Source organism: Leptonotus elevatus, chromosome 5 (genome assembly GCF_054856555.1).
Source record: "Leptonotus elevatus isolate MCC_2025b chromosome 5, RoL_Lele_1.0, whole genome shotgun sequence".
NCBI classification, from domain to species: Eukaryota; Metazoa; Chordata; class Actinopteri; order Syngnathiformes; family Syngnathidae; genus Leptonotus; species Leptonotus elevatus.
This window is the reverse complement of record NC_141243.1, coordinates 16,570,762-17,632,500: the sequence shown is the minus strand read 5'-3', so window position 1 is coordinate 17,632,500 and position 1,061,739 is coordinate 16,570,762. Positions and strand designations below refer to the sequence as shown.

At 40.0% G+C, this 1,061,739-nt stretch overlaps 58 protein-coding genes and 2 long non-coding RNA genes across 125 annotated transcripts; 29 read left to right on the top strand and 31 right to left on the bottom strand.

The window, feature by feature from the left end:
• Positions 1-5,279: 5,279 nt before the first annotated feature.
• syn1 (synapsin I) lies at positions 5,280-14,177 on the bottom strand. 2 transcript variants are annotated; one of them, XM_086076835.1, is made up of 14 exons: positions 13,923-14,177; positions 13,218-13,616; positions 11,978-12,038; positions 11,368-11,459; positions 11,120-11,276; positions 10,939-11,028; positions 10,781-10,843; positions 10,554-10,696; positions 10,405-10,479; positions 10,214-10,316; positions 9,975-10,115; positions 9,500-9,569; positions 7,792-8,230; positions 5,280-5,712 (listed from the first exon to the last, which is right to left on the bottom strand). In XM_086076835.1, exons 2-14 carry the CDS (start codon positions 13,604-13,606, stop codon positions 5,577-5,579), a joined length of 1,959 nt encoding a protein of 652 aa, XP_085932961.1. In that variant the 5' UTR covers positions 13,607-13,616; positions 13,923-14,177; the 3' UTR covers positions 5,280-5,576. The 2 variants fall into 2 exon arrangements, with proteins under 2 accessions (XP_085932961.1, XP_085932960.1); XM_086076834.1 differs by having other exon boundaries at positions 5,280-5,674.
• Positions 14,178-15,762: 1,585 nt separating this feature from the next.
• On the bottom strand, positions 15,763-19,629 carry unga (uracil DNA glycosylase a). The gene is made up of 7 exons (XM_086076999.1): positions 19,418-19,629; positions 18,895-19,089; positions 17,513-17,608; positions 16,743-16,840; positions 16,551-16,639; positions 16,295-16,473; positions 15,763-16,202 (listed from the first exon to the last, which is right to left on the bottom strand). The coding sequence occupies exons 1-7, from the start codon at positions 19,514-19,516 to the stop codon at positions 16,062-16,064; spliced, it is 897 nt and encodes a 298-aa protein (XP_085933125.1). The 5' UTR covers positions 19,517-19,629; the 3' UTR covers positions 15,763-16,061.
• Positions 19,630-19,661: 32 nt separating this feature from the next.
• alkbh2 (alkB homolog 2, alpha-ketoglutarate dependent dioxygenase) lies at positions 19,662-21,488 on the top strand. The gene is made up of 4 exons (XM_086077000.1): positions 19,662-19,859; positions 20,550-20,820; positions 20,898-21,096; positions 21,163-21,488. The coding sequence occupies exons 2-4, from the start codon at positions 20,574-20,576 to the stop codon at positions 21,467-21,469; spliced, it is 753 nt and encodes a 250-aa protein (XP_085933126.1). The 5' UTR covers positions 19,662-19,859; positions 20,550-20,573; the 3' UTR covers positions 21,470-21,488.
• usp30 (ubiquitin specific peptidase 30) lies at positions 20,497-26,969 on the bottom strand. Of its 2 annotated transcripts, none has more exons than XM_086076993.1 (13): positions 26,859-26,969; positions 25,966-26,072; positions 25,722-25,895; positions 25,523-25,626; positions 25,338-25,436; positions 24,831-24,876; positions 24,659-24,753; positions 24,243-24,302; positions 24,085-24,171; positions 23,943-24,014; positions 23,612-23,834; positions 23,426-23,534; positions 20,497-22,895 (listed from the first exon to the last, which is right to left on the bottom strand). In XM_086076993.1, exons 1-13 carry the CDS (start codon positions 26,927-26,929, stop codon positions 22,658-22,660), a joined length of 1,485 nt encoding a protein of 494 aa, XP_085933119.1. In that variant the 5' UTR covers positions 26,930-26,969; the 3' UTR covers positions 20,497-22,657. The 2 variants fall into 2 exon arrangements, with proteins under 2 accessions (XP_085933119.1, XP_085933120.1); XM_086076994.1 differs by lacking the exon at positions 26,859-26,969 and adding an exon at positions 26,599-26,776.
• A 323-nt stretch (positions 26,970-27,292) lies between these two features.
• On the top strand, positions 27,293-34,618 carry svopa (SV2 related protein a). Its single transcript, XM_086076992.1, has 16 exons — positions 27,293-27,441; positions 28,700-28,863; positions 28,961-29,046; positions 29,147-29,245; positions 30,487-30,558; positions 30,828-30,952; positions 31,032-31,095; positions 31,207-31,332; positions 31,591-31,719; positions 31,815-31,888; positions 32,008-32,084; positions 32,440-32,544; positions 32,718-32,829; positions 32,936-33,017; positions 33,144-33,233; positions 33,296-34,618. Exons 1-16 carry the CDS (start codon positions 27,407-27,409, stop codon positions 33,509-33,511), a joined length of 1,656 nt encoding a protein of 551 aa, XP_085933118.1. The 5' UTR covers positions 27,293-27,406; the 3' UTR covers positions 33,512-34,618.
• On the bottom strand, positions 34,161-42,788 carry LOC147173991 (D-amino-acid oxidase-like). 4 transcript variants are annotated; one of them, XM_086076996.1, is made up of 11 exons: positions 42,647-42,788; positions 40,403-40,598; positions 40,213-40,327; positions 39,836-39,912; positions 39,564-39,629; positions 38,883-38,937; positions 36,135-36,239; positions 35,968-36,044; positions 35,307-35,424; positions 35,005-35,103; positions 34,163-34,923 (listed from the first exon to the last, which is right to left on the bottom strand). In XM_086076996.1, the coding sequence occupies exons 2-11, from the start codon at positions 40,594-40,596 to the stop codon at positions 34,798-34,800; spliced, it is 1,032 nt and encodes a 343-aa protein (XP_085933122.1). In that variant the 5' UTR covers positions 40,597-40,598; positions 42,647-42,788; the 3' UTR covers positions 34,163-34,797. The 4 variants fall into 4 exon arrangements, with proteins under 4 accessions (XP_085933124.1, XP_085933122.1, XP_085933121.1 ...); XM_086076995.1 differs by lacking the exon at positions 42,647-42,788 and adding an exon at positions 41,600-41,677; XM_086076997.1 differs by lacking the exon at positions 42,647-42,788 and adding an exon at positions 41,495-41,575.
• Positions 42,789-45,097: 2,309 nt separating this feature from the next.
• On the top strand, positions 45,098-62,307 carry ssh1a (slingshot protein phosphatase 1a). The gene is made up of 15 exons (XM_086076991.1): positions 45,098-45,280; positions 47,163-47,200; positions 52,481-52,581; positions 53,690-53,754; positions 54,637-54,758; positions 54,935-55,003; positions 55,105-55,170; positions 55,404-55,598; positions 55,724-55,817; positions 56,167-56,295; positions 56,386-56,432; positions 56,541-56,687; positions 57,915-58,115; positions 58,184-58,889; positions 59,961-62,307. The coding sequence occupies exons 1-15, from the start codon at positions 45,200-45,202 to the stop codon at positions 61,020-61,022; spliced, it is 3,123 nt and encodes a 1,040-aa protein (XP_085933117.1). The 5' UTR covers positions 45,098-45,199; the 3' UTR covers positions 61,023-62,307.
• A 2,296-nt stretch (positions 62,308-64,603) lies between these two features.
• On the top strand, positions 64,604-97,847 carry coro1ca (coronin, actin binding protein, 1Ca). Of its 4 annotated transcripts, none has more exons than XM_086075719.1 (12): positions 64,604-64,700; positions 68,363-69,815; positions 83,235-83,431; positions 91,579-91,701; positions 92,979-93,108; positions 93,260-93,441; positions 93,524-93,643; positions 94,131-94,235; positions 94,322-94,467; positions 94,600-94,657; positions 94,728-94,961; positions 95,982-97,847. In XM_086075719.1, exons 2-12 carry the CDS (start codon positions 68,369-68,371, stop codon positions 96,099-96,101), a joined length of 2,862 nt encoding a protein of 953 aa, XP_085931845.1. In that variant the 5' UTR covers positions 64,604-64,700; positions 68,363-68,368; the 3' UTR covers positions 96,102-97,847. The 4 variants fall into 4 exon arrangements, with proteins under 4 accessions (XP_085931845.1, XP_085931847.1, XP_085931848.1 ...); XM_086075722.1 differs by lacking the exon at positions 64,604-64,700 and having other exon boundaries at positions 68,363-68,870; positions 68,949-69,815; XM_086075721.1 differs by lacking the exon at positions 64,604-64,700 and having other exon boundaries at positions 68,354-69,815.
• A 1,602-nt stretch (positions 97,848-99,449) lies between these two features.
• Positions 99,450-105,514, top strand: tmem119a (transmembrane protein 119a). Its single transcript, XM_086076627.1, has 2 exons — positions 99,450-99,537; positions 102,395-105,514. The coding sequence occupies exon 2, from the start codon at positions 102,400-102,402 to the stop codon at positions 103,144-103,146; it is 747 nt and encodes a 248-aa protein (XP_085932753.1). The 5' UTR covers positions 99,450-99,537; positions 102,395-102,399; the 3' UTR covers positions 103,147-105,514.
• Positions 105,515-108,692: 3,178 nt separating this feature from the next.
• iscua (iron-sulfur cluster assembly enzyme a) lies at positions 108,693-110,839 on the bottom strand. Its single transcript, XM_086076075.1, has 5 exons — positions 110,356-110,839; positions 109,582-109,695; positions 109,402-109,512; positions 109,244-109,322; positions 108,693-109,111 (listed from the first exon to the last, which is right to left on the bottom strand). The coding sequence occupies exons 1-5, from the start codon at positions 110,443-110,445 to the stop codon at positions 109,023-109,025; spliced, it is 483 nt and encodes a 160-aa protein (XP_085932201.1). The 5' UTR covers positions 110,446-110,839; the 3' UTR covers positions 108,693-109,022.
• sart3 (spliceosome associated factor 3, U4/U6 recycling protein) lies at positions 110,582-117,947 on the top strand. Of its 2 annotated transcripts, XM_086076073.1 has the most exons (20): positions 110,582-110,820; positions 111,899-112,025; positions 112,120-112,224; positions 112,307-112,491; positions 112,666-112,771; positions 113,055-113,179; positions 113,282-113,437; positions 113,787-113,925; positions 114,004-114,111; positions 114,186-114,263; positions 114,334-114,392; positions 114,550-114,659; positions 114,736-114,848; positions 114,931-115,007; positions 115,090-115,261; positions 115,726-115,755; positions 115,834-116,180; positions 116,786-116,938; positions 117,019-117,203; positions 117,287-117,947. In XM_086076073.1, exons 1-20 carry the CDS (start codon positions 110,623-110,625, stop codon positions 117,447-117,449), a joined length of 2,736 nt encoding a protein of 911 aa, XP_085932199.1. In that variant the 5' UTR covers positions 110,582-110,622; the 3' UTR covers positions 117,450-117,947. The 2 variants fall into 2 exon arrangements, with proteins under 2 accessions (XP_085932199.1, XP_085932198.1); XM_086076072.1 differs by having other exon boundaries at positions 110,584-110,820; positions 115,726-116,180.
• Positions 117,948-118,043: 96 nt separating this feature from the next.
• ficd (FIC domain protein adenylyltransferase) lies at positions 118,044-120,465 on the bottom strand. The gene is made up of 2 exons (XM_086076074.1): positions 119,912-120,465; positions 118,044-119,811 (listed from the first exon to the last, which is right to left on the bottom strand). The coding sequence occupies exons 1-2, from the start codon at positions 120,180-120,182 to the stop codon at positions 118,730-118,732; spliced, it is 1,353 nt and encodes a 450-aa protein (XP_085932200.1). The 5' UTR covers positions 120,183-120,465; the 3' UTR covers positions 118,044-118,729.
• Positions 120,466-147,346: 26,881 nt separating this feature from the next.
• Positions 147,347-150,614, top strand: cmklr1 (chemokine-like receptor 1). Its single transcript, XM_086076156.1, has 2 exons — positions 147,347-147,379; positions 147,456-150,614. Exon 2 carries the CDS (start codon positions 147,483-147,485, stop codon positions 148,515-148,517), a length of 1,035 nt encoding a protein of 344 aa, XP_085932282.1. The 5' UTR covers positions 147,347-147,379; positions 147,456-147,482; the 3' UTR covers positions 148,518-150,614.
• Positions 150,615-154,700: 4,086 nt separating this feature from the next.
• On the bottom strand, positions 154,701-216,768 carry wscd2 (WSC domain sialate O sulfotransferase 2). Of its 2 annotated transcripts, XM_086076179.1 has the most exons (10): positions 216,318-216,768; positions 181,479-181,656; positions 180,778-181,407; positions 174,521-174,635; positions 171,926-172,110; positions 169,435-169,556; positions 169,197-169,371; positions 164,739-164,903; positions 164,433-164,633; positions 154,701-157,479 (listed from the first exon to the last, which is right to left on the bottom strand). In XM_086076179.1, the coding sequence occupies exons 3-10, from the start codon at positions 181,142-181,144 to the stop codon at positions 157,127-157,129; spliced, it is 1,683 nt and encodes a 560-aa protein (XP_085932305.1). In that variant the 5' UTR covers positions 181,145-181,407; positions 181,479-181,656; positions 216,318-216,768; the 3' UTR covers positions 154,701-157,126. The 2 variants fall into 2 exon arrangements, with proteins under 2 accessions (XP_085932305.1, XP_085932304.1); XM_086076178.1 differs by having other exon boundaries at positions 180,778-181,656.
• Positions 216,769-241,389: 24,621 nt separating this feature from the next.
• On the bottom strand, positions 241,390-258,062 carry LOC147173982 (sodium- and chloride-dependent GABA transporter ine). 2 transcript variants are annotated; one of them, XM_086076219.1, is made up of 13 exons: positions 257,672-258,062; positions 256,032-256,166; positions 252,154-252,364; positions 251,230-251,362; positions 250,862-250,996; positions 249,361-249,464; positions 248,628-248,752; positions 247,544-247,656; positions 246,202-246,342; positions 245,994-246,093; positions 245,750-245,850; positions 245,289-245,456; positions 241,390-244,147 (listed from the first exon to the last, which is right to left on the bottom strand). In XM_086076219.1, the coding sequence occupies exons 1-13, from the start codon at positions 257,850-257,852 to the stop codon at positions 244,025-244,027; spliced, it is 1,770 nt and encodes a 589-aa protein (XP_085932345.1). In that variant the 5' UTR covers positions 257,853-258,062; the 3' UTR covers positions 241,390-244,024. The 2 variants fall into 2 exon arrangements, with proteins under 2 accessions (XP_085932345.1, XP_085932346.1); XM_086076220.1 differs by lacking the exon at positions 251,230-251,362 and having other exon boundaries at positions 250,862-250,943; positions 252,316-252,364.
• A 2,205-nt stretch (positions 258,063-260,267) lies between these two features.
• Positions 260,268-281,715, top strand: limk2 (LIM domain kinase 2). The gene is made up of 16 exons (XM_086075836.1): positions 260,268-260,433; positions 260,596-260,692; positions 267,047-267,182; positions 270,645-270,754; positions 273,195-273,380; positions 273,514-273,619; positions 275,198-275,409; positions 275,489-275,675; positions 275,780-275,866; positions 276,131-276,262; positions 277,299-277,355; positions 277,536-277,601; positions 277,673-277,847; positions 277,920-277,975; positions 278,059-278,216; positions 279,664-281,715. Exons 1-16 carry the CDS (start codon positions 260,418-260,420, stop codon positions 279,881-279,883), a joined length of 2,001 nt encoding a protein of 666 aa, XP_085931962.1. The 5' UTR covers positions 260,268-260,417; the 3' UTR covers positions 279,884-281,715.
• A 476-nt stretch (positions 281,716-282,191) lies between these two features.
• On the bottom strand, positions 282,192-292,335 carry pik3ip1 (phosphoinositide-3-kinase interacting protein 1). Its single transcript, XM_086075837.1, has 6 exons — positions 292,061-292,335; positions 291,816-291,926; positions 291,082-291,198; positions 287,761-287,931; positions 287,602-287,680; positions 282,192-283,396 (listed from the first exon to the last, which is right to left on the bottom strand). Exons 1-6 carry the CDS (start codon positions 292,161-292,163, stop codon positions 283,177-283,179), a joined length of 801 nt encoding a protein of 266 aa, XP_085931963.1. The 5' UTR covers positions 292,164-292,335; the 3' UTR covers positions 282,192-283,176.
• Positions 287,558-291,768, top strand: LOC147173980 (uncharacterized). The gene is made up of 3 exons (XR_015094825.1): positions 287,558-288,023; positions 288,617-288,670; positions 290,867-291,768. It is a non-coding gene; the product is annotated as an uncharacterized LOC147173980 (long non-coding RNA).
• A 3,770-nt stretch (positions 292,336-296,105) lies between the features above and the next one.
• LOC147173978 (tRNA (32-2'-O)-methyltransferase regulator THADA) lies at positions 296,106-309,756 on the bottom strand. 2 transcript variants are annotated; one of them, XM_086077137.1, is made up of 31 exons: positions 309,583-309,756; positions 309,326-309,497; positions 309,165-309,251; positions 309,040-309,067; positions 308,087-308,235; positions 307,890-308,012; positions 307,415-307,535; positions 307,142-307,287; positions 306,973-307,057; positions 306,761-306,897; positions 305,651-305,848; positions 304,867-305,578; positions 304,511-304,663; positions 304,167-304,276; positions 303,941-304,101; positions 303,676-303,842; positions 303,437-303,592; positions 303,208-303,359; positions 302,994-303,131; positions 301,973-302,077; positions 301,670-301,870; positions 301,414-301,564; positions 301,098-301,344; positions 300,784-301,020; positions 300,502-300,706; positions 300,082-300,270; positions 298,840-299,072; positions 298,603-298,761; positions 298,258-298,521; positions 297,971-298,173; positions 296,106-297,637 (listed from the first exon to the last, which is right to left on the bottom strand). In XM_086077137.1, exons 1-31 carry the CDS (start codon positions 309,729-309,731, stop codon positions 297,369-297,371), a joined length of 5,607 nt encoding a protein of 1,868 aa, XP_085933263.1. In that variant the 5' UTR covers positions 309,732-309,756; the 3' UTR covers positions 296,106-297,368. The 2 variants fall into 2 exon arrangements, with proteins under 2 accessions (XP_085933263.1, XP_085933264.1); XM_086077138.1 differs by lacking the exons at positions 296,106-297,637; positions 297,971-298,173 and having other exon boundaries at positions 298,318-298,490.
• A 237-nt stretch (positions 309,757-309,993) lies between these two features.
• LOC147173977 (dynein axonemal heavy chain 10-like) lies at positions 309,994-334,799 on the bottom strand. Its single transcript, XM_086076936.1, has 77 exons — positions 334,574-334,799; positions 334,396-334,484; positions 334,201-334,303; positions 334,014-334,129; positions 333,715-333,925; positions 332,426-332,814; positions 332,158-332,348; positions 331,887-332,085; positions 331,592-331,786; positions 331,321-331,491; positions 330,303-330,479; positions 330,033-330,191; positions 329,767-329,936; positions 329,547-329,698; positions 329,296-329,460; positions 329,011-329,218; positions 328,768-328,924; positions 328,192-328,668; positions 327,954-328,112; positions 327,745-327,861; positions 327,528-327,630; positions 327,258-327,436; positions 326,964-327,175; positions 326,190-326,346; positions 325,872-326,105; positions 325,656-325,778; positions 325,351-325,584; positions 325,025-325,248; positions 324,682-324,951; positions 324,403-324,586; positions 324,199-324,333; positions 323,928-324,080; positions 323,635-323,823; positions 323,391-323,537; positions 322,382-322,573; positions 322,170-322,288; positions 321,939-322,097; positions 321,665-321,800; positions 321,470-321,592; positions 321,266-321,397; positions 320,936-321,152; positions 320,710-320,829; positions 320,472-320,617; positions 320,239-320,391; positions 319,878-320,138; positions 319,625-319,797; positions 319,436-319,529; positions 319,157-319,324; positions 318,884-319,072; positions 318,270-318,441; positions 317,962-318,165; positions 317,801-317,881; positions 316,969-317,166; positions 316,738-316,899; positions 316,457-316,631; positions 316,151-316,332; positions 315,896-316,032; positions 315,611-315,828; positions 315,310-315,531; positions 315,075-315,222; positions 314,677-314,956; positions 314,361-314,590; positions 313,986-314,259; positions 313,629-313,733; positions 313,398-313,552; positions 313,159-313,313; positions 312,875-313,055; positions 312,417-312,617; positions 312,103-312,312; positions 311,935-312,030; positions 311,683-311,854; positions 311,464-311,595; positions 311,166-311,377; positions 310,854-311,021; positions 310,598-310,778; positions 310,359-310,504; positions 309,994-310,282 (listed from the first exon to the last, which is right to left on the bottom strand). Exons 1-77 carry the CDS (start codon positions 334,797-334,799, stop codon positions 310,136-310,138), a joined length of 13,701 nt encoding a protein of 4,566 aa, XP_085933062.1. The 3' UTR covers positions 309,994-310,135.
• Positions 334,800-336,033: 1,234 nt separating this feature from the next.
• On the bottom strand, positions 336,034-347,616 carry atp6v0a2b (ATPase H+ transporting V0 subunit a2b). Of its 2 annotated transcripts, XM_086076316.1 has the most exons (21): positions 347,549-347,616; positions 347,053-347,311; positions 346,773-346,851; positions 346,265-346,362; positions 346,046-346,183; positions 345,795-345,892; positions 345,155-345,281; positions 344,029-344,111; positions 343,851-343,944; positions 342,859-343,071; positions 341,227-341,377; positions 340,939-341,078; positions 340,689-340,846; positions 340,494-340,584; positions 340,106-340,224; positions 339,814-340,024; positions 338,568-338,687; positions 338,373-338,492; positions 338,170-338,287; positions 337,571-337,742; positions 336,034-337,497 (listed from the first exon to the last, which is right to left on the bottom strand). In XM_086076316.1, the coding sequence occupies exons 2-21, from the start codon at positions 347,167-347,169 to the stop codon at positions 337,395-337,397; spliced, it is 2,550 nt and encodes an 849-aa protein (XP_085932442.1). In that variant the 5' UTR covers positions 347,170-347,311; positions 347,549-347,616; the 3' UTR covers positions 336,034-337,394. The 2 variants fall into 2 exon arrangements, with proteins under 2 accessions (XP_085932442.1, XP_085932441.1); XM_086076315.1 differs by having other exon boundaries at positions 347,053-347,576.
• Positions 347,617-348,124: 508 nt separating this feature from the next.
• Positions 348,125-353,449, top strand: tctn2 (tectonic family member 2). Its single transcript, XM_086076282.1, is given in 19 exon segments — positions 348,125-348,607; positions 348,704-348,817; positions 348,901-348,971; positions 349,146-349,341; positions 349,436-349,536; positions 349,619-349,815; positions 349,907-350,024; positions 350,104-350,257; positions 351,082-351,159; positions 351,231-351,353; positions 351,443-351,517; positions 351,599-351,694; positions 351,769-351,886; positions 351,969-352,072; positions 352,148-352,289; positions 352,377-352,520; positions 352,647-352,735; positions 352,982-353,089; positions 353,092-353,449. Coding segments are annotated over 19 exon segments (2,148 nt in total). The 5' UTR covers positions 348,125-348,516; the 3' UTR covers positions 353,121-353,449.
• Positions 353,450-353,921: 472 nt separating this feature from the next.
• LOC147173974 (dynein axonemal heavy chain 10-like) lies at positions 353,922-384,224 on the top strand. Of its 3 annotated transcripts, XM_086076883.1 has the most exons (76): positions 353,922-354,126; positions 354,212-354,342; positions 355,784-355,994; positions 356,749-357,137; positions 357,265-357,455; positions 357,537-357,735; positions 357,828-358,022; positions 358,139-358,309; positions 358,490-358,666; positions 358,839-358,991; positions 359,082-359,251; positions 359,329-359,480; positions 359,563-359,727; positions 359,807-360,014; positions 360,116-360,272; positions 361,208-361,684; positions 361,774-361,932; positions 362,012-362,128; positions 362,219-362,321; positions 362,409-362,587; positions 362,685-362,896; positions 364,374-364,530; positions 364,606-364,839; positions 364,907-365,029; positions 365,113-365,346; positions 365,681-365,904; positions 365,979-366,248; positions 366,340-366,523; positions 366,601-366,735; positions 366,850-367,002; positions 367,094-367,282; positions 367,417-367,563; positions 368,036-368,227; positions 368,294-368,412; positions 368,498-368,656; positions 368,795-368,930; positions 369,003-369,125; positions 369,203-369,334; positions 369,428-369,644; positions 369,851-369,970; positions 370,964-371,109; positions 371,184-371,336; positions 371,413-371,673; positions 371,754-371,926; positions 372,031-372,124; positions 372,237-372,404; positions 372,477-372,665; positions 373,383-373,554; positions 373,656-373,859; positions 373,953-374,033; positions 375,347-375,544; positions 375,611-375,772; positions 375,879-376,053; positions 376,839-377,020; positions 377,139-377,275; positions 377,344-377,561; positions 377,649-377,870; positions 377,960-378,107; positions 378,216-378,495; positions 378,573-378,802; positions 378,903-379,176; positions 379,254-379,358; positions 379,430-379,584; positions 379,672-379,826; positions 379,925-380,105; positions 380,553-380,753; positions 380,876-381,085; positions 381,158-381,253; positions 381,330-381,501; positions 381,589-381,720; positions 381,807-382,018; positions 382,109-382,276; positions 382,343-382,523; positions 383,433-383,578; positions 383,669-383,830; positions 383,932-384,224. In XM_086076883.1, the coding sequence occupies exons 1-75, from the start codon at positions 354,051-354,053 to the stop codon at positions 383,813-383,815; spliced, it is 13,368 nt and encodes a 4,455-aa protein (XP_085933009.1). In that variant the 5' UTR covers positions 353,922-354,050; the 3' UTR covers positions 383,816-383,830; positions 383,932-384,224. The 3 variants fall into 3 exon arrangements, with proteins under 3 accessions (XP_085933009.1, XP_085933011.1, XP_085933010.1); XM_086076885.1 differs by lacking the exons at positions 353,922-354,126; positions 354,212-354,342; positions 355,784-355,994; ... (7 more) ...; positions 359,329-359,480; positions 359,563-359,727 and having other exon boundaries at positions 358,617-358,666; positions 359,807-360,009; XM_086076884.1 differs by lacking the exons at positions 353,922-354,126; positions 354,212-354,342; positions 355,784-355,994; ... (7 more) ...; positions 359,329-359,480; positions 359,563-359,727 and having other exon boundaries at positions 358,617-358,666.
• A 1,727-nt stretch (positions 384,225-385,951) lies between these two features.
• emid1 (EMI domain containing 1) lies at positions 385,952-440,676 on the top strand. 6 transcript variants are annotated; one of them, XM_086076435.1, is made up of 17 exons: positions 385,953-386,464; positions 394,049-394,162; positions 394,877-394,980; positions 427,968-428,057; positions 428,148-428,209; positions 428,281-428,413; positions 429,225-429,269; positions 429,356-429,463; positions 432,149-432,253; positions 434,110-434,187; positions 434,998-435,050; positions 435,129-435,191; positions 435,269-435,313; positions 435,420-435,464; positions 435,590-435,601; positions 438,121-438,205; positions 439,652-440,676. In XM_086076435.1, exons 1-17 carry the CDS (start codon positions 386,298-386,300, stop codon positions 439,783-439,785), a joined length of 1,443 nt encoding a protein of 480 aa, XP_085932561.1. In that variant the 5' UTR covers positions 385,953-386,297; the 3' UTR covers positions 439,786-440,676. The 6 variants fall into 6 exon arrangements, 5 of the variants coding, with proteins under 5 accessions (XP_085932562.1, XP_085932561.1, XP_085932563.1 ...); XM_086076436.1 differs by lacking the exons at positions 435,590-435,601; positions 438,121-438,205 and adding an exon at positions 438,411-438,501 and having other exon boundaries at positions 385,952-386,464; XR_015094871.1 differs by lacking the exon at positions 435,590-435,601 and having other exon boundaries at positions 435,703-438,205; positions 439,652-439,720.
• Positions 440,677-441,579: 903 nt separating this feature from the next.
• Positions 441,580-444,203, bottom strand: rhbdd3 (rhomboid domain containing 3). 2 transcript variants are annotated; one of them, XM_086076440.1, is made up of 5 exons: positions 443,761-444,197; positions 443,298-443,681; positions 442,312-442,438; positions 442,000-442,233; positions 441,580-441,928 (listed from the first exon to the last, which is right to left on the bottom strand). In XM_086076440.1, exons 1-5 carry the CDS (start codon positions 443,915-443,917, stop codon positions 441,757-441,759), a joined length of 1,074 nt encoding a protein of 357 aa, XP_085932566.1. In that variant the 5' UTR covers positions 443,918-444,197; the 3' UTR covers positions 441,580-441,756. The 2 variants fall into 2 exon arrangements, with proteins under 2 accessions (XP_085932566.1, XP_085932567.1); XM_086076441.1 differs by lacking the exon at positions 443,298-443,681 and having other exon boundaries at positions 443,761-444,203.
• A 2,082-nt stretch (positions 444,204-446,285) lies between these two features.
• Positions 446,286-454,935, top strand: ewsr1b (EWS RNA-binding protein 1b). 5 transcript variants are annotated; one of them, XM_086075959.1, is made up of 15 exons: positions 446,286-446,400; positions 446,861-446,897; positions 447,058-447,109; positions 448,043-448,196; positions 448,324-448,531; positions 448,612-448,865; positions 448,953-449,091; positions 452,503-452,540; positions 453,081-453,110; positions 453,201-453,316; positions 453,389-453,518; positions 453,593-453,682; positions 453,763-453,889; positions 453,966-454,310; positions 454,411-454,935. In XM_086075959.1, exons 1-15 carry the CDS (start codon positions 446,286-446,288, stop codon positions 454,445-454,447), a joined length of 1,872 nt encoding a protein of 623 aa, XP_085932085.1. In that variant the 3' UTR covers positions 454,448-454,935. The 5 variants fall into 5 exon arrangements, with proteins under 5 accessions (XP_085932085.1, XP_085932089.1, XP_085932086.1 ...); XM_086075963.1 differs by having other exon boundaries at positions 446,290-446,400; positions 448,618-448,865; XM_086075960.1 differs by having other exon boundaries at positions 446,290-446,400; positions 448,040-448,196.
• A 2,212-nt stretch (positions 454,936-457,147) lies between these two features.
• gas2l1 (growth arrest-specific 2 like 1) lies at positions 457,148-484,948 on the top strand. Its single transcript, XM_086076930.1, has 6 exons — positions 457,148-457,287; positions 457,415-458,600; positions 471,155-471,262; positions 476,995-477,091; positions 478,290-478,590; positions 481,032-484,948. The coding sequence occupies exons 2-6, from the start codon at positions 457,902-457,904 to the stop codon at positions 482,884-482,886; spliced, it is 3,060 nt and encodes a 1,019-aa protein (XP_085933056.1). The 5' UTR covers positions 457,148-457,287; positions 457,415-457,901; the 3' UTR covers positions 482,887-484,948.
• Positions 484,949-486,018: 1,070 nt separating this feature from the next.
• ap1b1 (adaptor related protein complex 1 subunit beta 1) lies at positions 486,019-504,787 on the top strand. 4 transcript variants are annotated; one of them, XM_086076182.1, is made up of 24 exons: positions 486,019-486,098; positions 488,029-488,089; positions 488,398-488,503; positions 488,589-488,724; positions 488,960-489,205; positions 489,287-489,477; positions 489,720-489,941; positions 490,066-490,186; positions 490,289-490,384; positions 491,405-491,520; positions 493,166-493,331; positions 493,518-493,616; positions 493,706-493,965; positions 494,287-494,488; positions 494,621-494,641; positions 494,826-494,912; positions 495,336-495,365; positions 495,437-495,574; positions 495,656-495,801; positions 495,881-496,010; positions 499,175-499,259; positions 499,539-499,625; positions 499,991-500,145; positions 503,694-504,787. In XM_086076182.1, exons 2-24 carry the CDS (start codon positions 488,053-488,055, stop codon positions 503,766-503,768), a joined length of 2,952 nt encoding a protein of 983 aa, XP_085932308.1. In that variant the 5' UTR covers positions 486,019-486,098; positions 488,029-488,052; the 3' UTR covers positions 503,769-504,787. The 4 variants fall into 4 exon arrangements, with proteins under 4 accessions (XP_085932308.1, XP_085932307.1, XP_085932309.1 ...); XM_086076181.1 differs by lacking the exon at positions 486,019-486,098 and adding an exon at positions 486,167-486,393; XM_086076183.1 differs by lacking the exons at positions 486,019-486,098; positions 494,826-494,912 and adding an exon at positions 486,168-486,393.
• A 2,816-nt stretch (positions 504,788-507,603) lies between these two features.
• On the top strand, positions 507,604-531,581 carry rasl10a (RAS-like, family 10, member A). Its single transcript, XM_086076447.1, has 4 exons — positions 507,604-507,887; positions 508,245-508,612; positions 526,706-526,830; positions 529,984-531,581. Exons 2-4 carry the CDS (start codon positions 508,397-508,399, stop codon positions 530,252-530,254), a joined length of 612 nt encoding a protein of 203 aa, XP_085932573.1. The 5' UTR covers positions 507,604-507,887; positions 508,245-508,396; the 3' UTR covers positions 530,255-531,581.
• Positions 508,157-517,918, bottom strand: LOC147173968 (uncharacterized). The gene is made up of 2 exons (XR_015094872.1): positions 517,842-517,918; positions 508,157-508,604 (listed from the first exon to the last, which is right to left on the bottom strand). It is a non-coding gene; the product is annotated as an uncharacterized LOC147173968 (long non-coding RNA).
• A 1,820-nt stretch (positions 531,582-533,401) lies between the features above and the next one.
• Positions 533,402-536,610, bottom strand: LOC147173966 (L-rhamnose-binding lectin SML-like). The gene is made up of 9 exons (XM_086076519.1): positions 536,513-536,610; positions 535,931-535,972; positions 535,791-535,865; positions 535,550-535,685; positions 534,743-534,852; positions 534,625-534,669; positions 534,349-534,481; positions 533,850-533,953; positions 533,402-533,549 (listed from the first exon to the last, which is right to left on the bottom strand). Coding segments are annotated over exons 1-9 (681 nt in total). The 5' UTR covers positions 536,547-536,610; the 3' UTR covers positions 533,402-533,547.
• Positions 536,611-538,619: 2,009 nt separating this feature from the next.
• On the top strand, positions 538,620-541,890 carry LOC147173965 (L-rhamnose-binding lectin SML-like). Of its 2 annotated transcripts, none has more exons than XM_086076548.1 (9): positions 538,620-538,730; positions 539,307-539,339; positions 539,426-539,491; positions 539,606-539,741; positions 540,443-540,552; positions 540,631-540,675; positions 540,797-540,929; positions 541,321-541,424; positions 541,771-541,890. In XM_086076548.1, coding segments are annotated over exons 1-9 (663 nt in total). In that variant the 5' UTR covers positions 538,620-538,696; the 3' UTR covers positions 541,773-541,890. The 2 variants fall into 2 exon arrangements, with proteins under 2 accessions (XP_085932674.1, XP_085932673.1); XM_086076547.1 differs by having other exon boundaries at positions 538,628-538,730; positions 539,307-539,351.
• A 795-nt stretch (positions 541,891-542,685) lies between these two features.
• osbp2b (oxysterol binding protein 2b) lies at positions 542,686-588,595 on the top strand. Of its 5 annotated transcripts, none has more exons than XM_086076469.1 (15): positions 542,686-543,004; positions 549,865-550,073; positions 571,887-572,137; positions 576,815-577,013; positions 578,381-578,501; positions 578,650-578,716; positions 580,039-580,191; positions 580,263-580,508; positions 580,602-580,722; positions 581,050-581,153; positions 581,436-581,531; positions 582,131-582,315; positions 582,429-582,649; positions 584,096-584,113; positions 584,614-588,595. In XM_086076469.1, exons 1-15 carry the CDS (start codon positions 542,832-542,834, stop codon positions 584,754-584,756), a joined length of 2,307 nt encoding a protein of 768 aa, XP_085932595.1. In that variant the 5' UTR covers positions 542,686-542,831; the 3' UTR covers positions 584,757-588,595. The 5 variants fall into 5 exon arrangements, with proteins under 5 accessions (XP_085932595.1, XP_085932597.1, XP_085932598.1 ...); XM_086076472.1 differs by lacking the exon at positions 542,686-543,004 and adding an exon at positions 546,712-546,794; XM_086076471.1 differs by lacking the exon at positions 584,096-584,113.
• Positions 588,596-591,708: 3,113 nt separating this feature from the next.
• LOC147173963 (uncharacterized) lies at positions 591,709-600,545 on the top strand. Its single transcript, XM_086076451.1, has 21 exons — positions 591,709-591,770; positions 592,492-592,555; positions 592,644-592,788; positions 592,865-592,957; positions 593,041-593,153; positions 593,215-593,329; positions 593,939-594,058; positions 594,117-594,230; positions 594,346-594,576; positions 594,657-594,719; positions 595,545-595,646; positions 595,716-595,898; positions 595,978-596,109; positions 596,342-596,562; positions 597,719-597,845; positions 597,922-598,005; positions 598,126-598,322; positions 599,314-599,340; positions 599,547-599,610; positions 599,682-599,855; positions 599,981-600,545. Exons 2-21 carry the CDS (start codon positions 592,548-592,550, stop codon positions 600,008-600,010), a joined length of 2,343 nt encoding a protein of 780 aa, XP_085932577.1. The 5' UTR covers positions 591,709-591,770; positions 592,492-592,547; the 3' UTR covers positions 600,011-600,545.
• A 148-nt stretch (positions 600,546-600,693) lies between these two features.
• On the bottom strand, positions 600,694-604,328 carry ccdc117 (coiled-coil domain containing 117). Of its 3 annotated transcripts, none has more exons than XM_086076021.1 (6): positions 604,223-604,328; positions 603,646-603,765; positions 603,497-603,547; positions 603,168-603,422; positions 602,213-602,353; positions 600,694-602,137 (listed from the first exon to the last, which is right to left on the bottom strand). In XM_086076021.1, the coding sequence occupies exons 2-6, from the start codon at positions 603,738-603,740 to the stop codon at positions 601,906-601,908; spliced, it is 774 nt and encodes a 257-aa protein (XP_085932147.1). In that variant the 5' UTR covers positions 603,741-603,765; positions 604,223-604,328; the 3' UTR covers positions 600,694-601,905. The 3 variants fall into 3 exon arrangements, with proteins under 3 accessions (XP_085932147.1, XP_085932146.1, XP_085932145.1); XM_086076020.1 differs by having other exon boundaries at positions 603,646-603,762; positions 604,223-604,325; XM_086076019.1 differs by having other exon boundaries at positions 603,646-604,324.
• Positions 604,329-604,550: 222 nt separating this feature from the next.
• tcn2 (transcobalamin II) lies at positions 604,551-608,337 on the top strand. 2 transcript variants are annotated; one of them, XM_086076014.1, is made up of 10 exons: positions 604,551-604,639; positions 604,893-604,957; positions 606,058-606,247; positions 606,327-606,496; positions 606,626-606,778; positions 606,920-607,122; positions 607,462-607,636; positions 607,714-607,894; positions 607,960-608,078; positions 608,175-608,337. In XM_086076014.1, exons 2-10 carry the CDS (start codon positions 604,903-604,905, stop codon positions 608,234-608,236), a joined length of 1,308 nt encoding a protein of 435 aa, XP_085932140.1. In that variant the 5' UTR covers positions 604,551-604,639; positions 604,893-604,902; the 3' UTR covers positions 608,237-608,337. The 2 variants fall into 2 exon arrangements, with proteins under 2 accessions (XP_085932140.1, XP_085932141.1); XM_086076015.1 differs by lacking the exon at positions 604,551-604,639 and adding an exon at positions 604,688-604,741.
• An 835-nt stretch (positions 608,338-609,172) lies between these two features.
• dguok (deoxyguanosine kinase) lies at positions 609,173-611,971 on the top strand. Its single transcript, XM_086076018.1, has 7 exons — positions 609,173-609,678; positions 609,754-609,863; positions 609,937-610,118; positions 610,347-610,494; positions 610,566-610,681; positions 610,892-610,991; positions 611,441-611,971. The coding sequence occupies exons 1-7, from the start codon at positions 609,453-609,455 to the stop codon at positions 611,465-611,467; spliced, it is 909 nt and encodes a 302-aa protein (XP_085932144.1). The 5' UTR covers positions 609,173-609,452; the 3' UTR covers positions 611,468-611,971.
• spaw (southpaw) lies at positions 611,471-615,007 on the top strand. Its single transcript, XM_086076016.1, has 5 exons — positions 611,471-611,600; positions 611,998-612,076; positions 612,194-612,589; positions 613,814-614,607; positions 614,693-615,007. The coding sequence occupies exons 3-5, from the start codon at positions 612,355-612,357 to the stop codon at positions 614,843-614,845; spliced, it is 1,182 nt and encodes a 393-aa protein (XP_085932142.1). The 5' UTR covers positions 611,471-611,600; positions 611,998-612,076; positions 612,194-612,354; the 3' UTR covers positions 614,846-615,007.
• Positions 615,008-617,600: 2,593 nt separating this feature from the next.
• On the bottom strand, positions 617,601-620,619 carry eif4ebp1 (eukaryotic translation initiation factor 4E binding protein 1). 2 transcript variants are annotated; one of them, XM_086076059.1, is made up of 4 exons: positions 620,431-620,619; positions 620,146-620,324; positions 618,404-618,592; positions 617,601-618,059 (listed from the first exon to the last, which is right to left on the bottom strand). In XM_086076059.1, the coding sequence occupies exons 2-4, from the start codon at positions 620,279-620,281 to the stop codon at positions 618,028-618,030; spliced, it is 357 nt and encodes a 118-aa protein (XP_085932185.1). In that variant the 5' UTR covers positions 620,282-620,324; positions 620,431-620,619; the 3' UTR covers positions 617,601-618,027. The 2 variants fall into 2 exon arrangements, with proteins under 2 accessions (XP_085932185.1, XP_085932184.1); XM_086076058.1 differs by having other exon boundaries at positions 620,146-620,618.
• Positions 620,620-621,260: 641 nt separating this feature from the next.
• Positions 621,261-730,532, bottom strand: ank1a (ankyrin 1, erythrocytic a). Its single transcript, XM_086076573.1, has 49 exons — positions 730,346-730,532; positions 727,047-727,135; positions 724,549-724,712; positions 721,349-721,436; positions 712,143-712,587; positions 677,117-677,209; positions 663,300-663,401; positions 660,904-661,002; positions 659,694-659,792; positions 659,346-659,444; positions 658,979-659,164; positions 658,805-658,903; positions 657,976-658,074; positions 657,803-657,901; positions 657,499-657,696; positions 656,842-656,940; positions 656,626-656,724; positions 656,389-656,487; positions 655,998-656,195; positions 655,807-655,905; positions 655,635-655,733; positions 654,443-654,640; positions 654,259-654,357; positions 653,187-653,285; positions 652,432-652,530; positions 652,267-652,359; positions 652,107-652,179; positions 651,985-652,005; positions 649,368-649,488; positions 649,133-649,211; positions 647,915-648,027; positions 647,615-647,839; positions 646,822-646,976; positions 646,521-646,732; positions 644,703-644,907; positions 644,490-644,586; positions 643,175-643,403; positions 642,966-643,094; positions 642,303-642,422; positions 642,144-642,228; positions 641,876-641,950; positions 641,625-641,756; positions 641,382-641,534; positions 634,310-634,943; positions 631,836-632,181; positions 628,780-628,863; positions 628,354-628,500; positions 626,478-626,579; positions 621,261-623,935 (listed from the first exon to the last, which is right to left on the bottom strand). Exons 5-48 carry the CDS (start codon positions 712,266-712,268, stop codon positions 626,505-626,507), a joined length of 6,090 nt encoding a protein of 2,029 aa, XP_085932699.1. The 5' UTR covers positions 712,269-712,587; positions 721,349-721,436; positions 724,549-724,712; positions 727,047-727,135; positions 730,346-730,532; the 3' UTR covers positions 621,261-623,935; positions 626,478-626,504.
• A 5,589-nt stretch (positions 730,533-736,121) lies between these two features.
• Positions 736,122-774,669, bottom strand: ebf2 (EBF transcription factor 2). Of its 4 annotated transcripts, none has more exons than XM_086075898.1 (16): positions 774,025-774,669; positions 772,566-772,722; positions 771,229-771,292; positions 767,815-767,870; positions 767,634-767,707; positions 764,040-764,108; positions 742,424-742,505; positions 741,019-741,160; positions 739,351-739,481; positions 739,100-739,226; positions 738,908-738,996; positions 738,720-738,785; positions 738,325-738,499; positions 738,066-738,248; positions 737,624-737,794; positions 736,122-737,452 (listed from the first exon to the last, which is right to left on the bottom strand). In XM_086075898.1, exons 1-16 carry the CDS (start codon positions 774,156-774,158, stop codon positions 737,421-737,423), a joined length of 1,752 nt encoding a protein of 583 aa, XP_085932024.1. In that variant the 5' UTR covers positions 774,159-774,669; the 3' UTR covers positions 736,122-737,420. The 4 variants fall into 4 exon arrangements, with proteins under 4 accessions (XP_085932024.1, XP_085932025.1, XP_085932022.1 ...); XM_086075899.1 differs by having other exon boundaries at positions 771,229-771,286; positions 774,025-774,668; XM_086075896.1 differs by having other exon boundaries at positions 736,122-737,794; positions 774,025-774,668.
• Positions 774,670-778,539: 3,870 nt separating this feature from the next.
• On the bottom strand, positions 778,540-785,472 carry LOC147173955 (eosinophil peroxidase-like). The gene is made up of 16 exons (XM_086076357.1): positions 785,386-785,472; positions 785,182-785,244; positions 785,011-785,095; positions 784,201-784,376; positions 782,828-782,960; positions 782,230-782,356; positions 781,919-782,125; positions 781,472-781,826; positions 781,217-781,377; positions 780,880-781,138; positions 780,625-780,795; positions 780,303-780,540; positions 780,031-780,230; positions 779,864-779,941; positions 779,494-779,571; positions 778,540-779,326 (listed from the first exon to the last, which is right to left on the bottom strand). The coding sequence occupies exons 2-16, from the start codon at positions 785,240-785,242 to the stop codon at positions 778,914-778,916; spliced, it is 2,742 nt and encodes a 913-aa protein (XP_085932483.1). The 5' UTR covers positions 785,243-785,244; positions 785,386-785,472; the 3' UTR covers positions 778,540-778,913.
• Positions 785,473-798,704: 13,232 nt separating this feature from the next.
• On the top strand, positions 798,705-802,963 carry sftpbb (surfactant protein Bb). 2 transcript variants are annotated; one of them, XM_086076366.1, is made up of 11 exons: positions 798,705-798,989; positions 799,196-799,245; positions 799,498-799,566; positions 799,692-799,814; positions 799,893-800,009; positions 800,113-800,193; positions 800,267-800,450; positions 800,528-800,670; positions 800,779-800,859; positions 800,935-801,042; positions 801,313-802,963. In XM_086076366.1, exons 1-11 carry the CDS (start codon positions 798,812-798,814, stop codon positions 801,346-801,348), a joined length of 1,170 nt encoding a protein of 389 aa, XP_085932492.1. In that variant the 5' UTR covers positions 798,705-798,811; the 3' UTR covers positions 801,349-802,963. The 2 variants fall into 2 exon arrangements, with proteins under 2 accessions (XP_085932492.1, XP_085932491.1); XM_086076365.1 differs by having other exon boundaries at positions 798,707-798,989; positions 799,495-799,566.
• usp39 (ubiquitin specific peptidase 39) lies at positions 801,589-806,278 on the bottom strand. 2 transcript variants are annotated; one of them, XM_086076364.1, is made up of 13 exons: positions 806,082-806,278; positions 805,708-805,786; positions 805,526-805,620; positions 805,309-805,445; positions 804,283-804,435; positions 803,977-804,202; positions 803,784-803,858; positions 803,634-803,701; positions 803,305-803,493; positions 803,005-803,147; positions 802,760-802,895; positions 802,594-802,680; positions 801,589-801,803 (listed from the first exon to the last, which is right to left on the bottom strand). In XM_086076364.1, the coding sequence occupies exons 1-13, from the start codon at positions 806,149-806,151 to the stop codon at positions 801,750-801,752; spliced, it is 1,512 nt and encodes a 503-aa protein (XP_085932490.1). In that variant the 5' UTR covers positions 806,152-806,278; the 3' UTR covers positions 801,589-801,749. The 2 variants fall into 2 exon arrangements, with proteins under 2 accessions (XP_085932490.1, XP_085932489.1); XM_086076363.1 differs by having other exon boundaries at positions 801,589-802,680.
• Positions 806,279-806,609: 331 nt separating this feature from the next.
• On the top strand, positions 806,610-808,714 carry c5h2orf68 (chromosome 5 C2orf68 homolog). Of its 2 annotated transcripts, none has more exons than XM_086076367.1 (4): positions 806,610-806,820; positions 807,227-807,342; positions 807,434-807,579; positions 807,656-808,714. In XM_086076367.1, the coding sequence occupies exons 1-4, from the start codon at positions 806,699-806,701 to the stop codon at positions 807,776-807,778; spliced, it is 507 nt and encodes a 168-aa protein (XP_085932493.1). In that variant the 5' UTR covers positions 806,610-806,698; the 3' UTR covers positions 807,779-808,714. The 2 variants fall into 2 exon arrangements, with proteins under 2 accessions (XP_085932493.1, XP_085932494.1); XM_086076368.1 differs by lacking the exon at positions 806,610-806,820 and adding an exon at positions 806,831-806,920.
• Positions 808,715-814,759: 6,045 nt separating this feature from the next.
• On the bottom strand, positions 814,760-820,655 carry mat2ab (methionine adenosyltransferase 2Ab). Its single transcript, XM_086076630.1, has 9 exons — positions 820,426-820,655; positions 819,586-819,663; positions 819,377-819,499; positions 819,131-819,243; positions 818,904-819,047; positions 817,202-817,420; positions 816,951-817,133; positions 816,739-816,872; positions 814,760-816,364 (listed from the first exon to the last, which is right to left on the bottom strand). The coding sequence occupies exons 1-9, from the start codon at positions 820,514-820,516 to the stop codon at positions 816,262-816,264; spliced, it is 1,188 nt and encodes a 395-aa protein (XP_085932756.1). The 5' UTR covers positions 820,517-820,655; the 3' UTR covers positions 814,760-816,261.
• A 4,804-nt stretch (positions 820,656-825,459) lies between these two features.
• Positions 825,460-848,336, bottom strand: inpp5jb (inositol polyphosphate-5-phosphatase Jb). Its single transcript, XM_086076654.1, has 13 exons — positions 847,834-848,336; positions 840,763-841,268; positions 839,518-839,625; positions 839,264-839,372; positions 836,287-836,403; positions 830,753-830,928; positions 830,449-830,560; positions 829,957-830,066; positions 829,464-829,662; positions 828,953-829,090; positions 827,849-827,932; positions 827,658-827,762; positions 825,460-827,578 (listed from the first exon to the last, which is right to left on the bottom strand). Exons 2-13 carry the CDS (start codon positions 841,254-841,256, stop codon positions 827,282-827,284), a joined length of 2,049 nt encoding a protein of 682 aa, XP_085932780.1. The 5' UTR covers positions 841,257-841,268; positions 847,834-848,336; the 3' UTR covers positions 825,460-827,281.
• Positions 848,337-849,580: 1,244 nt separating this feature from the next.
• On the top strand, positions 849,581-852,845 carry selenom (selenoprotein M). Its single transcript, XM_086075617.1, has 5 exons — positions 849,581-849,778; positions 851,227-851,262; positions 851,846-851,880; positions 852,123-852,201; positions 852,329-852,845. Exons 1-5 carry the CDS (start codon positions 849,686-849,688, stop codon positions 852,563-852,565), a joined length of 480 nt encoding a protein of 159 aa, XP_085931743.1. The 5' UTR covers positions 849,581-849,685; the 3' UTR covers positions 852,566-852,845.
• Positions 852,846-854,430: 1,585 nt separating this feature from the next.
• smtnb (smoothelin b) lies at positions 854,431-899,756 on the bottom strand. 5 transcript variants are annotated; one of them, XM_086075612.1, is made up of 21 exons: positions 899,405-899,756; positions 886,496-886,653; positions 885,030-885,108; positions 884,486-884,564; positions 883,882-883,961; positions 876,448-876,544; positions 872,341-873,020; positions 870,893-870,935; positions 869,487-870,074; positions 868,411-868,469; positions 861,778-861,957; positions 861,451-861,526; positions 861,267-861,308; positions 860,417-860,584; positions 860,267-860,329; positions 860,097-860,169; positions 859,193-859,363; positions 858,989-859,115; positions 858,682-858,833; positions 856,252-856,430; positions 855,425-855,573 (listed from the first exon to the last, which is right to left on the bottom strand). In XM_086075612.1, exons 1-20 carry the CDS (start codon positions 899,462-899,464, stop codon positions 856,283-856,285), a joined length of 3,123 nt encoding a protein of 1,040 aa, XP_085931738.1. In that variant the 5' UTR covers positions 899,465-899,756; the 3' UTR covers positions 855,425-855,573; positions 856,252-856,282. The 5 variants fall into 5 exon arrangements, with proteins under 5 accessions (XP_085931737.1, XP_085931740.1, XP_085931741.1 ...); XM_086075611.1 differs by lacking the exon at positions 856,252-856,430 and having other exon boundaries at positions 854,431-855,573; XM_086075614.1 differs by lacking the exon at positions 856,252-856,430 and having other exon boundaries at positions 854,431-855,573; positions 861,276-861,308.
• Positions 899,757-902,171: 2,415 nt separating this feature from the next.
• trafd1 (TRAF-type zinc finger domain containing 1) lies at positions 902,172-910,854 on the bottom strand. 2 transcript variants are annotated; one of them, XM_086076942.1, is made up of 12 exons: positions 910,421-910,854; positions 910,240-910,340; positions 910,020-910,155; positions 909,811-909,864; positions 906,123-906,555; positions 904,929-905,195; positions 904,769-904,833; positions 904,100-904,351; positions 903,761-903,893; positions 903,325-903,541; positions 903,162-903,219; positions 902,172-902,917 (listed from the first exon to the last, which is right to left on the bottom strand). In XM_086076942.1, exons 2-12 carry the CDS (start codon positions 910,272-910,274, stop codon positions 902,879-902,881), a joined length of 1,689 nt encoding a protein of 562 aa, XP_085933068.1. In that variant the 5' UTR covers positions 910,275-910,340; positions 910,421-910,854; the 3' UTR covers positions 902,172-902,878. The 2 variants fall into 2 exon arrangements, with proteins under 2 accessions (XP_085933068.1, XP_085933067.1); XM_086076941.1 differs by having other exon boundaries at positions 910,240-910,287; positions 910,421-910,853.
• Positions 910,855-911,356: 502 nt separating this feature from the next.
• LOC147173946 (MOB kinase activator 1A) lies at positions 911,357-918,768 on the bottom strand. 2 transcript variants are annotated; one of them, XM_086076740.1, is made up of 6 exons: positions 918,582-918,768; positions 916,989-917,155; positions 916,057-916,150; positions 914,602-914,735; positions 913,130-913,293; positions 911,357-912,889 (listed from the first exon to the last, which is right to left on the bottom strand). In XM_086076740.1, the coding sequence occupies exons 1-6, from the start codon at positions 918,593-918,595 to the stop codon at positions 912,812-912,814; spliced, it is 651 nt and encodes a 216-aa protein (XP_085932866.1). In that variant the 5' UTR covers positions 918,596-918,768; the 3' UTR covers positions 911,357-912,811. The 2 variants fall into 2 exon arrangements, with proteins under 2 accessions (XP_085932866.1, XP_085932867.1); XM_086076741.1 differs by having other exon boundaries at positions 911,358-912,889; positions 916,989-917,152; positions 918,582-918,764.
• A 529-nt stretch (positions 918,769-919,297) lies between these two features.
• On the bottom strand, positions 919,298-944,970 carry LOC147173945 (E3 SUMO-protein ligase ZBED1-like). Of its 5 annotated transcripts, XM_086075878.1 has the most exons (6): positions 944,890-944,970; positions 931,100-931,222; positions 928,341-928,421; positions 923,263-924,906; positions 922,698-922,906; positions 919,301-920,996 (listed from the first exon to the last, which is right to left on the bottom strand). In XM_086075878.1, the coding sequence occupies exons 5-6, from the start codon at positions 922,801-922,803 to the stop codon at positions 919,966-919,968; spliced, it is 1,137 nt and encodes a 378-aa protein (XP_085932004.1). In that variant the 5' UTR covers positions 922,804-922,906; positions 923,263-924,906; positions 928,341-928,421; positions 931,100-931,222; positions 944,890-944,970; the 3' UTR covers positions 919,301-919,965. The 5 variants fall into 5 exon arrangements, with proteins under 5 accessions (XP_085932006.1, XP_085932004.1, XP_085932001.1 ...); XM_086075880.1 differs by having other exon boundaries at positions 919,298-920,996; positions 922,721-924,906; XM_086075875.1 differs by having other exon boundaries at positions 922,698-924,906.
• On the top strand, positions 922,866-947,232 carry antxr1a (ANTXR cell adhesion molecule 1a). 2 transcript variants are annotated; one of them, XM_086075882.1, is made up of 18 exons: positions 922,866-923,178; positions 927,142-927,213; positions 927,298-927,369; positions 928,346-928,427; positions 928,561-928,594; positions 929,636-929,715; positions 930,136-930,204; positions 931,108-931,188; positions 931,816-931,876; positions 931,983-932,081; positions 933,330-933,399; positions 933,492-933,570; positions 934,348-934,443; positions 936,354-936,395; positions 938,916-939,011; positions 939,086-939,253; positions 940,421-940,501; positions 945,566-947,232. In XM_086075882.1, exons 1-18 carry the CDS (start codon positions 923,156-923,158, stop codon positions 945,974-945,976), a joined length of 1,716 nt encoding a protein of 571 aa, XP_085932008.1. In that variant the 5' UTR covers positions 922,866-923,155; the 3' UTR covers positions 945,977-947,232. The 2 variants fall into 2 exon arrangements, with proteins under 2 accessions (XP_085932008.1, XP_085932007.1); XM_086075881.1 differs by lacking the exon at positions 922,866-923,178 and adding an exon at positions 924,323-924,866.
• Positions 947,233-950,452: 3,220 nt separating this feature from the next.
• On the bottom strand, positions 950,453-967,891 carry LOC147173943 (glutamine--fructose-6-phosphate aminotransferase [isomerizing] 1). The gene is made up of 19 exons (XM_086075866.1): positions 967,733-967,891; positions 965,690-965,797; positions 964,717-964,824; positions 964,490-964,615; positions 963,641-963,699; positions 963,415-963,549; positions 963,276-963,337; positions 963,020-963,099; positions 962,838-962,943; positions 962,563-962,726; positions 961,527-961,622; positions 960,094-960,191; positions 959,853-959,973; positions 959,453-959,610; positions 955,904-956,018; positions 954,257-954,384; positions 953,836-954,003; positions 952,886-953,047; positions 950,453-951,900 (listed from the first exon to the last, which is right to left on the bottom strand). Exons 1-19 carry the CDS (start codon positions 967,737-967,739, stop codon positions 951,856-951,858), a joined length of 2,046 nt encoding a protein of 681 aa, XP_085931992.1. The 5' UTR covers positions 967,740-967,891; the 3' UTR covers positions 950,453-951,855.
• A 166-nt stretch (positions 967,892-968,057) lies between these two features.
• Positions 968,058-972,982, bottom strand: nfu1 (NFU1 iron-sulfur cluster scaffold homolog (S. cerevisiae)). The gene is made up of 9 exons (XM_086075867.1): positions 972,895-972,982; positions 972,463-972,501; positions 971,923-972,005; positions 971,710-971,845; positions 971,106-971,172; positions 970,909-971,026; positions 970,754-970,817; positions 970,494-970,668; positions 968,058-968,377 (listed from the first exon to the last, which is right to left on the bottom strand). Exons 1-9 carry the CDS (start codon positions 972,951-972,953, stop codon positions 968,345-968,347), a joined length of 774 nt encoding a protein of 257 aa, XP_085931993.1. The 5' UTR covers positions 972,954-972,982; the 3' UTR covers positions 968,058-968,344.
• A 35-nt stretch (positions 972,983-973,017) lies between these two features.
• On the top strand, positions 973,018-975,301 carry c5h9orf78 (chromosome 5 C9orf78 homolog). The gene is made up of 9 exons (XM_086076874.1): positions 973,018-973,175; positions 973,344-973,403; positions 973,487-973,535; positions 973,630-973,700; positions 973,785-973,862; positions 974,064-974,261; positions 974,335-974,471; positions 974,547-974,657; positions 974,739-975,301. The coding sequence occupies exons 1-9, from the start codon at positions 973,099-973,101 to the stop codon at positions 974,834-974,836; spliced, it is 879 nt and encodes a 292-aa protein (XP_085933000.1). The 5' UTR covers positions 973,018-973,098; the 3' UTR covers positions 974,837-975,301.
• Positions 975,300-980,144, bottom strand: med22 (mediator complex subunit 22). 2 transcript variants are annotated; one of them, XM_086076877.1, is made up of 5 exons: positions 980,027-980,144; positions 979,648-979,801; positions 978,764-978,844; positions 977,835-978,043; positions 975,300-975,801 (listed from the first exon to the last, which is right to left on the bottom strand). In XM_086076877.1, exons 2-5 carry the CDS (start codon positions 979,768-979,770, stop codon positions 975,606-975,608), a joined length of 609 nt encoding a protein of 202 aa, XP_085933003.1. In that variant the 5' UTR covers positions 979,771-979,801; positions 980,027-980,144; the 3' UTR covers positions 975,300-975,605. The 2 variants fall into 2 exon arrangements, with proteins under 2 accessions (XP_085933003.1, XP_085933002.1); XM_086076876.1 differs by having other exon boundaries at positions 979,648-980,123.
• A 182-nt stretch (positions 980,145-980,326) lies between these two features.
• On the bottom strand, positions 980,327-998,310 carry aak1a (AP2 associated kinase 1a). 9 transcript variants are annotated; one of them, XM_086075452.1, is made up of 20 exons: positions 997,461-998,310; positions 995,024-995,142; positions 994,129-994,237; positions 993,894-994,036; positions 993,682-993,803; positions 993,513-993,594; positions 993,304-993,436; positions 992,869-992,972; positions 992,549-992,628; positions 992,300-992,463; positions 991,984-992,177; positions 990,734-990,823; positions 990,204-990,391; positions 989,774-989,967; positions 989,630-989,692; positions 987,912-988,004; positions 987,643-987,744; positions 986,971-987,138; positions 985,644-985,733; positions 980,327-982,392 (listed from the first exon to the last, which is right to left on the bottom strand). In XM_086075452.1, the coding sequence occupies exons 1-20, from the start codon at positions 997,618-997,620 to the stop codon at positions 981,647-981,649; spliced, it is 3,144 nt and encodes a 1,047-aa protein (XP_085931578.1). In that variant the 5' UTR covers positions 997,621-998,310; the 3' UTR covers positions 980,327-981,646. The 9 variants fall into 9 exon arrangements, with proteins under 9 accessions (XP_085931578.1, XP_085931580.1, XP_085931581.1 ...); XM_086075459.1 differs by having other exon boundaries at positions 982,242-985,178; positions 997,461-998,309; XM_086075454.1 differs by lacking the exon at positions 985,644-985,733.
• A 4,216-nt stretch (positions 998,311-1,002,526) lies between these two features.
• On the top strand, positions 1,002,527-1,012,424 carry ndc80 (NDC80 kinetochore complex component). Its single transcript, XM_086075461.1, has 17 exons — positions 1,002,527-1,002,644; positions 1,003,706-1,003,801; positions 1,004,038-1,004,124; positions 1,004,710-1,004,836; positions 1,005,627-1,005,793; positions 1,006,467-1,006,569; positions 1,006,651-1,006,740; positions 1,007,931-1,008,024; positions 1,008,197-1,008,297; positions 1,008,462-1,008,606; positions 1,009,050-1,009,255; positions 1,009,387-1,009,533; positions 1,010,795-1,010,884; positions 1,011,191-1,011,283; positions 1,011,357-1,011,487; positions 1,012,026-1,012,128; positions 1,012,220-1,012,424. Exons 1-17 carry the CDS (start codon positions 1,002,637-1,002,639, stop codon positions 1,012,355-1,012,357), a joined length of 1,926 nt encoding a protein of 641 aa, XP_085931587.1. The 5' UTR covers positions 1,002,527-1,002,636; the 3' UTR covers positions 1,012,358-1,012,424.
• Positions 1,012,425-1,043,590: 31,166 nt separating this feature from the next.
• Positions 1,043,591-1,054,802, top strand: adrb3a (adrenoceptor beta 3a). Of its 3 annotated transcripts, none has more exons than XM_086076619.1 (5): positions 1,043,591-1,043,623; positions 1,043,765-1,043,890; positions 1,043,978-1,045,258; positions 1,053,728-1,053,875; positions 1,053,960-1,054,802. In XM_086076619.1, exons 3-5 carry the CDS (start codon positions 1,043,988-1,043,990, stop codon positions 1,054,011-1,054,013), a joined length of 1,473 nt encoding a protein of 490 aa, XP_085932745.1. In that variant the 5' UTR covers positions 1,043,591-1,043,623; positions 1,043,765-1,043,890; positions 1,043,978-1,043,987; the 3' UTR covers positions 1,054,014-1,054,802. The 3 variants fall into 3 exon arrangements, with proteins under 3 accessions (XP_085932745.1, XP_085932744.1, XP_085932746.1); XM_086076618.1 differs by having other exon boundaries at positions 1,043,591-1,043,683; XM_086076620.1 differs by lacking the exons at positions 1,043,591-1,043,623; positions 1,053,728-1,053,875 and having other exon boundaries at positions 1,043,630-1,043,890.
• The last annotated feature ends 6,937 nt before the right edge of the window (positions 1,054,803-1,061,739 follow it).

The window sequence follows — 1,061,739 nt, the reverse complement described above, 5'->3', positions numbered from 1 at the left end:
TCCTCATCTGCCATTTTGGCTAACGAACGACTCAGTCATGTGTGCAAGTTTATAATATGGAAACTAAGGAAAGAGGCCTGTGGTGGGTGTGGTTGTAAATTTGAACTATTTGTGCTTGCACTGTGTCGCTGTGAAATGCTTATGTAATACTGTCACATCACACCTACAGAAAAATCTTCCTGGTCACAGTTTCAGTCGTTCTTTATACACTGACCCATTTCACTATTTGCCTTCTTAGTATACAGCCGTCATTCAAGACTTTTAACAAATGGAAAACAACAATGCTTTTGTGCCTCAGTGAGGCGGAAACAGTGATCCCCTTCTTAATATGGATCGTGTTTACCCTCGTTCAACAACAGTACAATGCAAGGGCCTACTCCTAGTGGGCCAAGGATTTAGGTTGTGTGTAGTGACTGGCACAAGTCAATTTTACCATTCAGACACATCCAAGTGAGGGCTGAGGGAAGCAAGTAAATAATGCACTGATTAACGACTGCAAACTCTCTGAAGTAGTATTTAAAAATATTTTGAAAATGGTAGTAAATATAGCAACGCAGATCAACTTAATTGTGACCTATCAAACAATGATATCCAATAAAAGCGCTAAACCAGTTTTGAGTGACACTCTCAGAGCATTTCACAATATATTATATTTTTTACTCGGTAACTAATCTAAATGTGGAGACACTTCTCAGTCTGATGCAGTTCACTAAAAAGTGCCAACACAGTGATTAACATATTGCGAAATGAAGATCTCTCCAACGGTGCCCATTAAAATAAAGGAGCTCTCATATCTTGTGTGTCATAATATTCTACAATCTACATATAAAGTCATATTGTTGTCTGCTTCCACACCAAATTCATCCAACTATGCCTCTATGGGCTTATGACACAGTCAAGCTGGAACAGAAAAAAGTTTTCCCCAATCTGCCTTACAAATTTGAAAACATACTATATTTGTCTACAATGTCCGACTGATTAATCATTGTCATTATTTTTGTTTATGAAAAATTAAGCAATTACTTAATTTACCAAATATGGTTCAATTTCCAATACAAGGTTAATTGTAATAATGAGTGCATCTATGAGATCTGTTTAACAATAATAAAGATATTTTAATACCCAATGAAATCCAGAGTCGTTTATTTTGCTCACCCACCCATCACATTAAACTTGCAAATCAGCTTTGACACTTTCTTCAATTTGCCGATTTAATTGCACCTTAAATGGACAGCATGTAATTACTTATTGTAGATGGCAGCTGCAGTCATCCAGATGCACGTGTTCTCAGCTTCATGGTGCTGTTTAAATGGGTCAGCTCTCGAAATAACCTGTCTCTTGAAGAAGTCGTGAGCCCACTCCCCCCCCCCCCTTCCCGCCAGCACTACACCCTCTTTTGTCGATTTTCTGTTACTTGAGACGCGTGATATTGTAAAGTATGAAAGTGAATAAATAACTTATTTATTTCTGTTTTATTTTATTGGGCAGCTTTACCCATCACTTAACGATACAGGGTATTTTCTGGTAGTATGGGCATCACCTCTTCTAAGTAAACTTTAAATTATGATGACATAATTAAATGGGCTGCTGGGCAACTTAGATAAGAAATGCAAGCAAGCATATAACGCTGTAAAAATGCACTGGCCTTTTGGGGGGAGTGGGGCCATAACGTCCTTGTAATTTGTTTTTTGCTCTCTTGGCTTCTGCAGCAAGGAATACATCAATTTGGTGATGAAGAATTAAACCTATTTCACTCTCCATAAAACAACCATCACGTTTAGGCAGCCGTATGCAATACGTAGTGGATATATGACAAAATGGAGCCAGTATCTGTTTTGGGACACCAGGTTACATTAATTGAAAATGTTGTATAGAGTTAGTGTCGTTTTGCAAATACAATCACTTTCACTCCTCTGTGAAGACTTGATGTTGAACAAGAAGGCCATGTCTTACATTCTCTGTTCTACTTAGTGAGTTTGAGTTAAAGGGGTTGGATGTGGTTGCTTTCAGGGCCGTCGTGTGCTTAAAACTGTTTAGCTTAACTAAACTTAAATGAGTGAAACCACACAAGCATCGATTTTCTATACCACTTTCCCCTCAGTATTCTCCAGCTGACATCAGGCAAAAGATGGAGCAAATAGAAACAACCTAAGGACAATTTACAGTATAATTTTTATAATTTCAGGAGGAAGCTGGAGCTGCACTTAAAACTAATAAAGTTTCTGTCAATAGTGTTGCAATGAATCATAAGTGTGCTACATTTTTAATAAAATCAAGCAGTGCTTTCTCACAAGGCCCTCATTGATCCATACTGGGCGCTCATACAATGAATGTATTCACAAATTCATAGGGAGAGTTGTTACATTCCTGCTTCTTAAACAGTGTACACAATAAGCTTTTAACAATGCAATACTGTATTTGTAACTTTGTCACTGTTTTCAAAGCGCGTGGCTAATATGCAACAGCTCATGCAAATGTCAAGCAATGAATAATAAAAAATGTTCCCATGCTCTTAGTCCTATGAATTATGTATATAGTAACTTGTTCTTGTCAGTTGCAGGCAAGGGAGGCAAAAATGAAGGCTTACGCCACCTTGTGGTCAGATACCTACAAGTTGATTTACTTCATTTAGTACAGCGCACTTGTAATAAAGATTAGACTACATGAAAGGAGATCGATACAGAATAAAGCAAAAAAAATAATAATAAAAAAATAAAAATAAAATAATAATAATAATAATAATAATAATAATAATAATAATAATAATAATAATAATAATAAATAAGTATATCATTATTTATTGATTTATTTAATAAAAAATAAATGCAAAAAAAATCTGATTACCAGCTGGTAGTAAATAAAATGTTTTTCTGTATACTACAGAAATACTCTTAGTTTGGTTGTTTATCGACTTTATTGGGCATGTGCATATTTCAATAACATTCATTTGCACATCATATAATACAAACATTGCATATCACATCAATTTACATATACTTTTATAATCCAACATGATTTACATTACATATTTTCACTTTGTATAAGCCAGCACTTTCGCGATTATTTTTTTCATTTACATTTATGATTTATTTTTTCTTATGTGGCAGGCATCGATCGACAATTCCATTTTCCACGCACATCTACAATGATTGTATCTTTCCACACTGAATAAACAATGTATAAACAAAGCAAATAAGTTACATTCACAGTCAAATAGAGCATTCATAAATTAAATTGGCTCAAAACAAATAATGACTGCTGTGTCACAGGTCAGTAACAAATAGTAAAACAATATATAACAATATTTAACAACATGACAGTCACAGTTACATATTGTCCTAAAAAAATAAATAAATACAAATCTGACATGCACACTGGAGAGTCACTCCAAAGTTCTGAAGCCTTGAATCACAAGCCAATGCATTATTAACTCACAAGCACCATATTGCCTCATGAAAGAGAATAAACACTTTTAAAATCATCCAGACACAACTGCACAATTAATTCATTCAATAATAATAATTTTTTTTAAAAAAAAAGAGGTTCAGAAACACACACATAATACCAACAAGCACATATAGCAGCAGAGGAATGAAGGCGACAATCTGCATTAGTCAATTTCTGTGCAACACAACAATCCATTTGTTTTGACCAGTTACAGAACATTCACACGCTTATGGACCACAGGGCAACAAGGGGTCGCTGTAGCTACAACACACAAAGACAGCTGCATGAGGAATCTATTTTGTAATCAGGACTCTATACTTTGGGTTTTCTCAAAAAAGCATGATATTGCCATATTAGATACACATTCAAGTGGGAATAATTCCCCCTGGAAGACATTTTAGTGGCTAGAAAATGATGAGTGAAGAGTTTGTCAGGATGTACACGTGCACTTCTGACCGAAGTTGAGGTTGTCAGTGCAGAGGAGAAACAACCACTGTATATCACCACACGTGCTTTATCAACTACAAATCTACACCTTTACCGCTGACGATCCTATATTAGGAAAGTATGTTCTTATTTTACAGATAGACCAAACATGTGTGAATGTCCTTGGCTTAGTATTTTGTCTGCTCACACACAGGCAACCATTCGCCAGGTGCATCATTTTTATTTCTTAACCATACATTTCTACTTTGCATTGCTTTAAATTGAGTGGATGTGCGAAAATTATATGTGAATAATATTTTTGCTAACTGCACTTTCTGTGCTGCAGCCAAGTGCATTGTTCTGTTTTTGTAAGCCAAAGCCAAGTTGTTGCTTTGTCAAACGTTACAGTAGTTGACTAAAACCTGAAAATATAGACCATATATCAGTTAGTTTGACTAATTTCAAGTATAATTATGTGCAGTATAATTATGTGCAAATGCATTGTAAATAAGAAAAACACTCCTAAGTGCCTCATTTGAACGCATGCTTTTCCCCTCGTCATTGGTCAACAACCACATGAATGGAAGACTCACAAAAACACATCACAATCAAGTGGACATCCTTGAGAAAGCGCCATTTGATTGGATGCTTTGTTTTAGCTTTTGTTTTTGTGTAAGTAGGGAAAAAAATGGAAGAAAGCAGGGACAACACACTCACAAGATCTACAAGGCTAACTTGGTCAGGCTAATTTCAACTAGCTGAAGTACACGACAACACATTTACAAGCACCAATGGTCCTGAAAGGAAAATGCAACCATTGCACCCTGTTGACATGCAGCTAAAACATCACACCATTAGTGTCCAACAACTCAAACACGGGACTTTCTAAAGTCGACAGGATGTGTGCAACTATGAGAGTAATTGATTTTGTTGGTCGCTACATGAAAATAAGACTGAACTTAAGAGGTGCGATGCCAATAAATAAATGGAAGCAGTATTTTGCTGCCATTCTTGTTTGTGTGTGCTCATGCATATACAAGCTTTTGCGGAGTGTATGTCGAATGATTTAAGACTGTAGCTTGGCAGGAATGTTTCAGACTTAAGTAAGTGCCTTAAAAGGGACGTCAACTCCCCCCAAAAAATCTTGACAATAATATGTTCTATGCAACATCACTGGTCTAAATATGGTACTCTAGTTAATATTGTGTTAGTGGAATATGAGTTAAGCAGCAAAATCTACACGTTTTTATGCATCTCAAGCGGCCATTTTGCCACTTGCTGTCGACTGAAGATGACATCACAGTTGTTCAGGGCTCAGGCAACGACCAATCACATGAGCTGTGATTGGTCGTTGCCTGAGCCCTGAGCAACTGTGATGTCATCTTCAGTTGACAGCAAGTGGCAAAATGGCCGCCCCCTGAAATAGATAAACATGGCTGGATTTTGCTTCATAACTCCACAAATGAAATATTAATCAGAATGTCATGTTTAGATTAGTGAAGTCACATATAACATATTATTGTCAAGATATGTTGAAGGTTGACGTTTTGTGTTCTTCGTTCATTTTGGAATAGGCGCTCTTCAGCAACTATGTACATTTCAATATCATGGTAGTAGAAGGAATCAGTCTTTCTGTGTGCCAGGCCCGTTTTCTTTCAGTGGGAGTGGGGGATGATGATGATGGTAATGATGACGATGGCGTCTCAATCTGAGAAGAGACTGGCAAAAGATTTGCGTAGATTGCGAATGGTTTCAGCCTTCACCTCATCCTGGCTAAGGCTGGCTCGTGGCGTTGGGGTTTCTGGAATGTTGAAGGTATTGGTAAGAGACTGGGATTTGCTATAACGAGAGGAAATGGCAATAGAGGAGAGGAAGAGGCTATTAACGTCATGCAGCAAACCCATGGGATGAAAAGAATGGTGAGAAAGAAGAGAAAGAGAGGACGAGCTGACCCGTGACATTCCAGAAGTGCATTCACTGTCAGCGTATCATATATTAGGGTATGCTTGAAAGTGATAAAAAATAATAATAATAATAATAAATGAATGATGCTACTAGATACTATGTGATGCTCGGTGGATACAAATGTCATTCATTTGATTTATTACCCAATCAAAGAGTTCCCTTTATTTTTATTTTTTTTCATGGTAATCAATCAGGAGTTATGCAAGTCATCTCCAACTTCACTAATTACACTGGTCTGCATCAAAAAATAAATAACATTGACATACAGTAAATATTTTCTAGATCAGTTTTTCCCCCCACTAAAGACAGTGGTATCATTCATTTTGCCCCATATGCTCCTGTTTTTCTCAACACACTGTGCTTTTATTTAAAAAATAATAATAATAATAAACATTTTGGTAGGCTAGCAGGTAGCGCATTGGCCCAGCCACGCAGCCTAAAGACAACATATGTATTTTGCATTTTGTACTTTGTATGTTGAATGTATGCAATTTTTTATTTGTTCTGTCATTTTATTCATTGGGGACTACAAATGAAAATTAGCATAGTGCTAAATCTGGTGCAGCCATCTTTTAATGCTACTGCACATTGTCCTTTAAATAAACTAAACTAAAAATATAAATAAAAAAACAACATTGCATAATAATAATTTTTAAGCTACGTTCCAAGAACAATACCTGAACTGCCAAGGGATTCATAGAACATATTGTATATATTAGACAGCTCTAACAGGAAATGTCACCTCACTTTGATGCAAGGATGTTTGTAGTTTTTTTAATCACTTTTCCTCAAAGCCAGTAACGTGAAACAGGTGAACGCTTATCAGTAGCTTTCAAGGACTAGCTAAAGGTAAGCTTATCCTCTACTGGTTGTAGCCTCAACATGAGTCAACATACTGTAACTCAGCATACAAATTGTTATATGCGGCCAAGACTAGCTGAGATTCAGTTGGTAGTTTAAGCCTAAAGGCATATTTTAGGGGGAAAGCATTCGTACTTTAAATTACTTGCATGGCATTACCTTTTTTCCAGCTTTGTTTTGACAAAATATAATCAGGCATTATGATGATGATGATGATGATGATTATTATTATTATTATTATTATTATTTTATTAGATTTTTAAAAAGTCAAATTGCCCCCCCAAAAAAAACGGGAGCATATTGAAACAAACTAATGAGATATTCGGATTTTACATCCGAAACTGCCCTAGAGAATGTTGTTGGCTACTTTGTTTATGCATAAAAAAAATAAATTAAAAAAAAAGCAGAACAGTGTTATGCCTCACTTCACAATATTCCATCCATCCATTGGAGCCTATCTAGCTGACTTCAGGCGAGAGGCAGAGAACACCCAGGACAAAATAGCAGGCCGGACAAGTTACGAACATGCTTGTTTTTGGAATGTTGGGGGAAATACCTCAAATAAAAACATGCAAACACGATGGAGTACATGCAAACTCCACAAAGAAAGGTCAGACCCGGAACTGGATCCCCCAACCACCGTATTGAGAGGAAGATGTGCTAACCAGTCGGCTACTGTGTCACTCGTCACAATATTGAACAACAAAAATTTACTATTTTACACTGTGGAAAAGACCAATTTTAGAAATCATTTGTTTAGTTGTTTTTTGTGTTTTATTGTAGCACCATTTTTTTTATTATTATTGTTTTATATACAACCAGGCGTCACCTTCAGCAAGTAGTCGTTTGATGCGTCATGATCACTGAAATGTGACATTTTGGAATTGTTGACAAGATTCATGCACATTCCAGTGAATCATAACAAACAGAAAATATACACATCTCATGCACAAAACGCAAAAAGTAAGATGCAAGGTTCACATCATTAAAAATGAGAGAGAACTGTTAGAAAATGATTGGTCATATACAGTACACTTGTTTTAGCCAACCATGAATTATTGTTAATGTGATGTCCAGACTACACCTACTTACTTCAGTTGTGGGGAACCGCCCACCGCCGGGTTGTCCTGGCTGGGTTTTTGTGGAGGCTGGGGCTTTTGTTGCAGTGGTGGTCGTCCCCCAGGAGCTCCCTGCAGGCCCTGGCCGGCCGGTCGTGGCTGCTGTGTGGTGGTCCCACCAGTGCGCCCCTGCTGGACAGCGGTTCTCTGCTGCCCCCCTTGTGATTGCTGTCTGGGCGGATGGGCGGGTCTCTGTTGCTGAGGTTTCTGACCAGCAGCCCCTGGAGGAGGTCTTTGTGGCTGCTGGGTGGCAGACTGTTGCCTCTGAGTTTGAGGGGAGCCTCCTTGGTTTCGCTGAGGACCCGCCTGACCTGGAGGCCCTTGATTGACCTTGGCCGGAGAACTAGGATCAGCTGAACCCGGGCTGGCTGCAGGTTGCTGGGCTTGTCCAGCTGCACCTTGTTGAGAACCACCTGATGGGAAAAGAAAATCGCAATGCATTATATGGACTTTTTGAATGGAATTGGACATGAACAAAGTCCTTCTACACAGCAACAGGGGCGGATTTCAGTGTCTGGCTCAAGGACACTTCGACATGGTCACCAGGGAGTGAGGATCGAACCGACAACCTCACGGATGGGAGACAACCACTCAACCACTGAGCCATGCCGATGACCAATTCCAATTAAGTTGGGATGTTGAGTAAAACACAAAATTCACTGATTTGCACATTTAAAATGAAATATTTGAGAATATTTGCTCCCCTTGAATTTGATGGCTGCAACACGTTCTAAAAAAGTGGGGACGAATGTATGTTTGTTGTGTTACATCAACTTTCCTTTGAACTTAACTCAATGAAAATGGGAACTAAGAAGAATGATTATTGAAGCTTTGGAGGTGGAATTCTTTCCCATTCTTGCTTGATTTACAACTTCAGTAGATCTCAGTTGACATGTTTTCTGCTTAACAAAGCCCCAAACATTTTCAATCTGAGACAGTCTGGACTGCTGGCAGGCCATACTTGCACTATTTCAGGGTGGAGGGAAGGGGGTCTGGTCGGAAAATGTACTGGCTTCAAGTTTCATTGTTTCATTTCATTACTTTGAAATAAAGATGTATTGCTAAGCTTTCCAACATTTGAGGAATTTATACTTAATGTTAGTTTTTGTACTTCCATTTGGAAGAAAATGTATGTTACTTTTAACATACATTTTCTTATTGTCAGATATGTGAAGAGAATTAATTTCTCTGAATTGCAATGAATTGAATTCTACATTGTGTCATTCTAATTCAATTCAACCTCCTGTGGGGTGGGGCCCATTCCATTTCAAATGTGTCCATTGAATTGAATTGAATTTTGAAATTCAGAATTTTTCCCAGTAAAGTTTAGTAGTGCACACTAACTGAAATCAAATCGCTTCTTGTAACCATCAACAAGTTTCTTACACTTATTTGCTCGAATTTTGACCCACTCTTCTTTTGCCAACTGCTCACATTTGAGGCGTGGCTCTTCCCAATCACTCTTTTGAGTTCTCTCCACAGGTGTTATAATGGGAGTTAGATCTGGACTCACTGTCACCTACTTCCGAACTATCCATTCAATAGGGCATTTTCACACTGTTCTTATCCAGGCGCACCATTTGTTGTATTTGCACATTAAATAAATACACACCTTCCAAAAGAAGTCCTATAGTTTTTGTTTATGTAGAGTAGTACCAAATATTTAACACTTTATTTCTTACCCTGAGGTGAGGGTCGCTGTTGAGACTGTGGAACTCTAGGTTGGGAGACAGGCTGAGGAGACACAGCTTTCTAAAATACAAACAGCAGGAAATATATGAACAACAAACGTTTTAAAACATTAAGATAAGTGACATGTTTCCTGCTACCCTTTCTATTTTTGCATGACAGCCAATCATCATACGGCACTCAAATTTTCCACTGGCACTAAAACAACATATCCCCTCAGGAAATGCTTCAATGGAGCGAGACATGGCTCATGGCCCCAGTAGTGATCAGGTAAAAGTGTATGTGACATGAAATTGCAGCCTGTGGATGGATGTTTTTAGGATAATCATGACAATATTTGAATGATCAAATTAACAATTAAGACTAATGTTTAATATATAAAATGCATCTCTTTTGACTGCAATTTAATTCTGTAATTATCTCAATATAATCATGTCCTGTAAATATTACGCTAATTTTTTGGTGTACCTGTGCTGCTGCGATGCGGCCTGTGGAGGAGCTTGAAGCAGGTAAAATCATCTGGTTCATTTTCAAAACCACCAGTTCTGCAATCTGAACACGGTCCTCATCCTGCTGGTCACCGATTAGTGGCATTGAGCAGTCATCGACCTAAAAAGCAAGATGACAAATTGACAATGCATCGGAAGGCCACTTTTGGGGCCACGCACCTTGCGCGTCTTTGGTCTGATCACCCTGCCCTCGAGTACCTCTATAATGTAGTCCATTCCATCTTTGCCATGAAGAGCCTCCACAGCACAGATATCCAAACCTCCAAAGATGTTGGCACAAGTGTCTACCCACAATCTGTACCTGCAGTATCATCAAACAAAACAGTTGGTTTGAACAACACATTCTATGAGCACCAGTCATGTGAAACATATACAATGTGACATCTTACTTGTCTGACATGGCAACTTGCTCAAGCATCGATGAGCCTGTGTTGGTTTTCCAATTGCCAGAAATGGATGTTCTCCTGTTAATTACAATAAAACCATGTGAGCGTTTGCGTTTTGTACAGATGGTTGCTTAACTGATGAATCCACTCACATGTAGGCCTTGTAATTGTCACCAATTTTCTGGATGCGGACATCGTACTTGGCATCGATAAAGGGCTCCGATGTGGCATACGTCTTGGTCAAGGCAACAACACTGGCAATATCTTGAAAGTCATATTGGTTGTCCACTTTCACCTAGCAAGGTAGCAAGCATCCAGATGTGAAAAAGTAAATATGTTCTCATATGTTCAAATTGGAAAATCAGACATGTCGTTCTACCTTTCCCATTCCTGAGTGAGCATGGCCCATCTTTATCACTGCGGGGAACTGAGAGGTCGTTATCTAGCAAAAGAGTAAATGAGTTTAAACTCATGAAACAGAAAGCATCCATCTTGTATTTCTGTAAGATAAAAAGGATGAGGTAAGTCGTAACTTACCATTTCCTTGTGGTTTGGATAATAAACCTGGTCAATCAGTGGGAACTTCTCTGGACCCAGCAGTTTGTGGAGCCTTGACATCTGTGCAAACTAGAAAAAAAGGCAACCATTTCAACTCGATTTTTCAATATGAATCTAATGAATCAATTACAATGAGGTTTGAGAATATCAAACCACCTACCACCCATGGTTTGTCACAGAAATTGTAGACAGAGTGTAAAGAGTTAACACTTGGCAGGCCTGCATACTGTAGACCAATAACTAAGTTCCGGTGGTCTCCATTCTTGTCCATGCTGAATGCATGCTGCCTGATCAGTACAAAGTCTGGTTTGAAGGATCTGGAATATAACATTAACAACGTGTTACAAGGAGGCAAATACAGTAAATAACAGCTGATTGTAAACACCCATCGAGTAAACTTCCACTTACTTAGTAACCTTATGACCGCTCCTAATTGCATCAATGCTGACTGTGTAGCTGCCTGACGAGTCAGCCACCAGGTTGATTTCGGAAAATTCTGCCTAGAAACGACAGTGACGAGATTTACTCACAACAAACAATCTCATATAAAGGTGATTGACTGTGACAAACAAGACGAGCAAGGTGCAATCATAAAATGTCAGGCACCCTATGAATATTTTCCAACATGGGAAATGACGGGAAATAAAATCATAGTGAAGGTCCAAATTAGAAGACCAAGACAGACAGAAGGTGCAGCAAACTTTTGAATCTCTATTTACAGTCAAAGCCAAGATTAATATTTACATTTAAGAATGAGCAATTTCTTAGTTTCATATTTATTGTGCATTTTATAAAGCGCAATCACTTGTGATTTTACTGTATACATTGAAATAAATGTGTTTCACACAGTTACTGATAAAGTACAGTACATCCGCACAACATGATAATACCTCGCAGTTGGCTCATTTTGAATGGCGTTTGGCAAAGCCTTTACATTATTACTTTGTTAAAAGACAGCAAAAGTGAGCACAAAAATATCAACAATATGCAAAGTTACTGGATGTTATGTAAAACCTACCTGTTCGACTTTGATGTCATATTCACCACCGTGGACCTTTCTTCCTCTGAAAACTCTCACCCTATATGTGAAACAAGGAGAGAAAAATCCATTCCTTTACCTCACACAAACAATGTGATGTGATTTGCTTATATTGATTAGCAATTCCTGAGTGCTAAAAAAAAAGAAAAAAAGGCAAAACTGTATATTTGGATGTTTTTTTGTGTGTGTGAGAACACTGTGAGAACTTCAAATCTCCAAAAATAAGAAAATCCAATACGATTATTCAACTTCAATCAAAGGTGAGCACTGAAACTGTTGTTATGGAGTATGCAGGTTGTGACTAATAATGTGGCAATTCATTATCAAAGGAAACCGGAGATTTTGCTGCTTGATATTTGATATTCTCATTATACCACTAGTCAGTCGGTTTTATTATCTAACCATTGTGTACATCATGTAGTGAAGAGCCACACCGACCTGATCCATCAGTTTTCTATACTGCTTTATCTAAATTAGGGTCACTCAAGGGTGCTATCCCAGCTGACTTGGTGCAAGAAGCGGGCACCATGAGTCAATCACAGGGACATGTTTTGACATGTGGAAATAGTCCAATGATATTAATTATATTTCACTGCACCTGTATGTCGCTCCTGAAACATCATGGGAACATGTATATTTTAAGCCATGGAAAAAAATGTTCATCTACCACACAGGTGTCACGCTCAAGACCCCAGGGGCCAAATCTGACCCATCATTTCTGTTGAGGCCCGCTAATTCAAATCATGTGTGAAATCGGACTACCCGGAGAATAAGCAAGAACACATGAAGGCTGATATTTGAACCCTGAATATCAGAACTGTGAGACTAACCTTCTTGTGTTCATTTGCAATGGATCACATTTCATCAAAACTTGCATCATCGTGCTTGTATCAATCACATTGGCATATCCTGGTTGGCTTATTTTTAACTCTTAGATAAAAATAGAACGAAATAAGTGACAAATACCGATTTGTTTATTACACTTCCTGGGAAAAATAGGTCAATTATCTTTAGCTCGAGGTGTCGGTGCTAACAGAGCAATGCAGCCTTTTATAACATGCATTTCGATCATGGAAAAAACGCTCAGAGACAGACAGAGACAACGGTCATGGGACACCTGCTCAATACGCGCTTGATAAATCGGTGAATCATGACCTTGTATCTGCCCACCTTGTGGCCCACATTGCAGTCGAGACGAAGGCTGTGCTTCTGCTCTTACCAATCGGTCTGCTGGTCGTCAACCACCAGAAGGATCTTAGCACTGCTAGAGACCCCCGCCCGGTCGGCCGCCTCGGACAAGGTGGCTGCTGCGGCGGCCGTGGTCTGCTTGACAGCATTGGATATGGACGAGAAAAAGCCGGAGCCTCCGCCCGCAGACTGCTGCTGGCTGACGGGCTGGCGCCTCTCCGACGGCCCCGGGGACACTGCGGGGCTCGGCTGCTGCTGCTGCTGCTGCTGCTGCTGCTGCTGCTGCTGCTGCTGCTGCTGCTGTTGCTGCTGTTGCTGCTGCTGAGGCGGGGGCTCGGCGCGCTGCAGGTCGCCCATGTAGCCGTTGGGAAGGTTGGACATGAAATTGCTGTCCGAGAGTCGGCGACGAAGGTAGTTCATGATGGAGATTCTGGAGTGTAAAAGACGACAAGAAAAAGACGTGTCCGCCCACTGGATGCGTCGCACAAGTTGTCAGCTCCAAGGGAATGACTATGGACTATTTTCCCACATAGAGAAAAGGCGAAAATTCATTTCTGGCCAATTATCAACAATAGGTTATATCAATGTTCATTGTCATAAGTCAATTCGATGCTACATTTGAGAATGCCTCGTCGTGGATTAAATTATGAGCAGTCGGATTTGATTCGACTCAGCAAAATATGGTCCGCGAGTGTCTGCATTTACTGAATGAAGCCACTTGTACGACGAAGCCTACCTGGGAGTGTATCCAAGTGATCCGCCCTAAAACGATGTTGATGACTTACAGTGTTACACAGGAGGAGCACTTTCGGTTACATGTATTATAACTGACACGCGTGTCCTCTAAGGCCGTGCATCAATTAAAAGTCCTTCCTGCTTATCACTGTCGTGCCGTGCCCTGCGTCCTTCCCCTCCAGTCACAGTTTTTCCCCATTGCCCTGCGTCACCGCGGAGCATTCGAGTAAAGCTGCCGGGTGGGGTTGGGGGAGCCTGCAAGAAGGAATCTGAATCAAGGTGCAAAAGTTTGGGCGGTGTACTTCCGTTATTGAGATGTTAATTGCAGCTTCGAATGAGAAACTGACGCAGTCGGCGCAATCTTGAGTCCGTTCTGAAATAACACCATGCTCATCTACGTATCCATATGTTTAATTGATTCTATTTAGAAAATTATAGCGCATACAATTCAGTTAATTGATGGCGCTGTTCGAATAACTTCCGGTATTCTTGAGAGTGTGTGTAACTTGACAGAGCACTATGAGCGAAGACGTGAAGTGGTGCTGAGGAGAGAGCCACAAAAAGGGGCGTCGCTCTCTGTTCGACATGATGCCTCCTGTTGCCTCAACAGGCATATGGATGGTGTTGTTCCTCTTGCACGGTGCACCCATATGCAGTAGGTTCACCATTGAAGCAACGGTGGCGTTTGCATTTACAGACCCATTGTTTTGTCTCAGCAACATTATAGCTGCACAATATGAGTAAAACAAGAAAGAGCCTTAGCAAAGATAATTTTAAGATTTAATGTACACAGTGTTAGAACTCCACTGCATCACTGAGAAATGTTTTAATTTGGGGGTGTCAGGCGATTACAATTTTTCATCAGAATTCATCGCATGACTTAAATAGTTGACTAGTTGAATGTACAATATAACGTGGCTTACAATTTAAAAAAATCAAAGATTTTATACTGTTAACATAAAAGTGGGTAAAATGTTAAATAGAAATATGGCTGCATCTTTTAGTCATTGATACAGTAATTTCATAATTCATAGAATTTGAGTTAAAAAAGATGTACTGTAAAAAATTTGCATTGGTAATTTTTCTGCCACTAGATGCCATAATTGCATTTGTAAGACGTTGATGACAGCTCATGCATTTTTCTTTTCATATTAACATGAAGTAACTTGTGAAATTCTGCAAATTTTTAAAATTGTAAAAAATAATAATAAAAAAACCTTGACCCCAGTATCAACAAATATATGCATTACATTTAATACTGCTAAATTTTGACGTGGACGTGTCTGCTGCATTGCGACTGGAATTCCCCCAGTACAGGCTATCCAAGTAAGGGGCGGTCATTAATCGCACATTAAAAAAATGAGTGGCATTAAAAGACCTTTAAATTAATACACTAATTTTGACACCTCTTGTTTTAATACATTCCAATACAAAAATTTACTATACAAAAGCACTGCACCAGCATAACATTTTTTTTTTTACAATAGATGACGTTAAGTTGCATCCCTCTATACACAACAAATTTGGAGTTAACAGTCATATAATTTCTTTTCATGCCATGATTCACACATGAATTAAATTTTATAATAATGTTGCAGTCAAGTCAAATTCAATTATATATTTTAAACGCAAAATTTTATGTTGAATCAACCTTTGATTGACCACTAATCATCATACGTAACGAAAAATGCACCTTCTTAACCATATTCAGCATTGATTTAAAAAAAAAATATTGCTGGGTAGATGTGTGCAGAGGAGTTATCAGTGCAATGAAGTACTTGTGAGTAAACATCACCTCACCACTTTTTCAATGTGACAACTGAGCCACAGGTTTTCAAACGTTCGAGGTAGTAACATTTTTAATGTTTTTAACAGTAAAGGGGGGGGGGGGAAGCACACATTTTATATGCAACACTGAAACTCAAAACATGCATCACAACAAAAGGCGATAAAGTAACTTGGCACAAAGTATAACCGCATTTCTAGTGAAAATATATTGTAATCTGCAGATAACTGAAAATTACGACAAGCTTATTAAGATAATGTTATCTACAGGTAAACGAAAATGTAGACAAGCTTATTAAGGAGTCTGTAGTCACACAACTTGGTACAACAAAAAAAGCAGACAATTGCAATAGATTTAAAGTGCCTTCCAGTCAACAGGTAACTTTCCAGATTTCTCCAGCAGCTCATTGGCCTTTGAAAAATGTTTGCAGCCAAAGAATCCACGATGAGACGACAGGGGAGAAGGATGCGCCGTCTGCAGGATGTGGTGACGTTTCTACAAATCCAAGCAATATCAATATTATTATTATTATTATTATTTTTTTTTAATCAAGCACTGAAGTACTCAAAGTAACAATGTGGACTCACCCGATTAATTGTGGCTCCCTTCTTCTGAGCGTAGGCCCCCCAAAGAATGAATACGAGGCCTTCCAGGTTATTGCTTAGCCACTGCACCACTGCGTCGGTGAACGTCTCCCAGCCCTTGTCTTTGTGAGAGTTGGCCTGGTGCGCTCGCACGGTCAACACGGCATTGAGCAACAACACACCTGTCAGGTCGCAGGAGACTCGTTTGCTTTGTTGTGTGGTGAACACAGTTCAGCCAACTATATTCCTCGAAACCAACCTTGTTTTGCCCACCCACTTAGATCTCCGTGCCTCGGATGCTGGAAGCCTTCAATGTCATTCACCAGTTCTTTGTACATGTTCTCCAAACTGAAAATGGATTGAAAACATAAAAATAAAAAAAACACACACACACAATGACAAACAAAAAGGTAACGGTGAGGTCAACAGAATGCTTTCAAATTTAGATGACCTGGGAGGGGGAGGCACTGGTCTTTTGACACTGAAACACAATCCGTGGGCTTGGTTTGGACCATGATACGGGTCCTGACCGAGGATCACCACTTTAACCTGGAGGTAGACAACAGAGGAAAGTCTAGTGAGGTGACATCAGGACAAAACTAACTGAACAGGTTTGTCCTCCAGTTCAGTAATTAATTAAATCGTTTCTTTCTTGTCATCATTTTGAAAAACTTAAAGCTGACTATTTTATTCAGTGTTGAAATTGGCTTTGCTGGCATCGGCAAAATTAACCTCCACCTCTGCTTTAGTCACCATGCGATCAACATGAGCAATGATTCTGCTATGTTTTTTGTTTTTTTTTGCCCACGATACTGTACAAAAAACACACATGACCACTAAATAACAAAAGTCAAAGTTTGCATCGACATTACAGCAATTGACATAAACCAGTTTAGCTTCTATTAGCATAAATTTAGATTACATTTAACTGTGCAGTATTGAAGTGGCGGCGGCTGAAATTTATACTTTTTTTCCTGTGAATGTTCTCTTCCTTTGGCTTTTTATTTTGTAAAACTTACTTAAAATGAACTTAGCCTCAGCATGGGGCGTTAAAAGAGAATCTGATAGCGTTTTGTTGGTTTCATGTTTACAGCGGTTAACTTTGTTTAACACCTGTTGCTACTAAGAAATGGAAAGGTAGTCATCGTTATTATTATGATCATAAACATCATGTATGATTAGTTGGAACAAGGTTTGAGCAGGTGCAGCAATAGGACTCACATCTCGAACTTCACACAACTGCGTCCAGGTGAAGATATGGTCAGCGGGCGGGTACACAGTGTGAAGTTTCCTCTCTTCGTTAACAAACTGCATCAACTGTGGGGGTGAAACGGGTGCGTCATTAGACCGCAAGATTGATGCATTATTTACTCGAGCACAGGCTTTCTTAAAATGTTGCGGTCCACAGAGACATTTTTTAAACAAGCCTTCAAAATGCACGGACATGCCAACAAGTTTGTTTCTTCTTCCCGGATCCGGACTGCACATGCACAAAAAGATAGAATAGTCCATTTCATGTTATGGGAGTCGGAATCAGTCAAAAATATTATGATCGTAACAATTCATGATAGAGGGCATTAAGGTATGTTTGTAAGCAAATGAATTAAGATTAAAAAAAAAAACTATAAAAACATTAAATCAAAGAAAATTTTATTAATTCGTTTTCATGAGGCATTTTGGGGTTCCACGGAATCTCAAAGCTAAGTCCTGTACTGTCTGAATCACCTCACAAATTAGCTGTCATTATACTGCAACACATAAATATGAAATACATTATCTTAATTGTGGAACATTTAATAAATATTTAGTACATATTAAAAGTGCCTTTAACATTATATTGGGGAAACAGAACAGGCACTTGTCAATATAAACCTTCTCAAGTTCCTCAACCCAGTTAGTGACAAAACCTGACAAAAGCTCAACTTTTTGCTCCCGGACTTCTCATTTCACCCTTTTACGGTATTTGAACAGGAAATACACACATTCAGCAAAAAAAAAAAAAAAGTTATGAAATAATGTAAGTTATTAGATTCAAAAAGAAAATCAATATAAAGTACAGGCAAATACATATTATTTAAAGTTACTAATTTAAAGTATGTAAAATTAGGCTACAAAATTGTGGGCGGAAAAATACTTCCTCCTAACTGTCAGCCACTGTGCTTGTCTGCTGAATGCACTGAAAACACAACCTGCTTAACGTCAGCCACCACTCAATTACATTCGTACAGTATGTGCTCAAATATCTGTAGTGTAGGGTGAATAATATGTGTTGCTGTGTGTAATAAACATTTAAGGCTTTGCTGAAGCAAACTAACTAGCAAACATTACATTTTGACATCATAGGGGGCCGTGAAGTATCATCCTGTGGGCCAAAAATGGCCCCCAGGCTGAGCGTTTGAGACCACTGCATTAAAGGTTTTCGATTATTATTATTATTTTTAATCTCCATGATGCATTTGAGTGTGTTTAGAAAATCTCTTCTTTTTTTTTTAAACGACTCATTGCCACATTACTTTCTGCACCCCTACATTAGGCTCGTGGCCCCCAGCCTCGTGTTTGATAATTACTGTTCTCGACAGAGTGGTCAAAAGTGGCCCACTCACCTGTTTGAAATAAGGTTTCCCAAACTCAGCAGCCAGTGCCTTTCGCCAGCTCTCCCCAAACCCGGGAGGAGTCTGCCCGGAGAAGGGCTTCTCCAACGCCGCCTTCTTGTTACGGGTGATTATGCCCAGTTGCTCCTGAGGAACCGACCGGGGGCTGGAGGGCTCCGGCTCAACCGCCGAAGACTTGCGCTTCCTCTGCATGGTTGGAGTGAATTGTGCAACACACAAAGCAGGTGATACGTGTACAGGGAAGGAAACTACCTGACAAACCAGTCGACTGCGCATTGCAATCATGTTTGCGTTTTGTAAATGAACAATCCAAAACAGAGTGGTGCTTTTGAATGCAGCTTGTTGTCGCTGCTGCTTAAAGAAGGACACTGCAGCTCGTTTAAACACGCGTCGCAAAGCTCGTTAGTTGCAAATAAGAAATCTATGCGTTGCGTTAAAAAAAATAAAAAAATAATCACCACCGGGAATGGCTCGTAATGCGTGCTCCAAAAATGACAAGCAAACTAAGGCTCACCGAGTCTTTACCATCCTGCTCCGCTTCATTAAAACCTGTGCAACACTTCTTTTTGGAGACCGGCGAGAAAAATGAATTGATAGTTTTCTGCCTCATCATGTTCTTGCTTCGGTGGTAAATGCTCGAACATTAGCAGTGGAAAGAAACGTGGTGGCAGACAGCAGACCTTTCTGAGAAAAAAACAACCATTTCGCGCCAACATTTAAGTGACGAAACAGCGTTATGATAATGAGCTGTGAGGCGTTCAGGACCCGCTGGTGTTTTCGTTACTTTTAGACTAGAATGTTATTTTAGCGCTGCTAGTGTTGTTTGGTGGCTTTTTACAACACGCGTGGCAGCTTGCGTTGAGGCAGGGGGTCTCAATCTTATTTTCATCGCTGGCCACATCGTATGAGTGCCCTCAGGGTAACCGTTGTAACGGTGAAAACGACTTCACTTATCGGTATGTAGCTTTTTGGTATGGTAACAAAATGTCAAAACAAACGGTTAGTCTTTTATCTGAACAGGAACAGATTGAATGCAATCTAAAATGAAATATTAACAGCCACAATATTTTATTTTTTAGTTAAGTGTAACAATACCGTTTGCTTTCTTTTTATTAAATAAACAATTAAGCAGACGAGTGCCACAGTGACCGCTGCAGAAGTATTGATTATTATATAATGCTATCAAACTAATGGCATTTGTGTTTGCTTTGATACCACCCAGAGAGCTTGGTAGTCCCGCTTGCATTTGTACTTCTGTAGCTATATTTAAAAAATAAATATGGCCAAATGTCTGCTAGTCAGAAGCTGTGCTGCACTGTTTTTGTAAATACTCTGCATAAGGCTACAATGTAGGTCAAATACTCTTCTAATCTGTGACCGAATATGTTTGGAGTTTGTGTGGGAACCCACATAATCACTGCAGGGCACGCAAAATTGTGTTTGATTGCCTTGACGTGCAGTTGATTTAAATTGCTCAACCTTTACAGGTTAAGGTGTATTACACTGATTTGTAAACATTTATCTTATGAATGTGTAATCCGTGATCTGAAATCAAGATGTCATCATTTTACTGGCCGACCATAACAAACCAACCCAGAACAGTCTTGTTTTTAATTGCACATCTTGTCACACATTTGTCCCTACAGATGTTGTAAATCTTCAAATGTGCAATGGAGAAGTTTGTGCGTGAACAACCATGCAGCGACGACACCGAAAGTCCACCGAAGAAGCTTAAACCAGAGGGAGTTGAAGGGAAGGAACAGGCGGTGGATGCTGGGGAAGATGACTTCTCCGATCCTGTTCCCTGGCAAAAAATAGAGTCAGAAGGTCTGGACTGTGACTATGCTTTGCTCTTTACCAAGGAGGAAGCTGACCACCTTTTCCAAAAGCTGGAGCAGGAGGTGGTCTACTTAACAGGTAAACGTCATCTCATTATTCTGAGAGCTTGACAAGAGGTTGACGAGTGGTGGAGTGACATTGGTTTTATATTCCAGGTGAAGAAGCAAAGGTGAAAGTGTTTGGAAAGGTGTATAATATACAGAGGAAACAGGCGACATATGGAGATACAGGATTAATTTATACTTATTCCGGAGTGACACATTTAGCCTGCTCATGGACTCCCACCGTGGAATATATTCGGGATTCTGTCACCAAAATAACAGGACACACATTCAATTTTGTCCTGATCAACAGGTAGAAATTATTAACAATTACAGTACACAATTAATTTAATACTCAACTGACTGTAGTCTTCTCCAGGTACAAAGATGGGCAGGATTACATTGGTGAGCATCGAGATGACGAGAGGGAGCTGGACCCTCTCTCCCCCATAGCCTCAGTCTCGCTCGGCGCCGCCCGAGATTTCGTTTTCCGCCACAGGGACGCTCGAGGGAAACGGAGCGGCCGGCACATCGAGCCTGTCAAACTGGTGCTGCGTCACGGAAGCCTGCTCCTCATGAACTCGCCCACCAATACTTTCTGGTATCACAGCCTTCCCGTTCGAAAGAAAGTCCTCCTACCTCGCATTAACCTCACGTTTAGACTCATTCTGTCCACTAGAAAATAATAAACATCATGACCACATCCTTGACTTCTACTGTATTTAGCTATTTCAGTTGTGGATGATCATTCATAAACACATACTCACGGCTGAGGCCAAACGTTCTGACAGTAGGCAGCGCATTTCAATTCAGAAAACCTTGATAGTGCATTGGGACAAAATATGTTGTGGCTTGGGAAAAAAATAGTGTGATACAAGTTACTGAAAACATTTAAGGCCTACTTTAACAAGGTTTCACATGGGACATAGTACAAAAGGATGACTTATATCTTGCATTGTGGGTCTTTAATGAAGGGTGCCAACAATTTTGTACCAGAATCATAATCTGGAGCCTTCTTGCTTGCTGTAAAGAGTGTAGCATTTATTATTTTTAATTCCATAAAACAGTCACCTTTAGATATTGCACACAAACATTTCACATGAATATCCTGTACAAAAGTGCAAATTGCAAATATTGAAGACAGGCCTCTGCACCACATCCTTACTTCTCAGCTGATTTGGAAGGAGGAAAATGGCAGTTAGAAATAACGTGCAGAGAAACCACCGTCTGGACATATCCGTTACAGATCCTCATGACAAAGTTGAATTTGGACCCCAAATTATCTTGCCAATTTTTTTTGTTTACGTCCGAGTAAAACAATTGCCACACGCGTATGGCTTCATATTTAAAATCTCAGCGACATCATGGCACTTCAACTTCAAATGTGCAGCTACAGTATGCAAATGGTGATTCTGTAATATAATAACAGATAGATCCAAATAACTGCATAATTTCCACAAGATGTCTACATACATTGTTAAATGATTTGGAATGATTATCATCAGTGCCATGTATGCATAATCATCAAATTCTGATTGATGATTCTCAGTGTTGAAAAACTGAACCAACCAGCACTCCAATTGAGTTCTTAAAACATCAAGAGTAAATAATACATGAACCTATTGAGATTTGAACCAGGAATGTACCATCACATAACATTTGTCAGTTTGATTTCCTTTTCAAATCAGATACATTAGAGTAAGTCATGTCCTTTGGAATTGACCGAAAGTTCTTGCTACGAACGTACACACACAAAAATTTACAGTCAAATGATAAATTCTTGTCAACTTCATCAACTATGCTGTAATGGGCACATCCATTTGTGACATTTGACTGTGAAGGCAGCAGAACAAATTTAACCTCTGAGCCTTCACTTAATCCTGCGAATGCTTCTGGACTCTCTCATAGAATAGCATGTAAGCGTTGGAGGACAGCACCTCGTGCAGGCTAGCTTTCCGGACCGAGTCGTCGGACACCCAGAGCCACTGGGAGATGTATGGCGAGGAACTACAAGGCGGGGAGGGGCTGCGTCGGTATGTTACAAAATGTCCTGAGTGCATGTCACCATGGTGAACCAGCACAGCCGTGAGTTGGAAAAGGTACTCTGTGGAGCTGGCAGGAAGGAGATAAAGATTGTGTTTACATTAGCTGATAGATTGGAGATTTATGTTTGCTCAAGCTTCCAGATGGATTGAGAAATGGAAACCAAAGTCTAGACCTTAAAAGAGACGTCAACCCATTTTTTTTAAATAATATGTTGAATGCGCCCCCACTAGTCTAGCCACAACATTCTGATTAATATTGTGTTTGTGCAATATGAATTAAGCAGAAAAATCCACCCATTTTTAGCCATCTCAGGGGGGCGGCCATTTTGCCACTTGCTGTCAACTGAAAATGACATCACAGTTGCTCACGGCTCAGGTAACGACCAATCACAGCTCACCTGTTTTTTGAGTTTGGTCATGAGACACTCACAACATAAATACTGATTTGAAATTCGAAGCATCACAGAATGAATTATGTTCAACTTCTTTTTCTAGTATTTCAAAATCCAAACATGGATTTAGGTCCCGCTGGATATCCCCTTGTTATAGTTATAATGGAGCATGTAGTCATGTGTTAAGGAAATCAAGGCAGCTTACCAGTAGTCATATGTGAGGCCCAGCTGAGTGGTCCCACAAGTAGAATGTAAACAGACAGATGAACCGTTTCCATTTGCAAAGGGTTTGTTGTTGTTGTGATGCTCTGTATCTGCAAAACAAATGGCAAGTAACTATGAATGCATGTGACAATAGAAGCAGGCTGGTTGATGTGGATGATGAACATACCTGTGCCATTAGCAGCAGGCTTTTCCATATCCTTGCTTGAATTTTCTGCCTTTTGGTGCTTCCTGGCACATTTGGTGCGCTGACTTGGCTGCATGGAGGCGTTGTGTTTGTAGCGGTCCATTAAGAGATACTCCGTAAACTGAACATGCTCTTGTCGTTTAATTGGAGTTCCTTCGCTGGACCATGTGAGTCTTTGCAGATGGATGCAGAGGCACTGGGGCAGCTGACAGAGGAAGGAACATATTGGATGGATGGGTAATCAGAATTGTCATTCGTTCTTCAGTATTGACGTACAGTAAGTACAAGAGGACATGCAAAAATAGCAGGTTACCTTTCCCAATTTAAGCTGCTTTACAAATGTTGTCCGCTGACTTTCCAAAAGCTGTCCATTGACTCGTTGAAGCTAAAATAGAAAAAACATAAACCCTTTATTTATTTGCATTATGTAAGACAATTCATAAGGGAAATAATACCTTGGTGCAATTTTCACACTCTACTTCCTTGATAGTTTCTGAGGAGATGAAATGCTGTAGACACTGATCCAGAGAGACCGGTCGACCCTAAACACAAATACGCATCACATTAAAGCAAAATTTACATTTAGTTAGGTTTTAATGAGGATTCTACTTACCCACTGAGGTAAAGGGATGGATAACGAAAGGCTTTCAAAAGAATCATACCGCACTGGGCTCTGAAAAATAAAACATTCTTCTTGAGGACAAGAAGACATCAGGACTGTTCCATTTTTAATTCTAGGGCTGTCCACCATTGTAAATCAAAACACCAAGGATACAGAATAAATGTGTTTAACAATAAGTCAAAATAATCGGGGGAGTTGTATTTTGTTTGCATGCTTGGATTTGCTTAGACACTGCTTTCTGGTTCATGCAGAATGACACATTATCAACAATTTTTTTTTAAGTGTAGTTCCAACCCTACAGAATTAAATGGAAATAGGCTAGGTCTTTTATTAGATATATTCATGCTAACTAATCTTCAAAAACAGATGACATCTTTGTACTGTCGTAAAAAAACAAGCACACTCACTTGTTGCTCACACCGCTTGCACAACATGTTACTCGTTAAACGGCCATGAAAAGGATGCTGAAACTTCCAAGGGCTTGGAATCGGGTGAAGAGGGGCTGCAAAAAGCGGGGGAGAAAAATCCTGTTTATCATGTTTCCACTGACCTAAGACTGAGTCAAATTTCCTCTTTTACCTCGACTTCTGCAAGTCCTTGTTCTCTCATCTTGATTGGGAAGGCTCTGACAGAAGCGCACATACAGAATTTGAAATGTATACGGTGCTACCAATTTAATTAATTCCTTTCCGTGACCAAGTTTGTATCTCACTTATCTTACTGTAACAATACATTCTCCCATTAAAATGAATTGAAATGGCATTAATCCATTACAGCCCCCTTCCAAAAACAAAACAAAAAAACAAATTTTTTGTATGTTTTTAATGAAAGCAATAATAGCACTCTGTCATAATAAGAGAATATACAATATAATCATACCATCAAAATCTAATATTGGTCCATGCCCATGTGTTTTATTTGTGCATGCTCAAAATCCAGTCACATTACAAATTCTATTAGTTTTTTCTAATGTGAAAAACTAGATACAAAGATCGCTTTATGGTTTTACAAAAATCTATCCACAAATCCGAGAGGCGGGTGATACGTTTCAAAACCTTCCAACATAGCTACAAAATGGCTTCTTACCTCAAGAGACTGCATGTCAAACAAGTGGGTGACTTTCGGCTGGCGGTCCCTCTCCTCCTCGAGAGATGATGTTAGGACATGAAAGAGTTCGTGGGCATCCTAACAAAGAGGGTCAATGACAATAAAACAGACAATTTCCAAAAATAGAAAAAAAAAATCCCCACTAACAAGCACCAAAGACCAACCTGCTCTTCGAATGAACTGATGTGCCATCGGTATAGTCTGAGAACATCCAGCAAGCACCCAGCATCCAGCACATCTTCGTCCCCAGGCTCATTACTGGACAACGCTGTCAACACAGAAACAACCCTCAGGTCTAAATTTGGAGCAGTCACAGCTTGTCTAGAAGGCTTTGCTTTTACGCCTCCTACATTGTTTCCCAACCTTTGAGAAGCTGGAGAAGCGTTGTGGACAACTTGTTTTCTTTGCACGACTGGATTGCAGGTGAGTTTGAAAACCACTCCAGCCACCGGATGAAGGACGGGCATGATGCCAGACCCTGAAGCAAAGAGTTCAAGAAGCAAGTGTTGCCCAAGTTCAAAAGACCAGGAACCATACCTGTATAAAAGCACGGCATTGTTAAAACTACATCTTCACAACTGCCACAGTGAATCGTGTGAGTTCTCACCTCTCCTCTTCTTGCGCTCCGTGATCGGGCCCCACAAAACGTACACACCAGCTGCAATGGCAGCAGCAACACCACCAATGACACCCCAGTTTTTTAGCATCTTGTTTCTAAAGAAGAGAGAACATAATGAATATAGTTAAACATCTCGAAGCATTGCATGATTTTATAGATACACTAGTATGTTTTGTGCGGAACTGGCATAGCTTACATTATGTGGTTTGTGTTAAATTGTATTCTTATATTCCGTGAACAGTATTTAAAATGTCCTTCGCGTGCCCCTTTAGACGTCAAGCTGGGGGTACAGTGATTGTCCGAAAGGAAAAATAAACAAATAAAAACGAAACAAAACATGTCCTAAATTTTTTATTTGTAATTTAGTAAGATAAGAAGAGAAGGTCAACGTCACTCCTGCCTCATGAGAAGCAGATACAATACAGCAGGGAGAAAACCGTGCAAATGTCCAACTATGCGTAGCATGATCGTTATAAGATCGACAATCACCAACTTCAGTGAGCGTGTTGCTACTTGCCTCAAGCAAACTACGGGCTGAAATAAACCCAGCATGCATTTACAGGTAAACGCAAGCCATTTACGTTGATAGTTATGTTAGCATTAGCATGTGTGCTAACTTACCAGCAACACCGAATTTTATCTTCCATTGATATGTTATCTGGAATCCAAAGACCTACACAATTGACAATATTAACACACATCTGATATAGTGCGTTGGTACTTGTTTCTTCGCTCAGTATTAGTAACACGGGCATTAAACCGGTCTTGTTTGGCAGCTGAGCGGCGACGCATGGCGGCGTCGTGACCCGCTTCTATTTTGACCAGGTGAACCACTAACGATAAGGAGCTTAATGTGGTGTTTGCCAAGAAAAATACTTTACCTGACGCTTGGTCCGGTGCCCAGGTACTCTCTGACAAGCTTGTCCGAGCTCTCTGGTCGACACCACAACATCCTGTTGTTATTGCGGAACTATTATCTCCGTTAGCATTGTTTCAGGGGAACCACAAAGGACACGTACCGAGGTGTTCACTGAGGGGAAAATAATAAAAAGTTCCGATCGACAAAATGATGTTACGTTTGACTACATTCATTTTATACAGGCTTCTCAATCAAGAATTATATTGTAATTTAGTGCATTATTTGTTTTAAGATAGGTTTGTTTCCCATTGTTTTTTTCTACATTAATTAGTAGCACTGAGCAAGTATTAGTAAATAAACAATATAGGCTACCTAAAATATAAACAAATATATATGCAGGGATTTATTGTAATCTGCTTTGCTGTCATTTCAACTCGTGTTGTGTCTGCCCCGTCTGTGGCTTCTCATTGGCCGTCAGTGGGTCGCTCTCCTCAGTGCTGAAATTGCAGCTCGTCGTGATCGTGTCAACGGCGATGAGGCCATACAGAGCGTCGGAAAATAAACACCAAAATGGACGATGATCTATTCCAGCTGAGACAGTTGCCGTGAGTTAAGACGCCTTGTGCAATTTGTCATTATCTTTGCATCTGATCAGCAGTGTCGCTCGTTTGTATGGTGAGCTCGCGGCACAACACAATTAGCTCACGTTGTCTCAAAGCGCCAGCGTCATGTGATGTAAACCGATGTCAACACATTAAGACGACCTGGGGATTGTGCTGGATGAAATCGTCAAAACCATATTGTATTCTGAAACCGTGTCGTCGCATGTGCATGTCATTTTTCTGTAGGGGGGCGGTTTTCTCTAATTTAGACAATGATGACTTCTCTACCTTAACAGCCATACTCATTTCAGTACTTAATCTCAGCCTTGTCGCCATTGGCCTTACACTATTGAGTTGTAATCAAACATTAGATATCATGGGGTTCACCACATCTGAATAGAATAGGTCTGTTTATTGAAACGAGACAGCATGGATCACATTTCTTGCAATTGAGATCTTTGATATTAACACATTGCGAAAAAAATACAAGTTTAATACACACTTCTGAAATAAATTTGCTTAATTGTCTTAAGTATATATTATTATTGACAAATTATTCTGCATCTATGTGAAAACACTGAATTTATTAATTTGTCATAATTAATTATTTCACAAGGAGTTATATATATGTTCGGTTCCGTATGCCCGTTCTGTACGCCTTTGCTCAAATAGACTTAGAGCAGGTAGACCTACTTAAGCGTGTTTTAGAAATGTGGGAGGAAGCCAGAGTAGCTGGAGAAAATCCTCGCAGTACCCCCTAAACTAATCTGCAGCATGTAGAACGTAATGTTGTGTACTGTAATTACAGTGTTGGGATATCACTGGTACTCTGCCAGTACTTAACTGCTCATTATCAGCATGTAGGAGAAAATTGCAGTCCGTCTGTGAAATGTGTGCACATTTTGTAGTGCTTAGCCCTGCAGAGCTTCAGATATTATTGTCACATATTTTATGGATATGCTGTAATATTCTCATATTTATTGGCAGAAAAAAAACATTTAACCTAACTAAGCGACGACCTTTTGACATTTGTTCTCAGCCTTGGTCTTAGTCTTGACTTGTAATTGTATCCTCCAGCCAGCACATGAGCAGCTGAATCGGGTCAGATCCAAACATCAGAGCGAAAAGATTGAAGCTCATTGCAGTTTTTGATGCTTCAAACAGAGCAGATTTTCAATAGAACTGACATTGAATTAACAATAGACGTGTTTTTCATGGATGGATTCGTAAAATATTTGCCGATTTGATATTTCATTTCTAGTGTCGTCCGCTTCCGTCACACGGGTGAGAGCACACGCTCAGAAGATGATGGGGAAAGTCGCGACCCCCTTGCAGCTGTGCGGGTGGCAGAACCAAAAGAGATGGAGTCTGTGGCCCTTGCAGATGGAGCTCCTGTCCCACGGGAGTTTGCCAACCCAACTGATGGTAGGCAGTTGTTTTTTGTCTCTGCACTTTTATAATCAAGATCACTCATGTTGCAGTGTTCTCTCTTCACATTTACAAGCTATTAAACTTCTTTTAGACACATTCATGGTGGAGGATGCTGTTGAGGCCATCGGCTTTGGGACCTTCCAGTGGAAGCTCTCCATCCTCACTGGTCTGTCGTGGGTGAGGACTTCTCTGCTACACATGATTACAGATTATGGATTGATGTATTATTATACCATATGTATGTTTTTGACACTGAACTCTTGACTATTGTGCTTAGATGGCAGATGCAATGGAGATGATGATTTTAAGCATCTTAGCTCCACAGCTTCACTGTGAATGGAGACTACCAACTCTGGAGGTGGCATTTCTTACATCGGTAAATAAATATGTTGTCATTTCAGTAGTGCGCTTATTGCTCTGTTAGCTCCTCCATCTAATAAGCCATTATAGTGTACATCTCCATATTTGTTCATTAGAAAATAATTTAGAATATCATAAATAGTGATTTATTTCAGCAGTTCAATTCAAAAAGGGAAATATATATTTTACAGATTGATTAAACACGTGGAAAGGGGCCAATCCTTCTATTCGTCTTGTTTTTGTTTTTGTTTTGTTTTTTGTCTTTTGTCTTTTTTATTTATTTAAATTAAATATAATTTCTTGAAATGCTGAATTTGGGATTTTTGGGGTCAAAATCAGTTTGTGTACTAGTGAATCTATATAGTCTATGAGTTTCACTTTTTGAATTGAAACACTGAAATAGTTTTCTCAAATTCTAATTCACGCAGATCCACCTCTATATGATACATTATGGACAAACAATTGAAGATGCAGCTATTAGTAGGATACGCCGAATTTACTATTAGTACCACATGCCATTTTAAACTGCATTATAACCAACACTACAATGGCCTTCATGTATCCAATCTAATATGCACGTTAATATATATATATATATATATATATATATATATATATATAGTATTTAATATTGCACATGCATCGTTAGGTAGTCCTTATAATAATAATAAAAATATATTTATTTTTTTTGTAAGTGTATGTCTTGTCACCGACAGAGGGGGGCGCCATAGAAGAGTCTTGCCTAGGGCCGCCACATTGGCTCAAGCCGGCCCAGATACTGCCATTAGAAAAACTATTACCAACATATTCGGACAACTGGTTAAAACACCCAAGTGGAAATAGATGGAAAGATGGAATTGGTCCCACCTATACAACAACAAAATTTGGGGATTGCGGTAATGTCAAAGGTCACTGTTGTTGCCCTTGAAGTAGCATCTGTTGGGTTACCATCTCTGTTCGAGTTAATTCCAAAGAGGCTGGGGTCAAATTATTCCACACCAGACATGCATTTAACACACCTGGTTTGTTTATGTGGACAAAGTCGTGCTGGGACAGCAAAAAGGCCTTTCACAAGCTCTTCACAAAAAGTTGGAAGCGCAGAATTGTGGGTGTGGTCCAAATGTGTGTTTAATATGAATACAGTATTGTATTAAGATGTGTGTCTTATTGCTTGTGTCCATATAGTGTATTTGTAACACAAGCAAGCATTCCAGTGATGTTCCAGCTTTCTCTGACATAGTTTGTCAATTGACACAGGCGGTGTTTATTGGAATGATGATCAGCTCCTCCCTTTGGGGAAACATATCTGACAAGTACGGAAGAAAGACAGTGAGTACATTTTCATTTTGTAAGATAGATCACTATAGTGAAATAGTGAAAATGGGGTTAGGCAGTAGGTCATCTGTAAGGACTTGTGCTTAATATTTTATTTGTATTTTTATTTTAAGTCACTGCTCAAGGGATGCTAATGTGGCTCATGGCAAACATTTTTTAAATTGCATTCAACACCAACAGCCAAGGTCATATCGATAAATTTAGATCAAGCTTTTCCCAAAAGGCTTCCGTAGTGAATTTTATGATTGTGTTTTCACACACAGGGTCTGACAATGAGTGTGTTGTGGACGATGTTCTACAGTCTGTTGAGTGCTTTTGCACCCGTCTATGGTTGGATCCTCTTCCTCCGCGCTCTGGTGGGCTTTGGCATCGGTGGAGCCCCACAGTCGTGCGTATCCTTCATTCATCCATTTTGCACAACCAACCCAAGCAAGAAAATTAACAATGTTTGGTTTTTCTTTCGTTAGTGTCACACTGTACGCTGAATTTCTTCCCATGAAGTCCCGAGCAACTTGTATATTGCTAATTGAGGTTTGTATTGTCTATCTATCTCAATGGTTACAGCTGCCAAGTTAGCCAAGTGTAATATGTACCGAACATCTGGAGATGTTTTATTCTTTGTTTGCTACTTTTGCCTTACAGATATTCTGGGCACTGGGCACAGTGTTTGAGGTCCTCCTTGCTATTCTAGTGATGCCTTCTCTGGGATGGCGTTGGCTTCTCGGCCTCTCTACTATCCCCCTTTTCATCTTTGCCATCCTATGTTTTGTGAGTACAAAGTCAGCGTCAGTCTAATTTAACGTATTTCTCCATTGTTTATAAACGACAATGATGACGTAGCCTTCACAAGTGAAAATACAATTGATACTTGCCTGTTACTGTCTTTATGGGGGTTCAGGTGGGCTTTTCACTTGCTGACCTCAGCAACACCCTTGGTCAAAATCGGAATCCACTATGTCTTCTTTATATTGTGCATGTTCATTAGAAAGCTTTGTAAACTGATGTGTCTCTTCTTTTTGGTGGCAGTGGCTACCTGAGAGTGCTCGATACGATGTGCTGACAGGGAATCAAGAAAAAGCTCTGGCTACTTTGAAGCGGATTGCAATGGAGAATGGAGTACCCATGCCGCTGGGAAAACTCATTGCAGCCAAACAAGTAAATCCGTTTCTGAAGATCTTAATGCTCCCAATCCTATTCAGATTGTGACCTGTGAGTGTTGTCAGTCTCTTGATTTCTGTTTTTTTCATCAGGAGGATCGTGGGAAGATTCGTGACTTGTTCTCCTCGCACTTCCGCTGGACAACAGTTCTTTTGTGGTTTATTTGGTAAATGGAGGAAATAATGTCATTTATTGTTATCCTTGTCTGAAAAAAAAAATCCATTAGCAGTCGTACTTAATGAACACATTAAGTTCAATATTCCGATTTTTGTGTCTCGTCCTCAGGTTTGCAAATGCCTTCTCGTATTACGGCCTTGTGTTGCTCACCACAGAACTCTTTCAGGAGGGCGGTGTTTGTGGAAGTGAGTTACTCCACCATGTTTTCTTTTGTTTTATTCATGAAAGACAATGTTGTTTATTTTTTTACATTGACACAGATTATACGACAGGGATCACCAAACTTTTTAAAATTGAGAGCTGCTTTTTGGGTCCTGATAAATGCAAAGAGCTATCAGTGGCTCAGTGGCCTTGTGGTAGAGTGTCCGCCCTGAGACTGGGAGGTTGTGGGTTCAATCAATCCCCGGCCGGGTCATACCATACCTCGTAAAATGACTCAACTAGATAGTGGTAGGCCTATTGGGTATTCTAGCACAAAAACAAATAGACTATAATTAACTGATTCAAGCTGGAAATGTGTTGTTCTTTATTCCCCTCTAGTGTCCAAAGGTAATAAGATGGAGCTCAGATGCAACTTGGAGTGTAAATATTTGAACAGCGATGACTACAAAGACTTACTGTGGACAACCTTGTCGGAATTCCCAGGTAAAATAAATACCAATTGACTTTTAGATTGTATACAGTATATTTTTCTTGATTATCCATTCACCAGATCACACATTGAAGGAAATTAAGAGTTGACCATTTATATTCTCAATTGTTTTGTACCTTGACTATGTTGCATAAACGTATTGAGGTTACGCGTTCATGTTGCACAGGACTGTTGGTGACTTTGTGGGCGATCGATCGCTTAGGAAGAAGGAAGACCATGGCCTTGTGTTTCCTGGTCTTCTCTTTGTGCATCATTCCTCTCTATGGTTGTGTGGGGAGGTAAAAGGAGAAAGTTGTGTTTTAAAAAATAAAAAATAAAATAAAAAGTTTAAGTCAAACTGTGTCATCGTCATAAAGCTCAGCACGGCTTCTCATTTTGTTACAGAACATCCATGACGGTGCTGATATTCATTGCCAGAGCTTTCATCGCTGGAGGATTTCAGGCTGCCTATGTGTATACTCCAGAGGTTAATTACAGTGTTGACTTTGACCGATTAATGAATAGGACTAGTCTAGTTTGAACCTAATCGATATGGCAGTTAAGGACTGAGAGAAGTAGTAGGACCTTAACAGTGTTTTCCGATGTTCTATAGGTGTATCCAACTGCAACCAGGGCTTTGGGCTTGGGAACAAGCAGTGGAATGGCAAGAGTTGGTGCCCTCATCACACCTTTTGTTGCACAGGTAGCACCTGTAAATGTTGGCACTTTTATACAACAAAGTGACCCTTCTCCTTTCTCTTGCAGGTGTTGCTGGAGTCGTCTGTTTATTTGGCTCTCTCGGTGTACTGCTGCTGCTGTCTGCTTGCCGCCATCGCATCTTGCGCACTGCCAATTGAGACAACGGGACGAGGCCTGCAGGAATCCAGCCAGCGGCAGTGGGGCCAGGAGATGATGGGCCGAGCCTCTTCATCACAAAACTCAGGGCCAATCCCTCCTTCCAGCTCCAGCTCCCAGGGCTGAGCAATGTTTGGGATGATTACGGGTGAAGAGCGAAGGACAAAAAAAAAAGCTGCAGTAGCTTTTCGTGTGCGTCTCACGTCCCATTTACAGTCTAGGCACTAAAGTGACTTCAGAGAAGACGGCACAAAATGTCACTGCCCATAAGAGTCTTCATCCACCATTGCCATCCATTTTGCCACTCTATACTTCAACAGAAGAATAGGTGAGGACAAGTGAGGTCTCAGAAATTGAGAAAAAGTTATTTAAAAAAAAAGGTGCAAATGGAAAAAAAAAAGGAAACTAGCTACAGTAAGAGTTAGAAAATATAGACCTACTGTAGCTTCAAAAAATCCAACTCAAAAAAGCCTTAAAAAAATTAATATATTATTTAACTGGAAAACATCTACCTTTGTTTTGTTAGTTGTGATGGGCCTCTCTCAGCTTCTTTTAAATCTTTCATTCATTCACTGCAGGCTTAAGAAAACAGCTGAATAATAAATCATTTTGTTTACATTATAATGATGGTGCCCAAGCGTAAACGTGAACAATTTGTTTTAAAGAATAAATTCATAAATAAAATGGACAACACAACTCCAGCAGCAATATTAATGTATTCCATGATAATTTTTTGACAATATCGAAATGTGTCAGAGTATTTAGTCTGCACCATTTGTGAAGTCTGCGATATTTCTGAAATATGACTCAAAAGAACTTGCATTGCTCTGTAAAATACATGATTGAATTCAAGTATGGGAGAATTACTTTTTTTCATCACATCTACAAGGCTTAATCAGCCTGATTAAAAATAAAGTGCTGTTATTACAATACTTATGTGACTATGTGGTGTTAGGATCTCGTTGAATTCTAAACATCAAACTAGGCACAGTCATTTAATTTATACCTCTGTAAATAACTCATCAAATTTGGTTTAGTTTCTTTAGAAAGAAGCGATATGGAGAATGACATATTTTTGCACTTATACTATCAGCTATGCTTTATTTGAAAAACAAACAGCTGGTTGTTACAGTATTTATTTAATTAGTCTTAAGATGTAATGTACATTGAATCTTGTGAACACAAACAATGTAAATATACCACATCATGGCAGTAAATAATCTTTGTAAAAGAGATGATTTGATGTCATTATTCAGTACAGGGATTTGTAAATTTCATATTTAATTTTAGATAATTTCTTTTAAGCATGTGTTATTTTTTATTTAATTTAAAAGTGAATAACAATTGCTCCTCACTATAATGATAATCACATTATTAGGTTATGATTTGATTACAATTAGCTCGAAACAAATTCACAGGTGAGCTTTTAGTTCCTTCCCCTTTTGTTCCAAGATTTGACCAAAAAGCCTGGCTGCTTCCTGTGCACAGCCTCTGGAAATGGTTATTCCAAAACCTCCGTGGCCATAGTTGTGAATCACCTACAGGACAGTCATAGTAACTCAGAAACTTTGTACCAATGTTCATATCTGGAATTATGATCAGATGTTTTGAATGATTACCTCAACTGCAGTGGTACCACACAGTATAGTCTCTCTCTCCAGTCGGACCTTTGTTCGGGCTGGCCTGAGGCCGGTCCAGTCATCAACTATCTTGGCATGCTATGGCCAGAAAACAACATCAGCATGTCCTTTTTTCATTGGATCGCTAAAGATTGTGAGCGTTGTGTCTTTTGTACAAACATGAACAAAACTCTATAGGATATTTTAAAATCAAGTAGGCAGTTGTGTGCTTCCAACTTTGTGGAAACGGTTTATGAAGGGATATGTTAAATCGGATGACAAGAATTGAAGTATTACATTACCCTTAGACTAGGCTCGAGCTGGCAAGCCTTTTCCCAAATGTCCTTATGATCGCTGGAATCATTTCTTTCATTCCAGTTTCCTATCTGGAACACCCCGCCGACTGCCACAAGACGACTCCTGCAATTACAAATGTGTGAAAACACAGAAGAGAAAACAACACTCTGACAAGTGTACTGCACATAAGTAAATTTGCAACCTCGAGTAAAGTGGGTGTGATGGTAAAACATTTCTCTGTGTACACTTTGAGGGCTAGGGCCTTGCATTGCATGCATCATTTGAAAGTTACAGTATGTGTAAAATAAAAAGCGCTACTTGAAGTAATTGAAAATCCTCTTTCTTACTGGCATTTTACCAATACCATATGATGCAGTATGACAGGTTGAAGTCCAAGGTTGAATGCCACACCTACAGTGTGAAGTTTAACCACTGTCACTGTCCACAGTCCTTTTGTGTTAAAAGTTCATTGTTGCTGAAGCCATTTTGCATTTATTAATTTGAAAAAGTCATGCAACTGCATACATTTCCAGTAAAAAGCAATTTTTGGTGAATCCTATCATTAACGGACATCCAAATAAATCCCAGCTTGCTGTTATTGGGAATGAAATGCAAAAGTGGCTTTGGAGTGCAGCAAATGTATTAGTATCCAGTCACTACTACTACCCTGGGATGATATATGGTGAATTGTAAATCTCTGCAGTGTGCGTCAAAATCCAATGTTTCAACCATGGGGCCTCCACCTAGAAAACAGGAATGTGAAGAAGTACGTAATAACTTTTTCTACTCTCTCTACTTTCTACCCAAATTATATGTACAGTGAGTTTCCTAACCTTTATTATCTGTCCCCGGCCTGGTTGGAGCTCAGGGTCAGGCTGGAGGTCACCAGATCTCACCCCAGTACAGTTTATTATCACATCTGCACCGTTTTTACTTAGCTGCAAACAGGGAAGGACAAAGTATTTAAAGAAAGAAATAAAGAAAGAATACACTCAGCATTTTATTGTGGAATATTATTGGATGGTATATTAAACAAAATGTTTAAATATAAGTTATGCCTGAAATTATTTCTACCCTGGCCAAATTTAAAGCTCGGGTTTTTGTTGTTTTCTTGCTGGAGTTACACAAGGAAGCGCTGAAGGACAAGTTGTGTTAGAGACATTGAAAAGTATTTGACTTTTTCATTGTTTTTTTACATTTTGAAAAGGTTTCATATGCTGGTAAGCTTGCCAGCTAGATGAATTCTCGCGGTATTTATGAGTTCACAAACTCCAGAGAATACATCTCTTACCGCTCCTGTTGATAAATTTGCAGTCGATCTTTTTTCGATCGGACCAATCAGGCGTTGTTTAGGAAGGACGAAACCAATAAGCGCCGATGACGGGGGGAAACAAACAAACCTAACAGACGAATGGATGCTGCAATGAATTATGTTCTCGCAGAATTACTCACTGTTTCCTTGTTGAATTTGTATGGAGGTAAATTTGGTGCAAAACTAACTTGTGCAAAAAATGTGTACCTGTAGAAAAAAGTCTAAATTTGTATCTGTAAAAGTCGTGATTTGTATCTGTAAAAAAAATGTGTGCCTGTAAAAAAAAAAATTGTGTCTGTAAAAGAAATGTGTACCTGTAAAAAAAAAAATTGTGTCTGTAAAATAAATTTGTACCTGTAAAAAAAAAAATGTGTATGTGTAAATTAAATTTGTATCTGTAAAAACAAATTTGTACCTGTAAAAGTCATGATTTGTATCTGTACAAAAAAAAATTTGTACCTGTACAAAAACTATAAATTTGTATCTGTAAAAGTTGTGATTTGTACCTGTAGAAATGACAACTTGTAGTCAAAGAAGTCGCCACTAGGAGTCACAAGTGGGTTTTCTGCTGCTGTTCTGTGACGTGAGTTTTGCCCCATTTTTTGCGCTACAAATGGAGCAAAACTAATTTGTACTTGTAGAGCGCCGTGATTTGTACTTGTAAAGAAGGGGGCGGGCTCTGGTGTAATGAAGGGTTGTTTTGACCAATCGAGTGAGAAGGATTTGAGCGGATTGGAGCGCAACCTCATTGGTTTAGCGAACGACGGTGGCGGGACTCGCGGAAGGATACAAGCAGGACACATCGTCGCCAACCAACATACATATTAAGAATACTTCTTAATATGTATGTTGAGGAAGAATACTTCAGTATTCTTAATATGTATGTTGAGGAAGAATACTTCAGTCGACTGAAGTATTCTTAATATGTATGTTGGTTGGCGACGATGTGTCCTGCTTGTATCCTTCCGCGAGTCCCGCCACCGTCGTTCGCTAAACCAATGAGGTTGCGCTCCAATCCGCTCAAATCCTTCTCACTTGATTGGTCAAAACAACCCTTCATTACACCAGAGCCCGCCCCCTTCTTTACAAGTACAAATCACGGCGCTTTACAAGTACAAATTAGTTTTGCTCCATTTGTAGCGCAAAAAATGGGGCAAAACTCACGTCACAGAACAGCAGCAGAAAACCCACTTGTGACTCCTAGTGGCGACTTCTTTGACTACAAGTTGTCATTTCTACAGGTACAAATCACAACTTTTACAGATACAAATTTATAGTTTTTGTACAGGTACAAATTTTTTTTTGTACAGATACAAATCATGACTTTTACAGGTACAAATTTGTTTTTACAGATACAAATTTATTTTACACATACACATTTTTTTTTTTACAGGTACAAATTTATTTTACAGACACAAATTTTTTTTTTACAGGTACACATTTCTTTTACAGACACAATTTTTTTTTTTACAGGCACACATTTTTTTTACAGATACAAATCACGACTTTTACAGATACAAATTTAGACTTTTTTCTACAGGTACACATTTTTTGCACAAGTTAGTTTTGCACCAAATTTACCTCCATAAATTTGAACAGTGAGAGGAGTTTCGTGGTTCGTGGTTACCCCCCCTACCCCCTTAAACAAGACGGAAGACGAGTTTTCATCCGTTGCCTTGATTGGTCAAAACAAAATGCGCAAAGATGCCGCATCGTCCAATCAGATCGAAGTGTTGTACAGCAAGCCCCGCCTTTCCCGAGCGGGTCTGTCTCGTGAAGTACCAGATTGATAATGTGAAGAATTCCCTCGAGTGAATCGCAATTAGCAATCTGGTTGGTGAGGTTAATATGATGAAGCCTGCAGGAATGTTGGCCTGGGCAGGAAGAAAGTGACATTCTTTTGGCCTCATTTTTAAATTCTAAATGCTCCTCATTTGCAATAATATTGGTAATCCTAATTTATTTTTATAACCATTTAATATAATTGTAAAGTTTGACACCTTGAGTGTCACAATGGTTTATAGTTCATTATAAATTGTGATGAATGTTTTTAGACATGTTTTTGTGGATATTGTCAGGCATTTTTGTTTAGCCACCCAGGACATCTCTTCACACAATATCTTGTGCCACTTCCTTTTGTTAGTTCCAGCCAAAAGATGAACAATCATTCATTCATTCATCATAATTCACTTTATTTCAAAATGTGGCCAGTGTGTGAAGACACTGACGCTTTGATTGTGTGCACAACTAGACTGTTTAAAAAGCTAACCTCTGTAAAGGAGCCAATCTTCCTTTGATGAAATTTCACACCACGTTTGGCCAACCTGAGGAAGACACCAAACGTAATAACAGAACACGTTAATTATGATTCTTTCATTTCTGCCACGCAAGTTGTTTGGACCCCATAGCATGGCATGTAGATGTACTTGTATGGGTTGATATCCAGACTATGTAAAAAACGTTTGCAGTGTTTACTAAAAGACAGTTTGCTGGGATAAACCATTATGAAAAAAAAAACATGGATGAGGTCCATCTTCCCATGTTTTACAGTAATTGCTTCTACCCTCAGCGTGCATCAACGATCGTGTGAAAAGCCGTCACTCATTACATTTATTAGAGTCCTTTTTTCTACTGTAAATACTTTATTTTGATGGTCAGGTCTCATGGCTCATATGAGGCAGTGAATCAAAGTTCAAATAATATGGAATATGTGTTCTCCATTCATGGTTTAATGGCTTACTAAATTACAAATGGCTACACAACAGTCTTAATGACCTTTGTCTGGTTCAACTCAGTTTACAACAAAAAGGTAACATTTTATTTAAAAAGAAAAAAAACTGTGTGTAGCCCAAAGCATCTTATGGATTAAGACATTAAGACAAGTATATGAACTGAAAAGTAAGAAAATATTGAGGTCTTATTTGTCTCCATACGTGCAATAATAACTCACCAATCCATCAGCCAAGGTAGGTATGTTTTACCTTCCAAAATGAGAGCAGTGTTGAACCACCCATAACTAAAAAATAAAATAAAATAAAATAAGAAGCTATTGTTCATTTTAGAGGAAACAGGTGTGTTAGAAATTAATGTTATCATCCATTCAAACATTACTGTAGTAATAAAGTTTTGCAATCTCTTTGGGACATGCCTAAAGCTCTGGAACAAATTACAGCTGCGCTTTTATGACCCCTCTGTGTTTTATAGTTACGCGGCAGATTCTACCTGTAGCCAGGAAACATCTTCAGCTCTCGCTCTGTGAGTTGTCTGAAGCCCAGGACTATGTCTTTAAATGTTGGGTCCTGCCCACAAAAACAACACATGGGTGAGGGCTGACTTTGTGGCCAGATTGTTGTCTATTGCAACGTCCTATGAGGGAACCGAATTATAATTGATCTACTGCATGTGATTTTAAAACAACTTCATAAAATCTCAGTTATTGTTTTATGACTGTTGCTGACATTCATCCCTCAAAGTTACACTATCAAAGCAGCCTGTGACTAGATATTCCAATATATTACACTTAAAAGCTTGTTCAACTTTCAATTTTAAACTAGTATTGGTATCTGAGTTATTAATGTTAAATGCAAAGCTTTACTCACAGGAGTTGGGTTTGAGCAAATATTGTAACCGGATTGGAGGAAAAGACCCATTTTTACACACTCCGGTGAACGGAGACAGCTCACCAAGTAGTCAAAGGTCTGTTTACACCATTCCCTGAAGAGAAGGAGGATGTAGCATTGAAACAAGAACATTTCGAAGAGGAATAGGAGTCGAAAATAATACACATACCTCTCTTGAACGTTGCCCTTGTCGTTGAGATAGGGCTGCCAAAGGCCTGCTGCGCCATCACTGGTGGTCAGCGGGGTGAAGAGGTCTGCATACACCTCAATGATCAGTGGAGAGACAATGGAGTGGTACTGCTCATAAATGCTCTGCGCTGTGGTCAGACCAATGACTCCAGCACCTATTACGGCTACACGCATATCTGGAATAACAGAACAAAAGATAAGTTACACAGTAACAGCGAAATCCAATTGTAAGTCAATTGATTGTTTTTTTGTGTTGCTGTTTTCTTTGTTTTTGTTTTTTAAGTCAGCCACATTTGCGCTTGTCCCCATTTTGGTCATGGGGATCCTGGAGCCTATATATCCCAGCTGACTTTGGGCTTGAGGGTGACTACACACTGGACTGGATGCCAGTCAATCACAAGGCACATCCATGGATAATCTTTAGTTGTCAATGAACCTAACATGCCATTTTAATGGCTGACAGGAACATACTTTAGCCTACAGTACCAACTCCACACAGGAGGGTCTGATCTGATTTGAAACCGGACATACTGAGGCAGGTGTGCATACCACTTGCCCACCGTGCTGACCTCATTTAAATTATAATTTATTCAAAGGCCACAGTGTTTGCACCTTATAAATGTCACTGTACAGTATTGTACTACTACTCACTAATGATAAAAAAAAAAAAAAAGTTAAAAAAAAAAAGTAAAAAATAAATAAAGTAAAAAATAAAAATAAAGTAAAAAAAAAAAAATTCTGGGTATTCAATATACACGACAAAAGTAGTGCAGCACACACAAAAAACTAAAACAAATCATTAACATTGATTGGTTGTGACAGCTTAGGTGTAGTGTAGGCTATGAAAGAATAAAAAAAGCCTGACCGCGACTTTATTCAACAGGTGCAGATAACCTAAAACGCACTCTATTTTGGCACATATCCATTGCTCTGATCAGGCGACACTACACCAACCAGTATGCCGCACAACAACAGTTCGATTGTAACTAGAAACTAAAGCTGGATGAAACTACTTTATCCACTTCACAAAGTTCGCAACCGAATAAACAAGCAAGCTGTATCGCATTCCTACTTGCATATAACCAAGGGCTAAACTTGGCTCCGTAACTTTCGGCTTAGCATCCAGAAGTGATCGTAAAACGCGTTCACTTGCAAAGTGATTGTCGAAACAACTTACTGTACGGTCAGTGTCGAAGCTGATCAATGAACACAACGTGACTGAAACCACAAACGTGCACCAGCTGTCAGATGAGCGAGGGGCGGAGACTATCTTTACAAACATGAGGAAAGGCTCTATGGAGCCACAGCACTGACATAAGATAGAGAGAGAAAAAGTTGCCTTGACGTTCGATGTTTGATATTCACTCCTACCGTCTAACTATTACATTCTCCAGGGTGATGTATCATCAAATAGCCATAAAGGTTATATATTTTTTTTAATTCTGACTGCTGTAGTAACTGGCAATGATAAGCAACTACCTACTAAAGCTCCAATATTTATCATATCTCTCATTTTGGACAATGTGGGGACATTTAAGAGACAAAAATGACCAATGTTCTAAAATATTCACCAAAAATAAACAAAAACATATTTTCTCATTCTGATTGCTGTAATAGCTTGCCAGGGCAAGCAACAAACTACTACAGCGCCAATATTTATCATATCTCTCATTATGGACAAGTTGGGGACATTCAAGAGACTTAAAGGACCATCAATTATCAAAAATATTCACCAAAAATAAAAAATAAACATTTTGTCATTCTGATTGCTGTAGTAGATAGCAATGGTATGCAACTAACTACTACAGCTCCAATATTTATCATATCTTTCGTTATGGACAATTTGAGGACATTTAAGGGACAACATTTTTCCAAAATATTCACCAAAAATCAACAAAAACACATTTTCTCATTCTGATTGATGTAGTAGATAGCAATGGTATGCAACTAACTACTACAGCTCCAATATTCAACATATCTCTCATATCTTATAAGTGGTTACTGAGGTCAGGCACACCCGGATTAATCAGTTTGTCCAATCATGAAAGACAGGAAATGAAGGAGTGGTACTAAATTCAGGAAGTAGTGGATTTGTGTCGGGACAACTCCACTGTCAGGGCAGGAAATGCACGGTGCTCATTCCAAAATAAAATTGCGTAGGAACTTCCGGTTTTCGTGTTAATGCAGTTTATATGCTCTTTGCTGCCACTTCACTATCACTTACTGTAACTTTGACTCGTACTCCACGCAGTCAACGTTTTCGCACTACTAAAATTAGACTGCGGTAAAGCTAGCCGCCTCTTCTTTTGACGGAGTCAAGCCAGCCGCTCTTCATTTCAAGTTAACCCTTTCTGTTTGCCCTTTTCTAGGAATTACGGTAGTATGCGTAAAGGGACGCTGGCACGGAGAACGACATCTGGTTTTCAAAATAAAATTCAGATTTTCAAAATAAAATGTTACAAGCAGTTTGAAATATTATTTTTTTTATTTTCTTTTTTTAATGGTAACTGTTTATTCAGTATAATACATCACTAATTCACGTTCCATTGGGTATGCACTTTTTGGGGGTAAATAGGTTCCATGACCTGGTATTGAGCTAGAACGTTGATATGTACAGTATTAAGTTCATTGAAAATAAGAGAAAGGTTGAAATTGAGAAAAAAGAGGTGTGCATCATCCAGCCGACATGCCACTACGATGCAGCACTGATTTGGGGTCAATAGGTCACATGACCTGGAAGCTATTGAGCAAAAATGTTGTTTTTTGTTGAAGAAAAATTCATTAAAAATAAGTAGAGACCTAATATTTAAAAAAAAAGAGGTGTGCATCATCCAGCAGACATGCCACTATGATGCAGCACTGATTTGGGATCAATAGGTCACATGAACTGTAAGGTATTGAGCAAAAAATATTTTTTTTGTAGAAAAAAACATTAATTTAAAATAAGTATGGGACCTAATATTAAAAATTAAAAGGTGTGCAACATCCAGCAGACATGCCACTACGATGCAGCACTGATTTGGGGTCAATACATCACATGACCTGGAAGCTATTGAGTAAAATTTATATTTTTTGTTGAAAAAAAATAATTAAAAATAAGCGGAGATCTACTATTAAAAAATAAGACATGCCACTACGATGCAGCACTGATGGGTTTTGGAATTTGGCACTAATAAATGGTAAATGGTACTTCATTTATATAGCACTTTCCACCTTACAAGGCCCTCAAAGTGCGTTACATTCAACTACTCATTCACCTACTGATGACGCAGCATCAGGAGCAATTGGAATCACTGAAAAAAGGTTGAGAACTTTTCTACTTGCCAGAGTGATCTCAAAGACGATGCAATGTGCTGGTCCTCATGGGAAATGTGTTCTTCCGACAGGCAAAACACTACCGCTTTTGTCCATATGGTGACGCCATAATCAGCGACAACTGAAAGTTCATTGGTGTCTTTAAAAAAATCGTATTTTTGGAAAAATGTCACGGAGTAGTTGGTGTACAATGGCCGACATGCACTGAAACATATTTGTCAACGGGGGCATGTTACCCGACATGCGCCGTAACCTATCAAACAACTATGGTGGGAGACCGACTCTAATGTGCACCATTTTCAGACTGGGATGGACTGGCTGTTCCTTATTCTCCAGAAATTTCCAATGGCCATCACTTTCCTGGTCAAGATGTAGCACTTGCTTGACACCTATTGACAATTACGAACATCCGAGCATTTCTGATATTTCCCCAATGCAATGCAACCAACGCAAATGCTTCCTTTATACAATGAAAACAAATGACATATTGTATTGTTTTTTGCCTGTGACTGTCATACAAACAAGGCGGATTGTTATATTAGTCAAATGGCATTTAATCACATTTTAAAATCAAAATAATCCTCACAACTCAAATTACAAAAATCCAAAATCCAATGCTTTTCAATGGACGGAAAGGGTATTTTCACCGAGTTGATGCAACATGTGACGAAAGCTCGGAATTGTCAATTACTAATTTCCTATCTAGGCAGTGCTTTGACGACATCTTGTGGCATTTTAGGTGTCGTAGGATGTCTGCAAATAGGTGCGTTTTATATAGCTAAAAATAGGTTTGCCCGAAAAAATCATAAATCATTAAAAAACTAAACATTTTTCCATTGTTAGTTTATTTTTGGACATTGCTTAATTCTTCACTCAAACTGAGAATTTATTTAGGTGTGTACTATGCAGTGCGAGTCCTATCAATAAAAATTGAATCTATATATTTCTATTTGAGATTCATATGTTCACATTTTCTGATTTATTCATTTTGGTACCCTTCATATCTTCTGAATATTTGTGTCTGGTTGCGCAAACAATGACAGCAAGTAGTGTACAGTACCTTTATTATTGTTATTATTATTATTGCAGAACATACAACAATAGCCATTCTTGTCAATAATGACAAACCAATGATTACAATTGTTGACTATACATGACAAAAACACACATGAAACAATGTGCCAGAGGGAATAGGTTTACAACAACAACAACAACAAAAAACGAAATATGTACATAAATTGTAGGTCTTGATATATGGAAAGTAGTGTACAGTACTGTTGCAATCAATGGAAAGTGTCATGACGCGAGGACGGTGAAGACTCTCTACCGCCCTCCCTCGCCTCGCTCCGTCCATCTGTTCATTCACCAGGCGCCAGGCGGATCGTTAGCCGGGCAGCTAGCTAGCACTAGCGGGCAGCTCACCAGGCCACAACGGCCGCCGGTGCATCTTCCGCTTCCAGCCATGGCGTTAGTTACTCTGCAGCGGTCCCCGACCCCCAGCGCCGCGTCCACCGCCAGCACCGCGACCACCACTGCGGGCGAGGTCTGTTTGCTCCGGGGGGACTGGGTGGATGTGTAAAAACGAACGCTTCGGTGTGTCGTGGGGTTTATGGAGAGATGCTAATGAGGGGAGATGTTGCCGGATGAAGGCCCCTTTTGCTGGAAGCTTCAACTAGCGAGCGTTCGTTGCTTTTTGGCTCAATTAAGCTGCAAGCGAACCAGTGCTTCCATTACATTTGCTTACGTGGTTAGTGATATCAAGATAACAAAGATTAGCCTGCGCAGGACAATTAAGCAATGTAGCTTAACGTTAGCTAGTTCGTGACGTGACTGGCTAGCAGTGAAAATGACGTTTTAATTTAATTTGATTAAACAGTCTGCTTGGCACAGCCTTATCGACACAGACAACAACAATGCATTTCCCTTCTAAGCTGTTCTTCATTCATTGTTTGACATTTAATGTTAGAGCTAGTGAGACATTCGTGTTATATTTTATGGCTTGCTTGTCATATTCATTTTTGGATTTCTAGAAATGGCTCTTTTGGGCAGTACATTTGTCGAGTAAAATACTTTAACCCCTTATAGTGGCTATATTGTATCATTTTGGGGGGGTGCTTGTCCGGTTGACATTTATGGTTGGTTCAAATGACAGCAACTTCCTATTTCAATTTTGAACACAGTTGTTACCACCGTCTTTACTGTCGGGTGGGGGCGCTATTACCAAGTTTAACAACCACCCATACTAAAATGTCCAACCATTAATTGAGATGTATTTTCTATTTTTCACTAATTAAAAGCAACATTTACAAAAATCTCTCACATCTAAACTCCAATCGTGTGAACTACAGCCAAACTGACGCAAATATTGTATAAGTAATACCTTTCAGTTATCATTTTTTTCTCCTGTATCTTACTCATATGTGATTCCTAGTGTATACTAGATCGCTTGTAACAATATCAGCTTTTTGATTAAAAATGACATTCATGTTTTGGCCACAGTTATCTTAAATCAACACCAAGTGGTGTTGAAATAATCTTGTACAAATACCACAGGTATAACACGTAAAGGAGGATTGTGTTATTATAGAGTAGTTTTTCACATTTGTACAGCTGTCCCAACTTTTATATTATTTATTTTTGCTAATTTAAAAATACATCTGTAGTAGTTGGCGCAGCACGCAGACGTCCGGTGACATGGAACAGTAAAAGCTGCTGCAGCTATGATGTCATCGGCTCGACAAGGAGTGGGTGCAGTGGTGGAGTACTACTGCAGGAAAAGAGAGCATAAACTGAAATGTAACGGATTCTAATGTTAAGTAGCTCATGTTTTTAGCTTGATTCACTCTATTTACAGTACCAAGAGTGTAAGATGGGAAATGAAATGTTAGACTTGCATAAGAATTGATCATAAATGAACATACCCTTCCCATCTGCATATACCGACAACACCTGCCACTCCAATATGTACAGTTATGCAAAATTATTAAATAATACTAGCAGCGCAAAAATGTATCTAAATAATCAATTAACATAGGAATCTATATATATTTGGATTATTGATGAATCATTTAGAGACCTTGTTTCATTTAAATGTGTACATCCTTGGAATGTCAGCCTCTCAACAGTAAATGTTCTCTGAATTGTTCCATCAAAGCAGACTGATTATATTTGTGTGTTTTCCCATCAAAATAAGACATTTGCAAACATCCGTTTTTACTTGGAAAACAATGATCGTTTGTTGCCCATTGTCTGACATGTTGCAGACCAAACCAGGAACTGAATTATTATTAATTTGTTAGTGCATTTTCTGCACTTTTGAAATAATGTTGTTTTTGAATTTCTAAAAATCTGATAAAATAATGGTCAAAAATTATCAATCACAATATCACAATGTAATCAAGACATTCTTTTTTGCTGTATTTCAGGATTTTGGGAGTGAAGATGAGCGGCGGATGAATCAAAGGTAAGATGATTCTCAAGCCACTTTCACATAGAGCAGGGGTAGGCACACTCGGCCCTCGAGGGCCGGAGTCCTGCAGGTTCTGGATGTTTCCCTTCTCCAACACAACTGATATATCACCAGCTCATCAACAAGCTCTGCATAAGACTGATAACGATCCTGTTGGTTGGAATCAGCTGCGTTGTGGCAGGGAAACATCCCAAACCCGCAGGACTCCGGCTCTCGAGGACCGATCACTGAATAGAGGCACCGCAAAGTAGACACATTGGAGTCGATCAACGATTCTGTATTTACCCGCCTGTGCGTTTTACACACACATGCCAACTGTGTGTGCTCATACACCACGGGCCACAGTCACATTGTTGCGTTTCTGTCAAAATACATGATGGCTATTAATAACTTTGATCAAATTAGTTGTTTAGTCATTCAGTGAACTCTGCAATGGCAGCACAGGAGTTTGAATCAGTGAAGAAGAAATTAGTGTCAGTTTGAAGAAATTATTCATGTTTCTTTTCTCATGAGGATTTGATACCCAAAAATGTTTTAGAAATGTAAACGTATGCTATAACCAGGGTTCAGATTCTAAGATGAGTACCAGAGGTTTTTTTTTTCTTCCCAGTCCCCGGCCGTCATAGGTGAACTTAAAAAAGGCTTACAGTGTGGTGACCCACAAGGAAGAGACTTGCACCAGGAACTTGTACCTTTAGGGGCGGAGAGGGAGTCTATGTGTTTGGATGAAAGTATTGAAAGAGAGTAGTTTGCTGTGTAAAGTGTAAACTAAACAGGCAGTTTGTGTTCCTAATATCAGCACACTTTAAAAATATAGGCGAAAAATATGAACACTGTAAACATGGTTTTTTTTGTGTGGATGTTGATTAAATAGTGATTTAATGTTAGTGTGTGGAGATATATCATTTTTCTGTGACTGTAATTTTTTCACCAGTTTTTATTTGAATTTAAATCTTCTAATTACGACACGGCAAGCTATGCCAGGGCTGCACAAGTGACAGTACATTTTACTGCTTTATTAAAAAAGATGACATTAAATTCCTATTTAACACAATTTAGATAAAGTGTTGGCGTGGTCCTCGGGCAACCTTTTCAGTTTTTCCACATAGCAGCTTTGAAATATTACCTGCCCACCTCTGACTCATAGAGACCGTGTGACACCACTAGCTGATTCAGCACAGTTCTGTAGGGCAGCCGGTCCGGTGCCCAATCTATTTTGCACCACAGACCACTTTCATATAATGTCATATTTGAACAAACCGTTGAAACTGCGGCCCAGCAAGACCGACATAACCGTCTTGTCGGCGGTGTAAGCGCATTTTGCCACCGTAGAGTCCTGCAGCCGTTTGCGTGAGAGCCAGTCAAGTCCATTCTGAAGTTAACCCTATGAAACGGACGACGTGGCTGCTGGCTTGACTTGGACTTTTTGACTGTAGGTTGCCCTGCTCACAGTCACCGAGCTTCTATCACAGACGTATGTGGCTGTAACATACTTGGAACCCAAATGCGCACTGAGGCACTCAAATCTGCCACGCACATGACATGACTGTTTTCACTATACGTGCACACCTGCGTACCGCTTATGTGCACCCCTGACAGGAAACGGGAAATTGTGTTTTCAGCATTAAATATTTGGATGAATTTTTGGCATCCTGCTCGTGTCTTCCCTTGCTTGCACTGGCTTGTGCCAGTAGGGCTGTTTTGACTGGTTGAAGTCAGTATTCTTCTGTAATCGTAGTCAAGTCAGGTCAAATGATGGTTGAATTCTGTTGAACACATCAGTTTGGTGTCCGTATCTGATGCGTTGCAACCTAATGCTGCAATTGCATATAATTTTCTTGTTTGTATACAAGATTTGTCCTTACAAAAGTGTCTGTCTCTGGCTTCAAAAAAGCAAAATCTTAAAAAACAACATTTGAATCATACATAGGAGCATAGGATAGTAAATGAGCTTACTGTTGCACAGAGGTTGTGATTAGAAAGATTTGAACTGAATGCTGATTTGCAATAACTACAGAATATAGCTTGTAACTTACTATGTAATTTGTATTTTATTTTTTCTGTAAAGCTTGTATCGTGTGTTAAATAACTGAGACTCAGGGCTGACGCGGAGCCTCAAGATGTTTTGCAACAACTCCGCATTGACCCAACGCTGTGCAGTGTGCACCCAGTGATCTAACTATGCATGAGGCAAGTCATGTCTAGCTTCAAGATTGTACAAATATCTGACATACCGTTGCACTTAGACGTGCAAGTGAATGTATGCTTCATTGGATGATGACATTAAATAGACTTGCCTTGACTTACGAGTTCAATTTATTGTGACAAAGCTCGTAACTGCCCAAAGGTTGTCATAACAAAAGGTGGCGGGTGGAGACGGCAGCGTGCGTGTCCATCCTGTCTGAGAGGCGCACACAGACGCTCGCTCCATGGAGGGGAGGGAGCGCCAGAAGGAGTGGAATCTTAAACAGCGCCGAGCAGAGTGGATGGGTCCAGGCTGTTTGTCAGTCTGTCACTCAGTAGTGCGATCGAGTCAAGACTCGGAACCGGCGCTGCTTTATGGCTCTTTTTTCCTGAAGGCTGGTGAAGAGGAAGTGGTTTGTGGCTTCAACAGGATGCATCTGTTTGTAGAATCCATTCAGGAGGCTGTGATGAAGCTACCTGATTTTGTGGAGAATGCTATGTTGACTCATTGTGAGGTGCGGCGCATGTGAGTGAACTTCAGGCTCTTTAGACTGGGAACTAACATCAGTGCATTATTTCTAAAGGCAAAAATACTCACTGTAATTATGTTCACTTAAATTTAATTCCAGGCCTTCACATTGAATTTATTAATCAACATTGTTAACACAATGTCATGTCTGTCTAGAGTCCTGCAAAATGAATAATTAATCATTGAACTAATATGAGGCTTCCCCGTCACTGTGTAACTGAGCTACTTCAGAAAACGACAAAAAATGTTTTCTTTTCAACCTTTGGGCGCCTTAAAATTGTTTTTGTTTTTTTAAGCACAGCTACCCATGACTTCACATGCGCAAACAGGATAAATACAGATTGTGGTACAAACATGGAATAGGCAACAGTATGAAATACAGTATAATAATCAGGCACTAGAAAGACAAGTTTTAAGAATAAATAAGGGAGGGAAGTGATGGTGCATTTGTATAAACTATTAGGTGAGGTTACAGCAAATTGAACAATCAAGAAAAGTCACATAGGAAGGGATGACTGGGGAGGGGGTGATCCAATGTTTTCTTTCATACACTACACAGTTATTTTAATGAGTTATTGTGAGCCTTAGCTATCCTGATCTAAGTCATGTGACCTTTGTGTTGAGTTCGCTGTTGAAATGAACAGCCGGAATTTGTTCACCATACTGAGCAGCAAGCATCTGCTTGTCTCCCTTTTCTGCTCCGGCTGTTGCGGCTTCAGCCTCATATTTATCCATTATAGCCCGACCCCCCTCTGACACTTGGAAATTTCACACATCCAACAAACTAAAACTAAATCCATCACAGTGGGACAAAAGCTCTCATTTGAAAAGTGTCCACCCACAACGCTTTGTTTCTGTGGAACTTTTTTTTTTTTTCATGGTGCTGAGGGCGGAGGGAGTGAATGTATTGTGAGGCTCACAAAAGGAAATCCATTGTTTATGTAAAATGCTCTATTTGGTGCCGGCCCGCTCTTCTGAATGTTTAGACACTACTCTCTACAGTACACAGAATTTTATTTGTGTAAAATGTTCTTATTAATACTGCATTTTCATCTTTGGGGGGCGGGGGGGGGTGCTGACATTAGGCGTAATGGAACAATTCTAAACACTAATCAGTGAGTTCCGATATTTTATTTTTGAATTTTTAGTTCGTATAGTAATAGCCTGAATCTTTGTTAGATATTTCGTTGAAGATACTGGAGGTACAGTAATTACATATTGCCCTTTTTCATAGCAATGGTACAGTATAACTTCTCAAGGGGGTTAATGTGTATCAGGACACTAAATATTATTTCCGGTAATTGGTTCAGGGCGAGCATGATTTTTACTTATACCTGTTCAACGGCAGTTCTCACTGGGATGAGGGCTAGTACGATTATATTCTGTTAACTGTCACGTCAAATTACGTCAGATCACCAGGTATATTATTATTTTTTTTCTATATCCTTTTCTCAGTAAACCATCTAAACCATCCCCGGGACTTTAGCATGGATTTGTTAGAACCTGATCATATAGTTCACTCAAGCCTATCAATGGCTTTTCATTAAAAGCAGTTTTTACATTGAGTTTATTTATTAACCTTTTCAACAGTGTTTAGGGAATTTTTTGAATTATAGTGTGTACCTGTCGTTGAACAGTTTTGAACTTTCCTAATGAAGTCATAGCTTGCGTGCAAAGAAGGCAGTCGCCAACTTTCTGCCAAGTCCGAGGATGAATGTGCTCACATTGATTTTCAAGGAAATGGAATGACTGAAGTCAGCCTGGAGGAATCACTTCACCATTTTTTATTCACTGATGTCATCTTTTTGACATCTCTTAAGCCAAACCTGAAAATATCCTGGATTTTATAGGCAGGTGTGAACAAGTTAATTGCACTTAGTTGGCTATAATGAAACTTGGAGCTGTAATGCCACTCGGAACAAATACACAGGACTGCTGTAGTCTTCAGGCTTCTTCACTCAGCTGGGGTGTTTTTTCACCACCAATTAAGTTCTATAAATTACGCTCACAATGTTTTACATGCTATTAACTGGACGGAACCCTTCTTTTAAGCGAGTCATGCACTACTCCCGATTGACCATTTCTTAAAATAAAAAAAGCAATGCTTTTTCATCTTTTGAATCTGCTTGAATTTTCAGATTTAAAAACAATGCTTGAATTTGTAGACAATTATTAATAACTTAGCTAGTCAAAAAAATTCTACTTTAGACATGTGACACATTTTTGAAACTTAAAACTGTATTTACATGTGTATCAGATTTTCAAAACCTTTTAAGTTCAAGCCCCAAATTTGAAATTTACCAAGATACAAAAACAGATCTTATTTTGTTGTTATCCATGAATTTTCAAATGTATTGTTAAACCAGCAAAAAAAATATTGATTAATTTGTCAAATTGTTATTATTGATGTTAACAGAAAAAAAATAATTTCTTAGACAAGCCCAGTAATGCATGAATGTGTACCGTATGAAAAAAAAGAAGAAAAAAAGAATTCAGTTTTAATTTCCTCATTCCTGTTTCAAATAGCAATGATGTCAAACTGCCTCCTTTGTGTTTTCCAGCCTGAGTGAGAGCTTCTTTATGGTGAAGGGTGCTGCGCTCTTCCTACAGCAAGGGAGCTCTCAGCAGGGCCAAAAAGTGCATCCTCACCACAAACACGCAGGTGAGAACCTCAACAAACATCCATCGGTAGTTCTGCAATTTTATTCTGTTTCCCCAAACAGTGTGTTAGACCTATTAAGCTGTTCAGTTTTGTCTAATCAAGAGGAAGTGGTGGAATATCAACTCTCTAACACTGTAGTTGCTTTTTTTGTGGCTGAAGAGATGAGGTTATTACATATTTACGTTATGTTGTGTAATTTTCATGATCAATTGCATTGTTGTCAGTTGTTCATGGTTGCAGGTGACAGGTTTGTCCACTCTGCGTGCCACCTTGCACGCATTCAGCTTGTCTGAACCTTTCCTATAAACATAGTGGAAACATAACACATAATTCTTGAATTTTCCATCTTATATTTTGGATTCGGACTTTTTGGCACTTATTGAACAGGCGCCATGCCAAATTGGCTGCCCCAGAGCTACGTAAACTCGGGCCATGAATTCACTCACGCATAACTGTCTGATCCACTTGAGTTTATCCAAAACAGACTTAAAATAAACATACTGTTATATTGTGTTGTGTTTTTGGCATATTTCATCACTGTACTCATGTTTTCACTTTCAGTATAAATGAATGTTTTTCAGTATAGAATGTAACTTATCCACCGTGAGAAATGAATAGCAATCTTTTACACACTCTATTTAGTTATCCATCCATTTTCTATACAGTTTACGATACAATATTTTGTTGATCCTGCTATCATTCGGCACCTCAACACCCTGAGGCATGATTGATATTTTCATCAGGTTCTTTGTCAAGACCTGAGGCTAGAGATGACGTTATGTTGCAGTGTACGTGACCAAACAGCCGTGCATGTTCCGTTTTATGCCAAAGGTTGTAATTAACACCTGTCTAGCTGACAGTTTGCTTGGTAACATATTTGAACAATGTTGGCCTCCCGTCAGCATTTGGTCCTGCACAATCTGTTTCACAATCCAGTTCAACTGATGTATCATAAGGAGGGATGGAACAATGGGAATGACTTACTGTGGGTTTGTTCATGTTAAAACGGGAAACCAGGAATTGAAACATCTGCGGGCAATAATAATTTGGAAGTGTAGGAAATGGTATCACTGTCTAACACTATCGTTGTCATTTTCATCTTTAACAGGGGACTTACCTCAACACCTACAGGTGATGATAAACATTCTTCGCTCAGAGGACCGCATCAAACTGGTAAGAAACATCATACAGTGCATCCAGAACATTATTGTTGTTATGTTGTGGCCTTTTCCAAAATTGAATATTTGTATGATTATCCCACAAAATTTTACACGCAGCACCCAGTAATAACTACCGGTAATGACATTTTTTTTAACGATAAAAGACTAAGAAATCACACATGCATATGTTTTGACAGTTTTTGATCAATGCTTTGTGAATGCATGTTTGGCAGCAATTACAGCCTCAGATATTTTTGATTATAATACCACAAGTGTGGCACTTCTTTGCATCACCTCTTACACTCTATCAAGTTGGATACTGAGCATTGATGCATAACCATTTTCGGATATCTCTAGAGTTGTTCTTCAAATTCAAGACAAGGCTTCACGTCATCAATTTGGGAAGGATGTAACATAACTAAATGTGATAAAAGTGAATCACTTTGAAAACTTGCGAATACTCCAAATATACTGCAAGTGTAGAAACTCTAATAAACTAAAGCATACACACACATCCAGTACATGCCAGTGGCTTACCTGGCACAGTCAACCCTCTACAATGCCATTTAATGTGTGCTAAAGATACTCTACTTGTTCTTTGTAATTATCAGTTGTAAAAGCAGGTTTGAACAGCATGTTTTTTTTGAAAGCATGACCAAATGTTTCCGTGCTGTGCGTTAGTTAGTAGGAAGCTTGGAAGTATGAAACAAACACATACTGGTTAGACTGCCCATTACCTACATACAAAACTGAGAATTTTCAGTACAGAAATTGCATGTAATTTGGTGTGGCAGAACTACAAATAGTCGTAGTAATATAAAGCTTTTCCACCCTGGGCATGAATAAAACTGTAACATAACTTTGAAATGAATGTAAATTGTGTGTCCCTGAGTAGGCCGTGCGGCTGGAGAGTGCATGGTTAGATCGTGTGCGATACATGGTAGTTGTGTACACCAGCGGACGGCAGGACACGGAGGAGAACATCCTTCTGGGAATCGACTTTACTAACAAAGACTGGTGAGGAGACAGCTGTAGAATGTGCTACTATGAATAACACCCACGTGTGTGGCAGTAGGATTTATACTTGGAGTTGTGCTTACCGTTTTGTGCTCACTCTTACTTTTTGCATTTCTAATAGTGTCACGTATTTGCTAATTTGATGGTATTAAATAATGCTTTCATATCCCTGCCAGCAAAAGCTGTTCGATTGGCATGGTGCTACCTCTGTGGAGTGACAGTAAAATCCATCTGGATGGAGATGGGTGAGTGCCACAGTAATATTTCCCTTCATATCAACGCTGCAAACAGCAGTGTTATCACACTCCAGCTCGTAGAGTGACCATCTGTTTTATTTTCACCTCAGGGGCTTTACTGTGAATACGGCAGGGCGGACTCATGTCTTCAAACCTGTGTCAGTGCAGGCGATGTGGTGAGTAATCCTCTGCAGCCATAGTGACGATCTGCAGCGGTTTCCTTTCATGACACAGCACAACAAATCTCCTGATTGCATGTGCCAATCTGCACCAGAAATGCTTTTTGGCTGACCGTCTGCAGCAGTATGCCTGCCACCTGCTGGAAATGAGAGAGCACATTCAGTTGATCGTTTAGCTGGTATGGCTGAAAACAGTCTAACCGTCTTCCATAATCTGTATTTCAAACCAGGTCAGCTCTCCAGGTGCTCCACAAGGCTTGCGAGTTGTCCCGTAGATACAACTATTTCCCTGGGGGTATGACTCTCACTTGGATGGGTTACTACGAAAGCTGCATTGCTTCAGAACAGAGTTGCATCAATGAATGGAACACCATGAAGGACTTGGAGTCAACACGTCCAGACTCGCCTACTATGTTTGTCGACAAGTCAGTCATCATAAATTACATACAAATCTGAACGTTGTGTAAGATGATTCTGCAGCACTGGTGTTGAAAGTGTCATTTTTGCAACCGTGTCATCTCTTAACACATAAATAAAAATCTCCTGACAGGCCTTCAGAGAGAGAGAGGACAGAGTGCCTTATCAGAGCCAAACTCCGAAGCATCATGACATGCCAGGATCTTGAGAACGTCACATGCAAACAGGTAAACCTGACTCACACAGGGGGCCGGATTCCATTTTGTGCTTGTTGTTTGTTTACTTACATACTTGACTAGGTTCGTGGCCATTTTTATTCTTTTGACACTACTTGTGTTCTCACTTTCCTATTTGTTGCTGTAGCAGTGTGTTAACCTTCTCCATGTTGGGCAAATTTAAAACTATGATAACGTTTTTTGTTAAAAAAAAAAAAATCTTAACTTTTTTCAGCTCACTCAATGCAGTAAAATAAAATAATATAAACAAATCTACACAAATGTTTGATTAAAAATTCAAGCTCATCTTGTGATCGTGTCTTGTTTATGAGTCGTGTTAATGATATGACTACCTTGTTAGATCCGTACTGTGTTGGAGCAGCACATGAGCTGCAACCTGAAGGAATTCAAAGAGTTCATCGACAATGAGATGCTGTTGATTTTGGGCCAGATGGACAAAGCTACACTCATCTTTGACCACGTCTACCTGGTAGGACAGCTTATACTGGATCACCAAATCGTCTGAAAGGATAATAATAATATACTTCACCTCACCGATATATTTATTCTTTCTTTGGAGGGCTCTGAATGGAATGCATCAAATTTGGAAGAACTGCAAGAAACGGGGTGATTTATTTAATTTTATAGAGTAGCTTTGATAACAACACACACATGCAAAACATATTGACATTGCGATGTGAGCAAGAAAGACTGACTTTTATCTCCCTTCCTCAGGGTGGGCTATATCCTCAACGTTACCAGGGAGATAGACAACTTTTTTCCAGGCACATTCAGTTATCACAACATACGTGTGTATGACGAAGAGGCCACTGACCTGCTGGCTCACTGGAACGATACGTACAACTTCATTGTTAAAGCAAAGTGAGTCATCCAGCTATGTAATCAGCACTTCAGACATCAATTATCTACATGCATTGGGTTGCTTCTGTGGGATTGGCTGATTAGGTATTAACATCAACAAGCAGTTTAAAGGGGAAGTCAACCTCAAAATTGTTTTTACAATAATACAGTATGTTGTATGGGCTCCTACTGGTCTATAAACATGACATTCTGATTATTATTGTGTTTGTGGAATATAGATTAGGCAACAAAATCCAACTCAGGGGGCATCCTTTTTTTCTGGTGCACTCACACACATATATGGTCTCCCAGGCGGGGAAACGAACTCACGCCAACCTGCACCGAATGCAAGTGACGGTAACCACTCCGCCAACCGGAGGAGGGGGCATCCATTTTGCCACTTGCTGTTGACTGAAAATGGCATCACAGTTGCAGGTAGTGACCAGTCACAGATCAGTTTGCGAATGTTACATAGAAAAAACTAAAAAACAAACAAACAAACAGGTGAGCCGTAATTGGTCGTTACGTTTCCCTGAGCAACTATGTCGTCGTTTTCAGTCGAAATGGCTGCCCCCTTTTGTCACTTGCTGTCGACTGTAAATGACATCGGAGTTGTTCAGACCTCAGGTAAGGACCAATCATGGCTCACCTGTTTTCTGAGTTTGGTCAAGAAACATTCGCAAGCTGACCCGTTACTGGTCATTGCCTGAGTCCTGTCCTGTCAGTGTACACTATTCACAAAAAGTTAAGGATAGTCGGCTTTTGTTTGAAATTTCACAATTGATAAGGAGAAGAATGTTAAAATCGCAGATGCTTAATCTATGAATCGACCAACAAATTTCCAAGAACGTCCACTTCTATGCCTTTTTGTTATCTCCGCTGCAACCTGCTGATGACACAGTGACACTACCGTGTAACCCCAGTGGCCACATCACTCTGAAAATGTCCTGTTTGAAGCCTTACACTTGCTAAATAATACTGATAAATAGTTGGGTGTCGTGTTGATCTCTTATGAACAGCATGATTAGGGGGACTATTTAAATACCAAATTCTAATAGAACCAAGAAATCAAATTGAAACACTGAACAGTTGGACATGTGGAAATTAAATTCACCGATTAAAGGTTATATTGCATTTTCGGTTGGTCCTGAAATGTCACCCAAAAATATCCCAAACTTTTTAATGAGTAGTTTTTAATGTACATTTAAAAAAAAAAGTTAGCTAATGACTTTAACCTTCTCTCACCAGGAAGAACTACTCCAAGTGTCTGGTTCACTGTAAGATGGGTGTCAGCCGATCTGCCTCCACCGTCATTGCGTACGCCATGAAAGAGTACGGCTGGTCGCTAGAGAAGGCGTACAACTTTGTCAAGGAAAAGAGGAGCATCACACGACCTAACCCAAGTTTCATGAGGCAGCTGGCAGAGTATGAGGGCATCCTTGATGCAAGGTATCGCTTAAAATGTGCACATTAACTTCTTAACGTCAGACTGACGTGTCCTTTGCGTCTACATTCAGCAAACAGCGTCACAACAAGCTGTGGCATCCAGACGCAGACTGTGAGATGGCCGAGGGCCAGCAGGTCTCGGCCCAGTGCTGTGGTGAAGAAGAGGGAGACCACCTCACCCCAGAGCCGACCATGTCTCCCTGCTGCGAAGATGCAATGCCGGATAAAGGCGCAGCATGCCCCTCCCCTTGCCGAAAAGTAGCCCTGGAGATCGATCCCGCCTACAACAACTATTATTTCCGAAGGCTGTCTGACTCTGCGCTAGACAGTGAGCCCTCAACACCCGTGCGTGGTCCCCCTCTTCTCGGCATGGAGAAAGTCTTCATTGAAATTGAGGATGTTGAGCGAGATGCTCTGCTGGATGACGAGGCGTTTGACGGGCGCGAGGGTCTGGGCCTTCCCCCCTTTGAGTCTACAGCCGAGGGCACCGCAGCACAGACCTGCAACCGTGGGCCAGAGCCATTGGAGGAGTTGCGTCTGCGACTGGAGTTTAGCACAGTGGAGGAAGAGGACGAAGAAGATGTGCAAAAGGAGGAGGCCGACATGGAGGTCCTGATGCAGCCAGATGACGGAGGGGGTGGGGATGGAGGTAGAGGGGCGGAGGAAACTCAAGATGTCGAGGTCGAAGGAGATGCCGACAGCAATGGTATGGACCTGGCAACCCTGAATGAAAATTCCAACAACAACAACCGATTTACCTCTCACCAGAACTTCAATGTGAGTTTGTATTGTAGGCACCCAATAATGTATTAATTTCCTGAAAATGCACTTAACTCAATCAAAAATATATTAAAACCCAATAATATAATAATTTAACCAAAAATTTCTTTAAAAATCCTAACTGATCCTGTAATATAATTTTTACCGATAATTTAATACCTTTTTACATTAAAGGTGTATTCCCAGAAGTCTTTGCGGCCGTTACTTCTAACTATCATCAATCATTCACTCCCAGCCATTTTCACTGAAGTAACCCCCTTCGCTCCCGGCTATTTTACTGGATTTTAAATGATTTTGCAAGGCCCACAGAATATTGTGTTATATTGCTTTAAAAACATGGAACTTACCAAAAGAAAGATTAGAAACTCTTCTTTCATCAGAGTTTTGCAGCAATTGGCGTTAGAATATAGCTAAGTTTCATCATTATTCACAAATTTGTTTAAAACACTGGGGGAAATAGCCTTTTTGCAACATGGCCCTGGTTGATCTCGTATACTCTGCTGCCACCTGCTGGCCGTTTTTTGTAATAACTACTGTTGCTTTAAGTGTCCTCTTCAGGTCAGAGGCTGCATCAAAGCCTTCTGTTTGCTCTAGCATAAAAAATATATATTTAAAAAAACTTATAAATGCGTTTTTGGGACCATTTCAATATTTAAAATAGAAAGTTTTTATACGTTTTGGGGAGAAAATTAGTTAAGTGGGCGGAGTTTTCTTTAACTTTGCGGAGTTGGTTTAACACTAAATAAATCAACTCTGTCTAACTCCAACACTGACCTACATTAAAATCCGACTGTTAAAAATAAACTTTATTGGTTGAAATCAACTCTGAAACAATTAACACTAACATTTTTGCTGTGAATTTGCCACTGAAAATGAACATATTGTCAGGATTTTTTTATTCCATTTTTGGTGAAATTATTACTTATTGGGTTTTGTTACATTTTTGATCGAGTGAAGTGCAAATTGTATTACATGTTTTGGAAATTATTACATTATAGGGTGCGACAAGGCGTTACTGTAATTTGCAATATTTTATACATACATGTTTCCACTTTTTTTCCTCTTTAGGGAAAAGCTGCCACTCTTGCATCTGATGTGTCTTTATTTTCACGGAGGGATTTGAATTCCAAGCAGAAGGACATTTCTCCAACCTCTGTTTCAGATCCTTGCCTTAAGCTCAATCCTCCTGACATCCCAAGTGCTCCATTCCTACTATCGTCTAAAGACCACCAGTGTTCAACCGCGTCTCTGTCCGACTGTGCCAACAGTGCTTCCTTTGCTCCTGCAGCTCTCCCCGATGTACCGCAGCAGCCACTGGACTCCCTTCATGTTGTCGGGGTGCAGGACTGTGGTGATATGTTGCATGAAAGCATCGAGTGTGAGAATCGGCCATCTGTCAGCTCTTCAGAGGTTCTCCCTGAGCTGATGGCGATGGAGTTGCACAATGATACACCTGCCGTGGCCTGCCACCTGGCCCAGCAGCAGGAGGCCTTTGTGGAGCTGCAGAGGTCAGGTTTGGTGCGGCGCCATGCAGAGAGACTGGAGAGACTTTCAGGTTTGGCCCAAGAGAGCCTGCATTCGGTGAAACCTTTGCACGCATGTCATATGTCCAAGAAGAACTTTCAGCACGAGGAGGAGGAGGAAGAAGAGTTCGCCATGACAACATCTACACCGTGCCAAGTAAGGTTAGAGCCCCTGGTCGTTCCCCTCACCAATGAAGCCTTGCTGGGGGTGGTGGGGTCGGGGATACTCACCCCCACCTCCTCGCCTCACGGCGCCGCACTGACGCGCAGCTCCAGCAGTGACAGTCTGCGCAGCGTGAGAGGAAAGCCCGGCCTGGTACGTCAGCGGGCGCAGGAGATCGAGACACGGATGCGCCTGGCGGGCCTCACCGTGTCGTCCAGGCTCAAGCGGTCCAACTCGCTGGCCAAGTTGGACAGCCTCAACCTGTCCTCAGAGGACCTGTGCTCCGCCTGCTCTTCAGATGCAGGAACACTACTGCTTCTCTCGCTGTCCCCGGAGCCAGATCACAGCATGGAGTGGGAGTCGCCTGCCACCTCCGCTCAACCCCGACCCTGCAAGGACTTGCACACCCCAGAGAAAGCTCGAGCGGGCGAGCCCGTAAGCTGACACGGATGGGGGCACTCCAGCTCCCCCCCATTTCTCACCACGTAGCGCTGTAGAGGGTTGTACAGATTGTGGAAACAAAACAAAAAAGAATATATACAAAGCATTCACTTATTTGCCACATTGTTTGTCAAACTGCTTTGACAGTGAAAGTCATATTGCTGTATCTGACACGAGAAGCCATCAGTTGACCTCAGACTTGGTTGGGATAAACAAGTGCCTTATGTTTGAGACCAGAGAGGCACACAGTTTTAGGCAGAAGGATAAGAGGATAACAACCTTCAATTCACAGCCCCAGTACCTAGTATGTACTTAAAAACGGTATCCAGCTGCATTTTTAATCAATCTGGTACAAAGTAGTATTGTTCATTGACAAAGCTGTTTTTTTCCCTGTCAGAAAGTGTTGTTGTGAAAGTGTTAATTGTAGAGTTGTTTACCACACTGTTTATTTTTTAGATGCCATAGGCCTTCATGTTGAATTCGTGGAGAGCCGTTTCTTGCTCAACTTGAGATAGTGATGAAATTGATGCGTGACGAAGCGTGAGCATGAATGAGTGATTGAAATGAAAAGTGGGGAGAGAGCTTGGCTTTTCACTGTCTTCAACAAACATCAGAATAATTTCTGTGTGTGTTGTTCCTTTGCACTGCTTTTTAAAAAAATAATAATAATAAGTATACTGGTACACAACTAGCTATCTTCCAAAATAACCTAAAAGTAGTGTTAACCATTTCATTCCCTTCAGTGATATATGGAAAAGCAGTGAGCAGTCATGCTTCGTGGCTTGAAATCTGTCTAAATGCAAATCAAGGATTTCATATCAGAAATGGTTTGTTTTTTCTTTGGCCATAGTTCTATGAACATTTTTGACAAGCTATAAAAATGAAAAGAAGTCATCCTTGAGGATTGCCAACATTAAAGTCATTATTTTTAAATGTGAAAAACCAAAGCTCTGTGGCTGTCTCATCAAATTAAAGCTGTACAATATAATCATCATGTCAATCATGTATTTAAATGCTGTCACATCATTTTGCACATTCGGGAGAAACGGAAAAAAAACTTGAGGGAGTTGTTGGGCTTATTGCTGTTAGGCTTTTATGCTCATATCCACTTTTTAAAACTACGATCACGATAGGTTACATCATTTTTGGTAACCATGTTTTTTTTTTTATATTCAGTATGCAGTAACTTTTGTACTGTACATTGCTGTAGTTTGAATGCATATTGCACTTTTTATGTTAAATAATGTACTGTATGTGTCGAATATGAAAATAAACATGTTTTTTTTCATTGTGTGCGTTAGTTGTGTATTATGATTATGAATAGCATGGACAATTGCGAGCATCGGGGCATTTCTGATATTCCTGCAATGCACCGCTTTTTCACAGTAAAAACTTGAGTATAGGCAGATTGTAGTCAAATGACATTTAATCACATTTTAAAATCTAAACAATCCTCCCAAATCAAACCGCAACTTCCCAAAGTACAAAGCTTTTCAATGAACGGAGAGCCTCCTTTCATCAAGAAAGACCGCTATTTTGACTTGTGACGTACACTCGGAATTGTCCTATAAACAGCCATGATGATTATTCAAAAATACGCCTAAACTTAAGCCTCGAACTGGGAAGAGAGCAACCAAGAAAGGAGGATTATTTATTTTACAAGCTCCAGCACACGCGTGCTGCAGCTGGCTTTAAGCTTTTTAAGCTAAACGGGAAAACTGCCATAAACCTTAATATCTAGCCAGTGACTTGACTTTGATGGAGTTCGTGTGTGTTACATCATTACGTCATCGTACTGTCATCTGTGTGTTTTGGCTGGAGAACGTTATTCCTAACAGCCAGGTTATATAACGTTTAGTTTCCCTGTTTGCATGACATCAATGGATGACTTAAGTTACACGCTCTGCTGACCTCAACGACCGTGCGTGCCTTTCTCCTGAATAATAGGTCTGTGAGACTGTGTACAATAGCATGTGATGGAGGCGCTCTTACGTGGTGGCGTCTAGCATAAATATATTTCATTGTCTCCGTATTGTTACGCATAGTAGATTGTTTCAGGAAGCGCCTCTCGCTAAAACAAAGGCTTTAGAATTTAAACTGTTTCAAACGAAATGCTACCCGAATTGAATTACATTTGTTCGACTTAACCCTAACCCAAGATTGAATACGATTTATAATAATTGTTCGGAAATCGTATTGATCTGTCCCTAGGTTGATTTCTATAAACTAATTGCCGTGATTAATTGAATCGATATTATAAAGCTGCTGCTGAAAGCGAGACAGAGAGGAGCTGATACACATTTTACAAACATGCAAACAAGTTGCCTGTCCTCCAAAACAGTAGCTTTCGGTCTACAGTCACTTTGTAAATCCTGGTCTCCAAACCACCACTTTTGTTTCATTATTCAAGTAAGCTGTATGTCCTGTTTGCATGTTACCATAGTTACTAAGAGAAACAAATGTAAAAAGTTGCAGGTAGGCTATGTAGCAAATAACTTCCGATGCACACCTACTGTAAATCCACCAGGATTACTATAATTAGGCCTACTTAGTAGTAGTTCTCTTACTATTTACTTTTGGAACTGGAAGGTTATGTAGACGCAACACACTGGATGGACATTTGTTTCATCATCTTATAGGCAAGCTAGTTGACCAAAAATGTTCACTTGGGGTCCGCATAACAGAAAAATGAAAATACACAAGGTTATTAAACAAATTGAAATCAAGCAAGTGAGTGTTTTTACAGTAAATACTGTTAAACGGCTAAATTATGTACAGGCTAGCTTTCAGTTACAGGTGATAAGGCAAATAGTTAAGAATTTCCAAGATTTTGGGATGGTCGACAGCCCTGTATTCCACTGGACTAGATCCACCCCCTGCACTGTAAATCAATCAAATCCCATCTCCACATTCAAGAAAAAAAACAAAAACAAAAAAAGCAAATCATAGTAAGCTGGCCATAAAAAAAAATTAAGTTGCTAGAGGATCATCCATTAATGTTCATAAATCGAACCTTGACACAAAAAAAGTGGGGAAAACATGTTTTCTAAAATTTTATTATTTTTATTTAAAAGTGTTTTGAAAAGAAATTGTGTTATTTACGTCATATATAGTTTATTTGTATGTTTGATTAATTTTTTTTGTTACAGGCTTTGTGGGCCGTGTCGTGTCATTTTTAATATATGGATGGAGTGCCACAAATGACGTCCAGGCCATAGTTTGGACTACACTTCTATAGTCGCTTTCTCACCAAACACAAATGCAAGCCTCAGCTTAAGAGACCAAAATTAGTCCACCAAGACCCATTGTATTTACAACTTGAGTCCCCCATTTTGTTGAGTGTGTAATTAAAAAATAAATAAATAAATAAGTGAGTTCAATGGAGTTTTCCTCAGATAAATACCAGAATCATAGTATTGACTAATGTGGAGAAAAGTTGAGCCCAGCAAATGTCAGTGGTGAGGTTTCTCAACATAGAGAAAAGTAAGTTTACAAGTTTCACCTCAGCGTATTAGCCAAATGAGCTGTGAAATCACATGGCTATCATATAAGGCACCCATTGCTTGCCTGTTTCAGTGAGGACGGATCATCTTCGAACAAGCAACAAAGAACACACTGTCGGTCCTGCCAGTGAGATTGAGCGAGGGAAAGATACAAGATTCACACCGCTACTTCTAACTGGTAAGTGTAAGCCTTCACTGACCTGTACATGATAGAAGAGTCTTACTAGATCCTTTACATTGGATTGACTAAAGCCAAGGGTGATGGCATTGCACCTTTGATATTGATGTACCAAAAAAAGAGAAATGGTCTGATTTCCAGTTATGGATTTTTTTTAAATTGGTTTTACTTCCTGTATATGGGTGAGTATGTTGAGGCTGCAAAGCACATGGTGATCAAGTGTGAAGCTTCAGGCATTAAAGGGAGGATCAGACAGGATAACGGGCCGCTTGTTCACAGTGATGGACCTCCTCAATGCTTGAGGTTCACCATGGTGAAGGCTGGGAGCCTTCAATGTGAGAATCGGAGGCTCACGCCTCTCCTTTTGTGGTTGTTTACTCTTTCACACAGAATATTTTGGTGCTCTTGTGTGAAATTCTGCTATGCACTTCTCTCTAGTGCAGCTTTACAGGGTCTGATAGCATTCGTTCCCTGGGCCATGTGTTTTGGCCAACGTGCGGGCTTGTCAGATGATAAAGCAGCAGCAGTCATATGTTGTCACACTGCGGAGAGGAGAGAAAACAAAACCCACGCCAGATTGCTGTCTGGTTATTGTTCATTGTGTGACATTTTCTCCACTTGCTCTCACACACATCTCTTTTTTGAGAACTCACTAGCATGGAGAAGCCCATTCACCGAGCAGTTTTACACTGCTCGTCCTCATTAAGGTCATGGGTCAGCTGCAGCCTATCTCGGCTAACTTGGGTCGAGGGGTGGTGTAGCTACACCTAGGACTGGTTTCCGGTCAGCACATATGGACAAAAAAAACAGTCCGACTCTTATTCACACTTCTTAACAATTGAGTCTCCAATTTAAACTAACATGAATGGTTTTAGAATGCAAACACATGGAGCACATGATACAACCCTACAGGAAGGTGGGAGCCAAGATTCAAACCCAGATGTGCAAACCATAGTATTATAATTGTATTATTTCTGGGTCTAACATACAAAACCCACAAAACAATCCTGATGACAAGTCTGCCACATTGTCTGTTTCCAAGGCAAGAATCACAATCAATATTAATTGCTAGCGTGCCAGCTGTAAAAATTGTGTGCTGGCTTATGTGCGACTATTAAGTTAGTTAGGTTGTAGGTACTTACTGACGCAAGTACTAGAGGATGGGTGAGTACTGATTTCAGGTATTGGTATCGGGCCGATGCAACCTTAGTTTGTTTAGGTATTGAGTACTCACGGAGGCTGCCGATACCAACCACTGATACTTCCGGCAAAAATATCCAACATCGAGTAAATCCTCTTCGGCAGTTTGAATTATCATCTGCATCAGAAAGAAAGGTTCATATTTTTGGGCATTGTGATATATGAAATGTTATTTATAAAAATACTCTGTATTGGTGTGTTCTCAGAGTGAATACTCATTCTTGTATAGGTACGCATGTAAGTAAAATAGAGTAGTTAGGTATGTATGTAAGTTGGTCAGTAGGTAAGTTAATAATCAGGTACTTAAATAAGTACGGTAGGTCGATTGGTTGGTAGGAAAGTATATTATTTCAGCATTGTAGATTACAGATTATAATCAACATTGCATCATATCTCCTAATCATGTACTTTTCCAATCAATTATTGGACAAAGTGCCTTAATTCCCTATCCTAATTTTTCATATTCCCAAAACATTTGCTTTGAACTTTGTGGGATTAGTTTGGGGAAGATACTTTAATGTTCCACACTAAGTAAGGTCCACAAAGGCATGCTTGGAAGAGTTTGTTGTAAAGAAACATGACGCAACCCCATATTTCCAGTAAAATATTGTCACATTTGGAGGACCAATCCTGACCCATCCGCAAGGTAGTCATTTCTCATTTGACGCTGATGTTAAATAAGTAGAATTGCCCAGCAGGCCTGAGTGCCCCGCAAAAATCTTGTGACTGTAATTTGCCTTAAAAATGTGCATGCAGAGCAAGTGCATGAATACCCGGCACAAGCAACACAACAGCAGTTATTGTAATAAGATGCTCTGAATCACAGCAACCACAAAAATGACCTGCGTGTGACAATCGATTGTTTGCTGCGTGATTCTGTCCTCACACTTAATTTCAATTGTGTGGACCGTGACAGTGACAGGATTATTTTTACTGCTGTTTTATTTGTGACCTTTTCGTTTCTTATCCCTGTTATGAAAGTTAATTTTTAATGCAAATTTGATTTGTGAGTGAGCAGGGTTACTTTCTAATACTGTTAAAGTGCACATTTTGAGTGACCTTTTATTGTGCCATTTCATGCTTTCTAATTAGCATAATATGCCAAGAGGTGAGGTGACTGGAATACCTCAGCAAAGGAGAGGTGCTCACTAACAGCTTTAGACAGATTTATGAACAATATTTGAGAGACACAGACTCTTTTTATGTGCAAAGAAAAAGTCTTTGCGTTTAGCTCATGAAAAATGGTAGCAAAAGCAAAAGTTTTGCGTTTACTTATGTTCTTGTTCAGTGACTGTAACAAAAATAAACTATTTTTATTAAAACAACATACTTTGACTAGGATTATCAGACTGTGTTACATGTGAAGGTTGAAAGCAATCTTTTTTTTTAAACAAAATAATTCACTATTTATGTATCAGAGTAATGATGGACAAATGTTTTTTGTTTGGCTCTAGGCTAGTCATCCAATTTCATATAAGGCGTGAGATACATTGTCCCCACCCAAAAAATAAAAAATAAAAAATAAAATAACAGCAGAAAATATTAATAAAAAATCTAACACATGACATAAATTACTATAAAGTAACGATGGGGGAATTAAGCATCATGAAGCACTTGTGATATTTTTTGGATTTCTTTGTTTTAAGATGTAGTGGAAATGTAATCAATTTACATTGCACTCGCCTTAATCTTTAAACCAAGAACACCATCTAGAGGAGTAAAAAAAATACTGCAGGTGCTTCATGAACCTTAATTTTCCCATCACTACTTTATAGTAATTTATGTCACGTTAGATTTTCTTTTATTAATATTTTCTGCTGTTCTTTTTTTTTTTTTTGGTGGGGACAATGTATCGCACGCCTTATATGAAATGAGATGACTAGCCTAGAGCCACACAAAAAACATTTGGCCAAAAATCCACAGACAAAAGGCCAAAAAGTGACCAAGGTTAATGCAGATATATACTATAACAGTGGTTCTCAACCCCGGTTCTCGAGTAACCCCATCCAGCCCGTTTTCCACGTATCCAACAGCCAACAAAGGTGTTTCAAATGATCAGCTAATCAGCAAACTCTGCACGAAGCCTGATAACGATCCTCAGCTGTGAAATGGCGGAAATAGATGCTGGGTCATCAACATGGCATCCATAAATCACATGACTTGGATTTAACCAATAAGAGCAGCTGGGGTCAATTCAAAGAATGTCCAGACTTTCCTTTATATGGCTTTGAAGACAAACCGGGTGTGTAAAGTGTGATATAATTTATGTTTTTTTTGGGGGGGGGGCTGAATTGACAAAAGTATGTCACAGACTCGTTATTAAAATATATACAAACTGTTTGAACTTGTTGGGAAAAAAATCCATGGTATGTCTCTTGTGAAAAACAGCTTGTTTCGTCCAGTTGGATGAATTTTTGGGCTGGTGTCTTGTTGTGAGGTTAACACCATGTCTTTCTCCATAGACCAGTATGGGACAGACCCAGGACAAATTAGAAGGCGGAGAACAGACGCTTGTTGGCGGAATGGAGGACAAACACCCTGGCTGTGGACATTCAGACAATAATACAGATGATGTCATGAAGGCAGGAAGTGCCTGTGAAGAGGAGGCTGGCAGTTCAGAGGGAAAAAAAGATTCAGTGGAGCCAGACACGGAAGATTTGGATGAAAGCCACAGCCAGGAGCCAATAACATCTTCCAATGAGAGGAACGTCAATTTGTGGGTGAGACCTTGTGTTGTTGCTGCAATCGAGGTGAAACAAGAAGGAGTGTCAGGAAGTGGTACAGGAGGTGAAGAAGTAGGGAGGGGTGTTCCATTGGCTTCAACAGGCAAAAACCAAAAAGGTAGCGTCACGACCGAGGAGAGAGCTTCGACACACAAGTTGCTCAATACAAAAAAGAACGAAGAGAAGAGTGCCGAGAAGGACTTTGAAGTCGAAATGGAGGACCAAGGTGAAGGAAACCAAAACAAACGTGAGTTGTTTGCACCCTCTTGGGATTCAAACTCTTTAATGCTACAAGATCATCAAGATTCTAACCCATCGAATCCAGTCACAGGCATGGAACCCAATTTTATTTTGGAGAAGCTGTTGAGGAGAAACCGAAAGGAGGCCTGTCCAGCTCTAGACAAAATACAGGAGATGGAAACCGATAGATTTGACATGGAGATAGAGATGACCACACCTGTCGCTATGGCAACCGCTTTCGCAACTGAGGAAAGGAGCACAGCAGTAAATGTCACCCGGAGCATATTATCATCATCGGCAATCAAAACAACGCAGGGTGACTTTGAAGTGGACGATCCTGCTGACCGTTTGGCCAAAAAATCCAATTACTGCAAAACTAATAAGGTGAAGAAATCAACAAAGGTTCAAGACAACAAGGCGATCATACCAAATAAAAGCTCTTTGAACCCTTTACAAACAGCTTTACGTGAAAGAAGGTCATGTGAGGTCAAGTGTGTGAGCACTAAGGAGGTCACACAAACCTTTGGGCCTCCACTGATAGGAAGTGATGACCAAACGGCAAACTCGCAACACGTTCCCCTTAGAACAAATGAGGATGGCGGCTCAATTTCGATCCCATCCAAGGCAAAAAAAAGCCACCCGAAGAAGAATCTTCCCACGACCAACAAAGAAACGGGAACACCAGAGCAGCCTGATAAAAAATCCGCAGATGATAACGTTTTAATGAGAGAAAAGTCCCCCGACCCTGCCAGGCCGCGGCCTGTCTCTGATCTCATAAAAGAAAACATCCAGCTTCATGAGAAGCGTCTCCACCAGGATTGGTCCAAGCCCGCCAAGGTCAAATGCGATGAGCATAGTCAGTCTGTGAAAGTAGCACAAATGAAGGCCACATTTGACTCACCTCACAAATCCCCTGAAAAAGTCATTGAGAGGAAGCCGTCTGTAAGAAAAGGTAAGCTGTTTGCAAAGTAGGACCTCACAGTAAGTAAAAAGTGATGTGATAACATAACAGGATGCTGTACAGTAATGAATCCGGATGAGGTTCCGGAGTGTGGGCCGGATTATGTAATTTACCATCTGCTTTCTGTTCTGTGAAATGTAAGAGTTTTAGCAGCCTCTTTTTTTTTTTTTTTTTTTTATTACCAGGAGCACAGAGGCACGTGACTAAAGTAAAGTACAAATAAAAGGTGGAAAATAAATGAAAGAGGAAAGTTTGCGTTTTGCGCGAATGTCTATGCAAAACATCGCCATCTTGTGGATACAACATTCACTAATTTATAGTAGAGAATGTATTCTTGTAGAAGCAATCATTTGATAATGTAAACACACTGACAGACATTTCTGGAATTTATGTTAACTAAGTATTGTGCAAAATCATTATCTAACCATGAAGGTTATTTGTGCAAATTTGTTATTTCAGACGTGTGCACCAAACTGTAAGTTTGCTACCCAAGAAATAGTTGTCACTTTCAAAAAGATTAGTGAATAGTGACCCCTGCACTAGAATGTAATTACACTCAAACTGTAGCGTTACGTATAAGGATAATAAATATTTGGTAATTGTCTAAATTGAGATGTTTAATTATTTCAGTTGTTGCATCAGATGCATGACCATTTGCTCGGCTTACTGAAAATAAGTCTACAGTATTAGGTCATATTTACTGAAATCAAAACGATTTAAATCCAAAACATTTCAAGTCAGCATTTTAATATAGGACCGCCTTTTTGATAGCACCTTCACAAATGTTAGTTATAAAAAGTACAAAACAATAAAATGTCAAGCAAATACTTTAAAAAATGGTCTAAGTCAGGGATCACCAACCTTTATGAAAGTGAGAGTTACTTCTTGGATTAATACAAAGTGCATTCACTCTACTGAAATAACATATTTGCACAAATAGCATTTTATCATTTTTAATAATTACTGGAGAATTCAATCACAAAATCTATGCGCCCTGACTAGAATAAAAACAGCATTCTGGTTAATATCACTTTTGTGGAACAAGAACTAAGCAGCAAAAAAACTGTTTTTACCATCTCAGTGTGCATCCATTTTGCCACTTACTGTTGACTGAAAATGTCACAGTTGATCAGGGCTCTGGTAGCAACCAATCACGGCTCACCTGTTTTCTGAGTTTGGGCATGTGACGTTCGCTAGCTGAGCTGTGATTGGTCATTACTTGACCCTGAGCAACTGTAATGTAATTTTCAGTAGAGAACAAGTGGCAAAATGGCCACCCCTGAGATGGATAGAAATGGGTGGATTTTTTAAATTCATATTTCACCAACACTATATTAATCAGAATGCCATGTTTATAGTAGTGTGAACTCATAGAACATATTATTGTAAGTAATTTGGGGAAGAGGAGTTGACTTCTTTAATGATACTAATTTATGTGAAGGTACTTCACCGATAACGAGGAAACATCCATTTCATTATGTAACATTTTACTAACTCATACTGTATAGTATAACGGAAATAACGGTTGCGAAAGCGCCATAAAACGGCGCTTTCGCAACCGTTATTTCTATAACTATCTGCCAATGTTCACTATTTAAAATGGTATATTTATAGAAACTTACAATGTCCTACTACTACTCGTGCCCCTGGCCTGATCAGTTGAACAGTGTTATCTGAAACAAACACGGTTTTGGAAAAATAGTTAATAAATAGAAATTAAAATCTGGTAAAATTCTGCACATTTTTTTGTGGGAAAAATCCCAATTTACCTCAATCCAAATTTTTAAATGCATTACGTCACTCTGTTTTGACTGAATCCATCTTTTTTTTTTTTTTTAACTGTTAATTGTTCTTGAGGGGGCCCCTGGCGGTCGCGGGGTCCAAAGCAGGTGCTTAGTTTATGCATTGGTCTCTGCAAGGAAGGAAGGAAGAAAGAAAAGCGTACACTGCTCCCAAAAAGTCGCGTTATCACAGAATTGACGCTGATTGTTTGACAGAGGTGTCAATCAAATCCGCTGTACTACTCAGCGACGGGCGAGCCGGGCCGGGGGCGGGTCTATCTGCTGCAGCAGGGAAAGCGCTCAGAGAGGAAAGCATAAGCAACTTGTATCAGCCTCTCAGTCATAGCGTGGAATCGTTTGAGATTCGCCGGTTTATATCACTCTTTTTTCAGGAATATTTTCATTTTCCTCTCAGAAGGTAGGTTATGAAACGTTTTCTTTTAAAAGTGTTGTCCGTTTGCCTAGGTTGACCCCGAAAAAGTACACGCGTAGCTAGAATGTACACTGAGTGGATTTAAGCTAACATTAGCCGGCGACTTAACCCAACTGTCATTGGGAAGGAAATAGTCGTCCATTAGCGAAAAAAAGCCCGTCGGAGTCGAGGTTTCGCTCCAGGTCGACGTGAATTGCGGATGTAGGACATGGAGCGGGTGGGGTGGGGTGGCCAACCTTAGTGCGGCAGTAAAAACTTATCTGCGATGAAGCAACACAAGCCGGAGGTAGAGAAGGCAGAGAGCCGCGCCCTGGCCGCTGGCACCCTGCAGCACCCGCTTGCACCTTAACACAGGAGACGATTACTAGTGTATGGTCTTACTTGAACACAATGCCTAGTTAGAAGTGGCCTCCACTACAAATTGAACCCAATGTCGCGATATCCCGTTTACAGCACGTGCTTGGGTGGGTAATGATCTTTCATTAAAGTTAAAGCGTTTACATTTTAGGATCATTCTGTAACTTCTGAAAAAAAAAAAACTTCGTTATGAAGATTACTGACAGTACTATGGACAGACCACTTTAAATTCAGACCACAACCTTGTTTTCCTTTTTTTTAATCGTTATGCAATTTAAGGTATTTAGAATGTTTCCAAACCTTTGAGCCAGATCATTTTAACAAAAAAAAAAATCATAAGTGAATCAAATTCTCACTGCACCTGACCTGACAAACATGTCACAGAAAGGGGAAATCCAGGTTAATTATGTAACTTTTGCCTTCCAGCTGAAGAACGTTTATTTGTTCTAAAGGATAGTTCAACAAAGATAAATCATTTGTAGTAAATAAAATACTTTTCGGTAGGGGTGCGCCGATCATCGATCTTTTAAAAAGTCTGACCTGCCGAGAACGATCTTTTTTCCATTACAAGCAACATATACCTTCAATGTTCCAATCTTGTTTTATTGGAAAACATTGAACAATATCGGTGAAATAATACAAATGGGTTGTTTTAACTGCACATGAAGTAGTTTTCTCAAATAAAAATGAAAATCCTATTCGTCATCTCAGCAGAACAGGATGACTTTTTCAGACCTTTGAGGAGGACAATGAGATTGGTGGAAAAGATCAGTTTATTTTTAAGGGGTCGGCTGATCTTCCAAAATTAAGGAAATCGGCAGGCCGATCGATCGGTGCGCCCCTACTTTTCGGTCTTATTATGTGAAACTGGTTAATTTCCCCTGGCACACTAGTTGGGCATCACTGAACTACATTAGTCAATTAATTGCTTTTGTCATGAGTCTCATTACTCAAAATATGACGTAGCTGTTTTGGCCTTGCCCTTTTTCAGTGTTTGTTCTACTGTGCCCTCATCAACGTACTAATTGATCCTAGTGTAAATTGTTACCTTAAATTAATATGAACTCAATGGAGTTCATCTATCTTCTGTATGCTCAAGAGAATGGCGAATGAAGACAAGTCGATGGAAAAGTGTCAAGAGGAGTGCGTAATTTGAAGATTTTGACCCACGTGTAACATTGTTACTCTACTGTTGGTGTGATGTTTTAAGTTACAGGAGTTTGTTCACTTTGGGATGAACGCGGCTGACTCGCTGTCCCGAAAGCTTGACAGTCTACAGCTGTGTTTAGGCTTGTGAACAATTCCAGACGCTCCAACATCTTGTGGTTGTGCTACAGTGTAAAAGGTCTTTAGAAGTGCATTGAGTGCCTTCCCTTGGCCTGGCCCAGGAAGTGGGCCAGGAAGCAAGAGAGAAACGAGATGCCAGGGACTTTTGAGTCTGTTGGATAACAAGCAATGCATTTCTAAGTGTGAAGAAATGTTTTCTTACTTGAAATTTGGGCACTGTTTAGTGTTTATAAATAATAACATTTAATACTTGGTGGCCTGATGAGAAATCTTGTGATTTCATATTTTTGTGGATTCTTGTTAACCTAGTCATTATTCGCCAGAAATATCATTTTTTTTAATGCTCAGGCTAAACATGAATTTAAGGATTTTCATATATTTAGAAAACTTAATGTCTTCATTCTTTTATTGTTGATCTGTAGATTTGGAATATGTTTCCAGTTCACCTTCCAAATAGGATACAAATAATTTTGTTTTCATTACTGTTTAAATCCACATTTTTTTGGTGTGAGTTTGTCGCTTGGATTTAAATTTCAAATCGACTTTCCTAAATCTTAACCTTTTTAAGCCGGATAAGAAGTTTTAAGCTGCAGTGTTAATACGCCTATGATGAGAACGTGATCAATTGGGGACATATAAAGTTTGTTTAATTTGCAACACATTTGAGTTTTCTTAATCCACAGATGCAAAATTCAAGGCTTAGGGGCCAGATCAAGCCCACACTGAAGAAAATAAAGTGTGGTCATTTCTAAGCTAAGGAAGAAACAAGTTTTGTTGCAGCCACCAGCTTCTTTTTAATTCTTTTTTTCGTGCTAAATACAAATAGTTTGAAATTGTTTAGCTGTCAGCTATTATTGTTTTAGTATGAATATTGAGGTGCTATATGCAAAAAAAAAAGAGGAACTTCTACAATATTTGCTTGCCACTATTGCCGCTGACTTCTGATGTCAAGTGCTGTTTATTGATTAGATGATTATCCATTTGTATGGTTTTCAGTCATAACGAGCCACTGCGAGAAACCGTAAGTACGATGTGAACTATGACGAAAATGAGTTAGACAAAGCTGCCGCTGCGCTTAATCAAATCTACGTCTACTTAGTCCTCTTGGCTCTTCTACGTGCTTTGTGTACATAACCTTTACTGCTTCATCACAGTTCAATTGCATTAGATACTTGTTTCTATCTGTTAGCGCACAGTTGAACTTTGAGCCCCATTTGGTCTCGTGTCTTATCTCATTTCCTCTACAAAGTATAGAAGTATATGAAACACTTGTGTGTGTGTCTGATATGCATTTTGTTCCATGTATACTTGAATGGAGAAGAACGCCGAGTAGACCATAACGGAGGTGAAAAAACAGCACCTTATCTCATTGGTGCACAAAGCACTGGAATGTAGCTGGGAATCTGATCACAATGGTGGTCCGTGGCCTTGGATACAGGAAGGGGATTTAGGTGGCGTCCCATGCAATCTTGGTGACAAAAGACGTGTGGGTGTGAACTGTGAAAGTTATCATAACGACTGTCATGTCTCTCTTGTTCCAGTATCTAAACATTGGCTCAAAACCGTGTATATCTATCTCTTGATGCGCAGACCTTGTTTTTGGTGGCCATTAGGTTTTTGTTGTACAGACACACAATCATTACTTGACTGTATGGCCTGCTAGATTAAAATAACAAATTCAAATCGGAAGGTATAGTGAAATAATGAAATTACAAAGAAACACGCAGCAGATGAAATAATACATACAATTGTTTCGATTTATGCCAATCAATTTTTATATTCAAGGACACCACAGCTGTGTGTCTGGGGGATTTTGAGAGTGGATGATGTTGAACTGACCGTAGGCGATGATACTAACTTCTAAAGAAGACCCAATTTATTCCTCATGATTGTAATTTGAGATTATAGAAACAGATGACTTGAATTCTCCACTATTTAATCTGAACAAGTCAGCCCATTTTCTGCCACCGTTTATAAGACTGTCTCTTCCTGGTAATTTGTCTGTAGTGTTCTCATATGCAGGTATATTGGTTTTCAAGGTCAAAAATGTGACTGATTCATAAATGTCATTGGAAATTGGCACATTGTTCATGAGTAATAAAAGCCTCCCCTTAACAAAGAAGCACACAACAAATGGATGCCCACACCACCACAGCAACAGAACAAAAATATTAAGAACACCCATTTAATTTGGTGATCACGTCTAGCTCCATCCCTTTAACTAAGAAAAACACACAATTTAAAATTGACACTGAAATGGCACAATTAGATTATTAATAAAATATCAATGTTTTGTGCAATTCCCAATCACATTATCCTAGCTGCCATCTAATGTTGTTGCTGCATGTCTAATCATAGCTGAACTGTTAATTGGTCTTGTTTCACTCAGTAGGACATACAATGTTTATGTCAGTGATTGGCAACTTTGGCTAGACCTCAGTTGTCCACACTCAAAGTACTCTACAGTAACTCTTTGACATGTTCATCAATGACCACAGAGACAAGTTTTGATTGTATTTGTATTAGTGTGGGAAAAGTCCCATTCACAAACAGAAGGGGGATCCAAACATTGACATGCATGAGTGGTTAATACTTGAGTGCTTCTCTGAAGTACCGGTACATTTTGACATGTTAACTTTGGGCTGGCAGAGTTTGCTGTCATCCATTTAAGTTTAGCGTAAAGTGAGCTGAAACAACAGTCCATGTTTGGAGCCTTCAGAAGTTGTATGAAAAATTGTGGAATCCCATTTAACTCTTACGAGACTTCCAAATAATAAGAGCTGCAATAGTCTGCTTGCTTTCCATGCGTTTGGCCACCCCTGTACAAAATTCTGCTGACAGAATGGAGTAGCCATTGTTCTAATTGGAGTTGTCAATGTAACTCAACATGGTATAGATAGTCCAAGATTAAAGGATGTATGTTATGTATGTATTAGAGGTGTCAGTCGATTACATTTTTAAAATCGTGATTAATTGCATGACTTCAATAAATAACTCATGATTAATTGCATATTAATCGCACATTTTATATCTAAATTTGCAATTAAATGTACAATATCCCCCCCCCCCCCAAAAAAATTCTTAACATAAAAGTGGGAATAAATGTTAATCTAATAGAAACATGGTTGCATTTTTTTTGTCATTGATACAGTAATTTCATAACGATTCATAAAAAAAATGAAAAATATGTTTTAAAAAAACAAAAAAAACCGAGTGTGATATTTGTGTTGGTCATTTTTCTGTAACTACATGGCTTAATGGCGTTTGTAAGACAAGGGTGACAGCTCAGTGCATTTTTCTTTTCACATTAAGAGCTGACTAGTTTTTAAAATTAAGTAACTTGTGAAATTCTGCACATTTTTTAAATTGTAAAAAAACCAACTTGACCCCAGTCCCCACAAGTATATCCATTGTTATTTAATTTATTACTGCTGAATTGTTACAATGACTCCTTTGCACAACTTGAATGCTTTTATTTTGTTAAGTTCGATACGGATGCACATTGTAAAATGACCGCAACTTTACTGCATGACGAACCAGACACAATCGGTGTGTCTTTTCATATTAATAGCTAGTTAATTATATATTTTTTTTTACATGAATTAACTTGAAAACTTCTGCACATTTTTAAAATGGTAAAATACAACTTGACACCAGTCCCCACAAATATATGCATTATTATTTAATTTACAACTGCTAAATTGTGTTATAGTGACTCCTTTGAACGATGTTGAATGCTTTTATTTTGTTAAGTTCTCTAATGCGCATTGGATAGTGACGCTCATGCTTTACTGCAATGACGCTGCTTTACTGCAACAAACCAGGAGACGATATTGATGTTACACTTAACGAGCTATTTTCTGCATTCGCTGAATAAAATACGCCTCCCATCAAAAGATCAAGTGGCTTGGAATCACTCCAAGTGACACCACGGCATCCATTCGGTTGCCTCTTTTTTTCTCACAGGAGTGGACACGTCTTGGCGACCTAGCTCTCTGCTAATTGCTCACACCGGCGCTTACTGAGTGAGTGCGTTCTGTCAAAGCAGGGAAGGTGGAAGTGCTACACAGTCCAAATGGCTTCTCCACTCAAACATTCTGCCCCTTACATTGTGTATTGTAGCTCCAGTGCAGTACAGTGCATTTCTATTGGGTAATTTTGACATGGACGTTTCTGCTGCGTTGCGAATGGAATTCCCTTAAAAGTAGAGGCTTTCCAAATAAGGAGCAGTCGTTAATCGAGCGTTGAAAAAAAAATATTGGTGCCGTTAAAGGCACTTTAACTTAACGAGATATTAACGCGATAATCCAGAGATCTTGAAGTTCCTTTGTCGACTGTGCGTAGTGCGTACTACAATCAAGAAATTCATAACCCATGGAGCTGTGGCTAATCTCCCTACGTAAAAAAAAAAAAGACGAAAGGATGTAATGCAGGATAGTTCGAATGGTGGATAAACAACCTCAGTCAACTTCCACACAAATTCAAGCTGTTTTGCAAACTCTGGGTGTAGAAAGGTCAGCTCAGGCCATACGTTGTCATCTGAATGAGAAGAAGCCCTATGGGAGCACACCAAGGAGAAGCCCGCTTCTGACTAAGAGTCATGAAAAAAGACAGACTGGAGTTTGCACGTCATTGTACTGTTAACAGAAAAATGAATAAGTCCTACAAAGAAAAGAACACAGTGCGTAAAGTCAAACATAGTGGAGGTTCAATGATGTTTTGGGGTTGCTTTGCTTCCTCTGGCACTAGATGCCTTGACAGTGAAAGGAGTCATGAAATCTGGAGACTATCAACATTTTTTGTGCCTCAATGTTAGGGCCTATTGTCAGAAAACTGGGTCTGCGTCAGAGGTCTTGGGTGTTACAGCAGGACAATGACCCAAAACATACCCCAAATAGCAACAAGAAACTGTTGGAGACAAAGCCACTGTTGAGTCCATTTCTAAATCCCATTGGACAACTTTGGAGAGATCTCAAAATTGTTGTTGCAAGATGCCCTTTAAATCTGAGAGACCTGGAGCAGTTTGCAAAAGAAGAGTTATCCAGAATTCCATCTGAGAGGTGCAAGAAACTTGTTGATGGTTATAGGAAGCTATTGCTTTCAGTTATTTCTTCCAAAGGGTGTGCAACCATATATTGATTTAGGGATGCACGGTTAACCAGTATTAATTTGGTATCGGGGTACTGCGTCATTTAAAAATATACTACAGTGCGTTTTGTATGGTACCGGTACTTGCAGCGCCACGCCAATGACCTTACCTAGACTCGTAACTAGTCCGAGGAGTTAGCATATAGCACACAAGTAGCAGCGTATCGTTGTGGTGTGGGTCGCTTCCCCGCCCGGGACACAGTGTGTGCGTGATTGCATCGCTGCATTTGAATGATCCCTTCTCACACTGCACTTGCTCAGATTGAAAAGTCTGTGCCAACAGTGTACCCATATTAGGAAGTGCTGACGTGCAGCCTATCTTTTCTATTATTATTTTTCTATTATAAGTAAAAACTGAGCCTTTTCCCACTGGCACCTCAACTCCTTCATTTTTATAGAACAAATCCGTGTATTTGCTCATTTGAGGAAAAGGCAATTTGTAAAGGCTTCCTCCAGTGTCCTCATGGCATTACCTGTAAATAAGCCCACCAAAATAGCACTAAATCGCTCCGCTAGCCCCTTTCCTATTGAAAAACTTTTATGATGTCACGGCCCCATGTATAGAATAATCTTTAAGTCGAGGTGACTTGCCGTCGCACAGCGCCACCTATATATGCTACATTCTGTTGGCCCTGCCCCTCACCACATACACAATGAATGGTGCTTCCGTTCAGGGTGAAAAGGCCTTTAGGAACTGCAGGTTGGCCAGGCCTGTTGAGTGTAATTGCGAAGGGGCAAAAATCATGACAAAAACAGCGGATTGTCTTTTATGTGCCTAAGGCGGCGGGTAGTTAATTGTAGACACTGTAATGCCGAGAAGCCTGCTAAAATGGTGTCATGGTGCTTTCCTGTTGGTCATTTCCTCAGGGTCTGAGGTCCTCTTTCTGTCTCCGCACATCAGGGTCAACTCTGCTGGTTCAGGAGCCACCAGGGTACAGTGCTCTGCTAACATAAGATTCACCCAAGATTTGCAGTCTCTTTACTTGAGCCAGATCATACCTGTAAGTCCCAGTAGGCTGTTACTGGGATGGATGTGCGTCTAACTAACTCTGATATACGTCACGCCGTCACGGGCTGTCAAACTTGTGCTTATGAATGCTGACATAAATACTACTTTGCTGACATTTTCCTGAATGTCACTCTTTTGACGGTGTGCATAATGAAGGAGACCCAAGCAATTGTTACTTACAATTTAACAGTTTCCGGATATCTGCTTACATGTTTCATGCTTTTGTCAAAATATCCCACGGAACATGAATTAAGACCCTAGCGTCTTGCTGAAATTAGTGGACATGTATCATGCAAGTGAGTGACTTTTTACGCAGCCCCATACACATACACAAATTGCCCGACAAAATGATTTTGTAGACTTCAGAATTCATTCTGCTGAGCCCATTCCAGAAGCAGTCATGCAAGCCATGACAATACCTCCACTAGGGGTGGGGGAATTTAGATGCATGACGAGTCTGAATCGAACCTCAAATGTCCACATTTCGATTATTGAAATATATTAATAAAGGTATACTGAATATTCAAAATATTGCGGAACTCAAACGCGGTGTACCTGTTTTCTCCGGGACACTTTGGGAAGCACATGCAGCGCGCGCAGATGAAAACGCACGAATGATTGCCGAATGATCCAAAAAGCAGCTTCTAATTTAAAAGCACCTTCACGTGACGGCAACAAGATCAGTCCACATTCACTATGAAGGCAGAGAAAAAAAAACTCTTGGATTTTGTAAATGGCATGTATGGGAGCATTTTGGCAAATACAAGTGAACTTAGTCCTTAAGTCATGCACCTCAAATTAAAAAGTAACAATTTATTTGATGTCAGTGCGCTGCCGCTGTGACTTGTCAAGAAAGCTACGAACATTCAATAACGTACCATGGCGCCTGAACAAAGGCTAACTTCAAAATTAAGCTCAAGAAAGAATATGTTGATGCCATTCAATAGCCTTAGCGCGCATTTATTTTTAAGTTAGCCAGCATGGTGGCGTGGCCGGCTGACTACGAGCTTGACTTTTATTTATATATATATATATATATATATATATATATATATATATATAAATATAATATAATTTTTTGGGTTTGTTTGGTTTGCTCTTTTTTTTAATCAACCTTTTGCAGCCACTCATTCTGTCAACTACAAGTCTTGAACTGTTGACTAAGATGTTAATCTTTGAATAGTTAGTTTTGTGCTAAGGAGATGAATGGTTAGATTTCAAACAAAATGCCAACCCTTACCAAGACTGGGCATGAATATCTGATTTGATGTGTGTGTAAGAATTTTGGAACTTGAATGATCATAAGATGCTGTATAGGTGGTTGTGTAAGCCCAGATAGACTTTAAAGAAGAATTTAAAGGGACAGTAATGGGAAAAATCTACTTCTTGGAGCTTTTAGCCATGTTAAAATGCTAATTCCTCACCAAAAACATCACAGAAGTGGTGTTTTCCTCCATTCACCTTTCTATGAGAAATTCTAGGTCATTCTGCTCTCTCAGCACCAGCCCCTCCCAACCTGAGAAAATGAGCGGGTGCTCACTTTGTGACATCATTAGGTGTGGACCCACCCCCGCACACCCACTTTCTCTGAGACCTCCATGGGATAGTGCAAAAGCCTTTATCAGTAAATATTCTGTCCAAATGAATTCAAAGCAATCAATTATCCTTCCCATTTGCAATTCCAAAGTGCAATGACTATTAGCAGTCTTAAAATCCCAGAAAGGTTCTGGCTGACAATTGTGTAAACTACAAGTAAAACTTTTTGCACTGTTGAACCTAAAGGAACGAATGGTGTAGTGGTTAGCATGCTTGCCCTGTAAGCAGAAGGTCTCCGTTTTGTGACCCGCTCAGGTTTTTTTTTTTTTCCTTTCCTAGTTATTTCCTCTCTCATCTTCCCTCCCCCTCCACGATTTCTTGCGGCAAGGAGCAGTTTTGTTTCAAATGTTTATTGAAGAATTGATGGCTTGGGTGGCCATTCGAAGCAATGCTCAAACGCAGAATTCCAGCAACAGGCTACAGTCGGCTAACCGGTGGTGCGGCAACCACACTAGAAGAGGCGGGGTTTTACTGAACCGGGCGTTTTGCTTCCGTGTTACAAAAATAACCAGCAAAACACCTAATATTTAATTTAAAATTACATCACCATCGTGTCAAAGGTAAGATTTAATCATATGCCTATAGTTAACTGTGGAAGGGCTTAAAATACTGTGATCTAATCCCTTTATGTTAAAAAAAACAAAAAAACTTTACAATGTGATCTATGTGCCATTGCACCGCCACTAGTTTAAACATCATATTCTGATGAATAGTGCATTTGTGGAATATGAATTCAACAGAAAAATCCATCAATTTCTATCCATCTAAGGGGGCACACATTTTGCCTTGTACTGCCACTTGCTGTTGACTGTCACTGACATCACAGTGCTTAAGGGCTCAGCTTGCGAACGTTACATGACCAAGCCCAGTAAACACGTGGGCCCTTACCAGAGCTACATGCTTACCTTACGATGTCACACAGGTGAATTTGCCCAGTCAGCGGCTCAGGAGGAAAAAGTTACATTAAAATGACCACAAGTTGTATGTAATGTAACGTTACTCCTTCTCGACTGTATACCCTCACTTTCGTCTACATGTACTGTTCTGCCCCTTCGCTTTCACTGGTCCACTCGACCTGACAATTTAAATAATTCCATCTTGTCAGCAACAAGAATTCTTAGTTTCACCTGCACTCATCAAATTGCTTGAATAAGTTAATACTCTTTTCTTTTCTCGTGAACATCAAGCTTGTACGTTTTTGTTGGTTTTTTTTTTTTTTTTTTTTTTTTTACATGCAGCTGAGTAATTTTTTGTTAACACCTCAAAGAAGACCTTGTTTTGATGTATGTAAGATTTGGGCTGTTAGGATACTCTCATAGCACTTCAGGAAGGGCTTCCTGCTTGTGTTATGATCCTGCCCTACAAACCATGTGCTTTTCCCACCCTTGCTGGCTTTTCATTTGTCCCTCACGGTGGAAAAACCATGGTAGAGAAAACAAGTCTCGACATCTTGTTCTTTGGTTATGCAGGATTTACGTGCCGTGGCAAAGAATGACGTGAGTCAATAAAAACAGCAACCATTTTAGCAATTTTTGTATCTTATTGATGTTTTGGTTATGTTTGAGTAAATGCCTCTGGTAAGATTGAGTAGTCAGATGTGTAGCAAATAAATAGGGCTGTTATAACCACACAAACTTGCTTCTTAATCTAGTAACAAATTGCATTTTGGTTTGAATTAGCTTTTTTTGAAATTGCTTTTGACATTTGCTATTCAAAAGTTTGCACTTACAACTTTTCATATATTGTAGTCTTGTTTGTGTGCATTTTAAATTTAAAAGTGTCTGTCTTGTCTCTCACAGATATGAAAGGAGTTGTACGGAAGAGCAAATTTCGTCACGTCTTTGGCCAGGCGGTGAAAACTGATCAGTGTTACGATGATATCCGGGTGTCAAAGGTCACATGGGATAGCGGATTCTGTGCAGTTAACCCCAAGTTTATTGCCATAATTATTGAAGCCAGCGGTGGTGGAGCTTTCCTGGTACTTCCTCTTCAAAAGGTAAGATGAATACACCCTATATATACAGTCTATGGAGAACGTTGTTATTGTGAGCATGCCATTTTGTCATATCGTCGCTGCCACTACGTGAAAAACATTTTTGGCCTGTACTGTATGTCCATTTTTGTCATCCCAAAAATGTAAAAAAAGAAAATGGACACAGGTGTTTTTCACATAGCAGCGACGATATACAGTGGATATAAAAAGCCTACACCACCCTTGTTCAACGGGCAGGTTTTGAGATCTAAAAAAAAAAAAGATACCAGCATATTTATTTTCAATACATTTCTTCCCGTAGACCTACCACATGTGCAACTAAAATGAATTTAAGGGAGAAAAAAATAAACATTTAATAACATCATTGCATGCTTATACACAACCCTCAAAGTAACCTATGGCTTTGATTATAGCACTCAGTCTTTTGGGGTTGGAATCTTTGAAAATTACATTCTACTACACTGTGAATTAGATTACAATTTTGAATAATTGTTCTGCCCTAGTTACAGTTGCGTAGTCTGGGGGCAGTTTGAACAAGATGTTGATACACATTTTAAAATATGGTTTGAATGGATTTTAATGTAGGTGTTCTTGTTTTTTTATTGTATTGTTATGGTTCATCCTGTCATAAGGTAATTAATTTTTGTCCACTGCTCTGGCAATGGAGGTAGGATCTTTAGTCCTGTCATAATGGCACTCAATATACTTGCACACCTCATTCATTACGGATCTTGTACTGAAGGTCAGCCCAACCGGTTTTTGCACTCTTCCTGACTTTTTTTTTTTAGAATGAGCAGCTTCTGCATGCCTTCTACTTGTAGTACTAGAAAGGTTTGTTAGCTTAGTCGTGTCTCTGTTGAATCAAAGGTTTGTGACATCTCTGTGTGCACCAATTGCCTGAAGTTGGAAGTGCTGTGATTTTTCTTTCTTTCTATTTTTCTCCCCAGTGCAAAGGGCTTTCTTGAATAAAATTTACTATTCAAGATAAAAAGTAGAGGAACTCATTTTGTGCATTTTTTTTGCCACAGAAATTAACTCAAAATGTTAATATGATTGGGGTAGTATGTTTGTCCTTCATGTCATTCCAAAGCAGCAGAAATTATTAGGCTTACTCGTTTTTTAGTGTAGGGCAGTATATATAGACCCCTTTACTGTTTGTAAACAAAAGGGACGTAATCGAGATGTGCGCACATTGTTGGGGCAGAAAGGACGGCAAAGATGCACTAGCATGTAAACTAGGGCTGCCCGATATGGCCAAAAATACAATGTTTGTTGTTGGTTTGTTTTTTTACATTATTCGGGCTCCTAATGTTGAGGGTGCAACTGTCTGCCTCTTTTGCATTGCCATCTGTGTGGAGCCAGCTGCTCAGGTTCATTGTCCTTTGCTTTCTCAGAGCATGACTTTTTGTCATCACTACACTTAAACTGTGGGAGGCAGAGATGTGATGATACTCCTTCCCCTTTTGTAAACCCTTCCATGTCGTGAAGCCACATGCAACTGTTCTTTGTAGTAAGGCCTAACTGAAAATGTTTTTTTTTATTTTTTAGACCAGTTCTGATATTTGGCAGCAAAAAAATCCAGACTTTTTTCCTCCAGGTCACTGTGACTCAGCATAGCCATACGTATTGTTTCCTCCTTTTGGTACACTGCTGAACACGCCATTCCTTCCCCTCATTGCCTTCAATCTCATCCTTTGTCTCACTTAGCAGGATGTTTGCTAATTTATTCCCTGATTTCCATATGAAGAAAGCTTTGGGAAGGGAAAGCAGCTCAGCAAGTAAAACATTCCTGTTGATTCTGCTCACATTTTGGCTTGGTATCCACCTTATTCTTGAGGGCTCTCATGTAGAAAAAATTAGGACACGACTTACTCTATGACATCGGAATTAGCAGTGAGCCATTTGTGATAGCGGCTTTCGTTACCCGAAGCGTTTCTTTTTTCTTTTTCTTTTTTTTAAACGTTTTTAGTTTTGCTTTCCTAAAAGATCATAAGCCCCTGTAACATTTAAAAATGTCTTGCACAGCTTGGGAACTGTTTGGCGATTGTACTAACTAGTGTTGTTCCGATACCGTTTTTTGGCCCCCTATACCGATTCCGATACCCAGCTTTGCAGTATCGGCCGATGCCGATACCATACCGATACCCAAGATTGTTTTTTTTCTCAACATGAAAAAGCTGTCCTACCATTGGTTTAGAGCAGAGATGGGCCTCGAGGGCCGGAGTCCTGCAGGTTTTGCATGTTGCACAGCTGATATAGGATCAGCTCATTAGCAAGCTCAGCATAAGCCTGATAACAATCCTGTTGATTGGAATCGGCTTGTGTTGGAAGTGAAAAAACTCCAAAACCTGCAGGACTCCGGCCCTCGAGGACCAAGATTGCCCACCTTTGGTTTAGAGCATTCAAGGGCCAATAGGATATCTTAGCTCGGCATGCAGTGAACATGTCACACATCAGTGAATATCGTGCATGATCAAGACACAAGATGCTGCAGCCAAAGTGTCATATTAGGAATGGTATCGGCATGTTACTTGTTAGTACTCACCAATACCGATATCACTGTTTTAATGCAGTATCAGGGCCTCTGCCGATGCCAGTATCGGTATCGGAACAACACTTGTATTAACAGCAATGTTTTGAACATGCACCCCGGTCTAGGACAGACTGTTGTGACAATCAGTACAGTTTCCAGTGCCCCTCAAAATTATGTGCAGTCCTGTTTATTTATTTAAACTAATTTTGTACTGTACTGGGCATTTTAAGACCATGAAAAAATACAAAACATTTTTGTACTGTATTTGGTGTTTTTAGGCCACAAAAACAAGTACTTCAGTTTAATGGGCAATTTAATTTCTACAGGGTGACACAAACAGGAACTTTTTAACAATCCAATAAAACCAAGAGTGATGGAAGAAAAATATTGTATTCATACTAATTGAAACCTTGGTTACTACTGTAAATGGTGCAGTGTTTACTTGCTCAAGGTTACAGTCTCGCAGTGATGCCGCTTGCTCATGTCTGCCAAAATTCCCGTTTTTTGTTTTGTTTCTTGTTTTTGTATCACCCTCTATATGTAATGTGCATGCATATATTTTAAATATACACTAATAGTAGGCCTACATACAAATTTACACATACATAAATATAAAAACACAGGTAGGTCCTCTTCTCATGTGTTAAATCAGCTGATGTTGCTGAGGATTGCTTTACTGCTCAGCCGGTTGATTCTGCCTTTGCTACTTCTGCCGCTCACTCATGCTGACTGCAGAATTTACCATATATGGTCAAATGTGCTCCCTGCCTGACAGCCTTCCAAGAGCATTTCCTCTATGCCTGCTATTGGCTGCTCCATGCAGTGTCAGTCCACATGTGAATATAGAGCGGCTGAGATGAGAGAACTGGGCTTAAGTCAGCTGCTTTATCTGACACCACCATTATACGGCATGTGTGTATGTTATAGTCCATAAGATTATTTCATTTTTTGAACATATTTACTTAAGACGCTTTTATTATAACTGTTACAGATTGGTTGCCACAGTAATATACACATATGTATATGTATGTATACACATATGTATATGTATGTATACACATATGTATGTATGTATACACATATGTATGTATGTATACACATATGTATGTATGTATACACATATGTATGTATGTATACACATATGTATGTATGTATACACATATGTATGTATGTATACACATATGTATGTATGTATACACATATGTATGTATGTATACACATATGTATGTATGTATACACATACGTATGTATGTATACACATATGTATGTATGTATACACATACGTATGTATGTATACACATATGTATGTATGTATACACATACGTATGTATGTATGTATGTATGTATATATGTATGTGTGTGTGTGTGTGTGCGCGTGTGGTGTGCGCATACATGTGTGTGTGTATGTACTTTGTATTTTGGAACGGGGATTTTGTGCTGCTACACTGAGCTCAAGTCACCTTATTGAATGGGGATTTTTGGCTGTTAGACCAAGTTCAAATTTTAATATATGCAAGGCAGTGAAGGCACACCCACAGTACCGGTTGCTGGGCCAGCTAAATTATGAAAAAAATGTGTGATTTGTAGTCCAAAAAGCATGGTAAAGAAGATTTTTTTTGTTATACTGTACGTGGACAGCGTCTGCATTGAAGAGACATGGGAATCATACCTTGGGCTACACAAGGGGAGGAAGTGTGCAGGCCTCTTGTGTCAATGAAAAGAATGTCCTGTCCTGCCTGAAGGAATGCTGTTCCTCAAATGTTTTTGTTTTTCACTGGTGAGCTGCTTTGTGCATGTGCATACATGCGGTGTGTGTGTGTGAGTGAATCACCTTTATTTTCTGCTTTACTAATGGTTGCTGTGCAACTGGTTGTTCTCTAGGTTTTGGATACTTTCCTATACACCGGTTATAAATGTTATGTAATCATATGCTGTGTTTAGCCCCTTGATGTGGGTGTTTAGACATTGTTGAACTTTTGACAAAGCATGCTCTTATTTTTCTAAGATTTAAGTTTATTCAGTTTTTTTCTGGGGGGGGGGTTGCTGCTCATATTTGGAGCATTTGTTATTGATGTTCTCTGGACTATAGTTGGAATTTGCAAAACTGAAGCAGCTGTTAATGAAATTGTAAGGATAACGAGAATTTTAAAAAGACTGCACCCAGACAAAAAGTGAATTAATTGTGCTTTTAGAATCATGACCAGTGTCATCCAAGGGGATTTTTTTTGGTTCCAGATTTAGATTATTTTTTTTTTTATTTTTTTTTTTTTTTTAGATTTTCACTTTTTTTGGTTTAATGAAGCATCTCAATAGATCCCCTTATTTGTCCCCCTTTCTCTCAGCATTGTGCCCAGTAGGCGGGAAAGTTACATATGACCAAAATAAGTAAAACTTGCCAATTTTTATTGCAGACAGATTTGATTTTCATAGACAATGTGTAGTGCAGCGTTTTACAGACAATGTTAGACAATCAAACCAATCAAATTTGCACAACTTTCTTCTTACACCTCCGCAATGTCGCCAAACAGGCCATCTCACTCTCATCCTGCTGCAGAGAGGCTTGTCCATTCCTTTGTCTCCTCTAGGTTGGACTACTGTAATGCACTGCTCATCGGGTCCCTGGCAAGAGGTTACAAAGACTCCATTATGTCCAAAATACTGCTACACTTGACCTTCCTCACAGAACTCCTCAACCCACATAGTTCAGCTAGAACAGTCAGGCCAATTGCACCGTATGCGCCTGCCCCTGCCCATGACTTTGCTCAAGTCGATGAGCAACAGGGCCTTCAAGGCTGCTGCACACCAACTGTGGAATGCCCTCCCCTGACCAACTCGGAGCTCCACAGACAGTGGATGTGTTTTTTAAAAAAAGGACTAAAAACCTTCCTCTAAAAAAAAAAAAGAAGATGATTTTATTCAATTCTATCTGTAGACTTTTTTTTATTGGATATACTTTCATGCCATTAATGCCTCAATGTGTATAATATTTGACACCTTTGCTGCCACTCTGCTCTGTTCTCATTTGCCATGCCCATGCCAGGGCTGACTGAGGCCCTAGTGTGGAATTTAAAAAATGCCTCAAGTCTAGCCGAACTGTCGGTCTGCTCTTGTCTGCTCAAGTTGATCATCCTGCAGCATCGATGGTTCAGCATGAGTCAACCAGAAGTGGGAGCGTCAGTAGTTTTTGCTGGTCCGTCATTCGCCAGCGGCCAGGCCACTCTGTTCTCTTCAGTCTGCCATTATTTCAAGCCCAACCAAAACTAATCGTCAGTCCGTCAATTCGTCATCGTTATTTTAACCGCACTTCTGTTTACCTGGAAGACCAGGGTCTCTTTGGCCTCTTTTTCTTCTTTTACTTTCTTTTGGCTGTTGCAAATACTTTTGGTGCATTACCTCCACTTTCTTTAGCATGTTGTGTCCACCACAACAAGCATTTAGGGTACTATTTACAGCACCAAAAGGCGCATCTTCGCTTACAATGCGATACAAGATTCTAGTTGAGCCATTTTAACAAAAAAAAAAAAAAAAAAACTTTTCCAAAGAAGTGGAAGTTGTGAATCTAATCAGAACTCGTTCACTGCCATCAACACGGTTAGTGAATGGGGATATTGCGAGTGCGAGCTTTACTAATATTGATCTTGGTGTTAGTACAATAAATTAAAAAAATAATAATAATAATAAATGAGACTTATACTCCGGACTTATCATCCGAATATATGGTAATATAAAGACACAGAAGTAGCAGGGTCATATATTGCCTTTTCTCTCAGCTTCAGGCCAGATTCCCCAGTGACATATAGATGAGATTTTGTGATTTTTATTTATCTTCTTTCTTTTTTTTTAGCACCCACCCCCCACTCCTCCCTCATATACTACACAAAATATTTAGTCTGACCTACTCTGGACTTTGATCACTACAGTTTGAGTATGCGCCACAGCCCAACTGTGTCAGTCAGGTGACTGCATGGTTGCAGAGCTCATAGTCATGCATCTCTAGACACAATGGGAGTGTATGAAATAAAAGCTGGTCAGCAGTACTCCAGCAGTTACTTTAGCTGTTCCCGTGCACTTATCTTCGATATTATTACCCAGACAAACAGCATGCACTTATCTAGAAATTACCCAGAGAAGCAGCGTGTTGCAAAAGTGGATACCCTAATCATTTGCACAGGACATTAAACAGACTTGACTCTCCCTGGTACAAAGTCCACATGCAGTTGGCCTTGAGTTAGTTGTTCGCATAATTTATAGCACACTAATTATAGCAAAATACTCCTAACTTGTATTGTACTCTCACTTCTTGACCCCAATGATTGTTACTCATTCATCACAGTCAGACAGTTGATTAGTCTTTCTCATAGGCTCAGTGTGCAGAGGAAGCTAATCCAAATCAAAGAGCAATGCCTTTCATATTTCTTCCATCTGTTTTTCTTGTTGCAGAGAAATTTTTAACTTGTTCAAAATTTAATGGCGACAAGAAAAACGGAGTATAAAGGCAACGTTTTGCAACACTGAATGAAGCTTGATGAAAAAGCAAGCCTGCTCAGTGAGATACGAGCATTTAGAGAACATTTAGGAAACGCTGCAACCTTAAACAAACCCTGGCGTGAAATAACATTTGTTAGCTTCACAGATGTTCGCTCCTCAGTGAGATATGGGCTCTTTACTTGTCTACACGCATCAAAATGAGATTTGTTTGGAATTCACTGTATATCTGCAAAATGTAACAATATGGCTATCTTAGAAGTAATTGCTAGCATAAATTGTCTCAATTTCCATTTGCAACAAGTTGTTGTTTGTCAACATGTTCTTACTCGTCATAGAATATACAATTGAAACCATAACTTTATATATAGGAGGAATGGGCCATCATTTTGGCCATCTATTTGGTGAAGCTTGTGGAAGGTTATCCAAAATGTAGTTTAAAAAAAAAGAATCCAGTAAAAAAAAAAAAAAAAAAAATCCTGACTGCAAATGTTTTTCTCTCTCTTCATTTTGTCCACGAGTTGGTTATGTAAAGGGTGCAGACGTGCAGTATTGTTATTTTTAGAAGACAGATGTGGCGATATGAGGACTGTGCCTTGACTGTATAACGATATCACTAATAACTTTCCCTAAGTACTGTGTGAGGTTTAACAGTGGTGTAGATGTAATCTCTGTTTGCCCCCCTGTGCAGCTCCAATAAAGCCTTCAAATCCTTTTTGGCTTCAAATACATGCACTATTATTGGACATGTGTATTAACACTTTTGTGGGCAACTGGGCATCTCATGTAATCATCTGTGATTCCTAGCACCCATTATCTTTTTGTCAAAGTGCTTTTAAACACGACACTGAAGCTTGTGCTGATGAAAAGACCACAGTGTATGTATGGCATGACCGTTACAATTTATGTGAATGGCTGAATAAGCGGCAACATTGTAAACGAGCCGAATCTGATTTATTTATTTATTTTTTGGTCAACTACTTTATTTCATGACGGGAGAATGTTTTAAACACCATTTTTTTCTGTTTGCAAATGTATTGATGATTGTACCTGTTTGCATATTTCAAAACATATTCATCCATCAAAGGCGACCATCGGGTGAGACTGACTTCATCACCCCTTGTCGTTACAGACGGGACGCATCGATAAAGTCTGCTCAACAGTGTGCGGCCACACTGGTCCAGTGTTAGACATTGACTGGTGTCCTCACAATGATCAGGTCATCGCCAGCAGCTCTGAGGACTGCTCAGTGATGGTAAGATCTGCTTCACATTTTTGCACCTGACGCTCTTCTCTCTGTGTGGAGAAACAGCAGAAATACGTTTTGTCAAAAACAGACAAGAAATGACATGTTTTTTATTGCGAAAGACAGGCCTGCTGTAACTCGTGCGTGGGTGTGGACCTCACCCTTTGGATTAGATTAGATTAGATTAGATTTACAAATAGTTGATAGAAATCATAGTAAAGAGATTTTTTTTCATCTGAGGTCCGCTTTTTAAAGAAGGTATTCTTCCGCTTTATTTGTCCATAAACTCATAAAAAAAGGGTACTTGTAAGGGTCCATGTTTGTTCCCTCTAGGGTTCACAATTGTGGCCTTTTTTCCCCCCTACAAGTGGTCCAAATTGTAAAGATCCTGTATCCTGTGTATAGGGTACACTTTTGTAGGTGTACTCTTGAGGGTACTGCCCCAGTGACAAGCCATTGGACCCTTCAAGTTACAAATGTAGCACCTTTTTTTTTCCTGACAGTGTAGTGCAGAAACTAGTATGGAATGTTTAAAATATGTCACTAGTGATTCCTTTCCTGGAGGTACAATGTCTCTCCCTGGTCAACCTGACCAGCCTGGTTGTTGCACAATGCTTTAGTTATGTGCCATTGTACAGTAGGTTAGTGCCCAGTGCAACCATTGTTTCTAAAAACCAAGACATCAGAATCCTTATTTGCATTTTTGACCAAATTACCTCATATTTTCTTTTGACACCAGTCACCACTAGGTCACACACATCTAAAGTTGTTGTATAATATTCTGCCCTTCATACTACACTTTGGTCACTGCTGACACCCTGAGGTTATTTTTATAATGCATTTACCACACATCTTTGTATACAGTAGTTCATTTACTCTTTTTTTTAAGGTTGTTTTGGTGCTGTCACTATTGACTATTTTTAGAATTGATGATTCTTTTGATTATTCCATCAATGCTGATTAATGGTAAGGGCTGCTTGTTTGTTATGCACTTCTGAGGCCTCTTCAGGTTCAACTACCTGTCATTTGTTTTTTCATACTACCGGTACTAATATATTCGTAATAGATTAAACCGACTATGACTTTTTTCATAATTTGTATTTTTACCGGTTTGGTCTGTAACATGTCAGAAGATTGATGGTTGATTGATTGATCAAGAAATTGTCAGTAAATTTGATGATTGATTAATTTAATTGTGACAATTCTGAATCCAATAAAATGAAAGATACATTATAGTCTTACCCTTCCTGGAGTTGTTCTTCTTTGAAATTTTGGATCTTTTACAGGTTTGGCAAATTCCTGAGAATGGGCTTGTAGCGCCTCTGTCCGAGCCCGCAGTGGTACTGCAGGGTCACTCCAAGAGAGTCGGCATAATCACATGGCACCCCACAGCTCGCAACGTTCTCCTCAGTGCGGGTGAGAGCTCCTCCTCTTTCCAGCTTTCTACAAGTCTATGGGCCCCAATATATTGTTTTTGAAAAGTCTGCCTCGAAGTATTATTTTGTGCGACTGTAAAATGAGACCATTGGTTACATTCCTGCCAAATGACTTCTTTACCTGCTGTCAGGTTGTGACAACGTGATCATGATCTGGAACGTGGGCACAGGCGAGGCCATGATCACTTTGGAAGACATGCATCCTGATATGATTTACAATGTTTCCTGGAATCGCAACGGCAGTCTCATCTGCACCGCCTGCAAGGACAAGTCTGTTCGTGTTATTGACCCCCGCAAGGAGGAAATTGTTGCTGTAAGAGAAAAAAAAGGGGGTGGGAGCCGTTTTTTTAAAGAACAACATTTTGCTTGAAATGGCATATGAACTATTCTTCCAGGAGAAAGAAAAGGCACACGATGGTGCTAGGCCCATGAGGGCCATTTTCATCAAGGATGGCAAAGTTCTCACCACCGGTTTTAATCGGAGGAGTGAGAGACAGATTGCCCTCTGGGACACGGTACGATGGTTGATTTTTTTTTTTTTTTTGCTGCTTGTGCATTTGCTCACTCTGCATTGTTTCTCATCAGACTTCAGGTGCACCTGTATAGTCAAGAATAAGAGCCATTATTGCCGTTAAAAGAATGCTTTTGAGTTTGCACAGTCTTAGACGTATACAGTATGCTCATTTGTTTTTTGCAATAGGTAATAGTTTGCTTACCCATTAAAATTCCTCTTTGCAGTGTACTGTAGACTATATATTATACTATTAAAACAAATTCATGCAAAATTGCACCAAAAAAAATCCGCGATGCAGCTAGGCCACGAAAAGTGAACCGCGAGGGAACACTGTACCTCGTTTAACTCAATTACCACCACCATCCTGTAGGTCAGTAATGTCTGTTAAATCTGTGTTTTAGGCAATTTATCATTCAACCATTGTGCATTTTCGCTATTCCTTTCATTTCATACAGAACCGCTAATTTATGTGCATACATTATTTCCAGCAAAACTTCGAGGAACCCATGACTATGCATTGCATGGATGCCAGCAATGGAGTGCTCTTGCCCTTCTATGACCCAGACACCAACATGGTGTACTTTTGTGGAAAGGTGCGTTAGTTTGGATTCAGTCGAACCTTCATCTTGAATACTGGATCTGTAATTTTTTGTTTTTGTTTTTGTATGCGTCTTGACAGGGTGACAGTAGCATCCGCTACTTTGAAGTCACGGATGAAGATCCGTATGTTCACTTCCTTAGCAGCTTTGTCTCCAAGGATTCTCAGAGGGGCATGGGCTGCATGCCAAAGAGGGGCCTTGATGTCAACAAGTGTGAAATTGCAAGGTACGACGGCCTATACCACTGTCAAATCTATAGAGTGGGATTCTTAGCCTCACCACTAGAGAGCAGCATAGGGTCACTAAACAAATGCTGAGCACTGAACTCTTAATAGTTGAACTTTGTGTTTATCACCAGGTACTATAAACTGCATGAACGGAAATGTGAGCCCATTGTGATGACTGTGCCAAGAAAGGTGAGTGTTCACCCCTAGCAGACTCTCGGCAACACTACCAACACACTGACTCTCTGCTCTCGGCTGTCAGTCTGACCTGTTTCAGGACGACTTGTACCCCGACACAGCTGGGCCCGACTCGGCCCTGGAGGCCGAGGAGTGGTTTGATGGCAAGAATGGTGACCCCATCCTTATCTCTCTCAAAAATGGCTATGTTCCAACTAAGAACCGTGATGTCACGGTTGTCAAAAGGAACATTTTAGATACCAAGGCGACCAAGAGCACAGAGGAAGCTGCTGCCCCAGCCGCTCAGAAAGCAACAGTCGTGAGTATTGATGCAATACAAGACACTAAGTAGTATAGCTCTTTTTCAGTACATTATGTAATTTGGATTGGCATCACATTGGAAGAGTAGTTAGAAGTTGTGCTCTGCATTCCAATCTTGGTTCTGGCCTTTTTGAATTTTGTCAACTTAATACTACAAAGCGTGAATGTGACTAAGTGGTTGACTGTTGTTCTGTCAGTGGTGTACCATCCCTGGCTCTAAAAAACTTGCTCATACTCTGAACAGGATGAATGGATGAAGAAATCCCTTGTTGAAATGCCAGGTTTTTGTGATAGGAAAAATTAATTGGGACGCCAGGATAGATCATTTCAAAACTTTTTCCACCATTCGTGTGAACTATAACTTACACATTGTATGTCAGTGTATGTTGCAATTTACGCTCACAATATAGGGTTTAATTGGATCCTTTATTTAACAATCAAGATTTCTGGTTTATATGAAACATTTTTGGGACTATATGTCACTTTTTTTTTCATAGTTTGGCTGGTCCGGCGATTTATAATCAGATGTTCCTTATATTAAAAACTTATAGTCTGGTGTGCCATGTATAAAATTAGAGCTTAGACAGCAGCGAATTACTTCTGGTATCTGCAGGATTCGGATTCCATACATTATCTGCCATGACTACAAAAAAAAATCTACTCACAAACTTCTGAATAGCAGGACCTGCCTCTGGCTCTCCACCACAACGCCCTTCACCCACCTCGGCTCCATCCCTTTTGCCTGTAGTGTCCATAGTGTGCTCTCTAATCACAACCAGCTTGGCGGCTTCGGAGCCACTTGCTGGCAAACCCACTTAAGCACTCATATTACACTGTGTTTTAAGCCATTGACAAGTATAGTGTAACGTTTTGACACATTTTGACTGATAGGAGCTGCTCTCTCACAGATGAATCGTCTTAGATTGATTAATGCAAATGACCAATCCATGTTCCTTACCTAGGTTTGTGGTCACATGGTTTGCTTGACCAATAACTATTGATGCTACTGTGCCCACAGAAGTCAGACACCAAGCTGGAAGAGATTTTGAAAGAAATCAAAGCCCTCAAGGACCTGGTCAGCAGTCAGGAGAAGCGACTTGTCAAACTTGAAGAGCAAATGGCCAAAATTGCTATTTAGGGACTCGTTGCTCCACCTGCTACAATGCACCACGTTCCATTGGCTGGGAGGACGACGCGACCGTTCACTGCCGATCTCAATGACCGTGTTTCGTATGAGGCCTGCCTTAGCAACAATCCCTCGCAACATTCCAGATGTACTTTTCCTAGCCAGACCCAAACCCTCTGCATAACACAGTTGGAATAAGGACATGTGGCAACTTTTGCAAGAAGTAGTGTTTTTTCTTTCCTCCTCCCCTAACAAGCAACTGTTTCTCTTTCATTCTGTGGCAGGTTTTTGTTGTTGTTGACTTGTATAACATGTCTTAACACTATTCTTTCCTTTTTTGACAAAAGGGCCAAATAACTTCCAAATGAGCATTCCTTTTTTTCCTTTTAACTGTTTCATTGCCATATTAAAAAATGGTTATGTAGACAAATTGGACTATTTGTTTACATTATCTTCACTCGGATTATTTTTTCTTGATGATTGAGGCTGCACAAATCAATATCTACCTATCCTCTAACATTCTCACAAAAATTGCTCTGCTTGCACTGTATGCTTGGTGTGGTAAATGAACGTAAACTCCTTTGTTTTCTTTTCATTTGCACCCCCAGAAATAACCAATTGATCACTCATTAGAACTCACCTTTTTCTTCTGGGGGAGGTTCTGGCACATTCCACACACAGCTATCGTCAGGTTGCTTTTATTCAACTATTTCCAACAAAAGTGTGTGACAATTTGCCTAATGTCTTTGGCCTTAATGACTTGTGCGTGGACATTCCATCTTTGCTTAAAGGGTTAGTGGGTTATTTGAATATTTTGAGTTTTGCTTCACTGTAGTTTTTTTTAGCCTATTTCTCATTCCAGCTGTGTTTATGTCCCTCTTCGCACTTTCACTTTTTTTTGTGCCAATTCAGTGCACCTGTTGATATACAAAAACCCTGATTGTCTCATGTGAGCTTATATAAAAGATCAACTTTGATTATTTTCCATCATGCTTCCCATGGGGAAGAAGAGACGGGTAAACGTGTTTGTCATTAGCTTTCGATATTAATTTTGTTGCCACTGTAAAGCCCTGAAAGTGCCATAGGCGCGACTGTGCAAGAGTTTGTAGAGGACTGTTATGTGTTTACGTGTGTAGTTCAAGTCACGTAGGAAAAGGAAGATAAGAAACCACTTACGGGTGCCAAAATGTATAATGTGGAGCAAGTCTGCTTCCTGAATGATATCTAAAGTCTAAAACATCTCATAATTGCAGTATGACTTTTTCCCAAGCCATTAAAGAAAAACATTTTTGGATGGAATATAGTGGGACGCTAAAATACATCTATTCTGAATGCACTGCTGGCACCGGAGTTCGGTTTCGAAAACTAGAGTAGGAATTAATCCAAAGGGACACTGTAGGTTGGAAGTTTGAGTTGAACGATATGTTTGTATTCAGGTCTAGAAAATGAGTGAAAGCTGTATAAATGACAATGTTTTGATGCTTTTTAAAATTTCCTGTGCTTTGTGGCTTTGCCGAAGAGGGTGTCTGTAGCGTGGGTGGGTTTTAAATGTTTCTCCTTGTTTGTGTTCCCTGCACCTCGCCATAATGCAACAGCTGAAACCTCTGCTATACTGGAGGGCGTGTATGAAAATCAAAGAAAAATCAAGTGAAAATGAACCAGGTTGACACCTGCTGAGGTGTGCTCAGCATTTTTGTTTATTTTTCTTGCTTCAAGTATCAAACATTGATTACAAAAATAAAGACTTTTTAAAGTGAACGCTTGACTTGATTGAATGCAATCTGTACTCTCCTTACAACAGTTAATTACATGTTACCGTCCCAGTTTGTACATCCACTGGAATTAACCTTTATTTTAGCAATTCAATGTATTTGTGCTACTATTCAAACTAATACACGACTTAAGTGACATACTCATGCAGCATTCAGAAGTCAATTTGCTGTATTAACTTACATGTACTGACACAATGTTGTGCTAGTTAAATTAGTGGAAAGTTTTACCAAATGACCACCTTGTTTCCTGACCAGCCCTTACCACCATGACATTAAGTAAGAAATGCCCCAAATACAGACTCTTCATATGTTGTGATAACTACTTTTGTAAAAGCCTTTCAATTTATACGCCGGCCTTGGCTTGTACACGTGTTTTGGGATGAGAGGCTTGCTTTCTCCCTGTTGCTGGTCATGTACGCGCTGCGGAGACAGGCTGTAATCAAGGGCACGTAATTAGAGAGGCACTGGAGATTTGGGAGTCGCCCCGCTGTGGACCGAAATACCCTGAAACATGGGCCTCGTGTACCAAATGCAACGTGGTCTATGTAAGATGGAGCATCATCAGCTCATCTATTAGTCGCTTTAATGAGTCCATTACAACGCTATCTAATTGCTTGTAAGCCCAAGCAATACTTGACTTGAAGTTGGTGTCTTATGCAGAAATACTCTTTTGCATACTTTTCCCTCTATCACACTTACGGAAAAAAGTGTAAAAAAAAAAGAGTAAGGTTTCAACAGGGGTTTTATACGGAAGCGTATTGCATTCACTTGAAAAAAGAGAACTTTGTTTATTTGAGTTTTTTTTTTTCTGTTTTTCTGAATATTTTTTTTCTGTCAAAAAATATTTAAAAAACTGGGGGAAAAAATTATTCAAAAAAACAGATTTTTTTAAAAATTATTTTTTTTTACCTCTGAACTCCAAGTGACTTGTTGCAGACTCGATAATAGCGGAAGCGGACACTTTCCCGCACACCTCCATATGCAATAAGATGGTCATGTTTACTTGCTGGCTCTCAATAAAGGAATGAATGTGTATACTGTATTGTGTGGTTTGTAGAAAAATAATTATTTTATAAAACGGTAAAAATACTCAAAAAAACCAGAAAATAAAAATACTCACACAAAAAACAAAGCTCTCCCCAAAAATTGGTCAGAAAAACAGTTTTTTTCAAGTGAATGCAATACGCTTCTGTAAAACAAAAAAAAAACAAGAGGAAAATATATATTAAAAACAGAAAAAAAAATTCAATAAAACAGAAAAAAACCCTCAAAAAAACAAAGCTCCCCCCAAAAATTTGTCTTTATTTTTTTTTAAGTGAATGCAATGCGCTTCCATAGTTTTAGGCCCAAAACAATATCACTTTTGACTTCAATGCTGCACAATTCTGTTTTCTCGGACCCCTGTCAGTTATTGATCTAAGAATAATCAAAATTGTTATTCTTATGGCGCTCAAGTGTCTCAAACATGCCATAAAGTCAAGCAGGAAAAGACGAGGGAGGAAAAGCTGAAAATAGAGGGATGGACATCACTTTCCTGGGAGCGGTTAAAAAAAATGTTTCATTATAACAGGGACGGAATGCTCGGAAACTCTCCTCCTCCTCTCCACATTTCGTGTTTCCCCCGTTCTGTCCTCAGCTCAGTGTGGTCCCGCTCATAACATCAACCAGGAGAACCTGTAAGTATGAACTCATATTTGGATTATTATTGGTTTGGATATGTGTGGGTTTGTTTTTCTTGATACGCTTTGTGTGTATTTGAAGTTACCTGACCGGTTTCTATGATCACTATCATTTTAATGCTAATATATATAATTTATTTGCAATTGTATCCAGTATAATTTGCTGACAAATGTGTTGGGTATTCCAATTTTTTACAAAGGCATCCTCGCCAAAATTTTAAGTTGTCTTTGTTGATTTTGTCCCCTTGTATTTTTCAAATCCTCCTATGACCCACAAAATAACTGAATGGCCTGGAGTGACATCGATTACAATAAAGGCAAATAATTTACATTATGGATATCTGTTTGATTACATGCATGATTCTAATCTGTATGCACTAGCAGTATTTTACAAAGGGGTACTGTGGACCCACCAACTTAATGTAGCAAATGTAATTATGGCCCTAATTATGGGGATTGAAGGAGTAGAGCCAACAATCTGGCTGAGAGTGTTTATGTGACCACACAGGGAGGCCCGTTTACACTGTATTGTGTCAATAAGAGTATAGCTGCATCTTTATTTAGCCCACTCCTGTAGGTTCCACATTTTAAGTATTTACTGACAATATTCACATTTTCTCTGGAAAAAAAAGTATATTTAGCAACTAATATTTAGATGCCATGGGAGGTTTTTTTCAGCAAGTCAACATATTTCTGCATGTGCACCAGCCCACAGCAGCTGGTGCCCAGTGTAAATATAGAGTCCGCAGCCACTGGTGTCCCACGCCTCTGCGCACAATCTGGACTAGAACTTCCTGCTGGCTTTAGTGTGGTAGATGGGCGGCTTCTCCCTCCTCTCCAAATTATAAGGCCCGCAGCACCAAACTGACTGTCTCCACCCCAAATAAGTAATGGTTCTGCTGCCTGTTAAAATAGATCTACTGCAAGATAGGAAATGGGAGAAAACCTGAATCAAGGTGGAACTTGTAAAGATTACAGATGGAGACTGCGTTGTTTTTTTTAAACATATGTATTAAGTGATGCATGGTAATCTTAAATGTTCATTCCTGACCTTGGAAGCAACATAAGGACCAGCTAGCTACTCATTGAGCCAAGTAAGAAAGCACAGATTTGTGCTGTGTCGTATATACTTTTTTACTCAAGAGTCACATTTTAATTTTAAAACAGACAGACGGACCAGATCAGGACCAAGTAGTGATCAACTCTGCGGCCTTCCTGTGCGGACTTTGTTTACAGTCCACAGTAAGGATTTCATGAATTGAAATACACACACGATACAGAACCTTGTCCAACACACTCATAACACAAGTAGGGGTAAATCTAAGTAAAAAGCAGCGTTTTGCTAGCCTAGCAATAGCCAGATTGATTTGTGCTTCACTCGAGGGAGTTCTCCACAATATCAGTCTGGGACTGCTCAGCGTTGATTTGCTCGGGAAAGGCGGGGCATGCTGTACAACACTTCGAGCTGATTGGACGAAGCAGAATCGTTTGCGCGTCTTAACTTTTATTTCGACCAATCACGGCAAAGGATGAAAATGTCGTCACCGACATGCGACTGTTGTGACTAGTTGATATCATGGCGTTGAGTTTATGTTGTCGGTTTTGCAGTGTTGATATGTGGATACAAGAGACTAATTCATCGAGGACAGAATTAATTGCAGCATCCACGCATTCGTCCACCAGTGTCGCCGTGCTTGGCGCCACGGCTTTGGCGCTTCTTGTTTTCGTCACAGCTGCATCTCCCGCCTCCATATACAAAGTCGCTCTGTGATTGGTCCGAACCACCATTGGTTCGTATCGGTGGAAATCAATGGAAGCGGTGCAAGATGGATTCTCGGGAGTTTGTAAACTCACAAATACCGCGAGAATACATCTTGCGAGAGCAAGGTTAGCGTTTTGCTGTGCTGAATGGATAATGTCTTTGCTTTTGTATACTATCTCACAATTTGTAGCTCATGCACAGATCTGCTAGCTAACAGCCAATCAGCGTGATTTTTTAAACGTACATTTGGTCCTGCTTGTATTATGAGTGTGTTGGGCAAGATTATTACAGATATGTGCGTTTATTTCATAAAACCCTGACTATGGATGGTGTTATAAACAATGACATCATCTTGTTTAAAAGGGAAGTAAAGAGAAAAAAATATTTACGACATTATGTGCCCACTGTCCAACGAGTCTAAAAAGTGTCGTAGAATATGAATTAAGCATCAAAATCCATCCATTAAAAAAAAAAAAATCCGTCTCAGAAAGCGGCCATTGTGCCACTTGCTGTTGACTGAAAATGACATCACAATGGCTAAGGGCTCATCTTGCGAACATCACATGACCAAACACAGAATACAGGTGTTCTTTGATGGTCTTAGGCGCTGTGATGTCATTTTCAGTCGACAGAAATTGGCAAAATGTCCGACCCCTGAGATGAATAAAAATGGGGTGTATTTTGCTGCTTAATTCATATTCCACAAACACAATATTATTAATCAGAATACAGTATCATGTTTAGACTAGTGGGGGCGCATAAAACGTTTTGTAAACAGAAATATATCTATACAATAGCGAGATGGTCATTTTAAATGTATGTGGGCATAGCATCCAAATTCCTCAGTGCAATGTGACCATGTGGAAACAATAGTAAGGTGGAATGAATAACAAAAAAAAATAATCAATCTTCATCTATATGTGCGGGTGGCGGAAGATGATGTAGCTCCGCCCCTGGGCTCCAGCTCACCCACGACGCAAGTGAAGATAAGTGGAATAGAAAATAGATGGGGCTTAATGACAATGCTAACGTGAAAAAACCTTTGTGATTTAACACTTTGAATGGTCCCTAATTGTTCCGTTGATGTTGCAGGAAAGATGACATCCCGCTTGTTTTTCCATATGGCCTGCCTAACCTTGCTGTCACTGTGCTGCGGCATGGCTCGGGGCGCTCCGATGTTCTACAACATGTCCATGGACGGTAGCGGTGACGACGGCCTGGAGCTCCTCTTCCCTAAGTATTTCTCCACTCGTGCACCTGTCGAAGTCAGCGGCGCTACCCATGCTCCCGACGCTTCCGACTCCCCCACGCTCACCAACACCATCACCACGACCATCATCCGTCTGAAGGACTTTGTTCTGACCAGAGTGGTGGACTTCCTGGAGGAACATATGCTCATCATCATTGTCGTCACCTCCGTTCTCATCGTCATCGTCTTCATTATCTGCTGCGCCTCTGCTATGAGTCAGAAGCGCAAGCTGGAGGCCTACAAGGTCCCTCCTCAACCTTCCAGGAAACAACCGGCGGAAAAAAACATACTCAGAGGTTCGAATGAGGTCCAGGAGAAGCCTTACGCTGTGGACCACGTCAAGAGGGTCCAGATGCAGAGCAGCGCCTCCTCGCCCAAGAACCTGCGCATGCCCTCCAAGGCTCTGGTAGGGGAAAGGGGCCGGGACGTCAGATCGTCACCACGCCCGGAGGTGAGGAAGGTCAGGGATGTGGAGGAGGTGGAGAAGTGGAGAGAGGAGCCCAAACACAAAGAGCAGACGAAGCGCAGGGAGGAGGTGCAGCACACCTCCAGTCAGCCTGCTTGCACCTGCCACCTGAAGAAGGCCCACCATTAGACCACCCTCAGTCCTGCTGCTTGCATCGCATTGACACAACAAAGAGGAAATATGGAAAGCTGTTTGAGCATTTATTCGACATCAAATTCTACTAGTTGACATCTAGTGCCTCACTAGTAACTCACAGATGCTATCTAGTACACAGTTTCGCCTCACACGCCCTAATTGTACTAATAGTGTGCTCGATTGTCTTACTAGTAAAGTACATGTAGGACCCTTTAAGGTGAATTCAGAGATTTGTTTCCAATACTTTAGAAGATAAATGCTGAAACCGCAAAAGTCTGAGAACTACGCAGTACTGAATTGTGGAGAAATAGAGTTGAACTGTTTTTCGCCAGTTCAGTGTCACCCCTTCTTTGCATCAGTGCTTATGCACCGCAATTGCAAGTCATTACTCGGTCCATTTCTCCCACTACCGCGTGCAGTTAGCGAGCTAGCTTTACCTACACATCGAAAAATTGTCTTCCCTAAATGCCACAATTTGCAGAATAGCTTGGTATTTTTATTATTATTATTTAAATCCTAAGCAAGGAGGTGACGTAGCGGACGAGCCGACCAACTGTCCACTGGCCAAGAGGAGCCATGAAAGCTTGCGAGCTAGCTTGCGAGCTAGCTGCAAGCTCTAGCTCAGTGGTGGGCAAACTCGGTCCTCAATGGCCGGCGTCCTGCAGATTTTGGAGGTTTCCCTGCTGCAACGCAGCTGATTCCAATCAACAGGATTGTTACCAAGCTTATGCAGAGCTTGCTGATCAGCTGATCATATAGCCGCTGTGTTGGAGAAGGGAAACATCCAAAACCTGCAGGACTCCGGCCCTCGAGGACCGAATGTGCCCACCCCTGATCTCATATATTCCAGCCACCAGAAGCTTTAAGCGGATATATTTTCATGGCTCAAATATGGTGGGCATGAGTGTGTATACATAAAAAAGTAGCTTGTCAAAGTAGCGTCCAGTAAATAAATAAATAAATAAATAGTGGGGCGTGGTTTCACACATTTGACAGACAAAGGAAGATAACCGCTTGATTTTTTCACCATTTTGAAGCCTCCTATTATATAGTTGCTGATTTTTTTATTATTAAAATTTGGTACAGTTGTTAGCAATACTTGTCTCTGTGACATGTCAAATTTGTATACATATTTTCACTTTATAGGGACTTTAAGTTTTATATCAAGGCTAAACGAATAAAGGCTCAAACAGCTTAAAATTTGAGTTGGACTTACTGGCCACATTTGGTAAACCTACCATGATTACCTAGTTTTATTATTTTTAATGTAGTGTATCAAACTGCTATATAATTTTAGAAAAATATACAATTACAATACCGCTAACATTAACATTAATATCACGCCCCTATTGTCAATCAAATTTTGGATACAGCTCTTGTACTGGACTTAATTTGATTGCAAAAGTGTACTTAATGTTGTGTGTTGTGAATTTATAGCTGCAGAATAAACTGTATGTGAAAAAAATTAATATTTTTAAATATGCTATTATAAGCACAGTTGATGTCCTCATGTTCAGCAATGCTGCATCATTGACTCAACAACCTGATGTCATTCTGGTGTAAAAATAATAATATAAAATAACAGTAATATATACACTCTTTATACGTTTTATCCATACACTTTAGTGGTTATTGTGTTATATTTGCCTACTCTAAATACCAAAATAGTGTTTAAGTGTAAACACATGCCTGCCAAGACAGAGGAATCTCCTCATAATGTCCTGCTGTATATGCAATCAAGACAAATCTTGAGAATGAATTTTTTGGGTGCTACGAGTTGCCATAAAACTTAATGTCTTGATTACATTCAATACGTTCCTTTATACACTTTGATTACATGTTAATTATGCATTTGCTTTTTTTGTTATTTTTTTTTTTAAAGCTCTTTGCATTAATCTTAATTTCCTTCACAAACTCTTTGTGCAAAAAAACACAACCTGAGAGATTAATTTTACCATGGAAATGTTTACTATATATTAGACCATAGATAAATATGTTTATGCTCATTGTGGAAAAAGTAATGTTTGTTTTTGTGTGTGTGTGTGTGTGTGTATGAGTGTGTGCTAAATATGATTTTTATTGTGCTGTCTTCCTTATGTATACAGTAAATTATCTAAGTATGACTATTATATGTATACTTTTTTTGTGCAAAGTACCAACAGTATTGACAAATGGACCATGGCTTTATTTTAAAAGTGACAATATATTTGCCAATATGAGTGGTGGATTATTGAAGTATTTATTCGATTCGATACAAACTACAGATTACCAGAGTGTGTGCTGCTGTTTGAGCGCAACTACAAGTATCTCATCCAAATGTGAAATGTTGGAATTTTGACAGTTTGTATCATCTCTATAGGGCATTTTTTTCTTCCTCTTTGCTTCACTCCTGTTGAATAAAACTGTGGATAATGGTGTTTATGTAATATTCATATACCACACACACACACATATATACAGTATAATATATATACAGTGTATGTATATATATATATATATTAGGGGTGTTATAAAAAATCGATTCGGCAATATATCGTGATATTACAGCGCGCAACTCTCGAATCGATTCAATATGCGTAGGGTTAAGATTTACACATTAAGCATGGAAGAATGTTATATTAATGGAACATTAAGCCTTAATATTTGATTTCAGTGCTGTTCAAACATGAAACAGACTGCAATCTGAATTTTCAGATAAATAAATACATTTTCATACAAATCTTACAGTGTACATGTACAAGTTTACTGATTAGTATTTTCTAAATTTGAGTTTAAAAAACTCCGCAATAATCAATTTATAGATTCGTATCGGGATTAATCGGTATCGAATCGAATCATGACCTATGAATCGTGATACGAATCGAATCACCAGGTACTAGGCAATTCACACCCCTAATATATATATATACACTGTATATAGGTGTGAATACCGTCATCATGACCAACTTTAAAATAAAGTTGTAGACCCAAGTTTAATCAATAATGAGAGGGAGATTTTATTCCTAAAAAAGTCGATTTTATATTATAGTGCCCACTTTGAGAATCACTGGTCTATACAAGTATGTGACTAGCTGCAGTGCAGGAGCACCTGTTGGTGTGACCTGGGTTGGAAAAAAAAAAACTAATTGATGTGGAATCTTTAAGGTAAGTCGTGACTTATTCATTAACTAGGATCGCATTCCCACCTCTTTTGGCAATTAGGTGCTAAACAATTCAAAGAAAATGGAACTTCCCCCTTAGGCATCACCAGATGGTAGGAGGTCAACCAGCTTGCTTTAGCACAGCTGGCAATTTGTAATGACTCTTTCAAACACAGCGACTTGGTGTTTTTCTCTCTCCTTGCGCTTTTCGGACTCCCTTCTTGTATTGCAGAGAACAATGGAAGGAGCTCTCAAATGTTTTCACCAAGAATCCAGAATAGGTAACACAGCACCTTAAAAAAGTCAATTAAACTTTGATGAGTATTGACCTGGAATTTTCAACAATAAGAGAGGACCTTTAAAAGAGAGCATGATGACACAAGCCTGTTCATCTTCACCAGGAAGACATGAGGGGGAACAGAAGAATAGTAAGAGCAAGACTACTAGACAAAGTAGTTGTTCCTCGCATGTGATCGTTCTCTTGCCAAGTTTATGACACTATGTCGTCCAGATACAGCATCCTTCTGGTCCTCTGCATTTGTTTTCCAGTTTGCATTGCGACGTCTCCGTGTCCCATCGGCTGCTGCTGTCTTGGCCCGGGAGTTTTGGTTCTGTGCGAGTCCTTGGGCCTTAAGTCTCTCCCTCGTTCAATCCCTCTCAACACTGCCGTCCTGTCCGTGGGAAAAAATCAGCTCTGTAATGTGGACTACCTACTCCGTCCCTTCACCAGCATGCAGGAGCTCAGCCTCAGTCACAACTCGCTGGCTCGCTTTCCCCGAGGCCTCCCTCCCAGCCTGGAAGCGCTGTTTCTACAACAGAACCGCATCACCTACATCACCTTCGGCGCCCTGAGGCAACTGAGGAACCTCACCCGGTTGGATCTGAGAGACAACCGCATCCGTGCCATCCAGCCAGAGGCGCTTCAAGGCCTGGAGAAGTTGAAGGTCCTCATGCTGAAGGGCAACAAATTGGCCAGCCTTTCTCCAAATGCGCCTGCTTCTTTGAGACACTTTCTGGACGGCAACTTCGGCAAGGTACATCTCATATCTGTGACGACAATTTGTCCAGGTGTCCTCAAGCCAAACACAAAGACGCTTCAGTTGAAGGCCTCGACGATGAATCCTGTGCCATCTTGGGATGATTCAAATTTGGAAGGCTGGTCACAAACCACCTCTGTTGGACATCTTCCTGAAGATAACAACCCAGTGGAAACAATCCCTATAACTTGGATTTTAGATGAACACTTGTCCTTGTGCACTTTAACTTTTGAGGACTGTTTATCCTTGAATAGAGCCCAAAACATGACCCATGACCTTTCATCTCCAAACCCTCAAGAGGAAAAAAAAGACACCACGACCATTCATCACTACTCTCAGATGATTACAACCCATCCGACAGGGACACGATCTTCCTTCTTCAAGAAGAATGACACTACCTCGTCCACCCCCAACTTCCTTCGCTCAATTCTCATTTGGCTGCTGCTGGTTTTCTGTGTGTTGTTGGCCCTCGTGCTGCTGTTGTTCGTCGTGCTAAAAAACGGTTCCTCAGCTCCAACAGAGTAGCTCCAATTGACAAGAGACGCTTATGGATGACATCGGCACAAGAGGTCCAAACTATGGCGTTAAACAATGACATCTGCTACCAATGAATTTGTTGTTTATACTGAAGAGCTTTTTTTAAACATGCAAATGAACTATTTAAAATTCATAACACTGCGGTGAATAAAAATGCTTTTACGAGCAAAAATGTATTCCTCCACTTTCTGCACTGTAAAGGGCGAAATTGTGAAAAGATCACATAAATGATTCCCATTTAACTGCTTTAACATTGGTCAGATTAGAACAGATTGCTCCAGTTTTTGTTCTGAATGTAGAGATGAGGTTTGGCTGCCATTCAGTGCAGGGGCTGTTGTTTTCTGGTGGGTTGCAGGGTCTCGACCACCCTAAAATCTTGTAAAATCCTAAACTATTTGCCTTAGAGGAAGCTGTGCAAACAAAAGCACTAATATAGGAATATGAATTGCTGATTAATGTTTAAAAATGTCAAAGTGGCCTTTGCATCCAGTATCTCTTTGTGGCCCTCGGAGGAAAGTTTGGACACGACCGTTTTAGAGTCTTAAAGGAACCTGACATGCAGGTTTTTGAAATATGGGAGAAATCATTAAGTCGAGACAACCCATACAAGCAAGGACATAACTTCCAAAGGTCCGAGCCCTAATCAAAACCCCTAACACACTTCATCACAGATGTGTTCCCTCAAAAGTTATTTATATGGTGTGATTATTTTGCATATTAGTCAGTGGTGTTAAAACTGTGGAATAGCTAAAGATTTAACAGAAATATTTTCTTTATAGTTGGTGCATTGTTGTCAACCTTTTTGACAGCACACAATAAATGCAGATTTTTGTTGTTGTAATATTGACCTTTAATTTCCAGTTTCAAAATCTCCATCACACAGACCCATTACAAATGTAAATACAATTGAAGTACACATGATATAGCGTTTTTGTCTATATGGTATTTGGTAAGTATGCAATTGATGCTTTAAAAAAAAAGAAGAAGAAGAAGTTAATATAGCATCACAAATATAAATGATATTGAGCAATAGGGTTTGTTACATTATTGAAAAGCAATGATCCATAATCTTTCACTTCCTGTACAGTCCTGTGACAACATACATGACAAATCCCTGAGGTACACCGACCCATTATAGATATTCAATGATGACAAATTAACCGCTGGCTTTGACACTCTGCTCCTCTTTTTTTTGTTTTATTCTGTAGTCTGACAGGGCTGCTCTTATAGCGTCTTCTGCAAGCACTGAAACATGAGAAGAAAATAGTGAGTAGATTTCTAACTGAGGTGACACCTACATTTTTTTTTGAAACAACATCAGCTGTGTAGCATCAATTTCTGCATTTAAATATCTGTTCATGTTGCGTCGTTGCTTACTGGAACAATGAAGCTTGACAGGAGGAAGGCAGAGTTCTTTTGCAATGTCAGTGTTCTTGATCTTCAAAGCTTCATCGACCTGCAGGAAAAAAGACGAAAGCAACTTCAATTGATACAAGTCAGAGTTTTTCCAGAAATGTTGGATTATTTCTACTCACCGACTTCCCTTTCACCCACTCAGTCGCCAGAGAGCTGGAAGCAATGGCTGAGCCGCAGCCAAATGTCTTAAATTTGGCGTCCACGATCTTACCATTTTTATCCACTTCAACCTACAGATAAAGCAATGAAGCAGTTGATCCGCTTGACAAAATGCTGCATTTTGTTGGGGGGTGACTTACTTGGAGTTTCATGACGTCGCCACAAGCTGGTGCGCCCACTAAACCAGTTCCCACATTTTTGGCATTTTTATCCAAAGAGCCCACATTTCTTGGGTTTTCATAGTGGTCCACAACCTTCAGAAGAATATAAGACCTGTTTATTATAACACAACTGGTTTGTTTAGCCATCCATGTTTGAAGAGCTGTTACAGCATTTATTCAATATTCATTCCATCCAGGTGAAATCTGTGACTCATATGCTCTTTGTCCTCACTTCAAAAATAATTCAGCTCACTAGTGGAACCATTATCTTAATTTTTACTTATTTACCCAAACCCTTTGGCCTTCTAACACGCACTAGCAAGACTGTTAGGCCTAACTAGTAGGCATATGTCATGCACTAGAAGCCTTCTGGACACTACTTGTGACAACACTAATAAGGCCCACTAGTAGCATGTTTGTTCTGTTAGTAGGCCTATGTCAGTATGTCAAAGTTGTCCGAGTGTGCAGAAATGTCATACATAATAAGGCATTGGTGGAAAACTAATAACGACAATAAGACACATTTATACTAGCAGTGCGCTAAATTGACTTACTATTCGAGGACAAAGACGGACTAGGTCATTGACTTTTAAGTTGGATATCAAAGATATCGATTAAATGCTAAAACGGCTTTCCTGAAAGCACGGTTACGGAAACAAACAGGCAGCACGCACATGAGCTAACGACACGACAAATGCTTTGGAGCTTCGTTGCAATACATAAATAATGTGTCCAAACGGTCCATTTGATTACCTTCTTGTGATATGAGCAGAGAATCTTTAGCTCCGGACAGAGCAACCTTGTGTTCAACAACAACGCAGACTTTCGTAAGGCCATCGCCATGTTCAGAAACCGAGAAGATCCGGAAATGTACGAGTAGACACGAGTCAAGCGGGGTTGTTGATAAACACTGGAGTCGGGGACCGCGGGGTCGGAGCGCCCACTAGTGGCCCGCCTTTGCTAGTACAACTGGGGGACTGGGAGCTTTGGGCTTGTTACCAGGCAGACAGACTTTTCAACATGGCAGCGGCGAGCAACGCAGAGCCTACGCATTTGCAAGATATGGAAGAGGACGACGCGGAGATGGACGAGCAGGAAATGGACTCGGAGAGCGACGGCGAGGAGGGCATGGGAGAAGACAATTCGGACGACGAAGAGGACGAGACGTCAGAAGACGAGAAGGAAAATGAAGCCGAGATCCAACGCCTGGAAGAGCAGGTAACTCTTAATTTTAGTGAGGCTAGCCGAGTAGCTAAAGGCGAATGAATGAGTACAAAACTTCGCGAGTGAAAGCTTGCTATGCTGTTTGCAATGCATTCACGTTGGATTAGAGCAAACAATTGTTGCATCAAGTTGTTTGAATGTGTTCCATTTACGACATAATTGGCATGACGTGATATTGCTAACTGGTCATGAATGTACACGCGCCTTGCGTTTTGCTTTGTGACGTCACAGCTTCAGGACGAAAGTATGAATCTAATGTCCAAATGGTCACGTGTTAGTAAATGCGCATTTCTTCATATTTGGGTCAGTGTCCTAAATATTGTCCAAGTCCCAACAGCAACACAAGAAATAAATAACAACGTTTTTTTTTTCTACACGCACTCAATTTTCACGCAAACCTCAGCAGAAATACTGTATACGTTGTAGTTCCGTCGTTGATAATAAAGTTTTAAATCGGCTACGTAGACTGTAGCTGTGGGCATTTTTGTGTATTCTGTCAATTTGAAGTAGTTTTTGTATAATTGAGGGATGTACATTTGGATGGAACTCGGATTCATCAATCAATCAAAAAATAATTGATAGATTAATCAATTATTAAAATAATTGCCAACGAGCAGCTCTAGAATTGAAAAAAAAAAGTGCAGCTAAACAGTGTGATCGGAATTGGTACTATTGACCAATCTCACTCATGGATTATCAGTATCGGAGTCGGCAGCATAAAACCCTGATCAGATCACCCCTAATATATATAAGAAAACACTCTACAAGGAAGAAACTAAACAGAACCCAGGCCATAAATCTAAAACAATCAAATAAAAAAAATGTTTTATGGTGGCAACTGAGTGCCTCATTATGCAATCACACAGGTTTTGACTGTGCAACGTTCATAACCTTTGAGTCGAAACGTAGTATGTCAGTACCATTGTAAACTGAGGACTTCTCTTGATTAGTAAAAAAGACATGAAAGAAAGATGAGTTTAACGGTGTCTCACTATTAGCGTTTAACGACATATTAGCTAGTCAAAAAGATACAGATCCCAGATGTTGAAAGATACTGTTCTGTGTTTTCTAGCTATCGATCAATGCTTTCGACTACAACTGCCATGTTGACCTCATCAAACTACTGAAGCATGAGGGTGAGCTTCTCCGTCTGCGAAAGGCAAGGCAGAAGATGAGTGAACTTTTTCCTCTCACAGAAGGTCAGTGTATATCCACTGCAGACCCAGACTAAAAAAAAAAAAAAAGTTGATCCGTATGAATTGTATACTTGACCTCTTCTGTGTGACCCCACAGAGATCTGGCTAGATTGGCTCAAGGATGAGATTCGCCTGACTGAAGAAGAACCAAATCGAGAAAAAGTGAATGAACTTTTTGAGAGCGCTATAAAAGACTACATTTGTGAGTGCATATTGGCAAACCAGAGATTCGACATCTAGTTAGAATACAATCCTGACATTCAACGTCTTGTTGTCACACCCAGGCCCAGATATCTGGTTGGAATATGCCCAATATTCTATTGGTGGCATGGGATCGCCAGGTGGCATTGAAAGGGTGAGATCCGTTTTCGAGAGAGCCATCACAGCTGTTGGGATTCACATGACCAGGGGGCAAACACTGTGGGAGGCGTACAGAGAATTTGAGAATGCCATTCTGGCCACAGTACAGGTCAGTCTTGTCTTCATTAGCAACATATAAAACAGATGTCCCCAGTCGAGGTTCATATTGTCTTCATTTGCTTCATATCAGTGGCATTTCTTTTTGTTAATGCGTTTGGATGAGCTCACTTTCCTTGTGATCATTTTGTTGGGTGCTTCATCCTCTCTATTGTCTTCCTTTCAGCCTCCTCCTGGCAAGATTCCCAGCCACGACGAGCAAGAGCTGCTGAACAAGCAGCTTCAGCGCATCCACACGCTGTTTCGCCGCCAGCTGGCCATCCCTTTAATGGGTAAGGATGTCCTCCTCTTGCTCCAGATGGGGTGCTGCAAAATGAGCAGCGGTCTGGTTTGTGTGGGCAGGAGGAATTTACAGTACATGACTCATGTTGAGAAAAAATGGCCACAATCAAATCTGAAGAGATTAAATGTAATCAAGTGAACAAAATTCTACCCATTTTTACGAAAGCCTTTAACAAATGACGACCTACCGTAAAGCATCACTACATTCTTATTTTATTGATTATGTACTGTACATATGTGATTTACGTTTTATATACCCATTTTTTCCATTAGACATTGAGGCAACATATGCAGAATATGAAGAATGGTCTGACCATGGGCCACCTGATGAAATGTTGCATCAGTACAAAACAGCTTTGCAGCAGAGGGAGAAGTACAAGCCTTTCGAAGAGTCACTGGTAACCAACCACCAATAAGGATTCAGACTTGAGTTACCTGCTGGGTCACATGATTTTGAATACTTCTCCTGTATTTTTTCTTCTTTGGTTGTCTTGTTGCAGCTGGTGGCAGAGACGCCTAAACTGGCCGAATATCAGGCCTACATCGATTTCGAAATGAAGTTAGGAGACCCGGCCCGCATCCAGGTGACGTTTGAGCGGACTCTGGCGGAGAACTGCCTGGTACCGGACATGTGGATCAAATACACCACATATCTCGTGAGTTTTTATTCGGATTAGGGCTCTCAGTTAGGCTGCTAGGTGACTTCACTGGCTGTGAATGTTGTGCTCATCAGATTACTTTTGTTGAAGTCAAAACGTTTTGTAACGCCATGCAAGGTTCCCCCCCCAGAAAACTTGCAAAGTCCTGGTGGTCAGGAACAGACTGGGAACAAGAAAAGTCGGTCGGCCCGCCAGGCCTTTATAGCACTGGGGGAAGCCCTGATCATGGAGTTATATATTGCGATTGGTTATAACAAGATTGTATCTGAAAACAACGGCAGTGTTGTCTTGTGATGTAAGAAGACCACCGCGTCCATATTTCAGGTGCTTTCTTTGGCCTTTCCAGGACCGTCAACTGAAAATCAAGGATCTGGTTCTCTCTACTCACGATCGTGCTGTCAGAAACTGTCCGTGGACTATGACTCTGTGGAAGAGCTATTTGCAAGCTGTAGAGAGGCACGGGGGCACTCATCCAACTGTTTCAGGCAAGCACTTGCACTAATTGACGTACATTTTGCATGTCTGAGAGAGACGACTGAACGAGACCCTGATGTTTTCCACAGATTTGTTTGAAAAGGCTCTGAATGCAGGCTTCATTCAAGCTCGGGATTACGTGGAGATCTGGCAAGTTTATCTGGACTACCTGAGGAGACGTGTGGATTTCAGCCAAGGTGAGAGCAGCACCAATGAAATCAGTACCTTGTGCGTTTGGAAACGTTCATGCATTGTCCTCCACATGTCACAGAGTCAAGTAAAGAATTGGAGGAGCTACGAGGGTCTTTCGCTCGCTGCCTGGACTACATGAAACAAGATGTTGAAGAAAGTAGGTGAAATGTCACTCAAAGTTCTGTTGGAGTGAATTTCCAGTCTGACCCTTTGTGTCATGACACTAGGATTTGGGGAAAGTGGAGACCCTTCCTGTAATATAATGCAGATCTGGGCAAGGATAGAGGTGAGTTCTGTTACGAATGGATAGCCCTCCTTTGTATTTGCTGTTTTGTGTCCGTCTGCATCAGGCTTATACAAATACGATAACGACTTTGGGCTTGTGAAGCCCTTTGAAACTCTCATCAAAAATGTTTAGCTTGTTTCTTTTGTCCTCCTCACAGGCCCTTCATTGTAAAAACATGCAAAAAGCCAGAGAACTGTGGGACAGCATCATGACTAAAGGGAACGCCAAATACGCCAACATGTGGCTGGAGTACTATAACCTCGAAAGGTCTGCGTCATGTCGAAAGCGTGATGACAAACAAACTCTGCAGCACGGTCACTTGTGATTCGTACCTTCTCTCCAGAGCGTACGGAGATTCGGTCCACTGTCGAAAAGCGCTTCACAGAGCAGTCCAGTGCACCTCCGACTACCCGGAACACGTGTGTGAGGTCCTGCTCACTTTTGAGCGAGTGGAAGGTGAGCTCTCCCACACATATGGCAGACTGATATGACGGTTGGGGAGATTTTCATGATTTTCATACTGTATCTTTGCATCCAGGCTCTTTGGAGGACTGGGATGTGGCAGTCCAGAAAACCGAGACTCGTCTGAACAGGGTTAATGAGCAACGGGCAAAGGTTTGGAGCAGAGAGCAGCATTTCTTTAAGCGTGGTTGTCTTTACGAAGCTTTTGATTCTCATGAGTATCTTCGTTTGTTAGGTGGCAGAGAAAGAAGCCATCCAGGCTCAACACGAGGAGGAACAATTTGAGCAGAGGCGGAAGGCCAGGGCAGACAAGAGGACTCAGAAGAAAGTTCCGAAAAGGGGACGATTTGTGGAGAAGAGGAAAGCAGAACACGGGCTGGACCAGGATGAGTGGACTGACCATGCAGGTAATTTCGATGCATAATGAAGCTCCGAGCACAACCTTGTTGAAATGAGAATTTAAAATAATTATATTTAGAGATCCTCCAAGAAATAACTTACAATATGCAGCCTATTTCATGAACCAACTCTGATTGGCTGGTGGAATTTTGTTCCCACTGGTTTGCACTCTGAAATCACTCTGCCAGGCCATCTCCTATTAGATGCGCCTTCTGACGTCATTGCGAGAGAAGTCTTGAATTAAGCTTTTTTTTTTTTCACGTTGCGTGCCCACCTCAAGCTCTCATAACACGTACACAACAAATGGGTTAGTATACGGTGCAGTGTGAAAATGCCTATTTTCCCCCTCCCAAATCCAGCTTTTACAGACCATAGCTGATTTGTGATGAATCATTTATTGTGGTCTCAAACAAACGATTATTTTAATAGGTGTGGCAAAATGTTCTTATTTGGTTTCCTCTGTCGTTGATAGAACAAGCTCCTAAGCGACACAGAGGAAATGGTGAGCCAAGCAAAGAGGAGCACATAATGACTCTTGAACTTGACGTCTGTGAGATGAAGGCTCCTCCTGGCTATAAAGGTTCAACAGGGCCCGGATTCAACAAAGCCCAGCAGGCCAGTGGCCAGAAGCAAAGCAACGATAATACGGAGTTTCGGAACGATGACACCAGCGTGTTCGTTAGCAACCTGTCGTACACCCTGGAGGAGCCCGAGGCCAAACTGAGGACACTCTTTGAGACATGTGGATCTATCAAACAGATTCGCCTCATCTCCACCAACAAAGGGACCTTCAAGGGCTATGGCTATGTGCAGTTTGAAAGCTGCGAGTCCGTCTCGGAAGCTCTCAAACTGGACAGGCGGGAAGTGCAGGACAGGCCCATGTTTGTGTCGCCATGTGTAGACAAGAACAAGAACCCAGACTTTAAGGTGACTATAAAATAAAGTTTATCGCGGGATACATTCCTGAGAGACCTTATAAAAAATATTAACTTGTATACTTTTAAACTCATGAACAATTGCTTAAAGGGGAAGTCAAGCTAAAATTGTCTTTATAATATGTTGTATGAACCCCCACTACACTAAACTCGGCATTCTGATTAATCTGGTTGTTTTGAAATATGAGTTAAGCAGCAAAATCCACCCGTTTTTACCCATCTCAGGGGGCGGCCATTTTGCCATTTGCTCACAGTTGCTCAGGGTTCAGGTAACGACCAATCACTGCTCAGCTTGCAAATGTCACATAATCAATCTCAGATAACAGGTGAACTGTTATTGGTCGTTACCTGAGCAACTTTGATGCCATTTTCAGTCGACAGCAAATGGCAAAATGTCGTGGATTTTGGTGCTTAATTCATATTTTACAAACGTAATATTTATCAGAATATCCTGCTTTTACTAATGGAGCTGTATAGAACATGTAAATATTTTTTTTTAGGTTGACATCCTCTTTCAATAACTGTGCAACATATTGTAGGTAAAATGTGTCCTTTGTTTAGTGTCACGTTATACAAATGACTACTTCACATCTGTAGGTGTTCAAGTACAACACATCTATGGAAAAACACAAAATCTTCATCCAAGGCCTTCCATTTTCCTGCACCAAGGAGCAACTGGAAGTAATCAGCAACAATCACGGCAGCATTAAGGAAGTTCGTCTCGTTACATTCCGTTCAGGAAAGCCCAAGGTGAGACTCGGAGATGCAAATCAGTGATCATGAGAGTGATGGGGACACATCTGACCTTCTCTGATTGTGGGCTTGTGCAGGGTCTGGCGTATGTTGAATATGCAAATGAAGCGCAGGCTTCTCAGGCAGTGTTGAAAATGGACGGCATGTGCATAGACGGGAACAGAATCTCTGTTGCCATAAGCAACCCTCCTCGCCGAAACACGAGCAAGCCTGGTCCCAGTCAGCCCACCACAAATCTGACGCCTCAACAGGTTCACGGCGCGTAAGTCTATGATAGGCCTATTCAATCCTCTCGTGTTGCAGCTTTTTGTAATTTTGTCATTCAAATGATTTTTTTCCCCCCAGGAGAGGGCGGGGTCGCACACAGTTGTCATTGCTCCCTCGCTCTCTGAATCGCCAGAGTGGTCCCGCAAGCAAAGTAGAGAACGGGACGGCGTCGAAGGAAGGTTCCGGAGATGCAAAGCCTCTGTCCAACGCGGACTTTGCTAAGATGCTTCTGAAGAAGTGAAATGATGCTCACCGGTTTCACGCTGAAAGCCATCATGTGATTCTTTCAAAAATAAGTATTTGCGACTTTGACTTTCTGCACATGTCAGCCTTCTCGTCATTGTTCCTGCGAGATTGCCTTAAGTGCAGAGCTGCTGCCCTCCACCAGCCCCCTTTCACCCAAGAACACTTTTGACCCTCGTCATTTTTACTTTCCTCCCTCTCTGTTGGTTGTGTTGAAATGTTGCAGTCAGGTTTTATGAAATACGTGTATAATACATGGTTGTAAATATGTTTGAAAAATTGTAGACACCATTTTCCCAACTTGAATATTTTGTTATTTCAATGAGACATTGGATCGACAACATTGTTAAGAAATGTGCAGAATAGTGAGTTTGTGTACATAAAATATCAATACATACCTTTCTGTTACAGAATTGTGCTAAAATATTTTTGTTAGACTTTGTGGATTTAAAGACAACCATTACAACATTTAAAGGAATAAAATGGTCCAACAATCTCTTGACCTGTGATCCTCTTATGTCAGCCAAAATTTTTTTCTATTTCAAATGTCACAATTTAAGAGGCATAATAAATTAACTGGATGGGGCTGACGTTCAAGCACTCACATTTAATTTCATATCTATGCACTTTTGCCAGTGTTGATCAGTCATAGTACATTACAGTTGTCGGCTACATAGTATAACATATATCTTGTCTGATAATGACAATTTGTAACATTCTCCAGATGGAATACAAGCTATATAAAGTGCTCACCACAGTGGCCTAATATTTTCAGTACACGTTCTGTTAATCATGAGTGGAAGTTTTATATACTACAATAAATACAATGTTTAATGACATAGAAAAACTTAACAGCTAGGTTATGGTTTGTTAATCCATATGTATTACCTTTGTTTTCAAAAATGATAAGTGTCATGTTATAAAATAAATATATTGACCTAACCGGGGCAATACTTAGTGTGGTGTTATTTCAAAGTGCATTTAAAAATGATTCATGCCTGGGAGTTAATATCTCTTTATTTGCATAAAATAAATAATCAAATGATGAAAGTGCTTATTATATTCTTACCACAAGAAATCCACTACAACCAGAACTGTCAATTGTAGAAGCTTCTAAAGTGAAACTTTCGTCAAAAGTCACAACTTCTAACTTCCCTTGCATGGAATTGAAAACACCTCTTCCCAGTTCAGCAGATACAAGACAGAAGAAGCATGAGCTGATGGAAATGATCTCTCAGGGTGACAACTTGGCCTTACAATTGCCCTCCAATCACCAAATCAATTGTGAACTGGGATGGTGTGTGTGCAATCAGGACAGGCGTGGTCCTGCCCGGCCCCCGGGAGCCCCACCGCATGCTCAGTGGTGGAGATCAACAAAGTGTCCAGTGTAATCTCGGTGCATTTGGCAATGAAACGAATGAAGGGACGCACGTCACCCTCGTTGGCTGTGTCTAGAGCGGCGTAGTACTCGGCCCTTTGCTCTTTGCGAATGGTGATGGGCGGGTATCGCGCTTGCATGAGCACGAGGTTCATCAGGAGCCGCGACGTGCGTCCGTTGCCGTCCACGAACGGGTGCACGTAGACCAGTTTGTAGTGAGCCAGTGCGGCGTACTCCACCGGGTGCAGCTGCAAGGCCTCGTCCGAGTTGAGCCACTGGACCAACTCCTGCATGTGCCGCTGCAGGTCCTGAGGGTGCGGCGGGATGTGATGGCCTACAAACACTTGGTTGGTGCGCAGGCGCCCTCCCTCCACAGGGTCCACGTAACCCAGCACTCGTCGGTGGATCTCCAGGATGTCACCGACGCTGATGGTTCCCATTCTGGACAACAGCGTGGTGTTGATGTACTTCATGGCTGCGTCCACACCGATGGCCTCATTCTGCTCCTGCAGGCTCTTGCCGGGGACGGCGTAGCGCGTCTCGAGGATGTGACGGATCTCGGATAAAGTGAGAGTGCTGCCCTCTATGGCCACTGTGTGGTAGATGTGGTGGTAGTACGTCTCCTCCATCACCCGACGTAGCGCAGAGTTGCCTTTAGGAATGGACATGAGCCTGCGCACCTTACTGTCAATGATGCCAAAGTGACGCTGGTCAATCTCTTCCACCAATGGCAGGGTGCGATCTCGACTCACCAGTGCCCTCTTGTTACAAGGTGAGATGGCCAAAGCCTTGGTGTACAGGTGGTCCGCCTGCACCACGTCCTTCTCCTCCTCCAAAATAGTCCCCAGCTCGGTCAGGGCATCCACATAGTCTGGATTCAGGCTGAGCGCATGCACCAGCAACTTGTGGGCTTTCCCCCTCTTGCCGTGTTTCCTCATCTCCTGAGCCTGCTGCATTGCCGCTCGGGCCTCAAAAATCATCTCTAGATCACAACAGGAGACAGGCAATATTACACAACGGTTTTGTTACGTGGTGAGTCAGTGGGCATTTTGTAACGTTTAAAAAGATACAGATGGCGGTACCTTTGCTCGGCTTGGACCTCAAAGGAAGCAGGTCGAGACCGGTCAGGGGGACGGTGAGGCCGGTGGTCTGCACAGCTGGGGGCTGCTGGGAGCTCCCCCACAGCCGGCAGCGAATCTGTGCGATGGCATTCAGGGAGCCACAGCAATGCTCCTCCACTCCGACCAGGGGCGTCAGCAGGGCCACCAGAGAGCCCAGGAAGACACACAGAAGCGGGCCCCATCCTCCGAGGAGACGGTCGCTAGTGTATCGCCACGCCGTCACAACCGCCATGACAATTTCGGGTTATATCCTCCATTCTTTAGGTCCACGCCACACTTTGTACTTGTACCCCAGCTTGGGAGCTGAGCCTCGAAACGGCGCACCAACAACACATCAATGTTTAGCCTAACCCGATTCGCCAACTAGTCCCTTTATTCACTAGCTTTTTCTGCGAGACTTTCTAATACGCTGGCCTACGAGAATTATCTAAAGACAAACTTAAGTCCTACAGCTGTTTACGCGGCACAGGGCAAGAAAACCATCGGCGTTTTTCGTCTCGACCTGCCAACATACCGCGAAATCATTGGCCAGTTGTAAATAGAACGACGACGACGATTGGTTAAAATCAAGCAATACAGAAAATAATCGTAGTCGTTTTTGATTGGATGATCGTGTGCGTCTAGGTTTGCCCTTTATTTTGTCTGTCAGGTATCCCATCACAAGTCCAATGTGAAGTAAACGATAGTAGGTAAAACATGTTATCGATTATGCATCAGTTTAATAAACAACAGAGCGAAAATCAATTTAATGGTCAAGTTTATTCAACATAATTTCATTTAAACCATTCCATGGATCCGTACTACAGCTCTTGAATTCTTTGCTATAAAGATAGTGTAGCAAGTGCAATTTTAGATATAACACAAGAGGGCAGCAGTGTATCGTTTTCCAAACCACACTGTTACGAGAGTTTGACCGTGTTTTATTTCCCAACCACACAGCCAAGGCATGTGATTTCACATTACAAAAAAATCGCTTGAAACCTCACTAAACAAAGATTTCACCAAAATAAATGTAATTTCAATGCATATTATATATTGAAATAATGATGATCTTGTCCGTATTTTTCACAAATGTACTTAGTTTGTGATGGAATTACCTATTCTGTTTAGAATGGCAACAGGTGGCTGCACATGTTCAATATGAAGGCTACCATCTGCCATCTAGTGGAAGCGCATTTAATCGTTCTGCGTGCCACTGTACGTGGCTGGCATAGAGAGATGAACTGCAAATCATTTTAAACTCATTAAGTGAAACAATGCAACTGATCTCGTCTTTATACCTGTGTTCAAACTAAAAGTAGGCTCTTAAATTTACTGAAGCACAACACAAAAAAAAAAAGCTTTGATTGTTCCTGTGTTGATGATTTGCCTCAATGTCATGTTATTTATAAACCAAACGTGCTGAATTAACTTATGATCAAATCATTAAACAATTCTCCAAAATAATGCCATGTGTGCGGGATATCTTGCTTTTCCAAATTTGCTGTCATCGTCGTTTTCTCGCTGGTTCATGTTCTCAACGTCACTGCTAAGTTTTATTTCTGCTAAAAAAAGGCCACAAATCCTATTTAGTGATCTTAACTGCGGTTGACTTGACCTCACTCTGTTTACGTCACGCCGTTATCTGCAGAGTGAAAAAAGGAATTGAGCCCATTTTGACAAATTAAGGAAAGTACAAATATTGCTTTTCAAATGGAGGGAGTTCAAGAACAAAGGTATCAGACAAATAAATACTTAAGTAAAGCAGAGAACTTTAGAATTGTTACCTTTCTCCCCATTTCACCCTTAAATTCTGTAATATAACTGAGTACACAAAATAATATTAATAACATTCTTGCCTACTGGATGATGTGAACTTCAATTGGTTAGTCAGCCCACAACATAAGTGGAGTTGCACAAGTCTCCAAGAGATTCATCAAATATTAAATTAATACAATTACTGTGCAATACTTGAAATTGCATTTTTGATTGCACACGTCTACTTAAAAGCATGAGTTGTCGTGTTTTTCCTCAAACATTGTGAGAGAGCTGTATTATTTACACAAGCACTCCGTATTGATGACTACATTAGCATACAAGTAGTCATCAATTTATTGTATCACAAAAGTGCTTATTGGTTGTTCCGGTATTGATTGTCACGGCCAGTGAGTGTGTAGGCCTATATTACAGCTGCTGTGATCCAATTCCAAAGATGGTCTCTTGCTAATTCTATTTCTAGCCGTCCTTCATATCCTCTACACACTTTTATGAGATTTTATGACTTTTATTAAGGGATTTGATACTTTAATATGTGATGTCTAAATAAAGATAAATAGCCTTACTTGCATTGGCCAGCAGCTGTAAACCGCCGGTGGTAATGTAGTGTAGATTGATTCCTGGATGAATGCCAGAGCTGACATATCTTCAGCAGATGGCCATCGTGTGTTATCAGCTCTAAATAGCTGATACTATCACACACCCAGCTTGACGCTCTGCAGGAGCAAACGGTGGCCCCCAACGTGCAGGGAACATATGAATGTTGATGTCGTCATCTGTCTTTCAAAGCTTAGAGTCCCGCTGTGTCTCTCACAGAGGTATCACCCTGGAGAATCACCTGTTGGAGAGTGTTTGATCTCCTTTATTTTCTTACTGGTGTTGTTCATGAGCTATTGCACTCTGTAAAGGTTAAAAGGCAGACTGGAGAAATTTTGAGTTGTTTATTGGGATTAATATTCCCTATCTGATAATTCATGGACATGTGGGGGATTCTAATTGCTGTTTGTTGCATAGCAGCCCCAAACCAAATTGATATTAAAATAAGAAGAAAACAAAGCTGGCTAGAAAGCTAGGATCCTTGCTAACCTAGCTAGCTAGGATCCTAGCTGTTTTAACTATCAAATCATAGCTTAAGTAGAATTATGCGACTGCACATGCTAAGGCAAGTAACTGATTACGTTTCTTTCCTTCATTCCTCCACTACAGGAAGTGAAAATGGAAAGTTAATATCTTTTCAGACTTTTTACAAGACGTTGGAGTGTGTCTGTGGGAATTTTTCTTCATCTGGGTGATCTCTGAGGTCAGAGCATACTGATGTTGGACCTGAAAGAGGATTAGGCTCATCCACTCTAGTTCATTGCAAAAGTGTTTGATGGGGTTGAGTGAGGTTCCTAGTCCAACTCCTGATTGATTCAGGAATGATTTAAGATATGTTTCTGGATATTTTTTGCCTATATTGCAGAGTGTATGTATTAAAATAATATACATAATACAGTGGTACCTCGGAGTTTGAACATAATTCTTTCCTGTGAAGTGTTTAAAGTCCGAATTGTTCAATCTCCGAAACATTCCCACCCCCCCCCCATAGGAAATAATGTAAATGCAATTAACCCGTTCCCAAGCTCCAAATACAGAAATTTCCTACTTCAATTTCTATTTAAGTTTTTTACATTTACAGTACAGTACAGTATTTAAACAATACAAAAATATCTGACCTTTTTTGTTGTGGTGTGATGGCATCAGTGGATGATAAATGCTATGTTAATGCTAGCTTTAGTTCAGTGCTGAGTTTGTGTATTTCACATTGAGCATATTGTTAGACTATTAAGCAGTCCTTGCATGCGTTGTTTAACGTCAGGCACGTTGTTGAACAGCTTAGGGGGGGTCCTCGTGCCAGTATTTACAGAAGTAGTCATAGTAGTTACAACTGCGCGATAATCTCCTTCCTAATTCCACTGTGGTTTGTAGCACTGTAAGTTTTTCTTTGTTGACACTGGCACTGATGTCTTTCTTTGGGCTCATGGCGAATAAAATTGTTGTGGAAAAATCTAAATGCACTCGCGTGTATGGAGCACCTCTGGGAGTATTCACGATCTGACTGGAAATGAGCAGTGCTTTGTCTCAACTACCGCAACGTGAGCATTCGGCATTGCTCGGCTTCGCTCGGCTTCACTCGGCTGCCCGTTTTCAAGGTACGTTCGGCTTAGCTTGCTTTGTTTGGGTGTTCAAACTCCAAAAATGAGTTCAAACGCCGAGGCATTTTTTTAACTCAGATTTTTTGGTTGAAGTCCGAATTGTACAAGTTCAGAGACGTTCAAACGCTGAGGTTCCACTGTACTCAGTTAAGTAGGTTAGATGCTGTCTTCAGGCAGGTCATTGTGTTATGATGATGCTGTGAGTTGCTTATGCCTTTACTATGTCCCTTATGATGATAATGTGATAATGTTGTCAATTGCTATGCAGTTGCTACACTCTAAAAACAGTTGGGTAAAAAATAACCCATCATGGGTAAAAAATGGACCGATCCTCTACTTGGGTCAATTTGACCCAACTCTGAGTCAAGAAATGGGTCTTTTAGTGTTAAAAAACAATAACCTTTACTTGGGTCGAATTAGTCACTCTTAGTTTGTCTAGAGTATTTTTTTTTTTAAATCATATAGGCCTTTATTCTGTCATATAAAATTGTGCATTGCCCCTAGCAAGAGTTACTAAAGGACATTTTTGTCAGTACGACGAGGTTTCTTAGCCGTGGTTCCCTCTAACACTACTATTCCATGCAAGCTTTCTTCCATGTGTTCCGCATCCAAAGCTGCTTGCAGTAGTTACTATGTACTTTTGAGTTCTCCTCAAGGTTCTTAGTCAAGGTTTCTCCGTCATGTGTTCTCTTCGAGGACATCTGAATCCATGCCTGCTTTCTCTTGTTACTTTGTAAAGACTATTTCCCAACTCCCGTGTCTTGTCTGCGTTTGTCTAAATGTGCAGTTCTGAGGTTTGCTCGAATCTTGGCGCAGGCCTTGCTGCGTGGTCTCTGATTGGTTGGCCCCCAATCCAGAGTCAAATGTGTACCCCGCCTCTCGTCTAACATCAACTGGGATCGACTCCAGCTCACCCGTGAGCCTAATGAGGACCAAGCTGCGTAGAGAATAGAATAGAAACAATACAAAAAGGATTTATAAAAGGTATGCCGACATATTTTACCTTTCAACAGAATAAAAGAGCCATTGCTGAGGTATGAAGTCATCAGCCACATCAAACTCACGGAAAAAGGATCTAGGTCTGGTATCCAGGGAATCCATGTAGGCATCTTGCTCCATTTTGATGAAGTGCTGCTCTCTTAGATCACACTAAGATTATGCAGAGAATGCGTTAACAAGGTACACCTGCAACCCGTACTGGCCAAAAATATCTGCTCAAACCAACTAAATTTAAAAGTTGGCGACAGACAAAAAGTGAGCGAGTACTTCCACCAAAATAGAAACGCTCTCCTTTGCAAGAGCGTGAGATGATTGTGACGCGCGTATTTGCCTTTCCAAAGCCGCGAGTGTGAGCCGACTGCATCTTTGTGTGTTGGCTTTTGCTACAAGGCGTCCGCCCCGCATGGCAGAGATGTATAAACGGCAATCTGCTGTGGCTCAGGAAGTGTGGTTTTCTGCTGTTCTGGTGATCCCTTCGAAAGTCGGACTTTCATCATTTTACAAACTTACTTATAAGGTTTGTCGCAACAGTTACCCAGTTACTCTGCTGATGTCCACTTGCCAATTCCTATTTGATGCTTGATTCTTTGAAAAATAAATTGGCTCCCCCCTCAAGGTTTTGTGATCTCTATGATGTGGTTTCTACTTACTTCAAAGTCATCCTTTTATGTGCTCTTTCCTGCTGCTGTGTCTTTTGCAAAACAGCAGTGAGGAGGAAATTAATGAAGATGATGTTTCCTTGAACTGATGTTTAATATAATAAGTGGAGGCTAAAGACAGCAAATGTGCTCAGCTCTTTGGGTTCTGCTATTTGGCTTGGTTCCCGCTGCAGTTCCTTGGCCGTGTCCTTCTATCAGGTCTTAGAGCAAGGGTGTCCAAACGTTTTCCTTTGAAGGGATGCAAGGGCCGCGTTAACATTGCCCGACTTTATTACAGTTTTTCTCCATAGGTTTGGCACATTTCTTGAAACTGAGATGACATTTTCAAAACTGCAAGCTCATTTGGCCAAACAGACTTACATTTGTGCACAAAGTTCATTAGCAAAAGCACATATCTATCCCAAAACTGGTCACACATGCTTCACTCCAAGTTCCTTTCCCAAACAAAGAGTCAATACTGTCATTGGCTCATCTGCATTCACTTAGTGTTTTTGCCCAAAGTAACTTGGATGATTTTCCACAACACCATGGATCATCAGCAAAAGCTCATATCTCTCCCAAAACAGCTTACCTATGTGTCAAAATCACATTTCTATGTCATACAAGTAGTCAATGCCCCCAAAATGCATTGGCATTGTGTGAGCACTGCAGATCAAAATCATTAGGTGGTTTGTCACAACAGCAGAGGTGCTGCTAACAAACTAAAATTATATTTAAAAATGAGGGGGAAAAATATATTTTACAAAAGCAGTTTTCAAAGTTTGCAGTTTGACATACTCCACTCACAGTCAAGGAAATTGCAACACTTTTTGTAGACACAAAGTTACTTACACATTAGAGTGCAACAAAGGAAAGTGTAAGCCGAAATCTGTATATTCATGAAAAACTAATAACTAAAATTATACCTAGCGCACAGCGTAAATGAAGAACCAACTACTGTAACACTTTCACTACACAGTAAATTTTGTCGAGTAAATTTGACTCTATTTAGAGTGGGACCAAATAGACTCAATTTTAGAGTAATATTGACACTTGGAAGAGTGTAAAATAAATAAGTGAAAAATAAATAAGTAAAAGTCACTCAAGGGTTGAGGAACAAACTCACGAGCTTCAGTTTGGGAGACAGCCAATCGACGCCCTGATCAACAGAGCTCCTGCTGTGTGTTACTGTAGTAAATATTTTGTTCGTGTAAGCTGGAATCTTCATAACTCCGAGACCAAAAACATCTTGGAGCTAAGCAAACAGTAGAAGTGGCGTAGCTCAGGTGGTACTGCGGCCGTTTCCCAACCTGAAGGTTCCTCAACCCTTCAGTGACTTTTATTATTTGGCAATTCTTTATTTTACTCTCTTCCAAGTGTAAATATTACTCTAAACTGAGTCTATTTGGTCCCACTCAAAATAGAGTCAAATTTACTCTACAGAATTTACTGTGTAGTCACTATCGTCACCTTCCGTGGAAAATGTGCTAATTGTGAGCACATTGTGCTAACTGTAGGCTAAATGTACACAACCATTTGCACAGATCCACTGAGGCAATTGAGACATGTACTAAGACATTGGAAATTTGATGAAAGCAATGAGAAATGCCATTCAGTTGAGACCAATTGTAAGGTAGTTTTGGGATTTGTCCATGGTATTTTGAAAATGTCATCTCAGTTTCAAGAAACGTGCCAAAGAGAAAAACTGTAAACACGATGAAACCAATCAATCAAGCAATTGAGTATTATAGGTATTTTTGCTATTTAAAATAAATGAATACATAAATAAATAACACCTGTTAAAGTTTGGTATTTTTCATGATTTTGGGGTGGCCCACAGTCCTGCAGCCCACTGCAATACATCTGCTCCTGTCTTGAGCAGATCTCCACATTTAGAGCCAAAGCAAGAGTAATTAGTAATAAAATGACAATTGTTCTAGTGGTGTTTATTTGATGAGCTTAATCATTTATTTGATATGTTTGCAAATCAGACCTTGACACAGAACAGCAGAAAGTGGAGGAAAACGTTTTTTTTGCTCCTGAAACTGAAATATCTTAATTCTTGAGGCATTCTAATTTAGAAAAATGTTACTACTATTTTAGTTGTAAATAGCTTCTATGCATATCTATTTATGTAGCACCCTATAATAATAAAAAAATAAAATAAAATTTGCACTTGACTCAATCAAAAAAAGTAATAAAAACCAATAATGCAACAATTTTACCAAAAATATACTAAATATATTGACTGATATTGTAGAAACATTTTTACAGATAATGTAATACTTTATTATATTATTGTGGGCTTGTTACATTTTCAGGTGGGTCTTTTTTTTAAACGTAAACACTGAAAATGCAAAACTTGGCATATAATGTAATATATATGTATACATTTTTGGGTTGATTACATTTTTGATTGAACTAAGTGCATCATTTTTTTTTTTTTTTTTTTTTTACATTTTCAGGACATTATTACATTCTAGGGTGTTCCAAGGTGTGTTCCCCCCCCCAAACACACACATTAACAGGTATGTCAAAATCCTATTTTAGTTGCTTTTCTCACTCGGTGCTCTGTGCACACCTGACACTATGTCAAAAGTAATGATATATACTGATGGCCGCTAAAAAATGGACATTGGGCCACAAATGGCTCGCATGCCGTAGTTTGCACACCACTGCTTTAGCGCCTTTCACTTTGAGTTTGGAAAAACGGGCGAATGACAAAGAAGAAACATTGGCATGAAAAGAACAGCCCTCGGGTCATGTTTTTTGACTTGTTTGCCCAGCTGGCATATGTTCTCATGTGCCTCAAACCCTCAGCTGTGGCAACAAATAAAAAGCGCCTGTGTCTGCATTTGAAATCATTGATGAGTGATAATTTCTGTTATTCCATCCCCCCGTTTTGATGCAATTAAACGCCTCATATCACTTAGGGATGATTGTTATCTGAATGGGAAAGCTACACTCGTATCCTTCAATGCTTTCCTCCGCTTTACTTGCATCTCCAACATCAATGTTGATAAATGACGCCGACGCATGCATTGTGCACTTTTACTTCATCTTTTCGCAATTTTTTTCCCTAATAGATGAACAGACTTCAGGATGAACTTCACACGAGCTGACATGTTAACTTGAAGCACGCCCCAGAGATGACCTGTCACCGGCTATTAATACAACACCTCGTCTGGCTGCTACATTGCTTCGAGAGGAAGAAAATCCATCAGCTCACCTGGAAAAAAAAAGCGACCTGTCAGGACAGGGAATAAATCCCTCTGGCTCAAACGCCTCGCCTCCTTTCCTCTCCAACCATCTCGCTATCCTCCCTCTCTTGCAGCCTCTGTGGAGTATCCGTCTGCCTGGCTCTCTGTCAAAAAAGGGGGAAGTGGAGGTGGAGGGGCTTTGTTCTGGGTGACAGAGCAGGGTGTCAGAGATAGAGGATCTAGTTAGGCAGGCAGAGAGAGGAGAGGGATGCAGGCTCTCCTTGCACCCTGGTGTGGACGGCTCCAATGAGGAGCTTGTAACGACAGTGAGTGAAGGAGCTCTCCTATGGGAGCAACAAATGTCCCTGACTGTCAGCAGCCCAAATATCTATCTTAAAGCGAGAAGCTGCTCCTAAATGTCAAGATCCACACTCGTCGGCAGACTGACAACAGCTGTTACGAGACGATTTGGGAGGTCAAGACATCTTTTTTCTCCTGCGGGACAAGCGCAGGCGAGGGTGTGATTTACCCCCCCTGCCTGTTCAGGGATGCCTGGGTTTACACAAGAACACCAAGATTAGAAACCGTTTTATAGGTCCCACACTTGTTTCACGCTTATCTCGGACTTCCTTTGTTTCTCTCTCAACCAACAGCTGTCGAGAAGAAGTCGAAAAATAGAGCATGCAAGTTTGTGTACACGTCTTTACTCAGAACCCACTTTAATATAATTATTCTTATCTGTTTAATATAATTATTCAATTGTATCTGTTATGGTAGGGGGGGGGGGGGGTGTGTTGAGGACCCAAATGCAGGATTCAGGGAGGAAAGGCCGGCTTGCAGGAGATCAACAAAAAGGGATTTATTTCCAAAAGAACAACCAAAAAGCAAACGAGGAACGTGGAAAAACTTCGTAATTAACGAAAGGCCCAAAAAATAGATGCAAAGTAACAAACAAAAAAACACACGGGCAAGGACAGGACAACCGACGTGGACTCGAATGATCCAACAAGGAACGCAGGGGAAAAGGGAACTAAATAGGAGCAAACTAACGAGACAATGACAAACACCTGGACATGACACAGGGGGCTTAGGGTGCTGATTGGAAGATCTATCTATCTATCTATCTATCTATCTATCTATCTATCTATCTATCTATCTATCTATCTATCTATCTATCTATCTATCTATCTATCTATCTATCTATCTATCTATCTATCTATCTATCTATCTATCTATCTATCTATCTATCTATCTATCTATCTATCTATCTATCTATCTATCTATCTATCTATCTATCTATCTATCTATCTATCTATCTATCTATCTATCTATCGAGCCAGCTATCTATTGAGCCAGCTAGCATGTGAGGTGTTGCCTTCAGGAACAGTTTGAAAACAGCAATTGTTTCACATGGCCTTCGAGCCATCCATCCATCATTCATACCTATGTATGTATGTATGTATGTATGTATGTATGTATGTATGTATGTATGTATGTATGTATGTATGTATGTATGTATGTAGCTAGTTATTGAGCCAGCTAGCTAGCATGTGAGGAGCTACCTTCAGGGACAGTTCGAAAAACAGCGATTTACCTTCCATCCATCCATCCATCCATCTAATGCCAGCTGGGTTTGGCTCCAGTTCGCCTGTGACCCCAATGAGGACAAATGCTATATAAGAATGTATGTGGAAAAGTTGCAGAGATACGTTACCCAAAATGTAGACGTTACAATTTGCAGTTGGTTAAACACGACAAGCAAACTCACAGACACACACACACACACACATACCCACACGCGCGCACACGGCCACACTGCCTCAAGAAGAGAGGGGAAATTCAATTTTCACTTGTCCAGATGCAAACAAATAATAGGAGGATCCTATAGAATTGCAATAAGTGGAAGAAGTCTCTCGTCCCAAAGCCAAGTGCTTAATGGCTGAGTCGCCCCTCCGGACGGTGGCAGCGGGTAAGTGAAGGAATGTGGAGGCCTCAGGTGTTAACCAGGTGATTGCTGGAACTGGTACCCCCCCCCCCCCCCCCAGAAGGCTTTACAACACTAAGACGCGACACAGTGTGATGATAACGCTGCTTCTGTTGCCTCTTGGGAAAAGCCTGCGTGAGACAAATGATACTGTTAAGGACTCAGCTGTTTATGGCTTATTTTAATTTCCTCCATCTGCCGCCCCCGCTGCTAACTTAAACACAGTGGTATTGTGGTTAGCACGTCTGTCACACAGCTAAGGGGTTCTGTATTCGAGTCGTGGGCACTGTGTGGAGTGGATGCGCTTGACGTATTGAGGTTGCTTTTAATTGAATGTCTACCTCATTGTAAATCCATCATGGCGGATCTGGAGTAACATATAAAGTGTCTTGTGAGGAGGACATGACGGTTGGCTATTTAACAACATTGAGTTTTCCAAAGTTTTGCTGCAAACGCTTGCTTATATGACTTGTTGTCAAGGAGCTTCGTGGGCGCCGAAAGGCACACCTTAGTTGTCTTCCTCAATGTACAGCTTCCTCCAAGTCAGTCAAAGGCAGCAATTCAAAAACAAAGAGGATTATGGATAATTAATTTAACTGGAAGGTTGTGCTGGGATGACGATTGAGGTTTTTTTTCTTGCGACTTCTCGCCTACGGTTTGGAGAAACTGCATATGATTAATTCACTTTATGCTGTTTTCTGTCCGCCGCCTCGTTCTTATCATCGCAGGCGCCCCCAAAGGGAGACGTTTCACCAATTCTGAATGTTTGAACAAAGAGGATTTGTGTATGTGTGTGTGTGTGCATCTCAGGGAAATATTTAATTTGCACTGCTACAAAAGAGAGGCAGAAGTTGTCACGTTCAGGCTGCGCCGATGTTTTCTTTATGTGTTGACATGTTTGCTTGTTTTTTTCAGCTGTAGCATAAGTCACATTAAAGGCAAAGTCTCTGGGGGCCGGTTTCAAGTTTTCCATCAAGTGCCGCCGGCTGGTTACCTGCCCGAGGGCCCAAGCAGGGCCAACAGGTGAGCAAATAATGTGCAGAAAAGGGATAGACAGAGCTAATTAGGTCTCCACAGAGGAGCCATACCATTAGCAGGATCCTCCCTCAGACACTTCTTGCTGTTTCACTTATTATCTCACTGCCTTCCAGTGGAGTGGGCGTGCGAGCCGCCAGCTCTGTCAAATGAACCAATTCCAGCACACAGCGATGATTCAGCAACACTAGGCGGCTCGTTATTTTCTTCACCTACCAAACGATGACTCTTTGGACCATTTGTTTGATTTCTTTGGTAGCGTGCAGAGAATTTAACAAAAATCAAAGGCAAACTCTTTGCGAAAGGAGTAAAAAGCAGTAGTTTTGCTTTAATCCATTGGTAAATGCCTGTCAAAGTAGCTTGTGCTGTCCTTTTCCAGAATTCCCATTTTTACAGCACACACAGCACGCACGCATGATTTAATTAGACAACTTCCACACCTCGTGCTCCATCCTGATTCCCGTCAGCAACAGAAGCGCAAGCCGAGTCGCTATTCTAATCATAGTGTCACAGTTCACAAGCTTCAATGCGCGGCCCAGACATGCTTACATGGCCGCCACTTGCTGGTGTGCGCTTCGGAAGCATCAAATGCCAGCAGCATCTGATCAAATATTGCGAGCCCATATGGTAGTTATCCGAGGATCCCATCTGGAGGCTGCACTTCAACCTATAAAACAAAAACAAATAGCCTGTGGCAGCTTTCGTTCCTCTCAGGGTTGCATTTGCAAGTCCTGCTGCGCCGTGCCATGACAAATTGTAGGTGCCAGAGCTTCATTAATGTCTCTCAACAGAACTGCACGTATTCACAGGCCCAGGCCAGACCCGGTTTTAATCGCAATGTACAGTACACAACAGTAGATAGATGTCATAAAGTCAAACTAAAAACCAAACATTTAAAGTGAAGAACTAATTCTAACTGGTAACATAATCTTAACAGAGTAAGTAAGAATCTAAATCGCTAACAATATAAGTTTATAAGGACCTAGAAGGGAAAAGTAGGGTAGGAAAAGTCGGAGTACAAACGATATGAAGCAAACAAGCACATGTGGATCAATACATTGGACACAGGCAAATGGTGGCAAGGAGGTAATAATCCAGGTGTCAATCCGTCCACCCGTTTTCATCCATCTCTGTCAGCTGTTGACTGAACATGACATCACAGTTGCTCAGAGCTCAGGTAACATCAAATCACGGCTCAGCTTGCGAATGTCACACACAGAAAACAGGTGAGGTGCGAATGGTCGTTACCTGAGCCCTGAGCAACTGCGATGTCATTTTCAGTCGACAGTAAGTGCCAAAATGGCCGCCCCTGAGATGGATTTTGTTGCTTAATTCATATTCCAGTAATTCCACAATTTTTTTTTTTACTCAATTATTGCCATTGACGGCTATAGACGTAAAAAAATAATTTGAACTATTTCTATTAGTTTCACATTTTTTTCCACTTTTGTTAACAAGAGTATGAAAACCTAGAATTTTTTTTATTATACATTTAGAACAGATATACATTTTTTGATTAATCGTGAGTTAACTTTTGAAGTCATGCGATTAATTACAATTAAAAAATGTAATCGTCTGACGCCCCTAATTTTTTAAATAATATTTTATTTTTTGTTTGATTACTTAATTATTTAAACTCAAGATTAATAATATATATTTTTTTACATCTGTTCTATATGTACAATAATTTTTTTCTCTCTAGGTTTTCATACTCCTGTTAACAAAAGTGGAAAAAAATTTGAAACTAATAGCAATAATTAAAATGAATTTTGGACGTCTCGAGCCGTCAATGGCAGTGAATGAGTTAATCAGAATGCCATGTAGTAGGGGCGTGTGGAACATATTGCAAAGAAAACATTTGATTTGCCTTCCACTTTATGAACATGTCTGATTGTCATGAAGGTCAGGTGTGTGAGGTTGGCTCCTCCCATCCACACTCTCCAAGCAGCTAAGAACAAAAAAACAAAAAAAACCTGAAAGATAATAGGTTAATAACAAAACATATTTGGGTATCAAATTACCTTTTATTTAAGCTATTTACATCTTCGTCTGATTTACAATTTAAACGATAGCATTATGTGTACTGAAATGCCCAATTTGTAGGACAGCAGATGAATCGGAACAGGTCGTACTGAAAAAGACGAAAGCGAATGAGACTTAGTCGCAAATAATCAAACCTGTGCATCAAACGTGTGATCCGTCAACACCACCATTTTTGCATTCTTTTGTGATGCTTTTCCACTTTTCCACCACAGCCTCTTTCAGTTATTTATTTTGGGGATTAGTCCCTTCAGTCTCATCTTTAGCTTTAATATCTTATAGGGTGGAAGTCTGGAGATTGACTAAAGACAGTCTAAACCCTTTCGACTGATGATTATTTTTGCATCTTCTTGCTGGACGATCGAGGACCTTTCAAAAATGGACAGAGAAAATGTCTCTCTCGACTTGCCGCCATCATCAATGAAGTTTAGTGAGCCCAAGCTTTTCACATTACCTCGACTCAGGTTCCCAGATAAGATTTTATGTCTGAGATTATGAGCAGATCCTATCGTTCTCAAAGCTTTAGCCTTTTCATCACTTTGATAAAGGTTAATCTCTGCTTCATCAGTCCATAAAACGTTGTCCCTTTGTTGTCTTTCGACAAATTCCAGGCTGACCTTCTGATTCTTCTTGCAAATGAGCGCTTTGCGTCTTGCGGCGTCTGCCTCTGCACTTTTGGTCAGGAAGTCTTTCTGCTTCTTCTGATTGTGATATCGTTCCTCTCACGAGGTTGCTACTGATGTCGCTAACAGTTGTTTAAGGATATTTTGTTAACAGCTCTCAAAATACTTTTGTCATCAGCTGCTGTTTTTTATCTTTCCTGTACATGGTCAACATCTGCTACTTAGTAGTGGTTGCTCTCATCTTCAGTACATTTCAAAGGATTATAATTGGTTTCGCCAATGTTTGATTGATTTCACAGTTTCCTAAAGCTTCCCATTTGCTTGTTAATCACCCATGGACAGCTCTCTGGTTTTCATGTAGTTCTCTAAGTAGTACCAATGAATTATTTACGGGCAGACCCAAATCGTTGAAAGTGTAAATGTCACCTTCAGCATTTATGGTTTGAAAAATCAATGAAGAAGGACACATCTGTGAAATGAAACACATCTGTCATTCACATGTTTTTGCTTACGTGAAAAGTTATGGATTAAAGAGATTGTGCTGTCTTCTTCTTCAAAGTTATGGATCATATCCAGATGTAAATACCTTGTGGAAATCCATGCACTCATCTGATTTATACCTGACACATCAGGATCATGGGGAGCTGGAGCTTATCCAAGCGAACATGGGCCAAAGGTAGGCTACACCCTGGACTGGTTGATGCCTGGAAATAAAAGCTACAGTATAAAGAAATTGGCCTCACTGTAATTTTGGAGGTAATATGGTGACTGTTTTTACAGTAGGAAGCATGACAATTTGCCAAACATGAGCTGTTTTATATCCTTTTAGTGCATATGCAGGAAGCTCAGTAACCTCATCCTCTGTCTGTTTGGATGGATGAAGAATATATCTTGTTGTGTCCACACATATCTCTCGATAAAGATTTTTCAACAGCAACAGTCGTATTTGTATTTTTCAATTCCCAATGCAACATTTTCAAGTTAAAATGCAACACTTTTCAAAGGAATTTTTAATAAGAATTGGAACATTAGCACATGTTTGTTATTCTGCAGCTTTTCCCCCCCTCTTGCTTTTCTCTCTCTCTCTCTTTTTTTCCCCCACTGGGGGAGTCCAGAAGTACAGAGGGCCCCATGCGGCCTGAGCGCAGCCTTTGAGTTGGAGTCTTCTTTAAAAGAGGTCAGCAGGGGCAGCTCAGTGAAAGTCACAGGCTGTCTTTTAAAGTTCTACATTTTACTTCAATGTATTTTCTTCTCACTCTCGCTGCATCACATGATCTCCTTCTTAAGTATCTTACTGACCGCTATCAGCACCTTCAACTTCATACATACTCCATTTTTCATTGTACAGTTTTCATCCAGTAACCCCGATAGCTCTCAAATTTCTTTCGGAGTGGTTGAAACAGCTGCCTTAGTAAAAAGAGACAAATCCAAACTAAAGAACAAGTTGTGTACTCCTCCTCAGTATTAAGCAACTGATCCATGTTTATACACCACCTCTGCCATTCTGTGTTTGGATGAATCAGAGTCTGTAAATAAGAAAAGTTTCAAATGAAGTCATGCTGGTCCATGATAGCCTTCAAGCTGGCAGGCAGCCAGCACTAATCCTGTTAGATTGTTTGCCTTTTTTTTTGGCCACGGTTGTCCAATATGACATGAGCATAAAAGTACAAATAAACAAGACTATAGCTTGGTTGCCTTTTATTTAAACTCTATTATAATTATTTGTTGATAGCACATCTGCCTCACAGTCAGAGGTTCTTGGTTCGAAAATTACCTCTGACCTTTTTATGCATTTTTATTATTTCCCACAGATGTGATTGTGAGCGTAAATTATTAATTGTCATTACTAGGGCTGTGCCCGAATCAGTAATGACTCCAATTGAGATTGAATCAGCCGTTAAAAGGAATGCCAAATCAGAATTTTCAGATTTGAGCGGGAATGCATCTTCATATTGTTGTGTGTACTAGTGTCACAGGAATGTTTGAATGGCAATACATGTGTATGAATGTATAAGGGGAGTGCTCAGCGTTGTGTGAAACGCGCTCTTTGAGACCTGACACCCGGAAGTGTTTGCATGTCTGGGAATGTTTAGCTAGCTAATGAGCATTATATTAAACTGTTCAGCAATTGGTCATGAAGCCCATCTAGGCGCCTTTGTCGTTACTTCACTTTTGGCATCTGATATCGTCTTAGCACGAAGAGAGTTAGACGAACCCTCCTAGCTTAGCTTAGCGCTTGCTAGCTAGTTGGTACAAGAACATGGATGGACGACACGGACGGATTTAAAACTTTACGGAAAGCGTAAAAACTCCAAGGGTTCTGCCATTGGCCAGTGGATGGCGCTTGATCCTGGAGGATAAAGTAAGTTATCTTAAACTAAAAAGCAAAACCTTTCCGTAGGTTGATGTCAGAGTTAGCATGGCAGTCGCATACAGTCTTGTTCTTCGTACACTCCAAAATGTTAAAAAAAAAAAAGTGAATATGAGACCTGACAAAGCACTTTGGACAACATATGCCGTTGATAAAGCAAAAATTTAGTTTTCATTTATTTGGACAATGACATGTTTTTCTGCAGAATTCCAAATAGTAGCCCAGTGAGTTGATTTGGGACTCTCTGGTTAAATGATAAGCAATCTGTAAATGCGAATTTTAGGTGCAAATCCAGTCATTATGTGGCCTGCGCTTGACTATCAGCTCGTAGCCGTGACTGGAGCGATAGGATAGGTATTATTTTCTCCATTTACACTAGAAAAATGCTTAGCTTATATGCTAAGTGCATGGTAGTAGCAAACTCTTTTCATTATGTTGCAGTGAATGACCTTGTAAATGCCATTGACAGCTGACTTTCATCAAAAGTGGGCGGAATGCTCAAATTGTGCCTATCTGTGTACCCTGCTTAACATCAGAAATATATATATATATATATATATATATATATATTATTGGTCACTAGTCAGGTTTTGGGAAAAAAATGGTTGACAAAGGGGTCTGAATATTTGTTACATGTAACTTGGCAACTGGCCTAATGCATTGCATTTCCTATCAGGCGATCAATGGATTTTATTGTTGCTTTATTGTATCTTGTCTTTTACATGCCTCTTTACATTCCTGTTCCAAATGTAAAATGCTAACAAAAACAACAGTTTCTTAAGTGTAGAGTCACATTGAAGAAATATTTCCCAACCTCAGCCCATTAAAAAAATAAATTATCTCCTCAAATTTGTAACAGACACGGAAGCAACAGTTTGAGGCCAATAATTATTGGCTGGCTAATATTTCCACGGCAAATTAACAGGATTTCACTCACGTCACACTCAGAGGAAATCAATATTTGCGCAGTCAGAGGGGATCAAGCATTGACTTTTCTACTTGCTTGTTGATGAAAGACTCTAATTAGACAGTCAGACATGAGTGCAACGACGTGAGCATGCAAATACATTTTGACATTTGTCTGGTCTTTCAGAAGGCGGATAATTGTAAGCTTGGCTGTCAATCACCGACAAGACTTTTCAAAACAATACCCTGCAGTTAGTTAGTGCGATTGAGGTCACACCACATTCTGATGGCTGCTGATGCGTTCTGCAGTTCAACACTTCAAAACGCATCTCATGTGATTTGAAAACCTCGGTCCATTTTAATAATCAGTATCGTAGAGGTGGGGTTTAGGTAAGCAGATTATTGCTTTGACTGGCACGTCCCTGCTACTCTGTAATCTATCAAATGGGCTTCAAGTAGATGACATAGTGTAAATTCAGTGACAGCGCTCGCTCATGTTGCTGGAAATTCAATTTAAACGGCACACTGACTTGGCAAGAGCGGAACCCAATACGGCCGAGGACCTCGAAGTCCTCCGGATTGCAGCCGCTGTCATGCATGTTACTAGCCGACAGTTGATGGCAGCTTTAAAAAACCTGAAAAAACACACTCGCTGATTGGCCTGGAGATGTTTTTTTTTCCCTCTGGGGAAGTTTCTGAAATGAGGACACGTTTTGAAATCAGTTATGCAGTTATTCTGTGCTCTGACTGGAAGCTCGAGGAGACGTTGTTTGAAGTGTGAAGTCAGCACATGGATGGGTTGTGCTATTTGTGAGCGGTGAACACCCAATGGAGCTGAGTAACTGGATTAGTAATATTATGACTGTAAACCATGACCATGGAGTTGCCACGGAACCGACATTCAGATAGAGTCATCATGTCGGGGGAAATAAAAAATAGAATACTTTCATTTCCTGAAAATATCTATAGTGGCCAATCGGCGTTTGACTCTTGAAAGGGAACGTGAGATCTGTTCTTCGAGGACAAAGCATCAAGTTTTACTGCTACATCACTCTCAGATGCCCATATAATCGACATGGACAGTTTAACTGTGTCACAGCCTGTAAATGAGCACAACGTGTGAAGGATTGGTGGGTCACTTGCATGGGAGCAAGTTGGATGAGCAGTTTTCAGGGTGGCCGACCATCGAGAGAAAACATTGTCAATTTGCTTCCCCATCAAACGTTCCGTTTTAAGAGTCAGTGAACAAGAGAATCATTGTTCAGTGGAAGAGACCTTTTATTGGCTTAATGCCTCGAAAGGAGAATAGACAGCGGTGTAAATGGAATTCACAAACCGTATAAAAATTTAACTGAGCTTCAGTTGAGATTTCATGCACTTGTTATAGTCCACAAAATGTTTTTCCTGTTTAACTTGATTTGCTCAATTTTAAAACAATGTTGACGGATCATTTATACGCTTGTAATACTTCAAAGTTGATAAAACTGGGAAATGTTGGTCTCTGGGGAACAATTTGAGCGCAAAGCAACTTCATCAAAGAAAAACTTCAGATAAATGACCGAAGTCTTACTGATAAAATATATATTTTTTCTTTTTTTCTTTCTTCTTTTTTCAAGAGCTCCGTATTGTTCATTCGGTAATGTCATCATCATTGCTCTCTTTAAAAAAAAAAAATTGTATGTGGGTGAGTATGTGTATGTGCGTGCGTGCGTGCGTGCGTGCGTGCGTGTGAGTGTGTGTGTATTCGTTAGTTCACCAAAAACCAATTAAAAAATCCCATACCGTTCACCTAAACCGAACACCACCGTCAGGAGACCCGAGGAAGGACCAAAGAAAAGTTATAGTCCACAAAATGTTTTCCATGTTTAACTTGATTTGCTGAATTTTAAAACAATGTTGCCGGATCATTTATACGCTTGTAATACTTCAAAGTTGATAAAACTGGGAAACTTTGGTCTCTGGGGAACAATTTGAGCGCAAAGCAACTTCATCAAAGAAAATCTTCAGATAAATGACCGAAGTCTTACTGATAAAAGAATTCTGAGAATTAATTGCGGATTCAGCTTGTTGCATTTGGACTCTGATGAAATGAATCTTGAGATTGTTTTCTGTGCCGCGGGAAAATGAATTAAACTTCAAACAACTTCATGCGTGATCCAGTCAAATCCCACTTTACTCAGCAGAACCAACAGGAGGAGAATAACATTGTAGGAACATTTGATATGTAAAGGGTCCTTACAAATCCAATGGTTAGACTTCAAACCACAGCTCAGAGCAGATCTGCTGTCTGGAGGGCACTTAAGCGGGATACAGAATTTGTCTGTCGGGCAAAGCGCGGCTGTTTCTGAAGCATTCAGCCGGCCTGAGGCACGCTGGACTTAAGGCTCTTCATGAATGTCAAGGAAGGATTGATGAAGGATCAATGCGAGTCTCCATTTCATTGCTGAGGAAAGCAAATCAACCAAAGACTGCTTCACATGACACTCCATGGACGCATACTGTAAATGCCTTCGCCGTTAAAGTGTTTTTCAAGAAAAATAGGAAGCAAAGCATTATTCTTTACTGCGCCGAGGAGCATCTTCTCAAACATAACAAAGGAATCGACATTTCCTCTGAGGGACCGCAGAGCATTTCCCAGAGAAAGGCCTGGTTATGTTGGTTATTTATAACCTCAATCTTCATTAGCAAATCTAATCTGCAGGGCACCGGCAGGTCTCTGCAGTGAAAGTGATTTAGTTGAAATTTATCTAAGTGGGTCAAGTAGGCACGTCGAATACAAGTAAATATTTCCCAATTTACCACAGAGCTGCACAAGGCTCGCGATTTACATGCATGAAGGTATCCTGAAATTGCCTCTTCATCATACCAATCAAGGCAAACCCACATGAGGGTAACATATTTCTTGTTTACGTAACATGCGCTAAGCTTTGAGCTCTGAGAGTTTCTCATTTTCTGTTTCTGTAGTGAAAACATACTGAAAGTATTGATAAAATAACTAGAAAACGAAATAGAGGCAGCACATTGTCGGTTTTGTCTCAGCTTAGCGCAATAAACAAGACTAACAAATTGTCACAATTAAAGTGTCTTTTTTGTTTAGCTTGGACTCGTAGCCAACCCCAAATCCGCTTTTGCATATTCTTTTACCGTTTTTTATCCACCGAATCTTGAAACCTTTCGAATGGGTTACTGTTCTTTTGCCGAAAAACACGGAGCCTAAAAAAATGAATCCAATTTGATCATAATGGTCAACACCTTGTCGTCCATATGTGCAGTTGTAAGATATGACATCTTTGAGCAAACTTTCAGTATGATGATTTCTTCCCAGGAAATCAAAATGTGTTAGTGAATGTGCCGCTGAGATTTCACAAGTACTGGATCTGCACCTTCCATCCTGATCTGCTCCAATATCTCCTCCTTGGATAATAACCCATTTCTTAGGTTATACATTAATTCCTTGGTGGAGGTAATAGTATCAAGTGGCTGTTTCATCCCTTAAGCTGGAGGGCCGTCTGCGTTTACCAGTTGTCCTCCAGCCCAGTCCAGCCACTCGCAAAAGTGATGGCTCAAAAGTGTCTTTTTCGAAGGTCATGCTTCAAATACAACGCACCATTCCGAGTGTACGGCGCAGTAACAGATATTTTGTTATCATGACATCCTCAGAGACATGTGGTGTTATATTTACATGACTTTGTTATTGCACATTGATCTGCGGCGAGCCAGCCGCACATCCTCGCCGCCGCCAAACCACTCAACCTGACGCTCCGACCACATAAACACTTTGACTGCATTTTGCATGCTAAAAAAAATGTCTGGCATTAAGCAGTAATGTGTTTGTTTACTGCACTTTGACATCCAGCAACAATTCTTTTGGCTTATTTGATTACATTTGATTTACTGCTTTCTTTTTTCGCCATTTATGTTGCTTGTGTTGCCCCTGCAAAGTGCCTGTTAAAAAAAAACGTGGCCCCGGTGAAGCTCATCCATCACAGAATACTGAAGTGAGCGTCTTTAAACGTGTTTAATACAGATGTGGAAAATCATGAAAATTAGAACAATCTGCGTCAAAGAAAATGTCACCATCATAAATCCTTGAAGTGCAAATGTTTCGTTACTGTCCCAATATTTCTGTATATCCCATCCGTCCATCAGTCTTCGAATTCAAGCATCAAAGCGCACTGTTGTAGTCGTAGAAATCGTTAACGATGGGAAAGCATCTCACTCATTTCTCTCGTAGCTGCAGGAACTCATCAAGCATGAATTGTAAGAGGTGTGAAAATACCTTTTCTATGCAAAAGACAGTCTTCATAAAATGTTTATCACATTTGGACTGAGGATAAATTATGAATATGCAAGCGCACACACCGAAACACACGCACAGATACACACGCAGAGATACACACCAATAAAAGTACACTTTGTGGAGAGTATGAATGTCAGCAAAAAGACAAATAGTATCTATTAGAATAGCTTTTTTCTCATTTATCTATATTAGATCTTGTATTTTCACTCGGGTAATTTAAATTATTAAGCAGATGAGAGCCTGGGGTTTATGTTCATGACTAAAATGTACGTGGAAATGTTGTTTTCCCATCCATCTTGTTATCTTAAAATGAAAATCTCTTGATGTTAATCCATCTCTTTTATTCATCATGGGGAGGGGTGGGAAAAAGGGAGGAAAAGCGAACCGGCTGTCAGTACACATTGCAGTCCTCTTTACTCATCATAACCTTTTAGAAATGGCAGAACTTTGTCATCTGTGCTTCTTCTCCTTGCAGATGTCCTCACTGCTACATCCTCGTGTTCGGCGGAAGCCAAAAACATTGTGGATGGCTGAATCTGTCTTAACAATTACCACTCAGTACAACCACAGAACCTCCGTGATTCAAGCAGAAATAAAATAACCACTGACCCACCAGAGAAACAAGCTCCTGAAGAGCGTGTCGCAAGAGCAGCTACGCTCACTAACAACGGCATGAAGTGTTTCTGTCAATTTATTTTAAGAAAAAGGATGCAAAGAATACCGCCCTCATTCAAATGCTGTGGGATTTGTCAACATCAATTCCATTAGACGCTTCATCAGTCTCCTAGGAGACCAGGATTCTAATTTTGTGTGACTTCAATGCAACGTGACACTTTGTGACACAGCGCTTGCCACCAAATCATCTCATTATGATCAAATCGAAGGTCACTCTCCCCCCTAAGGGGTGTTTGTGAAAAGGACTTGCTCACTACTGAGTCGGTGGCAAGTGAAGAAAGAAGTGAAGGAAGAGATGATTCATTAGTAGAGGTTCAACCGTAAGTGGGAAATGGAACTTCAAAGGTCAACCTACATTTTTTCTTCTCAATACGTTGCTTCATTTGTCTAAACATGGTATTCGGATTAATATTGCATTTGTGGAAAATGAGTTAATTATCAAAATCCACCCGTTTTTGTCCATCTCATGGGCGGCCATTTTGTCACTTGCTGTTGATTGAAAATGACCTCACTGGTGCTCTGGGCTCAGGTCATGACGAATCACGGCTCAGCTTGTGAATGTCACATGGCCAAACTCAAAAAACAGGTGAGGCATGATTGGTCGTTACCGGAGCCCTGAGCAACGACAGCATGATGTCATTTTTAGTCGACAGCAAGTGGCATTTTAGTGGCAAAATGGCTGCCCCCTGAGATGGATAAAAACAGGTGGATTTTGCTGCTTAATTCACTCCGCAAACACAATATTAATCAGAATGTCGTGTTTGGACTAGTGTGTGTGTGTGGGGGGGGGGGGGGGGCTGCATACTACATATTATTGTGCACAAAATTATTGGGTTGACCACCCCAAAAATTCAGTTGATTGAAAAAAGGACTCTTGCCAGAGTAACACACACACACACACCCACGCACACGCACGCGCACACACACACACAGTCAACATGAAGAGGTCACAGTGTAGGGTGTGAAATGTGCGTGAATCTTTGGATTTAATAACTGCTTGAGCCACCGTTGGCAGCAATACCCTCTAACAAACATTTCCTTTAGTTGCAGGTCAGACCTGCACAAGGTCAGGAGGAATTTTAGACCATTCTTCTTTACACAACAGTCCAGCAATATTCCTGGGACGTCTGGGGTGAATCGATCTCCTGAGGTCATACCATGGCCGGGCCACTCCTGATGGTATACGTCACAGTATATAGTTTCTGTTGAAGTTGAAGATTTATTTCTGTCATTTGTTATTTTGCATCTTTTATCTTCACTTGACAGACCGATGGTCTTAAAGTTCTCCTGCGAAACGTCTTGCTAATACTTTAAAATGTTCTTTCTTTTTTCTTTTTTTGGGGTTGATGATGAAATGCAAAACTTTCCTCCCAACCCATGATGCTGCCTTCGCCATAATTCGCATTTGGGTTGCGTTTTTTTTATAGACAATCGGTTTTACTCTTGGCTGATGAACATCAAGGCTTTAAAAAATATTTGTGTGACTCTTTCCAGCTTCATGCAAGTTAACAATTTCTAATTGTTAGCATACGTGAGAGGGCTTTTTCCTTGCTTCTTGAGAATATACATTTTCAAACGGGTATGTTTTTTTTTTTATAGGTCAGAGCAACTCAACACCTCCAAGCAGGTCTCACTGAATAGACTCTAGTTTGAGTGACTCCTGACTTCAATTAGCTCTTTGAGAACTCATTAGTCTCGGGGTTCAAATACTTTTGCCCACCTGCCGCTGTTAATATTTATATGGTGTATCCAATAAAACCATGATATCATATCATAGTTAAAGCAGACTGTGGTTATTTGTTGTTGTGACCAGATCACATTTTATGATCATTTAATCTAGAAATCGAGGTCATTTCCAAATGTTCACATACTATTATTTTCTTGTAACAGTATAAACTGTTTATGTATATGGAAACACATTGATTGGGTCGGGTGTGTAAATGATGCAGTATGAGGTAATATTTAAATGAAGACCATATATATTTGTACAGTATATTATAGCTTCAAAGACAACAGCTTCAGCGCTATGAAGTTTAGTGACATTTTGTACAATGCAGCCGAGTTTAGATGGAGAGAAAGAAAAAATACAAAAACTGAGAAGGGCAGAGCTGAGTAAAAAGCTTTAAGAAACATCGCGGCAATTTCCTCTTAAAATAAAAACCTCTAAATCACTGGAAGGATGGGTTATAAGAAAGAGAATAGTTTCTCAGTTATTACCATGGCAACCCCACACACCATCTTTACTGGTCTTTAATATTAGTAAGGCAGCCTAGAGACGCGTGTATTTCTTGGAAGCAAAGGAAAAAGTACTGTTATAGTCATTATGTTCTGCCAATCAACATTACGTGTATTGTTCATTGACTTGCACCTCTGCGGGTTCCGCGCTGCCTTCAAGGAACAAATATCTCAATAAGAGTAAAAGAAACATTCAAAGCAGCTCGCCTAATAACGACAAGAGTTCCCCGTGGATTGTCAGAAATGTTTTGACTGATTTCCAGACTCAAATTGAAAGAACTTTGTGAGGAAATCACCGCAATGAAACAATTGTTGTAACTCTAGAGTTTGGAAGGTTGTCTTTTCCAGACTACATGTTTCATCTCCTTCAGAGTTGGCGTCAGAGCAAATGGAACCGGGACGCAATAAGTCATGGGGGAAGCAGCGAGCACATTCTGTCAATAAATTTTGCTTTCTGTCAACAACTATTATACTAATCCAGCGGTGACTGATGGAGTTTTCTCTGGGGCATAAAAACATCAATAAAATGTTTCTATCATAATTACGTTTTGTAATTATCTTAAACAAGAGAAACAGTGAGGACTGAGTCGGCATGATAATTAGCTACACAGCAAATCGGTCAGTGTTCAATTTCCAGTGTCAAATATGCAGTAAGCAGTCTTATTTGAACGCTGTCAGAGTAAATTTCCTTGAGTGTTGGGGAGGTTGCTGGGTGCGACCTTGAGTGTTAAATTGACCACACCCTCATTTCCGGTGAAGGAAAAAATTTCAATAGCGATACATCCAATTGTTGCTTTTGGGGCGGCGTGGCTCAGTGGTAGAGTGGTCGTCTCCTGACCCTCGGCTCGTGGGTTTGATCCCAGGCCAGTGTGACTATGTCAAAGTGTCCTTGAGCAAGATATTGAACCGTTGTTCTTGATGCCGTGTCATCAGTAGTCAAAATGTGAAGCACTTCGCAAGTAGGAAATGCGCTATATAAATGAAGTACCATTTACCAGAGTGAGGTATAGTTTGAGTTAACACCAGTGTGGAGCACCTTCAACAATACTGAGTCTTTACTAGTGTAGACTTTTAACACTATATAGCATTGGAGTAACACTGGGTAAGTGTGAAAAAAGTAACACTTTGAAAAGTGTCAGATTTACACTCATTGGAATGGACACATATAAACACTTTTCTAATGTTAGATTTAACACTCTCAGTGTTAAATCTAACTGTGTGCCTGCTTACTCCCAAGCTGCCTGGTTACCTCCAGCATTGCACAAAACCAGCAATATGTATAGTGGATACAGTAGTTTCATATTGGTTTTATATATATATATTTTTTATCCTATTTCCTTTTTATTGTACATATTTTTACTATGTCTACTATGTGTGCACTTTATGGCAGAGCTTCAAATCTCATTGTACTTTGTATAATGACAGTAAAGGCTATCTAATCTAATCTAATCTAATCTAAATATGCCTTTAAAATTCTCGAGGTACAATATTACATAAGAATTTGAATTTGTCAGAAAAACGTTGCACCCCACATTGGTCCTATCTACTGCCTTGAAAAAGAGCTACACATCATTAACTATTCACTATTTAGCTCATCTACAAAATTATTTTCATGTTTTTATTATTTTGTTCAAATTCTTAAAAAAAATACATCTTTATCTCACTGTTAGTGACTTAAAAAAATGCACACATATATGATAAAAATGAACATTTGGTACCAAATGGCCGGGTTACAGTAACTTAATTGTGGCGGCGCTGCCTGCCAATGCTTCATGATGCCAACTTGCTGGCTGCCAATCAACCCAGGATGTACACCCCTCTTGCCCAAAGTCAACTGTCGGATTGGCTCCAGCTCACCCGTCATGGGGATAAGCAGAGAAGGAAGTATAGAAATCGGATGGATGGATAACTCGACCACAGTTTGGACCACGTGCGTAAATGTGTTTAAAAGCAACATTTATTTTAAAGCCACTCGACGCTTTATGGTTTTCTGAGCGCTGCGCTCCCGTGCGCAGTCTTCTTCTGTCAGCTTTGAACAAACACATGTGGCTGACAAGAGGCCTCTGGCACACAACACAGAAGCATCCAATTCCCTAAACATCAGAGCCATCTCCCAAAACTCTGACAACAGCACGGGTGAATATTTCATACATTTCATGTTCACAAGACAGAAAAAGAACACACCATTTTTTGGTGACAGTAGTTCGGTTTATTGTATTTGTTTGTTCTCTGAAAATTATGCAAAATTGACTTCTGAATTGCTTGTTTGTGCCTCTCCATTAATAGACTTCTGCATCTGCAAGCCATTTAAAATCTTGAACTCAAATAGGAGTACTGAAAGTGTTCAGACACTGGTGATGGTGTTGAGAAACCTTCCGGTCAGCTGATTCCTCATTTCGCTATAACATGAAGGAACCGGCATAACTCTGTTGACACTCGTCTCTGGACAGCATCAAGTCAACAGCAGCGGCAGGTTTGTACTCAGGCTCTAACATTTGCAGCTGTCAGATTGGATTTCCTCATGTGCTTTTCCCCCCCTTTTCCCGCAGTAATCTAATTTCTCGTGTCGAGAGGAAATGGATGATTTTACTTACGAAGACTTCGGCAACTACAGTTATGAGGAAAGCCTCATGCCGCACGAGGAGACTGTGTTTCAGCACAAATCCACCTGCACGCGGGATGCCCTTTGTGTTTCTCTGCTGGTGATCAGCGCAGTCATTTTCCTGCTGGGCTTCTGCGGCAACGCGTTGGTCATCTGGATCGCCGGCTTCAAGATGAAAAAGACGGTCAACACGACGTGGTACCTGAGCCTGGCCATCTCGGACTTTGTCTTCTGCACTTTTCTGCCCTTCATAATCACCAACATGGCCATGGAGAAGTGGATCTTCGGACTCTTCTTGTGCAAGTTTGCCTCGTCTGTGTTGTTCCTCAACATGTTCAGCAGCATCTTCCTCCTGGTCATCATTAGCGTCGACCGCTGCGTGTCCGTCGTCTTTCCCGTCTGGGCCCAGAATCACCGCACGGTACGAAAGGCGTCGGTTGTCGTCATCCTGGCTTGGGTCCTCGCCATTGGGCTGAGCCTTCCCTCTGCCGTCTTCCGTGACATACAGAATCAAATGGGCAGGAGCGTTTGCTACAACAACTACACGTTACACCAGCACGGCCACCAAATAATCGTAGTCAGCCGCTTTGTGGCCGGCTTTGCCGTGCCTTTCGCCGTCATCAGCTTTTGCTATTCGGTCATCATCCTGAGACTGCGCACCAACAGGATGACTAAATCGTCCAAACCGTTCAAAGTCATGACGGCGCTCATCGTTACGTTCTTCATCTGCTGGCTGCCCTACCACGTGTTCATCCTGCTTGAGATAAACCATCAACACTACAGCCATTACATTTTAAATGTCGGACAGCAGATCGGAACATGCCTGGCGGCGGCCAACAGTTTCCTCAACCCGGTGCTCTATGTGTTCATGGGAAATGACTTCCAGCAACGGTGTAAGAGCTCCTTGCTGTCAAAGATGGAGAACGCCATGGGAGATGACGGTCGCACCACCAGCCGGTATCTGTCCAGGTCCAGCTCCGTAGACGGCAGGGCATCCACACACATTTAAAGTGAAAGTCAACCTTAAACATTTCTTGACAATAATGTTATATGTGACTTTACTCATCTAAACATGACATTCTGATTAACTCATTTGCTCTCAAAAAGCGTATGAAAACGTTCTATTTTAAATATTGCCATGGTCCTAAAAACCTGTTTATACGTTTCTAATGTTTTTTTTTAATGCTAGAGCAAACAGAAGGCTTTGATGCAACCTCTGACTTGAAGAGGACACTTAAAGCAATAGTAGTTATTACAAAAAAACGTCCAGCAGGTGGCAACAGAGTATAAGAGATCAACCAGGGCCATGTTGCAACAAGACTCTTTTCCCCAGTGTTTTAAACAGATTTGTGAATAGTGATGAAACTTAGCTATATTCTAATGAATAAATTGCTGCCAAACGGAAACATATTTTTTTTCCTGATGAAAGAAGAGACTGTAATCTTTATTTTGGTAGGTTCCATATTTTGTAGCAATAGAACAGAATATTCTGTGGGCTTTGCTAAATCAGTCCAAATCCAGTACAAGAGCGAAGGGGGTTGCTTCAGTGCAAATGGCTGGGAGTGAATGAGTTAATATTACATATGTGGAATAAGAGCTATGACGCAAAATCCAGCCAATTTTATCCATCTCAGGGAACCCATCCCATTTTGCAACTTGCTGTTGACTCAAGATGACATCTGTGTTGCACAGGGCTCAGGAAATTACCAATCACTTGAGACTTGAGCAACTGTAATGCCATCTTCTTTCGACAGCAAGTGGCAAAATGGCCGCTCTCTGAGATGGATAAAAACGGCAGGATTTTGCTGCTTAACTCATATTCCACTGACTCGATAATAACCAGAATACCATATTTACACTAGTGGTTCTTCATAGAACATATAATTGTCCCAAAAAAATTTGGGTTGACTTGGCCTTTAGTTCTCCAACACACACAAACTTTGATTTCAGTGTTTTGCACAACAACAATCTGAGCATCAATTGCGTGTTTGTGTGCACTACAACACGCAATCAGCAATCCTGATGTTCACTTCACGCTGCATTTCATTGGGGGATGACCCCAGCGCAGGCCCCCGCACCGCACTTCAGGCATGTGGCAAATAAATAATGAATATGCAAATGACTTGCATTTTTCACATCCAAACAATTCACACTGGCGGCGATGACGTTCATGAGCGTCTGAGCACATACTCTGCAAGCCAATAAAAAATTCATCATTCCTAAAAAAAAAGAAGAAAAGAAAATATGTCACGTTCATGTTCTGTGCGAGTCAGTGTCAAAAACAACAGCAGGGAATAATGTGTTGACGGGCATGTTAATCACTAAGAAGATAAAAAAAAAAGAGTTCAGGATAAAAAGTGCAGCACTGAGAGGAACAAGATATAAATAGACAGGAAATAAATGAATGTAATATAGTTTCTGATTGAAAATATTTAACCACATTTAACAATGTATATCCTTTCTTGTACAACAAAACGGTGGCCATTTTAAAAGAAAAAACAGGTTTTCTTATATGGTGGACTATTTGTGTGAATTACTTTATACTTGTGTGCTCATTTATCATTTTTATTTGTGAACCGGAGGGTGCAACTTTACCCCCAGAAGCAAAAATATGAGTGTGCAATTTGTGAAAATCTCAGGATAATGAAATCGTCTTTGCAGAAGGGAAGAGAAGCAAGAATTGTTTTGTCATTTGTGCGCTGATAAGAAAAAACGACGGATCTCTCACCTGCCCCAAAATAGATCTGTAATCGTGTTTGTGTGGCAGTGTTTATCGACTGGAGTGGATACTTGTGATGAATGAATGAGTGGATGCATTTTTTTGCGACCTGGCAGTTAGTTCTCACATGAAGGCCTTTCCTAATGACAATGGGAAATGAACATCTTCATTCAGTCCACTGCCCTGCACGCTGTAATTGCTTTTGGACAGGAGATTATTAGATGATGAATAGATATCGTTGAACAATAACGTTCATCAATCATGCTACAGTTCAAATACAACACGTCCAGCTGTTCTCGCCAGTCAGCAAACAGTTTGTTAAATGTTGCCCGGTGCGAGTGAAAAATGTTGCTCTTGTGTGTGTGCGTGTGTTTTTGTTTTTTACGTTCTGTTTTAAATTCCAGAAATAAAGATTTTGTTAAAACAATGACCTCTTTGGTGTTCTTACTAACATTAGCAAAATATGGTTCCATCATTAGAATAACCAAGACAGATTAAATAATTCATCTTATCATTAGTTATTCGCTGTGGTAAATTAAAACGCACTGATGACATTATTATTTCAGCTCAAATACACTGTTGATTACAATTATGTAAACTCAGCTAATAATGTTGAATAAAAAAAAAGAAATCTTGATTAATGGAGGTGGATTTTTTTATTTTTTAAGGTGCAGCAAGATTTTATGATGAAAAGAATAAATCCTGCGCACAACATTAAGATGAATGTATCTGATTTGCACTGTTGACCTTGTAAATGAGTTTTGCACTCACTTATTTCGTTCAGCAGAAACTATTCTATCAAAAGAGCCAGAGAACCTGCTCCTTTTGATGTCATAATAGAGAGAAGCCACCTTGCATGGTTACATCACTGAGCCACTCGGGGCTACAATAGTCAATTTCAATAACCTGACAAGCAGAGCATGTGTAGTGTGAAGCCAATCTGTAACAAACCCACAGACAACGATACGCTAATGATTTCATTTGCAGTCAAAAAACTTTTCTTTTTTCTTTTTTTTTTGGGTTCAAGCTCATCACTTTCAATCTCTAGCTCTTTTTTTGCGCGTGAAAAAGCCAAGAACTGTTCTCAACTGCATTTGTAAACACATTCCACCTTAAGATTTCTTTCACAGTAGCACCGTGTAGTCTGCTTTAAACAGTTTGTTGACTTACAGATCCGGAACACAGAAATCCAACTTGTGTGAGGAAGAGATGGCTTTAAAAAAAATAAAATAAAAAAATGCCGTGCAGATCAGTCACAAAGCGAGCATGAGCATACAATCGCACTTCTAGCCAAACCAACTGGTAAACTCAAAGCATGTTTAACGCTAAAATGTATAATGATTAGTGCTGTCAAAGTTAAAGCGTTAACTCGTTGATTAATCACCCAAAAAATATCGCATTAATCATGTATCAATGCAGATTAATCACACTATTAATTTTGACTGCACATTATCCTTTAGCTTGACAGCGGATGGTTACCGGTACGTTAAAAATAGCGCAGGTTGTGTTTGAGCAATAAACATAATGCATAAATACAAACGGCATTAAATAAAATACATGTGTTAAAGTAAAGCATTTAATAAATGTTTGCGTATGACATTCAGAATGTTTGTTCATGTCAAAATATTGGGGTCATCAGTCCTCAGCCCTATTACTACGTCTCCTCTAGCCTCACGAGCCACAAAGTGACGGCGAACTAACGTTACATGCGGTATATCCTGTCGCGACACGTTTTTTATGTGTTTTTTAAAAATATATCTATAATACATTTTCTTGAAAACTTCTTGGGTGGTGGCCAGTTTACTTGGGTGGCCCGCCCAAGTATTGACATGGTGTGGGAAACACTGCTTGTTATGGTGATTATGCTGCTAGTACAGGAAAAGAAAAATACAAAGTGGATTTGGGCTTGCTGTTGTAGCCTTTTATTAATCAGCCGCCAAACAACCAAGCAAAATGTTATTATTATTATCAACATATAGTGTGTCATCTTTTGGGATCATAATTGTTTTAATTATTTCTGAAAAAGAAATAATTAACTGGATTTTAAATAAAGTTTTCAAGTGATTGACAGGGGATTCTAGGTGGCATATGACAAGTTGGGTCGAACAATTCTGTTATGGGGAGATGCTGGGTTTTTAGGACACTGAAATTAAATAGCCTACTGAATATAAAATTCATTTTATGAAGTTATATATATATAATATTTTTAGAAATATTTAAAATATATTTTAAAATCTCATGTACCCCCTGGAGTGCCTTTGTCTATTCCCATTTGAGAACCACTGCTCTAAGTAATTTAAGTAAAAAAAATTGTGTTTCACTACATTCTTACAAAGCTTCGTGTTTACACTTTTTTTTGCCCTCCACTGCTGACCAGTTAGAAAAGAGAGAGATGTCACATGGCTTTCTGTGCGATGCATTGGGTTTTGATTGGATTACTTCGCGTGGACGTAAACTGAAACAGATGAAACAGTAACGTAAAAAGTTGTAAGAGCACGTAGCTATATTATAGATATATGTAGATATGTGTGATTTGTTTAGCTAATAAGAGCTGCTGGTGAACATAATTCAAAAGAAGTTGTTAATGTTGTTGGGCGCCAGACAGGAAAATAAATTAGGTATCGTAAATCCTGTTTTGTCATGTCTTAAATGCAAAACGTGTTTTTTTTCACGTTATTACAAGACTCAAACTCTGAACATCAATTAAGTTAGAGCAATATATCACAACATGCTTATCAGGAATACAGTACTATTGATAGAATATCGTTAAATTAATCCAGAAGAATAGTTAAGCCAGGAGATGTTTATGTAGAAGTAACAATTATCCAAGACGTTCCAAAGGTAAAGAGGTTGACTGTGCCCCATATATCATCCATCCACGACAGTATCAGACCATGTGTCCTTGTTCAACCAAATGTCGATTTTTATGTCTTCCCCATTTCCTATTCCTTGGTTTGACTTCCTGGGTCAAAGTCATCTGAACCCTCCACGTCTCTCTCACCAATCGCTATCATTTTAACCTTGCTGCTTCAGGCCCGGCTTTAGTAGGTGAGCAGCTGGTGAATGTCACACTTAAATGCTGACATTACAGTTTGGTAGGTCATACTTTATAGTGCTGACATCTGATAACGACCCGCGGGGCATCCATATGCATGCAGAGTCTGTCCACTTCAAATGTAAAGCCATTTGTATCAATAGTAGAAAATGGGTGGAATGGAACAGTGCAATAATGTGATTTTTAGATCCCTATAGTGGACCTGTAATCTGTGAAAATGACTATTGTGTATGTTTTCATCTCAGTTGATCAATCTCTAGCGGCTTAGGAAAAGCCCTAAACTGTTTATAATGTAGTCGTATCCTTGTTTCCATGTTGATGCAAACAGGAAGTGAAAACAATCCAGTTTTTTACTTGACCCATTTGCCCACATGCTGTACACCTTTTTCTGTCTATGACATCTAAAGCCGAGTGAGTCTCATTTAAATGCAAATGACTCACATTTGAATTACCTGAAACTCAGACATGCCCTCTGCAGTGAACATACAAGGGGGTGAGAGAAAATATTGCTTTGACAAGCTGAGAGCGTGAAAATGTCTTTTTCTACTAATTATGTCAACAAAAAAACGTTGAAAAAAAGTATTTCATTTATGAAAAAAAAACTAACACTACTATTACTCTCAACAACCATCTGTTTAAACGGTGTGCATAAAATAGCCTGATAAATAATCTCATGACATTTGTCAAAGAATGTAGAACATGTAACAATAGGTCTGACTTTGAAGCCAAAATGGTAATTCATCATCATGTCTGTGACATTTTCTGTCGCTTAGCCCGTTCAAGGTTACGGATGAGCTATCTGTTTATCCCACATGACCTTGCAGGCGAGAGGCAGGGCACACCCTGGACTCGTTTCGTTTACAATCACAGGACACATGCAAACAAATAAGCATTTACAGTCCGCTTGCGAGTGTGAGGCAGTTGTGCCGCCACACGCCGCCACTTTTGAGCATTGTAAAGGTATCACGCTCTCAGTTACAAAGTCATTTTCTGCAGCCGATTTTGTGGAGGTTATTGCCTGTCACTAAAAATGCATCTCTTTTGCCTTCCACCCAGCTGAAATGAGCTTTGATTTAAAAATCGCTTTTGTCTTTAGATGTTCTTTGGCAATCGGTACCTGACTTACACAATCCATTTGATCGTTAAACTATTGGATTGTTATTGTCGACTGCACATAAAAACAAAAAAGACCGTTTGATGTTGGAATTAACAGTGAAATGAAATATTCAAGGGATTTGTAATGTGCCTAAAATCGAGACGAGCCAACGGAAACAAAAAACAGCACGAACGATGTGGTAAACAATAAACATGCCGTCAGTTTGTTTTCCATCTTGATGGGTTTAAATGGATGAACTGATTACGACGAGCTCATCATATGACATTTGACTGGTAATCAAATCAGGAGACCATGATTGTATAATCCAATGTCCTTATTTATTGAGCTTCATCACAGTACATTCGTTCCATGGCGATACATTCAAATACAACACTTTTGTTCAAGTGCCTGCTTGTCAACGACAACAACAGCCAATCAAGTTTAAAGCATGTTAAAAATAGACACAATTTTCTATCATTTGTTTGCTGTATTACAAATATTTGGATGTGTCAGCACACATTACAAAAATAGAGATATACAGTATAATAGCATCCTGAAAATGGAAGTCAGTTATTGTCTCCTGCCTCTTAGTAATTGTTTTTTTTGTTTTTTTTGCTTTATATATATTGACTGTATGCTTGTTTTGTTCGAAGCACGTGCCATAGCACTTATCAAACATACCGATATCAAGAGTGGAATTTTTGCAGTCTGTGGAGGTTTTTTTTCTATCTCATTCTTGAGTTTAACGACTTCATTGACCTTATCACAAAAAAAAGCAATTAAAAAAGGTCGAATCCAATGCCATAAAATGAGCCCAAAAGAAGTGAACTAATCTGACCTAAAGCGTACAGTGTGTGAATCTTCAGATATCTTTGGGGCGAGTGCGGCACTGGCAAGTGCTTTTTGGGTTTCGGCATTGAATCCAGTGTCAAGAGAACATATTCACAAGCAGAGACGCGTGTGCACTGCACACCAGAGATAAATAAATGCTGTCAAGATGAATCCTCATCTCTCTTCGAATCAGTGCCTTCTTCAGTGCGAGGAACTGACAACTTCATCGTCAACAACAGAATTCCTCTTGCAAAGAGTAAGTTCGCCAACTTACAAAAAAAATGGAATCACACAGTATCATTGTCAGGTAGTTATAGCCTGCATATTGCATTTATCCCTCAGAAAAGGTTAGGGTTAGGGTAAGTAACTAACTAACTAATTCATTTTGTAACTAAAGGAGCAACAGGAAATCTTGAATCTTGTTTTTACAAAATAAGCTTAAAATACCAAAGAGTATGAAATTGTTTGGATGAAAAACGCCATGTGCGCTCACAGCTCTGTCGTAGCCTCTCTGTGTTTAAGGCGTGTGCACATGCCAACACAGCACGTGCACAGAAGAGGACAACAAGTGCTCTTTAAAACGAAATTCCTTAGGTTGGGTTTCACCAACAAGGTTTAATTTAATCTAAGATGAGCTCTAATGTTTTTAAAAAATTAAGCAGAGACCATTTAAAATTCATCTCAGTTTAGTACAAATTAGTTTAACTCAATTTAAACAGATATAATTGTGGATATCGAAATAAAAATGAATTGCTATTAAATATATTGGCTACCACCGCAAGTGTGCTGTCGGGAACCTGAGCTTGTTTCTACGTGCACTTGCTCGATAAAGTGCCTCAGGTTGGCTGAGCAGCTGCTTCTTGAGGTACCGAGGGTCCAAGCGGAAGCTCAGAGGGGATAGAGCATTTTCGGTCTGCGGCCCAAAACTCTGGAATAGTCTGCCTTTTAGTGTTAGACAAGCCCCCTCACTGTCCACTTCTAAAACTCGTCTTAAAACCTATTTTTATTCTATGGCCTTTAACACAGCATGAGACGCCGCTCTTTTAGTGCTTATTTATTTTTCTCTATTTAATGTTTCATGTTTTTATTTCAACTATCAATCTATTATGTTTTATGTTCACTCTACAGCGCTTTGTATTCAGCTGCTGTTTTTAAAGTGCTTTATAAATAAAGTTGAGTTGAGTAATGCTACATAGTTGCTATCTAGCAAAAACGTTAGCCTAGCGTTACTTGTTAACTTGATCGGCTATGTTATAATGGCTCGGCAGAGAAGCTCAAACTTTTCATCATTTGAAAAAAAAACCTCACTGACCAAATGAATGCAATATGGGCAAACAATCGAAGATAAGAAAACAGACAACTGCGCAGTGAAAAAGCTGCATTTGTGTCATTGCCATGTTTGCCAGTCGGTCCAGTCTTCTTGTTCAGCTCCAAAACCGTTCCCTCTGTGAATCGGTATCTCACTAAAAATATCTCTTCATCATAGAAATTCAAGAGGATTGAGCCCGTCTCTCAATTTTCTTCAAGGAACTTCCCGACTTTGCGCTAGCCACTTCAAAAATGCCGACATCGGTAAAGTTAAACCTTCCTAACTAAGTTTAAAATTAATTGTCAATCACAGTTTAAACTGGCGCTTAAAGTTCTGCTGCAACAGAACTTAATCTAAGCTTGGTTTAAGAGTAAAAAATAAACTAGGTTTAAAGTTTGGTGCAACATAATTTAAACCTAAACCATGATTTATCTGGTTTTAAAGTTAAAACTTGTTGGTGCAATCCAGCCTTACGCTTGCATGATCTGTTTTAAGACAGGATGAGATGGGGAAGTAAAGAACAAATAAGAGTCTAATTTCTTCGTCTTTTTTTTTTTTTTTTTAAAGACTTCCCATTCAAATGAAGAAAAAAAAGGGTATCACATGTATTATCTTGACATGTATTCGTCTGGAACACCAGACAAGTTCCTTTCCCTTAAGGCAGCGTCGACTTTTTTGATCAGTTCATTGATGCTTGCTCGCATTTCAGGAGTGTACGGGTCATATTTGAGTTTGCGGAGGCCCGATCTCTTGAAGTTGCCGTCCTTCTGGCCTTCCATGCAGAGCAGACGCTCCTCGAAAACCTTCAGGCCCAAAAACTGAAGCATTCCCTTGAGATGGGAGAACAAGTCTCTCTTCAGGGCCTCGTAGTGGACCACGTGGATTTTCTTGCTATATTGGAGCCAGTCCATGATGTGGGACCCCCACCAAGGAGCGTGGCTCTTCACAAACTCGGGCCACTCTGCAGGAAAACAAGCATACGGAGAAATTAGAAACATGAAAAGGCCGAGCCTCCAACAAGGACGAAGAACCAAACTGACAAAAGATCAACGTCATTTGCCAAAGTGTTTAGTTCTTCTAATGATTTCATTGTTTGTTATTCATTGTTTTTAGGTGCGAAATCATTCATATGAAACAGGAAAGCAGCGTACTTGAGGTACATTAGGGAAATCACGACTCAGACTAAAATTATGTATGAAAATGAAATGCAAATAAAATGCTGTATTCTTATTTAGTTCTCTCATTAAGGGATGGAGAATCTCATCTAAGGCAAAAAATGTGCTTACATTGGCCCACTTTTAAGCCTCTTGTGTGATCTCTTCAATTCAAGGAGCAGCAGACTAAACCCAATCTCACATAAAGCACAAAACCTGACATGTGAAAATGTATTACGCAAACAAATTAAACAAAGGAAGCAACCAACAAATGTAAGAGAAGTCACGCTCAAGAGTTATGATGGCTAGACACTGTTGTGTGACGTTGAGAAACAGTCTAAGTAGTAACCTCAGACGTTTGTTGTGTTAGTTGGCATTGGCAAATCTTTTGGGGTTTTTAAGGTGGTCTTTCTGAAAATGTGGTCTGCGGCCTGACAACCCTCAAGCTGTCTGTTCCTGTCACATTTCTTGGCTGTATGTTATCACAAACAAGGTTTCCGTTTTTGCTGTTTCCAAACATTCGAAAGGTGCAAAAATACTAATTGAATGAAGTAAAAAATACATTTGTGTCAGAAATTGCATCTTTTGTTGGGTTTGTTTGATTATCAACTGTAGGTTTTTCCCCTAACAAAAATTCCAGATTATCTCATGTAAAACGTTCACACGTTATTCCACTATTTATTCTGCCATTTTACGCCCTACAACTACTTCTACATTTCTTGACTAATTCATTCTAACTTGTAACATGTTCCAATAATTCCCACTGTTCAGGCTGTTATTTTTCTCATTCCAAACATTCACAGTTTTCCCACAATTCAAAAATTTTCACCCCAAAAATGTCCATTAATTTCCAATAAGACATTCAACAATTCACTCCCATTCGAAATTCAAAATAATCTGCTCGTTCACATTTTTCACATATATTTCACCAACAAAATTATTGGTATGGGTTTGTATTAGGGTTTGTACCATTCCTGCTCAAAATTCATTATCGTTCCTATTCAAAATAAATAAAATATTTAGCTCATTCAATTTATCTTGCCATTCAATCTGATATATTTCACCCATGCAAAACCTTTCCACATTCCACATAATTCTAAATTTTTTATTTCAATATCCCCACAATTCCCACATATATAATATCCCATATATATTCACTCATATTGCATATTTTCACCAATATCATTTCACCTAATTCCATATGATGAAATACCATTCAACATAATTCCATATCGTTTGACAACATTCCACCTCATTCAACATGATTCCACGTTTTTGTATATTTCATTCAGCATTAATGCACGATTTCTCCAGAAATTTTCTCATCGAGTTGTAATATAAAAATAGCTCTCCAGGGAAAGTAAACTTTTTAGAATGTTCCCATGCGAAGAGAAAATACCAAACCTGCAATAATATAAAATTGGGAAGTAGAAAAATAGTTATAGCGCTTTTCCACTCGTAAAAAAGGCAAGCGAGATGTGCAATAAATGAGTTCATGTGAACTGTAAAGTTGGCTCTTTTGTTCTGATATTCAGCAAGGCTTTGACAGTCTTGTGTATATGTCTTATAAACAACAGTACTGGCACTAAATAAAGACCACTTGACTTGTTAATATCACAGTGGACCTTATCGTAGCATCTACCCGAAATGCAGAGGAAGTGACGTTTCGTCAACAGTTAAAAGTAGTACAAAATCCAGTTCAACCATATTCTCTTTTTTGCTCACTTGTGAAGGATTGTCTGCGCTGCTTCTATTCTGAGCTGACATTTGACCGCCGATGCCGTATGAATGTGTAAAGCGTAAAAGCTGAATATAATAGCCAGTGCTTTTATGAAGTGACAGTTCTTTCAAATAAATTCCACTTTACCCCAAGCGGACTTGAAGGGTCCCAACGGAAGGCGTCCGTGTCAGCAGCATCATCCGCAGAGGTGAGTGCGTCAAATGATACAGTACATGCGACTCCCCGAATGCCCTGTCATGCCAACTCTCAAGCGCGCAGCTTCGCCTCCGTATGCGAAGCGGCAGCTGTCAAAAGGTCTTTCGCTTACCGATGTCATCGCATCATTTCCCATACCGACACAAAGGGGGAACGTTCATTGGAAATGGCAGACCAAATGTGCTGATGTTTTCACAAAGAGATATAACTGCTGGGTCGGCAACTCACCAGCCTCTGGAAAATCGATTTTTTCCACAGAGAAGATACGTGGACCAGACAAAACCAGTTGCCATAGTTACAAAGACATACCTAAATGGATATACTGGGGGAAGGGGAATATGCATGGAATTTATAAAGGTCTGCAAGGGGCACATCATCTGGCCTCATGGCATTCCGGAGTCCTTCAATTTCCTTTCTTGCATTATATGAAGACAAAGACAATTCTTACTGAAGCCCATTTTGTTTTCAAGTTAACACAACTGGAAAGAGACTTGATTCAATTCAAAAGTTCCACCTCTAACTAATTAATGCAAAACAAAATACTCATTATGTTCGCATGGAGAAAGATATTCCAATTTCAACACAATTAGGGCAATAATAGAATAGGGCAACACATTTGGGAATTATTTTATGATGATCTTACACAATGTAAACTAGAACTGGAGGGAGGTGTGCAGACTGTGCGCCGTCATTTCTCTTCAACATTAAATCAAATAATTACATCCAAATGTAATTTGTGGTTGTGGCAAGACCATGCCAATATGAGGGCATTATTCCGGTAGACTGGCGGCCGTGTGCTTGGCGGAAAAACAGGCACGGACACAACTTCTTTTTTTTAATTTTCATGGTAAAAAAACATTATTATTATTGTTATTATTATTATATTATCTGAATTTTATGTATCAAAAGAAGTAGTGGTATCCGTAATTGGTATTGGTGTCAGTCTGAAAAAAAGTGGTATGAAACATCCCTAATGTTTTTTTTCTTCACGTTACTTAACTAGTCTTCATTAATAAATAAATAAATAAATAAATAAATAAATAAATAAATAAATAAATAAATAAATAAATAAATAAATAAATAAATTAATTAATTAATTAATAAATAAATTCTGAAGCAAGCAACTTTCAATCAAGCAATTAGTGAAATAATTGTAGAATATTGTTCATGGAGGTGCTGAATGACAAGCATCCACTCTAATGATATTCTGCAACTATCCACTTTCTATATTGCCTGTTCTCATTAGGGTCATAGCTGCATGATGTCTGGGGTCTTTGCTATAATATACTGTGATGTAATAATAAATAAGCAATGTGTGCAGTCCTTTACATTACTTGTCCTTGACATTTTAGCGACAGCTTCTTTTCAAATCCTATTTCCCTGGAAATCGCAATTCCAAATCTATTGCACTTTGACAGGAAGGCCCCTAGCATGAAGCAAAAAAAAACAAAAACACAAACAAATCCCCCCAACATAACACCTCCCAGCAGCTTACAAACATGTCTAATTATCATGAATGTGTGCCCAAGTATAGACAGATGCACACGCACTCTCTAATTAAGTTTGGCAGGGGCGCCCGAGGAACGAGCTGGTTGTACACGGTGACGTGAGTCATCATGCCATCAAGCAGCGTGACTAAGGCCTTGTTTCATTTCTCATTTCAGAAAACAGACGCCGTCGCCGCAGCATGATAATTTGCCTTGATATTTAAAAACATTGCCACATTGGGGTAAGAAAGGTCACGACCACGTCAACCCGCACATCCGTGGTCACTTCCTCGAATTCCTGATTGGTCCTCAGCATTGAACATTTATGCAATCAGCCACGACAGAATCCAAGTAACTCAACAAATGTTAACTTGTCGTGAGCAATAGGATGTTGTTTTTGTGGTGGCGGCTGCATTGCGCAACATTTTTTTTTTTGCATCGGCCTAATCTAAGCACACTGTGACGCACACACAGAAAGCTTTCGAGTTCAATGTCTCTCGCCAAACGCTCACATTCTTTAATTCCACCTTGCTCTGTTCTTCTTGCCAGTAGCGAGTAAATGTATGTGCGCGATAGCTCGGAAGTGCACAACACAATGGCAAATCATAAAAGCCAATGAAAAACAGACCGACCGACCACAGCCCATAAAGTACAGTGACCTCAATCCACTGAATATACTTCCGAGGAGGACGTCGCTTGCGATTGCTGCTTACTTGAATGGAGCAAACTATCCGTCACCGAAACAGCAAGCCAAGTTTACACAAGGCTTCACGTAAATGACTTTAATCTGAATTATTTCATTTTTAGAGAAATCATTGCCTCTAATGGGAGTTGATGTAACTGGAAATTGATTGAGCACATTTTTGCCACTCACATTAAATCTAGGCCATTTGGCTATAAACCAAATAGTGCTCACTCGACAAGAAGCCAGCGTGTCTTGCTGAAGGCAATCAGATGACGTGAGAAAACAGCTTCTTCCTTCTTTTCGCATGTGTGCAACTTCCTGTTTCTAATTTACATACATTTCACATTGGCAATTTTTCTTCAAATCTTTAGAGACAAAATTTTCATAGTGCATCTTGAATTTCTGCTGGCCGTTCTGATGGACTGAGGGCGCTGGCACGCCTGAAAATCTGGTGCCTGAAAGTACAGTCAACTTTAGACCCGCTGAAAGCAGGCCTAAGTTGTGGTGCAGATGGTGTAATGGGATTTCTGTGGATTCGATCAAAGTGCAGGCGGGCAGATTGTGAGCTCCACGCACGTGATATGACATCGGTGTGCATCGAACACTCTTAACTCATTCCCGCCCAGCCCTTTTCACCGAAGCAATCCTCTTTGCTCCCGGCTGTTTTACTGTATTTTGACTGACTTTGCAAGGCCCACAGAATATTGTGTTAAAGTTAAAGTACCACTGATTGTCACACCCACCTAAGTGGGGCGAAATTCATTCTATTGCTATAAAAACATGGAACCTACCAAAAGTAAGATTAGCCTTTTCTTTCATCAGGAAAAAAGTATATTTCTATCCGTTTCCGTTTTGCAGCAATTAGCATTAGAATATAGCTAAGTTTCATCATCATTAACAAATCTATTTAGAACTGTGAGTAAAATAGCTTTTTTTTCAACATGGCCCTGGTTGATCTTGTTTCCTCTGCTGCCACCTGCTGGCCATTTGTGTAATAACTACCATTTCTTCAACTGTTCTTTGCAGTTGAGAGGTTGCATCAAAACCTTCTGTATGCTCTAGCATAAAAAAAAAAACCCACATAAAAATTATATAAATATGTCTTCGGAATGAGTACGTGCCGTGTGATTGGTTAGTCCAAAGTCGGATCCAGTTTTCGGTGACCCTGAACAAATGGTATACAAACTGCAAGGTTCATCATTGTTAGCTGAATAGTTGGGAGAAATTGCGTTTATCAAGGTCAAGCACGCATTTACATTTGGCATGTTTGATTCAAATGTAACTGGCGGGTTAGTTGTTATGTAGTTGGTTTGGTCATGTGTGAATGCTGTCATGTGAACCCTGGTGCGCAGCAAACAAGCAGACCGGGAAGAGGTAGTCTGCTTGCAAATGAGACTCGCTTCACTTGAGCGCAAATCTGAATCGCAAATGACAGAAAAAAAGCAGAGAGGAACCACAAATATTTGACAGTGAAGGCCAGTAAATGTGTTGGAAGCGTTGTTTCTGTGCCGAATGTCTCCATTTGCTTTTTGTGTGTTGTATGAATGCGCTTTTTTCATTTTCAAAGATTTGCGTGACATTTCAGCTGGTAAACTGTGAAGTAACTTACTTTTGTAAAGCACTTAGGAAAAAGAAAATTTGCATTTGATCACAAACAGGATACGTTCAAGTCAAACCAGGTGGGTGGTAACGTGCTTCATTTACTCCACACAGTTACTCAAGTAACATTTTGGATCAATTGTACTTGTCAGAGTAGTTTTAACATGCAATATACTTTTTACTTTTACTTAAGTACTCATCTTAGGAACCCTATTTTGTTTTTTGGTCATTGTTTTAGATTAAATGATATTGTTCAGCAACATATGAATTTGCAGATTCATATTTATTTCTTCATTTGATGTTTATACTCTGATTTGAAACATAAATCAGAAGTTGCTCACCAGTTTTTCACTCGAGCAGTTCGTACTCCTACTCAAGCAATTATTTGGAAGACTACTTTTCACTTTTAGTCATATTATTCTAAAGTAACAGTACGATTACTTGAGTACGGGTTTTGGCAACTTTACCCAGCTGTTGCTTTTATATACAGCAGAAATTGGAGTGTTAAAATTCCAGGGTTACATTTTTGGGCATTCATAGTAACTCTTAAAAGTGTAATTTTAACATTTTACACAACAGAATTAAAGATGTCCAGATTAGGTGTTATTTTGCACAGTTCACATCATAGTGTACCGGTAATCAATTGAGCTGCGCTTTTTCGCACCTGCACTTTCTCCAGTTTGCAGGAGGCAAATTGGTGTCATTTACCTCCTTCTGAATTTCCACACAGTAAGTTAAATGAAGGTCAAATTGACAAAAATCAAGATGAATTGATCTCATATCAGAGTATAAAATGTGATTTGTATGTAAAAGTCAATTTCTTTAAGAAGCTTAAGAATCCAGGTCAAAGTTGCCCTCTCATCAATTGGGAATTTCCTCTGGCGCTTTCTTTCCCGCAATTGTAAGTTGTTCTATTTGAGGTTGTCATTTGCCTGTCCCAGCCACTCGAGTTCGTGCCGATCCACCTCAAAGTATTCCTCCTTTCTTGAATATTTCAACAACATGGCAGCTCATAACATGTGAAATACATTAGCTCCATCTTCTGAGACTCACCTTTCCCTTTCCAGTTGGCCTGCGAGGCGAATCCAATGTGGCCGCCATATAAGCGGTTAAATTCCGCAATGAGGGCCTTGTAGGGGTTCCGGATTACGAGGATGCCGGAGTCAAAGGCTTCAATGTCCTTTTTCCCACTCTCATGCGTCTTTATGCAGATGGTCCTTCCGCTCCGCCAGTGGTCTCGCTCACCTTTAAATCCTGTGAAAGATGACAGCGCACAACAAATGCGTTTCTTCCTCCGAGGCATGGAGGCGAATGAGAAATGTGGTGTATATGGACTTATAAAGGCAAGTCCTCTTATACCTTTGTTGTAGATTGAGGCGTCAAAGTAATAGCTGCCTGTATAGAAGCCGGTGGCGAGCTCGATGAGATGTCGACACCAGGTGTTGCCGGAGCCGGGGAAACTGGCGAGGGCGACCAGCTGATTGCCACGGGTGGGGAGGAAGTGTCTGTCCATGCAACGGTTGTCTGGATGCAATATAAGACAGGCCAGGTTATTATTATTCATTTTCTTGTTCCGTATTATTTTATTTGATCGTTTTTAATATATATATATATATATATTAGGGGTGCCAGGTGATCAAAATTTGTAATCGTAATTAATCGCATGACTTCCAGTTAACTCACATTTTATATAATTGTATATCGAAATGTACAATAAAATGTACAATCAATATTTTTTCATACTGTTGTTAACATAAAAGTGTAAAAAATGTTAAACTAATAGAAATATGGCTGCATCTTTTAGTCATTGATACAGTGATTTCATAATAATTCATAAAATTAAATTAAAGTTAAAATTAAATAGATGTACTGTAAAAAAACAAAAATAAAAAACGAGTGTGATATTGATTTGTTTTTGAGGTCAATATTCTGCCACTAGTAATTTTATTTATAAGACATTAGTAACAGCTCTGTGCATTTGTTTTCATATTAAGAGCTATCTAATCTTTAACATGAAGTAACTTGTGAAATTCTGCACATTTTTAAAACTGTAAAATACAACTTGACCCCAGTCCCGATAAATATAGGCCCTATGCATTATTATTAAATTTATAACTGCTAAATTTGTATGTGGACGTACCTGGAATTCCCCCAGTTACAGGCTTTCCAAGTAAGGGGCAGTCATAATAATCAATAATATATCAATCATTTTTGGTGTTTAAAAAAAAGCTTTATCAATGCATTTATAATGCCAATATCAATTGTATGTGTATTTTCTCCACATTTTTTGTCCACTGTATTGTTAAATGAATATGTCTCAAAATCAAAACTAATTTGTATCTTTGAACGGTAACATGCAAGTATAATTCGCTGGCGTTGGGCAAAATTCTCATACCACCAAATTCATCACATTTAGGAGACGTTTGTTCAAGCATGAACATTGCATCTTCAAAGCCAATTTCAACACTTAATATTGGTCAATAATTTTGTAAAAACATTACCCACGTATGGACTGAGCAAAAATATAAAATTGACCAAATTGTTACATAGGTTTCGGCTTTAAAACTCATTTACTTTTTTTTTTTCAACAGGGATGGGCGTGGGAGCGTGTGATTCTGCTCCATTGTAAATTAAAAACTTGGAAACAATTTTACTGATGCACAACCACCAGTTGTTGACACCAAATGCCCCATTATAAATTTTAGAAATCAGCACTTTGTGAGCCCACTGGGAGAAGCGGCTGCTTTTTGTGCAGCCTACCTGTATTCTACTGCTGATTATAAAAGAACAGAAGAAGGCCGAATACAACTTTTTTTTTTTTCATAGTGAAAGGAGAGATTCAACTTTTTCATTTGGTGCATATATAATTATTAAATAATATATCCTGTGGGTCTTGAACATGTCAACATACTCTAAAATGGCTGGTAGTGAATGAGTACTAACAAGCACACAATTAAGCCTCCAGTAAATACAGCACAGCAGGGGCGGAGAGTGATGAGAGATTCCGGGTTTCAATCTCTGCTCAATGAACACTTTAGTTAATTGAAGACTAAATTGCCAATAGGTGTGAATCTAAGTGGGAATGGGTGTGTGTCTATATAAGCCTTGTGACTGACTGGCGACCAATACAGCAGCTGGGATTGGTTACGGCACGCGCGCAACCCTAATGAGAAGTGGAGTAGAAAATCGATTGATGGTTATTTCCCATCTTGGTCAACAGCTGAGGAAAAAGATTTTTGGAAATGACACAATAGTGCAATGTTGTGAGAGACTTTTCAAGTGAATAGAGAAAGAGGAAGTGAAGTCCTCCAGAGAAAAGGTCAACACACGCATGTTGAGTGTTGTTATGGTGGGCGACTTGAAAGCTTCTTTCATCAAAGTCAGCGGAAAATTCTCAAATTCAAAGACAAGATAGATTCTCGAGCTCACAAAACATTCTCTTCAAGTTCCTCTCACACTGCCACTTGATTGCAGTGTGTGTGCATGTTATTTTTTTCCCAGGCCGTTTATTTTTGCCGAGCCGAGCCACTGCTGTCTTTTTGCCCTGAGGAAACATCGCCCACAACGGCGCACACAGACTGGCACTTGAGGCCAACTGCTATGTTGGAATAACACGAAATGAATCTCCTGCACATTTAGATATGAAAACATAACAAAGTAGACTCTCGGAAGAGTAAAGACGTCCACCAGGGCAGAACAATCCTAATTAGGATCAGCGCCAAATTGCGCACCCACCTCCTACATTTGCCTGAATCTTTTCATTAGGATTCATGTATTATTCAGTCAAAAATTAAGGATCCGATCTTCATCCCAAAAATGTGCCCTCCTTTGGTCAAATGTGCTGCTCCGCAAAGTTTTGGGAAATTTCTTAAGTATTTTTGTATAGCATACAACAACAGACATTTTTTTAATATCCACTCGCTAGTTTCTCGTACATGGAGGTGAATGCATTAAATAGAGTGGTGCACTCTGCAGTTTGACTTGTTCCCCCTTAATGCACCACTGCGCCCTTGCTTCTCTGTTATTTAGCAAAAACACAGGAAGTGACTGTCACACTTTCGGCTCGTAGCGAGGCGCCTCACGCTTTGGCAAGGCGAGATCACTTTACAACATACTTTACCTTGAAGTAGGACTTTGCATCCTTGAATTTTGGGGAAGGGAAAATTCCTTCAATTAAAAACTCAACTTTAAATACAACTTAAAAGGACAAAGAGAAACTCCCTTCACGCAGAAGGGAGAAAATGAAAAGTTTGTTTTTATCTCGTTTTGAGTTTTGTTTTTAAATTTGGTTAACGGTTTTCAGGGTGGTTCTGTAGTTATTTAAAAATTTCTTTTAGTCAGTTTATATATAAAAAAAAGTGTATTACTTGTGCACAATATTTAATAAACACCTTGGTAAAATGAAAAAAATAACGAGTTTCTTACCTAGCGTTGCATTTCGGGTGAGTTACATGAAAAAAAACAGGCGAACTGAGCCATTGGAGCCAAAAGTCAAGCACGCAAAATTGTCGCAGAGGAACAACGTCATCTGAAGGTGCTTTTCTATTGGCTGTTGCTAGATGACATCACATCTGTGTGACACTTTCAAATACCCTTATTCCAGTTCAAATCTAAATTAATGTACTTAAATCACATTTAAAATCAACCCCAAAGGCTTATGTATTAAAATAATTAATTATTTTCACGATAATTATAGTTAGTTTTGTAAAAACCAAATGTAATTAGTAGTAGTAGCAGTTTTCATTTTTTTTAAAAGCATACATGTTTTTGAATGTTAGTTGTAGTTAACTAAAATACCCTTGGCTGTTCTTGCACCTTTTGGACTTTTGTGTGGTGCCGTGTATGAATGGAGTACACACAATGAGACAGAAGAAAGTTGCAATTGAGCTCTAATATAGATTTTTCACAGATAAGGGGGGAAAACAATGTGCCTTTGAGTAGTGTAACCTTACCTGTGTGTATGTGTTTCCACAGCGTTTGTGTGTGAATATTCGTTATTTAATTTCCTGCTAGCATTTGAATGGGATCCTCAATTGACTTTAGCATTAGAGTTAAAGATATTTTAAAAACTCATTTACTCCCAGCCATTTTCACTGAAGCAACCCCCTTCGCTCCCGGCTGTTTTACTGGATTTTGACTGATTTTGCAAGGCCCGCAGAATATTGTGTTCTATTGCTATAAAAACATGGAAAGATCAAAGTCTCTTTCATCAGGAAAAAAAGTATATTTTTTATCCGTTTCAATATTGCAGTAAATAGTAGCATTAGAATATAGCTAAGTTTAATCATTATTCACAAATAATGATGAAATGATGACAGTGGGGAAAGAGCATTTTTCAACATGGCCCTGATTGATCTCTTATACTCTGCTGCCACCTGCTGGCCGTTTTTGTAATAACTACCCATTGCTTTAACCATTCTCTTCGGTTCAGAGGCTGCATCAAAGCCTTCTGTATGCTATAAAAAAAACATTAAAAAAAACACGTAGAAATGCGTCTTTGGTAGCATGGTAATATTTACAATAGAACGTATTTATATGTTTTTGGGAGCAAATGAGGTAAATATACAATATGTGTAATTCTTCTTGTTGTGTGTTTAGTTTGACAGCAAACTCTAATCGGGGTGTCATTAAACAGCTTAAAGGACGCTTAGGGACGTCAGAATCACAAACATATCGTGCTTGTTACGCAAGCAACACGATGGATTCATGGTCCTTTCACAATGTAGGAAACTTGTAAATGCACCGCGCTGATCTGCACATTAAATCTTTTTCTTCGATTTTCAAAGATCGAGACAAACCAATATCGTCCAGCCCTACCTTGAACCTGCGTCTGGTACACCACAAAGTACTGGTCGTTCCCGCAGCTCTCAAACTCCTCGCCAGGGCAGCGATGGAGACACATGCCCTCGTCCTCCGGCTCGTGAAGGGAGAAGACGGAGGTCGGGAAGCCGCAGTGGCATCGATCTCCAGCCAGAACGGCCAGCGATTTCTCCTGAAATACGGCGGCCATTAAACACGGCGGGCGAGCTGTCATGCACGACGGGAAGCACCTCACCTTCTCCATGCACGTGTCGACACATTTGTCAACAGACATGTTTTGGATGGAAACTGTGAAAGGGAGAGCCAACGTGACATTATCCGGCCGGTGGAAGCACCCCTTGAAAATGGCACTGCCGTCTAAAAAGTCAAAAAGAGCAGAACGTTGCTTACCGGCAGGAAAAAAACAATCTATCCTTCATTTTTACGGTTCCTGAGCGCAGCCTCCACTCGCGACCTGTGTCCGCTGACCCCTGATGAAGAGCGCCCACTGGGATCTTGCCTACAGTCTATTGAGGCCCTGACCTGCTTTTCTCCATTACGACTCCCATTTTCACAGAGTGTTGATGACCTTTAACCCCACAACCTCATTCTGATCTAATGGTTGGATCCGACAACAACAGCAGAGCAGAGCTGCTGCTTTTTCCACTGTAAATCTAATCTCATTTTCTCCTTGACTTATTTTCAACTACTGCAAAATGTCCTGTAGAGCCTCCATAGTGTTAAAAAAAAAAAAGGGGGGGTCAAAAAAGCGGAAGGGAGAAAATGAAAATGTTAAAAGAAGCACATTTGCTGACATGCAGGCTGTTCACATACCACTGTCTTTTCAATAATATTGAAGCATTGATAGTGGGTTGTTTTTTTTTTACACTGATATGCAGCCACCACTGCAGCATTGTCTTTGCATACGTCCTATAAGGCTTTAAAATTTTATTTTTTTTAACTCCAGTCATGTGACTCCATCTAATGTTTTATTAATCTTTAACCTTTTTATCTCACTGAAGTTACATTTTTAATGTCATGTCCATGTTTCTGCTTTTCTCCTATAGTATATTTCCCTCTGTCACCCATCTTTGTCCTTATACGCTTTGGAAATGCTACTGAAATGGATTTTTCTTGCTCTGTTGCCTTGAGCATATGTGCGCCATGCAAAAATGTCACATAAACACAATCTTCAAGGATGAATAATAGACCAATAATGCAAATACTGTACATGGCTGAGGACGCCTTATACAGCTGCCTCTAAAACAAAACGAAGGAAGTCGTTGACAATTTATGCTGCATGTTCTATAAGGAAGGAGGACAATTTATCAAATTTTACTGAGCAAAATACAAAAATGACGTTAGTATAATGGCTTTTCTAAGCAGCCATCTCAACACATTATTATTTCCTCTTGATTTGTTTGTGCCTCTCCCACCCCCTCCCCATACCCACCCTCCCACTGGCGCTCACATGACCGAGAGGGGTCAGAGGTGACAACACGTAACGCTGACTAAGCAACGAGAAAAAGCAGAAATGAAAATAGTAAACAAACAGCTTTATATGTGTGAGCAAAGTCAAAACAATTATTAACAGGCAAGTCAAACCAATTTATTATTATTATTATTTATTTATTTATTTATTTATTTTAACATTAATAGGTTTTATGTAGCCCCACTAATACAAACACAATATTCTGATTAATAGTGCTTTTGTACAATAAATACTAAACTAGCAGAGAATAGCTACCCGTTTTCATCCATTTGTGGGGGTGGCCATTTTGTCACTTGCTGTCGACTGAAAATGACATCACAGTTGCTCAGGGCTCAGGTAACTACCAATCACGGCTCAGCTTGCGAATGTCACATGACCAAAGTAAAAAACAACAACAGGTGAGCCGTGATTGGTCGTTACCAGAGCCAACTGTGATGTCATTTTCAGTTGACAGCAAATGACAAAATGGCCGACCCCGCATATGGATAAAAACTGGTGGATTTTGCTTCATAATTCATATTCCATTGAAATACAGTGTTTAGAATTGCGGGAACGGTGTAAAGAACAGTTTTGGATTAACTTCCTGTTTAATTAGTGATATATAAAAAATATTGCACATAAACATGAGGCCCCATACTATCTTCTAATATTAAATTAAATTATAATTATGCAAAGTGCTTCCTGCTTTTGGAATTTGACTGGATTACCAACAACAGTTGTTTTAAAGCAACCACTCCAGACACAGCCCACACTCTGAAACAAGAAACAAGGTTCCATCCCTATTTCCGATAATCAGCCTTTACTGCCATCACCTCGGTTGTAAAACAGCAGGCAGCAAGTGTTTAGGATGCAGACCACGGCATGCCGGGGGAGGCAGGTTGCACATCTCTCCCAGGGAAGAAGTAAACACGACAGGGCAGCCAGCTCCCAAATGTGGCATTAGCATCCAATAAAACAAATATTTCCCCTTAAAACAGGCCATTGTGTTACATTTGAGGGCCCAAATTACATCTCTGTGGTCACTGTGAATTATTGTTTGGTCTTTTTTGGGGCATGGTCAATTCCTTTCAGTTGTTTTGGGTCAAATGGTTGTACTTCCTCCTGTTCTGAGACATGTAGCGCCAGATAATAACAAAGAAAGTAGTTGAACTAATGGTTCTCATCTCCAAAATGCCATCCCTCCCTTGACAGTTGATAGCCCGGCCAGTATCTAGAGCAGCATGTGGTTCCAATGAAGTAAAGGGGATTTTCTCACGGCGCCGTGCCGACTCCTGGCTCAGCTCCAGCCTGTAGATGGATAAGCGGTTGGCTCCTCCGCACATGTTGCTCTTTTCTCCTTTACACTCCATGTTGCATTCGCTCTCCGACGCATTGGCCGTCTGAATGTTGTGACCGCAGTAGCACTCTGCTCCAAACTCCAAACCTGCGTACATGTAACCCCTGCACGCCGAGAGGGGAAGAACGATTACCATCATTAGTAAAGTCGAAGAGGCGAGCGTTAATGACCTGAGCATTCATTAAGCCTTAATCCTTCCCTGGTTAATGTAGATTCATATTGAGAGCAACTGTAGTCAATAAAAGCAAAGAAATGATGCGCAGAGGGTGTTGATGAGCACATAAGAACACGTCCAAACGTTACTTTGGAACAACGTCTCTCTCTGTCTTTTGCCGACTGACGATGAGCGCCGTTATACATGCTAAGAGGTTTTGAGGCGCGGCCAATTATAACTGATTGCAGTACTCTTTAAAAGGCTTTCCTCCTGTGGCTCTCCCTCTATTGACTTGACTCCCAAGAGGCCTTTCGGATGCAATTAGAAACCCTTCACACAGGATAGCCCCGCACCCTCCAGCCCTGCCAATCAAGCCCAAACCTCCATACGCCATTATACGCCGCTGCTTCTCATTTGTTTTCCTTCTTTTATTAAAGCGAGCTCCAGAAATAGCAGGTGGGCCGGGCCGGACGGCTGCAGAAAGCCAGCGTGAGGAGAAAGCATCTGAAAACAAGCGGCTCGCTGCACCTATTCTGCACTCGGAGAATCAGTGATGGGTGTAATTCAGTGCATTCGATAGAGCCGTCCCCGCTATTCCTCGGGGAGGAAAAGAGGCGAGAGAAAGACGGCGGAGGAAAAAAAGAAGACAGGAAGTGAGCGGAGATATAGAGGAGAGGAGCAGAGCTCAAAGGGAAACAATGAGCACTGATTAAACTGATTGGAATGACTGGAAGGAAAAGGCAGCGCTCTTCTAATAGTGGACACGTACGCAGATTGTGAAAGTGAAATGTAGCATCTACTCTAATATGGAGGGGAATTCACAACTTGGCTGTAAAGCGCAACACAAGTGCAATATAGCCAAAATAAATATGGCCAACAGGTCAACATTTAATAGTCTTTACTCTTCTGCAATGGCTTTTCAAACTTGACTGCAGGTATTTTTCCAGTTCAGAGATATGTGTTAAGTTCTAGCCCACAGTCGGCCGACTAAATCATCACGAAGGTGATGGAGGGTGAGGTTCAGGGCCGGCTAGTCAATTTCATCTACAGCAAAAGTCAGAAAAACATTTCTTCATGGAGCTTTGTGCACACTCACTCTCAGGCCTCTCATAAACAAAACGCCTTTCTGCCAACAGGCACACAAACACAAGTACGAGAGTGAAGCTTTGAAAGCCGGTGCTTAACTTTATATACGCTCGCAGGCCATTTCATTAGGTACCGCTGCACAGCACCACTGCTGGAGAACACAACTCAAATGTATCCACAGTATTAAAATTAGCTCATGATATAGTTATTTTTCTAAAACGTATTACGATTGTGGACGTGCACCTAATGTTTTATATTAGGCTTTGCAGAATCAGGATTTTGGAGCTAATCACTGGTTAACAGTCAGCAAGTTTAAAAGAACAGTGTCTAGCATTTAGTGCCATCTAGTGGTGGACTAATGCAATGCAATGATCTAAATTCAAAGCGCATGCATTTTGAAACACGTGCACAACGTAGTAACCTTGGATTATTAACGATGGCAGCACAGATAGCCCCTGAAGCGAATGATCAATAACATCATTGATCGGGCAGCAAATTACGACATTCCAGCTGATCAGCATTTTGCATAAATTGAAAAATATCTGCCCATCTTATCCAAACAGTCGGTGTAAAGTCTATTGTAGATCATACATACCAATTTATTTATACAGCACATTTAAAGGAAATAATTTTTCAATTTTTAATGTTCATTCATAAAAATAAAAAAACGATTAATTTCAATAATATGCAAAAAAAATAATCTATCACATCAACATTGTTTTATTATACGCCTTACAGGAGGCTGACATGTTTCGCCGCCATCGTTAACGCTACGGTTACCCAAAGGAGACAAACTTAGCGAAAGTAGTAATTGGTGGTAGGTTTACCAAGTATGGTCTCCCGGAAAATGTTTTGAACTTTAGTCGTTACATTCTATTAGTTCACCACTAGATGGCACTAAATTCCACACACTGTTTCCTTTAAGGGACAATAAACATTGACACTAAACGCGCTGTACAAGTCACAAAAACAACAAATAAAAAGCACAGTTAAAAGCACATTAAAAGATTTATATTATGTGATAACCTGCAGCATGATCCTCATCCACTCATTAAAGGAGGCACAAGGTACGCAGACGAACAGTACTGTCCTCAGACATGTGGGCTTGTTTTTTCAGTGGGTGGTGTTTACAAGCGTCCATCCAGCACCTCTAACGAGGGAGAGCCTTTTAATCAGCTCATCTGGACAATCCATTCCAATTTATATCTCAGCCTGACAAGAACGCCAGCAAGGAGGAACGGGTGAGTGTTTTTTGTTGTTGTTATTTTTCATACCTTTCGGCACAGTTGTCCTGGCAACGGAATACAGTCATTTTCTTGTAATCAAAAAATGAAACTCCTTTTAGGGCCCTCCTTTGTGTTGAATCAACGTAGCAGCCAATATACTTTGCTGTGGAAAAGGAAAAAGAAAAAGAAGGTTAAATTAGTCGACCTAACGAAATGTGCAGAGGGACAAACACTTTCAATAAACACACTATTGCTGGCATAATAACTGACTCCAGCTATGCAAAACAGACCCTTTGTTTGACTTCGCATGTGTGAAGTAAGTGAGCAAGAGAGAAGTTCAAACTGGGGCAGGACGTTTATTTATTTATAAAGACACACACCCCCTTCTAGTGGCCAGCAACTGTAGTGGTTCATCACTTCATCTCTGCATTTATTTGTGTGTGTGTGAGTGTGTATGCGCCCATGTGCGTGTGATAGGAGGGTGGGCGGTGTGGGATCGAGCTTCATTGAACCCCTGGCTTCGTCTTCAACCAAAAGACCAACAGAGCTCAGCTGCAGCTTCAGCAAACAATCCTCTTGCCATCTGTGCCGTGCCATTTACCCCTCTGAGCCGCTGCTAATAGCTAAATGGCCGACCATTGTCTTAGTCCCTCCCTGCATTACTTTAATTGTTGTGGTTTAAAGCTCCATATTTAAGCCGCACGCGGTGCGACGGGGCTGTAATCTTCCTAGTAACTACTGTTCAGATGGAAAAAAATTAATACAGCACAAGCAGATTATCGGATAGAGAAAACTATCGTTAAGCAAATACTCAAAATTGCGTAAGGATGCCAGCTGATATTATCATTCATCATAGAGTTCAAGGTGTCCAATCTATGGCCCGGGGGCTATTTGCGGCCCGCCACACATTTTTCAGTGGCCCACGACATGACATAAAACATGCTGAAAATGACATTTCAGTGTGAGATGGGAGACACCAGTACCAAAAAAAAATAGTTTATATACTATAGAGTGGTTCTAAATAGGCAAAGATACAAATAAACAATTTCAATAATTATAATTTCTCTTGCACTATGATGAATAAAGTACTCAACTCTTGAGTAGTCACCAATACAGTTGCCAAATACTGATAGCACTAGTACTTTAGATATATAAAATTATATATAAATATATATATCATATATATATATATATAAATCAATGACAAATTATAAAAAAATAAATATAGCATTTTCCTTCAAATTGAATGAAATAAATGGCATTTTTCTTTTCTTCTAACTTCTAATTTATAGCTCCTGATCGTAAAACGGTCACAATCGATACTCGATAGAATAATGCTGGTATCAGCACTGATTACTGATACTAAGTACGATACCACTAGTCCTTTAGCTACATAAAAATTCCCCCCAAAAACATGACAGAATAAATGTAAAGAATTTAACCATAGCAATTTTCTCATTTCTATCTCCCGATCGTAAAACGGTCATATTCGAACAATGATACCTTAAAATAATGCTGGTAACGGCACCGATACTGATACCTGGTATTGGTACTCTCCACTCCCTAATTAAGACAATTCAATTTTAGAAGCAAAACTGTTTTAAAAATGGTCAGCTTCCTACGGGGTTTGCTAGTGTTTCGGTTCTGAATGTGTTCAGTGCAGGGGTGGGTCTAGTCTAGTGGGATAAAGGGCCGGCGGCCACCCCAAAATTGAGAAAAACTATTTTCCTTATCATCTTTGCAGAAAGCTGTTATGTAGCAGTAAACGTTTTTCAAGTTAATTAGAAAATATTAACAACATATAATTGCTTGCTTGATTGATTTTAGCGTGGCTAAAAAAATCCTGTATTTTTATTTTTTTAGACAAAAAAAAAGCTGTGCTTTACCTTGACTAGTTTCGGCGACGACTGCCGCCTTCCTCAGCTGTCAAACTGACAGTTGTGACGTGTCTTATCAGCTGATGTTCCTGGGCGTGGCCGGCGTGGCGGAGCTGTCATGTGACGCTCCACGCCGACTACGCCCTCCGTCGCTCAATAATCTCCAGAGAAGTGGATCCCATGTGTGGGGAAATTGAAAAGTTCCTTCGTCCCTGTTTAGTATGTCCGGTCCCCGTTTCCTGATCTCTATTGCTTCTTTTATCCATCTTTTGTATTTGTGTTCTTCTGTTCCAATGATGCTTGCTTTGTCCCAGTGCATGATGTGGTTTTCTCGTTTGCAGTGATCTGATATGGCGGATTTGAGGTTTTCTTGTGTGGCCCTTTCCTTTTCTGCTCTGGTGTAATGTGTTGCTGTTTGTTTGTCACATTCCTTTTTGGTGTTCTTTTTTTTCTTATGTTGAAAGACCTTCCTGTTTCCCCAACGTAGGTTTTATTGCAGGTTTTGCAGGGTTTTTCATATATTACATCGCATTTATTGTCTGGATGTACACTGTCCTTTGGAAGCACTAATTCCTGCTTTAGTTTTTTTGTGTGGCTTAATTATTGTATCTATATTGTGTTTGCTCGCTGTATTTGTTCTGTGACACCTCTAATATATGGTAATGTGATTGTTTCCTTGTATTGATTGTCTGTTCTTTTAATTTGTTTCTTTTTTTTGTTGTTCTCTCTTTTGTCGGTTTGACAGCTTCTGAGGAAGGCGGAAACTAGTCAAGGTAAAGCACAACCTTTTTTTTTTGTCTTAAAAAAGAAAAACCACAGGATGATTTTAGCGTGTTTAATAAATTAAAGTTTTGACACCCCTGCTGTAGTTCATCATTACCCCCACCATGGCCTCACTCTCCCGGATCCCCTCTTCAAATGTCAACGTAATTCAGCTATATTCGTCCTTGCCTTCCGCCTCTCACCGTGTCACCTTACTCCTGTTTCCGCGCTACATCCTGTGCGATTTCACCGAGCATTGCAAAATGTGTTCATGTGTGCTGCGGCGATAGCCTGAGCTGCAATATTCCCCTTCCAAATGAGATTCCGAGCCAGTGAGAATGGGCGGTGTTAGAGTGAGAGGAGGCTAAAAGTCTCTTAACTCCGGCATAACAGGATTCTGAAGATGGTTACGGAGTAATGAGAGGGTCTGGATGTAAAACGATGAGAGCAAGCCAATGCGTTCAAGCCGCTAAGTACTCTATCATCACGTTCTGCTGCAGTCCTACGAGGTTTGAAATGTGTGGGGAAAAGGACAGTGGCGGCGTATTGAAAAGACCTCGCTTTAATCCGATAACCTGGAGCTTGGGTGCACAGCGTAAACATGTTGGTTTCCAAGGCCTTCCCCACATGTGGAGAAAAAACACCTTCCTTCCCTGCTGGCATATTAAATAATGATATATAGTCTGAGTGGTGGCTTACAAAATTGATCAAAGCTTTTGTAGCGGAATAACATTTTTATGTCCTCCAGCAGCCCGATCCTCCCCAGCCTCACAAAGGTCTCACGCAAGTCTCACCTCAACAAAGGCGGCCGCCACATTTGCCTGTTTGAATTCTGCCATCGTATTCAGTCATAATAATGTTCTGTCTGCCTGTGCTGTTAATAGGTGCAAACGTGAAACCCACACGTCACAATGGCGCACGGGGGGAAATACATGCTTTTTGATATCTATTTTAAGATGCTATGAATGAATAAATAGAAATACACAAAGAGAATGCGTTATCAGTGGAAGTTGAGGGGAGTCTGGAGTGACTTTAAGTGATAAAACGAGCATGCACATTATACAATACAAAATACAGCCATTTTCTCATTGTCCTACAGAAAATGACTTTCAGCTGGAGAGGTTAGTCGTGTTGCTGAATGCTAATGGCGCCACCGCAGTGCTTTAGTGTGTCTACACACTTTAAACAGCAGTGATGGAAGGCAACGGAGGTGCTTTATTAAAAATGTTGTCACTTCTCATGAGCAATCTTAGAACATTTACAGAGAAATGAACTCAAATTGCTCCACTGTGTGCAGTATTTATGTCCGTTGTGTCACTCGGGTTGTCCACATGAATCTTGTCAGGTCTGCTTTGAAACGATTATCCTGCTGCACTTCAGAGAGGAACTTCAGAGCATTTTGCTGAGTGATTGTTATTGGAAAATATTGCAACTGTTAACCATGTAAGACAAGGTTCACCAAGTCCTGCAGGTTTTAAATGTTTCCGCCTACCAACACACCTGATGCTAAAGATCAGGATCGTTATCAGGCATGCTGATGAGCTGATTATATGAATCAGGTGTGCTAGTGGGCGGAAACATCTGAAACCGGCAGGACTCCGGACCTCGAGGACCGGAATTGGTGAACCCTGATGTAAGATAACAAAATAACAAAAAGCCAATTTATCTTATTAGACATTATGTGAGTGTGGCCATTATTTTAAAAATAATGAAAAAAAAATACCATTAATTTAATGCAATTAAAGTAAAAATGCTATGTTTTGATAGAAGTCTATCAGAAGTACTATTGGTATCAGTACTTGGTATCAGTGACTACTCATGAGTTAAGTACTGGTATCAGTCTGAAAAAAAAGTATTATCAAACATCCCTAATAATATCCTAGAGATTGACTAATTTTTTTTTCCAGGGCCGATACCGATTACCGATCATTAGCAGTCAAGGAGATTGATAACCAATATTTGGAGCAAATTTTCACTAAAAGGGAAAATATTGGCAACCATCCATCCATTTTCTTAACAGCTTATTCCTCACAAGGGTCGCAGGGGTGCTGGAGCCTATCCCAGCTGGCTTCGGGCAGTAGGCAGGGGTACACCCTGAACCGGTTGCCAGCCAATTCCAGGATATTGGCATACAATTTATTTAAAAATAAATAAAAAATACCCCCAAAAAATTAAGCATAGGTTTATTCTTCCTGTTTATTTTGTTATAACAAAAATGTTCAGGGATCTCCCAAGGTCATTATGTCTTGAAGGTTAGATACAAATTTAAACAAGTAAATAGGTTCCTATTGTTTTTTTTTCTTGTTTTTTTTTCCAGAAATATCTAAAATGTAAAAAAAAAAAATCTTACCTGAATTTTAATTTCAAACAAAAGCAGAAGGTACAGAAAGTTCCCAGTGTCCGCAGCATCTCTTATCAAGTCAACTGAAAATGCAAATAATTAGTTCCCTGATGCTGAATATCCCTCTTCTATCCCAGTCATCCCTGTGATTCGCACCCACTGTACTGTGGCACATGAGTGCACCCTGAGTAATTATCAGAAATGATCCAATTTCACATAATTGGTGAGAACATTTAAATGCTCTTCCACCAGACGCAAGACGGTGCAATTAACCCGTGAATGCTCTTTTTGATTGGTGTTGTGCCGGAAGATATTTTTTAATTAAAAATAGATGCCTTGGGTAAATATATGTTTGTAAACCAGAAGCATGGACGGCAGTACGCGGAAGCTCTACATTACGATTGGCCCCTTAATAATATTTACTCAATACAGTACACAATGTTGACTTTTGACCTGGCAGACACGAGTGAGATGTTAAGAAAAGAGGAGAAAGATCCAAGATTTGCCAGAAGTGAATAAACACAATCAGCTACGATGCCCTACAGTTACGTTAAATTACACACTAACCAGCTTTGCTAGGATATTGATGTTATTAAATGTAGGTTATTGAGCCTGAACGGACGCTTGCCTCCTAAAATCAGCCTTTTAAAGACTTTGAACGCCATATATACGATAATGCAGGTTTCTTTTTACAAGCGCCTTTGGGGGGGGAAATTTGTAGTCACCAAGTTTATGAAGACGCTGCGAACCTCGCTATTAAGTTATTTAGATGTTGTGATTCTTCAGCTGTCTGAGCAGCACAGCTGAGCAGAACTCTCAAGGGGTTTTCTCAAATGAGGACTTAATCATCGTCATGATGCTCGCTGACTTACAACACGACTGCAAATGTTTAATCATTCTCATTTTGTGCTTTGTACTCATAGGTCACCGTGGCTCCATGTTGAATTAACATACAATGTAAAGTTGGGGGTGAAAATGCTGCCAGCGTGTTTGCAACTGGATATGTATAATATATGAGAGCATTCAAAATTCCGAATCATCTCATAATGAGTTGGAAAATGTAATTAGTAACTTCACAACAGAACACAAGATGGAATTGTTATTGAAATGGTTAGAGTAACTTCCATAATTACAATAATTTCCATGGAATAATTGTGATGATTTTCCTTTTTCAAGTGAGCTAGTGAGCGCGTAAATGTGATTTCTCTGTTGTGAAATGCGATGTATTAGTTTGATTTCTGTTAATTAATTACGCCTGCGACGGCGTATGAAATGAAAATCCACTGCTTGTGCACGTGCCTGCTGCATGTTTGAGTACAACCCACCTCTTGCGTCGTCCGTCTCTTTAGCTTTGCGGCCTTTCTTGTTGGCGTAGTTGCCGGCTTTGCCCGCTTTCATCTGCTCTGCCTTTTTTTTCCACATGGGGATGTAACCTCGTCCCGGCCTGTGAGCCTCCTTAAATACCCGCATGATGCCCAGCCCGCCGCTGTCTGACGATGTGATCTGGCTGCCCGTGTCTGAGGCCACCACAGTGTATAGACCCATCCCTTGCTTCCCGCAAAAGCTGTCGCCACCGATGCCGGCGTGCAGGAAGACGAGGCTTCCGGCAGTCAGGTAGATCAAGCTAAGGGTGAAGAAGCGGATAGGTTTCCTGCGGAAATAACGCTGTATCTTCAGCAGAGGTTTGACCATGCTGGCTCGCTCTGCCACCGGAGCACGTCGGCCCAGTGACGAACACTCATAAAGCAGAAGCCGCCGCAACAAATCCCCACCCTGCTTCACACTGACAAAAAGTCCAAATAAAAATGTTAATAGTTTTGATGTGTTAATCTGGTATGAAGGTCATCCAGACGTCGGCATAAATAATCCTCTGTGTTCGTCTTTAGTCTCCAGAGGAAGACACCTTACACCTGCCGGGCTCTTGTATTCGTGTGAGTGAGAATGTCTGCCAGTTCCTGTTGACAGCAAAGCCCAGTGTGCTTGCTCGGCGCATCCGGAATGAAAAGAGCGAAAGGCGATCACTCACCAGCGCTTCCACGCCAGTTATCAGCCTACAGAAATGCCATACCGGTACCGCTGTGGCACTTTCTGCCACGCTGTGCAACAAGAAGAGGGTTTTATTTAGTGGTGGAGTTGAAATCCTTTCACCTTTGAGTGGACGGGTCTTCACGGGGATCCAAGGGAGTCATGGCGTGACTAACCATCTGCAGAAAGGACAGCAAAAATCAGAAATAAGTGGAGCGGAGTGGGCTTTTTGGCATGAGCAACACCAAATGACGTCCGTCAAACCTCTGGACGAGCGCGGTGCAAAAAAGTAAGCAATAAAAGCAATTTAAAAAACGGTGAAAGTGCGTTATTATTCAAAAAGGCGGAAAGCTTCACTTCAAGGAGCTCACGTTGTACAAGTACTTTGTCTTTTATAAACTGGGTTAAGCCGGAAGGGAAAAAACAAAAACAAAACTCTACCCTTTGGCACTTTCGCTAATGTCTTTTGGGAGTGGGACTGCGCAGAAATTAAAAACATTCTCATTCAAGATGACGAGGTGATGATAGTGTTCAGAGGCTGAAGAAGCATTTAGAACATTTTGACTCCACAACGATGTAAAAAAAAAAAAAAACTCTAAACAAGTGAAACCCCACAAGCGTTCAATTGAAAGAAGAACGGGTATGATTCAGCGCAATAGTTTGATCTTGTAACATCTTTAAACTACAAGTTATTGTTGTGTACGTGTTAAGCACGTGTGAAATCGGTGTTGTTGTGGTGGTGGAGATAATAAATGGGAGAAAAAATAGACTTGCCTTCAGATGTTGGATCATTTAAAGTTTGATTCACTCTTTTGAGACATGAAAAGGGGAAGATGAATTAACTAGGGCAGCGCGTTGAAGGCTGCGGGTCCCCTCCAGTCTTATTTAAGTAGCCTTGAGTAAGGTACTGAACCCCGACTTGGCCTTGGTCAGCATGTGAATGAGCTCATGATTATTCTATTTTAATGGCAGTGACATGATCTGTATTTTTGTATTCTGCTTTTCTTGTTGTTTTTATGATTCTGCCTTTACACACCACAATGGATTTCAAATGAAACAATCAACAGGTCAAGGTCACATTCAATTTTTATTTATTTTATTATGTATTAATTTATTTCTTTTTATGATACTCATTAAACCTTTCACCAGAAGTCAGATGGGGCAGACTCCAGCTCCCCATAAACCTCAACAGGATAAAGAACACACAAAATGGATGGATGCATGCTCATTATGATCCCTTAAGGGGAAATTCTACTCGCTGTGTATATTTTTGTTGCACAGCACATAGAGAACCAGACCACATGCATGCAGGCATACAAGGAGAGGTGTGAGAGTGATTGCGCGCCTGAGCTGCAGGCCCAAGGGCACCCCGGCAGTAGTAGCAGTTACTGCCACGACCAAATTTTTAATTCCGCAGGTTTCGTAATATGTCACTCACCATTTGGGAATAGGAATTGACATAAAGTGACCACTTCAAAAACGACATCAATCACTGAATATGGCAGACTTCTGTTCTATGCTGTGCTTCAATTGGCCAGTCTGAGTTTTGGGCCGAAATTAGATCTGCAACACTGTAATGGCTGTGTAATTATTCCGCAATCCCTTTATTATAATAAAAGCAGATAACAAAAAAGAAGCCAATCATAAAAATAAAAAAATGTGTGTGACCTCTCCTTACACTTCATTTGCAATTGTCACAAACGCATCGCATCTTGATACTGTACAATATCTAGGAGATAACCAACATACTTTGTTGAATCCATCCATTGATCCATAGATAGATAGATACTGTTTTACTGTGTCAAAAATAATTACAGAAGAAAATATATAATTCAAATAAGGATGTTAGCATTGCAGACATTTGCAGAGTAGTGGAGTTTTATATCACACTCCGTAAGCTACAGAAGGCTGCCAAAATGCAGCAGGTACAGGGGCACAAACTAGGTAAATTCTAGTGAAGTTCCAACAAGCACCTGTTATTGAAAATTTCCCCAGGGGGCTAATAAAGGTTACCTTTTGTGTGCATAACTATTAGAGACAGATTTGTGCATTTGGGGGTAAATGTTGTAGCCCCCCTTAAAAGAAGTCCTCTGTCCTGAGAGGAGTCCGGGAGATGATAATTGGTAGGTGTAACACAACGCTCCACTGAGAATTTCAGAGTATTCAAGGGGACATTCAACTTAGTGACTCTTGTCTGCCACCAGGACAAAACTGCAGAGTGCTTGTCACCCGAGACCTCAGTGGCATTGGCCCACCGGTACCCCCACCCCCACCCCCACCCCCACCCGCACAGCTATTTTACCGTCTGCTGGGCAGCAGTCTGCACAAAGACACCCCTCGCCCTGTTTGACTGCTAAATGACAAAACTTTATTTGTGTGCCCTTACGAATGACTTTCACACACCTGCAAGGGGTTTGATTACTAATGTCTACGTTTTAATTGGGCTCACACTGCCCAAATGTCTTTTCCCGGGTCAAATTAATTTCCAAAATGCCAAACACTTAATGTTGAACTTAAAAATGATGAGTGTCACAGGTCACTGCATCACTAAATCCTTTTGGTGGGGTCACGACAGCAGGATATAAAGTGTCCATTAGAGTCTCCTTTGTTCGTGTGAAAGTAATACAATGGCAAAGAAATGCACTGTCAGTGCTTAATTTGAGGCCCTCAGGCTGGGGCGGGTTAAATACCCTAAGACACAAACTGGCAAAGGCCAGACTATATTCTAACCTTTGGGGTTAATTTACAATTAACCCCTAATTTCCCCACAATCCTTACTTTGGGGTACAAATTGCAGATGCATTAAAAAATAATAATAATAATAATAATTAAAAAAAAGACTACTACTGCTAATAATAATAACAATCATAAATCATGAATCAATATTTCCCTTGGTTACAAGCTTTATGGAGAAACATGACACCTGCCCACACAGCCAAAGGTACCAAAAGCTGGTTCAATGACCAAAATGTTACTGCGCTTGACTGGCCAGCAAACTCCCCTGACCTGAACCCCATAGAATTTTTTTTTTTCTGTTGTCAAGAGGAAGATGACAGACACCAGACCCAACAAAGCCAATGACCTGAAGGCAGCCATCAAAGCAAGCTGGGCTTCCATTACACCTGCGCAGTGCCACTGGCCGATTAGCTCCACAGTGGACTGATGAGGTGTCTTAACAACATTTTAAGTGCATAGAATAACATACGTTTCTGAAGCCTGACATCCGTTTTCAGTTGTTCTTATGTGGTGGTGTAATTTTCTAACAAATTGAATTTTAGATTTTCATTATATAAGCCATAATCATCAAAATAAAATAAAATCAAAATGGGTAATGAAACGATATAAAATTATGATTTTACTTTGTTAAATGACAACAACAAAAAATGTAACTTCTTCATGATATTATTTAAAAAAAAAAAATTAGATGTATGTACCTGTATAACAATGTGTGGTGTTAAGAAGAGAGTGGCATTTCGACACTAAAATTTAGATGTCAAAAATCAGGTGACAACAGCAAATGAGGTATCGTTACATCACAACAGTGTCAGAATCACTTGGCTTTTCCGTTTGCGTTTTTGATACAGTACATCACAATCTTACAAACCAGGGAGATTAGTAACATTTGCATTTGGTGATAGTGTAGTGTACATAGTTACATCTAAAATGTTGGGAGTACTTTAAAAACAAAAACAATTTTTTTAAATCAAGCCTATGGGTGGTTGGATCATGTGGCAGTGACTCCTCTGGTGTCGGATATAAAATGTAAACCCCAAAGAAGAAAAAGAAGGAGGAGAAAAAGAAGAAGAAGAATATTGAACTGCCTCCCCTTCTTGCCCCAACCGAACGCCCCTGTCACGTGGGACTACGCCCGTTATTCAAAGCTGTAGATATAGATGGCTGTAATGTTGACGCTACAGAAACAACTCATCTTTGATGTTGCGTGCTTGACGTGACATACCTATGATATTATTAAAAATAATGAACTCGTTTTAGCCAGTTTCTATACAATGTGGTTTTGGAAAAAGCCTGCTAACATTGTGAAAAAGCTATTCTTCACTTCATTGTGTTGTATTTAATCCCTGCAAGAGTTTAGGGATGAAAAATAAAATGCAAAAGTTAATAAAAAAGCCTAGTACAAGTGGCTGGTGCAAACTTTGTCTTGCAGCTGGCTTAAGATATATTCAGCAGGCATGCGGAGTATTGATTTTATCTTGCTCTGTGCCATTAAATGAATAAAACCAGTATATCATCCTTGGAATTATTGTTATCTGAAAGGTTTATGTATCCCTACCACAAGAACAGCCGTTGAGGCAGTGAATCCCAAACAATGAAGATGATGAGACACATTTACATACGGAATACAACTGTATAAACGCTTTGCAAACCAACTCCTACACTCTTTCTGTAACCATGGCAGTTTTTCAGCCCTGTGTCACTACTTTGCCCACTGAGTACAAATGATTCATATTTCAAGATGATTCATATTGCAAGACTAACTAGCTCAACAGTAAGCGATTGTTGCAAATCCTGTAATTTATTTGTCTGGAAGAAACTGAATCACAGCTCAGTGTGGGGCCCTAAAGTTAGAAGGCGTGAATAAAATATACAAGCAAAAATTGCACCCCACAATGCGCTCACAAACAGTATTTAGACATTTATAGCAGCCTGCTGGTCAAGAATTGAGTTTCACGTTTCAGGTTGCATTAGTCAGACGTAGCTCGGCAAGGATAAAAAGCCTCAGCTAAAAAGTCTACGTCTGGTAAAAAGAGATGAAGGACCATGGAGGCAGCACTGCTATTCATTTTGCCTCTCACCTTGTACAGCAACTTCAGCAAGGCTCCACACAGTTAACATTGCTGGTCACATTTCATCATCCCTCACTTAGAAAAAAAGAAATCGAATTTAACTCCGGATTAGAGAGCTGCCGTGTCTCAATTTTGTGTACTGTGACACTTCCTCTGACCAGTTTGAACGCAAAAGTGCATTTACACTGACAGTGGTTGCCATCTTGGCTTTTTGGTGTGGTAGGAAAATGTTATCACAAGGACTTGCAGTTTTTTCGATACAATAAATCATCTTCCCTCCATCCTTTTGCAACTGGGGATTTCTGTATCCCCGTGCATACCTTGCAGCCTCAACACTCGTGTCCCTCAGGGTTCAGTCATGCAGTTTTGCTAGTTTCTACATGGACTGAATTTCCTCAACCATGTGATCGCCATTGGTTATGATTTCTATGCACAACATTAACTCTCCTTCACTCCCAATTCAACATGAAATGGTATGAAGATTTTGTATCATATCATATCATATCATATCATATCATATCATATCATATCATATATATCCATCCAATGGCGGAGACACATGGTGGCCAATTTCTCACTGGACACAACATATATCAGCATAAAGAACATGGATCATCAAAGAAGAAGAAGAATTGCATCATAACTATGACTTGTGTAACATATCCTTTGGCCTGTAACCCATACAGTGCAATTCTAAATACAAAAATATACAATCAGCAAGCAACTAAACTTTTTACAAAGTTGAAAACGACTGAATTATCATTCATGCAAGACCCCTGCAAAATGTCATGATGATTTATTAAATGCAACGTAAACAGGCTTTATGTAAAATGTAGTCTAGGAATTTCGATTTCATATTTTGCCCCCAGTCCGGGTGAATTGCTTATATATTTACATTTGCGTTTCTGTCACCTTGCTGTGTTTGAGCCTGCAAGTACTGCTTGTATTTCTCCAGTTTCCGCGGTGAGCGCTGGTGGGCGAAGTCTTCGGCACTGCACCTGCTTCTGATTACTCTCTGCTGGCTATTTAAGTGCAGCTGAAGCCACAGGAAGGCACTGGATCAATTTCATTGCCGAGCGGCACCGTCCCAACATCTTTCTCTGTGTGTCCTCGAACGGTTCTAATTTCCTTTCGCCAATGTATTTAGCATTTGTTTTGTATTCTTAAATGTCAATACTACTTGAATTTTTCTGTTTAGTGTTTCGTTCCTTGTGTAGGTTTGATTTCGTGCGTAGCTTTAGTTTGCTCGATGACCTATTACCAGTTTTTGTTCTGTTATTTACTTGCAACCTTTTGTTTTCATTGTTTTTCATATCATACGTTTTGTTTGATATTCACTTTTTGCACTCACCCCTATTTGAATCATCCTCATGTCTATTTTGGGGTCCAAGCAAACTATCCAAAATGAGGACTTTTCTGTAGTGTTGTTTATTTCTTAGCATATGGTCAAATGGTAGTGTCTATAGAAGCAGGTACATTTTATAGTGAAGGTTGAACACTGCCAGCGCTAGAAAAAGTCAGCACCCACCAAAGTAAGACGACAGTATCCTCCAGGAATGCTGTGACACACTTTAATGAATTCTAATAGTTTCTAGGCTTTGTCAATGACGAAGAAAGTAGGGAACCGTCAAGGACATGATCAATCATGGAATTAGCTGCCTGTGTATGTGCAGCCCTTTTTTTTTTTTTAACAGCCACACAAGTGTGCTGCTCGATGCAAATATTCTATGAACATGTCACACATATTAATTCCATTCAATTAGTCCATAAAAGTAGCAGCTAAAAATAAGTCACGGCTTTTGACAACAACTGACAGAGCAGGGGGGAGGAAATGAAACAGACGAGGTGCCATGGAGGTCTTTTTGTCAAATCATGGCAATTACTGCAGCGGAACGGACATGAACCCACTGCCTGACCATTTATTCACATTCATATTAAATGAGCCAGCAAATATTTAATCATAGAGGATTTAGAGGAGCTAACGTCAAAGTTCATCTTTGGTGAGCAGGCTGACAGCCAGCTCAGCTCATGCTGCAAGGCAAACGGTTCCACAAGTCAAGCCATAAATATTATTCGTATCCATCCTGGGACTCATTGTTGAATCGAGAGTAGTTGAGCAAGACAGTTCTACAGATCAACACAGATCAACAACAGATCCCACCCAGGGTTCACGGGAACACGATATCACTTGCGTGACCGACAGCAACTCCGTGAAAAAGTGATCAAAATGTACGTTTGTGTATGATTTTTGACTTCTGAACATTCAACACGGAGAGACAAGATAGATATAAAAATACTGTACAGTGAATATGTGATAACGGTGAAAGTAATTTGTTAAGACTATAGGCTCGAGTGAATATTTTCATTTGCCCTGAAAATTCATTTCATTTTAAACAGAAAAGCTGACATATATCACTTTATATCACACATTTTATCACTGGACTAATATTAGTCTAATATTAATACATCTTAGTCATCTATTTTGCTCTCTATTTAGCTATATAGCTATGTGGCTAGCTAGCTAGATCCGTACTGTATACTAACATGAGTACCGGTATTGGATCGATACCAGAGCGCTAGTATCGATATTTTACATGTATTAATTAATTTTGGTTTCTTATGTGTCCGTCGTGCAATCCCTTTAACATAACATGATGACAATGAGTCATATCATGCTTCATTTGAGCTTTTCCAACTACTAGTTGAGCTAGGTATTAGTGTAGCACAACATGTAAGTATCGTTTATGTAATGTGATTAGACTAGAGGACCGAGAAACGAGTGACGGAAACTAAAAATGAAAGATTAATACAACATTGCAAATTTAAATAATAGCCCAGGTATGTTTCCGTTCAGGATATTATATGATGGCATGTTTAAGAACCTAACAAGAAAGTCTAATTTGCAAAAATAAATAAATAACGTTATTTAGTAGGACAAATGATTTAAAATACCATAATATTTTATGAACCTTAAAAGTACTACTAAGGTATCGGTATCATCGATATTGGCACCAGTATTGAAAATGTCAAGTATCTCACAGCTCACATTCTCAATTCCTTACTCTCCAAAATTGTTGTTGCCAAAAAGGAATTGTTTCACATGTGCCAAAACCTCAAAGCCTCCTGTGAAAACTTGACGCCAGATGATACTTACTCCCTCTTGTGAAACATTTCAGATTTGGTTGAAGTTGCGAGACCACTAGGGAGCGTCTACACTCCCCTCCAAAATTATGTTAGCAGTGAGGCCAATTCCATAACTTTTGCTGTAGACTAAAAACATTTGAGTTTAACATCAAAAGATGAACATGACACAAGAGATCAACATTTCAGCTATTATTCCCTCTGGATCTGATAAACAACTTGCAGATAAGAAAGCACCACATTTATGGAAGCAAAAGTATTGGAACAGATAGTCCAGCTTTGTTATTCTTCTTGCTCATGAGTGATTTGCATTTTGAAGTGAAGCGTCAGTGCTTTGTGCATTTTGCATTGACTTCTCTCCTCCCCCTCTGGAGGTTGTTTCTGACAGTTATTTTAGAGGTCTTACTTTACAGCTCTCAAAATGTTTCTGTTGTCAACTGCTTTTGTTTTCCTTGGTGTCTACCCCTTTGACAGCTGTTACTTAGTTTCTTTATTCTTCAGGGCAAAACTATGGCCAATGGCTTGATTTGACAGCAATGACGCCGTTAGACCTATTTTACGGGGCTCAAGCCTACTTAAAATGTTTTTAGGCCCTCCCTAAATGAATTGGTTGTGTATTTTTTTTCTATAAATATATATATATATATATATATATATATATATAGTTGTTTTTTTTACAATTTTTTTTTTTTTTAAACCTTAAATATATAGTATACAGAAAGCGAAATGAACTAAATAATCAGGCACATAACCTCATTAGTCATGTAAATATAATCATAAATATGTTGGTTTCCCTTTACTACTGGAAACGTGAGTGTAGACAGTGAGAGTCAAAAATCATATAAAACTCAATATGGATTTAATATTATGAATATGAAACATGTCAGTCAAGGTGCATCATTTAATTTAACCTGGGAGTAATGAACAGAAAGTGGAGATATTTAAAATAAATTTAAGGCAGGCAGCTATAGCACGTCATACACAAGGAAACTGTCTGCTTTACGTGAATAAAAGTACAATATTTTGAAGAAAAAAAATCAAAAGAAATAAAGTATGAAAATAAACGTTTACGTTTGAGAGATTTCTAAAATTACTAAATAAAACTTATAGTGTAAAAAAATATGTTGGGTTTAAAAACTTTGAAAGATCTCAATCATAGGCATGGTAAAAATAATAGTTATTCACACTTTAATATTACTTTTATATTTAATTTAAAAATCATTGAATAATATTTTCCTTCTAGTCACATATGCACCGAAATGTAACATGTGACTTCAGAAGTATTTGGGAGCAAACAGTTACTGTGCTTTGAGCCAAATTCATGTCATTTGCCTCTCTGTTGATCAGTTGATAATTAATTCAATGTGTCTTAATGGAAAATGATAGACTACGTTTATGACAACTCAGCTACCTTTTTTTTTTTTTGCATTCAGTTTTTCGTACACTGTAGACCATGTGTACATATATATATATTTGTGGTTAATTTTATAAAAATGTTTCATGTATTTGTGTACCAGATTTACGTTGTCGTAATCAGCAGTGTGCATACTACCGGTATGTTACATTCCTCACAATTCATCCGTGGGTTAACATGCAGGGTTACTCTGGTATGATGACAATCTTTTCAGGTTGATAGATATCAGCTGTAAAGTGGGCATCACGTAGGCAGCTGTGATGAATGACTGTGGCATATAGGATGTCTTCAGAACCCCAGCAGCAGAAGAGTTAAGAGCTGCAGCTCCTGCCGCCTTGACCCTTTCCCGCACCCTGGGGACCGTCTCTCCACTCTCCTCGTATATTTGGCCAGCCAGCGCACATTATCACATTTGATCAAATCAGATCAAAATGAAGATCGCATTTCTCTTCCAGAGGCAGCAAACGTTATGTTTATGTCCACGTTCTTCCCGTTCAAATGACGGAAGTGTAGCAAATGGATTCTTCATTAAAAGCACCGCACAATGATTTAGTTGAGTTAATTTCATATTGTAAAGTATTTCTGACACGTAAGCCCTGCGAGCTTGTAACACTAACTTGCTGTCGCAGCCAAGCGATATATCTTAACTGTGGTTTCAGTAAGACAAAGCACTTTGCGATCCAAAAAGAGACAGCAGTTGCATAAGTCAAAATGAAAGGCGAGCAAACAGCTGGATGCCAAGCGTGTGCACAACAGACTCAAGTGGCTCACTGAGCGCAGATGTTTGCTCGACGGAGTGTATGACCCCTGAAACCGCGAGTGGGAACATGGCTGCTTCCCACAACAACAGGATCACAATGCCAAAGTACTTTCTTCATTCTGGCAAATGTTGCCAAGGTACGGTTTTGAGTTTTGGCTCCCCGCGTTCATGCAAGTCATTTTAATTCAACAAATGGTCGATCTCAGTGTGTGCCTGCATTAGTGTTTGGCTTGATGCCTGATATGCTTAATTACTGGTGGCCACTCAAAAGGAAACACATCAGTCAATGATTTTTGCGAGAATTTCTATATCGTGACACGAGGTAAAAAAAAAAAACTTTTTTTTTTTTAGATTTGAAGGGCTTTTGCATTTATTAATTAAATCTGACTCCCAAACCGAAGATTAAGGAGACGTTTGCTGCAGACGGCATTCACCTCCACTTCAGAGTCTGTCATGGCAGTTGTTATTCATCAGAAGAATATCCCTAACGTCTTCTCTAATAAACACATAAATAGTTCTGTTTGTCACATTACCACTTACTAAACGACTTGATTGCTGAGATCTAAATGGGGAACTATTTGAAGTGTACTGTTTTGCATTTTTGAGTTATTTGAGATTAATCATCTTCCGAAATGTGTGTGCTCAATGTACACAATCGTGTATGTATGTACACTACAAACCCCATCAAAGGATGTGATGGTGACACTTTATTTGAACTGCCTGGTTCTGACAGTTCTGCTCTAGAAAGACAAAGAAAGGAAAATAGTCCAATCCCACAGTAAAATAGCACATATTTACATATTTTCCACAAGGACTCAACAATGGAGTGGAATGCCTACATCACAAAACATAGAGATGTTCATTCCCAGGAGTTGCTGACATGCTTTCTGCTCCAAATCCTTACATCAAAACTCCTCAAAATACTCGAATGACTCCTTCAGCAGCTGTGGAGCCAATCCTGTCGAGGCCGCTTAAATGGGCGTGCTCACACTGCGCCTGTATACTGACAAGATAAACAAGCAAAATGAAACATTTTTATTGTCTTGTTTCCAGACCACAGTGCTCAAGTAAAAAGTGGCTCAGCTGATGTGTTACGGTATACAAGTGTGGCAAAGAGCCTGCAAGCAAAGTTGGGTCTTAAACATATATGGAGGAAAAACAAAAGGCTTTTTCTTTACTGCTAATGGACCCTGTTGCCAGTCTGTCTGCAAGTTTTCTCGTAAAGTCATAACGCTCTAGATGAACAGTTCTCAACTGTTTTACTTTGCAAGTTTTTGAAAAGCGACGCACATGATCTCTTCATTAATTCTGATTCTGAAAATGTTCTACAATGATTCCAATGTTAAACCCACGTTGCACTGCAGCCATCCACAGCCTGAGGGTAATTCAAAAACCGGTACATTTCACCATTGCGGAGGCTGAACAAATCACAGACAGACAATTTATACTCAGCCTATGAAGCTTAAAAATTAAACCCGGGATGGCAAGAAGAAGAGCTCATTGTAATCCTGATAATACTCAATGGTCCATTAAGATCGGTGCTGACCTTTTACACTCAAAGAGGTAAGTTAAAGGCTCTAAAAATAATGTAATCCTCCTCTTTGACCGCTGCACAGAAGCATTAAGCTACAGCTTTTGTAATAGAGTGATTGACGGTCTGGTTGCCTTTCCATTATACAGCAATTTGTAACTGACATAGGCAATCTTCAAAGTTCAATTAGGCCACAAAGAAAAGGCAAAAAAAAAAAAAAATAGAAATGACCTGTGCCAAAAAATCAGGATCAGATAATCAAACAAGATCAATTGCTGGAAATATCCTTAAAGGAAGAGAACCCGGAAATCGAATCCTTGAGCGTTTCATGCCCCTTTTTTGACGACTACCCGCCCCCAACACCTCCGCCCTCGATCCACATAGATGCCCATTTGACAAACAATCACTTGAATCGAGCCTCTTAAACGGCTTTATAAAAGAAGCAATTATTCTGCAGCCCAGGCTCCATCAGTGGGAGATCAAATGATGTCTTCCACTATTCACCGTGAACAAAGCTCCTCATTCATGGCCCAACAGAATATTAGCAGTTTTATCCAAAGAGACCTTTTGCCCCTTTTCCTCTCCCCACCTGAACTAAGCACACTGGATCAGGGCTTTAATTAAAAGCAAATTCTCCGAGCTCAGTTATGCTGCAAATTGCAGGCCTATCTGCTCGAGTGGACTTAAGAGGGGATTGCAGAGGGTCTCGGCAAATGTTTGTTTGGTCAGACGGACAAGGAAAGAATTGGAAAAAGGAAATGCCTCTGCAAAAAACTTTGTTGTCGTACGCTTCAACCAGTGATGCCACAGTTACCCTAAAAAAGTAACTTAGTTACTTTACTGGTTGCTTCATATTAGTAATGCCCTTGATTGGTTGCCACGACAACGAAAAGTATGACATTTTTGTTTGAATGTATTTTTTTTTTTTGTAGGTGTACTTATTTGGCATAAATCCATTTATGGTTTGGTTTTTCAGTTTATTATAATGAAACAATTTATTTAGAGAATATTGCGTGAACTATCACTTTCCGGTTCGGGTCAAAAAGTTTGGAGGGCGCTGAGAAAGAGAGTGAAAGACTTCACTGCAAAGAGACAAAAACGGTCGTTTGATGGACAATTTATCTACTGGTTAACAGGGCGCACACAGTATTTTTGTTTTGTTTGTTTATGAACATTTGAGTTAAAGAAATGCCTGTAAACATTGATTGTAAATGCGTGCAATGTCTTTGCTTTTAGTTTTCACGGTGTTCCATAACTGTTCCATGTTGGACGAGGAATTAATCGATGAAGGACATCAGTACGAAGCGTGGTTCTTTACCAGGGTAGATACAGTAACTACTATATATTACCATGGGCTTTAACTCTTTCATTACATATGACTTATCGATACGTCATAAGCTTTTTTTCATGCAAGAGTGTACAGGGGGGGTCTGCCGCAGATTCTGACTGAAGGATTAGGCGTGACTGCAATGTTAGTTTAAAGAAACGGCCAGCAGGTGGCAGCAAGTATAAGATCAGCCAGTACCACACAAGGGCCTTGTTGCAGAAGAAGAGAAGTAGGAAGTGGAGATCGTCTGTAACTACTAGCGTGGTTTAAAGCAGCGGAGAGGAAGTAGAAAATAAGCGATCGGCAGAACAAAAGTTAACCCTGGAGGATTGCTTTTTGGCTTAAAAAAAAAAGCATCCTCATCGGCTCATCAAAGCATGACGGCGGCGATCGAGTTGCTGCACGTCAAGGGATGACGCTTCGTTCGTCGCGGGGTTAACGGCTCGTTTTGTCGGTCACTGGATGCTGCGGCAGAGCTTCAGTTCGACCAGCCAATTGTTTATTTTTATGTGCGACAAACTGTTATTTTGTTATCAAAAGCACTTTTTATAATGTTGTTTTATTGCACGAAAACATTATTTACTTTACTTCAAGGATCTCTGTGCAGTTTGTCACTTTTTTACTCACAACTGCCACCTTCAGCCCAAAACGTAACTGCTGCATCAGTGTCAGGCTCGTTGATGGGGCGCGTGTGAGTGATCTTAAATGCATGCCACATGTCCGCTACACGCATGATGTCACCCTCCACCAATCCACCCCTCCCCTCCCCAAAGAAACTGTGGAGTGGACCCCGCAGGGTCCGCACACTCTACTATAAAGGGAAGATAAATGCTGATAGGTGCAGTCAGAGTAAAACAGATCCGTTTACAGTTGAGTTGAGTTCGTACTCATCTGGGCATTTGTGGTGCAAGCATGATGTAGAAAAAGCTTTTATATTACCTTTTTAAATGACACATTGCAACTTTAAAAATGACACCTAGCTTTGCCACTTAATTGGAAGCGCAAGAATAAAGTTTGTTTTTATTAGAAATAAAATAAAGACAACCTTTTAGACTTAACATAATTAATTTGATTTAAAAAAAAGAAGTCATTTATGATTTCACTTAACATTAATAGGTTACTTGTATTTGTTAAAAAAAAAAAAGAAAAAAAAAGAAAGAAGATTTTGTAAGAGTTATTGAAACATTTTGAGGCAAAAAATAGACAATTACTGTACTTTTCAACTTCTCTGCTCGTCTTTGAATGCAGCACAAGCTCAAGATTTGTTTGAACAACCGTCCCGCTCACTGACAAACAGCTCCCAAACTACTGCGAGTTCACAAAGCCAAGACTTGTAGACCAGCTTATATCATCATTTGCACAAGTATGCTTCTTTTTTTCTTTTTCTTTTTTTTACCTCAACAGACATTCTGGAAGATTTAGAAGCTTTTTGGCAGCTCACTTTTTGGCAGCTCACTTTTTGGCTGGGAGAAACATTTTTTTTTTTATTGTGGAAGGTTCATTGAAGTATATATATATATATATATATATATAGAGAGAGAGAGAGAGAGAGAGAGAGAGAGAGAGAGAGAGAGAGAGAGAGAGAGAGAGAGAGAGAGAGAGAGAGAGAGAGAGAGAGAGAGAGAGAGAATACGTTTACAAATGTCACCATGTATTGTATACTCCTCTCACGACTTCCAATACGCCTGACGATCAGCGAGCAAACGTTCATGGTCAGCATCATAACAGAAGGAATCCTTCCTGAGAAGCAGCTTATTCCGATCGAGTAGCCTCAGCGTTGTGGGGGAAGGAATTCTCAGAGGGAGATATATCACATGACACCCCCCCTTCTCAGTTTGGCCAGTGAGAAGAAGGGGGAAAAAAACAGCCTCATGCTCCTTGGCGCAAGGAGACAGAAATCAGGCCCTCTCCTGGAGGACGGCTCGAGCTCCAAGGTGATCGAGCACCCACTCGGCTCGAGAGTCTTTAAGGAGGTGGCCGAATCCTTCAGCGCCGTTGTTGGGCATTCAGCCCTTTACTTTCATTTTGACTTTCCATACTTGGAGAGGAATAAAATGAAGCTCCCGTCATTTGGGGTGCACGAGCGGGAGGTAAAGTGCCACGTAAGCACCGGAGACGGCGGCGGTGAAATGAAAAGGTGTCGAGGCTTGTTGCGTTCAAAGTGATCATATTGACTAAACCTCACTTGCCGCTTGTGAGTGCAGAACCTCCTCTTAAACAGCTGAATCCATTTCAAACAAGATAAAAAGAAATCATTGCAAATGGCCTTTTTGCTTTGCTGAGCTAGTGCGGTTGGACAGCCATAGCCATTTTTTTTTTTGTTGTTGCAGGTTTTGACCAGCAGGCATGATTTGAGAATCAGATAAGCCCAGATCAATTAAGAAGAGGATTGAAGTCGTTAATAAAGATGATGTCTGGAGTGAAGGGGGTTGGGGTGGGGGTGGGGGGGGGGTCATCCTAATCCTAAACACAGCACGCTGGGATCACTTGAGACAATACAAGATCATTAAACAGCAGGCTGTTGTCTCTGCGTGAAGCACACTTAACAGTTGGCTTTAATTAAACAGTTGAGTAGTCTTTATTTTCTAGGAAATAACCATTTTGTCGAGGACCTGTTGCATGTCGCACTCTACGCTAACCCTTTGTTTACCTTCCGTCTTTGTGGTTATCTAAAAAGCAGCACGTGAGCGAGGCGTAGAAGAAAGCTTGAAGACAGAATAATCCAAATTTAAACACTTTTAACACTTGCATAAATGCGTTAGCCTGAGGTTGTTTGCTTGCTGTTATAAAATGTTCAGATTGCAGTCACACATTCTATAAATAACAGAATCTAACTAAAATTGGAGTTATAAATATAGGGGGAAAAAATATGCAATTCAGAGAAACTCATTTTTAGCACGTCAGTGAGAATGTACGGAGCTATGGGTACAGATTAGCAAAAAAAATAAAATATATCATACCCTGGCACCAAAGGGGCTCCGTAATAATGAAAGTGTATTTCAGTTGTGTGCTTCAAACAAAATGTCCAAAATGTTTGGGCAGCCATTTTAAAGACATAGATAAAGCAAAGTATTATGAGAAATGAAGTGCTCTTCTACCATCATATAAAACAACTTCGAAGTTTTTACAATTTTAATGATCTGATTTATCTGAGTAGGCTTTTCATCTTAATTAAAAACAATTACACTTTCATCGTTGTGTACATTGTGTCCTTAAAATAAGATCTGTCTTCAATTCATGTTGTACGACGTTAAAGCGTCATCGTTGAACTGTAATTTTGCGTCATAACTTTGAACTTGAATTGCAAATTCTGCTTCCTGCTTGCCACCCCAATTCAAATTTAAATTCAACAATTGAATTGGAATTTAGGGGTCATCCTCAATTCGATTCTCAATTGTGTACAGCCCCTGTTCGATACGATACCAAATGCCAATAACACTAGTAGAATAATTTTAATACATAAAATACAATTTTAAAAAACTAAGTCAGATCATTTTAATTAAGACCTATAAATCCCAATACAGTGGTCCCTAGCTACTTTGCAGAATTCTTATATCACGAGGTTTATCTTGGGTTGTACCTCACTATATCACGGATTTTTTAGAGATTATTACCCCCCTTGCCCACCCGTGACACACCCCCACCCCCACCACCACCCCACCCCACCCGGATTTACTGTATTCTTTATTTATACTGTGATTTTTCTTATTATATTTACAAAGTTAACAAGTGTTTAGAAGGTTGGGAACTGTGTGGTCTGTAGAAGGGTAACTTGCCCCCAAAAACAAACAAGCAAAAAAAAATAATAATAATAATAAGTGTTTTTACGTCCTCTACCGCAAAAAGTGAGGGAACACTGTATAGCATTTTCTTTAAAATTGCATGAAATGAATGGCAATTTTCTATTCTTCCAATTTCTAGTTCCGACCACAATCGTCCGTCGCCACGAGTACCGATACCTTGAAATAAGGCCCAACACCTAGTATTGGCACTCGCCCATCCCTGCTAAAAACCGTTGACCATTAAGAAAAAGTGGAGCAGCACAATAGTAAGTAGCAATACGACTAGCAAAGCTGCTGATATTATTTCATTTTAATAAGCAGAAAGAAAGCCTGGCATGAGAGCTGCCAGCTCGTCTGTCACTCAGCGCCGCGCACAAGCCAGGATGCTCAGCGTGCACGATGGTGCAGGGGACGGTGCAGCGGTCTGGATGCATTTGTTCGAGGAACGTGTGTGTGCACATGCCGCGCAAAATGTGTACTGAAGCATGCGGCTTCATCAGCATCACGCAAATCTGCTTGTGAAGGTCGAGCAGCACCAGAGGCCAGTTGTCAACATATCTTTTCCAATTAAAAATAATCATCATTAGAAGCCCCCGCTGCATGTTTATCCTATTTTTAGTCAACTGTTGATGCGCTCGTCGTTCATGAGTTGACGTTGTCATTCGCTGCAGCGCCGTCATCTCAATAAGAAATGACAAAATCAGCCCACTTGGAACAGGAAATGCATTAAAGGTGCACTTTTGTCACATAGTATCTTTTTTAAAGCCTTTTCCCACCTTTACCTCTTTTTTTAAAGATCTGCTTGTGAGCTCTTACGGGAAGACCATTTGCGGCGCAGTAGGATGTCGAATCTGAACTCGAGGTGTAAAAAGTTACCACATGCAGCTAAAGAGCGAAGGGAAATTGAGAAAGGGTCACTTCTGCAATGATGGAAAGCGCTTGGTGGCGGGCGCCGCATGCAATGAAATGCGCCTTTGTATGATGTCGAGGTAAAATGAGCAAAGCATCTGGGGATTTGGGCTCTCTGACAGCTGCCTACTTTGAGCTGGCAGGAAGGAGCAAGGCTCGGTGCCGCAGCCCCTGCTATGATGAATAAAATATGACGAGCACACACAGTGGCGGCTCACCGTTGCTCTGATGCAACACGGAACAACATCTCAAAAGCAAACCAAAAAAATAAAAGCGACGCGTGAGTGTGTTTGCCGGATAGAAACGCTGTTAAAGATTGATCGTATGGTTGAAGACGATTGTGACAAGTGAAAACGTGACTTTTTTTTTTTAAGAGAACATCCAAGAAAACAATTCTCTGTTGATTTTTCCCACTGTGCAATTTTGTTAGAGGAAAGTGCAATTGTTGAATTTTTTTAAATATTGTTTTTTTTAAATATATTTATAAAGGAGAAGAAGATAGAAGCTCTGAAAATAGAAAGTGGCTTGCTACTGCCAATTCTCCAACCCTCAAACATGAAGGTGCTCCTTTTTCCAAGCCAGTAAGACTCGTCGATTCACACACTACCAGCGTGCGGCTGAAAAACAAATCCAAATGAAAAACATCAGAAGGCCGCTATACAGTGACCCTCAGCCAAAATAACTCTTCAAAAATACTGCATATACCACTGAACAGCATGAAACCTTATTTTACAAAGTTCTATACCAAATCATCATGTAGATATTTCCACAACTGCACATTTTCACTTTTTGACAATTATGAAAATTAAGTTATAGTACTAGTGGTAAAAACACAAATATTTCACTTTATGGACGAAATCCACACACCTACCATAAGGTCACAACATTAGGGACAAGTTCACATTCTTATCACAACACATAAATATTTAGGAATATACAGCAATTCTGTAGAGTTCTGACTAGCAGCAGATGAAAAAAATCTAGATTTTTTTTCTGACTGATTCTTAAATATCTGTATGAGTCTATTATTCCAAAGTGCTTCTTTACTTCTAAATTTGGAATCTTCCTATTTATGCCTCTGCACAGTAAATTCTGTAGAGTTAATTTGACTCTATTTAGGGTGGGACCAAATAGACTCAGTTTTAGAGTAATATTTTCACTTGGAAGAGAGTAAAATAAAGAAATGAAAACATTTAATAAAAGTAATTCAAGGGTAGAGGACCGAATTTACGACCTTCAGCTTGGGAGAGAGCTGATCTACTACCTGAGCCACAAATGTTCTGCTGTGTGTCAAGTATATCGCTCACATCAGCTGGAATCTTCGTAACTTCAAGAGCAACAATATTTTTGTTAAGTGGTATAGCTCAGCTGGCAGTATGGCAGTCTCTCAAGATGAAGGTCGTGAGTTCGTTCCTCAACCCTTAAGTGGCTCTTTTTTTTCTCAGTTCTTTATTTTACTCTCTTCCAAGTGTAGATATCACTCTAAAAAGAGTCAAATTTACTGCGTGTGGGCGTTACCTCTGGGCGTGGTCAACCGTCGTGTGCTGCTGTTGTTGCAAGAATCAAGAAGCATAAACCCAGTTGCCTCAAGTTAACCTTTGCGGATTACCATGACCTGGATGACTGACAATTTACACAGACAACCCTGTGAATCGTAATCAAATCCAATTATGAGGTGGCTACAGATTGCCGTCACTAGTTGTGACTCAGGCTGTTATCGAGGTATTTATGTTATCAGTATGTCTGCATAAACAGCTGCCTGGATTTTGGATTTGGAATGTCCCATTAAAATACTGGTGAGATGCCTAATATTACATAAATGCAGTATATTTGTCTGATTTGAACAAAATTAGCCGGTATGCGTTTGGCTGTTCTCCAGAGCCAGAACTGACTACAGGAAAAATCCCTTTTTACATTTCATATCACTCTCAAATGTCAGCATGTCAAGCTGTAATTTGTTGCGCTTGTGACAACTTCGGGGGAAGAGCCAACAGGAACAGGAACAGGAACTTATGCATCCCGACCTAAAAAATGATTCTCGAGCCAAATCAGTTCACGTATTGGTTTTGTGGGTGGCTCGTGTTTAAGCTTTGGCTGACGTCTGTGTTCTTGTTATCTGTAAAAGGCAGAAGTCTGCCGGTGAGTGTACTGTAGATAAAACAACGCTCAACAAACAGAAAAATAGTCAACAAGCAGGCCGGAAATAGAAAAGTACCACTAATCGAGAAACGACTGACATCTGAAATCGCCATGGTGAGAAAACAAACCATGAAAAAAGACAACGGCAGAATTCCATGACGGTGCTAATGGCTCGGCAAAAGAACGGCAACTCCCACCTAGCCAAGCGCTACATTAAAGTGCGTACAGCCACATGAGACAAGGCAAAGCAGTGTGCGTTTTGGCCCCGGTGTAAGCGTGCAGCTCCGGCGGCTGACTGAGGAGAGGGTTGACTCGGGGGTCAGTGAAGTGATGAGCGCCGAGCTTGAGCTCAGCCATCGCCGCCAGCAGACATCTGCTCGCTCACCCAGACAGCAGAGGCGATGAGAGCTGACAATGTGGCAATGTGCTCTTGGCTGACCAGGTGTGCTTCATTTACTACATGTTCCAAACATCAGCACCAGCCCGAGCAGTTTAACTGACAGATGGAGAATGTTAAGGCGGCGGAGGAGCTCATGCGTGTGCTGTGCTTACAAGCAGATCCACAAAAGTAGCTGATAAAGGGATAGACTTTAGGCGCTCATCCCGCTTGATGCTGCCAGTGTCGCAAATTATCAGAGCAACATGTAACGCTAAACCTAAAAGTAACAAGCTTGAAGTGCAGAGAAATAGAAATGCCTCCATTTCTTTTGCGCATCTTTGCTAATTAAATATCCGCAGACACATGAACTGGATTTACTTTTGAAGCACACCACGTCAATAGTAAGTAGGAACGAGGGGTGTGAATTGCGTAGTACCTGGTGATTCGATCCATATCACGATTCGGTACGATTAGCTCCCGATACGAATCTATAAGTGGATTATTGTGATTTTTTTTTACTCAAATTTAGACAATAAATTCCGAAGTAGTAAACTTGTACATGTATACTGTAAGATTTGGGTGAGAGAAAAAAAAGTTTTTATCTGAAACTTCAGGCTTATAATTGCGAGGCACTGAATTTTGAACAGCATTGAAATAAAATATTAAGGCTTAATGTTCGATTAATATAACATTCTTCCATGCTTAAAGTGTGAACCCTAACCCTAAGTAAGATGTTTTGTTGAATATTTCCATCAAAAATTGATGTTCAAACATCGATTCGGCCGCATATTGAATCGGTACAAGAATTGCGCGCTGTGATATATTGCGATATATCGCCGAATCGATTCTTTAAACACCCCTAATAGGAACTGCATTTTTTGTAATTTTCTGAGCTTTGAGCAAGGCTCAAAATATTAAAATAATATTGCCTAGCTTTGCATTAGGTTAGGTTAGCGTAGCATTTAGCATGGTATCTCTGTCTTTTCTTGACATCCCTTCATGAGTATGGCCTTTTTCATAAATCTAGCTTATTCTGCGCCACACGGGTAATGATTACTGATTTAGAAGTGACTCCAGAACATGTTCAGGTGCACTAGAGTCTCCAGCCGAACCTGCTGTTTCTGTGTCATTAGCAGAGAGCTCTTCTTTTTCCTCTACTTTATTTTGTATCGGTGTTTAATTCTCATGTTTTCTATTCAATATCGTCAAATGTATCGCAAAATGTACATTTTGACCTGCAAACTGCAATGCAAAACTGTTTATTGCCAGCCTTGCTTGAGAGGAAACTTCTTTATGTCATATCAGATTGGGATTGATGCTTTGCTCACCTACTCAGTACTCAGGTAGTAAACCAGCCTCACTCCACCAACAAGTCCCATTGTCTATCCCGATGTGGGTTGTGAAACTGCCAACTTCCATTCCTCAAGCAATACACAAAGTGAGCCACTGCCTCCCATTACAATGATTTATAATGAGCACTACAAAAGAGAAACCTCAGAACTTGAAAATTTGAGGAGAACTGACGTTTTCGAGGAAGCACGCGAATCCAAACCCGACCCCACTCGACAAAAACATGGAAAAAATATTTATGCAAATCACAGAATGGACAAAAATAGCACGATTAACAACAGATAAATATGCACTTGTTGCAACAGCACTATGCAAAATGATCCATTGTAAATCACATATCCATATTTTTCAAGGCGGCTTGTGCAAAGTCCTCCATGAAAGGGGGTTGGGGGGGGGGGTTCGGCCCCAGCCCCCGCCCCTCCAGTCTACCTGCCCACATGCTGTCATTTTTGCTGCACAAGTCTCCTCGGTTAATAGTTAGCACTGCACAATGTTCTTTTTCCCCCCATGCTTTATATTGTTAATGTCTGACTGTTCAGAGGGGGGCACTGAGATCAGACTCCAGGCTGTCCGTATGGAGTGTCCAGAAGTATTTCAGTGCCATCCCGGCCAGAACTGATGCAACACCGAGCCAAGAATGCCAGGACCGACAGGGATGAGCGAGATTCTGAGGCTGAAAAGACTGTGAAGTCCAGGTGGGGAGGTTGCGAACAATAAAATATTTATATTGCAGTGGATGGTTGCTCATATTATTAGTAAAGGTCTTATACTTAACTGATTATTTCTATTTTGATTACTTGTCATGGACGTACATTACAGATTGTGTTCCACCACTGTTACAGTAAGGTTTTCCATGTATTTGACTGTTATTATGTTTTATAGCCCCATTGTTTCTGAAAAATGTGTTTTAAAAAAAAAAAAAACAGGGGCAGAGCTACATGGTGATCTGGGGTGGCCATGGCCACCACTTGTCACTGTCCGGTTACCTCACATCTACAGGAGAATTTTGATGTGTGAATTTTTCTGCCTTTTTCACATGAATGCAGCATTTCTAGACCCCATTATATTCTTAAACAACTTATTTGGAATTAGAAATTGATCCGAATGCAAACTGTAAAATAATCACATTTAATTATTTTAGTCAGTGTCAAATAAAATTACTACTTTTACACGATAGCAAGCAAAAATATTGCCAAGGAGTCATTGTTTAACATACGATCCAGAGCCATGGTTTCATGAAATAAAATGCACATATCCAGAGGCATGCACAACACTCTTAATACAAGCAGGAACAAACAGTGAAAAGCAATCTTTAGAATTGTGAAGAAATAAAAAAAATGAGCAGTGTTGGGAACGTTACTTTATAAAAGTAGTTATAGTTCCACATTACTTATAATAATAAAAAACTGAGTTAGTAACTGAATTACATCATAAAAAAGGAACTCGTTACCAGGCAAAGTAAAAAATGTCACTACTTTTTATATCAAATAATTTGGATATTATTATTATTATTATATTTTTATACAAGGAATTCAAATTATGTATGGTGTTTCCAATATGAGGAAAATAATTAGTTAGATGACTCCTTTTATGAAAAAAGGACGGAGTTACCAACGCCGTTATTTTAAACGCCGTTATTCCCAACACTGAAAATTGTGTTCAAGGGTTCATTGTACCAGCATGACACTTCATGACAGACTTTTCATTATTACCAGTACACATGCCAGACACATACAGGTTCCATTTTGAACACTTTCAGTTACCAAACGTACTTTCTTGCCAGATAAAGGGCTAAAAACATGTGAAGACACGGATAATCTCATTTTCTCGTTTGAGGATGTGGGGCGGCGCAGATACACATCTTGATTTAGCCAAGTTGTCCATTTCACAGCAACCTGACAAATTTCTCCAGCTAGTGTGACAGCCCAATTAGGGCCCAGAGAACTGAAGGGAGATCTGAAGCTGCAACTGACAGACGCAGAGGTGGGTGGGTTGTGGCGGACTATGGAATGGAAGTGGGGGGGCTGTAGGGCTGATTGGCGCCGTCTGATTCTTTGTCACACTGGGGCTCCTTCTGCTGTACTGCTAAGACAGGACTTGTCAACATCTGCTGCCATCCTCTTTAGAGCAAAAACATGTCTTTTTCCTCACAGAGCTGTCTAAATACGGATGGATGTGTTTTCATAGATCAACTGTCGCCGCCCGGAGCAAGTGGTGGTCTCAAAGCTGAGGAAGCCCTGCTTGGCTCCTCCCTTTTATGGATGCTCTCATATCTACTCTAATTGCCTGGCAGACACTGAAAAATAAAAGTTGTTCTTAAATATATATATATACAGTACATTCAAAGTTAAATAGGTTAATATTTAGTGCTCCTTCAAGAAGGATCCTCAAATGATGTGAAAATTAGTTTTGATTTCATCTTTTTTGGGCTGCCGACTGGTTCAGTGAATGCTCGGAGATCATCAGCATTTACATCTAATGTGCATCCCAAAAAAAGTATGTTCTTTAATTCATCTGCTCGTTTTCGCCGTGCTTAACAGCGGCCCCTTTTCTCATCGGATTCAAATTGAATCATAAATGTGTGCCTCATTCGTAACAGGTTATCACTTTTGTGATCCCACATACTTATCTGTTCCCAAACATTGCACTTTTTTCTTCAATGGCGCAGGTGGAGAAAAGCGGTAATGGCGACAACTTGGTGTCATAACATCACCTCGTAAAGGGGTAAGTAATAAGCTCTATTGTTAGCCATGTGCTCACAACCCACAGGGGGCATATTTACATGATATCAAGGGACCGCCATGAAATGTGATGTATTATATATGCATCTTAATTCTCTCCATCCCTCTTTTTATTTCTTCAGCTCAGTAACAGTGGGGAACCGTAGTTCCTCGTGTTACAATGTTTGGCTGGTATTTTTAAGGGGGAAAAAACCCATTAACCAAAGACAAATGAGTCTTAAACTAACTGGCAACATTTGGTGCCCTGAATTCCTGACAGGGGAGTTGCTTAACCAAATCTCTATTAAAGGAATTTGCTGTTGCCAGGATGGAGCAGCAGGTACACAGAACACAGCCCAGCTGTTTTGCACCAACAAAGGCCTTTTTGTCAAGCAGGGATCCCATTGAAGAAAGGACGAGAGGGGGGGAGGCGCTTCTGGAGGTGAGCAATTACAGTGTGATGTGCTAATCTGAGCAACTGGCATCGTCTCAAGGTCATCTGCTGAACACAGCGACTGTGTCACTTTACATGCACCGGTTGCCCACTTTTCTTTGGCACCTTTTTCCATTTGCTCAATTACCAGCGCACCTCCTCCTGTCACCTTGTTCGCATACAAACAGACAAAATCAGCTCGACTGGACCGCTGCCTAGTATGAATGAGAATGAAAATCTGCGAGGGATGATGACACATCTGAGACTTCAAATGACATTTTGCTGAATTTAGGATAGCTATCTGCGTGTGGTTTTTTTTTAAATATCTTTTTTAGAACAAAAACAACTGACACGATAGATAGGCCTGTAAAAGCTAAATCAATCCATTACAAGAGCTCTTGAAACATTTTCTTTTTTACGAAGATGACAATGCTCTTTTTAATGATGCACAACAGAGCTGAAATTTAACCTGCTGTTTGTTTTTTATTCATTTATTTGGTATAGCGGATCAGATATCACGTTACAGTATCTACTTGTGTACTCATGTGTTATGTCATTTATCACGGTTGTTTGGCTGTGGTCAACATCTCCAGATTAACAACGTGCTTATTATTGTGTTTGTAGATTGCAATGGTGTAGCGGTGTCAATAGTATTTCACTCTCATGATGCTAAGTAAGATATCCAAAATAAGAAAATGAGAAAAACATAAGGCACATTGTTAAAATTACTCATTCCATGAAAGTAACTGAAAATAAAACGCACAACGCAAGGTCAATTAACTCGCTTTTTTGGCACTTGATAGACAAAAGGCTGTTATGTTGCACCATTGCTGTAATATTTGTTTCCCTGCAAGTCTTGAAAAGGCCGTGCGCCAGCAGATGCTACTTCAGTCCTGCACACACACTCACACACGCATTATCCTCTCTTCATATCAGACCTGACAGAATAAGACAACATCTGTGCCCTCAGCAGGATGCGATTGCATGCCTGAAAGCTTCACCTGCAGTTGCCGTTTAGACATTCAGCCATTATTGCTAACTAAATGTGAACCCTACCAACATGAGGATCCAAAATAAAACCCGGGAAGTTGCATGAAATTTGGTTCCCTTTAGTTGTCTTGCTACATAACAAATAATGAAAATGATGTGTAATTATACTTTACATACGTCATCTTGTAAACAAATACAGATTTACCACTAGGAATTAGGATTAATGAGTAATGATTTGAAGTAAATTATACACCATAATTACAGTAGGAGCCAGAGGCAAAATCCATACTTCTACTTAAATAAAAAAAAAACACTGGAAATTGCGATGGCCGTTTGACTAAGGGCTTGTTTGCACAAAAACAATGCAGTAAAAACAAGAGTTTTTGTTCCTTTGCATAAAGGCAACAACATTTGTAAAACAATCCCTCTTCACAAGGAGATGCAAAACCAGCCTTAGAGCGTGTAATTTGAATACCGTGCGCGTACCACATGCACACGCAATAACTTGCTTGTCCTCTCTTTCGCATCCAAGTGTATTTTTAATATTCTACTTGGCGTAAATTTCTGTTGAGTTAAAGGAGTAACAGGTGGCCACATTACAGTTTTTATTAGAAACCATCGACTGCAAAGAGCCACAAAATTTCTTGAATAATAATGAGTAATGGCAATCAAAGTATTCATTCTTTTTTTTTCTTTTTTTTTACATATTTTGTTTAGTGAATGAGAGAATGTCTCTAAACATTTTGAACTCATGTGTCGTATTGAGCAAAATATTGCTATCTAAAGACATTGAGTCAAAGTAGTATTATCTTTTTTTTCCATTTGTTCAAAAATATTTTGTATAGAATAAATAATTAAAAATATACAATAATAATAATAATAATAATAATCCAGTGGCCAAAATAAAAAACAATCAAAATATGCGTTTTTGTATCTTAAACGGACAGTGCGTAGAATTTTTGGATTTTTCCCACCAATGTTCATTCATTTAAAAAATATGCTATTAATTTCAATGATATGCAAAAAAACCATGGTCTATCACGTCAACGTACATTTTTTTATATAATTGTAGACCGCTAAATCTACAAATACAATTGATATAATATACAAATATAATGAATATAAACTTAATTAAATCGATGAATATGATCGCTAATTATATTACATCGGTCGTACCGTGCCGTGGCTGACATGTTTCGCCACAATATTTTTGTTACGAAATTCCGAAGAAGAAGAACTTCACAAACGCATTAATTGGTGGTAGGCTTGCAAAGTGTGGTCTCTCTGAGGCGCCATATTGCGCTTGCTTCAAAATGGACGTGCTTCGAACTTCTGTCAATGCATTCTATTAGTTCGCCAATAGATGGCACTAAATTCTACATGGGAATCTGTCAGACATGTGTGCCTTTAGTTCCTGATCGTAAAACGGCCAAAAGAGGGTGGCCGATACAGGTACCGATACCTTGAAATCAGGCTAATATGATAACTGATATTGGTTCTGGCCCATCCCTAATTATTATTATTATTATTATTATTGCTGTTATTATTATTATTATCATTATTATTATTATTATTATTATTATTAAAGGAACACAGAAATGTTCAACAATGATATGTTTGACATACCTGACACATATGCATGAAAAGGGCTATTATCTTGCCAGACTTGGTAATTCTCTACCACCGGTGATGGCAGTGATTATCTGGAAGTGTTTTCTGTAGGAAAAAATAAAGGTCTCGTGTTGTGAATAATCCTTCCATAAGCTGTAAATCTGTCTGAGATGCGCATGCAGCAAGGTTGACCCTCTCCTTGAATTTGTGCGGAGATAACTGTGTTTGAATGATGATCCTCTTTCCAGAACGCTCCGGTATATTTTTGAGGCAAACAAGTTACAGTGGAATGCTTAATTCAGCTGACTAATATGATATTCAGCTTTTTTGCACGTCTGACATTATCAAGCGTCTGAGAGGTTCCATGCGTCACTGACTGTTAAAGCAGAGTATTTAATGCCAGGCTATTTCTGTACTGGCGCTAATGAGGATCTTGACATCCTTTTCTTGATGCTGATATACTGCATCAGGAGCAAGTATACTGTCCGGCAGAGGCACAACTCGTATGACACCTTTGTCGTGTCACCGTAATGGCAAGCGCGAAAAAGCAAAGTCTAATTCTTGTCAGCTCCTCCGGCCATCTTCAAAGCCCGCGGCCATTGGATATGATCCGCAGCACGTCCCCGAGAAGTCGCCGAGAGGATGAAAAGATAAGCTCTGGAGGAATTCAAAGCCTTCACACTCCGCTGCCAGCCACCCCGTCACTACACAAGGCTTCAGGTCTGTGAGGAGTGCGTCTCGGCTTCTCCTCTGCGGCAGAAGCCAAGCTTGAACTCCCCTCGAATTCAACACCAAATGTGCCGTATAATTGTTGAGGCTGAAGCTCTTTTTTGCTGCGAATAGCGAAGAGGGGAGCTCCTGGTGGCGCGAAATGCTGTGACTTTGACCATGATTATTCACAGCAGCAGTGGGAACAGCACGCTCTCATTCTTCAGCGCACAAATATGAATTGCTTTGAGTTGGCATATTTCTCTGACGCTTGTTCACCTCTGCCTCGGGGAGGACGGAGCCAGCAGGGTGACACAGACCCTGCCAGCAGTGCAATTCATGTGATTTTATTTTTTCTAATGAGTGTCCACACATTTGTGCACCTTAATAATGCCATAATGGGATTCAAAGTTCCATTAGCGGGGTGTTACAGCACCGAGCAACAGGGAGGGCAGCTATAATTTCTGTGAAACAGTGACACTCCTGCTATTGATCAATTCGGCTCGGCCTGGACGCTGAAGTGATGAACTGAGCGCTGCGTCGCCGCTGGTATAACTAGGGCTCTGTCGTGCTCTATGCCTCTTATTTACTGGCATGCCCGATGCTGAAAGAGCAGCAGCATGACCAATTAGTTGCCATTCATCAGACCATTTCAACCGTTCCTGCAATCTTTCTTATAGTCACCGTGAAGCTCGTTTCTTGCCTTTTGCACAAAGCGCTGAGTGCATAGTTCAATATGGTGATCTACAATGTACCAAGGCCATCTGAAACAATGGACGGGAGGGTGGGTGTATACTGCTGAATGTGCAGACGCTCACTCATTAAAATCATTAACGAGATGGTGTCTGGTGTTCTCAGATGCTAAGGTGATTTTGAAATCATGTGATTTTGAAATCACTGTCAATATAATGAAGAACACAAATATTCAGATGATACGACGTATAGTCAATAAAGCACAAAATGTACATTTCAGAAATGTTGGCATCTGGTTGGCTTAAATAAAATGAATGGAACAACCTCTCCATGGAAATGTCATGAGACAACCTCACACCTTGAAGATGCCATTCAAATATTCTATTTCATTTTTATGTACAAAACCCAATTCCAATGAAGTTGGGACATTGTATAAACACTAATAAAATTAAATAAAAAAATATATTTAAATAAAGAATCTTTGTGCAGTTTGTCACTTTTTTACTCACGACTGCCACCTCTGGCCCAAAGCATAACTGCAACATCTGTGTCAGGCTCGTTCATGGTGCGCGTGCGAGTACGTGCACGATCTTAAAGCGACAGCCACAGTTGACAAACGAAGACGTGACTTCAAATGAGGTCTCTCCCCTCCCCCAAAAAACTGAGGAGTCTGAGAGTCCACACACTCTACTCTAAAAGGAAGATAAAAGCATGCATGATGTAGAAAAAGCTTTAATGTTACCTTTTTTGTCAACTTTAAATTTTGACCATTTCTGTTTGTATACAAACAATTCAAAACGGACTCCTCCCATGGCTCAACCCGCACTCTTCACGTCAACATTGCGCCCGCCTTCAGCGACACGACCCCCCCGCTCTGTGATTGGCTGGAGGGGTAAACGCCCAGAAACGTCCCTCTTATGGCAAAACACAACAAAATGGCAAAATACATGCTGGGTGGTGGTGGTTGATGACAAAATCACCACCACACATTAACAGAATCCCGGAGGTGTTGATTGAGAAGGATTTAATGTGTATACATCCAGTGTTTATAAAGTGTTAATTTCTGAGTGAAAACTTAAGACCCCACCATTTAATTTTCGAAGTGATGAACGTTGCTCTCTTCTTTTGAATTTGATGCCCGCAACGTGTTCTAAAAAAGCTGGGACGCCAAACTTGATAAATGCTCCAAAAAGCACCTTTGTAGCATAGCATTCCACAAGTAAACTGGCGAATTGAAAACAGGTGCATGTCATGATTAATGGTTATAAAACGGAGCCTCTCTGAAGGCTTGGTTGTTCACAAGCAAGATCTCACCACTTTGTGACCAACTCCATGAGCAGATAGTCCAACAGTAAGAATGTTTCTCAACATACAATTGCAAAGAATTTAGGAATGTCATCATCTACAGTCCATTAATATATTCAAAACGTCTGGAGTATCTGGAGGAATCTTTTCACGTAAGCAGCAAGGCCGAAAAGCAACATTGAATGGCCGTGACCGTCAATCTTTAGAAACCAGCATTGTGTAAAAAATAAATATTGCCACCTGGGCTCAAAAACACTTCAGACGTGAAGTTAGTCAACACAGCTAGTCAGTACATCTACAAATGCAAGCTTAAACACCACCATGCGATGCAACAACAGCCATAAACAAAGCCGGCTTTTCCAGCGCCCGGTTCAACTGACATTGACTGATGCAAAGTGAAAAAGCGTGGTCTGATGAGTCCACATTTCCATTTGTTTTTGTTTCAAAACAACCATCCGAATTGTTATCAGTGCAAAGTTAAAAAGCCAGCATCTAGACTGTGAAGGCACCATTAATGCTGAAAGGTTTTAGATATAAGTTTTGGAGCAACATAGACAATGCCAAGCCATATTCTGTGCATGGTACAACAGCATGGCTACGTAGTAATGAGTGTGAGTACTAGAATGACCTGCCAGCAGTCCAGACCTGTCTCCTATTGAAATGTGTGCTGCATTATGAAACACAAAATACGGCAACAGAGACTCCGAACTGTTAAGCAATTGAAGTTGTACAGGCAGCAATAATGGAGAACAATTCCACCTACAAGGCTTCAACAATCAGTTCCCAAAGTTCTTTTTGAGTGTTGTTAAAAGGAAAGGTAATGTATGACCCTGTTTCAACTTTTCCGGAACCTGTTGCATGCATCAAATATAAAATGACTTAATATCTGAAAATAAAACAAAAAAACAAAAAACAATAAAAAATTTCATATGTTATCGTTCCAACGTACCACATGCGGTACAGTTGCTATTTTTAGAACAAGCTGGGGGATTTACATCTTCGCCCTGGCTAATTGCCCAAAAATGTTATATATTGTTCAAAAGCTATATTCCTGGAGATTTGACTGATGCCCAAAATTTTTAGATACAATCATGTCTGCAGGCTCAGCGAGCACTTAAGTCATACATGCGCACAAACAAAAAAGATGCAACCTACCGTTGCAGTCTCATAAATTTCCAAGATGTCAAACTCCAACAAAAAATGGTCCTTACATCGACAAGGGTCCAGAAAAAGTATTCCAATAAAATTGGTAGTCCACACCGAGCCCTACATCCATAAAGCCACATTATTTCCTGCTGCCATAGCCGTTTCTTCCTATAGGCCAAATAGGCGGCTGCCTAGGTCCCCCAAGCCACCAGGGGGCCCACAAGCTCTATAGTCTCATACTAGCTCTGTATCTCTCTATAGCGCTGTAGTCTTACCTGAGGACGATTAAAATGTCCTGTGTTTATCTGTGTCTATTATTTATTACATTCCCTTTATGCTTAAAAAATAAACATAGGATATAAATAAAACAAACTGTGATGATACCTTTCCGTTAGCATGAGTACTAAACAAAACAGCCATCGTAATGGCATCAAAAATAAGTTATCTCATCGGTGGTGGGGGGGGGGAGGGCGTGGGGGGCAGAAGAAAAAGAAAACTGAAGAAGAAAAACGGTCAAAAAAGAAAGGTAAGGCACTTGTTGGTGATGGATAGTTGGAGGCGAAACTCCATTTTATTGTGTGTTTAGCAAGTTTGTTTATTTGTTTTGCTAGCCAGCTCACTCGCCTCGGGCATTTCTTTATAGATATTAACCTTCCCTTCCCCAATTCACAACTCGAGATGTTTATTTTAACTGTAGTCTGTTTTGCTCATAAAGTAGGGCTGGGTTTTAAAAAATCTAATAATCAATATCGAATCGATTTTCATTTGTTTAGCCTGACATCGATTCATAAACTATGAATCGATTATTTTAATATCTTTTTTCCATAAATTCATTTAGAAAAATAAGAATTTTAAAGGCCTTTTTTTTAATCTTAGATTTTCTTGAAATTTGCTATTCACATGAATTTAAAAGTATTTTCTTACACTTATGAAATACCTGACTTATTGTACTTTAAGACAATTCAGAATCATTTGAATTTATATTCACAATTATTGAATTAGAATTATGAAAATATTTTCATCTCATCCTTGCTGATGTCAATGTTTGTGTAACTCTAAAGTGATTATAAAACGTACTTTCATTAATAAACTAAATTATTGAATCAGTTAAAATTTTGTTTGAAATGTAATGTTTGTGGAGTTTTTCTCATGCCTAAGAATAATTGATGTTCCATAATTAATCAATATCAATTGAATTGAAGTGAATCGAATCGAAACAAATCAAAATCGAATTGAACTGAACTCTTGTGTATTGAAAATGAATTGATTGAGGAAATTGTCATCGATACCCAGCCAGCCCTATCATAAAGTGTAATAGATTTTGCTATCTTACGAGACCATTTAAAGGGTTAGGAATCTCTTCATTGTAGTTTGGCAAACTAGGGGCCCCCAAACACCACCTTGCCTAGGGCCCCCATGAAGCTAGAAACGACCCCGCCTGCTGCAAACCCCAAAATACGCACAATATCCACCCATTCTTGATCGTAGCGTCAGTTAGCATGCACAGATTAGCCAGGTAGCCGACTGTCAACAAAGGCCAGAGGATTGACACCTCACTTGAACCAATACACACCAATGAGCAACATGCACGTAAAAAGCTCCTCCCCTTATACAATTTTTGTCAAGGCTTTAGCCAGTCACAGCAAAGCTTCCCGGGGATCAATGTATTGAATAGCGAATGAAATGAGGACTGGGTCCCATGTGTAACTTCCTCACTGAGCAAACAGCCCAGAATAGAGCAGTGTACCAGTTCAGAGGAGGAGCTCGTCCTCCAACTCTAAAGCATGGGACCTGTGGCAAGCATGGTACCCGTGACCTGTGACCTTGGTTCTCAAGGGTCACCCAAATGGCACATTTTTGGTTCACCTGGGCCCCTCCTTTGAAAAACCTGTAGTATTATTGTCCTGTTATGTTTTCCAGCCCACCACACCATGCTACATTCATTTTCTAGGCAGATGTTTTGAAAAAAAAATTATAATAATCAGGCGGACATAAAATCCTTCTTTTTTTTTGGGTGTGTATTCAAGTCAGCGGGTTAGCTTCTTTTCTTTTCTTTTAAGGCCTTTTAGGTAAAAATGATAGGAATGATAAGGGGTTTTACATCTCTTGTCTCTGCATTGTGTTCAATTGAATATTGGGTGAAAATAATTTGCAAATCACTGTATTCTATTTTTATTTGTTTTACACTTTTTATTTATGTTGGAGTTTACATGATCCCTCAAGGCGAAATTCAAATCACACTCTGCTGTTGATTTTGTGTTGCACACAACGTGCAGAACCAGATCACAGAAACGGCGGCATTTCATGCTGAAGCACTTGAACTGTGAGGGGTTGGGGATAGTGCCTTGCTCAAGAGTACTTTGACAGTAGCCAGCAAACAGACTGCTATCCCTCCAACAACTAGTTGACTTTTTTTTTTTTACATTTCTGTCTGCAGCGCGAATCGAACAATACAGCCACTCAGTTTAGATTGATATTAGCAGAGATGTATTACATGATACATTTTATACCCGTGGTTGTAGTTTACAGTGGTTTAGAATTGCATCCTACTCAGAGGAATTTCATTATTCATCATATTAAATGAGAAATAACAGGAGCAGAACGTAAAATAATACATATATTATTAAATTAGCATCTTACTGATAGTGTCAATCAAAATCTTTGCAACTAGTCTTGCATTGGGTCTCATTTGAATCTCTAATTTGGGGCAAATGATCTGACCAAGTACATACAAGGGACAACAATGTTTAATGATGACTAAACTTCTAAATGAATGAAAGGCAAGGATATGAGTCGAGTCACCGGTTGTGTTCTGCATCATAATTGCCACTAGTTAAAAATTAGCAGGGAGGCTCAAATGAAAGTCCAGCTCCTTCACACTTGGCAGTCAATGATTGCTGCCCAAGTTCCTGTGTGTATTTTAACCCAACCTTTATTGAGCCAAAGCACCTGTTTTACATTCAAAAAATCTCACAGCACACCACCAAACAAATAAGTCACAAAACGAATACTGAACTAATGATGATCTTGTCTCAATTCACACATAAATTTCCATGCTCATTGTGAAAACTGGGCCTTAATTGAACACAAAGCAGATCTATGCAAGAAGCCATGACTTATTCTGTTATGATTGGCAACAGGTGGATGCATAGGTGTATTGGACTTTCATACATTTAATTGTTCTGCCTGTCACTGTACGTCGCTCGCAATGAGAGTATAAAAATAATTGTGCCGTTCATAAATAATGATTTTAGGCTAAATGAAGAGGAATTGGATAATTTCCCATGGCATCACTGATCACTGGTTGACAATCACTGGATTAAGCCACTGGTGACATGTGCGCCTACAGGAAAGATTTACACAAACATCTGTCATATACTTATGTCAGTGGGGAAATGCAACAGAAATAAAAGGCTCAAATAATTACAAATTTGCTATGTAAGGAACAAAAAGACCTCAGATGTCTTCTTATAGCTACTAAAGAAGTCGATGTATAAGACAAAGCTGATGCTTTTCTTTAACAAGTTGCAGCAGATAAAAGAAAGAAAGGGGAAAAAAAACTCCAGAGTAAAATATGCCCCTGCTGTCTGAGTTAATATGGTCTGTTTACCATTTTTGTACAGAATTTGTACACTTCTGTAACATCACTAAAAGTGCGCACATAGGTCATCTAGAAAAACATTTAAAAAGATGTTACCTCAGTCGGGTAAAGGCTTCAGAAGATGGCTTGTTGTGGCAAGATGTTTTATCTCCGCGTCAACTGGGGAAACTCAACATGTTCTCCAAGAAGCAGGCAGCTCGCAATGTCTGTAGTTTCTCTGTTCAATCCCATCTGCTCCAACGCCGTCTGAGTGCTCTTCAATAATCTACAGCACCGCAGATGTGCCGCGACACGCTGCTTCCGGCGCCCCGAGAGGGCGACACTAACTAATGTGGCCCCGGCAGGCTCACCCGTCCGCTCCAGGCAGCCCACCCACCCTCGGCTCCCCCGACCCCTGGCATCTGTTCCGGCCGCGGCGTGGTTGCGACGCGGGCTGTGGCAAAGAGCTTTGGATCCACGGACGGCCGGCCGAGCTGAAGGACGGCGGTGCTCGAACGCTGCGGAGAGGCAGCGCCGCGCACAGCGCTCCAAACGCGGACCAACAGCACTGCCTGGTGCACTTAAAGAGACACAACATAACAGCCGGGCGCAGTGCGCGCGCCGACTCGTTTGGGACTGTCTTTCTGGGACACGTTTGGCGACGACGCACTTATTAGCGATCATCCATGAGCAAATGACATTAGGACAGCGGGGAAATGTGCTTTGCAACGGAGTGTTCCCTCATACACACCACAAATGACAGGGAAAACAAACAAGACACTATTATAACAGTGGTTGTCAAACTTTTTACACCAAGTATAGACTACCACATCAAAAAGTGTTCACCCATGTGGCAGTAGTTGTATTCTTGAAAATAGATATTGTTGAAAGCAAATTAGTAGTTTTAAACCTGTTTGCGAGATTTGATATGCAAAAACTAGGCTGACCATACGTCCCATTTTGACCGGGACAGTCTAACTTTGAGCCTTGGGTCCCTTCACGTGAGTTTCGCCAATCGATATTACGCAGGTCATGTCCCGGGGTCCTAGCGTTCCCATTCTTCCAAAGACGTTTTAGGGCTACGTATAAATAAATACATTTTTACAAAGGGTGTAGTATTCCGAGAGAGAGAGAAAAATCACAAATTTACGAGAAATAAACTTTACGAGGGAAAAAAACACTTGTAAATTTACGGGAAAGATTGGCGAGAAAAAAACTCTGAAACGTGAGAATTAGTGGAGCTGAATTCTGGACGAGGTGCTGGCTTTTGTCCACCAGGAGCTAAATAATGAGAAGATTTGATAGTGGTTAATGGAGATCTTTACAATCTATATAAAATGAAAAGGCTGGATGGAGACGGATTTCTAAACTTTACTCGCTACACACGGCAAGCTACAGCGACGTTTTCTGACCCCCTATCAGCTGACTAACACTAACCAATCAGAAGCTAGCAGACTAGGTAAATGCAAGTGAATGACTGAGAACAGCAGATTAAACACATCGATTTAGCGACTTGTACCTAACTCTTCAAAGTGTGAATGCTTAATTTATTTCTCGTAGATTTCCGTGGTTTTTTTCCCCCAAATTTGCCATATTTTAATGTCACAAATTCTCATCTGCTTCTAATCAGCCCTGCTTCTGTGTCTAAGAATCATGGGAAATGTAGTCTTACAACTGCGGTCACAGTTTCAGTGCCAACGCAAAGCAGAGCTAGTTTTCTGGCGGCATATTTCCACTGTTACAATGCGGGACCGGCGTGATGTAAATGGTACAGCTAGCTTCCAATAGCTGCCGTGGCCAAGCAAATAAGGTTGGATAATGGTGAGTGCATTGTTTAGCACTGTTGAACCGTCAGCCAAGATGGCATTTAGCATCAGCTAAAGTAATAATCCCCCCCAAACCATCCCTGCCAGCCACCACCGCTGGAGACGAAGTTTTGACAAGCAATTAAATTAGATTTTTAGCTAAACTGTAACATCCCGGTTTTTATTTTGGGAAGTCTGGCCCCCTTAGCAGAAACGCAATTCTCAAACGTTCATGGCATGCAATTATGAAAATGCGTATTGTGATAAATAGAACACTTTCCAGCTTCAACAAAATAGCAGCGCTAGCAATACTAAGCTTGCATTAGAACTGTAAAAGCCCTTTTCACACTTTATCTAGCAGGGCACAGCTCATCAAAGCCATTCATTGTGTAGGTGGTGAGGGGCAGGAACCACGGAATGGAGCATTGCTGGAGCAGCGATGCACAGCGGGAGGACTTCTGCTGCGACGCAAGGTGCATCCTGATGTCAGACAACCGCCTTCAATTGGAGAGGAACTGGCGAAGTGTGTTTTTTTTTAGCGGACTTACAAGTAAGGACATGATTAAACATTTCGAGTTCCCGCCGAGTCATTCGTTTTTCTCTGCTCCTTGTGTTCTTTTCCTCCTTTTTGAAATGAGCACAGTCAGGGTTTTCTTTTGCAACAATGAAAGACATATCTTGTCGAGGCACCTGGTCTATCATGCTTTAAGTCGCTGATAGGTTATTCTTCCTCAGGTGCGGTGATTTCTAAAAAAATAAATAAACATAATAACTGCAAGCTCCCCCTTAAACACTGAGTTTAAATATAGGAAAATAACCAACTGTACTTACTTAAAATATGATTCAATTAAAATGTATTGCGCATAAAAGCGAAATGAAAATTTCTCCTAAATAAATATTTGAGGTCACAGATGGTGTAGTGGTAGAATTGCCTGACATCTGTGCAGGCAGTGTGAGTTCAGTCCCCACTCAGCAATGATGTGAATATGAGAGTGAATGGTACCGACTGGTGACCAGTCTAGGATGTAATCCGCCTTTTGCCCAAAGTCAGCTGGGATGGGTTCCACCTCCGTGGGAGCCTAAATAGAATTAGCGTATAGAAAATGGATGGCTGGATGGAAAAATACATGTAAACCGACAGTTCTAAAAGACTGAATGCAAATGTATTGTACTTCAGCCTAAATACAAGCTATTAGAAATATATAGTCTCTTGATTGAAAAACGTTTAAGCCACTGTAACATTATGTGCAGTTCAAACATTTAATTTGGTGATTCTTTTGTGTACAACTAGAGCATTGCTGGCCCAATGGCCCAATGGCATGGCAGTCCTGAAGTTTGGGATTTGAATCTGGGCTGCATCTTATTGTCCGAGTTTCAATTATTCTCCCTACTTTTCAAAAAACAACATGTTCGGTTAATTGAAGTCTGGAAAATATCCATAGGTGTGAATGGGAGAGCGAGTGGTTGTTGTGGACCCTCCCACCCGCCATCTTATAAGACAAGTGTTATGAATTGGTATGTTAAAAGATGAATATTGATTCTGAATTGTTCCAGATGAGGTACGTTGTCACAGTTGGCTGTGGTTTTGGACCCAAGTGTGGGGAGGCCGAGGTAAAGTCCAAAACAAAAGGGTTTTATTAAATAAACAAAAACAAGGTGGTGCAAAACGTGCCGACAGGAAACAAGTCCTAAATCGAAGCAAACTCAAGTGGCGTGACGAGGAACTGGCAAGACATGGGAGAAACGACAAAACTTGGAAACAACAATGGACCGACACAGACTGGACAAACATAACAGACTAAGGCCTCGTCCAGACGGAAGCAAAGCCGACTTTGTTCCTCAAACAAATATCGTACACACAGAAGCATTTCAAGACTTGCGTGTGTCCAAAACGCTGAGGACGTTTAATGGCTGTAATGTATATGCCAAGTCTTAAGTGGCGCTGTAGCGCAGCCACAGGGAGTTGAATAGAAGAATCAGCTAGGAAGACAAACACTTTTTTTTTCTAACTTTATTGCAATCTACAGAACAAACATGGCTTCGCATGTATCAAAACAACATGAAAAAGACGAACACAGGAGAAGTGACAATGGCGGGTGATTCAAGTACAACACCGCTTGTTGAACGTGGGAATAAAAAAGCAAAATATTTAGCATAAGCAAGCTAAGGAAGCTGCGCAAAACGACGACGACATGGCTATCCGCCATTGTTGTTGCCAGACTGACGGTTCGCGCGCAGTCACTCGAGAATTGCCGCATACGTCATCACTGGAGGCGTATCCTGCATATGGTGTCCAGACGGACACGTACGGGGCGCGTTTTGAAATCTTTCCACTCTGGAGCCCGGTTTCAAAAGTGATCGGTTTCAAGCTCCGAAACCGCGCCGTCGTGTGGACGAACGGCCTAAACGGTAAGAAACTTGTGAGGATACATTGAAACTGACTTTTGTGTGGACGGGGCCTTAATACACCTCTACGCTAATGAGACACACCTGGGGAACACAATAGGCTGAGGGCACCGATTGGTCAGTCAAACTGGGAAGAAACACACAGGTGGACGTGATCAGACATAACGAGACAAGGGGACAAATCAGGAACAAAAACAACAAACACACCCATAATAAACAAAATCCAACCCCTACAAAACCGAAACATAACATACGTGCCACAGTTGTGAGCCATTATAGTGTTTTTGTTTAGTATTGATGGTTTCTATCATTGTGATGTGATAGCGGTGTTATTACGAGGCAGATCAAGTAATTGAATTCCCTACTGAAGGCACATGTACCAAATGGCGCTGCCCCACATTAGTAATTCTAATTAGCCACTTTGCTTAATGGCTAATGTTGCAAGCAGGACAAGAAGGCCACATATTTTGTTGACTTTCATGTTGTTCAAAAACACATTTTGATAGCACTTTTACAAATGTAAACATTATGACACAACAGAGGTTCCCAACCTTTTTTGCACCAATTTTGCCAATCGGCTTTACTTGAACTTCAGACTAGCCTGCATTACATTCAAAACAATAAGTATGCAGCATAAATATGAGTATAGTAGCATAAATATGAATTTGACTGAATGAATACGACTTTGTCAAACAAACAATATGTGCTAATCAGGGTTTTTCGTTAAAAAAAAGAGGAAGAAGTCCTGACAGAAAAACGAATAAATCATATTTAAATCCTAAATATTTAAGGTAATTATGAACGAAACTGTTACTGTTCCAATACCAGATTAGTGTTAGTACGATATTCACATATATTATACAGTCTGTATGTGTTATAGTGACACATCCGCCATTTTCATTTATACATTAGTATTGATACTTTCTGAGCATAATCGGTATCCAATACCACAAAATAGTGCTTTTTTTCTTCTTCTTTTGGCAGTTTTGAGGATTTCATTACCCCATTCATAAAGTTGTTGCCTCACATTTTGTTGACAACAACCACCAAGCCTAAGCAGAACCAATTTTCGAGGTTTTTAATCATCCTGCAAAGCAGCCAGGAAGTTGCAAATGCCATCAAACTCACAGTGATGAAAACTTAACCTTTTCTTTACACCTGCGCTTGGAAAATATACACACACATTTGTTACTTCTACGTATACTGCATCATGCTTTTACTGTCACAAAAGTTCAAGTCAATTTATCACACTCGTAGTCTGCTGGTGTAGATGTGCATCCTTTTTATTTTCAGATCACTCTGCATTTAAGGTCACGCACCAGCTTATCTTTTACAAAATATGTTGTACACTTTCATGTTCAAGGTTACAGAGCAACTCAGTGTTGGATACAATATCCAAAATAGCAACTGGACCCTAAATACGTGCAATACCAAGGTGCCACTGAGCAAGACAAAAAAGAAAAAAGACAATTTTAAAAATTGCTTCCTTTTGACATGTATAATGTACTCGATCGTACATTTCAACTGCGCTACATTAAAAGGACCTCTTTAAGTATTTTGTATTAGTCGAAGTACGGAATCGATTTTTGGGGGGTAAGGATTCCAAGATTGAAAACGCAGTGAGCTTGAGAATAATCAGTGGCAGTTTATAGAGCCGTTTTCATGCACAACTCACCCAAAAGAGTTCACCTATTTGAAAAGGAAATTATAGAGCGATATGAAATAGCTCTCCTGCCGGCGCAGTTAATGTGAATGTCTGTTGGGAGCTGCTGACTGCCTCAGTGTAAAAATGGAACATGGCAATAGAAGAGATAACATCACAGCCGATGACATTGAGCATCACAGTTTTTGTTTAGACTGCTGAAATAGAAAAAAGGAGAAAAAACGGTGGAGGTGTATGTATGTATGTCTTTAAGAACACACATTTTTATTTCCAGCACATTGTTTTTTCACACATTTTACTTAAACTTTGTAATACTTCCTTTGGTATATTTATTTGCATAATCTCCACTGCAGCTGTTTCCAAACGGTTTGAAACTGTTTGCTATGCTGCTTTACTGTATTGCATTACAGTGGGAATTATGACCAATATTTTATCCTTCTCATTAATTTATGTTGCCCATAAATTGGAAACTTGTCAATAGAGATGTTCAATACCACTTTTTTTTTTTTATTGATACCAGTACAAGTAAACAACTTTTGACTAGTCACCGATACCGATATCAAGTATTGATACCACTAGTACTTTTGATTCATAAAATTGCCCCCAAAAAACAATGACATCATTTTTTTAAGAAATATCTATATATCCTAATATAGCATTTTCCCTAGAAATTGCATGAAATTAATGGGGAAAAAATTATTCTTCTAATTTGTTGTTTCTGTGCGTAAAATGGTCAGTATCTGCACCGATACCTTGAAATAAGGACCAGGTATTGGCCCGAAACCGACACTCGGTACTCACGCATCTGTACTTGTGTAGTGCAATGATTATGACACATTCTACATCACTTCAGTCAGCCAACCACAGCTCACCTGTTTTCAATCAATCAATCAATCAATCAATCAATCAATCAATCAATCAAACTTTATTTATATAGCACCTTTCATACATTAAAATGCAACTCAAGGTGCTAAACCATTAAAATCTTTCCAGAACCTTTTTTCCCCCCCAATATAATTCTAAATTGGATAAATCCCATGTATCATTTCCAATTATACTTAATATATTACTCGTAATTATATAACATCTAGTCATGTGGTACACAGTTACGGCAATGCGTCAGAACCAGGAAGCTCGCAGTCAGAATAACATCCGGGTATTCCGTCCGTTCTATGCGTACTTGCAATTGGAACAGTACTTGGGCCGCGACTGATGACGTTTCAAGGACGTAAGTAAATAATAATAATAAATAAATAAAGGATGTTGGCATTTGTTTGCTAATCATAACAATCGTATCAGTGTACAGTCACTTTGTGTGGATTCTTCTACTTCCTGAGGTCACAAATCAAGCTCATGATTAAAATCATAATATTTGTGTGCATGTGAGCAAGCATGTGAATTGGGGTAAGGTTCAATTTAGGGTACGGGACAAACGAGTGTTTGTTTGTGGGCCCAGATGACGGTCACTTGTAACAGTTGGTTTTCAATTTTTGCCTTTTTTTTTTGTCGAACAAGCTTGTTTAGAAAAATGCACAGCATGTACCAATTCAAACATTTATCTGCAAATAATTACATTACGGGGAGGCTTTATTTTTGCCTGCTGTGACTTTGGATTTTAATCCTGACATCTGCTTCACCTCACTCCAACCCACATCCAGATGTTCAGCCGCTGCACGCAGGATTTCTGGAGTGGGATTGGTCCGATCATCCGTTGTGCTTCAGCGCAAATCTCCTTGTGTGTAAACTGTGCCTCTTCAATCAGGCCCATCACTCTCATCCCTGACAGTCTCCGCAATTAAATCAATGTCTTAGAGCAACTCAACTGGGCGGATCTTTAAAGAGCGTTTCCACGCAGAGGCTATTTGCATGCAAGCAGCCAGCGCGCACAAAGATATGCACGCGAGGATATTCGAGAGGACACCGGCATACTCGTCGATCAATTTTACGTAAAGAAGACTTAATGAAAAAATGTCGCCCTACCCGTGAGGTTAGTGGATGTCTCATGGATCATCAGCAGATTGAGTAGGCTATTAAATGTTGGCCTGTCCTTAAGGGATCTCGTGCTGACACAACAGAGATGACTGCGCATATTCCAGCAGCATTAATTCATGGTTTGCTTGTTGTCTGTGCTGTCGCCCGTAGTGCTGTCACCTACAATTACTCTTCTCTGCGTGGTGACTCAGAGATGGTCTCCAACTTAGAGAGGCACTTTAAAAATCGCCAGTGCGCAAGTGGCGATATTACTCACGCTGAATAAAGCAGACAGGACGGGACCACAGCCAAACAACAGCATCCCAAAATGTATCAAATGTATGTGTTTATGGGGGGCAAAAGGATTTGTTGGTTTATTCGCACAGACAGCGCATCGAGAGGCCTCGCGTCCCTCCATTTGCAAATAAATGCAAAGCATCCTCGGTGTTATCCGGCCCCGCTCGGAGACAAATGTATGCATTAGAAGAGGTCAGAAGCGGGGGTTCAATCAAGCAAGGATACAATTGTGGGCCAAGCAACATGGTGGCGGACTCTCATACATCTCCATCACAAGTTAGCGTCGTTACGTGTTGGCCTGTGTGATGTCGCTGCCGGTTCACCCCACTCAGATGCAGAGGCAAGTAAATAGATGATAATGGGCTCATTGTGCAAAATCTCCTCTTACAGGGGAACACGTTGGCGGAGGTATGGAGCTGCTGGGGAGTGAGGGGGCGGGGCATCACTTTGAGAATGTGACCAGCGGTGAAATCGTTCCTCTGATGGGTCAGTTTCATGTCGAAATGTGACAAATGTGTTTTGTACACACTCGCCAACAATTAACTTGGAAACGCGCGCAGCGGTACTGTTGGATCTCCTCTTTATCTTGTTTTGTACCGCAACATCTACAGCGTCATATCTGTTGAGCACATGCATGGGGCCAAGCTATTAGTGAGGCGTGTATGCACAATCTCATAGATCACCTGTTTGTATTCTTGAAGGAGGTTCCACCCAAGGGATTAATGCTGCAAACAAAACCTCATGGGAAATCTCACAGGGAGAGTGTGCAGCACGGGTTTGCGTGACAAAACAACATTGTCACACGTTTTTGCAAGGGGCAAATACACAACATGATATGCTGGAAGTTGACAAAGAAATGGATATTTCCTTTTTAGTTCAACATTGCTTGTAAAAACATTCCAGTGATGTCAGGAGGCCATGTCGTCACTCACTCATTGTTGTTCGGTTTCAGGTTTCTTATACATGAAATTAAACCGCCCACAGCTTTTGTAAACACTTGTGACTGGGAGCTTTTGTGTCTCTGTTTTTGAAGTGGTATGTCACTTTTAATTGTCATGTGAGATCAGAAAAGTGCTCATGGGAACGACAGTGTTGCCTCTCACAACTGAAACTTGACCAGTTTACGTTAAAAGAAAAAAAGTCAACCGTGAACATTTCTTGACAATGATATGTTATATGTGACCTCACTAGTCCAAACATGACATTCTGATTAATTATACATTTGTGGAATATGAGTTATGCGGTAAAATCCAGCCATTTTTTTATCCATCTCAGTGGGCGACCATTTTGCCGCTTGCTCTGGATTTAAGATGACAGCAGAGTTTCTCAGCTATTTTTTGAAGCTGAGCTGTGATTGGTTATTCCCTGAGACCTGAACAACTGCGATGTCATTTTCACTCGACAGCAAGTGGTAAAATGGCCGCCTTCTGATATTGATAAAAACTGTTGGATTTTGCTGCTTAACTCCTTTTCCACTAACACAATATTTGCCAAAATACCGTATTTACATTAGTGGGACTGCATAGAACAAATTTGACAATGACATCCCTTTAAAGAAGCAGAAAAAAAAAAACGGTGGTTGGACACGAGGTTACCACCAGCACACCGATTACACCCAAAAACACGAGTGGATTGCCTTGACTTCATGCAATTTACTTTTTAAATCATGTCTGTGCTAAATGTTTCTCAGGAAAGCAAATGAAAGGATATGAGCCAAAATATTGAGGACCATATTTTTGTGACCAGCACAAAGCGCAGTCTAATTGTGCGCATGGGTGGTGTGTTCTTTCTTTTGGTATTTTGGATGCATATTATTGATAGAAAAAGTTCATACAATGGGACCTTAAAGGCAGATTTTTGAATGAAGATGTCTTCCAATTACGCAGGTACAATATGCATCTCTGTTTTAATGCAGTCGCATTTAAAATTAGTAAAGCAAAAAATGTATAATTAAATAAAAAATAAAATTAGAGGCCACCAACTGTTGAAAGTGTACAAATACACTTTTACTATTAGCTTTACGGTGCTACTTGTACTCCATTACCATTCAGATCAGCACTTTGTAGACTTGCATCAATACAACTGGCCTGTTTTCAAAAGCAACTGGTCCGTTCCGTTCCGTCTTCAATTCCGCTTATCCGGGGTTGGGCCGCGGGGGCAGCAGCTTTAGCAGGGAAGCCCAGACTTCCCTCTCCCCAGCCACTTCAGCCAGCTCCTCCGATGGGATCCCAAGGCGTTCCCAAGCCAGCCGTGAGACGTAGTCTCCCCAGCGTGTCCTGGGTCGTCCGCGGGGCCTCCTGCCGGTAAGACATGCCCGGAACACCTCCCCAGGGAGGCGCCCAGGAGGCATCCGAACCAGATGCCCGAGCCACCTCAACTGGTTCCTCTCAACGTGGAGGAGTTGCGGCTCGACGCTGAGTCCCTCCCGAATGACCGAGCTTCTCACCCGATCTCTAAGGGAGAGCCCGGCTACCCTGTGGAGGAAACTCATTTCGGCCGCTTGTATCCGGGATCTTGTTCTTTCGGTCACGACCCACAGCTCGTGACCATAGGTGAGGGCAGGAACGTAGATCGACCGGTAAATCGAGAGCTTTGCCTTTCGGCTCAGCTCCTTCTTCACCACAACGGACCGATACAGCGTCCGCATCACTGCAGACGCTGCACCGATCCGTCTGTCGATCTCTCGCTCTAACCTACCCTCACTCGTGAACAAGACCCCAAGATACTTGAACTCCTCCACTTGGGGCAGGACCTTATCCCCGACCCGCAGAGGGCACTCCACCCTTTTCCGACTGAGGACCATGGTCTCGGATTTGGAGGTGCTGATCCTCATCCCAACCGCTTCACACTCGGCTGCGAACCGCTCAAGCGAGAGCTGGAGATCACAGCTTGAAGAAGCCAACAGCACCACATCATCTGCAAAAAGCAGAGATGCAATGTTGAGGCCACCAAACCGGACCCCCTCGACACTCCGGCTGCGCCTAGAAATTCTGTCCATAAAAGTTACGAACAGAATCGGTGACAAAGGGCAACCTTGGCGGAGTCCGACCCTCACAGGAAACGAATTCGACTTACTGCCGGCAATGCGGACCAAACTCTGACATCGGTCGTACAGGGGGACCGAATAGCCCGTACAAAAGCAACTGCCACCATTGATTTGAAAGCGAATGTCAAATCAATGGTGGCAAAAGTAACTGCCACCATTGATTTGACATTCGCTTTCTCATTTACTTCTGAGATATTGCTAACAAGTTACTTTCGCGTGTGCACCAGTTGATAATTATGTGTCATGTTCATTGACCTCTGTGTTGATTCATTATCTGCCTTCAAGCTGACACTCCCCAGCACCCACCCCAAGGGGCCCAATCACCACAGTCTGAAAGGATGCAAAGTGAATCCAGACCAATAAAAATACAGACTACGTTTACATTCAGTCAATATTCGGGATAAGGTCAAAATTCTGATTCCTGAAACATTCAGGAGAACCCGCCGGTCCAAATCACGGTGCGCGGATGAGGTTATTATGCAAACAGATATCATTTCCACTTTTAACTTTATATGGTGAATAAAAGCCATTATTTCCATGTCACTCACACACTAATAAAGCAGTCGGTTTCCGCCGCGCTCCAAAAGTATGGTTCTGCCCTGTGTCGCCATGTTTGTTTACCTCTGTTTGTGTGTTTCCGGTGGGCTTCACGCCAGATATACGGACTTCTATTACACAAATGATATGTGCGTATGTATACACACTGTGACATTTTTGTCGTAGAGACAGAAAATAACGTGAATTCATTGTATTCAAGTGAGTGGCAACGTATGATGGCCGCCGCACATACAAGAAGCTCAGACCAAGATTCCTTGCGAATAGAGCATGCACACAACAGAGACGAAATATACGGGTTAGAAAAGTTGTAACCGGGTGATTTTACACAGTGCGTGTTTAGATGGTCCGTCAAAACTCGAATATTGGCAATATTCGGGATTTGAAATGGTTATTGACTGCATCTAAACGTAGTTATAGTTCTGATGGTAAATGATGTATTTTGGGTAGAATTATGATGAGCACATAAAATGTGCAGTCAATAAGAATGACAGCTGGACAGTAAGCAGACCTCTAAATGTTAAAAACAACCACAAGTGTGCACATTTCTCTGCTCAAGGACGTTCATGACCATTTCTGATTACGAGCTCAAGAGAACATTTTCCACAAACGTTGACACAATGTTGCTTATTCTGGAGCCTACATCTTTTTTCCTTTTTGATAGTAATGGGAAACGTATAGCTGCAGTTCTTGATTGTTCTCCCCATGAGTGCAAGGAAACACACGGAGAGCCATAAAATACCCTCTATCTATTCCACGGTCATTTCATGACAAAAATGCAAAAGTGACAAGCGATTGAAGATCAAGGATAAAGAACAAAAAGTGTGATTGCAGCATAATTCCACATTAAGAAAATAAGGTGAAATGTTCATTCAGCTCACACAAGCTCAAGTTTCAACAAATTCCTACCGGCTGGTTATTCGTAAAAAAAAAAAAAAAAAAAAAATCTAACCTTGGCTTCTAGTCCCACTGAAGCAAATGTAGTTTACATGGATGGTTGCATCACTGCTCCTTGCAGCAACAACACTGATTGTTAATCAATACGCCTGTGGAGACACATTAATAGCTTGGTCTTACTGTTGCGTTTGCACTATGCACCAGTTTGTTTTCCGCAGTCGCATCTAAACAGTCCTCATCAGTCATATCAGTCAGAATGCGTCTTTTTGTGTCGCACTTGCTCAGAACTTCAACGATATGAATTGTCTCTTGAGCTGCTGAAACCAGCAGTTATCTGGTGAGGGTTGCAATTTCATCATCATCATCATCCATCATTACCATTGGAAAAAACACAGTCACCAAGTCGCCGATGTCATTGGATATTTGTCATGTCCTTTTAAAGATGCGGTATCAAAAATAGCATTAGGAGTTGATTTATTGAGTTTATTATTCACCGCTGCATCATTCTTATTTTAGAGGTGATAAGGACCGTCTGGATAAACGGAAACGCTGAGAGTTAAAAGGTGTCGTACATCGAGATCCGGTGACAGCCAGTGACCCTGACTTATTTTCCGTGTGACCTTCCGGGAAGCTGTGTGGAGGGACAAACGTTGGACTGATAAGCGTCTCTCGGCTCCATTAACACACACACACACACACACACACAAAGTCACAGCGTTTCGCATTAACATTCAATCTAAATCATCGCGCCATAGTTATGCCCGGATGTTTTGTCCCCGTCTTAGATGTGAAAGCCGTCTCTTTTTTCAACACTGGCTTTGGCTGTGAAACCTGATTAGGTCTCTTTCAGACAGCACATGGCAGCAGCGTGACATATGAGGTTCTAGTGTAACGAAGGGTAATGAAATGTGCTGAGATACTCTTACTGCGCTGGTCAAGGGAGTGAGAGAAAAAAAAAAAAACAGGTCTGCCTCTAATAAAGGCCAAGCGGGTGCATGAGGAAAGAGCAGGTGGAAGAGAATTGAAGAAGGTAGCAGCAGTCCTCATCTAAGAAACCCAGTCATGGCTGCAGGTATTAATAATTCAGCAGTCTCTTTGAAAACTACCACAAAATAGATCCTCAATAATTTAACGGGCGCAATGCGTTAATTCGAAATATCTATAATTAATTAGATTATCCTAAGCATTCCACTTAGATCGCTGGCAGTTGTACACTGGTAATCAATTGACAAACATATTCTTTTGTATTTTTTATACACTGGCTGACTGAGACGGACGGCGAAGTTCAACCTTCACTGTAATTGTTATTCCGCAAGTGTCTCAGTGTCACTGCTGCTGCCGGGGCTAGTATTACCGGAGACCTACATCTTTTCGGTCACTATGAAAAAATAATGATTCCTTCACAGAGTTTCATTTGATCCCTTTGACTCTGCTGACTGTTGTTTCTCATTAGACTGATCCGGCAAAGTTCAGGACGCTTTGGTCTGTTTCATTAAATTGTTTTCGTCTTCGGACAAGTGGGAAACTTGGGCCGCCTGGACGCGATCCATATTTCTCCTGCAGTTCGGTCGTAGCCTCTTTGTCCAGCACAGCACAATGAAGCTGTCCTCGCTGTGAAGGCCAGAAGCATTAAAAATGGCTAAAAGAATTACAGACATGAGACACATTCTTTCAAGTGGCTTTATTCCAATCCCTCATAGCTGCCAAACTGTCTGAGAGCTCCTCCTCTTCTCTTCTGCCTGCTTTTGTATTATTAATGCCTGCAGTGTGAATGATGACTGACAACAGAGACAAAGGAAGATTGTGGGGTGTGTGTGTGTGTGTGTGTGTGGCTTTTTGCAAAAGAGAAGGGGGTTTGTTTTGAAAATACCACTCAAACTGCCCAATAAACCAAGCTGGGTGGATTCATACAATTTAAGATAATTTAGCCATTTGTTATTTTTACACATATTACATGTCCATTGTTCGTCTTTCTTCCAAATTGTCTTTCTAACATCTAAGGGACAAAAATGACACACAGAGATCCCCATGGCTCCATTCTTCAGCACATCCACATGCACCCACTAGCTCAGATTATGGAAAACAACAAAATATGCTACATTAATTATGCAGATGACAGACAAATTTGCATAGGCATCTCTAAAGACGACTCTAATCCCATTCAACTGCTGAGCAACTGCAGCAAATGAAACAGTGATTAAATGTGCCAGATTTTTTCTTTCTCACTAAAGCAAAATCGAAAACTGAAGCCATTTTCTCCGGAGCAAAGAAAAGTGATTATAAATCAATGCCATATTTTTTTGCCACTGTGTTAAAAAATTTTATCAACCACAACCCAAGCCAGGAAAAAATCCGGTCTTGGACTTCAATTTGAGACAGCTACAGTCAACATTATTATCATTTGAAGATTAGGATTTGCCTCTCAATAGGATTAAGAAAGGCTTGTCCGTGTATTTTTAATCAGCAGGCTCAACTACAGTACTTTAAGTGTCTTTACAAATCTCAAACAGAAGATTGCGGCTGCTACAGTACAATAAAAATCGAATGAATTTAGTTCTGAGGTCAATTTAATGTCTTTTTTCCGCTGTTAGAAATCAAGGCTGAAATATTGCCATGGCAATATGTTACGTGATTTAGTGGCCAATGGAGAAACATGGGGGCTGCAATAGCTATACATACAGTTCCATTTCTGTCAAAAGCAATAATAACAATCAGAGAAGGTTGAGTACTGATACCTGGTATGGTTATAGGGCCAATACTCGGCCTTATTTCAAGGTATCAGTACTAGCGACTGTAGCCGATACTGTTTTACGATCAAGAACTAGAACTTGTAAGAATAGAGAATTGCCATTAATTGTATGCAATTTTGTGAAAATTTGCTATATTGGGCTATATCGGTCTTTACATTATCAGAAATGTTATGTATCAGAAGTACTAGTGGTATCTGCACTTAGTATCGGTATCAGTGACTACTCAAGAGTTCAGTACTCATACTTGTAAAGAAAGTGGTATCAAACATTCCTAATAATAATAATGATTATATGTAAAGATGGGCAAGTGCCAGAACCAGGTAGCATTATTGGGCTGATATCATTTTAAGGTATCAATACTCGCGGTCTATACCAGATATCAGCCACCCTCTTGTGGCTGTTTTACAATCAGGAACTAGTGTTAGACAAATGAAGCTTCGTGAAGCACTTGTAGTATTTTTTGACTCCTCAAGATGGCACTCTTGGTTTGAAGATGCAGTGGAAATTTAATCAATTTCCATTGCACTCGCATTTATCTTTAAGCCAAGAGCACCATCTAGAGGAGTAAAAAGAATATTGCAAGTGCTTCATGAAGCTTCATTTTCCCATCAATATCAGGAACTAGGAAATAGAAGAATAGAAAATTGCCATTAATTTCATGAAACTTTATGAAAAAATACTATATTGCGATACAGTATATAAATCTTTCCTTAAAATGATCTGTCATTGTTTGTTGTGGTAAATTTTATGTATCAAAAGTAGTAGCGGTATTGCATTAGTGACTACTTGAGTTCAACACTTGTACTGCTATCAGTCAGGAAAAAAGTGGTATCGAACGTCCCTAAATTATATCCGCGTTAAAAAAAAATCTTGTTTTGTGAAAACTAATTGTTCTGATATTTTTTTTATACCCAAAACAAAAATATTGAATGCATTTTCTATTCCCAAGCGTGTAACAGCAAAATGACTTATTGTGTGTGCTCACTGATGTGTTCGTTTATTACTGAGCAAGCAGGAAAAAGAGCAAACTTAATCTGGTAATTGGGGTTTGTGTCATCAGGAAATTGCAGAGTATCAAATTGTTTTTAAAGCACTGCCAACAACACCAGCCCTGCGGTGCTAATAATACATCAATGAAAGACATTCCCATGCTCCCGCACAGCCACCAGTAAACTCGCACCCCACTCACATAAGAGGAAATGTAGGTGAATAATTGTCAGCCAATTCGCTTGCCAACATCATTTTCAAGATGTTAAACTGCGACATGTTGGGAAAACATGTTAAAACTGGAGCCTGAGGGGGAAAACACTGCATCAGGTCAGGCTGCACTTTCCATGGGTGCATGCCTGCTTTTTTACTTTCTTTTTTTTCTTTTAACAGAATGAAATAATATAGATTTCTACGCAGCTGTCAAACGGCACCTCCGTTGTGACACTGTTCTCATTGAGCATGCCCAGGAGAGTTGACCCACTTTCTGATGCAATTTGTCTCAGTGACATACTCCTTCACGTCTGTTTTATCCTGCCAGTCACCATAAATTACTTCAGATGACCTTGAATGGAAGCAATAGTCAACTTTGGTGTCTCTTCAATGTTGATTTCGTTCAAAAACAATTACATTCAGTGTGGATCAACAGGATTCAGCTTAACGTTGGGTTTTGTGCAAGTTATATAATGTAGGCTTGCACACAAACTGCTCGGTGATAATACTCATGCTCTGAAATAACAAGTTATTTTGAACATTTAAAATAAATGACCAAATAAACAAATTTGATTAAACCTCAACCTCCAAGTCGGGATGAATTTTAAAGACTAATCCTAAAAGACTCCATCTGTTTGGTGTATTCTATATAGACTTTAACTATCAGGATTCTGAAGCTGATCACCGATCAGTGAGTGTTAAAAAATAATAATAACCAATCACAAATCCCACGGTTTCCCAGACCATGTTAATACTTGGGCGGGCCACCCAGGTAAACTGACCACCACCCAAGAAGTTTGCAAGAAAATTTACTGTCACTCACTTGTGGATCTTGAGGTGAGAGGAGATGCAAGTAACAGGAATGAGAACCCCCGCCTCCCATCAGCACCCCCAAGTAGATTTCAAATCTGTGGGAAACACTGAGATGGACCAATATATATATATATATATATATATTTTTTTTTTATTTACTGTACACTCCACCCCGCTATTTGTGGGGGATTGGGACCGGCCCAGGCCTCAAATAGCCAAAGTTTGTATGTAAATGATGCCCATTGAAATATATTGGGGAAAATAACAACAATTATACCCATCAAATTCTCCCAAAAAAGCTGATAAACATTCACTACACGAAAAATGTGATGACTACCCTTACTAAACCTTGGATTATTAACAACAGCAGCACAGAACGTCCTTGGTGTGAACACAATTGTATTTGTGTTTGCTTTAATGTTTTATTTTGCGGATCCAATCCCTGACATCATTGATCAATTGGAAAGTTATGACATTATGACCGATCAATTTAACAAAAAAACAAAAAACAGGTAAATATCTGCCAATCTGATCCAGCTAATTAAATCTGTGTAAAGTCTAATTGTATCGTTCTTCCTTTTATTTTTGTTGTGTACTACCGCCTACTGACTGCCTTTTTTTCTGACCTCAGAGCTGTGCAGTTGCAATAAAAATACTGTGGAAAAATGCAGAATTGTCATCTGAATCATTTTATTAAGTTTTGGGAGAAAATGTATTCATAGAAACCTGGCAAATTTAGATAAATTCTTATTTGAACATGATTTTGGAACATCAGTTCAAATGATAAATTTGCTAAGGCAAAATGTTCCACAACAAACTTGTCCAATTAAACCTTTTTGGACAATCATGCTGGAACAGAAAATGGCCTTTCCCCAAATTATTGGAAACAAATAATTGTCCACAATGTCTTGGTAAAATGGCAAATCGACATTCAGTAGAAGAAAGACAAGCTTCAGATTGATTAATTAAAATGTGCTTCCTGTATTATCTGACATTATCTGACATGGGGAGAAAAAAACCATGAAACTTCATTATTCTATGCGGCAAGGTGAGGACGAGTAGTTAACATATCCGCCTCAGGTTGGGATTGGCGCTGTTGTCCCGGTGCTTGTGTTGATTTCTTCAGTTACTCGGGGTTCCTGCACATTCCCTAAACATGCATCAGGGGTGTGCAGCCTTTCGCCTTCAAGGGACGCATCCAGAAAAATTGAAGGATGCAAAGGAAATTTGACATTGCCCAACTTGATTATACACGAGTAATCGGTAATAATATGACCATTTTTAAAGATGTGTTTACTTGAGTATCTTAATCATTCATTAGATATGGTCACAAATCAGACTTTAACAAAGACAGCAGAGAGTGGACGAAAACACTTTTGCTCTTGAAATCTGAACTAGCTTAATTTGTGACGCCGCATTATAGAGAAAGAGAAATGTTGGTACTATTTTAGTTGTAAATAATTTCTCTGTTTATCTATATGTAGGTCTCCCAGTCACACCCCTACACATCTACTTTTTCAACTTCCGCAGCCAATAGCGTTGTAGGCCATGTCAAAAGCTATTTTTCATATATGCTGAGGACCACGAGAAAATGGATGGTGGGCCACAAATGGCCCCCGGGCCATAGTTTTGACACACTGACATGTTTTGTACAGCACGTCGACAGTGTTGTTTTTAAAGTGCTTTATAAATAAAGTTGTATTGGATGTCAGGTGTTATGGTCTTTCACTTTTCCACATGCAGTAACGCACTTCACATTGACATCGCTTTCACCTACTGATGGCGCAGCATCAGGAGCAACTGGGGAGTTCAGTATCTTGCTCAAGGCCAGGAATCAAACCCACAACCCATGGGTTGGGAGACGACAACTCCACCAGTGAGCCATGCCGCCCCATGTTAGGTTAAATGAAGACGGCAAATTGTTCTTCGGTGTGAATGTGATTGCCAATGGTTGTTTTACTATATCTGCCTCTGTGATTGGCTGGTGACTCATCCAGGGTGTACCAAGCTACATGCACTAAATCAGCTGGGACAAGCTGCAGGCACCCTGAAAGGGATAAGTGGTGTAGAAAATGATGAATGGAGGACTGATTGTTCAAGCAATTTCCTTATGAAGACTTGTTCATGCGCCGAGTTTGTATGAAAAGTGCTGCTCCGTCTTGTGTTGTTTTTTTTTCTGAAGGCAAGATCATGGTCTAACCTTGGTATAATAGAAAAGAGAGTATTCATATAAATCTCTTTGCTTGCGTGGTTGATGTAAAATGTATTTTATACTTTTGAGTACTAAACGAAGGAAATGAAATGCCAATGTGTTCTTCATACCATGTAGGAAACAAAAAGAGATGTGTGTAGAGTTTAAAGCTAATAAAAAGTCAACATGGGCACAAGTTCATTTTAGGAGAAAAACACGGCCGCCCCTTGTACAGATCTACAGGAACATATTTAAAATTGGATAGGGCACCGATGGACGAGTCCGCACAGCTAAGACAGGTGTAAATGTGTGGGAGAGACAAAAAAGATGCAGAAGATTCATCATCCTTGGGTCAAATTCAATTTCCTACATTCCTTATGAGAGCAGACATGACATATTGCTATTTCTGTGCAACCTCATTTAGTCTGCAAGCAGATCAGTTCACTCCAAAATCCAGAGATTTATGCTATGCAGAGAACATATCAGAGGTGCCTGCACACCTACACCTACATCAATTCCAACCTAATCCAGAACGCAGTATGATTCTTCATGGGCGGTTTCCCAGAGCAAAGAGTGCCAAAGCTGCCTTTTTCTTATTCTGCCTTTCCTCATTTTCCAGGATTCAGATTGAAAGACGTTCACACAATGCAGAGGTCATTTTTTGGAAAGCTTTTTGTTACCCGCAGGGCTCATGCAAATGTAGTTCTGCTTGGATATCACCACACGACTCCAAAATCTCATATTCAGCCTTCAGCTCTGCTCAGTTATGGCAGCTTTCACACTCCTCCTGCATCTGCAGCATCTTTATGTACATAATGAATAAGCCACCCCTAAATGGCTGCTTCCACCACAGAGATGCTAGTTGCAGGAGATTGAAAAAAAAAAAATAACGTCAGGATAAAACACATTTGCAGTGTTTGAATCGCTCCCACTTCAATCAAATCATAATGAGCTTCCATTCAAGCTGCAAGACTCCGAGGGAACCTTTGGACTGTCGTATTAACTCGCCATATGAGCACTGACTCACCTTTAGCATATTACTACATTTGGGAGAAAGGCTAAGTGATGCTTAGAGCTGAAGTCTCATTACCAGAAGGACGTGTTAGGGACCGACCTCTTCTGTTTGCACATCCCCGGCAGCCTTAAAGCAAGCTCCGAAGAATCCTTATTAAACAAAGGCGAGCGTGCAGCAAGAGCAACACTGTAGCATCCCAGCATCAAAAGCGCTCATCTGCATATGAATTGTTAGCAAGACATGCTCATTAGCATTCCACTGAAGTGAAGAGAACAAGTAAATAGATGTGTTTACCCAGACAAAACCTGTATGTAGTCAATATGAAGACAATCATCACCAACACACAATACGAGTTGATTTATTGACTTCCACACTTGCCCTTTACGATGCAAATACAAACATGGGATCGTGTTTTACATTTTTGCATGGCCATAGGTTTGTGCCACGCAGCACAGCGCGGGGCAATGTATCAAATCCGCCCCAAGACCGAATCATCCGTATAAACCACAGATAAAGACAGAAAGTCTATGAGGAACATCGAACGTGCATTTAACAACAAGAGATTCATCTTATAGATTGTCTGCACAGTGAACACATGCTTCAAGCAAGTCAGCAACCCCAGGGAAACAAGATTATGCATTTATCACACGACTGACATTATGTATACAGCTAGAGCTGGAAAGAAGATAGACACACAGTTTTGAGTGAATAATCCAGTATCAACTGTGATTACTAATATGTTAATGTGCCATCATTCCAAAAAAAAACAAAAAAAAAACACTAAAAGGATTATTTTACAATTTCTTACTGATTCAATACTACGTGACATCTCATAACAGAAGCTCAGTAATAAGGCCCCATAATGTTGCATTTTATAGTAATCTAGTAGTTTACTATGCTGTTTATTTATAGTTTTCCCTTTTTACATTTTCTCGCAGAGGTTCAGCTCTTATTTTACATCAATCTAATCATTTCTCTTTCCCAGTTAACATCACCGTAATTTGGGAAAATCGATACGGCGACAGCGCGGGTCATTTCATATCCACAGTGGAACGTCCACAGTTGAATAAAGTCGTGCAATTTAAACCACCGTCACACATGATGTCACTAAGACCTCAGCAGATCTCATGAAAGTTCAGCAACTGAGAGAGCAATCTCAACAAGAGAAGAACAAGTGAAGGGAACATTTTCCAGAAGTTGAACTTCAGTTTTACCAAATGCTTTGCCACATGTGATCAAGGGATGGGTGTTTAGATGTTTTTATCTTTTAAAGTGTTGTGCTTTTACAGTTTTAAAAACGTTTTATTTATTAAAAAGTTGTATTCATTAATAGTGTAGCTGGTTATTTATTTAATTTCCTATGGCAAACATGTTTTCTTTTCTTTTTAATTTTTATTTTAGGAGAGCGAGCTCAGTATAGTTCATTCAGTAATTTTACTGATTCGACATGTCATCATCATTGCTCTCTGTGCGTGAGTATTTGCATGTGCGTGCGTACTCATCAGTTCACCTAAAACCTGCTAAAAATCTCATACCGTTCGCCTAAACCGAATACTTCAGAATCCAGCTAGAGTCGTGAGGTTGTCAGGAGACCAGAGGAAGGATCAAAGAAAAGAAAGGAAAGTGAAATCCAGCACCGACCAGACATCACCTACTACCCACCAAACATTTTTTTAAAGGATTGGTGAGTGCATATAGCAAATATCAGGCAGGTACCAGGCCTTATTTCAAGGTATCTGTAGTCTCGATGGCAGCTGATAGCCAGTAGCTGACACCCTCTTGTGGCCATTTAACGATCAAGAATGAGATATTAAAAATATAAATTTTAAGGGATACATACAATAGGTATTTCTTTTAAATTATCTGTCGTTTTTGGGTGAAAGTTTATGTATTAAAAGTACCTGTGGTATCGGTACTTGGTATCGGTATCGATGAATGCTCAGGAGTTGAGTACTCGTACTGGTATCGGTCTGAAAGATATGGTATCGAACATCCCTAATGTTTTTAATAGCGCGACAATTTATCCAGGATGCCACAATGGATTGTGTTTGACCTTAGAACTGTATATTAATTTATTCACTCCCAGCCATTTTCACTGAAGCCACCCCCTTCACTCCCGTCTGTTTTACTGGATTTTGACTGATTTTGCAAGGCCAACAGAATAACATCAAAGGAAAAATTTGAGTCTCTTCTCACATGAGAGGGTAAAAAAAGTATAGGTGTTTCCGTTTTGCAGTAATTAGCATTAGAATGTAGCTAAGTTTCATCATTATTCACAAACCTGTTGTAAACACTGGGGGAAAAAGCTTGTTGCAACGTGACCCTGATTGATCTCTTATACTCTGCTGCCACCTGCTGGCCGTTTTTTGTAATAACTAGCATTGCTTTAAGCAACCTCTTCAGGTCAGAGGCTGCATCAAAGCCTTCGGTATGCTCTAGCATGAAAAAACATATAAATGCGTTTTTGGGAATGACACTATTTAAAATTGAACAGTTTTATACGTTTTGGGGCGCAAATGAATTCATTATTATTTTTTATGTTATACTTTTATAACCAATTTTATACATAAAACAAGGAGAATTAAACATTGTATTTTTAAACACCAAAAAGGTTCTACCAAACCATACAATTCGATTTAATGAAAGTCTGATAGCTTAATGCAAAAATTTAATAGACGGGCTAAGTGAAATTAGCATATATGTTTTACTGTAATTATAACTGCAGTATATAACAGCTATTTTGACACACAAGGAGCAGCAACACATAAACACAGTATACAACAATACTCACAGGCATGTACTGTATTATTTCTGCTCTGTGGGAACAGCGAATATTAAAACAATCAAAACATGGTATAGCATTGTGCCTAAAAATCTACAATATCCATTAGAAAGCAGAGATGCAAACATTTCAACTAAATGTTATTAATACAGCACTTTAAAGAAACCATCTCTGCATACAAAGTGCTGTGAACCGCAATCATTGGGTCTCACTATTACGATCGCTATTCTACATCCTGAGTAGGCCAAATAAAACACTACCTCAAAATTAGTTCTTGCACTTAATAGCAGTTTGTGGCATCCTTGAATGGTAATGGTAAAAGTAATTAAATAAATAAAAATCACAGCATGTGGTTCTTTTGTTCGCTTCAAACCGTTTGGTGTTGAGGGAGGAGAGTGGATATTTATACTTGCATTGGAAAATGTATTATCAAAACATTTTCTATACCCACACGATATTATGTTCAATAATAATATATAAAGCGAATCTGCCAAATGACAGAATAGACTCCCTACTTTCTGCCTTGTCACGTTCTTTTATAATTGACAGTAGAAATATGTAAGTAAGACAAAATGAAGCCATCACTCCCATGGACTCTCAGACTGTGTTTATTTCGTCTAAAATGGGGCAATGATGTCATCTACTGGTGGTTGGGCATCAGTAAAGTTCTTTCCAAGTTTGACATTTACAGTGGAGCATAATCAGATTCTCCCAAAAAATATAATTGACAAGTATACTTGCCAAAAGCAGTGAATTTTAAGAGCAAGTATTTTGCACATATGCATGTATTTTGTCCATATCTAAAATATTTTTGTCATACATCTGGAAGTGTGTGGTCCGATGTGGCCCCGGAGTAGCGCTGATTAAAAAGCGTGGGCCCCTCCAGCATTTAAGTTGCCCATCCCTGCTTTCAAATATTTTGAAAAGCTTTATGTACCCGAGTTGACAAAGTGCTGCAGTGGGATCATCATGACGGATTCGTTAGGAAAGTGTCAACATGAGGGAAACAGGCACTTTGTATTATTTTCAGCACCAAAGCTGTAACTTGATTCTTGAGTCTTCACACACACACACGCCTGCGCTAATTAAATGTGATTGCATTCGCTTTATCTCCTTCAAAGGGCACCAAAAGGAAAAAAAGACCAACTGAACATTTTCACATCATAACAGGAGTAAGCCAGTGGCCCATACGACCATGCAAGCTCGTCAATTGCCCATTCAAACTCACAATCACTTTCCCTGTGCCGTGCATAACCATTTATTTACTGCCTCCTGGCCTGCGCTGTCCATGACTATTGATCTGACAGTGCTCCATGCTCTGATTTAGAAGCCATGATACGTTTCGCCATGAGCCAAATAGGAAGGGACTATTGATTAACATGCAGCTCTGCTAAGGGCGCTGCACTCTATGACAATTCACCTAATTCACTTTCAAACCTCATGAGCATCGCATTCACATTTGTCCTGACTCTGCTCTCCTCCGTGCCCCAGCTGGGTCATCCACTCTGACAATGCAGCCAATGTAGTGAAATCATCCACCCACACCCCAACAATGCATACCAATTGATTCTCAATAGTGGTGTTTTCCTCAAACTCAAATTGAGTAATGCTATTGAGAGTGAGTGGGCATGTGTGGTTGCCCTGCACAGTATATCAAATATATGTGTCTCCAAAGACGCACGCGAACATAATTTCAGAGAGGCGGGTTCAATTTTGCAGAGTTGTTTTTTCCTTTAGAGTTCTATTCTGCTGCTATACTGCCACCAAGTGACGCCCACCAGCAAGGAAACAAATAACATGAGAGCAACATCTTTCTTTTTTTAATTGACCAAGATGACAGCACACATCCAGTTTCACTGTGATAAATAGTGATACAAACTACAATACAAAATAAATGATTTAATATACGAGGCTGCATAAACGTGGATTTGCATGTAAATGGAATATTTGCTATTCTGCTTCTAAAAGGCATGTATTTGTTGCATATGATCATAAATAATGCAATAAGGCAACAGAGTAATAAAAAAACCCACACCACGTTGTTTGGACAAAGGCACCCACTGCTGATAATTATTTTCCATAACAGTTGCTTAAATTCCGTACAATATGTATGAAATTGACCCAAAATTAAAAACCTATCAAATAAACAATTACATATATTTAATATTGCAATACAAAATCCAAGTTGAAGCATATCAAGATAATATAATTCCAGAATTGGCAGTAGCGAGTTAAAAAATAGATATATATCAAGTAGATCAGATTGGTCTTTGGTGGCGACAACAATGCAACAGTTTTCAAGTTATTATTTGACCAATATTACAGTTGTGCTCAGAAGTGTCCAAAACACATTTAATGCAACTTTAATAGGATTTAAATAAAATATAAGGCTTTTAACAAATACAGTAACAAAGAATATAATGAGGTGGTCTCAATTCAATCATTATGTTCCCAAACAAAAATCCCCTACATTTCTCAAATTCCTCTAGAGTATGTGCAAACTTGTGAGCACCACTGTGTAATGTACAGCATACGTATCCTCTTTAGGACATACTGTGTTTCTACACACATACAGTAGATATAGAAGTATACACTACTGTATAGAGGAAAATAAATAAAATGATAGAGACCAAGATAAATCATTTCCACCAACAGTGTGACCTATACCCTGTACAATTGGGGGGAATCATTTAGAGAGGTGAGGTAAAAATTAACAATTGAGATGTGGTTGCACAAGTATGCACACCCACTTCTAACCGAGGATGTGGCTGTGTTAAGAATTAACGAGTCACATTCAAACTTATGTTAAAAATGGAAGTCAGTGTACACATGCCATCATTTGAAATGTCTCTGATTAACTCCAAGTAAAGTTCAGGTCAGCTTTTCCTGACATGTTTATGTTTTTCAGCAGATGCCTAAAGGTTTTGTGCCAACAGTGATGTCCTTGTGGTGATGAGGAGTGTTGTTTGCACCAAAACAGGCCTTTAGGAATTCTGAATGAAACGTTTCAAAAAAACAATTTCCCACATGCTTTTTGGAAGATCTCAAGTTTTTGTTCTTTGTTTGATGTCTGTTTTGTTACCGTACACTATAGCCAAGATCTATAAGGAAGATGTGAGATTTTTGTCACATGTGCTAAATAGCCAGTAGTTCTTTTAACATTGTCAAGCTCTTTGCAGCCTCTCTGACCAGTTTTCTTCTCAACTTATCAATTTTAGATCTTGTTCTTGGTAATGTTACAGTTGTACCATATTTTTCCTACTTGATAATGACATTATTCGCTGTGTTTCAAATGTCTAACTATGTAAGTTGTGACTACGAAAGTGTACGGAAGAGTCTACTAGAACATCTGAACTTTCTTTTTTGGGGGGGGGGGCACTTTTAATAGTTACAGGTGAATCCTCACTCGTAACATGAGTTTGAATGTAACTGATTAATTCTGTAAACATCCATAGCTAGTTAGTTGAGGCAGAACACACTTGTGCAACCATAAAATCTCAGTTATTTTTATTTTCCCTCTGTAAGTTTTTTCTCCTTCAATTTAATTTAACGTTAATGGAGGAAAAAGTTTCAAAATGATTTATTTTGGTCTCTATTTCACAAAGACCATTTGAACAGGGGTGTGTAAACTTTTTTTTTTAAAGCATACATTAATTATATTATTTCTATGTGACATGTTGAATGATTTGTTGTAGAAAAGATGTGAATCTAAAATATGCATGAATACAGAAAAAATAGAGCTGTACTGCTACGGAATCAAAAACTACATTAAATATACTGTATGCGTAGTTGTTGTTAAAAAATATATATATAATTTTCGAATTTTGTTTAAAGCTTTTGAGCATGTACATTCATTCAGTTTCAGTCCATGTGTTAAAATAAAATATCTAAGCTATAAAAGCCTGTGCATCTGTCATTTTAGGTTACATGTTTGTGTATATAGAAATTAATTTTATTTCCTCCCCAAAAAGATTTTAACACAAATCTGTGTTAAATCATGACTTATGATATATATGGCCGCAGCCCATTGTACTATATTCCTCCTGCGTACAAGACAGCATCAGCATATTTTTGTTAGATGATTCCGTTTTTGCATCGATATGAGTTCCTGTTTATGGGTACCGGGTAAAGCATTTGAATGGATTTGCAGAAATGTAAAGTTGTGAAAATTAAATGCAAAAACGATTTGCATTCACAAGCACTCACTTTCTATTTAGGTTCAGTAACACAATTTGGATTTCCAAACAAGGGCTCTGATAGACTGTGCTTGTCAGAATGTGTGTGGAGTTAAATCCTTGAGCTGCAATGACTAATTAGATAATAATTACAACAAAATAGATGTATTGTGTTCATAGTTGTAATGACATCGTGTCTCAAGTAAATTGTTGTTGCATTATACAAAACATTTTATAAAAATAAAAAAAAGAAACCTATCAGAGTGTCGTGTTAAGGTGCTCTGTTGATGTTTCAGCCACTGTGTTGCCAAGTTTTAGTTTTTCAGGCAGAGGATCCTCAACAACCAGCTCTACTGTGGTAGTCACAGCTGTTCTCAGTCTCTGAAAAGAAGAAAGGGGGAGACTTAAAACCAATATTGAAAATGCTGCCGCAGCTCAAGCGCTTGCGGTATACGCTCCCTCAGCCACATTGGATGCTCCTACACATTCTGTCCATCCATTTTCTATACTGCTTGTCCTCATCGCACTGAGCTGAAGGCTATCCCAGCTGACTACGGGCAAGAGGTGGTGTGTACACCCTGAAATGATTGTCAGCAAATTTCAGACCAACTAATAGATTTTAAAAAAAAAAAGACGTTTTTTTTCTCTCTCTCTCTCTCTCTCTCTCTCTCTCTCTTTAATGTGGGAGAGTACCTGAAGAAACCCCACACAGGAAGGCCAATCCAATAGCTGTATTAAAAATTCTGCCTTAACAATGCAAACTTAACATGCAGGGTTGCAGGTCACCACTATGTATTATCTTTCAAATTTGGTCAATTACTGTATTCCAAACATGCAAGTTCAACTAGAGTGCCACAGTTCTGTCAGGACAATTCAGGTGTAACTATTCCACTTTGCTCTGTTTGTGGCAGTGTGCCGACTCTAAATCGCATGTGTTCTTTCTTGACCCATTGGTCCGGCTAACCTCCTACAAAGCTTTATTAAAGAACTTGTAGAAGTAAGTTATTATATAATCTTTGTAAAGGCTCACTTCCTGATAAGGTTCATGTTGGATCTCACTAGAATGGACAGCTGCTGTCCTATATGTTGTGGAATTTCTGCAATGGGGAAATAACTTCCTGAGAAATGAGCTTGTCTTGTTTCAAAAGCAACAATTTGTACAGTCCCGGTGAAGTTGCAACAATTAAACTCTTGTTATCTATGTATGCTATGTGTACAGAAGTTTCTTATCAGTAGACAGTATGTGGCCTTGTGTTTCTCAATGTTGGAACGTCAATATTATTAAAAGCTGATGTAAGTAAGTAAACAAATAATGAAATTCCCACTACACTTGCGATGATGGTCAATGAAGATGTACAGATGATAAAACACTTGTCTAATGAAATTGTGTACAGGCTGCTAAAAAGAAAGTTTTAGCAACAGCAAATCAGTGAAACAGAGTTACAGAGTGAGATAGAGCAGCCAATAAAAGTGCACAACTATTTTGCACAGTCATGATCCCATACATCAGTCCCATACTCACCGAGAGAAAAGAGCCTTTGTTGTTATAGATCTCGTGAATGGCTCCAATGGGAATCCATATCAAAGAGACCAGTGAGACGCCCCAACCTACCCATTCAGCCCACAATGGGTACCTATACGTCCCATATTGCACAGGAGTGTACTGGATGATACTGGACACCAGTATGCACTACGAATGGAAAACATCAGGTTAAGTGTACAGTCATTTTTTGCCAATATTTAAATAAATATTCTATTATGGTTCTTTGTTTGTTTGTTTGTGAGGAGCCAATCTTGTTTTTCATGAAAATGCTTCATGGTCCGTTTTTTCAATAGCGTGATTTTTTTTAGGGCCGGCCCAGCACCTATTCCGCGTGAATAGCAAGATCCACTGTATGAGTTTGAATTAGATTAATAGACAAACTGACAGATAGATAAAAAAAAAAAATTAAAGCATGTAATTGTGTTCAACAAGAACCTCACCAGCACTAGCAAAGGACACACAATGAACCAGCAAATGCGAAAGTAGATGTTCACAGGCTTCCCTAGCATCTTCTCAATCATATATGAGATGCGGGGGACCCCTAATGGAAAATGACACGTTTCAATTAGATAAATGACAAACCAATGAATTTCTACTCGTGCCGGCTGCTTGTCAGTTTAATGCGGCTCCCACAACAGTCGTGCAATGTAACATTCACATTACAACACTAAATGAGGATCTTACCAAAAAAACAGCAGACTGCTAAAACTTCACAGAAAGCCAATAACATGAGGGATACAACAGCAGTGTAGTGGTCCATCAGCTGAAACACATATATACCTCCCTGAGAAAAGAAAAGAAAACAAACTGTCACTGGTGATACATTTGTAGCATAGCAATTGAAGAGATGAGAAATCGGACAAGTCACATGGTTCAAAGACATTTTCAATACCTTAGTAACGTGTGGAAGGCCAAGAAAAAAGCTGACAATACAGACAACCAGGGCCAGCAGCTCTTCCCTCTTGAAAAAGTGCAAAATTTGGGCTCTAAATTCATCTTTTATGAACGTCAAAGCCACCTCGACGTTGGCAAACTGCAACAGAAAGTTAACATTGTCTTACTTTCTGGTGGGGATGGGACTTTACCTGTAGTGACAATGTAACACAATCATCTTGCAAACATTTTAGAGCGGACCTTTGGGATTAATGACAACTCAAAAATACATTGAAAAGCATGAAGATCCTCATTCAAACTAAAAATTGTGTTATTTTTACGTGCAATGTATCCATCAGGTGGAAGTGTTATGTAGGCAATTATCAGGCCAAAAACACAATAAGCGAAATAGCTTGATTATCATCATTATGAGGGTGTAGGATTGTAGAACTGTCTGCAATGTGAACTACTTTTGTTTCATTTCCAAATGATGTGCCAATTTAATTTACAGTGATTTCTGGACTACAAACCGCTACTTTTTTCACTTGCATTTGACTCTGCGGCTAATACAAAGGTGCGGCTTATCCACCAGATCACAAGGGGGCGCACTATAAAGGAAGTGCAAGAGCGTCAGGCAGAGCAAAACAAACCAAGTGATCTCAAATACAGTAAGAGAGACAGAACGAGAGCGAGACAATTTGGCCCTCATTATGGAAAAGAAAGTAGCGGGAACCCTTATATACACCGGTGCATTAACATTAAAACACCTGCGGCTTACAGTCGGGTGCGGCTTATATGTGCAACAAACTCAAGTATTCCCCAAATTTAGCTAGCACGGCTTATAGTCAGGTGCGCCTTGTAGTCCAGAAATTACTGTAATTACAGTAACATAAATTCTTGTACAAATAGTGCATATTTTGTGTTTAAACATTAATTCAAATCTTATTTGTGTACTTGTCTTTTATTAAAGCCAATTACCTAACGCTATTATTATTGTAGGAAGTAAGGTCAATCATGAATGAATGGTTTGCACCTGTGTGTACGGGGTGGGCGGGGCCCTCTATATATGCGTATCCGCGTCAAGCCGTTTCTTGTTGTCGAATGTCAGGACCGGGATACCATGACGGTTTAACGCTAACGCTAATACTATAATACTAATACAAATGCTAACGCTGAGTAAAAATACTGCAACTACTGTTACTACACAAAATGTGAACAAGTCTGTGAGGTAGTGCGTGAGTGTGTTGATGTGTGCGTGTGAACAATAAACAACAGTTGAGTTGTATCTTCTTGTCTTGTCTACCCTTCCAGAGGCAGTTAGTTAAACTAAAGTTTAATTAAAAACTGGACAGGATGCTTACCTGGCTGTCCAGTCCAAGACAAAGCAGCATAAAGAAGAAGAGAGGAGCCCACAGCTGAAACGCGGGCATAGTGCATAGAACTTCAGGGTACACAACAAACACAAGACCAGGACCTTAGAAAAAAAAAAAAGGGGGGGGGGGGGGAAATCACAGTCATAATTTTGTTTGCATTATAAATACAAATGAAAGACATTTAATAATTACATTTTGTTGTTTTATTTCTGTAGGCATCAATCTGTGATGTTAAGTGGTGTATATGTACAATTTACCTTAATTATAAACACAATAATAATAGAAAGCACCATCATTTATTGACTATTATAGTTTAGGTTTTTCTTAATCCAGCCAAATGTACTTGAAGAATTAAATCACCTCTTTCAGAGTGCCATCTATGGCCATTATTTACTTGGGGATTACCAATAGAATGAGTTGGGAAAATTCCTTCAGTTGTAGTTCTCCCCACCACACACCTCATTATTAGAATTTACAAAGGGACCATAAGCATTCAGTGTTAGACATAAGAGCCACCTCAGTAGCGTTTTAAAAGCCATCTTCAGCCAGTCAGATCTGAGCACCATTTATTTCCAAACCTACTGTGCCAAAAGCAATATTTCTTTTACAGTTTTGTAAATTTGGATCGGATTTCATAAGACTATGCCAGCACTAAATGGCGGGTTTTGTGAGAGTGTAAAGAAACACACACTTGGCTATTATCCGGCTTAACATCTTGTTCATGCATCATTGCATTGATCAATTCCCAATAATCCATTCATGGTAGCGCTAATCCTCACTCAATAAGGTTGTGTGCATGCTGGAGCTCATCTCAGGAGTACACCCTGAACCAGCCAGTCAGAGGGCACGGTCAGAGAGCACGGTCAGAGAGCACATTCCACAATAATCGTCAATCAACCTACAATGCATGTGAATTCATGTATAGTGGGAGAACAGAATACCCGGGTTAGGGAACTCACGCAAACACTGTGAGAACACGCCCAGATGCATATCTATCATCATCCGAACTGTGACGCAGATGTGCTAATAAATTTATGCTGATGGCTTTCAGAAACGTATCCTTGGTGCCTACCATCTGTAGATATGTTGTCCACAGGGAGGTTATGTATGTGTGCCATGTATCCAATAGCTGAGAAGATCACAAAGCCAGCCAGAATACTTGTGAATGAGTTGACGAACGATACAATCAAAGCATCTCTGCAAGAGGGGTAATAAAAAAAAAAGACAATTACTTGTGGCTGAAATTATTAAAAGATAAACACAATCTTAGCCTGGGACTGGCCTTGCTGGGGTTCTTTGCCCTACATTGTATAGGCCGGGAGCCAAGTTCACTCCTCATGATGATTTTTGTTACCTTTTTTGGACTATGATTTTCTGTTATCTCATACCTTAGGGCCATTACAAGTTGATAGGGACCACCCCCAAATCGGGGCCATTTGGTCACAGGGGCCAAAAACACCCCTTTTGGGAAAAGCTTCTGGCGAAATTGGGTAATTGCAAATGTCAAGGTACAGCTGCAACTGCATAAAAGGTCAGAAAATTCTAAAATTTTGCATGGTGACACATGGGGGAACTAGCAGGAAAATAATCATGGGCTTCCTGTATTTCAATTCTCAAATATCACCCTCAACATACACTAAAATATATATTTTTTTAAATGTCTCTCCACTTGTGATGGCCCAAGGTATGAGATAACAGGAAATCATAGTCCAAAAAAGATAACAAAAAACATCCTGAGGAGTGGATCTGGCTCCCGGGAGCCTAGTACTTGTCTCGATCAGTGAATGAGACATCATTTACATTACCTCACAATGTTGTTGTTGAACTTGTTGTAACTTGCCATTGAAATCATGGAACCAAAAGCAATTCCCAGGGAATTAAACACTTGGGCAGCTGCGTTTACCCAAACCTGTGTGAGGCAAGATTATTTTAGTTAACGATAACTGATGAAATAACTAAAATTGAGAAAGCATTTCGTTAACAAAATCAAATAAAAACAAATATGCTTTTTTTTTTTTTAAACAAAAGAAAACTAACTTAAACTATATTTAACGCTTACAAAACTAACTAAAATGTATGATAAATATAGCCAAAATGTCCTTGGCAATTGGCAGTTAATTTAATACATGAGCCTTTGGGGTTGATTTTACATGTAATTTTAGATGTATTTATTGGGAATGTCAAACAGTCGTCTGGAAGTTGTGGTCCTTTTACTGTGGTTCGCGTTAAAACTATGTCATAAAAAGCACCAGATGATGTCGCTCCTAGGCAACAGCCATACTTGCAGCTGAATGGCTTTCTACCTCAGCCCAAAACGTGACGCTAGGTAACGTTAATTTTTGGGTTCATATATGAAAATATATTTACAGTACATATACCGGTACATAAAAAACAGTAGACAGTACAACCAGGTTTTATACTTCAACAGGAATTCAAGCCATAAATCCACTTAAGAAGTTGTCAACATGGCAAACAAGAGATGGAAAGCGAGATCAGCCTATCTTTAGTTTAGACATTAGGGTTGTGATTCATCGGACTTTAGAAGCAGTGTTATGTACTGCACTTCAAAGTCGGTGGACTGGTATGCAGTACCTATATTTGATTTGTGGATGGGTATTTTTAAGATATTGTTTTTGTTAAATTTTTAGGACACAATACTTAATGTGATGCTTTGTTACATTTTGCATACAAGAAATACACACATGAATTTAAAAAAAAACTAATACTAAAGTTAATAATAGCTCAAATAAATAGAAGCATTTTCGAAAAAAAGAAAACTCATAAAAACTTCCAAGCCCACTTTGTAAAAAAAATGAACACAAAAACAAATAAAAGATAACTACTGTATAATGAAAATCCCAAACTATTATAAGACAAGTTTCAAACTCTCTTGATTGCTTCATATTAGTGTACATTTAATACTTGAGGAATGAATTAACAATTAACTTATGTAACCAGTGTGTGTGTCATTATTTTAGCAGGGGATTGTGTGGAAGAATGTGTCATGATGGTAATGCAGTACTTCAAATCTTCTCAACTCTACATTTTCAATATTTTTTTCTCCCAAACCTCAGTGGAACAAACTACCGGTTATTTTTTAACATTACATTGCTGATTTGCATCCCCACTGACTGTTTATCTTGGAGCCAAAGATTATCTTAGCCTTTGTCTTCCTTTATAAAACTATTTGGATATATACACCTCCCACACACAGCCAAGTTACAGGTAGAAAGTTGCATTTTAACAAAAACAACAACTTTAAAACATCCTAACTATGTAGTCAATTGTATTGAAACAATATTTCACCTTCACTTTAAAAAGTTTGTTCCAGACAGGAGTCACAAAGTACAGGACACCCTCCTTGGCACCAGGCAGCTGCATATTGTTGATGAGCAGGGCAAACAAGATGAAGTATGGAAATGTAGCTGTGAAGTAAACAACCTGTAGGATGGAATCAGTAGGGGATGCTTTAAAAAAACTTTTATGGTAAGGTTAGAAACACTTGAAATTTAGATATATTTTTTTCAAGTCTGCACTTGTTATGAAAATACCTCCTCTTTTTTTTTTCTTTTTTTTTTACTTTTCAGTAAACAATTAAGCAGATCATTTGTCAAGGTGAACATTGCAGCAAGGATAATCATGCAAAACGGCAAACATATCTTGTTTGTTCTGACCTTGCCAGATGATTTGACACCTTTAAAAATGCAGAAATACACAACAGCCCAGGCAAGTAACAGACAGCCAACGAGTTCCCACTGAAAACCACCGATATCGTCAATGCCATTGGTTTTCTCCAGAAGCCTGTGACTGGTAAAAAGACAAATGATTCATTAATTCAAAAATATTTACACCAATAGGAATAGGCGGAGCCCATTGATCTCCCTCTACAAACTGTCTATATTGTTGAGAAAAAAAGTATCTCTCTCTCTCCCCCTCTCACTCCTCCTTTCTCTCTCCCACCCTCCCCCCTCTCCCTCTCACTTTCTCACTCTCTCACTCTCTCACTATCAAAATGAAGGGCTTGACCAAGGTTGCTGTAGTTTACGTACAGTATGTAACATCATATGTTAAAAAAGTTCACATTTACAGACCTTCACATTTTCCTGATTGGCGCGCTCTTGACCTATGACTGGGGTAAAGGTTTATCTTTCAGCAGAACAGTGAGCCTTAGTACAAGGCCAAAAAATAACAAATAAACACTGGATTTAGGACAACTTTGACAATGTCCTTGAATTCCGTCAGAGTAAAGACTTGAATCTGACTGAACATCTCTGAAAAGACCCGAAAATGCACCGTCACAGTCACAGCCCATCCAAAGCTTATTGCATAACATTCCAAAATACTTTTTTTAAGGCTGTAATGATTGCCGAAGGTGCATAAATAAAGTATTAATCGAATGCTGGGAATATTGATGTATATACTGTACGATTTCTTGGTTTTGTATTTTTAATAAATTTGCAAAAAGTATTGTGTGTAGAATGTTAAAGAAAACAATTTATTCCATTTTGGAATAAGACTTTGACATAACAAAATGTGCAAAATGTGAAGCACTGCCGGTGACAGCCAAAACAAATGAAAATGCAATTAACGCCTCTCACTTGAAGAACTGTTGGCTCGCTGACTGCAGATCTGTGGCGTTGCCAGAAAAACCACTGGAACAGTTCTCAAAAACATTCCAGGTGTTGTTGCAAGTCTTCCAAGGAGGTGTTGCTCCAAAGGAGTTAAACAAATAGAAAAGGGCCCAGCTCATCAACACGTTGTAGTAGGTGCTGAAGACGTAGGATATAACCACAGTGGCAAGGCCCACACCTGCGATGAAAGATTGGTTGCCAAACATCATTGTGAGAGACAGTATCTTAACACTTGCCAAAACTTGTCAGTTAAAGCCAAACATACACCTGTCTCAATCTCTAATACACATGATGAGTGGATATAAAAAGTCTGCACACCCCTGTTCAAATGCTTTTTTTTTTTTTTTAATAAGACCAAGTTAAATAATTTCAATTTTTTCTTAATGTAACCTGCAACCTTTACATTTCAATTAAAAAAAAATAATAATGCCAAGAGCGGAAGTAAACAGAACTGAAGTAATGTGGTCAAAGGGAAGGTCACTATCAAGTGGAGAAAATATGGCACAATAGATACCGTAACAGTAACAATACTAAGAACTCGACAATCCTCTTCCAGAATTGATGAAATGACAAGGAGAAAATTGGGCAGGAAGACTGCAAAGAGGCCGATTGCAACATTGCAGGAAAGTACTGGGTGTTTAATACATGTGACAATAATCTCCCGTCTTCTTCACACGATATGTCGGAGCTAAGGCGTGGCAAGACGGAGGCCTTATCTTACGAACTTAGAAAAACATCCAAGCCCAACTAGTTTTCAAAAACACAAGTCAAACCTTCCTGTGTGAAAATGTGGTGTATGGTCAGTAATTGTTAGTAACTTGCTACATTTTCTGTGGTAAATTACTGTCGCTGTCACATGACACAGTTTCACCAACCACTAGCAACAACTGACTCCATTTTATCAATCACACAGAGCCAGGCAGCCACATGATCACTGGCTCTGCGGGCCTACAGAAAAGCAAAGTTGTTTTTTTTAAAGCATCGCAGAAATCTATATTTACCTTACTGACTATGAAACAGAACAGCTACGTCATGCGGGATCATCTGTGTGTGCAAAGCTATTATTAAAAGGCTGTATTATTGTTGTAGTTAAGGGGGAAATGTTGGGCAAAATCTGTTGTAGAGGTTATAGATCACATTAAATAGTGGAAAAGGTTTTTAAATAATTTATCTTGGCCTATTTTTTTCATATAAATAGAACTTGGTAACTTGGGGCGTGTAGATTTTTTTTGCTGTACAGCTGTCAAACATGTTTTGCACTCTAGAAAGTTTTAGGTAATGGCTTACAGAAACAGCTAATATTCTGGTGTTAGCTAGCCACAATTATTTTTGCGCTGGGAGAATAAAATAATTAAAGGCTGAAAAACATATCAGTGTCAAAATTACGGAAATACATTAGCCAAAACAAGCATAAACTTCCTTGATTCATTTGTCCCCCACCAGTGCATCCAAACCAAATCAATGTGGCAAGCATGCAAAAACCCTTGGGAGCAGTTGTTGCTTCACCTCTCTTTTTCTGTCATTTTATTACCCCGGCCCGTGGCAAAGCTGGGAACACGGGCATGCTATGCTATAGCATCCTGCAATTAATTAAACATTAGTGTGGGTACTGAGTCAAGAATTACCATTGAAATCACTTGATTGGTGGGTCAACAATATGGAAAATTGCACAAAGTTTCATGTGGCAATCATTCAAAAGAGTGTACAAAAACAAACTACCTGTTTTCTGCCCCTTGTTTATCACAGAGCATTAACTTGGGAGAAAGGAGTGATAATACAAGTGAGGGCCCATGTTTTGATCGGGTAGATAATCTCTGTATTTAAAGAGAAACTATGGAGAAAAACCAGTTAGAACAATAAAAACAGCATCATTTAAATGAAAAGACGTTGGACATGTTGATGGCTGAGCGCTTGCGGGAATACAATACATGTTGACAAAGTTTCAGTGCATGCCAACATAAACTTGGGAGATGCTTGAATGAGTCATATTATTATGTATCCGGAACGTGATGAACTCAAATTGTATCATTGTTTTTATGTCAAACTGAGGTCAATAACCTCTGTGGAATTACCATTAGCCAAGCAAGTTCTCATCCATCAACATGATCAAACAATAAAAGGACTTCATTCAAGGAAACCAGAAATCGATTCAAATTCAACAATGCAACAAAATATTCAAATTGACACTAAATAGAACAATATCATCAAGTCAAGCTGTATATTGTCATTTTTAAGAATGATAACTCATAATGATTATATTAAATTATTTTCCATTTGCTTCACATTGATTTTCTTTTTTCATACAACAATGTCAATGATTCATGATCAAAATAGCAGAATTTGCATATTTCATGTTCGAATACATTGGTAAAAAGGGAAGAGCAGCTGAGTGTTTCCCACACCATGTTAATACTTGGGCGGGCCACCACCAAAGAGGTTTTCAAGAAAATGTGATAAAAATATATTTTTTTTAAACTAAACTCGTCGCAACCGGATATACCGCATGTAATGTTAGTTCGCCGTCAATTTGTGGATCGTGAGGCTAGAGGAGACGCAGTAGCAGGACTGAGACACCCCCCTCCCCACTGTACACCCCCCCGCACGCGCCAGAGTCCACCCACCCAAGTAGATTTATAATATGTATGAAACACTGGAGAGCGCAATAAGTGACTCAAGCGACTATGCAACCATTGACTAAAGTAGGCTGCCTAATCCTGCTGTATATTTAATGAATGACACATGACATAACCAAGAAAACAGGTGAGCCCTGGCGGTCGTTACCTGAGCTGTTAGGCCAGGGCTGGACTGGTAAAAAAACAAAAACAATAATTGCCGCTGGCATTTTGACTTGGGGGGCCGCCGGCCTGGCCCGTCTCCTGACCACCCCTGACTACAACGTAGCTCTGCCACTGATGTTGATTGCTATGTGCTAATGTGCAGCCTCATCTAAATTGTGAAAAATAATAATTAAATAGCACCACATCGGTCCCAAAGGATGCCAGCGGATTGGATCTAAGTAAAGTGTACTGTGACCAATAGAGACGCATTAAAGCCCACAACTTACATTCAGTTTTTGCAGCACTTTGTGAATATGGAATCGCCTATCCATAAAACTTTTTCAAAATACAAATAATAAAACTCTGTAAAATGCAACATGACAAACAAAAAACGAATCTGCACTTTTCCACAAAGGAAACACTCATATTTAAAGCAAGAGGACTGAGGTCTTACTGATTTGAAAACATTAGGTGTAAAGTTGATAAATGTATTACAATGAATTAATTCGTACCTACTTCTATTTCCATTTTTATCCCTAGAGGCAACATTGTTACAAAATCCAAACCATTCTGATGCAAATCATCATCCTGAGATGGACTGTCTTTGACTTTAGAAATTCCACTGCACTTGATATTTGGGAGCTAATGTAGCAGCAGCAGCAGCATCTAGTGACAGTACAGCTTGCTTTGCCAAATGTTAACATACACACTTTGCAGAGCAGAAGAAGATCCGATCTAACACACTGACTCAGACTTCATGAGAAGCCCAAATTCAAAGGCCACGGTGCATCACTTCATTAGAGGGCTACAATAAATGAGTTTCAGCTCCTTAGTATTGCTCAGCTACTTAATGTGATACTTAATTAGTGCAACCCAATCTCATTGTCAATGTCACCTCCCAATAAGGTTCTTTGTGTATGGTAACAGGCAGCAATGGATACGCATTAAGCAGTGTAGTAAACGACTGGATGAATCTTAACACTGAGAAAAATGTTCATGTCATAATAAGGCCGAAGGAAGGAAAAAAAAGGACTGTAGGACTGAAAATCCATCAAATAAGTAACTCACCTTTTAACAGAGGGCAGACTTTGGCTAGAGCGTGCACTGGCCCTAGATGAGTGAACTGGCCAATCGCAAACTCCATGAGAAGCAGTGGGATGCCACACAAGAATAACATGATGAGATAGGGGACCAAAAAAGCTCCTGGAGCAATGGGAAAGAAGAGAACAAAATTATAGCTGATACTTCAGTCAGTGAGTTCTATGTATAGTGTGAATCTATATATATATGTGAATTAATGCCGGTCGACTTAAGGACACCTCTTACGTGTTTGTTTGTTTTCATTTTAACTTTCCATTTTTTAGGCAAGGCAGTTTTATTTATATAGCACATTTCATACACAAGGTAAATCAATGTGGGGTTTGGGGGGGGGGAGTATTTTAAAAAGAGCCCAATCATAGGTATGGGTGAAGCAAAATAGGCCATTTTTAACCTGGATTTAAAAGTATCACACTTCGGGCTGCCTTCATTTCATTTGACATCTTATTCCATTTCTGTGCAGCATAACAGCTAAATGCTGCTTCACCATGTTTTCTTTGAACTCTGGGATCCACTAAAAAGTTACCCAGTTCTACAGACCTCTGAGCCTTACTTGGTTCATATACCATTAGCATTTATTTAATGTAGGTGTCTCAAGCTCACGGCCCGGGAGCCATTCCTATTTTAATAGGGCCCAAAAAAATGTTGTTGTGTCATTGCCCTGGGCGTAGAGCCAAGGCTTCTGACAGATTTCGGCTAATTGTATAATTATGAAATGACACTAAGTGGAAGGAAAATAAATCCTTTCACACAGTTTCAAGTCCATATATTTTTCAAAACCTGCCAAGGTTAGCAACGAGAATTTCAAGAAAAACTGGAGACGGAATTTTTTTTGTGTGTGTTGAGTACAGGGGCTCACTGCCACATCTTAAATGCATGAGAAAGTTGTGGTGTTCAAAAAATCACATGTCTCAACTGTACTCAACCAGACATGCTGAGGAGTAGGCAAAGTCCCAGGGAAATGAGAAAGAGGACCAGCAGGTCATCGACCAATCCTGTTGACGTTCCAAAGACCATGAATGCTCTGAACTGTTATTAATAGAGTTTGAGAAAATTGGATTACAGTAGTTTTATTTTTTTCATGATTGAACCCCTTTTTTGTGTCATATTTGGTGGTTTACTTTATAGACCATTAGCAGAACTTTAAAGGTGCACACTGGCAGCCACACTTCCATCAGTCTGCCCCAGGGCAGAGTGGCTATGTACGTAGTTTAAAGCGCGATCTGTTGCATTATTATTATTATTTTTAAAAATAAATAAAAAATTAACATATATAGGCAAAGTAACTTTTTTTTATAATAATAACTAACTCCACTCAAATAAAATAAAACTATGGTGAGTTCATGTTTTGAGTCTACTCTGGTGCATTTTTGGATTTAAATAAACAGTACATTAAAATTTAAGCCCATGGGTGAACTTTGTAGAGGGGAAACAAACTACAGTAGCCACTACCTGAAAAACAAAAATAATAATAACAAAAATAATTGTGTATGTTCATTCAAATGTGAACTTAAGTCTGCTGGTCTGAGCCCTGAAATTCTAGGGCTGAAAATGAGTCCCAGTCCGGCCCTGCTGAACGCTACTCATATGATTCATTCGGCATAGTGTACCTCCACCGCTGCTGTAGCACAGGTAGGGAAACCTCCAGACATTGCCAAGGCCAACCGCGTAGCCCACCGTGGCCAGAATAAACTCTAGCCGCCCGCTCCATGTGGGTCTCGCCACATCCGTCTCTCCAGGGGTCACTTGGACATCCGAGGTTAACAAAGCTCTCGTTTTCTCGTCACTCATGGTCAACTCACCCGCGGCGTCTGTCACTGCCCAGTGGTGAGATGATGAGAATAAATGTACTTAACTGTAATGACCACGACTAAACAAGAGAAAAACAAACTAAAACACGGATTCGTTACACACGAAGTAAAACCAGTTGGTGTTAAAAGGATGTAGTCGTTATGGTTCCGTGGATATGTAAAGGCGTGCATTTGGTAACGATCGCATCGTTGTCAAGTTGGGGATTTCTGGTCAAGCTTGATTTCAAAATAAAAGATACATGCTTATAATTTACACAGTTAAATTGGTAGCTGTTAACAGCTCGTGCTTTTGCTCTGAAAACATTATTTTTTTGCCGGAAGTTTTAACGCCACCTCTCTTCGCTAACTTGCAGTCAAAGTTTGTTAACCTCGTGGAGACTGAGGAACAATTTATAGATATACCGCTTTTAAGAACTGTAGGGTACATCGATGTAACCGCCATATTGGTTGTGGAAAAGAGAAGCGCTTCTGATTATTAATTATTGCTTGTAGGTAACTAGCGAACATCCATGATCTTGTGACCATCAGTTTTATAAATTGTGAGTGTGTGAGTGTAGGTGTGTGTGTGTGTGGGGGGGGGGGGGGGGGTATTAGTGTTTATGTTGATAGTTGCAGATGTGCCGCCACATCCAATGGGGCGGACGGACTAACGTATCATAGCACTACAGCCAACTCAATGTGGCCGCAATGTATCCTATATATGTCTATGTTCAAGCTGATTTACAGGGTCAGTCGGGGGGGGGGGGTCAGTAATGTAATACGAGTAGCTAGCCACCATAACAATAATTTTATTACTTTTAACTACTTTTGGATTACACCAATAACAAATGTGATAATAAAGACAAAACAAACTAAATGTGAATAAAATATATACATGTTTATAAATATTTTCTTACAAATGTTTCATATACATGTTTATGGAATGTGGCAGGAAGCGTGATTCATATAGAGATTAGAGATTAGATCCATATTACCCATGTAATTTTTTTAAGGCAACCTTTGCATTTACTTAGGTATGTGTTAGACTAATATGACAAGTTTTCTTAGTAACGAGTATTCTAGCGTGTTATTATTTCCAGACTGGAAATTAGATTAAAGTATTTATCAAAGCCGTCTGTATTTCATTTGGGAAGGGGGGGGGGGGGTAATTCTTCAGAGTAAAAATATTACAGGTAGAGTAGCTATACGCTGTTTTCTTCTGACTCAAGTACGGGGGTGTTGGGGTGGGATGGGTTGATGCTAAGTTTTGGAGATATTTAATTTAATTTAAATATGTCAGTTTTGAAAACCGAAGGTCATAAATGTTAACTTAAGGCTATGTATGTAACTTCTTACTCCTACTAGGCTGGACCTCTGCTTATATACCTCTCCCTCCTCCACTGTGAGAGTCTATGCTATTATTCTGTTTTAAATTAAAGCTAGTGAGGAAAAAATATTATTTAGAAGAGTGATTATTTTAGTGTTACGTGTATTGCTAGACTTAGTCTTAACTGTGACAGGGAGCACATAGTTTGAATGGGTGTGCACGTGTAGCGGGAAGTTGTGCTGCTCGGAGCGAGACGAGACATCACTCCTTATGTGTCCCAGCGCATCCTTGAGGTGTGTCTTGCACAACGTTTTACTCTGAAGTCACGTTTAATCTCAAGAGGTTTTGCAAGATTTCCCATCTAACCAGGAAACATTCATGAATGAAATCGGTTCGTGTGCGTGATGTAGCGATTGTGCCGTGTGGCTGCACACTACACGGTACGCTCAAAACCGTTACTTCCCAGATTTTTTTTCTCGTCACGTGTGGGATCTGTCACAGTTTGGAAGTCAGCCAACAATTTTTAAATCTTGCCGTGTGAATCAGGCTTTAGTGCAGCTTCTGTGTTAAAATCGTGCATGGCGCCACTCCACTTTGGGGCGAACATTCCACATTAGGGAAGATACAAGATGATGGGCACGTACAGTTGGAGTAAAAAAAGAAAAAAGTGTGGGCAGGGCAGGCATGATGTAGAAAATGCTTTAATATTACCCTTTTGAACTGCACAATGCACCTTTAAAAGAGCACTTAGGGCTTTTGCCAAGGCACCTGTAACCTATCTCTCCTGGTAAGGAGATTGTTGTCTGTCCAGTAAGTGTAGAATTTATTCAGACAGACAGCTAGATTACTAGCTAGCTAGATAGAATGTTACGCTTTTACATTCCAAAATAAACAATCCCTTGATCTGAGATGCTCATTTTACTGAAACTCCGAGTGAGGGGGTGGGCCGAATAAGAAATGGTCTTACTTTGGTGTAATTTACACGTTTCGCCAGCAAGGGGCGCTACTGTTGTTTCTATGTACTCCGTCGGTATTCTCCGGTTTTCAGGTGCTGCTCTTCGCGCACTTCCGCTTTCAGGCACAGGAATTCGTAGCCCGTATGACGTCACTCATCCTGCATTTCAGTCTTATTTTTCACCGGGAGCTACGAGTCGCGGAGTGTAATTCCACACGGACGCATCTTTTCGCAGTATGCATCGTGTGTAAAAGGATACCAACGACGCTCGCCTAATTGAGCAGATGGATACCACAGAAGGTGAGGATTTTGTTCAGGTTCAAGATGCCGAGAGATGATTAATTGTTGAGATGTAAGCACGAACGAAGCTGCTATGTTTTACACACTGGGTTGTTTAAATGGATCGTCTCAAGTGTTAACTCGCATCAGTCTTGTTGAACAAAATTAATTTCTTTATTGCAGGTACAGACGAGTGTTACTGTGTGGGATGTGGAACGAGTGTCCACGAGCCGTTCCGCATGAAGGTCTTGCAGGATACTTGGCACGACGCCTGCTTCCAGTAAGTCTATGTCACTGTTTTGGTTTAGTCACAAATGGCCTTGAGGATAATCCCAGAAGTTTCTGTGTCTAGAGAGACTAAACACGAGTGGCTTGGTTATATTGTGAAAGTTTGAACTGACTTTGTTTCAAAATACCCAATGGTGGATGACAACCTGTACTTGTGCAGCAGCTTGAGTCCAGACTGGTCTATGTGCTTCACTTTAATGATTGACAAAGTGGAGTTTAAGTGGGTGATTTTTTTTTTTAAACAGGTGATAGTTCCATATGGAGATACAGGCACATGATACAACATTGAGCTTTTTTACATGTCTGTCAACATAAGCAGTTTGCCGTTGTGAGATAAGATCATCAGAAAGTTATGACCCTTGCCTGCCAAACTGTTGTGTGAGAATTAATCAGACTACTGTAGTATTTGGGAATACAACCATGTACGAAGGCATGGCATCTTTACAGTGAATGAATCCATTCCAAGGTGAAACTCTTACCATCATAAAACTTAAAAGTAAATGATTTAACATTTTTGACACCATATAAATAACATAATTATGAAAAACTGACTTTGTAATTACTTGTGGTCTCTCGGGTGCCTGCCGACCCATCCATGTTCTCCTTATCCTCATTAGAGACGCGGGTGAGCTAGAGCCTAGCTAATATTGGGTGAGAGGCAGGGTATACCCTGAACTAGTCACCAGCCAATCACATGGACATACAACTATTCACACTCACATTTACACTTACAGTCAATTCACAATAAGTGTGAAACTAAACGACCAAGAAATTTCTTTGTGAGCTACAGATTTCCGAAAATGTATCCCATAGCGAGTCTAAATTTTGCTGAACTATTTTTTTATATATAGCTAGCAAGGCTGTGGCTAGTTAGCGAGCAGATTTTCCGATCTCACGGCACACAATCAAAGAAAAATGACACAAAATGTATGAATACTGAAATAATGATGACCTCGTCTACATTTATTCACAATGTGAAATGTGGATGATTTTTTTTAATAGTTGAAGTGAAAAAATAAAAAAGCCCAAAAATAATGGCAACTTTGTATTCATATTTCTCATTTCTAGTCCCTGAGTCAAAGGAGGGCGGCGGCCGAGAATGGTATAGGTCACCGCCGCAAATACCGATTCCTTAAAATAAGACTGATACCTGGTATCGGTAGTATGTTGCTGGCATAGATAAATGAGCAAAGACATATTTGTAATTAATAAATACTTTTGGGCCAAGTTAGGTGAAGTTGGGTTTTCCTGTTGCACCACTGATGATCTCTCATGATACAAGATGTACTATGTTACCCTGGTTGGGACATTACTTGAGCTAGAGGCTAAAATCCCTTCAACCTCACAATATTTACTGCGCCGCTATTGGTCAACTGGCTCAGCGTCACATCATCTCCAACTTTCCTCCTCTTATTCCTCACCTGCTTCTTCTACTATTTTAAGTCTGAAAAAGCTCTTGTGAGATCTGCTGAAGTCTCACTTGATATGCTGGCATCTTGTATGATATTGTGGGTCAACCTTCACTTTTCACTTCTGTAACCATTTGAAAGAAAATTTGATCGAATTCCAGATCAAACAATAGTTTATGATTTTCAATTTGTATTTGTATTTTTTGATGTAACTGTACAATGACACTTTCAACCTTTTTATCTTAAGGACATCAAATTTTCCAAATCACGGAAGTATGTTATCTCTAATCATTGAAATAGCTGCACACTGTCCTTAAACAACCCCAGATTTCAGTCCTGCCAAAGTTTGCCTCTTCAAGAGCGTACACTCAAGGGAGCTTGTCCTTGTTTTGGAGGCCGAGTTCCTCTCACTGCTGCACTACTTGCCATTGAAAGTCTCCTGCTGCTGCTGCTGCTTCATAACTGATCTCCTCATTCATGATGTCATGTTGTCTGTAACTTATCCACTTATACTATTTGTACACTAATGCTAGTTAAGATGCACGTATGTGTGCGGTGGCTGCAGTGTCACTTATTTAAATGTTAGAATGGCACCATTGTGACAGTAATGGCACACTTAATCGTAGATGTGTAAACTAATTAGATTGACATAGCAAAACAAGCCAAGCGTCCTTTGCGTGAGGACTATTGTCCACATTCTGCCAACCGGACCACCTCCACCTTGTATAACATTCTTACATGCTGATGTCACTTTGGTTCCAGTCAATCTGGCCGTGTTGAGGCCTATACGTAGCAGCACCCTCCTGTGCTATGTCTGCATTCCTCCACAACGATTCAGAGATGAGTCTGCTGTCGCAGGCGTCAGCTGCGCCAAAACCTTTTGTTTTGTTCGTAACAACATAAGATCAGCTGTGAAGAAAAGTTGAGCTAATACACCAAAGCCTACCCAGCGCCCGCCCCAGTAGCATTATTGTCCTCAGTACAACCCTGGCATAGAAACATAACATATAAAAAAGGTTGTGTGGCTCCAGAATAAACTCTCAACCTTGATGAACCATTAAAGGTTCAGGTTTGGGCTTTTGCGAGAGGCTTGCGTCTCTCCTAGTACTCCAGCTTCCTAACATTGACTATTGTACGCACACCACAAAGTCCAACTCAAGGCCCGGGGGCCAGATCCGGCCTACCACATCATTTTATGTAACCCATTAAAGCAAATTCTACAAGTACTTCCTGTTTCTTGCTAAAAACGGTTGCAAAATTGCAATTTGATTTAACTTTTGATCATTTAAATGTAACCTTTGAAAATGACTTGAACAAAGTTGATAGTGTTTTACTTGACTTTTGATTTCAAAACGAGTGATCAACTAGTGATTATACATTATATTTATGTGGTTTCACAGTCGGCCCTCGGGGGGGAGATCATAACTCCAATATGGCTCATGACAAAATTGAGTTTGATACCTTTTGATATAGATGTGTATTTGAAGTGACACATATCCAAAATGACTGTTTACATTCACTGAACACATTAACAAAGTAAAGTATTTGCATTTGAAAGTTTTAACAACCTTTCAAAGTTATGTTTTGTTTTGCACAGCACCCGTTTAAAAGGGCAAGCTACAGACAGAGTGACATACATCGCGCTTGCGCAAAGCCGCCGCTGGCTCATCCTAAGTGTAGCCATATGTGTGCACGTAAACAATAAAGAATGTGGATCTACAGAGAAAACCACAACCAGAGAGTTCATATCCACTCATTTCTGCAGTGGAGGGGAAAAAGGGGAATTAGACCTGAAGTCCAGGCCTTTCTGACTGAAGACTGGAGCAGGAACAGCTCAGGCCAAGTGCTTGAGTTGACACAAAGTCAAACCTTAAATATTGCCAACGTCATTTTATGAATACAGCCTTGTGAATATTTTCAGCACAAAATTGTGTAATATCACACCACACGGCGGAGACCTGACTAAACATAGCACAAAAAGTAAGGACATTTGTGTTTGGTAGATTATTTCTTGGTTGTGATGATGTTTCTTGGCAGTACTTCCTTTATCGGCACAGAGCCCGTTCATTTCCCTTGGTACAATTTTCAGAAAAATGCATTTGTGGGATGGGGCGGCAGAGCCTGAATATGTGGTTTTTGCCCATGAAAAATCTGCCAAATCTCTGCCAGTGGCAGCGATCTCGTTTTGCTGCCATTGACTCTATTCTGCTTACAGCAGTACGATGATTTGTAGGGTCAAGTGTGGAGAATAACGCTATGCTGATTGCTGCACCAATAAAATAACCTCTTTAGGCGGAGACAGTTTAATGATGTGGTGCGGCCTTGTCAAAGGAAGCAGCCTGAATGCAGTGAGATATTTAGATGAGATTTTTTAACCAGGGGCAAATCCATATCTTCACAGTTTTGAGATCAAACAATGCTCCATGATGACATCGCTTGCCCCAGTATGACTGTCACGTCACTCCATCTTCTCTGAATAAGGCGCACACACTCACGGCGGATAATGAGGCACTCTAAAGCGGCCACGCCAGCCGGAAGCCCTGGGCTGCACACTTGTCAAGTTGGAAATACGTGTTTTCTGCCGCCAGGCTATTTCACCTTTCTCTGCGTGTTGTATGCGACCAACAACGAGGCGCTCTAAAACAGCCGCACCAACCCAAAGTTATAGGAGTGTGGGCATTGGGATTTATTACCCCAAGAGATGTGTGTGCAATTGTGCATGTAGCTTTCCAGAGGTGATGTCATAGGCTTAGTTCAGACCACAGACTAGTGACTCAACAGGGCCTCTAATAATTACAGCCAAGTAGTCCATTAAATTTCACCCCAAAAAAATGTCTTCTTTGTTTTTCAACTTATTCACATTAATTTAAATGTGTCTACTAACAGCTTATTTCTGTCTTTGATTAATAGTTAAATGACCTTTTTTTAAATATCACATACAGTATTTTTTTCACATATTGTAATCATAGGTCACTTCCATGAATGCACACTATAACAAACAATAATTAAATGCAGGCATTTCCTGTTAACAGAATAGAAACATAATTTCATCACTCATCGTGTAAGTTGTTATGGAGAACATTTGCAACAATCCCCACACCCTGCGATAAGAATCCCATGAAAGGTGAAACACTCCCTCTCAATGCCCTCAAAAGTCACAACGAAAGGTCGCGCTACCTACTGCGCCATGCTCCAAACAAAGGAATACGCTCCAGCAGGAATGTGGTTTCAAGGAAATCAGGAATGTTTACTTTGCAGTGTTTTTGCAGGCTGCTCCGTTTCATTGTTCATCGGAGAACCACCTGAGTTTGTTCTGAACACCTCCCAGTTGTCAGTTTGGATTGAAGGACTTTTCAATTGACTTTAAGTGTCACACAGTGTAATAATGCAGTGTTATATAATACCAATTTAATGGATCGCCGTTAGTAAAAAAAAAAAAAAATATATATATATATATATATATATATATATATAAAATTAAAAAAATGCAAATTTTCTCCATTCATTAAGTAGTATTTGGTAAATATCCTCCATAATTTGGTCGAGAAAATAGCAAATTTTCAAGGTTGACAAAAAATTGGTGTCTTTGGTGAACATACTTGCAAAACAGAGAATGCAAATAAACATTTCTTGTGCGTTTGATCGTAACTGCAATCTTTCTCGGATTGCATAATGTGCAACTGTGATCAAAGGCTTACTTAATAGATGCAGATTCAGCCAAAGGATTTCTTCAGCCCAAAGCCACAACTAGTTTAACCGTGGGTTTTGTCACGGGTGGAGAAACTGTTATGAGGGAAGTTATTATTTTAATTTGTTCCACAGTTTTGTAACAGTGGGGCAGAAATTGAAGAATAGCTCACTCCCTGAAGGCAGCCTTTAAAAAAAGTCAATTTTCCATAACTTTAAGTTATGCAAAAACGCGGTCAAATATAGTGCCAGTGCCTGTAAACCTACATCATCTTCTCTCTGCAAGAGGCATGAGGCCAGGAAAGGACGCTTGAATGCACCATCACTGGTCTACATCTGATTTCTCATGTCACGCGGCATACTTGGAATGGTTCCATAGAAATAGTATTAGCCAATCAGAGATCAGTTTGAAAAAGGCAGATGTATCGGTTGGAGAAGTAGAAAAGGTTCAGTTCTAGTTTTGCAATATTTCTTGAATTCGGGCATGAACGCAAATACAGTAGCTTTGAAGAACCTTTTTGAGGATGTGCAAAGTCTAACCGGCTTCAGTAACCTAATCAGAGCGTTCTGTCGTCAATTGTTCTCCGGCATCCAAAGCCGCAGCCCAGTTTTGCTTAACCAGTAAATCTTGTTTAATGAATGTTCACAACCTGCAGGTGCTTCTCAGTCTGCACTAGTTTGCATTTTCAAGATTTTGCCCTAAATTTATGTCTATAAATGTCCCATTATGTCAGCCGCCATTCTTCCAGGTGACAACTGGGTACAATTATCTGGTGAATTATCTAATATGCAACTTCCACACCTTAATGTGCTTATATTTTTCTACACCTGCCATTTTGTACGCATCAATAGTTTTATTTGAGGCTTGGGTTGCGATACTGCAGTGCTCTGTGACCGAGGATTGGATTTCAAAAGATTTACACCTTTTGACCAAAAGGCTAATGTGATGACCCAGATAAGGAGGCGCTCTATAAACAACCCGTTAGTTTCACTGACCTCGCTGACTTGAAACCTCAATCATGTCAACAACTGGAGATTTCCTTATCAACTATTACATAATAATTGACACACTATACAGCAAAGCATTGGTATGTCAGTATCTCAACCAGCAAAGTTTGAAGGCTACAGGTTGCAGCAGCTCCTTCCACCGTCACACTTTTTGTGTTTCATTACAAATTTGTTACAGGAGGCTTCTAAGTAAATTCCAGACAAAACCAAAAGGCTGACCTGACCTGTTTCTGTCCTTGCAGGTGCTCGGTGTGCTGTGACCACCTGACTAACTGGTATTATGAGAAGGATGGGAAGTTGTACTGTCGCAAACACTACTGGGAGAGGTTTGGAGAGTTGTGTCACGGATGCTCTCTACTCATGACCGGACCTGCAATGGTAAATCTGCCATAATCTGTGTTATTACATCCACTTGACGCGATGAACTTATAGTAGAGCTAATATTGTATCGAATGCCTTTAAGCGTTTACACAAACTGTTACCTCGTTGTTAATTGATTACGCTTGATGTCTTTGTTTTCATTTTTATTCGGCTAATGGATTTTAAAATGTATTTATTTATTCATTACATAAATAAAACAATGTACTTACTCAGGAAGGAAGGAAGGAAGGAAACTAACTAGGAAGGAAGGAAACTAACTAGGAAGGAAGGAAACTAACTAGGAAGGAAGGAAGGAAGGAAACTAACTAGGAAGGAAGGAAGGAAGGAAGGAAAGAAACTAGGAAGGAAGGAAGGAAAGAAACTAGGAAGGAAGGAAGGAAGGAAAGAAACTAGGAAGGAAGGAAAACTAGGAAGGAAGGAAGGAAACTCTTTAGTTGCAATATGACAAATGCAGCACATTTTGGAAACATTTTCAGTCTTGAGAGTTAAAATTCACAGGACATTAGCCAAAAGGACAACACTAAATTCCCTTCTCTTTCATGCTAACATCTACGCGGTGATTATTTTGCCGTGACCGGCAACTCGAACTACAAGTACAAATTCTGCGGTGGTGTAACAACTTGTGACGTTGTGGGTAGAGCACTCGCCTCGAAGGTGCTCGGTCATTGGTTTAAATACTGCTCTATATATTTTTTTATTCATTTATTTATGTTTATTGAGGTTTACGGCCAGGCTCGTAATGCTAACTGCGTACCTGTATTTTGAAAAGTTACCGAAAAGGGCGAAGAAGGGCAGAAACAACACACAGTGCATGACTCGCGGCCAAATACCTAAATCCCGGCAGCCCACGCATCACGTTAAAATAACCAATTCATGGCCCACCTACTGTAATCACAGTAAAATAGCCGTTCATGCCAGGCTAAGAATAAATCAGAGACGTTCATGGCAAAATAATGCTAGCAGGAGAGTTGCCAATCACAGCAAAAATAACTGCTATCTGAATTTGTTTAATGTTTTATGTATAACATTGTTACAGCTGCTGCTGTTAAAGTGCTCTTGAAATAGAGTTGAGTAAAAACAGACTAACTTTAACTGGTTTGTTTGTATTACTTGTAATCTGTTTCCGTCTTCTACTAGTTGTTCTTGTGTGTAAAGTGTCCAAGTAAAACTGTATTTGTATTGCCCCTTACAGTGCACTTTGCCACCATCCACCAAGAGCCAACAAGCCCACCCCCCCCTCTAATTAGATAATACCAGAACGCCCACAGAGCGTGTCAAAGCACTCTTGTGTTCCAGTTTCTCCCTTCTACTTTGGATGCACGCTAAACACACATTACAAGGCAGGAGAGTGTACGCTTTTCGCAGTGGTTACGTTTACAGACAAGCGATACTTTTACATAGGCTGCAGCCGTCAACCCCATTTGTGAAGTATTTGCTCCCCCTTTGCGGCCTCATTCTGTACCAAAGTTCTCCACGGTTGACCTACTCCAGTACACGGAACGTGGGTTGGGGGCCCACCTCATGTTCACTCTCCTGTAGTGAAGAGTCAACTCAAAAGCACTTGGCGCATGTAGAAGCTGTTTATTTTTGTTTGTTGACTTGCAGGTTATGCAAATCAAACTTTAGTTAGTGTTTGTTGTTTGTCTTTATATTAGCCAGGGATGTTTACTCAACAGTGGGTAGAACAACGATATCTTTTAGAATGGTGTGTACAGGTAATTGTAAAGGTGAATAATGACAAGCAATGAATTCATGACAAACATGGTTTTTAGTGTTAAATATTAGGGGTGTGCCCAAAAATCGATTCTCATAAGAATGGCGATTCTCATTGAGTACGATTCAGAAACTGATTTTAAATGTCCCAAAATCGATTTTATTTTAATTATTTTAATTTGCAGTGGAAAAAATATATATATATTGATGGGGGAAAAAAACATCCTATAGGGCAGGGGCAAACTTGATAACTCACACAACAGATGCTGATCTACGAATAGGGCACACCCTGTATTGCGTGCGCCAAATGTGCAAAATTACCGTGCAGTTTAATTTGCACAGTCTGGGAGGCGTCATTTGAAAATACATTAATGTAGCACTTGTAACGTGATTTAAATAAAATGTTTTATTATTATTATTATTATTATTATTATTATTATTATTATCATTATTATTATTATTATCCAAACTACAGACAGTTTGCAATGGGTGATCTGAAACGCAGGTGCAAACAGCAATGCATTATGCCTAATCGTAACGAGGAGGTGCGAGCGAGATGAGAGACGAGCAGAAAAGATCCTTAGGGATTATGTACACCATGTTGAAATGCTTAAAAATTATCACAATGCATTTGTGGAGCTTCTTAAATGATCTAAGGTCACAAGAAGGAGTCATGCCGTATTATCTATGATGAAATTACTTTCAACTCTGCAATTCCTGCCATCTGGAATTGTCTTGTGCTGGCCTCTCCCTGAGCAGTTTTTCCAAGTACTGTCCCAAGTTTCAAATGCAATGTGACGCGGGAACGTCACTTTAATGCAATTAAAGATAAATCGAACAAAATATGTTTTTTTATGAGGTGGCTGGCTTCAGCAAAATAATCGTTATGATGGCTTTCCTTTCTGTGACTTAGTAATAGGTTTGTTTGTCTTCCACTAACACTTCCAATTCCATCACTTAAAACAGGCCGATAGCATATTCAGGTAGTGCAACCAAAGAATGAAGACAAAATGAAAAGCTACTTTCTGCATCTGTTGCTTGTTAAGTGTGTGTGTGTGTGTGTGTGTGTGTGTGTGTGTGTGTGTGTGTGTGTGTGTGTGTGTGTGTGTGTGTGTGTGTGTGTGTGTGTGTGTGTGTGTGTGGGGGTGTGTGTGTGTGTGTGTGTGTGTGTGTGTGTGTGTGTGTGTGGAGGGGGGGGGGGTTAATCCTGGTAATGTGAAGAAAACGAAATGCCAGTTGAGTACCTACATTCCGTTGTTTCTTTTTTCCACAATAAGCACTTGCATTACTTTGTTGTATTCAAACGCAACTTTGAACTCTCCACTGAACGTCTCTTAACATAACCATTTAAAAACCATATTTATATTTAGACATGAAAGCACTACTTGTCCTGCTCGGGCACGTGACGATCTTCCTTTTTGAAGCGAGCGCAGATGCATGAGCTCATCTCGCATGAGAGCAACAAACACCGAGGTGCACAGAACAGCATCTCTTCCAGACAGACAGCAGCATTTGTGCACGTGACCGATCGCTTTCAGGGGTTGAAAAACGAGACGCAGCGTCTCAGTTGTTCACGTGTAGGTGACATCATACATGGCAGATTCCAGACCTGCTGAAACCCGCGCAGGTGTTGCCGTGCCTAAGTCAATATTGACGGCAGGAAGTGCATAAGGCGGAGAACATTTCTTTTATTGGGGGGAACACACAGCGGCAAGGAGTTGAACAACATTGTGTTTGTGATTCCAGGTGGCTGGAGAACACAAGTATCATCCTGAGTGCTTTGTGTGTCTCAGCTGCAAAGTGGTGATCGAGGACCGGGATACCTACGCTTTAGTGGAGCGCTCCAAACTCTATTGGTAAGTCTACGGTGAGAGTTGTTTCTAGTATTTATCATTTAGTCACAAAAGAGGGACGATATATGAGAGAAAAAAATTTACTTCTGTTTACACAGGAATTACAACCTGCTTCATTTTTGTATATGGGTCATTGATGGATAAGTTTGTCTGATGATCTCCATTTTATGAATTATTATTTGGTGCGAGCAGAAAGAGAGAACCAATTTGAGACTTTTATTTTGAAATGGACATGTTGTCTGACCCGGGGAAAAAATGAATGCATATTAATTTTGTTTGTCCAACAAATGTATCTTTTCATCATAATTTTACTTTTGTGGCTAGCGAGCTTGTTTTGTTTAGCTTCATAACTTTGAATTTAGTTGAAATTACTATGATTGCTGGGAATCTGTGACTGTCTCACGATTCGATTCCGATTTTTGGGTCTGCGATTCGATTCAGGACGATTTTAGATTAAAAATTATCCGATTGACAATGATTTCTGCTTAAATTTATAGATATGCAAAGAATTGTCATGATCTACTACAGTCTGACTCGCTAATGCTAATTAGCACGCTACTCGTGGCACTTTTATCACTGAAAAGAACGACTATTCATACAAAACGCTTCAGGAATGTATACAGAGAAGCATCTTAACATCCTACACTGCAAAAAAAAAACATTTATTGGAATAACTTGATCAGGACTTTTTGCTTCTATGTGGCTACAACTTAACAGTGTATCAGAACGAGCAGAACCACACTGCCCCTAAGTGGCCAAATTGTGTACAACATGAACAGTGCTCCCAATAAAGGCACACACAAACAAGGGCAAGACGGTATGAAATAATTGAAATAAAATAGATTTTGGGACATTTCAAATCGGTTCTGAATCATACTAAATGAGAATGATTTTTGGGGGGGGGGGCACACCCCTAATTATTATGTGGTGCAACCAACCATCATCTGGTGCAACCACTGTGCAAAGATTTCCATGATCGATGTATGTTCTAATTATAGATGTTCTAAATTGTATATAATAGTAAAATTGTAGATACATATACAGTAATTTCTGGACGTCGAGCCGCTACTCTTTTCACTTGCATTCGGCCCTGCGGCTAATACAAAGGTGCGACTTATCCATCAGATCACAAGGAGGCACAGGAAAAATGAAGCGCAAGAGGGTCAGGCAGAGCAAAACAAACCAAGTGAGCCCAAATACAGTATGAGAGACAGAACGACAACATTAACATTAAAACACCTGCGGCTTACAGTCTGGTGCGGCTTATAGTCCAGAAATTACTGTAATAGTAAATAATAATAAAGAATACATATTTTGTGTTTTTATATAAATAATTATAATAGGGGTGTCAGGCGATATTTTTGTTTAAATCATAAATAAGGGCGTGACTTCAATAATTAACTCATGTTTAATTGCAAATTTGATATTTGTTCTAAATGTACAATAATACTCTTGTTAACATAAGTGGGGGGAAAAATGTTAAACTAATAGAAATATGGCTGCAACTTTTAGACATTGATACAGTAATTCCATAATCTTAAAATTTAGTTAAAATAAAAAATATGTATTGTACTGTAAAAAACGAGTGTGATATTGATTTTTGTTGGTCATTTTCTGCCACTAGATGGCATAATTGCATCTGTAAGACCTTGGTGACAGCTCAGTGCATTTTTCTTTTCATAATAAGAGTTATCTAATCTTTAACATAAAGTAACTTTGTAAAATACAACTTGACCCCATCCTCCACAAATATATGCATTATTATTAAATTTATTACTGCTAAATTTTGACGTGGACATGTCTGCTGCGTTGCGATTGGAATTGCCCCAGTACAGGCTTTTCCATTAATCATGCGTTTAAAAAAATTAATAAAATAGTGGCGTTAAAGGAACTTTAAATCAACTCGAAATGTACACTCTAATTTTGACACCCCTAAATTATAATAAATTAAACTGCTGTGGCCGAAAAAAATCCTTACCCGTCAGTGACCCACATATATTGTAGTATTTTTCACAATTTCAATATAGTGTGTCATTTGACATGCCTGCTTTGCCATGTGTTGTTTTCATTGTGCATAGTGAATCTCCCTTCTTGAATGAAGAAAGTTATCTATAGTTCTATCTATTGATCTGTACAAGACCTGCATCTGTAATGGTGAAGATATTTGATCAATTATTACTTTAACTGAACATATGTCATTGTCTTTTTTTTTTCTTTTTTTTTTTAAGTAGTGTGAGGAAAGCGTCTCCTTAGCCAAAAGTACAATTTAATTATTCTATCCATCTTTCCTCTTGCGCTCAATTATGATTGTGCCACAATATTTCGTAATCTCTTTGTGTTTTGCTAACAATGGATTCGCTTCAAAGGCTGCTTGTTAGTCATTTTCCGTGACTGCGAGTTGAAGCAGCACATGTAATCTCACTCCCTCTGCTTTTGTGCGCAGCGGGAAGTGCTACAAGCAGGTGATCCTCACGCCCATGTTGGAAAAGCGCTCGTATGACTCCATCCTGGACTCCCTCCCCCACACGGTGACGCTCATCTCAATGCCCTCGGCGGCCAACGGCAAGAGAGGCTTGTCCGTATCGGTGCTGCGGGACGTCAACGGTTCGGCCAGTGTCCAAGTCAAAGAGTGAGTCGCGCATGCGCGTTGTGTGCTTCCGGCGGGAGAGGATTTTTATTATCATCGCCTCTTCATAATGTGTTGGCTTTCCGCTAGCGTGAACGATGTCTCCCTGATATACATGGTGTTCTGTCACCGCCAGGGTGAGAGGGATGCTCATTAGTCCCGAGGTGCGGAACGCCATCCACGTTGGAGACCGGATCCTTGAGATCAATGGTGTTGCGGTAGCGACGCTGCTGGAGGAAGAGGTGACTTCACTCAGAGGCTTGACGTAAATCGTAATTAGTGTTGTCGCTTCATCTCACCGCCGCAGAAATTCCTTTTGCTCTTTTTGGGCATCAACATCACTCGGGAATTTTGCCATTCCGATCATTCCGTAATCATTAATGCATTCTTCAGCAGGGAGAGGGTGCGATGAGAAATGACTGCGCTGCTTTGTGACTCACTGTCGCATCGTTGTTACAACATAAAAACATTTTGTTTAGAAAACCAATACCAAAACCAATACCAGTACGAGTGCTCAACTTTTCAGTAGTCACCGATACTGATACCAATGTACCAATGCCACTAGAATTTTTGATACATGACATTTCCATAAAACAGAACAAAACTGATGGATCCTTTTCAAAAAAGACCTATATATCCCAATGTAGCATTTTTCCTTAAAACTCTTATGAAATGAATGGCAATTTTCTATTCTTCCTAGGGCTGGGTATCAATTCTAATTTCCTCAATCAATTTGATTTTGATTCCCAAGAGTTAAGTCGGTTTGATTTCGATTTTTCCCGATTCGATTAGATTCACTTCAATCCGATATCGATTAATTATGGAACATCAATCTTCTTAAATATCAAGGACATGATTACAATGCCACAAACATTAAATTCCAACTTAAATTTTGCGGAGGATGATTTAGTGTTCTAATCACTTGAGTTTTACACAAACATTGGCATCAGCAAGGATGAGATGAAAATGTTTTCGTAATTATAATTCAATAATTGTAAATATGAATGAAAAAGATTCTGAATTGTCTTAAAGTACAGCGTCAGTTATTTCATAAATGCAACAAAATACTTTTAAATTCATGTGAACAGTAAATAATACAGTAAAATACAAAAACAAAATTGAAATTCAATTTTCTTTTAAATTTATGGAAAACAGAGATATTAAAATAATCGATTCATAGTTTTATGCATGGATATCAGACTCGAAAAGGAAAATCGATTCTATCGATTCTTCGATTTTTTTTAAATTGTTTTTTTTTAACAACCTTTTTTAAACCTGGTCGTAATTCTTCTAATTTATAGTTTCTAGTTCCTGATCGTAAAACGGCCACAAGAGTTATCGGCTGCCGTTGTGTGTCCAAATACCTTGAAATAACTCAAATAAGGCCTGGTATCACCTCAATACTGGCTTCTTCGTATTGCCAATCCCTAATGTAGCCTAACGGCCGACCGAAATGAAGCACGAGTTTTGTTTTTGTATCCCAAATTGCAGCCTTTGTGATTTGAAATTTGCATCGTACTACATGATAAGAAATGTGAAATTGATTCATTGTTCTATTTCTGGCCTATAAATGTTATTTGTACAAATATGCATGCACTTTAATAATGACTTTGTAAACGGAGGAAATAGAAATTTGCATTGGTGTAAACGTGCTCTTCATCATCAAACGTTTCTAATATTTCGGTTAACTTATTTATTGTAGCTTCATCCAACTTTTTTTTTTTTTTTTTTAAGACAGCTACTGGTTAAAAAGTAAAACCTCTGATCGTGCTAATCCTGACTGCTGAGTCGGTATGGTGTTGATAACTTGTTTGGTTTAGGTGGATGATCTCATTCATCGCACCAGTCAAACATTACAGCTGCTTATCGAATATGACCCGGTGAGGCAACGCTTGGACCGGCTGCGACTGGAATCGTCCAGGAACGTCCTGGGAGTGCCGGCGACCTCCCGCATGCGTCTGTCCTCGCCAACAAACGCTGTCCTGGAGAGAACGGAGGTGGACCACGGCACACTGAAGAGGAGATTGTTGAGGTTCGTCTTAGCCAGAAAACGGCAACAACTGATCGCGGTAGCGTGTAGTCGATGCAACTGACCCCGTCGTCTGTTTCAGGCGGAGTAACAGCATATGCAAATCCCCGGGACCGAATTCCCCCACAGAGCATCTTTTCATTACCCGAGACATCGGACGATCAGAATCTTTGAGGTCGTCCAGTAGCTGCTCTCATCGCATCTTCAGGCCGTGTGACCTCATCCACGGCGAGGTTTTGGGAAAAGGCTTCTTTGGACAAGCTATCAAGGTCCCGCCTCCTTCCTTCTCTCCTAATAAACATGCCCCACCCACCCCCACCCCGCGGGCCATCCTGAAGTTGCAAGTGCTCGTTTTCTTTTGTTTGGCTTGCAGGTGACTCATAAAGCCACGGGAGAGGTGATGGTGATGAAGGAGCTGCTCCGCTGTGACGAGGAGACCCAGAAAACTTTCCTCAAGGAGGTAATCAGTTGCAGGAGGCTCGGGTCGGCACAGCACGCACTGTGCCGACCCGTAATTGATTCGATCTTCTGCGGAAATGGCGCCACATGTTCCAACAATGATCTCTTTGTTTTCTGCTGACCGCACCACTTTATCTCCGGCCCGCTTGGAAATCATTGATTTGGACATTTAATGTTTGTTTTCTCATGGATCAAATGTGACCATTACCTGGCTAAAATGATCTATCATCATCTCTTTTTTTTCCTTCCGCTGACCAATCTTTAGGTCAAAGTCATGCGAAGCCTGGACCATCCTCACGTGCTCAAGTTCATCGGTGTACTGTACAAGGACAAGAGGCTCAATTTGATCACAGAGTTCATCGAAGGAGGCACCCTCAAGGACTTTATCAGAGACACTGTGAGTTTCACTTTCAACGGATTTACATGGTCTCCAATCTCAACTCTTGAAGCCCAGAAGAACAACAGAATTGTCACACACGCGATGGGAGATAGGCAATTGGCTAAATAAACTTTCACTCTCATTCAAACCCAAAAAAAGTGTAAATGCGTTTTTTAATACTTTATCCTTCACGCCCAAAAACATATTTATACGTTTTTTATGGGGTTTTTTTATGCAAGAGCAAACAGAAGGCTTTGATGCAGCTTCTGACATGAAGAGCAGGTTATTACAAAACACAGCCAGCAGGTGGCAGCAGAGAATAAGAGACCAGCCAGGGCCATGTTGCAACAAGCTCTTTTTGCCAGTGTTTTTAACAGGAATGTGAATAATAAAGAAACTTGGCTATATTCTAATGCTAATTGCTGAAACAGAAAAGGATACAAATATACTTCTTCGTTTTTTTCCCTGATGAAAGAAGAGACTGTAATATTTCTTTTGGTAGGTTCCATGTTTTTTATAGCAATCGAACACAATATTCCGTGGGCCTTGCAAAATCTGTCAAAATCCAGTAAAACAGCCGGGAGCGAAGGGGGTTGCTTCAGTAAAAATGGCTAGGAGTGAATGAGTTAAAGGGGAAGTTAACCTAAAAAAAAGTTTTTATCTGCCAATAATATGTTCCATGCAGCCCCACTAGTCTAAATATGTTATTCTGGTTAATATTGCGAATACGAGCAACTGATATTCTTTGTTGTAATACAGATTAATTTATTGCTTGTGTAATTGCACGATTTGTTTCAAACTTAAACACTAAGAAGAGCAGACTGAGGAAATAAACCAGTTGGGTCGGGCTGACCTGCTGGAAGCTTGAATGAGGCTTAGTGGGCTGGCCAAGGTTTTTATTTTATTTTATTTATTTATTTATTTTTTAAACAGTATTCAGTGACAGTAAAAAGAAAAAAATAATTCTAATGATGTTCAAACTTTCTTTGACTGAGCCCTGGTAATTGTTTTTTTTTTTGGTTTTTTTTAACCTATTGGTCTTTTGTCTTACCAGGATCCGTTCCCATGGGAGCAAAGAGTGAGCTTTGCAAAGAGCATCGCGTCTGGCATGGTGAGTGGGCTGTTTGCACACACGGATGATATTTGGGAACTATTTGCAGCCTCTTGTAATTTAAACGTTAAAGGTACAGTGCAATATTACATAGTACATTTATTTCAACATGAACATTTTTTTTTTTTATGTTTAACACCAAAACCCTTAGTTATTTCGTTCTTAATGTCTTTGTTTCAGTCCTACCTTCATTCTATGAGCATCATACACCGAGACCTCAACTCTCACAACTGCCTGGTTAAACTGGTAGGTGACGAAAGTGTCGCATTCACGTTCCAAGCTCTACAGCAGCGGACTCTAAATGATTCTGTCGACAGGACAACACTGTGGTGGTCGCTGACTTTGGACTGTCCCGACTCGTCGTAGAAGAAAAAGTGAAGCCGTCGCCTGAAAAGAACTCCACCAAGAAGAGGGTGTTCCGACGCACCGACCGGAAAAAGAGGTACACCGTGGTTGGGAACCCCTACTGGATGGCCCCCGAGATGCTAAACGGTGAGTTGCGCAATAAACTAGGGACTAAAGCGTGAGCGCGAGTTTGCTCAATCGCTTGTGATTGGCTTTCAGGTAAACGCTATGACGAGAAAGTGGACATCTTCTCCTTTGGAATTGTTCTTTGTGAGGTGAGAACTGAAATGAAATTTGAGCTAAAATCATCAATCAATGTCAATGGTATGGACCCCCACCCGCCTCTCCTGTGAACCAGATCATCGGAAAGGTCTCCGCGGATCCAGAATGTCTCCCCAGAACTCTGGACTTCGGTCTGAATGTGGGAAAGTTTGTGGAGAAGTTCCTCCCTGAAGACTGCCCGCCGGCGTTCTTTCCGCTGGCTGTGGCGTGCTGCGACCTCACACCCGACAACCGGTGAGACGCTTTTAGTGATCGCAAATCATCGGTGAAGACGAAACAAAATATGCCGTAATCTCTCCGTTCCAGACCCCCTCCATCAGTGAAATCTGAAATATAGATACAACATAGAAAAGTTGTTGGAATGATAAAATTGGACTTTTGTAACTCTAACTAGTTATATGTGAAAAGATTTACAAAAATGCATTTTATTTATGTATTTTAAAAAAAGGGAAGGGGGGCTTCTTCTGGAACACTTTTGTGTTTTATTGCCTTTTAAAAATCTGGCTAAAAAAATGCACACAGAAAAAGTACAAGATAACTTGATTATTTTTCAACATATCGCTGCAAACTCCAGTTTGATTTTCAACTTATTTCTTATAAAAATGTCCATTTCAAGGCACTAATAAGCATACAAAAAAGTTTACATTCCTTTTTAAAGGGATGGACTAATGGAGCTCTATTCAAATTTCGACATAATATAGGAACCCAAGATGTTATTTGAAATATGCAAAAACATGCGAATCATAAAAGCCGTGGTTGCCACGGTAACAAAATAACGCTGTCATAGAATGACATGATTTCACTCGTAATGCTATTTGACAGGAATGACTTTTATGGGCCTACCTATAAAGCTATTGAGTGCAAGTTTGTCTTCAAGTAGGGGTGTGAATTGCCTAGTACCTTGCGATTCAATCTATCACGATTCATAGGTCACGATTCGATACGATACGATTAATCTTGATACAAATCTATAAGTCAATTATTGTCATTTTTTTAAATACAAAAATTTTGAAAATACTAATCAGTAAACTTGTACATGTACACTGTAAGATTTGGGTTGGAATCTGTTTCATGTTTGAACAGCATTGAAATATTAAATAAAAAAAATATTAAGGCTTAATATTCCATTAATATAACATTCTTCCATGCTTTAAGTGTGAAACCTAACCCTAAGTAAGAATTTTTTTTTAGCATTTCCATCAAAATGTATCTTTAAAAATCGATTCTGCTGCATATGAATCGATACGAGAATTGTGTGCTGTAATATCGCGATATATTGCCGAATCGATTTATTTAATTAATTTTTTTAACACCCCTACCTTCAAGTGTACGACACTCCCGCAAAACTCATCCTTCGTAACCTTGACGACAACATCCTATATTGAAAGAGGCAAACGTTACCGTGGTAGAGAAACTAAATTGATCACTCTATTCATTAGTTGTTCCATGTTCAACCCTGAACTGAAAACTCAGTAATACATGACATTTTAGATATTAACAATTGCTTTCGGTTTCAAGGACACAAAGTCAGTACTCAACAATACCGGCTACATGTACTTTAGTCAGCAATTGTTTTTTTGTGAATGCATCTGGGGTATTAGAGGTGTTTGAAATGCAAGATACACATTTAAAACAAAAAAACTTGCTTGTATAATTATCCCCTGCGCGCTTTCCTTTGTAGTCCGCCTTTCCAGAAGCTGGAGGACTGCTTCAAAGCTCTGTCCCTCAACCAGGAGCTGGGCATCCCTCTCCCATCCGAATTAGACGAACTCCATCAGAGTCTGAGTCGACTCCACTGGCCCAAAGACTGTTCCTCCTCCTCAGCGCCGAGCCCAGATGAGCCACAGTCCCCCAAAGCGGCCTCCCCGGATCGTTCCGCCACATCAGGCAATTGCACTTAGGACCCGTCCTCCATTTTGAGCCCCGTGAGCCCTCCGACCTGCTGCATCAATATCATGGAACAGCGAGAGGAAAACTGTGATCAAGTCAAGGTTAGGGAAAAAACAGCTGGGCTGCGCTAGTTTGGAGTGCAAGTGGGGAGGATGCATTTCAGGAAAACACGACTTTTGACACTTTTTTTTTTAATGCACAAAATTCTTCTTTTAATGTTTACTGCACAGAAATGCAAAGAAGCATCTTGCTAAGTTCTGGTTCCATACAAATTCCGCCACATTTGAGGAGTCGGGCGGGGTGTAACATGCAAATGATTTTCAATGAGCAGTGTTTGCCCAGCAGGGGGAGCCCTCCCTCTTCATCTGAGGAATGCAAGCAGCAGCAGATTTTGAGTTCACAGCTCATTCAAGTTGAATGCAAGGTTGTTGTTGTTAGAATGTTTGCACTTTTAACCTTTTTTTGTAGTAGTTTTTCACATGTTGCCAAACCATCGCCCACTAGGTCATATTTTCCATGCACATGCTGCTTTTAGTTTTCAAAAAGGGCTTGAGACACTATGATTTGAAACTGTTTTGTACAGAAGAACTGGATTGATTTGTTACTTTCTCATTCATTTAAATATAGACATTGTACATATAGTTCAATATGAGGTCTCTTTTTAAGGGAAACTTTTAGATTTGAGACATTTCAATTCACTGTGGATGTTGATTTGCCAATTTATTAGCTGTGTAATAGCATCAAGGTACTGACAACTATTAGTGTACCACTGATATTTAATAATTAGCGTTTCCTAAATAAACCCCCCCAAACAACTGGTTAGCTCAGATAGTTTGATGATTGAATTATAGCTCGTTGTGGTGTTTGTGTTTTTAAGGGCAAGATAAAACTTACAAGAGTGACAATGTGTTCAAATTTTGAGACTTTTAGACATTAGGACAATAGCACACATTGTGTTACTATTTTTATATTTTACCTTCAGGAGTGATGTACTGTGCTCTGTGTGTGTTGATCTTAACACGTGTTGGAGTAAACAAAAAATGATAGAGCATCATTATTTGTTTAGTGGTGTTGGTTCTTCTTAGTGTTAAATGTGGTACTTTGTTGACCACTAATTTGTTTCCATTAAAGTTGTGTATTTATTTATCTTTAGCAATGAGGAAATGTATCGCTAAATATCTGTTTTTGTTTAGTTTTGTAATTGGGGGGGTTAATTCCTTTATTCAAAATCAAGAGCCAAAACGTGGCAAACATTAAGCAGCACAATAAACGTACATGTTTTAGGGGGGAATGGACTTTATGCACAAAGACTGTTACGTATTCTCGGGTAAAGCTCAGAAGGCACCGCCTTTTCCGGTAATGGCCATCGCCGTTTGTTTTCCTTCAGAGAACCTCGATCAGTTGTCAGCGCTTCTAACGCCATACGTTTTTAATTAAAAAATTTTCTTTTTTTTTTACGAGTGATTTCATTTGCATTTGTCAAGGCATCGAAGAAGAAGAGAGACGACAGTACATCGGGCGATCACTGCTGTGTGCCCAGATAAACAGGTTCTAACTCTGCCTTGGTTTTTCTCTTACGCTAACCAGCAGAGACAGTAGGTTAACATTCGCAGGGATAAATCTGTAGTTCGAGACAGCACAAATGTGTGTTCTCTGCATTTCTTTCCCATCCATCCGTCGACCACACAAGGCGCCGTTTGTTAAATGTATTTTAAAGCTTCTCAAGCTTTGATGTGTAACTTGTTACTAGATGATCAATGTTTCTGCCTTTTGACTTTTCATGTGCCTCTATGTATATTATTCCTATGCTGTCATTTTATTGTATTAAAAAACATGAAAAATATTTATGTCATTATTCTTGCAACGCTGACGGCGCTGTCGGATTTCCATAGCGACCACTTTTCAGGAGGCATTAAGAGAATGGGGTAGATGCCAAGGACTTCCGGCTTCCGTAAGTCACACACACCGACGCTTTTTTCGGCCACTGCTAAGACACACAGGCCACGTCCCAACACTCGCCCCGCAACCGCATTCTCCTGAAGATGGGCTCGAGTGCGCAGGGTTTCGCAGCTCTCTGAAATGATTCGGAGAACTGAGACCGACACACTACACACACTGCACCCATCGACCGCAACGCGCATCCGAGGGACACATAAGGGCAGAAGCGCAATCAACGGGATGCGACCCACACGTAGCAAACAGCAACCGGAAACGGCGCCAATGTATGACACCCGGAAGTAGGAAGTCCCGCCTCCTCAGTGGCTTATAGTCCATAGTAATCGTCCAGTCTGTATCAATTTCTTGGAATGAAATTAAACATTCCAGTTTCCACATTTGTTTTTATTTCAGTCCCACTGAAAAGCAACCACACTTACAAATACAAGCACTTAAATTCAATGCAACTGCATTTAGTATGTCTGTTATATGAAGACAATAAGTCAGCACACGAAACAATTGAACAGCAGTTATCAAACTCCAGTGATGTAGCAGACTTGGCGTGCTTAGGATGCAAACACTGTAGGTACATGCATCTTAGGAGAGAACATTAACGGAGTGTTTATGTCACAAACAGCGTGTGGATAAAATGCCAGCAGGCTCCTGCAGCAGCCGTGCGCTTACAAAGGCAGGACTTCCTGTTCCGCCTGTGCCTGCTGCGTGCGCCGCGGGGCAGTGTTATGTCATCCAGAGGACCAACTTAACTGCCTCTCATGCTTCCTGAGAGAAACATATTTCCTGTCGCTCCTTAACCTGTGGAACTAAAGCACAGCTTTCTCTCTCAAAAGTACATTCTTAAGTAGAGTACCATGCTAAGGCATTTGTGGATGGGGAAGCGTTTTTTGTTTCTGTGGGCTTTTTTTTTTTCTCACTTTATCCTGCCTTTGAGGAGGATGCCTATTTTTACACGTGCCCATCTGTAAGTCCACCCTTTGTACAAATCTATACACAGTATATTTATATACATGGTTATCCCTCGGCACAGCCAGCGGGTCAAAGCACATGGCAATTCATCACATATTCGTCATTAGGGAGTCCACGTCCTCCGTGTAGTATGTACAAAACGATGGACTCATCTCACTGTTATAACACTGACGAAGTCTCTGGGACTCCTAATAAAGAGCTTACTTTTTGGTTATCACATATAACAAAACACACCTCGTTTGCAAATATGTCCATTTTGTCTCATGTTGGCAAAAAAAATAAAAAGAAACAGGACGCGGCAGCACTTTTCAGATCAAACTGCTTTCTGACTCCAAACAGGCATTTTGGTCCACTAGATTAGAAGTACATATTCCTAAATCCTGCCTCACGCTCCAGGTGTGCCCGCTTGCTCGCCCATGAGAGGGTCGGCGCCCTCCGCCACCTCCTCCTGGACCGGGGTGGTCTCACACTCGGCCGTCACCACGATGGTGTTCTCGTCGACCAGCTCGCACGTGGGGTTGGAGAAAGCCGACAGGGGGAGGGTGATCCTCTGCATCTCGCGCTCGTACACTCGCTGCTCGTGCTGCTTCTTCAGGTCTCGGCCCCTGTACAGGCACACACGGTGTTATTTGATAAATTTTCTTAAACCATAACAAGGATAGTGAGGCAAGTTTTCAGGAAAAATTTTTTAACACACTTTTTTAACAAAAAAATGTATGTTATATATTTAAAACAGCAGTAACTTTGCTAAGTTGGAAAACACTATAGGCAGGTTAAGCATCTGTGTTGTGGTCCACATGTAGACACAATATGGTTACCCTATGTGAAGAAATACTTTTTTTTTAAACTAATATATGCAGGTACTGCTGAGTTGTGACGTCTACTCTGTATGTTGTCTATTATACTGCCCCCAGGTGGCCAAGGCACGAATATCAGAATGAGCAACTAGACGATGTAAAAATGGTTGCCATTACTATTTTTATGATCTTATGACATTTGAGTGTCTCAACTCTTATCTCAAGGCATAACTGTAGTTTTTTTGTTTTTCCTTAAAAACGAACCGTTAATGTGTGTTCCTTTTTTTTTTTTTTTTGGAGAGCTCAGTTCGGTCGGTAATTTTACCGATTTGACATGTCAGTTAATGTGTGTTCCTGATACCGCGCACTACAAGATGGTTGCTAACGGAGAAGTTTGTTTTCAAAAAGCACAACCAGTGTTGCCAAGCTCTTACGACTACAAGATGACGAGTGACTTCAACTCCTGCTAAGAAGCACAAATCATGGCCGTTGTCGTTTGACATTGTTTTTTATGACAATCAAATCTGACGGAAGGCAATCACGCCGAACATTGCTAAAGATGAGGTGTCCGCTTACAGTACATGCTGAACAAGGAGTGATTTACAGGCCTGTTGGAAACTTTTGAGGTGAGGAATGTGCTTCCACGTTATCGCTACAACTCTAAATGAAAGTATGCATTTCTATGAAAGTTGATGCAAGTTAATGCTGGGGTGAAAAACATATTTTCAAAGCTTGTTTGGTGTCAGGAAAACTTCAGAAAATCCCAGAAGGGAAGAAAAAAAAACTTGCTTGCAATAATGTTTTGTCATTTGCCTTTTCTATTTGTGAAGGGATTTAAAAAATATATATATTATTAAAACTGGAAAGCTAATTATAATGAAAAAACTGGAGTTAAAAAAAAAAAAGTTCACTATGCCCTACACAGAATAGAATACACTTAAAGAGCTACAGTAGCTTGCTAGACAGCTAAAGTACAGTATACCTGTACCTAGTTACCTAGCTAACTCGCTTGACAGATAGTTAGCTCGCTAGTCACAGCTAGATGGATGGATGGATGGATGGAAGGAAGAAAGGCAGGAAGGAAAGAAGGATGGATGGATTAGACAGACAGACGGTTAAAGTACCACTGATTGAAATTTGTTCTCCGCATTTGACCCATCCCCTGAGACAGACAGACAGACAGATAGATAGATAGATCATAGGATTGGGAATCTTTGAATGTCTCACGATTCAATTCTGATTTTTTGGGGTCTGTGGTTCTATTCAGAATCGATTTTCGATTTAAAACGATTATTGATTCAAAATGATTTGATTGACAATGATCTTTGCTTTGATCTACTCCAGTCTGATTCGCTAATGCTAATTAGCGCGCTACTCGCGGCACTTTTATCACTCCAAAGAACGGCTCCACGCTGAAAAAAACCCCACAACTTTTATTGGAATAACTTGAACGTGACTTTTTCCTTCTACTCTCTAATGTGGCTACAACTTAACAGTGTATAAGACCGCGTGGAAACACACTGCCCCTCAGTGGCCAAACCGGATACAACATGAACAGCGCTCCAAATAAAGGCACACACACAGACAAAGGCAAGACAGTATAAAATAATTTAAATGAAATAGATTTTGGGACATTTAAAATCGATTCTGAATCGTACTAAATGAGAATCGATTTTTTGGCACTCACTCCCCTAATAGATCATACCCCAGAGAACTTTGAAGTCAAATTCCTTCTTCAACAAACATTTTTCCTGGAGCACACACATTGCCTGATACATAATTCTACTAGCTCTTGATCTCTGCTGTTTTTAATTGCTCTGCAGAAAGCTCGGGTCGCTCAGGGCGAAATTGTTATGCACATTAGCAAGAATAAAATCAGTGCTGCATTTGAAAACAATTTCATTTAACTACTGTACAGCCCAAGGCGGACTCGAGTTTGTGTGAGAGACTCGGATAAACTGCTGTGACGTGCCTTCAGCGGAAACAGTGGCAGATGGCGAACGGGACAAGCTGGCATGACTCATCTATTTTGAAGCCGAGCCATATTTGTACTGATCAGCATCCAAACGAGACAAGTGCAGTTGTATTCGTCTGTTTTTTCTGTCCATTCATTTTCTACCCAGCTGACTTTGAGTAAGTGGACGGATAAAACCAGGATTGGGCGCCAGCCAATCACAGGTCACATGCAAACAACCATTCCCACTCACATTCACACCTATGGTCTATTCAGTCTTCAACGAACCTAACATGCATGCTCTATGTAGGCATTGGACCCAGAAACATTGACTGTGAGGCAGATATGGTAACTACATGCGGGCCATGTTGTTCTTGAGAGAATCCAAAATCAAAAGCTCTTTAAAAAAAGACTTTCATTTCCTGCCACCCCCCTCAGCGTGTTCTTTGTGGCATTGCGTGCAAATGTGCAGCAACAGAGACAATAAGTGCGGAATGTGCAACACCACCTGATGCCCCCCAACACACACCGCCATCAAAGTTAGCTGGAAAAAAAGACTTTGTGCTTCTGTAACTTGAACTGTCGCCTCTGGCAGTGCAGCACACACGCGCGTGCACACACACGCACAAATGAAAGACTAGACGCTCTTCTTTCACCAGGAAGAAAAAAAATCCACTTTTCTGTTCTTTAGTCAACAGGAAACAAGAACATTTGGTCAAATGCAGCCATTTCTTTCAAAAGTCAGAGAAAATGAGATTTTTGTGAAAATAAACAGACCAAGTAGAAAATCAATTTTGATGCTAAATTTTTTTTGCTTTTATGACACATCTAACTGCTAATAGCTGAATGTTTATGAAATAAAAATCTATTATGTGAAAATGACAAACTATTAATTGTAGTTTAAAGATAAATGGATAAAAAGAACACTTGAACCCGGGAGGCGTGAATTTTTGAAGCAAGTTGAAATTTATATGGAAAAGTATCCATTCATTTAGATGGAAACATTGAACTAATGACAGTCCGTTGGTATACATGTATATCCGTTAGCATATTAGCAAAGTCCAGTCGGAGGTGGGATTCAAACCTGCAACCTCTTGGTTACTGGACAAGGCAATTTTCCAAATGCCCCACTGAGCAGTCTCAGACAGCTGGTAATGATAATCAGTTGTATGTATGGAAGTGGGCGTGGAAAGTGGGATTTAGAAAAAGTTCAATGTCAGTCCAATTAAAAATGAACGTGGAAAGGTTGATAGTTAACGTTAAATTGTGCCAATACTGTAAGTAATGTGGAATCAGACGATAAATACTATGGGTGTGCCCCAAAAATCGATTCTCATTTAATACGATTCAGAATCAATTTTAAATGTCCCAAAATTGATTTTATTTAAAAAATTTTATAATGTCTTGCCTTTGTCTGTGTGTACCTTTATTTGGAGCGCTGTTCATGTAGTACCGGGTTTGGTCACTGAGGGGCAGTGTGGTTCCACACGGTCTAATACACTAAGTTATAGACACATTAGAGAGTAGAAGGAAAAAGTCACGATCAAGTTATTCCAATAAAAGTTTTTTTATCAGCGTGGAGAAGTTCTTTTGAGTGATAAAAGTGCCGCGAGTAGCGCGCTTATTAGTATTAGCGAGTCAGACTGGAGTAGATCATTACAATTCCTTGCACATGTATAGATTGAAGCAAAAATCAATCAAAGCATTTTGAATCAAAAATCGCCCTCAAGCGAAAATCGATTGAATCGAATCGCAGACCCAAAAATCGGAATCGAATCATGAGACATTCAAAGATAATAATAAATACCCCAGAAGGCGTGACTTTTTTAAAGCAAGTTAGTATAAATTGGAAGTATTATGTGGGAGTTGTTTCATTGCAAAAAATAGTGGAGAATAAAATGCTTCCAACATTTCCTCCCATTTTTCGTGGAAACATATAATGAATATTTTTATTTTGGGTGTTTGTGGAAAAAAAAAAATCCCAATGCATTTGAATGGGCAAGTACTTTTTCCACAATTGCATTATTTTTCTCCTTGATGCACTTGCTCATTCACTGACCTTTTGTAGAAGTAGCCAAACGTGATGCCCGCCCCAAGAACGATGATAACCGCCATCATGACGATGCCGAGGGCGTAGCCTGAAAAGGACGTTACAGCAAACGGCAAGTTATAGTCTATAAAAGTCATGGTGTATATTTTCAGAAGGCTGTCGACATACCGAGCGTGCCCAGATCCTTTTTCTTTTTGGGTCCGGTGCGCACCCGCTGGCTGATTCCCATCACTGGCTGCACAGCACCGGCGGCGGCATCTCCCGAAGATGAGCGCGTCTTTGATGGGAGATCGCTGTCTGGGGAGGGAGTGGCCGCTCCTGGCTCGGTGGAAGTGAGCTCTGGAAACACAATAAAGCAGCATAACTGTTAATGACTTTGAAAGCTTGGAGCTCTGCCAATGCGTCATCACATTAGCCAAAGCAATCAGTCGGTAAGGATTGCTTTCTAACATTGTTACTGTATTTCTGTCCATTATCCAAGGTGCATCTCGTCAATATATGGAGACAGTTTAATGGGAGTTATTGAATATGCCGAGTCAAATTCATTATCAAGCAGCTATAGTGGACCCTCACAAGTCCATCACTTGAATCATTTTCCACAATATTTGTCCTCATTGAGGTTGTGGGCAAGTTGGAGACGAACCCAACCGGTTGCCCCAATCACATTAAGACAAACAATCATTCACATTCACACCTTGTGTATGGACAGTTTAGCGCAGAGGTGTCCAAAGTGCAACCTGCAAATCATTTATGGCCCACTGCACCTTTTTTACTGGACCACCACATATTCTAATAATAAAATCAAACGCTGCCCGCATCACAAGGACACATTTAAAGACAGCATACTATTTTATTGAATGGAAAAATAATAACAAAAGTTAAATGTTACACAACATCAACAGTCCATTTTGAAGTCAAATTTCAACGTTAAATAATAATGATATAAGATATCGAAAACATTTTCAGATGCAAGAAGTGGCACAAGAATGCACACTGACAAGTTACCACTGTATTGTATTTTCAGACTCTGAGTGGCACTTTTTTTCATCGTTTGGCTGGCCTTGCAACTTATACTCGGGTACGACTTCATATTCAAATTTAAGTATGGACTGGATCCCAAAATCCTCAAGAAAGTGGCAGTAATGCACCAAAAGTATTTGCCAACTGCCAAAAGAAATCAGAAGAAGAACAATAAGTAGAAGTAGAAGAAGAAATCATGTCAATTAATGTGTTCACTCATTCACTACTAGCCATTTTCACTGAAGCCACCCCCTTCGCTCCCGGCTGTTGTACTGGATTTTGACCGATTTTGCAAGGCCTACAGAATATTGTGTTCTATTGCTATAAAAACATGGAACATACCAAAAGAAAGATTAGGGGGAAAAAAGTATATTTGTATCGCTTTCCGTTTTGCAGCAATTAGCATTACAATATAGCTAAGTTTCATCATTATTCACAAATCTGTTTAAAACACTGGGGAAAAGAGGTTGTTGCAACATGGCCCTGGTTGATCTCTTATACTCTGCTGTCACCTGCCTGTCTTTTTGTATTAACTACCATTGCTTTAAGACACATTTTCAGGTCAGAGGCTGCATCAAAGTCTTCTGTATGCTCTAGCATAAAAACATGAAAAACATATAAATACGTTTTTGGGACCGCGGCAATATTTAAAATGGAACGTATTTATACGTTTTAGGAGCAGATGGGTTAAATTAGCATGCAGCTTTTCAACAAGGATTTACTATTTAGAGCACCAAAAGGTGACCAAAAAAAAGCCCCGACGTGAATTCAAGCGTTGACCATAATGTGATGTAGAATTTTAATTAAGGTTAGTCATTTTAAGCTTAAAATATTTGATTTGTTCCCATAGTTACGAAACTTTTGAATCCAACCAGAACTCATTATCTGCCGTCAACACAATTAGGGAACGGGGATTTTACAAGTACAAGCTCTACAGTTTTTTTTCTCCAAAAAGTGACTAAGTTGTGACTTAATTCCGAATTGCTGTTTTTTCTTCTTCATGATGCATTTTTTGACTTGGTGTGATTTATAACCAAAAAATACGGTACTTACCATTTTTCATTTGATTGTTTTATAGCCGATAAGTGTTTTTCATCCAAATATTTACTGTAATTTTGACCCTACAACTGTGTTAGGATAGGATAAGAGCAGGTTCTGACATGCGTACAAATTGCGTTGACATTGCTGTAGTGAACTACTACTGAATGGAAGCCCGTCGTAAACGAAGGACCGCTTGCATGGAATAGCTTTCTCCCCCACATGCCACTAATTACCAGTCGATGCCTTTTGCCGCCTCCTCCTCAAGTGAAAATTATAAAGGACGTTTTTTATCTTCTGAAAGTGGTTTTGTGTTCCCCCCCAATGTACCGCAGTTCATTGTTCGCAGCCACACTATGAAACAAGACTTTTATAGCGACTATTATTTTTAATTTTTTGCTTTTACAGTATACCAACTGTAAAGTCCTCACAAATGGGAAAGGAGAGCTAATTTAGCAGATACACTTTTCAGAGATTTCGTACACTTTTTCTTTGATCAAATACGATTTACAATGCGTTTAAAAGGGGAGTTATTATTATTTATTTTTTTTTTTAAAGAAGAAAGAAATATTTTCACCTATTGTGGCTGGGAATGTGTCCTCCGTGATAAACGGGGGTTCACTGTATACGTTTCCATATTGATTTTGTTGTATAATGTGTAGAGAGAATCGAGTGCGAAATTAGGCTTGATGTCTCGACGTGTGGTTTCTGGTTACTGTTGCTCCGATAACGAGAAGAGTGTTGCAATCTTGCTCTTGTTGAGCCGTACGACTGCAAAACATTTGGGAAAAGATCTTTGGGGAAGGAAGCAGCGGTGGAGAAAAGGCTCCGCGTGCTCATATGCTCGGTTGGCCTTCACATCTGCGCTTTAACATTTTCCCCACATCACCCATTTCCTGTGCAAGCACAAGTCAGCTGTTTACAAACTTGACTTTTTAGAAGTGTGTGACATCATAAGTGGGATGGCCAATAGGGTTCTGTCTCCAAGGTGAGAAGGCCACCGTCTGCCAATGAGGCGCGATGTGAGGCGTGGCAAAAAAAAGGAAAAAAAACAAGTCTGGCGACTGAACTTCATGACAAACATTGTTTTCATTGTGTGTTTGAGACCGGAAAAAAACGAAAGGCTAATTAGACTACACTTAACTGTGATTTAACCAACTGACCTACTAGTTATTTTACTCTCACATTGATGTTTACTTTCACTTGAATGATTTAGGATGAAAACCAGTGATCCAACAAAGTTTGAAAACAGGCTGCCAGTTTCTCCGGGCTGACAAACGTTTTGGGAGCTGCACAAAAATGTCATCTTGTTCCTCTCCAGAACATAACTCACTTGTAAGCACTCGAAATAAATCAAGCAAGCTGTTTGTTTGTTTTCATGGAATTTAACCATGATTTCCAGTTTTCAAAGGAAAAGAGGTCAAAAGTCACCTTGGCATGTCTCGATGGAACAAAACTGCTTCTGGACCGTCCCGTCGGGTCCTGCAATGTAGCACCAAGGCCTCTCAGAGGAGTCCGGATTTCGGCAGTAATTGTGATCTCCCGCACCTACACCAGGAAGGAGCAAAACAGCACATGTCTCTTACTGATGCCCCCATTCAAACACGCACGCGCTCTGGCTGCCTAGCGCTGGACTCATTAATCATTCACACAACTTCATCACACAACAATGAGCAAGCCGCCATTGGGGACAAACTAAAGAAAAGAAGAAGCAGCAGCTGCTGCTGCTGTGCAAGGGAGGCCATTTAACGCCATAAACACAAACATGGCTGTCCACGCTGTTATGAAAGCCACTTGAGAATTTATTTCAGATCCATCTTAAGGTCCATGCACTGTACTGATAGTAACATATATAGTTTCCCATCACTAGTAAAATAGTTCATCTAATATGTTGAAGTTGATAGAAAAAAAACATACTACTGCAAACTGTAGATATAACTAGTAAGACACCGTTGTTGCTATACTGCACTTAATTGTCTTACTAATGAGGATAAATAATGCACTATAAAATGGACCTTATAGGCTATTATCAAGAATATCAAATGAATGCCGGAATGGCTTTCTATACGTCTTGGTCATAATGTGCACTAAAACACTACCAATCAGATGCATTGTTTATCACGTGATCTATTGATCCATGTTAACATGAGATGTACTGTATTTACCTGTGTGTGGATCATACTGTGTGGACGTGTTGGTCCAATTTAGACAAGTCAGCCCCGAGGAGGAACTCTGCTTGAGTCCTCTGTAGCCCTCTCCATTGGACTCAATGCATTCTGCAAATTAAAAAGTTAACATGTGAGAACAGTCTGCAATTAAAGCAGGATGAGAAACGAGGTGTGGGGCGAGATTGACTTTGAAAAGAAATGTCTATAATGTATTTTTTTTTAAAAGAGCGTCGGCTACTTACCTTTTTCGTCTGCATTTAACACGCTGCTGTCCACGAAGGCTGCGCTCAAGAAAACAACATGCAAAGACAGAAACATCCTGCACGGGTGACGGATTGAATTCATTTCTCAAGATATGTATATTTTAAAATTAAAAGAGAAAGAGCCTGTGCTGAGGGCGACAGACACACTGCTCTCCTCGAGGAAAGTCTCAGCCCTTGTTTTTGCCAAAAAGACGAGCTCCCCTTTCCTAGTAAACAGCCTTCGGCTGGAGGAGGAGCTGTGTGACGACAAGCGGCGGCAACAACAGCAGAAGAAAGACACACCTCCAGGTCCTAAAGCCTCACCACGTTCTCCATACGACGGTCCCGACATACGCGGTTTCTACGTTACAAACGGAAGCAATTAGCTAGTTTGCGCAGCGGCGGAAGAATACATCGCCATGGGAACGACACCTTCAGTAAAATTACTGTTAAATTCAGTTAGTTATATTCATGGTCTCGAAGTGCTGTCAATGTGTTACTAACTGTAATTATGGCATTTCAAGGTTTCAAATTATGTGTAATGAACTAGTTTTGTCAGCGGCGTAAGATTTCGACGTTAAGCGCCGACCGGCACACGAAAACACGCAATTTTTTAATTGTTCGTATTTATGGCCTACAACTTAAGTGTTTTTCTATACAAATATTAACAGTAATCATGAAATTTCAAGGTGAAGAATGTCATATAATAAGCTTGCGTAGCATGCAATAAGGTTATTTAACTACTTTATAACCTCAATGTCATAGTATAAACAACATAAAGAACACTTCCAGGCCACATAACATACATGTAAGACAATAAATGAAAAACAGCAAGTAGGGCATAGCTTCCGCATGATGAAGCATAAGGTTAGGGTTACTTAACCCTAACCTTCTCGGCCATACGTCTGGCAGTTACTGAGTGCCTTGCTTGTGCTGTGTGTTTTATATGCCTGGAAGGGTTTTCCATACAATATTTACTGTAAATATGACATTTCAAGGTTACGAATTTGCTGGCAATGAACTAGAATGTGAAAAGGCTTTGTGATGTGCTTCTACTTTTTTTCTGCGATTGTTTTACATGTATCGCATAGTGCTTACTAATATTTACCCTAAGCATGACTTCAAACAAGGATACATTTCAGCTTGTGTATAAATCCCGCCTTAGGACCGAATCTTCGTCGCAAACCAAGGACCCCCTGCACATGATTGTACACATACAAACATGTACGAGCATGCACTTACAGTTGCATACAGTCTGGAGTGAACATGTCAAGTAGTAGTAGTTCACACACACATATTTACAATTAGTACATTATAACTGTAGGATTACTTTTCATGTCTATACATAGCTTCCCATCTGATTCACATTGACTCATTGCTTTCCATTTATAATCCAAGTGCAGTCAATCCTATCTGGCTCTTAAGTACGCGCTCATGTGTCCGTGTGTTCTTTCCCTGCAACTCACGAGGCCTGTTTTTCCACTCAGCCAGAAAGAAGACTCTGCAGAGGCCAAGAAATGGCAGCACCCGTGCTTATTTTCCCTTCCTTCATCACTGTGCATTGTTGGCAGTGTGCACAAAGAGAGCGGCCAACTCGTGAGTCGTGACACGCTCAGCGTTTAACACAGAAGCCAGACAAATTTTCCGGCAATGGCCTGTGCAAACACAGCAGCATCTGAGTGCAGCAAGTTTACCAATACCTCTCAGCAGCACCCTGAGAATTCCAAAACAAAATTGTACAATGCAGTAATTACATATGGACTCTTTAAGAGGAAGGATAAACTGATGACACAATGGAAAAACACCCCCTTGTGTTCCCAGTCCAGATGGTAAACATGTGCTTCAACGTGTGCACACAAACCCAATAAAAGCACCTCCTTGGCATTGTTCCTTGTTGCCATAGTCGCTCTCCTTAATTAAACAGGAAGCAGGCAAGCTGCAGAGAGGTCAGAGAATCACATTTAGTGAAGACAGAATCACAATCTGATGTCAAGCTGCACAATGTTTTTCACTACTGCATATGCCTAAACACAACCTGTTGGATGAGTCACAACTGGCTGTTTTTCATGCCTTTGAGAAACAAGCGGCAAGGAACACGTGAACCCTCGCATTGCGTTCCCTTCTCGTTGCCTGCTTGTGGCGCAAAGTTGAAGCTTTGAGCTCTTTGAGACAAACGTTGGTCATAGAAGTGAAAATAAGACATTCTAAACGTAGTGGCTCCGTTTTATGCAAAAGAAAACGTTCTGATTCACCACAATGCGTCACTGTCAAAAATATCATTCTATTCGAAAAAATTAATAAAGTACAATACATGCCGCCTGTGTCTGCGAGTGAGTCATTTATCACACCCACCTCAAGAGGAGGCATGAGGCATGTGATGATGTAAGACTCATCTAGTGTGTGGGCTGTCAACAAATCGAGCGCCCACCCTCGGTCAACTCGGAGCCAGTCCATCATCTTGCACTCTTCATGTGGTTGGGGAAATGGACACTTATGCGGGCACAAGGCCTCTAATGGACAGTATTCCCCAAGCTCGGCAGTGAGCGGCCCGTCTCTACTGATTGCACTGCAGATACTGAGGATGCTCAGACATTGCAAACAAGTATTCACGCACACAGAAAAGCGGGGACCTTTGCCAAGGAAGCACCAAACACACAATTCATTATAATGTCCCTTTGGTGCCCTAATCAGAATCACGGAGTCATCTTGTAGCAAAATGGAGCAAATAATGTAACTGTGGAGGTCTTATATGTGGCAAAAAGTTGTAAACATACAAGGACATTGCTAAGTCGATGAAAATGTGCTTCCTTCATTTTATACAATTGTTTTTCAATAGATGGGATGTGAATGGTGCATGCCCCGGCCCACACACGGCTCTGCACTCTAAAAAGAGCCAACTTAAATAATTGCTTCAATTAGTAACACGCAACTGAATTAAATGAATCCAAAGTGAATATTTCAGTTGACTTAGTTATCACGTCATTAAAGTAATATATTCACTTTGGATCCACTTAATTCAAGTGTGTTACAAATTGAAGCAATTATTTGTTAGTTCAACAATTCCATTTTTAGTGTGAACTACAATGTGTGTCGATTAAGGATTAAAAAGTAAATACTTCTTTTTTTGTTTTACATGGTTTTATTGTCCACAATTACTTGTTTGATAAAACAAATCAATGTGATCATGTAATCATACTGAACATTTTGCATGTGCCCCTAAAACTGCAGTCCACCCCGTCATATGGGTAACTTCCCCTTTAAGAAGCCATGTGAAGTTTTCAGTACCATTAGTACAAGCATTTTTTCTTTCTTCCTTTCTTTCTTTCGAAGTTGAGGCTGATACTATGTATCAAAGTAAAAAAAAAAAAAAAAAACATATTAGATGCAATTGAATGTTGGCAAGTCTAACATGTCCACTCTGTCATAATGAGAAGTTCTAAATATATTAAACAAATAATAGTCACCTTCAGGCCCAGACTGAGAAGGCGGGACCAGCGGAATGTTTCCCGGTTGGCCACCAAGGGGGCGCTGTTTATTTCGGGCCACAAGTTTGTTTCAAAAGCAGCAATTAAAGTGCTTTTGGTAGAGACGTAGCCAGACCCAGAATGACTAACTTGGAGTGGTCTGCATTTTCCCACCTGGTCGGCCGGATCTATGGACCTTTTGGCCGCTATTTTGTGCAGAATGGATCATACGCATTTTTGAGGCAAGCGCATGCGCTCTCTCTCACTCTCTCCTTCCCTCACTCACTCACTCTTTCTCTCCTTGCTTGCGCTGATGCACTCTCTCTCACCCTCGCAAGCGCCTGCTGGACGACACTACAGCCAAACAAGACACGTAAAAAAAAGTCATGTCAGATGAGCATAAAAGACTGAGAAAAGGCAATGTTAAAGGGGGTGAAGCTAACGCGCCAAATGCGCCCAAAATCAAATGTATAAATCATTGCAGAGCCCTATAGAAGTGCATGTGCCTGATGGAGAAGACAGTTAGCAACACTAACACAATTTTCTTTTTTAAATAATGGTCCAATAGCATGTTTGGCTGATCATTTTTCTACTAGTCATTTAATATTGTGGTATTTGTATTTGTTGGAAACAGTAGGTTACATTGAGGGAGAAAAAAAACATTCTGCCCTACTAGAAGGAAGCGATAAATAGCAAGGCTTAACCGGCTTTTTGGGATAAAAAAAAAAGAAGAGAAAAAGTAATTACATTGAAAACAAATATAGAAATGACTAGTTTTTAAATGTGACTCAAACTAACTTTTGCATTTTGTACCCAGTTTTGTAAATCCTGCCCTTGCTAATAGTAATTCAAGCACATTCCAGCACAAAGAAGTTAAAGTGTGATTGCAGTTCATTATTTGAGCTCTTAAAAAAAGGAAATTTGTCTTGTACTTATCTCCTTATTGTGGATTTATGTTTAGAGAATATGACAGGTGGTCAAATCAATTTCTTTAGCACTCTTGACTTTATTTATGTTTTCATAATTGTTCCGATATACTTATTGTGATCTAGTAAGTTATTAAATTTTTGATCACATACAACATAACTATTGACGTTGGTTACTTAATCGAATGTTTAATCTATTTTAGATTGATACATTAATACATATGAAGTATCCATCTTCATTAAAACACTGTAAACTAAAGTGGGCCGGTCTGAGCCATGAAACTCCAGGGCTGAAAATGAGTCCCAGTCCGGCCCTGGTCACCTTGCTTACTGAATCATGTTGCTATGTACTCATTTAATGCTAACATTAGCCAAAAATGTCCACCCTGTCATTGTCCACCCTGTTAAAAAGCTTGGATATTTTACTGTTTTTCAATGCTACCAATTCACATTTTTTGTGCTCTTTTTGAAAGACACTGGTTTGCCACAAGATGTCGCCATAGTCCTGTCTAAATAGTTTAGTACAGTTGGTGTCAAGGAAGTACAGTATGTTGAAGTGATACACCTCGACTGAGAGATCAGCTTTGTCTGTCGAGGAGGAGTTAAGTTAAGCCTCGGATGTTAGTCTTTGCGACATGTTCATAAAAACACACACACTTCAAATCTGTCATTTATTTTTTAAAGTTGTTGTAAGGTTGGTTTGAAATGACACTGAACAGCTTTGGGATAATTTGTGGTATAAATATAATTTAAAATTATTCCCTATAGATGTTTTACATGTACATTTAATTCTATGTGCAGCAAAGAGGACTAGTGGTTAGCGCGTATGCTTCACAGGTCAGAGTTCAGGGTTCAAATCCTTCCCGTGCGCACTGCTCATTCGGCGCAGCCTACCTCAAACATCCACACGAAATGTCCTCAGCTATCTTCGCTTATTATTGGGAGTCGGCGGTGTGACGCTATGACATCTCCAGCCACAGCAGATGTGAGAGAAGATCTCAAGTGGACACCTTGCTCACTTAGACGACTGCAAGCATCATTTAAAATCATCTGCAGGGTTGCAGGATCACAAAGGTGATGCACACAGTCACAAGTTTTGGAAAGGTGGAGAAGGAAGGCGGCTCTTGTGAGCAAGCCGCAAAGGGTGCTGTGAAAACGGGGGTCCGGAAGGAGCGTCAGCATCTCAGCTAGAAAGACAACATTGTGTCAAGAGTTAATTGCAGACAACATTACTATACAATGCAGTAGTATAGTAAAAAGAGAGAGAGTTCTTGAAAAAAAAATACAGATGTAAAAAAACAACAACACAGATGTAAAAAAAAAAAAAACACAGACATATTAGGATTATCATTAGAAATGTTGGCTTTGTTTTTAGTTGCTTAATGCCATCTTGTTAAAGTTGTGTTGGTGGAAATGATCAGAAATACAACACAATACAGTACTGTAATATTAGAAATGTATTTAAACTAATAATGGGCAACTTGCCAAACATTGTTTCTATTTTTAGACATTTGTACTACCTGGCTGTAGGCCTTCACACAATTTGAGGTTGTCTAGCAGCAGGGCAGCGTTCTCCGCCGCCCATTTGTTGAGGCTCTGTGCCACCACTGAAGACTCAGGGTACTTCTCAACCATGAGCAGAAGGTACGGCAACACGTGTGCAGACATCACTGAAGGCTCAGCAAACACGTTGGCATCATCCTGCTCATAGAGGCTTCCGCATCTGGGGAAGACGCCGCATTGTGGTTAACAACCTCCAGTTCAGTCTGTTACTCTGTTCTGATGCCGAATCGGCAAAGTGACCCACCCACTGTCTGCGATGTCACTTAGCACAGATCTCAGGTCAGAATGGGGCACGTGGCACAGAAGCACCTCCAGTGTACTCGGTGTGTCCCAGCACTCGTCCAGCAGCAAATCCAGAAGAAGCGGTACAGCCAGGTTGACCTGCGTGAGGTGGACGCTCCTCTGGGCTCCTCCTCTGGCGTGATGCAGCTTGGAGATGAAGCTGGCTGCTTTGGTCCTCACCTGTTGGCTTTGGTCCTGCAGCAAATACAGGCCTGTGCTCAGCAGTCTGCATGGGAGACATTTCACGTTTACTTTAAATCAGGATTTAGCATTAGTGAAAAACTGTGTGGTCATCATCTAACAGTACTTGATCATAAGAGCTGAAGGAATAAGATGGTGGCTGATTAGGCGAAGGCCGGCCATGCACAGAGCTTCAGCACAAGCTATCCTCAGAACTTCAGCAGCGTCGGGGGAACGGTGAGTCTCCAAGACACCACACCAGCGTTGGATTACAGAATTCTGAGAACTTTTTTTTTTTAATGATAGGAGAATAAAGTCAAAACTAAGCAGGTAGACAATGAAATATGTAAAAGAGGATTCTAACCAGTGGGAAAGCAGGAAGCTTGCACCAAGCAGAGCCTTGGACAAGAGCTCCGACCCGCCTCTCTGATCCTCAAGATCCCTCAATAATAAATCCAGACACTCCAGAAGAACTGACTCCTCAAGTGGGACTGGTGGAGGAGGAGAATCCCCCGTGGTCATCACTGCTACGTAGGCTGCCAGGTGGGCCCTGCGGTACTCCTCAATGGGGCTCAACAGTGCCTCCCTCAGGCTGGGCTGTAAATAAAAAGCACCTTGCTTCATCTTGTGTGCACACATTTTTGTCATGTGTTATATACCAGTATATTTGGCAAAAAAAACATAATTTTAAAAATGTTTATATATTTTTTTTTCTACAAATAATCAAAGCACCTGATTCCTAAGCTATTCAGATCAATCAAGAGTGTAGCCGCTGGAGATTGCGGTTATTTTGGAAAATATACTTGCACTACTACTTACAGAGTCAATGCTAAACATAAATGTGTACACCCCCAACAGATTTGTTCAAAAACTAGGGATAGGCGAGTAGCAATACCTGACCTTAATTCAAGGTATCAGTCAGTACTCAAAGGTATAGATTATACCTATAAAAAAAAACCGCACATTTTCTCTCAGAATTTTTCTATAACATACTAGCATACAACAATATATACCACACAATGACGGGCATACAGAGGTATTCATTTCTTCCAATACACTAAGTTAATGCTGTAAAAAAAAAAAAAAAAAAAAAAAAAAAAGAGGAAGAAATGAAGGAGTGTACTCATATTACATTATGTTAAACACTGTAACAATGTTGGCCATAATAACAACTTATGTAATGTTATAATAAAAAAAAACCTCAACAGTGGATAAAGGACTAGAAATGTAATATATATTGTTGGAATATAAACATACCCTCAACTTAACCTGGAGTTTGCCTTAAGAAAAAAAATAAAAAATAATAATAATTCTAAAATAACAAGGATCACGTCAGTTTTTACTGCAATTTCTCACTTTTGTCTTCTGATATGCAAAATATCGTCCTGGGGTGCATAATATGTGGACAGTCACATACAGCAAGAACTTAGTAAGAAAGGAAGGACAAAATGTACAGTCTAAAAAAAAGATTAATGGTACAGCAAACTGCAAAAAACTAAAATCCCATTTTCAAATAGCATTTTATTGGACGGAAGCGTCACAATGCCCTTTTTGTTCAACCTTATGCTACAAGACAGCTTTTTAAAGATTTTCCCCTCTAACTCACCTGCAGCACACTCTGGATCAATTCTTTCAAGTGGGTGTTCAGTGAAGCATGGTCCTCCACCACCCACACGACCAACGCCAGCCTCAGATCATAGCTCGAAGTTTGAAAAGTTTCCAAGAGGTCACGCGCCCACCTGGGGTCGGCACAGAGTAACTGGATTGCTCTTTGATGGAAGGAAAACAAGCCAAGCTGAAATGAAGGAAATAGCTGTCAGTGTTCTGATAGCATTGCTGGAAAATCAACATTGTTTATGTACAGGATACTGTATAAATATTACTAATATTTTTCAATGTGTCTTTTTCTGCATCTGTCAAGGAATTTGTGCCATTTTGGGAGTACAGATACATTTTTTTACAATCTTTTTTTTTTTTTTTACATGATTGTTTTGCAGTTCAAACGCAATGCATCCATATCACACACCTGAAGCCCCCGCTGTGGTAAAAGGAGCTCTCGTATGAGAACGTCCGAGAGCTTTGACAAAAAAGTCTCGCGGCAAAATCGTCTTAGTGACTCCACCACAGTAAGATACGCCGCTCTCACCAGCGGGCATCGCTGAGCATCCGTGGCAAGCCACACTGATGCCTCCACGGACCTCACCGCTGCATGAAGCTCTGCTGCAGGCACCCTGCGTAGACAGATGAGCCAGTAAGTCAAAGCCTGAAGGGTCCTGGTGAATGAATGGGGCGGAGTTTAACGACGCACCAGTTTTTGCCGAGAGTTCTGCCCAGGAGAGCTTTTATGTGTAGCAGTTGCCCGTGGAGCCAGTTGTGACTGCAGCGCTCCGGTGTGCGGGGCAACCGCGACGTCAGATTGATGAGGATGTTCATGTACTCTGAGGGGGGAGTCATAGCGACCAGCGCCTTGGAGGCCATCACTCTCACACTGTAAATAGGACTGGCAGAGAGTTGCAGTAAAGGAGGCAGGAAGTCTGACAAGGTTCTAAACAGAGAAAATGAGAGAAAACAGTAAAACAACGAAGCCTGCCAACAATTTGATGTTGACAATTTTAACCTTACTTTGTCGAGTCTTGGACGCCAGGCTGCAGTTGGGCTAAAAGAGTAAGAATCGGGTAGAGCGATGGCTGGAGGCGGAGCCTGGCCTCCTCAGGTGGACACTGAAGGTCACAAGCTGCCTCTCGGAGTTCCTCGAGGAGGAAAGGTTGGAGCGTGGAGTAGTGGTGGAAGAAGGCGTGGGGGGACATGCCATGTTTAGTCCCACCCTCACTGCTGGGCCGCTGACCGAGCATCCGAGAGCAAAGGGAACCTGGTGAACACATTAGGCGTGAGCGGCTCTACAGTCATCCAGGTGAAGAGCAATGCGCTTGAGTCCTACTGTAAAGCTGAAGGGCTGCATTCCTCATGGCCCAGCACGGAGAACTGAGCAGAGTGAGAGCCAAAATGGCTACACTGGGCGCAAACTGAAGAATGGCGACACCCAGGCCCGATCCACGTACCAGAGCCTGCAGCGTGTGAACTGCACACACCTGTGACGGACACGGAGCGTTACGTACAACTAAACACACTGAGATCTCTCATGGGATTTGTCTTTTTAGTCAGAAGACAGTATTGTGGCACTTGTGCCTGTGAACCTGTGCAAGGTCCAGCGTCTGGTCCCAGTTCTCATAAAGTGGGATTCGAGCTGTGTCCAGTAAGGTTTGCATGCTACGTGCTAAAAGTGGCTGTGCTTTACTGGCTTCCTCTGCAGATACAACGCACAGGATGAGCATAGGTAATCCTGCAGCCCGCCGGGTTACAGAGGTACTACTTGGAGATTGCACAACTTGTAATGCCTGAAGAGGGGGGGGGGGTGAGAGAGAACTGCATGTAAGCAAGAATCTTCTACATTTATTCAGACAGCATACACGTGAGAACTTAAAAAAAAAACAATTCACTTGTTGGAGCATGTGAGACGGTATATCCTTGAGTTCAGGATCACTGCTTCCGAGTAAAGCTGAACAGAACCTGGTGAAGCCCACACAACATCCCTCTACTGCCCCCTAGTGACAAAAAAGGAGATTTAGTATTCCCATTCACATAGGTAGTATTTAAAAAATGTAAATTTGTCTGAGACATTTTTCACATATCAAAATGTTTAGCAGGTCACTGAAAGGTGGCAATTACTGTCTTTCCAAAATGAAAATGTCTGTTAATTTTTTTGGCTGTTGTTTTATACATAAACTATTACATGAATCCATCCATCCATCCATTTTCTTAACCGCTTGTCCTCACAAGGGTCGCTGGAGCCTATCCCAGCTGGCTTCGGGCAGTAGGCGGGGTACACCCTGAACTGGTTGCCAGCCAATCACAGGGCACACAGAGACGAACAACCATCCACACTCACAATCACACCTATGGACAATTTGGCGTGTTCAATTAACCTGCCACGCATGTCTTTGGAATGTGGGAGGAAAGCGGAGTACCCGGAGAAAACCCACGCAAGCACGGGGAGAACATGCAAACTCCACCCAGGAAGGCCGAAGCCCGGACTCGATCTCACGTCTTCAGCACTGGGAGGCGGACGTGCTAACCAGTCATCCACCGAGCAGCCTTATTACATGAATAAAATTTGTTATTATAAAGTAACTTCATTTTACTGTCAGTTTTTGTCATAAAGTCTCCTGGTACTTTTTTTTCTGTGTGTTCCTTCCTGAAGATACACATCACTTTTACTAAAGCTTTTTAAGTTTCACTATAACTTATACACTCTACTGAAATTTACTTTTGAACGGATTTTCAAAATGTTTCAAGACTTTCGAAAGATGAACACTCTGCTTGTAACATTATGTTGAGAAATTCACCCCCGCCCCCCCAATGCAAATATTATTTGCAATGGGGGTTAAAAATGTTTTAACTGCAACTGTGTACGTCAACATAATATAGCGAGAGGAGCACTTGATAGACACTTGAACCTACCCAGTGACGGCATTTGAGGAGAATATTTCTAAAAATATCCGCCGCCGTTTCGAGATGTTGTTTTGTCAAAAAGCCTGCGTCAGGCCCGGATTCAGAGAGAATTCTCTCCACAAGAGAACCTAAAAGAATCCCCGTTTCCTAATGAGAAAGACAGAAATACACACGAGCATCAGAAGTATTCAAATGTCAAATCACACTGAGGTTGTGTTGGTACCTTAAGTGACACCCAGTAGCAGGTGAGAACAAGGTTGTGTTCTTCAGACAATAAGATGCACTCCTCTCCTCCATCTCCTTGATTTCCTCCAGATGAGTGGGCTATCAGAGAGCTGATGGCGTTCCCCATTTCACAGAAAGAAGGGGGAGCATCTAGCGGAGCAGTCATTTCAGATATTGTCGTGGGCCGCTAAATTCAAACTCAAACCATCAATTTTAGTGCAGATTACCACTTTGAGTATCCTGCCGGCCATGCAGTACGCCGAGCAGGAGCAGCGAAATGTTCTTCAGCAGGCTCAGCAGATCGGTGGTCAGTGTAGGACCAAGTGAATCACAGATTCTGCACGTGTTCTCCAACAAACATTTCCGTAGGGCGCTCAGAACACCTGAAATCCAATTCATGACTGATAAAACAAACAAACCTGAAAAAAACTATGGAATGGTATCCAACTTTTCCATCTGGACTCACCGTGCATAGGCTTGGTTCTGGCAGCAAGCATCACATCTGCCTTAGCTGTGAGGTAGTGATCGTCAAGCTCCTTCACAAGGAATCTAACCAAGCTGGAGGTCTTGATCTTATGGACAGCACTGACATCGATGCCATTGTTTAATATCCATTGAGGAAGGCCTTGCCATCTAAAAAAAAAAAAAAAAACAGTTGATAACTACCAATCAATGGGATGTCATTATAGGGAGCAGGTCTACATAATAAAGTGCTTGGCAATTTGACTTACTTGTGATGGAGGACCTTCATCATCAGCGCCCCCATCTGAGCCTGCTGGACCCGAGGACTGCACAGAAGCTGCTTGGCACGAATAAGTAGAGCCGCGGCGACATCAGTAGGAAGATTGGAAGGGAAGAATCTCACCAATAATCCTGCAGAAAGTTCACGAATCTGAAAAAGAAATACATTTAATATCATGTCTTAAACTGGGAAACAGAAATGTAAATGAGCTCGACCTCATTTGTGGAATCTTCCAAACAGCTGATGAGAACCAAAAGTTTTTCCCTAGAGAAGAAGTCCCATTGTCCTCTCAACCTGGCACAGGTAACGAGAGATCCCATGTTCACTGAGGAAAACAAATCAAGGAGTTTTAAAATACTGAAATAGGGACAAACACATTCACTGTTTCTAGATAAACTGAAATAACATTTCAAACAGTATTACGGTTGTTCAATACTTCTTTTCATATTCAAATAGCCAGCCAGACAGACAGAAAGACAGCTAGCCAGATAGATAGAGCTATGGAAATAATTAAAATAATTATCGATAATATTGACATGATCACAGTGCCCAAACTGACCGGGTGGTTGTCCCTTCTTCTTGTCAGGGCTCCATGTGTCAGTGCAGGTTTCCAGCAGCGCAGACAGTAACAGAAGGACAGTTTTCTTCCTCTGGTAACTGTGATCTGGTGTCAAATTGCAGCATACCAGTTGGCTCAACCAGTCTACAAAACCTATGACAAAGTATAAACAAAAAAATAATAATAAACAGAGGGTTTGCATTATTAGAGCCCACGCATCACTTAAAGTGAAAAATCAAAGAGATCAATATAAAGATAAGACAAGATAAAAAGATGAAAAAGTTTCAATCCAAAATGAACATTGTTATGGTTGCAAGGGGGCTTGAGTGCAAAGTCTCATCTTACAAACATCTCACCTATTCCCAGGTCCAGTATTTCCTGTGAGCTTTCCATCTGTTTGCTCTCCCCCTTGTCATTTTGCTGTTTGATGTGCGCCAAGCATCCATCTCTGATCCGAACCAAAAATCTCCTCACTGCTGCTTGAAAATGTTGCCGAAAAAGGGAGGACTCCGAGTTCAAGTTCTGAGGAATGAAGGTTGTCATGATTGACAGTTCTCCTGGCGTTAGAGTCTCTTTGGTCTTAGGGCTGCAACACAATATGTTGAGAGCAGCAAGTCGAACTTTGTCATCTGCAGAGCCAAGGGCTAGATTGAGGTTTTTCAAAGTAGAGTTCCCCTGCAGAGCCCAGGGTGAGCTCCCAGTCACGGCCCGGTAGCTACTCATGATGAAGGCCCAGGCACAAAGGTGGCCTGGTGAGAACGGGTCCAGGGAGGCCAGAAGAGGCTCCACAGCAGACGGGAACACTTGAAAGGTGCAAGGGAGTAAGTGTGTTGAGCTGTTGTTTTGAAGAATAACCACATGCGAGGTCAGCGCCTCAAGGAGGACAGGAAGCCAACGTTCTGCCCACTTCTCGCCCAGATCTGACTCTGACTTGGGAGAATCACCGCAAAGCTCTCTTCTCTGCTGCTGGATCAGACACTTGTAAAGTTCCGACCCGGATGGAGACAGGTGATCGTTTGACATGCACTTCAGGAGGTGATTTGCTACTTCAGCATAGTGATCCAGCACCTGCTTGATCAAAGGGTTGCGCATTAAATCACAGCGCAACATTTTCACATCGCAAAAAGGATTCGTGCTCACCATGTCGGTCCCCAAATATGGAAAAAGAGCACAGAGGCGATGGTACTTGGCTTTGGATTCCCAAGGGAGTTGGATAATTCGATGCAGTAGAGTCAAATAAAGAGGCTTCTTTGTGTCACCAAATTGCTCACAGTCCATGTCATAGAGGTCCAACAGCAAGCTAAAGGTTACACGGGCACAGTCGGACACGCCTTCCACCTAACAGTGCACATGAAGACAAGGTGAGTGACATGGGAGCATACTTGACGTGACATACATGACATACATGCATACTTTTTCATTAGTGAATCCACCAAAACAAGTTGGACTCGAACCCTGAAATTCCCTTGATGTTTCATTTTTTACAAGACAGCTTTTCTTTTTTTTATCCAAGAGATAGTGTATTGTGCATTTTTTACTTTTCATGCATGGGTAATTTTTCTTTTAGATTATTTGTATTTAACTTTTAAGTACAGTATAATACGTTTGCATTTCATCTTAAAGAACTGTTTGTTTTAATCTCTTATTGTGATTTTTATTTAACCTTTATATACAATAAGGGCTGCACAATATATTGAAGAAAATATTTTCATCAACGGTCTGTGCAATATGCGGCGGATCACAAAGACGCGCTATTACTTACATATGGAATTGTATGTTTTTTTTGTCTGACTTTGACCAATCAGATGCAACCTTAAATGTACAACACCATCCAATAGGTAAACACTATTTATTCTACAGGCATTACCAAAATTAATTCACATTTTAAAATATATAGAGAAAAAAATGTACATAAGTACCTGTTCCTTTTTTTCTTTATTTAAGTGCGGTGTTAGTGTTCAAACCTCCCCGACAGCGCCAATCAAAAGTGATACAGTTCTTGGCTCGCATTAGATTTTGCAGGAGTGTGAATGTGTGAATTTGTGTCCAGTAAATAGATCACATTGCTTTATAGCTTTAACGTCAAATTTAATAATTTCACTACACATTTGGAAGAATATTATTGTGCAAAAAAAGGAATAATTTTAGATTTTTGTATGTAAAAGAAATATTAATCTCATCACTAAAATTAAATACAAAATGGACACTACAATTAATGTAAACTTATACCAATGAAGCAAATTAACTCACTGGACTTTCAGCACTGGTCCAAATAATCGAAACGAGCTGTTGCTGCAGGTTGCTGCCATCAGGCAGCAAACGGCCACCTGTCATCTTCCAGATATCAGGCATACATTCTTTGACCTTCTTCAGCCATAGTGTGAACACTGCAACCACGTGTCATCTTTGAACGGGTGACTTTAGCATGGAAGAGCATGAATAAATGTTTTGACGTGACTCACCCTCAAAGGCAAGGTAGTGACAATTCAGCTTCTCCTCACACAAATCATAAATCAGAGGAAACAAAGCATCCAGCAGTAAGCTGCCCTGCAAAGACAACAACGCGTCATTTGCTAAATAAAGTCAACATGTCTATCAGTTTATGTCAATGATGCTGGCCTACATATTTACCTCTGCGCCTTCTGCACAGGAACTGAGCAATATGTGAGATTGACAGCATGTCAGGAGGCCCCTGCTCATCGCCAGCTGACCCACCCCGCTCGTCGATGTGGGGCAACAGTGCACCTGAAGGGCCCCCACAGTCAGCAGCCATGGCTCTGAGAAGCAAAACTTTGTTAGAAGCCTCTGAGCAGCCACATTCATGTGTACAATTTCAAGTTGAATAATAAAAAAACGGGAGTGGATTTCCAAACAATATTTAGCTGCCCAGCAGTGATACTCTACCTGAACGAGAGCTCCGTAAAAGTTCCCAGGCAGCAGCTGCACCTGCGCTGCTCTCTGATGCCGTGTTGATGAGCATGGCCACGGCGGTCCCGGCCAAAAGACGAGTGTCTTTGTTGGAGCTCTGCAGGATACAAATGACTGAGATGGAAGAAAAGGAACACATACAGTAGACCAACTGGACCCTTCATTAGTTTTCAGTTAATGCAATAAAATAAAAGAGCTGTGTTTAATTGACTCTCAGTGAGGTATTTATTTAACAGTCCATTTATTACTGTGGTGGAAGTTTGTAGTGTGCGCTGCATCATACTGAGTGATGTTTCTAACACATCGCCCTTCTCATGTAGCTAGCATGAATCCACTGCAAACGACAAAGCCAGACTTTCACAAAACTTTGTAAACGGGTTCAAGGAAGAATACACTGACAACATTATGGTGAGAGTATTTTAAGTGATACAAAATTGTATTTATAACAAACCTGTCCAAAGACAATTTCTGTGAGAGCCTGCAGGATTGTTTTCATGGCCGGTCTCCTCTCCTTTTTGTCCCACACTGTGCAAGGCACCTGTCTGGACAATAGCTGAAATATCTGGAGGCAAACCTGTGGAGATCTCACATTATAATGAACTATGATGGAGGTCATGGATTCTGCACAATTTCCAGATGCGCACGAACCTTCACAGCAAGATAACATAACTGGCCATCTCGTAGGGATTCTTGTTGCAGAATTAAAGGGAAGAATTTGGCTAATTTGTCCAGAAAGGAAGGCCACAGCTGTCGCCACACATCACGACCCACAGCACTAACTTCCAGGAACATACAAGCTGAAAGTGTAAATAAAAGATAAACATCAATAGCACTTGTTAAAATCTAATGAGATTCGAGAATTATATCAATCATTCTGTTTCTACAAGATACTGATAATAATGTGCAGTTTTACTTTGAGTGACTCTACCTTATTAACAACAGCACTCAGTATGACGCAATGCAAGTATCTGTACTTGACGTGAGTATTTATTTTTGCAAACTTCTATTTCTAATGCCTACATCTGAAAACAGATACCTACGGTATACTTTCTAGTGACTATTTTGTCAAAATAGTCTTGTTACTGTTATGTAACGTTTTGTTTAATCTGAAAAAAAATACAAGTGTATTTTTTTTCAGTTAGTATTGCCTTATTAAGCATTTTTATTAGTTTTTGGTTGATGCATTGTTTTCATAGCATGACTTAGGTTTTTAATATTTTCTGAGTAAAACAAGCACTATGCAAGTTGATAGGGGGACACTATTTTGTGTACAGAAGATAATGGATGAATGAAGTTTTTATTTCCGTTGTCCTTAAGTTATCTAATGGGTATTGTGGATAACTGACATTAAGAACTCACTTTTACATTTTACTTTGGTACTTAAATGCATTTCAGAATATGTACTTTTTATTTATGCTTCGGCAAAAAAAGAAAAAAAGAATCAGTATTTCGCCTTTTGCCAGTCAGTCTTATTTACTCAAATATCTGTAGTTGTTGACTTCTTATCTGTACTGATTAATAAAATGTGCTGCCTCTGGCAGTTCTACATCACTACTGCCAATACAATATGCCAGGAAAGTATACCAACTACCAACACAAACCTCTCTGAAGGTCTTCATTAGTAAATATCTGGAGAGAGAAAAAAGAAAATGCTCAGCATTACTGTACCTTGCTGCAGCTTTTTAAAATGCCAGTAAAGTTTTGAAGTGACGATGTCCCTGTGTACCTGCTCAGAGATAACTATAGATGCCAAACATACGTGGGTCTCTCCAAACACCAGCTGGTGATCCACCTTTGCCAGATGTTGCAACATCTGTAGAGAAACAGGAAGCATTAGATGACACTTGAATTTGAACAGTAAGCAGATTGCATACTGCGAGAGCCGACCTGGTCCACTTTTCTGCAGGCTGTGGATATGTGCACCATCTGCAGCTGCAAGGAGACGAGAAGTCTGACTAGAAGCTGAAGATGATCGCGCTCCAGGAGATGTAGCTTCACCGCCTTTAACAATTGGGAAGCCTCCTCCAAACTGCGCTCCTTGCTCCTTTTAACATCGCTCCTGTTCATTCATATATCACAATTACATTAATGTCATCCCCAAGTAAGGCGTCGATTCTCTTTACAGGAAAAAACAAAAAACAAACCTGGAGCACTCCGATAGTTTATACAAAACGTGCTTGAGTTTTTGATTTCCATTTGCACACGTTTGGTCCTCGGCGATGACACACTTTTGCAGACTTGTCAGAAGTTCATCAAAATACATCATTGCTACCGTCACATTCGCAGCACACATGGCACACGGACAACGGTGGCGTTTGTTTACCTCTTGCCATTTCTACTACCAGTTAGATCGCTGCCATTCTGGCTTTACAATCACCTACTGCCGCCTGGCGGGCGGAGTGCGCAGGTGGATAGACCTACAGTCCAACTAAACCAGTAAAGCTCGACATTGTCTACAAGTTACTAAAACAATTAAGTTTTAATTCTTTATGTACACCTTTTAAAGTTGACAATGTCAATCACAAATGTCAATTGTTGTTTTGTGGGCAGAACGTTTTTATTTTTAATTGGATGTCATTAATACAGGTGTATCAAACAATGTAGCCACTGAGTGAATGTAGAAAGAAGTCCCTCTGTTACATCAACAGGCCTGGTTTGTAATAATAATAATCATCATAATCATAATAACAATAGTTTTTAATCAGCATTGAGGGATAAACAGACACCCTGGAGCACCCAGTGGGAGAGATGCTCTGTGGTGAACAGGTCAGCCTCAAAAACCAAACCCACACCCATTGCATTCCTTCGTAATGATGTAGTGTACACTGGTGTCCGTAATGTATTCTGTGGAGAAAAGCATACAAACATAGGTGGGAATACAATAAAATAGTTGACACACAACATGGATTGTGGTCCACACCTGTAACCTGAGGCGTTGGGTCTCAGTGGGGATGACTTTAAGGATGGGCAGCTGAGCCGCAAGAACTTTTGGTTTACTCTTCACCAGGCAGCCAATATCCACGTCCCAGTCGGCTCCTTCCAGGTACAGACCAGACACAAAGAAGCCTGCAAGAAAAGACTCATGTGAACGAGCCTCGACAGTTTAACAAGTGACACTCGATCCAAAAGTTTTTGTTTGTTTGTTTTTTAGCTCATTACCCTGTGCAGGTCTGTCAGTGACTTCACCCTCTTCGCGGTAGCGGGTCACCTCAGTGTAAAGTGTGGAGAGATCCAGAGGCCAACCATTTCTTCTGCATGCAGTTTGAACTAGGGCAGTCAGGTAGGATTCTGGGATGTGGAGTCCTGATAACCACATGACCTTTGGTTCTGCTTTATCGACCTTTTGATAAACAAAACTGTAAATGATTATGTAATATACACAAATGTACATTATGTGAAGTATGACATTCCTCACCCATGCCTTATACTGCTCAAATCGCCTCTTGAAATGAATCATCCAGTTGCCCAGGGACTTGAGTGTGTCAGGTGCCAAACTCTTCCAAATAGCAGGGATCTGACCATTGAAAAGGGCCCGTGCCACTTCATCCAGCTCACTGCTCATGCCGACCTCCCCAGCCAAGGCCTACACACACACACACACACACACACACACACACACACACACACACACACACACACACACACACACACACACACACACATCAGAAAACCAACACAGGTCTGTGAAAGATCCAAAAAGACAGAACAGTGTGTCCCTGCCTCTCACCCTCTGCAGCTCAGCCAGAGACCGCTTCATGCGGGCAATGAGCTTGTTGAAGCGCTCCAGTTCTTGAAGGAGCACCACTGATGTCGGGGAGATCTCAGTGCCATACTTCTTGCGGATAACATCCAGGTCAAATATTGCGGGCAACTTGTTCTGAATGTCCTGGGCCACCTGAGTGATGTACTCATCCCTGCTGATGCTTCCACCAGACTCACCTGAAGCAGAGGTGAGCGGTTGTTATGTGACAAAGTGCCACATATAACACAATTGAGGCAAATGGAAGATAACTGCTCCATCACACCTGTCTGTGGTTGCAGGTCTATTAGATGCAACCACATCTCTTTAGCTGCTTGTGTGTAGTATCCGATCTCTGCATTGGAATGAAGACCCATCACCTCGGGGGTGTTTGCCAATGGCAGAGACTCAATCTCATCTGTAACCAGCCGGTGAAAAGTCGTGACTGTTGACGGCTGAACTATTTAAAGTAAGGTCATGTAGATCAATGCGAATAATAACAGACCAATATATACTGTCTTGGGTCCATTTCCCGGAACTTTGTAGTCTACATCGTTGTTTTTGAAGAAGTGAAACCGGCAAAAGTCGTAAAAGAGGAAATCTCCAAAGTACTCATCCATGTAGACATTCAGGATCCTGCGGTCAAAACTATCGATGACTCGTCCACCATACATCACCTGTGAAATGTGTGCATTTGAATTCACAGCAGATTTTTTTTATTTTATATAAGGAATGATGTATTTAAGCTTTGTCTAACCTCGCCTACAAGGTACTTGATACTCCCCCAGGGAATGTTGCTCTCTTTTTGGTCGTGAGCTTTGGTCAGGTAGGTGTTCAAGATCTCCAAACACACCTGTTGAGTACATTTGCAGCATTGATGTAACTCAACCCAGTCCAGAATGGTCCGAAAAGTTGTACCACTTACCAAGAAGTCTGATTCGCTAAAGTCATAGGGGACATTCCATCCAATTTTTCCATACTTGCGCCTCTCTTGCACTATGGCATGGAAGAAAGCCAGCACATAGACCAGGCTGCGGAAGGCAAAGTGCGGGCATCCAGTCATAGTCTCATGGGTGATTTTAGAGTAGGTGGCTCTCATGTTGAGTTTGAGACCATTTGGCGCCTCGGTGACAACCTGCAGGACATTGCAGGCGTGGAACCATCCATGTAAGGTGTGGGAAAGGAACATTTAGCCAAGTTTCAAAAACAGCTAAATGTGAAGATAATTGGTCATTCCACCTTAAGAGACTTTTGAAGAATGCCAATGGGAAAGTCATCAATAGGGTTGGTGGTTAACCAAAGGCGATAGTTGGGGTGAGGCTTATTGACCCTCTCGATGCACTTCTCCAAATCTTTCAGCCATTTCACCAGCAGGTGGCAGTTTTGTAGCATCAACCACTGACCACGAGATGCTGCCAGTTCCAGAAGGTGCAATGCAACCTGGAAGAAGGCGTGGGGAAAAAAGCATTACTCTTCACATGCCTTTTTTTACATCTCAAGTTTTAAATTGTTATTCAGTTATTGCTAAGAATGAAAAATAATCATATTCATGACAAGTCCAAAAGATGTCCAACCATAAGATATCATAATATGTTTAGCACTTGTGAGATGGCTATCCTACCCCTCAGCCATGTCATATGCATTATGATAAGTCCCCCTGAGAGTGATACAAGGAATAGAAAATAAATCCATGGTACCTTTTCCTGCCCTTGGCCCATAGCAAGGAACTTGAATTTGCTCCCAAAGCCAGTCCTGTCAGCCAGTTTCATCAGGTCAGCGCCAGGGTCAGAACCAGGGCTCAGGATAAAGACTATGGGGGAATACTGGGTGCTCTGTTCATAAATAACATCAAAACTGATCACAGGAGGTTGAACGTATCTGTGAAGAAAGATATGAAAAATATTTGACCAAGAAGCATGTTATGCAATTAGCAAAAATACATTAGTGTTGAATTGCTTGAATAAATAAAACAGAAAGTCACCTCTCGCCCATGGTGATAGTAACATAGTCGGTGATGGCCCTGTAGACTCTATCAACACGGAAACAGCGCAGCAGGAGCAGCTTCTGAAAGTCTGTCAGCCTCTCATCATATTTCGTTGGCAGCGGAGCCTGTTCTGGTGCATCGAGATCATACCACTGTAAAGAAACACAAAGACAGTCAGTCGATTAAAAGAGTAAAAGACAGCTGGTGATTTATGTCATAAAGTAGCCACTACTTACTGATTGCCACTCTGATGAATTTCTACAAACATCATCAGGCAAAGAATCAAACTGGCCAGGAAACAGCTCAGCTAGTTTCACCACATCTTCCCAGCTAGAATCAGGAAGCCAATTACAAGTCTTTTGGCGCGAGGTCTTTTCCAGGGACAGATTACCTAGCATAAGTGAAAGACCGCTTGCTGTGAGTGCTAAGGCTCACCGTAATGTAATATAACCCCTAAGCCATATCACCTTTGATGAAAAACTCCAGTTCCTCCTGGGGTACTCGGCCTTCTGCCTGTTCAATCTTGATAGTCATGTTGAATGAGAAGAGAAGCTTGTGTTTCTCAAACAGACCTGCGAGTAAACAGATGCATCTCTGACAGAGGTTGCAAATCCAAATCCAGGAAGTAAAAACCCTGCCACAGTTTGGCTTTGGCTTTGGGGAGCTAGCCCAACTAGCTAGTTAGCTACCACATGGAGCTAAAGCCAAACGGTGGCAAGGTTTTTACTTTCTGGACCTGGATTTGCCACTACTGATGTCTGATGATAGTGTGAAATAAAAAATAAATAAATAAAATAAATAAATGTTACAGAGATGTACCTTACCTGTGCAGCCATAATTATACACATTGTATGTCAGAGTACTCATGATGTTATCCAGTCTTGTCGGCAGAATAGAATTTGGTGGAGACTTGTGCAGAGAAAAGTCAAACACTTCCAGATAAGAGGCGAGAGAATACTGGTACATGCTGTTTACCAGAGCCATTTCTGTCAGTGCAAAGAATAAAATAGCCCCGCGCTTGGCAGCTGGTCGGTACCCGTTTCGGAGCACATCAATGTCCACTGATGTTTTCACAGCTAATTTAAGTTTCTCAAATACCTGATGATCACATAATCAGAAAGTCAAATATGATGACCAATTTGAAGATTGACATAAAAAAAAACAATAATCCACCCATACTTGTTGTTTGTCAAACTGACCTCACTGGATTTTGACTTTGTTTCCTCCAAGGTGTAGACCAGCTCTGTGTTATCCAACATGTTGCCCGTGGACATGGCCAGCTCCCTTAGCAGGGTATCACCAAGGTTCTTTAACAGTTTCTTATTGTCGCTCGTCTCTTGGATTAAAAACTCACGCTGCTCTTCCAGCTCCTTCTTCTCAAAGCCCATTATAACGCTGAGCAACTGGTCCTCCAGGCCTTTAAGGGTCACTATATGTAACGTGATGGATAAAACAAGACTTGGCCAAGAACAGAATGCATACGAAAATGGTGGTTATCAAACCAAATGGTCTTACCAGTATAATTGATAACCATAGCTTTTCCAAACACAGAAGGAGAAAATTTGGGGTTCCCCAGTTTGGTGTTGAGGTAAAGTCTGAAGTTGGGATCAAAGTCCACCTCTTTGTCACCTAGCATGACAACCTGCCTGCCTTCTGCTCCTTTCAAATTCTTCTCCAGGACATTGTCAATCACAGGGTCAATGTACTCATCTACATCTTGGAATAGGAACGGGAATCCATATTTAATGGCCATCTCAAGATGTTTCAGGAAGTCTGGATCATTGAAAGAGGAAATCTGTAGACAAAAGGAAGTTGGACTGTCATCATTTTTGTTTTCTCTGATTCTGTGCAAAGTAGCTATTCTGAAAAACAGCAACAATACAACACACGTAACAATACAGGACTTTTTATACCTTGAGGTTATTGCTTGCCTCCTTCTTCTTAATCCAGTTGAGGGCTTGCTGTTGAGGGTCGATACACATGGGGAAACGGCTGCCTCTTGTTGTGAGGATTCCATTCTGAACCGACAGGTCATCTGGAGGCAAGCCCTCGGACACCCATCTGTAACCCAAAGACAAATTTCTTGGAGGTCAGTTGATGCCCAGCCAAAATAAAGACAGTAACATATACAGGTAGTTCACTTCTCACCTGCTGATTTCAACCTCATCTGTTAGTAAATTGTCCACTTTAAAAGGCTGGCTCAAGGGGATTCCTTTCTCCTTTACATTGTCAACCCACGTTTGGTACACCATCTCATTCCTGAAGTCCCAACTGAAGGCTCCCTCGTAGCTCAGGAAGGCGGCAGCGAGTAGGCAGTCTCCAAGGAGACTCACACGTCGCTGCTTCAACTCCTCTAAATCTTGCGTCCACCTGGAAACAGAAAGAAGAAATAATTTTAAAAAATGCATCTCCTATGACATGCCATTTAGTGTTTTCATGGCCATCTTACCTGACATTCTCAGAGCTCAAACCTGAAATAAGTTTGTCAGCAGCTATCAGTCTTCTCTCCATGAGCTCAGCCTCTTCTTGTAGTTTTTGTTTCTCACCAATAGCAGTTTGATATTTGTCTCTGAAAACCATCAGCTCTCTCTGGATATCACTGAGCTCACTTTGAATGAGCTCCAGCTCCTTTTTACTCTGAAAGAAATTTCTTTCGAGACGGGCCACCTGCAAAATACAAGTTACGTTACTGTTCTTTCTGTGAACATAATTCTCTTTACTTACTGGACCTTACTTTGTCCCTTTTGGGCTTTATCTCTCTGGCAACTTCACAGTATCCAACGACAGCCTCCACAAATTTGAACATTCCTGAACCCGCTTTGCTGATGGCTTGCATTTCTTCAAGGCTGGTCCCAAGGTTCTTCAGGAAGCCTATGAAGCAGAGCGCTCAAGGAAATCACTGCAGCAGACAGCATACGTTTGCCATTATATACAAGAATATATTTTTTTATATATTATTGCAGCCTAATTGATCAGGAAATTGACCTACCCCTGACAGTCTTGACCTGGTTGGCACCGATAGCATCACAGTCCATCTCCATCAATGAACGCAGAAAGCCAGGATCTGACATCATTGCCTTAGCAGCTTGCCAGCTAATTTCCTTTTTTTTACACAGCACCAGGATACACTCACACACCACCTGCACCTGTTTGGGTGGCTTTGCAAATGATCTAAATGAAGGAACAGCAAAAAAAAAAAAAAAAACTGCAGATAGACGGATGGGGAAACATTCGTTTATGTTTTAAAATGATGATTAATTGTTTATTTGGACAACAAGTTATGTTGAGAGTTTACCTGATCTCAGTGACATCGGATTTATCAAGGTCTTGTAAGGCAATGCGAGCTGCTTCTAATGCTGGCAGAGCTTCAGCCAAGGAGGTTTCTGCCTCTAATTTTTCAACAGCAATCACTTTGTTTTGCTCTTCAATTTCTTTGGCTTTGTCTTCTGCCAGCGTCTTTTTGTCCTCAACTAAAAGGGGAATTCTGCATTTACCAAGTGTTTTGGAAACTAACAGTAAGTACAGTAGTATGCTGTTTTTCAACCCTTAATAATAGTTTATCAGGTTTTCACTGACCCACAGTGGTGTTTGAGGCAATCTCTAACAGCATGGTCTCACAGGCTGTTGACTTTTTAGCAAGAACCACCTTCTGCTCTGCCAGTTTGATGTTCAGCTCATCCAGTTGGAGACTAGCTTCCTTCAGCTTATCCAACCCCCCCTCGAGGTGTTTGCACTGCGCTGAAACCCATAAACTTGTCAACGTTTCACTGTGAAATTGAATTATTACAATAATTTCCATATTCTTACCAAGAATATACTGGTCTTTTTCCTGCAGGAGGCTAGAATATGTGTTAATGAAGTCCAAGTAGTTCTTTGGGGTGACATAGTTAGATCGTCTAAGTTTTTGCTGGAACAGTGAGCTGTAGTTGCCAACAGATTTGTGGACCATGCAGACATGCTCGATAACAGCTAGCGCGTGTTCCTTTGGAATCATCTCACTTTCACCTGTACAATTGACAAAGCACAGCATTACAGCTGCAATACTGTATTATAATGGACCAATCCCTGATGTAGTATAAGAAGAGGAGCTGTGCCTTTCCAATAAAATTGTTTTCATTTTTCTCTAAGTCTCAAGACAATGTGTCATCCAGTGCCATTGGAGCTTTAGCTACTATTGGTATAAAATGAGAAAAAGTCATGGCAAGGCCACCAGCATCCCTGGGACTCTATTGAGAATCCTTAAAAAGAAGATCTTTGTGGACGGCAGTCTATCTCCAAACATCAACTTTTTAACTTTTGTAATACGACTGTGTTTTGAGTATCGGTAATTGTATTTAAAAAAAAAAGTTACAGCCACCAGTGTGAGGGTTTTCATTAAAAAAATATATGATAAATAATAATAAAACACTATTTGTACAGAAGGTAATATAACAGTTGATGATCTCAAAAATATTTCCTGTAAATCCAATTGACAAATTAGGACAATAAACAAAAACAGCATAAGCCTAATGATTAATTTCTGAAACAGATTTTGTCTGTAAATGATGTCAGTGGTTGGATTGAGATAAAACTGAATGGCATAAAAAGCACTTTAAGCATGTTAGATTTTTGATTCCAAAAGAATATGTGCACTACAAACCTAGGAAAAACTCTGCTACAGCACGCAATGCCTGAGGAGGCCACGGTAAGAACCAGTCTATCACAGTGTTGTTCATCAGTCCTGGGGGAAAAGGGGGCAAATCTAATTATAAGTAAAATAAAAACAAATAAATAAATAAAACTCCCATTTGTGAATTTTACCTGGAAAGTTTCTACAGCGTGTTCTCAGTGTATCTCCCACAGGAGACATGCCTAAAACAATGTGTAGGTTGCTGGCACTTTTATTGACAAAATACTGCCACACACTGTCTTTAGAAGGACCTGATCCCATGTTGAGGGCCTCGTCACGAAGCTGGTTGAGAATGGACTCTTTCTCATCATCAGGAAATAGTGCGGGAACAATACCTATCAGAAAACAGCAAGATCACAAGACAACACGTCACTACTTTCAATCATAGGAAACAAAATTTAGGTGGAACAAGGACATTAAGACTTAGTGTTTGTCCAACCTGATGTAAGCATGTTGTTTATGAGTTCCAAAAAACCTTCCTCAGCAACATGAGCATCGGTAAAGAGAAACACAGTCTTCTTATTTTCGATGCCAAGCTTCAAATACATTTTTTTCAAGTCTTCATGAAAGGTGGACTCGCAATATCCTCTGCTGAGTGTTATTTCAAACACCTGAGAAATCATTAACAACAACAAAAATATGCTATTAGAACTGCAATTCCAATAAAGCTGGGAAATTGTGTAAAACGTAAATAAAAATAGAATACAATGATTTGCAAATCGTTTTAAACCTATATTCAATTGAATACACTACATACAGTAAACAAGATAGTTTTTGTTTTTTGCAAATATTCACTCATTTTGAATTTGAAGCCAGGAAAAGTGTACCAAGTGTACCAACATGTAAATGTTGATTTTTGGTTTGAGGTTTCTCCAGATTCTCTGAATGTCTTGGTATTATAGAGCGTAGATGATGAAATCCCTAAATTCCTTGCAATTGTTCATTAAGGAACATTGCTGAAAAAGATATGCAAATCATTGTATTCTGTTTTTACTAACATCTTACACATTTTAATTTAACATGTATTTGTATTTTTTATTTTTTTTTTACAACCTCACAGTCAGCAGCAAAGGCAGCAAGCTTGGTGATGGACTGCTTGCCTGAGCCTCCCACACCCACGAGCAGAGCATGACCACGATCGATGCGAACGATTCGGTGCACGCGGGTCAGATGTTCCAGGGCATCATAGAACAGCACCAGATTCATCTTTGATATTCTATCATTGTATTCCTCTAGAATCTCCTGCAGAATACAACATTGGTCTCTATGACTTCTGGTCATTTTCTAACCAAAAACAACACTTAATTGAGAAAAACATCATGATACCTGAAATAGTGCTTTACAAGCTTCATAATCCAGCAAGTCTTCATATATTCTTGGTTCTGTCTCACTCAGGGCTGCCCTGTAGTCTCCAAAAAGAACTGGGTCTCTCATAACATCCTCCTTGTTTGCCTTGAAATGCACTTCAACTAAGTTCCTTATAAGGCCCTGAACCTGAAGATAAAAAACAACAACAAAAGTGTGATCAGCTAACAAATGAAAAAATATATAACTATACTGTATATCTCATATTATTATAATGAACAAACTGAGTACAGTATATACCAAATGTTTGTCTTTTTCATCAATGAGTCTATCGTGGAAAACCCTCAGACATTCGTTTCGCCAAACCCGTACAAACATAGAGATAGTCGAATATCTGCTGTGGTGAAATGAGGTAAAGCAAATATTAAGTACATACACAGAAAGCACAATGTAACATTTGTCAAAAATAATTAATTGACTTGATGGGACCTGTCAGGCTGAGTAAGGGTCAGGCCATTGTAGACCCTCGATAAGTCTCGCAAGTTAAAGATGTAATGGAACTTTGCTGGAGTTGGTGGCAGTTCTTTGACAAGGCTGTTGTACAGTTCCAGAGTGCAGGCGGTGACTTTATCACAAACCTTCTGTACCGCATCCTCAAAGTGCTAAAATAGTCAATCAAATGAATTACACATGACATGAGGTGCATTGATACCAGCAATGGCCTTTATGAAAATATATTTACTTTGGTGTGGCCTTTAATAATGGAGGCATAGATCAGGTGGAGAGACTCGACAGCAGGGAAAGAGATATTGAAGACACTGAAGAGTGAAATGAAGCGGGGATCCATCTCATTTCTTCCACCTCCTGCCTTCCCCATGGCAGCAATGAAGCCAAGGTCCTTGAGGGTTTTGTAGGTGAGCTCCTTGCCTCGGTCATAAATGCCACCTCTGTCCAATAAGAGCTTCAGCAGTGCAATTGGTTGCTGTGTGCCATAGCTGTCTACCTGCATAGGAATAAAAATACAGCTACATAACAGAATCATTTGATCCAAACTGATAATAGTTGAAGAAAAATGTATCAAAGTCTCAGTGTGCTGTAGATACCTTTGGCATATTCATGTCATCTATAAAGACCAACAATCTTTTGCCTACTGGAGGACCATATATGTCTTTGGTCCTTTTCTCTATATTGGCCTCTAAATTTTTCTGCAGGTCCATTGATGTCGTCCGGGATGAAAGGTTGATAGTCAAAGTAATCTGGTGGAAAATATCAACAACATGCAAATCAATTTGGGCAGTCATAAGTAAACGTTGCAATGTCTGGATGGTGAACTCACACTACTTTCTCCATTTTGGTTCTTCAGAAAGTTATGAACGGTTGCTGTTTTAGAGGTTCCGGGGTCTCCAACCAAAAGAACAGACCTCTTTATCTTCACCATCTGTTCCAGGATCCAGCTAATTTTTGTGGTGTCCACAGTTGGCACTACGGCCAACCATTTGAAATATAAGCAAGAAGATGCTTGGTTGGTTGGTTAAAATCACTTTGATACAGTAAATGATACAAATCGGTCTTACCCAGAATATCAGCAAATTTCATTTCATGGTTATGAATGTATTTGGTGACCAGATAACTCCAGGGAACCCATTTCTGCTGTGTTCCATCAAAATGGAATTCAAAGAGAGTGGGAAGGTACCCTGAATAAGTGACACAAATGACAAATGAATCCATGCAAAAATCCCATCGTAGTTTACTTGTTAACTTGTTAGTTTAATTTAAAAAAGCATCATCAGCTTCTTATACCTGGAATCTCACCAGGTCCAGCCAATGTTTTGTCATCACTTATAGTGATTAAGCCACAAAGTCTTTTGATTAAATCATCAAATTTGTCCCTTCCATTGTCCAACAACGTGGCACCAAGAGAGAAGAAGAGAGCTTCCAGGAAGTAACACTCCAGAACTGCAGCACTTTCATTCTCAGTTTCAAGTAAGGCATCCAAGGTCATGCAGAGCTGGGACACCTGAACATAACACCAACACAATTTGAATCATCATCAGCTGTCTGGATCCGGGATGATGCTAACTTTCATTTTCAAGACATTCTTGCAAATATTCAGAAAGGACACCATCCTACCATATTCAGATCAGTTTGAGGAACAACAGTCTTGAGTTTCTCTCCCTGTTTCCCGTCAACAATCCCTTCCACAATCATGTCAATTAATCTGTGCACATATTTTTCAAACAGTTTGTCCAGCACTTGTTGTTCCTATGGAATTACAAACAGGTCACGGAAAAGTCCAAGTGTCAGAAAGTGTGTGACAACAATTCCAACACATACTTTGACGGGTCTGTTTGTCAACCACTTCTGCCAGTATGGGGTGTAACGCAGATTTTTGGGGTCCACATAAACCATTCCACAGCGGGAGACGGTCGCAGGGGAAGCATACTGCAGATCACCAACCTGTAATTATTAAAACATTATTAACATATAACTCATGTATGTAGCTCATGACTGCAATAAATTCATACAAACCTCAAACAGCATGGCACAGTGACCTTGTAAACGAATTCGTTCTCCATTAGCCAGAGTAAGGAGCTTGTTGTCGTCCATTACCGAATTCATGTTCTCAACCCACAGAGCATCCACATCGCCATCAAACAGGATATATCTGTGAGTTCATAGGTTTATAGTGCACTAAATTAAAATATCATTCAGATCAACACTTATAGTAGTACTGGTACGTTAGATGTGCCATTTCATGTGATGTACTGCATTCCCTAATGTCCATCCAATGTTCTAGTTTTACCTCCTTTCTTGTTTGTCAGTAGGCCTGTTGATGTCACGGAAGATGTTGGATAAGATCCCATCAGTCCAGTCTCGAGTGTCAGGGTCCAGAATACCATACAGTTCAATGACACTCACAGCCTTGGGGTTCACAGGATAAAGTTTGGTATGTAATCCCAATCTGGGTGTGAGGGATTAATGACAGTCACACATATAAGCAGTTTAAAATGACTTTATCTGAAAAAACACTGACTTGGTTTGAGCTTGACATAATGTGCTGATTACAACTGATTTCCCTCCACCTGTTGGGCCCACTATCATAGTTGTGTGTCGTGTCATCATTGTTTCATACATCTGTACCACTTTATCCACCTGAAAGCACAAAGTGTGTGGCAATAGAAGACTCGACTAAAATGTACAGTATTTTTTGCTGAATAATATGACAGTATGAATAACACAACACACCTGGATAGGCAGCAAGGTGTATTTGTTCTCTTGCAGAACCTCTTTTACAGCATCAATGAAGCTGGGATAGTGAACACGAGGACATTCGAGTCCAGGAAACAGGTCTGAGATTAGCCCAAGGAACAGAGGCACATCCTCAAATACAAATTTTGGCAGATTCATGTCCCGCAAGGCTCGCATCAAAACCACATCCTGCAACAACAAAAAAGTTGTTGTCGTATTAAAATGCTTATCTTTTGTTTGACCTAACAGTGACCACTGCATTAAAACTGCTGATAATATATCATGATATGACAGAGGAAGGAAAACTGAATGAAGTTATCTTATGCAATCCTCTTATTATACAATTTTAAAGCTGTGGGTTTAATTATAATGTTTTTTATTTATTTATTTATTAATTTCCCTCTTTAAAAAATAAATGAAGGGAGGACAGAAAGAAGTAAAACTTGTGATGTCTGCACCTGATCAACACAAAATGAATGACCGCAAACAGTCAAGACATTTTCAACAAAACAATTTTACAAATTAATTCTAGAGCATGATTTTGTGCTTTTATACATTTAAAAAAATACAGATTGCAATCCAGATTGTTGTACAAGCTGACATCTTGATTTGAAATACATATTTTCTTTTTGTTTTGTTCTGTGTTTAGGTCTGAAATAATATCCGTTGCACTTAATTTGTACTCCCCATTTTTAAAATCTGATTTACATGTTAATTGGTAAAATTTCTTGATGGGCTTTATACAATATTTTAAGTTGGTCATACTCCATCAATTCATCAAATTTTTAAGTTTTTAGTTGTATAAATATTCGGTTAGGGTGCCCGAAAAGGACTTGAATAATGGCTGGTATTAGGGTAAATGCAGTAATTTATTTACTGTACTGTAGCTCTAATTCACATATTCTCACACTACTGGACAAGGCTGTCATTCAAGATACACATTCTTCAGATTTAATTAGTGTGTTATCAATAAATTATTTTTCATGATGAAACACGACGATTTGACCTCAGTGATGTCTGGTGAGCCTCTCTTCAGTTCTCCTGCCATCACGAGGACAGATTTCAAAGCTCGCAGGCCAAAGTCATAATGAGACTGCTTGGACAGCTGCTCTCGAGCCAACTTATAGAGAACAGTCATCTTTTTTGCAAGGACCTGAACGAAACAAAAGAGGAGAGAAGCAAATGTGTAATTAAATGCTTCGATGTGCAAAGTTATAGTATGGTTATATGGGTAAAATTAATATACTTACCTTGGCCATTAGGAATCCCTCAGAAAAGAGCATGATCTCACAAATTTGTTGAAAGTCGGGCACAATCACCACCACTGGCCTGAAGAGAGCTTTGACTGATTCGGGCAGCTCCGTGCGTCCAGCATAGCCTGGATTCATGGTGATGAAGATCCCAATTCGGCTATCCAGGGTAATCTCGTGACCTTCAAACTGACGTCCAAAATGACACGATGGTAGTTAGCAAAAGAACGTAGTAAGGGAAAAATCCTACAAAATAAAAATGATCCTGTATAATAATGTAGCAATGTATGTACATTGAATATTTTAAGGTGGAGAATGAGAGCATTGCGGATGGTTTGGATTTGGGAAGAGATAACTGAAAGGACTGAGGCATCAATACGGTTGAATTCGTCAAAGCAGCCCCAGGCTCCACATTGGGCCAGGCCAGAGAGGATTTTCCCCACAGCCTGCACAAGGAAGATAATGGTTCAGAAAACACAAAACATTATCTCTGTAAATTGAGAGAATTGGATCCATGGAATGTCATTTGTTCGTCTCCACTTATTGTGCATGAAAGCATCTTGCCTTGTAGTCCATGCCTTCACCACAGTTGGTAACCACACAGAGCAGGCCCAAAGCTTTGGCCAGATCTTTGGTGGACTCTGTCTTTCCAGTACCAGCTGGTCCAGCAGGAGCACCACCCAGGAACATGGAGAGAGCCTTCACAGCAAATACATGCCCACATCAACAAGTGTTCGCTAGTTCAAAGTGTTGTAAATGTCTACGCACCTGTGTGATCGTGAGGTAGATCCGGTCTGTCAGAGGAGTTATAACCAATCGACCATTCAGCCCCATGTATTCGTAGCCATAAAAAAAAGATGCACTGCACTGGCGTACAACAACATTGTGTTCTTCTTGGACCCAGTAGAATCTTAATTGGCTTTCCCACGCAAACTCTTTAGCATCTGTTATACTGCAGAGAGAATAACAAGACTCAAGTTCGCCCTCACACATACTGTATTAGTTACATGATTGACAAGCAGAACTCTAAAATTATGAAAGCTGTACCTGTTGAAGAGAAAGCTGTCGACAATGTCTCTTGCATGGACATCTATGATAAGGACAGTGTTGATCTTCCGTCTGTCATTCTTCTTCATCGGCTGCATTATGCGTGACACTAACTCATCGATCTGCTGATGCATTTTATTCGCATAGTGCTTTAGAGCATGTTGATCTCCTTTTTTTAAGTTGTTAAAAACATCCTCCACCTCCCATGTCCACCACACTTGATTTGCGGCCAGTACCACCATGCCCTGGAACAGCAACATCCAGTCCACCCTGAGCGACAAGGAGATTCATGGTCAAAACATTTTTACTCATGGAGATAAACAAGGTTCCAATTTACACACACCTGCTTCTGTCTTCACAGTAGCGAAAGATTGCTTCCTTAGTGATGAGTCGATTGCTTCTCCTCATCTCATGTAAGACTCCTGTCATCCATTCTTCCACTCTTCCTTTGACTTGCACGGGCTTTTGAAAGTCCATCACTTCCCCCTCAGCAGACACCATAGCTCCTGCTGATGTCTCCCCACTGCTCTCCGGGTCAAACCGGAGGGATGCGATGTTATCGTACATCTTGTGGAATAAGGTGCAACAGATAAACATGTTTCACATATTTCACATACCTTGACAGAGAACAGCCAGGCAGGTTTGATGATAATATCTTTACCCTCTTACCTTTATCATATGTTCCTGCACACAATCATGGTGGCTACTCCCCAAAATGCTGAGCAGTTCATCATCAGAGATGAAGAAGAAGCGTGGGAATGCATCCCGTTTAGAATCTAGGTAGTCATTGAGACTTTTCTGGCACCTTTCTAGGTTCTCACTGAGGGTCTGCAGGTCTGTTAGCCGGTTAGGGGCCAGGCAACAGTGCTTTATGTTTGGGTTGCTTTGTGCTTCATCCATTATCTACACAATAATTCATATTATATAATTTACAGTTCACTTGTGAATTATATCAATGTTTGGACAATACTCACATCTTTGAACTTTTTGTCAATCATGTCAAATTTCTTGGCTTCCTCAGGTAGCTGTGAGGAAATATCACCGCCAATGAATATGCTTTCCAAGTACATCCATTTCCGTTGCACCAGCAACCAAACCTGTGCAAAAGATGTTTTCTATTTATTTTGCATGTTCAAATTCAGCTCAAGCGTTGAAGACCCAATGTGGGTCAACCCCCCCTATGGTCCAACCTCGATAGTCTCACTGATAAGAGACAAGTCTTTCTCCCATTGTTGTATGGTGTTTAGGAACGGCCCAACAAAACGGCTCCCTGCCATGCTCTGCAAATTCATGGCATCATTGTCCACATTGGACAGGATCTCATCCACTGCACCTAAGACAGAACACTGTTGCTGGGTGCCTTTACTGTAGGGTTGTACAATGAATTTCATGTTTTCCCAGGTCTCCACCACCTCCTTCACACCCTAAGAGGCACACACAGACATTCTTACATATTTGTTTCAAAATGTACTTTGAATTCAGGCTCATTTATCAAGAGAAGGGCTTACCTTCTCAATGCCAAGCTCTTTTACAGCTGAAGTGACAATGTCATCGATGACGTCAGCATATTTATGAAGATCCATGGCAAACATGCTCTCCAGAGTGAAGCTGCTTGTGTTCATCTCAAAGCTTGTGCCAGTCCTTTTCATCAGTTCCTTCCAGTGTCTGTTGGGACAATGGCACACTGAAAACTCAGAGCGCAGTATGGTATAAAAAACATATTGTATTCTCAATAATCAAACCTGTATGTTTTCTTTTTGCTTTGTTATTGGTTCAATTGGTGGTTTACAAGCGTATTTACTACCAGAAAACCTTGATCTCAATGATTGACCTTGGTTATGTATGAGCAGATCTACAGGTGTATGTTTTCGGAACTCAGTTGAAGTGAGGGGCAGAACTGTAACCTGATCACCATCAGCAGGGGGTGGGGGGTAATAATCAGGAAGCGGAAGCTCAAGTTTACACAGCATGAGCTAGCTAGCGATAACTGCCACAGTTATATGAGTTGTATTATTTGGCGTTAAAAGGAATGGCCAATGAACTTCCAACAGTAGATATTGGATTGAGTTTTGCCCATATCCTTGGCAATTTTGAAAATCAAAATCTCTAATGAATCCTCTTGTATGAATTTTATGAGTGTGGGATCCCAGAAGGAGGCCGCCACTTTGGCGTTATTTGGGATAAGTGACAGGAAATTAGTGGATGGAAGTATTCAATGTAATTACTGGCCACATGATGAATAACATATAGCAGAATTAAGTAGTCAGAGCAGTGAAAGTGACCTTTCTCTGAGGGCTTCATTCTTCAGGTCCAGCAGAAGAGGAAGAGAATCTCTGAATTCCTTCATCCTGTCTTCGACAAAGCAGGCCACAGGCTGGGCTCGCACATCTTTGGGCAACTTCCTCAAATCTTGGACAAAGCATTCAACACCTCCCTGAAGCACGTGGATATCTAAGTCCACCCACAAGGTGTGAGACCACTTGGTCTTCGCAACCTGAGAAACAATATCAGGATCAGGTCATCAGATGTTTACAGAAGTAGTACTAGTGTGTTATCAATGACAATTTAAACCTGACTTTTAGATTACGGTAGATGTCATATGTCTGCCTGAAGCCATTCATGTCTTTTTGTATGGTGACAATCTCTGGATATGCGATGACTGGAAGGTCCAATAGCTTTTTAGCATTAGCTAGCTCCTGCCGTCCATCCACCATCTTGGCAAGCTCTGCTTCATATGATTCCATTATTGAGAGTCCTACAAGGACAAATGAGATAGATCAATTCACTGCCATTGCATAATAATCCTAAAAAAGGGTGCCGGTTACAGATTTCAAAAGACTAAATACCTTTATCTAAATCATTTCCAACAGCTCCAGGACCGTGCATGTTAAAGCTTTCAAAAAAGATAGACAACTCCTCTTGAAAGTCTTCTGACATCCTCTTGGTAGTCTTTGTGTAAAACAAGTGATAGAGAAAGATAGAATAGTAGCGGTACATCTCTACTGTTAGTTATTGTTGTTGTTTTATGTGATGGGATATGTACTAACGTTCTAGAGTTCTCACCTCTTTGAATGATATCTTTGTATCTGTCAGACTCAGATCCACTTGTCTGGATTTTGCAAAAAGGTCTCTCCAAATCTGGTTGATATTTTCTTTCAGTTCCAATTCATCTTTTTCAACCTACACATAATAAATACATCAAAATCAAATAGCTCCGTAAAATATTGAGAGAATGGGTTATTTAACAAAACAATGAACTAAAATTACAATACCTCCACTTTGTACATAGCCAGTGTTCTGTATTTTTCCTGAATGTCTGTGATACACAACTCCACATTAAGAGACATGTCTCTGATGTTTGAGACGGTCCCAAGGACATTCTTCAAGTTCTCAAATGTGTCAGGAGTTTGCTTCAGCTTCTCAGAAAGTTGCTGTGGAAACAAAGGATAATTAAAGTAGTTTAAATAAGTTGTTGTAAGTCTTATTTAGACACGCACACATGCACGTTACCATGAGTTCATCTTTTAAGTTGAAGAGTTCCTCTTTGGCTGATTTGTTGAGTAAACTCCCCAATGAACTGGTCCAGGACTCTGCCATCTCTTGCACAGTCCTGCACAGGGGCTCCAGGTTTAATTGGACAATGTGTACATTCTTAAACAAAGGTTCCAGAAGCACCTTTTGGTGTATATGGGCATAGAACTGCAGCCTCTTGTCGTACATAGCACATGATGGGTTTTTAGCTGCAAACCTTTCACTGACTGTGTCTTTGTCCCTTTCCCACAGAGCCTGGTATTGTTTCCAGTGGTTAAGGTCCTGGTCTACAGAAAGCAGCAACTGCTGAATGTTATGGGACACTGCAAGGGCGCTTTCATTGATTTGAGGATGTTGACACACGTCCTCAAAGAAGCTAAAAGTCACAAAGTCGTCACCATCTACGTGTTGTGGTGGGCACTCAATGCAGGTTCCATTCATCCAACGCACAAATTCCTGGAACACAAACATGGAGGTGGACAGAATTCATACACCGATGCACAAATTCATCTTAAATTGTGCATTGGCTCACAGAAGAGGAGATAATAGTCCTACTTTGGTGCTCTCCACACAATCTCTGATGCGCTGTACAAGTAACTGGTAGATTTCGTCTATTTTAGGCTGCAACAAAATCTTGGGGGCAGAGAGGATGGCATCAATACGGAAAAGAGGGTCGCTCCCCATCAGCACGGCATTGAAAGCCTTGATGTTCCTGAATGTGGCAATCAACACAATGCTTGTAGTACAGAAGAACCTTATGTGATGGCCAATAATTGTTACTGCTTACAGGACATTTACCTCAGAACCATGTTTATGAGGGAATTGTGTACCTTGCGTTCCCAGAATGCATAATAACTTGACATACAGTTAGACTTGCCAGTGCTTGTTTCCATAATCAAATGTTCCACTTTTGTGATGACAGGTCCAATGTCAGTGTATTTGCTTTTCAACAAATGTAATGTCTTGACCTGGTCTTTATCAATACAATCACAAAATTCTCTGACACCTGAAAAAAAATATACAATTGTTATTACTGTGATAAATGACATTTAATTAAAAATGTTAACATTTTTGTTAAAGTACTTGGTAAAAGGTCTGTCTTATCTGGAGAAGGGCATTTCAGGAGGTCTGCTGTCATTATCGATTGCAACTTGGCTTCGATATCAAGTTCATTGTTCTCTATTTGACTGACAATTGACTCAAACTTTGAGATCTCCTGATTGGCCTCGTTGATGAAATCTGCAATTGCTAAAGTTAAACATATCGACATTACTCTCATTCCACCGCTATTTTTTTTTCTCCATAACTAGACATCATAGTTTTTTGTACCATACCCAAGGAATTCCAGTTCAGTCTTTTGCATCCTGATAACAACAGTGTTTCAACTCTTTTGATGACTTCAGACAACATGGCGATTTTTGCGTCACTCAAACTGTCAACTGCGGAGTTGTAGCGGCTGACGAGCTTGTGTAGATCATCTCTGTATCTAAATCCAATGTGAAATGTCGATGTTAAATTGTGTTTTTTAAAGCGTTCTTGTCACTGTATCACTACCTTGTGAAGTTGAGCTCCTGTAGTGTCACGTTTTGAGCAACCTCAGGTACAGAGAAGGACATTGAAATCAAGTTTTTTGTCTCGGAAATTATTGTCATAATCTTTGGTGGAAAGTTTGCACAGTATCGCCTGTCCTTTTGTGAACTGATTTCAGACTTGGCTGGGATGACCTTAATGAGAAATTTCAAGATAAAAAACAATGAAATTCGAAAATGTGATGATTTTCTCCACTTGTTGTGAGGTGATCAAGTAACAATGATACATACCAGCTCACTCTGGTTTTGGCTTTCATTCACAATGATGGCCAAGATGGGTGTCTTCAGTAACAATGGCAAGTTGAGTTCAGTATCAGACACCCATGACTTATATTTCTTAACGGCATATGCATTCATTTTTTTTGCTATTTCCAAGTATTTGTTTTTTGCCTAAAAAAATATATCCCAAGAGTAACTAACATGAGAGTTTAGAATAATTCTTCAATTCTGTCTAAACATATGAATATGTCGATACAGCTGCGCAAAAATAGAATAACTCACCAATTTACCCATTTCACTCTCCAATAAATCTGGCATTGTCAGAAGAGGAAGCATTCCTTCTTTTACATGGTGGAAAAGGGTATGTGTCCACCTGATGCTGCCTGCCACGGGGGGCTCATTCTTGTTTATTTTTGGTTTGTTCTTATTTTCCTCAAATATTTCATTTACACTGTCCACCTATAGAAGAGTTAATTGACATATGATTAATACAGGGATCACATCTCACTGGTTAAGTTCTATCCGGGGTGCTGTATACGAGGATCTGTTGGGAAATTTAATCATAGCTTCAGGAGGAGTGTGGTTTTCGGCCGAAGAGCAGTGGAGCATCTCTAGCATGGAAGTTAACCCAATCAGTGTACATTTGCTTTGTGGACTTAGAGAAGATGTTGAACCGTGTCCCTCAGGGAGTCTTGTAGAGGGTGTTCTAGGAGTATGGAGTATAAGACCCCTTTAAGCGGACCCCAAAATTTTCTTTACAATAATATGTCGTACTGTAAGTGCCCCCACTATTCTAAACATAGAATTCTGATTAATATTGTGTTTGTGGAATATGAGTTAAGCAGCGGAATCCACCTGTTTTTATTCATCTCAGGGGGCGGCCATTTTGTCAATTGGTGTGGACTGACACCTGCGACTAAAAAATGACATCACAGTTGCTCACGGCTCAGCTTGCGAATGTCACATGGCCAAACTCAGAAAACAAATGATCCATGATTGGTCATTACCTGAGCTCTGAGTACGTTCAAACGTACTCAGAGCATGTTGGAACGTATTTGCGAGTATGTTTAAACATATTTGCGAGTATGTTTGAACGTGCGCCAGCCAAAAATGTTTACTCCACATTGACAGCTCTGCGCTTCCGTAGAATACAACACACTATTGTAAAAAAATATTTTTGGGTTGATTTCCGCTTTGATACAATATACTGAAAAATATAAAAGTCTAATGATTTTCCCTGCTTACAATGTTTTAAGTATAATTACTTAAACAAATGCAATGACAGTGATCTTTAACAAACCTCTTTGCAATACTGAGCCAGAAGGTCATTAGTCTTTTTCATCAAATGATTGTTGATGGCTTGTCTTGAGTGAATGTTTTTGTATTTCACAAGCATTCCAAAAGCAGCAGTTGAAGAGCGCAGTGACTTGAAAGACTTGTCAATGAAGGTAATGACCTCCCTCTCAATGGCCTGATCAAACACAAATACAAGGTATAGAACAGAACAGCAACATTAATACACATGAACAATGACTGCCTATGTTGACAACGCCTTTGAATTCTAAACTTACATAAACACTACTGTTGAAGTTTTGCATGATGATTTTCCAGCTGCTCATCTTGCAGATATTGAAAGGATCAAAAGTTGCCTCCTCAAAAGGCGAGATTAGGTTTTCTACTTTGACCAGCATCTCATCAAAACGTTTTGGGTCCAAAGTCACGCTTTTTAATTCTGGGCTGAAGATGTTGAAATACTCATCCAAATTCTGCATTAACCACCACAAATAATAAATATTGAGCTGTTGTCACATGTTCACTCCACAAACAACAGTTGACAATGTGGTGTGGACAAATAAGAAGACTGACCTGCAAAACATTGGACAAGTCCTGGCAGATGGAAGCCATGTAATCCGTTTTCTCAAAGAGCCTCCTCCTATCGAATTCCCAGCGTTTACCAATTCCTCCTTGTTCAATTTCAGCACGCACTTCAAAGTAGGATGACTTCCACAATTCCAGAACTTGCTTGGCATCATCCACCTTCGATTTTGCCACCTTTCTTTCATCTCTATCCAAGAAACACAATCTGACTTTCATGACAAAGTAATTGGCAAAAAATGTCTAACTAAAATCTACCTACTTGAACAGTACATGGACATCAATGACTTGAGCCACACGCTCAGACAGTTGCCAGACAATGCGCTCCATTAAAGGGACCATGCGTTCATTCTTGTTATAGTAGCAGGATATCAACCACACAATTTGGAGGCTGTTCATTAGAGATGGGATGGTCTCCAGAAGCACACTAAAGTTTGCTCCTGTGGCCAGATTCTAAGAGAAAAACATCTGGTTCGGATGAAAGACATTAATATTTCCCCAAATGTTGATCAAATTCATATATAGCTTACCTTGAAATGCCTTTCCAATGTTTGGAGGAAGCGTACATTTTCATCTGCCTCCAAGCAGTATTGAACAAGTTTAGCTTCTGTAGCCTCCATAGTGGGAATCACGCCTGCTTTTGCTTTGGTAAGCACCACTAGAATTTTCCTTACCACAGGTTGATTAAGCTTCATTCTCAGAGCACTCAGAATGGAGACACGTTCCTGCCAATAAGCAATTTCTGCCATCGGGCTGGGTGTCTGTGGCGTCTTTTTTTCTTGCTCCTCAATAACAACAGTCAGCTGAGTCTGCCAGTTCATCACACACTGCTCCAACTTCTCTACTACTGCTGAATTGGTCAGCAGGTCACTGACATCGGGTTTCAGATCCAGGTCAGGGACGGTCAGTACAATGTCATCTGCAATAAAAAAATGTAATTTGTTTAATCAAAACAGACACTTTTCAGTCATTGGTCAAAAGAAGTTACTTAACAATGACATGATGTAATAATATAATTACATATTCTTCTTTCTGAAGCATCTTCGTAATCTTTTTGAGAAAGAATGACAAATCCTATAATGATCCCTCTGGGAAAATTCACTTTTATAGAGTTATACATGCATTTGAAGGTCTGGTGCATTGCCCAAGGACAACTCAGGAGTGCATGGAAATGAAAAGGCATCTCTCTTTAATTTAGTTCCAATTTTCATAACTAACTAACCACAGTGAACTCTTTTCTTTTTGAAAATATCCGGTCCTCACTCCTACTATTAGTACTAAAAAGTACTTCGAAGAGGAATGAGAATGTTTTTCCATGAAACTTTATTGAGGGGTGGCATGGGTCAAGGAAGACCTCATTCAATTATGTAGAAGTTCATGAAAAATGTATTTTCCCATTTTCCTGTTTGAGTTAGCAAGATGTGAATGGTACAGTCCATTCTGTATCAAAATGTTGTACTTTATTCTTTTACTACGCTGCTCTTTTAATTTACAATGTAAGATGATTTCTTAAAATCTCAAATTAATCCAAATATGTGCAACAAATGACTGTTTTCACTGATTGATGTTTTTTTTATTTATTTAACATTCTGACTGTGAAAAATAAATACCGGTAGTTTAGAAAATTAATTCAAAACGCCATGTAACCATGGAGTGCATGCGTGTCAAAAAGGTCAATATATGTCAATTTGAGGACAATGAAGAGATTGAGCAGTAAAGTGTTGCTAATTATGCCTGAAAATGGCCCCTTTGGAACAGATTTATCAGTCAGAAAAAAAAATAAAGTCACAAATTAGCATACTGTTTGTGAGAAACAAACCTTGAGCTTGAAGTTGTTGAATAGTTGAGTTGACCAAGGCCAAAAACTTGTGCGTACTGTTGAGTAACTCATTACGAATGGGTGCTTGGTCACTTGGCTTGGTTGGAGTCTCCTGACCACCACTGAATTCTTCACGAGGAGAACCTGCCTCAGTTTGACAGCAAGTCTTAGTTTTCTTCAGCTGATGGGCAGCCATTAAAGGAATATAGATCTAAAACAGTACACAACCTAAGTTGTAAGTAGGTTTGTTACAAGTTCATATTGTCTTGTTGACTGTTGTGAGTGTTAAGCTCACTTACATGTACAAGTTTTTTCTGCAGAGTTTGCAGGTTGTGTCCATTATGCCAACCTGTCTCTAAGAACTTGGGCATCAGCTTATTGGCTTCAATTATATCAAGTGGTTCTTCAATGGTCTCTGAAGTGAAACACAAATAACAATGCATTAGTTTTCCCAACAGAATTGTAATAACTTGATACTGGCCTTACTCTTTGCGGTCCTGAGGAAATACACAACTCGAGATTTGGCAAATCTCTCTGGGACTCGGTTTATTGCCATGTGAAGCTCAGTGTGATAAACTAGTTGAATCATCTGAAAACACAATAGTTTACTTATTATTTGTTCTCCAGTAAAATCTCGAATAAACATTCACATTTACTAAACACTTTTTTTTTTAATCTCACGTGATTGAGAGGTTGTTCAGGGGTCTTGTTTCCTCTTTGTATCTCTGATTCTACCTCATGATCCAAAGAGGCACTGGAGCTGCTCTTTTCTGGTGTTAATGGTGCAATAGTTTATTTAGAGTACTTTAGATAACATTGAAATAAGTATAATAACGAATGAAATAAATATGGAACTCACCTCGTGGAATTTTAACTTCAAGCTCCTCCTCTCGGACAGTTTTCATAAACAGAAGGCACGATACAGTGTTGCCTTCAGAAACGACATTTAAGTAGCGAATAAGTTCCTCCTCCTCTTTTCCATCTCTCCGACTCAGAAGTACGTCGAAACATTTGTTGTCTGGTAAATTGAAGCAAACGCGAACTCGCTGTCGTATCCATTCCACGCGTAAATCGTCGTGGGCCATTATTGAAATTCAAAATGTTTGCCAAGTTTGTTTGCGCGCAAGGAGTGGAGTGCCATTTACGCGTCGTCCCAGCAACCAACAAACTGAGGGGGCTTCCTGCTTCAAGACAAGAGAAAGGCGAGCGGTCGTAAAAGCATTGGTGAATTCAAGTGTCACAAAAACACATTACATTACAATAACAGCACTGAACAAAATACAGTAATCTAAACTCTCATTTGACTAATGGCACACGTGCTGTCTAATGAGATTCAACGAGATCTACAGTAGTATATATATATATATATATATATATATATATATATATATATATATATATATATATATATATATATATATATACACACACACACACACACCCTAAAGAAAATCGAATTATTTATTTTTTCTAACTCTCATTTGACTAATGGCACACGTGCTGTCTAATGAGATTCAACGAGATCTACAGTAGTGTATATATATATATATATATATATATATATATATATATACACACACACACACACACACACACACACACACACACACACACACACACACACACCCTAAAGAAAATCGAATTATTTATTTTTTCTTTGAGCATAGACCCCGCCTCTCGGATGAAGTCAGTTGGGATTGGCTTTTTAAATGTCAGTAACCTACACTTATAGTAATACGTCCAAAAGTTGCACCATCTCCAGCAAAATGCGAGAAAGTAGCCCGAGAGCACAATTGAGCCTACCCTGTGTGATTTACATCGGTAGTGATCTTTTGTTAGTGTGATTGATTTGCGTGTGTAAATTTATAGGTGAAGTGATTTGTCATAAAGGTCTGGTTTAGTAAAATAGGCCCTTATGAAATTCCCCACTAAGAAGCTCAGCTGCATATCAATATGCATTTTCTCAAAATCCTGTTATTTCAGGGACCACTGTGGACTCTCCTTTCTTTGAAGGAAGGTAAAAACTATTTTGTCAATGTGTATTGAAATACATTGCATTCAATGCTTTTTTTTTTTCAATTGGATTGTTTCTTCATCATTGAAACTCAGCTATTCAAGATTCCACATTCGTTAATTAAGTTGCAAGTCAAGTCATGGCATGTGTTTTTGTTCTGAGATATTGGTTTAAACATCAATATATTAATCACATACACATATCCAACTTGATTTATTGAGACAAATATAGATATTAATTTAACCATTTTCAAACAGCCACACTGTTGCCATTGTCAAATGAAAAATATCAACATTGTCTTATAAACTGGTGCAAAAATAACTTTAATAAATCCTTAGAAACAAATCATGAGTCCAGCCTTCTCCAAACATTTTATATTACATTAGGTAAAAGTGGCAGTCGTCTTACAAAATGAGCAAGCAAATGAGAATTCTAAGAAAGTTGGAGTGTATATACTTACAATATAAACAAAAATAGCAAAACAAACCTGGGATTAATGGCTATAATAACAACATTGCTTGAAACAACGTATACAATTGGTAAAAATCTATAAACTTTTCAAAACTATGTCATATCTTACTATCACTTTGACTGTTCACACATCTGTCATAGAACATGGGACAACAATCAAGTGTAAAACAAAATTAGCCCTCAGTAATTCCAGAGACCAGTCATAATGATCTACACTTTAGGACGCCAGACTTCACTGCATAATCACATTTGATAAAGTGCTGCGGTGACTATTATCCACTCATTGACTGATTACACAGTAGGCTTATAATATGAAACTAAGACAAAAATAATCATACAAATAATAATCAACTGTGCATTCATCTTTAATTCTGAAGCATTTCAAAAGTGAATAAATTAAAAAATAATAATGTAAAAGCATCAACATTTTATCTCACACCTCCCGGATTTACACTTTTACAAGCATGGAAAAAATATCACATCATATGTAGGGTTTTGGTATCAGGAATTAAGAACACAAATCTATTTGAAGGCGTCTCTGGTGTTATTTGGTTATATAAGGCAAGCAGTGCAACAAAAGGCTGAGCTACGAAGGCTTGCTCTCTACCAGGAGTATGGAAACCAAATCTGACAAAATTGAAACTTGGGAAAAGGCAAAAAGATGAACTGGGCAAATTAAAACTTAAATAAGATACTGTGCAGCAAATATGAAATGTATGTGGGAAAATGGAAAGATACAAATAGTTCTCTTTTATAAATAACAAACTAGGTTAGGCGATAACCAAATCTAATTTTACAAGCTGCATTTAGATTCACGTACTTATTAATCTTGTGCTCATCAATTCTCAACCTGGCAGAAGTGCTTCCTAATACATTACATCAAGAACCAGTTTTGGCACAAGAAAATTGAAATTCCAAATTACATCATTAACTGTAATGTAAAGTGAACCATATACTGACTGTGGTACAAAATAACCTATAGTTACTATACACCAATAGAACAACAGTAGTTTTGGTACATTTCAAAACGGCAGTGTTCTCAAACGCTGTAGGGTGTTGTGGTCCTCTTAAATGTTCAGCTCACATTTAGGAGAATGGTTAAAGGGGTGAGGGGTAAAAAATTAAATTGGTTGATGAAATCACGGCAATAATCACATTTTGGCTTTTTAAGTCATTCAAGAGAATGTCCTTTACTTCACAGTAAACCTTCCTGTTCAAAGCTGGAGGGCAGGGGAGAGAAGGAAAAGGGACAAAACTTGACTCCAGTTCCACTGTAGAATTTATTCTGAAACTCCACCCTGAGGGAGGAAAATTTGATTTGTATTAAATAAATCCATGTCAGTTTTTCATGCAATTATGAGAGCATCTTACCAGTGCAGTCGAAGGGCATGGAGGAAAGCAGACAGGCCTTCCATCACCAGCAGGATGGACACGGTGAGAACAGCAAACAGGCCAAACACGGGCACTAAAAATAAAACCCCAAGAATTGATTCCATTCGTAGTCCTACTCGCATCACCATGGCCCAAAGCACCTCAGATAGCTCTGTGCAAAAAGAAAAGAAAAAGCCTCATTATGCAAAGTGTGATTTGTACAGTCGACCCCCACAGCCCGTGAATAGTAAAAAAATCAGAGCATAATTGTCACCCAATCAAATGTATTAGTAAGAAAGAAATCATCCAAACCACCCACAAATTATTATTATTTTTTTTGTGATCATTTCGAAAGTTGCAAGGTTTACAATCAGGCTACTACATGCATAAAAAAATGTAGGCAATCATAGGAATATGATTTCAAGCGGCATCTTGGACCGCCAGCGTTAACAGTGCCGCCCTGGCATTTAGGCACAGAATTACTGTTCACACTGCATTGTTACAGTGGCTTACAATATTAAGTAAACCTTTTAGCACCAAAACTTATGCCTCGTTTTTGATGAACCTGCACTGGCCGGACTGCAAGGTTTTATACTTACGGGCATGTGCCAGACTCAAAGCCCAGAGCCTGAGGTAAGATGCTGTATTGGAAATGCATCCCAGGCAGTACTCTATAGTGTGGATGGCCTGGTGCAAGAACTCATCAGCAAAGTCAAACTGTTTGGACAAAAAAAAAGAAGAAGAAGAAGCTTATTGGTTTAGCCAAGACTGTGTTCGAGTACAGTAAAGTAATCCTGCTGACCTCCTCTGTGTGTTGCTCCCCGCTGGAGGAGAGCTCACTGTGACTGCTGCCCTCCTCCATGTCATGAGCTCGTAACAAGAAGAGCTCCTCTTCACTGTTATGACGCACACGCTCATACCCCTAAGAATATATAACACCAAGACAGATTTGCTTATACACACTTTATTTTGACTGGCAAACAAGCGCTTTACTCACCCTGTACAATCTGAGCCGGTGACTTCCGTTGTGAAGCCAATAGAGGTAGAGTGGTTTCCCAAGGAACAGAACGGGCACGGAGAGCACAGCGATGATGACCAGAAACTTCTGCAAGCCGCTCTGGGAACAACAACATTCAGCTTCATTTATAAAGATTTTTTTTTACTTAAATCCATTTTACACATCTGCTAAAACACTTTCTCCTTCTATGGGTATGTAATATTTAATCAATCAAAAGCTTTACCCATCAATCCATTCTTTAACCACAAAATAAAAACCAAATTAGACCAAGGTCATTTTTTTTACCAGGGGTAATCTGGCCACACCATATACCAAACTCTCAAAATAAAAGCCTCTCAGAGCGAGTAAATTACATTATATTTAGACAAATATTATGATTTTTTTTTAATCATCTTTCAGTGAGATGTTGCTTATACTAATAAATAATGTCTTTATTAAAAACTTTATTTTATATGCAGATTGTTAAAATACTAAGAATTTACACTTTTTTTGCTTGGACTTTGCTACTCAAAACTCTTGCCTTCTAATTAGAGCTGTCAAATGATTAAAAAAAAAATCAGATGAATCACATTTTAGAATTTGGATTATTCATGATTACTTAATTAAAAAGGCTTTTTTTTATCAACATTTATTTCCCGCCAAATTTTAAGAGCACCTTTTATGTGTTAATTCTTTCAACATTTAATGTTATGACGACATCCAAAACATTTTGATCCACTGCACTTTCATCCTCTTCTTTTTTTAATAAAAAAAAAAAATGACCCCAGTTGTTTGACATTAACAAATATTCTGAATGTCATACGCAAACGTTTATTAAATGCGTTACTTTAATGCATGTAGTTATGTTTATTGCTCAAACACAACCTTTGCTACCTTTAATGTAACCATCCGCTGTCAAGATAAAGGATAATATGTGGTTTCAAAATTAATAGTGTGATTAAGGTGCGTTAATGTGATAGTTTTTTGTGATTAAACAATGAGTTAACGCTTTAATTTTTAATTAAACAATTATTTCCTATTGTCTCAGCACTTCTCTAAATTTGGGTATTTGGGACACAAACGTGTAGTCATTGTGTAGATTTAATTGCCACAGATGCTTATTTCGATTTGCTGTAGAACCATTCAAGTGCCAGACGGAGACTTTTATAAAGAACAAATTCAGTATCGGCAGTATTTATCCACTGGGTGCAATTTTTGGGTGAAAACAGGGACACTTGTTCCTCACCTGTCCAGGGTAGAGGGGCTGCACTGAGTCGCCTTGCATGAGGAACATATTTATGAAGTGAATAAGGATGCTTGGAGCGTGTCTGGAGTTCTTGACAGAGAAGAAGAGCCACTTGTAGAGTATCATGAACACCAGATATCCAAAGAGGCACAGCAGGAACAAGATCTCGGGGAGGAATACCAAGTACAAATTGTACTTTCTCCTGAAGTGCCTGTTGTCATAAATATGAGTGAGGTCAAAAATTAAGTCCTATAGTTTGCGTTTATCTGATGTCAAAAATGAAAATACTTACAAGTGATTAAAAGTGCTGAGGATCACCCCAAAGCTCATGTGAATGATGCCCAATATGACTGACATTTTCATCTTGTAGGAGTTCAGAAATGTAAGACGGTTTGAAGCCAAGTTCCAAATCTTAAGACAAAAATAATAATTGATTAAACACAAATAGCAAACAGCATGAAACCGTTTCTAGTCAAACGTTTTGATGGCACATGACAGCTAAATCAACAATAGCAGCAGTCTAATGACATTCATCATAAAAGCTGTACATGACAATGTTTTTTATTGTGACTGCAGTGATTGGATTATTAACTAAATATCCTATTACCAAATCGTTTATCTCCATAACATGTTCAATTATTTTGATATCAAGTGTGACAAGACTTCTATTTTTCACTCACTGGGTCAATTCCGAGAGGGTATGGACCCCTGAAAACTCCAGTGACATTTGGATCCAAAGTAAGAAAGACATTCCTCTTGACATCGTCATCGCTATTTGGAGAAGATTAAACCACCATCGTGAGTTGAAAACAGAATATTTGACTCTTTCAGCACATCATGCAAGCTTTCCTGGATTTGTTTACTGAAACACTTACGTCCACACATTAGCTTTGAACATGGCTTTGACGCTCCATCCAGAACCAAAGATGTTAATGGATTTGGAGAAACAATCATTGTATATCAGGCCGGTGTAAACAGAGAACACGCCCATCATTAGGATGATGTAGCGACCCTCAAAAAATGTGTTCCAGATCTGTATGTGGACACCAAATCACCCATTTAAATCTCAGCCTTATCAGGATACAGGTTATACTTCTAAAGCAGGTTGAAAAGCAAGTTACTTACCTCATTCCTGGTGTTCTTAAGTTTGCGGTTGTTCTCACACAACACCATCCAAAAAGCAAAGGCAGCCATAAGAAGACCATGACCCATGTCTCCAAACATCACAGCAAACAGGAAGGGAAATGTTATGATTGTGAAAGGAGCTACAATAAAGAGTGGGGAAGAATTAGGAACAACACTTTAATAATTCTCATACTCATACATTTCCATAGATATGATAAATATTTGTCAAATGCATGTGTTTACACAGCAAAAACTGTCCCAGCAAAAAATAAAAAGGTAGCCACTTACCAGGATTGACTTCTCTGTATGTCCCCACTCCGTAGGCATCCACAATGTTCTGGAAGCCAACAGTGAACTTGTTGGACCTTATCAGGGTAGGGGGAGTGTCATTGGTGGGGATGCGATTGACAAAGGAAGGAACTGTTGATCCACTTTTTCTCTGTCAAATAAAATTCATATCACCAATGTTGACATGAACAGTCATGGGAGTGATGGCATTGTGAATAAACAGCATTGGTGTCCCCCCAGTAAAGTGTAATACACAGCAATTATTTTTTCAAAAAGCTTACTTTTATTTTATTTTTAAATGCTGAAGGTTAATTTAATTACTAGAACATTGATACAGTTTTTATCAAGCAAGCAAGATCTCTAAACCAAAAGGAAGTCTTTTTTTTTTTTTTTAAGTTATTCATGAGAGAACACAAGACAACCACACAAGTGATAATGATTGGCTGGGGTAGAGTCAAGTTTCATTGTAAGCCAATCAAAGGTAGAGAGGTGGGCGGGTGTTGACGCAACCGAAAGGAGGAATAGTTGCACACACACACACACACACACACACACACACACACACACACACACACACACACACACACACACACACACACACACGCAACAAGCTCACACAAGTAGGGGATGGATGTTAAAAAATAAACAGCTGCAATAGTGAGTAAGTGAGTAAATTTACAGCTAAAGTAACCCTTTGAGCTGGAAGTATAAATGTTACTTTTTTTCCGTAACCCAAATGAAAAGAATTGTACATGATAAAGGTGCTTCCCCAAGTCAAGTCAACAAGTTGAGTAATTCCAACCTTAGTGGCCACTGGCCATAAATGCAAAGGGAGAAATGTACTGCGACACAAACAAAACAAATGAAGCTGAATTTTTCTTTTCTTTTTTTCTTGTGCTGTGGAGGAGGACATGCTGCAGTTCACACCAGTCATTCAAATCACTAGTTGACAAAATACCGGTCGGAGTAGACAGACATTCTTGAAAATAAGGTGCAACATCAATTGCCTTATTTTTATGGCTGCACTTTATAAACACAGTAAATCTGTCTATAATAATACATTACTTTTGATTGGTGGCTTGACAGACTTTGCCCCCTCATCAACATATTTGAGTACATTTATTCTGTTAGTAATTTATTGTATTAAGTATTATTTGTGTTTCAATACAACACGGGTTACCGACAAGAAAAAAATGACAAAAGTCGAATTGCATGAAAGATATTTTACCAGCACATGCCTGTTTTATTATCTCATTAAAAATACATTAAAAGCACTTATGTTGGTTGAAACTTTTAGTAGTATCGTATACAAAATGAATTACTTGATTTTGTGCCGACAGTATGTTTACTTGTTGTGTCAAGTATCAAGTATGCTCAAAAACCTGATTTAACATTTAAAGGTTTTTCCAAAAAAAGTAACCAGGTGATTATTTTTCCTGGTAACTAATTACCAATTCAATTAATTTAGGACTATAATCACTTTTTAAAATAAAAAACATTTGTCCATCACTTAACTTAATAACAAACTATCATTGACATCTAATAACAGTCCGAAAATGACAGAAGTGTGAAAATGAGTAAACGTGAGCTGTATAATCTAAAAAGTCAGTAGTGGTTTAAGAGTTTCCCTACCGATGCTTCTTCGAGTGCTCTTCTCAGGGTGGGAAGCTCATCAACAGCACACCAGACTTCCGCAATAAGACACTTGTTGGTGACGTCAAAACTACACTGGTTGAGAATGTAGTAAATAGCTTTCATCTTCTTGACCTGTATGACCCAAGTGTACACTGATTCTGAGGCCTTGATCAGGACCTGCTTCAGGTAATCTTCAGTTCTATGAAGCACCTGCAAACAACAACATCAAATCAGACTTTTGTGAGTTGCTTCATAGCATTGCGAGCAAGACATACTAGTAGTTTACATTTTTCTGACACTTGATACTTCCAGCTATAAGTTTGATTGAACAAATACAATCAGAGGGGATATAGTTCAAGTCGGTGGACACAATTTTGAAAAAAAGGCAAGCCAAGATCTCATGTTGGTCATGTGCTACAAGGAGTGAAAGCAATTGGATTTTTCAGTCACAGCGTCTTAAAGCTGGCAAACGATTTGCGAAGCAGTGACCCGTCCTGAGAAACTTTCCTGACTCGCTAACTCAGAGAAAATTGGTTAATCGATTAAAAGACACTCTTTGTGGCCACTTTTCTCTCTGTACTGGGTGTACTCACTGATGCGATATTTAAACATGCCCCAACGTGCACATGGTCTGAACAGTATATCATGTTATTTCTGTTTTTAGTTTTTTTTAAAGGGGGTGTATTCAAATATACCATCCGTTTCTTGAAAACGAATTGCATATTATCTTTAATCGAAAGGGAAAGGAGGCTTTTAAAACGGTTTAAAATGACTTAGAATGTGGCCTAAGTACTTGTGCATTTTTACATATTTTAACATTTTCATTGCATCTACTTTTTGCTGTTAACTATGTTGCCAAGCAAGTACATTAAGAGATATTTAACTTCTGCAGATTAAATTTTAACAAGATGACAACAAATTCAGGAATACACAGTGAACTTGAGTTCTGTAACCAATTGAACCAGTGCTTGAAACAAATGAAGACATACAGTGTGCAGGTCCTGAATGCGAGTACTTAGTCCTTGCACAACGTCGTTCCTCTCCTCATTGCTACTGGGATATGGATACACATGACAGTGATAGCTAAAGAGGGGGGAAAAAACAGTTATGACTAGATGTGGATCTTCCCTTTCTACAGCAATCGAATATAGCAGTGTGGAATATTACCAGTCACAGATCTTCTTCACTTTCTGGCCAATTTGTTCTCCCCAGTAGGAGATTAGGAACACCACACTTTTGGTGGGCTCACCCTATGAACAGGCAAAACGGCTTCATTAGGAATATGAGCACCATAACATAAAAAAGAAAGAAAGATTCCATTGACTTTGCAAGATGAAGCCTATCTAAAATGACTCACATTCACACTGATGGCCAATTTAGAGTCTTCAATTTGGCCACCACAACTGAGAGACAGACGTGCTAACCACTTAGCTGCCATGTAGTCCAGATAAGATTCAATTAACATCATCTAAAACACATCTGGATTATACTGGTTTTACACATTTTAGAAATATGCAGTACAGTATGGTTCAGATATTGTATTTCATACTTCCGTACCCATGTTTTTGTGCTTGAAGTAAATTTGGCAAATCCAACATACAAAAAGACTTCAGTAACCAGACCAATGTTACTTCATTTTAAAATGCCACAATACAATTATTTTATTATGGATTAGGGCAGGGGTGTCAAACTCATATTAGCTCATGGGCCACATGGAGGAAAATATATTACCAAGCGGGCCGGATCAGTAAAATCATTTGAAAACAATTTCCGTCAATTATACGCAGATTTTCGCTATTTGTGGGCCAGCCCTACAATACGGGGCTCAACTCTAATTATATTGTTCCATAAAATAACATGAAAGCAAATGGAACTCAGCAACACTTTGCCTGTGTGAGTTCCGGATGTGTTGTAACTACTCGTTTTGCATATATATTGTTCCCAGAATGTATTGTGTGGCACAGTTCATGAACTTATAAGGACATTAATCCTTGTCATATGTGTTTATGTTACCATTGTCGTATTTAACACGTTTATGTCGGTCTATGATTTTATTTATTTATTTTTAACAAACCGTAAATTTAGGTGGTGTGTAAAATATTGTGAAATTACGAATTTATATGTTTTGATTGTGGCCATTTGATTAATTGGTCCAACTACAATTTTTTTTTTACTTTACAAAATCATCTCGCGGGCCGGATTAGGGGGTCAGAATAGCATTCATAGCTTCATAACTTTAAGAAATTAAAATGTGCAGGTAACACAGCAAGCAAGAGCCAAATTGAAGACCTACAGTGTCAGGATCTTCAAGATACTCCTCGACTTCAGCGTAGCTGAGAATGGTGAAGCCTTTACACACTCTCCAAAGCATCCGCTCAAAGGCTTCGATCTTTGCCCTCTGGATGAGCCCAGAAATGAAACTGTGAAAGAATGAAGACAAGACTCACAAACAGCCCAAGAAGCCCAACCATGCAAGTACATTACTTATCCATCTATCAGTCCATCCATTTGGTAACGGAATAACCAGCCAATTGGCATTATCTTATTCAGCCCACACATGACCCTATTGAGGACAAGTATAAACGAATGGATGGAAAGATTTTAAAATGTACATAAAATCTCTGAAGCAAACTACAGACAGAAAGACCACCAAATGATTCCCGAGCGCGGCTCCTGCTGCTGCTCACCACTGCCTCAGGGAAATGGTCAAATGCGGAGAAAGAATTTCACCCCACGAAGGAGAGTGTAACAAACAGTGGTACTTTAACTTTGTCTTAATGTGAGAGCACTTTTACAATGAACTGGAACTATTCACCCACATTATTAGCAAAACCATGACTCAGTCGGTGTGTTCCTACACCAAAACATGAACTCAAACCGGCCTAACCACTTACATAAACAGTATGTAATATAACAAGCCATTTTCATTTTACCCCAGTTTGGCTCCTAGCCTCTGCATACTGCTGTAATCCATCGTTGTGTCTTTTTCTAGAAAAGGAAACTCCTCATATGCGACTTGCACCTGCTCTCTCTGTACAGTAACCAACGGATGGGAGAGAAGAAAATGTATGAAACGGCAGATTACATTCTTCTGTATTATCAGGCTGTGTGTTAATAAACAAATTGCAGTGTGGCATGCATAAGAAAAAAGGAAGTGTGCACAATTCCAGTATGACCTACTTACCTCAGCGCTTCTCTGAACAAATTTGCAAGTGATGCGCAGCATGTGTGTGTACTCGGTGAGCTCCAGCAGATTCTTCTGCAATCTCTCTTTATTCCTCATGACCTCCCCTAACTCTACTTCCAGTCTCTGTAATTGTTCCTGGAAGAACACATGCATATACACAAATAGTGTCATGCTGACCAGGAGTAGAAATGTGTAACATAAAGGCTCTGAACATACCATTATACCAATCACATGTTTCGGTAAAGGAGCCACTGGATTAACATCTCCGTCTGGCAATGAAATGTCAGCTTTCTTGATTTCTCTCAACAGATAGCCTGTTGACAGTAAATGAGGCAGTTCAAATCCCGTATTGAGGCAATTGTGTATTTTACCCAAATGTTATTACCAGCCTTTAAAAAGCATAACACAAGCAGTCATACAAGGGAGTTATTATCTACTCTTGACTGAATTAAGAGCTCCGTTTAGTGAGAGCTATCATATTCAGCTCAATGAACACAGGATGGTATTTGTCATGACAACAGTCACCGGCTTTATATTGAATTCAATGAGAAGAGTCTTTGTTCTTTATTGTATTACTACTTTCTATGCAATTATAGCTTATCGAGGCTTCTGCCTTGGACCAAATCACTGCATTCATGCTTTCAATTTACACAATTAAATCACAATCCCATCATATTGGCTTTCACCCAAACCGTTTGGAATTCTGTTACTGATCAATACTTACCAAGTATCCTCTCCATCACTTCACATCTTTTGATTTCATTTACATATTTTCGTTGAAATGCATTAACCGTGGGATTAAGCTGAAACAGAAGACACATGCACATTGCACAAGCATTAACAGCTATTGCAGCTGGGCATAATGTAATTTAACGAGACACTTTTTCTTTCGTGTTTTAATTTGGAAACAGCTGCGAAGACTAGCAAGTAATGTGTACGTTACGGTCATGCTTAAATGGGACCTTTTCCAGAATATTAACGTCAACTGCTTCTTCGGTACTTACGTCTCTGAACTCTACAATGCCCAGTTCTCCTAGATCAGCGATGCAGTCATATGCTGATCCAGACTGGAGGAAGAGTTGGGCCAAACACATTTCTTCACCCCGCAGCAGAGATCCCATTCTGACAGCTTGCTGATATCCTTTGAGTTGTGGCTGCTTATTGTTAGCAAGCTAACAAGCTTCGACGACAGTTACCGTTCATTAAATTTCAGCCACCGTCCCAAAAGTTGCGTCCTGTTCATCCAGTGTCATATTTTGAATCCTGTGGTAGAAATACAGTCGACTTGCTTGACGTCCATACGCTATCCATACACAGGTTCTCTCTGTCGTCAGCTAAAGGCTAGTAATCGCTATACGCCTTTGTTATTACATATAAAAAGAAAGTTCCTTTCGCAGATCAAATAGATAAGGTGAGCCCACACATATTTGGGTCACTATCAAACAGCAAGAAACTTGCACGTTCTTCATAGTTTTAGCAGAGGTCGCTAAGTAGACTTACCACGTCATTCCATTTTGGAGTCTGCGCATTGAGCACCTTACGCTTGAGATGGGCTACACGTGATCGGGGAGAATTGTACACAAAAGAATTAATGCGAATAGAGTTTTAGTTTTTAGACAAAAATATGACTGCAATTAAATGCACGATATTACAAATGCACCAAATGTGAAACACTTTTACATAATAAAGAAAATAGCTTTAGTTGTGTGTTATGAATAAAATACACAGATGCAAAGTATTTTAAATTATTTATATAAACATCTACGTATCAGAATGATGACAAATATATTTTTAAATTATCATTATTATTATTTGCACAAACTGCTGTGTGCTGCGCCTCCATGGTGGGATTTTCTTATCGGCATTTGTATTTCTGGGAGTTAAACCGTGTTGTCTAAGTAAACTCGTACTAAATAGTCAGATAAGTAATAAGATAAGTTAAAGAAGAAAAAAAGAATTGTCGATTTATAGAAGCAATACTAATGGGAAATGTTACGGTTCTTGAAACTGAAAAGTCGCATTGTATTTAAATAAACTCTTTGTCCCTTTTTTAAGCGCTTATTTTGTAACAGGAAGCAATGTTGAGGACCGGAAATTACGTCTATTCACTGCGCAGCGATTTTTGTTATTATCTCCACCCATCCTCCGTGGGAAATGGCGTTGCTGTTAAATCTCTGTATACGGTGTTGGTAATGTGTGCTAAAATGTGTGTTTAAAAAAAATACAGATACGCCGTTTTCCAATGGCAAACAAACAACTCGCCTTAGCAGTGCGCTAACATACAAAAGTCGCTTCAAAAATACGTCACCGCGTGTTTCAGTGTGTTGTCGCTAAGTAACAGCACGCCGACGCTAAACTCAAAAGTAGCTTCAATCTTCAATGTTACTGCGATTGTTAACAACACAGTCTTGTAGACATGTGTTCGATGAATCAGAATTTGGGTCAACAAGTAAAATATTAAACTTAAAATGTCTTCGCAACCTACTTTGGATAAAATGAGAAAGGTGGGGGCTCTCCTATCTTTCCTAATGTTTTGTTGGGCGGACAGCAGAAACCTTGGTAAGTATAAGGTATTTCCAAGTTGAGTTAGTATATTTAAATGCGACCGCACGGCCAGTAGACAATGTGTTGACTCATACATGTCATTGTCATCAGTTTTCCAGCCATCGTCCATTATTGCCACTGGACCGGAAATCACAGCACTTTTACTTGGAAACATAGAAGACGTCTCTCTGAATGTGCGCGCTGTATTTACGTCAAATGTATCAGGTAAAACAAAAACGACTTAAATATTGCCATTTTTAATTTTGGGTGCACGTGGTCACTTTTGCCGGTTGTTGGTTTATTAACAGGAAGTATTGAGTCTCCATCATGTGCGTCTGAGGAAACACTGTGGATTGTCTCAAATGAACTGGTTGGAAAGGTAGGAAGATTAGTTGAATTTCTGAACTGTAATACGTCATCAGCCCATGCATAGATGAAGCTGAAACAAAAAAATGTAAAACAGTTCTCTAATGATGACGTACACTCATTTGTTGTGATTTTAATGGACGCTGAAGTATAATGACCCTCCTATGTTTGATTTGTGATTCCACAGAATGCACTCCGGGTTAATCTGCGGTTGAATAAAAGTCTGCATTTGTGTGGTGACAACGAAACAGACTGCTGTCCAAAGCCGCTGTGTGTCCTGGGCACCTTGCGGTTATCTGCCTGTGTGGGTAACACAGTTCAAGCATCATTGCTGATCCAGGCCAGGATTCATGCTCATCTGATTTCTGCGTATCCTGGATCTGGTAATTATACGGAATCTGCTTTTCTATACTTTAAAATTAATTACAGAAGAGTAATAATTTTCACTCGTAAATGTCAATTTCCTGTCCATTGTAGATAATCAAACGGTCATCCCAAACCAAGTGTACCAACCTCTGGGCTCCTGTCCATGTGACCTCACTGTTCAGACATGTGATATCCGCTGTTGCTGTGACAAGGTACCTGCAAGAAAACAGGCCAATATAATAACAATATGCTTCTCTGATAGCCTTGATACAATTTTGGCATTTACTTCAACAGGACTGTTCGACAGAAGAGGTGAAGCTGTTTCAGTCACACTGTCTCCCAGGACCCTTTGGTGGGCAGCTCACTCCTGTTCCAGACTATCACTGCTCTGCGCAGAGAGAAGACTCGCCAGATTGGTTTGCATTTCTCTGTGTCATCTCCCCACCTGAAAACAACCCATACCTAGGACACTTCTACAATGGAGACACAATGTAGGGAAGTATTTGTTTTTTTAATTTCTTGTCATATTATTGATTGCCTAAATTGATAACGTGTTGCATTTTTCTAATTTAATTTGTTTAGAATACCAAAGCCTCGCCCCTCCTTCCAAAAGCCTATTTTGTCTGCACCTGTTTTTAATATCTACAGACAAGGAAATCCCATTTTTACTTTGGATGATTACTTGTTCACTATTCCCCAGGTTAGTAATGTTTTGAGTTATTCGTGACAATCAATGATTTGTGTTGCCAAAGCTAACTTTTCTAAATTTTTGCACACAGATGGCAATTGGACACTGTGTTTACAATGCTCCTGTTGCCTTTTTGGAGAATTTTAATTTCAAATGTGTAACCCTTCTGGACTCCTGCTCAACTGCTTTCCCTTTACAAACACTTCCATCAGAGTTGGAGATTCAAGTGAACAATGGACAAGGGGGTATGTATTCAATCTTAGAAAAACGCTATCATATTGTAAAAAAAAATGTGTTATGGATTGACAAATGCTCAGCTCAGACTTTGTCAACTTTTTCATTCACGACGGTCGTTGTCAGATTACCAGAATATGGTGCCATGAATTCATGCTGAGCCAATCTATTGCATGGACCCGCACTTGTGTCCTGAGAGATATCTCGGGCAGAAAAGGGAGCTGGTCAGCAAGTGATGGGCGTTTCACTTCATCTCACTATTGGTTAATGCCTAGAAACAAATCCTGAGGCCATTTAAGACATGTCACACTATGTTAGTGCTTCGCAATTATTTTTTTGTTACGCCACCCCCAAAAAGAAGAAAATACGTCGCACTCCTGCCAACTCTCTACCGCAACTATAGAAAGTGTAATTTGTCTAAAATTGTTGTAAATACACCTCTGCAGAAGAGCCAATGCACCTTGCACACTCTAACAATGAAAACACTCTGCCACCTACTGTAATGGATGTGCAATTGCACTTTATTCTGGTAAAAAAAAAAAAAGGTGAGGTCACACACGCCCTCCTGGCATCTCACGGCACCTCCTTATTTGAAAAAGGACTACACTATTTGGAAAAAACAAAACAATACAATTCCGACACGCCAGACTCCTACGTCATGGTTGTGAAACTTCCCAGACGATACACTATTGTTTATGTCACACTACACGGGGTACGACACTTCAAGTTAACTCATAATTAGCCACAAGAGTAACCGTTTCTCAGCGACGCGTCTGTTGAGTCAATTGGCTGCATTTGTGTTGAGCTCAGCATAAATCATTTCTCTTTACTGTAGGTGTTGTCACAGTACAAGTCAGAGATGAATTGGTTGTGGATTTGAGCCATTTCCTGTCAAATGCAGTTGTTAATTCAGGTACAAATATTACAACGTGACATCGCCACTGACTTGTGTCCCATGTGATTAATTAATTTATTTCCCATCAGGTCAGGGCCAGGAGTGTGAGAATGTGACCTTGGCTTTGGATTACACATTCTACTGGAAAGGAAATCAAATCACAAATATCACCCTGATACGCTCTGTCGGGACAGTCATTTTAAATGAAAGCGGTACAATACATGCCCCATAACATATTCTTTACATAATCAGTATATTTTGTTTTTGGGGGCTTTGTTTCCTATTCAGTTTCTCTTTGCAGTGGAGTTAACTACGAGGTATTCTGCTATTTTCCTAACAAGAGATTATGTGGGAGACTCCAACTCGGGGAATCCAGGTGAGAGCGTGAAAAGATGTGAGATTTGTTTCTGTCAAATAATGATACACCTTGTTAACACACCTGCATCTGGAATGACAGGTTATCAAGTGGGAAGGCCCGTCATTGCTGGGATTGAGAGCGCACAAAATAATACTTTCTCTGTGCAGAGGACTTCAATCTATATATGGAAACCAGGTGATACGATTACAATTGTTCTGTTGATCATCAACTGTATGAACAAAGAACCAATTCTTCATTCTGCTGTTAAGTGCGTGATGGGCTGTGTTTCACTGCTGAGAAACAACCAGTTCTGTTTGCGGAGAATTCAACTTCAGGATGTCTTTTTCGTGTCAGCCTACAAAACCTGACCCAGTGTGATCTCCTCAGGTGAGATTCTCAGCATGAGTTAAGTACAGAACAAGATGTACTACGTGTGCTTAAACAAAGTAAAATGTCTTGTCTTCTCCAGCGACACTGTAGGTTCTCTGCAGAAAAACTTGATCACAGCCACTTATGTTGCAAACAGTGGAAACCCAAATTCTGAAACAGAAGCAGACTGGGTCAAAATAAACTGTAAGTGCACATGAAGAATAAGTGTCTTTTAGATCATGGAATGAGCAATATTTCTGCATTACTGTCACATTTTAGATGTTAACTCGAGCACTTCATTGGGAGATGGAGATGGTTCATGCAGTGGGATTCCATCTCATATCCATATCTACATCTGGAGTTTAGTTACTGAAACGACTGAAGGAAATGCTCAAAGGAATATCCAAGCTATACAAGTTCGGTGTGTGAAGAAGTTCAATTCATGCTGCACACTGTAAAATAACAGTGACTCAAGACTGGTAATTCTTATTGTTTGTGACCATTTTAGGTCCACACTGTCCACATGGGCATTAGACTGCGGTGGAGGTGATTTATCTCCATGTGCAGATCCCACAGAGGCCCAGTTGTTTCCTGTGACCTCGTCAGTTACCTTTATTGACATCCCTATCCATCCTGGCCCCCCTAAAACCAGGTAATTGCACAATTTGCAAAAACTCTTAACAAATGTTGCTATTAGATCCATCAATTCATTTTACAATCAATCAATTTACTGGGTTGGGGTGAATTGAACTGTAGTACTGTACTTTATGTTTGTCAGGTTCCAGATAAACTTCACTGAGTATAATTGTAACAAGAATGATGTATGCTGGCCTCAGCTTGCCTTCCCCTTGACCAAATATTACACTGGTAAGCGTTTCATAATGGTTTCTAGACTTAAAGGGAATATGCATGCACTAAATATATATTTCACCACAAACTGAATATTTTATAATGGCTATTGGACAATGATAAAATGAGACAATGCAATTGACAAGAATCAGTTACATTCAGTAAATAAATAAAAAAGTGTTAGTGTTACTTAAGATTATTCTATCCAAGTTCAAAATTAACTTTTCCCCCCTAATTATTATTTTGTGTGTGTGTTTTTTTTAGGTGAGCCACATTCTCAGGCTTTGGCTAAAGGCTTAATCTTGGTCTTCTTTTTTATTGCTGCTTCAGTTCTTGGGACTCCTTGGAGGCAAATCCGCCAGGCTTGGAATAGTTCTCTCGTACTGTAATAGAGGATTACTGAAGAGACGCTTGTGTGACGTTGTTATGTACAGTATTTAAGAAGAACGGTTATTACCCTGGGTGTTTACTCTTTAGAATATGCTTTGTACACACAGGCCATATGCAGAAATTCACACTTGCACAACAAGAAAGAGCCTGTCAACATGCATCAATAGAGTCAGAGTCGTCATACGGCAGAGCTCCTGAGCTGAACGGTTCTTTCTCCAGCAACCAGTCCCTATTTCCATACTTAGACATGAACTGCAAAGTTCTTACAACTGCTGGTTCATGTATAGTGATTGGTGCACCACATTAAAAAAATAAAATAAAGTAAAACTTAGTTTAATATTATTTTGTGGCTCCCATCCTTTCACAACAAGGAGATACCGTTTGAGTCAAGCCATAATGTCACCTGTGTTACAGACAGTACAAGCCACTATTAAAGTAATGATTAACAGATCACAATATTAAAAATGTCATTATCATATCAATCATTGCAGTCAAGCCAACACCAATGTGTCAGGAAAAAAACATGGATGTGGTATATCACATTTATGATTTTTTTTTAATGCATTCATTTGATTGTTGTTATCTCTCAAGTAGCCTTTTTAAAAATATATTTGATCGTTTCACTCGTTTTATCTTTACTCGGTCTGTAAACTGTCAAAATAAGGTTCGTTGATGGGGACCTTTTTGTGTCGCTTTGCACGTAACGTAGCGTCATCTTGCGTCAGTGTGGCACGCAATCTTACATAGTTTGTTGACGTATAAACACAGAATCCCTTTGGTGTATTTTAAGATATATCTTTTTTTACATGTTACGTTTGTTTTACATATCAGTGTTTGCATTGAAGTCCTGGGTCGTAAATTGCAGAATCCATGATAAAATAATTTAAAATGTATTGCGCAATCGCGGAGGCTTAGTACAGTACGCGCAGGAAGCGTGTTGAAAATGGAAGAGGACCAAGAAGAAGAGACGATTTCGGATCCAGATGTGTCGGGCTCACAAATCTTGTCAGAAGAAGGGGGTAAGTTCCATTGCACCGTCCATCTAATTGCAATGGCAATCGAAGCAATCTTCGATATCCGAAACTTTGAGAACATTATGTTTAGAAATTCACGACGAGTCGTCACCTGAAGCGGATGAGGAGGAGGAGGAGGAGGAATACCGGTCGCCTACTCCCGAGGAGATTGTCAGGAGTAATGAATACATCCTGAAGTTATTGCAGAAAAAACTTGTTCATGTAGGTGAACATACACAGCAACCACCACTGGACAGAAAGAACCTTCCCTCAGAGTCACACTTAATTTTGTTTTATGCTAACATAGGCAAAATTCACAAATGTTTAATCCTAGAATTGACCTAACCAGTAATTGGTCAGTTCAATTAGAATTGGACTAAAAAGTGTCCCCTTCCTCTTGTTGTTCACATTTTGATATCATAAGACCAATTGAACGACACCACAACAATTGATGAACAGCACTTAACCATTGCAGCTAAGCTTCAGCCTTCAAACAGGGTGTTTTCAGTTAGTGTAGTGGGCACAACAAAGACTGGTAGAGTCACAGAAGTGGACGGACATCCTTGGAAAAGTGTTGGTTGACTCATGGATCTAATGCCTGTTTGGAATTTTGCTATTAGGGAACTCTTAAGTTGTACCAAAAAACAAACAGGTTCATAAAGGGAAGGTCAAATAAAGTTCAAGGTTATAGTGCATTTTAGGTTAATCCTAGACATTTGCCTGAATATACAAAACTTTTTGTGATTGGTATTAAGTAGCAAGTGGAGCACCCAGAAAAGATACACTATAGTACAAACCAAATTTGAAAGAGAGGAGGAATCCCAAAACCAATGTAGAATTTTATTTTTGCTGACTATAGAATTGCTCTCTAATGTAGTATATAGCTCCAACAGTGGCAAGCCACCCTAATGTTGATGAAAGGGGAAATCTACACAAAACATCTCTTGACAATAATATGTCCAAGAAGCCTAGCCTAAACACAGCATTTTGATTAATTGTGTTTGTGAAATCTGTTCAGCAGCAAAATCCGCCTGTTTTTATCCACCTCAGGGAGCGACCATTTTGCAACTTGTTGTCAACTGAAAATGTTGCTGAGGGCTCAGGTAACAACCAATCATGACTCACGTGTTTTCAGAATTTGGTCATGTGACATTCAGACAGCAAGTGACTAAATGGAATGGATGAAACTGGTGGATTTTGGTGCTTTATTTGTCATATTCCACAAACACAATGTTAAACAGAACACTGTTTTTATACAAGTTGGGCTGCATAGAACATACTATTGAAAATAACATTTTGGGGTTGACTTCCCATTTAAAAATAAAAATATAAACAGATCCTGGAGCTACATTTTTTCCACATCCATATCAAAAGTTAAAGGATTTCCTCATCTCATACCAAGGAATTCACTATCCAGAACGTTTTGGCTGATCTGTTCTGGCCTGGGTTTTTGCTAACCCTTCTAACAAACGAGTATGAAAGCTATTCTAACCACGGATATTCATTGGTTGATTATCTAGACTCCCCCAAAATGTAATGAGTTAGTTAGTTATTTAACTGTTGCATAATCATGCGAACACAATCAAATCCATGAGGCCTTGGTACAGGTAATAAACCTACCAAGCGAATACACAACTTAAAATGCCAATGTATCTCTTTTTAGATCTATATTCCATTAATGACTGTCCATCAACTGAAGAAAACTAAGGTAGAATGTCATACTGAAGAAGCTTCTCCTCCTGAAGAAACCGAAGGTGGTAAGAGGACTCCAACCAAGCCAAGTGATCAAGCACCCGTTCGTGATGAGTTACTTAACAGCACACACAAGTTCTTAGGAGTGGTCAACACAACTATTCAACAGCTTAAAGCTCAAGGTTTGTTAATCACATAATCATTTACCAGGCAGTCACTTTTTGTATCTGTGTCAGCGGTTTCATCAAGTGGTCTCGGGAGAAGGGAAAATATTTAGAGAAATAAGATGTCCTCATTTCATGGATGTAAATTGTGTGTCAGTTGTGCATGACAATATGGATTTTCCGTATGTTTATTGTTATTTAAAAAATAATAGACAACTGATCTAATCTCATGTCACAGCATTTTTTAGAAATTACTCGACGAAATGGTTAAGTGTAGACGTCCATGCAGTAGGTGTCATGGACTCTCCTACTAAATGAGGTAGGGGTGTGCATCTCTCCAATAAAAGCCGATTGGGTACATACCTCGATAAATGGGGTGCGATACAATTCAAGGACGATTCCATTTTAAAGGGGAATGATTCAATTCGGTTTGATGCAGTAATTGTCATTTTATATACATATAAATGGACTTGTCACTACTGTAAATGTGGCAAAGATAGCAAAATACAATTGAATATATATCCTGATCTATTTTAAGGTAGAACTATTCAATTTGGTTTGATTCGATGCACTCAAATTATAAATAATTATTTATTCCACCTCTCATATGAGGTCAAACTCATGAAAGTTGTCTCGCACCAGCTCTGGCTGGCATCTATTTTGACGGGTATTTGGAAAAAAGTCAATACGAAAGTTTAATGTGCCTACTGAAACAATCTGGCCACATAATAAATTTTTACTAATGATGAAACAAATAACCATTTTATTGCAGATGAGATTACACTGAACATCCCTGAGCTAGACCTGGAGCCAGATGTCCATAAACTGATGTACGATTTAGAACTGGTAGAGGAGCTGGAGCAGTATGTGACAACCTGGAAGTCTCATCTTAGCAATCTTATTGACGAACAAGAACACAAAAAGCCAGAGACACCTCGTCCAATGGCAGAAATAATTTTTTGGCAAGAGCGTTCTTCTATTCTGAGTGCTCTGACAGCAAAGCTTAATCAACCTGTGGTAAAGAAGATTTTGCTGATACTGTCCAAAGCACAAGCGGATGTGGTTGTCCCTATGGATGCTACTGTGGCTAAACTTGTTAAATTAAGTTTGGAGGCAGATGAAAATGTAGGCTTCCTCAAGACACTGGAAAGGCATTTCAAGGTGAGTTATGCGTTTGACCCAAATTTGGTAAATGTCAACATTTTTGATGACGTAGACATCTGAACATTTATTGGCTACCGTACTTAACAATTGTTCAACCATCCAAACCAGATGTTTTCTCTTGTAGAATCTGGCTACAGGAGCAAACTTTGGTGTGATTCTAGAGACCATCCCACCTCTGATGAACAGCCTACAAGTCGTGTGGTTAATCTCCTGCCACTATAACAGGAACGAGCGTATGGTTCCCTTGATGGAGCGCATTGTTTGGCAACTGGCTGAGCGTGTGGCTCAAGTCATTGATATCCATGTGCTGTTCAAGTATGTGGAATTGCAATTCAACTTCAATGTAATTGTTGCCGGTTCCCCATCACGAGAGTCTGATTGTGTGTCTTTTGTTAGAGATGAGAGAAAGGTGGCAAAATCCAAGGTGGATGATGCCAAGCAAGTTCTGGAATTGTGGAAATCCTCTTACTTTGAAGTGCGAGCTGAAATTCAAAAAGGAGGCACTGGTAAACGTTGGGAGTTTGACAGGAGAAAGCTCTTTGAGAAAACGGATTACATGGCTGCCATCTGCCAGGACTTGTCCAATGTTTTGCACGTCAGTCTTCTTATCGCCTGCTGCATGAGGACTTAACACATGACAGAGCTTAAATGAGCTTGATATTGAAATATTTGTTTTGTTTTGTGTAGAATTTGGAAGAGTTTTACAACATCTTCAGCCCAGAGTTAAAAAGTGTCACCTGGGACCCAAAACGTTTTGATGAAATGCAGGTCAAAGTGGACAACCTAATCTTGCCTTTTGAGGAAGCCAGTTTCGATCCTTTCAATAGTTGTAAGATTAGCAGCTGGAAAATCATTATGCAAAACTTCAGTAGTACAGTTTATGTAAGTTCAGGTTGCATTTTTACTTGATTTCTTGTAGATTCTACATGCAAATCAAAGAGTATTATCAATGTACAGTACTGGTTGATTTTCTTTACCTTGTATTTGTATTTGATCAGGCCATTGAGAGGGAGGTCATTTCCTTCATTGACCAGTCCTTCAAGACACTGCGCTCGTCAACCGCTGCTTTTGGAATGCTTGTGAAATACAAAGACATTCGCTCTCGACCAGCCATCAATAATCATTTGATGAAAAAGACAAATGACGTTTTGGCTCAGTATTGCAAAGAGGTTTGTTGAGATCACTGTCAAGCTTCACTTGCATGTATTTCGTAACAATCCTGAAGACCTTGTACAAAGGTCAAAGCAATTTGGCATCTATATGATCTGAACCAGTGTCAGAAAATTCTGGTTTGGTTTTTTATAGTTAGTGAATTGTGAATTAGTGATTGTTACTTGTCTTTGTTACAGGTGGACAGTATAAATGAAATATTTGAGGAAAAGAGGGATAAGCCACAAATTAATAAGAATGAGCCTCCCATAGCAGGAGGTGTCAGGTGGACACATTCCCTTTTTCAGCGCATAAAAGGTGGCATGCTTCCCCTCCTGACAATGCCAAATTTATTGGAAAGTGAAATGGGCTTATTGGTGAGTTACTGTACTTTTTCACACCTATATATACCAGTGGTTCTCAAATAGGGGCTCTGGTGGGTAATGCCAGGGGGGTCAGAACCACCTGTGTATATACACATGCAAGAATTATCTGAAGATCTGTGTGATATTTTTAAAGTTTTTTGTTGCTTTTGTGAATTTTACAAAGGCAAAGAACAAATACTTGGAAATGGCAAAAAAAATTAGCGAGTATGGTGTTAAGAAGTATAAGTTATGGATGGCTGACACCGAACGCAACTTGCCATTGTTATTGAGAAAACCTGTCTTGATCATAATTTCGAAGGAAACCCAGCGAGAGATCGTATGTATTGGCTTGATTCTATTTTCTCCCCAAAACGGGCCAAATTGTACAGATTTCCCCTGAATTGTTTTCTTCCTTTCTAATTTTAAGGCCGTCCCAGCCAAACCTGACGTCAAGGGACAGAGAGATAGGCGATACCGTGTTAACTTTCCGCCAGAGATCATGACAATAATTGCAGAGACCAAAAACCTGAGTTCAATGTCCTTCTCCATGCCCGAGGTAGCTCGAAACGTGACTCTACAGGAGGCCAACTTCATAAGGTAGACAGTCACCAAGGACAGGAACACCCCACAAAAACATAAACCGCTATAACCTCTGCATTCCGCATTGGATTTAGGTACAATGATGAACTGCACAAGCTTATCAACCGCTACAACTCTACAATTGATAGTCTGAGTGATGCAAAGATCGCCATGTTGTCTCAAAACATCAAAAAGGTAGAAACAGTGTTATTTCCAGGATGCAAAAGACTGAACTGGAACTCCTTGGGTATGATGCTAAAATGTTGCTATGATTTCATCCATGTGAATTGTCAGTGGGATGAGACTACTGATTGTATGTTTAAATTTAGCAATTTCAGATTTCATCAATAATGGCTACCCAGAGCTCTCAAAGTTTGAGACCGTTGTCAGTCAAATACAGAACAACGAGCTTGATATTGAAACTAAGTTGCAATCCATAATGACGGCAGATCTCTTGAAATGTCCAGCGCCAGATAAGACAGAACTTTTACCAAGTATGTTAAATAAAAACATGTTTTAATAAAATGTTATCAGTCATAGGGATTTCAGTCGTACACTTTTTTTTCTCTCCAGGTATCAGGGAGTTTTATGAATGTATGGATCGAGAACGGATCAAGACAGTAAATTTATTGAGAAGCAAATATGCTGACATTGGACCTGTCATCTGTAAGGTGGAACGCTTGATCATGGAAACAAACACTGGCAAGTGCAACAGTATGTCAAGTTATTATGCAGCCTGGGAACGCAAGGTGCACAGTTCTCTCATTAACATGGTGGTGAGGTAATATCCAGTGAGCTGTAACAAATATACCGATTATTGAACAAGAGTATGACAGGTCCCTGATTATTTCTAATAAACGTTCTGTTGATTGTCTTGTTTAGGAACATCAAGGCTTTCAATGTTGTGCTGACGGGGAACACACCTCTCTTCCGTGTTGATGCCATCCTTTCCCCACCCAAAATTTTGTTGCAGCCCAAGACCAATGAGGTCTCCCGGACACTTATACAATGTATCAGAGAGTGTGTCGAGAGCACCAAAGTAAGACCATTTTTTCCTCTTCTCTGATCCACTGCATATTTTAGGTCAGTGGTTCTTAACCTGGGTTTGATTGAACCCCAGGGGTTTGGTGAGTCAGTCTCAAGGGTTCAGCGGAGGTTAAGACACACACCCGGCTCATATTATTCATGATGATACGCTACACTTGTCCATCATTGGTTGCAGGTGATCACGCTACATTACCTGGCCTATCGGTGCGACAGGGCATTTGGTGCCCTGGTCTCAGTAGTTGACTTGTGACATGATAAATGGTAAATGGACTGCTTTTTATATAGAGCTTTAAATATATTAAATATGGTGCCCAAAGTGCTTTACAATATAAGCTTCACATTCACCCAGTGCCCATGCCCAGTTTGCTTGCTAGAAGGGCAAATGGATATTTATTACATGATGTCTCAACACGTGGTGAAATGATGTGGTAAGAATAGGAGAGAGACACGTTGAGCTGCTGTCGTCATCTCAAGAAGAAATGTTTATTTTTCCTCTGCTCGAATGCTACTCCATGCCACCAGTGCTACTGCGCCTCCTAGTGGATGAATGTGGAATAGCAACATAGAAGCGGAAACTGCTGTACCTTCGATTGAAACATAAAATGGCCTCTGTTTTTGTCCACTTAATTCTTCTAGTTCAGCCTGTCTAATTTCTACATACAGCTCATTTCAATTATTCTTATGCAATATGATTTCACATGTATAATGGAACGTAAGGTGTTCGACAGGGTCCAGTTCTGGAACCTCTGCTGATTTCATTGTATCTGCTCACCTCTGGGTTCCATCTCTGTAAATATAGAGATGAGTTGAGTGATGGGAGTCATGAAACTGGTGGGTTTCAGTACTTCCAACAAGGTTAAGAACCACTGTTTTAGGCTTTGTAATAATGACTGTGTGACTTGATCCATCTCCGCGTTTGTGTTCCAGGAATTTGTGCGTTGGATGAGTGGAACCTGCATTGAGTGCCCACCACAACAAATAGATGGTGATGACTTTGTGACTTTTAACTTCTTTGAGGAAGTGTGTCATCATCCTCAAATTAATGAAAGTGCCCTTGCTGTGTCCCAAATTATTCAGCAGTTGATGCTTTCTGTAGACCAGTACCTTGTCCACTGGAAACAGTACCAGCCCCTATGGGAAAAGAACAATGCCACAGTCTGTGAAAAGTTTGCTGATAAAAACCCATCATGCGTTATGTATGATCAGACACTGTTGTTCTATGCTCAAATAAATCAGAGGGTGGTACTGGAGTCTCTTTTTAAGAATATACACATAATTCAATTAAACCTGGAGCCACTGGCCCGCACAGTGCAGGAGACTGCAGAGTCCTGGATCAGTTCACTGGGGAGTTTGCTCAACAAATCAGCCAAAGAAGAACTCTACAACTTGAAAGAAGAACTCATGGTAATGTGTGTTCGCTGAATATGACTCATTTGATTAACTTTGTTACCTATAATAGGTCAAGTTCTTATCTTATGTTGTGTGTTCATCAGCAACTCTCAGAGAAGCTTAAAGAGACTCCTGACACTTTTGAGAACTTGAAGAGTGTTCTTGGGACGATCTCAGACATTAGAGACATGTCTTTAAATGTGAAACTCAGCATCACGGATATTCAGGAAAGATACAGAACACTGGCTATGTATAAAGTGCCGGTAATGTAGTTATAAATCTTACACATTATCAATATTTTAAATTTTGCATTTCCTGAGTCTGATTGATCCCTATGTGTAGGTTGCAGAGGAGGAAAAGGAACTATTAGAAAATATTAACCAGATATGGAGTGACCTGTTTGTAGAATCCAAACGAGTGGATCGGAGTTTAACAAATGTCAAGATGACATTTAAAGAGGTTAGAGCCTACTGCGATTACTTTCACTTCAATCACTAGCAAATGTACATTTGTCCTTACAATTCTATTGGCTCTCTGCTCCACACAAAGACTACCAAGGGGATGACTGAAGAGTTTCAACAGAATTTGTCCATCTTTGTTGCGAGCTTCAACATGGATGGCCCTGGAGCTGTTGGGGAGGATCTAGATCAAGGTATTTGAAAGCACGTCCGTAATCAGCACAATAATAGTTTGAGTATTCTTCAAGAACATTGCATTAGTCACTATTTTCTTCTTACAGGCCTATCAAGAATGGAACAATATGAAGTAGAGCTTGCCAAGGCAGTGGAGGGACGACAGGACCTCGCTAATGCTGAGAAGCTGTTGGACCTTCCCATCACTGTGTATCCAGAGATTGTCAGCATACAAAAAGACATGAATGGCTTCAGGCTAATTTATGACATCTATCAGGACCAAAAGGTCTGATTTAATGACTTTCTTTTTTTAAAACTTTGATAACACTCAAAATTCAGGGGACCTTATACATTAGTCTGTTAATCCTGATTTTGTTTCACAGGCTGCAAAGAACAAATGGTCTCAGACCTTATGGGCGGACTTAAATATCCAAGTGCTCCAGGACGGTAGTGAAGGATTTATCAAAGATTTGAAAAAGTTGCCCAAAGATGTGCGATCACTACCTATAGCTGGCATCTTAGAGGGCAGAATGAAGCAATTCAGAGATTCGCTTCCTCTCCTGTTGGACCTTAAGAATGAAGCCCTCAGAGAAAGGTGAGTGTGCAAGTGGCCCCTAATTTTGAGCAAGGTGATGACAGCTATGCATATTTTATTTTTTCATTTCATTTATGCTGATAATGCTGAAGGGGAGTTAGCTCAGCCATGGTAGCTACTTCTAGCCATCAGTTCTTTGCCACTTATTCTGAGTGTGGTCATAGTAGCAGCACACTGAACAGAATACATTTTTTATTTACCCTTGGGGTTCTTTTTATTTTTTTCAGGCGCATAAGCCACATTAGCTGATTCCTCTTATTGTGAATTAGCAAAAATTCAACTTCTGCTAGATTTCCAAATGTGTTAACCCTCTGAAAGTTATGGTCAGCCTCCATGTGAGGGACAGCATTTTCAGCTCATTCTAATATCCATGTATCCATGATCTCATTCTGTCTTTTTCAAAATGTCCTTCGCCATAATGGAGTGTCATTGATAAAAAGGACTGTTAAGGGAAAATATTTACATTCTCATTTCCCAGGAATATTTTGGCGTTACTCACTGATTCCTGCTTTGACAGAGTGTAATTTGGGACTCACTCAGGGTTTGTTCCACCGCTAGATAATATATACACCAATCGTCCAATTGAGGTTTACCAGAACCTGTTTGTGGTCATCCAAGAGAATTTCCCCATGTCCTCACTCTTGCATGTTCGGGCTTCACCAACTCTTACCACCCTTTTCTGCTATTCAATGCTCAGCTATCTCAAAATGACTCTTTTCACCTATCAATAATTTGTTTCATATGTTCTATTACCAAATAGGCCAATGATTATCATTAGACTCAAACACCAGGGTCACACGAGAACGGGTATTTCTGAACAGAGGGGGATATTCACGGTATCTTTGTCATAGTACAACTCAACAATTGACATTCTGTTTCCTGTTATGTCAACAATCTGATCTTCATGATTTGGTTGTTTGAAAATGTTCTTGCTTTTCTCTCACATTCTTTATACAGTATTGTTATGATATGCGACCTCAAAGCGTTTAAGGAGCAACTCAAAGTGTTTATTCCAGTAATATGGACACAACAATTAAAAAGGTGGGGAAAAAAAGTGCAAATACATAGGGAACAAAAAGCTTCACCAACCGGGTAGGAAACAAACTAACTAATAGGAAACTATGGTGCAAGGCAAAAGCAAACAAAGCGCCACAACAAAAGACGAGGGAAACCCTTGGCTTCCGGTGATTGGAAGAGAGAGCAAGGAGGGGTGCCAGGAATAACTTAAGCAGAGTTTCCAAATGTATCACTGGGGCAAGACAGAATACGCGACTGCAATCAGCTCTAAGTAAAGGAAGTTGAGTACTGATCTGGTGTCTTCCTGGTGTAAGTCCCAGCCAGGTGCGCGCCTTCTTGCTCACCCACAGTCAACAGATGGAAAAATATAACAAAACTCAAACGGAACATGACATATGACATGCACACAATCAGAGGGAATTAAAAATCACAAAACTAATTCAAATATTTCTTCTAACAGACACTGGAAGGACTTGATGGATCGAACTGGTACAAGCTTTGAGATGAACACGACCACCTTCACGCTAGAGAACATGTTTGCAATGGAGCTTCACAAATATGCCGATGTCATAGGTGACATTGTTTCTTCGGCTTCGAAAGAGCTTGGTATTGAAAAGGTAGGCCCTTGAAATTATAGGAAGATTTTTTTTTTTTAAGTGAATGATTCTCTATAAATAATATTTGTGTTGCAGGGTGTGAAGGAGGTGGTAGAAACATGGGGAACCATGCTATTCAGTATAATATCGTACAGTAAAGGTGGCCATCAACAGTGTGCTGTCTTGGGTGTAGTGGATGAGATCCTGTTGATTGTGGACAATGATGCCATGAATTTGCAGAGCATGGCTGGGAGCCGTTTTGTTGGACCGTTCCTAAACACCATTCAACAATGGGAGAAAGACCTGTCTCTTATCAGCGAGACTATCGAGGTCAGCCTCAATCTCTCACAAAATTTTAAGCTGAATTTGACAAATTAATTAAAAATATTTGATACAGGTTTGGTTGCTGGTACAACGGAAATGGATGTACTTGGAGAGCATATTCATTGGCGGTGATATTTCCTCACAGCTACCAGAGGAAGCCAAAAAATTTGACATCATTGACAAAAAGTTTAAAGATGTGAGTGTTGCGTTGTCCAAAACATAAATCCAGTTAATGACTGAATTGTTAATGATGTACAATTCATTTGTGTGCGTGTGTAGATAATGAATGATGCACAGGCCAACCCAAACATCAAGCGTTGTTGCGTGATTCCTAACCGGCTAATGGACCTGCAGACCCTTAGTGAGAACCTAGAGAGGTGTCAGAAGAGTCTCAACGACTACCTCGATTCTAAGCGAGATGCATTCCCACGCTTCTTCTTCATCTCTGATGATGAACTGCTCAGCATTTTGGGGAGTAGTGACCATGACTGTGTGCAGGAACATATGATAAAGGTAAGAGAAGACAGACATTTTCCTTCAACGTATCACTGAAACTGCACTCTTATAGCCGGTATTGTTTCTTAAAGGGGAAGTCAACCCAAAAATGTTTTTAAAAAATGAAGTTAATATGTTTTATGAAACCCCACTAGTCTAAATACGGCATTTTGGTTAATATTTCATTAGTGGATTATGAGTTAAGAAGCAAAATCCATCCGTTTTTATCAATATCAGAAGGCGGCCATTTTGTCACTTGCTGTCGAGTTATAATGACATCACAGTTACTCAGGTCTCACGTAACAACCAATCACAACCCAGCTTCACAAAACATTCCATCTTATTCCACAAGATGTACGATAACATCGCATCCCTCCGGTTTGACTCGGAGAGCAGTGGAGAGACATCAGCAGGAGCTATGGTATCTGCTGAGGGGGAAGTGATGGACTTTCAAAAGCCCGTCCAAATCAAAGGAAGGGTGGAGGAATGGATGACAGGAGTCTTACATGAGATGAGGAGAACTAATCGACTCATCACTAAGGAAGCAATCTTTCGCTACTGTGAAGACAGAGGCAGGTGTGTGTAGATTGGAACCTTGTTTATCTCCATGAGTAAAAATCTTTCTCACCATGAATCTCCTTGTCGCTCAGGGTGGACTGGATGTTGCTGTTCCAGGGCATGGTGGTACTGGCTACAAATCAAGTATGGTGGACATGGGAGGTGGAGGATATTTTTTGCAACTTGAAAAAAGGAGATAAATATGCTCTAAAGAACTATGCGACGAAAATGCATGCGCAAATTGATGAGTTGGTAACACGTTCAACACAGCCTATGAAGAAAAATGACAGACGAAAGATCAACACTGTCCTTATCATTGATGTGCATGCAAGAGACATTGTAGACAACTTTGTCTTGAACAGGTACAGCTCACATCAATTTGGGCCCTGCTACTATCAACTATGTATAATCGTTTGCATTTACATGTAAAGGCAAACTTGATCCCCTCTGCAGTATAACGGATGCAAAGGAGTTTGAGTGGGAAAGCCAGTTAAGATTCTACTGGGTCCAAGACGATGACAATCTTGTTGTGCGTCAGTGCAGTGCAACCTTTAGTTACGGTTACGAATACATGGGGCTGAATGGTCGATTGGTTATAACTCCTCTCACAGACCGGATCTACCTCACGATCACACAGGTTTGTGAATCCCGACAACACTTCAAACAAGCAAGCAAGTTTGAACTGGTTGATGTGGGCATGTATTTGTTGTGAAGGCTCTCTCCATGTTCCTGGGTGGTGCTCCTGCTGGACCAGCTGGTACTGGAAAGACAGAGTCCACCAAAGATCTGGCCAAAGCTTTGGGCCTGCTCTGTGTGGTTACCAACTGTGGTGAAGGCATGGACTACATGGTAGCTAATCTGGCAATCTGTAGCAATGATTGTATTGCCTTGATGCATCTAATTGCACCCAATCATTACAACGTTATTTTGAGCATTTTCTAAATCTTTATCTTCCATGTGCAGGCTGTGGGGAAAATCCTCTCTGGCCTGGCCCAATGTGGAGCCTGGGGCTGCTTTGACGAATTCAACCGTATTGATGCCTCAGTCCTTTCAGTTATCTCTTCCCAAATCCAAACCATCCGCAATGCTCTCATTCTGCACCTTAAAATATTTAATGTCAGTATTTGAAATGCTATATTGTCATAGTTATTTTCTGTTCACAATTATTGTCTTGTCATACCCTAGCTAATATCATTTTGTACATTAGTTTGAAGGTCATGAGATTACTCTTGATAGCCGAATTGGGATCTTCATCACCATGAATCCAGGCTATGCTGGACGCACGGAGCTGCCCGAATCAGTCAAAGCTCTCTTCAGGCCTGTGGTGGTGATTGTGCCTGACTTGCAACAAATTTGTGAGATCATGCTCTTTTCCGAGGGGTTCCTAATGGCCAAGGTGAGAAATGTACCCTAATTTCTGTCCAACTATTTACATTTATATCTCGACAACTTAACACTCCAAAACATTCACTTATACATTTGTTTCTCAAGAGCAGAATGAAAACTTTTGTCCGCTTTTGTTTTGCTCAGGTCCTTGCAAAAAAAATGACTGTGCTCTATAAGTTGGCTCGAGAGCAGCTGTCCAAGCAGTCTCATTATGACTTTGGCCTGCGAGCTTTGAAATCTGTCCTCGTAATGGCAGGAGAACTGAAGAGAGACTCACCAGACATCACTGAAGTACACTCATCATGTCATTTATCATTAAAAGGGAAATCAAGGAAAATGTATTTACAAAATGTACTATGTGCCCCCATTAGTCTGAACATTCGGGTATTCTGATTAATATTGTATTGTGGAATATGAAATAAGCAGCAAAATCTCCACGTCTTTATCCATCTCAGACTAAACCCCAGAAAACAGGTGAGCCGTGATTGGACATTATCTGAGCCCTTAGGCCAGGAGCTACCAATTTCAGTCCTCACGGGCCCCTATCCTGCATGTTTTATACATTTCCACTCGTCCAACACACCTGATTCAAATGATCAACGAAATTATTTCTGAAGAATGTATGTTTTACATGGCAACTTCCTCGAGAGGGTTACATAAAATAATTGTATTTTGTTTTCCTTGATTTCTGCATTTTATACAGTGGCCACTGGTCATTTTATGCAACAGCAGCTTTTTAAGAGCTTCCCACCTTTCTCTGTAGGATGTTGTATTGATGCGAGCCCTGAGGGATATGAATCTTCCCAAGTTTATATTTGAGGACGTACCTCTGTTCCTCGGGCTGATCTCAGACCTGTTTCCAGGGCTGCAATGCCCTCGTGTTCGCTATCCCAACTTCAATGATGCTGTTGAAGAAAACCTGCAAGAAAATAAATGCATCTTGCTGCCTATCCAGGTTCATGTTATTCATAAGTAAATCTTCTGTAACCGTGTCCACACTTAATGTCGTCTATTGTTTCAGGTAGATAAAGTGGTGCAAATGTATGAAACAATGATGACACGACACACAACTATGATAGTGGGCCCAACAGGTGGAGGGAAATCGGTTGTAATCAGCACATTATGTCAAGCTCAAACCAAGTGCGTGTTATGTCAGATATTTCAAACTTCTGTCAGGTTTCTTTCTTGCATACATGTGATACAGTCATCAATATCTCACCACCAGATTGGGATTTCACACCAAATTATATCCTCTGAATCCGAAAGCTGTGAGTGTCATTGAACTGTATGGTATTCTGGACCCTGACACTCGAGACTGGACTGATGGGATCTTATCCAACATCTTCCGTGACATCAACAGGCCTACTGACAAACAAGAAAGGAGGTAAAACTAGAACATTGGATGGACATTAGGGAATACAGTACATCACATGAAATGGCACATCTAACGTACCAGTACTACTATAAGTGTTGATCTGAATGATATTTTAATTTAGTGCACTATAAACCTATGAACTCACAGATATATCCTGTTTGATGGCGATGTGGATGCTCTGTGGGTTGAGAACATGAATTCGGTAATGGACGACAACAAGCTCCTTACTCTGGCTAATGGAGAACGAATTCGTTTACAAGGTCACTGTGCCATGCTGTTTGAGGTTTGTATGAATTTATTGCAGTCATGAGCTACATACATGAGCTATATTTTAATAACGTTTTAATAATTGCAGGTTGGTGATCTGCAGTATGCTTCCCCTGCGACCGTCTCCCGCTGTGGAATGGTTTATGTGGACCCCAAAAATCTGCGATACACCCCATACTGGCATAAGTGGTTGACAAGCAGACCCGTTAAGGTAGAGCATCCTCATTTTATTGGAAAAGTGCTATTCACTCTTTGTCATCTTTTAACTTTTTTTTTTCTTTTTTTAAGGAACAAGAAGAACTTGATAAACTTTTTGAAAAGTACGTGCACGTCTTGATTGACATGATTGTGGAAGGTATTGTTGATGGGAAACAAGGGCAGAAACTGAAAACTGTTGTCCCTCAGACTGATCTAAATATGGTAGGATGTGTGATGCTTTCTCCTGAATTCTTCGTTGCTTAATTTATGCAAGAAAGCTGACAGTGATTCAAACTGTGTTGGTGATATGTTCAGGTGTCCCAGCTCTGCATGACCCTTGATGCCCTCCTTGAAACTGAGAATGAAAGTGCTGATGTGTTGGAGTGTTATTTCCTGGAAGCTCTGTACTGCTCTCTTGGGGCAACATTGGTGGATGATGGAAGAGAGAAATTTGATTTTTTAACCAAAAGGACTTCTTCCTTAACCACTGTGTCTGATGAAAAAAAAATGGCTGGACCTGGGGAGCTCCCAGGTAAATGACAAATTTTGACTGCATGCTGCTGCTTTCATATTTGTTATTTATATAAAGTTGCACTAAGAATAAGGGCTTATTAGGGCTTAGAAGATAGTACTGTGAATTCATTATTATTAAATATAATGAAAGCATAATTGTGATTGGAAAAAAAAATATATGAGTTGGTTCCAGTGTGTTTTAATAGCTATCATTCATTCTTACAGGGCAGCAGCCAACACTATACGATTTCCATTTTGATGATAGGAAGCAGAAGTGGGTTCCCTGGACTTCCCTGGTCTCCAAATACAACCACAACCTTGAAATGAAGTTTGTTGATATTCTAGGTAAGGGTTCACTCTGGGTTAATTGTTGAGGATAAGGCAAGTATGGCAATTACAAATGTATATACCTGTAGTAGGGTTGTCAGGTGATTACACTTTTTAAATCATAATTAATCGCATGACTTCAATAGTAAACTCTGTTCTAAATGTACAATACAATGTACAATAAAATAACTGTTTCTAAGTTTCATACTCTTGTTAACAAAAAAGTGGAAAAAATGGTAAATAGAAATATGGCTGCATCTTTTAGTCGTTGATACAGTAATTTCATAATAATTCATAAAATTGAGTTAAAATTAAAAATATGTACTCTACTGTAAAAAACGAGTGTGATGTTGATTTGTGTTGGTCATATTTCTGCCACTAGATGGCATAATTGCATTTGTAAGCCGTTGGTGACAGCTCAGTGCATTTTTCTTTTCCTATTAAGAGCTATCGAATAATTAACATGAAGTAACTTGTGAAATTCTGCACATTTTTAAAATTGTAAACTACAACTTGACCCCAGTCTCCACAAATATATGCATTATTATTAAATTTACTACTGCTGAGTTTTGACGTGGACGTGTCTGCTGCGTGGCGACAGGAATTCCCCCAGTACAGGCTTTCCATATAAGGAGGCGGTCATTAGTCGCGCGTTTAGAACAATTTGCGGCGTTAAAGTAACTTTAAATTAACGCACTAATTTTGACACCCCTAGTACAGTTTTACTCATATTTCCACCATATGCAACAGTTAAGATCACCATAGTTCTTCTCACTCTGCCCAATCCGCTCATTCCAGTTTGTGAAATAAAAATTCTCTCAATCGATCCACAGACGGTCTTTCTTCGTTTGTTATTTTCCCCTAAACGGGTACTCCAAAGAATAAGGTCCTGAAAAATTCGATGTTGTGGGTCGGATATTCTAGAAATCTTTACAGTAGAAACAAAACCCCAGAATTAATGTTTTGATATTTTGGGCTTCTTACTTCTCTAATATGTCACCTTTGTCACAGTCCCAACTGTGGACACAACGAGAACCAGCTGGATATTGGAACAGATGGTGAAGATAAAGAGGTCTGTGCTTTTGGTTGGAGACTCTGGAACCTCCAAAACAGCGACCATTAGTAACTTTCTGAAACACCTCGGTGGAGATTCAAATGTGAGTGAAATATTCTGGCAGGTTTGATTTCATTCATTTCTGTGGCTGTTATTGATGTTTTTGTTTGCCACCAGATTACTTTGACCATCAACCTTTCATCCAGGACAACATCAATGGACCTCCAGAGGAACCTGGAGGCCAACGTAGAGAAAAGAACCAAAGAGATTTACGGACCTCCAATGGGCAAAAGACTGCTGGTCTATATAGATGACATGAATATGCCAAAGGTATCGACGATCTACTTTGACCACAGTGTTTGAAGTGAATGTCTGTTTATTGGACATATTGTTCCTTCCTGTCCAGGTGGATAGTTATGGCACACAGCAACCAATTGCACTGCTGAAGCTCTTACTGGACCGAGGAGGCATCTATGACCGAGGGAAGGAGCTCACCTACAAAACCCTCAAAGACCTTGGCTTCGTTGCTGCCATGGGGAAGGCAGGAGGTGGGAGGAACGAGGTGGATACCCGCTTTGTTTCACTCTTCAGTGTCTTCAGTATCCCTTTCCCTGCTGTCGAGTCTCTCCACCTGATCTATGCCTCCATTATTAAAGGCCACACCAAAGTAAATATATTTTCATAAAGGCTATTGCTGGTATCAATGCACCTCATGTCATGTGTAATTCATTTGATTGACTATTTTAGAACTTTGAGGATGCGGTACAGAAGGTTTGTGATAAAGTCACCGCCTGCACTCTGGATCTGTACAACAGCCTTGTCAAAGACCTGCCACCTACTCCGGCAAAGTTCCACTACATCTTTAACTTGCGAGACTTATCGAGGGTTTACAATGGCCTGACCCTCACTCAGCCTGAAAGGTCTGCCTAAGCCAATGAATTCTCTCGACAAATGCATTGTGTTGTGGTGTGTTCCACATTATGTGTGTACTTAATGTTTGCTTGAACTTATTTCACGATAACAGATTTTCGACAGTCAATATATTTGTACGGGTTTGGCGAAATGAGTGTCTGAGGATTTTCCATGACAGACTCATTGATGAAAAAGACAAAAATCTGGTAAATTTGAACCATACTCATTTTATTCACCACATTCATCTGAATTATATGTATGACTATGAATTTGTCTATATTTAAAATGTAATATTTATATCAAACCTTATAACAACAGGTTCAAGGCCTTATAAAGAACTTAGTCGAAGAGCATTTCAAGGCATTTGTAGATGATGTTATGAGAGACCCAGTTCTTTTTGGAGACTACAGGACAGCCCTAAGTGAGACGGAGCCAAGAGTATATGAGGACTTACACGACTTTGATACTACTAAAACTCTGTTTCAGGTATGATGACAACATCACTCAAGAAGTGACGAAAGTTGAAAGACTTTGACAGACCCGTTTTGCTTTCTGCAGGATCTTCTCGAGGAATACAATGACAGACAGTCGAGGATGAATTTGGTACTGTTTGATGATGCCCTGGAACATTTGACTCGCGTTCACCGCATCATCCGCATTGATCGAGGTCATGCTCTGCTTGTGGGTGTGGGAGGCTCCGGCAAGCAGTCCATCACCAAGCTTGCTGCCTTCACTGCTGACTGTGAGGTTGTAAAAACTTTTATTTGTTAAAATTACAATCTCGTGACATGTTGATTTTGAATAATTGCTAAAGTAAAAATATAATAAATAAATAAAAGTAAATACCGACCCATGTCCAAAAATTTGAATATCTTGGAAAATTTGAATAATTTCCATAATTGTATTCAAAAATTTAAACTTTCATTGATTATAGATTCAGGGCCCACAATTTAAACAATTGAAAGTATTAATTTGTTGCTTTTTACATACTTTGGGTTTTGAAAATACCATCCATCCATCCTTTTTCCCCCTGCAAAAATACTGAGAAGTATAGGACAAAAACCCTCTAAAAGTAAATTCAAACTGGCGGACTTCCTGTTAGGTTTAGCAAATGGCTCCAAAAGATGTTGACTGTTACCTATGCCTCCCAGTTTTTGTAAATCTAGTTGAAACGTACAACTGAGAATGCTCGGATAAAGCCAGTCAGACTTCGCAGGCCCAAACAACTAGAGGGAGTTTCCTGGTAACATCTGACAGCGTCCCCTATCAGAAGGAGTTTCAACTCCCACCTCTGGCAGAACATCCTGAGGGGGGCGTCGTTCAGTCTGAATGGGCAATTGTTCCATGCCTGTTGTGGTAGATGACTATGGAAAATTATCCTATTATCACCAAGCCCAAGATGGATGGATGAATGGATGGGCCTTTCAAGTTCTAAATGTTGTCTTTTTTCCATTAATCCCTCAGATTTTTGAGATAACGCTCAGCAGAGGATATTGCGAGTCAACCCTTCGTGATGACTTGAAAATGCTGTATTTGAAACTTGGCATTGAAAATAAGAAGACCGTGTTTCTCTTCACTGATGCTCATGTTGCCGAGGAAGGTTTTTTGGAACTCATCAATAACATGCTTACGTCAGGTTGGACATACCGTAACTCCTAATGTCCTGGTTAATACTAGATTTTCTTGTTTGATGAAAGAAGTGACCTGTTGTCCTGTGATCATGCTGCCTTCTGATAGGTATTGTTCCCGCATTGTTTCCTGATGATGAGAAAGAACAGGTTCTCAACCAAACTCGTGAAGAGGCCCTCAGAATGGGATCCGGTCCTTCTAAAGACAGTGTGTGGCAGTATTTTGTCAATAAAAGTGCCAGCAACCTACACATTGTTTTAGGCATGTCTCCTGTGGGAGATACACTGAGAACACGCTGCAGAAACTTTCCAGGTAAAATGGGGCAAGTAAATAGAATTGATATCTTTTTTAATATGCTGTGAAAGTTTTTATCACAATTTATCACTTGTTCTGAATCTTTTACAGGACTGATGAACAACACTGTTATAGATTGGTTCTTGCCATGGCCTCCGCAGGCTCTACTTGCGGTCGCTGAGTCATTCCTTGGTTGGTATTGTACACATTTATAGCGTAGTTAACTAATTTCATGCCAATATGATTTGTAGATGCATTATTTTTTTGTTTCTTTCTATCAGAGACCAAATCAGGCACATCAGTTACGTTACAGCCCGAAAAATTTATTCTGTATCATGTTCATATTGAATCGACGTGCTCAAAGTAAATGAGCACAACCCAAGAGATTTTTAGAAAAGCATGAGTTTCCTTTCAGATTTAATATTTCTGACAAAATAGACAATTTTTTTTCCCCCAAGAAATGCATTGAATGGTGAAATTTTACAAAAATTAGGACACACTAATGTATAGCTACCAATGCTTACTTTTAGTTAAGCGGAGTCTAATTATGAAGATTCAGAAAATTTTTCTTGTGGTCACAGAGAGATTGGTTAAAAACAAATTGTCAAAGGAAGTGCTCTCATTCATGTTGAGCACTGCATCGACATATGCATCAGTCTTATTATTGAGATTATTCTTGAGATTAACTCATTCACTGCCATTGACGGCTATTGACGTAAAAAATTAATTTCAACTATTTCTATTAGTTTACCATTTTCCCCCCACTTTTGTTAACAAGAGTATGAAAACCTAGAAATGTTTTTCATTGTACATTTAAAACAGATATAAAATGTATGATTAATCATGAGTTAACGATTGAAGTGTTGCGATTAATTACAATAAAAAAATTTAATCGCCTGACGCGATTCAAAAAAAGAAGAAAAGATTATTAAAAATTAGGAGCGTCAGGCGATTAAATTTTTTCATCGGAATTAATTGCATGACTTCATGAGTTAACTCATGATTAATCACAAATTTTATATCGTTCTAAATGTACAATAAAAAAATTCTAGGTTTTCATACTACTCATACAAAAGTGGAAACATTTTTAAACTAATAGAAATAGTTCAAATGAATATTTGATGTCTATAACTGTCAATGGCAGAGAGCTTCACTGTCAGTCTAGCATCTCTCCCTTCTAAATTGCCATCCCGCTAATAGCATTCTCATTACCCCACACACAAATTCAAGGGAATTCCGATGAGCTGTTCAATTTTCCTAACCACCTCAAGAGTTAGATATCAAATTGAACCCAAACAAAGAATGTTCAGTTGGAGAATCAGAAATGGAACGCAGAGATTTGGAACACAATAAAACTTGCTTGTATGTAATGTATTATTGACTTTGTAGGCGATTGTGAGAGTCCATAACAGTAGATGGTAGATGGTGGCTGAATACTTGAGCAATGGCTTCATTGTACATGATCTTATTCTACGTGTAATGTTGTGCTTTTGTCAATTGTGCAGGTGAAAGCGAAATGATTCCTCAGCAACACGCGCCAGCTGTTATCGAGCATGTCTGCATGGTCCATAAATCTGTTGGCGACTACAGCATTCTGTTCCTGCAAAAACTTAGACGTTCTAACTATGTCACACCAAAGAACTACTTGGACTTCATTAGCACATATTCTAGCCTTTTGCGGGAAAAGGACCAGTCTATTCTGGGTACGAGGATGGGAAATAATGGAATAATTCAAATGTGGAAAGGTGACAGTAAGTGATGTTTTTCAGGTCAGTGCAAACATCTTGAAGGGGGGTTGGATAAGTTGAAGGAAGCTAGTGTCCAACTGGATGAGCTGAACATCAAACTAGCAGAGCAGAAGGTGGTTCTTGCTGAAAAGTCTGCAGCCTGCGAGACCATGCTGATAGAGATTGCCTCAAACACCACTGTGGGTCAGTGAAATGCTGCAAAACTAGTACTGTTACAGTTGAAAAACAGCAAACTACTGTACTGCTAGTTTCTTAAAATCTTGTAGTAAATGCAATCTCTTCCTTCTAGCCGAGGAGAAAAAGACACTGGCAGAAGACAAAGCCAAAGAGATTGAAGAGCAAAACAAAGTGATTGCTGTTGAAAAATTAGAAGCAGAAACCTCCCTGACTGAAGCTCTGCCACAATTAGAAGCAGCTCGCATTGCCTTACAAGACCTTGATAAATCTGATGTCACTGAGATCAGGTAAACTCAGGATGACTTGTCCAAATAAACCGGTCAACGCTCATTCTAAAGCAGGGGTGAACAAACTTTTTCGTTTGAGGGCCACATACAGAAAAATGGAAGGATGCAAGGGCCAATTTAAAATTATTCCATTTTAATTTGTTAAGCATGCTAAAATCAATCAAGCAAGTAATGTATGTTTCTAGTTAATTAGATAATTTGCTACGTAACATCTTTCTGTTGAAATTAAGGCAATTAGTTAAGGAATTTTCGAGACTTCGGGTGGCCAAAGGCTCTGTATCCCACTAGACTAGATACACCCCTGCACTGAACGGCAGCCGGAGCCCATCTACCCCCCCTCAAAAAAACGATTATAAGTTGTTGTAAGATTTAAAACACTTACTTGAGGATCAATAATGCAAAATTTTCATAAATGGAACCTTGGCACAAAACATAAAGTCAAATAAACTTTTTTCCTCATAAATAAATATTCATTAATTATTTATTATTCACTAGTGTTTTGAAGAGAAATTAACTTATTTTAGTCATATTTGTAATGTATATTTCCACATGTAGAAAAGCTTTACCGTATATAAACCAATTTATTAGTGGTGGTGGCCCCTATTTTTTGACACCCACCCTTCATTTCTGTTTTTGTTGGCCATGTCAAATGTCATTTTTAGTATATGCCGCAGGCCACTGAAATTAGACCCCGCAAACGGACCCCGGGCCATAGTTTGGACACCACTGTTCTAAAGCATAACACATCTTGCCCCCTACTTATTTTCTGTTGCTTCTTCGTTTAGATCCTTTGCAAAGCCACCCAAACAGGTGCAGGTGGTGTGTGAGTGTATCCTGGTGCTGTGTAAAAAAAAGGAAATTAGCTGGCAAGCTGCTAAGGCAATGATGTCAGATCCTGGCTTTCTGCGTTCATTGATGGAGATGGACTGTGATGCTATCGGTGCCAACCAGGTCAAGACTGTCAGGGGTAGGTCAATTTCCTGATCAATTAGGCTGCAATAATATATAAAAAAATATATTCTTGTATATAATGGCAAACGTATGCTGTTTGCTGCAGTGATTTCCTTGAGCGCTCTGCTTCATAGGCTTCCTGAAGAACCTTGGGACCACCCTTGAAGAAATGCAAGCCATCAGCAAAGCGGGTTCAGGAATGTTCAAATTTGTGGAGGCTGTCGTTGGATACTGTGAAGTTGCCAGAGAGATAAAGCCCAAAAGGGACAAAGTAAGGTCCAGCTAGTAAAGAGAATTATGTTCACAGAAAGAACAGTAACCTAACTCGTTACTTTGCAGGTGGCCCGTCTCGAAAGAAATTTCTTTCAGAGTAAAAAGGAGCTGGAGCTCATTCAAAGTGAGCTCAGTGATATCCAGAGAGAGCTGAAGGCACTTGGGGACAAATATCAAACTGCTATTGCGGAGAAACAGAAACTGCAAGAGGAGGCTGAGCTTATGGAGAGAAGACTAATAGCTGCTGACAAACTTATCTCAGGCTTGAGCTCTGAGAATGTGAGGTGAGATCACAATTTGAATGCTAAACAGCACTCGAAAGAGATGAATATTTGTTTTGTTTTTTAATTCTTTTTTGTTTCTGTTTCCAGGTGGACACAAGATTTAGAGGGGTTGAAGCAGCGACGTGTGCGTCTGCTCGGAGACTGCCTACTCGCTGCCGCCTTCCTGAGCTACGAGGGAGCCTTCAGTTGGGACTTCAGGAATGAGATGGTGTACCAAACGTGGGTTGACAACGTGACGGAGAAAGGAATCCCCTTGAGCCAGCCTTTTAAAGTGGACAACTTACTAACAGATGAGGTTGAAATCAGCAGGTGAGAAGGCACTAACATGGTTGGAATGAACAACATATTTTTGTCTTCATTTTGGCTGGACATCCCATTGTTCACTTGTGAATTTACAGGTGGGGGTCAGAGGGCTTACCCCCTGACGAACTCTCAGTTCAGAATGGAATCCTCACAACAAGAGGCAGCCGTTTCCCCATGTGTATCGACCCTCAACAGCAAGCCCTCAACTGGATTAAGAAGAAGGAGGCAAGCAATAACCTCAAGGTAAATCCTGTATTACGTGTTGCATTGTTGCTGTTTTTCAGAATAGCTACTTTGCACAGAATCAGAGAAAACAAAAATGATGACAGTCCAACTTCCTTTTGTCTACAGATTTCCTCTTTCAATGATCCAGACTTCCTGAAACATCTTGAGATGGCCATTAAATATGGATTCCCGTTCCTATTCCAAGATGTAGATGAGTACATTGACCCTGTGATTGACAATGTCCTGGAGAAGAATTTGAAAGGAGCAGAAGGCAGGCAGGTTGTCATGCTAGGTGACAAAGAGGTGGACTTTGATCCCAACTTCAGACTTTACCTCAACACCAAACTGGGGAACCCCAAATTTTCTCCATCTGTGTTTGGAAAGGCTATGGTTATCAATTATACTGGTAAGACCATTTAGTTTGAAAACCGTGTGCATTCTGTCCTTAGCTAAATCTTGTTTTATCCATCACGGTACATATAGTGACCCTTAAAGGCCTGGAGGACCAGTTGCTCAGCGTTATAATGGGCTTTGAGAAGAAGGAGCTGGAAGAGCAGCGTGAGTTTTTAATCCAAGAGACGAGCGACAATAAGAAACTGCTAAAGAACCTTGGTGATACCCTGCTAAGGGAGCTGGCCACGTCCACGGGCAACATGTTGGATAACACAGAGCTGGTCTACACCTTGGAGGAAACAAAGTCAAAATCCAGTGAGGTCAGTTTGACAAACAACAAGTATGGGTGGACATTTTGTTTTTGAATGTCAATCTTCAAATTGGTCATCATATTTGACTTTCTGATTATTTGATCATCAGGTATTTGAGAAACTTAAGTTGGCTGTGAAAACATCAGTGGACATTGATGTGCTCCGAAACGGGTACCGACCAGCTGCCAAGCGCGGGGCTATTTTATTCTTTGCACTGACAGAAATGGCTCTGGTAAACAGCATGTACCAGTATTCTCTCGCCTCTTATCTGGAAGTGTTTGACTTTTCCCTGCGAAAGTCTCCACCAAATGCAGCTCTTCCAAAAAGACTGAAAAACATCAGGAACAGTCTGACATACAATGTGTATAATTATGGCTGCACAGGTAAGGCACATCTATTTAACATTAACTATTCATTTTAATTGCATAATATCACCAGGGATGCATCTGTTTACTCGCAGGTCTGTTTGAGAAACACAAGCTTCTTTTTTCATTCAACATGACCATCAAGATTGAACAGGCAGAAGATCGAGCACCTCAGGAAGAACTGGAGTTTTTCATCAAAGGTCATATACATAATAAAGTACATCACTCTGAGCTTTAGCACTCACAGCAGACTGTATTTGACGTATGCTAGGTAATCTGTCCCTGGAAAAGACCTCGCGCCAAAAGACTTGTAACTGGCTTCCTGATTCTAGCTGGGAAGATGTGGTGAAACTAGCTGAGCTTTTTCCTGCCCAGTTTGACACTTTGCCTGATAGTGTTTGTAGAAATTCATCAGAGTGGCAATCAGTAAGTAGTAACTACTTATATTTGACATAAATCACCAGCTGTCTTTTACTCTTTTAATCGACTGACTGTCTTTGTGTTTCTTTACAGTGGTATGATCTCGATGCACCAGAACAGGCTCCGCTGCCAACGAAATATGATGAGAGGCTGACAGACTTTCAGAAGCTGCTCCTGCTGCGCTGTTTCCGTGTCGATAGAGTCTACAGGGCCATCACCGACTATGTCACTGTCACCATGGGCGAGAGGTGTTTCATTTATTCAATCAGTTCATTATAAATGTATTTAATTGCAGAAATAGGGGGAACATGCTTACAGATGAAAGTTTTCACATCTTTCTTCACAGATACGTTCAACCTCCTGTGATCAGTTTTGATGTTATTTATGAACAGAGCACCCAGTATTCCCCCATAGTCTTTATCCTGAGCCCTGGTTCTGACCCTGGCGCTGACCTGATGAAACTGGCTGACAGGACTGGCTTTACGAGCAAATTCAAGTTCCTTGCTATGGGTCAAGGGCAGGAAAAGGTATTATGGATTTATTTTCCATGCTTTAAGTAACTCTTAGTGGGCCTTATTTGGCCTGATCTCAGAATATAAGCCTGGCCGGGCCAAATAGTCCACGAATATAAGACCACTTGAGAGTACTGAATGCTCTGCATTTATAGATTGAAAGGGAGGGATGAATGGCCATCTGGCAATTAGAAGGTTGATAGTTGGACTTTTTGTAACCCCCCGGGCCTTCATTGTGAATGTACCCACTTTGTTAGCTTTTTACTAGACAGGCTTGACCCAAAAGAGATGATCATCATCTTTAAATGAGTGCCATAAAAATGTGTTGCTATTTCTCACCAATGACTCATGAAGAACTTGTACCTTGTTTTCAGTGATTGGGTTTGCCAGCAATCAATGTCCACTATTTTAAATCAAAATGTAAATGAAATGAAGGACGGTGATGTCCCCCCTTATCTCCAGGTTGCATTGCACCTTCTGGAACTGGCAGCATCTCGTGGTCAGTGGTTGATGCTACAAAACTGCCACCTGCTGGTGAAATGGCTGAAAGATTTGGAGAAGTGCATCGAGAGGGTCAATAAGCCTCACCCCAACTATCGCCTTTGGTTAACCACCAACCCTATTGATGACTTTCCCATTGGCATTCTTCAAAAGTCACTTAAGGTGGAATGACCAATTATCTTCACATTTAGCGGTTTTTGAAACAGAAACTTGGCTAAATGTTCCTTTCCCACTTCTTACATTGTTCCACGCCTGTAATGCCTTTATGTTGCAATGTCCTGCAGGTTGTCACCGAGGCGCCAAATGGTCTCAAACTCAACATGAGAGCCACCTACTCTAAAATCACCCATGAGACTATGACTGGATGCCCGCACTTTGCCTTCCGCAGCCTGGTCTATGTGCTGGCTTTCTTCCATGCCATAGTGCAAGAGAGGCGCAAGTATGGAAAAATTGGATGGAATGTCCCCTATGACTTTAGCGAATCAGACTTCTTGGTAAGTGGTACAACTTTTTGGACCATTCTGGACTGGGTTGAGTTACATCAGTGCTGCAAATGTACTCAACAGGTGTGTTTGGAGATCTTGAACACCTACCTGACCAAAGCTCACGACCAAAAAGAGAGCAACATTCCCTGGGGGAGTATCAAGTACCTTGTAGGCGAGGTTAGACAAAGCTTAAATACATCATTCCTTATATAAAATAAAAAAATCTGTGAATTCAAATGCACACATTTCACAGGTGATGTATGGTGGACGAGTCATCGATAGTTTTGACCGCAGGATCCTGAATGTCTACATGGATGAGTACTTTGGAGATTTCCTCTTTTACGACTTTTGCCGGTTTCACTTCTTCAAAAACAACGATGTAGACTACAAAGTTCCGGGAAATGGACCCAAGACAGTATATATTGGTCTGTTATTATTCGCATTGATCTACATGACCTTACTTTAAATAGTTCAGCCGTCAACAGTCACGACTTTTCACCGGCTGGTTACAGATGAGATTGAGTCTCTGCCATTGGCAAACACCCCCGAAGTGATGGGTCTTCATTCCAATGCAGAGATCGGATACTACACACAAGCAGCTAAAGAGATGTGGTTGCATCTAATAGACCTGCAACCACAGACAGGTGTGATGGAGCAGTTATCTTCCATTTGCCTCAATTGTGTTATATGTGGCACTTTGTCACATAACAACCGCTCACCTCTGCTTCAGGTGAGTCTGGTGGAAGCATCAGCAGGGATGAGTACATCACTCAGGTGGCCCAGGACATTCAGAACAAGTTGCCCGCAATATTTGACTTGGATGTTATCCGCAAGAAGTTTGGCACTGAGATCTCCCCGACATCAGTGGTGCTCCTTCAAGAACTGGAGCGCTTCAACAAGCTCATTGCCCGCATGAAGCGGTCTCTGGCTGAGCTGCAGAGGGTGAGAGGCAGGGACACACTGTTCTGTCTTTTTGTATCTTTCACAGACTTGTGTTGGTTTTCTGATGTGTGTGTGTGTGTGTGTGTGTAGGCCTTGGCTGGGGAGGTCGGCATGAGCAGTGAGCTGGATGAAGTGGCACGGGCCCTTTTCAATGGTCAGATCCCTGCTATTTGGAAGAGTTTGGCACCTGACACACTCAAGTCCCTGGGCAACTGGATGATTCATTTCAAGAGGCGATTTGAGCAGTATAAATCATGGGTGAGAGATGTCATACAGGACATAATGTATTTTCACAGACTTCATTAAAATTGTGTTCATCAAAAGGTGGATTCAACAGAGCCAAAGGTCATGTGGTTATCAGGACTCCACATCCCAGAATCCTACCTGACTGCCCTAGTTCAAGCTGCGTGCAGAAGAAATGGTTGGCCTCTGGATCTTTCCACACTTTACACTGAGGTGACCCGCTACCGTGACGAGGACGAAATCATGGACAGACCTGAACAGGGTAATATAGAGAGCACTGGTATCCAAACTATGGGCCATTGTCCATTATTCAGCGGCCTGTGAAATTTACTAAAAGTAATAACAAACGCAGCCCTATCGTATACAGTATGATACATAAGTACTTACATTGGTTGTGTCACTCCTGACTTCTTCTTCTACTACTACTACTAATACTACTAATAATAATAATTATATATTGTTTTTACATATTGTAGAGCTTTTCCATTAATAACTAAAGTACAGTAGAAACATTTTCATTTATACCAGTTCAATAAATAAAAAACAAGTCATCATACATGAGCCTCTGCAGCTATTCAGTGCAGGTGTGTATCTATTCAAGTGAGATAACAGGCTACAAGCCCAAAATTGTGAAAAATCTGTGATTTTTTTGCTTCATCATCTAGCTGTTTCTTTCTTTTGAAAAGTACTGTATACAATATATAATACAACATTCATTAATTGTATAACTATCATTTATTCTGTGAAGCACTTTGTACGTATGAAAGTATGAAATGTGATATTCAAATAAAGATTTGAATTATATAGAATTACACAGCATATTGCCGCTGCTATGTGAAAAACACTTATGTCAATTTTTTTCTTTATTTTTATTTTTTTATTTTTAAATTCTTGGGATGAAACTGCATGCAGACATCACAAAAACTTTTTAAAAAAAAACCAGAAGAAGAAAAAAAAGATAAGTGTTTTTCATACAGCAACAACGGTATGCTTAGTTGCACCGATTGATTGTTTTTATCTTGTTAAATAAATTAAAGATGAAGAATGTCAAAGTGGCCCTTATATATTTTGATTCTTATGTATTGGAACTTGGAAGAGAAAGTTTAGACACCCCTGGACAAGAGTGTCACTCAAACTCTGGAGGCTGGTTCATATGAGTCATTTCTTGCAGGCTGTTTTGTGTCTGGTTTGTACCTGGAGGGAGCAGATTGGGACATGGATGATGGCTGCCTGGTGAAGAGTAAACCAAAAGTTCTGGAGGTTCAGCTGCCCATTCTCGGAGTCATCCCCATTGAGACCCGCCGCCTCAGGTTACAGGTGTGGACCACAATCCATGTTGTGTGTCAACTATTTTATCTTTATCACCAACTGTTTTGGGCAATCTTTTCTATGTGTTGTGTTCCACAGAAAACATTGCGGACCCCGGTGTACACTACATCGTTACGGAGGAATGCAATGGGTGTGGGTTTGGTTTTTGAGGCTGATCTGTTCACCACGGAGCATCTCTCCCATTGGGTGCTTCAGGGTGTCTGTTTATCCCTCAATACTGACTAAAGACAGCTTTCGGTGGTTAGTGACACAGCCATTGATAAATGATTGCTTTTATGAGCTTTTGAGTTCATTGCATCAGAACATTAATGATACTGTACATTTCATCCTTTGCTCACTAGATGGCAGCTCCTCACTCAGATGCAGGAGCCAAGAGGGATTACTGAACTACAGACTCCAATAACAACTGCTCCTATATTGGCGTATTTGACATGTATATGGTTCAATATCACTTAAACCAAATGTAGTTTATTTAATCCAAGCCTTTTGTTTATAATGCTTGCAATTGCAATTTTGAATGTTAATTGTTGGAAAGCAGTTGTCATTTGATCCACACTTGATTTTTATTTTCATCAGTAAAAAAGTCTTGTATACGCAACCAACATAATTACATCTGATTTTAAAGTATACAAAATATGTTTTCTTATATCTTTGTTCCCATGCTGACATTACACAGACACAATCAGGATATATATATATATATATATATATATATATATATATATATATATGTATGTATACAAAAAAAAATTTTTTTGGGGGGGGGGGGGGATTTGAACTTTGTGCATAGCCAAAATTCAATTATGAAAAAAAGAAAATTAATATTTTCTCATGAATCCACAGTTCCTAAGTGAAGGCCACTCTTTCATCCCTGCACACCCACAGTAGCAATTGATAGTGTGTTTGCACAGTACGAAATTAAGAAAGCAGGAGAGGAACTACTCAAGACAGATAGGAAAAATTATCCTCTCAATCCCATCTCCCTCCACAGAGGCCAAAATTATTTTCACATGCTTGTGACTGGAGGAATTTACGTTGTTCTACCTACTGCATGGATTGGTCTCATAAGATTCCCGGGTTGCAATGAAATGTAAAAAATAATTAAATAAATGTTATGCAGACCTCTATTCACCCGTCAGCCTAACCGACTTCCTGTTGTGTGTGAGGGCAGGCGTGCTTACTGAATGCCTCATCTGCCCCTCTCCCATTCAGTGTGTCTAAACATTTAACAGCACCAATTACTTATCTCTTTATCAGTAACTTGATCGTACAAATCAGGAATAGTCAATGCAGCATCAGCATGTATAACTAACTGTTTGGGGACACCTGAGAAGTAAAGTTGCCCAAACCACACATTCGCATCTTGGGTCATGGTCCTGAGTTTCAGGCACCGGGTGTTTAGTTTGGATCAGGAGCACAGCTCTGTGGTTAGTGGCTGCTTGATTTGTAACCCTACATGTCCCACATGCCTTCTTCCAACTTTCTCTCTGTCTGCATGGGCACTGATGACTTTTAACAGGCTGACGCTAAATATACATGTTGTGATGGTGCTGAATGAGCAATAATTGAACTACAGTACTTAAAACCATAGTTGAGTTTGAATGGTGAGAGGCAAGATTAGGTACACCAACACAATCTAATGAGTAAGAGCAGGATCAAAAGTTTAAATTATTCATGATTATAATAATCACTTTTTGTTCACAATAGTAGACCCTGGGGGAGGTTTTTTATCGTGGGATTTTTTGTTAATGTGCCTTACTTGAATTAAGTGCAATTGCACATCCAGTACAGTAGGTGGCAGTGGTGCCCTTATTTTCACAGTGCACAAGGGGTATTAGCTCCTGTGCAGATGAGTAATTACAACATTTTTATAAATAAATGATAAATACTATTTATAGTTTTGGGGTGCACAAAATATTTTCTTCAAAAAAGTAAGTGAATTGACGTACACTAGTACACTGTAATAAAAGTGATTCCCCACCACCTCACTATAGATGTGCGAGATCATCCAGTGTGCTGTGGGATTTTACTTAATTGGTACATTTTTTGTTTGGTGGGACTAAGTGGGATTCTTCAAAGATTAAATATGTGCTTGGCTCAATAAAGCTCGGTAGTAACTTGTTTTTTTGCAATATCTACAGTCAAGTTGAGTCAACCACTGAGCCACAATATCAAATATGGTCAGCCTCAACTGAGCATTAATTAATTTGTAAATGCATGTGCAAATTACACTTGTATTGGATCTCATAAAATGTGCCTAATGAAGTGGCCGGTGAGTCTCAACTGCTCTTGACTTGAGCATGCATTGTTCTTTGAGCGAGAGACATAGAAACGGGGCAGGGTAAAAGGACTAAGTAGGCTGTGCTTTAAAGAGACCAGAGGAGCGTATAAAAAGTGCTTTCATGCCCGCTGTTGTTCCAGCTCCATGTGCGCAGTCACACCGAGGAGAACAATTAACGCACGCAGGTCTACTTCACCATGTCCGTTTTGGGTGATTAAATCATCATGCCACAAAGCTTTTAAGGCTTCTGAGCACACCAATATAATAATTTACTGGATGGGATGCGCGTGTTTTCTTTAACTGCCTCTTCTTGACACATCACTCCCTTAAATTTCTCCCCATTTTCCCGAGCTGGCTCTCTCTACCGGGAGAAGTGCGGCTCATTAAACCGTTCGTGGCTGCTCTTTTGCATTTGATGCCACGGCAATGGGACTTTGCCAAAGGGAGAACGTGTTCGCGCGTTGCAGGAAAAGTTTGCTTTGGACGGTGCTGGTCCTCTGGCTGTGCACGCCCGCTGACGGCACCTGGAAGACTGGACTTTACAAAACCAGAGAGCAAGCTGCAGCCTCTCATACCTCCATCTATCAGAAAAGGTAAGCATGCATCTTTAGTTCACTTGGTTTGTTTAACTGCTCTTTTTGTGCGCACGGAGATGCTATTTTTAAAACATGCACTCATATTGTGCGTCGATGCGTGCTTCTTTACTCTCCATCCATCTCACGGGTCTCATTGTATTCTTGACATTTGGTTTCCCTTTTCCTGTGACTGTCCATGTGTACCGAGTGCTCTCATCCTGAAGTTGACCCACCCTCTTGAGAGCACGTCCCATCTCCGAGGCACACAATATGCAACGTCTTCGAAAGTTGTCTTTTATTCTCCAGTGTTTAAATTGAGCTTACTGTTTAAATCTCTCCAGACGAAAAATGAAATTCCATTTTAAAGGGATGCTTGCTCTGTCACCACTTTTTAGATTCAAAATCTTGTTTGGAAATGCATTCGAGTCTTGCGTTATTATGTATTTATGCAGTGGGGAATCTTGCTTGAATGAGACTGGTTACATAATGTTTCCTATTATTTTTGCAAAGTGCTACTTATAGTTTAATGTGAATTCATGATACTGCAGCTATTGCCATACTTACAGGTCAATTTTATTGGGCTGCCTATAGTTATACAAAAACTAACATTTATTTATTCATTATGAAGAAGGTATTCTTATCTTTTTTGTTGTAATAATATACAATATCCACTTTTATCATGAATTCATCTGTATGGTCGAACCTTTTTTGGGTGATGAGTGTTTAGCACATCTGCCTCAGTTCTGAGGTTTGGTCTTCAAAGACATAACCTTACACACACTCAGAATGTTAGAGAGAACATGTGAGGTTGTGACTTGTGATCAAGGGTCACCAACTGTTTTGAAACCTAGAGCTGCATTTCTTGGCTATACCGATTAATTTGAAGGGCTTGATAGATATCGATCTGCACTTAATTTTTGGAAATCTATAAAAGCAGAGAATATGAAATGTACCTAAAAATGTGTGTGTAGTCAGATGATTAATTCAACTCTGAATAACAAGAAGGCACACTGCTGGGCACGTCCAGGTGGCTTTCATGGCTCGCATCCCAAGCTGCATTGGCCAACCTCGCTTCTTGGCTCCCTTGTCACTCATGGCCTCAGGCCTGTGGACATATTTACCAAACACAAGCATCTGGGACTTCATTGCATCTGGATTCACTTTCTTCCCTGAAAGTTGAGAAGTTTATAGTGGGTCTGTAACTGGTAGATAACATTTGCGGGACAGGAGCTGCTGCGGCGTCCACAAGGGTCAGGGGGTTTAAGGAGTCATGGGATCGAGCGAAACGATGAAAGATCGAGAAAAGTTTATCATGTGTAAACAGTCACACAGTGACGTTTTAGGAAGCTTATATTTTGTAGGTTTATAAAAGGGGAACAAAATTTAAATATCAGAAAGCTCCTAATCCACTTCAATAGCACAGCTTGAAACTACAATCACAACAAATAAAAAATATATATTATAACATGGACTTTTTTTGATGATGCAAAACCAAAACTGAACATTGACCTTATTTTGTCAATGCAGCATTTTTTTTTTTATGTAGCTGTTTTGAATTTTGTTAAATTATGTTTTAGCCTGCTGAGTCTATTGTCTCCCAGAGAGAGAATCTGCACAATGAAGTTCAGACATTCTTATATTAGCAGAGGGAGAAAGGAGGAATGCATTCCCACCCCAGCATTACTCAAATGAAAGGAGATTAACACTACTTGAGTAATTTCTCGACTGGTGCGGTCACTCTGTGGTGGAGCTGATAAAGCGTTCATTCACCCTCGTCCTGCTTTAAAACTGCACAGCTCAGTCCTCTGAAAGGGGGGGTAGTGACTTTTTTTTGGTACCTCGTCCATTTCTTTATCTTCCCCTTGAGCACTTGTCATGGTCTGACAGGCAGTCTGAGCCCTATGGCCTGCCTCATTCCTCATCCATCTTAACCACGTCCACCTTTCTTTAAGTATGGGAAGAGAGAGGACTGGGATTCCAGTGGCTCAGTGGTTTAAAGTGGGGTGGCTAAGGAGTTCACTCGGTAAGCTTCAATACAATTTTGTGTTTGAAAGCAGCGACATATAAGAGCAGTTATTTTTAACTCAAGTCAAATACAGGTCCAACTACAATATTAGGTAGACCTTCCAAATTGATTGAGTTACAAAATACAGAGGCAACATTTGGGGAAACACAATGGCAGCCTTGGGAAAAGTAACAAAGCGTAAATAATTTGCAGATGTGTATCCAAATGGGAGAAATTGAGTCAAATTGGCAATATTAAATGTATTATACACAATAAGCCTCCCTAATATTGTGGATTGACTGTTGCTGTGGTAGTGCAATCTTCCATTATATATATATATATATATAAGTAATGGTTGTGGTTTACAGTAGTGATACTGATAAAATGCCACGTGTTTCTAATATTTCGTCCTTCACTTGCAGCTAAAGAAGCCAAATTCAGAAGCAGCTGCATTTCACTGCTACATACACCACTGCAACATTAACGAAGGAAACAAATTATGGTCATCTACAACATACATTCATTTCAGTCATCTATGTAAAGGCAAATTTCTGATACAACTTGTAAAGGACAAGGCTTATGCGGCATTTGTGAAATGTTCTACAATCTTGGAACTCTTATTTTCTAACTTCCTGTTGGGTGAAGTTTTATTTTGAAGGAATACGGAAAAGATAACGGCGGGTTGACACTACAGTGCCGTGAATGCATAGCGAGAAGGTTTTGAAGAGCTAAAACAAATTCGCAGATGACAAATTCTAGAGTTTAAAGATACTTAGCCCGGTTGAAAGTGGCAACAAGGTAAACAATTGTGCTTATATTTCAATAGATGTATGTTTGGGATTACATTTTGAGTTTATTAATTAATCGCACTTTATCTGTATGGTGGTAACGTGAACATGTATGATTGTATGACTGGTGACGTCATGTTTGTTTTATTTTCTAGCTCACGGTGTAAGAGGTTTGTGTATGAGCAAAGAAAGCTTCAGACCACCAGTAAAGCTTTCATTATTTTAACTGATGCTATACACAGCTTTTGAATCTTCTTAGAGCGAGCAAGTGTGCCCATTGTTTTGGCCGATGAGTGTTTTTATTTTCTCCCCAAGCCATCAGTCCACATGTGACGTGAGAGACATGATGGCACTCCAGGTGAGTCCACCTTCTCACTTGCGAACACTTCAAGGTGCACACAGCCGTGACGCACTCAAAGGAAGCAGGTGTCCACACCTGAAAGGCCCAGACAGACAAAGACATATGAGGGTTTTCCTTGTTTCTCTATGGCTGCTGTGAGGAGACGCTTCACTGAGACCTTCAATGACCTTTAAGGTGTTTTGACTTCTCAGCTTGACATCTGCACACACACACATGCTTTGAATTTGTGGCATAAAGAGCCACCATCCCTTGTGTGTCTTCTCTTCTTTTGCTCATTTCATTTCTCCAATTTCTTTTACAAGCCAATTTGTCTTTTTAGCTTATCAAGCAGCTGCAGATTGTGACACATGCTCGCTTTAGTAATGGCTTTGCAATGTTTCCTCAGCACATTTGTCTCTTATGCCTCTCCAATCCTATGGGATTAGGCCCGTCTAATAATTGTCTTTACCTCTTTTGACGATGTTCCCATGGGGCGCTTCTTGTATGAGCCTTATGACAAAACTCACACATATAAAGACAGGTTGCCTTAGGTTTTGGTTGTAACCTATAAATACCCTAAAGCCTCCTTCTGCTTTGTAGGTTTATTTTTTATTTTTGCACACCACATCCCCATTTTATCATAATATTGGCAAAAATGCTTCTAATGGTGGGCTAAGTCCTTTGCACAGTAGTCAAGCCACTTGCCATCCCCTTAAAAGTTACTGACACATTTTCCAGCAGCATCTGCCCATGCAGCATTTTTTTGCTCTCTTTGCCTTTGTCTGCCAGCTTTTACTCTTCTCCCAGTCCTCAGTATAAAGTGTACTAAACAGTCTCATGAAAGATGCAGGCTGTGTGAGTCGCAAGATGACCAGATGGGCAAACGTGGAGGATTTACTAACTAGAATGTCGTTGGCCGCAAAAGATGGTTGATGATTTATTTATCTTGCAGCATCGTCATTGTGCCATGTGTATTTTCGGGATATGATACACACTTAGGACCCACTCCAGTAAGGGGAGGTTTATGACTGTTTTGAAATGTGACGTCTATAAATAATTGACCACCTTGTTGAATAACCTTATTCATTTTGATCCCACTGAAGATAATTGTGCTCTATGAAGACAGACAATTATCTTTAAGCTTTCAGGTACAAAGAAAGAATGTATCCTTGTATGCTCCCATGCAAGGAGAAAGTTGCAGTTCTCTGTTGTGTCATACGTCAATGCTCATTAAGGTAATCTAGTTCGGAAATTGTAAAATGCCAAGTGCTCTTTCTTATTACAGTCACCAAAGTTGGTATTTGCTCTGTGATAATTACCTTAAGTGCAACGCATAAAGAGCAGGAGGCCATAAAAGTCACCCCCGCTAGTGGCAATCTTAAGCAGTTCCCAGGTGTACCTCCATGTACTCCCCCAGAGCCTGGGAAATTGATCTTTATCACTTGTTTGTGGGTGATAAATGGATGAGAAAAGACCACCCCTTCACAATGCTGCTCAACTTGGCTGGATCACCTCCGCTATCTAACATTTTACACTAATGATTAGAAACGTGTCATCCTAAATGAAATTGATGTAATCTTATACTGTAGATATTTTGTTACCGTCATCCAAATTGCTGTACTTAAGAACATCTTTTTCAAATTAGGTTTCCTTATACTTTCTTGGTTTGATGTTTAATGCATCCTGTAGCAATGTTTTCCTGTGTTTTTGCTTGTGAATGGACAATGGAACCCTAATTTAAGTACACGGTTGTTCTTGTAAGTTTTACATATGCTATGGCAGTGGTTCTCAAATGGGGGTACGTGTATCCCTGGGGTTATGTGAGGTTTTAAAATACATTTGAAAAGTATATTTAAATGTAAATAAGTTCATAAAATGTATTTTATATTCAGTAAGCTATTCAATTTCAGTATCCTAAAAAAAAAAAACTGCATCTCCCCATACCAGAATGGTTTGACCCAACTTGTCATATGCCACCTAGAATCACCTGTCAATCACTTAAAACTTTATTTAAAATTTAGTTTATTTATTTTTGAGAACAGAGCTTTACTATGATCCCAAAAGATGACACTTTATGTTGATAATAATCTGTATGTGCACAAATATTTATTTAATTATATATTAGTTATCTCTTTTTTTTTCCCCAAACAGTTCAAGAGACCACTTAAATACAAATAGAGTTCCAAAGTTTAATAAATCAGGCAATGATGGCCCAGCACTTGGTTTTAATTTGTATATATTGTTTTCAATTAGAAATGAGGTTAGGGGGTACGTCAGAGAAAAAAAGTTGAGAACCACTGCGCTATGGTGTGTATACTTATAAGCGCAACTGTATGGTGTGAAAAGGCTTCATGCCCATTTAAATCCCCAAAACTGTGGCAACTGTTTTAATATTTTCAGAGGTTGAACTGTTGAAGTGGACATGAGTAGAGATGTGCATGTGAATTTTGGAGACGGTTCATAGTATTTTTGTGTCATTAAGCAATGTTTAACTTTCATACATATACAGTTAAGCTCATAAGATACTTACAAGCACAACTGTAACTGAAAATGTCATCTTTAAAATGGCTGAACTTTTATTAGACAAATGACCATGAAATAACAAGGATTCTGAATTAGAGATGATATTGTTTGACTGGAGCAACCAATATAAAGTGCAGTGCCAACAATGTAAGACCACACTTGGCTTGAAAATAATAATTAAAAGTATGTTTTCAAAATGCCGTGAATACCACAGAGGACGACTAAAAGTCAGGGTTGACCAAATCCTTCTCTTGATGATAAAAAAAACCTGTTCACAATATCAATGGAAGTCAAAAATATTATGGATAAGGTATTGTAAAAATCTAGAATCGGAGATGAGATTTTAAACAAGGTGCAGACTTTTGCTCTGTTTAAGTATGGGATAGACAGCCTCAAAAACGGAAAGTGACAGTGAATGACAGGAGAAAGCAAGGTCAGCATGTATGACGTGATGGGAAGAGGAAAGTATGGAGATGGAAAGGAACGTACTACATCATGTGCCAAACATGATGGAAGCTGTGTTATGACAGGAACATACAAAGTTATAGATAATGTGGCAGATGGATTTTGAAGTGTATACGATCGAAGACGATCAAGAAGAAGGTGGACTTGAGATTACTTGTTGGTGTCTATCCCTTTCTTACCACAGTAACTGTTCTTTGATTTTGAGTTGTAGTCAAATTGCCTTCTTGAGATGATGAGATCTCCATCCAATAGCATTAGGTTCTGGAAAAGAAGATTCCTGGCGTGTGTGTGTGTGCAAAAGCTGCATCAACTTTGGGATTCTATTCGGTTAATGTGGAGTAAAATCTATTCAAACTGTTTCCAATTCCAGCTCAGATGGAAAACAGGTCCAGCACGGTAATAGCAAGGTGTACCTAATCAAGTGCCTAGAGACACAAATAGTTATAGTAAGTGCATCTTTTCTTTAATCCGCAGATCTATGTGTGCGGCCACCACCACATGTGGGGATTGTTAATGGGAGCTGTTTAGCATCCTCTGCCTTTGGCGCTTTCTTTTAGTCTCTCGCACACGAACATATGGTCATGCGTATTGACAAACAGACGGCGGTGCCTCCCTCCCACGCTTGCAAACACATTGGCAGCAGAACACACAAAGTTCTGCGCTAAGTGGCCTGCAGTTTCCTTTGTGGTTTCTAAATGGAGCTCACAGTTACAGAGCAGCACAGTTATTGATTGTGTAAACACACCATGGTAATAGTTTGCCATGTTTGTCCCCCAGCTATCACCATGTGAATTTAATCGGGGGGCTTTGTGTACACGTCATTGTTAATAAAATCATGGGAACACATGTCACATTTAACTGCCTCCTCGTGTTTATGTTTCAACGTGTAACTCAAAATTGTGGGATGAGATGGGAAAGCTTTATTTATTTTTAAAAATTTTGTGAAGCCTACCAGCAGATGTGAAACATTGACCTGGAATAATCTTATTGTCATGTCAGGTTGTTCTTTTTACACTCCCAGACTCTTGGGGAAATGGCTTACGAAGCTTCTGTGTACACACAGAGGGGACTCCTGACCTTGCATTGGCATGTGTGGAAACACTCCCATCTCAGTAGGGGACCTCATCTGTTCTTCAGAATGACATTATCTCAGAGCTGAATGCAAATGAACAGACACAACAGTGTAAATAGGGCTTACAATGCACTTCTGCATATCTCGTGGCTGAATTAAACTGTGTAAACACCGTAAAGGAGTTTCAAAAGGACTGGGGGGAGGGAGAACTGAACCAAGACAACAGCATAGTGAATCTGACCGTGGAGCTAATTTCCTGCCATAAGAATGATGCTGTGAGAGTGTCCTTGTTACTGTTCTCCAAAGATGTGCTACGTGAAATATTTATTTCCTGAAATGGGGTTTTCATGTATCAAGGGCACATTTTCTGCACGCTTGCCTTCATATTTCTTTTCGTGTGTCCCTTCAGAAACTGGTGTCCTCATACAGTCACAAAGACAGTGAGTTGCCAGGTGCAGAATGGGACCGTCGTGCAGAGAGTTTACCAGACCTGCCGCTGGCCACAGGGATGTACAGGGGGCAGGTGAGCACAAGAAACAAGAAGAAAGAGCATGAAGTGTTGGATAGCCCTTTTTTTAAAAAGGGGAAGTCAACCTCAAACATTTCTTGACAGTAATATGTTATATGTGATGTCAGTAGTCTAAACATTACATTCTGATTAATATAAAATTTGTGGAATATGAGTTATACAGCAAAAAACAGATGGTTTTTTTCCATCTCAGGGGCCATTTTGCCGCTTGCTGTCGACTGAAGATGACATCACAGTTGCTCAGGGCTCAGGCAACGACCAATCACAGCTCAGCTGTTTTCTGAAGCTGAGCTGTGATTGGTCGTTAGCTGAGACCTGAGCAACTGTGATGTTATTTTCACTTGACAGCAAGTGACAAAATGGCTGCCTTCTCATATTGATAACAACTGTTGGATTTTGCTGCTTAACTCATAGTCCACTAACGCAATATTAACCAAAATACCATATTTAGACTAGTGGGGCTGCATAGAACATATTATTGTCAAGAATGTTTTTTGGGGGGTTGACTTCCTCTTTAACCTTTGTTTACTTTTTCACATCCCTGTTCCTGATTTTTTGTTAAATTTATATGCATTTATTGTGTATGTAGTTGGTGCGGCCATCATGGGCCTGCAGTGAAAACAAAAGCCAGATCAAAGTTTATTGTTCGAAGCTTTACTGTGATGAACTGAAGTATGTAATACGATTTTTACATGTTGTGTTTTCCAGCTACAGGACGGTTGTCAGACCTTCCTATAAAACGGTGTACCGCACCGTGACCTCACTGGAGTGGAAATGCTGTCCAGGATTTAGCGGGACCGCCTGTGAAGAAGGTAAGTCCAGACAGGAAGACAGAGTTCCTGAACCGGGGAAATGGGTTTGAAAAGGAAGTCAGCTTAATTAATGACATAGCATTATTGTTTTTGTATATAAGGTGATAAAATCAAACTGGGGTCCTCATAACAGTTTTTTTTAAACCTGTTTTAAAGTGTGTTTGAATGTCCTGATGATAGAATGTATTGATATTATTATTATTATTAATGAAAAATAACAATAGTGTAAAAATTATTGACTTGAGCCTTGTCTCAATTGATAATTTATCTGGTTAAATTAGTTAATTGTGCTGCTGCATTGTTGCTTTGTTAAATTGTGTGTTTTAATGGTGTGGAGCATAGTCATCATCGTCTCAAAGGGCCGTGTTAGCATGCCTGTTTTCTTTTTGTGACCACAGTAGCTGCTTGAGATATGCGCACACATGTGTGATGACTTTCCCTGGCATGGGCACCTCAATGCAGACTGTCTAGACAGGGGTGTCCAAACTTTGTCTTCTGAGGGCCACATACATAAAAATAGAAAGACGCAAGAGCCACTTTGAATTATTATAAAAAAATTTTTTACTTTAACTTACTTATTAAAAATGGTAAAATCAATGAAGCAATTATACATCATTGATATAATGTAGTTTTTAAACTGCTTCTGCCGGGCTCAAGTCCAGCTTTTGGATTTTTGCGCTATTCAACATGGCCGATAGAGGTCGCTAAATTAAAACATGCAACACCTGGTCGTAATTTGGCACTTTTTAAAAACAACCTATGTGGTCATATTTATTGGAGGACTGTCTCTTGCATAGCTAGAAGAGTTTAATACACCCTCTTAAAAATAAAAAAGATAGCATTGTGGCCATGTAAAAAAATATTTTTAGTATATTACGCGGGCCGGCCAAAAATGTATGGCGGGCCGCAAATGGCCCCCGGGGCATAGTTTGGTCACCACTGGTCTAGGGAGAAGGTTGGAGTGACTATTTGGGCCCGTACTTGTCTGTGGGTAACATAATTTGTCAAGCATTTGCAACACAAAGCACAATAAATATTTACACTAGTCACTTTTTTAGTGGTACTGAAAGCAGTGACTGTTTGTTCACCAAGCCTGCAAGTGAGCTCTACGTGATCACAACAGTCACAATGCAACTTCACCCACCATAATGCGAAGTTCACCAGGGGACTAGACTTTACTTAACAAAAGCAGAGGAGAGAGGAAATTATCAAATGAAGTTGTTGCCAGAGGAGATTCCCCTCCGGTTGTCATGGCAGCAGGGGGCTGTCGAGCCAGCAGGGATGCCAGGATTAGCCACTTAACTGAGCGCTGTTTCGGGTGGCTCAGATCACAGGCTGCGCTGAGTGGAAGTGACAGTTTCCATTCACGGGGGCCTTACTCTCTGGCATCGCGGACGCTATCCAGGGCCACCGGTGCTTTGTTCTGTCCCCGCCATGTGAGCAGGACCGCTAAAGGACCTCAGAAACTGAGAGCGTGCTACCGCCCGCCTCATTCACAGTTTGAAGCCAAAATAAAAGCTGACCACACGTGCAGAGCCGGACCACGGTGTGGGCTTAAATCTGTTGCCGTGGAGTGAAGGGGAAAACTGCACACGAAGTTCGATGAGTGCAAGTTTGAAAAGGCAAGGTCTTAATAACTGTTTGGGACACCATCTGCTTTAGAAAAAGTCAGTCTTTCCTTTGGTCTCTTGAGGTCTCCCTAATTTGTTGGAATTTAGATGTTTCTGGGGTTGGTGAAAGATCCTGGTTGGTAACCCCGTGGGTAGTAGGTGATGTCTGGTCGGTGCTGGATTTCACTTTCCTTTCTTTTCTTTGATCCTTCCTTGGGTCTCCTGACAACCTCACGACTCTAGCTGGATTCTGAAGTATTCGGTTTAGGTGAACGGTATGGGATTTTTAATAGGTTTTAGGTGAATTAATGAGTGCACGCACGCACACACACATGCACATACAAAAAAAAAGAAAAAGGGAAGGGAAAAAAAGAGAGAGCGAGCAATGATGATGTCATGTCAAATCGGTAAGATTACAGAATGAACAATACTGAGTTCTCTCTTAGAAAGAAAAAAAAGAGAGAAAAAGTCAGTGAGCACTTTATATTTTTATTTATTTACCTTAAACTAAATGTAATGTACGTGTCAAACAAAGCACAAACATCCTAGTGTCTGTCTAACCAAAACATTAATAACATTCTACTTAAGAGCTCATGAATCTCATTGAAATATACCTTTAAGAGACCTCTCGTTCCCATCATTCTCAATTTTCTGCTTGTCAGACTGTGGAAAATGTGTATGATCCGCTGATTTAGTTTGAACCCCATCAGTCTCTCATCGGGTCACCACCGACTCCCAAGTCCCAGTATGCATTATTACAGTGTTAACATCCTGCCTGCCTTAAGGTGCAACGTGAGGATAGCCTGTGCACACGCTGACAGTTTTCTCACTGATGTGCTTAGATGGATGCGAGAGAGTTGTTTTCTCTTGTGGCTGTCCATTCTCAGCACCCCCCTTTGCCTTCCAGCAACCAACAAATATAAATCAGCCGATCCAGTGGAGGAGACGTCGAGATAACATGTCTCTGTTTTAGTTTTGCGTTTCCCAAAACCAAGGCAGCGGCAGCAGCAGCATGCTGAGATAAATGAGGGAGGATAATGTGGAATGATGGTGCCATGCTGTCACACAGGATTTCAGGCCTATCGTATTCATATTTCTAAAGCAAAACATTACATCACATCAGGGTTCATAACCAAGCATGCACTCCTTCATAGTCCATGCGGGGTAAGATAACACGACATCCGACAGGCATCGTTCACATGTGCTCTTTTTCTGACTGTCTCACCCCGACCTCAGGCTTTGGCTGGAATTCCAGGCCAGTGGTGTAATTACTGAGTTCTAATTGTTTTCTATGAGGTTTGGGAGATATTGTCTTACCTCTGGACCGGGAACATAATGGTCTTTATCACTGATTGAGTCCAATAGAGAAAAAAAAGGCTGTAAGTATTTGCAGATGGAGGGAATTTCATAGCCTGCCAGGAACAGGGATTTAATGTATGCTTGGTTAGCTTTGACATTCCATAGACGTACAGTAAATGCTTCTTTTCAGACAATTCAGAAAATTAGTCCTCATTAAAAGACAAAGCAGTGATATCAGGATAAATTGAACTTTTGAAGTTGGATTTACAAATTTTCATTCCATCAGCAGCAGTGATGCCAATATTCAAACTTATCTAGACATTTATCATCTGACTATCAACGACGACACTTGATATCTTGGTGTTGGGACTTGATGTATGGACGAAAGCCATCAAAGCAATGAATGAACCTTATCACAGGAGGGGGTTGCAGGCTGTACACGGCATATGGGGGAAGTGTATGTAGGCGCGAACTAGCACGTCTGTCAAAATCTCCGCCGCAGGGGGTACCCATCAAGACATATCTCACAGTCATGCAGAGGAGGCTGCGGTTTTTCAGATGCAATTTGCGGTATGGCTGGGAGGCTGAGGCGCGTTGTCCTTAATAAGCCGCAGAAACTTAATCTGTGTTTTCACAGCTCTGCCAGGCCTTATCAGGGGCATACACACTAAACCCAGTGCTTTAAACATAATTCAGTCCCACTTTGCAAAGGAAGAGTGGGCGTGTGCATGGATGTTGTGTTGTGTGTGTATATGTCCGCCAAAGTGGAATGTGGGCTTGGAGGCAGGAGGTTTTGCGTACGAGCATTTGCTTGGTTAAAGATGCAGCTGTTTAGGATGATTACCTGCTGCAAGGGTGTCAGGCTTTAGTAGCTGTGAGTGAAGGAAGCCTGAAGTGAACAAGAGCAGGCAATCTCCTCTCTCACTCCTTGTGGACCACGACAGCAAAGCAATGACAATCTTCATTTAAGACTGCCAACGCATCTTTCATTCAAATGTCAGGCTATCCGGGAGGTGTTACCGATGTTTCTATGTTGTGATTGGACTTCATGTCATTTGAGCTACATTACCCCACACATAGTCATCCCAAGTCTACAGAGACACAGAAAATGCAAACATGCATTGAGGTAGACAGCTGCAGACAGGCCGCACAGCAGCTGATCTTCATGGTGTCAATGGCTAATGCAATGGTGAGTGTTGCGACCCAAATTGGAAGCAGCTGAGACTGAGGTGAAGTCGTCTCACGGCTCCAGATGAGTAAGCAGGCTTCTCTGTCCCATCAGGCGCCTCTCATGGGAAGGGGTTGGATAGTTATTAAATTAACAGATCCACCACTGGAAAGCAGGAATTAGCATTGTATACTGTCTGTAGATATTAACATTTCAGTGAACCCCCACACTTTCCATACCCGCTCGCAATAAGTGACAATCCGATAAATAGACCGTAATATACAGTATAGTAAGTATAGCCTACAGTCTATAACTAACATACAACTAAAAGCAATTATCTAGCTCACACAGTTCTCCAATTAAGAAGCTAGGCATGCTTGCTTTAAGCTGTTTGTAACTGGCACATGAAGCAATATAAAATATATTTTTTAATATTTAAACACCAAAATGCTTCTATAATTTTTTCTAACCAAACTCTGGTTGTTTAACCCATTCAGGGACTGGGACAGGGCCAGTGAGGGAATATTGAAAATCCAACATTTATTGACACCCGTAATTGCATTAAAAAAAAAAAGATATATTTTTAAAAAACAAAATATTGACTAACAAGAGATATACCACCAATAAGCAATTTTTAAAATGTGAAAGACCCTACCGCGGCGTACTTGGAGATAGATGACCCACACACTACAGACTTAATGGCACAACACATTTGATAGATTTCATGTGACGTACAAACTTTCCAGGTCAGTCTGACTTGAATCTGAGTTAAGTTTTTATGTATCTGGCTCCTGAGCTGGAAACGGCAATTCCGCTCACTGATTTATTTATTATTTCCCAACACTTCCCCCGGGAGCTCATTCAAATCTATTTTTCCTACAGTTAGAAAGAAAGTAGGCCTCATCAGCAATTAAAAAAAAAAAAAAAAAACACTTTTAAAAACAGACTAAAGTATACACCGCCACTGATATTAGGATAAATGCCCTTAGCAAGATTCACTTTTTTTAACCTACTGTAACTGTATATTTAAGCACTCTTTTTGGCAGAATCGCTAGTCATTTAATTTTAATTGGTTGGTTTCCTGGAACGGGCTTGGCTTTTTTTCTTTTTTTTTGCCGTAATCCACAAATGTTCAGGAGTGTTGCAGTCTTTTGGGAAGGCCATTCCAAGCTTAATGTTTGACTGCTTTATCCATTAGAGTACTAGTTTTAATGTGTGTTTGGGATCATGGTCTTATTGGTTCAGCCGTCTGTTGATTTGAAGTTATTTTGCAAGTAGTTCTCCTACTCCATTATTGTTGCGTCGACTTTATGTTATGCACCCGTACTACTGTCAGCCTCAGAGAATTGTATTACCACCATATACTTGACAATTGGCACACTGTCATTGGCTTTGAAAGCCTCAATTGACGCATGCAATCAACATTTTGCAATGTGTTCAAAGAGCTCAATCTTTGTCTTCCCAGAATATAATACTTAACGCTGCCCAATGTAGAAAATTTAATTTCAAATTGCTACTGCCACGTGTAGCCGAAAAATGAAACTGCACACTCTCTTCTCATGTACACAATGCACACGGTGTCATGTTCACAGACAGAGGGCGGGAAACCCAAATCCAGCCTGAAAACTATTGGCCAGAGGCTTGTAGGAATACCCATTGTGAACAGCTAAGGTGTTAATCTGCTTATTAGATGTTAAAAATTTTAAAGGCTATTGTACAGATATGTTTGGGCAAATTGCTACATAGGGTAGCTTTAAGTGCAGAAAGTTATTTGGGCCAGATAAAATTTCAGTCAAGCTTGAAGGTGTTGTGTTGTTTCCAGTCAATGGTAAGCTTGAGCACTGGTGGTTTCTTGTTTGTTGCTGTACAGTACATCCTAACTAATTTCCTCTTATCTGAGGGTGTTTTGTGTGTGTGTGAGTGTGTGTGTGAGTGTGTGTGTGAGTGTGTGTGTGTGTGTGTGTGTGTGTGTGTGTGTGTGTGTGGGGGTGTGTGCGTGCGTGTGTGTGTGTGTGGGGGGGGGGGTGTTTTAATTATTTTTTTGAACACAGGAGAGTAAGAAATACTTGTCTGATTTATACAGTCTGTATATTGTATACACATTATTGGTGGCTTTTTCATAATCTTAGTTTGTATATAGGCAAAAAGTGAATATGGTGAATATTTGCAATCCCAATGAGTTAATTTTTAATTCCTAGAACTCTTTATTTAACAAGTGTATTTCTTGTTGAGGAAAGCCAACATGACTGGGTAATCTTTTTTGTTTTTTTTAAGTTTGTTGAATTTGGATGACAATGTGCACACTGTTTACTCGAGGCTTTGAATACATGCCTGACGTGGCAAAATGCTGTTAATTGTGCAAAGAACTCAGTAAAACAAAAAAATTAATGAACAAGCCCTTTGTCTAAAATGTACACCTTTTATAGACAACCACACTGGGATTGAATTTCTAATTCTTAACTGTTTCCTAATTTTGAATAATGATTTTTTTTTCAACATGTTAAGAGACTCCTAAATTTGCAGGTTATCAGATGGCGTCTGCATCAAATGCATCGTTTTACTTTCATGTGACATATTTTTACTTTCTTAGTAGAATTTATCTTAGATATGGAGCACTTCTGCCGTATTAGTGGTTTTATACACGCCACTGGTTTTCATGATGTAGCTGCTTGTTTGGCTCTGAGCTCTCAAACACATTGTACGTCGGCAAGGGCCGACTGATGCTTCTAAGTGGGTGGGATATTATGGAGTCGACCTTGAAGCCTCCGCTCCCATGTACTCTCAACCACAAACAAGCCACATCACACAGATTTTGCTGCGGTTTGTAGTGATGACATCATTTATGGGCGCTCAATCGCAGACCTCCCAAACTATCACCCCCCTTGGGTTCCGTCACCTCTTCTCAGCCAAGTTTTGCATACGACTTTTGCCTCTGCTGGTGCTGTGAGTTTAACTGCTGCTTCGCTGTAACGTTTGTTTCCATCTGTTCACGTGGCGCCTCATTCAGTGCTGAGCAGGGAGCAGGGATGAGATGAGCGGTGCTGATGGTTGCGATTAGTTCTGGACAAAAGGCAAGTAAAGATGATCTGCGGCCACGTGCGTGCCTGTTCGGCTTTGAATTGTCTCCAGCAAAGATAAATTATCTCACTTGAAGGGCCAGAAGAGTGGAGTGCAACTGTACATGCTTCTCAAGCTCAAATTGCTGATATACTTTATGAAGCTGTTGGGCTACATGACAAACACATGGGGGATTTACAGGATGTGTGAGAAACATATGACTAAAGGAGTGTGTGATTTTGCAGGCTTTACATGGTGCCAAGTATCAAATCATTCAACAAACACTCCCAAATTTGTGAATGAATCTTTGCCCAAGGACTGTGACGTAATATGTGGACATCATTGTGTGCATCTTTCCTAACTGAATGACCTATTATCTATCTATATAATGATACTAATAATTGCTCCAAAAATACTGTAGTCCTATAATTGTTTAGGGATTTAAACATCACTCTGTCATGTTCCAACTGGACTATTTTCAACGAATATGAGTTTTTAAGGCCAATCCTGGGATCCTGCCATCTGAGGGGCTTTTTATTAAATACCTTGACAACCTCAAGTATAAGTAAAAAAACAAAGCACCACTCGGGTTTAGGTCTTTAGGTCTTTCCACATCTCACTGTCACACCCCCTCTCAAGGACTCCAAACTACAGTCAGGACCTCTAACTCTTCACTGGGCTGAACCCAAGCATTCAACTGCTTTCACGTTTCACATTACATTCTTAATGTATCTATCTCTTTTGGAATAAAAGCCACAAAAACAACACAAAAGCCAAAGGATAAGCAAAATACCCTGAGGTCTTGTGAGTTATGTCAATGCCTCATGTGACGTCAAGCCTGGCAGTGGCTCAAACTCTGAGCTGTTGTGGAGATCAGAGGCAGAAATGTATGACCTTGGGGCACTTGCCATCAGCGATTCCAATATTGTACAAATATTACAAAATTATTGTGAGATCAGTTTTAACCATTCAAAGTTTACATTTCTGTAATGCTCAATTATTTTATGAATTATTTTAAGGCCGCAGTCAGTTTCACTATCATGCAGAGAATCCTACCGCTGTGTTATGTTTCATAACAAGTGAAGTACCATTTGCATCAATAGACCATGTAAGGCATGCCCCATTAAGAAAAGTATTTCTGCTTTGCTCTTAGGCATTTCCTCGGGTCATGTCCTTTTCACTTGTACAAATTAGCCAGTACAGGCATCCATGTGCAGCAAGTTGGCAGCCTACGTCTAGTTTGCAGAGTACGGCTCTTTCTGGCACCTTCGTCCTTTGAGGGACATCTTGTTCCGATTACCTCAAGGGAGCGTTGTGCACTTTGTGTTTTAGTGGCACACATCAGGAGGACGTTGTTGCAGTGCTGCTAAGACAATGTTGGGGGGCCCAGCAGGGTGATCTCATTAACTACAGGACGTACCCTTGAACCTCTAAACCCAGGCCTGCATTCCGCCCTTTCCACTGCCCCCATGGGACTCATACAGGGGGGCTGCAACAGAGCTATTGTTTTGGTTGGACCCATGCCACGTCCACAACGTGCAGCCAGCATTGTGCATGATGACCTCCCTCGCCTCTATCAGTACCATAAATAAAGTCCAGAGTGTCTTCATGTTGCTGCTTCCTGAGGTGGTAATGCCACCCATTCATGCTGAGCTCACGGTAAGAGGCCCAGCTGCAAACACATCTCCAAAAACATACCTGTTCTTAACAGCACATAAACACGACTAAAGGATGCTCTGCTTACGCATTCACAGAGTTGAAAAAGAGGACCAGTACAAGACACAGGCACACTTTATGCTGCCTGTCTTTTGTCATAAGCACACACTCACGCACACCAGCTGCATTTGTTCTCAGTGACAGATTGGCAGTAAATCGCGGGTAATGTGCCAGATTTGGAGAGCTGTCGAGTGGATGAAACCTTGATGGACAAAGATTATGTCATGCACTATTATTTATTTTGGCAGACCTTCACGTTCTGTCCAAGCGCTTCAGACACCGTGTAGCACATACATCACCAAGCTCGATCCAACTCTACGACTGTGATGTTCCGTCGCTGTACGTCATTGGGGGTAAAAGTGGATGAAAACTTTGTCAAACTTGGCTGGGCTTAGTCAGGCTGTTATTGATTTCTGCAAGATAGTCATACCGCTTTATACAGCATCTTTTTGCTGCATCAGATTCAACACACCATTAATAACAGACTTTGGTCAATGCCAGAAAAGCATCGACTGTTACATGCCTGTATTGGTTCTGGCAAAAACACATCCAGTGTTAAGTTTTTGTAATTGTGTTTATGATCTATCACTCACTGTGGTAGACAGAAGTAGTCATGACAGGTTGTGTTGTTGAACTGCTTGTGATGAGGTGTAGGCTGTGTTCACACCCAGAGTGGACTGGTCTTCCAAAGCAACAGTGGTTTTATTGATGAGCTACAGATCATTTGGCAGTCCATTGAGCAGCTCATTTGGATGACATCTGTACCAGTAGCTAGTTTACATTTTTCCTCCACCTTCATCAAAATAAAAACAAATCTGTGTAACTTCGGTGTTTTTTCCACTCAAGCAGCCCAGGACCTACCTAGTCTATTTTATCCCCTTGATCCTTTCCCTCTCTGAAGTTCACATTATAGTGAGGTGGGAATGATCAGAGAGATGTGCAATAAACAACAGTAACAACATAACACGCCACAGAACAAAAACAATGTTTTAGGCTCTAATGATATGCACTCGATTTTGTCTCACATATTCTGTCACACACAATGACTCAGACTTCTTTTAGTCACGTTTACACTTAACTGAGCTTATGGGCACACTCACACTTGGGCCATTTCTTCCGTACCGTACTGAAGCCTGATTGAAGGATCTGGTCCTGAGCACAAAAGTCATCCTCAGCTTATATGGGCATTAACTATCATTATATCCAATTTAGACCTCATGTCTTATCCTTAGTGACGTTTTTTAATATGAACCCTCCATGTTGTTATACGACTACTTGAGTAAACAAAGACCTGCTAAAGGAGTGTTAATAGATCTCGAGCCAGATGGGCCCTGACCTTAAAACAAAGTGAAAAATTACAGTCTCATCTAAAAATTGGAGTTCTTTATTTCTTCCTTCTGTGCTTGTGCTCGGAGCTGAAAAACTGTTGATCTAGTTCCTGTCCATTCTAAACGGAGAACGGTATCACTACAGGTGCCAATTCCTTCAAGTTTTATGTTGTTAATGGGTTGTGACTCGTGGATGTGGGTTCCAGCAGATTTAGGGGGCAGACAGAATTAATCATCATAATTAACAGATAAACTTTATGAACAACAACTTCATTGTTACATTGAAATGTTTCGAGTTATAAGGCACTGGCAGTGTTTTACAGTCCTACCCTCCTGGATAAAATTGGGTCGTTCCAAATAAGAGACAGTTGGGTGTGCTTTTTTCCAGAATAATAGAAAATACTTGTAGTATTTATTTGTGTTGGCGTCGTAGTTCTGTAGCAATAACTTTCATCAGGGTTAGTATTAGATTCCTTAGAAATGGAGTGAGTACAGTGTGACCTTAGCTGGTTATGGTTTATCAGCAAATCAAATCAAAGACAGCACCATCAACATTTCGAAAGATTGCCAGAGATAGCAGGAAATAAAAGTACGTGTATTAAATAAAATGTCATGGTTACCATGGTTTCTCAGACTTCTGTTTTCTATGTTTTCCTCATTTTGGCTCCTAAGCTTATCTCGGAGGCTAGAGTAGATCCTGTCAGGGATTCAAATACTTCAAAGGTCACTGGAAGTTAGAATGAAGACTTCAACCAATGTTCTTGCTTCAGATTTGCACGCGGGATAAGGGCACACTGCTCAAGACCAGTGACTTCAGCTCTTATTCCCAAATTAGGATTCCTTTAAATTAGCCACACCTGACATCTTATCACCTCCTCCTTCCAGTTGCTTTTTACTTCCAAAAGTGTGGAGCTGTTTTTTTCGACCTCCGGAGGTGGTACAGTAGCAGTAGTCTCCATTTGCCTCACCATTTTGTTTGCATGACACATTGCGCATAACCACTGAAACATAAGTGGTTTGCGTTGCAGTTGCAGTTACAGTTGTGTATGCAAATACATTTTCAAAAGCTTTTACACTACCATGTGTAGTTATGAATGATTTAGTTACTCCCTTAATTAATCATTTGCCGCATCAGTTCAGTAGTTGTGTAAGAAATAGCAAAGAATAGCAGCAATTTGACAGAACGTAAAGTCATCACAGAAGTGTAGAAATCTGAGGACTTATTGTGCAGGTGCTGGAAAAGTTGACACAGTTACTCACACAGTTCGAGGATGATCGGTTCTAAAAGTCCAGTGCTGCATTTAAGACAGCTTTCCTTAGGCACAGCCATTATATGTAGCTGCAAATGAGAATTGTAAATATTGTAAAGAATTTTTCTTCTTTTATCTATCACCTTGTTTTCTCATCTTTAACATATCCAATTTTGACATGGACACACATGATCCCAAGTGCGTGTGAGATGTGGACTTCACTTTGGTACAGCACTTTATTCCAATACAAATATAATTACATATGTAGGGAGAAAGGCGCACATAATTTATACAAGCAACGATAGTCTCTTCCATGACACTCTCGTGACTTAGACATCACAATTCTTAGAATGTCATGAGAGTTTTGCATGAGAGAAAGGGTTGGTTGTATTGTGTTCACTTGTCTGACATACTGTAGGTAATCTGTAATGACAAAGTTGTTAGGCAGCCAGCAGTTCTCTGGCTGCTAAGGAGCTTGCTGACAACTGGAAGGTTGAGAAAGAGGTGAATGTTGGATGGATTTTTTCTGTATCTGTCATCTTCCAGGTTACACATCAACACTCCACTGTTGGCTGGAATGACTGAATGACAGACAGATTGATGGGTTTAAGAGGTAGACATAAGGATGGATGGATGGACGATCAGATGGATGGATAGATGTAAGTGGAATAATGGATGGATGACAGATGGCAGACAGACAGAATGAATAAATACTGTAGATGCTATGTAAGTGGATGGATGATGGACAGATATAGACATGGGTAAGTGAATGGATGACTAGAAGAAAATAAATATATTTCTCTTGGGATGATGTTGGGTCAAGGGATTGCTGAATGGAGAGTTGTGTGCAAGTAAAGACAAACGTCGGTTGGATAGCAAATACTAAATGCAAAGAAGATGGATATTAAACGGTTAATAGATGGCTGGAACAAAATGTAACTTGCTGAGGATGATGTGATGGATGAACAGACAAGTGAACTGTACAGTATTTACAGAGCTGTATTGGATAAATCAATGGAATAATGCATCACGAATGGATTTATGATGAGAGTGGCTACATGGGTGGTTGTAAGGATAGATAGCGAAATGGATGGTTGACACATACATGGGTGAAAGGATGGATTAAAGGACAGTTGTGTGTATGAATAGATGGGCACCTGAATAGACTGAGAGATTGAAGGTTTGACAATTGTCTGGATGAATGGATACATGGATACTGGGTGACAGAATAATGGGCTGTATGGATGAAACTGTATGTATGGTTTGATGGAGAGATAAATAAAAATCAATCATAACAAAAATAAATGAATGGAAATAGTAGTGCAGTTTTATGCCGATGCGGTGTCCAAGTTTTTAAGGGTGATCTGAACCAAATTGTTTCTTGAGTTTCATGAGTACTTCACAGTATGTGACACAGACAGCCTATTCTGCGAGGGCAGTTTTTGTGCATAGATTCTGTACATGGTATATGGCATCTGTTTTATACCACAGCACCAAGTTCCTAGAGAAGACCTGCTGGTATTCCCTCTGTACACAACACAAACTGGCTAATATTGGCACACACTCATGTACATGACACAAACACACTGAGCATGGCTTCAGAAATACATTTAGTTGATAGTCCATAAGTTTTATTTTATCTCAGAGTTCCGCATGTTGCCACAAGTCGCCATGACTACAATTTTGCTGGTAATTAATAGCAAGTTTGTTGGATGGTGAAACTGAACATGAGTTAATCCCCAAAAGACTCCAAAGAACCAAACCTCCCCTTTTCTTTCTATGTCCATGAAACTTTGATAATTTATTTTGACCTCGTTGACTAAATGCAACTGCCAAGCCTTAAATTATGTTTGTTCTGATGCAATAATGAAATCACAAAGCCATCTGCAGTATATCTCAGTTTCTAATTACTTCCAAATGCTGTTTTTCTTCTCCTCCATACTGAAGCAGTAAAACAAATAAGCAAACACAAAATGGTCTTAAGGAAAGTATACTGTACTTTTTACATATACTATAAGTGATTGCTGGAAAGTATTGTTATTCCCCTTAAGCAATAATGGAAACACAGTTAAAGGAGAGATCACTGATTGAAATGTGACTCTCTTCACATTTACACAAAACACAGCTGACTTTCTAGGGGGCAGTCCATTCTTCTTGGCATTTCACAATATTATACAGTGCACCCAGGACAGCTTTCTTTTTTTTTCACTTTTGATTTCCATTTTTTGGGTGGCTATCCAATTTGTAGTGGAATTGTGAATACATATCACAATAAAAAGGCAAAGCGCACTTGCAAAATTAATAATTTAAGACTATTACTGCAGATGAGCGGCGAATGCTTGCGTTGGATTCGCTAACTTTTCTGAAGAATGTTGACGAAAATCGGGGGGTCACCTCTGTCACGGCCGATCTGATTTAACATAGTGGAGCATGTAAACGGCAGATTGGAATAGATCTTGTCACATCATATGTGAACAGGTGGCCAAAAATCTTCATTGGTAATGATTTCAATCGGAATGACATAAAAAGTCTCTGGCGCCTGTTAGTGAACCAGTGGACAAGGAAAACTGCAACAATTAAAACTGAGATTTAGCCAGCCAGGCTAAGGAGCCAGCCGAGAGAGACAGAGAGACAGAGAGACTGAGTGAGAGTGTGAGTGTGAGTGTGAGAGAGTGATTTTCACAGATTTTTATTTGGGTCCATTTATGTTGCTGTTTTTGTCATTTTTTGTAATATTTGTGTAAATAAAAACAGCTCTTTCTTTCATTCAACACAATCTATTACATTTTTAAAACAAAATCTAAGTTTAAAAACATTTTGCCATTTTTTTTTTTTATTCTTCTTAGCAAGTCAGTATCCCATTACTGGTGAGCTATTTTTAGAGCAGACCACAGTTGTTATTACAAGGCTTGTGCCTCATTGCCCCCGCCTGAGTTCACCCGACGCGGTTTTTAGTCGCTAATGCGAGCTGGCGACTGCTAAAGCTGCTGATGAAACCCAAAATTTGCTACATTCTCAATCATTCGCCGCTCAGTGAGATACCAACTTTAGAATGATCATTCCTGAGCTGACATCTTGTGAGATATGTGGAAATCAATCTACCAAATTGGTAGACAATGCATCTGATTAACTCTAGGTTCTACTATAAGTGCTTACTGATGTATCGTAAAACTTTTCTTTCTTAGAGAGCTTAGTATTGTTCATTCGTTAATCTTACCGATTCAACGTCATCATCATTGCTCTCTCTCTTCTTTTGTGTGTGTGTGTGTGTGCGTGCGTGCGTGTGAGTTTGTGCTCACCAATACACCCAAAACCTATTAAAAATCCCATACCCTTCACCCAAACCAAATACTTCAGAATCCTGATAGAGTCGTGAAGTTGCCAGGAGACCCGAGGAGTGACCAAAGAAAAGAGAGAAAAGTGAAATCCAGCACCGACCAGACACCACCTACCACACACAGGGCCACAAACCAGAATCTTTCACTAACCCCAGAAGCATACAAATTCCAACAAACTAGAGAGATCTCAAGAAAGGAAAGACCAAAGAAAGGAAGGATAAATAGATTAGATGAAGCAGAGTGAGATCCACAAACAAGGAAGAAGCAGATTGTGTTTGAATTCCGGTAGATGCTGGTGTGGTGGATCTGGCATGCATGAAAAACCTCCACCAAAGAGGGGAGTCGTCGACCCCGGCCAGGACAGGGCAAGCACAACCCCCAGGGCCCCCCAGGCCTCGGCCACCAAGACACAACAACCGGCCGGAGAGCAAACCCAGGAGACAGGAGCGCCCCTCCACCCCAACACGGCCTGCGCCCCTAGCCCATCGCAGCACAACGGAGCACGGAACAACCAACATGCCCGCCCCCCCCACACACACACACGCACCCCCCACCCAGCCACCCGTACCACCACCCCCCTCCCCCAACAAGGCCATCCCCCCTCAAATACCGGGGACCCCCTGTACCCAGGAATCTGTGCCGGAGAGAGGAGTAGCGGGGGCACCCGCACTCACCCCACCTCCAGCCGCGTGGTGGGACGGAAGGGGGGAAGGGAGGAACGGGAGACATGAGGTGCCCCCGAACCCCAGGCCTGGCGGGAAAGGTCCCGGTCGTCACGCCGGCGTGCCTAGTAAAAACTAACCCTGTTACTGAGTTCGCCAGCTCGCCGACTGGCAAACTCTACCCCTGCATTGTGGATGTGACCCCACCCAATGTACACCACCCACTTTTTCTCTATTTTCATTATCCTCATCTGCGGCACCTCATTTCGGAGATTAGGAATCTGCTGGTTACATGTGAACCAAGCAACTTGTACTCATACAGGGAAATTCTGGATGCTGCATGAGTTTTTCTGGGGCTTTTCTTTGCCTCCCTCAGCACTTTCTCACACTGTGGGTTTGAAGGAGTGTAGGGAAGACTGTTGTTGTGGGTGCCAGCATAAAGGCGTTTGGAGAGGGGGAGCTTGGGTTCTTTTGTAAGCTTCAGCGCACCAAGCCCGGCTGGAGACCCGCAGACCCTCATGGGCCCGCGCCCATCACACGCTCATTTTTTATTAGCTGACACGAGCCGCATGATTGATGGTGTAGCTGTTAGCTTCTCATCTGGCCTGTTGTTTGTCTGCGATGAGGAGGCGTTGACGGCTCGGCTAAATTTTCATCTGTTTCCCCGCTCCACTGCTCCTCCTGTAATCTGTTTCCAGTCCTCTGCATGGCACCCTCCCCTCGCGCTTTCTGTGTTTGTGTGTTCTTTCATCATCGTGTGCATGTCTTCACATAGTCAACTGTGGACATGTTGTACTGATAAGACCAACATTCTGATGTGAAGGCAGAAGGATAAAGAGGATAAAGGGAGTCGGAACACTTCCTTCCTCTATCTCCTCTCATCGTGCCTGTTATTGTTACTCCTTTCTCAGCGATTCCATAGCAAAGATGAAGATTTGTAGCGCTATTTAAGAGTGATCACATTGAGTAAAAAAAATAATACAAATCCTTACATCTGCTCTACAACTAGGAGGACTCCTTCTTCAGCTCATAAATCTCCCTTTGAAACTGAAAATACCCTAAGGAAAACCACTGTTGATTTTAATGTTTGGCCTCAACTAATTTTTGTATTATTCATCCTTTTTGGACTTGTTTAATGGATGCAATCAGTAAGATAGACCAAATGCATTTTGTCTCCATGCGAGGAAAAACAGTTCCAACTTTTTTGCTCGTCAATCTTTAATCGTAATATGCAACGCATGCTTTTAGTTGTTGTGGAATAAAAAAATAAAAAGATTACTTGTAACACATACTTATATAACAGGGATGTTAGATACCACTTTTTTTTTTAGACCAATAAAAGTACAAATGTCTCAAACTCACTCTATTGGCTCTAAATACTCACCGATACCTCTAGTACTTTTGATGTATAAAATTTCATTTAATGCAATGACAAAAAATTGTGAACAAAGACCTTTCTTTGTGACGCAGATGATGATTCGCTGATGTGTCGAACTGCTGCAGTATTGGCGCCAACTACTTGTACTTCTAAGGAAGACTTACTGAATGTCAGATTTTTTTTGCCTGAAGTATCAGTGGCTGGTATCAGCATCCTCCATGAGTCCCCGATACCTTAAAATAAGCCCTTATATAACATGCAATAGAAAGTACATCAGAACCAATGAAGGAATGTTAAATGTTAAATTTCAGAGAATCAAACCCAAAATTGCCGCTGTGAAAAAGGTCATTAAAACAACCAAGCTAGTGAAAGACTTTTGAACAGCATTCATTTTATTTTTAATTACTAAGAAACTAACCAGTTTATTGCTGCGTTTTGCGTTTGTTTGTTTTCATTGCTTTTAGCCGCTTTTGCCACATCAGCGCCTGACTGAACACTCTATGACCCTCATCTAGAGCTGTAAAAGAAATCTCCCTCCCAGTCCCCTGTGTCTGTGTTTTCTACTTTATCATCCCTTTGTTGAGCCCATAGAGCATGCATACTTGTCTCCAGTGGTGCAAAACACAAACACACCAAGTCCCTGCATGCATGAAGGCCCACTTTCTTCTCAGAGGATGTAGACACGAGACAGAACCTCATGCTGCAGAAACATTTGCCAGACCTTGGGTGTCGTCATTTTGGGTTTGGGTGGCTGCTTATGTGTCCAGAAAAAGCAGACATGGAACATGTATATTTAAAAAGGACATGTGTGCAGAGGGTATATGAGGCACACAATTGGCTGTCAAGGATAATAACCTTCCACTTATGTAAAAAAGTGAATAGGATGAAGAAGATCATCCAGACTCATCAAGTTGGGGTCTTTTTGTGCAGGCCCAAGCCTATTATCATGATGTTTATCTGTAGGTTGCTGTTCTGAACCCCCCTGGACATCATATTTCCTGGGGGAAAATGTGTAGTTACACCAGTTAGGTTAAGTACTTGTCATCAACGCTGAGATGCTACAGATAACTCCACAAATTCCTCCATTTGAGTAATTGGAGTCATCCCTCCTGGAGTCAGGTCACAGACACATGAAAGGAGATTTACCTCCACCTCCCTTGCAGCGGATAAGGAAGAACCCATGTTTGTTGTAACAGGTTAAAGGTCAGATATCATACGGATCCGCAAGTTTGTTGTAAGGTCACCGAAGATCAGGTTTGTTTTGTCTGTCGTCGTTTTGCTGGATGTAAGATTAGCCCTTGTGTAATGGTTGTGCTATGGGAATGAGGTCCAGATTGTGAAATTCATTCATGATTTCTTGTTAAAGAGGCAGCTTTGTTCGCAGTCATTTTCAGTTAGTATTTGTGTAACTTCTTTAAGATGATAGCCATCCATGCTGTCCATCAGTGGACAGATTGACAGCGAGTGTTGTGTTTGATTACGGCAAATGTAACCCCCACCAGGTGCATATGACCTGTGTCAGCATCTCACATTTTGGCTGTGGTGTTGTGTTCCATGGTGCCACCTGAATGTTCCACAAGCTGAGCCTGAAAAAAATCAAGTCAGCTTTGATCCCACCCTGCGGCCCGGGAAGTAAGTGGGGTCTAATCCACAAAAAGCCTTAAAAAGACACAGAGGAATGCCTGGCACACAGCACGCCATTCACCCAGGGATTAGACTCAGCTCAGCATCACACACTCATTTACTTCACTCCATCTTCCTACAAAGTACATATACTCATGTTCGGCGTCTGTGCACTTGTATGTTGAAGTTTGGCGTGTACATGTGGGCAAAGAGATGCTAAGCAGCGGCATTATATTATTTATATACGAAGAGCTAAAATGCTATGAATCTATTTTGATCTTTCTGAGAAAACAATGACATTGGATTTATTTACCCAGACCTGTAAATTTTACAAACATAAATTTTATATTAATAAACACTCCACCCTTTATTCTGAATGAGTATATAATATACTGTATAAACAAAGGTTTTGAGGTACATGTATACGTCAGGGTTTCCCCCAAAAAACTTGCTAAGCCTATTGGTAAGGGACGGACTGTGAAAAAATTCCACCCGGGAAATATTGGTCAACGGGTGGGTGGTGTTGGGGGGCGTTGATGACAAACGGCATGTGCCATCGACGAGGCGGGGATTGCGATTGCGGATGGCGAACGACATGCACAAATCCTGTTCGGGGGCGGCACCGCCATCCAGCACTTACTATTTGTCGTGCGTTGAGAAGGGCAGGATATGCGTACTGGGCGGTCTGTGGGGGCAGGAAAAAGCACTGGGTGGGAACCAGTGTCTTCATCGATTTAATCAATCAAGGGTTGGCTGGATATTTTACTTCCCTTAAATCTTAATTCTTTATCTCACTAAGTCATTTTCTATGCTGCCAACTTTGTAGTAACAGTAGAAGAAAGGTCCTTCTGTTTCATCATGACTGTGCCCCAGTGCTTAAATAGGTCCATAAATGCATGCTTGGTTGAGTTTGGTGTGAAAGAACTCCTGACCCTCCACTCCATCAAACAATCCAATATCTCTAATCTTTTTGCCTTTCACATTTTCTTCTGGATGAATGGATAGAAATGTTATATAAAGTGGAAGCTGTTCTAGCTGTGATTGCGGGAGGAGGGGTGAATAATAGCCAAGTATCATAATACTTTTTAATGAGGTGGTATACTCGTAAAGAAAATCACCGCATAGGATTGGAAAATGTTGTCATTCAGTTGATTATATGTTATTCAGTGAATAGGACTTATCTCTGATGTTTTATAATCTCGTATACTCACAACTATTCTTAGCAAGTGCTCCTCGTGGTTTTCTGACGTGTTGTTTGACACTCTTAAAGTGAGCATTCTATTTTGGGGAAAGAATAGGAGCTGTCTAAATCAAAGTGTGCCAAGCTGGTATGTTTAACAATAGTACATGGCTTAGATCAAGCCCACGGCAAAAGATTCCCCACACCCACTTTCAGAATGTCGGACACATGGACAGCTACACTTTGATCAGCCGGATTTCCATTCCGCGTAATTAAAACATCAATGTTGGGAGCCTGTAGTAAGTATACTTGCAAGACAAGCTTCTATAGCTGTGTGCGGGTACATTCGGACAAACTTATTTGTTACTTCAGTCTGCCAAATTAGAAGCCACTAAGGTTGCCTTCATTTTCATGTGAGGGATGTCTGGTTAGTTGTCTTGAGTTTTCTAAAATATTGACCTGCACGTACAGTATTGAAAAAGAATGTTGACATTATGTATTCTCACAAAGCAGCTAAATTCAAAACGTTCATCAACTGTTCACACCCAGGGTTATAAATTAGCTTCTCACTTTAAAGTAAATACGTTGTACAAGTGGATGCACACACATACACATTATTTTTTTGCGGGGTAAATTTAATTGAGGGGGGGAGTAATTTAGGAAAGCCAGTAAATCAAAGGCCTCTTTTCCACATCTGCAATCTGACAGCAATTTGAGAAAGTGTCGTTGAACATTTTTCATCCAGACAAATCCCAGAGCAGGGCCCAATAACGCCCCACTGGAATGATCCAAGGGGAAAATAAAGAATTTGGGTGTTATATGAGATGTTCCCGAGGTAAATGACATATCCAATTCTGGTGGAATTGGTCAGTGCTGTCCAAAAGGAGTTAAATCACGAGAAAAACAAAACATGACACACGTGCTGTTCCCAGTTCATTTGGAGTCATGTGAAGAGAAGCAGGTTTGTGGTTTGCGATGAAAGCACAATTTATCATTTATTATATGCTCCTAATGACTGCAGATTGGCAATCTCGTCCGTCTTGGCTCAAGAAGGACGCCCGCAGTCACTATCACACAGTGGATGTGCTCAACAAGCACGTTTGTGCCTGGTTGCCTCGGATATGTCTGCACATTTGTTGGAGAGGACTCAACTCTTTGTATTGTTTTCATGAGTGTCGACGGACAAATATAGCTTATTGAAACCCTACTCTAATGTGTACATGCATTCACTCATACCATATTAGAAGAGGAAAATCACATAAGGCTGACGTGGCCAACGGGAGACATTGTAAGTGTTCAAAGCGGCCTCGGACAAATAAACCCTGTTAGAGTGGACGTGTCCTTCAAACACTGAGGGCCAAGGTTTCCCTCAGCCACTTCTTGAGTGTGTACAACAGAGGACATGGGCCGTGTTCAGCTGAAGCTTTGTGGATTGGGACAAGCTTGGCTACAACTGAGGACACAGCGCCGGAGCACTTGTCAACCTCTGGGAAGTAATTAGAGTCAGACCAAAGGGTCTCATGGCCAGGAAATTCAGCTGCATGGTTTATTCAGAACAGCTTATTCTGTAGTAAGAAGTCACGCATTTTATGTATTTTTTTGTTATTTTATTTTATTTTATTTTTGGAAAGTCAAGGCACATTTTACATTAAAGAAAATCTAAAGAAAGTGGATAGAAGGGTTCATTTAATTACCTCCTGCCATCTAGTGGAATAGCATTTAAATTGTTCTGCCTGTCACTGTACGTTGCTGACATAGATGGCTTAGCTCAGGGCTCAGGTAATGGCCAATCACAGCTCATCTTGTGAAAGTCACATGACCAAATTCAGAAAACAGGTGAGGCAGTTTGCCATAGAGATGACTGAAACACAATATTGCAAGTGTGTTTTCATTCATTTTGTTATTTTAATGTGAGATTTTATCAGCTCCTTGGCTTTTGTTTTCACAATTTGAACGTTGGACTTTGCTTATAAAGATGGTGAAATATTATCTGCAACCCAAGAAAAAAATAGTGGTTATGGTTTGCTATATGTTGGCTTTTCTTACAATCTTCAACTACAGCTGTCAAATAAATGCGGTGCCGTTAAACACACAATATCTCCCTCTGAGACGTCGTATAAAAATGGCTAAAAATAATACACTCTTGTTATAAAAGTACCAGAAAGAAGGATAACATGAGACTTTAAAAGAGCACTTGTGTAAATAGCAAACTCTGCTATGTGAAATCAGGGATTAGTTGCAACATTTGGGTTACAGTGAAACATTTTTCGTTCAACCTTTGGCCCGATTATCACCTCTGACATTTCCAGACTGTTTGTGTTTCTTTCACCATTGAATTTCACAGCCAAAGTTGTCTGTGTTTCCAGATGGCAGGACTAACGATGAATGATGAAATTATGAACCACTGCAAAAACAAGAACAGTTACAGTAAAACACAACCAGCTACAGCAACATTAATTTATATAGTTCATTATTTTAGTCCCAGAGTGCAGCTCCGAGCAGCCCATCTAATATTTCAACAGCAAGAAATATGTTGTTTTTGTGCGTTGATGTTGGACGTCTTTTTCTGGCCTGTTGTTTTTTTTTTAGCTGTTGAGGACGCAGGATTCAAGGCTGTGGTGTGTCGGGAGTGTTTTATATTGAGAGGTCACCCACGCCCTGCCACACCAAACCAGTGGTGGAGTATGTGGCTTCTTGTTTTGGCTGCTTCCCCTCGTGACCGCGGGATTAAGAGAAGTGGGGAAAAGGGTCTCGCATCAATGGACAGGACGCCACGCACACTTCTTGAAAGCGAGAGAGTGAATCACTGAGTGAACGTTTAAGGTCGATCAGGGTCACCAGGGAGGCATTCATCAGGTGTTTGTCTCTCTTAATAAAGCTGAAGTGTGTATGCCATGTCATCGGCCTGTCACACACTTTTATTAGACATCTGCTCCTTTCAAGTGCAGGAAATGTTTCAAGACTGCAAGCCTGTCTCACCACATTCTAACGTAAGTCTGCAATTCAACAGATGTGCCCGCTGCTAATTGTAGCCACTTCACATGAACCACAATTTGGTTTGCTTGCATTGCATTAAGAAAATGGTTTATATGTCACTGCTTGTGGGTAAGACCATGAAAGCAGCAAGTGCAATTATTTTATAAAGAACAAAAATCCACTCAAGAGTCTTTGTTTTGATGTAAACGCCAGAGAGCTGCTGTGGCTATTTGGTGCTGTAATGTAGATGCCAGGCCAGTATACGTATTAACAAAATAAATAATTTGTATTCCTGGGTTTTTATCCCCCAAAAATCTTTTAGATACTGTTTGTCTATGTATTTTTGCGTTTAGGAGTTCAGGTGCACCTTGACTAATGAGTTTTTCAAGTTTCAAGCCGTCACTCGGCCAATTTTTTGTGCTCTGTTGTGAGACAAATTATGAGATACGAGCAAGCTTCAGGTATCTGATCTTTTTAGTGTGTGACGCTACTCGAAAAAAAAAAGATAGCTGCAGTCCCCTTTGCACTTTCAGCTGTTTATTGAGTAGGACAAACTGTCAATCACACAAATACAAAATGAAAACACTCACAAGGAGCATTGACTGGTTCACTAACTTCCATTCAAGCAGCAAGTGTTCAGTTTAAGTTTGAAGTTTTCACACATTGGCAGTGTGAATTGACTGTAAACCAATCCAGGGTAGGCCTGGCCGATATGACCAAAAATAAATCCTCGATTTTTTTTTTCAGTCAGTCGATTACGATTTTAATCGCTTTTAATCTAATAACCCAATCAATGATTTATTTAAAGGTTAATTTTTGGGTGGAAATTATTCTGTGCAAAATGTTCAGACAACAATAATGTATGCTGATTCTAAATCTAAATTCTAAATCTGCCTTGTAAACCACCCATCCAGAATTCTGCCACTTGTGCAATATTACAACTCACATTAACATGTAACAGAATATAACAACAGCTTTTAATAATCCAGAAGACAAAATTCAATTTAGCACATTTTCAACGATTCAGTTTTTTAAATGACGATTAATCAAATGAATTAGATTTATTGCCCAGCCCTCATCCAGGTTGTACTCTGCCTTTCAACTCAAGTGAGCTGCAATAGACTGATTCCCTATGACTCTGAACAGGACAATCGGTATAGAACATTTACGGATGGGCGATGCGGTATCGGGACAGTACCTTAATTTAAAGTATCGGTACTAGAAATTTGATGAATAGAACATTGCCATTAATTTTAAGGACAAATGCTATATTGGAATATATACAGTAGGTGTTGGTTTAACGTTATCTGTCTTTGGGGGGGGGGGGGGGGTTGTATCAAAAATCAAAAGTATTGGTATCAGTGACAACTCAAAAGTTGAGCACTCACTCTCGTATCGCAGAAGTGGCATTGAATACACCTATAGAAGATGAATGGATTGATAGTTTAAGTACAAATTACATAGTGCAGGTAAAATATTGCTGTATTACACTGACAGATTTTTTTCACGAACATTCTTTTTATTGCTGTCAACATTTGCCCAGTAGAAATGTATCTGCATGCTAATTTGGCTTGCCTGGATAAACTTGCGGCAAACATTTGTCATCATTGTACAGGGTTGCAGTGAAGGAATGGGAGAATCTGTTTCCATGCTAGTGTCATACTGAGCAGATTTATTGTCTGGAGGAGGTCTGTGTTGCTGCAGCACAAAGCTGATGTCATGTTTTTCTTTAGTCAATAACACAGAATCGTGAGAATTCTTAATGATCCATTTTTAACGTAATTATACAAATCCCATGTCTGTTTGTTTTCAATAAATCTATCAGTCAAAAGAAAGAAGACCACCTAACATGGAGAAGTTTAATGCAGTCATAATTTTAGTGAGCTTTCAACATTTTGCCATTTAGAACAAGGCGGAAATTCAAAGTAATTTCAACTTTGCCAGCTCACTGGCTTTCTGTGATTATTCAGAAATGAAGAATAACATCCAACCACTTAAATTTTCTCTGTTCAGGAATGCAAGTAAAAGTCTATAATTGAATGTATTACATTAATCATGTTTTATCAAGAACAATAATGACTAAATTTTATCATTGAAACTATTATTTTAGTTTAGGATTTTCTCCACACTGGTGTACTAATCAATACAGAAACAGATACAAGAATAATGGCAATTATGCTGTTAAGTTGTGGCAGTTTTTGGCATAAACCTTACATTCGGTGCCAGTCTAATCAATTTGTTACACTGAACAATATTTCCAGACTACAAAAGAAAGCTGTTGTCATGTCAACAAAAGTCAATGTTTTTGGTTCAAATGAGTCATGAGACAACATTTCCCGTCTCTCATAGAAAAACAGACCACCACCACACCCCAAAACAATCCAAAGCATAGGGGCTGGACTACCTGCTTAGTAATTAGAGGCAAAGGTGGTAGCTGTCGTTAGCGCTCCATTTTCCCATGATTAGTATCTTTTGCAGGTATTCTCTTGATGAAACCCTCTGCCGAGGAAGTGGGAGATTTATGGAAGGCATCCTTTGCAGAGTGTCTACCTTCCCCACAGCTCCTGTCTGCGAGTGCCAATGGGAACTCACGTCTGTAGGCCAAACAAGCGCGCCTGTCAGCAGTCACCCCACCAGTCTGACCACCGGGCTTGGTGCTGCTCTGTAATTACACACCACAGCCTGCTGGTGGGAGGGGGAGACTGAGAGCCTGTCAGTGCCGTCAGCATCACTAAAAGCATGTGTTGGAAAAACAGCGAGCGATGGCGAGAGGGAGAGCGAGAGCGAGAGGGAAGGTGAGGTAAAGACAGCTCTGTCTGGGTTGAGGTAGGAAACCTCCTCTTTCCTGTGAGATTACAGGCTGTGTGGATTTGAACACATCTGCTTGGGCTGGACATATGTGAGAATTGTCCCAGGAGGAGTGGGACTCATTTGTCTAATAGCCCAGAATAGTATCACATTCACTTTGTGCTGACCATATGGGTAAAAACCTTGACCCACTGTGGTTAATCTGGACCTCTTAAGTCATTATCTGGGCTAGACATTTGACAACCAAGGTTTGGAAAGATCATTTTCTTTTCCAGAAGCAAGATCCATAAAGACATGCTAGGAGGAGTTTGGTGTAGAAGACCAAACTTCAAACTTATCATGAACCTGTCAGATCCAACATCATTGACTTCACACATTTTCTCCAAAAATGTGCAAAGACTAGCATCTTTTAGAATGTCTTCCTAGAAGAGCAGAAGCTATTATTTGCCAAACAATATTCAGATATTTCAATAATTAGCGCACGACATTTCAATGAGCTCCTTCAAGTTTCGCTGCCATTGACGGCTATAGACGTCAAAAATTCATTTTAACTATTTCTATTAGTTTAAGATTTGTTTCCACATTTGTTAACAAGAGTATGAAAACCTAAGAAAAAAAATATTGTACATTTAGACCAGATATAAAATTTGTTAACTATTGAAGTCATGTGATTTTTTTATTTTTTTTTAAATCGCCTGATGCCCTCATTTTTAATAATCTTTTCTTTTTTGGGGGGGGAAAAAATATTATTTAAAAAAATAAAAGATTTAAAAAAATAGGTTATCAGGCCATTAATTTTTTTATTGTAATTAATCACATGACTTCAATAGTTAACTCACGATTAATCACACATTTTATATGAAATACAATAAAAACATTTTTCTTGGTTTTCATGCTCTTGTTAACAAAAGTGGAAAAAATGTTAAACTAATAGAAATAGTTCAAATGAATTTTTGACGTCTAAAGCCGTCAATGGCAGTGAATGAGTTAAGCAAACACTGAGATAAAAACGCCAAGAAACGAGTGTTTTTTACTTTCATTGTGTGCTTTTAGCTCAGGGATGGGGAGGTGGGGAGGGTGCCTCATTTTTCATCAGCTCAGATATACGACAAAAATGTCATAATGTGATTTTTTTTTAAAGAATAATCCCGCGCAAAGGGCTGTCGTGTATAAAAATTACCATTCAAGGACAGCACAAAACTACTGAACACCAAACCACAATTAAGTGAAATAACTCCATCCATCCATCCATTTTCTGTACCGCTTGTCCTCACAAGGGTCGCGGGGGTTGCTGGAGCCTATCCCAGCTGGCTTCGGGCAGTAGGCGGGGTACACCCTGAACTGGTTGCCAGCCAATCGCAGGGCACACAGAGACGAACAACCATACTCACAATCACACCTATGGACAATTTGGAGTGTCCAATTCACCTGCCATGCATGTTTTTGGAATATGGGAGGAAACCGGAGTACCCGGAGAAAACCCACGCAAGCACGGGGAGAACATGCAAACTCCACCCAGGAAGGCCGAAGCCCGGACTTGATCTCACAACCTTTGCACTGGGAGGCGGACGTGCTAACCAGTCAGCCACCGTGCCACCAGTGAAATAACTTATTTTTTCACAAAGAAATCAACTCACTCAAAATGTTATAATTATTCACGTAGGCCTACTATTATGTGTGTCCTGTCCCATGTTCCTTATCCCCCGCTATTATGGTTGAGTTAATGGCCATTGAAATAAATTGGAATTTTTTTATAATTTTTTGTAAATCCCAAAAAGTCTTAATATGTCATTTAAGATTGGTCAATACTTTGTGAAAAATAACACGTGGACTGACCAAGAGTATAGATTTTTGAAAAAATATAAAATTTACTTAATTGTGACTTGTGAGGTTTCAGCCTGATATGTATTTCCCACTAAAAACAGGGGTTGTCTCCCCAAGAAAAAAACTGGGGGGGGGGGGGGGAGAATATTGGTGAAAAAAAATCAATACATTGATGAATCTGCAAGTTTGTGGGTGTCCATTGTAGTGAGCCAGCGAGTCGTTAGTTGCCCATCCCTGATTGAAAGACAGAATTTCAAATGTATTCAAACAAACTGAAAAGTGCAACCATAAAGTCTTTCAAAAATACTGTATGCATTTTCTGTGGCCTGGTGGGTGGCGTGTAACTCCTGCGAGCGTGCATGTGAGTGTCTGGGCATGAGTCGTGGCCAACAGCAGCTCATGAGTGAGTGTGCTCATTATGTTTGTATTTTTCTTTCCTCCCGGTGTTCAATAATATAGCGGGGAACACATGTTCATTATTGTAGTTGCACTGCTTCATATGGACTCTTCAAATCTGACCTTTTATAGTTTTTGTCGAGGCAGAATTGACTCTAAAACGATTGTGCAGGTGTACCTAATTTTGAGGATTTTTTTTTTTCTATCCTTGAGCATCCTTTTTACCAGACGCTGCCTTGGCTCAAGTGTTTGTGCTGCTTGATGAGGTGAGATGTGTGTGCTGGTGGCAGGGACCTCTCTGACCCGCCATGCTCTCACCTCAAGGTCTTGGAGGCTTCCTTGGCGACACCTCCTCTACACTTGTAAAGCCGAACACATGCAGACACGGCTGCCTCCATGTGCACTTGTTTTCAAACACAACTTAAACATAAGGTATCTGTTTAGTTTAACTTGACTTTTCCTCGGGGATCAATTATGTGACCACACTTTCCCCCTCACCTGTAATTACAGTGAAGCCCCATCCAGTGTGTGGGCTTGTACCTTTTTTCCGCCTAAGAGGCGGTAGAGTTGCACTTGTGGAGGAAGAGGATGATGAAGTGTGTCAATCACCTAATTATCAAAAGGTGTTACCATGGGAAAATAAAATAAACACTTAAGTTCAGATGCAGGTTTGCAATGTACAGAGCAGCCAGAGCTATAAGCAGTTGACATATTGTTTTGATATAGCATTTTTCTAAAGGTATCATGTATTATAAGCATTACACATGTCCTAAAAGTCCCCATAATCTTCTTTTTTCTCATTTGTTTCATGTGTAATTCAGCTGAGTGCCAGTTTGACAAGCTTTATAGCCATCAAACTGTTCCATAGCAAGTTTATTGAAACCGGATCTGTTCTTGACAAGCTATGGGAATGGAAATAGGAAGTCAAATCACTTCTATTGGACTTTTTGTCCCTTTTAAGACTGACAATACAAAGTGCGCGCTAAGCGTATGAACGTACTGTGTAGTCACTTTGTTCAGCCCGCCTCGTCCCAGTTTGGAAGAGTTGCGCTGTCTGTGATTAGTGTGTGCGTGTGGGGGTGTGCTCGCCGCAGCACTGCTATTCATCCTGTCCGAGGCTGTGCAGAGACAGAGACAAACACCCTCAGCGCCCACTAATGATGCTGCAGCGCTGAGCTCAGCTAATTGACCAGACAGAGATGGATCAGGAACTTTACACTCTGCTGTGTCTGCGAGCTGTGGTGTGTGTGTGTATGTGTGTGTGTGTGTGTGTGTGTGTGTGTGCCTTTGTGTGTATGTGTTGATCTTTGTGTCCTGCTGACTTTATGCTGGATCTCCACAATCTTCCAAACTTTTAGAAAAAAAATATAAAAACAAGCTAAGAACTGCGAACTGTGAAAATAATATTTCATGTATAAAAGCAGTGACAAAAGCAGGAATTCATGGACACCGGAAACAGGATGTTAAGAAAAGTGCTTGTAAATCTGTGAAATCTCAAAGAGGAAGTCAATCCAAAAATTATATCCTATGTAGCCTCACTAGTTTAAACACGACATTCTGATTAATATTACGTTTGTGGAATATAAATGAAGCAGCAAATTCCACCTGTTTCTATCCATCCCAGTAAGCGGCCATTTTGTCACTTGCCGTCGATTGAAAATGACATCACATTTGCTCAGGTAACAGCCAATCATCAGTCCGGAGCTGAGTCGTGATTGGTTGTTAATATGATGTTGTCTTCAGTCTACAGCAAGTGGCAAAATGGCCGCCCCCAAGATGGATGAAAGCAGAAGGATTTTGATGCTTAACTCATATTCCACAAATGCAATATTATCACAATGCCGTATTTAGACTAGTAGGGGCACAAATTGTAAAGAAAGTTTTTGCGTTGACTTCCTCTTCAAAGAAATCAACAGCAAGGTGTCATCATCATCCATGAAACAAGGAGTATCCTGCTAGCTAACATGTAGCACACACCAGAAAAGACACAGTTACAGTAAGTTGGGTTGTGTAAATTAAAACTCACTGCCATTGGCCGCTATAGACGTCATAAATTCATTTTAACGATTTCTACTAGTTTAACATTTTTTTCCACTTTTGTTAACAAGAGTATGAAAACCTAGAATTATTAATTAAGATTTATTATTATTACGATTATAATTAATTAATTACGATTTAAAAATAATCATTTTTAATAATCTTTTCTTTTGAAGAAAAAAAATAATTGGTATTATTTTTCCAATTTTTAATAATCTTTTCTTCTTTTTTTCAGAAAAATATTATTAAAAATTAGGAGCGTGAGGCGATTACTATTTTTAATAGAAATTAATTGCATGACTTCACTAGTTAACTCACGATTAATCACAAATGTTATATCTGTTCTAATAAAATAAAAACAATCTAGGTTTTCATACTCTTGTTAACAAAAATGGGAAAATTTTTAAACTAATAGAAATAGTTCAAATTCATTTTTGACGTCTATAGCCGTCAATGGCAGTGCATGAGTCAAGTATTTGCAGCAAAAAAAAAAAAGAGTTGTATTTGCAGGAGTTGCATATGAGGCTTGACAGTCCTATTAGTGAGATCCTGGCTAAACGATTCGTTACTCGATCTGACCTTCACCTTCTCCTACATGCATGACATGAGGCAGCCCACAGGCAGAAGACTCATGACTTTTTAATAAGCCCTCTGAGGTTTGATAAATGAAGCGAGAGGAGATATTTACTGAAATCACAATTTTAGGCCTGTACGGGACAATCATTCTGGTGTGCAGGACATATTGGAGTCACTGTGATCTTCACTCATCTCTATCTCTATTTTGCAGCACCAACAGAGGAAGCGATAATTCAAGGAGTGTTTACAAACAAATGACAAAGGCAGCATGTGCAATAGAATAGGACACGACCCAGAACCGAGGGCAGGATGGCCTCTGGCCCACTGAACTCTCAGCAGGGGTATTTCTCTAATGAATAGCCCTAACTGGCTCACTCATTAGGGCCCAGTGCACCGAGAGGGCATGAGGCCAAATATATTCACACGTTTATTTGACACCCACCCCCTGATGGGGCAATTAGCCCACTGAGAAGCAAACAGTGAATGTCCATGAAAAGGCATGGTGGTATCCGAACTATGATGGCGTTACGGGTGTTGGATCTCATGTGAGGCCTGAGAGTGGTCCTTCCTGCCTTTCTTTGGACTCACTCGGAAGCTGGCAAAGAGATTTATTTCACCTTTGAAGATAACGAGACTGAGAGTAATTGTGTAAAAAGATGTGTGTAGGAGACACTTGTCCTTGTGCCAAATGCGGCTTATGGCTGGCACAATAACCCATTTGTGGGTGGGGAAATTGAGGCTTAGAAAAAAGAGAAGCGGTGCCTGCAAGGGGTGATGTCTACATTTCCTGTCCAAAGCCCATTTTTGGTAATTAAAACCAGCCATCACTTGTGCATAAACACATCCATACGCCACACAGTGCGTCACTGCAGAATGTCCAACACATCCACGTTTGTGTTTGCCTTGACTGCTACATGGTTTACATTGTTATCTAAACATGGAGGAGGTTGCCACATTTTAGACAAGTCTTATGCTGCTTAAATCCATATTTATCTACAGTATAATCCTCAGGAAAAAAACACCCACAAGCCAAAACACTAAGTGGGGTTTGAGGAAAGGGATTCAGTTTCCCACAAACCACCTTCTCTGTGTATATTTCGTACCTTTCTTCTCTGTGTATCTGCTTTAAATTCCCAAATGTTTTTCCCCCTGTGGGACAGTAAGCCTTCATTTTGATATCCTGTTTTTTTGCTAGCAAGCAATACAGTAGATTGTGAAACGTTACACGGCCATAATACGTTAGTGAACTTGACCTTTGCAACTCATAACTGCAGGTGCTTTTGCATTTTTTCAGTGTAGATGGCTGCTGGTGACAGAATGCAAGGAAGTACAACTTCCTGGTTGCTAATGAGGTTCTCTGCCAAACCACTTGTTTGTAGCAAGAGCACCTGGCCAGAGTAGGTCCAGACCAACACGGACAAAGGAGTTCGGCAGTACCACAAAGCCCACTGAAAACATCCAGAACCCACAGACACAAACCCCCACACTTCATAAAATGAAGGCAGGACAGACAGAATGCAAGCTCATTCTCTTGGCACAAGCAAGCTATTGTTTACCCGCTTTCTCCCATGGCTTCCCGATGTTCGGCTGCTACACAAGGAACAATGCAAAAAGGAAAACTTGGCAAGGGGGCACGATGTACACAGTTGCCTCTTTCAGAAGTGGCAGAGACAAAAAATAAAAAAAGACGATTACACTTAATGTGTAGGGTGTGATCTGTAGCTCAACCCAACTATAAGCAAGAAAATTGGTCATACACGTCTTTTAACTGGAGCTCAGAAGAGAGTTTGCATTACACTATTTTATCTAAGCTGCACCAACTGCAAGTTCATTTTAAAAAAAATTGTAAATGATTGTACGGTGGTGCCTTGAGATTTAAATTGAAATGTTTCCAAGCTCGTAAGGCAAAGCACTCAGATCTTTTCAAGCCTAAAAAAAATATTATAATAAATACATTTCTGGTGTTGCTCGCCTAATCGTTCTTCACAAACATAGATGGTAAATCCAGGTCCAAATGATGATGACAAAATCACCACCATACATTAACAGAAGCCCAGAAGTGTTGATTGAGAAGGATTTCATGTGTATACGTCCAGTGTTTATGAAGTGTTTATTTCTGAGTGAAAACTGAAGGCCCCACCTTTTTAAGGTTTTTTTTTCTTGCCCCCCTCCCCCTCTAAGCTGCTGCACTTGCATTCCCCCTTTATGGTTACGCAGGTCAGCTGACCAGCTGCTCATAGATGTAGCAAGGATGTAGTGGAGGCTCAGAGAGGGACAGGGCTTTGTAGGCTTTTGCTGCTCCCATGTATGGAATTCAACTGTTGGTACACATCAGAAGGCCTCAATGTCCACTTTTAAATCCGTTCTTAAAGACCTGCATTTTCAGCATGGCTTTTGGTGTGAGACATTTTCATTTTCGATAGTATTGTTTGAACACAGGGCAGCAACAGTAGCGTGGCGGTTGGCATGTCTGCATGTCAAGACGTGTGGATATTCCATCATAAACCTCCAAACCGTTTTTTTTTTTTCAATCTTCTCCTTTGCTGTCATCTTCAATGACAAATTTCACAGTTGTGATTTGAACTCTGAAGTTTCGGGCGAGAAGGGTCCAATTCTGCATTTGAGTTTGGAACACACACATTAATACCAATATCAGGACTTAAAATTCAACAGGTCTTCAAACAGGCCGCATCAGAGCACATTATGACTTCAAGTCTAAATGACAAGAGGTGACATCATCCTGTCTGTTTATCTTCTACAGATGCAGGGAAACAGCAGGTGGCTCAGGAGGCAATAAGAAAGCCGTCCACCCTGCGTCGCCCACCTGCACGCACAGGGGAGCCCCTTTCATGTAAGAGCTACCATGTGTTCCGACTTGGCCAGTAAAATAAGATTGGTGTAAGCCTCCTGTGGATGTAAATAACTATTTTCTGTTTCTTAGACTGTCTCAACTGCAGTCGAATCACAGCAATGAATGACAGGCTGAGTTCGCTAGAGGCAAAGGTTTGTGCACTCTTTCAAGTATGTGATTAAATATGTTTCATTGCACACGTTTTAATGTCTCGCATCACCAGGTCCAAGTACTCACTGCCTTGCCATCCATATCTCAACGCCACCCTTTGTCCAGAGGAAAAGTTACATCTGAGGCCGCCTTACTCTTGGGGGCCGCTCCTGCTCAGGGGGCTCCCGGTGAGCAGGGACCTGCTGGTAGGTATACTTATGTTAAATATTTACTACCTGCACTCTAAAAACAGTTGGGTCAAAAGTAACCCAATCATGGATCCACTTTATGGATCAATTTGACCCAACTTTCTGGGTTGTTTTTATAAAAAAAGGACCCACTTTTTTTGACCCAAGTAAAAGATCTGACCAATATTTATGAGTTGTTTTACACTAAAAGACCCGTTTCTTGACTCAAAGTTGGGTCACATAGACCCAAATAGATGATCGGTCCATTTTGACCCATAGTTGGGTTATTTTTGACCCAACTGTTTTTAGAGTGTGAAGTAAGTGTGACTTCACATGTTGAATAATCTTTCACCATTATCTTACTTTTTTTTCACACTCTCTACCTGCTCACATATGCACTTATTATATATCCTGTTTCCACCTCTCCACATACAGTATACTCATTTCCTCCAGTCTGAGTAAGAGAGTCATATGAGGTGCACGCTTACAGAGCTCAAGGCGAGCACTTCACCTCTTCTTTCCTGGACTCCAGCCCAGCCTTGGCTGTGGCTGCTGTAAAAAAAAAATATTTGAACACATAAACCTTGATGCGTTGAATATTAATACGAGAACAATTGTCACCTTTATTGAGTTCATCACTTCAAATTATTGACTTTTTTTTAAATCACAAAAACATTACCGTAAAGATCACAAGAGTGTGGATCATAAAGGAATGATCCCAGTTCCATCAACAATCACTAACTTGGACACTGCTATTTACTCTTGTATGTGTGTTTTTGAGCTCAGGGGAAGTAATTAACAACAGCTCAATAAAGTCCTTCTATTATAGGTCCCCAGGGTGAAAAAGGCAGCGATGGTCTTCCAGGCAGAGATGGTAAAATTGTGCTCACAGTTGATGTTAAACCAAAATCATTCCGTCTGTATGACTATTGACGAGTGATGATTATCTTCACTTCTAAGGGAAAACAGGTTCTCGGGGCTTGCCAGGTCCCATTGGGCCTCGGGGTGAGGCGGGCGCAAGGGGCCCAGCTGGAAACCCTGGTTTGAAAGGAACGTCAGGACCTTCAGGTAAGACTGGGCGTCACAGAACACAAAGTAATGATGAAATAAACTTTGGCTTAAATTTGTGCATCTGGGGGAGGATAGAGAACGAGAGGGAGAGAGAGAGAAAAAGAGCATTTCTTTCCTCTCTGCTTTTGAGACATTTGATTGCCTCACTCCTAACCAAACACTTGTGGAAACACGACTGAGCCATGATATCCGGCTTTGGGGTGTTTGTCTTTCACTTAAGCCACTTGGTCAATCCAAAAGGAGCTCCAGCTGTAACCAGTAGCGCGTTCCAGACATTTTGGCTGTTAACTTTCTGAATTTGGGCCCTTTGTTTCATTTCAATTGGATGCTTTAAATGGTGCTTTTTCAGTGTGCATTAAAGGTCTAGATGACTTCTAAAGTCAACTATAGCGCGGACGCGTGCTGCTAGAGCTCATGGTCACCAATCAGCGTATAAACAGAGGAATAAACCTGCTCTATATGTTCAGACTTCGAATAAATCAACTGTAGGAAAAAGTAAATCCACAGGCAGCTGTGACTTGAATGATAATAAAGCAAATAGTGGCATGTGTGTCATAACATCTGCTCTCGACACGCACTGTTATTTCTCCACTCTGGATCATGAAGGCCCATAAAATGTGTATGACCTGTGTTCTGAACCTGCTGCTGGATTAACGAGCAGACATTGACCAATTAAATTTTTTTACAAACCTTCTCCCCGAGGAACGCCTTACAAATTCAACCTTAAATGAATATAAACTATATATACACAAATCGCAGATCCGTATGCTTTCCATGTGGCCGTGATGTTATTGTTTTTCTTTCTTCATAACTTCATAGCCACCCTAAACCAGTGCTACATATTGTATCGAAAGCTTTACTTTCCTCATTGTACTTATTTTTATAGAAAGATAAACGTGGGACTGGATTGTGTCCAATATAATGCAAATCATTTTTTAAGACAGGTTCATGGGAAAATGGGAGAAAACTGAACTTTGTGTCATTTTAGATTATGGTGACAAATGCAAATATGGTGGAATATATTTTTATTCTATCTGGTCCAGGTAAGCAGGTCATTTGAATCGTTGTCCCATATTGCAGCTCAGACTTCCCTCCCGTGCTCCCACATCACCACAGCTGCTTATGCTGCAACTTTAAGAGAAAACGACCGATATGGGTGTCAGATCAGGGTTATAATAACATTACCTTGCAAAGTAATAATAATAAAAGTCAGTTGTAGTATGGTGCCATGCCACAGCAAAGAGAAAGGTGCTGTGTCTGGACCTTAAGTCAAAAAAAAAGAACAAGAAGTGGCCACATTGCCTTTTAAAACCAAACAATGATGTCAGATGTTGTTCTGGTACTGCCTTGCTTCCACCCTTAAAGAGCTGCTGGAGGGGATACGCTTCCTCTGACTGGCCCATGCAAGCTTGTTTAATATGAATTAACACCTGTAACACTTTATTGCAAAAAAAAGTAGTGCTTATTTGATTTTCTTTAGGGTCCTTCCGCCTGTTAAATGCAAAGTCAGTCTAATGCACCGTCATAAAAACATTGGCACAATCATGCTCCAATAATCACCATTATTTTAATATTGGTCCTCCTCTCTTCCTCTGTGGGGTTTTCTATAAAAGATTGCTATGGAGTTAGACTACATACTGGAAAATTGTGATCTAAAGTTATGGTTTTGGTAATAACACTAGCTTTGCTACTTAAGCATTTTTAATGAATAATGTTTGATATCTTGTTCATGTCAAGTGGGAATGTTTGGAAACTTTTATCAGAAATTGACTCAAAGTGTAGCAAAATGGTGATTTAACACATCTATAGGTTCTGCATTCAAGCTCTACTCCGGAGAGTTCTGTATGTTCTCCATGTCCTTGTGTGGGTTTTCTATGAGTTAATCCTCTTAAATAAATAAAAAAACATGCTGCTAGATCACTCTAAATTGTCCATAGGTGTAAATGTGAGTGAATGTTTGTTTGTCTATATGTGCCCTTGCGAATTGCTTGGCATCCAGTCCAGGGTGTTCTCTTGCCTCTCGCCCAAAGTCAGCTGGGATAGGCTCCAACTCACCGAAGCTTCATGAGGATACGCGGATGAATGGATGAAACAAATATGTGCAAAAAGTTGATAATGTGTTAACTCTTTCTATTCTACTTTCTAATTCACAAGGGTATACCAAAGCTTCATGCAACAATAATTTAACTGAGCACTGAAAGTAAAGCTGCAAAATTAGTACATTAAATCTGAGTCAATGGCAAAAAAAATTGGCCGCAGGAGTAATGACACCAAATGCATGTGACTCAAACTTTCCATCTGAAATGTAGTCGTCTAAGTAATGTAAATGGATTAGATGGGGGTTTTTTTGTATTATACAGCAGTGATGGTCACTATATGCTTTTCCCTCGTTGGCGGACAAAAACACAGGACAATTTCTCAGAAATTCAAAATAATACATCAGTGATGTATTTATACATAAATGACTTGACTATATTAAATACACACGTCTTGAAAAAAATGACTATTGTAACAATAGTATTTACCACGGTGCCATCTATGGATCTGATCTAGTACAGCCACACTTTTGCGTAATGCAAAACCACCACATTTTCTAAATTAAATTTTGCCCCTGAAGCTGTCTTTATTTTCACCTCCAATGTTCACAGTATTTTTTATTTGTTTTGCTTTCTGTCTTCTCAGGCCCCCGGGGTCCTTCAGGACTACCAGGAGAGAGAGGTCTACCAGGTCCTCCCGGGCCTCCAGGACCACCTGCTCCTGCTAGTGGCCGCATCCCTGCACCAGACAGTAAGACTCCATCCTAAACACTCAACACAAATGTATCAAAAAAGGGGAGCCTTTAAACACAATCCAGTCTGTTATGCTGTTTGACTTCTAAGAAAATATTGAAAGGTGACTTCATTCGGATCTTGAAATGCCCTCATCAGAGTACAGTACAGAAAATGTATTCATTAAAAGAGAACTTAAAATAAAGTAAAACTACCCTCTAAGGCAAACAGACACTTTGAAGAGGGAACTGGAAGGTATGCTGAGTAATACTGCCTCCTGTGGTGGTTTGAAAGTATTATGGGAATTAAGTAGCATAGAACTATATGAACACATTTGCCTGAAATTTTCATCGCCGTCATATTTTTTATAAACGTTTTTTGGGTTGAACTACAAATTGTAGCACTTAGTGGGTAAAGTTGAAGGTTCCACTGTGCTATAAACTGCACTCCCCTTGCAGAAGCCTTGGAAAGCTGATGAGATGCTTAATAAACAGAAGAGAAAGAATACAGTCAAGCTTTTAAGACTTTTTCGAGGGCTACTTGTTGAAAAGAATCAAAGGCGGTGAGATTGAAGGCAGGAGACGTGTGAGACTGACACCGACCGATTTTACATGCTGTGATGAGAACCTGTCCACATCTGATGTCACTCAACTGCTTCCAGATGTCGGCTCCTCACTCCCCTCAAGGTCAATGCATCAGCACCTTTTATTTGTTGATACACTGGCTTGACGAAATGAAAAAAAAAAATTAAAGCACAGATTTGTCAGCGTGAGCTTCCTGTGTAGGTATTAGGATTGGCATGATGAGACTGGGAGCCATTTCTTTCACATCAAAGTAACAGCAGGGAATGTCGGGAGGATGGGAAGACGGGCGGGTTGTTCTGTGCTGACATTACTTGGGAAAACAATGGATTATTTGGCTTGTATGTATCCATGAGGGGGTTAAATATCCGTCCTGTGGGCCACTGGTGCTTAAAAGCCTGCACGCAGAATGTTGAGAATGAAGACGAGCTCTGTTCACCTGGAGGTGGCGTCGTTGCGAAGACAGACAGACAGAGTGACAACTCTCCTCCTGTGGACGTTTCACTCATTTGGAGACGTGCAATGATTTTTCAGCTGGAGGACGTTTTTCCTTTGTCATTCCTCCTCCTCGTCTCTCTCCCTGAACTTGCTCTCACTTGCTCCTTGTCCTTTTCTTTCTATACTTGTCCGTGCTGTTATACAAAGCGAGCTACTTTTTAAATGACTAGAAATCAGGGATTTACTGTGTTTCCTGCTCTTTAGACACATGAGCATTGTTACTGTATTTGGCTCTTACTCACAAGGGTGATTGTTACTCCAATGTAGGCCGTCATCAAAGGTTGACTTTCTTTTGTGCCTCACAAGTGCAGCCTCAACTACTGTATAATCAGCCCACCCAAAAGATTCCAAACTACATACGTGCATCTTTTTTTCCATTTTATGATTATTTGCATATTGTGAAAATGGCCGTAAAATGGGGGGGCTATTGAACATGCACAATTTAGATCACTGTAGTTATTTGTGACACAGCACTACTGTTGGTGTATAGAGGTATAGCATTTGTATTGGACTAAACTTTTGTACAGTAGTGGACTACTTTTTGTCAGGCCAGCTTTTTTGGTACAATTTACAATTGTACAATTCACACTTCATACTTGCAATTCAATTACAAATGTGTTTTCTTTTCAATGTTTTCTGAGCTTGATCATTAAAGCCAATGTGAGTTACAAACATGCTAACTTAAGTAGCCAAGTTAATCAAACACGAAATATGAATCGCCAGCAAAACTTTTACCATGACTGTACAGCAATGATAATATAGCTTTTGTTTAACGTCTATTTCATTTTCTTTCCAGATCGAGGAAAAGACCCCTTCTTCACCAACACTTTCCAGGATTCAACACCAGGACCGCAGGGTCCCCCTGGGCCGATTGGTTAGTGTCGTTTGAACTGAATTGGACAGATTTTACTCTTTAAAATACATGATGTACCTATACACCAAAAAACCCTGGCCGAATTTGGAATTAAAGTTCAGAATTGTCGTAACTACAGGCCAATCGTGCACCATTCTCTGCTATACATACATTATTCCATAATTTGCATATCTCAGGATTACCTGAGATCATCACAATTCTATTACTGTATTGTACAACATCTTAACTCATTCACTCCCAGCTATTTTCACTCAAGCAACCCCCTTCGCTCCCGGCTGTTTTACTGGATTTTGACTGATGTTGCAAGGCCCACAGAATATTGTGTTCTATTGCTATAAAAACATGGAACCTACCAAAAGAAAGATTAGAGTCTCTTCCTTCACCAGGAAAAAAAAAAGTATATTTGTATCTTGAGGATATAGGTACGTTTAATCGTTATTCACAAACCTGTGGGGAAAGGAGCTTGTTGCGACATGGCCCTGGTTGATCTCTTATACTCTGCAGCCACCTGCTGGCCATTTTTTGTAATAACTACCATTGCTTTACGCGACATCTTCAGGTCAGTGGCTGCTTCAAAGCCTTCTGTATGCTCTAGCATTAAAAAAAACTTTTTAAAAAAAACTTTAAAATATATATGTTTTGGGGACCATGGCACTATTTAAAATATAACATTTTTATACGTTTTGGGGAGCAAATTAGTTAATAAATAGGATTATCTTGATAGAAATGTCTTTTCATTTTAATATTGTTGCAAGGGAACTTCACACCTAATTTCCTCATTATTAATATGATCTCTTCCCATTCTTACAGGTCCCACGGGTCCAAAAGGACCAGCAGGACCTACGGGCCCACAAGGACAGAACGTAAGTATGCTGACACCAGTTTACAAAAATAATTGTTTCTATGCTGTCTGTTTTAATTTGAATTGTTTATGTTGACAGGGTAAACCTGGGACACCCGGAGCACAGGGTCCTATGGGGCCGAAGGGAGAGCGTGGAGAGAGAGTAAGTGCCCGTGATTCTCTTCAGCACCTTTTCTGTTTCTTCATCCTTCATCCAGGTGTGATTTACTTTTGATTCAGGGTCTCTCTGGTTATCCAGGGGACAGAGGCTTCAGGGGCGAGTCGGTAAGCCAACCCAAACCCTAACCTCTGTTTTTAGGATCTTAAGGATCATGATAGTGATCTATGGTACATAATAAAGCCATTTCTTAGTTGTCCAATTCTTTTACAGGGATTACCAGGTCCCAAGGGAGAGCCTGGAGAGAAGGGCTTACCGGTGAGGAAGTAGTTCATTTTGGCGGTAGTGTACAAGCACATTTGGTTGGTTAAGAATTATTTGTTAAGTATTTCTTCTATTTGTCTAATCCTTCCTTGTCTTTGACCTCTTTTTCATTTTACAAGAGCAATCTAAATGTAAGATATTTTCTATTCAGGTTATGTGTATAGGCTACATGTTTTTCTTGTCCTCTCATGTCTTCTCACCCACCATGTGTTTTTTGTACATGTGATTTCAGCTGGTGAACCGTATGCGTTTGTGTGTGGGAAACTTCAGTCTTTATGCGTTTTTGTGTTGTTGGTCCTCGGGGTGCGCTCCGGACTGCAGCCCCCCGTTATGATACTGTCCTCTTGACCCTGTAGCTGTCTGACTCCCTCTGCAAGCTATGGCTACCTCTCACAGTCACGTTGGCAGCATCTGACTTTGGCATATATGTCAAAATAGCATCAGCACCATCAATCCGGTTTTACCAATACACGACAATCAAGACCGAGAGGAGAAGGCTGAATCCTTGAGCACATGTTCCTAAATTTATAGTCTTCTAAATTGATCTTTATCTCCTAAGATTAAAAATAAAATGCATGAGATGCATATGCCAAATCATTCCATTTATGTGTCAGTCGTGGGTTCTGTTGGGTTTAGAGGTGTTGTGAAGTGGATACAGCTACCTACCCTCTTTTATCCCATCTTGCAAAAGACTCATTTTCTGCATGTCGATATTAACAAGTATGTAACAAGCCTGCTACATTAAAATAGGGCATAGTTGTCCCTCATTATACGTTTGGTCTTGCTTTGAATTAACTAGTCAGCATTGGATACAAGTTTTCTACTTTTCCTTTTATCTACAAACATGAATAATTGCCTTTTCTGTCTTACTAATCCAAACGTTTTTTTGCATGCCTTATTTTTGTGATGGGGTCTTTTAAGTTTTAAAATAACTCACAAAGCCATTGCCTTACATTTAAACCAAAAAAAGTGTGTAACAAGATTTGAATGTATTGGACACTCTCTTAGGTACCCTTTCACACCTGCTTTACATGTCAGCCTACTGTATCAATAAATTTATCTTTATACATTTAATATTGCTAATTTCAAGAGGCGCTATCAGAGGTATTATTTTGACACTATAGTATACAGTATTTTATTTGTTATTGTAGGTGGAAGTTCTGTAGGACTGCTCTACATAATGCTGAGAAGTTTTAAATATTTTAGCTACAGGTAGTAAATTTTTCATATCGACGCCGCCTTAAAATAATCGCCCAGATTTTTCAAGAAACACAAAAAAATTAACCCATTTGCATCATGAAGAGATGCTTTAGGCAAAAAAAATAATCATGATTTATTTTTTTTAAATGACCTTGGCAATTATTTTAAGAGAGTGGCGATATTATAATTTATTTTAAAAACTAATTATTTGACATTATTATGTTATAATGGGACAACACTAAAGAAATGACACTATGCTACATGTGTCAGTATACAGCTTTTATACAACTAAAATTATGGTCCTCTAAAGGAAAAAAAAAACTCAACACCGCCATTTTATTAATTAACAATTAATAAAAGTCAAGTCCCCACTAGTCTAAGCATGGTGTTCTTTATTAACATTGTGTTTGTGGAATATTAATTATCCATAAAAAGCCATCAATTTTTAACCATCTCAGGGGGCGGCCATTTTGCTGTCAACTGAAAATGGCTTTTTTTGACTCTTCCCACATAACAAGGGAAAAATTGGGGGGGGGGCTTGTTTTTATTATAGTGGACGCCAGGATAGTGTGGCTGTAACGTGTTGTAAACTTACCAAGCTTATATGTAACATTTTTAACATGAACATTATGCAAATCAATTTGCGATTGTAATTAGCTAGGATCCAATCATGAACTAGAAGTGTTGACATCATCCAAATTATGCGTTTTTATTGGTTTAGACACGGAAATATGTCATGTCCACTGCAATCATCTATGGGTCCGAATGGGTTAAAACACTGGAAACAAAAGTGAGTTCACCCTCCAGTAAAAATGTCTGGGACATCCACCAGTGAAGTTCTGGTAAATTTATGGTGTAATGGTTGCCACACAAAATATTGACACTTTGGGACCAACTTGGACATTTTCACATAGAGGTGTACTCACATTTGTTGCCCGTGGTTTAAACATTGACAGCTGTGTGCAAAGTTATTTTGAGGCGACAGTGAATTTCAAAAGTGAGAATTCTCATCTTTGTGTACCTAATAAAGTGTCCAGTGGGTGCAAAGCTGCACTCTGCACGCTTGCCTCGCTCAGCCAGGTGGCGATTTCGTGACCACTATCCTTCCCTGGCTGAATTGCAGACAGAAACAATAATGCATACATAGCATGAGCAAGCATAAACCCTGGAAGAATTTGGTCCAGGTGTGTCAAACGTGTGACTGCTGTGACGTGCATGCCGCTGTTGTCCAGCCCAGCATGGCCGAGACTGGCGTCATACTGTATAGCAGCATGGCCAGAGAATGAGGGAGATAGAGACACATAGGACGCCGATAATGCTGGACAGATGTGTGGACTGTTTAACCTTCTAACTGCTGTTGTATTGAGAAGACAGAGCAAATGACCTGCATCTTGGCGTGCAGTTCTTCGGCTTGCGCTCCTAACCATGACGGCTGTATCTATCTTCACAGGGGGACGGAATACATCAGATCAGAGAGGCGCTGAAGATCTTAGCTGAGAGGGTTTTAATCCTCGAGACTATGATCGGTATTCATGGTGAGTAGGAGGCCTGAGGCAGGGTCAGTTTAAGGCAGGGGTCAAGGTAGGGGGGGGCTCCAACTCCCGCTACACCTCACCTACTGGGACAGGGAGTGGCCACAGTCGCGAGCAGCCCCCAGGACTCACTCAGGCTGGTGTTTCCACACCCCTTCATGAAGCTACCCCCCTCCCCCTCCCTCCCCCTGTCACTGCTCTCTGATAGGACTTTAGCTTGCAGACGTTCCGCGACTTGCAGGCTGATCTTGAGCTTCTGGCTCGTAGGGTGACGCTGCTGGAGGCTATCATCTGGCCAGGTAACGATGAGACATCATCACCCGCAGCTCTGCTGGCCCTAAAAAAAAGAAAGAAAAAACGAATCTAGGAATTTAGGGAGTAATAGAAGCATGGCATGACATCACAGAATCTGACTGAACTGCGGAATGTTGATTTGAAGTAGATGCTTTTAGAAATGCAATTTATGTACAATTTTCACTTGGGAGAATTTTACAATCAAGCAAAGACACTGCTTTTAATTTACGAAAAACAATGTGCTTTGTGTGTTCATGTGTTTCTGTATTTCTAATGTGCTATTCTGAAGAGTAGCGCTGCAACATTTCGATTGAAAGACAACAATCCAAACACATACAAGCAAATTTGCTCAAAGAAGATTATTAGGAGATTTTAATTTTTCTCTCAATTTATCTCTGTTTTGGGACTGTCAATGACTTGAAATGCTTGGTCACAGACAACCACTCTCCCACCAAATATCTTCATTTTTTGTACATTCCATTGCACCAAGCGCAATTCAGTGTGTGCCGTACTTGCTCTTCCTAGTGGAGAAGTTGGGGAACTACAGTTCCATTGACCTTTGACCCTTTCTTAAAATAGCATATCACTTTTTTTTTATCAGGAATGTCCCTTTTGGCTCACAGTAAGATCTCTTTATCCTGAATTTGGATAGTTTCTTCCAGTTCATGTTATGTGTCAAAGTCTGATTTATGAACATATTACGTTATTCATCCTTAAGTAAGTGTTTTAAAAATAGATCTAGTCTAGTGGGATAAAGTACCATAGGTCACACCAAAAATGTTGGAAAATCCTTAAATATTTAGTTTATAACCAATAACCTTTTAGGGGGAAATTCGTCAAATTAACTTGAGAAAAATAAACAAAATATATACATAATTGCTTGCTTGACTGATTTTAGCATGAATTTTGACCCGAAATTGTTGGAACCCTACTCACCAGACATACACTCTGTTGCAGCTTCTAGCAGCAAAAATACTTGATAGATAACCAATGTAAAAAAGGAAAAAAGTGTATGAGAATGAGGATATGCTTAAGATAATTCCAGTAAAAAATAAAAATACAAAACTTAATTGGGATCAAGACAACAGGATGCACGTGGTCAAGCACAGTGCTGGGCAGGGAGGCCCTGTTCCAACTGCTGTCTTTCTTCAACAGAACCTGATCTAGGCTCTGGGGATGGACCATTTGGCACAGCCTCCCCTAGTTTCTACAGAGATAAGCGAGCAGGTGCGCTTCCATATCGACCTGCTTCTCCTCTGTCTTCCGACACCAAGGTTCGAGGGAAGTAGCCCCACCCCCTTCCCCCTCCACCCCCTGAGGACTGCAGACTGGGTTGGCTTCCCTTCCTATAGGTCGCATCGGCACTCAACTCCTAATTGATAGCCTTTTTGAGGGGGTTTTCCTGTCAGGTTTAGGTTGGGGGGCACCTCAGGGAAATGCCAGTGATACTCCACCATGTCCTCCTGCACCTGTGACAACTAGTTTGACACCCCCATCACCGTAACCATTTCCAGCTGCAGCTAGCTCCCTGGGTCTGTTTGACAAAAGGAAGCTCTGAAATATCTGTGGTGCTCCTCAGGCCACAAATCTTGGCAATAAGGGTCATGTAGCGTAATCAGTTACGTAACATAAGAGACTGGACTTGAGTTTGTAATTCTTTTTCAATGTAACAGCATTGTCGTGAGATCTCATGAGCATGTACAATTTCCTGAAGTACACAGACAAACCTCTATTATTCATTTTGTTGTATCTCTTATATTGTTAAACTCAGTTTATAGTGCACTAAAAACACCAAGTCACTATAACTGAGATGTATTGCTACATGTGAGCGTGTTGTTTTCCAAGTAAAATGCACACTGAAAAAGTGATACAATATACTACAACATATTTACATTTGTTGCATATCCTATGATACAGTGGAATTTATTTCATTTTGAAAATCAACACAGGAAATGGCAAAACTGGAACCACTGTTATGTTGGTGCTGTTGTAATAGAATACTTTTTTTCCATCGTAAATCAAGCTTATTGTGAAAGTATTTAAAATTGTCAATGGTAGTTTGTTTTGTATGCCGACATTTAGCAAACTTTTTATTTTGAATTTTTATTTCTTGCAAATGTGTTAGTGTTAATATAATCCTGTCTTCTGATGATCGCTGTAATAAAACGATGTTGACTGTTTTTTTTTTTTTTTTAACATGTATCACTTTGTGCCCCGACAGAATGTTAACATCACTTGATAAATATTAGACATTCAGTAAGTGGAACTGATAAGCGCACCCCCTTTGAAAAGTAGAAAAACACTAAAGCTAGTTCTCTGAGAACACAAAAATACAGTAAGGGCTGGCGCATTTAGTGGCATCAGCGACGTCACTTCTGCTTATGCCGCGGCACCAGTGACGTCACTTCCGCGTATGCCGTGGCAGTAGTTAAGTCACTTGCGGCATACGCGGAAGTAAAGTCGCTTTTTCAAAAGACAACAACTTTCTCAAATATCAACATCAAAAAACAATACAATATCAATATCGTTGAAACAATCACTCAAGATAACATGAACAAATACAGATCCGAGTAAAAAAATATATATAAAAAGAGAAACAAAGAAGAAGAAAAAAAACAGCAAAAGGTTATGAAGCAACATACTAGGGGTTCGAGAAGTTATAAAAAATATATTTAAATTAGAGAAAAAAATCTCCACTATTTTCAAAGTCTTTTGTTTGTCAGAGAACTTGATTGAGAGAATGTATTGTTTGAACTCGTTATAGAAGGCTGTAAAACATGGCTTCTTTCCACGGAATTTACAACAATGAATATGATATTTCGACATTAAAAGTATTACATTTATCAGATAGTTCGAATTATTTTTCTATATACCATTTTCAAATTCTGCGGAAGTGAAGTCGCTGGTGCCGCGGTATAAGCCGAAGTGACGTTGCTGATGTAACGATACAATCAAGCCGCTAAATGCGCTAGCCCTTTCTCCAAATATACTGTACATTTCATGGTTAGACTGACTAAGATGACGACAACTGCAATGCGATGTGGCACCAAAAAAAAAACGTTCAGAAAATTTGGATTCTCCCATCCAAATAAAAATATTTTTATTTTAAATAATGCATTGGTTCACTTTACATGAATTTTTCCCCAAAGTGTACGAAGGAAATATAATCAAATTCCCATCCCTAGTTTGAAATCATGTTTCAGTCTAGTTAGCTGTTGTAAGGCCAACAGTTTTTCAGGGTCCATAAAGTGTTGAGTAACCTAAGGGTCTTCTTTGGGTGGCGTAGTCTTCTTCCCTTTTGCAACAACCACAGCCTGTTCTCCAACACGGTCATCGATGAGTAAGGAAATAGCGCCATCTAGCTGTTTTGAGGCTGCAAGCGCCACAACAGCTTTTTCTGTGGGGAAGCCCATCTTCTCCAGCTGCTGGAGTCTAGGGGAGAACATTGCGGTCATCATCATGTACATGAAAGATGTGATTTTGGTATTTTTGTAGTTACCAACCTCAGTGCAGAAACAGACGATTTCGGCACTTCTACTTTTCGATTCACTTCGTCTGGTGCATCCTGTAAGGAGGCAAGTATTCCGGCCCTCAGCATCTGTTCTTCCAACGCTTCAGACTCTGGTCTCCAGACTGACTGCGGCTCCTCCCACGGATGGTGGTTCAATATTAAATGATCCATCATGACAGGTGGTATTGCATGTTCTTCATTCATAAACTGAGACGGTGATCTAGACCTTTGGGACAAATAAAATGATCTTAGATGGTGATGGTGAGTGTGAAAATGGAATAGATGGAAACAAGATGACTCGTACATCTGCGAGGAGCTGTAGGTTGGCAATCTCAGTCTGGATGAAGTGGGAATATATGCTGAAGTGGGAATAAAGGTCAGGACATTGACTGCCTCCAGCCCCTGTACCATCTCAATGAAGCTGTGACTATCTGAGAGGTTCATTAAAGATCACAAGAAGAGACTTTCTGGGAGTCGTTAACTTCCTCTGCAACTTCTATTTTTCCTCACTCACACTCTGTGATCAAGCAATAGACATCGTGGAATAGAAATTAACTTCTTGATCATCTTCATTCAATAGTTTTCTACTAAACAATTACATTTACAGCACACTCAAGGGCAAAGAAAACAAAATGTGGCGAAAACAGTAGTATTGTAATATCTGCATGTTTACAAATTATTCTACACTGCAAAAACTAAACTCAAACCAGATTAAATATATCAAATCATGTGCCTGTTGTTTGTCCACCAAGATATTTCTTGCCAGTCTGTGTGTAAAAATATTTTACGTTCTTCAGCCATTTCTTCCTTTAATAGCCTACAGTAGGATAACTTACTAAGATGTTATATAAGTTTTTAGTCATCTGTTTTTTAGGCTGACTGTTTAGTCAACATTTCCTGTTCTATTATCAGATAATTGTGTCAAAATTAGGTATGATATTTGTCATTTATGTACTTGTTTTTTTGTTAGTTTTTTAAAGCATTAGTTATGGACGATAGATTATTTTAATCATTTTGAGAATTCTTAATGATGCAATGGTTATTGCATCTTCAAATGATGCACACTCCTTGAAGGCCAACAAGACATCAGCGAGGGGAAGCTGAGCTACCTTAATGCAGACCACTATTGCGCAACTCTTCACCACAGCATTATTCTGCTGACTATAGAAACAAGAGTTCAGCATGAAGAAAACACATGCACACAACTCCACACAAGGTCACAGTCGCAACCACAGAACTGTGTGCTCGCCACAACAACATGCCACCTCACTGGGTCACATTAAAGGATACAGTTATGACCAATGCATATGGCACATAAATTAAGTAGGGCAGGTGTCCCAGGTAGCACAATCAGACAAAGCAGCAGCAACAACCAGGGCAGAATCCAAACTGGCAAACATCCTTGCAGTCGCCTCTTTGTCAAGTGACGGCACTGCGCTGTAAACAAGGCCAGATGAATGGCAGCATAGCCACAGATCCGGCTGGCCTGAAGACTGAAGACAAATATGACCAACGTGTAAATAAGAGGTAATACTGTCATTGTCAGGGTGGAGAGGGCCAGGTAGGCGACTGTGCCCCAGTGACGCTCCTGACATGGTCCGAACAGCAGCACTAGAGTAACGCTGACAAGCAGAGAGGGCAAATCGTCATGATTGAGAGCGTACAGGAACACGTCTGGGAGACACAAGGGTTGTGATATAATTAACAGCGATGTTTGCAATGCATAAAGTAACTATTCAGTACGAAAGGATACCTCTGAAACGTGGGAATTCTCCACCTGGACCTAAACTGAGACCTGCTTGTGGACCAGCAGCATACACCAGCAAGATTAGCGCCACCAGCAGGGTTGTTCCTAGAAAGAATCCGGGGCGATCTGATCCGAACCATACTGAAAATACACGATATCGCATGACCTAAATGACTTGTTTGTCTTTGTTTTTTGCGTTACGCGGGTGCAGTGATCTGGGGTGAAGTGGCCATTATGTCGTTTTTGATCGCGGATGAAGTCTGCTGTATCATAAAACGTATTAGCAGTTAAATTGTTTGCTCTTGTATAGTCTCCACGCGTTGATAAGATTTCAAAAATGATGAACATTAATACGTGGGTTTAGCGTCCTGTTTTGTTTTGAATGTGATTACTTCCGCATGACGTCATGTAACGCGCTTCTTCACTAGCCGTTAACAGAGTTTAATACTGCCACCTATTGGACATACTGAGACGTTCAGGGTAACACAAGTTGCATTTGATTTGCTATATACTGTACTGTATTGTTCAACAAACTTCAATTAAACACTCCTTTAAAGATTGTCATATCACAACAGATTGATCATGTTTTGCTTCTGACTATCTGAAAATGTAATTCAGCTGCTGCTCAGTGTAGGGTTGGAATTATTCTCGTGGGATATATGGCTGTGGACCACCCCAAAATCCTGAAATCTCATATAGTATTTGACTCATTGCCTTAAACAAAAAGCTGTGATATATTTTCCAAGATAATTATAGTATACAACAATAAGCAATGGGGTAGATGCCACGGACTTCTGACTTCCATGTTTCACACATCAGCGTAGTTTCCGGCCACTGATGGCCGCGTTCCAACACTCGTACCCCCATCCTTGCTCCCCCAACCGCGCTCCCGCCGATCTCAAGTCTCTGAAATGAAATACACACTCGCACCCGTCAACGGGAACGCACAACCGAGGGGCACAAAGGTGGAAGCGCAAAAACTGGGATGCGGCCCACACGTTGCAAACAGGAAACGGAAACAAAGTCGATGCGTGAAAACCAGGAAGTCGTAAGTCCCACTTCCTCCGTAGCATATGCCTCATTGCTTGATGGATTGGTTTTATTTTAGCATGTTTAATAATTTAAAGTTGCCTTTAAGCCAGATGTAATATTGTCTTTTGGCAGTTCCTAATTCACAGAATACAATCCAAGAAAACAGACACTCAAATTCAAAACAACTATTACCATGAAAAATTTCAATACAATTATCAATAACTATTTGCATTTCGTCGGCCGCAGGACTGTCTGCAAGGAGAAAAGTGCTAAAAAGCACTCTACAGTGAGGCAAGAGATGATTAGATGGAACAAAAAACACTTGAACCAATCTGTCTATATGTGTGTTGCTCGCCAACAGACGGTCTAATGGCTTTTTGGAAGACCGCTGTGACTGTAACTGATAGTCATGCACGCTGTGATCGTGACATCTTCTGGCAACTTCAATACTGATCAAAGGAGACCATCTCATCTAGTAACATTTGAGGCAGGGGTCACAAACTCAATTCACACGGGGGCCGCCCGATATGGTCCGGGTGTGTAGAGGCTGCATCAGGTATTCCACAAACAAACAAACAAACAAACAAACAAGCTTTCATAAAAAGTACAACTAATCCAATCGATTAAGCTTTATTAATAACAATTCTGAACATGAACCATGAACCATTCTTTACATTTTTGATTTGTTGAGCCCTTTCTTTGTGTATTCAAGATGTGAGTCTGCCCCTATGCAAAAAAAATAAATAAAATGGCTGTTGTCGTTGCCAACATTTCTCTTCACGGCAGGTTTTGAAAAATACATGACTGGGACTGTGTGACAAGATAACTTTTTATTTCCCTTGTCACTTCAGAATTACATTTTGCAGAAAGCTGTCATGAGCAATGGTGCCCCATAAGTGATTTAAACACACACACAACACGCCCAATGTGGTGGCCACACTGACATTAAACTTTTGTGTTAATTCATGCATCGCAAAATATCATCATGTGGGCCGCAAATGGCTCCCGAGCTGCTACTTTGATACAGCGTCTTCCTTCTCATCTGGATAAATAAAGGTTAAAAAGGAGAAAAACAGTAAAGCAATTTCTTCAAATGTGGTTCTTCTGTTGATATTTTGTTCCTGTCTTATGTCTGCTTGACGTAAGTGAAAATGAGGGCTTACCCTCAATAAAAAAACTAAAAAACTAAACTAAAATATATAAATATAAATATTAATAATATAAATGATAAAATAATAAAATAAAATAAATAATAAAAAAAATCGAAAAGCGAAATTAATGTAAAGTTCAGTAATGTAACGGTGTTGTTGTTTTCTACCTTTTGGTAAGAAGGATCCAGTAAAGCGAACGCCGTTACGAACTGTGAATTCATTTTCGTACAAATACATAAACTAAAGCTCACGAGGACTGTTATCGTCACATACAAAAAAGACTTTCGAAAAACACCACTGTAGTAGTTGTGTTAGTGGGTCAAACAAAGTATCGCGTTATTTGAAACGATGAGTCTGTTATCTCGCGATATTTCCTGGTTGTTGCGCACTCAAAGGCGTCTCTCCCACAATCAACTTGGTCCAGTCGTCTCTTACAAGAAATACAAAATGGCGTCGGCTCCTGGTAAGTACAGATTTCGGAAGATTTTCTTTACATCGAGTCTGCAATGTTCAATCATATGCTAATACTCGAGTGTTTTACTTATTATAAAGAGAATGCGACCATAGAATTCGGTTTTTTTTTTAGCATTTTGAAGCGAATATCCGTTGCAGCGAATTGGCGCCTGGCACAAGGCCTAACGTAATTCATCGACGTACGTCGCCTTTTCTATTTTAAATCCCATCCTCTTCATTTAGACGAGCCTTTCTGGTTTTTAATGTCAGGATTCATAACGTGTCGAGTTCCATGTATCGTTTGCTTAGCTGTGTGATTGTTGAACCTTCGCCATTCATGGCCCGCGATTGAATGGCGCTCAAACCGCGGGCCGGTTAAACGTGATGTTAGCATTAACGTATTAGCATTTTGGCTAGTAGAGCTTCAAATCTTACCAATGGTACTTTTTCCTTTATTTTACTTTATACAGATTACAGCTCCTACAACCAGTCCGCTTCTCAACCGGGGTAAGTGTTCAACTAACAGACTGTAATTATTACTCCGTGTCGAATTACTCTGAAGCTGCGGCGTCTTCATTGTTAAGCGACCACATGTGCTTTACGAGTACACTATAGTCGCCGTTCTGCGTTCTTTCCCAGACAGTTCTTGAATTTGCCTTCTTTGCAGGTATGCATCCTATGCTGCTCCGGCCACACAAGCTTATGGACAATCTGCCCAGGTAGATGATTGTATGCCTAGTGCCTACGTTCTCGAATGTCCAAAAATGCTTTATTAATTGATGCATGACTAGGTACTTAATTCAACCCGTGAGGGAAATAGACGAAACTATATCCACACCCATAGACACAAACAACAAAATATGAACGCAGTATTGCGGGGGAATTAAGAAATGCATCAACAAAAAGATCGAATGTTTTAAGTATCAAGCGGATATTTTGCCATGTCCAACAACTTGTCATATAGCACTATTTTGCTGTGAATCGCTCAACAAATACAAATACAAGTACAAATTTTGCACCAGTGAATGTGTACTAGCTTATGGTATAATGATTAAGGGGGGGGGGGTCCACAATTTTTGGACAGCAGCCTATACCAGTCCTGGAGGGACACACCTGAAGCTCATCAGCAAGTTCTGCCTAAGCCTGATAACGACCTTGTTCATTGGAACGGATGTTGGAGAAGGGAAACATCCAAAACCTGCAGGACTCCGGCCCTCGAGGACCGACCAATGGCCTATATATTCAGAGGGTTATGGTTTAGATTAGGCTGTTAACACCTATAACGGTCTATGCTTTGACGGTTACAGTTAGGCTGGTATTACTGCTAGCAGTCTACCTTTGGTGGCAAAACAAATTGAAAACTTAGGAAAGTCACAGAAGGGGGTGAAGCGAGGCAGGCCCAGTGCGTGACTTGGTCCGATTGACCAATCAGAGCTGTTGTTCACAGCCAAATAGTGCTGGCGGGAGGGTTGCCGGTCACGGCAAAATACCCACTGCCTTTTATAAGTAATTGTCTACTTATGTCACAGACATAGGAAATATTGGCAGCGACTATATATAATGATACGCTAAATGAGTAATTCAATCAGCCAATAGAGTCCAAGTGCTGTCTATGATTCCACCGTGGTTTAATTTTGCTTTGAATTCAGCAGGCAGGTTATGGCCAGCAAAGTTATGGATCATATGCCCAGCCCGCTGCGGCTGCTGCTGACAACGCGTACACCCAGGCAACCCCTGCTGCTGGAAGTTACGCTCAACAGCAGCCACCACAACAATACAGCTCCTCCTATGGCCAGCCAGCGCAAGGTATGGGAACAGTAGATAAGTTGACATTGGGCTCTGGACAGAATTAGTGGGTCACCAAACCCCGAGTTGTTTGATGTGATTTACTCCTACCCTATTAGATTTTTATTTTGTCTTATGTGCTCCTCAGCTGGCTATCCCGCTGCCCAGTCGACAGCTCATGGTTACACCCAGTCCTCCCAGGCTTATGGAGCACAGGCTTATGATGGTGCTCCTGCTGCTGCTGCCGCCGCTGCTGCTCCAGCTGCATCCCAGTCTTACGGTTCTCAACCTGGCTATACTGCTCAGTCTGCATATCCTGCTTATGGTCAGCAGCCAGCTCCTGCTGCACCACAGAGGTGTGTACCCATTTACAAGTCTATCTTGATACTACAAATTTGGCAAAGGTTTTGCTGCATTGGTTTTTGTTTCTTATTAGTTACAGTGCGAACAGCCAGCCTGCTGGTTACAACCAAAGCAGCTACTCCCAACAGGCAGGATATGGCCAGCAACAGTCTGGCTACCAGGCCCAGCAGACCGGCTACAGCCAGCCGCAGAGTGGGTACCAGCAGCAAGCCCAGCAGCAGGCCCCTCCTTCTTATCCACCCCAGGCTGCAGGCTCCTATGGGCAGTCCCCAGCCAGCCAATATGGCCAGCAAGGTGGACCACCCAGCTATCAGTCCAACCATTACAGTAAGCTTGCTTCCTGTTGTTGTACTCCCGTGTCATATACATCAATTGAACAAAAAAAACACATTCTGATGGAGTTATTGTTTATAGATAATTACAGGCAGGATGGTCAAGGAGGAGGCTCTGGCTACTCAGAATCTTCAAGGTACTCTGAGGGCAGGGGCCGTGACGGTTTTGACAGAGGTGGAATGATGCATCGTGGCCGTGGCGGCATGGGTCGTGGTATGGGGTAAGTGTGTTTCTTACGCACATGACTGACTGACTTTGTATTTTGACTCTGCAGGTGATTATGGCCACCTAGGGCAGGGCTGAGGCAAATAAAGTGCTGAAAATGATGACCAGTGTACTTTTTCGGTTACCAAGATTAGATTTGTTTTTTCTTATTGAATTGTTACTGGCCAACAAAGCTAGTGTTTTGCACCATTGTTTCTCTCAGCCCTGCCACTAAATTGCCTTGGTAAGTGAATATTTTCTACTTTCTATCAATATAATTTGGGGCCTGTGCATAACGTAGGAAGAGGCAGGTTTACTTTTAAGGTCAGTTGAAGGATTTGAATAGCGATGGCTTATTGTAAATCAGATTTTAGTACAAACGCTGGGAAAAAAGAGATGGGTGGAGTTTACCAATATTCACATATCTCTGAATTCAGTTGGATTTCAACACACAGATTCACAATTCAGTATTTTAGTGGTGTACTGTATGGATAGTGGTAAGAGCCCTTAATTTTGTACTGTTTAATAAAAATTATTATAAATGACAAATTTGCGATTTTTAGATACGTTTGGTGTTTACGGTATACCATCAGGTTGGAGTGACTGGATTTTGCAAATTGGTACACGACTTCATTAAATTTGATCTGATGTACTAAAATATACAGAAGGTTGTCATTTAACATCCTTCCCACCTCAATTGTTTGCCCTTTGCATAAACAAGGCTCGCTTTGGTGTTTGGTTGTTGTCTTTTTGCATGCAGTGTTTATCCTTTCCCTAAGTGGCTAATTAATGCCAACAATGGAAGGGTAAAGGTACTCGTGGTACTGAAATTCATGATTCTAAAGGCGAGTGAAATGAAAGGGGCACAAAGATTCCTGGTCTTCTACAAAAAAAAATTGTGGCAAACCATTGATTTGACCATGTTTTTTCCATTGTAAATATTCCAAACAAGTACTCTAGGTCGTGGTAAGGACTAGAGCTGGGCGATAATTCAATATCAGTATGTGTCATGATAGACGGGTGATGATTATCAATAGAAAATACGTTCAATTATATTTGGAAAAAATTGGTAACCCCCAGTCTTGAACTGCAAGGCATTCTATGGGTTGCATGCAGGCAAAGGTATGGCGTTAAATTTGTGGCACAGTTACAAGAAAAAATAAATGTTGAGCCCAAAGCATGTTTAATGCACAAGAACTTTTTTTCTGGGTGCTTGCCTACTGTACCTGAGGAAACTGTTGCGAAGAACATGTACACACGAGCGTGTCGCACACGTGCACTGACTGAACGTGTGCCTTAACTTTAACAGAAATGACCAGTTGCCTCAGTGTACAACTTGTGAGAAGATTTATATTGTGCAACTGCCAACTAACATGACGAAAAACACCACTGGACAGATTCATGATGTAGAAGTAAAGGTGTTCCCTGTCTGACATGCTTGTAACTGTGCTAACCGGCTCCTGCCCTTAGTGTTGCACATAATCCTCAATCAGGTAAGTGAAATGATAAAATAAGTCTTCCAACAATGACCCCGCTAACAAGTTAAGTTTACACCCAAAATGGTGGGGGGCGGCTGAAATGAATTTTTTTTAATTTTTTTTATGCCACCTTTTAATGGAGGTTAATCTAAGTGTATCAACGCTACTGCTTTAGGGGTAGTATCTTTCCATTATACACATTTATGGCAAGGCCGGGGAAGCATGGATGTAAACATTACACAAGATCACATTGTACACAACAGTGTACTTGAAAAAGAGTTTTTCTATCTGATATTTTGAATGGTATTTTTTCTTTGGGTAGTTTTCTTTAACCCGTTCAATACTTCTATTTTGACTTGGTAAAAAAAAAAAGTATCTATCAACTGTTATGGAATACTACCCTGTGTTAAACTTTTCATCTACATGATCGCCCAGCTCTAGTAAGGATGCACAAATTTACACATTTTATGAATTTAAAAGCCCATACCGGTTTTATCCCATGCATTGATATTGTGTTTAATCACATTATACCAGGAATACATTTTTGTTGAGATAAAACATGCAAATGCACTCTGAGTGATGGGATTCTCAATGGGAAAACATCTTTGTGTGGTCGTTAGGGTTTTGGTAGAAAATGGTTTTAAAAAATGAGGCTGATGCAAAATGCCATTTGGTTTTTGCTCTTTGGCCCATTTTATACTTGGTGTGCCTGTTTGTATGCATAATGTGAATGGGTAGTTGGTTTGACCTAAGCAATAATAAACTTGTCAACCCATATTTAGATGTTCCTGAGTTTAATTTCTATTAATATAGATTTGATTTTGGAGTGGGCTGTTGTTTGAAAACCAATGCTTTGAGAGAGAAAAAGGTCCAGGCGCCGTTCGAAGTCATTGAGGTACAAGTTTTTTTTGTTTTTGTTTTTCTGGTGGGGTAAACAAAGGTACTTTCTTTGTCACATGTACACAATTACTTGTAGAGCAAATGCAATTGCTTCAACTCAAGCGCTTTGCTGTTCATGGTTACCCCTTTTCAATGCCATTCATGGTATGGTGTTTACGTATGACTATTACACAGGAGTGCTTACTTTTTGGTAAAGGAAGAATTAAGTGAATTTGTGTGATGGGTTGCCAATGATGCAGAATTAATCAATAAGATGTAGACTAAGAATTTTAGAATTGCACAGAGGTTTTAGGGGGGAGGTGGGCTGTTCACAATGTCATTTTGAAATGTTTAAAACTGTATTTTGTGTTACTGTTTGATCACATTGAGAACTTTTTAACATGCTTTGTCACATTTATACCGTACAGGTAACAGAGCCATTTAAAAGCATCATTTCTCTAGAAATATCTGTACTCAGTGCAGAGGCGCCAACATAAAGCCCCGCAGGAGGGATCTTAAACAGATTGGGGGTCTGCCTTATTTTCCAACAACTGAGGATGGTGGTCTTTCTGAGCCTGATGGGTGTTTTATTTTGTATTTTATTTTGAAGACATGCACAAGTGTTTTAAAAATCAATGGTTATTTTTGTAAAATGTGTACTGTTTGCATTTTTTTTTGCTACATAACATTTACTGTATGTTTATTGTATGCATTGGTTGTGTACTTTCAGATGCATTGTCCTGTTTAAAAAAATAGATATATCTGAATCATCTGTAACACAACTAGAGTCTAATGTTAAACACAAATGGTATATTTGTCAATGCATCTGAAATAATTTTACAAATGTTTAGCTTATGTCACATTCTTTTCGAACACAACTGTTATCACCAAGTTACTAATATTAACAAATATCCCCTCAGTTACTCTGTATAACAAAAAATTGGGGATTTAACTTTGCTGTTGGCCTCGATGGAATGTTTTTGATTCCCTCAATCAAGCCACTTTGCTCGAGCCATGGATGTGGCTGTAAAAGGGAAATGGTCTTCATATCTTCATTTATTCCCCCATAGCAGCGCTGGAGACAGAGGTGGCTTCAGTAAGCCTGGTGGTAAGTTAACGAGAATTACACTGGTTAGTCCTTTACAAGCCTTAATAACATGCAACTACGTTTTGAGTATTCATTTTGCTATCTTGGTATGGAATGTCAATTGTATGAACATGCCCAAATTAGGGGAAATTTGTCCAATGCCTGAGACCATTTTCAGAGGTTTTTGGTGTAATTCAACCATCGCTTATGGTTTGACCAGTTTCCAAAGGTTAATGGGGGGGAGGGGGGGGTATCCACTCGTGACCGGGTTGACTTTCAAAAACAAGCTCATATCTTAAATGGTTTTTGGGAAGCATTTATTGGTCTAAGAGGCTTTTCAAACAACACAAAATTATTGTTCATGGGATCGGAGGTATTTTACTTTTCCAATCGTGTGTACGCTATGATGGTTAGCATGGCCCTACAGTGTCTTAACGAAGTCTGAACTGTTTTGTAGCGCTCGTCGGGTGTTGTATGCAGAATTTGAGGAGCTTGTGCTGACTTTTTTTCTCTCCCTCCCCTCCCCTCCATTTCTTTCGGCCCCGACTCACTGGACCTCAGGACACATGGGCGGCGAAGAGCGTGAGATGGGTGAGTTAAATTTGAGCATATTAAACTTGAGCGGTCTGAACATTTATTTGATGATGATCTTTGTTAAAATTGTTCTTTTGCTTCTCTTAGGACGACCTGAAGAGCAAGACGAATCTGAGAACTGTGCTATCTACATCACTGGCTTGACCGAAAAGGCCAACATTGACGAGATGGCTGAATTCTTTAAAGAAGTCGGCCCAATTAGAGTAAGAATAAGTCTGGAAGACTTGGAACCAAAAAATTGCAGGCTAACTGCTCTTTTTCCACCCCCCCTCCAGTTCAATCGCAGGCTCAACCAGCTTGCCATTAACATCTACACTGACAAGGATTCAGGAAAGCCCAAAGGGGATGCCACCCTCTCCTATGAGGAGCATGTCTACGCCAAAGCTGCTGTGGAACAATTTGATGGTACAAGAGCCTCTTTATTTGTGAATGTGTCACGTGTAAAATGGAAATGGTTATCTTTATTGTCAAACTCGCAGGTAAGGAGTTTCAGAGCCGCAGGCTCAAGGTGTCAATGGCACGCCGTAAAACCCAGATGCCCATGCGTGATGGCATGATGGGCCGAGGAGGTACGTCTCCTGGACGCCATAATTTTTCACATGATCAACTTTATGGTGCCTTTTTGTAATTGTATAAAATACTACATTAGGTATGATGGGCCGCGGAGGCGAGCGTGGTGGGTTCATGCCCCGAGGTGGCCCACGCGGCATGGGCCGAGGTGGACCCACAGGAGCCAACATGCAACAGAGGGCCGGGGACTGGGAGTGTCCTAATCCGTATGTATTTGGTTATGTTTTTATCTCACGAGTACAATGTGAACAGCGCTTGATTTAATATGTACTTCGCTTCCAGCGGTTGTGGCAACCAAAACTTTGCCTGGAGGATGGAGTGCAATCAGTGCAAAGCTCCCAAACCAGAGGGCATGGGCGGTGGGCCTCCATTTCCCCCTGGTGGTGAAAGAGGCAGAGGTGGAATGGGAATGCGAGGAGGCAGAGGCATGGACCGCGGCGGGCCCTCGGGTGGTCCCGGAGGTTTCCGAGGGGGCTGGGGAGGCGACCGTGGTGGATTCAGGGGAGGCGACCGTGGAGGATTCAGGGGCCGTGGCGGCATGGATAGAGGCGGTTTCCGTGGTTCCGGCCGTGGAGGACCACCCAGAGGAAGGGGGATGGGCCCACCTGGTGGCAAGATGGATATGAGGTACACAAACAGCCAAAATGGTCAATAGTTTGTAGTGCCAAATTGTCTGAGAGCCTGTAAGGCGTTGTGACACCACTTGATGATTGTTGCTCTCTTTTAGGGACCATCGCCAGGAGCGCAGAGAGAGACCATATTGAAGTTCTTCTTAAACCTTCCCTTTATGGGAGTTATTTTTGTTATTTTTTAAGATGAGCATTTTTAATTTATGGCTCTATTATTGTCACCTTATTAAAATAATGGCCTAAGTTGTATTTTTACATGATGCTGGCCACCACTAAGATTGGCAACAGCCTTTAAACATAATTCGTTTCTACCCCCTGTAATAAAAATGAATAATCAGCGTTTGTTTCCATTTGTGTTTTCTGGGAGTGAAAAAGCCAGACCATTATTTTAGGAAGGTGACTATATTGAATTAGCTAACTGCTCTGAAACATCCTGTGCAGTTTACACTTCCATTTTTACTTTGTTCTAGTTTGTTCATATGCCACCTTGTTACGTGCATGTCTTTTATAAAATGCAGCCTAGTTTGTCATTGTATCAAGTCAACGCAGTATGTGTTGTATGTTTGCCTGCCCCTTTTCCTTTGAAAAAATGTTCTGGGGAATAAACCTTTTATTGATCTGTATTGTTGTTGTTTTTCTTTGAATTAAACTTGCATGTGCAGAATATAACAAGTGAAACTAGTCAGTCAACTGCAAGACGTACCAAACAAAATAAATGTGATCTTTGGCATAGAGGTGTATTTCATAGTACCTGTTAATTTGTTGCATGTTTTAATTAAGTGTCGTCAAATTGTTTTTATTTATTTATTTTATTAACATTTTGGCTGCTGTCCAACTCTAGGGTTTAATCATACGAAAAAGTGGCGAAGTTTGTAGGAAAGCGTGACTTGTTCAGAAAGCAATAATGTTAACACTTACCTGCTTGAATCCCACTATTCTTTGATGTGGAGCACATGAAATGTTTATCTGCAAACACAAATTCCAAATAGTTTTTGTTGTTTGCAATAACCTAGACTAGTCCCACAAACCCTTCCACTCTTTCATGTTTACTGTGGCTAACGGGAAGTAGTTCTCAATGACTGATTAATGAACTTCTACACACTTTACTGACAGAAGCTGATTCATTCAGGCCCAGAAAATGATCTCATCACCATTGCAACCCCCCTCCCCTCATTCTCTTTCGTTCTTGAACAGACACATCCCTCTTGTTTTAAATCAAAACAAGCCCTCCTCCTTGGCAGTGGGTGTTGCTTAAGTTTAAACTGTCACAAATCACGAGAACTCACAAGATGCTTCAATGGAGAAGAGACATAAAATTTAAATGTAGTTCCAGTTTATTTTGAACCTATTTTCATTGTTGGTGCGTAGAAGGTTCAATATTACACCCAGATTGCTGAAAGCATCGGAGCTTAAATCTTGTTGGCAGTTTACTGCCATGTGTTCTTGCCATTTTGGTCGTAAAGTCAACCAACCACTCTTTTTGTTTACAGACTCTCCTTAAGGCCTCAAGCAGGTTATGTTTTTGCTGAAACCTAATAACCAGGTTTGTTGCCCTAACTGTTGAACACTTTTTTATTTCTGGAGAAAATTGCCGTGTTGCAAATATACAACACAGTGGATCATATGGATGCAAATGAACTACTTAAATGTGTTGACTAAACACAGTTGACTGGCTGCTCAGACATTCAAACATCGGCTGTTAAAATGCTCTAACAATGTGTAAGTGTGTCAGTCCTCAATATTAAACACACACACAAGACTGATAAAGCTCCACTGACGAAGCACTATCCAACCGTTATTGAAGGTCATGCAGCTTGAGGAGAATTGCATCAGGATGACAGTCCCATGATCTTAAGAGGCCTCAGTCGCAGACTGTTCATAAGAAGCCACACAAAGACTTCATTATAGCGAAAATAAAACCACAGTATTTAAAAATATTTTGCTCATATTGTCAGATTTGGTAGTTCTGGTTTCGAACCTCTGCTTTGGCCTTCTTGTGTGGTGGTTGCATGTTTTCTCTTGATACTTCCGTCCACATTCCAAAAACTTGCCTGTTAACTGAAAACTAAATTCTCTATGCTGTTATGTCTTGTGAGTGGTTGTCAACCTGTCCAGGCCTGTCTTCTAAACTCAGATGGGATAGGTGTCAGCTCGTACAAGTCATACAGAAAATGGATGAATAAATCAAATGTCTCCTAAAAGTCAATATTTGCAAATTGCAATGTTCACCCTTCTTCAGTACTTTACATTTTCTGTACAGTTAACAGCACGCCACAGCTGTATAGAAGCAATATGAAACTAGTCTTCACACATGTTATACATTACAGCAATGCTTTTGATTGTAAAAGCCACAATGCAGTGCAGCTAGCTTGTGGCTAATTCGGTGAAATAAATCTATTTGCTCATTGAAAAGCATTGGATTTTGGTTTGTGGTAACCCAATTAGATTTTTTTGAGGATTATTTTGATTTTAAAATGTGATGAGATGTTATTTAATATAACAATCTGTGGTTTGTATGATATAGTTACAGGCAAAAGCAATATAATCTGCCATTTGTTTTCACCGTATCGCATTGAGGAAGTATATAAAAATGCCCTGATGTTTGGAATTGTCAATAGCCGACTTTTAATAAAAAATATGTTTCAATACAGACTACAGGTGGTTTGTTAAGATGTCTGTTAATAACAATTTGAAGTGTGCATGCAGTTACTTTCCGAACATCGCCTGTTGTAGGCTAGGCCTACAAATATTTGAGTGATTTTTCAAAAGCGCCCCCTAAGGACAATGAACAGCATTGGTGATGACGTCAGCCTGCTTGTCTTTGAAGATAAAACGTTTTGTCTTTTATCGCTATCATCTTGAAGGATTTGCGGGAAAAGTCAAAACCGTAGTTCAGTTCAGTTGACACGTTTTCATCTGCAAGGAGTCACACATTTTGTTCTTTGAATGGGACCAGGCAGACAAGGCGTTAAAATGTAAGTTATTTTACTTGATCTCATCTGTTTGTGTCTAAAAGTAATTAGAAGTTGTTGCAAGGCTTCTATTGGTTGACGCATATCCCGGTTACTATGGGGTTAAGTTCTTCTCCTCCTTCTTCCCCAGTTGATCCACATAATGGGATGTGCCACCGCGTCGCTCCGCTGCTTTAAGCCCCGCGGCAGGTCAACATATTGAAGGCGGGAGGCGGCGCGACATGGACCGAGTCTCTCCGTGGCGGTGCGTAGGCTCGCTACCGCTCAGAGGTCGTGATTTTACCTTGGAGAAGACACACACACGGCCACACGTGGATGTTTGCGGGCCGGGAGCACACGGCGGCCAGGGGGCGCGTTAACTGCCGTGAACAAGAAAACGGGCTTCGCTCGCTGAAAGCCATCTGGAACACGCATCCACGCGCCACGGCCACTCCGCATTCCGCTATGCCCGTGACAGCGGCACAAAGCCCGGCCTCCGCTTGCCGCACATGCACGCTGGCATGGGTGCGTCCACAAGCTTACTGCGCGTTATTTTGCAGATGAGGATTTGGAGCGCGGTTGCGCAATGAGGAGACCTTGAATCAAGTAAGACTTTTATTGATACATAATCCGACAATATGGCCGATCAGAGCAACATCCAGTCCGCCGCCTCCAAGAGCATCCGGCCCTTTAAATCCAGCGAAGAATACCTGTACGCTATGAAGGAGGACCTGGCGGAATGGCTGAACACCCTCTACGACCTGGACCTGAGCGCAGACACCTTCATGGATGGCCTAGAGACCGGCTGCGCCCTGTGTCGGCACGCCAACAACGTCAACCGAGCCGCCCAAGACTTCCAACTGGAATACCCCGAGGCGGCCCAGTCCATGAAGCTGCCCCGCAAAGACGTTGTCTTCCAGTCCCGCAACGTCAGCGCGGGCTCTTTCCTGGCTCGCGACAACGTGTCCAATTTCATCAGCTGGTGTCGGCGGGAGCTTTGCATCAAGGACGTGCTCATGTTCGAGACCAACGACCTGGTGGAGAGATGCAACGAGAAGAATTTCGTCCTGTGCTTGCTCGAGGTGGCGCGTCGCGGCGCCAAGTTCGGCATGCTGGCCCCCATGCTCATCCAGCTGGAGGAGGAGATCGAAGAGGAGATCCGAGACCAGCAGGGGTCCCTGCAGATGGACCCCGGGGAGCCCGAGGTGCAAAGCCCACCCAGCAGGTGCTTCGGACGCAGGGAAAGCAACCACATCTTGGAGGACGAGCCTGAGCCGGAACCTTTCGTGTGGCCCCAGAAGAGAGTTTTGTGTGACATGAGGAATTTGGACGAGTTGGTAAGTCGTTTTTAAATCTTTCATTTATTGGCCCTCACACTTTCACAAATATTTTGAATATGCTTAGCATCAACTACAACGTTTGTACTGTATTTGGTAATATTTACTATATCCTGAGGTAACTAAGAACATAAATCAACATCTCATATCGTTAACCTCTTTAATTAATCTTCATAATGAAAAGCGTCACACTCTTGTTCATCTGCACTTGACACTGGCAACACATTTGGTGTCATCGTGGAAACGGTTGAAAGCTTTTCCTCTCTCCTTCTCCAGTCAACTGGGACAACGCCGCTTTATTCTGCTAACAACGTGTCCACAAGCTTTGTTTTGCTATTTGTTACCCACTTGCTGTATCAAGCCTCCACACGTACAAAGATGGGCTCGTCCTTTGAATGAGAAGGGAGGGGGAGCAGGCAAAACGATCCCGATAAACTAAACATTTTGATGTGTTTTTTTTAATAGAGCTGAATGATCATGGAGAATGTTCTCATTAAGATTTTTCTCCCTCAAAATTGTGATTGTGGTTTGCATCTTTTTAGTACTAGTAAGTGGACAATTCAGTGCACTAGTAAGATATCAAATGGATGTTCAAATGGCTTGCCATACAACAGGTGTGTCAACCTTTGCCCACCATATTGTAGTTATGTATTCCCACAGAGGCCTATTATGACAGTGAAAACCATATCAATGTAGAATTACCTCATATCAGCTCAGCTTATCACTGATATAAACTGAATTCAGAAGATGTGTGTAAAACAGTCTCAAGTGTGCTGTTGATGTTAAGTGATATGGGTGGGGGCGTGCGGGGGGGTTTTAAGTGAAGAAAAATGACAATTTTGGCAAAGAATTTCTGTAAAAATGAATGTATGCATGTAGCAAAAAAACCTAAGTACACACACTTTATTTACTTATCTTGGGGGGGGGGGGCAATAAAGTAATCGGCTCTGACTCAGTGGTGCACAAGTTCATTAAAATATTGCTCATCTTGATTGACACTGTCACTTCCCAGTCTTTATTACAATATTATTCTCCAGTATAGACACATTAAATCTGTCCGTTTGCTGAAATTCCACCGCACAAACCAACGTATCCTTGCCCCTCACGAGGAGTAAACACATGATTTGTTTTGTCTTCTGACGTCGACACAACATTCGACATACCTAATGAGAGCGAAAGCAAAAACAACACCAGAAATGCTGTTTTTATTCTTTATTTTAATTGGCCCAGTCAGAAACGATGTCACATACATTGTAGAGCTAATACAATGCCTTGCTAAACATATGCGACTGACTGCTCCTATAGTTTTTAATCTTGTGTGAGGTATAGTAAAAACAAAAAGAAAGAAAAAAACCCGTACCTTTTGTTTAGCAGAACACATTGCAAGGTTACTCCTTGTCAAGGGCAGATGAAAAAAAAGATCAAATGTGATGGAATTTCATCTGTGGAAATGATCATGAGATGATATCAGTGTACGTAAGGTTGTGTCCAGTGGGTGTTGCCACACTAAGAAACATGCGACAACAGGAGCGTATCCAAACACTTGAAGTTAGCATGTCAGTGTTTTTTGTGTTAGGGTCGTGTGAGAGGCGCATTGCATTCCTTGACGGCTAAACTCCCACAAGACAGATGTGGTCAAAAGTGTCAAGGCAGCCTTTTTAGTGGTCTCTGCTGTATGTAATACAAACGCACAAATCGGGAAGTTTGTGTGTTTTTGTTTCCCTGTCGTGGATGTGTAATTGTTTGCTTCGATTACATTTCCCTTCCTGTCATTGTGGTTAAACCTGTTGACCTCTTCCCGGGGGGCACGCGTGTGAGATAGGCAAAGATCTCGTTAGGGGCGAAAGCTAACGAGCGGGGCAGGCAGCGCGGCAGCAGCACACGCTTGAGGGTGAAGTTGATGTTAGCACATTGATGAGCTGAACAATGTGGCTCTTTGACACTAAAACGATGACAGCACAGAGAAGAGAGTTTGAGGGAAGAAGGAGGGGGGTTCCGCAGTCATGTCGGTCAGACAGCAGAGCAGAGCAGAGCGCTTCATGACGTGGCCTCTGCGGACAGACTTTGTGAGCTGGTGGAGGAGGATGTGTCCAGACTGTGTACACACTCATATGACTGAGGATTATACAACTACATGCTTAGGACAAAAGGTGTCTGTCTTTCTTTTTTTGTTATTCAGACAGAGAGACATTTTGGGGATGTGGAAGTGTTTGGCTTGAGCCGCCCCTTTCACAGAAGCACACATTGGTGTTTTCCTACTTGAGGTGGTTTATTTGGAACTTGTGTGTGGACAAAAATAAGCAGTCCTAGCTAAAGCGGGTGCATGATATTGCTAAGGGTGGAATGGTACAGGTAGTAGTGTTAATTCTATCCGCCATTTTTACATTTATTGTCAGTTTTAGTCCCGTTTCAATCGCGCTTGTTAGTTTTTTATCATCCCATTTTTATTTAGTCCATTTTTAAATCTAACATCTAGCATTTTAGTCTTTATTTAAGTCAAAGAAAACATAATTGTATTCATCTAGTTTTAGTCAACAAAAACTGTCAATGTTTTAGTCTAGTTTTAGTCAGGACAATCATTTTGCCCCTGTATATAGTTATTTTTTTTATCAGCAAATTATGTTGAACATTTCACATCAAATTTTCTCTCATCTTTTTGATGAAAAACAACTTGACACACAATTACAATATATCAACAAGTGGCTACTATGGCTATGAGCTAGTAAATTAGCCAGCACTAGTTAGCGGTCGGATTAACATTATTGTTGGAGCGTTATAACTGTTGGATTAATTTATAATTATTTTTTTTAACCTTTCACCGTGAATCCACCTCCTGTTTGAGCATGTTGCACTCGCTAGCTGCAGATTTGAAAGTGGGCGTGTCACTGTCTGTCACATGACAGTGTCACCGTGACAGATTAGCAGAGACAAGATTTTACAAAATCATATCATTTTTGTCTCATTTTTATTCATGAACTAAAATGTCCATAGATTTTAGTCCAGTTTTTATCAAGTGAAGTACGTTTTTGTCTCGTCTTCATTAGTTGATGAAAATGAATATTGATTTAGTCCCAGTTACTGTTTTTTAATGAGGGTTTTAGGCTAGTCTAGTTTTAGTCCGGTGAAAAGTGTGTGTTGACGAAATTATTTTTGTTTAGTTTTTGTTGATGAAATTAACACTAACAGGTAGCCAACATTATGATCCCTATCTTGGTCATTTTCTCTCATAAATGTGTCTCTTTATTTTACTTGTCAGCAAAAACGGCATTTTGGAATGCACTGAATAATTTATCATGTTTCATTTTAACCGTTTACCACACTTTAGAATTGCTAAACTGACAATTATTCATTGACAAATTTTATGTACATGTGACAATACAGGTAGCATAATAACAAAAAAAATGAACAAATAACGTCCGCTTAGGTTGAGAATGAAAACATTGCTAAAATCTGCATTAATGGGGAAGTCAAACCAAAAAAAGACATTACAATAATATGTTCTATTCAGCTCTATTAGCCTAAACGATATTCTGATTAATATTGTGTGTTTGTGGAATATGAGTTGAAGGTGCAGTTTAAAAAGGTAATATTAAAGCTTTGTCTACATCACTACATCGCATCGATAGCTTTCTTCATTCATAAAGATTCGACATAACTTCATGCTGGAGGTCAAAAATGTGTTTTGAAGCCCAAAATATGAAATTATTTATCACTAGACGCCATTTTGGTTGTTTACTTTCGCCTCGAACGCTTTCAGGTTGGAACTGGGAAAAGTCAGACTTCCGACATTCCTCGAATGCAGCATTAGTGTCGACTGAAAATGACACCACAGTCGCTCAGGGCTCAGGTAATGACCAATCACGGCTCAGCTTCAGAAAACAGGTGAGCTGTGGTTGGTCGATAACTGACCCCATAGGAACTGTGATGTCATCCTCAGTCGACAGGAAGTGGCAAAATGGCCGCCCCCGCAGATGGATAAAAACAGGTGAATTTTGCTGCTTAACTCATATTCCACAAACATAATATTAAACGGAATGCTGTGTTTAGACTGGTGGGGGCATATACAACATTTGATGGTAAAGAACAAACCACACATATTCAAAAACAGAAAAGGACTGCATATCTTTAGCTATAATCTTCCTCCTTCATGGGTTATTTTCTTGTGTTTATCTTAAATGGCATGGAGGGCTTGTTCAAAAACATTCACAATAGTTGTTTCGCTGCCAAATTTAGGCCAATGCATGTACCCCGCTTCACTCTGGCACATCACTATCGGTGAGAAAACTGCTCCCAATTGGAAAATGAAGCATCAGCTTTGGATATAAGTTGGACAAAACTGAAGTGCTGACAAAACGTTATTTAGCAATTTCTGCACTCAGATGTGGAAATTTACATGAGATGTTTCTAACTAAAAACAGATTACAAAGCAGTATATTTTTAGTTTTTCATTTATACGACAATGGCATTGTGAGGCCCTCAAAAGTAGAAGTGTTTGAAAACATTATTATTACCATCGTCGTGTAAATTTGGAAAATGTTAGTCTGTAAAAAGAGGACATGTGCATGCTTGTTAAGTGTTCAGTCTGGGCATGCACGAGTGCGTCACAACCAAAATAAAAACGAGGGAACACTGCTGTATGTTTATAATACATCAAATCTACTATTATTATATTGCTTGTTTTTGCTAACTACTAGCCTGTTACATAAATGATGGCATTTTCACTCGTTTTTTCATAGACTCCTGTAAGAGCATCATTGTTGTTGTCTGTATGTGACAAATTCCAAAAAGTTGTTGCGTTAACATTCCTAAAGTGTTTTTGAAATGCATGAGGCAGTCCAGAAGAGGTCTGGTGGCAGGTATAGCAATATAACCCGCTTCAGCCATGCCTTTGTTGTTTTGATAGGCTCACAAATGTATCCTGCAGTCTATTTGGGGACTTTGTTTTGCATTTGTATTAAAAGTCGCAGCCTGCCTTGGGATTTGTGTTCCATAATTACTGGAGACCTCATTGCGTTTAGTCATGTCTGTCAAAGAAGAAGGGAAAGTTGCAGGGCTTATTTTTATTGGCCCCCAGCTGTTGTAGCAGACTGTGTGGCTTCTGCTCTCCATCCTGCGTCATGCAGTATAGATAACATTTCACTCCTTCCTTTATGTCTTCCTTTTGTTTCCCTTCAGCCATTGATTTCTGATAATACAGCATTTTTTATTCCAAGGCTCTCTCTCTCTATTAATACATGTCATCACTACTGATGAAATGTCATCAATTATATATAGAAGCAAGTACAACAGCATCGGAATATAATTTCTTCTTATAAGCATGCACATATCCTGTTATCCACTAACAGGTTATCGACTAAATATTTACTTATGAAAGTTTCAGCTGCTTAAATGTCCTAAAAGCAAACAGCTGATGCGCAGCCTGGCGTCATGTTTGCAAAGCTCCGGCATGTCCGGTTTGCCTTCCTGGTTCTTGCTATCTACGCATTTTCACCATTGTTGTTCTTCGGTGATATACGCCGACGCCTTTGCCCTTACTCATGTCAACGTGTGACCGCTTTATACTTAAGGCTAAGGAAGTAGCAAGGCAGTCATTTCCTTCATCTGAACTTGAGTCAGTGGCGCGTGCGTCAGTAGTTCTGTAAAGGCAATTGAATATGAGTGACATCATTGGACTAGTCATGAAAACAATTAATCTCCATATGGATGCATTTATCGAGATTCCTCCTGAACTTTTTCACCAGTCTAGATATCCATATAATGTTTATCATCTGCTTGAGGGGATTTTATCGTATCTCCACTAGAGAGGGATTATGACAGACTCCAAATTCATATACATCCCACTTGATGCGTTTATATTTTCTAGCAGAGATGGGCATTGACTGGATTTGATGATTGATGGAATTGCCCACCTTTTGGCGTGTGCTTCAGCACTTTCAGCGAATGCTTAGTAATGCGAAGCCTCACAAAAATACACAGATTAAGAAGGACCGTTGTGTACTCACCGCAATCGACAGAAGTAATCCTGCTTGTGCATTTTTCCCCCAAGGCATTAGGCACACGCCAAAAGGTGGGCACTTCCATCAATCATCAATTTTAGTCAATGACGATGCCTAGCTCTGTTTTTTAGGTTGTTGTTAGGCCTTGAGCTACTCCAGGGGTCTGCAACCTGCGGCTCTGGAGCCACATGTAGCTCTTTAGTCCCTCTCCTGTGACTCTTTGTGGATCTCCCAAAAAAATAGTAGAATTTAATATGTATTTTTTTTACATGTTTATTTTATTTTTTTAGGTCAAATATTATTTGAATGAATTATGATTTAGAAAAAAGTACATAATTAAATATTCAAAATAAGTCAGTCCAAATTTGTAAGTTGTCAGAAAAAGAGACAAAAGGAAGACGAAAAGTAAAAAAAAAAATAAAAATTACAATGTCCTAAAAGAGCATAAAATGACCATATAATATATAACCCAAAATTGGCCAAAAAGTCAGAACATTTCTTTTTAAAAAGGCAGAAGAGAAGACCGTCAAAAAGAAACCATAAAATGTCCAAAATCAAAAGAAGAAATTTTGCATAAAATGTCTTTGTAATTGCCAAAAAAGGCAAAAATGTTATTGTTAAAAAAGGCAGAAAGGAAAAAACATTAAAAAGTAACTATAAAATGTCACAAATTACCACAAATTACCATAAAATGTCCGCAAAATTGCCCAAAATATCAGAAAATTTATAGCAAAAAAGGCAGAAAATAAAATAAAAAAATTGCCGTAAAATATCCCCAAAAAAGGAAGAAGAGAGGCAAAAAAAATTAACATCCATACTATTTCGTTCATCACAATGTTCATAAGGTTTTCCGGACAGATTTTTTTTGTTATTTATTTGGCCTAAAATGGCTCTTTTGACAGTAAAGGTTGCTGACCCCCGAGCTATTCATCGTGCAATGTCTTTAAACTATCATTAAAAACATACTGCCCCTGTGACTAATGGACATTCATATTGTTCCCATGTAGGCATCAATATGCTGCTGAAGATAAAACACCGTCCTTTTGCCATATTTCCAACTGGTTCATCTTTTTCCTTACCCGAGGCTTCAGTAATAATTCCCACCTTCCCATCCCCCACCGCTCGTTGCCAGAGAAAGCGAAGAAACAGTACAGTATGTCTTGTGGTAAATGAATAGACTGCCACGACTGACTAAATGCTGTCATTTCAATCCAAGTCTTTGTTTGGATGGCGATCAGAGCAGAGGTCGGGTTCAAAACGAGGGAATATACTTTAGCCTTTATAAGCGTCATTTAACACATGCTCCAGCAGCTCCAGTTCATGCATTGAGGAAAACAAAAACAAAAAGCACGGTAGACAAAAGAGCGGGTGCCCGGAGTGACTTTACTGTACACTCGGCTAAACCTGACTGCAGTGGATGCTGCTGTGAGAGCAAAGAGCTACAGTAGCGCGCAAGAAAAGTAGGTCATTCCTGCCTTGCATTGGGTCACACGCTTTGCTGAGAGAGCGCGGCATCACTCGCTGCTTCTGTCTCTATTGTCACATGCTTGCATGGCTGTAAGGTGTCACCCGTTTTAGGGTCTTTCCCTGGGGAATTTGCACCAGTGCCCAACGTGTCCGTCCGTCCGTCCGTGCGAAACGACAGACTTAATTGGCTTGCATCATCTATTACATGGCTCATGATAAGATCGTTTCATGATCAGCTGCTTGTCCGCATGATCGGTGTTTAATTGCTTGTTTATCGGAGCGGGCTTCTCTCCACGCCTTGTTATTTTCTGCACCTGCCTGCAGCATCAGTAGGTCTCAGGTGGCCACTGCACAGAACCACACCAGTGATTCCTCTAATTTGTCTTTGTATGCCATTTTTTTGTGTCAAGCATGTAAATGTTGCAAAGTTACTGTAAATATTATTTGTTGCTTTAAATGGCTAGGTATATGAAGTACATATTAGTTTTTTTACACATAGGGCCCGGCACGTCTTCATTTTCATGCCGGGGAAAGCCGAGTCTACTGTGATTTTAGACTTGCAAACAGCAGGTCAAAGTTGTGGCGCAGGCGCTGTAACATGATTTTGGTGGATTTGAGTGAGGGGCAGGCAGACAGATTCGGCACTGTGAATGTGTGTGGTTGATGTCATCGTATTGCATTCATAAATATGACAACTGCTTGGGACAATCCCTACGACTCATTGCAGAAATAAATTCATAAGCTACTGAACGCAGAAAATTCAATTTCGAATCACTACTACCACCTGTTGCCGAAAAATGAAACTGCACACATGACGTCACATCCGCAGACAGAGGCTGGGAAATTCAAACCCGAGCCTAGTCTGAAAATTATTGGCCAGAGGCTTGCAGGAGTATCCATTAGCAAAGGTGTTAATGTACTAATTAGAAATTGTTTCAGTCATAAATGGTCAAATAAAAAGGATATTGTAAAGATATTTTTGGCAAATTGTTACAGATAGTAGCTTTAAAAATATTTTAAGAACAATGAGGGGAGTGTCGGCTGCATTCCATCCCACAAAAAGCCTTATTCAGAGACTTTTGACTGCACTTTGCACTAAACTTGTACTAAGCACGAAAATAGTCATTATAGTTATAATTATATATAGCGGGAAACTTTTCAGTTACTCATTTCCATTGATGCTTTAATTTTTTCCATATTAAAATGTATCTGTCCTGATATCCTATTTGTTATCCAGCTTTTGAGTTAACAACTCTCCCCTACAAGCCCTGCATAAAACACACGCAACTAAATTGCATTCAAATGTAGTCGTTGGCCACCAACAATTTGCACATATTACAGAAATGAACGGGCTGCCATAGCAATAATTCCCCCTTTTCAAAGTGCCATGTCATCACAATTTGGATTCCCTTTGAAAACGCTGCGTGTTCCGTCCCTCCCTATGATTGACTCACAGACATCAAATAATGGAAATGCCTCCTGTAAATTCCTGTGTAGGGCGTTTCTCTAATCTCCAGTTGTTATCGTTGAAGTTTGGTAATGATTATCTCTTGTATAACAATCCTGTAATGAGCTCGTGTCCTTGCACGCAAAGCGCACCTATGTTTGTTAAAAGCACTAAACCAACATCGATTGTTGACTCCTGATCTTATTTGTACAAAACTCCCAGAGTGAAATAGAGTCGCACACGCGTGAAGTAAAGGGGAATGGCATGCAAAATCTTGATCCCGCCCCCTCCCATTTCCCCCCGTTCGCCGTCCCCGAGGGGAAGGCTCAGCCCTCAGTATCAGTCTATCTCGGCCACGAATGCGCCTTCGTGTGTTTGCAGGTCAGGAAGGCAAGGAATGATGAAGACGCTTTGACTCACACTGTGCAGATATGACTTGTCACAGATATTGCATGTTCAGCCATATCTAAAACCAAAACAGCTGTCAGAGCAATCTCTTCATAAAAAAAAAAATAATACAGTCAAAAGGTTGTCAGTGTTTTTGCATGTAGACATTCCTAACTTAGGCATGTAGTGGATTGTTCAGTTTTTCTCCCCCCCCCCCCCCCCAGCGTTGAACATCTGCAGATCCTCCTCCAAGCGTCTCATGTGACCAACATTCATTTATAATTCATCCATCAGTTTTTCACCGCCTTCAGGCCCCCCTTCCCAATATTTTTCCCGCCTGACCTTGTCTTTCTCCTCCCCCTCTATCTGCTGGTGGTGCGTAAGATGTGTGTGCATGCACTGTCGATACAGCAACGGCTTGGGAAGAGCACACATTTCATTTGAAAAGGAACAAACTTAAACACGCGGCAGGGGCTTCAGCCTGTGGAATAAAATATGTGACCTCATGCAGCCAAACAGCTGAGAGCAAAGAATGAAAAAAGGAAAAAAAGGACCATTGAAAAGGGAAGGCCGTGTATGTGTGTGTCTGTGTGTGTGTGTCTGTTACCATGGAAATGGTTCCATTAACTCACAGGCTGGGGTTTTTCCAAACAGAGCTCCTGACAAATTGAAAATCGCAGTGACAGAGCAGACAGAAAGAGGGCAGGCACATTCGTACGCTGAAGCAATGTAAGCAAACAAAGCCAAGCGAGTGTAAAGGTGACCGGGCCAGGTGGGAGGCTGCATCTCAGCTGTGATTACACACTCCCTTTTAATTTGAAGGAAGCCTCCTATTTCAACACAGTGTCCAGGTGTAATGCGAAGGTCTTTATAGATTTGATTTACTTCTACTGCATCTACTACTTTTTACTTCTTATTTCAATGTCTGTCAGTCACCCCCCCCCCCCCCCCCAAAAAAAAAACCCCTCTCTAATCACATTATTTCACCATATATATTTTTTAATGGATTCTTATTAGGGATATTCAATACCACTTTTTTTTTAAGAGCGATACCAGTACGAGTACTCAACTCTTGAGTAGTCACTGATACCAAATACCAATACCACTAGCACTTTTGATATATAACATTTCCTCAAAAAACAATGACAGATAATTTTAAAGAAAGACTTTTAAATCCCAATGTTGCATTTCACCTTAAAATGACAGTGTTGCCTTGTTTACCACTGGGGTTACGTTTCAAAAAATGCCAGCAATAGCTGGAATCTGTGAAGTAGACTGCTTTCTTTTTTTTCTACATTTATTAAGCATTTTTAAGGCAGTCCTTTATACTTTAAGGCTGACCTCTCACTCACATTTTATATACTTTTCTCAAACAGGAATTAATATTTTATCATTATTTTTTAACTTGTTTAAAGGGACAGTGTGTATTATTTAGCGTCATCTAGTGGTGAACTAATATATATATATATATATATATTGATATATTTTAAAACACTGTTTCAATAATATGCACAAATATGTTCAATCACATCAACACACATTTATTTATTATAATCGCAAGTCTAGTAATCACTAGTTATATGGCTACCCGAACTTAGCGAACGTTGTTAGCCTCTGTTGGTGCTCGCGGGCTCGCAGCTAGTGTTGGACCGAATGGGTTGATCGCCGCTCACCTTCCACAACCACTACAGGTGCTTGTTGCCGAGTTCTGTAATTCGGACTCCAGCCACTTGTCTCCCTCTGCATTGCTCTCGCTAGCTTTTGTTAGCTTTCCCGCTTTCGCTCTTCTTAGCCACTCCAGCTAGTTATTGCTATCTGCTATTGTTAGGTGCTTCAGCAAGTGCTAGCCACTGCTGCTCGCCGGGCTGCTCTCTCGCTCACTCCCTCCAAATAACAATAGTAATTAGTGTTAGCCATGCAAAGTGTGATCTGTGCCTACTTCAAAAGAATTTGCATTCTATTAGTTCACCACTAGATGGCACTTAAAAATACACACTTTCTCTTTGAACACTCTCAATGTTCAAACCTTCATAGAGTTTAAAAAGTTAATTTTTTTTTAAAAAAACTGCAAATTTGCAAAAAAAATTCTGTGAAACAGCGAGGTTGCGAAAGGTTAATCGCATTATAGCGAGGGAGCAACGTAATGGCAATTTTCTATTATTCTAATTTCTAATTTGTTCATGATCGCAAAATGACGGCAAAAGGGCAGCCAATACTGGTATCTGTACTCACAACGGTGGCCGATAACAGTATTGACTGCCCTCTTGTGGCTGTTTTACAATCAGGAACAAGAAATTAGAAAATTTGAAAATGGCATTCATTTTATGCAATTTTTAAGAAAAAAATGCTATATTGGGATACATTTCTTTGAAATTACCTGTCATTATCTTTTTAGTGACATTTTATGTATTAGTGGTATTTGGTGTGGTATCACTGTATCGGTGACTACTCAAGTATTAAGTACTCTTTCTGGTATCAGTGTGAAAAAGGTGGCATTGAACATCCCTATTATTAATATTATTGCATCGCTTATGAATTGTGCTCTGGTATTTGCAAGGTAAGGTTTTCCCCCTGCACACACACTTACAGAAAAGTTATTTTGCTGGCTTTATGTTGTGTAAGCCAACAAGATCGGGCACACTTGTTTGAGACCGATGCCAAGAACAGCATGTGAGTTGTCCAAATCCTGAGAGAGCCCGGGGCTGTGTAGCACAGGCAGATCTCGCTCCACCCTGCAGTCGCGTCTGACTCCAGTTGCCTAATAAGCAGCCCCAACCACAGCAAGGGCGCTGGCTCGCGATCACAATTCAAAATCCAGCTGGCGGCGCTGGCCTGCTGACATCATCATCACCACCGCCACCACCCCCTTCTTCTACCGCTCTGGTCTGTGGGTTCCTTCCTTACCGTCGCTCCATGATGCCACTGCCAGAAACAATGTCACATAGGTCAGAGCGTATTCATGTTTTTTTCTTATAACCCAAAATAATCTTGAGAAATTGGGTAAGGAAGTGCTTCTAATGTGGTAAAAAAAAAAAAAAAGGGGTGGGGCACTCTATCACCTAGGAGATGCTAAGAGTGGAGTGGGCAGGAAAATGACGCACGCTCCAAACGTACATAACAGACTTATTGTGTGTGTGTAGGTGACACTTCACTTCTCCCTGCAAAGGTCACAATTACATATACGCGACAAAGCATGACCTCATATTGGCTTCACAGACATGTAACGCGTGTGTTGCGTTTTGTTTTGTTCCTCTCAGGTCCGTGAGATTCTGGGCCGGTGTTCCTGTCCAGCTCAATTTCCGATGATCAAAGTGTCAGAAGGGAAGTACAAAGTGGGAGACTCCAGTGCACTGATCTTCATAAGGGTATGTAAGCCCATCAACCTTTGTCTGCTTCAAGTGTAATTATACGTAATTATGTGTTACTATAAAGGGTACAGTTAAAAATGACATTTAATGGCTTTAAATGCTTTATATTTAACCAACATAATCTTAATTGTTGCACACATTCTGCATAGTAAAAGCTTCAAGGCAATAAGACACATGATGTAATTTACCATTATTACTATGTTCTTTTGAGGTCCGCTGTAATTGCATCATACCATATGGTGGTAGCTTAAATAAATCAAGCTGTATGTTGGAGGAATAACAAAGGGCTGCCTCAGCATGTTTAGAGCTAAGCAGTTTTTTCCCTTCTTTTTTATGTCACAGTCTGAAAGTGTAATCGCAGTACTCTGATGTCAACCTTCTTTCTTTTTTTTCCAAATAAGATGTGACCATTCTCAAATGTCATTCAAGTATAAAAAGTGGTTACATTTAAACTTTATAAAATAAAAACATAAAAATCTCACACTTTGATCACGTGGCTTTCTGGATTCAGATGACTTCATGCATGCAGTTTTTTCTCTCGTAGCAGTCACAAAACTGTAAACATAAATAAACCACCATATCAAATCAACTCCATTTTATTTATGGATCACATTAAAAATAAAAACAAATCAAAGAGAAAACATCAGACAGTTGAATATAGCAATTTCAAAACAATTAAGTCAAAAAACAATCAAATCATGCTATGTATGTTGAAGTTATGATGCGCTCTAAAAAAAGTAGTGTCAAAAGTAACACAATTATGAATAAAAAATGGACTGATCCACTTTATGGGTCAAAACAACCCAAGTAGGAATGGTCCATTTTCGACCCATAGTTGGGTTATTTTTGACCCAACTGTTTTTAGAGTGTGAATTAAATGCCAGTGTGTGCCTGCCTGGCAGGTTTCTTCACATTAAGACAAAATTGACCTTAATTTGTGATGCACTTTTGATTCTTCTTTATTGTCAATTTCATAACATTGTCGTGATCAGCCAGGACCGACATTTTCCACTTTTTGTTTTCTGTTCTATACTATACTGCTATGACGCAACAAGACATCATTGATACCAAAAAGAAGAACCAACCAGTCTAATGCCTCGCTTGCATGTTGCCAACTGCCAATCACGATGAGGGTTCAACCTCTCGACTTTGTCAATTTAAAGACAGTGTTTGAATTGTGAGCTTCCACTATATGCATAGCAGCACTGTGACTAAACTCCATGTTGACTGTTTTCAAAGCATTTGTCTGGCCCACTCCCAGAAGTGCACTTTTTCCCAGTGAGACACAAATAGAGCTTTAGGTCATTTCCTGCATCGGCCTTTATCTCGGCAGTATTTTGTGCAAGCAGCGCTGTTTGTCTCAGTTTCAGATTAGGAGTTGCCACTAAACCCGCAGCAAACCTCACAGGACCGGGCGGGGAGACTGCTGGGCAGTATTGATTCGGTCTCGCTTACCTAAATGGTGCCCCTGCCAGATTAATGGGACCAAATTGTGAGCATATATAGGCTAGATCTACCCCATTGTCAGTGTCGATACACATTTCACTGAGTGGCTCCGACCTTGTCAATGTACATGATTCGCTTCATAAAAAGTATCTTGGTGCTTTTAGGTCAACCCAAATATTTCTTTACAGTATGTTCTATGTTCAACCCCTCTAGTCTAAACACGGTGTTCCCATTTTTTTCCCCGCTCAAGGGGCAGCCATTTTGCCACTTGCTGTCGACTGAAAATGACATCGCAGTTGCTCAGGGCCGAGGTAACGACCAATCATGGCTCAGCTTGCTAGTGTCACATGACCAAACTCGGAAAGAAATTGAGCTTTGATTGTTCGTTGCTTGAGCGCTTAGCAACTGTGATGCCATTTTAAGTCAACAGCAAGTGGCAAAATGGCCGGTCCCTGAGATGGAGAAAAAGCAGTGTTTTTTTTACATTTACACAACAACAATATTAATCAGAATGCCATGTTTTTACTAGAGGGGGCAAGGGGGGAGGGGAGGGTGTTGAACATTGTATTTTAAATATAATTTTTAGGTTGACTGGGAGTCAGATTTCGAATTATCATGGAATTACACTCTAAAAACACTTGATAATGATCTACAGCATACTGAATAATCTATGAAGTTTCAAACTTTTACAGAACTACTCATACATAACATATTATACTATGTATGCTAAAGCTTTTTTGGGCATCATCATCATTGTGAGCGCAGAATAACTGATACCGATCGTTCATTAGGTCTCATCAGACCGCTCACAGGTACCTAATATTGTGAGTGGTTATGTCTTTATGTTATGTTTTGCTGTATTCTCTATACTTGCTTCACCAGTTTGCAATTTGTTGATGGCATGTGATTGTCCGAAGTGATGCTGTGTTGCCACTATTTATTCACAAGTGCATCATAGGGGTGTGCGTGTGAGTTTGTGTGTGCTCATCTGCCATTCCGGGAGCGTTTCACTTGTCAGATTAGTTTTCTTCACATTGCGTCCTCCTTCTCGTTCCTCTCTGAGGATGGCAGTGATTATGCATATGCTCAAGCAGCCATACAAGTGTGGCCAACACGCCTCTTCTATTCTTCTGAGCAGAGGAAGCTGCGGCCGCCTTCAATGCCAAAAAAAACAAAAACCCTCTTCAATGGCTAAGGCTTTGTCAAGGGTCTTGGTGCTAAACAAGGCCACGGAACAGATAAAGAAAATGAGCAATTGATCAATTCGGACAGTGGGGTAGTTCATAATGTTTCTTTTCCTTGAGGGAGGACAAAGGGATGCTTTCAGTCATGAATATAGTATTTGATCAACAAAATGGGAGAGGAAATTGCCCCAGCACGTGCATTTATTAAGATGCTGTTGCCATAGAAACAGGGATTGAGGGTCTCTAGCTTCAGCAGCTGAGCCAGCAATGCAAAGTGGAAGATGGTCCTTGGACATCCTTTTCAGCCAGCTTGCGGGATCTGGAAATAAATATATGATATAAGATTTATGATGTAATAAAACGAAACAAAGAGATGATTGAAGATGCTTGCAACTGCAACTAGACACAAACATAACTGTGTTGTTGAATAATGTAATAGATGCTTTGGCATGGGACACTATAAATCTGCTCAGATAGTTGTTTCATATCTACTTACTGTTGCATCATTTGGTCTCTAATCTTTTTTTTCCTGGCACTTTAGTAGAAATTGATCTGCACTGATTTTTTTTTATGGCTCACTTTATGGAAAGATAGACACCATGTATTACCCCCCCCCCCCCCAAAAGACTGACATCATTTTTGAAATATGATTGTCTGAGTACTTAGGTAAACACAATTAAATAAATTATCAAATTTCCAACAACATATTCACAGGGATATCGATTTTATAACCCATTCCGCACCGCCTGTGACACAGCACATTTTCATTTGTGCATAACGCGTTACATTTTTTTGTGCCATGTCGAAAACTGTTTTCCATTTGGTGTATTTTTCATAACTTTCATTGAAAATCCACACTGCACAAACTTGTTTTACTGTGTATGAGCATATAATAATTTAGAGCTGTCAAAGTAGTATTATTTTCAATCAGATTAATCACATCTTAGAATTTTGATTAATCACCTAATTAGAGAAGTTTTTTTATCAACATTTTTGCCCGCCACATTTGAAGAGCACCTGTTATGTGTTAATTATTCCGCCATTTAATGTTATGAGGACGTCTTCAACATTATTTGATGCACTGCACGCGCTCATCCTCTTTTTCTAATCGGTTAATTAATTGCATAATTTAAAATGAAAACAAAACAAAACAGTAGTTTGACATTTACAAATATTCTGAATGTCATATGCAAACATTTATTAAATGCTTTACTTTAATGCATGTACTTATGTTTATTGCTCAAACACAACCTGTGCTACCTTTAACGTAACCACCAAGGATAATATGCAGTAAAAATTAACAGTGCGATTAATATAATAATAATAATAATAATAACAATAATAATAATAATAATAATAATAATAATAATAATAATAATAATAATAATAATAATAATAATAATAAATGCCTGTTTATTGCGAGTGAATGTCATTCTTCACCTTGAAAAAAAATAAGACAAAAAAAAACAAATTTTTTAGATTAGATTAGATTTAGTTTGATTGCATTTCAGAAGACTATGAATTGATATCATATTTTTTTAGAGCCCACTGCACATAATCTGTTCTAGAGTCAAACTGTTGCCCTCATAAAATGTTAACTTCCTGAAGACCTTGTTTTATGTGACTTTTAAATATCACTCAAGTGCAAATGCAATTTACACCGTGAATAAAAAGTGTATACACTATAGGGCACTATAAGGGCATACACTATATAGAGACAAACAACCATTCACACTCACATTTGTCACTGAGTGAGAAGTGAACCCATGCAGCCTGCACTGTCAGTCAGGCAAAGGTACAGTAGTAGACTCTTATAGATGCTAATTAAACTGAATTTTGCTGAGTTGCGTAAGATTTATGTGAGACACAACAGTGACTTTTATGTAACTATTAAGAGAAATTAGTTTTGAAATTAATTTTTACGAATAATTTATTTCAAATGATATGACCTTTTAGGCCATTCCACTGTATTCATGTCTCTCTTTAGTTTCTACCTTGGCACCACAGAGTACTAGAGTACACATGAAAATATGAGAAAGCAACTAAACGTGTGCTTAGGTAGTAGTATCAGACAACCAGTGAAGCTGTCACCAGCCTGAAGCCAGGTCAGTTGAGAGTAAGCAGTTTATGCTCTGATAGAGATAAGCAGATCAGCTGTTTTGACGCATCATCATGCAGGAGGGGAGCAGAGTGAGCCAGATGAAGAGACTAGTGGATTGACGGGCAACGTATTATAGAGAAGGTGGGGTCAGACGGAGGCGCACATCCCATGTCTGTGGCCTCTCCCTGACCACGATTCGGGACCCAGTGATTAGACGCGATGCCACGTGTGATAAGCCCAAAATAAATGATGTGCCAGCATAAAGAGATGTACTCTTATGGCTTGTCCCGGGCCCGGCCTGGGAGACCCAGGTACGACCTTTAAAAACATGTGGCTGGCAGCACCTATTACACAACACGCGTCACATCAGGCAGAGTGTGCCGCTTCAGTAAGGACAGCTTCTGCCTGGAGGGAGTGTGGCTCTTTGCTCTGATCTTGTGGATGTGTGTGCCTCAGAGAGCAGAGGAGGGTTGGAAGTGACATGCCCATGACCCCCCCCCCCCCCCTCCCCGCTCTTTTAGGGACACTCACGCCTCCCCTCCCTTTCCCTGCTCCTCGCTCCGACAACTAAATTCCCAGAGAGGACAGCAGGGGGTGAGTTGTTACCATGCTAATTTCACCACGTTACCCTCTGAGGGAATACCAAATGAGACGGATGCAAGAGGCCAAAATGAAAGTCTTTGTGGCGCAATGGTTGTTTATTATGTCACCTTTTCTGTTTAATTGTGACTTGGCATGGCAATGAACGGTCCGCTTAATGACAGCAGCTGGGCGTGATGGAGGAGAAAGGGAGAGGCGTGGGGGCGGGCAAAATAGGGGGGCATCTAGGTGTTATGTAACATCTTCGGCAAGCTGTCCCACTTGTAGAATTAGCACATCTATTGACTGTTGCGCTGCAATACACGAAAAAGATTAATCTATTTTACATTTCCATAAATGACTATGTGAATTTTTTTTGTTTATCTGCTGAAACCTTGTTTTCTGTTTTTTTCCCTCAGGTCCTTCGTACCCATGTGATGGTGCGTGTTGGAGGGGGCTGGGACACGTTGGAGCACTATTTGGACAAGCATGACCCATGTCGCTGTGCTGCCTTTGGTGAGCTCACGTGCTGTTTTCCCCTGTCCTTTACCAAAAAGCAACATTGTAGCATCTCGTTTGGATTGAATCCCACCTGATTGAAGGTTATAAGCAACCGCAATGGGCGAGTTGTGTTCAGACGAGGTGTGGACACCATAAGGGTCAGACATGAGAGGAAATTCAAAATGGAGCCATTCATTGCTCTTATTCAGCTTTGTGTATACGCCTTCTATTTCATTTTGACCTCTGACTCATTGGACACCAGCCAAGAAATGAACACATTCATGCAGGTTTGTAATGGAAAATGTGCTTTAAACCTCTACCGTTACCTGAAAGTACCTAAATTTAATATTGTAGTAACTCTTTAGAAGGAGTTCCAACTGTTTTTGAAATGGTGATGTCATGGAGTTCTGATGCAAGCTGCAATTACTTAGTCAGAGTTGCATAGTTAACCACCTAGGTCACATCTTGATCGCGGTTCCATCACTCTTAAAACTGCTGGTCAAAAATACCCAATTTTGGTCATAAATTGGACAGACTATTTGGGTCGATTTGACTCAATTATGGACTGTTTTGTATTAAAACAACCCAGTTATTTAGCTTGTTTTGTATTTTAAAAAATGAGTTGTATAATACTTAAAGTTGCGTCAAATTGACCCAAGTAGCAGGTCAGTCCAACTTTTTTTTTTCTTAACAATGTTGGGTTATATTTTTTATAATTCTTGTCGGAAACTGAGTCAAAACAACCCCAATATCCCAATTCCTTGAGTTGCTTTGTACAAAAATTGGGTTGTTTTATTCTAATTAAAAAATAACCCAATTGTGGTGGAAAATTGGACCAACCCGCTGCTTGGGGTTTATATTTGGCCCGGCAGTTTTAAGAGTGCACCCTTTAAACTTCTGGGTAAAAAATAATCCAATTCTGGTCAAAAACTGGACTAATCTGCTACTTTGGGCCATTTTGTATCATAAAAACCAATTTTCTTGGATTGTTTTGTACCCCCCCAAAAAGGTTGTTTTGTCCAAAACAACCCAGGAATATGGGTCAGGTTGACCTAAGTATTGGGTCGGTCCAGTTTTCGACCAAAATTGGGTTATTTTTCACCCAGCAGTTTTAAGGGTGTAAACAACATCTTAGCCCCACTAATGGTATCCAAAAACTTGATTTGGTTGTATCCAATAGTTTTAAACCACATATTTACTTGTCACCCTGCAGCCCACCGGTACCATCAGGCCAAGGCCAGTGGCCAAAATCAGGGAGGCCAAAGTAAGTCCTCAAGTGCACATTCTTCCCGCTCCACGAGTCCTGGTCCACACTGGCGAAACGATGGCATGGCACCTTACAAACCACCCGACAGGCGCACGCTGGAACCCTCAACCACACCTTGTGCCTCTACCGCTTCCACAAAGCCAAGCCACCCTCAGAACTCCTCTGCTCCTTCTGAAACCGAACCTCGTACTGGTCTTCCTCGGCCACCCAGAGATCGCTCGGAACCTCGCCCTTTCAACCCACTGAGGTGAGAATAAAGTGCATTTCCTGATACAGAAGTAATCGCTGCAGGTCATCTTTTGCCACTTGTGCTTTTGTGCCACCTGGCAGGGCAGACAGAAAAAAAGAATTTAACATATGCACAACAAGTGCAGATGCCAGGAAGCAGATTAGATTAGAGCAGATCAGTTTGATCTAATCTCAGGTGACATTGCCTTGATAAATCCGCCTCACCCAGCCACTCTTCAGCACCTTCTAGTGGAGAACATTCAACATCATGCTCTTCTTTCTAACAACTTGTCGCTCTCGTACCTACTTGCGGGAACATGAAAGATGTCTTAATTATTTCAGCTCTTGCTCGATTGGAACAAAAAAAACACCTCAGATTTACTTCCGAATTTGCATGTTCGTGACTGAATAGTTGTGACAAAGCCAGATTAGCAGCATTGTCTGCTGCGTGTAAAGAGAATTAGGCTTATACGTTCAGATCAATTCATACATTCCTCATACATCAGTGGGAAAGTACCATTGTAAACATAATGATGAGGATATGTTGGCATTAGGCCAATGTTCTATATTTAGAAATGACACTCAGTAAATGTAACGTCCAGAGCACTTGCAAATTAACTCCGAGTGGGTGTTGCATTCCAGACTCGAGAAAATGTAATCAGCCAAGTATCCCTCGACAACTGTTGAAAGCTAACTGGGAAAGTAGGTCAACAGGTGAATTGGCTTTCTGCAAGTGATTACCAAGTTAGGACATACATTCACTATCAGCGGATGATAGATTTGGCGTTTTAAAGCATTCATCAATGAAAGGCCGACCATAAAGACTGAATTTTATTATTACAATAACAAATGGGATTAGAATGGAAAGACATTTTGCTTTGTTACGTGTCTGTATCTGATCATGAACAGCTGAGACCAAAGCAAAATGCAAGTATAACGCAGTATTTATATATCAGCCATTACTTACATCCTCCTCTAAGTGAACAATAAGAGCTGATTATACAGTCCAGAGTGGATAGTCCCACCGGTGCATTACAGTGGAACAGGGCCTAATTGAGAAATAGCAGTACTGTGTGTTCAGTTCTAATCCTCCCACTTGTTCTCATCCTGACTGTAATCCCCCATGGCCGTCACAGCCCACTGTACAGAGCAAGACTGAGCCTTGGGTCAGTAACAGTCTCCCATCAGTCAGGTTGTCACAAACAAAGCATGCTCTATTAGGGAACTTTATGAAGTATATCGTTTGCTAAGTAGCTATGATGCGTCACGCAGATGGCTTGCTTCCTTAAAGGATGACTCAGGAATATGATGAAACAAATATGAGTGGTAAACACGCTGGGAGAATATAGTGTGGACAGACATTTAAACGGGACAGTCTCGTTCGAGCCTTGTGTACCGAGTCCCGGCGGATTTCGCCAGCACCACTGTTTTGTCTCACTTTTACACTGGTCCTGTTTGAGTCATACTGGAACTAGAACGAATTCCTGCTTCCGTGTTTAAGAATCATGGGAAATGTCAGGACAAACACAAGCTGAGCATTTATGTCAGCGTGTTTCCAATGTTACAATAGTTGGGTTTCCATTCACCCATTTTTATTCAAATTTTCCAGAAATGCCAAAATAAAACTGAATGGAAATGCTAGAAATTCTAAAAAAGGGCCCGAAATTGGGGGTGGATTTCGAAGCGTATCGGAAAAAGGAAAATGCGAATTTTGGCTATGGAAACAGGTTTGTAGTCCCAAAGCAATGTCGGACGATAAAGTAAGGTATGTTTGGGGGGATGACAAAACGGATCTTTTTTTTTATTAATTAAAGAAGCGAATATTAATGCAATTTTAGATGAAAAACAGCAAAGAAACGCTTCGGTTTATCAAGAATTAAAAAAGAAAACTCATACGACTCATCGCACGGCGGAGTCGCTTCCTGGTCTTCTTCTTCTTTATAATTACTGGTGGGTCACATCTCTATGGTGTATACCGCCACCTACAGCGGTGGAGTCCCCTCTCAATATTCGCAAAAGAAGAACAGATGGAAACGGACATAAGCCGCATGTCCGTTTCGCGCATTTACAGTAAATGCGCTTAAAATTTTGAAACAATTGGATGGAAAACTGACTAATGTGGGACCGTGAGGTATTTTGTGCCAATGTGGTTATAAATTTAAAAGAGAAATAAATTGTGTTTCTGTCACCAATGTCCAACGTGAAACACTAATGCCACCTAATGGCAGCAAATTACACAAATATATGACTCAGTGTTTCACACTCTTTTTAACAGTAACTGTTAACTGTAATTTTATGATTGACTAGCAATTAAATTTGTTATAAATAGTTCCTGGTGAGAGATTATTGTATATTTGATTTTTAGCGAAATGGTAATGTCCTAGTTTTTAATTTTCAAAGTCTGGTCAGCCTATGGGATGAATTTTAAATTGACATACCTCTTTCCTTCTCATCTTTCAGGAGAGAGACAATGTTGCCGGTGACCAGACGTCTTTCTGGAGACAGTGACTCTTCCACAGCATCCTCCAAAGGAGGTGGAGGAGGACGTCTGTCTCTTAGTGGGACATCACACCGCTCTAGTGAAGAGGTTGTCTTACTTGTCAATCGCAAGGAGGGCAAGCATGTGATTGAGAGGCCTGGAAATCAGAACACACCACGGAGCTCATTGCCCCGCGCGCGCAGCCAATCTCGGGAACGCTCAGTGCTGACGTCCACAATGAAACCTAACCCACCCCACGCATCCGATGGAGTACGAAACGCTCGGACGGAGCGGGGCAGATCTCTTGGTAACGACGGTCCCAGAAGGCTACACGCTGCTCGTTCGCACAGCCAGAGTAAGGTACCTGGCCATACTCGGTCTAGTGAAACCATACCAGGATCAGGTCCCAGCCAGTCAGGAGAGAGACGAGAGGATTCTCGCAATAAACAAGTGCCCCCGTCGTCTCCTAGAATAGGGGGTTTGTTGTCCAAGAGGCAGTCGGCCTCGTGCTCCAACTCACCCATTAAAGGAGTACAAAACAACAACAGCAGTCCCAGTAAGAAGACAATAAACACTCCCAGACCCCCTCGCTTACCCTCAGCAGGAAAAGGCAGACTGCTGCCCCCAGTCACTTCGGGAGGACGGCGCTCGCCTCATTCAGCTCCCCGGAATTCTCATCATCCTCCTCGAACGTCCCATAGCCCTCGGCCAATTGGGCGAGGCCTCAGTAGAACCTGGTCTGGTCAGGGCCGTCAGGATCCTGAGGAGGAAGGTCTGGGCTTCCAGATGCTGCAAGCAATGGACCCCCAGAAAGAGCAGGACCTGTATCGCAGCTTTGAGGCTGAGTATTTAGCCAACACGCAGCAAGCCAGAGGAGGGTCGAGTAGAGTAATGGGCCAGCATGGTGCTAGAACCCGTTCAGTACCAGCACTCTCTGATTCAAATATTACAGATTCTGCTTATTCCTCCTCGAACTCCTCCTCTTCCTCCTTGAACGTGGGTGCAAAGTTAGGAGCCCTGCCGGACCTCAGGGAGTCCAAAAGGGCGAACCCTTGTCACTTTCCCTTAGATGACCCCTTGAATTTACTTTACGGACACAACTTTGGTCAAGGGGAGGCAGAGCACTGGAGAGGCGATAGAGGAGGTCTCAAGAGGCTCCCAGCCATCTCGAGCTACAGCGGCCAGAAAACCAACAGGCTGGTGAATCAGGTTGCTCCTCAAACTGTCCACTGTAAAAATATGAATGGAGACCACGGGGGCCAACAAGACAACGAATGGCACAAAACTTCGCAAGGAGATGTTCCTCACCAGCCAAACTTACCGTATGATGTACAGAATAATGATGGTAGTGATGACCTCCCTGTCCCCCTGCCCTTATCCGAGGATTGCTCCTTCCAGGACTCCTCCAGTGAAAACTCTTCGATGTGCTTGAGCCTAAGCGAATCCCACTCTGAATCTCCCCCGCCGACGTCTCCCCTGGCCAATGGCAACACGGGGGGAGAAGGCCTACCCGCTAACAATGAAAAGAAGCTGGATGGCGTCGCTCTTGTTTCCAAACACAAACTACCAACCAGAATGAGGACTCATGCTGACAACGGCCCGCCAAACAACCCCTCACGCATCCCCACACTGGTCAGCTTCAGAGAGGCGCAGGGTCACGAGACAAATCACACGCCATCCATCTCCCCTCATAACTCCCGCCCTTCCACTTGCAACATCTTACACCAGGCCATCAGTGATGTGGTTCATCCTCAGCCTTGCTCTCCTGCCATGGGCAGCAAGGATTGCACCTTCTCTGGAAAGTCGGGGAGCCTGGACACTGAAGCTTGCATGTAGCACAGAGCTGTAGGGAAAAACACCAAGGGCTGTTGTCCTTATTCTTGACTACTGTGTAAAAAAACAAACAAAAAAAAAACCTTTGGACTGAGCTATAGACTGTTTTATTGCATGTCATGTTGCTTTTATTTTGCACTCCAGCCAAATCATTTATTACCAAAGGAATGGTGTTCAACAGATTTTTTACCGTCATTTATTTTAAGGTGTGCTTGGGGAACATTTTGCCAATAATAAGGTGGTTTTTGCTTGACACTCAACAGAGTAGAAGAGAGCATATGTGATGCCATGTGCCCCATTGAAGGGTATGGTCAAGTGCCAGAGATTTAAAGCTGCAATTTTTCCAATACAAAACCTTAGTCAGATTGATTGGCGCCCTCTTGTGGTGCGCCGCGGCCTTGCAAGTAAAAAAACAAACTGCTATCACTCACCTTACCAGATGTCTTCTTCGATGGAGTATCTACATGGGATATATTTTCTTTGATGCGGTGCAACAGTTTGTTTCGTTTATGCTTTTTAATAATTGTGTATGGGCCAATGAAGGTTATGTTGCTTTGTCGTCATTTTCACTGACAAAAATGTGGAGCTTTTGCCTCCAACCAAACTACTTAAGAACCCACACCTGTACAGGTTTCAGTTGCAAAGTAGAGAATGAATGTGTAAATACATGTTTATGTGCCCGCTAAGGTATGTGGGTGCTTTGTATATAAGAATGCAATGAATACAGTATATATTGGCTGTACTAAGTCCTGGGTTGCCTTAGCTATGCAATATTGGGTGGTGAAATGCCTTGACAGTTCCCTTTGCCTTAAAATATTCTCACAGGTTAGGTTTTGAATGTTTCTGTTAAAAATCACAACACTTGCCATCATTAATGGTGAGTTAAATTGCAGGAAGTGAATAAGAATGTTGAAAATTGTGAAGGTCATTGCCCAGTTTAGCGACACGTTAATTATTGTCCATGAATTATTTGGCAATTAATAAAATGCCCAAGGAAAAATAATATCTATTTGAGCAAATCTAGCTTTCTTATGTTGTAACAGTTTTCATTGTGGGAAGACATACAGTACCCTTTTTTTCCATACACAAATAATAAATCTGGCATGATGCTATGTGATGTGTATATGCTGACATTTGATTGGCAACGAATGACTTTTAACTCGAATCTCTGCATAAATAGGTTACTGTAACTGGATATAAAGTTGTACTTAATTTTATTAAGTAAAAAATGGGCAATTGTTGTGTCATTGCCCTGCACCAAAAGCTACAAAAATGGTTAAACAAATACTTAGTCACACTACTTTTATTTCTTGTCTCAATTAATTTTTATTTTTTAAATATATATAATCATCTCCAGAGACATTGCAGGGAATTGACACATTGACTGGGCTTAAAAGGACTGTGCATATATTTGTGTACATACTGTATGAGTGGGATGAAAGAGGGGTTAATGTTGGTATTATTTATTTATTTATAAAGTGATGTCTTATTGGACTTGCGTGGCATCCTTGGCCAAGGTACTGTAAATGAAATTTGTCTTGAAGGAAGCCAAATGAGAGCCCTATCTGTAAAAATATACATTACTCAAAATGGTTTTGTTTTTAAGATTAATTTAAAGACACATTTAAGAAATCTTCACCGTTTTCAATCCATAGTAGTGGCAAGATTTGCAAATCTATGTTTTTAACATTCTAAAAGTTTTAAATTGGGAGTTTCTTTTTGGCTTCATCAAAGATACTTTTATTTGGTATTTAAATCTACCAAGCAGGAAAAGTATGCCTTATTCACAACTACTGTAGTTAATCTGGGTTATCAATCATCTAGGTTATCAATCTCGTAAACTAAAATTCAGATGAATAAAACAGTAGATCTTTTGTCTGCCCCAACCAGCAAAATTTGAATGTTCAGAATTTCTTGTATTCTAATATTGTCACTTAAGTCAATCCATTAAATGCACTAATTGTGAAATTTTGATGTACAATAATCTGCAATACTTCACTGTTTTTTTCTTCTTCCAAAGGTTAAAATGCTGTTCTTGTAATAAATACTTTCCTTCTAAACTTTAGGAACTGGTTGTATTATTGCTGTTTTTTCCTTTGCAGTTCTTAAAGTGGATTATTACTATATTGTTCATGTGTCCAGATTTTGCACGATAAACGTAAAAATTAGATGGCAGACAATAAAAAATCAGTGTATAGATGTACATCCATCCAAGTTAGTAATCTGCTGAAATTGAATTCCATTGTGGAAGACATTGAACTTTAGTTAAAAAAATGAGTTTTTAATTATCAATTTTAGGTGCAGTGTTTCCATAATTATGTCTCTGGTAAGTGTTCCCTAGGGTTTGGTCACATTGGAGTGTGCGTGGTTGTTTTTATTGCAATGTCATGGCAATCTCCTTGCGGGGGATCATCAACAGTGAATTACAAGTACTAAATTATGCATTATTTAATCATACTGTAAGTGCATAGCTAGCCACTAGGACAAGGCAGTCATTCCTACATAATGTACTACTTCTACTGTATGAGCCTTTACTTATATTGCTGCATGCACATTCACTACTTGTAAGTCAGAAAACATCCACATTTGGGCCTCTTATGCACATTGGCAGTTTAGTGTATTAAAATGTACTGTATTTTGAACCCAAGGTCAATAGTCCGTCTTCTCTAACCAACGTAGAAGCCATTATACAGCAATCACAAAAAAACAACATGTAAATTCAAAATGTAAGCACTATGCAGAAAAGGATTTTGACACACGACAAGAGTAGTAAAAATGTTTTTACACTGTATTTTTATACCACTGATAATTTGCCACATTGGCTCATTTAATCATTTTGTGAGTCTGATAATAAGAACAAAAATATATTTTTATTTTTAACTTAAAATTATATGTTCCAACTAGACATTAGCTCTACAAATCAATTTAAACGCTTTGAAAGAGAAGTCATGCCGTAAAGACTATAGGCCTACGTTAAAAGGTCCAACCACTACAAACTAAAGCTATTTCTAGAAAGTGCTCCAATAAACCTGTCATGTTTTTTTTTTTATCATTCTTATTATTAATAATAATATGTATTGCACTTAACCACACTTCATCTGTGTGTGTTTACAAACGTTATTTTTGTGGGAAGACGGAAGTGTGCCGAGTGGGAGGAGACGAAGACAAACATCATCAGCATTTAACACCACGCAGCTTTTTCTACGCCTGTCACGGTAAGATGTCTCACCACATTCACTGTGTTTACGGTGTTTTTTAAATCCAAAGTGCGCACTAATTCGCTGTGTAAGTTTTAAAATAGGACGAAAGATTAAGAGCTTAACTATCCCAGCAAAAGCTTCCTTAACCCTGTGCTTAGAAGGTCATGTCTCAGCTGAGCTCGCTGAAGAAGTGGCTAGCTGACACTGACAGCCGCACCGCAGTAGCAGCAGCAAGCAGAAGCTAACGTTAGCACTTAGTCTTTCATTCATCTGACTTGTAAACATGCAGGAATGGGCCAACCAACTATGCGTAAGTAGTTGGAAAGATAGTGTGACTACATGACCAACCTGGAGCACAGGCTCAAGAAACGTGTCGGTTAAAATAGTTCTTTTTTTCTCCCCCAAGTCTGCTCCTTGCTAGATTATCCACCGACTAGCCTGCTATGCTATCACGTTAGCTCGATGCTAGCGAACCTTGTAATACAATCTCTTTCTGATTTAACAGCGCGTAAATCCTCGCCAAGTACACGTAGCGTTAGTCTGACAATAACTTAAACGTGGAATAGTAGTTTGTTGTGAGTTTGAGGTGTTATCTGTCATTTGTCGCTGTTTGGTTAAGTAGCTGGTTGGGCAACTTGAGGCCAGCAGCCTCTCTTTGACGATGGTTGCTGATTCGAACTTAATAAATAACGTCAAGATGTCTTTCCCTCCAAGCATCTTATTGTTCGTATCCTGATACTGTTACAAGAAAGGCATCAACTTTCCAGCTGTTTGCGTCACTACCTGTACTCACAAGTTACCTTACTTGTAGTAGCCATGTTGATGTTGGCAAATGCAATTTTTACTTCGAAGTTGAGTTCAGTTACTTTCAAGAACACTGTCACAATGTGTTATTAAATGGCAAAATAAGAGTACGTTGACATTTCTGATCAATAAATACGGTCGCCTCTCACTATATCATGTTAACTTTTTGCGGCTTCACTGTATCGAGGATTAAAAATAAAAATACGTTGCAGATTATTTGAAATATTGTGGGACCTAGCAGTGATCCACTGTCCACATTGACTGTTATTACAAATTCACCGAGCAATAAGTGTGAGCAAGAATGAAAGCTTTACTGCACAAATTATAATCCTTCCATAGGTGATGAGGGTGGAAACAGCCGCTGTACTTTCATCCGTTTTATTGAACAAATTATAGTAAGACAATACAGTAAACCCAACACATTCTATTATTCTTAGACGACTTGCCGATAGCCTTAACTGACACCGTCAGTCAACATGTATCGTGTCTAATGTTGAGCCAGTTAACAGCTAGCCAAATGGACATTCTCATTCACTGACATCCACAATACTCAACAGGCGAGGCCCACCTTCTAAAGGCACATAAACATTCAGAGTTACAGATACTACAGTGTAGAACATGAGGATAGTGACTCAAAGTAAATAAAATAAAAATATATAATGTGCACCTCCATGGATATATTTTAGTTTTATGTGGATGAAACCTTAATAAATAATTGTGTATTTTGTGGGATAGCCTGACGGTAACCCCTATTATAAACAAGGCATTACTGTAACATTAATTTTACATTTTACCTACAACCCACTTCATTTGAGAACAGCATGTTTTTATTTTGCCATTAAAATTTAATTTAAACCATCATTTTTTTATAATCCATCTCGAGCCAACAGGAATTTGCACCATTGTAGGTCTCGTTTCGACAGTCATCATAAGAATAGTTGAAAAAATTGACTTAACTTTTGAAGTCTGCTTTCTTCAGCAAAATCCATTGTGTTCTCTTTTTGTTGGATCCTTGCTCTTCCAGAAGGCAGGAAGTCCTTTAGTTTCCCTGCACTTGCACTTTTAGTTTTTCCTGTTGCTTTTATGGCGTTTCCTCACTGGAATATAGAGCTTCATCTTTATCATTTGTTTGCTTTTTCAGGAAAACCGACAATTTGGATCCAAGATGACAGACTCAAAGTACTTCACTACCACCAAAAAAGGTCCGGCTCAAATCATTTCAGATGTCTAAAAAACTAACAAATGAACAAAAAGTTACATTTTAATTTGATGTGAATTATTGTGCCAATGAAGATTGTTATAGTTACTTTACTTGTATCAGCAGTTAACCTTTGCAAACCTACATCTCAGGTTGAAATGTAATCAAATTTGACACAAGCACTTGTTATCTTTTTTTTTTTAACATTGTGCAAATGTATCTAATATGATCAGTGATATACCTCAGTGCTTAATATCTGTTAAATCTATGATTCTGTGCTTTCATATTCTGATTTTTTTTGTATTCATGCAGGTGAAATCTTTGAGCTCAAGGCTGAGTTAAACAGTGATAAAAAAGAGAAAAAGAAGGAGGCAGTAAAGAAAGTGATTGCATCTATGACTGTTGGCAAGGATGTCAGGTACGCCACTGATGACTGATCAGGTTGATGATTACCTTCCATGTTTACTCTGCGCTTACATACAATTTGGTTGTTGTTCCTCCAGTGCCCTATTTCCAGATGTTGTGAACTGCATGCAGACGGACAACCTAGAACTGAAAAAGCTGGTCTACCTCTATCTGATGAACTATGCCAAGAGTCAGCCAGACATGGCCATCATGGCTGTCAACACTTTTGTTAAGGTACATAACCATTCATTGTCTGTTAAATCTGTTTTTCCTAATTTGACTGGGTCCCATAATATAATATATATGGATTATGAAATCAGAGTGTTCTTTCTTGCAGTACTACTTTAAAAAATCAAGAAATATGAATTACTGTATTAGCATAACAGCATACCGGTAAATTGATGTTTGTTACCCTTTTTATTTTTATTTATTTATTTATTATTATTTATTTTTTTAATAAACTTTTCAGGACTGTGAAGACCCAAATCCCCTAATTCGGGCACTGGCTGTTCGCACCATGGGCTGCATCCGCGTGGACAAGATCACAGAGTACCTGTGCGAGCCTCTGAGAAAGTGTTTAAAAGACGAAGACCCCTATGTGAGGAAAACGGCAGCGGTGTGTGTAGCCAAACTCCATGATATCAACGCACAGCTGGTGGAGGATCAAGGTTTCCTGGACACCCTCAAAGACCTTATATCGGACTCCAACCCCATGGTACGGCTTCATTAGGCCAACATGCTAGGCAGGGATTGGCCCCACATTAACGCTTTTGCTGCTTCAATGCTCCATTTTCAGGTGGTTGCAAACGCAGTGGCAGCACTGTCAGAGATTGCAGAGTCTCATCCCAACAGCAATCTTCTGGATCTTAACCCTCAAACCATCAACAAGTTACTGACGGCTCTTAATGAGTGTACAGAGTGGGGACAGATCTTCATTCTGGACTGCCTGGCCAATTACACACCCCGAGATGACCGAGAGTCCCAAAGGTAAGAGACTAAGAGTTAATTTTCACATTTTCCACCTTTTGTTTCATCCGTTATCCCTTTCAAGTCAGCCAAGTTGGTCAAAATGTCAAGTTTCTTCTTTGTTCCCCATGATTTTTGAGTTTTTCCTGCCCGTCTTGGGGGTATTAGATTAATATTTGTAAACTGTGGCCCTGTGAAGCACATTGAGACTGTTTTGTGATTAAGGGCTATATAATTAAATTTGACTTGACTTCTTTTGCCAGCATCTGTGAGCGCGTCACCCCACGGCTCTCCCATGCAAACTCTGCTGTGGTTTTGTCGGCTGTCAAAGTTCTCATGAAGTTTATGGAGATGTTGCCTAAAGACCTTGACTACTATGGGACCCTACTGAAGAAGCTGGCCCCTCCACTGGTCACTCTCCTCTCTGCTGAGCCAGAGTTGCAATATGTAGCACTGCGAAACATCAACCTCATCGTACAAAGACGGTAAATCTGTCAACAGTGTGTTTTTGTAGCATCTTGATATTACACAGGATGGCCTTAGTAATATTTTCAAATATTTTGTTACATGCTTGGTAGTTGGCTAAAATAACAAGTGTTTACTTTTCAGACCCGAGATTCTGAAACATGAGATGAAGGTTTTCTTTGTCAAATACAATGACCCGATTTATGTCAAACTGGAGAAACTGGACATCATGATCCGCTTGGCGTCTCAAGCTAACATTGCCCAGGTATATACAACCAACACCACGAAAGCCTTTTTTCGTATACTTTTGTGGGGGTACGTGTTCTGCACAACAGTGTATCTTAATGAGTCATCTGTCTTGCCGTAGGTGCTCGCTGAGTTGAAGGAATACGCCACCGAGGTGGATGTGGACTTTGTTCGTAAAGCTGTCAGGGCCATCGGACGCTGTGCCATTAAAGTAGAGGTGAGATGGTAGCTAAATGCTAGATGTCGTCATTATATCAATATGGATGCGATAGATTGTACAGTTTTGTATAGCCCTGATGATTAATGAGTCATGTAGTCGAAAGCCATTTTTATATGTATAATGTCCACTCACAGGCCATGGAAATACTGTTTGCAAATGAAATGTCCCAGCTTTTTTTGGAACGTGTTGCAGGCATAAAATTCAAAATGAGTAAACATTGGGGGGAAATTAGGGGTATCAATATTAGTGTGTTAATTTAAAGTTCCTTTAACGCCACTATTTTTTTTAAATGCGTGATTAATAACCACCCCTTACTTGGAAAGCCTGTACTGGGGGCATTCCAGTTGCAATGCAGCAGACACGTCCACATCAAAATTGAGCAGTAATACATTTAACAATAAGTCATGCATATATTTATGGAGTCTGGTGTCAAGTTGTATTTTAAAAATGTGCAGAATTTCACAAGTTACTTAATGTTAAAGATTAGATAGCTCTTAACATGAGCACCGTCTTACAAATGCAATTATGCCATCTAGTGGCAGAAAAATGACCAACACAAATCAATATTACACTAGTTTTTTACAGTACAGTACATCTTATTTTTTATTTTATTATTATGAAACTACTGTATCAATGACTAAAAGATGCAGCCGTATTTCTATTAACATTTTTCCCACTTTTATGTTAACAAGCATATGAAAACTTTATACTATAATATGAAAAGCATTATTTACTGTACATTTAGAACACATATAAAATTTGCGTTTAATCGTCAGTTAACTATTGACGTCATGTGATTAATTACGATTAAAAAAAAGTAATCGCCTGACACCCCTACAAAAATACATTAATGCTTATCAGTTTGAAATATGTCTTGTCTATTTTAGTGCATTCAAATGAGCATAGGTTGAAAGGGATTTGCAAATCACTGTATTTACATTTTACACACATGAGTAAACATGCTGTGTAGGGTATAATGAGATTGTCATGATTGGTAATGTAATTTTCTGTCAATAGCAATCTGCAGAACGCTGTGTCAGCACGTTGCTTGACCTCATCCAGACAAAGGTCAACTATGTTGTGCAGGAGGCCATTGTGGTCATCAAGGATATCTTTCGCAAGTACCCTAACAAGTAAGTACCCTGATGGACATCAAAGGTTTGCTCCTCTTGTCCTCAAATGTACATAATGTACATGTGATTTAGGCACTTGGGCATTGAACCGATTTGTGACAAATTGGTGCGTCGACTTTTCTCCTCTGCAATGACAGCTTGAAGTTGATTAATCGGCCATTACATATTTTGGCATTGATAACAGACACCTTAGAGAAATCGGCAGGTGGTCGGTTAATGTAGTGCTTCAAGCGCGTGGAAATACCTTCGTAAATGAGACTGGGTAGCATGGTCACTTGCAAAATATGTATGCAAGCCTGTTCTCAAATATAATAAAACACCAGGGCTATGAGCACTTATTTGAAAAGCTGCTTGCCAACGTTAGCTGTCAAACATCTTAAATCCTCACAACAACCATAAGCATATTTACCAAACGGCCTTCTGGAACAGTGAAAAGACAGAGAATGTACTGTGGCGTCTGTTTACATGATGAAATGAAGACAAACGCTTCTCGAACAACAATCTTTCTTGTGAAAATGAATGGTGAATTTGGGCCGTAACTATGCCAAAAACAAAACATCCAGCATGTGTTCCTCTCAAGCTGTCAGCCTGCAGACGTGCCGGCATACTCCTCTCGTTTCTTCGTCGCCCTATGCTGACTCACTCATCCAATCGCAAATCACACCCAGAGACCTTTATTGCAGGGTTTACGTGAAGCCTTTTCGGGTGGTGGAACCAAATTGTGATGACCCTGCCCAGAACGTGCGCTGTCACTGTATATCGCTGGCTTGATCCAATACCTCACATATCATAATTTGGTCAATTTAATATTTGTTCAAAAATGTATACATTAGTCGGACACGTGTGTATTGTTTTTGACAAATTATTCACCAATAAGATAACTATAATAAAATAAAATATTGTATATTATATATTAAGTGTTGATTTCATCACATTTATTTATGAAGTTATGCATTTTTTTTTTAAACTCTGTGTCCAGACTATATGAACGCCCGGTAGAATACACGATAAAAATAATTTAAAAAACTAAATACGTGAATAAAATGAATGAAAAATATCTAGTGGCCATCAAAAGTCCCATTCAAACGATGTGGTTGTATAAGCCTTTTGAAGGCAAGTGTAAGAAATTAAATTACATTTGATACAACAGTGAGTGCTTCAAGTATGTTTCGGATGAGTACAGTATCTCACATTTATCTGGAGTTCAACACAACTTGTGGTGTCGCAGTCTGAACACCGGGTGACGCACTGGGTCCCACCCACTTAATGACGTACTTCATTGAGACAGCCGAAGAAGAAAGTCATGGAGGTTGAATGGATACTTAAGCATCATGTACTGAGTGAACACATATAAATAAAAGACTGATTTCTGAGAATACTACACACATTTTGGGGAGCGATAACCAAAATTAAATAAACGATCACTCTTATCACTAGATGGAGAAATATATTTATTAAAACAACATGTTTATTTACTGCAGATACTTGTGGAATGTTTACGGGGTATCAAGAAAATATTCTCAAGCATTTATTATGCCTTTAGACGAGGAGTGATTTGAATATGAAACAACAACCAAGCAGAACTTGATTTTTAGTTGCGATGCATCTATTATTTCATTTTGAGTGCATTTCATGATGTTTGCAGGTATGAGAGTGTGATTGCCACTTTGTGTGAAAACCTGGACTCACTGGATGAGCCGGAAGCACGTGCAGCCATGATTTGGATTGTGGGGGAGTACGCTGAGCGCATCGACAACGCTGATGAACTACTTGAAAGCTTTTTGGAGGGTTTCCATGATGAAAGCACTCAGGTGGGTTTAGGAGAATGCAAGCTGATGTCCATTTTAATGTCACTATGGAACCGGGGCTCAAATTGGAAAAATTGGACAGAAATTTCCGTCTTTCCAGTTAAGCTTGGGCAAAGTCAATGTTTTTCAGGTAATTGTTGAAGAGGTTTTAAAATGTTCTGCTTTTTTTTTTTCCCTTTTGTGATTCAGGTGCAGCTGCAGCTTTTAACGGCCATTGTTAAGTTGTTCCTCAAGAAGCCGACCGAGACTCAAGAGCTGGTGCAGCAGGTCCTCAGTCTGGCAACTCAGGTAAGAATGAACCATTTCCATGCCACAGCGCTCAATTGCATGGACGTGATGTGTTCATGTTTCCTTCCTCCTAATGTGTCTTTCCCCAGGACTCTGATAATCCAGACCTGAGGGATCGTGGCTACATCTACTGGCGTCTGCTCTCCACTGACCCAGTGGCTGCTAAGGAGGTGGTTCTGGCTGAGAAGCCTTTGATCTCTGAGGAGACCGACTTGATTGAACCCACACTGCTGGAGGAGCTCATATGCCACATTGGCACTCTGGCCTCCGTCTATCACAAGCCGCCCAGCGCTTTTGTCGAGGGCAGCCGTGGTGTTCAGCACAAGAGACTCCCCGGCAGCGCTGGATCGTAAGATACTCTCTTGTTTGAGCACCGCACTGCAGGAAGTGCAGATGTGAAGTGCATTGCATTCCTCGGGGTACTTGAAATTATTTGAGTGAGAATGCTGAATGATAGGAATAGTTTCTGTTGCTAATTAATTAAAGCTTAGGTCGTCATCCACAACATTGAAATGCCAAAACATCCAGACTATCCTCTTTGTTCTGTTGTTCGTTATATTTAGGCTCCTAGAGTTCTTAAAAGTATAAAAAGTGTATTAATTCACCTCAGCCAGGCCAGTCTTCTTTCAGACTAGTGATATTTGACTTTTCCTCACTATCTTTCTGCCAGCGGGGAAAGTGTGGAGAGCCCGGACACAGGTTCTGCTCCTGTTGCTTCTGAGGCGCCCCCTGCCGTTATCCCGTCCCAGGACCTTCTGGGAGATCTCCTCAATCTAGACCTGACACCTACAAGCACAACTGGACCACCACCACCCTCCTCTGGCCTGCAGATGGGTGCTATGGACCTTCTTGGAGGAGGACTGGATAGCCTGGTAAAGCCTTTCAACAATTACTTTGAATGTTTTTGCTCTGTGCTATCTTTCTTTTTTATTATCCTTTAAAATTTTATTTTATTATTTTTACAATGTTATATTTTCCTTCCTTGTTCAATGCTGCACCTGCAGATGGGGGATGAGTCTGAGCCGGTAACGACACGGAGGGGAGGGAACATTTTGAAACCATTTTAAACATTACAATGAATTTGACCACATCTGAATTTCATTTATCACCTGTTACCTGATACAGTATATAGGTGATACATAGTTGGACCCAAAGCCCCAATTTATTGTTTACCTGTGGGCTCTGCAATCTGTTTCATCTTTCAATCAGCCGCCCGTTCCCCTGCGGACGGACACTCCTCAGTCACCGCAGCCCCCCCGTCAATCCCCATCGCCCCCAGATTACAGTACCACTGAGGTTGGTCCAGAGGACCTCACTGGCGAGAGACTAGAATGCACTCTTGTCCCCTGATGTACCACTGTGACCTCTAGATTAATTCACAAATTCATCTGATCTGTGCCTTAGTTAAGGTTTCCACTGGGGTTTTTTTGTAGTTGTTGTGGGAACGTTACCTGTGTTTTGTTTAAGTGACACCCCACTTCCTACACACAATAGTTTACCATTCTTATTGTTTGATGTCACCACCTTTTTACACCACGATCACGACTCTTGGCGAGCAGGATATACTCAGCTTTCCTTGTATGCCCAGTAAAATGTTTGATCCTCCCCTCCTAGTTCCCATGCTTGCAGCTGCTCACTCGTCATCCAACCTCCTCAAACCTGCACAATATCACTTCATGTTACACAAGTCAATAACCTAACCTTTTGTTTCACTTCCAGCTTGGCGGAGACCTTGGAGGAAGTCCTGCTGTAAGTTGTTATAATTCACCTCGACCTTCAAGCAGCTTTGCACTGATTGATTTTTGTTTTCTGACGTGCAGATGACAGCTGGCTTTGGTGCACCGCCCACTGCCGGACCACCATCTTTCACTGCCCCTGTAAGTGGGGGTCTTGACGACCTGTTTGACCTTGGCGGTGGAGTTGGCATGCAAATGGGAGCCTATGTACCTCCTAAAATGGTGAGTTTAAAGAATACGTGTTGTTGAGTGACTTGGGAACATCACTGGGCTTCTTATTGATAGAAATTATTCTTTTTCTAGCTTTGGCTTCCAGCTATGAAGGCTAAGGGTCTGGAGATTTCAGGCACATTTGGTCGTCGAGCTGGGGTCGTTCAAATGGAGATGACCCTCACAAATAAAGCAATGAGTGCCATGACTAATTTTGCCGTTCAGTTCAACAGAAATAGGTAACATCTTGTTTGTCAGGTGTCAGCAGTGAATGTACAGTTTTGTCATTTACACTCCTTTTCTCCTCTCCGGTTTTAGTTTTGGTTTGGCTCCTGCTGGTCCTCTCCAGGTTCTTACTCCAGTTAGCCCCAACCAGAGTATAGAAGCAGTCCTTCCTCTCAATACTGTGGGGCCTGTCCTGAAGATGGAGCCTCTCAATAACCTGCAGGTAAGGTACTCAAAATGTGTACTTCTTCGGATGTGGGCGGAGGACTTCCTGTGTACTACTAAATCTGTATTTTGCATTGTTCTAGATCAGGGATGGACAACTTAAATATTAGATGGGGCACAATTTTTCATAAGCGCTACTGTGAGGCCATGCATATCTTAACCAGATGTATTTCTTTTTTAGAGACAAAATGCATGCCGTCCTGCAAATTTCAAATTTGCATATAATTGACACACAGAAACGCATTGGTAGTTTTTTTATTGTAAACACGGGGAAAAAACATTGATAAACCCTCAACATGTGTTTTCCATGAAAAATGGGGTTGCTCCTAAAGAAAAAAATAAACCACATGCTGAACTGCAAGAATGTGGGTTCATTTGGAGTAGAGGAAACATTTTTATAATTTCACCACAAAAAAATCAAATGGAATTTTTTTTTTTGTTTATTTTATTTATTTATTTTAATGGAGTGGTCCAGAGGCTTCCAGTTGCCCATCCCTGGTCTACAATTGCCATCCATGCGCTACCCACTAAAATGATGTAATGACCTGATGATTATCTGATGATTTTAAACGGCAGTCATGATGACTTTTCAGGAGACCCCAAAACAGCTTGTTTGAGCAACCATTAAAATTGCATCGTCAGAGAGAGCAAGGCATTTCCAACACCTTAGGTTGGTCTATATTGAACACTTAAATGTGTGGACTGAACAATAATAGAGATTTGTGAAAAAATATCAAATTTACCAAACTGTGACATAGGAGGCTTCAGCCCGACGCCAGTGATATTCTCAATGGGTAAACGTAAAACACCAAAAATATTTAATGGTTCAAGTATTTCTTTTTCTTTAACTTCATTCATGTGATTGTGGTCTTAGTCTAATTAGTCTATTGTCACTTAAAAGTTTTTGTTTCTAAAACGTTAGCCCCAAACAATAACACTACGCAGTAATTTGAATTAGACAGAATAGTGAATGGAGCAGTAGCTGTCGAAAGAAGATAAGAGCGTCAGGTGCTGGGCAATCCTTAGTTGTCATGCAATGTGTGGTTCCTTTGTTTCTCTTCGCCTTCTCCAGCTTTCTATTACGCTTTGATGGGCACCACTCTAGTTTGAAACACTCACAGATAATTTCAGGGGGAAAAAGTTTTTGTCATTCTTTAGTGCTGATGGAAGGTAGTGTAACAGAACATTATTAAGAGTACTCTTTAAACCAGTGATGTGTGGTTACAGTTTTTCTAGCCTCCACACTGACTGAAACATTTTATGGCAAATGTGCACATTAAAGAGAAAAGCTTCTGTGGCTTAGGACAGAAGCATAGTGACTGCACGCTATTCATAATTAATGGCAATCACCTGCTGCGTTGAGCGGGACGCCAAACCCTCAAGTGATCAGTTTAGCTAAGACAGCAGATTGCTTCATTAACTGCAGCCGCATTAATCATTCATCAGTACTTCTACTTTATCTCCCTGACTCTGGATTTAAAATGTTCCTCTTACTCATGTAGAGGGGCTTCAGTAGAAACTTGTGGTAACAGCTGGAGCTTGACAAGAGTGGATTGTTCATTGGAGATCTCAAGTTCAATACACACCATGATAACTGTTATTGTCAGCAAGAAATATACTCTGTGAAAGAATTGGGGCCTGATTTGCTAAGTTCCCAAGTGCTGCAGCAGTCGCTAAATTGCTTGTACACTCGTAACGATTTTGTGTGCTGAATGCTGATGGTGGCTGTGTAAGCGTGTGATCAAAAGAGGCAGTATGTGCTGTACTACCGTTTTGTACAATTAGACTACCAATGTGTGACTGATCTGAACAATAGCACACTGATGAGAGTTTGTCGATTCCCAACCACATGCCTACTGATGTGCTTCAATGAAAGTTGCGACCACTGGTGTTCTTATTGGGAAAGCTTTTAAGGTTGTCCTTAGTGTTGTTGTTTTTTAAACCACAAACGTGAAATGATTGTCAAAAAAGAAGTGGATTGGCCGATAGCTCTAGGCCGCAATAGCACCATTCGTCGATTGAACTTTTGCAATTTGCGCCAAACGCTTCCCTTTTTAAGCCACAGGTACAAATGACATTTAAATTACCGTAATTTAAAAGCTGCAACAGCTGAATTAAGCCATAAAAACAAATTACTACATACATTAGCCGCATTGTATTGTTAGCCGCAGCCCTCCACGTTATAACATGGGATATTTGAACGGCACACGTGTGCATCATTGTGAAGCGGTTCGTGAAAAAACTGAATGAATGAACAAATCAATGAATCAAAGTAACTTGTAGTAAGCAACACGAGCACTCCTCAGCATTTGGTTGCGTTCTCTTGTTGTCTGTTTGCTCCATGAAAGGCATGCTGGGTCGATAGGTGGGGGTCGGTGGCGTCACGTAAATACAGTACAGTATGTATTCAGTATGAGGGCGGACTCGGACACTTTGATTGGTCCACTGTGACATATTTGTTCATTTCATTGGTCAGATGTGACGAAACTTGAAGCTCGTCAGTAAAAAATCATAAATAAACCGCAGCACATTAAAAACTGCAGGGTTCAAAGCATAGGGAAAAAAGTAGTGGCTTATAGTCCGGAAATTACTGTATAGTAATTATACTGTGTATTGTATAAATATCATTGTCGGACAGTCATAAGGAAATTGGACATAGAAAAGAAAAAATTAATAGAATATGATATGCCATAGTATTTTTCATTGGGCATTGTATCTGCCATGTTGCATCACCATTCACTTCAAAGTCGTTTCAGAAAGTCGTCCATTCATAAAAACTAGTTGCACAACCTAAGCTCACTAACATTTGATCGTGTTGCTCGGTGTGCAGCGGCCATTAGCGGAAGTGGCAAACAAACACGCCTTTATAATTAACAAGTTTGTGGCTTTATTGGCCCTCCAGTCAGAGAGAAATTCATTTAACAGTAGGTTTTATATATGATTGATGCTGTGGTAGAGTTACACTGAATTGCCTGGAATTGAAAGGCAGAAAATGTTACTGTGCACATGGACCTGAAATCCTCCACTCTTGTGGATAAATTGCGAGCTAATGTGACATAAGGTATGAGTGACTACGAAAGACACTTGACAAGTAATTATTTTTGCATTGCGTTCTCTTACTATCTTCTTCCTTTCCCCCCTCGAACACTGCCGGTCTCCTAGGTGGCTGTTAAGAACAACATTGACGTCTTCTACTTTAGCTGCCAGTACCCCATCAGCATGCTCTTCGTAGAGGACGGGAAGATGGGTGAGTGCTTCGGCTGCAGCTCTTCACTCCATGCCCTCATATCCCTCTAATGTGACTTTCTGTCAGTAAGGGCCTTAATGGCCAATTGCCTATTAGATCTAATGTGATGGGTGATATGCACTTTTATATGTGTGTTTTATTTATTTATTTTACATCTTGCGTGTGTTTAGATGTGCCGTGTTCAAAAATGAGTACCTCCCATGCAATGTTTGTGTACTGATATTATCTCATTAGCTCAAAGATTTTGCACTCACCATGTGCTCATCTTTTCATGTGCAGAGCGACAGGTGTTCCTTGCCACATGGAAAGACATTCCGAATGAAAATGAGTCAAAGTACCAGCTCAACGACTGCCATCTTAACTCAGGTGATACCATACATTTTCGTCACACATCATATAGCGTGATAAATATGAAATTCATGGAAGCAAATTGTATTTAATGACAATTCATAAGCTTCAGTCCCTATTTGCGTTGGATAATTTGGTTTTATGCAAGCATCGGAGGAGCTGAGCTGAAGAAGAAATGCTAATGAGACAGCTTAATGGATATTTTCCCTCCCCGATAAATCTTTTTCGCGTGAGCAGAAAAATGAGCAGTTTACAGGCTAGTGCATCGCATCAGCATGTCAGACCCTGTGGAGGACCGTTTATTAGTGAATTATTGACTATAGTTGTAAGTCCTAACATGCAGTGATCGTGTGGCTCAAATGAGTTGTTCTTTGTTTTCAAAGATGCGGTCTCAAGCAAACTGCAAGGAAGCAACATTTTCACCATCGCCAAGCGAACCGTGGAGGGTCAGGACATGCTGTACCAGTCCATGAAACTCACCAATGGAATTTGGGTGCTTGCAGAGCTCAGGGCTCAGGCGGGAAACCCCAACTACACGGTGAGTTCACACAGGATTTCTAAACATTTTCAGCTGAACACCTAAGATCCTAAACGTTTGCTACATATTCCAAGCCTAAACTTGATAGATAACCCCAGTAAACATAAAATGCAGTTTTTAAATGGTGATTTGATTTATGAAGTAAAAACTCTATTCAAAGCTTCCTGACCCTGCGTGGAAAAAAATCGTACAAGTCAACTTCTTGGCTTAAAAAAAGAAACAGAGACACTGTTTTGGAGTGGTCAAAGTCAGACTTGATCCAATTGAAATTCTGGAAGGAAAAGTGGGTCAAGAAATCTCCATGCATGTAAAAGACTCATTGAGAGTTATGGAAATTGCTTGATCTCAGTTGTTGCTGCTGAGGGTGGCCCAACCAATTATGTTTTGGGGGCAAGTACTTTTACACACAGGAGGCTTTGAATATGTTTTCCTTAATAAATAAATCACCATTTAAATACTGCATTATATGTACTTGAGTTATTTTAAACATTTAAGTGAGGAAAACTGCATAAAGAATTTGAGAAAATACTTTTTTTTTCACTGCACTGTATGTCAGCTAATGTTTATCTGAAAACATTCAAGATTTTCCCAACCTCAAATTGACTGGAAGACTAGGGTTCAGCTCGCTCCGATTTTAATGAATGAATGAATTTCTAATGAATTTAATGTATTTGAAAGTTAAGACAATTTGAGTAGTTTCAGCAGTCTCCTTCTGACCTTCCTTTCTGGTCATTAAGTCAAACTGTAGATGAATCAGTGAAGCATTCTATTGACAGGAATGTAATCCGTCTTCCGTTCCGTTCCGTCTTCAATTCCGCTTATCCGGGGTCGGGTCGCGGGGGCAGCAGCTTTAGCAGGGAAGCCCAGACTTCCCTCTCCCTAGCCACTTCAGCCAGCTCCTCCGATGGGATCCCAAGGCGTTCCCAGGCCAGCCGTGAGACGTAGTCTCTCCAGCGTGTCCTGGGTCGTCCCCGGGGCCTCCTGCCGGAATGTAATTATTTTATATATTCTTAGATGTTGATGAGTAGAAAAAGAAGACATGATAGATATGATGTGCAATTATGAGGGAGTAGGAGGAGAAAATGCCTGGGAAGGCTCTTTGACTGCAATATTAGTTTGTGTGCGTGCGTGCATGCCTATTTTGTTACGCTGCATGTCTGAGCTTGTCGCTAGAGCATACAGAAGGCTTTGATGCAGCCTCTGAACTGAAGAGTATGCTTGAAGCAATGGTAGTTATTACAAAAACGGCCAGTAGGTGACAGCATAATATAAGAGATCAACCAGGGCCATGTTGCAAAAAGCTTTTTTTCAGCAGTGTTATCAACAGATTTGTGAATACTGATGAAGATAGAAATATACTTTTTTTTCCTGATGAAAGAAGAGACTACTCTTTCTTTTGGTAGGGTCCATGTTTTTACTGCAATAGAACACAATATTCTGTGGGCCTTGCAAAATCTGTTAAAATCCAGTAAAACAGCCGGGAGCGAAGGCTGTTGCTTTAGTGAAAATGGCTGGGAGTGAATGAGTTAAAATAGTTGTCAATTAATTTGATAATCGATTACTTGTCAATTAATCAATTAATTTTGATAGCTCTAAATTGATTGAGCAAAAATCTGTGCATGATTGACACCCGTTGAAAAATTTAACATTTAATATGTTTTCTATCAAAAAGGGGGGGGCTATGGAAAAAAACTGAAACAAAAACTTTTTGATTTATTTAAATATTTTAAATAGTAAATAGACTGCGCTTATATCGAAGAATTAAAAGAAAGAAAACATCTGCAACTATGCAAATCCTCTGGTGCTGAACCGCAAGTGTATGGGGGGTCTAATGCATGTGTTGTCTGTGTTGAATATGAAATGTTTCAAAGCAGCCTTGATGGATCATGTTTGGCTTACACTTTCTGGATGATGGGTCCTGAATGACAACTTTGGTGTGACCTCCCGGCTGCTTCTGCTGCTCACGTCAACTTTTTGTTTCTTCTGGCGTGACGACTCCATGTGACACCTTGTTCTTTTTCCGCAATCAGAATTTGAAACGGTTACACCCTTATGAGAAATGCAGTATGCCTTTGAATATTCGAATTCCAAGTCATTTTGTTCTTCAGGGCATTTTTCAAAGATGGCATGTTTGATGCAGCTCTTTTATGAGGTCTGATTAGACTGCACAGGTGTACCTAATATTTGGGCAGGCCAGTGAGTTCTTATTCCTTACGTCCTTGTGACACACAAACTGAAGCAAAAGTACATTTAAATAATGGATGTCTATTACTTTGAATATATTCTGCTCAAAGTTTGCGTTTGATGATTACGCTTTCTTTGACTCAGCAGTTTGTGGGTGTCTGTGTTTGGATGCAACTTGGGGTTGTTGCTCATTAGCATTGAAAAGAAAAGCTGGTGCTCCGTGTTCATCGTTTGTTCTGTCGCTTGTCTCTGAGCTTGCTGGCTGCTTGCACTTTGTTCCTTGGCATGGCACGCTGAAGCCACGTCTGTGGTGGCTATTTTTAGATGAGAAAGAGAGTGAAGCCCTGCCACTGCGTTGTTTTTTGGCCTACGTTGCCCTCTGAAAAAAAATATATGTTAACACTAATTGTTACAACTGCTGAACACAGACGTGAAATAGTTTCACTTTAGCAGCCTTCTCCCTTAAGAAGCAATTTAATTGGCTTCAGTTCTCCCATGATGCCTTACTTCTTGCCCTTGCATATTATAGTCTTGTCCCAGTTCTGCACTTCGCTTTTCTTCCAGGTTGGACTTAACTTAAACACTCACCGTCGTAATTGTGAAAGCAAATGTCATAGAAGCAAAATGGGAGGAACAATTTAAGCCGAGTTGGACATGTTGGAGAAATGGGGCACGTCTTATCTTTTAGACACATTCTCATCTGCTATCTTGTGTCCCCATAGCAACTGTGTGACCAATGATGTAGGCCTGCTTGTCCCCCTGCAACCCCCCCCCCTCCCCCTCCCTTCTCCCCCCTCTTCAGATGGTAATTGTGTGGGGTTTGGTTAAACCAGGTTTGAACATTAATTCTTGTACTGACCAGTGACCACCTCACTAGGGTTGTAAAACAGATCTGCCTTATGTATTTATATGTATGTGCACACATGGACAAAATTGTTGGTACCCCTCTGTTTTGAAAGAAAAGCCCACAGTGATCACAGAAACAACTTTAATCTGACAAATGTAATAAATTAAACATTTTATGAAAATTAACCAATGAAAGTTCAGATGTTGCGTTTTGAATTGTGGGGTTTCAAGAGAATTATTTGAGGCAGGCCTGTACAAAATGGTGGTAACCTGAGAAAAGATAGTAAATAATTTGACCATCACAGGTGTCCTCAAACTTGTAATCAGCACTCAAAAAACAGTTGGGTCAAAAGTAATCCAATTATGGATTAAAAATGGACCGATCCACTTTATGGGTCAATTTGACCCAATTTTCTGGGGTTTCTTTTAAAATACAAAATAACCCATTTATTAACCCTGTTGATGTGGATTTTCAACCTGTTGCTGTGTGATTAAAGCCTGCTTGTGATCTTTCTCAGGTCTCTCTGAGATGCAGAGCCCCAGAGGTTTCCCAATGTGTGTTCCAGAGCTACGAAGCGGTGCTGAAGAACTGAGAGGATGAAAACCAAACAATAAACAATGGCGGGCCAGATGCTGCCGTCAGCGTCTCCTGCCCGTGGACCACATCACACTGTCACGCAGTGCAAGGACGTACTGGTTTCTGCAAACTGTCTGTCTTACTGTCTATCTACCAGCTTTTTGTTAGTACGTCGTCATCTATCGCTTCATTTAGGTTTCTTTTCAACCTAATTGAGTTTGTGTGAGTCATTAGCTCCCATTAAAAGACGCAAATAATCCAAATGTGCAAGTCCAGCTCTCTGCCCTACCTGAGCCACCTGTCATATGTTAGAGTAGAGACCCAACAGAATGCTGCCTTGGTTCTGGTCTCTGCATTCACTATTCACATCACACTATTTATTTTGGGTGCTATATACAGAAATTACCCCCCCCAACAACCCTCAAATATGCTTGAATGCTTTCTTACGCATGTGTGAGCTGCAGGCAGGTGATCTTGGCTTCATCATTAGTGTGTATTTGTTCATGTTTTTCATTTTGCCACCCATATCTGGACTTTCTATAGACTGAAACAGCCCTCTGAACTCTATCGTAGTCATTCCATTCTTTAATTTTTTGTTGGTAGATGTGTGTGTGTGTGTTTGCGTCGGGGCAACACAATGTGGCCAGCTGAGATGAAAGCTGAGGGGGGGGGACTAAGTGTAAATGATGAAGCGGCTGTTCGTAACACTGAAGGAATCAGCGTGTGTGTTGGGGATGGCTGGCGAGGACAGCGCTCAGTTTCTCGCCCTTGTACTCTGAAGATTAATTTGATTTTTTTTCTTAGTCACTGCACTGATGCCCTTTTCATCAGCTCTGCGAGGTGTAAGCATCTATCACCCTTTATATCGATTGATTTGCAGGTGGCTCAGTTTCCATGTCTGTGGGGACAGCTGATGTTTAAAAAAGAAAAAAAAACGAATGCTGAATCAGGTGTTTGTTTGTTTTTTGATTGATTGATTGTCCTTTGCGTGTACATCATCTAAAAGAGAAATATTAAAAGTCTTGATCAATTCTGCTGTGCTGCTTTTTCTTCTGGTGGATTTTAGGCCAAATTAATCCTGTTGATGTATGTTTTTAATTTGCCATGTCCCCAAACAAGAGTAGTTTAGTATTCCTTAGTTTTACTGTCCCGATGTTCCTTGGCTTCTATGTCGTGGGAATCGCTGAGCTTGTGAGCGGAGTGTCTTGCTGCACTGGCGAGAGATCAACTGCATGACCTTAGCCCATCAAGCCCAGAATTTGTCGCGCATAAGATGCAGTCACAACTGTATGTGTATTATACCCACTCTTGATGAACTGATTTTTTTTATTTTTAGATAGCTTCAAATAACATGTTCTTTTTTTCTGCTTATTAAATTTAGTGAAAAGGCAGAGTCTGTGCCGCAGAGATAGCACATCACACACAGAACTGAAATTTGTCTACCCCAAGACAAAATGCATGTACTGTACGGAGTTTCTCTAGCGTATCCTGGGTCTAACATCTGGCTTCCTGTTTTTGGACGGTACAGAACAGTGAATATGAAACCAATAGAACCACATCTATAAAAAGCCCCATCGACATAATGGCTGCAGGTACAAATTCTGCCTATAAAGGTTATGAGTGAGCACATCCCTGACAAAGAGCGGCCTCTTACCGTACCGTAGTTGAAAACAATCAGACATTACTGGCAATGCGGCTTTAATGTTGGCACCAGATGTGCAAAATAAAAACTAGGGATTAAAGCTACAGGACTCTGCTTCAACAGCACCCCCTGAAAGATTACCCAAGGGACACGTTTGAATGCATTCTCCAAATCCACAAAGCCGATTTGGCCAACTTCCATGAGAAAAAAAATACGTTGATGCTCTTCTGCAGAAATGAAGACTATTATCAGGGGGCAGAGGAGTGTCATCGCCTCTACTATGAAAACTTGATTTTTTTGTGTTTGTTATTTCACAAAAATACAGCATGATTTTAGACGAGCACACACATCCCACTGGATGTCTACATTTTCTCCTGCGATTCCAATACAAAGGTGGATGAAAGCACAGAGCATTACACGTAGAATTGCAATTCTATTGTCGTGAATTTGGTAAATTCATCAACCCATTTTGTCTAAATTATATTCGTAGATCTCAGTAGCCATTCGGCAAAAGATCCTTGTTGACCTTTTCAAGACAGACGTGGCGAGCTGCTTCCTCGGCTCTGCATACAAAGCCTCCTCTTTCTCTCACAATTTCCTTCCACCATCTTGAGCTTCATCCACTGCTCCCGAGTGCATCCTCAAGTCAAAGCGGCTCCTCTGAGAGGCCGTTTAAGGTCTGCGCCGCATTCAAGGAGCTCAGCGGGGATTTCAGCCGCATGGCTACAAGGGGGACATGATGCTCCCTTGGGCAATCAAAGGCACATGCTGATGTATTGACTTCCTCGTCCCTCCAGTCACTATTGCGTGCAACTATTGTCTCGGACAATCAATTAAATTGATCAGGGGTTGTAAATGCCTGCCAACAGAGGGCGTCGCTGAATTGGACACAGACTCCTGCAGTGCAGTGCAGTGATTAACTTTGTATTCCATATACAGTGCCGGAACGAGCCTTTATGGGGCCCTAAACAGAATTTGACAGTGGTGCCACCTCTGCTTGTATTCTACTGATAAAAGTGTGAAATTTGTATGTAGGATTTTGACGCTCATCTCAGCTATTTCATTTCTTAAATATTTTCCAAGGGGCCCCAAGCAGCCATTTTGTTCACTTACGCCTCTGGCCAGCTCTGTCGCTGCGGAATATTTTCTCAAAGATGTTGTCGTATTACATCACGTTACACATTCTCAGTCAGTCTACCACCTCCCTTCACTATCAATAGTTAAAAGTCAATAACATACAACCACGAGGTTGCGTTAACTCACTTATTGATTGATTACTCTCCCCTTAGGAATCAGTGAGTAACATCAGAGATCATTAGAGGGATAACCTGATGGCAACTTCAAACATTGCTGAATATGATCTGTTTTAGATTTCATCAGCAGCTCATTGCCGCGCGCTGTGCTAATGAAGAGCTTTTTTTATCAATGTCTTACCAGCACTTTTCGACCTGACTGCTTCTGTTAATGAATGGCCGAGATTTAGCATGCACTCCATTGTCCCTGCCGACACCAAAGCTGTTCCAATTTTCTTATATAGCTAATGTTTTATGAAGAGTGAAGCAGAAAAATGGCCAGCTGCCTCAGACTATTAAACAAACTGAACACAATGTTAGATACAGCAGCAAAATCGAATGAGATTCAATATAAGCGTTGTAAACAACAATGTATTTCACTGGATATATTTTTTTGGGTGTGTGGATTGGCTCGACTCACAAATCTCACGTAACCAATGTTACACATTCGAACCCATGTCCTCCCGACCTTGAGGCAGACGTGCTCAACACTATAAATGCCCATGCTAATAATATTAGTACAGTGGTTCTTAACCTTGTTGGAGGTACTGAACCACACGTGATTTTTTTTCTTTTCTTGTGAGCTTCTTATGTAAAATACATGCCCACCTCAATAAAGTTTGGGGAACACTGCACAAGTGGCCATCGAGAGTTCGTAAATGACTGGCAGGGCTGCTTGCAATTTCAGATGAAGATTTTTACAAGCACCGCGGGAGGACCTGCACATAAAAGTGGATCAGTGGCCATGGTGGGGCTGTGATGGATTGGACTCATCGTCCCAGCCCTGGCCGTGGACCCGCTATCTCCACTAATAAGTTGTGTCCCTCGGCGAGATGATGTGCACTTCTGCATCTGCGTGACAGCTTCCACACCGAATCACGTGATAGAGAGAGAGAAAGAGAGCGAGAAAGAGAGAAAGAGAAGCTGGTGCCTTATCCGCAGACGCACGGTGCTCGTCGGTCGGATGCCATAACAGAAGCCCCACGCCTGCATGGATAACCTTTTCTCATCTTAATATGACCCGGAGCTGAATGAACCTATTTGTATCGTCGAATTGAGGAAGTATAATATGTGGCGGTGTGTGATTTTACCACACTTGGAGCGCGTCTCGGCGCCGTGTGATGGAGGTGCGTGGAAACGGTGCATCGTGGGGATGGAGAAGCGATGAAGACACCGAGAGCTCCTGCGCGTTTCGGCCAAGGTCAGATTGGAACTAGGCTGTGATTATGTATGTGCATGTGGAGGGCACCGAGGTGGGCTCCCATTCGAGGGGGGGTCACTTGGGCGGGAAAAATTAGTTTCCCCTCCGTGTCTGCATGGGGGTTTATTTTCTATCATTATTCATATTTTTACACGTCTAACTTTTCCCAATAATTTACTGTCGCATACCTATTATGTTTTTAAATGTATTTATTTATTGTACAAATATCTCATTATCGTTTACATGCCCTGTCAAAAATGAAGTAGAAGTTTGTTTTTCACGCGTTTATAAACAACAAATTGACATGTTTTTTTCTGTGGTGTTATAATTGTGACTGTCTTCCCCACCACTCCACAGGATGCCATTACAGAGAACACAAGTCTGCTGGCTGCGTGGATTACTTATCCGTCCCTCCAGCCTGGAGCTGTAACGCGGCTCTCTGTGGTCTACGAGCGGGAAATCGAGCTTGACTTCCGGGTGTCCATGGTGTTGACCCTGGGGCACCAGGAATGGTGGAGACGTTGAGTATCGCCGTCATCGGTGCTCCCGGAGTGGGCAAAACTTCGATCATTCGCCAGTTCATCTACAACGACTTCTCGGAGGTGTACACGCCGACTCGCTCCAGATATGTGTACCGACCCTCCGTCATCCTCAACGGGAGTATGTACGAGCTGAAGGTTCTGGACGTCCCGCCGATTTCCTCCTTCCCGTCCAGCTCTAGTCAGGTAACACAGCACTTCATTTTACACAACAGTAGCCTACTTGTTTTTTGGATGACTTTTTACTTTTACTGACTTGCTGTACTTTTTACATGTTTGTCAACAAGGGCACATTGTTATTTTCACCCTCCATTGTTGATGACAAAACAAAGAAAAAGAAAAAAAAGAATGTTAAGTATTACTGAATTAGCAATTTTTTCACTCAGGCCAAAGCAATAAAAGTAGTATTTTGGCGCCATCTTGTGGCATTTTGTTGTTGTCAAGGAACTATGTTGAAAGGCGTTGAGGAGTTTCATTTTGATAAATTTGCTTTACTGTCATCTTGTGGCAGCTTTGTGTCAATGAACTACATTAAAATGAATTGAGGAGTTTTATTTAGATAAACGTGTGCTTTGCCAACCACCGATGAGAATTTAAGACAATTTTCAACCTTTTTTTTCCATCAGTAGCTCACAGATTTTCGCTATTTAACTCGGCCTCAATGCCCCTTCGCAGCACACTGTAAAGTCAAATGCAGTTGACATTTTAGGGAAGAAAATTGTTTGATGTTGTTGGGTCCAGGAAGGATCATTTCATCTTGTGGCAGCCTAAAAAACACCCGTGTTTGGTGTTCTAAAATGCTCCATTCAATGTGAAAACACTCATACAGGTTAGGTGAATTTTTGTCGTTGTTATGACTATGTGAACAAATCAAAGTCAAGGCAACACTGCCTCTAATTTCTCGACTTCTCAATACGAGCTCTATCAAGTTGGTAATGAAGGGAAACTAATGTGCAGAGCTGTTCTTTTCCTTTGTTGTGCAAAGGTATAAAAATAGCTATTGTATAAAACTGATATACTTTTATAGATTTTGCAGCCTGTACTTTATTTTTATTTTTTATTTTTATCTATGTAAGGGAGTTGAATCAGTAATTGTAGTTTTACCAGTATTTTTTTTTATCTTCTATATTACTGAAGCGTGAATATTTTTGCCACAAAATGACAGTACATTTAGGACAACAGCGGTGTTGGCACATGCTGGTGGTACTTTACTTACTACAAAATGTTAAAGAAAACATTTAAAAAACAAAAAAAACAAATCCTTTATTAACATGAATTAAACAATAGTTCTATCATTACTTAAATATTGGGTTGCAGTAATTTCCGTGACATCTTATTTCAGATAACAAAAAATAATTGAGAAGCACTTATAGGATGAGGTGATTATATGCTTTTATGATCTGATTATTTGATGGAATAATTGATAGAATAAACAATTCTAAAAATATTTGGTAGTGACAGACCATCAGTTACAAGTGGTATAGAAAATAGATAATTAATTACGCTATACACAAATAATTGGGTTTCTAGAATGTCTGAGTACCGATCAAATGTGAAATTAAACATTCAAATGTAATGTTTTTGTTAGCTGGCAATTTTTGAAAAAGTGTCTGTGAGCAAGCAATTCTGCATTTTGACTTTGCAATTACTATTAGCAGTGGCACTGACTTAAAATTTAAATTAAATTAAATTAAAAAGTGGTTGCTTCAAGTGGAGGTGTGAACATCTCCTGCTCTGAAAGGAGATTCAGAGTTGCCAGAAGTCTCCAATAACATAGAAAAAGTCTAAATTTAAGTTTAAAACGGTGTTATAAATGCAGACATTATTGACACTTTCTTAAAATAATCAGGTCTTTTTTTCCAGATTTTTCCGGAAACCAAAAAAATTGAACCATTTGCATCACAAGATGATTTAGGCCCAAAAATAATTTTTGCAAAAAAAAAAAAAAAGACATAGGCAATTATTTTAAGAGGGTGATGTTATTGTATATTAGTCCACAGTGGAAATAGAAAGTGAAATTGAAATACTATTTTTAGGTACTCTAAATAACCTGGGCTTATTTGGCTGAAAAATAATAAACAGGAAAATACAACAGACCAATCTTGTAGTTATCATAATCACTTTCCTCCTTAACTGGCCTTGACTGGCACTCCTTTGTGGTTGCATTTGGAGAAAAATATATACAAAAAATGAATGAAAAACTAAATCCGCTACTGTAACAAATTTTTCTGGATAAAAGTGGTCAGTTTCCAAATTGTACAACATTCGTGTTCACTGCTCAATTGGCCTGTTTGCCGGATCTCTTCAATTCTCCCCATAGTACGTATTGCAATTGGATGTCAGTCGAGGCTCAGTGCACTTCCTAGCCGGGCCATTTCAAAACATTGATTTTGTTCTGGTGAACATTTTGCCAAATTCTGTTTGAGGAAGTCATTGTAGAGTATTTTAGCCAAAATTGCAGATGTGCCGATTTTGCCTGGCAACGCTGACTTGTGCTCTCTTGCTATTTCTCACAGGGAGGACTAACATGATGCTTACACTTAGATCAGTTCTGTTCGCTTTGTTAACCGTCAAAGACCACAACAGTGATATTATTATTTATTTTCGCACACTCAAATGTCCCCGGTCTAGTTGCTATGGAGACGCAACTGACTTAACACTTCACTTTGACGTTTTAAAGTGCCCCCAGTGAGGACAGTACGGTGTATTGTTATTTATTAACCAGGGTTTGTCTTCTTCGTGTCTCCTGATACAGCGGGACTTTGCACGCTGGTAGCGAAAATGCAGGATGACGATGAATGCAGTATTACTGGCACAGCACTTGCTTTTGTAATCCTACATTTAAAAATAGAACACCCTGCCCTTTTTGTCATGACCACAGGTCAAATGGCGCATTTCATTATGGACGGAGGTGAGGAGGGCAGGTTGACAGTTTTTTTTCTCTCTAAACTATGGTTTTCTACCAATGAAAAAGCAAATACAGCTGTTGCGATTATTATTAAGGTCATATTATTGCTGTATTTTTATTAGGTGGTCGTGCATGCAGTGAGCAAGTCAAAATAATCCAATATTGCATGATCACAGTCTGGGGCCTTTCTATGTGACGTTGTCATGTTCTCTCCATGCTTGTGTGGGTTTTCTGCAGGGATTCTGGATTTACTCCCACATCCCCAAAAACAGGCATGTTAGTTTGATTGAAGACCCTGAATGATCCATCGTTGTGAATGTTTGTGTGATTGGTTGTTTGTCTGTAAGCGCCCTGCCAGTGGCTAGCGACTCGTCCACAGTGTAACCCACCTCTCACCCAATCAGCTGAAAAATGAGGAAAGCCCTTTAGAAAATGGAGAGATGGATGAATTTTGGAAATAGAAATAATCCATTACAGATTGGAATTGTCTCCATAATAAACGTTTGAGTAATAAAAATGGAGAAAAACAAGGTATGCAGCCGAGCAGAAAATAACTGCACCACTCTTAACTGTCATCAAAATGCATGTTCCTGAGACTGACTGGGGATCAGTCCTGGGTCCAGTTGGGATGGACTCCATTTTACCTGGCCGTAATCCTCAACCGCGGGGCACTACACTGGCAAAAAAGAAACAACAGTGGATGAATATATAAAAATGTAAGCGGGTTCCATTTGATATTTGAGCCTTGATCCATGTAAATAAATAATTTAGTGCAACCTGTTTTTTTTTGTTTGTTTTTTAAATACTTCATGTCAACTAGTTCATTTTCATTTATTAATTATTTGAAGTGGTCCAAATTCCAAAATTAAAACCAGTCAACTTGATGCAAATAGTCCTTTCAGTTTATTCTGGAAGTTTTTAGAGAACACACAAACTCGGTCCACACACCGACAACCTCTGAACTGTGAAGCCATTGTACTAAATCAACGATCCGCCATGCCACCAGTTTACTGTCTATAAAACTGAATTCAATTAATATGACTTTGACAATGAAAACATTCCTTTATCGATACGGGGGAAGAGTGGAAGACGGATTAGTACACCTGCCTCCCAGGTTGTGGGTTCAAATCCAAGATCCTGGTACTGTATTCCGGTTTTACTCCCACATTCTGAAAATGCGCATTAGGTTTATTGAAGACCCTAAATCAGGGGTCACCAACCTTTTTGAAACTGAGAGCTATTGCATGGCTGGCTATTGATTAATGCAAAGGGCTATCAGTTTAATACTTCTGAAATACCATTACTCAAATTATCTTTATGCCATTATTAAATAATTCATATGTATTTATGCGAAGACACTTATTATGTAAATTATGTTTCACATTAGGAAACAGATAAATATCAGCAGGCAGGCAACACTTCCATTTCTATAAATCTCTGCCAGTGTTTACATTTTTAAACGATCATGTCTACAGCATTCCTAGAAAATCACAACGTGCCATCAGTGTTATAATTTTAGAACAGGCCCTTGGCTACTCATGTGGTCCTTATTCATCCTTGCTCTAAGTTGCCATTAGTTATACTGTAAATGTAATGGTTGTAAATCTGTAATGAGGATAAACAGTATAGACATTTTATCAAAATTATAACCATTTAAAATGTTTCTTTCAGACAATTTCAGGCCACTGACTTGATATAATTGGTTTGTGTCGCTTTAAGGAATTAATTAAATGAACAAAAACGTAAAAATGTCAGGTTGCGCTAACTGAATTATTAACACGAGCCGATCTGTATAATTAGCATTATCCCGTTTCAGGTGGCTTTCTTTTATACAGCTCTTGTATTTAGTCACGTTAGACATGTACCTGCATGTGAGTCGAGTACTTAAAATGTCAAGCAAATGTTCAATGTTAACATCGTAGTTTCCTCCCCTGAACAAGGACATCTAATCATATCACGAACCTGAGATTTTGCTGGCCAAAAGGTGCAAAAACATCCGACGTGTTGTTTGTGTCTGAGTGCAGGATGAGCACTCCAAACCACCTCAGCTGACGGTGTGACTCATGTCCTCGAGAGAGAGCGACTGCTTTCGAGTGCCAAATCTCCAAGGTCGCCACGTTAAGTTGCTTTGTAACACCTGATGACGGCACGGCTCATTTCTCCTGTCACCCGCACGTCACCAACGAGCGAGCCTAGTGAGCAGCAGATGCGGCTGTCCGCACCGTGGCGGCGACACGTTAGAACGCAAAAGTGAGGCCGAGAAGTAGACAAAAGTGTCTTGAACAGGTGCAGAGAAATCCAGTGTAATGAAACATTTTCCTAGCTAGAGTTTTCTTGTCTTTCCTGACATTTCCATTGAGATTCCGCCATCTTTATTTCAATCGCGGTTTCTCTAACGTTCTCAGCTTGACGCAATTCCCCAGGCCTCGACTAAAATACATCATTTGTTATTACTGGAGAATCAACAGTGTCCAGACAGTTAGAATTGTAAAGAAAAATACGGCCAAAACTTGCACTAGAATCCTAAATCCAAGAAAAATATGGCAAGATGAGGCAAGATGTGGCAACGTGGCCTCTGGTCTTCTGCTACAATTTTGCGTTGGTTATATTTCTGAACATACACACTGTATTGTATGTATATTGTAATATTGTCTGTGAGGCTGGTTGTAATTCACATTTTGTCTCACAACACAAAGTAAAAAGTTGAGGGACTCAGAAACAGGGGTGGGAACCTCTGGTTACCTCACGATACAAGGCTCGCGATAACGATTATCTCACGATATGACAATACTGCGATTATCGATATATTGGCCGGGTAATAAATCCACGATAATCTACGATAAAACTAATCAAGACATAAACTGATGGGTTTTTTTCAATGAGAAAGTCGTTTCTTTTTGTACCATCACTGAAACACAATATGAAAACTGGTGTCTTCTTCACAGTGAGTACTTAAGTGCATTTTTTTAAACAAATACAAATGTCTTCTTAAAACAGAGACAACTTTCTGTGAACAAATTTGTATCTTAAACATTATTGTCATGCAACATGTCAGTCAGCCACATGGTAATTTGTTTCATTTTATAAACTGCGCCAACAAAAATTGTGTAACATTACAAAAGTAAATAAATAAATAAAATTACTTAAATATTAAATCCAATTAGATCAATATTCATATTCCTCAGAAATTGTGTGCTTTAAAAAGTCGAAACATAAAATATGTGTAAAACTTTAACATTCAAGATATAATACACATTTTTCATAGACACGTATGCAAAACTTCGTCACTTGCTGGACAGATAAATGTCTTACGCATGTAAAAGTAAGCTCATGTGTCTTCTTCGCTTGAAGACTTCTGTACATTTCCCCGTCACTCTTATGAGGTGCTCCCCCTAGCGGCCCGCTAAGTAATTGCTCAATAAGTAATGAACAATGGAGCGGCTGTATATTAACTACAAATATCAATAATTGGTGTAGGCATATCGATAATCGATCGGGAGACAAAATATCACGATTTATCACAATATCGAGATATCGTCACACTTCTCCTCAAAAATCATGGTGCCACTATAATGACAACACAAAATGCAGAATCTTTCCTGCAACAACAGTCATGTAGGTCCTGGCGCAACATGTGGCTAAAACACAACATAAGTCAACAAGCCTAACTCAATAACACGTATGTGGTACATGAAGGATAAAGTAAGATGATGGGAACGTACCATTTTGGCTTCTGGGGCGGGGGAGGACATTTCTATTGAGTCAAATGGCACAAAAATGGAATGAGTTTTTGATCTTGCGCCACCCTCTATATCATTTCATGAATGCAACTTTTTTTTGCATGAGGAAGAAAAGTGCGCCTTCTTGACTTCCAGCGTTTTACTCTGACAGTCGGCGACCCAGTAAAAATGGAGCCGCCATCAGTTTGAGATCTCAATGATGCTTAACCCCCTTTGAGCAGATGTAAGGAGAGTTGGAATGAGACGTGATGAGCGCGGGCCGCGCTTTGAGTCACGCGAGGAGGCTTTTAAGCACACAAATGTGTTGAATCATATCGAAGCAGCGTTTCATCCCATTGAGAGGGGGAGCGCGGTTCGTTGTCAGGCGCAGCCTCGGAAGGTATCCGCACACAGAGAAGACCATTAGCTGAGTGCTGTCACGCCAACATTTCTATGAGCAAGATTTATGGGCGCCCCTTGCTCAGTAGCTAACCTGCCAGGACGACAGGCCCTTTCTCAACTCCCCCCCCCCGCCCACCCCTTTAATTGTGTTCTTTTGTCTATTCTAGTCATGTCCGGCTTCTGGCTTTGTGTGTTCACGTCCTTTGTTTATAATGAGCATGCTGATGCCCCGCTTGGTTTGGAGCGCTTCAGGCCGGAGGAATTTAATTCTGGTTTCACCAAATTAAACGTAGATGGAGTTAAATCCCCTGCCTGTATTTTCACTTGAAGTCAATTTGTATTTGGCTAATTGGCATTCTTTCTCTGGAAAGGACCCAAGAAGGATCTTGCGTTTAGTGCTTAAAAATATTCACAATTTTCAGTTCTTTATATACATTTTTAATTAAAGGGGAAGTCAACATTAAACATTTCTTGACAATAATATGTTATATGCGACCTCACTGGTCTAAACATGACATTTTGATTATATATATATATATATATATATATATATATATATATATATATATATATATATATATATATATATATATATATATATATATATATATTAGGGGTGCAATTAATTGCATGACTTCCAGTTAACTCACGATTAACCGCACATTTTATATAATTTTATATTGAAATGTACCATAAAATGTACAATCAATATTTTTTTCCAAGTTTTCATACTGTTGTTAATATAAAAGTGTAAAAAATGTTTAACTAATAGAAATATGGCTGCATATTTTAGTCATTGATACAGTAATTTCATAATAATTCATAAAATTGAGTTAAAATTAAATAGATGTACTGTAAAAAAAAATTGTGTGATATTGATTTGTTTTGAGGTCAATATTCTGCCACTAGTAATTTTATTTATAAGACATTAGTAACAGCTGTGCATTTTTTTTTCATATTAAGAGCTATCTAATCTTTAACATGAAGTAACTTGTGAAATTCTGCACATTTTTAAAACTGTAAAGTACAACTTGACCCCAGTCTCCACAAATATATGCATTATTATTAAATTTATTACTGCAAAATTTTTATGTGGACGTACCTGTTGCATATATATATATATATATATATATATATATATATATATATATATATATATGTGGATTGCAACTTGCTGTCTTTTACTCTTGTGTCATTTCCAGGTTATGAACGAGTGAATGTACTAAAACAGCAAGTTTGTAAAAAAAAGTTATTTGCCTTGAATAGTGGCAGGAAGAAAAAAGCAACTGAGGAAACAGGAGGAATTCAGTGCAGTCAATTAGAAAGGTTGCATAGAGTTTAATGGACACTGTTGAAGGCCGGCTGACCATATCGAGTCCTTTAATTTGTCATGAAGAAGCTGCAGGGTGGGGTGAATCAGCCAGCCTCCGTGCTTCTGAGTGCAATAACTCATCACTTCATGTTATATTTGAAAAAAATTGACATTTTATTCTTATTCTTAAATCCAGTCTAATATTGCAAAACAAGCAAGCTGTCTTCTTTCTACTTTAATTGTTGTGCGGCGCGCCTGTCTGCTGCTGATAATGTTGAACGTTTGCCACAGTACGTCAATGAGATGTGCCTCACAGTTGGCTCATTAATTCCGGTTTATTTTGGACACAAGCGTCTGAACATTAGTCTTAGTATCCTCTGTCCATGTTGTCAGCGTGGAATTACATAATGTTGTACGTTATGTAACTTTGAGCCTTCCAAATACGAAGCGCTCATCCCTGAAGGACGTGTGCGCGCGCGTGTTTGTTTGTGTAAGTGTAGAAATGGTGTTTGGGGAGCTTTAAAGGCGCCACTAGGCCACTTTAGTCACAGGTGTCAAGATTAGTGTGGTTAAATGAGGTGGCAGCACCCAACTGCAGCAAAAGCTAAAGCGGGGTCTTATTTTTTTATATTTTTTTTAAGAAGAAAAACTCCAAAAGAAGGCTGCCAGGGATTACTACAGTACATGCACATCAGCATCAGCAAGGATTTAATAGCAACCACGAGGATATCATGGATTAAATATTTGGAAATACATCCATCCATCAGGAACTGGACGGAGCACTGATCATAAAATAACTTGGTTCGACCAGGATCCTTCACCGTACCCTGGCCAACGGCAGACCAAAATATATTTTTCTCTTAATCCCATTTCAATATTCAAATATGTTGCTAATAGCCTCATCCTAGCTAATGCTAAGCTAGTTTGTCTGTCAGGTCCAGTGCAAAGTCCCTTTTGTTTGTTGCTAGCATGGCTTTAGCAGGCCAACACCAAAGCGTTAGCTGGCTAAGTATTCCTGCCCGTGGCCAGGCCACTCTTGGAAATAAATATTATTCATCTCAATGAGTTTCTTACCTGGTTATAAAGGAAATGAAATGTTGCTAGGCTGGCAACGGGCTGCTACTAGCTTCATCCTAGCTAGCTATTTTGGTCATGTGGGCCAATCAGCCGATCTTCAGTGTATTTCTTGTGATGTGGTCAGCGGTCACATGGGTTATGAAGCCAATCAGGTGTTTGTGTCTTGTAGCAAAGAAGTGGACAACCCAAGCGCCAACCCAAATGATTATTTTCTACCGAGACCATTAAGCTGCTTTTACTAACCTGTTATCATAAATATGATGATATTCATATGAATAAATACTGTAAATACATTTTAGTTATTTCCTAATGCATGCAGATAATTTGGTGCATCTGTGACATACATTTGACATATTTGATCATTATTATATTATCCATTTTGTAAACACTCTATTAACACTATGTACAGTATATTGGGACTATCTCCCAATAAAGCATCGACCATATGTTTCTTGTAGCATGTACGTTTTTTGTAAGTGAAGCTGTCTTCATTAGCTCATTTTGACAGAATTTCCCAAAAGTACTCATAACGATTTTGTCATTCTGTGTGCAAGTACAACTAATGAGCAATGGGCTATTGTCTCTATATTGTGTGAAACGCTGTGAATTTCTAAAAAGTGTGAGTGGAATATTCTTAGTAAGGTCACTGTTGAGTAAAGGAGGTTATTTTATTTTATTTTAATCGCTAATCACCCAAAACACCTCCCCCAACAGTTGACATGAGTATGGATTCATCAGAGTGATTCATGGTGGCTCCTTAAATTAGGAGACGTGGTCAGCTTTGTCATTTGCCAACAGTTGTCAGGGAAACGTGTTGTGTTTTGGCTCTTGAGGAGACAAGGAGGAGATGCTCTTTTGCCTCCCAGAAGATTGTCTCCAAACAGTACCAGCACACTTCACATTCATGCTCCCATAAGCACTCTGTGGCACAAATAAACACGCCCAGACATGAATTTTTAAAAATCCACTTGACTTCATCAGCACCATGTTTCTGCCTTTTCTCCCCACTCGTTTCTTCTTATCTTTTGTTTCTTGCTCAGCTGTGGTGAAATGTACTTGCTGTGTCCCTGTACTTTACCCTCCTTATCCTCCCTCTACTCCTCCTCCTTGTCCTCCACATTTAAAAACAGGACTGGGACCACAAGCAGCATATGAGATGAGAATACAAGATGCTATTTTTAGCTCCGCTGCAACTCAAGTCACTGTGCACCTGACAATTGTCAGATGCACAGTGTTGACATGCTGTTATTAAATCACTTGTGTCCCATTAGTCTGACAACTGTGTGTGTGTGTATATATATATATATATATATATATATATGTACCATAAAGTGTGGGTGTGGGGTGTGCCATAAAAATTGATTCTCAAAAGAATCGAGATTCTCCTATTGTACAATTCAGAATAGATTTTAAATGTCCCAAAATCAATTTTATTTAAATTATTTTATACCGTCTTGCCCTTGTTTGGTGTGTGCCTTTATTGGGAGCGCTCTTCACGTTGTACCCAATTTGACCACTTAGGGGCAGTGTGGTTCCGTGCGTTCTGATACACTGTTAAGCTGAAGCCACATTAAAGAGTAGAGGGGAAAAGTCACGATAAAGTTATTCCAATAAAAGTTTTTGTTTTTTTTGCAGTGTAGGTAGAGCATATTTAAGTGAGTAATGTTAACATGCTTCTCTGTATACATTCCTGAAGCGTTGTGTATGAATAGCCGTTCTTTTGAGTGATAAAAGTGATGCGAGTAGCGCACTAATTAACATTAGCGAGTCAGACTGGAGTAGATCATGACGATTCTTTGCACATGTATAAATTGAAGCACAAATCGTTGTCAATCAAATCATTTTGAATCGAAAATCAATTATGGATTGAATCGCAGACGCAAAAATCTTAATCAAATTAAATTGTGAGATATATTAGGGGTGGGATATATATATATATATATATATATATATATATATATATATATATATATATATATATATATATATATATATATATATTAGGGGTGTGAATTGCCTAGTACCTGGCGATTCGATTCGTATCATGATTCATAGGTCACGATTCGATTCGATACCGATTAATCCCGATACAAATCTATTTAATTAACCATTAATATAACATTCTTCCATGCTTAATGTGTGAATCCTAACCCTAAGTAAGACGTTTTGTTGAATATTCCCATACAAAAATGTATGTTTAAAAATTGATTCGGCTGCATATCGAATCGATTTGAGAATTGCGCGCGGTAATATCGCGATATATTGCCGAATCGATTTTTTCCAACACCCCTAATATATATATATACATATATATATAAATTACAAGGAGAGTACTATTTTTAATTTTTTTTATTATTTAGTACTGCTAAATTGCCATTGAACGCTGGAATGAAGTGCTTGGGTGATCAATTACAATTTTCACGGAAATCTGGCTGAAACCGGTTTATAAGTAGAAAGCATACAACTTTAAACAGCAAAATAGTAGACAAATTAATATGTGTCTCAGTGAAAATCCTACTCGCTAACTCACCGTAGACCGGAAATAAAGTAAGTTCTGTTACGGTGTACGTCAACCAAGAGTGGCCTATAAGCTTAAAAGTATATTAATAAAATAGTATAAAATAAGTATATTATCAGTAATGTTATTTGTTTTCACACTAGAGTACTGCATTTTGATGTTCACCTGAGGTCTGAAAATAAATGTTCTCAAATTACAGTAGATCTGATCTTTCTTTTTTTTTTTACTTATCCGTTTAGCTTTGCTACAAGACCATACAACCCATTCGGAAATACTAAATTTAAACTGAAATGTATTTATTTGCGTTTGAAATTGCCCCACTGAAAATATTTCTGGACAATAAAATACCGTTTGTTGCTAAACACAATGTCAATTCAAGTAAGAAGAGAGCAAAAAAATGTCCGTAAAACGATCCCACTTCCATACAATGCTCCCTTGTCTTTCTTCTTTGATGTGGCGGATGTCAGTGATGCATGTTTGCCTCCATGTTTGAGCGGCCTCATTATCCCTGCAGATGTGCGCGCTGCTTCACACTCTGCCAGCCACCCTCGCTCCGATGTGTTTGCATTTCCATCTTTGCAAGTTACGCCAATCCTCACCCTCGCTTTCCCTCCACCGCGCGCATAAATGATGATCTTGTTTGTTTCTGTGCAGCGTGAAGCCTCGTTTTCAACATTGCAATGAGATTGTCCACATTAGAGTTTTGTGTTACACGGGGGCGGTGGGATGGAGGACTGTAATGTAAATACCACGGGGGAGAACAGTGTGGCTAATTAGAGCAATCATTGCTTCGAAATGGAGAGGTCAAATGCTAATCAAAAGCATGAAATGAAAATATGGATCATCATCACCACCTTGATGCGTGATTTTGTTTTGAAGTGGCGAAGGCTTGCAGGCGTATCAGAAACAACAAAACCTCCATTTCAAATAATGGACTGCAGAAAAGGACTACGTTCATGCACCGTCACAAAACTGCCTTTTGTCAATGACTAAATGATCTGAAATGCTGCAATAGCACCGCAATTTTGGTCAAGTGCTGTAAATAAAATGATAAAAATTTGTATGCATTTAAAAAAATTGCTCCTTTTACCTTCCATATATTTCGTCTTCCAGTCCTAATCTTATAAATCACATTCATTGTACTGTCTCACGGCTGTAATAAAATGTTTATCATCTGTCACATGCGCAAAATGCACAAGCATTTTGATCAACAAAATTGTTCACATTTCTTTTTTTTTCTGATAATGTCATACTGGTTGCTCGGCGGAGTTCACGGGGCTAATTTTGTCTTGTAGGCCAGCCACTGACCATTTTTATGTAAGCCAATTACGGCTGCAATAATGATGAATCTTTTTGATAATCGGTTAGGTTGTCGATTATTTTGTCGATAAATCGGATTAAACATGTTTTAATTTCAATTCCTTTACTTAAAAACAGGACATTATGCCAAATTGACAGTGAAGAAAATGCACAAATATAAATTATGATTCAGTTCATGGTCTGGTCTGTAACATGTCAGAAAATTGACAACATTTTGTATTATTGTTTTCCAAAGTAGAAGCAAATGCTTGCAAATGGTTTATTTTGGGGGGGGGGGCATCATCAGTTTGCTTTCATCAAGAAGAAATCTGAGAAAAAATTTCTGTTAAAAACGCAAAATTCAGAGGATTTGAACAATTCTTAATTTAAGATCTCTAAATGAATAATCAATTATCCAAAATATTTATTGATTAATTTGCTAATAGATTGTTGATTCATTTTTGCATTTTACTTGATCTTTTCATTTGTACTGTTCATCCAGATTTTTTTTTTAATATGATATGACTTTGTGAATGTTGGAGTGTAATCTTGCACAAGCCCTAATTGCTCTAAAATAAACACATTTAAAACAATTTTTTTACATTTTCTCCAGGCCAGCATGGCAACAGGAGGTAAAAATGAGTCAAAACCCTTCTAGCAGTTACATCTTTAATTCAAATCGGCCCTGACACTTTTCATATTTAATGTTGTGTTGAGTGTTCAAATTTCCGATGAAAGGTGGCAGCCTGAGTTCATGACGGTTGCCAGCTCTCAAGGCCGACTTTCTTTTCTCATTTCCCCTTCCAAAGGCAAGCCTTGACATCACAGCCCTGGAAAGTCCTCTCGTTCCATCTCCATCTTCCAGCAGGAGTAATCTCACTCAATGGGCGCTTTTTTGCGGAGGGAGGTTGGTGACAGATCAGGGCAACTTTACGAATATAACGTATAGTGTGATTTTCTAAATTAAATTCAGTGGTGTCGGTCTTTACCATTGTTGGCCAAATGATATGAAAATAATGCTATAAAAGCAAACTAAAAATGTCAACACTGCAGTTCTTCTGCTGCTCTATTTGTCGTCATTCTGTATTTGTCCTGGTTTGGACGCATTACTTCACAGCAGACTCTCGCCACATTTCATGACTTTGCCGTGGGTTGCCCGCCTCTCATAACCGACTCTTGCTCTTCAACCACACTGAGCCTAAAGTGATTCGGAATAATTAAAGAAGCACATGCCGTTGGGCATCTCTCTATTATTACTTTGTATTCTAGCCGTCCATCCGTTTTCTACATGGCTTCTCATAATTAGGATCGCGGATAGGCAGGGACGATCCCATCTGATCTCGGGTGAGAGGCGGTAGACCCTGAACTGGTCTCCTATAACGCATGTATGAGCCGGACCAAAAACAATTATAAGCAGCACAATGCATTCTGGTGAGAATTGTGAAGCACGTTGCATATGGATACAACAAAAGCAGCATGTGAAACTGCACAAACTGTGTGGAGGATTTTGCAGTCAAAAATGAAAGCCAAAGTGGCTTTATGATTATGTCTATTGCAGACGAGTAAAATACGTACGGCACTAAAAATGGAGGTGAATTGTAGCATTCCTGCAGTTTGAATTGCTTTCAAGGGAATTTTTTTTAATGAACCATTGTATGCTGTATAATCTCAAAACCCAATATTAGCATACATTACATTTTATTTGGCCTGTCTTTAAAAAACGTCGTCTTCAAGATGAAATGCAGTTCAGTCAAATAATCGAAATTGGTGGTGTCCAAATGCAAAAAAAAAAGAAGCCCAAAATAATGGGCCAATTTAATTAATTTCTTTTTTTCTTTTTCAAAACCAAAATATTCTTCAAAAAACTCAGATAAACATTCACTATATGGTTTTCGTGAAAATCGAGGGCAGATGGGGATAAAAATCCCTTAGAAGAATGGGAAAAAAAATATTGAAAAAAAGAATCTGAGGGAGCAGAACTGCGAAAATGAAAGGGGTCGACTGTAGTTTTAATTTGTAATATTACCATTCACTGCTATAGATGGCAGACATAATAAAAAAAAACCTCAAGGACTCGTCCGTCAAGGAGGGACGCATCTGTACTTGCTCCTGACTTCTAACAATTTTTACATTGGGATTTTTAACTACATTATTCCAACCTGCCTGGCGGGAAAATATCTGTCGAGATTGAGGAGGTAAAAATCTTCTCTTGCAAAACTCAAAGAAATGGTCTCCGAAATACTTGAAATGAAAAAGAACTTCGAGCCAAAAAGATCGACACATTGTCGCCTTGGAACAAAAAGTGGATGATTTAGAACAGAATCGTCGTATCAACAATGTGAGAGTCACAGGTAGGAAAATCAAGCCGAGAACCTCCGGTGAGTGCAGTTCATTCTGACCAAGCTTCAGCGAACAAGACTGTGGAAGTGACAACTGGACTCCGACATTTGGGATTAATTGTGGATCCATCGCACATTCAGATGTGCTTTTCGCTTCCGACTGGGGGGGGGGGACACGACCACCGGCAGTTCTTTTTTTAATTTTTTAATTTTTTTTTAACTCTTTGACTGCCATAAACGTTATAAAACGCTTAGCATAAACCTAGGGAAGGGCGCCGAGGACGTTAAAAGACGTCCCCTATGTTTTTTTTTTTTTTTTTCAAAAACGGGTGCAGGAAAGCCTTGGGCAGCTGTGCTGAAAGTATCAGGCTGATCTGATTAGTCAAAGACTCGTTTTGGCCCCTAGAGGGCAGCGATGACTCTCTTTGCACAAGGTTGGATGGGCCGCCCACCGTGGGCGTCAGTAGAAGACGTGAGGCGGAGCTAGAGTGTTGAGGAGACAATGGCTGATCCAAGCCACAATGGCTTGACCAAGCAACCGGTTACAAGCAGCTCAGCTTGAGCATTTTTTTCAAAGACGGAAAGCATCAATCAATACTAAAAAGCGCATTGATGTCAACGATGATGATGACAACGAGCTCTACGCCAAAGTTGGAAGCTTTGGCGTGACTGTTATGAACACGTAGTAAGCCTCACGGCTAAGCGCGGCTAGCGCGGCTAGCGCTGCTAAGGCCGGAAAACGCGCACAATAGCCGGCCGGGTACTTCTACACAATCGGACATTCGATCGGGCGATGGAGAGTTGGCATCGACCAATGCAGATTGATGATGATGATGAAGATGACTCCGAGCTCTACGCCAACGTGACTGTTATGAACACGTAGTAAGCCCCACCGGCAAAGCGCGGCTAGCGCGGCTAGCGCTGCTAAGGCCGGAAAACGCGGAGCTGCACAAGCGGACATTCGATCGGACAATGAAGAGTACCCCGAGTCCAATGCATATTCATCGGAGGAGCGGGTACAGTCTGATCACGGAGAAGACACTGTTTCTGGACTACGATGCCACCATGAATGGAGTGGATAAAATGGATCAGAACATCTCCTACCAACCCGGTATAGCAACTGAAGGACACGGGGAAGCGAGACGTAACACCACCGTAACGTAACCGTAGCATGATCCTGATATTAGACTTGATGACACACTGCAGTATATACTTGCTATTCCCCGGAAAAAAACGGCCGGCAAGAAAGTGGCGCACGCGAAGAGGCAATCTTGTGCAAATGCTGTTGCGTCTCCTTGCACGCAGGAGAGTGTTACAAAAAGAAAAACTGTCGTTGAAACATCCACATATTTGTAAATAGCACCACAGTTGCACACATTTGTAAATAGTTTGCCAAATTGTTGTCAAATTGTTACACTGTTGAATGTAAATAAACGTATTTTGCTATCAAAAAACACTTTTTCATTCTTGGTGGTAGTGTTTTATAGAAGTAAAGCACTATTTAGGTGTTTGTGGCATCATTCATGGACAAAAAGAAGTGTCAAATTCACTAGAATGCATGAAATAATATCGTTTCACTAAAAGCTTGATTTCTCCGTATTTTGGTCCAACACAGGCGAAATTGGGTCAAACTAACCATTTTCTATTGTTGATTACTAAAGAACGGAATAAGGTAGAAACAAACTCTTTTTTTCTGATGAAAGATGAAAGTCGTGTAGTACGTGTGTTTCCATAGTCCAAACAGAACATTTTCTGTGGACCTTGAAAATCAGTCAAAATGCTTAAATCGGCTGGCACTGGCGGCATCCCTTTTCTGAAAACGTCTGGCAGTCAAAGAGTTAAAGAGCTCAGTATTATTCATTCAGTAATGTCATCATCAGTGCTCTTTTTTTTGTGTATGTGGGTGACTATGTGAATGTGCGTGTGTGCGTGCGTGCATGTGCATGCGAGTGTGTGTGTATTCGTTAGTTCACCAAAAACCTATTAAAAAAAAATCCCATACCGTTCACCTAAACCGAACACCGCCGTCAGGAGACCCGAGGAAGGACCAAAGAAAACAAAGGAAAGTGAAATCCAGCGCCGACCAGACACCACCCACCGGGCCACCGGCAGTTCTGATCAGCATGCGCTCGCCTTGGCTGCTCGCCTGGTGGGGCGGGCCTGTTGGCGGCGTCTGGGGACCGATTTACCGATACCATTTAAATGCTCCGCCTCCGTTCATCTGATCAGCCCCGTTACAGCCTTGGGCAGAACGGAGATCAATCACATGATTTATTTTATATTTATTTTAAAGGTTCATTCGTCATTTTCACACAGTTGTGATAGTTGTAACACTTTAATTAAAGCAACATCTTAATCTTGATTTTTTTAACAATATATTTACAGTTGATACCTGCTATTTTTTTAATCGGCCGATCAATCGGAATTTTTATTTTATTTATTTTATTTATTTTATTTATTTTATTTATTTTATTTATTTTATTTATTTTATTTTTATTTATTTTATTTATTTTTTTACATTTTTTTTATCTGTATAGGCATTGGCCTAAAATAAAATCCTTATCGGTCTACTTTGAACCGAGCAAAATGGCCTTTTTTCTTCTTTTTTTTTTACTTAGAAATGTTCAGACACATTTGTGTATTTTGCATGTTTATACCGCATATTAATCCATATAATTAAGCATTATTTGTGTATTGTTCTCCAGGAGTGGCTGGATTTGCGTTGCAGAGGCGTTCGCAACGCCAACGCCTACATCCTGGTGTACGACATCTGCTGCGTAGAGAGTTTTGAATATGTGAAGATGATCAGGCAGCAGATTGTTGAAAACAGGTATGGTCAGCACTGTCCTCGGCTTTTTAACTATCACACGAGATTTGCGACGACATCACAGTATTTCTTGAAGATGGACTACAATTTCACAGGCGAGACCTCGAAGTACACAATAATCACCTTTGTGACAGTGTGACAGTGACAGATAAGCTGCAGCGGTAATATATCTTTTAATTTAGCACATTCCGCCAGCATACTGACAGATTAGTAATGACATTTGATTCGTACCTTGGCACATGTGAGAGGCCTCAAATGTGACTGGAGATTCAAAGATGACATTTGAAGCATATTTCTGCTGGTGATGGGAAGCAGCTTCTTTGTATTACAAATAGCCTCTATTTATTTGGACAGAATGCACAGTTTAAAAAAAATGGAATTGTTATTATAACATTAGCCTTTTGTTTAGCCCGCTGGCACGAAGCCGTATTGTCATGCACTTGGCACGATTTGTTCCTCTTGCAGATATTTGTATACAGCCTGTGAAAGGGAGAAAAGTGGTGTGATTACTGCAATGTGTTTTTCCACGTCTTATAAAATTTCACCTCAGGGTTGTAAAATCATTCTGTTGAAGTCTCTGAGTGTGTGTTCCTGTGTGTGTTGTGCTAGCGCGCCATCTGTCCTGTCAGATGTGCTAATATGCCAGTCTTTGTCAGAAATCAGACACATTGTAACAAAGAGAAGGCCTTATTAAGCCTTCCAAGAGGAACAGATACGTTGTTTGAACCGCAGATGTCATTGGGCCTTCATGCACTGTAACATAACTACTAGCATATTAGACGATTTTGGCTAATTATTATTATTATTTTTCATCAATAATGATCAAGTCTGCCTACCAACTGAAAAAAAGAGAATTGAAATAAGCAATAAAGTGTGAATACTGACATTTGCTGTGTCCAGGGAAGAAATGATAGTGCTGGCTTGAGATATGAATTGAATTCATTTAATGACTTTGCTGTTAAGTCAAAACATCTCATCTCAAAGAATATTTCCCCATTGAAATAACTGGCAATGCCAAGAATGTGTTCGTCCATTAAAAAAAAAAAAGTATAAGTACGATGGTGAAACAGGGCCACGTATACAGTATATATATATATATTAGAGGGTGGGTAATATTCAGAGAAAAAACTCACAAATTCACAAGAGAAAAAAACTCTCACATTTGCGACATCATAACGTGGCAAATTTGCAAGAAAAAAATTGTACATTTACGAGAAATAAACTCGCAAATTTGCAAGAAGAAAAAAAAGAAACTTGCAAGAAATTCACGTAGCGTACTCGGATGTTTGTGCCAGTACTTTTTGGTCGGATAAGCAGATCGTAATTCCTGAAATTAACCATATCATATTAAGCAGTCGCACTCTGAAGTGTTTGGTACTGCCAGCGACGAAGACACCTTGCTTTGCGAAGGTCCACACCCTGAGGATTTATGTTAATTTGTTCAAATCTATATATTTACTTGTACATTTATGTGTCCAGAATTATTATTTACACATTCATACATTTTGTTTTTGTTTTGTATAAGTGGCTAAATTGATGTGTTGAAGCTTCTGATTGGTTAGTGTTAGTCAGCTGATAGGGGATCAGGAAGTGTTGTCGCTCTGGCTGTGTGTATGACAAGTAAGAAATCCGTCTCCATCCTGCCTTTTCATTTTATTAACAGTGTTCCATTAACCACCAACCAATCCTCACGCTTCTGCTAGACAAAAGCCAGCATCTTGTCCAGACTATAGCTACGCTACGTGTATTTCTCACAAGTTTCAGAGTTTTTTTCTCGCAAAAATCTGCGAATTTATTGCTTGTAAACATAGGAGTTTTTTTCTCATAAATTTGCGAGTTTTTTGCTCACAAATTTGTCGCTTTATAATGTGGCAATTATGCGAGTTTATTTCTCGTGAATTTATGTTTTTTTCTCGCAAATTTGCCACTATGTAATGTTGCAAATTTGTGAGTTTATTTCTCGTAAATTTGACACTTTATGTCGCAAATTTGCGAGTGTATTTCTTTTAAATGTGTGAGTTTATTTCTCGTCAATTTGCAAGTTTATTTCTCACAAATTTGCCACTTAATAATGTAGCAAATTTGCGAGTTCATTTCTTGTGAATTTACAAGTTTTTTTCTTGTAAATTTGTCACTTTATAATGTCGCAAATTTGCGAGTTTATTTCTTGTAAATGTGTGTTTTTTTCCGGTAAATTTGCCACTTTATAATAGGGGTGTGAATTTCCTAGTACCTGGCGATTCAATTCATATCACGATTCATAGGCCATGATTCGATTCGATACCGATTAATCCCGATACGAATCTATCAATTGATTATTGCAATTTTTTTAAAACTCAAATTCAGAAAATACTCATCAGTAAACTTGTACATTTGTATGAAAATGTATTTATTTATCTGAAAATTCAGGTTGCAGTCCGTTTCATGTTTGAACAGCACTGAAATAAAATATTAAGGCTTAATGTTCCATTAATATAACATTCTTCCATTCTTAATGTGTGAATCCTAACCCTAAGTAAGACGTTTTGTTGAATATTCACATAAAAAATTTATGTTTAAAAATAAATGCGGCCGCATATCGAATCCATTCGAGAATTGCGCGCTGTATTATTGCGATATATTGCCGAATCGATTTTTTCTAACACCCCTACTTTATAATGTCGCAAATTTGAAAGTTTATTTCTTGTAGATTTACAAGGGTTTTTTTTCCACAAAATTGCCACTTTATAATTTGTGGGGGGGGGGGCTTTCTTGTAAATGTGTGATTTATCTCCCCTCTAAAAAATATATTTATACATGGCCCTAATACGCCGCTGTAAATGAGTACATAACAGGGCATCTTCATCATGCTCCTTGCTCCTTCCAGGAAATGCCTGAGAATGACGATGTCAACTGGGGATGTTTATAATAACACTCTACAACTGTGCCTTAAAAACACCCCGCCACACACTAATTAATGCTCACCACTCACTTGCCATTTCTTTTCACACTCCATATTGCTTGCAAGCAATGCTGCACAGTGTGCTGTGAGCCCCCCCACAGCCCATGAGCTCTAATCCTCCAATCCGCCCCCTCACATCTCAGAAGAAAAGCAGGCAAAAGCTGCAAATAGCACCCACCCAGCACCCACGTGCTAACTCGTGTCAACCTTTGCAGGGAGGGCAGCAGCAGCGAGGTGCCCATTCTGGTGGTGGGCAACAAACGAGACCTGCAGCGGCAGCGCTTCATGCCTCGCAGGGCCGTGTCGGTTCTGGTCAAGAAGACGTGGAAGTGCGGCTACGTGGAATGCTCGGCCAAGTTCAACTGGCACGTGGTGCTGCTCTTCAAGGAGCTGCTGGGCATCGCCGTGGCGCGGGGCCTGCGCCAGAATCACACCTCCATCCGCCTGCAGGGAGCGCTGCAGAGGAACCGCTGCACCGTCATGTAACCCTCTCGGACTTCTTGATCTAAATGGCTGTAAACTAAATACCCTGTGGCCTCCTGCTTTACTGAGCTGATTTTTTTCAAAATGAGAATTATTCGACGCTGCGCTGACACGATTCCATCCTCCAACCGCTTCCGAGTGGCGTAGAAGTAAGAGGAGTCAACGTGTGACACAACAGGCCTTGTATTGCATAGGCACTCGGGTGTCTGACTCCTTACTTCTCTGCCTCGCAGCCTGATTGGTCGGAAGCTATTTTTGCGAGACTCAAGAGAGAGGCAGCAATATCGGTTGAGTCTTCCTTTTGAATGTGTCCTAGTCAGTGAGCGGGAGAAGGTGACAGTTGAACAAAAAAAAATATATTGGGAGAGATTTGTTTCTAGATTCAGTAAGGTAGTCGATTAGATGGCACGTTTTCTTTCCTGTCCATACTGCACCTATGATGATGTTTGTTTAGGCGAAAGGTGTTATCTCCGTAGTTGTCATGCAGCGGAAATGCTGCAGTCCCTTAATCGTGAAGTAGTGTAGGACCCCCACATCACACCCCAGCCCTTTTCATGACCCCCCCACCCCGCTACTCAGTGGCTGATATTGGTGAATACATTATTAACACAAGGGAACAGTGGACCTGCGGGAGGTTGCAGAGCCTGGGAAAAGGCGCTGCATGCGGGTTTTTGTTTTGTGTGCGTGAGTGTGTGAGGAGAGAAAGTGGCGTGCTTGATCGCTGACATTCAAGCAGGCAAAAGGACGGAACCAGCAAATGAGAAACTGATGCTGGAAGCTTTGTCTTAGAAAGGAGCAATAAAATTCCACCGGAGTGTCAGAGACATTGCATTGTGTTTAAAATCAGTCGATTAAACCCATCCACACGGAAAAAATGCGTCCCAGACACAGAGACAACTGTAATAAACAAAGCTTTCCTCGCAGGCTCTTAACAGTACAATGGCAACTATGTGAGATTTACAGTTTGTGAATATGGCTGCACTGAAAATTAGAACCTAAGAGGGATTTCTTGCATGCTATTGTTGGCACTAGATCCAACAGGTCAGGTTTTAATTGCACTGATGTAAAAATGTGATATTGTGTTTATTATTACAATTTTTTTTTGTAACACATGGTTGTCTGACTGTGTTGTGAGTTGCGGAGTGGAGTGATTGATCGTTTTACACTGACATGTGGGAGCACAGGCTCATGATGTAGTTTTAGTAGTTTTGCAATTTCCAATTTAAAAATACATGTAGCAGCAACTGCGTGTAGCATGAGTTCTCATCAGTTTGTCTGTGTTTCCAAATAAAAAGGGCTACCGTTTTTTAAGAAACTTGTATTTGTTTTATTGTGCTATTGGGATATTTTGTCACGATGAATTATATGTGTTTGGGAACAGCAATTGCAACTTTTCAGTGCTTTGTATGGCAGCAGAGTATTAACATTTTGGCAATACTGCCATCTAGTGGACAGTATACACTTTCACTCACTTTGGTTTGGATGGATAGATAGATAGATGTCAGCGAAGGCATTCGTAAATAAAAATAAAACCACTGCCAAATCTACTAAGAAAATGAGCCTTAAATGGATTGAAATTTAAAAAAAAAAATTAAGTACAGTATAGTGCTTTAGCTTAGGTGATAGAATTGCATATTTGTATGTCAGCGTAAGTGAATTTTCTTGATCATTTTCATGAATGATAGATTTCACAAATGTTCTGATATAAAGCACTATTGCACAAAAAAGTAGTCCCCCCCCCCCCAAAAAAAAGGCAAACTAGGTGATACTGACTCATGAAAACTGAATAACTGAAGATGATGACAAGCAATATAATCCAATATGAATATCCAATATGAACGGCCATTAGCCAAAAATCTGAGGAAAACTGCATTATTAACTACAAAATGTTTTCAAACTATGTACAATATATTTGTATAAGATACATATAAAAAGTTATAAAAATAATGAGGTCAATGACGGACGCCCATTTTGTTAACAATTGACAGGAAACTTCGAAAAATTGACAAAAATGAACGCTATTTTTATGTTTATTTTTATAGACAATTCTGATTGATTGACATACATGCCTCTACCCTGGGCCCGTTTTCCTCCTCCTTTCGCCGCTTTCTTAATGCATTACCTAAGGGCTTGGACCTTTTCATTGTTAAGGTTTTTGATGTATAGACAACAACATCCATCTATCAATAGCGCTAACACTCTGAGATGATGCGCGACCCCTGCCCCTACCTTTCACTGTAAACAGCAGCAGCGGGTCAGGTTCAGGGTGCCAGGTCATGATCTCATATTTATTTGGAAGAGAAGTCCCCCAAAAGTAATTATATAAAATGTATATGCAGAATAATATAATATATACAGTGCTCAGCATAAATGAGTACACCCTCTATAACACTTTGAACAATATGTCAATGAAATCAAAAACAATTTTCAAAATATTGACAAGACTAAATTTGTATAACATCTGTTTAACGTATAACATGAAAGTAAGGTTAATAATATATATTAGAGAACAGAATTGTCAGTTTTATTCAAATTAGTGTACGCCGTATTGTGTCACGGGAAATAGTCACCCCAGTTTGGCTTTTTATTTCCTTAGATAACTGCAGTCAACTTGGATGATTTTCTTCCACCCTTCTTATTGGAAGACGCTGCTGTTAACATCCCTGGACGACCTTGACGTCTCTATGAGATGGTTGCAGTCCCATCTTTTTAAAATGTTTGTACCACTTTTACTACGGTATTCGGACTGATAAGTAAAGTGTTGCTGATCTTTGTGCAAATACATGACTTTCTTTTTCAGGTCCTGTGACATGTCTCTTCCGTGTGGTGCCATTGCTAGCAGCATGAAATGGGAAAGTGTTTTCTTTATGTAACACTCATTTATAGTCAACAGTCTGCTTGACACTTGTGTAATGAATAATTAAACTCAGCTGTAGACGTTTGTAGTCTAAAATTTGGGCTTTGCTCCAGAGACTTTCAGTGGGGTGTACTCATTTTTGCATCACCCAAAGGGCTCATTGTCATCTGCGATATGCTTAAAAATAAAAACTGGTGTATGCACTGAACATGTGCAAAATAATTATATACATACAAGTCTTTGCTTCTTTCAATCAATGAAATTGTGCGTTTTCAAATATCTTTATTAAAGGCACCATTTACAGAAATGCTTTAAATACAAATCCAGTGATGTTCAACCTAACCATTTAAATTAGTAACATATAGCAAATACAGAAAGACTCAATAACACCGATAATGTAGAAAACTCCACTTCTGGTTATGTGAGGGTTGTTCTCAGGCTCTGCAAAAAGCACAAAATAGTTATGAAAGCCATGTTCGAAGTTTATCCATTTCTTTGGTATAACTCAATGCATGAATAATTACATCCTAAGACATTCCTTTAGAATTGATGTCAATTACATACACTGGCATTCATCCTTCCCATTTCTTAATTTGCAAAATGTACAAATCTTCCATATATGGCCACATTTACATTACATAAAAACTGCCACGATGATAGAATAAAACATTCAAACTATGCATTTTCTTCTACAGCTAAATTTTGTTGCAGACTGTAGATTATACTGATCACGGTACTTACAATGACATGTGTAAGCAACCTCCAAGTACTTGTAAGTGCCTTGACAGGGGTCTCCAAACAAATTGACGCTGGCTAGGATGTTACAGCTGTTTTTCCCATTGCACCTGCGGAAGAGATTGGCTTATTAAAGGTGCTAGAATAATGTCTTGAAGTATTGGAATAATTTCAGGATTATAATATTAGGGAGGGCAGGCCTTAATATTGCCATTTTAGAACACGCAAGACCAAAGCAAACACTCAAGTGTGGAATCTGACACATTTGATCAGGTCGTAAAGGAGGCGGTAATATGGTTTACCAAGTAACTGCCAATCAATCACAGGGTACACAGGACAAAACCATCCACACCTATGGACAATTAGTCTTCAATTAAGCATACGGAAAGAAGCGGGGTGACCCAAAAAAACCCCAGCATGGCTACTAGTAATGTCATTTTTGATCATCCACCCATTTTATAATGCATCAAATCAGCCCGATTTCCTCCCAAGTGTGTCATCGTACCTGCTGGCGACAACCGGAGATGGGTGCAGGCATTGAACATTTTGTATATGTTGCTGAGGCCTTCCGTATATGCACGTGGTACGGTCGCGGCGTCCAAAGTCAGCACCCAGAATTGAAATAACTTTTCCTCGACCTGGCATTGCGATAAGGTTGGTGATGGACATGCGGGTAGTCAAAACATTGATAAAAAAAAATATATATATATATTTTTTTTTAAATCTTGAAATTTAGAGTAATCCATTATGAAAAAAAAAAGAAAAAAAAAGGCGATCTCACCACAAACCAAATGTGCCAAAGACTCTTCACACGCCACCACAGTAACTGTTTAGGGTAAATTAGAAACATGAAATTATACACATTCTTCATGTCACACAATTTCATACAGGTGACGTACTTGCAGGCACGCAGGTGAAATTGGTCTGCAAATATTTAAAGGTGCCAAAGCAGGGATCAGGAATTCGGAAAGCCCCCGTGTTCACATGACACGTGCTTTTGCCATTGCACCTGCAGCAAAAAGAAAGACACGAGTCAGCAGAAGAAACAAAGCCAGACAATATAGCCTTCCTAAGAACAAACGTAACGTGCTATTACGGCTGTGCTAACCGGTCGGCCATTTTGAACACAAGTTTGTATACAGTGCTTTAAGAGGAAGTCAACCCAAAAATGTTCTATGCAACCCCACTAGTCTAAACACGGTATTCTGATTAATATCGCGTTTGCGGAATACCAGTTAAGCAGCAATATCCACCCGTTTTTAATCAATCCCAAAGAGCGGCCATTTTGCCACTTGCTGTCAACTGAAAATATCATCAGTTGCTCAAGGCACAGGTGACGACCAATCACGGCCCACCTGTTTTGTGAATCTTTGCCTTGATTGGTTGTTATCCGAGACTTGAGCAGCTGTGATGTCATTTTCGGCTAACAGCAGGTGACAAAATGGCCACCCACGGAGATGGATAAAAACTGGTGGATTTTTCTCCTTGACTCATTTCACAAACTATATTAACACTGAATTTAGACCACTGCGAGTACATGCAACATATTGTATACATTTTAAAAAATTAGGTTAACTTCCCTTCCACAAAAATGTGATTAACAGTCACTCACCATGTAAGATGCAACACAAATACATGTATCCGCTAAACCTAAGCAAGCATCTTCATTAGACTAATATTTCCCAAATGAACAATGCATAGGCTACCTTATTCTGAGTATGTCCACGACGCCCGGCTGAGCGCAATGTGTGTTAGCAAGCTCCCATGCAGGTCTAACCTCATTGCACACCAATGTGCTCAAGCGACCATATAAAGCCGTCTGCACACTGATGACTCCATGTTCTGTCAAACCAGAGACGGCAATCATCCAAATAATCAGCGTCATGTCATTTGAGTCAGTAAATGCAGGTTGAAAGGCAATATTTAAGATAAAGGCTGAAATTTTACTGCAGTTTAGTTGATGGACGTTCAAATGGTGCGAATCACAGGTGGTAAGTTGCTCAGAGACAACAACTGCAAAACCTAAATGAATGGATGAACAAGTTAAGAGGAAAGGGAAATGTAAACTACTGTATATGTTGACAAACCTTGATAACCTTCTGTGAGGAGAAAACATGTTGCCGTCAGCACTGGAAAACAAACATCAGTTTAGATGCTACAAAATCTCAACAGCTGTCTGTCTCATTGAAACTCAGATGAAAATAAAGTCGAACTGCTATGAAATGCCTGAATATTGTTCATGGTTTGGTTGCTGATATTTAAAGCATGCCTGTGGATTATTTCTAGTTTATATTTATTTAGTGAAAAATATAAAAAGTTTAAAAATATCTAAAAAACAAACAAACAGCCAACTAATGAGACAAAGAGAAACACCTGGACAAGACACCAGTGACTGAGCGAGCTAATTGGAAGACCAGCACAGGTGAACACAATAACCTAACGAGAGACACAAAGAAAACTAAAACTAACCAAAACCAATAAAACAATAAAAGATCATGACGCACAGACATCTTTTTGTGACTGTAAACGGAGCAAACGAGATCACCAACTTATAACTTACTTATCCACTTCCTATTTTGACTCACATAAACATTTGTCAGCAATTACATTTCCGTCTTGAAGTCAACAACTGATTCAGAACAAAGTTACTTTAAAAGTGAAATACTCACACAATGCTGCGCTAAGTCTGAAACAGGACGTCATGTTTCACACGATGTGGACTGTAGCACTACCGAGAAGGAAGATCACTTGTACCGGTATTTATAATGCATGTAAGGGTTCCGCCCAAGCTGAGATGTCAAAAACCACGCCCCCACCACGACCTTCATCTTTACCCCCACCCACCACATCAAATGTTATAGTTATTTTATTAAATGTTTTATGATCTACATTGCTTCAGGGCCTCAACCTCCACCAAAAATAATATGCATTTCTTAAGCATAGGAAATCTTCTTCCCTACCGGAGAGGCGTAACTCAATTTTTGTCATTTTGTAGGAGAGAGATTTAGGTTTGATTGTTGCAATCAAATCTGGGGGATTTATATTTATTGCTGGGCAAAAATAAAGAAAGAAAAAAAAGATAACAAAATTTTCCCCCCTCAGGTTTTCTAAAATAAAATATGTAAATGACCCTGCTATTATTTTTGTTTTTGCATTTTTGCATTGCAGAATTGCGTTGTTTTATTGTGCTATTATAATATAGTTAATACTTTTATTTTGAAGGATACAGGAAACTGTCTCATAAACCTGTAGAAACTGACGTAAGTAAATGACGTACTTAGTCGTGCCGTTTTCCAAGTGCAGAAAAGACGTGTGCGCGCCACAGGAAATCAGAGAAAACTGAAGTTTACAACTAATTCAGTGAACGATTCTTTAGCACCTGGCTGAGAAGGGAACGAGCTTCGTATTGGAGCAATGTTTCATTGTTTAACTAATGTTGCTATATTTCATGTTCATTGTGTAAAACGTTACCGTTTTCGTCCACTGGAGTGTGCTCTTTTAAAGACCAGATACTGGATGGAGAGTGATGCTCTCTAAATTTATTAATTAAAGCTCATTTTTGCATCACCTCTATTTGAGTAAAACTGAAAAATGTGTCATCAAATTTTTATTAACCTTACTTCCATGTTAAGTTAAGTTAACCAGATGTATATTAAACTTGGTCTTGCCAACATTTTGGAAATTGTTTTTGTGTTCATTGAGATATTGTTTAAAATGTTATTTTTCAAAGAGGGTGTACTCATTTACGCTGAGCACTGTATAAATAATGTAATGTAATAATGTAAAATAAATAAAATATATATGCTCTATTAACATTTTGTAGCATCCTCGGTTAAAATAAAGGTGGGCTCTCCAACTGATGGTTCACAACTTTTATTAAACATTCCTTTGTGTGAACACACTGTAAGAGCTACAATACAAATAAACACAAATTGCCATTTATAACTCAAATGGTATGTTTTGTGTATCCTTTTATCGTATTTAAGCCATATGCTAGGGTGACCATATTTCCATTTCCCCAAAAATTAGACACTTGCCCAGGCCTTGAAATTGTAGTACCAGTCGCAGTTCCACAGTGTACTTCATCCCCTATTAGTCACGCAATACCAATCAGACAATTTCATGAATTTATAAAAAAACCCGGACGCCCCAACAGGATGTTAGAAAATGGTCTGGACTCCCAAAAGTGGACACATTTGGTCACCCTACCATATACTATAAATAAATTGCTATAAATTATTACCTTTTATAGTCTTGACAATCTCTTGAGTGCAATTTATATTGTAAATAAACATGTTCACTTTGCCTGTTGCCTTTATAAATATATTTTCCTGTATCCTTCAAAATAAAAGTATTAACTATATTATGATAGCACAATAAAACAACGCAATTCTGCAATGCAAAAATGCAAAAACAAAAATAATAGCAGGGTCATTTACATATTTTATTTTAGAAAACCTGAGGGGGGAAAATTTTGTTATCTTTTTTTTCTTTATTTATTTTTGCCCAGCAATAAATATAAATCCCCCAGATTTGATTGCAACAATCAAACCTAAATCTCTCTCCTACAAAATGACAAAAATTTAGTTACGCCTCTCCGGTAGGGAAGAAGATTTCCTATGCTTAAGAAATGCATATTGTTTTTTGTGGAGGTTGAGGACCTGAAGCAATGTAGATCATAAAACATTTAATAAAATAACTATAACATTTGATGCGGTGGGTGGGTGTAAAGATGAAGGTCGTGGTGGGGGCGTGGTTTTTGACATCTCACCTTGGGCGGAACCCTTGCAGCCATTATAAATACCGGTACAAGTCTCGGTAGTGCTACGTACATAGTCCACATCGTGTGAAACATGACGTCCTGTTTCAGACTTAGCGCAGCATTGTGTGAGTATTTCACTTTTAAAGTAACTTTGTTCTGAATCAGTTGTTGACTTCAAGACGAAAATGTAATTGCTGACAAATGTTTATGTGAGTCAAAATAGGAAGTGGATAAGTAAGTTGTAAGTTGGTGATCTCGTTTGCTTCGTTTACAGTCACAAAAAGATGTGTGTGTGTGTGTGTCATGATAAAAAATTTTTTGGTTAGTTTTAGTTTTCTTTGTGTCTCGTTAGGTTATTATGTTCACCTGTGCTTGTCTTCCAATTAGCTCGCTCTGTCACTGGTGTCTTGTTCAGGTGTTTCTCTTTGTCTCATTAGTTGGCTGTTCGTTTGTTTGTTTTTAGATATTTTTAAACGTTTTAAATTTTTCACTGAATAAATAAATATCAACTAGAAATAATCCACAGGCATGCTTTGAATGTCAGCAACCAAACCCTGACCATGAATAATATTCAGGCATATCATAGCAGTTTGACTTTCTTTTCATCAGTCATCTGAGTTTCAATGAGACACTTGACAGCTGTTGAGATTTTGTCACGTCTGTAAACATCTACTACATCTAAACTGATGTTTGTTTTCCAGTGCTGATGGCAACATGTTTTCTCCTCACAGAAGGTGATTATCAAGGTTTGTCAACATATACAGTAGTTTACATTTCCCTTTCCTCTTAACTTGTTCATCCATTCATTTTGGTTTTGCAGTTGTTGGCTCTGAGCAACGTACCACCTGTGATTCGCACCATTTGAACGTCCATCATCTAAGCTGCAGTAAAATTTCAGCCTTTATCTTAAATATTGCCTTTCAACCTGCATTTACTGACTCAAATGACATGAAGCTCCCAATTGGGATTATTTGGATGATTGCTGTCTCTGTTTTGACAGAACATGGAGTCATCAGTGTGCAGACGGCTTTATATGGTCGCTTGAGCACATTGGTGTGCAATGAGGTTAGACCTGCATGGGAGCTTGCTAACACACATTGCGCTCAGCCAGGTGTCGTGGACATACTCAGAATAAGGTAGCCTATGCAATGTGTTCATTTGGGAAATATTAGTCTAATGAAGATGCTTGCCTAGGTTTAGCGGATACATGTAATTGTGTTGCATCTTACATGGTGAGTGACTGTTAACCACATTTTTGTGGAAGGGAAGTTAACCTAATTTTTTAAAATGTATACAATATGTTGCATGTACTCGCAGTGGTCTAAATTCAGTGTTAATATAGTTTGTGAAATGAGAGTTAAGGAGAAAAATCCACCAGTTTTTATCCATCTCTGGGGGTGGCCATTTTGTCACCTGCTGTTAGCCGAAAATGACATCACAGCTGCTCAAGTCTTGGATAACAACCAATCAAGGCAAAGATTCACAAAACAGGTGGGCCGTGATTGGTCGTCACCTGTGCCCTGAGCAACTGATGATATTTTCAGTTGACAGCAAGTGGCAAAATGGCCGCTCTTTGGGATTGATTAAAAACGGGTGGATATTGCTGCTTAACTGGTATTCCGCAAACGCGATATTAATCAGAATACTGTGTTTAGACTAGTGGGGCAGCATAGAACATTTTTGGGTTGACTTCCTCTTAAAGCACTGTATACTAACTTGTGTTCAAAATGGCCGACCGTTTAGCACAGCCGTAATAGCACGTTACGTTTGTTCTTAGGAAGGCTATATTGTCTGGCTTTGTTTCTTCTGCTGACTCGTGTCTTTCTTTTTGCTGCAGGTGCAATGGCAAAAGCACGTGTCATGTGAACACGGGGGCTTTCCGAATTCCTGATCCCTGCTTTGGCACCTTTAAATATTTGCAGACCAATTTCACCTGCGTGCCTGCAAGTACGTCACCTGTATGAAATTGTGTGACATGAGGAATGTGTGTAATTTCATATCATGTTTCTAATTTACCCTAAACAGTTACTGTGGTGGCGTGTGAAGCGTCTTTGGCACATTTGGTTTGTGGTGAGATCGCCTTTTTTTTTTTTTTTCATAATGGATTACTCTAAATTTCAAGATTTTTTTTTATTTTTATCAATGCTTTTGACTACCCGCATGTCCATCACCAACCTTATCGCGATGCCAGGTCAAGGAAAAGTTATTTCCATCTTGGGTGCTGACTTTGGACGCCGCGACCGTACCACGTGCATATACGGAAGGCCTCAGCAACATATACAAAATGTTCAATGCCTGCACCCATCTCCGGTTGTCGCCAGCAGGTACGACGACACACTTGGGAGGAAATCGGACTGATTTGATGCATTATAAAATGGGTGGATGATCAAAAATGACATTACTAGTAGCCATGCTGGGGTTTTTTTGGGGCACCCCGCTTCTTTCCGTATGCTTAATTGAAGACTAATTGTCCATAGGTGTGGATGGTTTTGTCCTGTGTACCCTGTGATTGATTGGCAGTTACTTGGTAAACCATATTACTTTCTCCTTTACTACCTGATCAAATGTGTCAGATTCCACACTTGAGTGTTTGCTTTGGTCTTGCGTGTTCTAAAATGGCAATATTAAGGCCTGCCCTCCCTAATATTATAATTTTGAAATTATTCCAATACTTCAAGACATTATAGCGCCTTAATAAGACACTTGCTTCCGCAGGTGCAATGGGAAAAACAGCTGTAACATTCTAGCCAGCGTCAATTTGTTTGGAGACCCCTGTCAAGGCACTTACAAGTACTTGGAGGTTGCTTACACATGTCATTGTAAGTACTGTGATCAGTATAATCTAGTCTGCAACAAATTTTTGCTGTATAAGAAAATGCATTGTTGCCATTTTATTCACTATAGTATTAAATTATCATGGCAAATATGTGTGGCAGTCTTTCTGTTTCTAATGTAAATGTGTACAGTGCTTGAAAGTGGCCATATATGGAAGATTTGTACATTTTGCAAATTAAGAAATGGGAAGGTTGAATGCCATTGTATGTAATTGACATCAATTCTAAAGGAATGTCTTGGGATGTAATTATTTATTCATGCATTGAGTTATACCAAAGAAATGGATAAACTTCGAACATGGATTTCATAACTATTTTGTGCTTTTTGCAGAGCCTGAGAACAACCCTCACATAACCAGAAGTGGAGTATTCTACATTATCGGTGTTATTGAGTCTTTCTGTATTTGCTATGTTACTAATTTAAATGGTTAGGTTGGTGCTAGTTGAACATCACTGCACTTGTATTTAAAACATTTCTGTAAATGATGCTTTAATAAAGCTACTTGAAAACGAGGCACAATTTCATTGATTGAAAGCAGCCAAGACTTGTATGTATATTGTCATGTTTGGGCAACCTTTGCCTTCTTGACATATATAATTATTTTGTGTAGTTGCATGACTTTAGGTCTCATGTGTTCAGTGCATACACAACCAGTATTTTATTTTTAAGCATAGCAGATGACAATGAGCCATTTGGTATTAACTTTTATGCAAGGGGTGCAAAAGCAGGTATACATTTGTGCCATGACACGTGTTCTGCGTCGCAGACACCGAGAACGTATTGCGTCACAAGCATAAACACACAGCCAAATGTAAAAAAACAAAACTGAAAACTATGTTGTACAATATTGCGGTCTGTGGTACTGGGATTAACAAATCTAGCCGGTCACACCTGCTTTTCCTCAGGTAGGGTGGTTTATAGCAAATCCAATTATAAGCACAAGATGGGGCCAGAGAGTTGACTTCCACGCATAATTTTTCTCATGTAGCCTATTTTCAGTTAATGCCGACAGTTTTAACAAATGTAACAAAAGAAAAACTGAGAATTCACTCATTTGATCCGAAAAGATTAGTACAAATGTATCTTTGCCAGCGACGTGACTTATAGTGACAGAGCAATTAAATGCCTTATTTGCAAAATAGAAATTGAGAAACTCCGAAAATGCACCAGTTTGAAGTGTCAGTCGCCATCGTTTCTCGTCCCGCCTCCAGCGTGTAAAACACCACACGGGCGTCATGTGAAAAGGAGGGCACTCTGCTCGCTCTCTCCCTGCCCGGACCCTCCTCCGCCTAGCCCTTTCGTCAGCGACGACTTGCTCGCTCGCTATCCAGGGTGCGGTGGCGGCGGCGGAGTCCCTGTCGCCGGCTAACCTGCGTGCGGCTGAGCGGAGGATGAGTGAGCAAGGAAAGGGCTCGGCATCCGCTTCTGCCGCAACAACAGCAGCGGCGGCAGCAGCAGCAGGCTCGGATACTTATAAAGGTTGGCTTTTCAAATGGACCAACTATTTGAAAGGGTACCAGCGGCGATGGTTCGTCCTAAGCAACGGCCTGCTGTCATATTACAGGTAAAAAGACAGACGAGAGTCGACAAGCTTGGTGAAAAGAACTAGTAGTGGGCACGCAGCGATTGGCGTGAGGTGGGGGTGCATCACCCCGGCTGGCTAGCAGGCTAACTCTCGCTGTCAGGCGGCCAGCTGACAAGCACAACAACGTGGCCGTTTTGTTACTAGTGACAGCTGGTTGCAGCGGCGACGGCACGTCCCATTCCGCTTCCCGAGCTACGTTTTGTCACAAATATGTCCATTGTCACATTTGTGAAACATAACCACAATTGATTGCGGCAACGGCGTCCCTTAGCTCGCCAAGCTAGCTCGTTACGTTCTTGATGAGTCAAGCTCCATGTCAACATATGGTCAAACATGTTTTTTAATGACTAAGTTTTAATTGGGGGTTGTGACGTTTTAAGACGCGTCATTGTAACGGTGCCAATGCTATTGTGCTTAACACCTGTGGCTCAGGTGCTTCTGGCAGGGACACACAAGCACAAACTATAAAAAATAATATTTTCGACGCACTTATTTTTGTTAGTATGTATGTTTTCTGTGAGAGATCATGTGTGCCGTGGTATCTGATTTCACCTTTTCCTTCAATATGTTTTCTGTCAAAATTATTTTCTATTTACGACCTTGTCTTTTTTCATCAAGCTATGACATGAAGTGTAGTAACAGGCAGAACAATTTAAAGAGATACTTGACTCATTGAGCCATTTTCAACATAGTAGATAATATTTTGTCTATAATTTGTGATAACTTCATTGTTTTTATGAACAATGAATACCTTTAAAAAACAATTTTGCTACTTGCTGTCGACTGAAGATGACATCGTCTGTGTTGAGGAAATAGGTAACAGCCAATCACGGCTCACCTATTTTCTGGGTTTGGTCAGCAAACTGAGCCAATGATTGGTCATTACCTGTTTCCTCAGCACAGGTGATGTCATTTTAAGTCAATAGCAAGTGGAAAAATGTGTATTAAAATGTATTAATTGTACATGAAAAACAATGAAGTTATCAAAAATAATTCTGGACAAAATATTAACCTTTTACTGCTGAAAATGGCGCAATAAGTCAAGTATCCAATTATTTCTCTTCCTCTAGATGACAGAAGGTACTATTACCGTAACGTGTTACTACCTGTTGCCATTCATAGCTTTGTTTATAGCTTTGGGACCTAAACACTATAACAGGCCCAGATTTCAAACTGCAGAGTAGCTAAATTTGTTATAGAACAGTTTGGTAGGCTGGCCTGACTGTCCACAGGTAATAGATTCCCCACCTCATTGTAGCTCATCTTCTTAAGCATCCTTATGATTCTTTCATAATTCTTGACATTAGAAGACCAGTCCCGCCAGGGTTATTGTATCAGCACACTATAGCAGGAAGTCTTTGTCTGCTGTCATCAGGTGCGTGTTATTTGACACAAAGGTATGGGTGTCAGAGTCCGTGGTGAAAGCAGAGCCGTCTGCTGCCACTGCCCTCTATTAATAGTCCATTATGTTGTTAGGCCATTGCCATCACTGCGCGACATCTGAGCACAGACCAGTTGTTGTCTCATCCTCCACTCGAGTCCACTTTGAGGGCTGTTTTTTTCCGCAAATGGCAATCTACCGGTATATGTTTTTTTTTTATGTGATAGAAGTAAAAATAGAGAAAGTGTCAGACATCACAACATGTTAATTGTAACCAAATTATCTCTATGTTAAGGGATGACGTGTTTCCTGTTCTATTGAAATTACAGAGATGAAGAATACTGTCATCTTAAAAATAGTGGCCTAGGTGATATCTTTACAATTTTTTGGGCCATCTCTGATAAAATCAGCTATATCTTTAGTTAAACAGATCATTCAATTATTTTGCTGACATAAAATTATTAATACATATAAGTCTAATCAGTATTTGGTTCAGTTCGTGTTTTCTGAAAAAAATAACACATTGATTCGAGCTCATTTACAAATTTTTGGAGCCCTCCAGTGACTTTTTGTTGTTGTTGCAATTACGGTATGTTAAATTGTGAAGTCTTTGAACATTTTAAATATTAATTTATTAATGATCCTGTTTACGTACATGTTTTGACAAAAAAAAAAAATTCCAAGAGGAAGCCCCTTATTTTCATATCTGTAATCTCTGTGTAAATTATTGTTGGTGGGGGGGAAAAATTGCAGGACAAAAATCTTTTTCAATTTTTTTTTCTGTTATCGGGAAAACTTAAGCAAATCTTAGAGGAATGGGGAAACAAAAATGTTAAATCAGATTTTCGAGGGAAAAAAAAAATCATATTTTTTTAGGGTCATATCACCCGACACTACCATTGTAATATTTGCTTTACATATCATTGTAGCAATAGTGGAATATTTGTCCCAGGATGCTGATTGACCTCCAATTTCATTTGATTTTTAAATGAAATGTTAACAATTTCCTTTTCAGAGTCAAATTGGCACCATCAGTGCAATCATTGTAGTAATATAGTAATGACGTGAACTTCAAAGATAACACTGATAAAATATGATCACTTGACAAACAGATGCATATTTATCAGCAGCTGAGTTTCATTTGACATAAATTATACTCGGGGCAATTAAGGTCCAGTCAGTCAAGTGATGTGAGTGATCTCTTTCATTCCAAAGGCCTGTCGCTGTTAAAGCAAAATGTTTTGCTCCTTAACTTGTCGCTGAGAAAGCAAAGTGCACCAATAAAACAACGTAATCAATGCCTCAACTGCCACACTCAGCACTTGCGTCTGTTAAATTGTAATGACTTTTATTAAGATGGACCATTTCACTTGTTGGCTTCACAGGGCAAGGGTGGCTTTCCCCCCCCCCCCCCCCCAATTCCCTTTCAACCATGTCTTCTTGATCCCTTTTCACCCAAACGGACTTCTTACCTAGATTATTTATATTCTTCATTCCATTATAAAATTCCTAATTTACTTTTGCTTCTCGTTTTAATGCTCTCAGCTCTTCTTACGCGCCTCTTAAATGAGATCTGTCTGGCTGCTTTAGAGAAGATTACAGGGCATTAAAAGGCTAAATGCTGCTTGACCTGTCATATCAGTGAATCTGCTCTGGTTTTTTGTGGAAGAGCAGGCCTGTTCCTCTCAACCACAGGAAAGAAGATGCTCAGCGGGGGGTGTTCAGCACTGTTAAGTCAAGTTTTCACCAGTTAAGTAAACTGATCTGGTGTGCGTTTCCACAGCAGGGAGTGTGGGCAGCGTAACAAATGCTGCTTCGGGTTTGTAAAGAGCATTACATTAATTGTTTGAAATTGAATGCCCTTTCTCTCAATTGCAACCTTTCTAGGTCCTCGATGCTTCGACAGCGATCTAGAAGTTGTTGTTGTCGCCAGTTTGATGGTTGAACAGCTGCTGATTTTTGTATTGTGTAAAGTTAAGTCAAGTTGATTAATTTGTGGCTTCATTTATATTTTTTCAACGCAGCACAGCAGTCCCCAACAAATAAAAACAAATCATTACAAATATAAGTCACCACTCTGTTTAATCCAACTGTTTATTTAGTGGTCACGGTGTGGGTTCGAGCCCAAATTCAAACTGGGCGCATGAAAGTGATTGAGGCCAATGGTCCAACCCGACCTGAAAAATGATTATTATCCTTACCACTGACTGGCACAAGACCTGTTTGATCTAATTTCTTTAGCGTTGGTTTTGTTTGTTTTCACGTCAGGTATATGAAGATACTCCGGTCTTTCCTTCCTTCCATCCATCATTCTCAGAACCGCTTATTCCTCGCAAGGGTCGCAGGGGCGCTGGAGCCTATCCCAGCTGTCTTCGGGCAATAGGCGAGGTACACCTTGAACTGGTTGCCAGCCAATTGCAGGGCACACATAAACAAACCCGGTCCTTCCTATCTTGTTTTATTCTTCTACTAGCTCAGAGGTCAGCAATCTTTCCTGTCAAAGCCCTTTTAGGCCAAATAAATAACCAAAAATGTGTCTAGAGCCGCAAAACATTTGAATATTGTGATGAAGGAAACAGTTTGTTCATGTTGTCTAACGTACTGAGGGCCCAAGAGCTAATTAGAGCTGCACCACAACACAAAAAATAAGCATCATCCAATACTTTGAAATTCATTTTCTTCCACCGTCTTAAGTTTTTGGATTTTTTTTCTTGAGTGCGTGTAATTTTTCACATTTCGTTTTTCATAAATTTTTACACTTTTTCTGCCTTTCTGTTACGTTTCTGACATTTTTGGCAATTTTATGAACATATTATGGTCATTTACTGATTCTCGTCTCCCTTTTTGGACACTTTATGATGAAAAGAATTCTGCCTTTTTTGCCAGAAATTTTCTGACTTTTTTCGTGTGGCAATTTTGTATATATCTTATAGTAATTTTTAAGATGTTATAGTTACTCTTTAAACAATTTATTTTCTGCCTTTAAAAAAAAATAAAAACTGATTTCTTGGGGGGAATTCCAAAAATATTTAATGGTAATTTTCTGCCTATCTTTCGTTTTTGTACATTTTAGGTACATTTTTGAATTTTTTTTAAATAAAATTCTCTGAAATGTTTGGCAATTTCATGAACATTTTATGGTAAATTTCTGCTTTGGTCACTTTTTGGACATTTTTAGGTTTTTATCTTTTTCTGGCAACTTCTTTTTTTTTTTTTTTAAATATTTAATTCATTAAAAAAAATCAAAATCAATAATTCCTTTGAAGAATATTGTATCTAAAAAAAATAAAAAGAAATATGTGAAGTTAATTTTGAAATTATTTTTTTTAGAGATCCCCAGGGAGAGGTAGAGCAGAGAGGAACAAAAGAGCCACACGTGGCTCCAGAGCCACAGGTTGCAGACCCCTGTACTAGCTCATGTCCTTTGTGAATTTGTTTGTTTGACTTTGCTATCTTATGTTCCCTTTGTCTCCATCAGCATTTTTCTGGTACTGAGTCTCCCACTGTGTTGTGCGATACAACACTGTAAGCCATGCACCACAAAGTAATCTAAATTCTCCAGCTGGGTGTTGTGTCATTTCCCCGTCCTGTCCTGTATGCACTGTGTCAGCATGCTCTGTTATTCACCAGCTCTTGTTCCGTCATAATGTGCTCCACGTTGGATTTGTTTTATGATGACGTGTGTACAAAGGACAGGTGAAATACAAACTGTATTCTGACTGACGCACAACCTGCCCTTATCTCCTTCCCCTGATACAATATTCACCATAACGACATTGTGATGTTGTTGACTGGTTCTTATGTCCCCTGATGTGGCCTTTTCTGCACATATGAATGTGTTGCTTGTTGTGGATTAAGACCAGCAAGTGAAATCTGTGTGAGGGCAGTCAGCGCCAACTTCTACAGCCCATTAGCCACCTTGTCAGTCTTAACTGACTCGAGTTGTTGTCGATCTTAGTGCCTTGAGAGGCAGCTGCTGGTGGCAGTGATGCTTCACTCTGGAATTATTGAATGGGTGTTCAGCACCCACAGGCCACATGATTGCATGCTCCTAAATGGACCAATGGGCGATCACCATTTTAGAATGTGATGTTGCAGTTTGGTTGCGGATATTAGTTAAATAAAACCTGTATGTAAGTAGACTGCTCTCTCTATTATGATCATATGTCCAACCATTGCCTGAAGCTAAGCATACTAGCTAATGCTCGTAGTTGGTCACAAGGGCTGTTTTTATAAACTAGTCTACCGCAAAGTTTGGACTAAAAGCTGCAACTTCACCGCAGCTTAAGCAAAGAGTCTGTTTATTTGAAGGTTCTTCCGATCCCAGGAGGCAGGAACGACGCGTTTTATTCTTAGCTCTTCTTTAATTGACCAAAATCATGTGTACCGTTGTGAATACTTCAGTGAGCTCCTTGTTGAACGTAACTTTTCACAATTTCAAATCAAACATAGGCCAACGTTAAAAGGTCACTTTGAGCTAAGTTGCTACGCTAAGGTGCAACGACAAATGTTTGTAATTGGCCGACGGGCAGTATGGTACTGTTAACGTCGGACGCTGTTTAATTCTAACAGACGCTTGCTTCGCAGTGTTTTTCTTGCTTACGTCACCGCAACCTTTTTCTGCCATATTCTTTCGGCTTTAATTTTATTTTGGTGGCCGAATATTCGGTGCGTCACTACTCTGAAGTACAGACAGATCTTTGTATATTATATAGTATATCATCATTGACTACTGCACTGCTATGAGATGAATGACAAACGGGAACAATGACATATATATCTTTTTTTATTTCATTTGCTGACTGTTTACTTCTTGACACCGTCAATCAACTTTAGCTGTGTTACACGACTTTCTGCGTCAGGTTAAGGCGTGCTAACCAAAGGTGTAATATAAGTATATGTATAATATATGTATGCAAACTAGATGTGTAATAGGCTATATGTGATTTGTTTGTGAAAAAATAGTTTATTTTTGGATGTAGTGGGTGTGGTTATTGTATTTGTTTGCTGGATTTTACAGTACACTAAGCCCTTGCCTATTCGGGGTTTGCTATTCACAAATTCACCTTTTTTCCCCCTGTGGAACATATACTCAGCTATTTGACCAAAACCTACGTGCCTGTGAGGCTTTTTTTTTCTGTAATGCTGAGATGCCACAAGATGACACCAAAGGCCCTGGCTAAGAGATACAGTAAGTAATTGGTGTCAAGAAAGTATTGTTGAAGTAATACATCTCGTTTAGGGCTGTCGCACATGAATAGAAAAAGATTATTCCATCAATTACCCATAGAATAGTTTCCTCTATATGTTTGTTTTTAATTTACCATTCCTACAGTGTTTCTCTTTGTTAACATTGGAATTGTTCTCCAGAGACTAGACATCGACGAGCCATTAAATGGTGGAGCGTGCACAAAATATTTCTCGTCCCAATTTGCCTCTCCATGTTTTCTTTTTGCAGGACACAGGCAGAAATGGCACACACATGTCGTGGGACAATCAATCTGGCCACCGCTCACATCGATACAGAGGATGCCTGCAATATTGTCCTGAGCAGCAATGGCCGCACATACCACCTGAAAGCTAGTACTGAAGTGGAGCGGCAGCGATGGATCACAGCCCTTGAGTTGGCTAAAACCAAAGCCATCCGCATGATGAATGACCAGTCTGGTAAGTGTGCACGAGGTTACTTATTTGGAGAAAGTGGCGCATCGCTGAAATACTGTACTAAACTTAAGCCACTTTTTCGGGGTCGTGGGGTCACTGTCATTTTATTGGCTGGCAGATGTAGGTGTTTCTTTAAGTGACTAAGAGGCGGAGTGAACTGCAGCAATGTGTTTAGTGATTTGTTTTATTTAATTATTAAGCATTTGTATTTGTATAGACTTTGTGGACTAATGTCAACATAGATAGAGTTAATAGACTTTTGACCTCCTTCGTGCCCTGCTGCTTGAAATTCAGCAGAGGTATTGTTTCCATTCACGCCCTCTTTCTTTCACACCATTGGCATTCTAACATGAGCCAGGAGAGGGCAGCCAAGTATCTTTGCTGCTTTTGGATAACAAAGCAGAGAACCCGGCAGCGTGACAACAGAGCATTGTCCTCTCCAAGGGCAGGCATACTTGGCTGGTGTTGATGGTCAGAGGCTGTGGGAAAAGCTGTGGGAGAAAAGCAGTCCTCTTCCTCCACTTTTCTTACTGGCTGTATCACAAAGCTTCTTTCTCACGAAGAGGAAGCTGATAGACCGAGTGAGGCTAAATATTTCTCTGCCCCCAATTTGAAAGTCACATCACTAAATATAGACTGGCAATCAGTGCCAGTAAATCTAAGGGACGGGCTTTGCATCTCAGAATATGTTGTTAAATATTAATATGAACTTGAGCTTACACAGGACCTTTTATAAGCTTTATTTGTGCGTTCCATTTAAAATGTTGCATGACAAGCAATTCTTCGAAGGAGGATGATAGGAAATTCAATAAGATGAAATTCTAAAGACGGTTGGAATATGAATGAAGTATCTGTTCAGGCTGGTGGTTGGGTGTGCACAGTGGGTGACTTTGTTGTAAGCGCTTATCAGAATCAGGCATTCATCGCGCTCAGAGAGAAAATCCCATTCGTCACTGTTGGCCAAACACACCTTAGTGACAAGGTACCTTTGTTCATCAACCTCCCCCTTTTCATTAGGAAAAAATAACTGTTATTGATCCTCAATGTGTGCAAAGATGTACTACATCCTGTGTATGAATCCAGATCTAAGGTACCACAATTTGCTTTTATGGCACATCTTATCCTTTTTTTTGTAATCTTAAGGTACTAGTCAACCTTCTATGTAAACACTAAGTTTATACCTGTAAGTCTTCATTCTCATTCATGTCTGCATCTTATTTTTAATCAGGTGGATGTGATTGGATTTCAAAAGCCTTACAACATTGTGAGAGTTTATTCAGCAGATGGCACTGTTCATTCAGTATGAACTGTCCCTTCACCTCAACGTTGGTGCGTGAGGAAGTAAGATGTTGAATGTGTGTTGTAATCACAGGTTGGTAGAGTTGCCAAACTAAAAGCACTGTTACTTTAGAATAATATTACTCAGATATTTCTCAAACATAATTAAAAATGTAGCACTTCCAAAAATTACTTAATGGAACTCAACTCAACAAAATTTTATCCATTGAGCATTAAAAAAAAAACTGTAGCTGAAACAAAATGTTCCACATAAAAAGTAGAAAGTGTTAAGTGAAAAATCTATTCAAGTACTTACTACTTAGTGAATGTGCGTAACTTCAGATTTTTTTTTATATGGCTCTCCAATGTCAAACAGACAAAAATATAAAATAAGAATTTGCATATTCAAATCTCGCCCAACATGACTTTAAAACAATTTTGCCGCAATAAATGCATGTTATTCCTTTTTTTAAATTATATATATATATATATATATATATATATTTATTTATTTTATGTATATATATATATATATATATATATATATATAAATGTGAAAAAGAACATTAGGCTCACCAGATACATACAGTAATTTGATTATATTGAAGTTAGACAGGTGGATTCAGGCACATTTTCAGCAATGCTGTCATCTGTTACATCACTCAAAAACAATGTGAGTTCTTCCAACATTTGTCATTATCTTCATTGCTGTGCATACATTGTGGATTGCTTTTCTCCCTGGTCATTTTGAATGCACTCAGCTGAAATTTGTATTCATGTGTTGCAGTTGAATGATAAAAGCCTTCAGGCTCAGGTGATGCTTTATTGAAAGTGGTGTACGTTTGTGATTAAGGTGTTAGTTACATGCTTCGCTGGACCATTCCATACTTACCCGTCAAGAATTCTTCATATTGTATGTTGGTACAGTATTCTGAATTTTGGTTCTGAATCCATTTTTGTGTAGCATCTTTTTACTGGTGCCCTCTCCGTGGTCCTGAATGTGAGACAATGCAAAGAAAGATCAGGAACACCTTCATCATGCTTTTTGCTTGCCTTTTCCTCCCCTCCTTCCCTTTTCCAACGTCATCCCCCCACCCCCACCCCCACACATTCTCTCCCATACTGGCTCTTTTTCATTCGCCTTCTTACTCTGTCTGGTTTTCCCGCCTCATCCTGGTACGCGTGTCTCTCTTAGCGAGCACTTCGCTTTGTTTTCTGGTGTTTTTGGATAGGGTGTTTTTTTGTGTGTAACTTTTGAATAGAAAGAGTCTGTTTGCTCTTGTAAGTACATTGCTCATCTTTCCTTGTCGTCTTGTGCATGTTGTGTATAGTGCGTGTGGTGTTTGTGTGTGGGTACAGGAGATACTGTCTATCCTATAAGTAGCTGATATTCATCCATCTATTATTTCCACAATTACACGGCATGTATTTTTCTTCTCTATGAGTATAACAAGTGAAATTGAAATTGTGTAATGTGCCTAATCAATTTGCAGCTGCCTCATTTACATATTTGCTGTAGGATCTGTCATGCACCCTGGCCTACTTTTTTCCCCTATTTGCGAGTTGATGCTCCAACGGTAGTTGGCAAGATTACTATGTTGTTTGTCTTGGATGTCATTACTTGCATAGTTGCACTTGGAGGTTGATTTACTAGATCATCTACAGTGAACGTTCAAAGGGGTTTTTGATGTTGAGGGTTAGGGTTTGGGGGGTATCCCCCCTCCCCCAAAATGTTGGGGTCATTTTACACTTCATATCGTGCATGCTAGTGAATTTTCAGAGTAAACATTTTTGCACTTATTTTGTATTAAAAATAAGAATAATATAAATAAAATATGGCTGTCATATCTAACGGTATATGCGGTATATCCGGTCGTTTAAAAAATGTTTTTTTATTAAATTTTCTTGCAAACTTCTTAGGCGGCGGACAGTTTACTTGGGTGGTCCACCCAAGTATTAACATGGGTGGGAAACACTGCAGTTGACCTTCGCATACTCGCGGTTTTGTACCCACAGATTCACATATTTGCCCATTTTTCCCCCTCAATATATATATATTTTTTACGATTTCTTTCATAATTTAGTTTTCCCCCCAGGATTATTTTCACCATTTACCCCTTTTTTGTGTGTGTAGAAAACGTATACTGAATGTTTGTCAGCGTTTGTTTTTATTTTGAGTATTTCAATGGGTATTAATTATGGGCGGAATTTTGTTATTCGCGGTCCTTATCCCAGGGGTCACCGTACAGTATTCCTTCTGCTGTGTCTTGTATATAAGCATATAAGACAATTTTCCTTCTTGGTACAACATGGACGATGCCTTAACGTACAAATGACAAAAGCCTCCATTTGGGCAAATTTTACATTACCGTATTTATTATAGCACAGTAAAATATACAGTACGTGCAAACAGTCTGAATATAAACATTGCGTAAGGTCTGTTATCGACAGTTTTGTGGGATTCCTGATCAATTTTAGGAATATTGTAAAGACCATGCAATAAATAATGACACAGAATTAAATGTGTGATTTGTGGGAAAGTCTTTGTCCTGAGCTATCTAGTTAATTGCATGGCATTAACAATACGTTCCTCATCTATCATACAGTGTCCATTCAGCTCAGTTTAAATACATTAAGATAATTAAATGTCTTTCAACCTTTTCTCTGTAAACTATAGCTGTTAGGAGCCTTTACTACTGGATTCCAGAGTCTGTCGCTGTCAGTCATTGAGTCATTGAGTCAAGTCAAGTCAGCGCACAGATTCATCCATTTTTGAGATTCAGCTGTAATTATGGGCCTGCTAAGCGGAGCAAGCAGCAGCGAAGCTGCTGCTTGCGGAGCAAGCAGGCACATATTACTATCCTAGAAAAAAGGGTTTATTATTTTTTATTATTCCACGACTTTTCCGCAAAAATGCGGCCCGAACCGTAGATCGCACCGGGACAAATGAGGTATCAAACGATGCGGCTCGCTCTGACTCGCTGCGCTATTATTTTTATAAGAATTCCCAGTTACCATGGCGACGCTATTCCCAAAAAACTCCCCCAAAAAATCCCATAGGAATGAATGGGAAACCGGAAGACATCAACTCCAATCAAGCACCTTTTTCCAAGACACGCTGCGCGCGCATACGTTAACCGACCGATATGAATTTTAGCTCATTTTGTTGGAATTTTTGTCATCTTTAGCTCTGTGTCAAAAAAAAAATTAAGGAATGAAAGCTCTCCCCCCTGTGCGGGTTCAAAGACAGTGAGTGAAATATCCTTTATCCCATGTGTGTGTATTGCATGAGCTAGAGCGGACCAATTAAGAACTAGAAAAATTCCCGCGGAAATTTTGAATGGGCCTGCTAACTCGCGTGGAAACACGCAATAAAAATAACATTTAAACCATTGAAATCGCTCAAGAAATGTGCAAGTTAACCATAATCTACTAAAAGTATTACTGCCCCTTTAAGAAACATGCACATTCACGCACACACATTTGATTTTAACTAACATTTCAATGAGCTGAACAGTTTAAAATTTCAACCATTGAAATCGCTCAAGAAATGTGCAAGTTAACCATAATCAAGATCAAATAAAGTATCTTACTGCCCCTTTAAGAAACATGCACATTCACGCACACACATTTGATTTTAAGTAACATTTCAATGAGCTGAACAGTTTAAAATTCAAACCATTGAAATCGGTCAAGAAATGTGTAATCTACCATAATTAACAGTATCTCACTGCCCCTTTACAAAACATGCACATTCACGCACACACATTTGATTTTAAGTTGTGAGGAGACGTCACGCACCAACACTCCATTGATTTGTATAGGATTACGCTCACCTCAAACAAAAGCCTCTCGCGACTTAACGGTTGAAGATGCAGATTCCAGAAATGGCTTGTTAGAACGGCAAGGGTTTGGGGAACGCGAGCGTGTTCTCAGTTTTTTAATCGGATGAAAAATGACCAAATGAGAGCAGGTTGAAAACTTATGATTGATCGAAAATGAAGAGGGAAAAACGGCGAAAATTACATTGAAAAGAGATCAAAATTGTGCGACTTCTCCTCGCTTAAAGTGAAAATAAAGGTACTAAATGACACCTTAGCCAAATAAAACTTAGTTTGTCAGAAAGCAGAGGCTTGTGGCTACAAAATGTGCGAATTTGATGTCTAGTGAGCAAAGATTGTGGCCATGGTGACGAGTTGAAGTGAAACTTGAAATCAATTTTTTTCTCTGTCTTCACTCTGTTTCTTAATTGGTCCGCTCTAGCTCATGCAATACACACACATGGGATAAAGGATATTTCACTCACTGTCTTTGAACCCGCACAGGGGGGAGAGCTTTCATTCCTTAAATTTTTTTTTGACACTGAGCTAAAGATGACAAAAATTCCAACAAAATGAGCTAAAATTCATATCGGTCGGTTAACGTATGCGCGCGCAGCGTGTCTTTGAAAAAGGGGCTTGATTGGAGTTGATCTCTTTCGGATTCCCATTCATTCCTATGGGACTTTATTTGGGAGTTTTTTGGGAATAGCGTCGCCATGGTAACTGGGAATTCTTAGAAAAATAATAGCGCAGCGAGTCAGAGCGAGCCGCATCGTTTGATACCTCATTTGTCCCGGTGCGATCTACGGTTCGGGCCGCATTTTTGCGGAAAAGTCGGTGGAAGATAATATATGGAAGAAAAATAACTAGAAAAATTCCCGCGGAAATTTTGAATGGGCCTGCTAACTCTTGCAACTCTTTTCAATGAGCAGTTTAAAATTTCAACCGTTGAAATCGCTCAAGAAATGTGGAAGTTATAATCAACTAAAAGTATTACTGCCCCTTTAAGAAACATGCACATTCACGCACATACATTTGATTTTAACTAACATTTCAATGAGCTGAACAGTTTAAAATTTCAACCATTGAAATCGCTCAAGAAATGTAAAAGTTAACCATAATCAAGATCAAATAAAGTATCTTACTGTCCCTTTAAGAAATATGCACATTCACGCACACACATTTGATTTTAAGTAACATTTCAATGAGCTGAACAGTTTAAAATTCAAACCATTGAAATCGGTCAAGAAATGTGGAATCTACCATAATTAACAGTATCTCACTGCCCCTTTACAAAACATGCACATTCACGCACACACATTTGATTTTAAGTTGTGAGGAGACGTCACGCACCAACACTCCATTGATTTGTATAGGATTACGCTCACCTCAAACAAAAGCCTCTCGCGACTTAACGGTTGAAGATGCAGATTCCAGAAATGGCTCGTTAGAACGGCAAGGGTTTGGGGAACGCGAGCATGTTCTCAGTTTTTTAATCGGATGAAAAATGACCAAATGAGAGCAGGTTGAAAACTTATGATTGATCGAAAATGAAGAGGCAAAAACGGCGAAAATTACATTGAAAAGAGATCAAAAATGTGCGACTTCTCCTCGCTTAAAGTGAAAATAAAGGTACTAAATGACACCTTAGCCAAATAAAACTTAGTTCTTCAGAAAGCAGAGGCTTGTGGCTACAAAATGTGCGAATTTGATGTCTAGTGAGCAAAGATTGTGGCCATGGTGACGAGTTGAAGTGAAACTTTTGGAAATATATTTTTTGGTTCCCAGCACTCAGACCTTAATTAGTCACACTCTAAATAGGCGACTTTCACCCTTTGCTCACTGTCTTTGAACCCGCACAGGGGGGAGAGCTTTCATTCCTTAATTTTTTTTTTGACACTGAGCTAAAGATGACAAAAATTCCAACAAAATGAGCTAATTTTCATATCGGTCGGTTAATGTATGCGCGCGCAGCGTGTCTTTGAAAAAGGTGCTTGATTGGAGTTGATCTCTTTCGGATTCCCATTCATTCCTATGGGACTTTATTTGGGAGTTTTTTGGGAATAGCGTCGCCATGGTAACTGGGAATTCTTATAAAAATAATAGCGCAGCGAGTCAGATCGAGCCGCATCGTTTGATACCTCTTTTGTCCCGGTGCGATCTACGGTTCGGGCCCTATTTTTGCGGAAAAGTCGCTGGAAGATGATATAAAAATAAGAAAAATATTAAACCCTTTTTTCTAGGATAGTAATATGTGCCTGCTTGCTCCGCAAGCAGCAGCTTCGCTGCTGCTTGCTCCGCTTAGCAGGCCCATAATAAACCCTTTTCTAGGGTGGATAGTAATATGTGCCTGCTTGCTCCGCAAGCAGCAGCTTCGCTGCTGCTTGCTCCGCTTAGCAGGCCCATAATAAACCCTTTTCTAGGGTGGATAGTAATATGTGCCTGCTTGCTCCGCAAGCAGCAGCTTCGCTGCTGCTTGCTCCGCTTAGCAGGCCCATAATCAGAGTGTAGACAGAGAAAAAATAGATTTCAAGTTTCACTTCAACTCGTCACCATGGCCACAATCTTTGCTCACTAGACATCAAATTCGCACATTTTGTAGCCACAAGCCTCTGCTTTCTGAAGAACTAAGTTTTATTTGGCTAAGGTGTCATTTAGTACCTTTATTTTCACTTTAAGCGAGGAGAAGTCGCACATTTTTGATCTCTTTTCAATGTAATTTTCGCCCTTTTTGCCTCTTCATTTTCGATCAATCATAAGTTTTCAACCTGCTCTCATTTGGTCATTTTTCATCCGATTAAAAAACTGAGAACATGCTCGCGTTCCCCAAACCCTTGCCGTTCTAACGAGCCATTTCTGGAATCTGCATCTTCAACCGTTAAGTCGCGAGAGGCTTTTGTTTGAGGTGAGCGTAATCCTATACAAATCAATGGAGTGTTGGTGCGTGACGTCTCCTCACAACTTAAAATCAAATGTGTGTGCGTGAATGTGCATGTTTTGTAAAGGGGCAGTGAGATACTGTTAATTATGGTAGATTCCACATTTCTTGACCGATTTCAATGGTTTGAATTTTAAACTGTTCAGCTCATTGAAATGTTACTTAAAATCAAATGTGTGTGCGTGAATGTGCATGTTTCTTAAAGGGGCAGTAACATATTGTTGATTATGGTTAACTTTTACATTTCTTGAGCGATTTCAATGGTTTAAATTTTAAACTGTTCAGCTCATTGAAATGTTGGTTAAAATCAAATGTGAGTGCGTGAATGTGCATGTTTCTTAAAGGGGCAGTAATACTTTTAGTAGATTATGGTTAACTTGCACATTTCTTGAGCGATTTCAATGGTTGAAAGTTTAAACTGTTCAGCTCATTGAAAAGAGTTAGCAGGCCCATTCAAAATTTCCGCGGGAATTTTTCTAGTTGCATTGTGTTGTTTTATGTAGCGATATGAAGTATTTGCTTCTGATTTCATTGAGTTGAATTTCCTATGTTACTGCCAGTTTGCACAGGAAGCAATTGGTTTTCAAGTGTTTCTTGGAGACTTTATTTTTGACTTCTTTTTACAGTGATGGTGAGAAAGTAGTGGAGCATAATGTCTTTGTTTTTTTTGCCACCATGGATCAATACCATTTGTACATCGTCGGCTCCTATAATTGGCTGAGGTGAATAGCTCAAACTTTTGAAAATGTCAGCTTCTCTTTGGTTTAATTTCTGAACTGTGGAGGTTTGTTTCTTCAACTAAGCCATTTGTCTGGTTTTAATGAGCTCAATACTTTCTCTCTCAGGCTGTTGGAATGGTTTGTGTTCCTGCGTCTTAATGCAGTAAGTGGCTTAATGAGTCAGTTGGCTCTTGGTTTAGTTCATCTCCTCGATCCGCTTTTAACTATCTCTCTTCAAGCAAATAAACAGGGAAATGTGAATACCTGTTTAACATTGACATTTACAGAGAATGCTCAGCATTGTTTAGACCAACACAGATTTTACCTTCAGAGTTCCTACTTACTCTGTAGGAATATGGGATCCTCATGTTATCCATATTCACATAGAACAGATTGATTAGAACTGCAGTGGATTAAAAAAAAAAGTCTACACCAAGACCAATATTCATTCATTTCAAAACTTTCCACCACTATTGTGGCCTGCTGTATAGCCTGTACAGCTCAAGTGATTTAAAAATGGTTTTGAGGGGAAGTAAAAATAAACAACTGAGATAATGTGATTGCCTAACAGTTGAATGCAGTTTAAATGGTGACAGGTGTATGCTAATTCTCATTTAACATGAATTTCAATGTGATGTTAATTTTTAGCCCCCGAAAAAAAATTAACCCCCAAAAATATAATGTAGTTGTTATAGGTCACATTAATTGTGGAAAAAGTTTAAAAAAATATTTGTAAAGAGCATTGATAAAATGAGTATGCATCACTCAAAGGTTACTGTTCCCACTCGCTTGGTTACACTGAATGCGCTGAAGAACAGAATAATTATGGTCAAGTATCAAATTAATTGAGCGTTTTTGCATCAGTGCCTCTTCAAATGTGCTTCCGGACATTTAGGCTATATTATTATTATTTACAGTCCAGTAAATCTTCCTTGTCAGCAGTTCTTACCTCACTTTCCAACCACCACAACCTTTTCTTTTTTTTTTGCTGTTACTACATGTTTTTACATGATGCCAGCAATTTTCTTATAATGATGAATTAGTCTATGTATTTGGAAGTTTCATGTTTCCCTGTTTTTCCTCACTTTAAAATTTAATATATGGTTTTGTTAGAGACAGGTACTGCACATACTAACGTACAAGCATATGGTCTACTGAAAAGCGGTGTGACTTAGTAGTGACTGTTGGACCGCCGGACTCCCTGGGCTCTGCAATCTTATTTGCACTACATTAGTAAAAAACAAACAAACAAAAATGCATACACTCTGAGAACCACTGTGCCAATATACCAAATCATCTGACTATCAGGGGTAGGCAATCAATTTTGCCAAAGGACCACTTGAGAAACTATAGTGGTCATCGTGGGCCATGTCAACATGCTAACGTCAATTGTGTTACATATTAATTGAATGTATTTATATATAAAGCAGTTAATTGTATGATTTTAATAAGCTGCTACTTGTGGAAAAATAACATGTTTTTTCGATAATCAAAACATACATGTTAAACAAAATTATTAGAAGTCATATTAAAATTAAAACTACAATGTGCATTTATTTTTCCACATTTTTAAAGTTGACTGATACGAGCATCAGCTGCAAACTTATGTTATCCGTTCCTATTTGGCACTGCCAAATCATTATCAGGGCAAAGCCCCTTTTTCCTCTTTACTGTGCAGGAAATAATAATATAGCTAACATGAGGAACCAAATCGTCACTTTCAGACACAATGCTCTTGCTCGTGCTTGCCTTAAGATAAAAGCACCACATTTATTTTACATTTTAATAATAAAGATCTCACAATGGCGGGTCACAGTAATGGATATATACAGTATATAATGCCTTGCCGCCAATATATGAAAGATAGTCCCATGTTGGACCAAAATATGAACATTGGGGCACTGTTGGAGTGATGTTACTGAATACTAGGGTGACATAGGAGTGGATTTTCAGTCCCATCCCACTCCCACAGCAAAAAGCCCATCCCGTTACAGTCCTGGACAATAATAAAAAAACAATCCTGTCCCATCCCAGTCCACCGTCCCGGTGAGAACAACTCCCGTCCCGCTCCCATTCAGAATTACTCCCGTCCCGCTCCCATTAAGGAGGTCAACTGCATCATTACAACAACAAAAAACAGCGTATGGAAAGAATAATACAAATGGCTGCGCTGTGCATGTGTGTATCTCTCCAAGGTTTTTCCCCGAACGGATATTGAATTAACCCCTCCCCTGTATGCTCCCATGAAGTTTTTATCCTGTCCCATCCCAATCCCGTGATTAAAGATAAAGTTCACTCCCATCCCGCAGGATTCCCGAAAAAAATGCCAGCCTCTAATCGTGACACCGTTGGTCGTACAGTAACAATGACTTCTCAGTGTAAAGTAAAATTGAGTTCTTGTTGGAACTAAAAGTAAAGTAAAAGACTCTCAGAGAAAGCAGACAGGGAAAGAATGGTGTGTTTGCTATCTTTCCTTTGGACATACAACTGTGACTATATTTTCTAGCTTAATCTGATACATAGGTTCTTTTTGAAGCATCACAGCCTAATTTAATAGCATGCCATTTAGCTTTGCAGAAATAGCTGACTTTTGCTGTCAGCAGCAGGCGGGCGGGCTGTGCATTCTGGTCTTCGTTGAGTACATCAATGTTGGCCGGCCTGACCAGTCCTGTTTCCTCTCTGCTTCAACTCCCTCCGCCCCCCCCCCCCCCCCCTCCAATCTGCACTGCAATGAGAGAAGCGCGTGGAGGGGAATTGAAAATGTGCAAGGCTTTCTGGATGTGTGTGGCGTATGTGTTCCCGGAAGCAAAGCAGGAGAAGGGGATGGGAATGACTGGAAGGAGCGTCTGCGTTCCCTCCCCACATCCTTGTGGCGGCACTGTACGTATGGCCGTGAATATGCATGTGTGTGCGGGTACACTGCAATGCTGACTGGAAAAAGTGGCTGCCTCAGCCCTCCCCTCCGCTCTGCGATGCGTCTCGAAGAGCGTGGAGTGGAATCAGGGCCGCGCAGAGTGGGATGAAGGGCCGTAGATGCTGGGAGCCGAGAAGCGTCCGCTCCCTCTGTGCCTCGGGCTGCTTGAGTAAGCTCAACCAGGGTCAGTACCGCTCCGGCTAAAGCTTTGGCCAGGAAAGGCGGAGCTGTCACACTCCTCTCCATCTGTCAGATCAAAAACCTTCCGCATCATGCTATTTGAATTTTTCCAATCAGCCGTCATCCATCCATCTCCTTCTGGCATCTGACACCAAAGATGCTTGGAAGTCAGCAGCCTCCTACAATGCCGCAAATGCAGGTATATGCTGTAATAGGAAAAGAGGCAGCTTGTCCTGCCATTTGCCCTTCTCACTGCATGCTGTGCTCATCTCTTTCTGTCTCTCTTCCATGCTGTTTAAACTCCCACTTCCTCTCTCTTCTCTCCGCCTGCTCCACTTTCCATTCGCATGTGTGGATGAGCTGGAGGCTGCATTCCGGTCGAGCAGGTGTGTTGTGTCTGAAAATTACAGTGTTTTCTAAAGAATGCATCGCTTAATTTCTCCGTTTCTAATTTAAGTAGACTTCACTTTTACAAAATCATTGCTCTTTTACCAAGAAAAGTTACTATACTTTTTCTTTCCACTTCTCTTAAGATATCCTTGTCTTGCCTCTGTCAGTGTTGGATGGTTTTCTGTTGAGCAGCTGTGCTCTTATGCCTTGGGCTTTCTGCCCCCTCTTGCTGCTGTTTGTTCATTCAAATGAGTTTGACTTTGGCACCACACATGGGATTGTTTTAAGGCCTTTCACTGTCAGCTTCAGCTCTCACTCCTCCATATTGAAGGTAACTCAAAACAATGAGTCATCCAATATATTTCCACGACAAACATTACTCATTGTGACATGTTTTTGGCTTCAATAACAACAAAAATAATCTAGAATTGTACTCAGTGTTGCACATACTTTCACCAATGCTCAAATGTTAACAAAAGTGGGGAAAAATCATGGAGCGCGGTAGTTATGTTTTTGTGTCTGACGACACAAGCTGCAATTTATCCAATCAGCAGAGTGTTCTCTGACAAGAATGAGGCTGCAGTTGCCAATAGTCGTTTATAGTAAAGCAATACACAGCCACACATCAGTTGGGCAACATAAACATTAGTTATCATTATCTATTTTATTTTATTTTATTTTACTTGCTGTCGACTGAAAATAACATTACAGTTGCTCAGGTAACGACCAATCACGGCTCACCCGTTTTCTGAAGCTGAGCTGTGATTGGTTATTACTTGAGCAACTGTGATATCATTTTCAGTCGACAGCAAGTGGCAAAATGGCTGCCCCCCTCAGATGGATAAAAACTGCTGGATTTTGCTACTTCACTCACATTCCACAAATGCAATATTAAACAGAATGCTGTATTTAGACTAGTGGAGGCACATGCAACACATTATTGTAAATATTTTTTTTGCCGTGGACTTCCCCTTTAACATGAACAAGAGTAGCCAGCACTATACTGTACACTCAAAATCACATCTTAAATATTTACTGTAGCAGTTAATAGCTATTGTATGTCACTGTCATTTTTGGCAGGAATTTGAGACAGAGATACACAGAATAATACAGAACCTACAATATGACTCCAAAGTGTGACAGCTACAGACCACATTTTGAACCTCTGTGATTGGATTCATTGTGCTATTAGCATAAGACATGCATGAAATACATTCATTTTTAAAATAATATTATCAAGGCCTGATGGCTTTAACTCTCAGGTCGAGTGCATTTATGAATCAAAGTATCATGAGAGGTCTGTTGGCACGCCTGTGGATGTGCGATTCTTGAATACTCAGTTCCTGTTGAGTCCATCATTTTAAAATGTGCAGATATTAATGGGCATACTTAAAGAGTGCTTAGAGGCTAGCAGTACTATCTGCAGTGATCTCTGCCCTGGTTTTGATGGCCTACATTATGGCTCATTATCTTGTAGCACTGACACCAGGCTACTTAGAGTGTGATGAATCTCCATCTTGCCCTGTTATTGTCACTGACTCAAGGTTCACAAGCTCACTAAATTGTTTTCCATTTTTATCAATGGTATCCGGTGTGAGACAGTAACAGCAGGTGATAGGAGAGTTCCTAAAATGTCCCAGTATTAGGTATACCTGTAGTCATTTTGGATAAGCATTTTATTTTTAACACTTGCACAGGAAGGGCTTGCTTTAATCAAAACAAAATGTGCTTAATTCTGTATATTAAACTTTCTTTACTTTAGGTGGTTTTAATATGTTTTTTTATAGTTGGTTTTTTTCATATGCTGGCTTGATATGTCCATATATAAGGATGACTAGACTTGGCAACAGGTTTGTTTCATATAAAAGTTGTTCTGACAACCTCGACTTTAGTTTACTTTCTGTGTTTACAAAATACTTTGCACTATGTAGGAGACCGGGGCTAGTTGTATCACGGGTAAGTTGTCACATTGCAATTTTCTTCACCGCCAGAAGGCACAACGAAAAAGTGGAATACTAGTTTTCTTCGTATAAATGGTTAGGGGTTGTGTACTGTCTGAGAAGAGAATAGCACATTGTGAGCTGACATGAGTGCCAGTTATCTGTTTTCAACCCAAAGTAAAAGATTTCAACTTCATATATTTTTAAACAGGCGTCGTACATAGACAAATTCTCGTAGCAAATCATGTGGACTCGTTAGAGGAGAGATTCAGGCATCTTGTCATGCATCAGTGGCTCCTTTGTTTTAAGCTAACTTTAAACTATAGAGCAAGAATTAGCCAACATGGTAGTTTTAGGCAACTTGTCTCAGTCATTTTGGGGTTTGTTGTCACATATGCAAAGAATGGGCCAATGAAAAATACACCTCTGGCAACTCTGTTTACGTTTGCCAGAATTGTTCTTCAGATGATGAGTGTGAGGAAATTAATTTGCCAGATTTTGTTTCATAATTCCAGTTGTTGAAACTACAGTTATGCCCACATGTCAGGACTCGTATAAGTTTCACGATGAACCATCTATCCATTAACCTAAATTATTATTTTTTAATTCAATTTAATCTCAAATTTCCAGTTTAAGTGAAGCAAAACAGACATTTGAGGCTGAGCGCTATGACCTACATGCCAGCAGTTCCTAAGGACTTTATTCTATTTCATAATATTTTATGTTAACGTTTGCTCGATGACTATATGGTAAATTTTCAAGATCAATGATAAACAGTTTCTCTGGCTGTAAAAAAAAACAACAACAACAAAACAGGAGCATAAGGATAATTTTGTCTTTGTTTTATTAGTTGCAAAATCAAGTGTGACAACTTACCCATTGGTGGGGCAACATGTCACATGTCCACTCCCTCTATTTGATGGCTTACAACTCTGCACTGACACAAGAGTATGAAATGACATGAATACAAAAAATATACTTAAGAGTTTGGTCTTTCATCTGGTATACATTTTGTTTATATATGATGTATTGATTCCAAGAAATATAAAAAAGTATATATAAAAAAAAAAGTGCTACAACTAGCCCCGGTCTTCCCCTACATGTTTTGAACCAATTTGTTTGATTGTTTGTACTGGGAGAATTTGATATAGTTGAATCCCTAGATAACAAACCTCTATTAGGACTATATAAGCTTGCAATCAAGACAATATTTGGCTACTCTTTTATATATATTTTTTTTTGTCAATAGATGAATACAGAATATTGATGAAATTCAAAAGAAACAAATCAATTTACTTGAATAGAATTTCCCTGCCATCTTTTTGGCATAAATTGAAATGCTACAAAAATGAAACACATTGCTTAATTGCGCCAATGAATCTTCCCTTCTTTCTGCTGGGCTGCACAGCTTTGATAGGCATTGATCAGTTGCTTTACTCTCATTTACTTGTGGAGAGCCGCGTGCTACATAACTGGCTTTAACCTCTCGTCTCCTCTGTCTGTCTCCTTGTGATGTATGGAGCTGGTTAGCAATTACTGGCCAGTATTCCACGCCGCCCCCCCCTGGAGACCCATCCTCTCATCTAGTGTGTGCCTGCCTCTCTTTGTATATGCTCATATATTCTCTTTCTCCTTCACGCCCCATAAAAACAGCACTAGAAGTACTAGGGTGTGCAATATCGGAAAAATAAATCTGACATCTTTTCAGGGTTTCTAAAACACAAACAAGAACATAAAAAAAAAACATTTGTATAAATACTTTCCAGGACTGCTATATTAAATTCCACTCATTTATATAAAACAGAGCACTGCCAACCCTTACCCAATATTCAGTGTACATTTCTGCTACTTGAAAATTACACTTTGTTAATGTACTACTATCTTTTCTTAATTTAAAGAGGTGGAATTGCAATTCCCCAAAAAGTTACTTGGTGTTCATCTCCTGTCACAGGGTGACATTTGAGCTGGAGGCAGCGCTCCACTTATCTGACAGCTTCTCCGCAGGGACAAGCAAGGCGAACCTCAGCGATGGGGCAACATTCTACCAATTAGACTACCAGAAATGTGTCTCTTGCCACTCTGTGTACAGAGTGCACATGCACACTGTGATGAAGGTCAAAGCAGTGATGCTGACGTCCCATATATGATCTGTGAATTTGTATTCAAGGTTATATTTACAGAGATTATATCCTCCTCTGAGAAGTGGAATGGTGGTGGTGTTGTCCAAGGTGCTAGTATATGGGGGAGGTGGTCTGCCCTTGAGGCATGACTTGTGTGATAATGGGCTCCAAGTGTTGCCTCATAGTGCTATTTTCTCTACACCAGAGGTGTAACTTTTCAGCAAGCGAGCTACTTATAAAATGTTAAAAATTATCTGTTTTCTTTTTATAAAATGGAATACAGCAGCTGCTGCTAGCCACCCACAAGCACTCCTCCAAATGATAATCAGTCTTAGTGGAAGGGCATAGCATGCAGTAAGTGGAGTCGAATAATGCAGTCAAGGAAGTAGAACATTTCCTCAAGTTGGGGTACATGTCAAACACACTGCGACTGGTGTAGATAAAAGCGCTATATACTATAAGTGCACTCCATTTAACATATATGACATTGTAGGAAATTAGCCCTCCTTCCATTCCCTTTTGCTTTTTCTTTGTCCAGCTCAACCACTTATTTTTTTATATACATTTTTAAGAAAAATTTCAAGAAATATATTGAAGGCAAACCAGGCACTCCGTATTCTGCAAGAGTTTTGCTTCACTCGGTGTGAGGCAGGTGTCATACCAGATAAGATGTCCGACTGGCGGCCCTGCATGACAATCAAGTGAGAAACAGCATAGTGAGGACTGATGATTGGTGTAGGAAGCCAGAAAACACTCACGCGTAGGGAGAACAAGAACCTCCACAGTGGAAGAAGTGTCAAACTGTGAGGCAAACATAGTCATTTTTATACTACCAGGCTGCCTCCTTTAAAACTAGATATTAAAAAAATAACAATAGATTAAATAGTTGTTTTGAACAATTAAACACCCATCCCAAAACCGTTATTAAAGACAAAGGTTGAGTGTAGAAGTTACTTAGATTATAGCATTTTGAACATCTGCGATAGGCTTGAAGGGCACTTTGATGTTTTACATTATCTACAAATTTTTTGCTCAGGTAATGGGAGAGTTTGCATTTTTTAAGAACCACTTTTTTATTTTAAACTGTCAGTATAACCTGACAGTGTTACAGTTCAAAATCATCCTTCTCTGGCCCCATCTTTGACCTCTAATTAGATTTTTAGGAAATCACGGCACCCGGGAGAAACGAACAATAAGACAAATATAGAAGGTGTGACTGACAAGGTGCTAATCATTTTCCGTGCACTCGCAGCCACTCTCTTAGCTCACACTCAGCGGCTACTTTGGACTTCAGGTGCATTACTGAAACTGAAAGTCCACTTCTGAAAAACAGAAAAATGCCCATCACTCACTCAACAGACTCAGAGTGAAAAGACCTGTATGTTCCGTACGAGACTCGAGAGGGAGGGTTATCGAAGCGAGGCTGTGTTTCAAATCTTGCTAGCAGTTTTAAAACTGCATGCAAACTCCCCCTTCAGTTCGGCAATACGATTTGTATTTAACTTCGCACATCAAAGACTTGACGCAGACCCTGTGTATGCTCTTTGAAGCTTTCAGCCCAAGTCGCAGATGGCTCTTGAGTTTTTGGTAGGGGAATTGTACAGCAGGCATTGCTGCTATAAACAGCCCCTGTGTGAACAAACATGCTTGTGGACATGTGACAGTTTATTTTAAGTGGCATTGCTGAGAGCTGCTAAACTCGCTGGCAGATTGAGGTTGTGGAGTCAGAGCATGCTGCAGCAAAATGCATTTGCAGCTCCCAAATGCTGTGTATCTTATATTGATAGTATCACTGGGCGGCAATTGATGTGCTGCTTGTTACCGCTGTGTATGTTACGAGGCCGAATGAAAAGATGAAGCTCTGAGTAGTGACTTGGGAGTGACAATGTTGTTAAGTTGCGCAATCAATCCAAGAGCTGTGAGCATTTGTTTGCCACTGATATTGCCTAATGTTCCAAATTTTTGTTTGATTTTCAGTAGCATGACTTGCATATAGGTTATCTGCAACAATGACCGCCGTCTTTCACAATACTGCATCAAAAATGAAAGAATACTGTATGGACATGCTTGACAAGACAGCCTCATCAAAATTGTAGCATAAAGAGAATATCAATGTCATAACGTGTGCATTATTAGCTTCTTCTTTTTTTTTACAGAAACATGGAGTATCTCAAAAACTATAGAGCCAATTCGGAAAAAATTGCAATACCATCCTGGCAAGAGTAAACCAAGTGTAAATAAAAGCAAATACAAGAAGATAGACATAACAGCAAACTGTACAATATGATGCACAAAACACAAAATAATAATAGTAACATGATCGGAATGATGACGAAGGGTAGAATCCTTGTACCAAAATTGTCACTTTTCAAGAGACCCAAAAAATGTCGTGGTTTTTTTTCCCAGTCATTAACATTGCATTGCAAAGAGAGCAGGCCATTAAAACTGGTCAATAATTTGTCAAATGAACAACCACGTGTGGACTGACCAATAGTATGGATTTGTGAAAAAATATAAAATTATGAAATTGTGACTTAGAAATTTCCGGCTTGACGCCAGCGATTCATAACCACACAAAATCGTATTCTCCAATCTAAATAATGCTCACATTACCACATAGGACTACAAAAATAAGCAAACAAACATTATTGTAAATACCTTTCTGACATTTTGTCACAATAGTATGCTATTAACTCACAGCTAAAAGCAAATGTTTTTGATAGGGTTCTTAACATTGGATCTCATTAGATTGTGCAAATTGTACCTAATGGAGGGAATGGCCAAGTGTGTACATTATGCCATTTTGGGTTTTCTTCCTAACAGCGACTTCTCTTTGCTTTTAAGACACACAAAATGCCAACATTAATTCCAAGTCAATTTAATTAGTCTTGTTCTGGTCTCATGAAAGCATTTTCAAAACCAAGCCATCCTCCCCAATTTTCTCTTTAAAGTTGCTCGGTTGCTGTCATGCATTATCAACTTTAGTCTTGTACAACTTTTATTATTATTATGGTAGTATAATTTTTTGCTTTGCAAATTCTTGTTATAATGCAGTTAGACTCTGTAGCTGTACTGCGGAATATGTCTGCGTGGAATTGTTCACAGCTCATACAGCGGCAGCAGCTTAGCTGTCTGCGAGAATGTTGCTTCTCCCTAGGTGAACTTTTGTTACCTCGATGAAAATGTAAGCTTGGGAATGCAGACACGGTGAGATCTTTTTTGTCCCTCCAGTCCTTTCTCACATTCCCCTACTCTCGCTTTTACTTTCTTTCTTCACACTCCCATTTTATACCTGCTGCTCTTGACCATCATTTCAGATGCTTTGAACAGCAATCCTCTTATATCCTACATTAGACACAAAGTACATTGTTCCTGCCTGACTGAGTAAAGCAGCTAAACATTATTTAACTTTGGTGCTACAAAAATGGTTATAGAGCGTTCCTCCTTCTACATCCCTATACTGTAGTGCCACTCCAACACCTTGGTAAAGGAGACATGCCTTTTTTTCATTATTTTTAATTATTATTATATTTTTTTTAACCATTCCAATTGACCTGTCTTTTACATGTTTTCGTCAAAATACCTCAAGAATCAAGAATTATAGGCCACTTAATTTATCTATTTATTTATTTTTTTAATCTTGTTTTGATCATGCTGAAATTAGCCTTTTTTGTGGGTTGGCCCTGCCTCAAACACTTTGTACAGTAAGTCCGTAAGTTTACCGAGCAATAATGTGTGTTACACTTATCAGAAGCTGCTGCTAATCTTTGCATCCAATAAAACCTTTCCGCAAAACTGCTTAGGCTACGTATTCAAGTCTTGCTAACTTTTCTCACAGTCTCTAACACTATCTGTGATGGGCTGGTGGGGCGAAGGGGCTGCTTAGAAATCTTGAAGGCTCAAAGATGCTATTCTCTCTCTCTCTCTCTCTCTCTCTCTCTCTCTCTCTCTCTCTCTCTCTCTCTCTCTCTCTCTCTCTCTCTCTCTCTCTCTCTCTCTCTCTCTCTCTCTCTCTCTCTTTCTCTCTCATATATAGTGTCAGGTTTTGGTACGTGTGCACCTTTTTACTACGGCCAACTACGTTTCTTGTCCAAATCATTGTTGAGACAATTAGATTGTTTTCAGGCATCCACAGCAATCACGGTCTGTCACGTTTGCCCGTCCCGTCCCGTCCCGTCCCCTTATGTTGTCTCACAACCATCCTGTTTTGTCCGTGGGGGACTGTAATGGGGCTGCCATGCCCACAGTTAATTAATTGTAAACATAGCTACCATAGTTTTTCAGACGGTGCGGGGGCTATTATAATGCAAATCAACCACACAATTACATGACAATCTGGCAAAAATTAGAATGTGTCACTCACAGATGCATTATTGGAAATTAATTTACATGGGTATTTGATTTCACATTTGATGGTTAGGCAGGTTCTCCAGAGACATAACTATTTGTATGCAAGTGATTAAAAAGCAATTTTCCAAAATATGCCCCCTTGAAAATTCAGCCATATGGTTTTGTTTTGTCAGCTTCATTTATGAAAACACACGAGCACAGATGCTTTTCTTTTGGGATTTATGAGCTCAAAACCCAGCATGTCAAGCCAAAGGGTATTTACACAGCACATTTCTTCAACAGGGCAGCACAATGTTTTATACAGAAATGGGTTGTACTGTATTGGCGAAGTGCAATTGCAAATGCACATTGATTTTAAACAGGCACACTATATATTTAGCATACTTATCAGTGTACTGAATAATGGAGTTGTTTCCCCCCCCCCAAGTCTTTCTTTAAATTATTGTAGTCAGTGACACTGTTAGTTTCCCCTTGTGCTATGTGTAAATATTCCGTTTGTATTTGATTTGAAATTGTAACAAAAAGTTGTTATAGAAAGTCTCTAAATGATTACATTTGATTGTTAATGCCTTAACAAGGGTGTTTCCCTTCGTAATGCAGCTCTGATTTCCGTTTTATTTTGTGTGTGTGTGCATATGTCAGTGGGTGAGTAATGTAAAGCTGACACTGCAACATTCCTGTTGTATGCCCTGTTTAACCTCAAGTAGCCTATTTTATGAGACGTTATCGCTGGTAAAGGCAGCTGTTACAGCAAAGCCTTGTGGGTTTGTAAAACTTATGAAACTCCAAATGCCCTTGACATGATTTACATGTACAACTGCTAAGGTGCTAAAGTTTAGTTAGTGTATGTCAGTGGAAGCCATCTTATGAATTACACTCCCGGCTGATTGTGTGACAGAGAGCACCTTATTGTATTGGTGAAGAAATAAAAACTGAGATTGACTCTATTTTAGTGTATTTCGAGTATTGTATACTTACGGTATTTAAGTATGGCAGTGCTGGTTATTGAGCAATGACAAAGGTTGAATATTTTAAATGCAAACTTTAAACTTGGAGAGTTAGCACAAAGTAACAGGAAGTGTGTCATACAACGGAGGTTGTGCTTTGTGCAGAGAAAATATCAGATCCAAACCATTTTGAAATAAATTTCCCATCTTGTTTTCTAGATGACTCCGGAGACGAAGAGCCGGCATCCCAATCGGACCGCAGCGAGATTCAGGGAACTTTAAAGATACTAGTCAGCAAGCTTGATGACCTCAGCACATGTAATGACTTGATTGCCAAGCACGGGGCTGCCTTGCAACGTTCTCTCAGTGAACTTGAGGGCCTGAAAGTTCCTGTGGAGGGAGGGGAGAAGATCAAAGCAGTCAACGAGCGAGCCACCCTCTTCCGTATCACTTCCAATGCTATGATCAATGTGAGTAGCCTCTCGCTAACACACGCATGAGTGAGTTTGCCAAGACGTGATCAAAATGCATTATGAGAAAATTTGGAATTCCCCCAAACTGCTCAGCAACTTCTACAAATGCATAGGGAGCATCCTGACCAATTCCATCACAGCTAATATGGCAATAGAGTACAGTATGTGACCCAGTGTCGGTACCAGATTTGATCGGGCTGCCAGACTGATGACGTCACTCTACAGGATTGGCTGGAAATTATCTGGTTGATGTCAAAACATTGGAAAGAAAATATAAAATATCTAAAATATTAACGATTTAAATAACAAAATGTATGGACTGAAATTGTAAAAACGTAAATAAAGCTAAGAATATAAAAGCAGGAAAATAGCACAAATGAGCATTTGATTTTCATTGATTATGGTGGCACCTTTGGACAAAAGCGGTATTGTTTTCCCTTTAATTTCTCTTGAAAGAACCACATTACCCAACTGGTCCACTTGGGGCAGGATCTCATCCCCAACCCGGAAAGGGCACCCTTTTCCGACTGATGACCATGGTCTCGGATTTGGAGATGCTGATTTTTATCCCAACCGCTTCACACTCGGCTGCGAACCGCTCCAGTGAGAGTTGAAGATCACAGCTTAAAGAAGCCAACATCACCACATGATTTGCAAAAAGCAAAGATGCATTGTTGAGGCCACCAAACCGGACCCGCTCAACGCCTCTGCTGCGCCTAAAAATTCTGTCCATAAAAGTTATGAACACAATCGGTGACAAAGGGCAGCCTTGGCGGAGTTTAACCCTCATCGGAAACGAATTCGACTTAATGCCGGCAATGCAGACCAAACTCTGACGTCGGTCGTACAGGGACCGAACAGCCCGTATCAGGGGGCTTGGTACCCCGTACTCCCGGAGCACCCCCTACAGGACTCCCAGAGGGTCACAGTCAAACACCTTCTCCAAGTCCACAAAGCAAATGTGGACTGGTTGGGCGAACTCCCATGCACCCTAAGGATCCTGCAGAAGTTGTAGAGCTGGTCCACTGTTCCATGCCTGGGACAAAAACCACACTGCTCCTTCTGAATCAGAGATTCGACTTCCCGACGGACCCTCCTCTCCAGCACCCCTGATTAGACCTTACCAGGGAGGCTGAGGAGTGTGATCCCTCTATAGTTGGAACACACCCTCCGGTCCCCCTTCTTAAAAAGGGGGACCACCACCCTGGTCTGCCAATCCAGAGAGACTGTCCCCGATGTCCGTGCAATGTTGTAGAGGCGTGTCAACCACGGCAGCCCCACAACATCCAGAGCCTTTAGGAACTCTGGGTGGATTTCATCTAATCCCGGCCGGGACCTTGCCACAGAGAAGCTTTCCAACCACCTCTGTGACTTTGACTTCAATATATTTTGCTTTTATATTCTTAGGTTTATTTATGGTTTATTTATTTAATTTTAGTTAATTTACGTTTTTACAATTTCAGTCAATTTTGTAATTTAAATTACATCTTCAATATTTTCTGTCCAATGTTTGACGTCAACTGGATAATTTCCAGCCAATCCTGTAGCGTGACGTCTTCGGTAGGCGACCCCTGTACTATGTGGCAGCCCGATCACATCTGGTACCAACACCGGCAAAGAAAAATCAGTTAGAGATACAGTACAAGGCAATAATGGTTAAGTAGGTCAAATTTCTATCTCTTTTATCGGTTAAAAATAGTACTGTCAAGCAATGAATTTTTTTTAATTAATCGCAGAATTGTTTGTAATTAATGGCAGTTAACTCATTCAAACCCAAAAATGTATAAAATATGTTTGTTTTCTGTTCTTTGTCCTACACTCCAAAAAATGTATTTTATATATTTTTTTATTTTTTATTTGTTTTTTTTTTATGCTAGAGAATACAGAAGGCTTCGCTACAGCTTCTGACATGAAGAGGTGGCTTCAAGCAATGGTAGTTATTACTAAAAACGCCCAGCAGGTGGCAGCAGGGTATAAGTGATCAGGCAGGGCCGGCCAATGTTGCAACAAGCTATTTTTCCCAGTGTTTTCAACAGATTTGTGAATAATGATTAAACTTAACTATATTCTTATGCTAATTGCTGCAAAACGGAAACAGATATAAATATAATTTTTTTCCTGATGAAAGAAGAGACTCAAATTTGTATTTTGGTAGCTTCCATGTTTTTATAGCAATAGAAGAGAATATTCTGTGGACGTTGAAAAATCTGTCAAAATCCAGTAAAACAGCCGGGAGCGAAAGGGGGTTGCTTCAGTAAAAATGGCTGGGAGTGAATGAGTTAATTACAATAGACAGGCTGAGCCATTTGCTAAACATTGACATCTAGTCACATTTAAAACTGTTATTGCTTCACTTTTCTGCCTGGTGTACCCACAATTATTTGCGTTAAATCAGACACATTTTCCAACGCTGTACTGTTCACTGTATTATGAAACTAAGATAAACTGCAGTACTGTATTAGAAAAGCAGTATCAAGTTACAAAAATGTATCTTTTGTTCGTTTAAAGTTTAATTTGTTTAAAATATGTCTAAATTATATTCCCAATATTGCTCATTTGCCTTTATAATAAGCACTATGCACATCTTGTGAAAATGTTACCTTGATCACAACACAAAATGTAAAGCATGATAACCGATCCAATCATGCTGGATCTAACTAGTAGCGGCACAACAAGAGTTGCAAATTTCTGTATGAGCGTTGGGGGTTGAAGTGTAGAAGTAATGACACTAAATATGATGGTGGGTGTGTGAGAGGGTGTGGAATAGCCACCTTCGCTCTTTCAAACTCACTCCCTCTGACTGCTGAGTGTCACAGCTTTCTGGGTTGCAGTAGCACTTCACTCTGGACAACTGCACAAGGTGTGTTGACTGTCATACTTTTATTATTCTGTGGTCACTTTTGTTTCTTATATTTACTGACCAAATTTTAGATTAGACTGCAAGTACTCAGATTTTAACATAATTTCTAGGATGGAATACAGTAATAGCCAAAACTGTTAATTTATTTTTAATGTTATCCTTTTTTGTGTGTGTGTGTGTGTGTTTTTTGCAAGGGAAATTTCAACCGACTGGATTGTTATAATACCATTAGGTTTACCAAGAATGTGCTTCTGACAAGTGGTCAGTGCGAGCTCTAACTCCCTGCGGTCATTTTACTTTCATACATCTAAATGGCTCTCTTAAAGGGGAAGCAGTTTAGATTACGGAATGCAGGGACCCCTGCAGCCATGGGGGTGCTCTTCCAAGTGCTGCTTCCAGAGAAATGGCGCCAACGCCTGTAGACAGGCAGTGATCTCTGTGGTATGATTATGGATGCCACACTTGTCCATTTAGGTGTGATGTAACTTCCCACATATGTCACGCGTGCATGTGGGTGTGTGCGTACTGCACGTGTGTGCACTTGCTGACTGATAGGAGTGCTTCCCAGTTCAGTGGGTCTTTAAATGTCAAAAGAGTGTCATGTTTTCATACCAGCAGCATCAGTTCCGGGATCCACTGGTTTTAGCCTTTATTAACCTCGTCCTCCATCATCACCGGACGTCACATGCAGTCTGCTCTTGGACTGGAGACTCAGCAGTAAAAATGTGGAACTAGCGTATGATTTTTAAATGAGTGTTGGTTTCATAGTCACGTCTGAGGAAGTGAACTGCAACTTCAGAGGCATCTCTCGCATTTAAATTGTGTGATGGTAGCAGTGGTGGAGACACTTCATGTTTGACCACTGAAGGTAAGGGGGAACGGTGCTTAGGTCTATATTGGGAAATACTTTCATATTTCAACAAAATTGTTTCTGTCATTTGCTATCCTTTTGGACATTGAACATGGAAATCAATTTGTTTTAGCCCACATAATGTCAAAAAAATATTATAATGGAAAAACATGGGGAAATTTACCAGCTCATTTAGAAATTTTGTTCAAATGGAAGTTTATGGAGTTGTCGCTACACTATTTAGCCTTTTATGTTGTTGTCTTTCATTGAGTGATGTCTAATTGTCTGTTTGCATGTACACTTTGTAGAATGAGATACCTAATTATGTTTTTTTGAATCCAGATCCTAGATAATGTTGTTAAACAGACATTTTCAGCATCAGTGCAGTTTACTTGTATTTACCCAATCCCGCAGAACAACAATGAAAAGTCCGTCAAATTTGTTAAAATCATAAATGCTGAGTTGCAATACAGGGGAGCCTTCTTGTTTAACGACCGTCACATGACATTTTCCTGTTACATGTTGTCAGCTGTATAGTGTTCCGGTTGATTAACTTTTGTGCTTACTGTGTGGCAGGAACCTCAGGCGTACGGTGAAGTGCCAACAAATGCTGACAAGTCGTTTTTGTGTGATCTGTAGTAACCTCTTTGGCTTAGCAGTCAGAGCAGAGCACAGCGGGAATAATGAGGCCCCCCTCTTGACTCAAAAGTCCTCTGCTGTGCAATCAGCGTGAAAGTGTAGCCCATCACTCACTCTGTTCACTTTGTTTACAATATGCTCAGAGTAACATGAACAGTAACCAAAAAGGCATCATACGGTACTTTATATGTACAGCAAAATGTGTTCTCCCTGCGTGAATCTAGAATCCCAAATCTTTTGTCAGCACCTTGATCAATGAAGAGGACCGGAAATAAACTTCTACTGGACCGCAAGTCATAGCATTTGTACGCCTGTGATTGCCTAGGCTTGTCGAGATTTCCTGGACCTGGCTGAGACTCACAGTAGGAGGTGGCAGCGGGCACTGCAGTATGAGCGAGAGCAGCGTACCCACCTGGAGGAGACCATCGAGCAGCTAGCCAAGCAGCACAATAGTCTGGAGCGAGCGTGGAGAGCGGCACCGACACTTTCATCCAGCACACCCAGCGCCCCGACCAACAAGAAGGGTGAGCATGAGTCACCTGCTTCTTTTTCATTTGACTCGATCAACGAATCCAATGTCTTGTGGCCTTTCTACAATCAGGAACTAGAAGAATATAAAATTACCACTGATTGTTTTGTTTTTTTTGTGGTAGGGGGCAATTTTATGTATCACAAATACAAGGGATTTTGGTACTCTGTATTGGTGACTACTCGAGTTGTGTACTGTTACTGATATCAATCTGGAAAAAGTGGTATGGAACATCCCAATTATTTTTCTTGTATAAATTGTAATTGGCCCACAAATGGATGTTCCCAGGGCAACAACAGCCAAAATGGTTGTTAATAATTACATTGGAAGCTGACAGGCTCTGGTGGTCAAAAACAATTTACGATGCACCATGCAAGCTTATTTTGCAACATCAATTGACATTTTAACCCTCTTCTTAAAGTATGTCCGTTTGACAGGAACAGCAATAATGTCCCTGGGTCAGTTTAACCTGAAGGTGTCTTTTTAATTGTCCGAATTATTTCAACCCACGTGTTACATTTGTTTCTCTTTATACTATCCATGGGTCATTTTGACCCGGTGGGATGGGGAGTTTAATTATCAGAAAAATATCAGAAACAATCTTTTTTCTTTTTTTGAGAATATATATACATATATATATATATATATGTGTATATATATATATATATATATATATATATATATATATATATATATATATATATACATATATATATATATATATATATATATATATATATACATATGTATATATATATATATATATACATATATATATATATATATATATATATATATACATATGTATATATATATATATATATATACATATATATATATATATATATATATATATATATACATATGTATATATATATATATATATATATATATATATATATATATATATATATATATATATATGTATATATATATATATGTATATATATATATATAATTTTTTTTTTTTTATTGGATATGCTGATTACCGAAAAAGTACTTTTACCATTTGTTTAAATTTTCAAATGGGTCACTTTGACTAACAAGATAACAGGAGTGTTAAATATGATTATTAAACTTCTTTTTTTTTCAAATACAATAGCCAAAATGTTTATAAACGGGAGTACAAAACATTTCATTCCTCAAAATTGCCATTGCCCGTGCAGACAAATTTCCCAGAGAAGCATAACTAGTAGAAGCATTGGCAATTTTACTAAGATGTGGCCATGTGTACATGATTACATAGTATACTGCGCCTTCCTGAACTAACTAAAATGCATATAGGTTATCATGTGATGCGTGTGTTTGGTTCACTCTTTATAAGTACTGTACATACTGTACTGTTTGTCCTTCTGATAAAAGGGAGTGAGAGGCCACTCAAAGGAGAGGCGAGTGATGAAGATGAGGATACTGAGTACTTTGATGCCATGGAGGATTCCCCTGCATTCATCACAGTGACTGCCACTGACAACGCACAGCACAGGTCTTGAACACGCCTTAATGCTATTTTTACTAATATGCCTCATTGAGCATGTTTGCAGAATTTCAGGCACGCTTTGTTGTGTTGCTTGTGCTTTGTTGCTGTCAAATCTACCACCAATGGGATTGAGCCTTTGTTGTGTCTTTTCCAGGCGATCTCAGAGTAGTTTGAGTGGAGCAAGCGGAGGCAATTCCTACGACTGGAACCAGGACGACCATGTAAGCCTCTTCTCAAAGAGTCTGTCTTCATAGCTTTGACATCACTCACACATGAGGACTTACTTGACCGTGTGTACACTAACGGATTGCACGTTCTGTTTTTGGGTGTGCTGCAAGTTACCCACTACGGTGTGATCTTTTATTGAGATCCTAAATAGCAAACACTCGCTCTACAAGATTGAGTATTTAAAAGAGCATTTTTTTAAAGGGATACTTGACTCAGTGAGCCATTTTCATCAGTAAAAAGTTAATATTTTTCCAGAATGAAGTTGATAACTTCATTATTTTTCTTGTACAATTAATAACTTTAAAAACTATTTTTTCCATTTGCTGTCGATTGAAGATGACATCACTTGTGCTGAGGAAGTAGGTAACGACCAATCAATGCTCACCTGTTTTCTGGGTTTTGTCTGAGCCATGATTGGTCGTTACCAATTTCCTCAGCACAGGCGATGTCATCTTCAATCGACAGCAAGTGGAACATTTTGTATTTTCAAGTTATTATTTGTTCATGAAAAATAATGAAGCTACCAAATTTATTCTGGACAAAACATTAACTTTGTATTGCTGAAAATGGCTTAATGAGTCAAGTATCCCTTTAACTTTAGGGTGTTCTGATTATTTTCACCATGGAAAGTTTGGGAGAGCACCACGAGCACCAAATAAGGTTTGAAGTAATATTTGGTAGTGTTCGTGGAAGAGGCAAACGTATTACTGAGTTACAGACACTAAAGCCATTAAAATTCCCAAATTTTGGAGAAATCAGCAACTGCATAAAAGCCACCATTTGTTTGATCAGCCCTTCGGTCATTCAGAAGTTCCTAAACTGCATTGCAAATTGACAATATGTTGCAATAATTTTTGTTTCTGGTATTTCAGAAATGTTTTGAGCTCAAAAGTTATCTTCACCATCTCTTATTTTACTCGCTGGTTTCACCTGCATCTTAGATGTGCTAAATCCCCTAACAACAAGCTAAATGATCTGTGAGGCAATTTTGCAGGTTTGGCAGACACAATCATGGATGCACCCGGTTACTAGTTCAGCTTCCACATCCGTGTGATCAAGTTTGCACCCGTTTTTGCATATGCAAAGATTTTGCCTATCAGGCTTCATTGTGATAAACAGTTACATGATTTTATTTTTTAATCAGCAGTAGCAACGTCTGCTCCCCTCACCCCTATTGCCGCTTCTTCTTGCTCACCAATTTCTCTTAGGTTCCCATTCTGCTTCTTTTTGTTTGCTCGTTCACTGTTTGATTTGTTTTCTGCTGCCAAGCTTTACTTTGTCAAACTTGTCAAAGTCGACTTATTTACGTGCACAGATGTCTCCAAGCTATAACGATGTGTCAGGGAAGGAGTTGCAGCCACGCAGAAAGCGGCGAACCCGTGTCCCTGACAAGCCGAACTACTCCCTCAATTTGTGGAGCATCATGAAGAATTGCATTGGCAAGGAGCTCTCCAAAATTCCCATGCCTGTAAGTGAGCATGGCTGGCTCTGTTTGGAAACATCAACAATCTTAAAGTAATGTATGTTCCCCTTCTTCAGGTCAACTTCAATGAGCCTCTGTCAATGCTGCAGCGTCTGACTGAAGACTTGGAGTATCATGAGCTCCTGGATAAGGCAGCGCGCTGCGAATCCTCGCTGGAGCAGATGTGTTTGGTTGCTGCCTTCTCCGTCTCTTCGTACTCCACTACTGTCCACCGGACAGCCAAACCCTTCAACCCGCTTCTGGGGGAGACCTACGAGCTTGATCGCCTCGAGGAGTTTGGCTACCGCTCACTGTGTGAGCAGGTACGAGCGCAGCAACACGCATACGTGGTTTGGATATTTGGTGTTCTGAATTGTACATGTTATTCACTGGAAGTTTATATCTATTCTGGTAAGGTGAGCCATCACCCCCCTGCAGCTGCACATCATGTGATTTCCCAACGAGGCTGGACCTTGTGGCAGGAAATTACAATTGCCAGCAAGTTCCGTGGAAAATACCTCTCCATAATGCCTCTGGGTAAGACATTTATTTCTTGATGGCTGGAAAATCCTCAATTTGAGTAAATGCTTAGTCTTACGACCCAAATAGAATTAATTGCTCAATTGTGCATGAACTGCAAATTAAGAAAGAAGCTTCCCCTACTCTTGAGGGGTTGACCGCTCCAGCTGCCTCCTACGCACTTGCTAGCCAGGGGATAGGGAAAATTAATCACAATTGCCTTGTGACACTTTTGACAGAAATATACAATATGGAATTAAGAGGAGTTATATTTACATTTGTAATTAAAACATGATCATCGTAAAATAGCACTCATAGATTGATGTTGTCATATTATATCTCCAGGTGCGATTCATCTGCAATTCCACTCTAGCGGCAACCACTACGTGTGGAGAAAGGTCACGTCCACAGTGCACAACATCATTGTGGGCAAGCTGTGGATTGACCAGGTCTGTTTACAAGCTCTCTTCATCCATTGCCATTCATCTACACAAGCCCGAGCAATCTTGTTACCTTTACACTAGTCGCCCGCTGTTCTCAAATGGGAACTCATTATTTCTGTTGTGATTTCTGTGTTGGATTCTTTATTTATCGGGTGAGGGGGAAAATAAGGGAGTTTTCGGTAATTCATATACATTTATTCATGATCATCCTCTGTGTATTGTATTGTCTTACATTGTGTCATTTCTGCTTCTGTGTATGTGTGTGTGTGTGTGTGTGTGTGTGTGCAGTCAGGGGACATTGAGATAGTGAATCACAGGACCAAAGAGACCTGCCAACTTAAATTTTCTCCCTACAGTTATTTCTCCAGGGAAGTTCCTCGGAAGGTAAATCCTCCTTTCTGCTTTCTTTGCTGACACCACTTTTTTTTTTTTTAACCTGTCCTGTTTAGCTGCTTAGTCATGCAGAATGATGGATCTCTATGCTTTATTTTTTATTTTTTTTTTTAATGCTGGAACAGTTTTTACGTGCAGCAGGGGAGTTTAAAATACTCCCTTAGTGGTTGTTTGTATTGTTATATTTATTGGGAATGTACTCTGACAGAACAAGATTTGTGAGGGCACAGAGCCAAAATGAATTTAAAAAAAAAACAGAGCAACAGCTGAACATAGTTTATAACCACTTCAACGTTACACAGTAGTCTTTAAATGAAATGCAGTACTGCTCCAGGAGAGGACAGAACAGAACAGGTTAGTGAGCCTCGCCATGCTACTAGTGTGTATTAGCCCGCAAATGGTGAACCAGTGGCACCCATACCAAATGAAAAAGAGGACCGATGGGGCGAAAGGGGAGACAAGATGCTGACAACACTATTATGCCTAGCATAGTAGCTGGAGTGGTGCAGTTTGTGTAAGGCTGACAACTGCTGGAGAATACTGACAGCTTTAATTATATTTTTATTATATCATATATTTTGTCTTTCCAGGTGACAGGAGTGGTGGCTGACAGTGTTGGTCAGGCTCATTACATCCTGTCTGGCACGTGGGACGAGAAAATCGAGAGTGCCAAGATCATTCAGAGCAGTCGAGGTGGTAGTGGCTCAGAGGGCAAGCAGAAGACCATCTACCAGACGTTGTCCCCCAAACTTTTATGGAAGAAGTATCCTCTCCCGTAAGAGCATGTCTCATGAGCTTCGTTAAGCTCGCAGCTGTCATGAAAGGCAGAATCTTCACTTTTGGTGAGCAATTAAACATGCTGCTCTTTGCTTTCCGTTTTCCACCCAGAGAGAATGCTGAGAACATGTACTACTTCTCAGCGCTGGCGCTGACCCTGAACGAGCCGGATGATGGAGTCGGTGTGACCGACAGCCGCCTGAGACCAGACCAGAGGCTGATGGAAGATGGTCGATGGGATGAAGCCAATTCGGAGAAACAAAGGTTAGAAGAGAAACAAAGAGCCGTGAGGAGGAGGAGAGAAGCGGAGGCCTCCGATGCTCTGGATGAAGGTACGAAAAAGTAAACTGTTCAAGAGACACAGGTAGAGGTAAATAAAGTAGACATGTGATATGTTATTGTCTTCATGTTCATCATGTTCATGTTTGAGGTAAATAAGATATATAATATAATCCTGCATCACGTTGTAGCCAAAATTATAATCCTGGTGGATTAATGCGCTTTTTAAAGGTATGAAGGAGTGATTTTGGCCTGTCCGGGACGTTTCTAGGCGGAGACTCAATGTTTTCCTTTCAGCTAAGCCATGGAAGCAAGCTGCTGTCAGTGCCATATGCAAATTTTGTTGTGCGAATAAAATGCCCGCTCCTGATTGGTGGGCTGTTTCCGAGGACGCTTTAGGACAGCGGCGTCCAAATTCAGTCCTCAAGTGCCGGAGTTCTGCAGGTTTTGGATGTTTTCTTGCTCTAACGCACCTGTTCCTAACGAAAAGGATCATTATCAGTCTTATGCAGAGCTTGCTGATGACCTTCAGGTGTGTTGGAGAAGAGAAACATCCAAAACATGCAGGACTGCGGCACTCAAGGACCGAGTTTGGACACCATTTCTTTAGGAGTTTGAGTCCTGCGTCTGGTCTGCATATGCAATTCGGCTGAATGCCCGCTTGTGATTTGTGGGCTGTTAGCTGCTGTCCTCAGCTTCCTTGAGCGTCAGTTTTGAATGTTGTGTTTTACAAACAGCAACGGATAAACTTCAGACCATACCTTTAAATCTTTGTTGTTATTGTTGTGCAATGCGAAAGTTGGTTGCCATGACTACTTCCAGGGGAAGTGTTTGGAAGACGACAACGAAAAAGAAGGTGATGATAAACAAGAAGAAGCAAGAGGAAGCGTGGCAACTCACTTTTTCGTTGCACAAGAACCACAAAGGGTGTAAAAGGCACATTAATCCACCAAGATTGTAATTTTGACTATAATGCAACGCGGGATTCTAGCTAAGGTAAACTGTTAACAAAAAGTTTAACATAGTTATTAGCCAAGATTCCGTCATCCTCATCCGCTGCTGGGGCGCAGAACATGCTCCGCTCACATTCATTTGTGAATGCAGCCTGCAGCTCGGTAGTTACAGTATTGTTCTTTTTGCATTTTAAAAGTTAAATTTATTAAGTGTAACAAATGTTTAGAAGGTTGGGAACTGCGTAGAGAGGTTTGTATTTTTATTGCACTATTAGTATTTTTTGTTGTTGTTATTTCAAGGAAAGTAATGTGGTGACCACCGTATATTGTCAGGTGGAGCCCTAGCGCCCTCTAGTGACAACTATCGACATTGCACAAAATAATCAATAGCTGTAATAAAAAATCTGCTCTCAGTACTTTGCGGTGCAGTTTTACCCGACTGCAACCTACAACCATAATTTATTTGTGTGTGCGCATGTGTGCTGGGTAGATTGTATTGATGTATCCATGACTTGTCTTTTTTCCCCTCCCTCTCCCGGTGGTCAGAATGTGATAATGACTCTGGTGAGTGGGGGTCACTCTGGGCCCTCTGTTGACGCACACACATACACGGACATCTTCTGTGTGTTTTCTTTGTGTTCTGCCATTGTTGGACCTGCATGACGTCTCCTTTCATGTCTCTGACAAATGGAATCAGGAAAAAGTTGTTGTTTTTTCCTGCGTACATGTTATAAGTTCATGTCAGACTGTTCACAATTTGTATTTAAATAGATGTAAAGTGTCTGTGTGAGCAAGCTAACGCTTAATTTGTTAGAGCTCTAGGAAATTAGCATATTTTCCAACTCTCTATTTATCTAAGATCTTGTTTTGCACACCATTCAAACCTTTCACTGCAACATGAAGCTGGTTCACATTTGGAGCATTCCCAAATGCAGCACACAGCGACTGATTGCTTCTCGTATACATAGTGTGTGTATGGAGGACATTGCTTGCAAGTGTGGCTTCTTAACCAAGGTGCGACTTGATGACGGCAGCCGCGTAACAAACTGCCATCCTTTCGGCAGGTCGAGAATACGAAGGCTACCGGCCCCTGTGGTTTCAACAGAGGAGGGACTCGGTCACCGGAGAGATCAACTTTGTGTACAAAGGGGGCTACTGGGAGGCCAAGGAGAGACAAGACTGGACCATGTGTCCCAATATATTCTAACACAGGACGCTTCCCCGTATCATAACCTCAGGAGACACGGAGCCGCTCCGTCTCGGCTCCTTTAGCAGTGTGCTGTAGCAGGCTCATGAGCCCTATGTGGAGCATTGTGAGCATCAGATGGTGAATGTGACACACACTCTTCGTACCTCCTAATGTACACTCGCACTGCTTTACAGATGGAAACTATGATAGGATGTTACCTTACATGTCCCACTGTGTGGATGTGTGATGCTGTTGGAGGTGTAACATGATAAAGACACCTGATGAGGTGTTGTGCACTCTAAAAATTGTTGGGTCAAAAGAAACCCAATTATGGATCAAAAATGGACCAATCCACCTCATGGTTCAATTTAACCCCACTTTCGGGGTTGTTTTATACAAAATTACCCAATTGTTGACCCAGTGTTGGGTTAAATGAACCCAAGTAGTGTATCTGACCCAACTTTCTGGGGTTTTTTTTAATGCAAAATGACAACAACAAAAATACCTAGAGTTGGGTCAAATAAACCCAAGTAGAGTATCCCATCCAACATTATGGGTCCTGACCCCAAAAATTGTTTACCAAATTTTGGGTCAAATTGATTGAAATTGAATCTGACCCAACTTTTGGGGTTGTTTTATTTATAAAAAAATAAATTTAAAAAAGGCCCTCATTTTTTGGGTCAAATTGACCTAAGTCGAGGATCCAACCCAACTTGGTCGGTTGTTTTATAGAAAATTACCCAATTTTTGACCCACGTAGATGATCTGTCCGTTTTTGACCCACAAAAAGGTTATTTTTAACCAAACTGTTAAAAAAAAACACAATGTCAGTCTTCAAGTGTGTTTCAGCGAGCATCGTTTGTAAACCTAAAATGAGTTCTCAATTTTTCACAAGTTGTTATTAGTGCTAAACTTGCATAACAAATTGGTTATTTTTGTAGTCAGTCAACAGAACATAACAGGTTTTAATCGGATTTTAAAACAAGATTTTTAATTTGAGTTGTAATCTAATTTATAGGCCAGGTTTATCACAACCTTTTCATTTATTCACTCCCAAATGTTATTTCAGTGCCACGGTAGGATAGAGTGAGTTAGTGTGTAGTTCTAACAAACAAAATTGCCAATTTGGCATTATAACATACTTTCATGAGAAATGAATACGAACAAACAGATGGTTTGCGACAATGGCGGATACATTGAAAGTGAGAGAAATTGTATACCTGTTTCAACTCTCCGTCTTATTTATGTGTTGACTCAGTGAGACTTGATCAGAATGCTGCATTTCATTTCCTGCACATGCAAATACTACTGAAGCATCTCTTTAGCGATGAGGCTAATATGAACCTGTCCTTGCAAGTATTTAGTAGGAAAGTAACCAAAACAGGCTTGATTTTGTAATAATGAATTAATAAATTTTCCGCATCTAAAGTAACAAGTAATCTCCGCTTTCCCCCGACTGACCTAGTTTGTGTTCAAATGCATCACTGCCAACACTCAAAATTGTTCTCAAGGACTCGTTTGCGAAGGCAATTCAGCATTCATGCTGGAAAACAGTCCAGCTTGAATGTAACAAACGCAATTCTGGCTTCATATTCGTGAAAGCGCTATAGTAGTCAGTCCCACTTTTACATTCAATATTATTCCGTTGCAGTGCATCCATATTAGGCATCTCACTATTCACTGTGCATTAAGTGAGACCTCAAACTTATCTTTTGTGTTCCTGTTAAGAAATGTGCTTTCTCTTGGGTTTTTGGTGCTCTCCCACAGCATCGCATCCGAGCTGAGTGCTTCCAGCATTATCCACTTGCTCCTCACTCTCCACTTTGTACTGTAGTTTATTCCATTGGCACTGCGTGAGCATGGAGCCTCTGTCGGCAGCGGGTTAAAAGTCGTCAAAGAGAGAACAGGGCTGGTTCCTGTTAGCAGAAGCCGCAGAGGCCTTTGCTCCACGCTCAGCACCGTTCCAGTGGGTACACTGATCTGGAATCAGCTTTTGAAGGTAGCCTCAGTTTTTTTTGCCTTTAATTGACTGGCCTGTGCACTACACATCTGCTTTGAAAACAGTCATTTTTGTCATTCTTAGTAGGAACGTAGATTTCAAAGCTAGAGGTATGTCCCATCTGGTCTACTTGTGTGAATATTTTGTGCTAAGAAAATTCTACTGTAAAATAAAGTATGAGAGTTAAGTTATCTGTACAGAATATTTGAAACACGGTCGTAAATTAGCATTGATCTGAATATAAAAATGAGAACAAACACAACACCACTGTGCTACATATGCATAATAGGGGGGTAAACATGGATGATGATTTTTAGCAGGTGACATTTTAGCTGTGATAGTTTTTCCCAATCAGTGAAAACGGTTTAAACAGCATCATCTTCCAATCAATAATACTGCAGATTTTTTTTTTAATACTTTTGGGGAATTACACAGCACAAGCGCTTCCCAATAAATCTTCAGCTTTATGGCAAAAACAAATTCATTCTGATAAAATCTTATTAATTTAGTAAAGGCAACATTTGACATTGCCTCATTGCGCCAATTTACCATATTACTTTTAATAATTGTATGGATTACATTTAAATCTGCTGACATGACAGTGTTCCCTGCTTTGATAACTTTTCAAAAGGTCCAGTTTTAATATAGTTAATATAGTTAAAATTGTCATATTATTAATTCTGGTGTGCAAGTACTTCTACCAAGCATCGGTATCGGCCTTATTTCAAGGTGTCAGTATTCACGACAGTGGCCGATACCAGTATTGGCTGCCCCCCTGTGGCCATTTTACGATCAGGAACAAGAAATTAGGAATTGGACGAATGGAAAATTGGCATTAATTTCATGCAATGTTAAGGGAATTTTATTTTATTTTAAATGATGTCATTGTTTTTGGGGGGAAATGTATCAAAAGTACTAGTGGTATCTGTGACTACTCAATAGTTTAGTAATTGTACTGATATCGGTCTGAAAAAAATGGTTTCGAACATCCCTATTATTTATTAAGGAGCTCATTGTCACTTGTACAAGTAGAAAAAATGTCAGTTTCCTTTGTTCGGATGAATAATAATAATAATAAGGCTGAGTACATGACAACTTATCAAATAGAAAGCAAGTTTCAAAAACATGCTGTATTTTAATGGTAATAAGAATCAACAGCATCCATTTGTGTTAATAATCCTGAGAACGCTCATAGATGTTGACTTTGGCTGTACAGGATCAGACATGTGTAGCAATGACACACAAAAGTCCATTTGCAGCCTCATGCAGAAAGGGAAAAACAACCAAAGTGTATGTGGAAGTGTCCTGTCCACCAAACAAGATTTTCATCTGCCTTCCCTTTCTTGACTGAGAAGGTTCTAATGTTTCTCTCGGTGTAATTTCAGCTTTAATTTTTGGATGTTTTTACTCTTGACCTTCTCATGGGTGCCATTATTCTAATGTTTATACAGTTTGTATGTATAATGTGGCAGTTTTTGTGGCACTCATTTTCTTCTCATTTGAAGCTGCTTAATTGCAGACGTGTGCAAGACGGAAATGTGTTGTTCTTGCCTTGTCCAAACTAAATCCTACTGGGACTGTGACCTGTGGTTTGCTTGGGGTAAATGCTGCTGATCTTACTAATCTGTGTAAAAATGAAATTCAACACAACACGACAGCGGTCTGGTAGAAATATCAAAGGTTGCTGACATGCCTTGACTTCTCTGACTTCCCTAATACACATACTGTAGGTGTATTCAGATGTAAATTAGAATTTAGAGGTTGTTGTTTTTACATAAATTGTGTATTTTTCCCTCACTTTATAATATTGTCTTATAACAACCAAGGCACAACAATAAAAACAAAGTTGTTGACACTGGATATGTCGTTTTCTTCCTTTTCTTTCTTTCTTTTTTCCTTTTGTCTCAGTAGTGTTACATTTTACGTCATCCGAAGGATTTTTGTGAGCCTGCCTCCACATGGAAAATTTAATGGCGAACTGCATCCCAAAAAGTATACAGTATTGTTTGAAGTGCAGGGTGGGAATGTTTTGTTTGAGTTTTGTTCTTCCACACTGTTGAAATTTTAGTCTAACAATACTTCCATCAAATAAAAAGTATTTATGTACTGCAAAAAAAAAATTCACTTACTGTTTGTTCATTTGGTTTTGTTTATTGATTAAAGAAAACCAAAGAAACAACAATAAGCAATATCACACGAGGGAGATGTACTCACCAATGTTTTTGAAACTATAAGAGCTACTTCTTGGGCTATAGTTTGATACACACTTCTAAGGCCACTTCAAGTTTAACTACGAGTCAATTTTTCTTATAAATTAAACTAACAAATTTTTCCGCCATAAATGTATCGATCCATATACTGGCTTGGTCTGTAACATGTTAGAAAACATTGTGCCCTATTATTAAAACATTTTTTTACATCCACATTTCCCTCTCTCTCACGCTAGAGACCCCCCTTTTTTTTTTATATGAAAAAGAAAAAATACATCTACACAATGACCTGCACGTTTTAAAAATCAAAGTTTGCCCACCCGGGGTCTCGATAAAGTAGCTATATGCTTATTGAGAAATGAAATGAAATAAGGCCTTTTATAAAATGGGATTCAGACATTCAACAAAACTTTCAATTTTTCCACTTCTTTACGTTTGCACTTTGTGCCCTGTCAACGCTCCTTTCCATTGTTTGCTAGCTAAAATTTGAATCGCTCGCGCGCAGTTTCTATGGCAACCACCAGATGCCCCCAGTTCATCGCGACCCGCCGCAGCCGCTGTGAACTTGTGTGATATTGTGCTTGCCCTCGTAAGTAAGTTTAAGCCGCTATGCTTTCTCAACATCGTTAGTATAATTTTATCAAGCAGTAGAAACCAAATCAAGTCATTCAGTCAGCGTGTGGATGCCTGGGCGTGATTTGTAACTTTGGTTTCCATGACAACCGAGCAACATTGTGGCCCGGCCATCAGCCTTACTGTTGTATAATATGGATCAGCGCAGGCATGACGGAGGGGACGAGGATGAATTTCACTCAGGTCTGCCATTATTAAGTACAGTCGATATGTTTGTGCGTCCGCGTTATAGAAATGTTGTGTGTGTGTTTTTTGTGCTCAACTAAGAGCTCCACCACAGCAGGAGTGAGTTTGAACCAGGTCGACCACCTCTCAGATCGGACCCCTGTGACGTCCTGCTGGATGCCATCGATGCTCAGCTGGGGAAGCTGCAAGTCTGTCATTTTCTGTTCTAAATCAAACTTACAATATAGTCAGTGAAAAAAATAAACCTGATTGAATAAATACTCACAGGTCAAGCATCAGCAGCATGACATCGATTCAGGTAACACCTACATGAAATATTTGAGTGTTATGTCGACATAGGCTGTAGTAGACACCTGTTTGTGTTCAGCACCATTTCGGTTGAGTCAATGTCTGAGTAAAGACACAGGTCTTGGCAGCACAGTGTCCCACACAAACGACTCCCCCATGTCTTGTCTGGATCTCCAAGTCACTCCAGCAGTGGATCGAACAGCAGGTAAGATAAGATGTCACTTGCGTTCAACAGGAATTACTCTTTATTCATCTTAATTGTATTTTGTATTATATTATTATTTTTTATGTTTAAAATATCTTTTTTAATTTTTTTTAGATTTAATTTATTTATTTTATTTATATTAAAAAAATATTATTTTGCATAGATTATGGTGAGATTAATAGCAATCCGCAAAAAAAAAAATATATATATATATATTTATATATTACATGAACCTGAAATTTAAATGAACAAATGAATTCCTTTCAATGTTGCCCCAGTTTGAACATCTAAAAATGATGACACTCTTCTTCACTCCGTGGTTCCTGCAACACATGAAGTGGCCACGTGGGAACTGGACGTATGGACAAGCAGCAAAGTTCATATGGAGTCTCACAAGGAACAGGTCATGTGGAGACTAGAGAGACTTCTTGGAGACACCTGCAAGCAAGCGACAATGTCAAGCGACCCTCATCCTCCGTCCCAAAGTATTTGCACGGAAGATTTTGTGAGGTGCTTCAGAGAGGAGATGCTTGTACTGCCATTGCCAGAGGAGCGCGTTCGAGAGCTCGACAAAGAGGAGGAGGCTGAAAGGACTTTGATGACCTCTAACGGTGACCCTTGCCTGAGCCACCGAAACAGTCAAAATGGTGTCGGAAGTGAAGCAACTACAAATGTGAAAAGTAGTAAAGACACAGCTCGCGTTGCCATTTTCCAATTCAGGCCAGAACAAATTGAGGAACTAGAAAGATGTTCTGAAACATCTGAAACTTCACACGTCGGTGAGAAAAGAGTCCTGCTGATGTCAGTCGTGTCGATTGAGCGACGGAGCTTTCATTTGACACATTTCTTTCAGTCTTCTGCAGCACAGAGGTTGAAAAGGAACATCAAAACCCAAAGCACATTTCTTCTCCGAGCGCCAGGTGCTTAGCAGGTACTGAACACACACTACTGTTTACATGCACCTCTACATTCTCATGAGCCCCAACACTGGAGTTGTATCTTTACAAAGGCAACAAGGATCAGTTTTGAAAATGCTGTCAGGGCGGTATTAACTCATTCACTGCCATAAATTCATAAAAAAAAAAAAAGATTATTAAAAATTAGGGGCGACAAGTGATTTTTTTTTAATTGTAATTAATCGCATGACTTCACTAATTAACTTACGATTAATCTTTTTTTTTTTTATATCTATTCTAAATGTACAATAAAAAATTGTTCTAGGTTTTCATACTCTTAACAAAAGTGAGAAAAAAATGTTACACTAATAGAAATAGTTCAAATGAATTTTTGACGTTAATAGACGTCAATGGCAGTAAATTACTTAATATAATTAACAATAGGTTTATTATCATGTGCAACACACTGGCCTAGTAGTTAGCATGTCTGTACTTCACAAAACTATACTTTGTGTCCAGGAGTGCCTGTGTGGAATTTTGACACAGTGTCTATTGACAGTGACCTTGATTCCGTCTGCACAGACCAAGTCAGGCAGCACCTCCACAGACGAGCTGGTAAGAGTTGACAGGAGGGGGGGAGCAGGGATGGGCAATGGTCCACAACCACACTCTGGGGGGAAATGTAAACAAATGTTTTTATTAATTTTACAAATCCATAAAATTCTTTAAAATACACTGATAAACATCTAGTATATGTATATGGAAAAAATCCAAGGGGTAAAAAAAAAAGCAAAACCCCCAAATATTAAAAAATAAATAAATACAAAACTACAACATGTGAAAAACCTTTGCTGAATGAGTATGCAGGAGTAGGCTATCATTTGAAGTTGTAATATCACATTCACCACTAGATGGCAGACATGGCTTAGTTGCACATACACTGGGTCTTATACTGCCTCATACGTCAACGGAAGTAGGCCGATTTGGAATGATATGCAGGACAAATAGTCAGCCTACCTGAATAAAAATACAAATTTTGAGTGAGTTTGTTTTTATGGAAAAAAATAAGTTATTGCAATTAATGCTGGTTTGCAGTTCACAATTTTTGTTCTGTCTTGAATAGTAATTTTTACGCATCAGAGCCCTTTGCGTCGTAAAAAAAAAGAAAGAAAAAAAGAACAAACCAAAAAAAGTATGTTGTTATTTTGTTGTTGGGTTAGGATAGTGTATCTTCTCCGTACATGCAAAATATATTATGAAAAAGTAAATGTGTGAAGAGCGCATATTTTGTCCATATGAACCCCCCTTAATGTTGACTAATGTTCTGTCTGCAAAGTTGAAAGACCCACAGGAGCTGTCCAAAACAAAAGTACTCATCTCAAAACACAGCATATGTGCAGGTAAAAAGAGGGGAGCCGCACATAAAAGCACACTCGGCATATTTGTCTCGATGTGATCTTATACAGGTTTGATTTTTCGTCACTTCAGAACTAATTCTATAGAGGACGATGACAAGGTCACTGAAGAAGAATCAAACGGAAACCGGAGCAGGCGCTCCAAGCTTGAGAAAGCGTCCGAGAAGATGCACTCGGCTTGGGAGAAGATGAGCGAACGTCTCTCCTCCCTCAGACAAGTACGTTGCTGCCAAACGGCGGCCATTCGGTCCGCCGCGCATCAACAAAAAACATCGTTGTGCGTGTCTGATATAGAGATGCGCGAAAGAGGAGGAGACACTACGTATGAAAAAGTCACATTTAACGGAGGTTGAACTCTCCCTTTCTGAGATGCAACTAAGAAGAAAGGTAAGTATAAACATTCTTTCAGACTTTTATCTGATAAATTGAAAGCATGTTCTACTTTAAGATTGTTTTTTTTCCCCCCTCAGCGTGCCTTTCAGGATCTAGAGCGACTGAGTGCAGAAACTGGCCACCTGGAAACAGAGAAGAGGCATTTAGAAGCTTTGCTGAAGGATTGTAAGGCACAGATAGACTCATTAAGGTAGGAATTCAAACACTGTCAGCAGTGAGACACATTTATGTCAACGACGTGTGTCTAATAGTTGCCAGCTGCAGAAGCTTGAGAGGCAAAAAGAGTCCTACATCTGTGAAGTCCGAAATTTGCAAGAACAACTGATGACGAAAGAACAACTCAAGCAGCTGTCCTGCATGGAGAAGGTGGTCACATTGTTTCAACAATAGCAGCTATTTTCTTGACACAATTCACTAATTAACTCGTTCGCTGCCATAAATTTATTTAAAAAAAAAAAAGGTTTATTAAAACTTAGGGGCAACAGGCGATTACATTGTTTAATGGTAACTATTGACTTGTTAACTTCACTAGTTAACTCACGATTAATCAAACATTTTTATATCTGTTCTAAATGAACAATAAAAAAATTCTAGGTTTTCATACTCTTGTCAACAAAAGTGGAAAAAATGCTAAACTAATAGAAATAGCTTAAATGATTTTTTACGTTTATAGCCGTCAATGGCAATTAATGAATTAATAAAGAAAAGAAAACATTATTACAAATTAGGTGGCGGCAGGGATTAAAATTTGTAATTATAATTAATCGCATGACTTAACTAGTTAACTCACCATTAATCACACATTTTATATCTGTTCTAAATATACAATAAAAAATTATAGGTTTTCATACTCTTGTTAACAAAAGTGGGAAAGAATGTTAAACTAATAAAAGTAGTTAAAAATGAATTTTTGACGTCAATAGCCGTCAATGGCAGTGAATGAGTTAATAAATGAATTCAACTTCTTCACAACAGACCAACACAGTGATGTCTGAGCTGGAGAGGCGAGCGATGGAGATACAGTTGGCTCACGTCAAAGCTGAACTATTCTCTGAGAAACGACGGGCAAGAGAGAATCGGGAATCCATGCAACAGGTGAGATCAAAAGAAATATTCCGAGTCTGTATTTTAGTGTTAATATTGCGTTTAACAGACGCTGGAACAAACTTGTGAGGAACTCCGGAGGGCCTCAGAGGCAGAGACTTCACTGAGGATCAGATGTTATCATCTAGAGGAGACACAGAAGCAGAAAATGAAGCAGGCAGAGGTGACTCTTTGACCAATTATCCCAACTCATTTGGAATTGTGCTTCTAATTCCACCAAATTACACAATGGCGGCTGTGTAACACTCCCCCCCCCCCCCCCCCCCCCACACACTTAGGCTCTCGAGTGTCAAGTAAAGGAGCTCCAGGGAAAACTTGAAGCATGCACAGTCGAGTTGGACACGCTGGAGAAAATGTTGGGCCAGAAGGAGCAACAACTGCGAGATGTTCAGGAGCGGCATGGAGGCTTGAAAACAGAAAGCGGCAGACTGAAGGGAGAGCTGGAGTTCATGAAAAGCCAGCAGCAGCGTGCTCTTAAAGAAGCCAGAGAACACGCCCACGCAATGATGGTGAACATTTACAATTGTCAAAGTAGAAGTTCTCCCTCACAATCTGAATCGTCACGATAATCATTCATGAAATATTTCAGGAGTCAGCGCTGAAGCAGCAGAGGAACGATTTAGTCTCCGTTCATGAGCAGCAAATACAAAAGGTGAGAAATCGGCTTAAAAGTCACCCCAGAGTAAAAATTCAAAATATTTATCATGAAGAAGAACAAAAACATATTTAAGTCAATCATTTTTTGGGGGTGAATTTATTTAGCAAAAACTGTGATCAAGAACAGAAGAGCTCAAACTTGCACCCCAAATCCCTGTTTGCTAATCGTTGGTGAATTCGGACTGACTGACTGAAAAATGCAGAAACAGTTAAGGCACACTCTAAAAATTATGGATGAAAAATGCTTTATCCACTTTATGGGTCAATTTGACCCAATTTTCTGGGTTGTTTTATACAAAATTACCCAATTTTTTACCCAAAGTTGGGTCAAATTAACCCATGTAGGCGATCTGACCCAACTCTCTGGGTCAAATTGACCCAAGTAAATGATCTGACCCAACTTTATGGGTGTTTTTTATACAAAAATACCCATTATTATTATTATTATTATTATTATTATTATTGGTGCAAAACAACCTAGAAAGTTTTGTCAAATTGGCCCAAGTAGAGAATCGGTCCATTTTTTACCCATAGTTGGGTCAAATTAACCCAAGTAGATAATCTGACCAAACTTCCTGGATTGTTTTATACAGTACAAAATTTGATGATTTTTTCTTCTTCTTTTTTTTTTTTTGCAAAACAACCCAGACAGTTGAGTAACATTGACCCAAGTAGACCCAACTTTCTGAGCTGTTTATACAAAATGACCCAAAGTTGGGCCAAATAAAGAATTGGTCAATTTTTGACCCATAGTTGGGTTATTTTTAACCCAACTGTTTTCAGAGTACATGAAAATATGTGATTGGTCAAATATTGGCAGCTCAAGGAAGATGAAGCAAAGGCGGTGAAGAATTCACTGGAGCACCAGAAGGAGGAGTCAAGGAAACGTGAAGAAGAGCTACATGCGGAAACATTACAGAAGGTACCATGAACCTCGGGACGAAACGCTTCATGGTGACATTTCGTGAACACTGTACTCTCTTTCGTTCAGGTGCACAAAGCCATAGATGAGGAGAGGAGGAAGTGTGAGGCCGACAAGATTGCAGCTGTACACTTCCACTGTGGCTTACTGGAAGAGCAGAACAGGAGGAGCCTGGAAACAGCCAGCAGCGACACGCAACGAGAGAAGAACAACGCGCTTACACTTCAGCATCAAGTGGCCGAGCTGCAAAATGTACGTTGTCTTTCTACAATCCGGCTTCAATCCTCGATCCGTTTCCAATCACATCAGTTGTCACGTTCACTTCCATAAGAGAGTGCAGGAGCTGGAGGCTGAGCGCAGCATGCAGCAGCAGGAGCAGGACTCTCTGCTCTCGGTCGTTTGCAGGTCACTCAAGCAGGAGCAGCAGGAGCAGCTGGAAAAGTTGCAGGAACACATGATGCAGGTACAAGATCATCTCTGAAAGAAGGCACAACACATGATATATTCAGCCAGTGGGCTGTCCACTTGAAGTGGGATTTCAACCTTGATCCATGGGGCCCACAGTTAACCAATTGTTAGCACAAAATGCTCAAAATTCACAGCTAGCTAGCTGGGTATAAACACAACCAGACCCCCCCCCCCCCCCCGTGTGTATATGTACATCAGAAGAGCTAACAAATAGATGTATTTCATAGGAAAGTGAGAAGACTGTGCAGCAGCTTGAGCAGGCCAAGGGAGAAACGGAGAAGATTCGCAAGATGCTTGAAGAGCAGCAGATCAGCCATAATGAAGCCAGAGCTGAGCAGGAGCAGCAGCTCGGGGTGTGGGCTCAGAAACTGCTGGCTGAGTGTGACTTTCTACACTTCTTGATAGAGAAGAACGCAGGCCAACAAAATAGTGTGCAGCTCCCTCCCAGGTACATTTTGCCTCTCAGAATTTACTCTTTTTTTTATTTTTTATTGCAGCAGTTCTCACTTGTCATAAAGGAGAAGAATGATCCAATCAGAGCAAAGCTTACCGGTATTTACATATAGAATATTAATGAGAAATCTAGTCGTCCTGGAGGCCAGCCATGAGTTAAGCAGCAAAATCCACCCCTTTTTTAATCAATCTCGTCGGGGCGGCCATTTTGCCACTTGCTGTCGACTGAAAATGACATCATAGCTGCTCAAACAAACAAAAGTGGAAAAACGGAAACTAATTGTACCTTCATGTGTTGCAAGGTGGCGTATTATTACGCCACTGTACAAATTAGTTCGCTGCGCAGTTCTTAACTCATTCACTGCCATTGGCGGCTATAGACGTCAAAAATCCATTTGAACTATTTCTATTAGTTTAACATTTTTTTCCACTTTTGTTAACAAGAGTATGAAAACTTAGATTTTTTTTCATTGTACATTTTGAACAGATATGAAAATTTTGATTCATCGTGCGTTAACTAGTGAAGTCATTCGATTAATTACAATTCAAACTTTTTATTGCCTAACGCCCCTAATTTTTAATAATCTTTTCTTTCTTTCTTTTTTAAATGAAGGACTACAGAAATCAGTCACAGTTGATATGCTGAAATCAGAGGATTTGGACTGTTATACATTGAAAAAAATGGCTCCAAATGATTACTTGATTATATATATATATATATATATATATATATATATATATATATATATATATATATATATATATATATATATATATATATATATATATATATAAGATTATTTTAAAAATGAGGGGTGTCAGACTTCACTAGTTAGCAATTAATCGCAAATTTTATATCTATATATATTTATATCTAAATGTATATTAGGCATTTTTCTTCTAGGTTTTCATACTCTTGTTAACAAAAGTGGAAAAAAATGTTGTATGTAATAGAAATAGTTAAAATAGGTTTTTGACATCTATAGCCGTCAATGGCAGTGAATGAGTTAACTTTGATTACATCAAAATGTAATAAACCAGGGGAGCAATTTTTTTTTACTATCGATCCTCAAACATCTCTTGGGTCCAGACCCTCGAGTTGGGAATCTCTGGTTGAGTGACATTACTGACAAATCTATTGTATGCTTCAGCTCTACCATTGATGAGGCTCTTACGCAACTAAAAGCTCAACGAGACCCCTTGAAACATCTGCTTGAGTATCTGCATCAAGAGTTAGATTCTCAAAGGCAAGCAAGTGAACAGCTGCTCAAAGACAAGGTATGGTTTGCTTTGAGTGCACATTCACATGCATCCCAGTTTATAGACAGCTAACTTCATACGGTTTTGTTTCCAGAAACAAGAGTTGAGGATTCAGAGGGAACAGATGAGGACGGAACGAAACCAAGCCTTGGATTCTCTGAAGGAACGTCTCATTCAGGTACAACACTTCCTTACACATACAACTTGTGTGTGTGTGTTTTTTTTTCTTAAAAACTGGCCTGAGTGTACACAAAAATGGGCGGCTGGATGATACAAATGTTCAATTTCATGGCCCCAGGAGCACATTGAGGAGCTCAGTAGTTTGAAATGGTGCCATGTGAGTGCCGGAGGACTGGAGGCGTCGCTTCGCAAGCAGCTGGAGGCCAAAGACTTGGAACTGCGACAAGTCCAGAGGAACATGACCCAGTGGAAGGAACAGACCACCGCTCGACTGGCCTGCAAGTTTGAGGAAGAGTTGACAGCTGAACTGGAAAGGTGACATACATAACAGGGACAAATGTGTCTCAAAATGCAACAAATTTTTATTTTTTTTGTTGTTGTTGCTTTTAACACTTGGAAAACTGATTAATTAGTCTTCAAGGCATAGTTGCTATGCTAATCAGTGCAGAACAAGAACTGTATACACTGTTATACTTTAAAGTGCTATCAAATTTTGATATCATGTATTTAGAAAGCACAAGTGTATTTGAGTCCAGTGCAAGTATTGGGAGTATTTAAAGGGGAAGTCATCAAAAAACATTGTTATAATTTGTACGCACCGCCCACTAGTCCAAACACAGGATTCTGATTAATATTGCGTTTGTGGAATATGAATTATCAAAATGGCCACTTTCAGGGGGCGACCATTTTGTGTCTTGCTGTTGATTGAAAATGACATCACAGTTGCTCAGGGCTCAAGTAACAACCAATCATGGCTCAGCTTGTGAACGTCACATGACCAAACTAACTCAGAAAACATGTCAGCCATGATTGGTCATTACTTAAGCACTTAAGCACTGTGATGTCATTTCCAGTCTACAGCAAATGGCAAAATGGCCGCCCCATGAGATGGGTAAAAATGGGTAGATTTTGTGCCTTACTTTATATTCCACAAACGCAATATTAATCAGAATGCCGTGTTTAGACTATAGCAGGGCTGCGCGTATAGAACATTATTGTAAAGAACATTTTTGGCTTGATTCCCTTTTCAAATCTGTTTCATCTTCATACATAAATACATACAGGTGTAATAATTTGAATACTCTTTCAATTTAAAAAAAAAATGAAACACGTATAGAGATTACTACAAACGGAGTAAAATATTTCATGATTTATTTATTTTTTGATTAGAGCTAGCAAAATCACAAATCAATAAATGTGCAATATTAAATAAACAATCATACATATTTTTTTTTGAATGTAGGAATTAGATAGGCCTCTTGTATTAGAGATTTAAAGTGTGTCATTCATTTTTGTTATCCCACAGGTGCAGAACAAAGTTATTAAGGGGCAGGTAAATGGAATTGTATAAACCTGTTGAAAAAATAGTTTGCAACTAATACTTCTTCTAACCAGCATGATCTCACCTCCACTCACACACTGATATTTCACAATGATATATATTGATTAGCAGTATGTATGTCAGCTAAGCTAACACCTCCAGTGTTCAGAAATCGCAAATGCTTATTCACCAAATGTGTGATTTTGCTTCTTTTTCAGAAAGACGTCAACGAGTGAAGAGGAAAAGCTCCGAATGGAGGGTCAGAGAAAGCTTAGTGCAAAGGTACCAACGCTCAGGAAATTACAAGCAGCACGAAGAAAGTGTACGGAAATATTTCATTTTCTTTCCGTCAGCATTCCGACTGCTTGAGCCACGTTTACGCTGCCGCCCCCCACGTTTACGCTGCCGCCCCCCACAGCCCCTCAGACGTGGCCTCATTACAACTTGTGCATTACTTGCAGAGCAGAGTCAAGCAGCTGCGTGTAGAGAACCAAACATGGATGCCAACCGGACCAAACCTTCTTACAGTGAGTGCATTCTTCTTAGTCTTATTTTCAACTTCAATTTGCGTGATCACAAATGTGCTTCTGATGTTTTCGGTGTCACAATGTTCCCCAATGCTCAGTTATTACTGCTCAATTTTGTTTTACAGCTCAACCATCAAGAAAGTAGCAAAGCCTGAGTTCAGGACTTGAAACATCACATGCGTACCAGTATTACAGTCTTTAAACGCATTGTACGGTATTTTTGCATCACCGTACAACGATGAATCATTCACCGTCGCCTGCACTTAAGATAGCAGGTCACAGTGACAAACGACACGAGCAAAAGGTTTAGTCATCTTTTGAACTTTCCTCTGTCAGTTTTATGGCTCAACGTTCCAGAGGTTTACAGATTTAACACGAAAATCTCATAAAGTTCTTCTCTGTGGGAATCCCTTACACACTCATAAATGTTGCATAAAGATGCATTGCAAATGTAAAGGCCAGATGGTGCAGACTTAAGTCATTTTTTTAAATAAGCATTTCATCAACTTTAGGAACTTGTTTAATATGTTTGTGTTTTAAGTCACTTTTAAAAACACATTTATTTATGCTGGCGTTTAACACAAGCTTCTTCTTCATTGTGTTTTAGTTTAGTTATTTTGAAATTCTAGTTTTAAAATAGTGTTCACTGTATTTTAAATGTAGTGTTTGCGAGCTGAGTTTTAATTTGTATGTTTTTCCGTTCCATCAGGGTTTTTTTTTTTTTATGTGCAGCACTTTGAGCGGTGATTACTGTATTTTATGAGCTACATAAATAAACCTTGACCTAATACCAGAATCGGGATTGATGTCAGTGTTTTTGTATACTAATAGTACACTGTGGGGTGAAGCACAATTTTATTCGAAAACAAATACAAAGTGAACATCTCATTGGAATACTGCTGCAAGCATGCAGGAAAACACAAATCAAAGGAAAATGGCCAGGATTTTAATATTCTTCAAAAGCTCACATAGCATACTTGCTAAGCAATGTAGAAATACAGCAGATCCCAAAGATACGAACACTATAGCTTCCAAGAGGCTGTTCGAAAGCTCATCTGAATTGTTCGTAAATCGTTACATAAATTCAATCCATAATTGCAATTTGAGGCCATTAAAAGAAATGACTGTAGAACCGTACTGTAACTTGAGGGTAGTCACTGCCGGTTACAGGGATTTTTTTAAGGTGTAATTGCACATCCACTACAGTAGGTGGCAGTGGCACGGTCATTGACAGATTGAGCAAGGAGTATTACCATGGTTAAAATAAAATGACAAACTGATGATTAGTTTAGTTTGTCTTAAAAAAAAATGACGGTAAGGTGCATAGATCACTGATGAATGACGGACGAGCAAAATGTTGTATAATGCCCACCTCTGCGAAATGCGCGTTGTATTAGCATCTATGGACATCAGTCAGCGTTTGATCGTAAGTACCTGCTGTATCATCCTTCAATCACAACAAATACAACTTTTATACAAAGTCATGCATGTTCAAAAGGTACACTGAGGAATCTCGTTCCTATTTATGATGGCAAAAGGGTACAAAAAAAAATCAGGAGTGGCTGACTTGTGATGAACTAAAAACACCTCTTAATTGGTAAGATGACAATTCTTCCTCTTCCCTGACACAAGCTGTGTGAATGACGCTATGAAATACAAACAAGTCATAGCAGCTGCGTTTCTTTTTCAGTTTTTCACAAAATAAAAGCAATATTTCTACTATTTCCAAAAAGTACAATTTCCACTCTTGTAGGTGATTCCATTGAGTTACTCATATCTGAGGCGCAGTTCTCGTAACGAAACGTGTTTTTTGCGATGAGTTTTTTCCGAAATTCCTGTGTTTCCATAACCAGTTTGCTTTTGCACAACTTGCATTTTGTGCAAATCTGAGGGTAATGGAAACGCACCTGACAGTTGTAACTTGTCTGAGATTACATTCATTTAAGCACCAAAAGAGACCAAAGCAGTGGACGATTCCAACAATTCCAAAGTGACCAAGTTAGCCCCAAGTGTGACAAGTCCTGACATGTCAAAGCAGTCTTACGCCTTCTTACATTTCCATGTCCTCCTCTCCGCAGCTTTCTGCGACTGGAAAGTTACGGAGAGGGCCGTTCGTGTCGTCGGCAGGTGCGCTGTTGTGCGGGTTGGGCGAAGGGCACGGAGTGGGGGGCTGTCGCAAAACTGTCTGTTGTTTCCTCTGTTTCTGTATGGAGCCTTTTAGTCTGCGACAGAAGGGGTCTTCTGGGGGCCGCCACAACACCAGCTCCATGCACGAATGGCTCCTAAACAAACACGGGAGCACGAGTCAGTGAAAAATTCAAATTCATTCAACAATCTGAAAGCATCGGAGAACATACACCGATTGGGCTACTGTGTGTGGCAGAATGTCGCTGATGCCTCGCTGCAGGCCTTCCTTCAAACTGTCCGAGATGACCAGCACCGGCCTTCGTTGGGCTGGCTCCACATCGAGATCCTCGTCATCGTCCTCCAGCGTTATTCTAGGCAATGATAAATCAGTCTTTAGGCACATGGATGACGGCAGCACTGCCAACCAAACAGGAAGTAGCCTGGTGCCTTTTCCTGATGGTTTGGATATGAAGTAGGCCGCAGCTTGGCAATACATATTTATCACTTTTACAACAGAAATCCATGGTTTTGCTTTCACTGTAATAAGGAAATGTGAAGGAAGTGTGGCGATGCTAAATTTTATTTTAAGCGAACATTTTTTGTTAAATCATATATAACTACCATTTTCAACCAATCTGGTATATTCAAATTAGTGGCGATATCCATCTGTTGCTTTACCACATCACTGAATAACAAAAATCTAATTAATTATTTTCCCTCCCACCCCTCAAAATTGTAAGCACACCATCCCATTACAACCTTATAAAAAAAAGAAGAAAAAAAGATGATGCACCTTTGGTGACATCTTGTTTTTGTTTTGTTTTTTTGTCATGTCACAAGTTTGGAAAGTGGAAACTGCGGAATGAACAGCGATATTACAGCACCCAAATAGACAACACAGCAAAGGGCAAGCTAACTAGCACGAGTGCAAATTTTTGTCATTTCTAGACGCGTATCCTCTGATGTTATGACGCCACACTTAATTGAAACAGTAAGAACATTTCACACCCAAATAGTAGTCCTCTAACATTTTTGTATATTATAAATTGTAAACAGCAACAACCAAAATGAATTTTCATGCACCCAAGGCCCAATAATATTTGCGTGAGATTACGGCGAGTGAAGATCTTTGTATGGCTGTTTCCCTGCCATATTGCATACCTGCCATATTGCCATATTGCATACCTGTTTTCAATCTCCCGGAGTCTCCTCTGAGCTGCCTCAATCTCCATGCAGGAGTTCTCCGGCTCAGGTCGGGATGGGGAAGAGGAGGACAGCAGTGGAGTCACATTGTCAGGCGGCTGTGGTGGAGCATGGCTGGTTTGTTGGCTACTCAAAGGAGGGCAGTTGTTTGAAGGAGGCCAGTCGGGACTTCTGGGGATTTGTGAAATGTCCGGCTCAGTTTCCACTGTTAATCTTCTTCTTTTGGGAAGGCATCCTCTGAGAAATTTGGAAAAGTTATTGGGGGGAAAAACTATCAAGCGTTCACTGTTTGATAAACAAGGTTAACATACTCATCATCAACTCTCCTCCTGTGCTTCCTGAGGCATCTCGTCTCCCAACTGCTGTGATAGAGGACATATATTGCACAAATGATTACATTTTGGCAGCACACTAGTGGGAAATGTTTGCAAATAACTACATTTCCTGATGTAGTCCTTACCTGTTTGGCAGTCTTCCACTCTCTAGATGTTCAGATGTACTTGGAGTTCCGAGATCGAATTCAGGCAGGCTGGTGGGCCCCGAGAATGTGTACATGCTTGGTAGAAAAGCCAGCTGTCTGCTTGTGGCCGCCAAGTGTTGCATGATGGTCCAGTCGGCGAAATGATCATTTAAAAAACATTGTCGGTGAAACGTGGAAAGATAGCTACAACCAGATTTGGTCGGCGGAACTGTTTACTTTCACTTAAAGGTAATTTATGCAACTTGAGTGTTGGTAAACAAGTCAGCTATCTGTCCACAGACTCCACACAGGGCCAACTCTCTCGATATCACAATAGCACTGAGATATCTGTCCAGATATCTGCAGCTACACTTACAACACGACACGATTCATAGCATCGTCCAGCTAAATTGCAACTTTGTGGTGGATAAATCCTCATTTGATGAACGACCACGTTCAACCAACTGCCCTGCCCCTTTTCACAACGTTTTGTTTTCTTTTTTTGCTAGCTCGTGTCCGGTACGTTCACCAAATTAGATCACAAAATGAAACACTAAACATGCGCAGCCTTACTAACCTATTAAGTTGACCCACTTGCAGGCAGCGTCCAATGTTTGATCCACGCAGCGAGCAGTAAACTCATTGATAGTTGTAGCACAGCCGAACGCGCCGGAAGACTCGACAAGATTCTGGAAGACGCGCAAAGAACCATGGGAGTTGTAGTTGTCGACGAATCGGCATCGGTAAGAAAAAATGTCGTTCGTCAAAACGTTGACGCGTGAAAGTTGATCCCCTCTTACCGCTCTGACTTCAATACCAACACTGTGCATGAGACAATAAAGAACTTTGGTGAATCTGGCACATAATAGTTTCAATTTGTGTTGGTCCCAATTTCCGGGTGCTCGTCGCATACAGCAGGTCACGTGACACCGTGGAGCTCTTATCAACCCAGCTCACTAACTTGAGCCTCACTTTGGAAGGACACTCTCAGGAGGTAACACATGACTCGACATTGTTAAACGCTTACAAACGTTTGACAAAAATAACTTTGTGATCAACAAGCCAACACTCGCGTGACGTCACGAAGAGCTTGTTTGTATGTCAACTGGGTATTTAATACTGATGGTTGATTGATAGTTGAGCGCATACCGTTTTCTCATCCCACGGTGGATGAACACGTCTGGACGTTGTTATTTGTTCTAACCCTTGGGAAATGTGTGTTTACTGGTCGTTTTTTTTTTTTAAAGGAAATCCAGGATGCATTTAGTCTTTCTTTTTGGGCTGCTGGCTTTGGCCTCCAGTTTACCTTGTGGTAAGTGTTATGTACAATATCGTTCAAAAGTGATTTTTAGAAATGTTCTTTAAAATAATCCATTTTTAACCACATTAACAAATAATGACAATTCTGTTTTAAAGTTATCTCATTTGGAAAATAAAATGGTGCTTAGAATAAGACTAGCTGTTCTCGATACATTTTAGTTAAATCTAAACTTGTGTGTGTGAACAGTGGTAAAAAAACAAACAAACGTGACTCACTGTTCTGGGTTTAGATTGATTTTGCAATTCCCTGTCACCATAAGGCAATTGCAAAATTGTTTCCCGATCTTGCGCAACGACGGATTTTACATCTGAAAAATTTCATAGCACATCAACAAATGTGTATTTAAAAAAAGAAAAAAAGTCAAAACGTAGGATCTCATACTAGAACGCGTGTCCAAACTTTTGATTGCGTGAAATCAAATGTGCGCCTAATACATGTGCAGGAATTGAAGATACGCAGGAGATTTTTCGGGGACCAATTAAGTTAAATTGGACAACGTCTTGTGGCACACTCATGAGTATTGTTCTCCACTAACCAGCCACATGATCATTTTCCCAATCTAATAATTTTAATCCAGCAGCAGTGTCAAATATACTACCCTTTCAGAAAGATAATGATTTGATATTTTAAAAAAATTTAAAGAGCTTTTTGGTTTATTGTGGTTGTAATTTACACTAATGTGCAACTACTCTGCTGTTAAAATTCTGGTTACCCAATTAAGCTACAATGCAATCAGTATTGGACACAGCTTTCACTATGATGGCGTGAAGTTTGACTACACCTACATCACTGTCAATTAAAACCAAGCATTACCTTTTTGTAAAGGCAAAATTGTTGATGGAGCACTTTTGACTTTCATTACATTGTATAAGTTATCCGTTTTGTTTTCTCTTTCAAAAATTGAGAATATACTTGACGTTAACATTCTAGATTGCATAAGTCAAGTCCACGTGCCTTAGTTTCATCCTAATGTTACTGCTGAGGCAGCACCTTTTGACTGTGCCACACGTTGCGCCTTCATGTTGATGTCAGCAATCTGCAGCTTCTGAACTGCTTTTATGAACGCTGTGACATTTTGTGTTTTAACCCAGACAATTCTGGATCCAACCATGAGCTGCTGCTTTCACTAAATAAAGATCTTCTGCGCTCTGTGGGGGAACAGGAAGGACTTCCTAATCCCAGTGTCCACTTGGCATTACGGCTATCAGAGTTCCACAATCTCTTAAAAGAGGGGGAACACTTAAATAGACTGACAAATCATTTACACAATGACATTCAAAGGTAACTTGTCAGAATTGCCGCCTTGTGAGTTGACCACTGGATCTAAATGTCTTCCTAATCTTGCCATGTTGTTCTTTAGCGTCCTCTCCAGCAACCGGCCCGTGGTTGGCCGCTTGGCGTTGTACACTCTGGCTTTGAAGTCGTCTTGCTTTGACCTCAACACGGTCACCTTCACTGTAGGCGACACGAGTGAGACGCTGCTGACGCACCTCAAGAAACAGATGGAACAAGAGAAAGAATACATTACCTGTATGTTTACCACTGTGTGCATTTTTGTTTTACGAATGTTGTTAGATGGGCAAACGACGTTTAAACAATAACCCTTAATCATCGTTGCTGGGTAAAGAAATCACATCTTCTGTATTCTCCCTTCTGCAGTCAGCCAACGCCCTTTGACCAACTATTACCAGTACTCTTTGGGTGTGCTTGCGCTCTGCGTGAGCGGCATCAGGGTCAACAACCACGTTGTCAACAAACTCATCAAGGCGGTCGAACATGAGCACTTCACGCATGGAGACAGTGTGAGCATTGGTGGGTAAACGTCTTGCTGTCTCGTTATTCTACTTGTATAATTGTGAATCGGAAATATTTCAGTTAACTACAGACTGTCCATACGAAGTTAGTTTTCGTTCTGATGAATCCATCACTGCCCTTCGCACTTTTGTTTTCTAGATACATATGCCATGGCTGCAATGGCCCTCCAGTGCGTGAAGAATTCCGAGAATTCTTTTTGCAGTGTAAAGAAATCCAGTTGCAATAATCGCAACGCTGCCGAGCTTGACGCGGCCCTGACCAAGATCAAGCAGACGCTCTTGACTTCTCAAAGGACTGATGGTCACATTGGCAATGAGTTCAGCACTGGCCTTGCTGTACAAGTAAGAACCATTTTTACAATGGAATGGTTAGCGTCTCAGTTCTGAGGTTTCGTGAACTTTGCAAGTTCTCCTCATGCTTGCGTGGGTTTTCTTCGCTTTCGCAGAATAGTTTAACTACATGTAATCTGTCATTGACTGATGACTATGCCAAAATATTCCCTGCCTCTCGCCATAGTAACCTAGAATAGGTGCCGTTTGATTATTCTAATGAAAGCAAGTGCTAGAGAAAATGATCCAACCTCATGGAATGGCTTGTTTTCAACCTTCGGAGTTGATGCTGTCCTCGTTTTTAAGCGTCATCCAAAGCCCCCGATAAATCATCTTGAGTGTTGCGTTCAGGCTTTACTGGCAATGGGCAGCCCGGTCTCTGAGTGTGCCTCTTCAATGGAGGCCATGAGGAAAGATGCCAGAGGCAACAAATACCACAACCCCATGGCCATATCGCAGGTCCTGCCAGCTCTGCAGCAGAAATCGTACTTGACTGTTCAAAGCAAAAGCTGCATCAACGAAGACAGTATGTGCACCTGTGGTCTGGTGATTATTTGACCATGCAGACGCCAACAAAAAATCTAAATTGTTGTCTACCTACAGACACACTGGTTCTTGAGCCCACCGACCCTGTGGTCACTTTGCCCAGTAAGACCAATGTGGCTGTGCTGGTGGAAGTGGTGACATCAAGTGGGACGTCCACTGCGTATTCACTGGATGTGCCCAAGGGAAGCTCTCTTTTGGATGCCCTGGACCTCCTCAAGGGAAAAAACGTTGGCTTCACGTGAGTCGATTTTATTCTTTGAGGTTTTACAATATGTGTTCTTTAAATATAATGTTATGTTTCAGGTTTGAGAAGGAGTCGAGCCTGTGGGGTCCATTCTTAAGTGAGGTGAATGGAGAGCGGGCCAGACAGAGTGACCGAAGATACTGGCACCTCTCTTCTGATGGCACTGCTCTCACTGAAGGTGAAAACGCACGTGCTGTGCATGGTCACGCACAATATTAGACTTACAAAATGAAGCCTTTTCTTCATGTAATGCTGCATTGGTTCTTTGTTTCAGGTATCAGCGATTTCAAATTGAAAATGGATCAAAAGATCACCCTCAAAAACACAAGCTATTGATCAGTCACGAGTGGGCCAGTGGTGATCACTTTGGAAGCAGAGCAACTTTGATTTGTTCCTGTCCAATATGTGTAACTTGGAATAAATGTTTTATTGTTTCACTGTGTTGACTTAAAAATTGTTACAGAATAGATACAGCGGTGAACAGACAAGTTGATTTTAAAATGGAGATTTATATTTTGCAAATTTATAAAAGTATTTACAACAATACACTGAACATTTTCTAAGACCTGGGAAACTAGTGTTCATTGTTTTTGGGTCTCATGCAAGGCCCTATATAAATTCAGTTGTCTAAAACTGTTGGTAGTGGCCATTAGTCCACTTTAACCTTCAAACTATTTTTAACAGTAATCTTCCCAAAGGTGGGACTTTTTGGGCAGCAGAGTTCCAAAATTCAGTTATTTACATAATCAACAGTATACTGTTTAAATTAAATGGTACATTTTTGCTCTATCTTTGGCCAACTAAAACCTGACTCGATTTAATCATACATTTTGGCTAAAGTGGATTTAATTCTAGATTAAGTGGTTGATTTTTTTTTCCCCCGTTTTTTTTTCTTTCAGAAATTTCATGTAATCTTCGTTTCTGAAATATACATTGATTTTTGTGCAGGTGGCCGATGCTGGCAAAGGAGAATTAAATTTTAAGTTTTATTCCATTTTTATTATACATTTTTAGGTCTTAAAACCTGCAACGTAGAATTTGACAAAAAACAATTTGGAAGGGTTTTAGGACCCTCCGCACAACAAGTGATAATTATTGTTAGGCTAAAAACCAAAGTAAAGAAATTATAACTGCAGTAAGTTAAAAGCAAAAAAATAACTCCGTGGACAAATGTGGCCGTGAACATATAAATATCAGAGTAAAAATCAAACTTAATCTTAACTCTTGGAACAGGCTTTTTGCGACGTGGGTATTTATGTTTTGCGACAGTAAATGGCGGACGTAATATCAAGCTCTTCCGGGTTAATCTTTATCCTTTCGCTACCTCATCCCGAAGGATGTAGTACAGTAAGTTATTGTACTACATGTCATGTGGTTATTGCCAATAACCACATGACACGCAGTGGTACTTGCAAGTGCTACTACAGTAAATATTTCGTTTGGCTGTCATAGAGTCGATGGAGATAAACGATCTTGTGTTTAGCGTGAATGCCTCAAGCCCTCGATAACAACGCAGCAATTGGCATGAGTGATCTTATTGCCTCCTAGCATCATGGTTTTCCTGCACAGGTGCATGCTCCTAAACCGGTTTTACAAATCAAAACCGCAGTCAAGTGTTTTGCAGCGCTTGAGACATTGCGAGACCCGTGACAACTGCCTCCGAGGAATTACACAACCAAAACAAAACGGAGGTACCATGGCGAAAAGAATGCGCACAACAAGTGCAGCAGCTTCGACTCAAGATGCACTGAAGAGAGTTTCTATTGAGGGAAATATCGGTAAGATGCGTTTTCCAAAAAGTGTGTGAGCGACACCAACAGTTACAAGAGTTCTTATGCCTTTTGAAATATTAGCTGTTGGAAAGTCCACTTTTGCAAGACTCTTGACAGCAGCTTGTCCAGAGTGGGAGGTGGTTGCAGAACCTGTCAGCAAATGGCAGAACATTGGTAGTGGGACCTCAAAGGTGGGTCCTTCCTTCCTTTTTGAATTTTATTGTGCATCTCATTTGTGTGATCTCTGCTGCTTCTTCTTCACAGGAGAAGACGGTGAGCAACCTGCTGGAGATGATGTACAAAGATCCTCAGCGCTGGTCCTACACCTTTCAGACGTACTCGTGCATGAGCCGCTTCAAAACACAGCTGCGGCCCACGCCTGCTCGCCCGCCCACCTCTCAGGGAACCCCAGCGCGGGTTTATGAGCGTTCCATCTACAGCGACAGGTCAGTGAGATAGATGCTTGATGGCACCAGAGGTCTTCTGGTGCTCTGTCGAATAACCGGGTTGGCGTGAGCAGATGATGGTTTCATTCATGTAATCTATTCATAATATCAAAAGGATATGAGATACTTTTCACCTGACAGGAGAGAAATTGCGAGTGTCTGGCTAAGGTCTGCCATTTGGACTATTTACTTGACTTTTAAATATTGTCTCGTGCTTTTCCCTCCCAGATACATTTTTGCCCTGAACATGTATGAGCTGGGTTCTATCAACCCGACAGAGTGGTCAGTCTACCAGGATTGGCACTCGCTGCTCGTGGAACAGTTTGGACACCAGGTGGCGCTAGAAGGCATCATCTATCTCAAAGCACCTCCTGAGGTCTGCACAAGCGCTTGCCTTTAAAGGTATCAAGTTTGTGTGGAATCCCTGACAAACGATGTATTTGTCAGAAATGTATGGAGCGCCTGCAGCGGCGAGGGAGGCCGGAGGAGACGACTGTGCAGCTGGATTATCTCCGCAAATTGCATGAGCAGCATGAGAGATGGCTTGTGGAGAAAACAACTGTGTGAGTGAACTGGGAATGACTCACTCCTGCATACTTTTCTGCATGTGTTTCCTCATTTCCATTACAGTGGCAATAGTGGTTAGACTTGTTTAATAGCGTCATCTTGTGAAGGCAGAATTTCTATATGGGACATCATCGAATGTTACTGGTTTTTTGTCCTTTTTTTCCTTTTGGGTCAAAGTGTAACATGGCTCCACTATCTTCTCTCAGGATCCATTTTGAGTGGTTGAAAAAGATCCCCGTGCTGGAGCTGGATGCCAGTGTGGAGTTTCAGAGTGACTCAACAGCACAGACGAATTTAATCACGCAGGTGAGATGACTCCAAAGGGACACTTGACTCATTGAGCCTTTTTCAACAGTAAGATGATATTTTGTCTATAATGAATGTGGTAACTTCATTATTTTTCATGAACGCTTAATACCTTTTAAAAACGAATTTTTCCACTTGCTGTCGACTGAAGATGACATCACCTGTTGACGAAACGGGTAACGGCCAATCATGGTTCAACGACCAAGCAGGGTTCATCACGTCGTCATTATTAAATTTGTTTTTAAAGCTATTAATTGTACATAAAAAAACGAAGTTATCAAATCAATTCAGGACAAAACATTAACTTTTTACTGCTGAAAATGAGTTAAGCATCCCTTTAAGATTGTTGCTGCCATGCAAATGCTCGCCACAAGAGGGCCCTCTTTCACGTTGGAATCACGATTGTGTCTTGTTTTCAGCCATGAATGATGTTTCTCATCCTTTCTCAGGTGAAGGATTTCTTCTCTGCTTTATGAGGAGAGCATGATCAGCACGTGTGCGACACGAGTCCTGGCAGAGACTCAAGTTCAATGAAGTCATTAAATAGTCGACTAGAAGCCAAGATGCACTTAGTGTTGGACCACATGGAAAGAAGCACACTGTTTTTAGGTTAATGTTTTTTTTGGGGGGGGGGGCGACATTATATTCTGTTACAGTTACACGTTAATGAACAAGATCTGATCGAAGAGCTGCATCAAAATTATGCCTTTAGATAAAATAACGCTCATATTTTAATTTGCTGTTTGAGGTATTAATTCACCCTATTTCAATACATGAGAACAAAAAAAATATGCCGACTTTTTACACCACTATAAACTGCAAATTGTGAGTATTGTTATTTTTGTAAAGGCATATTTTGGCTCACTTTTCATCTGTCTGACAATAATCATCACTTGGTTGAACTTTGTTGCATTATTTTGTGTGTGCGTTTTCAATACATTCCTGAGTGTTTGTGTCTTAATAAACTTTTCTCTATTCCACTTTGGTGGTCTTGTCTTGCGTCTAGTTCAGATTGAGGTGTGAACGGCATTGTCGGTGTGACTTGTTAACTGATTCCTGCTTGTCCAGAGGATGAAGGCTTTGGAGTGAGTACAAAAGATCAGCGCAGTGTGACAAGATAATGACCTTGGCTAAATAGTCTTTTTTTTTGGGGGGGGGGGGGGGTCTGTTTGTGGTGGTCTCTGATGTGCTCTGGTGATCAGAGGGCCCATTGGGATTCCTGGAGTGGTCAGGGGTCATCAAAGGGCAGCTGTCTGCTATAAAGGGGCCAGTCTGCAGTTGTGGCTGCACATCACTTCAACCTGAGGCCAGCTGCGGGAAGGAAGGAAGGAAGGAAGAAGACCTTAACCTCTCGCTTCTGCAAATGGCTTTCTACATGCTTCTCTTCTGCTCTTTTGGCCTGGTCTCGTCCACGCGGAGGCCCGAGGACCACGCAGGCCGGGAGAGCGGCGTCGCCCCGAGGAACGTTTCCCCGCACCCTCGCGGCAGCTTCCCTCCATACATGATGCAGCTGTATCGCCACTTCAGGGCGGCGGGCGATACTGGCGACGGTCGGCCCGCTCGAGAGTCGGACTCCGTTGTCAGTCTCATGGCAAACGGTGAGTCAACGGAATGCTTTTCTGTTTGCTCCTCGTTTCTCCAGCGGATCTCCCGCCGCGGTTATCTATCATCTGACCCTCCCCTTTTTACAGCCCAGCAAGTGTCAAAATGCTGATTCCACTTGAAAGGCCTTGTCCGTTTTACGTGCGAGGGACGGTGTGTATATTAGCCCTCAGACGGCCTTGCACGGGGGTCAATACACATCCTGTCCTGTTCAGCCTCCCACCTCCGTGTTTTGACATTTGTCCAAGGGTCTGCTTTGTGCAGTCACCATCATAACCAGCTGAAGGTCCACGTACTGTACTAGTACGCGCTTTGTCTTCACTCGTAAGTCAATTCAGCCACTACATGGTACCATTGAGGAAAAACTGTACACTAGTTTACATCTGCATGCTACCTAGCAGTACTAATAAGCAGGGTTGTAATAGTTTTGGTTAGTGTTTTATTCAGTTAGTTTTGAATTGTTTTTAGAGCAGGTTTGTTAGTTTTGATCAGTTTTGACTTTTGAAAATGATTTGTTCTAGTTTTGTTTTATTATTTTTAGTGTTAGGTTTTGTTTTTCTTTTTTAATATATGGAGTATTTGTCAAGTACAAATAAAAGAAAAGAAAGAGAAAAACGTTTTTCTTTACACACACGCACACACATTAAAAATTACCTTCAAAAGCGTAATGTAAATGTGGTCAACAGCATGCTTGAAATGCTTTCTTCGAAAGAAATGTTCTCAACTTAGTTGGGTTGAAAAAGATGGTCTTCAATTCAAAGTTGGACTTGTTTGCAGTGAAATTAATATTCAAAGACTGAGAGCGAGATGCTGTCGCTGGACGGCTCAGCGTGTAGCGCCGCTGATTTAGGATAAACGGTACAGCGGATCCGGTCGGGGTAAACGTTTATTGAGTTACACTGACTGAGAGACAAAACAGACGTGTATGAGAAGAGTTACTTGTCTACTCCTATAGTGTGGATTTAACTCTGCTTAGTGAGTTAAAAATGTACTCTCTAAATAAACTCTGAAAAAGTGTTCAAATCAACTCTGTAGGAGTCAATTCAGCATTGGACATTGACATTAAGATCATGGAAATATATCAAGGATATCAAATAAATGCTCAAAATCATTCAGTTTGAGCATTTATTCACAGTGCTCTAGTTTTTTTTCATAATTCAGAGCACGAGCAGGATATCAAGCAAATATTCCATTCACATCTTGACTTCTTTTTTTCCCAGGTTGCCATCAGGCGGGCGACAGATGGGCCGTGACTTTTGACATGTCGTCCATTTCGACCAGCGACAAAGTCCACTTAGCAGAGCTCCGCATCCGACTGCCGGGCCGATCGGCACACAAGCGAACCGTCGTGGATTTGTATCACTCCCGAAACTGTGAGCATGATGAGGGTTCGCCGTGTCAGGATGAGCGCCTCCTCCTGGGCAGCGTCAGCGCGCCCGCCAGCAAGTCTTCATGGAAGGTTTTTAACGTCAGCGCTCTTTTGAGGTACTGGCTCTACCAATCGGACAGATTGTCGAGCCAGGAGGGCTCGGCAGAACCCGAACCCGACCTTGGGAGCGGTTCTGGGGATTTTGGGGAGATACCAATCAAGGCTCTCATCAAGAATCCAGGAAGGCAAAGTCGTCCGATCACTGCTCGGGCAATGATGGTGATCTTCTTGAAACATGACCTCCCTCAGGAGGGTCACTCGGCCTACAGCCTCATACACACTGTGGAGAACTCCAAGTACGTCACCATGGAGCGAGGCAGCGGCGAAAGTCAAAGCCGGCGCCGCAAACGGAACAGGATGGAGAGGGTGATGGCGGCGGCCGGGCCTGGGCTCGGGCCCACCGCGGCGCCCGACGGCGCGCAGCGGCCACTTTGTCGCAAAGTGGACATGTGGGTGGACTTCGACCACATCGGCTGGGACGAGTGGATCGTGCACCCCAAACGCTTCAACGCTTATCGCTGCGAGGGCGAGTGTCCCACGCCGCTGGACGAATCCTTCAAGCCCACCAACCATGCGTACATGCAAGTAAGAAGATTGAACTGCGTGCAGGTTCAACATCGCCAAGCAGGAGTGCCGACTCATGTTTGGTCTCATTTTGTTGTTGTTACAGAGTCTTTTGAAGTACCACCACCCCGAGAGGGTGAGCTGCCCGTCCTGTGTACCGACGCGCCTCGGACCCTTGTCCATGTTGTACTATGAGAACGACGACCTGACCCTGCGCCATCACGAGGACATGATCGTCGAAGAGTGCGGCTGTCACTGAGTGCTCAACCAACGTCGTCCCTGGCAACGAGGGATGGGAAAAACATCATCGTTCATACAATACTTGATTATGACTTTAATATGTGAACGTTTATCTATTTATGCTCTATATTGTATATTCTGTACAGAAAATATCCCAAATATATTAAAACTTTATTTTTTACATCAGTGTTGTGCTTGATATTTTTTGAAACAATTGAGCAATGGCATGATGATACTTTACGGTGGCTATGTCAATATTTTTTCAACAACATACAAAATGATTAACAATTCGAACAACTGTCATCAGGAATGCTGATTATTAAATGTATTTATGTGTGCAGATCACTACAAATGGGTTGTGGCCTGTGAGATGAATTTGAAATAGGATTGGATAAAGAAACATTAATAAAGTTTAAATTACAGCAGCAGTTGTAATGTGAAAGCAGATTAGATTGACATGGCAACACAAAGCTGAAATCTGATTGGATAATCAATTCAACAACCACATTAATAACAGGAAGCAGAGCAGCCAAGAGAAATACTACAAAATGAACAAAAGAGAATAAATTAATACAATTCCATGCATGGTACAAGTTCAGGTAGAATCAAGACATATCAGGAAATATATATCTATATATATATAGAGAGAGAAATAGAAAATAGGAAATATCTGATATTAAAGTTAAAGTACCATTAAGAGCCTTAATGGGTCACCACTGAAATCTAATATGAACAGGATAAATACCGTAAATGGATAGGCTATATTAGATGACCAGCAATGTATAAATTAATCATACAATGCATTTGAGACCAAGGAGTAGTCTACTAGACAAAAAAAAAAATGTCATTACACATATTTCATCAATATCATTATTTGTTTTAGCTATATGACTGGGGAAAAAATTCTATCTTCTTCCAAGACAATATATCTAAATAAACTTGGGATGGGCGAGTACTGATACCAGGTATTGTTGTCAGGCTGATAATGGCCTTAATTCAGGGTATTGAGTACTTGCGATACCGGCCGATACCAGTATCAGTAAGTAGTTGCTTAACCACATATTTTAAATGGGACACTGGATTATTAATTTCATTTTATTTATTTAGTTATCAATTTCATGCAATTTTAATGAGAAAAGCTATATGGATGGTATATATAGTACCTGTCATTGGCATAATAGAAATGTAATGTACTAGTTGTAGGCTATCATTAGTACTTGGTATCGGTGACTACTCAAGAATTGAGCACTCATCCTGGTATCATTCTGAAAAGAAAAAAAAGGTATCGAACATTACTAAAATTAACATATACAGTAGTTATACCTAACATAAAAGGATAATTAGTTGTAGAGCTGGGCTCCAGACATTTTTTTTTTTTTAAAGGAGCATAGGTTCACCTAACCGGGAATTTTAGGGGCATACATTTAAGGGCACACGCTATATATACCGGTAGACTTGCAAAGTAAATATTCATCATACTCATTTTCACTATATTACTGATAAATGAGCTGAAGTGTGGAGTAGGCCTCGAGATTTGACAGCAATGACAAATATTTAACAACAGTAATGACAAAAAAACCTTTTTTTTTAATCTGCTAATTTAGTGGTTGAACTGGCGTGAGTGGATCATTTTTGTTGTTGTTGTTGCACTGTCTCAAATTTTAGGGTCAAAATGTCACCAATTGGGAGCTCTTCTGGAGATTGATTTTTTTTTTTTACAGCGCTACCAGACAGTCTTGGTTTTGTCAACGTGGTTTGTGGTAAATGAAATACAGTATCTATTATTACACAGAAATCTTAAATATTTGCTCTTCAGCTATCACACCACACCACAGCGGATGAACTTTTCGGTGTGACTTGATAACCCGTGTTCAGAGTTTTTGATATCTTGACCCTCCCTGTGTATTGTATGCGGCGGTCACATGATCAATCATTAGCGGGCATCTCCGGCCTCTTTTGTGGATTGTGATCACTCGTGCTGCCTGCGATGGATCAGTGTGGGGAAGAAGAAAAAAGAAAAAGAAGAAAAGCAGTAGCACTTGTTTGTTGACATGAGGGGTGTCAGGAAGCAGAGGTGACAAGGAGAGAGTTGAGGCCAAATAAACAGACCAGCGCGGGGGCGGCGGGGCAGGCGCAAAAGCGTCTGGATGCGGAGGCTACTGTGAAGAAGGACAGGATGGACTGGAAGTGATCACATGAAAGTGTCCAATCCACACCTTGCGTCCAGCAAGGCAAGCAGACAGATGTCTTCTTGCTCGGCGAGTCAGCAAGTCATCGCCACGCGTCCATTATTTTGTCGGTCACATAAGGTACACTATAGGCACAAAAGTATTGGGACATGTGGTTATCACATCTCCCAGAAAGTGAGAAAACGTGTCATACTAAATGATGGCATTCATTTGTTTGAATAAAAAGTATGTTTTAGGCTTTATTAGACACGACAGTTCCAAACATTCTAAATGAGTGAGCTCGTTTTGTTTAGCTGATACGCCGGGTTGCCCTGCAAGTGTATATTGACCTTTCTTTTCGGCGCAGGCTGCTGACTGAGCTTATCAGCGGGTTTGGTGGTGAGCACTTGGGAGGAATTCTGCTGATATGACGTCTTGAGTTAAAACAGGTTTTCATACAGTGACAAAATAACAAAAACGCACTCAAGTTCAAATCGAGGTAGTCTTTACTCGTTACTTATGATTGCCATTTAAGCAAGCAAATGTTGAATGAGTGGAGGCAAAAGCAGATTACAAACGCACAAAAATATACAATATGCACAAGAATGAAGTATTGCATTTTCTTTAATGTGACTCACAAAGTGACAGATTAGATTTCAAATGGCACCTTTTTTTTTTTTAACAGAAATGAGCCTGTTTTTAAGTCCTACATCAAATGACATATCTTGGACATTTCAAGGCAGAATCAGTAAGCGTGTGTGGAAATAATTGCATATTGTGGTACAAATTATTGAGGATTGGTCCCTTTCATTCTGATTTTTTACAGTATGCTAACATACTTGTTGGTAAGGGAAACTTTTCAACTTGGAGTAAGGCACACTTGTTTGGAGCCTTAAGGCAGATATGGGGAATAATAATAATAATAATAAATGTGACTCCATTTTGAGGAAATCGCCTTTCGGACAAGATGGCAGCACCCCGAAATTCTTTTCACAGCATCTTGTTGGTCCTTTTCACACGACTCTTTGACCACTCAGATGTCCATTTCAAATTGTGCATCATCACCTTAAAAACACCCAAACACACACACAGTTTGTATTTCTGCATGCCCAGGAAAGCATGCAAATAAATACACAAATTACACTGAAAAGAAATATATATGAAATATTCATACATTTTTTATTAAACTGGAAATGTTTTTTTGAAAAATGAATCTCATAGTTTGTTACTAACAATCAAATAAATCATATGGAGTAGTCTTGTCATTACATGTGCACTTCATAAAGATCGTTCTTGCTTCATCTCACCTCATTATGGTTTGCATTCACTCAACTAAGGTAGCTTTTAATGTTTGCATGCATGAAGATGTTGTCAAATTGAAGAAAACAGAGGTGCTCTGTTGAACATACCGTTAGTGTTGCTAGCAGTTGCCCCGCTGTTATTTAGTAGCTCTCCATCGCTGGCCTTCTTCTCATTGGTTCCTGCCGTGGGAGGACTCGTCACACCGGGGATGTCTGGAAGAGCTCGCGGGGGGGTTTTGGCCAGAGGGGAGCTGCGACACCCCAGCAGGAACTTTCGGTCGTAGATAATCCTTGTACCTTTAGTGTGAAAACACAAACAAAAACAAAAAAACACACAAAAAAATTATATATTTATTTTTAAAGTAAAATATATACTATAAAAAGATTAATTTAGATAGATAGATAGTAAAAAAATCAGCAATGCGGACGGTTGGTTAGCGCCCTATATTTTTGCAATTCAGGGTTGGAATATCTGCTGCAACATTCCTGTGTGGAGTTTGCATGTTCTCCCGGTGCTTGCGTAAGCTTCCTTCAGATACTTTCGCTTTCTCCTTCATTCCAAAAACATGTTTGGTAGGTCAATTACAAATAAATAGTCACAGTCATGTCTTTGTCTACAGCACAAAACCTAAAGCCTGTGGCCCAGATTTGGGCCGCCACATTTTATTACAAAATGATGTGCATCAACTTTATGTTCCTTGCTAAAATATAAAAATGGCAAATTGTCTTCACTTTTTAAAACAGTGATATTGCAAGCATTTTTTTTGCTACCAATCTCTTTTTTTCCTTTTCTTTTTTTTAAATAAATGTAATATTTGAACAAACAGTTTTTACTGGCCTCTGATTTCAAAACTAGTTACTCAATTTGGTGTGTTTATGTAATATGAGGCGATCATACAGTACATTTGTTTGGGTTTGAAGTCATAACAGCTCTCTGAAAAAAAACATAACTACATTGTGGCTCGTGAAAAATATCAGTTTGACACATCTGGCCTACAGTATATGTGCCTTGTAACTGTCTGCTGACCAGTCCACGGTGTATCTGCCTCTTGCCAAAAGTCAGCTGAGTTGGATGGATCACTAACTTACCAAACGGTAAGTAGTATAGAAAGTTGATGGATGGAATAAACAGACTGATTAAGAACTCACTAACTACATTTAAAACGATATTTAAGGCTCAGGATTTAAAGTTTTTGAAGTGAGTAAAATACAACCAAGAAATGGGGAAATGTACATTTAGAAACAGGTATTTGTTTGATCAAAGCATTTACCAAATAAAATAAGCAAAAACAGTATTACATTTTAATTGTATGTATGTACAGAGAGTGGTTGAATGTAATTTTCGTCTCTACATACTAACACTTGACAAGATTCCTCCAGGTAATAGTCGGAAGTGACGTCACATCTCCGTCAGACAATCGATACAGACCATAAATCCAAGGTTACTCATTCACTACATCATTTTCACATTACTTGAAGTTGCAGAGAAAATACTAAAAGTGTTTGATTTTCTTTTTTTTTTTACTACTCACGTTTTCTTTTGTTCTTTTACGGCTGCTCTTCGACTCACTTGCAGAGTGTACAAAAATAACTTTGACTTTTGTGATACCGCGTAAAAAAAGAAAGAAAAGAAAAAACAACTGTAAAAGCCATTAAAAGTTTGCTGCTCGGCTTGAACCATTTCGTGACGGTCATAAAACAACGCTCTAACCATGAACCATAGCAGATAGCATTAGCATAACTCGTAACAGGATGCACTTTCGCCAATCTCATAATGTGCAACATCCATCCACGTTTATAGGGCACACAAATGACCAAGGTGAAGGTGATGACGAATCGTACGTACGTACCACCAGGAGTGGTGCTGAAAGCGGTGCCACCGGGAGTAATGGAGTAATCTTGCGGCATGTGCTCGGCATCGTGGATGGCCACCCTCCTGCTCGACGGGATGGCCGTAGCATTGCTCGTCTGGCAGTCGGTAGACATGTTCTCCAAACAATAACACGTTTGAAACTAAAGTGGGATTGATCTAACGAAAAAAATCTAGTTCAACTCAAGTACACCAGCACAGTTGATCTTCCACCACCACGCCGTGCCTCGCATACGAGTATTCTCGCATAAACACAAATAAATACCTGATATCCTTAAGTGCAAATAATTGGAATGCGTATAAAAAAAAAACACATTTCAGCAGGCACACACACGCTCGCTCGCTCGCTCGCACACACGGGTAGTTCAGGTTCTTTGTTATAAGGACCTGAACACGTCCCCTCACTTGCACACACACGAAACCAAATCACCAGACAAACGGGCTAAGTAACGTTGGAAACTGGAAACGGTGAGCATGCATTGCCCTCAAGTGGCCAATAACTGTTACTGCACCTTGTTTGGCCTTAACTGGTTTGTGAACGTCAAGGACAAAATTTAGGACCTCATCTAGTTAGTTTTGTTAGTTGTTTGATGATTATTATTATTATTATATACATATAAAATAAAAATAGAAATATAAAACATAAAATTATAAATATAAAAAAATATTTTAACCGCCACCTACCCGACTGGAGTTTGGAACAGGAGTAAATCAGCAAATATAAATACATTAATAATATTATTATTATTAATCAATATTTTTTTGCAGATTTTTGCTTACAGTAGTAAATCAGCAAAAATAAAGAATATTATTAATAATAAATTTTTGGTGATTTACTACTGTCAGGTAGGTGGCGGTTAAAATATTTTTTTATATTTATAATTTTATGTTTTATATTTCGTTTCTAATTTATGTAGATGATGTGTTAGCTTCATCAAGCGCGCGTCTAACTTAACTTTTTTTTTTATGGGTGTAGATTTTACAGTACTGCATCATTATTCACGGTGCTTAATATTTAGTTTTTCATCAGTATCTAGTGTGTAGTGAAAAATCAAGGTGCATGATGTGTCTCATCAGAAAGAAAACATACACAAACACATTGCATTTCTTTATTAATTCTGTAAATGTTGAGCTGGTGTACAGAGTAGGTTGTCAACAGATGTTCTCGGATTTGATTGGATTGAAAGATGTTTTTTTTTTTTTACATGTCGACTTAAAATTCATGTTGGGTTCCCCATAACAATAATAAAAAATGCAAAGAAAACAAGTTCAAATACCCGCGAGACCCTTTTTCATCCTCAGGTGCAGGCATTACCCAGAAGTCAACAGTCTCTTTGTAGCTACATCTGAAGGTTTGATGCTAAAAGTACATCCATAACATAACTAGAATCCCAGTTGACACGTAAGGGTGCATAGCATTCTAAGTAAATATATATATATATATATTCTTATATATATTCATATTTATATATAGCCTTTTTATGTTAAAAACATTTTCTGTGCATGTGTGCATTTGCATTCCTTAGTATTGAGTAATATGCTATTGCGTTAATATCCATCCATTCTAAAAGGAATATACAGTACATCTTCCCTAATTTTTGCAATGGAAATATTTTTTGCATGAATTGGTGCATGGCGTCTCTTCATCAGTAATAAAGTGTCCCTCTGCGTGCAACATAGCAAGACTCCTCCACATTCAACATGTCACCCACCATGTGGAAGTCTTTGAAAGAATATACTATACAGTATAGGGTAAGGCGTGGGGGAGCGGATTGGGGGTGGGCGAGTTTGAGGGAAAATACTTGTCATCATAGAACCGTTGGAGCCAGCGAGATTTTCTGTTACACCATCTATTGGCTTTTGAGCAGATCCCCAACCCCAACCCAACCCTGACATCAGTTAGCAGCCCCTGCTTCAAAAACAAAGCCCTTATGAGCAAAACATAAGGGGGAGTACAGCATGACACTCGTTCTCTTGAACTCCTTGGTGTATTGAAATGCATCACCAAAAAAACGTTTGTGGCTTCATTCAAATGAGTGGAACATGTTTGCAGTGATGGTGATGAACAACAGCAAATACAGAGTGTACAGTATACTTTTCATCTACTATAACATAGTCAATACATGAACACATAACCATTACAGTAATACCAAGACTTTACATTCATCTGTGGCTGCTAAAAAACAAACACATAATAGATCCATGTTTATTGCAACTCTTTGTGAGACTAATAACTGGTAGTCAACACAACCGATAAAGAAAAGGCTTGCAGGTAGTCAAATGATATGAAATGGCACATTTACCAAAGTGAATCAATCTTTCAACTTGGGAATTATCTTTTACGGTGACAAACGAAACAAACACCGACGAATGATCAGCATGAGGACATTTCCCCCTAATAGCAAATAAACGACCTTCAAATATAGTTTTCAAAGAGGCAAAGTGATGAAATGTGCAATTCTAATGTACTGACATCATTTGTGAATGGAGTAAAGCTGCGACTGACAGACTAAAAGCCCGACTGCGACCCTCGGAATCTTTCCTCTCTCCATGTCCTTTTATGAGCGCACTTATTGCTTCGTCAGCGCGACGAGACACGACGACAACTAAAGACGCTTGAGCGAGGGCGGGCTCACAGTTGCGGCTCAGTCTTTCTTCACAGTGATTGCTGGCCGGGCTCTGCTACACGTCCACAAACACGAGAGTCAACACATCGACCACCCTCACCAAAATAGGGGACATCCTTTTTGCCTCGTGGATATAGGGGTGACTTCCTGGATGTGGGCGGAACTGCTACATTGTTTAGGGTCAAAAACGGGACGTTGCATTTTGGCTCATAATGATGACGAAAAACTCACGAGCATAAGGACATTGTGACATAACTTCTTCAGATTATCTATCACTTCTTATTGCGGGAAGGTCGTATAGGGCCTCCTTCAAAATGACTGACATATCGAACCCTTTCAGAGGGGGGGAAAAAAGCACATGGAGAGCATGAGAAAAGTCATATTTGTATGTTTCTGTCCACATAACGATATATATATAATCGAATAATAGAGTATTGGTTCAGATTGGGTGGGAGAAGAAGAGGGACGAATATCATAGCAGCATCTGTGGGATGTTATGCAACAATACAGTTTACTGTAGTGCATCACCATAGTATGTACAAGACACATCCTTAAGTGATGGTTGTAGCACTGTTAGCTTCCAATTTGTAGTGTTGCTTTTTTGCTGTAAAAAAGGTTAGAGGTCACCTCTACACTCTCTCAACTCTACTGTTGCTGTTTTTGCTCCCATTTTTTTTGTAGTTTCCCAAATGGATCACACGCGTAACGCACATTGACTGTATCCACTCAGCCGAAATCGCCCCAGAAGCCCCCCGTGCCCCTCCCCGCCGCCCTCCCCCCTCCCTTTGGTATTTGTAGGTAAAGACAGGCCATGCAGCGACAGTCGCTCATGCTGACATAGACAACAGAAAGCATGTTTTGGGTGCTACTTCTTTGTTTTATAGGAAATCATGCTTCTAGTTTAGTAATTTGTCCTCGTTTTTTTGTTTATTTTTATTATTTTTTTTTAAATAAAAAAAGAAGATTGATTAAAAACTACAATTATCTTTCCAGTATGTGCGACAGCAGTGATTTGGTGCCATTCATTTCCTTTGTCTGCCTTTTTTGTTTGTTTGTGAGTGTTCTTCATTTTGTGTCAGCTGCTGCTGGTCATGTGTCCATGTAGGAGGTTTTGGGGGACAGACTCGACTCCTGCAGAGAACTCTGAGGACAGAGGAACACATGCTCATTTAGGACAATCACCATTTTCCCCACACCACATTCTTAAATGATAACAAAGGCTAGTTGGCATGCAAGCTATGTTGGCTGAGCTTTTAGGGTCACCAACATGTACAGTGAACCACTACAGCCCTGCCGTAATTAGGGATATTATTTGAGATATGTCCTTGTTGGTCATGACCTGAGCCCTGAGCAACTGTGATGTCATTTTTGGTCGACAGCAAGTGGCAAAATGGCCGCCCCGTGAGATGCATAAAAACGGGTGGATTTTGCTGCTTAATTCAAATTCCACAAACTCAATATTAATCAGAAGCAGACTAGTGGTGGTGCAAAAAGAAAAAAAGTTTGACTTTAAACAGTTTGTACATCACTGTGGGTCCTTCTGTTGTGTGCGACCTGGCCACAGGGGGCAGTATAATAAAGTCATGCAAACACAAAGAAGAGTACTGTAAGTGTAAGTGACTTAGTAAATTGCAGTAATTTTAGCACGGGTTAAAGAACAGAGGCCTGTGAGTGTTATACTGTTAGTGTACAAGCACAATATACCACCAGATGGCGCCAAAGCAATCAGCACCCAAAAACAAAAATACAAAAAAAACCAGAATGTGTGAGTTTTGCAGCAACTATTGTAGGTAAAAATCTGTGACAAGGCATGGGTTCACTATACAAGTTGTTTTATGATATAAATATGTTTCCATATGACATTTAACTATCCTCCACCATTGGATATACTGTTAACAACATGTAGCAAGCATAAAGTGGCTGCTAGAGCTTGTTTAACATCCAGCTGTCATTTACGCACTTGAAATACCAACAATCTAAGGAATGTAATGGCCCCACTGTTGGAAAGGGCAAGTACCACACGCTCACATGTGCGCACATAGGAACACACTACGGGCGCTTTGACCTTGACAGAAACCTTATTTCTTTTTCTCAGCACGTCACAACAAACTCGAAAAAACAAAAAATTTGTCTTGTAACTGCATGGTACATATATATTTATATAAAGTGTCGTGCTAAAACATGAGCCTAGCACTAGATTTTCTGTTCATAGCAGTCATTTTGACGTTATAAAAGAAGAAAATACCAGGTCAGATCGAAGTATTGCCAATATTATTACCATAGGGTTCAATTGTATTTAGTAAGAGTAACATTACATCCACTACATTGATGTATCGATTTATATATCTACAATCCATCTACATCGATCTGCGCTCGACAAGTTAGACTGACAAACGAAAAATGTTGATTTACATGGTTTTAAACGGGAATCAATCAATAATGTCGATGCTCGGAAATAACAAATTGGATTTGACTTGATATGGATGCTGAAATGGATTGATATGTGTGAGTGGCCCCGGTGCCCGTTGAAGCCTTTCAAGTGCGCGTAGCTTAGCTTGCTAGTTGCTAACATAAAAATGTAAAGTAGAACTGAAGAAAAAAAAGTATTTGTAGCTTTTGGAAGAACAACATAGTTGAATTCCAATTAATAGATTGAGCCATAATTATTTGGCAATAATTGCCTTGGTAAAATAAACAAGTAAATACATATGTTGCTTTGGTAAAACTAAATAAATAAATACAAATTTAACAGTGTCAGGCAACCTTTAACCTTTTCAGAACTCATTTAGTAGTTTTTAAATGTCAAGAGAGATTTAATAAACAAAAACAAGCAACAAACATTTTCCCCACCCACCATGAACATTAGACAAACATATATATTTTTTCTTTTACACATCTTCATATTAGTTTCTCTCAATTCAAGAGTAAACCCCCCCCCCCCATCTCCATTCACAGGACACTCCATTAAAGTGGAAGTCAACCCCAAACATTTCTTTGCAACCAATCACAGCTCAGCTTCAGAAAACAAGTGAGCCATGATTGGCCCCTACTTAAGCAACTGTGATGTCATTTTCAGTTGACAGCAATTGGCAAAATGGCCGCCTCCTGAGATGGAGAAAGACGGGCGGATTTTGCTGCTTAAGTCATATTCCACAAACGCAATATTGATCGTATTAATCATACAGCATATTATTGTAAAGACAATTTTTGGGTTGACTTCCCCTTTAAGTACACTTGCACAATAACCCAATCCAGCATCATATAAATGCTTCTTATAAACGCAATAATTGCGATATTGATAATTGATTTAAATGTTTATTATTGCAATTGTTGCTGCTGTAGCGTAGTAATGCACAATACTGAGACCTGCGTTATGGTAGATTAGAACCACAATCATTTTTTTCTTCTTCAATCAAACCCTCTATGGCTGGAACATGAACAATGTTGGATATACTACTCATATTGGATTTCATTAACTTGTGCAGGTGTACCTAATAAAATGTCCTTTATCAAAAAATAATATTTGAGATTAAGCTATTCATCCTTCATCCTTCCTCACATTGCATTAGCATTAGTGGTGAAGTTAAAGGTACATTCAGTGGCATTTAATCCACAGAGGTGAGTGGATTAAATGGTCTCGCCCAGCACACGTCATAACGAGGCGCACTGTGGGTGAGTCCCGTACCTGCGGGAAAGCAGCGCTCAGCCTGCCTCACTGCTTAACTCTCCGCAGGCTGGCACATTTCACTATCTGAGCACCTTTCTTCACAGTATCCACAGTATCGGGCTACAGTCGGAGGAAGAGATGGGATGACAGGGGCGGAACGAAAAGTGGGAGGGAATATTAGTGAGGCCAAAAGTTGAGGGAAATCGGGGAGGCAAAAAGAAGAAGAAGAAGAGGATGGACAGAATAAGAAACAGTCAGAGGTGAAGAAAGGAAGGGGACAAAGAAATGATATACATAGATATAAATATGTAAACAGGCAAGCAAGGACCGAAGTGATGGCTGGCAGCTGGAGATAAGAACCATTTACGCCATGTGGACTGGAGAGATGAAGGGTGCGCACAGTCTCAGTTGGAATAGCGCAGACTTTAACAATGTCACATTTGCCAACGTACGGGACAAACATGTGAGCTAGGTGCAGTTTGGTGATTGTTACAATAGCTGGAAACTTGAACAGGGTGACTTGTGAGCATTGAAGCTGGAGGAATGACAGCAGCTGAGCATTTTTGTTTCACTTGCATGCAGAGATCACAGCGGAACCTCCGAAGGTGAACGCTACGGCGTTGGAGCAAAATGTTCCGGAAAAAAAAACACGCTTCAGATGTCGGACGAAACTTCTTCAACTGTCGAATGTCAACAGGCGTGGCGAGAGGATGAATTTAACATTAGATTTTCGGATTTAAAAACTAGAAGCACGAGTGGTGGGAAGCAACCAATGACGACTCAGGTTCAGAAAACAAGTGAGCCGTGATTGGTCGTTACCTGAACAACTGACACCATTTTCAGTTAACAGCAAGTGGCAAAATGGCCGCCCCCTGAGATGGATAAAAACGGGTGGATTTTGCTGCTTAAAGTGGAAGTCAACCTTCAACATTTCTTGACAAAAATATGTTATATGAGACCTCACTAATCTAAACATGACATTCTGATTAATATTACATTTGTGGAGTATGAGTTATGCAGCAAAATCTACCCGTTTTTATCCATTTCAGGGGGCGGCCATTTTGCCACTTGCTGTCGACTGAAGATGACATCAATGTTGCTCAGGCAACAACCAAGCACAGCTCACCTGTTTTACGAAGCTGAGCTGTGATTGGTTGTTACCTGAGACCTGAGCAACTGCGATGTCATTTTCACTCAACAGCAAGTGGCAAAATGGCCGCCTTCTGATATTGATAATAACTGTTTAACTCATATTCCACTAATGCAATAGTAACCAGAAAACCATATTTAGATTAGTGGGGCTGCATAGAACATAATGTCAAGATTTTTTTTTTTGGGGGGGTTGACTTTCCCTTGAACTCATATTCCTCAAACGCAATATTAATCAGAATATTGTAAAGACGATTTTTGGGGTTTGTCTTCTTGTTTAATGGTCGTTTGTCTATAAGCGCCCTGTAATTGCTGGCAACCAGTCCAGTGTGTACCCTGCCTCTTGCCAAAAGTCAGCATAGGATACACCTGAGGGCAAGCGCTCTACAAAATGGATGACCGGATGATTGGGGGGGGGGGAATCAACATGGAATTCAACCAGCATCACAGAATGGATTGAGTTCAACTTTGGAGGTTCCACACTTGTCCATGAGACGCTTCTTCCCTACTGCTTTTACAATCATCACCATCCTAGTGAAGCTCATGCATGTTAAGCTTTTTGCTGATCTTGATAAGACCTGATTCCGGAACCCACTCAAGCCTCACCAAGATACATGACGTCATTCAAAGCGCCACATCAGATGACTGCATCATCTGATTTGATTCAGTCCATCTGTGCTAAAGGGAGGGGAGGAGGGTGGAGGAGGGGGTGGTGACACAAGTAGGCTGCAGATCAGAAGCCCACCTTGCTGCTTTCCCGGCCCAGGATGGCGTAGCTCATGAACTGCTCGGCGTCCACCTCCAGCTCGTTGGCGTCCTGCAGTGAGCCGTCCACGCTCACGTCCTGAACGCCGTCCTCGCCCTTTCCCCGGCGCACAACCTTTCGCACAATCTGACATACGCAGGGGTGGAGTTGAACACATTTGGAAAATTTCATATTCATAATAGGAAATATGCCACATTTTGGGATCATCAAAATACTACAAACCATGGTAATAATAATAAAAAAAATATTTTGTTAGTTTTTATTCTGACTGGCATGGAGAAATCACAGTGCTGTACTGCTTTGTATACATTTTTTTTAAATTAATTTTGAAGCTACCAACTACTGTACTGTTGGTGCCCAATAAAATGCTTCGACACAATAAGTGAACAACGGCACGTGTCTGACCTTTTTAGTGATGATGTTGCCATGCTCGTCCATAAACTGCTCCTCGCTGACCTGTTCTCCGGGAAGATCTTCAGCCTCATCCCCCTGTGATCAATTTGATAGAGGGGAAAACACTCAGGAAAATTGGCTGCACTGGGAAAAGGGATGGGTGGGAACACGTTTGACCTTAAAGTAACTGCTTTAGAATACTTACAATGCCATGCTTGTCGCTTGCGAAAAAAGCAACTACGCCATTATAATGGCTACCCATAATCACTTACTTTATAGATACTTAACCAAAATTCACAATGATCTATGTTCAGAGTTGCATGCAAACTGGGAGCCAGAAAGTTTTCAGTGGGTTACAATTACAACCTCCTCCGTAACCAAGAAGTCATTATTTCTCATAACATCCACTGTCACGGTTTCAGGAAATAAAAGGCAGGAACAAGTCTAAATGAAAATGGCAAGGCTTGAGTTTAAATTAGTAATGCCATTGCTTTGCTTTTGTTTACTACGATACTATGCTATATTACAATGATAAACAGCGATATCTCAGCCATCTTGTCTGCTTGCAATGCTATGAACATAATTTTAATTGACTGTCTTTACTAAAAAGAAAGTATCAAGGGATCTAAAAATACTGCATCCATGCGAAAATGGCTGAAAAGTCACAGCTATCAAAATCTTTCCTTACATGTGGGGGTGGCCAGGGGTGGGCAGAGAGATTATCGGTGCAGATATTCGGAATTTCGACCACTATCGGTATGGACCCTTTTAATAAACTTGACGGCTGATAAAAGATTCATTTAAAACTGTGTTATCTTTAGGGAGCTAAACATTTTTTTTTATTAAGAGATGCTGCTGACCTTGGGAACGCTCTGTACCTTTGAAGTTATAACAGAGGTAAGTGAAAAATTAAACGTTTCAGATATTTTGAAATTTTGGAACAAATTTTGTACATACATAGCTATTTACTTTTTATTTACGTTTTTAGAGATGCGCTGATGGCCCTGGAAACGCTCTAAACCTTTTGCCCGAATTTAAAAACAAATATAACTATTGTCTAATAAATAAAAAAAACGTAAACATTTTGCAAATGTGAAAAGTTGTTCAATAAGTTTGAGTTAAGAACTGAAATTTGCTCGTTTTAAATTTAGTATTTTTTTTTTTTAAATTTCACACCAATATTTGTTTCCCTTTTACTGAAAATGAAAATCAGCTCTAAATATCAGTTATCGGCCTCCTTCGCTACTAATAATCGGTATCGGCCTTGAAAAAAATCTATTTCTACCTTGTATGCAAACACTTCCTGCCTTTTCATTAAAAACGCACAAAACAAAGTAAGCGCAGATAATCACTCCACAAGCATTTTTTTTCACCATCACTTCAAAGTTTTCAAATTTCCATCAAAATATGTCAATTTGCTACTAATTACAGAGCATTATTTTTAGTGGAATTTATGATTGTTACGAGTTATCAGTCAAGCGATCACATTATGTCCAATCGGACGTAACAGTAGTGCTATAAAACGATCTGGTTAAAGTACTGTACGGTGAGCTCCAATGAAACCATTAATTGTCTTTCCGTTGACACGCCACCTTAATAATAAAAATTCCACAGCTTCATCAAAAATGAAGGAAAAACATTCTGGGGACCAAAACATTATCTTAAAATGACTTTGAACTTAATCTCTTTTTACAACAACATCAAACATGCAACCAATGTTCCCCAAGTACCTTGAGGATGACCCTCCTACGGACCACCCTGGTGGTGACATTCTCCTCTTCGTCAGCCACGCCCTCCACCTCTCCGAGCTCGCGGTCGAGCTGAACGTGGATGCAGGTGAGCAGCGAGCGCACAGAGCCGCTGGCTATGTGCAGCACGTTCTGACAGCTGATGACCAGAAAGGCCAGCAGCACCAAGCTGAAGAGGAGTTCCGTCACCAGGGCCCACATTGCCCCGCTTGGATCGAACACAGATCCGCGCAGACCCTTGACATGCACGCCGCGGAGCGCTCGCCAAGACCTTTAGCGACTCCTCCCGCCCGAAAAACTCAAGCCAGCAACAGCTGCGGACCTCAGCCTGCCTTTAGCGTCACACTTTTTGCTCTTTCGTTGCTATCCTTCCATAAAGCGGGGCAGTGGGCCCTTTCCCTCAGGACACTATTCCTTCCCACTGGTGGATCGGTAGCACCCCGTCAATGACTTTGGAGATTGAGAAAGGTGGGGAGGGGGAGGGGGGATTCGACCCCCACCTCTCTGTCACTTTACCCATGTGATCTGTGGGCTTTAAATACCTCAAGATAGTTCCGTTACACTGCCAGTCTTGATGTAGCCATTACTTTTAGCACTTACTGGTTCTCATAGGGATTAACACATACAGTAAAACATCTGCATTATGCGCAATAAAATACCCTCTCTATGACCTTGAAATTCAACAAAGCTTTGTTCACCACTTGGAAAAGCTTCAAGCACACAAAGAGCATTGACGCTCCGGCAGCAAACGTCCACTGTTGAGGTTGTGTCCTTTACAGTGTGATGTCATGAAAGTCAACACGTGGGAAGGTTTGTAACACGAGCAGGACAGTGAGAATTCTTGCTATATTTGGCCCCACATGCTGTTTGTGCCCATCTTCGGCCTCAGACGGCGTGTGTTTGCTTTATGTATATTTTTGAGATAGTGTGAGGAATCTGATACTTCTTAGAAAGACTAAATTAAGAAGGTATACAGAGACTCAAACTTGACAGCATCTTGCTAGCTTAAATGTTTGTGTGTAAGGAGAGATAGGTTTACACCAATGGGATATGTCATGGCTTACGCTTGCAGTTGAATGAGATCCAGTACAAAAGCATGTCCTTGTAAAAATCACAAGGCTCAGGTTCAGTTTTTACTGTCATTTTTTAGATGTTTATTATTATAAGTGCAAAACACTCGTAATACGAAAGGTTATGTTTTCGTAACTCTTATTATGTTTATGCCAATTGCAAAAATGAAACGTTTGCATAGGATTTTCCGATGCACCTTTAAGTTCCGGTGCAGATCACCCTCCATTTCAATGCTCAGTGTTTGCTCACCTGTCCTTTGAAGCGCACGTCTTCCCAGGCCCTCAGTTCAGGGGCCCGGTGTGGGAAGCCCAATCCCTTGTCAAAGGGCTGGGTACCTCGGAAATGCCCTCGTATCATTTCCGAGTGGCCCATGTCCCTCACAGGCTGCAGCAAAGCTTCCTGGGACAAATGGGACTGGTCTCCATCCATGGAGTTGCAGCACGACGATATCATGGTGTCAATGACCTGCCGAGATTTGGGCTGGTTGGCCACCCAGGCCTGTGGGTCTGTGACTGGGATCCACCCTGGGCCCGTCTGTTCCTGCAGATAGGAAATGAACGGGCTGCCTCCACTTCCGTTTCCGCCATTAGATGACCTGGAAAGAAAGATAACATACTCAAGGATCATGCACACCAAAATACTATACCCTTTTTTTCCATGACAATTTTTTCAATACACAGCAGGAAGTCCTTGAACAGGTTCTGCCCACATATAAACCTCTTTGGTGGCTGTCAAGGTACATGGTAACCACGAGGCCGTTTTCACGTGACATCAATTCCGCTTGGTATTTTTCGCTTGCCATCTTAGGTGGGGATAGCATTCGTCTGATTCCATTTGATTGCATAACACGCTTCTTGGCAGCTCTTAAAATGGCGCACTCTTGTCGTGTCATTGAGTGTTATAACAATGCCAAGAGAGTAAATTATTTTTGTGTGTGTCATAATCCGAAGGTAATTATGCACCAGACAAGCAATGCCTAAAAAAACAGCAAGCAAAGTGGCTGACTAACATCTCTTTTGCACACCTCCATGTCCAATGCATTGTTTTGGCTCGTGTTTGTTTTCCTTTGAAATGGTAATAATTAGTGATAGAAGAGATGAATTTATAAAGACTACAATAAAATAATATGTGTCACATTAAGTAATACTAAACTGCAAGCCATTTTTGCTTTGGATACATGAGCAAACTTGCTATCTAGTACAAGGCAGCTAGTGGAGAAGTGCAACGATAGCTGAAAGCTAACGGCAAACATCGAACATTTGATCCCACTACCAAAAAGCGATAGCAAATAGTTTGCTGTCGAATTGGGATATAATAAAGTCCCAGTTGAATGAGACATTTGATGTGCCGTTCATCTGTCTATCTTTCACTGTCACTGTTAAAGTCACAGGACTGAGAGGTGCGTTACCAGCACAAGCCAATTACAGCAGTCAAGTTGGCAACACCCGAAAAAGTTAACGTGAAGCTTAATTGCCAGATTATTATGTCCAATAATGCGAAGATAAACCCTGCGTGCTAACGATGTCATAGAACAAACGCTACGACACGGTGTGGTTACTGCTCGTGGTTATTCTCATTCATCCAGGACATCATTTCTTTCTCAGTTGTTTGATCCTTTAAGAATATTTGTTGAAATATGGAGTGCAGCTAATCACAGTCCTACTAAAATGGGGGTGGGGGTCAGTGCAATGCCTTTTGTGACCCAAGGGAACATGTGCTCTGTTGTTTTTTTAATTTATTTTTTATAAATGTAATTGCACATCCACTGCAGTAGGTGGCAGTGGTGCTCTCATTGTCAGAGTGTGCGCAGGGAGTATACCCACAACAATTTTATAGGCAAACTATAATATTTATAGCAAAATATTTTCTTATTTTTTTGGGAGGGGGATGTAACAATAAATTGAGAAGCACTGAGCTAACACTAAGTGATATTAATAATCATTGCTTTTTATTTTAGTCACTGACTTCACATGAAAATGGCTAGTGGTGCTATAAAGAGTTTAGGGACCGACTGCTACCTCTGAGTAAATAGTTGTATAATTTTGATTTATTTATTCTTTGAAACAATGTTAATTTGCACAATTACAATGCCTTGTGAGGTTAATACACAGCCATTGTCGTTAATGCAACTCTTCTATTAATTTAATGCAATATGTGAGGGGGCTACAACATCTAACTACAGTAAAGGGAGTCATCGACTTACGAACGAGTTCCGTTCCTACGCTGCCGATGTAACCAGAATTTAGATGTAGGTCGGATTTCACAGTTAAAGTGGATCATAACATCAATATACTCTGTACAGTTATTTAAAACATATTTGTGGCACCCAAAAGTTGCCGGAACCAATATTTCGTCGGTACTCCAACTTCCTTTTACAGTCCAAAAACATATATTGAGTTGATGGTGCGAGCAAACAGTTGTTTGTCTATATGTCTATAATTGATTGGTGCCCATTCCAGGGAGTATGCTTCCTCTCATCCAGAATCAGTTGGGATAGGCTCCATCTCACCCTTGACCCTAATGAGGACGAATGCTATAGAAAATGGGTGGATGAAAAATTTTAGATTTTGAAATCAGTCCACTTGTTTGTTTTTATGGTGTCGTTCGGGCTGGTGATTGTGTGAATGAGCCCTCAGGCACAACAGACCCTACGTGAAGTGCACTTGAAGACTTGTATTTTCTTTTACTGTCGTGATGGATGAGGAGGGCGGGGTCAAACTCACCTATCACCATTCCGATCGGCAACACAGGTGAGTCCGGGTGATTCACTGAGTCGGGCATACACCCTTTGCTGTCCTGCAACAAGAGAAAGGCCTTCCTCTGAGCCCGGAGTCCCTCCTCCTCCTCCTCCATTGCCACCAGTCGTGCTAGTGACGGCCGAGAACTCCGAACTCGCCTCTGACCCCTGACCATTGTTCAGTCCGTTAAGATTGATACCAGCGATGGTGCCGCCGAGCGAGGCCGGCGTGGCGGTGCTAAGCGAGTCAACGCCCATCTCAGATTCGTCTTCGGGCATTTCTATTGAGCCGCTCAGCACGACGCCCCCTCCGCTGGCGGCGCTGACCCGACTGGCCGGCCGACCCAGACTTCCATAGGGCAACCCGAGCAGGCCCTCGGAGTCGTCGGCATTACTGCACTCCAGCGAGGAATCCTCCACAGGCACCAGGGAGGGGGAGTTGCCGGAGGGCCACACCTGCACGTCGGACATCTCCATCAGGGTGTCCTCCTCCGTGGTGGCGATGGGCGCGCAGTCCAGGCTAGAGACCTCCTGCCAGTAGGCCTCAGCACCCAGAGGCGAGGGCAGGCTGTACTGCATGGAGGCCGGGGACAGAAGCTCATCTTGCGCCAGCCCATAACCTGGAGCGACACACAGAGAAGCACACTGACACCCGGCCCCCCCCCCCCCCCCCTCCCCCCACCTCACAACCGCGGCACCGGTAGCCTGGGAGGGGGAGAGTGCCCCTTTGCCCAGGAGCTGGGCAAATTGGGGAGGGGTAGAGGAGGCTGAAGGGGAAGGAAACGGGAAAGGAGAAGGAAGCTAATACAGGATCGGGCCAAAACAATCAGAGAGGAATAAAAGTGCAAAGTGCTGAGGAAATTAGAGCAAGAATTTTTAGACAATGGGGAGGTCAAGTGCTGAAGGGAGGGAGGGGCAGTAGTAGCAGCAGCAGACACATATGAACCAACAAGGTTAGACTGAGGCCCACTTGAGACTGATGCTGCTCTGCTAGCTGCCACCTGTAGGGAAACGACAGCAGTTTCAGGCCCCCAAAAATGGAGCTGATTTGTCCATTCAACATGCCGTCACTACCCAGCTCGCAACGTGTCCCTCTCATCCGGACACACCAAGTCATCATCGCACTTCCGCATGCATTCGACTCGCTCAAAGATTACAGGCAGGTTAATATTGTTGTCAGGCTGGAGAGCATGCATGCAGGCAATCTCATTTACATACATACAGTACATACACACCAACACACACACACACACACACACACACACACTCAGTAGTCTCAAAATATTCTGATCCAATCAAAATGAGAATGCTAGAAACTTTTAAGCCAGTGGTTCTTAACGTTGCTGGAGGTACTGAACCTCACAAGTTTCCTTGTTTCTTCTTTATTGAAAAATAAAATATAATTTTCATTTTTTTTTCTTCCAAATTCTTCTCAAGGAAGTGTTCATCACTCAACTCAACTCTATATTTATAGAGGACTTTAAGCTTTTCTTAAGATGGAACCCAGGAGCAGTAGATTCACTGAAAACAGCAGAGGCCCCAGAATTGAACCCTGTGGGACTGTCTGAAATTAGTTACATTACATTAAAGACTGAAATGGCGGTGGACTCAGGTCACTCCTACATATGTGATATATAGGAAGGTCTGCTATATTTAAATACAGCAGCAGGATTTTTAGTTTTGCTTTGTTATTCAAAATAAAACTACAACTGCACTTGGACCAAAACACAACTTGTTGCAATGTGCATGAAAGTGATGATCTGGGGTGAATTTAAGTTGACGTAAGCAAAGTAAACAGACTGTAAAAGTTGTACATGGAGCAGAAATCGGAGGTATACAACCCCGCCACAAGCATGCGTTGATGCACAGCAGAAAGAGAGCAAGAGGACACTGAATGTCAGCGTTTCATTCACTTCATGCTTGAGCACTGCTGAGAGTGCAGCAGACATCTGAGACAACTTACGACCTCAACCACCTTGTGACCTACATGCTACACTAACTCTCAACACTCCAAACGGCTGCACTATGATCACAGTGACAAGTGCCTGTTGCTAGTTGCAATCACTCTAAAAATGTGAACGGCATTGTAAAGGCCAATGTTATCATATAGTATGTTATTCCATTTATACATAATAATGTTGTGGTGACAAATAGAATGGAAATATAATTACTCTTCCCTATTTTGCTTGTAGTTTACAGTAAATAGACCTAAATTTGTGATTACCTTTATGAATTGCAAATCAGCCGTTCTCTGATCCACAAAACTGCAAGGATGCAGTTTATGACTTTTGAGTAGGAAAAGTGCTTTGAAAATGTTGATTAAAGTTGGTGTCACTTGTTTTGACTCTAATTAAGATGTTCTATGTCCAGATAGTAAAGTACTGTATATTTATCTGTATTTATTAGTTTGACTAAATATCAGCATCCACTTTTTGAGGTCATCACTTTTTCCCAGCAGTCTGCAATGCAGCATAATAAATTATGGCCGTTATCTAGCTTCCTCTCTTCCTGGTAATAAATCAACACATATTGGAAAAACAGCAGCACAACAGGTGGCATTGACTGTGTGATCAATAAAATGAAATGAATTAAGACAGGAAAGCAAAGCAGTGAAACTGATGTGAAATGTACATTACTATGCAAAAGTCTTCGGCAATCACAAGCTTGATTATTTGAATGAGCTCTTACAAGAAGGACACAAACATCTTAGCGGGATTACTAGAGAAAACAAATATTTCCACAATGCATTTTAGAAGGGCACATGGGTCAAGGGTCAAGAAACTACTGTGGATCTGGATGAGAGAATCTACATAAAGATGTGCTACCGACATTTATTTTCACCCATTGACATCCCCAACAGGCACTTTCACCAGAGATAAGTATTTGTACTTCGTTACTTTACTTGAGTAGTTTTTTTTCTGTACTTTGTACGTAGTATTTATTTTTTAGAGTACTTTTTACTTTCATCCGTAACATTTTAACATTAGTATTTGTACTAATTAAAATACTAGACGTGGAAGAAAAAGCAGCCATCAATACATTCTGGCTCCGCCAATCATATGAAGTGTTATACACGGTCCCGTACATCCCAGTTTGTGATTGGCTCTACGACACTCGATAAATATGAGGGCAATGTGCGCCGCCACAACAGAGGATGATTTGAACTTGATAGCAAGTCAAAGAGTCAATTACCCAGTTTTGCTCCATTAGCTAATATCTTTGTATTTTTTTTACACAAGTAATTGTACTTTTACTCAAGTAGAGAATGTCAGGACTTTTCCCAACTCTGGCTTTCACTCTCGTCACACTTCATAAGACTGCTAATTTACAAAAAAACTAAGATTTGTTGGAAGTGATAGCGTTCTATGCTCTACTACATTCTACTTACCATTATATATGTAGGTTAATTATAATCAGTGTTGGGCAGTAACTAGTTACTGTAATTTAGTTCCTTTTTACAATAACTAATATTCTAACATTTCTTTTTTAAATACAGTAACTCAGTTACAGTTACAATATGGTGCGTTAGACAGTTACTTGTTGAATTATTTAATTTAATAATTGTATGACACTCGTAAGGATAAACTGTTCAAAATAAAATAATGAATGGATGGCTGCTGTGTACTGTACTACTTCCTGTTTACAATGGATTGCTGCTACCGTACTAACGAAGAAGACACATTGTGGGCGGGTATCGGATTCGGCAGCCATGGAGAGTCAAGGCGAGCGCAAGATGAGTTTTTCAACATGGAAATACGTTCATTATTTTACTTTAGTTGAGCATAAAGGAACTGTGTATGTTCTTCTTTTTCCAAGTAACTAAATAGTTACTTTTAGTAACATTACTTTTTAAAAAGTAATCAGAGTAATGAGTTACTTTTAAAATGAAGTAACTAGTAACTGTAATTAGTTACTATTTTTTAGTAACGAGCACAAAACTTATAATTTTGGTAAAAATAAATCCAATGTCTTTTTGCGCAGACTTTTGCACAGTGCTGTTAATACATAATCCAGAAATGCACACTTATAGGAGGAGATGAAGCAGCATTGGTTCAAATACAAACATGAAGATGTTCACGCTGAGCCAAACTGATTGACTATGTACAAGGACATCTTTAAAATGAGATTGATGAGATTGGTGCACCATGAAATTGATACAAATACAGTTACAACACGTTGATTGTTCACACCAAACAACCCATTAAATGAACATAGTTGACGGAGAATCATAATCACAAAACCACAACATTCATTCATAAACAGAGCGGACTCTTGTAAATGATAACAAAAAAGGGTTGCCCCTTTTTCCCCCCATATGAAGCCCACCGAGGACAGAAAGGAACATTCATAGTAGGTATGCCATGCAAAGGTACCTGTGGCATGCTGCATGTTCAGTGTTTGTTAGAGATACTGCTCACATCCAACTATGTGTGCAGGGGAGGCATGCACAAGCACAAGCAGGGCAAGGGAAGGACATTGTGGGGGAAGAGAAAATAGAAAGGGGAGGCTGATGAACACAGACGCAAAGTAGGGGAGAGAGCGAGGGTCACCTCCCCTCTCCCAGTGGGTGCTGAGTGCACACACAGCCTGTGTGAGGTGAATCATTCACAGAGCGGACACTTACAAACGTGGGAGTTTCAAGACTCTTACAAAAAAAAAAAAAAAAAAATCACAAAAGAAAAATGCACGAAAACGTCGCAAGTAAATCAAAGGAAAAATATGGGTCAGAGGTCAACATGAGGTCGGCATGAGGTCAGAGTTCGGAGGGCGGTGAGGAGGAGGAAGAGTAAGGCTGCAAATGACATGTCCACAGAAACAGAGAAGGACAGATTCACAGGGAATGACAACAGAGCTCCCAAAATGACATCCAGTGCACCGACAGCATTATTAGTCCCAAAGAAAATCAAACTGACCTTCATGCAACGTCAGGCACGACAAGTTCATCAAAATCAAATCAGAAACTCTCTCCAGACTTCCAGGGAGTGTTTTATTCTGTCTCCATATAATTCTGAGTGACTTAACTGTGAAGGATTTTGGCAGGAATATAGTAGACAAAAAGTAAAGCAACTTGGATTTAATTTCCTGTTATGTAATTTTTTTTTTGGGGCACACATAAAACGATCATAGCAGAAGTTGGTGCCAACTGTACAACATCCATGCATGGAAGTCTGCTTGCAGTTCTTTAAAAACGTACTTTACAAACTGTGCTCCTCCCACACCAGTGTTAAAGGGAATGATAGGAGCCGTGTGATAATACCAACTATAAAATGTGAAAATACCAAAACCCAGTCTAACCCACGCCTTCGCAGATTTGACACATTATATCCAAGTAAATAATTTATTTAGTATACTCAACCTGATCTATTAAAAAAAAACATAATTTAAGAGTTCAGAAATTGTTTTCAAATATATTAAAAAAAGAAAAGAAAATCAGTACTCATTATATTGTATTATTACGCATTTACAACACCAAACAACTACAATGACAGAGCTGACAATGCCTTTGGGAGGCAGGTAGGACAAGACAAGACGGCATTCAGATTCACATCTGATGTGATCTGAATGATTTCTTCCTTTCTTGAGCTTTGGTTTCTATGCATGGTTACATCTTGTTACGTTGCCTCCAGTTTTCACAGAATTGCGCCACTAGCCTCTCGGACCTCGGACACAGGCATGAGTGACCAACTTTCTAGTGCTGAAAATGGAGTCAATAAGATGTAGGGCATGTGTGAAAGAAACCATAAGTAAAAGGAGTCAAGGACAGTGCACCGACTCTTGCTAGTCAGGCAACCCTTATGATCGAAGTATGGTTTGATCATGTACAACAATGTGTTGCTATATGCAGCAGGAATACTTAGGAGGTGGATGCTTACATCTTATCAAATCAACCATGAAGAAAAGAAAAAAAAACAATCAGAACAATAGGTAGATCTGAGATGAGACCCAATACAGGAGCTACTTCAAAAATCCGACTTTTACAAGTTGCCTAACACATTGACAGAGAGGTATTCATTTTTTTTTGTTTCATTAATTAGCTCCACAAGAAGGGCAAAATATAAACAGCTCTCAGTAAAATGCAGTTCTACACAACTGCAAACAACAAACCACAATAAATGTTGATACAACTCTTGTATTTGATCTCATTACAGTCTAAAAACAGTTTGGTCAAAAATAACCCAATTTGGGTCAAAAGAAGACCAACTTGCTACTTGGTACTTTTGTATAAAGCAATTCAGAAAGTTGGGGAAAATTGACCCAAGTAATGAGTTGGTCCCGTTTACAAAAAAAAGAAAAAAGTGCTCAATAAAAAACCCAAAAGGTTCGATCAGTGCCCTTTTGACCCATACTGGGTTGTTTTTGACCAAACTGTTTCTAAAGTGTGGACTCTACTTGGATCAATGGGTCGTTTTAAACAAAACAAACCCAGACAAATTGGGTCATTTTGTACAAAGCAACCCAGAAAGTTGGGTTAAAGTGACCCAAGTAGCAGGTTGGTCCCATTTTGACCACCAAAAATGAAACAAAACGAAACAAAATGAAATACAAAACAAAACAAAACGTTTTTTTTGTGTGCTAAATGAACCCAGAAAATTGAGTTTGTCACTTTTTGACCCACATTGGTTAATTTTTTTACCCAATTGTTTTTAGAGTTTTGAGTCTACACTCTAGTTGGGTCAATTTGACCTAATTTTCTGGGTTGCTTTGTACAAAATGACTAGATTTTTTGGGGGGTTGTGTTTTGTCCAAAATGACCCAGAAATCTCGACCAAATTGACCCAAGTAGCAGGTCAGTCCCATTTTGACCCAAATTGGGTTATTATTTACCCAACTGTTTTGAGAGTGTAGATTGTGAAGGTTTATCTAACAAGTTTAGTGGAAGACTACACAGGTTGTACTGCAGTAGGAGTGTCCTGAGTCCATGAGCATTTTGCTGTGCTTACTTCCTGCAAAGGTCTCAAAGCAGCATTCATACACATTAGATGAGTAGGCAAATAAGAGGGGGGAATTCAGAGAGGTCTTCGGAAGATGTTAGGGAGGAAGGTGAAACGAAAGCTCACCATTGGTCATAGCAGGAGAGAGGTGTTCTCTTTCGTTATGTCGTCTGCAGAGTTCCCGAGAGCCTTGTCTGGGAGGTTGTGCTGGTTGGCCCTCGAGCATGGTGACGATGTCCATGCGATCAATGCTCTTCAGGGCCGCATATAATGTCTCCACTGCAGTGGTGCAAGGCAACAAGCAAAAAGAGAACTCTCAGGACAAATCGCTAGCTGGACTGTGAAGGATTTGGAGCAGCCTGCACTGACTTTTGGCTCTCTTGCCCTCGCGAGTTGCCCACAGGTTGAGTAGTGCAGAACTCTGCTCCAGTAAGGAGTTGGGATTCTCCACACGGATTTTATTGATGTCATCCACACTGAGCTGAAGCTCACGGGCCAACTCTAAGGAGAATGAAGAGCAAACAAGTGCATTACAATCCCTGCAATCCTATCCACATATTGCAGACATAAACAATGGACTGGAGACCTTCTGACACAAGGAAAACACTGCATTAACTCACCAGCCCAGCTCAGTCCCAACTGTTCTGCAATCACAGCCATCTTGAGCTCAGTCCTCTCCATGGCGCTCATTGAGGCTGCAAGAGCCAGAACACAATTAAGTGACCTCGTTCTTGTGAGGAAAATGCTACTAAAATGTTGCAAAACATATTGTTTTGATTATATTTAGCAGATTTATGACTAACTTTTTTTTTAAGTAACTCATTTCACAGTCACTCAGACCCTGATAAGTTCTGTTTGATTAAAGAAGCAGGAAGAGGTGATTCGTACCCATGGCAGGCTCGTTCAGGGCACTGTATCTTTCTCTTAGAGCCAGTGGGGTTAAAGTTCGTCTGCGGTCTTCACTTCCAATAATCTGCCAATCAAGTACACAACAATGATGGTGGTAGAAAGCGAGAGAGGTGTTGATGTGCACTGACTGAGTTGTACCTTGATACAAGGAGGCATGGTGATGTTGAGGTTACACAACACATGTTGACTGTCTTCATACTTGGTGGTCTTGCGAAGGAAAGACAGGAAGCCAGTGTGCTCTTTGCTGCTATCTCTCACCTGACACACAAGACCAATAGGAACAATGAAGACATACTCACACGCTGTACACTTGAATGAACGCTTTAAAGTCAAACCCCCTCCCAACATTCTTCACAATAATATGTTCTATGCAGCCCTACTAGTCTAAATACGGTATTCTGATTAATATTGCATTAGTGGAATATGAGTTAAGCAGCAAAATCCAGCAGTTTTTTAATCAATATCAGAAGGCGGCCATTTTGCCACTTGCCGTCGAGTGAAAATGACATCACAGTTGTTCAGGTCTCAGGTAACAACCAATCACAGCTCAGCTTCAGAAAACAGGTGAGCTGTGATTAGTCGTTGCCTGAGCCCTGAGCAACTGTGATGTCATCTTCAGTCGACAGCAAGTGGCAAAATGGCCGCCCCCAGAGATTAATAAAAATGACAGAATTTTGCTGCATAACTCACAAATGTAATATTAATCAGAATGTCATGTTTAGACTAGTGAGGTCACATGTAACATATTATTGTCAAGAAATGTTTACGGTTGACTTCCTCTTTAACCGGACATGTTGCCACCTTAACAGAGACAGGAAGTCTGTTATCTCTAAAGGCCTGGAAGCTGAAGCAGCGAGGCTGCTGGGCGGCCTTCCGCACTGGTACGAGATTCCCGGAACATTCCAGGTGAAGCGGCATACCCTCCATCACCTGAGGGAGGAGTAACGAAGATTTTCCAATATGGAATACTGTTTTGTGAAGTTATGCTTTTACACTTTTGACCAACTGACCTCAATGTCCCTACTACGGGCCACTTCTGTGAAGTTCTCATGCTGTTCCAGGGTTTTATCCATTTTATCGTCTGTCATGCAGTAACAGCGCAGGCGGCCTTCGCGTAACTCGTTCATCTTGGCAAAAACCACAAACTTGGCCATGTAAGGTACAGCTGACAGCTCTTTGTAGAGGAGGTTGGCGAAGGAGACAGATTCTGCAGTACGAGGGCAGTCCGCAAGCCAGAACCTTAGAGGCCCAAAAGGAAAAGAAAAAGAAAAACGAAAGACAGAGTAAATGATATACACATGCAACATTAGATAAACTTGAATAATCCAAAACATTCAATTTCAATAGTGGTTGCTAAATTGAGCATTATCTGTTACTCAAAGGGATACTTGACTCATTGAGCCATTTTCAACAGTAAGAAGATAATATTTTGTCTATAATTATTGTGATAACTTCATTATTTTTCATGAACAATTAATACATTTAACTCATTTGCTCCCAAAAACGTATAAATACATTCTGTTTTAAGTGTCCCAAAGACATATTTATATGTTCTATTTAGGCTAGAGCATACAGGTTTTGATGCAGCCTCTCAACTGCAAAGAACAGTTGAAGAAATGGTAGCTATTACTCAAACAGCCAGCAGGTGGCAGCAGTGCAAAATAGATCAACCAGGGCCATGTTGAAAAAAAAGCTCATTTACTCGCAGTTCTAAATAGATTTGTGAATAATGATGAAACTTAGCTATATTCTAATGTTAATTGCTGCAAAACGGAAACAGATAGAAATATACCTTTTTTTCCGGATGAAAGAAGATATTTTAATCTTTGATGTTTTTATAGCAATAGAACACAATATTCTGTGGGCCTTGCAAAATCAGTCAAAATCCAGTAAAACAGCTGGAAGTGAAAGGGATTGCTTCTGTGAAAATGGCTGGGAGTGAAAGGGATTGCTTCTGTGAAAATGGCTGGGAGTGAATGAGTTTTTAAAAACTAATGTTTTGGGATCACCTGTGCTGAGGAAATAAGTGGCTCAGTTTGCTGACCAAACCCCTGAAAACAGGTGGGTCCTCACTACAGGTGATGCCATCTTCAGTCAAAATCAAGTGAACCAAATGTGTTTTTAAAGGTATTAATTGTACATGAAAAAAAAAAAATGAAGTTATCAAATTTATTCTGGATAAAATATTAAATTTTTACAGTTGAAGATGGCTCAATGAGTTAAGTATCCCTTTAAAGGCGCCATTTTAGCTCCAGCTCTTATGCAAGTGTACCTAATGTTGTGTCCTGTGGGTATGGTTGGTTAAGTGTAACCAAGTGAACTTACCGTGCAGAGACATTGGTGGTAAAACTGGCACATTCATTAGCGTAGACAAGCTTAGTGGTACCAGTGATGTCCTCCCATTGGGCGGCAGCTGTTCCACCTGAGAAGCACAAGATAAGCTGTAGGTGAATACAGACTTATTGGTTTTGACTCATAGGAGGTTCCTTGAATGAGTGGACCAACAAGTAGTCCCACCCAGTGGTGGCATGTAGGTACCTATGACAGAGCAAAGCAGGCGCAGACTGGTGGTATCACCCTCCCCGGAGTCTCGGGGGGTCTCCCGCCAGGACGGAGGCAGAGGGATGCGGAGGCCGATGGGTCGGTGGAATTTTCGTCGCCGAGGCTCGACCGTCACCACAGGGCTAAAGTTGGCTTGGTTACCAAGCAGCTTAGCGACCAACTCATCAGGAACGGGCTGAGCCTGGGGTCAAATGTCAGTGATGCAGAGGTGGAGCACCAGACCGGTGCAGAAGTGATGAAGCAGAATGTACAAATGTGATGAGGAGTTGAAGTTGAGAAGGGAAAGAAATGAGACCAGAGTAAATAAAAGAAAACTCAACTAACATTGCTTTTAATAATGCAGAGAAAAATCAAACCAAACTGTTTGTGTGAGATAATAAATCATTTTTATTGTGTGAGACTTGATATCAATGGTTGCTATATATTTTCCCAAGGAAGAAACATAAAACATTACTAAAACAATAACATAAACGAACAGTATAACTTAAGATTGGGTGCTGAAACTCATGCCCATATTCATTTTACTTTAATTCATTTACAATTGACATATTAATCTTACAACATGAGTTCTACTTTTTCAGAATAAATCGTTAGTTTATCTAAACAAATTCTGGTGTCTAACAGACAAGAGGAAGGTCCATAAATGCAGGTACTTGATGTGTCTAACATTTCATTTGATTACTGTTCAGTCATTATATTCATATTTATAAATGACATTGTTCTCCCATGTAGTGATACTTGTGAACTAGAGACACGAAATTGCACTTCAGATATCCGATCATTTGTTGCATATTAACGTAATGAATAAACAAAAAGAAAATAAATGGTGGATTACTGTAGTTTAAATCATATTGAAATTGGATTTCTAAAGTTTTTAGATCCAATAAAATGATAGATGTCGTGTAAGCTATACTGTCTAAACACTAATCAACATAGTAGATTTTCTGACTATTCTTGCAGCTGTGTAAATGGTGTTTCCAAGTTTACAGCAATGTATATACAGTGCATCTGGTCCAGCAGATCATTGTAATGAGCAAACAAATACAGAGATTAAAGGTCCAATGAAGAGATCAAGTTTTGAATAAGTGAAATTAAAGAATTTCCTAGGGGCGCATGCATCAGGCCTCCTTTTCTCAGTAAAGAAATCATCAAATGACAGAAAATCATAAAGAACAATGGTGAAAAAACATACCAGAATAAAAAAAAAAAAACAATATATGGACATAAGTATTGGGTACACAATCAACAAATAAATTCATTAGGGCAAGACACTTTTGAATTGAATTCCCTTTCAAGAGATTCTAACTTCTAACTGTTTGGAGAGGGTCATTTTCTGTTGGGTCACAGTGCACAATGTGAGGCTCAGATGAGTTGGGGAGAAGCGCTAAGAATTATAAAACGGACTGTCCTCCAGTTTCAACATCAACGTCACCTCTGACACAAATACTTTTCTGGATGAAGAAAACTTCTGTTTTCTGAAAACATGGGAGCTGTTGTAGCTGCACAGGAGGGACAAACTTAAAATAAACTTCCATTTTCAGGTCCAGAAAGGTCTCCCAAAATGTATGTCCATACAGTGTAAGAGTAAAGAAATGAGAGGGGAAAAAAACAACATAAGGCCACAAGCTTGCATTTAAGTGTAAAGATGCAAAGTGCATGCACTGTGGGACATTGACAACAAAATAAGATCACAAGCATGCAAGAAAAGCTGATATGATGATGAATAGATTCCACATGCTTTTATTTTCATGATTTTGTCTTTCTTCCTTCCTTCTCCTCATCGTCCCATCTCACCTGCAGTCCCAGACGGACTCGCTTGGTGACCGCCGTCTCTGGAAACGTCGCCTGGACCAGGGGCACCAGTTTGCTCATCAATGAAGCTCCCTCAGGTCCGATCAGGTCGCTCTCTTGCTGGACCCGCGATACGACGGCAAAATAAAGCGGGAAGTCGGTTGAGATGATGCGGCGAATTCGCTTCTTCACAAGTTCCTCCTGACTTTCCAAGTCTGTGTGCATAAAAAAATGACTCAATGAAATGATTTGTGCATCAAGCTGTGGTCATGGTGTGAAGACCTCCACGGGGAATAATTCTTACCCTCGTCCATCCCATTGAGGATTGTTTCAAGAACTTCATCGCCATAGCGATTGCGGTGTTCTTTCCACACAGATCCATTCTCACTCCTCAGCACCACAAGTTCACGGTCGCCGTGACTCAAAGCGGCAAAGTGAGGGATCTCCACAATCACCGGTCTGTCACATGACATTAACACAGGAATTATTTTGTGAAAACGTCCTCTTATCATTTTATTATTTTGTAAAAACTATCATGGTATAATCATTTGTGCCATCCAAAGGTCCTTTTAACGCATTTCCTTCAACTAGGTTTTACACAAAATTAGGGATGGGTTCAAAAATTTAAATAATCGATAGAGTCAATTTTCCTTTTCGAGCCTGATATGTTTTCATAGAACCTTGAATTAATTATTTTAATATCTCTTTTCCCATACATTTATAAGAAAATAGAATTTTAAAGACCAAATTTTGCGTGGTCTATCCACAACGAATCTCAGTGGGAGTGGATTAAAATTTTAAATCCCAAGTATCCTGGTGAGATACTATAGTATAACTAAATACATAATAGTATAGCATAAATCAGGGTTCACCAATTCGGGTCCTCGAGGTCCGGAGTCCTGCAGGTTTTAGGCGTTTCCGCCGACCAACACTCCTGATACAAAAGATCAGGATCGTTATCAGGCATGCTGATGAGTTGATTATATGAATCGGGTGTGCTAGTGGGCGGAAACATCTAAAACCTGCAGGACCTCGAGGACCGGAAATGGTGAACCCTGGTATAAATAATAAGTAAAGACAAACAATTGCTTCCTCACCCAAGAAACTGCATGCCAGCTGGGCCGAGGGAGATGATTCTGCTGGCCAGGCCCTCTCCCTCCACAAGCGGAGGTGGGCTGGTAAGCTTCTGCGGCTTCACCAAGCGGCAGGTGATGCGGGTGGGAGCCGCACAGGTCCTTGGCGGGATGATGACCCGCAGACCATTGTGCCGACTGCCTCGCATTGAGCCGCCGCGGGCATCCACCATAAAACTGACCAGGAACCTGTTATTGGAGATGAACCAAAGTTTTTAAATACGGATCACAGTTTAGGGTTGTGAAATGTTCTGCTGAGCTGACCCTGTGTGTATGGGACTAGCGACTGGGCTGACGTTGTCTGATGTTTCAGTTGCTGGGCTGCTGGGAATCAAAGAGTCTTCATCGTACTCTTTTGGCAGTGGAAGTGGAGTGTGCTGCAGGCAGAAGACGACAAAACGCTGGAAAACCAAAACTACAGTACAATGTTTTAAATGTTAATAGTAGACAAGAGACAGGATTAATGTTAGAAATAATGTTTATTTTTGGAATAGAAATCTATGTGATGTTATACGATTTCCATCCCCCCCTTTTTTAATATTTGTTTATTTATAATAATATTTTGTATGCAGCCCCACTGGTCTAAATATGGCATTCTAGTTACTATTGCGTTAGTGGAATAAGAGTTATGAAGCAAAATCCAGCCTTTTTTATCCATCTCAGAGGGCGGCCATTTTGCCACTTGCTGTCGACTCAACATAAATGTTGCTCAGGTCTCAAGTAACAACCAATCGCAGCTCAGGTTCAATACACAGTTGAGCTGTGATTGGTCGTTGCCTGAGCCCTGAGCAACATCAATGTCATTTTCAGTCGACAGCAAGTAGCAAAATGGCCGCCCTCTGAGATGGATAAAAATGGCTGGATTTTGCTTCATAACTCTTATTCCACAAATGTAATATTAATCCTAATGTCATGTTTAGACTAGTCACATATAACATATTATTGTTAAGAAATGTTTAAGGTTGACGCCCACTTTGTATAACAATGTTTTGACAGCGTCAATCAAAACTCAACATAAAAGTAGAATTTGGCCTTTGTATTGATCTCATGGGATTGAGCAAGTTGTCGTAATTTTAGACTATACTTTAGATATGCTATTGTGACCACGTTGAAGCATCCTTGAGAAAGATACTGAACCTCCAGTTGCTCCTGATGCGGCGTCATCAGAAGGTGAATGCAAAGTCAAATGTAAAGCGCTTTGAAGGCCTTGTAAGGTTGATAAGCGCTATATAAATGAAGTACCATTTATTTCTGTTGCAGACCAGGGTAATTTACACGGTCGCTTGACTGCTTTTAGAAAATAAATGCATGAAGATTTAAAACTGAGCTTTAAAAAGAGACTTTCCATGGACTCTAACAATAGTTAAAAGAATGTGCTACATTTCGAAAAACAAACATTTAAGCAAATTATGAGTAAGAAAATTGACCTTCTAAATGAGTGAGTGATGAATTTGATTAGCCAATTCATGTATTGTGCTCAACCTGATCTAGCTCGTGCTCTTTGAGGATCACAGTCTCGGGTGAAACACGTGGAATCCTGGGAATGGCTGGAGAGTAATTTCTGTTGAATGAGAAACAAACAAACAAAAAAAGTCAAACTGAGGTTGTTCCTCTGGTGCTCCCCCCTGGTGTTTTTTCCCCCCCTAATGGTTAGTAATCTATGTTGAGTCCCCTGCTATTCAGTTTGGCTCTCTCCCCTGCTTCCCTGCCCCCTTACGCTGTGCCCAGCCCTCTCTCGTACTCCAGTGACTTCTTTGGGGAGAGGAAATCGTCATCGTGGTCTTTCATGTCATCCGTCTTCATGTACCTGGCCCCTTCTGTCCCCAGGAGCTCCTCTCCTTCATAGAACAACATGCCAAAGAGAGCGAACAGACCGAGGTCAGGTTGGTCAAACCGCAAAAAGGGGAAAGAGAAAGAGAGAAAAGGGCAAGGTGTTAATCAGCCGTTTGAAGGGTTAGACATCACGGAGACCAGGCGAGATGAAGCATGAATAATGTGGATCTGCACAGTCACTTGTTAATGCAAATAATAACAAACACTTGAACGATGACAATTAATGTTTTTGATGAAACACCACCTATTTCAAATTTGAGTGGTCACATTACAAATGTAGTCACGAGAACACGAATGATTACGCAGTAAGATGATGACAATAACATCAAGTCTTCACAACAGAAAGCGAGGCAGCATATTCTAATGTGAGTAAAGTTGATTACTTACTCCTCCAAACAAAATGGCCACTTTTTTATGTTCAAAGGTAATACATAATTTTTGACCATGTCAGCTTTTACCCCCTGAAAAAAAAGTGTACAGTTCACTGGTTCATATGGGTTATTGGATCATGAGAGTCCTGGATCTCTAGTGCAGTGATTCTCAACCTTGTTTGAGTGACGTACCGCCTGTGAAATATTTTTTAATCCAAGTAAACCCTAACCAACACAAAGCATTTCTGATTGGAAAAAAAGAAAGATAAAATACCTAAAACCGAGTGCTGTGCCATTATTGTCAGATTTTTTAAAACCTTGGAATTCTCTTTGTATTTACTCTTGAACTATTTGGAAATAAAAAGATATAACTAAAAAAAGGAAAACAATTATTTAATCATAAATAAAGGTATGGAGAGATGCTGGGTTTTTAGGACACTGAAATCGAATACCTTACTGAATATAAAATACATTTTCTGAACTTATATTTTTATGAAATATTTACGTATACTTTTGAAATATATTTTAATATCTCCCGTACCCCCTGGAGTGCCTTCACGTAACCCCAGAGGTAAACGTACCCCCATTTGAGAACCACTGCTCTAGTGTACTGTGTGTTTGTGCGTTATCACATGTAGTACACATTTTAAACATCGCCCGAGCTAGTACTTTCTATATTTGAAGCAACAGTAAAAGACAGTTAAAATACTACAGTCGATACTAATTCTATCAAATGTGGGCGTGTCAATTAATTTTGACCGTCCCTCATTCCTCAATCATAAAATATTTTGAACCGAATCTAACTGTAATCGTCAACCCATGAATCTGTCAAACGTTATTTTAACCGATGTTCTGTTATGTATAAATTACAGCCGCCATATTAGGACCAACGGTAAATTTCATGGGCCCAGTCCGTCAATAGTTAGCTCAACTTTGATTTGCAACGCTTCACCACTCACTCAGTCTGCTTGACATGATGTTATTGTTTCGGTCGTAACTGTCACGAATAACACCGCATACGGCCAACAGACTCAATACGTCCTCTTTTTAGGACCCTTAGCCGTTCAATAACCTGCCTGACTTAAAATGGCTCATCAAAGGACCCTTGGCTGTCTAACAACGTGCCAGGTGTCAAGTAAACAAATTGAGCACTAAATGAATGCTTGCATAAGCCAAGCAGTAATGAGGAATTCACAACAGAAACAAAACATTATCATTGCGGTCTTTAGTCACCTCACGTGAGCTACACGGCCAGCTATCAGTATTGGGCCTGAGCCAAAAGAGAGAAGGCTTGGAGAATGGTGTGCGAGGAAGCTAACATACATGGGAAGTGTAGCTATATTTACTTGTTTATATAAGAAGAGAAAGAGTGGCTCGGCCCAGTCCCAGAAAATAAGTGGAAGTAAGTACACTGCGCTGTGTCAGCGAAATGGGTGTCCGTCAGTGCTTCTGTCATTCGTCAGCAAAATTTTGCTAGTACTGACCCGGTTATTGATGATTACATTGACGGGTGAAATCCCACTCCCGGCAAGTTTCCTGTCAACTGTTAATCGTAAACAAAATGGGCGCCTGTCATTGACGGAAGGATTGATGGACCTTCTCTCAATATTGACGGAACGCGCCGCTCTCAATCCTACATTTGTGATTCAGTAGTTGTAAAAGACTTAAAAGTGTTAACATTTAATATAATACACATTATACTATAACAAATGCTACAGTTGAATTCCAAGTGTATACGTTGAGCTTTTTCAATTACAACTAAGAGGCTAAGAGGAGTTGCAGTCAGGTTCTAATTTTGAGTCATTACAAGGAAATGAAGCCTACCCACAAGTGCTCAATGATGCAGAATTCAATTTAGCTGTGATTAGAACACCAAAAACATAACTCCATGCACATGTTTTCGCCCATACATTAGAGAATGAGTGTTACTGCAGAGACATGTAAAGGTTACAGACAGTGTTACTATGCGCACATGGCACTGAGGAGCGGAAGTGGACAGCAAAGTGAACGTCACCAGACAAGAGGGCAGAAGATAACAATGGACAGGGTGAGCTTGAAATGGAGACACATTCTCTTCTTTATTACAGCAATCTCCCAATGGCACACATGGAGATAAAAAGACATGCATACCTAATGTTAGCTGTGCAAGTCCTAAAAAAGGTGCAAAAGAGTCAAACATGAATAACTGTGGTGCCATTTCAATAAACCTGGTCAATAATATTGCTATTTAACTGACTGTTTGGGGGTCGTACCTTCATCCTCAGACACATCCAGTATCTCATCCACCGTTTCTGGGAAACTCATACGGTGTTTCTCGGTGGTAGTCTAAGTGGCAGAGAACAACGAGATGGAGATGTAAATAGTCTGTTCATACGATTGTCCATGTTGCGCCAAGATTTCAAAACTTCTCACCATGGAAACCGTCTCTTCGGTCACAAGTTTGAGCACGTCAATCACAGAGATGTAGCCCAGCCTCTTGGCAATGGCGAGCGCCGACGTTCCATTCTAACGGACAGAAACGCACAATGAACGCACGAGAACGTTTCATGATGGACGAGGACGTGCCGCCGTGCTCACCGTTGTCGTCTCGTTAGGTTGAGCTCCATGCTTCAGCAGCAGCGTTACAATGTCTGTGTGTCCTTGCTGGGCCGCCTGGTGCAGGGGCGTGTACCCAAGCTGGACAAGATGAGAGACTGTCATCGCTATCACTTTATTTCTTACTTCCTTAATGCTTTTAAGACAGCTGAAAGGCATCTAAATAATGTTATTTCTTGAATGATTTATTCCATCTCAAGAATGGCATCACTTAAAACCATTCCTTAAGAAGCATATTGGTTAGAACTTCCTCTCTGTGTACACTCATATATCTGAAAATGTTAATATTACCCTGACATAGAAACCTGAGTGAAATTAATTGGCTGTACATTGTGTTTATGAAGCATTGCATATACAAATTAATGCTGACACAGTTTGTTCCTGGCCCTGTTCCAGGCAAAATCTTTTATTCAGACTTCACTTTGACCTCCTCCAAACCTGCACAGGAAGTGCCAAATCCTCGGCAACATCCATCACTTGCACGCACATTGATAAATACACTTTATTAATCCTGAGAAGTTAAATTAGGAGACGATGCCAGGGCTTCCTCCCGTGCCTATTTACACATTGTACACACAAATATAGTGTATACAATATGAATTTAATGGCATTTCTGTACATGCATATATAGTTATACAACAGTTAGGACATAAAATGTTGAGTACTAGAATTGTATTAATTAGTTACAGCTATAGAAGTATTGCAGGTGAATTTCACAACCAGCAGGAGAAGCTCACCCGTGTTTTGCTGTTGACGTTAGCCTGTTGCTGCAGCAGGAACTTCACCATTTTGATGTTGCCATAGTGACACGCTACATGGAGAGGCGTGTAGCCCATCTGAGATGACACATTTAAACAGCCCGTGACTTTTAACATTAATGTCTTGCAATGATACATTGGATTGTTTTGATGAACTGATACTTGTGCAAATATGTTGTATACATTAGTATAATTAGGAAATAAAAGTTTTGTGACTAAATACATACAAATGTTCTAAGAGAACTATTTAATGGCTGAAAAACACAATTTGGACTTGCTTACAAATCATGGAAAAAAATCCTAATCAATCATATTGAATTGACATTTACAGCATACGCATATTGACATTACAACACTATTCAATCAGGTTCACAGCATTCAAGTCTTCTATATTTTACAATTATGATGACATTTTGATCACCAACTACTAACTCACATAAGCCATTTCTAGTTGGGACGAAATCATCACCAGGGCAAAATCATTTTCCCCTCCACCTTGCAGGAAATAAGTTGCTAACTTATGGACCAATGCGTCCACTATCGCAAGGTTTATCACTTTTTGAAAATTAGATGCGAGTGGTATTAGAAATTAGTTTGTCGTTGTTGTATGTTTTCTTCTTCCCACTCCCTTACAGGCATCTTGTTTCTACATTTAACATTGACTTTTCTTTACGTCTTTGTTACTGATGTCAATTGGGATATGTTGCCTGAAATATTAAAAAAAAGAAGAAAAAAAAGAAAATGAAAATAATGTTGTTGCACTTGCTCGAATGCACAGTCCACATTGTGAGTGTTAAAATAGCATGCACATCAACATTTGACTTCATAATGACCTTGCAAAGAGACTGTGGACAGGCCGGATGCGGGACATAATTCCCAGGTCTGATCTACGGTATTTGTGACAAAACATCCATGACCTTGTGTACAATAACTATGTGGAAGTGCAATGAGTCAAGGCTATTGCATGTCAGTAATCCGCTAGGATATTAGACTCTAGAGATGTGAATCAGGCTCCTGATTGATTCTGAGAGATCATTTTTAGAAACCTTACCCTTGTGGCTGCATAGACTGATGCTCCTTGCTTCACTAAGATGTCAGCAATGCCAACGTGTCCCTCCTGCGCCACAAGATGGAGCGGGGTCAGTCCACTCTGTGCAGTGGGGAGAAAAATACAAATAAGTCATATACACTTGAAATCACACGTGCACACATATATGTCTAAATTCTCCTCTTGCCTTGTTGCCAAGGTTGACATTCGCCTGTTTAGAGATGAGCAGAGAGACCATGTCGGGCCTTCCTTCCTGCGAGGCCAGGTGGAGAGGCGTGACTCCCTGTAGAGACTCAGCATTGGCTGACGCTCCATACTGCAACAGGCTGTTAGCTACCTCCATCTGATTCTGCTTGGCTGCAATGTGCAAGGCGGTGTAGCCGTTCTAAATGCAAATTAAGAAGGGCAGTTACAAATGAGTCACGTAGCATGGATTGCATGGATCATATCAGGGGTCAGTAACCTTTTACTGTCAAAGGAGCCATTTTAGGCCAAATAATTAACAAAAAAATCGGTTTGGAGCCGCAAAACATTTGAACATTGTGATGACGGAAACAGTGCATTAGTGCTAGTTTAATGTACTGATTGAGGGCCCAAGAGCTAATTAGAGCTGCACCAGAACAGAAAAATATGCAGCATCCAATAAAAAGTGATTCATTTTCTTTCACCTTTCATCTTCTGTTTATGGATTTTTTTGTAATATTTTCAGACTTCATTTTTCATATCGTTTTAGACTTTCCGGCCTTTCTGTCAAATTTCTGACATTTTTGGCATTTATATGGGCATATTATGATAATTTTCTTCCTCCCTTCTTCCTTTTTTGGACATTTGATGGCTATTTTTTAAAAACTTTTTTCCTCTGCATTTTTTTTTTTTATACATACATTTTCTTAAATTTTTGGCAATTTTGTGGACTTTTTATGGTAAATTTTAGGATTTCTTATTTTGTTCTTGGATGTTTTCTAGCTACTTTTTGAACATTTTCTTTCCTGCTTTTTCTTATATCAATGTTCTGACTTTTTTTGTGGCAATTTTGTGGACATTTTATGGTTACTTTTTGATTATTATTTTTTTGCTGCCTTACAATATTTTTGGGGTAATTTTAAAAACATTTTCATCTACCGTTCGTCTCTCTTTTTCTGACAACTTACAAATTTGGACTCTGACATTTAATTTTTTTTAAACCTAAATTATAAATCCACTTAAATAATACTTCATGTATATGTAAATTTAAATATATGTAAAAAAATATTTATTTCAACTTTTTTTTTTCGAGATCCACAGGGAGCCACAGAAGAGGGACTAAGAAGCCACATGTGGCTCCAGATCCATATGTTGCAGACCTCTGTGCTATATGAATGCACTTAAATATCCCTTACCCTGGCTGCACTGTGTGGGGACCCCCCTTTGCTGACCAGCAGGTTGACAACATCCAGGTTGTTGTGATGCACAGCGACATGGAGAGGAGTCAGACCATTCTGAAAAAAATGATTAAGGTAAATACATATAGAGAACACGTAGTAAGTCTAAACTGATTTATATGTTTCTTGCCTTCCCAGCAGCATTAGGGTTAGCTCCTCTCTCCAGCAAGAGCTCAGCCACATCCACCTTGCCGTACTTGGAAGCCACGTGAAGCGGCGTAAAGCCTTTCTGTACAGGCACCAACAGGAGTATGGACTCGTTATGGAGTTGATTTTAACAGTCAGAAGACAGAAACAACCAAACATGGTTTTGCCTTGCACCTTAGTCATCTTAGTTTGCTGTGCTTCCATGTCCAGCAGAATACGCACAGTTTGCGCGTGGCCCTCCCGGGCAGCGATGTGAAGAGGCGTGTGCCCTGCTGTGGTTGTGGAATTTGGTTTGGCTTTGTGCTCTAACAGCAGTTTCACAATCTCCTTGTGGCCCATTCGACAAGCACAATGCAGGGGTGTTTGGTCATCCTAGCAAAGGTGGTGAGAGATGATATTCCTTGTGATATTTAGCTTAACAATAGTAAAGTTGCTGCTTCAGGTAGTGGGAATCAAATTCCAAATTTGTGATACATTTTTCAGACTACATTTTAAGGTTGGCATTTTCATTCGTGTTTTATATAAACTCTTGTATGTATAGTCTTATGCAAGTGTTGGTATCCACCTTGGCTTTGGCATCCACTGGTGCTGCTTTCTGTAGTAAAAACTCTGCCACCTCAAAGTGTCCTGCTCGGGAAGCCATATGGAGGGGGGTTTCAACTTTCTGTCCACGCACAAACAAATGACACACACACACACACACACACACTATCACAAATCACATATTGGTTCCCTTTTCCAAAAATATCAACACCGCAACTAAATACTCTTACTAATCTTGTCATAAATGACTATTACTCACCACATTAGAAGCGCTAGGCGAAGCTCCTTTCTGCAGCAGGATCTTCACAATGTTGAGGTGGCCCATAAATGATGCCACATGCAAAGGCGTCAAGCCAGACTATTTAAAAAATAATGGAGCTTTAGAAGACTACATATGATCATAGACTATACAATCACACACATACTGTAATAATGTCATTTTTTTGCACTTAATTTAATGAGTTAAACACCTCACCTCTGTCACAGCCTCTAGTGATGCTGCGTGTTTGAGCAGAAGATCGATCACGCGGAGGTGGTTCTTTTTACAAGCAATATGCAAAGGAGTAAAGCCGTTCTGAAAATAGGAATTTTTTTATCTTCAATACAATGCACGCATTTTTGGTTGGATAAGTTAAATTAAAACATAACCTCACTTTAGGTATGCTACAATAATAACTTTCAAGGGAGATAAGGATACTATGATGATATAACGACATTCAGTACGAGCGCTATCCTAACAATAATTTACACTAATAATGCTTTGCTTAAATCATTTAGCAATTATTAATTCATTATGTGATTATAGTTTACTATTGTGGTTGACATTTTCAGTAGTGAAGTACAAAGTGCCATCATGCTCCTAAAAGTCTCCTTGGCAAGGTCTATTCAGAGGCTGTGGATAGGAGGGTCTGCCAGGAAGTTGAATCGCAGATTCACGTGAAGCAGTGTTGTTTCAATCTTGGCCGTGAAATAGTGCTTTGGGAGTATGTATGGGGTTACTGGACCGTTCTATACAAGTGAAACTGTAAAGTGACCATCTTTTGTAAAAGCAGATTTCTTACAGCTCTTGTAATGGATCTTATTCGATAGTTGGTGAGTATATGGCGTAATTTCAGATTTTACGGTCACTGACCAGTGCCCGAGAGTTGGGTTTGGCCCCCTTGTCGAGCAGAACTTTTGCCATTCGATGGTGTCCACAATGTGCAGCCACATGTAGAGGTGTCAGGTGATCAAGCGTGATGTCATCAAGGTCTGCATTATACTGCAGAAGCTGCTTGACACAGTCTACGTGGTCCCCCTGTGCTGACATGTGGATTGGAGACAGGCCATTCTGGAAAAAAGAAATGGTGGCATTCAGGTCTCTTGACAAACATTCATTTTATTTTGCCTCTTAAAAAAAAAAAAGTCAGCACAGTTCTCGACTCATAATGGATTACCTTGGTCTTGGCCTGGATGGGGGCTCCGTTGTCAAGAAGAATTTCTATTATTCTGACGTGACCATTTCTGGATGCACAGTGCAGAGGAGTGAGCTCATCCTGGTGAGAGACAGTATCTATTAGTGGCAGTGAAAAGCATGGAGTGAATCCAAAACCGTGATAAGATGCTGCACCTTGGTCTTGGCATCTATTTGTGCCTCTCTATCCAAGAGGAGTCGGACCATGATCACATTCCCACGTCTGGATGCAATGTGCAGAGGTGTAATGCCATTCTATATAAATATATACATGAAATGAGCAAAAAGAAACAACGCACATGAGCATTCTCTGCTGCTGTACTATATTGGAATTATTTATTCATTTTCATAGGCAAGTACAAATTAGAAGTTTCAGTGTAGTATCACATTGCACCAAAACATGCCAGTCAATAGAAGAGGCAGAAAAAGTCTGCAAGTCCCAAACAGCAGTAATAGTCGCTGTTCTTACATTATGCCTGTGAGTGTTGTTGTATGCTCTTTTTGTTTGAGTCGCTGCTCCGTGTGTTAAAGTAGATGTTGTTTGTTTTGAAAGTCTGTAATTACTGTAATCTGCACAAATTTTCATTCGGCCATAGCATTGTGCGCAACAACGCACTTTGATGTTTAAATATCCAATGCTTTATTCTTGTTTGTTTTATGTGTCAGTTTACAATTTCAAGTAGGAGTGTCAAATAAACAGCTTGAACTAAGCACACTATTATATACGTTTTTATTCAAGTAAATATCTGTTATAAGCTTTCAAGAAAAAAGTAAAAGCAGAAGTAGAAAAATGTGATTAATTGCGATTAATTACAGAAATTGTGCGATTAATTAGGTAAATTTTTTTTTGCGTTTGACAGCAATAGTTTAAAGCACGTGGAGGCTAAAAAATGTGTATGTGGTGTCTATATTGTACATTTTCATCTATTGCTGTTAGGTCTGCCCAGTATCTTCCATGATAAAATTGGGTTTACTAAGTTCGTACCTTTGGGGTGAAATTGACATTGGCTCCTCTGTTGAGAAGAAGTTGAGCAACGTTCAAGTTTTCATAGTGTGCAGCAATGTGGAGGGGTGTGAATCCAGTCTGCAAGGAAACCCATCTGGTACTTAATTGTCACTCATTCAATGGATTATCTTAACAACCCGCAGCATCGCATACCTTGCTGAGCACATCAGGGTTCGGGTCATTCTGCAGAAGCACAGCAGCTGTGCGTGTGTCGTCATTGCGTGCTGCAATGTGCAGCGCAGGGAGGCGGACCTTCCCCTTGGTGCCGTAGTTGATGAGCAGGGCTACAATATTTTCATGGCCCTGCTGTAGAGCTACGGCCAGAGGAGTGAATCCATCCTGTAGAAGACAGCAGACACTCAGAAGGCAGGCTGATTGCGCGCAGACAATTAGAGCAATGTCAGCGGCGAAAGCTGATGAGCACACAACACGATGGTTTGACAATGATTCAGGATCAGCAGGATAGTATTGAAGAGATTTGTCAGATTACTGATTGAAAAGGTCTCCTGTTCTCTGGTACCTCAGTTGGAAGGCTCTGATTAGCCCCGTTCTCCAGAAGAAACTTCACAACCTCTAGATGGTTTTCTTGTGCAGCCATGTAGAGTGGAGTGAAACCCTTCTGTCTCAGAAATAAACACACACCCGCATACACACACGCGCACACACACAGCACAGATGCCAAAAGCGACAACAAGATAGAAAGTTACAGATACACACACACAAAGATGCACACCGATACACAGAAATATAGAAGCAAAGACACGTGTGAACATTGCTATTGTCAATACAATACAAAATACAATGGTTTCACAGTAGGCGCCTGATTGAAAAGCAGCTGAGAGAACGAACACACAGCATGAGGCCTCACCTGGGACTGAGCATTGACGTCGGCCCCGTAGTTAACCAGCTCTGTGACCACCTGCTCCTGCCCTGCCAGGGCTGCAATGTGCAGAGCCGTGTTTCCTTTCTGGGTGAACAGATTCATGGGGACAAGATTACACAGCTACATTGTTCAACATGTTTGAACAGTTTGGTCATTCTGTCTGCTGACATATACCAGAGGTGTACATAATATGTGCATGCAATGATAAGGGATTAATTGACTTCTTTCTTTAAACAACCACTTCAATAAGCCAAAGGCAATGTGTATACTGTCGATTGCATCAACATTAATGTGATTGGTCATAACTCAGAAGAAAAGAAAGAAAAAAGATTGGTTGGTAACGGTTTGAACGTACACTCTAAAAACAATTGGCTCAAAATGTATCCAAATTGGCTCAAAAAGGGACTGAACCAACATTTTGGGTTATTCAATTGACCCAAAACCTTGGGTCAAATGAATAACCCACAAAACAACCCAAAAATGTGGTTGATTTATGGGTTATTAATTTAATTTGCCCCAACATTTGGGGCTAAATACCTTGTTGGGTCAGTACATTTTTTGTCCCAATTCAATTGGGTTATTCAACTAACCCAAAAAGTTGGGTCAAATGAATAACCCACATAATCCAAAAATGGGTTTGATTTTTGGGTTAAATAACAAAAAAGTTGGGGTGGTCCATTCTTGACCCAGTTTTTTTTCTTTCTAACCTAACTGTTTTTAGAGTGTATACTGCCGACAAAATACCTCACTAAGTTGGGTTGGTTCAATTTTGACCCAATTCAATTGGGTTATTCAAAACGAATAACCCACATAAGAACCCAAAAATGATTTTGATCTGTTCCATTCTTCACACAGTCTGGGTTATACTGGCTCTAGCCAGGTCAGCGTGTCATATTTGACACCTAAATCACATGATACTTTTTCACTTGTTTAAACTCTGAATGGTTTGTGATGAATTTTGTGCAATTTAAAATTAACTGCATAATCAGTCCAAATATAAGGTTTCCCTTTTAATTTATATGCCATTATTTTTATTATGCAGTTTCATGTGCATGACTTTCTTCACTGATTAGCTAAAATAACAATGCAAAGATTGTTATAACACTTGACGTGACCTGCATATGCATTTCATTAACAGATTTGTTAAAAATGCTATTGCTGCAGAGTGCAGACACAATGCTGTTGAGTGCGTTACCTTTGTAGTAGTCTCCAGTACAATGCCATTGTGAAGTAATTCCAGCACCATTTTGACATGGCCTTCTTTTGAGGCCAGATGAAGCCCATTGAGCCCATTCTATGGGGAAAAAATATTTTTATAGTGAAGGGATTACACAACGATTAAATGACAATGCCATCAAGTAACCAAGCAGAGACATGGAGTATATAGACCATATGCACTAAAAATGTGGCTTGTTGACACAAAAGCTGAAACACAAACCACAGCAACCCACAGATCATTAGCAAAAACAAAGTCTAAAAAGATGAAAATGAGAATGAAACCATTTTCATTTGATTAATGATAATGACAGCAGAAGAAGCGGACGGCGGCAGAGGAGGAGGACTGGAGCGAGATGGCAGGCCGCTGGTCTCGTGGCTGGGAAGAATACAAGCCGTGTGGGATAGGTCTGACCTCACACAGCCTTCCTTCAGCCGCACAGGACATGTGAGGTTGGACCTTTCCCACACCACTGATATTATTCCTCTGAGTGGAGAGACCACAGCAGACCATCACTCTACTGCAAACACAGGAGAGGGGTGTGACAAGGGAGGAAAATGCAAATAAAAAAATGAGGGCAAATTAAATAAACAGCATACTAACACGGAGGGGGAGGCTGTTGTTGGGTTGAGAGAGAAAGGGAAACAGTGTACTGGTGAACAAGTCATTCTAAAGACCCCCCTTGGACTAAAATATTACACTACGGTCAGTCACACAGGCAGAATGGCAATGCATCATGTCAAAGTCACAATCAGCAATTTTTATCATTGACACCTGGGGCTCTATTTTTTATAGACAGTGCATGTGCACTCTATTTCGTATCTTGACTTTAATGAAAAAGAAAGTCATTCACAATGTTTGGCAGACCACGCTTCGCCATGTAGAAGACGAAAGAAGTAAAAATTCTTGAAACATCTGATAAATGACAGCCAGTTTGTGGACAAAGGCGTCACGTGACGCTAGTATGGCCGCTGAGAGCGCCTTGTCGCGGTGTGGGGGGAAAAAAATTAATAATTGTAGTCACCAGACGCTTGAAGCGGATACATTTGTTTTGTTATGTTTGTGGTCCAAACGTAAGTTATGTGTATGCGGTAAAGAAGATGCGAGATGAAGTTTTTTCCAGGTCGAAGAAGTGGTATTTGATTTTCATTTGAGCAATGCGTGATTTCAGTGCATTTAGTGGACACACCCACAGCATCTGAGAACGTAGACGGCCTCTTTTTAAATGTCGAAATTTGTGCCATCTAGTTGTGAATTATTAGAATGCAACAACCTTAATTTGAGACATGTGCATTTTGAAGCACACACACACACACACACAAGATTTTCTCCTTCGGGTATCCGTGGCAGCAAGATGGCGGCGAAACATGTCGGCCTCCTGTAAGGTGATGCACGACCCATGTAGTATAATTAGCGATTACCAGACCTAGGATTATATATATACTTTTAAAAAATGGACGTTGAAGTGCTACAATTTTTTTTTTTTTTTTTTTTTTGCATATGATGAAATTAATAGCGGGTTTTTCAGTGAGTTAACATTGAAAATTGAAAATGTAGGCACACTGTCCCTTTAAATACTTTCCACTGTGGGATATTTTGTTAAGAACACTCTCCTGTGATGTGCCAAATGTACATGATTTTTTTTTCACTTTACGGGGCTTAAACACGAAGCAAAAAATTTACAACCAAAACTAGCTTTTAAATTACAATTTCAAATGTAATGTCATTGTCCAAAGGCAGTTTTGAATGTTAACTAGTAAATTTTAGGTTCAATTGGAACAATGTTATTGTTATTGCTGTGCATGTGCATTTGCTCTGGGTGGTCTGTGTTATCGAGGTCTACATAACGAATGACATGATGTTGAGGACAGACTTTAACAAAGTGTGATTGTACTCCCACACACACGCACGCGCACGCACGTACATGCACGCACGCGCACGCACGTACACGCACGCACGCACACACTTTTGGTCATGTTACAAGTGCTTGAGGGCAGCAATCCGTGGCCTATTACCATGGAGAACAAGTATCAGAAAAAAGATGCAGGGTGAAAGAGGTGGGGCAAAGAAGATGCCATTTGCCCATTCATTACCTGCCCTGGAGGCCTCAGCATGCATAAACAGTACATGGCAGAGCGCAACGGCACCAACAACTATATGCACATGGATTACTGCACACATCATGCACATCTAAGATTTAAATCCAAAATACAGAACATCTAAAGGTGACAAAGACAGCAATCCAGCAGGTCACATAGTGCAAGTATTTCTCTTAGTGTTTAAAAGTGGTGTTATACATACAGAGATCTGCTTCATTTGTACTGAAATCTCATTTTGATCAAATCCTGAAAATGGAGGTCCTGCAACTCTCTCACCTGATTGGCTGTATTTATATCAATGCCATTCTTAATGTGTTCCAGAGCCTTGTCCAGGTTGCCAGAACGCGCGGCTCGGAGAAAACTGTTGCCAGCATCTGCCTGTAAACAAAACGGACAAAAGGAAAGGAGGGAGGGATACGGGGTAAAGTAAAGGACACACAAAGAAGAGGAATAAAGAGGAAAATAGAGAAAGACAGTTGGGTTAAGGATGTGGACTGTTCAAGATAATCTCTCCACTCATTTCCCTCCTCGCTTAAGATCATTCTTCTTTTTGGTAGTGCATTTTAAAAACATCTGCACTAATAAACAAGTGCATTGAATGCTGTGATAGATGTGTAGGTCACCTAAAGCCATGATTTCACCGAGCAAGATAGTCCAATGGAAGTTTATGGGTATAGCAAACGGCATGTGAGGTGTTTATTAGCTTTATTTGCGTTCTTGCCATACAAGACAAGATTATCATTCTGCATCATTGTTGTTGGGACCCCAATAAAAGGTGACAAAATGTTGAATCAACATTTTTGAAAACAAAAACAATTTCCCAAAGCAAAGACAATTTAAATCCAGATTAGCTGGAGGTATATTCCCATCTCTCGTTGTAACGCCCAAACCACCCAAAATATAGTCATTCGATACTCATAACCACTGCCAGCTAAAGCAACAAGTCACAATGAACTGTGTGGTCACATACACCTGGCACTTTATGATCATGTATGTTTTGCTTGATTGGACTAGTTTCATGTCACTCCGGGACAGGTGGGGGCGCTGCTCAAACATCATCACTCAGACAAGCATGTAAGGCGCAGAAGCAAGAAAGAGCAGAACCTGACTGCGGCAAAGTCTGCACCCGCTCATCTCATTTGCATAATCTCCTCTCTTGCTCGCCATACTCTTCCTCTCCAATCCAACTATCCATCTAAACACACTTTTCAGTAAAACAACATATTCAGCAACGCATTCATTCTGACAGAACAACACTTAATGCCCCATCACACATACCGCTAAAGCAGATTTTTTTTGTTCTCTTTTCAACTTCATAGCACAGTGCCTTAAGATGTGTCATTTATTGTTGCAGCTCGATGGTCCTCTCTTTTGACAGAGGCAGTGAGCTTGAGTTTAAAAAAAAAAAAAGTGAAAGGATCCACATGCCTGCAGCAGCGGCATAGCAACAAACGACACAAGACTGCCTCAGCATGACTCTAATGGCAAAGCACTGAGAGAGGTCACTCAAATAAATAAAAAAAGGATGGCATGATCACACTCCAAAAAGAAACTCAAAAAGCAAAAGCTGCCTCCAGCTAAAATACTTCCTGGATTAATTGTATGCGCAATGCACTCCTTGTTCCTGACAAAATATATACCAACACTTTCTCTTGGTGGATAGTTCAAAATAAAGCATTTAGAGCGACATAAATCGTGCTGCTTTGTGTGCACACGCTGACCCTGCTGAGCCACTTGCCTGAGTCAGTCACTGACAAATTTTCACTCACAAACTTGAACGACAACCAAGATTAGGAGGGGGGGGGGGGGTGAATAGAAAGTCTACGTTTATCTGGATGGGTTGGGCAAGTGTCTCTGCATTACTTACACTGTTGCCTCATTGAGTTTGCCTCCCATCTAAATAGTTTATAATTCCATTTTAGATAGATGAAAACCCAACACCTGACTTGAATACACACGCCTTCCATCTATATTCTGACTAGGGATGTTCGAGACCACTTTTTTCAGAACACTACCAGTACGAGTACTCAACTCTTGAGTAGTCGCCAATACCGTGACCAAGTAGTGATACCACTAGTACTTTTGATACATGAAATTTCCCCCCAAAAGTAGCTGCATGAAAATAATAGCAATATTATATTCTTCTTATTTGTAGTTCCTGATCGTAAAATAGCCACAAGAGTGTGGCCAATACGAGTATCGATAGCCATTAAGAGTACAGATACCTTGAATTATCTGCTCGAAACCTGGTCATGGTACCCGCCCATCCCTAATTCTGAGTAGGCATGTAATGATATACAAATGTCACGATGTGATTAATATCACAATATGAACCTCATGATATAATTATCACGATATTGTGTGGGGGCTGGCGATATACCAAAAAAAACTAAAACAAGAAGAAGCTTGCGATACTGTATAAAAATTCTACAATATTGTAAAGGGAAAAATAAGCTCATACTGGCAAAAAACAACAACAATATTGTGTTTTTGTACATATAACAGCAGTGACAAAGAAATAGGCTTGAGAATGTTACGTCATTGTCATGTGCTGCTATTGGCTCAGCAGCGCGCAAAGTATCATAGTTCACAATGCTGTATTTGGCTGAAGCGGGTGAAAAGTAATGTTTTTTTGGACAGAGATGTTGAAAAATGTTTGCTGGTGTTGTGTTATTATTGATTTATGTGAGTTGATAACCGCCGCAGTGGCCAAAACATTCTTAATTAAAATTAAACTGCACTAATAAACTACCCACCAGAGGGTGCTAGAACTGCACAAATTGAATGAGCCTTCTTAACAGATGTGCTGCTTTTAAAATGACACGATACGGTGGCAATTTTAATATCACAATATCGCCATTATCGTTGAATCCCTAATTCTGACACACTTGCATCCAAGCATGAAACCACAAGAAACCACCATAGTTGCCTCTTGAATCCCAGTTATTGTTATTGCATGCAGAGTACAATATCCTCACAGAAACTAGTCAAAACAAGCAGTTGCCAAATTTAGCCACTTATATGAGGTCAAATAAAGGGAAAGTTTTTAAGTAAAACCTGTTTTGTAAATCTGTTTCTAATTGAAAACTTTTTTTTTTAAAGTTGTAAAATAGACTAAGGACAACAGGCATACTGTTGCATGAAATGTTTGAAAAGTGCCATGGTGACACCAGAAACATCCTGTCATCACTGCGGGAACAAACACAGCTGATGCAGACACACATCCACCATAGAGACACCTTAGAGACCCCCCCCCCCCCCCTCACACACACACAGCTCATGTCACAGCTTGCTGAGTTGAATGTTAATACAATGTTCATGATAAACATACTTTCTCACCAGAGTAAAGCAGATTCGCGTATGCGTGTCTGCTTGCGTCAAGAAATGTGTGTGCATGGAGATAAGGATGGATGAACTCCACCCATTCCCTCACTTAGAAATAAACAGACATGCAGCACATATCAATAAAAAAAAACAACAACACCCTTAACATGTTTTGGAAATGTTGCTTGCGCTATGTTTGCTGGGATGTCGTCATGCCATGATTTAGATGAATGTGTTGCTCCCTGATTATTCCCAGGGAAAGGACACGCTTCACACTTGAGGGCTGAGCAAAGCTGTGTGAGCCAATTAATCATTCTATTTGTAGGAAAAGAAACAAGATACAATAACCTGCTCCACAGCGACATTGCAGTTGTGCACGCTTGAGTAATGCTAATGAAGACGTGCTTGGAGTAAAAGAAGGCAAAAATGAATTCTTTAGCTCACACTGGAGGCTAAAACTGTTCTTACCAAAAATTGGCTGTTATGAACCCCCCACCACCTTCTTTCTGCTCTGCTGGTGCTGCAGCAGTCAGAATGACATCACCCACTCGCCGGTGGACTGCAGTGTTTGAAAGCTCAGTGTTTGTGTGCGACATCAATATCCTCCGAAATGGATGACTACGTCTGAAGAATCCCCGTTTTCACAAAGCCTCAATTGTGTTGGTGAGAGAGTAAACACAAAGTCAATTTGACTCGACAACAGAAAAAATCAAAATTGGCAGAATGCAAATACCATGTAATTGTAGAGATTTGTATTCGAGAAGACACTGGCGGGTTTTCAGTGGGCTTCAACTGTCTGTTAAGGTGATACATATAATTACATTTGTCACTTGTCTATGACATTTATTCAGAATATGAAACATGCTGCTGTGATCAGAGGATCAAAGTGACACGTGTGTCAACAAGGAACTTGCCCCATCTGATGTTTCAGTTGTATGCTTTTAATGAGCTTCTCATGCACACATATGAAGGCAATCTTTAGAAGGTGAGCGAGGTATCAAAACAGTCAACCATTACTTTCAGCTGTCTAAATAGTTATTATAATTGTATATCATCAGTGATTCATTTAGTACAGTACAAGTAATGCAATATGTGTTGTAATACTTTTAACTGTTTATTAGCAGCACGACTCATCCAGGATTCACATTCTGAATATGTTGGCTTCAGTAAGGGAAATCAAGCTAGGGATTAAACTAGGACCTTGTAACCAGTGCGCTAAATCCTGTAGCACTTCCACAGAATGTCAATGGAAGACTATCCTTGCCAAACATCCGGGATTTGGATACTGTTTCAGAGGACCTCTGCAGTTTTGCGATAAAGCAACACTTTCACTACATTTTCTCTCACCCGTCTTTTTGTTGTAAGAGCACCAAGACCAAATCATATACACGCTAAAAAGTGACTTGTTGAACCAATTTGAGATTACATATTGAATTGTTGACCAACTTAAAAAAATATTGTAACATACGATTGAATTAGGTTAGTTTAAGTAAATGTATAAAAGCACTCATTAAACGTAATACTTTGGATTGGAGTCACTTTGGAATTAACTTAATTATTACTTAATATATTCACTTTGGACGAACTTAATTCAAATAGTGTGTTACCACTTGAAGCGATTCTTTAAGTTGGTCAGCAATTCAATTTGAAATCTTAAATCGGTTCAACTCTTAAGTCTTGCACTACTACACTGTATGTTAATCTAGGTGGGAAACCTGCCTAGCAAATTATAAACAATTCACACTTACACAAATAGGCAATTGCCCTGAATTTTTTTTTTTCCAAATTCACCCCAAAAGAGTGTTTCTATACAATTTACAGGAACATGGAGGAGCGGATATGGAAATTCTTAAACAGCTTTTTCATCATCCTTTTCTGCTGACTTGCATTTGCTCAATACATTGATTTTCTTTCTTGGGCCTTTTCCCCTTTAGCCTCTACATCTCTGCTTTCGTCTCTCAGGCTGATCCATCAGATTGAGCAGGCAGCGGCTGGTACCGGATGCAGAGATGTAGTAAGTGTTGACTCAGTCAGATGGAGGCCCGTGGGACCGCTCTGCATCGGGCACATTTACAGGAAGCGAGCGAGCACTCCTATGAAGCGGTTACAATGTTTCACTCAACACGCCTGTCTGTATGGAAATCTGCGCTCCATAAATGACAAAGCATCATCTCCATCTTTACTATTTACTTTCTTACACACCATGTCTCCCCATTGCCTTGCTTATTGATCAGCTCATTACATACAGTATGTCTCTACTTCATCCACTGTGCTTATAGAGGAGTTGTCATTGTTAATGTCAAACCATGAGCTCATTGTTTGGAGCTCATAAACAGGAGATATGGTAAACACCATGCGACAGTAACTCTAATTAGGTACACATCATTATCTTATAATGACCAGATGACTGATCCACAACCTAACAGCTTTGAGCTGCCAAGGTTGTATCATTAGTGTGAATAAACAAAATCTATCCGTTTGCACTTGTCAACAGCAAAACCCAGTGAAGTAAACTACAGCTATCACTCAGAAAATGTCACAATAAATCATCAAAGCTTGATGCATAAGGTAGGAATGTATCTACATGTGATGTGCTATTTTAGTGGAAATTTGCGTTGGGGCAGAATGACACATTTGAAAATTTTACATCGAACACGACATTGCAGTGAGTCAACTACTGCTGTTCTACAAATGTCGAAACAAATCTATTATCACTCACTCTGATGTATTAATAGAACAAAATCATATGGCAATGGAATGAATGAACATTTTAACATCACAGTCAAGTTTCACAGTGGAAATTGGCTGCAATTCATTTTTAGACCATAAAGAACAAAAGTGTAGGTAGATTCCTATAACTCAAACTCAGACTTGTACGCAATCAGAAACACTTGGCAGTTAGTGGTTGTGTAGCTCTGTTGGTTCTTTGGATTATTAAGTCCATAAAGTATTCAATCAAGTTACTCTGAATAGATTTAATTAATTGACCAGCTAATCAGTTGCTGACCTCAAGTTTACTTACCCGTCTAATCCTGGTTGACATCATACAATTGGAACATCAAATAGAGGAACAAGTGAAGTCAAAAACAAGATTAAAAGGAACACAACACACATACACTCGCATGTCCACTAATCTTGGATGCACACACACCAAACTTGCATAGATAATCCTCAGCAATCAGCTCCCTCCCATGTTGCATTAATGGGTCTCATCTCATTTCAAAAACTTTTACCAAAAACATCTTGACAAACAACTTGGCTCATGCTTTTAAAAAGTAGACAGAAACAAACATGATTGTATAGTAATACTTGGTGGATAACATGAATTAAAGCTGAGAGCCCAACAGTTAATATCAGTGGAATAAGTAATAAATGGCCAAAATCTCCATGAAGCACCTGAGAGAGACGTTACAGGGCACAAGAGGAGAAGTAAAATGTTTGCAAGTACTCACTCCGAATCTGATGGTCTCGACTGGCATGCCTGTTGGCCCTCCACTGTCTTTCGCACGTTCGGTTTCTTCCAAATTGAAAGATGTCTTTCCAATTGCCCCATGCAGGGCACGCCAACCCCCGTCCGACGTAAACACGGGCACACACACCCACACAGGCGCACACACTTCAGTAAGCTGGACCCGGCTTGGTGGGTGGAGAGACACGGGGAGGGTGGGGTGAGGGGGCCCAGGGTTTTATCTCTACAGGAATGTTGTCTGTATCTAAAGACACACATTTTGCTAGCAACCAAAAACCAATGGGCACCCCAAACTCTCAACAAGAATCTCTTACCTACTGTACATCCTTGAGGGTAAAGTTTTCAGTTTTGCCCAGAGAAAGTTCCGCCCAACGTTTCCACCTAAATCTTGGAGTTCTAACCTTGCCATCTTCCACCCTCATGCTCCAGACTCTACTCTGTTCTCTACCTAACATACCCTCCACCATTCAAGATTTACTTGCAATGTCACCTCCACTTTATCCCTCCTTTCTCTTGTCCTGTCTCCCCAACATGTCACGCCCATCTCTGCGTCGCCTGTATGTTTTGTGACAGCCACACAATCATTTGTTCACGGACCATAAATAGACCAAAATAGAGTTACTGTGGAAAATTGATGTGTTTTTTTTAGGGGGGCAGATCTGTTTCAGTTTGTGAGGTGACTTACAGTGACAAAGCGCTTGGCGAGGGGGTTGCTGCTACCACCCCATGACAATGGGCCAGACACTCGGCTTGGGAAGGGGGGGGGGGGGCATGAAGGGGCCAGCCCCTCAAAAGGCCCTGCCTCCTTTAATAAAGCGTCCGTCATTCCTCAATTGAAAAGGCCCTCTTTTCTCTACCTCTCCCCTCCTCTCTCAGCCTCTCCTGGCTAAACGCTGGGAAAAGCACATCACTGCCAAAACCATGCAGAGAGATAAATGCTGTAGGAGAGGGACCGAGAGGGGGGCTATGTAAAAAGAAGGCGACATACAACTCAGTAGCACCGGACCATAACCTGGGCAAAAACACTACATGGGACATATTTCCTGTCCGCACTAAAAGCAGTGAGGACTACACAGCAAAATAAGACGCACTTATACAGTAACAATAAATACTTGACAAATTGCACGTCTTCCACTGTGAAAGGCCTGGAACTCTCTGAAATAAGCCTCCACTGTCTCTCTCTGTGGAAGCGTGATAGCTTATCAGCAATGTGTTAAGCTCCAGAATGTGGAGCTCTTTGGGGAAGTTGGAACAAACCAAGACACACTCCTGCTTGGTTGCAGAGTTGATTTAGATTCGGGACAGACGTGCCCTCTGCACCCGATGTCAAGTCCGCCTTGTTGACAGGATAAAGGGCTTCAGCTGTCCACGTGTGCTACTTGTAGTGGCTATATTGCCTTTGTCCTGAGGTGCCGGACAAGCGAAGGGAAGAATCAACATAAATAATGTCCCTTTGTCAGCTGTCTTTCCTCAACTTGTCACACTCCTTTTGTTTGATACCGCATTCTTCTGAAAATGGTATCTGCTAGTATAGGCTACGTTCACACTGCAGGCAAATGCGACCCAGATCAGATTTTTTTTTGCCCAAATGCGACCTGTATCTGACTTTTTTATGTCAGTCTGAACGGCTCAATTCCATACGTTTTTTTTTCTTTCTTTTTTTCGCTGGACCGTATATGTATTTACTTCCGCAAACACAGCATTGTGAGTGACGTATCTTCTTCTGTGCTGTTCACTTTGGGGATGCATACTGTTCACACAGAAGAGACTGAGTTTGCAATTAGCATGTAATGTGAATGCTTAATCAAAAAAAGTCAGATTTTACCCAAAAAAAGACCTGCACGTAGCCATAGTGTCCTGCAAAACTATTAGATGCAATGAAGTATTCCGTTTTCTGATTTGGCCTCACCTCAATTTCATTCTCCACCATAAAACTGCTAGGTTGTGACATGCGGAAAAAGCCTTGGTGTGATAGAAAACCTAATGAATCAACACCTGCTCCATTTGTGTTAATGGCATGCAGGTGTCAGTGAGATAGTCTGCAGCAATTTGACTGCAGACACAGTTTCAAATATTGTGCATACGCATGCACATATTCAACAATAAGCCTGCCTGTGCTAGGAAATGAATTGGTAAAAAAAAGATATGTATGTTAGAGCACATCATACACATTAAATGAGAGTGAATATGGAAAGCCAGTCTAACCTGTGGGACACAAATCAATGTATTAGAAAAACAGTATTACTCTAAATATGAATGAAGTAAATAGAAAGAAAGAGATGACATGAAATGTGTCTTCACTGGTCCAGGTTTCCATTCATCTTCCAAAGTGGACAGGCAGCAATGGGGAAAAACTGCAGAGTGAAGATGTGTGAGGGAAGAGAAAAGGAAAGGACTCTTTTGGGAAGAGAATGTGTCTTGACAAGTCTTTAGATACTGAGCACGATCTGAGAACATAAACTCAGTTTCAAACAACTGGGAATGAGTCTGCATCACAGAGACCAAATTTTCTTATCAGTCTGGTTAATGAAGAAGCCCAAATAGGAATATATTTTAGAGACTGATACCATACGTCTGAAGGGACTTGCTGGTCCTTAGCTTTCGTTAAAGTGAAGGTTGATTCTTGTTTAGCTCTATTGAGGTGAGCCACAGTGCATTTGGTTGATACTAGGCCATTGTATTGCACATGTCTTCAATTTCTATAGGATAATGATTTCTTGATTGAAAACAGTTGGCCTCTTACTGTATCAAGTTCAAATTAGATGTTCTATTTGTACAGATTTATTCTTAGGAAGACTCTCACATGAGTAGATATTACTATGTGGGTCCATACAGTTAAACACTCATTCATCTCATTAAAACACAACTCTATATTTCTCTACATGTGTTAAGCCTGTAAAATGAAATATGAGACATGAATGAAACGATAACATTAGCTGTTTTTAATGAAGTAATATATGCAGCACAAGGACACACAATTGAATTATTTTGAATTATTTTGTAGTAATGTAACACAAAGGATCTTGACCGCTCGCTGTCATTAATTTTGTGTTGTTTTTTTTGTTTTGTTTTTTTGAGTTGATATGGGGCAGACAAAACAAGCTTTACTTCTTTCTGTCCCCTTTCATTTCTTTTACTTTACTTTGAATTTGGATTTTTGTTGTTTTTTTTCTTTTACAAAGGATTGATTGATTGATTGATTGATTGATTGACTGATTGTGATTGAACGGTCAACGTTTCAGTTCCATCTAGTCCAAATGCTGAGTCAGTAACTCGTTTCTCACCTCTCAGGGCGCCGGTCCCATTGAGACATCATTTCAGTTCTTAACATCTAAATTAATTCATACGTAATGTACATTTGTTGGTTTTCATTTGAAAAGTTAATATTGGCTACTTCTGCAGGAAAATGCTTAGCTGCCTCGTGAATATGAGCTTCACATAGAAACAAATACTGTAAGACACATTCTCATCAGTCGGAGTAGGTAAGACCTAATATTACGTTGAAAATAAGAACTATGCTGATCTTCATTGGACTACTTAAATGCTGTCTCACACAAACACACATTCAAAATTGCACACTTTCATGTACCTTTAAACCTGCACACACGCACAGACCTCGGGTAAATGCATGCAGGTATAAAATACGCGCATAAACCAGCAATTAGCAATCATTCAAATGCATACAAGGCATATATTTCAGGCAGCGTACTCAAACTGACTAAAGTTGCTTTTGATGAGCACTGCAATTGGGGTAAAAGTGATGCACTGTACGCTTAATTGGGCTACTCCCATTACCCCATGAACAATATTTAAGTCTTAAGTCTCTATAGTATTTGCATTTCAATTTATTACCATGAACATAATAGGGCAGCAGTAAGGTTCACACTGTTGCCTTACAGCAAGGAAGTTCAGTGGGTTCAAATTTTCAAATTAAACATTTGAGTGATTTTGTATAATAATAATAATATTAAGTATTCCTATTTAGGGTGTACCCTAGTCAGCTGGTTTAGACTACAGCCTTCCTATGGCGTGGGACTCATTATAGAAAATATAACAAACTAAATTTGGAGGGAACAACAAGCCAATCAGTTCTAACTTAGATGATAATGTTGAAATCTAATCATATATTTTAATGTTGCAAACTAAAAGAACCAAATAGAAAACAAAAGTCCATTCGTAAAATGTGAAACTAGATCAGAATTTTCACAAAGCTGCCCACAATTCTGTCAATGCTAAATTACCATCATCCGGTGAACTCTGGGTGAGGTTTTTGCCTTTTCGTTGGCTTGTTTGTGATTATTTAAAAAAATATGGGCCATAGTTGTGCATGATATGATTACATCACATTAAACCTTGTCATGATATTAACAGCAGTTGACTTACTGTATTTTTAGACTAGTGTGAAAATTGCATGTAGAGCTTCATGAGGGTAACAATTTGAGCAGCAAACAGTTTATCTTGGTTGACCAGTGGCCCTGAGGGGCTTCGATTTTAAAGGTCCCACTGACAGATTAGCTCTAAGCACTTTGACATGTAGAATAAGCAGCAGATAGGAACTTCAATAATTCCTAAAGCAGACCATCTAGGTTATAATGTATTTGCATACACCTGGCGAAAGGTGGACAGAGTAGGAATCTTAGTCTTGAGACTTTCTGACCACCTTCCCCATGCTGTCTGCGCATTCACCTTACTCACATGCACATGCACGCATACATGCAGTTGTTGTCACTCTGTTTCTCTTCTTAACTTCACGTAGACTAGATCATCAGAGGGACTTTAAGACTCTTTATCGTGACTCACTGCTGCAAAATTATCAGGATGAGCAATTCTGAATGGTTCACCAAGTTCTGTTTTCTCGTTAAAGTCGCTATCCAATCAACTGACACCTTAATCTGGTGGTTCAACACAACGTAAAAATAATAAAATCATAAAAAATAAAAAATAAAAAAAACATAGCCTTTAATCTGAATTTTTCAAAGCCGGTATTAATAACCCTGGGATAAAAATGAGTGTTACAATATTTGAATAGGCCATGGCCTTTCACATGTAAATTACACTCTGCACCCCCTCGCTGAAACAAATTACAGCCAACTGCTGGTGGTTGGACATGAATGGACGTCCTAATGTAGTCTGCATCTACAGTGGGCTGGGGAGCAGCTGGAAAAGAGAAACTGAGACGGGGGAGAATTTATATGACAGTGCAGAGTGTGACAGTTTGCTTTTCTTCATATTGAATCTGCCATGCAACCACAGTGTGACGAATGGGGCTTGGCTTCCAGAGCATCTGTCTCCGAGGACTAAATGAGGGCTAGTTAGAGCTGTAGGGGACCTTCTCCAATCTTAATAAGTGGTAATAGTAGCAGAGGGGCCATGGCCTTTACACAGACCACTGACAATACACACTTATAGGAGGGGGCATGGCAGGTTGATGAAGTGGGTTGAGGTCTCTCATTAACAAGCTGTAAAACTGTTTACAACAAGCCCACATCAAAACAAACATGATAATAATTGCTGTGTTTTGTAAAGATTGTGAATTAAATAAAATTTCCAGATACAACAAAAATCAGAGCCATTTTTGATCCTCACTTTTCATACAAATTTTCTGATTTAGCTATGACCTACTTCATGGTTTTTCTGTTATTAACCTGTAGGTGGTATTTTAGTTTACAATAGCCTGGTCAAAACCATCAAAAAGCCCAAAACCCAGGGTTGAATGTTGATACACATTTTGTTAATTCAACACTTAATTTTTCATTCAATTGAAGTTGAGTAAGGGTACTGCATGTGTTACTCATTGAATGATTGTTGAAGTGCCTACATACAGTCCCAACATAGTTCACAGAATATACCAGGGAAACTACTGTATAAATCAAAGGAGAGAAGGAAATATGCAATCTGCCCATTACACACATATTAATGAGCAACACAGAAAATAAATACTACTAATAGTATATTGTTTTGAATAGCCAGTTTACCTTTCCACGTGCATTTTTTTTTGCATTTGCAAACAATGAATACTATTTATGTTTTCTGGCAATATTCTGTTTATATTCTGTTTGTAAGAGGATTCTTCTGAAATTTGGGCTTTAGGAAACCGCATAGTGCTCCATCACCATTGTGAGCAATATGGAGATAAAAAGGGTGTAATTTATAATTTGGGAAAGCAATAGCGAGGATTGGAGGGGAAAGAAAAGTCTGGAACAAGTTTCCCAGTGGCCTTATTGCACTTAGATGAATTCTCTTCCACTTAGTGAAAATGGATTCAAGATCATCTATTTAGATAGTCGCAATGAAACCATTGGTAGACCAGTCACCAGACTGTTTACATAGATAAAGGCAGACAAAAGACAGACATAGCATGTGGATTGCTGTCACATTAGAACCACACAAGCCACAATACACAAACAGTGACACATCAAAGGTAAGGTACGAAGCGTGCACAACCACAATGACGCAGCAGAAAAGCGCATCCAAAAACAGACACAGCACAGACAGTTGACATCACATCTACCAAAATGCAAATACACTGAAGATGCCATGCAAGACTTAGAATAAGCATGCACACAGCGCACTGATAAGGTCGACTGCCAAGACACATACACACACTCGCACACACTCACACACACACACACGCTTGAATTGAATTTCAGCCTAAATACAATCACAGTGATACAGATGGAACAAGCATATTTACTAATTTAGAAGAACCCACAGGAAAAATACTTTGACTGCGTTATCATTAGTGTGAACCTCTGCTGCATGAACTACTTTGCGTGGAGGGATAGACAGACTACACTGAGTATAAGCTATATTTTGCCCGTGGACTCTTGCCATGTAATATGCTGATTTGGTAACACCAGTTCCTGAGATATCACAAGACACTGAGAAAGATGTTCATATTAAAACAGATACACGCTCGTGTCTTTGACGTGAAACAAGAACAACAAAAAGGTTCTACACAACATACGAAAAAAATTAAATTAAATAAAACGTGTAACTCAGCAAGTTAGTACAATATGTCAAGCAGGGACAGGGAATAGTAAAAAAAGCTCCAGCGTGATCCACGACACCTGTACAACTGAATTAGCTCACAGCACAACAGCACCACTTGAATGGACCAGCACTACAATACCATAAGCAACACAAAAAAAGTGATACAAAAAATAAAACAACAGCAGCAAAGTGACACAAGTTCTACATGACGGGGATGACCATCAATAAAGAAAATATATATATATATACACACACATATATTAATATAAAAAAAAAAGAGCCAGATATACTTGTTGCAGATATTTACTTCATCATCATAGAGCCATACTCCTTGGCCATCGGGCATCTCAGAGCTCACACTACTGTCCTGATCGATTAGCCAGCGATGCACGGCGTGGGCCTAAAAGAACATACGACATAAAGACAGAGCCCAGTTATTAGCAACAGTGAGATGCAGAAGTTGGAGTGACAGAAAAGAGAGAGGGAAAAGCGCAGTAGAGAAAGTTGAAATCAGAAGCAAGGAAGATTGAAAGAGCAACAAATGAACAACATACTGAGACACCGGTAGAAAAGACAGATAAGGCATGGGAAAGGGTAACATGAACATGAAGGGCAACCACTCAACCCAAACCTCCCACGCCCACAAAAATAATCTGTCAGTGGGAAACAGGTAAGGATGACCAGCATGGCTGTGCACTAGACAAGGATGCCACACATGCAGTGGCCATCATGGGCAGCGGGCCACTAATGGCAATGGACGAGGTGGAGGTGGTGGTGTTGATGCTCACAGATGGATCAGATGATTCATGGTTCAAGTAAGTCTAAATTCCCTTCTTTGCTTGCTTGTGTATGTGTACTTACCCAGAATAAACGCCCACAAGCGTGGGGCGCACTCCCACCCTCTTCTCGAGTAAATGCACAATGAATGCTGATAAACCAGTAAGAAAAGCAGAGAAATCTATATCTATGAGGAGTGTTTTGTTTATTTTTGTTTGCCAACTACTTCCTGGTTAATGGAGGGTGACATAAACCGGTTGGTGGTGCTATTCCCCCCATTCTCTGCACTCATGAGAGTCCCATTGTTCGCATAATGACACCGGTCACAAAAATAAATTCCTAACTATTTGGTACGTCAATAAAATGTAGGGAGTTCTTCCTTGGTTTGAACGTTTCCATTCTGCAAAATGTGATAGTGGCTAAAAATGGCAAAAGCATGAAAATAATATTAAGGTCTCAAACCCAGGGCCTCAAGGGCCGCAGTTCCGCATGTTTTAGAGGTTTCCCTCCTCCAACACAGCTGAATCAAATGATCAGGATCATTATCAGGTTTCTATAGAGTTTGCTGATGATTCAGGTGTGTTTGAGAAGGGAAACCAGAGTTTGAGACATATGATCTATACCAATACCAGGGTTCACCAATTCCGGTCCTTGAGGTGCAGGTCCTGCAGGTTTTAGATGTTTCCGCCCACTAGCACACCTGATTCATATACTCAGCTCATCAACATGCCTGATAATGATCCAGATCTTTACTAACAGGTGTGTTAATAGGCAGAAACATCTAAAACCTGCAGGACTCCAGACCTCGGGGACCAGAGAGTTTGAGACATATGATCTATACCAATACCAGGGTTCACCAATTCCGGTCCTTGAGGTCCCGGTCCTGCAGGTTTGAGATGTTTCCGCCCACTAGCACACCTGATTCATATACTCAGCTCATCAACATGCCTGATAATGATCCAGATCTTTACTAACAGGTGTGTTAATAGGCAGAAACATCTAAAACCTGCAGGACTCCGGACCTCGAGGATCAGAATTGGTGAACCCTGTTCTCTGTTATTACATAGATCCTCAGCAAAAAGGTATTGGGTTGTTCATTGGTACAAATGCCACACGTTGACCAATGTTTGTGGAAATTGGTTGTGTTATCCTCTCAACAACAATCAAAACAATATCCCTCGGCTTCTCTCTTGGAAGTGGAAAGAACACCTTTCAGGTTGACCAAAGTTGTTAAAATTCTGCCAAGTGCAAACCAAAAACAAAATGAACACATTCCACAAAATGTTCCTCCAGATGTACAAGAAAATATGTCAGAATTCAAATGTAAGACACAATCAGTACTAGAAGCTAGAGGTTGATAGTAACGAGCTACATTCATTCATTTCAGACCAGTATACTGTTACTCAAGTAACTTTTTCAATAACTTGCAGCCTACTAATTTTTCATGCATGAAACATGGCAGAAACAACGGAGGGAAACATCTATTAATAATCTAAGTAATTTCCATGCCCTGATTGATAAAAATATTCAGGAGTCACTCACTGGTGACAACTAATATCGTTCTTACCAGAGTAAATTTTTTGGCTACTCTATCCATCTCTGCTGGGATCCGAAACACACACACACACGCACACACACGCACATCTGGTTCTCTCGAGTGTTGTGGTGTCAGCACCAAAAACAGACAAACACAGCTACTTTTATGCCGTTAGGCACTCCTCTGCAGCAAAATGCCTGTCAAGATTTGTACAATTGACTCAGTGACAGGAAGGTATGGTACGTCATGATAAAGTGATGCTAGCACCCTTTGCTAAATCATATTCAGTTTATACCAAATGATGCTAAAGCTTAGAGTGAATGGTGTAAATGATGATTGTATATAATTCAGAATAAATACATTTCCACACCTAAACAAAATGAATCACATCTAAACTAGTGAGCGTTCCAGCCCCGCATATATGACCATAAATGACAATTTGTATCTATACTTAAATACCTTGGACCAGATAAAAATGATTTACATTCACACCTACGGACAATTTAAAGTCGTCAGTGAACCCAACATGCATGTTTTTAGAATGTGGAATGAGACTGTGCAAACTCACACATAGGAGGGCCACAGCCCAGATTCGAACCCACAACCTCTGAACCGTAGGTGCATGTTGGATGATGCTGGTGCACACATTTGGTCCTTTTGACTGCTTAGAATTAATAAATGTTATTGTCATGGTGCAGGGCTCTCAGTGCTGCTCTCTCTTTTCCTTTCAGTCTCGGAGTGATAGAGGGGGCATTCCCTCCAGGGCCGCACCTGCAGCGCATCTGAAATTAAGACTTTATATGGACCCAGACGCCGACAGGACAACGTCGGATTATTCCACCTTGCTCACAGCGGTCGACAAGCGTGTTATTTTCTAGACTTTTTTGTCATAGCTTTGCTGAAATTCTCGTTCTAGTCGGCAGTCGCTATGTAAGTTTTGCTACGTCATTTTGCGTTTTGCCTTTTTGACTTTAGTTAGCTCGCGTTGTTTGGTACGCTGTTTTGTGTTTTTCTTTGTTTGGTTACTGTGGTTCTCTACTCGCGCTTTTATTTGTAGTCCTGGAGCGGTTATTTTTCATTTTTGTATCCTGGCTTGGTCGAGTGCTTTCACAGTTGTTTACTCAATTTGGCTACAATAGATCTTTGTTACGCCCTTTCTGTTGCCCGTGATTTTGGGATCCACCTCTCCAGCCACTACTGGACCTTGACAATTATACAAAGTCTCTCAGTGTACTTTTAGGAAGAACTGTATACCGCAAATACTCCTCCACACATCTACTCTGAGACTACTGTTAAATACAGTGAACTCCTGCCTATTTGGTGTTTTCTATTCACACATTTGCCTTTCATCTTCATCATGTTGCAAATATTTGTGTGCTCTTTAGGTAATGCCATAAGATGCAACGTGGCTTCATCAAAGTCCTGGCTAATAGGAATAAATTGTGTCCATGAAGAATTGTTGCTACACACACAGATAATCAGGCTGTTTTTCGATGCTGCCCCTTCCCAACCAAGGACTACACACTCAAGACTATCTTATGTTATACAAGATTATACTGTAACATTAACCTTCAGACTGAGGTGTTAATTTGATTTGTCCAAACAATAGGGTCTGAAACGGGTCAGCAACGTCAATCTTATTTACGACCAAAATCTTCATGTGTGTGGGGAAAGCCGCCGACTTCCATTAATATGTGAACTGTGACGCGGAATAGTATGGAGCCAATCTAAGAAGCGCCCTGACTGAGGAACAAAGGAGGGGCAGAAAACAAAAACACACCTACTGGATGTTTTTGTAGAAATCAACAATTTATAAACATTTTTGGGGGGCATCAACTATCCGTGTTCACACTTTACTAGCAGAGGAATCACACTAGTAATGTTTTAAACGGAACTAAACATGACAAGTGTGAACACAGCTCATACATTAAAGGCAAGTCACAGTGTCCTTTTCTCTGAGGATTTTTTTGATGTACTCACATGAGATGCGTACGCACTAACACACTCATCAAGAGACGGGCAAAGGTGAAGTGTCAGCTAAAACAGATGCAACAGTCAACACACAGCAGTGGAGAGGTCACGCACACACATGGAGTCACCTCAAGGGTACAGTGAATCACACGGTGACAGCAGAGGCCAAAGCCTTTGCGAGGAACCTCTAAAATAGACAAAAGCAGGTGAAAGCGCTGCGGTACATTGTGACACTTCACAACAAAGTTGCACTTTGCATGATCTTTTTTCATTTTGGGGAAGACCGCTCAATAAATCGCGCTTGTGGTTTGTGAGGTCCTGTTTGTATGTTTGTGTGACCAAATGATATGCAACGGCGTCATCTGCAGAGTTTGTGGTGAAATACAGAGCGTGTCAGCTTAAAAGGATAATTGGATTAAATAGCAGACGGGTAGTGATGACAGGAGAAGAGGGGCAAAAGGGTGGAGGATCAAGAGGAGGAGGTGGGAGACGGCGGAGGCAGAGGGGGTTGAGAGGTGCTGATAAGAGGAACAGGCCATTTCACTGAGGAGCCTTTGGGAGCCTTAGGGCAGCGAAAAGACAGAGTGAAATCAAACCGTTATGCTGTAGATTAGAAGGATAAAGGGGATAACGCTCGTAGTCTCTGGACACCTAACTAGTTGCGCCTTGCCATTTGGGTATACGCGATACAATCAGAAAGAGCAGAGAAGAAAAAGCACTCGTTCTAATGTCTATGTCAACTTAATGGCGGTTAAACTGCATCAGAACCTGATACCTCCCCGCATTTCAAGCTTCACAGTTTGATCTGCAGAGGCACGGCTGAAGAGAGAAAACAGCAGTCTTGTGAGAGTTGTGCAAATCTCAAAATTGAAGACCAAATAATGCATGGGATGGAGTATGAACACTTTCCTTAGTAAGTTCTGACATCTAAATTCTATAGAGTAAAAAAGCGATATCAGACAATAATAATGAATGGATCCTTTATTTTCCTCAGAGGAGAGCATTATAATTGAAGCTACAAGATGTAGCACAAATTACTTTACAGTCGTGGGAGTATTTAAAACTTTTCAAATTAGATTAGTCGAAAAAGACTTGCCCAAACTACAATGCTGACCATGACTTATGAAGTAAATTATGAGCTAGACTGCTAGGATTTTTGCTAGAAGGGCATTTTTTATTTTAAGGGTTGTTAATTGGCTTTCGGCTTTCTGCACAGTAGCTGTTTTTCTTTATCACATCAATATGTGGATAATCATTTTACCGGTATCAAGATAAAACTATTATTGGATTTTAGAAGAATAATAATTTGTGTGTTTTGAGTTTTAGTCTGAAAAAAAGATTGCACAACATCTGACCATGATTTATCAACCAGTTTGTTAAGTTGTGTGATGAATGAGCTTCTGTCCGGATCATTATACTACAGGTACATGTACAGTATGTAGTTCAAAAACAACCTTGAGTCTGACATTTTATAGTAATTCAGTAGAAAGGGCTGACAGAGCATCCAAACTAATGGACCCTTCCTAAATTATTAAACTCCATGAGAACATTTAAATGGAGTTTCACCTAGCTGCATCAACCCTGATGAGCTGGATTGTTTAAAGAAAAGAAGAAGAAAAACAAATCAAACCCAAACCCTAAGCCAATACTGTATCCACTTACTAAATATGGGTAATGTAATTTAATGACAGTGAAGCTCCTATATATTTTTTTAACCTTAATATTGCATTTCTCACAATGTCAATACAATTATCAAAATAAATCCCATCTACATACATAAACACACAAATTCCAAGATCATAAGATTATATAATAATACCCGGGGTTTGAATTATTTGTTGCTAATAGAAGCCAAGCTTCAAAAAAGCACATCTGAGCTCCCACCTATACAATAATCAAAGGTTTTATTATACATCAGAGGTTTCGGCGAAGTGTGACTCGGGAATGCTTTTTCTCATTGTTTCGTATTGACAATTTAGAGTGTTCCCCCACTATTTTGAGGGATGGAAAGAGAGCCCAGCTACATAAATCTACAATAAATAACCAACAACAATAAACAACAAATAGGTAATAGAAAGGTTGACCCCCCCCCCCCCAAAATTCCGCAAATAGGAAACTTCACTAATATCAAACTGCAAATATGCGGGGTTAACTGTTTTTCTTAAATAATTTGTACGAACAGATTCAAAGTCAACCAGAACCTGGAATGGATCGCTGTCAACCGTCAAGCACTGAGTACACTACAAAAAAAAACTAGGGCCCAAGCCATATGGATTTTTTTTTTATGCCGAAGCTGATTCGGATAACCAATTAATCAGATTAAGATGATTTAAAAAATTCAATAAAATAAAAAGAAATAATGGCTTGCTTTTAATCCTGTAATGCTAAGAACACAGACAGGAATTACAGGCATAACATTTGATTGTTTTAGAATACCTAATATTTGTTTAACTTTACAACAGAGAGGAATTTTCAAGTACAAAGGCATGTAAGAAAACAGATTTAAATGTAAATGATTTAAATGACATACATTTATACAGTCCATGAGCAAAACGATGAGTAAGGTTACTGGCAAAATATGAGTTATGCATGATATCCTTTAATGTCAAATCACATTTCTTTTACTCCATTATTTTCTTTGCTATAAAGTGATGACTCCAAAAATAAAAACCAGAGATGCCTTTCTCACATGTCAAAACATGTCATCTTTGACAGAGTTGCATTTGCAATATATGATCTCATGTGGACAGAGAGTTCAACCGAAAAACTGAATTAATGCAAAAATATCCTAGATATAGACCTTAATAACAAATATATACTTAAATTTAGTGAGCATATGAATTGGCAGAGAATAACATCAGCCATCAAGGCGGTCATCACAACACATTAATTGAGTTTACAAATAAATGTATAAATTGATAGCAACACACTAAAAATGCAGTCTAAGCATGAATATAAATAAATTTTTAACATGAAACATTATTTACTTATAGACATTGTGTGTTAATGGCCATATGAGAGATTGAAGAAGGATGTAATTCATACAGAATAACGTTCTGTCTGCCATGCATGTCCTTTTTTTTCCCCTGCCCACAGTATTTACTGTTTAATGAGAAAGTAAGATTATATCAGCGTTAGACTGGCAAAATTCCAGTCTATTTTATTATTTTTGAAAAGGCGCAATATCCAAATAAAAATCTTAATTTCATTGTATGGAAAAAAAGTGTGATGGACAATTTTCTAAGAAGAAAAAAACTTCACAGAAACATAAATAAAACATCACCTCTTGAGAAAGTTGGAACGAGTGAGAGGTTTTACATGTAAGTAAATGACTGGGTAGAGAAAAGGATGAGTTAGAGCGTCAAGGGCTTGCAGGGTGAGAATGCCTGATTAATAGTGCATAGCAGACAGCTGGCAGCTCCATGCACCGCAAACATCAACCAAACGGAGCTCATTGAGCAGGTGAGTTGAACTTGGGAAGGGCACAGGAGGAAGCTCCAGGTAGTATGAAAGGGGAAGATGGTGCAAGTACCTCTTATTTTCACTCTCTTCCTGCCTTTCTTCTCCATCTTGGCTCCTTCCTGTGACATCATTTTTTCTATGGACTTGTTTATAGTCAATCCATAGTTATATCCAAAAGTGTAGTGAAAGTACTGTGGTTTAAACACAAACATGTCCAAACTGGAGAAGGAAAAACTGAAGGCCAATGTGTTGCTGTATGATTGATGAAAGTTTTCTCATAATTTACTCCAACAACACCAATAGTTGACTGGTTGAGGCACTAAGTGGAAAGATTATAATCTAAAGCCATGCATGAGATGTAGTGACACCATTGTGTACAATGTATACACCTAGGGTCATAGTGCATTGTGAACTATGACATGATGCTCAGTAAACATTCATTCCCAGCATGGGATTTGTGTTGTTGGGGGGTGTGAGTGAAACAAGGTGAAGACCTTCTGATTTTCTGTTTATCAATGACTTTTAGTTGTCTCTTTATGTTTTGTCCTATTTCTATTGTATAGCAAATTTTATCTACCGATGCATTACCATAATAAAACACATGCATGAAAACAAGATAAACTCAAAGAGACAGCGCGGCCAAAAACCTGGATTTGAGAAGCTTATTTTCATCTTCTTTCTTGCGTTTTATTCTTTTATGTTGCTCTTTTCTTTTCGCTCAGAGAAATGGAAAGAGACATGCCTTTTCTTTCAGCCTGTGCCTCATTATGGTGCTTTTCAGGTCTAGCCTTTTGTATGGGGCCAGCCTAGAGCCTTGCACACGCATAGTGGAACAGCCGGTGGATTACCCAGACTCATGTCAAGACTGCAACGGTACCCGCAACCACTCCAGTAAACTCCCCAGCCAATTGCAGCACGAACGTTACATGCGTTAATAAGTGAAGCCAAAGAGCCATGCCAAGACTAAACCAGCAGGAACATCTGCTGTGCCACATACATCACCGAAAACAATACATCCACCAGGGCATGGCTGTCATATTAGTGGACACAGTCTAATCTCAAGTAATTAGCATAAAATGTGTAATCTAAACATACAAAGAGCGTCATGCCGCAAACTGAACACCAATAAGATTAAAAGTTCAGAAGTGATCATCACCTGCTTTTCAGACCACAAAATTTGCTTAACATTAGACCGATTAGAAAATATTGTAAACCATCCAGACTTAAAACACGACAGTAAAGCCCGGGACATTAATCTTTGCAAAGGACAAAATTATTGTTAATTATAAGGGGCAACAAATATTTCTCCATAGATCATGATTTTTTTTTTTAAATAAATTACTTAATCAAAAAATTGATGCTCACGAAACATTCATTCCCAACATGGGATTTGTTTTACATTATTAATGGCTTTTAGTTGCCTCTTTGTGTTTTTATACTCCTATTTATATTGTATCGCACTAGTTTTCCATACCAAAGAAATTTTATCTGCCGATGTATGCAGGTCTAAGTTGTGGTGCAATTGGTGTAATGCGATTTTGGTGGGTTTTTTTTATTAAGCAGCCCGGCAGATTATTTAAGTGTGTGGTGGATGTCATTGTATTTACTGTAATTCATAAATATGTCAACAGCATCATTATTATCATCATCTTTAATATATTTTTTTAAATCACCCCCCTGGTCACGGGACAGCTATGGGTAGGCGGGCGTTGGTGGGGGGTTACAAATAGAAACACAATTGGATGTGGAAGGCGATCTCCAAGTGTCCATTTCACCAGGGCCATATTCTTTACATCATCTGCAAGTGGAGATCTGGCAATTCCTTATAAACGGACTTTGCACGCGTCAATCTCCTGCATGGACTCCAGCAAGTCAGTTTAAGTTTCTGCCATGACGACAATGTGTCCTCTCCTGGGGAGTTACTTCCACTGCCCGGAAGAAAGTCAGCTGTGGTCACCCCCACAACGGCGTAAGCACATGTTTCGCGTCTACGAAAATACCAAATGAAAGAAAACTCTTCCCATGCGCACGGATAGACATATATATGTTTTTAGATATGTGGTTTTTTTTTTTATGCCGCAAATGCCGCTTATCCTGTTCAGGGTTGATGGAGCCTATCCCAGCTGGTTTGGCAAAACGTGGAATACACCCCGGGCGGGTCGTCAGTTGTTGCACCAGGGCACATACACAGACAACCATTCTCACTCACATTCACAGCATCACTGAGAAGAAACTGAACTGAGGGCCCCACAGCCTACTTGTTACAAAGGAAATGTATTATTATTATTATTATTAAACTGCACTGAAGTCAGGTGAATGTACCTCTACACAAACTGACCAATAATCTGTACAATTCAATTGCAAAAGGAAAAAGTTCTCTTTTCAAATTGGGAAGTAAAAAAAAAAAAACTTGAGATACTATATAATGTGGATCAATTTGAACAATGAGAAAATTGTAGGTTTGATTTATTTGTTTACATCGGCCCAGGGACAGTTTTGCCTTAGTGGTCACATTTGGTGTATGATAAAATGTGTTATAATAATAACATGTTCTTCACAAAAAATGTGTATTTGTGTATGAACTGAGCAGTCAGCACAACGGAGCAAGAGTCCATCCATCAGAGCTGTGCTTTCATCTTATTCTGTTCTCTCTGGGGAAACAGTGAAGCCCCCCCCCCCACCCCTCGATCATTGCAACATGAGGTGCTAAATGAGGCCCACTACACCTGTGTTTACTGCATAACACACATGGCTTAAAGTTACAGCAACCCTGGTTGTTAAAAGGCTTTTCATGTAAACAGAGGCTGAATACAAGGAACCCTTCAGGATCATGTACACCCCAAATTGCTACAATGTGAACGAGAAGTAAATTCTGTTACAGAGTGAGAGCAGACCTCTCCAGTTTGGGAAATAAAATATATAAACTATTTCACAAGAAAGTATCAAGTTGATGGCCCCAATGTCAACGCATTAAGACAAAGATGGGTGCATTAACAGTTGTTTTACTTTGCTGGCCCAGTAAAATGGGCTCACCACTGGATTAGGGTGAAGAAGATTGACAGTTTATCAGGAAAAAATACAGATTACAACAACATATTGATCGAGAAACAGAAGTTGCCCTTCCGAAGCTCCAATGTGTAGCTTCTCCTTTTCCTGCTCAATAATGTAAAACAGCACAGTGGCTGCTTTGCAGCAATTGAGCAACAAAAGCCAACAAAATAAAATTGTCTTTGCTCATTTTTAAAATTGCTACAGTATGCTACGAGGATTTGTATATCATAATTGGGGAAATGACAAATGTTTACACACTGGATTCACAGTTAGTATAAATAATTTTCTAGTACATTTCCTCCATTCCATTTATAGCTTCATTTTACTTTTCAGTACTAGTTTTAATTGATCAATTATTTAACGATGCCAATAATATTTTTTCTGGAAGAGGAAAAAAAGTACATTCATGAAAAAATGAAGACCACTCACTGTTCAAGCGCCACCATGTTGTTTGGATTTATTGGTTAATTATTTAGAAAAGCGGATAGCAGTCACTGCTGGATAGAAGGCACAAAGTCTATGCATGCAATGCCCATCAGCACTAAGATGCAACTTGACACTTTCCTTTAACAGTATTTTATCACGCACACAATCCTGCACACAAGTCTATCCAACTTCAGTGTTGTCACCCACACAGTCGAATGCACAAAATTGGCGCGCAGTCCATTTTACGCGTTCAGTTACGAGTATATGCAAATAGATTCATTTGGTACATATTTGGCCTTGAAACCCACTCTTGGGAAATTGATCATGTAGCTTTTGTCATGTCTGTGCAATGGTTGCTCTTTTTTGTCATTGGGAGTACTCGCTCTGCAACGTTTAAAATTCAAACAAAGTCCAAATTCCACAGGTTGGGACTTTTCTTCCTGCTCCTTTGAATTAGTACGTGAAGCCATTGTCACACTGAGGTAGATACTACAACATCACCAAAAAGCGTTATTGCAATTGGTTGGTAAAATCCAAACCTCTACGGTAGATCAAAGTTACTGTGTACTTCATGGACCAATAACCCCATAATGGCAAAGAAACACAGGCAAAATGAAAGGTAATGTTGAGAACGGATCCTTTCTGCTCAAGTGATCATTTTGAAATGCCAGAAACAAAAAACTAGTTTGGAATATTACAAAACCTCTTAAATACAGTACAGTTCTCTCCACCTCTTTTATACTTGTTGCCAACAGCGCACAATCTGTTACAGTGAGTAAACACAATTTAGCACCTTTGATTTAGGATTTTAGTGAAAGACTGCGATCTTGGTAGATCACGTGCAACATGCCCAGTTACAACATGCACAATCTGTCAGAGTGAAGATGCAGTTTAGTGCCTGCTGTGTGGAATCTTATTAAATGAGGTTCTATGTGTTCATGAAGAGGGCGTGCTCTCTGCTGCAGCTCTCGGATTCTGTAGTCAGCACAAACAAGACATCCAACTACACCCTTATGCACAACAGGACAGGAAACAATAGACGCACAATACATAACCGTATATTGTAAACCTGAGCATGAATACAGCTGAGCACATGCCTGCAAATACGACCTGTTCATTCAAGTAGATACATCCTCACACATGCAGTACAGTCATGCACACACAGCAGGAAAGCTGAATGCATCTAAAAATAGCTCTGTATTTGCACCCTACTGTCATCATTATTCCTTTCATCGTCCTTATCAGCAGAGCAGGGCTCATTCAGTTAGTGGACAATCAAACCGCTTTCATGGAGCTTTTTTAGCCTCACCCTTACACTGACATCCCCACATTCTGTTTTCGGTGCTAGTCCGACCGCCACCTCTCAAAAAAAAATTCCCCAAGGACACGTCCTGCATCTTGCTCTTTGTTTTTATTTTGCTTAGAAAACATTTGGCAGCTGACATCCGGACACTGGACCAGTATGAAGGACAGAGAAAAAAATGGGAAAAAGTGACAAGGTCACCCAAATCAACAGTAGCTGGCATTCAAATTTAACTCATGCAACACACTATTTCACATTTACATTACATTTATACAGCAATACTGTATTCAGAGAATACCTTTGGTCTTTATAAAAGGAGGTCTGGTCCACACAATCTATGAATAACAATTTAATCTACTGCTGAGAATCAAACAATCTATTCCAAAACTCCAACTGGTCGAACATCTTTAAAAAAGTCCACACAGTGTTTTATGTACAATTTTAACATTCTTAGATGTTATAAAACTGTAAAAATAAACAAATAAAAAAAATAATAATAATGATAATAAATAAAATAAAATAATGATAATAATAATCATTTATAATAAAATAAGCAGCATTCATGATGGTGGTTTTAAGGCAACAAGCTGCAACATAACATCTCAGTTAATGAAGGACTAAACCATTATAAAATGTAAAATAAAAACGTAAATAATAAATAAAAAACCTCTCTCTCATCCACCCACCGATCCACTAAGCGCGGATTGCTAGTATTTACAAATACAACTATTTCAGTTTTGTTCTGTGGAAACTATTCAGTCATTTTCTGAAAAACTCACATATTCACATTTTTGTGGTCTTATTGTAACACCCTGAAATGCCACAAGATGGCTGCAAAGAACTGACTAAATAAAAAAAGTAAGAATTTATGTTAAAGAAATGTATAGTAGAAGACAAGTTGGAGGGAGCCCGCAATGCATGTGCAATTGGGCATGTGTATATGTACATGTTCGGTAGATTTATTATTATTACTTTTTTAATCAAACAATCTGTAAACCATTTATCAAGTTTAACGATAACACTGTAAAATGACTTTGAAATGACAAACTGTTTGGTCTAATAGTATATGCTACATTTACAGTTTAAACAATCAATATGGGCAAGTATAAACCTTTCGCGGGGGTGTTAACTCAATACTCAATTACTCACACACACTCCTACCTGACTGTGCTTAGTATATTTTCCTCCTTTATGGCTTGCACAATAATTATTTGATGCTTTTGGAATTTAGCTCCCATAAAGTACATGTGCAATTATGCTTTTGGAATAAGACTGGCAAAAAAGCTATAAAAAGCCAAAGCCAAAGCAAAATATACCCAAAATAATAATTTGATGTTTGAGTGGGCACACTCGGTCCTCGAGGGCCGGAGTCCTGCAGGTTTTGGATGTTTCCCTTCTCCAACACAGCTGATATATGATAAGCTTATCAGCAAGCTCTGCATAAGCTTGGTAACGGATCCTGTTGCAGCAGGGAAACCTTCAAAACCTGCAGTTTGCCCACCACTGCTCTAAGGTTTTAACTTGTAGGTTTGGTGGAATATGAGTAGCATATTTTCCACCAACCTTTTGATTGCATTCACTTATAGTGGTTGATTTCCCTATTTATTGATCTTCTTATGACTTGATAACCTGGTAATAGCCAGATTGATAATTGTGATTCACTCAAGAAAGCTCTCCACAATATCAATCTGGGACTGCTCCGCGCTGATTTGCTTGGGAAAGGCGGGACATTCTGTACAATATTTCAAGCTGATTGGAAGACGCGGCATTGTGCACTTTTGTTTTGACCAATCACGGCAACGGATGAAAATGTCGTCTTCGGTCTCGTCTTAGGGAGAGAAAAAAAGCATGAACATCTTTAGCAGATAAAAATGCACAAAGTGCCGCTGTTCAACATTTAACAAGAAAACGGTAAGTAATTTTGCAAGAACAGAATTAATTACAGCGTCCATTCATCTTTGTTAGGTTAGGGTTTTTTTTACCCACGGTGTCCGCGCTTCCTGGTTTCGTTACAGTTGAATATCCCGCCCCCAAACACAATGTCATTCTGATTGGTCGGTAGAAATCAACGAGCTCGGTACAAAATGTATTCTCGGGAGTCTGTGAACTCACAAATACCGCGTGAATACAGCTTGCAGAGCAAGGTTAGTGATTTGACTTAATGTGATGAACTGAACAGCTTCGGGAGACTCAATTCCACAGATTCTTGCATGAGTTCCATCCTATGTGGTCCTATTGCTTTGCTGGAATACAATTAAAAGAGAATCAACCATGTTCACATGGATTTAGACTTTGTACTTCTATAAACCTTTTGAAAGCCCCCTTTTTTGACACAGTTAATCACTTCCTGCCCTTTGTACACAGTTCAGTCAACACCAAAATTAACTTTTTGGTGCATTATTCAAGCAAGAAAAGACGCAAATAAAACCTCACCAATGAGTGCTGCACACCTGTGGCCAGTGTGAAACACACACACACGCACACACACAAAAGTATCATTCTCCCAACCACAGAAAAGACCCTAACCTTCAACAAAAAGGAACACTTCAACTGGTATGTCAAGGGCATGAGTGACTGAAGTGGGTTGTGAAAACCGAGCAATAGAAAGTAGCAAATACGGAGAGGACCTTGGTCAACTTCAGGTCGAACATGAAAAAAAAGCAACAAGCAAAAGCATGCCTGAGAAAACTGAGTGGAAAGAGAGAGAACAATACTGGTCAGATTGGTTTGGAGGTGATGAGATCAAGCATTAAAACAGAAGCTGAGCCTATGAGAGTGGTTGAGAGAAGAAAAAAAGGAGGGACGGGAAGTTGTGGAGTTAATGGCTTTTGAAGGACTAGAAATGCAAAATGAGATGACAAATATATGAGCAGAAATTAGAATAACATATAAGATAGTTTCATTTGATAGTGACTCTTCATTTATGAGGACATTGACTGAAAATGTAGTCAGGACATGTGCAGTATGAACATTACATTTTCAAGGGCAAAAGGCTTTTCAGGGATGAAAAATAGAATGTACGCCTTAAAATAGTCTCAACCGTAAGCAGCACTTTGGTTTCCTTTTTTTTTTTATGCAGCATGAAAAAGGGCAAACTCCCACCCTACACCGTCCTCAAAATGCTGCATTCAGCTCTGCTCCATCGTACTCATGCTGTTATTAATCTCTGTCAAATGTGTCCTTTTGGCAGTAATGCTAAACATGTGTTTGCACACAAGTACTCTTCAGAACTGACAAGGGTGTCCTTTGCATTTCAACTACTGTCGCTGCATCAGGACACACACACACAGTTTAATCGCATTATTAAACTGTAGTTGCTCTTATGTGTTGGCAAATTAGTTCTCAAGTCTTCAACCATAAATAAGACAGATGCTGTTTCACAGTACACACCGCATATATAATACTGTTATAACACATTCAAATTTATTTATATAGCTTCACATGCCCACAGTTGACAAATATTAATGACATTCCCTGATATAGAGGGCAAGGAAAAACTTTAAAAAAATGCAATGCAATGGATGCCGAATGGGCAACAATTTAAACTATTTGTACACAAGACTACCCACTTGACGTTAAGTGTCTGTTTAATCAGTCGTTTTGCGCAGCCTCCTTAGCTTGCTTATGCTTTTGCAGCAAAATATTTTGCTTCTTTATTCCCACGTTCAACAAGCGGTGTTGTACTTGAATCACCCGCCATTGTCACTTCTCCCGTGTTTGTCTTTTTCATGTTGTTTTGATACATGCAAAGCCATGTTTGTTCTGTAGATTGCAATAAGTTAGAAAAAAAAGTGTTCGCCTTCTTCGCTGATTCTTCGTCCACGCTTTCCGTTAACTCCCTGTGGCTGCGCTACAGCGCCACTCCAGACTTGGCATATACATATATATATGTTAAACGTCCTCAGCGTCTTCTTTTGGACACACGCAAGTCTTGAAATGCTTTTGTGTATTCGAGATTTGTTTGAGGAACGAAGCCGGCTTTGCTTCAGTCTGAACGGGGCCTTAACCTGCTCTTCCCTTCACCTCAGTGCCAGATTGTCACTTGCATTTTGCATTTTTCTCCAGCCTTACCTGAACCTGTTTCTGGACCCGCCCGGATTAGGACACCGTATTACTGGCTTTAGACCTGGATTGTTACTTTGATTCCGATTCTGGATTGCAGACCTCCACACGTCCCTCCTGGCCAATCCTTACGCACATTATATTCTGTATGGATCTTTTGATGAAAAAGTGGACAAAAGTATTGAAGCAAGAATACGATAAAAATGAAGGTCATTGGCACTTTCATTTTGACATCTGACAGTTCAACATATATTTTTCTGCAGTTCCACAGATGCCTCCATTCTCCTGTTTACTTCCATCAACTGCTCTGTCAGTTTTCTGACACCACTACAGTATGCATGTGCAACTGCACTGAGGTTGACACCAAATTGGTATATCGACTAAAATGTCGAAAGATTCAGTGCATCTGAGCTCTGTGAAGAATTAGATCCCCGCGATTAGATTTCTGCCTACAAACCCAGAGTTGTCCTCATTGCTCTTTAAGTCAGTCTTACAGTAGATCACTTTCTTGTTGCATTACTACTGACTGGAGCAGAAAATCAAGGCAAACACCCAATTATTATTGATTGGATAACAACTACTGTCCACTGGCGAACTATCTTCGTATGAATGGACTTGGAGCTACTCAAATGCTGATTTAGTTGTCCTGGTTAAGATGTCTTCCACGTAACTGCGATGTTTGTATCTCCTTCCCATTAAGTTTCCCTGTTTTTATTGCTATTTGTGAACCACTGAAAGGCTCTCAAGAAGAGGGCCTTTGAACAGAGAAAACATGAACGATATATATATATAAGCGCAACAATTGGCTTGATTAGCTACAGCAACATCGGATTTATTCATTTGGTTGGTCATGAAAACAAATCACTTCGCCGGGTCATAAATGACAACATCTTGAGAGCGGGTGGATGATGCTCACCTCAGCTGTCTTTAAATCATTCATGACCCTGCAACACTGTGTAACACACGGTGTCAGACCTGCATCCAACAATCTGTGTCCCTGCACCGACAGTCACTAGATTCTGTGATTCTTCGCACTAAAACTAACTCTTCATAGAGAGCATATTTATAAAAAATAAAAACAAAATAAACAGTCATTGTTTGTGTCTATGCTATTACTCCATTCACCTCTTCTTTGCCCTCAGCAAATGCATCACTGGCATTCCAATAACTCTCCTCTGCCTCAGTTTTATATTGGGAGCATAAAAGTGTGTGAAAACATGAATAACCTGCACGGAGGAACCCCTTTCGGATTCCCACGGGTCGATGGAGATCCAATTCCCTTTTTGTCTTCATCTGCTTTGTGCGGTTCGTTAAATGATCAAACAAACGTCAGTCGGCCTTGTAATCAGGGGACTTCCACTTTAATTTTTACTTAATAAGACGCTCGTTGCTGATTCCAACATAAATATGCTGCAGTGATGTGGTTATTTATAGAAGTTGCCCTATCAGTGCTGAGAGGATGTGTCGAGTTCAGGAGAACGCTGTACAGAGCTGGCAATGCTTTACAGGCAGTAACACTGGTGTTTTTTCCAAATAAGAATTCAGATAGTCTGATGTCTTTAATCTGCTCAAAGTCTTCACAAGCTTCATTCTAACATCAGGGTTAACTGGATGTTATAACTGGAACTGTTTTACTGATGCATACTGGGAAGTGATCAGTTCTTTAACATCTAATTTGCCCTCTTTGTCAAGTGCATTGCTGAACAATAATGAATAATTGATGAGTCTGCGTACCAGTATTGCAGAGCCGCATGGAATTGCTGCATTGGAAGTTAGCGAAAGGCGGATGTGAACACTGTATGTTTTTGAGTACGTGTACGTGTGTGTGTCTTTAGTATATACTCTTTTGCTATCTGGGATAACAATAAACTGTATGAGCTGGCAAAAGATGGGTTCTCCAAGCATTACAAACGCCACAAATGACGCCAAACAATTTGAAAATACATTTACTGTCACATTCATGAAAGGTCCTGTCCTTTCACTCCTCAATTAATAAGGAGTGCTGCCCTCCTGCACAGAAACATACCTTTAATGTTTCATGCACATGAGAGCTAACCTGTTCAGCCCAGCAGGGAGAGCCCAGCCAGTTAATCCTAACTATTCTTCTGAACCAGTGGTTCTTAAACTTGTTGGAGCCCCCTGAACTCCACCAGTTTCCTATGCGCATTCACAGAACCCTTATTTATTGAAAAATACAATATGATCACCCCCCCCCCCCCCCTCCTCCCAAATTCAAGACAGGTATAGGGGTTTACTGGTGAATAAAAGTAACAGGGAGAGTAGCTTTTTATCGAATCTGGCTCTCTTGCCCTTAATTCAAAACGTGCTGTGTTCTTGTATTCCTGATCTCCATGTATCTTAAGGAAGTGTTACTTTAGCTTTGCTTGATAGCTAGTTATGCTGGACTAGAATTGCTCAACTTGGCATTGTAAATCGTGCAGACAAGGCACTGACTCCCATCACTCAACTCTATATTTATAGAGCACTTTAAAACAACCACAGTTGTTTTTAAGATTGAACCCAGGGGCTGAAGATACAATGAACCCTGTGGAACACCATGCATTCCGTTATACATGTGAAGTCATATTACACATGTTCTAAAGACCACTTTTTTGCACGACATACTTAGCATGAAGGCATTCCAATAGTAAAGAAATCACAAGACGTACTATCACATTCACAACAGTCACAAGTCGACTACTGAGGGCACCAAATTCCCTGCAACACAGATGGGCCAAGCGATGTGCATGATCACCTGCAGCCAATGATGGCCAAGCAGGGCGTATGATCACAAAACATTTGAGTTGTGTGTGTGTCTTGATCCCCTCCAAACCCCTTAGACTGACTCACCGAACCACTGGAGTTCGATCGAACCCAGGTTAAGAGCCACTAAACAAATACCGTTTGGTGCAATAACAGCACAAAAGTAAATAGACAATGCTGCATAAAGTCACACCAAGTTAAATGTGTTCCGTTGATGCGATGCACAAGCTTTATCTTTCAGCATCCCAAATGGCTTTAAACACCATAAACCCCAAGAAAACAGAGAGATACAAGTGCAGGATCTTCATTAGGAATTGCTGGAGGATTGTAAAGTACGACAAACCTGTTGGTTGTTTGAGATTAAAGCCCTTTAACGCCAAAATCAAAAGGATTTGCATTAAGTAGTGTAGAATACTTCATCAGACACACAAGCCAGATTTTTGCACACACCTCGGCTCAGGATGAGGATATTCTCAGCACATTGCATAACAATCGAGGCTGAAGTTCAAGGATCCTACAAGTGTCTAAAAACAAGTGTTAAAAATAAATGTGAGGCAGAAAACTGAACCTAAGTGAGAAACTACTAAGGTACATGAAACAAATTTGTACACAATGCTTGTTTTAATATAATGTATTTGATTTTAATCCAAAAGGGGAATTTTACTTTTCCAACAGTGCTGTATTTTTTATGTAGCCTTTTCATTGCCCCCCCCCCCCCCCCACAGTATTGCTTTTTTAAGATGAAGCTGTTTTTCAAGAGAAAAGTGGCCACACAAGGTGTGGTAAAAGGGGAAAAAAAAGAAAGTAGAGAGAGAATAAAGAAAGTGACGAGGCGGGTCCGGTTTCCTTGACTCAGCAGGATGCAAGAATGCAAAATGACTGAAATGGAGTGATGGCTCAGATGTAAACTGATGAACTTGGAAATTAGCTCATCTCTGTAAGAAGTTGATACAAATTCTAAACTTAAAGTCTCCACTTTTGTCATGTTAGGTTTAAAAACAGATCATCAGTTTTAAAAACAGCAAATCTGTCAGAAATGGCTTTGAAATAAGAAGTAGCACAATGCATTGATCTATTGTATAGCTTATTTTTGGTTCAGAGAACACCCCAGAGGCCATATGGTCATACAAAAAGTTACATTGGCCCCTCTCACTCAAGCATGCACGCGCACACTCGCGGTTGTACAGGCAATTAAATGTCTCCGCCTGAGGGGTGCAGAGGCCAAAGTCACACTGCTCTATGCTCTAACAAACAATTTCTCAATTACTAGTTACTAAGCACCCTGGAACGCCTTGAGCCCCACTATAGATTCACTTGCACTTTAACTCTGCAGCAGGGGGAAATGCGCCAGGGGCCAAGGAAACCTGCAAAGGAGCAGCTTGACTGTACTGTATGTGTCGGCTACAGAGAAGCAGCAGAAAGAGGGATGAGGACAAGATGAAGACAGCCAAATGCTGAGTTGTCAGAATACGACTCTAGTCATCAATAACAATGAATAATTCAAAAAAATAATCTTTATGACACTGCCATTCTTCTCTCTGAGTAAAAAAAAAGAAAAGAAAAGGTATTGCCTTGTGTTTGTACAGGAGTAGGTACAGTAGATGGTTAGTAATAAATAGCGTTTATAGCAGAAGTAGGCAAGTAATGGCCAAGTAATGCTGCTTGGTACTTAGTGTCACAAAACCTTCCTCTCACCAGTTAGAGGAATTTATACATTTACAGAAAAAGTTTTATTTTTTATTTTTATCCATGCAACAGTGAGTGGATTTTTTCCTTCCAAGTGTAAACTAACAACCACACAGTAAGACAGATTCTCATACATTACAAACAAATGATGATGTCCAGTAGATGTGTCTAAACTGAAATATGTTCCCGCTGTGAGCACTAGGTGGCGACATCCTACACCCACAGAGGATGCTGACTAAGGGCTTGCTGACAGTGAGTGGGTGTGCATGTGCCAAGTCTACATGCATGTGTGTACTAACGTGATGCAGGTGGAGGTGCGTTTGACCTTGTGGAGCTACTGCATTCTCACAGATTCTCCAACATTCTCAGTCAACATCACTGTTTTCTCTCAAGACTCCACGCAAAAGCCCACAGATGTATTTCAGTACAAGAGAAGGTAATCTTAAGGTTGTGCACAGCTAATGTGCGATGCTTTCACTATTTTAGTCCTGCAGATGGGAAACATCAGTGTGCTACAACATTACTTTGTTGCATACTCCATTGCTTAAATGTGTCACGACTACAGCGCCATATCGGCGAATGTGAGCAGAGGCGGCGCTGACATAAGAATTCCTGCAGTGTTGCACCGCACCACAAGTAACTGCAGCAGAGAGGTGGAAACAAGGAAAGAGTCCATATTGGAGCAAGAGAATTGATTATAGGGGGGATGCACGCTGAGGTGCGGAGAGAAAGGGAAAGAAAGGCGTGGGCACCTGGCTCTGCATCAGCTGGAGAGGGGGAAAAAACAATCTCTTGGGTCAGCCAATTAGAGGGAGGGTGACACGGCTCTCCTCGCAGCGCGCTAGTAAATCCTGCGCCACTCGACGAGCCACGTGCCTCTGCTCCATATAAATGCGAGGGCTGGCAAACAACCACAACCACATACAATATGATGCTGATACAGGATGACTAAATTAATTGTTGACTAATTAATCTACCTGCCCTATCTTTGACGTGTGGCTGTTTTAACAGTTTTAATCCAAGTTCACGAACAATTTTGATAAAGATGTTAAAAATAAGAGTAAGGATATGTTTCATATACCACAATCTGTATAGCATATTTATACAGCAGAACATAAAAAAATATATAAAAAAACTCAGTGAGCATGTAAAACAATTGTGTCAAAACTGTTTTCATCACAGGCCTTATTCTTAGTTATGGTTGCCCTAATTGGGTAGTAGTTCAAACGGTGAAACCACATCTAAATGTATAAATGCTAGCGGTGTAGTGGAACACCAAAAATCAGTTGGTTATGTACTTGTGTAAGGGAATGGGGGGAAAACTCTTTTGCATAAACATGGCAGATTTAATGACATTTAAAGCTACTGAACGCAGAAAATTTAATTTCGAATCACTACTGCCACCTGTGGACCAAAAATAAAACTGCATTTTCCCTTCTTCACATACAAAACACGCACATGATGTCACATCCGCAGACAGAGGGCAGGAAATTCGAACCCAAATCTTGTCTGAAAAATATTGGCTAGAGCCTTGAAGGAGTTCCATTATGAACAGCTAGGGTGTTAATCTCCTAATTAAAATATGTTTCGGTCATAAATGGTCAAAAAGGCTATTGTAAAGATGTTTTTGCATAGGCAAATTCATACAAAGTGTAGCTTTAAAATGAAACATCAACAGCTTAAAAATGTTTCATTTTAGGAAAGCGCAACATAAATCGTTTGCCTTCTTCGTAGAAAATTAAGGAATTAGATATGTAACAGTGGCATGATGATGATCTGAGGGCCAGAAGTGTAACTTCTTAGACTTGTAATAAAAGAGGTACACACGTCTCTGTCCTGGCTGTTCGATAAAGTATGCCTAAAGCAACACATATAGCATTTATTTTTTATACCGTTTATTCCAGGGGTCGGTCACCAACGTGGTGCCCGCGGTTGAATAGCATTCGTTTCTAATAATATCACATAATAATAATAAGGGCCACCCGATGTGGATTTTTTTGCATGTGCTGATTCCAAGATTTGGCAGAATAAAATTGCAAAAAACGATTAATCGGATGATTAAAAAAAAAAAGAAAGAAAGAACAAAATCACTTCTTTTTTGCTCCCTTAACGCTTACAACAATCAAGATATGAATAACAGCAAGACTAATTGACTATTTTATAATACGTTGTCCTTTTTTATTTGCTTACTTTACAATAGAGATGAAAACGGCAAAAATTTGCTTCTTTTTTGGTCTATTTCTTTTTGTGGAAGGATGTTTAAACATCATTATCGTCGTCACATGCTGTAATGTGTTAATGTGCATGTTTTGTTTTTTTAACGGATTTTTTTTGGGGGGGGGCTGATTTTTGACTATTTTAAAATTGATAATATTGGGCAATGAAATCATTTTGGCCCAAATGATAATCATCATTATAGGTAATTTGAGCAAATTTGTTATTTCAGAAGTGTGTATCAAACTGGTAGCCCTTGGACTGGACAGGACACCTGCTAATCACAGGGCACATAGCCTACATACTGTTTATAGACTAAATGCAAACAACCATTAACACTCACATTCACACCTATGGACAATTTTTCATTGCAAAAAATCATGCATGTTTTTTGAATGTGGGAGGACGCAAAATACTGGAGGAGGCCCACGCAATTGCAGTGAGAATATGCAAACTCCACACAGGGCGGCCAAAACTTAAATTCGAACCTCAGAAGTGCTAGGTGAAATTGCTCACCACTTGTACACGGCCAATCATAACAGAACAAGAAAAACAATACATATTCTGCAAATTCAGGTGCGTTAATTTTTTAGGAAGAGGCTCACCTTCAGGCAGATGCAATAATCTCTGTATTCATATTTGAAATTGTGATTGACCATTAAGGTTCCACTGTATTAAAACCCAACACCATATCACATGGCTTAAATTCAAATTGTCTGGTTCATATTTTAGAGGTTGCTGTGATTGCATATTTCAGCCACTCTCAAGTGCATGTGTTTTACTCAAATACTCATCTACCATCGCCTCAGTTTTCTATCATCACATTTGACTTTGGCAACTCATATTAACACAAATGAGTAAAACCCAACCAATTAATCGACCCGACGATTACACCGTCAGAATAGCCCTTTGAAGGACATACCAATGACACACAACCTAAAGTCATGGTTGACCAAAAATAAATAAATAAAGTGCAACATAAATCAAACAGACACATTCAACAAACTACTAGTAACACAAACACACATATACAAGGACTAACGTCTTTAACCTTCAATAATTAAATGCATTGCACCATACAATGCATTCTGGGAACCGAATGGCTTGACCATCATTACCATAGGTATGAACAATAGGCCTGCGCCTGCGGCGACATTAACGCTAGTCCGGGCAAAGTATTGTCGTTTTCCATGTTAATGGACGTAATGGAAACCAAAATATCAAGGATGCACGTTTTGTATTGATAGCACACGCAAGAAATGAGCAAGTTTTGACTTTTTTTTCAATTCGCACACATTGCCTTTGACGGAAATGTTTCTGTCGCTGAGCCGAGCTGGGCTGCTACCTTTCCTGGCAGTTGCAGCGGTCGTGTAAAAAGCATTTGGTTCATGCAAGTGACAGTCAAGTGCATTGTCATACAATGCATTTGTGTGTTCGCCTAATTGTGATTGTGTGAAGCCCTTTTAGTTGCATTCTTTTGTATGAAAAGCGCTTTAAAAAGTTATAATTGATTGATTAAAATGTAAACAGTAAAATGATTACATCCTTGTTTTCTGCACATCAAAACAGATTGAGATGCTGACTTGGATCTTGGTTAGTCACTGGTTCAAATATAACATCACTTCATTTTTTTTCAAAGAAAACAAGCACGGGAAAAAAAAAATCATCCAAAAGTGGGTTTTAGTTACAACTATCCTGCCGTTTGAACATTTTTATTCACAAATGCTTCCCATGTGTTGAGAAATGAGTTTCCCAAAAACAACACTAGCATAACCATCCCGTGTTGTAATAGATGTTACAAAAATGATCAAAATCTCTCGATGGCATCTTAAGTAAATGATGACTGACGTAAGATGGATGTGGCTAATGGAATCACAGCTCACTCGTGTTCTCTTGTTTTTGTTGGTCGTCCTCCCACGGAGAAGAATCAAATCAAAGTGAAACCACTTCTTCCCCTCGCGAGGATACAGATGAAGGGGTTTACAAATGGCTAGGCTTTTAATAACAGGCCATGATGCTACGACACTGTGATGACACTTGACTCAAGGATTAGACGACTCAAGAAATCTGCACTGCACTCAATCACACGTCATTTGGGAGCACTGAGTATCTTTGGAAGCACATAGGCCACAGCCATTTGTTAACATCTGCATCATCAAAGCCTCATTGCTGCTGTAGCAACACACAGATCGGTTTTAGGTTTGACAGCAAACAGTCTGTCAATTTTCAGTCGTACTTGATGGAATAACTCGGATATATTCTAATGTTTACACTCAAGAGAGAAAATGAATTGTGTACAAATGTGTACAAACGGCATATTTCAGATAGAAAAGTGCCCATTACAAATGAACACAGCAGAAGTAAGATGTTTTTTAGTAGTGCTAAAAAATCTCTAAGCAGCAAAATGTTCCTCAGCACTTAGGATTGGGATATATCAAGAATATATACAAGAGTTTTTTTCCCCACCTCGATATACCGGTAAATATATTGGTTTAGAATCGTTTTATAATTATTTTGTTTATGAAAAACGTAAAAGAAAGGAAAGAATCTGGACCCCAAAAATGCAGAAATACTCATAATGCTAACTGGGGTTGCCTTTGTAAACTTACATTAAATGCCATCTATTTGTGGGGTTGGAATTAAAATCTGAATGGATGCAGTTCCCATGTTATTTATTTATTGATTTAACCACAAACCAGTTGAGACTGAATCTACATGCACCACTGCTGGTTGCAGTCATGTACTGAACTATACTCCGTTTATTGTAGCTGAAAGACCACTCAAAGACATGGGATTGCATTTCTAAAATAATGGTCTTGTATAGAACAATCAGAGCAAGGTACACAGTCATTTCTGTAGAGCAAATTTTACTCTTAACTGAGTCTATTTGGTCCCACTCTAAATAGTGTAAAATTGACACTTGGAAGAGAGTAAAATTATTTTCTTTTCTTTTAAAAGTCACGCGGATTGAAGAACAAACCAGTTCCTGCTGTGTGTTAGTATATTGTTCTTGTCAGCTGGAATTTTCATAACTCCCATTTGATATGAGCAAACAGTAGGAGTGGCATAGCTCAGGTGGTAGAGTGGCAGTCTCCCAAGATGAAGGTCGTGAGTTTGTTCCTCAAACCTTGAGTGACTCTTATTTATTTATTTTTACTCTCTAGTCTCTTTGGTTCTACTCTAAACAGAGTAAAATGTACTTTACAGAATGTACTGTGTAGGAGTTGATCAATGGAGAGGGGATCCTAGACTGCCCACCGCAGAGGCTCATATCTTACGGATGTCTCCGAAAGACTCTGCAGAGAGGGTATCAAAGCAGAACTCCAACCTCTGTGAGCAATAAGCACCTGATTCTACCACCTGTCATTTCCTTCTCTGCAAGGTGCTTCAAGGCAAAAAACAGAGTTGCCTCTACAGCAAAAGCTTTCTGATAACAAACAACAATGACCTATTACATTTCTCACTGTACTGCATCTCCATTCATTTGCTATCTCTCTTCCTTTTTATTTGTGCATTATGAGGATACATTTCAATAACCCAGATCTCTCTCAATTCTAGTTTCAGCGAGTTATGCAATAGCTGCACTGTCAGAATAACAATTGAGTGGAGAGATTAGCGCTACTGGCCAAGGAGAGAGATCGTAAGGAAGGTGGCAGAGAAGGAGGGAGGGAGGCACTTGACGGAGAGTCTGAGGAAGCCCCTCTCAATATGACACATCATTTCACGTGCCGTCTCGGAAATAAATAGATTATGTGCTGCAGTGGGAGAATGAACAAAGGCAGATGCTGCCGTCATTAAGGTTTAACGCTGGGACTGGCGCAGTTGTGTCAGCTCAGTTTTATTTATTTATTTACCCTCGGCAGCCAACGGGCTCACGTGGAACTAAGCTTTTATTATACAGAATTTCAAGCGTGTACCAATGAATCATTACAGTCGCAGTAAAATCCATCAGTGACAAAATAAAAGTCTTTCACTACTAAATACTCAAAAGCTTGAGGAAAGCCGGACCCCTGCTGAGAAGGAGGAGTGTCTGCTAGATGTTGAATGTTGCCTCTTTTTTTTTCTCATTCATGTATTATTATTATTATTTTTTTAGAATATAATTGACTACAGATCAACTTAACAATAAAGGCAGACTTTTTCTATTAGCAAATAAATGGGTGGAGCTGCCGCACACTGGGCAATGCTTCCAAATCCGACTAGGACCCAACGTTGCACATTGGAGGATTCAACATGAGGACTCTTTGCGATGTGAACTGCGCGAGCCTGCATACCGTGTTCTAAGGCTCCTCCATACAATATGATGTAATGTTCTTTTTCCTTAAAAAGGCGGAGTTTCAGTCAAGGAAAACAGAGGCAGCTACAGAAAGAGGACATGACCGAGAATAAAGACAAAGAAATGGGACGTGTTCCCTTACTTTTCGCAAACGTTAAAAATGTTTTTGGGCGGATGAGAGTTACACTTCTACTGAGCCATAACGAAGCCACACCACAGTTCCCACCCTTCTAAACACTTTGTAAATATAATAAGAAAAACCGTACGCAGTTTCCGTGCATTTTGATCGACTATAATTTGCGACGTCGCCACATTGCGCAAATGTGAATTACATTTTCAAAATCAAATTGCCGTAAAACCAGTGGCCGAGACTCGGCAAGTACGCAGTGCAGTTCGGCCGCATCGCCCAGTGTGTGGTGACCCTAACAGCTATGAACTCGTTCTCTGCACGCACCCTCATATAAAAAAAGCCTGAAGGAAGGAGGAGGCAGTGGTGGGTTTGGTAGATTGGCCCTCATGTGCGTCTTCCGTTGCAGCCTTAATTAAAGGAGTGTACGCTGTAGCTCCCGGCCAACCTGCCCATGCAGCACTCGTACAGACATTCCCAGCCTCCATCAACCTGAATGAGTGCCTGGACCAAGCCTGCTGAGTCATCTGACTGTGGGCTTTCACTGGGCCACCTGAATACCCACTCCATCAATTCAATGGACACGGAACTGACAGAAGTGATTTACAACCATTTCCCTGAATATTTATCATGGTAACACTATTGCCTAATCCTAACATTACATAGTCCAAAGACCATAGTCCTTGCCTTGACCCGGACATACATTGTTGGTCCGTCAGTGAGCTCCCGTCAGTATTTCAGGCCGGTCCAGACGTCCCTCTTCGGCAACAGCCAATTAGCATTGAGAACATATATTCCACGTCTGACACAAGCACACACATAGCCAAATAAAGAAAAAATAAAATAAAACAAGCACACACACACACACACAGATTGTTGATTGGGGAAATAAAAACAATATGGGACAATGTCATTGCGGTCTGTGGGAACAAAACAGTTTTATTTGTTTCTTTATTTGGCTGCATATCAGGGGTGCAGCACCTGTGTGTGACATAGTAACGGTAATCGCTTCTGAGCTTACAAACATAATGACAAATAATGGCTGAAAGGACATCTCTATGATTGATATGTGCATATGTAATTAATAGAGAGTGGTTCTTAGAGTCCAATATAATATCTCTTCAATTTAAACAGCTGTGCAATATTGCAATATGTAGTTTAACGGTAGCTGTCGGGCCAAAATCTCCCGTGTGAAAAATGTATAAATGTCAAATTGTTCCCACCTATGCTATTGGTTAGTTCACACTTGTGGAAATAATACATTCTACAAAATAATGACCAATCTAAGATGTTGGAAATGGCTTGCTCTCTTTAATGATTCAACTTTAATGGTTGATCAAAAATGCTATCAATGGCACCTTTTCTCCTGAAAAGAGATGATTTTAGAGGTACAAGGATTCCGCCTGATGCCAGCGATATAAAACCGCCTACCATACTAAATAACCCTGTGTCACATTTATGGATGCACATGCCAAGGGGGACCACCCACCTTCATGATGACTGGACTATGCTCCCCACACTTTAAACTAAGCACTCCATCTGTATGTTTTTTTTGCCCCACCAATACCAATAACTGATAACTGCTTCTCCAAATCGATACCAATACTTTTTGTACTCAGTGTTCCCTCACTTTTTACAGGTAATACAATCCAAGCCCCCTCCCCTGCAATAGGTGAATCTAGGAAGGGTAATACGCCTCAAAGTCATTAACAAATTTAACTTTCAAAATACAAAATAAAGCATAAATACCGATCTGCTGATTATAGACAGCATTCATAAATTAAAGCGAGCGGAGAGCGCTTTGCACGCCGGCAGCACACGAGGATGAGGACACGTCGGCTCAATAACTACGTTAAAGTTTTTCATTTGATCTTAATTAAAGTGGCTCATTTTAGGTGGTCCTGGTGGATTTTTGCACCTTGTCAATTGTTGTTTGTTAGTTGTCATGGCTACCTTTCTTCAACTTCCGCCTGAGCACGCTCCCCCAGTTCTGCGTCCATGGTTATTTTTCACACACTTTTTCCCCCTTCCGCCTCAGCAATGAGCTTAAATTTGGTTGTCCCGTTTGATACCCTTGCCCAACCACCATGGGCCAGGGTCACAGGCTGCACAGAGAAGGACTAATCCACCGACAGCCACGCCCAGCCCAGTGAAGGGGATGGGCAGGCCCAAGCCGCAGGGAGAGGAGCTGGAGCTCGTATTCCTCAATTGATTGCAAAGCGATGCTCAAACAGGCGCAGGCCAGAGAGGACCCCGGGCCTACGAGGTGCGTTCAATGTGTCAATGATCAATGTGTTCTACAATTCACATTAGTTCTCACAGGTAGCTGCGTTTCTGTGCACCCACTAAGCTGTCGCAGTTTAGTTGGGTTGATGGTGGTTCACTTGTTGTCCATATCACACAGGATTAATACTGCCTATTGTAAACATAAACGTGAGCTAGTAATAAGCATGACAAATCCATCTTGCTGTCTGTATAAGATATAAGACAAAGCAATCGCAATATTTGTCCTATTTGTCCAATATTTGTGATGCAGCATTACTTTCTGATATTTGATTGTAAAAACAATGAATGCAAATAAAATGTTGGATGTATAAAGAATGTTGCAATGTTAATTGCATTTCCCCTCCAAAAAGGTAATAGTTTTTCCTATAGGCCATGATAGAGACCACACACAGTAGATGTTGCTGATGGCCATATTCTCAATTATTTACAGTCCAATTGGTTAAACAATCTCTGAGTCAACCATTTCATCACCATTTATTTTAATCTGCAATTAGCTGCCAAATTGATTCTGAAGGTTAGATTACAGTAGCGCTGGGCGATATGGACAAAAAATCAAATCTCGATTTTTGCAGTCATTCAGGACGATTACGATTTTAATCTAATAAACCCAACAAACATTTATTTAAAGGTTTAATTTATTCAAAAATAATTCCTGTGCAAAACAATAATGTATACTGATTCTAAATTAGTTTTAACATAAATTTAACATTCATAGTTTGTGCTTAAATGCCACAATTAAGTAGTTGGTAGCTATTGTAAACAAGTCGTGTAAACCACCCATTCTCTGCCACCTGTGAAAAATTGAAACTCACAAAAACATTTAAATATAACAGAACATAAGAACAACATATTTTAATAATCTAGAAGACAAAATTGGATTTCACGATTTAGCAAATTTTTAACGATTCGATTTAATTTGATTTATTGCCCAGCCCTAGTATATGTCACATACTGTACCAACAGAAGGCTGAGTTCGATTTAAAATAAAACAAAAAACAACTTCACAGTGCAACCAATGGAGAAGAGAATAGACTATTGGAAGCAATTTACAAAGCATAGTACATGTATTTGGTAAACCAATTATAAAATCAGAAATCAGATTGTGATGGTCTCTAGGATAGGAGAGTGCTCACTGGCTTTTACAACTCTCCACTGAATCTGACATACAGAAAGCTGTGTTTAAAATATAGCTGACTTTGCTGAGGTAATTAGGGCTACATCTTTGTCCATAAAACTGACTAACTAATGAGATGATGGAACAGCCAATAACAAAAGTGCACTGCCAGGGGCTCAAACTAAAGACGGATTGCTTCAAAAAATGTCACTTGAATCTGATAACAAGGCTCCAGGTAAGAAGACAGGGATGATCAGACGACACTTGCTTACTGTGATGGGCTTAGTCACCACTGCAGCACCACTAATCCATTGCACCAACCTGCACACGCAGCCAAACACACGCACGCACGCACACGCGCGCGCGCGCACACACACACACACACACACACACACACACACACACACACACACACACACACACACACACACACACACACACGCATTAACATTGCATCAACACTTAAGACAGCTATTACAATCTCTCTCAGACATTGGCAATTTGGCACAGGTACCTCTGAGAAGGCTCGGTTTTCAGTTCAGGCTGGAAGGGGAAGAGAATTTGGTGAGCAGAGAGAAGCAGACTGAGGCAAAAATTGAATTTAACCAACGACATTTTTATGCAAAAGAGACTGACCGTCAGTCATGGTTGCTGCACGGTCTACGCCACTGGGGGTTTTGCCTTAAAGATGCCTGATAGGGGTGTGCTGCAGCCAACACCTTAGCACTCGGCAGCCTACAGTGGTACAGTTGTGCATACTGACCAGACGAATTGCATTAATGAGTGTTGAGAGCAACACTAATGGGTCAGGACTTCACTGCAACAACTATCTTTCATTGCAATTACCTGTCTTGTAAGTATCGGACCAGCTTACTAAAGTGCAGATTGTACACACCAATACAGTAGTGACCTCTGAGCCGAATCAAGACACTGACTACAAACTGTACACATCAATGTACAGCACTTTTCAACCTTTTTTGCTGTTATCTCTGCTTTTCCTTGTATAATACCAACAAATTGAAATACAATATTGGCAACGATAAATGCTGATGGGGAAAATACCCTACATACAGTAGCTCTGAGTTTTTTCCATTCCTCAAACATGCTGCTGAGTAGACAGAGAACACTCTATGACAAGAAACTAAGAAAAGCATGGCACATCAGAGACAAATTATTGTATTTGAGACAAAATTGAATTGAACAGTTGGGTCTTTAACATCGAGGGCTTCACCACTCCACCAGCAAGATCAAATGCTGCAGCAGCAAAGGAAGAAGTACTGGGAGGAACCAAATGTGTAAATGATCATCGTCCCAAGTATTATTACCTAATGACAACTTTTGTGCTTGTCCACAACATACATTTATTTGAATGTGTTGCAGATTATGATTAGCTGGGGAGTGGGGACAAATCCAGGTTGTACAACATAATTTCAGCTGGGATATGCTCAATTTACCCACAACCCTAAGGTGAACAAGCAGTATAGAAAATGAGTAAATGTTTTGCAGAGTACAATGTCTCAAGTTCAGCCATTGAATGGTTCTTTGTAGTGTTTGCTTGTTTAGTTTCCTCCAAGAGACCAAACATATGACAACTAAATTGATTTTAAATGTCAATGTTAGCATGGACATTTGGACAGTATACTTCAATGTATCAGCATTCTACTTGACTGGTTATGTGTCAGTGTTGCACAGGAAAAAAAAGATCATTAAATGGATGGATGTTTTAGAATTAATTCATGGGTGTTTGAAGGAATCACTTTCATCAGAACCAGAAAGGTACTGACAATGATCTCTGACCTTTTATGTTTGCATTTGATAAAATACCAGTAACTGATGACCAATACATACTAAAATTGTGGAGTAAACAAAACACTGTAGAGTGTCAAACTTGTTTTTGTTGCGGGTCACATTGCAATTCTGTTTTCCCTTGGAGGGCAGTTATGACTGTGAACCTCTATAAATGTATGAGCACAACAAATTAAGAACTGGTTAATCTGAAATCAGAAGTCAGTATTAAAAATATGTTTTGCCAACTATTAGTCAATAAATTTTACAAGGAAATTGTAATAAAATAATGCTAGCAAGAAATGTTTGGTCGACATTCGCAGCATGATTTGCCTTTGCAGACCATATAAAATAATCTGACTGGCCGAATCTGGCCCCGGGCCTTTATTTTGACACCTGTGCTGTATATAGTTCCTCGGAAGACAATTAAATAAAACATTAATGTATCTGCAACATAACAAATTTTTAGACCTCTTAATTTATCATGGCACAACTAAAATAAAACGATCCAGATTTTTGCTAATCCAGATTTTTGTTTTCATAACAAGCAGCATACACCTACAGTGTTCTAATCTTGTTTTATTGGAAAACATTGAAAAATATCTGTGAAATAATACAGACGGGTGGTTTCAACTGCACATGAAGTATGTAAGTAAGATGAGATGGTGGAAAAGATCGGTTTATTTATAAGGGATCGGCTGATCACCGATCCCCCCAAATGAAAGAAATCGGAGCCAATAAATCGGCCGGCCAATCGATCGGTGCACCCCTAATCGCATCATAGTAAGGCGAGCCATATAAATGTGCTTTTGACAGAGAGACGAAACTATTGTCAGTTTTCACAAAAGCAAAGTCAGGTTAAAGCAAAGTTAAAACAGCATGCCGTGCTCTAGTTCTTAGCATTATATCACTACACAAGGAATTTTAAGTACATTATAAAAGAAAAGCATTGACAGAAGTTTAATGCAAGATAAAAGATTGAATGTTTACAGTGAATGGAGGCACAGTGACTTGACAAGAAACTCCTTTGCTAGTAACAAAATTGACACAAGTGACGGAGTATGTTGTAAAGGGATTGACTGGGAAGCAAAATTCAGCCAGAGAAAATATTTGACAACATCACCCGAAATGGACCTTCTAATCGCGAAACACAAAATATCCGATGGCCAGTCCGCCCCAGATGTTGTCTGCTAATCTTTGTACAGTAACAGGGGTTATATGTTGCAAGGTGAGATGTACAAAAGACTGCTGGTTTGACAACGCATGCATAGACATAAAGGTTTAAAAAAAAAAAAGAAATATATATATATATATATATATATATATATAGATCTATATATAAATGAGAAATCGGGAGGGGAAGTTGGAAAGGCTTATTTAAGAGACTTAAGCTCCATGGTTATGTAACTGATATAGGATCCCCTGAAACAATGCACGTTGAGTCAAACTTGGGCTGCACTGAAAGCCTCAGCAGAAATCCCATCCGTGATCATGCATACTGTTAAAGCGCTGCAGGCTTTCCCTACTTGCATTGCTCCTTCCCAGACTCACTCACACATGCAAAAAAGACTTTTTCCCACACTTGTGTACATTTAAGAGCGATCGAGAGCACAGGTTGATGTGAACCTGGCAGACAATATTGGGTTTGACGTTGTTGTGGAACACTGAAATTAAACTGCCTCCTTATGTTTTAACAAACCTACCAAATGAAAAACGCAAGCATCCCTGAACTCGAGGGATGGCGCAGTTTGTGTTTGGCCACAACTCTCCACCGCATCAGCACCAGATTGGTTTTCAGCCAGCTTTGCATGTTGCACATTTCACAGGGTTGCTGAGGAGCTATTTTCAATATAAAATGTGAAATTGAACCAGAGGTAGTATTGCTGTGCGCACACCAGTTATAGCATAGGTCCTTGCAAATTGGTGAGTGACGGAGCAGAGATTGTTTGTTGATGAGCTTTGAATTCGTATGGGAATCCTCAGGCGGAGAACAGAAGCCTGCAGGTAGTCAACCACAGTGGTAATTCCAAAGCCAAATAAAAGCAAAAAGATAGGATACAGGTCTGTGCACTGGCCACTAAATGACTCATGCTCACGTCAAATTTCACAGTGCCACATTGACAATTTAAGAGTGGATAAAAAATTAAAAAAAAAGTGTGATCAACGACAGAGACATATTGCTTCCTTGGCAGACAATTGATTGAGGACACTCAAACTGGGCATAAAGAAATAGAAAGGATTAGGAGAGCATGCAGTGTGCTGGAACGTTTCCCGTGTTTGTATGTACACGACATACATGTGTGCCAGGGAGGATGTGTGTACACACAGTGGAAACACAACATGACTGGCTTTCCATGTGTGCCCAGGCACCCCAGACTCAGTTAGCATGACACAAAAAAAGGGAGGGGGGGCATCTCAAGCTTTCAAAACCCCCTCCCTCCCGGACCCACCCCACCCCTGACTGACTACAACACCTGTGTATCATCCCAGTACCTTGCGCTTTTTATCCCGTGAACGGCTCCTCTTCTTGACCTTTTCCTCTTCTTTCTCTTTGCGCTCCTGCTCTGCTTGGGCTTCTAAATCCTTGTTTTTGCGCAGGTGTTTAGCCGCTTGAGCCATGGCGCATGAAGGGGTCTGGGTGGTGTCAGCGTGTCCAGGTCTTACAGTGCTGGGACTTTTACCCGGCGCGTGCCAACACTAGCGCTGCTGCTGCTGTGTTCTTCTATGGTCCTGTAGAGTCTGAGCGTGCTCACTCTGCCTCTTACTCCTCCTCCTCTTCAGCAGTGCAGTTACACACACACACATGCACTCACACACAGCGGCAGTCCTCAGCCGTCTGCTGTGGGATGCGATTGCAGCACAGCACTCTCTCGATCGTTAATGTACACTTCTTCCCTCATTCAATTTTTTTTCTGCAGTCTTTGCCACTGGTGTCCCTCTGCAAGAGAAGACGGGGAAATATTTCTTAAAGAGATTAAATTAAGGGGTTTACTTCCCCCTTTCTTGTTCATCCCTCTCTGCGTGTTCTTTATCTTCACTACACTGTTTTCTGTATCCATCCCTCCCATCGACTAAGATTAAAAGGGGATGAAACGACACTCAGTTCGGGAATAGCTTCAGCAGCTTTAAATCAAAGCCACTTTTTCCTCAAATTAAATTGATTTTGGTGCATTTCACAGTGCTGATTTCTCAGTATTTTGCAGAGTGTCCTGCAAAGGGATCCCTCACCCAATCAGGGCATCACTAACACACACCAGGATACCGGAGGAAATAAAAGAAATGTAAAATATGCATGAGGGGAGGAAAAAAAACAGCCTTTGACTCGTTAACTCTCCTCTTCTCCGTACCCGCTCTTCCTGCTCTTCTGGTGAAGCACTGCAGCAGATAGCACTGTGTAAGGATGTTGCTGCAGTGTGCTTGTGTATGCAAAGTATGGGAGCTATGCAGTGCTATGTCATTGATACTCACATAGCCCAAAGTAGCATTCAGATTTTTCTTCTGGTTTCCCATTCACTGTTTCTCAAATATTATGACCGTGTAACACTTCACGGTACATTGGTTTTCTCCATCTGCTTAAATTTAGATATTTGTGTGGCAAGGATGCAGTGAATGAAAATAAGTTTTGATGGAGTGTGCACATGTTTACTGGTAGGCTCGCTCTCCTCTCACCGTCATCCATTTTCCACCCTCCTTTTTGCAATTATGCTGCTGACGCAGGTAAAAAAAATAAAAAATAATTCCTTTAGCATCTCTTTTGCCTGGCTCACTACATCACACGTACAAAATGGGGGATCAGGTAGTACATGTGCTAAAAAGTGCTACATGACACAGAGAAAAATAGGTAGCTCTATTTTGTTATGATTTGGAAATACAAATTGACTGCTTCCTTCGAACAATCCCTGCTATATTAATTCTCCCACCTGCTCCAGTCTCCCTCTTTCTTTCTACTCTCCTGCTAAGGCATCCCCTGATCCGATGGCGGATCCTCATACAGCACCATACTAATGAATTGACGTGTGATGATTTTGCCTTCACTCTGCAACACCACAACATAAATCACTCACATGTACAGCTAAGCTATGACACAGATAAACACAAATACTGATGGACTGACAGCTCTGTGGCAATACCATTCATCACAATATCGAACTCCTGGGAATTGTTGTCAAATCAATCAATTGCAGCGACGAGCTGCAATGATAAGGAGTTTTTTTTTGATTAGTCAACTATAGGTCTCTCTTACTTTACTAATGGAGTGCTAGTTATACTGATGATTCTCACACTGCCACTAAGATGACTCATCCGATTTAACTCAAAGACACACTCAAAAACAGTTTAGAGATGCTTTAGAAGGCCACCCTGAGATCTTGGCGTGAGTGCGGGGTGCTCTATGCACCACATAAGTAGGTCCGCACACTAAAGTGTAAATTAGTGGCTGGTGATGAACGGTTGACTCTAATGAGTAAAAAGACAAATCAATGTCTTTGTGGGGGCCCATGTGCGCTTTGCAGCTCGCATTTGCTTTTTTAAGTTTGGGGCTTAAGGAGGTAAAAACGGTTGTCAGTTGACAAGGTCAAATTTTAATCCCAGTTTATTCATTTGTAAATAATTAGTAGAAACAGAGCACTTCAGACTGTTGACTAAATGTGGAATTGTGAATTATTGTAGATTTGTATTACTTGTTGATATGTCTTGTCTATGTTTTATGTTTCCTGTTAAGGAACTCCAAACGTAAATTAGGTGTATGCTAACTTCAGCGCATTTATGCAGGTATTGTACCAGTTTATCAATGTGTCTTGTCCTTTTCAAATAAACAATAAAATGAAATCTTACAAAGGCTAGAACCGGCATTGGTCCAGTAGTAGTAGAAGGAGCTGGGAGAGGAGTGACTAATTTACATGAGATGGGGACACCCACTCAAAAAAAAACTAATTTTAGTGATTGTCAATACAGACGTGTGCTGTAATTCTTGATCAGTGAAATATTTTGACAAAAGTGTGTCACTGAAAATATCAAAAGCGCACCAAGCGATTCAAGCATATCAATGAGCATTAGCATACCTAGCAATTTGCATTTTCAGGGCTCAAGTAGTGCTGTGTCATACAAAAATAACTCTTCAAACGAGCAAACCTTTTGAGTAAACATATTGAATGGAATTTCTTTATAAAGATTCATATTGATTATTTTCTCAGTTCAGTTGAACTCAGCTTTATGCGTGCACTGCATGAGAAACTTCCCAGCAACTCGACGGGGCAGCAGTGGTGGCAGAGCGCGGAGGGGCCAACAACGAGGCAGTAGGTTTTATGGGCATCTCAGTCTTGATGTGCAATGGCTGTGATGGTCTTTCAAAATGTCTTGATGTGAAACTGGTCCATGGTGCAAAAAATGTAGGGGACCGCTGCCCTTGAGAAATGAGCCAAATCAGGTGATTGTGTGGTCCCAAACTGTAAGTGTGGTCCTGATGTTCATGCAAGCGCATATGTGGTTGAAGATGCACCTGGCGGAGTGACAATTTGGTGGCAGAAAGTGGGTCTAAACTTATGATTGCTAAGACCACTTCTAAGTGTTGGCAAAGGGCAGATAGATGATTTCAATTAATTTGATCGAGGCAGAGGCAAACAGAAATCGAGCTCTGCGGACAAGTTATTGTCAGACATATTTAATTCATTTGGTTTGGTTTTATTTATGATTTTGTATTATTTATTGATATGTAAACAGTGGACATCAAACCCTCTGAATCACTGTACAAATCAATTCATTAAATGCATAATTATAAAAATAATACAGTAATTTGGGGGGTTAAGTTCCAGTGGCCTGTACCTTTAAGCACGGGGGTGACGGGGTGACTCCTTGTCTCCTCATCTCATCATTCACCGCATCTTCACATTTGGCGACCCAACATGAGCAACTTGTCAGATGACCATGTTAGCATCTACGCCGCAATGGTCAAGTTGTCCAAATTTTGGCAGCACAACCCACAGCTGTGGTTTCAGCACATTGAGGCCCGGTTCCATCTTAAAGAGCAGCATTTCCTTCCTTTTGAGAGTCTTCAAACTGTCCAAACTCGACCACCTGCTGTCCCTTAACGGCCTCTGCAATAGAAAGCCACTCGAACTGATGAAAAAGATGCTGGCTGTGTTGGACTCTGCTGAGTCCTACAAAGACTACCGTGCGCTTGCTGTGGAGACAGACAGGATTTTCCTAGACAAACCGGCAACAGTTTATCGACATGTTAATAACCCAATTAGGACAACTGGTCCCCGTCGCCATCCCTGGAAGTCACTAGAGACACCACAGCCACCGCAACGTAACAACGGATTGTGTTCCTATACCATGCCAGGTTTGGCGCCAAGGCCAAGCAGTGTTGCTAACCCTGCAGTTTCAGAGGGCCAGGGATACACGAGGGCCGGTGCTCATTAGTAGCTATGGGGGCTGGCCAGTAACCTCTTGTTTATTATCAACTCCATATCCAGCCAACGTCCTCTGATACTCTGATACTCAGTGTAGCATCCTGCCAGCACAGCCGGTAGACACCACAGGCGGGCAGATACGGCCCCCGGATGGACGCTGCTAATGGCATGCCCATATTTACCACCAGGCACCAGGTATGTGGAGGACTTTTTTTGTGGACGCTGGGACTTTGGACTCTGCGTTGGCCACCGCTGCTCTGCTAGTGCACCCATCTCCGATTGAAGCCCCGGTTGACAGGTCACTGCTTTTGTGAACAACATTTGACATGGCCAATACCTCTGAGCCACGGTTTGGCTGAAAGCTACATCATCTCATCAAGAGTTCTGAGTACACGGCTGGTAAGGATAACTCTGTTGCCAACTGCCTCTCCCGATTGGTCGCGGCCCCCGTTCACTTTGGGGTTGATTATACTACCATGGTGGCCAACCAGGCCATGGACTCTGACATTCAAGCCTACCGCCCAGTCCCCACTGGACTACATCTAGAGGACATCACATTTTTTTATAATGCCAACTCCATACTCTGTGATGTCTCCACCGCCTCCCTGTGTGGAATTTGCATGTTCACCAACGTGTCTGTGTGGATTTCTTCGGGTACTCGTTTCCGCCCACATTTCAAAAACACGCGTGGTAAGTTGATAGAAGTATCTAAGTTGTAGGTGTGAATGTTAGGATGAATGGTTGTTTGTCTATTTGTGTCCTGCGATTGGCTGGCGACTAGCTCAGGGTATAAACTGCCTCTATCCCAAAGATGGCTGGGATAGGCTCCAGCACGCCAGCAAACCTAGTGAACACGCACTCTGATCCAAAACTCGTTTTTCTTCTGTTATTCAGAGTACCCCAAGAGGAGACCAGTGTTTTTGCCATTTTATTTACATAAGATTACATGTAATCTATTTAAATTCTTACTTATTGTTTTGATCAGGTCATGTTCAATAAAACATACACGATGAATGTAATACTAATACTAATGCACCAAGTAAGAGCAAGATGTTTATACTGTTTGCCACATTGGTACTTCTGAGAATATCTTCCATACTAAAGTAAAATTGGTAATGCATGAAATCTTTAACTGAATCCAAAATCAATGTGAATCGTGAATCGAATCGGGCCCTTCTGAATTGAATCGACTCTATTTTGGAAATCGGAATCGATAACCAGCCCTACTAGTGAGGATTAAGTTTGGAGAATTAATTAATTAATTAATAAGTACATTAATTTCTTTTAACCCTGGAATTGCTGAATTTTCTTTCTGTTATTTGCTATTACAAACCCAAGCAAATTGGTTGACCAGGGTCTAGAAACAGATTGTGTTCCAACCTAAAAGGCTCCACTGTAAAATAAAAATACTGCTTGACCAAGATCTGATCATCAATTTTCCAAATGGCCCGCAAAGGAAACTTCTTATAATTAATTATGTCCTTAATGAGATCTGGATCCACACCAAAACGTATTTCTTTATTCCTTTTTAAGTTAATGTTTTAATTGAAGATTAAAAAAGTAAAAAAAATTAATAATAATAATAATAATAATAATTTCTCTGAAACCGGTCTAATGGAAGCACCCAGGTCAAAATTAAGCGGCTGATTTATCAATTTCACTATTAGCATGACTTGGTGGACATCAACACTGTGTTTCTTGCTTCATGTTTACAATTTAGACCACTGATTAGCCCGCAGCCATTTGTCTGAGATTTATGCACATTTCATCATCTCACTTTTTTTTTTCTATACTGTTATTGCTTGTCCTCATGAGGGTTGCAGGTAACTATGTAGGAGACTTTGAGTGACAAAGACTGGTCAAATGCAGGGCAAGAGACAAAGATGCACTAACGACTAACCACTATTTCACCATGCTTCCATGTAAAATATCAATGCTTTGTTTCGGTTTTCACAAGGATTTACAAATCACATTAATCCACCAGGATTGTACCTTTGGCTACAAAGTGACGCGGGATTTTGGTTACACTAAGCCATTTTAAGATAAAAAGAACATTTTAGTCACACTTTCAGCATTTTATGTTAAACATCAGTGCAAGAAAACATTAACAAATAGAAGGAACATACTCAAATTTACACTAACGGACAATTTAGTTCACAATTAACCTAATATACCGTACCTGAGGAAAACTCACACAATCGCAGATGAGAATGTGAACAATAATCTAATCTAATATAGTCATCTAGCCCTATCACGGATAGATCACATGGATGATGTGAAAGACAAATGCTTTATTCATTCTGTTGTTGCGCAACGGACAACAGCAGGCACTCAGCCAAATGTTTACTATGCTGCTCATGTCGGATCAGCCTGGACATTTCTGATAGCAAATGTCTCCAGTGTGTTAGCTGGCAGAGGGCCACAACCTACAGTGGCCTACTACAGTTTTGTGTGGGCCTGCACCATCCTCTGCACATGTGCACCATCAAGTAAGCCTCGAGGCAGAGTTCTTTTAGCAGTATTGGGAAGTGATGAACAAGCTTTGTTTCTGCTACCACAGCATGGCTGAAGTCTGCAGAACTTTTTGAGATTTTCAGTGGATCACAGGATCATAACGCTGACCTTATAATGGTGTGAAAAAGATTATCATCGGTCATTTGCAGGAGATCAATTGGAATAGTGACAAATAACCAGTGTGGATTAAAGGTCACTAGGCTCTCTCTGCTGGTGTATAGGGGGTACTACAGACAGGAACTTTGCTAACGCCTTTCTATATTTGTTCCAAAACAACATAAGTGAAGTCATCTTCTTCAGTCTCAGGAAAACAATAGGGATGAAACAGTTTATGCAAATGTTTAACATTTACATTTAAAATTAGTAATGACCATAACTATTGTAATGAAAATGGGGAATTAGCCCAGAAGCCCAATTATCCTTGACTTCATCCTCAGATAACATACAGAGCAAAATGTAGATTGAAATCAAATTCCTATTACTGACAATAAATGCACATTTTAAACTGAATTTTGTTGATGCGCATGTATATTTGTAGACTAAAATCTTAACATTTTAACCTAAAACCAATTCTGTTGTGCAACTGAAAATAATTTTGCCCAACTCTTCCTTTTAATTCTTGTTCCATAAACACAATATTAACCTAGTAGTGGTAGTGGTGGTAGTAGTGGTACATAAAAAAGGGGTTTAGTTCGCCTTTGATATTTCAATGTACAGCAGATCCCTGCTATTCGCGGGAGATAGGGAGAGGGATGGCAAACGAATCATGAAAACCTGTGTATAGTTGGCACCCAATGAAATGCATTTGAGGGGAGGAAAAGAAAGAACACATTTTTAAGCCCCAAAAATTCCTTCTCTCCTTGTTTCGTTCAGCAGTACTGTATCACTGTAGCACAATAACCATGATCAAAATGTGACCATGATGAAAAATGTTCATAGTTTTTCATCTTCAAAATAGAACAAAAAAATTAACAACCATATCATAGCCACTAAACTATGTGTATAAGTATGTTATAATTATTCCAGTATTCCACTTAGAAAATGCAGCTCAATAAACCTTGGGCAGTGATCCAGACATGACATCAAGGGCTTTTGAAATCACACACTCCTTGGTGGGGGAAGAGTCATAATCGAAAAAACAATTTTAAAGAACTGAATGGATGAACTCAACATTGACTCTCAAATAAAACTTTGAAAGCAGAAAAAATACTTGACATTTGTCTAAGAAGGGAGAAAATGTTCAGTATTTCTGTGTGTCTCTCCCCTCTACGGTGCAATGCCAACAGTGAGAGCTCTGATTGGGAAAAGCCATATGGCAGATGACAAACCAACGGCAGATTCCATGTCCACACTGAAGCACAGCTCAGGGCGTGCTGCCACATCACCTGATCTTACTCTGCATTACACGAAAAGATTACATGGTGACTAGACAATTCATAAGTGTCAGCAGCTCAGTACTTTGTACAATACCTGCTCTAGCATCACACCTGCAGCGTTAGCATTGAATGTGAGCATCGCACCAACTCGGAGTAATCCGACTGCAAATCGCTTACGTCGGGCCAAAACCTCCTTTGGCACAATTTAGTAAATTAAATTTACAAATCACTATTGGTCAATCTGCATGAGTGGGTGCTTTTTTTTTTATTGACCAATCTAAAGTGTTGAAAATACAATGTTAATGGTAGAGCAAACATGCTGTTGTGGGGTTCTGAAAAGCGATCATTTATGAGGTACAAGGATTCCGCCTGACGCCAGCGAAATATGGCATAAGTTGTTTGCCCTGTATAAAGCAGCAGTGTCTAACATACGGAACAGCGGCCAAAACCGGCCCACTCGGTGGTTCAATCTTACCAGCAGGATGACTTTGAAAAAATGCTGACGGAACCCTATAGTTAAAGTTTTTATAATTACGGACTGTAAAGCCCTAAATGTATATGCTGTAGATTCAGTGCTAACTTGAGAAATCCAACGGACGGGGTAAAAAATTTAAGATGCACAAGCATGGATGTGGCGGGAAGAGCAAAAGGTTGAGCAGCCAAATTTGTTGTTGTTTTTGTGGGGTTAGAGCCGACAGTCACCCAATCTGTGTGAATAAAAGAGATTTGTTGATTTACCACCTCATTGCCATTCTTTCAACTTATGGCGAGGCACTACAATACATAAAAAAAAAGAGAAGTAGTTGTGCTGTGACTAAACTGCATTCAGTTCATCACACAGCGCAAGTTCTGCTTACAGTTCTTTATGTGTGTATCGTAATGTATAAAATGCTAGTCAACAGCTGTTTGACTATATAAGAGTTTGGTATGGTGGAATCCGCTTATCTGTGCAATGTCATAAAACATACATTACCAAGTAATTGTACTATTTAAAGATGCTTAATGGGAAAATAAATATGTCCTTGTACATTTAAGTGATCTCACTTTAGTTTGTACAGATCAAGAGTTAATTTAGTTTTTAGAGAATTATTATGCACATGTAGAGAATGGAGTGAAAATAATCCGTAGATCCCCATAAATTGCTTTGATTTTGAAATAAAGTTGAAATATTGTACAATATTTTTCAGTTCTTAATACCTGTGACTTACATTTTGTGCCTTTATATATAGTCACTGTAATCAGTTGTGATGACACAAGACAAACAAAAAAAAATTGTGCAATTTTCTTAATTATGCTCTTAATGTTTTGTAAAAATATGGATCATAATCTTGATAATGTGTTTGTATTATATTGCATTAACACAAAGGGGAAAGACCAACTACAGTATATTGTTACTTACATTCTTTATGCTGATGATTTTTACTGGTCTGGCTCACAAATCCTGTCAAGCTGCATGGGGCCCCTGAACCACAATGAGTTCGACATTCCTGTAAAGGTAAAGCAAACCCTCTGTAAGTCTCTTGAAATAGCGATTAGTTTTTTACTCCCTGATGAAAACAAATAAAAGTTAGTCAAAATTGATCTGATTTCTGAAGTATATTCTACAAATGAACTGTAAATGTGATATACAATTTATGGATATGGGGAAGCACCACAGCCAATTCACTCCTGCCCTCAAGTGGTAAAACAGAGGTACAGCATGTAGCATAGTTTAATCCAAATGAAGAGAGCTTCACTGCTTGTCCTCTTTAGGGTTACGGGTGAACTGAAGCCGATACCAGCTGAATTTGTGAAGGCAGGGTACCTGCTGGACTGATAGGTAACCAATCACACGGATCATTCTAAAGTAAACAAAGATACAGTACCTTCATGACTTAGAACTCATCTATACATGACATTTAAATGTCATTTCAGTTAGCATACTGAGAGGAGTTTGACCCCAAAACATTTTAATATAAATTTAGCATCAATCATTTCCTACGGTGCTTGTCCTCATAGGGTTGCTGGTTTGTTCACCATTCAATCACAGGCTACATAAACAACTACAGTATTCACACCAAGTTACAATTTAAAGTCTTTAGTTAACCTAATTTTTGGAATGTGGAAGGAAGCCGGAGTACCCGGACAAAACATATGCAAGCATGTGGAGAACATGCAATCCTCTCGACACCGAGGCAGATACTTACCACTGCCTCTACCTAACTGTCCTTATTTTTCACATTTGATGGACAACCTGAATCTGCTACAGATATAGATATAGAAAACATAGTAGTAGCAAATAGATGTTTGAAGATTATTATTCCCTTGGGAAAACTGACTATATGCTAAAGAAACATCAAGGTGACATACAAAAAATACTAAAACATTGTTAAACATCATTTTGTGATTGAAGTTCAAGTTGATTGTTACAATCAAAGCGTGACAAAAAACTCTGCATACAACAGACATATAAGCATGCTTGAAAAAGTTGGCCTATATCCTCAGAAGGATAATGCCAGGCTATACTCTTGTTAGCAAAAAAAAAAAAAAACTGAAGCTCAGCTAAACTGAAACTATACAGATTGTATAAAAAAAAAAAAACTTTCAATGGTGCCCACAAAGTCCTTTTCTCCTTTTGGGACAATGCATTTATTTTTATGCCAAGATTATTCGTGTTCCGCCGCTCAGCCCTGAAACTAACTGGTGAGATAGAGCAAATTTTAAAGGCTAGCACTCGGTTCTTTGTTGGAATCCTGACTTGGGCCATTCTATGTGCAGTTTTGCATGTTTTACCATTCTTGTTTGGAGTTTCTGCAGACTTCGCAGTTTCCTCCCATAATCCAGAACATGGTATGTCAGTGATTCTCAAAGTGATGTATATATATCCTTATTGTGGTCATTATGGTGGTACTTGGTGGTTTTAGGTTTTACTTGATGTAAAAAGTTTGCGAACCACTAAAGACTCTTAATTGTCCTTACAGTATATGGCCTGTGATTGACTGGTGAGACGATTGACATATGGCTCTGGTCCAATGGGATAGACAGCTCACCTGTCATCCATCCATTTTCCTATGCCTCTCAGGGTGGCAGGGATCTGGAGCCTATCCCAGCTGATTTAGTGTGAAAGGTAGAGAACAGCCTGGATTGGTCACCAAACCCCAGCCACACCAAGAGGCAGATAACCATGCACATTTATTGTACACAATCAGTTGGTTACAAAGTGGGCCCACACAACCGGCACGGAAGTCAGGCAAATTCATCACTTTATCCACATCGCCATCAGTGACTTGGAGACATGGTACAGAATATGAGGTGTGGCTGAAAAGTTCCAGGACCGGTGTTACAAATGATATATTTTAAACTCTAACGACAAGTTTTCAGCCCCTGTGTGGACCAGACGATGATCCAGCATGTTTACAAAAAGTTGCAGCGTTTGCTTGGTGAGGGTTGTGGTATTACAACCAGTGGCTGTTTCACCATGGCAATGTGTCTGCTTACAATACCATGAGCAATAGCATCCTACAGTTCCTGGCCGAGTAGTGAAACCTCCACACTCACCTGACTCTTTCCCAATCTCACATGGGTCATCAAAATGACCCGTTTTGAAGATGTTAATGACAAAAAGATGGCTTGGACAATGGAGCTGTGGAGGATCTTGATACTTGATACTGTACACTGCATATATGATACTGGGAGGTTTACTAGTATAATATGGTTTGTTTGTTTTTTACTGTACATGGGTTTTGATTTTCAACGTTGTGAATGCTGGAAATGTATCAGTGTGCTCATACATAACACATAATGTGTTCAATTAAGAGATCTGATTGCATGTATTTGCTTTATCTCCTGTCTTTGGCTCCTGATTTAACAAGCGAGATACTTGATAATAAAGCCAATTTTTCATGGTATCAATGAATGTGTTATGACAGGTTCCTCTGTAATTTGTTTGTCCTAAAAAATATATATGGTCCTAAATTTAAATGTGATTTCAGTGTAACTGACAACCAAATGTCATATTTTTTTACCAATGGCTTTCAATTGTGCATGAACAATATTTAGAACCTTTATTTACAACACAAAATCCACAAATAACTAATTTCCATATTATGGGCCCTGTTTTATCAAGAGTTTAAATTGATAATAATTTTATTTTAAGTCCATTCACTTTGTACAGGCTTATAAATTGAATCAATTATATTTGTATTTTCAATAAAAACTCTTGAACGCTGCATTGTGCAGTCCCACCTACTTCAAATTGTGTTATTTTACTTTACTTTGCACAACAATGAAGTGTTATTTGCTTTCCAGTCTTCTCATTTGACTTTCACTTTCCACAATTTCCTCCTAGAACCGATGCATCATAATACCGCTGCCCGGTCGTTGTGAGCAACGCCATGATGAGCAACAAGGCATGATTGGAACATGAAAGTGGAAACACCTATTGCGAAACAATACAAAATCCCAGCAGGGTCATGTGACCAGCATCTGACCAATCACAAACTCTCTCTATATACGGCTCTGTCATCTTGTCGTTTGGATATAGAAATACCACACCAACCCTGGAAATTTTCAGACACAAATTGTAGATTAATGATAAATGCTTAACATTTCTGTTCAAACCTTTTGTTACTATAGGCAAGCAAGTAGATGTCCAGCATCTTGAAATAAGGCTGGGAATGTGACACAACCAGGAAATCTAGCAACAGGTCATCCATCTAACGAGACTTGACAAGTTGACACAGCTTTCGAAGATGCCTTTCAAGGCATCGCTTCTATATCCTGAACTGGAAAAAGAAGAAGAAAAAAACTTAACATCAGTAAAATAGCTTATGTATTCATCAGAGCTCAATATAATAACGGGATGGGCTGCAACAGGAGATTTATGGTATATTTAAGGAGGTACATCTCAAAAATCTATCAATGTGTGATGCTATCAAGTCAATAGAATCAAAATCAATGCATTGGATTGCCTACATTATCTTGTGAAATCTATAGGGCACCGAATACTACTACTACGCAATAGTGTCGAGTAACAAAGAACATTTGCCATCCGTTTGTTTTTAAAAAAGATGGGAGAACCTGGCAAAACCTGTGAGTGACCACAAGCAGAGCAAACAGTAATAATTCAGAAAGTAAGACAAAAATGAGGAATGAAAGAAAAGGAAATGGAGCAGGAAGCGTTGGGGAAGAGGCCAAAGGCCGGAGGCTGTCACCACAAACAGTTGAGACTCAGTCCCCCGAGTCCTATTCCCTTCCTCTCGCTCCTCCCTATTCTCATTCCTCATCTCTTCTCCCGTACCGTCTCTTTTCCTCTGTGTATTTTTCTTCCATGGATTCCTTACAAATGGCTTCCTCTGGTTTTCCCTTTGCACAAATTATTTCATCTTCCTTTCAGCTCCATCAATCTTTCCTCCACAGGTGGTCAACCTCCTCTGCCAAACCCACACACCCAACCAGAACCACCACTTCAATAGTAGTGTATTACTTAATGGCAGGTTTCGGATATTACACACAGCGATGTTGCTCTCACAACACATTTTTTTATTTACATTTATTTTTTTAGGAGTTTATGTAGACATTAAATAATATTGGAAAAATAAAACGTACTGCCAAAAATCGGTGGCAAAATCTGTCAATATGAACATTTTAATAAATGCTTTTTAATTGATTGCTCTTGATTCTTTTAATTTTCAAATTTGAATCAAACCAGAAACAAGAACATCTGGTGATATTGTGAAAGGTTCAGAGTACTCCAATACTCTCTATGGACCGTTGGAGTAATTACTAGTCGTCTTTTCAAGGTGTAAGTGGAGCCAAAACAGACAGTGGCTCCCCTCGTGACACCCAACGAGTCCTCACTATGTCCCAATCTGTTCAACTAGATGTACAGCCCGCCTCCTTCCACCTGTCCTCTATTCTTCCTTTCTAATCAGGCGTCCCTGCCAATCAATTTGATCACCATGACAACAGTTTGTAGGATGTGTCTGCCAAACGCCACCACCCAAGCCTATAAACAAAAACAAAACCAAACAAAACAAAAAAACAGAACTCCGACAGCTCAGGATTGATGAGGGAGCATCTTGTCAAAGGCCAGATTAGATTAGGTTTGAAACGCACGCACGCACACACGCACGCACACACACGCAAAGCACACCACAACTCACAGGCAGCAGGTGCTTTTGGTTAAACCTTAATTACATGATCTCTGATTTCTCTGATTGATATGCTAATGCAGACATAATTAATGCAAAAGCAGAAATACCGGCAGCCTTCGTAACGAGTGGATTTATTTGATTAGTTATCCTCCTGCATATTCAAGCATGTTGGTGTACAGGGGACGTATCAAATGGTTGTCGTCACAGTGTTGCAAGTGCTGGTATGCTACAGCCAAACCGCTGCTTATTACACCATTCATAACATGCAATCACATTATTTATATAGGTATACAGAATGCTTAAAAAGTGCTTGAAAAGTCTATTTGACTACGTGTTATAAAAATAAGAGGAAACCAAGCAGCATGCTTTAATAATGTGCACTTTGAATGTTGGTAACCTCTGGATATTTTACGCAACATTTTTTTCCACTTCAGAAATGCAGAGAACAAACAAATTTCACATTCTGTTCTAGAAATAGTGAGTTTGTCTAATTTTAGTGTTTTTGTGAAACTAATTAAGGGTAACAATGACATCATCAAACACAGTTCAGTTAAAGAGCATCCACATACAACCAACCATTACATAGTCCCAAAAAATATGTTTTGTTTTTAGTTAGCTAGCTAGTTAATTAATTTGTTAGTTAGTCCAGAGAGTCAAAAATATGAGAAACCCTCATTATTATGTAGTACAGCTCTTTACCACTGTAAACTATAATCACAATAAACATTGTTAAATAATACCCGAAAGCATGTCAAACTAAAATGAACATTATCATTGTAAAGGCAATATTTTTTTTACAGCTAAACAGCTCTTGTATTGAATACTGTATCGTGCACTTTTTCATAATGTTGTGTTTAGTTGGAGTATAAACAAATACACACTGCCACAAATATAGTTAGTGCTAACAATAAAATGTTTCCACAGAAGAAACGCAGCACTTGGCAGAGAAAATGACAAACTCACAGGTAGGTGGCGCTTTGAGGCTGCTCTCCTGTACCATCTGCTCTCAAAAGTTGTGACTATGCACTGGACTCCCATAACATTAGGTACACCTGCACAGAAAGGTGTAATAAAAAGACATTTTAAAAGACAGCAATGCTCAGAGCCTTACTACTCAGTTAACATTTATTCATCATTACCGTTTGCATTGTGCAACCTGGACCACATTATACAGAGGTGTTTTATTTATTGTTTTGTCTCTGAACAGTTATACTTCAGTAAAATAATGTAAGAACTTAGTGTACTTCAAATATACTCCATAGAAAAACGTAATTTGCCTCAATATATTACTGACGTTTTTCTGTCGTTTTTAAAATCTCATTTTAAAAACAAACAGTAAGTCAGTCAATAGTTGTCTAGAGAAATAGGGAGGTTGTTCCACAATATTTGCATTAGGACAAATCTATCAACTTTTGTTCCGAGATGCGTGGATGCTACATGGCCCAAAAATGGTTGGAGGACCTCAGGGGGCAGTTGGTGTTGTAAAGCCTCAAGAAGCATAGACAGATTTGGAGGCGATTAGATTGACTTCAAACCGTATCCTATATTTCATAAGCTGTCAAGGCAGTCAGGCTCAGAATAGTGTTCTTTGAAATGTTCTATTTGTCCCTGGTAAGAGAGCTTACATCTTATCTTCGGAAACCCACCAAATATACGTTTTGCTTGAGTATAGTCTGGATGCAGACAAGCAACCCTTTAATAATTGGGAGCTATTTATTTTGCCTGCAGCAGAACTCAAAGCACAAGCCTCACAGGTGAGCTATTGGCCAATATTGAACTTTGAAGGTGACAACCCTGAATAAAATAAACATCTGAATGGGTTATATTTCATTTTACATTTCGATGGGCACAGCTGAAGCCTTGGAAAAGATTATGTTCAATCTTTAAGGTTCAACTGCATAGTTAATAAAAGACGACTGTCTTTGCACGGAATTTTTTTGTCGGTCTTGTACTTGATTAGATTGTAAAGGTGAACCTAATGTTGAAATAATGTATATGTTCAAAATATAGTAAAAACTAATTCATCATTACAGGATATGCACGTACTGTAACTTTGTGTTTCACAAGCAGAGACGCACCATATGACAAGTCATCTTTGGGGGATGAGTAATCCCTTCTCCCCCCTGCCTTCACTAAACTCCAATATATTTTCCTATAACTGGGAGAGTGAAAGCACATGTGGGCCAAGACCAGGTTTAGGAGCTACGACTTCACGCTACTCCATCTTTTGGGGGCCTAAACCAAACCACCCACAAGGTTGAAGGATTGCATACAGGCAGTTGAACAGTCATGGCGAAAATTACTTGATTCACCCTCTTTCGTAAAAACACAACATCACTAAATTTCATTAAATATGTCTTTAGAACAAGTCCAAATGTGCCCTTTTGAAGGTAGTGAAGGGCATTGCTGTGCTGTAAAATGACACACCGAAATGCCTACCTATATTTTGAGTTTATCTGGCAAAGAACTATTCTTTCAGATTATACAGTCTAAAGTTATTTCTAAAAGTATTTAAAAAATACAATTCATACTAATTTAGAGACCGGATTTTGATTGGCATTTGGCATGGGTAACTTGCACAGTGTGAAGGCACCATTAATGCTGAACGGTACATACAGGTTTAAAGCAACATGTTGCCATACAAGCGATATATTTTTAAGGGATGTCCCTGCTTAGTTCAGCAAGACAATGCCAAGTCACATTCTGCATGTTACAATAGTGTGGCTTTCGTAGTAAAAAAGCGTGAGTACGAGACTGGCCTGCCTGCAGTCCAGACCTGTCTCCCATTGAAAAAGTGAAGCGCTAAATATGACAACCTCCTACTGTTGTACATTAAGAAAGAACGGCAACGAATTCAAAGCTTCAACAGTTAGTGTTTGTGTTGAGTGTTGTTAAAATGAATGGAGTTGTAACAAGCTGGTAAATATGCGGTTGTACCAGCTTTTTTTTTTTAATGTGTTGCAGGCATCAAAAGCAAAAATTGGTGAATGTTTGCAAAAATACATACAGTACTTCCATTTCAAAAATAAACTCTGCCGAGCCCGAACGTAGGGTGCCTCCATGTTTTAAGTGTAGAAGAAGAGCAATATAGGATACGAAAAGTGTGTTCAGAAGCAGCCTTCGCTCAGGGCCTCTCTCCATGGAAACAAAGGCCAAATTTGAAGTCTGGATTCAAAGGACGCGTGAACCTAAAGTTACTGAAGTGAATATACATTATATACAATGTCCAAAAACTGTGCTTAATCCTCTGCTTCATCTATCCTTCCTTCCTTTCCTCAGTCTTTCCTTTGGTCTCTTGAGGTCTCCCTAATTTGTTGGAATTTAGATGTTTCTGGGGTTGGTGAAAGATCCTGGTTGGTAACCCGCTGGGTAGTAGGTGATGTCTGGTCAGTGTTGGATTTCACTTTTCTTCCTTTTCTTTGATCCTTCCTCAGGTCTCCTGACAACTTCACAACTCTAGCGGGATTCTGAAGTATTCGGTTTAGGTGAACGGTATGGGATTTTTAATAGGTTTTAGGTGAATTAATGAGCACACACTCACACGCATGCACATACAAAAAAATGAAAAGTAAAAAAATGAGAGAGCAATGATGATGACATGTCGAAACTGTAAGATTACCAAATGAACAATACCGAGCTCTCTCAAAGAAGAATAAAAAAAAACAGTGCCCAATCATGACCAGATTATATGTGGACATCTCTACTTACCTACTTCAACCTCTAAAAATATCACAACGATTATCATATGCCTCTCCATGCACCTTGCTGTAGTAGCGCAGAGGGAGAGGAAAATGTTCGTGTCCGTAAAATCCAAAATATTGTGGCTATTATTTTTAATATTTTAGGAGGTTGAAGTGGGCATGAGTTGAAATTTGAGTGTGAATTTTGATCATGATTGGTCGTAGATTTTTTTGCTATTAACTGACATTAAGCTTATTTTATATTAAGCGTTTCAAACTGTTCATTAAGTTTGTTGTTTGAAACATGATTCATATTCTGTCATATTTTCAGCTCCTGCCCACCTTAGTTTTGTTTTACTTTAGCGCAAAGCTGCCTTGGAATTTCCCACGAGGTGTTCACATGAGGAAAATGTGACTTTATGAGGACACCACTTAAGAGAGAAAGAGAGACAGCTTTCCAAATGTGTGTGTTATGTTGCCAACTAATTCAATTGGAGTGGCGAGTTTCACGACTTGCTAGCTGAGACAGACGGAGAGAAGCTAATACGGGTAATGAATGGCGGCCTCGGTTAACTAACTTACCTCTGAATAATGTGTTTCTTACGGGGCCACTCGGGCCACGCTTGATGGATGGCCTTACAGAAGCCAGGTCAATTAGCCAGGCAGACTTTCCCTCCATGTCGGCAGCAGACAGTACCACCACGGAGTTCACCTCTGTCACACGCCGAGTCTGTAATTAATCACCCGCCCACGCCAAGCGGGCTCTCCTCACCTCCGCCGCGGGCGCGCACCCTAAACAAAGCGCGCGCCTGACCATAATTATGTATTATGCATAGCCCTCTTATCTAGCTGTTTGTAAATAATACCGTAAAACGAACGACGACAACCAGACCCTACCAGTATCTTTACAGAGGTGGGTGCAAAGTGACCGCACCCACATAAAAATAAAAGTAAACATATGTCACCTCTTATCATTTCACAGATCAGCACAAGAATAATACACACGAGCCACAAAAATCACTATGTAAAACCTACTTAGTTCCTCACAATTGTTTTGTAAACAGTATCTCTGACTCTAATTAATATGAAAACATTGCACACGTGACTAGACAGTAAAATCGTTCCCAAATTAAATTAGAAAAAAATATTTGGCAAGAGTTTGTAGTCATTAGAACCTTTGCTAATTGGGCTTTTAGTAAACAAGTTGTCTCTTAATGACCAACGCAACTGATGATAAATTCAAAACAAGTCGCTAGAGGTTACATGCTGTAGGCATATGTTAAACATGTAAAGTCAACCCAGAGCCAAGAAAACCAGGACAGTTTTAAACCTCTTAATTGGGAAGTTATATGCAGATAAACCTTCAGCCTAGGTACTACTCGACATTAGGCATCTTTGAAACTGCACTACTTAGGAAGCTTTGTATCATGTTAAAGCTTTTTCATATTCCCACAAAATTGTTATGTTGTCATTAATACTCTAATAGTTTTTGAGGAATTAGTCATGATGTAAATCATGTCCATTTTTAAATCAGTGGTGTAGTTTCAAAGATATAGAAGTCGAGGGGGAGGTATAAAATGTGTTACTGACCCATATCGCTCCAATTGAAATTAAGAACAAAGATGTTTTTTCCTTACATTTTCAACCACACTAAAGAAAAATCTGAAAATCTTTATTGATTTGACATGGAATGACCCAAAATGTTTATCAGGTTCTTTAAGCAACTTCAAATTATACATATGTAACAGACCTGTACTTTTTGATGACAGCCAAATTAAAAAAAACTTACGTTTACTTGTTTGCATTTTTTTCCACAAGGGTTTACTACAATACTGACATGTTTTGTTTCGAGGTAAATTGCAATGTGGCACAAGAAGGCTGGCTCAGTTACCACAAATTTTCACTTACTGTAATTGTTTATATTTAAAGTAGCACTAAGGAACTTTTCAACCTTGATAACATATTCTCTTATCTCTTCTGATAAAAAATGGACTTAAAACTAGTTGAATGGTACCTTTGCCATGGCCTGAGGGGGTCTGTATCATTTTTACTGGCACTAAGCAACTTTGAGGAAGATGGTAGGAACCCTGCCACACAAAAAAAACTACAAATTTGCTGACTGCTTCATGACATATGTCACTTCCCCCTTTCCCCATTCGTTCTAAAGATAGAAGTCCAATTTGAATGTCGACGCACGATTACTTCTTTCATGGCAGAAGCTGCAAAACAACTGAAAGGTTTTGTCTGAGGAAACCAAAAAGAAAAAGGGAGGATACCCTGATAAAAAGATAGTCAAGAATCAACATTGGCCAGGCTTTTACTCGCTGGTGTGAGCTGAAAAACGACGCAATGCGCTTGTCCTGATGGGAAACGTGGTCTTCCTTCAGGCATAACATTACCGCTTTTGCTCATATGGCACCACCATAATCAACATAAACTGAAAGTTTCTTAGTGTTGCTTTAAGGCCTAAAAGTGTTTTTAGTGCAAATATTTACTGTAATTATGAAGTTACTACTGCAGTAGCTTAGGTTAATTGGTAGAATACAGTGCATTCTGACAATTCTGTCGTAAACCAATGAGCGCCTGTATGGACAAAAATGTTGCAGTGAATATGGACCTGCAAAGCCACGGGTTGTAATGAACAACATTTCTCCGTTACTTTTACTTCGGTAACATTTTTGATAAATTGTACTTGTCAGAGTGGTTTTAATGCAACATACTTTTTTTTTTACTTTTGCTTTAGTAGGCTTATTTCTGGTAAGAAGGTGTTTCACCAATCAAATGAAGCATGGCAGAAATCAACAGCTATCTTATTGATAGGCTTCAGCTCACCCACAACCAGAGTGAGGAAAAGCAGTAGCTATAAACAATGGATTGATGGATTATGAAAAACAGCAATTGTCGTTAGTGTCGGCTTAAAAAATGGCAAAAGAACTACAAGAACTTCATTTTGAACTTGAGAAAACACAATGTGATGTTTCTAATCAAAACTACTTATTTTTTGCCTTCATGATATATTATAAAGATGGTGTTTATTATTCTAATTCTATTCTAAGTGAAGTTGTATTAATGGGAAAATTCAAAGTTGCACATTCCTATTTTAAGGTTTTATCTATTTGACATTCAAAATCACGTTACTCACCAGTTACTCAATACTTTTTTCACTGAGCACATACTCTTACTAAAGTATTTATTTGGAAGACTACTTATTTACTGGATTTATATTATTCTAAAGCAACAGACTTCTTACTTGAGTAGAAGTTTTGGCCCCTTTATCCAGGGTTTGTCCATCATATGGGCAACATTATGTAATAAATTACTTTAAGGCCATATTAGGCTATCATTCAATAGACATGATTACCTTTCAACTCTTTGAGCCAAGCTCACACAAACACGTAAGTAGACAGAGCACAGATTGAGTGGTAGGGACAGAGACGTCACTCTGCGTTCACAGAACATCCTCCTGTGCTCGGGACAAAAGAGGCAGGCTGACAGATGAGGCTTGTGTCTGGGGGCAGGGAAGTTGTGTGTTGCTGCTGCTGCTGCTGCTGCTGCTGCTGTGCTGTGCGTGTGCTACTTATGCATACGTGTATACATGCATGTCTGAGTGTGTGCACCTATACGTGTTTGTGTGTGTATTTAGTTGGGGGGAGTGGGGAGGGTCTCATGGGGCAGCTCTGTGTCGGTCCCATCTGCCACCCCACTCTACTGACACCCAGGGGAATGGCATAAGGGGCAGGGGATTCGTTTTAGAAAAAGGAATTGGGGTCCAATGGTCTAATGGGCAACAATGCAGGTTTTACTGACCGGCTCAAGTCAAAGGACACTGGCTGTGCGTGGAAGCCAATCTTTTTGACAAAACAGTAGGCCGCCCCTGTCACGCTTATCCTCATACTGCCTAATAAGGCATGGCTCAAATGAGAAAGGGGTGCTGCATATTTTAGACACACACATATTGCATACACCCGGGGCTAATGTCAGCCTAATGCATGGCCATGCTGTGGCCAGAGGGCTAATTGGGTATATAAACACAAACACCTCCCTTGAGAGTAAAAAGAGAGCACGTCTGTTTATTGTGTGACAGTACTGTGCCTTCAACTTGGAAACTCATCAATACATATGCAGTATCAATAATGAAAGATAACATGGTCTTTGCTCTCATTAGAGCAGATGCTGGGTTTTCTTCCAAGCGGTGCATGCAGTGTGACGTGTAACGCCTCTGTAGCAGGTGGCATCTCATCTCGTCTTTATCCAAACTGTGATCAGAAGGCAGTAAATGGCGCTGATGCTGCTGCCACAACAACGGCAACAGTGAGAACAGTCAAGTGGAGACGGCGCATATGGCTCCCGCACCGCTGGGCAGGAGGAGCACTCAGTAAGATGAATGCGGTGGCATCAGGAACAAAGCTGACTTTAACTCAGCAAATTAACACCATATCAAAGCAGTGAGTAGTCGAGGAGAGAGATTTTTTTCTTTTGGTTAGAAAGATAGAGCTACTATCGAGGTCACATGACTGCCAGGTAGCTTAACTCCATATATCCCAGTGATTGATTCTATGTTTATCCATAAATATAATATGTAAAGGCATGGGTGCTACCCTGCCCCCTTACTGCTTTGAGCGCTACGTTAATGAAACAGTTGCTGTTTCCTGGCATTACATTAATTACCCGATCAAAATAGAGTGGGTAATTAACTGCCCTCCTTTACCAGTGCTAATTACATTAACGGAGAAGGGCCATTTCAGGAGAACAAAACAGATACAGGCGCCAAAGCGGGGATGTCGGCGTGCCAGACAAAGACTTAAAAAAGCAAGGAAACCGTACGGCACATGTTCTCTATACAGGAGTGAAAGATGGAGAGGAGGATGCCACATTGGAGGGAGACTCATGTGGTTCTCACTTGGGGCCCCCAGAGGCGGAGTCCTCAGAGACAAGCAGGCTCATTGGAGAGGAGAAAAGGAAAATGATGGGGGATGGAAGTGGGTGTTGTTGTTTATCTTGACATGCTCTGCTCAGTCTTTAACACTCGCATCACAATTAAGATGCTGCGGCTCATCAGCTAGCTATACAAAATAAAGGTTGCACAAGCATAAAGGCGATAGTTCAACCGATCACAAATAGATCCAGCAAGACACTCCAGGAATGTCTCAACCCGGCCTACTGTTATGTTTGTTTAATAAGAACAACAATAATGTCCCTGGGTCACTTCGACCCCAGGGTGCGTTTAGTCATCTAAACATGTCAGAAATATGTATAATCCAAATTCAGTTCTTTGTTTTAGTGTTTAGTGTATAATCTTCATTTCTCTGGAACAACAAAAACATGTTTCTGGGTCAAAATGACCCAGTGGCATGTTTATAATAGTCCAAAAGTGTCAGAAACTCTTCTGTGGACACACGTTTACTAATAACACAGACAATACTTAATTTCAACCCCGTGCGTTATGCTTGCTTCACAGGATTAGTAATAACATCCTGGGTCAATTTGACCCGGGGTCATGTGTAATTACCCAAAAGTATCAGAATTTGTGTGCATGTGTAATCCTGCTTAACTATAAGTCAATACTTCATTTGTACTCTTGTGATTCTTTTCTTCTTCTTCTCAGGAACAGCAATAACAATCCTGGGTCATTTTGACCCGGGTTTTACTTAATTATCAAAACAGTTTCCGAAATGTAAAAAAAAATCAACATGTTTTAAAATCTCTCTTTAACTCCATCACTAACAATTTCAATAAATATTTCCTCTCACAGGTCACGCTTCTGAGATTTTTTGTTTTTAAAGTAACAAAAATACTTTAACAAACTTAACTTCGGTCTCTTGGGGTGAACGGTATGGGATTTTTTCTAATAGGTTTTTGGTGAGCTAACAAATACACGCACGCACATACACATACTCACCCACATACAAAAAATATATATATATATATATATATATATATATTAAAAAAAATTTTTTTTTAAAAAGAGCAATGATGATGACATTACCGAATGTACAATACTGAGCTCTTTAAGGAAAAAAAGAAAAGAAAAGAAAAAAAGAAAAAAAGGAAAAAAAATACTTTAACAAAAATTTGTACAAATTATATATTTTGGTGATGTTGATTATACGCAATAAGCCAAGCAGAACACTATAAATACTTTTAACATTTATTTTAACTTTCAAATGGGTCATTTTGACCCACAAAATAACAGCAGGGTTAATGGGCAGTTTAATTGGTAATGAATAGAAGACAATTTCAAATTCATGCAGTAGGAACTAACACAATTAAAAACCAAAGATGAATAATTTGCTTCATTGTTTTATTTGGAGCACAAAATATAATTACACCTTGCGATATACAAATCACATTTGCACCATGTTTGTACCGTTTTAAAGAAAGGTGGGTTCAAAACATAATATTAAAATTGCTAATAGTTTTAAATAAATAGTTAACCAAACTCTAAAAACACATTTATAAATGTCCTCAACTTTGTGTGTTCTTTGTTTTCACATCCTGAGAACAGCATTCATGCGGCGGTTTAATATCAGTGACTAAAAAATAATGTCGTAGCCATTTTGTACGGATTTTTTTTGTGCTTTCATTGACTGTACTGCATAGTAACTAACATGTGCTCTGCAGAAACATGTTGAATGAAGCTGAAAATGTGAATATTATGCTACTGTGTCAAATTTGCAGTGTAGGATGACATAATTACAGCGTCGTATTGGTTCAACAAAGCATGCGTTACACATGAAATAAGGCTAACTAACTTTTTCCTTTATACAAGGACAGTAACCTTTTATGGCGAGACTCATAATGCATAACATTAATCCTAGTTATGCAAAGAGCTGGCAAAGTCAAATTTTTTAAATGAAATCCACATGATAAAAATGTTCAAATTGAATGGCATTGTTGTTTGATAAACTTAATCAACAGTTGGAAAAAGAATCACTTTTATAAAACATGTTTATATTATTCCCTAAACTAGCTATAATAAGTTAAATTGCTTGTACTTAAATAAATCAATATATGAATTCCTTTAGTAATAACCCTTGAGACAATTCTCACATGTAAAATCTTAGAGATCAGAACAAAAAATAAAGGGTCTATTTTTTTCTGGAATGTAAATTGTCTTCAAAAAGTCTACTACAAAACATGTTGCTAACTCACAGACAGTGTACACACATGCTGTTTAAAGTGTCCATACACAGACGAATAGCACCCTGCTTATCAGAGCTGTCCATCATTTCAAAATGTTCAGTGCTCGTGTATACATCTCTGGCAAAGGTTTGGGCAGGTGATGGAAGAACGAAGAATTTGGCATGTGATAATAGGCCAGAACAAAAGACAGAGCTTTTGAAGCTTGTGTTTGAATTAGGACCATGTGGTTTTCTTCATGTCACAGTGTTGTATGGTCCAGTCTGGTTTGCAAAGAAACATTGCCTGTCTGTAGTAGGGTTGAAGTAATCTCCTATACCTCTTGAAAGATGCCTTGTCTTTGGATAGTTTCTAACGTTTGCCCGTTCATCCGCCTACGTAAAAGAGGACTACGGAATGGCGGGATGGGCTCAGGTAGCAAAGTTAATCATGGCTGCTATTGATCAAATTTCCATCCTCCCTGCCCTCTTAGTGCCAACAGAGGGGCTAAGTGAAGCAGTGGTCTGGGGTAGATTTGCTACATCGGGTGGACAAACAGGCCCGTCATCGCTGGAGAGAAAAAAATATGCAAAATCTATGATACTAATTTTGCATTAAAGTACTGCACATCCAGCAACTTTCTGTATCTTGTTCAGTCAAAGCTTGTCGTGGTTAGAGGAAGGGGTTAGACTGCATTCGTAAGTTCAGAGAGCGGGGTCAGATAGTGAGTCGGATGGCTACCTCTGAAGCTGTTCCCCCCCGAGGCGGGGCAGGCAGGGGAAGGGGAGCCCTGGGGCCTGAGCACGGGAGCAAAAGCACTCTTCTGTTTAGCAGCGGATGGGAAAGAGGAGAAAGGCAACAGAGATGATGACGAGCTGGAGCTTCCTGGTATGGTCGGGCTGGAGGGCATGACTGTGGAGGAGAACCTGACGTCAGTCTCAAGTCTTGACATCACAATACTATGACGGGCAGTCAGAGGTGGCAAATCCAGGTCTAGAAAGTAAAAACCCTGACCAGTTTGACTTTAGCCCCTGATGCTAGCTCCCTAGCAGGTAAACGAGTACCATTGGAGCTAGCTAGGGATTTAGCTAGCTAGCACCTGCGGCTAACGCCAAACCGTGGCAGGGTTTTTACTTTCTGGACCTGGATTTGCCACCTCTGCTTGGAGTCACAAGTGTCTTACTGTAAGGGGATCCCGTGGGGGAAGCGCTGCTGAAGCCGGGTGAGCCGGGAACCCCGAGACTGGTCATCGGAACGGTTCCATAGCCTCCCGTCATACCCCCGCTGCCTCCATAGCTTGACTGTTGAGGCGTGGAAGCTGAGGGGTAACCTCTTGGCGATAAGCTGCTTGAGTTGCGAATATAACCTGGAGAAAGTATGAAAAGGTTGGGTCATATATATGAGTCTTTTTCTGTACTGAAATTACAAACCGTTCCGCTCACCTTGGCTGCTCTGTCCTGGCTCGCCGATGCTGACGCCTAATTGGGAAGGGTAAGAACCCAAACCCATAACGCTGCCATGGGCTGGTGAGCTGGGCAGTGCTTGCAGCTGACTGTGAGGACGGGGAACACTGTAGAGGGCCTCCGCAATGTCGGCTGCTCTTTTTAGCAGCATATCCTACAGAAGATACACACCACGAGTATGGTCGTGTCTCAGGTTTTTGTGCTATAAAGCAAGATATGTGAATACTCTGAAACATAATTAGTGGATATCAAACTCTCCCAAATGCAAGGAATGTGTGAAAGATATTTTTAGGTGCGGTTAACATTTGCATTTTGGTCAATGTCTGAAAGTCGAGTCGTTTCCACAGTAACGGGCCAAAGTTTTTGCCTCTTACCTGATTACTGTGTGGATTCCCATACAGAGCCTCCACAAGATCTGCTGCTCTCTTAAGCAGAATTTCCTGCAAGTAGTTTGTCATTTTTACATTTAATTTTTTGCCAAAGAATATAGAAAATACAGTTCAAAGGTGCAATGAAATGTGTTTTTTGTTTAGCAGTATTTGAAGGACTGTGAGTCTCTCACCTTCGCCATTTTTTCTGGGTCACCAGGATGCCGTGGAATTACTTTCTGAAGTCGCTGGAAACCGTAGTCTATTGTTGGCTCATTAAGGGCTAAAACAGACAGCAATCTTAGAAAATCTCTCACAAGTTCCAACTGTAAACAAAAACAGCACCACCTCTAATTGGCAAAAGCCGCATACTGTTGCGTGATCACCTGTGTAGATGAAGCGTCCGGGGGCTCCCTTGCAGAATTGTTTCGATTTATAAGACAATGTGACCTCCACCACCCCTGGAATGTGACGAGGTGGAGTCTGGACACGGATAGCGTGCGGCGTGATTAGCTGTGGGGAAAATCCCAAATTTATGTCAGAAAATTTTTTTTGAAAGAGGAATACTATATATGTAGAACGCATGTATATTTGAAATGTCAGCTATAGTAATGCAATGAGAAATGTTGACTCTTACCTCACTCCAAACTAACATACTTCCAAACACCACCTGCAGTCCATCAAAAAAGTTCTCCCCAATGACAATGACCATGGCCCCGCCTGTAGTCCAGCCCTCACTGGGACTGATGGCTTTGATACAAGGGGTGGCTGGAAAGAAAGGCAAAACAGGAATTACTAATAATGTTTTGCTTTGCGAATGCGTAAATTTGGGGGATAAAAAGTGGAAATAATGGGCATACATGTAGTACGGCCACATTCCACATATATCAGGATAAGTAAGTCAGGCCCTAATCTCCTGCTTACAATTGGTCCAAATTGGTCCAGTTAGTACATGGAAGCACTCTTACTCTTTAGCCTTTAAAACCCTGGAGTGACTTCCCTCTCTCCATTTTTGACACCATGCACGTTTTTATATGTTTTCAGCTGTGCTTTTTATTTGTTTTTGTTTTTTATTACTCACACAGCACTTTGGTGTCAACTTTTGGCACCTCTTAAAATGTGCTATATAATTAAATTGGTATGGTATGGTATGGTATGGTATGGTATGGTATGGTATGGTATGGTATGGTATGGTATGGTATGGTATGGTATGGTATGGTATGGTACGGCACTGATGGTATGGTATGATATGATATGATATGGTATGGTATGTCCATCCATCCATCCATTTTCAGAGAGATCAAATTGTTGGTATTTTCCAAGGTTAAAGAGGTACAAATATGTCCCTGCAAAGTTTGAAATCCAGACAAAATAGTACATTAAAAAGGTTTGAATTAATTTTCACATGGATCACCTGCCTTATAAGTTAGGCATCCATTTCAACTCATGTTTAAGCTACCAAATATGGCTCTCCACTGTATAAAAGGCCATATCAGGAATGGACATCTGGCAAACCCCAAGTCAATTCAATTCAATAAACGCAGATGGACATTCAATATACATTTTCCACAAAGAATGGTAGTCGGGGGGATCAAAACAAAGAAAAACATCTGCGAATATGCAAATCCTTAGGTGACAAATTGCGAATATGCAGGGCTCTAGTGTAGTTTATAAGTTGTAATATTACCTATCACCACTAGATGGCAGATGGCTTAGTTGCACTTAAACTGAGTTTTATAGATTAGGCCTAATCATTTTTGGTGGATTTGGAATGATATGTAGGACAATCATAGTACCTAAACAATGTTAAAATTCTGAGTGAGTTGATTTTGTTGGGGGAAAAATGCACAAAATGAGTTTGGTTATTGTATTGCTTGCTTCATAACCTTTGTTGATGTGTTTGGATTGTGGATCCCTTATACATTAAGAAATGCATGATAAAAATGAAATATGTTTCGCACATATGCTTGTATTTTGTCCATATCTAAAACAGTGCCCCCTCAATACTGCTGAGAAATTGTGGCCCGCTCCAGCAATTAAGTTGACCATTCCTGGGCTACATTATGATATTGTCAAATAAACTGTTGCAAATAAAAATGTTGTTTACAAATAATAGCTCACTTACTTTATTATTTATTATATGAATCAAAGTATTATAACAGCATATTCATTGTCCAATGAATAAACTCAGTGTCATTGCAAATCTATTTCCTACATAATTAAGAATGACAGTTGAGTAACTTAAGTGTATGTTTGTGGACAGAACCGCAGATGTCGACGTTAATGTAACACAGTCTGTTCTTACCATACTCCATAGTATTCTCCGCGGACTCGCCTGGCTCCAGTCTGCGAGCCCTCCGACCGTGTTTGGAGTTGTTGTGGACGAACATGTTGTCAGACACTGCGAGGACGTGGCCGTCCACGCTCACGGTGCTGGACAGGACCACCTGACACCGAGGAAATGAAGCATGAGTGTCTGTGCGTGACTTGGACAGCATGCTGGAAGTTACAATCACTGGTTTCAAGACTAGCAATTTGTTTCGGTACAGAGGTGATGCCGTATGATTTCTCAGTCTGCGATGTGACATCAGTGGGAACTTGATAATATATCTGCATTCATGCACCCCTCTTTTTGGGTCTCCATATGGCCTCTGCTAACTGTGTGATTCATATAGCATGCAGCAGGCTCATCATCTCTGCGTGATCCTTCAATGACACCAAACATATGGAGCAAATCTCCCACTTTTACTGGCTGTTAAATCAGGGCATGATATATTGTGTGCCTAATTTGATCTGGACACATGTGTGTGTTCTATCGCACATCTGCCATGCAAGAATGACACGAGCATAATTAATAAGAGGAAACCTACGGTAAGTAATAATTGTTAAAAAAAAGAAAGTTCAAGTGGGGTTGGGTGTAGGTCAATATTATATTATTCTATCTAATGCTCATTTAGATCTCAGATTACGCATTTTTAGAAAATCGAATCACTGTTTGAAATTAAACACATGGTAATAATTTAGCACGTAAAAAAGCAATGGAAAGAAAAGGAGAGCAAAAAAAACCACATGCTTTAGGTGGTAAAAAGGGAGAGTCGCTCTAAGAAAAATAACTGTAAATTATCGATCAAGCAGCTGACTTGTGTCCAGCACAGAGCACCTTTTAACCCAGAGATGAGAGTCTTTGCGGGCTCATAACTTCTCAGCATGTGTCACATCCCAGGAGTTAAAGCAAACACGGAGGAGCGCGCAAGACGGCAGAGGGGACCGGGTTAGCCGGGAGAAACTGAATGCCAGACGGGGGTCGCTGGTGCTGAAAGATGGCAATGGAAGTGAGGCAGGAGCGTCCCCGGTGACCACTTCCTGGGTCACAGAGTGTGACCTCTTCCATCTGGAGCCAATCACTCAATTCTTGACAACTTCCTGAAACACCTCAACCTATTTCCTGCATCCCAGCAGCCTCTCTTAAACATATAAATACTTTCTTTTGTCTTTTTTTTTCTGGGGAAGTCATCCTGATTGATTTCATTTTAATTCCCTCTTGATAGGCTTTTGCAAATTCTTGATTGTGATTCATGTTTTGACAAATTTGACTGAATAAAAAAAACAATCATTAAAGTGTCAGGTTTTGAATAGCGATGATTTCTGCACATACGCTCATCATAACCCCTCATCCGGCAACCATGCATTTGTTTTTCATCTGCTGATACCTGAAATCTCCGCATGTCCCTGGGGTTTCCTGCCGTCTTCAGACAGTTCTGGTTGCATTTCAAGAAAAACTTCAAGAAGAACCTGCAGAGGTAAATAAAAGGACACGTGTTTACAGAACTACAGCAAGTAAGAAATAACATGAAAAAAGATCATGTATATGATTACTTTGCTCTCACAAACAACACTTGAACAGTCAAAGGAGACATTCATTATTTTCACAGACAGTCGTGGTGGGTGCGGGCTTACGTAGGCGTTGATGCAAATCTAGCTGATTATCGCTCTGACATCAATACCAGCAGTTAAGTTTATAGTCTGTTAAGTCAATGCTATTAAAGTCTAAATCAAGTGATGAGAATAAGAAGTAGAGTCCAGTGAAAAGCTTTGTTGTTTTTCAAAGTAGACAGTGATGTATGCCGGCAGACCCGAGGGAACGCCGTATCCCACAATGCCATATTTGAACCGCCACATGGGAATGAACTGGGATACGAAGTACAGAGAACGAGGAAGGTGGTGATGGAGACCGAGGCAGTGGCATGGACATGAATTTTGTTTGCAGGTACATGTGTTTCATTATGTATGTGACTTTATTTTGAGCGGGAATTCTGTACAGAAGTGTAGGGAAAGCTGCTGATAGCCTCTCCTCCACCAAAGAAAACTAGAGAAAAAGACGGGATAAATAGGCGTGGGGGAGACTACGCAGAGACTCCAAATCCCAGGTGTACGCAGTTCGGCAACATAGCCCGCTGCCATGGTAACGCAGCTCTGCCGCAATCCCAAAGTCCCCACGCTGAGAGGCGAAGACAGCGATGCGAAAGAGAAGCTAACAACATGAACACATCCTGTAGCGCTAAAACACAGGAAGAGGAGATGCTTTGCAAGGTGAGATGCAGGGGAATTAGGTTGGGGGTGGTGGGAGGGGGGGGGGGGGGGTATTCTGGGTTAAAAACACATTAGTCTCACAGCGATGTACAATTAGTCACATGATGTGAGCCAAAGCAAAATAAAATGATTTGAAACAGCAATGGGCAAATAAAACATCCTTCAGAAGTGCATTCCTTCCACAGAACAAGTTGCCGATGAAAAACACAGCCATTAATGCTCCAATAAAACTAACAACAATGCTGTCGAGAGTTTTTCCCCCACCCACACTGCGCTCTGTGCAAATACAATATCATCTTCAGAGAAAGTGGAAGGGGGAACTTCACTTTAGCCCCTGAGCTTGGAACACACCCATCAAATTCTAATCTCTCCTTCATTTTGTCATCTTTTACAGATAGTTTTTCAATCACTCTCTCCAACTTCCTCCCTTGTGAGAACAACTTGGTTTGCATATCTCCAGCTCCAATTTTGTATCCAGTATATATAGGGATGTTCAATACCACTTTTTTCCAACTCTTGTGAAGTCACAGACACTGACACCAAGAACTGATACCACTCATACTATTGAAACATAAAATTGCCCCCCAAAAAACAATGACAGATAATTTTAAAGAAAAAATTATCCCAATTGAGTATTTTTCCTGAAAATTGCATGAAATTATTGGCAATTTTCTGTGCTTTCAGATTCTAATTTCTAGTTCCTGATGGTCACAAGAGAGTGGTCAATACCTGATTGATAAAATGGCCACAAGATAGCGGCCGATACTGGTATTGGTCACCGTCGCATGTAGTAATAAGGCGGGGATCGACCCGATACCACTCATGCCTAAATATATCTTCATTTGAGCTGTTACGTTAGAGGACACATTTAGTATTGTTGTTGAGAGAGAGAGAGTGATAATATTTATCAGGGTTGGGCAAGTACTGATACCAGTTATAAGTATCAATGCCGATACCAGCCTTATTTTAAGGCATTGGTACTCACAACAGTAGCCAATACCGGTATCATCTGTCTTCTTGTGGCCATTTTATGATCAGGAACTAGAAATTAGAAGAATAGAAAATTGCCATTAATTTCATATAATTATAAGGAAAATATGTATTTCTTTAAAATTAACTGTCATTGTTTTTTGGGTGGAATTTTGTGTTAGTAACAGTGAGTTGAGTACTTGTAAAAAAATAAAATAAAATAAAAACACACACACACAAACAAAAACTGGTATCGAACTTCCCTAATATTTATGCCGAAGAGATTAGGCATCCAATTTGAGAACAACATTTCGGGAATCCGACTTGTTGGGTTAAGTGCTAAATTCACAGTGAGTCTGCCACTTGATCTTTTTCACAAGCATGAGTGATCCTGTCAGTCCGGCTAATTTCTGCCTACGGGAAATTGTGATGTCAATTGTAAAAAGAAATATTGGGGCCACGGGGAAAAGAAAAAAGTAAGTAAAGTTCACTAAAGTAGCGAGTGCCGCTCATGTTGTCACCTCGGCCAGTTCAGTCCCTAATAGAAAGATCACCTACAACCTCCGCTTTTGGACACTTTAGGAGGGCCCTTGACCTTGTTTGTTGACTTCTTCTCATCATTCATTGTTTGTATGACACCAGATGCCTCACACACAAACACATATTCACATGCGTGCATGCACACTCTAATTCATTGACACCCCCACCTTTGTCTCCCCCACCCCAACCCTTCCCAAAAAACCCATTGAGTCAACTTTTCACCCCCCCCCCCCCAGTTCGGACGCACACAGCTGCAAATGCTGAAATTAAAGCGAGACATTGACGCATATATTAGCATGTATTAGCTGCTTTCCCCTGCCCACTTAACATGCAAATCTCCCAGCCCCGTCGCCTCGCACCTTCTGCCACACATTCATTTGCTGAATTATAATTAGACTAATCTTGCATAATTAATAAGAAGTCGAGGACCCTCTGTTTTTTTATATCCCCTCCTCTATTGTGGTTGCAAAAGTTTAATATTGCTGTTGTTTGTTTTTGTTTTGGTAATGTAATACACCCACACACCTCCCCATCCTCAAAGAAAGATAAAGAGGAGAACACACAAAAGAAGTGGAAGTGATCTTCATGCCATGGGGGGATTTCAGAGAAGGGGTATTTTCAAAAAGAAGTGTGTTTATGTTTATTATGTGTTTTAGCCTGCTATGTCTTCTAGTTTGAGGAGATTGTAAGAACCTATGGTAGCATTATGACACAGAAAACGGTGAAAAAAGTGAAAGCCAATGGGAAAAATGACAATCAATTAACAAGGAAATTAACTCATGAAACCAAGTTCCATCTTCTCTGCACACCTTCTCATCTCTTCTCTGCACAGACGGACTTAAACCAGTGGACACAAAGCAAAGACAAAAGTCTTAAACCGAGGGATCACGTTCCACACTGGAACCACGGGGAGTCTGTTTTTTTCTTTTCTGTCTTCACTTCTACATCTCTGTTAACCCCTTTTGTCTGCATCTGTTTCAGTTCCCAAGACCAAACACGGGCCTCGCAGCATGCAGTCACTATCCAAATGGTGACAACTTGCTCAACTTAATAACAACAATCACCCTATGGAAGCCTACATGTAAATTTGCTATTCTGCTTTCCTCGGGGACTCTCCGTTTTACATTTCTTTCCATTGGCGCATCTGTTGCAGATAATGGCAACCAACCATGCTTTACATATGGGCTTAATAATGAAGGGTACACCTAAGCATCACAAGACCTCCAACAAAATTTTCATGGGCATTCATCAACACTAATGATTGTTGACATAACTGCCTTTTCACATGGACGTAAAAGACATCACCCTCTTTGTTCGTTGTAAATGAATGTTTACCAGTTGCAGCAACTGTTGAGGCATGTGATGAAAAAGTGTTATAGAAGCCTTACTTTTTTCTACTCCTTACTGGGATCTTGGCTCTTTGGCTTGCAAACCCACCTCACGTTAATACGGCTCAAAGGAAAAATATAACAACACTGTGCAGCGTACAGACCACCAGCAAGGTTTCACTGTACAAAAGTGGGAACAAAATCATGAAGCACGATATTTGTGTTAGTTAGTTGGTCACTTCCTGCTTCACGGAGGAAAACATGACATTTTAAAATGGACAGCTGGGGCCTCACTTCTTTTTTCTTTTCTTTTTTATTCTACAAGCCACAAGAATATTTGTTACAGAGATTTTTCTTTTTTTTTGCAAAAAGAGTTTTAAAAAATGTATTTAAGGTTAACAGTCAATTTGTTAGCTAATACACTCCCTGTAAGTAAATAAAGCTTATCTAGGCAATGTATCAACAGCACCTTTGTCTTCGCTGTTGGCCTCTGATGATGTCCTAGCATGAAAGGAGCTTGCAAAGTTAAAGTACCACTGTTCGTCGCGCCTACCTAAGTGTTGGACGCTGCACCGGAAAGACAAACACTCTAAGGTTAGCTGGGCTCCAGGTGGCGGAGTGGAACCGTCACTTGCCTAAGATGCAGATTGGCGTGGGTTCGCTTCCCCGCCTGGGGGACCATGTTTGTGTGTGTGTGTGAGTGCAAAGAGAAAAAAAAACCTTCTTAGGTAAGCTTAGCGCTAGCTAGCTGGTATGACAAACATAACATGGATGGACAACACAAATGCATTTAAAACTTGACCAAAAGTGACAAAAACACCCTCGGTGATGGCTCCTGAAGGTTGATGTAACTTATTTTAAACTAAAAAAGAAAACCATGGCTTGCTAGGTTTACAGCAAAATGTGTCTCTTTTTTGAGGGGCTTAGCAACATCCTATGTCTATAAAAAAATAGGACAATGGTAAAGACTAAGGAAGAAAAATGGAGATTTATTGATGTCCTGTATCCAGGACTATCACTCATTCAATGTCCATCCCACCTACACGCACACACAAACCTACACACCACCCAGAAAAAAACAAAACAGTGTCCTGACATGGTGCGGGGGGTGAAATTAGGAAACCAGATGTGAAGCATTAAAACATACTGACATGCTGAGGGCCTTCCTCTGACACACTCACACACTGGGAGCACTAAGTCATACAGCAGGCCCACAAATATGCACGTATGCATCATGCCTGTGTCACACATGAGCAAAGGCCGCATAGACCTCATGCACGTGTGTGATCGCCTGAAAGATATATAAGACCAAGCAATAAATGTACACACAATTTATGACACATTAATGTTAATTACACAACAAAGTTGTGGGAAAATTATTTTGCATCCAATGGCTTTGGGTGAGAATTATGATCAAGCCATGTTGACTTGAGGATATCGTCACCCTCTTAAAATAATTGACAAAGTCATTTTATTAATTTTTTTCAAAAAATGTAATTCTTTGCCTAAATTATCTCCTCATTATGCAAATGGTTCTTTTTTGGTGTGTTTCCTGAAAAATCTGAAAAAATGACTTTTGCGATTATTTTAAGATATGTTTCACGTAAAGACACAAGTCTACAGATGGCTAGTCATGCATCAGTGTATGTATATGCATCCAATTAGTACATGTGCCCAGGCCCAAGACCGGCTAAGGGGGAGGGTTGGAGATGTTTTGTTTTCCTCTGTGGGGAGAGCTATGTTTGAGGGGGCGAAGGGGGATCGGTAATAAATACCCCTGGACCTGAGTCCCCTGGCAGACTGGAAGCTAGACTGGTCACCAGGGTTAACACCCGGGGCACATGACCTTTGACACTGCTAATGGGGCACAGAAAACCCTCAATGAACTGATACACCCTCTGTCGCATACCACTACAGGACCTTTCACACCAGCCTTCCAGTCTCCCACCCCAAAAAACACACACACACGCACACACACACACCTCCCCTCTTAAAACATACAGCCATATCACTGGCATCAGCTTCTCACAGCCAAACTGACTCCTTGTTGTGTTTTTCTCTTTGCTCATTTGAGAGTTCTGAACAAAATAAAATAGTTCTTTTATTGACTTGTACAAGACCGTTAATGTTTGAAAGTGCCAACATGTCAAGAGCATCTTGAGCTATTGAAGGCAGGTTGCCCTGAACAAATTACCAAGGCTCTTGTACAAATGTAGACTCTAATTCACACCTATGGGAAAATTTTGAGGCTCCATTTAACCAAATGTGCATGTTTGGACCCACGCAGGTTTGAATTGAGGACTGTGTAAACTATTTATTACCCATGCACAACAGTGGCATCACTCGTAAGAATCTATGAGAAAAAAATATATACTGCACACCATGAACAGTTGGGTTGAAAAGTGACTAATCCAACACATGGGTCAATTTAACCCAACTTGTTGAGATGGAAAACAAAAAAAAAGAAGAAGAAGAAGAAGCATTTATTTGTACAAAACACTTGGATCAACTTAACCCAAGTAAGGGATTGGTCCATTTTTTACCCAAATTGGGTTATTTTTGGCCCAACTATTTTTAGAGTGGGGAAATGAGACTGGGAAATATTAAATGCAATCTTTTTTTGTATTAAAATACAAGATCTATGTTTTAAACCTGTTGTTTGAAATTCTTGGAAATTGCTTCTTCTTTTTTTTTTACCACAAAAAATAGTACACTTCATTGCATTTTTAAGTGTCTTTAATTACTTAACCGTTTATTTTATTTTATTTTGATAACAATGATACACCTGTGTAATAAAGGTCTTTCACTTGTATAGCGCTTTTACAACTGCTAATGCCCTCAAAGTAGTCACAACGACGTGGGATCGAACCCACAACCTCTGGGTTGGGAGACAATCACTCTACCACTGAGCCATGCTACCAACTAGATAGATCTGCTTTCATTATATTTCACAACTTTTTCCCTATAATCAAGACCATATTAAATGTTTAGAAATGTTTAAGCAAATTTTATGAAATGCACAAAATAGAACAGAAAATGTGCCAGTTTCCATTTGTTATTACTTTGCAAATATTGAGACGAGAGGAGACAACGTCATATAAGACGATCTCTCTGCCACAAGCAGAGATGGAAAATCCAAGTCCAGAAAGTAACAAATCTGCCAAAGTTTGGCTTTAGCTGCAGGTGCTTGTAATCAACCGGCAGGTAAACGAGGTCATAGAAGCACCTGTGGCTAAAGCCAAACTCTTGCAGGGTTTTTACTTTCTTGACCTGGTTTTCCCATCTCTAGCCACAAGAAACTCAGCAGACTGTCAAAAAAAGGGATCATGAATGAGGTTTCCATCCAAACGTTTCCAAGTTTTTTGTTTTTATTTTAGTACAAATGTGCAAAACTAACATGTGACTTACCTAATTCATCGTCCACCGCCATTTTTTGTGACCTTATATCTGCTCAAAACGTGTGACATGACGTCCATTCCTGCCATAGGTTCTCACTTCCCTTTTATTGATATGCTGAAAAATCCACCCCCTTCAAGCGTAAAACCCTTTATACCCTGAATTGTATGTCTTTTTTAAATTATTATTTCTTGAGCGTCCATTGTGGTTTATTTTCACAATTCTTGGTGAGGTGTGTATGTGGTAACCATACTTCCTGATAAAACATTTATGTTGGGAATTTTGCCGGTTTTGTTTTCAAAATCAAAGGTCAGCGAGCTAAACGACTTCGGCATTCTCTAAGCTCCGGGTCACCCCTTGAATTGTCCGACTCACCTCTAAACTTGAGAACTGTGACAAAAGCGAACATTTTAGAGCTCTCGTCCTGATTTATAGAGCTTAGTGGCGTTGTAAAACTTTCATGTGTAGCAGAGAGGAAAAGAAGGCTGCAAGAAGAGAGCGTGAGTAAACAAGAGGTACTTGGGTGTTTCATCAAGTTACTTTGTGGTCTTACGTGCTTTTTTAATTTGACTTGAATTCAATCTGAAGTCTCCCAAGCTTAACCTAAAGAGTGCCACCACATGGGACAGCGCTGGGTCAGCCTGCCAAATAGATGGATATGAAAAAAATATTCCAAGTCTGGAGAAGATGAATTCACAACCAGGACGGGGAATAGAAGTCCCATCAGTGGGCTGACCTCTCCCAGAATGTTTGCTTCCTCCTGAGGGACAAGCATTCAAAATATACTCTCATAACTGTCAAATGGTGACATGGAGCCTCCTTTACAGCTGAACAGATTTGAACATGCCAGAAGGTCACGTGCAATACGCTAAGACTGATCGGGCTTTTCCCAGTATCAATCAGCCACTAATCAGTTTCACTGCTACCATGTGTAAATCAAAGCTTGACCCAAACATTTCTCCGAGAAGATGCGTGGATCTGGGATGAATGCCGCCAAGTGAGAGAAGAGAGGAGAGAGAAGAGAAGAGACAGAAGAAGAGATGTCTTCTTAATTAGCCAGTAATGATAAGATCTGACAAACAACATCTGTTTCCTGAAAGCCAGAGAAGGGGGCGGCGGCGGAGAGGGGGGGGGGGGGGGAACCTGTGAAGTCTCCACAACAGGGACCTGCTTGTAAGAAAGTAAAGGGGGGAGACGTGTGAGGGAGGGAATGCTGTGTAGCGTGACACAATAGAAGAGTGGAGGATGAGGAAGAAGACAGACAGACAGGGGAGAGAAATCTGACAGGGTTGAAAGCGTCTAAAAAGCCAGGATGAGTTTGACAGACAGAGGAGAGGAAAACAGATCAAAATGAGAGGAAAGATGTGGAGGTAGACACACTGTGAGGAGCTGTGCTGGATAATGGTCCTGCAGGGAGGTAGAGGAACGTGTGAAGAGACGGGAATGGAATCGCTCAGAGGTCCAAGGTGCTGTAATTTACTGTCTGTGGCTAATACGCAGCAAATGTGCGCAGGCCGGGACAACCAGAGGAAAAGAGGAGTCGAGCGCCGGTCGGGCCTGCTGGGTGTTGCTGGGGGGGCACGCCAACTTTTGGGGCTCACAGCATGCCTGCTGGGAGCCTGTCAGCAGTCACATGCCCCCCTGCCCTCAGCGCTGACAGATTCATCAGGGCCGCTACCAACACATGCGCACAGCCAAAAGTTTATTGTGACATTGAAAGAGTTAAATCCGGACTCCTATTTTGCTTCTCCTCCTTGAGGAGGGTTACACAACATCTGCTGCGTGAATGATGAAACACAAGACAGACCATTAGAGCGCACCAATAATCATTTTAGGCTTATTTGCTGCATTCTGCCCCCCCCCCCCCCGAAAAAAATGGCAGGATGATGTAATCTGCAACAAAATAGAACTCAGTCACTAAAGGTAGACTTTGAATACACACTTTAGAAACACAAAAATGTGAACTACACTGTAAAAAGAGAATTGTTGACCAACTGAATTTAATTACTTCAAGTATCGCATGATTAAATTAAGTCAATCCAAAATTAATATATTAATGATTAACTTCAATCAAGTGTGTGTTACCATTTGAGGCAATTCAGTTAAATTGGTCAACAATTTTCTTTTTAGTCTTAAATTGGTTCAACAATTATCTTTAATATTTTCAGTTTTATCATATGAATTAGCATCTGAATTAAAGGTATGCCTTTGATTAGTTATAGGTTATTAGGAATATTTTGTTTTACATTTTATTTTATGAATTAAACGCAAACAATTCATAAGCTAAAAAAATCTTTATAGCTAACAATACAATTGTGGGGCTGTCAAAGTTAAAGCGTTAACTCAATTATTAATCACAAAAATTAACACATTAATCATATATTAACGCAGATTAATCACACTATTAATTATGACTGCAGATAATCCTTTATCTTGACAGCGGATGGTTGAGTTTGAGCAATAAACATAACTACATGCTTTAAAGTAAAACATTTAATAAATGTTTGCGTATAACATTGAGAACATTTGTTTATTTCATAATATTGGGGTCATTTTTTCCACATTTTAAATTATGCAAGTAACTGATTAGGAAAAGAGGAGGTTGAGATTGTGCAGTGGATCAAAAAATGCTGAAGACGTCCACATAACATTAAATGTAGAAATAATTCACACATAACCGATGCTTTCCAAATCAATTTTTTTTTTGATAAAAAGTCTGTTTAATTGATTAATCATGATTAATCAAAGTTCTAAAATGTGATTAATCAGATTAAAAAATAATAATAATTTTGACAGCTCTTGTAATCAGTAAATAAAAAATAAGTGTTCAGTGATTTCAGTATATACTTTAAATTTTATTGTTTTGTTTTTGAGCAATCCTTTCTGGCCAACAGGAATCCTGAAGATAAAACTGTTTTATTTTTGTTAAAGTGCAAATATTAGCATTCCTGCATGTTTTCTTTAAATGTGAAATCCAACTCCTGAGAGATTTAGTCTGTCCAGATTGCAGCGAAACAGACAAACAAACAAACTTGGGAGGCTTGCCGGGTCTGCGCAGCACCAGGGGGCATTGTTAAGTCATTAGTGAAATTTAAGACCTTTACACAGGAGGATGACCAGGCTCCGTCGCGCGCGCGCACACACGCACTCCAACAAGACTTGTGTCAAACTAAAGAAAACTGTTCTTGTTTCAAAATATCACTGTTAACTGGCCTATGACTTGGCAAAACACACACACAAGAGCCTGATTACGCTACATGTATGTCACAAGCTGCTTGCAAAATAAATGCAGATGCTGAGAATTTTGCTTGAAAGTCAAACCCACAGAAAGGAAAGTCACATACGCACGCTCACTTGCCGGCAATCTGAAGTGCCCTCTAAAGTCACGCTAATCTGCCCTTTTCTGATCCTCACAGAACCCCTCTCCCTCCTAGTTAATCTCAACACAGCTCAAGCAACTCTGGAAGCATTCATGGAATATATATATTTACGCAATATCAGTGGTGGGAAGTTCCAAAAAAAATTTCATTTTACAGTATTCAATTACATTTTACAGGCATCTGTTCTTTAGGTGAGTTAGAATTTATTTTCTTAGCAACTTTTTACTTTTACTCCCTACATTTGGAAATGAAAATTTGTTACTTTCTACTCCTTTATTTGTCAAAAAAACACTCATTGCTTTTTCTAACTCGACAGCACAGTGCAAAAAAATAAAATTAAAATTACAATTACAATTACAATTAAAATACAGTGAAATGAAGGAACATTAACCAGGGAGCAACAGATTTGGAGAGTAAGTCATTCAAGACAATTATTTGATTTTGTTGGACACAAGAATGACTTGTAGCAAATGTGTTGTGTCTTGTGCCAGTCAAAAAAACACCAGCTTCGAATGTTCATCAAAATTCAAAATTTTTATCAAAATTGTTTAGTATAAAAGTCGAGGCAATGCTAACTAGTTCTTACAACATACAAAACATGATATTATTATTTTCTTCCAGTATGAGCACTATGTGTGTTGATAAAAAGAGGAAAATTATTTACATTGTTTTCAAGTTTCAAGTTGTCGGGTTATCAAAATGGGTATTATATCAGTGTTGCCTCAGTAAACGTGAAAAACTAACTGAGTTACTTTATTGATTACTTGCTTTTTAAAGTAACTAAGTTGAAATACAAGTTATTTCCCCTTTCCTATGTGTTCTATAATGTATAATTACTTGTTTAGTGACTTTAGTGAGTATTGTAGTGTTAGGAACAGGTGTCCTCCTGTATTTTGTTATTCATTAACTAGTAGTTTTACATACAATACGTGCATGAGGGAGGCCTATTTATATAGCGATTTTTTTAGCTAAAGTGCCCAAAGCGCTTCACATAGCCTCACATTCACCCATTCAGACACCAGTAGTCGGCTGCTGCCTCGTCCGCTGGGAGCAAATCGGGGTTCAGTGCCTTGCTCAAGGACACCAGGGAGAGGATCGAACCCACAACCTCACAGATGGGAGCCGATCACTCTACCACTGAGCCACGCCGCCACGAGAAATGTGTGCTGTTTAATTTAAGTATTGTCAATTCTTTCTCTGTTACGTGCTTGGGGAAGTAAATGCAGTTTGTTATTAAAAGAGTAACTGTAGTCTGATTACATGACTGAAATAGGTATTGTGTTAGATGAATTGTTACCTGTTATCACTGTATAGAATTCACAATAAAATGTGTGAACTTTTGACTTTTGTACTAAAGCACTACATTTCAGAATCTGTACTCTTTTTCTTCTTTTTAAGTGTTGAGTCAGTACTTTTACCTGAGTTTTTCTCAAACAACTATTTGCACATCTATTTGTGTACACAGTCTGAATAGTTTTGCCATCTCTGCACAGCATCAATTACAGTTTTCTTTTGAATGTAGGTGATAACACGCCGTGTTTTGGAGAGGATCTCAAAGTGGAATTTTTCCAAAGCAGCATCATATTTTTTTTCATTGTAAATGGTAAACAGCCTGTAAAAAAAATTTGACCGGGCATGTGCGTGTGTAGTGTAGTGTCCAGTCTGGGCATATGCATGCAAGCATGACACAACTACAGCCACGGAGTTTCTTGTTTTGATGGTTTCCTCATTGCGGCTACATTTACTGAACCACTACAAAAACAATCCGAATCACATTATTTTCTGTACTTATATCAAGTCTAACACACTCTTGAGCTTGACATAAAAGTCTGTACGCTGTTAGCAGTCTGACTCTGACCGGGGCTCTCAGACAGTACCTGTCAAAAACAAAAGTGATTTTTGTGGACCATGCATGGTCTCTCCCTGTCTGTCTTTGTCTCCTTCTTCCCTTTGCATCGCCCCCAGGGAGGAGGCATCCCATGGTCCTGTGCCAGCTGCTCAGTGGTCCAGCCTGAGCGAGCGAGGTGGTGTGCACTGGAGCCTCAGGGCCCTGTCGCCAGGCTGCACCCCCCAACTCCCCCACCCCACTCGCCAACCCTTGTCTGATGGACTTACTGACAGGGGGTGTGAAGAGAGTGTCCATGGTTCGACCACCAGGGAGAGACCGTGACAGTGGACCAGAGGGACCAGTGGACCTGACTTTATATGTGCATAGAAATTGATATGTGTTTTTGTGTTCTGCTACCAACATTGTAAGCCAAGTATAAAATACTCAGACATAATTAGAAAGATATGACTACAAACCGACTGAACAACAAGTTCCGTTCAAATGGGATGGACTTTTTTTCTCGATTCTTGCCAGATACCGCACACCATGTTTGGTGAAAATCAGCGCAGCAGTTTTTATGTAATCCTAGCAGCAGATAAACACACACACTTAATGATGGTGAAAACAAGACCTCCATAGTGGAGGTAAAAATACTTTTTCCATGAACTATTTTTAAAATCTCCAGTGAGTAATATAATGAGTAGCTGAGATGCCAAATATACAACAGACATAAATTCAACAGAGTATGTATCTCTTGATTGTTTATGGTGCCATTACAAAAAAAACTGTGACAAGGGGCATGATATTTGAAAACATATTTGCTCTTTCGCAGCAGCTGTAACTTCAATTGGATGTGAATCTGAAGTGTCAGCAAAAACTTGTTCCATTGTAAAAAGCTCATATTCATAAAAGGAAAATGGAAATGTACATTGACTGTAGTCTTGCAGTTAATTACTATTCAAGTCTTACATTACATTTTCACTCAACGTGGCGTGTTTTATTAGTGTGTTTTAGTACTAGGATGGAATAACTGCAGAGGAAAAATAAGGTGTATGTAAAATCAATGAAAAAAAGATGACTCGTCTTCTTGCGAGACATCAGACTGTATAGTAAAGCCAGTTGTGCTGACTGCTGTCATTAAAGGGATACTTTGCGCTTTGCGCTATTTTCAGTATTAAAAAGTGAATATTTTGTCCAGAAATAACTTAATGATTTCATTATTTTTCATGTAAAATAACTTTTAAAATAAAAAATTTAACTTGCTGTCGACTGAAGATGACATCACCTATGCTGAGGAAATAGGTAACGACCAGTCACAGCTCACCAGTTTTCTGGGTTTGGTCAGCAAACTGAACCATGATTGGTCGCTATTTGTTTCCTCAGCACAAATGATGTCATCTTGCCACTAGTACAAGGTGCTTCGTCTCAATATGTCACTATCGTAACTTATATCTCAATTCGGGGTGTCAGGCGATTAACATTTTTTAATTGTAGTTAATCGCATGACTTCAATAGTTAACTCAGGATTAATCGCAAATTTTATATCTGTTCTAAATGTACAAATACAATACATAAATAATGTAAAAATACAATATATTTTTTCAAAGTTTTCATACTCTTGTCTATGTCTGCATCTTTTAGACATCTTACAGTAATTTCATAATAATTCATAAAATTGAGGTAAAGCTAATCAGATGTACTCTACTGTAAAAATAGTGTAATATTGATTTGTGTTGAGGTCATTTAATTGCCACTAGATGGCATAATTGCATTTGTAAGACGTTAGTGACCGCTCAGTGCATTTTTCTTTTCATACTAAGAGCTATCTAATCTTTAACATGAAGTAACTTGTGAAATTCTGCACATTTTTAAAGTTGTATAAAACAACTTGACCCCAGTCTCCACAAATATATGCATTATTATAAAATGCATTACTGCAAAATTTTGACGTGAACGTGTCTGCTGCGTTGCGACTGGAATTCCCTCAGTACAGGTTGTCCAAGTAAGGGGCAGTCATAAATTGTTAAAAAAATGGTGGCGTTAAAAAAAACTTTAAATTAACTCAAAATGACTGCAGTAATTTTTACACCCCTAATCTCAATAGCTGTTGATACTATGAAGACCATACTTTTTCTGGAAAATTAATTATCATAAGTTTATGCAGCAAACATTTGAACACAAAAATCCAAGAAGCAAATTTTAGGAAACTTTTCACAAATGTTCAATATGCAAACCCAAATCCGAATTCCATTTCTCGCCAAACTCGAACATGCATATCGGGATTGTTGGTTATCTAGGTCTCAGTTATCCGAGTCTTCAGATCATGATGTTGAAACGCTTTCTCTTTCCTAGTAAAATCCATTTTAATAAGAGGCAGATTGGTGGAGACGACATTTTACACAAAAAGCTGAAACCTTGATTGGGATGTAACAAAGGTCTGACAAAACCACCGCAGCAAAAAAAATTGGCAATTTTACTTTTTCAACTAAATCAATTTTATTTTGCTATGTTTTCCAGTTAGCGAGATTTTGTAAAGTGACATATTGACATATGAAACACCCTGCACTTTTGATACATACAATTTCCCCAAATGACAGATAATTTTAAAGACAACATTTTTTTCCTTAAAATTGCATGAAATTAAGGTCAGTTTTCCATTCTGCTAAGCTCTAGTTCCTGATCGTAAAACAGCCGCAAAAGGGTGGCTGAGTACTGATACCTTGAAATAAGACCTGGTATTGATACCAATAATGATCGATTTGTATACTTGTGTGGCTGCTAATTTACTGTACATCACCCACACAGTTGACTTTTAATCATGCGATTAAAAAAAAGTTTTGTATGGCGTTCATCTTCCAAAGTTCTATTTCGCTGTCTCTCTAAATTGGAAGTTACCACATTGATTGCAGTAGGAAGAGCTACAAGAACATGTTAAAGTGACTACAGGACAAGCAATCCCTTACAATGAAATTGTTGTCTCACACATTCAGCTTTGGCATGCTTGTACTATGACGACCTCACAGGACATTGTAGCACATCAGTTTACATCTGGGAAATGGGAGGAATGTGACCTCCGACACAGTCCAAAACTGTTGCTGCATTTATTCTTTGGATGAAAGTTTAATATTCTTTCCCAAAGAATGATTGTATTTTCCTTTGAGATGGAAGCAAGCGAGCGTTCAGAAAGCCGTGTCCCCCACTGTTCCGAGCCCAGGGGTACGCCATCATGGCTGCTGAGAAAACAGCCGGGTTCAGAAGCAACGCCCTTCATCACGCATAGTTTGTTTTTTAAATGGGCTTAAGTCGGCCGTGCTCAAGCAGGTGGAGCCACGACCATTGAAACAGATGGTCTCCGAGACACCGCCACACATTTACATATAACAATAAGTGATATCTGAATAGTTTTTTGTCAAACTACCCAGACAGTGTTAATCCATTCAAAGAAATGTTGGCTACAGATTTACCGCACCAACCAAAGAGCTTTACGTTTAGATTATGACCGCATACCCATGATTTTACAAACAATATCAGCATTAATAAACATTCCACTTGGGTATTTTGTCAAAGAGATGAATTGTGTAGAAAAATAGAGCTGGACTAGTTGAAAACACACATGGTGTTGCGTGTACATAACTAGAACTAGAAGACAACAAATGGATCAATACAAGCCACAAGGCAAGATTAAGACTAATGGATTCCACTCGCAGTCCAGCATCTGAAGTCAAACCATGACACACATAATGACTGCTCAACGAGGAAAGCAAAAACCTTAAACAAGCACAAATATCCCTCCAAAAATCAAATGTCCCCTGTTGTATACCATTTTTCTCACTATTAAAAGGCAGACTTCGAAATTTGCTGACCTTACATGAGCTTTGGTGAGCTTGTTTTGAGTCTGGGGGAGGATACAACAATATTGACAGCATTGGAAAATTCCTATTGATTATTCTTCTTTTCTCGGAGTGCCGGCTTGTTAAAAAAGACCGCTCCTAGAAACACGATCAATTAGTGAGATAGTGCTTGCCATTGATCACCCGCCCACCCCCACAGCACAAGGCCGCTGCCTCCCGATGGATCCCTACACACACTTCCTTATGACCAACTATTGATCTCCGCTTCTTAGCCCAATATAAAAGCAGCCAGTGAATGCTGACCTCTCCGATCCAAAGCACACAGTCCTTTCTTACTAATACTAATACTGACATCTGCTTGTCTCCATTGTAAAGCCACCGCGGCAGTCATAAACACAAAGGTCAGCTTGGGCTCACAAGCAATATAACTCCTAGCTCAGAGGTCATCACGCCAATAATACTACCATTAAAAAAATCTTAGCGGGTTAATTCCAAGCAACCTTTCAATGGATGATCGAAAAATATCAGCATTATTCTTTTTACTGCAATCTTACATTTTTTCATGATAAAAACTGACACAATTCTGAGGAAGTAAAACTTTCACTATCAACCTTTCTAGCAAACATCTGAAGGTTCCGTGCCAAAAGCAACTGGTCTTCATCCATCTTGAATGAAGCACTGGTTCTTGCTATTGTGCTACGATGCTTCATTCTGTGACGACGAAGTGTTGGTTTCATGCCAAGCATACCTTTTAGAATTGTAGTCAAAAGTTTAGCTTTTGTTTTATTGCCCTGCAAATGCTTTTAGGAGACCTTAGGATTTTGGCAAATTGTAGACGAGGCGAGATGTTTTTCTTTGGAAGAAAAATCGAAGGAAGATTTATGTTTAGCTGCAACTGGGACTTTCGTTGAAGTGAAAGGGATTATGACATAAACACTTCCAAATACCGGCCACTTTTGGCCCTGAGCATTCAGATGTCAGCTCGCGAAAGATGAAGATGAATTTCACCGCAAGCATCCATCCAAATCAACAAATTAATGACTACACCAGAATAAGACTTTTGAATGGTCAAAAGCCAGCCAATTAAGTCCTGACCTGAATCCGTTTGAATCGGGGGTCTTAATCGGGCTGCGTACAAACAAACAAAAACGCAATATTAGACTTTTTGGGAGCTCTTTTGCAAGAAAGTGTGGTCCAATATGGTCAAATATTCTAAGTCAGCTTGTCACGCAAAAAACTGCTGTCATTTAAAGGGGAAGTCAACCGCAAAAGTTTCTTTACAATAATAATATGTTCTATGCAGCCCCACTAGTCTCAACACGACATTCTGATTAATATTGAGTTTGTGGAATATTAGTTAAGCACCAAAATCCACCCGTTTTTAATCCATCTCAGGGGGCAGCCATTTTGCCACTTGCTGTTGTGTCACATGACCAAACAGAAAACATTTGAGCTGGGATTGGTTTTAGTCGTTACCTGAGCAACTGTGATGTCATTTTGCAGCAACTGGCAAAATGGCTGCCCCATCCGATGGATAAAAACAGGTGGATTTTGCTGCCTAGCTCACATTCCACAAATGCGATATTAATCAGAATGCCATGTTCAGACTAGTACATACATAATATTAATGTCAATAAAACTAACAGGTGTTTTAATTAACAATATCCTTTTGTTATACTCTCCAACAGATCTGAGAGGGATTCTTCCAATTTCGCTTGGCGATTTATGTAAATGTTTCAAGTTTTGAAATAATCTATGATAGTCTCGTATTATATAGGCTATACAACAGAATCAGGCATTTAACAAGCATCTGTTCTGTTTCTTTGTCCACTGTACAGTCTCTTACATAAGGAGCCCAAACCTTGCAGTCAATTAAAAAAAAAAGATGAAGCATGATTCATTTTTAGAACACACTGAGTGAAAGAAGTGTTAGCAAGGATTTATGGTGATGTGCCCCAAGGAGTCAATCTATCTATCTGTCTATCGATCAGCTGTCGGACCAATCAGTGAGCAACACTGTCTATCAGTCAAAGCTAAGCGCTGCTCTCCAAACAGAGACGTCACACTGGGCCGAGAAGCGCAAAGAAGAGTTAGTCCGAGTTTAGGTTAGACAATTGTAAAACTATTAGACGCAGCAGGCAGCGGCCTATTAAATCATCTTCTCCCTTGAACAACATGAGAGTCATCTCTTTGTGCCCTCCTCTTGCCTCCGCCCTCGATCCATCCTTTCAGCCCTCCTTATGGATCAGCTGTGATCTCTTTCTCCTTTCACTCAACTCGGGATTAGGGAGAGAAGGGGGGCGGGAGGTGAGGCGGCAGCAGGAGAAGGGGGAGAGGGAAAACTGAAACAATATGGAAAGGAGATTAGAAAAGTGGGGGTTAGGGCCATTTGGGGAATTGCAAACTACCTTGTGCTTGGGTAGGTGTCCGAATGACACTGCCTAATTATGGCAAAATTAGACATGCCAACGGAGGAGGGAGGGGTGTTTACTGAGATGCTTACTCAATGAAAAAAAAGAAAGGGAGTTGGGTAATGGAGGGTGAAGTGGTATGTAAGAGCATGTTGGGGCGCAGGAGATAAGAAGCGGGGTTGGGAGAAGGCGAAAACACGGGGAAGCGGGGAAGAAAAGGATGGAAAGCATCATGGGCAGTGGACGTGAGCGGGCCCCTGCGCGCTGCATGTTAATTGGAGAACAGGTGTTGGGGCTGGGAGCAGGAGGCTGATTACTGGAACCACGGAAACACACACGCACACACACCCCTTCCCACAAGAACACACACACACATGAATAATTTAAGATCCAAGCGGTGACTGGGGAAAAAAGGTCAAAGTAGGGGTCACTGAGACACATATACAATTGCACATACATTCATATACATAAATAAACGTGCCAGGTTCCAAAAACATACCTCTATTTCTGTGCATGCACACACTCCCAATATTCACACACCTTTTCTTTTTTTTCACCAAGCGCGCAAATGTGGACAGTGGAATGAGAAAATGCACATACGTGGAAATAAAATGGCCCCACAGCAAATTCTCTTGGCTTATCAGAAATTAACTAGCTCCTAATGGGCTGCTCCCAAAGGAGAGGATTTGCAGGCTGGGCAAGAGGGAGAGACCCCCACCAGGATGGGATGCGCCCCGTGCGATTAGAAAGGAGCAGAGGTCAACGATTCGTCTTAAGTCAGTCACAAAATCCCGCAATGGAAATACTGTAGGCATGATTCGCTCTCTCCGCAGAAGGCTGTGGAGTTACTTAAATGGAGGTTTAAGGCATGTAAGGAGGAAGTGTATAAGGGATGGGACATGGAGAGAATAATGTGCAAATGAGAAAAGCAGCTGCTCCGAGGCATTCTGGGAACACTGAAAAGACAACAGCCTAGTTTTTCCATGATATGAAAAATATCCTGAGCAGAACTCCTATGAGACACACTGTCAACAGGCAGCCAGCTTGAACTGAGAAGGGGAAGAAAAGGGTCCTTGACATAAATGAAGTGAGTGTTTTCTTCACAATTGTTATAAAAGTGGGACTGAAGGGAAGACGGAAGGAGACGAGGTGCGGCAGGAGGGAGAGCCAATGAAGGTTGCGTCCATGACATCACAAGCAAAGTATTCCCGCTTATGACCATTCATCACTCTGCTGACAGAGTCCGTGAAAACCCCAAATCGCTCGGATGTGAGGGCCTTCACACACTCTGATTACTGCGGTGGTTAAAGTGTGATAAGTAGCGGTCAGGGTGAACATTGACGACATGTGTGAGCCTGCATGCAGATATGAAACATACACATGCTTCTCATATGAAGATTAATGTGTGTTTGGGGGGGGTCTCAGGTGCAAACGGTCCTAAGTAGGTTGACAACTGAACAGACGTTGGTAGTAATTTTACACTAACTGGACACTTTATTAGGTACACATGCACGAGCTAGTGAGCTCCAATGCGAGTGCTGTATCAAAAAAAAAGCTCATTTTGGGTAGACATTGTACAGAAATAGATGTTTAAAAAAAAAATGCAGGACGTCTGCCACGCTTAACTACGAGGTACAGTGGTGCCTCGAGGTACGTGTTTCATTTATTGCTCTAACTCAAAGTATGTGTATCTCAAATCATCTTTTCCCATTGAAATGAATGGAAATGACATTAGTCCATTCCACAGCAAAAAAAATAATAACAAATTGGAGTGTCGTTTGGTGTGGGAAAAATCACCTTCCACATTATTGTTCTTTATGAAAACACAGAGCAGTGGTGTAATTCGATTTATATAATATTTCTAATTAAAACAATTATTAATCAGTTCGGATAATGGATGGATAACTTGTTTTTGTCACACAGAATTAATTGAGTGGCCAATGTGCTTCTGCATCTGGTGTGCCCTTTTGGGCGTCCTTGGGCAGTATAAGAGACGGACAGACAGACAGACCGATATACTGCTAAGTGAGACATCTCAAATCTTCTTAGCCCAACAATATGGCACGAATATTAGCCGTTCTTCACAGAGGATAAAGAATAGATGAATGCAAGTACTGTTTTATTGTCTGTTGACATGTTTTGCTATGCTTAATGGGTTAAACCACTGCAACAGTAATAGGGACATTAAAGTGAGAATTCTCACTTTAATGTCAGAATACTGACTTTAAAGTGAGAATAACAGTAGCACTAATAAAGTCATCATTCTCACTTTAAAGAGAATAAAGTCAGAATTTTCACTTTACAAATCTCGCTTTAAAGTGAGAATCCTGCCAAACTTTTTTCTCTCTCTCTTAACTGGCCCTAATCCTCTTCCGTATATTTCTTTGCGCAATTATTGAACATTTAATTAAAAGTAGATGTATTGGAAACGCACCTTATAGATGCTATTTAGAGCGCTTAGCTAGCTAACTGAAAGGTTAAGCTACTGCATGTGGTTGTTTTAAATACACAAGGTGTAATTGCCTTTGATTTATGTTTAGTTTGACAATGAAATGGAACCGGGAGTGTTAATAAACCGCTCGAGGCCTCTTTTGACAGAATCATACATTACTTACCAAACTGCTGCTAATTGTGAAGCGAGCTGAGTTGAGTTCACTGCCATCATACAACGCTTGCATATCGAGTCTGTGCTCAAAAGTCAAAGGAAAAAAATCTGACAGGCAATGGCTCGTATCTCAAGGCATCGCAGTAGTAGAATTATATTTATTTATAGGCGCTATGCAATAGTCACCTTGCCTTGACAGTTGGCACTAACTGACACGGCCAAAAGCACTGCTTCTAATATGACAAATAAACCTGCACAAATACATCAACGTCCACGGCTTCATCCGTCCAGTACAAGCATCCAAACCGGATGAAGTTTTACAGAGTGGAAATGCAACGAGTGTGTTTGCGAGCGGTTAAATTCACCCAAAAGCGCAACCTTTGGTAAGTATGAGTCAGTGCTTTGTGTACTGTATCGCAGCTCCTTACCTGTCAATGATGACTGGGTCAGAGGGCGTCTCATTTCGGTTACCGCAACTCTTCTTCTCACAACAGCGGCTGAGTGGGCAATTAAAGGGACAGAAAAGACAACAAGAGGGAAAAGTCAGCCAGGAAAATAAGCAATTTAAACCCGAGGAGCCGTCATTTGTCCACAGGCCCGAACTCTGCAGTCCACCAACATCCAGCAGAAACACAAAGGAGGCATGAGAGGGGAGGGCAGGAGGGGACAAAAGAATAGAAGAGGAAGAAAAGGTACAACAACACACCCTACAAAACAGTGAGAGACCATTCAAAAGTGAAAAGGCAGCCAGCCAATCTGTCACATTGATTCCGAAATCAAATTCAACCCCCACGCACACGCACACACACATACAACCATTCGTCAGCAGTCCTGTCCGAGGAGCCTGCTGGTCACCCCCCCCCCCCCCCCGACCCCCACCCCCTCCGCCCCGAAGTCCCCTCCACTGCATAACAAAAGTGCCCCCACCCTTTACCATCTGCCACCCCTACACCTCGCCTCAACCCTCTCGTGTCCCAGCTTGGCCCTGCCCTGCCCCCCTCCGCCCCCCTCCGCCCCCCTGTCAGACGGCCTCACTCCCCAGCTGTGACGCTTGCCCTCTGCCTCTTCGGCTCTGTTATTAGCCAGCTGTGAGTCACATTCGGGCATCTGCTGGCTACACAATGGCAGAGCCCGCTCCATCTCAGACCCCCATCCTTTCCCTGCTGCTGCCCTCCAACTCCGGGTCACTGGCCCTCTCACCGTTCCTCTTCCTCTTCCTGCACAGACCGCTGTTTAGCCATTTACCTTCATAAACCACGCTATTATTATATCATTATTATCCGAGCTCTGTCATATGTAGCACATGGGGTCTTCAAGCCGGCACCTCCCGGTTACATCTGCGGAAAGTGTCACTCGCCGCTGACAACGTTCAAACATGCTGTCTCAGCTCATTCCTGGAGTGTCAATTTGATGAAGGAATTGTAATAACGGTCCACTTAAGCGCTTCCGGTTATGTCAGCTGTCGTCTCTCTGCGCAATTACAGTGCACTGGTTGGCGACATGCTGCTTTATAGTTACAATTGGGAAGATCGTTTTTACATTTAAAAGGGTACATTAGTTAACAGTGAGTGAAAGATAGAAGACGATATTGCGAATCTATTTGGACAGATTTGAAAATTCAAGATTTTGGGCCTTATTGTCATGCCTAGCCAAAAAATTGACTCGCTGGGCTGGGAGAGATGAGATTGGCACGCGACAAGTGCATTTATACAGATAAACTGCAAAATCTCCACTTCAAGTTTTTTTTAAGATGATAATGATTATAATTGGGCGGCACGGTGGATGACTGGTTAGCACGCCCGCCTCACAGTGCAGAGGACGTGAGATCGAGTCCGGGCTTCGGCCTTCCTGGGTGGAGTTTGCATGTTCTCCCCGTGCTTGCGTGGGTTTCCTCCCACATTCCAAAGACATGCATGTCAGGTTACTTGAACACTCCAAATTGTCCATAGGTGTGATTGTGTGTATGGATGGCTGTTTGTCTCTATGTGCCCTGCGATTGGCTGGCAACCAGTTCAGGGTGTACCCCGCCTACTGCCCGAAACCAGCTGAGATAGACTCCAGCGCCCCCCGCGACCCTTGTGGGGATTAAGCGGTTAAGAAAATGGATGGATGGATGATTATAATTCATTCAATGAATTGATTTCAACAATGATTTAGAGCGATTGTCCTACGTTGTTGTCATATCTACGAATGAAACACACTGTCTGCCTGCACCTCTATCTAATCCACGAAAATCTCGTTATACCACGTGCGCCATCAGTTAGACATGGTTTTACCGAGTCTAAAATTCTGTTTACTTTTTGTAGCCAAATTTGCAGATGCGCTGGGGAAAAATGCCGGGAGAAAACTTGTCATAGAAAATGCCTGGCGACTTGCGGTGCGGTCTATCAAATTCACAAACACGCTAGACTTACCCCGGCACGAAATATCAGGTGCGTTGGAGATGCGGCAGCTACGTGTGCCGGAATGCCAAGAGAGGCACAACATGGCCCCAAATCCACACAATGACGTTATAGTCATCTGAGTCATGGGAATACCGAAATAGGGCCCTTTGAATATCAAACGGGATTTTGTGTGAATATCTTTAAGCTTTCACTGACTTTCTTGTAATAATTGATTAGAATGCTTTATATATATTTATATTATAGTTATGGTTTCCTTTAGAGCAGGCGTGGGCACATTCGGGTTATGTGTCGAGGGCCGGAGTCCTGCAGGTTTTGGAGGTTTCCCTGCTGCAACGCAGCTGATTCTAATCAATAGGATCGTTACCAGCCTTATGTAGAGCTTGCTGATGAGCTGATCATGTATCAGCTGTGTTGGAGAACGGAAACATCCCAAACCTGCAGGACTGTGCCCACCCCTGCTTTAGAGGGACGTTGCTGCGCAACCATATGTGTCATCATATTACAACACAAAACTAATTGATTGATAACTCGCTTTTAATTCGAAGTCAATGTTATTCTACAATTTTTTTTTGCAGATTTTGGTACAGAAGAACAGAGATTGGTGCGCACAAACTCTAAATTTGTTGTGGGCACGGCTGCATACAAAACTGCCATGTCCTGATTTTTGAGAATTTAGCAGACCACTCTACACCATGGCTGGACGTTCTGGTGTACCGAGAGTTATTTCTTTGACATGGCCACAGTGCACCTGACAATGTGGTGGCTGAAAGTCTTTATGCCTAATCTAAGTATTGGCACAGGTAGTGTAATGAGATTTCAGTGAATTTGATCGATCAGGACACAGGCAGACAGATTCTGTGCGGGGTGATGTCATCATGTCATCGGGGTGGAAAGTAGTCTTCCAGTGCCCACCTAACCGCCGTGACCTGTGATCTTCATGGCCAACCTCTGGAGGTGGAGGTCTGCATATCAGTTTCCACTTCCGCTGACAAGGGCTGTGCTCATATTACGCGCTGACACGTGCAATCAAACCATTCAAGTTCTGCAAAACTTTAACTTTTGAGTTGATCAACTCAAAAAAAGTGAGGCAACCGATTACTTCACTTTTTTTTTTAGTTCTGCTAATTTATTCGGGTTAACAGTGCGGAATAAAAGCAATTTTTTTGGTATTGACAGGCCGCATAAAATCCTGTGAGTTAAGCTCATGCTATATGTTGAGTTTTTTTATGTTGTCAAAGAGTAACACGAAAAAATGTTCAACAAGAATCCCCATTTTAAAAGCATAAAGAAAATATTAGGTTTAACACAACTTCTTACTGTCTTTTGTCCCTCACTAACTACTAACTAAATTCCTATTCAACAACAATAACATTTCAATATTAAAGCAAGGAAATGTATCTACAGTATAATATATGTTTCTGTATTATAAGTATACAGCATTTCTCTGAGGATAAATAAACTATACTTACTATTTACTACATTTACTCCTACACTAGCTGTTACCACCAGATGCTGTGCGGCCTCGAAACACCAAAAGAGCCCAAAACCTCTAGATCTCTAAAAATGTGTGTGTGTGCGTGTGTAATATAAGATTAGGTAAAAGTGTATATCACACACCTGCACATGACTTCATGCGTGAGCAGAACTCTGCACATTTCGGGATTCTTGTTTTGGCCCTCGTACGATATTGGCTGTGAGGGGAGAAAATAAGCAACAGAGTACGTCAGTTTCTCGCAAAATCCTTGTAGCATCGTTTCCTTGAAAGCTGAGCTCCATCGGGAAAGCAGGGCTCACCTACCTGCTTTGTGACTGAGTCGATAAGTCGTGCATAAAGATCTTGCTCTGTGCGGACACCTGCATAAAAAGAGCAAATGTTTGTTTTTGGTATTTAGGCATGGCAGACCTCTGACCTCGTACCTTTAGCTGTTATCATAAAAAGTATGGCAATTATAGAGTCACCATGTAAGGGATTCATCTGAAGAAATCATCACTCAGCAGCAGATCCTTTTGGCTTGGACTGGTTGTAAAATGGAATTTGTGCAATGCATTTGTTTCAATACATCGTACAAAAGATGGCAATATACTTTATATAGCTTCTTCCTGTTGATTCCAAGTGTACATAAACAATTAGAAAAATGGATTCAGTTAGAAATATAATGAGATGGACTTTGGAAGGGGAATCAAAACTGCGCCACAGACATGTTGATTTTGCTCTCGTAATCTGTGCACCACCAGATAATAATCCAAGACTTCAGTTGACTTTAACAGTGATATAAAACATCAACTCTTCAATTATTTGTACTGTACTGGGGATAGTTAGAAATAAAAATGTCTGATCTAAATCTTATCCCCCATAGTCAACCCCCGAATAGAAAAAAAAAATACACAACATTGAACTTCATCCAAGCAACATGGAGAAATACGATTGGCATGCACCTCATATTTTCTCTCTGATGGTTTCTGAGGGGATTGGGAGTTATTTCATGTTTGATGATTATTAGTTATCTTCTGTTTGAGGAGAGAATTTACAGCCACGCTCTCACAATTTATCAACTGCAATGACATATTCCCAAGACTCGTAGGAGACTTTATGTAACTACACTGACAGGTAAAACGACAACAACCAGCTTGACCAGTTTTACTTAAATGGAGGCCAAAGAAAGTCTCGCCTGTTGCATAAAAAAAAATGTTTTTTTAATCTTGACAGGAAATCACATGAGTTGTTTCTTGGGGGAAGTTTTTTTTTTAATATATATATATTGAAGGAACTTTGGAGAGTATTGCTTTTTAAAATATGTGTCTCCCCCCCCCCATCAAAGTCTCTATTGGGATGCCTTTGATATCACATGGGGGAAGGGGATGAAGAGGAAGTATTCTTGGTGTGTGTGGGTGTGTATGTGTGGATGCTGTACAAGGGGGTTGCTGGAGAACATGTCTTTTATCTTGTCTCCCATGGGTGCCACTGTGATGGCAGAGTAGGGGCAGCGGTTGCTCATGGGAGCCGAATTTCCGCATATATCCCTAATGTGATGTGGGAAACACAATCGGGGGCGTGGTTGGAATCTTCGATATATTGCTGATCTCTGGATTCTGGAGAGTCTGGCAAAAATGTCCAACAATTAATCAATTCTCTGTTTCATGCGTGTTTTTATTTTATTTGAAGATCGACTTAGCGTATTTCTCATTTTTGCGACAATTGTTATGAGACCGCATCGCAAAGTGACATAAGTGTTGTGATATGAAAAAAAGTTATCATTATCACACAGTTGTTGACATTTTGGCTATGAAAACTGATTTATTTTTCTTTGCTCTGTACCACTGGTAAGAATCTTTTAAGACTAGTGTCAATCTGAATAGCCAAAGCTATAGTAAGGCTGTTTGCTATTCTCATCCACAACCATTTTGTTTTCAACACACTTGGACCTACACAGACATTTGAAGTCTATGTTGCCTTGTTGGCCGGACATTTCACAGAGCGGTATATATTCCAGTGGCGGTAGCAAATATGCACGTTATAAGTCGTCTGGGAGCCAGAAACAGGTGATTAGTGATTAGTTGACATTTGTTGCACATGATCAAAATGTTCAAAACTTCACCTCAGTGGGAGTGTATCTGAAACTCATAACACAAATGTGGGCCATTTAAAGTAAAAATTGACAAACCAATGGCTAATAGCTTGAAAAACGCATGAGATGGGCCACTCCTTAGTTACATTTGACACCACATAGCGGTAGGCCGCTAGGGGGGACCAACTGTTGTGTTGCATGTAAAATGCTAATTGGCAGGTCCTTCTGTCATATGTAGCGTGGGGTTGAGGACCCAAAAGCAGGGAAACAGGTGAAGGCAGGTAGGAGCCAAGGTAACCTAAATATTTATTAACAAAACAATAACTAGTGTATGAAATGGGGGAAAACAGCCAAATTCAAAAAATAAACCCTAATAAAAATCAAAACTCGATTCTGAATGGAATGGAAGACACAAGGGACACGCAAGAACAGGTGTATACAATCATCTAACGAGACAGAACAAGACAAAAAGAACACAAGGACCACATGACGAAACTAAAGTCTAAATCAACGGAACACAGATTGTGACACATCCCAGGGTTTTTTTTTATAATAAAAATGTGTAATGCATTTATAATGGGAACATTATAAATATGCAGATTTTCACTACCAGCAGCTCTATGTCCCCCAAATAGCGGGATCCACTGTATATTTAAAAAAAAAAATGTCTGTATAAGAAACATTATGCTATTACACTGTTGAAAACAATATCCAGCCAAAGTCCAACCGTCCTATTTTTGTATGTCATTGGGATAGCACACCTTGAATAGGAAGTCTTGAAATGGTTTCACTTACGGGATATTCGATATCAGGTTTTTTTCAGATTGATACTATGTGTCAATACCACCACTACTGATACATAAAATGTCCTTAAAAAACAACTATATATTCCAGTATAGTATTGTTCCTTAAAATTGCTTGAAATGAATGGCAATTTTGTCTTCTTTTAAATTCTGGTTCCTGGTCATAAAATGGGCGCAAGAGGGCCATTGTTAGCACTGATACCTTGAAATAAGGCCTGGTATCGGCCAAATACAATATCTGGTATTGGTACTCACCCATCCCTAATTTTATGCATTTTGTGAGTGTACATGTAATAGTAGCCTACTTGGAGAAAATTTTACTTTATAGTCAAAGTCTGTATCTCAATGAGCGGCGAAGGCTTGCAAGGGTGTTCGCATGTAGCTTTCTTGTCAATGCTCGTTCAAGGTTGCAAACCGTTGCAAAGATGTTCGTCAGACGTTTTTAATGGTTGCAAGCTGATTTTCAAAATTTCTTGACAACAAGAAAAACGGTTTGCGATCATTAAAACTCTTTCAAACTTTTTGTAACTTTGAACGAACCCTGACCAAAAAAAAATAAATGAGCACACACCCTGGCGAGTTTCCGCCGCTCAGGATATACGAATCTTAGACTACAAGCCTACAATCATTTGTCACAGGCAGTCTTATGGGTGCAGACATTGTACCTGTAATGCTTGCCTTTTAAACTTTGGCAACATAGCTGGAGCACATAAATGTATTTTGTACCTTGAGGGACAGAAACAGGCTGCTACCGTCCTTCCGTTTCCGACACTTCACCGTTACCTTCGCTGTATAAACACTCCCTTCGGATCAATTGAAAGGTGTGTGCTCACTGCCTCTTACCGTTGCTGTAGAGGAGCTGAAGCTTGTAGTGAGTGCCGTTGTTAGTCTTTTCTCCCGTCTGCTCCTTGGAAACACACGCACGCCCACACAACACATAGGATGTAGTTAAGCACATTAGGGACACAGTTAAACACAAAGCCAATCTCTCCAAATCCTGCCGTTCGACCTTCTCCACGAGCGGCGTTGAGATCACACGGCTCAACATTGTGTGTGTTGTTGCCATAAGCTCGACGCTTAACCTTGGGTCACATCTCCTCATAGAGAGGCTGAGCTATCATGTCTCATACAAACTCCGAAAGCCTCCAGATTGGCTGGCGGAGAAGTTGGGAGTGCGACAAGTGTGTTTGACCGTAGTGCATGTAAGAATGAGCAGCGGTCGACCTTGACGGGAAAACTTCCTTTGCGTTCGGCTCCTACTTGCCTCCAGCCCCCACCTCTTCTCTGGCTCCCACTTTTCTTTCTCATCTTCTACCTCTACTGGTCTTTCTAAGTGGTCTCAAAGGAATGCTCTCTGGTCCAATAACCCAGGAGGCATCTCAAAGATGAGAGCAAGGGGAGAAGAACAAGAAGGCTGGGGGAGCAGAGCAACTGGGAGAAGAAAAAAAAGGGCAAATTAAGATGCATGAAGATAAGTTGGGGAAGTGGGGAAGCTCAAATTTGTCATATCAGGAGGTGGATTGATGACTGCTTTTGTAGGTTTTATCAATATAAACAGAGGGCTGTTTATTTTGTCATGCCACCGCGCTACCTCTGCATAATTACAAAGCCGAAACAGATGCCAGGGTAACCATGCAGAAAATGAACCCACTGGCACACAGTGACAGCTTTCAACCCTGGCTGGCATTAACGCACACACCATCTCCGACATTCCCAGCAAGCCTGACTTGACAAGATCTCGGGCTCACACGCGGCACAAGTGTCTGTCAACGGCGGACGTTTCCAGTTTTCTCAACTGCACTTGGCCAACCTGAGCAATTCAACCCCCTGCCCCACAGTGCTGTTTTGAGAAGACACTTTGATGATTCGCTCTCTATGGATAACTTAACAGGAGTGGGAATCATTTGCATCAAAAAAAAAAAAAAAAGTAGTGGCGGCCCCTGCCTTCTAATAAGGCAAGCTGCTAATTAGTCATTAGATATTCTTTTTCAATGCCGCATCATCAGCTCGCTGAGGGTATACAGAGCTTGTGTAAGCATGACGCCGTCAGCTGTTCCATGCAGGCTGAAGATCAAGAGAAGCAACCGGTTTGTATGGAGGAAATCTTGCTGCCACTTGAGGGGAGCGCATGTGGAGTGGTGGACAAATATACTTGAAGACCGAAGCCCTCCTGCACACACCTTGTCGTGCTCCACAAAGTCCACAAAGGCCGTCCTCTCCACTTCCACAGGCTGCCCGTGTCTGTCGTAGAGCGCCAGCACAAAGTGGAAGAAGTTGGACTTGCGCAGGTTGGAAGGAGGCTGCTTCTCAAAGTGAGCTCTGGACAAGGCCACTCCACTGGGGACAGACATGCAGGTGCAATCCATTAGACTGACAGAATAACTTTTTCGGGGGGGTCGTGTCTCACTGTGGTATCAAACCAAAGATGAGCTTTAGAATTCATTTGAAGCCAATGTGCCTTCTATTGTTAAAATAACAACACAAATACTTTTGTTTAATAAGAGCTATTGCCTTTATGCATAACAAATTGTTAATCATTTTAGTATGATTTTATTTTTCATAAATTAGTTTTCAACTCAAGGTTCAGTTCCACCTTATTGAATGCACATTTTAACAAATTAAAATTTTAAAGTACAACATTGTAGATTTCCAAAATGTGATTTTCCCAACTCACATTGAAACATATTAAATAACAAAACAAGTAAAATAATAATAATAAGGAAGGTGGGGAGAACATGTAAAATCAAAATCTTGAACTTGCAGAATTTAAGTGCACCCATTAACATTTGATTACAGACAATGAAGGTGAATTATAACATTTTGACAAATGAAGGGGAACAAAACTTAATGTATATAACTTTCACTTTTAATATATTTTCTGTTTCATTCCTGCAACATGCATTTTAACAATATACTCGATTTTTTTAATATATAAAACAAAACCATATTCAGGCAAAAGTAATTCTGTATTATTCCTACCATCAATTGTAACCAACCACTGTCTAACATTTTTAATATGGAGTGCATTATGCATCCACTCCCTTTTAATGTATTTTCCTCAGCCCTGTTGGTTTTGATTTTGAGAGAAACTGTCCTTCTCTAAACTTTGTAAACATGGAACGAGAATGCGCATGCAGAATTCGTTTACGCAAATTAAAATGTGATGCAAAAGGCGAGTGAGAAATTTTTTTTCCAATTCAAAATGAGGTAATTGCTGTTTTTATTCTATATGTACGCATAGTTTTATCCCCCCAAAAATCGTGTGTGTCGAAATGTTTTTCTGTTAAAGAAGTTCCTAAAACATTTATTTGTGATCCCTTTTCCAATTCGTGGAGTTTGTATATAGCTGAAAATGTCACAGGAACCTTTTTGGTACTCAAACAGTACACTTCTATGTGCACTTTGCTCATAAGATCGCTTGTGATTTATGCTGACAGTATTTTGTGTGGTGTTGCTTTTTAAAACTTTTTTTCTATGATTTACAGCGAAGATATAGGCTTTTAATTTCGCATCGCTTTGTTTGCTTGTTTGTTTGTTTGTTTTTACAAGAAATAAATAATTAAAGCACTTTTTGCAAGTTTTTGCATCCGCAGATAATAATAATAATAAAGCGTATAAATGACGGATGGTGTACAGTACCTTTGCGCAGCGACGTTGGCGTCCACCACGCCGACATTACGCACCCAAGAGCGGACTGGATCCATCTCCTCTCCAAGACTTCTCTCTTTTAATCCGCTCACTTCTCGCATCAAATGCTCCTGGATCCCGAACATTTAAGCCCTGTCCCGAGTGGTGGGTGCACTTTGTGAAACTCAACAAAAAGTCAGCCGGGGAGCCAAAATACTTGAGCAAACACACCCCAAAATAAGCGCCGCGCTCCTCCAGGGCGAAGCAAAGAGAAAGAAAACAGCTTTAGGAGCTAAAGTTGCTGATGAAGTGTGATGTTTTATAGTGTGTCTCGATATGAATCCACTCGCACTTGCGTTTAAAGGTGCAACGATGTGAATTAATAGATCCCGTCACAGTTTTCAATCATGGTCCAAGTGGTGCGCCAGTAATCATCTGCTCGGTGCAACTAACTAACTCCTGCGGCACAATATTGTGTGCAAGTCTGTTTGGTTGTCAGTGCAAACGAGCAGCCCGCATCCAAACAGTTGGTCCGAGGGCCAGGAGGCTTGCAGTGAACCACTGTTGTGAAGCATGAATGAGGATGGAGCGTGGAGAAGGAGGGGCCTCGGTGCCATATGTTGCGATGGATGCTCTCATTGGTGTAAGTGCATCCCGTTATTTGGAACACTTAGCCACATTCAGCATCCACGCAATCAGGTTTACACTAACTTTGCGCACTCAAAACACCTCCATGTGTATCCTATTTTTGCACCTCTGCGTGTATAATCGCGCGTTTGCGCGTCCAGAGGTAATATATTTTGATTATTTTTTTAAGTACAATAACTCACAAAAATCTGGAGCGAGCATGCGCCGCGTCATTAAAGGTCCACCAACACACTCCTCACACATCCCAACCAGTTCAGAACCTGATTTAAAAACATGTCCAAAAGTCTTGCAACATTTTTTTTTATCTTGGGTAGTCAACAAAATATGCCACCTTTCCAAACTTTTTTTTTTTCTGCTTAAAACCATCAAATTTTCCCCAATCCTGATTCTTTTCCCCCTTATTGTCTCAGTGGCCGGGACAATGATCGTATAAATCTCCCCCCTTTCGGGTCCTGCAGCAGCCCACCATCTGCCGCCAGCGCGGGACAAAGTCAGATGTTCCCCTTAATAATGAAAGCCGTCCCGTGCCTCTGCCGCTCCCCCGCCAGCCCACCACCTCCACCACCTCCAGCCAGCATTGTCGCCTTGTCTCCCGCACACGTCCCCTCACATGATTGACAGATTCGCTGCACCCCAAAGTCTGCACACTTTTAGGACATTCCTTCACTCACTGGTAGCTGAGAAATCGTGTCAGCGGTAACAATGCGCAGAAAAATGGTTCATTTTATTTTGCAGAACAAAAGTTGGTACAGAAGTTGAAAAAGTCGTAGCGCACATATTGTAATGATATTATGACATTGAAACATCATTTAGCTTGTAAAAAAGGCACCTTCCTACAGCATTATTTTCCTTTTCTTAACTTAAACTTTAGGGGAAGCAGCTATACAGTAAAAGCAGTCATTCTCTCAGCTATTCCACAAATCATAATACAGCATGATCATCATCATTTCAAAGTGTCAATAAGCATGATGACAGACTATTGCACTTGTACAACATGTCATTATTCAGTAATAATAACTCAATATTATTGAATAAGGTTTATGAAAATAACTATTCTACAATGGCATTGCTTTAAACAAAACAAAATAATTCCAAGCACTCACATGATGTGTGTTGTTTGTTTCTAATGTTTTATTTATTTATTTATTTATTTATTTATTTATTTATTTATTTATTTATTTATTTGTTTGTTTGTTTGTTTGTTTGTTTGTTTGTCTGATTGTTTGTCTGTTGTTGTCCGTTACAGTGACAACAATGGTTCTATGGAAGCATGAAACTCCCAATGTGGAATAAACATTTTTGATTGACAAATATGTTCAAACATAGCCTACTTGTAGGCAAAAAAAAATCCCATAATGCCACAGGGTATTAACTTGTTCATCATGAATTTTTCATATTGGCTTTTTTACATTTTTCATTATGAGAAAAATGCTGAACAGAAATCATACGCTGAGGACATATAATAAATCATAAAAATTTCAAACAAACAATATGTATTTGTTTAATTAATGTTTTAGGATAATTATATAATGCATGCCAAATGCGGGGGAAAAAGTACTTGTAAATGCGCAAGTCAAAACTCTGTGGCATTATTTGCGGTTGGGGGGGGTCGCATTTAGCCTTCAAGTGTTGCAAGTATTTACAAGTGTGCTCAAACAAAAAATATTTGAAAGTACGTTTGAATGTATTTAAATGCGTTTTATCATATTTGCAAATACGTTCAAATGTTTATTCCTCAACGGAAGGTCCACTCTTCCGTATATAAGTACTGTATATAAGAATCAAATAAAAGCGTAGAGTGATACGGAAGATGGCAGTATAGCTAACATTTTTCACAAATATTTGTCATCGTGACTGTTTTCTTATTGTGTCATAATGAAGAGATGAAACATTTGGAGTGTGGCCTGATTCATGCACACTTTGATGATGTATGGAAGCAAATACCTCATTAAAGGTACATTGTGTCACTTTTTTACTCGCGACTGCCACCTCTGGCCTAAAGCTTAACTACAGCCTCTGCGTCAAGCTCAAGCAAGGCTACAAACCCCACTGTATCGTAGTGTACTTTTTGTATAGTACTTTGGCTTGGCTCGATCATGTGGTGTTGTGCGTCCACTTGTCCGCTTACTTCCGTGTGTGTGTGTGTGGGTGGGTGTGGGTGTGGGTGTGCGTGAGTGTGCGTGTGTGTGTGTGGGCGCACGCCAAGCAGACGTGGTGTGTTGGAGACAGCAGCTGGTTCCAGTCCTTCCCCTCCAATAGCAGAACTAATGTGAGCCACCATCTAGCATTGACTGCCAGTCTATTGGGCTCCTTTTTTTGTTTTCTTTCCCTATTAAGATGCATATGCCCAGTGAGCATGATCAATTTAGAAGCAAAGTTATTCGATCTTTTTCTGGATTCTCAGAAATTAGAATCAAATTCAAGTGATCAATGTAAAAGTGGTTCAGTTTGATATGAATGAGCCACAGTCCTAATTTTATTCAGCTCTGAATTGCTTGTCATGAAGATGTTCTTTCTGCAGCTTTAAACATTTTAATTTTAGCCTTTATTAAATTGAATGCACTTTAAGCAATCCAGGAAGAGACTGAATGCAGCAAACAGTCAATCATGCACTGATTCAGTTACGTCCCTTTTTCATTGTTAACTCCCAATGTACATTTAAGTACGCACACTCACCAAGACACTCTTGAAAAAGAAGTTTGAAATGTTAATTCATTTTTTATGCGGTTAGATAAAGAATATTGAATCAGCCAAAACACAAGGTGCACCAGCGCAATCCATTGAGATCAGTAGCCTAAATTTTGACTGATAAGATCAGATGAAATCATATTGACATGAACATTATTAAGACTGCATTGTTAAGTATTGTTAGAAAAATTCACAAATATTGGGTATATTAAATTTTCTATACGGTGAATAGTACTTTGACTTAATGGTTTATTTTATTGTTAACAAGGGCCAGAACAAACAAATATTATTATTATTATTATTATTATTATTATTCACCAATCATCATCATCATTATTGACTACTCAGAGCAGCAAATGTTTCAGATGCATTGAGATAAGTTTACTGATCACTTTACTTGCAAGTGATCCACACTTAATCAAGCCGTAAAATTAAAATAGTAGAGTTTAAAATTATGTGTGTGTATGTGTATATATATATATACACACACACACACATAAAAATCTGTGATTATTTAAGACATTCAAAGAATTGGAGAACTCTAATTATTCCAATTTAAATAAACTCTTTCTCGTGCTTTAAAGAGAAGGTGTGCCAAGCCTGGTGAATGTTTTGCATTTCTCAGTACTAGATTTAGGAAGGTCAAATTCCACAGGTTGTGACGCTACCTAGTGCTTACTTTCATGTAGGCTACCTTGAAGATTGGCGCCATCCTCTGGCCAACAGAAGAACATGCATTATTTATTTTTATTTTATTTTATTTTATTTTATTTTATTTTAAGCCTACTGACAAGACTAGGAGAGAAGTGTGCATGGGTGTAATTAACAATAATAATTGCCCTCTATGTAAAATTGTACCACCACCCGGCCAACTAAAACGAGTGTTCAATGTATTACTGTGGTCTGGGTCTTGAAGTCAATTTTGTAGGGTCTTTGGTGGCACCCCTTGCTGTGTGCATTCTTTTTGTTTTTGTTTCAAGATTTATTGTAATATTTTCTGTGCATGTAACTGTGTGATTTGTTTATTATTAAAATTACAATCTTTTAATCAAATATTAAAAATCTATTAAGGGTAATTTTCATCAATTTTGTGAAATATTGGAGTCAATCATGTGACCAATAAAATGATAATTTTGTTATCTATCTAAAAAGCTCAATATGATTTATCTAGGAAAGGTCTGGAGGCATGTGCTTTATTCATATGTTTATTGACATATTCTATTAAGTTAGATAATAAATGAGAAAAGAACAGCTTTTCACTTCGGATGTTCCAGTAGTGTTTACTATCAAAAATAACCCATGGTACGTGGGAGGGGAGAAGAAAGGATTATTGAAAAAGAAGAAAACAATATCACATTATCAGCACAAGTTGTGAGATAGATAGACATATACAGTATGTATACATTTACACATACACACACACACACACACACACACACACGCACACGAGTGCAACATCTGTGTACTCCCTGAGTCAATCAATCATCTATCTATCTATCTATCTATCTATCTATCTATCTATTTCCATTTGTAACTATTATTCAAGATGTTTTGTACTTGTGATATTAGTCCTCATCAAACAAGAAATGCCCATTGAAGTAGCTGTCCTTGGTCACACCATTGCCGCCATAGTTAGCCACAAGCCAAACCCTATCCCCCGCTTTAAGCTTGATATACGTGCTTCCACTAGCTGTGATGTATCCATCCTGCCTGGTGGTGAACGAATGCAAAATTAGCTCTCCGTTACGCAAGAGATCCACACTGGCAGCACGTTCATAGATGGTGCAGGAGAACCCAAATTCATACACCCCCGGATACACGCAAGTAAATATGCCCGTGTTTACGTCGTAACTGTTTTGTCCGTTATAGATGACATCATGGAAGGGAATAGGAGCACCCGGAAGGGGGAAATCATTGGTCAGTCGTACAGCGAAGGCCACTTTCTTAGCACTTTGGGACCCGGGGACACCTGGAGGGCCTGGAAAATGGAAAAAACATAGATAGGTAGGTAGGGACCTCGAGTTCTTGGAAAAGGAAAAACAGGTAGATAATACCCTTAAAACTGCTGGGTTAAAAACTGACCAGCATTTTTAAGGGTATATAAACCCGAGCAGGTCCTGAAAAAAAAAAAACAGCTAGATTTACCAGGTGGTCCAGGAGGTCCAGGAGGTCCAGGGTAGTCAGACTGCTGCGTGCTAAATGAGGATGGCCATGGTGAGGAAGCTAGAAACAATAATAGGCGATAGCAGTCAGTCAAAATGTTATTTTTTTCAAGAGAGTTTAGAAATTACTTAATATCCTTAAACCCACTGGGTTAACTTGGAAAAAAATATTTTACTGTACCTTTTAATGTACATTGAAAACAGATGTAAAATTTGCAATTAATCATGAGTTAACTATTGAAGTCATGAGATGAATTCCGATTTAAAAAATGTAATCGCCTGACACCCCTAATACACACACACATATATATATATATATACATATTTCATGAGCAAATACGTGTTTCACATACTTGAAGTAAAAGTAGTAGTAGTTGTAAAAGTAGTAGAAGGCGTTTCCTCGGTTGGTTTGGGGTCATAAAATCCATATGCTAGAACACATAGAACAGTGAAGTCAGTCATGGCAAAAGTGGAAAACACATGGCACTCTATTTCTAAAGATTTCCTTCATGCGACTCACGGGTGTCAATCCATGGAGTAAGGTCAAAATCGGGGATGAGGCTGCAATCGACGTAACCGTCACCTCGTGGCCGGAACAAGAATGGTTTGTCTGGAACTTCTTTGATACCGGTGTTGTCACAGATAATGCGAGAGACTGATGTAGTCATCAGCGACGCCCTCTGGGACTTGGTGAAGACTCCCTCATTCTCCCACCAAAATCTGGAAAGAATATTTTGTCACTGAGTTTGTATGTAAGGGCATCTTAACATGTATTTGTTTTTATCTCTTTACCTGTCTCCTGCTCTCAGATTGCTAAACTGCATTCCAATCAGGCAGGCAAACAACTCCCCAACTCTTCCCCCTTTAACCAGAGGCTCTGCAATTCCTCCGAGCCATGGATCAATGTTTTCGGGTGTGCCGTACAGCTCCAGAAGCTTGTCAGCCAATTCCTTATTTTTCAGCACTCCAGCCAGCTCCTCGCTATTTTGTGGTGGTAACAGACCACAGAACTTGCGCCATTGGTTATATCCTGAGAACACGGGTTGATGCAGATTAAAAATCCACTCATGAGATTATATTATACTCATGTATGTGGGAAGACGGAAAGAGATACCAGGGAGTCCGTGGTCACGTCCACGCTGCATGTTAAGAGAGCCCAAATCCAGTGCCATCTCAAATGAGAATCTAAACAGCAAGTCTCTCAGCTGATCGGTCATGATGGAATCCTGAACATTCAATTTAGCCGGCCGACCCACAACCCCCCTCAAGATCGGGTCGATGCCACCTGAAATCATTTTGACAAATACAGTACTGCATTTAATATGCAAGGGAATGGAGGAGAAAACAGCTTTGGATGCTGACCATATACCTTCAAAGACAATCCTCCATGGTGTGTTCAAGGCTGTGTGAAGCAAGGGGGAGGGGTACAACGGGTGGTCCTCATACGCCGCGTTGAGACGGAAAACAAATGGCTGAATCATTGAGTGGCCAAATCGATAGGCCGCTGTTGCAAATATATTGGCGATAGTGGGGTCTATGTATTTATCATAGCCAGTGTAGGTGGAAAGCTTCCTAGCAACGACATCAGGACCAACAATGTTGCCAATGAAGTCTCTGAAAATAATAATCTGAGAGAAAACAAAAAAGGTAAATGGCAGTATTCATCAACCAGGATTATTGTTAATGCGAGAGAGGTCATCTCTAACCTGATGATATGCTCCCACAATCTTGCGTGCTTCTTGATACAATCTCTCCCCGTTCCATTGAGGGTTGAGTTTGGCGAGGGCTCGAGCCAGACGGTTGTGCTCACGCAAAAATAGCGTGTGCAGCGAGGTCAGAATGATGTTCTCGTTGGTGCGTTCATCACCTTCAAAAATAACATCAAGTTAGACGCTTGCTGCTGGAATCCAAAAACTCCTGAGACGAAGACATCAAACCAGCTTGTTCAGCCTGCCACTCACCTGCAAAAAAGCAAAGCACCTCCTCGGCGTTTTTGTCGTTGGTGATGCGAGCTCTGGTTGCACACACGTTCGCCATCATTTTGGTGAACGGCAGCAGTTCTCTGCCTTTGTCGGTAAACTTTTCGTTGACCCTCAACAAGCCCAGATCAGTGGTGAGGTCACGGAGATCGAGAGCCTTTTCGTCATCTGAGCCATAAACCTGACTTGCGTCTAAAAAAGACGTGAGGGAGTTCAGCTGTTGGCGTACAGTGGCAGCACCGAAGATGAAGCCTGTGTTGCCGGATCCGCAAGTGGCCGTTGATCGGAAGAAGGGGATGCACTCCTGGATGCCAAAGCGTGGATCATCCTTGGGAATCTGTTCAGAAAGTGGGAAGTGGTGAGTGTCGTTTGTTGTGGGTGTGACGCGCGCGCCACAAAGGATGGGGGGGGGGGGGGGGGGTTACTGACCGGAATGGGGAAGCAAGGCTCGGTGCGCTCACAGCTCTCATCGCAGTCGAGACCGTTGCTGAATGAACGGATGACGGGGGAATGTGGCGAAAGGGTCTGGTCATGGTCTGTCCATTGTCCAAAGGAGGGCAACAGGTGACTAAAGACTGTGTCGCTCACTACATCGCTGTTGGCTGTGGCCAGGATGCGGTTGGACACCTCTCGTACCTTAAACCATAAAGACATCGTTTAAGCAAAGATGGCTATTCCAATTCTATCATTTGGTTATCCCTAGTTGGATGTTACAAAGAAGTGAAAAGGAAAGCTCATACCAAAGGAAGAAGGAAGCCATTGATTTTAATGGGGTCCCACCCTCGGGGCACGGAGATTCCGTCTTGGTATTGCGCAGGAAGCCAGCGTGTGAACGGTATGTTCGACGCTCCCCAACGAGGATTGTGCCTGCAGGCAAGTGAAAAAATGAATCAGGGCCTTTTGGTGATTTAGTAAGTAAAAGCTAATAAGTGCATCAAATGGACTATATGCCACGAAGGAGGCGGGACTTCCGACTTCCGGGTTTTCACCAATCAACGTTGTTTCCGTTTCCGGTTTGCGACGTGTGGGGCGCGTCCCAGTACTTGCGCTTCCGCCCTTGTACCCCTCGGTTGCGCGTTCCCGTCGACGGGTGCGAGGCTGCGAGTGTGTAGTGTCTGCCTCAGTGTCCAAAGCATTTCAGATAGCCGAAACGCCCTCCCGCTGATGAGCGCGGTTGGGGGGGGGGGTGCAGAGGTGGGGGTGCGAGTGTTGGAACGCGGCCAGCAGTGGCCGGAAACGGCGCTGATGTGTAAAACCCGGAAGTCGGAAGTCCGTGGCATCTACCGCATTGGGAAGGTGCCAACAGTCAGGAAGTGAGAACCATTGTTGTCTGCTTACTCGTTGTTACAGATGCCGCTTATGGTGCGGAAGATGTTTAGGTTGGGGGTTGTCTTGCATGAGGGGACGCGCTGTCGAGGTGAGCAGCCTGTCAACTCTGCGATGAACTCCAGATCTTCCTCAGACAGCAGATCTAGCAGCAAAATCATACCAGTGAGTGATGGTCTCTTTTCTGCACCTCATTTTGAAATCTACACTAATGTGTCACCAGTGGCGGCTGCTTGTCATTCAAATGAGGGGAAGCTCTTTTTTTTTTGATGCCTCAGACAGATCATCCAATCAGCACGCAGTAGCCAAATGTCTGTTTCATAAAACCCCAGACTCGCTGAGCATCCGATGGGTGGGGAAAAAGCCCAGCATTTATCCAATGGCCGAGCAGATTTTCGCAGTGGAACAACCCACTATACAAGGCAGTATCTGACTGTGTAATTAAATAAATAAAAGTGCCTAGAACTGCAGGGATGAATTAGAAGGAAGTTGTGTCAGTTATTTGTGATAAGTAGCTGATTAACGAAAAGTAATGAAATAACTCAAACTAAATTTCAAAAACCATTTTCGTTAATGAAATAAATAAAGACGAAAATGCTTCTTCTTTTTTTTTTTTATGAAAACTAAGTGAAACTACATTTTATGTTTACAAAACTAACAAAAGCTAACTATAATCATAGCGAAAATGTCCATGGTTTCCGTTTTTGTAATTAATTTAATACATAAGCCTTTGAGTTTGATTTTAAATATGATTTCAAGTAGATTTATTTTGATATTAAACGGAATAAGGACGTTTATTTTGTGTGTGTTTTAAAAAAAATAAAATTTTGGGTGCACTCACACTCATATATGGTCTCCCTGGCGGCACCGAAGGCAAAGGTACGGTAACCACTCCGCCACCTTTTTTTAAATTAAAACTAATATTAGATCTAACTAAAACTAAACTTAAACTAATCATTTTTAAATATCTAAAACTAATATAAACTAGCAGAACCGCCCTGAAAACTAATTAAAACTAACTAAATAATAAATAAAAATAAATAAAAAAAACTCAAAACGAAATACAAAATAACTCAAATGAAAATTCCAAAACTATAATAATCCTGTTCTGAACAAAAGATGAAGGTATTATAGCGCATAAATTGTACACATAGCAGTGCATATTTCCTCACTTCTTCTTTTTTTTCCTCAGGGGGCGGGGCATTTATGGGAAGCTGAGCTTTCCTTTCCGTGAAAGAGCAATCGCCACTGTGTGTCACCTATAGCTAACTCATGGTATGTTTTTAAAATATGAAAGTTTCAACCTAAACAGAATGGCAAACACAATCTTGGAGAGTCCCAAACATTGAGCATAGACTTAATATTGTGATATTATTTTCACTCACCTGTGGCATTGATTGACCTTCTATGACGTCTTTGTGCCGAATTTTTGATGATATTCAATGTGGTGTCCATATAATCAGCAGATCGGGCCACCTCGCGTGTAAGTCCCACAGGTTGCTTGAAGAAACGGAGTACATCCTGGGGTCTGGCACCATTCCGCCTGATGCGGTCAACGCAACTGGAGGCATCAAGAGGTCACATTTACGAGCAGCAAGACAATTCCAGGTAATATCCTCATTCCGTACAACAGCAACATTTTGGGTCTTATTTGTTGACGGGCGCACGTGTACTCGGCGTAAAAACTTGTGTCGTGAGAGATCATCTGGTGTGCTGCTTGTTTATCTAGCTATGGCAGTGACGTATAGTTACAGGCAGAACAAGTAAATGATGTTCCACTAGATGGCAGAAGTTCCCGTTGTAACCTCACTAGATACTATCTCAACTGACTTTTGGTGTGAGACGAGAAAGACCCTGGATTGGCCGCCAGCCAACCACAGGCCACAAATAGTCAAACAAACAACCATTAGCACCCCTAGACAGTTTAGAGCAGAGATGGAAAAAAAAATTTCCAAAGGGGTGACATGAGAAACTAGAACGGTTGTCGAGGGCCTTGCCAACTCAACTCAAATGGGTTATGTTGCCTAATTAACATAAAATATGAAATTGTCTTGTTATGAAGATGCTACTACATGCTGTTATATTTAGGTAATGCAAGTTTTAAACATAATTATAAGCAGTCATTAAAATCCTCAACAAAATGTGCCAGTGTGTCTCATTATACAAAAAGTCCGTTCATCAAATGAAAAACTCACACTTGTCTGGAATATTCATAAGCCGAATCCACTGTCTCGATGGCTGCGTTCACGGCCTTTTGAAGGTTCTCTCTGCTCAGATACTCTGCAAGCAAAAAGAAAACCAAATCTTATCAAAACTACTCTGCTGAAAATGTCAACCCATGTGCAATCAAATGTGTGTGTACTTACGGGCATTCACCTGCCATTGCAGGCAAAGCACTAAAAGCAGCAGGCACGCACGCCCAAACATCTCTGGTGAGGAGAAAAGGGAAAAAAACATTGCATTGCCTTGTCAAAATCACAGAATGTAAACAAGCCTGATTAAATAACAATGATAAATAAAAGTCAAGCAAATGTTTCACTTTTCATTTGTTAGGTTTAAATAGTAGTGACCTGGATAGGACGAAGCTCCAAGATATGTAAAAAATGGCAGCAGCTGTAAGGGAGTTGCTACAAGCTCGCACCTTTTATACACTAGGAGCGTCACTGGAAAGACTTTTCGTCATCAAGAATTCGTAGCATTTTGTTTTCCTTGTTTGTTTTTGTTCTTCTTCTTTGTTCCGCCTTGAGCTCCCGGTTCAACCACTTCAACCTTGGCTCTGGTAATTATGGAAAGTATACGTCAACTCATTTATTACTGCAATTAGACAAAGCCCATTAAAAAAAAAAAGCATTTTAGGAAGTCTTTTGCTTTAATTTGCTTGTTTTCCGGGATTACAAAATAGATTCCCCTCATTTATTAGGCATTTATTGTTGTTTTTTTATATTTATGTATATTTTGCATATATTATATTATATTATATAGTATTTGTAAAGTCTGAAACATTGAATCTGTGACGTGTAGTGTGTTTTCACGTAATGAGTGTTACATAAACAAAAAAAATACCTTTTGACAGGTGATGCAAAAACAACTTCCCGGAGAAGCATTCATGACAAGACGCGATGCATGATTACCAATTCTTCCAGTCTTCCTTTCACGCACCCACACACACAAAATTGTATTTAATTACCTTTTTCTTCATTTAAATCCTTTTCTCGTCAGCCTTTTTGTACTATTAACTCATTCACTGCCATTGACGACTATAGACGTCAAAAATTCATTTGAACTATTCTTTTTTTTTTTCACTTTGTTAGCAAGAGTATGAAAACCTAGAAAAAAATGTATTGTACATTTAGAACAGATTAATCGTGAGTTAACTATTGAAGTCATGCGATAAATTACAATTAAAAAAAATTATCGCCTGACGCCCCTAATTTTTAGTAATCTTTTGGTTTAAGAAAAAAAAAAGATTATTAAAAGTGGGAAAAATGTTTTAACTAATAGACATAGTTAAAATGAATTGTTGACGTTTATAGGCGTCAATGGCAGTTAATAAGTTAATATTAAAGTCACAAAAAAAATTCTTAAAATCCAAAAAAAGGTGAGAGTGTTTTAAATTTTGGTTACCTTACACCACTCGCACCATGTATCCTTTAATAGTTCAGACCGTGTCCATCATAAGTGAGCCCTTGTTTTGTGTCTCATTTAATTGAAGTAATCCGGTTCAATTGATTGTTCCAAATATTACAAGCAATCTTTAGGAGGACTTTTCAAATAAATAAAAGTAAGAGGGACATATGCTGAAACTCATGCATTATGATGATTAAATGATTACAGTTACAGAATAGAAATGTCTCAGGTGAGCTTCATGATCAGAAGTCATTGGTCCAACATAAAGGAAGTGACCAACCAATCAGAAAACACAAACATTTTGACATCATCAGGGCCAGAGTTGGCGCTGGCTGGCCGGGTGAGGACGAATTTGAAACCAACGAGTTGAATAAACAATCCTATTGCTCAGAATTTCATGGGCCAGCACTGATGATCCTGAAGGCCATGAAAGGATGACCATGACACACAAACAAGTATTTCATATTTCATGATCAAATCTACACTAAGTGTGTGACAGTGCGTCCACCATGAACAGACATCCATCCTCGCTGCTTTCCACTATTCGTGCACAATTCAAGGTCAGTGCTACTTGCGCTACGCCAGCTAGCTAGGAATGTTCTTAGACTGGATAGCTAGTGCGGCTAAGCAGGTTACGGAGTGGCTCTTTATCAGTAATGATCACCTTACCTTCATGGCAGTGAATAAGCTGCACTTTTGATAAGTATCTTTCTCACGAAGAGATGACGATATTTGAAGTAAACAGAAGACGTTGTAGCCGTGCTAACTAAGCTAAGCTGAAATTGACATGACAATGTAAAACACCGAAATAAAATGCTTGGGTGATTGAGTACACTTTTCACAAAAGATTGGCTGGAAGCGTGTTAAAGTTCAAATAAACCCAACTTTTAAGGATATTACTGTATATAAACATGGTTTGATTTTTATTTATTTATTTTCACAATACAGTCCTGATTTGATTTTAACTTTGAGATCTGCCCAATAAATGTTCTCAAAATTACATTACAGGAGAGTTCATCTTTTCTTCCTCTTCTTCTTTTTAAAATCAATTTTAGCATGCCATCCATTCAGAAATACTAAGTTTAAATGGAAGTTATTATTGTGTTTCAAACTACCTCACTGAAAATCTTTCTAGACAAGAAAATAAAGTTTGCTGCTATGCAGAAAGTGAATTTAAGGAATAAAAACAGTTCATTAAACAAAAAAAAACAAAAAAACATGTTTAATGCATTATATAGTCATATTTTTATTGTTTAACAAAACCCTTGCTTCAGAGCCATGGGATTAACCCATAAAAAATGTGTTCCTCAAAACAAAAATCTAACATTCACATACACTTAATGGAGGAAGAGAGTAGACTCTTGGTAATAAATCGATACAATTTCATGGAAATATCATAATCTAGTTTGGCCAGTGCTTCCCGGGCCAGAAGAGGAGGACTTGCTGGCCCTGACGGTTCACCACTGGTAAAATTATGCAGTATGTGCAAACTTTTGCTTCAGCATTGAGTGATTCAAACCAAAGGAGGAAGAGATCGTATACCGATTGGTATTTTTTTTTAGCTGTTACAGTTGAGTCTGCCATTTGGAGGAACCACAGCAGGCTTTGATTGGCTCACAGATCAGGTTGTGCAACATGCTTTGCATGTCAGTAAAAGGGTGTCACTCAAGTGCAGCACAGGTTGGGTTTTTTTGGACTGCAGACTGTGTGAATAGTACAGTACTAGTCTCACTCAAAAAAATGGGCATCAATCATTCCATGGTTTGTTTGATGATTCATTTTAACTCATTCACTGCCATTGACGGCTATAGACGTCAAAAATTCATTTGAACTATTTCTATTCGTTTAAAAAAAAATTCTCACTTTAGTATGAAAGCCCAAAACAATTTTTATTGTATTAGAACAGATATAAAATGTGTGATTATTCGTGAGTTAACTAGTGAACTCATGCGATTAATTACAATTACAAATTTTAATCGCCTGACGCCCTTTCATTTTTAATAATATTTTCTTAAAAGTAAAAGGAAATTATGAAGTAAAAAATTTGGGGGCGTCAGGCGATTAAAATTTGTAATCGTAATTAATCGCATGACTTTACTAGTTAACTCACTATTCATCACAAATTTTATATCTGTTCTAAATGTACAAAAAAATAATCTCTAGGTTTTCATACTCTTGTTAACAAAAATTGAAAAAAAAATTAAACTAATAGAAATAGTTCAAATTAATTTTGGACGTCTATAGCTGTCAATGGCAGTGAATGGGTTAAGGAAATCCTACATGGATAGTTTACCTAAAACAAACGTAATGGAATGGTACAAGCCTTTCTATTAAGGTATCATACTCAATTAGTCCACTTTAAGATAACTTTAACTAAAAATAACAAATCAGACACGTCGACATGAGCCAATTTAATATGCATGATTTCATTTTATTTTAATAAAAATACATTTTGCATAATCTTGGCAACCAGATTCAGCAACAGAAAACTCACCGCTTTCCATATCATATGTTTGAAGCAGATCAAGTGTCTCATGGTTGAATTACTGATCTTGTGTCAGAAGTCAGTTGCTTACCAGGAAGTTGTTCTGCTTCAGCACCTGTTTAAAGTTTTGCAGTAATGTTTTGTTCCACTACATACTGCACTCGTTTTTTTTAACTTTCCCACAACAACCCACATAATTCACCGCTTAAGCAACACACCCTCCAACAATAAGGCTTTGGTTGCAGGATTGAAGACATACAGGAGCGAATATCAAATAAAACAAATGACAGAAGTTATGAACACAAAGTCTCGAAAAAGTTCAAACTGCTACACCACTCACAAAAAGTGAGGGAGTTAGAGTGAAACTTCAGGATCAACCTATGCATTGTAACCTTTACAGGTGAACTTAATTTGACCTTCTCATAAAATGTAAATACACACGTAGGCCGAATTGCAAAACTCACAATAGCTGTTTGAGTCGTGAATTGAACAGTAGATTCAATTTGAATTCATTTTTAAAGTGTCCTTTTCATGCTGTTCACGTATTGGCATAAGGAAACCAAAGAAGAAGGGAAGCTCAGAGCGTAAGCATAAGTGGATGGTTTGTTTAAAGAAACAAAAACAAACAAAAAATACGTAAATCTACTTCAAGAGGTTATATTGCAATTTTGTTCCTGAAATTTCACCTGGAAGTCAAATATCCCCCAAAAATGGACAAAAACCTGTCCAGAACCACCACTGCTTGTTGTCCTGTTGTGTTGTAGAATGGAAGCTGGTAAGGCCCTGTTGACAGTAATTAATGCAGAACATGGCGCCATTCAAAGCATACATGTTTTGTTTTTTTCCAGAAGCCGCAATGACATGAATAAAAGAGACGACCGCAACACCGCGTTCCAAATTATTAAGCACTTTTATTCATATTACTAAACTTTCAATGCCTTTTATAGTGAATACAATTTCATGATCAACAGTTCTATTAACCTCAATAATGATGAGGAACATTTTTAAAAAGCCACCACAATAAAAGTATTTTTGCTGCAAAATTATTCGAAATACAGTGTTCCACGTTATGCAAAACTGTTTAAAAAAATGAACTCTGTCATATCTCTGACAGTAGATCATATTTTTTTTTAAGTTCTTTTTTTTTTAGAAAAAATACTTTTGCCCCTTTTTTATATGCTTTTTTTTTGGGGTATCACCTTGACGACGCTTATCCATGAAAAGTGCAAGACCATGGACACTTATTGCCTCATTTAAGATGCAAAAATAACCTTCCGCAGTTGCTTTCCACAATCACAAATTTTACTCCACAAGTTGTCAATAGAATTGATTTCAGACGACGACAGTTTTTTAAATAGCTTCTATCTTAACACAGTGCAATCATGGATCCAAAATGGACTGATCCACTTTATGGGTCAATTTGACCCAATTTCCTGGGTTGTTTTATACAAAATGATCCAATTTCTTGACCCAAGTAAAGGATCTGACCAATATTTATGAGTTGTTTTACACGAAAAGGCCCGTTTCTTGACTGAAAATTGGAGTCAAATTGACCAAAGTAGAGGATCGGTCCATTTTTGACCCATAGTTGAATTATTTTTGACCCAACTGTTTTTAGAGTGTTTGGAAACTGAGGAGACTAATTGTTGAAGCTTTGCATATGGATTACCATTCTTGCTTGACGTACTGCTTTAGTTCCAGTCATAATATAATAATTAGGGGTGTGCCAAAAAAATTGATTCTCATACGAATCGCGATTCACATTTAGTAAGATTCAGAATCGATATTAAATGTCCCAAAATCGATTTTATTCAAATTATTTCATACTTTCTTCCCTTTGTTTGTGTGTGCCTTTATTGAGAGCGTTGTTTATGTTGTACCCGATTTGGCCACTTAGGGGCAGTGTGGTTAGCATTAGCATTAGCGAATCAGACTGGAATAGATCATTACGATTCCTTGAACATCTATAAATTGCAAGCATTGTCAATCAAATTATTTTGAATCAAAAATCGATTCTGAATCGAATCGTGAGACATTCAAAGATTCCCACCCCTAATAATAATATTTTAGATCTCTGTTGTCATAATATGTCACTTCACAATGCGACACACATTTTCAATGGGAGACACGTCTGGACTGCTGGCAAGCCAGTATTGTACTTGCACTCTTTTAGCATTCCATTGCTAAAACGTCCCTTGTATGGCAGCATTTGTTGCTCCCAAACCCGCATGTACCTTTCGGCATGATTGATGCCGTCGCAGATGTGCACGTTACCCATACCATGGGCACGAACATCACCCCCATACCGTCACAGATGTTGGCTTTTCAACTTTGCCATTTGAAATGTGGACTCAGACCACACTTTCCACTTTGCATCAGTCCAGCTCAAATGAGCTCATGTCTAAATCTTGTTGTTTGTCGATGACAAAATCCCTAAATTACTTGCGATTACATGTTAAGAAACATTGTTGTTAAACTGTTGGACAATTTGCTCACACTGCTGTTGACAAAGTAGTGAAACTCACCCACCCTTGTTGTTGAGCAACCAAGCCTTTTGGGGAGGCTCCTTTTATACCCGATAATGACACTCACCTGTTTCCAATTAACTCCAAGCAAGTGTTTTTGAGCAGTCTTCAACTTTCCCAGTCTTTCGTTGTGCCTGTCGCGATTTTATTTTTTTTACTGTGTTGCAGGCGTCAAATTCAAAATGAGAGAATATTTGCAACAACAACAAAAACAATAAGTATCATCAGTTTGAACATTAAATATCTTGTGTTTATAATGTATTCAGTTGAATATAGGTTGAAAAGGATTTGCGTATCTTTTTTTATTTTCGTCTTACACGTCTCCACTTCATTAGAATTGGGGTTCTTCGTCAAATGGCAAAGAACATGACCTGTAACCACACCTTAAACCAGATTTCAACCAGTTTAATGGGTGTATGTCTCGCACGTGACATCTTTTCACTTTTTGGGCCTGCCAATAAGGAAAAGTTCTAGCCAGTTTGGTAAGCTGTTTTAATTATCATCTTCTTTTCTCGGAATTTCCAGCTGCTTTCTTTGTCTTAAAGTTTTGTGTCGACGTCACTCACACCGCGATATGTACCGGACGACTTTCTTAGACGTATAAAAGCAACATTATTCCAAATTTAAGTGTAGCATTTTATATTTATTTTTTATTTTTTTGCTAGAATGAAACTGAAAATATGAAATTAATGAAACTAAATGAACAAATGAAATTTTTAATTGACACATTTTGGGTGTTAAAACTGCAAAATAACAGCAAAATAATGTTTCTACTTTGCGTGGGATGATGTTGTGGAATATTTATGAGTCAAATGACGCTTAGGAATGTAAGTGGCAATTACCTACGAGAACAAAATAAATGCTTTCATGAAGAGATCAAGGTTATTATTAGCATGTGACGTTCACCTGAAAAGTACCGGTGCTGTAAGATTGACAGGAGGAGGAAGGAGTTGGGTCGCGTCGGGGAAGTCTTAGATCATGTGATAAATTCTGAAACATGATACCTGACATTGTTAAGACGGCGCTTAATTTTTGTGATGTTATAGCATAACAACTACTGAATTTTATTTTATGATCCGGCATTCAAACAAGAAATGTCAAATGATTTCTTCCTTCATGTCTTTATTAAAAGCAGAGCACACAAAAAAAAAAATCCTGGATGAAGCAAGGACTTGATTGATTTACGCCTGGCAGCCATGCATTTTTACTAGCGATTAAAATAAGTTATTGGAATAATTTTCATGCTATGACAACTATATTGTGTAAGAATATACTTTTGACATTGTCAAAAGAAAAACGAGGAATTCTGCTTGTGATATTTCCGCACACACCCTCCCAAACAGTCACACCTTAAAAGATTGTTGGACTGAGCTCTGACTTGAAGGTCGGGCAGTTTTGCAACATGTTCAGTTACAATACATTTATGCATGTTAGAAACCAGGAGTGTGAATTGCCGAGTAGCTGGCGATTCGATTCGTATCACGATTCATAGGTCACGATTCGATTCGATACCGATTAATCCCGATACGAATCTATAAATTGATTATTGCAATTTTTTTTTAACTTTAATTTAGAAAATACAAATCAGTAAACTTGTACATGTACACTGTAAGATTTGTATGATAATGTATTTATTTATCTGAAAATTCTGGTTTGTTTGAACAGCACTGAAATAAAATATTAAGGCTTAATGTTCCATTAATATAACATTCTTCCATGCTTAATGTGTGAATCCTAACCCTAAGTAAGACGTTTTGTTAAATATTCCCATAAAAAAATTGATGTTTAAAAATCAATTCGGCCGCATATTGAATCGATTCGAGAATTGCGCGCTGTAATATCGCGATATATCGCCGCATCGATTTTTTCTAACACCCCTATTAGAAACGATCTTCAAACGATGATAGTGAATCGGACCATGGCAAGTGTACATCCCAGAGATTCTCATGTGGGGGATAAATTATGTTTGAAAAATCTGAGAGTCACCATGGGATGTTCAAGCCATCAGAAAAGAATAATAAATCCACTGATGTGAAAAATGGTCTCAACAATAATTAATAGGCTGTCCGGCCATCCATTTTTTTCCAAAAAGAACTTGTTGCTAACTGTGTCGCTGGTGAATTGGATACTATCAAATCAGACTTTAGGCTAGAGGAAGAGTACACTTAAAGGACTTAATTCAGAATGTACAGCAGCTTGACAATCAATGTATGTGACGAGAGAGAAGCAAAGAGATGATGAAGTGTGCATCGAGTGCAAACTCGGAATGATTTATTAGATGCCAAGAGTTGTATGCACAGTGGATATAAAAAGGTCAACACATCCCTGGTCAAATGCCAGCCTTTTGTTGTGTAAAAAAACAAAACAAGACCAAGATCAAACATTTCTAAACTTTTCCCGCCGTTTTTGCTAAATATGCACAAACTGTGTTCAGAATTAACAAATTACATTTCAACACATGCCAAATGGGAGTCAGGAGAAGGGTACGAATTAGGTATACCATTGAGCACATAGTGATCAATAAAGCGATAAAATAACATTCCCAAGAACATGATGTTCCTCTGAAAAATGATCATTATCGACTATCAGAGAGGCTGCAACGTGGAGCTGCAGGAATTTCTGGCAAGTACTGGCTGCATGCATGTGACAATTTTCCATCTTCGGGTTAGGGTGGCAAAGTGAAAGCTTCCATCCATTCATTTTCCAAACCGCTTCTTCCTCAAAATGGTCGCGGGGTGCTGGAGCCTATCCCAGCTGGCATCGGGCAGCACACCCTGAACTGGTTATCAGCCAATCACAGGTCACAGAGAGACGAACAACCATTCACACTCACAATCACACTTAAGGACAATTTAGGCACTCAAATTAAGCTACCAAGCATGTTTTTTTGGAATGTGGGAGGAAACCGGAGTATACCTGGAGAAAACCCACGCAGGCACGGGGAGAACATGCAAACTCCACCCAGGAAAATAAGTGGAAGCCTCATTTTACAAAAGCCATTTGAAATCATAATTCCAGAAGTATAATATACATGACAGGAAAGCCTACTAAAACAGATTAACTTTATTTGGGGTTAGTCAGAAACACGTTACATTGTGTGTTGTGTTTATATTAGCTAACTCTTAGATATACAAGAGCATGTGAAGATAAACTAAGCTAAATTTAGGCATGTTTAATCCATGTCATCTATTTCATGTTCTACGTCAGTAAAGTGAGATACAATATTAGTATGTGGGCTCCCTTTCCTGTTATGCAAAAGACTGAATTAAATGTTCAAATACCGCATGATTATTACAATAGTTTAACCTTAATCCAGTCAGTACAGTTATTTGTATTTAACCTTTAAGTAGTTATTTGGAATCATTTCGAACAGTCTTTAGAGTACGGTTTATTTTACTTTGTGTGATACGTTTTAATGAAGTCAATATTTAGTAGGGGTGTGCCAAAAAATCGATTCTCATAAGAATCGCCATTCTCATTTAGTACGATTTTATTTAAATTATTTTATACTGTCTTGTCTTTGTTTGTGTGTGCCTTTATTGGGAGCGCTGTTCATTTTGTACCCGATTTGACCACTTAGGGGCAGTGTGGTTCCACGCGGTCTGATACACTACTACTACTACTACAAGTTGTAGCCACATTAGAGACTAGAAGGAAAAAGTCACGATCAAGTTATTCTAATAAAAGTTTTTTTTTTTGCAGCGTGGAGCCGTTCTTTTGAGTGATAAAAGTGCCGTGAGTAGAGCACTAATTAGCATTAGCGAGTCAGACTGGAGTAGATCATTACGATTCCTTGAACATCTATTAATTGAAGCAAAAATCATGGTCATTTTGAATCAAAAATCGTCCTTAATTGAAAATCGATTCTGAATCGAATCGCACACCGAATCTTGAGACATTCAAAGATTCCCTCCTCCCTCCCCTCGAGTATATTGAAGTGCAGTGTTAATGTTCAAAGTGTGCATATGTTACAGTTCTTACAATATGTTGGTATTAAAACCGCTGCCTCATTATTGATAAACACTTTCTACACTATTGTCTATAAATGTTAGAGAATACTGCACACAGAAAATGTCTTTTTTTTAGCCCCACAGTCAGTAATCGGCTCTTAGAATTCCCATCACCTTGCCTATGTCAACAATTAAATATTTGGGAGAGTACCTTGCTATTGTGCTTATTATGCTTGCTATTCTTCAAATGATGCAACCGATAGTGTATTAATTTAGAAAAGAAAAAAAGATAATCGCTGCAGCAAACTTTTCATTTCCTCGTTTGAGGTTTGCCTGGATGGGTTTGAGATGATTAGAAAACATTTGCAACAGGTTTTATACCTTGCCTAACATCGTGCATCATTTCCAGTTCACACCAGGACAAGTTCCACAACCCTCCAACATCATCAGCCTACAGAATTTCAACAGCAATGAAGTCGCCAAAAACAAAATTTGCCAAGATTTGACCTATTCTATTTATTATTATTTTAAGTACATTAAAGTACAGTAACACTTTTACATTAGTTCAAGACAATATACAGTACATACTGCTATTCAGTCCACATAACTCTTAAGCCGTCATCTTATTTTGAGTGACTGGGGGGGGGAAAGGTATTATTTCCTCGCATTTCTTTCCAGAACACCAATTGCATTATTTTCCGAGCCTCACCGAAAGCTTATATCGGATTTATCTACCGAAATATGAAACAAGAACACTGACATTCACATGCAGGATACTGTACATGAACACCAAATACCCAAAACAGATTCAAATCAAAGAAGCAAAACACTACTAATGAACAAAAATGTTTTTGCGTTATCAGTTAGTCATTTAGTTCCATCTGCAGCCACTGGGTATTTATGGCCACATAAAAAATAAATCTTGAAGCAAAAAGTGGGGGGGAAAGGTTGACTACAAAAAAAATGAGGAAAAAAATACATGCATTACATTACTAGAAATAATGCTTTGGAAACTGAATACATTGTCAGAACCTTTCAAATGTATAATGAAAAATTAACTGCAGAACGGTATGAAGTGAGACGCTGCATAGTAGTCTTATATTAAAATGATGAACATGCGTGTTTTGTAAGAGGCTGTTCAGGAAGGTCAGTTATTGTTCACGTTTACTCCTTTTTTTAAACATGGTTTCATGTTCTATTGACTGTGATTGATGTCTCTGAATTGCAAGTGAAGGCATCATTTATGCTAGTGTTAATTTCATCCATGAAAACTAAACAAAAATAATTTCGTCAACACGCCTTTTCCACAGGACTAAAACTAGACTAGACTTTTTGTCGACTAATGAAGAATAAAAATTGGACTACAATCTGTAGACATTTTAGTTCATGAACAAAATCGAAACTAAAATGATATGATTTCGTACAATCTTGTCTCTGCTAATCTGTCACTGCGACACTGTCATGTGACAACACATCCCCTTTCAAATCTGCAGCTAGCGAGCGCAACATACACAAACACACGGAGGTGGATTCACGGTGAAAGGTAAAACAAAACAAAAAAACACACAAACGTAAATTATAGTTAACATAACTTAATCCAACGGCTTTAACGTTCCAACAATAATGTTAACCCGACTGCTAAGTAATTATGGCTAACTTATTAGCTCATAGCATGGAGCCATAGTCGCCACTGGTTGATATACTGTTATTGTGTGTCAAGTTGTTTTTTATCAAAAAGATGAGAGAAAATATTTTATGTGAAACGGTTCTAGATCTGAAATGCTCAACATACTGCTGACACACACAAAAAATACAGGGGTTAAATGATTATCCTTTAAAACGTGACAAAAACTAGACTAAAACGTTGAAAGTCTTTGTTGACTAAAACTAGACACAAAAAATGATGTTTGCCCAAAATGCTAGAATTACAGCCGACTAAAAGTTGACGAAACAAAAATTGGATGAGGTTGACTATCTATGATAAAAACTAACAAGCGTGATTGAAACCAAATGAAACATCTAAATGCTATAGCTTTAAAATGAAGCGTCCAATAATAATCGTACCTCTGATAAATTGGTCAGGTTCTACTTCCTTATGGCAAAGGTATGCATCTGTAAATATGAGGTAGCTCCTTGCTGCCAACTGAAACACTGTAATCAGTGTGGTAATTATTTAATAAGAACTTTGCAGTGCAAGCACGGTAGGAAGAAAAAAAAAGCCAATGACTTTATGTTTGACGGCTCTGTGGCAGTGTCACGATAATGAATGGGCGTTTGTCTTAAATGTGCCCTGAGACTCAACTGTACAGGGAGTGTGGTCAGAGATTTGACAGAAGGTTAGCCTGGGTGACAAAGGGTGTGGAGAGGTGGCCATAGGTGTGTCTACTTCTACGCACACGCGCACATGTACTTTCACATGATCAAAGCACCAAGTCATTCTTTTATCATAGCAGTTATTAAAGTAATGATTGCCATTGAGTGTAAGAATCAAGCATTCCTTACAAAAGAAACATGCAGCATAGTATTAAAGGATATAACATCCATGTGGAAATGACAGGAAAGTCACAGGTATCAAAATTTCCCTTACATGTGATGTGGCTGGAGAGTACGGGATAGGCTTCGGCTCACCTGTGACCCGAGTAAGGAAAAGCAATATAGAAAAGGGATGGCTGGATCAAATAGAAATGTTTGTTCCTGCCAAAGGATTTGTCCACGGCTCAATAATTTTCCTTTTTAAGCTATGGTGTGTACAACCATCGTACACTCATCTTTAACTTGACAACTGAATTCTTCAATGTGCCTTCAATGTGTTCTAACAAGCATGTTTACCAGTGATAAATATGTTTTGTACATTTGTATTTTTACTCCTGTGTCACATTTGTCATGTACCTGGTGTTATTTACCAAACACATACGGTACGAGGGAATTTCTACCATCTGCTGCCATCTAGTGACCATTTTATAAAATATGTTTTCTCTCGCTCTCTCTCTCTCTCTCTCTCTCTCTCTCTCTCTCTGTCTGTCTGTCTGTCTGTCTGTCGCTCTCTCTCTCCTTCTCCTTCCCTCCAAAATGTTTAATCTCAGAACACACGCACTCAAGTAAAAATGTTTAATCTCAGGACACACGCACTAAAATGGTGTACCCTAAAAACGCGAGTCTGAAAGAGAGAATGTGAGAGTTCAAAGCCTTATAATATGGGTTTATTGTTTAGTTGCCACATCCAACATGGCGGATAAACTGCCGTGACAGCAGGCCCGACCCGCAGAATGAATGTGTTTATCTATGATCTTGCTTCACTTTGGGGCGCCACACTTCATTAACACTGACAACCCCACGTAGAAAATATGTCATATGTATATTGTATTGGAAATCAAAACTGTTAACTGTAGGTCAAGCCTTCGTTCTTGTCATGGGATGTGACGTGCTAGTTTGCGACCTTTGTAGGATGCATGTTGAGACAGATAACTTCCGGAGCGGTAGACAAATAAACATAACTCATCTGCTTCTCATTCTGTCGCGTTCCTGTTCCTACAACATGTCGTCTTTTGGATTTCTACTGGTGCTCCTAACGGCGTCTCTTTGCCCCGGTAAGATGAAGGTGGACATTTTAATGTCGGCATCACCTCGCATTTCCTTGACAAGCGCTGTTGATGATAAATGTTTTGTTATTCTGTACACAATGGGATGCGGGTTATTTAGTATTTATGAACGATGAATATATGAGTTTACAGTTTGCCGTCCTTGTCATTCTGTATTTTCATTTGATCTTTTTTTAATGTCTTTGGGATCTCAGGAGACTCCATGTTCATCAAAGACCCTCTGGCATTCAAGCAGAATTATGTGGTAAGACATTTCAAGTGGAAAATGTATATCACAAATGCTTAACATATATGCCTATTAAACATTACAGCAAGGCCACCAAAATACACAATACAATACAAGATTTTGCATTTTGTCGTGTATGTCACAGAAAAAAGTCAAATGTTGTTCTGCTTAACCCCAAAGACTCCATGTGATCTTTTGGGTATGCCTATATATATTTAGTTTAAACACGACTGATGACCATTTGTGTTTGTGCCATCTGCTTGTAAGAAGGGCATCTGCTCAGAGTGCAGTCAGATCATCCAGCTCTCTGCTAACATGATTCCCAGCCAAGACAGTAAGGTGATTATCCTTTTCATTTTTTTTTTTTTAAATGAACTCGAACACTATCAAAAAGTGGCTTTGTCTACACATTCCAAGTATTCTTGCTGGAGCGCTAATCGCATTATGGCCCGTGTTTTTTTCAGGAGCGCGTGTATGAAACCTTGCATGCGCTCTGCCAGCACCTCCCAGACAAACAGGCGTTGGAATGTGACTCTCAGTTGAAGATGCATCTTCCCAAAATCCTACTCCAACCATTTGGGCATGGGGTTCGCTTGTCCACTCAAAAGAGAAGTTGAACAATTTGAACCTCAGTTTTACGATGATGTGCGATTGCTTTTTCTTAGGACGTGGAAGCAACCTGCTCGGCTTTTGGGCTGTGTGCTGCCATCAAGGATGGGGAAGAGATGGCACTTGCCCACCAAGACAATGGGGAAGTCGCACCTGCGCTCACCAACACGCATGTGCGTATGAGTATGACCACTTGCGCAATCTATATGTATGAATGTGAAAACGGGTCAGATGGGAAAGTCAGTGAGTCCAAGCGTTTCCGTTTTCTTCGTTCAGGAGCAGTTCAACCCGGCTTGCACCCTGTGCTTGTTTGTCATCAAGAAACTGGAGACTCTGTTGCCTCAAAACATGACTGAGGTCGGCTTCGCTATTCACATATTCTTCGTCGTGTCTGTTGTCCGTCACCATCTTCTTCTTCTTCTTCCTGCAGGATGCTTTGATGAAGCTCATGGGCGAGGTCTGCGATCTCCTGCCTCAGAGCTACAAGGACGAGTGCGATGACTTTGTTGACAAATATGCCGTACAGATAGTGGAGTTCCTGCTGTCTTCGGCCGCCCCTCACACCATTTGCACACTGCTGCACATCTGCTTGTTCGGGGACTCTCCTGCTCCGGGTCAGTATCAGCTTCATTGACAATGACATATGAGCACGTCAACCGTTCTAAGTCACGATGCTGCGATAACTTCCCAGAGTTGCCCGCCTCCTCGGACTGCGATTCATGCCGTACGCTGGCTGTGCTGAGCCGACTCGAGCTGGGCGTCAACGCCACCAAGCCTCAGACGTCCTCTTTCCTGCGGTCTGTGTGTGGTCGTCACCCCAACGCCATTCCAAAGGTGAGACGCTTTGCCGAAGCTAATGAGATGTTTCAAATCTGTACTTGCCGTGGGTTCAGATGTTCCTTCCAGGCTTCCTGTTATATGATTGTTTTGTTTGTTTTTCAGTGCGAGGCGTTCACCAAAATTTATGGCGAAAGACTGCAGCAGGTTTTGGGAAACCGGCTGGACCATGACGACGTTTGTGAAGTAAGTGCAGAGGACAACAGTTTAACATATGATGTCGTTATATGCAGTCTGTCCTCACTTTTGTCTGCCCTTCAGAGGGCTGATCTGTGCGCTGCAAAGAAGCCCGAGCTGCTAGGAAGCAATCCCTGCACTTGGGGGCCAAGCTACTGGTGCAGAGACACAAACACAGCTCAGAAGTGTGGCGTAAGTTATACTCATACACATTGATCACTTATTAACTGCCAAGCACAAAGTGCAAGGCAGGAAATACATTTGTAGATATGTTTGCTGCCAGCATGACGCGACGTGTACTTAACCCACTTCCCACTAAGCTTTATAGATGGCCGCCATGGTAATATTGTTGCCAATGTTCCGAGATATGGATTTTACACTCTCACTATTTAACCTTCAGCATTCCCGTTTTTGGATTTGTCTCCTTGTTCTGTTATTGATGTGCTTGTGTTCTCCTTTCAGAACGTGGCCTTCTGCGAGAAGCACATGTGGAAGTGAACATCTTTTAATCAACTACACGCACAAATTATTTTCCTCATATACTTAACATTTTTGTAATTTATTTGTTTTTCAATTTTTGCCTGCGTGGAGAAATATAACTGGCAGCCATGATGTAATTGCAAACACTACTTGTTCAATTGTATTCTGATTAATGAATGTGCACACTTCGTGTGGTTGATATGAAATTAGAATAATGAAATGTCTTCAGATGATTGACAGGCAAAAGGAAGAGCTGTATTGTTCTTGCTCACAACATACGAGCAGAAGACTGTTTATTTAGAAACATCAACATAAAAACATAAACAGTGGAAAAAGTACATACGTGATTTATTTTTATGTATTTTTTTTTGTGACCAATAACCCCAAAAAATCCTGTCTTGTGATGCTCTTTTTGACCACTATGGACCAGTGTGGTTGTTTGTGTTCGTAGCACTCTCCTGTCGCTTCCAAATCTACAAAAGATGAAAATGGAATCTTATCAGATAGATCTGAGGACTGAATATCACGGGAGAGAGAGAGAAAAAATCCTTCTACACTTGTTGATTTGTTTATCCAGTGGAGCCACACAATGTTGAACATAATGAATTCCAGAATGCTGGGGAACTTCCCATTAGTAGTGATTTCAAAATGCTGTACTTTTCCCTCAATTGCAGACTTCAACTGCGCATTAAATGCACAGGCCACGTGTTAATATTTGAAACTCAAACAAGTGGGGAAAAGGGGCAACTGCTAATATAATGATGGGAAAACTAAAATGGTTTTTAATGATAAGGCTGACTACAAAGGCCATTTGCAAAGTAGATGTACCTCGGATCTATCTCACAATTTAACAATTGTATAGAATTGTTGCTCAAAACAACAATGAAGTTTAGTCCCTCACTAGCGAAAAGAAAAACTAAAACAATCCTAAATGAGTCCTTTTAATGCGTGTGTTTGGCGGAGGTTTTGCAAGATTTGCCAACATCTCACAATGTCATGCAAGACAGTGGTTCGAATCTGAAATTTGCACGGTAACTTTACTTTTTTTCATTCAAATTTTATGGGCATCCAACTTGAAAGGTTCCACTGGATATTCTATTATTGTCGGACATTTCTGTCACAGCCACAGCTTCTGTTGTATTGTGTACATTTCCATTTGTTAAACAATGAATAAGCTTTTGTTGCAGAATAACGATGCTTGACTCGCATAATAAAAACTGTATGACTACAACAAATACATAACTGATAAATATTGGAGCTCACCTGGATATACGCCTCTGACAGCGTGATCATCTGGGGGAGGATGTCGATCACCTGCAGATCCTGCATTTCATACCACTTGCCCGTACCCTGATGCGGCGCAAACGTTTGGTCAGCAGAACCGAGACAAAACACACCAAACCGTGATCCAAGTTCGGTCTGAACCTACGTGATGCAAGACATGTATCCTGTAGGCTCCTTCAGTCGGTTTCCCATCATGCACCACATTGGCGACAAGGTCATACGTCGTGTTCTTCTCCGTGACTTGGGCTTCTTCTGTCAAGTACTCACGAAGGTCGACATTCCTGATCAACGGAACACAACGCTAATATTTGATAATCATTCAATAAATGACTTCCCGTGACCCACGCGATTGGTGAGTGTTGTGTCCGATTCTTTGCCGGCATCGCTTACGTGATAGGGAAGTTGACGATGGTGGGGTTCTTTTCTACAAAGAAGTTATTCTTTGTGAACCTTTTGATGGAAAAGATGAGGTACGGTGGTAGCTTGGTCAACTGGAACCTTTTCAGGAAGTTCTCCTTGTATGTTTTGTACTCCTGGAGACATAACAAACAGAAGGCTTATTTTTAAATACTTAGTACCAAAAAGTTGAAAATGATCAATAATAAAAATGGAGTCAAAATTCTTCTTGGCCTAATAATTGTGCAGGCAGTTGATCTTAATGCATTACTTAAACCACTAATGAACTGTTACCTTCTCTGTGTTGCCGTTGAACTTGCCCAGGATGTTGAAGAGAGGCACTTGTGGGATGATGAGCTGCTCCTTCTCGTCCTTGTACAAGGGGGCTGTCGGGAGGTCAAGGGTCAAGAACAAGAACGTGGACTCCGACATCTGCTCCTGGTACTCGTCGGTCAGGAGCAGCGCATCCTTCTCTTCTGGTGTCTGGAAACATCGAAAGATCATGAGGAGTCGAAAAGGAAATGAGGTCGAGTAGACCGCCATCGCCTCGAAGGGAAAGATTGAGTGAATTTCCATGTTTCAAGCATTCTTTGTCTCAATTGTGGTAATTGAGAGCAACTGACCAGATCTGGGTGTGGTAGCTTCTTTGAGAAGATCCGCATGGAGCCTTGGAATGCTTTTGTTAGGATTGCTAGATGGTAGATAAACACGATCCCAATTATGAATTTGAAGAGTAACAATAAATTGATGCGACTGTTTTCCTTTCCGCTCACTTGGCTTTTTCTTTGTACCGCCAAGAGCACCGTGCAGCGCATTCAAAAACCACGTCATGAAGTCCACGGCGTCTCCTACAGAGCACACAACAAAAGCCTACAGTCATCTCCGCAGAAAAAAAAAATCCTTCAAACTCTACCCCCCAACCCCCCCCCCCCCCCCCCCCCCCCAGTGCAAGCACAACATTTTGACCTTGCTTGGTGATTTGGAAGTTCTTCTTGCTGCAGAGCACCACAGCCTGGAGCATCTCGTGAGGAGACACGTGGGCCTTGAAGTTTCTCGGATTCCAAAGTTTGCGCATCAGCTCGCCGAAACGCTGCACCAGGAGGAACATGATGTCCCCCGGTGGCCTGCGGATCCCTCGATAGTTTTCCTCCTCGAGAAAGTAGTTGCGCAGTGGCGGGACATTGGAAAAGGCCTTGGAGATACAAAGCAGTTAAGTGCAAAAGTGCGACCTCTCATCAATCAAGTGTTCCATAAAATGGAGATCATTCATACCTGCAAGACCACATTGGCGTAGTCGTTGGCTTTAATGTTGTTGAGGCCAACAATGCCCGGCAGATAAGTCGTTCCGTCGTAGGCTCTGTAAAGTTTGCCCTGCTTGTCCAAACCCGAAATGTGTTGCTTGGTGAATGTTGGTTTAAGCACATACTGTAGAAATAAAAGAGAAGGAATATATGAACAGCTCAGTTTAAAAATGGCAGAAAACACAATGTGATCACGCGCAAAGTCGCAAAATTAAACATCGTCTTTATCATAAAATTATTAGGCATCAAAAATTACACATTTACAATTACAAACTATTTAGGTATTAATTGAAATAATATATTATGAGTTTTGATTTGTGGTACGGCAAAACCGCACTGTGTAATAGTAGTTATTTCATATCATACAGGGCTCAACAAATAAGTTTGACAAGTGAGCTTCTTATCAATTATTCAGTGAATAGCAATTGTCGGATTTGATGGTTCAATTCACATTTGCTGGAATTCTTGTGATATTTTAAATCGATAATTTCTTTGCTTTAATATGTGTACTAGTATCTTTTTTTTTTTAAATAAATTAATTTGCTGGAGAAAAAAATCACATTTTGTGAAAAACATCTGCTTGGTGGTCACTAGCAACGTGAAACTGTTGCTATGGTGATTTCTGCATCAATTGACAGGTCCTGTGGAGAACCACTTTCTACGAGGCATCTACCTGTGGCACTTTGTTTCAATAAACCGACTCTCAATCCGTTTCATCACATGATTAATGTTGCCTACATGCCATCCTGGATGTAGATTCTCTTCATCTGCGATCCCTCTCGTGTGGTTCATCCTTTTTTCCCCAAAAATTTGTTTTATGTTTTTACCAGCTGCATAATTCAGACCAGACGATTTTACAGATTTTTGTGAAAAAATGGCTTAAACAACCATTTAAGACTTTTTCCCCCCCGATTAAAGGCTATGTATATCAACTTGATTTTGACTGAAGTCAGCTCTAAAATTTAACACATCCTCGATGAGCAAATCACTGACTCACCGTAATGTCTTCTAGTGAAGAGTCAATGATCTCATAGTTGTCAGGCAGACAATAAAACTTGAGCGTGTGCAGGTTGAGGAACACATGGTGGGTGAACTGGACACTGTGGGTGTATGCGTGGGATTTCAAACCTCGACCTACACAAGGAAGCAAGTCGCAAGTAAGTACATCGTAACACAGAAAGTGATGTTTCATTGAGGCAAATAATTGCACATACCTTGAAAGTACTTGCCACATATAAGGCAGGCATAAACGTTGATGTGTGAGAGGGAGATGGAGCAGAGCTTCTCAAAGTCGAAGTCAAGCACACTCCTGAGGGACAAAAACACAAAAGTATGGGCTGAGCTACTGGGCTTAGCATTCAGCATCGATATCTGTCCACAACGAAATGCATCTTGCCTGTTTATGGTGTCAAGATACGGACAATGACGGCTTCTTCGGTCCTCTGGAACACGACCTCGTCCTTTTTTGACCGGCACTGCAACATGAAGTGAAGCAAGCAAAGATTGAAACGTTTCATTCATTTCAACCTTTTCTAGCTAGCTAGCCAAGCACGCTAGGAAGCAAGCATAGTAGATGGGAGACCAACTCTTAAACAAATGTCAAGGTATATATATATGTATATATTTAGAATATTAACAAGAATATATGTTGATGGCAGGATGTGTGGCTGGGTCAACCAATATTAAAACTATGGCGAGTTAGACATGTGTTGATGTTAGCAACGTGCTAATCTAAAGCCAGCATGAGTATTGTAACTTATTTTCCCTCACCATCCTCGTTGTCTTCGTCGTCCACCTCGTCTTCTCTTTCCCGCTTCAGAGTAACCGTTGCGGCTATCATAATGTAAGTTATTGGTCGAAGCAGACAGAATTAACGAAACTTTCTTATTTCACACAAACGAATGGGTCGATCGCTAAACGCGTCGGAGCCCGCCGTGCAACGTCACTTACTGCGACAGACAGATTTGTGAGGGACACACAAAAAAAACTAATCAAGAAATTACAAAGTCCCCAAAATAGATAAAAACATCTCAGGCCGTGAACCAAGTGAAGTTATACTTATTACAAGACAAATTTAAAGCGTTTCATACCTTTTAGTATACATAAATAACATGAATATAAAAGAATATATATCGCAACAAGGCATTTTCTAACTTATTGCAATGTTTGATTCAACTTGTATTCAATAATTATTTGTAATAATAATTATTATAATTTTATTACACTAAAATACGTTTAAAAAATATATATATGGCGTTCACGCTTAACATTGACCCCGGAAGTGTTTAGTTGGCTATCAACTTCTAGCGGTTAGCCATGTAGCTTTTTGTCACACTTGTGGGCCCTTTAACGCTACTGGCATAATCATACTGCCACGTTTGTGGACTATGTCTTCCGAAATGGATATTTTTAGAGACGAAGAAGCGCACGAGCTGAAGTACAAACGCGGGGGGCGTTTGGACATGAGCCACGGCTTCCTGCACCATATCCGCAGGAACCAGCTTGCCAGGTGGCTACAGCTAATGCTAGCGGCTACAATGTTAGCAAACATCGATTATGGTCTTACAGCTGATCCAGTCCATAACAGCACTGCAAATACCCAGGGGAAGGTCATTTTTACATAGTTGTGTCTTATATACAGCAAAATACAATCTATGATAGGTTGTTCAGTTGTTAATTTCTGATGTGTCTTTAGCCTTTCTGTGCTTCAAGATATGCATGTTAGGTTAATCAAAGACTCTAAATTTCAATTGGCCAGTCCAGTGTGTGTCTGTATGTGCCCTGTGATTGGCTGGTGGCTTGTCCAGGTTGAACCCTGCCTCTCAAGCTCCCACTCACCATGACCTAAATGAGGACAGCTGCATTTGAAAATGACAACATATTTATGACTAATATTGTTTGTCTTTCCCTCCAAGGGATGGCTATGACAAAGAGGTGAAGTTAGCCAAAGAAGCTCAACGGCGGAGGCACACCACAACTCCTCAACGACCCAGGCGACCTGACATTCTGGTTTACCATCCCAGACAAAGACGTAAGACATTTTTATGTTTGAGTCTTATTTACTGCCATCAATTATCTCGGTTGAGTAGAAGTCACATCCACTAATAATAATAATGTTCTAGATGAATCTGAGCCTCAGGCCAGTGTCGAGGCAGAAGAGTGGAATGAGAGCGGCTCAAGCACTGAGACAGAGATGCAGGGAACCGAACTCTTCTGGCTCGACTATCAGGCGGACAATGGGACCATTACATCCTTCCTTGTGCACAAGGTGGCTGAACTCTACTACAGTATTGTGTGCATGCTCATTTTTCATTGCTTAGTAATCTGTTTCTCTGTTCCTAAAGGATGACATGCCGGCAAGGGTGGTAGAACGCGTCGCTGAAAAGAACGTCCTGGATTTAGCCATGAGGGCAGTCTTGGAGGTCCGCATTCGAAAGGAGATGGACAAAAGAGGAGATAAACGCTGAGGGAGGAATGTAAGAGTGGAGTTTGCAACAGACGCACGGTAGGCAAAAGCCCTGCCCGCAACGTCATCATCCTGATTACCAGGACGCCTGCAGACAGAGCTGGCGTGGAGGAAGACCTGATTGTGTCAAGTAGGCAAGCGCAGATCCGACACGCGTTCCTGTTGTGTTTTCAAAAGGACGTACGGTTGAGGGCAGTCGTAGCTGCATTTCACTCACCGTGTACTATTGCTTCCCCTGGTTCACTTCATTGGGGATCGTTGTGCACATTTGTTACATGTTCTCTATGACAGAAAAAAGAGAACGTTACCTCTTTAGTTGTTAAGGTGTGATCAAGGATCTTCTCGAAAAGTCAAACGTCTGTCACTTTTTTTTTTAAATGCGCATGCGAAAGACCATCCTACCAGCTCTCCTGCTCGTCCTGGGGAAACGCCTATCAAATGCCAGGCTCATCTTCATCACCCTCTGCAGCCGGCCTCACTTTTCCATTTTCAAAGTATGTGATGAGATCGGTGAAGTTACCACGATGAATGGCTCAGCGGCTACATGCTACAAACACTCTTAAGTGCGCATGCGCAGCGAGGAACGAGCCCGCACGGCGCCGTTACGGCAGATTGATTGATAGGATCGAAAACTAATCGTTAAGATGATCCGCCCGGAAGACGCAGCGACAAAAGATCCTTGAATACACCTTTAAGTTTGAATAAAGTGCTGGAATTGGAATCAGCGAGGGAGTTTTAGCCTTGATCTTGTATTAATTTTGTTTCATTACCTCTAGTATTGTAATTTATGTCATTTTGTTGTAATGTATTTTTTGTACAATTTTTTTTTTTTTATTGCTCCAAATGTGTCTAGGTGCAACTTTTTGAACACATGGCACTCCAATGTGAATCTTTTCTACATGTTATACGGACAATAAATAATTTGGATACACACGTATTTCGTTTCCAAGCATCAGTTCTGTTTCCAACTCATCCATTGGTCTTTGAAAAACGTTGATAGCAAATAGACATGTTTTTACATGTTGTCGACAGCAGGTGGCGACATAAAATCAATATTGCTACTGTAGTGTGCAGTAGTCATTCTTTTCATATGGTCCAGACTAGAAGCTACCACTACATATAGTTTTGTAGTGTTCGTGAATTAAATAGGCCATAATCCATCCCTCAAAAAACCACAAAATGTTGTTTTATGCCTATTATACACTCTTATTAGTTTCAACTCCTAAATGATCTTTAATTGTGATCAGATTTCGATGCAGCTGTGTCATTCTTCGTATCCCGGACATTTCTCACACAGGAACAACTTAACAAGTCTGAAACAGCTGATTGCTTAACACTTGCCTTAATTAAGTCCCCTAAAGCACAGTCTGGGTCTTATAGAAAGACTTAAGAATGTTGTTGAGCTGTCTAAGAAGTAACGACACACGCAATTTTCTGATGGGAACAAAAGATAGCTTGACATTTACTCGGAAATTTAAACAAACTTTGAGGAGTGGCATTACAAAAAAAAAAAAAAAAGTTAGGCCTCGTGACTGGCAAAGAATGTTACGCAAAACCTTTTCAAGGGGACCCAGATGTACTCGGCTATTGGTGGGAAAGAGACACACCCTCTTCTTCAGATTCACTTCTAAACCAGCATGTGACTTGGCCAAACATTGGGGGATACTTAACCATGTAGTCTACTCTTGCTGCTCCCGACCATTCATACCGGGTTCAGCAATTGGCTGAAAGTACGCAATCACATGCGAAGTGCTCCTTCACAATGACATTGCATAAAGTAGAAGCTGTCTTCTTGATAAACAACCTGAGGGGATGCTTGTCAATTCCTGTCAAAGCACTAAATCTTGTTGTAACAGGCAAAGCAGCTAGCACTTGTGCTCAGCCATGCTAGAAAGGTTATGGTTAAAGTGTTAGTTGCATATGGTGGGACTTGCGATCCATTAATATTTTTGGGGGAAGTATTATATTGATTAAAATAAATGTTTACACAGGTACAAGAGAGCACAATGAGGAAAAAAATACATTTAAATGTCATTTTAACAATTTTATTTGAGATTCAATTTAGTCGGTAGAGGGTGGGACAAGAGAGAAATGTCATTTTAGAAAGTAATTCCAGACTTATTTGTGAATTTTAAAACTATTTCCAAGTAGGGCCGCACAATATCTTAAAAAACAGAAAAGGAAAAAAAGACAATATCGTGATATTGGCCCGTTCAACATGCATATCGCAAAGACAGTTTCATATGGAACTAAAACGTGCACGGCCATGATACCAGGGCTGGACTGGCATTTTGATTTAAACTCCCCAGCCTGACCTGGCCCGACTCCTGACCGCCTAATACGTAGATCAGCCACTGATATTGTCTGATGTTGGTTCAGTTAGTTATCTATATTCAAAATGGGTTAATGGACTACTCCCTCTAAATTGTGGGCCGGTCTCTTGGGAGTAAAATGGAGGAAAATAATAATTAAAATGCACTGCATCGGCCCTGTTTGCCAGATGGCCAGTCCAGCCCTGCCGCCTTCTAATAGTTATCGAGAGGTAATTACAATTAATTAACTCATTCACTGCCATTGACGCCAAAAATTCATTTGAACTATTTCTATTAGTTTAAAAAAAATCCACTTTTGTTAACAAGAGTATGAAAACCTAGACATTTTTTTTTGTACATTTAGAACAGATATACAATTTTGTATTAATCGTGAGTTAACTAGAAGTCATGAAATAAATTACGAAAACATTTAATAGCCTGACGCCCCTAATTTTTAATAATCTTTTCTTCTTTTTTTAAAGTAATTTTATTTTTTGTTTTTAATATTTTATTTTTTAATCATAATTAATCGTATGAATTCACTAGTTAACTCACGATTAATCACAAGTTTTATATCTGTTCTAAATGTACAATAAAAAAAATCTAGGCTTTTATACCCATTAACAAAAATGGGAAAAAAAATATAAACTAATAGAAATAGTTTAAATGAATTTTTGACGTCTATAGCCGTCAATGGCAGTGAATGAGTTAACTAAGAATATAATTGAATTTGCTTATTTTACTGCATGACATTTTTTTAATTCCTTCATTAGATAATAGAAATGTCATTTCTTTAGGTACATGTTAAATATTGCAATAATGTGGATATCGCTGTATTCAACAACTATATCGCATGATTTTCCAATATTGTGCAGCCCTATTTTGAAGCATTCTTTTCTTAGGTTTTTTTTTTGGGGGGGGGGGTCAGTACATGTAAATTTACTCAGAAACTGAATGTTTTAGTATTTTGTATGTGGATTATTTAAAATTTGGTGGGTGGGACATAAAATGTCCTAAAATTCCCTTCAAAAGGAGATTTCTATTGAATAGTGTAATGTACTAAAATTGTCCAAATGTTCCACAAACAGTAGTTCTCTTTTATTTTAAAATTGATTATAGAAGAATAGCAAACTAGTTTTAGTGGAGTTAAAGTCCAAATGTTACTAGAAGACATGGAGGGATCAAGTATGTGCTTGTTGGTCTTCACTCTTTCCCAAGATATCACGCTATGAAAAATATTGCATCAGCTGTCACCTTAAGCCTGCAGGAAATGTCACAGACCTCGAGAAAATATGTGGCCCGAGTCGGCACTTGCGTCTCCACATGGTGCTGATCACCAGCGGGCATGCTGTGAGTGACCCGGCGGTCCCACAAGGCCGTTCATGTTTTATGTTTTGCTCTTGGATTCTCTACTAGCAAGAAAGCCCTGAGGCTTTGTGACTTGAATTATGAACATATGATTGACACTGCCACAGAGGCATTTAGTATGCGCTTTCAAAAAGAGCAAAGTATGAGGAACACCTCTGAGAATGAGGCGCTTGCATGTGTGCGTCTCTTCCTTGTATTTTTTCCACAGCAGTCCGAGTGAAGGAGTTTCCCATTCAAGGCTGCAACATTGCAGCCCCACTCCGGTCACGCCTGGTTAAATATAGACATTCAAGCGAGCCACTGCAGTAGTGGAAACGCAAAGCCACTGTATTTACACTGTCAGAATGTGATGATGCAACTTGTTCGCAAATACACTGTAGCCTGATATGCTGCAACTGTAGTGATCCAATTTAATATGCAAAGCCATCTGTTCATGACAAAAAATAAATCTGATGATCAATGATTTCACAATCAAAAGGTCAAAAGGGTCAAATGTCTGCTGCATTGATGGTTATTCATCATTATGTATCAAGACATTATTTAAATAAAATAAAACTGTGTGTAGCTTATGGGTACAAGTTTTGAATCAGGAGTCTTTTTAACGAAACGGCTCAATAAATGCATGGCAGGAGTTGTGTGTCAATGTCATTAAGCTAATAACATGGAAAATGCCCCAGTGATCCTTTGCTAAACAGGATTTGTTGGCGTGACTGCTCAATTCGTCAAATAGTAAACAGTTCATTGTTCAAAGAGTTTTTTTTCCCAGGGAAGAGCAAAGGAAATGTGACTGCTACATAATAGCCATTTCTATTTGTATTATGTACACGTAAGTTTCCGCACTCTCCAGTGTTGTGGTTGCAGTAGCTTACATTAATTGCTTCTCTGTTTGACTAACATGAAATTGTTGTTTAACCAAGACAAACAGTAATTAAGCAAATTACTTAGACAGAATGGGAACATGTTTGTTTCGTTTTTTACTGTCATCCGGTTATTACTAATCACGTTTTTCAGCTACACGCCCACACCGTTCTTCTGCTCTGACATCACACGATATTTACTAATTTACAAGTGTCCACAACTAAACTGGAGTGTACCAAAGCGTACTTACTGCTTGGAGTCACGGCTCTAGTAGGCAAGGGCAATTCCAGTGAGCTAGCACAAGAAATGAGAGATTTATTAACATTGTCAACGTCCCCGGTGATTAATTGAGGAAAGGTGTCTATTAGAGACGAGGCCACGACTTGTTGAACTATTTGAAATGACACAACCTAAATTTTACTCAGGTGTATTTTGTCACAACTTTACATAATTCATCAGTTACAGCGCTCCACTGGTTAAAGTATTCCGAGTATGTATTCACACCCTTAAAAATATGCTTGAAATGCAATTTGAGTGCGTTAAATTCTTCTTGCTGAAGTTCAAAACAGTACTCAAGTACCGCAGGCTAATTTTGATCTGTTCCGCAATGACATCCAACAGTATAAAGCGCAAGTCAAACCCAAAATGTTCTGATTAATAATGCATTTGTGGAATATGAGTTATGCAGCAAAATCCACCCATTTTTCTACACGTCAGGGCGCGGCCATTTCGCTACGTTATCAACTGAAAATTACATCACATTTGCTCAGGAACCAGGTAATAACCAATCACGGCTCAGCTTCAGAAAACAGGTGAGCCATCATTGGTCGCTACCTGAGCATCTGAGAGTCATTTTTCAGTCGACAGCAGATGTCAAAATGGCTGCAATGGATACATTTTTAGGTTCACTTCCCCTCAACAAAAAAGTAACAGATGTTGATACTTTTCAAATGTATCAATTTTAGATGGCATTTATGTGGCATGGGGAAGAACATCTTCATCTTGGCAAAAATGTTCCAAAGCAACCAACATCTTTGTCCAAATGCTCCATGACTCAGCCTGAAGAAAGAAACTAATTCTAAGATGTTCCGAGGCTGCAAAAGAGAAAATAGTTGACCCAAACGACAGCTGTTGCCCAGTTTCTCCCTGACAACTTTAGTGACCTCGAGACCATGTGAAACGGGGACTGTTATGCCCTCCTTTGTTCACAGATTAAATGCGTCCTTTGGGAAGACGGTTTCTCCACGTAGAAAAATTCTAGTTTCAGTTTTAATTCAAGGAAGGAATTGATACTGGATATTGAAGTACCGTTCACAAAAACTGGGCCGCCGTAAACATATCTGGCCTGAAGGATTTGCAGCATTAAAAAAGTCATCACATCCTTTTCTATTTCTTTGATTTTGAGCTTAGCCGTTTGATTTTTTGCTTAAATATTTAGCTTTCATCCTAACCCTTGCACAATCCCATTGTCTTTCAGTAAAGCACACAGCAGAGGAGATGCCATGTTGTGTGCAGACCGCAAACCACTGCACTTAATTAACTTTCTTTGTCTTGAGTAATTGTGGCCAACAGGACTACTTCCACTTAGATCAACGCCAATGTTTTTAATCAAGTTTTGTTGTGCCAAAATTAAATAAGTGGATGTAAGAATACTGTATAGTAATATATAAAAATATTTTAGCCATTTGTCAAGTTTTTTTTTTAATTGCCTTTTATTTAATAAGATAGACCTATTTATTACATTAGCCTGTGATATTGTAAGTGAAAAAGTAGTGCGATGGCTCAATAGCTTATAAAACCACCTTCAACAGTATTATCTTGTGCAACATATTAATCAGTGACATGACTATCAGCGACTCAGTGTTTTTATCCACTCCGCTTAATTTGTTTCATTGTGGGTTCAATGACAGTGCCGTTTCTACATTCAGGCTTCATTCCTCATCCACCTGTGTACTTAAAGGGGAAGTCACCACAAAAAAAATTTTTTTTTACTACTTTTACTTTTACTACTCAAAATATAGTATTCAGATTAATATTATGCTTGTGGAATGTGAATGAAGCGGCAAACCTCTCACGTTCCTATCAATCTCAGAGGGCGGCCATTTTGCCACCTATTGACATCACAGGGCTCAAGTAGCAACCAATCACGGCTCAACTTGTAAATGTCACATGACCAAAGTCAGAAAACAGGTGTGATTGGTCATTACCCGAGTTGCGATGTCATTTTCAGTCGACAGCATGTCGTAAAATGGCTACCACCTGAGATGGGCATAAGCATGGGTGGCTTTTGTCAATTCCACAAATGCATTATCAATCACAGTGCCTTGTTAAGACTAGTGGGGCAGCATGCAAAACATTGAAAATCGTTTTTGGGCCCACTTCCCCTTTAAATACTAAAACACATTCACCTGTGTAAAAAGTACAACAAATTTGTCCATGAGGTGTTGCATGTTTCAAGTATGTTGTTTATTACAGAGCACAAGGGAGTGTCCAACCTGAACATGAAACACATTACAGAAAGAGCTACGTGTTCTTGATAGAAGCACATTTGTGTATGAGGGCGCGGAAAAGAAGCAAAGAGGGAGAAGAAATAGAAAAGGCACGTATACACTTACTGTAGCCAACGATTATGACCTGCAATAAGAGCACTACATTGGATGGCCATGTAAACAAGGTTGGTTTCTCTGTACTACACCAACCAAATGTTGCCATCATACCGATGAGGGTTTGTAAGAGCCAAGATTTGCAGATGCTTTTCATTTATATTTTTAAAATAATAAAAAATAAAAAGGACAGATCCTAAAAATATTTGTGCAGTCCAAAAATAAAAATGTAAAATAGCCAAACATTTGCTGTTGAGGTGAGCCAAAGCTTTTCTGTACGACACTCTGGAGCCTCAAACAAGCAAACGAATGATCAAGTCAAGAGGAATTCAAGATTCAGTAACCAAGCGTTTCAATTTTAAAGCTGCCGTCCGAAAGCTCAGCTTCTCTGTATCCACGCTGAGCTCCGAAGAACAAATAAATAGTGTTGTCATTGGATATCCAATAAGACTGACAAACTCCACCAGACTAAAGATGTGACGCCAGGTTTCTCTGTAACTACACCTGCCATCTCTACATCTGTGGAGTGCGTGGGGCTTCAGAATTTTTTCTTCTTCAAAAAGGACTATTAAAAAACTAAACCCAAATATTTCATTGCTATCAAGTTCATCCATTACCTCTGCAGACCAGAGCAGCGACATAGCAGCCTCTGACTTTTCTGTATGACGTCAGAAAACGGCAACGGTCTGCAGCGGCGTGTGGGCCATAGGAGAGCTTGAAAACGGAACATTTGGCAGCTCTTCAGCATGCAATGCATAGCTTTTTTCTTTTCACGTTAACAGCGACAACCTTTCCATTTCATTGTGCCACTATAGCATCCTCCATCAAGAAAAGGAGCGATGCTAGCAAAGAAAAGAAGACAAGAGGGTGAGGGAATAGTGGTACCAGACTGACAGAGGAGGACTGTTGCTCAGGAAGATCCGGGGATCTTCCAAAACGACCAGATGATTTTTCTTCGGCGGTCACATATGCTCCTCTTGTAGTAGCACCAGTGAGTGAAGGCCAACTACAGCAATTCACACCAACACGTTCCCATTGACTACGAGACTAGACTCATGTTCAATGACAAGAGAACTACCGCCAATCAGGCTCTAGCACAGCGATGAGTAAAAGCAGAAGAGACAAGTTCTTGGAACCCCAAAGTAAAATAAAATAAATGACTTCAAGAGGCCAGCGTAATGCAACTAGCAAAAGAGAGGACCAATATCCACACGATAAATGATGACTCATTTGAGAGAGAGAGAGAGAGAGAGAGAGCGAGCAAAGGGCATTTCACCCCCTGAATCTTGGAGGCTTCTCTGTAGTATACACCAACAAGCCTGGGGGCGAAAAGCTTAACAAGTTTAGTATTTGAGCTTTTTAGGAACCTCCCATGGGAAGGAGTCACGGCCAAAGTGGCCGTAGGCTGCCGTCCTCTGATACAAGGGCTTCTTCAGATCCAGATCCCTAGAATACATAACCAACAAGTTAAGCAGCAACCACACACATACATTTATATATAGGTATACACACACATGAGATCCGACGCACACATTCAACCTCACAGTCAGTGATGGACTTGGGGGAAATTTCGCACCCAGCTAGTGAAGGTTGTGGGAGGAAACAAAATGCATCACTTACCCTACCTACCAGCCTTTCCTCTGAACAATGTGGTAACGGCAACTTCCCTCAAAAACTAATTCTGAGCTCTCACAACAACACTGAGTTACTAGTAGACTAAACTCCCTTGTAACTACATCAAGTGGCGATCACAGCCCTCGCACAAATAAAAGCAAAGAAGCCAAGAGCTACAGTGTGAGTGAACAGCATGTGACTTCTACCTGACAATGACTCCTGGACGGAGGTCAAAGTTCTTCCTTACGATGTCCAGCAGCTCTCGCTCGCTCTTCTTGGAGGTCCCATAGTGGAAGATGGAAATGGAGAGGGGGTGGGCAACTCCAATGGCATAGGACACCTAAGATCATACATGAAACATGTAAATGGAATGGAAGCTGACAAAGTTCCTCCGACTGCCGTGGAGCGCCTGACTGACCTGGACCAAAACTCTCCTGCAGAGCTCAGCCTTCACCAGAGACTTGGCAACCCAACGAGCAGCGTACGCAGCAGAGCGGTCCACTTTGGTGTAATCTTTGCCAGAGAAGGCCCCGCCTCCGTGGGCCCCCCAGCCGCCATAAGTGTCGACGATGATCTTACGGCCCGTCAGTCCGGCATCGCCCTGTGAACGCAGCGAAGACGCTCAAGATGGGTGAGCGGCAAGTTACGACGTCAATTCCACACACTCACCTGAGGGCCGCCAATGACAAATCTGCCGCTGGGCTGCAGGTGGTAGATGGTGTCATCATCCAAATAATTACACGGAACAACAGACTTGACGACTTTTTCCTTCAGGGCATCTCGCATCTCTTCAAGGCAAATCTCTTCATCGTGCTGAACAGAGACGACAATTGTGTGCACGCGCACTGGAAGCATGGCGCCACGGTCCTGACGATACTGCACAGTCACCTGAGAGGAGGTCAAGGACATGTCAGCTTAAATCAATGCTTCCCAACCCGGGTGGAATAAAAATTTTTTTGGACTGTACTAAAATAAAGTGTAATTGCACATCCACTACAGCAGGTGGCTGTAGGGCTCTCATTGTCAGAGAATGAGCAAGGAGTGTTAATTCCACAGATGACAAACACCATTTATAGTCGCGGTGGGGGGCAATATATACATATATTTGTTTTTAAGGGGGGGGGGACAAATATACAGTAGAATAGACTACACCAGGGGTAGCCAAATTCTGACAACGGGCCGCTTGCATATTTTACTGGACAACAAAACATATTAAAAAGTACAAAATACATACATCTCTTTTTCAAAATGAAAAAAAAACGAAAAAAATTCACAGATCACTTGGTTGTTTTAAATGGTAAATTAGGACGTTAACACTAGAAATGGGCGAGTACCAATACCAGGTATCTTTATCAGACCGATAAGTCTTACTTCAAGGTATCGGTACTAGGGATGTAACGATATCCAAACTTCATAATACGATATCACGATATTGTGGGGAGGTTGGTGATACAAAAAAGGTCACAGAAATTGTAAAAAATAAAATAAAATAAAAATAAAATAAAAATATTTAAAAAGAAGAAAAAAAGTTCGTACTAACACACGCACAATAAGCACACATATTGACTGTTCACATGCATATTACATTCCCCTTCGTTTGAGCATTAGCGTGGATTTTAAACATAGAAGGGCCAAAACATGCCTTGTGAAAATGTAACTGCACTACAAAACTAGCCATCAGAGGGTGCTAGAACTGCACAAATGGAAATCAGCTTGACTTTTTTAACAGTTGCGCTGCTTTTAATATCGTGACACGACGACGATATTTTGTGGCAGTTTTAATATCACGATATTGCCATTATCGTTACATCCCTAAGCCGTACTCACGACGGGTACAAATATCGACCACTACCGCATGACCAATTTATGATCACGAAATCGAAATTAGAAGAACAGACAATTGCCATTAATTTCATGAAACAATGCCAGATTTGGTATATATAGTTCTTACATTAAAATTTGTTGTTTTTAAGGGAAAATTTATGTATCAAAAATACTATTGTATCTGTACAGGGTTATCGATTACAACTCAAGAGTTGAGTATTTGTACTGGTATCAGTCTGGGGAAAAAAGGTGGTATCAAACAACCTTGTTACCAGATACAACTGACATTTAATTTTACGAGTTTTAAAAGTTGGATGTTAAAAGACAGACACTTATTTCTTAACTTGAAAAAAATAAAAAAATTAATAAAAAGAGAAATACAATGTTAATTATAATAGCTTCTTTTTAAATCAATAACATTAAATTGAGATGCTTTCGTATGTTTCAACTACAGTGAAATGGCTTCCTGTTCCTTTCATTTTCCTGTAGGTGGCCTTACTGGAAAGTGTTATCATCCCTGCACTTAACATAACACAAAGCTACCTACCTGTGTCTTTGAGTCAGGTCGGAGCCACGGCAGAGTGCCGTTGCGTCGGAGCTCGGCCAACTTGGCATTGAGTTTGTGAGCAAGCACAATTGTGAGAGGCATGCACTCCTTTGTCTCGTCAGTGGCATATCCAAACATCAAGCCCTTGAAAGTGGGGACAATTGTCATGTTCACATGTCATTTCGGGACAGAAGAACACTGAGCAAGAGGATGAGCGTAAAACTGACCTGGTCCCCAGCACCAATGTCCTCTTCATTGCGGTCAACGTGGACACCCTGGGCTATGTCAGGAGACTGTTGCTCCAAGGCCACAAGGACATTGCAGGTCTTGTAGTCAAATCCTGCATACAGAGAACACAATGTCAAGGAGCTGGAATTAAAAATGTATCACAGTGAAACAGTAAAACAATAAAAGGCTTGACTTCCAACTTCTGCATTCAAATTCAATTATCTGAGAAAAACAGCCGAACAAACCTTTAGCTGAGTCGTCATAGCCGATCTGGCGAATAGTGTCCCGCACAATTTTCTGGTAGTCCACTGTAGCTCGTGAGGTCACCTCACCAGCCAACAGGATCATCCCCGTCTTGGCAACAGTCTCTATTGGTACAAACAGAGAACGTGATGTAATCAAAATTAACATCCGTCACATGTTTCTATGGAAGGAAAAGCTTCAATAGTCTTACCGCAAGCAACCTTGGCATCGGGATCTTGCTTGAGATGAGCGTCAAGGACGGCATCGCTGATTTGATCGCAAATCTTGTCTGAAAAGAAGATCAATTACAAGGTTGAAGTGACGCAGAGTGCAACCCATGTGTTCGGTGGGAGTGGCCCAGCGGGTGAAAGAGCCGCCATTTCAAACATTTGCACATGGTGGGGGCCCAGCTAACCGGCAACGGGAAAACAACGCGACAAGGCACACGGCCGCCCCACAGTATGGGCTCTGTTCTAGCTTTCTTCCTGAAATGGACATTTCCCTTCTTGGCTTCGTGCTTGCGGTGGTTCAGTTAGCCTCTCAGATGTGTAACGAGCGCTGTTATAGATTTCCTCTACATGGTCAAAATGTCTCGTGTAACTTGACGCTACACAAAGATAATGCAGTATTTTATTTTTGCCACGCGACTGAATCACTGGAAGCAATTCAACTCTCAATCCTTCCCACGCTATTAGCTCCTTATCTAATAGTCATGTGATTGTTCAACTACATCTAGAGAAAACTGAGTTAAAAATAAAGACCTAGTATACATATACATAAAAAAAAACGTTACAATCCGTACGGAAATTAAATGGAAGCACGCCACAAATCCAAAGAGATACGAGAGCGAAGATTAGCAAGATAGCTATTGGCGCGTGTGCTAGCGCCGACCGGCACCTCACTCATCTGAGCGAACGCTGAATGACAAATATTCTAAAAGTACCCATCGTTTATTATACGTATGCGTTCAATGCAGTTCGACGGCTAAACATCGACCGTGTGCCGCCGGCTAATTACGCTAAAGTGGGCTAACGGGTCAGCGTGTACTTACCCGGATGCCCTTCTCCGACAGATTCCGAGGTGAACAAGAAGCAGTCCTCGTCAATGACAGAGTTGTGAAAACCATTCATCTGGCCGTTCATTATCTTTATTGACTAATGATTGTAGAGAGACCAAAGAGGGTGTAGCGGCAGAAATGTCAACAAAGGGAGTGTGGTTGTAAATGCAATTCTGACGAAGGTCAGCCCTCCTCAGTCTGTGTAAACCTCATGGCGCCCAGCTCCGATATTTATGCCGTGAAGTCAGTAGACGTGACGTCATAGATGTGGGCCATACCAATTCCGCGACTGAAGGGGTGGTGTCTTACATGTGTCTTACAATGTGCACTGTACTTGGCATGTCCCATGTCATGTTCTCCATAGTAAAGCTGGAGGAAGGTAATGTTCTAATATAAAATGCTAGTCGTTGTAAAGTAAAATCGTATACACTGGAACTGACTAAAAACATTCATATCGCCCTTGAGGGGCAAACATTTGCGACGCTAACGAATGTTTGCATCAAGGTTCGTTCAGTTTCTTAAATGTTCTAAATGTTCTCTAAACAATCTTAACCTTTCTCTACACAGTCTTAAAGGAAAATGTTTTGTTTAAGCTTGTTTCGCGCTGAGGGGCAAACAATTTGCAATGCTAATGTTGATTTCGCATCGGACGGGGAAATCCACATTCGCAAGCATTGCAAACGTTCATTCCTCAGTGGGATGCAGGCTTTAACAAGAAGAAGAAAGACAATTAAGACTGTTTTGAGAACATTTTGGCAACGTTGAAACCTTGAACAAACCCTGACGTGAAATCAACATTCGCTAGCATCGCAAATGTTCATCACTCACTGACTTTGAACAAAATGTCCCCGCGACAAGACCATTAAGACTGTTAGAGAACCATTAAGACTTTTTAGAGAATGTTAGCAAATGTTACAACCTTGAACGAACCCTGACGTGAAATCCACATTGCGGTGTTGCAAACGTTCATCCCTCAGTGGGATTAGGTGTCTGTCTCGGGTCGCCACAAGGAAAGCCTAACTCGACTGGGTATGTTTTGCAGATATTTGTAATTCAGTTTGTGAAATGAACATTTCAGATATCTGCCACATTTTTTTCCTATCCAGTCCAAATATCTCCAAGGTTTCGTCAAGGGCAAGTGACACCACTTTTGCCATATGTACAGGCAGGCGCCATTCCAAATGTCGAGTGAATTACGTATAGCCTATTTGTAACTATGTTTCTTTTCAGATCTCTTAATTTAGGATTTAACTACGCGAAATGCTGTCGAGATCTGTAACTGGAATTCATGTTGAGTCCGAATAAAATATGAGGATATCTTAAACTGGAGTTACAGATATCGAATTAAGTTGAAATGATCTACGATAATGCTAACTCGGTGAAATGTAGAGATGTGTAATTGGAATTATGGCTAGTCAGAATAAAAACAAAAAAAACATATCTGGAATCAGGTATCTCACATTCAACTGCATATATCTTACAGAATTGTAGATACATGGCAAACGTGACAGCATTAGTCTAGTCCTATGTGAAAGGAGATTGCAAAGTGCAAATTAGAATTGCAGATAGTGCGAGCTAGAGTAGGACCAAATAGACTCGGTTTTAGAATGATATTTACACTTGGAAGAGAGTAAAATACAGAATTGAAATAAATAAATAAAAAGTCACTCAAGAGTCGAGGAACAAACTCATTGGCCTTCAGCTTGGGAGACAGCCGGCCTGAGTTATTATATCACTCGTGTCAGCTGGAATCTTCGTAACTCCAAGACCAAAAGCGTTGTGGAAGAGCAAACAGTTTCTCCCAAGCTGAAGGTCATGAGCTCGTTCCTATTTCCTTAAATTACTTTTTTTCCCTTCCAATTCTTAATTTTACTGTCCCAGTGTAAATATTAGCCTACTCTAAAACTGAATCTATTTGGTCCTACTCTAAACAGTCAAATTTACTCTAAATTTGGTCAAATTGACTCAAGTCAAACTTAGCTTTTAGATGTTAAATGCAATGTGTGTAAATTGGCTTGGGGGACCATTTTATGCTTATGATCCACAATAATGAGTCAATTTTGAAGGTGAGCCTCCTAAAAGGAGGTCATGTACATTTTTTTTTTTTATCGTTAATCATTTGGCGAAATTTACAAGACATTTTTTTTCTGGTTTACAGGGTCAAGGATACGCAATGGCCCTGTTTTTGATTGTATGATTTGTAAATGTTTTACAACGGCGCAAAACAATGTTTAATCCTTCAACATTTATCACCACTTCAAACAGGGATGGATAGTGATAGCGTTATCTGGTTGAATCGCGGCTAGCATATCTGGCGCACAGTTGTGAGGTTCTAAATCTCAGGACATTGGGATTGCCTTGGAATTGTGTAGAAGTGATCGTTCGAAAATGTAAGCACTTGCAGAGCTTTATAAAGATAAAATGCCACATATGGATATTTGTGCATCATTGTTGATAATTATTGGGAGACTGGTAGCCATTTGCATTCATCACGAGCCAAGAAGTAGCTCTCACTTTCAAATTGTGTTGTGGTGCGAACGTGAGCACGAAGGGATGGATGTCTGTCAATGTGTGGCTTTTGATGGCAAGAAAAATGTATTACTATTGAAGTTCAAAAGAAACGGTCACAGCAGGTGACATGTTGAAGTCATTTAAGAGAATATACATGAATATTATAATAGGTTGATTTAACGAAATCGATTGATTATACAGTTTTATTATGTATGAGGTAAATATACTCAGGCTACGAAATATTTACAAAAAGTAAACAGAAGACAGCGGTTTGCAGAGCAGAGTGTATACAGCATTATTTGTCATTTTAACTTCATTATTCTACATGTAAAAAGGTTCCCGTCCCTCGATTTTGCTCCAGGTGCTACTGTCTAATATGATTACGCTCTGTTGATCGTGAACATGTTGTACCTGCCTGGTCGGTAAATGAACAAACGTACGAGAAAGACTTCTTAGGGTCGGGTTTAGCAGGGGTATTAAACGAGTCCCAAAATATAGCACAACGTGGCTACAGTGTAGCTTTATAGTTTATCTGGAGCTCAGTTCTCTTTCAATATAACATCATCATGAATATCTGTTAGGCTAAAGTATCGATCTTGATTCATAACTAACCAAACCAGACTGAGAATAGTGCTAACCACATCAGAGTCCACATTTTGTATTCCATCCATCCTACATCCACTTGTGAAGTTCCAATTTCCATAACAACAAAGTGGTACGATCCCTGGCTGGTGTTGCATCAGTCCAAATGAGTCAGCATGAATTTGCGAAACGGACGCTTTCTTTTCAGAGGGCAAAAGCATGATGCAAGATGCACCTGCTATTGCTCTGCTCGGGTGTGATCTTTTGTTCTTATATCGTATTCATCCAGATAACATCATTATCAAGCCTCACGCGAGATGTATGTATAAAATAGAATAGAATTGAAAAAGTAATCCCAATATCACATAGAAATAATCCTAACAGCCAAACCAAATGGAAGACTAGTTTAGCACTGCTAAAAAGAGCCCAAAAATGAAAGTGCCGAGGCGAGCGACCTAATTGGTCGATGGCCTGTATTGCCCATAATAGTGACATAAATATAAACGCGACACTTTTGTTTTTGCTCCCATTTCTCATGAGCTCAACTCCAAGAGTTAAGACTTGTTTCTATGTAGACAGAAATAGTATTGTTCACAAGTGTTGTGCTTGTTACTAAAAAAGAGTTACGAGTTACAGTTAGAAGTTACTTCATTTGAAAAGTAACTCAATTACTCTGATGATTACTTAAACAAAAAGGTAATGTGTTACTATTAAAAGTAATTCTTTAGTTACTTTTTAAAAAAAGAACATACACTGTTCCTTTATGCTCAACTTAAGTAAAGTAATGAGCGTATTTCCACGTCGAAAAGTCGGCGTTGACTGCCGAATCCGACCGATACCCGCCAACACAGCAGCGGCAATACATTGTAAACAGGAAGTAGTACAGTAAACGGCAGCCATCCATTCATGATTCGATTCTGAACCGCGTATCTTCACCAGTGCTGCACAATTAAATTATTAAATTTAATAATTTATCAAGTAACTGACTAACACACCATACTGTAACTGTAACTGAGTTACTGTATTTAAAAAAGTAACGCGTAAGACTAGAGTAGTAGTAGTTGTAAAAAAAAGTAATAAAAAAGTAACTAAGTTACAGTAACGCGTTACTAGTAACTAGTTACTGCCCAACACTGGTGTCTATATGGAGCCACAACACTGACAATAAGATTTGGTATTGAGAAAAAAAAAATGTCATTGTGGAAAAAGCTGCATTGACATTGAAACAAATACCAAATTTATTGTCAGTGTTGTGGCTCCATATGTCTACATCTGTGTTAGCGGGCACTTCTCCTTTGTTGAGATCCGGGTTGTTCCATGGCACACTTTTTCAGACCAATACCAGTACGGGTAATCAACTCTTGAGTAGTTTCCGATACCAAGTACCGATACCACTAGTACTTTTGATAAATACAATTTCCACCCGAAAAAACAATGACAATTTTTTGGGGAGAAAGACCATTATATCCCAATATAGCATTTTTTATTACAACGTTATGAAATTATTATTATTATTATATCATTGCATAGGTGTGTCTTTGGTTGTTTAGTCATTCGCTTAACACATTTCCACATGCTCATTTGGTTGTGCAAATAATACATTAATAGCTTTTAGAGTGGCTATTTTACATTGTATTCATTGATTCCTCTCCTTGTTTTAATGCATCAGTCATCATTTGAGTTTAGTCACTACTAGTTCACTTTCATTATGGAACAGCACAGTCATTGTGGTCTTCACTGAAATAACACATTACATTCATATTTATCCCACTGAAGCAGCCTTTTTGAACAATCATCAAATAAAAAAGGGGGCAGCGGGGCACTGTGACATTTTACTTATTGAGAACCTTTTTGACTTTGAACTAAGCTAATTTTCTCACAAGCCTGTATTATAATTAAAGCATTCTCACGAAGTCACACACACACACGATGATATAATAAAACCAACATTTTATTGATTTTCTTTTTTTACAGCAACTTGAGAAATCAAATTCATAACATTAATAAACGAAAACGTTTTCAACGATTCCCCCAGCCCACTGAAATAATGCTCCCTCACTGGCCAGCAGAATTCAGGCTCATTTTAATAGATACACATACAGTATATCTAAATAAGAAAATAAATACATAATGTAATTAAACAAAATAAACTTTGTGGCATAGATTGTCTGCTTTTTATTTTTTTATTTTAAATATCATACTTCATTGTTATCTTTCTGATACATATTACTCTATTTCAGACACATAGGAAAACAATGACATTCTGTAGACAGATATTTTTTCACAAGTCACTGATCATGACATATATTTAATTATCCTATACTGTATTTTAATTCAAAAATAAATAAAATACATTGTTACACTTTGAAATCATTCGAAAGCTTCAGATTCTCTTCACTAACACTTTACACGGAAAATACAATTTTTAACCATCATATCTTTTCTACTTTTCTAACCACCTTCACAAATGACAAAGAGTCCAAAACAGCACTTGACGGCACAAAAATCACAGTACCGGAATGTAGAGTATGTCCACACCATGCAAACGCAGTCATAGCAAACACACCATTCCGAAAAACACGCACACACACACCGAATCTTAGACATACACACTGAGGTAACAGCTTCACAATACTGCCCTACGCTAACAGTTCCAAAGGATCAAAGTGTGTTAGACATCAAACTCTAACAATGTCACACATTATACTATTATACTGTCAATTCATCAGCGGGATCAGTGAAGGAGAATCTTTGCAAACAGAACAAACGCAGTCATTGGAAATGAAACCAAAGACACAGGACGTGAAATTTAACTGGACCAAGAACGTATTTAAATGAAGTATCACATTGCAGTTGGGATATTCCATAATAATACAAATGCAAAGCCCTGTAGCTGCTCTACATGGTAGAGTTACCGCTTAACATTTCCAAAAGTCATGCAACTCTTCTGATTTGATAGTGACATCCAAGGAAAATGGATTTCTGGCGAATTTTTTTGTTGTTGTTGCTAATTTGTTTAAAAGAAGGGGGATCGGATCGCGGTTGGTGTTGCTGCCACCGTAATTATCTTGACAATATCAGCTGCCCTGCAGCCAATAAAAAATGAGTTCAAGCAGGACAGCTGTGCTGTGTCAGCTGAGAGTGATCCTCCCACGGGACGCCACATCTCGCCGCACTCGTTCGGGGGTCTATTTAAAGGCCCTTAGCCCTCACGCTCACTCTCTGCTCTGACATGTGCAATGCTGCTGACATGGCTTGTCGGAGAACCCTCCTATAGCCCAACGTATGTTCGTTTTTCGTTTTGAGAGTAGCCATCCAGAAGAGATGACAGTTTGAGATGTCGCCATGTTAACTATGGATAGAAGGAATGCATTTGGGAAAACAAAAACAAAACAATCATATGCATGTCTTGTGCATTCTCAAAGGGAATGTGGATGCTAGCTTGCTCGATGATAGCAAGCTAATGACCTTGGCTAACACAAGGTGAGAAAATGCCCTTAAAACCTTTAAAAAAAAAAAAATATTATTACAATTATGCTTGGTTGTACTGTCTGCACCAAAAGATGGACCAATGTTGAGGAAATGCAGGACACAGTGAAACACTTAGGAATAAAAATTCAAGGCAAAGCAAACCTTCTTGAGGAACTTGTCGTTTGCTCCTGATTAGATGGCTTCCCAAACTGCACAGTTCCATCAAAACAAACTTGCAGATGAAATAAAAGACAGCCACTTTTCGTTTTTCAGCCATGAGACAACATCACACTCCCGTCTCCTCTCTGGGTTTGCCATCCTCAGAAGCAGGTTGTTGGGTGCCCTCTGCTGGACGATTTAGGGACTCGCACTCAGACGCGGTGACGGATGGCGCGCCGTCCTTCATTTTGTCCTGCGAGGGACTCCTGGAATGGCTGCCGCTACGACGGCGATGATGCTTGGTCTTGTGGGGACTGGGACTGCGAGACCTTGACTTTGTGAGGACGACATTGCTGTCGTCCTCGGAGCTGACGTCGGAGCTGTCCTCGGAGCTGGTGTGATTGCCGGATGTGGGAAGCTGGATCTGTGCATGCGAGATGGAGAGGGGGGGGGAGTGAAAATAATACAAACAGTAGAAAATGTTAGATTCAGTTGATGATTACCTGAAATGGTTCCGTTACACCCACGATGGTGTTCATGTTGTTGCTATAGTAACCCAAGATAAAATCTCCCGAGCCTTTGGGCAGTTCCTCTTCTGTAAAGGTTACCTGCAAAACAATTTGTGAGATGCTCGTTAAGTGTGAACATCTCTAAATCTTTCTTTTTTGTCCATCACAGCACTTGGCCAGCGTACCTGATGTTCTTGTCTCTGATAATCTGCTTCTTCCTGTTTGGCCCACACATATCCCACATAGTCCTTGTGGTGTTTGAAGCCCACCTGAGACAGCATAGGCAAAGTTACTCATGGCTGGTAAAACCGCTTTGGTCAGCACAATGGATGTTTCTACCTAGCTTTATGCCATCAGGATCTTTGGGGTCGATTAGCAAGTTTGGAAAAAAAATGATGCTTGATCACAATTCAATCCGAATATGGAGAAATATAACTATTCAGTTGACTCCTGCCATAGCGAAAATCCATGTATAATTGATGCCTATTGAAATGTATTGGAGGGGGAAAAAAATTAACCCAAAAGGCAACATCTTCTTTTCTGTCATTAACGGAAAAAAAAAAAAATCCTGAACATTGCCAGTCATTCAGGTGGCTGGGAATTTCCCTAAATACTTTGGCTAATGCTAAATATTATTGTTATCTTAGTTCAACGGCTGAAAACAAGTCCATATGCAAGTAGAGTCTCGAACATCGATGCAAATGATCGACTCTATATGTAATCACGTGGCAAGAATAGCACAACTCGTGTTATGTATGATAGCCTTATATCTCATATCCTCGTTTAGCAAAAGTTTTGTGCGTCGGTCAAGAATGCACTTACTCTATTTCCATGTAAAACAACACAGCTGCCTGCTAGTTGCATTTGTGATTAAAAAAAACTATTTTGAATTATAGAGATGTTAAAATTAAATAAACAACACACATACTGTAGCTAGTTATTTTTACGTAAATGAAGTTGTTTTCGGGCTTTTTACCAGTCAAAAAGTAAAAAATAAATACATAAATGTTATTACTTTGTGATTGGATGGTCGAAGACACACAGCATAGGCTTTCCACTCACAAGACAAGGCTAAAAATAGATTAGCGTTCAGCTTCACATATAAACTAAGGCAGCACAGAACGACCGCGGAGCGAGCGAGGTTGCTTTTGCTGTAATGTCTCATTTTGCGGATCCGATCGCTGATGTCATTGATTGATCGCGCAAATGATGACATTACAGCCGATCACCGATTTTTCATCAAATGCAAAACACCGGCCGATCGGATCGGTGTAAAGTCTAGTTTGTACCTTATATAGTCCGATCCAATCCCAGGAGCTGCGCGGATAGTTTGGTGCCAGTTTGAACTTGACTGTAGCATCAGCAATGCTATTCCACTCATCCTCCACCAACACTGTGACCAGGGGAACATCCACCTTGTAAGGGAACTGGAGAGGAAAGGAAACACAACTATTTGATGAAACAAGAAATGCACGGTGCTACGTAACACAAGTACTGCAGTATGTGCAGTACTTAACAAATGTATTATATTGCAACTCAATGTCAGGTTTATTCCACGGCTGCCCGGCATCAACAGCATTGCCGCCAATATCGTGTTCTATGTTTCTGTAATGGTTTTCACACAAGTACTGTATATAGAATCGATTTAAATATCTTTCAAATCAAATTATTCATAAAAAGTAATAAATCAAAAATAAACTTACAGCAGAGCTATTACTATTTCTATACATGCAGATATAAAAAGCAAAATGGTCAAAATTAAAGTATTGAATTTTTGTACAGACATTCAGGTACTCTCACCTGCAGGGTGAAGACGGAAGAGACGGGTTTGTGGTCGCTGACTACGTATTCCATGTGACTTCTGTAGCAGTGCTGCGTTACTTTGGTACCGCTGGTCAACCCTGGAATGGAACTACGCTTCCCGGTGCTGGCAGCAGGCACCGAGGCTCTCAGCCGCCACAGGATCCGGTCGGTCCAAGCGGGTTTACGTTTCTTTCCGCTGGGGGGGAGGACACGGAGTGAAGAGACAGAACATCTCCTCAAATGAAATGATTGAAATGAAGTTGATACATCAAATCTGGTGGCTGCATTCCAGTGGAATGTGATTTTTGGCTAAGAATTAACAGCTGTGTCAGTTTTCTGTGCCTCCTTCAGTGTAGCGTTGTGCTAAATTTGATCATTTTAAAATCTGTATATGTTGACAGAAAACTTTCATAACATTTATTGATGTCCGAATGCCCCCGGGTTAGATGTGCTCTGGCGCCGCTGTAGTTGCTTGACCGGCATCACCAACCTTGTGTCATATACGTTTGTCCCAACATCAAATTTGTACGTGGGGGGGAACTTGAGGGGCCCCTCTTGGAATCCCTCCAACACCGTCTCACTTTCCTTTGCCATGTTTAACTGAAATAATAATAAAGGCGTTAGCATCACAGGTTTTTCTTTTGGGTCTCTTTTACACCCCCTAGCGGCACCAACAACAATTACAGTATACGCTCACAATATATGACATTAGGTACATCAGCATCAGCACAGATGAATGCTTAATTTTGATTGACACAGTCACAGAAAAGAACTGATGGTGATATTATTTCGGGATTTTTTATAAACAATTTTTATTTTTCTTGTATCTGATTTAAGTAATAGTTAGTAGTACCTATTATAAATACTCGCACATCCATAATAATAATAATAATAATAATAAGTGCAGTATTTTCCTACATTCTGTCATTTTCACCCAATTTTCATATGAAACATACAGTAAATATAAATTATTTTTTCTTACCTGATCTTTTTCCCACAACATGGACAGTTTGTTATTGTCAATGGCCGTTTTCACCACTTGCATTTCCAGGTTATCAATGCGGAAATTGAGATCCCCAAGCCAGAACACCACACTGTAATTCAAATTTTAAAAAGGACACAATTAAAAAAAAAAAAAGTCAGTACATGTGACCAATTCAGGGGCAAAAAAAACAAACTTTCTAAAAATAAAATAAATATATAAATATATAAATATATATATATATATTTCACAGTCTTTACCTGAAAATAAATACTAAAACCATATGTGAGTACTTGTGACCTACTCGTGGTCAAGGACACCAGAGGCCGCCTGGCCCTCAAACTGCTGCTGTTGCAGGATGCTCTCAAAGTCCTCCATGCGCTGATCCGAGTTTTCCATGTGAGCCGGCAGGTGGCAGTTGAGGAAGCAGATAGTGTGACCGAATACTGACATGCGGGCGCTGACTCCACCTTTGTTTCCCTACGGCACACAAAAGGAGAGGAATAGATGACTTAAAAATAATTAAATCAATGCAATCTAAGTGGTGGGGAACAACTCATTTTAAGCGTGTGAACTAATTGTGTGCGTATGTCATTATAACAGGAAATGTATTCATTGTGAGTCAGAGAATATTTGACGCAAACAAAAACTGTACAGCAGCAGCGCGAGTCGATGAGCGTGCGCTTTTTCTCCTCAATGTTCCGCCTCATTGAATCACGAAAGACGCGTCAGTGTGTAAAACGTGTAGAATGTGCTGACGCCTGCCGTGCACTCGGGACAACAGCAGGATTTAACTTAGAAGTCCGGGTTGCATAACTGTGCAGGCAGTCATTTAGTCAAGCCCTCAGCAATGAGGACAATGCGGCCAAATGATCTGCATGTGGTTGCATGATTGGGATGTGCTGCAAAAAAAAAAAAAATCCCAACTGTATAGTTTGCCTTTTGGTTATTTTTGGTTTGCTTGGCTATCTAAACATTAGCAATACGGCTATCACATTTAACGTCATTGCATATGTACTTAGCATTGTGTCCAGTGAGTAGAAAGACACAAGATTCATGACCAGTTTTACATGCCAAGCATTTTCAAAACTGCTTGCAAGTTGTAAGCATGCAGCGTGGTTCAATATATGCACAACTCGTCAGGATGTTTGTGGTGCATAAATATTGTATGTGTAATCACCCGCAAGACAAAATGCATCCATCATCCTTCTGCTACATTGTTTATCCTGTTGGGGGTCACAGGGAGCTGAAGACTATCCTACCTGATTTTGGGGGAAAAAGGCAGAGAACCGGCGCACATGGATGGAAGTCAGGCGAGTGAACGACTACACCATCAGTGACACAAGCCAAAATATGGGAGCTCATTTGTGACTCAACCTTTTACTGGTAGAAAGCCAAATGATGTAAACGGTATATTAGAAACACCTTTCGATATGATCGCAATTTAAACAAGTATAAAACTGATAATGAACTGCCCTCATATTCCCATAGCAAAGTTAAACTGATTTAAAAATAACAATAATTATAATATTTAAAAAAAGCATGAATAAATTAATAATGAAAAATAAAAACATAGATGTAATGTAATTTTGAAGGACAATGTTTAGCCACCAGCGGTAAGGGATGCCGTCCAGCTGAAGAAGGAGTCCTATTGGGCCTTTTTGGCCTGTGGGGCTCCGGAGGCTGCTGACAGGTACCGGCTGGCCAAGCGGAATGCGGCTTCGGTGGTCGCTGAGGCAAAAACTCGGACATGGGATGAGTTCGGTGAGGCCATGGAGAACGACTTCCGGACGGCTTCGAGGAAATTCTGGTCCGCCATCCGGCGTTTCAGGAGAGGAAAGCAGTGCGCCATTAACACTGTGTATAGTGGAGATGGGGTGCTGTTGACCTCGACTTGGGACGTCGTGAATCGGTGGGGAGAATACTTCGAAGACCTCCTCAATTCCACCAACACGCCTTCCTTTGAGGAAGCAGGGTCTGGGGACTCTGAGGTGGGCCCCCCTATCTCTGGAGTCGAAATCACTGAAGTGGTTGGAAAGCTTCTCGGTGGCAGGGCCTCGGGGGTGGATGAGATTCGCCCGGAGTTCCTAAAGGCTCACCACACAACTTGTGGGTGGGGGGGGGGGCTTGTGGGGGTGCCATCGGTTGGGGGCCGCAGTATAGAGCAGTGCTGCGGTCCCCTGTCCGTGTCGCCACCCGCCCCCCCCCCCCCCCCGCCCTATCTATTTTTTTTTTTAATGCACCACATACACTCAGCAACATGCTTGGGTGGCGGGTGGATCGGAGCGTGGGAATATCATTTCCATCGGCTCCGGTTCACCTGCTCCTAATTTTAATGCACCACACACACACACTTGTATATACACTGGGTGGGGTCACATTCACGGTTTAGGGGTAGAGTTCGCCAGTCCGCGAGCTGGCGGACTCAGTAACAGGGGTTAATTTTCACAAAGAACGCTGGGGTGACGACCGGGGCCTTCCCCCGCTGGGCCTGGGGTTCGGGGGTGTCGGCCGCCCTCCGGTGCCCCCATCTCCCCCTTCTGCCCCCGGTGTTCCGTCCTTCCACACGGCGGGGGGTGGGGTGGGCGCGGCTGCCCTCTCCGCTCCGCTGTCCGGCCCCTCTTCGGCGCCGGTGCCTGGGTGCGGGTGGTCCCCGGGGGCTGGGGGTCGGGGGTTGGGGGGCTGCCGGTTGGTCGGGGTGGGGTCGGGGGGGGGGGGGGGCGGCTTTGTTGGGGGGGGGGCGGTGGTGGGGGTTGCGGGGTGGGGGGGTGCGGGGTGTCTGGGGGATTGGGGGCATGGGGGCGGCTGGGGCTGGGTTGGGGTGGGTGGCGGGGGTGGATGGGGGGCGGGGGGTTGTGGGGGGGGGGGGGCGGGGGTTGGGGGCCGGTGGGGTGCCTGGTGGGCCTGCAGTGCCCCGTCCTGCTGCGTTGGGCCGGGGGCGCGGGCCGTGTTGGGGCGGGGGGCGCTCCTGCTCCTGGGTTTGCTCTCCGGCCGGTGGCCCTGGTGGGGCCCGGGGGTCGTCCTTTGGCGCTGCCGCGGCCTGGGGGGCCCTGAGGTGTTGCGCTTGCTCTGTTCCGGCGGGGGTCGACGGCTCCCCTCTTTGGTGGAGATTTTCATGCATGCCAGATCCACCACACCAGCATCTACCGAAACTCAGACACAATCTGTTTCCTCCTCAGGTTATTGAATCGGTGGAGGCTGGTGTCTCGGATCTCACGCGGCTTCGTCTGTCCTTCCTTCCTTTTCTCGGTCTCTCCGTTGGTCTCTTGAGGCCTCCCTGATTTTATGTTTTTTGGATTTGTTGGGGTCTGGATGTTTCTTGGGCTGGGGAGGAGTTCTGGTGGGGGGTGTCTGGTCGGTGCTGGATTTCACCTTCCTTGGTTTTCTTCGGTCCCCTCGGGTCTCCTGGTGTTCGATTTAGGTGAACGGTATGAGATTTTTTTTTTCTAATAGGTTTTCTGGTGAGCTAACAAACACACGCACGCACGCACGCACGCACACACACATACTCACCCACACACACAAAAAAAAAAAAAATGTATGTATGTGTGTATGTATATATGTATATATGTATGTATATATGTGTATATATATATATATATATATATTTAAAAAAAAAAAAAAAAAAAGAGCAATGATGATGACATTTCCGAATGAACAATACTGAGCTCTTAAAAAGAAAGAAAAAAAAAAAGCAGAAAAAAACAAAAACAAAAAAAAAAACACTGTGTATAGTGGAGATGGGGTGCTGTTGACCTCGACTTGGGACGTCGTGAATCGGTGGGGAGAATACTTCGAAGACCTCCTCAATTCCACCAACACGCCTTCCTTTGAGGAAGCAGGGTCTGGGGACTCTGAGGTGGGCCCCCCTATCTCTGGAGTCGAAATCACTGAAGTGGTTGGAAAGCTTCTCGGTGGCAGGGCCTCGGGGGTGGATGAGATTCGCCCGGAGTTCCTAAAGGCTCTGGATGTAGTGGGGCTGTCGTGGTTGACACGTCTCTACAACATCGCGTGGACATCAGGGACAGTGCCTCTGGATTGGCAGACCGGGGTGGTGGTTCCTCTTTTTAAGAAGGGGGACTGGAGGGTGTGTTCCAACTTTAGAGGGATCACACTCCTCAGCCTCCCAGGTAAGGTCTATTCGGGGGTGCTGCAGAGGAGGATCCGTCGGGAAGTTGAATCTCGGATTCAGGAGGAGCAGTGTGGTTTTCGTCCCGGCCGTGGAACAGTGGACCAGCTCTACACCCTCAGCAGGATCCTTGAGGGTGCGTGGGAGTTCGCCCAACCAGTCCACATGTGCTTTGTGGACTTGGAGAAGGCGTTTGACCGTGTCCCTCGGGGAGTCCTGTGGGGGGTGCTTCGGGAGTATGGGGTACCGGGCCCCCTGATACGGGCTATTCGGTCCCTGTACGACCGATGTCAGAGTTTGGTCCGCATTTCCGGCAGTAAGTCGAATTTGTTTCCTGTGAGGGTCGGACTCCGCCAAGGTTGCCCTTTGTCACCGATTCTGTTCGTAACTTTTATGGACAGAATTTCTTGGCGCAGCCGGAGTGTCGAGGGGGTCCGGTTTGGTGGCCTCAACATTGCATCTCTGCTTTTTGCAGATGATGTGGTGCTGTTGGCTTCTTCAAGCCGTGATCTCCAGCGGTTGGGATGACGATCAGCACCTCCAAATCTGAGACCATGGTCCTCAGTCGGAAAAGGGTGGAGTGCCCTCTGCGGGTCGGGGATGAGGTCCTGCCCCAAGTGGAGGAGTTCAAGTATCTTGGGGTCTTGTTCACGAGTGAGGGTAGGTTAGAGCGAGAGATCGACAGACGGATCGGTGCAGCGTCTGCAGTGATGCGGACGCTGTATCAGTCCGTTGTGGTGAAGAAGGAGCTGAGCCGAAAGGCAAAGCTCTCGATTTACCGGTCGATCTACGTTCCTGCCCTCACCTATGGTCACGAGCTGTGGGTCGTGACCGAAAGAACGAGATCCCGGATACAAGCGGCCGAAATGAGTTTCCTCCGCAGGGTAGCCGGGCTCTCCCTTAGAGATCGGGTGAGAAGCTCGGTCATTCGGGAGGGACTCAGCGTCGAGCCGCTACTCCTCCACGTTGAGAGGAACCAGTTGAGGTGGCTCGGGCATCTGGTTCGGATGCCTCCTGGGCGCCTCCCTGGGGAGGTGTTCCGGGCATGTCCTACCGGCAGGAGGCCCCGGGGACGACCCAGGACACGCTGGAGAGACTACGTCTCACGGCTGGCTTGGGAACGCCTTGGGATCCCATCGGAGGAGCTGGCTGAAGTGGCTGGGGAGAAGGAAGTCTGGGCTTCCCTGCTAAAGCTGCTGCCCCCGCGACCCGACCCCGGATAAGCGGAATTGAAGACGGAACGGAACGGAACGGAATGTTTAGCCACGCCAGCTATCCAGCCGCAGCTTGTGGCCGTTGCGACACAAGTTATCTTAGCGCCTAGCATTCCTCCGACAGTTCCCGAGACCCCGGGAAAGCAGGTCGGATGGCTGTCAACGCACTGGCAGGCGGCAGCTTCCGTGGTCAGACGTGTTCTAAAACATTTTCACACTGAGGCAAACGCGATGACATTATCAACTGTTCTCGCAATTGATCGGTAGAGGCCACATTTATACCATCTACTGCACATCCCTACTCGAAACCACAATATTATCTGACAGCATTAATTGTAGCTCTTTTGTATTAGATCCCATTAAACCGTGTACTTAATGTTGTGGTCGTTGAGTGTATATGTAGGTTTTAGCATCAGGGCTATCTGTCTCTTTTACAGTGTAATGCTTTCACATATCCAAGTGCTAACGAGTGTACCGTGTGAGTGGTTGTCTCACCCAGTAACCCCCCAGGCCGGTGCGGGTGGTCTCCGTCTGGACTCCACGGAGGAAGGGCAGATGGTAGTACTTGGCAAAAACCAGCAGCAACACGCCCTGCATCCTCTGGGAGGTCACCTAAGGACAACATGGCGGACATGGACAGTTAGGAACGTCGCACACTTTGCATGATTCTGAAAAAGTTAAATATGGCCCAGTGGAACAGATAGCACTTACATTTCAATAAACAAATTGTATAATCTCAATCCCAATTTGCTAAACCTCCACGTCAGCAACCACTACTGCACAAGAAGACACATTAACCGGGCTGCTGCTCGCGGTCAGCCCTCACCATAGAAGAAAGCTGCTTTTCAGAGTAAATGCTGCTTGTCTGAGGGTCATTTGTTTTCTTTCTCTCTGCCTTGCATTTACACCATCTTATGCATATTTTGACATTTTTGAGCAGCACGTGTACGATTCACAACAGAGATGCCAGAATAAAGCACGTGCATTGGTTAAAGTAGAACGAGATGAAGTATTTGCATGTTAAGCCAAGCTCCACAATGGATATCTACTGTGATTTTGCTCCCCTCCCATTCTCCTCCACGAGTCCGCTCATGCAATGAAGCATAATCACACTGAGCCTGAAATGCCCTGTGGCCAGTAATGGATGCGCACATCTCCACGTGACTGAAGACCCTCTTGCTTGTGTTGTTACTGGCGAGATGTACGACTTTGTTGCATAATAATTCCTACTGAATTGTAAAGTGCACCAACAGCACCTGTTATTTGGTACACTTGCACGATGGAAGGAGATCCAATGCGATCCAATTTTGTGGCTAAAGTGGTACAGAACTGCGATGCATCATAATAAAAAGTGCTTCTAATATGTTGATTCACTTTTTTTCCCCATTTAGCAGGTGAGACAGCTACCACTTTTCAGTACCCCTCATTGTGACACGATGCAATTCTATACAAATTCTATGCAAACTACACAAAAGTGTGCATTTCTTCTATGTACACCATAGCTCCCCTGGTAGTTCCATAAACTTGCCGCAAAGATAACAACCATGTTAAATCCAGAGCAAGGATAATTAGTTCACACAATATTAACTGCATTTGCTGCTCCATTGTGAAACAGAAATTAGGTCTCTTGTGCACAGTTGTTGATAATGGTCACAGGCAGCTATTGTGTAAAGTTGGCGGATGTCCAGACGTGTAAACACGTTCATAAAACTTGGAGATTACAATCTCTCACGCGGGTTGGGCAGTGGCCGTCCCAGCATATGCACACTCGCACATCAAAAAACACACTGGAATGGACCTTCTAATTTCATTTAAAAACATTTTTTTATTTATTTAATGTACTTTTTTTTGTTGTTGAAGTAAAGACTGTCTGAAAATGGCTGGTACTGAATAACTTAATGATTATAGATTGTTGGTGCATCGCTTCATCGAGGACAACTCCATAAGGGGTTGCAAATCGCCCAACCCATTTCACATTTCAACGCTAACATTATTACACAGAGGCTTTCACCTCATGCAGCCGACCACGAGAGTTGGAAGACATCAGCATTGAGGCCCATCAACACTGACAACATTCTGATCCAAAAATAAAACAGCACCCTGGGAGACGTTTGTCTCACTCTTTCAGCCCGACAGCTGATTCACGCTCACATATGATTACGTCGCTTACCATGCCGACAGCACCAGCAAACATCCTTTCACAACAGGATACAGGAAAAGCAGCTGCTTGCAACGGTATGTCCTGTTAAAAGGCGCAAGCTACAGGAAATGTCGAGGCGCAAGGTGAAGGTAGTGCTTGAGATGATTCGTTTTTGTTTAGTAACTGCAACGTTACAATGTTCCATGCTTAAGATAATAATGTGCTGTATAGCCAGTATGGTAATCGGAGTGAATGAAAAACAATATTTTGACCAGTGGGGGTATTGTACATGTAAATTACTATTTTTTCAACCGTATAATCAAACAAAAAACTTCTCCAGTGGTAGCTTGGCTTACAAGTTGAATTCTTTCTGTAACTGAGCTTGTAACTCAATTTAGTCATATTCCAAATTGTGAGTTAGACACGGGATGCTGGGTAAATTTTGTGACATATTTGACGGACGTTTGTCCCTCAAATTTTGACTCTACAGTATGAACTAACATATTGCTGGCGTTCATTTTCTGTTTTGTTTTTTTCGTGACAGAAAAAATATTCGGAAAAACAGGGGAAATTATTCAGAAGAACACAAAAAATATATTTTTTTTAAAAAGGGGAACAATTTACACTAAAAAATATTCAGAACAGGAAAAAATATATTTTTTAAAGAAACAGGCAAACCTACTGAGAAACACTGAACAAAATATTCAACAAAGCAGATAATTGAAAATCAAAAAAATTACCCAAACCCCAAAAAATACTCAGGAAAAAAACATTGATTTTTCTTTCTCCACAAATTTATGTTGTTGATCAGTCCACCCATGTGGGTGATATATATATATATATATTTTTTTTTTTTTTTACAAATTATCGACCAATCTAAAATGTTGAAAATGGGTTCTTCTGTCTTTATGAAGATGTAATGTTGATGGTTAAACAAACATTCTGTTTTGGGGGGGGGGGGGGGGGGGGGTCTGCTGAAAAGTGACTATTTTGGAGGCCAGCGATATATATAGGGTATTCAGATAATTGAGCTATAAAATGAAACATCCAAAAGAAGAAAATGAGGCACACAGGGAGACAACGTCAACTTGACTGTGCCAAATGAGCCTGGTACAGAGCGGAAGATAGCGGACACGCTAACATTACACGCTTGTTATAAATCATCACTCTATTTGTTGCTCAGGGAACAAAATGAGTGGAGACAGCAGCAGTAGCACAGAAAAAAGGCTATGCGCACGGACCTTATCAGCCATCGCAAAATGCATACGAATGGAAGCCAAACTGCATTTCTAATCAGCGAGCACATGTTCCTAACCAGAAACTATTACTGACCAGCACGTATCCAAAGGGGCTGAGTCTCTCCATGCAAACCTCGCTCCACTGGTCCGTGAAGAGGACATCTTTCAGCCGTTTGTTAATCATAGAGTTGACTTCCTGCAGCCTTGGAGACACACGGCACAATGCACATGGGTCAACAGGAGCAAGCAGAGGAGCCTTTCATGGATTAGCATTTGTGAGGCGAAACAACGGCTGCAGTGCTCATTAGTCATAACTGTCTGAAGTGTACGTGAGCAAACGAGACTCACCCGATGATGTACATGTCTGTGTTCCCATCACCTATATTCAAGCCCAGCAAGGAGGTGATGTCGTCAGGGGGCGTGGCTGAACCCACGTTCCAAGTGATGATGTGCCCCCTGTTGGCAAAGACTCTTATTACCATTCTGCTCTATCACTTATTTCCGACTATTAGCATGATCTAATTAAAATGGTTTCAACACTACATCGAGCATCTATAGAACAATATGACTTGGATAAGCAGTATTTGTGTATGCATTTTAAGTGTGTAGCTGAAAGAATTCTATAAAAAGTTAATAATTTGGGAATTCTGGCATTTATTTGCAAAATCTAGGGCATACAGGGTTTGTTAAATCTAATCTGTGCACAGAGCTAGCGACTTGTGGTTGAGTTGTTTTGTGCATGATTAACTTAAAACCTGTTTGACGTCGGTGTTAAGTTACTGTTATGCCTTTATAGTGCAGTGGCATCTGTGGCAAAATATTTTGGGGACAGTGAATCTCGTTTGAAACACAAATATTCATGATGTACTTTCTATATTTAACAGCAGATTGTGATCTCTCTCTTTCATTTAAATAGTTATTTCACGTTACTGATTAAAGTGGAAAATGAATAGTAAATACACAAAGAAACGTGTGTATTTTTTGTCAAAACACGATCAGCATTAATGGTGCATCACTGCATCAGAAGTGTCAAGTGGGTTTGGACCATATGCCAACTTCATAATGAAACACCCATAACACAGTGCCATCACAACAAAGGACTTCATCTGAAGAAAATTGGAAGATTTTAGACTGGCCAAATCAATAACCAGTCCCCAACCCAACAGAGCATGCATTTTACAACTTGAAGAGGACACCGATGGGTCGCAGGCTATTGCAGGTTATTTTTATTTTTATCATTATATATACATTTATTTATTTTTTTAGTTATTATTATTTTATTTATTGTTAGCTATTTGAAATGTCATTCACTTTAAATAATTTAATAATGCCCATTCCAATACTTTTGCTGACTTGAAAAGTGGGTGGCTTCAAACAAAAGTGTTTAACACATCAAAACGTAACATTATATATTTTTTCTTTCGTGCTTTGATCTGAAACCCAAATATCTTCAGTATAAACAAAAACAGAGGAATTGACCGTGCCGTTCCATTACTTTTGGAGAAGACTAATGCTTGTACGCAGCATCGAGTGCCTTTGTGGCTGCCGGTCTGTTCTTATATTGAGGATGTGTGTCGTGGTCTGGGAACTTGCCTGAAATCTTCCACAGTCTGCGCCTGAGTGTCGGCCGTGCCCGCAACAGACAGAGCTCTGTGGGCGTGAGGGTACAGGTGAGGGGGTACAGACTTGCTTAAAGGCGGGTAGGGCACTGAGGCGGCCCTGACCGCATGATGCCCCGGACCTTTTGGACCGACTTTGATGTGCGGACCGGGCCGGTCCCCCGAGGGCCTGACGGGTGGGCTGGAGCCAGCTTTTGTACGACTTGCCGCGGCGCCATCGGGATCGCATTCGCCCTGGGCATCGCCTCGTGTGGGTTCCGCTTTGGGTTCGCATACGTCAACGGAGCTTTCCACTCTGGCACTTCTCTGGGGCCGCCGAGGCCTGGCAGTAGCAGCGGGCGGCCCCGTGGTGGGCTCGCATGTTGGACCTGAAGGATGTGCTGCAGTAGTTTGAGATGTTACCGTGTCTGCCGCTTCAGTCAACTTGTCTATTGGCGTCTGATTTTGGACAATGTCGTCTTGGTCCATTTCCTGTGGTCTCTGTCACACAAAAAGGACACAAATTAAGCAATGTTTACATTGAAATAATTTGTAGAAAGCTTTAACGCGCGATTAATGACCGTCCCTTACTTGGAAGACCTGTACTGGGGGAATTCCAGGCACAACGTAGCAGACACGTCGACGTCAAAATTGAACAGTAATACATTTAATAATAATGCATATATTTGTGGAGATTGGGGTCAAGTTGTATTTTACAATTTGTATTTTATAAATGTGCAGAATAGCACAGTTTCTTCATGTTAACTCATTTGCTCTTAAAAACGTATAATTACGTTCTTTTTTAAGGGTTTTAAGTGTCCCAAAGACGTATTTATACGTTCCTTTATATATATATATATATATATATATATATATTTTTTTTATGCTAGAGCATACAGAAGGCTTTGATGCAGCCTCAACTGCAAAGAACGGTTCATGAAATGGTAGTTATTACACAAACAGCCAGCAGGTGGCAGCAGAGCAAAAGAGATCAACCAGGGCCATGTTGAGAAAATGCTCTTTTACTCACATTTCTAAATAGATTTGTGAATAATGATGAAACTTAGCTAGATTCAAATGCTAATTGCTACAAAATGGAAACAGATAAAAATAAACTTTGTTTTCCTTATGAAAGAAGAGACTCTAATCTTTCTTTTGGTAGGTTCCATGGTTTTATAGAACACAATATTCTGTGGGCCTTGCAAAATTAGTTAAAATCCAGTAAACCAGCCGGGAGCCAAGGGGGTTGCTTCAGTGAAAATGGCTGGGAGTGAATGAGTTAAATATTAGATAGATGCACTGAGCTGTCACCGTCTTCCAAATGCAATTATGCCATCTAGTGGCAGAAAAATGACCTCAACACAAATCAATATCACACGTTTTTTACATTACTGTACTCAATTTTATTATAAAAATACTGTATCAATAACTAAAAGATGCAGCCATATTTCTATTAGTTTAACATTTTTTTCCACTTTTATGTTAACAAGAGTAGGAAAATTTAGAAAAAAATATTTGATTGTACATTTAGAACAGATATAAAATTTGCGATTAATCGTGAGTTAACTACAGTATCGAAGTCATGCAATTAATTACAATTAAAACAATGTATCACCTGACACCCCGAGTACGCATGTTTTGTGGCAGACAAGATAAGACATGTGCACATGGCACACCGTCCCCTCTTGCTCAACGTGTCTACCTTTCCTGCAGTAACCAGGGAGACCTTGGTCACTTCCTATCAACTCATCTGACAAACACAAGGAGGACTGCTTGAGCCAGTCCACAGTACAAGAAGACACAGCAGCTACAGCCAGAATGGAATTTAAAATCCCATTTAGACAGGCAAAAAGTTGTTTAATCCTTGAATAATAATTCCATCCCATGCTGAGGGACGACAATGCCAAGACGTAATTGAGATTTTAATCAAAACCAAGTATGTGTTACAATATATCTAAGAATAAAATGACGATCCTGATAAAACGACATGATATTCCATGAAAACGATGATGCTAAGATGCAATCCAATTTCTCACTTGTTATATCCTCTTCACCAATACAGCGGACTAAAAGAAATACATCAATTTCTTAGCTGTGACAACCTGACCCAGATCCATGAGTCTGTGTGCAGAATGATGTAAGTTTGGATTATTTATTTTTTTATTATCACTTCATTCTCTCATGTGTCCAACCAAACTATGTAACAAATGATGAATTGATAAAAAATAAAATAATAAAGATAAACAGCACTGTGTCACGATTATGCATGACCTTGAAGAGAAGGTGACCGGGACTTGACGCAGAGAGCTCCACATGCTGCTCTTATCTTTGTCTGGGAGCAACGTGTTCCCATGCTCCATGTATGGCTCTTAGCAGGGGAGGGCTTTAGAATGGAGGGCAATTCAACTGTGCTCACGTGGCAGTGGGACAGTGGGGGGGGGGGGGGGGGCAAAATGATAAGAGGAGAGATGGACAGTTGAGCAAGGCGTCCCATTTTTGTGGCATGAAATGCTTCCTTGGGGCACTGTCTATTTCGCCAAGATTGAATCCGCCGCTCGCCCCTCTCTCTTGCACCGTCTCTAATCCTCACTCTCCCCTTCCATTTGACCTAACTTCCATGTGTTCAATCATATGACTAATTAATTGTCTTCATCAAGATTTGGCTGTTGACATACATATTGCCACTTTAATATTAATAGACAAGCATAGATAATAAAACGGCACTCTAAAACATGACCTGTAAAGTGTCTAAAATATGGCGACAGACCGTAACAATTCCACCTTATGCGCAATAAAGGGCAAAATGACAAAAAGAAACACTAACACATCAGAAGGACATCTTGAGGTCAGACGGAAGCTAAGGAAAATAAATATTCAGTACAGCTGATCTTTTTTTCTTCTTTTTTTTTTTACGTATGTCACAGAGCAAAGCAAAATGTATTTTCCGCGCCAGGAACAGTCGGCACAGATTAGCATTTCCTATTCTGCTCACGTCCGCAGAGGAGCGAGCGGAGCAATTTGATCATAACAAATGTGTCATGGTGTTTACATGCGCCCGCCTGAGGGCGAGAGGCTATAGAGGAACTCAAGGAACGAGCTCCATCGAGTCCTGTGTAGACCCCCAGGTTGGTTTCTGACAACATCGGTAGCTTTGAATGACTACTGATGGTTTTATTTTTGAGTTCGTTGGGGCTTAATGAGAAGTCACGTGCACATTCGGATAACACGCAATGCAATTTGTATCTGAATCTCTAGTGCACAACTGCATTTAGAGCACCGATGGGCAACTGGCGGACATGAGCCAAACACTCGGAGTAGCCCTGTAAATATTTTCGAAGATAAAAATACACCCTGTGTTGCCAACTCCCCAGTAAAGGAAAGTAGTAGTTATTGGTTGTCCTAAAAGCTGCTAGAAGTCGCTAAATGACATTATCACCTCATTTGCATAATAGACCATTTGCATGTAATCGTAACGGACGCTGTAGGAGAGATGAATAATAACATCATGGGAGAGGCAAAGAGTGAGTAAAAAAACACCCTAAATTACCTGTCATGTCGGAGTGTCTAGGTTGCCAGAAAAAGTCGCAAGATTTGGTGCTAGTCACTTTTGACACAAAAAAAAAGTCGCCAGATTTAGCGAGAAAGTCACCAAGTTGGCAACACTGACTACACCATTGCTTTCAGAAGTACACAAACAGCAATTTTTGTTTTCCCCACAAGAACCGTTGACAGTTCATTTGAAGCGCATGAGGAATTATAAAATTTGTGTCCTCCAAAAAAATGGATGGATGTCAACACTTAATAGTGTTACAAACGTGTGCTTTAACTGGACTTAAAGTTTTATAGCATCTTTGAATGGGAATTTTGTATGCATTTGCACAGGAAAAAACACGGTATGTGGTTATTTTTGTTTGCTTCTATGCCTTTGAAGTTGCACTTACGCTTATGTCCATTTTTTACATTTTTGGGATGTTTGCATTCAGTTTAATCCCAAAAACATACAAATGTAAAAAAAATTAAAATAAAGACAAAAATGGACATAAGTGTTTTTTACATAGCAGCGATCAAATGTAGAGTGAGTGGTGCACATATTTGGTCCTTATTTAAAATGGCGTCGTTATCATATATTTGGTTAGGAAGTATGCGGTCCATTGTGGGGCCCCCAGTAGCGCTAATGAAAAATGGTGGCCCCCTCCATTGTTTACATTGCCCACCCCTGGTTTAGACTAATACACATTTTGTATTTTTTCCCCCCCACAATCATAACTGAGCAGTTACCGTAATTGGTGTTAGGAATATAAGGGGGTCTTGGGAAAAATGTCTGTTCCCTGGACCATAAAAGTTTGCACACCCCTGTGTTATACTATTCATGAAGCGTCCAGTTGAGTGTATACAGTGGAGTCACACTGTCATGTGCAAGTGTAGTCTCCAACAGTGACTATCATGTTTGGTCCACATTGCCTGGTGTTTCATTTTGACATCGCGGCCAAAAGAGAGCGTTGTCATTTAGGGCCTCCAGGGCCGTATGTCCCTGTGGGGGGTGTGTGTGTGTGGGGGGCAGCAATGTTGACCTTCACGCTAATGACATGCTGCCACAGCTGGAAATGTTTCCTCCAAGTCCTAGAGCCTAACACACAGAAGCACTCGGGCGTCATATTCCTGATCAGCCACAGCATCAGTGACAGGATGTCAAATCTATTTAGTTAATAATACAGAATTAAATATCCATCTTCTATCCCACACATGAACACCAACACCTATTGACACTCACACTCTCCACTTAACCCATCACGCATCATAGATATGATAATAAAAGTCAAATCCCGTGGTACACTTTGCAACGTCCACAGACAATAGCTTATTGAGACCGAGATCACGTGCCTGTCGGGAAACCTGATAATGAAGTCTAACTGATACTCACCTCAGATGCAGGCACTAAAATCCACAGTATAAGTGGACTGAAACTTGAGCGAGAAGAGTCTAATTTATGTACACTCATGTCTGCAAAAGGCTGAGTCGCTACAAAGAGTCGCTTCACTGCCCGCATGTTCCTTCCTGTCAAGACCAAAGCAAAAGCGTTGCACAAGTATCACGACAACTTCGCAACGTTTTACTTCTGAGGAAGTCATTGAGCGATATCAAGGCCAATTCTACTCACATAAAATCAACGAAGCACACACGTCAGCGCCAAGTGAGATACGAAATTGCATTGAATGTTTGCATGACATAAGAGAACTGAAATGAGCGCGCCACTGTAGCTTGCAACACCTGACCAATGATACAGTACATAATGCAAATGTGTCCTGTCAGTTCCACGTTAGGCGAGACCCAGAGAGTGACCCCGGGTCAGAGCTCATTTGCATATCGCGAAAGAAATGACTCACGTCTCCGGCGGGTACGTATTCATGCGGCCTAATTACAGAACGGCTTCAAGGACATTTGAGGGATTGGACAAAGAGGATGAGAGTCACTTGATTCCCGGTCGTGCCGTCATGATGCTTCTTGAGTGTGCATATGCATTTTGTATATACAGTATTTATAAAAAACAAAACAAAAAAAACATTTTGACTGGTTGATGGTAAAAGAATATCAGAACTGCTCTTGCAATTAATATGAAAAGCTGTTTGAGCATTTATTTGATAAGTCCATGTCCTAGTAATTAGTATTTTTTTGGCACAACTTATACTAGCAGTACAATTGCAGTGAATGCTACTAGTGAGGCAAAACTACTAGTGGGCATTTGGGTGCAACAAGTAGGGTTGTGGAGGTTACTAGTGCATGGCACATGCCTATTAGTTGGACCCAGTAATGGCACTGGTGGATTAGTAGGTCGAAAACCGGTACGAGCACAATGAGAACGAACCCCTGCAATTCACTGGAAGGGGACCTGTGTGTATTTTACACCCTCTCAAAGGGTTGTAATTGCTTATTGATGCCACAAGATGGCATCAAAACACTAATTAAAATGGATTTCCTCAACTCACTTCAACATATGTGGATAAATGGAGCAAAAGCAGTGACTAGCAGTGAGTTTTTCTGAAGATAACAGATACAAAGAATCATCTTCTAGTGAGGGCAATAGTGCATACTTGTACATGGACCTTAAAAAGGCGAGTATGCCGTTTTAAACAGCAGCCTAAAGGATTTGGTCGTTTTAGTTAACTAACTAGTCATTTTGACTTTCATTTAATTACATTTTTTTTATCAGATTAATCACATTTTAGAACTTTGATTAATCACGATTAATCACTTAATTAAAAAAAGCTTTTTTTATCAACATTTTTTGCCCGCCAAATTTAAAGAGCATTATTTTTTCAACATTTAGTGTGAAGAGGACGTTATTTACCTCTTTTTCTAATCAGTTAATTACTTGCATAATTTAAAATAGGGGGGGGGGGGAATGACCCCAATAATTTGACATGAACAAATATTCTGAATGTCATACGCAAACATATATTAAATGCTTTACTTTAATGCATGTCGTTATGTTTATTGCTCAAACACAACCTGTGCTACCTTTAACCTAACCATCCGCTGTCAAAATTAAGTGTGATTAATCTGCGTTAATACATGATTAATGAATTAGTTAATGCTTTAACTTTGACAGCACTACTTTACAGTAGTAGGTGACAAGTATGTGAGCTGAATTGTTACCCCAAAGAAGCACCTTTTTAGTAATGGAACATCAATGTAAACGTTACTGGTGTGCCCGTGAATGCACGACAGATATAAATTATAACATCTGGCTTTGATTGGTTGTTTTTTCTCTCTCGGGTATTGTAGTTTCTTGTATTAAATTTGAGGTATAAGGTCTGGGCAGGGACAGTTGATTTCTTTCCACATATCAAGTGATTTCTTTCTCCCTTTAAGCTGGATATCAAAGATATCAAATAAATGCTGAAACCGCTTTCCATCTACTTGGCGTGTGTTAAATGAGCTTGTATTTAGATGTGAACGCCAACAAAAGCGACACAGTGCAATTGTCATGCACACAGACGAGACACAGTTACAGCATAAATCCAAAAATGACGTAGGCATGCCTGCGGGTTTTATATTCGTCACTCACCTGTTTTGTGCTGATTTTAAAATGCTGATAGTTCTTCAAACGTTACACGCACACACACACGCACACAAAAAAAAAAGCTTTCTCGGGTTGACTCGAAAAGACAAGATTGTTGGCGACAGCATCGGCATCCCAGCCCGCCTGTCGTCCTCGGCCAGGGGGAGCACAGGAGGTGGGGTGGATGCTGGAGACACACGGCAGGCAGGAGGCAGGCTACATCTCTCGAACACACAACCACAACCTCCTCCTTCTCCTCCTCCTCCTCCCGCTGGGTGTTAAAGAGGCACAAGCACCGCCGTGCTGCCACCGAGTGTCCTTCAAACCAGCCTTATTATTAGCCCGCTTCCGGAAACCGCCGGTGAAGGACACTCGACTACAACAAGCGACTGTGACTGCATGGCCAAGTGACACCTTCACTAGCGTTGCACAGACACCAACCCCCCCACCCCGGGCCCGCATTTACCGCCACACCAACGGCTTCTGTTTGTGGGAGGACCAAACGCCGGCTGCTGGGACATGATTGGAAAGAGATAAGATCAACTCAAGGGGCTACAGCGGCGTTTATTCGGCGGAGAATTCAAACCACGCCGCCCCCTGGTGGTCACAGTGGTGAAGTGCACAAGCAGGAAGAGCACAACCTGGTTAAACAGACACACACGGGCAGGGACGTATTTAGTTATTTGGGGGCACAAAGCGAGTCATCTCATGGGGCCCCAACATGATCAGCAGTTTTATTTTCATCGCTACCGCATCCTCCTCTGCAGACATTGACAGCAATTCTACTGCAACTGGCAAGAGGGTCTTGCTGCTGTTGGTTACCCATATTTGGCGTCACTTTGAAAAAGGTTGAAATTGAAACAGTTTTGATTTAAAAAAAAGAAATAAAGGTTGAGTACCTCTCGCCTTTTCCTCTTTTCTGCCCCTATTGGGTAACGCCGCTTCATTTTCTTCACAACCGCGCCAACAGGTTTGTTTTGCAGCTGTCTTCCTGAATCAAGTCTGCTCATGTGCAGTTGAATAGTTCCATGTGGGGGGAGGGGGGGTTAAACAATCATAATAGATCAGATTTTGATTTTTTGTGTGTGTGTGTGTGTGTGTGAATTAAGACAAAACCCCCCAAAATGCTTTAAATCAGATAAAACTTTATTAACACAGTTTAATGAGAAATTTCAGGACCACAGGCACTGTGTTTGTGTGCCTGTGTTTGCTATTTTTAAAGAAATGTATCGATTTTTAGTACTTTTTAGTACTTTGCCACACACAGGCATGTCCAGGGAGCCAGTTCTGGCCCACCACATCATTTTATGGGTCTAACTAAAGAAAGAAAAAAAAAAGAAAAATACAAAAAAAAAGAAAAAGAAAAAGACTAAAACGTCAACGTCATAGGTATTGCTGAATTGATTTGTTTTGTTTTTCATAGTGAAAGGAATTCTGCACGGAAATTGCAATTGGACATTTTGTGGGGGGAAAAATAATTGTAATACAGCATCTGCAGACAACAATTGAACACTAATTGTACATACAGTAGGCTATTTTAAATATTTTGCTTGCACTGATTTTCCATGACTTCTGATTTATCTCAAGATAGATAGATAGATAGATAGATAGATCATTTCTATTATGCGTTAACCTAATAAAAAGTACTGTATTGTAATGAAAATATAGCTTCTCCTTCGACCACGCCCATTTTCTTCCAGCGGTAAACCTTTGACGTGGCACGCGATCCGGATGTGACATCACCAAGTAGGATCCTCCCCCTGCTCCTCCTTCCTCATCCTCACTTCTGCTGCACATCTTCAGGTGTGCGCGGCGTTCGTAGCAGTTCGTGGGTAGCCGCTGGTTCTGGTTCCGAACAATGTGGCTGCTGCTGCTCAGTCTGCTTTCCTGTGCGTTTTCATATGAGGTGGACGTCAAAAAACTGGATGGCCTGGCTAGAGCCAGGGTGGAGGTACTGTACAGATCAGAGCGGCGTAGCCGTGGGGGTTCTCGCTTTACGACATTTCGACAGTTACGAACGGCGCGAGAATACGTATACATTGACGTGTATGGCCTCTTAAACAATTTTGCTGTAATTATGAGTTTGTAGTTAGCATAGGTTAGTGATAGAGTACGATGCGTTCCGACGTACGTACCGAACCGGTCGTAAATGGGGGAACCACCTGTAATGATTTCAATGAATGTTTTCTTCTGCGTTTGGCGTGAAAGAATGCCGATGTGCGCATGCGTAAGGAGTATTAAACAGCTGCAGCTGTTAAAAAAATACATATAAAAATAAACAGCTACAGCACAAAAAACAACGCGTTGGCAAAATAGCGTGTTCCTACGTGCAATATATGTACGTTTAAAGTACTGTACATAGTATGCAGAATAGGACGTGTGTAGGTGGGATGAAATATTGGAAAGCAACATGAGGTATTTCCTCAGGTGAATGCCATTAACTGGCTTGCCTGCATAGTTTTAACAAAAGCGTGCCATCTGTCACTATTGTTGGGTCGGTTACGCCCGCAACTCGAAACCCGGATCTCACGTTTGCATAAAATAAGTTGAGCGTCTTTCCCACAGGGCATGGAAAGTTGAGGAAGGAATGGAAATGTTTCCCAAGTCACAAAATGTTAAGGATTTTGGTAATTCTGGTCGAATTTCAGGATGAATCTAAAATGCAACTTTTAAATGTACGTGTCCAACATGTGACTGTGATATAAGCTCTGGCTGCTGTGAATTTTGATGATCAACTTCATATTACAGAGCAACAAGTTGCACAACTGTGAATTCAAAGTGTATAGGTTACAGTGCTTTTTAGTTTTTTTTGAAATTTAACAAAACAATATGATATACAGACATATGAGAATAGCCAAAAACATACTCTGTGAAAAGCCTAATAATCAAAAATATAAAAATATGAACGTGCAAATTAATATTGTCCAACAATATCACTAATACATATTGGAGGCAACTGTAGCCACAATAAATGATTACTTAAGTATATGTATTTAATGTAGAAAATGTAGCACATTACTATTCCCCTCAGATGTTAATTTAATTTAAACCCCCGTCCCTGGTTGAGCTTTTACACTTGATACACAATCAAAAACATTGATAACCTTCAATGGCAATCATATTGGTGGGTATATTGTTATGTAGCCAGGATTCAGTCAAACCGGTAATCCAACATGGAGTCCATAAGGAGTGGAAATTTGATCCCTTTTGGAGAGCATGCTTCTGATGTTTAATTAACCCTTAGAATTCCCTTTGGTTTGCACTTGAGTTCCCGCAGTACTCTGGCGTGGTTAACAGTTTCGAAGAAGCAATGCCACTTTTGTGTCCTTTAAGCCAGATTGTTTGATATTGTCCGTGCTTTGAAATATACAAGTGTTTCTAATGATTGTCTCTTTCCAGACATGTGGTGGATGACAGTTGAACAAGCTCATAGAGGTAAATTATGTCACATTAACAAAAATGTCCTCCCTTAACTCATTCGCTGCCATTGACGGTTATAGATGTCAAAAATTCATTATAACTATTTCTTAGTGTAAATTTTTTCCCACTTTTGTTAACAAGATTATGAAAACCTAGGGTTTTTTTAAAAATCTTATTAGAACCGATATAAAATTTGTCATGCGAATAATTACGATTAAAAATGCCCCTAATTTTAAATACTTTGTAAAAAAAAAAAAAAAAAAAAAGAATTGGGGGGGAATATTTTTTTTAAAGAAAAGATTATTAAAAAATTAGGGGTGTCAGGTGATTAAGATTTTTTTATCTTATTTAATTAATCGCATGACTTCACTAGTTAACTCACGATTAATCACAAATTTTATATCTGTTCTAAATGTACCCTAAAAAAAGATTTCTAGGTTTTCATACTCTTAACAAAAGTGGAAAAAATGTTGATTAAAAAAAAAAAAATAATAATAATAATTTATGACGTCTATAGTCGTCAATGGCAGAGAATGAGTTAAAAATGTCCATCATCTCTGGAAGACATGTCACTGAATGTCCACTTTTTTGTGTGCAGGTCAAAGCCTTTGTGGTCGAGGACATTCCGCTTTAGTATCCTTTAGCGACAAAATTAGATGTAAGGAGTAATGGCATAATAATCCTGAGGGATTATAATCAGTTTAATTGAATTAAAACTGTCAAATATTGGGACAAACAAATGTGCTCTACTGAGACAATCTAGAGATATAATGGCACTGATCACAGCAAATCAAGTAGTAGCCTTGTGCCACAGTACTGTATGTGTCTGTAATCAGCATTGGACGTCCATTGGCCCTTGACCAGGACTCCCTCAGCCATAACCTGGTAATGAAGCACATTCCTGGGGCCGACCCTGAGCTTGTCCTCCTGAACCATTACTACGAAGAGCTTGATGTAAGTTCACTGAAATGTCTGCACGTGCTCTGATGGCAGGTTGCAATTGCACTACATTGTCTTATTTAGCAACTGCTAGGTGATCTAAGCATTGGTGTCATGGCAAACACATTTTTGTTTTCCTCAGCGGATACCCTTGTCCGACATGACGCGCTCGGAGATCAACGAGCTTCTGTACAAACTGGGCTTCTACAAAAAGGCTAATGCAGATGACGAAGTGCCAGAAGAGTTCCGCTTAGCTCCCGCCAAAGACAGCCCGTTTAAAAATGAGCCAACGTCCAAGTCCACCACCGCCTCTGTGGTCACTCAGAGTGACGCCGCCGCCTCAGAGCCTGAACCCGAGGCCCAGCGCACTGACCTATAACAATGCTACAATATGGGACTGCCCAAAAAAAAAAATCTTGACTTTTTTTTTTTTTTGAACAGATATAGTTCATGCCATTTGTCGCCATGTGTCGACTGTCTTTGTTTGCCTTACTTGTGTCCATTTGTGTCTGCTACCGACCCACTGAGCTACCTAATGAAGCCGCAGGCTAAAAATCTGTTGATTGGTCTGAGGCTGATGCTACATGTAACTGGTGGGTGGGCTGCTAAACGCAATAAGATTCAAGTGTAACCACTAAAAGAATAAAATGTCAACAAATGCTTTATGGTTTTACTTGAGAAAGTCGACTACAATTGGGGGTGAGTACAGGCTTGTACAGACCCTAGAAAAAGTATTGTGGAAAAGTCATCTATTTCCATAATTCCATTCAAAAAGTCAAACATTTGTAGATTTAAGGCCCACAATTGAAGTATTTGTTTATTTTTTATTATATAATTTGGACTTCCAGCTCATAAGCCCACAATAACAGGATTTCAAAAAAATAGTATTGTGGAAAAGTTATTTATTTCCATATTTCCATTCAAAAAGTCAAACTTTCATATAGATTCAGGGCTCACAATTCGAGTTCAAGTAGTTTATTTTATTTTTTTTACATAATTTGGGTTTCCAACTCATAAAACCCACAAAAAAATGATTAAAAACGACACCATGTGAATTTCTCAGTTCTGCATTGGGGGGTGTTTTCCAAAAAGGAACCCCCCCTTTGGCTTAATCATTGCCTTTGTTCTCACTAGCATTCCCCCCAAAATTAAATCCTGTTTTTGTGGGTTTTAGGAGCTGGAAGCCCTAATTATGTGAAACAAATACTTAAACACAAATTGTGGACCCTGAATCCATAATTATGAAAGTTTTGAATGGAATTATCAAAATAAATTAACTTTTTCATGATACAATTTTGTATGTTGGCCCACCAATAGTATGTGGAACAATCATTAATATAATTCAGGATTACCTTAATTATTGGCTAATGAGGGTCTCTGTCAAAAAAACAAGTTTTGTCTATTTTTTTTTAATTGATAAATTTATTGATAGGATATAGATCCATTGTAAAAATATGCCTTCTTTTTTTTCCATTTCACAAGTTTTTCTTAAAACGGTATGAAAAGAGTCACTCCTCACAAAAATATGTTTTCAAAATTATGCTAATTATGCTTCTGGGTAGAACTGCACACAAAGTGCATCAATTAATCCTTCTGATCTTTCTAAAAGCTTTCATCATAAATCATCTTGCGCCTATACAGAACGCTCTTCAGCAGTGTGTTAAGCAAATGAGAGTTACCTAGTATGATGCCCCTTAGACCCCAAAGAGCAATAATCCCACACACACAAATCCGTTTGTCTGCTTTAATGAATTCACATTGAAGTTGATGAGTTATTAACATTGTTTTTTAGTTTTAAATTATATTTTAGCCGTATATAATTATGTTAACTCAGTATGGCTGTATGAATAGACCTATATTTTTATCTGTGTTACTTTCATGAGAAAGAGCAACGGGTCTGTCTATTCATTCCGTAATCTAAAGGGAGGTTCCGGGGATTTTGCTGTGTCACCAAGGGAGTCAGGCTTATTATTATTGTATTCTTTTAATCTGATTTATATCCATGGGAACGGATTCTCTTGTATTTAGTTGTAACCAGGTGTGTTGTGGGCTGACCTTTTTTTAGAACCCTTTTTGTGAATAAATAACGATGTGAGCTGGAGAGAGAGCCACATTTGAACGAAGCACTGCTTGGGTGACTTTAAATGTGCGACCAGAAGCTTCTGGTAATTAAAACCTTTGCAAAGGAACTTCTTCAACAGAATCTCACCATTCAGTTAATTGAACACGCAAAGAGTACAATACTTAATATTGTCTACTTTAACAAAGTGCACAGAAACATGAAAGTGTTTGAGCTCTTACAAGTATGTACAGCACTCCCTGCTTTGTGGAAAGTTTTTCTCTTAGGTGGGTAACATTTCACAGATACACAATAAGGGTGAATACATTTGGTTTTTATCCAACAAAGAACTTAAAACATTGCAAATTGTAGACATGAAAACATCAAAATCTTCACTTAAAAATTCTTTTAGCTGTAAAATATACACATGCACTCGTGTTTGTTTAGCAGTTTTTTGTTTCCACTGAGAGCTGGAGCTCATCGGGCCTACAAAAACACCTTAAACCGCAGCTTTCTTTTTCTTATCGATCACAGCTGGAGTTGTCCCTTTTCCCTAATTGCCCACCATTAAGAAGAAACAAACGTGATGATGGTGGTGGCAAGATCGTTGATCATTTGTCATTGTGACATACACGGACAGTACACAAGTTTTGTCCAAACTTGATGTTCGTGTTCAGTAGCGAGCGAGCGAGCCTTCAGACAGCTGAGCTTACACCGATATGAATCTGTACTACAAATAAACAACCCAGTGCGAATGTTTTAAATAGGAATATGCTAACTGACACCCAAAGACGAATAATAACTTAAACTAAAGTGACCAGAGTTGGGTCAAAAATGTGAAAGTACCAACATTAACCGCCAATAATAGTGGGACTGATGACACCGATTTTACAATAGAAAATATATGTATAAATAAGTTACAAAGAAAAATCGTGTAGATTGCTGTGTGTCACTAGCATACAGCTGAATTTAAAAATAGCAACAAAAAGGATGGTTGTGTTGAAAATATTAAGTTTCAAAAGTTAGCTCCTATAACACTATCTTGTACGGCATTTTCATCAACACTGCTGACTGAAATATTTAACACACACACGCACACAACCCACTCTGCTTTGTCCGTTACCGAAGGTGTGAACCGCCACACCGAGGCCCAACGTTGGTCACGACGTGTAGGTCAAAGGTCAGAGGGCCGCCCCATGGCCATCTCGTGCCTGCGCAGGTGGTTGATCAGAGACTGCACGTAGGTGAACACGCACTTGGAGTCGGGTTTGTTTCCCATGATCATCATGTCCTCCACTTCCAGCAACGGCATGCAGTTGGCATACGTCCTGGGAGGGGGAGGGGGAGTCAACGACACAGCAAGAGCAAGCGAAAACGACCACCGTCTTTCTATTTGATGAACGGAAAGGCTAAAGTAAATCAAACTGAGAATTGGCTTTAATAAGCCAACATTTTGCAAAAGCTACTATCAAAAGGTTCACGTGTGAGCACTACACCTATTGACCACATGGTGGCAGTATGTTTGTATCTCTCAGCTTTCTCCACAATGCCGTCGATCAAAAATGTCAACGATAAACAGTCTGCCCTCCTGCATGAGAACGTAAACATCAACATAGCAGAACGAGTCCCGCTATTTTAGCAATCACCGACATGAACCATTCTTGCTTTAAGAGCATCTTTAAAAGGCTTTGGAAGCCTAATGCATAAACACATGTAAACTATCACTTGATTAAAAGAACTACAACACAAGCTTTCCGATTTCTTTTTTTCCCCCTGTTTTGTCTCCGGAGCTGTCTGTTTGAAACACTGTGATACATTTATTCCTTTTAGAGTGTTTTAAAGAGCAGGTCAACCTGGCCGGATGCCTCAGTCAAAGTCTGGATAATATGCACAAAGGGACATGAGCATACCATGTTTGGCTCGTCCAAAACATGAACTAAATGTCCTGACATTTCATGTACATTTAACAAGACATGCTCTGAGGCTTTTCCTTTTCCCTCTCTCACCATGGGTTCGCTTTTAGGCTGGGGTGCGACTTTAGGAGGAGTTTTTGGTTTTAACCAGGCCCTTGGTCACCAGGCCCCTGTAGAACTCCTGCAGGTACGTGTACACGCACTTCCAATCGGGCTCGCGCATCTTCACCATGTCGTCCACGTCCAGCAGCTGCGGACAGTCCACTAATTTCCTGAGCCCGGCAAGGAACGGGAAAGATGGACAGGCAGAAAGGAGGAGGCGGACGATACGAGGAATGGAGCAGGGAAAAAGGACAGAAAAGAGGAAGAGGAGGACAACAACAGGTGGGAAAGACATGAAGGAGATAATACAGATGATGCAGTGAGCAGCCATGATACAGATTCAGTGGACACAAAAAACAGAGAGAGACAAACAAACATTACATTCTCAGTGTTCACACAAGTAGACATGTGTTGGCATGCTTCTTAAACATCATAATGATCATACATGTGGCATAGAATACACAAAGACATAAACTGCCAAATGAGCATCAGACGATGCTCATTTAGCCTTTTTTTTGCATTCAAAATTTGACTACTAACTATAAGGTGACGGAAAGAAAACCATACGTGTGTGTGTGTGTAGTGTGTGTGTTCAGATAACAACAAAAATGCAAGTGGTGTCAGCACATGTGAAGAGTGCACATCCACACACAAGCACACGGGTGGTGACTGTGGTCAGGTGGCAGTCCATAAATCACTAACCAGTGTGGACGTGGTGCACAAAACATGGGTGACATCACAGGTATGGTTGGATGACAGGAGAAATCAAAATGAGCGTGGGAAGAAGACGAAAAAGAAAAGAGACGAAATCGCAACGTTGTGTTTTTTTTTTTTTGACGGTGTTTCTTTGAAAGGAGATGAGATGGCGGGAGTCGTAGTGGTAATAAAAAATAATTAATATCAAGCTATTGTTTTTTTTATTTGTTTTCAGTTATTTCCATCTTGAGTTATTGTCTCTTTTGTTTCTGTACCAGGGGTCCTCCGTTTATGGCTGAGTTCAGTCCCTGCAATTGCAATGGAACCCAAACAAGAGAATGTGCCATAGTGTATCACAACCCTGCACTATTGCAGTAGTTGAGTCAGAATGACAACAAATATATGTATTAAAAAACAAACAAACACTTCTAGGTCATAAAACAAAAATGGGACAGACAAGTACTGATACCAAGTATCAGTCTGATACCAGGCCTTATTTCTATATTGTTTTATAATCAGGAACTAGAAATTAATTAATCGTAATTATTCACACAACTTCAATAGTTAACTCACGATAAATTGTACATTTAATATTTCTTCTAAATGTACAATAAAATGTATTTTTTTAGTTTTTATACTCTTGTTAGCATAAAAGTGGAAACATTTTAAAATAATAGAAAAATGGCTGCATATTTTAGTCATTGATACAGTAATTTAATAATAATTCAGAAAATTTAGTTAAAATTTTTTTTTTTACTGTACTGTAAAAAACTAGTGTGATCTTGATTTGTGTTGGTCATTTTTCTGCCACTCGATGGCATAATTGTATTTTTTAGACGGTGACAGCACAGTGCATTCTTCTTTTCATATTAAGAGCTATCTAATCTTTAACATGAAGTATATTCTGCAATTCTGCACATAAAAAAAAAAGAAAAAAAAAAGAGTAAAATACAGCTTACCCCAGTCTTTCCAAATATATGCATTATTATTACTGCAAAATTTTGCCGTGGGCGTGTCTTCTGCGTTGCGACTAGAATTCCCCCAGTACAGGCTTTCCAAGTAAGGGGCAGTCATTAATCGCGCATTAAAAAAAATAAATAAAAATGGTTGGCATTAAAGAAACTTTAAATTAAGTCTAAATTAACACACTAATTTTGATACTCCTGATCAAAAGTACTAGTGGTATCGGTACTTGGTATCGGTGACTATTCAAGAAATGATTAGTTATGCTGATGTCTGGGCTGTCTGGGAAAAAAAGGTATCAAACATCCCTAACAAAAACTGTAAGTAAAGCGATGACTAAGCGTGCCTTCCTATGCCATGGGATTGTGATCATGTATTCAGATGCCGCTGTGCAAACTAGTTCGTTGCATGCCATTCATAACGGTAATAAACTTGAAGTCATAAATATGAAACAATCAAATGGAGAAAAAAAAACCGACGGCGGTAACCGAGCATATTCTTACGGCGTGCAGTTGGTAGCCTTGGACTGTCGTAAACTGAGGACACTCCGTATTAAAAAGGAATGCTGTTCAATGTGTAAAAAGTGCACTGCACTCGTTTGGCATTTTAATACATTTTCCATGAGATTTGAAATAAATAAAACAATGGCTGCAACATTTATTCTTGGCCCCTCGCTTGTGTTGCTAAATAAGGAAAAACAAAATAGCAGAAAATAGCCGTCACCATGTCTAGGAGTCGACCTGGTTGCGTTTTTCAACTCACTCTGCATTGCTGAAGGCCACCTCAAAGTTTTGCCTGCGGTTGCTGGGACTCAGGGAGCTGTAGTCGAAGGCCTCTGGAAAGAAGTTGTGCACCAGGGCGCAGAACGCCATGCCGTTGCTCCAGCTGGATGAGAAGTTTTGTATATCCACATGCTGACCGGGGAGAGAAAAACAAAAGCAGTTAAGTGATGGAAACATTCCCTGGGTAGTTAGATATGATCCCGGCCTTGTGCGCATTAGCGGGTTGAGTTGGACTTTTAATGGGTGGCATGAAAGGAGAGTGGCGAGCACGTGGCTGCGAGGTTCACCTCATATGAGCGGGTCTTGGCACGGCACCAGTCGAGAAGCATCTGCTTGATGGAGTTGGCGTTAGGTACGCCAAAGCTGGTGGAACGCTGCACCTTGTTTACTTTGGAGACCACCTGATGTCCCGGGCTTAAAAAGGAAAGTTGAGGTCATACTTTCTAGTTCTTTTCTTTCTTTGGTTGGGTTATCTTGGTATTTATCCTCACCTGCCTCCCTCCTTCTCAAACTTCTCCATCATGGCTTTGCGGGCCTGCATGGCCGAGGTCTTGGGCAAAGTCTGCGCCCTCATCAGCTCCTTGCGCCTCTCGGCCTGCCTTCGCTCCACCGCCGCCAACCCGCCGCTGCGAGACGACGACTCGTCCTCGCGATCAAACACACTGAAATAACCAAATGCATGACACTTGATGAGTGAAGTGGTGACTGACAACTACATTGCATCCCAGTGGGCATCCTCAAATTGTTTGTTACTGGATGTACAGCTAAGCCCAAAATGACTCGTACCCTTGGGCAAGTTCATTTTGTTGAATTATGTTTTTTGTTTGTTTGGCTTTGAATGATGTTTGGCTGAAAACGACTTATTTTTTGTTTGTTTGTTTATTAACATTTGGGAAATCATTAATATAGCAGATTTTAATTTTCACCAAACACTTTATTTTTTTAACCATTCAAGGAACCAGTTGATTTCTAACAGTATTTAGTATATTCTAATCAATTATATACTTGCAATATCGGATATGGCTGTATTAAGGGTATGGATACTTTAAAACAGAGATTTTTTTGTTGTTGTCAATAATTAAATATAAACAAAATCCCTTCACATCACCTTTTTTACCACTTTATTGTCTCAATTACTGGTAAAGGACCAATTTAACAAAATTTGTTGTTGATATAAATAATTTTGTCATTTGTGTAAAAAAAACGAGGTTCCAATGATAAGGTAAAAAATGTATTTCAAAAATAGCACAACCTAATTCAAATTGAAGAAAGATATACCACTTTTGGCTCATGTAATGAATTTGTACATTTTATTACTTTTGGAAAATAAAACTATGAATTCCATCCATTTAACCACTGGTGGGATAATATTGTGCAAAGGGGTTAACAACTCACCTGCCAACTTTTTTGCTTGTATTAGAGGAGGAGGAGGATGAGTAGCTGTAAGATTTAGACTGGACTGTCCCTCCTAAAATGTTGAAAAAGACATGTTACTAAAACACTCAAGCAAAACACGGAGTGTATGAATGGAATTGATTAAATGAGGGGGAAAAGGGACAACTCACTGTCTGTTTTCTGCACATAACTAGCCTCAACAACAGTGCTGCGAGATGATCTGCTCCCATCATCTAGACGGTTGACAGTTGACAATTGCAGTTCTTATATTTTCAACAGGTTCAATCAAATGCATGATTTTAGCAAAATGGCAAGAATACCGGACTGAGCAAAGCGGTCCATCTTGGTGACTTGGCTAAGGGTGGAGCCATCAGCCGACTTCTCCACCTTCCTCATCACCACTTCTCCCGCTCCGACTCCTGCGCGACGCTCGTCTCTCTGCTGCCGGAGCTCCTGCAGACGAGTCTCACGTTCTTTTTCTCTCTGGTCTGGAAAGGAGATGAAATAATGAAATCAGTGGACAAAAACAGAGTGAGGAGATAATACTTAGGAATAACCATTTGCTTTCACAAATAAGGGCTTCTGAGGGAAAGTGCATAATTATTTTTGAATGCTGACGAGTGTAAAAAAAATCACAGTGACAATACATAATGATCACAATAAATTTATTTTGAAGTTCCAAATGATTTAAACCTTTACTTGGAAATGTTACAGTTAAGATAGTTTAGAATGAGTGTGTCATGCACTTAAGAGTTTCATACATCAGTTGACTCATCTTGATGAATGAACTAGATGTGTGAAGTTTCAGAACACCTGATGTGGTGACTGGGAAACACATTTCTCAAACAAAAATAAAGAGGCATGCATCAAAAAAGGAGTCTCCAAGTCCGGTAACCGAGACCCCGTATCCGGCCGGTTTTCCCTCCTCCAACACACCAGATAATTTGATTCAGGTGTGTTGAAGGAGGGAAACATGGAAAACAGGCTGTATAGGGGCTTTCGAGGACCGGAGAGGGAGACTCCTGTATTAAACTATCCTTGCATAGCCAACACACAGTTGTGAGATTTATTGCATTAAAAGTTTTGGACGATGGTGGTATGTTGCACATATCACACACGCAAAATACAAAACGCACGCATATTAGCTGTTAAACTGCACTGCAAACCAACCTGTCCTACCGATTTCTTCTTGAGTACACCCCAGCATGGCCTCTGAGAGCAGAATGAACGGAAATATTTGGGAAATGACCACTAAGCTTGTTTACAATGTACAGCCCATCCTTGCCTTGGTGACTTTGAGGTTCGCATTTTAGAGACGTTGTGTGACCCATGACAGTTATAATGGCTTTGTTACCTCTCTTTTTCTTGCGAAGATCCCTCATGGCTGCACGGATCATTTTCCTTTCCTCAAAATCTTTGGACTCATCAAGCTGTTGGAAGAGATACACATAGCAACAATGAGAGGTTAGTCCTTACACAAAGGGGGTCACAACTGTTTATGCACGCTGCTCTGATTATGATAATGTGCCAACACACAGCAACAGGCTGTGAATTTTCCAAATATAACCCAGTTGACGAGATTTACTGCACATACACAAACCCTGCGCGTGTCCGTAGCGGCTGTATTTGTCACTAAGTGGATTTATAAATCATTCAGAATCATAACGTGGGTGTGAAGTACCATTTTATCGAGGAGTTCTTCATCCTCTATAGCAGCCAACTGGTCAGCAGTCACTTTTCCGGGACACTCGTCAGCATTGGCCTGCATGGTGGAACCATTTGGGATGGTGGGGATGTGCACTTGGACCGACGGGCCGGATGAAAACACCGGCTCTGAGGCATTGACAGGCTCCGTCTCCATCTGCTCGAGACGAAACACGAGACAATAAGAGCAAGAACATGCACAATACAGGATGTTAAATTATTTAGTGTGAGAATGCTAAATTGTGACCATAGTTGGATGCAACGTGAATCTGCTAGCCTGAAGCACAGAATGTTAAATTTTATCATTATGAGACCAGGGTGATGTTAAGAAAACACAACCAAAGTTTGTTGACATTCAGGAAGTAATAGGCACACAGAAGGATTTAGGTGAACACCATAATAGGCCTGAATCAGTGAACTTGGTTTCAAAGCCCACATCTTTCCCTCCTTCTGGTAATCTTCTCTTCTCCGACAAAGACAGCCCACTCCACATAGCTCATTATTTCGTCCACCCCCGGCCCCATCCGGCCATGTCAGAAAGCGAGACAGTGAGAGTCACTTGTTCATCAAGTGTGACTGACAATGGGTTTGTAAATGTGACCGAGCTGCCGGGAACTCACCGTTTATGTAACACCATTCGGCATATCACACAGGAGAAACATATATCCACTTTATAGAAGACATTAAAGCCATTCGGAAATGTGCACCAAGTTGAAAGGTTCTAAACACAGTAAGTATAAATATGTGCAGTTGTATATAAACCAACATTACTAAGTACACTTAGGAGGTGGCTAAAGCTTACTAGCATGTTACAGTAAAAAAAAAAAAAAACATCTAACCCCAACAATCATGCTGAGCAAGTATAAAACAAAAAAGACTCCACTGACTGGTGACCAAAGTAAATCTCTTTTAATTAACCCACTGTAGTTGAAGTATAGTAAATTCTTTGTGTATTTGTTTAGGCTGGAACGCTGTGGGAAACATTTGTGATAATGAAAGTACCTTGTTGTAGTTGCTTGGGAGGGAAACGCCTTAGGCGTGTACCAAAATATATTCAGTGACCATGAATCCTAAACAAAACGCCTCTTAAAATGTTCACTTAGTGCTGAATGCCTGTGGAAGACCACTGTAGCTGCGGCCTCTGTGCTTTTGCCGTAATCAGGTCCAGGCCCGGATTTAGCTCAGACAGCTGTCTCTATCCCGTCCACCACTCTTCTAGGAAGGCCCAAGCCCGTCCGGGTCTCCCCAGAGAGGAACGTCGTCAAGACAAGCCAATGTTGCGTGTCACATTTGGTCACTGTTGACCAAATCTTTGTGAACTTGTGGCCTCTGCGACAGGGTGGACTGAGAGTCTTTTGACTGACAAGGAATGTTTTGGGTTGCAGCATGGCCAAACAAAGCCTCTGAATTTAGAAAAGACAGAATGTGTGTGTGGGCCTGCGGTGGGTGAAAAAATCTTTAAGGACCTTTGTGTGCAAGTCACGTTGAAGACAAATTGCCAAACTCTGTGCTTTAGGTGTTGTGTTGTAGCACAGTTGAGGCCAATTGGTCAAATCATTGATTATTCTTTACGTCGGTTTTCTCCAAGTCCATCATTTGTACAGGAGCAGGAACAGGAATTTCCCAATTATCCCCCTCTAACAAAAATAAACAGCCAACACTAATCAAATGGAATTTAGAATTTGATGTTAATTTTGGTAAAGTGGTTTGCGCTACAATAGTACGTTTTTAAACCAATTTCCGGCCTATGGTAAATTTCAGGCATATGTGTAAAACTCATACCTGTGACATTCAACCATCATCCACATAGGAAAAAAAAAATCCCAGTAAAGTAGCATATTACACAGAACCATAATATGCAGCGTACCATGCTGCTCTTCCATGAAACGTTTCCCATCAAGGCGGGAGCAGATAGAGAGCGGCAGGATGCAAAGGCTGGAGGGTGAGAGATTGCCGCAGGCTCGGGTTGCGAATCTGGTGTTGCATCTGTGCATTTTGACGCAGATTCCAGGTCCTGGGTTTTTGGTTTCCTTTCCAGGGCTTCAACAGGCGGAGCATCCCCAGTTGAAATATTAGAATTTTCCTCATGGACTGTATGAGGCGGTTCAATCGGGGTTGCAGAATTGGAGGTGGGGTTTGAGATGACTTGTGAAGGAGGATCAGGAATCCCCATCGCCTGGCAAAGAGCCTCGACTTGCCTCACCAACCTCTCCTGTTGAATCCTCAGCCTCAAGTTTTCCTCTTGCAAACTCGCCAGCACCTGCGCCACAGGCCTTATCTGAACTTCTGCTTGCTCCAGCTGTAAATCCACTTGCTTTCTAAATAACTTGAGGTCATTGTGGATCTCCTCCACCACACATTTTAGTGCTAATTCAAAATTCCTCTCACCAAACTGCTCTTCTTCAAGCTCTTGCTGTGAAAGCAGATCCCCGATGACCTCCTCGAGGCCAGACGCAGAACAAGCACTATCTGGGCTGCCTAGTGTGTCCGGACCCTCTGGGGCTGCCTGGAAGTCCAAGTTAACACCAGGCATTGCCGCAATTGTAACTGGCTGCAGTTGGACCAATACCACAACTTTTAGCTCTGCATGAATTTCAAATGTTCTGTTCTGTATTCTTTCCAAGGGGCCCGAAAGTGTCAAAATGTCATTCAGATAATAAAACAAAACAGCAAACAAGTGTTCTTTCTTCCAGTCCTTCCTTAGGACCTGTCAAACGACACATGTTCTTTATACACCCCATAAACCGCCCACCCCTTCAGTGACCCAAACCGTGCCAACCAATGAGCATGCAAGGAATCTCGCTGCCAAGGCAACAGGAGTCCCATCCCCTTTTTCCAGGTGCCACAGTCATGTCTATTTATCTCTGGCTCATACGTTATTCCATTGAGCCAGTCAGCTGGTGGAAGCCTGAGAGGGCACCGTCATGTCATCAATTAAACAAAACAACACAACACAAAACAAAACAAAACAAACAAAAAGCTCCCCTCTTCTTGTTTCTTGTCCTTCACATTTCCATTGGAAGACAAGCAAACATGGTCTGGATGCGGTTTTTGGCTGAAGATGGTTTATTATAAGTTGCACAAGTGTTTTTCTCCTCGAGATTGCACGTTTGAGCTAGATTGCATGACTGCGATTAATGAACATCAGTGTAGTTGTTTTTGGACTAAAGGACTGGCTGAATAGTGGCCATCTTGAACCTTGTTCTCATATTGCATCTCCCCCAAGAACTATTTTGATGAACATTTGATAAACAAGACAGGGTGAGACACTGCTCAGTTGCTGCTTCAAATGCAGTGCATGTTCAATTTGTGAGCAAGTTCTTTATCCATTAAATGTTTCTGGATTGCTGTAGTTCATTTGTAAGTAACAATTTGACAATTGGAACATCAGCATACAGATATACAGTACTAGTATGCACCAATTATAATACTCAAATCAGAGTGTATTTTTCTCAAAGATGAGATGACAAGTTGACAACAGTGCCAAACACTACAATGTGGAATAAGTTGAGTGAACTCTGTCTTGGATTTGATTGTGTCTCCTTCATAACGGTTTAGCAAAAGAGAGAGAGTCTGTAGTATAAACCCTTGCTGCTGTGTTTCTAAAAATAATCCAGTGTAGCACCACGTAAGGCTCTGAACTAAAGGAGACCAAAGAAAAATATTAAACCTAAACAAGTAGAAAACTTAAGTAAATCTTAATAACTGAGGACAAGAAGGGATTTAAAATTTTCCACTCTGCCAACCAGACTATCATCTGCAATGTACAGTATGTGAAGTGGTTAGCCAAGCACCATCATGTGTCATGGCTCAGTGGTATTTTAACAATGGGGTCATCATCACACCGTGCAAATCCAAGACAATCCATCATTTGACTGTGGGTCACTGGTGTCCTGAGTTAATGCAAGCAGCAAGTTACAAGTATGAGATGGGGCTCAATAGTGATCTCTGTGACTATGAGAGAGAATGTGACTAGGCTGTCATCACTCGACTTTTATTATATTGGTGCTCAAGGACGAGTGTAGTAATAAGAGCAGCAACAGCTGTGATAACCAAGGCATTAATATTCAGCATAGGTCACACCTGACTAAATGGTCCTCCGGCCATTTTGACCACAAAGTGGGTTTCTTAATTTTACACAATATTTGCCCATGCTGCAAGGTAACATTTATGGCCGTACAACATTGATATGAAGAATAACATTTTAATCATTACATTTACATCATGACATTAACGAGAAAACTTTTTTTTGGGGGTGGTAAAATTTACTCCAACATTTCCACAACCTTATTTTTTTGTAGTTGGACAATTACGATAAATATTATGCAATTTTCAAAATCATCTTGAACCACATCCTTTTAAAGAGTGCAATAATTAATTTCGTCCAGATGCTCTTGAGATGGGCAGATGTCCACCAGTCAAACAAAGAGGCAACGCTGCCTCTGGCCACAGCTGTCGCCAGTACAAGAGCAATAAAAATACAGCGAAGGAAATAGTGGACATTTTGACAGTGGACCACCAAGAGACCACCGAGAAGCCAAGACCACACAAAAAGATCAGAGAGTTAGGCCCTATGGTTGTCGCAAGCGATAAAAATAACAACTCATCTGTAAATCCTTACTAAGATAGTGTACCTCTAAAAAGTAACAATAAAATTTATAAGAAATTAATTTTTAATAAAAAAAAATTCTCTGCTATTTTTTGATGCAGCGAGGATATAAACACTGAGCCCTAATTAAGGTACACATGCAGGTAGGGCTGTCACTCTTGTATATTTTTAGAATTGATTATTCAATAAAATAATCAGATAGATTTATTTTGTAAAAAAAATGTATTGTAAAATATTTGTTCCCAATTACTGTACTAGTATAAAACGTTTATTGTTTTTTACTTGGCATTGTTTAATAATTAAAGCACAACCAAATAAAACACAATTAAGCAAGTTGGAAGTGAAAATGGGAAAAATGGATCGGGTATTTTTCGCAATTATGACCGTTTAATGTGTCGACTCACTCTTGTATTCATCCCATTCTTGTTTCATTTTTGAAGATGTATGTTATTTTTTTTTTTATGTAAAAGTGCACTCCAGTGTTCTTGTTCTAGAGAGTTTTCATTTACTATAAAGATATATTATATTGTTAAAATGGTAGAAGGGTAAAATATTCATAGCTGTACAATAAGGTATTTTAAGTTACAAATGTGTGGAAGCAAATGTAAAGTTTAGAGCTATGCATGATTATGCTGGAATATAAATTGATGTACCTTAAATGTGAACCACGAAAATGTTCAATAAAGAGAGAATTGAAAATAAGTAAGCAAACATTAAATATTTAAATTAAATTGTTTAAACAAATCTGCATTACATAGTTAATACAATAAACCAAATGATAAATAAAAACTAAACTACAAAGTTTAGAAGTCCTAAAATCAATGTTGTGACATCCATGTTCACCTAATACAACAACGATGGCATTGTTGTGTTTTTTAGCTTGTAAGCGAGTGCCTAGTGGTGCAAGCATGCAGTCATCCATGACGTACGACACTTTCTGGTCATCAGTAACATCTGTGGTTAACCCTCAAGGAAACTCAGGTGACAAACAAACTTAGCAGCAAAGCAACAATTTAAGATAAAATATTGATTGGTGAACAACCATCCATAAATAGTTTACTGGATATAGTGATATTCCGGTTGGTTAAAAGATGCGATAACACTTAGGTAAAGTGCACATATTCTTTAAAAAAGTAAGAGGTTACCTGTATTTCAGGTTGTTGTGCTCGGGTACGTCAGTCTCATATCCTACAAAATGCCACCTTCTTCTGACGAAGTGTCTTAGTTCGTACCTTTGTCTGAGTGAGGCTCTAACTGATGGATATGCTCTCATTCCAACACCTTATATCAAGCCTGCAGCCTCATGGAGACTCCTCCTAGCCCCAATTAATCAACTCCCTGATCCCAAAACCAGATTATGTTTCTCTGTCTTTCTGCCCTCACCAACGCCATTGAAGAGTAGGCAAGACCCCACCTCTCCTCACCTTCTCTACCCTCAGTTCATCAGAACACTTCCTTTCTTGGAGGGCAGTGAAGGTTAAGGAAGGCAACAATTTGAATTTTAACTCCTTACTGAGCCGAGACAACCGTCTAGCAGCAGTCACTTTCCTCCATCAGCGGTCATCTCTGTACGATCCCCAAACGAGATGAATCTTAAGCGCAGCCAAATAAAGACTAGATGGCACAAGTTGTCGTTGGGTGTGATGGATGATAGACAGATGTGATTAACCAACACAACCCGGATGGGTCTCAGAGAAAAGGAGGAATGCCCTGAGCACCTCCTCCTCCATTGCTCTCCTTCACATACCCTAGAAGGAAAGATGTGACTGGCTACCCTCTCTGTATTTGATAAACACCGCTCGTCCCTCTGCTTCTCTTACTCTGTCCGGCTTTTACTGAACAGACATGCTTGCTTCCTTTATAGGGGATTCCTGCTGCAGAGAAACACTGCAGATTCATTTAAACACAATAACCTCTCCGGAGCGTGTTAGAGATCATGCTTTACATGTTTTGATCCGCTCTGGAGAGCCTCAGTGATGATTTAGAATTCCAAGCCGGTACCTTAATGGAGGATCCAGAGGAGATCTTAAATGGTGTAGCTCTGAGGCCCAGGGTCAGCTCTGAAATAGGCACAGATACTTATTTTAGGGTTTGAATGTACATACAGGAAAGGCCCCGATATACACAGTATATGTGTGCATGCTCCGAGGCAGACATTAGTCAGTTACATAAGACGCCAGACAGCCATAAACACACATAAGACTAGTCTGACAGGAGACAGGAAATATGTACATGACAACACTTTTAACATAAATAAATCCATGAGTGTGCATGTGGCCCCCCCTCTACCCAATCAATCGGATTGTACCCAAGACTTCTGCTTCTGAAAGAGACACATACATTCGGCACATCTTACACATTGCTTTTGACATACAGATTGTAAATATTACTATTATACTTCTAATGACTATTTCAGTCATCACGTTATCAAATATATCAGGTTAAAAACACAAAAAGATGATTAAAAAAAAAAGCCTCTGTATACTGAGTAAAACATTACAGTGGGGTTGTTTGGTGAATGCAAATTAAACTGAACATTTTTGCAACTTTATGGTTGTAAACCATGTTGGAGGACACAGAGAAAGATGCGCATACATACATGGAATAAATAATATAAGTAGCAATGGAGTTTAAGCATCTTAAAGGAGTCACCAGTGAACAACCAATTCACTCCTCAGGCTCCTCAAAAGCAAATCACATAACAGACAAACCAGTGCACTGTGTTGGTCTGTTCTATCCTTCTATTCAGTCTGGCTTGAGAGGGACAGTTGTTGTGTCCTTTGTCCTGATGTACTTTCTGTAGTGAACTTCTGACCTCACCCACTCAAGGCCTCTCTATAACAAGCACCCTTTAGAACAAGCATGCTTCTTCATATTCAGCAGTCTGACGAAAAGCTTTGTCATCAACCCACTTGTGACCTGTCACTGGAGCTTGTCCCCTCCTACATGGAGTCAAAGGCTTGGTTCTGATTGCAAAGTACTGTCTTGCCAAACAACAGTGTCTTCATTCTCAAAATCATTCCTAAAACATGAAATAGAAACTGGAGTGAATGTTTCCTGTTGCTAACATGGCCTACCTGTTCTCTGGCCCAGAGCATTAGCGGTGATGCGCGGGGACATGTTGCTGATGGGGACCATGTTGCCCCTGTGGGAGGATGTAGACGACGATGTGGTGCGGCCATCCTTGATCTCAATGGTGAGGAACGTCTTCATGTCTGGGTCTGCTTCTTCTGGGGTGTAATGATGCCCAGCTTCTCTCCCAAGGGTCTGGTCTTCCTCTGAATCCCTCAAGACCGACTCACTTTTCTCAGTCGGGTGCCTCGTACCACCCAAGGACTGCTGGGATTGGCCGGTTGAAGGCAGAGGTTTGTTAGCCACACCTCTAAGCTGAGGTGTGGCCTGACTCATGGTCGCGGCAGAGGTGTGAGCTGCGGAGTCTGCGCGCGCCCAGGCGGGCCTATTGCCAGAGGAGTTGAGGGATGTTGCAGTGGGAGTAAACAGCTCCGCAGCTCTGGAGAAGTTTGTCTGGCTGCTGCTGCTCAGAGGAGCCTTCTTCAAAGCTGGGGAAATTATGTTCTGACTGGGCTCGTTGAACTTGCGCATGCGATCACGTACAGAGTTGGTGCGCCTGGACTGCTCCGGATGAACATCTTTCTTTTCAGGTGCTGTAAAGATATGGAGGAAAAGAAGGAGGAGTTTCTTCATCTGAATTTACCACATTTATGGTCTATCTTGATGGTTTCCACACACAACTCATAGTTCAATAAGGCTCCATAGAACCAATTAGTTTGAGAGAAATATACTTTTTGATTTTTTACTCCCTTGTTACGTAATTTTCAGGATTTCACTATTTTAAATCATCAACAAAAAACAAAAATGGTTATAATGTGTGTGTGTGTGGGGTGGGGGGGGATAGTAGTAATATTGGCAAGGTAAAAACATAATAATTAAATAGAACGTAAATAATTAAAAAGTTTGTGCATCATATTTTATTGCCGATGCTTCTGGTGTGTGCCAATTTGCTGCCAGGCAGCACTATAATACAGTCATGCAGCTAAACAGAGGTGTTTCACTCACCTACTGCAAGTGAAACAGTATTCTGCAGTAATAGGCGCATTTCACAGAGGACAAAGAAAACATGCCTGTGAGCATTGGTATATAGTCGGTTGTCTGTGTGTCGTTGTACCATTGGTGTTCAATATTCGTAGAGTAAAACACCATGTCTATGACCTTTCCCATTGTGTTAGCATTAAGCTAGCTCACTTTGGCTTTTTTTGGGTGACTTTCTGGACACTATGTGACAAACTACTTGTTAAGTGAGGTGAGTTGAGTTAACTGCCATTCAACATTGCAAGTTGGTGCTCATAAGTTAAAGGGGGAAAATGGCTTGTATCTAAAAAAACAACACAAAAAACATAAGCCTGGGCACTTATCACAAGGCAAAAATATATAGTGACTGATGAGTTCATAATTTCTTTCTTACCAGCATCCTTGGCATGATTGAGGATTGGATCACACGCTTCTATCTATATGAAAGAAACCAAAAACAGAATACAGCAATTAGTGGCGAAGGTTACAGAGATTTGGAGTTCAATTGCATTGGATTAATAAACGCACAGCATTTAGCATGGCATGGTTGCGAGTCGCGACCCTTGTGAGGATAAGGTCTCACAGAGGCTTTGAAGTTGGTTGTTGTGACAGCTAGACATTATACACATGCAGTACAAAACTGACTGCTGGTCTTTTTTTTTTATTATATAACATTTGTGTTTTGAGTAAGTTGCGGGCCCCGGTTCTTTTTTTGGTAACAGGGCCCCAGAGTGTTTACATTATATTCAGGCGACTGAGCATCAGCCTAAATCGAAATGGACAGTAAAACAAGTTGAAGCTAGCCTTGGGTAAACACATTTAAAGACCATGTGATCCCTAGATGAGAACAAACAGTTAACACAAATGATGGTGCAACATTTAATTTGTGCGTTTTGTGCTCTTGGTTGATGAGGGACAGAAGACCGCCTGCTCTTCTTCTGACAACAGGTGAGACAGACATACTGCTGAAAGGAAGCAGAGATGCTCAGGTGCAGATGTGTTTGTTTGTGCAGCCGAGCAACAAGAGATAAACAGCCCAGAACTGGATGTCAGCACAGTGTGTTTATGGATGCCAATGTAACCTGGGTGTCACATAAATCTCGAGCGGGTGTTAGGGGAAAGAAGGTGAGGAGCTCAAACATGCATGCTTTGTGACTAAACAGCTCCCTCTGGTGGTATGGCAGTAACTGTCAATAATTGACAGATGGTTTTTAAAGCTGCAGTTTAAAATTATATACATTATAATTATAATATATTTGGCCAAAATTATTTTTACAATGGTGTTTTTATTTGACCATTTATGACTGAAACATTTTTTATTTAGTAAATGACACCTTAGCTGTTCATAATGGGAACTTATGCAAGCCTCTGGCCAATAGTTTACAGACTGGATTCGGGTTCGAATTTATCGCCCTCTGTCTGCGAATGTAACGTCATGTGCGCATTTCTATACGTGATTTTCGGCCACAGATGGCAATACTGATTCAAAATTAAATTTTCTGCATTCAGTAGCTTTAAGAAAGGCCTTAGTGAAATTACAGTAGTATATCGTTACGTACTTTGACAAGTCAAGTCAAGTTTATTTATATAGCCCTTAATCACACAAGAGTCTCAAAGGGCTTCACATGCCCTCAATTGACATCCCCTAATCGAACCAAAATAGGGCAAGGAAAAAAACATCAGTCGAAAAATGTGCAAATGCCTCTTCCAGGATGATCAGGCTGCAATGGATGCTGAATGGGCAATAATTTACATAGTTTGTGATACTGAACAATAAACAACTCTTAACGCTGTTATGTGTGTTTCCATTGAACATCATAATCAATAATGAATATCGTTTACCTTTTGTTTCAGGATGTCGTGCTTTCCCTCAGCAATACCATTGGCCATGCCAGTTTCAAGAGTTCTGCGAGAAAAAACAGCTCCATCTGGAAGATCCTGGTCGACAAGATGGTCCTGGCTGGACGGAATGTGGAAACTGGTTACATCGTGGCTTCTGATCTGGGTTTTCAAGTCGGTACTGTGAGCGCAGCCACTTGTGTCCACCTCCTCTTCCTCTGCCAGACACCGTTCTTCAGAGAACATACTCACAGTGCGATCTGACGTTCCAGAGTCATTGCGGTTTCTTGACAAATCTATACTGTCAATACCTCCAGAACCTAAAGGGAGCCCGATATCGGACACATCTGAGCCCACTGTGTGAATGATGCCAGATTGGGTTTCGATACTATGATCGGATGTCCCAGAGTCTTGTCTGCTGCGCTGGCTTCTGTCTGAGGCTCCAGAATCTGAACGGCCTCTGTAGGTTGAGGTCAGGCTTTTTTCTGTAGTCACAGAATCCATATTGGACCTGGAAGAGGCCACGCTGCAGTCTGAAGCTGCAGAATCAGACCTCTGACGGTGAGACAGAATCAGGTCAGGTTCTGTGGCCACTGCTTCTCTCTGTGGCTGGATCAGCAGAGGTCCAGAGCCATCCCCTTTTACCAAATGGTCAAGAACGAGTACCATGCCTGACTTGGAGCCTGCAACACAGAAGATGAACAGTACAAAAGATTTAAGGTAGTGATGTCAATGCTGCCGTATGTTTCACTGGATATAAGGAAAAGCAACAGGTAGTGTTTAAGTAACCGATAAGAGGGAAAATGAAATACCACCGGACACACAGCTCAAAGAGAGACTGAGATCTAAAAAAATATCACCCACGATCAGAGAGGGGACACGTGGAGACATGACGGGATGTCTGCATTTCCTCCAGACTAGCCTGTGTTCCTGAGTTATATTTGTCAGATTGTGTTGCGCATAAAAGAGGAGGAAGTGGAGGGAGGCGCAGGTGGCGCTGTTGAAGGTGGCAAAACGTCAAGGAGGAAGTACAAGTGAAATGGAGACAAGCGCTTTCATTCCCCTCCATCTGAGCTCCTTCACTGCTCCCTCTCTCCTCAGGAAACCGCACTCCAAACAACACAGCAGCGCCCACATCCTTTCGACGTCCAAGCACACAACAGTGCGTTTTATGGGGGAATATCTGTGGCTGTGCACATTCCAGAGATGAAGAAACCAGATCAGACTAAAGTTATCAAGCAGCTGACCCAACCCCCACAAAGGAGATTGTTTCTTTAGCAAGTTTGTTTTTGTTTAGTTGTTGGGTGAGTGGAGGTGCAACTCCAGGATCGCTCCCCCTCCCATAAACCTCGTAAGACAAAACTTCTTCTTTTTTTTTTACATTAACATTAATTCATATTTTTATGGTTGTTTACTATTAATGGCTATAGACAACATGCCATGAACCCCCCATTAAATTAAAAACCAAAAACAATAAGTGTTAACATTTTGTTGAGTGAAATGTGTTTTTCATCCCATACATCTTTGCCAGAATTCTGGCTCCCGCGGATTGGCCGGCACACATTGTGACACTACAAATTACACATAGAGCGATTATCGCCCGAGCCAATATTTAGCATTTTGACACATATCAATACCGGCATAGGCTTTTTCTCTCTCTCTCTCTCTCTCTTTTATTTTATTTTTATTTTTTTAAATCTGACAGCCAATAAGAGATCATCTTAAAATTGTGTAAACCTCAGGGAATTATTTTGATATTTTTGTGAATTTTTACGTACTTAACTCATTCACACCCAACCTTTTTCAGTTTACTGAAGCAACTCCCTTTGCTCCCGGCTGTTTTACTGAATTTTTATTGATTTTGCAAGGCCCGCAGAATATTGTGTTCTATTGCTATAAAAACATACATAGAGTATTTTCTTTCATCAGGGGAAAAAAAACTATATTTCTATCCGTTTCCGTCTTGCAGCAATTAGTATTAGAATATAGCCAAGTTTCATTATTATTCACAAATCTGTTTAAAACACTGAGGAAAAGAGCCTTTTTGCAACATGGCCCTGTTTGATCTCTTATACTCTGCTGCCACCTGCTGGCCGTTTTTTGTAATAACTACCATTGCTTTAAGCGACCTCTTCAGGTCATTTTTGGGACCGTGGCAATATTTAAAACAGAACGTTTTTATACGTTTTGGGGAGCAAGTGAGTTAATGTTCTAAGAGATGTTGATGAGCCTGGGACCTTCCTGGACTTTTCGTTAGAATTTGAAAACAAAGATGTCTATAGTCAAAGACAAAAAAAAAAAAAAAAACTTGTTGCAAATCTGAACACATTGTTTAAATGCCTAAAGACATTTAAACAATGTGTTGGAGGTTGCATTATTCAAATTTTTGACAAATATTTTCCTTTTTTTCCACCCTGGAAAAAATATCGGTCTATCTCTATTCTTTACTACAAATACCTCACTAGATATCAGCATTGATGCAGTATGTAATCTGCTAATTTCCCCAATCAATGAAATAGAAGTGAGAAACCGAGCACGTTGCTTCCTTTAAGCACATTGAGCAATGTGGCCAAGCGCGACTGAAGTAGACAATCACGTACAAACTACGTATCTCCTATACATCTGGCAATTGACCTTCACACGCATACCATCTTGCTGAAGCAAAAAATAAACTGTGATCAACTGCACGAGGCCACTTATTGAACCACAAACACACAATTGCCAAGGAAGGAGTTGATTGCTCTGGTCACTACATTACTGTATAAGAATACAAAGGGAGGAAATTGACAAGAAATGAAGGAGAAAGAGTGGATAATTGAGGGGGTTTCATTGTTTTCAGTTATTTTTGCAACTCCATGAGCGGTAAAATTGCATTCAGGCAATCCATGGTGGGCAGAACATCAAGTGGTCATGTCAGACAAGGATATAATGCATAGCACTGAATCGACACAAACATTTCATTTTCTAAATCATAGCCCTTGCTGTAACAATTGCTATAGAGTGCAAAATGGCTGAACACATATAGCAAAAGCTTGTAAATACTGTGAAGCTTTTCTTGTCTGAGAAGCATGGGAATGGATTTTTGTAATGTTGACAATCTCAAAGAATGCACTTTTTACAGGCTCATCTCTCATTTTCACATACTTTTACCCTAAAAAAAGGACAACTAGCCGCTCGAAAAACCACCGGCTCACACTGCCTACTCACTCCTGTCTCAACCACATAATGTTCTCTGCCTTTGTTGACAAGTGCTTTTCACTGGTGGTCTTTTTTGTTGACACAAGCTTCACCCTGTCTTAAATTATATGGCAGGAATGAATCAGGAACATTAGGAGATTTGCTGCGCCACATCAAGAGAACGTTGGTTCTGTTCTGGTATCAGCTTTATTTAGCAGAGTTGTGGCTGCTGGATTTCCCTCTGTTGGTTCCTAAAAGCCATGACCAAAGTTGAGATCCACGCGAAAGACTCATGGAGGAGGTCAAATACAATTACATTATGGCTGTGGAATGGGTTTTAATTGTACAAGATATCATTTGAGGTTTCACAGAAAATTACAACATATAATACGGGGAGTTAATAAAACAAGCTTTAGATGTAGGTAACATATTTGTCAATTGTAAATACAGCATACATAAGCTATCAATTGTCAGGCATAGTATTAACAAAAATCTGCTCATTCTGCCCTCAAAGCCTGCATTCATGCCGTTTTATTAATGCCCTCAAAGGTTAATGAAATGTCTTTACACTTAAGAGGCGAAAGAGTTTAAGCTGATGGCTTGAGCGCCTCTGCACAGTTAATTAAGCTACATGAAAGGTCTTAAAGATTCTACACTAATCTGACTTTCTGACTGCCACCATAGAAGAAACGCTCTTTTAGCTGGCTGTTTTAACAAGCGTTCGGAAGGAAGTTGTATTTAGCTGCTTTAATGCAGCCACGGGTTCATTGCACAGACATGGTTAGTGTTTCCCTCCAAGTTATCAAAATTTGACCTTCAGGTGAATGTTTACAGCCTATACAAGCTTTTGTATGGCAACAATCACAGATGTGTGGGATGTGGAAAATGGATCCAAGTGTGAGGGTGCGCCTTACATAGAGAAGTTGTTCTCACCTAGTCTCTGGAGCTCTCGACTTTGGGTTGTCTGCTGGCCACACAACTCCCGGATCTGAGATTTGATGTGGTCTTGTTCACAGTCCAGATCTCTTCGCTGTAAAATAAAAAAATAAAAAAATACGTTTAAATAAAAAATAAATTAAAAAAACGCATGAATGGTAAAACAATTAAGTGAATGCCTTGGGTCAGATGAGGATTGTTTTTAGAGGTCAACTGCTCTGCTCGGAGACACAGCCATGCTGTGCAACATGCTTTGCCAGCTGGAAAGTGCAACTTTCATTTTCCTGCTACAGGCTGGGGATAAGGAATGGATTCTGTGAGGACTATTATCAGTTATCTGTTACAGTTAAACTGTTATCAGTTGCTTGACTGAAGTTGCTCCTTTTGCTTCATGATTTCCTGCTGCCAGACCTCAACAAAACACTCTGCACGTTGAGATTTAATGTAAAACTAAAACCCTAATCTCACTGAGCGGCAAACGTTGGTGAGTTTTGGCGAGGTTATGGGATATTTGTTTTTTTGTCAGGGTACATTTAAGGTTGCAAAGACAATCGTCAGACCTTCACCAACAGTTTTTCTTGCTGCAAAAAAAACTATTAAAATAGTTGGCGAACATCTGGTGAACGTTTGTGACCTTGAACGAACCCTGGGGAAAAATCAACATTAGTTACCTTCCTCAAACGTTCACCCCTCAGTGGGATATGGACTTAAGTCACAGTAGGGCGATCTCCAAGGAGTGGCTTTATTATTTTAGAATATGGAGGAGGGTAAGGGAAATCACTAGAGGGAATGACAGAGGGGGAACTGGGGGCAGATACATATACTAAGGTTAGACCTCTTAGGCTAGACCTTGAGACACGTCACAGGAGCATCAGCTGCATAAATAAGACTTGTCCAAATACACTTATGCTCAAAATAATAGCAGTCTAACACGACCAACCAGATCAATCACTGTTAATGATAATACATGTAATACCAATAAGTATTGCATTCAATTTATGAGGTAATTCATTTTGTAGTTTAAATAAAAAAATACTTCAATAAGGTGGTCCTTATTTAGGGATTAAGCCAACACGTACTGTTTACAAGCATTTTACTCTGAAAGCCAAAGAAAATACGTCCTATGCGGAATTGTTCAGAAGAAGCGTAATTTGAATAAAACATTGATTGGAGAAGGGAAAACAAAGAAGTGCAGAAAGTAATTGAGTGCTTTGCCAAAATGAGCTCCAATGTTTTAAATAGGTAAGCAAAACCAGAGAGACGTGGTGGAAAACCGAAGACAATCATTCGAGATGGATCAAAGAATTCCAGAATGGCAAAGAATACCCAATGATCAGCTCCAGGGTGACCAAAAATGGCCAGTTACCTCGTGTCACAATTAAAAGACACCTGTGAAAATCAAAACTTTCAGTAGTCTTCCTTCTGAGTCAGTGTATTTTTTTAAGGCTCCGTGTCATAAAGCACTCGCCGAAATTGTGGGCATCCGTCAACAACGGGGCCGACGGAGAGACACACGTGGTCACTTCTGGAGGTACCTCAGGCAAAACCAAGCAAGGAAGAGAAATTGTGCAATATTGTCAAGTCATCCCGGGCAGGAATACCGGTTCACAGGTGCAAGAAGTTGGTCAACTCCATGCAACACAAGTGTGAAGCAGGTCTCAGACACAGTGGCTGTACAACTGAATTAGTCATTCATAGGAATGCTAAAAGCTACAATAAATATTTGAGTTTGTTAAGAAAAACAACAGCATTACATTTTTTTTTTAAACTGTCAAATAACATTTCTTCATTTTCTGTAAATATTAGACAATTGAAAATTATATATTAGCTTTACTCACGTTTTTAAACCCACTGATATTTTTAACAACTGTATGTCTACAAGAGCAGGAAGCACAATTTTGTGTGTGACCTTAATTCATGCATACATTTAAACACTGGAATTTTAAGTTGATGGCCAAAGCCTGGTAAAAGATTTGAGTTGATCCTAAAGAAACCATTAACAGGCACCTGTACTTCAAAATGGCGAAAAGACGTCGAGATTTACAACCTAACTTGGCTACAAAAGCCCCTGAAAACACATTACAAATCCCTAACAAAAGAAATGAACAACCAGTGTGTAAACAGCCAAGACAAACAACTATTACGTGCATTCCAAAGGGCTTTTAATTTAGTCGCTGTATGATCAGACCCTAAGCATAGATGGCCATACACGGAAAAATAGCCCTTTTTTTTCCAGACACAAGTGAGATGTATTCTGTTGTGTTGACTGTCTAGTTCTCTGCCGTGAGTAGGTTATGGAGCATAGCAACTACTTTCAATCAGAAAAAAGGAGTGGTGTTTCTGTGTTAGGGTAGTTAATCTTGCCTAACAGTGTCAAAAGCTACAATGTGTTAACTAGCTCTGACTTTTTTTTCGTTCAGTCTAGTTGATATTAATTTGTGTGAGACTTCTGAAAGAAGTGAAATGGAATATTGTGGCCAAGTAAATGGAGAACCAAGATGCTCCCATCCCATCAATTTTTCCACTTCACTTCCTCCACTTGTGGAACAGAAATCTCAAGCGACCGAGAATTTGCCGCACTAAAAATCTACTTTAAAATTCTCAAGACGCTCGCAAATCAGGATAAGTGGACTAGACCAAAAAGCTTCAATTCTGTGGAATACTTCCTTAATGAGCTTGGAAGAACACAAATAAGTTTTTTGCCCTATTTAACACAAAAGACTAAAGAAACCGGCAAGCCATAATGGTAAAGGTTCCATACAAAGGGCACCCTCTGTAAGTAGGCCTACACAGGAGCCGCAGGGGGAAATAATGGTGTTTGAGCTATAAACACAATTAGAGAGAAAGAGCCTTTCCGCGCCTGCCTGTTGCTTCTAGAAGCAGTGACGGCCATCAGTTCACAGCTCCCACTTAACCACTAGGAACATGTTTTTCACAGGGAAAAAAAAGGTTAGATGGAGATGCAAACCGGCTGCTAGTCGCCATGCTGTCATTAGCGGCTTCCCACTGGTCCAGACAGCTGAGACCTGAAAGAGTCAACAGTGACACCGGCCCGATGCCCTGCTTCTTTGAAGAACTCACCCCAACTTGGCCACAGGAGCATGTTTGTGTTAAGACTATAATTACAAAAGCTCATAGCGATGACCAAAAATATGGGTACTGTCCTCTCGTGTGGCCACAGCAAGGCGTAGGCCATGTGTGCTCTTCTGAGAACCCCCAAAGGCAAAAACTAAGAACAGTGCAGCTTAAGGACTGCTAAAACGGAGGCTAGCTCCTTCAGCATCATGCGCTTGCTTTAGACATATGGATTAATAAACTGAGGCTCAGTGCTCTCTATTGCACTGGAATTTGCATCAGTGTTCCATGCCATCATGTGGAAAGGAGACGAAACCTGGCGGCTTTTCCATTACTGCCTCCACACACGCTCGGCTCACCTCCAAAGTCAAAGCTACAGTAGCAATCATGTCTGCATCGCAGTATGGGATGACGGAACCCGCAAAGGAAATTCATTCCCATTACTTTCGGCTCCTCATCACATGGGCGCCCATTTCTAGAGCTTCACAAGGAACAATTTTTGCAATGTTAAGGGTTTTTTTTTGGTTACGTTTCTTTTCAAAACATATTTTACGAGGAGCATTCTTAGGTTGAGAGAGTTTCTTTACATCTTTAGGATTATAAAGATGTTGAGAACTGACTTTTGTGAATCTGGTGACACCTTTTCTAAAAGGAAAAAACACAGACGCAGTCAAAACTTTAATGCAATGTACTGCACTAGTTCTCCGGATACAATTCTTTATTCATACACTGGCGCAAATTTCAGCTAAATGAATTTGTATTTGTAAAAATGCATACCTTCTGACTGAAAATAGCACAAATAAATGTAAAAAGTTATGTTGGAAAAATATTAAACAAAATCTATTTGCCATTTAAATTGACCTATTGCTGCATTCTAAATCCTAAAATTCTAGATCCTGGTCTGGTCTGTCTGACAATAATTAACAATAAGAATACATAATACGAGCCATTCCATCAGCTGTATATTGAGAACTTTATATATGCTTGTACTAAGAAAGGGCATGAACAATTTCACTTTCTGTCAAAATGAAAATAATAATGTAAACACTATTTTGCTACTTGCTGTCATTTCTATCAAAAAGAGCACACATTTACTAAATAACCATGCATTTCCATTCAAACCTGTAAACTTTTTTTTCCTCAGCTATGGATGGTTGGTTAAGAACACCTGTCTTGCATGGCATGCAAACCCAGGGCCCGGGGTCACAAAATAATTAGAAGATTAGCATCACCAAAGTTTCTCTATGAACCAAGTTAGACTGCATGCATTGAGAAGGTATCACTTACACCCTGAGAGTAAAGCTGTCAGTTAAATTGGATAAAGTCATTCACAAACCTGAAATGTAACCAGAGGGGCAGAACTGTTCCATTCTTCAGTCAGATAATAAAAAAACGTACTATGAGTAAAGTTGTCTAGTTGGCTTGTTTGGTGCCACGGGGATTGGGGGGGAAAAGCCAGTGAAGCACTTGGTGTGTGTGACACACATCTGGAGGAAAAGAAGACTGACATTTACCTCTTAACAAGAGCGACCGCCCCCTCTCGTCTCTCTCTCTCTCTTTTAACCCTCTGGAGTCAGGACGTACGCTAACTCATTACAAACACAGACTGCCATATGCACAAACATATACACCCCCCACACACACACACACACACACACACACACACCACATAGTACAAACAAGCCACTCCCTCAATTTCCTCTACCTCCACAGGGATCTGACCCCCCTACACACACAAGTTAATGGGTCGCCTGGTTGACACTCGTCCTTTGTTTTGACCTTGTTTTTCCCCCCAAAAGTGCCACATTTACATTGTCCGGGTTACACAAAGTACATAAAACAAAGAAAAATAGTCAAAATACAAATCAATACAATTAGGGGTGTCAAAATTTGTGACGCGCGATTAATGACCGCCCCTTAATTGGATAGCCTGTATTTGGGAATTCCAGTCGCAACGCAGCAGACACGTCCACGTCAAAATTTAGCATTAACAAATTTAATAATAATGCATATATTTGTGGAGACTGGGGTCAAGTATTTTATAATTTTTTTAAATGTGCAGAATTTCACAAGTTACTTCATGTTAAGGATTAGAAAGCGCTTACTATGAAAAGAAAAATGCACTGAGCTGTCACCAACGTCTTACAGTTGTAATTATGCTATCTAGTGACAGAAAAATTACCTCAACACAAATCAATGTCACACTCATTTTTTTTACAGTATAGTACAGTACATCTTTTTAAATTTTAACAATTTTTTATAAATATGAAATTACTGTATTAATGACTCAAAGATGCAGCCCTATTTCTATTAGTTTAACATTTTTTCCACTTTCATGTTAATACGACTAAGAAAACTTGGAAAAAAATATTTTATTGTACATTTAGAACTGATATAATATTTGCAATTAATCGTGATTTAACTACTGAAGTCATGCAATTAATTATGATTAAAAAATGTAATCGCCTGACACAACTAAATTTAAAACAACTAAATTCTGAACTTCCCAGACATGTTGAAAGGAAATGTTATTTTTCCAGCCCATTCTAAACAAAGAAGGCAGCCTTAATTTCCTGTCAATATGGAGAGAGGCCTAGTGCGAATAGAGAAAAGACGGTAATTGACGATCCCTCTAATAATGTTTATAATTGCCTAATGGTTTAACTGTAAATGGTCAACTATGATCCCAAAACAATTAAACAAAATATCAAACTTAACTGACAAAATTACTTAAAAAAATCATTGAAATGCCTTACAGATTATTAGAAAATTCACTGGAAGCACGTGCGTACAAAAACTCAAACTGTACTAATTTCCTATTAAGACAGCGCTTTGGCAGCATCGTGTGAAAACGTAGAGCTTTTTCAGAAACAGCATGAAAACCGGCAAAAAGTGAGCTTTTCGGGAAATAGCTGACGAAATGTACCACAGAAAAAGAAGTAAAAAAGCAAATGGATTAATTTGTAAATAGTGCACCATGAATATGCAGGGGTAGTACTGTATTATACATCGTTTGGTTGGCTTGACTTCAGTCAAACCGGACACATTTTTTAACACGGACTTCTAGAGTGCTATGATGACTTACGTGCCTTTAGCTCCAATTTCTTAGCGACTTACGTGCCTTTTGCTCCAATTTCTTAGCACTATAAATGTATAATTAAGTTTTAATATGCCAACCTCAAGTGGATTATCCAGTACCCAAAAGAATAGTTTACTGTAACTCAGCCATGCCATTTAAAATAGTCATTAACGCTACACATGCCTTAATCTACTAACCAAGCCCACATATTTTCCATCTGAAGTTTCTCAAGTCGGCGTTAGTTTGATGCTTGTGCCATGCATTTTGGACAGTGTGTGAGAATGTGTGTGGGCCTATCGGAGACGTTCATCTGCTACGGTACAATTGCCCGCAGCTCAAAGAGATCCGCTACTGTGATGTGACTGGAAGGCGCCCCACTGCTGCTGCTGCTTGTGTTGGTTTTGGACACGTACACGTTCCGGTGCTGACTTGAGGCTACTGGAGCACAGCTGGCGGGCTGCCTGTGTGTTTGTCAGTCTGCCTTTCGCTGTCCCACCTCTCTCCTCAGAACCACACATCCACACCTCCTGTGACTCATGACCTCCTCAGTGTACAGCACTCAGCTGTCTTCCAGGAAGTGAGGCGGGAAAAAAAAACTCTTCAATGCTCCGGCATCCTGTGACGCCAGCTTGCTGTCATAGCTTCCTAATCTGACTACAGCACAACAGCGGCCACCTACAGTACAGACTTATTCTGACTTCCAGCGGAAACAAGAGCAAAAAAAGTTGATCAAAGACAGCAGATAAGATACGATCTGGCCCCAGGGAGGCTGTCACATTATCCTCACTGGAACAATCATATCAAACACAGAATCTTTGGTTTTAGTGTACTATAAACACACGTGCTGTCCACAAGAGGGCTGGTCAGTTACGAGAATGAGCAGCTTAAATTAAAAAAAAAAAAAGGAAGGAAAAAAAAAGGGATCCACAGGAAGGACGGAGCCATATGAAGCACAAAAAGACTGACAAAAAAAAAGTACAACTCCGAGTTTATCCATTTGCTCACATGAGGGTTGCATTTAGCATGAGGACTTTGCGCTTGTGACTCAAGTCACACGCTCCTTGCTGTGTGCTGCATACTTGATTGTGGCAGCAGAGAAACCCAAGTGGCCACCACAGCCCTGCGAACAAACTCCGCACCCACAAATAAGCCAGCGCTCAAGTCAAATTTGCCAACGCAGTGTGTCATGAGACACCCCACTCAATTTATTTCGGTATAAGCCTAGAACATTTAAATGATCTCTGCATTCCCACTAAAAGCTGATTTTATGTACTCACCACAGTCCCCTTGATGCGTTGGGGCTCCAGACTCTCTGTCTCCAGGCTGCGACCAGGGGCTTTAACCCTCTCCACTGGCCCTAAAAGACACAATTTACAAGAGTGGCACAAGCCTCGTCAATACACACCATCACTTAGATCACTTATGCCGTGAGAAAGGACACACACAAAGTTGAGATGACTGAATTGTTTATAGTGTCCTCATAGAAAGCGAGAGAGACAGGGTAGGATGAGGACAGAATGTGAGTGTGTTTACAGCACAGTCAATTATCACAGAGATACAAAATGGCACAAGGATTGCGCACAGTCGACAGCATGAAAGAATGGTAGGCATCCACTATCTGGTAGGGCATCAGACGTGCTGTCTCGCCAAAGTTACAGATCTTTTTTTTTTTTTAAAATGCATTTAATGACCTTATATCAAGTCGATCATTGGACTCTTATTTGCGCGCCAAAATTTCACATTAGCAACTGTAAAAAATCGAACGTTTTATATAATAATAATAATTATTAGGATTATATAGAATGTAATTTTTTCGACAGTATTAGTGTGGTACACATGTCAAATGAACCATCAGGCAGAGTGTGATGTTGTCAAACTTACCTTGTTGCTGTTCCTCTCTAATTTGGCGAATGGCTGCTCTAATCATCTTCCTCTCCTCGTATTCACCGGCAGCGCGGAGCTGCAAGCACACTCAAGATTTAGCCTGTGCTCGGAATCATTCACTCATACCTACTCCCTGATCATTACATCAATTTTTTTTTTGTATACTGGACTATATGGTTCACTCAGTAAAATGAATTTTTTTTTAACTGGGGCATGCTGTTAGTTGCGTCACTACTGTCACATAATTAAAATATCAGCTGGTCGAATTTTGTAATGGTGACCAAATAAACAAAATGATAAAAATAATGCTGTCTAGAGAAGTTGCCTAAGCATGTACGAAGACCACGATGGAACAAGCAAGTTGTGACTAACTCAGCAGTGCCTCTGCTGGTTGCAGTCAAGTAGTGCACTCATTTTGCCTCAACTGCTTCAAGACACCATTCATAAACAATCAATTTCACACAACCGACAGAACTCTTAGTGTTTAGTCACTTTAGATGCCCACCCCTAATTAAAATTCCATCCCTCCGCTGATACTCACCATCTTGGTGAGTTCATCAACATCTCTGATTGATTTTAGTTTGTGAGATAAGACATCCAAGGCCGCGCTGGATTCTGACCTGAGAGAACAAGAGGGTGGTTATTATAACAGAGTAATCATCACTGGCCTCTGACTCCACAATACAAACTATGGCTTCACTGGTTTATATGAAGAGGCAGCAGGACACAAAATGTTCTTAGCTATGCAAAAAATATTCCACAACTGGAATTAATTATACTGCAGCAAAGAAATTTGGCATCACGGACACAGCTGGTTTGAAAAAGACACCTCTCATCCTCTTTATTTTTGGACTAATTTTTTTGGTTTGCTTTCTATTACTCATACACTATTTCAGTGTATCCCTTCATCGTTGCTTTCCTTTAGTAGCTAGCACTGTCGTTGACCGGCAAACAATCTAGGATGTATGCTGCCTCTCACCCAAAGTCAGGACAAGTGCTATATAAACTGAATGAATGGATAGTTGTTCGCCTTAAATACAATAAAGCATGATATAATCATATTTATTGTGTCATATTTTGGAATTGTTATCAAACAAAACATGCATATCAACTAAATGAATCAATCATTTATCTGTTGGCCAACTTTTGCTAAATATTGCCCCCCCCCCCCAAAAAAAAAGAGTGCATAAAGCTTGTGCTCCATCCTAACAGCAAATTACTTTTCTGTCTTTCCCAAGGAGTTTTTCTTGCAATCCAATTAGCTGAGATAAACAGTGTGTCTAATCTCTTTAAGGTCAAACTTGCCAAACATGGATTTTGTGGCTCTAATTCTTAGCAATGCAATTTGGCCCGACTCGAGCGATTTCAAGGATTTCTCACTATGCTAGCAAAGATGTCCCATCTTAAATGCAGCATTAGTTGTTGTTTTGTTTTTTAGGTCACGTGATTCAGATGCAGATCTCCTCCGATCTTCTTAAAACGTATTTACAACATTTAAAGTAAACTTATTTACTCCAACACCAAGATTATCTTTAGGGATTACTTGAATATCTTCAATTGAAACATTTTGCATTAGATTTTAGTGGTAACATTTTTCAATTGACAAGAAATTAACCAACAGATTGCTTTCACATGCTTCAGCTAAATATATTTAGAGAAAGGCTTTAAATGTTCCAAATTCCAATAAAGAAATAAATGCACTAATAAAACTTCTAACACAGCTTTCTCTCTTGCCTCTTCTATCTGACTGGCAGTTTAAATGCTGACTGGTAACTTGATATGAAGACGATCTATTAAATGTGACTATTTACTGTAAAAAGGGCAACCATAATGGAAAATGGAAAGTCTACTGTGGCTGCCATTTACGATTTACAGACTTCACATTTCCAGACTTTTCCTACTGGTGTGTTGAGGAATGCTGCTTTCTTAGTACAGTATATCTATTTCACCTGGACTGCTTTGTAATTAGGACATTCAAGTTCCACGTGTATATGCATGTGGTCTCACCTGTGCTGGTTTTCCTTGTCCTCCTGCTGTTTGAGTCGTGTGTGGCGAAACCTCTTGCTGGCCAGCGCGGCCTCCATGTCCTCGATCTCTCTCATCCTCAACTCGCGGATGGCTGAACGGATGATGCGTCTCTCGTCCAGATCCACGGTTCCATCCAGCTGCAAGTCCACCGCAAAAGGACAAACAGAGAGAGGAGAATGATTGAGGTGCAGACCTAGCAAGGCGCTACACAGTTAAGAATCAGCCACTTTTCGCTCGTATGTTTCTAAATCAACAAATGCGCCAGCGCAGTTCTATAAGCGGAAAACACAATTACAATAAATACATTTAAAAACTCTCTCTTTGCCAATCAAAGCTGAGCATCGTGTTTAAAAGGCAGAATGTTTGATACTGCTCTTGTCTTCAATTTCATTAAAGTGTGCAGGTGTACATAATGAAATGGCCAGTGAGGGCAGAATGGTGCTGACAAGTGCACAGACATCTCTAATGTGAGGAGGTCCACCTGGGCGAGGAGAACACAAACAGCTGCTGTTTGGCTTCCAGAGTGTTCACTCGCCAGGACTCACATTTTTCATCAATTACTTCAAGCTAATATTTTTCTGATAATTATAGTGTAAACACTGAGTGCAATTTGGTGTATAAGAATGTGGAGCAACAGAGGATAGAGGTGCGTCATTGTGTGCTGTCAAATGAGACAGATCTCTCTTCTGGCAGACAGCGGGAGCCTGTCAACACATGCCGAGGTGAGTGATCCAAGAATGGTTGATACTCCTCAAAGCTCAGCTGCACTCTTTAAAGTTTCCTGCTGCTTTGGTCCAAAATATGCAGTGGAATAAATCCAGGCTTCTCCCTTTATACCAGCTTGCTTACTGGATGTGGTTGGTAGGTCAAGCCACACATTATGACGACTCCAAAGTGGGGGTTGAAAAGTTGCCTCTCCAAATGCCTGCCCCACGTGCGAGTCAGAGCAGGCGGGATCTCACAAAGGATGACGAGTGGTTTTTGAGGTCTAGCGGTGGTTAGACGAAAATATGCACTAGCTAAGAGTCACTCTTTGCGCTGTCATTCGCGGAAATTTGAAGTGCTGAAATAAATGAGAACGAGTGAACACACTCTGAAGAGGAAAGATCAGAGGGAGGAGAAGGAGAAGTGTGGAAACTGTTGTCAGAATAGCGGTATGATGACAAAGAGGATAAAAGGCCGAATGAAGCTGGGCTCTTCTTTGCCTAAAAATGGGCAGAGGAGAACTGGGTGGGAAAGGGGACAGGTCATTCCTCACATTCCTGCTGACTCACAAGGAAAGAGATGGTAGTAGAGTCAGGAACTGGGGTCAGGTTGCTTTTTATTTAAACAGCAGGGTGAGAAGAGACAAGGTATGACAACACGTACTTGGTTCTGACACACTTTTAATCTAACAGAGCACAGGCTTCTTAGCTTAAAAACGACCAAAAGAAACGTGTAGCAAATTAAAATTTTAAATGACAATGTGACATATCTCTGCGTTGTTTTATTTATTTATTTTACAGAGAATGACAAGTTTCCCTAGATCCGTATGCCAAAAATCAACCAATGAATTATAATTTCATTGGCGGAGTTGTACATTGCAATATATATATATATATATATTATTATTATTATTTTTTTTTTTTTTTAAAGGTAAGTAAAACTTAGACTTAGGGCAGAGACGGATAACTGCATTTCCATTACTTTCATTGGGAAACCTAACCTCAATTGAAGAGTGTTTCAGGATACAAACGTGATCACCATCAACCAATTAAAATTGTAACTTGAGGTTCCACTGCAGCCATTCCCACACCATGTTAATACCTGGGCGGGCCGCCCAAGCAGTTTTTTAAGACAATGTTCAGGCACACTTAAAATGTGTCTAATGTGTGCACCGAGTTCCGGAGACGTTTTCCTTCCAGCCAATTTTCGGGTCAAATGTTGCTGCGCCAATGCACGTTTCTGATTGGTGGGCTGGTTCACGCTCGTTCTCAGTTGGTTGCAGCTCCCTGTGATCCGAGCCCCCCCCCCCAATCACAGGCCAAATCAAATAGTTATGGTTTACCTCAGATGGCCGGTTGTAAAGGTTTCACATTTCAAGTTCTCAGTTTGGTTTAAATGCAGTACATGAATTTTATAGTTAGTTAAGTTGTTTCATAAAATCACTCTTATCACACACCATAACATTCTGGAATAAACTTTCAGAGACACCTGAAAATCAGGTCTTTGTTGACTTTGCAACTGAAAGAAACACCTGGAAGCACAGCTGATTAAAGTCTTGATAACAAAACGCATTAGGACTTTGACACACAAATTCAAACGGTGGCAGCTAAGTTATAGTTGACGTTTAAAATGAGCCAATCCAATAAGGAGGCAGACATTGGGTTGGGCACATTTGGATTGGTTGCAGCATTTCATGTTGACACAATATTGACTTGGAACAAAGCCAGCAGCTGCAACGTTCTTCCTCTGTGCATTTGAAAGACAGCAGAAAGAAAACGCACCAATAGTGTCCCAGCACTGTAAATTAATGAGTGACCACGACGAGAGCAAATAAAACACCTCAGACAGGAGCACATGCCAAGAAAAACAAGAGTAGCCGTTAAGGAAACAGAGGGGGAAATGAGTGCAGGCCCAGAGTCCAGATGCCGTGGCCTTCACACAGTGAAGGGCTGCAGTGTGTCAAAGGAAATATGAGAGGAAATTTCTGCAACACCTTGCCAGTGACCAAGTCCTGAAGGCATTTTTCAAAATAAACCAACAAAACTCGATTGTATGCATCAAAAACATTCGTTGTATGAACCATGTTAGAAACATACAGAAGTGCTTTTCACGCCACGCTGCTTGCCAGCAAACCTTTGAGTCAGAAGTGAAAGACGAGTAGGTCATACACACACACACACACACACACACACACACACACACACACACACACACACACACACACACACACACACACACACACACACACACACACACACACACACACACACACACACACACACACAAGGATGTGAGCTACTGAAAAGGTTAGATGTAACAGTCTTAGCTACCTGTTGATTCTTGAAACCCTACTGACACACCTACCGGGTGAGCGGAGGGATGTATGACTGTCAGGATGACAGAAGTTAAAACAAACTGGGTGAGTAATTGCAGATGATATTACAGACTAATGACAGTGTCTGCTTCAGACTCTCGCATGCCTACTTGGAATAAACCAGAAAGGCAGGATGTGACGTGGCAGTGGTAGTCGTCTAAAGAATGTTCTGATACTGGCCGGCCACAGTGACATACCTCCGAATATCCGACTGAGCAGCTCAATCAATCACGGTCAATTAGGGACCTTTCTTGGTTTACTTAAATCCCATCCAGCTGGCAAAATGCTCCTGCTCTCCACCCTTTGCACTCATCTACACTCCAGGCCACAGAGTGAACTGAATTTCAACGTCTGCAAGGTCAGTTTAGTTTATTGAGCCAAAAGTGAAATGTGGTCAAACGTGGCAGTTGCTTTAAGTTCTTCACGTAAGCAAAACACCGGAAAGGTACGATTATGTGGGTCTACAAGATACCTTTTTAGAATTCGTCAGTACAGTGAGCGCACATTTTTAATGTAACCTCCCTGGGAGCCATGTCCGCGCAATTAAGAAAGCAGCACAGCATCCTTGTCTCTTCTGCATTATAATTTGCTCCACCACAAGGAGGAGAAGGTACTTGCAGCTGATGGATTAAACACTCCCAGAAACTCTCACCAAAGCTGTCTGGATGCATCATGACCCCTAAGGCCGACTCCAGACCTTTTGACTCCCAGTTTGTGCACATATGCGGTTCCTGTTACGCTTGTAGCACCATTTTGACTCACTAATTTGTGAAATATGATGCATTACAGACCAAGCAGATGCGCACATGCATTCAGAATGCATGCATACAGGTGCGTGAGTATCGTGGGTATGGTGTGTAGACTGGAATTGAGCCATGAAATAATTAATTCCAGAAAATGTTGAGGTTTGAGTGCATCCAGGCAGCATATGGGATCAGAGAGCTTTTAGTTCTCTGGTGTCAAGACTAAGAGTTTTGCCTTATATGGAGAAAGGATACTCCTTGTAGCAATACTGAAGTATGTGTTACCACTGTAGATGCTTTCCAAATGGAGAGACTCCGATGAGCTCAATCACGAAGATAAAAGTATATACCATAAATACATCCAAAGTGGGGTCAAATCCAACTCCAGTATTATCACTATTATTATTATTTTTTATAACTCGGGAAAACAATGAAGGCAGACAGAAGCCAAGCACACACCCTGTGAAAAATGGGAAAGTATTCAGGATACAAGAGAGCCCTGCAAGGCAATCTGTTCCATAGAAGAGGGAGTTTCGGTCGCTTCACAGCTGGAAGATCAACAAAGGAATGAACTAGATTCAAGGTTGAACCACGTCGTAGTGCACTGCAGAGCCCACTGGGCCTGCATTGTGTGGAAACAAGATTGAACAGGGATTGCCAATGAATTTAATCTGCAAAAGAGAAAGATTAATGTACATGTGGCGACGTGCTCGCTTTGACTGAAGCTACATGTGCGGGGAAGCTACATTTTGAAGCCTAACTAACTAGATGGTAGGACAGAAAGAGACATGGGAAAACACGGTCCCCTTTTCCAGTCCACAGAGCAGAAACAAAGAAGGGACACATGGCGGAATGCATGAGAGTTAGTGGTGGTTGGTTGGGGGGGGAGATATAGCGCATAAATGCCATTCTATAAAACACAATGGATTAACGTACTGAAAGACTTTCTACTCATGTGATACAAGGTCAAGGGTTGCATTACAGTGTTTTAAACTGGGGTACAATAGAGTCCCTGTAGGTACACTCAATTTACCACATTAGGATAAACAATGGGCTCTAAAGTAGGTTTGACCTAAAAAGGAACAAATCTTCTCGTGTTCCCAAACAGTCTATTACACTTTGTACCAATAAAACCTCATTTATTGACTACGCTGAAACAAAAGGCTGAAGAAAAAAGAAAAAAAATTAGATACCAAGCAGAAGAAGAAGAAGAAGACTGAGAAGGAGACTGTGCCTAACATTTATAGATAAGAGACACCATTTTCCTGAGTGGTCACCACATGGGAAATGATGCTTCAACAACAACAAAAAAGGCTTGCATGCCAGTTTCTGCGCGATTGTGAACCTCTCTCGGCAGGAAGAGTATAAATTATGAGTCTAAACAGATGCATGCTGCTGACTCAACTTTAATAACAGCAATGAACTTGCATCACTGAACAGATGAGCTATGTACGAGATATCTCCAGAAGCTCGCAGCATTAAGAGTAAGCTGAAAAGCCAAACATCAACATCCTCCTGATGACTTCTGCAAGATGTGAGGAAATGACTCTTTCCTAGGGGACTTAATCTAGAAACCCACATTTATCTGTGCCCACACCAAATATTCCCCCTACCTACTTTTATTTTGAAATGCTCTCCCAAATGTCTCAATGTGATGTTTACCACAACAACAGAACTATAAGAGTTATAGTACATTTACATGACAACACATTAGAAAAATGCAATTGTATATTCCAACTTTTACAAAAACGTGTTTACAGTTTACAGCTGTGTTAGTAAAATAATCACCGTTCGCATGAGCCTAGTAGCCTACAATGAACAATATATGGATGCAGGGCCTGTCTTTTGGGATGTTCTTTGCCGTTTAAAAATACTACACATAACACAATGACTGCTTGTCCTCGTGGGTCTTACCTGAAACTGTGGTCATAGCTGTGTGAGCGCAGAATTGGACGCATGCAAGTAATGTGACTCAGCTGGATGCAGAAACAACAACGCTGCTGTGGTCCACCAGTATTGTTTTTCTTGAACCTCAAGCTTTTCTTAGGAGAGTTTCAATTTGTATTTTTTTCGCATAAACATTATTTTTCAATAGTTATAAAGTGTGGTCCTTGTAACGTTCCACTAAACAGCCCTTTTGTAGAGTGTACCTTGAAAAACGCACTGATGGCATACCAGGGCACCTGAAAGAGTTTGGCATACATTTGATTTTAATTGTGATCTGTAAAACTACTGTGGTTCAAAAAGATATGGGCAAAGTACTTACGAATCCCATGCCCTTACAACACTTTTTTCCCGCCATCTGTTTTCTGTATAAGTGGTCAATATGATATCTATGCGGTTTGCTGGTCGTATCATATAATTAAGTATATTATGTCACCAGCACATTTGGACAACACTAGAATAAAGAGGCAATGTAGCAATTGCAGCTTGAAGTGGCCATCTATATCCAGTCAGATTTAGGTTTATCTTGTTGGCTTTCATGATCACTTCTGTGACAATATATCGGTAACGGAAAAACTAACCCTGTCTCACCATGATCTATTTTCCTAAGTAATAGCAGATGTTTGCAATTTTTCTTCTTGCAATCCTACCCTGAATGGCTACAGAAATTAGAGAATAATTACTGTTGAGAGGCTTAAATCAGATTTGGGCAAGTTAAACAATGGCTCCAAACGATTACTCGGTTATTTAAAAAGTTGGTAACTGATCTGTAATTAATTTTGACACCTACAGCTGAGATTATAGGACAGACATTCTAGTGAACTCACAATTAACATCAAGAGGAATAGAAGAAACAAACAAAACCTGATTTTTTTTTTTTTTTTTTTTTGCTGTGTATTGTAAACTGAGGATATGTGCATCACAACGTATAAGGAAAAACTGCAATTTGCAGGACAGCATTGCAAGACCTTATAGACAAAAAACAGCAATGTGTGTGGTTCGTCAAATCTATAATTCACTTACTGTAAGAATGTAATCACATTACCACACCAACACAACCAACATCCATCTCTGGGACGTTTATTTGCTCAGCTACGTGTTTAAACTGCCACATTATTCCATTATGGAACAATGATGCTGCTATAATAAAAACACAGCACCTCATATTAAAGAGCAGCATTCGAAAATGACAAAACAAATGTCCTCCCGAATGGTGTAAAGTGAGATGAACTTCATTTCAACCTCAGACTGAGAGGAAACGTTCACTTAAGTATAGATGGGAAAAAGTTGCATTGTTTCAGTGCAATAAACTCTAAGCCCCACAACTAAATATAGACTTTGAGGCTTATAGGACGGCAACTAAATATGACCATTTATAGATGTATTCACAAAAAGAGGTTTCCTGTTTAATCCAATAAACTCTTGACTTCTTATCTCTGTGCCGTATATTTGGATAGGAGACGGAGATGTCAAACCTTTTTGTTCTGGACTGTCAGTGCAGTAGTGAAGATAACTTGTTTCCATTCCAGAAGAGAAAATGTCCTCACTGTTAAACTGCTGATGTTTATTTGCAAGTGCATCATGCTGGAAATATGCTTTGCCAGCATGTAAATGAAACCGATGGTGAACTTGGGAGTTAAATAAGTAAGTAAGTAAATAAATAAATAAATAAATCATGTCTTTGGACACAAAAGGATATGTTTGCTTCCACAACAAGATAAACATTTTTTTCTTAGCAGTGTTTGCTGGCTGACGAACGGCAGGATCCAGGATGTTGTTTACTCTTTGCTCTTTTTTTAAATCCATCCCTGTTGTGCTTGCTGTACTAGCCTGTAGCCTTGTCCTTGGTAGCGCTAAGCTAGTTCGTCTCTCAAGTCTGCATGTTTGCATACCCCCTTTCGTTTGTTGCTAGGACGACGTGAGAGGTCAACAGCGAGGTGTTAGGCAGCCAAATATTCCTGTTGCACGACGCTTCAGCGGATGTACAATCACCACATAGAAGGGAGATGAGACATCCCATTCAAACTATATCCTCGGACGACATTATGCTGTGACTTTTTTTGACTGGAATGGGAAAATTCTGATTTGCCGTTCGTTTTCAACGGCCAATTCGCTACTCAATTTGAGTCAACACAGATTCGTGCACATCCCTAGTGTATATACTATATATTTCACTTGTCTCCTTTGTATCAATTTTCCTTGAGTGGCAGGTGTTCTTATTGCAACTTTTTTGCCAATTATTTTCTTCAGCCTTTATATTCGCTAAAGCGTTGGCATGTTTCTAAAAATCTCTTCGACGTGAAGGACATTTTTGGTGTGGAGACTACACAGCAGGGTAAAAATATCAGTGAGTATAATCAAACTAATTTATTGAAGCAATGATAAAGTTCATTATTGTTGTTTCCATGTTGCTGGCACGTTACATAATACAGCACAAGTTGGCTGATTTATTGCTCCCTGCTGATGAGGCTGACATTTTTTAACACGTCTCTTGGGGTGACTGCAAAGATCTGACAAGCAAACTCATTCTTCCACTCGCACTGTGACCGCTCCAAGCACAAAAGTCCAGAGGGTCATAAATTAAAGGCCGTAGGGGTCCTGTATATCATGGGGGGGGGGGGGGGGGGGTGGGGGGCTGATCACGGCGCAAAGCTGCTACATCTTAAACATACAGATGCTTCTAGATCACCAGGGAGAAGGGACGCTCACACGACTGGTAGGAATAATTACAAATCAATGTGCCAGACATCCATGCGTGGGAGATCAACTGGGCAGGCGCCATGCACAGAAAGACCCCCTATGGCGGCCATGTTCTTTTCCCAAATGACTGCATTAATAACAAGCAGGAAGAGGAAAGTCAATCTTCATTCCTTTGGTGTCGTAAGGCAGGTTTGAAGAGGTAATGAGAAGGAGTGCGGAGTAAAACACCTGCTTGTTCTACAGGTTTGACTTAATGGATGGATACTATTCAAAAAGCGCCGACATACTCCTGATAGTCTCCATTCTCCGAGCTAAAAAAAATCTCATAGGCCAAGCAGAATTATTTCAATTTACATTTTTTTTGTCATGAGCATAATGCATAGACTTTTATTCCCAGAGTGAAGGGGAAATGTTTAAAACTCCTCAATTATCTCAAGCAGGTGATTTAGTTTGGAGCTCTAGCTCTAATTCTGCCATCCAGACGGATGACCACACACATGCCGCACAGACTGGGACACCAACTGGTTATTTTTGTGTGGATATTCAAATAATTGTGGCCGAGCAAAAAGAAAAAAATGTTGGTTGCCTGGTTGCCATGGAGGGGATTAGATGCGCAAAATAAAAGGCAACCAGTGCTCTGAATAGATGAGTGGCGATGGGATTAGCGGCTTTAGAGAGGCCGCCATATGACCTTCTGACCGCTTAGTTCATCAAGCACAACACAGGATGGGAGCGTGTGCTCATTAATGGCCGCTCCGCCAAGAACTTCAATGAGAGTCCTGAAACGCATCCAAGCTAGGATGAGATTGAAGTTCTTTACTCATTTTCACCAGACAGTACTTGGTGTCTTGCAAATTTTTTGCAGGTCTTTGGACCACACTGTTGTCTGTATGTTTTTACTGATGCCAATGTCATGTGAACGCACCATGAGCTGTGTTGAAAATGAATGATGGTCCCAAGGGGCCGTTGAGAGTGGAAAATGTGGACTCTTCTGTCACCACAAACATGTTCAGTGAGAATGTGGGATCTGGCTGACCCAAGACGGTGATCACATTTGAAGGAATAGACCGGGAGGGAGGACGAGGACCTCGCTCACTGATGAGATTTGTCTGTGTGACTCTGATTAGCTCAGCATCATCACATGATGACAAACGTCCCGGATTCCAGCATCTGCCCTATTTCATTGTTTTACTCCAGCGCTCTGGACTAAAATGCCATTCTTACAATCCTGCATGGATATAGAGACTGTTCAAACTTGATTCCATGCCCACCGCTTATATCACAAGATCAATCAATCACAGATCGCATACACAGACAGACTGACAGACAACCATTTCCACCCACACAGTCACCGAGTGGGAACCGAACCAATGATTCCTGCATGGAAGTAAGGCGACTGAACCACTGCACCATCAGGGAATACGAACCAAATCTTCCCTTTTAAATTCTCTGGTGAGAAAAATCGAACTTCATCCTCATTACTCCCACAGCTTTGCTCTTTGCCTTTTTAAATAAACTCATAAATCGACTGATCAAAGCAACTAGGACTTTGATTACAGCTATTACACAGAAAAGGGGGAAAAAGTTGTCTGAGATTGTCCGTCCAGTGATTTATGAGCAACTTGGCAAGATGATTACAGTTTGGAAAAATAACACGAAAGACGTAGTCAGAAAGGTCAACAGAAAATAACTTTTTTTTTCTTTGTTCCAGAGTAAACAAGTCTTTTCTTGTCTTGTGTAGTGAGACCTAAGTAGAGAAATCAAAATGTGGTGTGTGTTTTTTTGAAAACCCATTTTTGGGAAAGCAGGCTTGTGAAAGCAAAGACTTTTAGAACTAAAGACACAAACAGAAACAGCTGTCTCTGGACAGGAAAGTCACAAACTGACCCTTGGTTGTCAACCGTGTCAGTACACTTGCACCACATCCTTTCTCTACTCTAGCACAATCTAATGAGATGCAGCTGAGCTGAAATTCCGCTTGTAAAAAAAAAAAAAAAAAAAAAAAAAAGATAATGCAGGTATTAATTTTAAAACATGTTCATGTAGTAGTACATTTTAGCAGTGTATTTAAAAACAAAACAAAAAAAACAACAACTTTTTTTCTACTAATTTTAAAACATGATAGGGGAGCCAGTCAATAGGAAAGTATGTATGACAAAGGCAAAGGAATTTTAGAAATAACGTTACACACTAAACAACAACCTTAAAAGGGAAGTCAAACTTAACAATTTGTTTACATGTTAACATGTTCTATGTAGCCCCACTTCTGATAAACATTGTGTTCGCAATAGAATATGAGTTAAGCAGTAAAATCTACTTGTTTTTATCCATCCCATGGGGCAGCCATTTTGCCACTTCCTGTCAAATGAAAATACCAATACAGTTGCTCAAGGCTCAGGTAACGACCAATCATCACAGATCAGCTTCAGAAACCAAATGAGCTGTGAATGGTTGTTACTTGAACCCTGAGTTGTTATTTTTATTCAACAGCAAATGGCAAAATGGCCGCCCCATGGGATGGATAAAAAAAAAAAACGGGTGGATTTTGCTGCTTAAGTCTTATTCCACAGACACAGTATTTATGAGAATGCTGTGTTTAGACGAGTGGGGGCACATAAAACATATTATAAATGAAGTACAATTTGGAAACTCATTAAGACATACTGTGAGACGCCAATCAGCTTGACAAGAACATTAGTGTGGGTGAGACTTATAATTAAGGTTACTTCAAACTTGTTTGGTGGAGTTTTGAAGTGGTTGAACATTTACAATAATACAAGTCAAAAGTATTTAGTAACTGTCTTTCAAATGTATTCATGCTTCATTTGCCTTTATCTTACAATGCAAATTAGCCTATAAGAAAGCAACAGGAGGACCTTACTAAAAAATAATAATAATTTGATGTTAAATCACAATAGAGAAACTGAGCAAAATCATGTTTCTTTTCACAGGTGTATGACACTCATAAATCTTACTTTACTAAAATATGCCTAAAGCGTTAATAAAAAGATTTACGATGGCGAGAGCTTGACCCTGGAGATCATTGTGATAAATCCATTCGGTCCTAAGGCAAAAGCTAAACAAATCATAGGTTGATGAACATTCTGGAACAGTTTGAGTTTCAACCTTGGGCATTCAACTGTAAACTGTATTGCTAGGTGAATTCCTCTGCAAGGTGAGCATTGTAATCTTTATCAAGGTGGAACTTAAATACAGCTTGTGTAATGGATCTAATTATATTGTGGAGCTACGGCAAAATGTTGCTGTTGGTAAGTGTTGTCAGCACAGTATTAGAGAATGCAAAGGATGAAGGATGAAGGAAGCTGATTGGTTCTCAGATGCATAATGTGCAAATGTTGCACAACGACATGAGGTGTGTTGGGGGAGAATGAGTCAGGTTGCCTCATAAATGTGTGCTACATCCTCCAGGTGTCGTTCAAAAAAAAAAAGTCCTAATGTTGCACTCTCTTCTACTTCAGGATACAGTATATTCAAGACATGACTAATGTCAATAAAACAGAACGCGGTGACACCCAAAGACACTTCATCAATACTGATTAGTGACCTCACGTCTGAGCAGAAGTGTGGAGTCACACAACAGCAAGGAACTTACTGTACATGCATTGAATTAATCATCATGGGATTGCTCAACTATTTTATGCAATACGTAGACGTGCCTCCATTTCAAATGACTCATCTGTGTGACTACTACTGTTCATTTATCATGAACACAGTTTACAAATACAGCATGGTGCCTAGTGGTTGGCACGTCTGCCTCACAGTTCTGAGGTTTGGGTTTGAATTTCCGCTACAGTCGCCATGTTCTTGTGTGGGTTTTCTACACATGCAGCGGTTTTCTCCCACATTCTAAAAACAATGATAACCTAATTTGGACAAGCACTGTATAAAATGAATGGATCATGGATATTGTACAAACGTTAATCTCCTGTTGAGGCTGCATCAAATCTACACCGCAAGAGGTTTAAATATGTAGAGAAAAAATATTAATAACAAGGCTGCAATAATAATAACAAAAGAGATTATTGATTGTTATTATGTGGAGTCGAGTTGACATTGGTGAGTGACTGGAATAATACAATGAATCAAGCCACACTGCTCCATTGGCTCAATTCCAATAAACTCCTCACAATGAAGATTATGCTTGGCTACAAGTGAACAAAACAAATAAAACACACAATGGGAAGATTAGTGGATTTTCGAGAAACAAATGTCCCCATAGACTTTTTTTCATGTGACATTTTTTCCAAGCGTAAAATAGGTACCAGGATGATGAACACTGGTTCAAATCACAACAACGTGTCCAAGTGAGCTGGCATTGAGCTTGGAGAGCTGATGCTGTGACAAACAAGGGCATCCGCGTTGATTGGCAACGAGAGCATATCTATCCTCGTTTCTACTCACCAAAGCTCGCAGAGAGGATTCGTCCAGGGCAGCGTAACTTTCCTGGGACATTTTGGACATGTTGTCTCGTTATCACACTCAGGTGACAAGCGAGTGTCTCACTCAGGCTTCAGTCAGGCTTGTTGACTCCCGACGACGTCGTTCCACCTGCTCGACTTCGGTCAAGTGTCTTTTCTCTCTTCTCTTTTTTCTTTTTTTCCGCGTGGGCAGTTTTAAAAGTGTTTTCTTATTATTATTTAAAACGTGAAGCTTTTCAAGGAGTGAGCATTTTGCTGGTCGGCGTCCTGAGTGAAAGTAAAAAGCCACACACAACACATACAGCCGCCGCAAACTTACTCACCGGGAAACATTGGCCGCTTTTTGAACTGCACAATCAGAGTGGACGGTGTAAGCCCCGCCCCCCTCTATGGCCGTCTACTGCACCCGGCGGGAATTTAAAGCGCACCACTTTGTGGAGCGGTACAAAATAAAAGAAAGCTCAAACCGGTTACGGTACGATGCTGTTTGAGCATTTATCTGATAGTGCGCTGAATTGTCCATATACTAGTACACTCTTCTTCTCCCCCCCCCCCCCATTAATCCAAAGAGCTAGAACAACTAAGTGACATCATGCCATTTATTTTCTTCTACCTTTCGTCTTCCGTTCTTTTAAATATTATTATTATTATTATTATTATTAATGATTCGTATTTCTTTTTTCTTTTTCTTTTTTTAGATTTTCTGCCTTTCTGTCAAATGTCTGACATTTTAGACGATTTTATGGACATATGGTAATTTTCTTCTAACTTTTTTGGACATGTTATGGCTTTTTTGTCTTTTTTCAGCTTTTTTTGTTATCAATTTTGCTATCAATTTCTGTCATTTTTTCCTGACAATTTATGGTATTTTTTGTTTAGGATTTCTTCTTTTGTTATAGTTACTTTTTAAGTGCTTTATTTTCTGCCTTTTTATTCAATTCTCTGACATTTTTCGCAATGTCATGGACATTTTATGATAATTTTCAGATTTTCCTCTCCCTTTTTGGACATTTTATGGTCTCTTTTTGAATATTTTTAGGTAATTTTAAAAACTTTTTTGTCTTTATGACAACTTAAAATTTTGACTGTGACATTTTTTAAATATTTAATTATTCTTTTTTATTTTTTTAATCTTAAACATTAATTCATTTAGATAATATTTGATCTAAAAAAAAATGGCTCCAGAGTCGCAGGTTGCAGACCCCAATAGGGCACATGAGTACAACAACTTTTGGTGCACTAGATTGACTATATGTTATGTTTTTAAACTACTGCCTTCCACTATTGTATATTTCTGCACACTACTAGAACAACTAGGGTGCACCAGTAGAGTAATTGTCTTACTATAGAGAAAGCAAAGAGCATAGTAATAGGATATTGCGTAAATGCTCAGATGTCCCTCCATAAAATTCAAGAGTTGTGCATGGAGGTGATTAGTGGCCCAAATCCTGTGTAGTCTGCTTAAACTACTATCAGACTACCATTAGAGGGGATATGCTCTTTTTGTCTTAGTGAAAGCCAGATAAGCCAAATAATCATTGTTTTGACTGGATTATCACTTTGTAAATCCATAAAGCCTAAAAAGAAAAACATGCAATCCCACTCAAGTACCAACATTCGATTAAAACATTTTTATTTGCTTATTTTGGCTTTATGTACAAAATTATACAATATATTTTGTTGCAAGACAATGAAAAGTACAGTGGTGAGATATGAGTTTTATTTCGATCCGTGACCATGCACGCACTTCAAAACAGATGCATCTCAAATTATCTTTCCCCATTGAAATTAATGGAAGTGCCATTAATCTGCTCCAACATATCCCCCATAAACAACAATTAATTTTGTCTTAATTGGGCAGCAGTATAATGAAGTCATACAGACAGAGTTGTAGTCAATTGCCGTAAATGGATCAGAAATCTGGAGTATGTTGCCTGGCGGCATGTGTTGCTGTTCCATTTGTATTTAAGCGTGCAAACACTGCCATGTAGACATTCATTAGCCCGCTAGGGTGTTTTCCCCATTATGTGTAAGAACTAAACAAGCAGTCCTAAAGACAAGGTTCTGTAGTTTTAAATAAACAATGTGTCTTCTACTAAGTGCAGAAGGTGAGTACATCTGCCACCTCTGGTTATTTCAGTTACTTTACTGCACATTGATTTACTACAACGCAAGTAATCTGTATAACCTTGCAAATGCTCAAAATGCCCTCCTTCAACATTGCAATATTTCTCAAACCTTTTCAGAATCAGAACAGTGAAACTCATAAAGATTCGTCTTAAGTACTGAATCTACTTTTAGCCCACTCTAGAGGCTGGCTATACGTCAACCTATAAACAAAACACACATACTGTAATGTGAACCATCAACTCTTAAGTAATATTTTTCTGTAAACAGTATTGAATACTTAGAATGATTGAATGCATTTATTTTACGTGATCTATTTTCAAGCATTTAGTTCCGACAAGAGTAAATATGTATTATTTTATTATATTAACACTGTATTCTCTCTAATACAGAATTAAACATATTGCTACATTGTGTTACTTTTATACAAGTGAGTTTGTGCACAATTAGTTGGGGATCTCCAAAATAACTAGTCCTACACCAGATGTCCTTTACTTGGACATTTGGGGTTGAAATTTATTCATCCCCTGATGTAAAATAGATGAATAAATACATAATAAATAAAAAAAAATCCCATTACACCACTGGTTGAAGATGAAAGACAGTAAAATTAGAACACAAACTGAAGCCGCGAACATTTATTGACATTACAAAACAGCCAAAGAGAGTCAGAGTTGAGAGCATTGACATGGTTGCAATACAGCGAGAATCATCCACATGCATGAACAAGACCAAACCAGGAGATTTCTCCATTCACTTGCCCCTCCCTGGTATGAATGATACATTTTACTCCGAAATGATCATCTTCATCAACAAACGATTTGCTGCAGGTATTCAGACATTGGTGGCACATGAATACACAGTATATTGTAATTGCATTTCTTTGATATAAAATCGTATTTTAAGATCATTTGTTTGGCTGAACATGACAAATAAATGATCAAACAGGAGACAGCTGAAAAATAATCGCAACGTGACATTTCTAAGGATGTGATGAAATCCATCAAATATTAGCTAAAGTACTAAAGAAAATTTAACAGTATAAAAACACACTAATTGAAGAGTGTATTAAGGTTACATGAAGAAATATTAAAATTAGGTATGGCCAATAGAAAATGCTTACAACAAATAACAAAAACAACAATTTTATTATCAGCTGAGACAAATGTATAATGTTTATAGCAAAATCAAATCACCTTTCATTGTTAAATGGTTAAGTGGTGTTGCTGCTGACACAGGCACTTATCAGATATATTTCAGATAATTTTAAACATGGACAGAAACAAAAAGCAGAGTAAATAAACATTTTTCTCGCCACATGTGGCAGCTCTCATTCCTCCTGCTGGTCTTCGTTCTGCTTCTTAGGGAGCTGTGAATGGGAGAAAGGTCAACAAAAAACAAAAATGAGTGCCAAATAAAATTGTCTGGACTCTAAAGGGGAAAATCCACCCTTCAAAAGAATTTCAACTTTGTTTTTGTTCCCCAATTAAACAGACACTTTTACAATGTGAAATGTCTGGTTGTATGTTTCAAACTAGCTTGTTCACAAGGCGCACACAACAGAATTTTGTTCCAAACAAAGGAAATTGATGGAGCTTAAATTTTAACCGTACCTTTGTTAACACATTCCTTCTGTTTCCTCTCCCCTCTTTGTTGTCTGTTGAATGTAGTCTGATTGACACACACGCAAAGAAAATAAAAATAAAGCCACTTCTCCCACATTATGTCTCAGTACTAAAAATTGAGATAACTGTAATTTGTTTCCAGAGGACTTACCCCTTTAGATAGTCAGAGCCTGGCAAGTCAGAGTCCAAGAAAGACGAGAGCGCCCCTTCCGATTCTCTGCCGTGTTGAGCTCTGTTTTGTGCTGAAACCTCACAGTTGGATGTTTTTCGCTGACTCGGCCGCCCAATGTAGCCTCTCTGCCACTCCCTTTGGTTTTGTCCTGGTGGGGGGTCTCCATCCAATCCAAGATCTTCATCCAAATTGTCACCTATGTGGGAAACAAACATCAATCTATCCATCCGGGTTCCAGATCTTAGAATTATACGATGGTTTTAGTAACAGTGAATTATAGTGTTTCATACAGAATTAAGTCAAATGTATTTTGTGGTATGTAATTCTAATCCTTCCCCCATGCAGCAACTGTTTCTGTCCATTCCCCAAGCATCCATGACCCAATGGAATAATGTGGATTACATCAGTACACTACCTTGGTGCTTTATTTTCCTATTAAAATCTGGTGACGTTCGTCCAAACGCGTCTTTGGCAGGATTTTTTTTGACGGATGCTTTTGTTATATTGTTAAGTGGAAAGGCGGTCTGAGGGCGCATGTCGCATTTGTCCTGCGTGGGGAAAAAAAACATGCACAGAAATAACATCACAGTTACACTACTGTTTTTATTTGTAAACATGTTCCAAAATTATCTTTCCATATCTTTCCAATCTGCAGATGGCATGAAGCCGATGTAAAAAACTGGCATTTTTCACTATGTAACAGACAGGAAGTTGCTCATTTGGAGTCGTCTAACCAACCGGACGAGTGACATACCTGATGATGAAAGACAACAGCCTCCTCCAGCGCAACGCCACAGAATTCACATGGAATCACCACGTCGCCCTCTAGTGGGCTGGCCGGTGGGCTGTAGGAAGCTGGCGAGACGGATCTGGGGAAGGTGGGGATGTTGGAGGCCAGCGTGTTCGGGAGGCTGCGCATCATTCCGGTAGCATTCCTTGCCTCTTTCGGGGGGGACGGCGGCTGCTTGCTGAAGGACGCAAAGGCGGAGGCGGGGCTGCAGCCAGTCTGAAAGACAATAGAAGAGTAAAGCGGGGTGCACATACCAATGATAGGGACTTCATTTGAGCATTTGGCTTCTTTTTAATCATTGGCAGCCTGCATGTGATGTGTAGGGTTTCTCACATGTTAAAAATAAATAAATAAATTACTGTGTGTGTGTGTGTGTGTGTGTGTACCCAACTTAAAGAGATACAGTTGGAAATATGTGCTGCCAACCCCAGTAGATGGACGTCATATTCAACAGGCCGTAAAAAATAAAGAGAAGGCTGTGACGTGATATCTGATAAGATTATACACCAGCAATGGACAATATCAAAGTCCTTGTGGGGTCAGAGGAAGTCGACAATTCTCTCGTGAAATTTTCAACACAACCCCATCGTACTAGACGAGTGATTGTAGGGTCATATCAAAATGTCACCAAACCTGATGCAAAATGAGGTCCTCTTCAGGAAACAGCTCTTCACAAAACTCACAGGGAAGCATGATGTCTGGAAGAAATGATTGACATTCCTGTCAACTGCATACTACCAACTGTTTGAAAGGCAGAATATGGATGGGTGCCAAGTACGTTTTTTTTTTTTACCTGTTTGATCACGGTCCGGAAGGGCACTTGTGCGAGAGGGGACGTTTGGGTAGTTGTTGTTGGATGTGGAAAGTTGACAGCCGACCGAGCTGTTGGATGTCTTGGTGTGGTCCCAGATGTCACTCCACAGATTGGCCTCTCCAACACCAGCCATGGTCTCTCCATCTGTCTGCAGGCTGAGGGCCAGCATGTAGTCCAGGCCTGAAGAATCCTCGTCTTGCAGTGGCCACGCACTGCTGCGACTTAGGAAGTCGGTCTGTTCAGTTACTACAAAACAAAAAAACAAAAAAACACAACATTCAACCAAACAATGTTTAGCAGAAGATATATTTGGCTCCACAGGAGAAATCCAAAGATTTGAAGATCTGTTTAGATGTGTTGCTGCTGTGTGTTAAGCAGCAGTTGTTTGAAGGTTTAGATGAACCATAACATCTATGGTGATTTCCATTAGCCTCTACGTGGCATTTTTCACATTATTTGTTAGCATTACGCTAGCAAAATTTAGTTGGCCAAAATTATGTAGTTTGGTTTAACGTGCACGTTTGAACATACAATATTTTTTATTTTAGTTCGTTTTTAATTAGTTTGCAGAATGGTTTTAGTTATTTTAAAAAGTGCTTAGTTTTAGTTAAGTTTCAGTATTAGTGTATTACTTGTGCGCAATATTTTTAATAAACACCATGGTAAAATGAAAAAATTAACACATCTCTTAGCTAGCGTTGCATTTCGGCTGAGTTCAATGAAAACACAGGCGAGCCGAGCCATTGGTGGCAAAAGTAATGTCATCTGAAGGTGCTTTTTCTATTGGCTGCTGCTAGATGATATCACTTGTGTGACACTTTCAAACGTCCTTATTCCGGTTAATATTGAAATAAATATACTTAAAATCACATTTAAAATCATCCCCAAAGCCTCATGCATTAAATCAACGGTACAAAAGACTAAAACGAAGGACATTTTCGCTATTATAGTTATAGCTAGTTTTGTAAACATAAAATGTAGTTTCAGTTAGTTTTGGTTTTTGAAAAAGCATTTTTGTTTTTATTTTATTTTGTTTTTGAATTTTTGTTTTTTTGTCAACTAAAATAACCTTGATTGGGAGTAACAAAAGGCTTGAAGTAAGCATGTTGTGCAATATTGGATACATGAGATCCAATATATATATATATATATTTAAAAATGACAAAAACTCACATCGGCTGGACGTCATATTCCTTGGAGCAATATTCTTCCAGTCGGCACTGCCTTGTCTTGAAGCGTTATAAAACGTGGACTCAAAAGCCCGTGGAAAGGCCTGATGTTTTCCTGCACTGATATTGTTTTCCTTGGGACCTCGCTCTTCGGTTCTTAGGGGGTTTCGGATGGAGTGGCCTTCGAACCAGGCCCCTGGAGGCTGCAGCTCTGCCGGATTGCGACTTGAATAGCTGTTGTTCCTCTCCTGGAGCAGCGTGGGACTACCACATAACATGGGATGCAGGGCTTTTTCCCTCAACATGACATTGCACTTGCACTGTGGGCAGGGCTCGGTGCGAGCGCCACAGTAATCCTCGTGCTCTCTGGATTGACTGAAGGCAATCTCCAGTTCACAGTACTGGCATGCCACCAGTCTCTGAGAGCAGGAGGAGTTCTGCAGGAGGAAAATTTGCAAAATTAAACCACCAAGATGCAATTTTTCAGCTTTAATTTAAGAGATTGCACCAAAAAAATAAAAAATTAATTACCATTTAGAAGTTATCAACATTATGTAGGCTACCTACATTTTTTAGGACAAAGGTGACACTGTTACTATACTTTGCATTACTGAGTGCCTGAAGTCAGCAGTCCTTTTGGTATCACCAAATTCAGAATGCTTTGCCAAAATTGCCATGCTTCACTCCAGTGGCCACCTTCACTTTTGTTGTCAGTAAGTGAAAAGCAAGTTCTATTGCTTTGAGATCAAGCCATTGAAGAATATGAAGCTCTAGATCAGTGATTTGCAAAATGTAGTGCTACTAGTGGTACTCTGGATTACTCTAATGGCATTTGAAAGAATCAACTGCCCATACAGTTCAGCTGTAATTTTTAAGTACAATTTTCCTATATTTAAGCACAGTGTTTATGTTCAAATTGTGCATATTTGTTTGATTGATTGATTTGTTTATTGAACATAACATATGAACAAGTAGCAAAAAAAATTAAAAGAAGGAAGAAAAAACCCGCATAGTCATCATTGGTCACGGTTTACATTTCAAAAGGGAGGTGGAAGAAGTTGAAAACTTATCTAGTCTTACCCCTTATTCTTTGTATGTTTTGACTTATTTCATTATTGATACGATGATAGGTTAATGTATTTCAATAAAAGAAAAATGCATAAACCTGGTCATATATGCACTTTGACATGCGTACATTTGCCAGCAACATATGTACATGAAATTCATAGGCATATACCATAATACATTTATGAATTATCTCATACTCACATATATATAATTTACATTACACTCATACTGATACATCTAATTACATTTTATATTTTTTTTTATTTTTACAAACGATTATACAATTTTAACAGCTCATGTCTGATTTAAGTAATTTAAAATATATATTTTTAAATCAGTAAGTGACTCCTCACGTCTTTTCAGGTTAGTTCCAAAATGATTCCACAAATTAACACCTTTGACAGAAACACACCTTTGCTTAATATTTGTTCTTGTTTTGTTTTTTTGTAGATACTTGTACCCCTTATGTTATAAGTAGAGCTGTCAAAGTTAAAGTGTTAACTGATTAATTAATCACAAAAAGTTATCGCTTTTATCATGAATTAACGCAGATTAATCGCACTATTTATTTTGACCATAGATTATCCCTCAGCGAGAGAGCGGATGGCTACGTTGAAGGTAGCACAGGTTGTGTTTGAGCAATAAACATAATTACATGCATTAAAGTAATGTATTTAATAAATGTTTGCGTATCACATTTAGAATATTTGTTCATGTCAAAATGTTGGGGTCATTTTTTTTCCATTTTAAATTAAGTAATTAACCGATTAGAAAGAGGAGGATGAGCGTGTGCAGTGGACAAAAAATGTTGAAGACGTCCTCATAACATTAAATGTCAAAAGAATTAACACATAACCCGGTGCTCTTCAAATTTGGCGGGGATTTTTTTTTGATAAAAAAGCCTTTTTTGTTAAGCGATTAATCATGATTAATCAAAATTCTAAAATGTGATTAATTTGATTTAAAAAAATTAATCGTTTGACAGCTCTAGTTATAAGGATAATGTTAAAGGGGCTTGCAATAATGCATTTTAATGTTGGTTGGTCCTTCTGGTACTTATAGCGCTCAGTGTTTTTTTTTTTGTGGTGGTATTTGGCGTAAAAAATTTAGGGGGGTGCTCTATCATCAATAGGTCTGATTGTGAATGAGAGTTTAAATTGTTGTTTGTCTATTGACAAATGTTTCAGAAATGATGTCAACCCCCAAAGTGTATTTTTAACACAGTCTGATTTAGATGGTGGTCAGTGTTGACGTTATTTGACAAGAGTTGATTGATTTAGTGTTAAACCAATTCTGCAGAGTTAATCAAAGTAAGCTCCGCCCAATTACTGTGAACAGCTTTGTTGCAAAGACTTCTGGGAGTGCCAAGTGTTACAGTTAAATGTACCCGTTCTTTTTATTTAATAATGTAATGTTCGTGTTTTAAGCACTCAAAGACGTGTTAAATTTACTGTTACATCAGAGTTTTAGTGTGCTTCACACTTAGGGTAAAGCCCTTACTTCACCTTAATTTTTTTCAGTTGAGATGGTACAGCCAGACTTATTTTTTTTATGTGTTATTTGTTAAAAGCTAAATAAAGGTAATTTAAGCTAATTTGTATAATGGTTATTCTTAATTAAAATAGAAACTAACTGAATTATTTTCTTACAATTCTGAGAGTGAAACTAACATTAACCAGGCTGTTAAATATATCTTGATGATACCTTTCTACTCCCATAGTGGTATTAAAGTAACTCTGGCACAGTGTAAAATTGTTTACTATTCAGAAAGTCTTAATTTAACAGTGAAGAGTGTGGAGCTACATAAACCCGGAAATAGTGGTAAAATTCACTTTGCGAGTCCTTTTAACACTCGACTTTTTGCTCCGTGCATGACTGGTGACCAGTCCAGGGCATATCTTGCACCGGCATTGCACCCAAACTCAGCTGGGATAGGTTCCAGGTCACAAGTGACCCCAACTTTTAACAGTGGTAGAAAATGGTGGTTGGATACTTTTTAGTTTTCAAAATAACTTTACAGTAAGAAATGTTTTGCTTGATGATGAAAAATCCCTTCTTAACCTCAAAAGAAATCAAGAAAAAAACTCTGGAGAAGGTGGGTGAAAATCTACAATATACCGCTTAATGAATGTAAATATAAAGAGTTACAACATAGATTGTGGGGTGTATAGGATCGACTCTACTCTGCTCATATTTGTATTTGTGCTACAAAATAATAGTATTAATGACCCTAACCATACTGTGAAGGCAATTCAATTCTAGATTCTACGGTCAGGCCAGTATCCTAATCCCTCAATAACACAAGCTTTTCACTTAACACAAATGGCTGCAGTAAAAACCCAAGAAAAGCATATCTAAGAGGGGAAAACTCAGAATTTAGTGATGTCCTTGAGCACCAGTTTGGTCTAAAGGATTTATATACAAGGCTTAAAAATCTCCCAGCTGAGCCCCTGAGGCACTGTAGTCTGCCTAAATGGTAAATGTTTTTAAAGTTTAGACTTCATTAACATTGTAACTTTATTGTTTTAAGACTACTGTAGTGGTGCATAAACAAACAAAAAAAAAACCTCACTGTCCAAATACTTTTGGACCAAATCGTAATAAAACTGAGAATTAACAAATACCTGGTGAACTTCGACTTGATTCTTATTTATCTTGAGTCCACACTTGCATGTAATCTGTGATGAAAGGGGAGAGAGACTCAGAATGGACGATTATTCAGTTTTATTATATTATTCGTGTTTTTAATAGAGTAAAAAAACTGCAGCATTCAAGCATGATATACAATGTTACCTACACATGCCAGATTATTCAAAATGTTTTAATGTAATACCTGACTGTGCTCCTGCTGCTTGTGCTCCTCCAGATCTGAGCGTGGCACCGGCTCCTGGCACACATTACAAAGTGCGATGTTTCTTCGACAATGGATCTCATGGGTGGTGAAATTTGCTTCTGGAATGTCATGTTTGCTACAAAACAAAATTTATAATTAACAATGAAACATGATTCAAATCGGTATGCGAATGTCTGATTCCTTTGACTTGTACACTTACCAATTGCCACAGAACTGCGTATTTTCATCTGCCATGGTCTTATGAAGCCTGCATTTAAATACAACTGTATTACAAAGGGCCTTACACAGTATTGTATAGCCCTTTGAATATATAGAAAAAGTCCGTCATGTATTTACATAAGAAAATGATAGTGGTTGACAGTTCTTTCACTTTTGCTTACCCGGCTAGCTAGCGTTAGCAGACAGAGTCGGTCTTCACAAACGAGGAACAACAGCCATCTTCACCTTAAGCCGGCAGGAGTGTTTTAACCACACATTAAATATAAATGGCGTTCCAAGTGACGCCTGCCGCCTGGCTATGTAGCTTAGCAACCGTCCTTAGTGTAGCTTCGCCTGAGCTAACGCTAACCAAGTTGCTGCTAGCAAACTAGCCTGGCTATCGTAACCGAGAAGCTACCGCATCATCAGATTTCTGTCAACCGGAACAGGTATAATCAGTGACCTTTACAGTCCTAATTAAAGCAATCATGACAGATAATTGCCTTCGAAAGGGAAAATATGGAACGAAAATAAATTCACAGACGCAGGCTACTAGCTATAACTCGAGCACGAAATCTAATTTCTTCTTTGATTGGAGAATAAGTTTGCCCAGAGCCTTGCCTCTCAGGCTGTCCACGTATGATAAAATGAAGAGAATGCAGAGTCCTACCGCAGTGTTGTGGTGCATAATTAATCTGTGAAGAATTGTGCTTTTCTGTGGAGAAAACTACATATCTGAACAATTATTTAATTCTAACTGGTTACATTAATTTATTTTATATTGGCAGTTTAATATAATATTAAGCAAATGTAAATCTGTATAGTCAACACTGAGGGTAACTAAAGTAAAACCTTCGTTTTGATTGGTCGAATAAACATTTGTCGGGTTATACATGTACAGTAAACAGTCACTGGACTACTTCAAATAATACACCTAACATACGTTTAAAAATATATATATTACGTGACATTGTAAACCAACATCAATAATCATATGTGTAGGCGGGGACTAAATAAAATAGGAAAAACATTTTCTATAAGTCTAAGTGTCTGCAGTGATCAATCCAAAATCATGCTCTTTAAAGTATACACACAATAAAAAACAGCATTTTCCTTTAATTATATTTTAATTGAGCTTCAAATCTGCCAATACAGTCATTTCAATAATGTAAAGGCACAGCTTTATCAGATAAAAATGCTGATCTTATTTACAGCAAATGTTTGGACACAGTACACACTACATTTGTGCAGCCCCTACCAGTCAAAATGGCCACCAAAGGATTCAATAAAAAACCCGATTAAATTCCAAGCCCTTGTACTTTATCTGATTCTACATGTATAAAAATATGAAATGTGGCTAAAATATGAGACTAGATTTGACATGCTTGCTGTAATATTCAAATAGAACAAGAAGGGATTCATGAGCATGTAAATAAAAAAAAAAAAAAGGAGGAATGTCTACTTGTAATTAATTACTGAAACATTATTACTTTGCTGATGTTCTTAAATATCTATCTTAAGAATTAAGGTCCATTTGTAGTCAGTGTTGCCAAATCAAACATCATAGATGAATAGAATAGCATCCCAGCTGCAATTGGTAAGCAAAAAGATGGCAGTACACACAGCCCTGCTGCTGTAGCCTGAGTTCAAGACAGGTTCATTATATTTACAATATTTTGGCTCTCGTGGCGCACAAAGGCAATAGTTGTTGACCCCCGGGGAAATAAGTACCAACACTGAGGAAACACACCACTATGCAGATTTCCACAAATGATCGGCACCACAGAAATAACTAGGACAAAAAAAAAAAATCTAATTAAACTAAAAATTTGCATTCAAAGTCTTTCTATATATTGCATTTTCACGATAAGTACAGCTGTTTATTGAAAGCCATGTACTGTATCTTGTACTTTACTTACTATAATAATGAAAAAAAGGAAAATGTACAAGAAACACAGTCATTTATGTGAAAAAGGCTTCTCACAATCACCCGTCAATGCAATGTATTGCCTTACCTTGATGGCATCATGCACATCAACTGTCTTCAATTCGGACTGAAAATATCCTGTGTGGTTTGGTCCACCGATAAACTTAAAAAAAATAATTTAAATTTACTTGCACTTTATAGTAGTAACTAATTTAAATGTAAGAATTGGATATTTCTTCAGTCAAGACAATAAGACAATGAATATGTAAAAATATTAACCAGCTTTTAAAAGAGGAAACTTCTCATTTCCACTTCCAAATTTCCGTGGTCCAGTTAAAAAGTAAACAAAACTGGGGGGTTTTCTTATTAACCAGTCCTGCAAATTATACATCTAGCACTTAATGCTAATTCATATCCAAAAGTACAAATTAGGGGTAAGGAAGGCTCAGACAGGAGTGAAAGACAGCAGAAGGAGTAGAGGGGGAAATAGTACAATCCAAATGCTCAGCTAAGAGGAATGACAAGAAGGCACAAACTGAGTTCAGACCTGAAGTCACAGAGGTAGCAGAGGCCAAGAAGAGGGAGGATGGTGAGAAAAAAAAGTGTTCAAATTCATAAAAGTAAGAGGAGGTGTGTGATGTAATGTCTATCTGTCCTTGGATCCAAGCTTCTCGATCAAATCCTGCAGGGGAGCGAGCTCTCGCCGGTCGATGAGGTTGAATTCCTGCAAGTAGCACAGATTCATAACACAGTTTGATTTGTGTTTTTGGTATACATATATATATATATATATATATATATATATATATATATTAAAATTTCATTTACTGTGGCTGTCATCTTAGCTGCCTGCCAACAGATGCTTCCAATTTGAGTTTTGCCTTTATAATAATTGGTTGAGATTGGCTGCAGAAAAACTACTGCTGCACAATTTCAGAAAGTAGAACGTGCCGCATTAACTCACCTGGACAAAGAAAATGAAGTGCTTGAAGGAGGTGTTGAGGTGAGCTTCCTCCTGCAGCTGCATCACAGAGTCAAAATGCTGATGGTAGATGTGTGCGTAAACCCTGAAAAGGCGCTTCAGGATGGTTTTGGCCACAGACATGAAGTTCTTGGGGAACGGAACACCTGTGGTGGAAAATAGACTTTGTATAAAAATGTGATTCAATCTCTAAAGCCCAGCAATGTACTTATTTTTGTTGTTCCTTCTTTTCTGTGCAGTTTTATTGACTTTCCTTAGACTTTCATTAGATGGCGCCAACTTCACTGAACTGATGAGTGAGTGATTTAACCAATGACCTCATCTAACGCTTCCATATAATCTAAATCACAAGATTAGTCATTTGTGCTAAAGAACAAACAAACAAAAACTCAAGATCTGTCCTCAGGCTGAACAGAAGTCAATTGATTCATTCATTCATTCTTCCATCTAAATACAGCACAGACTTACTTTTGTTTTTATTCATATACAGAAAGAAAATGTGTTTAGTTTCTGACTGTGTGTCTTAGGCTATGTTCACACTGCAGGAAAATGAGACCCAGATCGGATTTTTTTACCCAAATGCGACCTGCAGCTGACCTTTTTATTTCAGTCCGAACAGCTCAATTCAGATTTTTTCATATCTAACTTGAGTCATTTTCATACGTGGGCCTACATCGGATACATTTCTGAATTTTTGCAACCGCAGTCTGAACGCTTGAAAGCTTGATTTATGCTTGACACACCCGCGTGGACCGAACGGCTGGGTGGGGGGACGTACGTGAATCGGCAAAGTTGTTTTGAGTAACAGTTGTGACTTTAATTTAATCTCACTTGAAACATAAAGTATAAAGATGACAGACGGCTCATTTATTACGTGCGGCAATGGCGTGACGTCATTGTTAGGGAGGCAAAAAAAACGAGAGGGGCCCGGTGAGATGAGGCGCTCGAATGGGCTTGCCTCATTTTCACAAAATATTCATTTCTACCCCCTTCTGCATCACTCTCTGTTGATATGAGATGGTAAAAATATGAGCCCCGACGACGGACTTATAAAAGCCCGTGGCCCTGACAAGCTGGACCATATGTTTTGAGTTTTTTTTTCCTGCTGGACCACACGTATTTACTTCCGCAAACACAACGTTGTAAGTGACGTATCTTCTTCTGCGCATGCGGGTCACTTTAGGGACGAATTCCGTCCACACAGCAGACAGACTGAGGTCGCAATTAATAGGTAATGTGAACGCTTACTAAAAAAAAAAAAAATCGGATTTCACCCAAAAATCTGAATTGAGCATTAAGACCTGTGAACATAGCCTTAGTTATAACAAACCCAGAACAGAACACCGATCAGTTCGGTGGGTGAAGATGATGCAAACTCATCAGGCGGTATCGCCCCAAAAATAATGCCATTTATCTGAAAATGAAACATTTTCCTGGTTAAAATCAAATCTTACCAATCTTGGAGGGGAAAAGAGTCTCGTCATCCAGCTGGTCTTGGACCCAAGTCATCAGATAATCTATGTACTTGGGCGCGGAGCATTTGATAGGCTTTTTAATATTGGTGCCATCGGCCCAGTGGTACTCATATCTGCAAAAAGTCACACAGTTAAACTCAGCGAGCTTTTAAGGTAACAGTGTAGCATGTAGCAGAAGATCATCACAGCTCTACATATCAACTTAGTTCATGTAAACTTTGCTTGGTAGGGGATAAGATCAAAATAGAAACGGAAGTGGGAAATGCAGCACTATCTTTTTCCTGTATGTGTATGTTTCTGTTAGCTGCTCCCTGAGCAGGAAGTGAGCCACGGTCCTTCCCTCCTGATTATACGCTGACCGTCACGGCAAGAGAGGATAGAGGAAGTGCCAGATCTAGATTTGAGCAACCAACAGCAAGCGTCTGAAGGGACTGCAAGCTACATTTCAAACCAATTTATCCAAGCGACTTTCACGCCATTACTTGGTTGACTGTTTAAAATCATTTACCAATTTAAATGTCAGGACAACATTTGACCAATTCGGTGCAGAAATGTATTGCTAAAATTTTCCAAGGACCCTTTCATCTTAAAGGTATGTCCGAAGGATTTGTTTTGGCCTGCCTGGGACGTTTCTAGGCGGAGACTCAACGTTTTCCTTCCAGCCAAGCCATGGAGGCAAGCTACTATCAGTACATATGCAAATGTTGCTGTGGGAACGCGCACTCCTGATTGGTGAGCTGGTTTCACACTGGTTCCTGGTTGGCTGCTTCCTCGAGCCACGGAGGCAAGCTACTATCAGTACATATGCAAATGTTGCTGTGGCAACGCGCACTCCTGATTGGTGAGATGGTTTCACACTGGTTGGCTGCTTCCCCGAGCCACGGAGGCAAGCTACTATCAGTGACATATGCAAATTTCGCTGTGCAAACACGCGCTTCCTGATTGGTGGGCTGCTTTAACGCTCATTCCTGGTTGGCTGCTTCCTTAAGTGTCAGTTTTGAATGTTGTGTTTACAAACAGCAACGGAAAAAGTTTGACCTATGGCTTTAACGTTCATTAAACAACATAGTGGTACCCCTAAGTACTATAGGAATATTCAGGACCGGTTTAATACAAAAGAATTTCAAAAAATGTTACAAAATCAAATTAAATTTGTCTTCTTTGAGAGGCGCCCCTAATCTGTCCAAATACTTGTTTATGCGTATATTGATTAATCTTGTATTATGATCAGTTTGTGTGTTATTTCATTCTATCAATAATGCAGTGCAGTTGCAGTGGAACTAATTGTCCCATACTTAAGTTTCCGCACTGTCAGATATCAGTAAAACACCTGCGGAAGAGACTGGTCTAAATAGGTTAGGTCGTAATTGGGTTTAAGGCAGTACAGTACTATTCAAATCTAGTTGTATGATTTAGTGTTCTTTATTGCCTTACCTGGGGCCAGCAGACATGACTGAGCAACTGGCCTCAGTACAGAACTCTGTAATGGTGCCGTACAGCATGTTGATCTGGTTGAAGAAATCCACCGCTGAAATATAGATAAATGCCGTTAAGTGCCTTAAGTTGTAAAAATAATCATCAGTATTTTTACATTTTATTTTATTAACATATAGTACTAAAGTAGAGCTGTGAAATAGTGTTCCCCCAATATATCATGGTTCAGATTTCTCGCCCCCACGTCATCGCAATTTTTAAGCGATCAAATATTTGTTTTTTTATAGTATGCTACAGACATGTCTTTTAATTAAAAACAAGAAGAAGAGGCAGAGAAGGTCCGAAATTAAATTACCCTAAGTAATAGTCGACATTCCCACGGAGCAGAGAGAAAATGAGCTCGTGAATATTATTGTATATTCTTTTTGTAGGGGTTGCTGCTCTACGTGTCTTAAAGATGCTCAATGTAAGCATTTGCTCAAAAATATCTTTACAATAGCCTTTTTATGTGACTATTATGACTCAAACCTCTTCTAATTAGCAGATTAACACCTTAGCTGTTCACAACGGGTACTCTTGCAAGCCTCTGGCCAAAAGTTTTCAGGCTGGATTCGGGTTTGAATTTCCCGCCCTCTGTCTGCAGATGTGACGTCATGCGCACATTGTGTACGTGAAGAGGGAAGTGTGCAGTTTTGTTTTTCCGGCCACAAGTGGCAGTAGTGATTCAAAATTCTATTTTCTGCATTGAGCAGCAATTGTTTAAATGTTTATAATTATCACAACATGTATGGTAATTACTGTCAGACTGCCTATGGCAGCATTAAGCCATGGGGGAAAAAATTGAGAAGGTATCTCCACGATACATGGGGGTTCACTGCATCAGCAAAAACAATGTATTTTATTTCATGTGCGTCTCTTATTTCTGCACTCACTGTTTACTGCGATCCACTCATTAAGATCTTCTCCCTCCGGCAGCATAACCGCCTGCCTCAGGTTCCCGCTGCCCAGCGTGGCCTCAGCATGTTTCAACAGTTCATACTGATGTGAGCCCTCTGGGATGTTCTTCTTGGGCTTGAAGGTCTTTGATGAGCGACTACTACTGGGGGGAAACAAAAGCAGAGCTGAACAGCTGTCTGATGCTATTAATAGGATGATAGGTGTGTGTGAATGCCTTATATCAGTGCAACAAAAAGTTGCATGAAAATACAGGGTATCCACAAGGTCTCGTTCAAACTTAAAAATAATTAGTAGTAAAAGCAGTTAGTAAGATTCATTCTGTATACGCAGAGATTTTTTATTTACCTTCAGTTGTGTTTTTCAGGTACCCTGATTATGATTATGTAATATAAACCCCTAAAAATGGCTACTCTTCAAAATAAGACACAATGTGTATAATTTTTTCACCATTCTCTGCATCATTCCCACAACTGTCGTAGCTTAACCAGCACAATACTGGTCACTTTATTATGACGACTTGTCTGCATCATTTGCACAGTCGTCAATTTTCCGTACTATTGCACAACTCCCTATATGCATTACATCCTAATACTTGTAATAATTGCTTGTTTGCTGTTCATAATCGAGTGACTCAGACAACTAAAGAAAAATGATTGGGTGGTTTTAACATACTTGGCCAATAAATATTATTCTGATTGTTTATTGAAACAAAATCAGCTTCACACAGACTCAGCAAAACTACAGGATTAAGTATGGAAGGCGCTCATAAAAATGTATGCACAATAAATGAAATTTGAAGGAGGAAACAAGCGTATTAAATGAGGCAAACAAACTGTATCACAAACTCTTCTTTTAGATATTGGAAACAATCATTACATTCGATTTATACAGTGTAGTCGTACACTTCTACCAACTAAAATCACATCAACAGACACAGTTAGATGTTCAATGAAGCCTGTTGTGACTGTTTTGATCAAAACGCAGCACGATGATTTTTGTAAAGGCATCATTCTTGATGCAGCCCTCAGATTGCAGAGGCCTTTTAATCTACAATGAACATGTACGACACGTCAATGTAAAAGTGAACTAACTGTGCATGAGATGTGTCACCACAGCCAATGATCAAAGGCGTGGGTCAACTAAATGGCTCAGTCCGAAGTAAATGAGTAGGGGTCGCTGTATAACAATAGAATGACAAGTGACAAAACAGACTAGATATAGTAACAAACGTTCACAGTATCTTACAAGTTAGACGAAAGGAGCTACCCAATTCGAAGCTAGCATTAACGGTCAAGCTAGCATGTGAGTTTAAATGGCACTAACTTGAGCGAATAGTCGAAATAAGCACATACCACGTATTCCAATGAATGATAATAACCTTTTACTACAGAGTACCTGTACTTCAAGTACGCAACAATGGTGAATCATTGTATTTATTTATTTATATCACGGGTGTCTGCTTGCTTTGAGTTACTTCCCCTGTTGGTGGAACTTTAGCTAACGTTAACCGCAAGCGCCGATGAGAAAATTCGATCACGGCTTAGCGAATGTTTGTCAAGTTTACTTACAATAGAAAGCTCATCTTGGCGAAGCGATCGTCGGAGTGCCTCGATCAAACCTCCTCGCTCTCTGTTCGTCGACGGAGATTGCTACTTTGACAAGGAACCACTTCAATGTCTTGTACGTGCTGTCCGCTAACAGCTAACATCAACTGCACCCACTGAGGTTTGGTTCTTCCTCTGGCGACCATAAGAAGCCACACTGTCGCCCTCTGTTGTATACACGTGGAACCCACTGACGTCTGATGAACTGGGTTTTACGTCTGACATAAGACATATTTTCCTCATCATTCAGTAAATATGAACATGACTAATTTTAAGCACCAAAGCCATTCATAACACCACCAAAAATAACCACCAGTGTTGAGCTAGCAAGGTCTTCTCTGCTGGCCTAAAAACTATTAGGTGCACCAACCTCCCTAAATTGTCATATCTGTTCCATGAAACTATTCATATTAGTTAAAGTATTTAACTTAACTCATGATGGTCGCAGCAGAATACATTTTGAAGTCTAAAAAAAAAATCTTAAATCTAGTAATTTACAGGAAAATACATCCAGAGGCTTCATCATGACAATAATCCAAAATACACTGCAGTGCCAACAGAACTTCATCAGGTGGAATGTGTTAGATTTAGATCTTCGACTAGCCAGGTCAATCACTAGACCTTAAACCAATAGAGCATGCACTTTAGATATTGCGGTTCAAAAGTTTGCCCAGCCTGCTCTAGTGCTGCGAGCATCTGGGATGACTTCACAAATGGGATCTTCCTAGAAAAGTCCCACACAGCAAAACTGTCAAAACAAACACAATCCATTCTCTTTTCTCACACTAGGACTAAATAGAACTGCAATTACTATTAAAATTGTATTTCATAATACTTCCCAAAAATTTGTTGATTAGCATTTTCAAAAATCAAAAAAACGGCATCACACTCACCAGGCAGATGTCCAAAACACATTTAATGTGACGTTTCGGCACAGCCTTCATCAGATCACTTGGTTTTTCTTGAGCCACAGCAAAAAAATAAAAATAAATAAAACATATTTAAAATGTATAGAACACTAAAAGAAAGAAAAAAACAGACATTTTAAGCCAACTAACAGGCTTTAATTTAAATAGTGCAATTATTATCCAAATGTGCAACAAATGTAAACAAAAGGTTATTAAAAAACACAAGGCAACTCACCAAATGCGTTATTTTAAAGGGTAAAACAAAAATGTAAACTTAAGCAACTGGTTGTCTCATAGTGCAACAATTTAAAACAAATCGGATCTACCTACAGTGTCTGTAACCTCAGTGAACAATACAGCTGCTTTAAAAATGTTTTTGTTCAGACATCTTCACGCTTTTATCTCCTAAAAGGAGATAACGTTAATATGACAGATTACATTCACAAATTTTTAGCGAGGAAGACCAATTTGTCAACTTTATCTGGCTTGAGAGTAGCCCTTTGGCAAGTGACTTTGTTGCCACCTGTGCCGAAGACTCGTTCGGAGGGAGCGCTCGTCGCTGGAATGCACAGATACTTTCGGGCTAGTTGGCCGACCCTTGGAAAGTTTCCCTCGTTGAGTCTCCACCATTTAAGAGGATCCATCTCGCTGTTTGCATTTGGAGTGGACAGGTAGGCCTTCAGTTCCCCATCGATGGCCTCTCTCAGAGTTGGGGGTGCAGACATGGTGGCAGTTGACGATACAGCACCTGAGGTTTTGAAAAATCCGGCTAACGTCTTCTTCTTTGCTTTCTTTGGTGGACTTTGTTCTTCTATGTCGGGACTCCATGATGTGGATGGAGGTTGATGGTGTGCTTGCGCATCCAGCATGGACTCCAACTCGGACGCAGCTCTGGCTTGTACTCTCTCTTTCTTGTCACTGTCAATGTATTGGGATTTGAACCGGGGATCAAGAAGTGATGCCATGTCCAGCAAGGCATCAGTGGCGGGATCCTGGTATTTTTCTGTGAGGTAGTTGAGGACAGTCGTCTTCATCTTGTTTGTCAGCTCGCTGTGCTCATCGTCCAGGTTGAGGAGGTTGACTTTCAGCAGGTGCAGCACCGCCTTGACATAGGAAACACTAACATATTCCTCCTCTGAAAGTGCATCTGTGAAATCTCTCAGCGGACAAAGGGCCTTCTTTATGGACTCCATTACATCAGTATCTTGCCATGTTGGCATCAAGTGCTTCGTCTTATCGTCCTGCAGGACATGAGAAATGGCCTTTTCTTGTTCCGACACTCTCTCAATCATGGCAAGTTTGGAGCGCCATCGGCTTGGCGACTCTCTGATGAGTTTTTGTTGAGGTAGTCTCATTTCGGTTTGAGCTTGACTCAAATCCTGTTTCTTCTTCCAGCTGAAGGAGAATGCACTCACCACTTTCTTGCAGACAGAAACTGCACGTGTTACACGAGGATCTTTGACACTTTTTTCTGAAAGAAGAAGAACACACAATATGTTAAGCACTAGGTGTATAGATTAAATCAAACTAATAGCATGTTTATGTTTATTGTTTTCATTACACAGATGATCAAATTGATTGTAATTATATATATATTTTTTATATAAAACATTTCAATGTTTTTAAAATCATAGGTTAATGTAATGAATTACTGTGTTCTGTGTTCCTAGTTTATTAAGTGGAGTTATTTTCATAAAATAGCTCAGTACATTACATAGACTGATAGACACAGTTATCTAGGGCTGGGTATAAAAAAAATATAGAATAACCAATATTGAATCAATTTTCCTTTTCAAGCCTGATATCGATTCATAAAACCACAAGTCGATTATTTTAATATCTCTTTTTCCCATAAATTCATAAGCAAATAGAATTTTAAAGGCCACGTTTTTTGTGTCTTACCGTTTTCGTGAAATGTACTGTTAACATGAATGTAAAAGTATTTTTTCTTACATTTATGAAAGACCTGATTTATTGCACTTAAGACAATTCAGAATCTTTTTAATTTGCATTTACAATTATTGAATTAGAATTATGAAAATATTTTCATCTCATCTTTGCTAATGTCAATGTTTGTGTCGCACTTAAGTGATCATAACACATGCTAGTTTCATTAATATACTAAATCATTTAACCAGTTACTGCCTCCGCAAAATGTAATTTGGAATTGAACTCATTCACTGCCATTGACGGCTATAAACGTCAACATTTTGTTTTAACTATTTTTATTAGTTTAACACTTTTTTTTCCAATTTTGTTAACAAGAGTATGAAAAACTAGATTTTTTTAATTGTACATTTAGAACAATATAAAATTTGTGATTAATCGCAAGTTAACTAGTGAAGTCATGTGATTAATTACGATTAAAAACTTTAATCGCCTGACGCCCTGATTTTTTAATAATTGTTTTCTCTCTTTTTTTAAAATTCATTCACTGCCATTGACGGCTATAAACATCAAAAAATGATTTTAACAATTTTTATTAGTTTAACATTTTTTCCCACTTTTGTAACAAGAGTATGAAAACCTAAAAAAAAATAATGCGATTAATTACAATTAAAAATTGTAATCACCTCTTGCCCCTAATTTTTAATAATATATATACATTTTTAATGAATTTATTGCAATGAATGAGTTAATGTTTGTGGAGTTGTTGTCATGTCCTTGATATTTAAGAAAAATGTATGTTCCATAATTAATCAATATCGGATTGAACAGAAGTGAATCGAATCGCAAAAAAATCAAAATTTTATCGATTGAGTAAATTAAAATCGATACCCAGTCCTACCGTTTTCTGTGTTCTTAGGTTATAAGAGTTGGCTGACAAAATAAATGACTATGTTCCTAGTTCAAGTTGTTTTGATAAAAGCTTATAATTTCTGTTAACGTTTTATGGTATGTTTGTGTTGTGTGTTTCTGTAAAGCGCTTTGGCTGTTTTAAAGAGCTATATAAATAAAGATGACTACATCATAGACTAACACAACACATGTATATTCTGTGTTCTTAGTTTGGGTTATTTTAATAAAGTGCAATTTTAACATGCAGCAATAAATCAATAATTAATTACCATTACTGTTTGGTTTAAGATGTTTAGATTTTTATGTGACCCTGTTTAGTTATGCATCTTCAGCCTAAATGTATGCATTTCATCAATTCATTTAGTTCACTTACCAATGGCTAGATGCAGCATATACCCAAAACACGGCAGACAAGTCCAATTGTTGAGTTCCAAGGCCTTCACCATGTTAGTCCCACCGTCTATGGTCATGCAGGTCATATTCTCCTCTTTCAGCCCCCAGCACTGAAGAGCATCCCTCAGCCCTTGCGCTATGAGCTCCCCGGTGTGATCTTCTGGGATGTATGTTGTTTGGAGAGTCGCACTGCAAAGTTTCCAGTCGTGAATATAATGAATCGTCAGGCTTAAATACGGCTCTGAAGTGCGGCTGGACCACAGATCACTTGCTGTTGCAAAAAAACGGACAGTCCGAACTTCGCGTTCAATCTTTTCACGGCATTCAGAGTACAGACGTGGAATGGCAGTGCTGGAGAAAAATTTACGGCTAGGCAGATCATAACGCGGGTCTACGACTTCAAACAGTCTTTTAAATCCCTCGTTTTCCACATTTTTAATGGGGATCATGTCTTTAGCAAGGTAATAAGTCACTGCCTCCGTTATTTCTCTCCACCGCTTGCTTGTTTTTTCATATGGGGTGCCCTTGTTAACTGACTGTGTTACCGTGGGTTGTGTTAGCTTGGAGCTAGCGGCTGCCTCTGGTTGCCATGTGTCTGATCTCCGTTTGGTTTGGCTGTCGTTGTAGTGGTTTGGGTGCTGTCTCCGCACATGATTAAAAAGGTTCGTTGTGTTGCCATCCGACGTCCGAACGGCGTCTCTGCAAACTTTGCAAATGACTTTGGTTTGTGCCTTGTCCTCCGGGGAAAAGCCAAACCAAGTCCACACTATGGAGGTGGAGTTTCTTTTCGGCACCAAGTCTGTTTCGTGTTGACTTTCCGTCATGGTTTCCCGCAAATCCAAACAAACCCAAGCAAGCAAACAAACAGGGAGGCGGGATTGTCACGCACGGTGCACTGTGCGTGCTGTGATTGGTTGGTCGCAATGGTAGTACGTGTCAGCGGCTGTGGTCGATATTCTCCCAGACTGTAGGAGGCAGTAAAGAGCGTCTACGAGGTATGACCAACACTTCACCACTTTATTTATTTTTTACACTTCAACGCAACAAGCAGTAGCATTGCCAACATCCGGGCATTTCTGATACTTTCCCAATGCAACGCAATTAAAATGCTGGTGAAAGCAAACGTCGGTTTGCATTGCTTTTACCTCTGACCATCACACAAACTACACGGATTGTTATAGTAGTCAAACAACATGTAATCACATTTTAAAAATCAAAATAATCATCAGAAATCAAATTACAACGATCCAAAGTCCATTGCTTCAATGAGGAGAGAATTCTTTCACCGAAGTTCTTTTTTTCTTTCTTTCATTTTTTGGGGGGGGGTTTATTCTAAATTGTAAGACTTTTACAGTGGTTGACTTTGGGGGTTCTGTTCATCTGTTGTATTTTAGAACAGAAGTTTGTTTATTTTTTAAATCAATTGCGAAATTGTAATGCAAGGAAGTATATAAAAACAGCATATATGAGTGCCTACTACATACAGTAATATATTGCAACATACAATGAGTAAAATGACAGATCTGTGTAGGTTTCATATCGCACCACTTTCTGTCATGTATCACCTCTAGGGGGCAGAATATACTAATTGGTGGTGGAGTTCCCATTGTCCTGCTTCCATCACCTTAAGGCAGTGAGGGAGGGAAAAAATGTAAATAGTGAGAGTTAAAAAGTCAGAGTATCACTGGTTTGCAAAGCCATGTGGTGAACAAAAGGCTCAAGTGGGAGGTTGCGACTCGAGAAGGCCTTTGCATCATCTTTGTTGGACCCGCTGATGAGAGAGTCCACTCAAATCCACAACACTCGCTCACTTCTCCACTTCACTCCTTGAGTTACACTCCTGCTTTGGATTATTGTTTATTTTTGATGCCGCAGATGACTGTGAAGGACTGACAGAGGGATATGCAAGGAGGACTGTCTTGGCTCCATCTTTATTGACACATAAAAAAAAAAAGGTTCTCACTTGACCTGTGCGGGATTTTTCAGATGGAATAATGCCTTCATGCTGGAGTAGAAAATCCTGGTTTTCAGCTTTGTTTGCTGCCACACTGGTTGTTTCTCTTGTTTATGCTGGATCCGACCATGACAGAAGGCTGGCAGCATCATCCTCGTGCTATGGAGGCTTTGACCTCTACTTTGTCTTGGACAAGTGAGTTGAACTCAAACAATGAGGAAAATATGAATTCATTCTGTAAAAGAGTGAAAATACAATCTTATAGCATGCAGAGTAGACCCATTGAATTTGAAGCATATTAATAAGGTATTTATTGGGATTTTTAATGTTCAATAATATGCATGTTGCGATAAAGTCAGTAGAAATTTTTGGGTTTTCAATATACGGCCCCTGTTGTCATGCCATGTCAGCAATATGGATGGACTGATGTTGCAGTAGTGTCATGGGCTCCAAACTACATTTTAGCATGGCACACCGTATATCTACATACCATTAGTGTTCTAACACAATGTTGTTTTTTGACATAATCAACATAACACAGACCATGTGGGGGACATTTAATCCTAAATTGATGTGCAATAAGTTTGCACATACGCGCATGAATGTTGCTTTTAAGACAGGGCAAACTTTTTCATTTGAGGGCCACATACAGAAAAACAGAAGGATGCAAGGGTCGCTTTGAAATACTTTGACTTAAATTTATTTTAAAAAAGACTGAACTCAATAAATAAAGCAATTATTTATTATTTACTTTATATTTTCTATTTTTTAAGTGCTACTTAACAGCTTTGTGTTAGAAGTAATATGGCAAATAGTTCATGATTTTCAAGATTTTTGGGTGGCCTCGGCCCGGTCTCTCACTAGACTGGATTCACCCCTGCAATGAACAGCGATCAAATCCCATTTCCACATTCAGAACCACCACAAGATACAACTGTAGTAAACTGACCTTAAAAATAAATAAAAATAAACAGTTACTTGATAATCATTAATGTTCATACATCACACTTGAACAGAAAGTGGAAGAAACACATTTTGCTTCTAAAACTGAATTATTTTTATTCACCACATTATTATTATTATTATTATGTATAAACCAGCAGTGGCACCTATTTTTGACACCCTGACTCCACTCCTATTTTTTAACTAACCTTGCAGGCCATGTCAAATGTAATTTATTAGTCAGTCTCTTATTAGTATATGCCGCAAGCGGCTAAAAATTGGATGGCGGGCCACAAATGGCCCCCAGGCCATAGTTTGGACACCTCTGTTCTATGGGAATGGTTAGGGTGGGTTCAGCATGCACCAAACTCACAGGACAGTTCATTAGGTACACCTGTGCAATCTATTGAGATTCACTACAAAAGTAGTTTAAAAAAATCTACCTTTAGAATGATAGTAGTTGTGATTGATGCTGTTGAAAAGGGATTCATTTAATAGACGCTCACTATGTTGTGGAGGTACAGAGCAGAAATTTGCGTTGTCCAGTTGTCTGAGTAAATGTTTGATTTCCCATGTGGGAATCCTGCATGTATCAAAGTCTATGCACATCGACATAACATTCCATGTTTTCATGGAATGCATCATTTTGCTGCCTCCTTTTATCATTTTTACATTGCATTTTATTCTGGTTGTATTCAACGTGCAGCAACCGTGCCCTCCACCTGCCCCCACCCTCTTGGCCCTGTATTAGCCTCATCATCTCTCGGTGTCTTCGCAGCCTATCTTTCATTGGCTCCAGATGTTTTAATCTTTCAGCCTGTTGTCTTGGCCTTTTCGCACTGGAACTTATGTCATGGTAACAATGGAAAAAATAGGTGTTTGGTAAGAAGGAGGAGTGGCGAATCAGAGGTTATAAAAGCAACGTTGAAATGAGGACATCAACTGTGATTCCGCAATACAAGCATGCACATTTGCTCTTTATTTCAGAAAAGCTATTCAAATTCATTCGATAGTCATGCACTGCAGTTATGGATAGATATTTGTTAGTATCTGAATGATGGATGACTTCCTTCCACTTTGTGATGCTGTTGTGTTTATTTTGTAACTGCACAGGATATGGAGAACTTTATGGCAGTTGCTTTACAGCCTAATAAAAACATGAAGGAAAATTAAACTTGCACTGCATTCACCATAAGGGGGTAAAGACAACAACATTGATCAACATCAACACTGAAGTCGTTTTGATCACAGGGCGGTATGCATGGACATTTAATGATGGGTCATTTCTCAGATCAGAATAACAGACTTTGTTAATTGAGGGTGCATTATAAGGATGTTAACCGTAACTTGAGCAGCGCTATAACAATGTAATCCCTCAGGGCAAAGCGGCTTAAAGCTCCAAACTGTTGCTTATTTGCTTCTGTGGAAGCACTCTGGTTTTAATTTAACAGCATTCAATTAAAAAGCGGCTGCCTTTTCCTTTAGATTATGTGTAACAAGCTAACCATGTGACGTTTCCCTTTGGTAGATCTGGAAGTGTCATGGACCACTGGACTGAAATCTACAATTTTGTTGAGCACTTAGCCCATAAATTTATAAGGTAATCCAATCAGTGTTTATGCACAGCAGAAGCCTTCCAGAAATGGTTACTGATCTAACAGTGTTTATTTCTACTTTGCTTTAGTCCACAATTAAGGATGTCATTTATCGTGTTCTCTACTGAAGGGAAGATTTTAATGAGCCTGACGGAGGACAGGTGGGTACATATGACCTATTTTGGATGTTTTGGTTCTGGTCTAAAGCAGGTAATGATAAGGATCAAACTGAATTGTAACTCTGACCATTATTTAGTCCAAATATAATACTGTAGATTCTCTGCTTGCTTTGTAGTAGTGTGTAGTCCTGCATAAATAGACCAGATGTCGTGCCTTTTGCCCAGTACGAAAATAGTGTTGTTTTTCTGCAGCTCAATTTTCTTCTTTCATGAATAATTCTTTATTTTAACTTCTCCTCTCTAAAAGGTTTTTTTGTTTGTTTTTATCAATTGGGTTGTACAGGTTACAGATAAACTAAAAGTGTGGAGTTTAAAAAAAATAGTTTTTTATCTTAGTCTCATTTTCAAGAAGCAGGCCATTTGAACAGGGGTGTGTAGACTTTATCTACTGTACATTCCCTTCACCTCCTTTGTTAATCCGTGGGCAGTATTTGTTTTTTAAATGGCCTGGTCAGAACCATCAAAAAGCCCAAAACGGGTCACAGAACCGCCCAGGGTTTTTTAATAGTTGTATTAATTGACTGTGTTGTTTATTGTAATATAAATAAATACATAAGTGTATGTATGAATGATAATAATGTTGTTAGGTGCCCTTTTCTCATGGTTTCAACTGTATCAGATTTTTTCTCTTAAGTCGATGCGTTCAAATGTTGTATGACTGTCCCTAAACTTAAAACCATCCATTAGTATCACGATATGCAGTTGAATTGAGAGTAATGGAGTAACTCATCGTGATAGTTTGGCAAATATAACTCTAATAATATAAATACGTGTTATGCAATACAGTGCTTCAGAATATGTATAGAAATTAAGAAAACATGTAGAAACACATTCAACATACAAATATCAAAAGAAAAAAAGTCCCATGCTACATGCGAGTGTCATTTTCAAAAGTATAAATGAATCTTGAATACAATTAAATATATGATATGAAGTCGTTTTGTGTGTGCCACCTCAGAGAACGTATCAGCAAAGGTCTAGAGGAGCTCCAGGGAGTTCATCCAGGAGGAGACACCTTCATGCATGAGGGCATCCTGAGGGTGAGCAGCAGCATCTCTGTTTGTTTTTATCATTCGTGAACAGTAAATACACGACCCAATATATTTAACAGATGTTGCTTTCGTGCAGAGTGTGGTTGTTTGATAGCTCGTGGTCCTTGTGTTTGCCCCTCAGGCCAGTGAGCAGATATACTATGGTAACACAGAAGGTTTGTATTACAAGATTCTACTCTCCTATGTGGGTATGTTGTCATGTCAAAGTTGACCAATAAAATCATCCTATGCTAAGTATTTAGGAGTCAGATGGTCTGTGAAGCTTGTGGGCCTCGGACACTCGGAAGTGACTTTTATAAACTAATAGAGTTTTTGTTTTGGGGGAAAGAAATCCAACAGTAGCAAATATTTGATTCTACTGACCCCTACAGACTTGGTAAAAAGTCCATAAAAGACCAAAATATCTCAATCTCAAATAATTTAAAACAGTGTATGGAATTGTGAGAAACAGTTTTATTCAAATTATTTAGAAATTCAGTATCTTAAAGGGGAAGTCAACCTTAAACATTTCTTGATAATGTCATATGTGACCTCACTAGTCTAAACATGACATTCTGATTAATGTTACATTTGTGGAATATGTGTTATGCAGCAAAATCTCAGGGGGCGGCCATTTTGCCACTTGCTGTCTGACTGGAGATGACAACACACAGTTACTCAGGGCTCAAGCAACGGCCAATCACAGCTCACCTGTTTTCTGAAGCTGAGCTGTGATTGGTTGTTTACTGAGCCTGGAGCAAGTGTGATGTCATTTTCATCCGACAGCAAGTGGCAAAATGGCCGCACACTAACATACCATATTTAGACAAGTGGGGCTGCATAGAACATATTATTGTCAATATTTTATTTTAGTTATTTTTTGGGGAGGGGGGTGTGACTTCCGCTTTTAAAGACTTTAAAAAAAAAAATCTATTTATTAATTTTTTTACAACCAATCATGACCAAAAAACATGACTCATCCATGTTTCCATTTTTTTGTGGTTAAAATTACAGATTTCTCACAGGTAAAGTCACATTGAATGAGAAGCTGACTGCATCATCACAAACTGAAGCTCTGCCTTACCTTACTTTACCTTACCTGTATCTGCATGATCATAAATGGGGGGTTGGAACGGGAGGTTTGGCACCTTTATCTAGATACGCTTATATAATATATTTACTCTTAAAGGATCTGATCACATGGTTTACATCCGCAGGTTATCGCACCGCCAGTGTTATTATAGCTCTGACGGATGGAGAGCTGCATGAGGATCTCTTCTACTATGCCGAGCGAGAGGTCAGAGAGACAAATTGGCTTCCTCCACACTAATTGCAAGCAGGTGAAACGTGTCAGTTTGCACCACTAGCACCACTAACCCCATTAAACGGCGCCACGTAACTGCTTTGATCATCCTGCTGTTTACTGCTATGTATGTACGAGCTTCTGCCAGAGCCCAGTGCAGGTGAGACGTGTTGAACTCTGTTGTCAGACACACGTGGCCAGCCAGGGCAATAATAGTACTTAATTAAAACAATGATTTATTATTCAATATGGTCTTGGTCGTTGCATGTCTCGTAAAACAGTTAGCTGCATGACAAAATACAAAGCTGTGTGTTTCCAAAATGTTGTAAATTGCTAAGATGTAACGGAATCCATGTGCTGCGACTGCAAGGAATGTTGTCTTATTTGTGTTCTCAATTTTTGCCAACCTGACAGGCCAATCGTTCCCGGAGCCTGGGGGCCACCGTTTACTGCGTCGGGGTGAAGGACTTCAATGAGACTCAGGTTTTTACATCAACTTTTAGTCCATAAATCTCAAAAATGAAAAACATTTCACATTTATTTGTCATAGAGTCAAGCTTCTTTTACAGCAAATGCAGTTTCACCAAATCCTTCAACTCTCTCATTCGCTGTAATAAATAGGTCAATTTTTTTTAAAGCAGTATTTTAAAGATTAAGCTAATTAACTGTGCTCGATAACAGCAATTAATAACTTCTTGTGTGCAAATATTAAAATCACATATATTTTTCTAAAACGTATAATGAAGCATGATGTTATATGATATATTTGTAAGGGGGGGGGTGTTAATAGCAAAAAATTGCCAATTTTTACAATTTTTTGGAAAGGAGGGGTCAATGTCTGAATGTAATTATCTTTGTCTGATGTTGTAATGTGTTGGTGTGTAAAAAAATCAACAACAAAACATCAACAATGAAATAAAACAGCTCATATTGGCCAATTAAATCAGCTGGTTTATTACTTAGTTGAGATATTTCCTCAACTGAAATACAACCAGAAAGTACCGGTAATTACATTCTTTCTTTTGATTACGTCACATTTGCCCCGCCACAGACTCTGCGCCCAACTAAAAAATGTGCATATGCCAACCGGACCCATCAAAAATAGGGTTAGGATGTCTGGGACAGACAGTTACCAGGAACAAAAAGTCAGAAAGACACACATTACGAAAATTAACCTAAAATAACTTTTTAAGGATTATGATTCAAGTATATTTATATAAAATACTGTACATCATTTGCTCAATTGAATCCTGCCTTGTATTCCTGTAATGTATGTTGTCATTTGTTTAGTTAACAAATGTAGGTCAGGTATTAAAATGTAGAAATCTGAACAATGACTAAAGAACTAAGTGGCTTACTTGTGTTTTTCATTGCTCACCTTTTTAGCTGGCGAAGATTGCGGACAGTAAGGACCACGTGTTCCCTGTCAATGATGGATTTGAGGCTTTGCAAGGGGTCATTGATTCCGTAAGTATGTCACATTTGTCCACGCAAACACTACCTGTGTGGAAATAAATTATATCACATTGTTAGCCCACAAAAAAAAAATCACCTCTAAATATAATACCTGCACTCTATGACCTCATAGTTAGACCCATCAGAAAGCATACCAGACTTAAAGGACTTTACGTGCTTACATTCGTGAAACTCTGCCTTTGACAGAATTCCAGAAAAAAAGTTGCTGTGACGGTGACTTCTTTGCTGTTTTTGATCATTGAGGACCATGTTTGGCCGAACAGGATCAAATAGCTTATTGGCTCTCTGGTGACTTCATTGTTGTCAGGAAATAAAAAGCAGTGTGCCGTGACAGCAGGGCTGCCTGATAAGTTAGGATTGTCATCTGCAGTGCATTATCATCTCATTTGAATTTCAAGGAGCAAGCATGTTTTTGGAACACTTAAAAACAGTTGAAGTAGCAAAATCATGACAAGAAACATATCAATGCCACAAGTGGGTGCTGACATTTGCCATAAGACAGGAAGCAAGAGATTAGCATAAAAAAAACACTGACACTGTAAAAATGTTGAAGAGAATGCCAAGTTATTCCTGTTATAAGGCTTCCATATTGATGCTTCCCCCTTCTCATTTCCTCAGATCTTGAAAAAGTCTTGCATTGAGATTCTGGCAGCTGAACCCTCCAGTATCTGTGCAGGAGGTGAGGAAGCGGAGTTTCCCCTTCACGCTGAGCATCATAAACTTGGCACTGAGCATTTTGGGTCATCGCCAGCTGTTGATTTTGTGTTTTATTTCTCCTTCACCAGAGTCATTCCAGGTTGTTGTGAGAGGAAATGGATTCCTCCATGCGCGCAACGTTGACAAGGTCCTATGCAGCTTTCGCATTAATGACACCCTTACGAAAAGTGAGTGAATCATATCTTAAAGGGATAGTCAACCCCAACAATTTATTTACAATAATATATTTATGGGCCCCCACTAGTCTAAACATGGCATTCTGGTTAATATTGTGTTTGTGGAATATGGGTTAAGCAGCAAAATCCCCCTGTTTTTATCCATCTCAGGGGTAGCCATTTTGCCACTCACAGCTCACCTTCAGAAAACAGGTGAGCAGTGATTGGTCGTTACCTGAGCCCTGTACAACTGTGATGTCATTTTCTTAATTTGTATTCCTCAAACACAATATTAATCAGAATACCGTGTTTAGACTTGTGGGGCTTCCTAGAACTTATAAAGGTACATAAGTACCTTCTGGCCAACATTGTGAATGTCTTCACTGAGCTTTGTTTTACCTTTGTAAACGGTTCCGCCTTGGTAAATATTTGTGCTCCACAACATCTAATGGTGCTTAAGACTTTTGCAGAGCGCTGTCGTCGTTCTAATGAACTTTTTCTGAAATCTGAATATTCTTGCAAAATGGAGTTCGGTGGAATTCTGCAGACTAAATCCTGTGTGCTCTTCCCTGGATTCGTGGAGTTGTTCTTGAGAAGCCTCTGAGTCCCATTGATCTCTCTTTAATGGAAGGAAAAGCACACTGGATGTAAGGATAAACTTTGAGTGAGATCATATATGATCTGGCTCAGTTCCTATTGAGGCGAAGATTATTCGCTTATCCCTCCATCCTGCATGAAGTTTCAAGCATGGATCAGCGGTGACCCATGTGACTCTTGTGTTGATTTCCTCAATTCTGGGGTATGCTCTCCCCCTGCCAGAATAAACACAGTGGCCTGGCCATAGTGCTTGTTGGAGCTGCTTTCCTAAGAGCCAGCTGGAAACGGACAAGACCTAGATTTGCCTCAAAAACAAAAGCTGTCGGTTTCATTGAGGTGTTTCTATGATTCCCTTCATACTGAAAACATGTTTTGATTTTTTGAGGGAACACTCTTCTCAGAAATTTGTTAACTGACTTCTTGTGAAAGTCACTATTTTCTGCGAACATTTTCCTGGAGTCCCTTCTCCTATTGCCCAACCTTCATTCACTTAATGCGATGCCTTATTGTGAACAACAAACCAATTTCAGAAAAACATTATTACACTTAGAGAGTTATTTTTGGCCTTCCGGCTGTCAGTGGATATGAAAAAAGACTGCAATGTTTGACTCCTGTTCATCAAGTTCTATTGTTTCCCTGACCCTTTTCCATCATTCATTTCAGTGGTGAAACCTTTGATAGTAGAGGATACATATCTCCTCTGCCAGGCACCTGTGCTTCAGGATGAGGGAATGTAAGTTCACCACCGCACCCCTTTTGTTTTTCCACAGTGCCACCAGCATGACAGTTGAGTCATTTTCTCTCCTCTTTTTTTTTTCTTCCCAGGGCAGCAAATCTTTATGTCAGTATGAACGATGGGCTCAGTTTCATCTCCAGTTCGGTCACCATTACAACAGTGAGCTGTGTGAGTACAAAATGACTCGAAAAGTAGTCCTCTAACATGATAGATCCATTATGAATTTAAAAACACACAACTACAACCAAATCTTTTTTTTTAAAAAACGTTCTTTTTTATGAATGAAATGCGTCGTGTTAGACCAGCTGTCTACCCTGAGCTGGTATAACGTTTAGATTGACGTTCTGCCACAAAATTGTCACACTACCGAGTGCATCTGCCCTGCTTTGGGTAAATCGGTCTGAAAATTGGCAAAGCCTTGCGCTGATATGAAAATCAGGATCCGCCGTCTACAAAAATAGAGCACCCAGTCTTAATTCCAATCAGAAATGACAACGGTGCAATGACTATGTGAAGATGATTCACACACCTAATGTTTCTCTGAAATGTAATATCCTTAATATCTTAGTCTCGCACATTTTAGAGACACAATAGACCGAGTCATTGTGTCTTACGATTGCATCTAGTTCTATTTGACCCAAAGTGAGGAGCATCTGGACCTCCTTAGTCAACCATGTGCGTGGTTGACTTCAAGTCTAGAACATACAACATTGCTGCCAGCAGAGAAGCTTGCCTTTAAGCTTGTGGTGACGGAATTCTAGTAAGAATGCCATTCAGCGGTTTTACAGTGTTTATTTCCTCCAATCATGACAAATAAATTACATGGTGGTCTTTTCAATTACAGCCAAATCAAGTTGATTCAGTGAAGGGGCAAGAAATAAAAAGGCTCCATCTTTGGACAGTGAATTTATACATAGTGTGACGCTCTGTGTTTATATGTCACAGTCTGATGGGACCATTTTGGCTATCACGCTGCTCATCCTCATGCTGCTTCTCATTTTGGCTCTCCTCTGGTGGTTCTGGCCCCTCTGCTGCACTGTGGTGAGTTCACCCTCTCATGTAGATTAGTAGACAATTGTTTTTTAATAGCGTAGTAGCAGTAATAGCGCTTGTCTGGCAAACACCACCCCAAGTTGTTTCGTTAACTTATAAAACTGTGAAAATGTTATGTGCCAGTAAGGGCGCGTGACCCATTTGGACTCATATTGCAGAATGGGGTCTACAAACGGAAGAAGTCAAAGCCGTTGGGTAATTTAACGGTTTAAGTACGGGTAATTGGTGATTTAGGATTTTTTGATCATTTGTCTTGTTTGATGTATGTACTAATACTCTCACTGATTACAACATTAGGTATAACTGTACAGCTCCATAAAAATAAAAAAAAGATTCCTCTATAAAATAATGATTCAGCTTTCATTTATGTTGGAATCAATTCAACAATATGATGATCACACAATGCAAATACAACCTCTGTTATGGTCAACCGAAATTAGTATTTTTATTTCTAAGTCTGTGCCGCTATCATTTTGCAAGATTACCTTCACATTACTGTGATCGCAAACGTAGTCAAAATCCGGACTGTTGAAACAATGAAATAGTCACAGTTTTGGCCCATCAACGCTATAGTCAGAATAAGTAGCATGATGAAATCCAGACAACTTTTGCATGTGTCTGTTCTTGTGAAACAACCACTTATTATTTAATTGAACAAAATATTTGATAAAAATATTGAATGACGTATCTCAAGAGAAAACTGCTGCTGGTCTCAGACTGCTCATTTGAGATACTGTACACTCATATTATGACTATTGTCATATGTTAACGTATCTTGGAAAGAGAAAATACTACTTTCTCATGAAATCCCTTTTTTTCCCTCTTTTTTTTTTACTTCTTTCATCAGTCAACATAAGGGTTGGGAAGTATGACAATACGGTATGCTGCAGTGTCTAAAAATAGTAACGTCACTTTCAGGACTTTTGACGACCTAATATGATATCATATTATTGCCGGTATTACTGTATACCCCGGTGGTCAAACAATGTCAAAATTCGAATATGCCCCAGCTTTTGTCATCACTGAATAATTTGCATGATTTGTTTTTATGAGACTGATGAAAAAATACAGTATAGCAATATAAATCACCAGAAGTGAAGTGACTGTTGAAGCAGTAGGCTGCTCTGGAGAGTGTAATATGCATGGAACAACACATCTGTGCCAGCATCAGAATATTGCAACAAATTATCTCGTCACAGTCAAATGCAGCCTTTCTCTCTTTAAAAAAAAAAAAAAAAAAAAAAGGCACCACAGCTGGAAGCAACCAGACCAATATGTCCACTTCAACAGCATGGCTCCCTTTCCTCCTCTCTGTTCTTGTCTATTTCATGGCACTTGAAGTCCATGCGTGTCTGTTTAGGAAAACGATGCCGGGTTACCATGGAGAGTCGTTCTTGCTCCAGGATTTTGAGAAGGATGGAGGAAAATCACAAATAAGAAAAATCAAGGTCACGCAATGCATTTAATTTGCAGTCTTTATTTGGTTTATAATCAACCTGACAGCTCATCTGTAGACGGCAAAAATGACACAAAAACACGCACGAGAGTTGCGTGCAGCCCGTGCCAGGCAGACTAAACTGTACGTGCAATGTGTGATCACATAGGCTGGTAACTTTTCAGCCGTGCAGAAAGCTCAAACAATGCACATCTGAAAATGATGACTACATCACACAGAGAGGATACTGCTCCAGAAACATATCAATAAAAAGATAATATAGCATTTATGAAGCTCGTTTTTGCCTCCCAAAATGTGCAAGGCAGATTTCTAGGTCAGTCCTTTGCTCATAGAAGTGGACAAAGCATTTCCTCAGCCATGGGCGGAGACAACAACGTTTTCAACATGCTTTCATGACTTTATCTGATGTGGAATGGTCTTCTCTGTGTTTATCCCTTCTCAGATCATCCATGAGCCGCCGCCACCTACTGCGGACGAGAGTTCGGTAGGAGCGGCACCCTTACAGACGCTAATGACTCCATGCCGGTGTTTAGTTTATTCTGACATCGTAAACCTCAATGGCCGAGCGCTCTCATTCTCTCCCACCCTGGAATGAAAGTCTTCACCAATTTCTTAAATGTGTTGCAAGTTAACTCCCTCCAACATTGACAATGAAATTCGGACTTTTGCTATTTTCCAACCCATCCCAGTTTTACTGCTGATTTTAATTTATAGTCTCAAGTCAGTCTTCCAGCATTCTGCTAGGAAGTATAGCCAACTGTCGGCTGAAAATTACATCACAGTTGTTTAAAGCACAGGTAACGACCAATCACAGCTCAGCTTGCGAATGTCACATGACCAAACTCAGAAAACAGGTGAGCCATGATTGGTTGCTACCTGAGCAACTGCGATGTTATTTTCAGTCGACAGCTAGTTGCAAAATGGCTGCCCCTGAGATGAATAAACAGGTGGATCGTGCTACTTTGTAATATTAATCAGAAGACCGTTCTTACACTTGTGGCGCTGCATAAAACATATTATTGTAAAGAAAATTTTGGGGTTGACTCCCCCATTAACTCTTTGACTGCCAGACGTTTTCAGAAAAGGGATGCCGCCAGTGCCAGCCGATTTAAGCATTTTGACTGATCTTTCAAGGTCCACAGAAAATGTTCTGTTTGGACTATGGAAACACACGTACTACCAAATGAAAGATTGGACTTTCATCTTTCATCAGAAAAAAAAAGTTTGTTTCTACCTTATTCCGTTCTTTAGTAATCAACAATAGAAAATGGTTAGTTTGACCCAATTTCGCCTGTTTTGGACCAAAATATGGAGAAATCAAGCTTTTAGTGAAACGATATTATTTCATGCATTCTAGTGAATTTGACACTTCTTTTTGTCCATGAATGATGCCACAAACACCTAAATAGTGCTTTACTTCTATAAAACACTACCACCAAGAATGAAAAAGTGTTTTTTGATAGCAAAATAAGTTTATTTACATTCAACAGTGTAACAATTTGACAACAATTTGGCAAACTATTTACAAATGTGTGCAACTGTGGTGCTATTTACAAATATGTGGATGTTTCAACGACAGTTTTTCTTTTTGTAACACTCTCCTGCGTGCAAAGAGACGCAACAGCATTTGCACAACAGATTGCCTCTTCGCGTGCGCCACTTTCTTGCAGGCCGTTTTTTTCCGGGGAATAGCAAGTATATACTGCAGTGTGTCATCAAGTCTAATATCAGGATCATGCTACGGTTACGTTACGGTTTCGTTACGTCTCGCTTCCCCGTGTCCTTCAGTTGCTATACCGGGTGGTAGGAGATGTTCTGATCCATTTTATCCACTCCATTCATGGTGGCATCGTAGTCCAGAAACAGTGTCTTCTCCGTGATCAGACTGTACCCGCTCCTCCGATGAATATGCATTGGACTCGGGGTACTCTTCATTGTCCGATCGAATGTCCGCTTGTGCAGCTCCGCGTTTTCCGGCCTTAGCAGCGCTAGCCGCGCTTAGCCGGTGAGGCTTACTACGTGTTCATAACAGTCACGCCAAAGCTTCCAACTTTGGCGTAGAGCTCGGAGTCCTCATCATCATCATCATCAATCTGCATTGGTCGATGCCAACTCTCCATCGCCCGATCGAATGTCCGATTGTGTAGAAGTACCCGGCCGGCTATTGTGCGCGTTTTCCGGCCTTAGCAGCGCTAGCCGCGCTTAGCCGGTGAGGCTTACTACGTGTTCATAACAGTCACGCCAAAGCTTCCAACTTTGGCGTAGAGCTCGTTGTCATCATCATCGTTGACATCAATGCGCTTTTTAGTATTGATTGATGCTTTCCGTCTTTGAAAAAAATGCTCAAGCGTGAGCTGCTTGCAACCGGTTGCTTGGGCAGCCATTGTGGGCTTATTCAGCCATGTCTCCTCAACACTCTAGCTCCGCCTCACGTCTTCTACTGACGCCCACGGTGGGCGGCCCATCCAACCTTGTGCAAAGAGAGTCATCGCTGCCCTCTAGGGGCCAAAACGAGTCTTTGACTAATCAGATCTGCCTGATACTTTCAGCACAGCTGCCCAAGGCTTTCCTGCACCCGTTTTTGAAAAAAAAAAAAAAAAAACATAGGGGACGTCTTTTAACGTCCTCGGCGCCCTTCCCTAGGTTTATGCTAAACGTTTTATAACGTTTATGGCAGTCAAAGAGTTAAAATGTTAATCAGCCTAAATTTGATTGAAAGTGTTGGTGAGGTATTAATTTAACAATATTGTATGTTTATTATTGTGGTTATAGTTTGCAGAGTGAGAGTGGTTTGTAATATTTTGACCCTTCTATGTAGCCTAATGTAATTTTTATTTTACTCTTTTTAAAAAAGGTAATTGAAATATTGTACTCAACACTTGGTATGATGCAACCATAGCAACAGAGACATTTTAATAAGCAAAAATTTACAACATGAAGCCAGAAAAATGGCTGATTTACTGTAAATACCCTCATCATTGTACTTCCTGTCTCAACCCTACAGGACGATGAGGACGATGATACACCAAAGAAGAAATGGCCGACTGTAGATGCTTCCTACTATGGAGGACGGGGAGTTGGGGGAATCAAAAGGATGGAGGTAAGAACAGAATGTCAAGATACTCAATCTTAGGACTTTGCCAATGTAAGATACATCAAACTGGTCTTTGTTAGGTTCGCTGGGGTGAGAAAGGCTCCACTGAAGAAGGCGCAAAACTGGAGAAGGCCAAAAATGCCAAAGTGAAGATGCCTGAGCAGGAGTTTGAGCATTCCCCCACGCGCATTCTCAACAATGGCATGCAAAAACCTCTCGGATCCCACAAGTGGTACTCTCCCATCCAGGTACAAGAATGAATGCTCTGATCAAGAAACTTCAACCTGATTCAGATGCTTTTGTCCATTTGACATAAATATCTGTTTCTACATGATCACAAAAAATATGCAACCTGATCTGATGAGATGCGAGAAAGATTTGCAAATGATAAACTGCTACAAGATGAAAACCCAATCAGGATCAGAGACAAACAGACGAACGTTTGCCAGTTTCCACTGTTACATAACAGCAACTGTTTGCATGCCGGTTTGTCTATAACATGCCTCTTACGAAGGATCAATGTTAATCAGCAGCTGGCCATGCAAGTAGAAACATTACTAAGATCTGTTTGTGAAAATTGTTTGTGAAAATTGTTTGTGAAAATGGCACGCGATATATTCAAGTTAAACTACTGCTTTGACGCAGCTATGCCAGCATTCGGTTAGAGGAGTGACCATTCCTTTCCAGCCAGCAGGAGATTGCTAATAGAAACCAGGCTCCTGTTGGACTGACCTCCAGGGAATGGGGCTGCGCGACTAGCATTTTTGTGAGGGAAAAACAGCTGTGTTGCCTCCCTTTGTCCTCAGCCTATCTGCTTGTTAAAACTGTGAATACACATAATGTAGATGGATGTAGACATAGAGGGCCTTGATATATTTTTACTGTATGTCTGGAAGAAGCAAAGAAACTAGCTTATTACATTACAACATATGCGTCATTAACTCATTCACCGCCATTGCAAACGTAAAAAAATTCATTCGAACTACTTCTATTAGTTTAAAATGTTTTCCCACTTTTGTTAACAAGAGTATGAAAACCTAGAATTTTTTTTTATTGTACATTTAGAACAGATATAAAATTTGTAATTAATCGTGAGTTAACTAGTGAAGTCAATGCGATTAATTACAATGAAAAAATTTAATCGCCTGACGAGATGATTATTAAAAATTAGGGGTGATTAAATTTTTTAATCATAATTAATCGCATGACTTCAATAGTTAACTCCCGATTAATCACACATTTTATATCTGTTCTAAATGTACAATAAAAAAAATCTAGGTTTTCATACTCTTGTTAACAAAAGTAGAAAAAATTGTAAACTAATAGAAATACTTAAAAATATTTTTTTGACGTATATAATCGTCAATGGCAGTGAATGAGTTAAGATTCACATTTTAACTCCTTTGTTTCTACAGAGCAAGCTGGATGCACTGTGGGCCCTTTTAAGAAAAGCTTACAACCGTGTGTCTGTCATGAGACCCCATCCAGGTGATAAGGTAAGATTCCACAAAACTACAGATAACGTCAATCGCTTTGAGTGATTGTATGAAAATGGTGGACTGCAGTGAGCTAAGGCACCCATTATGCCCAAGGAAAATTTTACAATACACCACCAAACAAAATGCAAAGGTGGCCAGCATCCTGAGATGATAAAGGCAAAAAGAAAAAAGAATTACTCAAAATATGGTTTAGGTAATTATTTTAACGATACATATGCACAACATGATCATTTACAGCATTGCAAATAATTTTGCGGTCCCCAGGGAACCTGTGACCCCAATTTGAGAAGCACTACGCAAAGAGAGCCTCATGGGTGAACTGTTGGTAAATTGGGTGTTAACCTCCGTCTAACGTTTGGCTGCAGTGCAAATTCATGCAGGGAAAAGATGTCTGCTGAAGTCATCACAGAAAAAATGTTACTTCTCAATGGCCAGATGTGCAATCAAGGCGATAACGGTTCACTTTACTGTCGGCAGGCTACGTGCAGTGATTGGCACAAATGAGCGACATCACAACATTAGATGTATTCAACGATCTATGTTAAGGTTAAACTGTAGGAAAAATATTGTGCTGGCTGACTACTATACCATTTTTGATTTTTGCATTTTTTTTATATTCTTTCAATAATTTGCACAGATTCCACTCTCCAGGATTGCATGTTAACTGCCAACAGTTAAATGCAATGTTATCTTCACACCCCCTCCCACCCGCACAACCGTCCATTGAGAAATAAACATTTGGCTTTGTGCTGTGACGACTTCAGCAGAAATCTTTTCACTGCATCCATTCGCACTGCAGCCAGACTTTAGATGGAGGCGAACTCCTTACAGACTTGCATTTAAAACAACAACATTTATCAGTATTTTTTTTACTGGGATTTGCACCAACATTTTGGCACATTCACCACCTTGGCAACTGAAACAACCCTTACACTTGATAAGCTAGTAATGTAATGTAATCTTTATATTTAGAATAACAACTCACATTTGAGATTTAACTCTTGTTGTGGAGTCATGTCATACTCAATCAGCATTACAATCCAGGTTGTTCTATATAAAGACCTTTACATACACATAAGAACTATATGTATACCAGCTGCTTGATTGTTTTCACAAAACTGTGTCTGGTGGCACACAGCTGTGTTTACACTCAAGTCTGACTGGGAGTATGGAACAATGTGAGTCATTGCTTCATCTCAAGTGTTTCTCATTTAACTCGCAAGGACAACAGACGGAATGGCAGGCCGAGCTTTCAGGGTAAAACATGTTTTTGGTTGTTCATTGTAGAGTGATACAGGTTGCATGCACGCAGGCAAACACACGTCTCCAAGAATGATTGTGACGCAGTATGTCAAACAAGGCCAAACTATACACAAATGCAAAATCCATTACAGGAAAACAACATCCTCGGAAGGTTCACATCCATAGCTGCGTTTTCATTACAGTTTTTCGCAAAAATAAATGCGATATTGTACTATTTCGATAAAGTCACCATTTCGACTTGCCGGTGTTTCGCTTCTGAGGCGCAATTCTCGTAATTTCCCGTCTCGCGGGATCTCGCAGTTCTGTAGAGGGTGCTCATGATATTTACGGGAAGACAGACGCCCGGAGTTGTTAATATTACTTTAAAATCATCTACCTCTCCTCATCAAGCGGGTTCAACCATTTGGTGTTGCTGTGTGCGCGCGCTAAGAACTCGCGTTATGGTGCGGACGGATGGATTTCAACGACGACGTGCGCCGTATGTCGCTCTTTTGCTCGTTGCCAGGGGCAACGGCCATTTCTCATGCAACGATATGGGACGTACGTGCGTTGAAGGCGGCATATCGGCTCCATAACTGAAGCGTTTTGTGCTTAAAAAGACTTGTTATCCCCTCCGGAGGCAGCTCCGACACAAAAGCGAGTAGCCCCGTACTTCCTATTTCCTTTCCTCCGTGAGCGGGCGGGGGTCACATGACGATGACTCTAGGGCAGAGGTGGGCAATCTCGGTCCTCGAGGGCCGGAGTCCTGCAGGTTTTGGAGGTTTCTCACTTCCAACACAAGCTGATTCCAATCAACAGGATCGTTATCAGGCTTATGCAGAGCTTGCTGATGAGCTGATCATATATCAGCTGTGTTGGAGAAGGGCAACGTGCAAAACCTGCAGGACTGCGGCCCTCGATGCCCACCTCTGCTCTAGGGAATGCGCAAAAAGTGTTTCCATTACACTTTCGACACGTCTCAAAAACCACCTCATGAGAGCGTAAAAACTTTCTTGCGATATTTGAGGGGTTTTTTTTCTCCCGAAAATCGTGTTTCCATTACCAGCTTGCTTTTGCGAAACTTGCCTTTTGCTAAGATTCTACTCATCATCATCATCATTAAATCATTCTGTTCATCTGTGATGCCTCGAAGATCCATTTAGTAACATTTTGCTTAGCGGAGGACTGCATGGCTAACATATTGGCCACTCCTGTCATAGTTAGCTTCTTAAACACTTTCTCCGGAGAGCTTCAAGCATTAGTGCGTGGCTTTAACACATATGCACGCACTCACCAACCAAAACATTCATATTATTACGTTCTACAATCGACATTCAGTCGTCAAGTCCACCTACTGAGTGAAGTCATCAAGGAAAAAAAGCAAACAGGTGTTCAACATTAACCTATAATTGCATAGTCACGTTTTTTTCCAGCAAAGTTGCACTTCCACTTTAATTATGTCTCATTTTTTCCAAAATGGTTAAAAAAAAATTTGATTTGACCTGCTTTGACGTCATCCATAGGGACCAACACTTGTCGCGACTAGTGAACATTTCTAAGAATAGACGTCACCGCCCAAATGTTTATAATTGCCTATATTAGTATAAACCTTAAAATACATACGTTGTATGGCAAACAACATTTTGGGTTCTATTATCCATAGATAGCACAGCTGCGCTAAAACATAAAAAACTGTTTTCGTGCTGACGAAAAGCCTGAATGCGCTTGCTTGGGAATTAGATTAATCTTTCCGCGCCATGCTGGGCGTTCCGTCGTACCAATGGTGTTTGGTTTGACATGTGCCCGGCGCACCTGACAATTTGGTGGCTAACTTGCTGCAACCATGTCTAAATATTAGCACAAGTAGTGTAACGCAATTTCAATTTCGGCGAATTTGTCAATCTCATCAACAGACCATTTTTGGGAAGAAAAATAGCAACAAAGAACAACACAAAACAATCTTTTGATGCTTTCTGAACTAAGGATTCACCTAATATAAATTAAAATGTGTGAAACTTATACAACCTCAGGGACTTTTGGTTTTATGAAACCAACAGCAAACATCCTGAGCCCAAGTGTGTCTTCCTCATTGCAGACCTTCTTCGGGGCACTGAAAAAGCCTCCTTGATGATTTGCAGTAAACAGGCTGCTCTGGTTACAATTAGGATCCTCCATTTTATAACTCCTCCTAAATGAATGCCGCGGTGGGACTAACGAGATCCATCAGTGGCAAACTCCATGTCAGGTTCCTGTAACATGTCGTCTACTACTGGGCCCGAAAAGATCAACTCTGTTTTTATGCTGTATTAAGTAGATAAAGGGGAGTCATTTCAACACAGTACAGTGGGTTAAAAAAACAAAACAAAAGAGTGTTTATGCAATCTAACAGTGGCATCTCGGTTTTTGTAGTCAAATCCAGTTAAAAAAAAAACTGCTTATATATTCCATAGTTATCAATTGCTTTTTATGTAAAGAACACATTGCATGCCCATCTGTTTTCCACTTTGCTTGTCACACTTTTTTAGTTTGTTTGCTCAACAAACTTGCTGTTGTTGACAAACGCGTCAAAACAAGAGCACCTAGAGAACGCAGACCTCCACCGAGGCACAAACATTCACGTGAACACAGAAACTACAACACTTTAAAAGTTACAATACTGCATAAGATCTACTTAAAACTCAATTCCCATTACAAGCATTGACCTTGCACACACATTCCATTTGAATTAAGAAATGACATTCAATGTGTGTAATGTCAACATAATTGAGTGGAAACATCATTGAGAATTTTTACTTATCAAACGAATCCAGGTTGATGAATTAAGAAACGTTGGCAGGAAATTGTACACAATAAAGAAGACAAATAACCAAAGTGTTGTAATTGGAAGCAGGTGTCTGCTTCTACGCAACACACTGTTAAATGCAACACACACGAGTAGATGTTGTCTTGAAGAGGAAAACCTCAACTAAACACTCAACATGAAGCAACAAAATAGAAAATGTGAAACCAAAAGAAGACTCATTATGCTAGCTCGCCAATGCTACGGTGACATTTCACCAAGACAAGACCTAGCAGTACGTTTAAAACAAACAACACACACATAAAAAGCCCCTACAAACAAGGATGACAACAATTAGTCTTACCTTTGACGTTTTTTCTTATTTATCGATCATATGGTAGACATTCCAAAAGCCATCTTGCTAAATGCTAAACCGGAAAAAGAGACTTGATTTTGATTGGTCAAACGAGATGTCAATCTCTTCAATTTGACCAATGACTTTTGACGATACGTCAAACTTTCACTAAACATCATAGTAAATGTTACATTTTGTGCTGGGGATTTATAAACTTCTAAAATAAAATATCCTTTGTTTATTTACTGTAAAAGACAAACTTTTTTTTGTTTTGTTTTTAAACAAAATTATCATCATAGATAAAATGGTGAAATAAAACGCAAATGTACTTGACCTTAATGGCCTTTCCTACAGTGGTTTCTTGTCAGCATTTAGTAGGAATTTGAACAAAAAAGTGAAGCACTCAATCATGTTTGAATTGGACCAAAATACTGTATTTTCCAGCAACATGAGAATCATTGAGCCTGCTCCAAACTGAACTTACTGATGCACTCCAAAACAATGACAGGTCCTGCCTTTACTATCTTCTCAAATAACAATTTGTTATGAAAAGAAGGGTGCAAAAGTAAAACCTTAAAAAAAAAAAAGAACAAGCTCTTCTGCTTTTATAGGCCTTTTGGAAAGACACCAAAAGTCACTGCATTGTAAACGTCTGTGTAACATCTGGTCCACTTTGTCATTTCAGGGCAGATGCATGAACTTTATTCGTTTGAAGTCGGCCCCCCCTCACTACCCCCACTACAACCCGTCGCCCATCTACACCCCTCCCTGCAGGAGTCCACCTGCACCACAGGGCACCCTCCCACCGACCCCCAACGTCCCCTCCACATCCCCCCCGTGCTCCGCCACCCTGCCCCTCCTTCCTCCGACGCCTTCCGACGCGTCCCCCTCCCGTCCGTCCACCCCTCCCTATAACACCCCGCCTCCCAAACGGGCTCTCCCCCCCACCTCTTTGCACATACCCGCCGCGCCCGAGCTGCCGCCCACCCCGCCGCCGCCCCTCTCGTCCTCCGGCACCCTGCCCCCGTTACCTCAAGGCCCCGCTCCCGCACGAGCCCCGCCACCGGCCCGCCCCCCGCCACGTCCCGGCCTGTGAAAGCGAGAATCCCGGCAAGAATTCCAAGCGCGTGACCATGTTTGATTGTGTCTGCAGAAGAGCAAAGCCCAGCAGGCTGTGGCCGACCTGCCTTGTGCGGAAGACAACGAGGAGCTGCTTTCCGCTATTTGTCGACACGGACTTTTGTACACATCTAGCCCAGCGGATGCTTGAATCACTGACTTTGTATCACACGAGAGCATTCCCGCAGAGAGCTTTAAGTGTCCACTCCCTGTCCAGCAGAGACGATGAACTCACACATGGGGAGCATGACTCCAATTGCATCGTGCGCAATTCCACAATCTCTTCAGTTTTGATATCATTGAAACTGAGCAAGTTCATCCATCCATTTTAATGGCGCTTGTCCTGGGTCAGGGCTGAGTTGGAGCTCAAGAGACTTTGTCCGAGAGCCGGTCTATGAGGCGGGCTACACAACGGACTGATTACGATTCTGAATGTTCGACCTGTTTCGTTGAAAGAAAAGAAGAGAATTAGTATTAGTTGGAAGGGTATAGCAAATTGTTAAGGCACATACGAATAGCCATTAGTGCTCTCATTTACACAGATGGAAAATTTGGAGTCAGCTGAGCAATTGCATGCCAATTTTTCTACATTTCTTTGCCCTTGATCACATAGAAGAGGGTTTCTCAAACTTTGGGTCCAGGAGTCCCTTACAGGGTCTTAACATTATTTATTTTTTAACATTTCAACATAAATATTCATACAATAATTAAAAGGAATTGAACCGAATTAAAGAGAATTATATTTTTGCTAACAGGACTGTAAACAGAGACAAACGAGTTTGGTCGTTATATTAATGAAAACACTCTTTTCATGGCATTTTTCTAAAAAGCAACAAGCAGACATGTTCGGAATCATGTTCACATATGTAGGGATGTTACATTTATATGATACGTCCAGGGTTATAATAATTTTGGATTTTTCATTCTAGTTAGTTTGTACTTTGTTTTGACTTTTGTGTTATAAATTAACTCATTCACTGCCATTGATGGCTATAGACGTCAAAAATAATTTGAACTATTTCTATTAGTTATTTTTTTCCCATTTTTGTTAAGAGTATGAAAACCTAGAATTGTTTTATTGTACATTTAGAACAGATATAAAATTTGTGATTAATCGTGAGTTAACTATAGTGAAGTCATGCGATTAATTATGATTAAAAAATGTAATCGCCTGACGCCCCTAATTTTTAAGAATCTTTTCTTTTTTAAAAGATAAGATTATTAAAAAAAATATATATATATATATATATATATATTTTTTTTAAAGAAAAAAGGGAAGAAAAGATTATTTAAAATTAGGGGCGTCAGGCGATATTCCACCCCCCCCCCCCCTCGATTTTATTGCATGACATCACTAGTTAACTCACGATTAATCACAAATTGTATATCTGTTCTAAATGTACAATAATTTTTTTTCTCGGTTTTCATACTCTTAACAAAAGTGGAAAAAATGTTAAACTAATAGAAATAGTTCAAATGAATTATTGACGTCTATAGCCGTCAATGACAGTGAATAAGTTAAGTTAGTTTTAATTAGTTTTTAGAGCAAATGTGTTCGTTTTCATTAGATTTTTTTTTATGCTTCATTTTTAGTTACATTTGTATTAGTTTTAGTTTTTTAAATATAAGTTAAAGAAAGTATATGGCAAATGGAGTGCACTTTTTATTTATTTATTTTGCCTTACTTGAATAAAGTGTCATTTCACATCCAGTACAGTAGGTGGCAGTGGCAGTATTAGCTCCTGTACTTACTACAATTTTATAGACATGATACTATTTAATAGTCATGGCAGAGAGTTTGGTCGTAAAATATTGTCTTGGGGGGGAGGGTCTTAGCAAAAAATCATTGGGAAGCATTCAGCAAACTGGTTCATGAAAATATTTTTCATTTTTTAAGTTTGAGTTATTTTGTTTGTTTTCGTTACCTACATTATTCTTGGATAGGTTGCACTAATACCAGTTTTTAAATGACCCAAAGTTAGTATAGGGAAGAGTAAATTAGTTTAGTATCTTCATTTTATTCGCATGTTATTGACATGCTGGCCCTTCTTATACTTAAACACCATAATTTATTGCCAGCTATTTTGCAAGATACAGCTCGTGGACCCAAGTTTGAGAACCACAGACAGACAATTCCTCTTTGCTTTTCATTTGCTGAAGTAAAGACAACAACCTGAGTTTCTCAACATGTTCATCATGTTCCTCACTGTGCTGAAGCAGCACAATGCGAGTGACAGCTGGCCTGCTTTCGTGCACGTCACAGTAAACAGCCAAAATTTGGACGCGCCATCGCAGATGCTCGCGATCGCAGATGCTCCCTCCATCAAGACATGTATAATAGAAGCCGTATATTAACCCCTCACCATGGACTGAAATAGCCTGTTACATCTATTCTTTTCTTTTTAGGGGTCATGGGTTAAAGGCCTTATCTTAAACAAAAACCTGATACTCCCTATAAATACCACTATTTGAAGAAATATGGAACCTAATTCATGACTGTGTTTCAATATGTTCATATTTAAATCTTATGACTATTAAGGTGCACCAGTTCTGGGTTAATAATAGTCAGCATTTATTTTTTCTATTTGCAAAAGGTGCTCCGAATGAAGCTTGCAAAGTACGCATGTACAAGGCTCCGTGCAAAGATTTGTTTGAATGTTATTATGATTGGTGAGATTAATCTTGCCAGAATGTTTTTGCAGGTTTCCAATATGTCATATAAAAATCTAAATTTGTATGATACAATCGTGTTTCTCTCAAAAGCAAAGTAAACCCTTTAATACATAAAATTAACTTTGCATTCCTGGATTTTTTTCCATCATTTTTTGGGTCAAATCTCTTTTCATTCCACCCTTACTTTCATATGGTTTCCATTGCAGTGAACTTAACGACTCTGACAAAACCCACCATTGATTACTGTGATTGTGGTATTCAAGCACAGTGACACCATGACTCGGGTCACCGGGTTCACACACTGACGCTTTGCAGGGCAGCCCACGCAATGTAGACTATGAAGGAGGGAGAGACCCCCCCCCAAAAAAATCAAACTTCACCAGCATGGCTAACCAGCTCCAGATGTTCACACGCTGCTTTATGCACACATGCGCATGAGCCATCACGGAAAATAGCAAAGCCCGACTAATCTTCTGGAAATATGGACGGGCCTTAGGAAAGGCGAAATGGTGCTAATGGCTCCTGGCCGGCCGGGTTAGGAGGGCGAGTGGAATGACGAGCCACATCTCACATGAAGACATTGATTTAGATTGAGGCTTTGTGTGTGTGTGTGTGTGTGTGGGGGGGGGGGGGGGGCTTAAAAAGTAAAAGTCACCCAATCTGCTCAAAATAGGAAAGCATTTTCTTTTGTGTCAAGCATTTGTTGCCACCTGTAAGGAAAATGAACAACATGAAGGTTTTGGGCCAGTGAAAAGGATGGTGGTGAAACATGTGTCTTAGGTGTTGAAGTGGATTGAAATGTGGCGCTTGTGAAGACTACAGCATATCAACCTCATCAGACCCCTTTCAATGACCTCATGGGCGACCTCTTCTGCACCGTTTGGAAACATCTGTGGTCCTCATGAGTTTTTTTTACGAGATCCTCTTTGATCTTGACATATATGCTCACCTTCTATATTGCGCTCAAGCAACGTTTCCCAAAACTTTGGAAAGAAAAATCACTCATTTTTTGCTGAAAGATGTACTGTTTAACACTCACTAGTGTCTTGGCAGTCTCATAGTATACGTGAGTTCATTGGGAATTAGGTCATCATTTGGCTCTATTTGTGCATTTAGCACCGACTTGACCGACTTTGGCCTATTGTTTATGTTTATCCACAAGTCCAGAAAGTTGTTACGATCTAGACAATATCCAACATATAATAATCAATTGGCAGCATAGCGGAACTTGGTTAGCAAACAGTGATGGGCAACATTTGATGTTTAAAATGGACAGATGGGCCTAGTTTCACCATAAATGTGAAAGAAAAAAATACAACTCATTTTAATAAATAAACTATAATTTTTATTTTAACAAATTTGCACAAAGTTTCACCTAAACGTTAAATAATTTCCACATTTTGGTATTTCCTTTTTTTTCAAGAAATCAATTATTTTGTGAGAGTAATGAAGAACAAAAATAGTAATTATACATTTTAATGAGCCAATTTTGGAAAACAATGACTAATTTAATGGAACAAATATTCCAGGATTCTTGATCATGTAAATTTCCTACAGCGTGTTTGTAACAAATAAGTGAAGGTAAAGAGTGGTGCATTCTGTAAATGTTTCATATTATTTAAAATATCAATTTGGCAACTTCCTTCGTTGCGAATTTGTCGAGAGGTCAACTCAAGTTAACCTGTAAAGGTTATAGCACATTTGAGGTTCATCCTGAAATTTCAATTGAAAGTTGAGTTTAGTTCCTTTGTACAACAGAATATAGAATGTGTGGACATAAAACTTCTAAATCATGTCTTTATTGTAATAAATCTGAAGTACACATTGTCAGTTTTTCTACTCCAACACATTGCACCGTCTCAACAAATGAGCTGACAAAGACAACTCGTTGGGACTCTTTATTACATCAGGGATTCTAAATAGTGTCCCACTAATCTCGGTAACGTCACTGACTTTAAAAGATACAGTTTTGCTGACTAATAACATTGGTTGTAAACCTGGCGTACAAACCGAAGCTCAATGTTGGGGATACATGCACAAACTGAGATTAAGAATTGTTTGCAGAAGCGAGATAAATGTCAAAAGCAAACGGAAAAATGGTAACAATAGCAGCTCCTGCTCCTTCATAAATGTTTCTGAATTACATCACTATCTCTCCTAGTCAGCATCTAATACGTGTGTGTGTGTGTGTGTGTGTGTGTGTGTGTGTGTGTGTGTGTGTGTGTGTGCCTTCCAAGGCCTTGAAGCATCTTCAGTACATTTGGCTACAAAAACACCATTGCACGTGCATATCAAATACACAGATTTTGGTTTCCAGCAGCCCAAACCGGAATCGGGTTTGGTTTAACAGGACTTTTTTTTTCTTTTTCTGAAAGACTAACATTCACGTTTCAAAGCATAGTGTAACAATACAAAATTCTGAACTCTCATAAGAAAATGAAAAAATATAGAAAATTAATAGCTACAAATGGTCCCAATATTGCGTTTGCAGTAGTCATGATGGGAGGGTGTGGGCTGGCAGTAACTTCATCTCACTGGTATCACTTCATTTCATTGTGTAGTATGAAACAGCAAAGTAGAGAATCAAGTCTTGTTCTTGTGCATGAACAAGAATCAGCCAACAAAAAAACATGACGATTGTTTGATTTAGAAAAACAAACAAACAAAACATGAGCGATGATAAATAAAGAATGTAACAAGACAATTTGACCATGAAGCTCCAGCACGCAACCACACGCTGCTACTCGGCGTGCACATAAATGCACCAGCCGCAAAGTGGCAGCACTTACGACTGCTGTGGCCCGAAATAATTTGACACTTCAAATCATTAGCTGCCAAGAAAGAAAGAAAAACACCAACTAAATTACTAATGAAAGGAGGCAAAAAAAAGTTCAGTCGGTAACGTCGGCTCCAAAATGCTCTCAGTGAAATGAACGAATCTCACCGATTGGCTGCAATAAGAACCAAGAAGCGCTTTTTGGATGCTATTTGTGCACCGAGTCGGAGCAAGGACGATAACGTGAGTGCCAGCCCAGACCGCCACCAGTCTACAACAACTAGAAGAAGTCCAACAGGGAGATAGAGAGATGAAACAGCCAGATACGAGTAAAATGCATAAAAGAGGACGCACGGAACGACACGTATTGTTGTTCGTTCCCTCGCCGTACGTCCGCGTGTCCGCGTTCACTCCACTGTCACAGACTTGGCCAGGTTCCGAGGACAGTCCACCTACGAGTACACAGCACACTTTCAACTTTGTATTTTTTAACTCTCACAAATAAAACTCAGCTTTTGGGAATTCACAAACTTTCATCTTTGTGATTCAGATGCAATATGTTATGCGGCAGCGATATTGTTGAAATGAGCATTTCAAATGTTACGTGATAAATATTGACTTTTTTTTCCTAATACGTTTTCCCCAAACTGAGCTACATAAATAAAATTATTAATAGTTAAAATTTTAATCGCTTGAATGCACTAATTAATCGCATAATTTTCTGTAATTAATCGCATTTTCTACTAAATTCTACAAAGCTTCTCACAGATATTTACTTTTGTAATTAATTTAAAATCATCAACTAGGAAGTATATTTAGAATCAAAAACTGTTGTAATAGCTTTCTTTGATCCTTGAATAGAATTCTTCTGTAAAATACAACTGTTGAACAAAACAATCAAAACAGACACAGCTTTACGGACATCATTTTTTCTCATAGAAACAATTCCCAAAACTTCTTGCCTCCAGGTTTAGTTGTGCCCACAAGCAGCACATGGTGCAGTTTATAGACCGCAATAGGAAGTCCATTATTTTAGTTTTTTTTTTTTTCAACACTTTAAAAAACTTCAATTTATCTCCAGAGTTAACGCTTTAATTGAATTGAATTCAACTTTGCCAGTGTACTGACAGGTGGAACTGTTCCAGCTTTCTCCCTCATCAAAATGTTTGCCAACAGTCATAATGCAAACTACCTGAATCTAGTTCAGAAACACCCCAAATAAATATTTCCTTTAACATGTTAGATCACCAAACTATTCATTTTCCAAGTGTGCACGGTCATTAATGTCGTCAAGATCCTGAATGTGAGTCACGTGTAACTATCCAATCACGTCAGAAGTCCAAATTGATGTGATCGAGTGTCACGGTTGTGGTTGGTGGCCGCGTAGGAAGGGAAACGCTTTGCAGATGTCGGCGCAGGCCAGCCTAAAGAACTTACGTCGAAGCCTCGGAGCACCGCCAGATGGAAGGAGAGCAGCTGCAGGGGGATGACGCTCAGGATGCCCTGCAGGCAGTCCACGCAATGAGGCACTTTGATGGTGCGGCCAGAGTTGTTGATGCTCTCGAAATCGTCTCGGTCGCAGATTATGATTGGGCGGCCCTGTCGAAGCATTAAGCGTCAGATCTCTGGTCAAATTTGTCCAAAATAAATGTGTTCCATCAGTGTCACACCTCTGATAACATCGTGTATTGCAGTTGGCCAAGAGTGATGATGTCATGTGACAACAAGAGGTGAGCAATAAGGCTGCAGAATTTATTTTGGTTCCACTTTTTGTCCCAAAAACAATAAAAGCTCATATTTTCCACCTCCAAAAATCCCAAAGTAGAAAAAAATTGTTCTACACTACAGACTTTTATTGAACAACAAAACATGCAAAATTAGGTACTAATTAGGTATATTTTAACACACTCTGATAAGTTTGTTTTGAAAAAATATGCTTTTATTAAGTAGATCTAGTGCAATACAAAGTTGTCAAGTGTGAAGTATTAACTAAAATGTAAAAAATAATAATGCGTTTTTTTCTCTCCAGATATACATAGTTATATATTTCAGAGAAAAATGTCACATTGCCAGAATAAATTTGTTTTTAGAATGTCATAATCAGAATAAAGTTCTAGTAAAAAAGTAGATCTTACATGTGAATTTCAAAGTCAATTAAATTTAGTTGTCTCAGGCTCTTACCTCTCTCGAATGAGAATGTAAAACGTAAATTGCTGTGACGGCACAATTGCTTATACAGCTCTCAGTAAAAAAATTTTTAGGTGAGTATATTTGCTATGATGAACACTTAAGGGCCTTTTGTCCCCCATCTATCTGTTGAAAGGACTTATATGACATGATATTAAAAATAAATAAAAATATTAGCGCTTGGTTACGGGTTGTCCTACCTGGCGGGCGACGACTTGCTGCAGGGCGTTCTGGCATTTGACATACGTGTGGTCCTTCATGATGATCATGATGACTGGCATGAGATTGTCCACAAGAGCCAGAGGGCCATGTTTCAGCTCCCCAGCCAGGATGCCCTCAGAGTGCATGTATGTGATCTCCTTGATTTTCTGGGTAAGAAAAGCGACCATCGTTTAATACTTGCGTTGTAGACTAATAAGTTAATTACGCAGGAGGAATGAAATGCACAGTTGGTCGTTTGACAAATGTAAAAGCATATTTTGGGAGGGGCTGCAAGGAGTGACATTTTTCATGTACTCCTCCAGATACATTGGACTCATTAAATGTTTAATGATCTTAGAAGTGATGGGGGAAAAAAAAGACGACATGAAGCCAGTCAGGAAAGGATGTCTGTTTTCTCACCAGGGCTCCTTCCAAGGAGGTGGCATAATGATAGCCTCTGCCCATGATCAGTACACTCTTCTGCTGGTACAGTTCTGTCGCCAGCTTCTGGATCTCATCATCCAAACTGAGGACCTCCTTGATCAGATCTAATACACACACGAGAGAGAAACCAATTAGGATTTGAACATTTAGAAACAATGCTGTGCAAACCCTACGCACGTGTGAAGTGTCAGATGGGAATGTTGACTATGAGCATCTGAGTGGTTAGACAGTCTTGTGCTGGTAATTTTACCGTTCACAACACGCCATCATCTGCTTTAGCTATCCAAAAGGCATGCGAGGGCCTGCAGAGTCGATCCGCACCCTCCCTTAGTGCCTCTTTCGCTTTATGACCCTCATTGTCATGATTTAATGTTGCAGCAAATGAATGAGCATTGCTTGATATATGCACCAAAAAGTTGCCTTAGTTTCCGTTTCTATAAAGTCATGGCTGCAAAATTTTACGACAACTGTACATTCTATAAATATTCCAACATAAGTGCTGTATAAAAAAGTCAGAAGGGTATTATTATAAAATTATTGTGGTTGTACATTAAAGTGATATATGACAGTACTGTATCATACAGAGTTGTCCACTTCTCATGTGGAGTGCATCACAGAAGCTCAAGGCTCAGGTAACAACCAATCTCAGCTCAGCTTCAGAAAAGGAGTGAGCCGTGATTGGTAATTGCCAAAGCCCGGAGCAAATGTGATGTCATTTTCAGTCGACAGAAAGGGGCAACATGGCCGCCCCTGAGATGGATTTTTTTTTTTTTTAAAGGGTGGTTATTGCTGCGCAACTCATATTCCACAAGCACAATATTAGTCATATTATTAGAACATATTATTGTAAACAACATTTTTAGGTTGGGGTTAACCCCTTTAAAATTTTTTTTTTTTTTTTTTTTACTTTTCAAATGTATTAAAAATTAGAAAAAGTCAGTCACATAAGTATTCACAGCCTTTGAAGCAAAGCTTAAAATTGAGCTCAGGTGTATCATGTTTCCACTAGGAATCTGATGGTCGCTCCAGCAGTCCTCTGTGGAGAGAGGAGAGCCTTCTAGAAGGAAAACCATCTCTGCCACATGGAAGCCACTCTAGTAAAAGGCACATGACAGCCTGCCAGGAATTTGCCAAAAGGCACCTGAAAGTCTCTTAGACCATGAGGAAAACGAAAAAAATCTCCAATCTGATGACAAAGCTTTAACACTTTGGCGTGAATGCCAGTTGTCATGTTTGGAGGAAACCATACACAAATCATCACCTGATGATTTTTTTTCAGCAGTAGGAACTGGGAGACTAGTCAGGATTAAGGGAACGACGAATGCAGCAATGTACAGGGACAAGGTGGATGAAAATGTGATCCATAGTGCTCAGGATCTCAGACTGCCAAATGTGCATCAACAAAGTATTGAGCAAAGGCTGTGAACACTTATGTACATGTGACGCCTTTTTTTTTTGTGGGGGAAGGTGGGATGTGGAAAAACCAAAAACGTGAATACGTAGATGACTGACTATCAAAATGTGATATACATTTATGAAATTCTGGATGATTCCTGTGAACCTAATGACATTTCCAGTGTGTTGTAATCTGTAAATTCCATTTTGGTAACACCTTTGATTTACCTGGAAGCACTCTCAAGCCCTGGATGATCTCACGGCGTCTTGGCTGCATGGAAATCCTGTCAGCGCACATCATCAGAGAAAACATGACCAGGGCCACAAACTGGCTTGTGTAGGCCTGTGCACATGAAAAAAATAATAATTGTGAGGCTTGTGAGTGCACCCTTTAGTTTCTACACAGACACTAAACAAGCTGTTGGGACCAATGACACTCACTAGCAAAAATCTCCAACTGGTTGTTGTTTTGCGTGATTAAGTTTTGAAATGCAAAAAAAAAACACACCAAAAAGGAATCCGATCCCTTTAACGCAAAGGTAATGTTTGTGAGACTATGATCTCCTTTCTGCCGGTCTGATAATGAATTTTGTCTCCATCTAATAATGCACAACAGATGAGAAATGCAAGGCGAGGTGGTTGCAGGCAAACGTGGAGCGGAGTCAATAGCAGCGCTCATCCTGGAACAAAGGCTTGAAACTTGGAGACTACAGATCATTGCATCACAAATGACTTCTAGGACCTGACGCCTGCTGTCATGAGCAATATGCCGTTTGTTCTTTCATCTTGGCGCAATTTTGAAAGGCCTTCTGCGCCAATTTGGGAGAGACAATGTTCACTTTTTTTCCACAATTATTTTAACAACAGTCCCTGGCTTTTAAGTGTGCAGCCTAAAAATGTGATCAACTCGTGCAGTATGATTAATGTGGAACAGGCCGACCTTTATCTAAGAACGATGACCACGTTAAAATGCAGCTGAGACACAAACTAAAAGTTCTCAAATACCTTTTTTCTTGTGATCTTTTTTTTTTTTTAAGTTGAAATTCCCAAAAGGTATGATCACAATCTTTTAAGCCGATCTTCCACTCGCTGTCAGTTGACCTGGCAAACCGGCCCCAGGGTTCAGCAATTAGATTCCACGGCAACATATTTTAATATGGTCATTGCATAATGATGGATGATGGATTTTTATGAATTTTGCGCAAATTACAGCGCGCTAAATTGGACTTGTGGGATGTGACACATGTTCTCCAGTGATTTGGTGAGCTGGGTTGTGCAGCCTTGCTTGGGCCGGCGGGTGTGTGGCCCAGGCAGCCAAGCAGTAAATGATGGCGTCTCTGAGGCGTGCTTGCAGGCTCTGGAGCAGCACACAACTCAAGTCCCTGAGCCAAGTGCAAGGGCCGGGCCAGGACGAGACCTGCGTCATTCTCTCTCTTTAAATAAATAAGCCCAGATATTATTAGTTGTGTGCCATTGTTTATAGATACTCACTGGCCTCATAATTAGACCCACCTGCACAAGCTAATGAGGTCCAATACGAGAACTCTATCACAAATTTGGCCTTTTAAGTAATTAGGTTTTGCGCTACTGGCCCTTGAGATGACAACGTCTGGCTTCCATACTCGTTGCAAACAGCACGTAGGAGAGAGCAACAAGAGAAAGCGCTCGCTGCATCATCATCTGGCTTTCATCTACTGTCGCCAGGTGTCGCCTCCACTAATAAGATGTCATCATACATCATCATACAAAAATATATCGGTATGGAACAGGGATGGGCAAACCTTTGTCCTCGGGGGCAACAACAAATTCTAACAGACGGGCCAGCTCATTCATAGATGACATTTGATAATAATAATAATAATAATAATGAATAATGTGCAAAACATCTAAATTAATGCACTCTTGATTATGTAAATATTCATAGGGCCAGATAAAAGAACGGGGCAGCATTTCGTCCACCCATGGTGTAGAACTTCATAATATACACTAGTCTCGTAACTGTTACAGAAAATGTCAAATACATGTAGCTGAATTATTATTCGCCACATTTGAGCAGTTTTAAGATTCAACATTTTACGGAAAATTTAGTTTTTAATGGTTTTTGTGCACATTATCTTGAGTGCCTGCCAACTGCCTGCCAACCACCAAGTGTAAAATTGAAAATTAAAGCAAATCTTGTGTTAGCTGCCTATTTCTAGAAATGTGTCAAGCCAATCTGAATATATCCAATTCCAAATTTTTAAGTCACATTGATCGGCCCCCGTTAAGCAAGAAAATTTCAACCCGAGTGCTACAAATAAATGTTAAGCGTACTGTAATTCTTTATCCTGTGTGTCTTTTGACCGAAGAACGTAATCTGCATTTTATTAAGATACCTGGATAGTTTCAAAAGTATTCTTTCCTTTCTGTCAGTGGCGAGCGGTCATAATAAGGTAATAATGCAGTGCATGCCCAAGCCCTTCAATAAAATCATTGAAAATATTTATCTATCAGTGTCCTCTATTATACAATACCTTAGTTCTACCGTTTTGGTCTTACATTCCTGTGTAATTTGTTCCGTTTTCCTCGCGAAAAGCTGAAAAGCAGACAGCTTGTTTCGCGCATGCGCAATGAGATCTCAAGTTGTGTTGGTGCCAAGAGGTTTTTTTCTATACGTGCGTCTTTTGAATGGCAAAAAAGCTGGCAGTGAAGCAGCTTAATTGACAACGCGCATGCGCATAATTGGCTTACTTGACTTGTTATGCGGTAACCAGTCAGTGGTCCAGTTTATCGCCGAGTCACAATGATATGCCGTTTTCCCGGAGACTCCTGAAGTAGTCATCACGAAAACACTTTCAAGCCAGGACGTACGAGAAACATAAATGGCTCGCTGGCTGTTCACAGGTCAGCAAACGGTTGATTGTTGGTTGAAATCGCTTCAGGCTCCGTTGCGATGTAATTTTTCCCTCTTCCGGGTAGGGTGAGGCCACTTCGTGGGCACGAGCCAGTTCCGAATACTGTAAATTCCAATGTATTGGCAAATTTGTGGCCATGTGATTGTGTCATTGCATTCACCACGGAGCTGATTACATTACGGTGTGTGTGCATCAACCTGCGTCAGTCCTGAATAGTTCCGCTTTAATTTAATACCTACACAGTGGTATAAAATAATATTATAAACACTACTTCATATCAAAATGAATAATAAAAATACCCCAACATTTTTGTTACACTCCAGCATGCCCACTCTAAAACGTCACCGCTCGCCACACTGCTTTCAGTGAAACTTAATAGCAAAATAGTCCACGGGGAAGTGTGAACAACTTTCAGGTCAGCATATTAATTTTAAAAATAATGTGAGAAAAGAAAACAATATACATAACACCGGAAGTGATGATAAGTAAATAGATTAATTATTTTATTATTATTAAAGCAGTCAGTCATGACCATGTCCGCCGTCAATTGTTATCAAAGTCAAAAAAGAACGCTAAATTATTTTTACACTAAAAAAAATGGCACATTAAGTGCATATATGATGCAACTCACTTTTACATGACACCTTCATCATGAACTGAGTCAATGGTGTGATAATAACTTACTTGATAGTTAAAAACGTTGAAATGTACAAACATTGTCTGTAGAGTTTATATTTTTATAAGAAATGCATGACACTTATTCTATTATTTCCTATGGAAGAAATCTGAAACAAATGGAGGTGTGCCATACTGGAATGGGTATATTCAACCTTATAGAGTGCATTTAGAAAGAAGCTTCATGGTATAACTTTAGAAGCCACACCTTAGTGCTGGCCACTCCGATCTCAGGTCCGGCATTGATGTGGACTCCACAGTCGGTCTCCCGAGAGATGGAGCTGCCCACTGTGTTGGTGACGCCCACAGTCAGAGCACCTCTTTCCTTACAGTAGCGCAGAGCCATCAAGCTGTCAGCAGTCTCCCCTGAGAGATGACGTGCAAGGGAAAATGAAGTTCAACAGAAAATACATGTAAAGGTTGTGATTCTGATTGTTAGTTTGGTAGAAAGTGACGCATACAAGGCTGTAATTGAGCAAACCTCAACGAAACCCAATGATGGACATCACACAAAAGAAGATAAACAGATTACTAAGCAGTTCACATACTGGCGCCCTGACATGGAAAGTGGGGAACAAACAAAGCCTGTGCACCAGATCAGCCCTCACCTGACTGGCTAATAAAGAAGCAAACGTCATCTCGGAAGACGGGTGTGTTCCGGTCCAGGAAATCACTGGCCAGCTCCACCATCACAGGCAGCTCTGTTAGCTCCTCCAGGACCTGACGGGTCTGCAGGAGCAACAAAACATTAAATCAATACCAGGCACCATCCTGTCAAAACAAGTTGGCTGCAGGCCTAATGTGCTGAATGATAACAATTTACACCATAACTGTTTAGTATCTACTCACCGCGACGCCGGCATGGTAGCTGGTGCCGCATGCAATAAGGATCAGGCGTCGACATCTCTGGATCTCTTTGATGTGGTCCTTCAGTCCACCCAAGTTCACTGGGAATAAACCAAACAACCAATCCATCATCATGCCTCACCACGTTCCACATCATTAAAAGAGCCCAGGAAAGTGCTGAGAGAAGTCAGTCACTCACAAAGTAATTCTTCATGTGTTATGTTTTCACATGGATTGTAAATACTCATACAGTCAACCCAAGGTGATATAATTTGTGACTCATAAGTTTTACTGTAGGAGAAACTATTCGCCAAAAAACATGGACTTGGTGATTTGATTTATTACTCAAGTTTTTCCTGTAGAACAAACTATTTGAAAAAAACAAAAACAAAAAAACGGACCTAGTGTTTACGCATATTGTTGGTGTTGGGCAGAATCCTTCAAACATTCAACATGATCACTTTTCAGGAGACCCCAAACATGGCATGTACATTAATTTCTGGACTATAAACCGCTACTTTTTTCACTTGCATTCAACCCTGCGGCTAATACAAAGGTGCGGCTTATCCATCAGATCACAGGGCGGAGCACTATAAAGGAAGCGCAAGAGCGTCAGGCAGAGCAAAACAAACCAAGTGAGCCCAAAAACAGTAGGAGAGAGAACGAGAACAAGAGCGAGACAATTTGCGCCCTCATTATGGAAAAGAAAGTAGCGGGAACATTAAAACACCTGCAGTTTACAGTCGAGTGCGGTTTATATGTGTAACAAACTAGAGTATTCCTCAAATTTAGCTAGTGCGCCTTATAATCCAGAATTTACTGTACCTTCAAATCAAAGAGCCCAAGCCATTTTCAACACTGTAGATTAGTCAATAATTCATAATAAAATAAATAAATGTAGAAATTAACAAAAATATATTTTTAAAGAACATTTTATTACAAATAAATTAAATAACACATAAAATAAGTAAATATAAATACAAATAAAAACAATTCATTAATATAAATAAGATTACAGTACATAAAAAAAATAAACCCACACACGTAGACTGATCAACAGCTTAGATTTGAAAAATGTAAAAAATTGATGAAATAGTGACAGTGAGATTTCGGCCCAACGCCAGCAATTTGCATCTTTTTGTGCTCTTAACACCCTAAGATGTTGCCCAAACAAATAGCAATCCCCATCTATTTGCGGTCAAATATTTTTTCCCCCACAAAGTCACCTATATATTTGTGTTGTATTTGTTGGAAACTATTCGCATCCATCCATACTGACATATACAGTATATAGCACTTTGTGTTAGTAACATATAAAATCCCATTGACAGACTAATAGAAAATTTGCATTAAGTTCTGGGAGATCACTCCCACTTCCTTCAAATAATGAACATTCACAAACAATGATCCAGCAGATCTGAGGTAAGCTATTTTACCTGTATTGTCATCAAAGTTGACTCTTCCTCTCATGGTGTTGACCACAGACTCAGGCTGCTCAAATATTTCTTTTTGCATGAAGGAGCTGTAGTTTCCTGCAGAGGAAGGATAAGACAAAGAAACATTTATAATTCTGTTAAAAAGGGAACTGGTGCTGAAGAACACAATGATAGGATTTTAATAAAGTGCTGACCTATATGAGAACTTAGGTATGGTTGACACTTGACACACATTAAGCTCCTGAGGACCAGTATAAATATAGTGTTTCAGTTTTTGCCTCTAAATGAAGAGGTTACAATTACACTATCCAGGACCAAAACACATGCATGATATATCGAGTAAAACAAACAATGACGGGACATGAGGGAGTTAATGTTTTTCCATCCCTAATAAACGGCAACAGCAAAATGTGTGTGTTTTTCAGTTCAGAAATTTGGGTCATGCGAATTAGGTTATTCAGGAGATCGCTTCCAGAAACAGGCAAGGCTGAGAAATGATTGGACCACAAAGGAATGCGAGTCCAGCCAACAGCAGCTCATTTCTGCTCTCTGCTGGACGACTGCGGTACAACTAGGGAATAGACACCAGCAAACACCAGCCCACGATGCAGATACGTGAACACAATCAGTTATGTATTACACTTGGTTCAAAAATAGCAATTTGTCAATGTCACTTTGGTTCCTTATCAGTAATAAATAAAGAAACAAATAAATTACTTACTTAATTTCACCCCCACAAAAAAATACAAAATAAAATGTAGGATGTATGCTTCAGAGGAAATGCACAGAATTTTAAATCAAACTGAATTTTGAATTTCAGGAGTCATTTAATTGATCTGAAGGTTTCTTTTAACTTTGACGTTAGAATGCACTGCCTCAAGGCTGATAGTGTAGTTGTCACTCCACTAATTATCCTGTGACAATATGCGACAACAACAGGTATCACAACAACTTATAAGGCACTGTGCCAGCGCCTATTTTGGAAGTACAGCGGAAGGCAATACCTGCTGCAGAAGTTTAGAGACCCTCGACTCACCTTTCATGATTTGCTCCAGCTCCATCTGAAGGGTCTGGATTGCGCGGGCAGGGTAGTCTCCGGCTCGGCGTTTTATCCTGTGTATGGACAGCCTTCCCTCGGTCACAGCAGCCACGTCGTCATCCTCTAGGAAGATCACTCGATTTGTGTGCTCTATAACTGCGCTGTAATCACAAACACAATATTGACTCCCGTTCTGATAGTCCCACGGAAGCGCGGCACGATGATATATGGATTCGAAAAGAGCAGCTACAAGGGCAGGGAGACACGCTTACCTTGCATCAGAAGCAAAGTAGTACTCAACAGATTTCTCATCCACGGGGAACAGGCAGGTGTCCTGGTCGACTCTGGGGAGGGAATTGCAGCTCTTCTCTTTGCCAGCTGAGAAACAAACCATAACTAGGTCTAAATCCAACTGGAATCATAAGAGACACACACAGCTTGAAATGCCACTTACATGAGCGGTAGACCACAGGAATATGGTCTGTTGAGAGCATGTGGTCACTTCGCACACCAATCAGCAGAGGACTTCCCCTCCTGCACATCAATTAAACAGTAAGAACAATTGCTGGAGCGCAACGTGTAGATACGAAGGTAAAAAAAAATGACCCTAAAATATTCACAAAGTAGCTTCAATTGTGGGGCAAGCTAACATTAATTTGTACACTAGACGATATCAATACCCACATACAATATAAAAAGCAAATGTTTACCTTGTGACAACTGCCTCGTTAGGATAATGAACACTCTTAAAGACCAGGGCAAAAGCACCTTCCTGAGAAGTACAGTGAACCACATTTTATTTGATAATCATGTGTGTGTGTGTGTGTGTGTGTGTGTGCGTGTACTTACCAGTTGCTGTGTCACCCTTTCCACCAGAGTGGCAAAACTCATGTCATCACTCTCCCGGTTGTCGTACATGTACTTCACCAGCTTGGCAATGGACTCTGTGTCGGTCTCCGACTCAAACTCATAGCCTTTGCTCATCTGAAGAGTGGGAGTAAAGAGTAAATTCCTGTCTGGGTCATATGTGAGAATAATAATGATGAATGAGGGGAAAAAAGAACGTTCTGCTCACCAGGAATTTCCTTAGATCTTTATAGTTGGTGATAATACCATTGTGAATAACAATGAACTCTGCAGAGCATAAAGAAAAACAATGAGGCCAGAGAAGTTGAGACCTAATGACTCACTCTATTTACGTTTTCCAAAATCATTCAAGTAGGGATTAATTTTATTAGACTAACACTAACAAAAACATATTGGACCGTACCATATACTGAACAAAAATATTGCAACTGTTTTTGCTCCCATTTTTAATGAGGTGAAGTCAAAGATCTAATTTTTTTTGCTGCGTACAGAAAAGGTCTATTTGCAAAAAATATTGTTCACACATCCGTCTAAATCAGTGTTAATGAGTACTTGTCACTTGAGAAAATGCATTCACCTCACAACAGGTGTGGCAAAACATGCCGAGAGCATGACTGATTATGTGCCATAGGCTGCCCACCACAAAAAGGCGCTCTAAAGTGTGCAGTTTTACTGTATTGAGAGGGGGCAGAAAAGCAGACAGCATCTGATATGGTCATAATTTTCCTCACCCCCCAGAAAAAAAAATATAAAAAAAATTGGGGCATTTTTTTACAGTGGCTTTTTGTTGTTGGCAACCTATTGCAAACTTGTGCAACAATCATGCTGTCTAAAACATCATCTTGATAAACCACACCTGTGAGCTGGATGGATTATCTCGACAAAGAGGAAGTGGTTGCTCAGGCAGATTTTGAATAATATTCGAGAAAATTAGCCTTTTGTGTACATAGCAAACATTTTTATCTTCACCACCAAAAACAAAAGTGAACCATTCATATTTTTTGTTCAGTGTAGAAATAACCAAGATAAAAACGCTAAGTTTACAACAATTACCGACCATTGGTCTTGTCTGATCTGTGTGGGTGGCTGTTGACTGGGCTCGGTTCTCCGTGGGTGGCCCAGCGGGTGTGAGCAATGCCCAGGTGAACATCAAACTCCACCTCGAGATCCAGATCTTGCAGTTCTAAACAAACAAAACAAATGACTTTAACACCCTAAATCAAAACAGTGGTCTATTCAGTAGATGTTCATTCATTATCATGTGATTAACTACTTTCAGCTTACTGTGGATCTCCTCATCAAGCGCCTTCACTTTTCCACGCTGCTTGATGAGTTGGATGGACTTGCCGTTGGTCTCCCAATCCTTGCCATTGCCGCCATCAATGCCCACACCTGAAAACGAACAACAAATATTGAACAGGTAACAGGTTTATGTTTACAAGTCAGACATTTAGAATAGTGGAGCTACCTGTACGTACAGCTACGGTGTCTAATGATATTCAATTATGTAATTCAATTATGATAGACACTATCAGAAAGGAATTTTTATAACAACGAGGTGATTTTTCATACTGGGCTTGGACCCCACTGGACTAGTGGTTTTCACCAGGAGGGGTGCTATTAGAAAAAAAGGGCTGTCAAAATTAAAGTATTAATTTGGGGGATTCATTTAAATTACAAAGTGTTAAAATATTATTCACCAAACACCTATCATGACATAACAACTTGACAAGTACTCATTTACATGGATTTACAAGTCAGACATTTAGAATAGTGGAGCTGCCTGTACGTATAGCTAGAACTGTCTAATAACATTCAATTATGTAATTCAATTTTGATAGTCACTGTCACAAAGTAATTTTTACAACGATGAGGTTATTTTTCATACTGAGTTAGGTGGTTTTCACCAGGAGGGGCGCTATTGGAAAAAAACGGGCTGTTAAAAGTATTAATATTGGGGATTCATTTAAATGATAAAGTGTTAAAATACTATGCACCAAACACCTATCATGACAACAGCTTGCTTTTGGAAGATGTGTGGTTTTGTTTTTTTAATAAAAAGCTGGTCCAAAAAACAACTTTTTATATCCACTGTAGCTAGAGAAGTCCAATCATGTTTCCATTGGGAGGTGTCTGTAAATAGCAACAGCTATGTGATATAATCAAGGTAACTGTCCTCTTGGTCAACAGTGACGAGATAGTCAAGGATAAACAAAGCAGAGCGCGTTGCTGATAACCATTTTCTCAGCCGTCTCACCGGCAGAGTCATAACCTCGGTACTCCAGACGCCGCAGGCCTTTGAGGAGGATTTCAAGGACCTCACGGCGGGTCCTTGGTACTTGGTAGTTGAGATAGGCGAAAATTCCTGTAGGGTAGAGGACAGCATTAACATTGATAACACTGATCAATGGTGTTCAAGCAAGACTAGGCGGTACTCTATCTACTTTGGTGTAGTTTCACACACAGCCTCTATTGTGGGAAGTTAAAGGCATGTCCTTATTTATTTTTAGCATACAGCACATCCGATAATCTCTCTATAGAATTCTCTCATTGTTCATCTGTAATTTCTTCGAGGAACCGATATGAAAAAAATCAAAAGTTGTATAAGCTACAATCATAATAGCACCGCATTCTTCCACCAACACGTTTGGCAGTAAAAATGAAAAGCATCTCACTTTCTGACGTACTAAAGGATACAAGAACCAGTTTTACGAGTGTTATCGTGCTGTGTTTAGAGACAAAGGCATGTTTCGAGAACAGGACTGTGTGTGTGTGTGTGTGTGTGTTTTGTGTGAGATCTGCGCAGAAAAAATACATGGGTAAAAAAACTCCCAGAAGAAGCAACAAAGTATAGAATTTCATATGTCAAACAACCCACTCTATTTCACAGATTGACAATTGTGGTTCTATATATATTTTTTCAATCCCATAGATAATCATGGAGCGTAAATTGGTCATTATGACATGTTCAAAATGTCACCATAAAAAAAAAAACATCATCATCTGTACAATGTTAAAATAATATTTTAACATGTCCAACTGTCATACAGGTGCACAGTAGTCAGATTTACTGATCTCACATCATAATGTTGAAGTTGAAAGTTCCAGTGTAGAGTAACTCAAAAAGCATCAATTAAAATGTATATTTACTTGTGCACTGCAAAAAAATAAATAAAAAATAAAACTTTTTTATTTATTTTTTTACCAAGACGATCACTGAGCTAATATTTGAGTTCACCAACATGTCCAATGATAGTAAACGCAGTGTACATTTGGTCAAACAGCTACTGCTGGAGCAGAAGTAGAGAACTGCCCAGTTCAACAGAGCTTTCATTCAGAAGAGCATTTTTTTTCTTGGCGGGTGGGGGACCTACACACAGGACACTCTAATAGGAACAAGACATGCACAAAAAAAATAATAAAAATAAATAAAAAAAACATTGTCAAAAAAAAATAAAAGAACAAAACATTGTCAATTCGAAATAGGGGTGAAGAATTGGAGCTTATTTAATTCAAATCCTGTTATCCCAAAATGAAAACAGTAATACTATTACTGTTTTCATTGTTTGTATTGTATTACTGTACAGTACCTAATGACGCGCCACAAATTGTAGCTTCCGGTTGTAACCTAAAAATATCAACCTAATCGTACTGGTTCATTTTGCTCGGAGATTGTGGTGACACTGATGGGAAACATCCATTAAAACACTATTTGACGATGGCATCACGTTCCCCAAACTCAAAGAACCAGCTGAATGACTGTTTCCTCACTTCACGCCTCTCGTTACTATTAGCATTGCTTCCTTCTTTTTTTGTTCGGTCAATAGGCGACATTGACTCAAGCTCATAAATGACAAAATCTCTCTGGTTTAATGAAGGGGAGATGTGTATGTGTGTAGCTTCACTACGAACAGCGTCAATTGGCCACTTAGAACGTTAGCTAGCTTGTACCGCAGCATCTAATGATGCTTTCCTTACTTCTAGTAAATTATTTACAGTTTTGGCACTCAAACCTTAATAATAAATGCTACATGGCGCATTCAAATCCAGTATTGGCTATTTAATAGTTTATCGGGCTAACAGTGCTACATGGCACATTCAAATCCAGTATTGGCTATTTAATATTTTAGCGGGCTAACAGCATCGTTCGTTTCTCATTCATTCGCTAACTTGGTTAGCCACCCTTGGAAGAATACGCTTATTTACATGGCAAATGCGTCGTTGCGGTCGTGCGAGAGTTTCAGAAAAACACAAACTATCTACTAAATAGGTTCGATACATAAATTCAGCCAGCACTCACCACACATGTCGTCTGTTCGGCTGCCCGTTTCTGTCACTCAGGCAGCTGGGAAGAAACGCCTGTCAAATACACACCGCCTTTCAGATATCTTGGGGACAAATCAGAAGCAAGGGGCAACTTCCGCGTCTTTTGTGATTGGCCAGAGTGGCCTGTTAATCAGGCCCATACCTTCCAACGTAGACTCTCCTGACGTGGCAAACGGATGCGGATCCGTGTGTTCCGCCGGTACGTTTGTAGTTATAACATCTTTAACATGACTGATAAATGATCCTTCATTTCTCTCTTCACAAAATAGTAATTACAGGGACACACACATTTTTTATGGATAAACTTTATTCATATAAATATTGTGCGTTTAAACACGAAAGCCATTTTGAGTAGCAACTTAAGGACATTGTTCATTACTGTGTGATGATAAATGAAATGGCTATCGAGTTAAAAATAAGTTGCCCTATATTGAAATACTGTTGAATACTGAATCACGTGATTTCATGATTGATGTAATGGCTGCCGAGTACTCCCACTGTGTGGTATTGTGTACTAGCCACCTGGATGCTCTTTATTGGCCAGTGCAGTGAGGAATGTGCGCATGTTGTTTTCGCTGAATGTCATTCAAACTTGAGCAGCCTCCTCCTCATCCTTCACCTGTGGGGAGAAAAAGCATACATTTAAATATCATATACTCATAATTGTGTGTAAGGTGATTACTTCCACACGAGGCCTCCTCACAGTGAGATGTGTCTCAAACACCTCACCAACAAGATGCCTTGAGCCACCTCGTCTGGCGAATGACCGAGCATTTTACTTTATTACAAAGAGAGAGCCCGGACACCCTGCGGAGGAAACTATTTCCGGCCGCTTGTATCCGGCATTTTGTTCTTTCGGTTACGACAAACAGCTCGTGACCATAGATAAGTGTAGGAACGTAGATCAACTAGCTCTTTCTTCATTGCAAGAGACCAATACATCACTGCACCGATACGCCTGTCGATCTCCCGCTCCATTCAACCCTCACTCTTGAACAAGACACCAAGATACCTGAATTACTCCATCTGGTGCAGTGCTACTCTTTTCTGACCGTCTACCACGGTCTCAGACTTGAAGGTATTGATTCTGCAGCCATGCTCTGTCTTGTCCCTCGACTGGGACCTGTGTTTTAGGGGCATAAAGCCTCAGACAACTTAGCTCCTAGGATCATTGGGACACACAAACACTTCCACCACAATAAGGTGAGAGCCTATGGAGGGGTACTACAAACAATATTATGCATTTTTTAAATATGATATATTTATATATATATATAATTTTTTTTGTAATGATTGTATTATAGTACAAAGTAGTGAGCCAAGACATAAGGTAATTAGTGCAGCTGCTTGTGTATCATGAGTTAGAAAAAAATAAAAACCAGCATGATTTTAAACCGACTCTTTTACCGCCAAAAACATCAATGGACACCACCAATAACTCAATTGACGTCAACTGCGGGTTTTTTTTTCCTTAATGGGCAGTGCAACTTCTTGTGCCGCGCTCCTTTTGTGAATGGGTGTAAAAAATAATAATCACAAAACAGCCACTAACTATGGCCAGCAGATGGCAGAATTGTATCGCTTTTCAATGGGCTCCCGGTAGAATCAAATTACAAGAAAACATGGCGGATCTTAAGAAATAGAACATTTTCAAGGATGACCTGAATGATCAAAGCCTTTGTCACATTAAATCTAATTCACAGAGCGTCACTAAACAAAAAATATTAGTGTCAAAATCACTGCTGTGCAGAAAAGGTATCTTTACACCAAAAACTTGTTTTCTTCTCATTTTTTCCCATTTTTGCTAGATGTCACTCAAATGACCTATTTTCAAATGGTGATTACTAAAGAACAGAATATGCGATCTTTCACAACCATGTTTATGTACACTGTAATGAATTGACTGTAGAATTTACAAGAAATAAAAAAAAGATGCCAGCTAATTCTTGTAAAATCTCAGTACATTACTGTATTATTATTTTTATTTTTTTACAAGTATTTCCTGTATATAAATTACAGTTACTGTTACAGTTATTCCTCAAAAAGGTCGCTGGAGCCCATCCCAGCTGGGCGGGGTACACCCTGAACTGGTTGCCAGCCAATCACAGGGAACACAGAGACAAACAACCATCCACACTCACAATCACACTTAAGGACAATTTAAACGCACTTTGTTTTACCCATAATGCATGTCTGTATACAGTTAAATACTGTCAAATTAAAAAACAAGAAAATGCTGTAATTTTCTACTGTAGATTTTACAGAAATGTGTTACAGTGTAGTCATAGCACACAATATTCTGTTTGCCTTGAAAATTGAGTTAAAATGCTTGAAATCGACTGGCACTGTCGGGGTTGTTTTTTGGATAACATTTGGCAATAATAGAAGTCTTTATAATTAAATGGATGGATTGTGGTATTAAAGTTCTGTAATTGTACATATGTTTTGCTCTGATCACCCTATGCTAAATATTATTTTTTTTACAACAACAAAAAGAGAACATATGGCAATGTTATCAAAGGTCTATGTGGAAACTTTCTTGATTATGTTATTTCTAAATGTCTTAATTTAAATTTAAGACATTTCAAGTATTTACACTAACAGCAACTGGTTACCATTTAGAATGTATTTATGGTTAGCATCACCATCCAACTCTTGAACCAATTACTACCACTAACACGACGAGCAAATAGGATGTGTGCAACAAGAAAATGTGCATTGCAATCAAAACCAACCTGCTCTACTGATTCAACCTCAGGGACATAAAACTGCAGCATGTTTTGGATTCCATTCTTCAAAGTGATAATGGAGCTGGGACAAGTGGTGCAGGAACCCTGTAACTTCAATTTCACCACGCCATCCTCAAAGCCACGATACACAACATCTCCTCCGTCTTCCTGCACTGTGGGTCTGAGAAAAATGCGGGGACAAAGACACAATGCTATGACACCAAGGGCAGTTGATGCCTCAAGAGCAACTCAATAATGTCAGCTACCTTATTCGAGTGTCCAACAGTTCTTTGATCATTGCAACTACCTCATCGTCGTCATCTGAAGGTGCTGCAAAGAGGGAAAAAAAGTCATCCCTCGCCAGTCCATCAAAAGAAGTGTCCATGATGCATATTGTCAGGCGTAGCTAGCTCAATTTTACCTGTGTCCTCGCTAGGTTTAGCATCCTCGTTGACGACTGGAAGCCCAGAGGTGAAAAAGTCCATAATGGCCGCAAATACATCAGGTTTCATTACTTTCCATTTGATATTTTCATCAACCTACATGAGGACATAAAATGTTACAGACTATTTGATTATATTGTGTGCGTGTCATTCAACTACAGTAGGTCTGCTCTACCCTGGTTATGGTGATAAAGTCAGGGCCCAGGAAGACACTCTTGACGCCATCAATCCTGAATAGCTGTCTACAGACAACACAGAATAATATTTTTTTAATAGATTTTTCCCCCCGTCTTAAAATAATAATAACATAAATGACAAAAAGTTACAAAAACATACACAGAAAACATGTAATGACCAATTGATAGTTAAAATAACATCAAATGTCATGAGCACCCTCCCGCCCTTAGGTAGTTAATTACTAGTCAAAGTCTCTGTATCAAAACACAAAATATCTGGTGCCACAAGCCAGGCATGACATTTTACAATGGAGTAATGAGTAGTAATATTTGGAATTCGAGCAGTGAATACCTTTTTTTTGTATGTTAGTTTTTTGAATGTTAAAATGTGTTATTTGTGTCTGTGTGCAGTTGTGCAATGCATTATTTTTTATTTATGTTATTGATGTCAAATCTGGACTAAATCAGAGGTTGACCTCCATCCCAAAACTGAATGCGTTCTATCTTAATGTACAACTGTATAATGTGAATAAGGGCTTATTTTCTACTAGATCATTTGATATTGAAATATCTATCTTAAAATGCCTTTAAGTAACCATATACCTAGCTAAGGGCGAGGTGTATGCTTCACGAGGACTGGAAAAATCCATAGTTCCTGATTCAAGAACTACACGTCCGGGCAGAAACTTGAGGCTGTTTGGGTTTGGTGTGTCCTGTGTCTGCACAAACATGCTCCTCCCTGTAAAGATGGATTGAAAACACCATCACATTTGTAACAAAAATTAGCATAGACGTCCGTAAAGTCATGATACACACCAGGGACAACCCATTGCTGAGGCCATCTGCTCTTGACTGCTGTGTTGTGTGAAAGCCAGTGAAAACCAGCACTCTGGCATCCACTGCCAGCAAAACAATTGAGAATTGTTAACACAGTGAAAAATAACAGTCAATACACTGTACATAATCCCATGCCAGTCTGATTCTTACCCACTTTTAAGGTAAAATTATGCAATATATTTCACATGATGATTAATAGTGATCATAATACTGTATGGTGTATGATTCCTTATACACTTGCCAATGACATTAAGATTTTATCCAGACCCATTACTATGTTGATTCGTTTTATTTCTCTATACCTTCCACATAAAGTGTAAAGTGGGGTACACGCATATCTGTCGTTAATATCCTAAATCAGTTTTACAATGCAAGAGCTAAATCGCCATGCCACATGTACTTGCTGTTCTTGATGTCTGTGGTCAGGTGTATTCGAGGTTACCAACACAGCACACAAGTAAGAGTATCATCTCCTACTCCAAATCAGGTACAGGTATCTGCTTTTGGGCAAAGACTAACCTGTGAGAGGCAGCATGGTGCCACACGACATCCAGCTTTCTGGAATAAGCAAAGAAGAAAGAGTAGTATTAGGACAAGATTAGGTGTTATCTAGTAACAGACACATGGGATACACAGATGTGGGGTGGGTTATCTAACTGTATGCCATGATATTTGTCATAGCATGTCTAAAAAGGCACATTTGAAGCAATAAATAACGGCTAAGAGTGCTACAAAAACCATTCACGAGTTTTACATTGCCATCGAAAGCATTTAAAAGGGGCCCTCAAATTTCATGCGTCAACAATGAAGCTGGTGACATCACGTAACCAGTATGTCACACTTAAATTAGTTTAATAGTCGCGATCAGCAACTCTTCTGAGGCCGTTCGTATTTTACAATAATTTCTAAAAACAACGATGACGTCCTGTTAGTCGGGCGAAATGAACTTACGGGCGCAAAAGTCTGAGAGAATTAGCCAGCATACAGCCGACCTGCCAGGAAGTCGCCATGTTTGTTTTGATAACTGAAGAGACCGGAAGTGGCTGGCGAGGTGTTGTTGTGCGTCAATTATAGTTGTCCCCCTCGTACTACTGGGAACGTTTTGTTTCGTTGTGTGCTCTGAAGTGAAGGCAACTTTAAACGTGTATATTAAAAATGCCTTCTGGCAAAAACTTTAGGAGGAGAAGAGACTCTTCAGATGTGGAAGAGGATGAAACGACTCAAGAAGTCAGGTAACAAGTGAAACATTACAAGAGGGACACGGAGCTAACGTCTGGGTAGCTAACATGGCTAACAATGCCACAGTAGTCAGTAAACTAAACATAATGAATTTGGTTGTTGTTTTTCTCCACCCAATGAAATGCGTATTTTAATGTTCTTGCTGTTCTTGTTCTGCTTAGATGTAAAGTGGAAGAGGCCAAAGAGCTACAGAGTTTGCGGCGACGACAGAAGGGAGTCAGGTAACGTATACTAAAAACTGAAGCTACAAATAAATATTAAATATAATTTACTAACAAGCCAATAACTATGATGGTTTTCACAGCGTGACTGCCCTATTGGTTGGAGAAAAATTGCCTGAGGTTGAGATTGATGTGAGTACTCTCTTATTGTACGTTAACATGCACTTTTTATTTTGTGGACTAATTTGCTGCACAGTGCTGTGTATAATATCTACTCATTTTACAGAATGACCCTTTTAAACTCAAAACTGGAGGAGTTGTTGACATGAAGAAAGTCAAGGATCGGAATCGAGACATGTAAATTAACCCAAATATTTGGTGCTTGTGTTGTTTTTCATATTCAACACATTTGTATTTACTTTATTATATTTTCCTTTATAGGACAGAGGACGATACAGACCTTAACCTGGGTACCTCCTTTTCAGCCGAGACAAACAGAAGAGACGAAGATGCTGACATGTACGTATCAGTCATCTCTGAGACTTTTTTTTAAGCAATTGCTGAATATATTTTTAATTTCCATTATTCATTTTAATAAAAAAAACATGTTATTACAACACATGCCAGGGCTGTGGTCCACTTAGCACTTAGTTGTATGTAATGTGGTAACACTGCTCTTCAACATATTTGACATAAGCCTCGATAAATGTGTCCCGTCAGGATGAAATACATTGAAACAGAACTGAGAAGAAAGAAGGGCCTCGTGGAAGCGGTGGAACAAAAAGTCAAGGTGAAAAACGCAGAGGACCACCTTTACGAGCTGCCCGAGAACATCCGCGTCAACTCTGCCAAGAAGACAGAGGAGATGTTGTCCAATCAGATGCTGAGTGGAATCCCTGAAGTCGACCTTGGCATTGAGTATGTAGACTCTCAAAATGATGAAATAAAATACTTAAGAAAAAACAACAACTAATATTTAATTTCTGTTCAGTGCAAAGATAAAGAACATCATCCAGACAGAGGACGCCAAAGCCAAGCTGCTTGCGGAACAAAGGAACAAGAAAAAAGACAACGGAACATCATTTGTTCCTACTAACATTGCTGTCAACTATGTCCAGCACAACCGCTGTAGGTTTAAACATCTTGTAAATATGTTTTAATGATGAAATGTCTTCTTACCGTACGGATTTATTCCTCCTGTAGTCTATCATGAAGACGCCAACGCAGCTCAGAGGCACCACAGACAGAGAGAGAGAGAGGAACCCAAAGCAAGACCCCTGCGTGTGGGGGACACTGAAAAACCTGGGCCAGAGAGTAAGTGTCCACCCACACCTGGTTTTTTTTGTCTCTTCACTATTTGCAGCATATTTCTCATTCAACCTTGTCACTCCACAGCATCAGAGCCACCCAACTTCCGAAAACGACCAAATAACGAAAAGGCTACTGACGACTACCATTATGAGAAGTTCAAGAAGATGAATCGACGATATTGATCATGTTTTGCTTGCAAACATCTGCTGAGTGAAGCTTCCTTCCCCTCACATAGCAAAATAAAAAGGCTGCCAGTGTATTAGGGGTTAAAAAAGACTAGGTAGATCTAATCTAGAAAGACATGGTATTATTCAAAATAACGGGCCACGATTTAACGGAAGGCAAATACTGTGTATATTAAACAGATGGGAAAGGGAAGTAAAAGTAAATGTCAGTCTAAATGATCACATGGCACAAAGAGTATTGTTGACAGATAAGCTGACGAGATTTATTTTGTTTCATTTTGTATGCCATGTTTCTGCCCCCCCCCAAAAAAATCTCAAAACATTAGCTGTTGGGTCTGAGGTGGAATAGTCTTACCTCTTAATGTTGGCTCACTACCATGACAATTTGCTGTGTAATTAATGTACATATTTCAAGTTCCATTACTGACATTCATTTGTTTATTAAAAACAACAAAAAACACACCATTTATGTTCTTTATTAGCATCATGCTGTGGAGTAACATGTTACAAATTAATATCACTATAAATGAAACAAGCCTGGTCTAGCATGCAAGAAGAAATAATGCACATTCACTCTTTTGGTAGATAACATCGGGAATGAAAAACTTGTATACCTATTTTAATGCTGATACAGTAAAGAAATCAATTACCTTAACTGGAAACAAAATAGCTTTGCTGTGTGAACACATTCAATTAAACAAAAAAATGGAATGTATTTCATGCCAAAATCTCCCAAAGTTTCGTTCCACAGGTAAACAATTCAAATTCACGGTTTCTCGATGGGAGCAGCGCCTGTGTGTCCATTGAGGTGGTGTTGTGGGTTGACCTCTTGTTGTGGGGGGCCCTCCGTCTCTTCTTGCTCCCCTTGGCTGGAGCTGCAGCTGCTACCCGCGGAAGCCCAACTGTCCCGCCGCCGGTACGCCTCACACAAGGGCAGGTCGGCGCTGTCCCACTGATTGTAGCTTTGAGGTTGCGGAAGGCCAGCGGGGAGGCAAAGAATCAGCGCAGCAGAGGCACAGCAGAGCAGAAGAGGAGCAGACAAGAGCGGCAAGTGAGAACAAGCACAGACGAGCGTGGAGGATGATTAAGCAACAAGCGTCAGAAACTGGAATATTGACAAAGACAACATCTGCTGAAGAACTTGCAGCCAGTGCTGAGTAGCCATTTTCAAGATGATTAGTTGATGATGGAGGGGAAAGCCGAGCAATTGCAGAAAGTGACGCAGGCCCGCGCCCACTATGATGCCAAAAAGAACACATACATACAACTCTCATTGCTTTCTTGTAGAAAAACATGACAAACTATTCCAGTTTTCCTCTCTATTTTATTTCTTAACCATTACTATGATGTAAAACAATATTTGGAAGCAAATACATTCATAAAACAAAATGTCTCCCTACCAGTCACTTTAGGTTTTCACCTTGAATGAACAGCATACTGTTGTGTTGACATAAAGTCCAGTCTAAAATATATTAGTCACATAAGAATTATAACAACCTAACATGGTCAAAGCCAGACGCTTAATTAGGTACACCTACAGAATTAAAAACGAAAGTTACGACTGTAACTGCGGTTCTATTTTGTCCCTCCCGACCGCCAGATGGCGGTGCTTCAAGCACTGAAATGTTTCCTGCGCATGCGCGAAAGAAACATTCAGTGCTTGAAGCATTGCCATCTGGCGGTCGGGAGGGACGAAATAGAATTGTACAGTATGAGCCGGTTACAAAGAAGCACACCAGACCGGGTAAGAAAAGGGATTGGACTCAGTGTGGCATGATTGATTGAAAGGCAACGAATATATAGAACATGAACCTACAACCTTAGAAGACCATAACAGGTAGTTTCAGAGGCTAAAATTATCTCAGGATCAGCAAAATTGTACAACAGAAAACAGGAAAAATGTCTCATCTGATGAGCTTCAATTCCCACATTCAGATGGAAGTCATAATTTAATAGCTCCATGTTTTCAAGGCCGAAGTGCAAAGTGGAAAAACATAATTTCACTTGTTATTTAATATAAAATTAATTGTAATTTATAAAGTAACTGTTCCTTTTCTACCTAGTGGACCAGATACATTTTGTCAAATTGTGTCTCATCCAGCCTCATTGCACTCTTCTGATTTAATTTCGAGCCTGGTAACATTGGATGACAAAATGCTCACATCGTCATCATGTTTCCTTGAAAATCATCACTCAGTCACCAGCTCCATCATCCAATATACAGATGTTGTGGAACTGTATTTCCAACATGCAAAGCATCTGTCATCCTGTCAATATAACAATAACCTTTGAGGAATGTTTTCATTACTTTGACAGCACCACCTAATAAAGTGGCCGGTGGCGGTGAGTCTGTTATACATTATTTACTTATTTTTATTTTTATTTTTTTTAAAGTGCTACTTTACTTTAAAAAGCTTTTTCAATGTCAACTACACATTCATCCATAAATAAAATTATTCACCTGATTAATCTAGTGATCTTCCATTCATGAGGCTAAAATCGGATTCTTCTGGCTGCCTAATCCAGCAATTCCCAACCATGCCGTGACACAAACGTTTCCAGCAGATACGCTGTGCCAAATGATCCAATTTCATTTTTTGTCGTATTCCATTATCAAGAAAATGATCTATTTACTATGAATGATGTATCATTGTTCATCTCTCTATGTCAGCGACATAATAGTGACTGGCAGAGGTCCATCCAGTCTTCATACCGAGGTTGGTGAAAAAATGACAACAACACTGCTACCACCCTGCTCATTTTGTTCAACATCTCAAATGTCGACAATATTCACAGACATATCTAAGGCACTCGATTATTTTAGGGAGGGCAGCTATGTCACACATGGAGCGTATCCACCACTCACACACAAACTACTACTGGATGATGACGATGATGATGATGAAGGCTTCTGGGGCTTAGTGGGGAATGGTGAGGGTGGGAGCGCAGGACAGTGGTGGGATGGCGGGGGTGGCGAGTAAGAGTCTACTTGTACCTGGAGGAGTAATATTCTTCCTCGAGTTCGTACAGGTCGATGGCGATCTCGTCGCGCAGGGAGGTCAGCTTCTTGTCGCACTCTTCCTGCAGCGAGCGCAGCTGCTGGTTCTGCAGGCTGATGGCGTCGTTGACCGAGGGGAAGTCGTTCAGGATGAGGAACTGCTTCAGATCCGACACCAGCTTCATCAACGACTCGCCAGCCCGAACCTGATGGGCCCACAAATGTTTCGCCGGTGGTTAGCACCTCAAGGTTCGGGTTTGAATTTCTGCTTCAATTTTGGAAAACCATCTCCCTCCAATCACTCTGTTAAAATAAGGTTCCATTTTTTTTAGGAGAACTTAAAACATGACCATTAACTCATTGACGTCAATTTTTTTTAAAACTATTTCTATTAGTTTAACATTTTCCCCACTTTTATTAAAGAGAGTATGAAAACCTAGATTTTTTTTTATTGTATTAAAACAGATATAAAATCTGTGATTAATCGTGAGTTAGTCATGCGATTAATTACGATTAAAAATTGTAATCGCCTGATGCCCCTAATTTTTAATAATCTTTCCCTTATTTAAAAAAAAAAAAGATTATTAAAAATTTAATATTTAAAAAGAAAAAGAAAAGATTATGAAAAATTAGGGTCATCAGGCAGTAATCGTAAGTAATCGCATGACTTCACTAGTTAACTCACAATGAATCACAAATTTGTATATCTGTTCTAAATGTACAAAAAAAAGGTTTTCATACTCTTGTTAACAAAAATGGAAAAATATGTTAAACTAATAAGTAATAGTTCAAATTAATTTTGACGTCTATAGCTGTCATTGGACGTGAATGAGTTAAACTTGATGCAAATCAAACGAGGTTTTAAATCCATGCGGTTATAGTACATAAAGAGACATTTGGCATGCTTCTCATGTGCTTACACTTACAATATTAGCTGCTCGTACGTGCATCTCATAATGATCTTGCTCTGCTTGAGTCGCACGGGAAACCTGTGTCTCGTCTTCTATCTGAGAAAGAAAACAATGACAACATTTTAGAGCAGTGATTCCCAACTGTCTTGCCTGAGCCCCAAAAGTGGGTCATGGTCTGGTAGAGACGTGAAACCGATTCTGATTCAGATTTTTCCGCACGTTACCGAGGCATAGAACATACAGAAGAGTCTAAGTGCCTGGCATTCTAGAAACTACTTTACTCTGTAAAACAGTGCCGCTAAGCCCCTGGCTATGAGACATCATGGCAGGCAATATGCTTGTGTCAATACGTCATCCTCATTCATCCATCTATCCACCCATCCATTCTCTACCGCTTATCCAAGATTGGGTTGCATAGGCAGTAGGCTTTAGCAGGGAGATCCAGACCTCAATGCCATGAATCAATTACCTAGTAAATGAACGAATAGTAGGCTGGCAATGCTGATAATAGCCTATTTTGAATTTTCAGTGACATAACAATTTGAAAACTTCGTGAAAAGAAGTGTACAGAGCGGTAGTGTTCTTGCGTAATTAACGGCAAAATAGCTCTAGGTGCAGAGTTGCGGCAAAATAATCCCTTCGGAGTATATAAGTGAGAGATAATTTTTGTCTTCAAATTCTTAGTGGCATTTTAGTTCGGTGGTGTCCCCTTTCTCACTTAAAATGAGTGCCTTAGCTCGATAAGTTAGGAGACACTGCGGTAAATGAATTACTCGTAGTAAATTAAACCTTCATGGACCACAACTGAATAATTGTCTTGCCCAAGAGTACTTTGGACTGTGACAGCAAGGACTACAAATACGAAGAGGACACGTGCGCGCACACACACACTCACACACCTTGGCAGTTTTGATAATCTCAGTGAAGTTGTCCAGGATGGACCTGATGTCATCTTTCAGCCTCTTGTTGTAGTTCTGTAGCAGACTTTCTTTGCTCTGAGGAAGTGCTCTCTGGGTCGCCATTGTGCTCAAGCAAAGCCAGAAACGGTTTTACCTACAGTATTCCCATGAACATAAACGCATTCATCCACTGCGAGGGTGAGTAGTAGTACTGTACTGTACTAAACGAGAAGAGGGGAGAGGAAACTGTTAGCATAATGTTGCGTGACAAGCTAGCAAGACACGCACGTGAAACGCTGTTCCGAAACACCAAACAGACGTGTCTTTTTACGGTCAAGCTGTAAAATATATGTTGCAGAAGTTTTTGCAAAGTTCTAACATGCTGTCTGAACCAAATTTTGCGAAGATCGATGAGTAACGTGAGACGAAAACAACAAAGTCAACAAATTGATATTCTTCTTCTGCCTTAATTGGCGGGTAACATCCGCGGTGTCCGGTGACTACCGCCATCTAGTGAGCACACATTCGGAGTGCAAGTTATCGTTATTCAAACTACAGTAAATCATATTTGGCTAGTGGCCAAATCGTATGCTGTGATATCCAGTGCTGTGTAATAATAATCAAGTTTAATTCAATCTCAGTATCCAACGTTTCAAAATGAACAAACAACATGACAAAGCATGATTTACATTCGTTTATTATTTTTCAGGAGAACAAAGGCAGGCTGATGTATTTCGAGCACGTCTCACATCCCAACACGTCGGCTGTTGAAGCCTGCACTTCAAACACACATTTTCCAGTTGCAATACATTCGAACAGAAATGATAACAGAACATTTTAGATTACAACAGATTAATGTTTTCAATTTTGGATTAAATCGGTTTGGATGTCGTTGCATAAAAGTGCCACGATGAAAACCAAAGTGCTTCAGGACTTGATGGAGCACAGCAACAAGGAACAATTCTGAACGAGTGTCTTTAAAAGACCACCTATACTATTAGTTTAACAATCCCTGTGCTCTTGATACAGTATTTCAATGACATAACACATGAATTGTAGAGTTACTTGTAAATTGTACAGTGCATACTTAAATATAAGTGGCCTACAGTACTTGTGATGATGAATGGAGTTTTTGTGCATATTGCGTAGTGGAGATATAATTGTACTTGGTGTAGAATGTGCAATAAAATGAACTTGCACATTTGGAGGAGCATGTTATACACAGCATTCATTAAACCAAATGCATTGCAGTGACCAATGTTTGGGTAATTGGCATCTACTCCTAAAAAGTATACAAAATGTCATTCCTTCAGGCCACATGGAATGGACGCATACAGTATGTTCCATTTTCAGCAGAAACGGGTCAGTGACTTAAACAGGACGCAGCCAAACGCGACCAGGTTGAATTCAGACAAAAAGACAAATGAGGCAAATGTGAGGTAGGCAAGAAAACAAAATGCTTGACCACCCTTGCTGTCTTTTTGTAGATGGCTGTAGCAAAAGGACAGAGAACAGGAAAAGGAAGTGCAGGAATGCCAGTGAGAACTAATTTGAGATGATTAAAGCAAAAACTCTGTTGACACGAATGCCAGTTGCAAAACACGTCATTTAAAGAATGAACTGGCATTGGAAGGAAAAAAGGTATGTAAACGTGCAACAAAAATGAACATTTTGGTTTTCCAAGGAGCAGCGGTGACATTTGGTCAACTACCTTAAATGACAATTGTGTACAGTACTTGTTATTGTGCCAATGTCAACATAAACATTTGGTTCGAACGTGTCAGTGCTGTTAAGGTCTGCTCAGGTTTAGGCACAAAAACACTTGGGCCATTTCAGAAAAAGATTGCGTTTTGCACCCCTCGCATGCATGCCACTCAGTTTGGGAAATGCAAGAGCCACCATCACCCCCAAAACACTGAAGCAGTTGGTTCAAGGTAAAAGACTTGCATAAAGTTTAAGGAGTTTGTTGCAGGCCTGCAGTCCAGCTGCAGCGCTTGCGTCATTGGGGCTTTTCCTGTGGTGCTTTGAAGTGAAATGGTGCACAGACAAAGGGGTCACCAGTGTGCACACCAGTTTGCTTGCTCACATTAAAAGGGCCCTCATGCTGCGGGGTCGCCGTTCCCTCAAAATGGCGGGAGTATTTGGCCAGTGCTTGTGGACGGAAGGGATGCGGCGCAATCTGTCCTAGCACACCTTCTTCTTCAGGGATCCCAGCTGCTCCGTGAGGGTAAGGAGGTGGTGCAGCTTCCTTTCTTTTCGCAAACGGCGCCTGGGAGAACACGTCCAGCTGCTGTAGGGCTGCCAACGGGGCGCTGGGAAATGGCGCATTGGCGAACACGTCGCCCGCTTCTTGTTGCGAGAGGCGAAAAGGAGCTTTTGAGAAGACATCTGCACTGGCTGGCTCGGGATCAAGCTGGGAATGATTCTGGGCAACGGTGGCGGGTGCAGGTGGATGGACGGTCACAGCAGACGAGGAAGCCGGTGTCGAGTGGAGGCTCGGCTGGGTTGCGTGATCTTCGTCCTCCTCGGAGTCGAGCAGCAGCGGTCTGGAGCCGCTGCAGTCGAGGGCCGAAGGTTGACCTTCCGTGGCAACGGAGAAATTCTCATGCTTCTCTTGACTGGTTTCTTTTTCCTGATCTTCATCACTGGAGTGAACACACTCATTTGCTGCAGATTCTCCAATAGTTTCACCATCACACCCTTCTTGGCCAAGCATCGAGTAGCCGTTCCTGTCCAGCTGCATATCTGTTAACGAAACGCAGAAACGCGTTTATTTATCATTCCTTTTATATTGTTCGACAAACGTCAAGTCACATGTACATAAGCAGTAAGTGAGGAAGCATCATGACACGACAATTTGCACATTCTACAACATTCATCTTCACAACATGGAGCAGCCTTGTTTCCATAACTTGTCCTTCATATTTGAAAATGTGAGCAAGGGAGTCAGTGGAAACAAGGAGTGGGGCCGTGGCAGCAGAGGGTGGCGCAGTTAGACAAGACGAGAACAAAGGAGCGCACGGGTCAGTCTTACCTCGGCAGCGTCGACAGCGGCTGTTAACAGGCAGCTCTCACCAAGGAGTTAAAAGGGAAACACTACCTGATTTGTTATTTGTCTTCACGACTGAAACCGCAAGATTGCACAAGTGCTATTTGTGGTCACTTCAAGCAGTTGTCTTGCAATTAGCAGTGCCAAATACAATTCAGTGTCTGATCTTTTCTAACAGACAATGACTATGACAGTACACATTTGCTTATAACTTTGTCCATGTCCATTTATTGAATACGCTAAAATACTCGTCTAATTGTGAAGCCCAGGGAAAAGGTCAACATCTTAGCACTTATACATCCCTTGACAATTCCCATTTAAACATTCACTCTAAGCACTAATGAGCCATGACAGATGTGATGCATTTATTTACATATTATACACTGAAAAATTACTTTTCCAGACAAAAGCAAAGCAATAAATGGTTAATTTTGTACACGTCTTTATTTTGTTTTCTGAACAGGAGAGATGCTGTATTGGTCGAGTGAATTCCTAGTTTGAGATTAAGCAGTTATGATTAAGCGGCCTATGGAAAGGAGCACAGGTAGAGGTGGGCACGGGGATTCTGTGACAAAACTATCTGGAAGCAACAGGACCATGCTGCATCACACGCTAACATGTTCCCTTAGATGATAGGCGTCTTTCCTCTAACAAGGACATATTTTTTTGTTTACTTTTAACAATCCAGAAATTCAATCCCAGGTACACTTTTTTTTTTTCTCTCAAAGGAGAAGGTAAGGGAGGCTCTGAAAATTGCTGGATCGTTAATTCTGATAGATAGCATTTTGTATGTTTCCAAAGGGGAATGCCCACTTCGGTTGCTGCATAACTAAGTGCATAAAACAGGGTCGGTCCATAAAGGCATGCTTGGATGAGATTGGTGTAAGAGACTCAACCTCGCCATACATTTTTTTTTTTCAATGAACTTGAACAGAGATTGGAAGGCAGGTCCTCTTTCAGTTTCAGGTCTAACATGCTAACCGCTGACTTCACAGACATTCTTCTGCATGAATGGGACACAAAAATCCAAAAAAACCACACAAAAAAGCTACAAAGTGGGCTCCATTTTTTTTTTTTTTTTTTTTATAAATGTGGACTCTTCAGACCACGAGCACACTTTTCCGCTTTGCATCAGTTCCTCTCAGGGTGTTGATATTTTGTTTGCACTTTGCATGGTCGATTTCATTTATATTTGTAGATGTAGCGCCAAACTTTTAACTGACAATGGTTTTCCTAATGGTGTCCATGATCATGTGACAATATTCATTACACAATGTTGCTGTTTTTTAAATGAGGTGACGCCCGAGGGATCAAATCATTCAATGTTGGTTTTCGGCCTCTTGGTTTATGTGCAAAGGCTTAAGTGAAGAGATTTCTTCAGATTTTCTGAATCTATTGATTATATTATGGACCATAGCTGATGGAATGGAAATTACTTGCATACAAACATATCAACTGTTGGAACTATTTTGCTCATACAGTTAGTTGTTCACAAAGTGGTGAACCTAAGTTGCCCCATCCTTGCTTGGCGAACTGCACCTTTCGGGGTGATCCTTTAATACTCAATCATGAAACTCCCCCATTCAACCTGTGGAACGTTCCAAACAGGTGTGGTGACTTTCCCAGTCTTTAGTTGCCACTGTCCTTTTTTGGAATGTGTTACAGGCATCAAATTCAAAATACACAAAAAGTGATTTTGTTTGAACATTAATGATCTTGTCTTTGTAGTGCATATAGTTTTAAAGGATTTTCAAATCACTGTATTGTTATTTCACACGTCACAACTTAATTGAAATGTAGGGGGTGGGGGGGTACTATATGTTTACAAACCAGTGCATGAAAGCACCAGCACAACAACCCACAGCCATTTGAAATACCTTCCAGGACAGACATTTCCCCATCATTGGTCTAAAGGTACACGTTTTTCCACTGAGGTGGCTGCCTGCAAGTATGTTGTGCAAGTTTTGAGAGAAAGTGCATCAAACTTTAATTGTCACTCGTTTGGTCATTTTTTCCCCCCGGGTAAGGCTTCAACCCTCCATCAACACGCACGCAAACACAAGGGGAAAGCAAAGCAGCCGTCAAAGAGCAGTCCATCATGAAATGAAAGTAGACCACCATGGCCGCACGTTGAATGGGCGATTATGTGGGGGGGAAGCATGAGGAAGGCCATGGTGTAGCCATGTTAGTGGCAGAAGATATGCTTGAGCATTGATGGGAATGTTAGCAGAGCTTTATGAAAACAGTCTATCAGGGCTAAGGTGAACAAGTCTATGCCGAGTCCTCTCTTTCACTTCATAAGACGCTACATTTTCCACATCTCTAACCCTCCTCCCCTGTCCCAACGTTAGGGTTGCACACTGCTCCCTTGACCTTTCCCACCCCCTCTAGAGATCGATGAGGTGATCCACCAGTAGAAGGGAGCGGGCCAGGTTGGGAAGGCTGGACTCTGAACTGCCACTGTTGTTGCGCGAGTGACCACCTGAAACATGCCAGAGAAAGAAAGAGAGAGACGAGACACAGAAATGTACATGGAAGAGCCGAGGGAGATGGTGAGCCAAAGAATAAGTCATATGAAAACAGATTGTATGAAGAAAAGAAATAGGGACGAGTGGATGAGGATAGGGGATGGTCAGAGCAGAGGGGGAGCATGAACGGGGGCAGGAAAAGAGAAAGAAGCAGAGAGTGAGCTGGGATCATCTTAACATGGCTGCATCAACACGGGAGAGTAAGGGAGCACCAATCCAAATAGGGGGACTTTCAAGATAACAACAACAGAAGCCAAAAAACCCTGCAGGGTGGAGTATCACATGTTCCAATGTGAGCGTTTGACTGACAAGAATTCCCACATCACAAGTCACAGAGGAATGTTTGGGGAGAGGGGCTCAGAATCTGTTCTGCTTGGCAGCAGATGCAAGTGCTCATCTCGGGATTCAGTTCTTCTTACCTTGGTTTGAGGTTTTGGAAATGAGCACGGGAATAGGGTCAAACTCGTCATTATTCCCTTTCTCTCCTTGCAACATGAGGAAAGAAGAGTCTGCAGCGAAGGAAGGGGATGTGAAGGAAAGGCAGATGTGAGGGGAAAGCAGTTAATTCAGCCATAGCTGCAACGAGTTTAGGAGGGGCAGGGAAATTAAAAAAACAGCGTGGCTTTGGGTTCTTTCACAAGTATGTGTATGTGTCAATCTGTGTATCATTTGTTCTATTTTCAATTGGCAATTTAAAAAAATCATCAAGTGACATAGTATATAAGTTATGTAGTTAAAAATGTCAAGTGGAAAAAAAAACCATAGGACTGACATGGATTTTCATTAGGGGTGTTAGGTGATACATTTTTTAAATCACAATTATTCGCATGACTTCAATAGTTAACTCACGATTATTCGTACATTTTATATCTGCACTAAATGTAAAAAAAAAATTCTACATTTCATACTCTTTTTTTTTTTTTTACATAAATGTAGAAAAAAAATTGAACTAACATATATGGCTGCATCTTTTAGTCATTGATATAATATATTCATAAAATGGAGTAAAAATTCAAAAGATGTACTGTACTGTAAAAAACGTGATATTGATTTGTGCTGAGGTCATTTGTCTGCCACGAGGTGGCAAAATTGTCTTTGTAAAACATTGTTGAAAGCTCAGTGCATTTTTCTTTTCATAAGAGCTTTCTAATCTTTAACATGAAGTAACTTGTGAAATTCTGCAAATTTTTAAAATTGTTAAATACAACTTGACACTAGTCTCCACAAATATATGCATTATTATTAAATGTATTACTGCTAAATTTTGACATAGCAGAGTATCAAAGGGCTTCATATGCCCACAGTTGACAAATATTAACTACATCCCCTGATCGACCCACAAAAAGGAAAGGAAAAACAAAACAAAAAAAAAACCTTAGGGGAAAAATAAGAAACCTTGAGAAGGGACCGCAAATATGGTAATCCCCCATGCAGGATGACCATGGACCGTGGTCATGATCCTGACTGAGTGTGGCGACTAACAAGTTATCATTCCTTTACAAATTTCTAGTATTTGTTTGAGTTTGAGGTTTTGTTTGAGTTAGAATAATCAGTCACTTTTCCATTTTTTAACTGCCAAATGAAAATAGAAATAACCAACGATACTGGCTGTCAGTGGATGTGTCTTCAAGCATCAGCTTTAGTAATCAATCTCGTGTGCTAGATCAGAATTATTACAATGAAAACATTGCATTGTTATTACGGGTACAAGGCTGGCCAAAACGTGCTGCAATCTGAAGGGCTTACCAGCAGCTGTCTGAGCAGGCTGCAGCTCCTCTAGGCAGGAAGCAGCGCAGGAGCCGAGAGGAGCAGAGGAGCGATAGGAGGAAGGAGCAGAAACATTCTGGTTTCCATGAGGAGAAGTGTGAGATAGAAGATGGCAGCCCAGCAGAGAGTCCTTCCCAGTTAAAGAGTCTGAGTCACAGCAAGAAGGCAAACTCCAAATGAGAAAGGGTCAAAGGAAGAGTGGGGTGACAGTTTCAGAAGCAGAATGCATTGGACGAGGAACACGGCTGACAATCGAGCATAAATAAGTGTTTAAAATGTTAAAGATACTATTTGAAAAGTTCTCATCAAAGTAGTACAGCATTTTTCACTATATTTTATGTAACATTTTGCTTTTTTAACATAACATTTAACTTATTTTAATCCCTATGTAACAGTTAATGTTAAATATGAAAAAAATGCGGGTGTCAATTTAATATTACAAGTTACAATCTGGATGTAACAGAAGGACGTACAAACAAGTTTTTAATAATCCAGAAGGCATAATTCGATTTCACGTTTTAGCCAATTTTCAACCATTCAATTTTCAAAATGATTAATTGAATTAATTAGATCTATTGCCCAACCCTAAGTGAAATATATATAATCATTCAATGCTGTTGACGCTCCTATACCGAGATCTACAACGCTAACCTGGCATGTCGGCAGGGGTGAGCTCCGACTGACCCAAGTGCTGCTGGGCTCGAGGGGCTTCCAACCCAGGAATCAGTGAATCCACACACACCTCTGTCTTTGCTACACAAACAGACAGGAGAACAGAACTATTTCCTTCACTAAACCATCCTTCCTGAGGTTGTAACCACATGACATAATAGTGAGGGAAGGCAACAAAAACGCATGCATGCAAAGTGGAAACTATTTCAGTAGGGCAGGGGGAAAAAAAGCAAAGATGGTACCGGTACCAGCATTTGTGCTCAGAGGCTCAGCCAGGGTTAAGAGGTCAGGGTGCAGAAGAGAAGTTTCAAGAGGCTTCTGTCCATTGTCAATCAAGTTGTCTGTGTGATGGAGAGGGATGATTGAGGGACAAATAGAAATATGGCAGGTGACAGAAAAGGGCAACAGGAGGAGTTTCCAAACAAGTACAAACAGAACAGAAAACAGACGTTCAAGCAATGTTAGGAGGTCAAGCAGTGTTCCATCTAATCAAAAACCAAGTTGGTAGTATTTTATTATAGTACATGCCTTGTAAATTTATAAAAGGCCTCATTAACCCTGTCTAATGTGTTAGTTACGTAGTTCCGGTGAATACAGCAACACATTCCAAGTTAACTTTTGCCATCAGTATGAGACCAACCGAACAACCAAGACAACCTTGGAAATTCATCAGCAAGCGTTCAGCTGAACAAACAACACTAAGCAGAGAGGGGCCCACACGAATCTTACAACTCATTGCAGTCACCTCACCTGAGCAGACAACACCAGTTTTCCAAAGCACACAAAAAATTCTCACAGCACTCAGAGCAACCAATACTTACAGGAAAGAAACCACAACGGTAAAAAAATAAAATAAAAAAAGTGGTTTTGGTGAGGGGGCGGGGTGTGATCTTACAGAAGGAATGTGTTGGCTCAGAAAATGGCACAGCAGATGTGACCCTTTACCCTCTTTTCTAAAGAAAAGAGCATTGTTGAAAAGCTAATGCTAACACCAGAATATGGAAATATGGTTGAAAGCATATAAAACAATACTGCACACATCTGATGCGAGACGTAGCAAAGATAATAAAGTTCTGTTTTGACGGACACTGAGGTTTTAATTTCATAATATACACATTTATTATTGTAGTTTTTGATGGTATAGAATCACATTAAATCATACAGAGTAAACCTATTTCATAAATAATATTGTGATTACCTTGAAGAATGTGTAACTAATGTCTAGTGCAGGGGTAGGGAACCCTAGTCCTCGAGAGCCGTACTCATATTATCAGCTCATCAGCAAGCTCTGTAGAAGCCTGATAACGATCCTGTTCATCAAATCAGCTGTGTTGGTGGAGGGAGACATGAAAGACAGGCAGGACAGTGGCTCTTGAGGACCCGGGTTTCCCCACCCCTGGTCTAGTGACTACATAATGTGCACATTATATGTCACCAAGAGTTAACAAATTGCTTTCATCCAACAGCTCACATGCCTCTCAAAAAGTCAGTAGGAGATAAAACACACAATGATTTTGCAATAGCTTCAATATAGCCACAAAAAAGGGAAAAAGCTGCACTACATAAAAAATGTTTTTTTCCCCCCCCAATACATCTCAAGGAAAAAGTGGACATAAAAGACCAAGTGATTGCCTGCCTGAGCTCATTGGTTTGTGAACACAGTCCTCCAGGAGTAAGGAAATCCAATTAACAAAGGAGTGTTTGTCCTTGCCGTACTGAGTGACAGTAGCAAATGAGATGCGATCTAGCTGTAGACCAGAGACTCTATTCATGGGAACTGACAAGGAGTCACTGTGAGGCTGCTAACTTATGTCAACAAAAGGTAGGCTTCTGAAATGAGCAGTTGTAATTTTGATGTTCGCAAACTTCCTTAAATAAATTACAAGAAATGATTCTGCACACAAACTCTTTCAAGATTAAACCGTGAATAAAAATGTAAATGACAAGAGTAAAACAATTTTTTTACCTGCAAATGAATTGAGCCCGTGAATGAGACAGTCACCCCTGGACTTCTCCTCTGTTGCAGCAGCTGTGCTCCAAACAAATAAATAAATTTTTGTACTTCACACTTGTCTGTCTTAATATGCAGTATACACAATATAGCACTTACTTTCAGCTAGCTTTGCAAAGTCTTTGTTAAGCAGCTCTTCAGCAGTGAGCTTTGAGAAGTTATCATCGCCAAAGGGGTTCCAGCTGGGCTGGGTGTTGGTTGTAATACGGGCAGATTGGGTGTCAGCATCAGCCGGGTGATATACAGTTTGCTGGGACGAGCATGGGGAGCCAGAAGGCGTTGTGCTGGCTGATCTACAGATGAGCAAGAGAGCGGTTAGACCTGACCATGTGACAGTGTTACTACTAATTTAGTCATGCGTGCAAACAAAGTGTGAACAGAATGATTCTTCTTCTGCAAAAGATTCTGTTGGATGTAAAAGGGTTGCTTTTACTACATCGCGGTGGAGTCATCTGATATGACTTTGTATTGCGGTGCCATGAAAGGACAGTCGCTCATCACATCACTGAGAGGAGCTCATTCTGCTCACTTGGACTTGTTGACGCTGGCCTCAGCTGCGGCTGCCTGCAGTAGCTGGGTGGACTTGCTGATGGGGACCCCAAAAATGGCACTGTGGGTGACGTCGCTCAGGATGCGTCTATGACCACTCTTAGCCGCCAATTTCGGTGACGATGGGGGCGTTAGGGAGCCGACTTTGTGAAGCCCACGTCCGGCTGGCTGTGAGAGATATGAGCAGGGAAAATATCTGCACGATGCTGAACAAACAAGAACCAACTAACAATTGCCACACAAAAAGAATCAAGGATGAGTGATTGAGGAGAAATCTGAAAAAAGATCCCACACGTCTGACACCTGCCAAGGAAAGCGAAGCAGACAATACTTCAAAGAAAACTGAGATAATTCACAATAGACAAAATGGACCTTAAGTTAGTCCATTTTAGAGGTCAATCTGTAAGTAAGAGCACTGATTGTTGATAGAGAGCAATAAAGGAAGAAGGGGGATTTAAATGCCACGTTCAATAAAATCAGCAGCAGACGACACTATTAGCAGAAAGTTACCACATCTGGGTCAGCAGCTGGCCCAGTGACGGAACACTCGGGGATGGGGGTCAGACGGAGAGCTGGGCTTTCCTGGACCTCATGTTGCTGCTGGTGGTGCAGTGTGAGAGCAGGAAAATTAGCCTTAGCTTTGCACTGCAGCAGAGTCGGTGTCAAACCTCTGTGCCAGATGATTCCACACAGGAATACAACCACATTTTGGTCATATTTTGCCTTTTATTTCTACTCATAGTATACTTTCTATTAGGGGTGTCAGGCTGCATCTTTTAGTCTTTGATACAGTCATTTTACATTTCATAAAATTTAGTTAAAATTAAAAAGATGTACTGTACTGTAATAAACGAGTGTGATATTAATTTGTGTTGGTCATATTTCTGCCACTAGATGGCATAATTGTGAAATAGAACTTGACCCCAATCTCCACAAATATATGCGTTTTTATTAAATTTATGACTGCTAAATTTTTACATGAACGTGTCTGTTGCGTTGCGACTGGAATTCCCCCAGTACAGGCTTTCCAAGTAAGGGGTAGTCAATAATCGTGCGTTAAAAAAATTTGTGTTGTTAAAGCAACACTAATGAACTTTCAGTTTACGTTGATTATGGCAACGCCATATGGACAAAAGCAGTATTGTTATGTCTGAAGGGCGACCACATTTCCTATGAGGACAAGTACATTGCGTCGTTTTTTAGCTCACTCCAGCGAGTGAAATCCGGGCCAATGTTGATCCTTGACTGTCCTTTCATCCGGGATAGCTTTTGACGTATGACATAAAGCAGTCAGCACATTTTAAGTTTTTTGTGTGGCAGTGTTGCTACCATCCTCCTCAAAGTTGCTTAGAGCCAGTAAAAATGATACAGACCCCCTCAGGCCATGGCAAAGGTACTATTCAACTGGTTTTAAGTCGATGTTTCATCAGAAGAGATATGATAATATTTTATTATGGTTGAAAAGTTCCTTAATGCTACTTTAAAGGAACTTTTAATTATCTCAAAATTAACACTAATTTTGACACCCCTATTTTCTATATTTTTGACTGCAAACGGGGATATCAAAAGGCATAGGACAGAGGCTGAGTTGGTCAATTCTACTTCCCAACAAACTGGGATTGTGCATTCAGTTTTTTTTCATGCCTTATTAGAAGTAGTTTTCTGCTTAAAATTGAGTGGGAAAGACGCACTGCACTGTTCAAGAGTTTAGAATTGCAACAGCCTGACTTCCTTTCTTGTTCTCTTGCTGGGATGCCTACCTGCTGGTTATGCTGTATGTGTAAGAAAGCGGAAGGCTGCTGCTGTTTCATGAGGAGCTGCTGAGGTTGCGGCGTGACCTGATGCTGAATGTTGGTAGTCTGCTGTGGCCGCACTGCAGCCTGCGCAGTAGCAGGACCCTGCTGAGAAGTCTGGAGAGCACCTGGAGCTGAAGGTGGGACATTGATACCAACACCTAAAAGAAACATAATACATATATTTTTTTAATCAACCACAGATGACTATGATTAGTTCAATGTTAAATGTTGACTTATCCCCAAGTAAAAACAGGCCCGAAAGGGATCAAAGAGCTACTACCTATGGCCTGGGACGCTGCAGCAGCAACATTGGGCCTCTTTCGTGGTGTCAGAGCTGCTTGTATGGGAAGAATGCCCGATACAGGTTGTGGTTGGGTCTGGCCAGCCTTTGGCCTTTGTCGAGGTGCTATTGAGGTTTCAGTGGTAGGAATGGGGTCTGTGATCCTGAAGTGAGCGCAAAAGAAAAGCGCATTGTGATGTTTAAATACATTTTTATGGAAAACATGGAGAACTTCGGCTAGTCTCTCACCTGGCTTTGGTTTGACTTTTTTTGACCACTGCTTCACTGGCTTTGATAGGCTCAGGTAGTTTTGCAGGAATGGATGAATTCTATATGGATTAAATGAAATTGGTGTCTAATCAGTGCACTTAAAAAGGACTACAATACTGCACAGTAAGTCAAAACTGCAGAACACAAAGACTTTTTACAGTCTTTCAGTACACAACATAAGTGAAGGAACGTACATCCGTCAGCAGTTTTTATTTGTCCAAGAACTAGAATGTGCTGACACAAAGGATGCAGTGGTCCAAGTCAGAGAATTTCATTCATTTCTGTCATTTTGAACTTACATATACATTTTGAATAGGACACTCTTGTCGATTCAGTTTAAAGGCAAAGTGAGATACTTGATAGATGTCTGGCCGCTTGTCGGGATCGGGTTCCAGTATATATCCTGAAAAATCCACACAGGAGATCTTCAGCTTTCAGTAACATGAATATTCTATTTCATACTTGGAGAGAAACTGCACACACAAGCATTTTTATGGAATGGGACTTTCAGTTTGACCTGAACATGTATCACTTAGATACAACATGGATTTCTTAGGCTATTGCTGATGATCACAAACTGTTTCATAAACTAATTATATGTATTATACATAAACTAAATCCATGTTATAATATTATAGGCAATGTATTGAATGCCTAAGTTTAAACAAAGCCGACCGGCAACACTGTACGGTCTTTGAACTAGTAAATGAAGAAGTAAGACGAATGCTGCTTACTGATGAGACAGTGCATATCGTGCGAGTAGCGTGAATTGTCTGGAATAGTGAAACTGCCATCACAGATAGCAACTTGGCTCTCCCCAAATGGAAGCGTGAAGTAGCATAGTTTATAGAGAAGACATCCCATAGCCTGCACACACATTTGCAAGAACACAAGTTAATGTAGCTCAGTTTACTTTTGTAATCATGTCATCCAAAGACCTCACCCATATATCTGCCTTTGTTGTGATGACTTTCCCACCATAGAGGTTGACCATCTCTGGAGCGCGGTATGATAAAGTGGTGTACCTGGTGGAAAGAGCCACATACAGAATTTTCTTCATGCAGCTAAACAAATTACAACAAGCGTAGAGTCAAAAGGCATGGAAAACCAACTTTTTTATTTCTTCCTCAATGACAGGTACACCCTCTGTCTGTGGGTTTTGGAAGTGGTTTGTAGCACTTCCAAAGTCACACAGCACATAATGACCCTGGTCATGCAGGAGAATATTTTCCACCTACAAAGGGAGAACAAAATCAATTAAATCCAATGCTATTAATTACACAAAAATGCCCCCAAAAAAATTCATTTGAATCTCGTAACTTGCCTTGAGGTCCCTATGAATGATTGGAGTCTTGCACTGGTGCAGACAAGCAACAGCCTCACACGTATCACAAAAGATTTGCAACACCTCTGCCTCTGTGAAGCCGGTCTGCAAGTGCTGGTTCATCAGGTTGACCACCTGTCCACCTAAAACATAAATATGACGTATGCTGAAACATCAGCTGTACCTCAAGCTGAGGTTGGATCATACAGAAAAAGATCATGGTACATAAATTCACCTCGACAGAAGTCCATTAAGATGAGGACCTCCCACACATCACCAGCTCCAACTGCAGCTATGCTGGAATCCAGGAAGCCAACTATGTTTTTGTGGCCCACAAGGTCCCGCTGTGTCAATAAACACAGACAGGGAAATCTTTACCGTTAAGACATTCAGAAAAATATCATGCCCACTTTTGTGTGTCTTATCTGTAAAAATGCTGGAAATAGAGTAACACACGCTGTCATAGCCATTCATGACAAACAGGGTGTGGCTGCAACTATTGTTTTTTTTTCTTTGTAACATTTGACGAGTCTGCTTTGGAAATTACATTAATTCTGCTTGAATGTCAAACTGATAATATAACATGCTGACAAGAATTTACAAAACACAGTACCACTTATTAAGTTTGCTGTTCTCCAAAGTGCTTTGTCTAAACTGCTGTGATGTTCATCTGGTCATTTGTACCCAAAGAGACAAGGCACAGTTGGTGAAAAGTTCAAACACTGTTATACTGTGAGTTCTTGAAGAGTCAAAAGAAAAATACAGGCCGTTTTTCAATATGAAAAACACAATGGTCTCATGAACTCGCCAAGTACAGGCTTCCTAAGAACGTACATGAGAATGCGGCTGCATCCTGACTGACGTATTTCCACGATAGCACAAAATGCATCTAATATTTCGCCAGACAAATCTTCACAAGTATCCAACCATTGCATCCTTGGTTTAAGACAGCAGACAAGAATATCGGGGCACTCCGTACGTTCTAACTTCTTGGTTTATGCACTCTCAATTGAAAGGGTACAGGACTGTGACTGATAGCGTTTCACGAGACCACAAGAACGGACAAGAATGCCAATTGTGAAATGGCCACAGTCTTGACTTTCTGCTACAACTTTTTTTTTTTTACTCACCATAATCTGTATCTCCAGTTTGCAGATTTGTAGATCATCCTCATTGTTAACATACATCCGCTTTAGAGCACACCGTTGACCCTGATTCGTTCGCACCAAAAACACAATGGCAAAACCTCCTGCAAAGAGATGGAACGATGTGAGACCAACTATTCGCCATAGATCACAGCACATTTGGACCATATTACAATACATACTGAAGTGTTTTTGATTGTATGTATTTAATTTGTAATAAGATATGAAATACTTTGACTGATAAGGACTAAGAGCTATTGCAGTGCTTATATTCACCTGCCCAGCCAATTAAAGAAATTAGGTCGAGTAGTATATAAGCAATCAGCAGTGAGACAAATTCAACAAATCAACTGAGATAAAACAATGTGAGTGGTGTTGTGTTTGTGACTATTATGTTATTATTTTCATTGAGTCAGCATCGGAAATGTTAAAATAACAGGATGCGTGTTTGAGCTTTACCATCAACATGATCTCTAGAGACTTACTAACTTTCATAGTCATGAAACGGGCGCAATTGTAGTGATATGAGTGCACTCTTTGCAGTGACACAATACAAAACAATGAGTTGTGAAAGTGATGACACAATTTGCAATATAATAACCAATTATGTGATTAATTGATCTGTGAAAAATGGATTGCTGTAAATAGAGTGTTATTTTGCAATATCATCACAGAACTGAAAATGTATCATTTTGGTCAGTAAATTGTCATGTAATTCTGTCAAAAAAGGGGGAATGGCAATCAAGGAAATAATCTCTGATAATTCATTATCAATGTGTATGAGGCCCTAAATCCACATTTTGCGTGTGCGTGTGCGTGCGCGTTCCCTGAGAGTTCAGACATTTTAAGACCTGTTGTCTAATCTGAGATGGCTCTAAGAAATTAGAAGGATTAGCAGGCTTCTTGAGCACCATTTCGCTGTGGTCAACTCTCTCAGGAGACAGTGCCAAAAGAATAACTGTAAGTACAGCTACAAATAGCCACTGCCCAATGACGTAACCGACTGTCGGGATTATTCTCCACTGGTTTATGCATACAGTGCCATACACCCACAACAAAATGCTCACAAAATGAAAATGCACCCTTTGGGTATAGCTGTGAAAAGCACACAATTTGGTCCCGCTCATCATCTCGCTAATGGACAATGTTTTAGAATGTTCCACATCTTTACAACTATGTTACCACAAGGTTACACAGTGACGAAAACTGACGATGAAACAAGATACAAGGGGCATTGTCCTGTCAACTGAAGTTTGGAAATGATTTTGCTTCACTGATGAGGGAGTGAATCATTGGAGCCTTGTGTTCTGCACACCATCACAAGAAAGTAAAAGCGACACATGGCATGTGTGTCCAAGGAGAGACACATTGTCAAAAAAACAAAACAGACTACTACTAGTTCAAAGTGTAAAGCAAGCAAGTCTCTCTGCATGATCTTTGTATGCTTACTGCTCAAATAGTCTATACAGATAAAAGCAGAACACTGAAACTACTGGTATGTGTATAAACAGGCCTTTTAACAGCTTTGAGTGTCACATTACTAGCAATAAATCAAGGACAGAAAATATGATCTGTTAACAAAAGTACTAAAAACTTGAAAATGGTTTATTTCCTGTCCTTCAATTTTCCATCAATTGCATCAAAGTGAATTGTAGCAACTATGTCGTTTTCATAAAATTACTATGGTTTATCTTTTACTGCGGTTTGTGGCCAGATGACCAAACCATTCATAAAGTGACCAGACAGCTGGAGTACTGCCAGAACATAAATTAATCAGTCCTTTCAAATCTATTATTCAGTAACAAACCCTCTTGGTCAAGACAAGGTTGCCTCTCATTGGGGATAACATAAAACACCAACCCTGTTTAACTGTAGTAAAACACCAGGGAATTATCTTTAGAAATTAATGTCACAATCAACACTAATATTGCTGGAAGACTTTAAACCATCCTGCAGCAAAACCGCGTGCATGATTGTGCAAGCACGAAAACGAAGAGCCCAATGTTTATGCTTACAATTATGACTCAGCACGTCACTGACTTTATAATGCCTTTGTAGCAAGTTACTCCCAGCCTTTACGTAAAATGTGAAACCAGGAAATGAAGTGTACCATTAACTTTTATTTTATTTTGAGTACTAAAAGACGGTTATGTATATGCAAAACCAGTTCTAAAAATGTTGATCAATTCAATAAGTTTCCCTTTCATATACCATTGCCCCCCCCCCCCAATAAATAAATAAATAAATAAAAACAAATATCACGAATTAAACATTTCACTGTAAACATAAAATGCTGTGGATTAGCAAATTAATCCCTCTTTAAACTCGTTTGGAAATTCAATCAAATACCTCGAGGTGCTAAACGATTTCAATGTGATTTAAGTGAGCGCATCTGAACACAAAAGAAAGCACGTCCATTCACCTTCAGCCACGATTTCTTCGATGGTCACTTGATGTCTTCCAAGCGTAAACACCCGACCGATGAAGCTGCCTCCGCCGCTGGAACCGGCGCCTCCTCCGCCGGCTCCCGGACCAGGCCCCGAGCTCACCAGCTCCCGGCGTGAGTCAAAAAATTTCTTCATTCCTACCAGGTGTTATCCAAAGCGACAATTCCGATATCCAAGTGTAAAAAAAAAAGCAAAAAAAAAAAGCACGTCTGTCGTTAGTTTTGAGCAATGGGTCAAAGGTAGAACTAGTAGCTAATGAGGTGGCTGGCTTTGACTGAATGACAGCGGCTAGCTGAAAGCTCTCTAACGAACTGGACATCAAAGTAACCAAAGGGACAAGGAAGCCTTTCCTAGCTAACGCATGGTCCGAAGAGGGCAGGACCAAACCTCGTTTTGAGTAGTGTTTTTGCGTCAATAAGCGAATACCGTTCTACTCTGAACTAAAAGAAGCAACTGCCGGATGACTGTACTGAGAGTCTTGTTAGCCCGGAGGAACGTTCGTTAGCGCACCTATGCGGCTAAGCTAACCAGCTAGGTGCGCTGACAGCTGCATTGCCGGGGCAGCCAGGTAGCTCCGTCCCAAAGCGGCTTATCAAGTTATCACACATGCCCGTAATACGCTATTCTAAATATCACATCAGCTAAAATAATTCACTTCTCTCCTTTCTGTATCGCCAGCAAACATTGCGCCTCCTTGAGCTGTCAAGCTATATAAGTATGGCGAGCTTTATCAAATAACTTAACAAAGCTAACGGAGCTACAAACAGGAGCTGGCTGGAAGAGTCGACGTCATTTCTATCACTGTGATTGGTCAATAATCTCAGCGATGATTTCCGACCCTTTTGTCCCAGCCCTGAATGCCGCGGCATCAGTTACGCCACTTCCGCTTATGGCACGGCATAGGCGGCGGCTCCCTACGTTTCGATGTACAGAGGTAGAGTTAGAGAGGACTTTAAAGTCTATAATAAAGATTTTAAAATCAGTCAGTTAGCTGATGACACTGTAATATTTTTAACCACCAGATAAAGCAATGCCCAAAAATACCTTAAATGTTATCTCTAATTTTTTTCAGGCATTCAACCCTTCGACTTAATCCTAAAAAATGGGAATTATCCACTTTCTAATTGTTTGGACACCATCTTAGATTTCATTCTGGTGAAGACTGAAATAATTTTTTTGGGCATAGACATTACAAGAGATGTAAAGCTACGGGAATAAAAATAAAAAGGAAAAAATTACTAAGAATTTGAATCACTGGTTAACTAGGGATCTGACCATTTTGGGTAGGAATTTATTATCAAAATCAGAAGGCATTTCAAAATTAGTATACCCATGTTATTCACTTTATGTCCCTCCACACAATATCAAAAGACTAATACAATAATATATCATTATGACAAAGGTGGTTTAAAAACAATAGATTTTGAATCTATGATTGGAGTTTTTAGAATTAACTGTATTAAAGCGTTTCTAGACAAACCAGATTCTTTGTGGTTTCTCATTCCAAAGAGTATTTTTGACAAAATAGGGGTTTTTGAATTTCTTTAAAAATGTGATTTTGAAATATTTACACTGCCAGTGTATTATCCTAGTATTATAAACAGGTATTATATTTTTGGAAGATGGTATTTACCCATAATTTTTCAACACATGGCTTCACTTTACGGAACAACAGTAATTACATCCAATAGGTAGACTGTTTATACAAGAATGGTATGAGAAAAATATTATCTTTGTGATTGATATATTAGATGAAGATGGTCAATTTTTAAGTTTGGAAAGGTTGGAGAGAAAATTTAACATAAGAAACTCTAAAAGAGAATATATTAAAGTTTGTAAAGCGGTTCCTGTGGCATTAACAAACATGATTAAAAATTACATATTTTACGGTAAAAGACAAATCGTGCTGCCAAAACAAAAGCACATTTCCCTTAAAGATAAGAAGTGTAATAACAAATTTGTCAATAAACATTTCAAAATGAATAGATTTTATGGTTTTGATGCAAGTGTTAAAATTCGTAACAGGGAAAGTAAACTTACAAAGGATGATGTGAACTTTTTAATTCAAAATTTTACATGGTTATTATCCAGTTGCAGCTATGTTAAAAAAAAAACGGTTTGGGTTTGAGGTGAAGTAGAATGGTGCAGTTTTTGCGATCGAGAGGAGAAAACAATTTATCATTTATTTTTCTTCTTGTAAAGGAATTTTGGAATAATATAACATTATAGATGCAAATTAAATTGGACAAAGTACCAAAACTACATTTGGACCAAATTCTTTGTGGTTTGACTAATGTACCAATCAAAAGAACGAGACTTTGCAATATAATAATAATAATGGGTAAATAAATACCATATTCCTAAACGTAAATGGCAAAAATAAAAAGTCATCCATTGTTTTGTTTAAAGTTGAATTGCAGTCACACTTTGCTTCTTTGTCAATCTTGAAGGACTTGAATACGAACTATCAGATGGTTTGTGAAGAGGTCTCCAGGTGTTTGGGTTTTTGATATGTGAAGCTGTGTGTGTATGGTTGGCTTGTGGAGATGTGAAAATGCCTGGCTGTTCCTTTTCTTTTATGTTTTTTTTTCTTTTTTGTTTGTAACACAGGTGTTTCCCAGCGTGAGTTTGTGTATTGTTTTTTTGTGATAAATAAATAAGTAAATAAATAAGTAAATAAGAGGCATTCATCAAGGATGTCCGGTATCACCCTTGCTGTTCGCCGAAATTCTCAGTATTGTGATTACAAATTGTGAAGACATTCTAAAAGGAAATATTTTGGGTTATCCGCTAGTCAACTTGCAAATGATACCGCCCTGTTTCTTAAACATGATGCGCAAATTCCTATAGTTCTTCAAGTAATCAGCCGCTTCCCAAAGCCTCTAGCCTTTGATAAGTGTGAATTAATGACCATTCATGACCAGCCCCAAATTTCACTGTATGGTATAGCCTACCTGTAAAAAAATAAAATAAAATAAATATTTAGGAATTACTATTTCAAAACATCTAGACAATCTAGTTAAAAAATAGTTTTGATAATATGGTGAAGAGCAAAGGTATTACTATTTTTAATATATGTTTGCAGAGGGACATGTCCATATTTGGTAGGCTGCTGCTGTCTAAAATGGAGGGACTCTCAAGGATTATTTACCCTGCATACTCCCTTAAAGTTCCACAGAATGTTGTTACACAAGTCAATCAAAAATAATTTCAATTTTATCTGGAAAAATAGACATCATTACATAAAGAAAAACAATGTTGTAAAATCTTTAGAGGAAGGTGGTCTTAACGCTATTGATTTTGATCCAATGAACGGTGCTCTGGTATTAAGATGGTGACAACATTTTATTGGCCATGATAAAGTGTGGTTCAACTTCTCCTCCAAAATATTCTCTACAATAGGTGGCATCCAATTCCTTTTAAAATGTGATTTTGATTTATCCAAATTGTCCATAAAACTGTCCAAATTTCATGAACAAGTCCTACAATACTGGAAATTAATATACAATCATAATTTTACACCCCATAATGCTCCATTGTGGAACAACAGATATATTCTCATAAGAAAAGAAAAAATCATTCTATTTCAAAAACTGGGACGATCATGGCATATGGTCAGTTACACTTAATGGATGAAAGAGGGAATTTACTTCGCTATGATGATTTTCAGCAAAAATACAAAAATGCTTGCTCAGTCCAACAATTATCTGATGTTATTAATGCTAATCCACAAACTCTAATATATATTCTAAAAGGCTCGCTGCTATAATCGCATATTGCATACAGCGCTCTTAATCTGTCCAAACCTGTCTCTTTGTGGACAAAAAAATGTAATAACACATTTCTTTGAAGAATATTAACTAACGAATGTTTCCCTTTACCTCATAGAAGACGGAATTTAATGGAAACATTTACCAATACTAATTAGATGCCTATATAATAATAATATTAGGTTCCCCCATTCCACCCAAAGCTAAAGAAGTGCAATTTAAAAATATCAATATTTATCCGTGTAAGGAATTTTTGCATTCTAAATGTAATATTGAGGACAACAAATTTCCTTTTTGTACCAGTAACATAGAAACAGAAAAAAGACTTCTTTTTTTTTTAACTTGTATTTTTACAAAGATTTTTGGACAGCTTCTGTATATGGGCTGTTTCTAATGATTTGAGTACTTACTGTGTCTTTAACTTACACAGATGTAAAATTTGGAGTAATACTGGACAATAAGGTAAAACAGTTTACAATCAATGACTTGATTATTATGGCAAAGTTTTTCATACATAAATGCAAATTTGGAGATACTAACAAGCCAACCTTGCTTGTTTTTCTGAAGGAACTTCTTTTTATTGAGGATTCTGTTATTCTAAAAAGACATTGTAGCTTTATAATAACATGGTGACCTTTTCGTTTGATCCCAGTGCACCATGATGTGTGTATGTTGTTGGTTTTCACTGTTGTTTTGTTTTTGTACTGCTCAATTGTATGTTAAAATTTTCTGTAAGCCTCTAAGCTTCATTTGTTAATTTAATTAAAACAAAAACATACAAACAAACAAACTTATGTTTGATTGGTCGCTATTAAAACGAGAACGCGCTGTAATAAGCAAAGTGCGCATCTCGACTGCACGGTGCATTATATGTATCGGTATGGTGCATTGTGGGTAGGCTATAAACTACCATACGGTCATTAAAAATGAATTGGATCCAATGGAATCAGCTCTGATTTCTAACATTTCAACCGCTGGAAAGTTGCTGTTTTTTTATTTAATGTATTGTAAACATGCATAGCATGTGGTTTTCTGACTTCGGGGATTGACTTGCAAGTTTTAAGGTGTACAGTTACGCTATTTATATTTTAGACTTGTAATGTGTTTTCTTTATGTTTATATGTTCAATTAAACCATAAACCAAAGACTGTCACCACTCTAATCTCCGCTATTCAAATGACGGTTAGTTGGTAGCAGCGTTTTTTCACGCATGCGCAAACGTAATGCGCACTTCGCTTTTAGGACACATCACGTTTTAAGACCTAGTCGACTCGCCGTAGAGCAATGACGTTACAGCGCTGCCATTTTGAACGTTTGGCGGTTTTTGTGTTTTCCTTTATAAGCCTCCGTTTATTACATCCACTTGGTAAAGAATAGCAAAATGGAGCGGTATGTATCATGTTTAACTTTAAATTCCTACTTAAATACATTCTACTACTCATTTGCTTACGGCTAATGTTGTTGTTGTTTTTTACCCTGTCTTTTCGATATTGCCAATCAAAGAGAAGTCGTCGCAACTAATGGCTTCACTTGTACTTGATAGCTTTCGTTGAATTAAGATAGCGTTAACTGACAGACAGCGGTGACAAAAGTACTGTAACCTTTGTAATTGGACAGATGCTGCTGTCAAGAAAGTGTAGTTTAAGAAAAACCACAAATCGAGATTCAAACTTGGGAACTCGCGCTTCCGTCCGAAGTGAACGCCTGGTATGTCTCGAGCTAGTACACGTTGATTGGCGCAAAATTTGTACCTGTTTTTCTCGCGCCATTCACGGCAAAATAGCGCCGAATGGCAAGTTGCCAGTCACCGCAAAATATCCACTTCGTACGCAGGGGTTACCTTGCGGTGACCAGCAGCTCTAGCGTTATTTTTCCGTGAACGGCTCAGATTGGCCAGATTACGATGGATTTGTCATCTTTAGCGCGTTCAAACAGCTGCATCAGACTCAATTAACGCGTTTTACAAAGCACAAAACATTAACAATAATACAATCACAACAAACAAACCTTTTTTTTTAACAAAATGTCAGAAGCTCGTGTTTTCTGAGCTGACACAAGACACAACATATTCACCACAAATGATTATTTTAAATTGACAACAAAAACAAACAAAAAAGAATTCTTTCAATAGGGTTATAGCGGACAATATGACGTCATCATCCGGATGTTGACAATTGTAATAATACGCATTACTTGACTGTACAAGTGTATGGAGTAAAAGTAAGAAGTCATCAGAAAAATGAATACTGTACTCGCGTTAAAGATTCTTGAAGGCTTAATTAAGTGTATGGTAATAATTTAAAGTTTGTGTACTTTGTTGAGTCCCACAATTGTGACAAGTAGTTTATAAATATTTCGATTATAATATGTATACATTTTTCTGTCGTGTATAATATACTTAAACATATTCAACATGTTCTTTAATTTGTATTTGTGACTTTTGGAAACAGAGGAAGAAAGAGCAGAGTCACGGGCAGGCAGTCTGAGCGGCCCATGCGGGTGCAAGACTCCAACAGGATGAGCGCTGTGTACACAACTCCCCGCAGGTTGGTTCTATTTCTTTTTCTTTCTTTCTTTTTGTAAAAATAAAAATAAAAAGCATAGTTGTAAGGCTTGACAGCATGGCCTTAATGGTGCTCCTTAATTATAATTATTATAATATTATTATATATAATATTATTAATTGTTGTGTTGCGAGTTGATTTGAGGAATTTAGCGTTCTTTAAAAAAAAAGAAGAAACAAATGTAAATCTCAAGTGAACAGCTTTGTTATCATTGACAGTGAAACGCCTTCAATGAGAAAACTCAGCACTTCCAAACCACTGTCGCAGGCATCTGAGCGGCAGACGAGCTTCTTTGGTCAACGACGGTATGTGAACAATGGAAATGCTATAAACCACAGGTGTCAAAGTCAAGGCCCTGAGGCCAGATTTGGCCTGCCATATCACATTATGTGGCCTGCAAAGGGAAATTATGGTGTGCATGACTACTTCATGTTACTTGCTGAAAAATCAAATTGCAAATTGTCTTCATTTTTAATAATGTTGAGATATTGCAATATTTTTTAACAGTCTTTTAAAATTAAGTAATATTTGAACTTTAAAAAAAAAAAAAAAATTTATTGGCTTCTGACTTCAGAATTTGTTACTCATCAATTTGTGTATGTAGTAATGAGGCGATCATAAATTTAGCCCGCGATAAAAAATAAGTTTGGATCTTTTGAGCTAATCGAAATGTGTGCTGGTATTCACATCACATGCACGTTATGATGTATTTTTTTCCACATTATAATATTGCAGGATAAAAATGTTTTTTTGAAAAATGTCTTCTTTTTTTTGTCATCCATTTTCCCAATATCATGCAGCCCTAGTTAGTAGTCTATGTATTGACATTTGGGGCACCTTGTATACAATACAGTACATATTGTATACATTTTTGTTGTTGTTGAGCGCAGTGCAAGTGGAGCCAGTATGCCACGCAGCAGCTCCGTTTATGGCTTTGGAGGAGCCGAGAAAATCAAAGATCCACGGCCCCTGCATGACAAAGCTTACGTTCAGCAGTGCATCAGACAGCTGCATGAGGTATGTTTGGGTGTGACATTGTGTCCACTGTATGCGCCACATGCACAGATTTGCTTCTCAATTGTAGGCATGCATATCTTCCCCAGTATTTTAATCAACTTCCTAATTGTGCAACCTTCAGAATGATCAAAATATACTTTTTCTGCCTGCATCCATCCATTTTCGTGACCGCTTATTCCTCTCAAAGGTCGCGGGGGTGCTGAAGCCTATCCCAGCTGCCTTTGGGCAGTAGGCGGGGTACACCCTGAACTGGTTGCCAGCCAATCGCCTCCATGAATGAAAATTAAATACACGTCCTAATGAGGGCATTGGTGTGCTTGGTAGTTTGCACATACTTTTTTGGTGGGGGGCTCTGCCCATAGCTGTCATGGTAACAAAAGCTGAGCTTGACATTGGCCCTGCAGTAGAAGGATGGTGGGCTTTCACAAGGCTAGATAGCTGACTCAAAACAGGCAAAATTTTTGAGTCAAACAGAGGATAAAAAATATTTCTTGATCTTTGGAGTAGTTTGACAAAATGTCACAGAAAGGTTAAGGCACCTTGGAACGGTTTGTATCCACTGCCCTCTAGATTAGTGGAACTTCAAACGATGGCGGAACATCAATGTAAACAGATCCCAGCAGTCAGTTCTCCCACCTTGTTTCCCCTTTTACCTTGATGTCCTTGAAAAAGGGCATCTTGGGCGTTTCCAACTTAAACTATATTTCAAACCTGATGCCCGATTATTTAAAAAAGAAAAAAGACTCGTGTCACGGTATCTTTAATATACGATTTTTGCTTTTTTATTCAGTTCCTGACAGAGCGTGGCTACAACGTAGCACCGAAAAGCCTCCAGTCACCGTCCACCAAGGAGTTTGTCAAGATCTTTGAGTTCATCTATCGTCAAATGGACCCCATTTTTGAAATGCCAAGCTCCAAAGTGGAGGAGGAGGTTCCAGCTCTCCTCAAGTCACTCAGGTTACTAAGTATCCTATTTGCTTTTGCCTCAACTATTTGCCTAAACTGTTCCTCTCTGCGATCTTTGTTTTATGAATTGCAAGGCCAAGACTTTGCCCTCCCACCAATTCATTCCCTCCCCTTTTTTTATTCCGCATCCTCATTAAGGTCATATATGCTGGAGCCTGGAGTACACCCTGGACTGTTTGCTAGTCAGTCCACGGGAAAACAAGCATTCACACTCAATCACATTCACACCAATGTACAATTTTAACCCTTTAATAAACCTATCGTTTGTGAATTTGGAATTTGAGAGGAAGCCTTTGTGCCCGGAGAAAATATGCCAGGGCGTGTACTGAGGGACTGCATCCATCAATTCTGTCCCCAAGACCTCAATGAGGTCTGAATCACTAGCCCTCACTGCCGATAGTCATGTAGTGCTACGGGAAGGGGATCATGGCGGCCGGCCAGGCCTATAAATAAAGCACTGGGGGAAACCCTGTGTTCTGATTTTTGACGGATTGTGACATACAAGATAACACCTGACCATTATTTGTTAATTTTTAGTATTTTGACAATTTGACACCTAGAAAGTGTTAAGTTTAGGAAAAACATGCTTGTTTAAATTTCAAATGATATCAGACTTTGTTAAATCTGTCCTCTCTTCTGCTGTTGCTCTCTGTTTATGATGCAGATATCCGTTTGTTCTGTCCAAGTGCTCCATGTATTCCGTGGGTGCTCCTCACACGTGGCCTCAGGCATTGGGTGCCCTTATGTGGTTAATTGACAATGTCAAGGTGAATGGCATCCCTATTGAATTAAAACAAATGTTTCTTGAGTAATTGGAATTTGAGATTTCTGCTCTGTTGTGTCACCAGATCCACACAAACCTGAGCCAGCAGGATCTGCTCTTCAGGGACTTCTGTGAAGAGGGCGACAACATTGATGACAGTGTAGAGTACAACAAGGTACTTTGATTTACATTGACTAGAGAATTCATCCAACCAGTCGTTTTCGATAGCTCATGTCCTCATTACTGTAGGATTGTGGTTGAGCTGGAGCCTGTCCTTGCTGATTTGGGGAAAAGGCTGCATGCGCCCTTCACTGGTTGCCAGCCGATCCCTGTTTGCGATTCTGATATCCTGCAAGGAAATTCAAGCAGAAACTCTCTTAAAAACTGCACAAGTTCAGTGGATGCAAGAATTGCACACCAACAAATGGCATGCTGTCAAATAGGTGTCCTATTTTAAAATTACCTGTTCAGATATTCTTGATTGAAATAGTTTATTTGAGTTTGATGAATTGGCACCAGTAGCACTGGAATCACTGGTCGTCAGTTCAATGATGCAGTCCAATAGTCCTTCCCTCGTTGCTTCCCTGAGAACAATGTCCATTTCATAAATTTTCCGTGGCATAAGCTTAATCTGTGCGTTAATAGCTCCACGTCATATATCGTGCCCATGATTTTGATCCACTCATCTAGTGTATGAGATCCCGGATTGAGCCATTTCTTTGTGACGACCTTTTTAAATGCTGACAACATGATCTTAAGCAGGTACATATTTTCCCTAGTAAATAGTCTCGATACAATACCTCACATGACGAATACTACATTGTACTACAAAATCACCTTAAAGACACCAACCACCTTAGGGTAAGTTTTTATTTTTCAAAAAAATGTATCATTGAGAGCTTTGATGACAAAAACATGCTGTCATTTGCATCAACTATTTAGAAAAATCTAAATCATTTGCACAATAATTTGGGATGTATTGTGCAGGACTCATGGAAATAGAAATGCTTGGTGGGCCAGATTAAAGAATGAAGCTGGATCCCCTGATTTAAGTCTAACAGTCTAACGGAGGAAGCCAAAACTAGAGTACATTTACAAAACCCACACAAGCATGGGGGGAGACCATACAAGAAGGCAGGTGCTGAGATTGCAATCCTGAACCTCAGAGCTGTGAGGCAGATATGCTGACCAATTGACCTTGACTTGGTTATGCTGCTCCCTGGATAATTTGATACACTACAAGAGCTGTATGTGTACAAAGCCATGAACTGATTTAGATCCCAGGAGGTGAACTAATTAACAGCCTGCTAACATCTACACTGTGCAGGTGTGCTTATTTCATCCAAAATGTTCTTCCGTCTGCAGCTTTTCATGGACTACACAGCAACCACATACAAAAAGTTCATGCAGGGCGAGGACACCTACGAGGCTGACGACGAGGCCTTCATCTCCGAATTGAGTAAGCTCTGTTTAAAGTAGTTGGATTATATGTATTTTTGAAAAATAGGATGTAATAACGTTGACAATTTACTGCTTTTGTGTTGGTGTGTCTTCTGTTTGTGTGTTTTGTGTGGTGGGGTGTTGTCTTCATTCATGTGCCTATGCATTCGCTTGTGTTTGTGCTTTCACAGAGAAGTTGTACAATTATGATGAAGAGCTTGTGGATGCCATGGAGCAGAAGCACATGATGCTGTTGGAAGAGGTCGAACGATTGGAGAAGGAAAACCATAAGGTCCTTATCGAACAGAAATAAGACATTTTGTGACTGTGCTGTGCGCTAAGTTTTGATTTCATGTGCGGTGTTTGGCATCGAGCGTATGATCGGGAGCAATAGTGACAGTAAGCTCATTTGTCATTGATTTAATGACCAGCAAACACCTCTCTCTTGCCTGACAGGACCGTCTCAAGGTCAAGAGAATGGAGCATATGAGGCTGCAGTCGGACCTACAGAAGCTGCGTGACTATCACGTCAATCTGGATGCCTTCCAAGCACAGCGAGAGAAAGAATGCTTGGAGCTGGATGATGAGTTGAACCATGCGGGTAAACAAGCAGCATTATTTTTCTCACCCAAAGAGTTCTTAAAAAAAAAAGCGCTGTTAAACATTCAATATACATTTTCCATGAAAAACGGGCATCAAAAAATCATAAATACATGAGTGCGTGGGTTCCAAACGGTGAGTATGCGGGGGTTGACTTTGTATCTATTCTACAGGTATACAATTTTTTTGGGAGAATATTAATAAATGCCACAACCGATATGTAGCTGTGCAAAGTACAGTAAAAACTAAATAATATTTCACTGTCTTCTCCATGCTACAGTAACTGCTGCTATGTTCAGTCTTCCACAAATAGTGTCAAGTTTATACCAGCTTTTTATAGACATGTGTGGCCATTAGCGCTGGTGTTAGTGAATTAGTCATTTATCAACGAGTGAATAAATGAACATTTAATTGAACTCTTCATTTTGTTGTTCTCTTCTGCAGTCAGCACTCAGGAGTCTCTGAAACTCGAGCAGGCCGAGCTGCAAAAGGTCCTGCAAAACCAAAAGTACACACCGGCTGATGTACAGAGGATTAACCAAGAGAAGCGGGAGCTTCAGCAGGCCATCGCCAGTCATAGCAAGTCTCTGGAACAAGCTGAGCAGCACAAGTGGAGCGAACAGATCGCGCTGGCCAAAGCCAAAGAAAAGGTATTCCCATTAATGATGACGGACATTAGGTATTAAAGTTCCTTAACTATCTTTGTTCATAGGCGCTAGCTAGGCAGGCTGCTTTATTTTTAGAGGTTTGACCTCACTGTCCTTTCCCATAAACATTCCAGGCAGAGTTGAAGCTTAACGAGTACCACAAGTTGGCCCGCAAGCTGAAGCTGATACCGATGTCTGCGGAGAATGCCGGTGGCCTTGACTTTGAACTCAGGCCTTTTGAATGCGGACCTGGGAACGTCTACCTCAAGCCACAGACAGAGGTACTCAATGGATTTGCGCCCATGTGATACTTTGGCCTATTTTACTTTTGCTCTGAACCACAAAATAAGGATTGAGAGCAGAAGCGTCAATGTGCGCCTTCAGGGGACTCTAGCGAGATTCTTCAATTTCTGTGGAGTCCATTGTTTTGTTGAGAGAAGAGTTGCTTTCAGGTTCAAGTTATTGAGATTGATTTTGACAAATAAACATGAAACGAATGATTGATCATACAACAAAAAGTGGTATGGAAATTACCGCAATATCATTTTCAATCAATTGTTCAACTTGATTGACAAACCAACGGGAAAAAGCATCGGTTACCTAATCTGGAAAAAGAGAGTGATCGGTTAGTTTGTGGTTCAGTTTTAGCAAGACTTCAACTTCAATTGTATTAGTTATTTGCATTAAGACAAGTTTATTTATATAGCCCTTAAGTTCTTTATTTTTATTTTTTATTTTTTGCGATTTAAAGATGTGAATGCGCTTAGGCATTGTTATGAAATCTGCTGATTACCATCAACATCAATTTAAAGTTTTCATCTTGATGAGATCCAGAATGTTTGTTTATTTGTATACAGTTACAGTATCTCTGGAAGTGTTGACTCGTTAAGGGAATGGGAATGTATCAACTTTGTGAATTATGTGTAATTTGTCTGTCCGCTGCTGGATTTCACGACTATTCGTTTAGTGCGTACAAGGAGTATAAAGAAAACTGCTTGACTCACATCTGTCCAATCATAAGAGAAGTAGCTCTATTGTACAAGGCTCACTTTCAATATGCACTCTTCTAGTCCATCCCAGAACTACGCCGATTTAGCCGTTTTATGATACTCATAGTGTAATGTTGTTATGCCAACCCTATGGAGGACCAAAACTGCCAAAATATAAAAATAAATAAGTGAAAATAAAAACGAATATAAAAAATATAATTAAAAAATTAAACACAACAAATAAATAATAAAATAAAAACTGACGGAAATATACATAAATGAGTAAAGTAAAAATAAATGCAAAAATAAACGAGAGATTCTAAAAATCAATGTATAAATAGAATTAAATGCTAATCAATAAAAACGCTCTGCTCTCATATTTATTTATTTCATGCTGCAGACGCTGTCAGCATGAAATCGGCCATGAAATGTTATTCAATGAGGGGGCGGTCCTAAGCGTGTCTTATTTTTTTACAACGGCTTCCTATTGTGATGACGCTTCTGCTTCATTCCTTATTCTGTGCTCTGAACCGCTTTGTGTGTCGCATTGTAGAATCTTTTGAGAAAGCTGATCAACAATGTCGAAGAGGAGCGCAGTCGGCTGTCCAATGGCAAGTTCAGCTTGGTGGAGTCTTGTGAACAGGTGACGAAAACTGTATAACGCTTTTTTGTTGGGGTACACACACGCGTACACACATAGTGATCTCCCCTGAACCGGTCACATGATTTTCAGCTGATCCTGTATCGGTATGTTGATTGTCTGTGTAGATCATCAGAGATCCAGGTCATGTAATCTGTAAAGGATGAATCTAGGCAACTTAATTGTTGAAGGCGTCAACTTAACTTTATTTATGTATCAACAAATGTAAAATGTTATTCTATCAATGGAACTGCAACTCCTACTACAATACATGTGTTGAGGGTGATAACTGCTTCGTTCCTACACTAGGTGAAGTCCAACATCCTCGACAAGGAAAACGACCTCAAGCAGCTGAGGGATCAAATCCGCAAGGGGGATGAGCGCTGGGAAGCCAGCCGGAAGGTATGAATTACACCTGCCACCTTGAGCAGACATGCAGTAATAAGCATCTCTGATCTATTCGGTGCGTGTGCAGGAGGCGGAGCGAGAGGAAAATGAGTGGGCAAAGGAGGTGGAGACGGTGGATACCAATCGCAATCTTCTAGAGGAGAAGATCAACTGCGGTTACGAGGAAGCTGTGCAGCAGCGTAATGCACTGCAGCAACAGTAAGTGGCTAGTGCGGTGGAAAATACAGATACTAATCTTTGTGAAGGTGGAATTTCTCTCTTGTTGCATTGTGCAAGGTGTACCAATAATGTTTGGTCCTTTTGGGTACTAATATTTTAATATGACCTAACAGCATGTGTATTGTTGAATTCAGTAGTTCTCAAAATTTTCCGTAATCCTAAAGGCAGATAAAGGTTACTACCACTTTACTAAATGTCATAGGAATTGACAATTGCTTAATTTTGAGGACAAAATTAGAGATATTCTGAAAAATATTTTTTTCGCAGTAAGAAAGTTAACCTAACCCTAAGTTATGAGAAGAGAGTTGTAGTTTTTAAAGTACAGTCATCATCTTTACAAGAACAAAGATGTATTGTATAAAAAGTCATAATGTATTTTATTCTGGAAGTGCATCTTAATTTTACACATAATGTGTGGGGAGGCACTCCAGAGACCCAACTACTGTATTTGTATACAAGAAATTCAAAAGTCAATTTTTCATAATCGTCCCTTTAAATTAACACTTGTGTCATTGAGGTACCACTTGGTGCTGCTGGAGACCAACGAGAAGAGACGAATGGTCGCCAACAACCTCACGAGCGTGTTCACCAGAGCAGCAGACCACCTGTCTGTTACAGAGGTAACCCTCTCGCATTCTTGTCCACGCTTTATCCTTTCAGCACACCTCGGAAGAGTCTTAAGTGCTGTCTTGTGTTGCTGCTGTGCCACAGAATTGTCTGCAGGACCTCATGAGCCACGGGCAGCAATGCCACACCAAGGTACTTGAGGAGGATGAAAAGACCATGCAGGACCTGAAGAAGATATTGGCACATTTCAAGTTGAAGGTGCAAAAAGCCTATGAGGATTAAAAGAAGTTCATTTTAATGAGTTCTGTTACTGTTAATAAAACATATTTGAAATAAAAAGTTAATGTAGCCTCCTTAGTGTTACTCAAACCCAAAGCTAATGGCACTTAGATTGCTCTTATTCATCAGAATGAACTGTAAAGTAGAGTTAGAAATTGTACAGAACTTTGAGCAAATGAAAGGCTGCAACTAAATTTAATAATCGATTTATCCGATTTTTTTTCCCGAATCAGGATTTTTATTTTTCTCCATCGCTTTATTTAACAAAAGGACATTATTTCAGATTGACTGTCTAAAAAAAAAATGCAGAAACATAAACAGATAATGATTCCGTCACTAGTTTGGTCCATAACATGCCAGAAAATTGGCAAAAATGCTTCGGACAGTAGGCGGTCACAATCACACCTGGGTTCAACTTGGAATGTTACATTAACTTACCATGCATGTTTTTGGAATGTGGGAGGAAACCGGAGTACCCGGAGAAAAGCCACGCAGGCACGGGGAGAACACGCAAGAAGGCCAGAGCCCGGAATCAAACCTGCAACCTCTAAACTGTGAGGGGCGGACAAGCTGACCAGTCGTCCACCTTGCTGCCCCTAAAAGTATAGATTTTTGAGAGCGAGAGAAAAAAAAAGAAGCCAAATTACTACAGAGTTATGCATCTTAATGATGACCAAAAAAAAGCAAAATTACTACAGAGTTATGCATCTTAATGATGACTAAATTGTCCATAAGTGTGAGTGAATGTGAGTAAAAGCTTGTTGATACGATGTTCGATTGGCTGGCTAGTCCAGGCAGTTCCCCACCTTTCGCACAAGTCAAGCTGGGCTCCCCTTACGCGGGACCAAACATCCTCCCCGCATTCCCTCCAACTGCCTTAGAGGGCAGCACACACACAACTGTGATGTGAATTATTTTATTTTCATTTACGTAATGGATTTCTCATACGTTGCTGATGGACTCCTCTGGGTCACATACTCTTGTGTGTGTGACGAATCAAGAGGATAAAAAAAAAAAAAAAAGCTTATTTAAATAAACTATCAATTTATAGGCAACTTTCTGTTTTCACATTTCAACCTTTCTGAACCCCATATAAATAAAGCCCTTTTGAATGATGTATTGGTTATTCTTCATTTCTTTCGGTTTAGTGTGCCTCTCGCACTGTAATTTGTTGTAATTGTTACAAATTTTCCCTAAATATGTAAAAACAAAAAAACTCTTATTAACACATATTAGCAATATAAACCTACATTTCCTATGTGTGCAAATTTCTTGAGTGTATATAGATAATTATATTTGTTTAGTGTGGGCAGTTTGGGATTTATGTATTTATCGGACCAAATTAGTTCCAATATTTATACTTTTGAAAACATCTAAACAATAAAATGTTCAGGGAGCCAGTGAAGGGATGTCTTAAAATGTTTCCCACAAGGAAGAACATCAATGCCTGGTGCTGAGACTGGTGCATATAGTAGGTGTCTGCTTAAGATGATAATTGATAGTTGTAGTTTTTTTAAAATAACAAATGCAAAGGTTTTATTTTGCAATGCCTTTTTGCATGCTAATAAATGTTTGGTTGTCTTGCTGTTCTCAGCGTGTACCTACAGTGAGTGTTTTAATACTGTGCCTTAAGAAGTAAACTTGTCTGTAAAGATACTGTATGTTGTGTCTTCATTAAAAATATCCAAAGTGGGAAAATAATGTGAACCCAGAGTCAAATAGACTTGTGTATGAGCTGCCATAAAGTGTCCAGTTACTGAATTGGAACTGCACCATGTCCAAGTGTTGACATTCAATCGGACAATCTTTAAAAAATAAAATCTATTAAAAACATTTTTGTTATTATTATTGTAAAATCGCACTATTTCCGCAATAGTACAATTTTCTCAAATTTACTCTAAGCCTAGGTCCAAATGACATCACACATCCCCTGCACATATCATATACGGTATTTTTTAAACTTTAAAACAGAAAAAAAAGATGCTTATTGCTAACTAACGCTCACCACATGAACTATTAAGAATGTAATAGGCCTTCGTTTTTAAATAAAACTAAGGTGTTGCTGTAAAATTATAACTTGAACAGAGAGGAAAAACATGTCAAATTTCCTTTCAATTGATTAAGGTTGGTTTACACATAACAAAACTGTCCATTTCCCTTACAGCCACAGTGTCTATACATTTTACGGCAGCTGGGGTGTTGAAAGGTGCTGAAGAAGTACTGTACATCATTCTATACTCCGCCAACAGCTCCTTCCAGTTCACAACACCTGTTATTTGTTATTGAACATCTTTGAAAATCGGTGGCATTAACAGGCACAGCATCTTTCCATTTGAAGTTCCGCTCCTGCAAATTCACGCATTTTAAAACTTGTGGCTCAAATGCAAGTATTTGAAATTTTAGGAATAACTTACAATTAAGTACTCATAACTTTTTATTTAGGTGTTGTTAGAGTAGACAATATTAAGTATTGTACTCTTTGCGTGTTCAATTAACTGAATGGTGAGATTCTGTTGAAGAAGTTCCTTTGCAAAGGTATTAATTACCAGAAGCTTCTGATCACACAATTGAAGTCACCCAAGCAGTGCGCTGTTCAAATGTGTGTCTTCTCTCCAGCCCACATCATTATTTATTCACAAAGAGGGTTTATAGAAAGTCAGCCCACAACACACCTGGTTACAACTGAATGAATACAAGAGAATCCGTTCCCATGGGTATAAATCAGATTAGAAAAAATACAATAATAATAAGCCTGACTCCCTTCCGACCAGTAGAGACCGGCCCTCCCATTTAGAGATAGCGAATGAATGTTTGAACTCGTTGCCCTTCCTCATGAAAGTAACACAGACAAGAATACAATTCATTGAGCCTACACTGAGTCAACTAAATCCAAAACGGCTAAAATATAAATTAAAACTAAAAAACAATGTTAACTCATCAGTGTAAACCAGTGACGATATACTGTAACAATACAAAATTAACCGACTCCCCCTCCACCCATTAATCCTAAAACCAGCATCCAAATGTTTCTCCATGGAACACGAGAATTGCAAACTGAGCACCCAACATAACACGGAACCGAGCTCCACTCGCCCAGCATCTGCAGCTAGACCCGGAACTACAAAATAAAACAATGACGTTGACATTCACCACAAGCCGATAAAAAAGTAATAAGGATAATAATATTCAATTTTGTGTGTGTGGGTTTTCATACCTAATTTGGGAAATGCAATATTATTAGGCTGTAATTTAGCTTTATATTGTATTGTTTCAGCTGCTGTGTAATGTGATAACTATCCCTCTTGAGGTCACTGTTTACCCAATTTTAAAGCCAACTTTAAAACTTCCATCCATCCATCCATCCTGTATCCTTTTTATTAATATTTTCGGGATAGGTCTCACATTTGTAATCTCCCCTTTTAATTATGACTCTCTCTGTTGTATTCTAATGTTTAGTCAATCTATAGGTGTTTTGTAACTGGAAGATATTTAATTGTATCCGATGTTTACCTGCCATCGTGGGGGACCCTGGATCAAGACCACCACCAGACACACGGCTGTGGTGTCTTTGAGGAAGACACGCCGAACTGCCGCCTGGCCGCCTGGCCGCCTAAGCATCCTCCTGCTCAAGTCAGTGCCACTAAAAGTGTGTTTTCACTGTGATGGATCAATATGCAGAAGTCAAATTTCCTGTACATGCCAAAAAGAAAAAAAAAGACGATTCTCATCTTCTTTATTCACACATTTTCTGATAAAGCTTAGCTAAGACATTCACAGTGATGTTAATTCAATCTCAATTTTAAACATGCGGGGACAATTTTGCTTAAATATTTGTGCCATTAAGCTACAATGCTGTTAGTGCTCTAGTGATAAATGACAATACAGTACAGTACTTTCATACATACTATAATCTACACTCTCTGTTGAAACATTAACAAAAGGTAAACACATGGTTCTCATTTTGTGTGGTCCCCAAGGAATAAAATCATTCATACACTTATGTACAACACATGATATGGGAAGTCAGGGTCAGGAAAGTCACTATTATGAATTCACTCTCCCGATTGTTTCTATTAACAGAGTGGAGTCACAGTACGGTTATCAGCAAAGTTCAATCCAAAGCTCACTGTTACTTTGATATTAAACAATATTTGTGGGTCTGCGTGGTATTCTACCCACATAAATTAAACACCCACAGACATTTCTCAAACCCCTCCTATGGGAAAATACATTTGTCTTTTTCCCCCCCGTTTGCTCACACAATCATAAAATTGTCAAGTTTTGACTTAGTACTTTGCTTTTAGTCATGCCGTTTGCTCTGGAGTCTTCTTTGTTTGTAAATAATCCTTTCATTGATTCATGTTCTTCTAAATAGAACTGACAATTAACAAAGGCAACCCACGACTGAACTTGTGTTGTTTTCAAGTTTGCCTGTTTCGCTGAGACAAAGTGAAGATGAATAGGAAAAAACTTTCGCTCTATGTTAACACCTATAGTATTTGTCGTATGCATCGCTCTTTTAATGCAGTCCTTATTTGGTAATGTTTTGCATCTTCTAGAAACCCACAGAAGATACTTTTACAGAGCCATTTAGCTTTCCATTTGTGACATGCGATAAAAGCCATCATCATATTGGCGAGATGTGAGCCCTCACTTCCGGTTGGGGTCTGTAAACCTTAACTTGGGGATGGATGAATGTATTGGCTAGGAGCTGTCACGATGATGGGTCCTCCTGTTGGTAATGTTTTCGGTGCACAAAATTGAGAGCAGATTTCGCTTTTGGATCTGAAGTTTGGCCGTGATGCGTGGAAGCTTCTTGTAATGCCTCATGGCTTGCCTGTTGCCAAAAAAGGTTAATTTTCTTTTCATATCACTTTTGATGTATTTCCTCAATATACCACATAATCTGAAGTTCTTAGAGCTAAGGTGATGAAATATAATAAAAGCAATAAAAGCTAAGCCTGTCTTCATGAAATTTTGGGCCACGTAAGAACCTGTTAGAATTTTTGGCAGCGCTACACAATCTGCCGATTTAGACAATGACGATTTAGACAAAAATATCACCTGAGAAATGAAATCTGCACTCTGATTGTGACCTATTTGCGCGTTCACCTGCTACATTATCGCAACAAATAGGTGTGTGCGTGTGAGGACGTGCCACCCCTCATAGGTGTGACATGACAGGCAGCTGCCCCATCTGCATCAGATGAAGCACCAGCAGTTTGTGGATCAATCTTCTCATTGTTCACCATCATGGGATGTTGACATGGTGACAAATGCTTCACCTGCCTTCAACGGGTGGTGGTAATATCTGATAAGACTTATTTAGGCTATGGCAACCGCTAATCAATGTTGCTGGAAAGTGAGAAAGAAACTGAAAGTGAAACCAAACTGTCGTCAGTCAAGAATTCCAAATTCTTCCACGCCAAACTGTTGCCACAAAGTAAAATACATACGATATTTTTGCTAAGAAAATATGTTGTGGGCCTCACTACTATAAAAACATCTAATTTCTGCCTTTATATGGTAATATAAGGAGATGTTTCCAAAAATGATATGGAGTCATTTGAATTATTCTCAGTAAAAGGTGTTTACCCAGACCTGCTATTTTTCCACCGATCAAATTTATCCCGTTAAAACACTTCATTAGCTCAGTCTGAACAAGTTCAACAAAAGATACAACAAGTCTGTATAGAATGGCATGCATGGCAAGATTATTATTGTTATTATTATTTTTATCTGGTTCTGAAAAAAAACTCTTCATGTATATTAGCTTTGGAATATGAATAAAGGCACACAGTTAAGAAGAAATAGAAACAGACCAGTGCTGAGTTGCTGACATTTTTTTTTTTTAAAGCAAATGGCCCAACATGAATTTTACACGTGTGTGCTTAAAGAACATTTTACACAACTGGCACATTTTCACTCTTTTGAACAGAAGCTAATCACATGACATTTCTGATATTGTACTTACTGTACTATGATTATGATGCTAGTTAGCTAAACTTGCATCCTTCTCATTAGTGTAACGTGAAAGTTGTTTTTACTTGCATGAAATCTTGATTTAATTCCCCAATTTCGGCTAACTCTTTTAGCATTAATTGTTGTACTGTGTATATGCTTTCTCTTCTTTTCCATATCTGAATTGTTACTGCCTCTTGCACTTTTACAAGTTCATTTTGCACCTTTTATTTTTATAGATCAGGTGTCTGCAACCATGTGGCTCTGGAGCCACATTTGGCTCTTTATCTTTAGTCTCTTTCTTGTGGCTCCCTGTGGATCTCTAAAAAATGGGGGAAAGTAATACAAAATGTTTACGTATTTATTCATTTTAGATAAAATATTCTTTAATTGAATTAATGGGGTGGCATGGCTCAGTGGTAGAGTGGTCGTCTCACATGCGTGAGGTTGTGGGCTCGATCCTCACCTCTGTTAACCATGTTGAAGTGTCCGTGAGCAAGACACTGAACCCCAATTTGCTCCCAGTGGACCTAGCAGCGCCTTGCATGGCAGCAGCTGACCACTTGTGTGTGAATGTGAGACTTTGTAAAGCTCATTGGGCACTATGTGGTGTAGATACAGCTCTATTTAAAAAAAACAACCTGTCCATTTAAGAAAAATAAATTAATTAATAACTAAATATTCAAAAAATGTCAGAGTCTAAAGTTTTAAGTTGTCGGAAAAAGTGAGACGAAAGGTAGATGAAAAAGTTTTTTTTAAATACCTAAAATTGTCCAAAAAGGAAGAGGAAAACAGAAAATTAGCATAAAATGTTCATGTAATTGCCAAAAATGTCAGAGAACTGCATAAAAAGCCATAAAAGACAACGTTCAAAACGTAACCATAAAATGTCCAAAAACCAAAGAAGCAATCCTGAAAATTACCATAAAATGGCCAGAAAATTGTCAAAAATGTCAGAAAATGTATAGCAAAAAACGCACAATAAACGTCCAAAATAGCCATAAAACGTCCAAAGAGAGAGAGAGAGAGAGAGAGAGAGAGAGAGAGGCAGAAAATTACCATCATATTTCCATAACATTGCCAAAAATGAAATGAATGAAAGAAAATTCTGAAAAATTACAACCCCCACAAAAAAAAAAGAAAAAGGGCAAACATAAGATAGAAGAAAATGAATCTCAAAGTATTGGATGCTGCATATTTTTTCTGTTATTTATTGGCTTTTGGCCCTTCAGTACATTACACTAACGCTAACACGCTGTTTTCGTTCATCACAATGTTCAAATAATTTGCAGCTCTAGACTAATTTTTTGATATTTATTTGGCCTAAAATGGCTCTTTTGACAGTAAAGGTTGCTGACCCCTCCTAAAAATTATGCAAATGTGAGTTTTCTACCTGCACCTCTCACTCTGTTTTTGAAATGAACATTTAGGTTCATTATCTTTCATGTCACTCTAACCATATTATAAAGTGCTTTGAATGTTGCTATATTAGATGCTCACCGACCTAACATTCATTGTACATCTGCAGTTTGGGGTTTCTCTAACAGGAGGCTCTGTCAACATCTTTCTGCGTGGCTGAAGGAAAAGGGTTGACAAACAGAAGATGAATGGCCAGTCAGTGTGATAAGAGGTACGGTTAGATGGTGTGAATGGAAACAAACATTAAAGCAGCTTGTTATACGCATCAGCAATGTTTCCTGGCTTTGAGGTTTGGCCCTTGTTCTGAAATACTTTTCCAAACGTTTTTCAAGCTAAAATAAGAAATCAAATGACAGAATAACAGAACATGCAACCCTGCAGAAAAAAAAAGTTTGAACCAAGATTCAAACCTAGCTCTTTTGTTTTCATTACATTTAGGGAATATGACTTGGACTTGAGTCTTAAGAAAAAAAAATTGCCTATCATTCCGTTATTAATGGTATTTTTCCAGTCATACAAATTGCCCAATTTAAGTTGCTGACTGTGTGAAGTAGTCTAGTACTGTGTCACTGGCAACAACACCTATATTGTTTTCCCATTCTACCATTTGCCAATATACTCAAGACCGCCTAATGTGTCCTGTAATCATACCAATTAGAGCGAGAGAAGAAACGGCTTTTTGGTACTACAGTGGCAGTGTGCCAGTATGTCATGGCTGATAACAACTTTACGGTGAGATCAGATCCATTAATGTGACGTAAGCTCCAATCATTTCTTTCAGCCTCTCTCCAGAGGTTTGCGCAAACCTTGTTTTATGGTTAGAAGGTCAAAGGTCAACACTGTGCCTCATGAATTACGGTAACCCATGTAATGCACACCTTAAATTATTATTTATCTTTATTTCATCTTGGAGATTCGAATAACATTTCAGATGAAATTTTGCAGTGGTAAAATGATCATATATCATATATCAAAACTGAATAAGAAAAAGTCCACTGTGGTTTAAGAGTCAAAACGGATCTTAAGAAAATAAAACAAAGGCTACATGTCAAGACATCTGCATGTAGTTACAGTTTCATAAGATTGTCATTAATTGTAAAAATCAAAAACTGTCATTTTAAGTCTTTTTCTGTGACTCCCCTAACTTTATATAATTACATTTGATGCAAATTAGCTAGGGCCATCATGGTTTCATTCATCTTAATAAGAAGGCTGCATAAACCAATTTGAAGTGTAAATGACTAAAACGTGTCTATTAAATCATATGCCGGATTTACATAAATGCAGTCAGTAAATAAAATGTTGACCGTAAAACTGCTGCGCCAATGCTGCATACACACTGTAGCATTAATAATAATAATAATAATAATAATAATAATAATAATAATAATAATAATAATAATAATAATAATAATAATAATAATGATAATAATAATAATAATAATAATATACAGCTCACGTTGCTAAATTCCCTGAGAACTTTGTGAAACATTTTGTATGCTATTACTGTATGTGATGTGTAGTTCAATTACATTTTGATTGCAGGTTGAAAGCAGGTAGTGTTCAATCCATCATGTCAAATTTGACAGGTAGAGGGCGTCTTACCCATATTATTGTGATTAAATGGCTATTTTTGTAATAGTGTTATTTCAGTGATAGACACCCCAGTTCAAATATCTTTTTTCTTTTTTTGCAATATCAAAACATGAGACCAACATAAATCATTTAAAACTAATTTCCATCATTAATGTGAATGTGTGTATAACCTGCATAATTAGACTGACTACAAAATATATATATTGAGAAGTTCAAAACTGCCACTGTGGTTGTCCAGACCAGACATTTTGGTAGATTTGAATCCATGTTAAATGCGGTGACTGACTGGGTAGCACATCCTCTTCACGGTTCAGAGGTCGTGGGTTCATATCTGTGCTCTGGGTTTTCTCGGGTGTTGTTGAACACATGACAAACACTAACCACAGACAAAAACAACAAACATACCCATAATAAACAAAATCCAACTCCTACAAAACCGAAACCTACCACTAAGTTGTCTTTCGGTGTTAATATGAGCGTGAATGGTTGTTTGTCTATTTGTTTATATGAGCCCTGCATGCAATTAGCTGGTGACCAGTTCAAGATTGACCCCATGTTTCGTTTAAAATCAGCCGCAAATGGCTCCTTCACACCTAATGAGGATGGGATTGAAAAAATGTAATAAGTAAATCCCCTGCTGGATCATTTTCTGCCTTTTTTTGCTAAATTTGTCGAAGCCAGTGTTCATAATGCAGCTTATTAATTAAATGTATTTTTTTTGTAATATATTTCTAACATTTCTAACTTTTTAAAAGTTAAAGTACCACTTGATTGTCACACCCACCTAAAAAGTAAATTTGTGAGAAAAGAAAAGGGAAAAAAAAAATTCAAGCAAACATATATTCAAAACTCAACATCAAATGAAAACAAAAAATAAAGTAAGTCAATCGGTATAATTTACCCGTAGATAGACTGTACATGTTTGAAAAGGAGTAGGAAGACTTTATGTTCTTACCCCTTTATCTTAATTTCATCATCAAAAATATCCCCAAAAAAATCATTATCATCTTCAGATATTGTTGCCACAACATATGACATAATATTATATTCAATGTACATTACATGCAGTACTCCTCATTCATTATTATCTATTTTTGCCCACCATGTATAGAGTGTGATTTTTACATCAGATTGAACTGGTTCAAAATGAACCGTGCAATCAAATTTGTGTATTTTTCTGCGACGTATTCTTTGTGAGCAACGTCACTCTTGGGTGTGGAAGTCCATTCAAAATGGCGAGCCAGTGCCAGCCCTGGTTAGTGGGATGTGAGTTAAGCAGCAAAATCCAGCAGTTTTTAATCAGTATGAGAAGGCGGCCATTTTGACACTTGCTGTTGAGTGAAAATGTCATCACAGTTGCTCGGGTCGCAGTTAACAACCACTCACAGCTCAGCTTCAGAAAACAAGTGAGCTGTGATTGGTCGTTGCCTGGTCCCTGAGTAACTGTGATGTCATCTTCAGTCGACAGCAAGTGGCAAAATGGCCGTCCCCTGAGATGGATAAAAACAGCAGAATTTTGCTACATAGTCCGCAAATGTAATATTAATCAGAATGTCATGTTTAGACTAGTGAGGTCACATATAACATATTATTGTCAAGAAATGTTTAAGGTTGACTTCCCCTAGATTGAAAATGATTTGTAAATCATTGCACTCTGTTGTTATTTGCGTTTTTACGCAACATCCCAACGTCATTGCAACCGGAGTTTGCGGAATTATGTGAAATACTTTCAAACCCCGGAACATGGACGTATTCTAGCTACACACAATGGATGTCACAAAGTTGTGGTGTATAGATAAAAAAAACAAAAAACATGAAAACATTGTCATTGTCCAAGTATACTGTATTTGCACCTAGTTGTATGATTTGGTTGGGCTAAAATGTACAATATTTGTTTTGCATTCGTCCCAGCGGAAGGCCAGCGGAAGGTCCTGAGAACAAGGCTGTAAATGTCAGTGTGTCACTTTACAAGAAAATGCTAACGAGACTTTTTTAAAAAAACAACTTAAAAATAAATCTGTGAGGAATCCCAAATCAATAATATACTGTAAATGTACACAGGAAGCTCTATCTTGGTGATCAAGGGAAGGGAACGATTCTTTGATGACTATACTTGGACTCCTCATCATTCTTGTTTGTCTGAACTACATTCCCACAACTCCTATTCACTGTCATAGTGTGTGTGCATGTGCGAGAGAGTTCAGTCATGGCAGCGTATAGAAACGGGCATTTTCAAGCTCGCGATGTACTCATATGCTGTCATTCTCGAATAAAAACTGTGGATGCTATTGCTTGGATTGCTAATAATAGCACTAGCATGACTGCAGCGCCAGTCGCACTCATTATGCACAAAACACAACAGAAAACCCTCCGTGCTGTGGTCTAGTCCAACACAACTGTTGCCTTATAAATCCATGTTGACCGGTCGCATTAAGACGACTCCCTGCACTCCATCAATGGCTTGCTTGTTAATCACCATAAAATTATAGATTCCTCATATTTTTCAAGTGGCATCATTTGGACCGATAAGTTTGTGGACTGCGGTATGTCGTGATGTCCAATCAGCAGATGGATTCACTAATACGATTCCTTTTATGTGGAAAGCAAACACGTGGGCCGGCAAACAAGGTGAAAGGTGAAAAGCAGGTCTATCTGATGGGGAATGAGAAGAATCTGATCATCTGATGTAATGTGTCTGGATTTACACACGCCGCCTGGGCGAGGCCGCACACATACTGACTGTGCAAGTCACGGAGAGGACAAACAATATGTTGGCAGGAAAATGCCTTGTTGTCAGACCACACACTAACAGCTGCATCATTTTTATGGTGGAGAATGTCACACCCTCAAAGACTTGCTATTATTTCTCTCTGAAAACATGACAGTGAGTCGACAAACTCTTCTGCCGCTTTAGTTAATATATGAGCTGGTGTTTAGGTGTCTTGAGTGCTCTTATGTAAAATCGGTCTTCATAATGGGAACGCGATGACATCTGTGTAATTTGTTCAGCGAAAGTAAATCTCTCAAGCGGAGTCTTATCGTAGAAATTAAACATTTGCAATTCAAATAACTTATTTCTCCATTATTTGGCTTGCTGTTGGGAGTAAATAACATTGATCGTCTTTTCTGTTGTAACGCAGTCATATAAATCATGACTAAAGACATTTTGGTAGGCTATATGTATACAGTATATTAATGTGTATATATGCACAATATATATACACGTTCTCTATGCATACTGTTGTTCAATAGTTGTTACCCGTTTTCATAAAAAAAAAAAAAAATCATTCATTCTTCTGCGACGCTTTACCACAAGAATTTTGGCCATTTACCCAGAAAAAACCCGAAAAAAAACCCAATTTGAGCTCGGAGGTGACTACCTGAGAGAGGGCATGGCTCATTAAAGGACCTCTCCCCTACTGCTCAGTGAACACCATAGGAAGTATACAATTGTCAAAGATGGCTTAAAAGAGTGAATGAAGAATTACGATTCAGGTAAAATAAGAGTCATACTCCAACTACTAATTAAGCATGTCGGATGAAAGAGCATGAAGCATGGCGTAATGTGTTGAGCAATAAAACCCACACAATGCTGGCCTTAGTTGAACCTTTGATCTATCATGACTCGTTTTCGGATGAAATCGAAATTAATTATATTCATAAGACGTGAATCGTATCAGTTGTACTGCCAGGCAGTGATCTCTAGTGCCCTATCAGATCATGGGCCCTTAATTGCCATCACTTTTCTCTCCCTTACGTATGAATGCTATCATTCTCTTGTAATCATTCTGGACCAGAGACGATTACCGGTAACATTTTTGTGGCTTGATAAACAATAAATACTAACTAAATATTAACTGTTATAAAATGTCCGTATTTAATTTGAGTCACATTTAGTTCTTTGAATTCCAGTTATCTAGGCCTAGAAGTTCCACGAATATTATGTGTTTTTGTGACCTTTCATACTTTGCCAAGGTCAGGCGTAATTCAAACTTACTTGCATTGTAGTTATATTAGGAATTATTCCTCTTAATCATCCATTCATCCAATTTCTTAACCGCTTGTCCTCACAAGGGTCGCGGGGGGGCGCTGGAGCCTATCCCAGCTGACTTCGGGCAGTAGGCGGGGTATCTGAGTAACTGGTTGCCAGACAATCGCAGTCCTCCGAATCATTTAAATGTTTAATTTTGGAGTAAAAAAAGGACAAATCACGGATGTTCCACTAAATAATTTTTGATTCAAAATGCCGTCTTTTATGGCTTTAGAAACACTAAAAAGATGCAATAGCCTACAAACAATTGTCAGTCATAATTATTATTATTTTTTTTTAGATTAGGTGCAGGAAAATGATATGGACACGAACAATTTGAACGTAGACTTGCGCTGGGCACAAAAAAGTTTTTTGCACCATCTATTCATTTTGAAAAATGATGTCATCGCCAAACATCAATTTATGGAATCAGAGAAATTTTACAAACTATCAATGTAAACTTGAGAGACTATCAATTTGACATGAATGACTGCAATCCCTCCTGTGCCTTTAACTTCTTTCTGTCTTTCTTTCTGTCTTTCTTTCTTTCTTTCTTTCTTTCTTTCTTTCTTTCTTTCTTTCTTTCTTTCTTTCTTTCTTTCTTTCTTTCTTTCTTTCTTTCTTTCTTTCTTTCTTTCTTTCTTTCTTTCTTTCTTTCTTTCTTTCTACCACAGTAACAGTTGAATTACTCTGCTGTAAAATCTGAAGAGCCTGGGAGACGCTGTTTAAATGTTTAAAGTAAAGTTTTGTTTGTTCTGGGCTATTGGTATATGCTTATTAGCATTTTTATGGCGAGTCTTGGATCTGCCCCCAAGTTTGACACCCAATCCCACGCTTAGGAAGAAACTGTTTTATATAACGTCCACATAGGTGTACCATCTTTAATCCAATAAGCAGTATATTGTACTCACTCCCCTAACATATTAAAACATAACATTTTTGGCTCTATTTATTTCTTGCACAAGTTACCATGAAGTCCAATAATTGTGCTCTCCTTTTGTTTGAACTGTCCCACCATCCAATGTAGTTAGCAAGGATAAGGGAATTCTGAAAACAACCAAACAAACTGCAACCACAGAAACGAAAAATCATAATGGAACCATGATCTTTTTCCCAGATAAGAGAATTCCATCAGTCACTAACAAAAAACAACAACAACTTTAGTGTGAAATTGGAGAAGCAAGGAAAGAACCAACACAAGTTCCATATCACAATTTGTAAATGTGAAAAGGTAATAATGTTTATGTCAGGAAAGCATGGATCTACCTATCTATAAATAGATCTTTCTAATAGTTTGGATACTTAAAACTACATCATGGTGGTAAAGCTGCAACAACAGTTGCAAAATATAGATACACATTGCATCCAAAATAATACAACAGAACATGAACAAATATTACAATTTAAATCTTTTATTTTTTCTCTCTTTTTTTTTTAAAGAGCTCAGTATTGTTCATTCGGTAATGTCATCATCATTGCTCTTTTTTTTTTGTATGTGGGTGAGTATGTGTATGTATATGTGCGTGTGTGCGTGCGTGTGTGCGTGCGTGCGTGCGAGTGTGTGTGTGTGTGTATTCGTTAGTTCACCAAAAACCTATTAAAAAAATCCCATACCGTTCACCTAAACCGAACACCGCCGTCAGGAGACCCGAGGAAGGACCAAAGAAAACAAAGGAAAGTGAAATCCAGCACCGACCAGACACCACCAAAGAGGGGAGCCGTCGATCCCTGCCTGGACAGAGCAAGCGCAACACCTCAGGGCCCCCCAGGCTGCGGCAGCGCCAAAGGACGACCCCCGGGCCCCGCCAGGGCCACCGGCCGGAGAGCAAACCCAGGAGCAGGAGCGCCCCCCACCCCAACACGGCCCGCGCCCCCAACCCAACGCAGCAGGACGGGGCACTGCAGGCCCGCCAGGCACCCCACCGGTCCACAGCCCCCCGCTCCCACCACAACCCCCGCCATCCACCTCAACCCAGCCCCAGCCGCCCCCAAGCCCCCAGACACCCCCCCAGCACCCCCCACCACCACCCATACCCCCACCCCCCCCACCAACCGGCAGCCCCCCAGCCCCCGGGGACCCCCCGCACCCAAGCATCGGCGCCGAAGAGGGGCCGGACAGCGGAGCGGAGAGGGCACCCGCGACCACCACACCCCCTGCCCGTGGAGGGACGGAACACCGGGGGCAGAAGGGGAGATGGGGGCACCGGAGGACGGCCGGCACCCCCGAACCCCAGGCACAGTACAATTTAAATCTTTGATAGGGACAATATATTTTTGTAGCAGAATATTTAAACCCAAAACCATCCATACATGCATAATCTCTTTCCAGATTTGTCCTTATTGTGGCCGGTCAGTGTTGAGATGAACAGTTCTAAAAGCAGTCCATCACATTTACTTCAGACTTAGAGACATTGACTTGTGGTTTCCCAAGGGTGCACGTACGTGTACATTCAATCTGTCCATATGAAGAGCAGTTATTCCTTACGCCACTGAGACAAATGTAACGACCATTATACTTGTGGAGTTAACACCATGTGAACGTGAGTCTTTCACAGCATGCTAAAAATGTGCATACTTAACATTCTGACTAATTAAGGTCCTGACAATGAATGGGATAATAAACTCCTTTAGACTTGTTTTTCTGTGGGAAGGACCGAACTGCAGGCAATTTTGTCCAGATTATCCCTAAGGAGACAGGGAGGGTCAAAAAAGGTCAGCAGAAGCAAACATACACATCGTCGCTGCTATGTGAAAAACACTTCCGTCCATTACCCCCCCCCCCCATTAAAAAAAAACGTTTTTGGGGATTTTATGTTAAAAAAATGGACTGAAGTGTTTTTCCACATAGCAGCGACAATACAAAGAAAACGAGAAACGATGGATAAAATCTCAGCACAGAATAGAATGATGATCTGCTACTCAGCGCTAATTTGAACCACAAGGGACTGGAAAGTACTCGAGTATGTGCCCATTAATACTGTAGTGAAAAACCAGAACACAAATGCACTTAAGTGTTTAAATTTAACAATTGCAACAGCAACAAACAGTGACCTTCAGTAGGGTCTTAACCGACTTAACCTACATCCTAATACCGCCTCTATCATGTCTATAGAACTCATCAATACAATACAATTATGCAATATAACAGCACTAGCCCGGATTTTCGGTACCACTTTTTTCCCCCCCACTAACATTTTTTATACATAACATTTCCCCCCAAAATAATATTAATAATTTAAAAGATCATTTTAAAGAAAGACCTATGTATATATCCCTGTATAGCATTTTTCCTTAAAGGGGAAGTCAAGCCCCCAAAAATATTTACAATAATATATTCTAGACAGCCCCACTAATCTAAACACAGTATTCAGATTATTTTATATATATACATATTATTTTAATATGAGTTAAGCAGCAAAATCCACCCGTTTTTATCCATCTCAGTGGGCGGCCATTTTGCACATGCCGTTGATTGAAAACGACATCCCAGTTGCTCAGGGCTCAGTTAACGATCAATGACGGCTTAACTGTTTTCTGAATCTGGTTGTAAAAACGAGTGTATTTTGCCGCTTAACTCTTATTCCACAAACGCAATATCAATCAGAAAACTGTGTTTAGACTATTGGGGGCACTTACAATTTTCTATTTTATCCTAAAATGACCACAAGACAGACAGACCACACGATACCTTGAAATAAGACCAGGTATCAGCCTGATGCACTAGAGATGCTGGTTATGAAATGTATTCATATGTGCAGATTACTACAGACAGATGTTTAACTCGTCAAATTTTGCTCTGCCCAGCCAATCAGAGGATGGCTGACATGATTGATTGAGGGCCAGCACTCTGGTCTTGTGAGTGAGGATGAATTCGAAATCTGTTTGCAGAAATAAGTCTCATTGATCATATAAGCAACATGGACCTGCGCCAATGATTATGAAAACCTTTGGGCTAATTCGAAGGATAAGGCAAAACATGCTGAAATGCGATTGGACAAAAACATGACCACTGAAAACTGTGCAGCCGTGAGAAATGCGATGGGATGAAGTGGCAGGATAGACTGTTTGGAATAAATTAACACAATTTCATGGAACAAATGTTGGAAATGTGGGTCAGTGCTACTGATAGTGTTTAGGCCCTATCACTGTCAAATGATTAAGATGTTAATACTTCATAGTTCCAAAATGACCTTTATAGTAGCAATAGCATCATATTTTTTAACACAAAAATTGTTAATTGCATCACATAACTTGTTTGTCTTTGCTTGTCATTTACATAAGAGCAATGATCAAAATTATCGTAGGTTATGTTGTGAGATTATATGCAATACAAAGCTACATAGCATCAAGCGGTGCGCTGTACAAGCATTGCCTGGATCACATTGCCACTAGCATGCTACGTAGCGGCTAGGAATTAGGTGAATTCATGTATCAATAACATGTAATTCCATTAGCATGTGTCCCACGTGAGTTGGCTGTAATGTGACCTGTGCTCTTCTGGCTCAAATAAGCGCTATGACCTTGACGACACTCTGCATTCAACTGGCTCATCTCACTGTTTTGCCTTGTAAATCTTTATGGGTTTATTTCTACATTAACAAAATATCGTCTGATGTCGAGCTGGGGTAGCAGATGTAAAAGAGTCGCACACTTTTACGCCCCCCAAAAAAATACAAATAAAAACCCTACCAAGACAAATAAGTTGAGAATAACAAGGCATGTGTCTCAGAATATTTTTTTTTTGTCTCCACTTGATGCGGTTTGTTGTGCCCCCTCCCTCGCCCCGAGCGATGAGATATCTTGCTATTTCGGGGCTGGCGCTCAACTGGCTCAACAAGCCTGCCTAACACAAGGCAACGGTCGTTCTATTTTCAGCAAAAAGCTTGTTCACTACCTAAAAACCTGTATACGGTATCATTAGCAATGTGAGCAAGGTTCCGTGGCAGAAGGAAGTCAGCAGGAGATGCTATCACAGGCTATGCAGTCAAGCATATCCTACTCCACCCGCACATTCTGACATTTGCAAAATCTGCCTTCCGTCTCTCCGCCGCAATCCGACCTTAAACTGGCCTGTTGAGATTCTTGCCAACATGCAGGTAAACAGGTCATCAGAATGCAAAAGCACAGGAAGTGTGTCTTGTTGTCGATCTTAGTCGGCAGTTTGAGGTCGTCAAGGGACTTGCGTGCATAGCAGGAATTTAGGACAAAGGAAGGCAGATGCCCCATTCTCCCCACCCCATGAGCCTTTTATCTCTACAGCCTCTTGAGATTGACTCAGGAGCCGTGAGCCAGAGCTCGTGATGGAGCTTTAGCACACTTTCAAATTCGTATTCCTTTTTCAACAGATAATAATTTTGCAATTTTCGTTTTTTTCTTCTCGCAATTAGTACGCTATGCCTTGTTATACTTTGCGCTACACGGTGCCAGGGCCACTTCAACAGAGAATTAGTGTTGTCAAATTGTGTGCACCTCATTAATGTTCTGTGCCAGTGGCATAAGGAGTCTTGTCAACAACATCATTTGAGTCTTAACATAACACAAATAGGGCCAATAAGCAGCTCACCCTGAATTGTGAATCACAGTGCAGTGCCACATGTAAAGCATAAAAAATAGACGACAAATTAACAGTGACTCAAACGAAAGACTATTCAAACTTGGCATCTCCTCTGCTAATATGTTTTCGCGGTACTCACAATTGCAGACATAGTAACACTCGCTGCCATTGACGGCTATAGACGTAAACAAATATTTGTATTTAATTTTTCCCCCCATTTTTGTTAACAAGAGTATGAAAACCTAGAAAATATTTTTTGGGGTACATTTAGAACAGATGTAAAATTTGTGATTAATCAAATTTTCAAATTGTAATCGCCTGATGCCCCTAATTTGTAATAATCTTTTCTAAAAAAAAAGAAAAGAAAGAAGATTATTAAAATGTTTTTGTTTTGATTTTAAAGAAAAGATTATTAAAAATTAGGGGCATCAGGCGATTACAATTTGTAATCGTAATTAATCGCATGACTAGTTAACTCACGATTAATCCCAATTTTTATATCTGCTCTAATACAATAAAAAAATTCTAGGTTTTCAAACTCTTGTTAACAAAAGTGGGGAAAAAATAGTAAAAAACAAACATTTTTGCAAAAATTTTTTTTTACGTCTATAACCGTCAATGGCAGTGAATGAGTTAAGGTTGAGTCTAGGTTAGCGATTACGAATAAATACAAGTCCATGTGATGTCTGGAAAGTGATGTTGTGTGGAGTCAGCTCAGTTTGTTATGTGGGTGTGTGTGCTTGTTTTGTGTAGTTTATCACGTGGATCTCCACACACTAATTGTGGTGGTACATGCACTGGTTACAAATGATTTATCCCTTCACCTGATCACTAGAACTGCATGAAAAACAGCTTTGACTCCTGCAATGAAATAAATAGCTCCAATTATTGACTTGTTAGGTCACACTGAGTCCACTCACTGTGGATGGCGGGCACTCATACAAAGACCTGCCTTGAAAGAGTCTGAGTATTGCAGACACATGACAAGTAGGTGGATTTGATTGCCGCAGTTTGACCTCTGAGGATGATGAGGGAACCTTAAAAGACGTGCTGTGAGGCTTTCAAGGTTCGTGTTGGTGTACATTCTGTTTGCTCCTCATCGATTAAAGGGGCGATTTCATGCCGTTTGAAACGGCATCTTGCTGTTGTAGTAAAATGTTAGTCTCAGTAATTGCGAGAAGTATTTGTAGGCCAAATCTGAGTCAAAGGTGGAAGACTGGTGATTGGAATTTTTTGACCAGTGCAACATTTTAAGGGTTTAAACCTATAAGGTGTCATCAACGATGGGAAGCGACGAGAGACGGAAATGTTCAGCTCTGCAAATGAAGAAAGTTCAGTGAACACAAATAATGTTGTTCTTTAAAACATGAAAAAAACAAGGATGAATGGATTTAAGCAGCTTAGGTGGTAATATTAGTTCAGATTGTTTATATCCAAAATAATGTGTAAATGTCAGGTCAAAATGCTCACATGAAAATGTCTTTCTTTATTTCTTTACTAGTAATTACTCTATTTAGTATTTTTAATTTATTATTTTTTTATTATTTTTTTATTTTCAGATCTTGTTCAATAGTTGATTTAATTTGTTTTCTGGTCATTACAGTAGTACACGCCGTAGAGTCTATTTGCATACATTTTACTCCCACGTGCCAATCATCCATTTATGAATTCAGTTAGCAACCAAGCTGCGACATCAAAATTCAGTGTAAACCAGGGGTGGGCAAACTCGGTCCTCGAGGGCCAGAGTCCTGCAGGTTTTGGATGTTTGCCTTCTCCAACACAGCTGATATATGATCAGCTCATCAGCAAGCTCTGCATAAGCCTTATAACTACACAGATTTTTTTCCCCCATTGGACTAAACTTAAAAAAAAAATGCTGTAATATCATACAGCTAAATTTTTAGTTTTTCTCGTTATATTCATGATTTAGTTGAAAGCATCATTTTCAATTTCATACAAATCAAATACATTTACTTTTCCCAAACCAAATAAAAAAAGTTACATCCAAGTAACTTTTTATTTTGGAATAAATAAATTAAAGCTGATTTTATTACTTTCTGATTTCTCTTTCAATATGAACAACATTTGTGGGGTTCCATCTGAGTTGTTTGACAGACAATTGTAGGGCACACAAAGATGAACAAACGTACACATCAAGGGACAATTTAGTGTTCAACTAACCAACCATCCATGTTTTTGTGATGTGGGAGCAAACTGGAGTACCTGGAGAATGCTGGAGACTGGAGGCTAGTTTTGAACCCTGGAACCACTGCTGAATTGTAAGGCGGGCATGCTTACTCGTGGGCCACCAAGCCTGCTAAATTTGCGACACTCAGGTTGTACCCTGCAAATTTAGTTCATACTGAATCAGAAATTCGATTTGATGTAAAGTAATTTGTAACTTGTATGTCACTTTTTTATTTGGCTTGGGGAAAATACTTGTAACAGAAAATGATATTTTCAACCAATTAATTGAATATGATGAGAAAAAGTAAAACATTTAGCTGTAACAAATTACAGCATTTTGGTTATTGTTGATTGGAATCAGCTTGTGTTGGAAGAGGGAGACCTCTAAAACCTGCAGGACTGAGTTTGCCCACCTCTGGTGTAAACAGATAATGTTGTGCCTTAAAACAAGAAAAAACGGTTTAAGCTATTTACTTGGTAATATTAGTTCCAATTATTTGTTTCCAAAATAGCTTGAAAATGTCAAGAAATAATGATGCGTGACAAAATGAAACATTTTTATTTGTTAGTTTATTTTTCAATGTTCAGTCGATGTAGGATACCTTGTTTAAGAAGCTTTTTTTTTTTTTAAATCCATCCGCAACATTTTTTTATTAGTCATTGCTGTTCAGTGTGAACAATAAATACTATTCATACTACATACATTAAATGTAATATATATTAGAGCTATCAAAAACTCAGTTTAAAAGTTTTATTTACTTCCTGTTGTGGCCTATAAACTTTACTCACGTGTGCAGACAAACTTGGAGGAGTCACTGTAGGAAAGTTAGATAAACACAGACTACAGCTAGTTTTACGTTACGTTTTACTTAACACTTTACTTAATCAAGTAATCAATCAAAATCAAGTCTTAAGTACAAGATATTAGTCAAGTCATGTAACATAATAAAGCAAAAATTGCAAATGGAAGAAGCTTAAATCTAGAGCTGCTTTCTAAAACAAGAAAAACAACCAAGCAAAGAACCAATGGGTAGTCATACTAAAAACAATTAGGACACGCAACGATACCACATGATCTTGTCGTCTTTAATGTCTGGTCAAACTTGCCTTAGGTACAAAAGTCACAGTTGTGTTATCATATCATCACATCAAAAGCTACAAAAGAGACTACTTGCATATCATGATCCCATATTGTTGTCGGAAAATATTCAACTATCTGTGTCTGAGACTTGGAGGGAATACAATGTTTTGAGTGCAATGACCTCAATGTGCAAACAAAAAACAAGCCAATACAGAGTGCTGAACAAATAAACAAGACAACCTGTCGTAAAAATTTGATTTCTTTTTTAATATTTAAAAAACAAACAGAAATGCATTTTTTTGTGTGGTTTACTTTTAATTTAGTTTTCATAGATCCTGAGATGGCTCAGTGTTCATTTATTCAAATCAGAAGGTAATCAAGCACAGTATTTAATCATTGGAATTTTTTAAATTAGGAATAATAATAATAATAATAATAATAATAATATATTTTATCTGTATGGCGCTTTTCAAAAGGAATGCAAGTAAATAACTATAATTGGACATCTTAAACAAGAACTCAGCCTGTACTTTACACATATAGATAAACAACCACTTACACATTCACATTCGCACCTACGGACAATTTCATGTCTTCAATTAACCGACCATGCATGTTTTTGGAATGTGGGTGGAACCCGGAGTAACCACAGAAATCCTACACAGGCACAGGGAGAACATTACAACAAACTTCACACAGGAAGGCTGGAGCTCGATTTGAACCCACAACCTTAAGACTGTGAGGCAGATGTGCTGACCGGTCACCGTGCCGCTCATTTTTTTAAACGAATAAATTCAACGATAATGCTAATTATTAAATATTAGCATCAAACATTATTAGCATATTAAGAGCTTTGCAATACCGACCACTGTTAATCAGGGACAGATTAATAATATATCTAAATAATACATACGCATAGCAAACAACAACAACTATATTAATCGTTATATCTAACTGTATATGTACTGCCACCATCTTATCACTCTGATTATGACAGCGAGCGGATCCGTGTAGAAAATCTGCTGAAAATATGAGGATGATTGTATTTGTAGCGGACATTTTAAGCACGAATGATCTGAATGAAATTATTATTAAAGCGTCACTAAAACTGATCGCTATTATCATGTTTCGGCGGCGCTTACTGGATGTCATACAGGTGTACCTAATGTTATGACCTGTGAGTGTTCAAGACACTCTGGTTGAAAACTCAAATTGAGTGAGTGTGCATGCTCCTAATCAACTGACAATTTCCGTGCCGGGTCGAGCTTCCCGTCGTGTGCTATTCTTGTGCCTGTCCAGTATTTGCCTTTCTATGCTCAATTAACTGCCTGCTGTTCTGCCTTCCCATTCATCTGTTGTACCGACAAGACTGCTGCCATTACTCCAGGCACTCAATCTTTATTTAACAGGTCGTTTTGTGCAAAGATTTCACTCATTTGCTGCTCCTGCAACTACAGCGCTTTCAGTCATTCAGTGAGATCACAAGCGCTAATAATGAGTAATAACAGCAATTAGCGTCACCGCAACGCGACAACATGATACTGACGTTGACTTTAGTTATTGATCCAGACCTTCTTCTTCTTTTTGAGTGTGTCTGGGACATCGGCGCCATGCGCCCTGCGCTCCAACTGCCCGCTCTCCCCTTCGTTGATCCAAAGCATGATCGTAAGCAAAATGCTCTCTCTGGCTCCTTCTGGCCAGAAGGACGATAGATAAAAGTATCACATGACCATCACGAGCTGAGCTGAAGACAAGCCGTGTCACATTTTAATTTGGTTTCAACGCTTATCTGATGAGAACACAAATATTATTACGCTGGACCGAAATTATATCGGCGTTTATCATTTTTGCCTCCGCTACACCACTTCTTTTTTTTTCACAGGAAAGACACTCTCCTGTTGTTAATTGATGACTCAAAATTGATGGTGAATTTAAGTGTGAATGGTTGTTTTCCTAGGGTGTATCTTTCTCTTCCGCTGGGATAGGCCTGAACCGAATTTACTCCCACGCGAACGACACCTTGAGGCTCTTTGCAGAATATCGTAATATAGTAAATAAAGTCAATCCTATCTAGTATATCCAATCGCATCCTGCCATAGTTTGGCTTTCCTCACTCTATGATGGATGATGAAAGGATGCAAGGGGTCATTTAAAAAATGTTAATGTATTGAGCACACTACAATTAACTCATTCACTCTCAGCCATTTTCACTGAAGCAACCTCTTTCGCTCCCGGCTGTTTTCCTGGATTTTTACTGATTTCTGAGTCCTTCTTTCATCAGGAAAAATTTTGTATTTGTATCTTTGCAGCAATTTGCGTTAGAATATAGCTAAGTTTCATCATGATTCACAAACCTGTTTAAAACACTGGGGAAAATAGCTTTTTTTCAACGTGGCCCTGGTTGATCTCTTATACTCTGCTGCCACCTGCTCGCGGTTTTCATAATAACTACCATTGTTTTAAGTGACGTCTTCAGGTCAGAGGCTGCATCAAAGCCTTCTGAATGCTCTAGCATAAAAAAACATAAATAAATAAAAACTTATTAATATGTTTTGGGGACCAAGGCAATATTTAAAATAGAACGTTTTTGGAAGAAAATGAGTTAAGCAATTATATGTTTTATTTTCTAGCAGCTTTCCGTTAAAGGTGATAAGGCAAATAGTTGAGGATTTTTTAATATTTTGGGGTGGCCGTCAGCCCTATACCTCACTAGACTCGATCCACCACTGCACTGAACACCAGCCGAAACCGATTTCCACAATCAGAACCAAAACAAGAAAAGTGGAAGAAACTGTTTTTTCCTTCTAAAATATAATTATCGTTATTCATCTGTGTTTTGAAGAGAAATTTTGTCATTTTAGTCGCAAACAAAAAACAATATATAAACCATTTTTGTAGTAATAGTGGTACCTATTTTTTGACACCCTCATTTCACACTCTTCCGTACACTCTGCCTCTGTGGGCAGCTGAAAAATGAATGGTGGGCTGCAAATGGCCCCCGGGCTGTAGTTTGGACACACACATATATATATATTTATATCCAAATGCAAAGGGTGATAATATGCAAAATGAGTAAAAGTAGTAACATTTCTAGTTCTTGCCCCAAGCTGATTCACTAGCTAAAAGCCAATCAGAGTGATCAAATGATATGACGGTCCTACGCCGACTCAACATGTTGAATCTGCCGAAAATGCCCCCCAGATGCTGCGTCAACTGCTATGACGATGATTTATCTCAACTCCCAACGTCGGATTGGTGTATTCTAGCTGTGTGCATGGGTAGAGTTTTTCTTTCTCTTTTTGTAGCTTGCCACAAGTTGAACCGTGCCATTGTGGGAGTGAACAGGGTTAGGGGTTTTTGGTTAGGGTTTAGGGTAAGTCATCTCCTCTCTGCTCCCGAAGCAGAAGCTGGAGTGGCAAGCAGAAGATCGAAGGGCGCAAAGTGTTTGTCCGTGTGTGAGCAACCGTGTGTGACAAGGGCCAATCACTACTAAGCATTTTTTTTTTTTTTTTTTTAGAACAAGCCTGCAGGCTATATCCTATAGGGAGCCACATGGGCTCCAAATTGTGCATCAGTGGGAAGTGCTCTGCGCTTGACCAGCAATCAGGCTGGCTCAAAAGTGAGCTGGGATAGAATCCCGTTCACCTGTTACTTTAATGGCCTGTCTAAATGGGCAGATTGAACATGTCAGACAATTGGTATGGAAGAGAATTGGTGTAATTTTCTGTTGCAATGCCCTCAAGATTACACGCAAAGCAAAGGACAAGGCAAATTAATTATGGTAAAAAGCAAAGCAACTTTCATCATTTTCTTCCCACTTATCTTAGAATAGGAGCTTGAGACATAAAAGGCCTCTGGCTTTTCAGAATGAAATATTTAGAACAGCCCCTAAAATAGCTGGACATTGTTCTCCCGAGAGTGTGTGGTGGGACATTTATTGGTGATTTAAGTGTTTTGTCCGTAACCCTCCCAAAAGACCCCAGGAAGCCTCAGCATATGTTTCCATTCAGATAAAAAGTGTATGAAGTCACAAGATGACAATGTTTCGAACAATGTATAAGTGCATAGCCTGCCCAAATTTTGAGTTAAAACTACTTTAAAAAAAAAATCTATGTATGAATGTTTATCTTTTGACTACAAATGAATCAAGGAAGTTGCAAAAGCTGTTTTGTTCATCAAATTATTCATACCCTTTCTCATTACCCGCAAATCCAGTCTAAATCTGTACTTGATAGGAATGTTGATCTGTTCTGCTCTTACGTTAGAAGGAGAAGGATCTTTTTGAATAGTATCGAATAACATTGAGCTCCTTTGGAATTCTCTGGTAACATCAGTAATGCAATGAATTATGAATGGTCTTCATACGACGGCTTCTTACTGTGTATTTTTTTCCACTTTCCCATTCCATTTCCAGACTGAAGATGTTTGTCCAACACATTTAATTGAACTCAAAATGTGGTCATTGGTGTACAGTATTAGGATTATAATCTATAATACAAATGTATTAAAAGTTGGAAGGGGTTGCCCTCATTCCCGTTAAATTCAGCGCAGGAGAGGTTCACACAATCTTTAGCTGCAAGCGGTGGATGATGTAAAGTTTCCCTGGAGCGATGACAGATCGCCGCGATTAAGTAAACGCTTGGAGACCGCCTTCCACTCGTTGATGCACGCTGTCGTCCTATTTATGAATGAAATACGATGACACCCGCCACACATATCAGCGCAGTCTGAGCTCCCGCAGCGATCTACGCTTGAAGTTGTGCCATCCTCTTGCTTCGAGTCTTTAATGGACAGCTTCCTGTCTTCTGAGATCTCCAAACACTCACAGAAGGAATTTGTAAACATCTAATATGCAGACACAAGGATGTGCTCTGAAGAATCCCAACCAAATGTTCAATGTAATAGATTTTAATGAATTTGAAGCCCTGAAGAAACCACAGTCAATCTTTCATCGTCAGTTTTGTCTGTTTTTGACATTCAAGTGTTTGGGGTACCAGTTCATTCACTTTAAAGCTGCATCAGGTGCTACAAATACAAAATAACAGATGCAGCTAATGATTGTGAGAATGTTAACTCCCCTAAAATGTTATCTTTGTCAGGTGATGGCAGAATGAATGTGAGGCCTTATTCCAAACGTGGGATCTTCAGCAAAGAACAAATGAATTTTACAGCAAATTGAAAAGCAAGCTTGTATAATCGAGATGTCTGACACAGATCAGGCATTAATACTCGTCTCCTGTTTTGCCACGGAAGATAAATATTAGGAGGTGTGTTTTTAATGGCAGATGAATACAACAAATTGTCTCTCGGGTTTCCATGAAAAGGAAGCAAACATTCCCAGGGCAAAATGTATGAATGAGGGAGTGTCATGAGCTTGTTAAAGCTCAATGACAGCTCAGATGATTTACAGCAAGAATTGGGCAATTCTCATGCCACACTATAAATATGGTTTCCTTCCCAGAAAGACTACAGTTCCCAATGATCGCTTCACCAAATGTGACACGAGTCAAAATGATGCAAACATTTCAGTAGCCTGTCAATGACTACGTTTACATGCAGACAATAAAGCCTGAACCATATAATAAATGAGAGAAAATTCAGATTCTTTGTAAATAGAGTATTTATTGGTCCTTTTGAACAATTTTTTTTTTAAATCAACTTCCACATATGACTTTTGATATGTGTCACATTTGATACAACCAGTTAACAATGCTTTAAATTCTTTAAAATCATCTCGTGTCGCTCCTTTCTCAATGGGCTCTTTTCACAAATCCACTACTTCCCGAACTCAATACCACTCCTTCATTTCCTGTCTTTCACGAGTGGACAATCTGATTAATCCAGGTGCGTCTGACCTCACTAACCACGACGGCAATGACCAGACACAGCTGGATTAATCAGTTTGTCCAATCATGAAAGACAGGAAATAAAGGAGTGGCGTTAAATTCAGTCGAGCTGTGCAAAGAGTCCATTGGGGGCGATGTTGCAAGGTCGCTGGAAAAGCCATCGGCTGGGTGATACTGCCCTCTAATGGAATATCAGTGCAATGCATGTGTCAGATCATATACGTCAGGGTTTTAATGGGAAAAAATATATTATACTCATTAAATAGAGGGCTCAAAATGTCTTGTATTTAATAATATGATACGTTTGGCTTTATAGGGTTACAATTCCGGTTTCTGAATCATACGGCATAACCCGTTTATATGCGTGAGCAGCGAGCGGACACAGTTACTACCGTATACGACCCGATTAAAACCGCGCAGCGCAGGCAACGTCATTTCTGCTTTTAACTTGAGCATTTGACCCCTGAGGTGACTGTGCATTGCCTTTAGCGTTTTGCTTTGTGCACTAGGACACAGTCACTGAAAGCACTCAATTGACCTGACCGATATGACTCAATGAGATGTAGAAGATTTATGGTGAATTAAGGGAACCGGACAACCTTAAATGACTAATCGGTGGATCATCTGGATTTAATTGATCTTTTGCTGAGGTTATTGGTATTCGTAGGTACATATTGCTTGTCAGCGTTGTGAGCATGACTGAAAACAGTCAACGCCTTTGTGGGGGGGAAAAACAAAGAACAATCTAAAGTGCTGCTAACCAAAGAAGGAGCTGCTGGGTGACTAAGGCAGCTTTGCACTCCCGCAAGATGAATATCTCAAGTTTCATGGCAGGCATTTGCCTGAATGTTCTTCTCAAGTCCAGTGGATTGATAGCCATCTATGATTTTTGTTTTTAATTGGTAAGAGTCAAAGGGATACAATAATTTTGTATTTTCTGCATCAGGCATGTGCAGGGAAGAAAAGGGGGGGGGGGGGGTGGAGGCTGTTTGTGCCCGTGGCGCAAGCCCTTTTGGCACTGATGCCCAAAGTGCCGCTTTGTCCTTTATTTTTATTTATTTTTGTGGTGCGTGTGGGAAATTCATTTTGTTGCCTGTCAAAACAAAAATTCAACAACATAATTTACATAAATTAAATTATTATTACGATGCCTTTGTTTACGAGATCCTGGAAGATGACGTCATACTACTTCTTATTTGAAGACATTCGAAGTCAGGTCGCTCGCCGCTGCGCCTGCCGCCGGTAAGTTGGTCGCTCCGTCTCACTCACAGTAAACAAAAAGACAAGGTCATAGAGTGCACTGAGGATGCGAGGGGGGACACGTTCCCCTCAGTTTAATAAAGACCACGATCCTTCCAAATCTCCGGTAAAACAAATGTTCCTCTCCCCCATCTGCTATAACTACTGGTGCGTTTAAGGTACACCAAAGTCAGAATTTTAATCAACCCTCTTCTCCAACTCAACAAGGCAGACATAGAATTGATGCTATCATGTTTTCTTGTACTTTCATACGGCTGACAAGCGTAGCATTGTTTTCAGAAATTAGTGGGACAATAAAATGTAATCACAGAGTTTTATCAAGAACTATCTAGCTTGCCGAGATGTGGCAGTTAATTGTTGAGTACAGTTGCATTAACTAAAGATTGACAATCTACACAGACAAATAGTAAACGGCATTTGCTCTTACCTGAATTGAGCTAAATGTAAAATAAGACTTCTTTTTTTTTACGCCACATGAACTATAGTAAAATCATAATAGCACTACTTGTCTTATTTAAAATGTAAATTGCATGCATATTTTACATAATTATTTTTATTATTTCAATTTGTTGTTCATAATTGATTATTCATGTCCAAATGTTTAACAAAAATGTTGTGGGTGATTGGCATTGGCATTGCAGAAAAATAACAGTTTCGTCATATGTGATTTTTTTTGTCTAGCCACTATTTAAATTAATTATTGTATATATTTCCGAGCCATAGCAGGATGGCAACTTGTGACTATTCAAAAACGGCATTTTCTTCTCCAGCTTTCACCACATCTGCAAATGGTGTCACCACGTTGCAATAAAAGTGAACCACCCGACGGAATATCTCCCCAGTCTCAATTGATAGTCAAGAGTCTGATCGCAGGCTGGCCGTGGAAAAGCTTGTCACACTGTTGACACTGTCATGTGACAGATACGCTTAATAGGTTAACAAGTGTAGAGTGGCGACCACATTTAACACGCAACATTAGCAACTTTGTAAACAGAAATCAGTTGTGCATTTCATGTGATCCGCTTTAGTTGTGAAAATATTGTACACATTTTAGAGATATGTTGGATGATTGAAAAACAAAAAATCAATTATAAGTACAGTTAAATCCAGAAATATTTCGACTATGCCAAGGCTTTTACCGTCTTGCCTTTCTATATCACTATAAACTATGAATATGAGACTTTCAGCTCAAATTTAAAAGGTTTTATGGAAATATGGCCTTTATCATATATAATTTACATCCATTTTATTGTAAAGAACCTCCATTGTAAGGGGCTCAAAAGTACCAGTAGTTGGACATTTCATTCATTAAAGCTTTATAGACATATAGCAGTCTATATCTTTGTTACTCCAAGGCATTTGAAACAGATACAAGTCCGGAGTTGCTTTGTCAACTGTTTGAAGCTAACTAAATGAAGTCCAAGGAGAGCTCGCTGCAAGTGAAGGAGGCCATCATTAAAAAAAATATTTGTGGATCCAACTGTATGTTGGTCGAGAGGGATGCAGAGGTTTATTGTTCTCAATTGAAAAATAAAGAAACCACAAATAAATTGCATTTATTTATTTATTTATTTATTTTTTAAATTTTAAATTTTTTTTATTTTTTATTTTTATTTTTTATATGTGGCATACATGTTGACACACTTCAAAATGATCCAGAAGTGTGTACTGTATGTGTGCATTTCTGTGCTGTGTACATTTAAGTAAATTTCATGGATGTTAATTGAATACCAATAAATCTGCATTTACTTTCTGCAATAGAATTTCCATTCTCTAATACAATTTCTACCCTGTTAGATAAACCTAACATAGTGGTAGATATTGGAAACGTGGCCCCCCGCCCCCCTCTTCCTTCCCCCAATTATAATTAGCCATTGCTCTGTGAATCAGCACATTTTAACAAAACATCTGTTGACAAAATTTGACCTTACATATGAAACAAGTTAATGATTGTTTTCAAAGTGATTGTAATTTAGCCTAACAGGACAGAAATTAGTTACAAAATCCTCCCCCAAAAAGTCAGAACTGCTACACTCGTCTAACTTGTTCCTTCTTTAAGTTCCCTCATAAATTCACGACTTCACATGCGGAATGTGGAATCTTTGACGTCCGACTTCCTACAAGACAATAAGAAATAAAGAATTAAAGCACATGTAAAACCACGGTTTTGTTGCTTCTACACAGTATGCATGTATCTTGATGATTGAGTTGCATGTTTGGTTTCTGCACACTGGACAGCGCTCACACCCTTCAACTCCTCCCCTCGGCCAATGCAATCATAGACAGCTGAGAGGGAGAGAGCGAGGGAGGGAGTGAACGAGAGCAGAAGAAAAAGGTGGGCTCTCACGCTGATGCACTTCTTGCCGTAGCGCTACTCTTCTCTATGGCAGTTGCGGTCTGTGATGACTCTTCTGATCTGACTTTTGTCAATCAACATTTGGACTTTGACCAACTCTAAGAACTTTTATTGTTTCAGCTTTGAGGGAAATGTATTTTTTGCTCAGAACATGTTGACTCCATTAAGAGGTCCTTGTTTATGGAAGCATGGGAAGCCCGGGCTGAAGTTTGAGTGCGGACGAACAATCCTCCTGAGGCGACAAATGTAAGAACATCTGCTTTTTTTTGTTTTTTTGCAAGCAGTTACCATATTTATGACTTAAAAAAAAATGTCGGTGTGCAAAACGTGTAGCTGGTAAATAATGGACGGCAACCTGAGCGCATCAGCTGCTTTGAGGAACAACACGGCCCCCTACCACGCCGCTGCGGGATCCTGGATCCTCCTCGTGTTGGTCGCCGTCATCATCATCATCGTGGTGGGCAACCTGCTGGTCATCGTCGCTGTCGCTTCCACTTCCCAGCTCCAGACGACGACAAACATCTTTATCATGTCCCTGGCGTGCGCCGACCTCATCATGGGCGTCCTGGTGGTGCCTCTGGGGGCTACCATCGTGCTGACGGGCAACTGGCAGCTCGACCAAACCTCGTGCGACTTCTGGACTTCGGTGGACGTCTTGTGTGTGACGGCGAGCATAGAGACGCTCTGTGTGATAGCGGTGGACCGCTACATAGCAATTACCAGGCCGCTCCGGCACCAGGTTTTACTATCAAAATGGCGCGCCAGGGCAATCGTTTGTTTGGTGTGGCTCGTTTCCGCTTTAATCTCTTTCGTGCCAATTATGAAAGGCTACTGGCGCGCAGACAACGACTACGAAGCCACAATGTGCTACGATGACCCGGCTTGCTGCGACTTTGTCACCAACCGGGCTTATGCTATCGTATCATCCATAGTTTCTTTTTACATTCCTCTCTTTATAATGATCTTTGTGTATTCAAAGGTCTTCCTAATAGCAAGACGGCAGGTGCAGTTAATCGATAAAAACAGAATGCGTTTTAAGCATGAGTGCGACATGAACAACGCGGCCCTCCAGCCGGTGTGCATAAGTCAAGGTGCAAACAGCGCTGTGGGGCGCAGGGGTGTCAAGCGAAGACCATCCCGGTTATTGCTCGTTAAAGAACACAAGGCTCTAAAAACGTTGGGTATCATCATGGGGACGTTTAGCGTGTGCTGGCTGCCGTTTTTCGTCGCCAACATCATCAACGCTTTTGACCGGAACGTTCCGCCGGAGAGGATCTTCAGACTCTTAAACTGGCTGGGATACGTCAACTCCGGCCTCAATCCCATCATCTACTGCCGGAGCCCGGAGTTCCGCGCTGCCTTCAAGAACCTCCTGGGTTGTCCGTGGCTGTCCACTCTGTGGCTCAACACATTCTATAAAGAAGTGCAGACTCGCTGCTCCTGTTTTCAATGGCGGGCTGAGTCGGGCCTGGCCGGTTCTTTCCAAAAAACTTCAACTGGCAGTAGCTTGGCTAGTACTCGAGGGAACAAGAGCGAAGAGGCTTCCCCGGTTCCGCTCCAGTCCAACGGCAGCACTCAGTTCAACAATGACTTATCACAACCAGAAGCCATATTGTAAGTGGGCTTTTATTCGCTTTTTATCTTCACTTTACTCCAAAGAGTTGGCATGTGTGCTAACTTGATTTTTGCATATTGCTTGTTTCTACATGCAAACATTTGCCGAATGTAAGGAAGGATGAACGTCTGCACCGATGTCCTCATCTAACCCTTGTCCTCCTCGACAAAGTTACGTGTAGCATTAGTGGGCTGTCACGTGACAGATTAGCATTGACAAAAGAGAAACAAGTCACATTTATCACATTTTGACATCCTATTGCAGATAAAGAATCCTGCGCTATTTGCTAAAGATGCTGTTTGATAAAAAAAAAAAAAATCATCCAATATATCGACGCCTTCAAGTTATTTTTTCAGATTTTTCAGTAAGTACAAAAAATTTAACTGTTTGCATCATGGCGAGATGATTTAGGCAAAAAAAAAAAAAAAAAAAAAGATGAAACACAATAAGCAGAAAATTGGAAATTCTATAATGAAGTTCTGAGTTGTGATTTGGAAATATGAACTTTTTATTAACTATTATTATGGCATAACGACGTTTAGTTCATTTAATACATTATTTACAGTAGACAACTCTCATGCACATAATAACGTACTGTCAGATTTCCATATTAGGCTTCCTGCAGTGCTGTCAGCAGAACAGTACAGAAAAATAAATCATCTGAAACAGTTTGCTGTTTCAGCATTACAAAATTAAGCTGGAACTTAATACTTTAATTTAAATACAAAATGACCGCGACTGTATCAGTTATTATTACTATTATTATTATTATTATTATTATTATTAATTCATTTCCAGAGTGGATTCGAAAATACAATATTATTAATGGAGCGTTCTGTGTTCTGTATTATTATATGGAGTGTGAATTATGGCTGTTGGATTTAGTGCCCTTGTATGGCTGACACATTGAGATTTGTGGCACATATCAGCAAATATTAGCATGGCTCTTCGCCAGTCGTGGGGGCCTCTAAGGACCGTGCCCAACACCCAACACATCAGATAAATCTTTATCATATATGCACAGAACACTCTGTCCAATTAACCGCACAGGCTGTTTACCACGCAGTTTTATACTCAAGTTGGAACTGCATAACATTTGTCTCAATGTCACACCAAAGTGCAGCCGCAAGCAGACGACAGAAGAGTTTTTAATCAACGAAAAGCAGGATTGCCAATAGAAATGAATTTCAACTTAATAAATAATGTTGGTGTTCAGTTTTGAATCCGTATTTCATCAACTTTAGCACACAGTCATGTTGACAATATGAATAAATAATGCTGGTACCACTTATAACAACGGGTTGCTTATTAAGGGTTTATAAATAGGTTATTAACTACTTTAACATATTATAAATCCATAATAACCTGCTATGGGTTATTAGATCATACAGTAACACTCAAACATGTACTGTAGCTACAATATGCTGTTTTTGCCTTAGTAACTCATTCATTTTTTTACATTGTAAAAATATATATACATAATAGAAACCTCTGGTGAGTCCACATCAGTGAGTTAAAACAAAATAAATTGTGGAAGTAGCTACTGAGCCACAGTTGACTATTTTATTATAATTTAAAAGTGCGTATCAAGGATTTATAGTGTAGATGTTTAGCATGTCATTTATAGGGATTCATTCAATGGCCATTCTTTTTCAGAAGTCTTTCACACATTTGGCTGCCCCGCCTATATTTCGTTATGTAACTCAGTTTTACAATATTTCATTTTTAAATATTTATTCTGTTGATTTACGCCACTAAACGCATCATGAAAAAAAGAACACGTCATTTTAAGGGATCTTAATGAATGAATGAATGAATATCAACGCTTTGCTTTCTGTCTGATGCGGAAAGCAAGAAGAGCAAACTATCCACAGCTGTGACTTGACAACAAGTCAATAAAAAAAAAGAAAGAAAGCCCAATCCTTTAAGCGCCGAGGGGCTACATTTCACAAAGAGGTGACTCTTAATACTTGGCTACTTTGTTGCTTGAAGGCATATCACAGCAGCCCTTACCAACATTGCCAACAGCCCACAAAGTTCTGTCGTGTCAACACCAACCTAATGACAAGTGTCGTTGTTCATGGATTACCAGCATTTCAGTGTTTCTTATTCGTTTTTCATGATCATTCGTATGATTATATGGATTGGATAAGCCTCAGCCTCTCTCATGCTTATCCAATCCAGCATGCATATAATGATATATATGCGCTTATGTTAAGAAAATCAAAATGTAAGCCTAAAATCATTCATTTCAAATTGTGCATTTGATCTGGAACAAGACACATGACTCAAGACAGAAGAAATAGTTACTGCAAATGGTAACCATTTTATTAGTTTTTACATTGACGAAATGTTCCATGTCCAAAATTATTTATACCTTTTCTCAGTATAAACATATTCAATGTTCTGAATTGTGTCATTAACTCATTTACTGCCATTGACGGCTATAAACGTCAAAAAATTCATTTGAACTATTTCTATTAGTTTAACATTTTTTTCCACTTTAGTTAACAAGAGTATGAAAACCTAGGGGGAAAAAAATCTTTATTGTACATTTAGAACAGATATAAAATTTGCGATTAATCGTGAGTTAACTAGTGAAGATTAATTACACTTAAACGAGATTATTAAAAATTAGGGGCGTCAGGCGATTATTTTTTTTTAATCGTAATTAATCGCATGACTTCAATAGTTAACTCACTATTAACCACAAATTTTATATCTGTTCTAAATGTGCAATTAAAAAAAATCTAGGTTTTCATAGTCTTGTTAACAAAAGTAGAAAAAAATGTTAAACTAATAGAAACATTTTAATGATTTTTTGACGTTTATATCCGTCAATGGCAGTAAATGAGTTAAGAAGGTTGGAGATTATGTGAGAATTTACTAGGATCCAGATGGTTAATAACATTCTGTTCACTCAAAATGATTGTACACAAAACATGAAAAACAATGACACGGCTCAAAAATGCTTCACTTTAATTAACTCAAAATGTGGTCAAGGAATGGATCATCTTGATATTAAGTATAAATGAACAGCATTTCAGTATTATGATTAGAAGTTGGCTAAGGAAATGTTGACCTCAAGTCCATTTCCTGATTGGAAGTAGAGTGACCCAGAAAGACTTAAACAGACATTGTAAGTCAGTCCAGTTCTTTTTCCTACCACACTTCACGTCTGACGGGAGCCTCAGTCAACGCAACAGACACAAGTGCTTTTGTGTTCACATTGTACAGGTTGAGCAACACACACATTTGCTATTTGATTCAAAATTTATTACATTTGCTGTAGACAACTCGTTGTAACCTACAGGACTAAATAAATTGGACTTGATTATATGCTCGGATCAAATGCTCTCATTATCCAAGAACGTGGCCGTAACCTGACTTCACTTGCTTAAATATATTAGATACATTGGATAGTTTGATCATATCATCATATATTCAAGTTTGTAAATGCCCTTATGTTGGAATGTAGGCAGTTTTATCTGAAGTTGGTGAAACGCATGCACTTTCTGTGTCTTAAAAAGCTATACGTTGCTGAGTGCTAAAATCTACAATATTGAGACAGGAATGTAAATCCAGACAGTTTAAAAGAAGATGCAGAAAACTGGCAACCTGACTTGGGCAGAAAACATACAAATTCCCAATGTTGTGGAATCCGATTTTTTGGCGAGGAGAAAAGTTCATCTTGGGTCAGAAAACAGCGTATGCCCTGCAAGTACAGCGTATATGCTGCTTCCCCCCCCAACCCCCCATGCAGATGACGCAGGTTTGATTCCCGGGCCGAGATACTGCCGGATGAAAAATGGGTGGGCTATGTTAATAAGGCGTGGTTAGCAGTAACAGGACAAACCACAACAACATACCGGTATACATAAGTTTATACGTTGCTGCTGAAACCTCAATCGTTTGTGTCCTTGTGTGAACTCGCCCCTTACTTAGAAAAACTTACTTACTTCGCCCCCCTAACTTAGCTGTGCTGCGGCAAAGGAGGGTGATTTGAACCCTTTCGGACCCATAGATCCGACATGACATATTTGCGTCTCTAAACCAATCAAAACGCATCATTTGGATGATGTCAACACTTCTGCTTCATGATTGGATCCTAGCTAACCAATCACAATCGCAATTTGATTTGCATGATGTTCATGTTAAAAATGTTACATATAAGCTTGGTAAGTTTACAACACGTTTCAGCCATACTATCCTGGCATCCACTATAACAAATAAATAATATTTGAAAAAAATCCATGTTGTTCTTATGTGGGAAAAGAGTCCAAATGAATAAAAAATAAATAAAAAGTAAATGCCCAGCAGAAAAAGTGCGGGTCTGAAGTATATAATAATAATAATAATAATAATAATAATAATAATAATAATAATAATAATAATAATGCCCAGCAGATTTTTTTTTTGCAGGTGTGAGGGGGTTAAAATAAATAAATAAATAAATAAATAAATAAATAAATAAATAAATAAATAAATAAATAAATAAATAAAATAAAATAAATAATAATGCATTAATTCACCCAAATTGCATTTAGTCCACTTTCAGTTTCAGCCATCAAATGCTCAGCCCATCGGAATGCCCAGCATGGCACAGCGCGACATGCCGAACTCCCAAACATGTTAAACTAGGCCTCTGGCACGAAAATCAAGATGTGCCAGTTTTTACGCCTGAACGCGTCTCTATGAAAATAGACTAAAGGTCTACGCAACCACAAAGTGAATGGTGATTTAAAACCATTGTTGTGAAACATAAAGGGAAAATCATATAAACGCTGTTGTTGCTGACGGCATCTGCAATACAGAATGTCGTAAAAGCCCTTTGAAAACAAGTTATTTTCATCTGCTTTTGTCTTATCGGTGTAGAAGAGTGTCAGTCTTCCTGTCCAGACATGTACGAAGGACGTGATAGCATCAGTGTCCATGTTGTGTTGGGGAAAGCTGATGAACTTTTCATAAGAGAATGCAGGACCAGGGGATGCTTGCTGTCATTAGCAACCGAAAAATACGAGGGAAATGGCAGTATTCCGATACCCGACAGTTTTTTCTCCCTAAGAAGGCTAACCCTTCTTTGACTATTAAAACGATTGGTATACACTTTTATCTGATTGCGACTGACATTCCATACAAGGCACGAACAGCACAAGCCAGCAAGTTACACTGTTACATTCAACTACGGTCATTTTTGTTCAAACCTCCAAAACAAAACAAGGCAGACTACATACCAGGAAATAATCTATTCTTAAAAAGTCTGATGTGCCTTTTGTTACTTCTTTATTTCAAAACACAAACTACTATTATACAACTTTTTTCTCCCCTGATCACATCAGACATTTGAAAATGAGTTACAAACAAGCAAAAATTGAGTTACGAACAACAGCTATGGTGGCAACAACCTCACAACATGGAGGAGTTTGGAAAAAGTGAATAATAATAAATCAAATAAAAAAGTGGTCAAATGCTCGCATGAAGATCTTTATTGCCAGTCCTAATTGAGGTTTACTCTTAAACTCAACATAAAACACTTGTATTTAACAAAACACCTAGCTAGCTTTATGCTAACACAAACGCCACAGGAAAAAAACATCAACTTCACACTAATTATAAACCTTTAAACAACTAATTTCTAAATATAAGCAGAAGCAATACACGCAAACACAACATACAACACTCACATGTAGATATTCTTTATCCTGTGACGAAAAACAACTAATATTTCAACTTGGTTGAGACGCTCTTCTTCTGACTCATCATCAAATCTATTATACTGCCCCCTGGTGTGAATAGCAGAACGAGCAACATGCCATATCTGTTTAATTATTTACATTCCACTAATATTATGTACAATACTATGTTTCTTTCTTGTTAAAAAAACAAGTTAACAGATGTTTTGAGGTGCGCTGGAAGTGATTATGTGCAGTTCATTTTAACTCATTCACTATGAGTAACTCATTCACTCATCTATAGCCATTGACGGCTATAGATGTCAAAAATTCATTTGAACTATTTCTATTAGTTTAACATTTTTCCCACTTTTGTTAACAAGAGTATGAAAACCTAGATGTTTTTATTGTATTAGAACATATATAAAATTTGTGATTAACTGTGAGTTAACTAGTGAAGTCATGCGATTAATTACGATTAAAAATGGTAATCGCCTGACATCCCTAATTTTTAATAATCTTTTTTTTTTCAAACAAAAAAACGATTATTAAAAATTTGAAAAAAATAATTGCAATCATTTTATTTATTTATTTAAAAAAAAAGATTATTAAAAATTAGGGGTGTCAGGTGATTACAATTTTGTATCGTAATTAATTGCATGACTTCACTAGTTAACCCACGATTAATCACAAATTTTATATCTGTTCTAAATGTACAAAAACAATTTTTTTTCTAGGTTTTCATACTCTTGTTAACAAAAGTGGAATGTTTTTTTAAACTAATAGAAATAGTTCAAATGAATGTATGACGTCTATAGCCGTCAATGGCAGTGAATGAGTTAATAGTAAAAGATCATTTGAATAGCGGCGGTTTCCTTTTTTAGTACATTCAGAGTAAGTCACATACTGTATGAGCGAGTCACAAGCAAGTCCCAAATGAAAGCAAGTCGCACAAACATCATACAAACTTGCTCAGTCACAACAAATATTGGAGTAATAATAACATGTTTTTTTTCACTCATCCTAACAATAAACAGCCTATTAAAACCTTAAAAGTGTAAATAAACAACAATCATGATTATGATCGATTACATTTATTGCACTTTTTTTTTATAAGTTGCATTTCAAACTCAATTGAACCAACTTTATTTTTAACCTAACTATACAATTTCAAAAAATAAATCCACCAATAATGTGACCTAAACTCACAACTTTAGGGGGAACACACTTTTTGACAGTTTTACAGCAGACCTCAAGCACCGACTCATTTAATGCAGGCAAAAGTCTCTAGTTTTCACACTAGCGACACTGCTATGTTTATGTTTCAGGTGCATATAGCCGCTAATTATAAAGTGCACATCACTTCACCTTCACCTCATTATTATATAGGAGGGACACACATGTGAACCGAACCACAACACACCTCGTTATGTTAATGAGCTGTACTGTACTTACATCATGTTTACAATCACATAGCTTTTACTGACCAGTCACCGTATTGCTAGCTAAACTGCGATGTCCTTGTGGGTTTTGTAGTAACAAATTAAGTTGGACACTGTCATTGTTGTGTCTTCATTCTGTGAGTTGCAAACAAATGTTTTGCCATCCTATTTTTGCCAACGTTATCAACAAAATAAACCATTAACTCAAAACAATAACTGAGCTTCGTTTCTTTCTTTCTTACTTTCTTTCTTTCTTTCTTTCTTTCTTTCTTTCTTTCTTTCTTTCTTTCTTTCTTTCTTTCTTTCTTTCTTTCTTTCTTTCTTTCTTTCTTTCTTTCTTTCTCTTTTTTCTAAAAAAGGCAAACTGTTAGAATGCAGATTTTCAAGTATAGGCAATTCCGAGCTTACATCAAAAATGGTGGTCTTACTCTGTGAAATGTGAAATTACATTGGATTTTGGTTTGTTATCATTTTATTTGTGAGGACTACTTTAATGATTTTAAAATGTGATGAAAAGCAGTTTGACTATAACAATATATATATATATATATATATATATATATATATATATATATATATATATATATATATATATATATATTCAATTCTGCAGTATGTCGCGATATTATAGCGCGCAATTCTCGAATCGATTCGATATGCGGCCGAATCAATTTTTAAACATACATTTTTTATGGGAATATTCAACAAAACGTCTTACTTAGGGGTAGGATTCACACATTAAGCATGGAAGAATGTTATATTAATGGAACATTAAGCCTTAATATTTTTATTTCAGTGCTGTTCAAACATGAAACAGACAACAACAACCTATTTGTTAAATGCAGTGGCTCAGTTATAAGCCTGAATTGTCAGATAAAAAAAATACATTTTCATACAAATCTTACAGTGTACATGTACAAGTTTACTGATTAGTATTTTCTAAATTTAAGTAGAAAAAAAACAAATCACAATAATCAATTTATAGATTCGTATCGGGATTAATCGGCATTGAATCGAATCATGACCTATGAATCGTGATACCAATTGAATCGCCAGGTACTAGGCAATTCACACCCCTAATATATATATATATATATATATATATGAATGAATATGCAATATGAATGAGCTTGTCATGACGTTACTGTCAATGTGATGGAAATATCCTGCGCGTTTGACTTCTCTCATCGAACTACATAATGGATCAAATTAGCTATTGTAGTAATTTGGTCATTTCAGTGAAACATTTTATGACTGTCACTGGGTTTAAAAATGTATGTGAATGTTGATAAAATATCCCTCAGTGGAGAAGTGGAGTGCACATCGACAACATTTTCCTTTCACTCCTTCACAGAACAATTAACATTCACAATGGGACCCAGTTTTCAGTAAACAACACCTCACCACTACTCCACCGTGATTGGTCTCCCGGGGTGAAATGTCCTCAGCAGTCCCGCGGACAAATCCAAAAGAACCTCAATCAAGTGTTTGTGGGATCAAGGGTCAGAAATAGCAAGAAAAGCATTTTCTTTTTAGTCATTGTGGTCATAATTTGTGTGTGTTTTTGTGCCCCCCCCCCCCCCCAGCTTTACATTGCAGGAAAAAGAAGGATGAATGCTGCCAAGCGTCAATACTTCTGAAGCCATTACTGTGAATCCCAGCAGCCAATGAGGAGCCTCCACAGCTAACAGTGAGCTCCAGCACTAAGATGGCGGGACTGACTCAAGAAGACAATATTTGGATTTGTGACAGCAAACTAAACACTGACGGAATTAAAATATGTACTTGCAAATAATAATTGACATGCAAACTGATATGCTCCTGGTTTTGAATTGTAAATACAAATAATTGCACAATAAATGATCTATTTTTAGGAAAATATGCTCCCTAATTTAATAAACTATTTTCACACTCAGTCTAGGATTATTAATTGCTGTCCTGTGAAATCAATTCTGTTCGATATTTTCAGTCCTCATCATTCTTTCTATTGAGACTGTGAACTCGTCATTTGGTTATCGGATAAAGATCCTGACAATAAATGGAACAATAACTCATGTAAATCATCCCTTTTGAATTTGCTGCCTGTCTATCCAGAACAAGAAATTAATTCCCATCGGCAGTTTTCCCATCAATTTGCAGTAACAGATGACAAGCTGCACGTAAAAAGTCTAAATTGCGGCTATTAGCAAATACCTTTTAAGAACAACATCTGACGTGCCAGTTCAGTATATCCCACAAAGTGTCTTTCGGCCTCAAAGCTTGTCGTCTACACTGCCAGGTTGGTTGAATTACAGCATATGATGTACGATGCGGCCAAAATTCATCCACCTCATCACTTGCCGTTCCCACCTGACTCCTTTGTGTATTTTATATGCGTGATGGCGCCATAGTTGTGTTGCACTGAGAAATAAAAATAGAAATGCAAACTATTTGGTGCATGTGTGCCTCCTTGTTAACCCACCACAACTCACACAGGCCACCTCCTGTCCCGAGAAAAAAAACTCCCAAGATGCCATACCCGAAAAGACACAGGAAGACTGCCATTTTGTTTTCAAGCGTCCATGTCAGGGTAATTTTTGGTCATTTCCTTCGCTTCCAGAGATTTTGTCTGATGATAGCAACTCCTTTGAAAAAACTTTCTCCCAACAGCGTGGAGGTATGAGGACTTCACTGTTTGCATCTCTAATTTAAAATGGGTGGTTTATTCATGTTTTAGTTAGTGATGTAGCTATAGGGAGACCCGGGCTACTTTTCAGGGTTCCCGCGGAGTCTTCAAAAGTTTTAAAAGCATTGAATTAACGAATTTAAAAATAATACCTTAAAAAGTCTTGAAAAAGTATTGAATGTGATCTTTGGGTCTTAAATTGCATTCTTGCACACATTCCACATTTACACATTCGAGAAATAATTTAACACACATTCACAAATGTTGTTTTTCTTTGCCAATAAGGCTGTGAAAAAGGTATTATTTTTTGTAAATGGTCTTAAAAAGTTTTTAATTTAACTTGAAGAAACCTGTTTGAACCCTGCCTTTATAAAGTGTCAGTGCAGAGTTATAAGCCAACAAATAGATGGTGTTAACATGTGACATGTTGCACCACCATCAGGTAGGTTGTCACACTGTATGGGGTAAGATGTCACACTGGATTTTGCAACTAATAAAACAAGGACAAAATTACCCTTGTTCTCCTTTTTTGTTTTGTCTTTAAGGCCAAAGAAATTTGTTATCAATGATCTTGAAAATTTGCCATGGCCATTGAGCAAACTTTAACATAAAATGTTATGAAATTAATTCAAATCCTTAGGAACGGCTGGCATGTAGGCCATAGATCTTAGCCTCAAATGCCTGTTTTGCTTCCCTTAAACAGGAAAATTCAGATTAAATTCATTCTTTTTTTTCTTTTTCTTTTAAATAAAGCATTTTTGTTAATGGATGGCTGGTTCATCATAAAACTTCAACCAGTCATGACATACTGTAGTTCCATCAACAAATGGAAAATCCAATAAAAATAATGAAACAAAGCCTTGCAAACTAATTTCCTCCCTGTACTCATGAATGACCCGAAGGGCAATTCTGGCATGCGTAAACCGAGTTACTAGAGGTGCATTTTTCATTGGCCCATTCTTTGCAAATGTGACAACAAACCCCCAAATGACTAAGACAACAAGTTGCCATAATCAACCATGTTGGCTAATACTTGCTGTAGTTTAAAGTTAGCTTCAAACAGAGCAGTGACTGATGGCTGAATCTCTCCTCTAACGAGCCCACATGTCTGTACGACGCCTGTTTCAAAATAAATTAAGTATTTGACTTTGGGTTGTGCAAAACAGATAACTGGCACAAAGTTCTCTTCTCTTCTCAGACAGAACATAACCCCTGACAATTTATACGAAGAAAACTAATATTTTACTTTTTAGTTGTGCCCTCTGGTGGAGAAGAAAATTGCAATGTGACAACTTACCCGTGATACAACTAACCCCGGTCTTCCCTATATTGTAGCTAAACAATGCAAGCAAACCACACAACTGAAAAAAAAACCCCTCCAATGAACAGTTGAGATGCTTGCTTTTAGTGCCACCTAGTGGACTGTTTTGTTACAACTACCTTTAAATCTTTTCTTCCCCACATCACTACCTGATTTTTCATGTCGCATATGTCCTTCTATTCTTTGCAAAAGAAAAATGGGCTCTCGAAAGCTTGAAGAGTGTATAGTGTAGCTGACAGCGCCTGCACTAACTATATTCCCTTTCACAGGCACATACAGGGCGTAATTCTGCCATAATTTACAGCACGAGAAATGATTAGAATACAAGATTAATGCTGGGTTCCACTCACGCGCGTACTGTAAATCCATCTCATGTTGCCGAGGTGGCCGTTTCTGTTGCCTGGCAGCCGTCCCCCCAAACAAAAGGCTGGTGGGTCGCAGATTCGGTTTTCCAATATGAGTGCCTTGATGAAAATGGAGTGAAGCACAGGGAAGGCCCAGCAGGTGACCCTTTGATTGTAGACCACCCACCCCAATGACACACATTGACAAAGATTGCCTGGCCAAGAGCGGTGAAGTCATCTTGCAGCACTTTTAACAACGTGCAAATAGTGAGTCCGTTTGTTTGAGAGAGGTGTTCACTTGCATACATATTTGCATATTTTTATTTGAATAAGGCCACTAGTGGCGTTGTTGTTCAGTGGAGTCATTCAAGTGTCATTGTAGGACACTTTTTTTTTTTTTTGTAAAACCCATTCATATGTAAACTCAAGTTTTAAAATATGTTTGGTTACAAATGAAATATCAATGTGTGCCACTGCTTTCCCCTTTGTAGAGTATTTTGGGGAAGACGGGCCACATATTAAGTTTTAGTGGGCCCCTACATAGGCCAAGTTCTGCAGAAGAGCAGCTGTGGGGCCACAACTCCAATTCTTTGTTTGTTTGGACAAGCAGATACTGAAACAAACATGAAGTGAAACAGCACTGCCATCATCTGGACGATCTGTGCACATCAATCTGCAAAGTCTTTTTAAACTGACATCCTAAGTACCTCCAATTAGTGTATTGCATTCACTACAAGGAGGGGGGTGGTGGGTGGGGGAGGGGTCCTTTTTGTCTGAGTAATAGTTTGTTTTTGTGTGTATTTATTTTTCTTCCCCCCCCCCGTTTTACTGATTTTTTTTTCTTCCATACAACCATTTTCTAAAAAACAAGAACAAATATTATTCAGAAAAGCTGAATAAAATATTAAGAAAAACAGGGGGAAAGTTTTTTTTTTTAAACAACAGGCAAAAAGTATTTCGAAAAACAGAGCACCAGCTTCTGTTTTTCGGAGTAATTTATTTATTTATTTATTTATTTTTACCTCTGAACTCCAAGTGACTTAGACTCGCTAATAGTTTCCCGCATGCAATACACTTCCACAGAAACTTAACTGTTAGCTTACAAAAATCATGCCGATCAATTGATATGTTCGTATACTTGGATGCTCCATAAAATGATAAACCTAGCTTACATTAGAATAGTATAATGTACAGTAAAAAAGCATAAAACATTACCAATACTAGTTTGTGCGTTACAAATGACGGTACATGTACTACTACTACTTCGGATGTATGCGGGAAAGTGTCTGCCATTAGTGAGTCTGCAACATGTTACTTGGAGTTCAGAGGACAAAAACAAATAAATAAATAAATGACTCGGAAAAACAGAAGCTGATGCTTTGTTTTTAAGAATAATTCCCCCACTGTTTTTTTTTTTTCATTTTAAATAATTGTTTTCACTGTTTTTCAGAGTAATTTTTCCAAATATTTGTTGCCCTTGTTTTACTGAATATTTTTTTTAATGACAGAAAAAAATATTCAGTAAAACACAAACAAAACAAAGGTCCTCCCAAAATTTGTCAGAAAAACTGAAGTTTTTTCCCCCCAAGTGAATGCAATACCGTAGATCAGTCAATTGTATTTGTCATTTGAATAGGAAAAATAACACTCTTTATTACAACTGTCAAACTGTGCAAAACATATTCAACAATGTGCAAGGTTTGTTTTGTCTCTGCTCTTTTATCACAATGCGTGATGCAGACTCAACAGCTAATGTCTTGCTGGCTGCAAGGTTCTGAGATATCGTCAACGTCAGCGGGGCGTTTGTTTGAAGAGGCTTTTTTCGGATCAGGATGTGCCTTTGGAGCATCGTGTTGTTGTCCTGGCAGCTTGTGGACACGAGACATTCAGTGACAATTCCAGCTATGGATGTCAAAAATGCATTATAACTAGGCTGGCAGTGAATGTGTTAAAGAAGGGATTTGGTGAAAATAAATGCTTGAAAACTTAATTAAATTGAATGAAAAATGCTTATTTGGTCCAGATTTTATTCTAAAATCAAAATAACTTCATTTAGCAAGAAACATAAAGCCGATCCACTGTATGTACTCGAATTGCCCACGTTCCATGCGTGGCCGACTCCGTCATCTGCAATGGGAGATCTTGCAATTTGTTTGTGTTAACGCATTTTGCACCCACCAATCACATGCCCAGACACTCAGCGAGCCAATTTCTGCTTCTGCAATGTCAAGTACTGTGTGCCACTTTAGTTTTAATGGGAATGAGGGGAGAAAAAAGAAAAAAACCTCTGAAATTTACGACAAATGCACGTAGCGTAGCTATAATCTAATGTGAGAATTCGTTGGTAGTTAACGGGACACTGTTTATAAAACGAAAAGGCAGGATGGAGATGGATTCGTTCTTAATTTTAACTTTACTCGTCGTACAGCGCAGCTAGAGCGACAACACTTCCTGATCCCCAATCAGCTGACTAAACACTAACCAATCAGAAGCTACCATACTTTAAATACAAGTGAATGACGGAGAGCAGCAGATTCGACACATCAATTTAGCTACTTGTACCAAAATAAATACCCAAATGTATGAATGTGTAAATAATAATTCTGGAAGCGAATGTACAAGTAAATATATTTTTTTCCAAATGTCCTGCAATCACACTGTATGTCTGCTCTATATGTATTACAACGACATGGTTTTGTGACATATAATTCCAGTTCCAGTCAGGTCTGCCGCCTTTTCTCCGTTTATGTGCCGGTATGCAGGTTTGGAGATAGATGTGATGGAGAAAGGACCCAGTTGGTAGCAATCATCAGCTGGTGCAGTCTTTAGCCATCCAGAAGACCACCAGGTCATCGTGGCCAGAGCCACTTTCACAATCAGTGAGTCAGTCGCAGCCAGTTCAGCCCTGCTTGCAAGAATGTGGGATCCCGTGGACCTCATATTGCAGCCTTGCTGAAACTGAAACTCCCCTTTTAAATCTTAGGGACATGTGTGTTTTTAAATTATTATTTGATTTCATATATATAGGTTTTTTTATGCTTGTGAAAGGTAAATGTTATTTTCAGCCAATACTTCATGCGTAGCTTTTCATCATCAAAGCAGCATCCAGATGAATGGATTTCAAAGTGTATGTTTGAAAATTTCAATTTATAGTCAGTTAAAAGAACATGCATGTATTACACTGCACAATGCATTACTGGTAACTATGAAGAGCAGGTGTTGATCATCAGCGGCAGTAAATGCACATCATAGCCTTTTTTTTTTTCATATACAATGCTTTTATCCTCTAAGTGTTACTTTCTCCGATTTTCAAGCCCCCGCCACCTTTTTCAATGTTATTTCCGAGAAACAGATTGCAAATGGGCATTTAATGGATGCAAAATGTTTGTTCTTTTCATTTCCGTGACCTTTGGTTAACACTAAGCACAATCAACATCCACAGTCATTCAAAGTTGCAGCCATTAGACGCTGGAGTCTGGAACGTTTTCAAGCATCGACACAAGCTGTACACTGTGTACCTGATCCTTGTTATGGGCCTGCTAAGCGGAGCAAGCAGCAGCGAAGCTGCTGCTTGCGGAGCAAGCAGGCACATATTACTATCCACCCTAGAAAAGGGTTTATTATTTTTTTTTTTATATTATCTTCCACCGACTTTTCCGCAAAAATAGGGCCCGAACCGTAGATCGCACCGCGACAAATAAGGTATCAAACGATGCGGCTCGATCTGACTCGCTGCGCTATTATTTTTATAAGAATTCCCAGTTACCATGGCGACACAATTCCCCAAAATGTCCCCCAAAAAGTCCCATAGGAATGAATGGGAATCCGAAAGAGATCAACTCCAATCAAGCACCTTTTTCCAAGACACGCTGCGCGCGCATACGTTAACCGACCGATGTGAAAATTAGCTCATTTTGTTGGAATTTTTGTCATCTTTAGCTCAGTGTCAAAAAAAATTTTAAGGAATGAAAGCTCTCCCCCCTGTGAGGGTTCAAAGACAGTGAGCAAAGGGGAAAAGTCGCCTATTTAGAGTGTGACTAATTAAGGCTTCAGTGACGGGAACCAAAAAATCTATTTCCAAAAGTTTCACTTCAACTCGTCACCATGGCCACAATCTTTGCTCACTAGACATCAAATTCGCACATTTTGTAGCCACAAGCCTCTGCTTTCTGAAGAACTAAGTTTTATTTGGCTACGGTGTCATTTAGTACCTTTATTTTCACTTTAAGCGAGGAGAAGTCGCACATTTTTGATCTCTTTTCAATGTAATTTTCGCCGTTTTTGCCTCTTCATTTTCGATCAATCATAAGTTTTCAACCTGCTCTCATTTGGTCATTTTTCATCCGATTAAAAAACTGAGAACATGCTCGCGTTCCCCAAACCCTTGCCGTTCTAACGAGCCATTTCTGGAATCTGCATCTTCAACCGTTAAGTCGCGAGAGGCTTTTGTTTGAGGTGAGCGTAATCCTATACAAATCAATGGAGTGTTGGTGCGTGACGTCTCCTCACAACTTAAAATCAAATGTGTGTGCGTGAATGTGCATGTTTTGTAAAGGGGCAGTGAGATACTGTTAATTATGGTAGATTCCACATTTCTTGACCGATTTCAATGGTTTGAATTTTAAACTGTTCAGCTCATTGAAATGTTACTTAAAATCAAATGTGTGTGCGTGAATGTGCATGTTTCTTAAAGGGGCAGTAACATAGTGTTGATTATGGTTAACTTCCACATTTCTTGACCCATTTCAATGGTTGAAAGTTTAAACTGTTCAGCTCATTGAAATGTTACTTAAAATCAAATGTGTGTGCGTGAATGTGCATGTTTCTTAAAGGGGCAGTAACATACTGTTGATTATTGTTAACTTGCACATTTCTTGAGCGATTTCAATGGTTGAAAGTTTAAACTGTTCAGCTCATTGAAAAGAGTTAGCAGGCCCATTCAAAATTTCCGCGGGAATTTTTCTAGTTCATATTACAGTCTGCCTGTTCAGATGCACTTTCTTTGGTAATAACAAACAAAAAACAGGCAAGCTAAT

Excerpts from the sequence above, each read along its gene's own strand:
- syn1 (XM_086076835.1), bottom strand. The coding sequence starts at position 13,606 with ATGAACTACCTTCGTCGCCGACTCTCGGACAGCAATTTCATGTCCAAC. Across the intron at positions 10,116-10,213 it reads GAATGGACTACATTATAGAG|GTCGATGACTGCTCAATGCC; the intron begins GTACTCGAGGGC and ends CTTGCTTTTTAG. Across the intron at positions 8,231-9,499 it reads ACAGCGACCCTCACCTCAGG|GTGGTTCTCAACAAGGTGCA; the intron begins GTAAGAAATAAA and ends TTTTCCCATCAG.
- unga (XM_086076999.1), bottom strand. The coding sequence starts at position 19,516 with ATGATGAGGCAGAAAACTATCAATTCATTTTTCTCGCCGGTCTCCAAA. Across the intron at positions 19,090-19,417 it reads AGCAGGATGGTAAAGACTCG|AGGAAGCGCAAGTCTTCGGC; the intron begins GTGAGCCTTAGT and ends CCAACCATGCAG. Across the intron at positions 16,474-16,550 it reads AAGTGGGTGGGCAAAACAAG|GTGTGTTGTTGCTCAATGCC; the intron begins GTTGGTTTCGAG and ends GCGACCTGACAG.
- alkbh2 (XM_086077000.1), top strand. The coding sequence starts at position 20,574 with ATGGAGAAGTTTGTGCGTGAACAACCATGCAGCGACGACACCGAAAGT. Across the intron at positions 20,821-20,897 it reads GGAGGTGGTCTACTTAACAG|GTGAAGAAGCAAAGGTGAAA; the intron begins GTAAACGTCATC and ends TTTATATTCCAG. Across the intron at positions 21,097-21,162 it reads AATTTTGTCCTGATCAACAG|GTACAAAGATGGGCAGGATT; the intron begins GTAGAAATTATT and ends AGTCTTCTCCAG.
- usp30 (XM_086076993.1), bottom strand. The coding sequence starts at position 26,929 with ATGTTGTGGTGTCGACCAGAGAGCTCGGACAAGCTTGTCAGAGAGTAC. Across the intron at positions 25,437-25,522 it reads TCAGTTCATTCGAAGAGCAG|GATGCCCACGAACTCTTTCA; the intron begins GTTGGTCTTTGG and ends CCTCTTTGTTAG. Across the intron at positions 24,754-24,830 it reads AAGGACTTGCAGAAGTCGAG|CCCCTCTTCACCCGATTCCA; the intron begins GTAAAAGAGGAA and ends CGCTTTTTGCAG.
- svopa (XM_086076992.1), top strand. The coding sequence starts at position 27,407 with ATGGACGATGATCTATTCCAGCTGAGACAGTTGCC. Across the intron at positions 28,864-28,960 it reads GTTTGCCAACCCAACTGATG|ACACATTCATGGTGGAGGAT; the intron begins GTAGGCAGTTGT and ends AACTTCTTTTAG. Across the intron at positions 29,246-30,486 it reads AGGTGGCATTTCTTACATCG|GCGGTGTTTATTGGAATGAT; the intron begins GTAAATAAATAT and ends CAATTGACACAG.
- LOC147173991 (XM_086076996.1), bottom strand. The coding sequence starts at position 40,596 with ATGCGTGTAGCCGTAATAGGTGCTGGAGTCATTGGTCTGACCACAGCG. Across the intron at positions 39,913-40,212 it reads TTTGCTCAAACCCAACTCCT|GACCCAACATTTAAAGACAT; the intron begins GTGAGTAAAGCT and ends TTTTGTGGGCAG. Across the intron at positions 34,924-35,004 it reads GTGGTACCACTGCAGTTGAG|GTGATTCACAACTATGGCCA; the intron begins GTAATCATTCAA and ends ACTGTCCTGTAG.
- ssh1a (XM_086076991.1), top strand. The coding sequence starts at position 45,200 with ATGGCGTTAGTTACTCTGCAGCGGTCCCCGACCCCCAGCGCCGCGTCC. Across the intron at positions 55,818-56,166 it reads AGAACGTCACATGCAAACAG|ATCCGTACTGTGTTGGAGCA; the intron begins GTAAACCTGACT and ends CTACCTTGTTAG. Across the intron at positions 58,116-58,183 it reads GAGGGCATCCTTGATGCAAG|CAAACAGCGTCACAACAAGC; the intron begins GTATCGCTTAAA and ends GTCTACATTCAG.
- coro1ca (XM_086075719.1), top strand. The coding sequence starts at position 68,369 with ATGGGACAGACCCAGGACAAATTAGAAGGCGGAGAACAGACGCTTGTT. Across the intron at positions 83,432-91,578 it reads TGGTACTTCCTCTTCAAAAG|ACGGGACGCATCGATAAAGT; the intron begins GTAAGATGAATA and ends TTGTCGTTACAG. Across the intron at positions 94,658-94,727 it reads TGATGACTGTGCCAAGAAAG|TCTGACCTGTTTCAGGACGA; the intron begins GTGAGTGTTCAC and ends CTCGGCTGTCAG.
- tmem119a (XM_086076627.1), top strand. The coding sequence starts at position 102,400 with ATGACATCCCGCTTGTTTTTCCATATGGCCTGCCTAACCTTGCTGTCA.
- iscua (XM_086076075.1), bottom strand. The coding sequence starts at position 110,445 with ATGGCGATGGCCTTACGAAAGTCTGCGTTGTTGTTGAACACAAGGTTG. Across the intron at positions 109,513-109,581 it reads GCGACGTCATGAAACTCCAA|GTTGAAGTGGATAAAAATGG; the intron begins GTAAGTCACCCC and ends CTTTATCTGTAG. Across the intron at positions 109,323-109,401 it reads AGTGGGTGAAAGGGAAGTCG|GTCGATGAAGCTTTGAAGAT; the intron begins GTGAGTAGAAAT and ends TTTTTCCTGCAG.
- sart3 (XM_086076072.1), top strand. The coding sequence starts at position 110,623 with ATGGCAGCGGCGAGCAACGCAGAGCCTACGCATTTGCAAGATATGGAA. Across the intron at positions 112,026-112,119 it reads ACTTTTTCCTCTCACAGAAG|AGATCTGGCTAGATTGGCTC; the intron begins GTCAGTGTATAT and ends GTGACCCCACAG. Across the intron at positions 113,180-113,281 it reads AGCCTTTCGAAGAGTCACTG|CTGGTGGCAGAGACGCCTAA; the intron begins GTAACCAACCAC and ends GTCTTGTTGCAG.
- ficd (XM_086076074.1), bottom strand. The coding sequence starts at position 120,182 with ATGGCGGTTGTGACGGCGTGGCGATACACTAGCGACCGTCTCCTCGGA. Across the intron at positions 119,812-119,911 it reads GAGGTCCAAGCCGAGCAAAG|AGATGATTTTTGAGGCCCGA; the intron begins GTACCGCCATCT and ends GTTGTGATCTAG.
- cmklr1 (XM_086076156.1), top strand. The coding sequence starts at position 147,483 with ATGGATGATTTTACTTACGAAGACTTCGGCAACTACAGTTATGAGGAA.
- wscd2 (XM_086076178.1), bottom strand. The coding sequence starts at position 181,144 with ATGGTCAAACCTCTGCTGAAGATACAGCGTTATTTCCGCAGGAAACCT. Across the intron at positions 172,111-174,520 it reads CAGGACAACTGTGCCGAAAG|GGGTTACATGTACGCAGGTT; the intron begins GTATGAAAAATA and ends CTCGGCGTGCAG. Across the intron at positions 169,372-169,434 it reads TCGACACGTGCATGGAGAAG|GAGAAATCGCTGGCCGTTCT; the intron begins GTGAGGTGCTTC and ends GCCGTATTTCAG.
- LOC147173982 (XM_086076219.1), bottom strand. The coding sequence starts at position 257,852 with ATGAGTGACGAGAAAACGAGAGCTTTGTTAACCTCGGATGTCCAAGTG. Across the intron at positions 247,657-248,627 it reads GGACAACATATCTACAGATG|GTCCTGGTCTTGTGTTTGTT; the intron begins GTAGGCACCAAG and ends TTTTTTTCTAAG. Across the intron at positions 245,851-245,993 it reads AGCAGTCTGCTGTTTTTTTG|GGGTCCCCCGCATCTCATAT; the intron begins GTAAGATCCTCA and ends ATTTTCCATTAG.
- limk2 (XM_086075836.1), top strand. Across the intron at positions 273,381-273,513 it reads GCCAGTGTCCAAGTCAAAGA|GGTGAGAGGGATGCTCATTA; the intron begins GTGAGTCGCGCA and ends TGTCACCGCCAG. Across the intron at positions 277,356-277,535 it reads AGAGCATCGCGTCTGGCATG|TCCTACCTTCATTCTATGAG; the intron begins GTGAGTGGGCTG and ends TCTTTGTTTCAG.
- pik3ip1 (XM_086075837.1), bottom strand. The coding sequence starts at position 292,163 with ATGAATTCAATCCGTCACCCGTGCAGGATGTTTCTGTCTTTGCATGTT. Across the intron at positions 287,932-291,081 it reads TTCCATCGAGACATGCCAAG|AGCTCACTTCCACCGAGCCA; the intron begins GTGACTTTTGAC and ends TTGTGTTTCCAG. Across the intron at positions 287,681-287,760 it reads AAAGGATCTGGGCACGCTCG|GCTACGCCCTCGGCATCGTC; the intron begins GTATGTCGACAG and ends CGTCCTTTTCAG.
- LOC147173978 (XM_086077137.1), bottom strand. The coding sequence starts at position 309,731 with ATGTGTGCTGCGAATGTGACGGTAGCAATGATGTATTTTGATGAACTT. Across the intron at positions 303,360-303,436 it reads CCGGCAGGATACTCAAAGTG|ATGCTCCCCCTTCTTTCTGT; the intron begins GTAATCTGCACT and ends CTGCTCCGCTAG. Across the intron at positions 298,522-298,602 it reads CCTTCAGCTCTTATGATCAA|ACTGCTGAGCACAGGCCTGT; the intron begins GTACTGTTAGAT and ends TCTCCCATGCAG.
- LOC147173977 (XM_086076936.1), bottom strand. The coding sequence starts at position 334,799 with ATGGCCCACGACGATTTACGCGTGGAATGGATACGACAGCGAGTTCGC. Across the intron at positions 334,485-334,573 it reads TGAAGTTAAAATTCCACGAG|AAAAGAGCAGCTCCAGTGCC; the intron begins GTGAGTTCCATA and ends CATTAACACCAG. Across the intron at positions 311,596-311,682 it reads ACCCAAGACAGTATATATTG|ATGAGATTGAGTCTCTGCCA; the intron begins GTCTGTTATTAT and ends GGCTGGTTACAG.
- atp6v0a2b (XM_086076316.1), bottom strand. The coding sequence starts at position 347,169 with ATGGGATCTCTGCTGCGGGGTGAAGAAATGTGTTTGGCCCAACTCTTC. Across the intron at positions 340,225-340,493 it reads ACCCTCTCGGAATTGACCCA|ATTTGGAACTTGGCTTCAAA; the intron begins GTGAGTGAAAAA and ends TTTTGTCTTAAG. Across the intron at positions 338,288-338,372 it reads GGGAGCAACACACAGAGGAG|TTTGACTTTGCTGATGAGTT; the intron begins GTCAGCAGGATT and ends TTGTCCAAACAG.
- LOC147173974 (XM_086076883.1), top strand. The coding sequence starts at position 354,051 with ATGGAAGAGGACCAAGAAGAAGAGACGATTTCGGATCCAGATGTGTCG. Across the intron at positions 358,023-358,138 it reads ACTTCAGTAGTACAGTTTAT|GCCATTGAGAGGGAGGTCAT; the intron begins GTAAGTTCAGGT and ends GTATTTGATCAG. Across the intron at positions 369,971-370,963 it reads GAAGTTTGTTGATATTCTAG|TCCCAACTGTGGACACAACG; the intron begins GTAAGGGTTCAC and ends CCTTTGTCACAG.
- emid1 (XM_086076435.1), top strand. The coding sequence starts at position 386,298 with ATGGGACTTTGCCAAAGGGAGAACGTGTTCGCGCGTTGCAGGAAAAGT. Across the intron at positions 428,058-428,147 it reads CACAGGGGAGCCCCTTTCAT|ACTGTCTCAACTGCAGTCGA; the intron begins GTAAGAGCTACC and ends TCTGTTTCTTAG. Across the intron at positions 429,464-432,148 it reads AGGAACGTCAGGACCTTCAG|GCCCCCGGGGTCCTTCAGGA; the intron begins GTAAGACTGGGC and ends CTGTCTTCTCAG.
- rhbdd3 (XM_086076440.1), bottom strand. The coding sequence starts at position 443,917 with ATGCGATATCGTGTATTTTCAGTATGGTTCGGATCAGATCGCCCCGGA. Across the intron at positions 443,682-443,760 it reads AGAATTCCCACGTTTCAGAG|ACGTGTTCCTGTACGCTCTC; the intron begins GTATCCTTTCGT and ends TGTGTCTCCCAG. Across the intron at positions 442,234-442,311 it reads ACCTACAGCTCCTCGCAGAT|GTCTAGATCACCGTCTCAGT; the intron begins GTACGAGTCATC and ends TTTGTCCCAAAG.
- ewsr1b (XM_086075959.1), top strand. The coding sequence starts at position 446,286 with ATGAGTCTGTTATCTCGCGATATTTCCTGGTTGTTGCGCACTCAAAGG. Across the intron at positions 447,110-448,042 it reads CTTATGGACAATCTGCCCAG|GCAGGTTATGGCCAGCAAAG; the intron begins GTAGATGATTGT and ends TGAATTCAGCAG. Across the intron at positions 448,866-448,952 it reads CTATCAGTCCAACCATTACA|ATAATTACAGGCAGGATGGT; the intron begins GTAAGCTTGCTT and ends TATTGTTTATAG.
- gas2l1 (XM_086076930.1), top strand. The coding sequence starts at position 457,902 with ATGGCCGATCAGAGCAACATCCAGTCCGCCGCCTCCAAGAGCATCCGG. Across the intron at positions 458,601-471,154 it reads TGAGGAATTTGGACGAGTTG|GTCCGTGAGATTCTGGGCCG; the intron begins GTAAGTCGTTTT and ends TGTTCCTCTCAG. Across the intron at positions 478,591-481,031 it reads CGCCCTTTCAACCCACTGAG|GAGAGAGACAATGTTGCCGG; the intron begins GTGAGAATAAAG and ends CTCATCTTTCAG.
- ap1b1 (XM_086076181.1), top strand. The coding sequence starts at position 486,367 with ATGCAGGAATGGGCCAACCAACTATGC. Across the intron at positions 490,187-490,288 it reads CTCAAGCTAACATTGCCCAG|GTGCTCGCTGAGTTGAAGGA; the intron begins GTATATACAACC and ends GTCTTGCCGTAG. Across the intron at positions 499,626-499,990 it reads CGACTGCCATCTTAACTCAG|ATGCGGTCTCAAGCAAACTG; the intron begins GTGATACCATAC and ends TTGTTTTCAAAG.
- rasl10a (XM_086076447.1), top strand. The coding sequence starts at position 508,397 with ATGGTGGAGACGTTGAGTATCGCCGTCATCGGTGCTCCCGGAGTGGGC. Across the intron at positions 508,613-526,705 it reads TCCCGTCCAGCTCTAGTCAG|GAGTGGCTGGATTTGCGTTG; the intron begins GTAACACAGCAC and ends ATTGTTCTCCAG. Across the intron at positions 526,831-529,983 it reads CAGCAGATTGTTGAAAACAG|GGAGGGCAGCAGCAGCGAGG; the intron begins GTATGGTCAGCA and ends CAACCTTTGCAG.
- LOC147173966 (XM_086076519.1), bottom strand. The coding sequence starts at position 536,546 with ATGACGTCCTGTTTCAGACTTAGCGCAGCATTGT. Across the intron at positions 535,686-535,790 it reads CGTCCATCAACTAAACTGCA|AACATGGAGTCATCAGTGTG; the intron begins GTAAAATTTCAG and ends CTGGTTTGACAG. Across the intron at positions 534,670-534,742 it reads TTTCACCTGCGTGCCTGCAA|TTACTGTGGTGGCGTGTGAA; the intron begins GTACGTCACCTG and ends TACCCTAAACAG.
- LOC147173965 (XM_086076547.1), top strand. The coding sequence starts at position 538,697 with ATGACGTCCTGTTTCAGACTTAGCGCAGCATTGT. Across the intron at positions 540,553-540,630 it reads TTTCACCTGCGTGCCTGCAA|TTACTGTGGTGGCGTGTGAA; the intron begins GTACGTCACCTG and ends TACCCTAAACAG. Across the intron at positions 540,930-541,320 it reads TCTCCGGTTGTCGCCAGCAG|GTGCAATGGGAAAAACAGCT; the intron begins GTACGACGACAC and ends TTGCTTCCGCAG.
- osbp2b (XM_086076469.1), top strand. The coding sequence starts at position 542,832 with ATGAGTGAGCAAGGAAAGGGCTCGGCATCCGCTTCTGCCGCAACAACA. Across the intron at positions 580,723-581,049 it reads CCTCTCCATAATGCCTCTGG|GTGCGATTCATCTGCAATTC; the intron begins GTAAGACATTTA and ends TTATATCTCCAG. Across the intron at positions 581,532-582,130 it reads CCAGGGAAGTTCCTCGGAAG|GTGACAGGAGTGGTGGCTGA; the intron begins GTAAATCCTCCT and ends TTGTCTTTCCAG.
- LOC147173963 (XM_086076451.1), top strand. Across the intron at positions 593,154-593,214 it reads GCACAGATAGACTCATTAAG|TTGCCAGCTGCAGAAGCTTG; the intron begins GTAGGAATTCAA and ends TGTGTCTAATAG. Across the intron at positions 594,577-594,656 it reads AACACGCCCACGCAATGATG|GAGTCAGCGCTGAAGCAGCA; the intron begins GTGAACATTTAC and ends GAAATATTTCAG.
- ccdc117 (XM_086076019.1), bottom strand. The coding sequence starts at position 603,788 with ATGCAACACTTGGCGGCCACAAGCAGACAGCTGGCTTTTCTACCAAGC. Across the intron at positions 603,423-603,496 it reads AGGAGGAGAGTTGATGATGA|AGGATGCCTTCCCAAAAGAA; the intron begins GTATGTTAACCT and ends CAAATTTCTCAG. Across the intron at positions 602,354-603,167 it reads CTCCGGGAGATTGAAAACAG|AATAACGCTGGAGGACGATG; the intron begins GTATGCAATATG and ends ATCATTGCCTAG.
- tcn2 (XM_086076014.1), top strand. The coding sequence starts at position 604,903 with ATGCATTTAGTCTTTCTTTTTGGGCTGCTGGCTTTGGCCTCCAGTTTA. Across the intron at positions 607,637-607,713 it reads AAGCTGCATCAACGAAGACA|ACACACTGGTTCTTGAGCCC; the intron begins GTATGTGCACCT and ends GTCTACCTACAG. Across the intron at positions 607,895-607,959 it reads GGAAAAAACGTTGGCTTCAC|GTTTGAGAAGGAGTCGAGCC; the intron begins GTGAGTCGATTT and ends GTTATGTTTCAG.
- dguok (XM_086076018.1), top strand. The coding sequence starts at position 609,453 with ATGGTTTTCCTGCACAGGTGCATGCTCCTAAACCGGTTTTACAAATCA. Across the intron at positions 610,119-610,346 it reads CGTTCCATCTACAGCGACAG|ATACATTTTTGCCCTGAACA; the intron begins GTCAGTGAGATA and ends TTTCCCTCCCAG. Across the intron at positions 610,682-610,891 it reads CTTGTGGAGAAAACAACTGT|GATCCATTTTGAGTGGTTGA; the intron begins GTGAGTGAACTG and ends ATCTTCTCTCAG.
- spaw (XM_086076016.1), top strand. The coding sequence starts at position 612,355 with ATGGCTTTCTACATGCTTCTCTTCTGCTCTTTTGGCCTGGTCTCGTCC. Across the intron at positions 612,590-613,813 it reads TGTCAGTCTCATGGCAAACG|GTTGCCATCAGGCGGGCGAC; the intron begins GTGAGTCAACGG and ends TTTTTTTCCCAG. Across the intron at positions 614,608-614,692 it reads CCAACCATGCGTACATGCAA|AGTCTTTTGAAGTACCACCA; the intron begins GTAAGAAGATTG and ends TTGTTGTTACAG.
- eif4ebp1 (XM_086076059.1), bottom strand. The coding sequence starts at position 620,281 with ATGTCTACCGACTGCCAGACGAGCAATGCTACGGCCATCCCGTCGAGC. Across the intron at positions 618,593-620,145 it reads TTTCAGCACCACTCCTGGTG|GTACAAGGATTATCTACGAC; the intron begins GTACGTACGTAC and ends TTCACACTAAAG. Across the intron at positions 618,060-618,403 it reads AACTGCTAGCAACACTAACG|GTGATGATGCACAATTTGAA; the intron begins GTATGTTCAACA and ends GGTGTTTTTAAG.
- ank1a (XM_086076573.1), bottom strand. The coding sequence starts at position 712,268 with ATGGCTCAAGCGGCTAAACACCTGCGCAAAAACAAGGATTTAGAAGCC. Across the intron at positions 656,488-656,625 it reads CGCCTAGCGCTTCTAATGTG|AAAGTTGAAACCCCCCTCCA; the intron begins GTGAGTAATAGT and ends GTGCGTGGACAG. Across the intron at positions 644,908-646,520 it reads GAGTCCGTCTGGGACTGCAG|GCTCAGCCCGTTCCTGATGA; the intron begins GTGAGATGGGAC and ends ATTTGACCCCAG.
- ebf2 (XM_086075896.1), bottom strand. The coding sequence starts at position 774,158 with ATGTTCGGGATCCAGGAGCATTTGATGCGAGAAGTGAGCGGATTAAAA. Across the intron at positions 772,723-774,024 it reads GCCAACGTCGCTGCGCAAAG|TGGAGTGGCCTTGTCCAGAG; the intron begins GTACTGTACACC and ends GTCTGTCCCCAG. Across the intron at positions 738,249-738,324 it reads GCCAGGACAGAGCAGCCAAG|GTTATATTCGCAACTCAAGC; the intron begins GTGAGCGGAACG and ends TACTTTCTCCAG.
- LOC147173955 (XM_086076357.1), bottom strand. The coding sequence starts at position 785,242 with ATGTTTGGGCGTGCGTGCCTGCTGCTTTTAGTGCTTTGCCTGCAATGG. Across the intron at positions 782,961-784,200 it reads AAGGTCAATCAATGCCACAG|ATCTGCTGTCTGAGGAAGAT; the intron begins GTGAGTGAAAAT and ends TTTTGCTGCTAG. Across the intron at positions 781,827-781,918 it reads AGCCTTGCTTCCCCATTCCG|ATTCCCAAGGATGATCCACG; the intron begins GTCAGTAACCCC and ends CTTTCTGAACAG.
- sftpbb (XM_086076365.1), top strand. The coding sequence starts at position 798,812 with ATGGGATGTGACGTGCTAGTTTGCGACCTTTGTAGGATGCATGTTGAG. Across the intron at positions 799,246-799,494 it reads CATTCAAGCAGAATTATGTG|AAGGGCATCTGCTCAGAGTG; the intron begins GTAAGACATTTC and ends TCTGCTTGTAAG. Across the intron at positions 799,815-799,892 it reads TCCAACCATTTGGGCATGGG|GACGTGGAAGCAACCTGCTC; the intron begins GTTCGCTTGTCC and ends GCTTTTTCTTAG.
- usp39 (XM_086076363.1), bottom strand. The coding sequence starts at position 806,151 with ATGATAGCCGCAACGGTTACTCTGAAGCGGGAAAGAGAAGACGAGGTG. Across the intron at positions 803,702-803,783 it reads CGGTACAAAGAAAAAGCCAA|CAATCCTAACAAAAGCATTC; the intron begins GTGAGCGGAAAG and ends TCTACCATCTAG. Across the intron at positions 802,896-803,004 it reads ATCGTCAACTTCCCTATCAC|GAATGTCGACCTTCGTGAGT; the intron begins GTAAGCGATGCC and ends TCCGTTGATCAG.
- c5h2orf68 (XM_086076367.1), top strand. The coding sequence starts at position 806,699 with ATGTCTTCCGAAATGGATATTTTTAGAGACGAAGAAGCGCACGAGCTG. Across the intron at positions 806,821-807,226 it reads CGCAGGAACCAGCTTGCCAG|GGATGGCTATGACAAAGAGG; the intron begins GTGGCTACAGCT and ends TTTCCCTCCAAG. Across the intron at positions 807,343-807,433 it reads TTACCATCCCAGACAAAGAC|ATGAATCTGAGCCTCAGGCC; the intron begins GTAAGACATTTT and ends ATAATGTTCTAG.
- mat2ab (XM_086076630.1), bottom strand. The coding sequence starts at position 820,516 with ATGAACGGCCAGATGAATGGTTTTCACAACTCTGTCATTGACGAGGAC. Across the intron at positions 817,421-818,903 it reads GACCTGACTCAAAGACACAG|GTGACTGTGCAGTATCGTCA; the intron begins GTAGGTAGCTTT and ends ACCTCCTCTCAG. Across the intron at positions 816,365-816,738 it reads CGTCCAGGAGTCATTGTCAG|GGATCTGGATCTGAAGAAGC; the intron begins GTAGAAGTCACA and ends TATGTATTCTAG.
- inpp5jb (XM_086076654.1), bottom strand. The coding sequence starts at position 841,256 with ATGGACCAAGACGACATTGTCCAAAATCAGACGCCAATAGACAAGTTG. Across the intron at positions 839,373-839,517 it reads ACAGACATGTACATCATCGG|GCTGCAGGAAGTCAACTCTA; the intron begins GTGAGTCTCGTT and ends TGTGTCTCCAAG. Across the intron at positions 830,561-830,752 it reads TCTGGTGTCCTTGACCACGA|TGTGGTGTTCTGGCTTGGGG; the intron begins GTAGGTCACAAG and ends TTTGAATTACAG.
- smtnb (XM_086075611.1), bottom strand. The coding sequence starts at position 899,464 with ATGTCCAAAATGTCCCAGGAAAGTTACGCTGCCCTGGACGAATCCTCT. Across the intron at positions 868,470-869,486 it reads TGCTCTGGGCCAGAGAACAG|AGCTGACCCTGGGCCTCAGA; the intron begins GTAGGCCATGTT and ends TGCCTATTTCAG. Across the intron at positions 861,958-868,410 it reads CCTCTGGATCCTCCATTAAG|ATGGAGACGGAGCCTGTCAA; the intron begins GTACCGGCTTGG and ends CGTCTCGAGCAG.
- trafd1 (XM_086076942.1), bottom strand. The coding sequence starts at position 910,274 with ATGGCAGATGAAAATACGCAGTTCTGTGGCAATTG. Across the intron at positions 909,865-910,019 it reads AGCAGCAGGAGCACAGTCAG|ATTACATGCAAGTGTGGACT; the intron begins GTATTACATTAA and ends CTTTCATCACAG. Across the intron at positions 906,556-909,810 it reads ATCAAGTCGAAGTTCACCAG|AACTCCTCCTGCTCTCAGAG; the intron begins GTATTTGTTAAT and ends TTCCTCCTGCAG.
- LOC147173946 (XM_086076740.1), bottom strand. Across the intron at positions 913,294-914,601 it reads TCTTTTCCCCTCCAAGATTG|GTGTTCCGTTCCCCAAGAAC; the intron begins GTAAGATTTGAT and ends TTTCCACCACAG. Across the intron at positions 912,890-913,129 it reads ACTTCATTTTCTTTGTCCAG|GAATTCAACCTCATCGACCG; the intron begins GTGAGTTAATGC and ends TGCTACTTGCAG.
- LOC147173945 (XM_086075875.1), bottom strand. The coding sequence starts at position 923,541 with ATGACGGAAAGTCAACACGAAACAGACTTGGTGCCGAAAAGAAACTCC. Across the intron at positions 920,997-922,697 it reads TATGCTGCATCTAGCCATTG|AAAAAAGTGTCAAAGATCCT; the intron begins GTAAGTGAACTA and ends TTCTTCTTTCAG.
- antxr1a (XM_086075881.1), top strand. The coding sequence starts at position 924,712 with ATGCCTTCATGCTGGAGTAGAAAATCCTGGTTTTCAGCTTTGTTTGCT. Across the intron at positions 928,595-929,635 it reads ATACTATGGTAACACAGAAG|GTTATCGCACCGCCAGTGTT; the intron begins GTTTGTATTACA and ends TTACATCCGCAG. Across the intron at positions 939,254-940,420 it reads AGTGGTACTCTCCCATCCAG|AGCAAGCTGGATGCACTGTG; the intron begins GTACAAGAATGA and ends TTGTTTCTACAG.
- LOC147173943 (XM_086075866.1), bottom strand. Across the intron at positions 963,100-963,275 it reads AACGAGGCAGTTGTCACAAG|GAGGGGAAGTCCTCTGCTGA; the intron begins GTAAACATTTGC and ends ATTGATGTGCAG. Across the intron at positions 956,019-959,452 it reads TCGGAGTGGCCAGCACTAAG|GCCTACACAAGCCAGTTTGT; the intron begins GTGTGGCTTCTA and ends TCATGTGCACAG.
- nfu1 (XM_086075867.1), bottom strand. The coding sequence starts at position 972,953 with ATGGCGACTTCCTGGCAGGTCGGCTGTATGCTGGCTAATTCTCTCAGA. Across the intron at positions 971,173-971,709 it reads TACACCTCGCCCTTAGCTAG|ACAGCTATTCAGGATTGATG; the intron begins GTATATGGTTAC and ends TGTTGTCTGTAG. Across the intron at positions 970,669-970,753 it reads CTGTTGGACACTCGAATAAG|ACCCACAGTGCAGGAAGACG; the intron begins GTAGCTGACATT and ends CATTTTTCTCAG.
- c5h9orf78 (XM_086076874.1), top strand. The coding sequence starts at position 973,099 with ATGCCTTCTGGCAAAAACTTTAGGAGGAGAAGAGACTCTTCAGATGTG. Across the intron at positions 973,176-973,343 it reads GAAACGACTCAAGAAGTCAG|ATGTAAAGTGGAAGAGGCCA; the intron begins GTAACAAGTGAA and ends TGTTCTGCTTAG. Across the intron at positions 974,658-974,738 it reads TGAAAAACCTGGGCCAGAGA|CATCAGAGCCACCCAACTTC; the intron begins GTAAGTGTCCAC and ends GTCACTCCACAG.
- med22 (XM_086076877.1), bottom strand. The coding sequence starts at position 979,770 with ATGGCGACCCAGAGAGCACTTCCTCAGAGCAAAGAAAGTCTGCTACAG. Across the intron at positions 978,044-978,763 it reads ACGTACGAGCAGCTAATATT|GTTCGGGCTGGCGAGTCGTT; the intron begins GTAAGTGTAAGC and ends TGGGCCCATCAG. Across the intron at positions 975,802-977,834 it reads GAAGAATATTACTCCTCCAG|CTACAATCAGTGGGACAGCG; the intron begins GTACAAGTAGAC and ends GCAACCTCAAAG.
- aak1a (XM_086075452.1), bottom strand. The coding sequence starts at position 997,620 with ATGAAGAAATTTTTTGACTCACGCCGGGAGCTGGTGAGCTCGGGGCCT. Across the intron at positions 995,143-997,460 it reads CGAAGAAATCGTGGCTGAAG|GAGGTTTTGCCATTGTGTTT; the intron begins GTGAATGGACGT and ends ATCTCTTTGCAG. Across the intron at positions 982,393-985,643 it reads TTCCAAAACCTCAAACCAAG|ATATGCAGCTGGACAGGAAC; the intron begins GTAAGAAGAACT and ends TTTCGTTAACAG.
- ndc80 (XM_086075461.1), top strand. Across the intron at positions 1,010,885-1,011,190 it reads TGGTGGAGTCTTGTGAACAG|GTGAAGTCCAACATCCTCGA; the intron begins GTGACGAAAACT and ends TTCCTACACTAG. Across the intron at positions 1,011,284-1,011,356 it reads GCTGGGAAGCCAGCCGGAAG|GAGGCGGAGCGAGAGGAAAA; the intron begins GTATGAATTACA and ends GTGCGTGTGCAG.
- adrb3a (XM_086076619.1), top strand. The coding sequence starts at position 1,043,988 with ATGGACGGCAACCTGAGCGCATCAGCTGCTTTGAGGAACAACACGGCC. Across the intron at positions 1,045,259-1,053,727 it reads TCACAACCAGAAGCCATATT|AACAATTAACATTCACAATG; the intron begins GTAAGTGGGCTT and ends ACTCCTTCACAG. Across the intron at positions 1,053,876-1,053,959 it reads AAGTGTTTGTGGGATCAAGG|CTTTACATTGCAGGAAAAAG; the intron begins GTCAGAAATAGC and ends CCCCCCCCCCAG.